Below are 1153433 nucleotides of genomic sequence, written 5' to 3'. Positions count from 1 at the left end.
ACAAATTACATTCAGTATGGAAAGTTGTAATATGTAATAAAATAAATCTTACCAATTTCATATTTGTAATTATTTTTCAATTTTCTTTCACTGCTATTGGTGGCCACATTTTTTAAATCACTGTGTTAGTAACACCTTTTCCATATCCATGGATGGGAAAGTGATAAATCCCCTTTAGAGCCATCATGGCAGTCATGGCCCCTAGAGTCACACAGGCTGCTGAGGAGGAATTTAGTGCCCTCAGGATTAAGTAGGTTGTTTCTAGGCTGCTGGGAGATAATTCTCCCTGGGTCTCTTGCATGTTTGCATTTCTTGCATGCAGTATCATTTGTTCTGGACTATTTTTTCTAGAATGTTTATATATCAAACAGCCTTAGAAGACTTCCTTTTAGAATAAGTGCCAGATTTTCTTACAGTTTTGGAAGGTAGGGCTATATCTCCCTCTAGACCAATGGGGCAGGTATAATTATGGCCCTTTATAAAAGATTAGTGTTCCCCAAAGTCAGTGTTCCTCTCCTGTAATGCACAGCATGTGCACGATGTCTTGTCCTCTTTATCTGGGCATATAGAAACTGGGACTTGTGGAGCTGACACAAAGCTGAAACTCTGATTACTCCCATTGTTGTGAGTAGTAAACTTTTAACTGCTGCCAACATCCATGAAACTGTGGAAGTGTAACTTTTTAATTTGAAAGTATGGTAAAATCTCAGATCCTTTAGGTTTTGACAGTCTGGGTTATGAGGGTGGGATTCTGACAAAAACAAGGCTTTTTAAGAGAAGAAGAATGATGGTCTCACAAGCCAATTAATGTGATTTGACAAAAGCCTCTGGAAATCAATGGCAAACACAATGACCACATTGAATGGTTCATTAGGCAGTAAATGCTCCTCTAGTTCATTGTCTGTTGAATGAAGGAGGAAGCATGGGGGGGGGGGGGTATGTGACTCAGGCTGAGTACTGTGAAGAGCCAAGATAGCTGTCCTAACAGAATGCTGAGTATGCTAACTCTCTTCCAGGTAGGAAAATATCTCACCAGGTTGGCAGTCAGCTTCAGGTACACACTGTAATAACAACTGGTGTTAATATGTGTACGGGGGAAAGGGGGCAGAAGTTTCAATCCATTTGCTGAGAAGCTATGGAGATGCTTACGTGCACTAAAGTTGAAATAGGGAAATTTATGACCACTATGGGAAGAAATCAGGCTAATAGTTAGAACTCTGGTTCACTTCAGAGGTGAGAAAGCAGGAAGAATAATGCTTGATAAGGAAGAAGGACAATAGTGGGACCATCTAATGACTCAGAACTTTCTGCAGTGTATAATGTCAACCACAGATCCATTTGGAGATAATATTAAAAGGCTTCAGAATCTCTGACAATGGGTTCTGGCTGCTATAACAGAGCTTTGGCTCTCTTGGGGAGATTTTACTGAGACAAACTCCCAAAGGAAACCATAAATGAAGCATTGGCTAATATTCAGGGTTTTACTGCCCCAGACTGAGTTTTCAATGCTGACAAAGTTGACTTACTAGAGGATGAAAAAGTTACTCAAAGACATCTAAAAAATATTTTGAAGGCAGCCACTACACTACTCAAAACTAAAAGTAAACTCAACTCTGTTGGCATGAAGTCACTCTCTTACCCCATGTTTCCTAATCCCTCCCTCCTTCCACCAACCTGATCCGTTGCTTTAAAGATGAGGATGATTAAGGGCGGGACTGAAGTCTTTCTGACTCCCAATGGGGACCAAAGGCCATATTCAGCTCTCCAGTATGCTGGAGAATTTAGGAGACAGGAGAGATTCAAAATTTTATGACTCTATGGGTACCTGGGTAGCTCAACTGGCTGAGTGTCTGGCTCTTGATTGCAGCTCAGATCATGATCTTGGGGTCCTGGGATCAAGCCCCACATCTGGCTCCATGCTCAGTGGGGAGTCTACTTGGGGATTTTCTCCCTCTTCCTTTGCCCCTCCTCCAACTTGCACTCTCTCTTAAATAATTAAACAAATAAATAAATAAATAAAGCTTTAGAAAGCAATTTTATGACTCTAGATAGAGGCAATTAAGTCATCATTCTAGTCAGTTCTGTGGAATATTGGATGCACAAATCAAATTGGTGAGTTTTGAGTAGAAATGACACTGGGGAACAGAAACTAATGGTGCCTTGGGGGCAGGGTTCTTTGGGCCAATACAATGTATTATTGTTAAGGATTCTACTGTTCAATATTAGTATTGATGTGTTACATGCTTGTACTATGAACGCCCACAAATGCCAAAGAGGATTCTCCCAATTAGGAAGACCATCATGTAGAAAAGTACTGTTATCTTTTGGGGTGCCTGGGTGGCACAGCGGTTGAGCGTCTGCCTTCGGCTCAGGGCGTGATCCCGGTGTTCTGGGATCGAGCCCCACATCAGGCTCCTCCGCTATGAGCCTGCTTCTTTCTCTCCCACTCCCACTGCTTGTGTTCCCTCTCTCGCTGGCTGTCTCTATCTCTGTCAAATAAATAAATAAAATCTTTAAAAAAAAAAAGTACTGTTATCTTTTATCCGTGCAATATAAATAACTCTTTTGAGCTATAAATGTCTGTAACTAATGGTTTTGCTAATTGAAGTCTCTGGCAAAAGGAAGCCACTGTCAATAGCAAGGCTACCAGGTACATTCCTTTTGAAAAACAGCTATTTTTATATGGGGTTCTTATTAAATCTGAATTTCTGACCCATGGAGTTATTGTGACTCTCCAGCTTGATATTCCCATTTTGGGTGGGTCAATTTGTATTCATTGAATAATAAGGTGAAGAGGGCCCATAAGCCTTGCTTTTCAAATGGAAATGATATTTTCAAGAATGCATCCTGTTTGCACTTAAAGACATTTCAGTTTTACAGGAAAGAGACATTTTTTTTCTTCTTTTAGGGAAAATTTTATCCCCTATCTCCACTGTCTCAAGAAAACCTCTGGTTCAGTGTACCATCAATGCAGAGTTTGCCCTAAATACAAGGGCCTATCTCAATGATGCTATACTGCTGATGTACTATGGCTGTTCAAACTTAACATCTGCCTTACAAAATACAAAGTGGACATGGTCACTGTATTCAGTGGGCGGAATTCAAGGCCATTCTCAAAACTATGGTCAATACTCCCTTGATGAACCTTATATATTTACTGACTTGGATTGTTGTCAATATCCTAGATATTTAGTCTTCCTCTTGGAAAACTACAGATCAGAAGATAAAAGACACCTTTTTGGGGCTGTGAACTTTGAAAACAATTGTGGCTGATAATTAAACCATCTGAGTCATTAATGCAGATAACCATGCTAAAGACTTTTTCTCTGATGAGACCTACTGGAATCTGCTGGTCAAGCCTTCAGTACCCAAAACACCACCATTGCTGACCAGATCAATCATCTTACTCGATATAGCAATACATATATCATTATAAACTGGGCACATATATAAAGGACTCTATGTTTCTAGTGCAGAAAAGATCATCACATCCAAGATTTGTGATTTCTGCCAAAAGCTGTCCCATTTGTCTTGTGGTAAGGGAAGTCACATTATATAAGTCAGATTCCTGCCTGTTTCTGGTAGATTGACTACAACTGACCTGTGACCTTCTCTCAAAGTTATCAGTGGTGCTTTAGTGCTTTATCAGTGGCTGACACTTGTTCAGGGTGTTGCTGATCCAGTCTGATAATCCAAATCCATACTACTAGAGCCTTGAAATAAAACTTAACACGTTTCTGGCTTTCAGAACTATTTTAGTCTGAAATTGGTTAAACTATTATCACAAAAGCCACTCAAAAATGGGCTGATAGTAAAAGTATTTGATAGACTTTTCATGTTCTCTACCATCCTCAAGCATCTGGAATTCCTGAGTGTTAGAATGGACTCTTTATAAATGGACTTAAAAAATCCTTAACTCTACCTCATCCCCTTCTTCTGATCCGCAGGCCTTTGTAAGACAGTTTGGTCACTGAATGAGGCCATCTCCAGAAGGGGATCATTGTTTCTTATCTACTTTCTGGGTAATGATCAAAGCCTGGGGTATACATAGACATATTCTGCAATTTGAGACTCTATCTTGACCATTCCTGGTATGGCATGTTTTGTCTTTTTTCCCCTAAGAGCAACCACATCCCTGTTTGGTTTTTATACGTCTGCTTGTTTTTGCAGTCTGGATTAAAAAAATGGTTTAGGGGATTAAGACTTAACTCTGCTTCAGTGACCTGGATTCTTTCATTGTATGGACATAACCCTAGATTATAAGAATAATGATCACTTCGATAAGTATATACTGATCACTGAGTCCTTTATAGAAGCCCATATGGACTAAATTTGGGGATATATTGGGTCTCTGCAAGTTTTATAAAAATGCCCTAGTTCCTCTTTCATATGGTATATAAAGAATATAAGAATATTTGATGATTGGAGAAAAGGTGAATAAGACACACTGATTTTGTGACAGCAAGGCGGAACAACACCTAGTATAGAGGGAAAGTGCGGTATGACGGAGGAAGCTACATTAATAATCTTTGTTTCTCACAATCACCTTTGAAGCCTTTTTTTTTTTTTAAAGGAAAATACCTTAGAATAGCATTCCCAAACTGTTGTGAGTCCATAAATTTAACTTATTGATAGATTTGTTATCTCCTGACCAATGTCTTTTACATTGGTTTAACCATGATTGTCCTTAACCAAGAGGTCTATGGAAACAGCCGGGGATAACCCCAATGTCTACACCTCCCAGTTAAATACATGTTCCTACTTCCAGATATTTTCCCTTCTCCATTCTTATAGTTTTTACTTTGTCATTGCATGGGGTCGACAAATGTCAACATTCTGGTGGCATAGATGAACAGGACAGAGAGTCCTTCCAAAACAAGGACCAAACAAAATTATTTGAACTTCACTCCAAAAGCTGTTTTTACCAACCATCTGGAAGCACTCTGAAAGCACTATCAACTGGGGTCCCCTGACTGATGTAGTCCTCCTTGCCGGTGGTGTCACCAATTTTAAAAAACAGGTTCTTTCCAGAGGCATGAGGTATGCCATAGGGATTCTTCTTACAGGGAAGGCATGTATTAACCAGCCTCCCTTTCCAAAATATGGCAACATCTGCTTTGGGCGTATTAATAAGAGACATTCAAAAGTTTAAGGAAACACCACCTATAGATCATGTAACAATAAGATAACTGTGGAGATCTCACGATTGAAGTTACCCTGGCTACTTGGGGAAAGCTACTGGACTTAGCTGAAACGATCAGTGATACTACTTTGGTTCTGAAGCCATTCACATCAGCCTCAACTTCTGGTCAAAGTTGTTAGACATGGTAGAATTGCCCTAGACTTCTACCTTGTGGGCCAAGGCAATTGCTAATGCATCTCATAGTACCTGGATTAACACCTTGGGACAAGTGCAAATATCAATATACAAATGAAAAGAAAAATCCACCTGATTTTCTAATGTAGACACTAATGGTTGATATAATTTGTTACACTAGTTGGGTTTGCGTCCCTGGGGATTGGCCTCATTCTGTAGTTTGGAGTCCTGTTGATAATAATCTTAATTAAATGCTGTATGATGAAAATTGAATGGATTTGTTTCCAGCCTCTGGCATTCAGATTAATCAGCATCTGACTAATGGGAATTCTCATGGGAAAATGCACCAGAAGCCAAGATAGAGAAATGAGAGGTAGATATTGTCAGGAGGCAATTCTCCACGGTTCTATCATAATTGCACACATCTTGCAAGCAAAGACACTTTGTTCTGCAGTATCTTTTTAAGGTTGTTTGTATATTGAACAGCCTTGGAAGACAGAGACAGTGTCTCCCTCCAGAGCAAAGGACAAGTTTACTTACAGTCTTGGAAGACAGAGATAGTGTCTCCCACCAGAGCAAAGAAATAGGCATGCATACTACCCATTATAAAAGATTTGGATTCCCTATGCTCAGGGTTCCTTTCCTATAGTGCAACTTATTGCATGAGCAGCTGTTATCTGGTCTTTAAGAAACTGGGGCTCATGGAATTGGCAACAATGGTAATGATCTACCTCCTGTGAGTAGTAAACTGTCCTTTATCCCTGATGTAGGGGTCTTTCAATTTCTGCTAGCATCCATAAAAGTATGGAAAGCTAACTTATAAATTTCCAAGTATGGTAAAACCTCAGACCCTTCACAGTTCTTGACGCATTCCTCTGACATCCTTATGAGGCACATACTAAATCCACAAGGCTGAAAAAGAATGACTACTATTTTTATATCACCAGAGCTCCTATCAAGGGATACACCACAAGATTTATCAAAAGAACTCACAAAAAAAAAAAAAAAAAAACTCACATATCTTCCCATGCTTTAATAAAATCAAGCCTCTACAATATCTGAGAACTCTAAACTTCATTAACAACAACAACAACAACAACAACTCTAATAACTGGAAAAGGAGACAATTATTCTTTATATTTATTATCTTGTCTGCTATCAATCATTAGTATCAATGATCACTTATTACTTAAGCTATGGGGACTGAGACAAGGTAAGGAGTTTACATGGCAGCAACACAAAAAATTAGATTAAAAATTTAATGTAGGATTATTTAGGATTATATATGAGATCATTCCTTTCTCATAGATCCTTTTTTCACCTGATCCAAGGATTTCTCACTGGCTACCTTTTCCTAAGGCTTCAGTCTCTTCCCATATTGCTTAATATCCTACCAACTTTCCAGATTTCCCCTCCTCTTCTCACCCACATATCCAAATTCTTCTTTACTAAGAAATAATATTGTTTCCCTTATTTTTTGCAGATTATGGCCACAGAGCCTGAATACCCATTTGTAAAATTCCCCATTTCTTTAAAATCTCATCAATGCACATCTTAACCATAACCTCAAGCTTCCTGGGGTACATTTTTTTTTAAGATTTTATTTATTTATTTGACAGAGAGAAAGACAGCCAGCGAGAGAGGGAACACAAGCAGGGGGAGTGGGAGAGGAAGAAGCAGGCTCCCAGCGGAGAAGCCCGATATGGGGCTTGATCGCTTGATCCTAGGACTCTGGGATCGCGCCCTGAGCCAAAGGCAGACGCTTAATGACTGAGCCACCCAGGAGCCCCTGGGGTACATTTCTGAAGTATAATTAGGTATGCCAATGTTTACTATAAAGTTTGACTATGAAGAAGATAAAAGATAAAACTATGACTATCTTCCCATCAAACAGATGAAATTTGAAATTTGCGGAGACTCTTAGTTTTAAGAAGAAGGGGGGAAAGGATTTTTCCAAGGGACAACTCAGGGAGATGAACCAGAAAAGGGAGAAGTTAATTCAGGAAAATTGTTTGGACAAAATTCACAGACACAGTTGAGTCAGGATTTAGGTAGTACAGGAAAAAAATAAATAAATTCCTACCTAAGGAGGCCAAAAGCCATACATAAGCTGAAACCGAGAGTCAATTTTTTCCCCAAGAAACTTCATTAAAACCAAAACTATGTGAAACTTTGCATGGCTTAACTGATATTCATCATGTCCATGGTTTGTATATTCTGCTCTTGTCTGTGTTTTGGGCTCTTTAACTCAGTATGGAGAATGAAAACAACATGAACTTTGAAACTGTACACATCTAAACTTGAATCCTGGTCCAGCACTTAAGAGCTGTGTTTTCTCATTTATTTGATCTACTTTCATCTACAAAAGGCAAAATTATTGCATTATATATAATATATATATACAGCACAATTCCCGTGAAAGAGAGGAAATTAAAGATACCGATATATACCATCACCAAAAACACACAGTGGAGGAATTTCTTTTGAATCCAAGTATTTTCTTTTCACTAAAGGGACATATAAGACATGGTGATATATAGCTTTCTGGAGCAGTGTTTGGGACTAAGAAGAAATAAAGTCAAAAAGAAGTTCAGGGACAAAACTGGGAGGCTCCAAAATGCCACGTTAAGAAATTTTGAATTGAACAGTTAACAATGGATTATTTGCAGATTGGGATGGAATATTGAAAGGTTTTTATTTTATTTATTATTATTATTTTTTCAATCAGAGTACTCTAGTAGTGACATGGGGAGCAAATCTGAGAAAAGAGAAACTAGAGGTGAGAACAGTTAGGGAATGACTGCAATTACATACCCCAAACCAGCATCTTCCAAATGTTCAGCCCAGATCAGCATTTTCTGGGAGCCTGTGTTACACACTACATTTCTACTTTTAAAGATAAGCAAAAAAAAACCTGGAAATATTAAAAATTCTGCCAAGTTCTGTAGTTAAAGTAACATAACAAATCGTCAGTTTGTCTGAACACCTTTTCTCCGTGTTTATTATTAATACTCAAAGATAACTTTAGGAAATACTAGCCCACATTATAATAATTATATATAATTATATGTATAATTGCTTTCCTTGTTTCATATAAATAAATTTTTTAAATTATTATTCTTTAGCATATTTCACATTTCTAACCCTTCTTGGCTTTAGACAGCCTTGCAAGGCAGGGCTCTTGCAAGTACATGTCACATACCAATATTCCATGCTGGTCTTATGCCCAACCATCTATGATCTGCATTGTCTTTTTAAAATCAGAGTTCCTCTGCCAAGTCTCTGTACTGCCAGTTCAGTGTCTGTAGATGTCTTACCCTACACACATTCTTTTTGACTCTAGTACTCAGTCCCTGAAAGTACTACTGAGCTAAAATATCTTTACAAATTTGTAGGTAAATTTCAATCTCTCTTACAATTTGCTGGAAATTACAGTTTTTCACTCTAAATATACTGATAATCCCCACTATTTCCTTCCTTGGTGATCATAATTTCTTAAAAAACTACTTATATTCCTCCCAGGTTTTAACTTTATCAGGCAGTTAAGCTTTACTTGGGGGCTGGGGGTGTGGGGGACATGTTCACATCAGCCAGTCCTGTCAGTACTTCCTAACAGATGAAATAATTAAAAAAGAAAAAATAAAAGCCAAATGTGGCCTTTGATGTTCATGGCTCAGAATGAATGCTGTTGTATTTAATTAATAAATAGTTTTATGGTTATGAAAATGGGGAAAACTGGAGTCCTTTTATGAAGACCTCACAAACATTTTTTTAACAACATGGTCTTTATGATTTTTCTTTTTACAATACTCTAAATAGGTAAGAAAAATTCCACCCTTGCATAATTTTGCAAGAAATCTTATGCAGAAAAGAACAAAATAAACAATGGAAAATGAGAAGCTTTTCAGAAGGCATTCCTAATAGTCTTATAGAAAGTTTCATTTGATCTGTAAGGAAGCAGACCTAGAAAAGCAATAAAATGTTTCTCATTTCTTTTACCTTTTGTTTTCTATATCTAAATATTTTGCTGCCTTTTCTTTTCCCCTTAGAATTTGGTGGAGATACGCAGGGAGATGGGAGATGTGGTAGTGGTTATTAAAAGGTAACAATGCATAACATCCAAGGTATTTATTTTCAGAATAAATACATAATTGCACATCCTGCTAAACATAAATATTTATCCTCCAAAAGTTGAAAGAGAAGTTTATCCAAGGCCAAGAAAATGACCATGAACTTTTATTAACTTTATTTATTTATTTATTTATTTATTTATGAGGGTGGGGCAGGGCAGAGGGAAAGGGAAAAAGAGAATCTTAGGGAGCCTCCACGCCCAGTGTGGAATCTGACACGGGACTCAATCTCACGACCCTGAGGTCATGACCCTGAGATCATGACCTTGAGATCATGACCAGAGCTGAAATCAAGAGGCGAACACTTAACCAACTGAGCCACCCAGGCACCCTGGAATTTCATTAATTTTAAATAGCCTTAGAATATCACAAAATCATCCAAGATGCCTTTTTAACTTGTGCAAAAACTAAGAAGCGTTTTCTAATGAAATAGCACCCAGTAAGAAAGTCATAAATATCGACCTTAACTATATAACAGAGATGTGAAATTTGAAATAAGTATTTTTTATAGAAAATATTTAAAATAATAAGCCAGTAAAGCAAGTGCTGCATGAATTGGATAATCAATAGACAACAAGGAAAGGACATACAAAATGAATGTGTATGTTGAAATGTTGGCACTTACGACAAACTTTAAAAAGAATTCATATTTCATAAAGTCATAGTGTTATTTAATTTTCTTCTCAAAATTATTTCCATGCTACAAACCTACATTTGCCTTGCCTTGTTTCCTTGGAATAAATAAGCTAAAGCTGTCCGAAACGGACGGCAGGAGTGCAAATGAAGCGTGGCTCATTCAGTTGTGACCCCATTTCATTTCTTCCCAAGAAACACTTATCTCAAAAGTAAATCAGTGCCATTTCCAGCTGGTAATACATGATAAGTATGAAAATGAGCCCATCTTTGACATTTAACATGCAAATTTATATTGCTCTCCTATCTGGATGTGTCCAGTAAGAAGAGGAAGTGGTGAGCTGCTGCTTTGCCTTGGTGGCCTGAATGCATCAAACTTCCACTTTGCTACTCTGTAGAACAGGAATACGACATGTGTAACTAAATGTTCCAAACAGCCTGCCTGTAAGTACATTACTTCTTGGGAAGGAGGGAGAGACCACCCAAGAAAACAGAATAACATTTCAAGCTGTTTTTTGAACCCTCAATGCAGTTAAACTGACCAATTTATCTCAGAGGGGATATATGAACTGAATTATCTAATCCTCTAGAGACTTTGATTTAATTGCTGTGGGTTAGGACCTGGGCATGGGTTTTTATTTCAAAAGCTCTCTAGGTGATTGTAATGTGCAGCCAGGGATGAGGACCGCTGGGCTAAATGAAACCCTCAGGATATGATCCTGTTTCTCAGAGGCTGACTGCTTGGTGACTTCCCCTAGCTCTCTCTATTTCTATCAATTTCATCTTCAGTTCCATCCTACTTAATCACAGAACTGCTGGATTTCTTCCTCTCCTTAGATAACCTCATCTACTTTATAGACAAAAAATGGGGATGGAGGAAGAGAACCATTTGAGAATGATGCCTCCTTCAGTTTCGCACCTGTAAAATTATCTGCACCTTCAATGGTTCCTTCCTCACAGTCTCCTACCTGAGAGGAGAGGGTGTGTGAACTCCTATCCAAGCTCAGTGCCATCCCCTCTATTCTGAACCCCAGACCCTTCATACTGGGGAACTGTATCTTCCAATCAGCCCAGCTCTCTCCTGTATCTTCAATCTCTTCAACCATGGCACCTGAGCCATCTCATTATTTAAATCTATCTTATCTTAAAAACAGCCTTTCCTTAATTCCATGCTCCTCTCCATCTACTAACCTAGCTCTTTCCTTTGCCTCACAGTTCAGTTTCAGCTTTTCACTTCAAGCCTCAATTTTCTCACCTCGTTACTCCTCAACTATAGCCGTGTGTCTTCCACATCAACAATTCCAAAGAAAATGGCTCTACCAAGGTCACTGGTATCCTCTTGGTTACTGAACTCAATGAGTCCTTATTTTTCTCAACCACTGTGCAGCATTTGACAATGTTGACCACACTTTATTTATAAAATCTCTCCTCACTGTGGTGTTACAACACCATTCTCTCCTGTTATCCATCTCTGCTTCCAGCTACTTCTTTTCTAGTCTCCTTCGCTCAACTTCCTCCTCTTATCCCTTACATCTTGGTATCCATTCCAATCTAATTCTCTTCTAACCCCTTCTCTGCATTTCTCTTATCACTGACTTAATCGAAAGTTAAACTAGACACTCTGCCTTCAGTGTTACCTCTCTTCATTCATATTCCATTTTCTATAACACAGCATACCCTGATATTTTATGCCTTTCCCCATGTGGTTCCCTCTATCTGATGTACCCTTCACAAACACCACTGTTTCCTTAGCCTTGTCTACTGCATTTTCAAGGTCCAGCTCAGCTTCTTCCTCCTGTTGGAAGCCTTCTCTGTCAACTCCCAGAATACCTATTATATAACTCCAGCATAGAGTTTATGATAAATTATTGTAATTGTGTATTAACTTTGGAATCTTCTCTTGCCCCCCACAATTGAGAGTAAGTTCATTGCAAGCAGAGATTTTGTCTTAGTTATCTTTTTATCCCTAGTACTTACCCCAGTGTCTGACTGGCACATAATTATCACTGAATAAATACTTATTCAATGCATTAAATTAATAAGTAATCCTTTTTTAAAAATTAAAAGCAAAAAACTCTCCTTTATGCATCTAAAACCCAGTATTTACCTTGTCGTTGGCATATAAGACCCTTCAAAATAAGATCCATCTGTTTAACCAACATATCTTCATTTTTCCCACCTTCAATAAGTTTATGCTCTTCCATATTTCATTCATCAGTGTCTTGCTCTCTTTCTAATATAGGTCTCTTTCATGACCCTACAACTTTATGTATAGTTTTCTGTCTTCTATATCTTTCCGTACCTCAACTTACAGGTCTGTCTGCCTCTCCTTCTTAAATTCCTATTCACTTTTCAAAATCAAATTTTCCAGACTTTTCTAAGCAGAGTGGTTGTTTATCGTCAGTGAATGTAAAGCATTGTGTCTATTAATCTGCAATGTCTGTTATTGTGATGTATGGTGATACACACATTTTTGTTATATTTTTCCCACTAAAGTAGAGCACCAATCTTGAGAGAAAGATTATTTCTTTTTTTTTATGATTTTATTTATTTATTTGGCAGAGAGAGAGACAGCCAGTGAGAGAGGGAACACAAGCAGGGGGAGTGGGAGAGGAAGAAGTAGGCTCCCAGCAGAGGAGCCCAATGCAGGGCTCAATCCCAGGACCCTGAGATCACGCCCTGAGCTGAAGGCAGACGCTTAACCACTGAGCCACCCAGGCGCCCCGAGAGAAAGATAATTTCTAACTCATCTTTTTTTCTCCCTTTACCTAATAAATATTTAGCACTCAAATATCAATGTTGTTTAAAAAATAAATAATTTCCAAAATAAAGAAATATACAGTAATATTCAACTCAAAGAGAAAGTGACTAAGTAATATATTCATGGTCTATGGTATTTATTTCCCAAAGGTTAACATTCTCATTTCTGTCTTCTGTCCTTCCTTTGTTTTGAACTGTCTTTATGGCATAAACATTGCCCGTGAAACCATGCCTCTGTGGCTTTAGGGATGTTCTCTGGCTGTTTCATTTTGAATGTACTGTTTTCAACGAGCCTGTAAATTCCTCAAGGACATGATTTGTTCAATTCTGTTCTGTGCTTCTTACGTTGTGTCTAGCATAGTGAGAAACAAAACATTCAGTCAAGTATCTGTGAGGGTGTCCGCCATGTGCCAGGCATGGCTTGTTGTGGGGGATGCTATTGCTATAAACCTAGATCCAGAAAAATTACTGTCAGACTAGCTAAACAGTAAAACATAGCTGACACCTTAATACAAGGAAAGGTTTGCCAAAATGTGATAAATTCTGTATGTTCGTATCAAGGGTAAAATCCATGATTCTTTAAATTTCAAATAAACTCAATTTAAATATTAAAAATTTTCCCCTTCTCATCAATCCTGTCTGTATATTTTGCCTATGGTTTTTATTTCCTATTTGGTAACTATGTCTTTCCCAGGTCTGCATATTTTTGGTTTCACATTGTACAATTCTCTATTTTGAGTGCATATAAAAAGTGTCAGACATTCTAGTGATCACACTATGATCATTTAATGTATAAACTTTCCTGCCCAAAAGTAGCTATCCTGCTATTTTAAAACAAAAGTGAGTTTGCCCTATGGAGGAGCTTAGGAAAAGTCCCTCATTCCACCATCTTTACTTCTCCCATCATTTTATGTGATCAGAATTAGTGGTAAGGGTAGTAAGTCATCACAGATCATCCAGGTGCTTTGTGATAATAGCACATCCTGTCAGCAAACATAAGAAGTAAGACTTTCTACATTATAGGGGAATGCTGAGGAATCTCATAGATTTACTGTAAAAACACAAAAAAGTCATTTCATTTTAACAATTCTTTGAAATTCCCTTTCAAATAAGTAGTTTCTCCTGCAAATTTTGAATTTCCTGGATTTTACCAGTTTTCAATTTGTTCATCCTTGCATAAAGATAACACATTTCAGGTTTTTCCTTGGTTGTTCAGCTAAAATGTCCATTGTTTATTAGGTTATTATTTCCTTAGTCATTTGTGCTTTGTTCATTGCGTAGATCCCTTTATTTCCATTAAATTTCAAATCCTCAGGGCTTTAAAATTATGTGTGCCAAATATAAGAGTTGCTTCCTACTTATTTTCTCTCCCAACTCATCTATAATTGTTATTGATTAATTTTAATAATCAATATCTTTATTTTCCATTTAAAAAGTCTTAAAACTATAGCCCTTAGAATATAGAAGGATCAAGAATCACATTATAGTAACTTTATTTTTCTAAGGATGCATCATTCAAAATCAACATATCATGGTACAGAATCTATGAACATAAATAATCCTTTAAATTAATATGAAATTATATTTTTAACAGTAAATGAGGTATAAAAAGATCCACAGATTCTAAACTACTTTGAAACAATTTGATGACTGATAACTGCAGTTTGGCCACTAAATAAAAACAACATTTATCTATTTTTTAAACTGCTACCTAAAACATAGTACAGTAAAGCACAGTAATACTCTGTTAGTAATAGTTTGTCAGATATCATCATCATCATTATTGTTATTATTATTGCCTGCTTTGTGCCAGGAACTGAGACAGACACTGGGCTGGTGAAGGTAAAGGAGAACATTGCTATGGACTGAATATTTGTGTCCCCCCAAAATAATTTATATGTTGAATCCTGACTCCCAATGTGACAATATTAGGAGGTAGAGACTTTGGGAAATGATTAGTTGGTAAGGGTGCAGCCTTCAGGAATGGAATTAGTGATCTTATAAAACAGATCCAGGAGAGATGCCTCCCCTTTCACCAGGTGAGGTTACAGTTTGAAGGCTACAGTAAGGAAGCTGCTACCAACCAGACATCACCTAGGACTTCACAGTCTCCAGAACTGTGAAATAAATGTTTGTTGTTTTAAGCCATTCAGCTTATGGTATTTTTGTTATACCTTCCTGGAGCCGACCAAGACGAACTTTTAACTAAGAATAACCTTAACATGTTCTAAAGGAAAAGCAGTAATTGTACTTAAGAACATTAAGAATTTACAACTGGAGGAAGTCCATAGTAATCACCAAAAAAGCAAACGGAAGCCCAGAAAATGTTAAGCAAGACAAGCAAGGTCATACACCAAGGAAAAGGGAGAGTGGCAACAGAAATTTCTCACTAATAACTATGGAGATCCCTCCGCCTCTACTATATAACAAAACTGAATCATTTATTTGCTAACTACTTCCATATTTTCTTAATAAATTTCTGAGGTAGGCAAGATGTGTGGAATGTATTTCTCAACAATTGTTGGAAGGGCACTATTGAAATGCAAAACTTCTAATTGTTTGGGTAGTTTTGAATTTTAAATGATATACATAAATGCATCACTATCATCTGCATCATATAACATGTAAATGACATCTTATCATTAAAATATATTCATTGTCAGAGCTCAGTAAAATGAATTTGCTTATTAAAATTATATAATAAATTTCAAACTATTATTTTTAGGAAAAAAGGACCATCAAGAAACTTGAGTGTATGATAAATATCCGTATCTAAACCATCTGTCTATCTTCTTCACCATATGTCACTCTATTAATTGCTAATATCACCCTTATTATGCATCATCTCATCTGTAACATTATTCCATGAAACTAAGAAGGCATCAATAACAGCTACAGACAAACACCTGCTATATGTGTTTCTGGCTGATAAATTTCAGCAGGTTCTGGCTTGCTCTTGGGCAAAATTTTCTAATTGCTTTTGCGTAACAGGAAGTCTTCCACCAGGCACCTTTTTCTGATTACAATCAGCACATCACTATCTTTTCAAACTGTTTGTTATAATTAACTAAGTCTCCCCATAACATTTGCTCAAAATGTTTATTTAGCAGTATCATATGCACAAAAATATAGGCATAATGGTCACTGGACTAAACAACGTGAAGAAGAGTAAAATATGAGTAGGAACCTGACACATATGTGAGAGAATTTTGAAAACTTTAAGATTCTCAAAGCCCTTAATAAATATTCGCTAATGAGGTTCATAGCTCTTAGGTTTGGCCAGAGCAATTATCACAGTTTATTTGATAGATTTTTCCTTTGTCTATGAAGAAAGGAACTGAACCTCATTATGATCCTTCCATTTAAAATCAAAGGTAATAGATGGATAAACCATATTTGTAACTGTCTTCTTCTTGGCAATATTCAAAAGAGATCTAATAAAAATTTAAGCACTATAGAAGTGTTGATTATTTTGTTCTTTCTAAGGTGGTTTTGGTTGAAGGGACAAGTCTATTGCACATAAAATGGTGAGGAATCACTACCAAGGAGAATAGAATTAAATGCTAAACTGTGTGTTAAAGATAGTAAATGTGAAGTGGGGCTAAAGAAGGGGGATAAGGATAATTGAAAATAGGAAAGAAGTTTTAGAGGATGTGAGAGGTAAGTAAGACTTTGAAAGGTGGGTGGGCAGATATGGTTAATATGTATGCTTTCATTCAGGACAAGTCACACACATACGAAAATTAGGACAGTGATTCTGTTCAGTATTGAGATGCTGAGATAAACTTCTGGTGCGAATTAAAAAACTAACTGGATGGATACAAATCATGGGTGATTTTGGAAATCAAATGAGTTAACTATTAGCGTGGCACTTCTATCCATTAAGTGTTTGTGCTTCAGCCCATATTCTTGGTGCTTTAATATAGATTACCTCATTGCATCCTCATACAAATTCTTAACTTCCTATGGAGTAGGTCCTAATGTATTGGAACTCTCCTTTACAGATAAGAAATCTGATAATTATGAGGAGAGTTTATTACTTAAGTAGAAAGTCAAAGATTTGAACTGGCATACTCTGATACCTGAGTTAACATTCTTGATTGTCTCATTTTACTGATACACAGTATGAAGCTGAGAAATAAAATGGGGTCTTTGAATATTATTGGGACATAACAAATGTGAGATTTTGATGGGATTAGTCTGCCAGCAATACGTATGATAAATTATAGTCCAAACAAAAACATATGAGTCAGGTTGTAGTATATATACTATAGAATGGTGATGGAGGAATGAAGGTTTTGGGATGCTTCCAAAAAAACTTAAGGGACGAGTTACGTAACACAACCCTTCCTAACTTACCTCACTTTATATTCTTTCATATATGTACCTAACCAAACTGGAATGCCCATCCTCCCCCACCTTGTTCCCCAGATATGCCAATTCACTTTGTGATATCACTCGTGACATATCCTCTGTATCTGGAATACTTTCCAACTTCCTATGTTGAAATCCAAAACAATTCCTAAGTTCTGCTCCTCTGTCTCAAGGTCTGACCATCTCCAAACATGGAAATAATTTTCCTCATCTGAATTTTGCAGAGAATTGTACCTCTCTTGTAAACAAAATAGTCTACTATATATTACCTAGTTTTGAGTTTATGCCTTATAAATAACACAAAATAACTAAAACCATTACATGCTGTGTATCCCACATAGTATTAATTTGGCATCCCTACTGATGTTCATTAATGTTTGTGGAATCCAAACTAAGTAATTATATTAATAACTGCATAACAAATAATTGAATAATTAATTGAATGATGGAATTAAAAGGTGACTCCCGATTTTTACCAGTTTCCAGTACTTTTGTCTTTCTTTTGTCTTCTTTTCTAATCCTCTCTTAGTCACCCCTTATATTACTCTCATGAGTGGATCATGCCCTTGTGCCTTGACAGATAAAAACCGGTTATTTGGGCCATCCAAATAAATATTGATTGAAAATTAGTCAAAAATTTTGTTAATCTATAAATATTAACTCTCTTATATACTTCCTGCTCAATAAATTATCAATCTCCAACAAATGATGTTTCTTCGAACATCACGAATATGTAAAATAAACATTCTACATATTATTCAAGTGTATAAGTTTGCTTATTTGCATAAACTCCAGCTTTTGGATATCTACTGCATTTCCAACAAAAGAATAATTGTATCCATAACTGTAAACTGGCAAATATCTCATATGCATATCCCATTTAGGGAATAAAAATTATTGTCTGGGTATGTGTAAAATCCATTAATATTTATTTCTAAATTGCTCTTTTTCTTTTAATTCATAATTTGTTATTTGTGTGAACTTTCAGTCCCTTTAAAATCACCATCTGATTGCTCAACCATGCAATACATAGACAGCAGCTATATTAATAACCTCTCAAAGGTGCAGTGCACTGATACTGCTATTTATGCTGCTGTCTGGGAAAAAGCATATTTATTCTGTCCAAGCACCCATGAGACATGAAAACTATTCTTTGTTCAGACTCACTGTGGATAGTCATTTTAAAACTTCAATTACTATTTCAGCATGTTCCTTCCATTACTGTTTCCAGCACCACAGCCAGTAATTTCTAATAGCCAAATGTACTTTATAAACTGTACACACATATGCCTGCATGCAAGGAACGTAAAGCTATGTATAAATGATTAGTGTCTGCAAAAAAGATGTAAAATTTAGATGAAATAATATCAATATATGAATCTTGAACATGCACATTTTATGACTCCCAGATAATATATATATGTTGATATATATCATCATGTATCTTGGAATCAAAGAAAAATAATCACACATTAATTTTTAACAAATATTTCTTGAGACTGAAGCCAGTACAGAGCTGCTCTTTGTACTATAGGGTTTGTAAAACATAACAAAATAATGTAACATTATTTCTGCCTTTGAACAATTTACAATCGTAATAAATATGATGTATTTTTTTATTGAAATGAGAGTCTTGAAAGAAAAAAGATGGTTTATAGTCTCAATCTTACTTCATGTAGACCTTAAATTCCATGATCTGGCAATAACTTTTCTTCTTTTGTGAGGGTTTGTTTCTGCATTAACATTAATCTTTTTTTTTTCTTGAATCTGCTATTTTTTCCATTCTTTTTTTGCCATCGAAAAACACATACATCTAATTTATGAAAAATTGAAGCAGGATACTTGGATCACACCATTTGAAACCATAATTTTCACTATATTGTCCTTTACAAATATAATTTGTCTTGAGTGGAGGACACCATAAAAAAATCAACTTTATACAATCAATCTACTGTTCTATTCATTGCCGGAACACTGATGAAAGTTACTTCCACAATACCTATCATTCAGTGTCTACTTTATAAAAAACAAAAACAAAAACAAAAAAACAATGCAAGGCATTTCAGACCCCAAAGCCAGAAAAAAGTTTGTTTTTTCTGTGTCATTGTTATACTTGTATTTCACAGACAACGGTTTTTGTGTAAACTGCTCCGTTTGCTCGGCAGCTGTCCTATTTAAGTCTAGCATTCTTAAAAGTTGTCTACTAACTTGTATATAAACTTGTTTAGAAATATGAAACTATTTTGCCTTGTTTTATTATCCCCATTTCACTATTTTTTTTTTAACGTTATTGCACTATATGTCATTTTCAAAGCCTTTGAAAATGATATAGGTAATGAGTACACATCTACTTGTAACGGCAAAGTTTTACTTGAACCTGAGAAACATCTAGATTCTCTCTTCCTATCTGGGTTGCCATTGCCAAGTGAGTGGAAGATACCTGCTGCTTCCATTTTATCATTTTCTGTTCTCTCATTAATGTTTTGAAATCTGGCTTTTCTCCCCATTCTATGAAGTCTTAAGGACTTTGCTATTTTCCAAGTATTTGAGCTTGGGAAAGTGACTATTTCTCTTTATGTCTTACATTTTCATTTCTAAAATAGAGATAATAATGTCTCAATCAGTTTGTTTTCAGGATTAAATAAGACAGTGTATGCAGTGGTTAACACTATCACTGCCACAGAGGAAGTGTCTAAAACTGTTACCAATGATGACAATGTCACTGACAATGTCAGAGTAACTGAATAATCTTCCATAGAACTGCATTTTTCAGTTTTTTCATAATTATAAAAGACTAAGATTTTTCTAATCTCATGGACTCATCTTTGAGCATCATCTTTGGTTCTTTCTTGTCACTTTCTTTTTCCATATTCAGACAGTTGTCAAATACTTTCTCTTTGTTCCTTTATAGTAGCTCTCAAATCTGCCCCTTCTCTATTCCCCTGCTAACACCCTTATTTCACCTAAGGGGAATCTATAGAGTGTGTTGACTCACTCAAAATATTCCCTGAGGGTGAAGAAGGGCTAATGAAATTTTGAGTACTAAGACACTGAAATATGCCAATGCCATTATTAAAAACAATAACAACAAAGAAGCAATTAAGAATGCCAGTAAGCCAAAATGAGGCATTTTCAAACATAGCTTAATAAAGTTTAGAAAACAGGGGCTTTATTTAAATTATGTGGAAATGTTTAATTTGTAGAAAGATGGTAAGAATAAATCTTATCTGCAATTACTGATATTATGGGAAGCCAGAGAGTCACCAGTACCTTGTATTGCATATTTATATAATTATTACATTGGGAAGTCTTTGGGACCCTAACACAGCAGTTCACATATCAGAGATTTTCAACAAATATTGCTAAGTACCTGGGTTAAGTATTCCCTTAAAGACTGCATTATAGCTCAAAGATTTAACTGAAATGTATGCTCAATGGAACGAAGTTCACATTATTAAATTGTTGTTGAGAGCATTTTCATTTTAAAGGTTTTTCTTTACCTTTACATACAGGCCTATGATCACTCCAAGCAGCAAAGACTTCAGCTATCCGTTGACAGGTGATGCTCTTAGCACCTTGTAGGACATAATCTTCATCACAAGAGAACTGCACAGTTGATCCAAGGCTAAAAATCAAACAGAGGATTAAAAAAAACAGGATTAGAAAAATACAACATAACAAACAGTCTCCACTTCTACTGGTAATATCCAATAGCTCAAAAAGCTCCATAGTGGCAAAAATTATCTTTCTACTGGGAAAACAAAATATGAAAATATAACTTATACAAATATGTAATAAAAGTCATAAACATAGGAATCTATTGTCAGTCAGTAACAGTGCAGATGTTGGTAGGCACTACAGAAAGCTGTCACCAAATTTAATTATCTTGTTATTAGTTGTAGAAGCCAAGGTTAAGTAACTGACTAAATCTCCAATCCTAAGAAGGTGGTAAACATGAAGCAAAAAGTGGTCTTCCCGATTTGAGCCTCAGCACTTATATTCACTGCAGTACTTTTCCAGCATATTTTTATGTGCATTTATTGGATCAGTATTTGCACATCAATCGATCAATAAATATTTAGGGCTGCAAAATTATGTTGATTGTCTTTCATATAAAATTCACTAATCATTTATTACTTAACCTACTGCAATTTTGCTTCCTTTTGTGCTGAAAGTAAAGTTACTAAAATTATCATTTTTTTTTTTTTAAGATTTTATTGATTTGACAGAGAGCACAAGCAGGAGGAATGGGAGAGGGAAAAGCAGGCTCCCCACTGAGCAGGGAGCTCGATGCGGGGCTCGATCCCAGGACCCTGGGATCATGACCTAAGCTGAAGGCAAATGCTTAACTGACTGAGCCACCAAGGCACCCCTAAAATGACCATTTTTTAGAACATTAATTTCTAAGGGTAATGATGTTTGCCGAAATTAATAAAATAAAACCTGACCATGCATTTTCTTTCTTAAAAACCCTGAACAGCAACTCACAAGAAAAAATAATTTTTTTCCTTTATATAGCATATTTCCTTTAAATAGCATATTTCCTTTAATAGCGTATTCCTTTATACAGCAATTTCATTTATACAGCATAAAAAGCATTCCAGCAATAAGTCTGGCCAACTTCATCTCATCCCTAACCCAGTGCCACATGTGAACACTACCTCTAGCACCTGACAGTTTCTGCACATGCCATGCTGCTTTCTGTCTGCACTGTTCCCCTGACCCCTCTGCCTGAGGGCAGTACCTATATCCTCTCACCCAGCTTTTGTCTAAAAAACTCCCGTGCAGCAACCTGAGCTTGTCAGGCAGACAGATTACATGATCACATTTGTACTGTAAGAAGGTACACCTGGAACAGTATAGAGTACAGTTTAACCTGAAGATTTATTAAGTAATAGGGGTGGGTAAGAAAATAATTCAAATAGTGTAGGCTAATGATCAATAAACTATGTCCCACAGGCCAGACTGGGTCCATGGCCTGTTTTTGTACAGCCCAACATGTAAAAAAAGGTGTTATACTTTCAACCATTTGAAAAATAAAACAAACACCAAAAAATTTCATGAAATGTAAAAATTGTTCCCAATTCAGATTTCAATGTGCATAAATAAAGTTTTATTTAGAACACAGGTATACTTTCATTTACATATTATCGGCTGTTTTCATACCACAATGCCAGAGTTGAGTAGTTGAAATGGAGACTTTTTGGCTAAAAACTATGAAATATTTACTATCTAACCCTTTATAAAAAAAGCTGACCAACCTCTTTTCTAGGCTAAAGATGACAAAAATTCTGAACAAGGCATGACAAAGAACAGAAAGGCTTAGTGTAGGAGAAAGTCTGTAGGTATTAGAATCTACTTTCCTCTGGAGGCATTTTTTTTTTCACTCACTATTTCCTTGTAAAAAGGTAGGAATGTGAACTGGCACAGTCCCTGTGGAAAACAGTATGGAGATTACTCAAGAAATTAAAATTAGAACTGCCCTATGACCCAGTAATTCCACTGAGTATTTCACCAAAGAAAACAAAAACACTCTTTCAAAAAGATATATGCAACATAATTTACAATAGCTAAGATATGGAAGCAACCTGAATGCCCATCTGTAAACAAATAGATAAGGAAGATGTGGTATATATATATATATATACATACATACATACAATGGAATATTACACAGCCATAAAAAGATGCACTCTGCCATTTGCAACAACATGGATGGACCTAGAGGGTATTACACTAAGTGAAAAACAAACAACCCAATGAGACCTATAAATACAAAGAACTGATGGATGACAGAGAGCAGGTGAGTGAGAGGATGGGCAAAATGAGTGAAAGGGAGAGGAGGAGGGAAGATGGCAGAAGAGTGGGGGACCCTCATTTCATCTGGCCCCTTGAATTCAACTATATATCTATCAAATCATTCTGAACACCTGTGAATTCAACCTGAGATCTAACAAAAGAATTTCTGCAGTTCTACAAATGGAAAATTGACCATTTTTTGCAAGGTAGGAGGTGCGGAGAAATGAATTTGAGGGGATATATGGGAAGATAAACTGCAGGGGAGGGAGCCTTCACAAACTGGCTAGTGGAAACTGATACAGCAGTGGAGTGCAAAATCGGAACTTTTAGAAGTCTGCTCCTGTGAGGGATATCCCTGCCTGAAAGGTGCTCAGGTGGCAAAGAAGGGCAGAATCCTAGGTGGGACAGTGTGGTCTCAGGATCCCTGGGGTCACAGAAAGAACGGGGATGCCTGAATGTGTCAGAGTTTCCAGGCATTGGAGCACGGACGCCAGCTACAATCAGTGAGGCCAAGAGTGGGTGTTGCCATTACCATGAACAATGGCTCTATCTGGGGACCACTCTCCAAGCAGGGGCCCAACAAGCAGCAAAACCCCTGCATGACCCTCCTCCTTCCCCGGGGAGGAGTGGTGCAGTTGTGCCCACGATTGGACAACTGCTCCCGGAGCAGGTGTCCAGAAAGCAGCAGGCTGCAGTGAGACCTCCTCCCTCCCCTCGGAGGACTGGTGCGGGTGTGCACTGCAGGAGTCTGCAGAGTTCTGCCACATAAAAGTGCCTGACTGCTTTTCCCTGACAGTGCACTGAAGAGTGGGGGCCAAGATCATTCAGCTCTGGGGCTGGAGATCTGGGAGTGGCCATTTCTGGGTTTTATTTTCATCATCTAAAGTCGTGTGAAAAGCCTCAGGGAACAAAAGCCACACAGAGCAACCTGAAGCAGCTTATACGGAGTCTGACCTCTTGGCAAGGGGTGGAGCAACTCCACCCAGGCAAAGACACCTGAGAATCAATGCAACAGGCCCCTCCCGCAGAAGACCAGCAGGAACATCAGTCACATACCAACCTTATGGATCACTCAGAACTGAAAAACTTCTGCAATGGGGGAAAGAGTATATAGAATTCAAGGGTTTGGTTTTTTTTTTTAATGAGTCTTTCAGTTTAAAATCTTTTTCTTGTTCCTTTTTTTCTTTTCAACTAGTTTCTCATTTTATCAAATCTCTATTTTTAAGTCTTTTTCTTTTATTCTCATTTTTACATTTACATTTTATAGATATAGTCTTCATTTTTGGCTTTCACTGTGTTCAAATACACAGACCAAAATACACCCAGGACCAAGTGGATCACTCTGTTTTGTCCACCTGTGAGATTATATTCTCTCTTTTTTCCTTTTTTTTTTTTTCCTTTTCTTTTTTGGTTTCTGACCTATTTGAATTTTTCCAGTGTATATTTTGTTTGGGTCATGGTTGATATTTTTGATTTTGTTCTCTTATTCACCTATACTTCTCTGGACAAAATGACTAGAAGGTAAAATTCATGGCAAAAGAAAGAACCAGAGGTAATACTCTCTGCATAGATCTAACTGATATGGATATAAAGTAAGATACCAGAAATTGAATTCAGAATAATGATTACAAAGTTACTAGGTGGGCTTGGAAAAATCCATAAAAGACACTAGAGAATCTCTTAGTGCAGAAATAAAATCTAATCAGGCCAAAATTAAAAATGCTGTAAATGAGATGTAGTCTTAAATGGATGCTCTAATAGTTAGGGTAAATGAGGCAGAAGAGAGAGTCAGTGACATAGAAGACAAAATGATGGAAAGGAAAGAACCTGAGCAAAAGAGAGAAAAACAACTAATGGACCATGAAGGGAAACTTCGAGAAATCAGCAACACCATAAAGCCAAACAATATTAGAATTACTGGGATCCCAGAGGAAGAACAGAGAGAGAGAGACATAGGGTATATTTGAGCAAATCATAGCTGAGAACTTCTCTAATCTGAGGATGGAAACAGGCAGTCAAGTCCAGGAGGTACAGAGAACCCCTCTCAAAATCAATAAAAATAGATCAACATCCTGACACATAATAGTGAAGCTTGCAAATTTCAGATATAAAGAGAAAATCCTGAAAGCAGCTACTTAGGTCCTTAACATACAAGGGTAAGAACATTAGATTGGCAGCAGACATATCCAAATAGACCCGTCAGGCCAGAAAGGGCTGGCATGATATATTCGGGGTACTAAATGAGAAAAACATGCAGCTTACCAGCAAGGCTGTCATTCAGAACGGAAGGAGAGATAAAGAGCTTGCAGGAAAAACAAAAACTAAAAGAATTTGTGCTCACTTAACCAGCCATGCAAGAAATATTAAAGGGGATCCTGTAAGTGAAGGGAGAGCCAAAAAGTAACACAGACCAGAAAGAAACAGAGAAAACATATGGAAACAGGGACGTTACAGTAATGCAAAGGCACTAAATACATATTTTTCAATAGTTACTCTGAATGTAAATGGGCTAAATGCTCTAATCAAAAAACACAGGGTATCAGATTGGATAAAAAAATCAAGACTCAGCAATATGCTGTCTACAAGAGACTCATTTTAGATCCAAAGACAACTCCAGATTGAAAGTGAGAGGGTGGAAAACTATTTATTATGTTAATGAACATCAAAAGAAAGCTGGGGTGGCAATCCTTATATCAGACAAATTAGATTTTAAACCAAAAACTGTAGTAAGGAATGAAGAGGGACACTATATCATACTTAAACCGTCTACTGAACAAGAATATCTAACAATTATAAATGTTTATGCTATTAAATTGGGAGAAGCCAATTATATAAACCAATTAATAACAAATTAAAGAAACACATTGATAATAATACAATAATAGTAGGGGACTTTAAAACCCCATTCATAGCAATGGACAGATCATCAAAGCAGAAGATCAATAAGGAAACAAGGGCTTTGAATGACAAACTGGACCAGATGGACCTCAAAGGTGATACAGAACATTCCATCCTAAAGCAACAGAATACATTCTTCCCAAGTGCACATGGAACATTCTCCAGAATTGGTCACATATTGGTTCACAAATCAGGTCTCGACCCATACCAAAAGACTGGGATCATACTCTGCATATTTTCAGAACACAATGCTTTGAAACTGGAACTCAATCACAAGAGAAAATTTGGAAAGAACTCAAATACATGGAGGCTAAAGAACATCCTATTAAAGAACATATGGGTCAACCAGGAAATTAAAGAAGAATTTTAAAAATTCATGGCAACAAATGAAAATGAAAATACAGCAGCAAAGGGATGCAGCAAAGGCAGTCCTAAGAGGGAAGTATATAGCAATACAAGCATTCTCAAGAAACAAGAAAGGTCTCAAAAATACAACCTAACCTTTCACCTACAGGAGCTAGAGAACGAACAGCAAATAAAGCCTAAACCAGGCAGGAGAAGAGAATTAATAAAGATTAGAGCAGAAATCAATGAAATAGAAACTGAAAGAACACTAGAGCAGATCAACAAAACTAGGAGCTGGTTCTCTGAAAGAATTAATAAGATTGATAAACTCCTAGCCAGACTTATCAAAAAGAAAAGAGAAAGGACCCAAATAAATAAAATCATGAATGAAAGAAGAGAGATCACAACCAACAACAAAGAAATACAAACAATTATAAGAACATATTATGAGCAACTATATGCCAACAAATTAGGCAATCTGGAAGAAACAGATCCATTCCTAGAGATGTATAAACTACCAAAAGTCAAACAGGAAGAAGTAGGAAACCTGAACAGATCCATAACCAGTAAGGAAATTGAAGCAGTAATCAAAAATCTCCCAACAAACAAGAGTCCACGGCTGGAGGGCTTTACAAGGGAATTCTACTAAACATGTAAACAATTAATATCTATTCTTCTGAAGCTGTTTCAAAAAATAGAAAATGGAAGGAAAACTTCCAAACTCTTTCTATGAATCCAGCATTACCTTGATCCCCAAACCAGACAAAGACCCCACCAAAAAGAATTATAGACCAATATCCCTGATGAAATATATGTAAAAATTCTCACCAAAATACTAGTCAATAGTATCCAACAGTACATTAAAAGGATTACTCACCCCAACCAACTGGGATTTATTCCTGGGCTGCAAGGATGGTTCAACATCCGCAAATCAATCAATGTGTTACACTGCATTAATAAATGAAAGGACAAAAACCATATGATCCTCTCAACAGATGCAGAAAAAGCATTTGACAAAGTACAGCATCCTTTCTTGATCAAAACTCTTCACAGTGTAGGTATAGAGGGAACATACCTCAAGATCATAAAAGCCATATATGAAAAGCCCACAGCGAATGTCATTCTCAAAGGGGAAAAACTGAGAGCTTTTCCCGTAAGGTCAGGAACATGACGGGGATGTCCACTATCACCACTGTTGTTCAATATAGTACTAGAAGTCCTGCCTCAGCAATCAAACAACAAAAAGAAATAAAAAGCATGCGAATCATCAAAGAGGAGGTCAAAATCTCACTCTTCGCAGATGACATGATACTGTACGGAAAACCCAAAAGACTCTACCCCAAAATTGCTAGAACTCATACAGGAATTCAGCAATGTGGTAGGTTATAAAATCAATGGAATTGATGGCATCAATCAATGGAAATCAGTGGCATTTCTATACACTAATAATGAGATGGAAGAAAGAGAAATAAAGGAATTGATCTCATTTACAATTGCACCAAAAATCACAAGATACCTAGGAATAAACTTAACCAAAGAGATAAAGGACCTGTATTCTAAAAACTACAGAACACTTAGGAAAGAAATTGAAGAAGACACAAAGAAATGGAAAACATTCCATGTTCATGGATTGAAGAATAAATATTGTTAAATGTCTGTGCTAACCAGAGCAATCTACACATTCAATGTAATCCCTATCAAAATACCATCGACATTTTTCACAGAGCTGGAAAAAATAATCCTAAAATTTGTATGGAACCAGAAAAGACCCTGAATAGCCAAAGGAAAGTTGAAAAAGAAAACTAAAGCTGGTGGCATCACAATGTTGGACTTCAAGCTGTATTACGAAGCTGTAATCATCAAGACAGTATGGCACTGGCACAAAAACAGACACACAGATCAGTGGAACAGACTAGACAACCCAGAAATGGACCCTCAACTCTATGGTCAACTAATCTTCAACAAAGCAAGAAAGAATATCCAATGGAAAAAGGACAGTCTCTTTAATAAATGGTGTTGGGAAAATTGGACAGCCACATGTAGAAAAATGAAACTGGATCATTTTCTTACACCAGACTCAAAGATAAACTCAAAATGGATGAAAGACCCAAATGTGAGATAGAATCCATCAAAATCCTAGAGGAGAACACAAGTAGCAACCTCTAAGACCTTGGCTGCAGCAACTTAATGCTAGACGTCTCACCAAAGGAAAGGGAAACAAAAGCAAAAATGGACTATTGGGACCTCATCAAGATAAAAACTTCTTCGCAGCAAAGGAAACAGTCAACAAAACTAAAAGGCAACGTACGGAATGGGAGAAGATACTTGCAAACGACATATCAGATAAAGAGCTAGTATCCAAGATCTATAAAGAACTTACAAACTCAGCACCCAAAATATAATCTAGTCAAGAAATGAGCAGAAGACATGAACAGATGTTTCTCCAAAGAAGACATAAAAATAGCCAACAGACACAGGAAAAAAAATGTTCCACATCACTTGGCAACAGGGAAATACAAATCGAAACCACAATGAGATACCACCTCACACTAGTCATAATGGCTAAAACTGACAAGTCAGGAAAAAATAAAGTTGGCAAGGATGTGGAGAAAGGGGAGTCCTCTTACACTACTGATGGGAATGCAAGCTGGTACAGGCAATCTGGAAAACAGTATGCAGCTTCCTCTATGTCAAATCTTCTAATGCTTCCCCAATTCGCTGAGAGTAAGGGCAGTGTCCTAACAATGGCCTATGTGATCTGCCTGCGCTAATTTTCAGAACTCATTTCCCACCACTTTCTTCCTCAATCTCTATCATTTGGCTACACTGGCTTCCTTGCTCTGGCTTGAAAATATTAAACATGTGCTTGCCTCAGGGTTTTTACATTTATTCTTATGTTAGTCTGGAAAACGTTTCCTCTGGGAGTCCACGGCTGCCACATTCTCACTTCTGTTTTTTCTTTACATGTAAAATTATCCATAAGGCCCTCTTTGGCTATTATCTATAAACAACTCCTCCTAACCCATAAGTTTCTTCCATGTTATTTCCTATACACTATCTGGTACATTCTGTGTTTGTCTACCCATTGCATCTTTCATTCTACTAAAAAAAAAAAAACTCCAGACACTTACCTATTTTGTTTTCCAACCTGTCAAACATATCCTACTATATAGCATTTTATTAAGTATATATATATATTTTGAGAAAGACTGAAAATCTTTACTATATATGTATAATAAAGATAAATATGTATCTTTGATAAAGCAGAAAGATGATCTAAAATGCTTTACTCCAGAGATACCATATCCCTATAATTGTACAAATTATTCTCAGGTAAGATACTTTCTGAAGGTTATTTAAATTGCTTATAACCCACATGCACTCACCTCCTACCATGTGACCCATTTGCTATGTTCCAGAAACAGTGAGGAAAATAACATGATTAGAACAAAGGAAATGAAGGAGACCAGGGCATGAAATTAAGTTAAGGAAGTGATTAGAGATTAGGGGTAGATCATTTATGAATTTGTAGGCAAAGTAAGGATTTTTATCTTTGAGAGAACTGGACAGTTATTATAGGATTGTGAGGTGAAGGAATGACATTATCTTACTTTATGTTTTAAAGTAATCATATTGGCTGCTAGGTGAAGAATGAACTTTAAAGGAGCAAAGTCGGAAGCAAGGAGTTTGGTTAACAAACTATAGCATCTCCCTGCTCTTACGGAGATGATATGATGGTGACTTGTACTAGAGAGATTAGTGGTTAGAAACCAGTGATAAGTTAAAAAAGGAGGGGGGGCTTAGTATAGGGCCTGGTTCACAGAAGTAATTTTAATTTCTATTTTCTCACTTAATGATTAATAATTCTGTCAAGGTCACTGTATTTTTCACTGTATTTGCATTTGATTATAATATTCTACTTTAACCAGAGTCTCCTCGCTAAAAGACAGAAACTTCGTCTTGTTTACATAGGAAGTGTTTGAGCTTGTTTCTTTTGATTATAGCAAACTAATACACAGCTTGGAGACAGGCACTTTGTAATAATAAACATGTAAGCGCTCTGCTACTATACCAAAGATGGCCAGTGATGGTCCCTGAAGTTTCTACCCACTCCCTTATGCACTCGAAGATTAACAATACCAGTAAATACAATGGGGGAAGTAGTTTAGAGCTGTGGTCAATAGTTTAAGCTAAATAGTCTCAAAGAAATTTCAAATCCTAACTCTTCTTTCCCAGTCTTACGGCTTTGAGAAGGTAAAAATGTCTGAAATCCTGAGCTTTCTCATTTGTTGTGATCATGTAATGAAATATTTATAAAGTACATAGTAACTAACACATATTGAGCACTCAATTATTCCCCTCAATTATGAAAATAACTGTGAAAGCTGTTAATTTCTTCCCCACTATCGAAGGAAAGAGTCTAGGCATCCACAAATACCTCCATCTTGGATTACAGCTACACTCTAACAGACTCTAAAAGAAAAATAATAAAAGTATAAAACAACACAGAAAGGGCAGAAATCAATGGAATAGGAGGTCATTTCTGAAGAATCCAGGCTGAATAATATCTAGAAAATGGATATCTTGAACAAATGCACTGTGTTTTCATTTTATGAACTGCTTTAATACTTGAGTCGAACTTAGAAAAAAAAAAAACTTACAGCTAAGTTCCATTAAAAATATGACTTCTATGTTGGTAGGATACTCAATCTGATAGAACATTCCAAAATAAATGATTGAACACATTTTTAATTTCAAAGTATGGAATCATTAGGCATATGATATGCAATGACATAGCTTGAAAAACAAGTGTTGATCTTCACTATGATTATATTGGTGGGGGAGGGGCAGAGGGAGAGGGGAGGGGCAGAGGAATAGGGAAGAGCACACTCCTCACTGAGTAGGGAACCTGGGGGACTCAATCCACGGACCTTGGGATCATTACCTGAGCTGAAGGCAAAACTCAACCGACTGAGCTACCCAGGTGCCCTGCACTATCATCTTTTTAAAATTATACTTACTATTGCAAAAACACAATATAATATCAAAGTTGTCAGTGAAAAAAGATGTGAATTTTTCAAAATATCTAATATTTCCTATCCTAACACAAGAGAACTAATATTTTATTTATACAAATAAATTTATACAATTTATTTGTATAAAAAAATATTAACAAATACAAAAAGGTAGAAGGACCAATGATGGTGACTGGGTCAGAAAAGAGAATTTAAAAAAATAAGGGGACAAAGAAATCTTGAGAGCATTGTATTAAGGGTTAATATGCATTTAGTTTTTTTTTTGTTGTTATTACTATTTTTTTTAACGTAAAGGTTGAGACAATTTCCTGACAGATGGAGAAATTCCTCACTAAAGCAGAAGTATATTTTATAAAATTATCACTGTACAAGTAGAAACTATCCAGGCATGAAGGCTGACAAAAATTAAAGCATCTGCAAACCATTTCTGAAGGAAAAAAAATCAAAATACTAAACATGCAGAAAATAACTATCATCAAAATGACCTCAATAAAATGTTTAATATCTTGAGAATCAAATGATTCCCTAAACGTATTTAAATTAATAATTTCAAAAGTGATTAATTGTGTATTAGAAAATCTGAGGTTATTTTTACCAAAATGAGATTTGGAGTAGGAAATTTTACAGTACGATTTTTTCTCTTTTAAAATCACACAAGTCATTTATAATTATCACAGAATATTCTGAGAATAAATATTAGGGGGAAAAGTGAAAATTATACTATTAACTACACTGTTAACATGTTTTTAATCTAATTCCAAAATGCTTGTGTTTTTTTTTTTTCACATTCTATTGTCTTTCCTTACTCTAAAAACAGAGCAATTTTATCACCTTCTGTAAGGGCTATTTCTCCACCTGGTTTTGGATTCAGTACTTTTTCTCCTTTGTACCACTGGTTACTCTTTCTCTCTTCAATATTCAATCTGTCATCTTAAGCTGGAAGCAAAAGTGATGGCATTAACCCACTCATTATAAAGTTGTAGAAATTATATATATGTCCATACAATTTATTCTAAGGTCATGGTAAATTACCTTATTTTCAAAATACATGATTTCTGATTCTGAAATATATTGATAAGGCTTTTTTTCCCCCCAAAAGATTTTTAACTCGAATCACAACTTTCCATCAAAAGAGAAAAGAAAACCATGGTCTTTTTATGTGTATTGCTCATTTATTTCATCATCCTTACAAAATTAATGCCATTCCTTTCCAAAGATAGCATCAGCAGAACCAAGTCTATGCCAAATGCCAGGTAAATTCAATTTAGCATTCATACACTTTTATATTTTAGTCTCCTGTTCTACTACCTTCTTTGCACTATGTGTTAAGATCAGTCTGGATACTGTCCCTGGGTACCTTGGCTTATGCAATGGTGCAATGTTAAAAGTCACTCACTACCTCAGTCAATATTGAAACCAAATACTACCCTCTCAATCTCCCCAAACTTGGACTTCTGTGTACATGTAAAGCAAACCTAGAAGGTGATGCTGCTACCTTCCCCACCTTCCAATACTTCATTTCACTTCAGCCTAAATTCTATCACTAGGAGTAAATCCTTCTTATGGTTTTATTTCATATATGCATATACTTATATGAAACAACACAATAGCAATTCTAAAAGGACAATATCCTGGAAAAAGGAACAGTCTCAAAGGAATAGTTTGTTCAGAAAGAAACACAAGACCACTAGAGGAGCACGTTAATGTGGATTTTCACATAAGAACATAACAGCTCTTCAAAAAACAAAACAAACAAACAAAAAACAGCTCTTCATTAGTTAAATAGCTACCTAAGCTAAAAGAAAAGCCATTAAAATGAGTTAGAATTCTACACCTTCAGAGAAAAGGACAATGATTATTATCATGGAGCCCTTGTCTTTAACTTCTAAAATTAACTGTGATCATCTCCTCAGAACTCTTCAAAATTCCCTCCTCAAAAGTCCTTGCTATTGTACCTAATAAGATTTCAAAGTTTTAAAATTCAGTACAATTATGAAAAAAAATAACTAAAAATCTTACTTTTATCTTGATATTTATTTCTTTTCATTTTTTTCCTGAAGTATAGGAGATAAATCCTTGCCACTGTTTGCTTTTTTGGTTTTTTTTCTCTTTTTCCCCTTTTTCTCACATCTTATATTCAACATTCACTAGATCAAGTATTGTTTCTTGACTGAGCATCACTTTTTAACAAATGTTTAATCCTAGACTGGCACAGCGTTTTTACATTTCATGTGAAGTATCATACAGATCTATAACTGTCTTATAAAGTAAGAGAAAAGCACATAATAGGATAATGATATTATTTGATGGAAAAATTACAAGGAATAAATCAGCAAATAGTGTTTTTGAAGGTTAGTAGTAAAAAGGGGTTAAGTTATTCAGAAAAATCACAATATACACAACACTTCAGTGACAAAATAAAATTTATTTAAAAATATGAAAACTGTTGTACTGTGATAAAAGTGTTTTATGAGACAAAGTGCTAAAACTGTAAATAACAAATTTTTCAAATAGTATTAATTGGAAAACTATAACAGATGTGGCACCAGTTTTGTTGCTATGCTCATAGAAAAGAAAGTGGTTGATGCAATTAGAAATCAGAATCTGATTATATAATCCCTGAAAACCAAAACGCAAAATAAAACTAGTGTCAAAAGTAAGGTCTAAAAAGTTTTAATGCCATGGTGTTAGGTTGGTAAATTTCCTAATCATTTCCACCACATGCTGTTTTGCATAGGCAGTGTTATAAGGTACGGCAAAGTTTAACACCACATTTTTGGCACATTAGCTCTAACTGTACCCATTGCTATTCCACTCCTCTTCCCCACATCCCTGCACTCATATTAGCTATGAACTAAGCAACGCAATGAGGCTAACCCTATTTGCTTGAATTTTTCAGAGCTTACATTGTTATCAAACTTTGACATATATATGTATTTTTTAATACTGGTAACCAGTTATTGCAAAAAGCCCCCCAAAGGACTATGACCTTCTGTTTAAGATTAGCTGTTATAGAGGAATAAACCAACTGAAGTAGAGGTTTAAATAAAATCAAATCTACCTCAGAGTAAGAACACATTCCAGAGGCATAGATGAAGTGAACCTGGAATACACACTGTTATAAACTATCCAAGTTGATGGAGTTTTCAGTTTTTTAAATCATAGAACAATTAATATTTTAATATTAATTAGGCATTCTAGTTTACAAAGCCCTTTTCTGTATAAAATCCCATTTAATCTACTCTTGTAGCAGTTATCAATGTCATTTATTCTCTAGCCAAAGAAATAAACAGATGCAAGAGTAATCCACAGGGAACCTTGTGGGTGATATTTAAAGTGCAAGACTAACACACAATGCAACTATCTCATTGTGAACCATTTAATGCTCTTATAGACTGAAAAGGCCACTTAGATTGAACACTGACTACCCACATATAATATTTGTATCTTAAATCCTACATGGAGATGCTGACAATAATAGATTAGTGCAAATACAAGTAATGCAAATTTGGCATATTAAGTTGCTACTGCCATGTTAAGCCTATAATATAAAATAAACACAATTTTACACATTCAGTTTTAGTAACATTATGGCCTACTGAGGAAAATTTCGAGCAGATTGGATTAGATTATCTCTAGGCACATTCTATCTGTAACATTTCATGAATCAATCTGCTTTTTATTAAAGTAAAATGCCACAACAAATACGCCTCAAAGACTTCATTGTGCTTTCATGTAGTTGTGCTTCTTTAATGACTGAAGAGTGTTTATCTTTGAAGTGAGGTGTGTTTAATTTTTAAATCGTTCTCATTTAATATAGTGACTGTGCTATAATGCAGTTCCTCTAATATGTATATCATGAAAATTATATTATCCTGATTAAAATAACTTTGCAATTAATGTCTCCATTTACAGGGAAAATACCTTTCCAGTAAAAAACGAAAACTAAAACCAAAATTAAGAAATTGTGCTTTCATAAATGTTCGCCAAGTCTCACTGTCACCTTTCTGAGTCCAAAATAGAAACTGGAGAGTGACACAGAAAAGACCAGATCCCTCTGTGGTTTATTTCCCAGCTATAAAATTCAGAAAAAAGGTAAAACTAAATATCATAATAAAATACAAATAATTATATAAAATATTATCAAGTAGTGTATGACAATAAATAATATAATTCAAAATTTGGCTATGGAATTCTTTTAACTTTAAAAGAAAAATAAGTCCCAAGCATTCTCCTAGAGTATGACATACAATGAATGGTTCAAAGTTTTCATTGCAGCTCTGCTACTTAATACAATAAATCTTCCCATGAGTGTTAAGAAAGGCATGGTCCTGTTTTTACCATCTTTTCACTAGCTCTCCATCAACTATGAGGTCACCTGGAGCAAAAGGCAAAAAATTAGAGAAATAGAGTGTACCAAACTCTGATTCTCCGAATTGCAAATCAGAGAAGAGCTCTATATAATGATTTCTGTGCGAGTAGAAATGGGTAACTGCTACCTTAAAGTGATAAACTGCATTTGAGAATGGAGAGTAATAAAATCATATTATTTTATATATTTTAAAGAATTCCAAATTCTCTCATGGTCAGACTGGTTCCCACAATGTCACACTATGTGAGTTCCAAGAGTATGAACTAGTGAGGGGTTAAAAACAGTTTTGCCCTTGGAGTAGAAAGTTTGAAGCTAAGGAAAATCTAAAAATCACCACCACAGACAGCGGACAGGTATACAGAGTTATGCTAAAGGGCTGGGCAGAATGGTAGAGACATTTTATGAATCACAGGGATACAAGTTGAAGCCTGTAAACTCAAAGGGAAAAATTATGTCTTATTCTCCCTTTTATCTCCTACATCTGGGGTTTAACCCAGTGTCTGCTACTTAAGTACGCAGGAGATATCTGCTGAGTGAAAGAAACACTAGGATAGGGTGGTTGGGTGGCTTAGTCAGTTAAGCGTCTGCCTTTGGCTCAGGTCACGATCCCAGGCTCCTGGGATGGCGCCCCACATGGGGCTCCTTGCTCAGCAGGGAGTCTGGTTCTCCCTCTGCCTGCTGCTCCCTCTGCTTGTGCTCTCTCTCTCTCCATGAAATAAATAAATAAAATCTTTGGGGGAAAGAAAAAAAAAAGGATAAGTCATACTAGTTTAGATGAAGATCCAGGAGAGATTTGCTGATTTGCTCGCATTCTTCAGTACAGTTACAAATATCATATTGTCCGTCTGGACTCTGACAATGGATGGAGAGTACTTCTTCATGCAACAGGTCTTACTAAAGTACAAAATAAACTGCCAGTGTGCATTTTATTGTACGTTTTTTCCTGCCCTCTTTTGTCAGATAAAATTGCAGTTCCCAAACTGTGTTGAGCATGTCAGTTTAGTGCAGTGGTGGCTGCAGTGTACTTCAAATTTTTGAAGGAAATACAGACATTCATAATGCATCATATAAGCCACTAGATTGAGAGAGTTCATAGTTTCAACATTAGATCACTGTATTTCTCTCAATGACATCATATCTTTGTGAAGCTGGATTTTCAGTGGCTGTTGTAATAAAAAGCAGTTACCGCATCATTTCACTGTGAAACAGGAAATGAGAGGGATGATATCCGATCTGATCCAAGGTTTGAGAAGTCGAGGAATGCACAACAGGGCTAGGTTGTTAGAACATAAATTTGTAAGAAAATGGAAGTGTTCAATATTTCTTTGGGTCTGGGAATGGGAACTTCTTGCGCTATTATAGATCTATTTATTTTTGTAAAGAGGTGTTTTTCAAAGTGTGTCTGGAGCCATTGACATTGTAATCCCAGGGGGCTGGATCTTGTTATATATTCAGACATCTATACCATACTTCCTGCGTCTGAAGGTAAAGCTCAGTAAATTGAATTTTTATACTGAAATTTTTAGATGATTCCATTAAGTCAAGAAGACTGAGAACGAACAACTTACACCTGAAACTAACATTACACTATACGTTAACCGGAATTTAAATAAAAACTTTAAAAAAGTTTTAAAAAATTTAATATGGATTAAGTAAATCTAGCAATAAAGCAAGCACTTGGTCTGAATATGTTTTAGATATGCTAGGTATTATTAGAAATCATAAAAAGCTCTATAGATGTTACATACTGCTTTCTGGATGAAGTGTGGGATCCTTGGGATAGAAAACCAGGGTCACTCATGATCTGGTTGCTTCCTACCTCTTTCACCTTGTCTTCCACAATCTGTGCACCCGTTTCCACCCTGGCAACCTATCTGACTGACCCCTCCCCCACATACATAGCAAACCATCCTTCCAGACACCCATTTATTCACCCAATTCTTTACAAACACTTTTTTCACCTTTTTAAAATGTACAATTTACTGGGTTTTAGTATATTAACTAAGTGACACAACATCACTACTATCTAATTTCAGAATATTTTTATTACTGAAATTCTATTTTTAGTATGAAACCCCATACCTGTTAACAGTCACTCCCCTCATAGGTGGCCAGCCCACCAAGTGAGCTCACAATGGAGTCAAAGGAGTCACAGGTACTTGCAACTGGAAGCCCTTGGGTGAGCAGGATGGGAATCTTGAGTCTGTATGGGTTGGGGGAGGAGATACCTGTAGGGCAATTGCTTATTCTGTGACACATGACTTCAACCTCCTTCTCACAAATCTGTCTCTGTTTCTGATCTCTTCTGATAACCATTTGAATGTCCCACAGAAAGACCACAAATTCAAAGTATCCCAAACTGAACTGGTCTTCTCCCTGAAACTTGTTCCTCTTCGGTTATTTCCAATCTTAGTGCATAATACTATCATCAACTTAGTCATTTAGGACAGAAACTTACCACATTTCCAAATATGTATTCATTAATCTATTCAATATATATTGAGTGTTTACACAGGAGTTACAACCTCAAATGTTCAACAATCAAAGCCAAAAATTTGATCATGAATAGGTATCTGCTTGATTAAAGCCATTTATATTCTAAGAGAATGTTTTTATTATTTTTTAAAGATTTATTTACTTTAGAGAGAGAGAGCATGCAAGTGGGGGGAGGGAATGAGGAAGAGGGAGAAAGAGAATCCTCAAGCTGACTCCCCAGTGCGCATGGAGCCTAACATGGGACTCCATCCCAGAACCCTGAGATCATTACCTGTATATTAGATATATTTAACTGATTGTATTTATCACAGTGTATTATAATTTTTTAATTCCATTTTTCCATATACAATTGAAAACTCCCTTTTCAACTCTGGGTCTGTAGCAGCTGGCTATGAAGATGGGGGCACAGGCAACTTTTCAGTTACTACTTTCATTTCTTTTGGGTATATTCCCAGAAGTACAATTGCTGGATCATATGGTAGCTCTATTTTTAATTTTTTGAGGATCCTCCATAACTGTTTTCCATAGTAACTGCTCCAATTTATGTTCCAAACAAAAGTGCACAAGAGTTCCCTTTTTTCCACATCCGGGCTAGCATTTGTTATCTCTTATCTTTTTGATGATGGCCATTCTAACAGATGTGAGTTTATATTTCATTGTGATTTTAAATTTCCCCAATGCTTAGTGATATTGAGTATGTTAGTAATCTTTTCATTTACCTGTTGGCCATCTGTGTATCTTCTTTGGAGAAATGTCTATTTGGGTCCTTTGCCTATATATATATATTTTTAGATTGACTGATTGACAGAGAGAGAGAGACAGCGAGAGAGGGAACACAAGCACGGGGAGTGGGAGAGGGAGAAGCAGGCTTCCCCCCGCGTAGGGAGCCCGATGCGGGGCTCCATCCCAGAATCCTGGGATCATAACCTGAGCCAAAGGCAGATGCTTAATGACTGAGCCACCCAGGCACCACACTTTGCCTATTTTTTTAAACTGGATGATTATTATCATTATTTTTGCCATTTAGTTGTATGACTTCTTTATGCATTTTGGGTATTTGCCACTTATGAGATATATGGTTTGCAAATATTTTTTCCCCCATTTCATGGCTCATCTTTCCACTTTATTGTTCGTTTCCTTTGCTGTAGTTTGATGGTGTGAGATTTAAAAAAATCATCGCCAAGACCTACATCAAGGAGCTTCATTCCTATGATTTCTTCCAGGAATTCTGTGATTTCAGGTCTAACATTTAAGTCCTTAATCAAATATGAGTTAATATTTGTGAGTGGTGTAAGATATAGGCCCAATTTCATTCTTTGATATGTGACTATCCAATTATCCAGGCATCATTTATTGAAGAGGCTGCCTTTTCTCCACTTAGTATTCTTCGTTCCCTTGTCAAATGCTTGGTTTATTTCTGGGCCTCAATTCTGTTTCATTGGTCTATTTGTCTGTTTGTATGCCAGTACCACAGTGTTTTGATGACTGTATCTATAAAATATAGCTTGAAATCAGGAAGTGTGATAACTCTTGCTTTGTTCTTCTTTCTCAGAATGTCTTTGGCTATTTAAAGGTCTTTTGTGGCTCCATATAAATTTTAGGAGTGTTTTTCCCACTTCTGTAAAAAACATCATTAGAATCTTGTTTTAAAAGCATTTTATCTTTCTTTATTTATTTTTATTTGCATCTAGCTGACACACAATGTTACATTAATTTCAGATGTACAACATAGTGTGCTTCAACAACTCTGTATATTTTACTTACCACAAGTGTAACTAACTTTATCATATGACAGTATTATAATACCATTGACTATACTCCCTATGCTGTACATTTTATTCCCATGAATTTTTCATTCTGTAACTAGAAGTCTGTATCTCCCACTCCCCGTCACCCATTTTTCCCATTCCCCCTTCTCCCCTCTACCAACCAACAGTTTGTTCTCTGTATTTGTAAGTCTGATACCTTTTGTTTGTGTTTATATTTGTTTTGTATTTTTCTTTAGATTCCACATATAAGTGAGATCATATGTTACTTGTCTTTCTCAGTCTGATTTATTTCACTTAGCATAATACACTTTAGGTCCATCCAGGTTGTTGCAAATGGCACAAACTCATCCTTTTTCATTGCTGCTTAACATTCCTCTGTGAGTGTCTGTGTATGTGTGCTCACACACACACATTTGTGTGTATACATATATTCCACATTTTTATCCTTTCCTCTACTTATGGAACACTTGGGTTGCTTCCGTATCTTGACTAGTGTAATAATGCTGCAATAAACATAGGGGTGCTTATATCTTTTTGAATTAGTGCTTTCATATTCTTTGGATAAATACCCAGTAGTGAAATTATTGGATTATATAGCATTTCGATTTTTAATTTCTTGGAGAACCTCCATATTGTTTCCCACTGTGGCTGCACCAATTTATATTTCCGCCAACAGTGCACAAGGGTTAGTTTTTCTTCACATACTTGTCAACACTTGTTACTTCTTGCCTTTTTTATTTTAGTCATTCTGACAGGTGTAAGGTGAGAGCTCACTGTGATTTTGATGTGAATATCCCTGATGACTACTGATGTTGAGCATTTTCTCATGTGTCTGTCAGCCATTTGCATGTCTTCTTTGAAAAAAATGTCTATTCAGGTCGTCTGCTCATTTTTAATCAGATTATTTGTTTTATTGTTGCTGAGCTGTATAAACTCTTTATGTATCATGGATATTAATCTATTTTCAGACATACGTTCCGTAAATATCTTCTTTCATTCAATAAGTTGCCTTTTCGTTTTGTTGATGGTTTCCTTTGCTGTGCAGCAGCTTTCTGTTTTGATGTCATCCCTATAGTTTATTTTTACTTTTGTTTTACTGGCCTTAGAGGACACATGTAGAAAAATTCTGCTATGACTGATGTCAGAGAAATTATCACCTATGTTCTCTTCTAGGATTTTTATGGTTTCAGGTCTCACACTTATGTCTTTACTCCATTTTGAGTTTATTTTTGTGGTGGTGTTAGAAAATAGCCCAGATTCATTCTTTTGCATGTAGTTGTCCAGTTTTCTCAGAACCATTTACTGAAGAGGCAGTCTTTTTCTCATTGTATAGTCTTGCCTCCTTTGTCATAAATTAATTGACCAAATAAGTTCATCTCTGGGCTCCCTATTTTGTTCCATCAATCCATGTGTCTATTTTGTTCCAGTACCATACTGTTTTGAATACTACAGCATTGTAGTATATCCTGAAATCTGGAATTGTGACACTTCCAGCTTTGCCTTTCTTTCTTAACATTGTTTTGGCTATTTGGGGTCTTTTGTGATTTCATTTAAATTTTAGTATTATTTGTTCTAGTTATTTGAAAAATACTGTTGGTATTTTGGTAGGGATTGAACTGAATGTGTAGATTTCTTTACACAGTATGGACATTTTAACATTAGTTTTTCCAATCCATGAACATGGAACATCTTCCCATTCATTTGTTGTCTTCAATTTCTTTCACCAATGTTTTACAGTTTTCAGAATACAGTTCCTTTACCTCCTTGGTTAAGTTTATTCCTAGGTATTGTATTTTTTTTTTTTTTTGGTGAAATTGCAAATGGAATTCTTTTCTTAATTTCTCTTTCTGATACTTATTAGTGTATAAAAATGCAACTAATTTCTGAGTATTAATTTTGTTTCCTACAACTTAATTCACTCATTACTTCTAATAGTTTTGTGGTGGAGTCTTTAACATTTTCTGTGTATATCATCATGTCGTCTGCAAAGTGACAGTTTAACTGCTTCCTTGCCAATATAGATGTGTTTTGTTTCTTTTTCTTGTCTGATTGGTGTGGCCAGTACTTCTAGTGAATAGAAGTGGTAAGAGTGGACATCCTTGTCTTCTTCTTGATATTAGAGGAAAAGCTCTGTTTTTTACCACTGAGAATTTTTCATATATGGTGTTTATTATGTTGAGGTAGGTTACCTCTAAACCTACTCTGTTCAAAGTTTTTTTTCACGAGCAGACGTTGAATTTTGATGCTTTTTCTGTACCTACTGAGATGACCCTATGATTTTTTTCCTTTCATTCAGGTAGTGTGATGTCATCACATTGATTGATCTGTATAGGTTTCACCATTCTTGCATCCCAGGGATAAATAAATTTTTATCATGGTGAATGGTCCTATTAATGCTGCAGAATTTGGTGTGCAAGCATTTCATTGAGAATTTTTGCATCTATATTCATTGGGGATATTGACTTATATTGGATTCAGGATATTGCTGGCCTCACGAAATGAAGTTGTATATGTCCCCTCCTTCAATTTTTGGGAAAAGTTTGAGAAACACCAATGTTAATTCTTCTTTAAATGTTTGGCAAAATTCACCAGTAAAGCCATCTAGTTCTGGGTTTTTCTTGTTGTTGGGAGATTTTTGATTACTGATTCAATCTCCTTACTAGTAATAGGTCTATTTAGATGTTCTACTTCTTCCTGATTCAGTCTTGGTAAGTTGTATGTTCCTTAGAATTTTCTATTTCTTTTAGGTTTTCTGGTTCATTGGCTTATAATTATTCATAGTAAGTAGCTTCTTATAATCCTTTGAATTTCTTTATTATCAACTGTAATGTCCTCTTTTTCAGTAATAATTTTGTTGGTTTGTGTCCTCTCTCCTTTCTTACCTTGGTTAGTCTAGCTGAGGGCTTGCCAGTTTTATCTTTTCAAAGAACTAACTCCTAGTTTGATTAATCTTTTCTACTATTTTTCTGTTTTCTATTTTATTTATTTCTGCTCTCATTTTTACTATTTCCTTTCTTCTTCTAATTTTGGGCTAAGTGTGTCCTTCGTTTTCTAGTTCCTTAAGGTGGATGGTTTCGTTGTATATTTGGGACCTTTCTTGATTCTCCATGTAGGCATTTATTGCAAGAACTTCCCTCTTAGAACTGTTTTTGCTGTATCTCATAAGTTCTGGAATGTTATTTTCCAGTTTTGTTTTTGTCACAGAAGTTTTTAATTCCTCCTATAAATTTTTCTTTTATTTTATTTGACAAAGAGAGAAAGACAGTGAGAGAGCACAAGCAGGGGAGCAGCAGAGAGATAGGGAGAAGTGGGCTCTCCACCAAGCAGGTAGCCCAATGCAGGGCTTGATACCAGTACCCTGGGATCATGACCTGAGCCAAAGGCAGGCACTTAACCAACTGAGTCACCCAGATGCTCCTCCTCCTGTAACTTCTTATTTGATTAATTGGTTGTTCAGGAGAGTGTTGTTTAATTTCCATGTGTTTGTGAATTTTCCATTTTTCTCATTATTGATTTCTAGTTTTGTGTCATTGTGGTCAGCAAAGATTTCTGGCATGATTTCAATCTTCTTGAATTTGCTATGACTTGTTTTGTGACCTAACATATGGTCTATCCTAGAAAACATTCCATGTTCACTTAAGAAGTATATGTATTCTTCATTGGATAGAATGTTCTGTATATGTCTGTTAGGTCCATTTCCTCTACAGTGTTGTCAAATCCACTGTTTCCTTATTGATTCTCTGTCTGGTTGCTGTATCCATTGTTAAGAATGGGATTTTAGTCTTTATTATATTGTATTACTATCTATTTCTCCTTTGAGCTATGTTACTTTTTGTTTTATACATACCTAAGTAGTCCAATTTGTAAATATTTACAATTGTTATACATTCTTGATGTACTGAGTCATTTATCATCAATGTTTGTTTTTAAGGTTAAAGTGAGTCTCACAGGAAGCATATTGTTGGCTTTTTTTTTAATCTGTTCAGCCATTTCTATGACTTATAATTGAAGAATTTAATCCATTTATATTTAATGTAATTATGGATAGGTAAGGACATACTATTGTCATTTTGTTTTCTGCTTGTTTTGTAGATCTATTGTTCCTTGTTTCTTATCCTACTGTCTTTTTTGTGTGTTTTGATGTCTTTTGTTATCTACATGCTCTGACTTCTTGCTCATGCTCTTTTATGTAATTACTGCAGGACATCCCCTTGTGGTTACCATCAGGCTTACATAAAATATCTAAAACTTATAACACCTTATTTTAAACAATAACAACTTACCTTCAAAACTCCAATAGAATTCATAAACTTTACACTTTTTCTTCCCCTCCCCCCACATTTTAGGTTGATGCTGTTATAATTTACATGTTTTTTTAAAAATTATTATGTAACTAATAACAGATTATTCCAGTGATGCTTATTTTTACTATGTCCATTTTTTTAACTTTTAAACTGAAATTTTAAGTGAATTATGCACCACTATTACTATATTGCAGAATCTATAACCATACATTAAACATCACCACTGAGATTTTTATTACCTTTATATGTATGACTACAACTTTAACATTTTTTCATTAATTTCTCTGATCACATAACCTAAGAGTAGGACTTCAAACTCACCATAAAACTAAATGACTTACAGGCAGAAGTTGCTAACACAGAAATATTCCTGTATGCACATAATCAGTATTTTTATAATCACCGAGGAAATTATAAGAAAATCCTTGGAGAAGTAAGATATCTTATGGGACATGCTATGATTTGCCTACCATTTTGTGTGCTAATCTCCAAGGTGAGACTCTTAACAGCTGTGTTTTGAAATCCTAAAAGCCTTTTTTCTAATTTGAAACGTCTATGGAGCATAACAGGCTTTCAAAGGGAAAAATGCTGCCAAAAAGATATAGAAACTGCCAGTGATTTTTATGCTGAAAAATAAATTAAAAATTTAAATGTCTCTTAAAATGATAACCAAATGTCTGGGAAAGCTCAGCTTCTGGAATCCTTACCTTACACAGACTTTCCTTCTGTAGGAAAGGCCTTGTCTGATACCTTCTCTTTAAAGCAATGTCACTAGACAGGGACAGGAATTTGCCTCCTCTTCGAGAACAAAGAAAAATTTTGGCTCCAAAATTTGGGTTTTTATTTGGACTATTAAAACACTGGTATAGCTTAGTAATGAAACAGCGGGGTACATGCTTCTCATCTGATAATATTAAAACACTACTATTGTCAAGAAAAGCTGACAAACATGATGAGAATCTATTACACTTTTGAATGTGGACCCACCTTCATCTGTTCTCCTAAAATGAGCTTTCTAAATATCCTAGTATATTCACTTGTATGTCTTACTTTGGTAATTGCAAAGAGATCACTAATAAATAGGAGCTCCCAGAAGTGTTCCATCTATTCCCACAAAAATCTTCTAAAGAATAGACTACACTGTGGCACTTCCTTCCTTACCACACAGCTATTCCCTATTGTTTTGAAAAATTTTTAAGATTTTATTCTTAGGTAATCTCTACATGCAGTGTGGGGGCTTGAACTCACAACCCTGAGGTCAAGAGTCATACACACCTCCAACTGAGCCAGCCAGGCACTCCTCCTAATATTTTGTACTCTGATTTTTTGCATCATCTCTTAAGTTACCAATGACTACTCCATCCCTAAATTAATTTTCTCTGTTCTCATTTCCCTCAACTCTTCTGTCACTATTGTAATCTCTTTTTTGGTTTTACTAGCTAAGGAGGATCTTGGTTTCTCTGAGTCTAGTCATTCTACCACCTATCCACTTTTTTCTCGAATCCACTTTCTCCTCCTTTTCCCTAAAAAAAAAAAGCTTTGCTCCATGTTCCTTATTCAAAACTCTCCTCTTCTACTATATATTCTGCTTTAGGAATATCACTACCTCTTGAAGGCTTCGATAATCATGACTTTCCCTTTTTTTTTTGTTTTTTAGGTCTTTATTATTTTCATTCTTCAGAGACACAGATCTTTATTTTCAACTTTTTAGAAACTGAACTGGTCTTTCCTCTAAAACAAGCATACATTATTACAAGAGAAAGAGTATGGAATTTGGAATTCAATGAACTTAATTTTAAATCTTGTTACTCTTTTTACTTGACTTGCAGAAGCTATTTATTCTCCCCAAAGATCTGTTTCCTCTTTAATAAAAACAGAATGACATAAAATTTTACTGTTATAGCAAAGGACTAAATATCTAACAGTTATAAAATTGCCTGGTAAAGTACCCAGACTAAAGTAGAGCTCAATAAATGCCCAGATACCTTTCTCCTCCTCATTTTAGTATGATTTTTCCAATGCATTCAAATTTCAAAATCTTTATTCTTTCCCCAAATTCTGCAACCCTTTGATTCTACTTCTTCAATCTTATTAATTGATTCCTTTCAATTCTCATTGTCTCCATCTTACTTAACACCCTTAAAATTTCTCATCTGGACAATAGCAATGGTTTCCTATTCTATTTACAAGATGTATTACACTTAGTTTTTCAGGTAAAGATTTTTATTGCATAGCTACTGCTATATTACCCTCCATCAAAAAACTTGTATCTCTAGGGTGCCTGGGTGGCTCAGTCAGTTAAGCATACTACTCCTGATTTTGGCTCAGGTCATGATCTCAGGGTCATGAGATCAACCCCTCTGTTGGGCTCCATGCTGGTCACAGAGACTGCTTGGAATTCAGTCTTTCTCTCTCTCCCCTCCCTATCTCCCAACATACTCTCTCTCTTTCTCACTAAAAGAACAAAAAAATTGAATCTCTTCATAGCTCATGGAATTGAGAAGTGATATAATATCAATTATCATATACAGAAATACCATAGCTTGAAAGCACTTTCACAACTATTATTCAGTTGCTTGTTAAAACATTATACACGTTGGGGTGCCTGGGTGGCTCAGTCGGTTAAGTGTCAGACTCTTGGTTTTGGCTCAAGTCCTGAGCCTGCATCGAGCTCCATAGTGAGGAGTCTGCTCGTCCCTCTCCGTCTGCTCCTCCCCTCTGCTCTCACACTCTATCTCAAATACATAAATAAAAAATCTTTTAAAAAAATATACATGGCATATTCCTATTTTGCTAATGAGTAAACCTGTATGCCAGAAGTTTGTGCACTTAGCCGTAATAAAGGTAGGCCTGAACCCAGAGCTTATGGCTTGCAATTTGATGCTTTTTTCCTTTTGTTTATACATTTGCATTCTAGCATTTAAGTTCCTTCTTAATACAGTCCAAACCTAACTTTCTGACATTATATTTTCAATTCTGCCATATTGTGTTACAGGAATGCTAGACGTGTCACTTACAGAAAATAGATCATTTTAGTTATGTGAAGTGTATTTTTAAAAAGAGATTTTTAAAAAAGCTACTATTCTCTTAAAATAACCAGTTGCTTAAGGCAAACTGTTCTTCCAAACGCCTCTACCCTTTATCAGCTCAGCAATACAGCACATGTTATTCTAGTATGTGATCCTGCCAATCTTTTCCTATAAGAATCCTGTCCATTCTTCAAATGGATTTTTATCTTCTTTATTTTCCCATAATTTATATCCAGGTTCTCTTGGCTCATATGACTTGAACGATGTTCAGTTGTGTGCTTTCTCATACCACCATACTGGAATTTATTCTATTTCTTGAAAGCAGATACCACATTATTTTTTTTTCATCACCAAGCCAAAAATAGTTTAGATGCTTAAGAAAAGGCTGCTGAGTAAGCCTGCACTGCAACCTTCCTCTCATATTATGTTTTAAGACTAATGCAATTAAGACTTGTATTGTTGTCCATATGGAAGGAAGTTTCTGGCATCTTTGAGAAGATTCTTTAAAAGACATATTACCTAGGTCTGAGAACAGAGTATGGAAGCATAAATGTTCTATTGTTTCTTGGAGCCCAGATTGCTCAGAACAATATTACCATATTAAAACTAGCTCCTATAAAAAACAAAAAAGTGTATTTTAAGCTGTATAAATATGCAGAACAAATAGTGAGGCTACAGTTTTAAAAGTTACATCAATTGTGTTATTTAAGCTAACAGGATATTTAGAAAAATGTGATTTACAAAAATACTCAACATGGGTAGGCAGTCTAAAAAGAAAATAAATAACACAAATAACAAGCTTTAGCACTTACACTATGCACACCTTCTGAGGAACTTAGCATTTTATCTATACTTGCCTATTCTCATTGTCTCCTCATTACTGGAGGGGAAAAACAAGCTGTTTTTGCTATGTTATGATGAAAGCACCAAAAAGAAAAGGTGATGCAAGAAATAGAGGCCACAAATAATTTAAATTGTGTTAATCTTTCACTGAAGTACAGTTTAAAGTATACATATTTAGAAATACATTAAAATATTCCAACTAGAAAATAATTTTTGATGAATAAAACTATTTATAGATAAGGCAAGTATCTTGGCCTATGCAATGTGGGAATACTTGATGTATACTAAATCTATAAAAATGAGATTTCATGTATAAAATGGCACTTTTTGAAAAATTAAATTATAATAAAATGAAATATTAAGAACACTTTCTAGTGTCATCATTAATGATTAAAAAAACACATAAAAGCAGAATTCAATGTCAGATCTGTCAGATTTTCCAAACGCTGCATTCGAATACTCAGATGTAGTGTTCCGTAACTTTCATAGTAGAACACTGTTTTATTGAGTATATGTGATTTTTATTAAATAAAATTCCATTATTATAATGGAAATGCTATGTGACCTAGAAAAAGTGGAACAAGTGATCTGACCTTAATATGAGATGGATTATACCAATGAAATAGTGAGAGTAAGAGAAAAAATAAGAAATAAAACACAAGAAGAGATATCTGAATAATAATCTTTTTAGTTTAAACAATATGGAAAATATAAGAGACAGGCAAGAAATTTGGAGTAGAAAAAAGGAGGAAAAGATCTATCAAACCACTGATAAACCAAACATAAAAACAAAAGAAAGGACTTCCATGTGCTGCAGATTATGCTAGCATTTTCTTTATAAAAGGCTCTTTGTAGAATTATTAACTATACTCAATTGCATTCCTCCATAGTCAATCCATAAGGAAGTTGTGTTGATTCTATTTCCAAGGATATTCTATGCCCAATACTCTTCATTTCAATTAAAACCTTCCTTGAGAGTTTCAGTTCAAGACCATGAATCAAGAAGATCCTGAACTCACCTCCTCCCAAGGACGCACTGAGTCTTCAGCTACATATGACAGTTACCTCTTTAAAAAAACAACAACAACAAACCTAAAGGCTGGCTAAGTGACCACTACACATCATGCAAACAAGAAATCCATGTCAAAGAGGGTATGAGAAGTTGGGACACAATCTCACAATAAATCCTACCCCTGATGGAGCAACTCACAACTGGGAATAAACTCAAAACCCAGAGATTTTCACTGAGGATCAAAGAATTTGAACCTCACATCAGGCACCCCATTTTTAACACATGTGCTTGAGAGATGAGGCCCTCCAAAACATCTAACTTTGAAAACCAATGGGGCTTGCATCCTGAGACCCACAAGATTGTAACAATATGAGAGGTAGCTCTTAAAGGTCACAAGTGCTCAGATTCACCTGCCCCCAGGCCCATTCAGAGGCAGCTACTGGTGACTAGACTTAAAGTGATGAAGGCTCACTTACTTTATTGAAGTATCAGCCTCGGGAGCAGGCATCTAATTTAACACATACATCTAGAAATTTGCTGGAATACCCTCCTGGACGGAGACTGGCAAGTGCCATCTTCACACTCTCCTTTTGCTGTGCTCCAGAGCACTAGTATTTCTCAGAAGGGAGCTTTTACAGGCATCTGGCACCCTGACTTTTGTGGTTATCATCCAGGAGACACTCTTAACTGCCTGGCTCTGGAGGCTAAGGGAGCTTGCATTTCTGGTCCCACAACACTCTAATAGTGCCACCCAGAAAGCAGTTTACACCCCTGTCTGGCACCCCTATACTGTGACTACTGCCAGGGGACATCTCTACATTGCCTGGCTCTTATGGCAAGTGGGACTTATATTTGTGGGTCCCACAGGACTACAGCCAATGGAGAAAGGGTTCCTAAATAGCTACCACCCCAAGGCACAGCAAGAGACAGTAGAAACAGGTCTTTCTGTGAAGGAGACCAATTCGCTAACCATCATGACTGTAAACTGAGGAGCTTGATATTAACTTAACACACATTTTGGGGCCAACTATAATTCTTTCCAGAAACTTTGGAGGTCAGATGTAATCTTTGCACTCACCCCCAGCCATGCTCCAGGGCACTAGAGTCTCCTAGAGGGGAGCTTTACATACATTCGGAGCCCTGTTTTTTTATTTTTGGTATCTGGGTTTTTGTGGCTACCACCAAGGGTACACTCCTTGATTTCCTGGCTCCCTGGTGGCTAAGGTGGAGGGTGGTTTCATTAATGGGTCCATAGGATTGCGGGAGACAAACATTTCTTGGCAGGCTATAGCCCCAGGCACTGTGCAAACAGTGGACTGAGGCACAACCTCTAGTCCTTCTATAAAGGAGGCTTTTTTACCTTTTTTGGAGCTATGGCCTGAGGGGAGGGCTTCGGGTTTGGCCCACATCTGCTGGTCTGTAGAACTGCTCTCAGGGAACACAGGCTATGGACACCATCTTGATAAAAAGCTTTCAACAAAGCAGGTATAAAGGAAGCCATATAGGACAAGCCCAAAACTAATATGACATTCAACATTGAAAAGATGAAAGTGTTTCCTCTAGGACCAGGAACAAGACAAGGATGCCCACTCTTGCCACTTTTATTTATCATAGTATTGGAAGTCCTAGACAGAGCAGTTAGGCAAAAAAGATATAAAGGGCGTACAAATTGATAGGAAGAAGTAAAACTGTCACTATTTGCAGATGGCATAAAATCATATATAGAAAACCCTAAACATGTCATTAACAAACTGTTAGACTAATAAACAGTTTCAGTAATTTTGTAGGATACACTAATAACAAACTATCAGAAAGACAAATAGAGAAAACAATTCCATTTATAATCGCATCAAAAAAATAGCTAGAAATAAATTTAACCAAGGATGTGAAAGACCTGTATATTGAAAACTACCAGACACTGATGAAAGAAACAAAGACTACAGAACGCCACCATTATTCTTCTGCTTTATGTAATCTGATGATCCGGATCTATTACTTATCTGAAGTGTCTCTTCATGCTATTTCAATTTTTTTCAACCTGTCACTCCAATGAAATCATTCGTGTCTATAATCTTCATGCTGTCAAATTTAAGAGACAGTCTTCTGTCCTCTTATTCTCAGTTTTTCAATAGCATCCAACACTCCTCAACCTCTTTTCAAGAACTTCCTGCTTTTGTTTCATTCCTATTCCTCTCGCCACTCACGAGCATGATTTGATAGCTCCTTGTATTCCATCAAATCATCAGATAGCATCGATCTTTGGGACTATGTCATACATTGTCTCATCTTTGTATGAAGTCTAAATAATGTCATCTATCATGCTGCTTTAATATGTTTTATAATATGTACATGCTGATAGTCGGTGATTACCTCTGAATTTCAGATCTGTTCAACTACAAATTTAATATATCTATGTGGAAATCTCTAAGTTATTTAAAGTTTAAAATCTCAAAAGTGAACTCTTCATTTTTCTCCTCAAAACTCTGGACTTCTACACTTAATTTTTTTCTTTAAGATTTTATTTGTTTGACAGAGAGAGAGAGCACAAGCAAGGAGAGGGACAGAGGGAGACGGAGAATCAGAGTCCCCACTGAGCAGGGAGCCAACATGGGGCTCAATTCCAAACTTTGGGATCATGACCTGAACCAAAGGCAGATGCTTAACTGACTGAGCCAGCCAGAGGTGTCCCCACACTTAATGAAATATTATCATTCATTCCAGTCTCATGATATTTAAGCCCAGAAAATTAAGGATTATCTTTTATTTTTCTTACTTTCCACATCAAACTGTCATTGGATACTAAAAACTGTATATCTTTCTTGAGTTTGTCTAGTTCACTGACATCACCATAGCTCAAGTCTCCATCATCTTACACCCAGACCACTCCAGTCATCTTCTAACTAAAACTTCTGTTTTCTTCACTACATCTATCAAAAATATAAAGCATGATCTACTGAAAATATAAATGAGATCACACCACTCTTTTACAATTCTTTGTAGTTTCCTATTATTTGTAGGTGAGTTAAATAGCCTAGGAGTGACTATGGTGAACCAGAGAAACCTTGCTCACCCTAATGGGAACAGGCATTAACTGGTTCCAGTAGATGTTTCCATGAAGGTACATTAGTTTCACCTGCCAGATCTAACAAGGAAATACAAAAATCTTTTTGAGTGTGTGCGCGTGTGTGTGTGTGTGTGTGTGTGTGTATGTGTAACCTCCTAATTTTTAAATGTTGGCTCTCATTTTTTCAAAACACTGTGAGCTTAAAATATATCATCAGTCCAGATTAGACTGAAGGGCTGCCAATTTGCTTCCTCAGCAGAAGAGACTTGGTTTTTCCTTATCGCCTCAACTTCATTCTATGCTTTTCTCTCATTTACATTCTATAATTTAGACTCAATGATCTTTATTTTCCTGGAATAGCTCATTAAGCTCTTCCTCAATGTGGGGCTCTTTCTTACAGTATAGATGCATAAAATTCTGGTATCAGTGAGAGTGGGACCTTCTCAAAATGTGTGGGATCCCCCCTGATAGTTTTATTCTCTTACAGTTTTTTTTTTAATTACTGCATTTTTTTATTTCACAGTACTGTCCTAAATTTGTAATTACAACTGCATGTGACATTTAACTGTCTTTTCTGCCATTAAATTCTGAGAACTATGGGGGCTGTGTACTATGTCTGCTTTTGTGTGTTTTATTTGTTCCTAGTATAGGACCAGGAACATAACAGGCAAACAATATATGTAGATAATGAATACATAAATGTTCACTGGATTTCTCTTCCTCTCGATATCACATTCTGATCATCCTCTAAGACCTAGCTCAATGTTAACCTCCTATGACCCTTTCTCCCAGCCTCCAAAAATGCCATACCTCCTCTGTGTGTTTGTAACATCTCACACATTCTTAATGATTTTGTTTTAGTCTGTGAGCTTCTTTTTTTAAGGATTTATTTATTTGAGAGAGAGAGAGAAAGAGAATGCGCAGGAGGGAAAGGCAGAGGGAGAGAGAGAGAATCTCAAGCAAAGATTGTCCACTGAATGAATTACATTCTGTAATTCTTTTTTAAAAAATTACAACTGTATTTATGTTGTAATCATACTATTTTTTCTTCCTCTCCACGTATAGCAAAATGTAACTTTAAGTCATCTTGAAAGATCCATGAGGACAAAATTTCCATAGGTCTCTATTGTATGAACGATCTACCCACTCCCTCCCAGCAGGATATTCTTTAGTCCTTTATATAAATAATATAAAGAAGTAAAAATTGTAAATGTGCATTAGGTGTAAGTATAATCATTATCAATAATTTTATTAAAAATTTATATATCATGGATACTTTGTAAAAACAAGTATTTGTGAATGTTAGTTAAATTATCAGTTAATATTTTACAGCATTCTTGGTATTTATAAAATGCTACAATAATCAGAGGTCTACTAAAATTTCAAGATTTTTAAAAAATACTGTTTCATAGTTATGAGATTAATGCCTACATACTGCATGTATTCTCTTGGTTGTTAAACTTAATTTTGGATTAAAAAAATAAATACTAATTTTAAGATCCAGATACAACATATTCAGTTATGTCTACTTCTGTAAAATACTTATGTTTGTAGAACATTTGCAGGAAGGTTTCACAGGCAGTACCTCATTTGAAACTCACCATTAGATGTGTTAAATTTGATTTGCATGTTACAGAACAGGAAACTCAGGCAGACAGGATTCAGTTACTTACTTAAGATCAGACAACTTTTAAGCAGAATTTGAATTCTAACTCAAGTCTTTCAAATCCAAAGCCCATGATTTTTCACTTACTATATAATATGACAAGAAATTGATTGTTTAAAATCCAGAAAAGTATCCTAATAAAATTGGTATGTTAAACACTTTAAACTAATGAAATATTAATAGTAACAAATAAATAAAATCTAGCTGCTATTATTTTAAATCACCCAGTCTTCATTCCCATATTATTAATTTTTAAATTTTAAGTTAAAATAAACTTTGACAAAATAACGAAATAAACAATACAAAATATTACCTAAAATCTGATCCAACTCTCTTTCCATTTTCTGGTTCTCCTGGATCTGGGCATAGATTGGAAGCTGTTTTAATACCTCCCTCATTTACTGTAACAGAAGGGAAAAAAAAAAAAAAGAATCAAAACTTGATTAGAAAATCAAGAAAAATGTTAGCTGAAAAATTTACATAAAATATATTCTTATATTTTTATAATCACTATAGTTTAAATGTAGAAAGGTTAAATATAATTTTATAACTCAGTAATAAAGACAAAGCATTTTTGCTATTAGCGGACCTGTAAGTTCAACGTTCATCTTCAATGACATGCTATTCTGAGTATTAACACATTAACAGTTAACACTTCATTTATAATTACTACCAAACTGCAAAATCTCTGGAAATGCATTCCCAGGGTATCAGTGCCAGAGTTTCCATTAATTATTGGCAGTAAAGCAGTCACTACCAGTTATGACAGTGTCATCTGGGTACCTATTATTTTTAAAGTACCAATGGAAAAACAAGACCCTATGGGAAAAGTTTAAGATTGTTAGCACTTCTTATTTGGCATATAATGAAGTAGTGTGCTCTGCCAGCGTTAAAGTAAGACTATGGTTCTAATTACCAAACATGTCAATGAATTATGATATAATGTTGAAAACCTAAATAATGGCCTTTCCGCCTAGGAATATACATGATTATGTTTTACTTGCCACTGTACACATTTTCAGCAGTTTCTCTAGAACACTCAATTAATGAAAGATTTATTAATATTTTCGATGAATGTGATCACAGTGGGTAACTAAATCCCCAAGACAGATATCTTAATGGGAAGATTTTTAAACCTGATAGTTCTAATATACGTGAGTGATATTATTTCATAAATTCAATCTCTTAATGAACTGGAGAATAACTGCTATTTTGCTCTTCATCAACTTATCTGCTTTTTGAGAAAAGAATTGTACCTGATCAGAGATTCCACAGAGAAAAAAATCTAAACTTTGTAATGTTTCTCAACCCATACTGTGGATCTGACCCACTTATGGAACTTTCTTTAAAGAATGAAGATGTGTATTTCTACCTCTAGATATTCTAACGCAATTACTCTAGGGCAGGACCCTGGGCATCAGTTCTGTGTTTGTATTTCAGTAACCCTTAAGGTGACTCTAAGGTAAAGTCAATGTTGAGAACTGCTGGATCCCTGCATCATTTAGTTGAGATTGATAAATATGTTCAAACTGATTTATCAGATAACAAGGTAACTATCAGATAATGTCCCAACAGTCATAATTCTGGTAAAATCACATTTTCAATTAGATATGAAATTTTGCATTTATGCCCTTCATTCTATAAAAATCACTTTCCTAAATATCCCCAACTAATATCCTTCTTGACAATTTTATCATATTATTCACCAATCTCTGCAAAATATATGATAGTTTTTCTTTTCTTGGTCTGCTTACTTGTTATTTCATTCTTCTTTACCTTTCTGGGTTGTTTTATTTGGTTTTGTTTTTGGCCCATTCTCTTACTTTTGACTACTCTAACAGTGGACAAATTCAAAGGCATTGGCCTATAGTTCTCCACATTTTATACTTTCCTCATGGCTTGAAGAAATTACCTATTTGCTAACAAGTTCCAATGTATCCTTTTGTCATTGTTTCCAAGGTCCATTCTTGCTCCTTCAATGATCTACTACTAAGTAATCCCACCAAAATTCCCATTGTTATCTCATGTGCACGCTCAGATCCAAAGTAATCATTGATGCTTTTGTGCACACTCCATTATCATTCACCTCCAATCCATCCTGAGTCCTAGAGGAGGACTAAACTTCCTCAAACACTGTTTTTATTACTGTACAAATCTCCTATGATTTGAGATTTCTACTATATCACTTGTATTTTCCACCAGTCCATAACTCAAGTCCAACGTGTTCTTCATTGTTCTGCAGTTTTACTAGGAAGCCATGTTCACCCCTGCTTTATTTGTACTTTCTCCTGTCTTCATGTTTTCTCTTTCTTCCTCCTTAGCTATCAAAATTCTAGCTAATTTTCAAGACTCAGTTCAAATCCCACTTTTTGCAAAATACAATCTCTACTTTCACCATAGTATTCTAATCCCTCGTTACATAACATGGGAAATTTTATATTTAGTTTTAAAATTCTTTATCATATTATAAATTAGTAGTTTCATATCCTTTAGTCATATGTACAAAGAGATTATACTTGATAAAGATAAGAGAAAAACATAATTATTTTAATATACTCACAATGCCTAGGTAGGGCTTAATAACTCCTCAGTAAAAATATCCTCATCATATAACAATAATACCTGGGATACTGTTTTCAATGAATCAAGCACTTTCTATGGGAAGCACTCTCTTTCCTATTTTAAAATGGCTTTTGAAAATGTTGTAGTTTATGTTATTTAAATGTAATTTTTTTGACATGGAATAGAGATAAAGAAAAGACGTAGCTTGACTTGAGCTTACCTACTTTATTACAATGTAACACAGATTATGGGTTAAAATAGAACTGATCTGTGAATATATTAGAAAATAAAAATTTAAAAATCATTTTTTCCCATTTTATCATCATTATTAGCTCAAAAAGTAAACCCGTGGTTAATATGAATTTTAACAATAGCTAATGCTTAACACGGTACTATGTGTCAGGAACTACTCTACATCATTTACACGTATCAACTTCGTAACAATCTAAAAGGAGCTACTATTATTATACTTCCTACAGATGAGGAAACTAAGGCATGAAGAGGTTAAAAACGTTTCCAAAGTCACACTGTTAGTTAGTACCTTAGTCTAGGGTTCAAACCTTGGCAGACTGATTCAAAAAATTCTACTCTTGAACCCTAAGCCCTCCATTATGTCCAGAAAGCTCAGCAAGAAAAAATGACATCACTAATTACAATTCAACACTCTTTACAAAATGTTTTATGTTAAAATTCAGAGCATATCTATAATTTTTACCATTTTCAATTAATTCTAGTCCTTACAGTTTTGTTAAATTATTTTTTGTCTATTGGAAGTGTCCTTTAAACCACTGTTTTTGGATATCTGCAACAGATATCTTGGGAAAGACTTTCCAATTTAAAATGTAAAGATAAGGGGGAGAGCTTCTGCATCATACATGTATTTAACATTCCTTGAAAATAGTTAAAATTAAAAAAATAAAGAACAAAGTGTGCAATACCTTATTTCTCTGAAATATGAATATTTCAAAACTGCCAATAGCTAATGATACCAAGACATTCAAATGAAGTTAGTAGTATTCATTCAATAGTTGCTTTTGCTACATAATGACAGTTAAGCAATTGAACAGATTTATCACTTTTACGTCTTTAAAGTTGAATAGTAGTAACTTTCAGAGTGGTAAGAACATGAGTGTTCTTTAAATGTTTAATTACATAGACTGGGTGCTGCCTCTTGAAAAGAGCATCACTATGGAGAACACTGTTTTTGCTCTGATCTCTAAGGATATTTATCATGCCCATTATTATCATTAATGCAACATGAGTTCCTTGACCCACACAGAAGTGGACAAAAGAGGGGAGGTACAGGATTTTAAAAACAAATGAATTGTAATTTCTTATAACACTGAAGTTATAGGCTTATGGGTTTACATGGGTTTATAAATATGCTACAGGATCTTAATTAATTTACCATATTATTACATGTTCTAGCTTGAAAACATTATAAACTTAGTCAACATAAAGATATAATAACTATGTGTCAGGAAATATTCATCTTTTACATGTATCAACTCATTTAATCTTCACAACAATCTTAAGGGTAGTTTATAATAAGCAAGTTTTCTGAGGTTTCTGATTGTATATGGCAGATAATTTACTCTAAAAATAAAAGCAAGTAGATTCTAAAAAGAAGTCTCCTCCACATTACCTGACCCAGCTGATTACATTGCCACCTTTCTTAGACTCTTTTACATTAGATTTTAAATTTTTATTCCACCTTATGAAATACAGTGTTTTGGATCTTGTTCTGAACTCAAACATCATGGATGTAAACAGAGTGTTATTTTATACTATATATTCTACAAAGAACTGCCTCTTAATGCATTTAGCTTCCCAATAAAATGTTGGATCCTTGCCGCTGAGATTGTATTTTATTTGCTCTTTTACCTTCTTAGTCTAGCATGGTGTTGCCTTGGAGAAGTAGCTCAAATAGAATTGTAGAATGAATAACATGAAATAAATAAAAGTATGGATTCGAAGATAAAATAAAATCGAAAAAAAATTCATTATGAGAAGCTCACGGTTTCTTCATAATTCTACCTTAATATTGTAGAAGACCCTAGTAGAAAAGTTGGCAAGACTACCAGTTCACTAGGTTCAACATTTTAAAATACTTTAAAAAACGTTTTTATCTTTAAAACTTAAGAAAAAAAACTACTTTTTCCCTTTTATTGACAAATCCACACTTTTTGATGAAAAACAACAAGGGATGAATAGAGGCTTTTAGAGGTCAGGTATTAAAGCTGGAAAAAGAATAAAAATTAGCATTTAAAAAACCAAATGCTCCCCATGAACACTGCTGCAGCTTCCCAGATCCCTTAATAATTTGTTTCCTAGTTAAACTTTAAAGGTGCTACTGTGGGAAGACATGCTTTGGCAACATGTATAGTTCATATCCTCCTCGCTTATGCTCACTTCTGGCAGTTCCACTAACAGAATTGACTGTACTTTTCAAAAAACACAAGGTATTTTTGTTTCTGTTTTTTCATTTGAAAGGTTTATATAAGAATTATATCCTTTTAAAATTATTTGGCCCAGGTTGAATAAATATCAGAGAGAAGAAGACTCAAATGCTTACTTATTAATAGATAAATAATAATGATAAAAATTAAAACATAATCCTTTTCTATAAACAACCATAGAGAATGTATTTTTGAAACTATGAAATATTTGAAAAAATGTAGTGAAATGAAATTTAATATAATGCTGATTTATTTTGTGACTATTAAGAAATTGGCAATACGTAATTTGTTTTTGTGATTATTTACATTAAAAAATAAAAATAAAAAAGCACAAGAATATCTTTTATCTTTTACATAACATGTAATGGATAAATGAAAATTATGTTTTAAAATTATGAAGTAAATTAACATTTTATGCTTCATGTTTAACTTTTTTTGCCTCATTAACTTTTCTCCTGACAATTTTAAATAAAATATTCTTTAAATAAAATATTTTTAAAAGAATTAGTTTTTTTGCCTACCGGATACACTGTCATGTCTAAATTCCTTTCTTGTTGACCCCCATAACCCCTATGCAAGAGCAATGAAAATAATAAATATGTCCACTGAGGCAATATACCAAATATAGAGAGTTACATACATTTTAATGCCTTGATAAATCTTAGCTATTTTAGTACAAATAGCCTGAATTTCCCAGGACATCTGAAAACTCGAAGCATGTAGCATATAAAATAACATTTATATAGCTAAAATGAGCCAAAGGGTGAACCAGCATAGTTTATAATTCTACTTAGAGTTCCAAAAATAGATATATTGGCTAGACAAAATATTAGAAAAAAAGGTAGTAAACCTAATATTTAAGTTTGCAAAGATATAACTTTTATTTCATATTGACATAATGAAATTTGGTATGTCAGGATATTCATCTGACAAATTGTTTTCTGTTCATATTTTCTTTTATAGGAAGAATATCCTTCCAAAATGTATCAAATAATTTATATATGAGAAAATTTCTGTAACACTAGTTATTTTCCCTAAACACAGACAGATGTGTTTTTAATCCCCAAAATATAACAAGAAATCATAATTATATAGCTAAGTACTTTGAAATGAACTGTTTAGTGCTTTGCAAAACGTAACCAAATTTGATCAATGATTTCCTACTGATATCTGCTACTTCTGGCTTAGGATTTTCAAATCTAACAAAATGTAAAATCACATTTTAAAATTATGACATTTTAAAATGTTTGATAACATATAGGCTCTGAGGGTTTTTTTTTATAATTGATGTAATTGCTCAATTTCTGACATTTACCATTATATATACAAGTCAATAAACATGAAGATAAAATCCTTTTCTGATATAATCATAATGAATAATCTTTGTAAAAGAAATAGCTATAAATTCATTTCATCAAATCATCTGGAATTGAATAAAAATAATAATGCTAAAAATATATTCCTGTTAAAAATAACATGCTATTTATAATAATCTTATTAACTATCAATATATCACTTTAGAAGTCAGATGTTGTGTCATTAATGGTTTCTTTCCATATTTATTATATATATATATATATATATATATATAAAGAGCAATAAGCTAGAAAATTCCTACAAACTGCTATTGATTTCTAATACAAATAGCATAGCTCTCCTAAAAATTTTATGTTTTTTTACAACAGTATATATGAATGCTCTAATTCAGTGATTCTTAATTTGAGATTCAAGGATGAACTTCAGATGACCTATAAAACCTTGAATATTAAGCAAAACTGTGTACTGGGGGAGCACATAAATATGTATATTTCAGGCCATTTTGTTATTTTCAAGAGAAAACAAAAATTAATTCTATAGTTAACTAATTTACAAAAGACTTGACTTAAAGGGTATGGATAAGTTAATTCAAATTGAGAATACATTTTTTTTCCTAAATAAAAAATTGCTATAAAATGAATTTTTTTCCTTAAAACAATAACTATTTTAACAAAAATTCCTATAAGAAATCACCAATTTAAGAAATTACCAATTTAAGAAATTTCACTCACTTTTATCTCACATTCTAGAATTACAAAACTAGAACGCTATCCCACATACTAGCTCAAAGAGAATTTTTCCATCTGAAATGGTCTCAGCTTGGGAGTTTACCACATTAATCCATTAACTCGGTATACATTTAAATACAAGAAAATATTGAATAATAATCATGCATGTTATATAGATATTAATGCAGTTAATTTGGTAAATACACAAACATTTTTATAAACACACACAAACAACACAGACACCACAAACTTCACTCTTGCACTAGAGAAAGTAACAAAAAAGGAGTACACTCACAGATAGAAAACTTGTTGCTGTTGTCTTTCCCTGGAAACAATTTAAATCCTCTAGATTTAAAATCTATGGCCTTTTTCACTAGTTAAGAAAACAAACAAAAACATGTATCAGGATATACAATTTTAAAATAAAATTCAAGTTAACAAATTTTGTTAGCATTGAACTATGCAAGTTAAAGAAACTGCTTTCTTAAGCCTGATGTAGGGTACACAGAAGAAAATAAAAAAGAAAATACAGCAATATAATCAGTAAGTAGTAAAGTACCAAACAGTAGCGAAGGATTTTAAGTGTTCTATAGGGAGAATCCTGCATATATGTGTGGATATGTTTTTAAATAATATGCAAGTTTTTATATGAGAGCAAAACATTAACACTTTATATAACTTGAATTCATCAAATGTTATGGGAAAATTAAACTAGAAAAATAAAAATACTGAGACATTATAAAAGTGGGAAGAATTTAATGAACTAGGTTCTTAAACTAACGTACCTTTTTAGGTAATTTAGCCTAAGTGAACTATTAGGACACACTTAAGAAAATGGCACTAGAAAAACTTAAAATACATTTTCATATTTCTGCCAATAACTCTTTCCTTTCAAAGTCATAGCTTTTGACATTATGGTCTATAAAATTTATAAAAGTGAGTCACAACTATTTGGGTTTCATCTAAAATAACTTGCTATTTTTTTTTAAGATTTTATTTATTTATTTGACAGAGACAGCCAGCGAGAGAGGCAACACAAGCAGGGGAGTGGGAGAGGAAGAAGCAGGCTCCCAGCAGAGGAGCCTGATGTGGGGCTCGATCCCAGAACGCTGGGATCATGCCCTGAGCCGTAGGCAGACGCTTAATGACTGAGCCACCCAGGCGCCCCTAAAATAACTTGCTCTTGTTTTGGTATGATATTGAAAGCCAATGTCATCAAAGGCTGGTATATTTCATTGTGCACTTTATTAAAATAGGTATGACTGGATTTACCTAAAAGATAAATATAAATTCAATGAAGTAACTGAAATACTTTTGAAACACTTTTTCAAGTATTTTAGATGAAGGAAAAGAAGTATTTTTTTAAATATAAATTATTGGGTTAACTACAGTTGCTATGTACTTTTTAAAAGTGATACACAATAATTACACCAAGTGAAATAAAGGAAATCTATTTAATTGAAAGCCAACTAATTAAAAAAAAGTTATGCAACCTGATCTCATGAGATATTTAAATATCAGTTATTTCCTTTTAAAAACCAGCATGAACAATAATGCAAGGGATATATTTAACTTCTTCAATTATAATTTAGAAATTTTTACATACTGATTTTTATAAGATTTAAAGGCTAGGGATTACATTAGGCAAGTAGGTTTTGTTCATGCCATGAACTGAAAAAAACCAATACTGATTTTTGTTAGTTTAAAATGATCATTTCACTAATTCTTACTTGCTATTTTACCCACTTAGTTCATATCACAGGTATTTTATTGGTTTTGGAACATTTTATGTGATTTGTTTCTTATTAATACCTCAAAAGTAGAATGGTAGAGACAGGGTCTAATGATTTACTAGACTATATAGTTATGGACTATTTATACATATTATGTTTAAAAAGAGAAGGAGATGACCATTGGAGCAGGACTTAAGAGACCCGATTCTTAGAAATTATTAGTTGTGTGATTTTGAACAAGAATCTGTCTTTTTACCTCAATCATTTCTCTTAAGATAAGAAGCTAGGACTAGATGACAGCTCAGTCTCTTGACAGCTCTGAGATTCTTTATCAGCAAAAGAATGACCATCTCTGTCTCTCAAGTTGTGCTTTCTGTTGTAACTCTCTTCCACACCTCCCTCCCCATGGTAAGCCAGTGTTTAATTCTACTGGAGTATTCATTCAAGTGCTCTAAATTTAGTTCTGCCACTTTGTGAATTTTCCTGCTTTCCTTAAATTCTTCTAAATAAAATATACATTTTCTATTTTGAGGCGTATTTCTGGATAATCACAATACAAATGGGAATTATAAATAGGAATTCTACCTCTACTTTCCTCTGCACTCTAACATTTGACTTCAACTATTACAGATGAGCCTGAAGATTTCATGGTAGTTTTAACATAAATCTGGAATTCTTCAAAGAATAAAGAAAAATAAATGAAAAAATTGTAAACCCAAAGGCCAAAATAGAAGAAGAGTCCAGAAGGTCAAAAAGAGTTCAATTCTATAATGTGTAACTGGGAATAAAGAATGTTGAAAACTGCATTGCGGTGTGTGTGTGTGTAAAGGTTTATGTAAGATTTTTGCATTTAGACTATGTGGTTGGGTGAAGTTAGGAACAATACCTAGCTCAGAAAGCATCATCTCAGACCAAAGAACTTTAAATATTTCATGATTCTAAAGTGACGCAGCTTTTATTTATTATTATTATATTATTTTCTTTTTTATTCATCTATTTTTCAATTTAAATTGAAGAAAAAAATCTATCCTTTAAAAAATGTGTTATAATGCAATACAGATAAAGAAGATGGAAGACCAGGAGACTACTCATTTTTAGAAGAGAAAAAGGAGTGACTGGAAAAAATATAAAATTTTAATTCACAAAAAACTTTATGTTAAGCACTAAACACATACTTTAGATCTTTTTATGATTCCAATAAAAAGAATACATAATGCATATCTCTTTAGAAATAAATCGAAAGGACAAATATTGCAAGAATCAACTACAAGTCCCTACTCTAAATTATTTATCAGTGAAATGTTAAGTCTAAAGTATATGCCATAAAAATGTAAATTTTATTATGTATTATAACAACAACACACCATTAAGCCATGAGTGCTTCTATTAACCACATTTAACTTATTATAAAATTAACCTGATCTTTTTAACAGGTATTTCTCAGTAATCCTCATGTAAAATTTATTTTATCATAGAGATATATTAAAATATGTTACAGTCTATAAATAGAGATTAAGAAAATGTTAAATGATTGTGTATTGTTCGTGTCAATTCCTTTCACTGTACTCTGAGCTTCTCAAAGGCAGAAATAGCATTTTACTCATGTGGAACTTCTATGAGTGTATGACTGAATGAATACGTGCAACATTGTAACTCTTGGCTCAGTTAGCTAAAGACATTTTGTTGGGAGGATTTCCTTTATTAATCATAAATCAGAAGAAAAAAAGCAATAAAAGAATGAATGTTCAAGCAGAAGTAGTTTCACATATAAAGCTATTTTTAAATATATAAAAACTGTATATGTTCGAATAATTTTTTAATTTCATTAAATGCAAGATGTCGACATACGCACAAATACCAATTTCTTTTGTTTTCTTGTGTTTTCACATGCTAAACGGTTTTTGTTAACTTTTTATTTACTGCTTTATTTATGCTTTTTTTTAGCATAAGGGCAATATTTTATAATAGGAAGAAGTCTGGAGAACGGACTATATTAGGGCAACAATCAAATCCACAATCCACCTTTTTTTTTTCTTTTTTTAGTTGTAAGCCCTGGACACTAGAAACACCACTTTGTTCCTGCAATCTTTGTTAAAGCAGTTTTAAATCACAGTAGGGGATTAGCACTGCAGTATTTTTCAGATCAATTAATATTGTTATCTTCAAAATCAATTTAAATTCTCAAATGCATTTTAAAACTTACCAAAAAATGGTGATTCATGTTTCTTAAAACTCATGTAACCTCCATGTTAATCAGCTAAAGTCACCTATTTGAAATTATTTAATTATAATGCCGATTATTAAAATTATTTAATTTATAATGCCGATTATTAAAATTAAAAAGCACAAATAATTTGATTTTGTTCAAACATCAATATGTGTGTGTGTGCATGTGTGTCTGAAATTGGCAGCATATGACTTTATTTTTATGTTAGAGAATCTTTATTAGTGTAACCTGGGAACATATAGTATTATTAGGAGAAAACTGATTGGAAGGTAGTCGATATAGTGTTGGTGCCAGCGTTTAATGTTAGGAAATTGACCATATCACACAGATGTGATAGAGGGAATTCAACCTCAGTTGCAGGTTTGCAAAAGATGATCTTCAACTGTTCCCACTATCACTGAGCTTCTAAAACTTAAAGTCATAAGACATCTCCTGGCTTCAAATTCCTTTTTTGAAAATTAATAGACTCCTTACTACATAATCTCAAAAGTCATATACCTGCATTTTTTTAATTCTCTTTCACTGCTACATATAGATAATATGCAATTTTGCAGAACTATGATCTTTGAAAAAGAAAAAAAAAACAGACATGTTTAGCATTAGGGAACAACACTTTTTCATTGGGAAAAAAAATATTTCAGACTTCTATGGGACTCGAGTAGAAGAATAATGGCATTATTTACTAAGTATTACCTTCCATTTTCTACCTAGATTATATTCTTTTTTTTTTAAGATTTTATTTATTTATTCGACAGAGATAGAGACAGCCAGCGAGAGAGGGAACACAAGAAGGGGGAGTGGGAGAGGAAGAAGCAGGCTCATAACAGAAGAGCCTGATGTGGGGCTCGATACCATAACGCTGGGATCACGCCCTGAGCCAAAGGCAGATGCTTAACCGCTGTGCCACCCAGGCGCCCCACTACCTAGATTATATTCTAACACAATAATAAAAATAAAACAAATACAATATTCTGTTCATTTTCATAATCTTCCAAATTTGTAGTATTTTGACAATAAGTTATGTTCCAAATGTCAGTAGCATTATAAATCTGCAATTAAATCAGATTATAATTCTTTGGAAAAGTAAATAATTTCTTCGAAGAAAGTAGGTCATTCTACCTTATTGATTGGGGGGGTTACTTTTGCCTCATTTCAACTTTTCAAGTGTACAATAATGCCTCTCTTTTCTACTGTGTTTGATATCATGATGCCTGGATGTATAATTCTTACTTCTTATTTTGAATTAATTACAACCCTATCTTTATCTTTATACTCAATAAGTAAATTACACTAATAAAATAATTTCCTTTAAGTTTTGTTTTGGTTATTAATACTAATATGTATGTGGGTTGTTTGATTTAGAGACTATAGCACATCACACCATTCACAGTAGATTCATCTACCTGGGTACTAAGTAATATAATCAATCATTAGCTAGGAATTTTATTACAGGTCAGTATCATATTAAAGAATGGTGTCCTATTTATGACACTTCTATCACAGGGGTAGGAGTTGGAAGACCTGTGTTCTAGTCCCAAAAGACATGGGACAAGTTGTTTAACTTCTCTATTCATTTCTAAGAGATTCATTCATTTATTCTTAAGTATTTAGGTGTAGAATTTGTACCAAAGGGAGAAGGAAAGACTGATGTAATTGGAAAACTCAATTCTATCCCAAAATTTAAAATATAGAGAGATTATGAAAGTATCAAACTGTGTTAAGAGGATACTTTTTTGTTTGGTTGGTTGCTGTTTAAAGGAAATGGCAGCTCCATGTAACTGGCCTAAGCACATGAAAATTTAACACCTGTTTTCTACCTCCTATAAGGGCAGAACAAAACAGTTCTTCAGGACATATTTAGCATGAGGGGAGCTAACTGGTCACTCCTTCTACATCATCCTTGGAAGAAAAAAGATCAAGAAACTATACTGACACTGGAGTAAAAGCTAGGCGGTATTCTTGCAGTGTCTCCTTAACCATCTTTCATATAAGATCTACCACTCAATACAAATTTCTGAGAATAGAATTTTGCATATAATTTTCTGTAGTATAATTTTTAAAAATGATTGGAGGTATTTTGCAATTAGATCATGTTTCTGGATTATACACTAAAAAGGCATAATAATTCAGCAACATATTACTAAATGGCTTCTGAATCTTTGTGAAAAGTATTTTATTTTACAATATGTTAAAAGAAGAAAAATGATACTGGCCACCATTTAATGAAAAAGATAGTGGTACAAGTAAATATGTTCAAAAGCACTGAAAAGTTCATTTGTAGAGACTTACATATGTAAGATGCAAAATATTCTCAAATTTAAAATAATGGAATTAAATAAATCAAAGGTAGTAAGAAATGATACATATTCAATTCTGAAATTACTTAAAATCTAATGCATTATCCCTTTTAAAATTGCTAGGAATAAGTAATATGGTTTAGACACTCTAATTTTTTTAAAGTCCTAAGCTTTGATTTATGCTACCATGCTAGTTTGTGGCTAGCACTTAACCTTGCATATAGAGTATATATAAATGTATGTGTTGTCCAATTTTCAGCTGAAAGAAAATTTACAACTATATATTGTACCACTGTGCTTATATTCAACAACAAATTTCAGGTATCCAAACGCAGCAAGAGTTTAATAAATGTTAGTTATTCTTTTTTTTTTTTTAAAGATTTTATTTATTTATTTGACAGAGATAGAGACAGCCAGCGAGAGAGGGAACACAAGCAGGGGGGAGTGGGAGAGGAAGAAGCAGGCTCATAGCAGAGGAGCCTGATGTGGGGCTCGATCCCATAACGCCGGGATCACGCCCGAGCCAAAGGCAGATGGTTAACCGCTGTGCCACCCAGGCGCCCCATAAATGTTAGTTATTCTTATCACGATTACCAGTTATAATTTTAAGATCTAATCAGTTTCAGAGGCTAATTCAATTGGGGCTGCAATATACAAAACAATTTCCAACTATTCTGGGTCATGTCTTTTTCACTGTGTATAGATAGCATATAAAAGTTAAATCATCTACTTTCCCTGGATTTCTATATATATCTGGATATATAGATACCTATATGTATCTATATCTATTTATATATATATATCATCTCTAAATCCTTTGACCAAAATAGTAAATTTAACAAAAATATAGAGAAGCATCCTTAGATATACAATCATACCAGTTTTCCTGAACATAAGTATAGCTATTCAGCATATTTCAAGGCATTCTTGTAATAGGCCCATCTTCACTTTTACAAAAGAAGATTCTGAAGCTATAAGGTCTGAAAGTTTTAATGAGATCAACCTACACCCTAAATCTTTGAAATCTTATTTTTCAATCATTTCAGACTTTGAAATAAGTGCAATTTTTTTTTTAAACTTAGAAAACTAACAGAGTAACCAGAGTGGAAAGGAGACATCATGCTTTATAAAATCAATTTCTTAATTTTCACTGATCTGAATTAATTTTATTGCTTTTTATTTGAGATAACGGATGACTGAGTAATTGGTTGAAAAATCACACAACTAATCATTGGCTAAAGACTCTAAAATTTGTATATGGGCTTTCTTTCCTTCCAGAAATGGAACAAATTCAGGAATCCAAAACACTTATGTAGATACCAGCAGATGCACCCGCAATGCTTGGCGTAACAGGTCTTACAGTTATGGCGTGCTATAAAATGTCAGGATTATACGAAAAATGTGGGATTTTTTTATATTCTCTTTAGGGATTCTTATAATTGGCATAATAAAAGTCACCATATGGGAAGAGTCACCATTGGTATGGTTCACAGACACTTTTAATACTTTTAAAACTGTATTAACCTTTAATTGTTTTAATCCTCATTTTTCTGATAGCTTCAAATGAACTTTTTAAATTATCTTTAGTCCTACAATTAAATATTAAGATCCACTCCATTCATTTTCCTAGGCCCTTTTTTCTTTTGGTATATTCTTCTAAATAGAAATGATTTTCTATTCATCTTATTTGTAATTTGTTCTCTTTTTATAATTTTCATATTTTAATTTTACTAAGGATAATTTCACAATAAAATATAACATGAAAAATGATATCATTCTTTTTTTTTTTTTTTTTAAGTAGGATGCTTAGGAGAGCCCTGGTTTTCACATGAATGCCTTAGGAATATGAGGATTAGGCAAAACTTCCCAAATAATCTCAACAAAAAAAATACACCTGCAGGCTTATTAAAAACAACAACAACAACAAAAAACCTTTTTCTTATTCAAAATAAATGAAGTAATTTTATGTCCCATATTTGTTTTTACACTTGACATCAGAGATCACTATAATGCCTTCTAATATGAAACTAATTGGGAAAGAAAGTGACCACAGTTAATGAATATCATTAGACTGAGGCAGTGGATTATATTCGTCCACTACAAATTTCATGGATACAGGGAATAATTTGAAATAAAAAATCCAGGAAAATATTACTACTTTAATAAACAACAATATTTCCTCATCTCTCTCATTTCAGATTATCATATTTCATTCAACTTCCTCACTGGAAGCCTTGGTATCATTGCCTGGCTTCTGCTTAAAACAAGCATAGACAGGCTCTGATAGTTGTATTTAATGCAGGGTTATACTGCTAAAGAAATGATGTTGAGGACAGCAAAGAACTGATCATAACCCACCTATGTTCTATATTGTCTACATGCTTTCCAGATCTGTCCTCCTCCTTGTTCTTTGTGAAGCTTGATCTGAATAGGCTACATCCTGCCACATAAACTGTGGCATTATCTAGAAGGGCTGCATTAACTGGAGGTTTGTTAGAAAAACAAACTACCAAGCCCTACCGCAGACCGAATGAATTAGAATTTATGGTTTAAGAAGATCCCCACGTGATTCTTATACACATTTAAGTTTGTGAAGCACTAGATTCTATCAACAGACTCCCTATTCTCTGGAGAATTCTACCAGGATGGAGGGAGGAAAGTTAGATCAGGATGATTCTGCAGGGTCCTCACCATTACTTTGACTGAAGTTGACTAGGACCTTAACTGAAGGTCACTAATTTTTTCATACCAGACGATATACATATCTTTGTCCAACATCTCCCTCCACTCATCCCAGTGGGTCAGCAATGGTGAAGCCTAACTGCTACTGCTCTGCATTACAGCATGATCCCCTGTGGTTTCTTTACATCCACTCATTTAGAAATAATTCCTTTGTAGGTAAACCCTTCTTGAATTAGCCCATGTTCCACTTCTCCCAATGGATTCTGATGGATATACCACTGGTACATGAAAATCATCAGAGATATGTATTAATATCTTAATGTATTTAAAACCACTCTTACACTTCAAAACGTAACATTTTAGTAAAAATGTGGGTGACTATTGCTCATAATTCTACCATTAGTTGCTTCCTTAATTCCTAGGGAATGTTTTCAAGAGCTAGATCAGATATCTACTCTCTTTTCTAAAATTTCTTTTCTCTGCCCAAGAAGCAAAGAAAATTCACAAGGATAGGACAGATAAAAAGATATGTGAGTTGGCTGTACTAAAGTTAGAGAGTAACTGAATTAAGGGTAAACTGGCAAAAAATATGAGGTAAATAGAAACCCAAGATGAACTGAATGCTATACATTACTTTGGTATAATTTATATATGATTCAGTATGGATAGTGTTAAATAAGGCTGTATATATTAGTTGTTTCCATAATTCTCTATCAATATTGCATTAAACTATATTTATTTCTAAGGAAATAACCTAAGAAATTTAAAACTGTGTCAATTATTTTAATTTATTCACATACTTTACCTTATATAATTTTTATATTACTAGAGCATATTTTCTTCCTATACCAGCTCCAGAAGTGAACAGTATCATTTGTTGGTTGTTTATCTAAAGCACGGGCACTCTATGCCTACTGTTTTTAAACCACAAAATATCTACTCAAAATTGGATTATTTTCCTCCTTTCCACAGATGTAAAATGGAGAAGTGTTAAGTAGATTGCCCAAGGTCATACATATGTTAGTTAAATATGTTCATTCAACTGACTCTGATACTTCAATCCTATTGGCTATACCACCTTCTGACTATGTAATAACAGCATTCCATATATTTAATCAGAACTCTCAAGTGTATATCCCAGAAAACCACAAATAAATGGGATTAGTATATACTATCCTCGTTTATTTTTTGAATCAAAGCTTATCATATAATATTTAAGTGTTCAACAATATCTAACTTTAAGCATGTTTCACTTCAATATGGAGAATTGGCTTTGTAAATTTAATATTGAAAAAAGATATTGATTATTTACTGATAGTGCCAAGTATAGTCCTATGGCTTGAAGTTTCTTAATACTTTATTTTAAAAATGTGAACAGATGAATAAAAAAGGTGTAGCACAAGCCAACTGCTATATGAAATTCAAATCATCCTGTAGTCTTTTTAGTTAAACCATTTTTGGCTGCATTCCTTTCTAATAGAAAGTTCAAGAGAGTTGATAAACTTTTTTTTTTCTTAATGTAAGCCTTATAAATGAAAAATTTCTAACTTCTCTGGGATCTAGATAAAAGTCAATCTAAAAATTTGTCACTTTAATCCCATTTGGTATTGAGAAAGAAATGCCATTTTAAGAATATTTTAAACAAAGAAAAATCAACCATCAACACTAAAAAGCAATAGTCCATGATTTAGAATATAAATGATGCAATTATGAAGAGAAAAATATTCTATGCAATGCACCCCAAACCTAATACCATGCTGTTCTGCCATATATGAAGGTTCTGCTCTTCCTAAAATTGTAAAACTTAATTGTGTGATTTCACTCTGTGCACAGCAGGGCAGCCATATGCTCTAGAAAACTACATGCAAGGGAAGCAGCTTGTTGCAAAAGTGGGTGAAAAAGCCCTGAAATAATTCTGATCAAGATAAAAATGTCTCTAACATAGGACCATTCCTTCATACTCCAAAAGGCAGAGGAGTCCACTTTGCACCAACTTTGAGCACAAATAGAAAGTCTAGCCCCTTCAAAATATTTTAACAAGGGAAAAGATTTAAAAGTCACAAGTGTCACATTTACTGTGACCATCGTTCACAGGTAAAATAATGAGCTCTGTTAACCATCAGGGGAAATCAGTGACACACAAAACCATTTTCATCTCCAATCTTTAAGTTTTCCTTTCTAATCAGTGTAGTATATATTTTCTTCCCTTGTTTGTCCATGCTATAAAAGTGAGAAATAGTATGTTAATATAAGGAATAAGCTACCAAGATATATGATTAACAATTACTGACAAGCATAATGATGGGGTTGAAAAAATAGCATTTATGAAGACCACTGTTTTGAGATGATGGTTCCAATTAACGTGAAAAGATATATGCCTTCTAAAATCTACTCAAAGGAAAACAGAAACACAGGGTCATCAGTAGTTCTTAAAATCCCTGCAAAGGAATAACTCAAAAGCATGGCTTGAGGGGTAGCATTGGATAAAAATGTTAAAATAGTTACTTGCAAATTTATTAATTGTGAAAAAAATGTTTTCATAGCTTAATATTGTCATAGAGATCCTCTGGCATTCAGGGTATTTTTATCTAATACCTTTTTAAAATACATTAACCTATTATCAAGTAAATTCTAATATTTTATTTTTTCTCTTCCTTCTCCCTAAGAACAACTCACTCAACAAAATATAAAAGAATTAGAAATATAAAAATATATTTACTGGTAAGAATAACATAGTTTTGACAATTTTACAAATGTCATGAAATGTGGTAATAAAACAGAAAATGAGGATGATAATGAATAAATAATTATGTATTTAAATAATAAATTGGTACCTTTCTAGACATGGATTTTTAAATTGCTACAAATATCAACGCTGAACACAGTTTTCCACAAAATAATATAATATAAAAAAGTCAAGAGAACAATGAAAAAAACCAAAAAAGTGACAAGATATTGATAAAGCATGCAGTAGTCAATATTTATATGTAGTACATTCACCTAAATGTTAATAATTCACTGTCTGTTAAATATGTATCTACTTGACCAATATCAAAGTTCTTCCATAAAAAAATCAATAATTAATATAAGTGAAAGTGTCTTACAAGAATCATATGTAACCAAATAATTTTTTAAAAGTTATAAATTCTCTACTATTATTATTTATGCTAAATATACATGAAAATCAATACATCACTTAGTCTCATAAAGACAGACCTGGGGATTCAAGCAGGCAAATGCAACTTTGCCATTTATATAAAATAGAAGATAATGCTTAATTATTCAATCATGAAAATTTTTGATTTGATAATCAAATTTTGTATCCTTCTTTTCACTGGTTTGCTTCCATCTATCAATTACCCTTCCAGAGATTTGAAACATGGTAGATAAAGGGAAACTAATCTTTGTGTTTTTTCTTTGTTATTTGATAATACATTTTTAAAATATCCTTTCAAGTTATAGAATTTAGCATAAAAATTAAGAGTAATAGAGGAGTTAAAAATTGACATGGAAATACTTTCATCATTTATCCATACATTCATTGATCTTTCCAGTGAAATCATAACTAATATAATCAGCTCAGTCATTCTTAAGAGTTGACAGAATTATTGTCATTAAATTGACCCAGGAAATCCATCTGCCCTAAAATATCCCCTCCACTCATGAATTTCCCACCACTAAAGTAATTCTTACAGAATTAAAATATAACTTTTACTATATCCTCTGAGATAGTTAATCAGCATGGGGAATATTTCAAGTGGAAAACAAGATCTCCTGGAGAGTGGACAGAGAGCTGGTACTGTTTGACAAGTATTGCTCTCTCACCATGATAATCATCCTCATGTAAAGTCTTGCTATTCAGAGTATCATCATAACCTGTAGTCTTGTTAGAAGTTCAGTACATGAGATCCCACCCAATTCCACCAAATCACAATCTGCATTTGAACAAGACTGCCAGGTGATTTGTATTCATATTGAAGTTTAAGAAGCACAGTCTAAAGACAGACTTCCAGTCTCTATCAACTATTATTTGCACCTCTGTATACATGACTAATTTGTTTGCCTGCTCCTATTTAAATTTTTTCTTTAATTTCTTGTTGAAATAACATCTTAAAGAAAGTTACATTAGATAATATCACTTCCCTGCTAAAGACCACCAATGGCTCCGGTCTTATTTAGACTAAAATAAAACTCTTTGCCTCAGCCTCAGAACCTACTTGATCTGTGGTTTCCAACAGTTTCCCACTTCATCTCCACCCCTCTCCTCCTTGGTCACTGAACTCCAGCACACTGGGCTATCTTTCCCTCAAACAAAACTCAAACTCCTTCTAGCTAGTTATTTTCTCTACCTGATATGCTTTCTCCTGTGATTTTAGCATAGCTGTCTTCTTCCATGTTGCTCAGGTCTCAGTTTAACTTTTACCTCCTCAAAGAGGCCTTTCCTACCTCTCCAAACTAAGGTAGTCACCCATATATCACATAGCCTGTTTTAATTTTCTGCAACATCCTTGATACCATCAGGTAGTTTTTTGTTTATTTGCAAGTTGTCTTTTTCTCCTCACTTAAAAATAAACTCAGTGAAGCAGGGTCTACTCATTTTTGTTCAATATTATTTCCTCAAGAACTGGAAGAAAGTCTGGTGTGTAAGTAACTCAGTAAACATTTGTTGAAGAAGGAGGAAGGGAAAGGAAAGGAAGGGAGGAAGGGAGGGAAGAAAGAAGGGAAGGAGGGAGGGGGGGAACAGGGGAGGCAGAAAGGAAGATTGTTAAAGAAAATAAGTGAGAAAAGAAATAGACTGAAAGAAAGAGATTAATGGGGGGAAAAGCCAGAAAGAAAATACAAAAAGGAAGGAAGGAAGGAAGAAAAGAAGAGGAAAGAAAAGAAAAAAGAAAAGGAGATCCTGAAGAAAGTACCTCTGTCATCTTAAACACTAAAAAAGCTAGAATTAGGGGCGCCTGGGTAGCGCAGTCTTTAAGCATCTGCCTTCGGCTCAGGGCATGATCCCGGCGTTATGGGATCGAGCCCCACATCAGGCTCCTCCGCTATGAGCCTGCTTCTTCCTCTCCCACTCCCCTGCTGTGTTCCCTCTCTCGCTGGCTGTCTATCACATAAATAAATAAAATCTTTAAAAAAAAAAAAAGGCTAGATCTCAAATGGAGAGTTTTGAGAATTTAAGGCATATAGGTAAGCACTGGGCTCTGGGAGAAATGTATATGTGGCCGAGTTCACATCTATTGAAATAAGGAGAGAGCCAATCTGCGATTTCCTTGATATCAGTGCTGGCCATATCTATGGTTGTTTTAACATTGGCTATACAATTTGATAACCATATTAATAAGTCCACATCAGCTCAAACATCAAGAGGAAATAGAAGATGAGGATAAATACATTTAATTAATATATATCTGGATAGATTTATAGACGTTTAGGATTGGAAAGGACAGTAACAATCATATTACTGATATACTCTTTGATGCTTAAATGCTTTCTAAATACCTAATTTGCTCATCACACTATGCTTGAATATCTTATTAGTGATATGGGAATTTACTGCTTCCTGAAACATAAAATCTGTATTTGAACAAAACTTAATGTTAGAAGTCTTCTTTATAATTTTTTTTAATCTCCCTGTGGTTCCATACACCAAGTTCTACAACCTGTGACCGAACAAGTTTGATCTCTCTTACAAATAACAACACATCACGCATTTGAAGATAGCTATAACTCATCCCCACTCACATATCATACTCATTCTGTAGCAATTCCTTCTCTTAGATGTGACAGATAATTTTTCTCTACAGTTTTATCCCTACAACTTTTCCTTTGAAAATAAAGACCATATTCTATTTCTTTTTAGTTCATCACATGCTTAGCAAAGAGATATTATGTTCAATAAAACCCTAATATTTGACAGACATATATCAATATCCATAAAGATCTAAGAAACCACCCATAAATTAACTTCTTTATTGTGCTATTGCTTATGAAGATTTTAAAAAAAAGCAAAAGAACATGTTTTAGATTTACAAATGTATACTCTATAACTATTTATAGAATTTTTGAAAATAGTATTAGTTGCTTACAAGCTGTTGAAAATATTTAAAATTTTACATGTGGCCGGATAGCCTATTAGTGGAAGGCACATAGTAGGCACCCGAAAACTATCACTTCAATACAATAAAGTTTTTGTCATGTTACAGTTTGGTTTTTTGAACAAAGTTGTTACATATCACAGAATTTGACATCTGAGTTAAACTAGAAATTTCAGCTTGATAGTCTGTTTTCCCTTTTCTGTTAAGCAATGTAAATGTTAAGATGAGCTTACTTGAAAAAAATATTGCTTATGATAAAATGAAAAAAAATACTGCTTTTGTTTAGATTAAAACTGCTGATCTAAGATGAAGTTTTATGCTGAATTATCCATTCTTATCTTAAAGGAGAAAATAATAAAAAGTTCTAGTCAAAAACTGATGATTAAAATAGGTTTTCTTTTAGGCTGCTGTTATAAAGGGGGGGAGCCTACGTCATATTCAATTTTAGTTAACATAATTTCATATTACTTTGTAAACCAAACTAAAGTTCTGCTTGATCCTATTGATATGATTAAACATACTATTAAACATACTATGGAAAAATTGACTACACTATGTCAAAATAAACAGCAGCAATGGCTCTAAAATGCTCATATCACATTTGACTCCGCATCATGTTATAATCATCTAAGTTAATATTCCACTAGGAAAAACAATAAAAGACAGTTTATAATTATATATATTATATATATAATTATATATTGATATATAGTAACTCTTCATAAGAATATATCCATATTTTGTACTTGAAAACATAACATAAACAGCTGACAGAACTTGTCTACATATTGAAAAAAAAATATTCTACAATATAAAAGACAATGTTAAATTATGTAGAGAAAACACATCTTAATGATTATATTTTAAATGAGTGACTATAAACTTGAGAAAGAAACACCAATTGTGCTTATCAGCTATATTACTTTGATGTTAATATCATATAATACAAGGTTTTGCATATATTAGACCCTTGTAAATTCTGAATAAATGAAAGAATGAATGAATACTAGTCTAGCAACATGAACTTCCTTTTCATACATCCTCCGCCAGACCACAATTTTCTTTGCAAAATAATGATGTTGTATTAGATGAATCTGAACTATCCTAGATAATTCTTAAAGATATAATTCTAGAAGTACAGGATGCTCTACTTGTAATGTTTTAATTATATTATTAAATAAGTCCTATTATCTTAAGTCAACTTTGAGCTGAAATCTCTTAGGGCTATCGTACTGTACTATAGGGTTTAGGGATTACTGGAAAAGGTGTTTTGAATAAATATTAATAAATAATTTCAAAAGAGCTTATAGTTAAGGTGAAAGTATTCTGGTAAAATTTAAAATATTACTAGATATAATTACATTATCTAATTTCAGACGTGGGTATTTTGTAAACTAAAAATATCAATCATTTTTAGATTATTTATATGAATGTAAAATCCTATTAAGCATAGTTGAACACTTTATTTTGGTATAGACTCCTCATATTTTTATTCAGCACAAATATCTATTGAAAGCACTTTCATTGCACCTTGTGATAAACACAGTTTACTAGTCAAACTTTTATTCCTATTTCAAGAACTAGTTCTAATATCCTCTGTGCAGCCTTCCTTGACTTTTTACATTCAGAGGTAGTTAGTCGCTCTCCTTACCTCAAAAGCATTTCAAAAATACTGTTCTGGTGGGTGTTTCTCACAGTAAATTTGTAATTACTCTTTTTTTTTTTTCAAGTTACACAGACTACCTGATGGCAGAGTCTGCATTCTTCATTTGTATACCCTTCCTGTCCAGTACAATGTCATGCACACAGCAAAAGTTAAAACATGGTGAATAATAATACAAGTAACAGTAATTAGTACTTGTTGAACACACATCAGCAACTGCGCTACATTTTTTTCCACACAGCTAACTACAAGTCAGGTTTTCTCTATTACTAAGAAGTTGAGCTTTGAGAGTTGAAGTTATTGCTCAAGACCAGATAGTTAACAAGGGCCAAGTATAAACTCAGCCTAATTCTCCAACCTCAGAACTAACTAGCAATGGTGGGCAATTTGGTTTTATCTTTCCGCTGGGAGAAAAAAACCTAAGATTTTTGTAGCACTTCCAACCAATACCATGTTTAATCCTCACAGAAACCCTAATGTAATACAATGATACTACTTTACAAATATGGAACTAGAACTCTTGATAGTTCACATAACCTGCACAGGGTCTCAAACACAGCAGGTAGCAAAAGTGGACTAAAATCCAGTCAATAAAAATTGAATTCTCCTACTGAGGACTACTGGATGCTAAGACCATAGGATACTGTGGTGTGGTGTTAATACACAGCTTAAAGAAGATCTAAACCAACACTGTTCATTAGTATTCTTTCTTTTTTACTTTTTATTTCAATGTCAAGAGACTCTTCTTTAAATGGAGAAAATTAGAAATGGTTTTCTTTTACTGAGTAAAAGTAGAAAGTGAAAAAATATTTTAAGAAGATAATTGAAATTGAATTAACTGATTTGATTTATTTTATTTATTTGAGAGAGAGAGAGAAAGCACAAGCAGGGGGAGCAGCAGGCAGAGGGACAAACAGGCTCCTCACTGTGCAAGGAGCCCAATATGAGACTCAATCCTTCCTAGGATCGTGACCTGAGACAAAGGCAGAAGCTCAACTGACTGAGCCACCCAGGCATCCCAAATTAACTGATGTTTTAACTATAGTGTGATAGGAAAATTAATTCTATATAGTATTCTATAGAATAGTATTCTATAGAGAGTTGAAAATATCTTTGATAAACATTCTAAGTTTTTCTAATTATTCATTAATTGTATGGCTGTTATTGACAATAAAGTAACTAGCTATGCTGATTTATAGTAAGTTAATAAATAGATTTTGAGTCCAAAACACAGAAGTACCAAGTACCAAATACTATGTGCAATTTCAATGTCCATGTCTTCTTTGTGTTTATACCAATACTGATGCAAACTGTAAGTACTTTAACTGCCCCAACCTATTGAGAATAAATTGGGAACTAGTAATGATCAAAAGATATCACAAAATGAAAATGAAATTGCAGTGTGACTAAAGAAAAATTATGAAAAATAAACTAAATTATCATACAGTGTAAGATAGTATGGACTTGAACACCTCAAAAGAACCTATGCTATCACAATCTCTATCACATATATGCTTTAAATGGTAATGACTTTCGGCAAAATAATAACAACTGCACAACATTAATATTTATTCATATGAAATTTATCAACTTTATAGCTTTCTTGGGTTTAACTATAAATATCCTTCGATTTTATAAATGGATAAGGGCTATAAGCAAGGCATTTATATCTAGTTTTATGTTGTGAATTTTGAAGTGGTAATATATAAAAGCAATATATTATTGTGGGTTCATGAGAATATCAATGACTTTTAGGAATTAAAAACACTGGCAAATTCATATTTATGACAAAGTGAAGTAGTTATCTTTAATACTGAAACAGATAGATATTTGAGTATATTGCAAATTATAATTTAAGACTTCTAAGAAATTTAGGTGAATGCTTTAGCTGGTCATATTGTAAATATTTATGCATTAGTTTAGCAAATATTATTTAAGTATGTCTATGGTTCAGAAACTGTTCTAAGCACTGGGAATGCAGCATGAACCAGACCTACCCACTCCTTACCTCAGAGGTAAATTTTATAGGACAAGCCATAGGGCTAGTGATTACAAACACAGGCAAAGTACAGAGTACAATGGTGAGTTATAACAGAAAAACCTAACTTTCCTGGAGGTGACAATTTAAACTAAAATTTCAAAAGGGAATTAAAATGATCTGCTTGAAAGGATGGAAGGAATAGTTCGTAAAAGTGGCTTCAAGTAGAAAAGAACGTAGTATGTTCTAAACTAAAAGAATTTCCGTTTGGCCAAAAAAAAACAAACCAAATCAAAACAAACAAACAAACAAAAAACCAGAGTGACTGCGAGAGTCATACAGGATGAATTTGGAAATATGGACAAAAGCCAGATCATGGAATCTCCTGTGTGTCATCACGAAGTCTTGGTTTTATTCCTAAGGTCATGGAGAAGCCATTGGAAGCATTAAAGCAGTGGTGTAATTCTGACTACATTGTAGAGCTTGGAATAGAAGAACAAAAACTACTTTGTTTTCTCTAAAATATCTAGAAAAAACTAAGAAACTATTTTTGCATTATGTTTACTGACTCATTTAAAATGTCTATTAAATGACTCACTGTCTGCGTATACCCCGTAACTCTTTGAGTATCTAATCAGCTACTAAGTTTATAAAATTTTCCTTGTACCAGATTGATATCTCTATTTCTTCCACTCTATCTCACTCTCTTAAAGGAGAGGGTCATCTAGTATCTTTATTTTCTAGAACACATCCTGGTACGCAGTAGGCATTCCAGGTATGTCTGGTGAGCTGGAATTATATTTATAAATAATACTGCCTTGATGTCAGTCGATTCCAATTTAGAAATGTGGCCCTGCTAAGAATCAAGTTTTCAAAGTCTATTTTATTTCTGAAAATACAGCTAAATATTGAGTGTTTTCAAAAACATTAATAGACGTAGGGTGATAGGTCTCTTCTACTTCTAACATTGACATTTTTAACCCAAAATGTTAAAAGTTTGTGTCTCAAATGTAACAATTAGCCCTCTGAAATCACTGAAATAGTGGATTACTGGAGAAGTATCAGAAGGACCAATTCTAATTAATATAGAAATTTGATAAAAGTATAATAATTTAAGTCATTGAAAAAATAATATACCATTTAGAATGTTTTCCATACACATACCTAAAACATAAATAACTGAGAAATATTTCAAAAGTAGATGGCATTACCAAATGGCTATTATATTCAGCAACATTATTTTAGAAAGAATATGGGAAAGGATGAAACATGTATTAACTCTAAAATAGGAGATAATAATAATTGAGAAAACTTGAGCACTGATTTAGAATTTAAGGAAGTACTATGCTTAATTAAAATTTAATGTGTTTCAAAATTTTTAGATTGAGTAATTTTCAAATCACTTTATTGAATCACTTACTATTATTCTCTTTTTAAAATGAATTATTTTTCCTAGTTCTATAAAATATTAATTTGTAACCCCAGAGTTTCTCATATCACTTCGTGGCAAACTTTGACTAAAGCAGTATTTCTATTATTACTTGATTTATGTAATAAACTTATGTTTGAGAGTTACCTGTCTTTTATTCGATGGGTTACAGAGGAATTTGTCAATGTTATCTCATGCAACTTTCCAAAGAGAGTGAAAAAACTGAAAAGAAGGGTTTTTCCTCAGTATTTTAATAATATTTACACTTTTTAAATTTCCTGGTACTAAGGAAAAGTGTCTACTTGATTAAGCAAATCATCAATTTTATCAAGACTCCTATATTCTTAGCAGTGGAAATATGGTAAGAAAGTGATTAGAAAAGCAAGGTGATACTGATTTAATTCTTTAAAGGAGACTACTACATGTTAAGAATTCATTTTAGTATGCTTATTAAAGAGAACTAAAGTACCTTCAGTATGAATTTTGATGGAAATGAGCTTCTGAGATATTTCTATAGGATTTTCAACCAACTTAGGTAAAGATGTCTTGATTTTTCTCCTTTGTGTACACTAAGCACAGAATGCTTTCCATTACTTACATCATGCTCTGTATAAACCATGTTCAACCACACTACGTAAACCATAACCAGTTTGGAGAATATATGATGATGAGTTGGAAACAGAGTTGGATTAGGTATTTTGCACTTGAAACATGGTCAATTAATATTTCCACCAAAGCGTATATTGATATAAATTAAGTCCCTTTATTTTTGACACTACACTGATTTTTTTTTCATGAACTGCTCAATGAAACTTGCTACCAAGTAACAGAAAAATACACTTGCTATACTTCCTAATTTTGTAAAAGGTAGGCTTATGTTAATTAACTAGAAAATTACCAACATATGATTTGGCCTTTTTTTCTATAAAAATTCGAAAGTTAATAGATATTTAACTTTTATCTCCATATTCTCAATGAATAGCTGTTACCTTTTCAAATGAGAAATCTCAGTACAAACATATAGCTCAGGAAATAGGTAATTAAGATATAGAAGAGCAAGCTTTATAAAATAATCACCAGACAGAATTTTTTCATTTTGCCCAAATTATCTATTTTCTTAATTGTTAAATAGCATCTGTGTAACATAAAAGTTTCATGCAAATACTGAAAATTACTACATAGGATAAATCATCAATGTGTAAATATGTACACTTATAAATAGAAACTAGCTATTTTATTTTCAAATTATCTCGACATCATAACTGGCATGTGATATGCAATAGATATTTAATACTTGTTTTTCATCTTTTTTATGCATTCTTTTCTTTCTACATTTACCCCCACCCCCGCCCAACATTTGCATTTCCTTTAAGGTTTCTTTTGGGTTTTTTTTTTTGTGCTTTCAAATTATTCAGGTTTTCGCTATTACTCTCTGTATTTTTCAGCTACTTTACACTTTTTTTTTTCACTTCCTACATCTTGGCTCTCTTTCAGCTCATTCTCTAATTAGAATCATTACCAAAATATAGCCTTGGCTGTAACTAAATGGGCACAAGTAAAATAACATCCAATACCTCTATGAGTAACAACTGCAAGCTCTTTAGTTCTTTCTATCTGTTCAGCATTTCTTGGTCTTCTCCTTGTACTCTGTGTATCTGCTTGATGAGGAGAGAGCCCGTCCTTGGACGTGTTGGGGTCCAGACCTGAATTTCTGAGATTCGTAACTTGCACTCGCTGTTCCTCGGATAGTCTATGGATGGTGACAGCTGTAACACTGGATACAGTAACATCTGCAGATGTGCTAGCAACAGCAAAAGCACCAGTGGTAGTCCTGTTATGCTCCTCTAACTCACCAGTGGAGGTAGTGTGGGCCAATGTAGAAGAACCTGTGGGACACAGTAGCACTAGATGCTAACTTTTTCTTTTAAATTTTATTTTTTTCTGATAATTTAATAAATTATATTCCCTTCTATTACCTTAAGGATAATCAACATGAAGACGCAAAACACAAACACGCTACTAGAATGTGAAGTAACCAGATCAGATGATTGCTTTGTATCAATCAACCTATGATATATATCACACACAAATATACCACATTTTAACTGTAATACATTGGGGGGGGAGGCGAAATAGTAAACCCTTTATGTGGCCCTGAATCAATCTTCTTTGTTATTTATCTACAGATGAATATTAGCAAGGAATGCCTGGCAAGTGACAAATTTTGACAGAATGGGTAACTGTGTAACCACACTTTTCTCAAAAGTATGCTTTGAATAGTCTGTGCCATATCTCCTCATAATTTCTGGGAAAAATATCAAACCTTTCTATTTTAAGATAAGCAAGTGAAGGAGAATTTAAAATCAAAGCCAAAATTAAAACAAAATGATTAAAAAAAATAAAACTCTGAAATAACTATTCTATGTAAATGTCTATCCTAACCTCGCTTGCCAGAAAGCAGCTACATGATAAAATATTCAATGTCATGAGATATACATGCTTTAGACTTTAGTGGGTTGTTTTTGGAAGTTGGGTAATATTTTTTGCTCCTTTAAAGTAAAATTTGAGATTAAACAATTTTCAACTAATTAAAAGTAAACGATCATTATATTTAGAAATGATTGAAAACTAATAGTTTGGAACATTTATTCATACAAAACTAGCTTTAATAAATGGTTGAGAATATCCAAATATCTCATAAGCATTCCATGGCATATATTTCTCTACATTCTTAACCTTATTAAGGTTTCACAGTAATTTTAAAATAGTTTTTAAAGATGCCAAATTAGGGTTTTCGTTTTCTTTTCACCTAAACCTTTTTAAAAGATTGTCCATGGTAGTATATAATTCTTACAAAATGAAAAAAGTAACCTTATAATAGAAGTATGAAATGGAATGAAGATATATTCACAATGATCTTGACATCTAAAATGCTTAACAAGAAAAAAATACTGAATTTTGGAAGTACAGCTACTAATTAGGAATAATCATTAGGTCCTGGTTTAAAAACTTCTGAGTATTTTTTAAGGCCAATGAGTAGTATGTTTTCACACACTTGCCTTCTCAATAAACTACATCTTGAGCTTCTATCCACAAAGTATAAATAGATATTGTAGACAAAAATACATAGGAATATCTTAACCATTCTGCAAAAGGAAAATAGTTTTACCAGTTAATGTGGTTTGGGCATGCTCTGCCTCTTTTTTTTTCCTCTTGTACTGCAGGCAGGTGGGTGGTAGGGCCGGTAATTCTGATTTCTCCTTTAAAGCCAGAAAGGAAGTCAAACACAGGGTCCTCTCATTCATAAGTAAACAAAGGGACACATGTCTGCTACGAATTCTGCCAGCCTAAATTGTTAAACCTTGGTTAATTTGATTGAGAAATTCAGAAGAAGTAAATTATTGTATTATGAGGCAACCAAGGGTAAATGAGGTATGACAATTATGAGATTATTTTAAAAACCTTTAATATACTCTAAAACATCAGTCAGGAAGAAGTTGCTATTGACTATTTATTCAAGTCATTTTGTGAAGATTACGATCTCCTAAATCCATGTTGGTTATGCAAATTGGCCAGTAACATTTACTAAGCTAATATTAGTAAGATTTTTCTTTAATCACATGATTAAGCACTAACTATGCTTACAATACTAACACGTAGTAATTAACCTCATGGTTAATCAGACATTTGAAATGCCCATGTGCTTATTACTATAAAAACAATTACGTGATCCATCTTATTCACCTGGGGAATTTAACTGCACCTTCCCCTTTAGAAAGGAAGTATAAAATCAGGGAGGATGAAAAACTAATACTTTAAAACTTTTCATAATTTTATCATAATTTCCAGGCTTTCAGTTTTAGTTTAAAAAAGGAAACCACTTAACTATACACATAAATTGCAAAATACAATCTAAAATTATGAAAAAGAATTTATACTCTATCTCGAATCTCAATATTCTAACCTTACTCCAAGGAGTAAACTGGATAGTTATTTATTATGTTCCATCACTGAAGTCATTACGGTTAGTCACAAATCATCTCTTGTGTTTGGGTCAATAATTCTGGGATAATTCTTGGAATGTGTCTAGGTTGCTTCTGTAACTAATCCAAGACCTACAGATCAATTCCAAACACCCATTTTCTTGAAGACAAGATAAATACAGGCCTTGACCAAATTTGAGAGTTAAAACTGACCTTTCTTAGCCTTTAGATCCAGGATTTGCTAGCAATTCCAGACTTAAAATCTTCAGTAATAGAGCTCTAATTCTAGCTAATGGTGATGGTGGTTCACTATCCTCTCAGCCTGAATGCAGAACAGGATGGAGTGTTGGAATGAAGGACTGAAAAAATAATTTATCTAAAAACCACGGTCCAACCAGATATATATTTCAACCAGATATTTTGCTAACTAGTTCCTATGTTTTATGTATATTTTGTGTGCATATTCCTTCTTCCCCATGCTAGAATGCAAGCTCCCCAAAAGCTGAGATTTTTGTTTTTCTATTCTATTCACTGCTGAATACCTAGCATCTAGAGCGGTGCCTGGCACACAGTAGATGCTCAAGAAATATTCATCAAAAGAAAGAATAAATGAATAAAGTTAATAATAACATTAAAATAATATTAACAATAATAATAAAGAATAAATTTCACAAATGAAATATGTTCATAATTTTTAGCATGGCAAAGTCATATTTCAAACATATAATGAAGAGAAATTCCAAAGGGAGGAAAACTGACAATTTTGTTTTTAACTTTCAAAGACATCATTTTGAAAAAGTGTGGAATCTGAAGATTTATTTGCATAAGTGAGAGTTACTTGAAGATTTGTGTCATAATTCCCAATCCCTTAAAAGTATACAATGTTCATGTGAAATGGGTTTACTTAGAATGTTCAAATTTCTGTAGAGTGAAAAGTAACTGTATCTTATAATAGTAGGAGACAGAAGTGCATCTAAATGTGCTTAAATATGTTTGATATATAAAATGGAACAACTTCTATAAAAAATAACATTGATTTCCTTTGTAAGGCAATAATATCATCCATCACCATACAGTTATATCATATATTATATAACCATTTTTCTAAAATGTAGACCAGTTTAGAGTACTGGTTTTGGTACCACTTTAAATTGGCAGTGTGTGAAACACAGATTTTTAAATTGTCAAAATGCACCATTTACCATTTAACAGTTTAAAAACACTCAACATTTTTGCATACATAACTGTTTTATGAGGTAATTGCCAATGTTAGAAAAGTCTTAGGATTATGTATACCAACAATTCATTGTTAAATATATTATATAGCTAATCCAATAATATATTTTGTTTTCTTTCAAAAATTTAAGTATGCTGCACAATTAAGTAAACATTACCTTTAATAGCACAGTATTAAATTCATGTTACATGACATACAACCCAAATTAAAGAATAAAATGTACATTCAGAAAATCCATTCTTCATCTGAAATCAAATTATGTATACAAGATGTGTTTTTCACAATTAGATTATCCTGCCATTAAATTGCTTGAGATATATTTAAAAATTAGATGTTTACAATATAAATACAGGTCTATATATTTTATTAATATTCCTTAATAAAACATTTCTCAATATAACAAAAATAAAATGAAATGGTTTACATATATAAGCATGCTTCTGTAAATAACTATATGTCATCTTTGGAACTATGATAATGGAAAATGACATATGTTACACATGTAAATTGGCAAATATATTTAACAGTAATCCTTACAATATTAAATTTGGATTATTTTATGTATTATAATGAAAACTATGTTTTTGAAGGCTTTCTTATTTCAACAATATATCTTCAAGAGACTAAGCATAATTCATATAAAGCCATGTCATTTAGAAAGTGTAACAAATGAAAACTCATTTCATAATTGAATTTTAATCTATGATGAAATTTTTAGCCTTACAGATTTTAAAACAATTTTGTGCCACTCCGCTTTGTAATTATTGTTTAACTTGTCACAGAACTGAAGAACAGAATATGTTGCTAGAGATATGAATGGATGGTCCAATACGTACACAGCTACATAAGTACATGTTAAAGATAATTACATATTCAAAGAAGTGGCTTTTAGATATTTATGTCTGGCATGTTATTTTATATAAAAATATATTCTGTTTCATTAATTTTAGCATTTCAAGTGAAACATCTGAATGAACGTTTAACAAAATAATTTTAAGTGAATAATTTTGTGGCATTACGAAATATAAATGAAGAGAAATGCAATAAACATTTAACATGAAAACATGCAAAAAGGAAAAATATACAAAATAACATCAAAATAAAATCTAAATACAACTAATGCAACAATTCTATCTGAGCCATTATTTAAATATTCTACAAATTTTAGCATATGTAATTTAATGTGTATGTTGTAAGTTCTTTTATTTACTATTACTTGGATGAAACTTAAATATGTCAATAAGTGAGGTAACTCTTGAAAACTAATTGCAGTATGTGAGAATGAGTAAAACAAAGCCACTGCTTTGTTACATGCTATAATTTTTAGGAAGCGTATTATAGTCAGGTACATAACTTAGGTATTTTGCATGTTAAACACTATTAATTCCAGTATCCTAAAATCAATATAGCTTAGTATTTTTCAGTACAAATTAGTGGATGTATTTGTACTTTGAATATTCAACTTAGAGAAGAGATGGATAAACTGAAAGTACCCCTCAAAGTGTAAAAGAAACATAAATAATCTACTTGATTAACTGTTATCTAGTATAAAATTGTCTGAATAGGAGAATTTTAAGTGAAACAATCCTGAAAAAAAGTAGTTTATAAGTTAGTTTTAAGGAACAGGTCTGTATTAGTCTTATAGTTTTTATTTTAGATTAAAATGCTATATTTATGTTGAAATTACATAAGATTATGATATTAAAATATCTAATTAAATGAATATAAGATACTCTTGATGATAAGATGTACCTCTAAGGGAAAAAAAAAAATTCTACCAATTCAATTGTGACATGACAACGTAAAAACCCTGTCACCTACATTCAGATTTCTGAAATGTTAAAATGTGAAAAGATATTGATCTTCATAGAGTTAAAAAGAAATCATTAATTCAAGTAACAGATTTTCTATGATCACAAATTAATTTATTTAGGTGTGTACTAATTTAAAAATAGAACAGAAATCTTAAATATAAATTGTCTTCCTGAATTGAATATGTATTTATGTTTCTATTTATATTATATATTTCTATTCAAATTTCTAAGCATTAAATAGGGAAGTTAGTATTAAATTTTGCAAATGGATTTGTTATTGTTTATCAGGTACAAGTGATCAAGCTGATTTAATATGCAAAGTGAGTGAATAAATATTTGCAATCTAAGCTGAAACTGATGATAGCAAGATTTAATGGTACATCTACTAAATTTGCACTTACTGTGAGTAAATAAACAATTATAAAACAAATATTCAACAAGATATTTACTGTCAAGTTGTTTACATGCGAGATAAAAATCCCATATTCTGAATTGTTTGAAATGTTGATAAATCCACATGCCAAGCAACCATAAATACCTTTATCTAAATGAAATATAGGAAATATCAAAAGTTTTAGAAAGTATATGGAGAGTACTGTATAGGGCAACCATGACAAAAACTATATATAAAAAATATATATGATAAATATATATTTAAAACATATATATTGTAAATGTCTGAATGTTATACTAAATATCACAATTTGGTTATAAAAATGTGAGAGAACAGACATCTCATTTCTTAGTACTAAAAATAAAGAGCGTGCTAGGGAAAACTTTTTAAATACAGAGTTGCAAGAGTCTTGAAGATCACTCTCTCTCAAAGGACCATTTCTTGTTTCACCTAGTTGATTAAAGTAAAGTTGCAGAATCGAATTTTTTCATTATATATTCCTCTTCAAACCCTTTGGAAGTCTCGACTATGTATAGTGGTGGATCCTTGGGGGTCATTTTTTAATGTGCCCAACCACAAACACACACCACTTGTAGGAATAAATATCCACAAAATACAAACTGAAGTCTTTAGCATAACTAAGCATAATGTTCTTCCATAAGGTCACAATACTGACATAACTTAAAGGGCTGGGTTTCAGAATAAAATTGTTGTCACCCTTGTCACATTTCATAAGAATATGAGAAAGGGACAGATTACCCCTCCACATCTTTCTAAAACCATCTCCTAGAGTCTTGCATTTTTAGGCTTCTCTCTTGCAGCAACTCTTATCTCTCAGCTAAAGTAGAAGTATCTGTCATTCAACAAACAAAATGTAACTTAACACACCCTTGTTTAATTTCCTTCCACACCAAATCTTGTGGAATAGCTGCCAGTTACCTTGGAAGACATAAAGTTGCTATTAAGAAAAATAAGTACTAATATCCTTTATTTCAAAGTGTTACATCAGGAATACCTTCACTTTCAGAGTCTTGCTGTCCCTGATAATTGATATGTAGTAATAACTTTTCAAAAGTAGAAAGGATGTCTCAAATGTATGCAACCCCACTTCCCCTTGAATTTGTTTAATGTGTATAATGAGAAAAGAATGAATAGGGCTAAACGTACTACTCTCTTATTTCTAAAAATAAATAAATAAATATTTTACTTTGTGTCAATGACTATTGTTAAATGTATTTTTAAGGATGTAAATATAAGAAATTGAACCTGTTCAGATGTGTTCAAACACTCCATTATAATATAACTGCAATTGATATGGCATATGATAGAAAAAAAGGAAAAGAGAGGAAGAAACATCCAAGAACATATAAATCACTCCTTCATTTGTGTTTTCTCAAATGGGGGTAGTATTTCCCTTCTCTTCTATTCTCCAGCACCCTTTTCACCCCTCAAAAAATATCTTACAATAATGATATTTGGCATTGCGAAGGAAAAAGGAGAGAAGTAAGGGAAAGGAACTGGTGAAGTCACTCTATCCATCTATCATGGTTAAAAGGAAAAATAAGAGGCTTTATTCTGACCCAGCCCATCAAGTCCCTGAGTCCTTCTCACCTTGACTATTTGACTGTATCCATGTTTACCCTCTATTTCTTTCTATAATGGCCTCTAGTTTGCGGAGGGTGGATGTTCTTCATTTTTCATTAATTTTAAGTGTTCCTCTTTTTCTAAACCCTAAAGTACAACGTTTAGTAACACTGGTTTTATATATGTGATATGATTTAAAGGGAACCGAGGAGCTATCCTGACCCCATTTTTTTCTGTGTTCCCGGGTGGTATTTAAAGATGCTCTTTGGGATTTAGGCATTGCCCTTTCAAGATTTTCCTCTTAAAACCACACAAATACCTACCTTTCTGGTTGAGAGAACACACATCCTAGAGTAATTGCTTAACTATTCAGTTTGAGTAAGTTTAAAGTCCTCCTCAAAGTAAGTACAAAATAAGACACTTTGGAAATACGTTTTTGAGGCTTGTAAAGCTTGCAATAGATCAGTGAATGCTCCTGGGTGAGGCATTTACCATAAATTGATACCTGGTTCCATGTGATTGTTGTATGATTGTAAGAACTGGGTTCATTACTAACAAGTGTGGTGTAAAGGAGGTGTGGGCGGGTGGGAAAGGACTGACATAATGAAGGAAAGACTATTAACAGTGTTCATCATTGAAAGGTTGCTGAGCAACTGGTGAGTATCTGCATAAATATGTTAAAGTAGAGCAGCCTAATAAGAAACTGAAGCCAAGAAAGGTTTTATTCTCCTGCATCATACACTCTGTAAGACACTTTTTATTCTATAGCAGCTAATTAATTAGCAGCAGAAGTGATCTGCTTGAAAATAAATGCCAATCTTGGCTGAGAAACGTAGCATGTTGGAGGAAAAAAAAAAACCTTCAGAAATAGTAAGAACCTGTAGTGTTCATCTTCAAAGGCTACCATTAATCAGAAAGGCACATATATTTCACATTATATTGGGGTATTATGTATAATTATCTGTTAGGATATTTAAAATACATATTTCCATATTGAAAGGTAAATTTTTATATTCCTTTATGTAATTACTCTGCCAAGTTCCTTTTTTAATTTTTTCACCAAGAATACATTTTATTTCAAAAGAGTATGCAAACACTATCTTTTAATATCATCAATAAAATAAAGGTATGAATACTATAACAATGATGGCTGAAATTTACATTTATACTTGTCTTCAAATATGTTTTGGTTCTTTAGTTACAGAAACAGATGTGTTAAAATTGAGAGCTAAAATGTGGACATCTGACTGAGGAGGATCTCAAAAATCATCTATTCTAACATTGTGACATCTGGCCAACTCTCTTTGACACTTTCTAGTCTAGGAGTAGAAAGTTTGATCCTCTGGGTGATACATATCAGAAGGTTAATTAGAGATTCCTTCACTCAAATCTTCCCTGGGGAAGAGACACGTAAGTTTGTATTTAAAATACAAAGGAATCCCTTCTCTTTTAGGGCAGAAGTTACTTGGAAAAACGGGAAAAAAGAGCAAAATATGAACAAAGAGATTCAGCAAGGGACTTCTGCTTTTACATTTTTTGTAGATATTGGAAAAATAACTTTATCTTGTATTTATTCTAGAGAAAGCAAATATTATTTACTTATGAATCTTCCTATTCCTCATCATTTCTACACTGAAGAAAGTAAAGATTTTTCCCTTTTCTATGTTGCAGTCGCATTTCAAATAGCTGACTTTAAAACCTGAGGCATTTCATCTTCTCTTTCCCTCCTCTTTTTTCTTTCACAAACATGAATTAAATAACTACTGTGCATCAAGCACAAATACATCCCCCCAACAAACATCCACACACTCTTTCTCACACGTATCCCATCCCTGTCTTGTAAGTAAACAGTCATGAATTTAAAAAATCAGAGTCATGGAATATGTTCAATGAAAGACACATAGAGAACTATGAAAATACAGTGGGGAAGCCCTTAGCTATTCTTCCAAAATAGGACAGACTTTCTAGTGGAAAAGACATTGGAATTGAGTGTAAAGGATGAGCAGATTTCATCCGGTGCATGAGGAATTAGAGAATATCCTAGTCAGAGGTAATAGCTCAGAAAAAAGGTGCGGCAGGGGAAAACGCAAGACATGCTGAGGCAATTGCAAATTATTTGGTATGGCAGGAATGAAGAGAAAGTGGTAGCAGATTTGGTAGGCAGAGACCAATGCCTGAAGAGCCAAGAAATTTTGGTGGGAAAAGGATGCTTGAAAAGATAAGTCATCAATGAAGTATATTAAGCGGGAGACTAACATGACAAGATTGTCACTTTAGAAGGATTGTAACTGCTGTAATGTGAACAAGGTACTCAAGCTATATGGACTAAAGGCAGGGCAAATATTTAGCTAACTCCACCATATGACTTTAAGTACCTTGAAATACGGTTGTTAGATTTAGTAAATAAAAACATGGGACAGTGACTTCAATTTGAATGTCAGAAAAACATTATTTTCCTATAAGTATGTCCGGAGCAACACTTGGGACAGATTTATAATAAAAACTATCCACTGTTTATCTGAAATTCAAATTCAACCAAGAATCCTGGATATTATATTATCTGGAAACCCTACTTTGAAAGCAATTCAGTCTTACAAACTCTGAAAATTTTCTGCATACCACACAAGTAAAAACTATTAAGAAATGTTGATTCACTTAATGTAATATGTTTTGATTGATCTTATGAAACCTTATGGAATGCAGAGAGTAGGCATGATGACAGCACAAGAACATCTAGAGAAAATTCATACATCTTTTTATGAAATGAAAACTAAAAAGACAAGTTGAATGAGGTGTGCTAAGAACTTTTATTCTGTTTGTATTTAAATTCTACATTTTTCTTTTGTATTAAAAAATAGCTGATACTCTAGCCATTTCTTCATTATGAACTGTATATTCTATACTTGAAGAAGAAAATAATATTGAGAATTAAATCTATAGATGACTCATACAAAACATTGCCAAGCTTTCTTATTAATGCTTCAGTTCAAACAAATCTGAATTGAAGATATTTCCAGCAAGAACTTAATGGACTTTGAATTGTATCTAGCACTAGAAATGGCAATGAATACTGAAAAAAGATATCATCCTCAAATTATCAAGTAGGCCTTTTTGACCTGTAAGCCTTTTCCCATCCTGCTTTTTTCAGATGACAGAAAATATAAAATGAAAGTCAAAAATTCAGTTATCTCTCTTTATCCCTTAAATATATATATATATATGAATGTATATATAAATTCTGATTTATACAGAGACTTATAAACTCTCTCTATATATATACACACACACACATATATCTTCCTGTAAAACTATATATGTATACATACTATGTATATCTAATTCCATAGAGAGACACACATACACACTATATACATATAAATCTATATCCTCTTAATTCTGAAAAAGCTTTCTGGAGTAAAGATATTCTATTTGATCAAGATCACATATATTTTAACTAACAGACTTTCTGATGAAAAAGATTAATTAAAGCAAGGGAAGGTTTCTTACCCATTAAAGTGGTTTTAAATATCTAAAATTTTATATCTAACCAGATGATTTTGGCTTATTGTAATTGCAATATACCAAAGGTAATAATATTAATATCCAAACGTTTTTCTGAAGTATATTTTTAATTTTTATAAAGGTGATAAAAACTTGCTCTTCTCACTTATGGGATGGTATCTTTGTATCTCCCCAATTTCAGAACAGAGTTGATTAAGACAGTACAAATATGTTTGGCATTCCAATATGTTTACTTTAAGTGACTAGATAACAGAACTATTTAAACAAACATGTTATAAAGAGCAACACCATTTACTGAGTACTAATTATGTTCTAGACACAGTCATAATTAGTTTATTTCATCCTCAAATGTACCTATAAGCTGAGGATATTAAAGCTCAAAGCAGCTTCAAACATAAACTTACTCACTTTGCTAGTAAACCGGAAGCTGGGAATTGGACCTAAATAGTGCAATCCCAAAACCACAATCCTACATCCTGCAAAATCGGGTACACCTCTATTTAGCCTCCTCAATACAATATAGCATGTAAACACTTGTGTCTGAATCAACATGTAAGTTATTTATTTATGCTTTGTTTTCATTGTATTTCTTCCCCATTCCTTGCTTCTCCAACACATGTCTGTTTCTAGGTCCTTCTTGCAATTCCCTTGCCTCAGGGAAGGATGGTTCTGTAGGGTTAAAAGGGAGATTTGCTCTAAGATCTCTCCATATCTTTCATTTCCTAACAGTTTAGACCTATTCAGGGGATTACATCAAGTGACAGGAGAAGCGAGATGACTCGGGTAGAGGCTGGAGGGCCAAGGAGAGGCAATAAAGATCACACACACACACACACACCCTTCCCGGTCCACTGCGGGAAAAGTGGGAGGGTCCAGGAACCTGGACTCTCACCCTGGGCTAAGATTCTCATCTCAGGCTTGTTATGGGAAGTGCAGAATCATTTGCTTTCAAGGAAAGTGTGGTTAATAAACAAGGACTGGGTGCCTTTCTCCCTACTGTCCGTACACTGCAAAGGCCCTTTCAATTCTTGTGCAACACAAGGGAAGAAGAAGGTGCCATCCTTTCTTCCACCCTCCCTCCAAAGGACCTGAACAGAATTTTCCTCCTGTTAGACACAATGGCAGCTCTCAAAGTCATTTGAATTCAAAAGAACAAAGTAACATTTATTGCCCATTCAAGTCTGTGGATAAATTCCCTACCTCTTTCACTTGCAAATACAGCCAAAATGCACACCACACCCTAATAGATTATCTTGCCTATCTTGACTATTATTTCAGCTTCATATATGATGCCTCTGTGTTCTATTTCCTCCTTCAATTATTAGTTTTTCCCTCATAAAACTGTTCTTAGTAATCTAATTTTACTTATCTTTAAAAACTATCTGCTGCTTAATAGTTTAAAGGCTCACATTATCATACCTGAGGCTTCATACCCTGTTCCTCAACTGGAATTTTTTTTTTTTTTTTTTTTTAAAGCATGAACAAAGCTTCTGGGTCTAACTTTAAATTTCTGGGTCTAACTCTCAACTACAAGGACTTCTCCAATCTTCAGAATATTTCATGGAAGGTCTACTTTTTTTTTTTTTCCTCAGTCCCACATAAATTATATTATTCAAGAAGAATAGACGCTTTCCCAAAAGGACTTGCCCTAAAGACCCAAGAATCAATTAGTTTTCAGCAACTATTCCAGGCTGATTCAAAGTCCTATTAATCATAGAATCTAACAATTACCAATCATTTACTTGTAGTAAATTCCATGATAAACATTTTACATTTAATCTTTGTAACAATCATAGGTGGTAGATTATAATTCATATAGTCAAGGGTAAATACCTTGATTAAGGGCATTCATTCATATATTCAATTCATGTATTTATTCAACAAGAATTTATTGAGTACCCATTCCATGCCAGGCACTGAATGATCCAGAGGTCAGTAGCAGACAGTATGTTTCCTAAGAGAGATTACATTCAAGGGAAGGTGCCAAGGAATGTACCGATTAATATAATAGCTGGTGGTGAAACACAAAGTGACATGTGAGCTAAAAAACCTTAAAATAATGAAAAAGTAAAACATAAAAATAAAATACCTGATTGATCTGGCACTTTGATTACTCAGACTATCAGATTCCATAGTTGGTGATACACTGTTTTCTATTCAGTTATGATTTAGGCATTTCATTTTATTTCTTTATAACTATGTTCCATGGTCTCTTGTGCTCTATATTTGTATGCAATAATATGTATTTTTATTCAAGATATATTTTGATAATAAAATTTAAATATGTGAATTCCACATCAGGAATAAAAATTAATAGCATCACTATTTTTGCTTTATTAAAATACACATATATATTAGATGTCTACTCTACTAGTAACTGTTTGTGATCAGATACAGTGGTGAGCTAGAAAGGTGGTGTAAGTAGAAAAACAAGAAAATTACTAAAAAAACATGATACACTATGTTGCTGTGTTAGGTTAATGTGCCACAAATTCTTTGCAACTCTTTCTATCAAGAGGTACAGTCTTGATAGAAAGATCCTCACCTCTTGGATCTAGGCTGTCTTCATGACTTGCTATGACCAACACAATACAGCAGAAGTGATACTGTGTGAGTTCTAGAGTGTCAGTTCCAAAAGGCCTTACAGTTTTCACCTTTGCTTTCTTGGGATAGTTCCCTGAGACTGCCAGGTAAGGAAATTTGTCTAGTCTATTAGAAAATGAAGGGCACAAGGAGGGGAGCTGAAGTGCCCCAGCTGACAGTACTCAGTGAGGCCATACCGGGCCTTGCGTCCCAGTCAACTCTCCAGCTTAATGCAGCTACATATGCAAGCCAAGCAGCATCCTGACAACCAATAAAATTATGAGAAGTAATAAAGCATTGCGGTTTTAAACCTTTTTTAAGCCATGGGTAACTGACACAATAAGTGAAATGCAGAGTTTTATAGGAATACATGATAGAAACACTAATCTGGTCTTGGAAGTGACTTAATAAAGAAAAGATTCCTGAAGGAAATGCTTTAGATTCAAATAAGAAAGATGACTAGAGCTTCCAAAGTGAAAAGAAAGGAAAGAGATGGTCCAGAAGAGTGTGCTACATGTATAAAGGCCATGAGGCAAGACAGATTTTGTTAGTTTCTAGGAATTTAAGACCATTTAACATGTGTAAATCAGACTGCAAGCAGGGAATCACAAGAATTTAAGCTGAAAATATAGGTAGAAGGCATATTATGAGAATATGGTACAGTAGGTATAGTATAAGGCACAGGAAGATATTTGGACTTTGTTATGAAGCCAACAGAAACAGTTCCTCAAGTCCACTCTCCAACAAACTCCATATTTCTTTCTTCCCTTCACAGAACCAAACATATTTCTTAGCAAGAAGGTAGTATCATGATAAGATGTATTCTCTTTCCACTGATGGAAAACAAAAAGCCTTCTTGAAATTAAAAAGTAAAATTTTAGTAATTTTTAAATGTGGTTACCTGGGGTCCTCTTGAAATTAAAAATTAGAAGATATTTGACTTTTGGGGTGACAGGATGGCTCAGTCAGTGAAGCATCCAACTCTTATTTCAGCTGAGGTCATGATCTCAGGGTCCAGTGATCAAGCCCCACATGGGGAGGGGAGTCTGCTTGAGATTCTCTCTCTCCCTCTGCCTTGCCCCTTCCCCCACTCACGTGTGTGCACATGCATGTATGTATATGCATGCACACACATGCTGTCTCAAATAAGTAAGTAAATCTTTTTAAAAAAGAAGATATTTGACTTTGTTAATCCACAAGTCTTACATGTTTGCATTCATTTCCCCCTGGTTGCTATTTTTCAATTTTCTAAGGTCATGCCAATGAGGACCAACTTCATCAATTCCTCAAAACAGCAGGTAGAATTCTTTGTTGAATTAAAAATATAACTTCACTACAAGGTCAGTCAAGGTCTTTTATTACAGGATGAAACTTATGTTGTGTAATTTCAGTCACTAGTTAAAAGTTTTGCATAGGATTGGGGGAATGTCAGGCGATCTCAGAGTTCCCAGTCATGCCATAGAGTCACCTACAGTCTATCTGCAAAAATAGTAAGCTTAAGTGTATCTTTAAGTGTGATTACAAAATGTGTTCTCAAAAATTGCATTTTCCTTTGCAAAAGATGATTTTAGCTATAAAATGTCACTCAATCTGTGAAGTTGTGGCTTTCCTAACAGAGAATAGAATTATTTTATATTAAACCTCTAAAATTTAATTAAGATGAAACTTTTTATGGTATGCCTTGAAACAAACTAGAATGAAAAAATAATATACCAGCCAGTAACATAAACTGATGTTTGCAGTACAGAAAAGATGAGGTGAAGAAAATATTCTGTGATCCTAAAATTGCATGTATACACTGTATATAGTGCATTTTTTGAGTTAGCCAACTCAAAGTCATCTATACTAATTAAAAATCATTATGACTACATCCATACTTTCACTTGTCACAAAATATGACTGCAGATGGTTCCTCACATAATATGCTTCAACTTAGGATTTTTTTTACTATAAGATAGTGCAAAAGTGCAAGGCAGTCAGTAGAAACTGTACTTCAAATTTTGAATTTTGAGCTTTCCTAGGCTAATGATATGAGACATGATCCTCTCCTATGATGTTGGGTAGCTGCATTTAGCTGCAGCTCCCAATCAGCCCTGTGATCACAAGAGTAAACAACCCATACACTTAATGCATTGTGTACCCATACGACCATTTTGCTTTTCACTTTCAGTAAAGCATTCAATAAATTACATGGGATAGTTAACACTTGATTATAAAATAATCCTTGTATTAGATGATTTTGCCCAACTGTAAGCTAATGTACTCATTCAGAACATGTTCATGGTAGGCTATGCTAAGCTATGATGTTGGGTAGGTTAAGTGTCTTAAAAGCATTTTTGGCTTGTGGTATTTTCAACTTACGATAGGTTTATCGGGATGTAACCCCATCATTAAGTCAAGGAAGATCTATATTTACAATCATTTTTTTAACATCACTTCATTGATGAGCTGTATACGACATGAGGAAGAACACTATTTTGAAATTAGTTCTGGGTTTTATACTGACTTCGCTAAAACTAGGAATAAAATTGTAGGCAATTCATCTTAGTTTCCTCACTTAATCATAAGAAGAGGTTGGACTGAATTAGTGGTTCTCAAATTTTTCATTGTGAAATGCTACTTTCATTATATTTCTCTAAGGAAAAAAAATTGGAAAATTTCTCTTACAAATAAACTGAATCACTTTCACAATAAGAAATGTACGCTCATTAAAAAAAAAATCAGTCATAACACCTGCTAATCAGCCCTTCTAATCGCCATGAAGTAGCCAATATGTCACTAGGATAATTTAATTATAGTGCTAAGTAAATAAAATTGATATTTTTGTTAGCATGTGAAGCCCTGTGATGGGTAAAACTGAATTAAGCTTTTTGAAATAATGAAAATAATGAACTGTTATTATTCTTCTAGGGAATCCCAAAAAGGAATCATTAGGTTACAAGATCTATTCTAGCTCCACACATCTATGAAAATAGAGAATTTAAGTAATATATCCCCCTTTCTCTCTCCACCCCTATACTTCCCTTCCTCCTTCCTTCATTCTTTTTTCTTTCTTTCCTTCTATAAACTGTATTAGGAATTCAATATACTCCAGGTATTCATCTGGTTCTAAAATGATCAAGGGAAGGGAAGAGATACCAAGAGAGTAATAAGCACAAGGATTTTAGGAATGTTAGTACTACGAAGGCAGAAATACAGGAGCCAGTACTGGTGAATTCCTAAATTGTGAAGGGTAATCTAAATTACATCGGCTTATTCTGAGAAGGTTTTTTTTTTTGTTTTTTTGTTTTGTTTTGTTTTGTTTTGTTTTTTTGTGCTGACACTGGAATGATAACAATAACAACAAAAGCCTGTCATGGGAAGACTTGAGGGCATAATTTTCCACTCAGAACAGCAAATACAAAGAACTTAAGGCTGAAAAGATGTTATGTTCCTAAAGGCAGTGAGACAATGTTAAGTATTAGGAAATTAGGGACTTGTATGCCATTGTAAGAAGTTTGGATTTTATTTTCTAACTTACTCTAAGTAAGCAACATAAAGGTAAGATCTGATTTAAATTCAGATCACTTTGCTGTTAATGGATAATGTGTCTATGTGCATGTGTGTGCATGCTCATGTATGTGTATGGGTGCATATAATGAGTTGATGATGGTCATAGTTTGCTGCTATGGCAAGAAATATGTGACACAGTAGCATGTGGAAGAAAACGAGGTAGATTTCCTGGCCCTTTACCCCACCCCACTAGAGCATTCCAAGATGAAAAGGTTCGAAAATAGCTATTACAGAGAGCTTCTGCACCAGAATGCACATTTGCAAAGGCTGAAAAGGTAAATACATCAGACCAGAGACTCCATATTAAGAGCCAAGAGCAGATCCATGCAGAATGAGGAACTGCCTGGGAGGATATGGAAAGTATAATGAGTACTGAGGTTTAAAAAATATCCAAATGGCTAATTGAAACCAATGTTCCAAATAAATAACAGACGAAGTGATGGGAATGCTAAAAGCTGAGGAGCACAGTCCCTGAAAGAAACAGATGCTGTGAGCAGCAGGGAGACGCCAGCGTAACTGGCACAAATGTGACTGTGAATAATGCTCTTCCGTGACCCTTAAAGCCTATCATACAGGCTGGAAATTATATCCAAGTTATTCAAATAATTTTCATTTCTGAAGTTTTAAGGAACAAGAAGGATGCCAAGGCTAAAATGGGGCATAAAAATGAGATTAGGGCATTCTACAGAATGACATAAGATGTACTAATTCTCCAATTAAGAAAATGGAGTAATATGTCTAACAAGAAGCATGCATTCATTTGTTAATTCATTTAATAAATACCTATGGAGGGCCTACTACACGCTAAGCACTGCTATGCTGGGGATATAAAGGGAAAAACATACCCAATCTTCCTTTCAAGGAACTTACATTTTTAAAAGAGAAGAGATACAGCAAACCAACAAATTAACAGAGAAAGGTAATAAGTGATAGCTAGTTGAAGAAAACTTTAAAAGTGGCATTATGGAGAGTCCTGGTACTTGGACAATGAAAGCCTCTTAGAGAAAAGGACATTTATACTATAACCTAGAAAGAAGAAGGAGTCAACTATATGAAGGCTGGGAGAAAATGTTTCCAGAAAGTTGATGTTGCTGAGACATAGGCAGGGAGGAGAAGGATGAGTCTAGTGATACAGGCAAGGGTTGACCATACGGAGTCAAATAGCTGTGTCAGTAAATTTCTTTAATATTGCACTTGGAAGCCATAGTAAGGGTTCTGAATTTGCATATTTTAAAAAATCGCTCTAGTTTTGTGTAGAGAATTGATTAAGCAATAGAGTCAGAGGACAGATCAAAGTAAAGGCTAGTGCCATTATAAAACATAGAGATAACACTACCTGATGACCGGGGACAATGGATTGATTCAACGGGCAAATCAAAAATCAGAGGATGATTAAACTAAGAAGAATTTTAAAATAGATCAATTTGTTTAATTTATTGCAAATATCAAGTACAAATGTGTGATTGCACTAGTTGATACCCATTAAGGAAATTTTAAAAGCAAACAGTCTGTAAATGTGAAGTAATCGCCTCTGTTTCATCAGATATGTCCAACTTAATGAACACGTACTTCCAGCTACTAGCAGAAACAGGGTTGTTAAAAAGAATAACTGAATGCAAAAAGCAAGTGAAAACTAGGAATGTACTTCATTATTATTACTCCAATGAAAAATACAAATGCAATAAAAAGAAGAACATATACAATGCTATTTTGTCAATCTTTTTCATTAAAAATGATCATACAATAAATTAGGTAGATCAGCTATGTGAGTGCCTGGTATGTCTAAAATGTCAAGGTACCATGACAGATGCTTTCAAAATACCACGGGATATAATTATCAAAATAATTTAGACATTAATTGTATCTGTTTTATCACCAATAAATTGAGATTGTAAGGGCTAAGACCTTTATGGTTTTGACTCCAAGTCCAATAAGTGTTGTTTGTTCTCTTGTACTACACTGATGCCCCCCACATCTTAATATTCATCCCTTCTTCACATTATACTTTAGATAAGTGTTGAACCAATACACCTACGTGTATAAGCCATATTTATTTAGAAATTAGGATACCTATACAAGTGACTCAGTTCATTCCTTTCCAATGGGTAAGAATAATAACCTTGCCAATTAAAAATAATTAAATTAGATATCCTCAGTGGTAAAAATGTCTTTTATACTTCTATTTGAAAAAAAAATGCATCTATAAGAGTCGGAAATAGATAAAACGTAACTGATATATTATGCAAACAAAATTAATAAATAAAAATTTTATATGCACTCATTCCATAGGAGACATCTAGATTTATAATCTCCAAGGCACTATTCTCGGTCTGAAGACAAAATAAAGGTTAATAAAGTACATATTTTTACCTTAGAGGTGTTATGGAATTTATAAATATTGGCTACACTCAAAGAAATAACGTGAAAAGAGAACGATCATACCTGAACTGCTATAGAAGGAAAAACACAGGGAAGATGGCATTTGAGAGATACAGGCAACTGGGGGGAGGGGGCCACGGTGATTAAATGAAAAGCCTGTGCAAAAATGAAGATGTATGAAAAAACACAGACAATGACAGTTATGGTGCAGATAATGTGACAGGAATTAGTAAAAAAAAAAAAAAAAAAAAAGAGAGAGAACCTTATCAAGGGTAGTGTGAAAGATAGGAAACAGTTTGAAGGAGTCATTTCTTACTCTTCAGACATCAAGAACTATATAGTTCTAATGGGAGAGATTTGTTGAAGGATTTTAACCTGTCACTTCTTTTAGCTTTTATCTGTGATTTCCAATTCTAAGTTTCACTTGGAGCTGTGATAAATATTTAATTAAAATTTACATGAGGAAATTTTAAGTAACTGAGGAGTTTAAGTATTTAAGTTCTAAATAATTAAGGTGCCTTAAATAAATAATGAAAGTAACCAAGAAAGCCATGACTTAGTTTTAATTCATAAAACATGCTGTGAAATCATGAGGATGGAAGCAGAAATAATCAAATGTAAGGGAGAATCCTTCTCAGCCTTTTTCACAACCTTAACATTTCCAAGATGGAAGTGCTACTCAGGTGATCTGACCTTATAATATAATTTTAATTGTTCCATGAATTTTGTTATATCTAATTAAACAGGTATATTTGCAGCTGTCCATACTATTCTCAGTGAAAAATAATATAATTAAAAGTGATATTTGTATCTTTGAAGGACAGGGTAGTTTAGGTTGCCCTTCCATATTATAAGGTTCAGGACCTAACTTAATGAAATCTATGTGGGGAATAAAGGGGGATTTTGAAAGTATGCGATGATTTAGTACTTCTGGGAGACATATGCATAGATGCAGGCAGGGAAAAGACCTAATCTTACTTCAAATTTAGTGGGAAACACCCACATCTAGCAATTCAGTTAGTGGGGCACACACTAAGAATAATTAATTAACTAGTTTTTTGTCTGGCTGTCACTTAGATTTTTAAACAGTTTTGAGGGGGAAAAAAAGGTGTTTTGAGTAGATGGGTAAAAAATACCCAGTGGTTTTAGACAGAGGGTGGAAAACCATGAAGAAATTTGCGTGAGTATATGTATATATATATATATCCAATATCTTAAATAAATAAGTGAACTTTGCGCTAGGATGAACTGTAACTCAAAAAGGTAAATTCATTCTGCTAAATTATAAGCCAATGTAATAGTATTTGTAGATCCTAAAAGAAGTCAATCAAGAGAGTGATAATATATGATAGTGTTGGTTTCTGACAGAAGTCATCGAGCACTTTGTTCCTTTTCTTCAGTCATACTATGCTGGGTAAGAGCAATGCTGTGATGTCAGAAAGATCTAGCTATGGATTTCTATGCCAACACTAAGTTGTGAAACCTTCAGGAAACTCATTAGTACCTACGAATCTTGTCATTCCTAATTTATAAAATGAAGAAAAGAAAACCACTGCATCATGTGTTGTGAGGATGAAATGAAATACAGGGGAAAAAATGTCTCATATGATACAATGACACAAAATCAATGTTCAGGGGTAATGGTGAGAAGAAAAAGTTGATAGAGTTCATTCAAAGGTAGTGATGAGAAAGAACAACATTATTTTATTCTTCCCTAAGTTAGATTCCAGCTCTTCAATAAACTTGTCACATAAGTTAGAACAATTTTATTAAGTAAAAACTAAATTTCTAAATTATTTATACTTGAGCATCTGTTTAACCCACACACATTCAAGTAATTAGTTATTTCACTCAAAGTTGTAATGTGTATTAATGATTTATGATTCTTTGATGAATACCTGCTTTCCCCATGTAACTGTCTCTATGAGATATAGTTGTTTGAATTTTTGTTGTTATGAATGTATGAATAATAGCTAACAATCAGGTGCCAGGTAATTACTGGCGAGGGAATTTACAACAGCTTTAATAATTTTGTCAGAACTCCATAATAAAAAGATGGCAATTTGATAGCCAAAGGGATATAATATCTGCACTTACCTTTAATTTTATATCAGTTGATATTATCAGAGGCTAAAATAGTAATTGTATTAAAGATGTTTTACAAGTTTGATAGTTTGATCCCTATACTGACTCCTACCATTTTGGTTGTCACAGAATGGTAAAACTAACAATACAGAAGTTAAGATTTTCCCAGATCCTATAATCCATCTTTTTTAAAACTTCTTTTATAATGTCATTCCTTGAAAAATTATATATAAATACTTAACTAAACATTATTATATTCACACAAAAAAAGTTAAAGTGAAATATACAGCAAATTCTATTAGAAAGATCATGCGATTTGGGATAAAATGACTCTAATGTTTTTCTATCAGTCCCTATTTTATTTAAGATTTCTTTCTTAATTTTCTCACTACTACCTTTACTTTGGATAACTTTAATTTATAAATTAAGTCATTTGCATTTTTTATAATGCTGAAATGTGTGACTTTTTCCAAACTGAAAAATAACCTTTAGTTTACTATCATTCCTTGAGAATAATTTAAATAAAGAGAGTTCTAGAGGAATTTATAAGTAAACATTTATCCCCTTTTCCTTCTCATTATCCTGGAAGAAAATATCCTTCCTCTTATAGAGAACAAACAAGCAAGCAAGCAAGATGTATGAAACAACATCTACCCACTTGTGCTCTGTATCATATCCTATGACCCCTCCAGAACATTCTTTACTCTCCTGTAATACTAATTTCTCTTATTCTATATAGTCATTTATATCGTTACAGAAATACACTCTCAATCTCCAAGGTTGAAAAACAAAAAATAAAGTAAAACCACATGCTGACCCTACATTTTACTTCTAACCACCTTCACACTTTTTTCTTTCTTCTCATCTGAATTTCTTGAAGACACTGTCTACACAACTTATTTTTACTTACATAGTTTATATTTATACCATAAATAAGTTTGTCTAAGGTTCTGCCCAAATATTACCACTGAAATGACCTCTGTGTTACTAAATCTTATTCTATGTCAACTTACTCATTTGACAAATATTTACTGTACACCTACTATATGCCAAGAACTCTCCCAGTGATGGAACATATAGCAGATAGCAATGTAGAAAACAGCCAAATATTCCCTGTGTTTAGGAAACTTATATTCAGATGATGAATAGCACTATTAAAAATAATTTGAAAGGGTAGTTGAATGCCAGGAAAGATGCAATTTTAAACTGAGTAGCACAGAAGACCCTACTAAGAACGTGAAATTTAAGTGAAGGTACGAATATATCAGAGACTGAGCCATGCAAATATTCAAGGGAGGAATTTTCCAGGAAAAGTGAATGCAAAAGCCCTAAGCAAGCACTTACGACACTTTGAGAACCAGAAAGCATGCTGCTGTGGCAAGAGAAGGCATGGGGGAAAAAACAGTGAGAGCAGCAAGGTAAAAATGCTAAATCAATAATAAGTAAATTAATAAATAATAAGTAAATTAGACAAGATTTTGCTCTGATTGAGAAAGAACCACAGCAGCGTTCTGAGCTGAATGACAGTTATCTAACTTACAATTTTTAAAATATCATTTTGGCTACATTATTTCTAATAGACTATGGAAAGCCAAGGATAGAAGCAGGGAGACCTTTTGGGAAGAAGTGGCAATGACCCATGCAAGAGGAGAGAGTGGCTGGAATGTAGGTGGTTGCAATGAAAGAAAGTAATTGCGTTATGGATATTTTGAGGTAGAGTTGATCATGACTGGCTGATATAAAATGTGATAAAAAATGAGGAGACGATGATTTCAAGGATTCATTCTGAATAACTGGAAAGGAAGAATTGTTACTTGCTGATATAAGAAGACTGAAAGGAGCAGCCTTTGGGAGAAGAGATCAGTTCAACCATGGAGATACTAAGTGTAAGAAGCGTATTAGAAATCCAAGTGGAGATGCTGTAGAGGTACTTGTGTATGCCAAGCTGGAGCTCAGGGCAGAAGATCTGAGCTGGTGATGTAACTTTGGGAGTCATCAACAGAGTATTCAAATCCACAGGACTGCATGAGATGACCAAAAAACTTTGGGCAAAAAGCCTGATGGCAGATCAGAAATCTGAGAAGAAGCGAAAGAGAGGAGGAATCACCAGTGAGGCAGGGTTTAAGCAGGAGAGAAGCATTCTAGAGGCCAAACTGCAAAATGTGTTTCAATGAGGAAGTAAAATCAACTGTATCAATTTCTGTTAATAGGCTCAATAATATGAAGACTGAGAAACAGTGACCTCCATTCATTATAAAGGTAGACACTGACTGGAAGTGATCCAAGAAAGAATGAGGTAAAGAGAATTGGCTATAATGAATATCAAAAAATTCTGAGAATGTCCTGAGAAGGAAAGCAGAAAAGCTTTCTTTTTTTTATTTTAAAGATTTTAATTTTATTTATTTATTTGACAGAGACAGCCAACGAGAGAGGGAACACAAGCAGGGGGAGTGGGAGAGGAAGAAGCAGGCTCCTGGTGGAGGAGCCTGATGTGGGGCTCGATCCCAGAACGCTGGGATCACACCCTGAGCCAAAGGCAGACGCTTAACGACTGCACCACCCAGGCGCCCCAGAAAAGCTTTCAATGTATGTCATACATTGACCACTGCCACCTTCTTGAAACAATCTGTTTTCAGAGCTTATAGAAAGCATTCTCTTCTAGTTTTCTACCCCCTTTATTAATAGTTGGAAGACTCTTTTCAATCTATTGTTGGCTCCTGCTCATCAGCATAAAATTTAAATAGTGAGTTTCTCAATCCTGGTTGTCTTTTCTTTGCACTTTTGAGTATTCCGAAGGAACTATCAAATCCCAGGGATTTAAATTGTTCTCTTTATGGACTGAATCCCAACTGAAACTCCAGTTTCAGACATAGATACGCATCTTCCTTCTGTGAACTTCAGACATAAATATGTATCTTCCTTTTTTATGTACCTATATGATCGTTTTTGTGTGACACAAATATACTCTGGAACTCAAACACAACAGGCCTACTTTCTTTTTTTCTTTCTTTCCACTATAAACCATTTTCTCCTTGGATCTTTTGTTTTCTACCAACAGAATTTTAGAGATCATTTATAATTTTTCTCTTTTCCCCCATAACAATATCCAGTTAATCAGTAAATCCTATCAATTTCAACTCAAATTTATATCAGATCTGTCTTCCTTTCATTTTTATCTCCTTATCCTAATTCAGGCCTAATTCAACACAACCCTTTTCCCTACTTTCATCCGTGTCCCCCTACAGTACATTTTTTACGCAGATGGAAGAAAATAAATCTCCTCAAAGATTAAATCATATTGCCCTTCTCTTCTGCATAATATTCTTCCATGTATCCTTTATCATTGCCTGAGGACATGAACCTATACAACTGCAGGTTGTTCTCACTAAATTCTGCTATGTTTTGGCCACATGGGTATTTTTAGGTTCTTCAACCTTTAAATTTTTTTCTTCTGCAGGACTTTTGTTCATCCTGACTGGCCTATTCTCCTCAGTCCAACTCATTTGGTACTGCCCTACTCCACTCTTCTCATACTAAACTTTGGCTTGTCTTATGCATCACTCCATCAGGGAGATATGCTACCTGGGTATCTAACTAACCTAGGTTCTACATCCCCTACCTTATTCTCTATTCCAGCCCCTTCCATTCTTTCATTCACAGCAGACATTCACACTTAAAATTCCTCTTTTTCTTTCAGTCTGTTTAATACGTGTGTGTACACACACACACACACACACACACGTTTAATTTTATTTCACAGCCCCTCAACAACCATGCAACAACCATGAAGGCATTTAATTTTATTTCTTTCAGTCTGTTTAATACGTGTGTGTGTGTGTGTGTGTACACACACACACGTTTAATTTTATTTCACAGCCCCTCAACAACCATGCAACAACCATGAAGGCAAGGACTTTGCTCCTCTCCTTTACCGTCATATCCCCTAGCAAAGCACATAGAACTGCCTCAATAAATGTTGGGTGAATGAATAAACAGATGGTTAAAGGACTATTATGGGCAGTTCATGCTGGGACTGCAGGAGTGAGCTGAATGTGTCTCTTAAGGAACTTCATCAATAAGAGGGGGACCTACAAACAACTATGAGACAAAATATCTTAAGCGGCCCATAGATGTATAAGCTGTTAGGTAGAAATGTAGAATAATATGAGCTGACTTTTTTTCTTTTTTAGTTCTTAGTATGTAAGTCAATGTATTAATTTCCTTATAAACAATTTCATTTAATACAACTCTTTTGAGATATGGTAATATTAACATGTCTATTGTACAGTTGAAGAAAACAAGTTTATGAGGATCCTACAGCTGTTCAAAGATGAAAACAGGATTTGAACCTAGGCCTCCTTTTTCCAGAGTTTTCATTCATAACCATGAATCATAAAAAAACTCATCACTCATGAAATATATTTAAATATTTTATATTTTCTTTTGATACATGTTATTTTTTTTTCACTTGTGTTAAACTATTGTTTTCAAAAACCATCTTTGTGAAAATGAAAAAGTAAATGCTCACTCATGGAGAAAAGAAAACACTGAATCAACTATGAGCTTTCTTTAATGAGGCAATCAGCTTTAATTAAGAAGAAATCTCGAAACAATCATTTTCACCTAAATGTCCGTTTGGTCAAGTATCATACTGAATTTAACTTTGCTGTATTGGTATGAAAACTGGAGGTCAGAGTTTAGGGAGTTAAAGAAATATTCAATTAGTTCACTAATCAGATTGGGCTAAAGGTCTGAAAAATGATTTAATGTGACTAGGTTATACCTTTTATCATATATTACACATCCTCTTTCTTGTGTTTCCTAACATTTATTGTGAAGAGATACGGATTTTCCTGTCAACTTTTTTACTTAGGGAACATGTCATTATTCATCTGACATCCATCTGACAACTGACCTAAATGTTTATGGATTTCCAGTTTGTGAAAAATGTTTAAATAATTACATGAGGTTATAAATCATGGTAAGTGTGAGAGGCAGTGGAAACTCAGAACCTGCTATAATATTTAACTTAACAGAAATTAACTTGTACTGAAGTAACTAACTTTTCCTTGTCTGCTGACTTTTTCTTTATATATTTGTTCTTCAAAAATTGATCTTTATTTTTCACTCTATAAAAATGAGTAATCTATTGTATTTTAGCACACACTTTCCTTGTTAATGTTTTTTTCTGTTTTATTTCTAATAAGTGTTTTTGCCAGTTACCTATCCTAAAATATGGATAGTATTAATTTTATCTAATAGTTAAGATAAACTATTAAGACAATTAGGATACCTCAACAGTAAATATTTTATGTATTAATAAAAACCAGAATAGGCTCTGAGAAAAAAGAGAAAAAAGAATACAGAACAGAGGACTTGAGGAAAGGAGAAGAAAGGACAAATTTAGGAATTTGGGTTATTTAGTGAGATAATTTTTAGGAAAGAAAATGAATAAAAAGCAGAATTGTGGAACAAATGGGAAAACCAAGATCTGAGTCCAGACATTCTGCTTCCAGAAATACTATTTACTACTATGCTACAGAGTGGAGAAACCAGTATTACTATTATCTTCAAATGACATCACTTGAGAAATTGTATATTTCAACAAAGCATAAATAAAATCTAAATAATATATGTGTCACAGAAATAACAGCCTTGAAAACATATCTCTGCCATTTCTGTGAAGACACTGGCCTCGGATATAAAATATTTATTTTCCAACACCTATATTTATGCTATACATTTAAGCCCCCATTCTCCAAAAAAATAAACAGCAATGACAGAAATACAATGTAACAACAGAACTTATTTCGAAAAGGATGTCAACTTTTATTTTTTTCTTTTTTGGTTTTGTTGACAATATCTTGATTAAAGAAGCCCTCGGATATAGACATTTTTGTAAAGTTTTCTATTAAGTTTGTACCACTTTTAAAATGTGTTATTCTTTAAGTACCAAGATACCAAGGAATAAAATCCTCTTGTAGGGTATGAAACAAATTGGTCCCATTCAGATTCAGATTGATTTTGGCGTACAGCCCTACTTATCATTTAATTAAATGCGAGTGCATTATGCAGAGCTATTAAGGAAGTCATGTAGCAAAAAAAGCAAAGACATGTAGCATGAAAATACATTATAAGTTATATAGAAAGAGTTTTCACAGGAAGATGTGAGTATTGCAGGGTCATCTATACACAAAGTTATACTAAAAAGCATTCAACATACAAAGAGAAAAAATGAGAGAAAATAGAAGAGTTATGGGACAATGTGGAAGAAAGCTTAAAATATTGGGTCCTTTATTTGTAAAATAAAGTTGTCATGAAAAAGGACCTTGACCTCATTTCCTTTACTTCTAGTCAGCAGTGGTGGGGAGATCATTTCAGGGCATTTAGTACTAGATTTAATGTTTTGGTTTTTTTTTTCTTTCAAGGTAATTTAATAGCTGTGGAATCAACTGAACAACTCAATCGAAAAAGTTAAAAATTTAAATCTGTGCCCCAAGAAATAACTTTAGTTTACTTTAGCAACTGTTATTCAGAATATTAGGGAAAGGAGGTAAATGAATTAGAGGCCAAATTTCTAATTTATTGATTATTCATTTGTGGTTGGCAATATTTAGTAAATATTAAAGGTATAAACAATAAATAATAAAATTGTCAAACTGTTTTTTAAGATTTTACTTATTTATTTGAGAGAGAGTGTGCGGCAGGGAGGAGCAGAGGGAGAAGGACAATCAAACTCCATGCTGAGTGCAGAGCCCAAAATGGGGCTTGATCTCAGGACCCTAAAATCATGATCAGTAAATTTTTTCACTTCTAAAAAAATTTTTTTTAAATAATAAATGAATGAAGGCCATCTCAGGACAGGTATGTGCTGTATGTTGACTATGTGACTTAAATTAAGACCATATAGAAATCAAGTTCATTTGATTCTCATTTAGAGTCAGAGCTGCAAAATAACGTTCCTAAAACTTTATCCTCATAACCATGTATACAAATTTTGAAAAAAAAATATAAACAAGCTCTCAAATGTTCGGTCATCATCTGCAAATCATTTATGGAGAGTCACTGATGTACCATTTAATTTTTTTATTATAATAATATTTATTATATTATGTTAGTCACCATACACTGATGTACCATTTAAAAAAGAAATGACATCATTCAAGATTTTTAAAATTACCTAAAAAGAGTGTAATGATTATATAATCCAACTTCCTCATTTTCTTTATGAGTAAATTAAGATTCAAGACATTCAGCATTTTTTATATAGTTAACCACAGATATAACTGGGATTCAGTAAATAACTTTAGATCTTCATCTTAATATTAGTGCCTTTCCTAATTTCTCTTATTGGAAAAAAAAACATATTTGAAGTTTGCAGTTTCCTATTTACCATACATTCAACCTGGCCTCCAGAAACTTCCAACTATTGTCTGATTTTGCATCATCTATTCTTTGTGGGCTTTTCATATTTAATTTATCAACTATACAATATCATAGGAGATAGATTATTCAGAGAGAAAATTTACAACTAAAAGAAGACAAAGATGCAAACCACACATACAAATATTATACCAAGTACTGAAAATGATAAATATAGTTCCCATTGACTCTCACATATTCTGGCAAAGTATAAAAACTGATTTCAGCAAGTGTGTAAACATTTCCATATGCATACATATATGGAATGTGTCTGTGGAATGTGTACCAGGAGGTTAGAATGGGACAATTCCTGATTTAGCTTCAATGGAAGCATTAATTCAGCAGACATTAAGATAGTTAAATGACTGTATGACAGATTAAGCTTCTTATAGGAATCATTTTCAAAAGAAATGTAGGGGAATCTATTATGGGACTCTTGGACTCTTCAGACACAGCAAATATGTAAAAAGGGGACAGAGCAGAGAGGAGATGGGTGAAATTATTTCCTTTGAGAGTACCGTTATAGATCATTGAGTACCCTTTCCCTTGCCTTTCTGAGGTAATGGTGGAAGAATGATACCTTCTGGTGTTAGTTTAGTGATTCAGTGGGATCATTCAGTTATGAAATTTGTTTCATGCAGTTGGCACACAAAAAAGATTGGTGTCTGTTCATGTCTGAGAAACTAAAGTTGAAATCACACAGGAATAAGATAAAACTGACATCTGTTGAGGATATTCAGAGGGTGACAGAAGAAAGTACTTCTGTGTTAAGATAAGCCCGCTTTTTGTGCTTCTCAGAGCAAAAAAAAAAAAAAAAAAAAAAAGAAAAGAAAAGAGAAGAAAAGAAAAGAAAAGAAAAAAGCACAACAATTTCTAGTTTACCAAGGAGGATCATGGGTTTTGGAGATTTAAAATAGCATCATCCGGGGACCTGTCAAGTAGGTTACCTGAGGAGTAAAGACTACTTTAGCAGAAGAAGGCTGGGGGTATCAAATGACTGGAGACCAACTCTGGCAAGTGTCCATTTAGAATAGATGTACCCCCCTGGGGAAAGAAATTGTAGAAGAAACTGACCCAGCTGGAATCCCTGAAAAGGCCCCAGGACTGCCCATGACAGAGTCAGCCTGAAAATCAGGAGCAGAGAGTATGTAGCCAGTTTAGGACTAAGGTCAAGACAAATCTCTTTACCTCTTCTCTGCTCTACCTCTGATTTATCTTAGTGAAACCTAAAACAGCAGCAAATAAGGAGTTTAGAAGAAAGAGGAAGATACAAGATGGAGGGAGAGAAGAGTCAATTTCAGCCCTCTACTTTATTTACACAAGTACCTGGCTAATAAGTGCTAGGATGGGAGAGAGGGAAGAACTTAACATTCAATGATGTTTAGTATTTTGATTAATAGCTGGGGCTTGGTATACTAATTATAGAATTGAAACTGTGTCTCTAGTTTTATGGCTGACTTGCATCCCTCCAAAATTCATATGTTGAAGTCCTACCCCAGTGCCTCAAGATGTGACTGTATTTAGGGATAAGTTCTTTAAAGAGGTTAAGTTAAAATGAGTATTTTAGGATAGGCCCTAATCCAACATAGCTGATAACCTTAGAAGAAGAGAAATTTTTGACATGTGGAGACAGACACCAAGCATGAGTGTCCACAGAGAAAAGGCCATATGACAACACAGGAAGGAGGTGACCATCTGCAAGCCAAGGATGGAGGCCTCAGAGGACATCAAACCTACCTACACCTTCATCTTGGGACTTCAAGACTCTAGAATTGTGAAAAATAAATTTCTGTTGTTTAAGCCATCCAGTCTGTGACATTTTGTCATGGTAGTCCTAGCAAACTAGTTCACCACATTAATGTGATCATAAGAGCTGAGTTTTCATCCTAGGTAAGATGCATGTTGAGGGTATCTTTCTTCTGGAATAAATGCTGGAAATTATTTATTAGAATCTGTTAGTATATCCCACAGTGAAAACTAAAATAAATCTGAGGTTTTCTTAAAACTTAACATGCATGTGGATATTTTGCTTTTTGCATATGGTTACCACACTTCCTGAATCAAAGAATGAATATCCATATGGAGAAAATGAAACAACAGAACATAAGAAATCATGCCTAAGTTAGATAATCAGAACATACTCAATCAGAAACATTTCATCCCATTTCTTAAATACGAGCTTAAACCTTCTCAATATTTTTGTGGTAGGGAAAAGACAGATCTGTCCCACATGTCTGGCAGAGTAAGCATGCTGGAGGGAACAACAAAAAGGAAAACAAAAAGGAAAAAAGAAAAGAAATTGGCTTTCAAAGAAAATAATGTTTTAAAAATTTTTAAAGGGGCAAGTCAGAATTTTGTTGAATGCTTTTATTTTATGGATTTATTTTAAGCTGCATATGGTGGAGAAGGAAATCACAATTTTTCAAATAATTATAGATTCTGAAGTGATGAACTAAGGCAGATCCTGCAGTATAATGATCGTATACAGTAAGTCATAAAAATTAGTGGACAGTAACACAAAGCTGAGGAACAATGGGGAAAATGATACTATAATCATATTATCTCAGTATATTTATTGTGATTTTTGAACATATTTACTACTTTCTTATAATTGGAGAGCACTAGCTCAGCTGTCACAAGAGGGCTATCCACCATACCTGCAGAGGCTACACAGTGTAGTAGCCACTGGCCACTTGTGGCTTTTGAGAATTTGCAATGTAGCTAGTAAGACTGAGAAACTGAATTTTTAATTTTATTTTATTGTAACTAATTTTAATTTCAACTTAGAAATAGGTAGCATGAAATATTTTTCCATTAAATGCAATCTTATTGTTTTGGCACTACATTTTAACTACTGCATTATGTAAGATGTAGTTTTGTAGTGAAAGTGTTGGAAGCATACATTATGATGTGTTTATTTGAATATTTTATGCAGACAGTTAGAATTACAGTGAAATCCAGGTAAATAACAGTTGCTAATACATTGAAATGCTGTACTTATAAGTAAATTATTCGTCTAGCCTATTAAAAATCAACTCTTCCCATTCAAAATTTAATGTTAAGTATGAGTTGTGTTGTAAGTGTAAAATACATTTAGATTTTTGAGACTCAATTGAAAATATAACACAAAGTACATCATTAATATTTTACATTACTGTTGAAATGTTAATATTTTGGACATAACAGTTGAATGTAATTAAATTGCATTTTGCCTGTTTCTTTGACTTTTTAATGTGGCTACAAGGAAATATAAAAGTGTGTGTGTGTGTGTGTGTGTGTGTGTGTGTGTGCGCACAACTACCACTGTGAGAAACTTCTGTGACTTACTGGCATTGGAAACAGTAAATTAAGCCAAACAATTTTAGATTCGGGAAAAGTCTATTTTTCTTTTATCAAATGACCTCAAGGTCCTGAAATACTAAGAAATCCATTCAAGTTCACAGAGTTGAGGGTGTATCCAGATTTACCAACTTCTAGCCCAGTGTTCTTTATAGACCAATACTTGTACAAAGGAAATTTTATTCCTGGTAATCTCTACCTCTCTGTACTCTTGCAATCTTAGTTTTTATTGTTATTTCTTATTTAAACACCTGCCTCAGTAAAGTGTTACCTGGCTTTCTGTTATGTTTATAACCTGGAAAGATTTAAGTACTTACTTGGAAATTCAGCACAAGTGTAGGAACACAAAATCTGGAAGCTCATGTTAGTTAGGGAAACTCTAACCAGTACTTGTTATGTTTTCTGTAGGAAAGAAGGATATAGCCCAATGCAACAAAGTCGCTTTCTTGTTAGATCCACAATATAATGTTTTCTTTTGACCTTTTCCAACGAAAGTACACTGGGTGTAATGAAACTATTGCCTTTCCTAATAAGTGTTTTACACTTCTTTCACCTTAAGCTGTTCTATAGCTACAGATTCCTTTTTGGGTTTTCTAGTAACAGTCAGTAGTACCTGATCTAATAAAAAGATAAATCAGCTTATAACAGCAGATGATTTCATTGTTCCACCCCGTAGACATAGGGTAGAGCAAAGAATATATTCTGCTGGTATCTCACATGGTTAATTTGTAAGACACTTGTCTTTTAAATATTTGATATAGTTTACTGGGACTAATTTTAATATAATATCTACTGTATTGAAACCTGTACTAAACGGAATCCTTTTTTTAAATCAACAAACAAGCACTTACATTATGTAATCAAATAAATATGTCTCCAACTAATTACCGTGAAAAGTTGAGATATTTTCATTTCAAATAATACCCCTATTATTCATAACATGCTTGAAATTGCCTTTCAAGTCATTTTTAGCAAAACAATAAGGGTGATGAGGCTTCTCCTGCTGCTGCTGCTGCTGCTGCTGATAATAGTAATAATAGCTAACATTTTATATAATGCTTACTCTCTGTCAGACACTATTCAAAATGCTGCCCATATATTAACTAATTTAATAACTAGTATCATTGTTTTATGAACATGTCACTTCTAATCAAGGACAGTGTATTTCCACAATTTTCACTTATTTTTTTCACCAAATTTGATTCTCAAGGAATTTTAGCCTTTTCTAAAAATAACAAATCTACTCTACAAATTTGTAAATTTGAGGATAACTAAGGCTGGAGTTCATAGCAGATTTAGCACAGGTTTAAAAGCAAAAACTCAAGGATTCAGACCTGGTTCTGCTATTTTCTAATGTGACCTTGGGCTCCATACTTTTTTCGACAGGGCTGCAGTTAGCTCAAACAGGACATCTGAGTCAATCAGACAAATAAGCTCCTTTTTCTGGGTGATGGAAGATCAGGCACAGGGCTGAGGCAGACGTGCGCAGCCCCCACTCGCCACCTATCTTGAGTGTCCTTGTGCAAGGCAGGCCTGCATCACTTGTCCCAGAGTCTTTGTTTATTGTTTGGTAAAGTAGAGATGATAATACAATTTTTGGGATGACATGAGATAATGCATATGCAAATACTTTGTAAACTGTGACACATACATACGATATTCAATCATTTGTTGAACATTATTTGGCACCTATAAAATGGTAAACTCTGGAGATGCAGGGATAAAAGGACACAGTCACGATCTTTAGGGAGTTGCAAATTATAAAACCAGGTAACTATGAAACAATGCAGAATTTGTTTTCTAGCTTTTATATAGTAGATAGAACATATAGCTCATAACTTTTAATTTGCACAGATATGTGTTATTCTTTAAAGTAAACAATACACCTTTTTAAAGTAATCCAATAGTAATAGACGGTAGTATTTTTTGCTGGTCACTTTGAATTTGTCATGAACCAAAAGGTCTGGAGTGATATTAGGGACACTGAGTAATAGCTGGTAGGGACTAGAAACTGAATTGTGAATGCTGGTCACTGATAGTATCTAAGAGGTGCTCTGTTGTGACAGATATGAGCCATTTGTTATATTTCAGGACAATCCAGTGAGTCTTGAAAGAGATGGGGCAGGTCAGGAGTCAGGAAGGCAGTGCAGATGCTCTTGGCCCAATAGGAGTGGCTATTTATTTACTAATCAGTACTACTTCAACATTTTAATAACCTGTACAGCAATAGTATATAGACTAACATAGTTTTATACCATAGATATCACATCACCATTCTAACTACTCCTCTGCATCCTTCATTACTCAGGTTAGGTGCCAAGCATTTGGAGAGTTTTCCTGGACCACGTATTCTCTTTCACTTCCCGTATGAGCTTGTATTTTCTTAATTATAATACTTCATAAATTATTTTTCTTTTCATGGAGTTTTCACTCATCTTTTCACAGATTGGACAGGAAGCTCTGAATTCAAGAACTGTGTAATTTACAGAGCCTTGCTCAGTGTCTGCTACAAATAAGTGCTCAGTAATATTTTTGTTGAACAAAATTGGATGGCTAGTAAATAATGGAATAAATAAATGTGCCATAATAATCTCAAATGGGGCTTTGATCTAAAAAATTATTTTAGTTTAATTAAATAACATTAGCAATATGCCTGTCTTGTTTATACTTCAGTTAATTACATAACTGAAGAAAGATCAGGTAAGTAATAATAAATTTATTATCACATGAAGCCAATCCTTCCATTTATCCTTTATAGGATCATTTCCCAAAAGGTGCCCTGAGGAAGAGCAGGTCCTAAATAAGCTTAAAAGGTATCATTTGCTTAAATCAAACAATTCAACTTAAATTTGTTTAACCCAGTGTTCGTGGAGCTTTTGGGGCCCCAAAATTGACCGTGTGACCACCATTTCCATACAACTCTAAACTTAAGGAAAATCCTAATGTTTTGGGTTTTTTTTAATCATTTGAAGGAACTTTTTCTAAATTGCTTAACTATTTCTGGATATCTGTGGATTTGAATTAAAAAGCCTAGGGATTTTAATTCTGTGATGTTATTTAAGAACGGCATGGTAAAACTGCCTATGAAATGAATGTAAGGTCCACAAGCATTGCCTCAGACTCCATTTTTCATACTGACATGGAAGAATCAATCATCTACAGTGTGTTTGATTGCTTGTACTTGTTGTGCTTGATTGAAGAAGCCCTTTGGAGTTCATCTTGTGCAATTATTAAATCACTACTAAAGACAAAATCACCTGTTCAATATACTTGTCATGGAAACAAAATTTATAAAACACTGAATTTTGTTTGTTAAACACCAACTTCATCAATTATCTTTTGTTATATGCTCATCCTTACATGATGTAATGAAATTGCCCTCACTAAGGACAGTAAATGTTAGCATTTAAGAATTCTTATTATGAGTAAAACTCTATCGTATATATTTATGTACAAATGAATACTAAATGGAACAATATTGAATCACCATGAGGTACTACCATAAAATGATGGCAATTTTTGTAATCTACCAGATGTACTTTGAAATTCAAGAATTTCAAACAATTATAAACAAAAAGTGTTATTCATGAATTCATTACATTATAAAATTTTAAAATACTTGACAGAAATTAACTGAAAACACTAGCCCAAAGTTAGTTGGGATAAGATAGTAAATATTATAGACATACTTTTTTTTTTTTTAAGATTTTATTTATTTATTTGACAGAGAGACAGCCAGTGAGAGAGGGAACACAAGCAGGGGGAGTGGGAGAGGAAGAAGCAGCCTCCCAGAGGAGGAGCCTGATGTGGGGCTCAATCCCAGAATGCCGGGATCACGCCCTGAGCCGAAGGCAGACGCTTAACAACTGCGCTACCCAGGCGCTCCTATAGACATACTTTTTTAAAATTAATTTGTAATTATAAATGTAGCTTAAATAACATTAAATTAGTACAGAATATATTTTAAACTTAGGAAATATGTGTATTTCCTTAAGGATATCAATTTCGAACTTAATAATAGCTGGACTATTTTGAAAATCTAAAACATTTGTATTTCATGTTACTATTAATCTTGATACTGTGGACTTTCCTCATTCTTTGAGCCCTTGGGGATCCCTTTGATTTTAGAGAGTTCTTATACAACTTTGAATATTACATTTTTTAAAATTCATATCTAGATATTAGTCTCAAGAGTTATATTATGGTGAAAGAGAATATGTAATATAAATTTCAAACATTTCCTTTTTCAGATCAAGGGGCAAACCTGGAAGACAAAGTTAATAGAGCTTTACAAAACCTATGATTAGTGAAAACTCAGGACATGACACAAAAAAAGCTTTCTCACCATCTGTTAGGACAGAAAGTCTAAGCTGCCCTACTGTGTAAAAACTCTCATGGAGGACTGAAGTTAGATATAGTACAAGTATCTATATAAATTTGTTAAACTATATTACTAAAGGAATTAATTCTGAAATCTTAAAGCATTGACTTATGGAAAAATATAAGCCCCTTAAAGACATACCCAGATTCAGCAGAGCACCAGAGTAATATGTGTCCAGCAAGTGGGTAGTTTTACACTTTACTGACCGATGGGTATTTGGTGGTAGATAGGTATCACTGAATTAACACAGAGCCAGGGCCCTGCGATGGGGACAATATGGTAAGGGAAAAAAGAGAATTTATAGAAGAAAATGAGGTTTAAAGAGCTTTAGCTAAAGAGTAGATGGGAAGACGGAGCAAAAGTTGTCATGGAGTAGAGTTAGAAAGGTGGACAACTGACCACGTTTAAAGAGCATACAAGTTGCCTTGTGAATACCAGCAATAGATGTTTACAGGATTCTAAGTTACCAAGAAGAGACATCTCCATGGAAACTGGTTACTATTTATGAATCAGAGCAAGGGTGTAGATATGGACAGGCCATTTTATTCCATCACTATTAGGCCTCATAGGCTATCACTTATATCTAGAAATTTTCTTTAAAAAAGAAAGAAGTGATCTAAATCCTGAAAAGTTTGAGTTTTCACGCCAAGGAAGTTAACACAAAAGAGATGTTTTTCCTAGAAGAGACTGGTAAGTTTATCCTATGATTAACAGGCAAGTATGAGCCAAATTAAAATGTTACACCAAAATGATTTTTTTTCAGTTGTATAGTTGTCAAGTACTATATTTTAAACCTAGTATATGTTTTAGAAAGTATCACCATTGGATATTTGATAATTATCTCCTATTCATAATAGTAGCTGTATTTGAAAACAGTAATCTAAATCACAATCATTTTACTAAGATATTTCTAGATTCTTACAAATTCTATGAGATTATAACATAAGGTTAATATAATTTGCCTTTCACTTTTTAAGATGTATCAACAAAGGGTTTATATAAATGGATTAAACATGGCCTAAGAAAGAACACTTAGCAAACCATAAAGATTTTATTTTAAGCATTAAATATTTTTTAAAGAAACAATCAAAACATTGGCTTAAGAAAAAACACTTAGCAAATGTAAGCCTTAAAGACCTTTCTTTAAAGTAACAATCCATGATATTTTCCTTCTTGACTATGTCAGAATCATAGTCAATATCAATGTTATAGAGATTGATTCAATTCCTTAGAAAATAATGAAAATTTTATAACAGAATCTCCATACCGTTTTTAATATACTGATTTCTATGACTATTTAAGTATATACATTCTTTTTCTTTACATTTTCTTGCTGTACTTTGCTTAAAAATCCATTGTTACCTGGTTTACGTGATCCTCTTTATCAGAATCTGAATGTAATGTTTCCAAAGTACCTTTTTATCTTAAATGACATCCATCAATAACTCTGGGTACTCTCTGTGTTAATGCATATAGTTAACTCACAACCAGAATTAAAGGACTATAAAACAGTGAGGTGAGATAAATTAAATATTATTCTTAATATTCTACTCTATATCTAAATTCTCATTTCATATATTAAAACTTTGGTTCAACTCTAAATACAGTCATATGGCTTAATTTTAATTGATAAGTGTTAAAATGTTTATCAAGATAAATTATTTTACTAGAGATTGTTATGTTTGACTAAAGTTAAGCAGAAATGAATCACTAATGTGTTTCTGATTTACAATGCCTCATTCATGTTACTAGTGGTTTTTCACAGTGAAATGTCTACTTCACAGAAATTTGAAATTAAATAACAATTAGCCAGTTTACTGTCAAACACATTCACAATTTCTGAACAGAATTTTGGTCTGAGGGATGTATAAGAAGATTGTCATATAAGTTTTAAGGATGGGAATGGAAAAGTAAATATAGTTAGCTACAGAAGAATTTAATTCTATCATTATCAATTAATATGGTAAAAAAAAAAAAAGGCCTTAAATGTTATATTGGTATGGACTGACTATAATTTACATCACAGAGGAAATGCTATCAGGGAGTTTTTAATGGTTCTTTTAGACAAACCAATAGTTACTTAGACCATTTTGACTATTAAACATCCTCATTATCTCTTCTGGTTGTGTAGACATTGTACTAATTACGACAATGAACTCCATAAACCAGACAAGTTCATTAAGCAAGAAGTAAAAGAAGTTTCTTTTTTTCTTAACCTCATAATAAAATTAAAAGGAAAAAAACGAGAATTTCAAGATGAAAGTAATGATATAGCACTGAATGAGACTTGAAGGGAAAAAAGTGATATTAATAATAAAATCAAAAAGAAATAAGGTACAAGATTAGAAGTTATTCTCAAACACTATACACCAATGGAACTCAACATTTTATTCCCTCAAAACTCAGTAAATGAAAATAACTAGCTGACTTCCTAAGCTTAAATTAATGCATTTTGTCTAATGTATGAAAAGGGGATTATTTTGAGATAACAATTCAAGTACAGTTTATGATTTTTCCCACAGTATGTACTCACTAAAAAATAACTACCATAATATGAAATATAGAGAGAGTATATCTCCTGAATTGTGTTAGCAAAGCCCTGTCTATTGTCTTCACCAGGAAAACAGCCTAACTGTCCATGTCCAACATTCCTATTACAGTAAACTACATACACCTAAATTATCCAAACCAAAAGTTTTGATCTTCTCTTACTATGTTAAACTACATACACCTAAATTATCCGAATCAAAAGTTTTGATCTTCTCTTACTATGTCACAGTCCCACCTCCAATCCTGAAACCCTATGAATCACATTGATGGTTACCAAATTAGAGGAGGGGTTTTGTGATTAGAATGCTGGGATAGATTCCTTGTGCTTTATTATAAATGGACATACCAACGTACACAAAGAAAAACTGATGCCTAAGCAAAATTAGAAAAAATAAAGCATTACACTGATCGCTTTGATGTTGTGCTTTATTTTTAAATTTGAACTATATTATTTTAAATATTATTTTTTTATAACATAACTGAGTTTATTTTTTAAAATTTCATTTTAAAATTGTGTTCTAAGGAAAAGTGCTTTCTTCCCTGGAGAAATGTGGGAATGTACTTATAAAACATAGGATTTGTCGTTTTTATATGTGGTTCTAGATTCAGATTTACATTGATCACAATTTTTAAACTATTTTTGTCTCATGGTTAGAAAGTGTGTTTCTCACCCATTTGTCATGTTATTTCTTTCCAATGAAGCATCTTTATGCACTGCATGTCTCTTACTCATAGAAAACCTAATACATTTTGATTGCACAGCAACTGTGACTTTTTTTTTCCCCCACTGATGGAGAAACCAAGGCTCAAACAACTCAGCAATTAGTAGCCTCAGATTCCAATTCTTAGTCTTTCCCTTATAGACTACACTGGACCCCTGATAATCTTATTTATCTTTGTTCAATAACTCTGCACTCACGTTTATGTCAAAACATTTCCACATCTAAGAAATGGATACTGCTCCACAGCTATTTTTCACTTAAATTATGTGTGTCTAAACTGAGGTTTATGGCAGTGCATTTTCAATACAATTTGAAAGTTCCATTCATTAAATATGTTTTTCTCACCAAAAAGACACACAGCTGATCCCAAAAAGGATGACAACCTCTTTGAGAAGCTATCTAATAAAGTATTTTCCCTCCTAACCCTAAAATGCACTGTATTTACTATTGATGTATCTTTGTCAAATTGAAAATAAGTGTCTATAAAGTATTAACCTACATAAGAAGAATTACATAAACAAGATTATGGAAGAAAAGGGAAAATCAAAATGCGATAAAATCTGTAAGAATTTAGAAAACATAATCTATAATATAGAAATATTCATATACTTGGATAATTGGAATTAATTATATGCTGCACTTCTTAAACTTACATACCAAAGACAATTTTGTGATTATCTATAGCTAGAACATCTTTGCACATTAAGAAAATGTGAAATGTTGAATAACTTAAGATGAAAAATGTTGTAATAATATTTCATAGTTGAATAATGGAGACTGATGGAAAAACAATACTTTCAGAATAAACATCATCTAGACGTAAGGTTTTATGTATTGGACAACTGTCATCTGAAAATCTTCTAATTTAGAAATTAAGAACACATGATCAAATATTCATAGAAATGGAAAATAAGTAGATTTTAGGTTTATAATAAAAATCAAATGACAATGCTATGGAGGTTTCAATAAATAAATATTAGACCTTCCAAACACCACATATAAGAAAAATAACACCACTTATGTGTGACATAGCACAAGTCAAGTTCTCCTTAGAAGACGTTTAATGAAACTTGAATGCAGGAAGAATTTTAAAAAACAAAGACTAATATATAATATAGTAAAATGATATTGAAATAAGTTTCTTTGGGGCAGAGTTGAAAATTTAAGAGGAAAAAATTTTGAAGCGTAGTAGAAATAATAATAGGGTTTTCAAAAAAGGGATTTCCAATATAAATAAACTCATGGGGAAAAAGAGTCAGTTTTATTTTAGATAGAAGTGGACATATTCAGTGTGGGATCTGGGGAGGGGCAGTAATTTGCATATCAAAGGCAATTTATTTAAATCAAGACTTTTCTAAGTATTTTTGAGTAAAACCAGAACCACATTTGTTAGTATGTTATCCATTACCTCTATTAACCCTATTTAAATTATATCTGAACCAATAAGGAAGCTAGCTTCTAACAATTTAAAGGACGCTCTATTGAGGAAACCATGTTAGTGTGTCTATGTGCCTACTCCATCCATGATGGGAGATACTATAAAACATAGCTAATGCCATTCAGGAACCTTTAGTAAGTTTGTAGTTAATTTCAAAGTTTTTTATAAAGAACACAGGTTAAGCAAAAATACTATGGAGTAATCAGTCTTTGAAAGCCTAGAGCTTCCTTAAAACATTAAATGAATTCAAAATAATAAATAACTCATTAATAATCACTGGGTACTCAATAAGTATTTGAGTATTAAGAAACTGTATTATGTGAGACCTGGTTCTGACTTCTGTACAGTATATTCCATAATTTTTGTTCTCTTTCTTTGACTTTAATCTAGATACCAGTGATATTAAATGGTAGCATAGTACAATGTAAAACAGGATGATTAGCATTTCATGCTAGGGCATGTCTTTCAGGTTGTCAGAATTATGAATTTTACACCTATTTAAGTCAGCTTGTTAGAGGGTTTTATTTTTAGCCCAAATTTCTTTGTTTATAGTTTCAAGAATTACTTCTCCAAATGAATTTATGCTGCCTAGGTAAAATATTACTTGGACATAATGCAGTTAGAAAAAATCAGGCCTAAATCAGGAAAGTTCTAAAAGGATAGATGTAAAGGTGGAATTTATGTAATAAAACTTTTCCTTGATCACATTATAAAATCATAGCTTCTGTTTTCTTAGGCCTCTACATTGTGTAGATATAGATTACACCAAAAATTACCCTCTTTGAGCTCCTATTCCTCCAGAAAACAGAAAAAAATGCATACTCCATAAAACACTTCCTTTCTATTTTACTACAGTGAATTCATTGTTAGGCTCTTTTTCACTCCTGAAACCAGACAGGCAATGCTAGAAAATCAAATTGAACCTCAAGGTACTGTAAAAGTCAATTTAAGATCAGCAAGAAGAATATTGAAAATAATAATTAAATACACAAATCTATTGGCAGCTTTGCACTATTGCCTTATAAGGCAAAACAACCCTATCTAAAGATGCCAGTTTCATGAAACCATACTACATAAAGCAAATGAAGTATCATTTTATTTTTGAGATAGATCTTTTCCCTCCCGGTTATACATTTAAATATACAATACTTTATTTCTATTCAGATAAGGAGGAAAAGCCATCTGACTGAAAGATTCCATGAATCTAGTAGAAAAGATCACCATGAGTCAAAGATGATAGTCTTTTGAATTTCTGCCATGCCATCTGCTTTAACTCATTGCAGAGGAGAATTAGAGCCATAAAATCATGTGGCTAGAAAACTCCAAAAGGGGTCAACCCAGAGAGATAAAGAAGCTCTACAAACTTTTTTTTTTTTCAATAGAAAGAGTTCTCTGATTCCTGAAGTACATAAAAATTAGATATTGAAATTGGAAATTCAACAAAATATTATTTCAAATTTAAAAGTGACACTGGCTGAAACTGGTCAAAATCAAGTTACTTGCTCTGGACAGCTATTTCTAATAAAATACATAAAAGTAATTTTCTATGCATATTATTCAATTTTAAAATATCGTATTTTATGATGAATAATGTATTCTGTTATGAGAAATGCATGATTTAAGAGCATATTTGCATTCATGCTTCCAATCAAATTAACTACATTAGCAATAAAAATTATAGATTTTTCTACAGTGGGTTTTGTCTAAAAAAACAATTTTTAAGTTATTATTCTAGTGATTTTTATTACAGTAATACCCAATACACTATTATAAATGTCAAAATACCAGTCACATTAATCTGTTACTACTATTGTCAGAAATGTTACTGATAGGATGCCTATAGGTAGGTTACTGGTCTTCGAAATATAAATTAATTGTTGAGATTTGTATTCCAGAAAATAGTATGTGGCCTAATAACATTTTAGGTATTAACTATAAGCTGCCTAAAGTCACCGTATTAAATTTATAAAGTGCCTAAGACTTAAGACTACTAAAAAGGAAAGCATTAAATAAAAAAAGAAAAACAGATAAATGGAAAAATGTAACTATGGCAGCGCTCACAATTCCCTTAACAGGAGCTGATACACTACTGAGAATGAAATGAATTATTTACATAAGTAGTCTGAGGATAAAGTACACTAAACCCACATAATATTAATAAACACTGTAGAAGCTACATTTTCATTAACACTCCATCTTCATAATAATCGTGTTCTAAATAAAGAGTTTTTTCAAGTTAATACATCAAATACTATATCTCACTTTTTCAAAATTATGTGTGTTAATAAAAATAGTGGATAATAATCCTAACAAGGTTAATTAAACTAGCAATAGCAAACACACTGTATATGAAAATGGATTTCAATTGATGGAGAGCCTATTTACAACTGCAGGTTTACTGCAGTGTTTTATGGTTCAGCTTTAGGAAGCGTGTCCATTTGCTAAAGCACTTTATTAAAGTAAAGCATGACATCTGTTACATATTATTTTTTAGAGGTCATAATATTCTTTATTTTGAACACTGTGCTATAAAAACCAACTAACTTTTCTATTGCAATTTAGTGATTATCACATTATTGCCTCAGCAAGAGAATGACCACTTTTGCTTATTCAAATTACCATTTATTAATGCCAAAGATACTTTGCTTCTAACGCAAAATCCAGCTGTATATACCAAAATCATTTCAATATCACAAGAGACAAAGGAATTCATTAAACATACCTTGATATGGAGCACTAAATCCACGATATCGGTGATTGCTGTCTGTAACAAAATGAAGCCTGAGCCAGTTTTTGTTGCTGATAATTGGTGGTGGTATATTCATCCCAGATAACCTGAATTATAAAAGACAACAACAACAAAATGTTTAAAAACTTTTCAACAGTAAATGTTTTCACAGAATTGGGACCCAAAAAAATGTCCACCTGTATACAATATTCATGACATTTCATTTTTAATTTTTAAATACAAATAAATTTTATTTTATGCATAGGAAAGTCAATCATAGAATGGTGCAACTCCAAACGTGCTTTCTAATCAGGCTGCATATATTAATAAAATAAACTGTGAACTGGATATAATTTTTGATTCACCCAAATTTATTGCTTAGATAATAATAAACAAAAGGAAGGCTGAGCTAATGGTGGTGGTCCTTATGCTCCTCAAGTATATATTGATACGGTATAGTTAGAAAATAGACTTCAAAGCAATTGATATACTCTTTCCACCTAATATATTTTCCAAATTTCATATTCTATGGCAAATTTCCCAATTCCTTTTCATAGGGCAAGCACTCTTTTAATGTGATTTCCAATACTATAAATTTTTGTGATTAACTTTCATTGTAATATATACTTCTGTAATGCACTAGAGGTCTGCCCCAATTGCCAGAAAACAGACTGTATTTTGGATGTATATTTATTCTCCATACAGTTAGTCTTAAAGGTACCATTTCACAGTCTCCTTAAAGCAAAGTAATTAGAGTAAAACTTTGAAACTATGCCCCAGACACTGGTGATGGTGAACAGATGAAGTAACTCTCTTGTTCTATATCTTCTGAACATTTTCAGGGAAGCAGTTTCTCTAATTTCATTCAATAAAGGAATATTATACCTGTATACCTACTCATTTAAATCCTAGGTGTGTGCTATAAAGCCAAGAAAATATTCTCAAAAGCTAAACTGCTACATAGTGAAGAAGAGGTCTTCATTAAGGTTTCCTAATAACCAGTATATGATGCATCTTTACTATTCTTCAAAACTTCTGCTTTTCTTCATCACAGAGCAAAATAGCTGGTGTGTTTGTGTGTGTGTGTGTGTGTGTGTGTGTGTGTGTGTGTGTGTGTGTGTTGGGGGGGTGATTACAATTCTTCTCTCAGTGCTTTGCAGGCAGTCACTCTAGGGGACCCATAGGAGGAGATTAGAATATATGTCGTACACATTTACCAGTGTTGAGATGCAGACATGGTGATGCAAGGACCCTTTACCAACACGTTCCCTTATTTCTCCCAAACCCTATTTTTCCCAAGATATTTGGGAACTAGCCATCACTTTCTGTGGATGACTATCTGCCATGGCATAGAAATATGAATTCACCTTTACTGTATCATTGTTGGTACACGTATATGCACAGGTGTATAGAATGGTCTTGGCAATATTACTGTGTATCCAATGTTCATGACGCTAACATGAACAAGATGGGTTCTATCACATACATTTCTCACCCCTCCTTCTGTTTTGGAATACATTTTTTCTAACTTTTCTTGATTAATGTCCAATTTTTTCTTTCATAGGGATGACTCTATTTGTTGATGCAACTGGCTCCTTTTTTCATTCTGAATTAAGCAAATTAAAATACAGATATAACTTTATAATGTTAAAACTCAAGTTTTAAATTTTTACTTCTTTTTTTTTTTTTTTAAGATTTTATTTATTCGACACAGATAGAGACAGCCAGCGAGAGAGGGAACACAAGCAGGGGGAGTGGGAGAGGAAGAAGCAGGCTCACAGAGGAGGAGCCTGATGTGGGGCTCGATCCCAGAATGCCGGGATCACTCCCTGAGCCGAAGGCAGATGCTTAACCGCTGTGCCACCCAGGGGCCCCTACTTCTTTACTTTCAAAACTATTCAGGTTATGTTTACCTTTGCTGGTTGGTTGGTTTGGAATTGAAAAACAATTCAGTGAGAAAGTATTTAGGTTTGGTACAATTATATTTTCAATAGACTAGCTTGTTTCATGCCAGGTTTTGATTTACAATTTGGTTCTCTTCACTTCCTTGATTTGATGCCCATAAATATCCACTAGGGGACGTTTAAATTATTTTTGACAGTCTGCACACATTTCTAAGTATAATGAGACTATAATACATGGATGGTTGTAATACATTAAAGTACAGAGTTTGGAAAGAGGCCCTTAGAAGATCCAATATATGAGAAACAACTCAACAAGGATATCAACAAAAGTGAGAGAGGAAAGAAGATGAAATAGACAATAAAAAGGATAAACTTCCCATCTTTCCCAGGGACATCAAAGATAATTTCAGCAACAGAGGGTAGAAAAGGCAAGTAATACTTACTATGGACCTATAGTTTGTAACCTGAATTCACCTTCAGAAATTGAGAAGGGTAGAACTGAAGATATTAGAGCTGCAGTAGCTACAGGCACCATGCACATGAGATGGAGCAAATAATGGCAATTTAACAGGGGTGCAAATAATAAGCTATTCTTGACAGCCTCAATGCTTCAGCTTTTGAAGCAGAACTATAGCTAAGCCAAGACACTGAACCAGAAACCAAGTGCACCACAGCATCTCTCCTTCCAAATGATAGTCCCCTAGTATTGCATATTAATAAAGATAATTTATACAATGTGGCTTTGTCTATGTCTTATGGGGCATACTGGGAAACGCATGTACATATTTCTGCACCACATTTCATATGCTGTCAGGATATCTTGGAAATGGAGGATTGATAATTGAGAATAAATGCTGCCTAGAAAGATTCCATTAAATTAATTAATTTAGATCATTTATTAAATACTTAAAGACACATTTCCTAAATATAACTCATTGTTATTCCTATATCATATCACTATGGTCATTTCAAGGTAAGCATATATGGGTTCGTTCTAGTACAAAGTCAGTGAGAATCATCTCTCAATAATGAAGAGATTCAGTGCATTCAACAGTTATTTACTGAGCACTGAATATATGACAAACACTGATACTAAGGGTTGAAAATACAGTAGTATTTAGACAAACAATATCCACAATCCTGCAAAGGGAAAATAAAGAAGGTAACTTAGATAAATCAATAATAAAATTTCAGATGGTGGCAAATTATGTACAAAAACATTAAAGAGTAACATGACAAAGAATGGCTAGAAATGAGGTTTCACTTGTTCTAATGCCTTTTCCATTTTACATTCAAAACAGCCACACTCATGATTATATGTATTAAATTACTAACTGGATTTTAGGAGAATTAAATCAAATGAAATTATGATAATGATAAATGTCATAAATTTATAATCTACTATTGTTATTTGTATCCAAGAAGAATCCAAAACCTGTCTTTGAGTAATTAATAAATTGGAATGGACAGGGTAAATTAATAATGACATCAAATTTCATTGCATATTCAATATAAAAATACAATAATACAGTGTAACTTGCCAATATTAATAAACAAGGGCTTTGAATGCCATACTCGACGAGTTGGACCTCATAGATATATATAGAACGCTACACCCCAGAACCAAAGAATACTCATTCTATTCTAATGCCCATGGAACATTCTCAAGAATAGACCATGTTCTGGGACACAAAACGGGTCTCAACTGATACCAAAAGACTGAAATTATTCCCTGCATATTCTTAGACCACAACGCTTTGAAAATGGAACTCAACCACAAGGATAAATTTGTAAGAAATTCAAACACTTGGAGACTAAGAACCATCCTGCTCAAGAATGATTCGATAAACCAGGAAATCAAAAATCAATTTAAACAATTTATGGAGACCAACGAGAATGAAAACACAATGGTCCAAAACCTATGGGACACTGCAAAGGCAGTCCTAAGGTGAAAATACATAGCCATCCAAGCCACACTCAAAAGAACAGAAAAATCTAAAATGCAATTTATATATTCTCACCTCAAGAAGCTGGAACAGCAACAGAAGGACAGGCCTAATCCACACACGAGGAAGCAGTTGACCAAAATTAGAGCTGAAATCAATCAAGCAGAAACCAGAAGTACAGTAGAGCAGATCAACAGGACTAGAAGCTGGTTCTTTGAGAGAATCAATAAAATTGACAGACCACTGGCAAGACTTATCCAAAAGAATAGAGAAAGGACCCAAATTAATAAAATTATGAATGAAAAAGGAGAGGTCACAACTAACACCAATGAAATTGGAAGGATTATTAGAAGCTTTTGTCAACAGCTTTATGCCAATAAATTAAGCAATCTGGAAGAGATGGAGGCCTTCCTGGAAATCTATAAACTACCAAGACTGAAACAAGAAGAAATTGATTTTTTAAACAGGCCAGTTAATTATGAAGAGATTGAGTCAGTGATAAACAACCTTCCAAATAACAAAACTCCAGGACCGGATGGTTTTCCCGGGGAATTCTACCAAACATTCAAAGAAGAAATAATACCTATTCTCCTAAAGCTATTTCAAAAAATAGAAACAGAAGGAAAGCTACCAAACTCATTCTATGAGGCCAATATTACCTTGATTCCCAAACCAGGCAAAGACCCCATCAAAAAGGAGAATTACAGACCGATTTCCCTAATGAACATGGATGCCAAAATCCTCAACAAGATCCTGGCTGATAGAATCCAACAGTACATTAAAAGGATTATCCATCAGACCAAGTGGGATTCATCCCTGGGATGCAAGGGTAGTTCAACATTTGCAAATCGATTGGGGTCTTAGATTTTATCCAGAAGGAAAAAGCCAAAAATCATATGATTCTCTCAATAGATGCAGAAAAAGCATTTGACAAAATACAGCACCCTTTCCTGATTAAAACCCTTCAGAGTGTAGGAATAGAGGGTACATTCCTCAATCTCATAAAAACCATCTATGAAAAGCCTAGAGCAAATATCATTCTCAATGGGGAAAAGCCGGAAGCCTTTACCTTAAGATCAGGAACACGACAAGGATGCCCACTCTCGCCACTATTATTCAACATAGTACTAAAAGTCCTTGCAACAGCAATCAGACAACAAAAAGGGATAAAAGGTATCCAAATCGGCAAAGAAGAAGTTAAACTGTCTCTCTTCGCAGATGACATGATACTCTATATGGAAAACCCAAAAGAATCCACTATCAAACTATTAGAAGTTATAGAGCAATTCAGTAATGTGGCAGGATACAAAATCAATGCTCAGAAATCAGTTGCATTTCTATACACGAATAATGAGGCTGAAGAAAGAGAAATTAGGGAATCCATCCCATTTACAATAGCACCAAAAACCATACATTACCTTGGAATTAACTTAACCAGAGACGTAAAGGACCTATATTCTAGAAACTGTAAATCACTCTTGAAAGAAATTGAGGAAGACACAAAAAGATGGAAAATATTCCATGCTCATGGATCAGAAGAATTAACATAGTTAAAATGTCCATGCTACCCAGAGCAATCTACACTTTCAATGCTATCCCGATCAAAATACCGAGGACATTTTTCAAAGAACTGGAACAAATAGTCCTTAAATTTGTATGGAACCATAAAAGGCTCCAAATCGCCAAGGAACTGTTGAAAAGGAAAAACAAAGCTGGGGGCATCACAATGCCGGATTTCGAGCTGTACTACAAAGCTGTGATCACAAAGACAGCATGGTACTGGCACAAAAACAGACACATAGGCCAATGGAACAGAATAGAGAACCCTCGGCTCTTTGGGTCACTAATCTTTGATAAAGTAGGAAAAAACATCCAGTGGAAAAAAGACAGCCTCTTCAATAAATGGTGCTGGAAAATTGGACAGCTACATACAAAAGAATGAAACTTGACCACTCTCTCACACCATACACAAAGATAAACTCCAAATGGATGAAAGACCTCGATGTGAGACAGGAATCCATCAAAATCCTAGAGGAGAACATAGGCTGCAACCTCTATGATATCGGCCAAAGCAACCTTTTTCATGATACATCTCCAAAGGCAAGAGAAACAAAAGATAAAATGAACTTATGGGACTTCATCAAGATAAAAAGCTTCTGCACAGCCAAGGAAACAGTCAAAAAAACTAAGAGGCAGCCCACGGAATGGGAGAAGATATTTGCAAATGATGCTACAGATAAAAGACTAGTATCCAAGATCTACAAAGAACTTCTCAAACTCAATACACGAGAAACAAATAAATAAATCATAAAATGGGCAGAAGATATGAACAGACACTTTTCCAATGACGACACACAAATGGCTAACAGACATATGAAAAAATGTTCACAATCATTAGCCATCAGGGAAATTCAAATCAAAACCACACTAAGATACCACCTTACGACAGTTAAAATGGCAAAAATTGACAAGGCAAGAAACAACAATTGCTGGAAAGGATGTGGAGAAAGGGAATCCCTCCTACATTGTTGGTGGGAATGCAAGTTGGTACAGCCACTCTGGAAAATAGTGTGGAGGTCCCTTAAAAAGTTAAAAATTGAGCTACCCTATCACCCAGTAATTGCACTACTGGATATTTACCCCAAAGATATAGACGTAGTGAAGAGAAGGGCCATATGCACCCCAATGTTCATAGCAGCATTGTCCACATTAGCTAAATCATGAAAGGAGCCAAGATGCCCTTCAACAGATGACTGGATTAAGAAGCTGTGGTCCATATATACAATGGACTATTACTCAGCTATCAGAAGGAACGAGTTCTCAACATTTGCCACAACATGGATGGCACTGGAGGAGATAATGCTAAGTGAAATAAGTCAAGCAGAGAAAGACAATTATCATATGATTTCTCTCATCTATGGAACATAAGAACTAGGAAGATCGGTAGGGGAAGAAAGGGATAAAGAAAGGGGGGGTAATCAGAAGGGGGAATGAAGCATGAGAAACTATGGACTCTAGGAAACAAACTGAGGGCTTCAGAGGGGAGGGGGTGGGGGAATGGGATAGACTGGTAATGGGTAGTAAGGAGGGCACATATTGCATGGTGCACTGGATGTTATATGCAACTAATGAATCATCGAACTTTACGTCAGTAAACAGGGATGTACTATATGGTGACTAACATAATATAATAAAAAAACATTAAAAAAAAAGAAGTGTCAAAATGTATTTTAAGCCTATGTCTTTGGTTTATAACTCCCTTGTCAGATACTTATTCCTGTCATCCATTGACCTCTTGTTGTTAACTCTCTTAAAGCTAGCACTTGGAACAACAGGTATCCTCTTTGAGGCTTCAACATCTATTTTTTTTTCATGTTTCCAATGCCCTAAAATCATTCAAACCTAATGACCTGTCTTTCCTCATCTTCTGTACCCTCAGACTTCAAACCCAGAATTATTCAAATCACTGAAAATCTCACTCTCCCAACATAGTTCTCCTATACTTTCCTAATTTTACTTCTTTCTCTCTCTTGCTCTCTCTCTCTCCCTGTCTCCCCCTTTCCCTCTTTTACTCTTTTTGACCCACTTCTTTCTCTGGCTTCCTTGTCCTCCAAGATTTTGGGAGATCAACTGTTCTACTTTGACCTGTAAAAATTTCCTAAAATTCATTCTTCCAACTTAACTCAAGACCTTTTCATGAACGTCTCTTTAAGGCTAAAATGACTCTATATATTTTACCTTCATTTGCTTATTTAATCATTCTCAGTGAAGCCAGTCTTAAAGTTTCAAGGTTGAGATAAACACCAAATCTCCTCTCCTTACAGAGATCTTTTGCATAGTCTTATCACATCATTTATTTGTATAGTAGTACGTTTTACACCCTCACTACTATTTTACATTTCCTTTGAAGACTGGTTATTAAATTCCTGGTGCTGAGCACAATGATTGATGAATAGTGGGTGTACACTGATGTTATTTATCAAGAAAATACATGAATATAAGCTGTTGGGTGTGTGCCCTCTTTGAGTACTTATAGCACTTATCACAACATTCATATGATTATATTGTACATGTTCTATAGATAAGGAGTTAATCCATAATCACATTTCAAATTATAGATAATGAACATACTAATCAAATTAAGTAAAATCCTATCACAAAATTTCTCAAAGTATGTTCTAATAAATATTAGCCACAAAAATTGACTTTGGGGATGAGGGAAGGTACCCCAGTCAAAAAGACTTTGAATTATTGTTTTGCAACCATATCCCCCTCTTCTAGATTTTTTTGTAAAGTTTTAACACAGAATTTCTTAAAATTATTTCAACAATAACTCTCCCATTCCCATACTTTGACATAAAATCAAATAACATGTTGTACAATTTTTAACAGAACCCGTTCAGAAACCACTTGTTTTGTGGATTCATTTATGTCTGGAAAGAAATGTGTTTCATGGTCTCAGGAAAAACCAGCATCTTTAAAAACAGTCAATTGAGAAAAACTCATAAAGTTTCTATTATGCTCAACAGCCTATTGTAAGTTAGAAAATTATTTTAGCAACAAAAGTAATCTATTTCTGGGATGACATTAAAGGCACCAATCTTCCATGCCATGCAAGTCATGAGTACTCTGTATGGAGTCTACAGATATCCACACTGACCAGACTGTGCTTTTTTTCAACACAGATGTCTGTGTTCTTGGTTAGATATTTAAAAGTCACTGAACTGCAGAACACACCATCCTATGTGGTTTTAACAAGAGCATTAAGAAACTAAGCATTGTATTATATAGTCCAATTATTCAGAAGCCAGATGTTATAAAGTATTTACAAAGCAAATGAGAGAAGCGGCTACACTAAATTTTCTTCTCTTTCTATCCGCTCTCCCCCTTTACTGACACTGCCCACTTGCTTACCCCCATCTCCACCCTGACTTTGGTTTCCCGCATAGTCCCTATTTCTCTGATCTATCTTATAGAAATTTTTCTTATAAAAATTGGATGCTGTAGAATAGTGTTACTTTTATCTAAACACATGCTTCAGGAAAATCTCTTTATATTTCAAATATAATGTGTGTGTGTCCAGCTACCAAAATTTAATGAAGATGAAATAGAAAAGTTTAATAGTACCAAAACCATTTCAAAATTGAATCTGTAATTAAAAACTAGCAAAAAACCTCCACATCCAGATATTAATAGAGAATTCTACTAAACATATAAAGAATTAACAACAATTTTACCCATTCTTTTCCAGAAAACAGAAGAGGAAGGAACACTTCTCAACTCATTTTAGAAGGTTAGTATTACACTCTTTTTTTTGAAGATTTTATTATTTATTTATTTGAGATAGAGAGAGAGTGAGAGCACAAGCTGGGAGACAGAGGGTTAAGGAGAAGCAGGCTCCCCACTGATCAGGGAGTCTGACACAGGGCTCAATCCCAGGACCCTGGGATCACTACCTGAGCCTAAGGCAGACGCTCAACTGACTGAGCTACTCAGGCACCCTGGTTAGTATTATACTATTAATAAAACCAGACAAGGTCAGTACAAAAACCAAAAATAAATAAAAACAAAAAACAAAAACAAAAAACTTCAGACCAATATCTCTCATGAACTTAGATACCAAAACCCTCAAGAAAATATCAGCAAATTGAATTCATCAAGGTATAAAAAGAATTACACACCATGACCTAGTGAGATTTATTCAAATTATGTAAGTCTGGCTCAATCTTGAAAATCAATTAATGTAATCCACCATATCAACAGGCTATAAAAAAAATTTAATGATCAGATCAATAGACACAGAAAAAGCATTTCACAAAATCCAACATCCTTTCATGATAAAAACTCTCAGCAAATTAGGAAGAGAGGGAACATCCTCAACTGGATAAAGAACATGTACAAAAACCTGTAATATAATACTTAATACTGAATTACTGAATGTTTTTTATTAAGATCAGGAACAAAGTACATGGCTCTTATTCAATACTGAGCTAAAGTTTCTGGTGAATCCATAAGGCATGGAAAAGAAATTAAAAGGAATATATCTTGGAAAGAAAGAAATTGTCCCTATTTAAGATGACATGATTATTTATGTAGAAAACCCCAATCTACAAAATAAACTCCTAGAACTAGTAAGTGTATTCAACCTGGTCACTAGATACAAGATGAATTTAAAAAAATTCAATTTCTAAATAATAAGAATGAACATGGAAATTGAAAAGAAAAGAAAATTTACAATTTTTTTGAATGAAATTAAATACTTAGGTATAAATCTAGTATATCACTTAAACGGTCTGTATCAGGAAAATTGAAAATGCAATAAAAAATCAAAGACATAAGTAAATGAAAAGACATGCCATGCTCCTGAACTGAAGACTTACCATAGTAAAGATATTAATTCTCTGCAAAATAATCTATAGTTTTAATATAATTCCTATTGAAATTCCAGGAAACTCTTTTGTAGACATACAAAAGGTAATTATAAAATGGACACAGAAAGGTACAGGACCCAGGACAGATAAAACAAATTTGAAAAAGGAGAATAAAGTCCAAGTAAACAATAGTCTTTTCAATAAATGATGCTGGGACAATTGAACAACAATAGGAAAAAAATAAACCTCAGTCTAAAGTTCACACTTGAAAAAATTAAACATCTACATATGATTTTAAAAAGTCTCAGCAAATTGATAAAATATTCAGTCTGATAAAGGACATCCATAAAAAAGATACAGCTAATGTAATTCTGATAATTCTTAAAGGTGAATAACTCATGCTTTCCCTGTAAGATCAGAAACAAATTATAGATGTCCAATCTCACCATTTCTATTCAGCATTGAATTTGAAGTTCCTGCTAGTGCAATAAAGCAAGAAAAGTTAGACATGCTGATGTTAAAGAATAAAATTGTCTTTGTTTTCAGAGGACATGACTGTCTACATAGAAAATTTCTATAAATCTACAAAATGCTAGCAAACCTCATGAATGAATTTATCAAGATAACAGGATAGAAAATGAATGTACAAAAATCAATTGTATTTCTGTGTCTTAGCAATAAGCAATTGAAAACTGAATTTTTTTAATAAAGTACCATTTACAATATCATAAAAATAATTGAAACAGGAATAAATATAACAAAATATAGGTCATTTTAATATGCTTTAAACTGCAAATAATAGATAAATCACATTTATATACTTAGATAACCAAGTAGATAGAGAGATATACCTACATTTATAGGAAGATTCAACATGGTTATGATGCCATTTTCCCCAATTAATATATAAATTCAGTAAATTCTTGTGAAAATCTCAGTGGAAATGAATGATGCTAAAATTCATATGGAAATATAAAGTACCTGGAATAACCTTTTTTTTTTTAAAAAAAAGAACTTAGTTAGATGATTCATGCTAGTTGCTTTTAGACTGTCAGTCTACAGTAATAACGATGAGGTGTTGCTGATCTGTTATACACACAGGTAAATGAAAGAAAACAGAAAGTCTAGAAATAAATCTACAAATATATGACCAATTGATTTTTAACAAAGAATTCAAGGTAACTGAATGAAGAAAAAATATCTTCTCAACAAATGGTGTGGAACTGAGTATGTTAATACAAAAAAAAAAAAAATAAGGAAACATATCTCAACCCCTACATAAATATTAATTCAAAATGGATCGCAGACATGAATGTAAATGCAAAAAATATTAAAACTTCCATAAAAATGCATGAGAGAAAAATCTGGATTAGTGAGAGATTTCTTAGATAAGAGAGAAAAAGCATGAATTATTTAAAAAAAATAAGTTGGGCTTCATATTTTAAACAGTTCTGCTCATGAAAATACACCATTAAGAAAATTAAATGACAAGCCATAGACAAGGAGAAAATATTTCTGATGCACATATTTAAAAAAGAAACGTATCTACAATACAGAAAGAATTTTCCAAATTAGCAAGACAGCAGATGACTCAATAAAAAAATTGGTAAAAAGTTTTGAACATTTCATGGAAAAAAGAGATACAGAAAACAAAGAAGCACATGAAAAGATGCTCAGATTAAAATGAAATACCACTATCCACTTAGGAAACTGACTAATAGGAATATTCCACTGAGAACTAATATACTCATTAAAATGATTATCATTTAAAAAACTGAAAATTGCAAGATTGGTGAGAATGAAGAACAATTTGAACTTTTATATCTGGCTGGTGGAATGCAGTGTGGTATAGCCACTTTGGAAAACAGGTTAGCAACTTCTTACACAATATACAATTATTGTTTAACCTAGCAATCACACTCCTAGTTATTTATCTAAGAGAAATGAAAACATATGTCCATACAAAGACCTGTACACAAGTTTTTGTCTTATGTCTTCATCTTCATTCATAATCAACAAAAACTGACAAGTGGTGAATAAATAAATAGATCTGGTAGATTCTTACAATTATGCTCTATTCACCCATAATAAGGAATGAACTACTGATACTTGTAACAATATAGATGAATCTCACAATCACTGTAAGTGCAATAGATATACTCTATACGATGTGACTGCATATTGTATAATTTTTTTCATATGACATTCAAAGAAAAGGAAAGACAGTCACAACAGTGGTTGACAAAACCTGGAGGTGAGGAGGGAGAAGTGACTAAAAAGGTACACGAGAAAATTCTGAGGTGAGGGAAACATTCGACATTTTATTTTGGCTACATGACTGTATATGTTTGTAAAAATGCACTGCATGGCTAAGAATGTTGAATTTTAATGTAAAATACTCTTCCATAAACCTGACTTTAAGAAAACAAACAATTTTAGGAGATTTTGGCTTGCCTGTCAATAACATTAATGAAATAATATATTTCTTGCGTGAAGCAAATAATTGGAACAAAATAAATATATTCACTCAAAGGAAAGAACAATAAGTCAGTTTAAATTCTTGAAAAATATCATCCTACTCATAACTAGAGAAATTAAACTTCAAATATCATTTTACATATATATATGCAAATATATATTCAACTATGAATATTCTAAATTGTTTTTCCTTTAATAATTAATTAATACTTGCAGTTTTAACCATAATTACAACCTCCATATATTTATTGCCAATACATTTTTTTCTTTAGGTCTTCTGAATTGAAAATGGTCTAAAAAGCAAATGTTTGAAAAGAAAAAAATATATACAAATTAGCCAGCCATTTACTTTATCTGTTTGAGTCCAATAATTTCATTTATCTTTCTCGCTGAACTAACTAAAATAAATAGTTATGTTGGAGCTAGACTTCATTTTTTTTCATGTCACAATTTTTTGTAACATAGCAGCTAAAGAACATAGGAAAGGTTGAATATAAATGATGAATGTATGTATACTCAAGTTATGGTTACAGTATAATTCCTAACTTTCCCATCATTTTTTTTCATATTGTAAGCACAGCAATGTATGAATACTTTTGATTCAATGACTGAATTTTTAATTGTACCTAGATCACTAAACAGAGCTCTTATTTCTATTTTCCTAGAAATGGAAATTGAATAGCTTCAAATTTACTCAGTGAGATGTAAATACCTTCAAAGAACCATTCAAGAGCATCACTGATCTACTTCTCCAAATACCACCATATGTAAAGTATTATATGAGGAAAATGTAAAATATTAAGATTGTACATAAATGAGAAAGGATATGGCTGAACAGTCCAAAGAAGGTACACCTCAATTCCGCTCCACTTCCCTTTCCCTCTATCTCCCTTCTGAAAAATCACAGAAAAAAATCAAAATAAACAAAACAAAAATGGTTGGAATAGAGTTTCTTAAAACAGAGTATAATATTATTCCTATTTCTATGGATTATCTCTATTTCACAGATTACCATACTTATAATAAATAAGTACATAAATAAATATACAATCTGCAAGACTTGTCAATTATGATTTATGGGGGCTATTAAAATTTTCACAAATTCCCTAATTTTCTTACTTCTCTACTTAAAGTATTTAAGTAGACATTTTAGCAAATGAACTACTCACACCTTTTGTCAGGTTAATATTAGTAATAATAATGTACAGTATTTATTGAGGGCTATTTACTATGTACTGCATATTACTCCAAGCATACTCGTTTAATTCCAGAAAATAATACCTATGTATTATGAAATGCAATGAAGTAGAGATTTTAATTACGGTGGACTGTTGTGCAATATGTAAATTTGTAAATACTGCTATTTTATTGGTCAGAAAACCATCACAGTGTTTATTCCAGCTATCCTAAGAGAAGGGGTCATTATAATTTAAGGCTACATAATCCAGTGGGAATTTAACATTTGTTAAACTCATATAGTGTCTGACAGTTTAAGACAAGGTTTATAATAAGCTCTCAGAAAGCTTAAACTGACTAATGCATATCTGTACTGCCCAATGCAATTACTTTAGTATATGTTCAATGTTGTTTACTTTAGATGTATTACTTTGTTTCCTTTTATTTATGCCATTGTCAAGCTTATGATTTCAAAAAAAATGCCAGATAAATGATATTTTCTACATCATTTACCTTTTTATTTTCCTGTATTAGTCTCAGTTATTTTTCTTCCTCTCAATTTATTTTATGAACAGTCAGGTTTTAGATTACCCCAAGTCCGGTGTTTTGTATTACATTGAAGACTTTGCAACTTTACTTGGGAAAAAAATCATTTAGAGATATAATTATCTTTTCTACTATGTGTTTAATTTTGATATTAATTGTTAATCAAAATCTATAAATCTCCCAAGTTCCAAGATCTCACATTACTTTTGCTTAGGACATCAGGGAAGGATTAAAAGATTTATCATTCCTGGGGTGCCTGGGTGGCTCAGTCATTAAGCGTCTGCCTTTGGCTCAGGGCGTGATCCCAGAGTCCTGGGATCGAGCCCTGCATCGGGCTCCTCCACTGGGAGCCTGCTTCTTCCTCTCCCACTCCCCCTGCTTGTGTTCCCTCTCTTGCTGGCTGTCTCTCTCTCTGTCAAATAAAGAAAATATTTAAAAAAAAATAAAAAATAAAAGATTTATCATTCCTGACAAAAAAAAACCATAGCAAAGCAAAACAAAAGCTGAAAACCATGTTTTATTAATTTCACAGCAAAAAAATGCAAACATACTCAGGAAGAATTTTGAAGTAAATGTAATAAAGGAACTATTTATTGAGTTGTGGGAAAGGAACCAAAATGGAATTCTGTGTTACCAAGGGTAATAGGTTTCCATATTACCTATAGTCCAAATGGGAATTCGTTTCCAACCTGTAAAAAATGGGAATGCCTGCACACAGTGAGACCTGGTTCTGGGGATTGTTACAGAGGATAAAGTTAGTCCCTTTTATGGCTAAACTCTCAAGGAAGCCAGAGGGCAAGGGAAGTCAGAGCAAGGGAACTGAATGTGGATTGAGGGCAGAGAGAAAGGCAGAGAATAACAGCATACTTGCCAACGTGCTGTTTATTTAAAGATACCAAAGATGCAAGGCTGTCTAGTCACAAGACAAGAAAACTATAGCCTGAATATATATAATAAAGTCAAACATTCATAAAGGCAATATAAAAATCATCATAGAAGGATAGATAATGTTGATAGCAATGTCTTTTTTCCTAAGCATTCAACAAATAATTGCCAAGAGGCTTCTATATATCAAGCATTCTTGCTGGGTATGCATGAGTGAACACAGTGCCAGCTTTTTCTTTGTAGTGGAAGAACATTATATAATAGATTTTTAGCAAGATTAACAGCAGAAATGGTAAATCTGTGTATAATGAAGTAGAGGAGAATAAAAGGACTGGCATTAAGGGGTGCCTGGTCTAGGAAACTTTCTCACCTCCCCTAATACTCTGAGTAAAAGGAACATATTCTAACAAGGTGAGTGTGAACTCTCTAGTAGCTCTGGGAAGTGTCTACATGGTCCACGGAAACACTGAACTACCACAGAAGAAAAGGAGCTTTTGACTAGAAGCCCTTGCAAAAAAAAAAAAAAAACAACTCTGGGGAGACATTAATATAAAGCACGCATTTGAACCACCTCACACCTGCCAGAGTGGCTAAAATTAACAACACAGGAACAACGGATGATGGCGAGGATGTGGAGAAAGGGGAATGCTATTATACTGTTGGTGGGAATGCAAACTGGTGCAGCCACTCTGGAAAACAGCATGGAGGTTCTTCAAAAAATAGAACCACCATATGACCCAGCAACTGCACTACTAGGTATTTACCTAAAGGATACAAAAATATGATTCAAAGGGGCACATGCACCCTGATGTTTATAGCAGCAATGTCCACAATAGCCAAGTTATGGAAAGAGCCCAAATACCCCTTGACTTTATCCAATAGATAAAGAAAATGCAGTGTTTGTGTGTGGGGGGGGATATATTGGAATATATAATGGGATATTACTCAGCCATCAAAAAGAAAGAAATCTTGCCATTTGCAATGATGTGGATAGAGCTAGAGTGTATTATGTTGAGCAAAATAAGTCAGAGAAAGACAAATACCATATGATTTCACCTAATTGTGGAATTAAAGAAACAGATGAACATAGGGGAAAGAAAAAAATAGAGAAAGGGAGACAAACCATAAAAGAGACTCTTAACTATAGAGAACAAACTAAGGGTTGCCAGAGGGGAGGTGGGCTGGGGGATGGAATAAAAGGACGATGGGTATTAAAGAGGGTACTTGTGATGAGCACTAGGTGTTGTACGTAAGTGATGAATCAGTAAATTCTACACCTGAAACCAATATTACACTATATGTTAACTAACTGGAATTTAAATAAAAACTTGAAACATCAAAAAACAAAGAAAATCACATGCATTTGTCTCTGGATTTCCTCCTAAAATAGAACTTTATACTGATGGAATTTGTAATGGTTAGAGTTAGAAAATGACTGCCTTTTATTTTTGGATATTTCCTTTTTCTTCATGCCACTTTATCTTCTTATACAATTTTAAAGCTAATAACTATTAACATGACAACTGGGAATGAATTCTCCTCTTCTATATCGTATTTCAGCTCAGATACAATTTTGTTCCTCAGAGTTCTTCAAATATATTTTTTAAAAATAGAATGTATTTTTAAACTAATTTTATATAATAAAGTGTTCTATGAAGTCCACTGAATTAGGAATGTTCACTAAATTAATATCATAGTAGAAATATTCCATAGTGTATTTCTATGAATATCTTTGAATAATGTTCATCAAATAAACACAATAGTAAAACAAATTTAAGCATATTTTATCTACATTTCCCTTCTATCAGTTTGAGTTAAAGATAACATGTGGGTTTATAAATATGAATATAGGCGTTTATATTTAGGATCTTTTTAACATTCGTATTTATAATTTTATTTTACATAACCAAATTTCAAATAAATATTATTCAATAAATAGCTTCGATTAAATAAATGGATTTTTAGAAGAAATTTAAATTGTTATATACAATTAGCTTAAGCGTTCATATATGAGAGATACATTCACAAACACAATTTTTATATAATTCTACGCGTGTACATGCACAGAGTCAAGAATTTATCTAGATAAAACATTAATTATGGAATTATCCCCTCTAGGATACTGATCATATTAACTATATTTCTCATGGCCTCCACACACCTTTATTTGGGTTTTGTCTTCTAGAAAGAGGAGAAAGAAGAAAAGGACATTGATGTCTGTGCATGTGGACTGGGACAGTAACAAGTAGTTTGAAACTGAAGAAGAAAAAGGGGAGAAGAAAAATCATATTATGCTGATTTAAATGAACAATGAGATACTGCAGAAGCGGCCAGATAGTTGGCAACAAAAAATCAAATAGGTAAAATACATACCCATACTCCAAAACAAACTGTGTCAAGTAAAACACTTTAGTACTTTCCCTTTAATTTATTCAACAATTATTTTTTTCATTCATCATTCCCCTATGAATATTAACTGATCACTTTATAAGTATGGGTGCCCTCCAAGGTAGTGGGGATAGGTATCAAAAAAAAAAAGGAAAGAAAGAAAAAGAAAAAAAAAGAAAAAAGAAAAAGTTACCAAAGATATAATCCTCAAGGAGCTTCTATCCTGATTGGAAGAGAAAGATAATAAACATAAATGTCATACAGCTTGCCAGATAGTGATAAGCATGACAAGTAAAACTAAGTAGTGTGAGCAAGACAGAGAGTGATACAGTTAGACAGATCTCTGATAATGGCCCCCCTAGCTGAGTTTTGAAGGAAGTGAAGTCATGAGCCATGTAGTTATATCACATATGGCATATATACGGAAACTTGAACAGGGCTCTAAGTAGTGTGAAGTGACTGAGAAAGGCAACAGTCATAGGTGGTATTTGAGGGTTAGAAGTCAGCCAGGTTGTATACAATCTTGTTGAGTTATTGTACAGTCTTGAAATTTCATTCTCCTTTATATGTGAAGCCACCAGAATTTAAAAACAATAGAGGAATGTCAGGTCTGATTTGCATTTTATAAAGACTGAGCCAATGTGTTGAATAGAGTAGGGTTGCTATAAGAGGAGGCTGCTTGACTTATTAAGTGACAGTTGCTGACAAAGTCTAGGAATAGAGGTTGATAGGTTATTTTCTGATTTAAATTTGCTGAGAGTCATAGGAGTTTATGAGAAAGGAGTCAAACATGGCTTCAAAATTTTGGTTAACTGAGAAATGGACTGCCCATAGTAATTAAGATGGAGAAGACCATCAGAAATGGATATCGGGGAGGAAATAGAAGCCTAGTTTTGCACATGTGAAGCTTGCAGTGTTTATCTGAAATCCAAGTAGATCTATCAAATACACAGTTGGATACAGGAGTCACTAGCATATACATATGGTAATTAAAGCCACATTTCTAGACAATTGGCATCAAGCAAATGTGTAAATAGAAGATCAAGAATTCACTGTGTTTCTGGTTCTGCCCCTTAAGGTCAACCCCTGAGGCAGTATGGAGGGAAAAATGGAAGGAGAACTTGGAGAACGTTTTCTCCAACAACAGAATATGTGGGTCATGTCTTGAATCCCTCTGTGTTACTACACAGTGGAGCAGCCAGGTTTGAGGGTGGGAGAATAAAAATAGGAAAGGAGATATTAGAATTCTGTCTCACTTTTCATCCTCTCTTGTCTTGGGATGTCAGTGTGCTGCCCCTACACAGGGGGCAATTCCTCAATTCCTCCTCATCTCATTCTTGCTAAGTGACACAGAACTGCCACTTAGAACTCTGGGGCAGAGGAGGCTGTGTGGGGAAAAAAAAAAAAGACCACTAACCTTTGGATGTTTTGTCCACCCTCTATTCCAAATCTACACGGCTGGTAGAGTTTGGTTTAAACTCACACAGTCCAACACTGAAGCATATTACTGTTATCAACTGGCATAAATAATTTTTATATTAATGATATTGAATCTGTTTTATTCCCATCACTTTGTTTTTTGCTTTCAATGTCATTTTTTCTGAAGAAAATTATGCAGTTATGTCTGTATTATCTCATTGTGATATCCTAAATTTCATTCATGCTTAGAAAGCCACTTCTATTCAGAAATTAAATGAACCTACATGTGAACCTTGTACAATATATTTTTGCTTATATTTTATGCATTTACATCTTTAATCCATTTGAGATCTATTTTGGTGCAAAGTAGGACATACCATTAAATTTTTTTCCCATACAGCTGCCAAGTTTCCCAGTACCATTTAAAAATACTCCATTCTCCAGTTTCTTATGCAGATGTTTGCTTTATCAAACTTTGTGTTCCAATACATACTACAATTTTTAATTTGTTTCATTGATCACATTTGTTTTCATGTGTACCTACAATACTATTTAATGATTCCATCTCTTTGTATTTCTATGTTCATGGCTAGTACAAAGATCCAAACTCATTACTGTATTTTCTGGGAAAAGTTATAGTTGTTTCCACCTGTACTTTTTCCAAATTACTATCCAGTTTCTGAAAAATAATTGTTGAAGTTCTAATTAGAATTTAAGTGCATTCATTTGTAAAGAATTAACAGTCCAGACCATGGTTAAAAATTGTTAATGACTGGTACAACAGAATCAAAAATCAATTAGAATAAAATAGCAGCCCATTGCAGTTATCTGTTTTGTTTGATATCTCTCAGTGAAGTTGAGTAGTTTGCCTTATATCTCCTTCACATTTCTTTTTAGGATACCCTTACCCATTTCACGTTTGAAGGGTCTGCTATTGTGCCCTCATAATATCTTCAAACTGCTTGTTGCTTCTAATGAATTTTATGTGTTTATCTTATATCTAGTCAGTTACTTGCTGTATCTTATTAATTCTAAGTGTTCTTAATTCCTCTAGCTACCCTGGATTTATGTGTTTCTTCCTTTTAAATTAAAAAAAAACTGCTTCAATTTCATATTTTTTCTTTAACCAGGACTTCTAGAACAATGTGAAATATCATGTACACTTCTAAATAGAAATACAGGGATACAAACAGAGCTGGAAGTAATTAAGTAGAAAATTTTTTAAAAAATGGAACTAAGACTGCTGAAGGAAATATTACAGATCACTCGGCCACTTGGGACATAAAACTTGCTCCTCCTAATCCAGCCTCTACCTGGGTGAAGAAAGCCAACCAACATCTATGCTGCTCTTCAAACCAGCAATTTGGGAATCACTCCAGAATCTTCATCTATTTACTTCCAATTTATCATCAATTTTTCATTTACTGTTACTTCGTAAATATTTCCCTTCTGAATTACCAAAATTTAGACCAGGTTCTCAACAAATATAATCAAAATTATTACAATAGCTTCCAATCTCATTTCACTATCTCCAGACAAAATTCTCTTCACTTCATCATATGTGGTGTCAATGTAGTACTTTTGCTAAAAAGAAAATCTAACCTGTCTCATCAATCTGTTGCTTAAAATCTTTAGCAGTACTCAAACAGATACAGAACAGTTCACCCTTAAACATAAATCCAGAGTTTTGCAAGGTTGGAATCTTATTTATCTACTAAATCTCAGTTTCTCAATTTGTTCGCCTCCTTACCTTGCTCTTCCTATAATAAATTTTTTTCTACTTTCGTGGAGACACGTGCTCTATCATAGCTAAACCTCTGAACATGTTTTTTTCCTCTTTCTGGAATGCCTTCTGTATCTCTTCTGTATTCTACAATGGCTTGCTTTTAGAATTAGGTTAAGCATCACTGTAACGAGGAAATAATTCCAGGTATCCTTCAGGTTGTGTTAACTGCTTCTCTTCAGAGCCCCCACAATATCCTCATACTTCTTTGGCTATAACATTTATCACAATGTATAACAAACTTTAGACAAGAAAATTATATTCTCTCTCTCTCTCCCTCTCTCCTTCCTTCTCTGTTTCTGTCTCTGCCTCCCTCCCACACTGTTTAGGACTTTGCCTAACAGAATTATTCTCAAAAATATTTTTGCTTTAAATATGCTTCTTCATAACTTAGATTACAAAACTTGAACTAAAACAAGAACAGGAAGATGCTGAAAGTATGAACCACAATAAAATGAGAGTATAATGAAGTACAACTACACTGACTTAGTAATTTTGTCTACAATACTTAAGAAGTGCAAAGAAAATAACTATCGTAGGTTTAAATTTGTATAAAAATGAAGACCTCTTTGAAGATAAAGCCATGATATTAAATTAGGCACATAATATTGTACAACCACAGAGATAGGAAATCCCAAGGAAGAAACCCAGCATATTCAGTCATGTGTCATGGGATTTTAAAAAGCGATCAATATCTCTAATAGAAATGACAAATAACTGGGAATATTAATATCTGAGACTGATATTTGAAGATATTTTGACTTTGGAGAATAACTGGATAAGCCCAAAAAGGAGCAGGAAATCATATGGAGAATAAAAACATAGAATAGCAAAGTTCATTTTCCTTCTCTTTTTCAGTTTTGCTTTTCAATAGGAATTTCATCTCCCTTTATTTCTGTCTTTAAAGTTTAGAACAGTATTAATACACAGCAGACACTTGATAAATTTTGTTGAATGAATCCATGAATGGTTGTTAAACTTTCTTTTTCTATTTTGACTCAATTACTATTGAGAGACAAGATGTAGATATAACCGTGCAATATGCTGTAAGATTATAGTACTAACAATTAAAATACCAACATTTTAAAGTGATTTCCTTCATATAAAATTTAGTGAATTCTTGTATGCTTTCTTGAGTAACAAAGGAAATGGAGGGTTAGCACTAGTGCTTTGGAACTGGCATATAACGGCGAACACATGAACACAAATGTGTCCCACATATGTGACAGAAGTTCAAAAACCACTGATTTGTACCATTTCATCATTCTTATTTTAACTCATTTCCCTGTCTCTGTTTTTCTTCCAAAACAGCCCTAGTATTTTATTCTACTGTATTTGTTTATACTATTTCTATTCTTTCTGAAATGCTGCTCCTGCCCAAGCAGCCTGGTGAACTGCTACTTATCCTTAAAGATTCAGCTCAAATTTCATTTCTCTGTGAAATTTATCTTTCTTCTTGATCACACAACATTTTGTACTGACTCTACTATATGAGCAATTATCTGAAAATCACATATATTTTTCTGCATGTCTTATTATTCATTGAGGGCAGAGAAAACAAAGTCTGGTACAAAGTTAGTGTAAGCACTTTCTAAATCTTTGATGAATAAAAAGTCTAAAAAAAAAACCCCACTTAGAACACTTAGATCAATCATTTTATAATGTTTGTTTGAATTTCTGCTGCAACATACTTAATGCAGTTATCTAAACTCATAATTGAAATACCAGTCAATCCCTAAAATTTGCATGGAACCAGAAAAGACCCTGAATAGTCAAAAGAAAGTTGAAAAAGAAAACTAAAGCTGGTCGCATCACAACTCCAGACTTCAAGCTCCGTTACAAAGCTGTAATCAACAAGACAGTATGGTACTGGCACAAAAACACACATACATCAATGGAGCAGAATGGAGAACCCAGAAATGGACCTTCAACTCTATGGTCAACTAATCTTCAACAAAGCAGTAAAGAATATCCAATGGAAAAAAGACAGTCTCTTCAAAACGTGGTGTTGGGAAAACTGGACAATCATGTGTAGAAGAATGAAACTGGACCATTTTCTTATACTATACACAAAAATAGACTCAAAATGGATGAAAGACCTAAATGTGAGACAGGAATCCATCAAAATCCTAGACAATACCACAGGCAGCAACCTCTTTACCTCAGCCGCAGCAACTTCTGGCTAGACACGTTTCCAAAGGCAAGGAAAACAAAGGCAAAAGTGAGCTTACTGGACTTCATCAAAATAAAAAGCTTTTGCACAGCAAAGGAAACAGTTGACAAAACAAAAAGACAACTGGCAGAATGGGAGAAGACATTTGCAAACGCCCTATCAGATAAAGGGCTAGTATCCAAGATCTATAAAGAACTTATAAACCAACACCCAAAAAACAAATATCTAGTCAAGAAATGAGCAGAAGACATGAACAGACGTTTCTCCCAAGAAGACATACAAATGGCCAACAGACACATGAAAAAAATGCTCAATATCACTCGGCATCAGGGAAAATACAAATCAAAACCACAATGAGATACCACCTCACACAAGTGAGAATGGCTAAAATGAAAAGTCAGGAACAAAAAATAGTTGGTCAGGATGTGGAGAAAGGGGAAACTTCTTACACGGTTGGCAGGAATGCAAACTGCTGCAGACACTCTGGAAAACAGTATGGAGGTTCCTCAAAAAAAAAAAAAAAAAAAAAAACTACCCTACAACCCAGCAATTGCACTACTAGGTATTTACCCTAAAGATACAGATATGGTGAAACGAAGGGGCACCTGTACCCCAATGGTTATAGCAGCAATGTCCACAATAGTCGAACTATGGAAAGAGCAGAGATGTCTATCGACAGATGAATGGATAAAGAAGATGTGGTATGCGTATACATATATACACACACACACTGAAATATTACTCAGCCATCAAAAAACTGAAATGTCATTTACAACGTCACAGATGGAACTAGATGATATTATGCTAAGCAAAATAAGTCAATCAGAGAAAGACAATTATATGATTTTACTCATGTGGAATTTAAGAAACAGAACAGAAGAGCATAGAGGAAGGGAGGGAAAAATAAAACAAGACGGAATCAGAGAGGGAGACAAACCAAAAGAGATTCTTAACCATAGGAAACGGACTGAGGGTTGCTGGAGGGGAGGGGGGGGGGGATAGGGTAACTGGGTGATGGGCATTAAGGAGGACACATGATGTAATGAACACTGCGTATTCTGTATAAATGATGAATCACTGAGCTTTACCTCTGAAACTAATAGTACACTATATGTTAATTAATTCAATATAAATAAAATTAAATTATATTTTTAAAAAACCCAAATACCAGTTAATCCTAACTGACACAACTCCTCCCGTAGTTGCACAGTTTTGAATAACTGTGTTCATTTCAACATAAATATTTCACATTATTATCTTTTTGTCCTAACATAACCTTTGGACCACTGAAGTAAGTTTAACTCTTCTAGTAACTGGATAGCTTTAAGTATGTAAAGAAAATTTCATGTATGTCACTAAAGTTTAATTCTATTCTAATCTGTAAGTTCTAATTTAAAATCATTGATCACATTCTTCTAATTCAAACAAAAACATAAAGCAAATTTAACAGTTAAACAAGGCAATTACAAATTTATCAATGTGAATAATTTATATATTGTGAAATGAATATTCCTCTAACATCTGAACTGAATTAGACACTGGGAATTTGGAGTGTGGTTCACTGAACACATACCTCTGCTAATATGGAAAAATAAAACTATTTCCATATCCCTCCATATGCTAAAATTCATCTCAATTGCACATCACCCACAGGAAACACTGACTACATCACATCATTTTGCTTTCAGTCAAAAAAATATATAAAGCAGATTTGGATGAAAAAGAAAAATGAAAACACTAAATATATAATTTTTACTACAAGTCTTGAAACGATTATCTTCAGAAGAAAAGTCTGGTTTTTTTTCATGGCTTTTTCATCATTTTATAACAAAATATCTGGAAAATTTACAAATGATAACTCTTGCTTTTGCCTGCTTTTAAATGACTGAATGGATTTAACCTTCAATGTTTTTTTAAACAAACAGATCTTTTCTTGAAGTGATTCCAAGAAAGAAATTACGGATCCTCAGAACACTTGGACTGTTGGCTCCATTACTCTCAAAAGCACTTGTACCAAATATACCCAAAAGCTCGCCCAGGTGCATCCTTGGTCTTTGCTCAGATACCACTATGTCTGTCAGACTAACTCCGGCTACTGTAATTTTAAATTGTTACCCACCCCACCCTAACCAGGCAGTTCTGGCACCTTTTACCTTTTTCTATTGTTTTCCCATTAGCACTTTTCACCTTCTAAATACATATAAACCTACTATACATACATACTTAATTACTCATTTACTTATTATTATCTATCTCCCTTTCACCTAAAATGTAAAGCTTCATGAAGCAAAGATTTAATTCCTTTTATTCATAATGTATCCCCCAAATCTAAATGTTCTAGAATAGAGAATGTGATCATACTAAATATTTCACAATAAACTAATCATAATTTATTTTTGGTTGTTTTCATAGAAATCAAGAGCAAAAGTACCAAGTGGTTCCAATACCAAAATAGTCCCATATATGGTCAGTATATCCTTTGCTAAATCCTATCAAAAAGATTCCTGAATAATTGAGGTTGGTTTTTTTTCCCCTAGAGCGTTGAACATTTAAATCTCACAGTTGTATGTTTACCAAATTGCCTTACTTGAAAACAATGGAAAAAAAAAATACTTCTGGTGCTGAAACCAGGATAAGTATCTTAGAAATTTAAAATAAATTACTTTTAGTTATTTCAGAAATCAAGAATTTTTTTAGATAATTGATCACTCCTAAGTACTTAAATACATGAGTCGACTGCTACAGAATAGTGGAACAAGTTATTACTAATTATTGCTTAGCGGTACACATTCAGCCATCACTAATCAGCATAGGTCTGGACACATGTCACATGTACCTCAGCAGGTATAACAAATGATGAGACCAAAAACGATGTAGCATATACAGATAATTGCACAACATTGTTTCAGAATACTACCATAACTTTCTTTGAAACTAAGTCTGCATCTTATAAAGTTTTGTTTCTCTCTACATATAAATATATCTATATATCTATATCTATATCTATCGACAGATAGATAGATAGATATATCATTCACATTTACCTAGTGTGGCAAAGAGGAAGAACAGACATTCTAAGGAAATGAAGCAACTCTGGAATAATGGCCAATGGGATCATGCACCATAATACAGTTTGATGTAACTGCAATTCTTAATGTCAGAAAAATGGCATGAAATGAATACATAAAGCTTTTCTATAGAAACTTCTTTTTGACAAACCAAAAGAATTTGTTTTTGTCAGTTACATGCAAGTCTTAAAAAAGCAGAATTTTACAACATTACGCAGTATTTTCTGAAAGAATACTCTGATTAAGAAGAAAAAAAAGTGTCAACATGTATGTATTTTTTTAAATTCTGTATAATATCTTAATACACATGTTCTCATTTATTCCTTAAAATGAATTCACATGTCAGGTAGATGGTGATACAATATTAAGATGGCAGCAGGGAAATAAGAACCATGAAAGATTTGGCAGGGTTCTTCTTCCTTGTCCTATGTCAGCTTTTACTTTTTACCTTCTGTCAGCAAACCAAAGTCATGTAAATGAATAATTAAACTCAGTTGACTTAATGATTTTCAAGATCTACAAGTTTGAAGATTTTCTCTATTAAAACTGTTGAATTAGCATTTAATGATTCAGAAATCTCTGATAGCAGTCATATGCATTCTGACTTTTGTCCACGTCCAAATTCTCCAAAATTATCATAGACAACAAGCAAAACACTTGGGAGCCTATATCCCTCACCCCTGATTACTGAGTTAGTCTTGGATTTTCTCTATATTTGTAAAAGAAAGTCCTTGGGGCTTCTAATATGTAAGTTATTTGTGCTAATATTAACCATGATCCATCCACTGCTCACTACAGAATTCGTTTTTACATAATGTTGACAGACCAAATGACAAGAATGATTTTTTTTTAAGAACAGAAACATGTAAACACAACACACACCAAACAAAAGAAGATCAGTAAATATGAAGATCTCAGAAATAAAAGGGCAAGCTATATTCTATGGTACGCTTACATGTCATGTTTTTATGTTGACATTTTCAATAGTACAAAAATTTTAAAAAAGCAAGATTTGATGCTAGCACATTTTTTTTAAATGAGCTTAGGAAAGAATGCAAAAATTAAGGGGAGCAGTTAGTTTCTTTCCTGTATATAATCCACATCAATTGTGATCGAGGAGACTATTTTCAGTGTTGAGATGAGTATATGTTATACCCATACTCATAGGATATAATATGGTACAAGACACAGAAAGGGTCACACAGTTTCACAATATAGACTGCTTCAGATAATTTCCGATGTTATAGCACATCTCATCATCTTACAAAAAATTCTCAATTTCCAACTGATGTTCTCATGAGGGGATTTGTTTTTTAACAGCAGATACAATAAGTTATCTCTAGAAGAAATAAAAACAAAAACGCCTCATTAAGGATACTACTCTCAATTTGAATGCAAATCCAAAAAATTCAAAATAGATATTTAAAGAGTAAGATTTCTAAAGTGAAGTAAGGCAAATTTATACATCTTGGAAGTCATATATCTGAGTAACAATGTATATATCTGGCTTACATGACTGCATGTAATATAACATATATTATATGTGACTGATGAAAGAAAAAGAAGCATTGTAACAAGAAAATAAATCTTGATTCTGTAAACTTTTAAACCTATTAAATTTAAGATGTGCAGAAATATTGTTCAAAAAATATTTGTATTCTACACTGCACATTCAGTTACCTACAGAAATACATTATGTATGGTTGGTGATCTGATTTATAAGCTTGCCAGCAGAGTTCAGAGGCAATGTATCAGAAACAAAAAGACTGCCATGTCTTAAATAAGAAAATGACATTAAAGAATTAGCCCACTCTTCCAGTGATGTAAAAATCATACATGTCAAAGTCAAAGCCAAAATAAGTTCATATAAAGCTTTATAGAGTAGTGCTAGAAATTAAAGAAAACAAACATCTTAAAAATATGGTTGTACACATCTATATACTTAAGCTTTCAAATTTTAAAGAGTATGCTTAGATTCGTGACTTGTGTCCAGTAATGACTGCTCTTGAAATGTGGTTGTCTAAGGGGCAATTCAGTTTAAATAAATATGAAATCACTTTAGATACACCCTGTTAAGAATGTGAACCAATCCAAACATCTCACAGATATCAAAATACTTTATACAGAGTTCTGTATTACCTATAATTTCAACTATATAATTTAGAATAAAATTATACACTCTCACTTTTTTACCAATTTAGAATTCTGCAGAAGAGTGAAGCTCCCACATCTGGCAGCAGTGATGTAACGTTCATTGGGAAAAAGGGAGTGAGAAAGAGGGAGTCATGAATTGAGATTATTTTCAGATTGTCATCTTCCAATTTCAATTCAACAATTTACCCAAGATTAAACATTAAAAGTGAAAAATATCCTAATAATTGTGTCACAATGTACTCAAAATGTTGTCATTTCTTTCAAGGTGGTGCTTTTTTAAGTGAATACTGTATTTCTGCCTTATATTGAGAAATATGCTGTCGATAATGTTGGTTACCTCAGCCTGGAAGGCTATTTGAAGGGTCATTTTATTCCACCTACTGCTTCCAGTAAGAAAAGCATGTACTCTGGATAAACAAATTATTGTCCATTCAATCCCTAATTTCTGAATGAAGCAATTTTGTAAATAAATTTGCTGCTATCGTCTACAGTTAATACCTTGGGTCTCTGTCAAAGTATATAAACAATTCATGTTTCTTCATTTTGTTAAAATAAAGTTCTTCTATAGAGAAATTATATTGTTTTTTCATGTTAAAGAAGTGAACTAAATTAGTTTATTGGCCACCTATTATGTACATAGCATACAATGTAAATATATATTTGAAGAATTTTATGGTCTCATGCATTAACTTCAACAAAAATGCTTTATTTGTGAGAAGATACTATCAACCACTATGGCTACTGAACTATATTATAACTTCCTGAAGGTCAGGTCTTCATTTGAAATTCTTCACAGTGCTTATAGCACAAGCATATAACAGGTGCTCAGTAAATGCATGCTGAATTGCATTAAATGTCAACACCTAACCTTCAAGAAAAAGCCATCACTTTTTCCATCAAGGGAAAGAGCAAATGTGACAAGATGATATGTCAATAACAAACTGTGGAAAAGAGGGGATTTTTTAGGGACTTTACACGTATCTCCACTTATCACATAATGAATTTGGAGATCAGTTTCTGATAATGTGCCAAAATTTACTTCACAAGTCATCATCTCCTATCAATAGGCTTGGTTGTTATGAGTTTGAAAATGTAAATATTTCTGCATTCTAACGATTACAAAAAAAAAAAAAAAAGTTTGGGGGATATTTACCTGAATGCCCTTGGAACAGATTAACCATAAAGAAATATTTCGGGAATCTTACTGGAAATATCATTATATAATGATCATTTTTACTCTGATTGTAAAAAATTATTTTATTTAAATTAAATTCCTTATATTCTTATTAAGAGATCCTACAGTTACCATGTTGTGTTTTCTTCCAGCAAGTACCCCTACTTCTTTGCTATCCCTCAAAGTGACACTTCTGGAAAGAACTCTCTGCACACACTGTCTTCATTTTCCCATCTAACTTTTCCTTTTTAACTCTTTCCCTAGGGGCTTCCAGGCAATCTACTTTACTTAAATGGCTCTAGAGGTGGCCAAGACTCTTGCACTCCATAGTCCTTTCCCTGGAACACTTTCTCTGAGATATATGCATGGGTCTCTCCCTCATTTTCCCTACCACACCTTTTCTGTTGTAAGGGCTATCCCAACCACTATATTTAAAATTTTATCTTTTCCCTGCATTGTCTATCAGCTTTCCCTGCTTTACGTTCCTTCATAAACATAACCACATAGTTTTATATTTTACTTTATCTGTCATGCCAAGCATAGTAAGTTTTATTCAGAAAACCTATCATCTCCTAACAGTTCCTTGCAAAAAGAAGTCAATAAACTGAACTCTAGCTTGCCAAATTCCTTTCTCATCCTTATATTATCCACTCCTTAGGAACATCCCCTCATGACATACAATTTGACAGGTCTCTTTTGACAAGCACTTCATGGGATCCTATCATTCCACATTCTCTAGGTTTCCATCTGCTTCATTAGTCAGTAATTTGTAATGTAATTTGCTGGCTCCTTCTCCCATTATAAAATATTTGGGTTCAGTGCCCTAACACTTAGTCATGGGCCACTTTCTTTTCTGAGTAACTCCAGTAATCTCACCAAGTCCTCAAGCTTTAAAAATCATCCATATTCTGTTGTTTCCCAAGTCTATAACTGCTATCCTAATTTTTCCCTTGAACCTCAGACTTGTGTAAATTTCTGATGTGAACTATATGTTAAAATCATTTCTCTACGTCCCAGTTACTATAAAAACATTAAAAAATGAGAACTTAATGTTATTTATCTTTAAAGCTGCAAGTTCAGAGCAAGACTTGATAAAATAGGTGGCATTTATAATTACCCATATAAAAGGGCTATAAAGGGGGGAGGAAGCACAGTTTATTAAGTAAGTTGTTGTCCCTCTACTCTCACCTCCCTATGAGACAGGCAAGGCATTTGGCAGTGTTATTTCCAGGGTTGGGAGCCCTGAAAGAATTGTCCCTGCAGTTTGAAGGGGAGGTTTTTCAACCACCAGGCAAAAACTGGCAACACAGATGAGGCCTTTTGCAAAGCTGGAAGAAAGAAGGGTGTAGTTGAGTGGAGAGGCTATAAAGAGAGGGCAAGAGAACACCAAAAGGGACTGGTGAGATTCCTGAGATTCTAAAGAAACGTGATAGATTCTTGTCCAAGGAGAGCTTACGCAATTAAGAGGGAAAATATCTCCGAATGTTATAAGACTCATATCTCTCATGGGGTATCAGGGAGGATGCACCTCACCTGATGATCTGTGTTTCTTAAATACAGAGCAGAGGAAAGAGTGTTTGGGAGCACGCACTGCCTACACTAAGAACACACAAACAGCAGAAGCTGTCAGTGTAGTGCACCCAAAGAGTATGAATCCATGTGCAGACATCAAAAATTACTGAATGCCATTGTCACAGGAAGAATCCTCCATGGCAGGAGAAACTAAGGCAGCATGCTGGGCACCATGTAGCAGTACACCGAAGCAAAGACTAAAGCAAGTTTCTTATTGTCCATGCCTAAGTACTGCCTGTTTTCCAATGCTACCCAAGGTTATCCAAGTTATCTACTCAACATCTCCACTTGAGTTCAAATAAGCATCTCAAACTCAATATATCTAAATTAGAACTTTGACATCCCCTCTACAAGTATGTTATTCTTCTATTCTTCAATACATTACATCAAATGGCACCATCACACACCAAGTTGCTCAAATCTTTAAGAGTCACTTAAATTCCTATTGAATTCTCTATTGTCCTCACTCCCCGAAGGGCTTCTACAAATCCATTTGCAAATCTCCTACTTCTAAAATGCATCTTGATTTTTTTTGAATTTTTACTCTAATTATAATAGCTAGATCCCCATAGTCTCCCCTAGGCCCTCGAATACCCTTTTCTACTTCTACTGAACACTGCTACAAATTGTTCTCTACTCAGTATCCAGAGCATTCTTTTTCTAAACTACATGTCACTACCATGCTGAGCTTCTCATTAAATTTGACATTAAATTTGGACTCCTTGTCTATGCCTTACAAAGTGTGGAAATTGTGGTCTCTACTCTCCTCCCTCATCTCACATGAAGCAACTTTACCTTCACTAAACTTTAACCCCATTGACATATCTTTTTCCTTAAACATGGGAAATTCTTTGCAACTCCAAGGCCTTGACACAACATTTGCTCATCTCAGAATGCCATTCCTCCAGATGGTCCTCTGGTTAGCTAACCTCATCTTTCATTAATCAGCCGAAGTTTATTTCTCATATGACTACACAACATTATTGGAGGAAAAATACGCTCTCCCCACTCTAGTACATGATGCTATTTTAATATTCATATCTTTTTTCAGTTTTTGAAACTACTTCTTTTATTAGTAATTTCAGAAGCCCTGTCCTTATCAGCTCTATGCAAGCAGAGACCTTGCCTATCTTGGTCACCAATCTATCTTAGAACTGCAGGATAATATAGAGTCCAATTTAAACAAACTTCTTAAAATTGGATTAAATAGAAACTTTAACATCAATTTCTATTTTAAAAAAATTTGGGGCGCCTGGGTGGTTCAGTTGGTTAAGCATCTGCCTTTGGCTCAGGTCATGATCCCAGGGTCCTGGGACTGAGTCCAGCATCAGGCTCCCTGCTCTGCATGAAGCCTGCTTATCTCTTTGTTTCTGCCTCCCTCTCTCGCTCTCTGTATCTCATGAATAAATAAATAAAAAAGAAAGAAAGAAAATTTAGTTCTTCTACTTCAGTCAGAAAAAACGAAAGTGTCTCTATCTGAGCATTCTGAGACACCAGCGTGATTTAGTCTAAAAGTTACCAGAATATGGATTTAGAACAACTCATTAGTATTTATAACCTAAATTATAAAATAATTATATATTTTTATTTTATATAAATATATAATTTATATATATTTATATAAATTTTTATATATTTATATAAAATCATTTATATATAATTTGTATATATTTTTATTTTCTATAATTTTATATATAAATTATAAAATAATTTTTTCCATTTGATTATCATGCATTATCACTCAAATCACAAATCAGAAGACACATAATGAAGTAATCAATGAATAATTTCATTTTAAATAGTTTTAAGAGAATTTTCAGTTATATTAATAGAAATAAAAGAAAACATTTACATATGACAACTGACACTCCAGTATTTCACAACTAAGTTGGAAAGGTTTTTGTTTTTTTTTTTAATTTTATTCATTCATTTGAGAGAGAGAGACAGAGAGACAGCACAAGCAGGGGAGAGAGGCAGTGGGAAAGGGAGAAGCAAACTCCCAGCTGAGCTGGAAGCCCAACGTGGGGCTCGATCCCAGGACCTGGAGATGATGACCTGAGCCAAAGGCAGATGCTTAACCATCTGAGCCACCCAGGAGCCCTGGAAAGTTTTTTCTTTCTTAAATTCTATCCTCTTTCTTCTACAGTTACTGGCTTCAAAGCAACTACCTTTTGATGCAATGGAAAAAACAGAATTCCGTTTTCCCAGAATAGATACATATGATATGAAAAACAAATTTTTTTAATAAAACAATGCTCATTTTACATGACAGCTGAAGTAATGAACTAGATAGTAATACACACTTAGTAATATAGCTGAAGTAATGAACTAGATAGTAATACACACTTAGCAACACGTTGTAAATAAAAAACTAAATAGGAGTCTCCTCTAACCTTTTGTTGTTCCTATTATGGAATCACTAAAGAAAAAGATCAGCCATTTTTACCTAGTAAGCAGAATATTTTAATGCTCTTGAAGGGATTTATTTAAATTGAACTAATTGTTCTTGATAAAATGAACATTTTTATTCATATGTAAATGTTTTAATTAAAACATTGAAATTCCATAGAAAATTCACATTATTGGGTACACAACCTTCTTTTAAATACATTTCATTGCATTTTACCAGGAAAACTAGAAAACCATGATCTAATTTTCTTTGGTTTTATTGTTGTTTTTAATCACTCAACTATTTTCCTCTGAATATTAGCCAGTTTGGGACTAACTTTAATGGGTTTCCATTAGAACATGGCCTAAGCTTCAAATACTTCCAGCTAAAAGTTTAGTGAAATATCTATATTTCAGATAAAATTTAAATGTTTGTAAAACATTTTATATAAAGTATTAAAATTTTCATCAATCTATGAGGGTTTCTTGTTTTGTTTTGTTTTTTTCTTTTCCAACGAACAAGGAAAAAAGATCAACCTCTAATACAGGATAACACAGAGAAATGTTGGAAATAAAGTCCTTGAGTTAAGTTTAGTTTGTCAAACACTGATAGGTGATCTGGAATGTGTCAGTTCATCTGTTTCCATTTCAATTCCTATGTGAAAAACATGCATAGCTAACAAGATATACTTAAAGATGCTAAATTGATAAAAAAAAATTAACATGGAACTATATTTCAATTTTATAGTAACATGTTCCCTTAGGTACTGTTTCTACTTTAATTAAAACTATTTCATAAATCTAAAGAAGAAGATTCCCTAGTGATACCTATAACCAATATCATCTCTTAGCTTTACTTATTTCAAAATGCTGGAAGAGCCAAAACTATACTTTTACCCTATGACTGATTTTTCATTTAAAAATTCAATGCCACCGGGGCACCTGGGTGGCTTAGTCAGTTAAATGTCCAACTCTTGATTTTGGCTCAGGTCATGATCTCAGGGTCTTGAGATGGAGCCCCACATCAGGCTCCATGTTCAGCAGGGAATCTGCTTAAGAGTCTCTCTCTCTCCCTCTGCACCCCCACCCCACATTCTCTCTCTCTCTCAAATCTTTTTTAAAAATTTAAAAATAAAAATTAAATGCCACCTCTTAAAAAATTCTCACACAATCAAATTAAGCTAAAAAAACATACTGGAAATAATATAGATTTTAATAAACGATTTTTAAGTATTTTGGATTAATGACTAACAAATCACATTATAGCATGGCAAAAGGTAGTTCTATAATCATCTAGAAGTTAGCAAATTTATTCAAAAATTATATAAGGCAACATTGTTTTACAATACACACCACAAATTCTACTCATGACTCTCCAAAGGCATTCATAATAGTTAAAAATCTAAACAGTTTAGAAATTGACAGTAAAAATACATATAAAGGCTCATCTCTCTAGGAAGCCCAAAGCAAACTGGATGATTTTGTGTTAAGATTATGTAACCCAAAATTTACATTCCTATCCCTGTATGAAACACAAGTGTATTAGACTTGTGTTTTGAGACACAAATCTAGCACCTGGCAAATGGAAAGGGAAGGAAAGATTGTCTCTGAATTGGCCTTCATTTGGCCTATCCAGTCATAGTGCCACGGTAACAGCTGCCCTTCTATGTTGTGTGCTACTTCCATAGTCCCCAGTCTAACATTTTCCCTCCTAAATTCTACATACTGCCTTTGATGCAGACAAGAAACACGCACTTATAAATCAGATAAAATTTTCCATGCTATTATTTTCACTAACTCCTGATTCACTAAAAGGAAACTACTGCCTAAAATTGTATTTCTTTGCTTTGTACTGTACTTTGTCTCTTAATATATTCTAAAAGTGGCTATTTGCTAAAATGCTAAAGAGATTCTGAGATTGTAGCTGTGTGGAAGATGTAGATTTTCACTTGCTAACTAACTTGAGTTTTAAAATCATGAATTGATTGGGATAAGCCGGTGATGGGTATTAAGGAGGGCATATATTGCATGGAGCACTGGGTGTTATACGCAAATAATGAATCGTGGAACACTACATCAAAAACTAAGGATGTACTGTATGGTGACTAACATAATAAAAAATTATTTTTTTTTAAGATTTTATTTTCTTATTTGACAGAGAGAGAGACAGCCAGCAAGAGAGGGAACACAGGCAGAGGGAGTGGGAGAGGAAGAAGCAGGCTCCCAGCGGAGAAGCCTGATGTGGGGCTGGATCCCAGGACTCTGGAATCACGCCCTGAGCTGAAGGCAGACGCTTAATGACTGAGCTACCCAGGCACCCCTAATAAAATTTTATTATTATAAAAATAAAAAAATAAAATCACAAATTGCTTTGTAAACATCGTTTATTCGTAAGAAAGTTTGGGAATAAAAAAGAAAGGAAGACAGGGATTTAGATATGGGCTGCCACCTTTGGTTTGTTTTTTTTTTGTTGTTTTTTTTTTTTTTGCGTTTTCACTGGAAACATTTGGGTTGGAAAAGAAGCTCCCAGGAATTTTGTTTGAACTCCAGGGGGAAAGCAGAAGACAATTCTAGGAAATGGCTTGAGACTCAGCAGAAGATAGTCAAGTGCAACACTTTTTTTCTTTTAATAAGATATACAAGTTAATTAAGGGCAATTAACTTAGCAGTAGGTTCTGAGGACCGCAGGGCTTTGTTTTCATGCCAAGGTTTATGTGGGACTCTGAGAGCTTCAAGTCCTTGGAACAGAATACCATAAACCTGATCTTACCTAATTGGTGACAAAATATAATTAACTATGGAAACAAAACTAGTAGTACTTTTTCCTTCTCTTTGTGTTTATCTTTGCATTTAAACTATGGTATTCATGTATCTCATAGGAAGTACTACATATTATTTTTTTAAATGTCATTCAGTTGTATTTGTTTTCCCAAAAAAATTGCTAAGGAAGATAAGGGCATTGTAGCAAAAGACATTGCAGTAATTGCAGTTAGCTCCTTGAAACACACCCCCTTCCCTTCTCTTCCACAAGACCACGACTCTGTTTTCTATCTGCATTTCTATGGCTCCTTCTTCTCTGGTGCTTTATGATTCCATATTTCCTTGCTCTCTAGTGTTGCCTGTAATCATCCTTGTGTTTGGGAAGGTAGATTTTCTGTGAAAAATTGTAGCTACTTCAAAAGTTTCTGCATCTGCTTTATGTAGAGAATGAGGTGTAGTGTCAAACCAATTGTACTCTTGTGTTGCAAGAATCATCATCCACGTGGACAGTAAAGTCATCCAAGATATTTATTTGAATATTAATGCAGAGCAAATTTGTGAGTTGGAAAGTTAAGTCCTAAGTGAGGTCCTAGGAACATGACCTAGATACTGGATTAGAAGAGGAAAGCAAATATGAGGCTGATAGAAAGAAAAAAGAAAAAAAGATGGTATTTTCCTGTATTTTAGAATTAATGATAGGGAAGAATAGATGGAATTATTTGCACATATTTCAAATGAACTTTTGTCAAGTTTTGATTTTAACAGCTGGTTTAGTTCTCTCTACATGTGTGACATCTGATTGCTACAGATGTAGAATTTATACTGATAAAATTATGTTCATGTTCTATAGTAGAGACACTTTTTATTCAATAGTATTGGAACTCATAAATAAGTTAATTAAGAATTTATTTAAAGCAGGATATCAAACACTCTGTAAAAGGTTAAATAAATTGTTCAAATATTTTATCTTAAGATATGTAGATACATATTCATTTACCAATATACTGATATAAACCCAAGAATTTTCCTTTGGATGTCTAATAATTGCAATTGTAATGAATTCCTTATGTCTTTATGTATTCATGATGCCTAATTTCTGACAATTCCAATTTCTTTAAAGTTGAATAAGAATTAAAGAAACCTATTAAACTCAGTTTTTAAATTCTTCTATTCTTTCTATTATTATTTCCACTACTTTTAATTATTTTCTATTGCTGTCTTCCCATATTTAAAAATATTTTATCCATACCTAATTTATAGGAATTTTTAGTGATTTATTCTTATCAAGTTTTCCCAAAGCATTCGAATTGTTTTCATACAAAAAATTTCATTGTTTTTTTTGATATTTGATCAACTTACATATATACTTATTCAAATTAATTCCCAAACCTATAATCTAGGAATTTGTTTTACAAAACTACATTTACACCATCACTGAATTCCTCTGAAGCTTTACAAAAGTATATTCTGCTTTTTAGTGTGGCTTATAAGTATGTATGAAGAGTTATACTTTATTACAGATTTAGTGATTTCTGATTGTCATTTTCTTAGTCCAACTTACAAGAACTAATTTTAATAATACTTTTGACTATTTACATTACCATTTTTTCCTTTTTCAGAAGGAATTCAAACATTTCAGTCATTTGAAGTTTTCCTTTATTTTAGCTAGTAAAGAATCTGGCTAGAAAAGTAAAAGGCAAAAGAAAACAAAACTACACACCCAATAGTGATAAAATGAGATTAGAGTTCAAATTGCCTGATAGCCTTTAAATTTACACTATAACAATAGAACATCCTGCCTTCTTCCACCATATTTCCTATTGAACTAATATTAAGTCATTGCTGTGAGGCAAAAAGTTATTTATTCAAGCATTTCCTCACTGCATGGATATTCATTTGGAAACTATACTGATTTAAAATAGGTATTACCGAAAAATTAAAATAAAATAAATTACATTTTATATTAAAACAGCATGCTCAATGTTTAATATATAATTTGCTTATTGAATTATCAGATTTATATTTAATTTCTTGATGAAACTGCATCTCAATCCATGTCAGACTTAGTACTTATACACTTGGTTCCCTTTGAAAGTTAAAACCCTGACCTAGAAAACAAGCACGCTGTTCAGGGACACCATCTCGTAAGTTTAGTTGTTAGCCACCTGCTGTTCTCAATAAATCAGTCTGCAAACTACTGATCCATGTCAGAGCATTTTCACCTATTTGTTGGAAACAACTGCCTACAAACCAAACATTTCTCCACTGACTTTGTTCAGTTGAAGATATCCTTCCTTTACATGTAATTTCTATTCATAGATTTTTCACAGCAAAGTGAATATCAATAAAAGTAATATAATACTTATGATTTGAAAATGGTCTATTACTAGGCTGTTAAGTACTGTTACATTTTATAATATATTAAAACAGTTGTTTAAAATTCATTACTTAAACCATATTATTCCTTATACCTAGAATGGCAGAGGCTTATTATAATCAGTATATTACTATACCATTTGCTTTGTCTTTATCCTCAAACATTGTTAACTAGCTTAGGTAATTAAACTTAAGCAGTCCATGAATTGGTGGATTAAAAATAATTTTTGAATACAATTAAATATGCATCAATAAGTCTCCATTTTGTCCATTTTGTTAAAAAATACATTTAAATTTAGTTTTGTGTTCTTTCTTACTCTGTTTAATGTCTCATCTATTTAACATGTTTCCAGAGCAAACTACTCATGAAGAAATAGGACTAATAAACAAGTTATACCACATTTGGAATGCTTTAAAAAGACTTCTTTCTTTATAATTGACTTATTAAGTTCCACCTCACTCTCTCAAAGCATTTTATACTTTTATCAGTAATACAATGGGAGGGACACCTGGGTGGCTCAGTCACTTTAGTGTCTGTCTTTGGCTTAGGTCATGATCCCAGGGTCCTGGGATGGAGTCTCATACTGCATCTGGCCCCTTGCTCAGCAGGGAGCCTGCTTCTCCTTCTGCCTGCCACTCCCCCTGCTTGTGCTCTCTCTCTCTCTGACAAAATCTTAAAAAAATAATAATAAAGTGGGATAAAAGTGACCCATTAAGGAAACTGGTATAAGGTAATTAATAGAAGAACAAGATAAACAATCCAGTGGTGAGCTGGAGCCTCCTGCTACCAGCTTGTAAGAACTAATTCTGCACATGTCTTTATAACTCCATGTTCAGTGACAGCATGTTAGCAGCTTGGTTTGCCATAGGATTGAAATGTGTCACATTTAGGAATTTCCCCCCTTTATTTTGGAAGAAGGAGTTCAGCAGCACATCACTGAAAACATCTAGAAAACAGTCAGGATCTATTGCATTATACAGACAAAATTATGCACCAGAGTGTGGAGCCAGGAGCATGAATAAGTGAGGGGAGAAGGGCAGAGGGAGAAGGAGAATCCAAGCAGACTCCCCACAAAGTGCAGAGCCCAACAGAGAGGCTTGATCCCACAACCCTGAGATTGCACCTGAGCTGAAATTAAGAGTCGGACGCCCAACAAACTGAGCCACACAGGTGCTGTTTGGATATTTTTTTAAAGCGGTACAACTTGATATTTTCAATTAAGCACTCATGGAACGATTATTTTCAAGTTTTGTGATTTCCTGCTATATTCTACATAATAAATTAGTGGGCAATACACACTTATATAATTCGTTGATATTGTTGGTGATCCAGAGTATTTGGATATAAGTTAATAAGTATTAATTAAATATATACCAAACACAGTAGTTCGGGCTTGTTCAGATTTTACTAATCTACTTTCTCTGGCAATAAAAAAGTATTTAAATACAGTGCTTCTTAGGTCACCCTTAGTTTGTGATAATAAAACCATAAAATTAGTCTAGAGAAGCTGCCTCTTGCTATTTTAAGTTCCGAACATATCAAAACCCTGTTTTAGATCCCTAAAGTCCAAATAAAAGACAAGGGATGGGGAGGGCCATAAAAGCCTGTCTTTCCTTTGTCTGATCTTGTACTACATTTCTTCAGACCCTCCCTTATGATGTCAGTGGGATTCAGAATATATTACAGCATGAGTGGCTGAGCTTCTGAATTAAGTTCACAAGACTCAGAATCCATAGTCTCCATATCATGCGTGGAATACATATGATTTTTTAGTATTGGTATATATTACATAGTCATATATTCTATAATACACTAGCATATAATGGTTGTATTTTATATTCTGTACTACATATATTGTTACATAACATATATTAGATATATGTATACATACATATATACTTTATAAATGAACAAATTAGCAACTAAGCATCTATTGGAAATGTAAGCTCAATTTTTTCTGATAGGTATGCAAGTTTAAAAAGTGTGGAGACCTTGGTTCTGTTCTCTCAAGGTCAAAAGCCCAGGAAAAAAATAAAATCATCTTGTTCTAAATATTATGTTACAGAGTAGATTAATGATCAGTGGTAGAATAGCCAAGTCTACATTTTACCTTTTTATTTTACAGTATTTTGGGAAAAAAGTTCAAGACTTGTGATGCGGTAGAGAAGAATGGCACTCATTTTTCACAATGTGATATAGGGGTGAAGACAGGTTTCAAATCTCAGCTCCAGAAATTAGTAGGAGGGTAAATCAGACAAAATAATTAACATTTTAAACTTCAGGGTCCTCATCCATAAATTGCAGAGAAATTTCAAGATTGTTGTGAGGGTTTTCAAGTTTTTAGTGTAGATACTGGAGGAAAAAAATTTTAATTAGAGTAACAGAATTCTTTTCTGTGGCACTTATTTAATCTCACCCTTTTAAAGTCAACCATGCTTTGGAGTCAAGCTTTCACTAAATCAGAGATGAATCTACAGTATACCTTGTTTGGACTTCTTTTTCCTAGTATAAACCTGACAAAACAAGCCTCACAAGCATCAATCACTCATACCACATGTGATGATAAATCAGACTCTGTCCTCATTCCTGATGCTAACATACAGGACGAATTTGTAGTTTAAGAAAAGGATACGTTGACAAGGATCATCTAAAATCATGGACTATCTCTAGAGAAAGTAGAGCTGTTCAAATTCTCAAACAGGTCAGGACTAAGAAAAATGCTGCTTTGTAATGCTGATATACTATCCCATAGTAAAGTCAGTCAGGAGTAGGGTTAGAATGATGCCTGAATTTGGATTAGTCAATATTTTTCTTAAAGATCTTATCTACCTATCTAATTATTTACGAGAAAGAGCGAGAGAGCAAGCAAGCGAGTGAGCATGAACAAGGAGGGGGAGTGGCAGAGGGAGGAGAGTCAGGCTCCTCACTGAGCAGGGATCCTGATGCTGGGCTCAATCCCAGGACTCTGGTGTCATGACCTGAGCCAAAGGCAGATGTTTAACCAACTGAGCCACCCAGGCACCCCTGGGTTAGTCAATCCTATGACTGAATCTAACACTACAATTTTTGGAAAATCTTAAAGAAACTGGAGGCCAGGGTGAGGGCTGTCCACATTATTGTAGCATTATGAAAAGGAAAATTTAAAAAAGAGAGAGCAGAAATATACTAAATATTAAGCTGGTAAATAATGCAATTATAGGAATAATAATAGATAAAAACTAATGCCAAGTGCTAAAAGAAATGAATAGGAAAAGTTAAATGAATGAAGAAGTTCTTTGAAAATTAGATTTTAAATGAAGATAAAACTCCAAAATCAGTAAAATCAGATATTAAGGACATGAAGTTTAATCATGAGAAAAATAAATTTTTATCTTAGATGCATATATATACATATATATATGCAAACACAAACACCTATACATCTATTTTTATAATTATAATTTTCAGAGATAAATACATCTGCTTAATAATTTTTTCACTATTCATCCACCTCTATATATGGAATATTTTCCATATTAGCCAAGTTATTTTTCCTCCCTTTGCCACATTTCTTAGCTCTTTAAAGATAAATGTTTATTCTTCTGAATATAACTGACTTAAACATATTTAAAGGTAGTTACCAAGTCATTATTTCTTTTATATTTTTCCCAATGTTTAACCATTTTCAGATTTGTTCATTTGGTCTCTTCTCACCAATTTTTTCTTCCTATTTATTTCATTTCCAGTGTCTCTGGAAATGTGGCAAACAAAGCTAGAGATAATATTCTGATCCCATTTTCTCAATTTTACATTAAGATTGAGAATAATTTTTCTATTTATCATCTCATTCAATTTACAGTCCATTTCTTGCTAGTGTTTTCCTAGTGTATTGTTCCTCCTTGGTATATGTAAGCCAACTCTCAGCCACACCCATCCCACACCCATCCCTATGAAGCTTTCCCTATATAGTGTCTTTTCATTTTCTGAGACATTAGTAGGACTTTTAAATGATAACTTTTTTTTCACCATTCAAAAATGTTAGACTTTTATTCCATTCATCTGTGTTTGTGTGTTGTCAAATAACTATTTCAACCACATTTTCACTTAATTGACCAAGTGTTTTGTGTGTGTGTGTGTAAATATATATACATATATATACACGTACAAATACATATGTACATACACACACTCCATATCAGACAGTATATAGAGTGTATAAAGGCAAGAAATGTTTATTAAACATGTAGCATGCCAAAAGATTACTAAGCCAGGAACTGCAAACATGTAAACTGCTCATAAGGAAACATGGCAACCTATTGTCATCAATAATTTCTAAGGACAAAAGTATATAAAGTTGGCAAAAATCACAGCAGAGAATTTTTAGCTTAGATAGAAGAGAAATTATCTCAACCCTAAAACAAGTTACTGAAGAGGTAAGGACTCTAAAGATTTTATGAATATATAACTTCTGGTTGAAAAAGGCATTAGCTTATTAACTGTCAAAATATTCATTTATTGATAAATTGGTACAGATTATTCAGGAGTTAAGTCCTCCCATATTCCTGGTTCCTGGTTCATTATCAACTATGGCCCTAGTCAGTATGAGATTCTGCTGTTAGTTTCACCAAAAACAGTTATTACATTTCTCCAGACAAAAGAACAACCCCAAACACAAGGCCATCAGTATTAACAATCCATCCTGAAGACACAATAGTCAAGAACTGATTAAATTGCAGAAGAGAGATTTAAGAAGGACCCAGTCTTTAAAGTTGGTGAAGTGCTGCAATTTATATAGTTTAAAGCCTTGAAACATATAAAGTGTATCCTAACTGGATACGTTATTAGCAGAGTTCCAGGCAAAAGGGACAGTGAAATATTTCTAAATTAACAGAAAATGTTAGAGCAGGAGAAAACACTCAGAAGTCATCTGTTTATTTTGATGTTTTTCTAATATATTATAAAATATTTCTTACATGTTTCTTCCTCTTCTAAATTCAGCACCCAGGAAAAGAGTGGTTGCATTAGCTGATATATAGTATATTTATGACTTAAAAGAGTTAATATATATGGCTCTTTAACTTGAAGATAATAAATGGCTTCAGTAAATCTCCCGTAACACTATCCTAAAATCACCAGGGCAACATTCTGCTTCAGTGGTTTAAATATGCCCTAGTGGTTTAGAACATAATTGCACTTCTCTGGACACCTAATTGACTCCAAGGGACTGACTTAGGTACTTTGAATACAATTTCATTACTTTCATTATTATTCATAGAGGTGTTCTAAAGTTTTAAAACAAACTGTTCATATGAAATCTCACTTCTAGGGAAAAAAATCTATCTAAAATTAAGATTTTTTTTTAAATAAAATTCTAACTTTACAGTAAATTAAGCAGAAAATTTGGGGTGACTTTTTAGTAATATCTATTGATAGGGCTTATCTAATGAAAACAACCTTACTTTCAAACAATAAAAGGGAATTGGACAACTGAAAATAATGATACTCATAGCTAAAATGCACTGAGCATTGAAAGTAGGCCCACATTGAGCTCCTCTGTGTACAACTTCACATTCTCATAAGGTAGGCATTAATAGCATGTTTGTTTGTTTGTCTGTTTTTAAAGATATTTACTTATTTATTTGACAGAGAGAGAGAGAGAGAGAGTGCACAAGAGCAGGAGGTAGGGAGGGGCAGGGGATAGGCAGAAGGACAAGCAGACTCCACACTGAGGACAGAGCCCCAAACGGGGCTCAATCCCACAACCCATGAGATCGTGACCTGAGTGGAAATGAAAAGTCCAATGCTTAACCAACTGAGCCACACGGGCTTCCAAATACCATGGTCATTTTAGAAATGAGAATAATAAAGTATGAAATTAAGTCCAATGCCACACAGTTAGAAAGTGGTACAGCTGGAACTTAAAGTTAGATTGTCTGTTCCAGTGGTTTTGATCATCACAGTAATCATAAAATCAAGACCAAAATATTGGTAATTGCAATAACAACACCATTTTCTGCTTAGCAGGTGTGACACAGTCTACTAAACTAAACACATTTTATAAGTTACCTCATCTAATCCACATAGCAACATTCATCTCTCCATAGTTTTACTTTGTTTATAGGAGAGGACTCACTTCCCTTAACACTTTGTATTAGTTCTTGAGAATGCCTTCACAAAGTACCACATACTGGATGATTTAAACAACAGAAATTTATTCTCTCACAGCTCTGTAGGCTAAAAGTCTGAGATCAAGTGCTGGCAGCACTGGCTCCTTCAGAGGGATGTGAGGAAGGATCTGTTCCATGCCTCTCCCCTAGCTTTCTGCAGTTCCCTGGCAATCTTTGATGGTCCTTGACATGTAAAGGAATCACCCCATGTTCCCATGGAATTCTGCCTGTGTGCATGTCTGTGCCCAAACTTCACCCTTTTTATAAGGACACTATCATAAGGGATTACAGTCTACCCTAATGACCTCACTTTAACTTGATCATCTCCAAAGAGCCTATTTCCAAATAAGTTCACAGTCACAGGCTCTGGGGTTAGGACTTCAACACATAAATTTGGAGGAAACACAATTCAACCCATAACACATGTCTTGCACTCCATTCCACTTATATTTAATTCTCCCGTACAAGAGAAATGTTGCTGATATGATTAGTGAGATCCAGAGCTATTTATTGGGCCATGTCTCAACAAATGAGTAACTGACTTAAAGATCCAAAACCAGTGTTCACACACTCCTTGTCTATTTCCATGTGGTAAACACACTTAGGCCTTAGGACTGGGCCATCATACCCTTGTGTGTCTGGCTAGAAAAGTCAATTGGCATTCTTCTCCACAAAAACATTTTAAATTGCAGAAGTACAAGCTAAGAGTCATGTTACACTCTTAGAACTAAGCCCTCTGTGCCAGAAAAGTTTCCTATTAAGCTCAAAGCATCTGGGTCTTTCCCAATTGTTAAACAGACAGCATAGTGCAATTTCTATTTGAGTATTAATGACTCTGCTATTAATGGCTTTGTGGTTGGCAAATCCAGAGGTGAAAAAGTGTGAACGGAAAAATTCCAGCAAGAAAAACCCACTGTCTAATGTTGACAGGTATGATGTGAGTGTCACTATTAACGCTATTTACTTAAGGCAAGAGTAACTAAGGAGTTAAGTGAAGTCTCAAGCAAACAAGAACAAATAAAAAAGAGGAAGAGTAAACAAGACAAAGGATTTTTTGGATATAAATTAACTCCCTTCCTCCTTGTCAAAAGGACCAAAATAAAGTAAATTATATTAAGTTCCCTAATTTGCTTCAAAATGGGCTTTAATTTTGTACTTTAGAACAGGCTATTTTAAACTTGGCATACGCTCACAATGACACCTAGTAGTTTAGAGTATAAATATATGCCTAATCTATTCCAGGGAAGTCCTCTCCTCTCACAGTGAAGAAAATAGCAGAGCATAGCAAACCTTTGGGTTCCACTGTCTGCAAACTTGGAACACCATGCCCTTCTCCACTTCAGTGCCCACTCAGTTCTACTGCTATCCTTGTCTGCTTCATTTTATATTAGTACTATGGGGTTTAAACTAAAAATAACTTATTTTAAATTCCATGAATGTAAAACAGTATTTATTTTAAGAGTTAATTTAAACCAAATTACACATTTGTATTTTTTTTTTCTTGAATCTGCTAGGATTCTATTTAGCTCTAGAGGACAAAAATCTGACTTACAGTGGACCTAATAAATAGGAATATATTGTTCTTACACAGCAAAATGTAAAGAGGTGGGCTGTACAGGGCCAATATAATTGCTTAAGGTGTCTTAGAGTTTTGCACTCACTGATGCTCCCTACTTTCCAGTAGTACTGGCCTTCCTAAGCACAATGAAGCCTGTATTTTCTTGCCCTTTTGTGGGTAGGCAGCGTCATGTGAATAGTTCAAACCAATGCATTAAGAGCAGAAGTTTAGTGTCATTTTCAAACTAAGATAGTGAAGAGCTTCTTCATGACCTTCTTCATCTCTCTTCCCTCCCTGACTTAGAAGCTCTGCACTGTAATTGCACAAATGAGATAGCAAGAGACTAGATCCCTGAGTCACTGTTTAAGAGGCAGTTGCCCTGTAGAAGAGCTGATACTAAAACTGACTTCCCTTGAGTGAGAAATAAACCTCTGTTTATTAAGCCACTGAGATGTCAGGGTTAATCTGCTTCACTCCTCAGCCTAGATCCTGACTGATACATAATAATAGCTTTGGTCATCATGCTTGCAGATAACTGCCATCCTTTTAGCCATGGCTATCACACTTCAGGCAGAAAGGTAGGGGGGAAGGTGGAAGGGAAATAGCCAAAGAATATCCTACCTCAGTATGTTTGGGGGTTTTTTGTTTGTTTGTTTTTTAATTGCTCTCCAAAAGGCACTCAGTAACTTGTACATAAATGCCACTGGCCAAAATTCTTGGCTATTACAGTTGCCCGGGAATTTGGAAAGGTAAATATTCAGCCATCCCTCAAACTGGCACAGAAAGAAGAGAAAATTGGCATAAAGTAGTCAACCAGTAATGTCTGCCATAGTCTTAGTAGAATTCTTTTAGAAAATAACTATTGCTAAAACTTCCAAGGCCCTTCTAATTTCTAGATCCTTCTAAGTACTCCTTTCTTGATCACTCTCAACTCTGAAGCCTCATGGCCACTCTTCTCCCTGAAACGGTCTCCTCTCCTTGCTTCCATAAAATCTCCCTTTCTCTATTCTCCTTCTCTTACAAGTTTCTACTTTGTTCACTAATTTCTCTTCCTGCCCACATCCCAAAGTTGCTCCTTCTTCTGTTTGTATTATTCCACTCATGTACTCCTATAGCTTCCACTCTGATTACCCAAAATTATTCTCACTCAAATTCTAAATCTCTCCTACTAACAATTTCTTGTCTTATCCCATGGAAAGACACTATTTAAATAAGTAAATACCTTTCCTCCCACCACACTCCTCTTTTCCCTGTATTCCTTATTTCATTTAGAATCAGAAAACTTTGACACATGCTCAATTCCTCCATCTCATTCATCACATCATACTTCCAACCGATTTGCAAATGCCACCAACTTCCAGCTAAGTTAGAGTTAAGTCATTCTTTTTTTTTTTTTAAGATTTTATTTATTTATTTATTTGACAGAGAGACAGCCAGCGAGAGAGGGAACACAAACAGGGGGAGTGGGAGAGGAAGAAGCAGGCTCCCAGAGGAGGAGCCCGATGTGGGGCTCGATCCCAGGGCTCAACGATCCTAGGGCTCGAGGATCCTAGGGCTCGATGATCCCAGGGCTCAAATCCCAGGGCTCCAGGATCATGCCGTGAGCCAAAGGCAGACGCTTAATGACTGAGCCACCCAGACGCCCCTTAGAGTTAAATCATTCTATTCATCCTCAATGTGAGCACACCTTAATTGGTTCTTGTTCTTTTCATCACTCACAGGGCCAACTTTCAAAGCTTCTTGCCTACATTCTCTCCATCCTCACTCAACAGCCACCATAATAGTTCTAATTGCAAGTCTGATTATGTTAATTTATCTCTTTAGATTCATCCCATGTTCCCATTACCCAGTTAACCCTCAGAATAAAAGTCAAATGTATTAGTAAGATATGCCAAGATCTTCATAATCAAGTATCATCCCTGGAATTTTCACTTTTCCCAGAATGATCAACACTATTGTTGATCCATATGAGATTTCTTGGGGTTCTTGAGAATTAAATACTATTTAATCTCTTGGGAGATTTGCATTTGGTTGCTCATGAGTCTGATTTTTGCACATCTTGTAAGTAGTAGATGCATTGACTTCCTTCTTTCCAGATTATATTTTCAAGGATTTTTTTTTTTTTTTAATCACAGCCTTGGAATAGAGAATTGGTATTTTCCTCTGGAACAAAGGGGAGATTTCCTCATGGCCTTGAAAAATAGAGATATTGTCTTATTCCACAGTAATAGACAAGCAGTTCTTACTGTTAAGCTTTCCTCAACTCAGGGTTTCACTCTTAAAATGGGACCTATTCCACATATAGCAATCACTTGATCCTCTCCATGTCACCCCATGGGAAATGGAGCAAGGGAAACTGGTACAAACCTGAAGTTCGCCATGTTACTGTTCCATGATTAATAAAGTCCTCTGGATTTGACCTAAGTGTCTTGTGTCTTCTCTTGCATATTTGAAAACATGTCAGCTAGGTTGTTAGCTGACAACTAGGATACAATTTCTGACCCCTCATAGTTCTTAACAGTGTCATCCCTAGGGAATATTGCCTAATGTTACTTCCTACGGCATCATTACAAACCTTCCTTTAAGATTCTGCTAAAATACACTCTCTCTGTAAAGTTTCCCTTGTATCAATGAGCCAGTCTCTTTTTCCTATATTGCTTCAGATATGCTTTATACGTATCTTTAAAAACCTCTCATGGACTATTTATAAATGTTTTCCTTGCCAGACTGTGATTTTCTTGCTAAATATTGTGTCTATTTTTCACTGAATATCCTATATACTGCCTGGTATGTAGTAAATACTAGATGACTCTCTCTTAAAAAATAAATTTATTGTTAGATTATCTTACATATACTCTTTCCAAAATGTGAACTAAAGTGCCCACACACACATGTACGCACACACACACACACAAAATATCTGGCCTTCTATTTGTCTATCATCACCAATCTCTTTTTCCTACATGAACTCACACTTTAATCTCACTGTTTCTCTAAAATTGTAATGCATTATTAATTCCATCTCCTTAAGTTGCCTGTAATTATAATTGTCTTTCTAAAAAAGAAAATGCAACAGCTGCACCTACTCTGAAAATGGATCCTTGGAGAATATAATTATTTCAATTTGGAAACTGAATATTATCAAAAGCTATGGGATGTATAACCTTAAGGCAGATTTTCTACCAGGTTTTTAATAGTATGTCATTTGCAGAAACCTAGATAACTAGAAAATTGGAATGAAATTTTTTTGCCTACTCCAATCAGAGGCTTAATAAATGGAATTATGTATCATATAATCGTATAGGCTGTAGTTACAACATTTGGTAGGCCATAGAGCTAAAGAGTGATACTCTTTGTAGCTTTACTTACTTTGTTTTATAGCCATGGAGTGTCTCTATAATCTATGAATAATATCACCTGTGTTTCTTTTTTTTTTTTTTTTTAAGATTTTATTTATTTGACAGAGAGAGAGACAGCCAGTGAGAGAGGGAACACAGGCAGGGGTAGTGGGAGAGGAAGAAGCAGGCTCCCAGCAGAGAAGCCTGATGTGGGGCTCGATCCCAGAACACCGGGATCACGCCCTGAGCCAAAGGCAGACGCTTAAGGACTGCACCACCCAGGCGACCCATCACCTGTGTTTCTTAAACCAGAAACTTAATCTGAAAAGAGACCAGTGTAAATTTCTAATTTCTCAAGAAAACTCTATTCCAAGTGCATACATGATTTTGTAAGAGTATTCCTTCATATATGAAAATAGAATTATTATATAATTGGCAATTACTTTAGGAGAATGAAAATAGCATTTAATGTTATGTTTAAACAGTTCAATTATGTTAAAATAGTGTTCTTAAACAATTACTGCCTCTTATCTCTTATTTCTTCTAATTTTATGGCTGAAATGATCAGTGTATAGCTAAGTGAATGGTGTTGTAGCAAGAATTGTCTCTAAGCAAAATTCAGGCTAAATGAAGTTTTATTTGATGAACATACCATTTAAATGTTGATAACACTTGGAAAACAGTGATAAGATTGTCAACAAAAATTGCACCCTGGTATTAAAAACGTTTTTTAATAATCATCTAGAATAATCATTAATGATTTCATGCATCCATTATTGCCAATAATCAATTGCCTACCTCTGTATAACTCTTTTCAAAGGAAGAATCTTACAACCTATAAGCAATCACTTATTTTTGCGGGGGGAAAGTATTAATCATTATAAATCATTATTTACTTCGAGCCAAATGTTCTACCTTTATAACTATTAACCTAGTTTTTCTATTCAAATAAGCTTAGCATACTACCTCCTGCCTTCTCAATATTTTAAACATCTGAAATGATCACATAAAACCATGCTAAATATTAAATATTTCATGCTTAAGATTACCATACAATAGCTTCAATAACAATACTACCAGATCTACCAGAGGCTTGGATAATTCACTTCTCATCAACAGAGAGACAAAGTATTAAATATTTGAAAGAGCCTTACTAAAGATAAGGTAGTTATACGACTATGAAACATAAACTTTCTTTTGATTAAATCTCCAAAGGCATAAGAAGAACTGAGAAATGTAAAACCCAAAAAGAGTAAATACTGTAGCTAAGCTTAGCCAACAAATCAGTGGTGGAACTAGCACATGTTGTATATAAAAATGCTTCTTATTCTTGAAAATATAGGTGGTCTTTTTTAATGTAACATTTAAAAATAAAAGCTGAGCACATTTTATCTCATATCCTCAGTTACAAAGGTATGTAGAGTGGATTCCAAATGAAAGAACAATTATAGAACTATAAACTGTGGTTATAGAAATGTGACCAATATTTTTTTTGTTTGTTTTATATGGGAAGGTCTGGGGAGAGAATTTCCAATTATAATGACATCACAAACACAAAGATGTTAAAATTTTAATCATCTAATAACTAACCATTTATTTATCGAGATATGGTTTGAAAACGCTGTTGTAGTATTTTTAAAGTGGCAAAGTTATAAAGATGAAGACAGTTGCCAGATATTGAGGAGGGACCAGGAAGAGAGGTGAAGAGGGCTATAAAAGAGTAGAAGGATGGACCCTTTTGATGGAACTGTTCTGTGTGTTGGCTGTAGTAGTGGGCATGTGAGTTTACACATGTGATAAAAATCACACAGAACTAAATGCAAAAAAGGTACACATACACACACACAGACACACGAGTGTATATAAAACTGGTGAAATGTGATGGATTCTATCAAAATGAATTTCCTGGTTGTGATTCTATGCTATACAGTTATACAGGAAGTTAGGGAAATTGAGTGAAAGCCATACACTATTTCTATATTATTTCTTACAACTAAATATGAGTCTGTAATTATCCAAAAATTAAAAGTAAAATATTAAAAAACCTTCAAAAAGTGGACTAAATGAAAAAATAAAAATAAGCCCATAAACAAATTTTAAAGAAAACCTGTTTTAGTAAAAGTATCATGACAGCAAAACATATAAAAAGCTGCAAGAGGCACTTCCAATTGACGAAGACTAACATTCAAGGCTTCAAATAGGAGAAATGGTGTCAAAATAATTTGGGTTTTTGGAGAAGAGGATTATTTCATGTGACAGACAATGTGAAAATGAAACATGAGTTGATCTGTACAGTACGTTTAAAGAAAATAAGTAAACTGTTCTGATGTTAGTCAAATGTTCTCATGGTAGCGATTAAAATCTGAGACGCAGAAAAGTATCCAGCTTATGTGGGCTTCTGCATGTCAACCTAAGGAATTTGAAATTACTCTGAAGACAACAGTGAGTCAAGGATTTTTTTTTTTTAAGATTTTTATTTATTTATTTGACAGAGAGAGATACAGCCAGCGAAAGAGGGAACACAAACAGGGGAAGTGGGAAAGGAAGAAGCAGGCTCCCAGCAGAGCAGGGAGCCCGATGCGGGGCTCGATCCAAGGACCCTGGTTATCATGCCCTGAGCCGAAGGCAGACGCTTAACGATAGCCACCCAGGCGCCCCTGAGTCAAGGATTTTAGTTAAGATGAACAAAACGTGAATTGCTCTAACACTAATGACAAGAAGGGAATAATAGAGTCGGGCTAGTTAGAAAATGCCTCCAATACACAACAAAGACTGGAAATGAAAAGAGGCTGGTGTGACGTCACCAGGGGCACAAAGTAAGGAAGTGATGTGGAAGAAATGGCAAAGAATACATCAACTGCCTGATAACTTAGCTACTGGGAGCAGACCATAACACAAGTCAGAAATACTTGAGGCTGAATTTGAGAGTAGAAGAGACCAGTGAGGATGCTTGCTCCCAGCACAAGATCATGGGTTTGGTTTCCAGGATGCCTAACTGGAGTTTCTAGTGAAATGTAGAAGTAAAATCTGGAACAAAAATAAAGGGAGGAGTGTGAAGCTAGGAAAGACATTTCTTCACTCATCAAAAATAACTTTATAGTTACATGGGTATAGTGTGAGCAGGAGAAGACCATCCTGGCCATGTCAGGGCTGAAACAATAAAATACGTTCAATGCAGGAACAGAACACTATTTAGAGTCACACAGGCTGTAGAGTGCAAATAGTGCACAACACTCAGGGATACCACTTTACATAGACCATGATGTGACAGGAGTCTCCTGGAGTTGTACGTTATATCCCCTGCACAGCTCTACTTCGTGGGTCTTGGGATTAGAGGATATACTCTTTTGCCCCCAGTGCTACACAGATGCCTTTAAGACAAACTGGAGATCAAATAGAAAGATTAAGTATTCTCTTATGGTACCAATTTTCGTAAACATCCACTGCCTGGTACACAGCTTCTGTTGTATAAACAAATTCAGTAAGTTAAACATGAAATATGTTACTTGTCTTAATATATTCTTACATAAAAAATTATAAGTTAACCATATGAAAATCCAGCCTACCTGTCCTTAAAATACAGGAACGTAAAACTTAAATTGTATCATAACTTCTTAAATTTTTATCCTTATCTTGAGTCATTTTGCTTTTGTATAAATTTGATGAGTTTGGGTGCCTATGTTGGCGCTTTTAAGATATATTTGAGAGAGAGCGCGAGGGCATGCGCACAGGAGAGCAGAGGGGAGGTGCAGATGGAGAGGTAGAGAATCTCAAGCAGACTCCATGCTGAGTGCGGGGCTCCATCTCAGGACCCTGAGATCACGACCCAAGCGGAAATCAAGAGTCCAAGCTTAACCGAGTGAGCCACCCAGGCACCCCTATGTTGGCTTTTAATGAAGGTGGAAATATTTATTATAAAGTCCACATTTTATTTTTTGTTTCTCTATGGATAAAACTAATTAGAAAATATTGTGAGTTAGCTAACAGCAGTGCATCATTTTCTTATTCTGTGCAAAATGTGAGGGCTGGACAGAATCCTCCTACGAATCCCATCTACATGTAAACGTAGATAGAAGTGCTTACAGAATACCTTCAGAACCAGACCACTGTATTCAGGAAACGAAGCCAGGGCTCCCAGAGCAAAGAACACAAGGGAGGTAAGTGTACTACTAACTCATTTGTATCTGTTACTCTCTGCAACCCCCAAGATTATTGAAGCAAAGCCTGTGAGAACATTGTTTCAAAGGCACTTTATATTTTAGCTTAATGGAAATCTTGCTTTGGGCAGGGATTATTACAACTTTTTAGCAATCCTGATACAGGGGAAAGAAAGTGTATTTGAATGTGATTTTTTGTCATTCACCTCTTTCTCAAATATCTATTATCCTTAATTATCCTAAACTATTCTTCAAATTCAAATATTAAATAGATGATTGAGATGATAAAAATAATTTGGAATTTCTCAGAATAAATATCATTACTCAATACATACTAGGTAAAAAGAAGTAGTTTGTCAAATATATTCTTAATAAAGTCTAAGCACTAGCAAACTTAAAATTCCTGTGTTAATATAAAACCTACATTTATATTTCTACCACAGATAATATTATTCACCAAATGTGCTTGCTGGCAATAGATTATGGCCACAACAATTTTCCCTAATATCAGACTTTGATTTTTCTTCCATTCAGCTTAGTTTCATGTTTTTATTCTGAAGTAGAGAGAATATTATATATAGGCTGCCAAATTTAAATTCTTACAAAGACTGCACTTGAGATAACACAGTAAGTTTAAAGGAATTGATGCACTGGCTAGAGAAAAATGAAGATTCTTTGAGGGTTAGAACTGGAACTTCAATCTTTTCTACAAAATTAGATGAAGGCAAATCATCTGGACGTGACACAGCTGGGGAGTGGCACACTAGAAGGACATACTTCAAATATTTGTTGAGTAAAATTATTGAAGAGCTTTCCCATTTTATTTTAACGTTTGGAGTTCTTTAAGGAGTCACTGAAACCTCTGCTTCGGTTCTTTGTTACGATATTCTGACTGCTTGAAAACGTGCAACAAGACACTCTGGTTTAAGGGCATTATTGTAATGAAACTTGGATTAGTTATCCTCCAAATAATACAGATAAGATCTTAAAAGTACTTTAAATTTATAAGAAACTGCCTTGGTATTTTTAAGTGTTTTCCTTTCTCTGCATTCTACCAGTTCCAGGTCCAGATGCCCTTCTTCCAGGCCTGCACAGCATCTTCTGCCTCATTTGGGGGGGACTGTCTCTTCCCTCTCCTATGGGCAAGAGCAGGATATTTCATATTTGTTTTGTTTTGTTTTGTTTTTTTAACTCTCAACTTGGTCTCTGGCACATATACCGGATGATATGTGCCAAACAGACTTCAGCACTTCTTAAATAAAACACTTGGTCAAACAACTCAACTGTACACAGGAAAGAGTCTAAACTAAAATCCCATGACAGAATGCTTAATTAAATCATACCACAACTGCTTTTCTTACTGGAATAAAGTCAAAGAAAAGTTCTGAAGGTTTTTATTATTTGGAAATTACAATAAAATAAACTACACTTGGAATGGGCAAGGCTATTCAAAACTATACCGATCATAATTGTTTCAATTCGCAAATATTTATTATGCACCTGCCATGCACTAAGCACTACACTAGGCAATACACATATGAATGAATCATTTTGTCCCTTAGGAATTCACTCTTTAGTGTTAAGAAAGACAAAAAGGTCCCTAATGCAATATGATGAGTGCCACAATACGGGTATACGTGAAATATAATGGAAACCGACATAAAGAAGTTATTAATTCATTAGACACTACAAGAATTTCTACTACTATGAATATTTTCATTATAAAAAGGAACCAGCCAGGAAAAGAATTACATGTTTCTTGTCAAGTTTACAGAAGAGCCATTTCCCTAGGTATAGCTTCTAGCCAAACTAAATTTGACTGAAACATTTAATACAGACCATGTAAATATACATCTTTTCGTTCCAATTTAGATTCAACAAAACAAAAACCCATAATCATATTTTCACCTTCTGAAAACCATTTATTTCCATCTATATCATTTCTGTTATTTTTCAAAAAATGGGAAGAGAAAATGAGTAAAATCTAATTTTCTACCTTCCAGTTGTCTGTGGTTAGAATTGGGAAACTCAAATTTCATTTCTCCCACAATGATCTTATTTAATGGAAGTAGGGAAACATAAGGAACTCCACCATATATTTTTTCATATTGTTGCTATTTGTCCTTGAATCCTTAAATAAGTTTTGCATACTATATGAAACAACTTAGCAAATTACCGAAAATCACTGTTAATTTCTTAATTTCCCAAGAATGCTATAATAAAGTTCCATAAATTAGCTGTCTTTTAAAATTGTATATATTTATATGAAGTGGGGAGGGAGAGGGATCACGAGCAGGGGGAGGGGCAGAGGGAGAAGCAGACTCCGTCTGAGTGAAGAAACCCAAAGCGGGGCTTGATCCCAGGCCCCTGGAATCATGACCTGAGCCACCAGGTGCCCCAAATTAGGTGTTTCTAAACACCAGAATTTTACTGTCTCACTGTTCTAGACATAAGAAGTTGGAAATCAATTGTCAGCTATGATCTGTGTTAGGGCCCCAGTGAAGTATTCTCCCTTTCCTCTTTCTACTTTTGGATGGTTGTTGGCAATCCTTGTTTTTTGGCTTATAGATGCGTCATTTCAATCTTTGCCTCACCATCACATGCCCTTCTTCCCTTTGTCTCTATATACCCAAATTTTGCTCTTCTTAGGACAAAAGTCAATGGATTAGGGCCCACACTAGTCTAATATGAGCTTATCTTGATTTGAATCCATCAACAAAGACCTTTTTTCCAAATAAGGTCACATTCACAGGTACAAGTGGTTAGGACCTGAACATATTTTTGAGGGGGACACAATTCTACCCACTAAATATGGGAACAAATAAATGATAGTTTGGCACAATGGAAACACCATAGTCAGGAATTTAAGAGAACTGGTCAAAAGGCTACCACCCTTCAACACCCAACTCGGGTTGTGTGATTTCTGTGGAATTTTCTCTGACAAACACAATCTAAATGTTCTCTTTTCTGAAGTCTTAAATAATTCTACCCTATACCTTGTTATTTGGAACTTCTAATACCATTTCTCCAAGCATATAATACAAAATACAAAACTAGGTTGCTTACACTTATTTTTCTTTTTTCTTTTTACGGTATTGTAAATTTCTAGGATAACGTATCACATGTAATAGCTACTTAATAGACAATGATTTTAACTGCAAAGTTTCCATTATATTTTACTTATCATGTTGAATTTGTATACAATTGCATAATAGAAGACAAAAGAATAATGCCTTAAAACCACACCAACGTGTAGGCAGAAAATTAAATGCAAGGCAAAAAGATAGGGGTATAATTAATTTTAAATACAAAGTAATGCACATCAGAAAAAAATAATGAGGGGCGCCTGGGTGGCACAGTGGTTGGGCGTCTGCCTTCGGCTCAGGGCATGATCCCGGCATTATGGGATCGAGCCCCACATCAGGCTCCTCTGCTATGAGCCTGCTTCTTCCTCTCCCACTGCCCCTGCTTGTGTTCCCTCTCTCGCTGGCTGTCTCTATCTCTGTTGAATAAATAAATAAAATCTTTAAAAAAAGAAAAAAAACAAAAAAATAATGAAAAAGGTTATCCCAGGATGCTTGTTTTTCAGTTACGTTTTAGTATATATTTTTTATTATATCAGACCAATATGGTTCTATCATCAAGAAGATCATGAAACATATTAGATAATAAAAAGAATTATTTGGAAGACAAGATCAAGTGGACTATTTTATGTAAGTCTTAAACCAAGGCATGTCTACATCTTTAGAAACTAAATTCTGTAAGACAGGGCACCTAGGTGGCTCAGTTGGTTAAGTGTCTGCCTTCAGCTCAGGTCATCATCCCAGGGTCCTAAGATCGAGCCCCACATCGAGCTCCCTGCTCAGTGGAGAGCCTTCTTTTCCCTCTCCCTCTGCTACTTTCCCCAGCTTGTACTCTCTCTCCATCAAATAAATAAATACATTCATTCATTCATTCATTCATTCATTCTGTAAGACATATGGAGAAGGGAATAGACTATAAGCTCCATGAGACCAAAAGTAATGAACATGCTGTTAAGCAGTATAAATCTATTCCCCAGCATAATGTCTGATACGTCTGCTGAATAAATGAAGACTACATTTTCTTTTTAGCATGTAATACGTATCAAGGATTCTGCTAGACTAATTTTCCTAGGCAAGTGATGGTCTGTATAACGTGTATGAAGAGTTCAAGAACACTCAAACTTCAGTCAAGACGACTTGTGAAATATCTTATGAGGCAGGGCTGGAATATGAACATTAGGAAGTAAAACCTTAATCTACAATTTATAACTTGTCCAGTTTACAGAGATAGAAATTCCAAAGGACTAGAAGTTACCTGAATGGAACAGCCCACCAGCAGGTGGACCTATCATTCTTATCCAGATATTGTACTCTGGAAAAAATCAAATTTGGCTGTTGTAGCCTAGAAATGTTAATGCTAATAACTGCCTTTTGCTATTCTAATTCTGTGCTCATCAAACAAGCTTCTAATTAGAATATAATTTAGCCATAAACCTCTACTAACAGGAAGAGAATGTTATTATGGTAACACAAGTTTTATGACACATAAAGTAATCAAGTATCATTCATTTATTCATATATTTACTAAGTATGGAACATATCACATGCTCTGTGCATATCCCTAAGATTATTAAATTAAACAAACATGTTATCTGCCTTCATGGAGTTTATGATATACAAGGAATATAGGCATTGAACAAGTAATTGAAACCTGATGAGTGCTGAAAGATGTAGACAGTAATGTGAAATTGTAGCTCAAAGATTTTACCTACTTTAAATACTCACAATCAGGGAAGACCTAACAGAAGTAGTTTTTAATCTGTGATTAGCAGAGGGAATAGGTGTTAGGTGAAAATGAAGAGGGATGAGTAGAACATTTCAGGGGGATGGAATGCATATGCAAAGGTATTAAATAGGCCATATTTTATGAAACTGAAGGGATGCCATTATCCTGAAGCATGAGAAGCAAGGGTGGGAGTAAAGATGAGAATGTGGTGAATGTCTAAATTAGTATTCTATCTTATGTGAGTTTAGTTAATGTTACCCTGCTCTAACGAGATAGATTCAGTTTTGCTATGATTGTAAAAATCCATTTTCTCTTTCTAAAGAGATTCTTGGTAGCTAACCAGCACTCAAATGATTTCTAATAATACCACATTCTGTCATGCTCCTTCAATCAATCCCTATTGAAATAAAGAGTAATTTCAAAAAAATGAAATTCATTAAGTTTTAGAATTTCTAGTGGCTGGTAAATTAGATTTGTGGAAGAAAGAAGTGTTTAAAGAAAAATTCCATTAAAATAGACATAATGACAAAGGCAAATTAAATCCAAAAAACATTATTGGAAATATGTATGTTTGTGTGTGTATTTCTAATTTATTACACTAAGATTATACCTCATGCATATTTATGATTTATCTAAGACTTCAGCAAGGCATGCTTACTAAATATACTGGTTTTTTTTTTTTTTTTAAAGATTTTATTTATTTATGTGACAGAGAGACAGCCAGCGAGAGAGGGAACACAGCAGGGGGAGTGGGAGAGGAAGAAGCAGGCTCATAGCGGAAGAGCCTGATGTGGGACTCGATCCCGGATCGCCAGGATCACGCCCTGAGCCGAAGGCAGACGCTTTAACGACTGCGCTACCCAGGCGCCCCTAAATATACTGGTTTTATTTATGCTCTTTAAGAATACTAGCATCTCAAAAAGACATTGAAAAAATTAGTTTTTTTTTTAAATATGACATTGTCTAGTCCTTCCTTAAATGATACTCTAGTGTACTTTGGCAAATTGGAAATGTGAGTTGAATTTTCTTTGATAACTATATTTCCAGTTGAATATCCTTTTGAAGATTTTCACGAACTCTAATTTAATTGAAAATATTGTGGGCTTTTTTTGTTTTTTGTTTTTTTGCAACAGGCTTGCCGCCAGAACACAGATGTCATGCAAACCACCACTAAACCTAAACCAAAATGGGAAAGGAAAAGACTCATCAACATCTTCATTACTACACACGTAGATTTGGGCAAGTCTACCACTACTGGTCATCTGACCTACAAATTTGCCGAAATGACAAAAGAACTATTAAAAAATTTGAGGAGGCTGCTGAGATGGGAAGGAGCTCCTTCTAGGATGTTTGGTTCTTGGGTAAACTGAAAGCTGAATATGAATTTAGTATCACCACTGATCTCTCTCTATGAAAATTCGAGATCAGCAAGTATTATGTGACAATCATTGATGCCCCAGGGGAAAGACTTTATCAAAAACATGATTACAGGCATATCTCAGGCTGACTGTGCTGTCCTGATTGTTGGTGAATTTTATGGAGTTATCTCCAAAAATAGGCAGACCTGTGAGCATGCCCTTTTAGCTTACACACTGGGTGTAAAACAACTAACTGTTATTGTTAACAAAATGGATTCCGCTGAGCTACACTACAGCCAGAAGATATAAGAGGAAATCATTAAGGAAGTCAGTACCTACATTAAGAAAATTGGCTACAACCTGGACACAGCAGCATTTGTGCCAGTTTCTGGTTGGAATGGTAACAACATGCTGGAGCCAGGATGAACATGGCTTGGTTCAAGGGATGGAAGGTCACCCTAAAGATGGCTGCCAGTGGAACCACACTACCTGAAACTCTGGATTGCATTCTGCCACCAACTTGTCCAATTGACAAGCCCTTGTGTCTGCTCCTCCAGGACATCTACAAAATTGGTGGTATGGTACTGTCCCTGTGGGCCAAGTGGAGACTGGTGTTCTTAAACCCAGCATGATGGTCACCTTTGCTCCAGTCAATGTTACAAGTGAAGTAAAGTCTTTTTAAATGCACCATGAAGCTTTGAGTGAGGCTCTTCTGGGAATAACATGGGCTTCAATGTCAAAGACAAATTTTGTGGTAATGTGGCTGGTGACAGTAAAAAATGACCCACCAATGGAAGTAGCTGGAATTACAGCTCCAGTGATTATCCTGAACCATCCAGGCCAAATCAGTGCTATATATGTACCTGTGATGTACTGTCACACAGCTCACATTGCTCACAAGTTTGCTGAGCTGAAGAACAACACTGATCGTCATTCTGGAAAAAAACTGGAAGATGGCCCCAAGTTCCTGAAATCTGGTGATGCTGCTATTGCTGATATGGTTCCTAGAAAGCCTACGTGTGTTGAGAGTTTCTCTGAGTACCCTCCTATGGGCCATTTTGCTGTTTATAGCATGAGACAGACAGTTGCTGTGGGTGTCATCAAAGTAATGGATAAGAAGTCAGCTGAAGCTAGCAAGGTCACCAAGTCGGCCCCAAAAGCTCAGAAGGCTAAGTGAATATTATCTCCAACACCTGCCATGTGGTCTTAATTAGTGGTAGAAGAATAGTCTCTTGTGTCAATTGGCCATTTAAGTTTAATAGTAAAAGACTGGCTAATGATAACAATGCATCATAAAACCTTCAAAACGAAAGGAGAATGTTTTGTGGACCATTTGTTTTTGTGTGTGTGGCAATTTTAAGTTATTTAAGTAATCAGTATTTTAACAGAAATGATTGACCAAAAATCTGTCACAGAATTCTGAGACCAATGAAAATAAAATTTTAATGAGAAAAATAGAAAATATTGCACATCACATAAGAGAAAGGATAAAAACCATATGATGATTTCAATAGATGCAGAAACAGCATTTAACAAAGTACAATGTCCATTCATGATAGAAGCCCTCAAAAAATATCTTGCCATTTGCAACAACATGGATAGTGCTAGAGAGTATAATGCTAAGCAAAGTCAGTCAGTCAGAGAAAGACTAACATCCATATGATTTCACTCATAACCAAAACAAACGAGACAAAACAGAGACAAACCAAGAAAAAGACTCTTAACTATAGAGAACAAACCAATGGTTACAAGAGGGGAGGTAGGAGAGGGGATCGGTAAAATAGGTCATGGGAATTAAAGAATACATTCATCCTGACGAGCACTGAATAACGTATAGAATTGTTAAATCACTGTATTGTACACCTGAAACTAATATAACACTATATGGTAACTATACTGAAGTTTTAAAAGCTTAAAAAATAACGGAAAATATTGTTTTAAGAATAAAACTAAATAAGTTATAAAAATCATTTCCCAATCACAGATTCTTTATAATTTAACAGCTAGTACAGTTGAGGTGGTGGTGGTGTTTTTTTGTTTTTTGTTTTTTTCCCATCTCTAAAACATCCATGGTTTAAGCTTACTATTTCCAGAGAAACTACACAACACATTGCACACCATGAGGCAAGGATTCAAAGGGAGAAAAATTGTTCCTTTTCTGAAAATTTGCCACCTGGTTAGAACACAGACACATTTGTAACTTTCCTTGGTACTCCATATATTACACAATTTGGGATCACGTGTCAGGTGGAGGTAAACTTTCCAACCACGGAGACAAATATTTTAAGGCTGATTTCAACAGATTTCAATTGCCCACAATTTCCCCACAAGACTGGGATCAGGAATTAAATTTCAACCTGGTTGAGCATATATCTTAATATTGAACTTTATGCATGTTTTTCCTTGATAACTCCCTGAATCATGAGTCTCTGAGGAAATTTCTTGGTGTTCTATTGTCCTGCTTAGCTACTTCCACTCTCCCATCTCAATATATAATTTTATTCAGTATGACCCTTTCTTCGTCCTCTGCTCTTATATTCTTTTATTTTTGGTCATTAGTATTACTGGAACAATTTAATAATTTTGTTTCCTTCCTCACAGCCAATCTTTGTTATGCCAAAGGGATTATTTTTTTATTTATTTTCTTTTTACCAATCTCTCAGCCTAAATAAAGCCAATTGTTCCTCTAGCAAAATTCTAAAGTAAGCTCTTCTTTTTCATTTCCCCAAAAGAATTTTGGACTGAAAACATAAATTATTTACTCCAGGTCATAAAATTAATAATATAATCAATACTAACATGTTACCTTCCATAAAGCAAGTCAAACACACAATTATCTTGTTGAACAGATAGACGGACAACTCCTGAACAAACTTATTTTGCTTCATGAGAGATAATGAATGGAAATTAATTTTAAAATATCCATTATTTTCAAATAGAAGACATGCTGATTAAAATTGTTATTAAAATTGTCTGATGTTATGTGGTTTAGTATAAGTATGGCCCAAATCTCCATGCCTTCCTTTATTAGACCCTTTGTAATTTGCTTTGATTTTCCCAAGGGTCTTTCAACTGCTATCTCTTGAATTGAAACATCCATATCTTTTTGCAAGATTCTTTCTTTGTATTGTTCCATGCTTAATACAGGAAACAAAACAAAAAAGAAAAAGAAAAGGTCTGCCTTTCCTAATCAATAGGACTGTTGACTCCATTTAAAATATGTGGGTTAAGGTAAGAAGTTATGTTGAACAGAAAATGAGTGTTCAGCAAAGAAGATCAGTCACTGAAGCAGAGAGAGGCATTGCAGAGAAGTGTGACTTACAAGCCAAGTTTTCTACTGCTCAACCAGAAGAGGGGAGTTGAAAACTGGGTTTTAAGATTTAACTTTTATGCTTTATAAAGTTTGTAAATAATTTTATACATAATGGCTAATTATTTTGGTCTCTATGGCATCAAAGCACTTTTGGGAGAAAGATTTGCCACTAACAGTTTTTGAGGGATATAAAACCATTTGCTGTACAAGGAAAGTTAATCAAGTTAGACATAGGCTAGTTTTAATAAAAATTATGTTAGAGGAAGAAGAAAATTACAGAAGGTAACTTTTGAATGCAATAACTAAATCAAGAACTATATTTTCACATTAGAATGAAATCATTCAGAAAAATGTGAAAGTGAATAAATTTTATATATTTTTATATATTTCAGAGTTTATAAAAAAAACTCAATCTAAGCTATTTGTGTTTTAGAAACGTATATACCAGCATATGATAACCTATATATCACTAAAACCTTATACTCTATCTCACATATTTTTATATTTTCAATTAACATTTGTTTCTTTTTATGCAAGCTCTCAGGAATAAATGGCTTATACTAACTCAGAGACAAAACATATGGATATCTTATTTGAGTAAATACCTAGTAGTAGAATTATCAGATCGGATTTCTGTTTTTAATTTTTTGAGGAACTCCAGACTTTTTAAGATTTATTTGTTTGTGTGTTTATTTATTTATTTTACAGAGAGAGAATATGAGCAGAGGGAACGGGAGAGAGAGAAGCAGGCTCTCCACTGAGCAGGGAGCCCAATGCAGGGCTGGACCCCAGGACCCTGAGATCATGACCTGAGCTGAAGGCAGATGCTTAACTGAGCCACCAAGGCACCCCCCTCCTTTTTTTTTAAGATTTATTTATTTATTTATTTATTTATTTGTTTGTTTGTTTGACAGAGAGAAAGCATGTATGCACAGGCATAGAAGAACTCCAGGCTGTTTTCCACAGTAGCTCTACCAATTTACGTTCCCACCAAGAGTGCACAAGGGTTCCTTTTTCTCCTCATCCTCACCAACACTTGTTACTTCTTATCTTTTTAATTCTGACCATTCTGATAGGTTGTAATGTAGTATCTCATTGTGGTTTTGATAATGTATAGAGGTGTTGAATCCCTATGTTGTACACGTGAAACTAACATAACATTGTATGCCAACTATACTTGAATGAATGAATGAATGAATGAATGAATGAAAACTTATAGATAAAAACCAGTGTACTTAGAATAGGCAAATTCCACTGGGAAGTCACTTCTTTCCCTCTCCAGGCTGTGTTCTACCAATACCTTCAACCTCCTTCTCTACTGTTCTAACATCTCATGAACCAGCAATGACATTGCCTGTCTTTTTATACTTGCATCTAAGTTGCTAAGCAGTGTTATAAAAATATGCAAGTTCATCAACTATTGACACTACAAACTCATCTTGTGAAATTCCAACTGGATCCAAAACTCTTCCCACCAATCCTTCAATTTCCCTAGTTGTTTGGGTTTTTTTGTTGTTTTGTTTTCACATTATCTACAGAAGATGTTTTGAACAATCCCACTCTCCTCAAATATCCTAACCTATCACCTCCTCTCACTTTCAGCGGATGACCTTGCCTCTTTCATCAGGAAAAAAACAGAAATCAAATGCTTCTCTTGAGATAGAAATCTCAATTTCTGGTCAGTACATATATGAAGGTAAACCCAGATACATTTGTTGCCACTTTTCTCTTGTCGAAATTGAGTAGTGCTGCCTCCTGGCTAAGAACAAGTCACAGGTTAATAAATCATAAATAAATATGACAAGCACTAGAATTTACAGTGATATTTAAAAAAAAAAAAAAAACAGATACGGGCACCTGAGTGGCTCAGTCATTTGGGCGTCTGCCTTCGGCTCAGGTCATGATCCCAGGGTCCTGGAATAGAGCCCCGCGTCCAGGCTCCCTGCTGAGCAGGGAGCCTATTTCTCCCTCTAGCTCTGCCTGCTAATAATCCCCCTGCTTGTGCTCTCTCTGTCAAATAAGTAAATAAAATATTAAAAAAAAAAACAGATTATGAGAATGAGCAAGAAGAATACTGGAGTTCAGAGTTTCAGAGTTGTAGTGGCTCTGGGTAAACTCATAGGAGTTCTTCATTAAAGTAGAGAGGAGGTAAGGAGTGCAAGGGATAATGAAAAGTATATACTAGGACTTCCTCATGGATAACAGAGACAAACAAGATAGTGCTCGATTTCTACGGATTAAATAAGATTATGAAATTAGTCTAAATTTCATATACTCGAGTTCTGGTTTAACTATAGAGATTTGTACAGTTTTACAGTCTTTTTGAAAAATCATAAAATAAAAACAATATAATCAGAGATGACATCTTTTTACCATTTGAAGTTAAAACATATCTTTACTTAATGCCTTCCATAATTAAAATATTTTATTTAGTTAAATGAGTGTCTTAAATTTAAAAAGCAGAATAGGCACTCATTTACTTCCATGATATAGGGATACTTTGAAAATGCAATTTAATAAAGATGTAACCATGAATTTAAGGTCTGGTTCTTAAAGGTATAAAATCATCAAATGATTTTTCTTCTCCACGCTAATAATTAGAAGGATAACTTCAAATTTGTCATGGAAAACTTTGTATAAATGAAAAATACGTATTTTTATTATATATATATATATATATATATATATATATATATATATATAAAATTATTTATACATCTAAGACATGGGATACATCTAACAACTAAACGTTTTGCACCTTAAAAAATCAAAGATAAAATACTTTACCTTTAAATGAAACTGCTCTTGTTAGAAACTTTTGAAAATGCTTCTCTTGGGGTGCCTGGGTGGCTCCGTTGGTTAAGTGTCTGCCTTAGGCTCAGGTCATGATCCTGGGGTCCTGGGACTGAGCCCCAGATCCAGCCCCATGTCAGGCTCCCTGCTCAGCAGAGAGTCTGCTTCCCCCTCTGCCCCTCCCCTTCCTGTTCTCTCTCTCCCTTTCTCTAATAAATAAATAAAATCTTTAAAAAAAAAGAAAATGCTCCTCTTAGAAATCACCTCATATTTGTGTTAATTCCTCTTTCATATATTGTAACTCTGTTGTAGCATCTATTGTAATTCTTTTTTTCATGGATGACCAAGGCTTATATACATCACCTCTTCCTGCTACACTGCCAAATCGGTCTTCCTTAAGGCAGAAATCATATTTAAAGGTAATAAAATGGTAGATTAAACATACTAGGCGTTCTCAGATATCTAGAATAATTTCTATATCTTTAGAGTAAAATTATATTTAAGCATCAAACTGATCTAAAATAACTTCAAGCTATATTTAAAACCATTAATATACACTATAATATTTATATGTCAAAGTATCAGGTTTTTAAAATACTTTACTGATATACTATGTGCGTGTGTGTGTGTGTGTTTTTTTTTTTTTTAAGAAAGCCCTGGTGTATACATAATAATAAGAGGTCTTTTTTATCAAAAAGTATACTGGAGCAAGTAGTCAAGGACCTCAATTGTCACTTTGAATCAATATTAAAATACACATTGAACCTCAGTATTTATCCCCCTCAAAGGGGAAAATGGGGCAGCTGAAACCTTAAAATCCCTTCTAGCTGAAATATCTTATCATTTTATGAATGTCCTATTTAACTTGCCTAAAGAGAATCAAACTTGACAGAACAACAGATAAAGAAAATGTGGTATATACATAAAAACATGGACAACATGAATGAACCTTGAGGTCATTCTGCTAAGTGAAATAAACCAGTGACAGAAGGACAAGTTCTGCATAATTCTACTTATATGAACTATCTAAAGCAGTCAAATTCGTAGAAGCAGATTGTAGAACGACATTTGCCAGTGGATGGGGGAGTTGATATTCAACAAGTATAAGGTTTCAGTGGTGCAAGATGGGTAAGTTCTAGAGATCTGCTGTACAATACTGTGCCTATAGTTAACAATGCTATATTGTACACTTAAAATTTTGTTAAGAGGGCAGATCTCATGTTAAGTGTTCTTATCACAATAAAAGAAGCTAGTTCAAAATTATAGAATCATAATAGATATTTAATCAAGTTACTTTACCCTTATGGATAAGTAGCAATATATACAACCATAGCTTCATTGCATGTTTTAGCCTAATAATTGTCAGAAGGAAGTAAAAAGAAACACCTGTTTAATGGGATTAGTATCTACATTTATTTTCACAGAATCAAGATCACAGCCAGTTTCCTTTGGTTAATTCATCCTGTTTAGACAATTTATTAATCAACTAGCACAATCTTTGTGTATTCATCACCTATATGTATACCAAATATGTATGTGTACGTATTACATAATTAGCTTCATTAGTTTGATGTATCATGTTCATTTGCCCTTCAACTTTTTGAGTGGTCAGAAATATTTTGGTTCTGTGGGATGCTCACAAGATGGTTATACGACATAGTTACAATACTGATTAAACTAAACGTATTGCTTTAATTTCTAGAGCAATGCATTGGAATCACATCGTTTACAGATTTCCTGATTCCATGCCTACAGAATGTAAATCACCAGATTTGTGTGGGAACTGGGAAATCTGCACTTTAGCAAACACCGCAGGCAACTCTGATATAGATATTACAAAAACACCATTTGATAAATACTACCAAATGCGGAACCCTTAGCACACATGTAACATATATACATATATAATATATAGGTCATATAAATTTTCCTTGACTTTAACCAATACTTCCTTTTTTATGACTTCCAAATTCTTCCAACAGCAACTTATCTGATCATTAAGATATAATTAAGTAACATTAATATTAAATTAAATATAATACTAAGTTATATATAATATTAAGCTATATAAAATGTTATTATATTGTTATAATTTATGTCATCATTAAGTTACACACTTCCAATTTCGGGGGTAACGGAGGACATAGACATGTTCTGTTGGAATCCTGCTTAACCTTCAACCGTACACCTTACAAACCAAACTCATTTCTCCTCTGGTTCCAGTATACAATTAACTTGTCTTCCTGACCTTTTTATTATTATGTCTTTTCTGCCATCTAATCTGAAAAATTACAATTATTATATAATCCTTTATTACATCCGAGATATTTAGTCACTCATTCCTCTCAGTTCTAGTCTTTGATAATGATCCTTTTCTCTTTTATTTCAATGTGTGGCGTTTCCAAATTGATTAAACTCCTCTCATAAAACCTCTATCATGGAGTAGTCCCCAACCTGATCTGACGCCTTCATTTTCTTGATCTGCCTCTCTCTATATGATTTTTCCCACCTTCCTTCCTTTCACAAAGAGATGTTTTAAAGGAAGGGAGGATGACTTTCACTGCCTCCACTTCTCTTTGCTCCAGCAATCTCCCCACTCTTTCCATCACCAATTTTTTTTAAGATTTTATTTATTTATTTATTTGAGAGAGAGAGAGAGAGAGAGAGAGAGAGCATGAGCAGGGAAGAGGGGCAGAGGGAGAGGTTGAGAAGCAGGCTCCCCATTGACGAGGGAACCCAATGCGGGGCTCTATCCCAGGACTCTGGGATCATGACCTGAGCTGAAGAAAGATCCTTAACTGACTGAGCCACCCAGGTACCCCACCATTTTTTTTTTTTTTTTTTTGCACTCTAGGGATCATTCCCCTTAGCAGAAACACACAGTTTTACCTCTCTAATTAACGACAAACCAAAAACCAAAACAAACCAACAAAATTCTTTTGACTCTACTTCCTCTTTTAGTCCTAATTTTTTTGTTCTTTTTTGTTCACCTTTGCTTGCAAAAGTCCATGAAAGGCTTATTTGTACTAATTGTGTGCAACTTCTCTAATACACTCTCAAAACCACTCTAATAAAATAGTCAACCACAAAACTCCTTTCATCACAGTAACCAATAATCTCCATATTATGAAATCCAGTGATCAATTTTGGAGCTCATCTTATTAGCTGATCATCAAATTTGACACAATTGATCAGTTACTTATTCCTATGTTTTCTTCATTTGGCTTCCAGAGAACCATACTTACCTGGTCTTCCTCCTATCTCATCAACTCTCCTTTTCAAATGCTTTTACTTGTTCTTCCTAGTTTTCCTGACATTTGGAGTGTCCCAGAACTCAGTTCTTAGCCTTTTCTTTTTCCGTTCTTTTTAACAATCACTTCCAATTCTAAACTTCCAAATTTAGATCTCTGTCCCACACCTTTAATTCTGAACTAAGACTCATATATATCCAACTGCCTCCTTGAAATCTTCACCAGAATACTTATCAACCATCTCAAACGTAACATGTCCAGAATTCAGTTCCGTATCATCTCTCCACAAGTTTAATTAAAAGCCTTCCCAATATGCCAATATGGGTCTTGAGCTGGACTCCATTAATTATTTTTCTTTTCTACCACTTTCACCCATGCAATTATTTTGCAGCCACATGACCTACTAGCTATTCCTTTAACAGAATGAGCTCCACTCTGGATTATGTATTTTGCTCTAAATGCATTCCTGTCTGAAATGTTTATGGCTGAGATTTCTGGTTGGTTAACTCCCTTTCTTTAAGACTTTGCTGAAATCTCAAATTCTCAGGTAACCTCCATCACCCCACAATTGCTTTACTGACCTCTCTTACCCTACTTCACCTTTTCTTTCTTATCACTTTCTGGGCAGAGTGTGTCATTAACTTACTTACATTGTTTATTGTTTATTGTCTGTTTCCCCTATAGAGCATAAATTAAGAAGCAAGCCTCTCCACTACTTTGGCTGCTGATGCCCTTAGAACAATGCCTGCTCTACAGTAGATATCCAATAAAAAATTCCTGAATGAACATAGAATGAATGGAGTTCTAGTAAGAACCAAGAGATTAAGTTTGGAAACAATTTTAAAGAGTAACTAATCCAACTCTCCAACCAAGGCTTTGTAAATAAGGCAATATCTAATTACTTCCCACCTTGTTGCCCCTGTTGTAACACCTAAGCAGGTAATGCCAAACACTATTAGATTTGAGAAAAGGCTTGTTGGATGTTGCAGATGAAGATCCTGATGTCCTAAGCAGATGACATAATTTACCCAATTTCATCTACCAACAAACAATCAAAACTGAAACTGGAACTTAAGTTTCTTTGTGCTATATCATTTTTCATTTCACTGCCATAGAATCAGTTGACACTGACCAGGCTTCATAAACTTTCATCACTCAGTAATAACTGACGGGATTCACTGCATTCCTGTTGGGTCATGCAGTGGTGCTGCTGACTGCTGTTTAACAAACTAGAACATACTGATTTACAGTATACAGTACGCAAGAAAGGCACTGGCTGATAGTACTCTCTGTGTTACACAATTATTAGGCTGGCTTGGTCTTTGTTGCCAAAGTCAAAAACAGGCCACGCAAGGCATACCTCACTACCTGAACTTTAGGAACAAAAAATTTAAAGTACAGTAGCCAATAGCAAGTCCCCAGTCCTTCAGTGAGGGACCTAAAGTCAAAGGAACCATTTGTAATTTTAATGAAAATAATGTGAATGTTTCCCTTATTCATATTTCTCTTTTGAATTCTATTATGAGTTGAAAATATTATGCGAGCAATGCATAGGAAGAATCAATGTAATACCACCTGAAATATAATTTCTCATTTTGATGACTATAACTTAAAAAGATATGAGAACATAAAAGGATTTAAGGGAATCAGAGGGCCAGGACTGGACTTAAGTTTTTATTTTAATTATTCACAGATCATTTTATACATCAATTCCATAACTACTACAGTTAAAAGGAACACTGTTTTGTGATAGTGAACTGGCAATATATACAGCATTATTAATTTACTGACACTGTGTATCTTTAAACTGGCATTTATAGAAATATAGTCTGGGCATTTGTACCACTTTCTTAAAAAGTGCTAAATAAACTTATTAATGTTATATATGTGTACATGCACACAGACACACAGACACACACACACACAGACACACACACACACACACCAGGATTCTGACAAGTCTACCTAAACATTTACTGTAAGGCTAGTTTTAAAAAACAATAAAATAATAAATTTCTCGGTTACTGTTTTCTTCCTAAAGAAGAGGGAAATAAGTAAAGTGTCCCAGTGTCATTTAATTAGAAAATGCAGAGAAGAGCAATTTGTGGATCTGATGCTATTATTGCACAATCTACATTGTTCTAGAAACTCAGAAACATAGAAATAGATGTTCATATAGAAACATACAAATCCTTACTAAGAATGCACAATCTGAAAAGAGAGTGACTACATGAACATAAATGGGGATATTATGACCCCAGAGTAAATGTGTTAGTTTATAGACCAAATGTGTTGGTTTTGAGAGGTCAGTGGTAACAAACAGGTACTATAAAACATTGTTTTCTAATTTCCTTCTTTATATCTAGTAACCAAATATGTTGGGAGTTTAAAAACTTAAGATTTTTAATGGAGCCCCTTGCATACCAAAAGACAGTATAATTATTGGAAAATTCCTGACATTAGCATCCACCTTGATATGACTCCAATATGCATCACTGTATAACTAGCAATTTCTAAAATGAGAGTTTTTGAATGGTGTAACATTTTCAACCAGGATTCTGCTGAGTTTCATTGCACCCGGGCATGAAATTATCATGGGAAGAGTTAAAGTTATATAACCCTGAGTACTGACAGCCTGAGGGTAGAAGAGAAAACAAGCAAATGAACAACAAAGTGGGTATAGCTAGTGTGTAATTTTTGTCTTTATCTTCAAAGGAATGTATTAGGATTACAGACCCACATGGTACTTTTGCTAAAGCCCAGACAACTATAAATATATATTTTTTTAAACATTTACTCAGTGTCCTTTCAGCAGCAGCCCACAATATTGTCTCCTCTTTCCTCACACTTTCCTTTTCTGGCCTATGTAATACCTTATTCCTCCTGCCTCTCTAAATGGACTTCCTCAATGTCCTTTGCTGGATAATCCTAAGGCTAGGGTTTATATGCTGCTGTCGGTGCTCAGACTCAGTCCTAGTTCCCTCGCTTCTTCTCATTCCAACCCATCTCTAGCTAGCCAATATTATCAATGCCTATCGGTTCATTTACCTTAGATACCAACTACATATCAGTTAAACGTCAATGCAGAACTCCTGAATCATACAGACACAGTTGTCTATTAGACGGTTTTAATGGCACATCTCAAATTGACTTCAAGCTAAACAGACATAAAAAACAATTCTTACTATTCATAGCATTCTCACTCCAAACTTGACCTTCCCTCAACAATTTCCAAATCAGTGAATATCTCTACTGGCTTTATACCAACTTGCCCAAGTCAGAAAATGAAGTTTTATTTAAACATCACCTTCTTTATCACTCCTCAATCCACTAGAGTCCTTTTCATTATGCCTCCCTAAATATACCCTAACTTATTCTACTTCTTTATCTCCATCAATCCCATTCTAATCCAGGCTACCATGATTTTTTTCTTGAATTATAGCAATCACCTCTTAAGTGATCTTCCTACAGTTAATTGAGCCCCACTTCAAATCAATCTTTGCACTTAGTAAGAATAATCATTTGGAAATTCAAACCTCTTCATGTAATTGTTTTTGATAAAACACTTTAATAAAGTCCCTCTGTTCTTATCAAATCCTTTGCATGGCTTAAAAGGCTCATCCTAGTCTAATGTTTACCGATTATCTTACTATACCAATCTCATCATTCTTCACTCAGTTACTGATTCATAATCTACTTTACACTTCAATCCTATCAGTGCATCAGATTTTTAAAATAGTATAATGAAACATTTTCTTCTAAAAATATTACACCCCAAAAGCATGTTCTGAAAACTCTGCAGTTGCCATGAAACCATGTCTTGAAGTCTATAAAAAACAGACCGTACTAACCCAGATCATAATGTTTAATTTTTGCCTTCAGATAACAGATTAAATAAAAGATCTATCTACAAAAACAAAGGCAAATTATTTCCCAGACTATTCAATTAATTTGAAAGGAACCACCAACTATGGACTGGCATGCTAAGAACATAACTGTAGGTTACATTAGGCTGTAGGTTACATTAGGAACAACTTCTCTTACACAAGTTGTGCTTAAGTTGCATTACTTTTCAGTGACTAATAATGAAATACTGATGGAAAGTTCCATCTTTCAGAATTCCAATCTATTTGATACATTAGTACTCTTATCTTCAAAAATATCCCTCAGCTTTGACAGCTGCCCCTTAAAATTTTCCTGTAAGTTCTTTTAAATAACTAAACCTGTAAAGGCCCTTACACAGCTGTTCTTTGATCCCCAGTCAGCCTTAGGCAATGACATCAATGCTGGGTTAGAATAGTAACTATTTACTTACCATATTGTAGGTGGCTCAGAACCTTCTATTTCTAAGTAATCATACTTTTCCTCCATTTGGAAATCAGTAAATATGAGTGAAATTGTGTCTCCAGGCTCTGCTACAATGGTCCAAGTGCAATCGGCATTGTTATGGTACTCATTAGGAAAACTTGGGCTTGAAATGATGCCACTGGATCCTCTCATCGTTCCTCCACACGCATCTTCAGCTGTTAAAACAAGGACAAGATGTTCAGCTATAAGTCATTAAGAAAAATGCAACTAAAGCAACTCTGTTAACAGTTTTGGATAAAAACAGCAGTCCAAATATTGTGATACCAAGTGTATATTAATAAAGGTTAAATAAAATGAGAAGTCCATGAAAACATTTTAATCACATATATGAATATAAACTATATCTTGACAATTTTATAACTATTAGCTGAAACAGCAATTAACATAAGTAAAAACCTACAGTCCTATTAGATCTCAGGATAACAGGACCAAGATTTTCTTTTCATTGATTAGGTGATGAAGTGAATAAAACAAAACCAACATTGTTCTTAAGGTCTGTAATGGGAAATCTTTAATCACTTTGTACACATTTATGGTAGGACTGAGCTTTGTTTTTATTTTTTTAACGTAGGTATGTACAAAATAAACAATGTAAGAGAAAATATAATTTTTGTCAGTGGCATTTTTCAAAAGCTTTTTAAAGTATTTGTAAAATTAAACTTCGAACAAAAATACATTGGGGCACCTGGGTGGCTCAGTTGGTTGGATGTCCAACTCTTGATCTCAGCTCAGGTCATGATCTCGGGGTCCTGAGACTGAGCTCCACATTGAGCTCCACACTGGGCATGGACCCTGCTTGAGATTGTCTCTCCCTTTCCCTCTGCTCCTTGCTCACGCTCTCTCTCTCTCTAAAATAAAATCCTTAAAAAAATACATCACTTATCTAGGAAACTTTAGAGAGAAAGAACATGATAATTAATATATCTTTGGTAATGTATTCCCTGTAACTCCACCAAATAACGTAAGCATATTTTGTTAGGTGTTTATATGATATATGTATATACAATATTGTAAATAAATTTTTACTAGCTCTATATTAGGACCTATGGTTCCCATTTTCCAAACAGGGGTCATAGGTTCTCCACAAGTCTACTTTTGGCCAATGGTGTATGCTAACAGAGGGTATACTTGACCACCTATGTTTAGTGTGAGATGTGTAAGATAAAGTTCCTGTTTCATAAAGAAATTGAAGCTATAAAATTTGTCTCATCATAACACTGTTCAGGACAGTCAAGTTAATAGGCTACTAGTTCACTTGTGCAATAAACTGTCTCAAGATTTAGGCGGTTATCTTGAGCCACCGAGAAAATTCCACCAACTTAAATCAAATGTTAGAGGAAAAAAATTGGCTCTATAATGACCAAATATTATTTGATGTAATGACTTATACTCCATAACTTTAATACAGATGGACAGCATCCTGTTTAACTCCGTAATGGGCCAGGAATAGTAAAATGCTTTGGTGCCAGGGACAATGTTATTACTATACTGTGTATATCAAATAGCATTAGCTTCTTCCTGTCACTCTTTATCAACTTTGTAATTCATAAATTGAAAGCACAAATATATTACATTTAAAAGATATTTAACTTTTATCACCCACTATTGTAAAAGTTGTATTTATTTTCATTGCATGTCCTCTCTATATTTTTAAGTTTTCGGGGCTAATTAGAACTTGTGGTCCTGTCTAGAATATGAGGCATATTATTACAACTTTCTTGGCAGAACACACAGTGCCTTCCCTCAGTATCTTAACTTTAACCTCTGGTAAACATGTCCTGCGCACCCTATCCCTGATCCCAAATTGCCTCTACTCGTTGTCTTCCCAGTACTAACACCAGGATTGAGTAGTACTTTGGAAATAAAATGTTATACACTATCATATATTTGTAGTGTATCTAGTATACAACATATTCAAACCATAGTTCTGTGAGCTATTTATTTTTGTGTCTCTGAATATAATCCCAGGCAAACTTATATTTCAGTTAACATTAAAATTTTTAAAAATCCTTTTTTTATTCAGAAACCTCAGTTCATTGATTAATATATCTAGTGCTGGGTATTTGCAAAATAATTGACTTCTTTGCTCTCCTTAGTTTGGGCTTGTGGCAGATGGGGCAAAGGTAAGGCAGAAGAGTGGGCTCTTCTTCCCTGTTTTCCCTCCTAGTATTTTTGTTCATATACCCCTACTCACTGAGCATTCTGTAATTACTCCTGGAGTTGGATGTAGAAGGGATCAGGGGACATGAATCCTTATACTTGTGTGACACTGATTTGGTACCATTTCCAAGGGTTTTTTTGCTCATGAACATTTATGGGATCCTCAGAAGTGTCCCATTCAGTTCTCTTGTTGTGAGGGAATGTATCTGTCTGCTTAGTTGCCTAAATTTCTCCCTTACAACATGGATATAGACTAATGTCTCCTTGTCCTTCCAGGTGGGCCTCTTGGACAGGATCTAAGACAATTCAAGACCAGAACTCCCTCACAAAAGTCCTGCGTTTGGTCAAATGAAAACATACCTCATTTATTCATCCTCTATGGAAATGCAGTTCCTTCCCAACTGCAGCCTTATGGCTTTACCATCAACATTTAAGTATTTCAACCTTGCTTTAATAATAATACACTCTGTCCTCAAAGCTACAGGGCATACAAATCAATTTCTCTGCATGGTTTCTTTGAAGTTCCTCAATAAAGGCTCACAGAAGAGAGAAATCAACCCAAACTCCTAATACATGAGATGGATCACAACTTGTAGAACAGATCTCTGTAGGGAAATTTCTATTTTACAGCAAAATAACCTCAACCCAAAAGTATGAGTGACTTGTACTTGAAAATCAAATGGGAACACAGATATTCCAGCACTGAAACCAATGCTGTTGCCAATTCTTACATCGAGTTCTTTATTCAGCACTCTTGTTTATCCCTTTATTACTAGAGAGACTATCACAGAATCAGCATCTGACAAAATTGTGAAATATTGCTTTTAGTACATGTTAGATAAATAACAGTTTGCCTAGGTGGTCCTACCTGAACGCCATAACCTTTGTATTGTGATTTGGCCTAGATTTGATATAATACTTATAAAAGCCAATACATTTTCTATAATCATAGACTGTTATAGCAGAATATATTACCTAAACTAAAATTTTTATCTTATAACAGAGTTGGAACAACTGGAAGGCAGCATTAGAATAAACCATGAAACCCTTAAATCCAGTGCCGGGCTTTCTGTGCTAGGTAACACTGCGTGGCCACTGATCAAAGTGAGTTGGTCTTTGAGTTCATTCAACATCACTCTGTCCTGGCCATCAGGCTTGCCTGCTAGATTAGTGTTGTCTGCAAGATCTTCTGTCCAACAATACACAGAAAGGGCAGGAGTCACCAAGTTTGTTCAAAAGAACCATTTCTTAACAGACTCCAGACACTAAGGGGATCATATTGGTTATGTGTACAGATTTTCTGTGAATTTAAAGTAAATTCATTTGGTCATCTGTTAAAAATATATCCACTGAGATCTATAAGGTACCAAGGGGAAGTGCGTTAGTCTCTCAGCCTGCAGTGATGATCAAAAGTTAGGGTATTCTCTGCCTTCACTGAGCATTCTGCCCAGTAGAGTATAAGGGTCTAAACAAATGACAAAGCACTTAAAGTTACGTTTCTTTCAAGTACTATTAATAAGGAGCATTTAGTATTGACATCATATGGTGGGCTTTGAACTAGTTAGGGAATTCAGGAACACAGACTCTCTGAGGAAGTGATTAGAACAAACCTGAGAGGTAAACAGTAATCATTAAATAGATGAGAAGCAGAAGGAAACGTATACGGACACTTTCACTGGAGGAAACAGGCATTCTCCAAACAGAAAATTTGTGTGCTGTTGCCAAGAGAGTGAGGGCTTATGTGGTACTAAATACAGTTGGAAGGGCAACTAGGAGCTAGACCTTGTAGAACCTTTGTGACAAGCTTACGGAATTTCTTTAGAGCAATGGAAGGTTACTGATGGGTTTTCAGCAGAGATGACATGATTGGATTTGGGTTTTGGAAACATCATTCTGACAGCTCTTTGGAGTTGACAGAGAAATGAGAAAGTAGAGGATCAGATTAGGGGGCTGAATCAAGAGTTCAGGCAAATTTTTCCATGCTTTATTGCTTCCTCAAGATAAACAAGCTCTTGTTTTTCAGTGTTTTAGGGTATTTTTATCTCAGTATCTTCAAAAGATTAGGTTGATCTTTGTAGGTACTTTAGAATAAGTAGCATCATGACAAAATAAATTAGAATACTCCTCTTAGGCCTGTTTTTAAGAACAATATTTTTTCACCTAAAGAGTAAAGCAATGTGACTGAATATCTCAGATTTCTGTTATAGTAACTAGAAGTTGTACTGGCTTCAAAATGTGGTTACTTATTATATAAAGAATATAGTGGATAATAAAAAGGTGGTTTCTCTACTCTTGTTCAAAGGAGAGTGCATAGGTTATAAGATTGAAAGTATGCTATTTTAAAAATATATGTATATGTGTGTACATATACATATACTGGATGATGGAAAGTTGCATGTTAAGAAGCTTGCAGTCAATCTATTGTAAAACAAGAAGAAAATAATCAGTTCAGCCAATAGAATCAATGAGGGCAATGTGGTCTTTTAAGAATAAGCATTTTTTTTAAATAATCTTTTGACTTGGGACTATTCCAATAGTCTGGGGAAAATACTATCAACTCTCTCTTAAATTCTTTTTTTTTTTTTTAAGATTTTATTTATTTATTTGACAGAGAGAGAGACAGCCAGCAAGAGAGGGAACACAAGCAGGGGGAGTGGGAGAGGAAGAAGCAGGACCCTGGGATCACGCTCTGGGCCTAAGGCAGATGCTTAATGACTGAGCCACCCAGGCGCCCCGACTCTCTCTTAAATACTTAATGTACTAAATCTGTGGATAAAAACTATGTCTGGTAAATTTAAAATTCTATTAAACCTAGTTTTTCTAGTTTACAATATTATAAAGCTATCATGAAATAACTTCTATGTCTTTAAAATAACTGAATTTATGTAAACTTGGTAAACAACCTCTTTAATCTCTCACCTATAAAGCAGGGAGAAGAGTCACAAATAAAATAAAAAATTAGTTTGTATTTAAATGAAAATATTAAGAAAAAAGTTTAATATTATTCCACAAATCTATTTTTCTTAAAATTAAATTTTATTTACTCTTCATTTCTGTTACACTCATTTAGATACTGAAAATACCAGACTTTGTTTTGGCTTTGGGTAGGAGACCATACATTTCATTTAAGATCTTGCAAATTAGAACTGCCCCAAAACATGACAGTAAAAAAAAAAAAAAAAAAAGACAGCACAAAAAAACACTTAAAACAGTTTTCTATAGCACATCTTTGCAGATTTTGATCTCATACTGTGCTCTGCCCTGCTATTAGTTTCTTCTGAAATAGCTTAGGGATGGGATGCAGGGGTGACAGGAAATAGACTTGTTTATCAAAAAAGATAAATGAACTGTAAATCACAGAAAATGAGTACACTTGGTGAATTTCAGATGCTAAGCATTCAACCCAATATCAGGGAAATTTATTTTGAAACTTTCCCTTGATAAATCTCAACCTTCCATTAGCAGTCAAGTAAAACTGACATCTACAGGGATTCTTGTTCCTTTGTAGACAGGCATCACTGTTGTATCTCTTAATTAGATAAACTATTTAGATATTACATTTATTATCTATTATATTACATATGCAAAGCAGCCATTCCATTTCTTTAGCTATCCTTGTTTACATTTCCTAGTTCAGCCTTATGCATCTTCATGTTTAAGGAGAAACACTTTTCTCACAGAGAAGAAAATTGAGCAACAGGGTAGTTAAATTGTACATCTTCTAGACTGGTAGTTTTATGTTTTTCAAGGCACAACAGATAATGCTGTTCCAAGTATTAAAGAAAAGAGAAGTAGATTTTTTATGATTATGGAGAAAATCAAAGGGTCCTTATTTTCATTTCTCAGTCCAGTCTCCTCAGCTCCTTTCATATCAAGACAGATAAAAGTAAATTCATCTGAGAATCAGATTTATAACCACTTGAAGAAGAAAAACATTCATCGTTCATCCAGATAAACACTTGATGGAAAGGGAAAGTAAGCTAAGCATAATGGCACTCAGCATTGGGGGTTTATTCCTAAATACTCAAATATGCTTTGGAGCAAGTATCTTAATTTATATTTACCTTCCTAATAGACATATTTAGACAATGAGAAAGTAAGTTAATGTACTGAGGAAAGTAATTAATAAATATGTGGATTTTTATTTTAACATTTAGCTTAAAATCTCCAAATAAGAAAAGAAATAAAAAGCATTCATTCAATGATAATTTAAATTATTTAAAGATTTGGAGGAAAAAAATCTTTCAATCAAGAGGGAGCCATGACACAGCAACAGGGACCAAATTTACATGCCTTTCTTCAAAAAAAAAAAAAATTAAAAACTAAGCAAAATAAAATATTTTTAACACTGAACCAGGGCCATACAGAATTGTAACTCTCAGAAAGGAGAGGAATATAAAAGAGGAGACCTATAATTGCCTGGCTTTCTGTCTAGAAGCACATTAAGTACCAGAGATGGGGATTATCAGAACATGATGCTCTCCTTGAGCTAAGTAGACAGTGTTCAGGGAGCATGACATGCCCATAGTTGTAAGACAGGATTTCAGAGAGGGAGCTCTGCCAAAAAACAACCCACAAAATCTGCAAGGTAGTGCCCTGGATCTTTGCTAAATATGAGCAAATGCACATAAAGGGTGAAATTCCATGCAAACAGGCAAAGAGAGACCAAGGATCTTTGTGCTGAATGGCTCCAAGGGAGCACAAAGGGTTGGGTATTTTGCAAATTCCTCCAACTAGGGTAGAGAGTTCTCTTTAAATAACCAGAGTATTCAGTAGAAATTCAGAAGGGATGAACTTCATTAGAGGGGCTGAACAATCCTTAGAGCAAAGTTTACTCTAGAACTGTCCTAACACAATTTAAAAACAAACCTCAAAGACACTATCTGAACCTAATGTAATTTTGCTTTATATCAGGAGAAAACCCAACATTCTTTAAAGGAGGAAACTAAATCCAACGCTCAATAACTTAAAATTCACAATGTTCAACATCTAGTAAAAAAGGAGTAGTCACCTCAAGAGGCAGAAAAATACAACCCATCACCAAGAAAACTATTACTCAATAGAAACTAAACAAAAATGATGGAGATGATAGAATTGTTATAATTTTGTTCTACAATTTAAAGCAAGGGCTGGCAAACTACATGTCAAGCTCTACCTGGGCTATACCCTGTTTTTGTATTGCCTAAGAGCTAAGCATGATTTTTATAATTTTAAAGAAGTATAAAAACAGATGACAAACAAGCTAGAATCAAAGATAAATATATGATAGAGACCATATGTACCTAAAATATTCATTACATAACCCTTTACAGGAAATTTCATTACACAACCCTTTACAGGAAAAATAAACACAGTGAACATATTGTGGAAGGAAGATATATAGTAATCAAATAAAACTTTAAGAGACAAAATACATATTATTCTAAATGAAAATAATTGCTCAATGGGGCTTATTGCAGATTAGATACTAAAGAATAAAACATAGTGAACTTGAAGGCAGAGAAATAGAAACTATTCAAAATGAATGAGAAAGAACAGAAGAACTTTAAAAAAAAAAAAAATCCCTGTAGGAAAATATCAAGCATTCTGATGTAAGTAATACTGGAGTTCCAAAAGGCAGTGGGGCAGAGCGGAAGCACAGAAAGCTCTTTGAAGATACAATGGACAAAGAAAAATCCAAATTTGATGAAAACTAAAAGCCCACAAATATAAGAGGCAAAGGTTTTTGGCATCCTGGTGTGGCAGAGACAATTAGCTAAGCACCAAAATTCCTGTTCCACTTTCACATGAGCTGTTGTTAACTGGAGGCAGCTGCTCAACTAGAGCAAACTTTCCCGGGTTTCCTGAATCTAGATTCAGACATGTAACTGAATTCTGGTGAACAGACAGACTGTCAGTGGCATGAGCTACCACTGCAAGTTCTGCCTATAAAAACCTCCCACAAGATCATACATACTCTGTTTTTCTCCTTATGTGCCCCAAAGATATTGTGCCCCAAGTGACCTTAAAGGCCACATGTTGACTGAAGACTTTTTTCCACATAGATACTTGAAATCTCTGTCTCACTTTAGTTTGTAAACTCTATAAAGACAGGGATGATATTTATTTTTGTTCATGTAATACCTCTATTAAAGATATTGACATATAGTAGAGGTTTATATGAATGTACTGAATTAAATACAAAATAAGTAAATGAGTAAATATAATTATTTGAACTGATCATCAAATTGGATTTGACCTCTGAACCATCTATAGAGTAGAATAAAAAGAGAATCTCAAGGAATATATCACTATTCCAAAGCAGAGGAGTAGTATGGTAATTGGAGCAATAAGTTAGAATTAAGTAGAAAAATGAGAGAAACTGCCAAATATATTTTAAGAACAAAATGTATGTTGCATGGCAAAAGCTTCAAAATTGAAATGAGAGCTTAACTGGAAAGACTTATTGCTATTCAGCACCTATAAGGTGGGAGTGAGTTAAGTTTTAGATTTTTCTCCATATTTAACTTCAATAAAGTTCAACTTCATTATTTGAAGAACTATAAATGTAGAATATTCAAGAGAATCACCAGATAAAACATGCAACTTAATGTGTGAATTTAGCAAGACCACTTATACACAGGAAATAAAAACATATCAGCACTGAATAAGAAGATATTGAAATTTTTAAAATATTTCTAATAGGATAAAATTTCAAATTTAGAAATTAAAATACGTAAAACATGAAAAGCCTGAGCAAAACTCTACTTACATTTTTTGAGAGAAAACACGTATCTATATAAATAGATATTCTATGCTTTCAGATTGGTAATCTAAAAATGTCAGTACTCCCCAGATTAATCTATGGTTTTAGTGTATTCCCAATCAAAATTTCGGTGTGCACGTGTGTGAATGCATGTATGTAAAACACACACACACACACACACACACACATTTTCTTTATCCATTTCTCAGTGGATGACATTTGGGATCTTTCCATAGTTTGGCTATTGTTGGTAATGCTGCTATAAACTTTCTATTGGAACCCTTTTCCTAAATTCACCATTGATATCCTGAAGGACACACACATGTTCAATATGTTTTAATGGGCCTCTCTGTGACATTTAACATTATTATTAACTCATTCCTTTTGAGAACTCTCTTTTTTTGGCTTCTTTGTGAAATAGGTTACTGATTACCTTTTTATCTATCTAACCACTTCTTATCCATCAACCTACTGCCTCTTCTTTCCCTATCAGTTACTTTAATAACAGGCTTCTACTGCTCTTCTCATAATATATACTTTCTCCCAAGGTGACAAGATCTAATCTTTATTTCAACTCTCCTCCAAGTATACTGTCAATTCTGTAATCTATGTCATTTAGCTCTATCTTCACCATTCATTCAACTGCCAACAGGAAATCTTGTGTATTAATAAAACATATTAACTAGTTTTGGTAGCAATTTACCCTTTCCAAAATCCTTGTTTATTTCATAGTTACTGACTGCATAAATTTCAGTAGGAGGATTGACTGATTCTCATCTGAGCAGGGAGCTTTCAGAAACTATAGGAGTTTGAAGCAGTGGCTGAGGCCAAGTAAAACAAAAGAAATAGTTATTAAGATACAAGAAACCTTTGCATCCAAGATTCTGATTGCAAATACTGTGAGGTGGAAACAATATTATGTGTTTATTGCTCTATTTCCTCAGCAAGACTGCATATCACACAGGATTTTAGGAAAGTGCTCTTAAGCTAAGGGTTGTCTGATGAGAATTGGGCAAAAGTGACTTAAGTCACATCCAAGGCTAATCTTTAAAAATATCATTTCACATCCTCCCTGCCTAGGAATGACATATACCATAACTTAAAATCTATCTTCTTTTCTTATCCCTTTATATTATTTTTTACGGGAAAGCCTGGAGTATCTTTTAATAATGGAAATCAGATCATGTCACACATACTCTTCTGTAAGATTTTAATGGTTTTCCATGAATTTGGAATAAGATCAGTGTCCTTACTATGACCTTAAGAGATCTTAATTCACAAACCTCTCAAGACAACAATAACCACAGATGGCAATAACTATAAGATCAAGATGGGTCACCAAACCTACAATGGAAACTGCATGGTTAAAAAGCAAATATTTACTGAATTTGACAAATGAGAAGTCAAGATTTCCTTAGTTTAGCAACATTGACCATTAGTTATATAGACAATGTGAATTAATCCTACTGGAACTCATTTTGTCAAGTGGATTTTTAAAGAAAATTTCCAGAAATAAGGAATGCTCATTTTCAGATTTAAATCTGATATATTTTTTAGATGCTTTCTCCCTGTTTTACCTCATAGACCAGATAACTAAAAAGTCATTCATGTTTTGTGTTCATTTTTATAAATCCCGTGCAGTGTTTTACCAAATCCAAAATTACAGAACTTGAGCCCAGTTTACCTGAAAATGAAAAATTGTAAATTTGAGTGAATCTGTTATTTTACAGAAGACATGGCTCATTTAAACAGCAGGAATGTAACAGTGTGGACAGAAACAATGACTATCTTTCTCATCATTGTATTTTCAGTGATTAGAAATATGCTTGGCACTTAATGGGTGGCAAAAATATCTTAAATGATATTGAGCAGAATGGCTTTGGAGAATATCACTAACTTTTGTGTGGACTTCGAATGATTTCTTATAAAATTAGAGTATTTCCCTCCTCCAATTCAAGCTTATTGACTCCTTGATTTTATCACTTCAGGTGTAGATATAAATCATTTTGTTGAGAGACACTTTTAACTTTGTCTATCACTGTTCTTCTAAGAATGATAATAAACAGTCATTAAACTAGGGTATGTGTATTCCACAAATCCTCCAGATAGATGTTGAATTCTTTAATATAGGAAACAGGTCTAATATGTTTTTGGTTGGTTTACTTATTCATGCTCCATCATTTCTCAATGCTCCATCTCTACCTCGACCTTAATTCCTCCTCCTTCTCTTGTCCTAATAAAATGTATTCTTGATAGGAAAGTCAATAGTGCTTCTTTAAAGTGGAAATTAAACGATGTCACTAACACTTTCTGGTTTGTACCACTGTAACAGCCTTTCTTGAATTTGGAGTAAAACTAGTGTCCTTACCATGACCTTAAATGGTCTTAATCCATAATCCTCTCATTAAACTCAAGCCACACTGCTCATTTTTCATTTTCTTAAATTTAACAAAGCTCCTTCCAACTTTAGGATCTTTGTTTTAACTATTCTCTAGGCTGGTAGCTTCTTCCTCAAGATCTTCCCAAGGTTGCCCATATGACCACATCCAAACCAGTGAGGCTTTCCTTGACTAATGACTATACCAGCTAAAACATCACACATCAGTCTCTACCACATCACTTGTTATATTTTCTTCATTTAACTTATCACACTATTCAGTATTTTTTGTTGTTGTCTCATTTATTTCTGGAGTATAAATGTCCATAACATCTTCACTACATTACTAATACATTAGTCACAGCATTATCCCAAGTATCCAAAACACAGCTGGCTTATGGTAGACACCTAAAAATTATATTATCGGATTACAAAACATTTTTACTCCTCCATATGCCCATGAAATTTCTTGGAAAATATTTGATAGGCAGTGTTACGTTGAGCTTAAAAGTGGGAGCTCTAGAATCAGAGACTGGGGACAAATATGATACTAATGAATTGTGTGACCTAAAGTAATTTACTTAAGCTTCATCTAAACTGGTTATTTGTAAAATTATCATTATTTTGATTATTGCATGTCTGTTAACTTTTAAGTGTTGCCAACAGTCTCTCAGTTGTATATTTTCTGTTTTCTTTATCAATATCCTAGAAGTTTTATTTTTGTGGATGAAGACAAGGTTCTGGCAAGGTGATGGCACAATTGACTTGTTACTCCCTCTGGCAAAACTGTCACAGCAGGGGGGCAGATACCCCATTCACAGGCTTACATATCTCATTCTCCTCTTGCCATTTCTACTAGTTTGACAGGTTCACTGCTACTGTTTGTTTCTCATTTTCTGCTACAAAATAGAACAGTAAGAACAAAATAGAAAGAAAAAAGTAGCACATCCTTGTCCATGAGAAGCCCTATGAAAAGGCGAATTATGAAAGCAATTTTAGTATAATTGGAATTCTGCAGAGCCTAATTGCTTAAAAATAGGTTGTCTCTCAATCTGCTCCTGAATTTACTATATTTTAGTAATCAGTTTGCTTTGGAATCCATTTCTAACCAATGAAATTCAGAAGAAAGTAGATTTTTAATGAAACATAAACTAGATAATTTTGGTTAAAATGGATAGTACTCGGGGTGCCTGGATTACTCAGTCGGCTAAGCGTCCAACTCTCGATCTCAGTTCTGGCCCTGTCCTCACAGTCCTGAGTTCAACCTTCGCATTGGGCTCCATGCTGGGTGTGAAGCCTACTTAAAAAAAAAAAAAAAAAAAGGTAGTATTCATTTTGTATATGAAAGCACTCTTCTAAACCTTTAAAAGAGATCACCAAATGTAATCCTAATAATAACTCTATGAAGAAAACAGAAAAAAAAAAAACTATTTGTATTTTACAGGAGAGAAAATTGAGGCACAAAAAGGTCAGTAACTTGCCCAAGATCGCACAGCTGTGAAGCTGCAGAGCCAAGTTTCAAATGAAGCCATCTAAGAGAACAGATTTAACCACTATACACACTGTAGTGTGATATGAAAAACAAGTGAGAAAAAGTGAAGAACAGAGTGCACAAGCATACATAATGGTGGAGGCAACATGGGGAGATGGAAGGACATGCCCAAAGCAGGAGAGGAAGCCAAGACAATCCAAAGTCATAGTCAATTAGGATTGCCCTTTTTTTCAATTTTTCTAGAAAGTCCCTCCTGAGCCCAAAATACACATGATGAACATCAACAATGTTTATGGCAAATTCTATCTCAATCTCTCATCCTCTATATTTGAATAAGAATCAATAGAAAAAATAGTTAAACATACAGGACAAAATTTCATATTGGGTTAACAACTGGAATGTAAGATGCACATAACATTTTAGATTGGTTTTATTAGTAAATTGCAATCACAAGATTACTTTATGAAAGTAAAATGATCATTATAACATTTCTATACTATGGATTATTTTTTCAAAATGTGAACTTAAAGACATTTAAACTTTAAATATTTAAATAATTCAGATAAGAAGATATTTTTATTTTTTACACAAATAGAAAGTGCTTTCTAATTCTTTTTAAGATTTTATTTATTTGATAGAGCAAGAGAGAGAGAGAGCTAGCATGAGTAGAGGGAGGGGCAGTGGGAGAGGGAGAGACAGAATCTCAAACAGACTCCCCGCTGAGGGTAGAGCCTGACTCAGGGCTCAAACCCAGGACCCTGAAATCATGACCTGAGCCAAAATCAAGAGACAGCCACTTAACCAAGTGAGCCACCCAGGCACCCCTTTCTAATGGTTTTTAAATGCATAATTGAGGTGTTGGTCTAAAAACACAAATGTGTGTATATGTGTATACACTCGCATACATACAAATATATACACACACATATCCCTAAAATGTCTAAGAAAATGAGGTTATTATGAATTCATCTGCAACCTACTTCAAGAATAAATATTTTTCTAAAGTTTTTAATGGAATTACACAATATGACATACAGAATGCTCCTGTACAAATTCATGTTTATATTATAGCAAGGCTGACAAAATTTATCCCTGCTGCAATATTTCCACTTAATTAACAATTACAGGCTTTCTATTTACATAAAGAAATTCATTCTTGGAACACCTGGGTGGCTCAGTCAGTTAGGCATCTGCCTTTGGCTCAGGTCATGATCCCAGGGTCCTGGGATGGAGTCCCGTATTGGGCTCCTTGCTCCATGGGAAGCCTGCTCCTCCCTCTGCCTGCCACTCCCCCTATTTGTGCTCTCAGGCTCTCTCTGACAAATAAATAAGTAAAATCTTTTAAAAAAAGAAATTAATTCTTACTAAAATTAAGTGAACTGAATAAATCTGGTCCCTTAAAGATATTTTTTGTTTTATTATGTATTCTAAATGGAATGAATATTTGTGTTTTTTGTAAGTCATTCAGCACAACAACGCTCAGGATGTGTTTTCTTTGGGTTGGTTAAATAATTGTTACTCCTTTTTTTTTCTCCTTTATTTTATTTTTTATAATCATATAGTCCACAATTATCTGTTGAAATGAGACAGAATCAGTGGGAAGTTATGCAAACCATTATTGTGTAACTTTGTTGATGATTTCCCTTTAGCTTTTAATACAGCTTCCTGTTTCAAAATGAAGTGATTTTTCCATATATGCAAATGTGTTCATCTAAATTAGCCCTTCATCTGGCAAGTTTTAAAATTCAAAGAAGAAATAAAATGCAAACCCTAGTACCTCTAACCAATGACTTATGCTACATATAAAAGTAAACATTATTTTCATTTATTCAGTAAATAATTTGAGCACCAATCTTGTATAAGGTGTTACTGTAAGAAATATGTATGATATTCTAACACAAAAAAGTTGCTATAGCACAAATCATTTATCAAAATTAGAGCCAAACCATAGTTCAGCTATAAATTTTTAGCCAGGTGTTTATTCAAAACCTTGTCACCTACTACTTATCTGGGTCACCTTTTCATGATGTCAGTTACCATGTGGTTAGGAATACAAAATAATTTTTATAGAGTCCAAAGCCAATTATAACTGGGAAGGTAAGTCCAAAGCCAAATGTAAATGAGTTTTGGATACTCTATTCTTTTGGATAATTTCTCTCTTGGCATGATAAATGAAAACTTGGCTGCATAGTCATACAAGGGGTGAACAGGGATATAGGACACCCACATTTACATGCAGGGCCCCAGGAACAGCAAAGCTTAAGATTTTCTAAATGGTTAATTTTAGCATCCATCCAAATGTCAGTGAGCCAGTTAGTGAGGTGAAGCTGCACTTTAAATGATGTCCAAGGGCTTTTTTATATAGTGTTCGCATTTGCATAAAACCAGCTTTTTCGTGCCTTATGTTTTCAAATCAATTTAGCTTTGTGTGCTAATATTTTACTAGAGCCCTGGAGATAAAGAAGCATGCAGGTCAGCCATGTGTGTTGCTAAATCCCCAAAGGAAACCTCCACTAAAAACCCAAAGATTGACACCAGACAAGATTAGCAAAAGAATTAGTCATGCACAATCAACTGTGTTAAAAACTGGGGGAAGAAAAAAAAAAAAATCCATCTGCTTCTCTTGTCCTTCAGGAAAAGGCTATCAGGGTGGAGTGTTAATGCTCCTAGCATATATGATTACGTGCTTCAGGGTATACCACTGTTTTCTAGGAAGCTGTATTTGTTAGAACCAACTACCATGGCTATTTTAAATGCTACTGATGAGGGTAGGCAAGTAAAAGCTTCAGTGTTCTATTGTATTTAATTCTCAGACCTAGCTATTCCCAGAGACCTTCTCTCCAAGGAATACAACAGCAGTCTTTTTCAATCTGAAGCTGAAGATGCTTGGGTTCTAACCTCAGAAATTCTATACAATGGCTGAAAATTTCCAAACCAATAAACCAATAAACAAAAAATGTTCAACAAGCAAATCTTTTCCCTAAAGGGCTTATTATCTAAAATTGTTGATTAAAAATAGGAAGAAAATCCTACCAAATAGCTAAAGATAGTTAGGGGATTTGTTCACAGTTCATTCATTGTTTTAATATGCTACATTTTAATATATCAAATGAAGAATAACTAAAATTAGAAGCTTTTAAAATAAATATTTATTCAAATATTTGTCATACCATCTAATAATATTTCAAAACTAGATACATTATTGGGGAGATTCTTTTATTGTTACTATCAGGAAATGAATCAGAAAAATAGAAAAGAAAATGATGTATAAAAGGAGCTATTATATAGGTTTTTGGGTTTTTTTTATGTTCAGTCCATCTCTTTCCCTTTTAAGTCTACATCCAAAAAATAAATCATTTTAGCTGAGGCTTTAGCCAACTGTGTGATTTCTTCTTGAGACATCATCTTTCTACCTGAAGTCTACTGGGACATAGCTAATTGTTAAGTACACTGGACTTAGTAGTTTCATTGGTTGGGCATATATATATACACTATGAAAGCCCTCTGTTAGACACTTGTTTAATTAAACCTCATTCACAGACCTATGAAGATAGAAAATTAGCTCAAAGAGGTTAATAAATGTTTCCCCCATTACACAACTAATAAGTACAGCAAAAAAGTGTTAACAAAATGTGGTAAGCAAAATGATACTGTCCACAAAAGATATCATCCCTATGACTATATTATTTCACATGGCAAAAGAGAATTAAAATTGCAGATTCAATTAAGGCTGCTAATCTGCTTACTTGGAAATGAAGAGGTGATCACCCTGGATTATTCCAGAGGGAGAGAAACGAAAAATGTTTGAATTCACGCACACACACACACACACACCCCTGTGTGAAATATGATAATGTATATATTTGAAAATATATTAAGTATATCTATATTTTTAAAAATAACATATTAGCAAATATAAATAAATATTATATAAAGTTTATACTAAAAGATTAAAAAACAAGTACTGATATGGATGGGATTAATAAATGCAATTTTCATAAGAAAGTAAAATTTGAGACAGAATGTTAAATGGCAACATTCAGTGGCCAAAAATGCAGAACCGACAAAAAGAAGAGGAGAAAATACAGTACTTTTTTATATTGCTGTTTATATCGTTGTTGACTGATCAACTTAGGCATTGTTACCTTCCATAAGAAACAGCAGAGGCATAAACACCCAGTAGTGCAATTGTGGTTCATAGGGTAGCTCTATTTTTAACTTTTTGAGGAACCTCCATACTGTTTTCCAAAGATACAGCTGTAGTGAAAAGAATGGGTACATGCACCCCAATATTCATAGCAGCAATGTCCACAATAGCCAGACTGTGGAAGGAACTGAGATGCCCTTCAACAGACAAGTGGATAAAGAAGATATGGTACATATATACAATGGAATATATATATTTTTTAAGATTTTATTTATTTATTTTGACAGAGACAGCCAGCAAGAGAGGGAACACAAGCAGGGGGAGTGGGAGAGGAAGAAGCAGGACCCTGGGATCACACCCTGGGCGGAACGCAGACGCTTAACCACTGAGCCACCCAGGCGCCTCAATATACAATGGAATACTACTCAGCCATCAGAAAGGATGAATACCCACCATTTGCATCAACATGGATGGAACTGGAGGGATTATGCTAAGTGAAATAAGTCAAGCAGAGAAAGACAATTATTATGTGGTCTCACTCATATGTGGAACATAAGGAATAGCATGGAGGACATTAGGAGAAGGAAGGAAAAAACTGAAGGGGGGGAAATCAGAGGGGGAGATGAACCCTAAGAGGCTATGGACTCTAGGAAACAAACTGAGGGTTTCAGAGGGGAGGGGGATGAGGGGATGGGTTAGCCCAGTGATGGGTATTAAGGAGGGCGCATATTGCATGGAGCACTGGGTGTTACACGCAAATAATGAATCATGGAACACTACATCAAAAACTAATGAAATACTGTATGGTGACTAACACAACAAAACATAACAAATTATATATTTTTTAATTAATTAATCTATTTATTTATTTATTTATTTAAAAGAAAGAAGGAAACAGCAGAGGACTCTGTTTACTTCCCAAGCTTCAGTCATTCCATGCCTCCCCTCCACACCTCCCTGCTCCCAATTAACAGAGCAAACATGCCCACCATCAGTAAAAATGAGTCCCTCTTTTTCCCTTGCTCCTAAAAAAATTCCTTTCTCTCTTGTCTCCTTCGCTAACTAGATAACTCTAACTTTTGCTTTCATCATAATCTCAGTCATTATTTCCCTTAAGGATCCTTATCTGACTTTTCCAGTCCAGGGGACTCTTTCTACCTTGGTGTTTACCTAACGTGTTAGCATTACATTATAGTAATATATTTATTTATGTGTCTTTGGGAAACCGTAGACTTTTTAAGGGCAGGGCTACTCCTTCTCTCTCAATTCTCTTTCAACTAGCAGAGTTCCTCGCTCCTGGGAAGTGCTTAATATTTGTGGAAAGAAGATCACTGAATGAAGAATTATTCAAAAATTTAAAACTGGAGTTCCAAAATCACATATCGATAACCACCTGCCATGTCCAAACTTTACAGCAATAAATGAAGTCATAAGTTCCTTCCATATTCACCAGCTTTTATCATGTATTCATTGATCCAATCCACCATTCAGTCATGAAACAACATTTATTGAGTACCCACCATATGCCAGGCTGCATTTGATGCTCTTTGTAGCACCAACACTACCACCTACTCTGTTGCTCCAGCAGGGACCCTTTTTATTTCCTCCTTTCTCTCCCCTCGTTCCCTCATATCTAAATTACCAGCAAGTCCTGTTCATTCTATCCCCAATAAATTCTGCACATCTCCATGCTGAGTCCTTTGATCCAGGCTGTCATCGGCATCCTCCTCCTAATCTGCCTCTTCACTTAAATTGTAATCTTCCTTAATTCATAGCCCCTGCAGCAACAAAACTGATATTCTAAAAATGTAATTCAGAACATGTTACCTACTCTTCTAGAATGCTTCGGTGGTATTGATTACATTGAAGCCAAAATCACAATTCTGTCCTGTAAGTCCTGGGAAGCTGCATGGCCTAGTTTCCCAACTGTGCCTTTCCTACTGTGCTGTCAACCCCAAACCAACTGCTATGGTTGTCTTTCTTTTCATCAACTACTCCAACCTAGTTCTAACTTTAAGGCAATGTCTAGAATATTCTTTATTCCACTCCTGAGAAATTTCTCTATCATCTTTAAGAGTTCAGTTTAAATACCACCCACTGAGAGGACCTTTCTGATCACTTTATCTGAAATAGAGGTCCACTATTCATTTCAATCCCTTGTTTCTCTTGTAACCTATACTACAATTCCAATTTTTGTAATTATGTGGGCTGTTTTGTTTTATTTTTTTGTCCTGACCCATGAAGGATCTAAATATGTAAAATTTCCTAGTGAATATTTAGTTTGCCACAGAGGGCTTGGTACTTAATACAAACTTAATAAAATTTGAACGAGTTAATGATGAATGAATAAAGAAAGGAAAAAAAGAGAAGGAGAAGGAAAGGTAGGTAGGCAAGAAGAAATATAGAGTTATAGCCTGCTCCTTAACTATTAAAACAAAATCCATGAAAACAGTCCCCCCCCCATTATGGGTAAAATTCAATAACAAGCTCACTGTATAACGGGTTTTACATTTAATAAATAGAGTTAAAAACCAAAATTTGCATGTGGAATTTTTACTCTATTAATCAATGGCTTCATCAGTCTAATGTTTTAAAGTACTATATTATGTAAATCATAGTAAGTAAAAGTGAGTTAAATTTATATGAAAGAGGAAGACCTAGATGCACTGGTTTAAATCACTAATAAATAATAAATATAATTAAAATGCATGTACAAATATCAAAAGTTCATGCTTAAAAACTATAAAAGATACAGTTAATATATGCTGAGAAGTTTTCTTAAATTCTGCACGTTTCAACATATATAAACCAATTCCAATAACTGTTTATAATTTCAAGAACAATTTCAAAATACTGCTCTCATTGTCTATATTTTCTTACTTTCAAATTAATTCATAGATGCAGTTTGAATGTTTCCAAGCAGTGTGTGGTGCTAAGTGAATACAGTTCCTGAGGCATAGTGAAAGTCATCTAAATGGCATAATTTTTTATGTCAAATTGGGTAATATAATATTGTATCAAATCTCAAAATGCATTTTTTGCTCAAAATACTCTGTTTACTGAAACATTTAAACACATTTGAGGAAGTTAGTGATCTGTTATTATACTGTGTTCCATTTGGAAGTAATCTGCAGAAGTTCCATATTTTCTTAGCAATGATAATGGCATGTATGAACTGTTGCATACAGAAACAATATTAAAATGCATAATGAAGATTGGATTTTCACATACACAGAGTTCAATTTTACACATATTTTTATACTTGTATTTTCATATTGTAAGCATAAACATGGGCAACAGGAGTTGAATGACTGAAATTCAATAGACTGGACATGGCTTTTCTCACGGGGTACTCCCACCCTTTGAAGAATGAGGGGGCACTGCAGTGGAACACAAGGGATAGAAGGCATGTAAAGGATAGCTTAGCTCAATTTTTTTCCAGGCTTTAGGGAAATGTTCTCTATTTTACTTCAGAGTTCCAATGATGAAGAATGGACCTAGCCAGAAGACTAAAGAGCAGTCCACTCAGCTTTCCCTGATCAGAAAGGAAGTCTAGCCCACCTTATTAATAGAGGTGGCAAAGAGAAACTTGTGAATTCCCATTCACTGAACAAATATGTATTAGCAACCTGCTAAGACCCAGCACTGTGTTAGACTTAACAGTATCTAAGACAAATGAAGTATTAAGTTTGATGTCCAGTAGGAAATTAAAAACTGCACGAAAAAAACACAGGACATCTTGGCAACACTGAAGGGTAGCAGCCATGCCAAATGCACTTCATGGAGATGTAACACATTCATATAACATTTAAGTATAACTATAAAATTAATTATATAAAAGAAGGGAAAGGAGAGTGCAGGACATTTCATGCTGAAAAGGTAAGAACAAAGAAGGGGAGGTAAAAACAGAAGGATCTGAGTGGGGAAGTCCAACCTATAAATTAGAAATTAAAATTTCACATTGGCCTTGTTTCTTATCCATGGTGAAGAAATGTCTCAAGGGTGACTCTGGCCACATGATAGAATCTAAAATCTGGTACCAGGCCATGAATTTGTTACCTCAAAGAGGGAAAGATGGATGCAGTCAGTAACTTTATAGAGAACTTTCAGTTTATACATGTTTTGACTTAATATTTTGAAAATCTAACCTATTAATAAATATGTAATAGCAATACAGATATAGCTGGTACTATTATCATACTATCACTACCAGTTTTATTAAAATAACTATTAGGGGTAAAGGAGCAGCTAACATGCATTGAACACTTTGTGGCATGCACTGTACTTAAGCATGCTGTATGCATTATAATTATATTCCTACAAGGGAACTGAGATAAAATTAATCTGCACACAATAGTGACAGATCAAGGACAGACGCAGCTAGGACAAAGTAGTAAAGTTTTCACATAATGAGTAGGAGTTTGCCAAACAGTTTTCCAAAGAAAGAATATACAAGGGAACTCACAAGAATATACAAGACATATCCTGGAAACAGGAAGAGCCTAGTGTGGCTGTGTACTGGGAGTAGGGATGGAAGCTTATATGTATGTAATGAGGTTAAAAAAAAATCATGAAGAGTCCAAATTAGCAAGTTAAATGCCTTAGTGAAGAAATGTGAAGTTTGGGGCACCCGGCTGCTTTAGTCAGAGCAGCAACTCTTGATCTCAGGGTCCTGAGTTCAAGCCCCACGTTACGCATGGAGGAAAGGAAGAGAAGGAAGGGGAGGAAAGGAAGGGAAGGAAGGGAAGGAAGGGAAGGAAGGGAAGGAAGGGAAGGAAGGGAAGGGAGGGAAGGAAGGGAAGGGAGGGAGGGGAGGGGAGGGGAGGGGAGGGGAGGGGAGGGGAGGGAAGAAGGAAGGAAGGAAGGAAGGAAGGAAGGAAGGAAGGAAGGAAGGAAGGAGTTCATCTTGTAGCTTCCAGTTACTGTTGTTATTATTTTTTTAAGCAAGTGAGTAACAGGACTCTCTACAAAGAAAACAAATATCATTCAAGATTTCTAGCTTAAGACAGCATTTTGATGGTAGATAAAATTTCCCACAGTATGTTTTCAGAATAAAAAGGTGGCTAAGGACACAGGCAATAAAAGCAAAATCTAACTCAAAAACTTTCGTTTATCAAAGGACATAACCAAGATAAGGAAAAGACATCTTTAAAATGTGCAAATAATATATTGATAAAGGGTTAATAGTATCCATAACATACAAAGAACTCCTACAACTCAATGACAAAAATATCAAATAACCCACATAAAAATGGGCAAATGGCTTGACTAGTCATTTCTCCAAAGATGATATAAAAATGGCCAACAACCATATAAAAAGTTGCTCAACATCAGTAATCGTCAGAGAAATTAAAACCAAAATCACACTCATCAGGATGACTACTATCAAAGAAACAGAAAATAACAAGTATTAGCAAAGACATGTAGAAATTGGAACCCTTGCATACTATTGGTGTATTGGTGGAATTGTAAAATAGTAAACTTTAAAGAAATCAGTGTAGAGGGTCCCCCAAAATTAAAAATAGAACTGTCATATGATACAGCAATCCCACTCTGAGGGTTAATCAAAAAACTGAAATCAGGGTCTCAATGAAATATTTGCACACCCATGATCATAGCAGCACTACTGACAACAACCACAAAGTAGGATGTCCACTGATGCATGAATGAACAAAATGTGGTATATACACTCACAGTGGAGTATTATTTAGCCCTAAAATAAAAGGAAATCCTATCATGTGCTACAAAGTGAAATAAACCAGTCCCAAAAAGACCATACTGCATGATTCCACTAATATGAGCTATCTAAAATAGTCAAATTCATAGAAACAGAAATTAAAGAAAAAAAGGTGAAAACAGAAAGATCTGAGTGGGGGAAAGTCCAACCTGTAATAAGAAATTAAAACTGTACATAGGCCTTGTTTTTCATTTATGCTGATGAGATCTCTCAGAAGTAACTCTGGCCACAGAACCTGAAATCTGGTACCAGGCCATGAATTTGTTCTTTCAGAGACAGAAAGATGGATACAACCAGTAATGTTAAAGAGAACTTTTAGTTCACACAGGCAAATAGACATAACGCAGCACTTGAGAAACAGGAAGTATTGGGAGAAAGAAATGTGGCTGTAATTAAATAAATTATTATAAGTGCTGTGAGAACTAATTAAGTATGAGTACAGTTGGGAAATGAAGGAGGGAGTGGTGGTCAAGTGTCTCCAGTCCTGGGAAGCAGTGCTGATGAAGGAAAATATTCAGATGTTGAAAAGAGACAAGCAGGAATTTGCCACTAACTGCTTTGCCCACTATGGTAGCCACTAGCCATATGAAGCTATTGAGCACTGAAAATGTGGCTATTGTATTTGATGAAAGATTTTTAAATTATAATTAATTAAAATTTAAATTTAAATAGCCATCTTAGGCTAGTAGCTATCATATTAGGCAGCAGATCTCTACAACACTGGGACATAAACCCTATGACTTATAGATCATGGTGATAGACAAGTCTGAAGAGAAACACAAAAGGAAGATCTAAGAAGGCTTTCATTGTCATGTGTAAATCAGACAAGTTAAGTAGAATGAGAACAGAAAAGAACCCATTATTAAATAGTCACTGGTGACCCAGGCAAAGGTAATTTGTCTTGGAGGCAGAAGCCTGGTTTTGGTGGATTAAAGAAGTTAGTGAGAAGGGAGGAAGTAAAAACAGCAAGAATTTACTATGTTTCATATATGTTGTGAATAAAGGGAAGGGAAAACAAGGGGAAGAAGAGGGGTTGAGGAAACATGGGTATAAGAAACCATTATAAAATTGGGATACTTAGAGCTTGTTCACAGTTAATGGAGGGAGCCACAAATATGGAAAATTTTATAGGCAATAATTTGTAGAGAATAATCCTAGGTCAGAATCCCTACAGATTTAGTTGGAAAAGGGGAGCCATTGATCAAGCAATTATCCAAGAAGTAGAGGAGGAAATCTGCTCTGGAAGAAACAAAGGGAGTGGATGCACATTAAATAACTTTGTGGAAAGCTATTAGGTGAGAAAGTTAATGGAGTTCATGATTTTAGACTGGGCTTTCTCTTTAATAAAGAAAGCAAGTGTGCTTAGCAAGAGGGGATGGGGATGAGCCAAAGTAGCAGGCTAAAGAGGTGCAATAAAGATTCAGATGCTGTTGCCAAGGATGATGGAAGTAGCAATCCATCAGCAACTTCTAGAGAGTCCAAGTACCCCAAGGGCTTAGCTGAGGTTGGAAACTAAAGACTTGTAGTACCACCAGAATACAAGGCTGTGTAGTTTTCTCCAATGATTGGCATTCTGGCTACAGAATGTAAATCCAGAAATAACTAGATTTAAGGTTTGATGTTTGATGGCCACACACAATAGGAGACTTGAATATAGAAGCCAGAAAGTGACAAAACATGATGGAGTATGACCTCTGTTCTGGAGGGGGAAACTTTAAGCCAGGAGGGTAAAGACAGACTTGCAAAGATGAGAGGGTCAAGGGAATAGATGTCAAAATAAAGTTGAATAACCTAGAATTAAGGATTTATAAGAATAGGAAGGATAGGAAGTCGTATTTGGCATTGTCTAGAGACAGTTGCTTTATAAATAGTATATTAAGATACTTAAAATGTAGGGGCGCCTGGGTGGCTCAGTCGTTAGGTGTCTGCCTTCAGCTCAGGGCGTGATCGCGGCATTATGGGATCGAGCCCCACATCAGGCTCCTCTGCTGGGAACCTGCTTCTTCCTCTCCCACTCCCCCTGCTTGTGTTCCCTCTCTCGCTGGCTGTCTCTATCTCTGTCGAATAAATAAATAAAATCTTTTAAAAAAAACTGTACATGACAATAACAAATTATAATAGAATCCCTGACATCACAAAAAAATAACAGATTAGGGACACCTGGGTGGCTCAGTCAGTTGAGCATCCAACTCTTGATTTTGGCTCAGGTCATGATCTCAGGGGTGTGACATCAAGCCCCTCATAGGGCTTTGCATGAAGCATGGAGTCTGCTTGAGATCTCTATCTCCCCACCCCGTCCCTCCCCCTAGTCATGCTAAATAAACAAATGATGAATAAAATCTTTTAAAAATACTAGATTAATGTAATGATTATATGTTCATGTGTGCTAAAATTAAGTCAGTGCTATGAGAAGGCCAAGACAGATTTTTCAAACCAGAAATCCCAATTTAAACTAGTCTTCATTTTTCATTTATGATAAAAATTAACATAATACTGAAGTTTTGCTTATTTTTATCTACAAGCAAAAATTTGTATTTTCTTTCAAATAATGGAAATTTTGTCCTTTCATAAGTAACACAACTCTATTTCATTGTAGAGCTTATGACTCCTAATGGTTTTTTAAGAACCATTATAATTTGTATTGCCAATCACACATATTGGTACTATGTGTCAAAAGCCTTTGTGGAATTTATATAGGTAAAAATAGTTGGAATAAGTACACTAGTCTAATTTACACCTCTTTTTTATTGGTCATCTTAATTGCTTTACTCCTGATTTCCAAAAGCAATTAAACCATATTAAGGATTAATCGCTTGCTATTAAATATTTAGTGCTTTATCTATATCTCTGAAACCTGTCTGAGTTCCTGTATTTCTTATAACTACCATTACATGCAGGGTTTTTTCTACTGAGATTTCATTCCACTGTTGGCAGACATAGGGCAGCTCATGTACTACCAAGGGGAATTTAATAATAATACGATGTTTAGTATTTTTTAATCTTTTCAACTAATTTTATTTACATTTGAAAAATCATTAAAGAGAGAGGGAAAGATCTAGCATTTGTCACAAACTCTCCATTTCCATGGATGGATGGATGGATGGATGGATGGATGGATGGATGGATGGATGGACAGAACTGCATTTACTTCTAAAAATAACTTTGACAGAGAAGTGAAATTCAAAGAAGCTAATTTCCCCAAAGTTAACAGTTGAAATTCAAATGTAGCTATCTCTCATTCTAAAATAATTTTCCCCCAAAGCCCAAATCCCCTCCCGATAACATAACAACACTTACTAACTTGGCATATTCCTTCAGGTCTTCTATCCAATGCCTATTACTATAATATATAATTGTACTTGCAGTGAATATGACAGCCTCAAGTATATACGTATGGAAGGTTTATTAAGAGAGCTGATTTCAAATCAGCTTCATTATTAAGATATACAATGCATCTTTAGGTTTGAGACAGATCTCTTAAGTATTACTGGAACCCATCAACTTACTTGGTAGGAACTACAAATTAAAAGCCAGCAAAAATACTAGCATAGGAATATATATGTGCACATTTTATGGTATCTAGCTTTAATAATCAACTCTATGTTTACTCTCTTCCCTCAGTTCACAGAACAATGTGTAACACATAGTAGGTATTTAATATATACTTGCTAAATGATGAGATTTTGATAATGTTTACTTAAAGCATACCCAATGAAAACTGCCTTAAAGTTCTTAGTATTCAACACACATTGTGACCACTTCCGGGAAGGTAGAATAGACATAGTCTTCCCTATTGCTCCCACTAAGCACAATAAAAAACAATGGACATTATACATAAAACAAACATAAAAGGATTCTTAAATGTGGAGAGAAGAAGGCAAACTGACTAGGGATCTCAGGATCTGAAGAATGATATAATTGTGAGTTTTCTAGGGTTTTTTTTTCTTCATATACTTGGAAATTTAAGAAATTGGCAACTCAGAAATGTCAACAGGTACAGATGAGAAAACCTCCAATTAATACCTGTAGTCTCTAGCCAAAACGGGCAGCCGAGCAAGATAAAAAAAGCTTTCAGACATTAATACTCTCCTCAAGTCAAACACCACCGGAAAAAAACCTGTGGCCCCACCCCCATGCAAGCTTATAAAGGATGAGCAGGGAGCATAGACTTAATCCTTCCTAAAACTGTTAACAAGGAGTCCCAGTGCTGCCTCTCTAGGCTGAGTAGACAACAGGGATTTTCATCCAGGCAGGGCAGTGATGAATACCTCAAACTCCCAACAGTCAATGGAGTCCATGTGAGAAGCCAGGCCTTGTACTGCCACCTTATAGTAATAAGATAACCTGCTTCTTCCCCACTAGAGTAGTGTCAGAAAAGAACTGAAGAGCTGTCTCTTTCCCCACAGCCCAGCAGTGAGGCAACCAGACCCTGTGGTGTCACTGGATACCACATGGGAAGGAATCAAAAAAGTGCTTCTACCCCTTCCAACAAAGGAGGCATCAGTGAGGCTAATGGGGCGCCAGAACCAAAAACAGTTACCAACAGTAATGAGGACTCCCCAGAATGGAGTAACAATGAATGTCAAGCGAGGAACTGGACTTATACTCCAAATGGCAGTAATAAAGTAGTGTATCCCCTCCTCACCAGAGTGGTCAAAGAGGAAGTACTACAATCTCAATATTTCTGTCCCCTCAAAATTCATATGTTGAAAACCTACTGCTCAAGTTTATGGTATTGGGAGGTGGGCCTTTTGGAGATGATTAGGTCATAAGGACAAAGCCCTCATGAATAGGATTAATATTTTAATAAAAGAAGCCCCAGAGAACTAGCTTACTTCTTCCACCATGTGTGGATAGAACCAGAAGTCAGCAGTCTGCAACCTGGAAGAGGGTCTTCAGAACCTGACCATGCAGGTACCCTCATCTTGGACTTCCAGACTCCACTACTGTGAGCAATAAATTTACACTGTTTATAAGCACTCAGTCTAGAGTATTTTAGTTTTAGCAGCCTAAAGGGACTAAGACAGAAAACTGATACCAAGATATATAGGTACTACTATAACACATACCTAAAAATGTGGGTGCCATTTTGGAACTGAGAGAAGCTACAAGAGTTTTGAGGTGCATACTAGAAAATGTTTACATTGCCATGAACAGCAACTGTCAAAAGTAATTCTGGTGAGAATTCAGGAGAAGTGGAGAGCTCCAGATAAAGCTTCAATCATCTTAGCAAATATGTAAATGGTTACAAACACAATGTTGGTAGAAATATGGAGAGTAAAAGCCATTTGAATGAGGTCTCAGATGGAAATGAGGAACATGTTATTGGCAGCTAGAAGAAAGGTGATTCTTGTTATAAAGTGGCCAAGAGCTTGCCCAACTTATGTTCACATCACAGTGTTCTGTGAAAGAACTTGTGAGAAATGAAATTGGATTTTGGCTGAGGAAATTTTGAAGGAGTGCCCTGCTTTCTCTTGAATGTGAAGTACAAGAAGAAAGAAATTATTTAAAGATGAAAATGTTAACAAAAAGGGAGGGAGAACTTAAAAACTGGAAAATTCTCAGGCTATGCAGATTGTAAAAAAATGAGAAAGCATGTTTCAAAAAGAAATAAAGGTATGGCCAAGTAACCCTTTGATAAAGACATTAGTATGGGTGTGAACCACAGACTTAATCAGCCACCTCTGCAGTTAAGCAGCCATTTTGAACTGAAGGGGAAGGACAAAGGGAAGAATGAAGGAAGTAGGTTACCAGACTTCTCAGATTTTATAGAATTGCACCACAGTGCTATCCAATTGTGAACTGGTACTATCCTTCAAGACAAGCGAAGACAGATGCCAATGGCGATTCAGAGATCATTACAGCTGACAGTTTCATTTCAAAACTGGGGGCTACCACCTGGGTTTCAACAGGCCAGATGATCCTCACCCAAAGCCATGGGGCTAGTATACTCAAAGCCACGAAGACCCTACCCCTGTCCAGAAGAGCAATGGGGGCATGGTTTCCACCATCTAAATTTTGAAGAATGGAGTAGCCCAGAGCCATGGTCACAGGGTCCAAGCAGACGGTCCCTATAAGGGCAAGGCCACTGCAAAGAGTCCTTGCTAGAAGCAATGCCAACACAGCTGTAGGGGCAGGGCTGCCCCACTGCTCCCAGACCAACAGAGCCTTGGATTGGGGCAAAGGGGCAGAGAGATAGGACCTGGGAGAGCCACAGGTCTGGGACTCTAACCTGTGAGAGCTGCATCATGGGCTGTACCTAGCAAAGCCCATGGGGGCAGGACTTCCATCCCAATGGGCTTTTATGTGTTAGACTTGCTTGAGACCTGTTACTTCTTTTTATTTTCTATTTTACCCTTTTGGAATGGGAATATCTATCTTATGTCTGCCTTACCATTATATTTTGGATGCATGTAACATACCTGATTTCACAGGTTCACAGCTGAAATCTGATTTAGATAATATTTAGATGAGACTTAGGACTTGTGAGTTGAGAACATGAATTTTGAGGGGCCAGGGTGAAATGCTATAGCCTAAATATTTATGTCTCCCCATATATATGTTGAAAACCTAATCCTGAAGGTGATGATATTGTGAGGTGAGGCACTTGGGAAGTGATTAGATCATTAAATTGGAGTCCTCACAAATGGGATTACTGGCCTTATAAAGGAGGTCTCAAAAAGCTAGCTTACCCCTTCCATCACATAAGGATACCCCAATGAGAAGTCTTTGACCTGGAAGAGGGCCTTCACCCAACTATGCTGGCACCCTCATCTTGGGCTGTGAGAAGTAAATTTCTGTTGTTTACAAGCAAAGTGATGTATGGTATTTTGTTGGAGCATCCCAAACTAAGACAGGAGACCAGCTAATATTACAGATAAGGATCCCAAGTCTTGTAGTGTCAAAAAAAAAGGTCCAGGTTTTAATATAATATTTTTGTTATATAAAGAATCAGATCTCAAACAATAAAAAATAAGTACCAAAACAAGATGACAGAGATGTTGTAATTTAACAAATATTTTAAATAGCCATTATAAAAATGTTTTGTCACACAATTATAAACCTGCTTGAAACAAAGGAAAAAATAGAAATTATCAGCAAAGAAACAGAAATACTCAGAAGACGAACAGAAAAGAAACAGGAGATATAAAGAAGAATCAAATGAAAATTTTAGAACTGAAAATATGCAGTAACAAAAACACTTATGGTCATAGCAGAATGGAGTAAACAGAAGAAGACGTGAGCAAACTGGAAGATAAAGCAATAGAAGTCACACAATCTGAACAGTTACAAAAAAGAGAGTAAAAGAAAAAAAGAATAGAGCCTTAGGGACATGTGAGACTATTACCAAAAAATCTAAGAACGATGTCATATGAATATGAGAAGGAGAGGGAAAAGAAGCTGGTGCTAAAAATACAGTAAAATAAATAATGGCAGAAAACTTACCAAACTTGGCAAGAAACATAAATCTATAGATTCCAGAAGCTAGGTGAACCCAAGAGGAAAAAAAAATCCAAAGCAATGCACATAAAAACACATCAGAGTCAAACCTCTGAAAACTAAAGATAAAGGGGAAAAAAATCTTTATGTAATTGGAGATAAATAATACCTTACCTAGAGGTGAAAAATAAATAGAATGACAGAAGCTTTCTCACCAGAAATTGTGAAGGCCAGAGCAGTTACACACTTTTCTACTTGATAAAAGTAAAAAAAGAAAAAAAAATTGTCAGGACAAAGTCCTGTATCCACAAAAATATGCTTCAAAAATGAGAAATCAAGAAATTATCAGATGAAAGAAAACTAAGAATTTGTAAGCAACGTATCTCCACCAAAAAAATTTCTGAAGTAAGTTCTCTACACAGGAAACAATAAAATGGGGAGTCTTCCTTCCTTGGAAGGAAGAAAGAATAGAGTAAGAAAAAATATGAGTAATTACAATAAGCTTTCCTTTCCCCCTTGAGTTTTCTACTTATGTTGGATGGTTGAGCTAAAAATGTTCTAATGTATGTAGAGAAGATACTTACAACTGTATTATAAATAGATGAGGGTAAAGGAACATAAAACAAGGTTAAGTTTTCTATACTTCATTTGAAATGGTAAAATAACACCAGTAGACTATGATAAACTATGTATATATATATATAATTCAATACCTAGAGCAACCACTGACAAAACTATAATAAGAAATACACTGAAAAACAAAATATAAAACGCAAAATAAATTTCTAAAAATATAGTCTAGTGACACACAGGGAAACAGGAAAGAGGAAAGAGAAAAATACAATACAAAAAGAACAAACATAAAAGAAAAAATAAATGGCAGACTTACACTATAACATCAAAATTACATTAAAGCCAAATAATCTGGGGTGCCTGGGTGGCTCAGTCATTAAGCATCCGCCTTCAGTTCAGGTCATGATCCCAGGGTCCTCGCATCGAGCCCCACATCAGGCTCCCTGCTCAGCATGAAGCCTGCTTCTCCCTCTCCCACTTCCCCTGCTTGTGTTCCCTCTCTCGCTGTGTCTCTCTCTGTCAAATAAATAAAATCTTAAAACAAACAAACAAACAAAAAAGCCAAATGATCTAAACACACCAGGTAAAAGAAGTAGATTGACAGAGTAGATTTAAAAAAACAAGACTAAACCATGTGCTGCTTACAAGAATCTCACTTCAAATATAACAATTTTGGTACATTGATAGTAAAAGACAGAGAAAGTTATATTATGCAAATATTAATCACAGGGAAATATTAATCCAAGGAGCAGTTATAGTAGGAGATAAAGTAGAGAGCAAAGAAAATTATCAGACATAAAGCAAAATATTATACAATGATATAGGTGCAACCAAGAAAACGTAACAATCCTAAATGTGTATGCATCAAAAAATTTGGGAAGCAAAAACTGATAGAACTGAAAACAGGAGTAAAGAAAATCAAATTGTAGTTGGAGATTTTAACACTCCTCTCTCAACAACTGATAGAACAACTAGACAGAAAATCAGTAAGAAATAAAGAAAATATATAAAAAACTCTAAGAACTTGATAGTAAAACCAAACACATTTGAAAAGGGGCAAAAGACATTGAATAAATTTTTCACTGAAGAAGATATACAGATGACAAATAAATACCTGAAGCAACGTACTGTTGAAGAGTACTGAAGTCCTAACTATGTTCTGAGGTTCAAGGACTATATAGCCTCACTACCTTCTTTCTGGTAGCAATATGTTTTCTCTAAGGATTTGCCCTTTCAGCATTCTGGGTAGTTCTGGTGGAACTGATGATCACAGTGTCCCTAACTCTGCTTCACCCCACCACTGAACTTAAGGCAGATAGGCATTCCAGTTTTGTCAAATCAAATTATTTCTCTTAGGAACCTGATTTTGATTTAAGATGCACAGATTTAAAGGGACTGGATATGAATCACCCAGTCATTCACAAAATATCTTGTCTCTCACATTCCCAGAGATAGGCTGGCTCTTTCCAAGACTCTTCCCTTAATATGTCTGTCATCTAATATCCCTCAAATATGTATTTTTTCTGGGACGCCTGGGTGGCACAGCGGTTGAGCGTCTGCCTTCGGCTCAGGGCGTGATCCCGGAGTGCTGGGATCGAGCCCCGCTTCGGGCTCCTCTGCTGTGGGTCTGCTTCTTCCTCTCCCACTCCCCCTGCTTGTGTTCCCTCTCTCACTGGCTGTCTCTATCTCTGTAAAAATAAATAAAATAAAATCTTAAAAAAAAAAAATATGTATTTTTTCTTATCCGAACTATGCAGTATTTTTGTTGTTATTATTATGCAGTTATTTTGTTGCTGCTTACCTGTCTTCCTTGACACTTCACAAACAATAAAAAAAAAGTTACTAAGACCAATTTACGTGAATGTCTTAAGTCCCTATATTTAGTCTTCAGGTCCCTATATTTCAAAATAATTTCAGCTGTTGTAGTCCCCTTTCCTTAACATACAAATTTTAAAATATGTTTGTCTCTATCTACATATAAAAATCAATACTTAACAAATATCAGTTGAGGCCATATATACAAGGCTCTGGTCTAGATGCTAGAACCAGGATAACAATCAATAAAGCTGACCAAGTAATCTCAGAGTCTACATTCTAATAGGAGAGAAGGAAAATAAATAAGTGAAAGGATATTATTATTATTATTATTATTATTATTATTATTAAAAATGTAATAAAGTCTGTGGAAAAATGAATTTGAATATTGGGAAAAAGCATGAGATAATGCTGGGCATTGTTTTATACAGGGTGGTCTGAGGCGGCCTATCTAATGAGGTGATATTTAAGAGAGACCTGATGGGTGTTGGGAAGTGAGCTGTCATGGTCTGGGGAAAGGTTTTCCAGCCAGATGGAACAGCAAGTGTCTAGGTGCTGAAGAGAGAGTATGTTGTTAACAGGGTGGAAGAATCTCAAAACACGTTGCCCTGGGTGGACTGGGTGACGGGGAACTGGTAGGAGGTGAACACAGAAATAACAGGACCATGTAGAAATTTGAGGGTCATTGTAAAAACTTGGGCCTTAACCAAGTGTGCAGAGGCTTGAGGTCTTGTGGCCTTATAAAATGTATTATAAAACGTAGTCCTGGACATCTTTATGATAATTTCAACATGGGTCTTTTCAACACCTGCTCAAGTATCAATCAAAAATACAACATCTTATTTGTTACAAGGGACTAGGAAATCACACGGTCCTATTTCAAACAGAAGAATTGTCTACTTTCCTCTGAATTCCTGCAACTTTTTTTTAAGATTTTATTTATTCATTTGGGGGAGAGAGAGAGAGAGAGAGAGGAAGCATAAGCAGGGGGAGTGGCAGGCAGACAGAGAAGCAGGCTCCCCGCTGAGCAGAGAGCCCAACCTGGGCCTCAATCCCTCATGACCCGAGCAAAGGCAGACACTTAACCTACCCAGCCACCCAGGTGCCCCTGAATTCCCCCAGCTTTTGTCATTAACGCTACTATGACAGCTTTCACTGTTTGTCATATACTGTAATTATGAAGACATATTTCTTCCTAAAAAAACTGATAAGAGCAAACACAGAATATTGTTCATCTTGGTATCCAACCCAGAGGTATAATGATATTTCTGCACATAGTTGCTTAATAAATCCTGTTGAAATGGATGGGTGAGGGAAGTCCAAAATACTTTATTTTTTTCCAGTTTTCCTCTGACTAGAAGGTAAATCTCAGGAAAGCAGATGTTTAGTTTGTTTTGTTCACTTTAGAGCTCCAGTTTTTAGAGTAGTGCAAATCTTAAAATGTGTTAAATATGTTAAAAGAACAAGTGAATACCTAATTTTACTGATGATAAAACTGAGTCCAAAAAATATAAAGCAGACTGCCCTTGGTCACACAGGCAGAGTTAGCCTAGCAGAATTCAGGTATACCAGATTTATAATATGCTGCCTTTCCATTTCAATAATTAATTCATTTATTCTTTCAACCAGCATTTGTTGAACACAAATTAGGCATTCAATACCATAACATCATGGACAAATATTCTACGGAGACATGCTGCTATTATTTCCTAGTGAAAGAATCTGAGAAATCACATAAAATATAAAGATATCAAGATATTCATACTTTGGCTCATTTGAAGTAAAATATCTACTAACATAAAGCAAAATATATTAGCACATAGGAAATGAAGGGCCAAAAGCAATAGAGTGAGAGTTAATTATTTATTTTTACAGTCAAGTATTCAAAAAATGAGTATATAGAGTATTTATCAGCCTCAATACAACTATTTGTTGCTTTGGGGATAGGTAACATAGTGGTAAGAAGAGACTCTGTTCAAATGTAATGTGAATTGTGCCTTCTGGACCATATCCCTGGAGAAGTAAGAAGAATATCAGAGACACAATGCACATACTCTAACTGATCAACAAGTCATTTGATGTACTTTACAACTTAATATATTAGAACATTTTAAAAAGCCTTACCTAGTACACAAATAATGAAAGAACTAATGTCAAGATTGGGGACTTAATTTGAATAATTTCTAAATCTTATTCCTTTTTTTTGCATTTATACATTTTATTCAACATTTGGAAGGAGGCAAATACGAATTAGCAAAGGGAAAGACAGGGGCCCTTGTAGGGAAGGTGTGCAAGTCTGAATGAACATATTAGGGATGGCAAAATAACGACAACAACAATTGTATTAGGAAAGAAGATCTGGACATCTAAGAAATGGTACAGCAAGCTGGCTCCTGTTATTTATTTATACCATCTACATACATAGAAACATTTATTGAGTTTTAGTAATATAAAAAGCTTTGAATTACAAAGCATTAGCTAAGGTTATTAAAGCAAAAAGTTATTAAAATATAGTCTGTAATTCTTCAGAAGTACTGAATTATAAGGAATTAAAAAGTGTTCCCTGCTTAATGGTAAAAAGAAATTCATGTGTAATAAAAACCAGCTAGGGTCAGAATCACTATGAATTTAATTGATAACTAAATTGGGCTTACTGTACTTAAAAGATGATATGCATAATTGAAAACATGTACTGTGTACTACTGGAGTGTTTAATTATATCATAGAACAGAAATACAGCATTAAACATTACATATCTTATGGCCATGGAAGCCTGATGTTTAATTGTGACTACTTCAGTATGATTAAAATCACTCCCTAATAAATAAATAAGCTAAAGGTAGCATATGCTAGCATTTTTCCTTACACAGAAAAAAAAGGGAGATGATTTGAAGAGAAGTTTTTTGGTTATAAACTGCTTTTTTTTTACAAGTTAGTATTCATTTATTGAGCTCTGTAAGAAGTGATAAAGAAAAAATAGTACAGACCCTCCACTCAAAAACTGTGTTTTGCATAAAATTCTCCATGGCTCATTCTATCTTATTATAAAATTCAAACTCAAAGTTGCCAGGGACACCTGGGTGGCTCAGTCAGTTAAGCGTCTGCCTTCGGCTCATATCATGATCCCAGAGTCCTGGGATCAAGTCCCACATCAGGCTCCTTGCTCAGTGGGAAGCCTGCTTCTCCCTCTGCCTGCTGCTCCCCCTGCTTGTACGTGCGCTCTCTCTCCCTGCCCCTCTCTGACAAATAAATAAAATCCTTAAAAAAAAAAAAAAAAGTTGACATTGGCTCGTCTATCTTCTTTAATACACACTCTATTTTTATGCTATCACACTTTGCTGGCCTTTCTCTTGTATTTCTGATAGCTTTTTCTATTACTCATTTCTTGGATATCTCCACTATTTTAGGTCTCAGATACTCCACTGCCTCTGTAGGTAGTCCTGGACTTGCTCCTCTTCCCATTCCATGTTTCCTTTCCAACACTTATATTCCAAAAATCCCCAAGATTACAACTCCACCTTATACTGCTCTGTTCTGAGCTCCAGACTATGTATCTTATGCACCACCTCCCCTTTTTTACTTTCCCACTTAGATGTCTTAAAGTTTTCTCAAAATTAAAATCTCAAAATTAAAAACTAATCTTTACTGATTCAAATATGCTTCTCTTTCATCATATCTGAAATGTGTATATTTTATGCAATCAAATTCTTCTGAGGAGCAGTTTAAACATTTCAGAGTTTGTGTTTTTAAAAATATTTATTTATTTATTTACTTATTTATTTAAGAGGGAGAGAGTGTGCAAGCAAGCTGGGGGGGGGGGGGGAGTAGCAGAGAGAGAGCAACAAGCAACTCCGTGCTGAGCCCGGAGCCCAGTGCAGGGCTTGAGCCCACAACCCTGAAATCATGACCTGAGCCAAAACGGAGTTGGACGCTTAACCAACCAAGCCACCCAGGGACTCTAACAATTCAGAGTTTAATTGAATGATGAAACTTATGAAAGAGAGGTCAAATTTTACACTAACTATAATATCTTAAAAAGGACATTGTAGATTTTCATTTATATTATACCCAGTATCTGGAACATGGAAAATGCTTACTACCATTCCACAGCTTCTATCATTTGCTTCCTCACTATTTTAACAGCCAAATTTGTAATACAGAACATGCGGTCTGTACCGTCATCTTTCAGATTTCATTGTCTTCCCTCACTGTTTCTTTGCTAAATGTTAATAGGGCTCTGTTTTGCAATCAATTATTTCTCACTCAAAAATCATACTGCTTGTAGAAAAATCCAGAATCACTGTTCAAGAAAGTGTTAATCAAATTCAAATCCTTCATTTAAAGCTAACAGGCATTATTTTGGCTTCCTTGAAATCTATGCAATTCCTCACATTTCCAAAACCTCAAAATACATTATCCCAGAGATATGATTTAAGTATTTTCCAAAGTCATATTGTGCATTATCAACCTGGCCCATATCCTGTGACTATACATGGTGTAATCCTAGACTCCACTTTTAGCTGAAGAATGAAAATGGTATACTTCCCTGAGATCTAATTTAACCATTTATGAGGGAGGAAATTCCTTTGGAAATAGTGTGAGCTTTCACATATGTTATCCCTCAAAGGCTCCTAGTGTCTCCAAGGTGTAACAGCTGTGGAACCATCTGTGAGCCAAATCAAACTCCAATAACAAATGCCGTCAATACAGAATTAAAGCCAAAAAGTTAGGGCTGGTTCAGAACTCACTAGTAAAACACTGCTACCTTCCTTAAAAAAATAGGTCAATCTTCATTTGATACTCTGAAAATCACTGTGTGAGGATGAAATTTTTGAGCAACAAAAATTTTATCAAAGTAGTTGTGTAATTACCTAGCTCTGGCAAGGTTCTTTTATTCATTCATCCAGAAAGTATTTAGTGATGGCAGCACCATGACAGACCACATGCTATGACAACAATAACAAGATAGAAAACTTTGTCATTCTTTTAGAATAGTCTACAGGGTTTGTACACTTCCTGCATAATCCCATCCCCTTGAGTGTAGGTAGAGCCTGTGAATATGATGGGATCATTTTTGTGATTATTTTGTGTTTTATGACAAAAGCATTTTGTGGATGTAATTATGGCTCCTACTTAGTTGATCTTAAACCTATCAAAAAGGAAAGCATCTTTGGTGTACCTGATCTAATCATGTGAGCTCTTAGAAGAGACGAACAGTGTAAAAGCAGCAGGTGCTCTCCTACTGACCATGAAAAAGCAAACTGCCATGTTGAAGAGAGTGCCACATGGCAGAAAATAACAGGCAGCCTCTAGGATTTCAGAACCTCGGTCCTAACCTACAAGGAACTAAATTTTGACAACTACAAGTGAGCTTGGAAAAAGAAACTGCAGCCCTGACAGAAATTATTTCAACTTGATGTGACCCTGAGCAGAGGATCCAACGAATCTGTGCCCAGATTCCTAACCCACAGAAACTACGAGATTAAACTTTATTGTTGTTTCATGCTATTAGTTTGTGGTGTTTTGTTATGCAGCAACAGAAAATGAACAAGGGAAGGGGCAACTCTTGCACTTTTCACCTCTTTAATTATTGAGAGATACACACTTGGTCCCTCCTGATCACTACCGGACTTCATATATATATATATATATATACCATATATTAATGACTTCCATGTTGGGATAGAACAGATCAGGCCATAAAAAGTAAAGAAGTGTTGGAAAAAATTAAGAACTGGCATATTTCTACCACTTCTAGATCTACATTTATGACAACAATCCTAGCTTCCTGAATTACTGTAAATTATGTGATGAGCACAATTTATATCAAAATTAAAAGGAAAAAAGTGAGAGGAAAATATAGGGTCTCATGAAAACATAGCTTCATACTTAGTACCTAAAAAAATCCCTTTTGAGAGACCAATTAATTTCCCATTAGTCAATAATTAAATAAGCAATTATTTAGGATAAAGTGTTAGGAATCATAGTAAAGTAAATCAGGCTTCAATTTTGGAAAAGACGTAATAGCTATAGGTGAAAAACTTATCACAGCAGGCTTGAAACTTATCACTTGCTCTGTACATCACTAACATAATACCACCATCATTTCTCTGCTTTAGGTAAAGTTCAAGCTAGAGTTTAACTCCTTATATTTTTATTTTTTTCTCTAACCCTCTTATTTAATATTTATTTTCAAATATCTTTCTTCATCATTTTTTTTCTCAATTTAAAGACTGTGGTAAGGTCCTTTTACAAAGCCAGTGGAAACTATTCGGGTCAATCATTACATTTTAAGCCAAAATACAGAAAAATATATATGTAATTTATAACATGTTCTATAAAACAATAGTAGTGATGCAATATAGAATAGAATATACAAAACTGAAGAGACAACAAATTTGCTTGATCTTAAAGTATAATACTATTAAGAGAAGTTTTTTATAAGTTCAGAGGAATTTGGTCAGTTTTATAACTGGTATTTTATTCTGACAAAAGATCAGCAATAGACTCAAACAAAGAAACTATGTTATTTTACAGATACTTTTATATGGTGACAAAATCTATGGTTTAGAGTCAAGAATATTTAAAACTGAATTTTATTTCTGCCATTATCTTACTGTATGATCATGAGAAAATACTTAGCCTCTCCAGAAAATATTAGAAATTTTGATTATGTCAACCTCTGGCAAGATATACCAGGAACTTCAATACATTGCTAGTGGGAATATAATCTAGTATGGCCATTCTGGAGAACACCTTAGACATAATTTGTCAAATCAAGAATGTATCTATACTAATGACCCAGCAGTTACACTCCTGAGTACATACCCAGAATTTTTTTTTTTTTTAATGTAGGAGACCTTAGAGTTATATGATGAAATGTTCATCACAAAGTTCTATGTGATAGTAAAGAGCTGGAGACAAGCTGGGTGTCCAGGAGTGGTACTACAGGGGATTAATACTATGTAAAACTATACAGTATGGTATTAGAAACACCTAAAGAGCTGTTTAAAAAGAAATATTTATGTTTGGACCTCATCCTCAAAGATTCTTATCCAGTTGGTCTAGAACAGCCTGGGGACAGGAGATGTTTCATGGAAGGCTGTGAAGCCTAAGGTGGAAGTTTTGAACAAAGTTTAAAATCCTAATGCCAGGTGATGGGTAAGAAACAGCAAAAGATCTGTAACAAAACACCACTTACTTAAGTTTTAAAGGCATATAAACACCAAATAATGCTCTATATTTTATAAAAACACAAAAATAAAGGCTGTAACATACACATCTGAGCAGTCCCGTATGTGGGAGATTCATGGGAATATGGAATGAGGATAAAAGAGAATTCAATACGCATATATTCATACAAAAATACCTGCATCTAGACAAAAAGGGGTCCTGCAGTCTTGCAGTGAATTCTGATAACTGTTCCAGGATTTAAAAACATAATTAACTCAATCCTCTGTACCTAAGCTACAAATAGGAACAATGACAATACAAAATTAGGGAATGGGACGAGTTTAAAATCTTTTCTCATTTATTTTGTGCATTTTTTTTCACTCTAGATAGCACTTTCGAATATATATTTTCATCTAATTAAAAAGTTGACTTTGGGGGCGCCTGGGTGGCACAGCAGTTAAGCGTCTGCCTTCAGCTCAGGGCGTGATCCCGGCGTTATGGTATCAAGCCCCACATCAGGCTCCTCCACTATGAGCCTGCTTCTTCCTCTCCCACTCCCCCTGCTTGTGTTCCCTCTCTCGCTGGCTGTCTCTATCTCTGTCGAATAAATAAATAAAATCTTAAAAAAAAAAAAAAAGAAAAGTTGACTTTGCTTCACTCGCTACTTTTGCAGCCCAAGACACGTTGTTTGGCTGAGTCTTACCTACTAAGTGAGAAATTAATAGATACAAAGGAATATGCCAAGACTCATAATTATTACAAGAGGAATAATTAAGAGAACAAACTATCGCTCTGGAGAAGGAAGGAATTGGTAATGGGCACTGAGACTATGACAAATGTTTTCTAATATTTGAAAGCCCTTCATCTGTCATATGCAAAAAAAAAAAAAAAAAGAAAGAAAGAAAAAAAAAGATGACACTTATTTTGTTTGGCACCAAATGGAATAACATGAATCACTAGATGGAAGTTACAGGTATTTCAGTTCAATATAACAGAAGGCTTTTATTTAGAGTTATCCAAACAGGGATAGACCTGCCATTGAAAATTGTGAGTTCATAGTCACTGGACTGTTCAAAGGGGGGTTGCAATAGAAATTAATCATATGTCAGTACTACTCAAATAATGGTTGTCACTCAGATTGAGTGATTATAGCCATACACTTTTCACTTCCTCCTCTATCCTTTTATCAGATCCATGACAGGAAATGTATGTCATTTTGTTTTCAAAGTTGGTTAGGTTCAAAAATACCAAATAGATGATTTATAAAGATTCTGTTAAGCTTGTTATGCTATGAGAAGAAAAAAGAACCTATCTACTGTATGAGTCAGTTATTACTCTTTCTATTCTAAAATATGCATCAGGGGCGCCTGGGTAGTGCAGTCAATAAGCGTCTGCCTTTGGCTTAGGGTGTGATCCCGGCGTTCTGGGATTGAGCCCCACATCAGGCTCCTCCGCTAGGAGCCTGCTTCTTCCTCTCCCACTCCCCTGCTTGTGTTCCCTCTCTCGCTGGCTGTCTCTCTCTCTCTGTGAAATAAATAAATAAAATCTTAAAAAAAAATAAAATAAAATATGCATCAATTTCAATATAAGATAAACTGCATTTCAACAAAAGTAAATTGAGTGCACAAATGTAATATATGCCCTTCTCTGCAAATTTCTGTTTTGCTCTTTTTAATCTGAGTTTTCATGCAATTATTTTAAATTCCAAACAGAATTATTTTTATGTACAAAGAAGAGGTAATTTAATGCTTCTAGGAGGAAAATTATCTAAGGAACTGAATAATTAGAAATCAAATTTTCATAGTGGTTGATTATTGACAGGACATCTGAGTGTGACTAAGAGGAAGCTTTGAGAACGCCATGAAAGTTCTGGTGAGTGAAATTTATTAATGCCAAATAAACAACATCAAAATTTGAATAAGGAAAGTGTGATATGAATAGAAGGCCTAGGTCCACGGCTGAGCACTGTCCCTAACAAGTATGTCCTTCTTTGCAAGACTGTTTCTTAATCTCTGAAACTCATTTTAACTCAATAAATATTTATTGAGTTACTACTATAGGATAAATCCTGAACACAGAGAACACAATCCTGGGGAGCTTAAGATCTTACAGTGGGGCTGCCTATGTAAATAAATATGAGAATTCAGTGCAATATCAATGAATAACAGAAGTAAACCCATTGCACACTTGCTGCAAAATGAATATATGGTATAGAGAGTGGATAAGGGAAAGGAATGCCGAATATAACCATACATCAAAGCTTTGGTTTAAGAATGAAAAGAGATAAAGTATGATGGAATAGGATGTGCTATCCATTCTGCTCACTTGATAGAGGAATTTTTGAATGTGCAATATTTGTCACACCCTTTTTATTCCCACTGCTACCACACCTGGTGAAGCTCCTAATCATTCCACATGTAGGCTTAAATAAAAATGTGTCTCTCTTGCGTCTTAATGATGAGGGTATTTTCTGCAGAACGCTAGAGTGAAATTGAATATTTCCTCTGAACAAATAAATTAGCTTGGTGCCTGAAGGTGAAGAGAATAATGGAAAATGGAGTATGATGAACTACCTTCTAAGATTTTGCCCGAGATTGAGCAAGACTACAGTTAAACAAAGAAAACAAATCTAATAATTACTGGTAAAGCAATAAGTAGAAGTCAAAGAAATTACTGGAGTGGGGAAAGAGTCCTCCTTTAAAATAAAGTGACCAGAAAATATTGTAACTTAAGTATCTTGTAAAAATTGCCAAATCTATTACTTTGTTAGAACCTGATTAAGGAACCATTCCATAATTTCTCCATTTTAAATGAGGATGGTAATGCCTCCCTCAGAGAGTGACTACAGGCTTTCAGTTGTTGCACAGTGCATGACACCTAACCAGAAGCTCATTAAAAATTAGTTCATTTTCTTGGCCCCTATTTCCTGTTTTTGTGTAGTTAATTATTATACCCATTCATGGCACTTCTATCTAGGAAGCAAAGGAAAAATGACATTATAAATTTAAACAGCATATTGGGGCGCCTGGGTGGCTCAGATGGTTGAGCATCTGCCTTCGGCTCAGGTCATGATTTCCAGGTCCTGGGATTGAGCCCCATGACGGGCTCCCAGCTCAGCGGGGAGTCTGCTTCTCCCTCTCTCTCTGTCTCTCCCACTGCGTGTGCTCTCTCTGCTTCTCTCTCTCAAATGAATGAATGAACGAATGAATAAATAAATAAATCTTTAAAAAAAATAAACAAAGTATAATCTCTGATGTAAAAAGTTCAAAACATCTGGAGACTTTAACGTATCCTTGGGGCAAAACCGGAGAGTTGAGAATTTAAGGAAAAAGCTTATAGGACTAAAAGGGAATTGAGGTAGAAGTACAGTTGGAAAAGAAAATTCTGTATATTTTGAGTATTTATCTGTTTGAAAGTGATTTTAAGTGGGCAAACCTGAGAATATTATAAGTTTGGAAAGAAAACAAACAGCTTAATTATGTTGAAAAAAGGCGTAAGTAAAATCCTGTTGAGTCTGCCTTATTAGCTCGGCCCTATCATGGATGGTAGAAAGCTTAGGTCAGATATATTCAGCATGTAGCTACATCAGCAACATTCAGTCCTCTCAGTTTTACAGTGATAGAAGAGATGCAGACAATGTAGGAATTGTTGGGAGGTGGGTATATGACGCCTCCTGGCCTCTGTGGTTTTCTGTGATGAATTCTGAAAAATTCCTTTCTTTCCTGGAATCAAGGGTTAGAGAATCACGGTTATGGATGGTCACTCATTTACTTGATTTTTTTTTCCTTGTATTTCCCATCATTAAGTACTTTACAACTGGCAGCGAGCCAATAGCAAGCATTTTGAACTTGGCAGCCCAAATGGGGTTTAGATTAGAAAGGAAAAGCAAAAAAAGCTAGGAAAGAAAATTACTTTATTAACCTTATAAATAATCTAAGTGTATTGATTATCTCTATATTCAGGTTCCCATCCCAGGGTACCAAATGAAAATATATTGTAAGTAAAAGTGGATACAAATGCGGTATCTTTACATAAGCTATAGTCATATGAAGCAATTATAAGTTTTCCTGCCAAACAACAGGTATGTTTTAATGGTATTATACCTTTCTTACAGACCTCTCCCTTTAGAGTACCCATCATCATTTGTAATTATATTATTTTTTGTGTGATTATTTGCAAATATCTATCCCCTTCACTAGGCTATTGTGAAGAGCAACAGGAGGAACTATGGCTATTATTTGTTCTATAGTTGTACCTCCAGTGTCTAGCATACCAGAAAAGTGAATACACTGTTATTCCTGTGTATACTTTCTCTGTTTACTATTGTGCTTTCCCAATACCTGACCTTAAAAAAGAATTACCATATTCTAAAGGATACTAGAAAAAGAATAATGGTTTGACTGTGTTGTATTTTGGTCTCAAAAAATAGGAATAAGGGGCCACCTCACACTCATTAGGATGGCTACTACAAAAAAATGATGAGTGTTGGAGATGATGTAAAGAAATTAGGAGTCCATGTGCACACCTGGTGGAAATGTAAAATGGCGCAGCCACTGTGGTAAACATTACGGTGATTCCTAAGAAAATTAAACATAGAATGACCATATGACCCAGCAGTTCAACTACTGGTAGACACCCAAAAGAACTGAAAACAGGGTCTCAGAGATATATTTGTACATCTGTTCATAGTACTATTACAGTAGCTAAAATATGGAAGCAACCCAAGTGTTCACCCATACATAAATGGATACACAAAATGTGTTATATATACACAATGGAATATTATTCAGCCTTAAAAAGGAAGGAAATTCTGTCATATGTTAGAATATGGATAAACCTTGAGAACATTATGCTGAGTGAAATAAGCCAGTCACAAAAAGATACATCCTGTATGATTCCACTCCTATGAGGTACTTAGATCAGTCCAAATCAAAGAGACAAGCATCACAGTGCTTGCCAGTAGCTGGAGTGGGAGGAGGGAATGGGGAGTTACTATTTAATGGATATAGAGTTTCAGCTTGGCAAGCTGAAAAGAGTTCTGGAGATGGATGGTGGTGATGGCTGTACAACAAAAAGAATACAATTAAACTTCTGAACTGTATGCTTAAAATGGTTAAGTTGATAAATTTTATGTTATGTGATTTTACTACAAAAAAAATAGGGTTAAGAAAAAAAACAGATTTTATGCTATTATAAATCAAGGAAGTTCACTAAGAATGTTCATCTCTGTCACAGCTACTGCCTACCTTTTAAATAATTTGGAACTCAAAGGCCTATGCTTAACTCCCAAGAATGCAGACTTCTTAGGCCACTATTAGGTACTTGATCTCACCACCCAAAGATCATGGCCTGAGCCGAAACTAAGAATCAGACACTTAACAGACTGATCCATCCAGGCTCCCTTTGTATCAGTTTTTAAAGGGCCGCAAAATAAGTCAAGTAGGTGAGACACCAATCTTAGGTGCCAGTAACCAAGATAAATTATAATTCAATATTAAAAATATAAAAATTGATGTAAAAATTCTATGATGAGCAAAATATCAAATCTGAAATAAAGATAAGGTCAATATTCTTTTTTTCCCCCTTTTATCTTTAACTCCAATATGGCTGGGCTCAACAGTAAGGCTCTGTTTTGGACCATCTATGTAAGGATGTAAGAAAGAGAACCGGAAGATAAGACAACATCTCCCCCTGGAGCAGAGAGATTTCCTGACAAGGATAATAAAAATGCGTCTCTTAGGGGCAAATGTTGAGCACATTTGGTAGAAGTCTGCATTTAAAATATTGGGGTTTTCTAAGTTTGGGTTTCCTCAACTGTGACACAAACTCACTACATATCCAGTATGTCTGTAGTGTTTCACAATGCCTTGTGGTACTCACAAGACAGCTCATGAAACAAAAACTGATTTAACTATGAAGCTCATGGTGTTTACTATGCTTTGATTAATAAAGTCCTTTGTCTCTGACCAAGGAAACTCTTGTCTTTTGCCAGTGTATGCGACACTGTGGCAGGCTAACTTATTAAGTTTTCAGTAAGGCAAAATCTTAAAACCTTCATAGTTATAACATTTTCTTAATCTTTTCAATTTCTTCAAAGGTAAATAAAAATCTGGGAAATTTATCTGTGCTACAATATCAGTTTTTACCTGATACAGTTTACTTATGCCAAAATAATTAACTTTTTAAACAGCTTTATGTATTGTTAATACTTTAAAGGTCCTTAGATGTATTTTCTTCAAAAGCTTTACACTAACTACATTAGAAATTGATGGAGTTGAAGAAAACATTGGTGCATTTCAAATGCTTTCTAAGCTTGCATTCAGCATTTCAGAAATAGATGCTCAAAATGCAGAGGTAGTTAAATTTTCAGAGGATGAGATATGTATTATAAGCACAGCTCTCTGAATACATAACTTCCCTATGCTGAATTTAAATCTAATTTTGTGACAGCTGTAAAAATGGCTACCTCATAGAGAAACGCAAAGAAATCAAATTTATGCTATTCTCTCAAAAGTTACAATGCTAAATAAAGCATTGTTCTGAATTTTAAACCATAACATTTCTGCCTCTAGTGAGGTTCCTGGGAAAATGCAATTCTTTAGAATATATTTATAAATCACCTTTCATGATGAAGACTTTTGAAATCATTTCCAAACCTAAGTAGAAGGGAAAGGAGGGGTGGAACTTCACACAAAAAAGTATTTGTTCATAAACATCTAAGGGCAGGAAAAAATACACTGCTATCACCACTAAGTGTGCTGGAAATTATGACTGAATAAGTCAGGTCTGTACTAAACTTACATGATGCCAACATTTCCAGACCAAAAAAAAGGGGGGGGGGATACAAAGCAATCAGATGTCACCAGAAAGAAAGGCTGACATTACTGATTCAACAATGAGCAGAGGGGCAGGAACAAGAGACAGAAATATTTGTGAACCACATGTATGATAAGGTTGTTCCTCTATTAAATGATGCAAGAGATGAAATGATGAAAGAGAACATAAAGTTGAATTCCATCACTTGAGTTGACTCTGTGAGCCCACAGTTTTCAAAAGTCAAAGAGCCTATCCCTAAGCTTAAGGGTCTTTATAACCATCCACTTTGGACACAGCATATATTATTATGAACAGAAAACATGCTGGTTATAAATATGTGCATATATAAAATATATGTATATGTACTGGGGTGCTTGGGTGGCTCAGTTGGTTAAGCCTCCCGACTTGTGATTTTGGCTCAGGTCATGATCTTATGGGTCGTGGGATCGAGCCCCCCACTGGGCTCTGTGCTCAGTGTGGAGTCTGCTGGGATTCCCCCTCTTCCTCTCCTTCTGCCCCTCCCCCCCCACACTCTCTCTAAAATAAATATATCTTTAAAATATATATGTATATGTATGAAATTTTTAATGGGAACACTTGATAAAAAATTAATAACAGGTAAAATATTTCTGGAATTTGGAGTAATAATCTTTCTCACCCCATTTAGGAAAGCAAAGAGTAACGGAAGAAAATAAAGAAGATGGTGTCAGATGATCTCTTAAAATGTGCAAGATTTTCTAAATAGTTTTCTTATTATTTGTCTTTGAGATCATTTAGCCTGGTAGCCAATATCAATGGTTCTTCTTCGCTAAGAAAAGGGGGAGCCCTTGTTAGGAACTCCAGATATAATACCTGTTCCTTAAAACTATATGGTACCTATTATGAATGTTTACAAATACTCTCTTTCTTCCAGCTTTGTGGTGGGCTTGTATTTCTCTACCACTTTTGAAATATTTATAATCATGGTACTTGTTTGGGCCAATAAAATAAAAATAGATGTACTCTGTGGTATCTGACCAAAATGTTAAGAAATAGTACCTGGCTGTACTTTTTTTTTTTTTTCTGCCATAGCAGTTATGGGAAAAGATCCTGAAATGTGGCCTCTATAACCCTGAGTTACCTAGTGACTATGGCAAGTAGAGCTCAACCATCACTTGCACTCAATAGGTAGACTGAGAAAAACTTTAACCTTCATTTTATGAAGATACTGAAAGTATAGGATTATTGGTTATTGCCATGTGACCTAGCCTGTTCTGATACAATCCATATTAGTCAAATTTTATATATTAAATAAGATGAAAAAACTCTCATTTCTTAGTAATTCTCAAGCCTTTACTTCTTTTCCTAAACTACAGTCACTTGATCTCAAACATGCCCAAAGAAGTCCATTATAATATCTCTATTGAGCTGAATAATCCATGAGGGTAGAAGGGGCTAAACTAAATTTAATTAAGAAAAGTCACTGAAATAGACAGAGGTTCTCATTAAATGATTAAACTACTCCTCACTAATAATTTGTTCCTACAAAATAACAGAAAATACATTTAAAGGTCACTTGATTGACACTGTGGGATATAAACTGATCGCATTATTTTTCAAATGATGGAAAACAATGAAAGTGCCCTCTTCCCACCATTCCTGCTAGCTGCTATGTCAAAATATTACAGCATGAAAACTTCACCTCCTATCAGCTAATCAAAACACTAGTGCTCAGCAAAGACAACACTAAAAAAGCCACATATTAGAGACTGGAGAAATGATGGTCATTAACACATTTGTAAATAATTATAAGTGAAAGTGATATCTTGATTTTTCTGAAAACACAAATTGATAGAATATTCTTTAAAGTTATAGAGGCAAATACTTTATTTTTTTTAAATTATGTTCAGTTAGCCAACATACAGTACATCATAAGTTTTTGTTGTAGTGTTCAATGATTCATTAGTTGCATATAACACCCAGTGCTCATCCCAACACATGCCCTCCTTAATACCCCATACTTTGAATTGTTCACCCATGTTATTTGATAACAAGTTTTACTGGGAAATAACTTGAAAAACAGAAATCTGTAATAACATGAGATATAATCGTACTCAATTTTTTTCTATGATCATCCAGAAAAGACTCAGGAAGGTTGTTTAACATATCCTTCAATAATAAATTGCTCATTGATGCATTTTAGATCATTTCCATTGATTCAGTCAGAAGACTGCAAGTGATGGTGATATATTTTTTAATGTTGAATCCAATAAATATGAATAGCTAAAATACACAAGGTTTTCAGTCATATAGCAATATTTGAAGTGTTTTTACATTTTCTCTTTCCTATTTTTTCTTTATTCCTTTACCATCTTTAATTGCATCTTAAACACTTGCCCCATATATGGATTATATGAGTAGTTTAGGAAGAATTCTAAATTTTGATAGTTGATGGAAGAATGTCATCGCATTGAATGAAACTAACTTTCCCTGGACCTTGTGTGTGTATCAATAGCATACAAAAACTTGTAATATCCACTTTGTTAATATAACATTAACTTTAGTTAAACTTTAGAAGGATTCAGGAAAACAAATTATTCCCATATAACTGAACACTTTCCCTTTGAGATTACTGGGGATTGCTAAGGAAAGAAATCAAATAAATGCCCCCATGAAATAATCTACCCCCACATACCACATAATATCCTTTAGTCTCTGACCTAGAAACCCTTTATCCTTAAATAAAACATCTGCAATATGATTTAAAAATAATATGGTCTGTTCAGACCACAGATGTTGAATTAGACCATATACTGAAGATGCTAAAACTTGTGGGAAAGGAAAGATAATATCCAAAAAAATTTAAAGATGGCCTTTCTGATAAAATGCCCCCTACCTAACTAAATGTTTACTAGTTAATAAGCTAGATATCAATAGCAATTCGATGTTTTTGTTGTTGTTGCTGCTAATGGAAACTTTAGCCTATCCTCTAAGCATTTACAGATGCCCCAGGGGATGAATCCTGATTTGTCTAAGTCAGTGAAGGTGGATTCACTCACCATTCACAAGTGATCAGGATAGTCCTCCTTTCAATAACCAGAGTATTGTGCATAGAAACAATTAACTGTCACTGGAAAGTTACACAGGTTCTAGAATCTTACCAAGATGCTACAGAAAATGGTTCTAGTTTACTAGACTTTAATCATTATATCAGTGTGAACTTTGGCAAGTTTTTTAACCTCCACGTGCCTCAATGGATACTTGAAATGAGATATTCATGACCAATTAGTATGTTTTTGTAAAGGTAAAATGAGATAATCCATATACTATAATGCCTAGATATAGTCTTAGAACATGATAAGGAATTAATAAATATTAGCTGTGTTATTACTGTTGAGATGGTGGCATAGACTGAACCTATGTGTCTCCCAAAAATTCATATGTGGAAACATACCAGTGCCTTAATCTTAGACTTCCCAGCTACCAGAACTGTGAGAAATAAATTTATGTTGTTTATAAGCCACCCAGTCTGTAGTATTTTGTTGCAGCATCCTAAACAAGACAAATGTCAGATAGAAACTTCTCTCAATTATCTTCCACTTCTGTGCAAATGTTTTTGTGTGTGCAAAATGGAGGACACAAACCTTCTGCCCATTGCTAATGGTCTCTCACTTATGATGGGTAATTATACATGAACAGCAGTTGCTATCTTGTCAAAAAAAAAAAATGCTTGACATCACACTTTCAAATATACTTAATGGCTTACACCTGCCTAGAGGATAAGTTTCAAGCTCTTTAGACTTCAAAATACTCCAAAAGATGATTTCGACCAATGTTTTCAGTTGAAATTGTAATCTCTCCTCCCCTCTACATCTGTCTCCACTAGCCAAAGTCAATTCATTTTTAGTCTCCCCAAATGATGTGTTACATCACCGTAGCTACAAACATGCACATGACTATGCACATTATATATGACTAAATACATTTTCTCCCTAGCCCTGGAAAGTGCTTTCTCTATTTTTACCCATTGAAACAGCTTGAAAGCTTAAAAAAGTATTTGGTAAAGAACAAAGAAACAAGGAAAGACTATTATTAATAATTGTTTAGTTGAAATGAGTAGAGGAATAAGGCAGTAGCTTAACACAGTAGATTGTTATAAAATTAAGACTTTTTGTTTGTGTGGTTAGACTTAATTTAATGAAAAGTGTTAAGCAATTACATTGGCTAAAATTAAAGAAAAAGTGGAAAGAAAAAGTTTTATAATCAAGACAGTGGGGAAGAGAGTATAGTACCGAGGTTAAGAAAATGGTATTTGAGCCAAGTTGCTTAAATTCAAATCCTAGCTCTGCCTTTTACTAGCTATGCAATCTTGAGAAATTTTCTTAACCACATTGTGCTTTAGTTTCCCTATCTATATAATGGAGATTCAGATAGTAATCATTCTGTAAAGCATAAGTATGAAGATTAAATGGGTTATTACAGGCAGATTTCAAAACTATCTCTGACCCAAAGAAAGTGTTCATTAATTATTATGAGATAAAAAGGAAATAATACAATATATCATCATATTATCACTTATTTTTCAAGTCTCCATCAAGATTAATTTCTCACCAAGACAAATCCTCAACTGCCTCTACATATTATTTGTACCTTTCTTGGGAGATGCGGTATAAGGGGCTATCTATACTATACTATGTAGTTATTTATGCATACATCCTAGACATTGTAAGATCCCTAAAATTTGTAACTGTTGTGTATCCTTTTTCTATCACTGTGAATCAATAGGCATTTGTTAAGTGAATTTAAATACAAAGATGTTATCTCACCTTTAATATGAAAATATGTTGCTATAATTTTCATGTCTTATTATTAACATTGCAACCATCAAATTAGGTGTTTGAATGAAATTTAGGGACAGCAATAACATGCCCAGTATTTTTATTGAGGCATGATACTTTGTAATGTGATAATATTCTAAATATGCAATTAAATTAACAATGACCTCATTACCATTGTTTAGAATCAGCATTTTATTTTTTTCCTTTTATTATTTTTTAATGTTCTTTATTATATTATATTAGTCACCATACTGTACATCCCTGGTTTCTGATGTAAAGTTCGATGATTCATCAGTTGCGTATAACACTCAGTGCACCATGCAATACGTGCCCTCCTTACTACCCATCACCAGCCTATCCCATTCCCCCACCCCCTCCCCTCTGAAGCCCTCAGTTTGTTTCTCAGCATTTTAAATTGTAGATACAAAAATTCAGCACCAGGAGTCATTCTAGAAAAGGTTATGAGATTGCAATCATACATTTTCAGAAATTCTGGAATAACTGATAACAGTATTTACAAATAAGTACTTACAAATTAATACTAAGCATGAAGTCTCTAAAAGCTATATCATATTGAATTTTCTGTGTAAAAGGTGTATATACAAAAACCAAATTATTCTGGAAATAAGCACCTATTCAAAAAAAATTTTTTAAAAATTAAGATATTAATGCAGAAACATTGTCCTTTTGGCTCTGTTCTCAGTGGCCAAATTCCAAATTTATAAAAGTATCAAAGAGATTCAAATTTTAAAAATAAGAAAAAAATTCAGTTAGAACTAAATCTAGATAGATTTATAGATCACTCTTATTGGGCAGTGATGTCAGGCATGTGTGTTTTGATTCTAGGAATACGGTCCTTGATCTTTTCCATAGCAAAGCCTCATTTTATATCAGAAAAAAATGTGATGCAACCCTGGAAAGTTCTTTCTCTGAGTTCAAATTTACAGATATCATAAAGGACATGGATCATTAAATTATACTTTCCTTATGATGTACTGCGTAAGAAGTTTCTTACTCTACTTTGAAAGTTAGGTTTTGCATCACAAATTGTTTTTACTTTGTGGACTATGAAGTAATCATGTTTTCCCAATTTGTTTAGGTTCCCAGATGGATTAACATCAAACTTAATGCTGATTCTAACAAATATGTAAGAATACAGAACATGATCTTTGTATATTAACCTTGCTCCTGGTTTCATCTCATTCCTCTGAAATTTTCTCTTAACATAGCTATCCTTGTTTGCATTTAATTTATTTTGTTTGCTATATGTATCATGTTTTTAATGCTGCATTAGTTTTTTTAATTAGTTAAAAATTAAATACAAGTTTAAATAAATGATCTTAATATTTTAACTTAGTATGAATGTTGTGATAACCCCAAAAACAAGGATCAGTAAATAAGAGAAAATTGCATTGGTCAAGACACAAGGAATTAGTGACATAAATATGAGAACAAAAATGATAGAAAAACACTTATTTTTTTTTCAAGACTCCCTAAAAATTTAAGATACTCAATGCCAGTTTTACATACTTAAGACTTTTATAGTAAAAATAAAATTATTTCTGCTCTGTGGGGTCAGATTTATATTTGGGAAAAGCCTAAGGAAAGTGACTATAGAAAGATTTTAGAATTCAAGCACATTAAAACAATAGAACAAAAAAGTAGAGTTTTTGAAGACATTCAAGTTTCAGAATTTCATTTTGTTCTCCGCTAGTAACTATATATAAGATCTTTCATCATTGAATGACTCAACCAGACACACCCTAAACATAAATTACTAAGCGAGTGACTGATAAAACCATAACAGGGGGCATAGAGCTTAAGACCAAAAATGTGTAAAGTGTCCTTCCAGAATAACTTTATAAAAACTCTTATTACTGGGCTTTCTTAGCTCAAAAAACAGGGAATTTTCATATAAAGCTAATCTACTAAAATGTGTCCTATGGCATTATTCAATGTCTTTGATTGGCTTCCATTCCCTTTCCTCCTTTATCCAAAATTATTTTGCCTTAAATTTTGACTTGAGGTAGCTTAGAGTAACAGAATGCCAAATGGCCATCACTGTGGTTCACTGAGCTTAAATCCTAGTATGACATTATAGGTTCTTATGCACGGAACAGTCTATTTCACCACAGGAAATTCTGAAGCTGTCAACATATTTTTGGCTAAGCACACTCCATCATTTTTTCTTTAAGTTATGAGCCCATATAATCATGTGAATGCTTTGCAGACACCAAGATAATATAATTTTCTATCTTTCTACATGTTTTGAAATGTAGATAAGTGTTGGAAATGAGTACTGCTTAATGCTTTTAAAATTCTGTTTTTATTTTGGGCGCAATATTATGGAACTATTTGACGTAGCTTCTTCAAAAATATACACTTTCCTCAAATAATTTAGATCTTTCACTTAGAATATTTTAAATTGTTGTTTGTCAAAACAAGTCGACAAAAACTCCAAGTAAACAAAACTTCCAAGGAAGTGTATGGCTCAAAATTCTACCAAACAGGCATAAACATCTGAAGACTCAGTCACATAAAAAGGAAATTCACTTTTTCCTTTGATTGTCAAAATACACATTGTTGGCATTTTTGTAAGAATTGTACAGAAAGAGAAAGAAATGGAAATTATTCCATTAAAGAAAAAGAACCAAACTACTGCAAATTAACAATATATTATCATAACCTCTAATACAAAAAAATACAGTGTTAATGACTGTCTCTTTGTTGGCAAAGAACATGAATTTGTTTATAATAAGAATGGCAGATGAAGAAACAAAAAATTTGGACAACTGAGTAAAGCCACAAAAATGTTTGAATTATCTTATAGAGGGTGAAGGGGGGGGGGGTCATAGCTTCCTGAATGGAGAAAGACACAACATGCTAATACCATATGGGGAAAATAATATGTGAGTTGAATGTTAAAGTAATAGCTCACTGTTAGTTGCAGTAGCAGGGAACAGGACAATTACATTCTTACCGAATACAAGATCCTGATTTTCTTCTCTAAATATCAGAAACACTTGGAAGGCCAGCACCTATTGCTTACACAAGAATGCCGTTCTATCTTTTCCAGGTCACCAAATAGATCATCTTCCAAATAAAAGATCCCATATCCAATAGATTATGAGTTTCACGAGGCCTGGGCTGTTTCATCCATCACTGCACTTAGCATTGTGGCCTGTGAATAATGACTTCTTAATATATATCAGGTTATTGAATATACATCAAGTGTGAGAACTTCTAGAAATGAATGCCTCAGAAATGCTGTTGCCCTTGAGAAACATTTTCACCACTGATGTATATTACTTGCTGATCCCAACCTAATTTTCTAGGTTAATGTGGGGCTTAAAATTCCCCTTAACCACTGCAACTCTGGTAAAAATTAATTCCACTGCCTATATGGTCCAAGACATGTCCATTCTCTAATGTTATTGGTTTTCAAATACCTGTTTTGATGATGATAGAAATAAGGAAATTGCTACTTATTGATTATTACAGATTAGGCATGTTATATACATTCCCTAATATGATCCTCATCATAATACTATAAAGTAGTGAGGACTTCCCCTATTATGGGAAAACTAAGATCTGAAAAAACTAAATAACTAGATAAAGTTTCTATACCTTCTCAGTAGCAGAGATGTAAAGCAAGCAAGGCTTTTATTATATTAGTCCAGAATCCACCCTTCACAGAAATTTTTACTGTTATCTTGAAAAGTATTCTCCATTATATCAGAGCTGTAGGTACATGTTTAACTGTCAACAGGTATTTTTAAATATACTGAATACATATAACACAAGTGATAGCTATTATGTCTATAATATTTTTAAATTACTTTCTTTTAGTATTTGAAACAACTTGCAAGTTTTTAGTAACTTCTATGTGCTAGACATTACACAAATATTTTTAAATATTACCTCGTTTAAGCTAATCTCTAACATTCACAGGTTCCTAAGATAGGTAAAAATATTTTCAGTTTCTGACATAAGAAACAACACACTCAGGTAGTACACAGCAGGACGGCAAATCAGCTCGCAGATCTTATGCCCTCAAAGATAAATCGCGTGTCCTTTGCTCCATCATACTAGTATTTTAATCAGGACATTTTCAGCATTTTATCACACAAATGGACTTTCAGGACAAGATCAGAGTACATGAGAGGGCGACTGAGTGCTGGCCTGATCAGCTGATGGAAAAGCCTACATTTTCCAGGGAGAGATGAAGTAGCAAGTGACCTGGACACTTGCAAGTCTTTCCTGTGGCTTGACAGTCTTTGAGGTAATTGTATAAGCCCATTACCATGTAATACATGCATAACTTCCTTGTTTATTAAAAGGCATACTAAAAATATTTTCCTCATGACTGTCAAATATAGCAGTTCACAAAAAGGGACCAGACCCCTTTAGGTGAAATGACAGGGCTAATGAAAGCAAGATGTGGTGCCCAAATAATGTTGCTCTGATAATAATGGCAAGTGTGGTGGAGAAACTAGGTCTGCTAAAATATTTTCTGAGATAATATTTTAAAATAACATCTTTGGAGGGGGCAACTGGTGGCTCAGTCAGTTAAGCAACTGACTCTTGATTCTCCTTAGGTCATGACTTCAGCATCATGAGATGCAGCCCCGCCTCAGGCTCTGCACTGGGCATGGAACCTGCTTAAGATTCTCTCTCTCCTCCTCCCTCTGCCCCTCCACCCCCATTGCTCATGTGCTTGTGCTCTCTAAATCAATCAATCCATCATGAAATACAATACAATAACATCTTTGGAAATCGACTAAATTAAACCATAAAAGCCCCAATTTTCAAAAAGAATACTTAATGCATGGTGTGGCCCATGACATTTTGATATTCAACAGTGAATTTAATTTCTTTTTTTCTTTTGCATAGAACAATTTATCACTAACACTACTCTTTCTATGACTCAGGGAGTTACAATAAAACATTCTCTCCTTTGGGAATGGATTCAAGAAAAAAGAAGGCAATTTACTAGGTTTTCAAATGTTAAAAAGGAGGATTCAAGATTTTAGCTTCAAAAGAAAAAAATCTTAAAAAGTAATGTTATAGGGAATTAAAAAAAATACTGGACTCTGTTTTGATCTAGCACAGAAAATCTCATGTTAGAAAATATTTTCATTTTTCAATTTGTAGCTCAGTATTATGTTTAAGCACTATATAGAAATGAATAGAAGCATGAACTAAGTTATTTATGTATTTTGTTCTCAACTCCATAAATTATTTTCCAGTTTTCATATTTAATTATTTTGTACTTAGGTTTTATCAATAACCAGACCTATTATTAACATAGCATATTTCTGAATATCATGTCTCAGCATTTACACATGCACAAGTGTGTAATCAGGGCAAATACACAGAATAAATGGCATTTTCTGTTTTCTAATACTGAGCAAGGGAACATATAAACACATTGAACATCCGGTTCCACTAGCCTTATAATATATCCTTTACAAGCATTACTTCTTGTCAACACTCTCTAGCAGTAGATGTTTGGGGCTTTGTTTTTTGTTTGTTTGGTTTTGGCTGTTTGTTTTACTTTTAACCTTGATCTGAAATCACTATTTCTGTGGAAGGCTTCGGTATAATTCGCATGTAGAAACATCTGACTAAACCTTCCCTCCTCTATCCCCTTCTCCATTACCTCTAATTGTTCTTCCTAATTCCATGTTTGGGTAACACATTTTATCCAGAATTATTGATGAAGGTTTCAAGTAGAAGAATAAAGTTATATTCTGACAAAACAAGCTGCTGCTCTTCTTTCCATCAACTGTTTTCTTTACCACATTGTCATGGAAGGCATTCTTATTCCCAAGAATAAAACTTTGAAGATACTTCTCATTCCTCATTGCTGATGTAGCTAATGGCAATTTCTTTTGCTTTGTCAGAAGAGACAGTTCCCTCATCAGCCCTTTTGCTTATCTGTCCTGTAGAATATTTGGTTGAGGTCACATGGCACCAATTGACTATATGACATCTACATCACTAACATAGAAGCCTTCCCCCAAAAGGATCTCACCTGTCAGATCAAAATAAACTTTGTCAACATTTGACAACATCATATCCCTTCATTGATCATTGCTTTCCCTGAAACCCCTATGGATTCTAAGATCTTTACTTTGGGCTATAAATATACTCAAACAAGAAAATAGAACACCTTTTTAAAATATAACGCCTTTTAAAATTTTCTTTAATTAATCTAGAATTCATCCTAATACAACCTTAAATATTCTATGATTGATGACTTAAATCTTAATAGGTTAATTCTTCCATCAAATGATTTGACTTTTTGCAGACCAACGTTTAGGTTCATGTATAACTTTTATAAACAGTTTTATTAGTTTGCCCTGGGGTGTATATATCAAAATGTCATTCTGAATATAGAATATCATTATGAATTTTAGAACATTTAATTTAGGAATAGCATATCCATTTCACCTTGTCTGCCAACTGCTCTTAATTAGTAAGGAATGTTGGGAGCACTGAGTTGAGAAGGACTCTGGAGCCACATCGCAACTCACTGGGAATAAATGTCATAGAAATGTCTATCAAAGGAGGGAGTACAGAAAAGGCACGTGGCCCAGGCATTTCCAATCCAGACCTACAACATAGGAGTTCACTTTCACTTTTTCTAGAATACTGCCTAGCACCAGGCAGTTGGTTGTCTTTTTCAAATACTAGCAGATAGTGTTGATAAAATACATCCTGCTTGTGAACAAACACAAAAACCTTTGCACCATACCCTCTAGGTTGACATGGCATTCGTTTTTCTTAATTAAACTATCATTGTTAGGAAGCATCAAAAGAATTCTCTAAAAGCAAGGGTTTCATCAAGGAGAGACACTATGTAAACTCCAGGGAAAGCAATAAACAGATCATTACAGGGTTATCAGCCCCCTGCAAAGTTATAAATTAAAGAATCAGTATGCTATCAAGTGGCAAAGAGCAGAGGAGGGATGCCATGGTCTAAATAATCTATCTTTTCTTTTTGACAACCACGCAAAATCCAAATACTCTATTCCCCTATTCTTTAAGTTTAAAAAAAGTGCTTAATGGGAAATAAATTTTTCCTTAGAAAATTAGATCATGTGCTCTATGAAGTCTGACTTCATAGACTCTACCTTTAGCCAGTGAATATTAGTAACACACCAGAACTACTCTTAGGGCTAGAAAGGAAAATTATTGCCTCACTGAAAATGTTCTTGCTCTATATAGTTTTTATTTTTAGCCAGTCCTTTGTGAAATTTTCTCTTAAAGTGTTGTCCCTACCTGAACTTTCTTCAACTCAACTGAGAGAAATTAAGCTCGTCCTTATCAAGGTGTCTAACACACTCTACAGATACTGATATTGAAGTACTTATCACACATCATTGTAATTATCTGATTACATAATGATCAGACCCACTAGAACTGCCTTCTTAAAGGCAAGACCTGTTTCTTAATCATCTTTGGATTTTCAGTACACAAAATAATGCTTTATACAGGATATAGCCCTAATAAATAGATGAGTGAATGAGTAAATTTATTCACTGGTATCACTGTTAAAGAGAAGAAAAGGTAAGCTTAGCATATTGAAGTTGAGCAGGCAGAATTTCCAAAAATAGTGGATATCATATTTTTTTTTTGATAGATAAAAATCATAGAGGTTAAAATGGAAGTTAAATCAAATAAGCCTGAAGAAATTCAGGGGGGAGAAATAGAGTACATACTCTGGGAAAACAAAACTGCAATAACAAGACAGAAGTTTGGTTTTAGGGTTAGACTTGGATATAAGATAATGGATATTATCCACCCACTTTTTGTTGACTGTAATTCTTTTCTTTAGGGAGGAGATGGGTAAGAAGCGCTAAGGAAAATTGGGTAGACAAAGCTAGCATAAATAATAGTTTAGTAGGTATCTGGTACTTTACATATGCTATCAGATTAAACTCTAACAGTACTGATGTTAATATTTCCATCTCTTCATCCTATTAGAGCTAAAAATAGTTTCCAAAATTAATATACTTTTTGCTCAAAGGCCCTAGTCATTAGGGGCACATCTAATATTTAGACTCAGATCTTCCTGGTTCCACAGGTTCTTATCTGAAGTGAGATGAAGAAGGAGCCCAACAACAGGAATAATATTCAGGTAGTACTGGTAGTGCTCCACTGAAATCTCTTAAAAATGCTTCTTGGTTTTATGAACCTTAATAAGTCCTTTTGATTTCAGAAATTTTATGCTTTGAAAGAATGATTACAGTCTTTTGACTGTTTCAAATGTAAAACTCCATTTCTTTTCTTATAATAAAATACTTCTGAAGAGAAATGCAAATTATTTTGGTGAAGTGTCAAAAAGGTAACACAGCTTAGGCTCTGCAACAAACAGAATGGGTTCAAATCTAGCATCCCCACCACACCCCAAACTGAGAGAAATTTCTCCATGGACTCTTAACATTTCTTCACATCTTGTAAGCAGAGATTCCAACTGCCCTTCTGCTCTTCTTACTAAACTATCTTTTCAAAGATGTTTGTACAACAAATAGTTTCAGAGGACAGTGTCTTCCACCAGAGTAAAGGACAAGTTTGCCTATAAGCTTGAGGGGATAGAGATAGGGATGCCCTCCAGAGCAAAGGGCAGACACGCTCATTTACAAAGGATTCCATTTCCCTAAGCTCATGGTTTTTCTCCTATAATACCACCTATGATGTGTGCAGGAACCTCATACTCTTCATATCATTCTATGAAAATCAGGGCTTAGAGAACTGCCACAAATGTTAATACTCCGGCTGCTGACACTTCTGTGAATAATAAATTCTCCTCTATTTCTGACCCAAAAGACTGGGGTCTTCATCACCCAAGAAACTGTGGCAGAGAAATTTAACTTGCAAGTAGAGTAAAATCTGACTCTTTATAGTTCTTGACATTTACTGAGTAAACTTCAGCAGTTATTCCAAAATTTTTGCACTTCAGTTTTGTAATGAAAATTTAAAAGTGACTATACTTATAAATTTCTTAGTACACTATAGCATCCAAATGGTGTTCTAAGTGTTCAAATAAATGGTAGCTAACAGTAGTCAGAAATAGCAGCAGTCAAGGCAGCAGTAAGAGTAGAAACCGCAGTAGCAGCAAAGGTAGCTAGCTAACACTGAAAGAATGCCAATGCGCGGCAGGTATAGGTTTTCTTCCTTAATCTTCACAACAAATGGAATAGTTGTTGTTGTTGTTGTTGTTCTTTTCTCTCTCACTGGTTAAGTGAGATAAATGAATCTGAAAGAGTTGATATGATTTGCCAGAAGTCACTCCTATGGTCGTTGTCAAAGCAGAGATAATTAGCTATGTCTGATTTTCAGGGGCCTTTCCTGCGTGTACTTGCAGCCACATGTCGGAGAGGAAGCTACAAAGTAACTGAGATCAGCACTTGGATATTCCTACCTCCCATTCATACAGGAAGCAAATGCCGAAAGATAAAAGAGATACAACTCATTTATCTCTCTCTGTTAGAAAAGTAAGCTGTGTACACAGAAAACGATAAAGGTCTCTGAAATTTCCGTGGGCAAAATGCAACCATGAATTCAGCTTCCATTGAACATGTTCTATCTTTCAGGCACTGTACTTTGAAACTTTGTCCACATTAGAGTATTACTGTTTTCCCCATAATACAAATAATTTTTATCAGTATCAATTAAATGAACTATATAGCATTCTTCTTTCACAAATTCCCAAGCTAACTCTTCCACCAGATATCTTTAATTCACAGATTCAATCAATACTTCAAAATGTAAACAAAATTATGACTTTGACAATTAAATTTCTAAACATCATAAACTTCATGTTTTTCTAATATAAATACAAAAATACATTTATGTACAATGCATAAATATGTATATAGAGATATATTGAACTGTTTCATTTCACAAGTAATGTCTTATTTTGACAAGCATTTTTTCTAAACTTATGTAGTATACATATACACATACGTATTTCTCTTAAGCTTCAAATTTTGAACCCCAAGTGCCAAACACATTTTGCAAATACACTGTCAGATTGCAACTCTCACTTTTAAAATGTTTTCATTGTGTCAAACAAATAGTCAATCAGCATAAAAATAAATATTTTTTCTTTACCTCTGCAGATGGGAACAGGAAAATCCCATGAGGCTGTATTCACTGAATTGGCTATACAGGTGAGTTGAGGGTGGCCATCAAGAATATATCCAGTTACACAGCTGTAGCGGATCTTGTCCCCAACATCAAACCGTGTACCATATAATACACCTTTGGGTGGGACTCCTGGGTTTCCACAAGAGCTACTCTGCAATTCTATAAAGGGGGAGAAAAGGAGAATTTACAGTTATTTTAATACATATTTTGATGTTTTAGATTTTAAAAAGTATATGTAGATACAGATGTCTCTTTTCCTTTCAGAAAATGTCATAATAAAAGGAAATGGCTTCCATCTCAACACATATAACACAGAAGTATGGAAAAGGAACTAAATTTTACCAAAAAGCTATTAGGTCTCATTCTTTGTATTAGAAAAATTTAAATATTTTATATTAATCTTTCTAGCAATTTTAAAAATCATCATTACTCATTTTACAGATAATAAAGCTAAGATTAATAACATCATTTACATGACTTCTTCAAAGTTACATTCTACTAACATTGTAATAAGCAAATCAAGTTTCATTAATATGCTCTCATTACTATGATGTATCTGCTTAACTCTAAAGCATTTCTCTGAAAACATATGTATACATTTTGGGCGGAAACATTTTTTTTCCACTTAAATAAGAAAAACACAGTGCAGTACTGAAATGGAAATATTTTTGAAGTTGGAGAGACTGGGCTAGAATTCCCAATTTGTTTAACCTGAAAATATAACAATAAGAAGTGCATACAGTTGTGAAGTTTTAAACAGATCAATATGTTAGGATATTGTATGTATCACCTTATTTTATTAGTTAATACAAAAATCATGCAAGTATACAAATATAAGAGATGCTGGTGATGGGTAGTAAGGAGGGCACGTATTGCATGGTGCACTGGGTGTTATACGCAACTAATGAATCACTGAACTTTACATCGAAAACCAGGGATGTACTGTATGGTGACTAACATAATATAATAAAAAACATTATTATAAAAAATAAAAATAAAAAATAAAATAGGGGCGCCTGGGTAGCGCAGTCATTAGGCAGCTGCCTTCAGCTCAGGGCGTAATCCTGGCGTTCCAGGATCGAGTCCCACATCGGGCTCCTCCGCTGAGCGTCTGCTTCTTCCTCTCCCACTCCCCCTGCTTGTGTTCCCTCTCTCGCTGGCTGTCTGTCACATAAATAAATAAAATCTTTAAAAAATAAATAAATAAAAAATAATAATAAAATAATATTCATTTCAGAGAAAAATCCAATTTCACTGTAAATGAAAAGAAATGGAAAGAAAATATATAGAAATAGCAAAACCTACAGAACTTCATGAGGTTAAGAAAGAATTATTTTTCCCAATATTATTTTCTAAATTGAAAGATTTTTCCCAATATTATATTCTAAATTTTCTATTACCTTTATATTATTTCATACTATAAATAATTGTCAATACAAATACACACTAATGAATTACTGAGCTAAAAAGTATTGAAGTTTGAGTAGGCTATAGTTGATGGTATGATGAAATGTTAATTTCCTACTTTTGACAATTATGCTAATATTACGGGAAGCTGGATAAGAGTATAGGGGAACTCTGTACTATTTTCACAATTTAACTGAAAGTCTGAAATTATTGCAAAATAAAAAGCTAAAAAACCACTGCAACACAAAAATGAAGTATGTTTCCATGTCGCTTTGATATTCAGCCAATTTATGTAGTTAGTAAGTTCCATGCAATGTTAATATTTAATATTAAGCCAAATACCGATAAGCCACTATAATATGGAAAATATCAATGACAGTAAGTAAAAATACTAAAATAATATGTACAGGTAATTTTACAAAAGCAATGGCCATTTATAAATGAGAAGTGTATACAGAGCTGAAATTTTGTATTTTTAGCCATAACAGGTTTATAGTACTTTTGGGAGTGTTTCCTAAGTAAACATGATTTTTTCTGTATAAACTTTTCAAAGATAGTGAAAGAAAAAATCAGTCAGAAATTTCAAATAAAGTTAGGGGCGCCTGGGTGGCACAGCGGTTAAAGCGTCTGCCTTCGGCTCAGGGCGTGATCCCGGCGTTCCGGGTTCGAGCCCCACGTCAGGCTCCTCCTCTATGAGCCTGCTTCTTCCTCTCCCACTCCCCCTGCTTGTGTTCCCTCTCTCAATGGCTGTCTCTATCTCTGTCGAATAAATAAATAAAAAATCTTTAAAAAAAAAAAAGAAATTTCAAATAAAGTCAGATTAATCACTGAAAAATGTATTGAGGATTTATAGAACTTGAGTTATATATATTAGAAATAAAGCATTTACTTTTAGTTTAGGATAATTAGAGTGTGAAACCTAAAACAGTAAAAAAAAAAAAAAAGAAAAAAACTTGACTAATATTAATTACATATCAATGGTTTCTATAAATAACAGGCAATGTCCTTTACCTTCCTCTGCATTCAAAGATACACCATAAACTAGCATCTGTAAAATATTGTAAATATCAGTAGACAAGGTTAATGATCTCTAATATTTCACTTTACTATTTCTCCAAGGCATATTTATAAGTTCATTTTCAGCAAAATTTAAAACATATTTATTGTCTGTGAATTTTGAGTAATTCTTTAAAAATACTTTTGAAATGTACAGTTTATTTTGAAATAGTTTTTTTTGGAAAATTCATTTCATTGAAAGATGAGATGTTTGCTGCAAGAGAGGATGAGGTTAATAAGTTTTGATAAAATGAATGAGCATTCAATCCCTTGAATATAGTAATAACAAAGGAAATTCTTTTAATGAAACTATCGCTTGTGGCCTTAGAATCAATCCACTCTTTTCCCTCTCACCTCCTAAAAAATAATTAAGGTCAGGACTTCAATTATCATAAAGTTATGTATCTCGGAGAAAAAGCAGTTTCCAAATTATTTCACAGGAAGCAGTTAGGTGGAGGAATGAAGAGAAAGAGAGAAGAAAGCTCTAAATAGTTCTTATACTCAGATTTAACTTTGATTTAAATGAACAAATAAACATTACCCAGAACAAAGTACCTAAAATAAAAACGGAAAACACAGGAAGTGAGTCAATGAATGAATAACAGCACTGGTTGGAATCTTAATACATTACCTAATCTATTGCCTGCCTTATGGCTGAATTATTTCTAAGTCAGCAGACAGATAAGAAGTCAGCTATTTCAAAATAAAACTCAAAAAAGAAAATTCTAAAACATATCTGGTTCTCACCTTCAGGAAATTCCTACTTTGTATTGCCCTTGTTTTTTGACTTTCATAAATAACAACTACCCGTCATTCTCTATAGACTGAGTAATCCATGAAGACAGTTATGAAGTTGTTTCACATTCAGGTTTAAGAGATCCCAATTCTACAGCCAGTGTGCATGGATTCAATTTTTTGTCCTCTCCCAACTCTTTAATTTGGGACTTCTCCTTAAGCTAGGTCTATTTTAACAGCAAAGGATGTGTTATTAACTGAAAGAATTATATAACCCATCACCCAAAAATGCTATATTCTGATTCACTTTTTAGTCTTGATTTTTGAAAAAATAGTGCTTCATATGTGAACTTTTTAAAATAATTTGTTAATTAATATGACAGTACAGAACTAGCTAAATTAGATTAAGTTTTAGGCATTGTTTCTACCAGCTGTCAAGAGTTTGAATTGTAGGGGAAAATGAAGTTCAGTAAAGCAGAATATAAACTAATCATTAATATACATGGTTTTTACAATAAATGGTGATTTTGTTTATTATAAAATCATTCTTAAGGAAAATTGAGATTTAACAATAAAGAATTTTCATGTTAATTCACCAAATGTATCTACATAATAACAACACCCTGCTTATCACATCACTGTTTTCCTGAAGTAAATAATTACATCTAAAAGGCAGAATTGCCAGCCTCAGTTACCTTCTTTCATCAACAGATGACATAGATGGATTGGAAAGTTTAGGTCATTAAAATAAAACAATTATAGAACCAAACATAAAGCAAAGATTAAAATGGGATTGGAGTGTTCTGGGTAGAGTACTTTAAAGTAATTGTCACGATACTGTTTGAGTAATGATCAATTTTTAATGCAAAAATTGTATTGCAGCTTTATTTGAATTTATTCTTGGGCTCTGTGCCACGAGATTGTGTTTGTGGATAAAACAGAAATACTCAAGGGTTCACCTGGGTGGCTCATGGCTCACTTGATTAAGTGTCTGCCTTCAGCTGAGGTCATGATCCTGGGGTCCTGGGATCGAGCTCCCCATCAGGCTCCCTGCTTCTCCTTCTGCCTCTGCCCCCGCTACCCATTTTTGCTCTCTCTCTAGCTTGCTCTAATAAATAAAATCTTTAAAAAAAAAGAAAACAGAAATACTCGAGTGAATAGTTCAGTGAACTGAGAAAATTACTGGAAAACAAGTCTGAAGACTTTACACTCAAAAAATGTTTCTGAAGATGTCAGGGACACTTTATATAAGTTTACTGCTCTGTCCAAATGATTGAGTCAAATTAAACTTCATCTGTTTTTTGCTAGAAATATATATATTTTATTTATCCTCTCTTCTCAGAGATATTGAAATTATCAGCAAACAATATGAAGGCATTTTGGCAACATAAACCATGCTAAAATGTGAGGGATTATTGATAAAGCAAAAAATTACTTAGGATCCAAGATAAATAAAAATCCAAATGGAGGTTGGACTTTATTGACACTCCTCTATATTAGTCGAAAGGAAATATAATTATAAATTACATAGTAACTAATTTATTCATCAGAAGCTCTTGAGGGTTATGGTTAACATTGGTGCTCTGTAATGTGTACCAGTTAAAGCAACACCACCTCCCTTGCCTTCTAAGAGTACACAGTTGAAAAGGTTAATAAATAGCCTTAATTGTTGAGATCAGCTATGAATCGTCCTCTTTTCTAGGCACTTAGGCATTCATATTCCCATTTATATCTCACAAATTACCCAATGCCATATATGATTTTCCTTGTTGTACAGAAAGAGAAACTGAGACTCAGAAAGATTAAGTAACTTTCCTAAGGTCACCCAACTAATAAATAGATTTGTAGCTCAAGACTAAATGTCTCTAACGTTAAAAAAAAAAAGGCTTTGATTATTTCACAATCGCATGTTGTTGTCCATGAAAAACAGATATTCATTTCACAAGTGTTTATTAAGCAGCTAATATGAACAGTACTCAGGGGATATAGTTTTGCAAATGACAAACACAGCCCTCCCCTCATGGAATTTATTAACTTGGTATTGACCAAGTCAATTAGCAAGTAATTACATAGCATTAATTATAATATGACAAGTGGGATAAAGGAAACGCGCAAGCTATAATGAAAGTATATAACTGAGAAAACTTAGTCTTGATTAAGAGGAGGTCTGAAAAGAATTTCCTCATAAAGTCAGGTTTAAACGGAGATCTGAAATAGGATAAGGAGGGAGCTGGATTTAAAAAAAAAGTTTCAAAATTTGAAATGTGAGAATCAAAAACTTTAAAAGTTATTAGATTTGGCAAGGTTTTATGGGTATGGTAGGATATAAACTGAACTGGAAAAAGTACTCCAAAAGGGTTGTCCAAAGACAGGTTCATGTAGTGAATACATAACCTATGCATAGGTTCGTGATTAGAAAAAGGAACTATCTCTGTCATTAAATGTTTTTTGAAGGAGATACTATAAGCTCTAGAGAAGGGAATGATTCAGAGAGAATAAATGAAATCTATTCTAACTGTACATATGAGCAGAGATTTTCATAAGTATTATGATATGTACTTTGTGAGTTTACAAATTGAATAGTAATTCAATCTTGAAAATGATTAATTGCTAAATAGGACCATGAAAATTAATTAAAAAGATGAGAGGCAAGAATACTGTATGCATACTATTTGTACGTAAGGATATCAACTTTATAAGGCTGTTAATATGACTATACAAAACAATATATGGAAGTCATTTATATGCTGAGCAAGTACGTAATATATGGTTACGTATTATTATTAGCTCAACAAATTGCACGTTTATTTTTACTATAATCAATTTTGCATTTGAGACATCTAAAATAGGTGTGATTAAGTTATGATCTACTAGTGGTAGGGCCATATCTTCAATATATGCTAATTAACTACATAGATCATTCCTGATGTCTTAAAAATTAGTCAAAAAACAGCAACTTAGTCAAAGGTAAAATTCAATTACTCCTTTCTAGGTCATAATTGAAATTCAAGGTATAATTCAACTCCTGGTAGGATATTTATACAACCAAATTCACAAAGCTTCCTTATGGCTGTCATTGATTAATTCTATCATCTATTAGTTGGTATCATATATGAAGCATTATGCCAGGCACAGTGATTATAAAAAGATATCTGATGTATTGCATCCTAACAAAGTCCAGATAAGTTAAAAAACAAAGTTTCAAATACTTTTGAAACAAATTTAAATCCTAAAAGACAGTGTATATCAAGGACTATAAGAGAAGAGAGTTTTTTACCACATTTTCCTTGGAGAAATTCAATAAAACTCTACTAAGCAATTTCAAAAAAAAAAAAAAAAGGAGTGATTTATACCAATAAACACTTTACAATAACCTTGGCTTTTAAAAAATCCCCAATTTGTTAGGAGCACATGGATAATTGTGAAAGGCAAGATATTTAGCAAGATATCAAGAAGAAAACCTGACCTTGAAAATTGGAATGAAAATCAAATGAAAGGATAACAGATACCATGACTACAGAATTGCATAATTATTCAGTCAAATAGATGAAGCATGATCCTGCTGAGATCAATTAACAATGCTTTAAAACACTGTAAAATTATATCTACTAAGGGAAGTAAAATCAGGTTGTTTGTACTTCTTACAGAAAATTAATCTCAGGATTTTATTTCCCAGATGATTAAAAATAATTTAGGGGAACATAACATCAAGTTGCACCACCTAGTACCTCTCTCATCCTGAGACTTCAAAGCACTTAACCAACTAATACATTTTCCAACTTTTTTAGCGGTACAAAACGTTCTTTTATTAAAGATACTAAACCATTTCATTCACATAGGATATAAATGGTGTCATTTGAGAATTCACTTGGAGACTGGATGAGCAAACATTTTGTGAATATTTTGAATCAGCCATTGCATCTATCCTATTCCCATGGACTTTTACTTCAGTATATATGACTGAATGATTTTTTTTTTTAATTTGCCTCCTCACTAGACAGTGAGCATCTTGAGAATAAGGACTCTAATTCATCTTTATGTATAAAGAATTTAGCACATTTTGTGGTATGCTGTTGACAAGCAAGAAAGGATTGCTCAGTTAATTGAGTTATTTCCTCTAATAGAAAAATATAAAAGATGATCATCATGCAGAGTTTGTAGGAGTAAATGTTTAGAGACAAAAAATAGAGTGGAACCAGTAGACTAGAAGAGAGCTGTTGGCACATTATGAACTAACCTTGGGTCATAACAAGCATTGGGCCACAATGGCTGCATATGTGATTTTATAGATCAAATTACATAATTGTGCCATTTAAATCTGTTTTTTTTTAATGAAAAATTCATTAACTTCTATAAACCAGTTCTTAAGCATGAACATGGTTCCTAAGCTGCTGGTCATGCTCCAGTTCTCAGGGGGATGTTGGAAATGGAGCAAACAGTAGGCCATATTTGCCATTGTAAAAGTTATCCTGAAGCTTCCAAGAGGTTCAGATTTGGCAATCAAAAGGACGAATACTCATTATTTTTTATCAATATTATTTTAAAATAATGAAAAAGATTCAAACAAACTACTGGCTGCTGGAGAACTTAGAGTTCATCTCATTCTCACTGTCTCAGTTCATCTGTCTCAGTTCATCTGTCTAAGAAGAAAATATATTACTACATTGATTTGGCTAGGATAAGGGAAGAATGCACACAGATTACAATGTATTTTAAACAGCAAACAGAAGAAAAATCTATTGTCACTATTTTTTTTTAATTAAAGTAAATCCTTGGGTGGGCTGATTATAATTCCAAGGGAAGGAAGTGTGAAGCAGTAAAACAGTTAGTGTAAAACCAAATACATAAAAATTTGTTGTCTAGGTAACATTCTGTTTTGATATGGGTGTATAGGGTCCAAAGGTAGCACAGGTAAAAATTTTTAGAGTCAGATCAAGAATAACGGTCAGGCTGGTGATGGGTAGTAAAGAGGGCACGTATTGCATGGTGCACTGTGTGTTATACGCAACTAATGAATCATCGAACTTTACATCAAAAACCAGGGATGTACTGTATGGTGACTAACATAATAAAAAAACATTTAAAAAAAATAAAAAATAAAATAAAACTTATAATTAAAGATAAAAAAAATAACGGTCAGATACAATGGAGTAAATCCACTGCAAAATATACAAGACTAGCAGTTGCCGGATATGTACTTTGGATCTGTGAATAAGAGGCAATTAGTGTTCTTTCAATTTCAAATATCTGTGTTTTTTGTTTTGCTTACAAAACAAATTTTACCACCTAAACTGAACTGATGAAAAACAATACTGTATTTTATTTTGTAAACTAAATTAAAGTAGATGGGTGGAAAGGTCATGATCTATTAAAAAAAAATATGATTATTTAAACCTAGCTACAGCCTGTGTAGCTACCAGAATTTTAACAAAGGAGAAGAAATAAAAATATAGAATGGAAGCATATTAGCAGCCATCCTCACTTTAAAGTTTCTAAAAATAGAGTAATGCTGCATCTGTATGAGTAGCATTTGAGAACTTGATTCAGAATAATAGAAAAATATGAATAGATTCTCCTCTCCTATGACAGAATTGGGACAAGAATCTGTATTAAGACTTTTGGATAATTTAATTCTTTAAAAAGATGTGTTAAACTGATTATGGATAATTTACTGGATTATATATTCATCCAATATGAGTGAGAGATGCCACTGTGTTTCATCAATTAATCAATCACCAATTACTGAAGCCTGAAGTATAAATGTCAAAGGGACAGAAAAAAGAGGACACTGTGTCTGTTCTTCTGGAACTTATAACTCAATTGGAAACATAAAGCATGTATAGTATGACCTTCTGGCAATTAAATAATAAAATGGACTCCACAGTTGAATTTTTTTTAAAGTTACCTATTATATATTTATACAAAAGGAAGAATATCGTATGAAATAAAGGAGAAGGATTTTACTTGGAGAGGAGTCAAGAGAAGAGTCAACTAAATCATATGAATAAAGGCAAGAAAGAGAAATGTACAAGATATGGTCAAGGGTAATGTGCAAATTAAATGGCCTAAGTAGAATACCATACATAGGAGGAAACACAGAATGAAACTTAAGAAATGAATCTTAGGGTCACACTTTGGAGAGCCTTTAAGTTAGCTGTCCTGGGTCAATGTTATGCTAATGCAGCCCGTAAAGCCCCATAATGAAATGGCTAAAATAGACAGCAGTTATTCCTCTATGTAACTCTGACTGGTCTTGGCTGGGAAGGATCAGACTCTGACCTCAGGTCTTCAAGGACTCACAATTTCTTCCATCTTCCTGCTCTGTCATCCCCTTGGGCCTTACATTTGTAAACTTGGTAGAACTGGATTTCCAGAAACGTTAATTCCAGGCTATCTTGAATTCAAACAGACGATACTGGGAGAAACTTTCCCTCCTTTTCCTTTACTCCTGACAAAGCCCCTTCTCATTACTACATCCTATTCAAATTCCAAAGTTTCTGGGAAATGCAAAGCCTTTTCTCCCTCCTATTAAGGCCAAGTCTAGTTCCTCGTGGACCAGTACCTGTTAGAGCAGAAAAGGGATGGTCAAAATAAATATCCTTGTGTGGATAAGAGAAGAAAAGGAAATATTCCACAGTCAATGGTCATGAAAATAAACAGAACATATTAGACAGGCATTATGAAGAACCTCCTATCCTGGAAGACCCTGGTACTGTTCTTGAGATGATACTCCTCTGTCCTGTGTCCTCTGCTGTCCTCTGCTGTTCCCTGGCATTTCCTGTTGAACAGTTCTTACTTGTCCACATTCTACATGGCAAAATTTGAAGTGGGTATGGTACAGCAGAGTTTCCTCAGGATTACATAGGGCTTACATCTTGCATCTGCTAATGTAGGTTTGGTACTTGAAAATTGCCTTAAGAATTGAACAGTCAAAAGGATTTGAAGATGACTTCTAGGATTTATTGACTAAAACTCCCTCCAAAAACTTATTAGGAACTGGTTTGTTTCTAGTTATTTTCATGTGCCAGTGACCACTCTCCACCCACCTGCAACCTGCTTTCCATCTCTCTCATTCTCTTTTTAATTGGGACTACCTTGGAGTAATCTGAAGCAATAAGCTTGAGCAGGAATGCAACATGATTTATCTCATCTCTGCCCCAGGGCTGTCCTCTGTCCTTTGACTAAGAAACTTAATAAGAGACTCTGATAAGACTTTTTATCCCCTACTGTACAGAAGAAGCTGGCTTTTCCAACCCAAAAGTCACCAAAATTTTAGACTCTATTTCCTTCCATTTCTCTTTAATAAAAACTGGCCAACATATGCCTCAGCTCTTGTCTGTATCATCAAACGCTGTCAAAGGCAGCCAGGAACAGGCACAGGCCTTAACAACTTTACCTTCATTCTTTTGAACTAGAGCCTCAGTGCTCTGCCTTCCACGTTGTTACAGCAAGTGCGTCACCACACTTGCCATCACACAGAACAGTCACCAGCTGTGTGGCACAGACAGGAACAGGCAGAGGCCTTAACAACTTTACCTTCATTCTTTTGAACTAGAGCCTCAGTGCTCTGCCTTCCACGTTGTTACAGCAAGTGCGTCACCACACTTGCCATCACACAGAACAGTCACCAGCTGTGTGGCACAGACAGGAACAGGCAGAGGCCTTAACAACTTTACCTTCATTCTTTTGAACTAGAGCCTCAGTGCTCTGCCTTCCACGTTGTTACAGCAAGTGCGTCACCACACTTGCCATCACACAGAACAGTCACCAGCTGTGCGGCTCACAGTGCTTCCTCACTGCTCTTCCTGACCACAGAACAGTAACACAGGTTGCAGTCTTTTCTTTTAACGCACCACTTCCAGTACAAATATTTCATCAATGCCAGACACAAAAACCATTTTTTAAAGCATAAAGGGAGTTAACATAGTTTCCAGGAACAGGTTGTAGACTGGACCTCTTGATTTATACAGAATTAGCCCAATAAGGGAACTGCTCCCTTGAAGCCACCCCTGGAATTAAGTTTACCTGGAGTCACTGCCACCTCAACACCAACCTCTAAACAGCAGGAAGAAAAGGGTTTTTTTACTCAGAGGAAGCTGGACAAGGCTGGAGAGTGATGTAAAACTGCAGCACAGATAACGGAACCCACAGCGAGAACATGCAGGAAAGTGGCCTGTGCCTAAATTCCGTGTTTCTTTCTCACACAATGTGTATATCCTTGGTGGAACTTAATTCACATTCACTATAAGAAAGTCTCAGAAATGTGTATTTATTTTCCCTGACATTGTCTCTTTTTTTTTTTTTTTTTTTTTAAGATTTATTTATCTAGAGAGAAAGAGCATGAGCCAGGGAAGGAGCTGAGGGAGAGAGACAAGCAGACTCTGCAATGAGCTCAGAGCCAGAGGCAGGGCTCGATCTCATGACCCTGAGATCATGACCTGAGCCAAAACCAAGAGTTCGATGCTCAACTGACTGAGCCATCCAGGCACCCCTTTTTCCTGACATTTTCAGTTAGAGAGTGAAGTAGAGATTGACAGAATTTATCTGATCTTTCTGCCTCATTTTTAGGTTATCACCCTGTTGGAGAGTTTATAGGTTAATGCTTTCAACATACCTGCATGTAATCCTTCCAACTTGGCTTACAGAAGAAAGTCCCATTTCCCACCTGATGGTTAAAAACCCCCACAATCATGCCCATTTACATTTCTCCAAAATCTCCCTATGCTTAACTACTCTATTTCAGTCAAATATTCCCTGTTTCCCAATATATCATATGTATTCTCGCTTCACAGGTTTGTACATTTGAAATAGCTCCTATTGCTTCTATGTCTACATAAATGTTTCTTTTATTTTTAATATTTTTATTTATTTATTAGAGAGAGAGTGAGAAAAATCACAGAAGGAGAGGGAGAAGCAGACTCGCCACTGAGCAGGGAGCCTGATGTGGGGCTCGATCCCAGGATCTGGAGATCGTGACCTGAGCCAAAGGCAGACACTAAACTGACTGAGGCACCCAGGCACCCCTATACAAATGTTTCTACCCTTAGAGACCTAAACCAATTCCTACCTTCTCTATAAAGATTTCTAAACTCTTCGGTGCATGTTGATCACCTTTGCTCTTAAACCAAAAAATTTTATTTTTTATTATATTCATTGATCACTTATTCTAATGTCTTAAGGTATCTCATTTTACTTTTTATTGCTTTCCTTTTTTAATTCCACAATGTTCTCTATCTTCTAATGTGTAAACATTGTATAGTTGATTGGTGACCATAACCAAGGCAGATACTATGTTCTTAAAGTGCATTTTTAAAACCGCAATGTCTTTAATTCAGATATACTGGGCTCTCAATACTTACTTGGTTAAAGAACTAGCTTATTTCCAAAAACTGGAAAGTTAGGAAAATATGATATATCCAAGTTATTTCAAATCTCTGTGGGAATTATGTTCCCTTTGAGAAAAAAATTCTGAGTCCCATATTGAAGAAAATTTTGAGACAATAATCTTTGTAGGGACAGGACTGGTGGGGGATTGGAAACCAGGGTGTTGAGAGTCTCTTGGACAGCAAGGAATACAAAGAATCCTGAGTATTTTATCCTTCCAGAATATTGCTCAATGTCTCCTCCCTAAAGGAACAGCTCTGAAGGTGTAGAGGAAAACTACACACAAATAAAGGCGATTGTTCCAGTTAAGCTGCATTCTTGCAGTTGACCTTATCATCAGAAAATGAAATAGAATGGGGAAAAAAGTGCTCTAGGAATGAAATCAAAGAAACCCGGCTCTGAATCCTATCTACACCATTTACTAGTGTGTGGCCAGAGAGGCTTTTACTACTTCAGTTTCTTCTTTGGTACCCTAGGCACTACTGAAATTTATTTGGACTACTTAAGCAAATTAATAGGCACTCACTATGATTTTAACTATGTTGTGAGTTTCTAGATAGCGCCACATTTTAACATTCATTTAATGGTCACTTGTTTCACACTGAAAGGATCTGCACATGAACTCATTCTCCTCAGAAAATCCGTATTGATGAGGCTTGAATTCAATGAATGTGTCTGATTTCATTCTATCCAGACCACATCACATTTCACAATGGCAAAGGTTTCCCAACAACGCATTTACGTCGTTATTCAGTTCATTTATCATCACTGAGATCTTAACATTTAGAATGTACTTTACCTTTTTAAGCACTGACATCTATTAATCATGCTAACTAGTTTTGTTACTGGTTATAGCTCATGGTATAGCACAACAGAAATTGCTTCACAAGAGCTATGAAAAACTAATTGAAACCAATTATGACAATTATCTCTCTGTTCAATTGCTTGCGCTAGACTCTTTCCTCATACCATACTGTCAGACTGCAGACAATTTTCCCTGATGTGACCTATCCAATTGCATTTCAGGCTTTATTCAGTGAGCATGCATACTTCTGATTAAAATTAATAGGAGCTATGCATGGTTTGAGCGAAGACTAGAGTTATTAGGATTGTAATATGAATATAAGTGAGAATTAAGTATCATTTGGACCTTCTTATTTTAATTAAGTACCCAAACACTCTTAATCAAGCATATAATTAAATTTAAGGGGAAGTGCATTGTGTGCTAATTGCCATTGATTATTAATAATATGCTTATTTATGCATGCAAACTCTATAATGGCATATATCTCCAAACTCTTTCTGAATGACAATAACTGAATTCTGCATAATGAAACTATTAATGAAATGGAGTCTTATAAGAAATGTCAGATGAGAAAATATGCAGATCTCAGAACTCTTCTTTCTAAACTTTTCCTTTTGAAAAATTTGAACACACCACATGAACTCATACGGAAGAACATCTATAAAATGGAAGTGCTGCTTTTTTCCCCCACTTTTGTTTTGGGGGACAATATATGTTTTGGGGATACTTGCTTAAAAAATTCATGTGCACTAAAAAGAAGCTAACCTTAATTTTAGCTTTTAAAAATGGTCTTTTAAATTTTGCCATTATATAAATTTAGAAATGATTTTTCATTGTATGCTTTAATTTATTCTTTTCACATATTCATTTATTCACTTATTACCTAGTGGTGATTTGTTAAGCAGCTTCTTCATGCTGCACATTGGTCTAGGCACTGGGGATACAATAGTAAGCAATGCATACCCCTTCCCTCGTAAAGCTTGTGAGCTAAACTTGTGAGTAGGTGGTAGAGAGGGGACACAGATAATAAATAGTACATAAAAAAATCTAGAGTACTGTTAGATAATAAATGTTAAGGAGAAATATAAAGCAAGGAAGGGGGATGAGAAGTTTGGTAGAGAAGGTAGAAGTTTTACATGTGTTAACTAGGGAAGATTTCACTGAGATAGTGACATTTGAGTTAACATCTGACTGGATGAAGAGCCAGTCATAGGGATATTTGGGGAGGAAGTACATCAGGAAAAGAAACTGCAAAAGCAAAGACCTTGATACAGAGTTTGCAGGGTGTTCATGGAAGAGTAAAAGTCCTATTTAGTTGGAGTAGACAGACTTAGGTGGAAATTGGGAGGAAATGAGATCAGAGAGTTAAAACAGGGCCAACCAGTATAAGACTTTGAAGCCAATGTAAGTTTACTTTCAACTCATTCATTTGAAATCTGTCTCTTCAAAAATAAGTTTATATAGCTATTTCCTGATATTTGTTTTTTAAGGCATATAAATTATCTCCTCACAATGGAAAAGAGAGATTTAGTCTAACACCCCAAACTATTCCCTTCCTAACATACACTTCTCATAAAATTTTGGTTGAAATATTCAGTTAAACATTGTAACTATATACATGATATCATAACAAAGTTATGCATTATACTGATTACTTTTATGTCTTGAATAAGTTTGTTTTCCCTAGAGTTAATGATTTCCCTTATTTTTTATTTATTTCAGGTTAAATAAAATCTCAACTTAAAACTCTTTGCCAGGGGCGCCTGGGTGGCACAGCGGTTAAGCGTCTGCCTTCGGCTCAGGGCATGATCCCGGTGTTATGGGATCGAGCCCCACATCAGGCTCCTCCGCTATGAGCCTGCTTCTTCCTCTCCCACTCCCCCTGCTTGTGTTCCCTCTCTCGCTGGCTGTCTCTATCTCTGTTGAATAAATAAATAAATAAAATCTTTAAAAAATAAAAAATAAATAAAACTCTTTGCCAGTTGACTGAATTTCTTCCCAAACATTCAGATACTGATCAAGCATTCAACATCAACTCAATGAGGAAAAATTTTCAGAATATCCCAATCTCCACCCGGGCAGTTGACGTCTAGTGTATGTTTCTAGTACCAGGAATTATTGTGGTAATTCCATTAAACTGTCTTCTTAGTTGGATCCTGTCTTTCCTACATCCCATAATGTTTTCTTTGTTATAATGAAACACCAGTAGCTTCCTAAGATCATGTGCTTAAGAGACAAATAATGGACACCTATAAATATCTTCATATTATGCTCAAATTCCACGGTAGTTTAGATGGGTATAGAATTCTAGTATGGAAACCATTTACATTAGAATTTGCAAGGCAAAACAAGACAGTGTTGATTCTTTGAAAACCAATACCATTCTGAATTTTGTCACTTCGATTTTGAGCTTGTTTTTCCTTATTTCTCTTGCTAAAAATTTATATATTTGTATATCGTGATATGGTTTATAGTTTCACGTTATTTGACCAAAAAGAAATTTTCATTAATCTTTTGGAAACTCGTTGGTCCCTTTTAATATGGAACTCAACTCATGTCCTCTGTTTTAGAAAAAAAAAAAAATTAGATGATTTTTTCTTTCCCCTTCATTTTATCAGTGATCTAAGAATGACTACTTTGAAGGCCCTATTGGACTGCTCCTGTAACTACAACTGCTACTGCTACTACTTTATATTTTCTTCCCTAATTCCTGTATCTGTGTTTTCCCCTTCTTTCTCTGAAGTTTTCATCAAATTTGCCTTTAAATCCATTAACTTTTTCATTTTTATTTCACTTTTTTTAATTTCTAAGAATATTTCCTTATTCTTTTTTTTTTTTTTTAAGATTTTATGTATTTATTCGACAGAGAAAGAGACAGCCAGCGAGAGAGGGAACACAAGCAGAGGGAGTGGGAGAGGAAGAAGCAGGCTCATAGCGGAGGAGCCTGATGTGGGGCTCGATCCCATAACGCCAGGATCACGCCCTGAGCCGAAGGCAGACGCTTAACCGCTGTGCCACCCAGGCACCCCTCCTTATTCTTTTTCTATAGTATCATGCTCATAGTTTATATCTTTTAGAAAATATTCATATTGGTTTTTATGTTTGTTCATTTTTGAAGTTTTCTGTTTGCTTACATACAGTCTGTTTCTTTTAAACTGTTATGTTCTTTTTGTTTGGGATTTTATAGCATCTATGCTAGAGAACTTCTTCAAAAGTGAGAACTATTTTTGTTCATCTGCTATTTACAACTACATCTGATATTTACAACCATATAAAAGTTGTATAGATGTTCTAAGTATGCATGTAGTACTTGATACCTATAGACTACACTATAATTTCCTTGATTGTTTTGTTCAGATATCAGCTAAGTCAGTATCTTTAAGTACTTCCTTTTGGGCTACTTATATTCTACGTAAAAGAATCTTTTGTCATCTTGGAGAGGACAGAGCTAGCTGCCAGTTTTCTTTGAGTTAAGTGATGAATAATGTATGTGTGGAGGAGGGGTGTCAAAATTTTGTATAGAAACATTCACTTAATCCACCTAGTTTTTGTATTGGGTCTTTCTTTTCAACTGTATCTTAGACTCACCACCCAGAGTCTGTTTCACCCCTTTTAAAGAATAAACTTTCAATATTTAGTTAGGGTACAGAAATTCAGTTAGGGTACAGAAAAGTCGCCAAGCTCATGTTTTTGGTCCCCTCACTGCTTCTTAGTTGGATTTTCAATTAATCTTGTTTTAAGCATGACTTTCACTGCCTCTTTTAGGGATACCTGGTGCTACCAATTCATGAGAACTTCTGGACATTATGAGGTATAAATTGGATCGCTTCTTGGCTTTCCCCACTAGTGAATTAGGACTTTTGAGTCTGTTACCACTGGTTCATCTGATTACTAGCTCCCAAATACTATTTGGTTTTAATCCTCCCCCATTATCTATATTCTTGTACGTTTCTGGCATTTAAAAGCCTTTTATTTCAGATGTGTCTGAGGAGAAAGTAACAGTCAATATGTTTAATCTTTTCTTGTCACACAAAAGTCCATACCCAGACCTCATATAATCAATTGGAAAATGAGAAATAAACTATAAAGTGGATATCACTTACTAAACACATAGGGCGCTAGGTTAGATAAAAGCCCTGTATAATCCTAAATCTAAGAGGTTTCTAGTGACATATTTTTAAATATGCAATTGTATTTATAAATAAGTGTAGACATATTTATAAATAAATACGTACGGTTCTAGAGGATCTGGAGTCATTAAATTAGCAACTATGTTGGATCTACCTGCATTTAAATCTCGTTAATTTAAATTAACTGGAATATACATTGTTTCACATTCTGAATCTAGAGAAACATAAAACAACATTAAAATTGTAGGATAGAATGCCTGTTAATTTCTATAAGTTGAAGAAATACAAAATTTCATTGGATAAAGAACCAACTGTATTTGAAAACAAGCTACACCAAAATAGTACATTACAAACAGGAGAGAGCATTTCACATGAAATAGCAAAGGATACTGCCATAGTGCCTCTGAGTCACCATATTCAAAATTTAATCATACTATAAGCATGCATAAAGCTGTGTTAAAATATGCAAAATATATTACTGTAATATTTAACTACATGTAATTTTCAACAATGCCACATATTTCTGAAATGATGAGATTATTTTTGTTCTAATTTTTTGAAAAGCACATCACTGTACACAAAGGAAGTACTCAATATGTGAATGAAAAAAGAAAAAAACATTGCAAGAGAGAGAAAAATGAATAGGGAGAACACAGAGGAATTTCTGGGCAGTGAACTACTCTGTATGATACTATAATGATGATACATGCTTTATAGGTTTGTCAAAATCCACAGGATGTACACCAAGAGTGAACTCTAATGTAAACTATGGACTTTGAATGACAATGTGTCAATGTATGCTCAATTGTAACCGATATACCACTCCAGAACAGTAGTTCTTAGGCAGATGCTTCAGATATGGGCAACATTAGATGATCTTGGAGCTGTATTACGAGAAAAGTAATCATTTAGGTCTTAAGGACTTCAAGAAAATATGTTACAAACCTATTTTAAATCTTATTGTTTCCAATTAGCAATATCATACGTACTAAAGCTGTTCATTGTAATAAAATTCAATCAAAATGTCAGCCAAATAGAAAAAAATATTCCACTATCACAATGCATAATATTCACTATATGTTAGGGAAAAACTCATTCCAATTCTTCCCAAATTCTGTGCCTGAAAACTACTGCTGCATGTATTTTTTTTAAATTTTGTATTGAACTGTTAATTGCAGTTTTAAAAGCATATATGAAATATATAATCTAACATGTATAATAAAATATACCATTGACTAAAAAAAATAGGGAAGGCTTTATGTGGGTGCAAGGGGTAACTGGAAACTACTTTCTGCTCTATTTTGCTATGAACCTAAAACTGCCATAAAAATGAATTCTATTGGGCACCAGGGTGGCTCAGTTGGTTAAGCGTCTGCCTTTGGCTCAGGTCATGATCCCGGAGCCCTGGGATCGAGTCCTGCCTTGGGCTCCCTGCTTGGTGGGGAGCCTGCTTCTGCCTCTGCCCCTCCCCACCGCTTGTGCACTTGTGCTCTCTCTCTCTCTCATGCTCTGCCTCATGCTCTCTCTCAAATAAATAAAATCTTAAAAAAATGAATTCTATTAAAAATAAAAATAATAAAAAATGATGATAGTTAACATTGAGGTCATAAATTTCAGTGGCCTTCTGTAATTCAACCACTGCTATAACCTATCTTTCACAGTGGCTTATACATACCTTGCAATCAAGTACATTTGTCATTGTTAGAATGAATGAAAAAATGTCTTATAAAACAGGTATAATGAAATTGCAAGTATAGGTTTTAGAACTTTCCTTCATCTTCAATTGCCCCCTACTTTCTCTCACCTACTTCTCTACTGCCCTAGTCCCTTCCACTTAATTACAGGCCATCCTGTCTCCACATCACTGACATCAAGGGATTAAGGACATTCAATGATTGTCCTGTTGAATGACAATGACTGAAAGACAATGATTGTCTTATAGGTCTTCTATATTAGATCTGTAAAAGGTACTGAGCAATTATTTTGTATTTTTTTCTTAAAAAAATACTTAGTACTGCAAACGACTTCCCGTAACACTGTCAGTTCTGTGAAGTCCCTCACTCCAAGAATCTTTACTATTCTTGTGATTGCCAAGCTTCAGGAGCTTGTTAATGGTTTTTTATTTCAGGAAAAATCACAAGATTTTGAAGTATCTGGAACACTAGCAGACTATTAAGGAGTTTTACTCTAAAAACCTTGGTCTTTGGAACTGAGCCTTCAAGTGGAATTTGTGGGCTAGAAAAAATAAGCATATCAGTGATGATGATTTTCTCTTTTGAATAGTATTGCCAGATAAATTACAGAAAGTTAAATTTGAATTTCAGTCCAACAATGAATAATTATTTAGTATATGCATGTCTCAGGTAATGAATGGATATCTTGTGGTCTTTGTTTTGTGTGGTTTTTTTGTTTTTTGCTAAATCTAGCAACTCTTATTTTTTTTAAGGAGGGGTCATTTAAGGACTCTTTCTGGGTAAGTGGAAGAGGAAAACTCAAAATTGCACAAGAGACTGCATTTCCTGCTACCACAAGGAGAAGGGACCTAGAGTCTGATGTATCTGATTAAATGCTAAAAAAAATAGAGAGGTTTTTGTATAATGGTAGGTATTTTGGAATAAATACATGTACACCATAACATTTTTAAAAACTTAGCCTCTTTTCCTTCACTTCCGTTCAAAGGAAGTCATATATTCTTCTCGTACAAATACTGGAAGACAGCTTATACTATGAAAAAAGATGTCTTCCTTTCCAAATCCTTTTATTTATTAGGAAATGCCACCCTAAGTTATGGTGAGAAATTTCAGTCCCTTTCTCATTCTGTAGGGGGTCTAACTAGTTGCTGACCTGCAAGATAACCCTTTTATTGCCTCCGTCCTGTGAGCTATTTGTCTGCCAACTATTTCTGTACTCCACCCCCACCCCTTTTCCCCCCATGGAGAAAACTCACTGGAGAAGCTCTGGCCCTAAAGGAAACCACTTGTGTTTTCCACCTGTTCATTTCGTGGATGAGCAAATATGTTTGAGAGGGGCTGAAAAAAGGGAAGTCTGAATCCTGGTCCTAGGCTCACTGCAGTCTCCTTTCCAGCTTTAGCACAACAGACCTAATATTTTGATCCATGATGACTCTTGTGACTACTTTCCAGTTGGTTCAAAATGTAGATAGAAGAGATGAGGGAACAGACACTTCCTTAACTCCAACACATATATTGCTTATCTATTTATCTATTTACCCCCACAAATTATTCATATTTTCTCCATTCATTCATTACTCAGTTACTGGATTTCTGTGTGTTCATCATGGCACCAAAGCTTTCCAAAATCAGCTATCTGCTCTATAGACACATACTTTCTAGTGGAAGAGACTGTTGAATATTTGATTATCAACCTAGGTGATAGTAGTGTCATATGAAAAGGGCCATGTGAAACCCAAAGAGAGAAAAAAAAAACAATTTTACCTGGAAAACACAGAGAAAAATATATTTGAACCGGTGTTTAAGTTATACATAAGAGCTCATCTGGTTAAGATGGGATAAAAGGCATTCAGAAGTGGGACCACTGGCAAAACCAGGAGGCATGAATACATATGACTTGTTTGGGCAAGAAAAGCAGATTGGAGGGAACAGAGTTTAGAACATATGGTTATGTAGACAAATGGATACAAAACTCTAAAGATATATTGGGACCAGATTGTAAATGCTATTGATTACTTTAAATTCTAGCCCACAATCATTGGGGCACATGGAGTGCTTTCATAAAAGTTAAACAGCATGACCAAGATTATATTATTATAATATTATATTTATGTGTATACACACACATACACACACATATATATAACTATATATTTAATACAGCTATGGCTGAAATGAATCAGAGAGCAAAAAGGACACTAGTGACAATGGAATTAGCTAGGAGTTTTCCCCAACCAGAGGAAAGAAAGTCTTATACCAATGGTAAACTTATTTACTATTAGTCAAAGTTATTCTCATACATGGGAATATATCACGATTTACTTCCTACAGCAGAAAGCCTTAAGTCTCCCCAGCCTTACTGACACCCACAATTTAAGCTCACTCTTCTTATATAATAATTTCCAACTCTGCTTGTTTAAGAGTGCTCCTAAAAATTCCAGTAAAGTGGCTTAAAGATATGAAATCTAGCTCAGGTTCTGCAATTCTGGTTGTGTGACCTCAGGTGAGTATTTTAACTCCTCTGTGGCACAATTTTCTTTACCTGTAAGTTCCATGAGGGCACAGACTATGTCTACCTTGTCCATTATTACATTGTAGCCCAGAGTACAGAACATAATAAGTGCCCATAAACACTTAACTGATTAAATGAAGTGACAATAATATTTGCCTTTTGTACCAGATAAGGGTCCTATGAGGAATCAAAGAATAAAAGGGATAAGCATTTATAAGCAGTTTAGCCATGTTAAAAATACTGGTTTGATTATTACTTGGCACACACACACACACGCTAGTTCATTACTTGGTTTAAAATACACACACACACACACACACATATATATATACACATATTATGTCTATAAAAATAATGTAAATTTACTATGGAAAAACTTTAAATTATAATAATTCACACACACACACACACACACACACACACACACACACATACAAATAAAAACCACCCAAAACACCCAACAGGCATTATTATGCTATGCAGAGATAATCACCAAGATGAGCTTAAACTCAGGCTTCTTCTATGGAAATAAGACCATAATATGCACAGACTATTTTATACTCTATTTTTCTAGAAATAGACTGTAAAAATTAAGCATATAATTAAATGTTTTACAATATAGTCTTAATAATTATACATTATTATAGCCATATTAAATAATTTAATTATCTTATTGGATGACATTTTTTTTGTTCTTTGTAGATAAAATTAAACAGAGAGATTGTTTTTACATGAAAGTGAACAAAACACCATAGGAGGACTCCACATTGGTGTCACATACCCATATGTGATAAACATATAGACTCTTAACAAATATAATTGTTCTTATTATATAAAAGGGAGTATAAATGAACAAATTAATGCTGAAATAATCAATATATGATTACTTATTTTTACAATATCTATAAAAGATCAACACGTCCTGCAATCCATAATTGTGTGGTGGTTACCATGTGGATCTGGAGTTGAGATCAGCAGGGATTCCCATTTAGCTCTGCCATGTATTAGGTGGGTGACCTTGAACAATATTTATAAATCTCCCCTTCTTTTTCCTTCCAATTCACACATTAATTCAGGAAAGGGTTTGGGTTTTACTACATCTTAATTCATTACAAAGCACCTTTTCTGGCTAACCTAAATAACTGTTTCAATTACTTTGCAATTTTAATTATTACTATTTAATCATTACTCTCTACAAAAGCTGATGAAATCTATCCATAGTAGCCTTACTGAGGCTCTCTGCTGACCATTTCAGAAACTGCATATTCCTGAGACTGCACTTAATGTCTTGTTTTCATTTGGAATAATATACAGAATTATCAACATCCCCACAATCATTAAACACAGCCAATATTAAAGATACTGTAATCTGAAATTACTTAGCTATAAAGACATATATTAACCATTTAATTTTCTGGCTGTAATAAGTCATTTCTCAATTTCAACTTTCAACAGATGTTGGATGTTGATTATGACTCATCACGCTAGTCAGAAGTAAATGTACTCTCACAGTGATATGGGTAAGTATAGTTCTAGTACCTAAGCCCAATGTGGGTGAAATAACTGTTATAACCATAGTTGGGTGTTAACAACTTAGTATTCTTTAGTGACCCTTAAACTAACAATTGCTTTATCATTTTTTTTTTACTGTGATATATTTGAGGTTAGATTCCTCAAAATATGCAAACACCTACTCTACTGGTCCTGAGGCCATTTTTAGTCCCCTATTTTCACAGAGGGCGAGTAAAACAGATACTCAGAGACATTCAGCAGCTTGACCAAAGTTACACCATTAATAAATGGTAGATGTAAGTTTTGATGTGAGATGAATTATTTTTTTCCACTATGCCAGGCTACTTCTATCACTATGGAAGTTACAATAATTTCCATGACATTACAAAGCTCTGGGAAAATTAAACACATAATAAAATTAACTTATTAGAGGTTAGAAAAAAGAAATATCTGGAGCCAAAAATGTTGCTTCCTATTGTGGAATCGGCTCTCTTGGGCCAAGGGTTGGTCATCAGAATATGAGCAATGAGGGTAGTGTCGGATTATATGCTGACAACTCTATTATTTACAACCCAACTCTCTTCTCTGGGCTGCTTATTTATACACCCAACTGCCTATCTCACATCTCCATTTAGTTGCGCAGGCATCTGAAATTTACCATGTCCAAACAGGACTTCACGCTTTTTCCCCAGTCTCTGAGATCTTTAGAACCAGCACCACCACTTTCCCCGTTGTTAAAAAGGAGAAAGTTAGGGGTCATCCTTATTTCTGTGACTCCCCTCATTCCTTTGCTTCATCTACAAATTCTAGCATATTTACCCCTAAAATACATTTGTACCTGTTCCCTTCTTTCCATCTCTATTGTTGCCACCTTATTTCAAACCACCAAAATCTCTTTCCTGGATGCGGTGATATGTTCCTACTTGGTCTACCTATTTCCATTCTTGCCTCCCTGCTGCCCATTTTTCTACAGGCAGGAGTGGTCATCCTAAAGACACATCGGAGCTCGGCAATGCCAGTTCAAACCTTTTAATGACTCTCATTTCATGTATAATAAATACCATGCATAGCCTAAAATGCCCATATGCTCTGAAACACTGCACTACAGCTGAGCAGATTTCCTTTTACTTTATTTGAAGCCAAGCAAATCTATTCCTATACTCACTCCTTCCTTCCAATCACACCTTAACTATCACTGCCTCAAAAGCCTTTTTAAATTTCCAGTCTTTAATAGCAATAATACAAAAAATAATTACTGAACTTGACATTTGCTTGTTTATTTGTGGAGAATGTAAATCTCTTCAGGGTAGAGGCTATTAACTATTTTGTCCATCAATGGACATTGTATAATCCCTGGCATCGAGGAACTGCTAAATGCTAGTTGAATTAATTAGGTTAAGTAGAAAGTACACAAAGCAGCAAGATTTACTAAGGTTCACAAAGCATCAAGGTTGAAGGGGGCACTTCATACCTTTATCTAAGAACTCTTTCTACAGACAGCTTCATATTAAAGATTTCCTTGTACTATCTTGATCTAGATTGCACTGAATGGGGCCTATTTATGGATTCAAATCGTTTCCCATGGTCATAACTCTGCTAAAAGAATTCTGAACTGCTGACAAATAACCTTCTTATTTCAAAGCTAGGTTTTCCAGCTCTTTACTTTCCGAACCTCTGCTGGCGTTTTTTCCAGAATGCAATGAAGTTCATTGAGAATGCAGTCACCTGCATTTTATCATAGTTGTCTTCGTGTATTGTACAATTTCAAAATCCTCCGGTAGCTCACTATTAGAAGGTTAACTGAAAGTAGAAATATCAAATTTCAAAATTATGATTAAAGTTTTACTCAACCAATCTTCTCTAGTCTTATGTACCCCAGACTGATCTAAATTAAACATTAACTAGATCTTGAACTAAAAAGTAAATTGTTTGATGGACTGTTTTATGTTTTGTTTGATAAGAATACTATATGATACCAGGGAACGCATCATTAAAACACCCGTGCATTCCTCATATAACCTGTGTTTAAAATGAAGCTTTACCAGAGTTACATAATGCCATAATGTTTTCAAGGTGGCCCTGCTTTAAAACTTTGGCTATTACCATATCTGAACAGTATGCAAAGGTAATATATGACTTTTTGAAATAAAAATTACGTGTTTTTTAATTATTTTTTTAAAAAATTTATAACAGGAAGTTTAGTTTTTATTTTCTACCATGTAAATCAAATTATTGCAAGATTAGTTCATTTTACAAAATGCTTTTAATGATGTGTATAAAAAGAACAGGAAAAATTAAATATGCAAATTTTATTTCCCCCCAGTTTATATATTTTCTCCCAGTTTAGTCGGATTGTTTTTAATTTATAAATAGAATTTCAGCATAGGTTTCTTGGTATTACACACCCTACAGCCATAGCCCATACTGCCACAACTAATATACCACATGTTTTGCTACTAAAACAGAGCCACAAAGCTGGAGAAAAGTAAAGCAAAGCAAAAACAATGCTCTATTGATGGCACTTTCACGAAATTGTAAATTTACTGGAACTGTGCCAAATTGTAATACTTGACATCATATCCATTCTGTTGCTATAAACCAGGGCTAGTATAAAGCAACTTTCCACTGCATAATAGCGGCTGTTTTTGCTTAAAATTAATTGCACATGTGTTTAATTATATAGCAGCTCTTGAAAGTGATTATATAAAATGTTACTTCTTGGTCTTGCTCGGATCTCTCAAATTATAGTTCTCTAACTCTGAAAGCAACAATGAATTTTAATAAAGGGCAGGGTTTGCAAATTACTGTTGCCTGGTTGCTGCCAGTTACTGAAAAGCCTCTTTTAAAGAAACTGAATGAAGTTCCATTGTCTTTGTTCACTTCCAAGGGAGAAGGGACAAGAATTACTCAACCAAGCCACCAGAGGGCACGCTGATGATGACCATGTCCTCTGATTAGTCTAAAGACCTTCTTCGATATTGCCTTTTTTTTTGTTAAGATTTTATTTATTTATTTGACAGAGAGACAGCCAGCGAGAGAGGGAACACAAGCAGGAGGAGTGGGAGAGGAAGAAGCAGGCTTCCAGCAGAGCAGGGAGCCTGATATGGGCTCGATCCCAGAACTCCAGGATCACGCCCTGAGCCGAAGGCAGACGCTTAAGGACTGAGCCACCCAGGCGCCCCTCGATATTGCCTTTCATTCTGAAAAATTTCTCTCTGAAATTCCAAAATTATCAGTAATCTTCAAAGATCAATGAGTATACTAAGTCCTTAAGCTAAAGTTGTCTGGATTTTTCTCAGAACCTGATACAATTCAGGCACACTTCTACATAGACTGATTTAAACCAATCAATCTTTGGTTCAAGCTCCCAAACCTAGGTGTGTTTAATTTGGAAGTAATATGAAGCAGTTTAATGATTCAGCAAACTATAGCTGTAGACCTTATACTAACATGTAATATAGACATTGAACATGCAGCTCCACAATGTAGCTTGAAGACAAAGTAGTGTCAAATCATTTTTGTGATCAATATGCTTTTCACCTGAACAACTGTCCAGGCATTTGGCACTATTAGAACCAACCTAGTTTTGCACAATTTATGGAATTACAGAAAGATACACTGCCATTGGTAATCCATTTTATGGAGGAACCCGTTTATCAAATGAATTTTTGAAAGTGCTTTACAATGTTCTCAATGCTCTCTAAATCCATGCTCTTTACTTATAGATGAGTAATTTTTATCCAATGAATATAATTAAAGTATCAAATATCACTGAAGAAATTAAAATGAAAAATTAGTCCTTAATCTCAAACCTATCTTCTCATGCCTTCACATCATTCCTGCTCCCTAGAAACAAAGGCTACTAACCCTTTTAGATTTTCTTTTTTAATCCCAATGATAAACTACAAACTTCTAAATAATGTGTATAAACTGTTCTTCCAGTTGCTTTATCTATTTTTAAACATCTTCAATTAGCTTTCTATTATATGAATATGGGTTCACTCTGTAGAAACTTATCACCTTTTCCTTTTCTGCACTTATCATCTTAATAGTTAAATCAATGATGAGTATTTATAGGACTAGGTTCATGGAAATATTCACTGGAGATTCAATTAGCAAATTATACTTACTTTCTTGAGTAAACATTTGCCCCCCCATATTAATCATTTTTTTTTTACTTGCATAATTTTCTGTATCTTCATTCTTTTTTTTTTTCCCCATATGCTCTGTTCTGCCAGTTCTATCATGGACAGGAAGATATTTTAGATTTATGGTTTTTCCTGGAAATCTTTCCAAATTTTAAAATTCTGTTCCAGACTCTCCCAGACTACCTTTCTTTCTTTTTTTTTTTTATTAAGATTTTATTTATTTATTTGACAGAGATAGAGACAGCCAGCGAGAGAGGGAACACAAGCAGGGGGAGTGAGAGAGGAAGAAGCAGGCTCCCAGCGGAGGAGACTGATGTGGTGCTCGATCCCATAACGCTGGGATCACGCCCTGAGCCGAAGGCAGACGCGTAACCACTGTGCCACCCAGGCGCCCCCCAGACTACCTTTCAATCCACGATCTCATCAGAGTAAACTATTCTTCTAGATAAAAAGACTTCATTACCCCCTATGAGAGACTAAAGAAGAGTCAGAGAGTTTTGTAGAATCTCCTTTTTCACAAGAGCTCACATATGGCAAATTTAATACAGAATCTAGAGTTTCTGACACTTCAGGCAGGGCACGGTTCACTTTTTTAACAAACAAGGTAGGTATATTTTCCTTTTGAAACCATGGAAACATGTACTTACTAATTTAGCCTCTCCAAGGTTCTCTAAAAATTGCTTTACAAAATTTACACAAAGATGACACATTAAAAAATATTCAAGTTCTCAATGAAAAGACAAAAATGTAATGGAATGTGCAGACTGAAGGAGACAATGAAACAACCTTAGATCTCTAGTGAATTTTAATTCATTTAATAGAATTTTAATTACAAAAGAAAATTTGTCAAGTTTTCCTTAACCTACTCCTTCCAAGGAAACTCAACTTCAATGACAATTTTAATTTAGAAAAGTAATGACATAATACTAAAAACATCTGCATTAGAATTGCTGTTTACAAATAGCCTCCATTTATAGTAGCTCCTCAGCACATGGGTTTGGGTATGGACAAGAGACCCCCCTTTTCTTTTGGTCAGTCTAGAACAGAGATAGGCATACTCCAGCCCTCAGACCAAAATTTAACCCACTGCCTTTTCTTTACATACAGTTTTATTGGACCACAGCTACACTCATTTGTTTAGGTATCATCAGTGGTTGCTTTTTCAACACAAGGTGAGTTGTAATTGGTTATGATGGAGATTATATGGCCTCCAAAGCCTGAAATACTTTCTGGCTCCTCGCTGAAAATGGCTGCTGACACTTGAGAAGATTTGCACATTTCCTCACATATTGCTTTGGATTTCCTTGTAGTTATTTAGAGATATTTCATAATGATACATAAATATACATGTGTGTGCTTTGGAATTCGGTGGCCTCTTCACAGATAATGATTTCACTACCATTACCATTCATTCTATACTTTTTTCCCCCTTTATCATTAATTACAAAAAAGGAAGAAAATATTTAACAACAGAGTAGCTGAATCCCCATTAATTTTGCAAGGCTTTTTAAGGGTGTCATTTAGGCAAATGGATATTCCCAAGGATCCAACAACAGCTCAATCAATAACATGTAAACATCGTGAAAAATATCCAATATCATGTATTATGATGAGTGTATTTCTACATATTACTGACAAAATTGGGAAGGGAGATGATGAAATGCTTCATCAAGTTTTTAGGATTGGGTTCATTGAAACCTGCAAGCAATAACTACATTTGAACAGTTCTGAAACTTCATTTCCTTTGAAAATGTCATTTAAACAAAAATAATAAAATTGAAGTGATGAGTGAAGACTTTTGGTAAAATTGCGTGCATTTTTTATAACTTATTAAGTCCCCATTAATTTTCAGGGCTTATGAATCTTTCTCTATTACAGAGTGTAGCATTTTTAGCAATGTAGGTTGGACAGTGGTCAGAAGCCTGAACCAGAAAATCAGACTTCCTGAGACTGAATTCAGGCTGGACCAGCAGGGTGGCCTGAGGCTGGTCCCTCCATCCTGCCGGGCTTCAGTTTCCTACTCTGTATAAAACAGGAAAAAATATAATATCTACTTCATAGATTTGATGTATGAATTAAAAGAGAGAAACCATTTGGAAGCACTTTGTAGTGTCTAGCAGATAATACTCTGTCAATAAATGTTAGAAATATTTCCATGACAATAAGCATATATTCCTCCAGTATCTATTATTTTTATTTTTTTTATTATTTTTATTATTTTTATTATTTTTTAAAGATTTTATTTATTTATTTGACAGAGAGAGACAGCCAGCGAGAGAGGGAACACAAGCAGGGGGAGTGGGAGAGGGAGAAGCAGGCTCACAGCGGAGGAGCCCAATGTGGGGCTCCATCCCAGAACGCCGGGATCACGCCCTGAGCTGAAGGCAGACGCTTAACCGCTGTGCCACCCAGGCGCCCCCAGTATCTATTATTTTAAAGATTTGAGAAAGAAAGAGAGAGAGAGAGGGAGAGGGAGGAGTGGCAGGAGGAGAAGGAGAGAGTCTCAAGCAGAATCCCTGCTGAGCGCATAGCCCAACAAAGGGCTCAGTTCCACTACTCTGTGATCATGACCTAGCTGAGATCAAGAGTCAGACACTTGGGGCGCCTGGTTGGCACAGCAGTTAAGCGTCTGCCTTAGCTCAGGGCGTGATCCCAGCGTTCTGGGTTCGAACCCCACATCAGGCTCCTCTGCTATGAGCCTGCTTCTTCCTCTCCCACTCCCCCTGCTTGTGTTCCCTCTCTCGCTGGCTGTCTCTATCTCTGTTAAATAAATAAATAAAATCTTTAAAAAAAAAAAAAAAAAGAGTCAGACACTTAACCAACTGAGCCACCCAGGCATCCCTATTTTTGTTCATTTCATAATATGATATGTAAAAGATACTCTTCTTTGCTCTGATCCACTCCCGTCTTTTTAAAATGCTTTTTTTTTTTTAAGATTTTTATTTATTTATTTGACAGAGACAGACAGACAGCAAGAGAGAACACAAGCAGGGGGAGTGGGAGAGAAAGAATCCAGCGGAGGAGCCTGATGTGGGGCTCGATCCTGGAACGCCGGGATCACGCCCTGAGCCAAAGACAGACACTTAACAACTGCGCCACTCAGGCGCCCCTAAAATGTTATCCTAAAGTCTGTCGCACAGTCTATATGGTATATGGAAAAATAAATAGAACATGAAGGGAAAAAATACAAACATTACAAGCATTAAAATAGGACATGAAGAAAAATCTCACTAATCTGACTTTCCATATAGCAACGATTTATATATGTACATATATTTTATATGTATTATATATATATATGTAATCTAAGTATATATATAATGCATGTGTGTTTATGTCTGTATTTATACACTTAAGTTGATTTCTCACTCTTTTTAAATAAACTCTGATATTAATGTCAATGACAGTAAAATTTTTTTTCTCTTTCAAAATTACAGCACTCCTTTTAAAAAATCTTTTCGGACAAAGATCAATTTTAATTTCTGTTCTTTTCTAAATGTTGTAATAGATCATGCAATAAACATGTACCTTGAAAGGAATCTTGTATACATTCTAAGAGAAATAGCATTGTTTCAGAGAATTGACAAATAATAGTGGCTGATGTTATTAAAAAAAAAAATGGTTGGATAGAATCTCCAGAAACTCATAACGTGTGATAGTGTTTAATTCACTCTTCTAAATATGTACACCTACACAGTAACAGGCAATGTGCTTGTCACTTGTGATACAGTGTGAATACATACCTGTGGTCTCTGGCTTCTCAAAGGTTATAATCTGCTGGAGGATACTTACAAGATAGTTAGTAATTATTATTTTAAAGATATGAGTTGCTCTACTGTATTCAAGGTGCAAGACTTTCCAATAATGGATCTGTTATAAGTTCAGTGAAAGTGTAAGAAGTGTTGCTATCACATACTTTAGAAAACACCTTATCCAGATTTGGGAATTCAAGGAAGTCTCACAGCGCTAATGTGAGATCTACATTAGAGGTATGAATTGTTCTGAAAGTTGCCTTTACAAAATAAATACAACACAATTTGTACTAAAGTAACCTTAATCTAATCTGAGCTACCAGTTAAGAACAGGAGTGAAAAAGGGAGGGATATATGAAAATTCCAATATTCCACATTTATGCCCCCTTGTTAATGAGGCAGAAACACAAAGGAAGTAAATGCTTGACAAAAGCTAATTTTCTCTAGTTTTTTTAAGTTGTCTCTAATTTTATTCAGTTGTTATACAAGTCAAGCAAAGGCAATTAAGGCTAAGAAAATACCACTTTCTTTTTCAAAATGATTGCGTGTGTCCAGAATAGTCACAGTTTAGCTAATCAGTATTATATATATTCAGCATTATTTTCTTTACTTGCATTGCTTTTAACATTAAAAATTCTTTTTACTTTCTCTGTCCCTTATATTTATAAAACCATTGACCGTTTAGGAAACGAGTCACATTTTCCCAAAACAGGTGTGTGTGTGTGTGGGTGTGTGTACACACACAGATATACATCTATTGTTCCATGTTGTTTTCCAAGTTTAACCACATATTTTATACTCTTAGAATTTGAAAAAGTCCAGCTACTGGAAGTGTATTTTGCTTTTCAGAATTAATCACCATTTCAAAAATAGAAATTGTACCTCTTGTATCTATACACATCCCAGGTTCACGCCTGAGTGTCTTAACCAGAAATTTCAGTTTGATCTTGAATTCTGCAATGAAATTGCACAGATTCATAGATATGAGTGGAATATTATGATTTCTGCTCCACAATTTTAGATAGCTTCAATCAGAAGATTTAGATAATGGAATTTATTCTAATTTTGTTAAAGTAATCCTCTTTATGAGCTAAACTTACTATATATACATACACACACACACACACTATATATATATATACACACACACACTATATATATGTATATACATGTACATGCAACACACTATATATATGATATATGTACATACACATAATTTCTCATTTCTAGAAAATTAAATATGGAAAATATCAAGTAATTATTTTACCTTATAACCTTATATATATTTTAAATTATCATCAGAATCATCCAAAATAAAAAATGATTATTTTATGTATATATATATATACTTCTCATATATATAGGTATATAAAAAGAGAGTCTTGGAAAGATTGAATAACTTAACCAATTTCACAAAAGGGATCAAAGGCAGACCCTGGATTTAAACCCATGTATCAATGTGTTTCCAGTTCATGTTTTCTCCACCCCACCACCTTTCCAAATTACAATTGTCAACACAAGCATACTCTATGATGCACTACATTAAGTCATAAATAGAATTTTATTAGTTTTTTTTTTAGATTTTATTTATTTATTTATTCGCTTGAATCTCAAACTCAGCTCTGAACGTCTATGGTGTAGCTACAGCAATAGAGATTAGACATGCTACTTCTCCATGCTCAATGGGAAAAAAACTAATATTTTAGATTAGATATTAGCCCTCGATGTTGATGGCTTTTGACTGATCAGTGTAGTAGTTGCCAAAGATTGGAGTGGCTGTGGCAATTTCTTTAAAATAAAACAATGAAGCTTACCCCACTAACTATTCCTTTCACCTGAATGATTTGAGGACACTGCAGGGTTATGAAGTAGTCTAATTTCAGTATTTTTGTCTCTCAGGGAACGAAGGAGACCCAAGGAAAGGAAGAAAGGTGGAGGAATGGCCGGTAGGTATAACAGGACACAAATATTTAAGTTCACTATCTTATACAGGTGTGGTTCTTGACACCCTGAAACAATTACACTAGTAACAAAGATCACTAATCCCAGGTCACTATATATTTATTATATATAATAACAAAAAGGTCTGAAATTATGAGAATCACCACATGTGACAGAGAGATAGGAAGTGGGCAAACACTGCTGGAAAAATGGCACCGATGTACGTGCTAGACACAGAGGGTTGCACAAGCCTTCAAACTGTAACAAAACAAAACAACACACAGAGTATCTGCAAAGCACAATAAAACAAAGTTCTATAAAATGAGGTATGCCCACATATTTGCTATTATAAGTCTAGCTCAAAGAAGACCCAATGTTTAAAAGTTTATGGAGCTGCTTGATTATGGTGAAGATCCTATATGCAGAATTCATTATATTAATGACAAGAGGAGGAAAAGCACATTATAGGCAGACTGGTATATAGCTAGTTATCAAAGACTGATGACATTTTTTAATGAAATAATAAGAAAATCTACTGTAATCAAAAGACAATAAGAAAATCTGTGATAAAGAGATCTACTCTGACATCTATTCAGCAGCAAAAGAAAATACACTGATAGGAGATATAAAAGAAACATAGTTTCAATTTGTTTGTAAATTATGCAACCCTCCCAAACTTCCAAACTCTGTTATTTCTACTGATGTCTTATGGCTCAAATAAATTCTGTGAGTTATTTTACTTTTGCAATAGATGAGCCAGTAGGCACACACTGAACTACAGCTTTTCCTTCACAATATATTAACTACTGATCAAAATCAAACCAGACAAACCAGACGTGGATAGGGACTATTAAAATGTCTTGCCACATTTTGTATACCACAGACTTCCATAAAACCTACAGATTATTTTATCCATAGAATGCTTTACAAATAAGGGTTGAGAAAATTTTATGCAAGCCACCACAGTTTTTTAGACAGATAAACGGAATCTAAACTGTTACCTCTGCTTCCTAGAATATGGGCCTGAACATGCATTTTCCCTCAAAAGACTACAGAAATTGGGGCACCTGGGTGCCTCAGTAGGGTGTCTGACTCTCGTTTTCTTCTCAGGTCATGATCTCAGGGTCATGAGATCAAGCCCCATGTTGGGCTGTGCACTCAGTACAGAATCTGCTTCAGATTCTTTCTTCCTCTCCCTCTCCTCTTCCCTTCTGCTCCTCCCTGCTCGTTCGCTCTCTCTCTCAAAAAGACTTCAGAAATACCAGCTAATGTGGAGTAAACGCAACACTCAGGAAGCAGCTGTAGGCATTAAGAAGTCTCTAAACCTGGGTGTCATGGCAGCATGGAAACAGTTTAATTTGCACCTTCAATAGAGGAAAACTGGGAAGGATGGGCATACCACACGTATGTGATCTTGACTTTGATCAGCATATCAAAGTGAACTCTTATTAACTTTGTTCCTTTTGCCCTAGAAGATAATATCAAAAGAAAATTGTCATGTATGTTCTTCTTTTGTGTTACTTTAATGGGTCAAATTGCAATGTTTAAGTCATTATAAAAAATCTAAACACCTCTTTAATTTATGATTAGAAAATATTTTTTTTTATAAATTTAAGTTCAGTATAATCTTTTTCTTTGACACGAATGTAGAGAGCAGGCCCAGGTAGAAACCCGTAATATAAATATCCCCCCTGGGGATCATACACAGTGATTTTATAAGGAAAAAAAAAAAAGCTTTAAAAAGTGAAACTTCCTTTGAGTAAATGGTGGTTTCCAAGATTTTTAGTTAAGAAATCAACAAATAAGCATACAAAAAACTTAAGGAAGTGATGGATTCCTGAAAGTTTAACATTTTAGTTAAAAAAAAAAAGACAAATGTATTTACAGATATTTCAGTATGTCACCAGAGCGTATTTCAATGAATGTGCGGGTCCAGTGATATGTGATCTAATTTTGTTTTCCATAAATCATGAGATAACCCAGTGATGGGGATTTTATAGAGCAGGTGTCTAAAATGATAGAAGATGGGAGAAAATAGTCCAATCAAGATGCAGAGGTGAAGTCACGACAACCAGTTTACTGATTATCCATGTAAAGTTCTCTACTGGTTGAATACATCTGTTCTAAAATATTCATTCTGCTTTTGCATTATGATAATTGCATGAATGAAGTCATGTTTTTCAAACCTCACTGCAATACGTGGTTTTGTGTACCTCTTTTCTCTCTTTTTGGTTTTGGCTCTATAGAGTTTTATCCAAATTAGGGATTATGCAGTAAAATATATCACGTACTTTGTAACTAACAAAATATTTACAATATATATAATACAAGGGATTATGTCTCTTAAAAAATAGAGAAAAATCAAGCAATAATGTGATAAACACATTATTGTGTATTCACCAATTTTTTAATAAGGGATAATACCTTAAATTCCTCTCCCAGGGCCACATCTAGCTCTTGCTAGTAAGAAGGAATCAATGACATTAACTTAAGCTATATCCACTTACGTGTATACTTAAATAATAGAGCATTTTAATTTTTAACACATATTAATAGCACTATCATATATACACATAAATATACACATATACATGTAACTTTGAAGTTTGCTTTTTCGACTAATTAATTTCAAGCCCCACATAGTCTATTCATCTTTGTCTCTTTGTTCATCCATCCCAGATTTTTTTTCTACTAAAGTGGAATTACTGGATCTTAGAGTTTATATATGTTTATGAAACAGTACCAATGACTCTTGGAAGATTTTCAAACAAGTTACATTTTCTAAACAGCATTTGGAAGTTTCTCTTCCCCTGTATCAGTCCAAATATTTAATATGGTTAAACTTTTGAGATTTCCAATCTGATGGGTATGAAATGATTTTTCTGTTTCAATTTGTTGTTTCAATTTGTTCTAAGTTCCTGTCTGTCAAATGAGATATAGCTTCCTTTATTTATTGGGAATTTAATTTCTCTATTTTATTAAGTGCTTGACTGTATATTCCCTAATTTTTATATAGACTGTTTTTTATTGATTTGGGCAAGTTCTTTATATAATATGGATGCTAATTCTTTGTTATACATTGTTATCTTCTCCCACAAAAAAAAATCTTTATTCAGCAACCACCATCAATCAGGCACTCACATTGATTACAAAGGTACAGTGACAATAAAAATTTCTGCTTTAAAAAGCATATAAATAAAATCTACATAATGTGCATAAGTTAGTAATAAATGCAGTGAAGCTAAGCAGTTAGAGTCTTGTGTGACACTATAGGAATGGCAATTTCAAACTCGAGAGGCTTTTATTCAGTACAAACCAGAGTAAAGTGAAGCTTCTGCTCCTTATTATTTCCTTGGACTTCTTTCTTGTTCTAGTCCACAGGCAAGTTTATTTTGCTTTTCACTATATCTATGTCTCCTTTTATACTGACTTTGAGCATAAGGAAGGGGTTGGGGAGGGTCTGTCAAAGCAGGTTACAGGTCCAGGAAATGTTTATGTGGAGAGAAATAGATTTCACTTCTTGATGACGTGTATGTGTACAGAGAGGGTGGAACTGTTAATAGCCATGTTCAGAATCTACCACAGGATCTAATCTATATGGCAAATTCCATGGAAAAGGCTCTAATTACATCACTTTTCAACTGAATGAGTAAATTATTATTTACACTCTCAAAGTGACTACCTTTGAAAACCAGTAGGACTACACAATATAGCACATTTTCTAGTATCTCAATATTTTCATAGGTCTGTGTAGTATAAGTACAGACTTATACTTGCATATGATATATGTATAATATGATTAAGAATATATATATGAAGTGTGTGTGTGTATATATATATATATATTTCCATCAAGGTGTATTACTTAGAATATCATCCTATTTTGGAACCCCATTTTTTTTTTTTACAAGAGTTCAAATCATATTTGCTTCTGAAATAGTCCAATTTTAAAGCCATACTTTGAGTTTCAGTGAGAGATTTCAAATCTATGTCAGGAATCCTTTTAATTAATCACCAACTAATTGATGACTACTGGTCACCAACTCAAATTCCTAGAATAGTGCCATTCTTCCTTTAGTATTCTAAAGTGCCATTAATATTAGACTTCTATCGAACATTTAAGGGTAAAAAGACAAAGAATTTGGCAATTAAATTCTAATCTTACTGATGCTACAAATAAACCTGTCTCAAGAAATTTCTCGCTTAACAGTGTATTTACTTTTAATTTTACCTGCCTACTGCCATGTGTTGGTGGTGTGTATAACTGAAGATCAGTAGGTCATTTTGTATATTTATAGTAGCTCTTTAACTCTAGTAAATTGTTTGATGATTGGAGTATGGCACTTGCATTAGCACCATACATTTATAGAAAATCTACAAGGCACATAATTTCATTTTTGAATATGGTGTAGGTACAATTTCTGATCTTCTGCATCAGCCACCTTCTATTTTTTTAAGATTTTATTTATTTGAGAGAGAGAGTGAGAGAGGGCAGGAGAGCGGGATAAGGAGCAGAGGGAAAAGCAGATCCCCCCTGAGCGGGGAGGCCAATGTATGGCTCAATCCCAGGACTCTGGGATCGTGACCTGAGCCGAAGGCAGACGTTGAACTGACTGAGCCATCCGGGCACACCTGCATCATTCACCTTTCAATCAAGAAAACATTTCTAGGGATCATCCTTGTCTCTTTCCCTCACTATCTTCAAATTTTTACATGCAGTAACTCTTCCTACCAAAAAAAAAACAAAAAACAAAAACTACAATATCCTAATTTGTTTCTTTCAGCCTATGAAGCAATTTGATTCAGAAAAATTTGGAGGAATGCTTGGAAATGCTACGGTGATTGGATGGTTTAATAAAGATATCCTCACACTAATTTGATTGTTTTGTGTATGATGTGTATAGCATGGAAAATAATGTTATTCATTCAAACAAAATGTTAAAATATATTTTCAGTCTAAAAAATAGAGTAGATTAAATGTCTGCTTCTTTTCTGACACCTTAAAGTGAAATAACAAATTTCTGAGTACCTATAGCTCTTAAAATACTGTAGAATTCTATGTCTAAATAGGTGATATTAAAATATGAAACTAAGGGGAAATTCTATGAATCAGATAATTTAGACACCTGTAGCATGAACACACTTCTAAAACATTCATACAAACATGCCACAGTATGTTGAACCATAGCACAAACTCTTATGTTCTTTATAAAATACCATTTTCATAGTTTTAGAGAACCATATGAGACGTTCACTGATCTATACTTGTTGACAGACTGGCTTTGCTTGTGGCTGACAACAAAATTTAATGACTTCTGTTTTGAGCTTCAGGGGAAAGGTAAAACTCTGACTTGGTTTGATTGATCAGTTTCAAAATTAAACCAAAGAAGTGGTTGACACAGATTTCAGGAGTTTCATATAATATTTTCTTCTCTTTCATGAAAAGACAAAAAGGAAGCTAAATATTAATAAAACAGATTCAAGTTATTCCTCAGAACTTCACAGATTTGTGGATTTAACCTTTCTCAGACTGGTGGACAATTTGTTGTTAATGATGTCAGTGAAATTGCTAATCAAAATGGAAGTGCCTTCAAATTAATTGCAGTTGACCTTGCAAAAAAATCATTATCTTCTAAATGGACATTCAAATGAAGGTAAAATAATTTCAGCAAGACTTTAGGTCATTAACTCGTGACTGCAAATCCTTTCTGAAAGTTGTTTACTCTCAAGTAAATATGTCAATGCATCAATTTCACACTAAAATTACATTTCCAACATTGAATGGGATAATGCAAGCACATGTAAAACAAAAAAAAGCCTTAATAAATCTTATTATGTTCACTTTCCTTTTTTGTCTTACACATTTTTGTGATGTCAGTCTCTATTAGTCAATAGTAACTAGTCTATGTAACCTTTCAAATGTTCTTGTGCATCTGTGGGATTATTTTTATATGGATTTTTAAAAACAATTTCCCACACTTGGAACAGTCTTTTATTCTACCTCAGTCAAGCTTAGATTCTATAAATTCTTCTCAAAAGAAATTTCATAGGAAAAACACATATTCAACTTCTAAAAGTATTTTGACAAGGAGGAAGGGAAACCAGTATTCCCATATATTGTTGAATGTGGAAGAGAACTGCTTATGTTTTCAGAAAGTAATCCAAAAATATCTTAAAATGTTTTTTCCTCTTTGACCCAGCAATCCCACATAAAGGAACCTAGCATACAGAGAAAAAGCAACAAGAACAAGATGTTTAATGAATATATTTTATAGTGATAATAATCTAAAATTTCTATCCATAAAGAAATGATTGAATTATGATTCAGTCACACAACGAAACAGATCTCTAAGAATTACCCAAGAGTGATGTACATGATACACTGATTAGTGACAAAAACTACCTGCTAAATTATATGCACACTAAGCTGGTTTACAAAAAGAAAACAAATTCTTATCTAATTTATGTCTATGTCAAAAAAAATATGTCTGTGTCCATCTGGGCAATGAGATACAGTAAAGGAAAGTTTCATACTATGTCATTAACATTGCTGAGCTTGAACAGGGGATGAGATAGAGAGATGCTGACAACAGTTCTAATTCTGTTTGATTCTATCTTTTTAATTTTGACAGTAAACATGTATTTTTGGTATTTCAAAAACTGAGCAAGTTAAAAAAAAAAGTATGAAAGAATAAATGTTTCCAAATTTGTGCTCTCTTACCAAAACAACTATAAAAGTGAACAAAATATATGAGACAATGTTTTCAGGAGTTGAATGACAATATTTGAAAGACTATAATCCTTGAAAGAAAAAATACAGATAAGGTGAGACCTACTTTTGCCTGAACTTTCTCTGGCACATGAAGTTAGAGCCCTAGCAGAGCATCTGACACTTGATAAACTGAGAAAGCCTGAGATGAGAATTGGGAGTTTGAGGATGTGGCTGGAATTGTGGACAGAAGTCTCAAAAGGAGAGAGATGCTGGAAGGGCAGGGTAGTTTGAGAAACAGTTCCTAGGGGCGCCTGGGTGGCGCAGTCGTTAAGCGTCTGCCTTTGGCTCAGGGCGTGATCCCGGCGTTCAGGGATCGAGACCCACATCAGGCTCCTCCACTAGGAGCCTGCTTCTTCCTCTCCCACTCCCCCTGCTTGTGTTCCCTCTCTCGCTGGCTGTCTCTAATAAATAAATAAATCTTTAAAAAAAAAAAAAAAAGATAGAAAGAAAGAAAAAGAAACAGTTCCTAAATGTTTGAATGGGAGTTTCTCTGGAAAAATGGTCAAGACTTAAGATGCACATATGCAGGGCAAGAGTCCACAACGTTTCACAGAGAATAGTTAATGAAGGACTGAGAAATGAACAAAAATATCAGACACCATGTAATTACTGGAGTTTCACTTCAACAAGAGTGAAGAGACTTCAACAATATCTTCAGGAAATTAGTGGAGAACCAAAGAAGGCCAAGACTTAAAAGAACCAAGCCATAATATAAAATGGCTCCCTTGAAACAAGGAGAAGCAAAAATAGAAACACCTTAAGGAGGAAAAAAAACCCTGAAGAGATTTAAATGATATATCATAATCTGTTTGGAAGACCAACATTCAATATTATTTTTTAAAAATCTAACATAATATAAACCCACTGCAATGTATTAGTCATAAAACCTACCATAACTTTTTTTTTTTAAGTTGGATATACAAAGAAGCAGAGAAATGTGATTCAATCAAAGGAAATAACATTCAACAGAAACAAACCAAAGAAGGCACAGTATTGGAATCACTAAAGGCTTTAAAAACAAACAGAACCAATCAGAAACCTTAGAACAGAAACTTAGAGTATGATGAATAATCTATTAGTGGGTCTTAAGCAGATTGGAAACTGTAGAAAAAAACATTAGTAAATTTAAAAACAAACAATAGAAATTATCCTGAAGAAAAGAGATGAAGTTTTTGGGTTTTGGAGTTTTTGTTTTTTTTCTTTAATTAGCAGAACCCTAGTAACATGTTAAGCGGAATCAGGAGATCTATGTGTAATTGGAATTCAATAAGAAAAAGAGAGAGAATGAAATGCAAAACAGAACACATTTATCAGAAGTAATAGCCCAAATATAACTAAATTTCTTTAAAATACTCAACCTACATATCCAAGATATTCAGTGAAGTCCCAGTACGATGAATACAAGAAAACCACATCTAAGTATGTCATAGGTAAATTATAGAAAACCAAACATGAAAGCAAAAATTTTAAACTCAGCCAGAAAAAAAAGAAAGATGCTAAATTTTCACGAGAAACAGTAGAGGCAATTATTCAGTTGAATAACATCTTAAAGTGCTAAAGGAAAAACTGTCAATTCTGAGTCCCATATGCAAAAAAATATATACTCTTCAAAAATAAGGGTGATATAAGGCATGTTCATGTAAGCTGAGAGTGAAAATATTTGTCAACATGAGATCTGAAACTAGAAGAAATGCTAAAGGAAGTCCTTCAGGCTTAAGAAAAATTATACTACATGAAACTCAGATATAACTGAAGGAATTAAGGACAATAAAACTGGTAAATATGTGAAGACAAGCTTTTTTAAATTGTATTATTTTCTCTCTGTGGTATTATTGCTGAAATGCATTTTACTTCTAAAACTATTTTAAACTCCACAGTACAGGTTATTATTTTTGCTTTAGTTTTTTATAATATTTAAAATCACTAAATTATAATAATTTAAAATCATTAAATTAAGTGGTACAATATATAAAAAGAATTATACATTATAATAATTAAGGTTAATACAGGAATATGAGGTTTTAACACTTTTAAAAGTCAATCTGTGATTCACCACAGTAAAAGAATAGGAGGAGAAAACATGCAATAGATGCAGAAACACATTCTGACAAGTAGTAACACCTTTCCTGATTTAAAAAAAAAAAAAAAAAAAAAAAAACAATAACCAGGAATGCAGGAATGAAAGAAAACTTAATCTGGTAAGGGACATTTACATTAAAATTTACAGCTAACTTAGTATTTATAGGGACAATCTTGTATACTTGCTCAAGTATGCTTTTAACTCATTTTTTAAATTATTTGTTAACATCAACATTTTTTCTAGTCCTTTTGATTTTTACTTGGTTGTTTCACTCAGGCATTTCATTTCTTTTTCCTGCATCACACTTTTATCAGCAATTACAGTCTCTCTTGATCTTCTAGTCCTCTGAAATCCCAAAGTACTATCCTGTGCCCCACAAATTAGCTCTCAAGAATAACAATTTCATTATTTAGAATGTTTTTTGTAGAATAGCGACATTTTTTGCTTCTTAGATTTATCTGTTCTTTTAGCTATTTTAGCAGATCACCCAAAGAAATCACTAAAAAATAAATATATGGCTTTTTTGGAAATAGTGGTAATGCTACTGATACAATTTTGTTTATATATTGCAATTATTTATTGATACAAAATTTTTATGCAGTTAAATGCAAAGAGCTTCAGAACAGTCTATGTTAAGTTTTGACAAACATGTATCTACATAATCAATACCCAATAAAAGATACAGGTTGCTCCCATCAGCCCAGGAACTTCCTTCATTCCTAATTCCACCCAATCTTTGTTTTCCATGGGCAAATTTTATATGATTTCTATTATCATATCGTTTAGTTTTTTCTTTTTCCAGAACTACATATAAGTAAAATCAAGCATGTAGCTTTCTTATGCCTGTCCTTCTTTTACTTATTTTTTAATCCATACATACTGTTGCATATATCAGTAGGAGAATATGAAGAACAGCAAGATATTTGCATAGTCTGAAAGTGTCTCCCAACAAGGGGAGAAATATCAGTAAATATACAGTAGAGAAGCAGACAGAACCTTGCCCAAGTAATCAAAACTGACATCAGTAGTAAGAGACTCATGTACATGTGTACATGATAGGTCTGTAGATGCAGAACCCTGAAGGACCAAATTTTACCACATGGCATTCCACCTGAAAGTTCCTATCCTCTATCTGACCATGAGAAACACTGGATAAACCCACTGTGGTAAATATTCTATTTCTTAAAAGCACAGAAACTGGGAAGACTGTATTCTTAAAAATAATATCATAAAAGCTAATAAAAGTCTGTGGAAGTTATTTCAGATTAAAAAAACTAAAGAGGCATGACAACTAAATGCAATAGGTGACAGTATGTCTGAATCTGTACTGGAGACAAAAAAAAAGCCAGTGAAGAATATAATTGTGTCAACTGACAAAACTGGAATATAAACAGATTATAGTACCGTATCAATATTAAATATGTTGAAATTGAAAACTGTACTCTGGTTATGAAAAAAATATCCTTAAGGAAATATACATTGAAGAATAGGGGCAAAGATTGATGGTGTTTTTAATTTAACTTCAAATAGCTTAGGAGAAAATATACACATGCACACGCACACACATGGAGTTGGGACAAATAAAGCAAACGGTCTTAAATGCTGATAATAGGTTAATCTGAATAAAGATTATAGGGCTGTTTTTTCTACTATTTTTATTTTTGCCACTTTCTTGTGAGTTTGAATTTATTTCCAGAAAATTCTTCTAATAAAGCAAGGTAGACCCAAAGTTATCTTGCAACTGACTTCTAAGTACGTCATCTATTTTGCTCCCTTGTCTAACTTTCTCCCGTCATACAGGTCTCCTTGATGTTTCTTACACAACCCAAGCAAATATCTACCTACAGGGCTTAGAACCTGTTATTCCCTCGACAGAATGCTCATCTTTTAGATAAATACGTATTTTGCATCCTGATTTCATTCAGGTATGCATTCAAATGTTATCTTCCAGAGGGACGTTTCCTTATTTGTCTTTCAAAAGAGCACCCTCCTATATCTAATTGTTTCTCCTGAATATGCTTTATTTTTCCTCAAAGCACTTACTACTAGATGCTTATTTTTCTCTCCCCTTAAAATGCTAGTCAATGAGAGCAGGACTTCATTTTGTTCATCACAAGGGCCCCAAGATTCAAACAGTTCTTGGAGGAACATAGACATGCAATAAGTATTTGTTCAAAGAAGCAATAACTGTAATGGCTGAACATGAAGTTCAAATAGGAATATGAATTTATGAAATTCAAGTAAAAAAATGCAGATGATATAAGGAAGATAACCATCCCCAAAATTTTTTAAAACATTTTTCTGACTCATAAAGTCTTTGGATATTAGGTAGACTGAGTGTCAAAGTTCTTACATTCTAATATTTTGTATTAAAAGCTATTGTTTTCCAATATATATTGTTTTCCAATATATACTAATATTCAAAGAATTTTTGCCCAAAAATCTCAAAATCATATGCACTATTCAATAAAAACAGGCAAGATTCCTCTTTCAGTATTTACTTTTAGAAAGAGTGAAAAAAGAAACTGTCACATGTGTCTTCGGAATATTTTGATAAGATATCCATTAATATATACAGGCAATATCATGAAATATAGCAAATATGTCATTTCAAGGAAATAAGTCCTAAGTGTTATAAAACATTAGTTTTATAAATACAAGCTACTCAAGTAGGATAAAATTTTCAAAGTATAACATATTTACAAATAATTAATAGACTCCACATTATAAAGGAGAAATAACTATCATTTATCATCACCACAGAAATAAAAACTACACATGGTTACTTAAATGCTTGAATTATTTTCATAGAAAATATGCACTACAAAGTAAAATGCTAAATGTATCCTCTATATTAGCATTTCTAAATTAGTGTTGCTTTGATATCATTTTCCCTAATGAAAACATTATAAAGCAACTCATATGAAATAATTTTTTTCCTTTTTTTTTTAAATCAAGCATAGGACTTAATTGCAAATCTCATTTTCATAACTATTCCCATGGCTTTAAAGACAATGTGACATACTTTTAAAGAAACTGGGAGGTTCACTCAATGTTACTGCTTTTGTGGTTTTTGGGTTCTCACATATTTCTGTTTATTTTGTTTTCTTGTAGGTATGTGCAACACTGCTTTAAGATAAGCATAATCGGGGGCACTTATTACAAAAATAAACTATTTTTGAGATCATGCTTTTCCTGTTACTAGTTCCTGACAAACACTTCATTTTGTTTCTTCTTTAAAAGGTATTTTTTTAAATTTTCTAATAACTTCCTTTCCTAAATAGGTCATATTAATATTTATTCAAGACTATTCTAAATGCTGAATAAAAAAAAAAGCAAGACTGATTTTATTAGTCCTTTATGAAGTTTATCATGACTTAATTTCAGTCTAGCATAATTTTTAAGAACTTGGGCTCTGGAGCCAAATATGTCACCAAATGCAAGCTTTATAACTTCCTAGTTTTGTGACCTTGCAAAATTATAAAACTTTCTGTGTCCCAGTTTCTTCATTTGCAAAATGGGAATGGCAGTAGTATCTACCCAATATGGTTGCAATGAATATTAAAAGGATTAAGGATTATAAAACACTCAGAAGAAAAAGCACATGGCAAAAATAAAGATTAGCCTTTATAATCGTCTTTTGTTTTTTTATAACATATGCCAGTATGGAGAAGTTTCCAATTTTTTTGGAATTTGGAATTTCAGTTTCAGTTGAATTAAAATTGTGAAACATATTTTAGATACCTATTTTTAAATTATTAAACTTTTTGTATTATTTTCTTTTCATTTATCAAATATATATTAGGTACTCGTATGGCAAAACATCACTTACTCTAAGCTGTGTGTGAATAATCATGTTTGTATTTGTATGTTGGTATAAAAGGGAAAATACAAAGGTAAAGAAGACCTGTTTCTACCACAAGAAGCAATATTATTATGATTACATTATTACCCCCTGTTATAATTAATAGACAATATTATCTCCTGCTATAATTAATAATGGCAAGTAATCCCAAGGGAGAAACTTGAGGAAAGAATGTAAATCATAAATGTGGGCTGAAGATAAAAGAATCATCCCTATGTTTTCTAGCAGGTATTACAGCATTTAATCTTTTATCAAGCCAAATGAGCAGTCACACCATGTATTTCCCACAAAACAGATGTCCCACAATTTCATGTCTTCAAAGACCTGCCTCAAATGTTCATAAGAAATCTGGGTGATATTGGTTTTGGACAAGAGACCTGTTTCCTCTGGAGTCTGTGCTTTGCATTCTTGTAGATTCTGCTTTTTTTAAACCACAACAATTTAATGTAACTTGACTTCTATACGAATTCTGCTTTGTTTTATTTTATCTTGTAGTAGTCTATTGCTATCTGGTTGTTCTGTCTCTATTTTGTTTCAACAACCCACTCAGTCATCAGCCAAGATCTAGCTAACATTTCCATGAACTGACATCTACAATTAAGGCTTTATATTTCCTGAAAACAGCAATATATTCATAAAACTATGACTAGAATAGTATAATGAATTATTCTCTTACAAATATCTATTTACATCCATTATCATTCTTTACCTGTGTAACCTATATAAATGAATGGCAGTATTTTTTTTAACCGTAAATTCTAATTGTTGGATAAGCTTCTTTAATATGATTGATAATTTCGCCTACCCAGCATACAAGTGAAATTTAGTCATGAATCATCTACGTGCTGATTAACTTTTGCTGATAAGTATCCAAACATCTTTTCTCAGCAAAACTTATTTTAATTTAGAAGTTTTAACAGCCAGTATATTATTTGGTCCAATTAAAGATACATACTAATAATTCATCTAAATCATATTTATATATTGTGCTCTTAAATCGAGAACATTATAATTATTACAAAATTTGTGAGGGTTAACCATCTGTCTCTTCGCACAGGCACAGAGAAGTATTAAATGTGGCTTTTACAAGGTATAAATTCCAGCTTTAGTGTAGGTTTGTTCCTTGAAATTCCTGGTATTCTTTATTCTGTTCATTTACTTTTGATTCTCATTTTGATCAAAGAGGAATTAACTGCCCTGTGATATTAAGGTTTATTTGCTTGTTGAAATGGAATCTCAACATCTATGTGCATTTACTTACAGTTCAGCCTCAGAAGTAAAGGGTTTATCTCAGCAATAGAGAGCTAACTAAATATTTTACTGTTTTTTATCTTTGTATTCTTCTTACTGATCTGACCAATATGAGAACTATGAGAGTGGTAAGTTCAGATGAGCTAAGCCTTCAACATCATGCTCTGTCCCAGCACTGTGTTAAACCTGTATTTATATTAATCCCAAGAAGGCATGGAAAGGCACTATTGTCACCTACAGCATCAGAATTATTTAAATGAATTCCCAAAACCACTAAAAGGGACTGGAGACAACAGAGGGGAAACTATTTCAATGAAGTCCTTAACCAGAAACATCTAGGGAGAGTAGTCCAGAAAAAGTTTCATTTTTGTGTGTGTGTGGGGGGGGGGTTCTCTTGTCCAAAAGCTCTTAATTCATTCGTTTTGCTCTATTTTCCATTGGTCAGATTTCCAATCTCTACTATCACATCTGTGATAATTAATCTGAATATGGTAAGGAGTTAAAGCAGTTTGCTTTTCAAGAGGCACATTCTGCTCTTGTTTACTTCTGATACTCTGAGTAAGCAAATGTGCTATATTAGAAAGATACTATTAATTACGTAGACAAATTTCTTTGAGAGTGCTCTACCAATACCAGTTGGTAGGGATGTCTGAACAATAAACATACAATTCAGAAAAAGAAACTTAAAGAACGAAAGAAAAATTTGAGTTTGTGCCTGGGAGTCTCCAAACAAAAATTACTTTATCAGGTTAGTGTTGTTATGCTATTACAGCATTTCATCTTTTTTATTAGTTCTTAACAATAAAACAATAAATACATAGTGTTTCCTCATTAGAGTGGAGTATGAACCTTATACAAATAAACCCTTACATTAAAAATATTGCACTGATATTCACTAATGTATCTGCCCCCATCAATATTAATATCCACAGCAATTAAGAGCCACAATATGATTTAAAGTATAGTCTCTATCCTTAGTTTTACATAAACTTATATAACTACACATTACACGTATACATTGCAACCTTATCCTTGTAATTCAAAAAGCAATTCCACAGATGGTGTTTATGAGACTGTCTGAAAAAACAGATGTTTAACCTGGAGTCATTTCCATCACACATATGGTCCATCTCTAGGTTAGTTTCTCTGGCCACTGATGGTTGGCTGGTCCAGACAGTGTTCTACAATGCCTTAGCTGAAATTAACTCATGAACTACTGACTGTTAGAAAGGACAAAGTTTTGTTTCCTTGTTTTCAATCATAGTCTACTTTTTAAAATATGAATTCTAGATTCTCAGAAGGCAGAAGTGTATGGCAAGAAGGTAAGGATCATGCTAGGATTAAGACACCTATAAATTCTATAGAGCGGACTTCCTTGATGTACTTGGGAAAATAATTTCCCTCCTGAGACTGTTTCCTCATCTGTAAAATGGGTAAAATAATTATCTTTCATATTCCATAAGGGGGACATCCAGATCAAAGCAGATGTTTAGGGATATTTTGACAACTATACCACTGTACATAATATTGTTATGAATTGTATGGGCTTGCTTCTGCCTAATTGTATCCAGATTTTTTTTTATTCAGAAAAGTAGATATTTTACCAAAATCATTCTAGTTTATACAGGGGAAAACCATAGTAGAGTTGGGGGTTTTTAATAAACATGGGGATTAAGGAGGGCACTTGTGATGAGCACTGAGTGTTGTATGGAACTGCTGAATCACTAAATTATACACCTGAAATTAATTTACAATGCATATTAACTGGAATTTAAATTAGAAGTCCAAAATATAAGCAAAGTAACTTGCACTTAGTCTTTTCCTTTCTGTATACCCTCCCCAAAACTTTAATTTTTCCTTTATTATATTTCATCTACTAAAAAAGAGAGAAAGTGGAAGAGAAAGAGAGCACAAATAAAAATCAGAATAATAGAAAATCTTATAGAAGAGGAGCAGGCACTAGGAAGAGTTCTACAGTAATTACTCTAGAAACACAAAGCCAATAGAAAATTCTGATATCATCTAACATAAGCTGTCCATTCTAGGACACGTACCTTATCTTATCAATGGACCAGAGTGGACTGTATTCTCAGAGAATTAGTGGCACTAATATAACTCACAAGAGACTAAGCATGTCTCTTGCATGAAAATTTACCAATTAAAAAGAAGTAAAAGAAATAATAGAAAAGAAATGAAAGGAAGAAAGGAAGGGGGGAGGAAGAAAACTTTGAGGATCAGGCACGAGTATCAACTCCAACCTTCCCAGGAACCATCCAAGAGTGCCAGTTTAATAATGACGGCAAAAGAATAAGAATTTAATGTAAGTATCTCCAAAATCTGCTACCAAGATGACTAAATATTGAAGCCATCTGGTCCAAATTATCTTCTACCTGGTCTGTGTTCTTAGATCATTTTCCAAATTCCACCCCTCTGACATGAGTCTGTGTTATCATGTTATCTTTTCCATCTTTTTCTTTTGGTATGTTTTTATACTGGCATTAATATCATAAACTAAGCTACAGCTACAGTCTTCATGAGGTTTCGGATAAACAAGGCATTCCTGTCTTCTTAAAACACTTCTGGAGACCTTTGATTTTGCCATATTTTTAATTTGTTAACTCTCCATATTCAAGGTCCACCTTTCCCTATCCCCATATGCTTAACTGTAGAGGTATGGTAAAGATAATAATAAAAGCTATAAAAAGAAACCTGATGTGTAATTACATAGTAATCCCCAAAACAGAAAACATGTTGTACTCAAAGAGTGTCATGAAAAGTGATTTGAAATTCAGCTTTTAAATAGAATATTTTATTGAGTTTTTGAGAAAAAGCGGGGGGGGGGGGGACATATGACTGGTTCCATATTCATATACACATGACTCCTCCTCCTTCTAGGCCTCCCATATATTCTGTTGGTAAATACACTGAACTCGGCCTCCTGCTCTCCCCAAGGTAAAGGGTGTGATAAAGTTTAAGGAATTCAGCTGAGCATTTAGTATTTCATGATGTGCAAATGTTATTCTGGAAGAACTACAGTCAAGCAGTTTTACAGAAGGTTAGTGAAATTATTTGATACTTGCTCTAGTGAAGCTGTAGAAATAACTTAAATAGATATATATATATGGTTCCAAAGCACTTTCTTCCTATCCATATATCAAGTACCCATCCATGCAAAAGTATAAGAAGATCCTCCACCACTTAAATATCCAAGCATATCATTCAGCAATTCTAAGACCTTCATCATTCCTACCCTCTTCTTATGTAGTTATGTCTACATTATTAATGACACATCTCCTTCTTTTAGTGTTGTATAATATCTTCTAAATGATGAATAAAGAGCAATAACAGAGTACCTGGAATTCAACAGATACCAGTTTTCTCCTCTGTCTCAATAATGTGCATGAAATCATATTTGGCATTAAAGTTACATTTGAAAAACCACAGTTACTCAGTAATATATAAATCATATGCTAACTGTGAATCTATCTTCTAGATGTTTATATCTCAGAGATTATTTCTAATGCAGGTTTTGTTTAAAGATGTACTGAAGGAATATTTCTTGTTTGCTACTTTCTTAATGTGCACAGACATCGTGGGTCTTTCTGAATGATCCATCACCTTGCCTTAAAATAAGTAAGTCTGAAATAAGTTTCCCTAAGTCAGAGAGGAGAAAGGTTTTGATAATCTCAGAGGAAAAAATGACTAAGTGAATTAAGAAAAATGAGTGTTGTTACCTACACCTACAGGTGTACAGGATTTTGAACAGATTAGTGATGACCATCTCAAGGTACAATTGAGATATATTTAATATAACTTATTCTAGATGAAATAGGAATACCTGCCTTAACTAAGCTTTTTTCCCCTCAAACTTTACCTATCCCAAACTAGAATGATAAATTAGTTATAGGCCTATATACAGACAGAGAAGCTATCTAAGGAATAGGAATAGAAAGATGCCTAAGCCATGGGCTGAATAGAACTGTGACATAATATTTGGGCAGAGCTACAGAGGAGGTGTTAAGATCACAGATTGGGAAGGTTGCATAAACCATACTGGGAAATGAGAAATAAATGTATGGGTCCAACATAGGGTTAAAGCAACAAATGGCCATGGGATCTAAAAAGCCCTGTTAAGCAGGTAAATGGGTTTTTCGTCAGCTGCATGTATGTGCAGATGACTCAATGGTCTAAATCTAAGGCATAACTTGAAGAATGTGAAGACCATAAGAATGGCTTATGTGAAACAGCCACCATTATAGACACCTGAATAAAAATTAAGTTCAATTAAAGAAAAAATTTTAAAGTGAAGCTGCAGAAATAGACATATTATGGTTTTGCATACATGCCTCAGTAAAAAGTCATACCACTCTGTAGTTATTCATTTATTAAGAATCCACTCTAGGTCAAGCATTATCCTAGGAACATGGGCGTATTTTCAAGGAGAATGACAGGCATAACTAGAGTTGATACAATTTATAAAGTGATGAATTAGGGGAAAAAAATGAACCAAAGTTTGGCAGAATTACAAAAAATACATTTAAATGTAAACATTTTACAAAGATTTCCTGCACTAAAATTTTATAACGTCTTACGTTATAAACTCTAAGTATGTTAGATATGCCATTTGCCCACCCATTGTTGCATCTTTGCTCTGGAGTTTTCTCTCACATTTGCTGCTCCCTCAATTCCAATCCTAGATAGGTTCCTTGCCTTTGCTGCATGCACTGTAGTGCCAAATACTTGTAGCACTTAGAATTACTTTCTCCAGATCTGTATTCCTGGCCAATTATCTAGACTCCATGCCACATGAAGACAAGTATTGTGAGTACTATCACAATTATCACTTTGTCTACCATGCCCAGCATGGAGCCCACTGCAAAGAGAAAAATCATCAAGAGTGTGTTGAATTAACTATATTCATAAAAGCATGTCTGTGGAGTGCTGAGTAACAGGTTCTGAGTCCTTTGGTTTCTAATGTTTTAAACTACTTCATGGATGGAAATTAAGGACTAGCAGAATTGTTAGTGAACACCTCCATGAAATAGTTTGTCTCAATTGCCATATGTCTTAAAATTTCCTTTAGCATGTGCTGGACAGACAACAATAACACTGTTGATTTAGAGTAAGTTTAATGTTACTGAATGTCTTCAAACCTCCGTTTTACCTCTTATGGAATTACGGGATTGGTTGAAATTATCTATAAACTTCTTTCGGTTTTAGAATTCTTTGATAAACTTTTTGTTGCCCAGCTTCCTGTAGGTCATTAAATCTGGTCATACAATCTGCAAGTCTTGCTATATCCCCAGGGATCTTTTGTCTGACACTAAGGGCAGTTGCCAGTAAAATCACAGGATTATAAAAGTTTATGTATTTTGAGCCCAACTTCCAGCAAATGCAAGAATCTTCTCTGAAAACATCCTATACAAGGATAATCCAAAGACAACAGAATACTCACATTTACAGAATACTTAGTCCATTCCATTTTTAAAAGACAGATTTTAAATTTTCTACATTATACTGAGCATTACCCTGTTACTAACACCTTAACACTGACTCCCAGCAGGTTTGGCTTTAACTCTGCTCTTTAGTCTATTCTTCTCTTTGTCTAATAAGTCCCCTTTCTCTATGTTAGTTTTTCAGTGTTTGAAAAGGACTATCAGACTATCATATTTTCTATATCATTCTCATTTATATCCTTCAGATTAATTTTTCTCAGCTAAATTTTTTCATATGCACATGATGTACAGCAATCCTAACTGCACCCTTTCGCTTAAAAATCTGCCCCTTGTCACCTCTATTCATTTCATCAGTATAAAGAAAATCAGAAACTGGCACACTTATATTTCTATTTCAATTTTGTATTTCTTTGAATACACATATATACACATACTTACCTGTGGATATACTCAGAATCACTGCAACTTCACATTCTTTTTTACTTAAAATAATATCATAAACATTTCTACATTTATCATGGTCATTATCCACACAAATTAGTCTTTGTCAGTAAGTAAGCTAAAGATTATTTGACAATTTCCCTATAGTTGGATCTTTGCCAGTAACTTTTTATTTTGCTTTTCAGAGAAAAACGGATATTTGTTTTATAAACTGAATTATTCAACACTTGCCAACAGCTGAAAAAAATGGAACATTAATATATATCTTTCTAAAAGCATAACATTAGTTCATAAGACAACAACATAAGCACAGAGTGCACTTTAATAAAGATGTAAGAGCATTTAGGGCTCACGGATTATACTGGTGGAAAATGGTACCTCAAGTATGTTCTTGTGGAAATATTTTCAAACGAAACTAAATTAGATTTGACCTTTTTGGTTTCATGCAATGTCATATTTCATCATGAACAACTTTAATTTTGAGTTTGTTATAAACAATTATCTGTGGAAGAATCTCCTTCATTCAACAAATATTCATGGAAAGTTTTATGTCATAAAGTTATAGTACTGAATGTAACAGAAAAATACTTTCCGTCATCAAATATACATTCTGATAGGAAACATATCAATAATAACATTTTATGTAGAAAATAGAAGGGGGAAGGCAATGTTAAAGCAGTTTGATTAAAAAAAAATAGGGGTACTTCCTTTTCCCTAAAAACAGAAACATTAGTAACAACCGGTTTGGCATGAAAAGTGAACAACCATTAAACACCGACTATAAGCAACACTTACTGGCTGAACATCAGCCCTGGCTAGACATAAGACATGTGACACATTTTAAGAGTAATTTCAAGTCATTTTTTTCTAAAAAGATTTACTTTTCAAACACATGTTTTCAATGACTATAAAGGTTTTAAATCTTAAGTAGATGACACGCCTACATGCAATTAAAATGAATTGATATTCCTGAAATTTTATCTCACTTGGCCTAAGAATTCCAAAGATTTCTAAAAAGGGCATTATGATTGTATGTAATTAAAATGTTACATGTAGTGCTATGTAACTTCCATGTGTTTTTTCCTGGTATTGGTTATTTACTTGTGGAAGGATGTATATTTTACAAACTGGCTTTTCTAAAACTTATTGAAAAATATTAAAGGATCAAATCACGACCACCCAATTTCAGATAAGAGAAGTAGAGGAAAAAACACATCTCAAAACTACCTTTCCATTTGGTCAATGTTCAAAGATATATTATTCTTGTATTCTTCTATCTTTTTCACTGTTTTGAGAAGTCTTTATCAAACCATTATTTCTAGTATTGTAATGGGCATTAAAAAATTATTTGCAGATATTTAAATGCATTATCTAATTCTGAGATGAGGCCTAGTACTTTCATTTCTAATATACTCCCAAGTGAAGACAGTGCTGCTGATTCTATGGGCTACATTTTGAATAGCAAGGACCTAGACAGAGGTAGTAGTAAAAGTGAAAACTTCAACTTTGTACCCCTCATGTGGTGAAAAAAAAATACTCGTTATCAAATCCACATCAACTTCTATTGTAGGAGTAATGTCCAGTGTGTTGGAGAATAACTTTTAAGGTAATCAAATACCTTGCCTTCACTATGGTATTTGATCATCCATAAGTGTCATTTATTGGCTCATTGGCTCTTTTATGAACATCATTCTCATAAAAACTCTACGTAAACTGAAAAAAAGAAATAGTCTGTGTAACTCTATTGTAAGTGTTCCTCCCACAAATGTGTTTCCAACTGCGACAGATTTAATGTTTTGTAACATTATTTTCTTATGTAGGCGGAACATTTAGTTTTTATCCTTTTACTCTCTTCCCTAGCAATATTTTAAAAAGTCAGATTAAAGTTGAGTTAGACTTTGTAGGTACAAAAATAAAGACATAAGTTTTGATAATTGATACCTACAAGTTCTTAACTTGTTATTTCCACAATTTTTGGAGGCCTAATCGTCCTATTTTCAAAAATGAAATTAGACATAACTAAAATCAATAATAAAAGTTATGTCAATAAGTCAGTAACAATATCTGAAATCATACTGAATTGAAATTATAACATCCAATTGACAATTTATAGTCAATTCAGCTCATAAGCATTTGATAAGTCATAGTCAATGGAAACTTTTTCATTTATCTGGGTCTGTGTACCTCCGATTTCTTTTTTTTTTTTTTTAAGATTTTATTTATTTATTTGACAGAGACAGCCAGCGAGAGAGGGAACACAGCAGGGGGAGTGGGAGAGGAAGAAGCAGGCTCCCAGCGGAGGAGCCCGATGTGGGACTCGATCCCGGAACGCCAGGATCACGCCCTGAGCCGAAGGCAGCCGCTTTAACGACTGCGCTACCCAGGCGCCCCTGTGTACCTCCGATTTCTAAACAATATCATGGTTGAAGTCCTGTGTCATCCAAGTAGAAATCCTTACATTCCTTTTAATAAGCTTTTGACTGTAAATAGAAAAGTGGATCTTATAAATATATGTTATGCCCAGAAACTATAAATTACATTCAGTACAGAGGATATTTTTTAAGTTGTACGTATAAACAAAAAAGAATGTTAATTATAAATTGAATGGCAATATTTATAAATAAGGGAGAAGATCAAATAGGAAAAGAATTAGAAAATGAAAAAGTATTTATTGATCCAAAAAAGCAACAATGAAGAAGAAAATAAAAACACTGAATGGGTAGAGCAAATAGAATACACACATTATGACAGTATAAGATGATGGTAGATATTAACCCTACTATATAGACAGTTAAGTGTAAACAGATTATAAACTTCAATTAACAAAGAGTCAGATTGAACAAAGAAAATATTTAACTAAAAGGAGTTTATTACACTAAGTGAAACAAGTTAGAGAAGACAAACGGTATCACTTACATGTTGAATCTTTTAAAAAAAGTTAAACACATAGAAACAGAGTAGAAAAGTGGTTGCCAGGGGCTGGATGGGGGAAACAAGGAGAGGTTGGTAAAAGAGTAAAACTTCATTCGGTTATAAAATTAATAAGGTATGAGAATCTAATGAATAACATGATGACTATAATTGATAACACTGTACTGTGTAACTGAAATATGCCAAGAGAGTAGAACTTAAATGTTCTCACACACACACAAAAAAAAACAGGTAAATATGTGAGGTGATGAATATGAATATGTGAATTAACATGGTGGGCTGAATCTTTTCACAATGTATACATGTGTCAAATCATTACACTGCAGATTTTAAATATCTTATAATTTTGTCAGTTATGCCTCAAAAAAGCTGAAAAATATACATATTGAAAGATTAAGAGAAGCTGAAAAGGATGAAAAAATATACATGAAAATAAAAATCAAAAGAAAATGACCATGTATTGACTAGTAGCAGACCATATACACTTTAACAAACACAATTTTTAAAAAGGGAGAATGACTAATGATAAAAGGTAATTCTTCTGGAAGATGTAATGATTCAGAATATGCACATACATAATAGGCACAAATATATAAAGCAAACATTGGTGAAAAAAAGAGAAAATAGACAAATGCAAAATTATTGACAGAGCAAGGGTCAAGAACTGTGAAAGGGCTAAGATTTTACTCTACTTTTGGTTAATAATACTTGTTTCCAGTGTACATTCTAAAGAAAGGACAGTCCATTTTACTATACACATTTAATAATTTACATTAGATTTCAGCTGAAAACAATATATTCTATTTAAGAGAAACGGATGCATTCTGCACTGGATTTTAGCAAATCCAGAAAATTTAAATGAATATTAAATTTGTTACCTCTCAAAAGCAGAAACTTTATTTTTAGTAAGAGTGTATTCAGAAAAAAAGATCTTTAAAACAAAGGCTCAATTTATCTTTGTTAAAAATTTTTATATTTTATATTTTTAAGTTAAGTCTATTTTTACAACTATTTTTACAAGAGATATTGGTCTACGGTTTTCTTTTCTTGTAAAGTGTTTGCCTGGCTTTGGTATCAGGATATTATCGGCCTCACAGAATGAGCTAGGAAGCACTCTCCCACTTATATTTATTTTTATTTTTTAACTTCAACGGTTGGTGAAAATGCAGACTGGTGCAGCCACTCCGGAAAACAGTATGGTGGTTCCTCAAAAAGTTAAAAAAACAGAACTACCTTACAATCCAGCAATTTCTCTACTACGTATTTACCAAAAGAATATAAAAATTCTGATTCGAAGGGGCACATGCACCCTGATGTTTATACTAGCATTATCAACAATACCACCGCTTCTATTTTTTTTGAAGAGTTTGTAAACTGTTGGTGTTCACTCTTCCTTAAGTATTTGTTCACCAGTGAAGATGTTTGGTTCTGGGCTTTTCTTTGTGGGAATTTGTCTCTTAAAGGAAGGTATGAAATTACAACTCTAATCCTTTTAATTCATGAGAAGTTAGAGGAACAGAAGAAATGATCTGGCTACTGTTGTTTAAAATTAGTGATCTTAAAAATAGTGTGTGTAATAAAATATGCGGCAGCCTTTCCTCCATGTAGGCTATCCATTCATCTATTAATACAACCTTCTATAATTGCAAGTCTCAATGGTTTTAAATTCCTTAGGTGGTCTAATTTCATCCTCACAAGAACCCCAGGAGGTTCTATCATCTCCATTTGACACATGACAAAACTAAGGCAAAGATAAATTACATAATCTTTCCAAGGTCATACATGTAGTAGTGTCCCGAAAAGGAACTCAGAAGCCACAGTGCCTCTTCAGCCACTTACTAAACGGGCATATACAGTGAATTACTAACCTCTGGGCCTCAGTTTATCTCTAAAATGAGAATAATAGCACTGCCTACTTCTTAGAATTGTATAAACAAAATGCATGTAGAGTGCTTATGGCAGTGCCTGGCTCACAGTATGTGTTCCACATTAGCAGTGATTTTTTGCTACTAGGTATTGCCCAGTAACAGCACCTAAATTGTAACGGTTTTAAAAGTCTTGGGTTTTAAGGCAAACAAAAAAATGAGAAGTCTTAGATTGAAAAATAACCAGTTAAAAGGCATTTGATTGCAGCCACAGATAAATCATTTTACTGCCATTTTACGCACCTTCTTGATTTCACTACATGAGCATCAAGTCAAAAAATAAACTCATGCAAAGGGGTATGAAAGTACATAGAATTCAAAGTGGTCTTTTGCCTGGTTTAAAAGGCATTTTAAAATAGATTTAAAAATAGATTTGCCTGGTTTACAGTTTTGAATTTTGTTTTACATTGACAGGAATATTAGAATCCATTTTTTCCATAGCACTTTCTTTTTTCCCATAAATTAAACAGGTTTAAGATGTGACTACTCAGAGGGGAGGAGTTAAGATGGCGGACGAGTAGGGGACCCCTTTTTCAGGCGGGCCCCTGAGTCGAGCTGGATAGGTACCAGACCAGCCTGAACATCCACGGAATCAGCCTGAGACGCAGGAAGATACATCTGGATCTCTACAAACGAGCATCTCCAGTGCTGAGTATTGAGGTACAAAGTGGGGAGCCGTGAAACCGTGCACAGATATCGGAAGATAAATGGAAGGGGGAGGGAGCCGCCTCATTTGGGCACCGGGAAGCGGTAGTCACCTGCACGGGGAAGCGGGTGGACTTGCAGACCAACACCCGCAAAAGAACAGACTGGGATCGTGAGCGGGGAACGCGTGCCACCAGACTTTTCACAGAGCTCCGGTGTGCTCACTGGAACAAGACTGAGACCGGGAGCTCTGGGAGCGCGCGGGGGCAGCTGGCGGTGTTAGAAACACAAAGGACAGAGATGCGCCGGCCCTGGAAGTGAGGGCAGGGACGCTGGGTGTGGGGCACACATCCCGGGACACTGCAGGGATGAGCAGCACCAACAGAAACAGAGTTAAAGTGGCCAGAACATCAGTGGAGAATGGTCCGCGATCCCTCTGTTCTGAGACAGAGGCTGAGATTCGGCCACTGCTGCTCTGACTCTCAGAAGAGGCACAGCAAACTGCCAGGGAAAGCTGCCAGAGAACAAAAACCTAAAAATACCGGCTCACAGTGTGCCCATCCCCATCTCCCCTCCCAGGGGACACGGAGACTCTACCCAAACAGGTCTGCCTGAGTATCGGCAAGGCAGGCCCCTCCCCCGAAGGCAGGCTGAAAAATCAAGAAGCTCACTTCCCTAAGATCCCTATAAAACAAGGGCGCACTGCCTGGGTAATGGTCAATAATTTGGGCTCTGGACAACACCGCAACCTATCCTCATCAGAATGACGAGAAGGAGAAATCCTCCCCCCCCAAGCAAAGAAAAGACAATGAGTCTGTGGCCTCTGCCACAGAACTAATGGATATGGATATAACCAAATTATCAGAAATGGAATTCAGAGTAACAATGGTCAAGATGATGCCTAGACTTGAAAAAAGCATTAACGAAAATGTTAATGAGAATATAGAATCTCTAAGGGCGGAAATGAGAGTGAACCTGGCAGAAAGTAAAAATTCTATGAACCAAATGCAGTCAAAACTAGAGGCTCTGACGGCCAGGGTGAATGAGGCAGAAGAACGTATCGGTGAATTGGAGGATGGGTTAGTAGAAGAGAAAGCTAAAACAGAAATTGGGCTCAAAAAAATCCAATCTCAAGAATGTAGGTTACGGGAGATTACTGACTCAATGAAACGTTTCAATGTCAGAATCATTGGCATCCCCGAGGGGGTGGAGAAAAACAGAGGTCTAGAAGAGATATTTGAACAAATTGTAGCTGAAAACATCCCTAATCTAGCAAAGGAAACAAGCATTCGTTTCCAAGAGGCAGAGAGGACCCCTCCCAAGCTCAACCACAACAAACCTACGCCACGTCACATCATAGTGCATTTCGCAAATATTAGATCCAAGGATAAAGTATTGAAAGCGGCCAGGGCAAAGAAATTTCTCACGTACCAAGGCAAAGGTATCAGAATTACGTCAGACCTGTCTACACAGACCTGAAATGAGAAACAGGGTGGGGGGGGGGCATTTTTAAAGCTCTTTCAGAGAAAAACATGCAGCCAAGGATCCTTTATCCAGCAAGGCTGTCATTCAGAATTGATGGAGATATAAAGACCTTCCAGAATCGCCAGTCAATGACCAATTTCATAACCACAAAACCGGACCTACAGGAGCTATTAAGGGGGGGTTCTATAAAATTAAAAAGGCCCCAAGAGTGATACAGAACAGAAAGTCACATTCTATAGAAACAAAGACTTTACTGGCAACATGGCATCATTAAAATCATATCTCTCAATATTCAGTCTCAATGTAAATAGTCTAAATGCTCCCATAATGCCACAGGGTTGCAGAATGGATAAAAAGACATGACCCATCCATTTGCTGTCTACAAGAGACTCATTTTGAACCTAAAGATACATTCAGACTGAAAGTAAAGGGATGGAGTACCATCTTTCACGCCAATGGACCTCAAAAGAAAGCTGGGGTAGCAATTCTCACATCAGACAGATTGGATTTTAAACTAAAGGCTATAGTTAGAGACACAGAAGGGCACTATACTATTCTTAAAGGATGTATCCAACAAGTGGATATGACAATTATAAATATATATGCCCCCAGCAGGGGAGCAGCAAGATACACAAGCCAACTCTTAACCACAATAAAAAGACATATAGATAAAAATTCACTAATAGTAGGGGACCTCAACACTACACTATCAGCGACAGATCACCTAAGCAAGAAATCAGCAAAGAAACAAGAGCTTTGAATGCCATACTCGACGAGTTGGACCTCATAGATTATATAGAACACTACACCCCAGAACCAAAGAATACTCATTCTATTCTAATGCCCATGGAACATTCTCAAGAATAGACCATGTTCTGGGACACAAAACAGGTCTCAACCGATACCAAAAGACTGAAATTATTCCCTGCATATTCTCAGACCACAACGCTTTGAAATTGGAACTCAACCTCAAGGAAAAATTTGGAAGAAACTCAAACACTTGGAGACTAAGAACCATCCTACTCAGGAATGACTTGATAAACCAGGAAATCAAAAATCAATTTAAACAATTTATGGAGACCAACGAGAATGAAAACACAACGGTCCAAAACCTATGGGATAATGCAAAGCCACTCCTAAGGAGAATATACATAGCCATCCAAGCCTCACTCAAAAGAACAGAAAAATCTAAAATGCAGTTTTTATATTCTCACCTCAAGAAGCTGGAACAGCAACAGAGGGACAGGCCTAATCCATGCACGAGAAAGCAGCTGATCAAGATTAGAGCAGAAATCAATGAATTAGAAGTCAGGAGTACAGTAGAGCAGATCAACAGAACTAGAAGCTGGTTCTTTGAGAAAATCAATAAAATTGACAGACCACTGGCAAGACTGATCCAAAAAAATAGAGAAAGGACCCAAATTAATAAAATTATGAATGAAAAGGGAGAGGTCACAACTAACACCAAAGAAATTGGAAGGATTATTAGAAACTTTTATCAACAGCTTTATGCCAATAAATTAAGCAATCTGGAAGAGATGGAGGATTCCTGGAAACTTATAAACTACCAAGACTGAAACAGGAAGAAATTGATTCTTTAAACAGGCCAATTAATTATGAAGAGATTGAAACAGTGGTTTAAAAAAAAAAAAAAAACCTTCCAAAAAACAAGACTCCAGGACAGGATGGTTTTCCTCGGGAATTCTACCAAACATTCAAAGAAGAAATAATACCTATTCTCCTAAAGCTATTTCAAAAAATAGAAACAGAAGGAAAGCTACCAAACTCATTCTATGAGGCCAATATTACCTTGATCCCCAAACCAGGCAAAGACCCCATCAAAAAGGAGAATTACAGACCGATTTCCCTAATGAACATGGACGCCAAAATCCTCAACAAGATCCTGGCTAATAGAATCCAACAGTACATTAAAAGGATTATCCATCATGACCAAGTGGAATTCATCCCTGGGATGCAAGGGTGGTTCAACATTTGCAAATCGATCAGTGTCTTAGATTTTATCCAAAAGGAAAAAGCCAAAAATCATATGATTCTCTCAATAGATGCAGAAAAAGCATTTGACAAAATACAGCATCCTTTCCTGATTAAAACCCTTCAGAGTGTAGGGATAGAGGGTACATTCCTCAATCTCATAAAAACCATCTATGAAAAGCCTACAGCAAATATCATTCTCAATGGGGAAAAGCTGGAAGCCTTTCCCTTAAGATCAGGAACACGACAAGGATGCCCACTCTCGCCACTATTATTCAACATAGTACTAGAAGTCCTTGCAACAGCAATCAGATAACAAAAAGGGATAAAAGGCATCCAAATCGGCAAAGAAGAAGTCAAACTGTCTCTCTTCACAGATGACATGATACTCTATATGGAAAACTCAAAAGAATCCACTCCCAAACTATTAGAAGTTATAGAGCAATTCAGTAATGTGGGGGGATACAAAATCAATGCTCAGAAATCAGTTGCATTTCTATACACGAATAATGAGACTGAAGAAAGAGAAATTAGGGAATCCATTCCATTTAGAGTAGCACCAAAAACCATACGTTACCTTGGAATTAACTTAATCAGAGACATAAGGATCTATATTGTAGAAACTATAAATCACTTTTGAAAGACACTGAAGAAGACACAAAAAGATGGAAAAATATTCCATGCTCATGGATCGGAAGAATTAACATAGTTAAAATGTCCATGCTACCCAGAGCAATCTACACTTTCAATGCTATCCCAATCAAAATACTGATGACATTTTTCAAAGAACTGGAACAAATAGTCCTTAAATATGTATGGAAACAGAAAAGGCCCCGAATCGCCAAGGAACTGTTGAAAAGGAAAAACAAGGCTGGGGGCATCACAATGCCGGATTTCGAGCTGTACTACAAAGCTGTGATCACAAAGACAGCATGGTACTGGCACAAAAACAGACACATAGACCAATGGAACAGAATAGAGAACCCAGAAATGGACCCTCGGCCGTTTTGGCAACTAATCTTTGATAAAGCAGGAAAAAACACCTGGTGGAAAAAAGACAGTCTCTTCAATAAATGGGAAACTGGGAAAATTGGACAGCTACATGCAAAAGAATGAAACTTGACCACTCTCTCACACCATACACAAAGATAAACTCCAAATGGTTGAAAGACCTCGATGTGAGACAGAAATCCATCAAAATCATAGAGGAGAACATAGGCTGCAACCTCTACGACATCGGCCAAAGCAACCTTTTTCATGACACATCTCCAAAGGCAAGAGAAACAAAAGATAAAATGAACTTGTGGGACTTCATCAAGATAAAAAGCTTCTGCACAGCCAAGGAAACAGTCAAAAAAACTAAGAGGCAGCCCACGGAATGGGAGAATATATTTGCAAATGATACTACAGATAAATGGCTTGTATCCAGGATCTACAAAGAACTTCTCAAACTCAATACGCGAGAAACAAATAAATCATAAAATGGGCAGAAGATATGAACAGACACTTTTCCAATGAAGACATACAAATGGCTAACAGACACATGAAAAAATGTTCATAATCATTAGCCATCAGGGAAATTCAAATCAAAACCACATTGAGATATCACCTTATGCCAGTGAGAATGGCAAAAATTGACAAGGCAAAAAAACAACAATTGCTGGAGAGGATGTGGAGAAAGGGGATCCCTCCTACATTGTTGGTGGGAATGCAAGTTGGTACAGCCACTCTGGAAAACAGTGTGGAGGTCCCTTAAAAAGTTAAAAATTGAGCTACCCTATGATCCAGCCATTGCACTACTGGGTATTTACCCCAAAAATACAGATGTAGTGAAGAGAAGGGCCATATGCACCCCAATGTTCATAGCAGCATTGTCCACAATAGCTAAATCGTGAAAGGAGCCGAGATGCCCTTCAACAGATGACTGGATTAAGAAGATGTGGTCCATATATACAATGGAATATTACTCAGCTATCAAAAAGAATGATTTCTCAACATTTGCTGCAACATGGACGGCACTGGAGATAATGCTAAGCAAAATAAGTCAAGCAGAGAAAGACAATTATCATATGATTTCTCTCATCTATGGAACATAAGAACTCGGAAGACTCGTAGGGGAAGAAAGGGATAAAGAAAGGGGGGGTAATCAGAAGGGGGAATGAAGCATGAGAGACTATGGACTCTGAGAAACAAACTGAGGGCTTCAGAGGGGAGGGGGTGGGGGAATGGGGTAGGCTGGTGATGGGTAGTAAGGAGAGCACGTATTGCATGGTGCACTGGGTGTTATACACAACTAATGAATCATCGAACTTTACATCAAAAACCAGGGATGTACTTTATGGTGACTAACATAATATAATAAAAAAACATTAAAAATAAAAAAAGATGTGAATACTCAAAATATACTGCTGAGGATTCTCTAAATTCCTTAAAAAATTATCCAAACAATTTTCACAATGAAGAGTTAAAGCCTAATTTAAAAGTACATTTATTATATTACCAGAGCATTCAACCAGCACTTTCCTGACAGTTCTATAGTAAGTTATATAGGTTACATCTATGTTTCAGGCACTTTTATTATTTCCTAGGAGTTGTTATGAGCTGCACAATTCAGTACACTTCTAAAGGTGTTTCATGCTCACCATTTATCCCTTCTAACAGCCCCCAAATGGTAAGGTATTCAAGAGACTTCTCATTCCAATTTTATTTTCTTTTTTGGAGGTTCAAACTCCAAATTATATATTTTTTATATTTTTTTGAATTTTATTTTATTTAAATTCAATTAACATGTAGTGTATTATTATTTTCAGAGGTAGAGTTCAGTGATTCGGTCAGTTGCATATAACACCTAGTGCTCATTACATCACATGCCCTCCTTAATAGCCATCACCCAGTTACCCCATCCCCCCCAAACCCACCTCCCCTCCAGCAGCCCTCAGTTTGTTCCCTGTAGTTAAGAGTCTCTTGTGGTTTCTCTCTCTCTCTAATTTTGTCTTATTTTACTTTTCCCCTCCCTTCCTCTATGATCCTGTTTTGTTTCTTAAATTCCACATGAGTGAAATCACATAATTGTCTATCTCTGACTGACTTATTTTGCTTAGCATAAAACCCTCTATTTCCATCCACATCATTGCAAATGATAAGATTTCATTTTTTGATGGCTGTGTAATATTCCATTGTGTATATATACCACATGTTCTTTATCTATTCATCTGTTGAGGGACATCTGGGCTCTTTCCACAGTTTGGCTACTGTGGACACTGCTGTTATAAACATTGGGGAGCAGGTGCCCCTTCGGATCGCTGTGTTTGTATACTTTGGGTAAATACCTAATAGACCCAGTTGCTAGGTCATAGGGTAGCTCCTTTTTTAATTTTTTGAAGAAATGCCATACTGTTTTCCAGAGTGGCTGTACACTAACTTGCATTCCCACTAACAGTGTAAGAGGCTCCCCTTTCTCCCCATCCTCACCAACATTTGTTATTTCCTGACTTGTTAATTTTAGCCATTCTGACTGGTGTGAGGTGGTATCTCATTGTGGTTTTGATTTGTATTACATCACCATTTTAAAGATGTGGAAACCAAAGTAGTTCATAAACTAGTTGCCATGCTGGGCCCAGAATTCAAGTCTCTTGAGCCTGCATTTATGCGTACTAATGGTCACTCCATTCTCTTAAGCTATTTTGCAAGGCAAAGTAAACTCTGTCACTGAAAGCATGGCAATAGTGGGATTGCCAAAACTGGAGTAACAACCTTTCTGGTCCTTGGAAAATAATGTGCTAGCTGAACTGTCCAGTTAAAAGAGTAAGGTGGGGAAGCATGCTGACACCCATTTTCAGATAGCTTTGAAAATCTGTTTGTTGTGCAACTTCCTTCTAATAATAGTCCATTTTAGCTTTCTCCTGATCCAATCACCCAGCTTGTTTGCTCAGGCACCCTGGCTGGTGCAAAAAAACAAAACAAAAAAACAAAACAAAAAAAAAACCGACACACTGCTTTTACTTGTGCTCTAAATACAATTCTAGCAAACGTACAACATGACAGTGATTCTAGTCATGTCTCTCAAACAATGCTGGAAAAAACTAAGAATTTAAGATCAATACAATCATTCCCTTGAAAAACCTCTACTTACTAAGAAATTAAGCAAAGGGTTCCATTTCCTAAATTAGAGGGAAAGAGATTTAACTGTGGTTCACCCTTGTCCTCCCAAGCTCTTAAAAGTTCAGTTTAACTTTCGTCAACCAGCATCCACTCAAGTCACAGCCAGCAGTTAACACACAAGGTCCAGTTTCTTCCTCCCATTGCCATAAACGTGACTTAAACAACTCAAAGACTAGCAAGTCAGTGTAGTGGACCACCAGCATGCCGACCATAATAATTTATTGCAATTTGTTCGGTAGCTAGTATGTATCGGGCTTCCCTATTCTATTTTATACACATCTCAATTTAATTCGAACGATTCCATCAGATATTATATCCATTATTTAGGGACAACTGGGCACAAAGCTTAAGTAAATTACCAAAGAACACAGAGCAGCAAATGGCCAGTGAAAAACCTGAACCAAGACCAAAACTGCCAAAACCTCAGCTGCAGTCCCAATATACTTATTAAACTAATTGCATAACCTTGGGCAGCTGCTTCACAGCTCTGGGTCTCCATTTCCCCCACTATAAAATGACTTGCTGTCTGAGCTCCTGGGTGCCTTACTGCTTTTAATGTCCTGTGAGTTTCCAACAGGATTACTACCCACCCCCAGGAGATGTAAATGTTAGGACTGACGTTTTCAACGACTGTGTTCTAGCACATTCTCCTTACTCTTCAGGGTGCTAGAATAAAATCTTTGCTTTAAGGTTTTACTTTCAAGTATTGAACCTGTAACATCAATCTTAAAAATTCTCCCTCAGCCCCATATTACCTTCCACCACTACAGGGGTGCCAATTAGGCCCCAACCCACTCCACACCTTTACAAAATTACTCCAATCCACCAGGCAGCCAGCAAACGGCTAGGGAAGCCCTGCAAACAAAGCGGTAGGAAGCAGTTAACTTTCCCAAAGGTCAAGGGAGCCTCTAGGGCACCTCGCAAGCCGCCAGACTCTGCTGCGCGGCCTCGGTCTGGCTCCCCAACTCAAGCGGCCCAGATTGGGCCTTGCCCCTCACATTCCGGGGCAGCCTCCGTTGAATCTTGGGCCCATCTGCCAGGCACCCAGCCCTACCCCACTTTCAGTGCTCCCAGGACCAAAGACACGCCCGCCTCCTGTCTTACCTCCAGGTTCTGTGACCTTCAGCGCCACACGTGCATCCGCGCCTCGTCTGGAGACGCACACCTCACCACGCACTACAGTGACGACACCCGCAGAAGTGGCCGGATGTGCCTGCGCACAACGAAGAGGCCTCCTAGGACCCCTAGAGCACGCCCACTGCACGGAACCCATGGTACCGCCCCTTTTTAAAAGGACCCGGATGAAAGATTTTACTCAAGGAGCTGTACCTGGATAACCTCATCTTCATAAAGCCCTGATTTAAATACCAAGCTTGTTGATATCATATCTGAGACTTATCATATAATAATGGAGACCTGTGGCGTCATTAGGGACTGAACGCATTTTGCATACGGGTGCAAAGTAAGTTGGGACTGATTGTATACAGAAATAAACTTAAACAATGACACTAAGTTACTTGATACTCTTCTTATCAAGAAGCGGAGTCTGTGTCCCCTGTATTTTAGTCCGGAAACATTTGCTACTCGATTATAAACAACAGAATGAGGCATGAGTTTCTTCTTTGTTGATGGACCAATTGTGTTTGAAACACCCGGGCCTGTAAGAAGTCCGATACCCTAAGACTGCCATGTTGAAGAGGCCCTGTATGGGTAGGCTCCCAGGAGCTCAAAGCTAACAGCTAGCATCAACTGTCAGCCACTGTGAATGAGGCGTCTTGGACTTGGAAAATGATTATTCTAAGCTGTTAAGTTTTCTGGTAATTTTTTAAACTGCAGTGGTAAATGGGACAAGATACAAAGATTTAGAAAGGAAGTAATAAAACATTCATTATTCTTAGAAAACCTAATGTAGGAAGTTTAAAAGATCTAAAGTCAAGCTATTATAATTAAAAACATATTTAAAAAGTAATGGGAAAAAAGATCCATCAATAAACACTCAGTATTTTATAATCAGTGAGAAGTAATTTAAAATCATTTTTAAATGATGGTCTTTAACAGTTAAAGAGAATCCTCCATACACGTAGGAACGGATAACAATAAAGATGTCTAAGTCTCCTGTCGAAAAAATATACAGAGTCCATGGGAGACATTTTAAAAAACCTAATTAATGGTGGGATATACTAGGTTCTTGGACTGGAAAACTCAGTTCAATAAAACAACACTAATTTTCATAAATTGGCTTACCTATTTAATGAAATCTCAATCAAAATTCTACTTGGTATTTTTAGGGGGGATTGGGTAGCTGATTATGACGTGTTTAAAAGAATGTGAATAACAAATACAAATTCCCTTTTTTCAGAGAAGAGAAGGAAGAGACTAGATGGCGAGTGCAAAGTGGTTTGTTGATCTAATGATAGGAATTTAAGGATATTCCTATCCAAAAATATTTTATTGTATGAGCATGGAGAAGCATTAGGCTAGGGAGTCAAAGTTAGATGAAATTGGAAACTTTTTAAAAGAGTCAATATTTGCAAGCCCAGTTGAGGATGATAACTAAAATATTTAATATTTAATATAAGCTCAGGTAAAATCTTCCTCTAAATTTGCTGTGATTATTAGAGTGATATTCAATTCTAATCCACCCAGCTATTCTGGTAGCTTAAGCATTCCAATGTGAGTAGAGTAAGAATTGGATTTTTGGAGCAAGGCATAATCCAATAAGTATCTCTGAGTACTTTGGGGGTATAAATGTATTATCAGTTATACACCAGATAAAACTTCCTTGTTAAAAACAAATGAACAGGGCACCTCCGTGGCTCAGTCAGTTAAGCATCGGCCTTTGGCTCAGGTCATCATCCCAGGGTCCTGGGATGGAGCCTCACATCTGGGTCCCTGCTCAGCGGAGAGTCTGCTTCTCCCTCTTCCGCTGCCCCTCCCCCTGCTCATGCTTTCTCTCTCTCAAATAAATAAATAAAATATTTTTTAAAAATGAACAAACAGGGGCCCCTGAGTGGCTCAGTCTGTTAAGCGTCTGCCTTTGGCTCAGGTCATCATCCCAGGGTCCCGGGTGGAGCCTCACATCAGGCTCCCTGCTCAGCAGAGAGCCTTCCTCTCCCTCTCCCTCTGCTGCCACTCCCCCTGCTGTACTCTCTCTCTGTATCAAATAAATAAATAAAATCTTTTAAAAAATGAACAAACAAATAAAAACAAAAACAGATTCATAAATGCAGAGAATAAACTGGTGGTTGCCAGATGGGAAGAGGACAGGGCATAGGCAAAATAGGTGAAAAGGATTAAGAAGACCAACTTCAAGTTATAAAATAAGTAAGGCACAAGGATGAAAAATACAGCATAGGGAATATAGTCAATAATATTGTAATAGCATTGGTGACAGACGGTAACTTCACTTATTGTGAGTATAGCATAATGTACAGAATTGCCCAATAATTATATTGTATTTCTGAAACTAATATAACACTGTATATCAGCTATATGTCAGTAAAAATATTTTAATTAAAAATGTAACATTATGGAAATAGAAGAAACTTTACATTTTGATAATATATTGTTATATTTGTAAAATTATCTCATAAGCTGGAAAATTTTAATATTCTGCATTTAAGGGAGTAAAAGTTTTTATTATTGCTACATTATTACTAAAAAGATATTGAAAGCATGAGAAATATATGTAACTTCAAATGGATAAAAAGTAAATCTGGTTGTGTGTCGCTTTTCTATAACTTCTAAGACTTTTTGCATCAGTAATTAATATAGTTTCACACCAAGAGAACAGCCATATATTTCCCTTATACTTTCTAATTATATGTAAAATTATATGTCAAGTAAATGTACTGTTGAATCAAATACCTACATTCAAATACACGTATCAAATGTAACCTCATTTATTTTTCCATATGTTGAAACATGAACAGATGACCTAATGGGATATATTCTCACTTCAAATCGTTTCTTCATTTCATAATTATTCTTCCAAAGAAAAATATGTGTAAATTATAAAAAATACACGCTTTAGGGGTGCCTGGCTGGCTCAGTTGGTGGAGCATGCAACTCTTGATCTCAGGGTTGTGTGTTTGAGCCTCACACTGGGTGTGGGGATTACTTAAAAATAAAATCTTTAAAAAATGGAGGCTTTGTAGTAAGATCAAATTTGTATCATTTCCTAGTGATTAGTTTTTGCCTCTTTTTTTTTTTTCTTTGTTGGCTTTGAGCAACTTACTCAATCTCGTCAAGTCTGTATTTCTTCACCTGGAAATTGTGGGTAATAAGACATAACATAAAGGGGTGCTAAGAGGAAAAAATCAGATAATATATATTATAGTGGAATCATATTTTTTTTAAATTAACAATATTATTTAGTTTTTTCTCCTGGTATTTCCCCCTTTTTATTTCCTTCATTCAACTAGGTTGTGTTTTCTTCAAAGCTTCTAGGGACGGTGACCAAAATAGAAGTAGAAAATATTCTGAATCTCAAATAACAAAAAGAAAAAATACCAAGACTGTTTTTGTCCTCTGAAAAATCTGGGGAAAATGTCAATGCAGGAACTAAATTAAGTTCTTGCCACATGAGTGGCAACAATGGAAAAACAAAAGTCATGTTCCTTTCACACTTGAGATTGTGGAATGAGATCCATACCTAGTACATATATATGACACCTAGTGGTGGGCCTCTGAAGAGATAAGGGTGGATAATAATACGAGGCCTACGGAGCAACTTTTTTCATGACACATCTCCAAAGGCAAGAGAAACAAAAGATAAAATGAACTTGTGGGACTTCATCAAGATAAAAAGCTTCTGCACAGCCAAGGAAACAGTCAAAAAAACTAAGAGGCAGCCCATGGAATGGGAGAAGATATTTGCAAATGACACTACAGATAAAAGACTAGTATCCAAGATCTACAAAGAACTGCTCAAATTCAATACACAAGAAACAAATGAACAATCAAAAAATGGGCAGAAGATATGAACAGACACTTTTCCAATGAAGACATACAAATGACTAACAGACACATGAAAACATGTTTAAAATCATTAGCCATCAGGGAAATTCAGATCAAAACCACATTGAGATACCACCTTATGCCAGTTACAATGGCAAAAATTGACAAGGCAGGAAACAACAAATGTTGGAGAGGATGTGGAGAAAGGGGATCCCTCCTACATTGTTGGTGGGAATGCAAGTTGGTACAGCCACTCTGGAAAACAGTGTGGAGGTCCCTTAAAAAGTTAAAAATTGAGCTACCCTATGATCCAGCCATTGCACTACTGGGTGTTTACCCCAAAGATACAGACGTAGTGAAGAGAAGGGCCATATGCACCCCAATGTTCATAGCAGCAATGTCCACAATAGCTAAATCGTGGAAGGAGCCGAGATGCCCTTCAACAGATGACTGGATTAAGAAGTTGTGGTCCATATATACAATGGAATATTACTCAGCTATCAGAAAGAACGAGTTCTCAACATTTGCTACAACATGGACAGCACTGGAGGAGATAATGCTAAGTGAAATAAGTCAAGCAGAGAAAGACAACTATCATATGATTTCTCTTATCTATGGAACATAAGAACTAGGATGATCAGTAGGGGAAGAAAGGGATAAAGAAAGGGGGGGGTAATCAGAAGGGGGAATGAAACATGAAAGACTATGGACTATGAGAAACAAACTGAGGACTTCAGAGGGGAGGGGGGTGGGGGAATGGGATAGACTGGTGATGGGTAGTAAGGAGGGCACGTATTGCATGGTGCACTGGGTGTTATACACAACTAATGAATCATCGAGCCTTACATCGGAAACCGGGGATGTACTGTATGGTGACTAACATAATATAATAAAAAATCATTAAAAAAAAAAAAAAAAGAAGATGTGGTCCATATATACAATGGAATATTACTCGGCCATCAAAAAGAATGATTTCTCAACATTTGCTGCAACATGGACGGGACTGGAGGAGATAATGCTAAGCGAAATAAGTCAAGCAGAGAAAGACAATTATCATATGGTTTCACTCATTTATGGAACATAAGAAGTAGGAAGATTGGTAGGAGAAGAAAGGGAAGAAGAAAGGGGGGATAAACAGAAGGGGGAATGAACCATGAGAGACTATGGTCTCTGGGAAACAAACTGAGGGCTTCAGGGGCGTGGGGATGGGATAGGCTGGTGATGGGTAGTAAGGAGAGCACGTATTGTATGGTGCACTGGGTGTTATATGCAAGTAATGAATCATGGAACTGTACATCAAAAACTGGGGATGTACTGTATGGTGACAAACATAATATTATAAAAAAATATTCTTATTAAAAAAATACTAGGCCTATGTGATCTGTTTCATCTCAAATACCTTTCACCATAAAATGAATTTGTAGAATTTTAAGTATTAAGAAAAACATTGTTATACACTAGATTAAATCTCCATAAGTAATTATACTGGTGAATACTTTGAATACTCATTGTAGATACTATGTATTTGGACTCCCAAAGTCTTTGCTGGAAAAGAGTATCTCAAATACAAAAGGATACATTTCAAGATGAGAATGAAGAAATAGAGTTTTTCAGAGAGGAAGGCACTTTAAATTCTCTCAATAAAAGAGGTTGCTCCTAAGGCATTAAGTATTAGAAATTCCAAAGAATCGATGTCACTTCAAAAAAGAAAATAAAATTTGAGTGGGAGGATTCTATCCTGTCCTCTGACACATCACTGACTTTATCAGAAAAGCATCCATGCTGACACCAGTAAAGTGCTGTAGTTTTTTTTGTTTCATTTTGTTTTGTTTTTCCGATAGGTCCTGGTGTGCAATGAATACTGTATTGGTCAGCAAGATAACTGTTTATGTGAGAAATAGCTAAATATATATATACAATCTTAGATAGGTAACACATTCATTATACTAAAAATGCTAATTAATACCATTGTATTTTTAAAAACAAATAGTTTGAATTCTTCCTCAAGGTTCAGTAACTACATTACAAAGTAATTTTTTCTTTTTTTAATAAAATTTTTAATGATTTGAAATTCAGTAAAAGAACAACTATGAAAACAAAATGATTTATGTCAATATGCTAAAAATTTATAAGCTACTTGCATCAAAAAAAGATTAATATTTTAGAGTTAGCCTTGTTTTTTAGTGATTTGTACTCCTGCACATACATTTTAATTTGATGACTAGAATAAAATATCAGTATAATAGAGTTCTTTTTATTTATTTTTCAAGAAGCTACCAGATATCATGTCAGAGGCTGAGGAACCATTTAATGTTTTTAATTTATTGCAATCTAACATGTCTACCTCTATGACTTGCATTGTAACATCCAACTACTTAAAATAAGTGATGAAAATTTCTGTGGACAGCTGCCAGAAAGGCTGAAGTTCACCAATCAGAAAATCATAAATCATGCTAACACCATAGTAAGGACAAGTGATTAGATGATCATGACATTGAGGTCTGCTTCCACTGTGTCATTAACAACACTTCTTTATTACGAGAACTCATTGCTCTGTAACAGAATGGAGTTTGATATCCTTTCCAATTTTTCAAAAGAAATTTATTGACTTTTGAGGCAGATTTGTGATTAGAAAACATTTTATTATGTGGTATTTAAATATAAAATGTTCACCTGCATACTTCCTTATTCCAAGATGTGAAATTCTACCATGTATAAGGTATTTTTTTCTCTATTGACTGAGAAAGTTCTAGGGGGCAAAGATTGCACTTAGAATGAAGCATGGAGTCTCCGTGAGCCTTTATTAACTAACTGGTTATAATATGATTTTCAGGTGAAACAAATAAAAGATTTCTCTCTATACATGCAAGCAAAATATACCAGGGACTTTTGCAGTCTATTTAAAAAGTTATGATACTCAAACATAAATAAATACAAGCCAGATTGGCTGAAGCATACAATAGATCTGAATGAATTTAAAAGGTGATTAAAGTGATTTTAACTTGTATTTTTTAATTTTATTTCTTTGTTTTCAATTTTCTTTAGTGTATTTCTTTATATCCATAAACTTCAGATATAATGTATAATGTCTTCCTAGGACTGAAATAAAAAATATGTATTTGGCATAAAATTATTTATCCATAACTTTTTTAATAACACCTTCATTGAGATATAGTTCATATAACATACATATGGCCCTTTTAAAATGTTAAATACAGTCATTTAGTATAACTATAGAGTTATGGAAACATGACTGCTGTCTAATTTCAAAATATGTTCATTACCCCAGAAAGAAACCCCAACCCACTAGCAATCATTCCCCTCTTTCCTTACAACCTGGCAACTATTTACCTACATTGTGTTTCTATAGATTTGTCTATCCTGGACTTTTTATAAGAGAAACAATACAGTTTGCTAGCCTTCTGCTTTGGGGTTTTCAAGGCTAGTATGTGTTGTAGCAAGAATGAGTGTTTCATTCTTTTTAATTGTTAAATAATATTCTATAGTATGACTATACCACTTTTTCATTATAGTTCTGAAACTTTAGTCTTACATTTACGTCTCTAATGCATTTTGCAATAATTTTTGTGTATGGTATGAGGTAGTAATCAAGCTTCATTCTTTGGAATGTGGATATCCAGTTATCCCAGTACCATTTTTGAAAAGACTATTCTTTACTCATTGAATTGTCTTATTATCATTGGTGAAAATCAATTGATCAATTAATCACAATATAAGGTTTTATTTCAGAGTGGCTTAATTTGTGTTGTTCAGTGGAGTGTTCTATTCATGTCTATTATGTCTAACCGGCATATAGTATTATTCAAGTCCTCTATTTCCTTGTCTACCTTTTGCCAATTGGTCTGTCAATTTTTGAAAATGGGTAATTAAAGATATCAACTATTGTTAAATAGTCTATTTTTTTCATTGTATTCAATTTTTGCTTATTGTAGTTTTGGCCTCTGGTTGTTGTTAGAGGTATGTATATTTATAATTGTTATGTATTCTTGAATAATTGGCTCTTTTATCATTATAAATATTTTTCTGTAGCCACAGTTTTTGTCTTAAAATCTATTTTGTCTGATATTAATATAGACACTCTAGCTCTCTTTTTGTTATTTTGTGTACTATATATTTTTATATCCTTTTAATACAGATAAGTGGAGAAGAATATCAGTTTACATTTTATGTAGGGCCAACTTAAATATTTTTAGGAATATTGGTGGGAAACTATTGGTGCTTTAAACTTTTTGGTGATCCAAACAGATTTAGATTTTTAATAGATCACACTAAATGTACAATGGGATTTGGATTTAAAAGAATAGAGGGTATACATAGGTGGAAAGGGGGTGGTGGAGGTGGAGTCAAACAGACTAGGTGTTTAATAAGATAAATATAGAAAAAAAATACAGAGAATGTATTTGGAGCTCTTTAGGGTATGGATGCATATTGTGTATTAGATATGGCAGATGAGGAACACCGAAGTGTCAAAAGAGAACTATCAAGTATCACAGAGTTTAATGGTCTCGTTCACTGGGATAAAAACCACTAGAAGAGTAACCATTGCTCATACAATCGAAGAAAATTAAAGAGATTCACTTCTAACCAGGGAAATGGCCACATTTAAGAAGGTCACAATTGGGCATTAAAAAAACAAGTAATACAGAAATTACAGAACCTTAGGAAGGTGTAAAAATTATGACCTACGTAGAATGGTTACCAGCAGGAATTAAGCTAACAGGATAAAAAAAATTCTGTGTACAGAATAGTATGTGAAAAGTAAACGCAAATGCAAAATGTGAATGAGAATCAACAAGTTAGGCATTTTTTCCTACCTTATGGTACTTGCAGAATTTATAAATATATGTGTGAATTGTTCATTATTTCCTTAATGACCAGAGTCACTATTTTTCTGATTATCAATGTCTTACTTACAATAATGAAGAGACGAAGAAAAGCAGTAGAAAACACAAAGTATTCCAAAGGTAAAAGTAAATTTGAGAGTGGATTCGTACTGAATTAATTGAATTATTACAGACCTCTATTCCAGACTGTAACCTAAACCTCAAACTGACTACATAATTAGAATTCTTGAGTCAGAGGAAGAGTGGTATAAGAAATGAAGCTTTCTCTCCTTAACTTTCACTTACTATTTGTTAAAGAAAGCACAGAATTAAAATAATAAATATAATAGCACTTTCTTCATTAGAAGGAGAAAAACAAAGTTATCCTAGTAATGTTTAAAAGTAAGAGAAATACCTAAGTCTGTACTTACTTCGGGATTTTCATTTTTTAGCAATGTTAAATAACCTATTATCCAAATACTGATTTAAATAACTTAAATAGGTGCACCTGGGTGGTTCAGTCAGTTAAGCATCTGACTCTTGCTTTCGGTTCAGGTCATGATCTCAGGGTGGTGAGATCAAGCCTTGAGTCAGGCTCCACACTGGACATGGTGGAGTCTGGTTGAAATTCTCTCTCTCCCTCAGTATCTGCCCCTCCTCCTGCTTTGTGATCTCTTGCTCTCTCTCTCTCTGTCTCTCTCTCTCCCTCCCTCTCTAAAAAAAATTAAATAAATAAAAAAATAAAGAAGGTAAAATAAGTAACTTAAATAATATAGTATCCAAAAACACTTCCCTTATGAAAACTGGCAAGGTATATTGGTAGCATTTATTTAGATAAGTTAATATGACATATAAATATTTGACCCCTGTGTTAGAGACTTGTTGAGAAATTAAGAATTAAAAATATGTTAGCTTAAGTGACCTCATTTCCCCATAATCTAACCATTGTCCTGATTCATTTGACAGAGTTTTTAAGTCTTTACATAAAAATTGAAAAATAAACGTTATATTTCTCCTCAGAATTTACGTGCATTTCATTAATATGCACATAGCACAGTTAAGGCATAGTCTAGTCAAATACTCCTTTAGAGAAACTTGGTGTTTAATCAACTCCCATTATATGATGCACAAATATTATAGTTAAATTTTTCACAGATGCCAAAGTGCAATTTATGCTTTTTATCTTCTTTTATACTCCTGCTATCATATCTGAAAAAAAAATTCTTTTCTTTTCTTTTCTTTTCTTTTCTTTTCTTTTCTTTTCTTTTCTTTTCTTTTCTTTTATTTATTTGACAGAGAGAGACAGCGAGAGAGGGAACAGCAAGGGGAGTGTGAGAGGGAGAAGCAGGCTTCCCGCCGAGCAGGGAGCCCAGGACTACCCTGGGATCATGACCTGAGCCAAAGGCAGACGCTTAACAGCTGAGCCACCCAGGCACCACAGAAAAAAAAATTCTTACAAATCTGATCAACTTTCTGAAGAATATTCATGATTTCTAAGCAATTTTTCTTCTAATTTCTACAAATCCCCTATTTTTTAGTGATCTTTCTTTCTCTGACTCTACTTCTCAAAATCAATAATCTCCAACTTCTTCCTGATTGAATCAATAGTCATAAACTATAAACCAATGTCTGGGACATCAATTTCCATAGCGAGTGTCATTCCTTATGGAACACTGGCAATGCTATAAATCACCAATAACAAAGGATGATTCACAAAGGCCTAAATTTCTTTTTCTCTGTATTTTTTTCCTTAAGTGTCCATGAAGTTACAATTCTGTGGAGAAAAGACCAAATGTCAATTTAGTCCTCTTTTATCCTTTCTAATTGTTTTAAAATCTTTTATTTCACCTTCTTTTTCATTTTCTTCAATGTTCTACATTCAGAAACTTGAAAATATTTCTGTTTCTCACATAGACAAGGTGTTCTACCACTAATTGAAACTCAACAGGGCAAAGAAAAAAAAAACATTTTCATCTTTCCAAGTTTTGCCCACTCTCTGTGATCTTCTCTACTATGACTAATTCAATTTCATTTCTTTATATCAAACTTAAAATTTGAGGGAAAGCTTTTGATAGAATAATACTATATTTCGATGTCCAAATGTCCATCTTTTACTAAAATTTTAAGTTCTTTTTACAAAACCACAAACATCACAGGGAGATAGAACAGGAACTTAATTCTCATTACTAGAACACAAATCAATAATGTGGATGTTAAACTAAAAGCAAAGCCAAATTTAAGTCCAGATATGAACCAAAGAAATGCATACACTGAAGTTATCACATCATAGTTTCCAAACCAGCACTCGGATTGCTTCTGAGGAGATAACACCTGATAGTTCTGTGGTCCTCACCACAGGGAATGCTGGAACAACAGGACAGGTCAGCTGACAAAAACACTAATGCTTTTTCTTATCAGTTCTATGTCAAATTGTCTTTCTGTTCTTTAATTTCTCTACTGTAATGATAGACCTTTAGATAGTGCTATAATTTCCTCTTAAGCCAAGTACAAATCACATTCTTTTCATATTTTTCTGCCTCAAGATCAGTTTAACGTTAGTTTTTCTCTTGAACTTCACTACTCTGTAATTCTCTATTTTCCCTTACTTCACTCTGTAACTGTAAAACCATCCCTAATGATGATATTTAATCACTCCAACTATTTCATATTTCATCTCCTCCTGACACTGATCCATTTGCTCATCTCCCCTCAAGCCTACCTTTTCTCCTACCTCATTTCTTCCTTTTTGTGAGAGGTTTTCATGTGTCATGATCGTTGCAACATGGAGTGAAGATGTTATATTTCCACTGAAGCAAACCAAGCATTTCAAGGTTTATCTTCATACACAAAGAATGTTAGAAACAAACTGAGGATTTTAGAGGGGAGGGAGCGTGGGGGGATGGCCTAGCCTGGTGACAGGTATTAAGGAGGGCACATATTGCATGGAGCACTGTGTGTTATATGCAAACAATGAATCATGGAACACCACATCAAAACCTACATCAAAAACTAATGATGTGCTCTACAGTGACTAACATAACATATTAAAAAATTAAAAATTAAATAAAAATTTAAAAATATATAAACACTAAGAATTTTTTGAAATTGTCCAACATCCCTCTAGAAGATGAACAAACTTGTCCATCCTGCCACACTTATACTTTTCTATCCCATCTTTTTCAAAAAGTTTAACATATTCAATAATTTACCTCTCCATGATAAATAAATTGATTAGCTTGAATGTGATAGTCCACTCACAATGTATATTATATCAAAATACCCCTTACATTGCACACCTTACATATATACAATTTTTGTCAATCATGCCCTAATAAAGCTGGGGAAAATATCTAGTGCTCCTTCCTTTCCTATTAAATTAAAGTTCATAGGAATTAATATATGAAAGACATTTTTGAAACCATTTAGTCAGGTCTCCTTATTTTAATCTGAGGGTTAGAATCATATTTAACTTTTTAAAGATCATGAAACATTAGAATCAGGGTATTTAATATCAAGGCAGACTCTTAAGACTTTTAAAAAATGGTCTGACATGGGCCACCTGGGTGGCTCAGTTGGTTAAGCATCAGCCTTTGGCTCATGTCATGATCCTGGGGTCCTGGGATTGAGCCCTGCATCAGGCTCCCAGCTTGACAGGGAGTCTGCTTGTCCCTCTCCCTTTGCCTCTCTCCTCATGCTCATTCTCTCTCTCTCTCTCTCTCTCTCTCTGAAATAAATAAATAAAATCTTTAAAAAATTGTCTGACAAAATATGTACATATCATTGACTATTTGTCCAAGGAACATTTCAAAATGTGTGGAACTTTAATGAGCTTTAAAAAATTAACTATAGGAGAGGGGAAGATGGTCTACTAGGAGGACCTTAGGCTTACGTGTCCCACAAAAACAACTAATAACTATCAAAGTATCCTAAATACCCCAGAAATTGATCTGAAGACTGGCAGAACAAACTCCACATGTAAAGGTAAAGAAGAAGCCACTTTTGAGAAGGTAGGAAGTGTGGAGATATGGCTTGGGAGAGAAATAGATCATGGTCGCTGTGGTGGAAAATGGTCTACTAGGAGGACCCTAGGCTTACCTGTCCCACAAAAACAGCTAATAACTAGCAAAGTATCCTAAATACCCCCAGAAATTGATCTGAAGACTGGCAGAACAAACTCCACATGTAAAGGTAAAGAAGAAGCCACTTCTGAGAAGGTAGGAAGTGTGGAGATATGGCTTGGGAGAGAAATAGATCATGGTTGCTGTGGTGGGGAAGTAGCCACAGTGGTGGATAAGGGCTAGAGACAGACTAGCACACAGGAGAGTATACCAGGAGAACAAATCCCCAAAGCAATTGGCTTGGAAAATGAGAGGGGCAACCAGCAGGGCTTAAAGCCTAGAGTTCTAAAAATCAGAATGCTTCGGGTGCCTGGGTGGCTCAGTCGTTAAGCATCTGCCTTTGGCTCAGGGCGTGATCCCAACATTCTGGGATCGAGCCCCACATCGGGCTCCTCCGCTGGGAGCCTGCTTCTTCCTCTCCCACTCCCCATGCTTGTGTTCCCTCTCTCGCTGGCTGTCTTTCTCTCTCTCTGTCAGATAAATAAAGAATAAAATATTTAAAAAAATAAAAAAATAAAAAATAAATAAAAATCAGCATGCTTGTTTTTGAGAGAACTTGGAAGACATTGGGGCTACTCTTGGAAAACAAGGAAGGCAAATAGCCCACAATCATACAGTGTGGAAACAGTGATCTGAAAAACAGCTGGGGCACTAAATGGGGAAGTTAGTTGCTCATCTCAGAGCATGTCTCAGAGAGACAGGATTCACAGAGAGACCCCTCCAGGAACAAAGGAACTGACAGACACCACTTCTCTCCCCTGCCCCTCAGCATAAGCACAGAACCACCTGTGGGAACCAGTGCAATGCTGACATTCACTACCTAACTTGCTTACTCTATATCTTGTCCCCTAAGCTCCAGTGGATCTGCCTCTCCCAGTCACACTTGCTTCAACCTTATTGTGCTGGGCCTCTCCCCCAAAAGATTGGCCCAAAACCCCTGCCCATACCATGTCTCCTGCTCAGTTAGTTTTGCAAGGCCTCAGTTCCAGTGGCAGGGGTAATAAATCTCATTTCACAAGCAGATCAGAGCACATCTAGTTAAATGCTCCATTTTCATTCCAGGGCCCAAACATTCCTCACAATAGGCAAAGAGAGTATGAAGCACACATTGGAGACACTCCCAGAAGCCCCAAGTCCTGCAGAAGAGAAGACACTACACTACAGGGCACTACAGGACCTCTTTGTCATAAAGCCATTACCCTCAATAACAGGAGACATTGCTGAGGTTCGTAACACACAGAAACAGACATAGACACTTAGACAAAATGAGAAGACAGAGGAATTTTCCCAAAAGAAAGAAGAGGACAAAGGCCATGGCCAGAGATCTAAGCAAAACAGATATAAGTAGCATGCCTGATAGAGGACTTAAAGCAATGATCATAAGGATATGCACTGGACTTGAGAAAAGACTGGAGGACATCAATGAGACCATTAACACAGAGATAAGGAATAATATTGCAGAGATAAAGAGCTCAATATATGAAATGAAACATGCTTGATGGAATGGATAGCAAGCTGGAAGAAGCAGAGGAGTGAATTAATGACCTAGAATACAGAGTAATGGAAAGTAATCAAACTTAAAAAAAAGAGAAAAAAAAAGAATTATGCACAGGAAGAATAGACTTAGGGAACTCAGTGACTCCATCAAATGTAATAACATTCATCTTATTGGAATCCCAGAAGAAGAAAAAGCGGGGGGGGGGGGGCAGAGAATTTATTTGAAGAAATAATAGCTGAAAATTTCCCTAATCTGGGGAAAGAAACAGATATCCAGATCCAGAAGGCAAAGAGAATCCCAAACAAAATCAACAAAAAGAGTTCCACACCAAGACATATTACAATTAAAATGGTAGACTATAGGGATAAAGAAAAAATATTAAAAGCAGCAAGATGGAAAAAAAAAAAAAGGCAGTTACATACAAAGGAAACCACATAAGGCTATCAGTGGATTTTTCAGCAGAAGCTTTCCAAGCCACAAAGGAGTGGCATGATATATTCAACCAACTGAATGGGAAAAACTTTCAGCCAAGAATGCTCTATCTAGCAAGGTTATCATTCAGAATAGAATGAGAGAAAAAGCGTTTCCTAGACAAACAACAACTAAAAGAGTTCATGACCACTAAACCAGCCCTGCAAGAAATACTAAAGTGCACTCTTAGAGTAGAAAAGAAAAACGAGAAAGACTATATGAAGGTAGGAAACATAAAAGCATAAAAAAATTATTACTTCTGCAAAATGCCAGTGAAGGAACTCACAAAATAAAAGGATGTAAAATATCACACGATACACCTAAATTGTGGAGAGGGGAGGAGTAAAGAATGGGTGCAAACTTAAATGACTATAAGCTTAATATAGATGGCTGTCTACAGAAGATGTTATATACAAGCTGAATGGTAACCACAACTCAAAAACCACTAATAAATATGCAAAGAATAAAGAGAAAGAGAAAGAAATCCAAATGTATTACTAAAGAAAACCAACAAGTGATGAAAGAAAGAGAAAAGATCAGAGAAAATCTTCAGAAACAACCACAAGACAAATAATAAAGTGGCAATAAATACATATCTATCAAAAATCACTTTGAATGTAAATGCGCTAAACACATGAATCAAAAGACATAGGGTGACAGAATGGGTAAAATAACAAGACTCATATATATGTTACCTACAGGAGACTCATTTTAGACCTAAAGTCACCTGCAGATTGAAAGTGAGGGGATGGAGAAACATCTATCATGCAAATGGATGTCAACAGAAAGCTGGAGTCACAATACTTATATCAGACAAAATAAACTTTATTTTTTTTTAATTTTTTATTATGTTATGTTAGTCACCATACAGTACATCATTAGTTTTTGATGTAATGTTCCATGATTCGTTGTTTGCATATAACGCCCAGTGCTCCAGGCAATACGTGTCCTCCTTAATACCCATCACCAGCCTAGCCCAATCCCCTACCCTCCTCCCCTCTGAAACCCCTTTGTTTCCCAGAGTGCATAGTTTCTCATGGTTCATTCCCCCTTCTGTTTACCCCCCCAAAAAAATAAACTTTAAAACAAGAGACAGAGAAGGACTCTATATAGTAATAAAGAGGACCATCCAACAAGAAGATATAACAATTGTAAATATTTATGACCCCAACTTGGGAGCACCAAAATACACAAAACAATTAATAACAAATATAAAGAACCCCCTGATAATGATACAATAATAGTGGGGGACTTTAACACCCCACTTACATCAATGGACAGATCATCTAAACAGAAAATCAGCAAGGACATAATGTCTTTGAATGACACACTGGAACAGATGGATTTAACAGATATATACAGAACACTTCATCCTAAAACAGCAGAATACACATTATTTTCAAGTGCACATGGAACATTCTTCAGAATATATAACATATTAGCCCACAAAACAAGACTCAACAAATTGAAAAGATTGAAGTCATACCATGCATATTTTCTGACCACAACACTATGAAACTAGAAATCAACCATGAGAAAAAATCTGGAAAGAACACAAATACATAGAAGTTAAGTAACATGCTACTAAGCAATGAATGGGTCAACCAGGAAATCCGAGAATAAATCAAAAAGTACATGGAAATAAATGAAAATGAAAACACAGTACTTCAAAAACTTTTGTGATACATAAAAAGCAGTTCTAAGAGGGAAGTTTATAGCAATACAAGCCTACTGAAAGAAGCAAGAAAATTCTAAAATAAACAACCTAACCCTACACCAAAAGAGGCTAGAAAAAGAACAACAAACAAAGCCTAAAGCCAGCAGAAGGAATGAAAAAATGGAAAGATTAGAGAAGAAATAAATGAGATATAAACTAAAAAACAAAACAAAATAATAGAACCAATCAATGAAACTAAGAAATGATTCTTTGAAAAAAGTCAGTAAATTGATAAACCTCTAGCTAGACTTATCAAGAAAAAAAAAAAGATCCAAATAAATAAGATCACAAATGAGAGAGAAGAGATAACATCCAACACCACAGAAATACAAACAATTATAAGAGAATATTATGAAAAACTATATGCCAACAAATTGGACAACCTAGAAGAAATGGATAAATTCCTAGAAACATATAACCTACCAAAACTGAAGGAGGAAGAAAGAAAATTTGAACAGACTGATAACCAGCAAAGAAATTGAATCAGTAATTTAAAGACAAACAAGAAACTCTCAATGGACAAAAGTCCAAGACCAGACAACTTCATAGGCAAATTTTACCAAACATTTAAAAAACAGATAATACGCATTCTTCTCAAACTATTCCAAAAAATAAAAGGGGAAGGAAAACTTCATTCTATGAGGCCAGCATTACCTTGATATCAAAACCAGATAAAGACAACACAAAAAAGAGAGCTACAGGCCAATATCCTTGATGAACATGGATGCAAAAATTTTCAATAAAATCCTAGCAAACCAAATCCAACAATACATTAAAAAAAATCATTCATCACAATCAAGTGGGATTCATTCCCATGTTGCAAGAGTGGTTCAGTGTTCACAAATCAATGAACATGATACACCACATTAATAAAAGAAAGGATGAGAACCGTATGATCTTTTCCCCTAAGGTTGGGGAAAAAAAAAAAACAGAAATAAACCCACAACTATATGGTCAATTAATCATCCACAAAGCAGGAAAGAATATCCAGTGGGAAAAAAGATAATCTCTTCTACAAATGGTGTTGAGAAAACTGGACAGCAACATGCAAAAGAATGAAACTGGACCACTTTCTTATACCATAAACAAAAATAAATTCAAAATGGATAATAGACCCAAATCTGAGACCTAAGACCATAAAAATTCTGGAAGAGAGTACAGGCAGAAACTTCTCTGACACGGGCTATAGCAACTTTTTTCTAGATAGGGCCCCTGAGGTAAGGGAAACTAAAGCAAAAATAAACATCGCTACTTCATCAAAACAAAAAGCTTCTGCATGGGAAAGGAAACAATCAACAAAACTAAAAGTTAATCTATGGAATGAAAGAACATATCTACAAATGATAAATCTCATAAAGGGTTAGCATCCAAAATATATAAAGAACTTATAAAACTCAACACCAAAAAAACATATAAGCCAATTAAAAATGGGTAGAAGACGTGAACAGACATTTCTCCAAAGAAGACATCAAGGTGGCAAACAGACACATGAAAAGATGCTCATCATCACTCACCATCAGGAAAATGCAAATCAAAACTATAATACAATATCAACTCATACCCGTCAGCATGACTAAAATCAACAACACAGGAAACAGCAGGTGTTGGTAAGGATGTGGAGAAAAAGGAACCCTCTCGCACTGTTGTTGGGAATGAAAACTGTTGGCAGTCACTCTGGAAACCAGTTTGGAGGTAACTCGCAAAGTTAAAAATAGAACTACACTACCATTCAGCAATTGAACTACTGGGTATTGACCCAAAGAAAATGAAACACTAATTCAAAGGGATACATGCACCCCTATGTTTATAGCAGCATTATTTACAATGGCCAGGTTATGGAAGCAGCCCATGTATCCATGATTGATGAGTGGTTAAAGATGTGGTGGTATATATATAAAATGGAATATTATTCAGTTACAAAAAATGAAATCTTGCCATTTGCAAGAACATGGATGGAGCTGAAGAGTATAATGCTAAGTGAAATAAGTCAGTCAGAGAAAGACAAATACCATACATTTCACCAAATGTAGAATTTAAGAAACAAAGCAAAGGAGCAAAGGAAAAAAGAGAGACAAACCAAAAAACAGACCCATAGCTATAGAGAACAAACTGATGGTTACCAGGGAGGAGGTGGGGTGATGGGTGAAATACGTGATGAGGATTAAGGAGTGCATTTGTCATGATGAGCACTGGGTGATTGAAATAAAACCTTAAAAATTCTTTTTTAAATTAACTTCATTGAATCAAATGTTAATAAATTATATTTTCTTTTCTTAGTTATTTAACCAGAAAACTAGACTTATTATTCTAAACTTTGTCCCTATTTACATCTAATTAGATAATAAAATAGCTAATTTATTATTTCATCCTTCTGAAATTTTCTGTGTGCTTAGTGAACATTGGAGAATTAAAGTTGAAATACAGGAAATATTTCAGAATCCTTTTTAATTTTAGTCCTTTATGGGGAAAAAAAGGAATCCTTACTCAAAAGATTAAGTAAAACTATAAAAAGACTAGATACACATGCATTAGAAATGTTCCCAGAGTACAGCTAGTCCTAGCACTCCATAATTCACTACAAATTTTATAAAGGTACTAAAAATACAGCTTAGAATGTTCAAACATTGCACCTAATTCAAGTCATTTGTGAGGGCTGCTACCACAGCCTTCTATTCACAGAAGACTAAGGACCCATTAGTTTCAACCAAATGTCCCATTAACATAAAAATGAATTTGGCCATAGGATAAGCTATTAAATTCCACCCAGACTTTTAAGTGTGGATTTAGCAACCTACAACATTAAGTAACAGTGCCCATTATCAAAGAGGGAGTCATAATTGAATTTCTGTATGTCAGAATGAAGATAACTTCCTTATTTCTTTTTACAATAAAGAAGTAAAAATAGAAATGGAGTGAAAATCCCAAGAATTATAATTTACTTAAAACTTTAAGGCATCCTTTTATATTCATATATTTATATTCAACAATTCAGATCATATTTCTTTTTTAGCAACACACAATATTGAAGTCATGGATCACAGTTGGCATGCATGTGTTCACTCATCCAATATTCATTCAAGAATAATTGCTTGAACACCAAGTGAGTGAAGGTATTACACATTTGGAAAAGTGGGTAGTTCAGGAAGTCTGGTTTCTAGAATGTGTGTGGGAAAACAGGAGATAAAGATGAAAAGGTAAAAGAACCCCAGATTGTCTTATTTTTTGTTTCATATATGGTCATGTTTTCAATTGGGAGTTCTAGGAAGATTGGTTAGATAAAAGACATGATTCCTTTTTTAGTGCTTACATGCTCAGCAGCAATAACATCTTAGAATGTGTAAGTGTAAAATGTGGATATTTGAGGTTCTTCATTAAATATGGGAAAGAGAATTGAACTAGAGATTGAGACTATATTTTAGATTGTAGCTCTGTTGTCATGCACAATTGAAGCTTCCTGCATTACCTGATCTCTGATTCTTCATTGTGTGTGTGTGTGTGTGTGTGTGTGTGTGTGTGTGTGTGTTTTAAAGTTATAGAATGGAGAATGTTTACTGCGCTGGAAATTAAGAAGAACATATGTGATTATATTTCTATGAGCACACAGTAGCAACTATGAAGAGCTATAAATAAAAGATTTTGTGGTAAAACAATGATGAAGTAACGCTTTTTTGTATTTTGTATCTGAGTATGTTTGGTTTATGGCGAGCCTAAAATGTTGCAATTCTTTGTTTTACTATCTGATCACCAATGGGAACAATTATCCTCATTGTATATTCGTCTTGAAATCATTACTTTGTGGGGATAAAAAATTACACAATTACTATGTTTAGTCCTACTAATGAGGGGAGAACAGAAAAATAAAAAATCAGTGTATATTCCAGGGGTGCCTGGGTGGCTCAGTCAGTTAAGCATCTGCTTTCGGCTCAGGTCATGATCCCAGGGTCCTAGGATTGAGCCCTGCTCAGGCTCCCTGCTCAGCAGGGAGCCTGCTTCTCCCTCTGCCTCTCCCCCTCCTGCCCCTGCTCATGCTTCCTCTCTTTCTCAAATAAATAAATAAAATCTTAAAACAAAACAAAAATTCAGTGTATATTCCAAATCCACTAAAACTACTGAAACTACAGAGATTTTAAAACTGAAAATATGCAGATTCTATCACTTTTAAGAAATGTTCCTGTCTGATATTTGCCTGTAAATATGTTTCCTAAAAATACTTAATTACAATAATATATCATTTATATTATACTGTGTTGATAATAAATTAACTAATTTAAAGTTGAAACAGAGTAATTAATTTATGCATACACTGTGTCATTATTTAGGCCTCTGATTCTTTGTCTAACATGAATTTTTACTGTGGTAAATAAATGTATCAAAATATGCAATTACCCAAACAAGAAGAAATGTGCTATATGAGGGTACTACAGAACTACTACTAGGTAGTAGAACTACTACTAGGTACTACTAAAGAACAGAAGTAAAAATGTGAACTTCAGATTACAAAATAACAAATATTTTATTTTTTATTTGTGGCTAAATATAATATTTTAAAAATAGACTCATGTCCGGGAAAAAGTCAATGGAGAGTATAATGCACATCCAAGATGTTTTTTTCCTTAAAGAATATAAGACACTTAAGATGTACCCTAAAAATGCTTATAACTAGATTTGGATTTGTGATAATTTAAATATTAATATGATAATTAAATATGATAAATAAATAAATAAAATGATAATTTAAATATAAAAAAATATTAAATATAAAGAATTTCATACTCCACATCAATGATTACCCCTATTTCCCTAGATCAAGAGCTAGTGACAGCTGCAAAATTAGCTAATGGTATCACTATAGTTGAAACCGGCACACTATGGGCTCAGTCATAATCTGTTCACTAGAAAATCTCATAATATAGTGTTGTCAGAAGTCGACAATTGGAAATATTGAAGAATTTTATAATATGCAGAATGGGACTATTCCCTAATAATAAAAAGTGAGACTAACAAGGCGGAGTACAGAAACTCCTCAGCTGATTTTTATTTCAACCTATGAAAGGTGATTGATTTGAATTTTGACCACATGCCAGGAGGAAAAGTGGGATAGCTTAGCTGCAAAATACTCCAACTCCCACTGAAGCCACTAAAATATTTATTTATTGAGAAAGACATGGGGATCCAGACAATCTGAAATTCAGGGAAGACATCAGGTTAGAGCATAAAATGAACAATTATACTATGATAATTGCAAAAATGTCACCATTTCTTTATTCCATCCCCCTCTTATACATGCCTGCTTCCATATATCTTTGTCATGCTCTCCTGATCTGATCATTGGCTTCTTTACGTGACTCTTTTTAGCCAATGGGATGTTAGTAGACTGAGTTAAGCAGAGCTTGAAAAAGAGCCTCCATTCCCATTTTGACATGTTTGAACCTCTGTGATAGGCATGAGAACATGCCAAAAATATCCTGTTAGTGGATGAGAGCCTTTAGTTTTGCCAAATAACCTTAGTTTGGGATAACACATGTCAACAGAGTTAACCAACAGGGAGAAACGTGAGTGAGTCCAGCCTAGATCACCAGAGTTACCAAACCAACCCCTCTGAAGACTGAAGAACAAGTATTTATTCTCCATGCTCTTGAAGTTTTCTGATTGCTCCACAGTATCCTCAGCATATCTGTGCTTCTTTCAGACACTATGGAAATTGGATCACACAGAACACAGGTATAGCAGAGATGAGGGCCAAGGACTGAGCCCTGTGGTATTCCAGTATCTACAAGTGAAAAGCAGGAGAACCTCTCCAGGGGTCCAAAGAATGAAGGTATGTTAGGGAGAAATCAATGGGAAAAGAGGGCATCTGGGGAAGCAAGCAAAGAAAATGTTTTAAGGAGAGCTGATAAGCAAAATGTGTTAAATGCTGAAGAAAGGAAGAATAATTTGAGAATTTACCTCTAAATCTGACCATGTTTCTACTACTGGTGACCTTAACAGTAATAGATTCAAGTGAATGGTGGAGGCAAAGCCCTAATCAAAGCATATTTGAAAAGGTGAGATTAAAAGTGAACAAAGTGAACAAAGAACATATAGACAACTTTGTGAGAAATTTTTATGAAAGGAGGACCAGAGAGATGGACCAGAGAGAGTACCAGAGCCAAAGGTAAAGCAGAGCCAAGAGAAGTTTATGTGTTTTTGTTTATTCTAAGAGGAGAACAAATACTATATCCCTTTATGGAAAATAATGAGAAATATTTATTGGAAAAAATTGATGATACACGGGGCACAGAAGGCAATTGCAGAAAAAATGTCACAAACTAAACCAACCAACCAACAAACAGCACTGACCAAAAAACCCTACAAGTATAGGGTTTGTTGTACCAAGGTTCCATCATGTTCCTAATTTCACACATACATGTAGCCATATACCCCAAAGGTGGGAAACCCTGAACTCAGTCAGAATTATCATCCTCTTCCATCTTTAAATGCTAACAAACTTTTGTTTCCTGGTCTAACTCAAAGGATTTTTCATTAACACATAATTAGTAAACAATGGAATTGGTTTACTCTAGCAATATAATTTATTATTTTCTGATCATTCATTCCACTTACATTTATAAACATTTACGTCATCGCATTACTATTTTTGACACCAAGTAATAAAGATTTCTAAGTAAACACAAGTAATTTTACAACAGAGAGTATTCTAGCATTTCTATGTAGTGATAAATATTTTATATTTCTAATCTAATGTTATCATGCAATCCTCCATAATAATTGAAGGATTGTTGATTTATTTGTACTATGATTCCACACACTTCCCCAGAAATGCTTTAGAGAACTTTTGATGATCTCAAAAGTTCTTGACTTATTCAAGTATCTAGTAAAATCACATCAATTTAGATTTGTATTTATTTTTCTTAATACAGTAGTGTTATAATACATTAGCAAAGTGAATTTCAAACAATTTTTTTGGTCAAGTGGCAAAAAGTGTAAACAGAATAATAAAGACTATTGAACAGACATGTTAACATGAGAAAATCAAAATAGGTGTTAAGGATTCAAAAGTCATGTAAATCTTTAGGATTTATTTAAAACTGTGCTATTATCAATGTCTGTTATTTATGTTTATATAGAATGAAGCATGTGAAGTAATGCTGAGTTGCATACATCCAAGTTTTTACCTGGTCATGTACTATGATACACTTCGTTTATCAATTTCAGATGGACATCGTGTTATCTAAAATGACAATTTGGGGTGCTGGCTGCCTCAGTCAAAAGAGCATGTAACTTTTGATCTCAGGGTCATGAATTTGAGCCCCAGTTTGGATGAAGAGATTACTAAAAAAATGTTATTAATTAAAAAAAAATTTTAGGGGCCCTCGAGTGGCTCAGTCACTTAAGTGACAGACTCCTGGTTTTGGCTCAGGTCATGATCTCAGGTCCTTGGAATTGAGCTGTGCCTCCAGCTTGGTGCTCGGTAGAGAGTCTGGAGATTCTCTCCTTCTTCTGCCCCTCCCCTTCTCACACTTGTGTGCTCTCTCAAATAAATAAATAAATACTTAAATTTTTTTTAAATTAAAAAGATTTTATTATTGAAAAAAATAATACGAATATAATACAACTTCAAAGTAGACCTCCATGACAAAATTTAGTTTGTGTGATGAATGTACTTCAGTAATTTTTAAATCAATTTCTGGTAAAATGACATACATGGTTTATTAGAAAAATATAAAGTTTGAGTTACTGATATTGTTAGCATATTTTCTATTCTAAATAAAATTTTATCAATTTGACTCAAGAGAGCACAATGAAATAATATATGGTCATAATTAAAGAATTTAAAAATAATTAAAATGTAATCCAATAGTCTTTCAGACTGTTTCTTAAATTAAATTAACAATGTATGCAAAACTTCTCAACAAAATACTAGCAAAACTAATCCAACAGTACCACGATCAAATGGGATTTATTCCTGGGCTACAAGGGTGGTTCAATATTCACGAATCAATCAATGTGATACACTGCACTAATGAAAGAAATGATAAGAACCATATGATCCTCTCAACAGATGCAGAAAAAAGTTGGATTTCAAGATGCATTGACAAAGTACAGCATCCATTCTTGATAAAAATCCTCAACAATGGAGGGATAGAGGGAAGGTAGCTCAACATCATAAAGGCCATATACAAATGATCCACAGCTAATATAATCCTCAATGGGGGAAAACCGAGAGCTTTTCTTCTATGGTCAGGAACAAGATAGGGATGTCCACCCTCACGATTGTTATTCAACATAGTACTGGAGATCCTAGCCTCAATAATCAGACAACAAAAAGAAATAAAAGGCATCCAAATTGGCAAGGAAGAAGTCAAACTCCAACTGTTCACATGATACACTATGTAGAAAACCCCAAACACTCCACCCAAAAACTGCTAGAACTGATACATGAACTCAGTAAAGTCAACAGGATACAAAATCAACTTACAGAAATCTGTTGCATTTCTATGCACCAATAATGAAGCAGCAGAAAGAGAAATGAAGGAATTGATCTTATTTACAATGGCACTAAAAACCGTAAGATACTTAGGAATAAACCTAACCAAAGAGGTAGAAGACTTGTACTCTGAAAACTATAGAAAACTCATGAAAGAAATTGAAGATGACACAAAGAAATGGAAAAATATTCTATGTTAATGGATTGGAAGAACAAATATTGTTAAAATGTCCGTAGTACCCAAAGCAATCTACACACTTAATGCAATCCCTATCAAAATACCACCTGCATTTTTCACAGTGCTAGAACAGATGATCCTTAAATTTGTATGGAAACACAAAAGACTCTGAAAAGCCAAAGCAATTTTGAAAAAGAAAAGCAAACTGGGAGGCACCACAATTCTGGACTTCAAGCTATATTACAAAGTTTTAGTCATAAGGACAGTAGGGGCACAAAAACAGACACATAGATCAAAATCCCAGAAATGAACCCATAACCATATGGTCAACTCATCTCCAACAAAGCAGGAAAGAGTACCCAATGGAAAAAAATAGTCTCTTCAATATATAGTGGTGGGAAAACTGGACAGCAACATGCAGAACAATGAAACTGGACCGTTTCTTACACCATACACAAAAATATATTCAAAATGGATGAAAGACTTAATGTGAAACAGGAAACTATCAAAATCCTAGAGAACACAGGCAGCAACCTCTTTGACATTGGCCACAGAAACTTCTTACTAGACATGTCTCCTGAGGCAATGGAAACAAAAGCAAAAATGAACTAGTGGGACTTCATCAAGATAACACAGGAAACAACAGGTGTTGGTGAGGATGTAGAGAAAGGGGAACCCATTTATACCCTTGGTGGGAATGCATACTGGTACAGCCACTCTGGAAACAGTTTCTCAAAAAGTTAAAATGAGAGCTACCTTATGATCCAGCAATTGCACTACTAGGTTATTTACCCAAAGGATACGAAAATATCGATTTGAAGGGACACATGCACCCCGTTGTTTATAGCAGCATTATCAACAATAGCCAAATGAAGGAAAGCACCCAGATGTCCGTTGACAAATGTCCATTTACTCAGCCATCAAAAAGAATGAAATCTTGCCTTTTGCAAAGACACGGATGGAGCTAGAGTGTATTATGTTCAGCGAAGTTAGTCAGAGAAAGACAAACACCAAATTATTTCACTCATGTGGAATTTAAGACACAAAACAGATGAACATGGCGGGAAAAAAGAGATGGAGAGGCAAACCATGAAACAGACTCTTAACTATAGAGAACAAACTGAGGTTTGCTGAAGGGGAGGCAGGCCAGGGGGTGGTTGGTCTACATGGGTGATGGGTATTAAGGAGGGCCCCTGTAATGAGCATTGAGTGTTATATGTAAGTGATGAATCACTAAATTCTATTCCTGAAACTTATATTACACTATATGTTAACTATATATGTTAACTAACTAGAATTTAAATAAAACCTTGAAACAAACAAATAAATAAACATACGTGAAGAAGCAAAAAATTAATTAATTAATAATGTGGAGCCTTTGAAACTACACACAGAAAAATTTGCTTTAAAATTACAGAAAAATAAACAAAATTTCCAAAATTGTTGAAAGGGAATTCTTATTTACATTATAAGAAGTTTGTGTACTATCCAACATAAATCAAAATATACCATCTATGCTTTCATATGTCAAATCTTTCTCTAACTTATAATGAAAAGAAATTCATATAGATAAATTCTCACTTCTTACATTAAAAAACTCAAATCTGAAAGATTTGATAAATTTCTCATCTGAACGCATATCATTTTTAATTGCCTTGACTTTATTTTCTATTTTTTCTTCATGGCTACTAACCTCAAGAAAATCCTTTTGCTATTTTTTTCTACCCACAAGCCAAAAATATTTCTAAGCATGGTATTAGTGTTAATGATAAATTTATGTTAAATTAGTCTTTTATTTACATGCTCTCAACATTTTTAGCTTTTTAGCAAATTTTTAATTCATAACTTTTATAAATTTTATGTCAGAGACAATAGTATTTTATATATATACTGTATATAAAATATATATACTATATATAAAATATATATATACTGTACATAAAAATATATATATTATATAAAATACATATAGATATATTTGTTCCATAAGTTGTGGATTTTAAATCCCCGCTTTTGTTTGCCTTTTAATATAAGGATGACTTTAAAAATTTATTATTATATTCAGCAGCTTTCACATTTTATTTAGTGTAATCTATCAATCTTTTCCTTAGTGACATATTTGCCTTTTGGCTTTTGTGGTTAGAAAGCTTTCCTGACCCATGAGCTGACAATATTCTGCTGTAATTCTTCATGGACTTTACATTTTCATTTAAAAAATTTAATTACTCACAGTCATCTGAAATTTATGTTGTGGTACCTGTGTTAGGAAATCAACTCAATTCATCCTATAAACTCCTACTACTCTGATATAAAACAAGCAAACAGAAGTACAAAAAGACAAATGAGAGACTGATTATACAAATAGATGTAGATAGAAAAACCCTAATGGAATTATGATGGAATAGGTAAATCTTACACTATGGAAAGACAGTTCAACAAACACTGCTAAAAATAAAAGATGGGAAAGAAGGAAAGAAATAGCACTCACGTTCAGATGATATTCACAGAATTATCCAAAAGAATATTAATTAAACTGTTATTAAATGCTTTTTAAAATAATACTAAATATGAGAAATACAAATTTGAAGTTATTAGATAGAATCTACCCTTTTGAAGGATCTTTATAAAATGATTCATTTTTTAAAAAGATTTTATTTATTTATTTGAGAGAGAGAGCACAAGCAGGGGAAGGGGCAGAAGCAAAGGGAGAAGCAGACTCCTCGCTGAGCACAGAGCCTGAAGTGGGGCTCGATCCCAGGATCCTGGGATTATGACCTGAGCCAAAGGCAGACGCTTAACCAACTGAGCAACCCAGGTACCCTATAAAATGATTCTTAAAAGTATCTTTTATTTGACATTTGAAAAGGTGTTTGAAATTTATCTAAGATTTATGGAATCCAGATACTGCAATGGTAGAACAGTATACACATGTCCTGGGAAACAATTTTCCCTACGCCTCTCAAGTTTTCCATATCTTGTAAGCAAGTTTACTGATTGTTCGGCAGCGTTATGAAAATATTATCTCCCTCCAGAGCAAAGGGCCTATTTACTTACTATCTACTGTAAAAGATCCTGGTTTCCTAAGTGCAGAGTTCATCTCCCGTAGCTCAACCCACTGTATATGTGAGCGTCATCTGGCCCTCCTTTTACCGTCCTATAGAATCAAGGCTTGGGGTCCTGAACAATTGCTGATACTCTGGGTATTTGTATTGCTCTATGTAATAAAGTCCTTGTCCCTGACTCAGTGGTTTTGTGTCTTCTGCCAGCATCTCTGAAACTGTGTCAGGCTAATTTGTTGACTTTCAAGTCGGGCAAAATCTCAGAATCTTCACAGTTCTTGACAATATGTAGATATAGAACTATAAAGTTTTTACACATGGGTCGGTAGTTTCTGTTACTCCATTGTCACTCAAAGAAGATAATTATATTTATTGAAAAGACCAAAACAACACTGTGTTACAGTTTGGCACGTATCGCTGCCTTCGGCTCTAGGCATCATTTTCCTGCCACCGTATCTGTACAAAGATGTGTTTCATTGTTCCAGGGTCCTTATAATTATCCATAAAGTTCTTTCGAAATTTTGTTAAGCACTTGCTTAAAGGATTGTATTGATAAAATGAGTATTATTTAACTAGTTTTTGTACAAGACTTGTCATTCTTCCGTTGTGTTCTCCCTTCAAGTCAATGGGAATGACTGCCTCATCGCGCTCCCATTCTGTCTGACCTGTTAGCTCAGAGCTGCAACGTGTGAGTGGATTACTTCTCGTCGCCTCTCTCAGGGTTTTGACCTTTGTCACTAGAAGAGCACTGTGCATGTGTGTGCATGCGTAAAAAATGTCATCCCTCCCTTTGGTTCAAATTGAAAATGGATTACTGTCCCATTAGCACTTTGATTCTAGGGAAACTTAGATTAGGGTGCTACTGCATAACTTTTTGAATCCAGATAACTTTGGATAAATTGTCACTTCCATTTTCTTATTTGAACAACTTTCTAAGAAAGACAAAACAAATACCTCGATACAGTATTCCTTTTAAGAAGATGGAAATTCGAAGAGTTTATATGTCATGACCAAACATTATAATATAAATGGCTATACAGTTATATAACAATCTTTAATGTTGACTATATATTAATATTATGGATTCACTATTTAATATATTAATATTATGTCACTATATAATATTGCATATTATATATTAAATGCATAGTATTGATATAGCTAACATTCATTGAATGTTTACATATTACACACTGCTTCTGAATGTTGCATCATTAACTCCCTGGATCTTCAAAACATCTTGTAGGATCAGTATTATATTAATCATTTTACATTACGAATAATTGAGCCTCACAGCATTTGAGTGATAAAATCAGCATTACATATGAGGTCTTGTAACACCATGTTTAGCACTTTAAAAGTTTATCTATTACCCTACATTTCTCACTAAGAAGAAAGACATGTTATGTTAAAAAATACATTCGTTTTAAAAAATACATTCATATTAAAATGTGATCCTCTGAAAAATAAAAATCTGAAACACATCATAAGAATTTATTTATTTATTTATTTATTTATTTATTTATTTATTTATTTTAAGATTTTATTTATTCATTTGACAGAGATAGAGACAGCCAGCGAGACAGGGAACGCAAGCAGGGGGAGTGGGAGAGGAAGAAGCAGGCTCATAGCGGAGGAGCCTGATGTGGGGCTCGATCCCATAACGCCGGGATCACGCCCTGAGCTGAAGGCAGATGCTTACTGCTGTGCCACCCAGGCGCCCCCATAAGAATATATTTAAATTGTATCCGACCTATACAACAGAATATAAAGATGTACTATTTACTAACTTAAAAGAAATCAATTTACCAATATAAGGAGAAAAAATGTGAAGAATACATTAACTTTATCTCTTTTTAGGAAAAAAATGGATCCAATTAGGTTGATTAATTATAAAATGCATCTTCAAACTTTCTGGTTTTTTCTCTCCTTGTATTTGCTATCTTATGTTTAGCTATCACTTAAATGAGTCACTCACCATGATATACTAGGCAGAATTTTAAGATAGGCTCCAAGATCCACCTTTTTTCTCATCATGAATGCAGGTGAAACCTATGGATATGATGAGAAAGTTGCCCTCTTCATTAGATTACATTATATGGCAGTGGTGGTGGGACAGTCACTCCTGTGATTATGTTATATAGGACTCTTTACTAATCAACTGGAGAGGAAGGTAAAGTCAGACAGATGTGTTCCAGGTAAGTTGGAAGAAAGCCAGGTTGTGAACTGCCTTTTGCGGGAGGAATGGTAAGGAAATACAGGCAGCCTATACAAACTGAGAAAAGTCCCTGGTCAATACCTGGCAAGAAAATGTGGATCTCAATCCAACCACTGTAAGGAAATAAATTCTACCAGCGAATAGTAAGCTTAGAATAGGAACCTGGTCTTCGGTGTAACCACCGAAGTGTTTGCTAGCCAATACCTTGACTGTAACCTTATGATATCTGAGCTAAAAACCGAGTCAGACTTCTGACCTACAGAACTCTGAGATTATAATTTGTGATATACTGGTCTGCTAAATGGTGGCAACATTTATTACACAATATAAATATAAAACCAATATAGATGAGAATGATCATTTTGTGGACAAAATGCCTTTAAATATCCCTACAAGAAACGAATGCAATGACACAGCTACATGGAAATGCACAATGAAATACTGCATGAAGCATAGCCAGTGATGACTAGTGCTTGACAATTAAGAACAAAAGAGCACACTGTCAAAGATCTGCTTGTAAGATAAGAAATATAGTGTTCAATTGGAAGCAGGGTGAAAGAACCAAAAGTACTAGTAAGTGCCTTCAAACATGACAGACAACCAAATTATGGTAAATGCAAATGAATATTAGGAAAACTATTTAGAATATGCAATTATTTTAGCTACAAATTGGAAATATTATCGTTAATGTAATAATTAGATAAAAAGAACAATAGCTAATGAACATTTAATTACCTGAATAATACTAAAAGCCCCGCAACCCATGCCTTGAAGTCAATTCACATTTCATTATATGAGGAAACAACACGTTGTTTAAAGAATATTATTAATTAATATTGCTTCAGATTAGATTCCTGCGTTCCTTTGGGTTTTTTTGTTATCTTTTTCACATATACTTCCTGTTATGACTTTGCTTCCCCAATGACCAAATAAAAAACTTTTTGTGTCTTTTTGAGTCTTCCTTTCTCACCAGGGAATTCCATTAATTAAGGTTTTGATAACAGCTTCCCACATTCATTAACGTTAGAAGTTGACTTTTTAAAAATATGATTAAAAGCTATACAAAATTTTAAGAATGTTCTAGACAAGATAGCATATTGTACAGAGAGAAAAATTATAATTTTATTGGAATATTGAATGCATTTTGTAAACTATGTTTTCTTATGTGGTATGGGAAAAATGACCAAAAATCCATCTTAAAACTGAGAGTTGTGTAATAAGTACTAAAAATGGGATTTTATGCCAATTACTTCTCTATAAGGAAATATAATTTTATTTTAACAGTATGCATATTCATTGAATCAAAATGATTGATGCTATTTACTATTGCTGTTAAAATATCTGCATTTTATTTTATGTATGTTTATTTTTTATGATATTAAATGATAACTGTTAAAGAGCATAACTGTTTTTATAAGGAAAAACTCATTTCAGATTTAATTTTCTGTGGTACACCATCATTCGTACAGTCAAATAATAAACATTAAATTATATTTTTCTAACTTACCGAATTTCAGTAAGGGGGAATCAAGATAAATTCACAAAGTAATTTCTTAACCAAGCTTATAGTATACTTTCTTGTAAGCTATTACATTATAACAAATTATCACAATGTATGGTCTTTGAATGTATGAAACAAAAAAATCTTTGACTTATAACTGGAATCTTAAATTATCACTGTCTCAAACTTCATTCTAACACACATATCAAAATGATAAATTATAGCAATTGATAGAAACACTTTTAGCAACATATATAAAAGAAGGAAATTCAATGTGAAATGAGATTACATACTAAGTTTAATAATTCTATTTCTGTGTAATAAAATACAATCTTCAACATTATCCTATCTTTTCCACATGAATCACAAAGATTAAATAGGTCATATATCACTGGTTTTAACAATTTTTCATTTTCATCTTGATTTTCTTGTTATGCTATATGAGCAATTTCGTATTTTTAAAAATGCTTTATAAACCATTTACTTCAGGTAAGTAAAGATTTTAAAGCAAAGAACATATGCATAAAAGGAAAATAATTTTATGTATAATAATACATATAATAATGGCTTTTCTCAAATAAAAAGACCCAAATTTCACCAAACCTTATTTATCTAAGGTAAATATCAATGAATATCACAAGTGCTAAGTGGTTAAACATAGCCTACACCTACCTTTTAAGACATTGACTGGCATTTTGATTCTCGGCAGGTGAGAGATATATTAAATCTTTCCTCTTTACTGATGAAATTATTAGATATCTGTATATCAGTTGATTTTAACAAGCATGTATTAAGTGTTTTCCATGTTCCAGGAGGCATGTTTGCAAAACAAGTAAAATAGATACTATACCCTTAAGCTACTCATAGCCTATGTGAGCAAAAACATATGAAACGGTAAGATACAATATTGTGACAAGGTGTGTACATATCTAAGCACATAGAAAAAGATCACTGAGCATTTTGGGCTCAATCCTGCATTCTATAAATGAGTTTCTGTAAATGATTAAGGCCTGCACAAAGTCTGGAAGAATAAGAAATGGGTGGGCCAAAGATGTGTGTACAGGGTGTTCAGGGAAGAAGAGACAGAGATATATGGTAGCATAGTTTAAATAATATAGTGTATGTAGAAATTTATTTCGTGAATTTAGGTAACTGGAGAGAAGCAAAGCTGAAAAGCTCTCTAACTGTGGAGTTTGTTTATGCTACACTGTGCAGAAATGAGAAATGTTTAAATGTCCGAAAGCATTTGTGAACTGAGAGTACTGTTGAAGCTCTTTTGGGAGTATGGTGAACGTGATCTGTACTTTCCTGGGTAACATATGTAAAACAACTCAAAAGTTAATAAACTTGTTTATACCCATCTACAGATTTATTGTAACACTGTATCTTTTAACTCCCTTTTGAAGATGATATTTAAGTAAAAGGCTTATTTGTGTCATTGTCTGGATTGGGATTTTGAACACTTCCAACTGTTTAAAAAGGGGGAAAGATAATCGCGATTTAGCTAGGAGGTCACTTTAAGATTAAGATGTTTCTATTCTTACGTAGGCTGACTCTATGAAACCTGAAAGGCAAAAGATTTGAATTTGAGCAAGAGGAAAAATTGTCTTTACATGTATGACATCTGTTTTTTTAAATAAAATATCTTTCATTTATCTTTAAAAGTATTTAAGGTAATGATCCATTAACTTCTTTTATGAACCTAACTTACCTTTATTGCTAGCAAACTGTTTAATATATTTAATTTTATTACATAAAATTCTCTTGCTACAATTCAACTGTCTTGCCAGAAGCGTAATTAACTTGATCCTAGATTGTAAGTTCTTCATTAAATTTCATGATACTGCAGTTTAAATTTTTAAAGCTTAGGAATTGAAAATAACCCCTAAAATTAAAAATCACTAACGTTATTTGATGTTCTCAAGGATAAACTTTTAATAAACATGTGTGACAGATAGCTAAACAGAATAGTAAGTAGTATAAATACCCATTTGTATGTCAAGTATTTAAAAAGGACAAAGAATATATAGGTCACCCATAATATATGTAAGAATGCAATTCAACTTTTATGTTTCATATTGTTTTAATATACAACACTATCAGTAATTTTTATTTTTATAATATACTTTTGTACTAAATTCTATGTGATCCTATCCATTTAACTGTAAATGGAATTATAGTTTATAGTTAGATATAAAACAGGTCTCCAAAATGTATACGGTTTACATTTGTAGGGAATTTATACATATTTTTATGTTAATGTAATTTTTTGTTAAATTCTTGCTTATTACATTTTTTTATATAATTTTCTAGGGTGGGAAAATCCATGTAAAATCTTTAGCACTGTGATTGGCACAAAGAGAACACTCAGTGAATGTTACCTAGTGATAGTAGTGTTAGTAGCCAAATTTGTTTCTGAATTAAAATATGAAAATGATTTAACAGTGTATTTTCTAAAGGTGAAACTTGTAACCCTATGATTTCTTAATTACTTAGTCATACACATCAATAATCATTAAGGCATAATAACAACCTTGTGTTTGAAGTGAGTTTTTAAGACTATACTCTATGAGTCTGTTTCTGATCATTGAATTAGTTCACTGGTACTTGCTGAAATTATTCATTGAGATTCTTGCAGACATTAGAGTAACCGCTTACTATAATACATATAATAACATTTATTATGTACATAATCCACTATATGCTTTCATTATATTACTTTGTTTCCACAATAAATGATTCCAAAATGGTAGTAGATTCCATGGTATATAAGTATATGCTCTTTTACCCATAAAAAATGGTTATACATCTTTGAAGTAAAATGTAAAAGAATTCTGTTATACAAAATAACTTTTAGCAGAAACTGGAATATATTTTGAATGCTGTTTGGCAGATTTAGAAAAGACCCGAGAACATTTCTCACTATGTACCCCATAGAACACAGATCTTATCATGTTTATCTTGATAGAATTTTGAAAAATGGTTATATGACTATTCAATGTAGTATACTTTAGTGTTTCTCGAATTTACTGTTTCATAGAACAGTATTTTAGTCATTTGTTTTTATTAACATAAAAAAATGAAACCAAAGTTCTGTAAAAAAACAAACCTTGGGAAATAGCGACAAGATATTGAGGTGTATGATAGACAGTATTGAGAAAAGATAAAGATAAATGCAGCTAGATATTAATGGGGAAATTTTCCACAGAAATTTAACAACTCACAGCTTTGACTTCAAGGAGTTTAAAAGAAAAAGTATTTCCAGTAAATGATTAAGTGCTCTTTATCAAAATTTATCAAACACACCCTTCAGAGTTTTAAGGTAAATGGGCTGAGGTAGGGCAGTAGAAATTTGTAAGAACTGAGTTCTGCGAAGATCAGAGACTGACATATTTATCAATTATATATTCTTTATTGGACTTAAAATTGTAATTGCAATGAATATTCTAGGAGATCATTCCCTACTCTGATTCAGGACATATAACTGAGGCCAAGAATTCTATATTTTACATTTTAACAAAATCTCCAGATGATTCTGATGCATGTGGTCCAGTGTTGGCACATTGAGAAACACAAATAGATGCACAAATATTACTGATAAATAGAGATCTCATAAATTCTAACACACAAGGACAAGGTTTTAGGACACTTTAAAAGATTAAGATGAAAGGCACAGCAAAGGGGGTATAGTCAGTGGTATTGAAATAGAGTTTATGGTGACAGATGGTAGCTACACTTGTGATGAGCACAGCATAATCTATAGACTTTTTGGATCACTATGTTGTACACCTAAAACTAATGTAACAGTGTGTGTCAACTATACTTCAAACAGAAGGTAACTAGGAAATGATTATATAGAGGAAAATGTAATGAAAATTAATGAGATTCAGATATTAGGATCATCTAAAAAAAAAAAAAACAAACCAAAGCCTGAAGGTATAAATTTAGAGAAAATGTCCAGATTAGCAGATTAATTTTATTGTAGCAGGAGTAAGGTCCAGAGTTGTAATTTGAGGTAATTATGGAATGATAACTTGGATCCAAAACGTAGGGATGTGAAGGAGCTTTGAAATTCCAAACTGTTTCTGGACTTCACAATACGGTAGTCCCGCCTTATCTGCAGTTTCGCGTTCCTCCGCTTCAGTTACCCTCCTTCTGACGAATCATCAGAAGGTCAATCGTAGCCTAACTCTACATCAGAGTGCCTACGTCATTCACCTCGCCTCATCTCATCACGTAGGCATTTTATTATCTCATATGGTCACAAGAAGGGTGAGTCCAGAATATTTTGAGAGAGAGACCATGTGCACAGAACTTTCATTACAATATATTATTATAATTATTCATTTTATTATTGTTGTTGATATCTTACTATGCCTAATTTTTTAAAAAGATTTATTTACGGGCGCCTGGGTGGCTCGGTCGCTAAGCGTCTGCCTTCGGCTCAGGTCGTGTTCCCAGGGTCCTGGGATGAAGCCCCACATCAGGATCCCTGCTCAGCGGGGAACCTGCTTCTCCCTCTCCCTCTGCCTGCTGCTCCCCTGCTTGTGCTCGCTCGCTCTCTGTCAAATAAATAAAAATAAAGTCTTAAAAAAAAGAGATTTATTTACTTTTTTTTAGAGAGAGCATGAGCGAGGGGGAAGGGGCAGAGGGAGAGAGAGACTCCTCAAGCCGACTCCCCATGAGCACAGAGCCCAGCGGAAGTCAGGATCGGTCTCACCACCCGGGATTGTTATTACCTGAGCCGAAATCAAGAGTCGGACACTTAACCAACTGTGCTACCTGGATGTCCCACTATGCCTAATTTATAAACAAAACTTTATCATAGGTATGTATGTATAAGAGAAGATATAGTATATAGAGAGTTTGGTAGTATCCATGATTTCAGGCATTCACTGAAGGGCTTGTAACATATCCCCTGTGCTTAAGAGGGGAATACTATACACCAGCTGACCTTGACAGTATCATTGGCCATGGTTAAATAAATACAGACCTGCAGCTATTTCCTCTGTAAAATGTCATGTAGTATCCCATGGTATGGTAGGACAAATGAAACTCATCCCTTACTCTCCCCAGCCCCCCGACCAAGTATCTCTGGAATCAGTGAATATGTCATGGGACATGGCAAAAAGAACCTTGCAAATGTAATTAAGTTAAGGAATTTTACACAGGGAGATTAGACTTGTTTATCCAGTTGGGTCCAGTTTAATCACACAGGCCTTTAAAACCAAGAAATTTCTCTACTCAAAGTCAGAGATGTGTGGCGGAAGAAGGTAGTGGAGGGATGCTTCAGAAAGGGAAGTCAGAGAAATTTCGAGTATGAGAAGGATGCAGTGCCCCACTTGCTGGCTCTCAGGCATACGGCCCAAGTACAAGGAAGAGAGAGGCCTTCAGGAGCTATGGGCACTAGTATCTTCCCAGAACCTTCTGATAAGAGCCCAACCAGCTGATATTTTTGTTTCAGCCTTTAGAAACCCTGAACAGAGAAACTAGCGGAGACCACGAGGACTTCTCAGTTCCAGAACTGTGAGTTAATACATTTTTTTAACATGCTAAATTTATGTTCATTTGTTATAATAGCAACAGAAAACTAACACATGGTAGAAGGTACCATTACAAATCAATTCTTGAAGATGTTCTGTAGCATGAATACCAATCCCTCAATACTATGTGGACACCTATTACCTTATATTTTAAGTTAGTACTTCCCAAACATACATTTAAATGTCATGAAGATCTGCGAATCCCTTTTTATGGAAGCAGAAAAGACAGAAATAGAATGTTGTATATGTAGAAAGAATGGAGAGCTTTGAAAATATTTTTGAGTATATTTCATAAAACTTGACAGTCAAACCAGAAAACATGGCAACATCTTAACTCATCTTCCAAGTTACTACATTTTCAGTGTACTTAGTACTTACCAAAAGAATAAACTAACCTAAAATATATTTATACTTTGACGGATAGAGTGCCGGTTTTCTATTAAGGAGCCTTTAATAGAAAATTATTGTATTACCAACCCCTTCAATATTGCCAAAATTACACTTAAAATTAAACCTTTGTGCTTTTAGTGTTTTGAACTATGAATTAAGTTGCCAAGATAAAAATACTCAACTATTGTGAAAGCACCTTAGAAAAATAATGATTTTTACTAGCACAATGGAGGAAAATAAGTCGTAGAATGCAGCCTCCCCTGCTAGACAAAAGATAGTTCAGAAATGTATTGGGTAGAAAATAGTGTTAAAAATTGCTATGATGTGTCATTATTTAGGATATATAAAAAAGAGAAAACATTTTTACTCAATTGTTTGTTAAAGGATATTTTTTCTAGTGAGAAAGATAGCACTCAGATGAAATGTTTGATTTATAACTTTCCCCACATGCAAACTGTTAACCTTTATACTAAAGCAATTCTACTTTATATATGCTTTCCAGTGTGCTCTTTAAACATATCATATTATGAATTATTATGTGCTTTAGAAAGTAACCACCCCTGCTACTGTATCTATATTTGTATCTGTGTATCTGTTATGATGACTTTAGATCTGGTATTGTACATTCTGGTAATATGGCCCTGGGAAGGTGAGTTGAAATCTGATATGCTATTCCTATAGGTAGGGACGGGCTCTTCCCTAAAGGAGGTACAACTTTTTTGTCAGATCACATGAAGAAGAAATTACAAGTCCATGACCTCCATCTGAAACCTTCAGGAACAGAGTATTTTTACCATCAGAATTTATAAATAAAAAAGGAACACATGCAGATTCTGTACATTTGTAACACCATCAGCAGAGCCTGTGGTACACCAAATTATCAAACAATATTTGCATAATGAAACATGAGTATCCACACTATGCAGGATAAATAAAGATTATTAGTGGCCTCCAATTAGTTCAGGTCAGGTTTTGATGCCAAATGGTTTGTTCCACCTTCCAGATAAAACCTTTAGTTTCAAGAGCTTCTTAGTTTTCCTTTCTGTGGTTTTAGGGACTATGGATCTGTGGGACTGGAAAGGCTGGTTTAGAACGGAAGATGTAAATGCTTGTCAATTAATAGGTCTTTTCTCTTGACTAGCTTGTGGAGAAGACAGATTACCAGGTTATTTTCTAGCAGACAGGCAAAACATAGAGGAAAATAGGGTGGAGTCTGATGCCTGAATCTTGAATCAGACCTAATTTCCTGTTACTTTCATTTTGTGTGCTTTTGTTAATGTCTAACCACATAATGGTTTCATGGTCTCATCTCCAAGAAGATTTAAAGGAAAGATTTTCCTCTGTTTAGGAACACAGCAATAAAACAGTAAAACCTACTAATTTTCGCATTTTATTATATATTAATGATTATTAAGAAGGTGACTCTCAGGACAAGGTTTGAGGTAATAGGATGAACTGTATCTTCCTTCCTGGTGATTCTTCTTCCATTTCCATCCTAGAGAATTTTGGTTTGACTCTATAAAACTGGGTGGTGGTCCTTTTATATTGTCATCACTTACCTTCATAATATACCTTAAAACCATGAGCGCTAACTGCAAAATCACTGGTCAAACGTAGTGAGAACACAGATTTAGTACTTGTCACTGGCGGTGGCAGATGGAATCCTGTTAACCTAAAAACATAAATGGAATTAATTGTTAGTGCTATAGACATTTTACCTAATAGAGTTGAAAGAGCATTAAAAGTCATTTTATCAAATCCACAAGCTTTGTATAAGTATGTGTATGTGTGTGTGTGTATGTGTATGTGTGAGGGTTTATAAACAAATTTATGACATATTGATTGAAAGTCACTCATCAAAAACAATTGATGTAGGTATATATAAATATATAATTTTATTTACATACATATGAATGTGCATAACTATTTATCATATATATTACATATATCATCTCTATGAAAATATTGATTAATTTAGACTTTGGGAAATGAGTTGTGAGAGTATGTGTTCTTAGGTATCTTTTGCTCCTGATTTTAACAACTGAATATTCAGAAGATATTTTGTCAAATAAATAATTTTCCTGATATTTAGAATATATTTATACAGTGGGAAGTATTTATTAAAATTTAATGTTAAAGAAAGAGTTGTGATCTATGAAATCTTGAAACTGAAAAGTCTACAAATGATGAGATTTTGTTTTATCAGTTTCTAAACTTTAAAAAAGTTATATTAGGGGCATCTGGGTGGCTCAGTTGTTAAGCATCTGCCTTTGGCTCAGGGCGTTATCCTGGAGTCCTGGATCAAGCCCCACATCGGGCTCCTTGCTCCACTGGGAAGCCTGCTTCTTCCTCTCCCACTCCCCCTGCTTGTGTTCCCTCTCTTGCTGGCTGTCTCTCTCTGTCAAATAAATAAATAAAATCTTTTAAAAAAATAAAAATAAAAAAGTTATATTAAATTTAATAGTTGCAGATAACTTTTTGGTTATATTGCATTTTTAAAAAGATTTTATTTATTTGAGAGAGAGAAACAGAGAGAGAGGGAGAAAGAGCACGAGTGGGGGGAGGGGCAGAGGAGAAACAGACTCCCTGCTGAGCAGGGAGTCAGATGTGAGCTCCAATCCCAGGACCCCAGCCAGGATCATGACCTGAGCTGAGGGCAGATGCTTAACTGACTGAGCCACCCAGGCACCCCTATACTGCATATATTTATAAAACAAATATTTGTCTGATATTTTTTACCATAATTTATTAAGTATTTTGCAAATAACTTATTGCATATAATTACAAGCTTGATTATACAATTGATTTACAATTGGTACTTTGCCTAAACTAGGAAAGAGAAATTCAAAATTTAAAAAAACATACACAGGATATAATTTTTCTAAAACTAGTGAAAATACTAATTTTTATTTTTTCTACAAATTGCCTTTTATGTTATTTATTTTCTCATTTTTATTATTAATATAAGAATAAGAGTTAGTAATTTTATGCAGTGGAATTATACTATTTTTTTAAAAACTTGCTGTTTTTGTCCAACATTGTATGTGTAGGATTAATCTACGTTGAAATTACCATATACTTCATTGATAGATAGCAGTAATTGTCACTTGTCTCCAATGTGTTTATACTCTAAAAATTATTAAGAACCCCAAAAAGATTTTGTGGGCTTGATTTATCGATATTTACCTTATTTAAATTAAAACTGAGAACAATTTTTTACATGTGCATTTATTACTTTAAAAATAACCAGGATAAGCACACTGCATGTTGACATAAATCATATTTTAATTCAAAATAATTCTCTTTTCCAAAACAAAAATGACAAGAATGTATTGTATTCTGTTTTTGGAAATCTATTTAATATCTGGCCTACTGGCAGAAATCAGTTGGATTCTCATATCTACTTCTTTATTCAATATTTTACAATATGCTGTTTTGGTTGATGGGTATGAAGAACTCTGGCCTCACATATGTAGTTGAAAAAGGGAAGAGAATTCTAATAACTTTTGCAGATAAATGGATACTCTTCTTTGATACTACATGATGTTGAATTCAAACCATATCAATTAATTTTTATACCCTGTGGCATTAAAATCCATTGCTTCACCTTGTTTTTATAATGGGTCCTTTTTACCCATGCATTTTTTAACATGTATTAGTAATTTGAAATATATTGGTTCACTGAGTTAGATCTCCCAAATGTTGATAAATTATATTACAATGTATCAAAAAATCACATTTATTTTTATTGCTACTGATCTCATTAGAAAAATCTTTAAACTTGGGGAAGCTCTAACACTTACAGTAATGGAGTGAAATTTTCCAAAATTCTCATTTTTTACTTGGAAACTCAGATTTCATCATGGACAACAAATCCTGTCAGTTGTTTTCCCTTGAAGTAACAATTCAGTTTCAGTGTGTGTGTGTGTGTGTGTGTGTGTGCGTGCAAGCATATATTGGAAAAAATACATAACAAATACCCATGTTTGACTAACTATAGTTTATGTTAGTCACTCAAGTAAAAAAAATGTTCCATGAAAAAGTGGCCAGTTCAGCTGACAACTTAATTATGCAACTGTTTTTCCTTGAAACAACCATCATATTTTGGTAGGCATAAGGTTTGTGGGTTTTGTTTTGTTTTGTTTTTTTGCATACTTTTCATTTTGTTACACAAGTCATTTAAAAGAGGGACATTACAGGGTAGACATTTAATAACTATAACTTCAACAGGAATATTCTCATGTACAATGGATTTTTTTTTCACACTGAAAGCATGTGGCAATGCTAATGCAATGCATGTGGCAATGACTAATGACTTTGTACAGTTTGAGGTCACTAATTGATGTTTTCATGTACCAGCAGTTTTACTCATCATTACTTTTGTACCATGAGGGCAAATGTCAACACAATGAAAGCAGTATGAATATTGTCTCAGTACTATTATGGAAACAGTTTTGATCTTGACCCCCTAAAAGTGTCTCAGGACCTTCAAGGATATCCATGGATCACATTTTGAGAACCACTGCTGTATAGGAATCTATTGCAATAAATATCCCACACTAAATTTATACATTATACTGTTGATGGACATTTGGGTTGTTTATAATTTGTGTTTTCATCAACATTCTTGCAAAAGTTCACTTGTACACACCCATTATTAATTATCTCATAGTTACATAGGTCTTGGTAGAGCATGGCTCAGCTGATTCTCTGCTTTGAGCTTCATGAAGCTGAAATCAAGGTGTTAGCTGGGCTGCATTGCTTCTGGAGCCTCTGGAGCAGAATTTGCTTTCACTTCCAAATTTATAGGGCTGTTGCCAAAATTAAATTCCATGCAGTTGTAGGACTAAGGTCTTGTTTCCTTGCTGGCGGTTGACTTGGGGTTGTTGTCAGGTTTTAGAGATTGCTTCCATTTCTCAGTTTGCAACCCCCTTCCTCCATCTTCAGAATCAGCAAGGAAAGTCCATGTTCTCATTCCGTAATTCTCTTGGGTCTTTCCTTGTACCTCATCCTTCTGCTGCTGCCTCTTCTGCCTCCAGATGGAGAGAGTTCTCAACTTTTGCATGCTCATGTAATTAAATTGTGTTCAAATTGATAATTCAGATAACTTCTATTATAACATCTGTCTCAATTCCATTTGCCAAGTTATTTTTGCCATGCGATGTATTCACAAGTTCTTAGAGAACCATTATTCTGGGATCATTCTGGTTCCTATAACGGGTATTTATCATTGGCTAGGAGCGGCGTTCAATATATTTTTTACACAAATTTGTTCATCATGTTAGAGTGTTCTCTGTGCTGACTATATTTTTAAAATCAGATCTATTAGTTACTGAAAGAGATATGCTAAAATCTCACAAGAGGATTGTAGATTTTTAAAAATTTTCCTTGTAGTTAGTCTATTTTAAAATATACTTGGGGGCCACATTATTAGATGTACACAGTTTAAATTATTGTATTTCCTGGCAAATTGAACATTTTATTCTTTATGAAATGCTACTCTTTTTAGTTTCTTTGGGGGATGGGGCCAGAGAGAGATGGAGAGAGATAATCTTAAGCAGGTTTCATGCCCAGCACAGAGCCTGATGTGGGCTTGATCTTACAACTCTGAGATCATGACTTGTGCTGAAATCAGGAGTCAGATGCTTAACTGACTGAGCCACCCAGGTGCCCCTAATCTATGTCTAATAATGATTTGGTCTGAAACTTTATCTTATCTGGCAGTAGTAAATCTAAAACTTACTTCATTAGAATTAGTCTAGAACATCTTTTAACTTTGGTGTCCTTATTTTTTAAAATATGTCACTTATGACCAGAATATACTAGGCTATACTTTTATATGCATAAAAGATTATACTTTTATAATTTAATTATATAATATTGGTCTTTTTGTTTACAAATATGTTCAATGAACTTACATACAGAGGATTACAACAGATCAAAAGTGTACATACTGCTGAATTTTCACAAATTAAATATTTCAGATCAAGAAATAAAACACTGCAAGAAATACTGAATGTTTGCTTATGTTTCCTCCCATTCATTACTATCTCACTCCTCCCCGAAGATAACCACTCGCCTGAGTTCTAGCTAAACTAATTTTGCATGTTTTAAACCTTTATATAAATGAAATTACATATAATAAAATTATTTCACTCTGGCTTCTTTGACTCAGCATTATGTTTGTACTATTGTAGAGGTAGTATGGAGATTAACTTTCATTACTACATAGGATTTCATTTCATTCCTCAATTTATTTAGCCGTTTTACGGCTAGGGGATTTTTCTTTTTCCAGTTGGGTCTTTTATAAATAATACTGCCATAAACTTTTATTTACATGTTTTGTAAGCATACATACATATTTCTACTGGGAATATATCTACTGGTGGAATTGCAGGGTCATTGAGTAACTAATTAGTTATTAATTAACTTTCTAGATGTTTTAAAACTTTACTTCTTGATATGAAGATGTATAAATAAAATATTTCTCACTTTAAATGCTCATACTATTTTTTCAACAAAACAAACAAACAAACAAACAAACAAACCCCGAGGGACATTATCAGGAAGGAAACAAAAGGATGAATGGTTTTGCAGCACACAAGAATTCTGAAAAACTACTTACATCATAACCTGCTATGATGTTATGACTGTTACAGTTGTACATCTAATGTTATGTTTTGAGTGATGGCCCTCCAAAAATACCTGGGCTCTAGTCCCTGGAATTTTAAAATATGTCACCTTATATGACAAAAAGAATGTTACAGATGTGATTAAGTTAAGAATTTAAGACTGGGACTTACCTTAGATTATCTGGAAGGGTCCAGCGTAACCACAAGGGTCTTTATAAGAGTGAAACAGCACTAATGATATACTATATGTTGGCTAATTGAACTTATATTTTAAAAAGGGGAAATATAAAATTAGTTAATTAGTTAATTAGTCAATTAAGTAATTAACTTTAACTAGTTAACTAATTAATTAATTTTAAAAAGAGGGAAACAGGAGGGTCAGAGAGAGTAGGATATGGAATAACAGAGCAGAGGTTAGAGTGATGTGATTGCTGGCTGTGAAGATGGAAGAGGGACATAAGCCAAAGAATGGCAAGCAGCCTCCACAACCTGGAAAAGGCAAGGAACAGATTCTCTTCTAGAGCCTCCGGATTGCTAGACCTGTTGACACCTTGATTTCAGCCCAGTTAAACCCATTTTGGAATTCAGTTTCCCAGACTGCAAAATAACACATTTATGTTGCTTAAACTACTAAGTAATTTGTTGCCCCGACAATAGGAAACCAACTCATAGCTGTCTTTTGGATTTGGAATATAGATTTTTTTAAAAGTGTTTAAAGTATTAACTTAGATATAAATGAAAACAGAACTCTGATAGAACCTAGTGACCACTCTAAATTGCTGAGACCCATGTTGATCTGCAACATGAGTAGATTCAAAGCCTATTAGTGCAAAATTTATTTGACTATAACTTTAAAAGAAAAATTTCTCTGTACAGGTGAAATATGCAATTTCACCCTCACATTTTAGAAGATGCAAGTGAATGGGAGAAATTAAATAATTTGATCAAGTTCATAGTAGAGCCAGGTCTAAAGCTGTGGCTTACAGTGTCCCATTTTCTATTGAACACTTTGTTTATCCTGTCATGGTCTTTGACCCATTGATTAAATCAAAATATTAAGTATTTGAACTAATGTACAAATAAACACACAATTATTTTACGTGCAATCTCATTTGACACCCACCCATTCATGTATATTAACTGATCAGTATTTTTAGACAATATTTAGGACACTGTACCATTTAAATTACCCAAGATGATAGTGAAGGACAATGCAGAGTATGTTTTCCTCTTATTGAAAACTGGTTTTCTATAGTTATCTGTAAATAATGAGCATGTTGTGACATGTTGTATAATGTGAGATTTAGTTTTCTTTTTCTTTTTTATTTCGATAAATAAGGAAGGATGTATGTTTTAGACTTATTTCCATGATAGTTGTATCATTATGTGGATTTTCAGTAACTTCTTTTCCTCCCTCCTATAATACTTTGCTTGACTGATCTGAAAATAAACACGTTCAGTTATGAATCCTGTTAGTTGTAAGTACCTTGTTTTACTGAGCTTCACTTTTTTTTAACTTTGTAAATATTATGTTTTTCACAAATTGGAGGTTTGTGGCAATCCTGCGTTGAGCAACTCTGTTGGCACTGTTTTTCCAACTGCATTTGCTCACTTAGTATCTTTGTGTCACATTTGGTAATTCTTGCACTATTTCTAACTTCTTCATTATTATTATATTTGTCATGGTGACTTGTGATCATTGATCTTTGATGTTGCTATTGGACCCTGTTACTATTAATTGACTTGCTGTAATCTCATGATAAAACTTTAGGGGATGAGGGATGGCTTCTTATGGTTGAGCAAAGAAATGGTTTCTTGAGGTGGAGTTTACTCCTGCTAAAGATACTATGAAGATTGTTGAAATGACAACAAAGAACAAATATTCTAAATCCTTTGTTTAGAATATTCCATAATTAGTTGATAAAGCAGTGGCAGAATATGAGAGGATTGACTTCAGTTTTGAAAGACATTCTGCCATGGGCGAAATCCTATCAGAATGAAACTCTATGAAAGGAGGAGTCAATTGATGTGGCAAATTTCATTGTTTTCTTAAGAAATTGCCACAGCCAGCCCAAACTTCAGCAACCACCACCCTGATCAGTCAGCAGCCATCAACATGGAGGCAAGACCCTCCACCAGCAAAAAGATTATGACTCACTGAAAGCTCAGAGATTGGTTAGCATTTTTTAGCAAAAAAGTATATTTTAAGTTAGGTACGTCCATTTTTTTTTACATAATGCTATTGCACACTCAATAGACTACAGTGTAAACACAGCTTTTAAAAAAATATTTTATTAATTTACTTGACAGAGAGAGAGAGAGCACACAAGCAAGGGGAACAGCAGAGCGAGAGAGAGAAACAGGCTGTCTGCTGAGCAGGGATCCCAATGTGGGGCTCGATCCCAGGACTCTGGGATCATGACCTGAGCCAAAGGCAGACCCTTAACCAACTGAGCCACCCAGGCACCCTGTAAACACAGCTTTTATATGCACCAGGAAACCAAAAAAAAAAAAAAAAAAAGACTTGTTTTATTGCAGTATTCACTTTATTGCAGTGGTCTATAACTAAACCTTCAACGTTTCTAAGGCATATCTTCACTTTTCTTTACAAGACTTCATTTATAATTTAATATTTATGTGTGATTATTAACCATGTCTCTTCTCTTTGGACACTAACCTTTGTGAAGTCCTTGGAACTCATTAGTTTATCATCAGTGCTTTCATGCAGTACATATCATGTAAGAGGGCCCTCAATAACTATTAATTTAATGAATTAGGGTGGGTAGTAGGAGAACATGAATGCCATCAGAACACTTTCTTTTTCAAACCAAAAACTGTGTTGTTGTAACAGTGTCCTCAAAAATCATAAGAATGTAAATGGACTTCAATTGTTAAGAAAATTCAAATACTCTATGTAGATACTCCTGTTTAGAAAGATTTATTTTTCACCATAATACTAACCTCAAAAGTTAAAGGAAGATCATATACCTTATGCACTTCTATTTGAAGTTATCTTTCAGGATATAACTCTATATAGTTTTAAAACTTATCTTTCAGGTAAAACTAGTATGATTTTTATTTTAATATGAATTATCAATAACAATATCTATATATACATTGCACTTGAACTTAACATGTTTTTTAGGTAATCTAAAAGCATAATATTTTATGGATAAGCATGATCTTTTCCTATGGAATCATTTGTATTGATTTGGGTACCTGTGAATTTTGGTGTTTTGCATATATTGATTGTTAAATTAATAATTATCCATTATATTTCCTCATATTGATATATGGTAAAATTGCATAGCAAATGACATTTTATGTTCCTTTGAAAAGAATACTAGAGTGTAACTCTATTTTTTCTGACTTATAACTGAAGAAATCACAGTTTAGAAATATCAGTAAATAGTTTAAATTCATACTGCTGGTAGGCAATGGAACAAAATATAAACCCATGACTTCTTTTTTTTATAATAACTTTTTATTATGTTATGTTACTCACCATACAGTATATCCTTAGTTTCTGATGTAGTGTTCCATGATTCATTATTTGCGTATAACACCCAGTGCACCATGCAATATGTGCCCCTTAATACCCATCACTGGCCTATCGCAATCCCCCACCCCACTCCGTTCTGAAGCCCTCAGTTTGTTTCCCAGAGTCCACAGTCTCTCATGGTTCATTCCCCCTTCTGTTTACCCCGCCTTCATTCTTCCCTTCCTTCTCCTACCGATCTTCCTATTTCTTATGTTCCATAAATGAGTGAAACCATATGATAATTGTCTTTCTGTGCTTGACTTATTTCACTTAGCATAATCTCCTCCAGTCCCGTCCATGTTGCTGCAAATGTTGTGTAATCGTTCTTTCTAATGGCTGAGTAATATTCCATTGTATATATGGACCACATCTTCTTAATCTAGTCATCTGTTGAAGGGCATCTCGGCTCCTTCCACAATTTAGCTATTGTGGACAATGCTGCTATGAACATTGGGGTGCATATGGCCCTTCTCTTCACTACGTCTGTATCTTTGGGGTAAATACTCAGTAGTGCAATGGCTGGATCATAGGGTAGCTCAATTTTTAACTTTTTAAGGGACCTCCACACTGTTTTCCAAAGTGGCTGTACCAACTTGCATTCCCACCAACAGTGTAAGAGGGATCCCCTTTCTCCACATCCTCTCCAACATTTGTTTAAACCCATAACTTCCAACTCCAATCTATTTCTTTTCCCATGATGATTTTTCCCAGAAGGAAAGTGATTTTTTCCATGAGGGCAGGATGCATATTTAATTATTTAATTAAATTAAATAATTTATTAAATTTTATTAAATTAAATTAATTAATTATTTAATATTTGCTTTTCTACAATGCAGAAATTTATATAAATTTCTTAAGAGATATTTAGAATAGATAAGAACATAATTTTACTCACATGATGGCTTTATGTAGTTGAAACTGGTAAAAACTGTGTTACCGTTTTAAAGTCATTGAATTAAACACCAGGAAGGTAATGTAGAACCACCATCTGTACTTGCTGGTGCATTTATAGCAAATATCACTAGTAGTTAGCAAAGAAATTTCCCTAGTGGGAAAGCCAAGTAATATTAGTCAAAAATATTATCAGGGGAAAACCCTTGAATCGTGCCACGTAAATTTCCTTCAGACATCCTTTTTTAATAAAAGTTAAAAATTGAGGAAAATTGGCTGAGGATTGAAATGTATTAATTTTAAATAATGACTTTGTTTTATGCAATCACAATAATCAACATTTTCTCTCGCCACAAATGTAGCACATAAATGCATTTAAACTCAGATTAAAAGACAATCATGTCCTCTTAAGAAACCTAGCTTCATGAAAAATTCATAACATTTTCTTTGTTTTTCACATTTCACTGTTACCTGGCGAATATTTGTCGTGGACCAGGGCTAGTTAGCTAATGGCCGTTTTTTCAATAGATACTCTCATGTGATAGGATGGTATATGTGTTGGTTGTTTTTATCTTGCAATTAATAGTTTCCAATTTATAGACTCTATTCTCCCTTCCCCCTAATCACACGTAGACCTCAATTATATTTTACCATTATATTATTTACTAGGCAAAACATTTATCAGAGACTGTTGCATGTTTTAAAAATCATGAACTTCAAATGAGTGATCCTGTTACTTCTTATGACCCTTTGTAGATGGAAGAGGTCTTTAAGCATTCCTCTTACAAAGATTCAGGACATTAATGATGTTTAACACTGTAATGAGTAACTAGGTTTAGGGAGAATTAAATAATGAACTTACAACTTTATATCAATGACTAATATGAAAAATACTAAAATAATTATTTGGTAATTAATGCAAAATTGATTGAAGTTGAAATTACAAGAAAGTCACTTATAATGCCAATGTATATGTTTTTTAAGTAAGAGGTTGTTTATTTAAGAATTTAAAAAAAATAATGGCAATTAATGTGCCATTTTACAGCTTAATGTAATGGAAACCCTGAAAGCGTCAAGGTTGATGGGTAAGAGTGATACTTGTCTCATTACGTAAATAAGTTTTAATGTCCCTATCAGTCAATTGCAATATTTTAAACTTTCTCTAGTTAAAAACATAAATGTAAAAACCATATTTTTAGGTTAAAAGGCTATTAGGAGATTACTGCTTATAATGAGATTGGGTGGAAACAGACATGAGGAGTGGAAAAAAACAAAGAAAGAGAGAGCAAGCTTTATTTTAAAACAAAAGTGGTAACATTACTCCAAATTCCAGGAATTTGTGATGGTTAAATAAGAGAATTCATGTGGAATGGCCTGGAATATTTTCTGGAATCTAAAAAATAGCCACTAAGTGTTAATTACATTAGCACTATGACTCAAATCCACTGCCCTTTCATTTGCATTCTGTGTCATGCTATTGCTACGATAAATTGTATTATAAAACCAGCATTATCATGATGATTTCTCATTACTCACAGTGAGAAATTTGATATGAATTATCTTACAATTTTACTTTGGTTATACAGTTCTTAAAAATGGTCCAGGTGATATACAGGGAATTCTTTGCTGAAGTGAACTGTTAATCTATTTAATTTCAAAATGAATGGGGAAGCCACAGGAACAAGTAGATATTAAAGTAATGACTGTTCTGTGAGAATAAATCATGCATATCCTATTGATATTGGGGTACATGAAGCACAGCACAATAATTCATGGTTATGTCAAGATGTCACTAATTGTAATATCAAAGGAAAAGATGGCTGTGGCAATATTTGAATAATTATATCATTTGTTGGGAGTAAATGAGCTGAAACTTCTCTCAAATATAAAATTCTTGAAAAAGGCATCTTGTGTGAAAAAGGCAAATTCACAATGTTAGGAACATGTACCTAGGTATAGGTCTAGATATGGAAATCAGTATAGATACTGATATACATATGGATATGGATAGGGATTGGGGTCGATATGGATATAACTATGAACATAGTAAAGATATAGCTAGAAAGGTAGTTGACTAGCATTCATTTCCACTCTTTTATATTCTTTCCATTGTATCGAAGTACCTGTAAATCTTGGAATTATGCTTGCCAGAATACATCTCTTCCCAGCATTGTTCTCTATTAGATTTTGCCACTTCCATAAGATTTGTAAAGTGAATTAAAAGTGTAAGTTATTATAATGTCTTGGCGGATAGGTGTATGGGCTTTAGCAGGTGTTAGAGGTAAGATTTTCCCATCACCTTACCAGAATTCTTCTTTAAATCAATTGTTTTGATGTTACAAACAACTGAGCTCATCACTGGGGTTTTCCTACAGTTTCTGCAAATGTCTGATTTCCTGAAAGCTAGTGAGTGTTCTCCACGACCTTCATTCCTCAACCTTAAATTCATTATTCTTATTATTAAATATTTTCTTTTTTGTTATTAAATATTCCCACGCTTTAAGTATTTCAGGTTTTCCCCCTTATTTTCTAAACCCTAGAGATGCACAAATGTTATAAAACCACTATTTCAGGGAGAAAACTTTTTCTTCCCTCAAAAACATAGTTTGAGAATGTCATCAACTCACTGTCTAGAGTTACTCCATTTACATAAAACTCATTCTTACAGAATGTCATCAACTCACTGTCTAGAGTTACTCCATTTACATAAAACTCATTCTTACACCAGTTAAAATGGCTAAAATTAACAAGATGGGGAACAACAAATATTGGCGAGGTTGTGGAGAAAGGGGAACCCTCTTACACTGTTGGTGGGAACGCAAGCTGGTACAGCCACTTTGGAAAACAGTATGGAGGTTCCTCAGGAAGTTAAAAATAGAGCTACCCTACAACCCAGCAATTGCACTACTGGGTATTTACCCCAAAGATACAGATGTAGTGAAAAGAAGGAGCACATGCACCCCGATGTTCATAGCAGCTATGTCCACAACAGCCAAACTGTGGAAGGAGCCGAGATGTCCTTCAACAGATGAGTGGATAAAGAAGATGTGGATGGAATCGAATATTACTCAGCCATCAGAAAGGATGGAATATCTACCATTTACCTCAACATGGATGGTACTGGAAGGTATTATGCTAAGTGAAATAAGACAATCAGAGAAACACAATTATCACATGGTTTCACTCATGTGAAAAATAAGGAATAGTTCAGAGGACAATAGGCGTGGGGTGGGGGGGGACTCAATGGGAAGAAATCAGAGATGGAGACAAACCATGGCAGACTCTTGACTCTAGGAAACAAACTGAAGGTTGAGGAAAGGAAGATGAATGGGGGGATGGGGTAACTGGGTGATGGGCATTAAAGAGGGCACATGATATGATGAGCACTGGGTGTTATACTGAACTAATGATACATTGAATGTTATGATGTATTATACCTTGGCTAATTGAATTTACATTTTTAAAAATCTGAAAATGTAAAAACAACAACAAAAACTCATTCTTTCCAGTGACTTTGGAGTTTCATCTTCAGGATCAACATTTCATCCAGGACCTATGCAATATATTACTAGAGATTTTCTTCAAAATTCAGCATTTTCAATTTTTTCTCTATCTTGTGCAAATATTGCCAAACTTTTAAATGTCTCTTCTTTCTGATTCTATTTTATTTTACTTTACTATTTTATTTTATTCTATTTTTTGGTTCATTGAACTACTTATCTTTAAAATTATAAATGACCATAATTCCATAAGCAGTGTAGTTGAACCGCTGAAAACACTTGAAGTACAGTGCAGTTATGGTGGGCAATTAATGAATGCCAGACACTTATATCTATTTTACAGTGTCCCCCACCTTGCATAATCACCTGCAATGGTTAATGAATGTATTATTTCCAAAGTTGGTGTTTTAAGAAGCAGTTGAAGTTATGACTAAGCTTTGATTCTAGGGTATACAACTGGAAGACACATATTCTACTGCTTATCAGCAATTCAAGATTGGGTAAGGTATTTCATCCTATTAAACTTGGGATAAGAGGAGGTTACTACTAGAAATTATCCCATAGTTATATTGTGAAGATTAAGTGGGATAATGCTTGTAAAATTTAGCACAGTGCCTAGCACATTGCTAAATGCTATTTTTATCATAATTATTTTGGTGATAAACCTACCCAGGGCTCATCTAATTAGAATAAACACATTAAATGATAACGCTGGTGCTGGACTCCCTGGAGTAAATCTCAGTGTTGCCATTTGCTATTGTGTGACATTGGGCAGGTTACTTCTCTTCCCATCTGTTTTCTCACTGGCAAGATGTTAATGAAAATAGTTCCTACCTCTAAAGTTTTTGTCGATTTTAAATAATACATCACTTGGAACAATATTCTGGCATTTGGCAGGTATTTGCTACTATTGCTATTTACTCTTGATAACAGATGTGAGAAGTAGAAAGTTCTTTCATAAACTCTCAGAATTTTCTTCCTGTAACACCCAGTTATTGATACTTACAATAGACTTGGATTATGTATCTAAGTGTAATTCTTCAACTATATGGTATTATGCTCTTCTAAGTTGGATTTTTTCCCCTCCAATTTAGCATTCTTAGGGCTTTTATTTTGGGTATAAAATTAGCAAAGACCCATTATATGCTGTTTGTGTCTTCTGTGAGCAAGAAAGAGATGAGAACATTATTACATCCCCATCACTGATAAATCTTTCCAGTTAGGAAGAAGGAAGGAAAGAAAAAGGAGGAAGAGAGGAAGAGATGGGATGAGACCACATGTGTCTTTAGAAATGTGAAATTCTTGACATGGAGTGAAGTGATCCTCCGCCCCATACCTGCTACCTTTTTCTTGGTCCATTCCAAAGACCTCTAACAGGCAGTATTATACATACTTTACCATATGAATTTTAGTGTTATTTCTTATGGTCCTCTACATTCACTAAGAAAAAAAAACGACTCTACAAATGTATTTTGTATTCTTCCATATTGTCAGTTGTTTGATCCACTTATCCAATACACATAGATAAGAGTATAACTCAAAATTAATGGCTCATTCTGTTTCCCAGGAAGATATTATTATCTCTCAGTTTAGCAAAACACAAAAATTATATGACATGTTATTTATCTATAAACATGGGTATATTAGAAGTATGAAATCTTGTCTATTTTTTCCAAGCATTAAAGTGTTTGTTCTTAAAAGAAAAACTATCACACATTTAATCAGTGTCCCTACAGAGATATAAAATATAGATATACATGTTCTATATTCTTTTCAATATAGCCCAATGATGAAGACAAATTAAAATTTTATTTAACCTAAAATGATTATAGAAAAGATATTGAGATTCTATACTACTCAGTAGTTTTATGGATTTAGATATAGCATTAAATTGTACACAATGCAAATAAAGCATTGCAGTTGGAGAGTTTTAAATAAAGCTTTATGCTGGTAATGATTAAAAATGTTTTGATAAAGACACAATACAATTTAACCTGTATATTCTAAAACCTAGAAAAGTAGGGGTTCTCTTTCAGAATAGTTTTTCTTCTGTTTTTAAGTCAGTATTTTGTTTTCAAAGATATTGGATAGAAGCAATTGAGAATGTAACTACTCTAACAGAGCATACATAACCATTAATTTTACCCATTGTGCTCAACATCATTTTCTTATAAATTTTCACGACTGTCTTTGAGATGATCATCTCTTTCTATATATATGTATATACCACAACTTGTGAATGACATAGCTTTTTGAAAACTTTCTCTAATGATTTTAGATTGTATAAAATTATTATCTGTCTTCATTGGAATACATCATAAAGAAAATACTAACATGAGAATGCAATGACATGGAACATATGTGCAGTCATTTCTCTACCTAATTAATTAGTGTATTTGGACATGATTTATGAACTAATTTAGTGTTACCAAATAATTTTATGTCAAATGCAGAATCATTCAGTCCATTAATTGATTATTTTAAAATAATGATAATTCAGACCCAAATATTTTAAATTGTACAAATGGTTAAAATTAAATATTAAAGTATGTCAATGTTGTTATGGACTGTTCTGTATGTAAGGTATTTTTTAAAACTCACTCTTTTACAGTATCAAAACAATTGTAAAAATTTTTTACTTCATAACACCAAAGATGATTAAATTCAATAAATATTAGCAAATGTAATTAGAAACTGGTATAAATATTCTGTCTTTATGTATATTGATGTTCCATGTTCAATATCCTAGGGACTCTTAAGTAAACTCTACACTCAACATGGGCTTAAACTTACAACCCTGAGATCAAGAGTTGAATGCTCTACCAACTGAGCCAGCCAGGCACCCCAATATCCTAGCACTTCTTGAATGATATTTACTAACATGGAAAATAACAGTTAATGATATTTTAGTAAACTAACAAGTGTATATAATTTAATTTTAATAAAAATGGAAATATGACTTGAAGTTGTATTAGATATTGCACTATGTCTCCTGCTTACCTGTTTTAAACATAAAAGTGTCCTGTAGTATGTGTTTTTTCTGTTATCAGAGAGTTCTGTTATCAATAATATTACAATATTAAAATTGATTAGAACAAAGTAACACCAGAATATTGCAATCACTTAACATTTCCTTGATAATTATGAGAGAAATTCATTGGGACAACTGAAGTATTTTATTTTTAACATGAATTGAAGGAGAATGTTTGAGAATCACATTCCCCTTTTTTTTTTTTTTTTTTTAAGATTATTTACTTGGAACTCCTGGGTGGCTCAGTTGGTTAAGCATCTGCTGTCAGCTCAGGTCATGATCTCAGGGTTCTGGAATGGGGTCCCAAATCAGGCTTCTTGCTCCACAGGGAGCCTGCTTCTCACTCTGCCTGTGGCTCCCCCTGCTTGTGTGCTCTCTCTCTCTCTCTCACTCTCTCTGACAAATAAATAAATAAATAAATAAATAAATAAATAAATAAATAATATTTAAAGATTTATTTATTTTAGAGAGAGAGAGCTCAGCAAGCATGAGTAGGGAGGGGAAGCAGAGGGAGAGAATCTCAAGCAGATTCCCTGCTGAGTGGGGAACCCCATGTGGGGCTTGATCACACAACCCATGAAATCATGACCTGAGCCAAAACCATGAATGTGAGGTTTAACTAACAGCCACCCAGGTGTCCCAGAGTCACATTCCTTTAAAGTTCATGAAGTTCCCATGTGAAAAGCTAAACTAAGGTAACCATTGATCCTACATGGAAGAAATAAAACTACATGGAAGAAATAAAACATGGAAGAAATATTTAATTATTTCTATAAGGCTAATAGCATATGTCTATAAATTTTTTTTCTAGTTTGGGTTTCTTTTGAAAGCATCTTGTTAACAGTTACACTGGGAAAATAAGCAAAAAATGGAACACGAGATTGTTCTGGGAGCTCGAGATACTTGTTCCCCTACTAATAGCTACCAAGGCATCAGATACTGTAAAGTATAACAAAGAACATAAGTCATTGTCTGTATCCAGAGTGGTACATCATCATATATAAAGTATGGGTTAGAGTCAAGGGAATGCATTTTTTTTGAAATAAGTATATATTCTAATATGAAAAATCTAAAGAAAGTAAGATAAATACCAATAGACTAATGCCAAGACTGTGTTTTGGTGAAAGTAACAGAAAAAGAAAAAGCAGGTCTTGCTTATTTACATCCCGTTTCTCATGCTTCTACTTAGATGACATAGACAAAGCTAGAATGATAGCATAATAATTGAGGCAAATACCTAGTTAGGTTTAAGAATTGGCATTTAATCATATTTCATAAATGTTAAGATGCCCTAGGTATCAAATTCACAATGCTTACCTTAAAAGGGATTTTTAAAATAATTATTACATTATAATATAAATATTTCTATTTCTTGAGGAAATCCATATTATTCTGGAATTTGGGTGCAATTTTGATAGAATACCATAGGAATAACAGAAATAGTTTATTTCTTATATGGAGTGAAGTAAGATGAGGAGAAAAGTAAAGTAATTGAACTTATAAGCTATTGGATTCTTGAAACAGAAGAAGACCATGGCAAGTAAAATATTAAATAAACATGTACATAAAATAGTGCATGAAAAAAGTACATAAAATAATTTATGTTAACAATATTGCCATGGTCTTATTTAAATGAGAAATGACTTGAGAAAGAATTAAATAATGTAGTTAGATAAAAAAAGATACAGATAAAACAGAAAACAAAAGTATATTCATCAATTAAGTACTAGTGGACATATTTAGAAATTAAATTCTGTGAAGACCAAACTATCTGTACATTTAAAACTGGATAATTATATGGAGGAGTATAAGCAATTATTTTCATTAGTCCTGTTGGACAGAGAAAGGAATGGACTTAAATTACACAAAGTATTTGCTGCTTTTGTGCAGAATTTGGAATATTCTTATAAATGTAATAAAAAAGTAACTTTGGAGCTAGGATATGAGATGGCATGCTATTAAATTTCATAGTTTTAGTAGTAGTCAGACTTAATATTTAGACAGTTACATTGGAGATAATACTTATGAAATTAATGTGTTAACAAAATGAGAAGGAATAACAAAATGAGAAGAAAGAGAAGGAAAAAGAGAGTGGATAGGAGTGGAAGGAAAAATACAAATGAAAAAAATTCTCTTTATTGTAATAAAAAAGCTGTTCAAGTAGGCAGTTTATTTTGGAGTCCTATTTAAAAATTCCTGGAAACACATTTTCTTTGTGATGGTCCAGTGAGCTTTATAATCATGATGCATTGTCACTCTAGCTGAGTCTTTTACATACATGTGGATAGAGACATGACTTCACTGTTGCTACTATGAAATTTTGCTCTGAATATTATCGCATGGATCTTCTAATAGGTGCACATTTTTATGTCTCAACATCCTCTTACCTGACCTTTACACCTATGTATCTGACCACTATTTTACATTCCCATTTCGATGTCTAATTAGGCATCTCAGAGCTATGTTCAAAACCTAAATCTTGGTTCAAAAATCTCTTACCTCCTCCTTCTCATTTGGGTAAAGTCTAGTCTTCTTGTCATTTACTAAAAAGCCCTGAAGTCTTCCTTATATCTCACACACATTTCATGTATCTAATAATTCAGTGGAATCTATGGCCTCTAATGCCAGAGCATATCCACAGTATTTATGATGGCTCCTCATTACCTCTTGTGCTTCTGCCACAATCCAAGTCACCATCATCTCTTATCTTGACTATTTCGTTAGTCTCCTCAGCTCCTGTTGCCTCTTGCAAACCTCTCTCTTCCAGTTACCCTCAACTCCATTATCAGAGTGATCCTTTAAAAATAGATAGTGATTCATGTGTCTTTTCCAGTGGTGTCCACAACCCACCAATGACTTCCAAAGCACTATATGCCTAACTTATTTCCTTGTTTATGTGCATCTGTTCTCACTAGAATATAAGTATTACCATGGTGGAGAAATCATCTGCCTCCACAGTGCCTAGGTCCTGCAATAATGGCCTGGCAAACAAAAGGCTCTTGAAATGTTTCTGGCAGAATATATTTGATTTTTTAAAAGTTAGGGTGAATTTTATTTTATTTTTTTTAAGATTTTATTTATTTATTTGACAGAGATAGAGACAGCCAGCGAGAGAGGGAACACAAGCAGGGGGAGTGGGAGAGGAAGAAGCAGGCTCATAGCGGAGAAGCCTGATGTGGGGCTCGATCCCATAACGCCCAGATCACGCCCTGAGCCGAAGGCAGACACTTAACCGCTGTGCCACCCAGGCGCCCCTAGGGTGAATTTTAGAACCAAAAGTGTTAATACACATATATTCTTAATAATTTTTGAACCAGATAGAGGGGTAATACATTTTAAGATGGCATTACTCTGAAAGCGCCTGGGTGGCTAGGTCAGTCAAGTGTCTGCTTTCAGTTCAGGTTGTGATCTCAGGATCCTGAGATCAAGCCCCATGTGGAGCTCCCTGCTTGGCAGGGAGTATGCTTTTCCCCCTCCCTTTTTCTCTCCCTCTGCTCATGCTCATGTGCATGCATGCCCTCTCTCTCTCTCTCTCTCTGTCTCTCTCAAATAAATAAATAAAATCTTAAAAAAAAAAAAAGGTGACATTACTCTGTAATGGCTATAGTGGTTTCCACATAGAAATGTAGGGTAATATTAGACATTCCAATTCTAATATTCTAATTCTAGTTGAGTATTATACCTTAAAATAGAATATAAAGTATATAAAATGGATTTCAGATCCACATACTAATCTCCATTCCCATTAACTCTGTTTAAATTTGGATCTTCATCTTCTTTTATCTAAACTCTTTTGATAGACTCTTATCATGAAGTCCTTCTGCTTATAGTCTTACCTACTTGTGATCTTAATGTTTACTCCACAGGCCTCCTCAAGTGGCAATTAATATTTGATTATGGTGTACGGCCTTACTTTGCTACTTATAATCCTGCAATAACTCGTAATCACACATTGGATGAAGTCCATGTCATTAGCTTGCCAGGCTAGTGTTTTGTGTTTTTCAATTTAATACCTGTGCAAAATGCTCCATCCATTTTAACTATTTTGCAAGTAACCCCTACAAGGAGGAAAAAAAACAAAGCAAGCAAACAAAACCAAAGGAAAGAAAAAAATTATTGGAATGGGTCAGTTATTTATTGGTTGTTTGTCATTCCCATACCTTTTCTATCATACTCTGCTCAGATATCTGTGCCAGCTGCCTTTCTGATGGGTTCTGCATATTAGGGGGCAAGGTGAGACATAAGAAATAGAGAGAGGGGAGAGAAGGCATTATTCCACCTTTCTTTCTCTTCCTTTTGTTTCTGAAGGAACTGTGGAAGTGGTTGCATTGCTTTGATGATCCTAGCTTTTATCCTAGCCGCTGTCCTTTCTTGGCAGTTCTAGTAGTGGCCATGTGGTTCCCCTCTAAGGGGGCAGCATCCGCTGGGTGGCTTGCTCCCTTGGCTTTAGTGCCTACTAAATCCATCTCCTTCCATGGTAATAGCACTGTGCACAGCACAGCAGTAAGTAGTTCTGCATTCTGGAAATCCCAGCGCCTTCCCTCCCCCAACCCCCAGGGGTATTTCCTTCCTATAGTAAATATTCTTTGGATTGCTTCTTCCCTTTTGCCTGGTTTCACTCTTCAAGTCTTTTAAGCTAGTTCCCTGTATTAATCTCCTTCTGTTTGTTTTCCCAGTTATATCCTGCCTGATATAAACAAACAAACAAACAAACAAATAAATAAATAAATAAATAAATAAGAAAGAAGGTGACTATTCATAGGTAGAAAATGATTTTTTAATTTTTTCACAAAAGAGATGGGAAGAAGTATGAGAAATTGAATTAATAAACAAATACATCATTTTCCATGTTTACACTACCTTATTGATCATAAAATAAGATCACTTTTAATATTGTTTTTCTTGGGTAAAAATACATTTCTATATATGATGTGCTACCTTCTTTGCAACTAGATTTATGTTTATGTAGTTTTAAATCAATTCTGAATGATGTTTTACTCATTGAACTCTGTGAACTATTAGATACATCTTGTTGCTATAATGTTTTAAATTAAATGTAATATCACCACATGTACATGCATGGCTAAATTTAATTTTAGCTAACAAGGATAATCGCATTACCTTGAAACATCAAATTAAACATGCTTTTAAAATTAAAATATTTTTGTCAGCAAAATGCTTTATTTAGCCGCTTTTATGCTAAAAAGCAGAACTATTTTAACTAATGAAATACTAAGTGCTACCAGTTACTAAGTTTTCACTATGAATCAAGCGTTCACCATACATTCTGTCATTATTCCCATGACCTATATGGCTGTATATGACTTTATTTTTATTATTTCATTTTGCAAATGAAGAAATGAAAGGAGTGCAAAGAGAAGTTGCTGGTTAGAAGACACATTGTTAGTAAGATGGCAAAGCCAAAAATGAAGGCCATGTTCTTTTTGCCAGTCTGTGGGGACTCTTGGTTAATTTGGTAAATTTTTAAGAAGTTGATCAGTTTTTCCGAATTATTCTGATAAGTTAATATAATTACTTAACTTGAAAGTGAGTACTTAAAATTAATCCATGTGTCTGGCAATTATAAGATCACTTTGTCCAGAGTAGGTTCAGTGAGGTAACAAATCAAATTCAGTGATTATTAGCAGAAATGGAGGAAATATAGGGAAAATAAATATAGAAAGCTCATATCGACTATTATTTTAAGAAACTTAAATGTGAAAGAAATATCAATTATAGTGATTGACATTCACCTTGATAAAGGACAATCCTTATTACTAACTTGCAGAAGGAGAAAATGAAGTGCTGGATAATAATACAAACATTACTGTCCATGGAAACCAAGATTTAAAAAGTATTATCACTAATATTTATAGAAAAATGTTTGTGTGCCAGTTACTGAGTTAATATTTTATACATTTAATTCACAACACACTGTGAAGATGGACTTTCTGTACTCTTATTTTCCACAAAATTTAGAGACGCAGTTTGCTCTCCTATTTTTTTAGTAGAAGAATTAGAATTCAATATAAGTCTGTCTGACTCTAAAATACATGTTCTTTCTATCACCACAATTTAAACATAAGGTGAAGGAAGAAAACAGAGACATTTGAAATTTAATATTGGAAGCAGAAAAACCTTCTTGTCAAAAGACATTAAGATGAAAATAACCCTGTTCAGAGTCTAAAATATGGTTGAAAAGAATTACATAAAATACAGTTAAAAGTATTATAAATAAATAGATTAAGTAGCTTGAGAATATATACAAAAATAGTAGGAAACTAATACAGTTACCCACAACTTCCAAATAAAATGTTTTCACTGATAATATGGTGGTATTTATTGATAATAAACAGGTTACCAGATTCTAGAAGGAATTTCCATGGAAAGAGCAATGGAATTGAAAAGGCAATTAGTGTCACATAGATAATGCTATCAGGTATAGAGAATACCAAGAAGTTGGTGGAAGGAAACTCTGTCAGCTCCTTTATTTCTTGGATAAAGAACATAAGATCTGTGCAAATCAGAAAACCAGTCAATGTTATTTCCCCCATGTCTCTCCAAAGAATTGTCCTATCACGGAAGCCCTCTTTCTGCATTCTAGGAAAGACAAAATCCCAGAAAACAACCAGATATGAAATTGGGTGGCTTCTTGGTGCACACTGTACAAGAAATAAAGCATTTTATGGAAGGGGAATAACAGGAAGAAATATGGTAGTGTTACCTTCTAATAAAATTAAATACAGTGTTATTTATATTTGTCTTTCTATGCAATGATAAGAAAAACATATCAATGCTTAATAAGAATAAACAAAGTATTTTATGTTAAAGTATTATAATATTTACATATTTTTCAATTAAATTATGTTTTATTAAGTTAATATGTTAAACTGAAGAGAATTCTCATGTATCTATTGCTGATTTTAAGAAATTAATTACTACTGGGGTGCCTGGTTGGCTCAGCCGGTTAAGTGTCCGCTTTTGGCTCAGGTCACGATCTCGGGGTCCTGGGATTGAGCCCTGCATTGCTCCCTGCTCAGCAGGAAGTCTGCCTCTCCCTCTGCCCCCCTCACCTATTCATGCGCTCTGTCTCTGTCTCAAATAAATAAATAAAATCTTTAAAAAAAATTAATTCCTACAAATCTTGACATGATACCCTATTAGACGTCATAACCTATTATAAAACTACAATATTTAAGTCAGTGTGGTATTAGTTTAAGGGTTAACAAATAGACCAGTGAAATAGAATAGAGTCTAGACGCAATACCACACATAAATGCCTCCTTGATTTGCAATAAGCTGAGGTTCAGTAAAGATTTATTTTCTATATATGGTGCTGAGTCAAGTATATACTCATATAGAAAAAAGTGAGAACAACAAAAAAAATAAACCTTGTTCTCTACTTCACACCATACACAAAATCAATTCTCTATAGATTGTGTATCTAAATGTTAAAATGTAATAATAAATAACATATCAGGAAATACCTTTGTGACCTGGAACAAGCTAAGATTTTTAAATTAAGACACAAAAGGATTAATTAATTAATTAAGAAATTACTTAATAAATTACACTACATTAACATACACTACACTACATCTTTTTATTAAAAGGTACGATTAAACTGAAAAGTCAAGGCACATAGTGATGGAACTCTAATCAAGAATATATATAGAATCCCTAGAAATTGTTAATAAATGAAACAAAAAGCCCACAAAAAAGATGGGCAAAGACTTTAGTACCACATTATGTAACAGGCTATCCAAATGAACAAAAGGCATACAAAAAATGTTCAACTTTGTTAGTCAGTAGGAAAATACAGATTAAAACAAGAATGCTAATGCTACTAAAACCAGTAGATAGAATAAAAGTAAAATAGGAGACAATACCAAGTGTCGACAAGGATGCAGAACAATTACACTTTCAAACACAGCTTGCGAGTAGTACAGCTAATTTGGAAAAATGTTTTGGCTTTATCTCTGAAGATCAAATTATGCATCTAGCTGTATAACCAAAAGAAATGTTTAAACGTGCTCACGAGAGTACACGTATAAGAATGATTATAGCAGCACCATTCACAATAACCCCAAACTGGTAACAACCCAAGTATTCATCAATGGCAGAACAATTAAGTTGGCATATACTCATGAAATGTGAAACCATGGAGTGGTGAGAATAAATAAACTACAACTGCATACAATAATATGTTCGAATTTCACTAACACTATATTGAACAGAAGAAACTGTAGGAAAAGATCACCTAATGCATCTTTCCATTTATTTACATTTAAAAACAAGCAAAATTAGTATCTCCTGTTCATGTTAGGGGAGCAGTTACCCTGAAGGGAGCGGAGAGCTTTTGTGATTGGAGGGTGGCAATGTTCTTTTTTTGATCATAGTGTTAATTTCATGAATATATTCCTTTGACATAATTCATCAAATTCAAAACATTTAATTTGGGCTCTTATGTGTATGTTCTTCAATAAAACATCTTAAAACATAAAGCATGAAATGAAAATAAACACCAGAGGAAAAGAAATGTCATAATAAGGAAGGGATCATTTAGTGATTTTTTTTCCTACCAGAAAAGGAGGTCCTAATTGGCTATGAAATGGAAGAAATACTTTTTATTGAGGTCTGTAGTACAAGAAGAAAACATTATGTGTGTGTGTGTGTGTGTGTGTGTGTGTGTGTGTGTGTGTGTGTATTAGCACACTGGATGGAGGTACATGTTGGAATTAGTTCATAGAACATATTGAAGTTAACTGAGAAACTGAAATGTGTGAAATTTGAGTAACAATTTGATGCAATAGTAAATCAGATAGGAAAGTTACAGTAGTTCAGTAAATCATCCCAAGAGAATATTAAGTTTAATCTGGACAATTTAATGAAATTAAAATATTATTTATTTGAACTTGAGTACAGTTATAGTCATCTTTCACCTACTCACTGGGAAAATATTATTGAATATTTACATCATATTGGTATTATATTAAATATCAGAGATGTAGAGGTAAATATAGTCTCCCTTAACCACAGACTTCAAGCCTATTTGAGACCAAGATTATATTAATTGTTTCAATATCCATTTTTGTACATTCTTGGTAAATAACTATTTATTTTTAAACAACTACAGAATTTTTTGTGATAAAACTTATTGTTTTTTGTAACATGTACTTGATCAACCTACAAAATTTTAGTTAGTCCTAAATTTTATAGAGAAATGTCAATTTTTGGCTAATTATAGCATGCAAAAATTTAGATGTGACAGTAAGTGGAAGAGGCAATATGACACAAAATAAAATTGATTGATATATGCAAAATTGAATTTTTTAATCAACAGGCCTTGATCCAATGTATGGTAACATATTATCTACATGAACTAATAGAGAATAAGATTAATTAGAGGGTATAAAAATAAGACTAATGCTATAATGAGTATACAGTTTTTAAATGGGGTAAGGAATTAAATGGGGTAAGCATGATGAGAAGAGCATAATTAGGTCAGCATTCAAAAATGAGAATTTAGGCTTTTATATGAAAGTATTTGCTGATTTTCATTTGTTCTGGGCATTGATCCTACTAGGACTCTCTCAAAACATATTTTGACAATACTTAAGTATTTTATCCTAAATGATGCTTTTTCTAGACTAAAAAGTTACCGACATAATTTAGTGGGATTCATTTTATATTTTATAGACACCTCAAATATAAATTCATGTGATCATTTTCAAAATGTTATTTTCATTTTTGACCTAAAAATTAAGAATAAATAAATCAACATGGTACATCAGTTTCATAATAAAAACTGCTTTTAAACTTTCAATCAATAAGAATTTTTTAAAATTTTTTAATTAATTAATTAATTAATTTAAGGGTGGTACAGAGGGTGAGGGAGGGAGAGAGAATCCCAAGCAGACTCCATGCTGAGTGCAGAGCCCCAGAGCTTGATCCCAGGACCCTGAGCTCTTGACCTGAGCCAAAACCAAGAGTCAGACACTTAACCGACTGAGCCACCCAGGCGCCCCTCAATCAACAAGCATTTTATTGAGCATCTGTTATTTATTAATTAATAACCTAGAACGTACTCACTATCTATTGCAGTACATCACTATTTTACATGCTCTTATCATCCCAGGACAGAGTAAGAAAACCTCAAGAGATCAGATGAAGTCTTTATGTATATCAGCTCCTCTGTGGAGATGTGGACAGAGGAGAGCCTAGTGGGACTGGGTTACATTCTAGGCAAGATCCAAGGGAAAGATCAGAGATGAAACATTCATAAAGCAGAATTCAAGGTCTGGCTGTATGTAAGGGTTATAGAGAGGACAGCAAACAGGAGGGACTCAGAAGTAAGAAAAGGTTAAGAAGGGATGATTCCCCTGGAGGAGATGTCTGCACACATGCCTCTATCAAAATGTTATGTCCATGACTTGCTATTTATATTCAACTTGTTGAAGGAAGATGGGAGTGAAAATAACACTTTTTTCTGCTGAATATTGCTTTAGTGAATGCATATAAATTGAAACACTGTCAGTCTATCAAAGGAAGAAGAAAAAGATTTCATTTGGAAAAGGATTCATATGACTTTCTGGAGACATCTCATTATTTTAAATCTAGAATATTTAATAGCTCTTTTTATAATAGACAGTATTAAAACTAGAAGTATTTTCCATTGTGTTTTTGTTGTTTGTGCTTATTTGAAAAAAAATTGTAGAATAGCTATTTGTGGTAAGCTACCCTAACAAAAATATAAAATATGTGACACTGGCTTGGCAGGTGAGTAATGGGTGTTGAGGAAATAAATATCACAGGCAAGAAATGTAAAGATTGATTTTAGGCAGTGGTACAGCATTTGGTAAAGCATTTTCTCCTTAGTGACTTTGAAGGCATACCATCAGCTTATTGAATCTTTACTTCTAGAGAAAATGTCTAAAAATTCCAGAAAGTGAGTATGGGAAAACATTGTCTGCCTTTAGAAATATATTACAATATATTTGCCCTTAAAATATACTATAATGCGATATATATTATAAGAAAAAAACAAAGTTCAAGCAAGATCTGTCTGGTTTTTAAGCAGAGATCAAAGAGAAGAAAGTTTAGCGATACCAGCCTTCCAAAACTGGAACAGCCAACTTCTTCTAGATACAAATGTTATTATTAAAAAAGATTGAGAAATGATCAGAGAATGAGGAACTTTGAAGTTATTAAATAACAATAAGATTAAGAGTGCCATCCTCTCACAAAATTCTCATGTTTTCTATGACTTAAGGATAGCCACCAGTAATTTAAGAGAGAGAGAGAGAGAGAGGAGGAAAAAAAATGATATTAGAATTATGCTTAGAAAAGAAAATCCAAGACTTTGCATATAGTTACTGACATATGTTACTCTAGGAAAGCAAAATGATCACAAGTGTACTGAGTTAGTATGAATTATATTGCCAAATGCATTGCAAGCCAGGATAAAACAACTTTTGAGTGAGCCTCAATACAGATTTGAACCAGCAGGCAGCTCTGCAGGTCATAAAAAAGGACGTGCTTCTAAACATCTACTTCAGACATGACCATGTAGGATAATTATTCCCATTAGTCTGAAATTTGACTATCTCCCAACAAATAAATATAATACATATAAGTAAATATGCATATAATTAGAATAAATTCTGCCCTTCCCACATTTCCCTCTACATTATATTCTGGTTTTGTCAACTTTACAGTAACGGTTCTTTGTACACACAATGGTCTATCATTATAGTTCCCATTTTGTTTCTTCCCACTCTCTCCTGAACCCTTCTGCTTCAAGCTGACTTTTGCTCCCACTGCTAGAAAAAATAACTTTTATCCATTTTAAATGACCTTTCTATTTTCAAACCCAATGGGCAATTCCCAACTCTCATAGAACTTGAGGAAGGCGTGACCTCAGCATTTGTCATAGGTCCTCATTCGTGCCATCTACTTTCTTCATTTTGCTCCTAGGATACCTTGCTCACTTAGTTTCCTCTTACTTCCCTGGCCTCTATCTTTTACATCCTGCTCTGCTGCCTCTTCCTGACCTCCTTGGTCTCTATACCTGGAGTGGCCAGACCTCAGTCCTTAAACATCTTTTCTCTCTCATGTATTCTCATCTAAAGCCATAGTTTTCAGCCTGCTTCTTTCTTCCCTCAGCTCCAGATTTGTATATCCAATGCCCACTTGACGTTGCTAGTTGTGTGCTTAATAGGGCTTTTAAAAATTAACATAACCAAATCAAACTTATTACATAATGTCTAACCCCATCCCAATATGATCATTCTATATCTGCTTCATCTGGAAAAATATAACTAGATTTTTTTTAGCTTTTCATGGCAAAAAAAAAAAAAAAAGAATTTTATATGACTTTTTTTCATATGTTAAATCTACACCCTTAGGAATGGCACATAAACCTAAGGCAAGAAGCTCATTCATCTATCAATGAACATCTATCAATCTGTTGCTTTCATATCTTGGGTATTATAAACAATGCTGCAGTAAACATGGGGATGCATATATCCTTTCGAGTTAGTGTTTGCATTTTCTTTGGGTAAATACCTAGCACTGGAATTACTGGATCATATGACAATTCTATTTTTAATTTTTTGAGGAAACTTCATACTGTTTTCCACAGTGGCTGCACCAATTTGCATTCCCACTACTAGTGCTTGAGGGTTCCTTTTTCTCCACATCTTCACCAACATTTGTTATTTCATGTCTTTTTTATTTTAGCCATTCTGAGAGGTGTAAGTGATATGTTATTGTGGTTTTGATTTGCATTTCCCTGATGATTAGTAATATTGAACATCTTTCCTTGCATCTGATGGCCATCAGTATGTCTTCTTTAGGGGAAAAAAATGTCTATTCATGTCCTCTATCCAGTTTTTAATTGGGTTATATGTTTTGTTTTGTTTTGTTTTTTGGTGTTGAGTTATATAACTTCTTTATGTATTTTGGATATTAACTCCTTATCAGATGTATCATTTGCTAGTATCTTCCCCCATTCAGCAGGTTGCCTTTTTGTTTTGCTGATGGTCTCCTCTGCTGTGAAAAAGCTTTTTATTTTAATATAACCCCAGTAGATTATTTTTGCTTTTGTTTCCCTTGCCTTAGTAGACATATGTAGAAAAATGTTGCTATGACTGATGTCAAATGAATTCATCTATGTTCTCTTCTAGGAGTTTTATGATTTCAGGTCTCCTATTTAAATCTTTAATCCATTTTGAGTTTATTTTCATGTATGGTGTTAGAAAGTGAGTCCACCCTTGCCATTTGCAACAACATGGATGGAACTAAAGGGTATTTGCTAAGTGAAATAAGTCAGACTGAGAAAGACAAAGACCATATGATTTCACTCATATGTGGAGTCTAAAAAACAAAACACATGAATAAACAAACAAAAAAGCAGAATAAAACCTACAAACACAAAGAACAAACTGACGGTTGCCAGAGGGGATGTGGGTGGTAATATGGGTAAAATGGGTGAAGGAGAGTGGGAATATAGGTTTTCCATTATGGAATAATTGAGTCATAGGAATGAAAGGTACAGCACAGGGAATATCATCTATGATATTGTAATAGGGTTATATGATGGTACAGCACAGGGAATATCATCTATGATATTGTAATAGGGTTATATGATGGCAAATGGTAGCTATATTTGTGACAAGCATTAGCATAATGTATAAACTTGTGGAATCACTATGTTGTACACCTGAAATTAATGTAACATTGTGCTTCAACTATACTCAAAAAAAATTTTTTTAAAGTTCAACTTCATGCAATCAGAAAAATACAATTTCAAACCATGACACAGCATTTTGCAACCAATGGATTGTCAAAATTAAGATTTCTATTAGCTATCAAGTGCTGAATATGTCCAACATAGAGACATTATATATTATAAATACTTTTTTATACACTGTAGGCGGTATTGCAAAGTGGTGTGACCACTTGGGAAAACAATTAGCTTTACATTTGAATAAATTTGAACAATTGCATCTTCTTTATACACTGAATCGGCCCTTCACACAGATCTAAGAGAATCTCTTGTACTCTGTGCCAAAGATATATACAAGTTTACTCATAGCCACATTATTTGTAAAAGCAAAACTGAAAACAATACAAATGATTGTCTTCTATAAAATATACAAAGTGCATTATAATCATAATTGAATTGTGATAACTGTATTAGACTGAAAGAAAATGGATAAACTATAGCAATGTACCACAATTTGGATGACTCTTAGAGACCTCATGTTGAGTTAATATGCCAGTCTCAGAAAACTGTAATAGCATGATATAGATTTTATAAAACCTAAAAATAAGAAAAATTAAACTTTATGTTGCTTAGAGTTACATTCATGTATGATTAAACTATATATTTTTTAATTAAGGACGGGATGGCCTTAATATGGGAATATTTGTTTCTGGTGAGAAGTCAGAGTAAAGGCCCAGGAAGGAATAGGGAAGAAACAAATATTGGCACTGTCTTGTTTAAGTGGCAGTCTTATTGATTGGTATTCATTCTAATATAATCCTTCATAAATTGTATTTTACCTACTTATATACTTTTATGTACAAAAATATTTTTAAAAGAGAGTATACAGAACATTCATGTGGAATGTCACTGACTCATTAAATGAGGACTTAGTTCCAGTATCCAAAAGATCTGGTGAGCACTGGGTTGTATTAATATTGTTTTTGTTTTTGTTGTTGTTGTTGTTGTTGTTGAGTACTTTCTAGCATTCCCATCGCACCCAAAAATAATTTGACTTTTGTAACTAGAAAATATTATTTTAAAAATGAATGAAATGAGGCTGCTATGAGTGGTTCATACATTAAAAAAAAATTACCACTAACATATTGGTAGCTGCTCTGATAAGTTACATATTCTATGCATTTTTTACTCCTTCTGTCCACCAATCAGAGTTTCACATATACAAAAGGATTCTGAAATTTTGTTTTTTCGCATGCCTAAAAAAAAAACAATTTTAAAAGAAACATATAATATAAATATAATGCATTAATTTTAATATAGGTTAAGGATAACAATATTTAATCACTAGATTTTTCTACTGATTTTGTAAAGTCTTTATGTTTGTTGTCTGTGTGTACAAATTTATGAACCCTTCTATTTTCCAAGATTAATCTTTTAAATCTGCATTTACTGAGGGATATTATTTAGGAAATTGTCATGTGCTTTTCTTGAATACTTGAATTTAATTTTTATCTCCTCAACCTTTATCCCAAATTAGTATTATAATGCTTTATAAAATCAAATTAAGAATTTTAAATACCATTTTTGAATTTATACATAGTTAACTTAAGATTTTTTTTAAATATACCATTTAAAATACAATTGAAATGTCTTCAGGATTATCTAAAAAGATAACACGCATAGCCATGCACTTAATCAATTATGTACTTTTTATGTTGATAAATTTAATTTTTTTCTATGTCAACTCAATATCTTCTATCTTAAGAACATCAAACTTTAAACATTTATGAAGGAATTTTTACTTCTCTTTTATGCAATAATTTTTATGACAAAAATATCTTTGAGTACATGCCATGTCATAACAACAAATAGGTGATTTTTTTTTTAAAGCAAACTCTGATATAAATATGGGCCCTTCAATGTTCTTGACCTTTCAATTTGCATTTAGGAAAATGACTTTGTAAAGCAAGTGGTCAGTAAAAGTTGTCTGATTTTGTAGTTTTTTAGTTTAAAATAAATCTTCTAATCAATCATTCTAGAAATGGTATAGTTGAAATGTAAATAAATGTAACTAATGAGTTGTGCTATTGAGATTCAAACTTCTGTGTCTTGAAAATCTAATTTTATGATTTTGAGGAAATTATCTTTCTGAAAATTAATTTTCTCATCTGTGTAGTAGGCATATCGGGAAGAATATCTGAAATGATATTATTAGAATGGTATTAATAGCCTGACATAGAGTGTGTATTCAGGAAAATGATCCTTTTTAATAGATGTAGAGTATTTGTAGCTCCCCTTAGAATATCATACATTAACAAATTTAGATGAATTCACAAAGAGTTCATCTGGAATTCCTAATTTAAAAATTCTATTTAGGGTTTTAAATTGCTATATGAAATTTTCTGTTACTGAAAACATTTATATTTATAAGAACATCTAGTTGCTTTCTGTGAGAAAAACACGTATTTTGATTATGCCATTTTATGGAAGAAAAAATGAATGTTTATGGAGAGTAAGTGACTTGCAAAAGAAATATCACTAGTTAGTGACTTATAACACCATGTACAGTTTGCTTTTAAAATATCTGCTGTTTTCCTGAAAGCAGGCTAATGGAAGTAAACCTTTCAAAGATTTGCTATAAAAGATTGAATAAATATAATTCATAGAACAAAGTGTTTAGATTTGCTTGTTGACATCTTTTGTTTATGATTTAACCCCTGTTTTAATGGTTTAATTTAGTCTGCTTCTTCACTCAAAGCAACCTCAATTCTTTTTGGCAACATGCCTAGTATAAACAACAAATGATTGTGTATACTCTTGAATCCTTGCCTTACTCAGATTTGAAAGAGTCTTTTATGTTGACAAAAAGTTCTAGAAACCCCGACTGTCCTTGAGATCTATCCAATCATTAATTTGAATGCTCCGAAGTGAGAATTGATATCGAATGAGAAGAGTCATTAACTGCCTAAGGTGCATCAAAATTTTAATTGTTTTTTTTTTTTTCTAATTCACTTGCATGCCCTATGGTGATGCCATAAGTCTTTAGTCAATTAAAGCATTAGAGAGGAGGGTACTAACCACAATATAACATCCTTTCCAAGTGTGTTCATAGAAAAACCCACTTCTACCCTTAATTTCTGTGTTTTCTAATGTCTGTATTTTTTTATAGAAGGCTATCACCATCACGAAGGATGTAGTTGGATTAACAGTAAGCAAAATCCTTGTTTCCATTTGCAGATCTCATTAATATTATACATAAATAAGAAAAACCTAGTATTGCTTCTCTTTATTGAGTAAACAGTTTTTAATATCACATGCAATTTACTCATACACATACACAATATACACACAGGAGTCATCTATGCCAGTAGGTCAAGCACTTAGAGCCTCTGCATTTCACAGACATTTTATTATACAAGAGAGATAATCAGGATGGAAGGCGTGGTTCTAACTCTGAAGGAGGAATTCTTCAGAGACAACAGATTGGGTTAGGTCTTATCATCTCAATCAAACCTGATAGCCCTCAGATGGGGACTTGGGAGTAGAGTTAAATTAAGGGTGCACTGCCATGAAAGTATACCCTATGTCCATTTGTTTATATGGTGTAACAAGTCATTTAGATATTTTCTAAAAATTGTTTGTGGGAAAGTTGTTCTCTACCTCAATATTACCCTTATAGGAAAGGAGGCAGATCATTGCATTGCAGTATAAGGAGAAGCAATTGGGATGAGGAGAGATTTTAACATGACTGTTAGGAAGTTATATGGGAAATGAAGGGAACAAAGGAGAGAAAAACAGAGACAAGATTAATCATGTAAGAGGGAAACTAAAGTAGTTGCTCAGGAACATTTATGAGAACACTGCCAAAATTTTCTGAAGGAGGAAAGGTCCACCAATTGCACAAATGGGAACTCAAGCTATGGATTGTTCTCTGTTCATTCTAATTACTAGTCCTTCATTATGTCCCTTAGGCTTGTGAATTCTAGGGTTATGTCAAGAATCCAGTGAGTTTGTAAAACTAAACAAGAATTTGTGATAAGATGTATTACATCTATTGTATTTATCCCTCACAGTACTGAGAAAAAAATACTGGGTAAATAATGATATTCAGTAATAGTAAAAGAGTAAAGTTCAGAAAATTGAGCCACAGTAATGAAGTATATTTTATAACTATGACCAAGAAGGAATAAATAGATTATGGATAATCACAAAGTAAAAAAATCGACAACAACAAGGGGTAGTTTTATGATAGAAATAGGAAAAATAAGATAGAGTTTTCTCTAGCAAAATTTAGTTGATCAAGTAGCCATTTTAAAAAGCTACCTGAAGGGCGCCTGGGTAGCGCAGTCGTTAGAGCGTCTGCCTTCGGCTCAGGGCGTGATCCTGGCGTTCTGGGATCCAGTCCCACATCGGGCTCCTCGGCTGGGAGCCTGCTTCTTCCTCTCCCACTCCCCCTGCTTGTGTTCCCTCTCTCCCTGGCTGTCTCTCTCTGTCTAATAAATAAATAAATAAATCTTTAAAAAAAAAAAAGCTACCTGAAATATGCTTCATTGTAACTGTGCTCAATAGAATCCAATTCAATATAATTTATTGAATTGTCAGTTCTAGGATTCCTTAACATGTAGGCCATCTATGAACATAGACTTCTTTACACTTTCAAGGCTTATCATAGATCTAAATGTAAAGGATAACATTCTTAAGCTTCAGAAGAAAATGTAGGAGAATCTTTTTCTGTCTTTGGAGAAGTAACTTTATCAGACTAGAAAGCACTAACAAATTTTAAAATTAATAAATTGGACTTTTCCAAAATTAAATTTTCAGCTCATCAAAAGATGTGTAACAAAATAAAAAGAAAACTAAAGATCGGAAAAACATAGTTGCAATGTATATATCTGTCAAAAAATGGTATAAGGATTGAATAAAGACTCTTACAATTCAGTAATATCAAGACAAATCAAACAACCCAATTAAAAATAGGCAAAATATTTGAACAGACACTTCATAAAATATATCAATAAATGCTCAATAAACACATAAAAAAGTGCTTAAAGCATTAGTAGTCACAGAAATGCAAAATAAAAACACAATAAAGTTGTCAACCTCAAATGTTGGCAATGATGTGGAACAATCAGAACTCTTATACAATGATGACAGAATATAAAATAGGGCTTGGGGCACCTGTTTGGCTCAGTCAGTTAAGTGGCCCACTCTTGATTTTGGCTCAGGTCATGATCTTGTGGGTCATTAGATTGAGTGTCCTCAAGCTCCATGCTCAGTGGGGAGTCTGCTTAAGGATTCTCTCTCTCCCTCTCCTTCTGCTTCTCCCCCCACTCTTGCTTTCTTTCTCAAATAAATAAATCTTTTTTAAAAAGAGTAAAAAATAGGGCAACCACTTTGGAAATCTATTTGGGAATATTTTATGGTATTAAACAAAGATTTACCCAATAATCCAACAATTCTACTACTAGGTATTTATCTAAGACAAATGAAAGTGCATCCACAGAAGGATGTGTAGGGAATATTGATTGCATCTTTATTCAGAATAGCTCCAAACTTAAAAAAATCCAAACTTTCTTTAACAGGAAAATAAACAGATAATTGGATGAAATGTTCCTCCACAACATAGAGGAATAAACTGTTGACACAACAATGTGTATGAATCTCGAAAACAATATGCTTAGTGAAAAAGACCAGATACGAAAAGTACATTGTGTAGCATTCAATTTCTATGAATATAAATATAGAAGGGGCAAACTAATCCTTGGTAAAGCAAATTAGTACAGTGGTTCCTTTTGAGGTATGGGGATTGACTGGAAAGAAATAGGGTATGACTTTCTGGGATGATGAAAATATTTGTATGTTAATAGGGATGTTACATTAGTTTATACATGTTTCATCAAAACTTAATTGTACACTTAAGATCTGAATATTGAGCTGTGGAAAATTAATGCCCCAATTATATAGTTTTGATTGTAACATATATTAACTTAATTCAAAATATAATTCAATGTTTTCTATTTAGTCAAACTTGAGAACAAGATGTTCATATATAAATATGCATGCTTTAAGTTTGTCTCTATTGATTTAGGACCATTATCAGGAAAATAAAAGAAAAAATTGTTTAGAAAAAAATAAAATGATCTCAACAGACTCAACATAATTATTTAGATGTCACATTAACTTTAAAAAATAGTTTTGTTCTTCACAATCCCTTTATATTACTAAGTATGTAAACTTAGATTGTGAATTTGAAAATTTCAAAAATAAAGTTTTATGATATAGTTTTGGTTATTTGAAGGTCTAATTTACTGAGAGTGGACTTAGTCAATATTCATTTTTATGATGATGTTCTCTCTTCCAGTTTAAAATTTAAACCCTAAGTCACTAAGTAATATATATCAGAAAAATATGCTTGAAATTTGGAAGAGATATAAAGGAACCAGAAAATTATTTTTTCTTAATGCATCTGGGTATTCAAGGTAAAAATCTTAAAATTCAAAGACTAGTAAAAAAGGGGGGGGGGATCCTCATAGCCCTGTCACCATAAGATAGCCACAATTGTCATTTTGGAGTAAATCTTTTAGTTCATAAACAAACACAGACACAAATGCACAAGCTGTTTTATGTTTTTATACATGCTGTTTTACAGTCTGTTTTTTTTTATTCTAGACAGTAATATATTGTGAACCCTTTCTCCATCCATAAAAAATTCTTACAAGATTTGTTATCTAATTGCTGCATTTTCTCAATTGGTTATTAATCAGTCTTTATCATAAAACATTCATAATTTTGTTACTTTAAACAACACAGCAAAACAAATTCAATATCTAATTTAGAGAGGGAGACATTTTATTGATTGATCGATTTATGTTATAAGTAGTAACCTTAATTATTAGTTATTATTTATTAATAATAAGTTTTATTTATGATAAATACCTAATGCGGTCATCTTTCAGAAACAGTGCATACACTGATATTCCCATTACTCATGCAGGAAAGTATGTAAATATCTTTACCAGCAGTGTTTACAATTGTTTAGGTCTTAGTTTTATATTTGAAAAATACTACATTGCTACTTTTACTTGTTTTTTCTGATAGCTACCAATATTTATTTTTGCATTTCTTATTTTACATTACCAATTTAACAGTTTTCTTTTGTGAACTCTCTGTGCATATTTTTGCATATTTCCATTCATAGGACTATAATTTCATATTTCAAACAGTTATTTATATTAAATACATCATGACTTTTTGTTTTATACATCTTGAAAACAATTTTCTTTGATAATTATTTAAATATTTATTTTATTTGATGTTTATTTTGATCATAGAAAATGTTTTTATTCATGGTGTCACATCTTGCAATCTCTTTATATTTTGGTTTAGCTTTATAATGATAGGAAATTAAATTTACACAAATAAATTTTGAGAAGTTATATTATGTTAGATATTTTAATTTTCTCAATAATTCTGTATTCTCCACTGCCTTTAAATATAAAAAATTCTCATGTTCATATAAAATAACTTTTTCTTTAGATGAAATGGAATAGAGTTATATATAATGATGGTGCATATTATGTAACTTTTGTTATTCATCTCATATCTACTTCTCTCACAGAAGTCAGTATATCAATAAATGGTAACTTTTTGTTAGTTGTTGACAGAGTCTGTTTTCCACAGAATAGCTTAAAGTGATCTTTTCAGACTCTAAAATATAATAGGTCATGGGTCATGGGAATTGCAAAAAGGTGACCTTACTGGTGGGAGAAATTGCAAAATGACCTCCTTCTTGTGAATGTATTTTAAAATACGTCTCCTTTCCCCACACTGAAACAGTACCATGGGTTGGGGTAGGGGTGTGAACCTGGCTAAAGTAGCACAGGCTAGATTGTTGGATCCAAGGCCTGACAACTTTGTGTAGTACAAAAGTTGACAATGTTGGTGGAGGCCCAAGTTAGATCATGTCACATCCATACTCAAAACTGTCTGATGGCCTTTTAGCTCACTTAAAAAAATGCAGTGTTTACAGTGGTCTGCCAGACTTTGTCTAGACTTGCCCTATTGCATCACTTCTCAGGCCTCATTGTGTACTCACTTTCACAAGCATGATCCACAATTAGGATGTTTGCCCTGGTTGTTCTTTTTCCTTAGAAATCTCTCACTTCCATTTGTTGTCCCAGCTCTCACTGGTTCTATTCAACCACCTCTGACCACAACATTTGAAACTTCAAATTTGAGTAATATCACCATAGTGGAACAAAAGTTTTCTCCTAACCCAAGAATATTTTACCAGGCAGTTATCCTTCAGATAAGAGGACATAAAGACTTTCCCCAAGTAGACAAATTTGAGGGAGTTTACTGCTACACCTCCTTACAAGGAGTTCTGAAAGGAGTTCTTCAAACTGAAATGAAAGGATGCTAATTAGTAACATGAAAAAATATGAAAATACACAACACGTTGGTAAAAGTAAGTGTATAGTTAAATTTAGAATACTTTAGTATTATGGTGTAACTATTATAAAGACTTAATTGTCGACTCTAGTTAAGAGTTAACTCTATGACTATGACTGTATGATAAATACCTCCTTTTTTTCAATGACAACGTTAGAAGTTATTTCTTTAGAAAATTAAGCATTCTTAAAAATTTAACTTTGTTTCTAATAGTAAAATTAAAGGTGTGAATGGGAACATTTTGATATCGTGACCTATTTTGTCTGTGGACTGGTCCTGAGCATTCTTCATGTCAATTTCTGCAACTGAAGTTAGAATGAAATGCTGTTTTTTTAGCCAGCTGAATACTTTTCACCTAGGGGTGGTGGTGTGAGGAATTAAAGCTAATGCTGATATCTGAATTACTTATAAAAGGAAAAAAACAAAAATGTCTTTTAATAGAAGATTAATTAAATGAATTACAGTATAATTAAATATAAGCACCTGATAATTTGATGATAATAAAAATTCTAGTCACATGTGAAATATGTATGTTTTAATGCAGGGAGATTAAATAAGAACATAAATAGCATATGTAGTATGATCCTAAATATGTAAATATGTCCCATAAGATCAAAATTATTTTTTACCTTTTGGTATAATTTTCTTATTGAGAAAATATAATATTCACATTAAAAAAGAAAATAAAGCTTAGAATTACTTTCATGCATCGAGTAAACCAAATTGTTTAAATGCACTAGCATCTGATACAAGCTAAATGTAGAACTATGAAGGAATTCTCTAATGATGTGCTGGTGCAAGTACCACATTTAGCCCCATCATCAGTTTTTATTTAATAAATTAACAACTCACAGGAAAACAAGGAGGATCATCAAAAATTGGAGTTTTAGACAATACTTAGAAAGTATGAAATTGTGTTTGCCAAATCCAATATGCCTCTCTACTTACACAAGCAAGAATGACAAGACCTACAAACCATCTTTTCTGCTTTATTGCAAGGCAGCTGCTTATAGCAAGCCATTAAAAAATATCTATTGGAGTTCATGGAAAATAAAATATAAGTATCAAATTTCCAAAAGATAGAGAACAACAGACATACCATAAGGATGTGTATTAAGTGAGAATGTGAGAGAAACGAAAAGCAAGAAAGCAGTAAGTCAAAGAGACAGACACAAAAATGAATCAAACTGCCAGCAGCCGTTTCACCTTCTAATCAAACAGCAGACTTTGTATATAAACACAGTCTGGAAGGTGCTGTAGGTTACACATCGGATTTTTTCTCCCTAGTCTTTCTAATTAAAATCAGCTATAACATTGGCAACAGTATTTCTTTGAGCACAAAAACCAATAGATGACTTATACATCCAACTATGGGCAAAATGGTATAGAGCACATATTAGAAGAGAGACCATAAAACAAATACCAAGAATAAATTTGTAATTTATCTTTTGGGTTATATCTTTGTATGTCATATATGTTTAAAAATATTTGTTTTTAGTATTTGTCTATACATTAAATTATGTCAAAGAAAAAAATAGGCTTTAATTCAGATATCAGTAAATAAGCCATGGAGATTATATACATTATTTATGAATTATATATTACGAATTTTATTCGTTTTTCTCTTTTTTTAACAAGCTTAAGCTCTGAACTGAGAAAAAGCTGGTTTGCAGTGATGATCCTGCCTCTTGCTACTTTCAACAAAATTAACCTTGGGCAAGTAATATAAGACTAATTTTCCCAATTGTAAAACGTTGATGATAATAATAGAAATCTTTTCATATTGTTTGAGAAGTTAAACAATATAATGAATACAAAATACTTGGTAGTGTCAGGTACAGGGGATTTAATAAATGCTAAGGATTAGATTTATTGAGCTTTCATTACATTGTAGTACACACAGAATCTCTGTAAATTAAGTGCTGTTATTCCCATTTACAAATTAGGAAAAAAAGAATGAGAAGAAAAAATTGATTTTCCCCATCTGACAAAGTCTTTTAACTTCCCAGAGGCCACAGTGGTTTCTTCAAGAAAAAGAGCAGAGGTAAAACAAAAATGCATTTTCTCATTTTCAAGGGGACCTAGAGAGAATAGATACTTATGCAAACAATACTATCAATGATTTTATAGTTAGAAACTTCCAGGTAGCATTGACTGCTTTATTTCTTTTTTATATTTACACCAATTATATTGTACACATTGCTGCTGTAAAGAAAATATGCAAAAAGCTTTGTCCTTTTACTTCTATAAATATCATTTTAGCCAGCTGGAAACTCTAAGAATTATCTTTCTTATTCTCTTTTAGCCTGTAATCTGATTGGATGTGTACAGATGAACACAGATACCTGCCCACCTCCCCACCACACACACCCTCTCCTGTACAGAATGCTGTCTCTTTTCTATCTTGATTTAGTGCTATGTCATTAACGAAAGACATTCAGCTTTTAATGATCTTGGCCATGATAATGAAATAACACTGTGAGACATGTCAGCCTTATTGTATATTTCTTAAAGGGATAGACATTGACAGACTTTGTGTAAGGGAAGAAACAATTAGAAATACTCCGTAAGTGAATGTATAGCAACAAACAAACAGTAATCAATCTAGTGAACTTTACTTTGCATAGACATGTGGTTTGAAACAACTCAGATATTTTTAACTATCATTCTGAGTGTAAACAAAGCCAAGTATGTAACGAGTCTTTAATTCTTAGAGTTTATCTTCTTGGAATATCTTGAATTAAAAGTTCAAAAATGGTTTACTATAGTTAAAAAAATTACACACATTGGTAAAAATCTGGAACTTAATGACATATGTAATATCTGGCATTTTGAACTTGGTAGAATTAGCGTTGATCTATATTTAAAAGGAGTTTTTGCAAGACAGCAAAAATTTCTCATATATTTAGATGTCTTACATTCCAAGAAGAAATTTTGAAGAACCACTTAAATAATAGGTGCCAGGTAATTTTCACATCTGTTTTACCAAGTAGCTTAAAAATAAATAATTTAATTTGTATGGACAGAAACGTAAATTTCCCAGTTAGTGACATAGAACGGTCCACTTTTCAGATAATTAGATTTTGTAAACCGTACACATTATATAGAATTCATGCATTTTCTTATATGAATATTGATTTTTACATATTTTTGCACGTTGTTCTATATTAAAGTTGAGTAGCCACATTGCATGATATGCTTTCACTTTATCAGGAGTTATGCCCATAAATAATGAAGTCTGAAAATAAGTATTTAAAAAAACAAAATACCTTTAACCAATCCAAAGAGGTCATAATTCAATTTACATTCACTGTTTTGAGAGATAATACTAATATACTAATATTATGAAGTCAAGCATACTGAGCTAATTTGGGCATGAGATGATATATTTCCAAATAAATAAAAATTAAAAGTTGAATATGACTTTATTATAATTGTACCACAAATGTTAAGTATCCTGTGTAAAATAAACTTTTACCCATAACATGTTTTCCCTCCATTCTTCCATTCAAAACACACTAACCTTGTCCTAAAGTTTGTAGGATGAGGATGTCCATCATATAAGGATAAGTAGTCATATTCTTCTTCTAGAGCAAATGACTGAAAAACAATTTGTATTCTATTCCGTTCTTCTGCTATTATTACCCATGTACAGTTTGCACCATTTGGATATCCATATGGAAAACCAGGGCTTTCTATAGTGCCATTAAGTCCTTTTAAAGTTCCACCACATGTATAAATAAATCCTGAAACAAAAGACAAATAAACAGACATTAATATTATAAAAAGCACAAACAATCCAGAGACAATATAATTTTGAAAAAGCATTTTGTTTTTCTAAGACCTATGTTACCATAATTTTATAAATGGCAAAGTCTAGGTCATTTATCTAGTTTTCTTTTTTAAAAAGATAAGACATAACTGACAAAATCCTAAAAAAAAACCAAACTTGCCATTTATCAAACATCTTGTGGTTAGCAATTATAAACCAGTTGGTGAAGTAAAATTCTCCACACATAATTATCCATTTCACGATCCAAAAGACAAACAAAATCTTAGAACATGATATCTTCCCTGAAGTAGTTTCCAGTCTAATCGTGGACAATCATAAACAACAATGAAAATTAAATGATTTTTGAGTGCATTTTATGTCTTAAAAAATTAACTCCACTTTTTCTTGGTAAAACATGCTAATTTTTTTGTGACCATATCTCTACCATGTAGCCAATGTGCCTTAGGAAAATCCTTCCCACCCCAATTCTACCAGAGGATAAATGGTTCAGATCTAAATAAATAATCTATATAATCATTCCTTCTTTGACAGGAGTAGTTGGCCCAGGATAAACACAATTCTAAACTAACTACATCAGAGTGAAACCTATGGTTGGGAAGAAAATACATTGAAAATTTGAATCTGGACAACTGACAGCAACCATCTTAAGAACTTCCATGGTCAGGGAGACTGGGTGGCTCAGTTCGTTGAGTGTCTGACTCTTGATTTTGTCTCTGGTCATGATTTCAGGGTCGTGGTATTGAGCCCTCCATCAGGCTCTGTGCTCAGAGAGGAGTATGCTTGTGGATTCTCTCCCTTTCCCACTGCCCCTCCCTTGCTCTCTCACTGTCTCTTTAAAATAAATAAATAAATCTTAAAAAAAAAAAAAGGAAATTCCATGGTTCTATGGGAGGTCTAATTCTATGGGAAATCTAAATTATTGACAGCTTAACTCTTGGAGACAGCTAGAAAACTTATCATGCTTAAGAAATTATTTATGAATAGATACTAGTCTGTAGTCAGATTAGGTAATGTAAAACTCTAAAATTTATACAATGGTCAGGGAAGATGGTCCCAGCATGTATCTAGACTAGTCTATATGCAATTAAAGATTGTATCCATGGTTTCAGAAGTTCTGATAAGAATTCTTCACCTTGGTGTTATTTTCAAATCTGTGGGTTGTATGTGAAGCTTATGTGCCATGAAGCTGTTAAGTCAGAAATATGAGCTGATTTGGGGGAGAGAACACTGTACTACCCAAAGTATCTATATTTGAAACTGTATATGGAAATGTAGGAAATATGGGGCTTCCCTCTCTGAGAAGGAATGAGTATATCATATATAGGTGTGGATATTTTTTTTAAATATGAGGGACTATGCACGGAAGATGGGAAGCCAGAGTTGTAGATTGTGACAGAGAATGATTTGGGACTTTGTAAATTAATTCTTTTCTCTTTTCACAAGAACACCATGCTTTTGCTAGGGAATCCACTTCTCTACCAAACAACTAGTATGTTTTAGAGTAGCTTACCCTACTGACTGGTGAAGTGGGTGGCTCAGGGCTGAAATAATCAGTACAACCCTATCCTCTTACCCACATTTACTTTAGGAACCTACTCTAATTATCTCCATTTATTGCGAAGTCCTAAACCTGGGATATTCAGTATGGATATAAGCACAGTTCTTGTGATTCTTTTTGGCCTTTTAAAAAGTTACCAAGAAGTTGGATACGATAGAAGTTTAAAAAAAAAATCAATATTTGTGTGTATACATATATTTTTGCTCGTGCACCAAAAGTCAAATAGGGCATTTTATGGTTTTCAAAAATAAAAAAAGGAGAAAGGTCCCTCTTAAATTGCTTCTTGCAGAGCAATTACTTTGAAGCCTTAGGTTAATTAGCTATCACCCATTTCTATTAGTTTTCTGCCTGAACAGCTTCCAATTTGAACTTCATAACTAAATGCAAGCATGAATCCCTTCAGCTACAATCTGATCTATGGGCTGTTATATATTCTCAAGCCCCATAACCCTGATGGCTTTAGAAAAAGGACATATGTCCTAAAATAACATGTTCAGCTCTGGCCACTAATTTTTTAAGGGCCTGCTGATTCATACATTTCAGTTCCTTTCCTTTTTTTGTTACTTGAGGCAAATTAAGAATTACACCTATTTTTAAGCTTTCTTATCTGTGTTCTTCATTTTATTTTCATTTTTTGTTTATATTGAAGTTTGGTTAAACATCACGTTGTTCACAGTAACAAAGTACTTTTTTCCAGCAATAGGTTTATAATTACTACCCCCTCCAAAAAAAAACCCAGAAACAAATATAGTTCTTAAGTAAAATAAAATCTCCCTTATTTACTAATGCTTCACAAGGTTGGTCATTGTTATCAGCTTAGTGTGTATCTCTCTCTAGGCCATTTCTAGGCAAATGTAGATATATGCATATTTTCATGCATTATATATATATATTTACAAATAGAATCAGTCATACTATGCATAATTTTCTGAATCTTTTTGTGCATATCTGTAAAATATCACTGATTCTGGATCCACATGTATACTTCTCCTACATTCTTTAATGACTACATAGCTATATGGCATATGGTATATCTGTACTTCAATTTATTTAATGTATCTCTTATTGACAGCTTTGGTGTTTGTGTTTTCAAGGGCACAAAGAACAACTTTGGATGTATATCCTTGTGCACTTGTGTGATACATACTTCAGATAGGATTCCAGAAATGGGTGTGCTGCATTTTAAATTTGGGTAGATACATCCAAACTATCCTCAATAAATGTGAACATTTCTACTGCTATCACCAGGTCATGAAGTGTTTTCAACCTCCAACTTCAATTTTGGCAACATTAGATTTTTTATAAGGCAAAAAAATGTTACCTTACTATTTTATTTTGCATTTCTCTGGTAACTATTGGGATCAAATATCTGGTTATATGCTTCTCATTCATTCATAATTCTTTTATGAATTGCCTCTCCATATCCTTCACTTATTTTTAATGGACTCTTTACTTTTTTCAATTTCTCTTTTAGGGTACAGTTGCTTAGCTTTCTGATTTTTCGTTAGTAATCCATATTTGCCCTTCATATATATGTTTCTAAATGAAATAACTTTACTTATTCTTTATAGTTCATTGCTCTCATAAGTCCACAACTCCTTAGTGCTCTTTATAGCACATGTGAAGCTCCATCTTTTCCACTCCTTTCCTCTGATGATATTTCTCCCATGCTTGTTCATCTATTCATCACATATGCCATGCTTCAGGATAAAATGATTAAAAGGACTTTATTCCAGCCTGTCTTCATGGAACTGACAAACTACAACATAAGACAGCATGGAAATTGTTGGGGTTAATGTAAAGCATGAAATAAGTCATGATACCTGGCTTGCTAAAATGTAACACGGAGTTCGCTGAGGGCAAGAGAAGGTTTCAGAGAAGGGCCTAGGCCTTCAGAACGCAGAGGCCTGAGTGACTACTCTGCCGTTGAAATGCTGCGGGGCGTTGCCTTCCCGAAGCTTTCTTAGCCCAAACAGCTGCCCTGTGATCTAAGATGTATGCACTTTCCCTTAGGCTATGTTTATCAGAACTCCTAGAACACGTAGATCAGCATATCGTTTCTTTCCCATAAACAGGTCTTCCTAGTTTCAGTAAGACCCTTTGTCACACATCACGTGTTTGAGAAACAGTGATAAGGATTTATGATTATCCTGAACGACCAATAGAAGTGGGAGCAAAGAAGACCAGAGGGTCTTTGTCTCTGAGCGTTGACCTCCCCCTTGCCTTCTCCTCTCTTTCACAACAAAGTGTGTAGTAATCTTTCATCCAGCGGTTCAGGGATTGCTGGCCATTCCCAGCAGAAATACAGATTATTATTATAGAATATGATAAGTGCTATGATTGGGGTAAGCACTCATTTCTGTGAGAATGCATGGAAGCAAAACTTAATCTAGATGAATCAGTATGTGTTTGTGGAAAACCTGTCTCAAAAATTGGCATTGCAACATTCCATAGATTCAGTCTTTGACAGATTCTGAATGCCTTATGTTGTATTTTTCACACCTTAACTTTCCACTTAAAGAGTCAATTTATAGTTGAAAAATAACTAAACTTTACATGATTTGGGTCACAAGAATTTGGGTAAGAATACAGATTTTTAATTTTTTCTCCCTTTATTCTTTCATGTTCATATTTTACCTTTTCTGTACAGTATAGAAAATATGATTATTTCTACAGCATTTTATGGTATTTTAAATTTTATGTTGTTTTCTTTTATGCTAGTCAAGAACTATGGCATTATAAGAAACACTCTTGTGGGGGCGTCTGGGTGGCTCAGTCGTTAAGTGTCTTCCAGCGTTCTGGGATCTAGCCCTGCATTGACTTCCCTGCTTCACAGGAAGCCTGCTTCTTCCTCTCCCACTCCCCCTGCTTGTGTTCCCTCTCTCACTGCCTCTCTCTGTGTCAAATGAATAAATAAAATCTTTAAAAAAAAAAAAAAAGAAAGAAACACTCTTGTGTTTACCTTTCACTTTCTTTCACACTTGTGTTTACTCACTGCAATTGGACTTTTCTTCCCGATTATACTGAATGACTCTTTTTTTTCATCACCAAGAGTTCACAATTTTATTGACATACAACACTTGTGTGGTAAAGATTGTAAAGAACTTAATAGTAGCAATTGAACTTTTTTTTATTGTGGTAAGCAACACATATTATGAAGTCTATCCTCTTACCAGTTTTGAAGTGGACAGTAGTGCTAACTACATGCACAATGTTGTACAGAAGATCTCTAGAACTTTTTTATTTTGCATGAATGAAACACTATACCCCTTGAAAAATAACTCCTAATTTTCCCATCTTTCTTAGCTCCTGGAAACCACCATTCTACTTTCTTCTGCAAGAATTTCAATTATTTAGTTACCTCATATAAGTAGAATCTTGCGGTATTTGCCCTCCTCTGACTACCTTACTTCATAAGGTACTTAAGTACTCATAAGTACTTAACATAATGTCCTCAAGGTTCGTTCATGTTGTAATATATGACAGGATTGCCCTCTTATTTCCACTGAAAATACATACCTCATTATTTTTATTCATTCACCCTTTAGTGGACATTTAGATTTTTTCCACTTCTTGGCTATCATGAATAAAGTTGCAGTGAACATGGGAGTACGAGTATCTCTTTGAGATCCTGATTTTAATTATTTTGGGTATATACCCAGAAGTGGGATGGCTGGATTATATGGTAGTTCTATTTTTAATATTCTGAGGAACTTCCATACTGTTTTCCTTACTAGCACCTCTACCGGTAAATATTTCATATCAGGTGAATGTGTGTGTGTGTGTGTGTGTGTGTGTGTGTGTGTGTGTGTGTGTGTGTGTAAGTAATGAGCGAATTCTAAGTCGTCAGATCCATTAATATGGAGTTGTTCATAGAATGCCCTTATTATCCTTCTGATGTCTGTCGGGTCTGCGGTGTATCCCCTCTTGTATTCCTAATATTAGTAATTTTGTGGTTTTTCTCATTTTTCCTTTTCTTTCTCAGTCTTGCTTGTGCTTTGCCAATTTCATTGATCTTTTGAAAGAAACAAGTTTTAGTTTCATGGATTTTTTTTCTCTATAACTTTCTCTACTCTGTTTTCAAATTTTTACGTCTTATTTTATTATTTACTTTCTTCCCCTTGTTTTGAATTTAGCTTTTCTTCTTTTCTTGGTTCTTAAAGTGGGAGCATAGATCATTAATTTGAGACTTTTCTCTATTTCTAATGCATGTATTTGGTACTGTAAAATGTCTCTCAGTACTACTTTAGCTGTATCCCACACATTTTGATATGTTGTATTTCAGTTTTATTCAGTTTAATGTATTTTTAAATTTCTCTTGAATCTTTCTTTTCAAGCCATGGCTATTATAGAAGTGAGTTGTTTCATTTCCAGTTGTTTGGATTTTCGTTAACTTTCATCGATATTAATTTCTAGTTTGATTCCATTGTGATCAGAGAACATACTCTAGATGATTTCAGTTCAAATTTGTTCAAGTTTTATTGCCTGGGATATGCTCTACTTTAATATGTGTTCCTTGAATACTTGAAAATAATGTGTATTCCAATGTTGTAAATAGAGTGTTCTCTAAATGTTGATTACACCTCATTAGTGCATCCTGTTGAGTTCCATATCCTTGCTGACTTTCACCCACAGACAAGGTGTCCTTTTTCTCTGGCTGCTTGCAAGACTTTTTTGTCTTCAGTTTCCAGTTTAATTATAATGTACATGGCATGGATTTCTTTGTGCCTATCCATTTAGAAGTTTACTCAGCTTTTCTAATCTGTAGGTGCATGCCTTTTGCCAAATTTGGGAAGTTTTCAGTAATTATGTCCTTAACTACTTCCTTAGCCCTACACTCTCTTCTTTCATGAATGACTCCAGTGACACATGCTAGATTCTTTATTTTATTCTCACAGGTCGTTGGTGCTCTGTTCATCTTTAATTTTTTTAGTCTACTTTCTTCCTGTTGTTTAGATTAGGTAATTTCTTTTCTACTTCAGTTCCTTGGTTCTTTTTTCTATTCCCTCCATTCTCTGTTGAGCACACCCATTGAGCTTTTCATTTCAGTTATTGTACTTTTCTTGTGTAGCATTTTTTTTTAAGATTTTATTTTTAAGTAACCTCTCCACCCAACGCAGGGCTCAAACTTACAAGCCCAAGATCAAGAGTCGTATGCTCACCAACTGAGCCAGCCAGGTGCCCCTGTTATGTCACATTTTGATTTGACTCTTTTTTCTATTTTCCATTTCTTTGCTGAGTCTTTTTATTTATTTGCTAGAACTTTAAAATTTTTTATTTGTTTTAAGTGTTTTCATTGTTTCTTGGGGATTTTTTTTTTATCATGACTGCTTGAAAATATTTGTCAGATAATTCTAAAATCTCTGTCATGTGGTGTTGGTATTCATTGATTGCCTTTTTTCATTCAGTTTGAGATCTTTTTGGCTTTTGGTACAATTAATGATTTCTTTGTGCAACCCAGAGAATATCATTTACATTATGAGAATCTGGATCTTATTTAAATCTTCTCTCTAACTGGCTTCTTCTGAGATTGCCCCAGCAGGAAAAGTGGTGGTGGGTACTGCTTCATTATGATGAAATGGAAAGAAAAATGCATGTTTTCTCATTTGCTTCCATTAACAACTAAGGGAGTAGTGTTGTTATAATTGGGTGATGGTGAACATCCCTACCTACCCTAGACCTCTTCTGACATTACCCAGCAGGAAGCAAGAGGTTCCTATTACTGTGAGGTGAGGGTGAAAATCCAGCTCCTTCAATATCAAGCTCAAGCCATTACAAACATAGAGGGATTGCAATTTTTTTCTTTTTTTCTAAACTCTATGATTATCATTTTATTCTTCCACATGTATCTTCTTTTACTGTTTTCTTTTGTAGGGTGTATGAGATATGACACATCTTCAAATGAATTGAGAGATCTAAAGAAACTACATTTTTCTAGATAAAGCAAATGATAAAAATAGATATAGCAAATATTAAAAATGTGTTTAACCAGCAAGACTTAATCCCTTTTATGGCTGCATAATATTCCTGTGTGTGTGTGTGTGTGTGTTTGTGTGTGTATGCAAGCGTGCACATCTTCCTTATGCATTCATCTCTCAGTGGACATTTAAGTTGCTTCCATAACTTGGTTATTATAAATAATGCTGCAGTAAACATAGGGGTGCATATACCTTTTTGAATTAGTGTTTTTATTTTCTTTGAACAAATACCCAGTAGTGAAGTTACTGGATCATATGATATTTCTATTTTTAATTTTTCGTGAAACCTCCATACTGTTTTCCACAGTGTCTGTACCCACTTACATTCCCACCAACAGTGCATGTGTTCCCTTTTCTCCACATCCTTGCCAACATTTGTTGTTTTTTTTCTTTTTTAAAAAAAATTTAGCCATTCTGCCATGTGTAAGGCGATATCTCATTGTGGTTTTGATTTGCGTTTCCCTGATGATGAGTGATGTTGAGCATCTATTCATGTATTTGTTGACCATCTGTATGTCTTCTTTGTAAAAATGTCTATTCAGATCCTCTGCCCACTTTTAAATCAGATTATTTTTTGTGTGTGTTTAGTTGTGTAAATCCTTCATATATTTTGGATATTAATCCCTTATTGGATGTATCATTTGCAATTATCTTCTCCCATTCACTACATTGTTTTTTTATTTTGTTGATGGTTTCCTCCACTGTGCAGAAGATTTTTATTTTGATGTAGTCCTAATACTTTATTTTCGCTTTTATTTGCCTTGCCTTAGGAGACATTTGTAGAAAAATGGTCCTATGCACAATGTCAGGGAAATTACTGCCTGTGTTTTCTTCTAGGAGTTTTATGGTTTCAAGTCTTATATTTAGGGTTTAATCTATTTTGAGTTTACTTTTGTGAATGATATTAGAAAGTGGTCCAGATTCTTTTTTTTTTTTTTTGCATGTAGCTGTCCAGTTTTCCCAATATCATTTGTTGCAAGAGACTGTCTTTTCCCCATTGTATATTCTTGCCTCCTTTGTCATAAATTAATTGACTATATAAGTGTGGGTTTTTCTGGCCACTCTATTCTGTTCCATTGATGTATGTGTTTATTTTTGTGCCAGTATCATACTATTTTGATTACTACGGTTTTGTAATGTATCTTGAAATCTGGAATTGTGATACCTCCAGCTTTTTCTTTCTCAAGGTTGCTTTGGCTATTTGGGATCTTTTGTGCTTCCATACAAAATTTAGAATTGTTTGTTCTAGTTCTGTGAAAAATGCTATTTTTTTTTTATACAGACTGCATTGAATCTGTAGATTGCCTTGGTTAGTATAGACATTTTAAAATATCAATTCTTCCAATCTATGAACATGCAATATCTTTCCCTTCATTTGTGTTATCATCAATTTCTTTCATTGATATTTTATAGTTTTCAGAGTACAGGTCTTCCACCTCCTTGGCTAAGTTTCTTCCTAGGTGTTTTATTCTTTTTGATGCAATTGTAAATGAAATTATTTTCCTAATCTTCTTTATGCTACTGTATTATTAGTGTATACAAACACTACTGATTTCTTGGTATTAATTTTATATCCTGCAATTTCACTGAATTCACTTATTACTTCTAATAGAGTTTTGGTGAGGCTTTAGGGTTTTCTATGCATATCATGTCATCTACAAATAGTGACACCTAGAGGATATTATGCTAAGTGAAATAAGTCAGACAGAAAGACAAACACCATAGCATTTCACTCGTGTGGAATTTAAAAACCAAAACAAATGAATACACAAACAAAAAGCAGAATCAGACCTATAAATACAGAGAACAAACTGATGGTTGCCAGAGGGGAGGGGGTCAGGGGATGGGCAAATGGATGAAGGGGAGTGAGAGATACCGGCTTCCAATTGTAGAATGAATAAGTCATGGGAATAAAAGGCACAGCATAGGGAATATAGTCAATGATATTGTGATAGCGATATACAGTGAACAAAGGGTGGCTGCACTTGTGTGAGCCTTAGCATAACGTATAAAGTTGAATTATGTTGCACACCTGAAACTAATGTAACATTGTGTCAACTACATTCAAAAAATTAAAAATAAATAAAATTCATATTGTTAAAAAAGGATATTTAACTATAAAAATACTTTTTGTTTCATTTTAAGTTAAACAACTATCAACCATTGATACAGTGTTTTGATTTGGGTAATGTCTATGCAATATTATTACAGTAGAGAAAAAGTTTGAAATAGCCATTTAAAAACTTAAAAATTTGCATCTGGTTTTATTTCTCTAAAAGATCATTGTATTTTTATTATGCATTCTCTAAAATATGAATTTATTGAGACTTTCTTGTCTGCATTTGTCTCTTTAATTAAACTTTAAAATGTAATTTATAGTTTTTTTGAAAATACCAGTTTTTTAGTGAGCCTCTGTTTGAAATAAATCCTGATTTCACAATTTAGCACTCCTTTTGTGCAAATTACCTTATCTTATTATGTGTCAGTTTCTTTATTTATAAAATGGGATAACAAGTAACTGTTTTAAAGATTAAGCATGTTAACAACTGCAAATCTCTTTGAACAGTATTTTAAGCATAGTGAATATTATATATGTTAGCACTTCTTTCTTCTTTTCCTCTTCCTCTTATTTATTACTACAATTATCAGCTTTAGCCATGAAGTTCTATTACATAATTTAACTATTCTATTGTCTCTGAATTGGAACACACAAATTTAAATAAACACACTAGAAAATCCTATTACCGATTTGTCAGAGAATGAAAAATGCCTATTGCCCAAATGTATCAAATATGTTAGCAGACAATGCCTATGAAATATAACTCCTTGGCTCTAGTTTAGATTATTGATAAAAACACACTAAAATGTTTTATTATTTTCTGAGTAAGAGGACAGTTTTTATCTCAGAAAATCAAATGTTAATGCTGAAGTGTCTGCCTCTTTTAAGGGAGAAAATATAACCTGATGTTGGTAAATTTCTTTTGTTGAATTAATTAATTAATTAATTTGAGAGAGAGAGAACATGCACAAGAGAGTTGGGTGGGGAGTGGGAGAGGGAGATGGAGAGAGAAACTTGAGCAGACTCTGCGTTGTGTGCAGAGCCCCATGCAGGGCTTGATCTCACTACCCTGAGTTCAGGACCTGAGCAGAAACCGAGATTCGGTGGGCTAACCAATGGCACCACCCTGGCACCCCGATATTGGTATATTTCTATGTAGATTCGTAATGAGTGAGTACTCTCCATTTATTGGGTGAATGTATGCTCATAGGGTCAAGCTTTTAATTGTGTTAGTGAAATCTTTATTACTCATACTAATTTCTTTGTTTTCTTAATCTGCTACCTAGTAACTTAAAAATCTCTGTGATATTCATTTGTTCCTTTTATTTCATTTTTGTTCCATATATTTGAGCAGTAAGTTACCAGATAAATAATTATTGGTAATTCTGGTGAATTTACTTCTCTACCATTATGAAATGTTTTTCTCTAGTCCACCAATGGTTGTGTCACAGTCTCCTTTATCTCACAAGAGTATAGATACATTCAATTATTTATAAGTTAGTTCTGTACTTATGATTATTATAGTATTATAGTCAAGGTGGATTTCTTATGAATAGCATGTAGGGTTTAATTTCTTAAGTTTATGCGCTAGCCTTTACATCTAAATTAGAGTAATTATTTTTTAGCTTATTATAATTATATGTTTGTTTATTTTGTTCCATCTGTTATATGTCCTTTTATTTCCCCTTTTTGCTTTATTTTATATTAACGAAGTGGGTATTTTCATTGAGCTTTTTTCTATTAGCTTGTCAATTTCATATTCTGTTAGTGGCAACCTTAGAGAATAAAATGTGTAGTCTTGATTATTAGAGTAAATTATAATTAGTACCCTTATCACTCCATGAACAAAGCAAGGACAATATAACATTATAACTCCACCCCATTCCTTGATGTTTCCACCATTATTTTTGTAGACTTTAACTATACATATATTATAAACACCCAAAAGACACTGCTACTATCTTAATCATTCGATATTCATTGGGTTTACCTACATATTTCCTCTTTTTGTCATTTCAGTCTTTCCATCTAGGTTTATTTTTCTTCTACCTGAACAATTCTCTCTAGTATTTATTTTAACTTAGATCTGGCAATAAATACTTTTGTTTGCTTGATTTATTTTTGGGTTTTTCTACTTTTATAATCATTTTTGATGGAAAGCTACTTTACTGAAGCTAGGAGTAGAAGTCGCTTTGTGATGCTATATCTTTACCACTTTTTCTTCTTCATTCTCCATCACACAACCACTCTCTCAGCATCTGTTTCAACCAACGTAATTTTTCATTCTAAAAACCTATGTCTGAACTATATTACAATAATCAACAGAAGTAATCATTTGGGGAAAAACAATTTATGGTGAAATCAACAGTTTAAGGTCATATCATTCATTGAGCATGCACTAGGTGCCAAACGCTGTCATGCATATTAGATTTTCACAAAAATTTTGTAACAGCGTTTCAACCCTTAAGCACTAGAAGCTAATGATAAAATCCGACATGAATAAATAATTTACACACATATAGGATAAGTGCTATAACAGGAATCCTTAAAAGCTATCCAAAATAGAGCAAAGGGGGAAAATAAAGAAATACTCAAATCAAAGTTAGTTTTTCAATGAATCAAACTTGTTATTTGACATTTCATTTCATTTTAATTTTGCTATGATCAGGTAAATATATATTTTAGATTTAGGGTAAAAGATGAGATTCTCCAAGGTGTAGTTTCTTAAGTGTATCAATCACTGGTATGTTGTAGATGGCACTTAGATTTCAAATTTTGCTACTCAAATTATTCTACATATCTAAAGTATGCATTCATTTGCTTCTTGATGGTAACAAAAAAATATGTAATTTTGCTTTCCTGAGTTCATTGGACTTTTATACTGTAACATACATGTGTTGATTTGTCCATTTAGTGTGGGATTACCCAGAATATTCACCATTTTCCATAATAATGGAATTATCAGACTTGTGGAATAGCCAAAACATTTCCAGTAGTATTTGGAAGTTTCTAAAGGAAAACATCAAAAAAAAAGGGGGGGGGATAAATGAATCAGTGATGAAAGAACATTTAGAGACAGAATATGCCTCTTGAAATTAGAAATAAGCAATGGAGGAAACTGTATTAATCTGGCAAATGAAACTGTCCTAGACAAATATTATCAGATTTCATATAAACACTAGCCTGTAATATCAAAGGGAGGAAATCGATGGTCTCCTGTTCCTTCCTAGCTTTAATACATGACTCTCTCATGCATTTTCAAAAGCACTGAATTACTACTGGAAGTGAATATTCCCACTGCAAATTATGAAAACTGAATTATTCTAAATCATCACGTGGACTTCTAAACAGTTCATTGGAACATTATTATAAAGTTAAGGTCAAGAAAAAATTCTAATAAAATGATAATTTAAATGACTTTTAAATTGATCTGATTAGCACAAAAAATATTGAAGAGCAAGGGTAACTTATTTAGTTATCAAGCATTGTAGCCAAATAAGATATCATGTTAAGATTATTAGTGTTGTCAGTTTAAGCTTTCAGAAACTGTGGGTTTTATTAGACATTGACCACAGATGTCACATTCTACCTCTAATGATAAATGCACTATATCTTTTTCCCCTTGGACTGAAAGTTTAAAAAAATAGTCCATTAATATGATGCTTTTCATCATATTTTTCTGTTACTAATACTTTAATTGTCTTCTGAACTTGAGCCACTAACATGGATATTAATTATAACTAATCATATCCTATGAGTCATATGTTCTCTAAACTTAAATGCATTTTGGCACATTCCAATGCCTTTGAATAATCCAGCTTCATAAAGACCCATTCTCTCTAGATTGTTCCATAGATACTCTGAATATATTTTAATATTGATTTTTAGTTTGTATGATTCCTCTCCCCGTTAGGTGATATGTCTAACGTCAGTCGTCTCACTGTCCTTACTGTCTTTCATACTCAGTACTGTTAAGAATGTAGACTTTGGATTTACACATAAGTACCTTTATCACTTAACAGCAATTCGATCCTGGGAAATTTAGTCTTTCTGAGATTCAGTGTCCTATAAATTAAGCTTAGAGAATTCTTGTGGTGATTAGCAATAGTAACTCCCAGAAACTTAGAAAAAAAGATGACTATTAATTCAACTTCTAAAAACTATACCCGTTATGCCTACCTAGCTTTGAATCTACCTTCTCCAAAGCCTTCAAACTTATTCCAGCCCTAGAATATTAGTAAAATCTATATAAATATCTGTTTATATTCCTCTCAATAATATTAAGCAATATATGTGTGTGTGTGTGTGTATACACAATGTTATTGTTCAAGGTAATAAATTAGGTTCTTGTATAATTTTCAGTGATTACCCACACAATGAGTACATGGGTATGTGAATAACTATATTTTCATTATAAATTTAAAATAATTTATTGCCCTGAATTCAGAAATATCTATATGCTAATTATTCCTTTCTTCTACTCAAACATCTTTACCCCTTTCCCCATACCGCTTTTTGTCTTAAGAGCCTGGTCATAGATTACATCACCAGCTCTTGCCCTCTAACCCCTCTGCTTCCATTTGATTTTGGCCTATGTGCCAGCAGGAGATGACAGTTCAGAAGAAGAGGGGTCATTGTCGTCGCTGCCCTCACACTCCATGCTGGATACTGGTAGTGGCTGCTTTTTATAGTTATGCCTTCTTGGAAGAAGCTCTTTTTCTGCATTAGTAAATTTCCTATATTCAAAAAACAATGTTTTAGGTTTGGGGTTTTTCTGTGGTTTTTTTTTTTTTTTCCTTTTGCACCTTTGGCCCTAGAGCCCTACTAACTCTCTGCTGGGAATAATTTTCCAACCTGGTACAGAGAATTGGAGTTTGTGCAAAGTACTGTAAGGATGCAGATTTCAGAGCTGGCAAATAGAGAAACTAGAATTTGTGGACTAGAGCGCGGGAAAGATAGAATTGTACGGGAGGGTGCCTAGGAGTCTCTGTGCACATTCACTTTAAATTGATGGTTGAGGGCAATGCTGTAGAGGTACAGAACAAGACCATCCAAAGATTGTTAGATAACAACCTCTTTGTGCTTTCTTGATGGAACAGAAAAAGGAGAGGTTGAGCAGAATCAGGGAAGAGCAGTGCAGCACATCATTAGAGTGCTGGTCTTTCGCCTGTAGGAAAATATGAACAATCTGTTGTTAACATCTTTAACATCCAACTGAGACACCAGGAGCCTTGGGAATGTAAACCACGCTATAGAATAATATCAACCATAGACTTAACTCCATAAAGCCTAAAGGTAAACTTTGACAAGATTCACTGGGGGCTGCGTCCTGCCAAGCTGCAGGGTGTGGCAAATACTTTCAGCTTTCCGTAGATCTCCATTCACAAAGTCTAAAATCAAAACTACCCAAGTTTAGGGTGATAAGAAAATAATTCAGATTCCTTCTAAATTGAGAATCAATATTCTTCTGAGTAAGCTAACAGAATATGAAGTTTCTAAAACACATTATCCCAATGTCAAAATCAATCAATATTTACTGGGGATGTAAATAAGCAGGAAATGCAATCCAAAGCTGAAGAAGATGAAGAGAGGGGAAACTATATGAGGAAGAGGAGGAAGAGGAGGAAAGAGAGGAAAGAAATCAGAACTTAACTCAAAATGAACATAATATTTGACTTAGCAATAATAATTGTAAAGCAGTTATTTTTTAAAGCTGTTTAAAATCTTTTAAAGCTGTCACTTAAAGCTTTTTATTTTATTTAAAAGCTAATAAAACTATTCTGATATCTTAAAAGAAGATAGAAACTTCTTAATTCTCTACCAGAATATTGGTAGAAAAATGGAAACTGAAAAAGATTCAGAGAAAAACTATGGAACCTAAGGAAAGGGACATTGTATCATATTGGAAGCTACAGAAAGAAAACATTTGTGGACTTATCAATACAAATTAACCACTTTGAAAGTCACAGTGGAGAAAAAAGTAAAATAAAATGATGAGAATTTCAAGGGTCTGTTGGGCTAATGTCAAATGGTTTAAAATAAGTGTAATCAGAGTTCTTGAGGAAAAAATAGTGTGAGATTATATATATATATATAGATATATATATAGATAGATAGATAGATATAGATATAGATATAGATATATATTCCAATATTTTATATAAAGACATACATACTTCTGAGAAGGTCAGCAGAATAAGCAAAAAGAGAACCACAGCCATGGTCAAAATGCTGAACTTCAGTTACAGAGAAAAATGTGTAAGTGGCTGTAGAAAAAAACTCACATTACACATAGGGGAACATGATTTAAAAAAATCACAGTCTTCTAAAAAATAATCACAGGCAGAATACAAAGTAAGAAAAATTTTAGATTGACAAAAGAAAAGTAATTTAATTTACATTGAGCAGAAATATTTTTAAAGGGTGAATTTCAGACTGTTTTCAGAGAAATGAAAGCTGAAAAGAATTGTCATCTACAAACCTACACTATAAGAAATTAAAAAGAATGCCCTTTAGGCAGAGGACAAATCCTAACTAACCAGTTGGAAACTGGAATCTACAGAAAAGAATTTTTAAAAGTCAAAATGGTAAATAAGTACCTATTTTTAAAAGATTTTTTAAAATTTCTTCTCATAATTTCCTAACAAGTCAAATGGTTGTTGAACCTAACATATTATTTTATAGACGACAAATCATATTCACAATTTGTATAAAATTGTTTATATGGTTCATCTCATATTTCCATATTTTCCCCATTATTTACTAAACATTTTCATGTACTGCAAGGTTTTTGCTTGGTCATTTGTTTAATTGATGAGAACTATAGAGTCAAGAACAATTGTCGTATGTTATTTATCTTTTATTTTTTTTGCCATATTTGTTTTATTTCTCTTTTTTAAAAAAATTTAAATTCAATTAGCCAACATATAGTACATCATTAGCTTTTGGTGTAGTGTTCAATGATTCATTATTTACGTATAACATCCAGTGCTCATCACATCACATGGCCTCCTTAATGCACATCTCCTAGTTACCCCATTCCCCACCCACATCCCTTTCTACAACACTCAGTTTGATCTTTTAAAATTTCCAATTATTGCTGAGCAAAGTACACAGGTGTTCATCAAGAAATGTTTACTGAAAATTTTTAAACATAATATCCATGTTTTATTTTATAACTATCTTATGATTCAGAAAATAGGGGCGCCTGGGTGGCACAGCAGTTAAGCGTCTGCCTTCAGCTCAGGGCGTGATCCCGGCGTTCTGGGATCAAGCCCCACATCAGGCTCCTCTGTGTGAGCCTGCTTCTTCCTCTCCCACTCCCCCTGCTTGTGTTCCCTCTCTCGCTGGCTGTCTCTATCTCTGTCAAATAAATAAATAAAATCTTAAAAAAAAAAAAAGAAAAGAAACACAAAAATTAGTTTAATTAATACATCATAATTTGCTCCATACATGTTAGGGCAGTTTTATATTAAAAAGCTATCAAATCTGCATACTATTTTCCTCATATTCTCTTTAGTCTATACATTGATTTGTACTAACACACTAAATTCTGTATTAGTATTTGTCATAATCAGGTGAGTTAGCCACTGAGTGTGGAAATGACAATTTCTCATGTATCAACAAAGTGAGGAATAAAACATAATCTTGAAACCTGAACTGTCCTATTGGTCTTGAACTTTCATATCATCTCTCAGTTCTAGATGTGAGTTCATCCTTTCTTACAAATACCCCATTAACTCTGGCCTCCTTTGATGTGTAATGTCTAAAACCCAAAAGCCAAAGTTATTTAGTAATTGTGTTTTACTGCTTAGTGGTTGATTCACATGTATTAATAATTTTTTTTCTTTCCAGGTGGATCACAAAATTGACAACAAAATTTTGACAACAAAATTATGTTTTAGATATCTTTCTTTTTTTTCCCTTCTGGCCAGAGTTAAAGAATCATGAAATTATCTGTGTGGTAGTTGTATAGAATTTGAACTCCTTAACAGAATTTGAGACGCGAGTCTGTAGTCCCTGTTTGCTTTAAAATAAGGTAAAAGTCCACTTCTGATGGTACTGTTTTCCTACAAAAACCCTGGATCCCTAATCTTCTTTATTTTGCTTCATATAAATTTAGTTGTGACATTAGCATAATGTTTAAGTTTCATTTGGACATCAAACCAAAAAAAAGTGTAAGTATTGTGAAATAAGTATAAAAATAATTAGCATTGGAAGGTGTAGCTTCCTACTCCAGCAAACAGTGTTTATACATCCTGGGCAAGCCTTATGAATTATCTGAGCTGAAGTTCTCTTATCAATGTAATAAAAGATAAATTTTAGCCACATAAATCAACCACATAAAATTAACATTGTAATGAGCAAGAAAATAGGCATTCAAATAATTTTATATTAACTTTTGTTATCTCTGGTAGAATAATAGTAATTAATATTGCACAGCACTTTACAGTTTACAACATTTTTAGGTGTTTGCCTTTGGATTAACCATTGGCTTTAACCCACTCCTGCTGTAGATAAGTATTATACAGTCTTGGTAAGTCATATCTTCCTTGGACCTCACTTTCATAATTAAAAACTACTTTCTTAATTAAAACTACGTAAAAAGATTTTATAAGGATTAAAAATAAGGTATATAAAGTTCCCAGTATAGATACAAAGCATAATACTTAAGGGAACATATCACTTAGTATTTATATAATTATTCACAAGTATCGATAAAAATCAGAGCAAATGGTGTTCTGTAAAACCAACCTACATTAATATTAGAACCAAGACATAGCAAATATGAAAAGTAAAATGATACTGGCCTTCTATGTAAGCTTGAATAAAGATCCTTTAAATTAACTACTAAAGTACAATTTTTTTTAAGATTTATTTATTTATTTGAGAGAGAGAGCACAAGCGGGGGCTGCGGGGGATAGGCAGAAGGAGAGGGAGAGGCAGACTCCCTGCTGATCAGGGAGCCCAAGGACACCACAGGCTCAATCCCAAAACCCTGGGATCATGACCTGAGCTGAAGGCAGACATTTAACCAGCTGAGCCACCCAGGGGCCCAAAAGTACAATATCTTTATGCTAGCTATAATTGTAATGCAAATTACGGAAGCAATTCATAATACAAAAAAATCGCAATTTTGAACATCATAACTCCCCTCAATAAGCTATGCAAGATGTAATAGACTTACTATAACTCTTTATACTAAATATTATATTTTATATATGGGCTTGCAAATAAATTCTGAAAAGTTAAATAGACCAAGGTAAGCACAAATTCTAATGGACTTGGTATGCTAATTCCATGTAGAAGATCCTCTTAGACATCTCACAGAATTTAGACCCACTCATGTTGCATCCCATTTGGATTATTCAAGATAAATTCTTCATTTATTGTTTACTCATACATTTATAAAGAAGACAAATACCTAGTCTTCAGATTTACTTGTATTTATTTTAAGCACTTTGCCTGTAATAACTCATTTAATCCTCTCAACAGACCTGTGAGATAGCCCTGAATTTTCTCAATTTCCAGTTGAGGAAACAGGCACGGAAAGAATAATTAGGAGTAATTATCCAAATCATGCTTCTATCTAATGACAGAGTTGGAATTTGAACTCATACATCTGGCTCCATAATTCAAGTTTCCATAACTGTGCTATTTGCGTGTGCGTGTGCGTGTGCGTGTGCGTGTGTGTGTGTGTGTGTGTGTGTGTGTGTGTTTAAGCTTTTCGTTTTTAGTGAAGTCCTCCTCTACCACACTGATCTGGTCACTGATCTTTCATTTTCATCTTGGGCTCATTCCACTCTCTTCTCACTCACCATCCTTAGTCAATTTCTGGAAATGATTTGTTTTAATTTTCTATAATTTTTTCATTGAAATTACATACAATTGAAATAGTGATTTGACCTCTTTTGGGAGATTCTTTCTGAGTTTCCAACCACTTTCTCCTTTAATTTCTTCAGGGCTAAGAATTATAACAAACTTTTTTAGAATATAAATGTAAGATGAATGGGTATGAAAAGAATTCTGGGGTGACTACTCAAAAGCCAGTTAACAATGCGGGAATTAAAAAGCTCTTCTCATTCGTATGTCACAAATCAAATAAAGGTGTGTTTTTCCGATTACGGGAAACTAGCTAGCAAGTGCCAAGAAAACTAGATAAAAAAAAGAAGGAAGCATGTCTATGTCTAACACCATACAGTATTAATGTGCAGAGCAGCTCTTTCAGTATGTATTTGTGACTACCAATTTCTGTATTTTTAGCCTGCCTTGTTAGAGTAAATTTTATTCCATATAGATGTAATTTCCTATCTCCAGTCAAGTATTAAAGTAAGAACATGACTGAGATGAATACACAAACATACACACACGCAAATTACCACAAAGCATAGAAATTATAATGTATAGTTTTGTGGCAATGAATATTGATTTAATGATCTTATACTTTGCCATGATTAAGAATACAAACAGGTATTATTTTCTCTATTTTTCCTAGCGAATTTATGGCTTTTGGGGTACCAGTGGAGAAATAACTAAGATTTTGTAGTGTCTGACATTTCGCTTGCTTTCCCATCACTTCTTCTTTATGACAAAATAAAGATACTCCAGGCAATGGAATTTTTACAGATTATTATATTTGGGGGTACGATGAATTCAATCACCTCACACTTTACGAAATCCAGAGGTGTCTTACAGTCCTCCAGACATGAGCTGCCTGTCATGTTTATTGCCTGAACACTTCTATTAAAAAAAAAACATCCTTGCAAAAAAGCACTGAGCTGGAAAGAGCAGAGAAAATATTTCTTTATCAATAAAGTAACTGAAAGGCTTTCATGGTTGTATTTTCAAACTTATCTTCCATTTGACACTTATTTTTCTTCACTGCAGCAGCAATAATACGATTTTCCTTTTTTCTTCTTCTTATTGTTACCCTACACATCTTAACCTAGTGCTAATAATAACTGTTTTGGTTATTACCTTCTTCCACACCTCTGTGGCTCTTCCTTTAGGCCTGGAGTCACTATTTACTTGTAGAAGGAATAGTATATTGAAAGGCATGTAAAGGTGAAAATCAAGCTTTTTTGTGATTCCAAAGAGCAGTTATAGCCCTTGGCACTTGAGCAAACAAATCACAAGAACTTCTGAAATCCCCTGCAGGCTTTCTTTCTTGCTTGATTTGGAAAGCAAGAGTGTGAGTGACAGGTAAGATGACATTACCATTTGGGGGTACACAATTCTGAAGGTGATGTAGCGCAGGGGAATAAAGGGAGGTAAAGATAAGTTGTTGTTGAATTGGTTTTCACACCACTGAAAGTGTATTTTAATTTAATGGTAGTGACAGTCCAGCTCCAACCTGCTGACAGATGGCTGCTAGCAAGAAGATATATTTGAGACTTACTGTCAAGATACAAGCTTTCATGTTAACTAAAGAACATTTTTTTAAAAAAAGAGTATTTCAAAGGATGATGAAAATAAAGAGAAATTATATTTAACACATATATTGCAAAAAGAATATCTGAGAGCCCAAAGTAGGGCTTAATTTGGCAAAGGGGAGATAGCTGAATTTCCTGGGTGTGAACACCTCCAAGAAAAAAGGTTGATGTTGTTGAGCTTAGACATTGTGTGCATAAGAGAGTCCACTGAAAATGGCAAAGGTTAACAGATAAGTACACTGAGAAAGACAGTCACCTCTGGCTTTCTAACCAGAAAATTGGAAAAGAGGAATAGTGAGCATAATTTTAATATAACATGACCAAAATATGCATTTAGCATATTTTTAAAAAGATTTATTTATTTATTTTAGGGAGAGAGAGAGTGCGAGCAGGGGGAGGGGCAGAGGAAAGGGAGAGAATCTCAAACAGACTCTCCGCTAAGCATGGAGCCCAGTTGGTGCTGGGGTCGGAGGGGGCCTTGAGGTGGGTTCCAGGTGGGGCTCGATCCCATGACTCTAGATCATGACCTGAGCTGAAATCAAGTTGGCTGTTGAACTGACTGAGCCACCTAGGGGACCCTGCATTTAGCACATTATTGATATGTATTCATTGGAAACTTGAATTATCATTAATGAGATTAAAGTTGGTGTTAATGGATACGTGTGCCAGGTGCTCTTCTAAAGTGCTTAACGTGGATGATTTTCACCTGTAGTTTTTATCAAACCATTCTGAGGTACCTACTATTGTTATCTTCATTTTACAGAAAAGGAAACAGAAGCACAGAGAGTTTACATAATTTCACAATATCACACAGATTTAATAAGTAGTAGACCCTTGTTTCAAACTGAGGCCAAGTGAACCCATGGCCCTTACTCTTACACACTTAGTGAAGCTTCCTATATAATATATGAAGTCTTTCTAAATGTTAGGATGCCTCTCTTTACCAGAGCATATAGCTTTGGGAAACAAAGATGAGGTTGAAAAGAGATACGTTGATTATCAGGAATAAGAAAGTCGACCTTGCAGATCAAGGTGTGTCTGGAAGGGGAAGGGACAGGGATCTACATCCAGATTGTCCTTATATTCAGTTAAAAGGTTTTGGTCTTCCAGATACATAACATAACTGAAACAAAAGAATTAGTTAAGGAATGCTCAAGGACAGAGATTTTTTGTTTTGGATTGGTTTTGCTTTGATTTGCTGTGTGTGTTTGTGTGTGTTTGTGTGTGTATGCATGTACATGTTTTAGGATTAGGTTTATTAAAATATGTCCTTTTCAATTTTAGCCTTACATGCGTCATACAGAATTGCCAGTGTGTTTATAAATTTAAATGTACTAATTTTTAGACCCTTTAACAACATATAATAAACTCCATCTAATTCTGCCTTCTTCAGATAGATACTTTTCGGTACAACTGTAAAATATATTTATTAATTTCATATCCTGAATAGTGACACTAGTTTACTACTATTTGATTTTAACTTATAAAGCCAAGTTGTAATGACCATGAGAGAATCAGTGAGAGGGGAAGAATGACAGACTTCTCTAGTCCTTCTAAAATAAAGTCATTGTCAAAAAAATAATAAAAGAAGTCTCTCCAAGCCTCACAATTAAAAATTTTGGTCTGAGTTAGAGAGGATTCATTACTGTTCTTGCAAAATTAATGACTCTTCATCTTCATTGTTCATTTTATGGACTTCATCTACCAGTTTCTAACACTGACCAGCATACATGCCAAAGGGACATGTATAAACCATTCTTTTTTAAGGTTTCCAATTGAAAAATAATCAACTATAAGGAGATTTTTCTCTCTGTGTGAATGATTATAACGTTTATGTCTTATAGCAAAAGAAAAAAAAAGCAATTTCCTATATACCATATTGGATTGTCGTTCTGAGGAATAACGTGTTTTATAAACAGTTTCATGTTACCATATGCCCTTGAATTGATGTTATCTACTTAAAAGAAGATAATAATGACAGAAAAGAGAATTTCTACTTTCAGAATTTATCTGAAAAATGAGGCGGCACCAATGATGTCGTATGGTACCAACTCTCCAAATACTTCCTCTCACCCCTGTATTCTCATGCTACTCATCCTATCAAACAGTGAAATCTATTTCTCCTCCTTGAATCAGGGTAGGCTGTATGAATTTCTTTTTCCAATAGGATGCAGCAGAAGTAAGTCTTTGTCTGTTCTGCATCTAGCTATTGAGGAACCTGACAATTTCCCATTTTAGTCTTGGAGTCCTTTGGCCACCATGTCAGAAATCTAACTCCTTGCTAAAGAGAGACCCAGCCAACCACAGCCTTTCCAGCCACCCCAGAAGAGGTCCAGGACATGTGTGGAAAGCCATTTTGGATGTTGCAGTCCCAGTCAGGATTCTAGGTAAGGGCAGACCAGACACCACCTAGCTGAGCCCAGACAACCCAGAAAATGATGAGGGATAACACATCATTGTTTTAAGCCACTATGTTTGGGGTCTAGTTTCTTTTTCAGCATTAGATAACTGGAACATATGGGAAACTAAGAGACAATAATTGAACCTAGAGAATTAACTTCAGATTTTCCTTAGGAATTCCAAATTCTAAAATAAAGATATTTCTTCAAAGGTAGCACAATAAAAACTGTTAGTATAAATTAGGAAGAGCTCTGTTTCAAGAGTGAACAGTTACTATTTAAATTAATTTAAGCAAGTCACTGAAATTCATTGAGAAGCAACATCCAGTTGGATGCCAAGTACTTTCAACTTTACTTACAAGGTAAAGATCAGATCCTTCTCATTTCTGCCAAGGATTATGAAAGAGCCCCTATTCCCTGTATCTTCTATTAATTATTCCCCAATTTATTTCTAATTTCTAATTCAAATTTCTGCTTTCTAAAATGTAGATGAATCATATTACACCTTACCTGGTATTCTTCAATGACTTTCCATTATCTTAAGAATAAAGTCCATGTTCAAGGCATGACTTTCCAGCTCTCTTGGGTCTGACTCTTATTTTTCCCAGACCCTCAATTCATGCCATGCCTCTTCTTCAAACCTTGACTCCAGTCACATTAAACCTCCATGCCTTTGCATCTGCTGTTCACTCCCCCCTTTTCCCCTTTAGAACTAATTTCTAGGTACTAAAGAAAAAAAAATACCCTTTTAGCTGACAATGCCTTGTATTCAAGTCTGAGCCAATTATCCTACCTTTAAGCTACATAGTACTCAGCATATGTACCCATCATAGCATTTACCACCGTCCATTAGTGTGCTTCCTGTATAGTGTAGGATGGCTTTTAGTTCTTTTTCCAGCACCCAGCTTGGTGCCAAAAATGCTAGCAAATGTAGTGCTTATTGGATGAGTGGGTGAATAACAGAGAAATGGATAATGCATGTGAAAGTACTTTATAAAATTAGAAGTGCTTTGAAAATATTATTTTGATGATTTCTCCATAACAGTTTGTAAAAATAGTTCCTATAAAAATAGACTGAAGCCCAAAAGTGTTCAACAAATATATCTGGGGACAGTAGGTCGTGATTACATATACATACAATAGAAATAGGCCTGAGTGTTGCTTGTAAAATTAATATAAAAATAAAATACATTTATTTTTTATATATTTACCTATGTAATGAATAAAAGTAATTTTACACAGTTGTTTAAAGGCACTAGAAAATAATGAAAAGAAAAATAAATTTTAGGACCTAGAAAGTGATCTTTCACCTTCCATTATATTTGTCAGAAAAATTAGATTATTTACAACTTGGTCATGGTAGTTTTAAAAGTGATTTGAGAAAAATAAATTAGGTATATTGGATAGAATAAGAAGCATGTATTTAAATTAAGCAATATTTCATTTAGACATAGAATTGAATTAGTGATGGTGACATCAGAATGAGAAAACATTGAGATGTAATAGTTAAGTGTTTCTTAAACTCCAGGCATTGTACTAAGTGCTTTCCAGACATTATCTAGTTTAATTCTTAGAAAAATCTATCAGACAAGGATTAGCATCCTCTTTTTAAACATAGATATTAAATTCGTCCATGTTGATACAGTTTAATAAATGGCCAGAGCCATTGCCAGATTTCTGGTTTAAACCCAGGCTTTCTTGTCATCAATAAGAATGGAAGACAGAATGAAACCAAAATTTCCTGCATATGGGAATCTTACAGAAAGGAAAAAAAATACTATTTCTCTCCAGTTGCTTTAATGATTTTATTTATTAAGGCGACCCTAATTCTGTTAACACCATGTTTTTACTTAGCCCTTAATGTCTGTCACATCAAAAGTCACATTCCAAAAAATAGCAGATGGGCATAACAAATTCCAGGTTGTACTGCTTGCTATTACAAAAGTACCTAGGTAGAAAGGGTAGAATAGTGTTCCCTCAAAACAAAAAACAAAACAAAACAAACAAAAAAATCCACCCAGAACCTTAGAAGGTGACCTTATTTACAGATATAATTAAGGTAAGGATCTCAATAGGAAATCATACTGCATTAGATTGAGCTCTAAATCCAATGATGGTTATCCTTACAAGAGACAGAAAAGCAGAAAACACACAGAGACACAGGGCAGAAGGCCATGTGAAAGATGGAGGCAAAGCAAAGCAACACCTGGCATCACCACAAGCTGGAAGAGACAAGGAAGGATTCTCCCCAAGAGCCTTCAGAAGCAGTACAGGCCTGCCAATACCTTAATTTCAGACTTCCAGCCTCCAAAACTGAGAGAATACTTTTCTGTTGTTTTAAGCACCAAGTATGTGCTAATTTGTTATCACAGCTCTAGAAAACTAATAAAGCATGTATCTACTTCCCATTTTTGCACATGTACCAAGGACAGTGAAAGAAAGAACGTGAATTGTTTAGTTGTTTAGATGCAGTCCTTAGCGAAAGCTCTCTTGAGGGCGTGGCATTTAAGATTATACCTGGAGTACTTAAAACAGGAGGGACCAGACACTAAAAAGATTAAAAGGAGCAGACAAAGATGAGGAAGAATTGAAGAGTGTTTTGCAGGATTGAAAGGAGGCCAATGGGGCTAACCTGCAGTAGATGGTGAAGCGTAGGAAATCAAGTGGTTCTTGGGGAGGTAAGAAGGAGCCAGATCATGTATGTCTTTGTACAGCTTATCAGGGGATTTCCAATTTGAAGGAAACTCATAAGACAATTTCATCTTTGGGGTTGAAAAGTAAGGGAAATATAGGTAGAAGAATACATGATCTTAATTTGTGTTTAAGAGGCGGTATAAATACTGCCATGTAGACAACAAACTAGAAGCTAAAAGGGTGGAGGGAGGGAGACAAGGAACAAAGCTTTTGTGGTTGTCGAGGAGAGGGAACAGTGGTTTTCGATTAGTGGTGATGAAAATTGAGACTTGTCTGTTTTGAGGAATTTTGCAGAAGTCCTACTCATCTTGCTGATAGATATGAAAAGGGAAGCACAGTGAAACATCAAGTATCTGCAGTTAGATCACAGCAGATATATGAGAAGTACAAAAAGCAAGCAAGTTAGAGTGGAGAGAATTAAGAAGTATTCCTCAGAGGAAGAGATTCTTGCATATATGAATAATAATGATCTACTCCTATTTTTTTTTGAAATTGCGTATGAGTGTTAGAAACAAGAGGCTGTAGGGAGATGGGTAGATAAAGGATTTTTGTACTAAATGCTCTTCTAACAAGACCAATTTGCAGTTGAGCTGTTTATATCCTTTTGACTATAAAGAGCAGTAATTATATACAACACTGAAACACTAAATTATTCAATTGTCTCAAATTTGTTAACCTCACATTCTTTTACTGTGTGCCTGTTTTTGGTCCATCCTCTGCATCAAGATATTTTTAGATTTGTTTTAAGTTTGGGATTATTTTATTTAAAGTGAGTTTTTTCAAAACGATTTCTACTTAATTCCGGAAATATTTTAGCTTTTCTCACCACTTCTTTGCAATGACCTTACAGGGGTCCTGCGAAAGTGAATTCACTCTTTAGACAATGTTTCTTATCAGTTTTTCACATGAAGAGAGGACATTTTATTTTCCCCAAATCATGTAGTGCTTCTCTCTATAAATAGTATTCTGTGAGTTTGAGTCTTAAGCTATTCTGTTAAAGAAAAATCACTGGCTGGAGTATATCTTTTAAGAATTACTTCATTTTTTAAAAGATATTGCATATTTTCTGCTTGTCTCAGTGACCTACTTTACTTCTTAAAGCTCTCCACTCACATCTCTCTTATTCTTAGCTTTCTCCTATTATCTGCTTTCCTTTTAGCAAAACATTCTAGTTTGTTATCTTCAATAAAAGAATACAAATTTATAAATATCCATAGGTTGTTCTTTGCACATATGTGAATCATCTATTTAAATTAACAAAAGACAACTGTATGTATATGTAAGGAGATGGCAGGTAAAATCAGAACATACTGTCAAAGATAAAATGTTTCCTTGACTTCTGCTTTTTTTTCCTTTTTGGCTTCTGCTTTCACTCCCAGGGCATAAAATGGTTTCGATAGGGCACTTTTCAAAATTAGTCAACTTTGTTTTGCATACCTAAATTTGAATGCCTGAATGAAGGACTCAAAAAAAAACCAATTTTTTTAAAATGAGTTAGAGGACAGACAGAATTTCAGCAAGAATTTATCTATTCTATCTAGGGGAACCTCCTTGCAGCTTAAAGGAAGAATATCTAAGGCATATAAAGAAAGGACATGTCATAGGCTTATTTTCTGAAAACAGAAGTTCAGGCTAGGAATGGAACGAAATTACGAAAGGCTTATGTAAATTAATGAATGATACAGGATAATCCTCCAAACATGGATGTCTTTAAAACATCTTTATTGTTTTCAGGGGAGAAACGACTATTTTCCAGTATCAGAGGACATCTGCAATGTAATATACTACAGACAAATCTTGATGCTCCCCATTTTACTCCTCGATCTCAGGTATGTCTTTTCAAAACTTTTCCACCTCAATAACTGGCAACACTATTCTCAGAGTTTCACAAGCCAAAACTTTACAAATACATGAAATATGAGACTAGATTAACAATTCAAAAGCAATTAGTATATCAAAAGTATGTATTATTTTAAATATATGTGTAATATATAATAAATATTGTATTTATTTCAGCTCCATCCCTAAAAGTCAGTGTATGTGCATATATATATATGTATATATATATGTATATATATATATAAATTTATTTATTTAAGATGTGAATCTCAAAAATAAAATATGAGAAAGATTTCCAGCTTAAAAGAGAAAGTCAGAAAGAGGAACATAATTCTTATTTTCACAGTCCTCCGCCAAAACTTTTTAAGAGAAAGTAAGCACAATAAGAAAGAATAAAATAAAATATTAAAGCACTCAATACAATTTATTGAATGAATGAAATGAGTGCTTGAAGGGAATAAATGAATAAATAAATGAGTGAATAAACCACACATGACACTGATTCTCACTAAGAATACAAATGTCACAAAGGTGAAATGAAAGTCAATGTTAATTTTTTCTGTAAAGAATACTAAGTTTGACTCTTACACGTGTCACAGAACCACTGGTAATAAAGTGTGGAACACTTCTAAATCACATCCAGGATCTACAACAAAAAAGTAACTTTTGGAATAAAGTAGGAATAAAATAAAGCCATAAAAATGGCTCTACAGCTAATTTTTTTAAAGGTTATTATTAATAAACACAGGTAAATATGAATCTAGACCAAACAGACATCCATAAAAACTCCTGGAAATGAAAAATATGTGTTTGTGTTTGTGTGTGTAATATGTAAATGCATGGGAAAATGTCCCAATGGATGCATACTAAAAACAAAAACCAGGGTCCTTGGGTGGCTCAGCCAGTTATGTGGCTGCCTTTGGATCAGACCATGATCTCAGAGTCCTGAGATTGAGCACTATGGCGGGGGGGTGGGGGGTGGGGGGGGATGGTCCCTGCTCAGCAGGGAGTCTGCTTCTTCCTCTGTCCTTCCACCTGCTCATTCTCTCTCTCTTTCTCTCTCTCAAGTAAATAAATCAAATCTTAAAAAAAAAAACAACAACAACAAAACAATGAACAAATAAACAAAAGCTGTGTCATGTTTTTGTTAGTGCCAAAAGCAAACTACTAGGTTATCTCATGTCATTTTTTTTTTATTACTGGTAGTTATTAAATAGCAAATGTAGTTTCTCTAATAATGCCAAATGCTAATCATGCTTGCAGATCTGTAATGAGGGGAGCCTGGGTGACACAGTCAGTTAACCATCTTCCTTTGGCTCAGGTCGTGATCCAGGGTCCTGGGATCCAGCCCCTACATCAGGCTCTGTGCTCATGGGGAGTTGGCTTCTCCCTCTTCCTCTGCCCCTGCTCTCTCTCTTGCTCACTCTCTCTCTCTCTCTCTCAAATAAATAAATAAAATCTTAAAGAAAGAAAATCTGCAATAAAAAAAAGAAAATCTGTAATAAGCACTTACTTTGCATAACATTCCTTAGCCCTTTCAAAATTTCTGTGAGATCATTATCTTTTTCACTCTAGTTTCCAGATGCAGAAACTGAAGCATAGAGAATTAAATAATTTTCCCTTGATCACAATGAGTAAGTGGTAGAAGTGGACATTGAATCCAGACATCTTCTAGACTATGGGTTTTCACTGTGGTATTGGACTACATTTAAATATTGATTGCTTAGTATATTGTTTTCTTTTTGGAGTATGCGTATCAACTGCCTGGGTAGTTTGTAGCATATCACATAAATTCAAGATTGATGTAGTGAGTGTCAGTGGATGGACAGCTTGATTTTTTTAAGCACCAACATAACATTTTGATGTGTATATTTGAATAGTTTTGCAAATAGCATGAATTATAGGTATGCATATGTAAATTTTAAGTAGTAATTGAAATCCTTATTAAAATAAATCATAATATGAATAAGTTACTTTTCTAGTTTAAAAATAAGTGTGGGCAAATTTTAAAGTTTAAAATAAAGAACTACTACTTATGTAGAATCAAGTGGAAATGCAAAAGGTAGTACTGCAAACAGAATAAGTAAAAAAAAATAAAAAGAAGAGGAGTGGAGCGAGAGAATGTGAGGCTGTCTGAAAATAGAGCAAATTTCTCACTGCCTGGTCATGGCAATTTTTGGCTACAGAGCAAAATGTAAAAGCTATTCTGTTAAAAAATATAGAACAAAATGGATCATATTAAGAGACAATGTATTATATACTTAAAATTTGCTAAGAGAGTAGATTATAATTGTTCTCACACACATAAAATATGGTAACTTAAGTGAGGCGATGGATATTTTAATTAGCTTGATTGTGGTAACCATTTCACAATGGATAGGTATATCGAAATATTGTATGTCTTAAACATGTACAATTTCTATTTGTCAATTATAAGTCATTAAAGGTGGAAAAATATTAATAACATATGATGGTAAAGTGGATTATATTAGACACATTTCAGCAAATACATAGTGAATTTGATAAGCAGTTCCCTCTCCGTAGTGAAAATAGAATCTGTGAATGTAGTGATCTGAAATCAGAATTAAATATCAAAAAATACTTTTCAATATTTTTAACAGGATCTGAGTTTATAAATTTGCCCAGATATGATTCTTGCAGAGGTATTGGCCAAGTAATTCAAATGTTACATTACATTTTTAGTTCTCACCTTAACTAAAGATCGCATTTCCTTAATTAGGAAAATACCAGTCATGGATTTGTGTCTTGACTCTCAGAGGTAGTCATTAGGTCCCAAATGGATTTCAAATCCTTCATTTGTAAAATACTCAAGATTCTCTAGAGATACTTCCAAAGTTGTAGGAAAGTTAAGTAGGCAGTTTCATTGTCTAGTAAAAGAAGAATTAAGTAAAACTTTTCTCTGGAGTGCTCGAGAACCTGCTAGATCTCTGAAGAGAAGATGAGTTCGGGGAGGTTGTGGGCACAGATCAGACGAAATGGAAAATGTCCACTGGGAGTGTGAGGTAGCGAAAGCCCAACTCATATAGGACTGGCAATCCAGAAGAGGGTAGGAAGGCGTTAACAGCAAGTGAGTATCTAGCCATTGACAGTATCCAGATGAAAGAAAGCAGTTAGCCATCTTTCTAGGCTCTGATTCTGAGACAGCCATTTTCTATATGCATAGCAGTTGACATAAGCAATGATTTGCCTTCAATTTAAAAGTTTATGTACTTGAAAAGAACTGAAAACTTTTACCCCCATATTCTATATACTACAGTATACGGAGGGTCATTAGATGTATTGAATTGGGAAAAAAGAAGAAAGGATACATCCTGCTTATGTATGAAATAAACATTTCGAATTAAGATTCTAAAATCAAACATGTATATCTTCAGAATGAAATAAGCTATTATGGACTAGCTGAGATATATAGTCAACCACTTTCTGGGAAATTAAGTTCCAAAGTCCAAGTTAAAGATACAAAGGAGATGTATATGCAAAACATGGATAAAGGGTTTTACTGCAAGTTTTATAGATTTGCCTAGAATCTGTTCCTAGGGATCAATTCTTTGTTGGCCTTGCTTTTAACAACTCTGCTGTGTATTTTTAATGTTTTATTTTTATAATATATACATAGTGTTTCTAAAGAAGTGTCTCTGGGAACTCCAGAATCATGGAGAGAGTGGTAAGATGGAGCAGAGATAGCTAAAAGTTCTAGAGGCAGTCTCCTATCAGTACTAACAGTAGGGGATCTAGATTCAGACAGAGTGGGGTTTTCACATTCCATTCCCTTTTAGCTATATGACCTTGAGCTCACGTCTTAGCCTCTGTAATTCCGTATTTTCCCAAATATGAAAATGGTGATTTAACAGTAGTAGTTATTTCATAATGGCTTGCAGATAAATTAGGACACATCAAGGAATTTTTATACTGCCTGCCCACATTGATTTATTTGGGTTATGACCACACCATGGAATACTGTGTATATTTTGTGCTTGAAGTGATATATCAATAAACACTGGGACACATGTAAAATTGACTACATTATAAACATTTATTACCTGAATACCAAAGTACTGATAAGTGACTTCAGTCCCAATAAAATTTCCTTGCATAACCAGCAAGGTGATGCTTGATGGACTCACAGAAACTAAAACACATGTAATAAAATGAGAAGGGTATTTAAATATTATTTCAATGAAAATAATCTACATTTTAAAGTTATGACTGAATAGTTTTAATTAAAAATGAGCACTTATGGAATTTCTAAATTTCATATGTTTTGTTAGATGGCAGCCTTAACTAAAGATTATATAACAGTAACTGAAAAGCTCCATCTGCTGGTTTTCAATTTCAATAAAAATTGTGATTATGTCCTTTTCTGATTTGATTCTCCTCCATCCATCAGTTACTATGCACAAAATTGCTTTTCCATTCACTAAAAATTTTACACCATATTACAGTTTTGTATTTCAAATCAGTATTCCCTTTTAATAAACAAAATAACAGAAAAAGTCTTGTGCCATGATATAAACCTATATTTTGGACATATGACATTTTTGCAACTAGGCAATAAAGCAGGAAAATTAATTATATCATTGAAAGAAGACCTTAAGATGTATAAATATCTCTAATACTTTAACAAAGGTATTTTCTTATAATGTTCACTAAATACCCTCAATTGTTGTTATGATAGAAATAAAGATAATTTGCTATAGTGTATCATCTGGAAATTCTATTTTTAAATTTTGAAGAACCACCATACTATTTCCCACAGTAGCTGCTACCCAAAGAAAATGAAAACACTAATTCAAAAAGATATGTGCACCCCTATGTTTATTGCAGCTTTATTTACTGTAGCTAAGATATAGAAAATAAACCCTAATGTCCACTCATGAATGAATGGATAAAGAATGTGGTATATATATAGTGGAATATTACTCAAACAAAAAAAAGAATGAGATCTTGCCATTTGCAACAAAATGGATAGACCTAGAGGGTATAATGCTAAATGCAATAAGTCAGTCAGAGAAAGACAAATGCCGTATGATTTCACTTACATGCAGGATTAAAGAAACACACACAAAAAATAATCAAATGGAAAAAAGAAGCAAATAAACAAACAGACTTTTAAATACAGAGAACACCCTCGGTGCCAGAAAGGAGGTGGGTGGAGGATGGGTGAAATTGATGAAGAGGATTTAGAGTACACTTTTTATGATGAGCACTGAGTAATGTGTGGAATTTTTTAATTTAAGTTCCAGTTACTTAATATACAATGTAATATTAGTGTCAGGTGTACAATATAGTGATTCAACACTTCCATGCATCACCTGGTGCTTATCACAACATAGAATTGCAAAATCATTATATTATACATTTGAAACTAATATAGCACTATATGTTAATTATACTTCAATTAAAAATAAATAATATAATAAAAAGGATAAAAATTGCTATTAAAAACTCACTATTGAATTTCCATCTTTTCAATAAGTTGTCATAAAAATTAGATGAGGCAATCTACTTTTCTTCTACTGTATCATATTATTAAAAATAATTCAAAACTAATATACTGTTAGTAGCACAATAGGTCATTTAAAATTTGTTTGTCTGAAATTGTAATTTCAAGTAACTGAGCATTTATGACATTTATAAAAACTCTCTCCATTTATAAGCTATGAAGCACAATTTATAATGTAAATCGTATTGGCAGAAAACAGTATTACTAGTTCATTAGCAACAGGAATTATAGTCCTCATACAAGCTAATCGCAAGCCTTAATTGACCAATTAAAGCAATACGTTAGTGTTGAGTCTAATTTTACATAAACATATGAATTAAGCATTAGACTGATCTCAAAGAAAAATTGAGATAGATTTTAATAAGTATATCCATAAGCTCTGGCTGCCCACAATTCATATAAATAAGTTCTCCAGAAGAATCTGTATCTCTCTAAAGCATCCAGGAAAACAGGATTTCTAGCTAAAAATGGAAAAGAATACATTTGAAGTTAAACTAGAGTTGAATAGAAATCCAGCTGGTCAAGTATTTGGATTCAAAAACAGTTGTTAAAGAACAACTACGGGCTAGCAACTCTACCAGCTTTGGGACATACAAAGATAAATAAAGCCCAACTCACAATCTTGACACCCTTATAGACCAGAAGGGAAAATATGATTTGATAAAGGTGGTAACAGAACTAGTTATTGAGTTATATGGGCCACAAAGAAGAGGCTAAGTGGAAAATTGAAAACATTTCCCATTTGGTACCTCCATGATGAAAAGCAAGCATATTATGTTTGATCTTCAAATAACATTTTCTAGTATATTTTTTAGTAATAAAAATTGCATAAATGTTGAGACCATTTCCCGTGTAGTTAGAAAGTCACCATCCCTGGTGCTATGTGGGTAATAAGACTACCACAGTGCGATATAGCATCATTTTATATTTTATTGAAAACTATAGGCTCATGACAACTTGTGTAGGTAGGCAAAGCAGCCGTCTCTCTTCACTCAATATTTTTACCCTTTCACATTCTAAATGTTGTGGGAGGCACCTCTTCTGTATTATTGACATTTTGTTCCCTGTGATGTCTGCTTGTTCCTTTCTCAAAGCATATCTGTCCCCTCTCAATGCCCTACCATCTAGTTCCAAAGAAAGAGGAAGTGACTTAACATAATTGGTGTGTTAGAAAGGGAAACTGAATATGCACAATAGCTTATCCCAAACCCCATCTTCCTCTTGGGAGTTAGTGGTTCTCTTCCTGACTCCCCACAAATTTTTAAATATTTTAAATGCATCATTTGCTTATATAAGCCAGGAAGCCTGAAGTTTTGGTGGTGTTAACTTTGGCTAACTAACACTAAGGAGATAGAGATGTTCAGTCGTCTTCTTTGAAAATACTCCTCTACCCAGTCAGAATATTGACTTATTTGCCCCATCTTCCTGGCAGATAATTTATATCTTGGGTCCATTTTTTTTAAGCTGGTTATTTTAATTCCTAAACTATTACTTCTAAGATGTTCGTCACTTTACAATGTAACAATTTGTTTTTGCATATATGAACCACATATTTAAAGGAATGAGCAATTTGTATTAGATTTTTGAATTCATATTTTAATTAATAATTAAATCGTGTATGCAAATGCACAAATAAGTTTAAAAGCATTAGAAAACATGGGGCATGTTTCCTTATGATCACTTGGGGGTGGGTGCACCATACTCAGAAGACTCAGAACACAAACAAACTGGTTCAAAATGCCTGGGTCTTAAGCTTGTGCTACCATTTACCACCTCTGTGACCATGTGAAAGTTCTTTGTAATTACGATTTTCCAACTGGGAATTGTGGCTATTAATGTAACTATCTCATATGATCACTATGAGGATTAAGTGATGTTTCAGTGAAGATCAGATGAGATAATATAAGCAAATAATTTGAAGTCTTGGCACTACAATATATTTGGGTGTTAAATATGAGAATTGATTTTATACATAAATTAAAGAACATAGACAATCAGCACCATATTGTTTATTGGTTTTTCTTTACTTGTTCTTTTAAGTTCTTATTTAAATTCCAATTACTATACACTGTAATATTTGTTTCAGGTGTACAATATAGTGATTCAACACTTCCATATAACACCTGGTGCCCATCACAAGGGCACTCCTTAATTCCCATCACCTGTTTCACCGCCCCCCCCCCCCACTGCCCACTTCCCTTCTGGTAACCATCAGTTTGTTCTCTATAGTTAAGAGTCTGTATCTTGGTTTACCTCTCTCTCTCTCTCTCTTTTTCCCCTTAACCTCTGTTTTGTTTGTTAAATTCCACGTATGAATGAAATCATTTGGTATTTGTCTTTCTCTGACTGACTTATTTTGCTTAGCATAATACTCTCTAGCTCCATCCATGTCATTTCAAATGGCAAGATTTCATTCTTTTTATTGGCTGTGTAATATTCCATTGTGTGTGTGTGTGTGTGTGTGTGTGTGTTCACATTTTCTCTCTCCATTCATCAGTTGGTGGACACTTGGGCTGTTTTCATAATTTGGCTATTGTTGATAATACTGCTATAAACATCAGGGTGCATGTATACCTTCCACTTAGTATTTTTGTATTCTAGGTAAATACCTAGTAGTGCAATTGCTGGATCATAGGGTAGTTATATTTTTAATTTTTTGAGGAACCTCCATACTGTTTTCCAGAGTGGCTGCACTAGTTTGCAATCCCACCAAAGTGCAAGAGTGTTCCTTTTTCTCCACATCCTTGACAACACTTGTTGTTTCGTGGGTTTTTATTTTAGCCATTCTGACAGGTGTGAGGTGATATCTCGTAGGTAGTTCCGAATTGTATTTCTGTGATATTCATTGATGTTGAACATCTTGTCATGTCTGTTAGTCATCTGTATGTCTTCTTTGGGAAAATGCCTATTCATGTCTTCTGCCCATTTTTAAATTAGATCATTTGATTTTTGGGTGTCGAGTTTTATAAGTTCTTTATATATTTTGGAATTAACCATTAATCAGACATGTCATTTGCAAATATCTCCTCCCATTCCAGAGGTTGTCTTTTAGTTTTGTTGATTGTCTCCTTCACCATGCAGAAGTTTTTTTTTATTTTGATGAACTCCCAATAGTTTGTTTTTGCTTTGTTTCCCTTGCCTCAGGAAAAATATCTAAAAAGATGTTCTTATGACTGATATCAAAGAGGATACTGCATGTCTTCTCCTCTAGGATTTTTATGGTTTCATGTCTCACATTTAGGTCTTTTATCCATTTTGAATTTATTTTTGTGTATGTGTAAGAAAGTGGTCCAGTTTCATTCTACTGCATGTAGCTGTCCAGTTTTCCCAGCACCATTTATTAAAGAGACTGTCATTTTCCCTTTGGATATTCTTTCCTGCTTTGTCAAAGATTAATTGGCTATACAGTTGTGGATTCATTTCTGGGTTTTCTATTCTGTTTCATTGATCTATGTGTTCATTTTTGTGCCAGTACCATGGTGTTTTGATGACTACAGCTTTGTAATATAACTTAAGTCTGGAATTGTGATACCTCCATCTTTGATTTACTTGGGGGTTTTTTGTTTTGTTTTGTTGTTTTATCACTTGACAAAACCTTTGTAGTGGTGATTGTTTTCCTAAACATTACATTTTATTTTTCTCCTCATAATGTAGATATAATTCAATAAGATATAAAGTACTTTTAGGGGTGCATAGGTGGCTCAGTTGGTTAAGTGTCTGCCTTCAGCTCAGGTCATGATCTCAGAGTCCTGGGATCGAGCTCCACATCAGGCTCCCTCCTCAGTGGGAACTCTGCTTCTCCCTCTGCTTCTGCCAATTACCTCCTCCCCCACCGCTCTTGCTCTCTTTCTCTCAAACAAATAAATAAAATCTTTAAAAAAAAAGATATAAAGTATTTTTAAAACATATCTTACATTACTATTTGATATCACCTTTTTATTTCTTTAATTGTGGTTTTTGATTTTAAGTGAAAGTTAGAGTTTTTGTTAAAAGAGAAAATTTGTTGTGTGCAAAGTAAGTATGCAAAATATGAGTTTACTTACTTTTATAGTTATAGCATTATCTGTTCTTTTATTCAAAAACTCTAAAAGACATGATAGAAAATTTCATCACACTAAAATTTCAACTTTTTTATAGCAATATATAGCACAAACTAAAGAAGGAGATGGAAAGAATATTCGTAGCATATGTTTCAAAAACAGGAATCTCTGATATAAAATGAAACCTTATGAATCAGTGAGAAATAAAAACAGCATATGAGTATAAAAATCTTAATTTTTTTCAAAAAATAAATGAAAAATAAAAATGAAAAGAAAGAGGATTTCATTAATTATTAAGAAAATGTGAAATAGCATGAGATAATTTTCATTTCAGGTAGAAAAACATAGGAATATATAATCTAAACATAATCATTGAAGCTATGGCAGTATACACTATCATACAATTTGTTGGAATGTAATCAGATAAGTATCTGGAGTGAGAAAGTAAGGAAAATCATCAGAAGTTTATATTCTATGTGTAATTCCACATCTGTGAATCTGAGAACAAAGCTATCATGGTTACAACACTTAATTTTATACAAATATATTTTGCAGCATTATATATAATAGCGATAGCTTTGAAACAACTTACATGACCGTGAAGAGAAAGATAATTAAATTATAATGTAATCATGCATATAGTGGAAAATAATACATCACTGTATAGTGAGGGAAATCCACTTATATGTCTGACCTGGAAATTGTTAAGGGGGAAAAAAGTTACTTGTATGAGAATATGCAAAGCATAACCTTATATTTATAGAAAAGCAATATTAACCATCAAAATGATAAAAAGGGAAAGATTTTGCAGTACAGATGCATTTATCCATATGCAAGGAGCAGTGCGAAATGAGAAACCATGGTGTGGATTGTCTGTAGTCTGTGTCAGGATGTTTAGGTGGAGTTTGTGGTGAGAGTGTGGTAAAAGTGAGTCAGTATGTGCTCAAATTCCTCTAACTTTCTATCTTCCAATATTTGAAAGAAATAATGGATAATGTTTAGTTTGTGAAATTTTTTAAAAGGTGAAAACTTGTAATATGGATGAATACAAAAATAAGCCATAAAAAAAGCAGTGGAATACAATACTAGACGAATTTTGTAAAACCAACAGCCACTGTTGCCTGTCAATTTTGGTAATGGGAAGAAATAAAATCCCCTACTAAATATGATATTCTAGGCAATCTTCTACCCTAACACATTCTAGTAAAGAATGGTCATTAACAACAGCAACAACAACAAAAGATGGGAGTGGTGATTCCTAAAACATAAATAAATTAATTTAGAAAATGATTTTTAACCTAGCAGCAAGTACTTTCTAGTTTGTCACAGGCTTACAGATGGAAGGAAGGGAGAGTTTCTCATTTCAAGGAGCCCACCGGCCATAATTTCTAATGTGCTTGGCTAGAAAATAGAATTCTTAAGGTTGTGACTCCAGAACACTACATCACATTCATTCCTCTCCCTGTCTAACTATGTCACTATGAAAGGACTTCACTTTAGGTGGATTGTTTTTCATGATGATGAATATATGGCTTGAAGGAAGGACTCATTTACAGGGTTCTGTAGGATACAGACACTGGATTGCCTTAAATATGTTCCATCATTTGAGCAATGCCAACTTCCAGAGACTCTACTGGCCAAGATACCTGCAGCTCCTTGGGACAGGTATGCTTCAGTTGCACCTGCAGAGTGATTTCTATGTGTTTACACAGATAGCACAGGTGCAGTGGAGAAGTTCCATCCCATTATGCTTTCTGATTCTAACATTCCAATAGAAAGAGTCCACTTTAATGGAATCTGGACTGTTTTACAGCTCTAATGCACAACCCATCCACATAGAGGTAACATTTTTGATTCATGAGATAGTAATTCTGTTCAGTTTATCTTCGTGGGGGGGGGACTAATTAAACTTTTTATCTTATTCCTAGTAGCACAGTAGCGGGACAAATGTAACTGAAATATTCATACATAAATTCCCCTCACCACTCAGGTCCCCTTCAGTGAAAACCTTTAAGAATATAACAGAAAGGTTTGCTATTTTTATTACTTCTGCCCCAACAAGTCATGCTACTACAAAATAGTATCCACAAAATACTCACTTTTTTCTAATCACAAAAGGCTGTTCTTTCAGGGTTATCCAATTAAAGTTGGAATTTACATGTACAATGTTTTCTGAATTTTGACTGACTTTAAAATATGTATGAAAATTATAACGTCATTATCAACTATTTTCATTTTCGTTTACAATGATAATAGTATTGATAATTCAGTATGTGCTCAAATTCTTATATTCCTGATCCTATTTATTGCTTATAACAATCTCCTGTTATATATACCATTCCATTTTCCTGTTACCAGTTGAAAACCACAGTTTAGAAAAGTTTTGCAGTTTGTAAAAGGAGTCACAGTTAATAGGTGATATATCAAGAATTTGAATCCAGATATGCCTAGATTTTGAGCCTGATTTTTTTTACCATTAAGTCACATTGATAAGGTTAATCGATAAATTGTGACTAAATAGAGTCTTGGTCGCAATTACTGCTTTTGAAGCTTACAGTCAAATTACACAAAATAATTGTTAGATGTAATAACACATCAAAAGCTCTTTTTATTGCTGATTAATTGTTCACATGTACTTTGAAGATTTGGGGGTACAAGCCTTTTAATAGGCAGGGATTTTGCAAGTATTTTCTCCCAGTCCATGGCTTATCTTTTTTTCTTTTAGCAGTTCTTTTCACAGAGTATATTGGTTTTTACCAATTACACAATTGATGGCTTTAAACAACAGAAGTTAATTTTCTTCCAGTTCTGGAGATCAGAAATTTTACTGGGACACAGGTGTTAGCAAGGCTCCTATTAGAATACTATTTGTTTGTTTGTTTATGGTGCAAAATGGTGGTTTTATTAAAGCACTGGGACAGGATCCATGGGCAGAATGAGCTGCTTCCCCAGGGTTGTGAGGGGTGAATACTCCCTTTAGAACTTCTGGGGGTAAATGCTCTTGTAGCTCCTAGCTTCTGGTGTGTGCTATGACCAGATTGCTCCAATTTCTGCCTCCATCTTCACCTCCTTCTTTTTTGTGAATAATCTCCCTCTGCCTCTTTCTTATAAACTTTGGAGTTAGGGACCATCTGGATAGTCTAAGATAAACTCCCCATGGCAAGATCTGAATCAGACCTAAATGACCTTTTTTTTTTAAGATTTTATTTATTTATTTGACAGAGAGGGCCGAGAGAGCACAAGCAGGGGGAGTAGCAGAGGGAGAGGGAGAAGCAGACTCCCCGCTGAGCAGACGTGGGGCTCAATCCCAGAACCCTGGGATCATGACCTGAGCTGAAGGCAGACGCTTTAATGACTGAGCCACCCAGGCATCCCTACAATGACCCTTTTCTTACAAAGCCACATTTATGATTCCAAGGATCAGGACCTAATATCTTTGGATGGATATTATTCAGCCTGCTACATAGAGCAGAAGTTTTTAATTGAATAATGTCCTACCTACCAATACTTTCATTTCATGGATCATGCTTTTGGTATTATATCAAAATCATCACCAAACCCAAGTTTACACAGCTTTCCTATGTGTTCTTGTAGAAGTTTTATGGTTTTGCATTTAACATTTATTGAGATCTGAGATCCATTTTGAGTTAATTTTTTAAAATCGCTTTATTGACGTAGATTGACATGCCACAAACTATACAAATGTAATGTATGCAACCTGATAGGTTCGGAGATATGTACACACGCATGAAACAATCACCAAAATCTATGCCATAAATATATCCATCACCTTCAAAAGTTTCCTCCCACTCTCATTATTTATATGATGATAAGTTCCCTTAACATAAGATCCACTCTGTTAGCAAATTTGTAAGTATGCAAATACGGTATTGTTAACTATAGGCTCACACTGTATAGTGGGTCTGTAGGATTTATTCATCTTTTATACCTGAAACTTTGTACTCTCTAACTAATATAACCTCATTTCCTTCTCCTACCCAACCACCATTCTACACTCTGCTTCTATGAGTTTGACTGTTTCAAGTTCCTCAAATAAGTGAGATCATACAATATTTGTCTTTCTCTGTCTGGCTTATTTCACTAAGCAAAAGACACTCTGGGTTCATCCAGGTTGTTAAAAATGGTAGGATTTCTTTCCTTTTTAAGGTTGAATGATGTGTATGTGTGTGAGTGCGTGTGATGTGTGTGTGTATGTGCTCGCATGTGGGTGTATTTAAGATTTTTATTTAAATACCAGTTAGTTAACATACAGTGTAATAGTAGTTTCAGTTGTACAATATAGTGATTCAGCACTTCCATACAACACCCTGAGCTTATATCTATATATATATATAGATATATATGGGGTTTTCTTTATCCACTTATCCATTGATGGACATTTAGGTTGCTCCCATGTCTTGGCTATTGTGAATAATGCTGAAGTGAACTTGGGTGTACAAGTATGTACGTGAATGAATAAGTATCTATTTTGAATGAACCTGTTTTAGTCTATAATGTACAATAGTGATAATAAGCAGGGGTCCCTCACTCCCCACCCCCTTAATAATTTAAAACATAAGGGTTTTTGGATCTTCTTGGTTGAGATAAAAATTGAAAACAGTTGTTAATTTATATGTATATTTATATATGTTCCTTGACTCCAAAATGATTTTTTGAGAAACCTGAAAATTTGAGTGTCTAATACGTATTTATACCTCTGACAAAATTTGTTTGTTGATTTATAAGCTTTACAATATAGAAATAAAGCTAGAATCTTTATAAACTCTTCTGAACATGATCTACTATGTCGTTTTTGTTGTTGTTCTTATTAAATTTTTAATTTTAATTCCAATATAGTTCACATACAGTGTTATATTAGTTTCAGGTGAACAATATAATGATTCAACAATTCTATAAATTACTCAGTGCTCATCATGATAAGTGTACTCTTAATCCCCATCATCTATTTCACACATCACCCTACCACCTACCCTCTGGTAACCCTCTGTTTATTCTCTGTAGTTAAGAGTCTGTTTTTTGGTTTGTCTCTCCTTTACCTTTGCTTATTTGGTTTCTTAAATTTCACATATGAATGAAATCATGGTATTTGTCTTTCTCTGACTGACTTATTTCGCTTAGCATTATATCTCTAGCTCCATCCACGTTGTTGCAAATGGCAAAACATAACCTACTATATCTTAATATCTATTGTATCTTGGGATGATATGTTAACCATGAAAAATTATGCTTACACAACGATACCAGGAAGAACCAGAGTTATGTAAAACATTGGTGTTAAAGAAAAGAGATTCTCTTTTCTCTAAAGTATTTAAATATACAACAAAACCTTATTTATTGAAATTAGGTTATTCCCTTGAAGTGAAGCTTTCAAAAATAGCTTTACAAATATGTTGAGATGAGCTCTTCCTAAGGTTGATGTTAAAATATTCAAGATCAATATGTGATTGATTCATTTAAATCAGATTAACAATTCAGTTCCAGGGAAGAATGAGTCTAGTTGGTGTTTCCTTAAATTGAATGAATGCTTGCTAATCATACAATAAAAATTATAAAATAAGTTGCACTGTGAAATATCCAACACATATCCCTGTTCAGAAATGTTGTCTGTGTTTTCTAGATTAGTTATTATTATGTCATTCAACACAAGTTCTGGTATAATATGTTGTTTTTGCAAATTTTTAAGTTTTTCATGAAAATTTTGAGCCAATTATGAAGAATGTAGAGTGAATCCCTACCTATCCTAACTTTAACACATTTACTTTAACTTCTAGTGTTTTTATTATTTATGTTACTGATTTCTTCATTTACATTCCCTCCAAGCCCAGATATTGCCTTACAAAGTTGTAGGTACATGAATTTACCTATTATAACTTAAGATACAATTATGATTTCTCCACTATTTTGAACTTCTCATGAAATTAAAATAAAATCTGAACTCTTTACCATGGTCTAAATAGGTCATAATCAACTTCCTATTTACCTTTGTAACTTCATTTTACATCATGTACCCCCTTGCTCTCTATGTTTCTTACACCTGAACTCCTTTGTATTCCTCAAGGAAACCAAGGTTTTCTCATGTATGACCTTGTACTTGTTATTTCCTATGTCTTGAACACTCTGTTTTCCTGAGCATTGCATGATTGTCTTCTTTTCATAATTCAAACCTCAACCCAAGCCATATCTTCATTGACTAGCCTTCCCTAGCCACCATATCTAATGGTCTTCATCCATTAGACCTGTATGCTCTATCACAGGCCCCATTTATTTTTTTTCAAGGTAACTGCAATCTAAATTATTCCATTTACCCAGTTACATATTTATTGTCAATATCCACCAATTAAATGGAACATCGATGGGATAAGTCCTTGTCACTACCTGCTGATATGATACTGCCTGGCAATATTAGGTTGTACATACATATTTGTTGATAAGAAGAATGAAATTATTAATTACACTTCCTGTATGTCCTCTTTGGGGAACCAGTCAAATGGAAATCCTCCTTTCTCAAGTAATCTTGCCACTAAATTACATAACTGGGCTAATTGCCAGACTACCAAACTTTTAAGGCAACATTCTCCTGTTGACTAATGCCAACTTTATTCTTCCCAGTTGTTACAAGAGAAACTTTTCATTTGGTTGATTCATCTTTGAGGTCAACCTCAGGAGAAATGTCTCCAGTCCCAGAAAAGATTTCTGTTTACAAGAAAAGAAAACATTTACTAGATCTCATCTAGTTGTGCTTGTATTTCTAGGCTCAGTACTGGCCTTTGACCCAAAAGTTTCATATTTAGCACCATTGACTGGCATTATAATGTATATGTCTATATATCTGACTGTCTTTTAAATATTAGCAGTTTCCTTTGTAGTACATTTCCTACCAGAAAGTGGATAAATAGGTTCTTTAATATAAAGACCTTGCTGTATCACTTTTCCTTATATTTATCTGCCTAAATGGTAAAATTTAAAACAAAATCCAAATTTTCAACATTTCAAACTTTTTATTTTATTTTGGATCATTTTTATTATTGAAGTATAGTCAACATATAATTTTATATTAGTTTCAGGTGTACAACATAGTGATTAAACAATTCTATACATTATGCATTACTCATCTCAATAAGTAGTTACTATGTGTCACCGTACAATGTTGTAGGTCTGAGAAGGGATAACCTTGGCAAAGGAAATGGTGACCTCATCTCACATCATAAATACCCTTAGCCTTTAAAACTGCATTATTAAGATCTGATTCCATGTTCTAATATTGATTGATATTTACTTTAATGTTTTAAAATTTTCTGTCAATGCACATCATATCTAAATAGCACCTAGTCCTACTTTGATTCTACTTTATTTTTTATTTATCTGGGGTGTTCTTCAATGAAGGTAACATTTGATGGGAAAATTGAACACGGAGATTGATGGAATTGACAGAACACTATAGGAATCACCTGTAGAGAATCACCAGGAAACGTGGGTAGTTTTGCTGTCCCAAAAATTAATCCTCTGGGACAGACACATCCATTAAAGTATAATTTAATAGAAAATGTCCAGCTAAAATTATTCATGAATATAACTTAATATGCTCAATGGTAGCAAATAAGGCAAACAAAAGGAGACTATTAATCATATTCATTCTTGGGGCCAGTATTAGTGTCTTTATTATAGATAAATCTCTACTCATTCATTACCATGTTTCACATGAGAATAATGATTCGGTTAGGAAATAATTTCTCTCTTATTTTAGTTACTCAATGCATAGCAGTCCCAGAGAATCTGTGTGCTAGTACTAATAGAGATAAAACTAGGGTTTTGAAAAGAATGAAATGGAATTTGGGGATCCAAATTCTCAGATGAATTTTTGCTCTCTACTTTTATCTTCAATCTTCTCTTGGTTTTCTAGAGAGAGAGAAAAGTTTCTCTCTAATAAAACTAACAAAAGATTGTTGACAAGAGGGAAAAGACATCCCAGCCCAGAGAAGTCTTTTCAAAGATAGAATAGTGTAACAAACTAGAGTGGCATGTGTATGAACATGACCGAATATAAGCTTTTGACTCACTTTCAAGCTTTTTCTTCAAAAGCTGGGGTATAAAAGGACCTTATCTAATTGTACATAGGTATTTGACTTTATCCTTGTACACAACTGCAGAATTAATGAATGGTTACTAAAGCTTAGAAATATATATTGTGAAAGATCACTGTAGATGATTTATTGAAGACATGTATGAATTTTCTCAAAAATATATTTCTTTCCCTATAAGAAGAAAATTCAAACTTAAATTATGGCATCCTAAGCCATCTGCAAACACATTTGTCCTATCTTTCAGGATGCATTCCTCACTTTCTCTCTCTTTCTCTCTCTAGGCTATTAGTCCTTTCCTAAACATATTATATACATTCATTCCTCCATGGTTTTACTACACTTCCCTGACAAGAAGTCTCTTCCATAACTTCTTCTCTATTTAGACTTCTCATTCTATTAGCCCAACCTGCAATGTTTACTGACCTTTTTCTCTTTGGTGTCCTGTAATTCTCCCATAAAAATGATCTTTTTCCTTTTTTTTTTTTTTTAAATCTCAACACCTTTATCTTGAAGTCAGGTGATATAAATTATTGTAAGATTAATAATGGATTATCTTTATTCCTGGAATATGTCATAAAATAATCTATGAGATGGGAAGGTAATTACAAGTATAAATAAAATAGCTTGGCTCCTGACACTGGTCTTGGTGATGATTAGTTTGGGATTTAACACCAAGAGCAAAGGCAACAATAACATAATTAAACAAATGGGACTATATTAAGCTAAAAATCTGCACAGAAAAGGAATCCGTCAACGAAATGAAAAGACAACCTACAGAATCAGAGAAAATATTTGCAAATCACATATCTGATAAAGGGTTAACATCCAAAATATATGAAGAACTTTTACAACCAATAGCAAAACACAAACAATCTGATTAAAATATGGACAGAGGAAGTGAGTTCACATTTTTCCATGGAAGACATACAAATAGCCAACAGATATATGAAAAGGTGCTCAACATTACTAATCATCAGGGAAATGCAAATCAAAATCACAATGAGATATCAATTCACACTTGTTAGAAAGACTATTATCAAATACACAAGAGACAAGTGTTGGTAAAGATGTAGAGAAAAGGGAACCCTCATGAACTGTTGCTGAGAATGTAAATTAGTTCAGCCGTTAGGGAAACAGTATGGAGGTTCCTCAAAAAATTAAAGATAGAATTATATGGTCCAGCAATTCCACTCTTAGGTATATATTCAAAGGCAATATATATACATAAATATTTATAATATGTTGTCAATATATTTTATATATACAAAATGGAATATTTTTCAACCATAAATATATTTCCATAAATATATTCAGCCATAATAATATTTCATGCCATTTATGATGACATGGATGGACCTTGAGAGTAGTACGCTAAATGAAATAAGTCAGACAGAGAAAACAAACACTGTATATTCTCACTTATATGCGGAATCTAGAAAAACTAAACTATAGAAACTGGGAAGAAATTGTTGGTTGTCAGACGCAGGGGGTAGAGAGAGGGTGAAGTGGGTAAAGGTGGTCAGGGGGTACAAACTTCCAGTTAGAAGATAAATAAGTTCTGGGAATGTAATGTACAGCATGATGACTATAATTAGCAGTATAGCACTGTATATTTGAAAATTGGTAAGGGAGTAGATGTTGAAAGTTTCATCACAGGAAAAATACTTTTGTAACCATTTGAGGTAACGGATGTTAGCCAAACTTACTGCAGTAAACATTTCAAGGTATATACATGTATGAAATCATTATGTTGTACACCTTAAATTAATACAATGTTATATGTCAATTATATCCCAATAAAGCCAGGGAAAAAAAAAAAACACCCACCTTGGCCATGAGGTTATAATTGTCCAACCTGGATTGTGGGTCCATGGAAGTTAATTATATTATACTCTACTTTTGTATATGTTTAAAATTGTCCATAATTTTTTGAAGAGTAACCTTCACAGAATTGATGTTATTTCACAATTAATAATTAACTGAATGTTCCATTTTTCTGCTATAGTTAATTTTTACATATTTGTTCTCAAACATATTTCTCAATTATATCCTTTTTGAGGATAGAGACACTGTTGTATTAATTTCTATATTATCTATAAAACCCCTTTTCACATATAAATAAGTATAAAAATTGAATACATTATATGGAATACTGACAATATTAATATGTTTTATACCTTTAATTTCTGTTACAAGTGTTTATAAGTTACAAAATACAAATATTAAACCTATATACATCTCAGCAGTATCTGCTATGTAACAGAAAGAGAGACAGAATTGTGAGATTCTTTTGTTTGTTTTCTCAAATATGTATTCCATGCAAATCAGACTTATTATTATTATTACTCGCTTTTTTATTGCTTCAGTGATGTTTTCCCTGAAACTCAGAGACAGTGTTCATAAGCTTAATGTGAGTCAATGATATAGGAAGGTTACCACAACAAAGAATAGTGGCAAAGAATCACAGATGAATTAAATGTAAGAATTGAAAGGTAAATCTTTAAGCAGGAAAGAGTAGAATCAGCTACTCATTTTGGAGAAAGAAATAAACAAGAGATTCCAAAGAGATCAACAAAAATATTAAAGGATTGTAAAATAGGCTCTATGATAAATGGTTAAAAGAATTGTGGTTATTAGTTCACAGAGTAAAAAGCAAAGAAGGAATTTAACACTTTTCACAGAAAGTGGTCATACAGGAGTATTCCAATGAGAACAGAATTACAGCAGGTAGAATTTTGAAACAAAAGAAAGGATTGTAGTCTCATATGTGTTATTAGGCAGAGGCTACTGATAGATTACAAATCCATACTAGTTAAATAAAATTAAGTTGAGGTCAAGATGATTGAATCCATTGATTAATTTTTCACTCAGGCTTTGCGACTCCACAAGGCCAAATACAATTTTTTCCTTTGAGTATTGGGAGGAAAATTTATTCTCTATGTATGTGAATAGGCTTGTTCCTCAGGGTATCTTGCAATTTAAAAATTCTAGGAAGTGCTATAACAATGTTATTTTTCATATGTTCACATTTGCACACAAATCTTGGTTCTCTTAATACACTTAATAGCTAATAATACTAATTTGGTAAACTTTTACCTGATTGGCCACATGCAGTCTAGATGTGTGAGGCTACAGGGAATAAATACAAGGATTACTCTGTTAATGTCTGGGATCTCAATTTCCTAATACATAACATGAGGGTCTCAACTCATCATTTTGCTAAATTTTAAATTTTTCATGAATGATTTAAACCCTGATTTTGATGCAAATGAATCAGGCATGTAGCCAGCAGGGGAGTCCTGATTTTATCCCCTAAATTATAGAACCTCTTAAATTTTGGCACAAAATTGTAAGAAATCTGGCTGATTTATTATATACGATCCTAAAAGCATGGTAAAAGTATATTTATGCCCAGTTTTTAAAAAGTAAAAAATGTACAGGTATATTATCCTGTAAAATTTCTCTAATGATATAACAGAGTTTTTTAACTGTTTAAAATTAGCATTTTCATTTGATCTTCATCAGGATTAGCTTCTAGTCCCAACAGCCACTGTGAAGCAGAATTAAATCCTCTAATCTTTCAATAACAGTGAAGGAAAAGATTTTGGCTGGAATTAAACACACACAGATGGTATTCCTATATTCTATGCCTCATTCAGAACACCTGCTACAAATCTCTACTGTACTCAAAACCATCAAGGAAAAAATATATACATATATATTTGTTAGTTTTGACTTATTTGAAAAAATTATTTTCCTACTGATTTATTGTAAACTAAGGTAATTTGTATGTTATCTTTGATTTTATGGGCACACAATTAAAGTTTCTTATTTTGGCTGCTATTTTATTCTGTTGATACTATACCTGCCTTCTTCCAATATTTTTCTATATCACATATAAATTTAAAGTTGATTAAATATGTACATGTGTTAATACACACAGCCTAATGCTTTCAGTCTCTACATACATACATATTTTAATTGAAGAAATAGAAATGTTTATTAACTTTACTGTTACTTAGAGTATCATCAACATTTTTATTTTTTAAAAATCTTGCTTTAATATTAAGAACATGATAAAACTTAAAAGGAACTTAGAATTCATCACTTTTAAGTGATTTGTTTACAAGATAAGAAGGTCCCCCTCAGAGCACTTTTTACTTATCTAAGATACCACATGAAGTTACTGAAAGCTAAAACTATGTCTAGATCAACTGATTCGCATCCCAATGGATGTCCATGAGGACATTGTTCCCAGTAATCTATACACCTCTTTTTTTTTTTGAGAGTTGTTCACCTTGGTTTCATTAAATACATAAGAAAGAAGAACTGTATGATGTCTCATTTTTTTCTGAAGCCACAATGGGAAGCAACAGTTTAATATTTAACTGAATATTTGTATAAAATTCATATGTAATCAGTATTTTTCTATTAGGACTATCTGAGAGATAGTTCCCTTTCTCCATATATGTTCAGATCAATATCAATATCTATCCATATTTATATTTATATTAAAAAGTAATTATGTAAATAGTAAGTGGTATATACATGAAAGAGTAATACATATATACACACTCACACATAGTATATTTGCATGCACAACATATATTTGAAAAAAATTACTGTCTGATAAATAGCCTATGAACAGGCAAGAAATATGTGGCAATGTAATAAGATTTAAAATAACATTTTATGGGGTACCTGGGTGGCTCAGTCAGTTGGGCATGTGCCTTTGGCTCAGCTCATGATCTCTGGGTCCTGGGACTGGGCCCCATGTCAGACTCCCTGCTCAGTGGGGAGCCTACTGTTCCCTCTCCTTCTGCCCTTTTCCCTCTCTCCACTGCTACTGCTCTCTCTCTCTCAAATAAATAAAATCTTTTAAAAACTAACATTTTATGATCTATACAAAGGATATATTGCCATATATACCTTGCCTGTTTTAAAAATATTTTTTTATTATGTTGATTTATTATTTACTCAACACTACCTCTACCTCCAGTCTCCTTAACGCTTTCCCTGGAGAGAAAATTGGTGCTTGGGAAACACTGAGAAATAGAGAAGTTTCAATTTGCATCCTTCACTCCTTATTCTGTCTGCCTTTTCTGATTTTTCATTGGTCCATTCCCTGAAATACAATGTTTTTATTTCATTATCCTTCCACCTTTTCTAACTAGTTTATTAACCTCTGATAAGTAAATTAGAATTATATATTTTAAGATTAATATTTTATATCTCCTTCAAGGTTTATGTTTTAAAAGAAAAATTGAAAGCCAATAAAATAACTCAAAGGTGTGATCCTTAGTCCATACTAACATTCAGTAAATGTGAATAAATGGATTATGGGTCGGAATTTCAGGCAAGTATAACTAGTAAGTAATACATATATTTTTGGAGTAGGAAACTTTCATTTCTGAATTCAGTATCTGTATTACCTATTAGTATTTTGAGCCTGGCTGTGGAGGGATTGAGGGTATTTGTGAAAGTATTCTTAACAAAATTCAGCAAGAGTTGGTGTTTTCAACATTTAACCCTCATTTTAATCCAAATACTTATTAAATTCTTCTTTCTGCAGACTCCTATGTGCACTTTGTTGTTAAAGAGTGGGAAATGTTCAATAAAAGAAGCACCATAATACGGGAAAGATTTAGCATGAGGGTAGGATTAATGATGCTTATACCTATCCATGCCTGGGCAGTATTGTAAATGCTTTCACAGTTGGAGGACAGTGTCCTACAATACTGACATTGAAAGCAACTTTTTTTTTTCAGAGTTTTGACCACCGTTTTTAACATATATAAGAAAAGAATGAGGCTCTATGTTACATAGAAAAGTTTCCTAAGATCTTTGTATGGCTTTGCCTCACCTACAAAATTAATATCAAGACAATGGGGCAAAAAGATGTCATCTGAAAAGTGGAACACCACAAAATAATGGGTCTAGATAACAGGCATTTTTCCTAAGGAAATCCTTAGGTGCTTCCCAAGTCATTGCTAATGTAGCCCACAAAATTAAAAGTTGCTACGCCAGGAAAGAAGCTTAATAGCATATAACGGTGCCTGTGTTGCAGTCAGTCAACAAATATATATTAAACCTCTACAATGTGCTAGTAGCTGTCAAGAATATATTTGCAAAACAGAAAATTAATATTAACTTAGATTATAGTCTTATATAAACCATTCTTTCATATTACATGGAAGTTATCTGTCCCCGTGCCCCTGCCATTAAAGGGAGCAGGCAGGATTCAAAGGCAGCCAGTAGAAAATATTCCAAGGTAGATTAAAAGCCAAACACACTCTCACACATATATATCCACAAATGTCCAGGAAAGTAAGAAACTATCAATAAATACTTTGCAAAGAGTATCAGAAGAAATAAACCTCCTCAGCTCTCAAGCTAGGAGAGACCATTAAACAACAACAAAAAAACAAACAAACAAAAAAAAAAAAACAAAAACAAAAAGGAAAATACTGTTCTGGGAACAACTGAATAGTATATTTAGCAATTAGTATTAATCAAACTTAGTTTTAAAAATCTGCCAACATGAAATAACAGTGTCTTATATAAGAATATAATACAAAAATGGCTTACATAAGAATTAGAAGATCTTGAAAATGAAATCAGGGCAAGCCACATTAATCATAACTAAGATAAGTGTCTTCATGAATTATTTAAGTGAAAGGAACTCAGGATTGGTAGAAGTCATATACAATTAACCTTGTTTAAAATATAAAATGTTTTTCCAAAATTTAGAAGTAAGGCAAAAGATGGTTGTGTGCATCCTGGAGCATCATTTAACAGTCACACCCAAAGATGATCTATCTGTGGAAAGGTAACTTTTATTGATTCAATTAACAAGCAATTAAAGATTAGAGTCTATGAAATCATCTCTTAAGTTGTTGATTTGTCTAATAGAGAAACGCTTATTGTCCGTCTAGTAGAAAAGATAACCTCAGAGGTGATAGTTTATTGTAGGATATTAGCCAGTTCTGAACCCAACCTTACAATCTTATTTCAACATTTTTTCTTCCGTACCTATAAATTTTCAGCATCTCAAATGATTTCTGAATCAGCTTAACCATGTGATTGTTTCATCATTAATGAGTTGGATAAAATTTTGACATGTGCATATTCTATATCTCAGTGGGAGTGTTGGTGTTTAACTTTTTGAAAATTATACTTTCATTATTTAGTAAGTTATATATAGTGGTTTTTATTCAAGATATGGTGTCCAGTTATGTTTATCTGACCATTTGGCTGTCTTCACGCAGACAAAACTTCAAAGACACTTAGAAATGTGGTTGTAATATTTGCCTTGGCTATAGTCCTAATATTGATTGAGGTCCAACCTTTTTTACCAGGATGAGAAGACATATAAGTAACACCTCATTAAGAAAGTTGTTTTGTTGAGTAAGATGTGAATCTTACTTTTGTTTTAACATGTTCTTAATTATTTGGTTATTAGAAGTATTATAACCTCATGTCAAAGTAAAAATGAATAAGGTTTTATACTTTATTGTATTGTACATATATGAGTGTTTAAACTTATTTACACCTACTTTAAAAACCATAGTTTTAAAATATAAAGAAAACCTATTTGATCTAGCAAAATATATTTTATTTGAAGATTAACTCAAAGTCATCCTTTTTAGAAAGTGATTCAATGCCTTTCATAATTATGGACATTTATAAATATGTACATTTTGAACAAATGTGTACATTTGAGATGATATTTAATTATTTTTTAAAGGCAGGATATGTACGCCAATAAGTAGATTCCTGTAGTAATACAAAAATCCTTCCAAATAGCCTTTGAAACATAAAACGTATTGATATAAAAATTTCTAATGCATAAATAAATGTATTTTCTTTAATGTTGAATATTAACATTTAATATTTGAATATATTTTTCTTAGCATAAGGGGAGTATTTAAAAGTAAATATGCTCTAGGATTATTTTCTTAATAATTAATATTTTGATTAAAATAATATTAATAGCAGATAAATATATTTTGTTCACAGTTTCCACTTTAAATATTCAAGAAGTGGGGGCATATGTATAATACTTAATGCTAATTAGCAAATTCTGCCCTCCTATGGCTTTGCTATTTAAAATAAATTAATATATGAGAAATAAAAACTTTAACCACCACTGATATCAATTTAAAAATATTCTCATTAAATGAAAGTCTACCTTCCTTAACATTGTTTGTTTTCTAAAATAAAGGGAAGGAAGGGCAGCTGGGTGGCTCAGTCAGTTAAGTGTCTAACTCTTGATTTCAGCTCAGGTCTATATCTCAGAGTCATGGGATCAAGTCCCATGTCGGGTTCTATGCTGCCCTGTGCAGAGTCTGCTTGTCCCTCTCTCTCTGCTCCTCCTCCTCTCTCTCTCTCTTTCTGTCTCTAAAATAAATAAATAAAGTCTTTTTAAAAATAATGAAATAAAATAAAATACAAGGAAGAATAAATCATCTCAGTATGTATAAAAATAAGACATTCCACCTATGAAATGATATCTGAAAAAACTGACTTATCTATTTCTTACTGCTTTTTATGCAATGTTGATGAATCGAAAGTAAGATTATAAAACAAACATTGTAATTTAAACTGAGAGTTTTCCTGTGATTTTCCTTATGTGGCAGGTGTCTGCAACTGAATTTTTAGTCCATTTGGACCACATTTTTATCTCAAATAAAGCACGTATTTCAATTTTTCTACTTCAGTTTGCATTTTACAATTTCTATGAAACATACAAAATATGTATTTTTACAAAGGATAAGAACTCTACTATTTGGAAAAGCACCAGACTTAGAGTGCAGTCATTTGCATATCAGCCCAAATCTGCTAACTAGCTGTGAGATTTATACTGGGATTCAATTTCTTTATACAGACAGTAAAACTTCCAACACAAAATTATTATGGCAAACTATATTGAGCAATGATTTATCCACCAAAAGTTATTTATTCAGTACTTTCAAAGCCTTCTTAGATGAAAAAAATTCAAAACAGGTATTTTTGTAAAGACTAAACATGAGGAGCATATACGAAACCAAAATGTTCATGCTTTTGGAAACATTTTCAAAATCACTTTATCTTCAAAATGATCATCTAAATTGTGATTTAGAAAGATAAACTATTCAAAGAATAAAGGTAAACAAATAAGTAAGTAGGCCCGATACCAAGAAAACATGCTTCTAAATTAATAACACAGAATTCTATGGTTTTTGGGCTTCTGTAGAATTTCTAGGGTAGAGATGATAATAGTAATAGTAAAATAATAATAATAATAAGCTATATGAAATTTGGTGTTCTCTACTATAGGCATAAACTTTAGAAAGGCATTTTTTAAAAAGATGATTTATTCATTTGTTTGTTTATTTAGGCAGGGGAAGGGCAGAGGCAAAGAGAAAGAAAGAATCTCAAGCAGACCCCACGCTGGGCACAGAGCCAGTCACAGGCTTAATCCCACAACCCTAAGATCATGACCTGAGCCGAAATCAAGAGTCCAATACTTAACCGACTGAGCTACCCAGGGGCCCCACTTCGAAAGGCATTTATTCCTAGTATCACTGTCTTGCTTAGCATAAGCACAATGAGCCTTTTAAGAGCTTCTCAATACAGTATAATGTAAAGATCCCAGTTTATGAGTGGGGAGATCAACCCCAATTTTCATTCAGGTATTCAAAAAATGTGTGTATAGTGTCTCCTCTGTGCCAGTCCTGCACTAAGATCTGAATGTAGATTTATCTGGCATAGTTTACCTTTTCCTGGAGCTACGGTGTAGTTGAGAAGGCAGATGTTAAATAAATAAACATCTAATTATATATTGTGATATTACATGAATAAAAGTAGAGTGTTTAATCCTGAGATTGTAAGGGCTGATAATAGTTTTAGATTGAATGGACCAAAAAAAGTCCCAGAATAAGAGATGTTTTGTTGTGATTTGTAGAAAGACAAAAAGCCAACCATGCCTACAATCTAAAGAGCCTTGCTTATAGAGGTAACCCATATGGGAAGGTCCAGGTCAAGAAAGTTTGGTGCTTTAAAGCCATGGTTCCCAACCAGGGGAAATATTGCCCTCCAGGGGACATTCAACAACAAATGGATGGAAACATTTTTGGTTGTCACAACTGAGTGTGTTTGTGTATGTGTGTGTGTGTTACTGATGTTGTGTACTGGGTAGAGGTTAGGAATGCTACTAAACATCTTCCAATGTACAGGACAACCCCCCATAAGGGGCCATACTTGAGAAATCCTGCTTTAAAGGAATTAAAAGAAATGCAATAGACCCCAAGTTGCAGTGCAAAAAGATAAAAGGAATTTGTATTCCATTCTGTAAAGAACTGTGTATTATCATTAGGTTTTAAGTAAGATAATAATATTTTATTTACATTTAAAAATCATCATTCTGAGAAAAACTGGGCCAATGGAAAAGGGTCTTTTTTTTTTTCCTACAGAAGGAACATAGGAAAATAATCATTAAGAGGAGAATGTAAATTATAATGAACATGAACCCATTCAGGTAAACAAACCAAGCTAATATTTTCTTTTGCCTGGAATGAAAAAAAAAATCAACCTGCATATTGCTTCTTGATAACAAAAAGTTTTCTGAGAATTAGAAGCACATACACACATCCACACATTCTGAGTATTTTGTGGATAACAGAGTAGCATTAGATAAGAGCAAATACAAGAATGCCAGTAAATAAGCTATCGCAATACTCAAGGAAAAGTATAAATGATACAAATTTGGTCCATGGTGGAGGCAATAAAAATGGAGTGAACTAGAAGTCAAAATGTCTCTCTTCGCAGATGACATGATACTCTATATGGAAAACCCAAAAGAATCCACTCCCAAACTATTAGAAGTTATAGAGCAATTCAGTAATGTGGCGGGATACAAAATCAATACTCAGAAATCAGTTGCATATCTATACACGAATAATGAGACTGAAGAAAGAGAAATTAGGGAATCCATCCCATTTACAATAGCACCAAAAACCATACGTTATCTTGGAATTAACTTAACCAGAGACATAAAGGATCTATATTCTAGAAACTATAAATCACTCTTGAAAGACATTGAGGAAGACATAAATAGATGGAAAAATATTCCATGCTCATGGATCAGAAGAATTAACATAGTTAAAATGTCCATGCTACCCAGAGCAATCTACACTTTAAATGCTATCCCGATCAAAATACCGAGGACATTTTTCAAAGAACTGGAACAAATAGTCCTTAAATTTGTATGGAAACAGAAAAGGCCCCGAATCTCCAAGGAACTGTTGAAAAGGAAGAACAAAGCTGGGGGCATCACAATGCCAGATTTCGAGCTGTACTACAAAGCTGTGATCACAAAGACAGCATGGTACTGGCACAAAACCAGATACATAGACCAGTGGAACAGAATAGAGAGCCCAGAAATGGACCCTCAGCTCTTTGGGCAACTAATCTTTGATAAAGCAGGAAAAAACATCTGGTGGGAAAAAGACAGTCTCTTTAATAAATGGTGCTGGGAAAATTGGACAGCTACATGCAAAAGAATGAAACTTGACCACTCTCTCACACCATACACAAAGATAAACTCCAAATGGATGAAAGACCTCAATGTGAGACAGGAATCCATCAAAATTCTAGAGGAGAACATAGGCAGCAACCTCTATGACATCGGCCAAAGCAACCTTTTTCATGACACATCCCCAAAGGCAAGAGAAACAAAAGATAAAATGAACTTATGGGACTTCATCAAGATAAAAAGCTTCTGCACAGCCAAGGAAACAGTCAAAAAAACTAAGAGGCAGCCCATGGAATGGGAGAAGATATTTGCAAATGACACTACAGATAAAGGACTGGTATCCAAGATCTACAAAGAACTTCTCAAACTCAATGCACGAGAAACAAATAAACAAATCAAAAAATGGGCAGAAGATATGAACAGACACTTTTCCAATGAAGACATACAAATGGCTAACAGACACATGAAAAAATGTTCAAAATCATTAGCCATCAGGGAAATTCAAATCAAAACCACACTGAGATACCACCTTACGCCAGTTAGAATGGCAAAAATAGACAAGGCAAGAAACAACAATTGTTGGAGAGGATGTGGAGAAAGGGGATCCCTCCTACATTGTTGGTGGGAATGCAAGTTGGTACAGCCACTCTGGAAAACAGTGTGGAGGTCCCTTAAAAAGTTAAAAATTGAGCTACCCTATGACCCAGCCATTGCACTACTGGGTGTTTACCCCAAAGTTACAGACGTAGTGAAGAGAAGGGCCATATGCACCCCAATGTTCATAGCAGCAATGTCCACAATAGCTAAATCGTGAAAGGAGCCGAGATGCCCTTCAACAGATGACTGGATTAAGAAGTTGTGGTCCATATATACAATGGAATATTACTCAGCTATCAGAAAGAACGATTTCTCAACATTTGCTGCAACATGGACAGCACTGGAGGAGATAATGCTAAGTGAAATAAGTCAAGCAGAGAAAGACAACTATCATATGATTTCTCTCATCTATGGAACATAAGAACTAGGAAGATCAGTGGGGGAAGAAAGGGATAAAGAAAGGGGGGTAATCAGAAGGGGGAATGAAACATGAGAGACTATGGACTATGAGAAACAAACTGAGGGCCTCAGAGGGGAGGGGGTTGGGGGAATGGGATAGGCTGGTGATGGGTAGTAAGGAGGGCATGTATTGCATGGTGCACTGGGTATTATACGCAACTAATGAATCATTGAGCTTTACATCGGAAACTGGGGATGTACTGTATGGTGACTAACATAATATAATAAAAAATAATTAATTAAAAAAAATGGAGTGAACTGGTTGTGTTTAAGATAAATAGTCGGGGTAAAACATGACTAGGTGATAGGTTGGATGTGTAACATAAGGAAGAAGACCTGGTCAGGAACACTCTCCAAGTTTTTGGTTTCAGCACCTGTGCAGATCAGGTGCCAGTAATCAAGATGGAAAGGATGCCTTAAGAAAGAGCTTTACAGTAAATCCCATATCTTCAAATGCTCTACTTCCTCTGTAATTCAATAACATTTTAATTTATTAGATTTATTTTTTATTTATTTTATTTATTTATTTTAATTATTTATTATTTATAAATAATTAATTTATTAATTAGTATCATTCTAATAATAGCACCTTTATGTATTTTACTGTATTGAATAAAGATTAGATTGATTTTATAGATACAAAACAGAAAACATTGGCTGTATACTTTAACAGCCCTGTATAAATAGAAAAAAAATTGTGCATCAGTGGAAAACTATGCATTATTTACATACTAGGGTACACTCTTCCATTTTATCTGACTCCTATTCTATGGAAACTATTTTTCAACTCTGCAAGTTGTAGAAAACTAATAGCAATGCAAATTCAGTCCTTTCTAGTAGATGTTCAATTGACTTTCCAGTTTTGCCTTCATTTGCATATTCATTTCAATATTCTTGTTCTATAAGTATATCTGTTCTTTGAAGGATTCTCTTTTTAACCAATTGTAAAATCTACCTGGTTCCCTCATTGATTAATGAGTAAAATAAATTCTTTAATATGTGTTCATTTTGGTATTTCTGTGGAAGTTGTAATTTCACCTTTTTTTCCGAAGTTATCTTTCCATGTGTTTATTTTATTACATTTAAATTTGGCAAGATATGTATTTTGCCAGCTTAGTTCCAGGTATTTGTCATCACATTCTTAAATTTCTCACACTAGGTCATTTCTGAACCTATCTCTGAGCTATATTTTCCTAAATATATATTGGAATATTTACATATAAAAATGCTTTTGTGTTTTCTCTTTTAACTTAGAGGAGAAATAATTAGAAGAAGGGGAACAACTGTAAATGCCTTTTACTGAAATGGATCTTAATCCAAACCTAACATTCCTACAACTTGCTGATAAAAAATAACTGTCGTTAGTTTCCTAGAGACAGGCAATGAAAATCAACTACAATTTACTAACACATCCAATTTCAAAACCAAAGTGCATGAACAATAACCTTCCATTATAACACACACACAAAAATGATCTTAAACTACTTCTGCAAGGTGTAAATAAAACAAATTGATATTTGGAGCAATTACTTTTAACTTATAAATAAATCACCAAATAAAAGTTCCATCTTGCCCAAGGAGTGCTTTATATTTTCATGTTGCCTTTGATGTGTGCTACTCAGAGACAAAATGCTTTGCAAAACATGTGATGTAGTCAGAAAACGGTGTCTTGAAGTCCTACAGTCTGAAGTAAGACAAATAAGCCAAAAAGAAAAAAGAAAGAAAAAAAGGCAAATCTCAGAAGATTACTTCTGCCTTCTTCCCTCAGGCCTTTTCCAGGCAGTCAGCTCTTTCAGCTAGGAATAGATCCAGATTTCGTCTCCATAGATAAATGCCAAGCTTGCACAATGTTTCTTGACTTCAAAAATAGATGTTTCTCTTCAATAAGTTGTCAAATTATTTTAGGAGAATTTCTCTTTATTTGGCACAACTGGTATGAATTTATCACTAAAGGTAAACTAAAATGTTTTTCTAGATGCCAGTGGAAAGAGAAACACAATTAAATAGTTTTCATAGAGTAATTAAGGTGTAAGTGGGAAAAATCAATTTATATAACATATTTAGGAATTACAGAGGGTTGTACAAAATGAAACATTAACATATGAAAGAAAAATTTATGAAAATAAAGAACATTCAAGGAGCAGAGACAGATCCAGGCTTTTAAGTCTTCAAGTTTATTCTTTTGGGGGAATATCACTTTAATAGAAAAAAAAAAGAAAAATTACAAAAAGGAAAATTACTAAGGTCCCTTCTGGGTTTTTGAGAGGCTTGAGCAAATGCAGGGCTATGAAGCTTAAGTTTCTTTAGAATAAATTCATCTCTATTGAGGAAGAAAAATTCTTTTTAAAGTACTAATGATTCATTTATTACGCAAACATTTAAAACACAAATGCCCTTTACAGCATAGTTTCTGGGGATACAATGGGAATGAAAAAAGAGAAGTGCTCATTCCCTTGCAGTATATAGTCTGGTAGGTCAAAAAAAACTCATTGATTAAATATCCAAATGGCTACTTTGTTAAAGAAAGTAAAATACAAATTCATGAAAGAAGGTATATTTGAAAAATTTAGCATAAAGAAAAAACAACCCATTGTCCCACCACACAAAGGTAACCTATACTACTATTTTGAAATAGTCTTTCCTATTTTATTTTGCCCACTCACAAATAGGTAACTTCAGTATTCTTACAGCTGGACTGTGTATTCAGATTTATATCTCTTTATTTTATTTACATTAGTCTACCAAAAAGTACTTGTTAATATATTTTAAATATCTAATTACAGTTCATACTAACAAAGTGTGTTTAAACATCCCCTTATTACTGGGGAATTTTTGTTTTATACTTTTGCTCTTATAAATATTACCATAACAGACATCTTGCACTGCATAGTTGAATGGCTCCTTAAAGTCCTACATGTGGCATTACTTTGCAAAATGTGATATTTTTAGATTATACATATTGTGAAGTTACTCCCCAGAAAGATTTTACCAATTTAAACTTACAGGAATTTTTAATTAAGACCATTTTAATTTCACACAACCCTCATTAGCATTGGTTGTTATGATTTACAAACAATCATAACTTGATAGTCAAAATATTATTAAAGTTTTGCTTTACCTAACATTTATTTAATTCATGTTGATGGTGAATCACTTATGATTGTTAGCTTCTTAGTTTCTTCAATGACTTCTTCATTCGAATCCTTAATCATTTGGTTGTTTTGGGGGGGCAGTTAGTGTTTCCCCTTATTATTTTTATGATGTGCTTTTGTTTGAAAAAAGATAATCAAGTGGATCCTATCATCATTAAGGTGTGTAAATATTTTTTTTCTGAACATTAGTGCCACATGCTGAAGTGAAGAATTATGACAATATTAGAATCAGACAATTATAATAAATGAGGAAATTCCTATGAGTCAATAAGTCTCATAAACTTAGTGATTCTATTCAGCAAATATTTATTAGGCACACCCACACAAAAATAAAATAGTTGCTAAACCATATAATTTCTCAAAGGATGTGATATCAAGATGAATTTTCGGAGAGGAGAAGTGTGCGTTTGAAGGGAAAGAGGAACAGACACTTCACAGAGATGGAACAGCATTTAGACAGGCACAGAGAGACAAAAGCAAGGATACAAGTGCTAAGAAATTAAAATAGCTTCATAGTGACAAAGAACAGAGAAGTTAGGAAAGTTGATGCATGAAAGTGGAGAGATAAACAGGGGTCAGTTGAATGACAAAAGTATTTCTTTTTTTAAAGATTTATTATTTATTTTAGAGAGCATGTGTGCAAGTGGGAGGACAGGCAGAGGGAGAAAGAGAAACTTAAGCAGACTCCCCGCTGAGCAGGGAGCCTGACATGAGGCTCAGTCCCAGGACCCTGAAATCATGACCTGAGCCAAAATCAAGAGTCGGCCTTGTAACAAACTGAGCCACCCAGGTCCCCCTGAATAACAGAAGTTTTTAAGAAAAGTAATCACTTGTTCATATTTATGCTGTAAGGGAGATTAAATTTCAAGCATCTAAGGAGAGCTTTAACAAAGAAAAAAGAATGAGAACAGTTATATTCCTAAAATGGTCCATACTTCAGCTCTGAGAAGGGCTTGACACAAGACCCCAGTAGAAGTGGAAATGAAGGGAAGCACATTTGAAGGAGACAATTGAGGAAACGAGATGAGTGGGATGAGGCAAGGAGGAGGCACCTGACCTTTAGCGATGGGAGTACAATTTAACAAGATGAGGGTTCTGAGGAATATACATGAAGAGACACAATGAGTTTCATGTTGATCCTGTTGATTATCAGGTGCCTGCAAATCACAGGTAATAACGTCTGGTAAGTAGTGATTTTTGGAAAATTGGCATTGGTAATTGACTTTTGAGCTACTAATTATAGTTGAGAAAGGTTCTAGAAATTTAAATTATGTGAACTAGATGGGAGGCCTCTCACAGGCTGATCTGTCCTGTCTTATATTGTTAATAATTTGAGGTTCTATTTCCTTCTCCCACGTCCAGCTATCACTCTCTGCACTCAGGTGCCCACGGTGTCTTAGTGGCGGTGTTGCCAAGCCTTCCTATGCAGTCACTCTGGTTTCAACTTTGCCCTCTTTCTAACCACTCTTCACTGTTGCCAAGAGACTTTTCTAACACATACAATCAAGTTTCACCACCAAACTGTTTATTTTACTCTTTAGAAAACTACTGGGAGTACAAACATTTATAGGGTGTGTCTCATCTTATCTCTCAACACTCATTTCTTACCCTAAACTCCAGCATACTTAGGAACATGTCTTGATGTCCATTCTTTTAAGCTAAAATATTAATTTATGGTCATGTTCTATTTCAGTTACTGTTTTTCTTTCTCCTCTGCCCAACTGTTATATTCTAGAGAAAATATTCTTATTTACCCTGGCACTTAAGTATCCCTAGCACTTAACTCTGTACTTAACATTTGAAGGGTGATCAAATATCTTTAACGAAAGAATTCTGTTTCCTCTGAGAGAATACACTATTTATTTTTGAGGAATGTTTAGGATGGGAATCTAGGAGTACAGCATATCAGTCAGGATCCAGTCAGGAACACACAAACGACACTAAGTGTTTCAACAGAAGGAACATACAGAGGATCAGTTAAACAGATGTTGAAGGCAGATAAAAGGAAACACTGAATCATCCTGCAGGAAAGCAGCTCCCATCCACCAAGCTGGAGAAGCAAAGAGAAGAATCTGGGTCTATCAGAGCCCAGAAGCTCATTGAAGCGATCCCAAAGATATTGGAATCAGAGGTCAGAGGAGGACGCATCATTCAGCTGGTGCTGGCACATCTGAGAAAGAACGATGAGGTTGCTTTGGGGAGTGCTGAGAGTCTGAACAATTGAGAGAATAAGTGCAACTGCTGAAGAGAAAGTCCACACTGGAGCTTCACTGCCAAGAAAAGCAAGAAAACAGAAAGATGCAAGCACCCTTTCCTCTTCTCTTTCTCTCCATTTGCCCTCTAGTACCCTTATCTGTGGAACCTGGTAGAAAGCCAGCAGACAAGATATAAATTGAGCTTGCATAACCCCAGCGCAAGCACCCAAAACAGAGTCTAGATTTTTTTTATACTCAAAACAGATGGATAAATCTGGAGCTTAGAGGATAGCTTAATAACCAGCATATGCATAAACCAACTTGGCCTTAAAAATTTATTTTAGGATCCTGAGAAGTGCAGATGAAGAAGAAGAAGAAGAAGGAGAAGGAGAAGGAGAAGGAGAAGGAGAAGGAGAAGAAGAAGAGGGGGAGGGGGAGGGGGAGGGGGAGGGGGAAGGAGAAAAGAAAAGAAAGAAAACTATGCCTTTTCAGAGAAGAAATAAGAAAAGATGAGTTACCAATGTCCTAAAACATTCGCGACAGATCTTCCTTATGCCCAGCTGTAATGATGTAATGTATAAAATAAAAATGAGTTCACTGAATTCACGGATGCACCCTAGATGGTGTACCCAGTTTGATGACTGATCAGGGGTACACTATCAAGAAGAGGTACTCAATAAACTTTATGCTGTCTTCACACTATGGCTTTAGATAACATTTCTTTGGCCTTCACTTTCCTTGCGGAAATAGCAGTGTTGTACATATGAGTCTGCACCTCAGAGGATATGCCAGGGTTGGGGATAGAATTTGTGGACTCTAACATTTACTTGAAACCACGAGAGAGGATAAAATCTCTCACAGGAACTGTGTGGAAAAAGATAAAGTACCCAAGGTTGTACTTAAGAAACAATAATATTTAAAGTTTATGGCCGGGGATGGGGAGAGCAAAAAAGAGATTAGAAAATGCTAAAAGATATAATTTAGGAAAGATGGATCCTGCTATCACTTTGTTGTTGTAATTTGCATTTTTATTAAAATCCAATTGGATGTTTTCTCATATTTAGTGATCATTTGTTTTTTTCATTGTATGAGGGTTTATTTCTATTTGGTTTTATTTTAGACCTTTCATGTTTTTCTTTTGGACATGTCTATGAACTTTTAAATATAAAGTTATATTGTCAAATAGTAGAAAATCCTTAAAGACATCATTCTAACTGCTCCTCTGAAACGGCCTTGACTTTTAGTGGTAATTTAAGAAAATTGTGCCAAAAATACAAAATGTTTTAGAAAACCCCCAAATTATGGATATGCAGCTGAAGCTGTGCCAATATTCTCTTCTCTTCTTCCCTCTCCTGTTTTGTTTTGTTTTTTACTGTAGGCAAAATCCAACCACAGTTGTTAAAGGTGAGGAGTAGATGTCTCTAAAGCAGAGTTCTTGGATTTCAATCTTGTTTGGACTAACAAGCATAGGGTCCTGAATGAATTACGTACCTTGTCTGTGATTCTTATTCTCTTCTGTAAAATAAGGATGAAAATATCCATCACTAAGTAAGGTGATTGTGAATGTTAATTGAATGGATGCATGAAGATAATTTAAATCAATGCCTGCACATAAGAAAACACCTAATAAACAACAGATTTTACATTTATTCATCTCTGTCCTCCTCTTGACTAGCATAATTTGACATATATTATTAGGATCTCCCTCTCACTTCTCTGTCTCTCTCTCTCTCTCCCTGTCTCTGGCACATACTGTTAAAATCTCTGTCTCTCTCAATATGTGTATATATATGTATAAAAACCCACATTTTACAAATAAGTAAACTGAGGTCTAAAGATATTGATATCTTGACCCCAAAAAGCAGCAAATGGGCATTCACTGAGTCATAGCTATTCGGCTACATTCATTAATCTTTTTCAAAGTTAATGATCTATTGATCACTACATCAGAATGAGATGTAGTGCTTATTAAATAAGATTACTGAGCTCCACTCTGTTTTACTAAACAATTATGGGGATTAATCCCAGAAATTGCATGTCAGACTCTACTACTAATGCTTCATAGGCACACCAAGTCAGGAAAACTTTGCACAGAGTACAATGTGATCCAAAATTTACAAGACACTGAAGGAAGAGAACTTCCAGTGATGATATATTTAAAACACATATAATTATGGAAAATTTCAGAATTTTTCTGGTAACTAAACCTTGGAAAAATTCTTTTTGATCCAGAAAGGCAAGGAATATTTTGAATTGGAAGTGTTTCTTTGTATCAGAAAACCATTCTGTTGGCTCTTAAAAAAGATTAAAAACAAATGAAGTAATAATTTGGATGGCAAAATTCAAGCTATTTTCATTAATTAATTGGACACATACTTGCTGGTTTAGCTGTTAGGGATCTGGCAGTGGGGGGAAAAAAACAGCAACAACAACAAAGACAAAAAATTTTCCTCTCTTTTTGGCGTAGTTACATTTTATCTTTATGATAACTGACCTCACATCAATGAGACTGAAATGAGATAATGTCTGTAAAATGTTTTGTAAACTGTAAAATATAATGGACTGATAAATGGTTGTTACTATGTACTTTTATGAATACAGTAGTACTTTTTTAAAAAAGATTTTATTTATTCATTTGTCAGAGAGAGAGCACAAGCAGGGGGAGCAGCAGGCAGAGGGAGAAGTAAGCTCCCCACTGAGCAAGGAATCCGATGTGGGACTGGATCTCAGGACCCTGAAATCATGACCTGACCCAAAGGTAGACGCTTAACTGACTAAACCACCCACGTGTCCCTAGCGTAGTACTTCCACATTACTTCCCCATCTTATGCATGCCTTTAATAATCAACAAATATTGGTAACTTATCCTATTTCAAAGACTACATGAGGAATTAAAGCAAAGAAGATAAACATGATGAAATTCATACCCTCAAGTTGTTCATGGTCAATTAAAGCATTTCAAAGACTAATAGCATAACTATAACCCCAAAGGTGCTTAGACATAGTGCATGTGGAGCAGGGAGAAGGAGGATTTTAAATCTTCTTGAGGGTGGTTAGGGAAGGTGGAAAAAAATCTCATAATGTGAATGCAACTGAAAGGGATAAGAGAGCCAAGGAGCAGTAGCATAGAGAAGAACCACAGGCGTATAAGACCACGGCATATTCATAAGGTCAGTAGCTCTGTTGGGCTAGATGTCCTGCTATTTGTGGGAAAGTCAAAGATGAGCCTGGGTAGCCCAGTAGAGAACAGATCCATTCATTCCTTCATTTATACATTAATCAGTCCATGTTTGAATATCTTTATACACTAGGCTAAGAAAGTATAATTAATACAGAGATGAAATACAGGATTTTAAGCAGAGGACACCACCCCCTGCCCTGTAATCAGGTTTATATGTTATGAGCAGGATCAAGATGAGGCCAGAGGCAAAAACAACTCTTCTTGGGGACAATGATATCAGCGTGAAGTAAAACGTGCCACTGGAATATAGTGGAGATAAAGCACATTAATGAATTTGAAGTGGAGAATGAGGGAGAGAAACCAGGCTTCCAGTTTGGATGAATGAATGATTAAATTGTGGTACCATCCTTGAGAAAACCATTTTGAATGGAGATGATTAGTTTGCTATTTGTACCTTCCAACTATCTATTTGGCTTGTTATCCCCTTGAATTATAGTTATCCAGTGCCTTTCTGAACCATCTGAGTCTTGAGTAAGAAACAGACAGCCTTAATTTTTCGGTAATTTTTAATTCACAGCACTTAAATCAATGCCTGACACATAGTAGGTACACATGCATGGCTGCTGTATTGAATTGAATATGTGTACTATGGCCTTTTAAATAGACTACGAAACTAACAAAATTATCATCAAGGAAATTCAATCCAAAGAGAAACATTTACATGATTACGGTTGCTAAGGTTCTGAATTTACCAGCATGCATTCCTTTCAGGAAAGGCATCTTCAGCTATCTGAATTGCTCTTTTCACAATTTTAGCTTCATTGACTTCCATTTCAGAGATATTTTTAGCACACAGATATCAGCTACTGAGACATATTTGGTAATCAAATAAGATACCTGTTTATCATGAGTTCTAAAGCACTATGGGAATAATTACAGCATGAGTGCATGATGCTAGAAGTTTTTTGAGTTACAGCTGTCTTGGAGGACATAGTCATCTGTCTTACTATTTTCTTTTTCTTCCTCTGCCTCATTACTGGGTGATATAGATGAAAAGAGATCAAGATGTAAAATGGCAACTTACTGCATCAAAGTTGTGAACACAATAGCCAAAGTCCACTAGGATTAATGTTAAATTCCCATGACTCGGGATTATGAAGTCTTGTCTACCTGCAGCTAATTCTTACTGTTTACAGGCTGAAATAGACTAAGAACAGATACCGAGAACTCCGCAATTCAAATTCAGTATTTTAAGCACAAAGCTTATTATTTTTCCCAAGTAAATCTATTCCTCTTCAAGTTTTTCCTAAAGTAACAGTTAACTATCTAGTGAGACTGTAAAATTAAAAACAGCAACAACAAAACACAGTCCCCCCTCTCAAAAAAAAAATTGGGCCCTTAGTTCACTCTGTCCATACTGTCCATAGTACAGATATGAATAAAGTAGATCATTCATGTTGAGCACTTTTGATATGCCACCCACCTGCTGAAGCATTTCTATGGGTTACATCATTTTGTTTTCATCATTAAAACACTCTTTGAAGTGGAAATTGATGTTATCTTCACTCTCCTGTTGAAGAAACTAAACCATAAAAAGATTAAGTAGCTTGCCCAAAGAGATTCATGTTTTAAAGTAAGATGTCTGAATTTAAATTCTGGCTTCCCTATATGCTAGTTATTTGATCCTGGGTGAATTACTTAATCAGTTAGGTAACCAACAATCTTGGTTTACAATAGACTGGAGGACATCCCGAAACACAGGATTTTTAAAGCTAAAATTGATACAGACCTGGAATAATTGATTATCCTTCCATATTTGAAAAATGAGTATAGTAAAAGTGTCCACCTTTAAGGGTTTTGTTGAGTATTAAATGATAATCTGTAGGACATTAGCATAATGACAGACTCATAGTGAGTGTTCAACAACTGCTAATTCTTATTGTCATTATTGCTGTAATTTTCTCCCTTATTTTCCTTGTCCTAGACTCTCTTGCTCTATTCCATTGTGCATATTGCCAGCCAAGTTATGGTATAAAACCTAGATTGATAATGCCACTCACATGCTAAAACGACAGGTTGACTCTGTATTGTCTAATTAATAAAGCATCTATTTTGTAATATAAGATTCTTCACGATTCATTCTTTACACTCTATAGCAAACTTCTTGAGGAGTACAAGGGATGGAAACAGAGCAAGCTCTGTGGTCACATATTTCAAGGTTTGATCCAGTTCTACAGTTTAACTGTGTGACCTTTGGAAATGCTAAACCTCTCTATATTTTAGATTTTTCATTTTTAAATGTGGGGCCATAGTATCGACCTTGTATTTTTGGACACATTAGATAAAATGATTGTAAATTGTCTTGCCAATAATATGTCTCCAGTAAAAGCTCATGTATTTCTGGTCTCTGAGTTTTTTATATCTGCCTTCCCTTCCAAATCTATCAGTTTTTCATACTTATACACCCAACACAACAATACCAACACAGTGTCAATGCAGTATTTTTCCTCATTCCTACTGTTTTCTTTCCATATAATTTCCTATCTCAATTTATAGTTTGTAGAATTCTTGTAGTTGAAAACCCAGAAAAAAGAGTCACTTCTTCTATGGAAAATTTTCTAATTAAGTTTCGAATAGTCTTGCTGAACTTTCTATTTGTCTCCATTACGGAGTGTTTAACATCTAAAATTATTAATTTATTTAGTCAGTTACTTCCATTGCCATATTGTGAATCTCTAGAGGTTCACATGGTGTTTTGTAATTATGGAAATTAATACTCCTTTAAGAATCGGTAAAATTAATGGATAAAATGCCTTGTCATGCTCTCTTTTATATATGGGCTTAGGTTCAATCAAGGATTTGGCACTTAAAAAGGAGCTCACAATTCTTGATTAATAAATAACTAACTGAAAGAGTGAATAATGTATTCAAATGGGCATTATCCCTTGGTTGTTCCCTGATGAATTTATATATTTATCCTAAAGGTACTTTTATTTTTCAAAATATACTATGGAACTTCTCTGAGATGTATTGATAGATCCAAAGCTTGGGAATCTTAAAAGAAACCAGTCCCTAGGACTACAAAAAAACAAATCTGAAAGAAGCTACGTATTTGGAGAGATGAGGAAGATTCCTCATGTTGGCAACAAGACTGGGAAAGCATCTAGATTTTTCTGAAGTTGACAAGCCTTACACATTAGAGAAACAGAGACTGCAAATGGATGCAAAGAATGCTGGCAAAGAAATACTGGCAAACTCTCAGACAATGCATTAAAATTATATAAACTGAATTTAGTATATACATAGTTAGATTCATGGTTATATTCAATAAAAATATCTTTGAAATATTAAGATTAAGAAACTAGGCAGGAGAAGATCCATAAGACAGTAAAGCAAAAGTTGACCTAGATAATGGGGCTAACAACAGGCACTACATATGCACATTTTGAGTGTTCAAATATTCCAAGTGTTTCTCGAATTGGTCTGTTATGATGAAACATTGTAATAATTAGAAAAGCAAATCAAATATGTATAAATGCTCCTGTTGGTTTCCCATGGTAGTAACATGGGATAATTAGTTTGTATATGAGACTTTGCATAAATTCCTCACAGAGTTCCATGGCTTTAGAAGTAATTATTTATATTAGAAAAGCAATGTCATAACTGTGACAGTACATGGCATTAAAAAATTATGGGAAGTTATAACTAGTTTGTGAGAGGATTTTGTGAATGGATCTCTTGATTAACTCTGAAGTTTTATTATATGAAAACATGAAAGAGTATACAGTAATAGTCCTCGAATTATACAATAGGGGTCCAATGTGAATGTCACCTGGGAATGAATGGAGGATAAATTATGTGTGAGAAGATGTAATGTATACAATGATAGAACTGGATGTGGGATATGAGGAAAGGATTCAAAAAGAGGATCCAGAATAAAAAAAGAACATTACAGTGATTTGCAGAAGAGGAGGATGAAGAACAAGAAATTAAAAAGATTGAAACGAAGAAAAAGATAACAAAGAAAAGCAAAAACAGTTTGAGTAGCCGCAGTGTAGAAGCAGGTGTTAACATATAGTGCTTATTCCATACGGGGAACAAATCAACATGCATGACTATTGTTTTCTAAGGAAAACTGCACATAGAATCTAAATACTATTATTATTAGGTAGGAGCTAGACATGAACAGTGGAAGGAACATCCCAAAGCAGAGTCCCCAAACCTTGAGGCAGAATGATGGAGACATGAGCTGGAGCCAAGGATGATGATAAGTAAGCTACGCATTATAACCCCAGGAGCTCAACATCTTGATCTTGTGGCTTTCAAGACTTTGGGCCTGATGGATCAAGAGTCACAGGTGCAGAATATGTGTTCTCCTCTTCCACCTCCGCCCCAAGGGTAATCCGTAGGCTCATAATGCATTTGCATTGTGGTTATAGCCCCCTGATGAAGAAAGACTGCCATGATCATGATCGTTCCAGTACAAACCTTGTAGGGTCAAAAACTCCCACTCCCAACCTGTGGGAGGAGTTTCCCAAATGATTGGAAGCAGCTTCCGTTAGAGACCCCCCACTGTATATCACATCACAGCTCCTCCCAGCCCAGAGAGACCCAATAATTTCCAATTCCAAAACAACCTAGGGACTGGTTCCACCCCGAAAGCTGCCCACTTTCCTACCTGGAAAGTGTACTTTCATTTTAATAACTGCTTTGTGCTTGCTAGTTTCCTTTGGGCTGTCGTTATTCTGAGCATGGATCCTCACATAACTCTTCTGAGGACTCCAAGGCCCCAGACCTCCACACAACGCAGACCTCTCATCTGTAACCTTATGACCCCTACTACTATGGGAGAAAATAGACCGAAGAGATCACAAATCTAATAGTTGGCAAAGCCAATACTCAAACTTTTGCTGGAAATCACTCTAAAAACAACAAATTATTATTAGTTTTGAGAGTAATGTACAAAGAATCTTTTGTCTAAAGTGCTGGTTGGTCTAGATTACAGCTGGAATAGAGGGTATTGACCCATAGATAACACAGAATTATATCATAAATATGTAATTATTTCTTATACCAAATCAACAAAGAGAGCTGATGCATTTCCTTCTGTTGTTCAGGAGTTGACAGGAAAGTGGGGATAATATAAGCGGGAGAAATAGAACTTAGGTGTCCTAGAAAGTTTATGGCAAAGGGGCCACAATTCATACACCACATAGCGTGATGCCAATGCCTATGAGGATTCTCTTATTGTGTGTCTGACTTCCTTTGTCCCTCAGTTTCCTTTTCTTTTTTTCTTAAGTTTTTATTTAAATTCCAAATATTTAACATAAAGTGTAATATTAGTTTCAGGTGTAGAATTTAGTGATTCAACACACGTACAACACCTGGTGCTCATCACAAGTACACTCCTTAATCCCCATTACCTACTTCACCCACCTCCCCTCTGGCAACCATCACTTTGTTCTCTAGTTAAGAGTCTGTTTCTTGGTTTGCCTCTCTCTTTTTTCCCCTATGCTCATTTGTTTTGTTTCTTAAATTCCACATATGAGTGAAATCATATGGTACTTTCCCTCAGTTTTCTGAAGTTAAAATACCATCTAACCTTGAAACATGGTACCCACAAGATTAGCTAAAAGATTTTGAAGGTATACCATGTGACAGGAACAGTTCTTAACACTTTTCTTATATTAACTTATTTTCTCTTCCCAAAAATCTTACAAGATTCACCACACTATTATCGTCACTTTATAGATAAAGAAATGAGCACAGAGAGATGAACCAAGGTCAAAGCTAGGAGAGGAGGACATTTGGTCTGAGATGCCACATAATTATTAACCTGAATAAGGTGCAAATTTCCAGAATAATGTGGATCACTAGATTATGAATGATTAGAAGATGAGTGTAAATAAATTCAGGATCTTATTCCTATTATAATTTATTTATTAACAAGTATTCAGGAACTGACAGGTCTATAGGTGATGATATTAATATTTTACATATTTATAGAAAATCACAGTTTAGGGGCACCTGGGTGATTCAGTTGGTTAAGCATCTGACTTTGGCTCAGGTTATGATCTTGGGGTCCTGGGATCCATCCCCACTCAGGCTTCCCACTTAGCAGGGAGTCTGCTTGTCCCTCTCCTTCTCCCTCTGCCCCTCCCCCCACTTAATGCACGCTCTCTCTCTCTCTCAAATAAATAAATAAATAAATAAAATCTTAAAAAAATTTACAGTTTAGGAAACACTTTCACATACATCCCAGTTGATCCTCACAAGAAACCTAAAAAGTCACCAGCAAGGAGACAGCGACTCATAAAGAAAATTGTTTGCCTTTCATGAATTGGTGATGACTTTCTATTCTTACCATTTCACACTGAATATCCTCTCCTCACTCTTCTTTTGCCTTCAATTTTATATATATTGTCATGTATGTTTTGTTTTATAATGTTGTGCAATTAACTACTTTCTTGTAAGAATGCATAATGCATGTATCATACAGCCATGCTTTGAAAATGTGCATTTTATCTTTCTATCTAGGTTGGGAACAAGCCTTATGTCTTATACTTTATTTCTGTACACCACAGAAACTGAAGGGCATATTGTACTTGGTAAATACTGTTGCTAATTTGAGGTTTTTGTTAAGCAGCTTTTTGAAAGCTTAGTAGACGGGCCTTTTGATCTCCTTTTCTATTGCACAACACTCAAGAAACCACTAAGGCTCACAGATTTTGCACTGAAATAGGATTCACAGACATAAAAGTGACTTATCTGGCAAAAACAAATGAACATTTTTTAAAAAAATATATACTCATCTTTTACACTGACAGAGGTATTTAACCTGAAAAGCAAGATGAAACTAGAGAAATCGTGATGAATACGTACATGATAAGGTACTACCACCTTCACTTCATTATATTGAGAAGACATTGAAATGCAGTCTTCCCAAGGTTACAGTGGGCGAATGAAGCTACTTATAGATTACCAATTCTTGTTAAGTTATTAGGGAAGGAAAAAGAGACAGCTGCACGACAGTTTCACAGTTGGTGCAATTTCATTTAGCTCCAAGGATAACAAGCACAACTTGAAAGCACGAATACATTACGGTAGATAACAAAAGCTGTTAGATTTATTTGCGTTAGCTTCCCTACACATGGACAATGAAAAGAACTCATGGTTGAAGACTCTTTCAAGGTCAAGAAAGCTATCATTCTGTTCCTCAATTTTATTTTTTTAATAAAAGTCACCCAAAATGAACATACAACTTTTGAGTGGTCTTAGATATTGCATGTATCTGAAAAAAAGCAGACCCCCTAGACCCATGCTCATAGTATTATTGCAAATAAAATAATATATTCTTAAGTGTTTCGTGAAATGCTCATATGACTTATTTTATAAAGAAAAAATATTTGTATAGTAAGAGATCTTTGCAGTTTTAAGTTATACCTACAATGTGTGGAATATGCATTCTGGAGATGATTTTGCCTCCAGAGAGCTTGCTGGCAGTAACAAATATACTCTAGCATTTTTATAAGTAGGTACTAAGGAATTCTGAAGTTTATGGAATCACGAAATATATGTCAGACACATTTGGGAAATTCTGAGTTAAAGTTAAACTATTATTGGGGCGCCTGGGTGGCACAGCGGTTAAGCGTCTGCCTTCGGCTCAGGGCGTGATCCCAGCGTTATGGGATCGAGCCCAACATCGGGCTCCTCTGCTATGAGCCTGCTTCTTCCTCTCCCACTCCCCCTGCTTGTGTTCCCTCTCTCGCTGGCTGTCTCTATCTCTGTCAAATAAATAAATAAAATCTTTAAAAAAAAAGTTAAACTATTATTATTTACCAAAATATTCAGAATTTCTAGTGTACTAATGTGCACTGTGAGTTTTCAAAAATAAGGAGACTTTATATTTAGTGTGTCTAAAACACATTTATCCTTTGAAATACTTTTTCACTGAAGACTATTAACTTCGTTTCTCCTAGAACAAAATTCAGGACATGCTAAATTGGCCTTTTAACCCATCCAGATTGAGTTTATATTTCTAAAATGGAAAGGGGCTATTGGAAAATGTTTTTGGGTTGCTGAATAAGAGAGGATTTCAAAGTATCTTCCATAAAAAATATTCCAGTGCTGTATTTTTAAAATTTTATGAAAATCTTTACCTCTTTAAAAGATGTTTTCTACATTAGTGTGGCAAAAGAAAATTGTAAGCTAAATTTTATAAAATTGTTTACTTAGCTATGATCTTAGGTGTCTTTATGCTCTTCAGGTTAACAAACATTTGTTTGATAACCAAACAAATTTTGAAATTTTGCTAGGTGATATCAATATGTAGATGAAAGGCATGAACTCTGTCTTCAGGAAATTGAATATGTTAGAAGAAACCAACAAAAACATAAGTAAATATGTTAAGAGCTGTAGTCAAAATGTTAACATGGTGCCAAGGGAACCAGAATTAACAGGAGAATTCTCGGAAGGTTTTGCATAAAATGTGACTTTAAGTTTGGCCTTAAAGGATGACTTCAAATTGGAAGTCGAGAAAAGGAAGAGTGGCCTGTCACACAGAGAAAAACTGAATCTAAAGGCATGGAGACATGAAATAGCATCGTATATGTTCAAGGAATGGTAGAAATTACCTAATGGCCATATGCGTTTCCTTTGAATATGACCAATGTGATACCATTTTATTGACTTATTTTCCGAAATCAATATGGCATTGAAATAACAAAATTTAACATGAACAACTAATATGAATAGTTACCTTTAAGAAGCTATCCACTTAGTTTATTAACCTTTCTGCCCCCATAATCATAATTAATGACTTAAATGAAAGTATGATTGTTTATATCAATGCCTGATTTTACTGCGTTTTCTTAAAAATAAAAAATGGGGATGAAATATTTTAAAAAGCACATGAGTGGTCTAACACCTGTTTTTATGTAGCCATTACAGACTTGCTAAATTTCCTGGCATTTAACTTTCTCTACTAATGGTGTCTCACTCCATCTTTATCAGTCCCTGATAGTATATTTTACTTTCTGTTGCTCTCTTCAAAACCACCTTTAATTAGTAATGCTTTCTTTTAGCAATGTTCCTATACTACAAGGTCCTTATTTCTACTCAGATTCAGTGGTAGCTGGGTCCTGGAAAAGAAGCCAGCTCGGGTATCAGTCCTTCCTGCCAGTAATAACAATTGATTTTCTTCTTCCAAAATTGAAATCAGTGAGGAGAGAAACTCCAAATAATAATCAATGTCCACTGCACTAACCATGTCATAGTTAATTAAGTAAAATATGCTTTATTTTTCTCTTTTAAACAACTCTCTAAGGGATGAATTGGAAAGAGGATTTAATTATGCTTTCAGTGTACCTCAGAGTGCTCAGACTTTGTGGTGAAAGAAGATTCCCATTGGGAATCATAAATGATTACTATATGGAACACTGTGGAGCTCTTAGATGAACCAGAAGACCTTGTATTCTATATGTGAACTGTGGGTTACACAGGTAAACCAAGTGCAGGACTGTGTGCAATGTGGAAATACTTAACAACTTCAGGTACAATTAGCAAGTGTTCAGGAGCAATCTCAAAGTTTTAATAAAGCATTGTGCTGGAGAACAAGACTAATCAGGGTGTATTCAAGAGGTTAAGTTACCAGTCCTATTAATTACATGTAGATTTGAGTTTAAAATCTTTCACAATGTTTTACTTCCCCTCTAGTACACAGAATATACACAGAATATACATTTATATTCCACTTATTCAGCACATTTTCATCATTTGATCTATAAAATTACACTCTAGGAAGGTTGTATCAATTACACCTCTGTCAACCATGGATGATTACTGTATTCCTTATCTCAACACTAGATCCCAACCAGTGTTAGCCATCCTATCTATGGACCTAGGATTTCATATCTTGGGAGACTTCCCTGAATCCCCAAGATTTTAACATACTCTTCTGTATTTTTTTTTTTTAGGAATTTCATAGTTTCATTCTTTACTTTTAAATTTTTAATCTATCTGGCATTTATTTTGCTTGAGGTATGAGATGGATACATTAACCTTTCCCCTCTAGTGGATAGCCAGTCGTTTCAAAGCCATTTAATGAATACACCATTCTTGCTCTGCTGACTTGAAATGCTACAACATGGTAATGGATCTGGACTCTCTATTCTGTTTCACTGTTCTGTTATTATTGTGCCAATAACAAAGTTTAATTACTGCATCTTTACAGTACATGATCTTTACAGGAGCTCCCTACTTTATGCTTATTTTTTTTTTCAGAATCTTCCTGTCCCCACTTAAAAATGGATTCTCCTGATTACATTAAAAATAATTGCCATGTCAACAACCCCAAAAATCCAGTCAGTATTTTTATTGATATGGCATTTGAGTTATAGACAATTTGGAGAGAAATGTCATCTTTACACTATTGGTTTTTAACCATGCAGGACACCATGTATTTCTTCATTTCTTCTGGACTACTTTACTGTTCTTCTAAAGTTATCTTTATAATTAGTATCTTTCAACACAGTAGATTTAATTTTATGCAGACCACTAACGCTCCTAAGAGCACTTAAGATATGTAGTAGTATGGCTCTAACTATTTTCCAGTCATGACTCTGTACCAAGGTCAACTTTGGATAAATATGTTTTTTGATCCTAAAAAAGAATGCATGATCTAAAACTTTAAAGCAATGAAGAGCAAGTTTAAATGTGTTGATGAAACTGAGTGGTTTTCGAGGGGTAGAAGAAAGTTGGACAAAGAATGTGTTTAAAATTTAAGATGATCTCAGAACAGTCTTGTGCATATTCCTTTTCACTGCATGGAAAAGAGGAAGGAGTTCAGCATCATTAGTAATTAGTGAAATGAAAATAAAACCCACACCCATTCCTATGACTGTAATCAAAAAGACACTAATTAGTATTGGTGAGAATGTGAAAAAATTGGAACTCCTATGCATTGCTGGTGGGAATGTAAAATAGTACTGTTTCTTTGGAAAAGTTTAACAGTTCCTCACAAAGTTAATCATAATGTTCCTCTATGATCCAACAATTCCACACCTAAGCAAATATACAAGAGAAATGAAAACATATGTTTACGGAAACATATGTTTACAAAAACATGTTTACGGAAAAACTTGTACACCAATGTTCGTAGCAGCGTAATAGCCCAAAAGTAAAACAAACTAATTGTTCATTAACTGATGAATAGATAAATAAAATGTGATACGATGTAATGTTACTTGGTACTAAAAAGAAATAAAGTATTAATACACACGCCAACATGATTAAACCTTGAAAACCTTATGCTAAGTTTAAAAACTGTATGGAGGGGCGCCTGGGTGGCGCAGTCGTTAAGCGTCTGCCTTCGGCTCAGAGCGTGATCCCGGCGTTATGGGATTGAGCCCCACATCAGGCTTTCCTGCTAGGAGCCTGCTTCTTCCTCTCCCACTCCCCCTGCTTGTGTTCCCTCTCTCGCTGGCTCTCTCTCTGTGTCAAATAAATAAATAAAATCTTTTAAAAAAACAAAAACTGTATGGTGACTAACATAACATAATAAAAAATAAAAATTTAAAAATTAAAAAAAGGCCAGTTACAAAATGTCACATATTTTATGACTCAATTTATATGAAATGCCCAGAATAGACAATGTATGGAGATAGAATTAGTGTCTGCCTTGGGTTGGGGGATTGCTGGAGGGAAGGAAGGTGAGAAGCTGCTGAGAGGTGCAGGGTTTCTTGGGCAGGAGTAAAAATGTTTGAAAATTAGATTGTGTTGTGTACTAAAACACACTGAATTATATATTAATAAGGGGTGGACTGTATAGTAAGTGAATTATATTTTAATTATGCTCTTTAAAGAAAACATAAGGATTTCTTTTGTTATTCACAATAGGAAGTGATTTATATACTTTTTGCATGCACTGTCAATTATTTGGAATGGCTAAAATTATATTTATCTCTGTTCTGTAAAAAACCTAACTTTTGGTTAGATCCTAAATAACTTTTGACAATATTCCAAGAGCAAACCACGACAGAGTTTTGGCTCTGTTTAAAATGTGCAGTGGTATCTGTATTTGGATTAGCCAAGTTTGTCTGCAATATTAACTTTGTAGATTTAAAAATGCTTATTAATAAATAAATTGCAGAGAAATAGAAGTTTTAGCCAGTTTGCAAAATACTTTTATGTTTAGAAATGAATTTTCCAATTTCAAAATGCAACTGGGTAAGAGAGCTATGATTCGGCCTTTGCACAACTGAGTAATCAGAAAGCTCAGAAAAATGTGAAATTCACAAAAAAAATTCTGACACTGATGACCAACCCATTTTCCAGAATTCTAACGGCCTCCTCATTGCCCCACCATGGTCAAATCATGAAAATGAGCACAAAATATGCTGGGCTAAAATAAAAATATATCTCTTCCTCCACTTTTTGGGGAGGGGGGCTCTCAGATAAAATATGGAGTGGCCATATAAAAATTATGACACTTTATGCCTTTGGGTATGCCTTTGGGTATGACTTTTGAAGCATTCAGATTACTGGATCATTGAGTAGTTCTATTTTTAATATTTTGAGGAAACGCCATACTGTTTTCTACAATGGCTGTCCCCAGTTAGCATTCTCACCAACAGTGCAAGAGGGTTCTTCTCCACATTCTTGCCAACACTTGTTGTTTCTTGCATTTTTGAGATTAGCCATTCTGACAGGTGTGAGGTGACATCATATTGTAGTTTTGATTTGCATTTCCCTGATGAGTGACATTGAGCATCTTTTCATATGTCTGTTGGCCATCTGTATTTCTTCTTTGGAGAAATGTCTGTTCATGTCTTTTTCCCACTTTTTAAATTGGGTTATATGCTTTTTGGGTGTTGAGTTCTATCAGTTCTTTACGTATTTTGTATACTAACGCTTTATTAGATATGTCATTTGCAAATATCTTCTCCCATTCAATAGGTTGTCATTCAATAGGTTGAGTTTCGTTGTTTATTTCTTTTACTGTGCATACAGAGACTTTTTATTTTGATGTAGTTCTAGTAGTTTATTTTTGCTTTTATTTCCCTTGCCTCAGGAGACACATCTAGAAAAATGTTGCTATGGCCAATGTCAGAGAAATACTGTCTGTGCTTTTTTCATGGATTTTTATGGATTCAGGTCCCACATTTAGGTCTTTCATCCATTTTGAATTTATTTTTGTGGTTGGTGTAAGAAAGTGATCCCATTTCATTGTTTTTTAGTTTTCTCAACACCATTTGTTGAAGAGACTGTCTTTTCCCCATTATATATTTATTCCTCCTTTGTCAAAGATTAATTAACCATATAATTGTGCATTTATTTCAGGGTTTTCTATTCTATTCTATTGCTGTATGTGTCTATTTTTACATTAGTACCATTCAGTTTTAATTGCTACTGCTTTGTAATATAACTTGAAGTCTGGAATTAGTAAAATCTTAAAGATATAAAAGGCATTGTGTAAGAATATTCAAAACCAAAATTATATGACATATAAACTTTTATATCCTGCTTTTCTTTATAAAACAAATTGATAAGTTGAAGCTTTATAAGATTAGGACATTAAGATGATGTATAAAATTTTGATTCTGCATTTTATATTTAGCACTTTAACTGAAAATGTTGACATATGAATAGATATTCTTCAAAACAATTTTAATATCTGCATAGGATATTATCACGGGGAAAAATAACAATATTTGTATTTACTGAGCAATTACGATATACCAGGCACTTTACATATTTAATCTTCGCAACAGTATTTTAATAGGTACTATTATTGTCAACATTTTACAAACAGGAAATCTGAGGCTGAGCTAGAAGAAGATAGAGCTGATATTTGAATATGACCCCAAAGCCCACATTCCCAACCATTAAATTATACTGTTAACTTAGTGTTAAGAATTATCATTTTAAATATCACACAGTATTTGAGTAAGCTCATATATCATGACTATACTCTGGACTTTCTTGACATTTAACTAAACTATAAATTTCCTTTCATTTTAAATGACACCAGAATGTATTCTCCGTAAGGGTAAGAACTTTTATCTGTTTTTTTTTAAGATTTTATTTATTTATTCGACAGAGATAGAGACAGCCAGCAAGAGAGGGAACACAAGCAGGGGGAGTGGGAGAGGAAGAAGCAGGCTCCTAGCAGAGGAGCCTGATGTGGGGCTCGATCCCATAACGTCGGGATCACGCCCTGAGCCGAAGGCAGACGCTTAACCGCTGTGCCACCCAGGCGCCCCAGAACTTTTATCTGTTTTATTCCATGTTGCAATGACAGTTATAGCACATAAGAGGCACTTAATACATATATTTTTCATTGAATAAATGAACACCATAAAAAACGATTTCATCAATATAGGGTTTTTTTTTTCTTATTAATGCTTATACTACTGGTAAGTAAAAACAACTATAACTAACATCAGTAGGGAAGGGAAATATTTACCATGCAATCCTAACAAAAATTGCCAATGGCGAGGAAGCAGAAACAAATGGATTGAGCTAAAGATTGGGAAGTGAATTGAAACGTTTTTTTAGTTACAGTTCACAGAAGGGACAGTATGGATTGAAAGCAATGTGGAGGTTATAAGAATTTGAAAAAGGAAAAGTTATCAATTAGTATAAAGTGGATTATTTAAAAATACACAATCCCCAAATACCTGTGGCTTACAACAGCAAAGATATATTTCTCAAATATTCCACATATATATCATGACAGGATGTGTTTAGAGATGCTCAGAAATGCAGTAACTGTATTGAGTAGTGCCAATAATTCTTCCTCAATAGGAACCAAGCACTTAGTCATCTTAAACCAGCAAATTAAAGGCTTTGCCCAGAATTCTCTCTCTCTCTCTCTCTCTCTCTCTCTTTCTCTCTCTCTCTCTCTCTCTCTCTCTCTCACACACACACACAACTTTTAATTCACACTTACTGTCTTTATTCAGCTGCAAGGACATCAGAAAGTATGATACTACCATTATGGGGTGCCCTACACAGAGCCAACTGGATCTATTTGGCAAATCAAGCTAATGGTTACAAATCAGGTCAGCATAAGTAAGACTTACAGAAACAATTGCATATGGAGAACAAAAAAATTCTAAAAAAAAAAAAATGAATATGGTTTCAATCCTGAGTGACAGAGTGGGCACTGGTACTTTATTTCAAAATGTGAGAAAAGTGCAGACGTAGGAAAGGAGAATGAATTTGTATTTACATACCTTGAGTTTGAGAAAGGAGCTGAACCTCCAGAAACAGGCTTTGGAGACATAAAGTGAAGAAAAGTGAGTGAAAGGAGAGGCAGTAACTAAGAAAGCATGAAAAAGAGGTGGGGAGAGACAGAGAGACTGATCTGGAGCATGGTGAATCTATAAAAAGGGTTACAGTTAATAAAGGGAGCAATGTAGGAAGGAGAAAGAAAAAGGCTAAGGACAAGAACCTGGAAGGATGTTTTGTTTATTTAGGCTAGCAGAAGGAAGAACAGGAGCCACCAAAGGCATCAATGTATGCAAGGGAAGGAAGAATGCTGAGAATGAGCGGGTGCTCTGAAATATCCAGTACCGCCAGCAAGACAAGGAGGTTTAGGGTCTTCAATACAACAGAAAAGAGAAAGAGAGCAGACTTCACAGCAAGACAGTAAGAAAGGAGTGATAAGGAAACAGATTGGAAATAATTAGTGTCAGTTTTTCAAGAAGGTTGACAACGAAAGAACAAGATTGACACGTTAGCCATTTAACACAATCACAGAATCATGAGCAGACACGTTTGGTGGAGACCCTTGCTTATATATACATTCCAGAGGGAAGGATTCATTTAACTAAAACAGGGGGGAAATAAAGGAAAAAAAGATATTATGAAAAGGATTGTATAAAATAGAACAAGGCCGTTGGGAATTGTAATGTCCAAAACAAAAAGAAATTGGGTTTGTACTAAGAAAAATACATTTTTCAGTGACAGAATTTAAATTTAAGGAAGAACACCAAAGATAGGGAGAAATTTTGAAGTAGAGCAAAGGTACTAAATTCGTTTCATTCCTAAACAAATAAAGTGAAGTTATAGAGTGGTAATTGTGGATATAGAGACAGTGACAATATTTTTGGTGGCATATAAAATTAACACTTAGTAGTCACTCAATATGTGTTTGTTAATGAAATAATGAAAGAGAATAAAAATATTTTAATAAGTTGGACAATAATATGTAATAAGAGAAAAATTCTTGGAAAAAATATAAATTATATTATTCTTTGTCGTTGTTAATTATTTTGCCACTCTCACAATCACTTAAACTTGCACTCCCTGTCATCTTCAACCCTTCCCCTATATACCTGTGTCAGTTTTCTTTTTTTTAAATTTCACTGTGATATGTTCTCTGTATGGTTTTGATGCCTGTGCATGCTTAATCCTCAGTTCAAGACCTCATACATCTTACCTAAACAAATGTCAAGTTATTTGTTTTCCTTATCTGCTATTATCACTGCTCCTTCAGTGCACTAGTCTTACAAACACTATCTTCTTAACCAGTGCAACTTCTTAAACAAATCAGTGCCAACTCTCCTTCAAAGAAAAAAAAATGTAGTTTTCCTCCTTCCATGATAACAAAATGAAAGGTAATATCATGACACTCAAAACCCTCCATATTCTGGTTACAACTTACTTATCTTTCCAGTCATACTAGTATGTTCCCCAGGTTACACATGCACTGCACATTCCCAGTAATAGGAGAATTTCTGCATTTCCCAAGACCAGAACACCTTTTTCCTGTCTCCGTCTCCAAGATACCACTAATCTTCAGCATTAATTTCAAATAATATTTCCTCTAGGATATTTTCCCAGATTTCCTCTGAGAAAACCACATCCCACCCCCAGATTCTCTAGTTCCACTTTGTTTCAGTGACATGCCTTCCTCTTTCATTCACTGTGAGCTTTAACCACAGGGTATTATTCATTTGTACTGCCCACCAACTAGAGTATATTACAGGTCCTTAATTTATTAAATTGTCACCTGAAAACCCAAGACCCCTCCAAATTGCCTCAAGTTGAAGGTCATTTACTGAACCTAAATGCATCCTTCAGCTTTGTAAAATGTAAATGAAGAAAGGAAGCAGATTTAGTAAAAGCGTAAATTTAAAAACCTATCAGGATCCATTAGTCTTTCTGTATACTAAACTCAATATTAATATTTCGCTTTTATATTATGGTCATAAGATGAAGGCATGTAGTTCTGCAGTGATATTTCCTCCTCAGTACAATCATTATATAACTAGATGCACACGCTACTTGCTTAAAGAAACCGAAGTATACCAAACTTGTACACTCCTTAAATGCAAAACTTAGGGCAAAATTATAACATATCCAATAATAAATATATACAATAACCTGAATATAGACTAAATTGTAAGGGGAATTTTGCTGACATGCTAGAACTGCTAAAAATAACCAGTGTTCTTTTTTAATTTATAATCATAAGTAATTTAATGCTAAAAAAATTCGAAGGTCATACAGTTATAAATTTAGCTGAAGTAATCATTTTGTTTTTCATAGCCTGACCAAAATTTTATTCTTTACAGTACATTCTTTTCAGATAGCAGAATGTTTTTATAGTTTTGATTTCATTAGGCAATGCTTTCTTTTTTTATATTTGTTCAGCATCTACAAAAAAAGTTTTACTGATAGGCAAAATGACCTCTTCATTTTATCATCTCTATTCAGCAGATTCATTAAGTTTGCCAATTATATGAAGAGAATTTAATTTTTTTCATTTTGCCCAAGTAAATTCATGAAAATAGATTTTACATACTTTATATTCATTTAATTAAAAACTACCCCTTTGTTTGAATGTTACCTATTACAGAGTATAAATAGGACTTAAAAGAATTTGAACAGTATTCAGTTGTGCTGAAAATAATTATTAAATCATTTGCATCTTTTGCTACCTTCCTAATACGGCTATCTATTATTTTTAAACAAACTAAAAGACTAAGGCAAGTGACAGCTATTTTTTGAAAAGCATAAATATTTTAAAATATTTATCAAATTTAGATTAATAATGTGGTTTTTAAATTTTATCATATTCAACAACAAAAATAATTTGAGAACATGAAAACCTTTTGAAAAAATAAAGGTATCAATTAAAAATTGGGGGGGAGAACTCTTTTCACCAATACACCAAGAAATACAAATTAAACAAAATACTATGATTAGTTCTTCAAATTAACATACACACATTTTAATGGTAATACCCCTAACACTAATGTTAATGAAATTGTAGAAAAATGTGCTTCATACTCCTGCTGTTAGGAGATGAATATCAAGAGCCTTAAAAACTGGCCATTTCATCAAGAAAGGAACAGAGATAATCTCCAGAAACAATGACAGAACAAGCAATAAAATGGCACTAGATATATATCTATCAGTAATTACTCTGAATGTAAATGGACTAAATGCTCCAATAAAAAGACACAGGGTGTCAGAATGGATTTAAAAAAAATAAAATAAGACCCATCTGTATGCTGCCTACAACAGATTCATTTTAGACCTAAAGACACCTGCAGATTGAATGTGAGGGGATAGAAAAACATTTATCATGCAAATGGTTGTCGAAGAAAACTGGAGTAGCCATACTTATATCAGACAAACTAGACTTTAAGACAAAGGCTGTAATGAGATGAAGAAGGGCACTATATCATAATAAATGGGACAATCCAACAAGAAGATCTAACAACTGTAAATAATTATACACCCAACATGGGAGGACCCAGATATATAAAGCAATTAATGACAAACATAAGGGAACTAATTGATAATAATACAAGAATAGTAGGGGACTTTAACACCCCGCTTATATCCATGAACAGATCATCTAAACAGAAAATCAACAAGGAAACAATCGCTTTAAGTGACACACTGAACCAGATGGACTTAACAGATATATTCGGAACATTTCATCCTAAAACAGCAAAGCACACGTTCTTCTCAAGGGCATATGTGACATTCTCCAGAATATATATTATACTAGGTCACAAACCAGGCTTCAACAAGTACAAAGTATCGAGATCATACCATGCATATTTTCTGACCCCAACAATATAAAACTTGAAAGCAACAACAAGAAAAAATTTGGAAAGACCAGAAGTAAATGAACATGCTGTTTAAACAATATGCTACTAAACAATGACTGGATCAACCAGGAAATCAAAGAAGAAATTTTTTGAAATATGGAAACAAAGAAAAATGAAAACAGAACAGTCCAAAACCTGTGGGATGTAGCAAAAGCGGTCCTAAGAGGGACATATAGCAATATAGGCCTACCCATAGAAACAAGAAAAATCTCAAATAAACAACCTAACCTTAGACTTAAAGGAGCCAGAGAAAGAACAACAAAGTCTAAAGTCAACAGAAGGAAGGAAATAAAAATTAGAGCAGAAATAAATGATACAGAAACTAAAACAAAAACAAAAGCAGAAACAAAGTAATAACAAAAACAATAGAACAGATCAATGAAGCTGGTTCTTTGGAAAAAAAATATAAAATTGATAAACCCCCAACCAGAATTATCAAAAAGAATAAAGACCCAAATAAATAAAATTACAAATGAGAGAGGAGAAATAACAACCAACACCACAAAAATACAAAGAATTATAAGACAATATGATGAAAGACTATAAGCCAACAAATTAGAGAACCTGCAAGAAATGGATAAATTCCTATCAACATATGAACTACCAAAACTGAAACAGGAAGAAATAGAAAATTAGCACAGAACAATAACAATCAGTAGTACAAAAACCTCCCAACAAACAAAAGTCCAGGGCCAGATGTTTTCACAGAAGAATTCTACCAAACATTTAAAGAGGAGTTAATACCTATTCTTCTTATACTATCCCAAAAAATAGTAAACGAAGGGAAACCTCCAAATTCAATCTATGAGGCCACCATTACCCTAATACAAAAACCAGGGCGCCTGGGTGGCACAGCGGTTAAACGCCTGCCTTCGGCTCAGGGCGTGATCCTGGCGTTATGGGATCGAGCCCCACATCAGGCTCCTCCGCTATGAGCCTGCTTCTTCCTCTCCCACTCCCCCTGCTTGTGTTCCCTCTCTCGCTGGCTGTCTCTATCTCTGTCAAATAAATAAAATCTTTAAAAAAAAAAACAAACCAGATGAAGACTCTGTAAAAAAGAAAACTACAAGCCAATATCCCTGATGAATATGGATGCAAAAAATTCTCAATAAAATACTAACAAACTGAATCCAACAGTACATTAAAAGAATCATTCACCATAATAAGTGGGATATATTCCGGGGTTGCAAGGGTGGTTCAGTATTCACAAATCAATCAGCATAACACACCACATTAATAAAAGAAAGGATAAGGACCATATGATCATTTCAATAGATGCAGAAAAATCATTTGACAACATACAATAGCCATTCATGATAAAAAAAACTCTCAACAAAGTAGTGTTAAAGGGAACATACTTCAACATAATAAAGGCCACATATGAAAAACCCACAGCTAATATCATCCTCAATGGGGAATAACTGAGTCAGGAACAAGACAGGACTGGTCTTGCCCATTCTGGTCAGGAACAAAACAGAGAGGTCTACTCTCACCACTGCTATTTAACATAGAATAGAAGTCCTAGCCACAGCAATCAGACAACAAAAAGAAACTAAAGTCATCCAAATCAGCAAGGAAGAACTTTCACTATTTGCAGAGGACATGTCACTCTATATAAAAATGTGAAATACTCCACCAAAAAATTGCTAGAACCGATACATGAATTTCATAAGGTCACCAGATACAAAATCAATTTGCAGAAATCTGTTGCATTTCTATACACCAATAATGAAGCAGCAAAAAAAGAAATTAAGGAATCAATCCCATTTACAACTGCACTAAAAACATTAAAATGCCTAGGACTAAACCTAACCAAAGAGGTGAAAAACTTGTACTCTGAAAACTATAAAACACTGATGAAAGAAATTGAAGAGGATACAAATGGAAAGACATTCCATTCTCATGAATCAGAAGAACAAATATTGTTAAAATGTCTATACTACCCAAAGCAATTGACACATTTAATACAATCCCTATCAAAATACCACCAGCATTTTTCACAGAGCTAAAACAAACACCCCTAAAATTTGTATGGAACCAAAAAAGAACCCGAATAGTCAAAGCAACCTTGAAAAAGAAAAACCAACCTGGAAGCATCACAATTCCAGACTTCAAGTTATATTACAAAACTATAGTGCTCAAGACAGTATGGTACTGGCGCAGAAACAGACACATGGTTCAATGAAACAGAATAGAGAGCCCAGAAGTGAATCCACAATTATATGGTCAACTAATCTTCAACAAAGCAGGAAAGAACACCCAATGGGCAAAAGATAGTCTCTTCAACAAATGGTGTTGGGAAAACTGGAGAGCTACATGCAATAGAATGAAACTGGACCACTTTCTTAACTATACACAAAAATATATTCAAAATGGATGAAAGACCTCATTTGAGACCAGAAACCATAAAAATCCAAGAGGAGTCAAAGGCAGTAACCTCTTTGACATTGGCCATAGTAGCTTCCTTCTAGATACATCTCCTGAGGAAAGGGAAATAAAAGCAAAAATAAACTATTGAGACTTCATAAAAATAAAAGTCTTCTGTACAGTGAAGGAAACAATCCACAAAACTAAAAGGCAACCTATGGAATGGGAGAAGATATTTGCAAATGACGTATCTGATAAAGGGCTAGTATACAAAATATATAAAGAACGTATAAAACTGAACACCCAAAAAACAAATAATCCAGTTAAAAAATGGGCAGAAGACATGAACAGACATTTTTCCAAAGAAGTACAGGTGGCCAACAGACACATGAAAAGATGCTCAACATCACTCATCATTAGGGAAATACAAATCAAAACTACAATGAGATATCACCTCACACCTGTCAGAAAGGCTAAAATCAACAACACAAGAAACAACAGGCGAGGCTGTGGAGAAAGAGGAAACTTCTTGCACTGTTGGTGGGATTGAAAACTGGTGCAGCCACTCTGGAAAACAGTATGGAGTTTCCTCAAAAAGTTAGAAATAGAACTACCCTATAATCCAGTAATTGCACTACTAGGTATTTACCCAATGGATACAAAAATACTGATTCAGAGGGTATTTACCAGTTGTCTATTGACTGATGCATGGATGAAGATTATATATGCATGGATAAAGATTATATGTGTGTGTGTGTGTGTGTGTGTGTGTGTGTGTGTGTGTGTATATATATATATATATAATAAGAGGCATTTACTCAAAAAATACAAAAATACTAAGTGGAAGGTATACATGCACCCTGGGATGTTTATGGCAGCATTATCTACAATAGCCAAATTATGGAGACAACCCAAATGTCCATTGACTGATGACTGGATAAAGAGGATGTGGTATATATAAAAAGTGGGATATTACTCAGCCACAAAAAAGAATGAAATCTTGCCATTTGCAAGGTCATGGGCAGAGCCAGAGAGTATATTGCTATGTGAAATAATCAGTCAGAGAAAGGCAAATACCATAATGATTTCACTCATATGTGGAATTTAAGAAACAAAACAAAGGAGCATAGGGACAAGAAGAGAGAGAGAGGCAAACCAAGAACCAGACTCTTAACTATAGAGAACAAACTGATGGTTACCAGCTGGGAGGTGGGAGGGGTTATGGGTGAAATTGGTGATGGGTATGAACACCAAGTGTTGTATGGAAGTGTTGATAACTATATTGTACACCTGAAACTAATATTACACTGTATATGAACTAATTAGAGTTTAAATAAAATCTTAAAAAAAAAAACTGGACATGTCATGTGTCTCAATCATTTTTTGCCGAGGACTTTTTTCCTAAGTGAATAATCACAAATGTGGCTAGAGAGTTTCTGTTTATTTTTTTTTTAATATTTTATTTATTCATTTGTCAGAGAGAGAGAGAGCACAAGAAGGGGGAGTGGCAGTCAGAGGGAGAAGCAGGCAGAGGGAGAAGCAGACTCCTGCTGAGTAAGGAGCCCGACATGGCACTCAATTCCAGGACCCCAGGATCATGACCTGAGCCTAAGGCAGACACTTAACTAACTGAGCCACCCTCACATCCCTAAGAGTTTATGTTTAAATTATTCTTTTAAATAATAGTATCATAGCAAGAAGAACCACCTAAGTGTACAATAATAGAAGATTGTATAAGTAGAGATGTAGAAAGAGATATAGAAATAGATGTAAATAGTTTGGATATCCATAATATGAAGATGTTACAGTCCTTATAGTGGGGTTGACAGAAGACATTTATTCCCAATGAAAAAATGCTTGGGGTACACTGTCAAAGAAAAGGTAGCGACTCCAAAACCACATAGAGTATATACCAATTTTGTAGGAAAACATGCATGTGTGTGCATGGATTGTGAAGAAATAATGAGAAAGAAACAATAGTTGAGGTTCCTGATAACTCATTTCCATAAATATCCTGTATTTATTTCTAGAGTATGAGATTATTGATGTTTTCTCTTATATAAAATTTATAAATTTTCCAAAATTAGTAATGTTTTATTTTAGGGAAGTATGTTTGCATACTTAACTTATTTAATAAGATATACATATTATTATATATAAGATTTTATAAGTATATCTTATATACTTATTATATATGTGTGTGTGTGCATTTTCCCTTATTGTAATGTTCTTTCCAATAACTTATTTCTTTTTCTTTCTTTTATTTCTGTTCTCATTTTTATTTTTATTATTTTTCATTATTTAAATATAATTAATATATAATATTATATTAGTTTTAGGTGTACAACATATTGATTCAACAAATATATACTTCCTTTAGATAACAACTTACCATCTTCCATGTTCAATCTCAGATGTCCCTTTCTGAGATTGACCTTGCCAAGTACCTTGCTTTCCATAGATATTATTTTTCCCTTGTCATATTTTTGTCATGTTCTTATCCTACATAACATTTATTGACATTTTGGCAACATATTTAATTGGGGATTATCTGTTTAATCTGACTGCCCCTTGAGAGGAAGGATCACATCTAGTGTGTACTAGTTGTCTGAGAATTGGTAAATGCTCAAATAATATTTGCAGAAAATAACAGCAACACAGCCTCTGGCATAATGGAGCCCTAAAGAGAATTTACAGAACAAAATTGGATAAACTGTCTAAAAGCAAAGAATTAGGAAAGAGCACAGAATACATGTAATAAAAAGAGCAGGGATGGGGAAATAGTCTTTGAGTTCTAACTCTTTCTAGAACATATTTGTTAACCTTGGCCAATATTTTCTCATCGCTCTGGTCTTCAATAAAATCTGCTCAAAAAAAGCTATAAATAAATAAATAAATAAATAAATAAATAAATAAATAAATATGATATTGGCAGAATGAAAGAATTCTGAATGTACATCATCTTACACAGTTTTCTACTGGTTATATTTAGTGATTCCTTAAGAAGTTTTGTAGTTAAGCTCATTAGTTCAAAAATCAGTGAACCACTTATTTTAGGTTAAGTTTTCTTCCATATGACATATTCTTTTAGTAGTACTACTCCTTAGTAGTTCTAAAATTTATAGAAATTTAAGGTTGTGAGCACACTGATAAGTAATTCAGTTAACATTTCTCAATTTGAAAATGAAAACGTTAATGTTAAATTCTTGTCTTTTTTTCCTTTCACTTAATTTTGACATTTACTTGGTACCCTGAAAGATTAATAAGCTCCACTATTAACACATCAACAGGCAAATAAAGAGTTTTCACTTTCTTTCTTCAATAATATGAGTGACATGTAGTAATTAATACTAGTTGAGGAATGGCTTGTATTTTCTTGCTTTTCAAATATTAATTTGAATATTTTTCCATAATGTTGTGATAGTGAACTCTCACAATATGAAATGTTCAAGTTCAAAGTTCAATAGTTAGAATTTAATTTTGAATGCAAATCCATAAAAAATCACACAATATACACAGTAAATTTTCTTAAAAAGTTAATTCTCGAAAATTTCACCAGCTTGAGTTACTGTAAAAAGACTGAAAAAAGAACATTGATACAATGAAGAGTTTAAGGAGCTCAAGTTTCAAAGAAGTGATTAATGGTCTATTTAAAATAAACAGCAACTTGGCAGTTAAAATAGAAAGATATGACATTTTCAATGACTGATGTGTACTTAAAGGCAATGCACAAAAGATAAATTGCCAATAATCAAGGGAGATATGCAAAATAAGGCATTAAAATCTTTGACTCATAAAGTCAGCTTTTAAAACTATATAACTTTGAGAAAATTGGAAAAGGGAGCATTTAAGGAGTAGTATGAAGAAAAATAAGTATTATTTAACATAACATTGAATATCTATTTTATTAAACGAAAAAATAAAGGTTGTTTCCTGTGTAATTATAAAATGTAAAATGGTGGATCAACTGAATTATTGAAGATTGATTGCATTAATGGCTCTGGTTCTTAACCCCTCCTTGTATCCATGTCCTTTGCTATGTGACTTTATGACTCCTCTCACTAAGGGGGCTGGGTTTACTTCCTTGACCCTTGTTTCTGAATTTGGCAACATGAATTTCTTTGACCAGTACTGTGTTAATGGATGCACTTAACAAAGCACTTGTACATTTGGACTTAAGCTCTTGTGATTTAACCATCGTTATGAATACATGCCCAGGTTTGCTTTGCTAGAAGTTAGAACAGGTAGACCAGAACCAAGTTATCACACTTGTGTCCACCATGGTCGACTTAGTTCCACTGATAGACAATGAATACCTGATTGTGTAAGCAAGTCCAGCTAAGGCCAGTAGAAAATTTCAAGTAACTTTCAGATTTTTGAGCTAAGTCAATGCTTTTGTGTTAAGTGACTGGTACATGGTTTGTTGCACATCATTTTGACAATAGATAACTATTACATGTAGAAATGACCTTTACTAAATTCTGGACTGTTTGTTTGAATAGATCAAAAATATAAATTCGGAGTTTCCTTATAGGGACACCGCAGCCATAATTCACTAAATGGAATCTTTGTGGAATCTAGTTAATGAACATATTCATCAACTACTTATTCTATTCAGAAAACTGTGTCATTAAATATGGGTATGTTGACTAAAAATCCTGGATATGTTAGGACTGCTTAGACATGTATTTGAACAATAAAGCCACTATAGCTATGAAACATTTAAAACATTAAAACTAAGACAGTGGTCAAATGGCAAAAACTCTGCATGGAAAACAAAAACATTCAAACGAAAACCTAACTAGGGCACTGTCGAAATTCCAACTTAATTTTCCTGAAAGGAATGTCATGTTCAAGTTTAGTTAAAATTTATAGAAAAGGCTAGAACTGAAGAAGCAGCAGCAGCAGCAGCAGCAGGAGGAGGAGGAGGAGAGAAGGAGGGGGGGAAGGAGGAGGAGAAGGAAGAAAGAAGGAGGAGGAATGAAGAAGAAGAAGAAGAAGAAGAAGAAGAAGAAGAAGAAGAAGAAGAAGAAGAAGAAGAAGAAGAAGAAAGAAAGAAAGAAAGAAAGAAAGAAAGAAAGAAAGAAAGAAAGAAAGAAAGAAAGAAAGAAAAAGAAGAAGAATAAAGAGGAGTAGAGGAGAAAAAAGGAGAAGGGGAGGAGGAGGAAGAAAAAAGAAAAAAGGAGGAGAAAGAAGTTATCATCAAGAGGACAGTTACTGAGATAAAAGCAAAACCTTTCAGTGCTATGGGCAGAGCTTGTTTTCTCTAAGGAAAATTTTGAAGAAGGAAACTTAAAAGGCCTGGGAACCATTCCCCAGAGGGGAGATACTCAATATATATTTCATAGCAAAATAATTGAGCAAGATGCAGTGGGAATTACCAAGGATCAGTGATCCATCCCACTCAAGGAATAATGTTAGGAACAATTTGGAGAAAAATGATATCTTTCAGTACCAAAAACTTCAATAGATAGCTATACACACACACACACACACACACACACACACACACGCACCAAAGCAAGTATAACCAAAATAAACAAACAAGGACATAAACAGAGGAATGGGGAGAGACTCAAAGACAAGAGAGAGAATGGAGAGAAGCCTAGGTGTCATTCTTGTATAAGTAATCCATTAAAAGTAATTGACTTAGAAATCTTGTCCATTTGTGAAACATGATCCAGAAAACTATTTTTCACAAAACAAAAAAATTTTAAATGTATTCTATATCTCATTTAGAAAACATTTGCACTGCTACCTTCTCATTTAATCCTCTCAGAAACCATTATCATATTCTTTCCAACATATGAAAATTGGCTTTCAGGGAGGTTAGAAAATTGGCCTCAAAGTACACAGTAGAAGAAAACATTTGTACCCATTTAGACGTCTATTGGAAAAGAAGAGTGAAATGGTTGATACATGAATCCTAGATTAAGGTAAATAATAGCTCATGGGGTAAAACAGAAGCACTATAGTATACAGGCTAGAAGCAAGATTTTTTATATCAGATGCTAGTTTGAAAATGGTTTTGCACTAACAGTACTTAGCAAAATTACGCTGTCTAATTTCCAGTTTTGTTAAGTAAAGAAAGAAAAATTATGATAGAATCTATGTCATAGTGGCATTTAGCAGAGACAATATTGTTGGGATTCAGAGCCAGCTCTGATTTGTGGTTGTGGTGGTTGTTATGAAATAAAGAATTTGAGTGCTCAATAACATGAAGAAAAGAACATATGCTTTGCAACTATGGAACTTGATTTGTAATCAGGCTCCAACATGAATTGTCTGGAACTCTTAAAATATAGTGTAACATATCTACTTTTCATTACTGTTTCTTCATGTGGCTCTAATATTTTCAAAATTGGAGGAGGGGGTTGCACTGGGGAAATAAATGAAAATGAAATGAAAAATGAAAAGAAAGTTCCTAGTCCAGTGCCTGATACATAGGATGTATCAGGAATGGTAGCTATTAGTGACGTTTCAATTAATTGTGTTTATTAATAGTTAACATGTATTAAATGACTTAAATAATATTTTAAAGTGATTATATTGGTTTTGGCAAACAGAAAGAAGAGAGAATGTTGTTTGAATGTCCTCTATTGCTTGCTCAGAGTTATAAGTATATGTTCCTAAGACTCTATGGAGAGATGGCCTGTTGAATTTTAAACTGGAAGAAACTCAAAACTTATTTGAAATCCATTTTTTTCAGTTGGAAAGTGAAAGATTCATTATTTCGTGAGGTCATTTAAGTAGCAATGGCAGAACTTGGGCAAGAATTGGGGTTTATGATGTTTGTTTCAATGGAAAGATGTCAATTCTAGAAGACATCATCCAAGAAGCTGAAATATGAGATATAACCCAAGAACTTGATAAATATGAGTGGATAAACAAAAAGGGAAGAATTACAGGGTGAGCTAAGTGAACAAAGCTAAGTGCACAGCTAACTTCAGAAAGTGAGTTACTCACAGACTCTGAAAGGGAGTTTCCATATAGAGGAATGGAAAGGATTGGTGAAGACAGGTTCAAGGTCTTGTAGCAAGTCATGAATGCCTGGATTATGTGGACATTGTTCTATAGAAATTGACAAGTCATTAGATGAAATAATAAAACTGACTTTCTGAAGTATCTAAGGACATTTAAGAGCAAGGGGAAGGGCTAGTGAGAAGGAGAAGAAAGCACTATCATTTTGTTCTTAAATGTAATTGGAAGTAGTAATTAGTACATAGAAATGCTAGATATAGAATAATGCATATAGTATGTAAGGAAGGGAAGAGAAAAAGCAATAAAGTCCTATAAATAATCATTCCATCCAAGTGAATTATGTAAATAAAAGATGGATGAAAAAGGAGTTTTAAATATATTTTTTTAAATCTAGTCAAAGTTAGTAATGGCAGCATCAGAAAAACTTTGTTATGTATACAAATACTTTTAAAGACAGGGTGTTTCACTAAACACAATACAGACAGATCATTTGGGGAAAATGATTATCTTTGCTTCAGGCAGGTAGCTCTTTGTGGCTTTAATTAGCATTCCATAACATCTTTTGAGTGGCAACGAGTCTTTTACCTTAATTTTCTGATTTGACGTTTTCTTCGTGGTAAAGGATTATTAGTTATCACCAAAGTTAACACATAAAATTAACCATGTCAGTAAAAAGGCATGAATTTCCATTTGACTCTTTTGGGAATTGAGAGAACAGTCACCAAAGCAACCAGAATCCCTTACCAAAATATCAGTGAATTATATTTCAAGTTTAAATACAGCACATACATACATACATTTTATTTTCTTTACAACATGGATTGTTTTAAGGCCAGGGTTTAAGTACCAGGAGAAGTTGCTCAAAACTACTCAAAAATACATCTGTAGTTTCTGTGACTATTGCAGGTTAGATGGTGAGGCTATATCCTAGGATTTCATAATCTAGTGAAGGTGTGCACTAATATGAGTGCAAACAACTGGCCTAATCTTACATTTATGATCATCTTTTTCATTCTCTCTGATAGTGGAGCTTGAAGGAAATGTGATGGTGTTCTTCAAAACCAGTTTTTCATCTTAACTCTGAAAAGCTTTAACAACTCCCAAAAGCATATATCCATTACTGATATTAAAATATAACTAAATAAGTATGGAGAGAGGAACTGTGAGATATTAGTACAAAGAGTTAAACATTTTATTTTACTAGTAAATGATTAAAAAACAAAACAGCAGTTTGCCTTCATAAAGTATATCTCTTAAGTAGCAGATTTTTTTTTTTTTTTTGTAGCTTAGATTTTTTTCAGTGAACACATTTTGGTTCTGAACGTTAAGTTATAAACCAGGTGCACTATTGACTTCAAGACAGAATAGAACAACTATCCAAGCATTAAATAAAATTGCGCCCTCTGAATATAAAGACCAATTTTTTAGTCCTTACTCAGTCAAAACTATCTTTAGAATCAGTGGGAGTTCTTACTAAATTAGGAATGAATTGGATTTAATAAACCCACAGCTGTGTCCATTTTAGCATTGCTTTTTCTCTAGGATTCATTGGGGTTTTTTTTAATTTTAACTAATGAAAAACTGTTTTGTATTACAAATATGATGAATAATTAGACAACCAGAGACTGATTTTGACAGCTCTATTTCTGAAAGTCTTCTTGAAAAGATAGTATCACTAGAGTAACATAGAACACTCATGTAAAAAATCAAGGGTTTAAGGCAAAACCTAATACTTTAAATTGTATTTACTTTCTGTTTCTATGATACCATCTTATGGGTGTCTTTTGGATCTAAATAAAAAGAGCCTCTGGTCTGAAAAAATTATTTCAAATAAATAAAGAATCCAGGGGGGGGAAATTGGAAATTATATATAGAAAATTTGGCAAAAGCACCAGGCTGAGGTTTGGAATCTTCCCATTTTCCCCTCTTTTTCTTTTCAGAGGACATAGAAAGGAAAAAAGCAATAATAAAACATGATTGGTTCCTATGATTATGACATTGTAAAGGGAAGGCAATTTTTGCATTAATATTATGAAAAATTCTCCTGAAACACCCAGAAACAGCTGTTTTAAATTCATCCATAACAAATGTAAAAGTAAATACTCTTTGAAATTATGATGATAAAAGATTCATTTCAGCAATCAAACCATATTTCCCCTCTGAAAACATTTGTGTGTTGCTGAAATTAGAGATCCATCCCTGAATGATAGTAAGAACGATTTTGGAACCCATAGAGCAATGTGAACCAGAGAGGTCCATATTGTAGTTGTCGATGCATCAATCATGACCAAGTAATGCCTATGATCTATTCACGTATAAACTTTTAGTTTCAAGCAAAAGGGACTGGAAAAACTCAATCACCAAAATGATTCCCAAAGCCAACTTCATGAAATAATTATACCGATTTGAAACATTAATAACTACTCTCTTGAAATGTTACTTTCAAATAATTTCTTTTTTTTTTAAGATTTTATTTATTTATTTGACAGAGAGAGACAGCCAGCGAGAGAGGGAACAAAAGCAGGGGGAGCGGGAGAGGAAGAAGCAGGCTCCCAGCAGAGGAGCCTGATGTGGGGCTCGATCCCAGAACTCCGGGATCACGCCCTGAGCCGAAGGCAGACGCTTAGGGACTGAGCCACCCAGGCGCCCCTCAGATAATTTCTTAATTAAAAATGTGTCCTATAGAATTTCTAAAGTGAATCTAACACAAAACACAATTACTTCCAAAATTTAAAAGGTTGGGTTAAAATTATGCTCTATTTTTTTAAATCTATGAACATGATTGCATATGCTATATGAATAACAAAAATGAAGGTCAGCGAATATAAATATAAGTATGTTGTAAAATAGTGTGTTACTATTACCATGGCTTGATATATAGCAACCGTGGAGAAATTAGACATGCTCTACATTGTTTAAAACAACTGAATAAACATGTAATGAACAAGCAAAAGTTTATAGTCATAAAGATAAACAACCATAAACTATAGGAGCTTCATCCAAAAGAGAATTTTGCTTTAAATTTCTTTAAATCAGGATAAATGTCTTTTTCTCCCTCTATCCAATTCTAATTCAGTGACTGTGATTTATGAAGTCTTCAATGCATATTTTTTCCTATATATTGAGAAATTGCATGTAGTAAGAGGAAAAACAATTGTAATTCTAAAGTGATATCCTGATATCTGTCTGAATAGGATATTTGTTCATTCATTCACCTGTTCAGCAAACATTTTCATCCACGTATTATTCACCCACTCCTACAAATGTGTGCCATTTATACTGTATGTACAGAGGCATACACTTCTGTGTACCTGAGAATAAAAATGTGGCATAACTATTTTAGGAAGAAAAAGCAAAGAGACAAAAAAGTAGAATAGCAAGTCATGATACTGATTGCCAAAATTAAGAAAATATTTTCCCATTGCAGATTAAAACCAAAGAAACATACTGGCAACCATTTGGTCCCTAAAATACACAGTGTATTTGTGTGTGTGTTTGTGTGTGTGTGTGTGTGTTTGTGTGTGTCTGTGTGTGCGTGTGTGTTATGAATGTGCCATGTGCAAGACATGGAGTTAGGTCTTTATTATATAAAATATAAAAGAAAACGAAAAAAACAAAAGAAAAAAACCCTAAATATATATATATATATATATATATAGTATAAAAGAAAACAAATTCCTGCCCTAATGAAGATTATGTTGCTAACGGTGAATATAAATTGTCTAGACATGCTGGAATTTTCAATCTCATCCTGAGAATCACTTAATACATTGTTGAAAACGTACTCCCGTAAGCATTAAAAGTAATACTAAAAGATGATATGCTCCCAAAACCTGAAACCGGAGGAAGTATTACACATTAGGAAACTCATGTGTTTTCTCACAAGAGGACTTCGATTTGAATTACCTCTCTGTCATTTGAGAGCTAGGCAACTTGGACAATTTTCTTAACTATATGTCTTATTTTCTCATGAATAAAATGTGAATCATAAATGTCTATCAGCCTAAATGGTGTATGAAAGTACTTATAAACTACGAAATGATGTGTAATATCATTTTAATGGAAAGTATGAAATAAGAGGAGTAAGTTCTAGAAAATTTTTTTTACAAATCTGGAAATTATGTAATAAATCATTTTAATGATTAGGAACAAGAAAACTGATTCAATTTCAGAATGAGTTTCACATAAAAGTTTGTATGTAAAAGGGGGCTAAGAACATTTCAGAGGAAAGACAAAGGAAGGTAGAACAAGCTGTATGATCACTATTAGGCGGAATAAAATTTAGGATAATCTAAGGAATTGTAAAATGTTTAAGTACAAGGGCAACAACAAGAAAAATATTTAAAAGGTTATCTTCAAAACCTATAAATGAGAAAGTACCCTATCAGCCTAAGATCTAAAGTATATAGGATAAAGTGCATGCTTGCTTTTTTTTTTTATTAGAGAGAGTATAGAATAATCATGATCAAGAAGGGCTTGAAGCTAAGTATTAGTGAGAGGATTATTTAAAGGATATCAAGCTATTTTAAATGAGTTGAGTTGAATTATGTCCCTGGATAATATAACAACTTGCAGATTTGATCTTACAACCATTGTCATCACCTGATAAATCACAAGGATAATATGTGTTGTCAGAAGTTGTATGTGGTAAAAATGTCAAATTTCAAAGTAACGGAGAGAGCAAATTCTAAAAATATAAGAAAAAAGAGTTTGACACTTAACGGTGGCACAAATATACAACAGAACTATTAATTCTACTTTGAAAATATTTAGGAGACATCTACCATTTTAAAGAATTGCATTCAATTCTGATACTTAAAGGATTAACGTAACATGAAATGTACAGTCTTGGCATAATCAGGATCATGGAAAAACAGAGACATGTGATAAAGGCTGTGATAGATTTGTGTACAAGTGCTCTGAAGAATGAAGAGGTAATATTAATATTATCTAGGGAAGTGACAATAGACTTTATATAGGAGATAAGTTTTGGATCTGAATGTTAAGGAGGCAAATTAGAATTTTACAGACAGAGACATAAACCCTTCAGTGCATTTGAAAAAGAAGTAAGGTGTCAATAATTTACTAAGAACAAATAATGTAAAGCATGGCATAATCAACAAAACAATGAACCAGGAGTCAGGCAGTACGGCTTGTAATCTGATACTAAACTACATGAGCATAGTCGAAGTACTTGAGATGTGTGTGTATATATATATAATTTAACTTATATTATTAATATATAACATTAATAAACATACTTATTAATAAGTCATTGAGTTTATAATTAATATTTTATAAATCTATATTAACTATATATTAACAAATCTATGTTATATATTAATATCTTTTTGTCAGGCCCTAGTTTCCTTATATATAAAGTATGGATTATGCAACAGTTTTATTTTTTTCTGATCTATTATAATTCTCAAAAAGGAGAATTTCATTGTATGTCTTGATTGAAAGAACAAATATGTTAAGTATGATTATTAGAAACAGCAATCAAAACTGTCATTCATTAAGTACTTACATAAGCTACCATATCTTATCACTGATGGCACATGTATGGATAATTTGTAGACATATGAACTGAACAGGGATAATTGCAGATGCTGCAAACACTGTAACTGCAATGGTCTCTTATTAAATATTAAAGTTTGGTAACCTGAATAAAGGTCTCTAATGACAATGCTCTGTTTTGGCCTGTAGTAATATTGAATATATTTAGCAAATTTGTATATAATAGTACACAAGTTGTGTTTACCAAATTAGTAGATTACAGAAATTAGAAAAGGTAGCTAAATTAGAATTTAATAAGAATTATGCATCCTGGAATAATGAGCTAGGTGTAAAAACTAAATTTGAAAAGAAAATAAAGGTAAAATCTTCTCATCAAGAGCTACAATCAATAATGTTTCGTATGAGCAGACTATATACATTTCATCTGATCCCAAGATAATTCGTTTCTAAATTACTTGAACGTAGAATATATGTCTTTTTTGCTCTCTGTCTAGAATCTAGTTCAGTAATTGGAATGTAGCAAATCTTCAGTACCTATCTTTTGAACTGCACTTCCAAAAATTTAAGTAAGCCAACATGTACGATAACTTTAAAACATGGCCGTTATAACCAGCTTCAACTAAATTATAGTTCCCAAGTGAGGATAGATGAAATGTAGATGAATTTGCACTGTATAGATCCAATATTAACTATCAAGGCAGGATTCAAGGAACTACATTTAAGGGGTTCATTGAAGGTGACTTTAACACTGGACATTTTAAACTTTACCATAATTATGCATGCAAATATCTGTCTCATAGATACACTTTGAATTCTGTGTGGAAAAATACTATGTGTTCACATGTGGTATGATGGAACCCAGGGCATATACCGTGTTTTCCAATGATGTGGTTATATATTAAAACAAAACAAAACAAAAAACCAAAACCTTGATTTGTAGCATTTGCCAATTTTAACAATGTGGATTGTCCCACCAGGGCCAATGTCCAAATACCAATGGACTTTCCAGTGCCAAAGCAAACTGGCTCCAGCAACCCACAGGCACATAGGCACACTGGGTTATGATGGCATAGCATAGATGTTCAGTGAATCCTCATTGAATTAATAAATCTGAGATTGTGAGGAGCAATTGAGAATATATTGGTAGCTAGCCACAGAAGAAGTTAACATATCAGTAATTTCTAAATTGTTATGATGTTCTCATATAGACGAAGGATTAGACTTATTCTAAGTAGCTCTTTGAAGTACACCTGGGACCAAAGTTTAAAGTTACAGAAAAAAAACAATCTGTTCTAAACAATTAGCTACAGCTCTTTTGTAAAGTAGTAAAAATAAACAAATAAACAAACATGAAATTAACCACCTGTTTCAAGAATTCCATAGAGACATTCTACATTGAACAAGGAAATGAATGATCTAACTCAGTGGTTTTCAAATCAAAATATATCAGAATGTGGACAGCAGATTTTTTGTATAGTTCCTCAATTGATTTTAACATAGAAGAATGAAAAAGCCATGGATTGGCTGCTAAAATTATTCTGATTCTATGTACATGGCTGCTGCAATGCTACAGTTACAATTAGGCATAAATTTAAAAAAAAATCTACAAACATGAAATTGTTTTCAATAGTTGAAGGTCATAGTAAGACTTTCCTCATGAACTTGAAAATTAAAGAAATGAAGTTGCCACCACTCCATAACAAGCTGGCTGACCCAGCAGGGTTAGCAGAAGGCTAAAAAAATAAAAGATTCAAGAATTTCTTTCAGTTAGGCAATATAGATGTAATTATAAACAAATGGAGCTGTATTCTGTAGTTTTTTTCATAAATAAGGGCATTGACTGATCTAAAGATAAAATAAAGGTATTGACCAAAACATAATTAATAAAAAGGAGCAAAGAAGCATTTACAGAGTTGCAGTGCCTATTTCTGCAAGATGTAGAGAGAATTTTTGCAAGAAAATTTCAAAAATGTCTGGGTCCAGAGCCATCAGTAAATTATTCCCGATAAACACTCCCCAAACTAGACATTTTGTCACATTAACCAATTTTTTAAATTTCCTTTCTATTTTCACAGAAGCAAGTCTTGGTTTGCCATGTGGCTTGACTGCAAGGAGAGATACACTATAAGCCACAAAAGTGTACCTTGGTCACCATTATATATTTATGCCTAGCACAGCTCTTGGCAAATAATAAAAACTTACATATATACATATATTTAATCAATGGGTGATCACAGATATAGCAGCATTTTTTGATCCTTATGACACTCTTCATTCTCCGTGGGGGTTAATAGATTGGAATTCTTTTGTCTGTCTTAATTGTGATGGCACTTCGTGTTACTCAAAGCCATTTGGTCTAGAAAATCTCTAGATCTGCAAGTGGAGGACCAGATACAGCCTGCCTAATCCCCAAGCAAACACATTCAGCTCCTCTATTTAAAATAACCATATTGTTTCATTTTTACTTAGACAAGTAACTTTTACATTGTTTTTCCTTATTTACTCATCGCCTTATATCCATCATCATAGATGCCAATATATTCTCCATATTCAATATATAGTAAATAATTCTCACAAATAGATACAGACACTAGTCCTTGTGGGTTTCTTATTGATTGCTTGTTTTCATGTTCTATTTTTGTAATGGATATTATGTACTGAAGATAAATTCTAACTACCAGGGCTCCAGTAAATCTTGCCCTATACACCCCTCCAATAGCCCACATCATAGGCTCATTAGGAAAACTGTGTATGAGTGTCTACATTTTCTTATCACCTACTATCTCCTTAATTCCTTGCAAATTGATTTATGTCTCTACCACTCTACTGAGACAGCTCATTAAAAGGTTATTTGTCTATGGCCAAAGCCAGTAATCCTTTCCAAGTGCTCTTTTTCCTTTGATCTTTAATGCCTTCAGTGTTGTACATCTTCCCATACTACTTGAATACCCTTCAATTCCCTGCCAGTGAACCCTCATGGCTCTCTTCCAACCTCTATCAATTGTTCTTCTTCTGCCTCTTTCATTAGGTCACAACCCATTTTCTACTTTTAGAGAAGAATGGTCTCCACGGTTTTATAATTGACATTTTACTCTTTTTATACTCCCTGCTACTCAGGTGTATTGAAAACAGTGGCCATAAAATAAGTCTCCCAAATGCTGCATTTCTATGAGGATTAGATGAAGCATATAATACACATCCAATATATGGTATCTATCATCATATTTTCCTAAAATCTAAACACACTTTTTTATTATTCACTGGATGTCAGTGAAAAAATGTCTTACTGGCATCTCAAATCTAGTCCCTAAATAGCTAGGTCTGGGGCACCTGGGTGACGCAATCAGTTAAGCAATTGACTCTTGGTTTCAACTCAGGACCTGATGGAGTCCCGAGTTGGGCTCCCACACTCAGTGCAGAGTCTGCTTAAGATTCTCTTTCCCTCTCCTTCTCCTCTGCCCCTCCATCATCCCCCACCCCTGCGCTCGCTCACTCTCTCTCTCTCTCTCAAATAAATAAATAAATATTTAAAAGAATCTAGTCCTTCTTCTCCCAATAACCAGCTCCTTCTTCTGGTCATACTATACTTGTTATTATCATTACTATTATTTTAAGTTAAAAGCTCTTCCCCCTAAAAGTCTTAACCTATGTGGAGAACATATGGTTCAGTTAAGTCAAGAAGGTCAGTATGTAGAATATATATACATATATCTCCAATATGTATGTATATGCATAACAATTCAGTCTAACATTTTGATTTTATAGAGAAGGCAAATCAGGCCCATAGAGTTCAAGTTCCAGACAGAATCAGATTTGCACCTATTGCCTTATGTTCCTTAGAACTTCTTATGGCAAATGTTATTTTGAATGTATAAAATATAAAAATAAAATGTTATGAAGGGGAAAGTGAGCCATTTGTCAAATAACCTCTCACAGAAGGGCAGGGATGTGTGTAGTCATTTCCTTATAAGAAACCATGTCAAGAAAAAGTCATTTTCGCTTATGAGCAATTGCTGATTGTCAAGCGTGGAATCCTGCTTTCTGGCTGCCTCACCACATCCTTGGAGTCAGTTCATATCCTACTAAAGCCTCAACCACCAGAGACACAGACCAAAATAACTTTAGTTAGAAAACTGTGAAGTTACGTTTAGGGTGACAGCACTAAATCCTCTGTGCTGCTCATTCTTTTTTTTTTTTTTCCACATGTGAATAAGGCGAATTTTATTTTTATTTTAACTTCCCTTTAAATTTTACTTCCTATGAATTCAGGAGTTTTGGGGGGTTTTTTGTTTGTTTGTTTGTTTTTGTATGTGCTGTTCATTCTGTACTGACCTGTGCCCCACATCAAATAGCAGGGTCTTCTTTAAAACTGAAACACTTCATTAAAAAAGAAAACTTTATAGTTTTTGAAGTTAATAAAACATATCATTACAGGTATTGATTCTTGGTTATGATGGGATTCTTTAAAGCCTCAAACTTAAGTAGTTTGGTTTGTGAGATTGAATTAATTGAGCTAGCTTTGCTCAAAATTAGGATTCAATGATCTTAAATATGTAAAAGCCTAAAATTAGTTATTCATTCCCTGTGCTAGTAGACTTTATAGCACTCTAGACCAAAATAAACAGAAAACCTGTATTTCCGAATGAACCATGTTAATTTGAATATGACAGATGATGTTGAGTTGCTGAACTAATCCTTCACTGGCAACACGAATATGGTACTGACAGCTTCAGGGCAAGATCCTTTCAGTGTATTACGTCAGTGTATTTTATGATGGAAAATCTTCTTCTTTTAAAAATATATAACCCACAAAATTTTCTTATCTTCAACATAATAATTAAGACCATGGACTTTTAAAACCCAAATGTATGGGTTAAATTCTTAGGCTTGGACTTAGGCAAGTTATGTAATATTGTCAGTGTGAAAAGCATTGTGTCTCTGATCTTGGCACAGACAAAATAAAGAACTAGGAAATGACACTCAAAGTGAAAGCAGAAAAGTTTTATTAAACCAATAGTACAGTCTCTAGGGGAAAGTGAGCAGGTTCTGTGAGGTGCAACTCGACACTCCATTGTTTTCAAAATGGATATTCATTGGGTCTTTCTGGTCTGGGAGGAACTGAGGTACGGGGTGCAGGGGGGGTCTCTAATGGAAGCTGCTTCCATTCATTTGGGGGACTCCTCCAACAGGTTGGGAAGAGCAGGTTTTGACCCTACAAGGTTTATACTGGAACAATCATGGCAGCCTTTCTCCATCCTCATAATGGTACCTCATCAGGATTGTTGTGAAGATCAGATGAGGTTGTACTATGTATACAGATGATCATAATGCCTGTCACAGAGTAAGTACTCGGTAAAGCTTAGCTATAATTACTTGTATTAACTCCATCTGATAGAAACAACTCATGTTAACCAAGCTCACAGACATGAATGCATACATTTAAAATTTCCTCATATTAATTTACCATTAGAAGTGCAACCTTGGGATTAACAATACTGTTATTCAGAGAAATTAAAAAAGAAGCTATGTTACAACCAGAAGTTGGCTTGATGGACTGGAATTTAAAAAAACAAAATGTAGAGATAAATCAAGGCAAGTTCATGGGTTGGAGTTCCTTTCAGTTAAATCCTTGCTACTCAAAGTGTGCTAGTATCACCTGGCAGTTTTGTGTTTTTTTTTTTTTTAAACATGCACAATCTCAAGTATTGTTCCAGATCTTCAGATAAGAATCTGAATTTCCCTGCGATCAGAGGATTTGTAAGCCCATCAAAGTTTGTGAAGTGCTATTATTGATAGTGCTTAAAGGGCATGGGTACTTTGCCCAGCTGTACCCATTTGCCTCCAGTAGTGTTCTTCTTGTCTTTCCCTTCATAACAGGGAACACCATCACCACCACTACCCATCAATACATTCGGTCTTTACATATGTCAGTACCTTCTAAAGGGAATCATAGAAACTTTCTCTTGGAAGTGACTTGGCATAAATATGTGCTGATGACTAAATGTGACTTAAAGTTTGAGTCTTTGTGCACATTTTTAAGCTCTTCAGCTTTAAGCTGGTGAAGAAAGGAGAAGGCTTGCCTTCCAAAGGTCTAGAAATAACAATTTCAAAGACGGACCTCTTGAAATCAAGTATCCACTCCATTTTTCAATATCTCCACTTAATTCTATTATTAGGCTAATATTTCAAAACATAGGTCTACAAGAAAACTCAGATAATGACAATTAATTACATTAATCAAACATAGCTAAATGTTAAGTTATTAAGTTTTCAATGGGAAGTAAAGAAAAAAAAAACAATATAGAACTATTTTCTCAGCCTGGACAATAACCACTGAAGTATGCTTTTTGAAATGAGAGCAGGTACCAAAGTATAAACTAAATTGCTTTAATGAAAGGGGGACTATAACTACAATGCAAATGCGTTATGAGTCTAGGGGTTACCCTTGGGGTGGAGATGAAAAAGGAGGGCGCATGCTCTGCACCTATGGCTGTTGGTCTGTTAGCCCCAAGGTCTTGGGAGCTACAGGTCAAGATGTTGTGCCCGAGGGCTGCTAATGTGTAACCTTTTTTTTTTTTTTTAAAGATTTTATTTATTTATTCGACAGGATAGAGACAGCCAGCGAGAGAGGGAACACAAGCAGGGGGAGTGGGAGAGGAAGAAGCAGGCTCATAGCGGAGGAGCCTGATGTGGGGCTCGATCCCATAACGCCGGGATCACGCCCTGAGCCAAAGGCAGACGCCTAACCGCTGTGCCACCCAGGCGCCCCTAATGTGTAACCTTTTTAACACTGCCCTTGTCTCGAGCTTATGTGTAACTAACTGCCTACTCTATCATTACCCATTCAAGGACTTGGGACTCAAATCTTTCAGGTCAAGGGATGAAGTTTCCTCAGGGCTTTCTTCCACTGCACATATCTAGCTTCTACCTAACAATATACCTGTGCCTTAGTTTCCTTATTTATATTACAGGATGATGACACATCATAGTGTTGCTAGTATGATTAATGAGCTTATAGAAGCCTATAGAGCATTTAATGTTAATATTGCTATTATACATGAGAGGAGGCATCTCTTGGCACAAAATGCTTTTTATTAAGTCAATCTGTATGTTTTTCATTAGCCAGCACCAGTTAAAGAAACAAAACTTTGAGCCATATTGATCTTTATACACGCATTAACCCAAGCATTAAAATTGTATGATAGTACCCATAGAGGAGATGGACTTATCTCCCATGGGATCTTGTGTCTGTAATTTTGCCTTGTCTTCACTAGATGGAGCTACAATTAGTTGAACTGGATAGACAGATGTGTCTTAAAAGTTGAGAAATCTCAGCTAAAGTTAATTGAATTTCTCCAAGAACAACAACCCAAAGGCAGGTTTTCTTCTTATGCAATGAAATAAACTTATCATTTGAAATTTTGATAATCTGTGTCTGATCTGGATTCACTTGCTACTTTATAAATTGAAACATCCAAGGGGCGCCTGGGTGGCTCAATAGGTTAAGCATCTATCTGCCTTCAGCTCAGGTCCTGATCCCAGGGTCCTGGGATCCAGCCCCACATCTGGCTCCCTGCTCAGCGGAGCAAGGAGCCTGCTTTTCCCTCTCCCTCTGCCATTTCCCGTGCTTGTGCACATTCGCTTGCTCTCTCTCTCTTTCTCTCTCTCTCTCTGTCAAATAAATAAATAAAATCTTAAAAAAAAAATCCAAGCTCAAGGGGAAACCAGTTAATGATGAAAGATCATATGTTAACTTCCATATTTAAATCTTGTGCTAGCGGGAGATAGTTCTTTCTAATAGAAGTCACTGTTTTTTCTATTTCACTTAAAACTACAGTATAAAAGTATTTCATAATATTGTGTCTATCTCCTTACCACCCCCCCATCTTCCTTCCTCACACAGATGTACTGTGTTACCAAACAATTTTGCTTGACATGAATGGCTATATTTAATCCTCATCCCAATCTAGGAGACAGTTTTACAGATGAAAAACCAAAGCACAGAGGCATTAATTATCTTACAAATTCGAGGAAACTGAAGCAAGGTCTGTGAGCCTCACCAGTTTCTCTCTCACATATACACATAATCACAGACTTGGGGACCAGAGTAATCACAAACAGAAGCGAAGAAACAGCAATTCCTCTCAGGTTATATATAACTAACGGGACATGATAAATTAACCACTTAGTATAAACCATTGTATGTACCTTGAAACTATGTTCTATTACTGGCAAATTTTGGTTTAATTGCAAAATGGATATTTGGTTGACTTTAGTTTTATAAATTATATCCTAATATTACTTTCCATTACTTAGCAAGGCCAGTAACTTAAAAATGCAATTTCAAATACTGCTTTGTAAAGATATATCTTTTTGATTGTTTCTTCAAGATGAATAGAATCTAAATCAATTCTATTCTTATTAGATTCTATTTTTAAATTATTTCACTTAACTCTATACCACACAGAAATTGACAGCCATCTATATAAAAGATTTTTTAAAACACATTGGTTTTAAAGTCTACTATGATGGCAAATCATCCATTATTTTATTCTGACTACTGCAAATTATTCTTATCTGTAGGATAAAAAAAGCCTAGGTATTTAAAATCTATAGTAGCACAGTCAATGAAGAACTGAAAATATTAGTCACTTGAAATAAGAGTTAAATGTTCAACAAAATTTTTGAAGTTTATTTTAACAGGATGTGAGCTCTTAATTTTTGCTGGGAACAGAATGACTCTAATATTTGCACAGAAACAGAGAAAACCAATTTTAGGTCCAGAGATGGTAAAATACATAATTATTTTAGTTACAATAACTTTGTTAGAAAATCATAAAGGAAAGTTTTAAACCAATAATTTACAAAAAGTAAAAGATCTTCAGTTAAGGAAGCAATTTCTTGTAGAGCATAAGAATTTCTATACCAAATTTCAATTGATACAAAATCGGAAAAATCAGAAGTAATCTTTATCTTTAGATGGGTTATGCAATATGAGACCACTGCTCAAATTAATACTCTGGCATGTTTTGCTCAAAGGACTTCCAAATTTATGAAGAAATGTCAGTTCACATCCTGAAGAACGTAACTCATGACATAGATATTTTAAGAAAATTTACATCTGTCAAATATTTCAGCTAGATATGATTTAATTAGTTTCCTTTTTCTTTTTTTATTTAATTAGTTTCTATCATGACAGATGGATTGCTTCAGATATGGTAGGTCAAATATCAGAATTTATTAGAATTTAAAAGCAAGAGACATCATTCCAAAGTGTCATGGTTACAGTTGTTAAAAATAATTCAGCATATATGTGTGTGTGTGTGTGTGTATACATATGAACAAGCCATGAATCATCCCCAGTTTGTGAAACTGTTGAAAGAAAGAGAAGACAATGAATTAAAACATCTGTGTTTTTTGCCAATGCCTGTTGGTTGACTTGTGAATGAATTTTACAAATATTTACCATCCTGTTACTTCCAATTCAAGATACCCTTGAAACAAAAGGAATTTTGCCAAATATTCGATAATCAAAGACCAAAGTCAGCAGTATGATTTATGATTCCTCACTGATATCATAGTGAATATGCATGAGCTAAATTTTAAGCTTCAATAAAAGGAAATGCTAACTTGCTAGACAGATATTATTTATGTTGAAAATAAACATTTTATCATATAATGCAATAATAATGATTTTACATATTTTAACATGAATCAACATATATAATATTTCTAACAGTAGTTAAGAGTAATAAGTAAATTGTTTGAAAATACTATTAGAAAAATGTGAATATGACTGATATAGATAAAATTAGGATTGCTTTCAATATACATAATATACCCTTTCGATTTGACCTTAATAAAACTGACATGACACAAGTTAGTGAATTTACTTATTTTGGACAGAATTACTTGTGAAACTGATAGGCTTTTGCGTCAAATCAAGTCTTTTTTTTTAAAGATTTTATTTTTTTGTTTATTTGAGAAAGACAGAAATAGCGACAGAGAAAGCATGAGCTAGGAGGAGAGGGAAAAGTGCAGGACCGGATCGCAGGACCAGGACTTGATCACAGGACCCTGGGATCATGATCTGAGCGGAAGGCAGACCCTTAACCAACTGAGCCACCCAGGCGCCCCTAGCAGGTGTAAGTTTCTATCACATTTCACGAGATGCAGAAAACTAGTACATAAATACGTAGAATACGTTCAAATACTTTATTATTTTTTAGTATAACCTATGTAGTTTTTGTTATACTGGAACATTGAATGTGATACCTAAATATTTCACTTTTCAGGATTTAAATAAATCATACCATAATTAATTTTCACTGGATAAAGCAAAGTGATGATCAAATTTTAAAAAATGGGAAAAAAATACAGTGGAAAGCCGTACATGAAATGTTCTCTTCTGTTGGCGGTGGTGGTTGTGCTACAAAGTGTAAAAATTTTGCTACCTACAGGTCATATTTTTTTACAGCTATTTTATCCTGCTTGCCAATAACATTACAATGTAACAGCAGTTTTCACTAGGTAGTCCTATACAATCTAATAAATTTTTAAAGTCGAAAACTTGGCATTGGAAATTATTGCATCTCTAAAACAAAAAAAATGTCAGATTCATTCATGCTGTGGAAAACTATCATAATTCCATTTCTATAAACTATGTCAGCCTTGCAAATAATCACCTGTTACATGCCCAAGCACTGAAAACTGGTTTTAGCATCCTAACATTCCCTGTGCTTTTGAAGCAGCAGGAATAGAACAGAGTTTCTGGAATATGCCACTTTCATCACTTTCTGCTTCCTTCTTAGTTAACTAAGAAGTAAATTAAAACAGAACAAGTTAAATGCAAAACCCCTAACTGAATATCTAAACATTTTTCAACTATGTCATTGGCATATTGTAAACCATTTATCAGATAGTGGTCCTATTAGTTTTATTAAAGATTTTTTATAGCAAAATGAGTGAAGTTAAATAACCTGACTTAACAATATGCTATTTGAATTAATTTCCTCTTTATTACTTTTTAAATTAAGAGAAAAGCCAACAGTTATAACTGGCATAAAGTATCAAATGGCAAAATTCAAGCTTACTATACACCTACTGTCAGGGAGACAATGGGGTATATTTTTTAATGATAAGCTCTTTAGAAATGCAACCTTAACATGTTAATATAAAAACATATTATGGAATGATAAACAGCTTTGATGATTATAATAATATAATTGGCTCCTAAAGACGAAAAGAAAATAAAAAGAATTATTTGTGAAGCAACTTGAAGCAGATAGCATAGTAAAGTAATAGCTAATGGTGCCTCTCAGAGCAAAGCATGTCACGTGACTTATATTCCTCCAAAAATATCTCATGGTCAAGAAAAAGAAGATTCAAAAATGAAACATTAAAAAAGCACTTAAATGTTTAAAATTGAGGAAAATAGTTTGTAAAGTAAAAATTGAAATAATCAAAGAAAGGAACAATTTGGTGAGTTAAACAATAACATAGAGGTGCAAAGTTTTGAAAATGCAAGGGATTTTAAATATTTGCACCAAATTCTATAATTTAAATATAATAGAATGGAGACAGAGGGGAAAATAAAAGCAATGAGGAAATCATAGTTGGAAGAAATTGTCTTTCTTATGACCTGAAAGATAATATCAACAGAGATGGTAGGAAGTTGCACAGATGGTGTTTCAGAAACAAACTTCAAAGATGTCTTAAACACTAATATTATTTCATACCTCAAAGAAAAATAGAAGTTCATGAAGATAGGAGTTTATGAATGAATTGAGATAACCCACCTTGAAAAAATATAAATATCTAAGAAAAATAGTTACAACACAATTGATAGGCTGTCTCATTTTTTTCTTTTATAAAAGTAGGAAACCTGAAACAAATATGCCCACACATTTTCACAAATATAAGCAATGCTTCAAGTGAAATTTCAAATTCTAAAACAGATAAAAAAGACAAGCAAAGAACATTAAAACTTTAACAAAGGGCAGGTTAAGTGGCACAAAATTAAATCAAATGGCAAGTTAGAAAACTCATGGGAGAACTAAAACCCAATATATTATAACAAAAGATTACAGGAGGCAGAGAAAAAAGCAATATCAATGCAGGAGTTATTCATTAATAAAAGAAATATATACAAAATAATATTTTGAATGCCAGAAAATGATAGGTCAGTTCATATTCTGTTATATTTCAGTATTATTTAAAGCAACAAACATCTATTACATTTCCGCCTCTAGAGCACTGTGCAAAATTCCTTGGAGATGTAAAATTGCCAAGTACACAGTCATTGACCTCTCATATTTCTCTGTTACATGAGGGAGATAGAATATGCATAAATTAATGAATACAAGACAGATTGTGGTAAGAACTATAATTCTGATGCAACTGAAATTTAAGGTTGCTATGAGGAAAGAAGAGTTTAATTTCAACTAAATGGCATCCAGAGAAAAATATCTGAGAAGGAGAGGTTCCATTTCAACAAATTGAAGAAGTAGGGGTATATTTTAAATTGGGGAGCAGGCTTGTTTTGTTTAAAACAAAAAACTTAAAAATCCATTCCAGAAACAGTAGAAGAAAGCAAAATAAACACGTGCAAAAACCAAAAAAACCTCCTAAATGCCAAACTATGGTCACTTACGGGGGATGAAGAATATTAAATTCTATTTGTTAAAAAAAAATTTATCTGTTATACTCTTAAGTGTAAATTCATTGAGTTGTATTTTCTTCAGAATCACAGGTCCCTCCATATGCTCCTCTTTCCTCAACCACTAGAAAGTCTAAGATCATAGAGGACTCAGTTTCCTCTGGATACTATGGCCAGCCTCAACAGTTTATTATCAGATTTAGACTTGTTTCAAGAACAATATCAAAAAATCAAACAGAAGTCAGAAATACATCAATGGTCAAAGAAGAATGGCAATAATTGAAATTAGAACTTCATTGTTAGTGTATTTGGAACTTTCCAACAGGGTATATACTTTCTTGAAAAATTTTACCAGGAGCACCCATTTTGAGAATTATAAAGAAATACATTAGCACCGTTGCTATTCCGTCTGCTAGATATGTGGAGCCATCTTGACAAATATTGGGTTGGTTAGGGACGTAAAATGGAATTTCCCTTATTAAAAAGTAGACTAATCAAAATCTGTTCTACATGTACAGTCACACACACAAAACCATAGTTTGTCATCCATTTATAAGTTTATAATTACTACAGTAGTCATTGTTGTTGCAATAGTCCTCATTTGTGGCAATGTATACTTCATAGAGTGCTTTCTCATACTGATCCATTTGGTATCAAGATTACATGCAGTTTACAGAGAATGTGTGAGATAAGGAAATTGAGCCTAAAGGAAACATGGCACTTAAAGTCACCTGGCCAGTAAGGATGTAGCTGGTATTAGAATCCACCTTCTATTCTATCAGATTAGAAATTGAGAATAATAGTGAATGTTTCCAAATTCATTTGCTTTCTAATGTATTGAGCATTATTGAAAATATGTTGTGAAGGGACCGCATAGTGAACAATTATTTCTGATAGCAAGGGTAATTCATCAGGGCTCGGTAATTCCTTGGATTCTTACCGTAATGATAATGAAGGTAGTGATATTTTGAAGTAAGGGACTTTAATGCAGATCATTCAAGTAAAAGATATTCAAAAGTGAAAGTAGGAAAGGTGATTCATACTTTTACATACTGAATAGCTATATAATTTTTTCATAAATTATCTTAGTTCCTAGATATCAGTAGCCACCGTTAACAGTTAGAAACATTAGAGTGTATAACTGAAAGATTTGGGCAATATAGATTGATTTTTCTAAGTACAGGTTGGACCTAAACTAAATTAATGAATTCAATTAACTGTAATCCAATTCAAGTCTCCAAACGTTTATTGAGTGCTTACTCTATTTATAAGGTACTGAGTTAGCTATGGAGATTCCATGGTGGGTAATTTAAGATTTTTTTGAAGTATTCCTTTTTACTTAGTAAGAGTCATGACTTAAGGAAACATGACTTATTTCTTTTACATTTCTAAGAAATAAATTCACAGAAAGTTTTCCATGAAGTTTGGGTTATTGAAAATAAAGAAGAATATAAGTAAATGTGAAATGAGACCTTATACACACATTACAGTTAAGGCTCCCTTTCTATTTTAATTTGTAAAAAGAAAAACAAAAAACAGTATCAGGCAGAATTAAATACAATACCTAACTATGATAACATAGCACCTAAGTTTTTTCCACAATACATATTTTTTTCACTCTAACAGTAAATTATAACTTAATAAAGGATTCAACAAAGCATGTCCAAACACTAACATAAGCCCTGTCCCTCTGGCAATATAACTAGTCTGACCTTTCTAAATTGTTTCCCCTGACTTCTCCTGTTTCTCCTGCCTTCCCTTCATTTGAAGCATGTAAATAAATTGTTCCATGTTCAGAAATACTCACTCCAGAAAAAAGAATAACCTTATCCATGTGAAATAATTCAGAATTCATCTCAATCTCAGAATTCTTTTTTTTTTTTAATCCTCAAAGTTGATGAAATCCTGTTTGGTGTGATGAAAAGAGCAAGGGTTTTGAGTTGAGCAGGCAGAGTTTGAACCCGATATTCTCCATGTTAGCTAATTTTCTCTACCTAAGTTGTTTCCTCAAATTTAATAAGGAGTTAAGTCTATCAACCACTCCCTTAAATGAAAGGCACTCATACTCCACAGTAGCAGATAAGGAACGTCAGTTTCTTTTCCTGCCATGAAGATGGGAAAAGAAATGAAGAATCAGAAAAAAGTAGAAGTGCCTAGTGATTTCCCTTATAGAGGGAAGTGTTTTCACATGTAAAATGAACAATCATAAAAATTGAAATGAAAATACAGGAGACAGAATTCATATATTATGAATATTTGTGCTTAAAGGTGCTATTAATAAAAATGCATATACTTCTTATTTTACCTTGTGTTTACTCACTATTAACAAAATTTCATTGACTGCATGTAATTTAGGGTTTAGAAAGTACTTGAAGCGTGTGTAATGGTTGCCTATTTTAACCAAACACCCTTCTCAGAACTAGCTGAATTAACAAAGATACTTGTTCCAAACTCTGACCTCAACTAATTCTACCCCTTTTTATAGTTTTCATGAAGGCTGGCTATATACATCTTATAGGTGGCCTTTCTGATATTTTTCTTGTGTACTGACAAACAAGCCTCCCCATTGCATTTTAAACAAACAGCCCATGTTATGACACAGTTGTTATATGTAAATTATTATTAATACTTTGAAAGAAAAAAGAGAGTTGGAACTTAAGAAGGAAAAACAAAATGAGTAGAAAGGCAGTGCAGGGTCCTTTGTATAATACAGCTTTGTGAAATGTGAAAGGACTGCTTTCTTCTTTGCTATATCAAAGAAAGAAAGGAGTTTAGATGTGGGTTTTGAGATGTTGGTGCAACCAGATCAGCATATCCTGCAAGTTAACTCCCATGCATTAGTATGGGATCTCAATAAGTGGAGCTAATGCTATGTGTTGTGGAAAGTGTTAGAAATTCAGTGTGGTTCACAGTAGTCCTTCTTTTAGTTGTACCAAGTTAAGTAAAACAATTCATGTTACCCAAAGTTCTTTTATCTCAAACTTCTAGATTTACTTTTTTCACTGGAGTAATCTAAGCACAGAAGATAGCAATTTGCATAGATAATGGAAATGTTTGGTTTTGATCTTTCATTAAGAGTCAAGATTTTGAAGTTTAGAAATAGAAAAATCCCTTAATATGTGTCATATGAATAAACATTAAATCTGGTTTCTTACACATTAAATCACCATTAGATCACCAAGAAGTGAGCTTTATGGAATGTGAAAAAGGATAGGGAGATGACAATTATAAAGCATGATGTTTGTGCAAACATTAAAATAACATGGCTCATCAGAGTTTGAATACGGGGGAATGAGAAAAATGTAAAATACAAGATCAAATTTAGAGAATGTTCTAACCTTGTAAAGATAGATCATCCTACTTAACTCCTATATAGCAAAATTGGCATTGTCCCAATGCCAGTATTTCTTCCTGTAACTATTCATACATCCTTCTATTGCCTTTAAATCACGAATTAAAGACAAAGCAAAGCAAAACACAATCTACTTATAAAGTTCTCCAAAAAGACAAAAAATAAGGAATAGAAAACTATGACAGAATCTGTTCTATTTATATTTAGTTATTTGTTTTTCCCTTTGCATGTGTTGACCTTGGCTCAGCGCATGTTTTTGTGAATCACAAAATGAAGGGGTAGATATTTAAATTTAAATTCAAAAGCATTAGCAAGCTAGTGAGTTCTGAGGCAGGAGCTAATATGAGGGAGAAAATGGGTAAGAAGCACAATTTGCTGATCACAAAATATCTCTACAATCACTGTTGTAGAAATACATGTGAGCTCTTCATTAATACTGGATAAACTAGTTAATATCAGTTGGCTGAACAGAGAGGAGTCAATAAACATTTTTAATTGAAATTTATAAGGGAAAATTACATTAGATCACAAAATGATACATTGCTTTGGAAAATTTCGATGTCTATAGAATGTTAATAGTTACCTGTGATAGGATTTAAAATATAGGATATAGAAATAAATGTGGTGTAAGCTACATTGATATTTTATGATAAGAGAATCCCATTGATGAACTAAACAATTTCACAATAACCCGGTTGCTTTGCTATTATGTTCACAGGAAATCTACTTTAAAAAAAAGACTGTTTTAGGGTAGTGACTAGATGTTCATCTTTATCTCCTAAACATTTTGACACATATTGGCCCTCAATAAATGATTGATGAGTGAAGGAAAGGGTTAATGAGTCCCAGAACTGATAAATAAGCTAAGGATTATTTTTGTGGAAATAAGATCTACGGACCACAGTCTTTCACAACTCCTAACTTAAACTATGTCAAAACTACAGTATTTAATTCAAAATAATACTATTCTAACAAAAAGTTTACTAAACCAAATCGAACTTTAGCCCAAAGAAAATGATGGAAACGGTTAAGATAATATATACATGAAATAGCACAAGACATAACCTAATATGTCTAACATCTTCCAACTTCTTTTGAGGCCTTTGAGAATTTTGCTTTTGAAGGAGTTATATAACCAGAATATAGTTTTTCAAAAATATGGAGATTCAATAACCTATGCAACGAGAGGTAAAAATAAGTAATAATCTTCAAATTATTGAAAAATGGTTAATTTCTAAGGATTTACACATTGGTAGTATTTAAAAATTAAGTTCAAAATGTCATTTCTGATTTTCATCTATTAATATATTAATGAATACTGTCAAGTTAACACAGATATTAAAGATTTCCTGGCACTTTGCTAGAAAACTGATTTAAGAGTTTCTCTTTGACCTCCTTTAAAAAGATTTAACAGATAAAAGAGCATCATTACTAGTTGAATTTATAGATGAAAATTTTTCTTTAAAAGCCATGAAAGGACCATGGGACATGAACTCAATACAGGTAATCATAGGCCTGTCAACATTTCTATTGCAGACTTCATTTAAGAGGGTTTATCATCTCCATCATCTTAGAAACTATGAAGCTGGAAGTTGGCACACAAATTAGCAGCATGGATGCAAATTTGTTTACCCAAAACATTTGAATCAGTTCAGCTGTTTTGAGTTAGACATCAGCCAAAAACCTTAACTCAGAGTTTCTCCATGTATGTGAACACTGAGTAAATATTTTGTCTAGACTACATAGTTCAGTCAGTTAGAGCATGGAACTAATAAATCCAAGGTAGCACGTTTCATATCCAGGAAATTTCCTTGTATTTTTTCTGCCTGTTCTCCTACCTTTGATTCGTTTTCTTGCAAATGCAGCTTTTAGCAACACAGAGCTCCACATTAGAACATGCAGATAGATCAGGTAGATTCATTACCAAAATTGGGGGGAAATTCAAATTACACCTCCAAAAACAGATTTAAAAGAGTCATTCCTATATATGAAAATATAGTTTATATATTGAAAACAAAATCATTTCTAAAAATTACAAATTTTTAGAAGTTAAAGTCTTTTAACATTATCTTATTATGTTTTAGCAGAATAACAAACTAGATTCATATTCTCTTCTCTATACTAACACACTCATAATAAGGTACAGCTTAAGTTTTTTTTTTTTTAAATTAGTGACTCATTTGGTAAACCTCAGGTATCCTTTACGTGGTATTGTAAGAGAAAATGAAATTAACATTTTTTTTCAGATTTCTTTCAAGTCAAACAACCCTCATAGTGTAAACAAACAAACAAACAAAAAGTTATGTCCTTGTAGAAAACTAAAACAGATATTTGAGAAATTAGAATAATATTAAACAATAAAACAGAGCTGATAAATTTATTAAGTAACTGTGAATGAGAAACAAGTGGTTATTGGGAACGTGAACAAGCTCAAGAAAAGGCACTTAATTATCAATCTGCTTCCCATTCCCATCACCAAAATCAAGAAAACAAAATGTTAATTTGTAATTTAAAATTTCAATAAAGTGAATTATTATAATAGACCTAATTTTAAAACAGAGAATTTGGCTAATAGTCGATTTACAACATTAAATAAAATTCTGGAATGCATAGTGGTAAGAAATAGACTAGGATACAGATTTTAGGTGTACCTTTAGCCCTGACTTTTGTCAGCTTTGGAGAAATCTACATCTAGCTGTTGTAAGATACAAAATTATTTAAAATAAGGATGTCCCGTTAGAAAGTATCCAATGTAATAAGTATATTCTATGAGTAATCCATATGAAGGCATTTTTAGGATACCTGAACTTCAAAAGTAAAAACGTAGGTTAAAATGACATCTCTAAAATTATACTCAAAAACGAAATTTTAATAGTGCAAGTAAGAAAAAGGTTAGCTTATATCAGGAGAGTCAAAAGTTCAGAAAGGACAAAAGTACGTATGTTACATATGAAAATAGATTTTATTACCTTCACAAGAAAAGGTAGCACTAACTTTTTTGTACTTAAGTATAGTTTAGTATATGTGTAGGTGCATTTTTTTTGTGTGTGTGTATATTTCAATGCCCCTATTTAATTTTTAGGTTAATCTTTACACTGAATGTTGTTTCTCATTTACCGTTATTACATTTCTGTATCTGTGTCTCCTTACATGATTACTTCAGGGAGTGTTATTTTGGGTCTGGTCACAATTTGGGGTTAGGCAAAGTGGTCTCTCCTCTCAAGGTTTATTCCCAAAAACCAATTACGACTAAATAAGGAAGCTCATAAAGCAGTACCCAATAAAGAGAAACATGTACTGGACAGGAAATTTAAAGACTGTTCTACATACTTTAAATCTTGGCAAGTCACTTCATATCTCTGTCTTATCTCTTCTTTACATCACTATATGTGTTCTTTTAGTTAGGATGTAGTTATGGAATTAAGTCGACTATGTGGATGGAGCTTGGATATGATGTTTTTAAAACACATTCCTTTGCCCTGACAAATAAATCTAATGCACATTCCCTGACTATTAGATACTAGACTAGTTATAAGAACTTTCCCGTCATTAAAGATCTATAGAACTGAATGGACGATTAAGGTACAATAGGGAACAAATTTATTTACCAAGTTTTATGATACAATTGGTAAACCATTTTATATCCAAATATTATTTTATTTGTGAAGTTCATAAATTCATCTGCATTTATAAATTTTACATTTTACTCAAGAGTACTGGGTTAGAATCTAAGGGTTATAAGTTTTGGTTCCATTTTTTTTATCCTTAATGGACTGAATAGTTTTATATCTTATAGTGACATACTATGCATTATTGTGCATTTACTTTGCTTAGTATTGCTTATAAAACTAAATACACCTTTCACATCTATCATACAGGATCATGGAAAGAAAAATGTCAGGCAACTTGAGCAAAAAATGTTGAAAATTATAAAACAGAATTTATGTATTACTGTAACCACGAGAATATATATATGTATATAGTATGTAAATATATATATATATACTGAATATTAATTTTAGTCTTTCTTTTAAATTAAATTCTCAAGGTCTCAGTTTTTCTCTTAAAACTGAGGAAGTTTAATTAGGAAATCAGTCCCTTATAGTTTTAACTTATAATAAGTCTATGAGGTTCTGAATCTATTATCATTTCAGATTTCACTCAAGAGCTAGCTAACCTTAGGATCATGGAAAATCATTGTACTTCTCTGGCCTCAGGAAATGTGGATCATTTGTAAATGGAGATAACAATCTGTATATAGGAGATAACAGTCATCTCACAAGATGCTTGTTAGAAGTCAAAGCAGGAAAATGAGGGAGAGAACCACTGTTTAAGATGTAAACCATACACTTCACAGAAAGGGCTTAGCACAGAGATTTCTACATTAAAGAAAAAAAAAGACAACAAAGAATTCTACCCTGGTACTATTTCCCCAAACATAATAATGTCCTATATCCTCTCTCTAGGAAGCACTTCTGAGCATTCTAGAGGCAACCTGTTGGATTTATTTAATGGAAGACTAGAGGTAGTCCTAGACTTTCCAATGTTATTTGAGATTTAGTAAATCCATTTCTGCAGCGTCTGTTTCCACTTATAAATTCCCTTTCAAAGTGGTATCCAACTATATTTTAAACCTTTTCATAGTTTTAAAAAACCTCCTCATCATTTAAAACTATATAATCATAAATACTCCTTTTAAAATCTGCTAACATAAAATAAAGCAAGGAAGAAGAATTTTATAATTTTGAACATAACAAACTCAGCTTTTAAGAGAATCACTCATCACTTTTTATATATTTCAATCACTTTCTGAACATTTAAACCCTTCAAACATAGTAGTATTTATTATTTTGGAAATTTTACTCCTATATCTTAAAGAGAATTTAAAAATATATCACAGATCACTAAAATTGAAGATAATCCCTAACATTATCAATTGTTTTTACACTATTAATATTTATAGAATGTACTATAATTTATATAATTTATATGGTAGAGTTTCGAACGACACCATTGTCTTATATAGATCACGTGAGAGAAATGTGCAGTTGTAAATGCAGATGAAAGGGACTGGTAATTTTATGTTAATATGGCTTAAACTTTAAAAAAAATGAAGAAAATAAAATCAGAACAGATTTTCTAGTTCAAAAGCTTTTAAACAAGAAATTGTGTCCAGAGTGTGAGAAGAAATAAAAAAGAATTTGATTTTAAATACTATTCCTTAAAGTTCTATATGAGACATAAAAAAACATTCAATACACTGATTTGATTTTTATCGACATGTAAGACTTGTATAGACTTCATTGAAGATATGACTACTTGATGTTACATATTACATCAACCTCAGAAAATATTTTTATTCCATAATTGTTTCTTTTTGTCTTCTACAAGACAAGTGACTAACAATTTTAAAAAATTACCATGAAACATGTAATCACTAATATTCTTATATAGTACTAATTGATATATGGTACTTAAATATTGACTGTTGTGATCATCTTCATTGGTATCATCTGACCAAGCGCTAGTAAACTTGATAAGGTGTGGTAGAAAGAGAGTTAAAAATGAACTTCACTGCCCAATGATCTTCTCTCAGTTCTGAAGCTAATAACCTTTGTAACCTAGTAAAAATCACTTATCCTTTCTGGGCATGGCATTTCCTGTGTAAAACATGAGCAGCAAACTCGCTGATACTTAAGAACTCTTTCAGATCTGTAAATACCACAGTTTGTGACAAGATGAATTAACAAATTCAGTAAGTATATTAATCAATCAATATTAAATTAATGGTGGAATATAGTGGATGAAATTAGCCCAGGAACAGGGATAACATTTTTAAGCTATGGGTCTGCCCTGTTGCATGGAGCCAGCCCCTGAAGGAACTGTATAAGCGTGATAAGCAGAAGTTTGAGGGTATTTTTCCAATATCTAATAGCCTGGGAATGTGGCCAAAGTGAAATAATAGCTAGTGAGAAGATGCTACATTTTTTATTTACTGCTATGGGCAAGTTAGGGCTACAAGTTAGGGATGAAGTATGTGGGAATTTACACTGGCTTTGCACATGGAAATGTATTTGAATAATACTGATGATAGCTACCAGACACTATATATGTTAACTGGATAATCTTCCTTTCCCTATAGGCCTACTGAAATTCTACTATCTCCTTTTTTTTTTTTTTTTTTTCCAAATAGAGACTACACCTGGAGTTTAGGAAAGTTGAGTTGCTAGTACAAATAAAATTGCTGGCAACATCATTATTTGACTTCAGGTCTCAGCAGCTGCAGAACTCTTGCTCTTTATTGTAGTGGCTCTCAAACTTGAGAGCACATCAGAATTACCTGGATGACTTGTTAAAAACACTAATGTCTGTGCCCAACTACCAGGGCATCTGTATCAGTAAGCCTGGGGTGGGCATCTGGGAGTTCATATTCTTAAGTTTCCAGGGAATGTTAATGCCATTTGTTCAGGAACACTTTGAAAATCACTCTAGTGTAAGCATTTAAAAACCAATAGAATAATATTGTGATATCTAATACCACATGATAACCATTGATATTATTACCCAATTACAAGATGTGTGATGCATATGAATATTGTAAATGTGGACTTTTTAGAGGAGATTTCAGATGGGGTTGTGGTCAATAGGCCATGAGTATATAGAAAATACTAATCTTAGTAATCTTTAACTAGCACCAAGCTGTAGCTTAACAAAGGGCCTGATGGCATGAAATGCATTTGATGGCTACACGATTGGAGGCTTGAGAGACGGAAGGAAGGATGACCATCAATACTGAAACCCTGAATACTGGAAGGTATTTGACAAATTGATTTTTCTGTGACATTTGTAAACTTGATATTCCTGATGAGAATGAGAGGCTTAAAGGGGGCCTAATTCTAAGAAAATCTTGTATACATGGAGACTGATCTCTTTGGAAAATACCATGAATCACCCAACTGCTCACTCTGAGAGAGAAAAGATGAATTTGGTAATAATAGCATCTGTGGCCTCATCCAAAAGCCAAGTCAGAATCGCCATTGTATCCTTAAACTACACATCCCTTTGTCCTATGAATAAAAGGGATGGACAAAAGAGGTAGAAAGGGAAGCTATGTTTTAATGCAGATAGATAGATAGATAGATGATAGATAGATAGATAGATAGATAGATAGATAGATAGATAGATAGATAAAATGGCCTTCAGTTTTATTTGTATCTCACACTTTTTCTTTGTATCTCACACATTTTTCTAGTCTCTTTAATTTGCAATCATTTTACTTCTAATCTTTCAAACACTGGACTTTGAAGTACAAAATGTCATATTTTCTCAAATAGGCATGTTGCTTAAAGTAAGAGGTTCCTTAGTAGACATATTGTTTGGTGCTTCACAGTAATTTCCTAAACTGGACAAAACATTGAAGCCATTTCTGAAGACCCTGATGTTAAGTAGAAGAAAGTCACCTTTTGGTACACAAGGAGGAGGATATTTGGAGACTAGCAAAGTTCGGTTTAGTCCCTTTCAGTTATTTGTATGTGAGATCTAGGCAAGTATTTTAGCATTAAAGGGCTCCCACGTGAGTACAAAGACATTATTAATTGCTCTACCTCTCCTACCTTTTTTCACAGCTCACTTGTGATAGTTTTACTATATATAGAACCACGTACAGATGCCATTTGCTATTGCTTTATTATTTCACTATTTCCTTAGATACCAAATCGTGTGTTCAAGAAAAAGTCAGATATACCCAAAATCTATTCAGCTATCCCACAAACAGTAAGGCTAATTAATATCATGAAGAGTAATAACAAGTACTGCAACTAAGTCTATGCTCCTAGACTAATTCTATGCCTTTTCTCCTTGAAGGATCTCAAAGGAGCTGGCATCAGGTTTTCAAGGGGTTGAACCCTGCTCCTTAATTATTTCTGTTCACACACTCTTCCTTCACAGGCTCTATGCAGCCTTCCCTCCTCCCCCCGCCAATCCCCCAACACCAGAAGATTCAGGAAAACATGGTGCTGCAAAGTGACATTTTGGAACAATTTCAACAAGGTAACTGTCCAGGGGAAGTTTAGCTCAAAATTCTGGGAGCTGTTCAAGCCCTTTCAGGGTGGTGAATTGGGTTGGCTTGGCAACTCGGTGGTGCAAAGCCTCCTCCCTGAAGGCGACGTGCTCAGGGAGAAGGGAATTCGCCTGATGCCTGAGTCTATCTTTCTTTCTATGGTCGTCCTGCTTCATTATTATTCTGCAATGTGCTGCAATCCCTGTGCGCCTCTGGCTTTCAACCCTGAGCTGGCCACTCCAGCGGCACTGGTAGAGGACCACACGGTGACTGGGATGACCCCATGCTGTTTCATGTCTTTTGCCCTTTCCCCTAGGGTCCAACTAAGCCCTTGTGGCGCTTGAACCCTGGGACTGCCTCCTACTTCTCTTTTTCCCTAGCGACGGAGCTGGGGTGGGAATGAAGGGGTCGTAGAGGGACAACAATCCCAATCACTTGTTCCCCAGTGAGTTTTTCGAACTCCCTGAATGCCCATCACAGGAGAAGTTGTTTGAGTGAGGGCAGCGCTGCGGGCAGCTTGGGGAAAGGGAGTTTTCTCGGTGCCCGCCGCGGATAGCGGGGCAGCAGTGTCCACAGCACCACCGACCATCTAGAGTCCGGGGAACATAAACGCACTGTTTACCGGCCACGCATTTCAGCCTCGGATACCCACACCGACACACACACACACACGCTCGCTCGAGGCTTTCGGAAGGCCCCTCGGTGTCAGTCCATGTGGATCTCCTCCTCTCAGCAATGCACACACGCGCCAAGGCCAAGTCAGGCGCTCAGCTTCAACCTCGGGTGGTTCTTTTGAAATTTCCTGGAGTCTGGCCTTCTAGAGGAAATTAAAAAGTATTCCCAAAGGAAAAAGACGGGAGGACACCTGTCCAAACTGCAGCGGGACCCCTGCCTCAAACACACAATGTTATCTCTCACAGGTATCTCAAACGTGCTAACCTCAAGGGAAGGTGTTTTGACTGTGGCGAGGAAAGGGGAGTGGGTTTTGGTGGGGGGGGGGTTGTTCTGTTTGGTTGGTTGGTTTGTTGTTATTGCTTTGTTTAGACTTTAACTTACTCCATTCCCTTTTGGGAAAGCTCCCTCAAGATATGACAGATGCGACGCGCAGGGGTCTGAGACCTCTGGGCGCGGCCATCCTGGCAACGGCAAAAGATGCGTCAGAGTTCGCTAGCAGCTTTCCTCCCGCAGGGTCACCCGCGACCTTTTTTAGCTGAGGAAGAGGGTGTAAAACCCACTCTTCCAGAAGAGCTCTGTGGCGGGAGTCCTATCTCCTTGGAATCCCAGAGCACGCAGAAACGTGGATCCTTCTCGAAGTCCGGGGTCCTGCCTGAGCCCCAGGAAACACTCTCCGATGCAGGGTGTGGAGTGCAGCACACAGACTCCCACCTGTCGACCGAGGTCAGTGCTTTCTGTACCGTCGCAAGGTTCCTGTACCTTTTGCATAGTACCTTCTGCACTGGCTGTGAGATCTCCCGAGATGGAGTGTGGGAAAGTACCCCAGAGTGTCTGTTTACGTGGGCGGGACGTTTAAGCACGACTTGGAGATTCACAGTTTCTATGTGAGTGAACCCTCAACAGACATGCAGCGGCTGCAGGCTGCATTTCAAAAACCTCTGCCTGCCTTGCCTGCCTGCCTGCGCTGGCGCGCGCGCGGGAGGGCGCGTGGTGTGTGTGTGTGTGTGTGTGTGTGTGTGTGTGTGTGCGCGCTTAAAATAGGCATGCATCAGGTCTAAGCAGCGCCCCACCCCAATTTGGAGGCTTCGGTCCGCCACCTTTTGAGATGTTGACAGTGGAGATAAAATGACCTGATAAGGTTGGCTGTCATTCAACTCCACGGGAGCAATTCCGGCCTACTACTGAAGGCCACTTTGTCTTCTACTCTGAGGCGTTTCCTCCCACTGAGCCTTTGTCGTTGCTGTTGCAGGCAGAGGTGAGATGGTGAAAGGATGAAAAGTATGGGCAGAAGGTGGAATTCTTGAGGCCTGAGCTGTTTACGTGGAAAACCGCGCACCTCAGACTTCCCGGAACACTCCCGCTAACCTAGATTAGGACCTGCAAAGCTCTTAAAACGACTCCCCATTCTGAGCTTTCCTTTGGGCCAGAGAGTCCAGAAGAAACAGTGTGGAAAACAAAAGCGGGCATAGACATTGGGGGAAACACCATTCCAGCCATTTCAGCAATCACGGTTTTAGGAAAGCCTTGAGACTGAGGGGAAATTAAGAAGAAGCGAAAGGAGAATAAGCGACTGTTAAGAATGGCACTACCCACGATAGGGAACAGGTCTAAAACGTACAGCCCAGGTAAGTTTGGTTCTCAGAATTTTAGGACAGCGTTCCAAGTTGTAAAATATGGGAGAAACCTTCCGAGGGGCAGATAAGTGACGAAGAAGAACCTTATTACCATTAAAATGTTTTTTTAAGTTCTGTAAAAATTGATTTTGAACGGGACCAAAGCAGTGTGTGACACACTCTTTCTTCTCGGTGTCCCTCACAGTGGAATACACTCAGTGGAGACCAATGGTCTCAGTCCAAAGTCCAGGAGCTGTGAGTAGAGGAGAGGGATCCCGTTTCTGGTGCCATTTAAACCAAACTAACGCGCCCTTCCTTTCGGCGGCGGGTCTTATTCAGAAAATACGGTAGGTGCGGGCCGCCGGGCTGTAATTGCAGGCAACGCGGTTCAGTGTTAGTCAGGCGTGCTCGCCCAGGGGCCTCGGAGACTCCCCCACCCATCTGCCCCTCGAACGTGTTTTGGCTCAACAGGTATCACATGAAAACTCGCACTTAACCCCGGTCATCTTCTAGCAGGAGCCACCCCAACGTGTTTCCTGCCAGGAGCTGTTGCTGGCTCCCTGCGCCTCCCCCACGCCGAGCGCTTGTCTAGCAGTCAGCCCCAGGGCCATCCATTAACCACAGACTCCCAGCGGCAGGAGAACTAAGCATAAATGTGAGGCTCCTCGCACGTCGAGCCGGCGACGAAAACGAACCCATTGTAAGCAACCCAAGACGCTTTTTGTGCACCAGGCAGTGTAGTTACGCCGCTTAGGACAAGCGTTTTGCCTTAGAGCTGAGCTGAGACTCCAGGGGAAAAAAAAAAAATCAAGCTCTAAGGAGCAGGTTGGGATTACAAGACAGTTGCTGCCACAGACACCAGAGGCGACTTCTTGGCATTTAGGGATGTAAATTAAAATTCGAGACATGTCACCCATCGTTGCTCCTAATAGAATGAGAGGTAACCCCTTCAGCTCCCTCCACCCAAAACATGAATTATCATTTCCACTGAATGCAAATGGACTGCCTTCTGTGGGGGGACAGCCAGCTGCAAGCTGGACAATAAACTGTTTCATAGAGACGCGGCCCGATTGCGGTTCAGAGAGGCACTCCTTTACAAAGGAAGAAGCGTCCAGTTTGTGTTGACAGCCTTGGCGCGCCTGGGCCAAAACACCCCCCACCCACCACCCACCCTCCACCCCCACCCCCAACACACAGACACCCGGGATCTGAAACTAGCTTCACTGAAAGCGACATCCATCTCATCTATCCGAGCTGCCATGAGTATGGGGAGGTGATTTTTCAAAAATGATAGCATGAGTCATAAACACCTCTGAGTATTCTTTGCAGCAATTAATGGGCAGCAGGGTGCAGGAGAAGTTGTGGAACAGACCTGGGAATCTATTTTCTCCCCGAGGACAGTTTTTCTTCCAATGATTCTGACTGTCCCTTGCTTTCTTGCTTAAGAATACATTTTACATCCCCCCCCCCTTGTCTGTGCATGTGACACTCACTCTACCTGTCTGAACGCTAAGACTTGCTAGGGATTTTCTTTTTGGTCCTCAGCTAATGACTTTCCTCCTACCTTCATTCATCCCCAGAGGTGGATCTTACACTTCCTGGCATCTCAGACCCTTGTAAAGCCTCATTTTAAGCCAAACCTCTACCAGGGCAGCTCCTCTACCATTTATCAGTGCATAAGAGCCCACGTAGTAATAATTCACATATGCATTCAGACATTCATGTTTGCAAGGGGATGCTTGCAAGACCCCTGTGCCCTAATGCATTTAACATTAGCACATTCCTAGCATGTCAGTAACTTTCCTACCTGAAAGGGTTAAAAAGCGTTTACACCAGTGTCTTTAATATAAATATTCTAGCCAAAGCATCAAACCCCAGTGGTTTGACTAGAAATCAAGGTAATCCTCACCACCAAGTAAAGTCTTGCAGAGGAATTCTGCCTGGATATCCACTAGTTAGGGGCTATACGAACCAACTCACGTATTCGTTTGAGCATACTGCAAGAATATTTATTGAGCACAAGCTCAATCACTGCATTGAATGCCAAATCTGGCAAGCAAAATGCATTTCCTATCTGGGGGTGGGGGGCGAAAGAGCTGTGAATCAACTCCTTCTTCAGTATTATTATTTTATCGGTGCAAATTGCAAAGTAAGCTACCAGCCTTTTTCAAGCGACAAGTCAGCTCACCTCCATCCAAAGCAGAGGGGACCCCGAAAGCAGACCTACCTTTCACACAAGACACCGTCAATAAAAAGACGAGATTCCAAAACGTAAATCCACTTTTAATCCCCATTTTCTTCATCAGGATGAAGTCTAGGCGGCCACATTTAGCGCATCTTCTCGTGCCAGGCTCCCGGGGTTTGGATTCCTTTGCTCGGCTTTCCCCTTTGCGGATCCCTTTCATATTATTCGCGAGCTCCTAATTCCTGCTCCTCAGCCCGGCGCAGTGGAGTTGTTGCTGTTGTTGGTGCGCGGTCACAGCTCGGAGTGAATGGTGTTTCTGGGATACCACAGCAACCTTGACGAGGACTCAACCATCTCTCCAACGGGGGCACAAAGTCTCTGCTACTCTGGATTCTGTCTTTTCCTGTGCTGTTTTTCCCCCCTCCACCAAAATCTACCTCAATTCTAGCTCATTATAGCAACCACCAGAAACCACTAGTGAGATTCTTGAAGACCAGCTCCGCTCTCTGACAAACTCCCCACAATATTTGAAATTAAGGGGCTTGGTTTATTTTTTCCCCCCGAATAGATCAATTCCGGCTGTAAAAGCAGCCAGAGAAATATTATGTTAGTGAGCTCTCCGATGCAGCTTGTGATATAGAAACATGTTAGAGGAATATTTTAATCGGAGGATCTGTGTTGCTTTTGGGGAAACCATGCTGATAATGAATTGGCTCCATCGATGCCCACGTCCTTATAATGGGACATGTGTTACTACTGTAGTTGCAGTATATTTCAGGCTGGCGTCTCGCATTTATTATCCTGTGATTTAATTGAAAAAGAAGACCACAGAGAAGAATTTATTTGCACACATGCATTTACATATTCAAATGCCTACATGTAAACCCATAATCAGGTTTCCATGATTCGGTAAACCGATTTTATCCGTGACCAGGGCGGGGGTGAGGTGGAGAGGAAGCCAGTCATTTCCCCAAATAGTTCGCCCTTTCATCCTCCCCAGCCGCTTTTCAGCGGCTGTGTGCTACTGTTAAACTACTTTATCTGTGGTAGTTATCTAGAACAGACTCATTTGTCTTAATTCTGAATCAGCCCCAAATATGTAAATGGAAGGTTTCTTTCAAAACGTAAAATGTATGTATCTATACATCTGGACTTGGCAGCTCCACACACCATTCAAGGGTTAACACTGTACAAGGGAAGAGTTCTTGCGCCATCTACTGGCCATAGCTCAGTCACTCGCTTCTTTTTCACATCTATAAAGGATCCTATTTCCTTCGTCCCATGGTGTAGGGGAGCTGAGTCCCGAGACAAGCGCGTTTTGCTGTGTCTATTTCTTAATCTTTTTTGGCTGATCCTGGTCTGGATCTGACAAAACGCAAGTTCCTTAGACTAGGCGCCGGATTGACGATCTGACTTTTCTGGAATCTGATCCCATCTTGAGGGGGGTCGGGCTGCAGCACTGATTCTGGGATAGATAATTGCAACGGGTTCCTGGCTCCTTTGGCTTGCTGAAGGCTATCAGGGGATTAGCATCTATCTTCAGGGTTTGGTCAAGAGAACTGCCCAATTTGAGTTTGCATCTCTCCACATTGTCCACAAATGATGGCTCCCGTCCCATGCACCCCAAGATCACCCTGGTCAGCTTTTGTCCCCGAGCTCAACGTGAAACTGCCGGCTCAGGGGAGCAAGGTTGTTCCATCTGGAGGGAATTCTGCTCCGGGAAGTGGGCATACTGCGATGTCTATAGGGGTGCGTGTTGAGTGGGCTCAATCTGCGGGCATAGGAAGGCTTCTAAGCTCTACGGGTACGTGGCATTTCGTGTGGGTCTGTGAGTCTCACAGGAGTATGTGCGTGTGTGTTTGTGTGTGTGTGTGTGCAGTTGTGAAGGGTAAGAGTGTGTGTTTATAGAAGATGCGGGAAGGTGTGATTTTTTTATGCGTGGGTGTTTCCCCAAATGTGTTTGTGCAGTATATATGTGTGTGCATGCGTGTGTTCAGACGTGTGTGTACTAGAGAGGGATTTCTCTTCTGGGTAAGGAGACTTACTTAGCAAGAGGCAGAAGCTGTAGACGCCCAATTGACCTCATTAAATTCGGAGAGGTACATAAAGGGCGGCGTGGCAGAATATTGTTTCTTCCCACCAGTGCTTTCTTTTATTGTCCGAATATGCAGATTTCGAAGGGGCTGGGTGGCAGGGTTGGGACTAGACCCTGACTGGGAAGATCAACACTAAAAAACGTCATTAGCTTGCTGAGACACCTTGGTAGCGGTCCTGGCATTGATTTTAGTCAAGATGTCAGGGTGTGTGGCTGCTGTTGTTGCTTATGCTGGATTGAACAAGGAGTTAGATGCAAACAGGTCCTTGGACTTAATTAAGACACGTGACAAAACCCTCCTTACCAAGTGTGCAGAGGTTAATCACTCCAAGTGAATATGCTTTTTATTAAAAGAAGGCAAAAATCTTGGGTGTATGTAATCAATTTGAACACATGGCTATATATCCAGACAGTAGGACTTTGAACCAAAAAACTTTTATTTCTCAAAAGTCAGAAGTATTTTAACAGGAATTATTGTGCAAAAATAAACTTTCACTATGGGACCATCATGGCTGCTACTCAGATATCAATTTCCAATGTTTATTTTCAAACATGCTACTCCAATAATTCAATTATTATGTTTCCCTAAATGAATCCTGCCTATTATTTCAACATGAGGCCGTTAAAAGATTTATCTGGTAGCTCGTAATACATTGAACAATACTGTAGTTTTTACATCTCACCACAAATCATAAACCATTTTTTTTACCCATATTTTCTGGATTCCTAGACATGGAAAATCATATTTTATATGACGAGGATAGTTAAGGCATGGAGAAATTAAGTGGTTTATTCAAAGTCATCATCAGGAGCACAGACAGTTAATACAAAACAGTTAGTGCTGGATCACACTTTGTCTTTCATGCTAAGCAGCCTCCTCTCCAAGGGAGCATTTCCAAAGGTATTCCAGAAACATAATATTATCAGCCAAAATTCTGGATGAGAAATTCCTCAATTTCTCCAGAAGGAAAAATACATTGTCTAAATTTGGGAGGAAGAAATCATCCATCTCATCTAATTTGCAGGAAAGCAGCACAGTTATGCATAGATTCACTTAAAACTGTTAGGAAAAAAAGATTTTAAAAATAGCTAATATAATACCAAACATTAAGTGCTTACTGTATGCCCAGCATTGCGTAATGTTTACATGGCATATCTTATTTAATCACTTTACAACTTGCTGAGACAAGTACTACAAATATCCTCATTTTATGGATGAAGAAACTGATACACAAAGTTAACTGTCTTGCCTTGCCAGATGTTATATAACTTAGTTGAAATAGGAACCTATGATGTCCAATTTCTGAATCAATATGCTTGCCCATTTGTACTGTCTTATGCTAGCACCCAAAGGTGCTTGTTTTAAAATATTCTAATAACGAAAATAAGATTCGTATATAAATTTACCTGTACAATTATAGAAACGCAAAGATTTATAAATTAATTTAAAGGTGATCAATTTTTTAAGGTGATCAATTTTTAATATATATATATATATACACATATAAAAATTTTTTTTTCATTTTATACTTGTCAGTTAATTAGTCCCACCACCCCAAACCCCTTTCATATTATTTCTTTACTTCTTGCAGCGTATTGATCTTCTCACATACACATTAAGGAAGGAAGTGACTTGGCAAGGATCATCAAGCCAATCACAATGATTAAGTACCCTTGACAGCTTTTAAAAGGAGTTTAGATCAGAAATAGATGGGTTCTTTAAACTGGAAGAGCCAGCTTGCCATTTTTCAGTTCCCCCAAAATACTTACGGAATAAAACTAAATTTGATCTTAAAATAGGGTTTAGTTGTCACTTAAAAGGGAGAAAATAAACACCTTAAAAAAATTGCATCATATTAAACCAGGTGCTCAACATGTATTTGCTCCTTTTTAGTATCATAGTGGCAATATCACATAAAAATGATCAAAACATAGTGAGTACACGAAGAAAAAGCAATGAAGAATTGGTAAGAGGTTACTTTCAATTTTGAAAAGAAGTATATATGTACCTTTGACAAAGTTAGGAACTTAGAAAGTGTTTTTTAAATTCATGTCACATATAAACAGGTTTACATGAGGCTCATTGTCTAAAATATTCCTGCCTGTTAGAGTGGAATGTCCTCTGATTATAGAGATACATTTTTTAATTAAAAGTCTCAAGTTCAAGTTGTGGTTCTGTGGGAGGGAAAAAACTAGCTAGAGTAAAATACAAATGCTAATGATTTATAAATAATCAAGCAGGCCTTCCCCTATTTGTTTGCAGTTTTTATATAGCATGCATTGCCAGGACAGTAGGAGAAAAGGAAGAACTCATTTTCTCATTTTTTTCTACAAATGTCCATTCTTAGATTCATCCTGTCTGACCTCCCCAACCCCTGGGAAATAAAACATTTGAATTTAAATGTTGAATCTAGGATAATGAGGGAATTCTAATTCAAGTCTATACATTTCCTCAATTTGCAATAGTCTCTATTTGGTCGAGGAGAAAAGAAAGAGATCTAATGTTCATGATAACATAACTTGTCTTTAAACAATCATATTTAAGAATATAAATTATCAGGTAGATAAAAGTATCTGTCCTGCTATTAATCAGGAGGTATTCCTGAGAGGTGGAGCTGAGCCTGTGGAAGTGTTACTAAGTGTGCCTTCCTAGGCATTCATTCCTCTTATGTCCTGACTCCTCTTTTGATTTCATTAAGAGTGAGGCTTAACAGGTATTTCAATCTTTTAAGCTCTAGCCATATTAAGAAGGTCAGGGACTGAAGTTTCTATGTCACATAAGGGTAATAATTAAAAAAAAAATGAGGCAATGGAAAACCCTTAAAACTGAAGGCAGTATCTATTGGTGTATCCATACAAACCGTATTTTGACTCCATAAAAGATCTTACATTTGACATGAGTCATGTATGTAATATATTTAGTACATTAACATCAAAATTTTCTTAACTGGTGTTTACTAACTAAAGGCAATGTAATATATAGTATGTTGATAGTTAAATATAAGTTATATGAGCCCATTTCCCTGAAAGAAATGAACCATGATGAGTAGCTAGGGGATAAGTGGTCCTAAAAGAAAAAAATAAGAATTGAGAGAATCTTTATGTTTGTCTTGGGGTATATTTCACTCTCCTGCTAACCCTGGGCCTTACATCACTTAACTTGTCTGCATAAAGAAATAGAAATTAAAGGTTAAGAAAAAAAAGAGGCTTTGCTGAACAGTCAGGATAACCCAGGTCTCTTCTTTTCATAAGTAATAAAGTTGTTTTGCTGACATGATTTGAATAAATCTCAATTCCCAGTGTAGCAGATCTTCTTTATCATCATTTCTTTAACTCTAACAGGTGCATGATATCAGCCTCAATGCACTTGAGAATATGTAAATATTTAGAGAACATAAATCAAAAGTGTATATTTCCAAAAAAAATACCAAATCTATCAAAATTGCTATCATAATGCAATGCATATTTGATTTCATACCCTGAAGTTATCTGCCAATAAGCTCATTATTATCTCTTAGAAATTCAGGACTCTGACTTTATTATCATCCACATATTCTCTGCTTACCTTCAAAATTGATTATAATTTCTTGAGGTAAATGCATATTTTCAAATATTCAAAGTACACTAAAACCACTAATACATTTTATTTTGTAGCTTTTTAGACTATCAGAGAGTAGGTAGCATGTATGAGACCTTCTTTGTATTTTGCTTCATTTATCTACTTAAACATCTGTTTTATGGAATTTTGCTGAGAAATCTAAACTAGCAGTAAAGAGTTTTACAACTGAAAGTTAATTCTGGAAAGGTGCATTATTTGTTTTTATTTTTACTTGCTTTATTTGTTTATTTATATATATATATATATTTTTTTTTAAAGAGAAAGAGAAAGTGGGGGAGGAGGGGCAGAGGGAGAGGGAGAGAGAATCTCAAGCAGGCTCCATGTCCAGAATGGAGCCCATCTTGGGGGTCGATCTCATTACCACCCGTGCCATAAATAAAGAGTCAGTAGCCTAACCGACTGAGCCATCCAGACATCCCGCATTATTTGTTTTTAAATTATATTTAATCATAATCCTAGAAGCCCCAACTAAGCAAAATACAGCCCACAGGTAGAAGGCAAGAGCATGTCTCCTGGGCCTGGAATTTCTTTTCACAAGATAGTGAAGTGGTTTTGCTGATGATAAAGGAGAATTCATTAATTTTTTAAAAATATAATTATGAGGTTATTTTCTTCTAAATATTTATGTCTTAAATTAGAGGAACCATTCATAATAATATCGTTGGAGGTTCCACAAATTTGACGTCTGTAATCCATATATGTGTATACATGTTCTTGTATCTGTACCACAAGAATATGAATATTTGGGCTGCCTGGCTGGCTCAGTTGGTAGAGCATCTGACTCTTGATCTCACGGTCCTGAGTTCAAGCCCCAAGTTGGGCATGGATCCTACTTGAAAAAAAAAAAAAAAGAGTATGAATATTTACGACTACATAAATTGATTCAAAGCTTAAACTTCCCAAGTGATCACTAACAATTATGTTGTTTCATTGGTTTTTCAAATTTATCTAAAATTAACAAAGTTTGAAATATTTCCCAGAATAAGAGTGCAGGAAGCCAAACAATATAAGCATCCGTTCTTCAGAGGACGATAACTGTGACCTTGACTTAAAAGGATCGTTTTGGCCACCAAAGGAAAGAAAATCAGTGCAGCTGATTTTGGTTTGGCTACACATAATCCAATTTGGATTGTAAGTACAAATATCTGTACCATCTGGACAGGGATCAATTTCATCTTCACTCTTTGTGTAGCAAGTATCATTTTCATCCGTGTGTTTGTTCATTTACTTAAGAAATCATTTTGAGTTCCTATTGTAAGGACACAGAAAACGAGAATTACACATTATTTCCAAGGAGCTTACAATGTAGCAGAGGGGTAAAATATATTCTCAAGTAACAATAGTGAATATCAATTTAGTATAACCACTTTAAAAGAGATGCCTACAAAACACCAAGATAGTGGCAGATTATTTATAGCTGGGAGATTTGGAGACAACCTCAAGTAAGGGAGATACATTTGAGCCATTCTAGAATCATCTGGAGATATTTGACAGGAAAAATCTTGGTGGAGCTATTGTTTTCCAGAAACATTACAAGTTAGAAAAGCTATAAGCATATTTGGGATTTAGTAAGTTAGGTTACCTGATACTTTTAGAGAAGACATGACAGATGAGGCCAGAAAGGTGAAATGAGCAGGGAGAAGTGGGAATTGGAAGAACACTAAGAACTCTTGCCAATATTTCCTACATTTTTTTTTTCTTTAGTAGATCGTAATGATTGGTCAGTTCAAATAAACCTTCAGTGGCACATTTTTAAACAACTTAATCAATAGATTGTTTCATTGAATAAGCAAATCAATTTGTTTTGTTATTTTGTACGCAGTGTTTATAAATGAATCAATTTAACCTTTCAAGTTGATTGAAATCATCAGGCATTTATTATAAATATACTAAATAAGGTTCAATAATTATTAAATTATATAATGAATATAAACAAAATACATAATAAATAACAAAATGTATACTATATTAAATTAATATTAATATATAATATAAATCTGTGGTTAGATCTAGAATATTTTTGTCTCTGGTTATATATAGTAACACTATGAAGAGCTGCTATATTTGCAAATGCATAGAGAATTTACATCATTATCCAATATATGAATACCAATTTGAATTTTGGGAGATTTCACATGTCTGGAGTAGGCTTGAATGAACCCTGAATCTATGGCATGACATAAAACTTCTGTTTAGATATAGTAGCTTTATTAAGCTATCCAAAAATTGCAATGTGATCATCAGTTCGTCCATTTCAATTTTTTAGGGCGTTCTTCTCCTGACAGGAAAAGAATATTGATCCTTATTTTTCTCAGTTAGCTTTGTCCTTTCCTAAATTAAAGCACAATCAAAACACAATCAAAGTAAACAACAATGACAAAAGAAACAACAAACAATAACAGTAAAAAAGTCTATTTCTGGTTAGAAATCTTGTGCTCTCAGTAATTAGTAGAAGATGGGAAGAAAGAATATGATGAATGAACATAAATTCTTCCTTTCCAAAGGAAAAACAATTAAATAAATGCTTTACCAAGTCTGGAACAACATGCATTAAGGCCATTAAGATAAACAAACAAGGATTGAAGATGCCTTTAGGTAAGAATGCTGTAACTTTTTAATAACAGAAGGAGCTTTAATTTTTCATCTATAAAATGGGAATAACTATTTACCTCACAGAGTTTTTGTTAACTCTCTCAAGAGTGGTGATAGTATAAGAAGTTACCTTTTACACTTACCACTCCATACTTTTTCACTTAATGTGTTGAATAGTGAACTCCCCCGCCCCCAGGTATTTCCAAGTCCTAACTCCTGGAACCTATGATTGTGACCTTATTTTTATTTATTTATTTTTTTAAAGATTTTGTTTATTTATTTGACAGAGATAGAGATAGCCAGCGAGAGAAGGAACACAGGCAGGGGGAGTGGGAGAGGAAGAAGCAGGCTCATAGCAGAGGAGCCTGATGTGGGGCTCGATCCCATAACGCCGGGATCACGCCCTGAGCCAAAGGCAGACGCTCAACCGCTGTGCCACCCAGGCGCCCCATGACCTTATTTTTAAAACAAAAAAGACTTTGCAGGTGTGGCTAAGATAAGGATCTTGAGATGAGATTATCCTAGATTTAAGGTGGACCCTAAATCCATGACAAGTGTCCTTAAAAAAGAAAGAGAGAGACTTGAGGCACAAGGATACAGAGGAGAAGTCAACATGAAAAAGGACAACGGTGTGATGAATGTACAAGCCAAGGAATGCTAGAGTGCTCACAATCACCAGAAATTAGGAGAAAGGCATGGAATGAAGTCTCCCAGAGCCTCCAGAAGGAATCCATCCTGCTGACATCTTGATTTCAAACTGTGAAAGAATACATTCGTATTGTTTTAAGACAAGTTCCCAGTAACTTGTTATGGCAGCGCTAGGAAACTAATACATGTAGTAAATGAAACTCCCAATGACATTTGTCTTATGAACATGACTACTGGATTTCAATTTCATCCCTGATACCTGTTATCTCTCTCCCTCCTTCCACCTCCCCATGGGCTCTTCTTCCTATCCCCATCCTAAATGGGAGCATTCCCCACTGGAAAATTTTGAGACCTCTTAAATATTTCATTAATACTCCTTTATTTCAAAATACTAATGTATTCTTATGACTATCACCTCCTTTAGAATGAGTTTTATATAAATCTGTGTCTGATCTAGAGCTCTCAGGTCCCAGCTTGAGCCCTAGCCATGGACATTTTGTTCTCTTCTTAACATCTCAGACTAAACATTGTGCTCATCCTCTTCCATATACTCTTCTCTCCCTAAATTTGCTTCTTCACATTGAACTCTGTGATCACTGCCTTTTTCATCCCAACTACTCAGAGTCAAAAACTCATTTTTACACCTCTTTCTTTCTTATGTTTGTGGTAGAGTCAAATACTAGTATCTGAAAATGTATCCTATGTATTAGACTCTGTTGTGACCCTACCCATCTATTCTGTGGCTATCATCTGAACTGGGTAGTAGTTAGCTCATGCACGCATTGTTACAGGGACCTCCCATTTACCCTGATGGTCTTGAGGCTTGCAGCTTTTGCTCTATTCTATCAGGCACTGAGTATAATCATTTCATCATGGCTTTTACCCTCTCAAACATCCTTCATGGCTCTCTATTATTATTATCTGCAGGATAAATTGATGGGCTTAAATCTCATGGACAAGTCCATTCATGGATAGTTCCTCCATCTACTGAGTCCATTCTGATCAATGCACATCTATTTGTATTCACAACATTGCTCTCTTGGCCTTTAATACTTGCTTATCAGTTATTAGCCCATCTAAATTCCATCAATGCCAAGTTCAGGTCTAATTATCTCTAGGCATTTGTCCATTTCAGTGGACTTTAAGCATTTCTCTCTTTTTTTAAGTGTATAGATTATCTTGTGACATTTATTACTGCTTTCCTCTCCTTTTCCTTTGTTATTTACGTTTAATGTGTTTATAAATATATTGAAATGTGCTAGGATTTAAAGTGTCTCTTTAAAATGTCCACAATAAACCCTTTTCCTACTATACACTTAATATATAGTTGCCAAATGCATGGTGTATAACACTTAGACAACTCTCTGAGTTTACTTACTATTTAATTTATGGAAACATTGGTGTGTGTATGTGTAAATGCATGTATGTGTATATATGCCAGAGAGAGAAATGTATGTGGTACAAAGAGAGGTTTGTGTCCACTAACATTAGTTATAATAAAAGGTTCGAAACTAATGCCAGAAAGACTACTCCCCGATTTCTTCCTTGGCTCTGAGACACTCCAGTTTCCCATGCAGAAGCAGTTCTGTCTAACTGTTTGGCAGATTGTTTGAGCTGGAATTAAATGTGCACATCTGGTACCATCTGCTGCAAATTCTTTAATTCTTGTTATCTCTTAAACAGCTTTTGGTTTTGTTTTATTCATAATTCATTTATGGAGAAGGAGGAAGACCTTTTGGGGTCTTAATATTGTTTAATGGATGCATTGCTGGTTCTCAGTTTAGTAAACCATGGTAGACTCTGCTTTCTCAATATTACTAAATATCTACCTTACTTTACTGATGACCAGACTGGTTTTCAAATTAAAACCAAGATCAATTTTAAGCAGTCAAATACAATAGTTCTGGAAATTATGTGTTATAATGATAATAATATTTCAATTATTTCTCCTTATTTTTATTGTGTTTTTCATTTCTTTTCTTAACTTATTTTACAACTGAAGTCTAGAAATTTGAATCCTAGTTTCCTAGGCAGCAGAAAAGGCAGAAACCTGGAAGTTACGCCTGATTTCTCCGTTTCTCTCACCTTTCCCTATTTTCTGTTTTCTTAACATCTCTCAATCAGTGTCTTCTTGTGAATTTCCTCACTGGCTTAATGCACACTCTCAGTTCCCCCCACCCTCAGTTCCATCCAATTCACTCTGCACTGAGGACTTAGAGTAATCTTTCTGAAACGTATTTCTGATCATTGAACTCTCCTGCTTAAAGTTCCCCAATGTCTATATATTTCCTTCAAAATATATTTGAAAAATCTGTGCATTTCTACCAGTTACAGATGCTCCCTTTTCCTGACATTTGCTCTCTCACTTCTGTTCTCACCTTGCCTGAAAAACTCCAGAATAGGCTTCAAACCAAACTTCAGACAACTTTTTTTTTTCTGTTTTGCAGAATTCCTTTCTTATTCTCCTTGGCTTGAGCAAAATGACCTTTCTCTATGTCCTTATAGGAACTTGTGCACAATACTGTTGGAATATTTATCATAATATGTTGCCATCTTTACCTGCTTAGTCTTTGTATTAATGTTCGTGGCCCTAATGGACAGAGTGTCTTTCTTTTTTCTCCCCTTTCAAATACTAGTCCAGTGCCCTATAGTATTAGATCATTGACAAATTATTTAATTGATGAGTAAATGACTGAACAACTGGATCTGTAGTGAAATTGGCAGGAAAGACTTCAATTCATAGTAGGCAAGTAGAAGTCCCCTTGTAAATGGAGGCAAGAAAGTTATTTTTATCTGGTAGTATACTCATGAACACATACTAAAATACCTTTTTAAAAATTTTGTCTTGAAGTTATTCTCAAGTAATTTGATCCTAATTGATTAATGATCTTAAACACCTTAATCAATGGGAATAAGGGCAGCCAGGGCACTTGGGCTGCTTGGGTCTAAATTTAGTTTAGTATTGACAGAATACATGCTGATTGGGTCTCTTGCAACTCTGTACACAGGCAAACAGTTGGCTTTTCCTTTAGCCTGACATTTGTTTGATCTGGCATGGATAAGATATATTATGCTCAAGGCATCCTGCTTATGTGCAGAATAAAAATATAGGGAGGCTTGGTCAGGGTAATAAATTGTACAAGTGTCTTTTCAGAGTATTTAAGAAGATAGAACATGCAAGGAGAAAATATGCAGAAAAATACAGCAAGTTTTCTGGTATTGTGAAAGTTGTGTTGGAAACCTTCCTATTTATGGTGTTTTGAGATGTTTACTGGTCATTCTGCAAAATACTAGAGAGAGATGTTATGAAGGTATCACGGATCATTTTTCTGGCAGATACAATTTTGTGTTAGTCAAATTCTGATGATGTCGAAAGGTTTTCTCCCTGGAAGTAGCAAATGGATTTTTCTGTGCCATGAATAGGTGATTTCTTAAAATTTTGGTGTCAATCAAAATGACCTAATGACCTACTGAATCAAAAGGGATGGGAGCAAGGTCCCTGCATTTTTTTTTTAACTTTTCATTTCTTTGACAGAGAAAGATACAGCGAGAGAGGGAACACAAGCAGGCAGAGTGGGAGAGGGAGAAGCAGGCTTCCCACTGAGCAGGGAGCCCAATGGGGCTAGATCCTAGGACCCTGGGATCATGACCTGAGCATGACCTGAGCCGAAGGTAGACGCTAAAGGACTGAGCCACCCAGGCACCCCAGGCCCCCGCATTTTTAATGTGCTCCTTTGTAGTAGTGGTTAGAAGAGGATTTCACATGGGTCTGTTTTCCCAGGAAGAAAATAGGCACTCTGCCCCCGGGTCTACCCAAACTAGTTTTGGGTGCCATGAGCTATTTAATGAATGGGAAAACAAGTATTAAAAAAACAAGAAACACAAGAAAAACATACCTGCTATTATAATTAATTGAACTGTGTCATATATATGATATATATATATGTATATATCATACACACGCACACACACACACAAACTAATTTTTCCTCAATACAAATTATATAATTGAATCCTTTACATGCTGTCAAAATATCTGTAAATCATGCTAATCAGCTAATATACACAGAGACCCTAAGAGAGCTCGGGAAGGAAGGGGCAGGTGGGAAGAGCATGCTGCTAACTTGTTGGTAAGTAAATTAAACTGCTGCTCAAATAAACAGTTTTGCATCAATTATTTGCCTATACTTATATAGTTAGTATGTAGAAGTATCCTGAAATTGACAGTCTTCATTAGACGTAGCACAGTGGAATGTTTGATACACCTGTAAACTTTGATTTCCTTTTTCCTTTGCAGAAGAAACTGTTTTTTAATTTTGGTATGCAACAAAAGCTATTGGCATTTACATCAGTTTAAAATATTTTACTGTATTAATTTATTAGAAAATTAATAAATGTAGGCTACTAAAGTTACATTGACTCCTAAACATTGAATTTAAGTGTTGTGTAGCTGGATAGCACTATCAATCCCCAATATTTTTATAGATCATCTATGCAATTTTGACATAGCGATTTTTCCATATGGTATATATATTGTGCCAATAATATAGTGATTTGTTGCAGGTATTCATAACTCTAGGGGAAAACTTTTCTTGGATCACAGAATTTTCCAAATATCTGAAGGTATAATTATTTAAGTAACATCCAAAATAATTATTTTGAATAGAACTTACTCTAATAGGCAGCACATACTTCCTGTACTTAAAAAAGTCTTTTGATGACTCAAACAGTATATATATATATTTTTTTTTCAGTTTTGATTGACTTTTACCTTTATACCAATCCAACATAGACTTTTTCTTTTACAGTTCATACTTGTTACATCAAGTGTAAGAAATTGGTACCAAATACAGACACTAAGATTTTGTCCCGTTTTCTTCTGGGAGTTGTACATTTAGGCCTATGATCTATCATGAATTAAATCTGATACATGGTGTGAGGTCAAACAGTATATATTAACATCAATTTCTATATGGTGTGATGTGGATCTCTGATGTGACTCTTATGATTTGGTTGACAAGAAGATTGAATTCAAATTGCTGCTGAGGTCTCATAATAGCTTCTGATTTGCTTACCTTTTGCTTTGGTTTCACCCCTGGTTCTGACATAATGTTACTGGGCATCATTCAGAAATTCCTCTGCTCTAGGCTGCGTATGACTGTTGTCTCACCGACATGCATATAAGAGATTTTGAGAGACGTATTTTAAACAATATTTTTGGGTTTTGTTTCTTTTTACTTTTGTTTTGGGTTTGTACAACATCATCTCAACTTCCTTTTTTCTCTGGTTATCACACTTTGGTTTCCTTTCTAGTTTTTACCTCATTCTCTTTGTCTCCAGTCTTTATAGAGCTGTCTGTCAAGGTTTCTGAAGATCCCTAGCCATACATGGGAAGAATGATTAGGTAAAAAACTGATTTATCATAGTAATGGAAACCAAATACCATGAATTACTTCCTACTGCATGGATCTTTCAGATTGCCCTGGTTCCTCACTTTTTTTGTGGATGTCAGCTGTTTTTCTTCTTCTTCTTTTTTTAATTTTGTGAGTGACCCCAGGATCTCTAAATCTCTATAATGAATTCCCATTTTGCATCTGCTAGCTAGAATTGATTTCTATTGCTTATCCCTTCAAAATAGTAACAGTCCCATAATGCTTACCAGATCAAATGGGGGGGAAAAGTTGCCTAATGTTTAGACGGGGAGGTTTGATTAAGATTCTGTTCACTTGCATTTTAACCTTTCCTTAAGTTAGATAATCCTGAGAGGTCTTGAATAGATGAAAAAACAAAACAAAACAAAAAAACCCCGGGTCCCCATAAAGAAGTTTTTTTTTTCTTTTTTCTGTAGATATACAATATTTTGTTCAGTGTCTGCTCCATTAGCCAGAGGAGTCGCATAATCACCAGTTATTACTGAAGCAAACTGCCACAAACACAACCCACAGCTTCAACTGCTTTTTGCCACAGTAAAGTCACCCTCTGTTGGAATGAATACGGTGCACATCTCTCAGCTCCCGTCCCAAAAGCTGGTACCCAGGTAGATCTGGTAATGGTGGAGGTGGCCAGATGGTCTGATAGCATGGTGGCATGAGTGCTGGAAGACTTAGATTGGAAAAATCACTCAGTTCTGACTCTACCATACAAACCACATTCCCTGATCATCACTACTTCCCACCCTCTGGCTGGACCATTCTGTTCTTCTTCCTCCCTTCAGTACGTTCTATGTCATTTTAAATCATTTCTTATAAGTTTCATGAAATACTTTTTTGAAATAAAGCAGACGATGAGTACACACACATGTGTTTGCATGTGCATATCTATACTAAGTGACTAAAAATTGATTTGATAGTTGGGATCATTTATATGGTTTTTATCATTTTTGTAATTCACAGTTTTCTGGCAGATGGTCACGTCCCATTTCTGTCCATATAAGCTGTCTGTTTCTCTGCAGATCTATCTGGTGCAACCTATTTTTCCTCTTCTTATTCATTTATTCTAATTATGCAAGAGCTAAATTATGTAATATTGATTCAGTGTAGTAATAGGATCTCAGAAGGAAAAATGAGAGCCGCTATTGTTAATACTGTGTGTGTTTCAATGTGTGTAATATGTAATATTGTTTCATCACTCAGAACACTTTTAGGCTCATGTGCTGGCTCCTAAGTCTGTGTTCTCTATTAACTGACATTGTTAGATAACTGAATCAGAATGGTGAGTTAATTTGCTTTCTTATGTTTGTTATTTATACCAAACCTCTGAGGTGATCAAGATAGGAATTACCTGTAGGGAGTTTAAGTCGCTTGCTGATGGTCACAAGACAGGTTTAGTGGACACCTAAATTTTTTAAATTATTGCCCCGGCTAGATTCTTTATTTTCCACAGCATCTGTGTGTTTTGCTGCTAAGGCTTGGAACTACTGCCTTCTTGAGAGGATTGTCCTTGGGTGTCTGTATGGAAAACCTGAAGTGCTTGGGAATCTTTGTCCCCCTTCTACCGGAGCTGGCCCATTGCCAGTGCTTTGCTGGTGTGGGGGATAAAATCTCAGCCTCTTTGTCTCAAGATGGACAGACTTTAATGTGTCATTTATATTTCAGTTTTTCCTCAAGGGATTAGGCTGAGACTGAGAGTTTACCTAAAATCCACACTCGCTTAGCTTCTTTTCTTTCCTTGTTGTACCATGCTGACCCATCTTGAAGCCTGAGACAAAAGGAAAACTGTGTACCCATATATATGTATACTTACCAAAATATTCTCCTATTTCTTAAACCAAGTAAAAGAAGTTAATATAAGTTTTACAATTAAGAACTGACAATATATAAAGTAATATGTTATTCCATCTCTTTGCACACCATTGTCAACTGTCAACAAGCTTATTTGGCAGGAGGGCTGGGAACCCTGGGCTGACTGAAATTGTTATTCTTATTGCATAATAGAACAGGGTTATAAAACAGAGAACAACACAGCAGGCTATTTTTATTGAAAAATTGACATTTTGTTCATCATGCCTTTTTTGGTATTAATTTTGATGTATATATAATCTTGCATTAGAGTATAATTGATTTTTTGGTAAGATTTTATTTTTAAGTAATCTCTACACCCACTGTGGGGCTTGAACTCACAACCCTGAGACCAAGAGTCACACACTCCCCTGACTGAGCCAGCCAGGTGCCTTTTTAAAAAAGTTTTTATTTAAATTCTACTTAGTTGAATATAATATAGTGTAATATTGATTTCAGGAACCACTAAAATTAGTGGTTCATCACTTACATATAACACCCAGTGCTCATCACAACATGTGCTCTCCTTAATACCTATCATCCGTTTAGCCCATCCCCTGCCTTACCTCCCCTCCATCAACCCTCACTTTGTTCTCCATAGTTAGGAGTCTCTTATGGTTTGCCTCTCTCTCTCTCTCTCTTTTTTTCTTTCTCTCCTCCTATGTTCATCTATTTTGTTTCTTAAATTCCACATGAGTGAAATCATATAGTATTTGTATTTCTCTGACTGACTTATTTAGCTTAGCATACACACTCTAGCTCCATCCACGTCATTGCAAATGGCAAGATTTCATTCTTTTCGATGGCTGAATAATATACCACTTCGTCTTTCTCCATTTGTCAGTCAATGAATGTTTGCGCTCTTTCCATCATTTGGCTATTGTTGATAATGCTGTTATAAACATCAGGATGCACGTGCCCCTTCAAATCAGCATTTTTGTATCCTTTGGGTAAATACCTAGTACCGCAATTACTAGATCATAAGGTAGTTGTATTTTTAACTTTTTGAGGAATCTCCGTACTGTTTTCCAGAGTGGCTGCACCAGTTTGCATTCACACCAACAGTGTATGAGGGTTCCCCTTTCTCCACATCCTCACCAACATCTGTTGTTTCCTGTGTCGTTAATTTTAGCCATTCCGACAGGTTGAGAGGTGATATCTCATTGTAGTTTTGATTTGTAGTTCCTGGACGATGAATGATGTTGACCATCTTTTCATGTGTCTGTTAGCCATCTGTAGGTCTTCTTTGGTCTATTCATGTCGTCTTCCCATTTCTTAACTGGATTACTTTTTTTGGGGTGTAGAGTTTGTTAGATTCTTTATAGATTTTGGATAAAGGGTTATTATCAGGTATTTTATTTGCAAATATCTTCTCCCATTCAGCAGGCTGCTGTTTAGGGTTGTTGATTGTTTCCTTTGCTGTGCAGTAGCTTTAGTATCTGTTCTTATCAGTTTAATATCATTGATCTTGATTAGTGAGTTTCGTGGCACACCTTTACATTTTGCACCTAAGGCTAAAGCCTCACTTGTTTCACCCTCACTTGGGTCTTGCTTTCCTGTCCCACTTCCTCCACTCCCTCTTCTGGTTTGTACTGGGAACTCATGATTTTTCATCATTTGGCTCCTATGTCTGTGTTCTCTATAATGGACATTGTTAGAAAACTGAGGCAAATCCTCATCTCAGGGGCAGTTCTGGAAGAACCTGATGTAAAATAGTGAATATACAGAACTTAGATTAAATCACAGATTGTGGGCTCTTGGCCAGTATTCTTCCTATAACAATAGACTTTGCCTTGTTCAATAATTCTGCTGCTGCTGTTTAAGGCTGCCTTAAATGTATACATCTGCTTATATCTTACAAGAAATAAATTCATCTTTTTATACAATTTATAATAATTGCATTTGCCTTACATAGAAGTCAGCACTTATATATTTGTCCCCATGAACACTATTAGTTATATACAGTTGAATGCATGATTGATTTACATTCTACTGTTTATGTTTCCAAATCAGTCTTCTCACTGTAAATAAACATTTGCTGTTCTATAATCCTAACCATCTTAAACAGTATTAGAAACAAACAAGCAAACATTTTCTGCTAGTCAAATTAGGACACTTTATTTCAAAGTATAAATCAAGGTGTATTAAAAAGACAAATTCATTTTCACTAACTAGATAAAAATGAAACCTATCATACCAAATAAAGAGATAATGTAGTTTAGATGTTGTGCCATTAAAATCAGAACAAACAAAAATGCTAACTCTAGAAGAATTTGATATCCCTAGGAACTGTGTCCATTTATGTATTGAGTTTGGTAGAATAAAGTAAAATGTGTGCAAAGGTGTTTAAATTTTGTGGACATATGACACTAAATAATCAGTGTAAGTGCATTTTAAATATTTCACGTGGATAAAATACCTTATTAAGTTATATACTTTAAACTCAAAAGACCCACAAGCCTTTTGCATATAATTCAGTCCATACGCAAATAGAAGGAGTGCAGTTTCCATATACCCAGAAGGAAACCGAAGGACACAGGCAGAAGATGGCCAAGTACAGGGTGTTTCACCATGCCCACTAGGGGGAGTTTTGGTATTCGAATGTGGTATCATGGGGTTTGCCATACGCTGAACCAGACCAGCCAGGAAAACTGGTGGAAATTCAATCTCTGAAGGGTGGATCTCTTATTTTTTTATACCATTAACTAAAACTTTCAAAGCAGATTTCTTGCCCTTAAAATCTTAACTTTCTCTCTTATCAAAGGGGTTCTGTCGGCTTTTTATTTATTAATCTAATACTGAGCTAATGCTGATTGATCAATTAATCTACTTATTTATTCACTTAATAAAATTTTATTGTATGATTTCTCTGTGCTACACACTGTACTATTATCCAAGAGACCAACAAATAGACAAAGTTAAGCAAAGTTTTTGCCTTTAGGAAATTTACAATTCTGTGTAGGGAAAAAAAGTTTACAATAGAGCATTATCATTGCTCTGATTGGAGACTACAAGGTTCAGTGTAGCATATTCAAGAGCATGTTACTCATTTTTCAAGGTCAGGAAAATATCTTTATCTACAGTCTGAAACTTAAAATATGAAACTGAGCTATGCCAAGCTGGGTGGTTGAATGGGGGGGGACAAGGATAACATATTGATGAAAATGAAAATTCTACATGATTAGAGCATGGGAACATAAGGAAGGCAAAATGAAGATCACTGTGCATTTAGTTTTTTGATATGATGTTGTCATTCGTAGCATTTATTCAAACAGTCGTTGAATTTATAAAATTTTATCTTCAAAAAAAACTTTTATCTTCAATTATTGTTAGATTGCTGCAATAAATTCCTAATTAAACTCCTTAAATTTTGAATACACAATGCAGTTGTGGATACTGGCAAATATGGATTTGAGATAAAGATCCACAAAGTTAGATGGGAAAGGAAAGTGAAGGGTAGGGAGGACAACGTAGCGAAATAATGAGATGGAAAGCCTTAATTATGTTAAAGAAAAGGTGTAACTTACCAATAAAATAACTGGAGAACTAAGATGGTTGGATCAAATGAAGCAGTTCAGTGGGTGATGGTAATGTCTAAGGTGTGGTCATGGATGCAGGTTGTGTAAGTGGAAGAAAAATAAAGGCTTTTCCTAGAGATGAAGAAGTTACAAATGGAGAAGCCAAGGTGTTGACAGGATCGTTTACATAGACACTGAGTCACCCAGAAATATGAAGAATCTAGAGTAGAAAAGATACCTTTTATTTTTAAAAAGGGGAAAGAAGATGGTAGTTGGGAGTGATTTAACAAATGTGGATACAGAAGGTAGTAAATGCAGATGATGCACACCATCCAAAGAACAGCAAGACGTTTTACTGGAGATTGAGTAATGAATGTTCTAGAAGACATGTTGAAGTCAGAAAATATCCTCATGGCTGTATTCTGATACTGAAATACCATCTACGAGGAATCTATAGTGGAAAAAACTCTTTCAATCTAGAAAGGTTTCACAGACTAATCATGAGGTACTGTTGTATTTTTATTATATAACTATATTAAGCCTTCGAAACATAGTTTGATTTTACTACATCCAAATATAAACATTTCATTTTTTATTATTGATTTATTCAGCAAATAGGATTTGATGTGTACCACTTGATAAGACTGTTGAGAGTGCCTTAGTTGTTCATATGTAATAGAAATATCAAAATCCTTAGGTGGGGGGATGGGTGAAATAGTTGATGGGGTGAAGATGGGCACTGAGTAGTATATGGAATTGTTGCATCACTATATTGTGAACCTGATACTAATGTAACACTATATATAAATATGCTAGAATTAAAATAAAATTTAAAAATAGACACACTATAAGAAATACAGATATAAATATCAGAAGAAACAATTAAAAAGGTTTTAAATTGTTGCCTCTTAGAAGGAGTAATTTGGAGTAAAGAGAGGGTACCTACAGTTGTTAAAATGGTTATCATCAAAAAGGCAAAAGACATTTCACTTAGCATAATCCCCTCTAGTTCCATCCATGTCGATGCAAATGGTGGGTATTCATCCCTTCTGATGGCTGAGTAATATTCCATTGTATATATGAACCACATCTTCTTTATCCATTTATCTGTTGAAGGACATCTTGGCTCCTTCCACAGTTTGGCTATTGTGGACATTGCTGCTATGAACATTGGGGTACATGTGACCCTTCTTTTCACTACGTCTATAACTTTGGAGTAAAACCCAGTTGTGCAATTGCTGGGTTGTAGGGTAGCTCTATTTTTAACGTCTTGAGGAACCTGCATACTGTTTTCCAGAGTAGCTGTACCAGCTTGCATTCCCACCAACACTGTAAGAGGGTTCCCCTTTCTCCACATCCTCGCCAACACTTGTTGTTTTCTGTCTTGTTAATTTTTGCCATCAGAGAGGGAGACAAACCATGAGAGACTCTGGACTCCAGGAACCAAACTGAGGGTTACTGAAAGGAGGGGGGTGAGGGGATGGAGAAAAAAAAAGAAAAAAGAAAAAGAGCTTTCCCAAAAGAGAAATAAAAAAAATTAAACTTAAAAAAAAAGAGCTTATCAGTGTACCATGCCAACAGCATGTTGCCCCAATCTAATCAAATTAATCTATTAAATTATTTTAATTAAAACAAAGACAAAAGACAGTAAGTGTTGTTGAGGATATGGAGAAAAGAGAATCTTGTGCACTGTAGTGGGAATGCAAGTTGGTGGAGCCACATGGAAACAGTATAGAGATCTCCCCCCCAATTAAAAATAGAACTACTGTATGATCCAGCAATCCCACTTGTAGGTATATACCCAAAGGAAATGATAATAGGATATTGAAGAGATATCTGCTTTCTCATGTTCATTGTACATTATTCAACAATAGCCAAGATATGGAAATAAACTAAGTGTCCATCAAAGGATGAATGGAATATATATATACCATATCTATACTATATGTATGCTGTATATGTATACATACGTAGTATATGTATATATGTATATATAATCATACACAGTATATATGTATGTATATATATACACACACATACATATACATGATTTAGAGATACGTATATATAGAGATATATCTGTATATCTCTCTCGTATCTATAGATAGATATACACACACCCCCACTGAAATATTCAGCCATGAGAAAGAATGAAATGGAGGAAAGAAATCCTTTCACAATGTACCCGTATATCAGATCAACATGATGTACACTTTAAATATCTTACCATATACCAATTATACCGTAATAAAGCTGAAAGAAAAATCTTTACTGTTTTGAAATATATGTATATTACTGATAAAGTATACGTATATATTTCATAAAGAGAGTGAGCATGTGTGCAGGTGGTGGGGGGAGGGGCAGAAGGAGAGGGAGACGGAGAGAATCTTTTTTTTTTTTTTTAAGATTTTATTTATTTATTTGAGAGAGAGGGTGGGAGCAGGGGGTGGGGGAGGGACAGAGGGAGAAACACACTCCCTGTTGAGCAGTGCCCCTATAAAGAGAGAGAGAATCTTAAGCAGGTTCCACGCTTCATGCCCAGTGTGGAGCCTGACATGAGGCTCAATCTCAACACCCTGAGATCATGACCTGAGCCAAAAATCAAGAGTCAGATGTTTGACTGAGCCACCCAGGCGCCTCAATAATAAAATATTTTAAAAATGTTTTAAATAGTTATGAATAAAGTCAAATAAGGAAATTAGTTAATTCCCAGTATAATTGAAACTAATGCACATATTTCTAGAAAAAAAAATTTGAAACTAATTTTTTACAAGGGAGGTAAAATAAGGATAAATTTTTTAAAAACAATAATTCTCTGCTTTAGTGTGACAGCTGTGCTTTAAGCATATAAATTATTAATCTAGTAATTTCAGTCGTGTTTCCTAGTTAAAATTCCCTTATGTGTTGAAAAAAATGAACCCAAACTAACGATCAATATAGATAAACCTTATTCATTTACTAAGATTTACTTTTAAATTTTGTACTTATTTTAAGAAAAATGATAGTCCTGAGATGGAACAGAACTGTGAAGCACGCACATTATATGACTTACATGTCATGTGAGTTATAAATATGCTGCTATGTAAATGATAGATACATTTCTATTTTGTTAATCATCCAGAATTTGGAGGCTTGTTTCAAAATTAGTGTTATACATAGAGATATATTTGCTATAAAAATCAAAGGAGTAACATTTTAGTATCAAAGTTATTTAAATAGAGAATATGAGCAGACATAGTATGAGAAAATACTATAAACAGCTGTTAGCCATCAAAGATGTGCAAATTTAAAAGGAGTCTTCCCTTCTGTTCTCAGGAGGTTGGCAAAAAGTTTGCTAATAATGCATGTTGGTGACAGTGTAGGGGAAACCAGGATTCTTATATGTTAGTGAGATAGTAATTTCTACACATTTTTTGGTAGACAATTTTGTATAATTTAGCAAATATTATAAATATTCATACAATTTACCTAGCAATTTCCTTTCTAACATCTGTCCCTGAGAGATACTCCCACAAATATATTGCATCCAGAATATGTTCAATGCAACTTGGAAATCATGAAAAATAGAAAAAAATTAAATACTCATAATTATTGAATTAAATAAAATATGGCAACTTTTTACAATGGCATACGTCATGATAAAAAAATGAGGTAGATATCTATGAATGGATATGAAGTAATTGCCAGCACACATTCTTAGATAAAATAAGAAAATACACAGTATAATTCCTTTATGTGGATTAAATATACTTCTAAATATAGGAAAATGTTGGAGATATGTGCATCAAACAATTTTAAGTGCTTGCCTCAATAGTAAATTTTCACTCTTTGGAGAATCTAGTTCTCTATTACGAAACATTTATATTCATGTGTCATATGTTACAAATGTAAACCTCTTAGATCATAATCTTAATCTCTGTTGGAACAACTGTTATCAAAATATATTTCCCTCTTCAACATATTAATTCCCTTAAGAGTAATATAATAATTAAGTTGTGGTAAAGGTGCTGTAAATAAGGCAAGGAAAACTCATCACGAAGATGGAGCTCCTGTCTGAAAATTTATTATTTTAGTAGATTTCCTTCATTTAATTATTAGTACTCATTGCTTTTTGCCACATGTTATGCCTAAAAATGAATCGTATCTTCTGCCTTTGTTGTTCTCTCTCTACCACTTAATATAAGTGATAGAAAAGTGAGCGGACATAACTTTTCAGCAAATAGCATACTTAATGATAATTATAGTAAATCATTGATCTTCTATGGCAACAGAGACCAACTACTCTCACTGGGATGTGGATAAAAGTGCTGAAATAGGATGGATGTGTTTCCCTTCATGTTTAAAGATTTCTAATTATGGCACATGCATCCTTTACATAATAAATCAACATTAACGATAGCAATCAATAATGGTGGTGTGCATTCATTTATTATCTCAGTGGATAGTTTCTACTAGAGTGTGGTACAAATAACACAAACATGCAATTTACTATGATTCAACAGCACAATCAAAGAAATCTGACAATATCTCTGGGGGAAAAAAGTGGTTAGAATCAAGTTTCATTTTTACTGTTATAACAATATTTCTCAAAAGCCAATTCTTTGTCTAAATCCATTGAATTTGACCATCTTCTGACTTTTATTCCAGGAATTACTTCATTTCTATTAAATTACAGGTATTCCTGGCAAGTTTAAGGAAAAGTATTAAGATATACTACATGAAAGAATATAAACATATAATTAATTAACCCTAGAAAAATAATGATAATTCACACATTTTTACCTCACCTTGTGAAATAGACCTGTGTGTGTGTCTGCGTGTGTGTATCTCACATACCATAAGCAAACCTTTGGATATTGAGCTGTTAATGTACCATCGATTTACCTGGACTCAGAATTGGTGACGTTAACACCCAAATTAATGCAAGGAAGGTGAAAAACAATTACCCTTGTTTGAGAGAGTAAAATATAGTATACAGAGAACAAACACCTCATTTATTTTTTTCACATTACTTTGACTAAATAAGCAAACTTGCTTATTTCATTAAAGAAACATAATTACCTTGTGCTAATTCATCCAGTTTCATCCTTCCCTTTCCATATGCACACATCCCTTAGAGTCTCCTAGAGACTTGCAGCTTAGTTATAACTTTTGTGGATTACTCCTACACTTACATCTCTCTTCCTAACTTCTTTCCTCCCAGCTAACTTTTTTTCTACCTTTCTAACTACTTTAATGTTGCCAACAACCATAAATTCAGCCTATGCCTGAAATTATTCTTCTGCGAAATACATTTTTCTATATTCTCCATTTTGTTCATGGCATTACCATCTTTCCAGTAATTCAGACTTGACAGTCAGTGTCTTATTAGTACCTTCCTTCTTTCCCATTCAATTCCATTAACACAGAGTGAATGGCTTTCATGTTACCACTACTGTGAGATACCAAGACTTGTAAGCCACATTCTGTTACACTTTTTTTCTTATACTTTTAATCTAGTGAAAAAGGCAGACAACCAAAAAGTTCCAGTCCTTTAAAATAATGCTGTATAAATATTCCAGGAACTCGTAATTGATGTTGGGGGAAATGAGGAGAGACAAGAAGACACAAGCAAAAGTCAAGGAAGGCTTCCTGGTAGTGCCAACTATTGGCAATTGCATCTCTGGAAGATTCCTTGCTTCTCTTATGCATTCTAACATTTAAAGACACAATTCTAATTGAGGCTTGCGTTACATGTAGAATACAATCGTCACCCCTTATCCGCAGTTTTGTTTTTAATGGTTTCAGTTACCCACAGTCAACCACTGGAAGCAGATGATTCTCCTTCTGAGAGATCCTCAGAAATTCAATAGTAGTCTTATCATTCCCCTCACTTCATGTCATTCCATAGGCATTTTGTCATCTCTCAACATCACAAGAAATGTGAGTCCAGCTCAATCAGATATTTTGGGAGAGAGCGTGAGAGGGAGAGTGACAGAGCATAGTCACATAACTTCTATTATAGTATATTCCTGTAATTTTTCTATTTTATTGTTGGTTATTGTTGTTAATCTCTTATGATGCCTAATTTATCAAATAAACTTTATTATAGGTATATATGAAAAAAAAAACCATAGTGTAGATATAGAGTTTAGTACTGTCTGTGGGTTCAGCCATCCACTGGGCGTCTTGGAACATATCCCCAAAGGTTAAGGAGGGACTACTGTACATTGTTGCAAAAGCAATAACCAAAGATTCCTTTCCTCTTATTTCTGTTTTATTCCTGTATACTCTTTCACAGGAGTGTCAGTTGTTAGTCATGTTGGTATTTTCTATATTCTTGCTCTTAATACTCCCCTACTAGAAAACCTGTAATGTTTCCTACTGCTCACAGTCTATTATTCAATCCATAGACTGGTCTTATTTGTACAAGTCCAATTCACACATTCTAAGGTTGCTCTGTCAAATATGGCAGTCACCAGACACATGTGGATATTGGAATTTCAAGTTAAAGTAATTAAAATTAAATATAATTATAAATTTAGTTTCTTGGTCACAGTAGCCACATTTCAAGTGTTCAAAAGCCACATGTGGCTAGTTGCTACTGCATTAGATAGCACACACAGTGAATATTTTCATCCTTTCAGTAAGTTCTATTATACAGTGCTGATGTAATTTCTCACAAAATTGAAGTAATTTTTTTTCTCTAGGTAGCTCCTAGCTTTTTCACCTATATGACTTTGCTCCCTCTGATTCTTCTTCCTAAAACGACTTTTCTTCTATTTCTCTTTGTTTAAACGACATTTATCTTTCAAGATCCAGTTCAAGATCATTTGGTTTCGCCTCTGTAAAATTTTTCCTGATCCCTATGCCCAGAAGTGAGTTTTCATTACCTAATTTTCACAATTTTTCAGTCTTGCTTTGACATTTATCACTTTATATCTTGCATTATAGATATTTGTGTATATGTCTTATTTATCTACTAGAGTATATGCACTCTAGCCGCCATATTTTATATATCTTTCCATTTTCTACATCTACCACATTCTTCTTATATTATTAAGTATTTATTAAATGATTAGATTTTAGTTGAGTTTCTGTCTTAGATTTTACATGTGGTATTAATATCTATAATTTCTTTTAATCTTGAGAAAAAGATTTGGAAAGAGAATACTTGGAGGCTTAATATAAAATATCTGGAGGATTGTAATGTTATTACTTTTATGTACTTGAACAAAGACAAAATGCTTAAAAATATAATTAATCCATTATCTCTCAATTAAAGAACATGTAATTACTGTAGTCTATGAGAGGTTTAGGAAAATCCCTACTGGCAGAAACTAGCAGCATTCAAAAGAAAGTCAAGAAATAGGTTCAGTCAGTTTTTCATTCTACTTTGATATTTATTTTCAAAATATTGATAATCCAGGTGCCTTGTAATCTGATTTCCAATTAAACCACTTTTCTCCTCACAGATGCTTTTTATCAGGTGACCTTGTGTTTTCAGTACTTTCAACTTATTTTCAAACACATCAATGTTCCTTCTAGATAATTTCAGTCAAACAAATTCTTAAAAATAAAGATTTCAATGGTCTGAGTATGTCTTAGATCATATGAATACCAGTCTACAAACTCCACTGTGCAAGAAATGTAATTTAGTTTTCTTATAACTATACCATGTCAAGCATGAGTCCTTATTCTACCACATATTACACTCATAATCACTGTCAGTTTAGGATGTCCACACTTTTCTAAGACTGTGTAAGTTCTGGAGGACTTAGGAAGTACAAAACCATGGCTGGAGAGAGAAGTGGTAGTGTTTGGTTCATGAACATCTTGATTCTCATTCACACAGTTCCTCCCTTCCTGTTTGATACAGGATATTTATCCGTATTAGTTGCCTCTATGCCATTTTTGACCCCTAACCAAAAGTTTCTCCTTATTTGATTCACTCTCTGCATCATCTATGTTCCTCTCAGGGGCACAGAAAACATTCTACTCTGTAAGCCCCACTCTGTGGCCATTGGAAAACTAAGTTGTTCAAAATCCTTTACCATTGTGTGTCATTTGGGATGATATAGTAAACATTTTAATTATCCTGATCCTAGCTGAGTGCTGGGAATTCTGAGACCATTTCAGGATTTTTTCCTAGGGGAAAAAGTTCTTAGCCACTTTTATTCTTTTGCTTCTGCTTTGTGTTAGTTATAGACAACACTGGGTTCTTTGCTCCACACTGAGATTTTCCTGGAAATAGGAGCACAGTACATCTCTGCTCCTTAAGGCTGAAAATCTGATGGAGCTCTACAGTCTTCTCTTACATAAAGCTAGGACTCCAATTGGATTTTATGTGGAAGACATGATTAAGGACCATTCTATATTTCACCTGACTTTTTTTTTTCTTCCATGTGGAGACTACTACTATTCAACTATTGCACAAATTACTTCCCTAAGGAATATGTTTTTAAACTTTAAAGTGAATAACTGATTTCCATGCTTTGCTATATGTTGGTTCACAAACTGGCTCATCCAAAGAAGGCAAGGGAAGGCTGAAGAAAGAGGCAGACCATTCCATATTGGTAGATGACCATGGCCAATCTACCTAAGATGGTGGCAGTGTTGGGAATTACCTTGTTTAATTCATGTGGCTTTTTTACTGGCCATACTAGGCTGTTGAAACACTATGGGCAGAGCATACAATACTCACTTGGTGCAGTTTTTGGATAGTTTCCAGTATCAACCAGAGCCATAATCTTTTGTTTATTTCCAGGAGACCAGTGAATAGTGAACTCAAGGTGAGGACTCCAGTCACTCCCAATGGCCCTCAGCTGGAGACAATCTTGGCTTGCATCCTATACCTGGAGCATAGGAAGCACCCACCCTGCATAGGACTTTATTCCTGAGGCTGATAGAGATAGCCTTTTGGCTTTTTGAGCTTCCTCTTTGACTTGGGTCTTTCCCACAGCATGTATCCATTCCAAGGATTTACCCCTTACAACCTGCAGTAGTAGATTGCCCAACATCATAAATCTCTTGTTCCCATGACTGGGGTCACCATGGATATCAGAGTCCTATACCAAGAGCTGGGGTCAGACTGAAGTATCCTGAGTTTATTCCTGCAGGGAATATGGCCCCAGAGATCGTGGCCTGTCTCACTCCCAACTCCGTAACTCCTGTATAGGCTTCCAGGGTCCCATATGCCCAGGAAGATCCCCCTCATTCGACTAAGCCTCTCTGTAGGGTGGAATAATCAATCTATAAGGGAGTGAGGGCCCTGAACCTCCCAAGGGCCATACAAGCACTGCCAGAGGAGGAGGGGTGTGGTGATACTGCTCATTTTCTCTGCCTCCGGCCCATGAGAGAAATGCCACTGTCCCCAGTCCCAATGTATCCCACAGTTGCACTAACCATGCCTGGATGTTTTCCCTGGCCTTTTGCTGGAAGTTGGCAGTTATATCCTGAACTGGGGGCTGGCGGCTGGCTGGGGTTGTTGTCACTGTGCTTTTGCTGTTTTATTAGAAATTAGATGGTAGGGGGCGTTTCATCTCACCGTCAGTCACCGCAACTTCCTCCTTTTGTTCTCATTTTCTCAGGGATTCCACTTCCTAACGTCTTATTCATGCTTTGTCACAAATGCTTGGACCATAATCTGTGACAGCCTGCACCCTCTTAGCTTTACAAAACGGATGCTAAATTTTCCAACTTATTATCCTGGTCTCTCACGTTGTCTGCCAGCCCCTGAACTAGCAGAGTAGTGAATACCCGCAGGTCCTTCTCTAACATGAGCTCTTCTTCCCAGTTTCTGAGCGCAGCTTCAGCTCCTAGTGCAACACTGGGATCCAATAGAATTGGCCACCGTGCAGGCCAGCCCACGCGCAGCCGCGGTTTCCCTTTGAGGCGTGCGCCCTGCGCAGTCCCGACAAGCTCTGCGGCTGGCGGAGCCTGCGTTTCCCGTGCTTCCAAACTCCCGCGAGGTCCGCAAGCGTCCAACATACGGGTCACCGCTCCTCCCAGGAAGGTCGAGGACCAGCCCAGGATTACGCCAGTGATGCCTTGCTCCCAGAATCCTCGCTGGCTTGCCAATTGTTGGTTCACGAACTAGGTCCTGCACATGAAGGGCGAGGAGAAACGAAGACAGAGGCAAACCACTCCAGACTCGTACGTGGTCATGTTTATAAGCAAGGGAAATTAATACCAGGCTTCTCTTGGGTGCTGCAATAAGAGATCTCCACACCGCTGGCAAGAATTGTAAAAGTTTATTTAGAGGCCTTAACGGCCTTCAGTCACATGTACTATCAAGAGGGTCTCAGCACATTAGTGTCTGGAGGCTGTGTCCTTGAAGATGGCTCAAAACTGCGGGAATGGTGGGCAGTACGTGCATTCCAAGGACTAGGGAAGAAGCGAGCAGTCTCCAAATGCCAGGGTCCAGCCCACAGGTCAACCAGCGGTCACTTCTCATCCATGAGCTCCTCCAACATTGTATCATCTCTTCCTCAAGGTAAGAAATGTTGCAGATTGTCCCGTTTATAAAATGGGGAGGACGATAGTAGGATAGTGAGGAAGAGGGAAGGGTGGGGTAACGTGAATACCAGCCCAAAATGCTGCATGCCTAATCCACTTAAAGCATTGAGTAAACTAGCATTTTATTCAGAACCGGTTTTATATTTATCTATTTTATTTTAATTTTTAAAAAGATTTTATTTATTTGGGAGAAAGAGAGTGAGAGAGAGTACAGGCAGAGGAGGGGTAGAGGGAGAAACAGGCATCCCAGTGATGCTGGATCCCAGGACCCCAGAATCATGACTTGAGCCAAAGGCAAACGCTTAACCACTGTACCACCCAGGTGTCCCCCCAGAACTGATGTTAATTCAGACTTTCTGTTGAGAACTTTCCAGCATATATTATAATTTCAAGATAATCCATTAAAAGCCCTCATCTGATATTTCATTTGAAGCTCAAAGGCTAAATAAACTTTTGCTCAGGATCCCTCAACTAGTGAGTGGAAAAGGCGAAATTTGAATCCGGGGCTTTTCTTTCCAAGTAGGGTCACACAGCTTATGTTGACCCATCCTGACTGCATTGACTGCATTAAGCATTCACTAGACAATTGTTAAATCCTTTAATTTCTCTTTATGTATAAATGCCAATAATTTTCAAAGACTTCTTTAGTATTCCCAGCATAGAATGAGTATAGAATAAAGCAAAGCACTGTGTATTTATTCCAATATAAAATCATGCTGCTTCATTTCTTGTTAGTTTGGTGTTGCAGAGGAACCTATCCATTTTTCAGTTATAGGATTTATTGCTGTAATAAGCTAAAGAGGAAAGTATATTTTTTCTGTTTTAATTTTTCTGATCACAATATGAATGTTACTTAAGGCAGTGTACTTTGTGGTTGGATCCAGATTTCTCATGGGCTCACCAAGGCCATTTTTTAAATTTCTTCAAAATGATGAAGTGAATTCCACAAGATACTTTATTTTATGACATAAAAAATAATTTTCAATTAACCCTTAAAATTAAGTCCCACCATAGATAAGCACTCCCTTAAGTAAACTCTTGAGTGCAATGGGGAAAATTTAAAGCAGGTAAAAATATATATTATATCTAATATAAATCATATAAGAAATATTTTACCTCTGGTACATATAGTGAAATCAACTCATGGGAAATAACATTAAAAGCAGCATTAGAAATAATGTAAAATCATTTTCAGCTAAATGTAATTCTCTAAAAAATGACAAGTTGAAAGTTTAAAGAGCCTTAAACTTCCTCCTGCCAATGTTCATTTCTATTCTGCTTTTTCATTTGAAGATTCTTCTAAAAGATAGACATCATCAAAAGTATTCCTGGCAATGCTTAGCACATCAAGAGGATAGTTTTCCTCATTTTCAAATTTGGTTGAGTACAGAAAGTCAACTTTTTGATTTATCTTTAAAGATGTGCAAACATTCGTCTAAATACTGATGTCATTAGAAGGCATTTTCTAATTCTGTGAATATGTCTCTTCTCAAAATGTCTTTTTTAACATTGACATTATTGAATAAATTGATTTCTTTTGAGAGAGGAAAATATTTCAACATAATGAGAATAACCATAAAACCAAAAGATGCATATCTCTTAGGTAAATAAAAAACAAAAAATGAAACACATAAATATGAAAAGATATGTTCATTTCATCTATGAATTTATAAAGTAAAACATTTTTATTAAAATTACTAGTTGATTCTGCAAAAAAATGAAACATTTCTTCTGAACTATTAAGTTGAATATACTTATATTTTCATATTATAGTTGTATATATTTCACCCTTTTGGGTAACTTAGAGGCAGCTTATTTCTACTATAATATGAATAGGTAGATGCTTTGTCCTTGACTACAAAGGGAAATTTTGAAAATGGCAGAACTTAAAAAAAAATATATGTCAGTGGTCTCATCTCACATGTTATCTCCCCTTCGTGTCTTGAAATGAATATCGCACAAGAGTGGAGGTAGATCTGCTTCTTTAAGTGAAATTCTCCTCTTAATATAAAGTGTGTAAGTATGGAAAGAGAAGGATGTTTTACAACCAGTGTTTTCCTTCATTTTTACTATGTGTCATATGGTGTGTTGAATGATGGGTATTTAAAAGATAGTGACTGAAGATCTGTTTTTAAAAATATCATGCTGTAGGGGACAGCGCTGACATGGCATATAGACTTATGATCAAGGGTAATGCTTGTAATTGTAGTATGAACACAGTGCTACTAAAAACACATTTCACATTAGTTACTATATTGCCTTGGAAGAATCAGGTGAAATGACATCAGAATTGCTTAAAGAATAATGAGATTTTTGTTGTTGCAAAAGTGAAGGAAGGGTATCACAGGCAGGAGATAGTATGTGGAAATGAAGAATAGTGAAATGCCACTTTGAATTTTGTCTTCTATAAAGAAGATATTTGTGTTAAAGACTGGTTGAATATTTTATAAGTATAGTTCATTTCTTTTCATTCATTCATTTATTTATTTATAAAGATTTATTTATTTATTTTAGAGAGAGAGAGTGCACAAACGAGTGAGAGGAGGGGCAGAGGGAAAGAGGGAGAGAGAATCTTAAGCAGACTCTCCACTGAGTGCAGAGCTTGACATAGGGCTCCATCTCATGACCCTGAGATCATGACCTGAGCAGAACTCAAGAGTTGGATGCTTAACTGCCTGCGCCACCCAGGCTCCCTTCTTTTCTTTTATTTAAATAATTTCAAAGAAGACATGAATTTTTAAAAGTTTTATTGAATAATAACTCACATATCTTACAGTCTACCCATTTAAAATGCAGAATCCAATGGTTTTTAGTATATCAAAAAATATATACACCCATCACCACCACAGTCAATTTTAGAACATTTTCTTCACTTTGAGAAGAAATCTGTATTTTTTAGTTATCTCCACCCTGTTCCCTTGCTCTATTCTCCCAATCCTAAGCAACCATTAATCTACTTTCTACCTATATTGATGTTCCTATTCTAGACTTTTCGTAAGAATGGAATCACATAGTATGAGATCTTTTGTGACTGGCTTCTTTTACTTAGCATAATGTTTTCAAGGGTCATTCATGCAATACCATATACCATATATTAGTACTTTACTTCTTTTGTGTCTTAATAATATTTCGATATACACACATACACACACACACACACACACACACACAACCTTTTGTCAATCAGCGCATCCATTGCTGGACATTTGGGTTGTTTTCACATTTTGGATATTTTGATTAATGATGCTGTAAACATTTGTTTACAAGCTTTTATGTGGATGTATGTTTTCATTTCTCTTGCATAGGTATCTAGAAGTAGAATTGTGGGGTCATAGTATTTACTCTTCTATGTTCTATGTTTAATCTTAGGAACTGCCTTACTATTTTCCAAAGTGGCTGAATCATTTTACATTCTCACCAGCAGTAAATGAGGGTTCCAATTTCTCCACATTCTCAGCAACAGTAATTGTATCTGATTTTTAACTTTTATTCTAGTGAGCATAAAGTGGTATCCCACTTTTGATTGATTTGCATTTAGTATTTTTTGTTTTAAAGTCTATTTTTTCTAGAATTATTCTAGTCACTCTAGCTTTCTGGTGGTTACTATTTGAATGATATATATTTTTCCATTATTTTACTTTCAATCTATTTGTGTCTTAAATCTAACTGTGTCTCCTGTAGACAAAATATAATTTGGTCATTTTTTCCTCCATTCAGTCTGACAGTCTTTGGATTGGATTGTATAATCCATTCACTTTAATGTTAGTATTAATATAGTTGAATTGATGCCTGCCATTTTATATTTTGTTTTCCATATGTCTCTTATCTTTTTTGTTCCTCTATTTCTTTTTCATTGCTTTTTTTGTATTACATACATATTTTTAATGTAGCATTTTAATTTCATAGATTTTTTTTGATGGTTAATTTTTTGTGTGCCAACTTGACTGGGCCTCAGAGTGCCTAGAGATTTGTTAAGCATTATGCTGAAAGTTTCTATGTGGGTTTTTCTGGATATGATTAACATATCAATTGGTAGATGGAGTAAAGCAGTTTGCAGTCCTCTTTGTTAGTGGGCCTCATCCAATTGTATACCTTCTCAAAGGAAGAAACAAGGTACATAAGAGAGAATATGCTCCCTTTCTGCTTGGCTGTCTTCCAGCTGAGACTTTTGCCTTCTGACTCTCCCTCTGAATGGAACTTTCATTATTGGCTTTCCTGGTTCTCAGACCTTCAGACTTAGACTGGAAGTATACCGTCAGCTCTCCTGGGTCTCCAGCTTATGACAACCTATCTTCTCAGTCTCCATAACCATGTGAGCCAATTCTTTATTGATAGTCCATCTATCTACAACAACCAAAAATGTATATATAGTTGCTATAGATATATATGCAACATATATATATATAGTTTTCATATAGTTGCTATATATATATATATATATATGCAATTACACGTGTAAATGTATATGCTATATATATAGCAACTATATATGTTAGAGTTCTTCAGAGAAACAGAACCCACAGGAGATAGCTAGATAGCTAGATAAATATCTAGCTATCTATTATCTATCTATCATCTGTCTCAATATTTAGACAATTCTTTGTATAGATGCTTTTATTAATGCTTCATATTTAATGCCTTTAAAAAACAGGTATTTTTTATTTTGTACCTTTTCTCCTTTGGAGTTTTGTATTTTTTTTTTCATTTTATTTTTGGAGTTTTATATTTTTAGTATGGATCCATTCATCTCTTACATATCAAAAAAACTCCACTACATGCAAATGTCAAATTTATTTTTTAAGTGATGTTAAATATTTTATGAACATATAAGTGGATAATGGAAAATATAATGGAAAATGAGTGAAAAATATAAGTGGATTATATCAGGTGCAAGAAAGTTAAGAACAGCTAAATGACTTCATATGTAAGATGTGAGGAGACTAAAGAGATATTATTTCTAATGATAATTAGAGATTTACAAGTTAAAGAATATTTAAACCTATTGGTAATTACTTATAAAATTAGAAGAGCTAAAGAGAAAAAAATAGTAAGTTAGCAAAAAGAAAGTAAACTTTCATAAGGAAAAAATAAAAATATAAAGTTTAGACAAAAATGTTATAAAAATAAATATAAATGGCTCACATTTACTTTAAAAATATTTACTCATATTGGATAAAACACACACACATGCACACAAACACACACACCACACACATCACAGTTCATTTCTTGTTCCTTAAACAGACTATCCTGAAAAGTTACTTGGAAATATTCATGATTAAAAAAAAAATGAGGAAGTAATATCAAGAAAGAACAATGATGCAATAAGTTAAGGCTTTAATATGAATAGAAAACATTCCAGGCAAAAATTATTTTCAACCAAGAGATTTCTATTTTGTTTCTTTGAGAGGGACTCTGTATAATGTAGATATAATGATAAACGTGAATACTCAACTCTCTCCTACAAATGCAAACTGAAATGGCTGAAGACATGTAAAATTAGAAAGACTTCGTCATTTGAAAGCTAGGAAATGATACCATTGACCATAACCTTGAAGGAATATGTATGAAATACAAGGCAGAAATGACAGGATTGGTAGAAAACACTTAAAGCTGACACAGAACTCCCCTTCTTACAGGAGCAAAGTGATACTAGACTAAGTTAATAAACAAGATAGGGTCAAACTCCATGCATTACTTTGATTTGTTCAGTCATGGGCTGTAGGTGAAGGTGGACCAGCTTCAGATCAGTAAGGTCCTCCTAGAAAGTTTTTTTCCAGTGGGGAATAATATTCTGTTCTGTGGCAAAATATACATGTTTGTATATTCTACATGTATAATAACTCAATCAACAGAAGATTTACTTTCCTTTGTAAATCTGAAAGAACTTGCTACCTGAGAATTACTTTCCTAGGATTTCCCCCCCATTTTGTGGGCATGTAAGAGACCTAAGCGATCTTCATTTTGTGACCGAATTTCTTCTTGAATTATTATCGTTAGTAGGTTTATAAGTGTTTTGAATTTTTCTGAATGGGTTCATCTACAATAATTTAATGTTGAATTCTCTTTGTAATTATGTATTCACCATATTTCCTTCATTAATTATTGTATTAACTAGAATATCCAGGTAATTTAGGCCACCCATATTCTGTTCGCAATTTAACACATGTATTTCTAATGTATCACCATTTACTTGAAATATAGTCTTACAGTTCTGGAATCTAGAAGTCTGAGATCGAGGTTTTGGAGGGTTGATTTCTTTTGAGGTCTGTCCCTTGGCTTATAGGTGGCTGTCTTCTCTGTGTCTTCAAACATAGTATTCTCTATGTCCAAATTTCCTCTTCTGTTACGTGGACACCACACATACTGCATTTTAATTTGGTTATTTTGGTGATGTGGTCTTTACCCCTTTGGCACACTTACTTTTGAGGAGTAATACTTGTAATTCTGTTTTTCTGATTATGCCCCTACCTGTTAAAAATAAACATTAATATTGATATTTCACTCTTCTGATCCAAGAGTGGAATCAGTGTCATTCTTCTTTCAATACAGAAGGGGATGGATATATATGTTCTCTTTTAAAAAATATTTTGTCATACCCAACCCTTCTCATTACTATAATATGACAATAAATAGATTGCAAGAGTACTTTTTCCAACATATTAAAAGATAAACTATAATTTTGAAAAAATTCACACTATAGATCCATTTTTATACAACCGTGATTATTTAAAAATGCCAATAAGATAAACATTTTCTACTTTTTATTTAGATTAATATATACTTTGAAAATGTATATACATGAAATATTAGATTTCATATTAAATGCAAATCAACATGTGAACACATTTTTCTCTATGTATTCTTTTTTTTTTTTTTTAAGATTTTATTTATTTATTTGACAGAGATAGAGACAGCCAGCGAGAGAGGGAACACAAGCAGGGGGAGTGGGAGAAGCAGGCTCATAGCGGAGGAGCCTGATGTGGGGCTCGATCCCATAACGCCGGGATCACGCCCTGAGCGGAAGGCAGATGCTTAACTGCTGTGCCACCCAGGCACCCCTCTATGTAATCTTTTACAGTAATTATGGTTTATGGGAAAATTTGTCCTAGCTAAAATAATTTCATTAAAAAGTAAATTTTGTCTGACGTCTAAAAGGATTCTTTTGAGTGTCTCAAAGCAAGTATACTGAAATTTTTAAAACAAATTAGCCAGGTAAAATTCTATTTAAAATTTTAATGCAATTTTCTTTGGGGAATTGTTTTGCACATTTGGTGGAAGATTCGTGGAAAAGCAACATGATGAATCTGTTTAAATGAATTTTATAAAAGCAAGAAATCTACACAACAAATAGATTTACAAAACTTTACTGTATAACCAACCAATTTTAAAAAATGACTGAGTATTTTAGTCACCATTAATGTTTTCTTATAAATTGCTCATAAGCTAGTTGTATTTATAATTTGAAGGATAAAAAGCAAAGAGTTTTATAGTCTGAATTACATAAAAGTAAGATCGGAGTTGGACTTTCAGAACTGTTTAGTATTCTATTGTGTTTGTAATATAAAGAGGACAGCTTCTGTGTATTTTGAAGTGCCTGAGGGCATTTCAGAATGTCTAGTCCACCACACAGCTGGAAGTGGAAATCCACTATGTATTTTGCATTTACCCCCCCCAAAAAATTAATGCCTAGCATAGTGTTATCTACTATGTTAGACTTGGAACTGTAACATCAGTAAAATGAAGAAATCTGATTATGTTCATTAGGTGAGTGGATGGGGTGATAGTAGCACAAATAATTAAAGATTTCTTTGAAGTGAAAGGTGGTAGATAGATCACTGTGGTAGATAGATAGAACTTGAATGGACAGATAAATCACAGAGTCAAGGACAGAAACCTAAGGGAAACCAAGAGAGGCCAAAAGATGTAACATAGTTTTCATGCCTTTTAACCAAGTAATGTTATGGCATGGCAAGTTTGTTATAAAGGAATTTAAAGTAGAAAGCAATTTTAATGGTAAAGAAGGAAAAAGGAATGTGGCAATTTGAAAAAGGTATTAATGATTTTATTCATATATCTACATCTAGATTGACAGTTTTGAGTGAACTAACCAATCGAATAAATTATTAACTAATATCACTGTGATGAATCTATCAATGACTTTGTTGCATTCAGTCAGGTGTTCAAAACAAGTCACCTGTCCAGATAATATTTTCTCAAACACAAATGCTCTGGTTGAGATGTTATTTCTTCTAACCATATATCAATCAATCATCTATCTAACTATGTTATTTTAAATAATTATCTGCATTGTGAACAATCTGGTTTCAAAGTAGATGTGAAAGGGGAAAACCCTAATAAAATTTGGTAAAAGCAATGTCTAAATATAATAATATCTGATGAATATTAAATTTCTTTCCAAACTTTTCTTTCCAAGGAGTACTCTAGTTTTTGGATCACTCTGTAGTTGATGATGGATAAATTGCATGTAGGGGACAGTTCGGGCTTTCCTTAGAAACTGCATAACTTTAACTCTGTAAGTGACAGCTTTTGGGATGATTGAAATAATTGGTTCTAAATTCTTTCTAAGTCTTTCATAGCTAGTATATACTTGACAGCTGTATTTTGTTAGTTTATTAGCCATAAACCAGTTAATATATTACAAAAATATAAAAAATAAGTTATTTATATTAATGAGCTAGAAATCACTAATTAAATCATTAAAGTAAGAAATCTTGGCACTAAAGTAGGGCATAGTGAAGTAGGTTATTTATAACAGACCTACTTATTTTTCATTCTATACCTCACAAAAACAAATTTCAAAAAGAGTAGGAGGAGGTGTAAGCTTTTCAGTTCCTTGAACTTAAGGGCAATGATGTAAAACAACTTTACCTTCTCCCTGCCTGGCACATACTGAGCACACAATAAACGCTTGCTAAAATGCATTGTTTTTCACAGTGCCCTCTACTTTCTATCCGTTTTTTTCTTCTCACTGCATTTTCTCCATGGATGCTTTGCCTAAGAGAACACTGATAAACTCATTCAACAATTTTTGTTTAAATCATATTGTAATGTTTTATGATATCTGAATTCTTAATACAATAGGAGGCCTTGGATTTGGTTCTTTCAGTAAAAAGGAAAGTAAATTGCTCAGAGCTTGACTTCAGGGAGAGTATTCCCTAAGCACACATTTTTTGTGAATTCTTGGAAGCCTAGGTTTCTAGAGTATAAATGTAGAAGTGTATTAAGTTGTTTGGATAATAGAAGTTACTGGAGAGGGGTCTAATAACCCCTATCAAACAGCTTATTTGATAGAATTAAATAGGGCTGAGAGGAGACTTTATTCCTTTATGTTTTTAAGATCTGTTGGGACAGTTATTTCCAATCCTTGCAAAATTATTATGTTCAGTGAACTCCTGAGCTGTGATTCATTCCTAGTGAACTTAAAACATTATGCTTCCAGGATGTGCTAGGATTTTTAATAGACTTTTCCTTCAAACACACACTTCACGTGCGTGAGCACACACACTCACACACACCCCTCACATACTTTAAAAGTCAGTATTGTTTGATCAATAAGCTTTGGAAACCTTAACTAAAATTGAGTTAAAGCAGTGTTTAGTGCATGTCTCTTCTCATTCCATTCCTTATGCTTCATATTCATTGTCAAATGAATTAAGCTCATAGAACTCTGTAGTATTTCCAGGACTTCATGTAGCTCAGAATGCTGTTACTTATCACACATATTAACATGTCTGGAAAGTGTTTCATGGAATAGAAATAGCTTTTTTAAAAAAGTTTGATCTATTTTTTTTAAAGAAACTTTTAATTTTTAGAACAGTGTTACATTTATGGGAAAGTTACAAAGACATTGTTCTGAGTTTCCCCATATTATTTAGGATATTACATTAATAAGGTATATTTGTTCCAATTAACAAACCGATATTGAGGCATCATTATTCTTTTAATTTTTTATTATTTTTTAAAAGTATTTATTTATGAGAGAGAGAGAGAGAGTGTGTGTGTGCACACACAAGCAATGGGGAACAGCAGAGGGAGAGGGAGAAGCAGACTTCCCACTGAGCAGGGAACCCAATGTGGGACTCGATCCCAGGACCTGGGATCATGAACTGAGCTGAAGGCATATGCTTAATCGACTGAGCCACCCAGATGTTCCTTGAGGCATCATTATTAACCGAAGTCCACATTTCATTCAGATTTCCTTAGTTTTTACCAAATATATGTCCCTTTTCTGTTTAGTATTCCATCAAGGATACCAGAATACATTTAGTCATCCTGTCTCCCTTTGGCTTACCTTGGCTATGACAGTTTCTCAGACTTCCTTTGTTTTTGTTTTTAATGATCTTGACAGTTTTGAGGAATACTGATCAGATATTTTGTAGAATGCCCCTCAGCTGAGATTTTGTCTCTATTTTTCTCGTGATTAGACTTGAGATATGGATTTTGGGTAGAAAGACCATAGAACTAAGGTGCGATTTTCATCATGTTATATCAAGGGTGCGTATTATTAACATGATTTATCATTTTTGATGATAACCTTGATAACAGGTTTCTGCACTGTAAAATTATTCTCCCCCTCTTTCCACACTGTACATTTTGGAAGAAATCACTGTGTGAAACCCACACTTGAGTAGTGGAGAGTTAATGCTCCAGCGCTTTTAGAGCAGTATCTACCTACATTATTTGGTATTCTCCTGCAGGTAGATTTGTCTATTCTTTCTTTTTCTTTTTTTTTTTTTAAAGATTTTTAATTTATTTATTTGACAGAGATAGAGACAGCCAGTGAGAGAGGGAACACAAGCAGGGGGAGTGGGAGAGGAAGAAGCAGGCTCATAGAGGAGGAGCCTGACGTGGGGCTCGAACCCGGAACGCCGGGATCACGCCCTGAGCCGAAGGCAGACGCTTTAACCGCTGTGCCACTCAGGCGCCCCTATTCTTTCTTTTTCTGTAATTTTTTTTACTTATTCAGTCATTTATGTATATCAGTACGGACTCATGGATATTTTTTATAATTTATGTTATAAATCTACTGTTATTTTATTCACTTAATTTTTGCTAAAATTGTTCCAGGTTTGGCCACTGGGGACTCTTTAAAGTGGCTCCTGTGTCTCTTTGATGTATATTCTTCATTTACGTATTATTATTATTATTTTTTAGCACTTCTTTACTTTCTGACACTACAAGATGTTCTAAATCTTGTGTATCATCTTACGTATTTCCTTTACTGGTTTTAAAGTCAGCCATTACTTAAAGAGTGCTGGTTATTTTATACATTTGTAATAATGTTTGATTATTCTGTTATGTTTTGTATTCCATCCTGGGATTCCTCTGACTTCCTAAATGATTTTCTTTCTCCGCCTCCTCCTCCTCTTCTTCTTCACGTTTAGGTTCATTCTTTGTGGTGTAAAGTTGAATGGGTTTTGACAAATGCATAATGTCATTGTTCCTATATTGTACATAGTAGTTTTCACCTCCTTCACCCATTCAGCCATACCCTCTGATCCTGAAGCCCTGAAAACCAATGAACTTTCTACTATCACTTTTGTTTTGCCTTTTCTAAAATGACATATAATTGGTAATTGTATAGTTTGTAGCCTTTTCAGACTGACTTCTTTCATTTGGCTACATGCATTTCGGATTCATTTCTCTCTCTCTCTCTCTTTTTTTTTTCTACTTTGAATAGCTCATTTCTTATTATGGTTGAATAATATTCCATTGTATAGACGTACAGATGGTCCATAATTTATTTATTCATTCATCTATAGAATGACCTCTTAGTTCCTTCCAGTTTTTGGTGATTTTGAATAAAGATGCTATGAATATTCTAATACAGGTTTTCATGGGGACAGCAGTTTTCAAATCTTTTAGGAAATACCTGTTAGTACAGTTACTGGATCATATGATAGGGCTATGTTTAGCTCTGTAACAAAATGCTAAATTATCTTCCAAAATTGCTACTTCCCACTAGCAATGAATGAGAGTCTCTGTTGATCTATATCCTTGCTAACAACTGGTATCCTCAGTTTTTAGAATTTTAGTCATTCATAATAAATGTGTTGTGGTATCTTACTGTTATTTTAATTTGTAATTCCATAATGATATATTCTGTTAAATTTCTTTTTATATACTTATTTGCTATATGTGTATTTTCTTTGGTGAGGTCTTTTCAGTCTTTTGTCCAACTTTTTAATTTGATTGTTTTCTTGTTTTTGAAATTTAAGTGTTTTTTGGTATATTTGGCTGGAAGTCCTTTATCAGATATATGTTTAACAAATATTTTCTCCCAGCCTTTGACTTACTATTTTTTAAAAATATTTTTTTATTTACTTTATTTGAGAAAGAGGGACAGAGCACGCAGTGGAAGGGGCAGAGGGAGAGGGAGAGAGTCTCAAGTAGACTCTGCACTGAGCACGAAGCCCAACATGGGGCTTGGGGCTCGATCCCATGACCCTAAGATTATGACTTGAGCCAAAACCAAGAGTCGGATGCTTAACTGACTGAGCCACCCAGGTGCCCCACTTATTCTTTCATTCTCTTAACAGGATCTTTCATAGAGTGGAAGTTTTAAATTTCAATAAGGTACAGCTTGTACTTTGTTTCTTTCATACATTGTGTTTTTTTGGTATTAGATCTAGAAGTCACCAAAGCCAAGTCATTTGTCACTTAGATTTCCTTCTATGTTGTCTTCTGGAAGTTTTATCATCTTGTGTTTACCCTTAGGCCTATGATCGATTTTTACTTAATTTCTTGAAAAGTGAAAGTTTTGCTACTTGGTTTATATTTTTACTTAAGGACCACCAATTATTCAAATGCCGTTTGTTGAAAGGACTGTCTTTTCTTCATTGGCTTGCCTTTGCTCCCTTGTAAAGGGTCAATTTACTAAATTTGTATGAATCTATTTCTGGGCTCTATATTCTGTTGTATTGATCTATGTGCCTTTTTTTTTTTTTTTTTTGCCACTATATGCTACCTTGATTGCTGTAGCTTTATAGTAAGTATTGGAATTGAGTAATGTGAGTTAGCTTTGTTCTTCTTATTTAGTATTATGTTGGCTGTTCTAGATATCTGACTTTCATATAAACTTTAGAATAATTTTGTTGATATCTTCCAAAGAACTGGTTGCAATTTTGATTGCAGTTGTGCTGAATCTGTAGATCAAGTTAAAAAGAATTGACATCTTAATGTTAATTGAATATTGCAATCCATGATATGTATGTCATTTATGTCTGTATGCATGTATCCATACATATCCATTAAACAAATTACAAGCAGTATTAATACAATAACTATTTGAACTACTCCATATAGTTAAAAAAAAAAAAAAAAAAGCAGGATGGCACAAAGTAACAGATCCTAAAGTGACAGAATACAAAAATGACCTTTTACTAAAGATTATATATTCAGATCAATAATTTTCAATTTATTTAACACCGAATTTTTTTAAACACAAAGTTCTATATTCACTTTCTTTTTCCCATTTGTTTTGATATATCATGCCACATGTGCTATTACAAAAAATTATTTTTAAATTATAATTCAGTCCCTCAAAAAGGAATCTTTTTTGTTTTTTCTTCTTTGACTATAAGTTCAAGAATTCTAGAACTGCCTCTAAAGCCTAGAAATTGTCTGATCCTGTATAAGTTCAGGAAATAGGAAGAAAGGAATATGACCATTTCTGGAGAGAATGGTAAAGACTTGCAAAATAAAAATACTTAGTATCTCAATTAGAATCTTTGTTAGTCAATAGGTAACAACCAGGAAAAGGTACAATTCAGACAAGTAAAGTCTTTGAAGTTGAGTCTAAAACTCCTTTATCTCTTCTTTTTTTCCTTTCTCATTTGTATCATTACTCAACTTATTTCACAGGTAACCTTAATGTTGAGTTCAAATTGCTAAAAAACTTTTGAGAATATAAATGTTAATTGTTTTTGTCTAACTAAAAAAAATAAAATAATGCCAGAAAATACAACTGAATTAACATGTAGGAAAAGATTTTTAAAACCATACCCCAAAGTTTCATTGGGGTAATGACTTAAATTCATATGTTTACAACACTGTGATGTTTCATAAGATCCAGTTCATGAAGGTCAGTAATAAATTTGTCTACTATTCTTGTTTATGTTACATTTAGATATCTTTAAGTGCCTTTATTCGTAACTTTATGTCACTTTAGACTTATCCCCAGAGTTTTAGTATATACATAAAAACATTAAGTATTTAATAAATTATTTTTAAGGAAAGATCAGTTGCAAATGTTCAACATTTTGCATGAATGAAAAAGGCATACCATATCTGCATGCTAGATTTTGCATTCTGTGGGAGCCAATTGCATGACTTTAACAGAGAAGAGCACAAAATCACTTCGGGCACATTAGCGAGAAGGTAGTTATAGTTTTGCCAAATATCGAAAAGTCATTGGTTGTCTTATTTTGCCCTTGGTGTAAGATAGAGTAACTGCATGGGGTAACCATGAGCATATACTCCCATGAATTAGGTCCTTCAGATTTACTATCTGTCTGGTGGCTTATAATATCAAAGTTTGTGTTTTGCTTTTCTTTTCTTTGTTTGTTTTGCTTTTCAAATGAGTATCTGCACTCATAATCTTACCAAGTCTCACAGGAGACTTACTATATCAGAAAGCATTTGTGTTGCCATTTCAAATGAAGTAAATGGAGTCATTTCCATTAAATGCATGAGCTCCTTGGGTAGAAGACATTCTTGACCTACATTAGGAAGAGGTCTCTCGGTGATGGGTAGTAAGGAGGGCACATATTGCATGGTGCACTGGGTGTTATACACAACTAATGAATCATCGAGCCTTACATCGAAAACCAGGGATGTACTGTATGGTGACTAACATAATATAATAAAAAATCATTATTAAAAAAAAAAAAAAAAAAAAGGAAGAGGTCTCAGCTGGCCTAGCATTTGTAGGAAGTCTGCATCTTCTCCCATGATACTCTTGGACTCTTCTTTTCACCTGGGATCTACAGAGAGATGCTTACTTTTGTCAGCTCCTACTTGGTTAATCTCTTTTTTTTTGAGGCATTTCACCCAAAATTGAAATCTTATATTGAATATGTATTTACCCACACTGACTCTTCCCAGCATAGAAATAGTTGCTTTAAACTGTATGTTTTTTAAATCTATAAAAACAGGAAACTACTTTTTAAATTAAGACTTACCACCTAGGGGATGATTCAGATGTACTACCAATCCGTCCTCCCCTTCTCCCCCGCCCCCGTTTCAGTTAGCTTTAACCCAGAGAAGTCGTTTTCCTCTCATCAAAATTATATCAGAAATAGACATCAGCATGGGCACAAGGCCATATTAATTTAATATGCTAGGAATCTTGGACTGATCAAAATATATCAGTTCATATTTATTAAATATATATTCAGAGGGTACATCCCTTAGCTTTTTTTCCCTTAATGATGTGGAAGTGCTTTTGCTCAATTACTTTAGGGTCCAAATGCCCTTCTTTTAGTGAGCAGGGGGCAGAGATCCTAATCATCCTCTAATGGGTGCGATGGTTCTGAACAACAAGGAAATATAATACTCAGGATGGCAACAATGCCATAGGTGAAGAACACCTTATTCCTGGCCAGATCCCATATATGTATCTACCATATTTTAATCAGAAGTTTCAAAATGAAATAGCTTTTGCCTACTCTTACCAATTAAAGTTTTCTGTCTCAATTAAGTACTTTTACATTTGTACTTGGAGGCCACCTGTTCTAATTAGAAAATTATTTCTGATACTCCGTCTTCTGAAGACTATTATTTGTAACCCAATTAGCTTCCGCAAATCACAGTGCTCCAAGGTCACTGCTCTCATTTCAGACTGTCTCTAAAAGCAACAAGATTAGCTCACACATCTTAAAACAGAGTTACTCACAATTAAAAGTAATACCAGGACTTTCACTTATTTTGTTTCCTTCCTGTGATCTGACCCTCTCATCATTTTTTTTTCCTGCAGTTAAAACTGCATCAGTATGAGGTAAAGCACTTCTCAGCACCTTTTTTTTTTTTTTTTTTTTTTTTTTTTTACCCTTTCCGGTATCTAATACCTCAGCAGTTTACAAAAGCATGCCTAGAAAGTTGCTGCCTGCCAGGCTGGGGCTTGCAAGTCCTACAGGACCTCAGCCATTCACAGCACCACCATTGCAGCTGTCTTCGTTCCAGCTGTGGAGACCACAGTTTTAGTATCTGCTTCCTTGCCAGCCAGACACCTAATCTGGTGGTTTCCTGTTTCTCTTTGTTTTATAAAACCTCAGGTGCCTCTTCTATTGAGCCAATAGAAGCCACAGGGTAATTATATATTTTGCTTACTTCAGACTTCAGGGGGCGTGTGTGTGTGTGTGTGTGTGTGTGTGTGTGTTTAATCAGTTGGCCAAAGAGCTTCTGGTCAAAAGATGTAACACTTTTACAGTTGTTCTTCCTGGTTCCCCAGCTACATAGCTTTTGTTGTCTGATACCGAGTGTGGTAAAAAACATGATCCTCTTTTTTCTGGAGTCCTATCCTTCTGGTTGTTTTATATTTCCCCAAGTCAGTATACCGAGAGTGTAATGCTTTGCATTAAACTTACTTTAGGCTTCAATCTGCAGGGCTTGCACTGTGAGGATGGTACCAGAAAGATGCCCGAAGACTCAGTCAAATGACACAGGTTGCTACTCAAAGCCAGGAAAACAATAGCAGTCTCAGTCCAAAGGACAGTCCCTGCAACAGTACCCAGTGCCACCCTTGAATGAGTAGTGCATTACTCCTTTTGCAGAGTAACTCTCTGACATTTTTTAAGGGGACAGGATATATTTCTAGATTCAAGTGACATCTCTGCTTGCCAACTAAAAGCCAACCAAAAGCTCAGCTGCCAACAGCTCAAGTATATTCCCTAGTGATTATTGTGGGTAAATCAAAAGTTGGTTTTGATTTCCCAGGTGTATCATCTTTGTTATTCCAGGCTTTCAGCGTCCTTAAAGTCTATTCTTACAGGTAGTTGGCTCCAATTTCTAACTACCATTGGAAAGAAGTTCCGACAATAATTATACTAACAGTATCAGATAGCTTTTAGAAGAGCATTACCAAAACAAAAATGATGACTGCTAAGTCATATAGCACACAAATATTACCAACTATGATATTTGGCTCAGTGTGAAATATACATTGGTGATTATGCTCTTTGAAAGTGTATTTTGCACAGATACACGTGTGAGATTTCTCTCTAATCAAGTTAGACTACTGATAATGTGCACATTGAACAAGATCCAAACCAAATGAATCTGTAGGAAAAATAGCATCTGTAATATAATTTATAGATTGAGACCCTAGGTTTTCAAGTAATTATAAGTGGATCCAAGTGGTCTTAGTAAGAAAAATGCCAACTATCTCTGTAGGTGTCTTTGAAGACACAACTTGTTTAAAAGTTGAGTGGTTCTTTCTGGTTGAGCAACAGTGTTGCTAACGCTTTCTGGACTTCCTGTTAGAATGTCAGCCCTATGTCCTGTTGATTTGGCAACCTTAATCTTTCCCTTCGATCACTTTTACAGAATAGTTCCATCCAAAGGTATTGCCTCAAATTGTGTTATTCAGCTCCCAGCTTAGAATGTAAGACTTCTGCTCTGCTTTCTTATATAAAATTAGGTCATAAAGTTGTTCATTTGGGGTACATTAGTTAGTTTCTCTAAGGAGTCTTCATTTATTTTTATTTAATATTATGCCCTTACATAAAGAATTATTATAGAAATCATAAAATGGGCATTCTTAACACATTTGTTATAAAATTTCTCTCATAGACACAAATGGAAATTTAAGTTATCCATTAAAGTTTTCTTGCTTAAAATTTCTCAGAATTTATTAGGAGGAAAAAAAGCCGTTGAACTTGCATGCTTTCTTATTACTCATAATGAAAATAGTACAATTTTCTGTGTCTTTTTTTGTTTTAACTCTCAAGAAATATACCTTCCTTTTGGATGAGTAGACTCCTAAAGTATTGGATGAGCTCATATTCTGGGATGCCCAAATATTTATTGCTGCATAATAGTCACTCCAAAGCATAATTATTTTATTTGCTTTCAATTCTGTGAGTTGACTGGATGCTTTTTCTAGTAGCCTTGCCTCAGCTTAGTCATGCCTGTATATTAAGTTGGGGGTTAGGTTGGGCTGAAGGGTCCAAAAATGCCTCTTTCACATTGTTTCTCCCCATGGCCTTTCTCTCTTTCTCTGTCCATGTGGTAGCTCAGATATTTTTATAGCACGGAGAGTAGTCCGGCTTCTGGGATGGCGACTGGCTTCCAAGAGGAAAGGCAGAAGCAGACAGGCTCTTAAAAGTCAGGCCTGGAAATGAAACAGCATCACTTCAGCTTACTCTGTTGGTCAAACCAAATTTTAAAGCAATCTCAGAGTCAGGAAAAAAAGAAATGAACTCTACCTCTCAATGGGTGGAACTGCATGCAATTAGAAAGAGGAGAAGACTTGAGGGTAATCATCTGTGGAGGCTATCTATTACAAGGCAGTTGAAAGTTTGTTATATAGCAGATCAGTCAGTAAATTGCATTTCCCACAAGTAGACTAAAGGTTTTGATGGTTTTTATCAACCAGGCAATTGATACATTGTACAATAGTGGATCAGTTGCTGAGAGGAAAAACAAACAAACAAAAAAAACAACCGGCATTAAGCAATTCAATAATCCACTTCTTTTAGGAAAGAGAAAGGCAGCCTCTGCCTTTCAGCAGCCGACCTGATACTATCAGGTAGGTAGGCGTGGCATACATAGCTAAGACCTTTTATTCGCCTCTGGAATCTAAAAAATTTCACAAAATATCTTTGTCAGATAAGGCTACTCCTTTACTGTGAAGAATCGAGGAAAAGAAAAGACCACTCCATAATTACATTTGAACAGGGTCAAAGACATGAATATTGTTCAAACCAACAAAAGGATAATACATCCTCCTGATGTGAGGTTGATGTGAGCCACTGCTGCTGTTTTAGTAATTATAGCTTTGGCCTTTGTCTAGTCTTACCTTCTCCTAGATAAGATGTATTACATTACCCAATCTTAGAATTAACCCCACTTCCTAATGGTATCAAATTTAGACTAAAGCCTGGCAAAGCCTTGCTTCCTTTGATCTGCCCCAGGTCTTTCTAATACCCTCTTACTGAGATGGCTTATCATTCCCCAGAATGAGGAATTTAACTACTCATCATTCCCCAGAATGGGGAATTTAGACTACTTGTTTAACTATGGGTGTGTTCCTGGTGGTCTTTGGCTAGAAGGTACTGACAGTTTATTCAACAGGAACAGAAGATCACAAACACCTATTATGCATCTGGGCAATCCTAGGCATTACAGATGCTGTAGAAAAGACACTCCGTATTCTCAAGAAACTTAGAGTTGCATGGGATGGAGGACATAAGAAAATGAGCAATTTCACTACAATATGATACAAGCCTTAATAAGAGAATTTAGGAAAGGCTCCTAATGTCTGTCAGGTGTCAGTAAGAAAGTTACATGGCTAAACTAAAATACTGAAATAATAAATTCGGGTTTTATTTTTTATTTTATTCTATTTTTTTTAAAAGATTTTATTTATTTGACAGAGATAGAGAGCCAGCGAGAGGGGGAACACAAGCAGGAGGAGTGGGAGAGGAAGAAGCAGGCTCATAGCGGAAGAGCCTGATGTGGGGCTCGATCCCATAACGCCGGGATCACGCCCTGAGCCGAAGGCAGACGCTTAACAGCTGTGCCACCCAGGTGCCCCTAAATTCGGGTTTTAAATATGTTGATTGATTTCCTCCTCCCATTAACATTCTTACAGATTCAACCTTGGGACACCAAGGAAGAAGGCGGTGATTAGTGGTGTGGGAATATCTCATATTTTCTACATAAAGATACATCTATCTGGTTACATTATGTCTGAGGATTTTCTTCTCTCATAATTGGGGTTTATATTACGAAGTGTTGTTTATTTTGTTCTCTTTGACTATGTTTGATAATAGAATAATTTGTCTTACTCAATGTTTAGTTCTAGCTTATTGTGTCAATAGCATCTCCTGAATCATTCCTACTGTTTTTTAATTAATCAAGATTTAGAGAGCATGAATAGATTTAAATTTTCAGTCCAAGGTTGTTTGTTTGTTTGTTTGTTTATTTATTTATTTATTTATTTATTTATTTATTTATTTTCTGTTGTTGATGTTGCTTCCTTTTTAGGACTATGTCTTGTATTTATTTCCCTTTTAAAAAGATGCTGGTTTTTACTGATTGATTTTTCTTGCTGATGTTAGCATTCAGTATTAAAAAAAAAATCCATCTTAACTAAAGTTCCATTTCATTGCTCATCTCCACACCTTTAAGGTATATGCACATGTGTGTGTGCGCGCGCGCGGGCTTGCCACATGTGCTCATGCATGTGTATACCCAGTGGTAATGATATGTGGCATTTACTTCCTTAAAACCTACTCCTGGAGTCATTTAGATTTTTGAATTCTCTTAAGAAAATGGTGAGAAGAAAACTCAGTACAGTTTAAAATGCTTTACTCACGTATATTGGAACTTTAAAAGTTCTCCTAATCAAATTGCATTAACAGTGCAATTTTATAATTCACCGCCATCTTCCCTGTCTGATCCTGTTTTCTCCTAATAAGAAAACTAAATGTACTGAATAGTAAGTGTGTAGGCAGGTGTTCATGCATGTACACATGTTCTTTGTGGAAAAAATAGAAGTGAATTCCTGTGTAGAATAAGGTGCAGGATCCTGGAATATTTTTTCTCCTTTTAAAATAAACAGAAGTTTGACCATTGGAGAGTAACTTAGAAATAAACTTATCCACCAAAAAATATTTTATGTCATTGAGATAATAAAATGTGACGGTTTATTTATTAATTAATTTTTAAATTGATTTACTCAATATTTGTAAGGAGCCAACTATGAATCAGAAAAAGACTTCTTGGGGCGCCTGGGTGGCACAGTCGTTAAGCGTCTGCCTTCGGCTCAGGGAGTGATCCCGGCGTTCTGGGATCAAGCCCCACATCGGGCTTCTCTGCTAGGAGCCTGCTTCTTCCTCTCCCACTCCCCCTGCTTGTGTTCCCTCTCTCCCTGGCTGTCTCTCTTTGTCAAATAAATAAATAAAATCTTTAAAAAAAAAAAAAAAAAGACCTTTTGCTCTTCAGGAATTCAAAATTCTATAGAGAAGGACAAATGTGTTACCTACTACACAGTATTGTGTTAAGTTCTTTGAAGAGTTATACATGGATGCTAAAACTGTAATATTATACAAGAGAAATTTGGGAAAAGTGAAAGATGAGAAGAAATTAGTTATATATGCAAAGGGAGGTAGGCATTTCAGGTAGAATAAACATGTATGCAGATTATGGAGATGAGAAAAAGAAGGATATATTTGGGAAATTTAAGCAGTTGGGTATGACTGGAGCATAGGGAATGTAAGGTAGGGAAGGTATTTATAGGACAGATCACGAGGGAACTTTTACTTATGCTAAGTTTATACTTAACTAAAAGAGGGGTACTAAAGTCTTTCAATCAAGGAGATGACATAATGATATCTGGATTTTTAAAATTCCATTTTTGCTGTAGGATGAAAGCTCCAAGAACAGGCATAGGTGGCTACTTAAGTAGCCATAATTATAATCTAGCAGAGAAACAAGATGGATCTGAAACAAGGCAGGGCAAGTATGAATGGAGAAAAAGAGTTTGTCACAAATTTAGGAGGAAAATGATAAGATTTAAAAACCACTTGAATAGAGTAGATGAGGAAGAGGATGGCTTTTTCATTTTTTTTGGTTTAATGAGTTGAATGATCACATAATTCATAAAAAAAGAAATCATGATGTAGAGAGTAGAATGAAAAACTCAGTTTGGACACACTGAATTTATATTCAGTCCACATTGCTATGGAGAGGTCCATTGTGAAGATGTAGTCAGCAGTTGAAAATGTTCACCTGAACTTCAGTAAAAAGTGTTATGTCAGACTTATATTTTATCCAAAGACATGCCGTTGTGGCAGAGCTCAGCATGACCTTTATCAACTAGCATTCTTTGATTCCATTTCCTCAACTGGATTATTGGCTCTCATTTGTGTTTTTATCTTTCATAGCAATAGCCATTCCTCTATGCAGATATCCATTTACTTGCATTAAACTGGTAGGTTTTGTTGTTTGTTTTGATAAGAGACAATAAATATATGTTAAATTTCCTCTGTCCCTCCTCCCTCCATCCTTCCCTCTCTTCATCTCTTTCTTCCTTTCGTACCTTCTCCCCTTCTTTTCATCCTTCCTCTCTCACTCTTTTCCTGCCTTCTTTCCTTTTCTACTTCCTTCCTTCATTATTATTTTTGCAGATGTTTATAGAACATTTACTACATGACAATGTTAACTATATAGTGATCAACATCACAGACATAGTTCTTAATCCTATGGCGATTTTACTCTGGTGAGGGAAAGAGGAAATAAATCAGTGATTTGAAATTTATATTTAATCAAATTGTTAAAAAAAATCTAAATCATTATACATTCTATGAAGGAAATGAAAAGGGTAGAGTTTATATATAGTCTTTACTGTTAGGCTGCCACTCAAGACTGTCTGATATTTAAGTAAGCATTTAACCAATATATATTAAATGAATGAAAAATAAGTTCAATGAGAGAGTAAATAACTAGACTAAATAACTAGAACTCAGGTTTTCTGACTTTTAATTCAGTAAAGTTCCAATCATAGCTTGAATTATACAGCAAGAAAAAAAACCCTTAATTTTTGTACTCTGAAGTCAAGGCTAACTTGAACAGTCATATCAGTGCTGTGAATGCAGTAATTCATTGAAATTGCTTTTAAAACTTCAGATCAAATTTTGCTTTTTGTACAGTATCCATACATCTCACACCATCCCTGCCATGTAAGCACTTTCAGATGGTTTCAAAAGCAGCCTGTGCAAATAACTCCCTCTCATTTAACCCTGATTTATTTCATGTAACTTCTAACTAATTGACTTGCTTTTAATCATTAACTTTTTTCCTCCAATTCAATTTTATTCCAACTAAAATGCAAAGTTTAGAAGTACAGAAACTTTATACATCTTCTAGCTCTGGGATTGCAAGCTTGTAACATTCTAAATAAATTATAGTTGAGTGAATAAATAAATGATTATGAATCATAATTTAAAATTCCCTATAAATGTTTCAGGGGTTTTTAAATTAACAACAACAACACAAAAAGCCTTATCTGTGCTGTTTTACACCTGAGAACTTCTTGTGGTTTTCAAAGCATGATTTCTTTCAAGCAAGTAAACTTATACCATGTTGACAACTTTCTGGTGTTGTAGTGTTAGAGTGGCAGATTCAGGGCTAAACTTTAAATTCCTTTATGGACACTTTTATTTACATATAAATATTTTATTTTGTCAAGGTCTCACTTTGGTATCTGACTGAATCGTGTAGGTACATTTTTAGTTTGAAATCTAGAATTAATATTTAATTTTCCTCAGGCAGTATTTCTTTACAATAAGCATATATTCATGATCCATCTTTTCCCCCTTGCTTTATTCCTCTCAAAACAGAGTATCTAGGTTTTACAGTTTTAGATTCAAAATATAGTGTTTTTAACAAAATTTTCCTTTTCCCAAACTCTTTCCCAAAGAGAAAGTTTGATCTAAAGGCCCTTTCTCAGAATTCTCTAGGACCTCTTTGGGTGGCAAATCATGTATTTAGCTCAGTTCTGAGATCCTTGATTTGTTTTAAAAACAGGTTTTAAAATCCCACGGCCACATGTATTTGGAATCTATAGACAGTTTCTGCTTTTGTGAGTTTTCAAATATTTTCTTACTATAATATGATTAACTGCCTTTCATATTGTTTTACAACCTGTCTACAGGGATTATTAATTATATTCTTTTGCAAACCGTGAATGTTAAAAAAAAAAGTCACAGGAGGCTCTTAGTTGTGTGATGAGTGTATGCCTGTTCTGCTTGGGTCTGCTCTGAGAGCTTGGGGCTTTTGTGTAAATTAGGAAGGCCAGCCAAGAGTCTGGAAAAAATTGCGAAGTTTATTTTATCATCATAGTTTTAATCATTTTTGAATATTATATTAAGTTTTCTTCTTCAATAATTAATTCTAAATTCTCTCCTTTTCCAATTCACTAATAAAAATTTCCCGAATTACTTTGTGCTATTCATTTTATGCCTTGTAACTAATATAATTCCTCTATTGAATATTTTTACAGAAACAATTTCTAATAGCCACTAATGGTAGTCATATTCATTGGCAGCCAATTTCATGCATTTAGTCCAGTGGCAAAATGAAAGCATGAGGTCACAATTTCTTCTTTCTTTTTGTGTTTTCTAATATGAGATTCTGGAATGTGTTGGGGAATGTTTCCGTGGTCATCTTGTAATTTTACTAGAGTACAGTTTTTATTGAAGCTCTGTGATGATTGCAGTTGACTAGGAAAAAAATAGAAATTCATTTAATATCTACTTTTTGTAGAGTTAGATGGCAGATTTGTTGCAAGGGGAAGGAATTAATACAACTGAGCAGCATATATATCCTTCTTCTTCCAAGCATCTTGGCAACCTGAATTCAACCTCTTTGGTAAATCTTCTAACAGTTCGCTGACAAGGCATAATTATGCCACATTTAATAAATAAGGCAGTATCAGTGAGCATAAGCTTAAAAGTTAGACAGACATGGGGCTAAAGTCTGGCTCATGCAGAGCTAATTTGTTGAAATTTGGTAACTTGCTTAACTTCCCTAGTTAGGATGGCCCCTGAGTAAGCTGGGGAATATGCAGAGGGGAGTGGGGACTTTAATAATATTTTCCATTTCTCCCTGACTCACCAGTAAGAGCAATCAAATTGAGCAAACCATTTTTGCTAACCTTTTGAGGAACAGGACATTTATTGGGGGCGAAATAGATAATATAGCTCATCAGCTAACTAATTGCCTGCACGCCTGTTACTCCATCCTGGTTCCCATAGTATGGTATTCCTGTTGGATGCCTGGCTAGTGATGGATGCAGTTGATTCTTTGACCAGAAGTTGAGTGCTGTCCAGTTCCCACTTTACTTACATCCTTCTTACAAGTTGGGGAGTCAGATATATTCTTCCAGCATCATCTGATCCAGCAGGTTGAATATATTGATAGCCATAGATTTCATTGTTTTTATAATGTTTTGGTTTTTTTTGTTCCTGAATCATAGTATCAAGAGTTGTACCTGCTCTACAGTGGAGCTTCAGAGTTGCTACATCAGCTGGTGTGTGTTTTACTCTGGACTTACTTATTGCAGAGATTCCACAGCAAAGTTGAAGCCAATTTCTCATTGATTGAAATGTTCCTATTGTTTAGTACATCATATTGTGAAATGTAGCTGTTATTTTTATCTGTTGTTCCTCTCATCTCCTCTATATTCCCATGATTTCCCTGCTGTGGAAAATGTTGACTGCATTTTTGAAAGCTAAGAGGCTTATACAAAATCCTCTGGTAGAAACTGCCCACTAATACTGCCCACTAAATTTTAACTACTAAAATGAATTTCCGAATGCATAAAGAGCTAAAAATTCAGCCACAGTATCATATAATGTTTAACCCAGATCTTTAAACAAAATAAAAAATAATGTAATCATAAGTCCCTCAAAATACTGGCCTTATTTTATTTTATTTTATTTTTTTTATTTTTATTTTTTTTAAGATTTTATTTATTTATTCGACAGAGATAGAGACAGCCAGCGAGAGAGGGAACACAAGCAGGGGGAGCGGGAGAGGAAGAAGCAGGCTCATAGCGGAGGAGCCTGATATGGGGCTCGATCCCAGAACACCGGGATCACACCCTGAGCCGAAGGCAGACGCTTAACCGCTGTGCCACCCAGGCGCCCCTCAAATACTGGCCTTATTTTAAGTTCTCTTAATGACTTTATTTGTATTGCTTCATTGTATGAAACTATTGAAGAATAGATAGTCATTTTAAGAATATACCTGCAAAATTATTTTCTTAGAATGTTTTAAAATAGACTTTTTATTGAATAATCAGTTGTTTGTTTTTCATATTAGGAACCCATTCTTGTCCATAATAGCTATTAAATATGCTTATTTTATAACTGAATAAGTGAAAAAGCTAACCTTTTCAATTAAAGAACTAAGGGTTAACAGGAGAACTTTATAATTTCTTAACATTCACCAGAAGAATTGTGTGTGTGTGTGTGTGTGTGTGTAATTTATAGTACATGCATTATATGCTTGCCTTAGTCTTTGCTTTGGATGTAATTCAAGAATAGTGGATTCAGTTCTGGTTTAATAAGCAAATTCAAAAACAAGAAGGGATTTTGACACTCAAAAAATCTACAGATTTACTATGTGATTATCACTTAAGAAAATTGGAATGTGAAACTTAGGTTAAAATTTGAAGCACCATGAGAATATTTCCAATTATAATATATTAGAGAAACAGTGATAAAAACAACGATGCTAGAGAACAATGCTGACATGAGAGGCAATAAAACTATATTAACCCACTTAAGCAGTAACATGTCTAGTAAGAAAATAATGGGAATAATCTTTCCCTTATTACAAAAAAGCATTTTCTATATGTAATCATGTGATACATATATTAAATTATGCAAAAAATATTTCACATTAAAGGAATAAAATTACTAAAGTTTTGCCATTTTGTCTTAAACTTTATGGATAATGTGTGCTATGAACAATCAAATCAAACAAAACATAATTAGTAGGAAGGTACTATTATTTGAAGCTTTAATGAAGATACCAGCAGGTACAAGTAATGGTGATTTTTGTGTTTGTTTTCAACTTTATAGTTTCCTTTATTCCCAATAAATGTGTAAATTCCTGAAGACAATGGACATGCCTCTTCTATATCATAGTATCTAGTTTAGGGTTTAGTTTATAATCTATGTATGAAATACTTTTTGTTATGTGTTATCCGTAGCAAATACTTGAAACAAGCTCTTCCCCTCCTCACCTACCTCTTCCTCTGTTGCATCAATTTTTCTAACCTGGGTAAAATATACTTGGAATTTTTGCAATTTGATTGACCCTAAACATTTTGTAAATTTCCTTTCTTAGGTCCGCTGTGTTTTTGAGACTGCGTGTTTTCCCATCGCTCCCTCTCTCCAATTGAAATGTCCTACCTATAAGTATATTTTAATTAAATGCTACTGCTTTGCAAATTAAGGATATCACGAATGGTCCATACATTTAAAAATTGTGAGAGAAGAGATATTAAGAGGTGCAGTTGAACTTTGAACAATGTAGGGGTTAGGGGCGCCGACCCCTGCATAGTTGAAAATATGCATACAACTTAACACCCCAAAATCTTAACTATGAATAGCTTACCATTGACAAGAAGCCTTACCAATAACAGGGACAGTCAACTGACAAATATTTTGTATATGATATGTATTGTATACTGTATTCTCATAGTAGCATAAGTTAGAGACAAAAATGTTATTAAAAAATCATAAGAAGGTGAAAATGTATTATAGTACTGTACTGTATTTATTGAAAAAAATCTGTGCATAAGAGGGCCCATGCAGTTCAAACCTGTGTTGTTCAAGGGTCAGCTATTTACTTCCTGAATTCACCAATCCATGAATCCTTTTTAGAAGACTATCTTTCTTGCTTCTATAAACTTTGTCTGGAGCTGCATGGCTTTTTCTGCGGTTAAGTTGTTTTTAAATGTGTAGGGGTGGATAGAAGTGTTGTGGGTAGTTGAATGTCTTGACAGATTTGTATAGATAGTAGACATTTAACAGTAGAATTAATCATAAATATTGTTTCAACATGGTACTAGGTAATATTTTAAAATTTGTACTTCATTGTCTTAACTTTGTGTGTCTTAACAAAAACATGTAACCTTAGCAAAACTTTTCTGTGTATATAATGAACAAGATAGGATGCCTACATAACCACAGCTTGTGAAAGTTAATTGCATCAACTATATTAGTAAGTTATTAAGTTGAAGAGATCAGTGCTAGAAAATCTTGGGATTTGCTTGCGTTGGTATGCCTTGAGAGTAGAAAAAAGGTCCAGCTTTGGTTAGGATCATACATTAGAGAAAAAAATATATGTTCAGTAGAAAATGATAGTTTTACCTACAATATTTATGTCAGCTCAACAACAACTAGTAATTAAATACGACTTGTCCAGAGCTTAATTCAAATGGAACATAGCCAGATCGTCTATCGGGGAGGTTAAAAAAAAAAAAAAAAATCTCTATAAGAACAAAGCAAGAAGGCCATGAAAAGAAAAAAGAATCTTTCTGACATAGATATTAAAAAAGAATAAAGGATCATCTTTTAAATTGTCAAACATACAAAACTGAAGGCAAAAAATGAGGATAAATTGTTACATAAAGGAGAAGATTCTCAGGCATATTTAATAAAATACCATAAAGTTGTTGAAAGCAAAGCAGCCTTCTTGACATTAGGTGAATATTTGTATTATCTGCATTTGGAGCATACCATTTAGGCAAATTGTCTCATACCCTTGTCTGTCCCTTGATACATCTCTTTCTCTTCTAGTCCCTGTTGCATGTGCTCCTTTTAACCTACTGTGATTGATACTTTGATATTTTCAAAATATTATTTGTAGAAAGTCTTCCTTAGGAGAAAATATGATTCAAAAAATCAAAATATGAGAGAGAAAACCAGATACTTAAAATATATTAATTTAATAATCCTAAGGTAGAAACCATTAGGTCTGATGAAAGAAACTCTGTATCTACTATCATTTGGGATATTAGAGATGAACATAGAGTAAAATGAGAACAGAGAAGAAACATATACCTAAACCTGGAGACATCAAGGAGATGTTCCACAAGAAGTGTTACTTGGGCTGAGAATTGAAAAGATAATATGTTTTTAAAGTAATATAATTAAAATCTATCATGACTTTTATGATAATACTTAAATGTCATAAATGAATCTTTAATAAGTCTAAAATAGGTCTTAATTTCTTTCTAAGAATGTCTTCATTCCCCCACAGTTGCTTTGGCCAAAAACTGGACAGAATCATACATCTTTTTCTTTCTTTTCCCTGCCACATTCTACCATCACATCTAATCCTAGATTACTTCTTCTGTTTCTAAAATATATCTCCAATTCATCCATTTTTGTAATCTTAACTTTTAAGATATCTGCTCAAAATGCCACAATTCTGACCGGAGCTAATACTACAGTATTCTTGTGAATAATCTGACCTTATTTCTCTTCCTTTTAATTTATTCTCTGTTGAGCAGCCAGCAGAGGTATCTTGAAAGCATAAATCAAAGCATACCATTCCTTTTATCACAATTAGAAGAACACTTAAACTCTTTACCATGCATATAAGGCTCTACAAGACCTGGACCCTCCACCTCCCCAGAGCTCATCTTATATACTAGTCTTCTCTTTGTTCACAATGCCCCGGGCCTCTTGATAGCTCAGGCATATCGAAATTTATTCTCACTTAGGTTTGATTTCTTATGCCTTGAATGTCTTCTTTCCACATCTTCACATAGCTACCTCTTTGTTTCATTCAGGTATCCACTGAGATACATCTATGGCTTAGAGGATTTGCATGGGCACCCTAGTTAAAGTAATCCTCAGAGGCTGACCGGGGCTGAGCAATAAGTTTTACTGATTTTTATTTTGTAAAATCCCTTCCTTTCTTCTAGGTTATAGTAGTGGATATATGACTATGTGCATTTGGCAAAACCCATATAACTGCATATCAAACAGTGCATTTTAATATTTTGATGTATCTAAATTATGAACAAACACATTGATTAATAAAAAAACTTTACTATGAAAAGTCCTTGGAATGTTTTCAAGAAGGGGCTGACCTATTTGTTTTTTATTTCAGAAAGACTATTTGGAATTTGAGTGGAGAATGAAGGAGTGGCTCGAACTGAAGAATAGGAGACCAGTGGCAGAACTGAAGAATAGGAGACCAGTTGGGAGGCTATGTAAGTAGTGAAAGCAGAGATGTTGAAGGCTTGAATTGGTGGAAATCCAAGGAAAATAGAGAAGTGAACTGACATAGCACATGTTTTGGTGGTTCAGTACCAGGAAATGTTGATGAATAAAATATGTGTGAGGGGTTATATAAAGAAAGAAGAATGCTTATCTTTTTTTTTTTTTGTTCCATCTTTTGCATTTCTCTATAATGTTTGCTATGTCTTTTCCCAAGAGCTATAATTTGTTGGCAAAGAGAAAAAGGAAGGATAAGAAGTAGTGAGTCCTTGCATAACATTTGGCATTGTATTCCACTCTGTGCTTTCAACCAACAAACATATTTACTTTTCCCCTCTGGTTCTTTCTGAGTGCTTGTTCCTGTGCATTTCACTTTGAAGGCTCTAGGATCAATTAATTGAACACTTAGCATCAGACTTGGCTTTCATGGGTCTCTCACTTTAGTTTGGTATGGCTATTGATGATTAATGAATCTAAATGATCTCTGGTTTGAGGTGTCTATTGATTTTTTTTTTTAATTAGAAAATTTTACGTAGAGTGCTTTGAAGTATTTTCAAATCATTTATATTCTCACTGTGATTTTGCTTATTAGCTTTTGGATTGATAGGTGAAATGGTGGTTACCATGCAGTTTACAGTGTCAGTCTTCTCTGTTTGATTTCACTCTAACAATATTTGTGTGTGTGTGTGTGTGTGTGTATGAATTTTAGTGCTATAACAAATTCTAATTTACTGGTTCTAGGTAGTGTTTTATATGACTACAGGGACAGGTTTTTGAGGCAGCATATCAAAGGCATTTGGCACTTATTTTCCCATGGCTATTTCATTTGAAGGCTGGAGGAAATTCAAAAGAAAGAAGTTTATGTCTTAATGACATTTAGGGATAAGGATCAATCCATTAGATTAGTGAAGGGCTTGTGCTTTGGACTGAGTCTTTTTTGCTCTCTCTCTCTCTCTGCAGTGTCAGGTTGCTTACTACTCAACCTCATAGCTCCTGTTCCATTTAAGAAGATAGCAGCTATAGGAAAGAGTAGTGTGGTATAATTAAGGCAAAAGAACTGAGGGCTTAAGTTTAGGGTGGGCCAGGTGTTCTGCACTTCTGCACATGGGTGTTCTCCATGCCTTCCTGTCCTTGAATGCCAAATGTTTCTTGATCTGATCTTTCCAGATGAGTATTCCCCTTAGTCTTTTAGTATTGTAGAAACTCTGTTTGAAAAAAATTATTCAGTGTCCCTTAGGGAGTAATTACATTATTATTTCTGCTGATATGATATAAATATATACTATTGTATCCCAGATCATTCAAGAGCTGGACACATTCCAAATTTAGAGACATGTATCAGTACTGTACAAAATAATTTTACTAGATGCTGTTTATATAGAATAGATCTGAAATAAAGAAATAAGTTGTGGATTATGAAGATATTTTGCGAGTTGTATTTATTTATAGTTAGGTACAAAAATAAGAAAAAGAAGATGTTTTTTAGTCTTAAGAGACTTGAAACTTGATGAGATTGAGAAGGTTTCCACTTTTGATCCCTCTCTATTGTATGGATGAAAATCATTCCACATCCTCTCTTTCATAGCTGCAGTACCCCAAAACTCAATCCAGCTACCCAAACTTTGATATGCCTTATATTAATACCAAAAGTAGCTTTGTAATACTGTTTAGGAGTAATTTTGTGTAACACATGGTGCTTTTATGGGTTGAAAATTTCTATTCATTATCCCTTTCAGTATCTCAATTTTCATTAGCTAGTATTATCCTCTTTCCACTTCCATCTTTGCTATTATTGATCCTGACTGACTGATACATGTTGGCTTTGTTGTCTTCCTATTACTCCAGAATTCTAGAGGAATAAAGTACATTATGCTTATTCTTCTAAAGAAGTATATTTCTAATCACATTTGTTCTTGAAATACTTCATCTTGTTCACATTGTTTTTCCTTTCCACACCCCATTCCCTTTGGCCAAAGTAACTTCTCTTCTCACTTCTACACCTTCTCAAGCCATACTTTCTCTAAAAAGTCCTGCACAGGTATGCTCTCCTCTGAAAATATCATTGTCTTTATGTTGCTGGTGTGCCTTGCATTTGCTTCCCTTAAAGCTCTCATCCCAGCATATTGAGTAATGATTTGTTTACTTGTCTGAATCCCCTACTAGATTGAAAGCAGAGCTGAGTTGATTTCATCTCTCATAGTGCAGTATACTTAGCAGACATTCAAAAAATGTTTTGAATGGCTGCAAGAAAGAATAAGTTGCTAAAAAAAGAATTAGTTTATTTTAAAGAATTGAGGATGAGAAACAATCAACTGCAAAAGCCAGCAGTTTGTTGCTCTGTTAACTGTGTTGAATTGAAATGGCTGCACTGTAGGGGAGAAAGAAAACTGTATGGTAGTGAAACAATCTAAAGGCTTATCAACATGAAAATATGCATTTGGTGGTCATATTCTGGGGCTCTTCTGCCACCCTGTCCTCAACATGATTTCAGTGAGGAAAGCCACACAGACTGGATAAAGTTTTCTCTGACCCTTTTATATCTGGCTGAGACTAACACTAATAGTTCCCAGCCTGATGGGAAAAAAGAACCAAATTGTCCTAAGAATCCTATCCTAATATACAAGTTCATTAAGAGCCAGGCAGGAATAATTTTCAACCTTTCAAAGGATTCTGTGATCAATCTAAAGTAACATGCATGAGAAGGGATTAATTTACAAAGAAAATTGTCATTATAGAGTTATTAGAAACGGATGCTCTGGGTCGTCTAAAGTACAAACTTCCATTTCTCCAGACTTTTAACTTTCATGAAGTTTAGAAGTTTAATTAATCTTTTCTCATTATTGCTTCTGATTTTTCCCCCTCCTTGTTTCATTTCTGATTGTAAGTGGAGGAAAAAAAGTGATACCATGGATTAGTTTTTTTGTTTTTTCCTTTGACTTTGAGCAACAGATAATTCACCCGGGGATGTGAATCACACAGGCTGAGAGAATTCATACTGCCTATAAGCTGACAGAACTATGACTTTACTCAATATCACTTATCCATGAACTAAATCCTTCCCCTACATTCCTACCTTAATTCTATGAACATTTCTCGAATGTCTACTACATGAAAATCGCTGTACTAGGCCATGGATCATTGGCAGTGTTTTAGGCAGAAGTTGTAAAAAACCCAAATATCTCTTTTTATATCTGAAATCCATCCTGGTTTAGGGAAGAATTTTGCTGCTAATAAGTCATTTTACTGATTGATGGGATTTGGAGAGCTATAGAAAACTAATCAGTTAAAACATAAGGAGATAATTTTTATCATAGAGTGAGCTTAAAACTCTGAATCAAAATCCTAAGTAAAACTAATGGGAGTGAGGAAGGAAAAAGTAAAACTAAAAATAGTGAAACATATTGATATTTGTTGAAGTATTTCAAAAATAATTTAAAAATTTATTATTTCTATTAATGAAGGCATATTATAGTGTGTTGAAAAATATAAATAGCTGTTTCTATATACATGTTGATATTTCTTATTTCTTTACCTACCTATCTATAAGTAGATAGACTTTTATATAGATACATACATCCACAGGTATGCATTTGGAGTTATATTGATGAACTATAAGAATTACACGAGGGTTGATTTGTTTTATCCACTAGTGGTTATTATTTCCACTGAACTATTTACAACCTCTTTTCAAATGATTCTTAATTATCTGTGATAAGTATTTTATAGAGTGCTGACTTTTAATTAATATTAAATAAAATGATACAGTATTGAAACAGAACAAATTTAACTACCTTTTGAAGTGAATGATGTCACCCTTGATTTTGGCTTCATTAACCATATGCTCTGGTCACCAAGAGCACGAATTTTGGGAAAGATACATGGATTGGTAATAAGATTTAATTCAAGACTGAGCTTTGATATTTACTAGCTATGTAACTTAAAGAATAACCTGAAGATCTTAATTTCTTTCTAAATAAATGCATGTGGTAACAATAAAATCTCATGCAAATGATAAAGATTATATAAGACATATGATCAAGAACTCTGTACACTGTAAAGAACTATTTATACCTGTTATTAGCATATGTTTTATCATATGCACTGGGCTTTTGCACCAGTAAGTTTTTCATTCAACATCTTTGGGCAGAAACAACGTTTCACTCACTGTTACGAATCTAGGTGTTAGAAGGAGGTGTAGAAACGGAGATTTCAAATATATTTTGAATTCAAGTGTATACAATTTTATGAAAATGGAATATTTAGGTATGAATATTAGTACACCCATTTTTAAACTCCTAAAGTCTGTTTATTTTTTAATAAACTTTATTTGCCTCATTCAACACAAATGGTAATACATTGCTAGCTTCTCACACCCAAGCAGAAGGAAGCATGGAACATGGTGTTTTACTGCTACCATAACCACAAGTTGAAGGGGACCATTAAGCCTGGGAAATAGATCCATTTCTTCGTAGGTTTGTTGATTAACTAGAGTTGAGTATCATTGATGATGTTTTACCCCTAGGCCTTAAAAATAATCCTATTTTTACTTTCTCAGCTGAGAGATTCAGGAGAAAGGAGTTATAAATGCAAAAGAGTTATATTATTTTCTTTCACATGCAAAAGGGATGAGTAGGACAGTTTGCTGGCAGGTGTGCCTGGATCTGGAAAGTTTCATGTAGTAGGGATAATGGGAGATTCAGGTCTGAAAGGAAATGGTTAGTAAAACTGGGTCAAGCTCTCACATGTGATCTGCAATGCAGTTAGTGTATATTTTGTTTCCACAATTCTTCTCTTTCCTCATACTCTATTTTGGGCTGTCAAAAATTCTCTGGTAATCACAGGGATTTCAGTATTTCTACAATACTCTCCTTCCTTTTATCTTTCATCTTGTCATTTTATTTTTTCATTTCAATATTTTATTATTATCCTAATAGTAGGTACTGTGTTTGTAAAGTATTCCTTATGGACTTTCTGTCACTATGACTCCATGTATTTTCATTCTTATTCTTCCAAAGGCTATATCATGATATTTAGCATTTAGAAGATGATACATAAAAGTTTTCTGGGACAAATAAATTACTTATTAAGCTATTTGTGACACTGACACTAGATTTTCATGGATGCCTTATCTTATTTATAAAGAATATATAATACTTGAAATGCATGCTGTATGTAAATTAAGATTGGAAATGATGGTGTATATTTTTGTACTGTTTCTGGTATTACAAAATTCATCCCACTTTAAAACCACACATTAAGTTTGAACTTCTCATTTGTTAAATAAAAATATTTCATCAAAGAAATCATGAACTTTATTTTGCCAAATTTTCAGGAAGTCAGAATTGTAATAAATGGATTAAATGATTGACCTTCATTTTGTCTGACTGTTGGATTTTGAACTTTTATTTTATAGGAATATCATTCTCTATGTATGCGTTCTTCAGAATATGAAATTCTTATTCACAAAACTCTTTGCTTTGGTCCATCATAATATTACCAGCCTTTACTAGAGTGTTTCGCTTCTTCTCTAGGTATTGATTTTTCTCCTTTCTGGCACTCAGTTTATTCCAAAAATGTAATGATCTTAAATCAGTGCATTAAGATATTTAGGTACCTTTTAAGCTTTCTTAACATTGTAAGTATCTACTTAACATTTTTGCAATACAATAAAAACACACATCTGAAAAAACTTCCTGAAAGTTTAAGGGAAGAAATACAGTAGAAAGATGCAGAAAAATATAATAGTATGTCAGTAAATTGCTCACACTGAATAGCATAAGCAGCAGTGAGGAAAACAATAATAGTGTCAATTGCATAGTAAAAAGGAAGAGCACAGAGAAGGTCAAGAATATAGCTTGCTTTCATTCTCGGCTGGTAATTTTCCATTAGTCTCCCACACACACCATTGCCTTCAATGTACTTAGGAGCTGGATTATTCAAGGGATTGTTGCCGGTCATACATTCTGAAAAAGACTTTGCTGTGCTTTGAGTAAGACAATTAATTGCCCTTTGGCTGGTAGGGCAAATTTTCTGATCTTGTTACCCATTCATCTGACAAATATTTATATGCCTATTCTAGACTGGGGAGAAAATCCTGAACCACATAGTTTCTGTCCTCAAGGAGATTTCTGCATTGGGGTGATTGCTTTTACTTGATTATGTGCTTTATCTTGCTCCCATAGCCAACACCAATATTAATGAGATGGCTTTCTGGCCAGAGGAAGGGATCTTTTGTTTCAACTAAGCTGAACACTCTGAAGAGACTTAAACCTTGACATCACCAAAGGTTTTGTTTGTTTGTTTTTAATTGGAAGATGTGTCATTTTTGTTTATTGCTTTCATGTCTGTGAAACTCTACAATGGTGGTTGTTAAACTTCAGTGACTCAGGTCATCACATAGGAAGCTTGTTAAAAATGTAAGTTTCCAAGGCCCATCTTTAGAAATTTTGGCTGATGTTCAGAAACCTGTATCTTTAACTAGTACCTCAGGTACAATCCACATTTTGAAAAACAGCAAATCTTAATTTCAGATTATGGAGTCTGTGTAGGTGTCAGGTGATATTTCAGGGTTTTAGCATTATTTGTTGTTTGTTTTCCCCCTTAATGGGATTTAGAACATTTTCATCTTGTGGCAATTTCTTGTCTGGGTATGAGATATTTCTGTACAAATTTGTTTTTTTTTTTCTCTCTCTCTGTTTTCACATGATTTCTCTTAAAGATCAACAAAATTGCCTAAAAGAGAAGTTGAACATATACTATTTTGATTACATAAAATATACTGATAATGGTAGCTGGAGAAGAGTGAAAATGAGAAAAAGTATATAGAGAAAAATCCCTAAGTCTTACCATTTCATGTAGGGCAGTGGTATAAGCCAAAAACGTTTCCTTTTTTTCCCAACACTGAACCTGCAAAGTCATGTCAAGTACAACGGACTGAACCTGATTAACCCAGGTTGTCTGAATTGCAGTCTCTTAGAAGTGATTTTTCCCTTTGTGTTCAAGTTCTGCTTTCTTCTGTATGGATGAAATGTTCCAGATTTGGTGTGTCCTGGCTAATTTTTCCCTGTAGTTATACACAGATTCAGGTCAAATACAAGTACTACAGAAATCTCTAGATTTATGCAGAGTATAAAGTATCATTCCTCTTACGACAGATCTGTGTCCATTTGTGGTATTTCTTCCAAAGACAAGGAATTTTCATAGTTTCTCTAACCTTGAAAGGATTGAAAGTCACAGGCATAGAGCTACTGATCAAATCATGAGGTGCTAATAATGTAAGGTATATGAACTTGTTTTGAAAAATACCCAAGAAAGCACACAGCTTTCCATTTCAACCTATGTTTCTGTCATCTTCCCTAAGGTGTTATAATCACTTGGTGACTAAGTTTCATTAACTTAAATAGGATCTGTAATATTCATTTAAGAATAAACTCAGATAAATCAAAGATATTTAAAATGCCTTATTTTAAAAATAAAAATTTCAGAACATATAGAACTCTGTATATAGGGACAGTTCTAAATATTCTGAAATTTTTAAATATATGCCTACACATTTCTCTCTATTGTTTTTAATGTACTAGAGCATTGACCTATGTTTCCCCAAGGAATTAGCAGTATACAACCAAGAAAAAGTAAATTTACCAACAGTTCCACTACCTCTCAATGATTTTACTAATTATTTCAGTGAAGGTTATTTGTGGTTGATAATTCACTATATTTAATTTTATTTAAGTTACCCAAATTTTTCTGTTTTTAGAATGTTCTCTTCTAAGAGATAGTAATCTGGGAAACAATTCAGCTTGTTTCAATTTCTAAATCAGCTCTACCTCAGCAGTTCTCAATTTATACTGAGGAAAAAAACCAAAAAAAACAAAACAAGAAGTAATGGCCTTAACTGAAGCATGAATAATTAGGTTAGATAGGAAGAAGAAATTCCTGACAATAGGATTTTAAAATCTTGGAGTGAATTACAGAGGAAAGTTGCAAAATTTCTCAATTGAGGTCTTAAAAAATATATAATTTACATCTTTCAGTGATGAATCTAGGATTTTCTTTACTGAATGAAGATGCTCTTGAATATACTCCCAAGACTTAATAGGATTCTAAAATTTCTGTAGGTTCATGTTTTGCATTTAAGAGAAACAAATTTGCCTTACTAATTCCTATAATTGACTCTTCTCATGTATTTAATAGAAATTTCTGAGTTTGCAAATGAACAGAATTTAAGCTGGGAAAAATTTAATGTTATTTCTGATATACTGTATTTGGATAACTGATTTTTATTCTTCAAAAGAACCACTTTTAGATGTCAGCATGACAAACAGGTTTTATAAATGATCATGGGAAAACTGTAACATTTTTTTCTTGTTAAATGTAATTCACATAAGGGAGAAATGCTCTATTGTGATTATTCTGAACTATACAGCTATAAATATTTTATGGGTTTCTATTTAATAACTACTTTAATATCCCAATTAGAATTTTAAATAACCATAGGAGAAATGTATAATCAAGATATTTCCTCTGTTGGAATATATTTGTTCAGAGAACTGGCATCCTTTGTAGATTTAAAAATTTACAATAAAAATGGTGCTAGACAAGATGATCTCTAAAGCCCATTTAAGCTCCACGATGCTCTGATTATTTGAAAGTGCTGGCAGAGTGAGGAACTATGTGGAGAGAATTGAAAATTTTTAATCTTCCCCCTTTGTTCCCTCAGCGAGTACATTGTTTCATATTTGAATCTTACAGATATAAATAAAAGGCTAATTTAAAAGTATAAATTGTTAATTTCCTATTCTGTTCACAACAGAATGCCATATACTTGAGTTTATTGTTTATGTACTATAAGTTGGAGAGTATAAGACTTAACATCACTTAATCAAATCATAGATTGGTAATAATTTAATGTGATACTTTATTTTCCTTTAGAATGTTCAGATAACTAGAATTTTCCCAAAGTGTAATACTTAATGAGTAGCTAAAATGACCTAAATGAAATAATAAATTAAGTCCTATATCATTTAATTATAGAGAACCTTGAGACTGCATACCAACTTTATATTTTTTCCATATAGAAGTGTAGCATTTTTTTAAATGTTAAGGAACACATCCATAGATTAAGGTTATATAGTTATACTGTCATTATTATTTAGGCATGCAGTGAGTTGGGAGGATGGACAAAATACACACACCACACACACACACACACACACACACACACACATGCGCACATACACATATGTGCTATTGTTAACAGAGCAGTATGAAGTGCTGGTAATACCAACTGACTCTTGGAATACGTATAAGTTCATCTTATTTTATTTTTTCATAAGTTTCCAACTTATGAATTATTTATGTTTTAAAGTTGTTTGTAAGTGGGTTTTCATATTTTAGGAATATACTTTTTCATATTTTAGGAATATACTTTTCATATTTTAGGAATGCTATAGATGGTACTAAGCTACTAGATCAACCCACAAGAATGTAATTACTTCAGTTCTGGGTGTAACTGTATTACTGAAACAAAAGACAAGATCTGCAGAAATTTTTAACTGAAATATACCATTTGTGAGAAGAATGATAAGACAATGAAATTAGTTCGGGTGATACTTAATGTTGTCTGGGTGTTCAGAGGAAGGGTTTTGTAGGATACTCACTGAGGCAAACCATCATGTGTAAGATAAGGTAGAATGTATATTGTGGGAGACTATTGCCATTATGTTTTCACAGAAATCATCAGAAATCATGTGTTATTCTCTCACTGTATTTAGAGTTACCTTCCCTTTGTGTGTATGTGCGTGTGTGTGAGAGAGATTGATTCCTTTTCACTAGATTGCCCTTCTGTCAGGCAGGTAAAACAACTTATTGGGAGTCAAGAGAAAATATATTCATTGAGATCTGAGACTCTCATATATTTATATTTTTATCATCTAGCTCTTCAGAGAAACTAAATAAAAATTTGTTGGACTGTATCAGAAAACTGGAATATTCCTACATCCAGCATAGTTCAAGTGGAACCTTGAACCGATCACTAAACCTCTTTTGGTTAGTCCACATAGAAGCCAGAGACAGAGGTAAACTGTTGCTTTTGGTGAAACTTGGGACAACTTAAATCATTGTGGCAGCTGTCAAGCAGCTTTTGAAATAGTTACCGCCTTCATGTTTGACAGTGAGGTTCTTCAGAAAGACTTCCTAAGGGAGAAAATAGAAATAACCAGCCCCCCCCCAAAGTTATCTTATTTTGAGTGCTGTACTAAATGTAACACTCAAGCATTAGTTTTCAACTATAGAGGTAATACACAGATGCCTCGAGGACCTCTGGGATTGAGTGTTTCATGTGAACTCTGTTAATACCTCATGCTAGTGTATAGTGTTTATGACTTTTTAAGAAATGCATGTATAAATCAGCTTGTAGGAGTTTTTAATATAATCCGGGTAGTAGTCCTTTGTCAGATATCTGTTGCAAATATATTTTGTCAGATATCTGTTGCAAATATATTTCCTGGTCTATGTCTTGCTTCATTTTCTTACTGATGTCTTCTAATAAGCTGCAGTTTTTAAACTTGGCAAAAACAATAGTTTTGTTTTATGGTCAGTGAAATGCAAATTAAACCACAATGAGATGTCATCTCACAATTATTAATATGACTATTAATTGAAAAGAAAAAAATGTGAAGATATGGAGAAACTGGAACCCTATACACCTGGGAATGTAAAATGGTGCAGCCACAATGGAAAATAGTATGGAGATTTCTCAAAAAATTAAAAATAGAACTACTATATGACAGTAATCCTACTTCTGGGTATTTATCCAAAAGAATTTAAGTCAGGATCTTGAAGAAATATTTGCTTCTGTATTTATTGCAGCACTAGTCACAATAGCCAAGATGTGGGGAAAAAAAACAACGAAATATCTATTGATCAGTGAATGAATAAAGAAAATGTATATACATAAAATGGAACATTATTCATCTTTAAACAAAAATACTGCCATATGTGACAACACAGATGAACACTGAGGTTATTATGCTAAGTGAAATAAGTCAGTCACATAGAAATACTACATGATTCCAAATACATGAAGTATTTAAAATAGTCAAACTCACAGAAGTAGAGAGGAGAATGGTGGTTTCCAGGAGATTGAGGGGGTGATGGGGAATTGCTGTTCAACAGATACAAAGTTTCAATTGTGCAAGATAAATAAGTTCTAGAGATTTGATATACAACATGTGCCTGTAGTTAACAATACTGTATAATACACTTAAAAATTTGTTAAGGGCGTAAATCTCATGTTAAATGTTCCTACCACAAGTTTAAACATTATGGTATAATTTGATAAATCTATTTCTTAAAAAATACTCATTAGGTAATATTTATAATCCAAAGTCATAAATCTAAATGTATATAAATAAGAGAATAGACTATTAATCCAGTTATATTCATATAATCAAGTAATAGTCATTTAACAATGAACCATTTGTTTGTAAAGTATCCTAGTTATAAAACCAAATGGTAGAAAAAATAGATTATGTTATAAAATTAAATTTAGGAATTAATATGTAAATATAAATGTAAATATACATATATATATATATATATATATATATATATAAATATATATATTCATTTGTAAGTTAGTTAAAAATTATGTGTCCTTACATGTTTTGGTTTATTTCAGGACTCTCTGTGTTATTGCTTTTTTTGTTTATCTTTACACCAGTGCTATCAGTTCTTTATTATGATTGTACTATTTCCAAAGAGAGGTTATACTAGCAGTCATAAACATATGGAAAGATTGTCATTTTGTTTTCACTAGAAAAATACAAATTAAAACCACCATGAGATATCACAGTATGCCCACTAGAACAGTTAAAATTAACTAACAATCCCAAATGTTGGAGAGGCTGAAGGGACAAATTGGAACTCTCAGACATTGTTGGGAGGGAGTATCAAATCATCAAATCACTGGGCAAAACTATTTGTCAGTTTCTTATAAAGTTAAACATATACTACCTTATGATCCAATAATTTCACTCCTAGCTATTTGCAGAAAAGATTTTAAAATATATGTCTACAATATGCAAGTTAATGATTGTTCATTTTAACTTTATGCAATATAGCACAATATTGGAAGCAACATGAACATTCATCAGTGGGAGGATAAACAAGTTGGTATACTTATATAATGAAATACTACTTAGAAATTGGAACAAATTAGCAATAACTAGTAATATAGGCAAAAAACCTAAATGATCTCAAAAACATTGCACTCAGCAAAGAAACCAGAGTTAGAAGTACAGACAATATTATGTTATTTTAATGAAGTTCAAGAACTTCTATGTGGAGGCCGCTGGAGGAGGATCCACAGGAAAGGCATGAGGGGACCTTTTAGAGTAATTGCTATGCTCTATATTTTCATTGGTATTTTGGTTACAAGGTTGTATACATTTATCATAATATTTTGCACTGTACCCTTAAGATTTGTGCTTTCACTTCATTATACCACAATAAAAAAATATACATGCATATAGTGGTTTTCAGCATATTTCATATGCCCTCCTATACAACCTCTCAATATTCACACATTTGGGGAGATAGGTAGATTTAGTTGTATTTTATAAATTGAAAACACCTGAATTTTCTAAAAACTCAAGTAACCTGACAGGGCAAACTATACAGGAAATACAGTTTCTTGTCCATTATGGTCTCCACTACACTTCAGTACACTTCAGATTAATGCCACAGTCTAGAATATTTGAGAGAAGCTCTCTGGATACAGCATTACAGAGGCAGTAAGTGCATGGGGTCTGAAGTCACACTGCCTTAGTTTAAAATCTGGGTACATCACTTATTTGTCGTGGTCCTGGCCAAATTATGTAACCTTTCAAATCCTTGATTTCTTTTGTTGTAAAAAAGGAATAATTATTATAAATTTATCATTTAATTGCTGTAAGGATAAAAGATACGTTACTGGAAAAAAGTGACACTACCTGGCATATAATAAGTGCTCACTAATGATTCTGCATGTCATAATAATAATTTATAATCATTTTATCATTAAATTAATTATATTAACATCAATTATATTAGTAATATAATTAATAATTATTTTTATAGAGGCAACTTTACAGGGTCATGGTGGCTAAATCACAGGACAAATGGTTAAGATGGCAACTAAATGGAGTCTCTGTGTAACATCAGCACACTGAATTCAGGGAACAGTGAGAGAGGGGAGGAGCTGTACAAGCTGACATGATCTATTGCTTCCATTTGCACGTGACCATCAAAGTACAACTCTTTTCACCCACACAGGCAGACCTGTCAGTACCTCTCAAGGAACACACACTATTCTGTCATTGTCACAGAAAGCAGTACTTTATTGTCTTGATAGATAGCAGTGGTAAGGTTAGACAGCAGACAGAGGACCTGGATGACACAAAGGGCATGGAACGAGGTATGGAAATGTTTACAGTGATGGGGTCTTCCTTTCTGGTTTGGGTGGCCTACTTTGATTCTTTTATATGCAGTGAATGATGGCATTCTTTCAGGGCTATATTGTACCTAATGTTATGATTTATTTTTTTAATTAATTTATTTTATAGAATAATTTTGTGTTTACAGAAAAATTGAGCAAATAGGACATGGGTCCAATATACCCGCCTCCACCCCAACAGTTTCCTTTAATATCATCTTGCATTAGTGTGCATATTTATTCTAATTAGTGAACCAATATTGGTTATTATGAACTAAAGTCTGTAGTTTACATTAAAGTTTACTTTTTATTGTACAGTTCTATGCGTTTTGATAAATGCATGATGTAATTTATCCAAGATTATAGTATCATACAAGATAGTTTTAATGCACTAAAAATTCCCTTTGCTTTACCTATTAAACCCCACCCACTCCTGCCAAATCCTGCCAACTACTTATCTCTTTGTTGTCTCTGTCATTTTACCTTTTCCAGAAAGTTATGTAGATGAAATCTTTATAGTAGATAGTCTCTTCAGGATGGCTTCTTTTATCTAGCAGTATGCTTTTGTCTTTTAAGCTCTTAAAAGCTCTTAAGTCTCTTAAGCTCTTTGTCTTTTCATGTCTTCATAGTTCATTTCTTTTTATTGATGGATAATATTCCATTGTTTAGATGTACCACGGTTTGTTTACCCATTTACCTATTGAAGGACATATTGACTGCTTCCAGTCTTAACATTTATAGATAAAGTTGCCATAAGCTTTCATGCGTAGGGATTTTTGTAGACATAAACTTTCAATTTAGTTGGGTAAATACCTAGGAGTATGATTGGTGGATTTCATCCTAAGGCTGTTTTTAGTTTCATAAGAAAGTGCTGGACTGGGCTTTCAAAATGACTACAATTTTTCATTCCCATGAACAATGAATGAAAGGTCCTATTGCACCACATTCTTACCGTCACTTGGTATTGTCAAATTTATAAAATTTTACCATTATAATAGGTATACAGTGGTATCTCATTGTCTTAATTTGCAGTTCTTTGCTGATGTCCGTTGCTTAATATCTTTTATATATTTATTTTCCATCTATGTATCTTCTTTGGAAAGGGTGTATTTAGATCTTTTGCCCATTTTAAACTTGTGTGGTTGAGTTTTAAGAGTTCTTTGTATATTTTGGATACCAGTTCTTTAAAAAATATGGGATTATAAATATTTTCTTTTAGTTTATGCCTTTGTTTTCATTCTCTTAGTAGTGTCTTCTGTATAGCAAAAGTTTTTACTTTTAATTAAGGCCAACTTACTATTTTTTTTTTCTTTCATAGATCATGCTTTTGGTGCTGTTTAAAAAAATTCATTGCCAAATCCGTGGCCACTTACATTTGCTCCTACATTATATTTTAAAAGTTCTGTATATAGTTTTCGGTTTTACATTTATATCTGTGATCCACTTTAATTATTATGAAAGATGTAAGACTTGTATCTATTTGTTTTGTTGTTGCTGCTTTTTTGCATTTGGATGTCCAGTTGTTCTAGTACCATTCGTCACAAAGAAACAATCATTCCTCCATTGAATTGCTTTTGTTCCTCGGTCAAAGATCAGCTAACTGTATTTTGTAGGTCTATTTCTAGATTCCCTGTTCTGTTCCATTGATCTGTATGTCTCTTCTTTCACCAATATTGTGCTGTCTTGAATTCTGTAGCCTTTACAGTAAGTATTGAAATTTTGTAGTGTTTGTCCTCCAGATTTTTTCTTCTGCTTCAGTGACATGACTGTTTTGAGGGTTTTTTTTTTTTTTTTTTGCCCTTGCATATAAATATTAGAATCAAGTTTGTTTATGTCATCAAAATAACTTGCGGAGATTTTATTGGAATTGTAGTGAATCTGTAGCTCATGTGGGAAATAATTGACATCTTGCCAGTACTGAGTCGTCTTAATATCAACTATGGAATACCTACTTATTTATATTTTCTTTGATTAATTTAACACAATTGTACAATTTTTTATATAGACCATTGTACATATAGGTTAGATTTATTCTTTTTTTTTTTTTTAAAGATTTTATTTATTTATTCGACAGAGATAGAGACAGCCAGCGAGAGAGGGAACACAAGCAGGGGGAGTGGGAGAGGAAGAAGCAGGCTCATAGCGGAAGAGCCTGATGTGGGGCTCGATCCCATAACGCCGGGATCACGCCCTGAGCTGAAGGCAGACGCTTAACTGCTGTGCCACCCAGGCGCCCCAGATTTATTCTTAATTATTTTATTTTAGGGTGGTTGTTGCCAAATCAGTTTCATAGTCTGATTTTAATCAGCAATGTAACTAATTCAATGATGCCAAAAATGGGATACGGATAATTGAAAGACACAGCTCAAACTTGGAGAAGTAACATCAGCGCATCTCTACAGGAGCTTTTCTTCCTTTAGTTAAGTAGCACTCTGGTCTAGAGTTAACATGTGAGTATCTAGGTGGTACTCGCAGGGCATCACTTAGCCGATGGAAACTATTTAGATCATGAAAGATCAATTTTGTATCCCCATGATTATATATGTTATATGACATTTTCCAGAGTTCCATGACCCCATATATACGTAAATTCCAAGTTTGTTTACTATGAACAACCTAGACAGTAGGTAAATCATGCTAAATGTATTCCATAGGTAAGGATTTCTTTTATCTTTCTGTTAGTATTTATCATCAGGAGAGGGTTTGACTTACTTCTTTACCTTCCTATCCCTAGCAGAGGGAGTTTAGATTAGAAACTAGCTTCCAACATTTCCTTTACTTGGGTGTGTGCAGTTACTTTGGAGATTGGGGGATTGGGGAAGAGGAAGGTACCAAGAGCTTCTGCGAAAGTTTTAAGGTTCCAATACATATGAGAATTACCTACTGTTAGAAAGTTGCACTGATTATCTATGTTTTCTTTGTATATACTTTTCCTAGAAGAGATATTATATTTTTCTACATTGTATAAGTTGATGCTGCTGACCACTTTTTAATGACTCAGCAGATCCCTTTTATTTTTCCAGGAATATTGATTAATCCTGGTATAATGAATGCGTTATAGGTTTTAGAATAACAGAAGTCTATCCCTACTGAAGACTACATGAATTTGGTACTTTCTAACTGTGTGAAATTAACTAATTTAGACATCTTTTTGTTATTATACTTATGAAATGGACATTATAATACCTTCCATGCAAGATTGTCTGAAGGATTAGAGATAATGTCACAAAAATAGAACAAGGCTGACATATGTCAGGCATGACTATTATAATTATCCATATCACATTCTACATTATCTGTGTAGAATATGATACATTTGAGCTCTCGTTTGAAACTATGTAATGGTTCAGTCAGGTTAACTTCAAAAAGTTTTTCCCTAAAAGTTGTCCTCCCCAAAGTTATTACCTAAAAAAACTCAGTCAACACAAAAATAGATCTGTATAACGTTATACTGATATATAACATTAGAACTTGCAGATCAGAGGAGGAAAATATTAAATATAGAGACCCTATTCAACAAGTTATAAATGTAGGAGTTACACTAGTTTACTCAAGTTTTAGTAACATTGGCCTTTTTTTCTGCATAGTAGAAGCTAAGAAATATTTTGATCAGCTAGAAAATATGACTGGAATAGTATCTTGCCCCTTTGGGGGATCAGATTGAGTAAATTCTGAGAATTTTTTTTTAAAAAGCCACTAGACGATTTTGCTGTGCGATGGTATACATAGCAACTAATTAGAAAGATCAGTAATAAGTTCTATCAATATAGAAGTTAAAGGTTAGAATACCTGAGACTCATGTTTCTTTTCATAAGCTGCATTTTTTATCAATAATTATTAGGTTTTTATGGCTGTGGTCCTCAGCTCTGGATGTACATGGGGGGAACCTTTAAAAACTATTAAAGAAAAATCTCTGAAAGTGGAACCTGTGCTTGATAATTTTTAAATGCAACCTAAGTGCTTCTAATGAGCAGTCAAGCTTGAGAACCAGTGATATAATGGCAAGTCAACTGACAAATACCCTGGTAGTTCTAAAAATAACCAGACAATACTGGAAGTTTTGTTATATTACCATCTATAGGAGAAATGGATTTTCACACTACAACTCCAATTTTTGAAAAACATCAATTTCAGAAATACAAAAACATAAATTGGGCTAGGGAATCTACAGTTTGTAGACCTTATGTCCTTTATATTTCTACTTCCAAGAAAATCTCTATTTTATTAGTTGTACTGGAAGCTATGTGGTTATTGTCTGGGAGAAATTTGAGCAGAGTTGTCATTTTCTAAATCTTAAAAAAATTTCCAGTTCTCCAAACTCTCCAAGTTTTTAGGCTATACTAGCAAAAATGCAAAGATGCTCCCTAGTGGAAATACCCTAAGCTTTAGGTCCATGGTCCCTAGAGCTCTGAATTAATATACACTGATAGCACATATCACATTAACCAAGGCACATATTTTTGAGAAAGTTAATCACAATCATGATTATGATACTCTAAGCAACAGATATAGTGAGCCAAAACTAAGGAAGGAAAAGTAGAAATCATTAATAAGCTTTAAAGTTCTTTGAGAAAAAAGTCTGAAAGATGACTGTGAAAAAGGAGAATTTTCTTCAAAAGTTTGAGTGGCCTCAAAATGCAATTTTTTAAAAGCAAATTATTTTTATCATTTGAATTACAAATGAAGTTTTGACAAAATTGGACTGATGGAAGCAATTATTATTATACTCTCAAAGCTGAGAAAATGGCTTGGTTTCATGCTAAAGGGGTAAAGTACTAGCTGGTAAATACAACACAAGTCAGAATCTTGCACCTGTACTCAAATATGTATAGGTTAAAATACAAGAAGCTCTGGGATGGGCTTTCCTGAATCCTGTTATTTTTGTATTACCAACAGATGTCTTCAAAAAATTTAAAATATTTAGAAACATTTAGAAATAAATTGATAGAAATCCAATATGTGTTACTATATATAATACACATAGTAAGACATTAATATTCATAAGTCTAATATTGATGCAAACATTGATGGAAGGAACTCAATAAATTGAGATTTAAGGGTATTGCAAGTCTATGTCCTTTCATGATGAAGCTTTGCTTCTGAAAAAATAGTGTTCTAATTGCATTTTCTAAAGATTTATTTCCACTTTTACCTTTTTTACAAGTTGATCTGCAAACATGACTACTGCTTTTCTTATGTGTTAAAAATTTGCATTAAGAAAGCATGGGGATTTGACAATATACTAACAAAATTAAATTTAAAAAAATCATAGGAGGAGTATAACTTTATAATTCCTATAAGCAGGTCATATATTGCTTAACAAAAAAGAAATATTTTGGCAAATACAGACACATTTGGAGGGTAAAAGCAACAAAAAAGTGATCTTTATTCCCTGACTGAAAAGGGAATTTTCTAAAGAGAATATGTTGGGAGTTTATATAACTGAGTGTTGGCTGGGAATCCAGGCGAGAGGACAGGAATGAGAGAGACAGGAAGATGGTGGCAGAGTGGGAGGAACCTAGGCTCATCTTGTCCTACAAATACAACTAGGTAATGATCAGATCATCCTAAATACCCCAGAAATTGACCTGAAGACTGACAGAACAAACCCTACAACTGAAGGGAGAGAATAGAGCACATCAAAGAAGGTAGGAAGTATGGAGACATGGTTTAGGGGAGAAACAGATCCTGGCTGCTGTGGAACATAGGGAGCCATTTTCAAAGAGAAGGGTAAGAGAGAGAGAGAGAGGAGCACACAGAGGAACACATAAGGAGAATGTTTCCCCATAGCCACTATCTTGGAAATCTACAGGAATGAATTTCATGAGTTCTTGCAACCAGTGGGGCTTAAAGCCTAGAGTTTTGAAGGTCAGCAGTCTTGGGATACAGCCCAGAAGACACTTCACTGTTCTTGGAGAGAAGGCAGGCAGACAACCTGCAGAATATAGCATGGAATCAGTGATCTGAAAAACACCTGGGGCACACAGTGGGGAGGTTATTTGCTCTTTTCAGAGTGTCCCAGAGAGGCAGCATTCATGGAGACATCTCTCTGGAAACAAAGGTGCTGGCCATTTCCCTTCCCCACCCCTCAGCATAAACACACAGCCACCTAAGGAAACAGAGCAACATGGACACGGGCTGCCTAACTTCCTTACTTCAAGCACCACCCCTCCTGCACTCTGGTGGAAGGGCCTTTCTCGGTCACCCTTGCCTTAGTCCTAGTACAGTGGGGACTCCCTCAGAAGACCAGCACAAACCCCTACCCACACCAGGTCTCCTGACCAGAGAGTTTTCCAGGGCCTGAGTCCTAGTGGAGGTGGTGACAGGTCTTATTTCACAAGCAGACAACTGCACACCTAGTTAAAACTCACCACATTCAGGCTAGGGATCAAACACTGCCCACAATAGGCAGGGAGAGCCTCTGCAGACGACTGGCCTGGAGGATAGAGCAGCTGGAACACAAGAGCAGAGCACATGCAACACCCTGGAGACAATCCCTGAAGTGCCAGCCCTGGGCACTACATGACCTTTTCTTCATATAGCCACTACTTTCAGGAGCAGGAAGCATAACTGGCTTTTCTAACACAAAGAAGAAGGCAGAGACTTATACAAAATCCCAAGATGGAGGAATTTATCCCAAATGAAAGAACAAAATAAGGCTATGGCCAGAGCTCTAAGCAGAACAGGTATAATAAATTACATGTCTGACTTAAAGCAATGATCATAAGAATACCAACTGGGCTTAAGAGTGGAAACTCCAGTGAGATTCTTACCGTAGATAAAAGAGTTAAAAAAGAATCAGAGATGAAGAGTGAAATAAACGAGATTAGAAATTGGCTTGATGCAATGAACAACAGGCTGGAAAAAGCAGGAGAATGAATTAAAGACATAGAAGACAAAGTAATGGAATTCAGTGAAGCTAACAAAAGAGAGAAAGGATCATGCAAAATGCAAATAGACTTAGGGAATTCCATTAAATATAATAACATTCATATTATAGGCCTCCCAGAAGAGAGAGGGGGGCAGAAAATTTATTTGAAGAAATAATAGCTGAAAGCTTCCCTATTCTAGGGAAAAGAAACAGACATCCACATACACAGAGAACCCATCAAAATCAACAAAAGCAGGTCCACACTAAGACTTAGTATAGTTAAATTTGCAAAAATATAGTGATAAAGAAAAAATCTTGAAAGCAACAAGACAAAAGAAGTCATTAACTTACAAGGGAAAACCCATAACATTAGCAGGAGATTTTTCAATGGAAACTGGGGAAGCTAGATGGGAGTGGCATGATATATTCAATGTACTGAATGGAAAAAATCTGCAGCAAGGTTATAATTCAGAATAAAAGGAGATATAAAGAGTTTCCCAGACAAAAACTAAACAAGTTCATGACCATTAAACCAGCCCTGGAAGAAACATTAAAGAGGACTCTTTGAGTGGAAAGGATTAGCCAAAAGTGACAGTATAAAAGCAGGAAACATAAAAGCAGAAAAGATGAATTTTTCTATAAAAAATCAGTCCAGGAACTCACAACGAAGAATATAAAATATAATAACATATACCTAAAAGGTAGGGAGGAGAAGAAAAAAGAATGGGTTCAAATTAAAAGACCATCAACTTAATATGCAGAGGAGATTATATACAAAGTTAATGGTAACCATATATCAAAACCCACTAATAAACATGCAAAGAATAAAGAGAAAAAAATAGAAATACATCAGTAAAGAAAATTAGCAAAACACAAAAGAAAGACAAGAAGGATCAGAGAAAATCTTCAGAAACAACCACAAAACAACTAATAAGATGACAATAAATACATATCTAGAATAATTATTTTGAATGTAGATGCACTGAATTCTCCAGTCAAAAGACATAGGGTGTCAGAATGGATTAAAAAAATAAGACCCATGTATATGCTGCCTACAAGAAACTCATTTCAGACTGAAAGACACCTGCAGATTGAAAGTGAGGGGATGGAGAAACATTTATCATGTAAATGGATGTCAAAAGAAAGCCAGAGTAGCAATAATTATATCAGGCAAACTAGACTTCAAAACAAAAACTGTAAGAAGAAACAAAGGAGGACACAGTATGATAATAAAAGGGACAATCCAACAAGAAGTTATAATTGTAGATATTTATGCACACAACTTGGGAGAATCCGAACACATAAAACAATTAATAATAAACATAAGGGAACTAATCAATAATAATACAATAATAGCAGGGGACATTAATACCCCACTTATATCAATAGACAGATCATCTAAGCAGAAAATCAACAAGGAAACAATGGCTTTGAATGGCATACTGGACCAGATGGACTTAACAAATATATTTAGAACATTCCGTCCTAAACCAGCAGAATACACATTCTTTTCAAGTGCACTTGCAGCGTTGTCCTGAATAGGTCACATATTAGGCCACAAATTAGGCCTTAACAAATACAAGAAGATCAGAGTCATACCATGTTTTCTGAGCACAATGGTATGAAACTAGAAGTGAACCACAAGAAAAAACCTGGAAAGACCCCAAATACATGGAAGTTAAATAACATGCTACTAAACAGTGAATAGGTCAAGTAGGAAATCAAAGAAGAAATAAAAAAATACATGGAAACAAATGAAAATGAAAACACAGCAGTCCAAAACTTTTGGGATGCAGCAAAAGTGGTCCTAAGAGGGAAATATATAACAATATAGGCCTACATCAAGCAAGAAAAATCTTAAGTAAACAACCTAACCTTATACCTAAAGGAGCAAGAAAAAGAACAACAAACAAAGCCTACAGCCAACAGAAGGAAGGAAATAATGAAAATTAAAGCAGAAAAAAATTATATAGAGACTAAAAAAACAATAGAACAGATCAATGAAACCAGGAGCTGGTTCTTTGAAAAAACTAATAAAATTGATAAACTTCTATCAAGACTTAACAAAAAGAAAAAAGAAAGGACCCAAATAAAATTATAAATGAAAGAGGAGAAATAACAACCAACACTACAGGAGTACAATTGTAAGATGATATTGTAAAAAATTATATGCCAACAAATTGGAAACCTGGAAGAAATGGACAAATCCTAGCAACATATGAACTACCAAAACTGGAACAGAAAGAAATGGAAAACTTGAACAGACTGATAACCAGCAATGGATTGAATAGATAATCAAAAGACTTCCAGCAAACAGAAGTCCAGGGCCAGATGGCTTCATAGGTGAATTTTACCAAACATTTAAGGAAGAGTTAATACCTATTCTTCTCAAATCATTCCAGAAAATAGAAAAGGAAGGAAAACTTCCATGTTCATTCTGTGAGGCTAACACCAGATAGACTCTATTAAAAAAGAGAACTACAGGCCAATATCCCTGACGAACATGGATGCAAAAATTCTCAATAAAATACTAGCAAACCGAATCCAACAGTACATTAAAACAATATTTCTTCAAGATCAAGTGGAATTTATTCCCAAAATACAAGGGTGGCTCAATATTTGCAAATCAATCAATGTGATACACCACATTAATAAAAGAAAGGATAAGAACCATATGATCATTTCATTAAATGCAAAAAAAAAAAAAAAAGCATTTGACAATGTACTACCTTCATTCATGATAAAAACCCTTAACAAGTAGAGTCAGAAGAAACATATCTCAAAATAATAAAGGCCATATATGAAAAACCCACAGCTAATATCACCCTCAATGGGGAAAAACTGAGAGCTTTTTCTCTCTGATCAGGAATAAGACAGGGATGTCCACCCTCACCACTGTTATTTAACATAGAACTGGAAGTCCTAGCTTTAGCAATCAGACAAGAAAAAGAAATAAAAGACATCCAAATTGGTAATGAAGCAGTAAAACTTTCACTATTTGGAGATGACATGATATTTTATATAGAAAACCCAAAAGACTCCACCAAAAAATTGCTGAACTGATATACAAATTCAGTAAAATCAGGATATAAATTCAGTATATACAAATTCAGTAAAATCAGGATACAAAATCAATGTACAGAAATCGATTGCATTTCTATACACCAGTAATGAAGCAGCAGAAAGAGAAATTAAGGAGTCAGTACCATTTACAATTGCACCAAAACCAATAAGATACACAGAAATAAATCTAACCAAAGAGGTGAAAGACTGGTACTCTAAAAACTGTAAATCACTGATGAAAGAAATTGAAGATTACACAAAGAAATGGAAAGACATTCCATGCTCATGGATTGGAAGAACAAATATTATTAGAATGTTTATACTACCCAAAGCAATCTACACATTTAATGCAACCCCTATCAAAGTACTAACAGCATTTTTCACAGAGCTAGAATAAACAATCCTAAAATTGGTATGGAACCACAAAAAAACTCTGAATAGCCAAAGCAAACTTGAAGAAGAAAAGCAAAGCTAGAGGCATCACAATTCTGGACTTTAAGTTATATTACAAAGCTGTAGTGATCCAAACAGTATGATACCACCACAAAAATAAGCACATAGATCAATAGAACAGAATCGAAAACTCAGAAATGAACCCACAATTATATGGTCAAATAATCTTCCAGAAAGCAGGAGAGAAAATCCAATGGGGGAAAAAGAGTCTTTTTCAACAAATGATGTTGGAAAAAATGGGCAGCTACGTGCAGAAGAATGAAGCTGGGCCACTTTCTTACACCATCTACAAAAATAAATACAAAATGGATTAAAGACCTTAATGTGAGACTTGAAACCATAAAAATCCTAGAAGAGAACATAGGTAGTAACCTCTTTGACGTCAGCCATAGCTACTTCTTTTAGATATATCTCCTGAGGCAAGGGAAACAAAACAAAAATAATCTATTAGGACTACATCAAAATAACAAGCTCTGCACAGCAAGGTAAACAATCAACAAAACCAAAAGGCAACCTATGTATGGGAAAAGATATTTGCAAATGACATATCCGATGACAATGAGATATCACCTCACAGATGTCAGAATGACTAAAATCAACAACACAAGAAACAACAGGTGTTGGCAAGTATGTGGAGAAAGCAGAACACTCTTGCCCTGTTGGTGGGAATGCAAACTGGCGCAACCACTGTGGAAAACAGTATGGAGGTTCCTCAAAAAGTTAGAGGTAGAACTATCCTTTGATCCAGCAATTGCAGTACTAGGTATTTACTCAAAGAATACAAAAATACTAATTCAAAGGGATACATACACTCTGATGTTTATAGCAGCATTACCTACGATAGCCAAATTATGGAAACAGCCCAAGTGTCCATTGGCTGATGAATGGATAAAGATGCAGTAGTATACAATCAAATATTACTCAGCCATAAAAAATTCAGTATTTCCATTTGAAATGACATGTAGGATCTAGCTACAGAGTATTATGCTAATCAAAATAAGTAATAGAAAGGCAAATACCATATGATTTCACTCCTGTGGAATTTAAGAAACAAAACAAATGAGCAAAGGGAAAAAGAGAGAGAGAGAAGCAAACCAAGAAACAGACTCTTAAGTATAGAGAACAAATTGATGGTTTCCAGAAGGGAGGTTGGTGGAGAGATGGGTTAAGTAGGTGATGGGGATTAAGGAGTGAACTTGTGATGATCACTGGATGATGTATGGAAGTGTTGAATCACTATATTGTACATGTGAAACTAATATTACACTGTATATTAACTAACTGGAATTTAAATAAAAACTTAAAAAAAAAGATGACATAAAAAATAAAAATAAAATTCAACAGGCAGTAAGCACATGGGAAAGGAAGTAGAATTACCATAAAGTTCTTGAGCAGTTGCACCTGGAAATAATGGTATCAGTAGCATCTGCAACAATTTTCAAGCTCAAGATTTGAATATAGGGGAGGTTTTTGCCTAGGGTGGATTATGTACTTGTCCCTTGACTTGCCCAATGAAGGATGGGTAGTTCTCTAAACAGGGTATGGGGTAATGTTATAAATGGATGTGCATGTCCAGAAATAAGTGAATCTTCTCTATTGAAAATAAAATAAAAATGGGCTCTACCAAAAATTGCAAATCTGCAAGTTTTTCTTAACACCCACCTTACTCAAAGAAATACAGCACCAGGCTTCTTCATGTATGTATGTATTTTTAAATTATTTTTAAAATAAAAAGGAAAGCAATTTTCTTGAAGTTTTAACTTAGATCAAAATATAGAAGAGTGATCTTTATTACTATAGGTCTCAAACATCATAACGATTGTGTACTGAGAACATCTGTATGCTCATCGTAGGTGAGCATTATTAGAATTGAAACATGGGTGAAATGAGGGCTGTGTTTTCACAGAGCTCCTGATCAAGTAGGATTATAAGTATCTACTGAGCTAAGAATCCAATTATCCTTGTTTCTAAACCCATGCTCTTTTTCAGTTGAAATATTGAGACTACATTTGATTTCCAATTTCCATTATAATGTGTCAGGTAGAACACTTGCATTTTTTTGCAAGCCATAAATGCGGTAGACAGGCCATGTGAGGATAATACAAAATGGAAACTTGGATCATTTTACTCTTGGAAAATTTTATTTGGTTTCATATTTGCAGAGTTATTTCCATCCTCTTTAACTTGAGAAGCCCTTTCAAAACAAGATATTATCCCAATTGCATTGGTAATTAAAGAAAACTGTTCTTTTATTGCATAGTGTAGGATAAAGCACTTGTTTTTATATTAGAAATAATGCCAGTTATGATTTTATATGACTAAATGTTACATTATACATTTCCTTTTAATACAGTCTTTAATTATATTTTTCTATATAAGTTACACACATTTGATTGTTTTCCCAAAAGCACTTCTTCCTCTTCTTCACTTGCTAATAGATCTCAAATAGAGTTTCTGCAATAAAGTTCCCAGCCCAAGGGGGTGGGTTAGTTTGGGTTTGTTTCTACAGTGACATTCCTATTCTTACTTTTCTAATGATTGTTCTAGGGTTAGGCATATGACATAGTTCTGGCCAAAGACTCTTAGGGAATATCTGTTTATGGGCAACATTTTCTTCCCTGATAAGAGAGAGGGGATTAAGAACTCTGCCTTTTTTGTGGATGGTGTCCTGGAAGATTGTAATACTTTAGCTGCTACCCTGTGTTAAGGTCATGAGAAAAAGCCAGGAAACATTTAGAAAACTGCCCGTTGCTAATTTCCCTGAAATATATGAAGTAAATATCAGAGAAAGTGTTCTATTAGCTGCAGTAAAAAATAATTTTAACTGATGCACTAGAGATAAATAAATTTGTTTTTTTCCATTTAACAAATAATTAATGTAGTTTATCTTGAATTATATAAAGAAAAATACATTTTGTTGGCAAATATTCACAAGTTACTTATAATGTCACTTGTTATTTGGGTTAAATAAGAGATTTAAAATAGATTGAAAAGTATCTTGGGGTTACTTCATCAAAAATGGAACAAATGAGAAATGGTCAGTGTATTATAATTTTTATTGCATTTGTTGAAGTAAAGGGATTTTAGGTTGGTATTTGAAATAATTTATTAACAAAGTACATATTGTAGGATGCCTTTTATTTCAAATAAATTTTAAAAAATCTTGTATATTATCTTCACTGCTTGAATCACATGTTTATAATTTGAATTGGTTTCGACTTACTGGAAACATTGCTATACTTGCTATAATTTAAAATTATAACTCAATTAGAGAAAGAAAAAGCAAAACTAGTTATGTTCACTAATCCTTAATGGTGTATAAAAAATCCCAAAGGGTATTTCATCATGATAGAAACAAGCAATAGCAAGACAAAACATGAACATCCAACTCTTGACAATCATTAATCTCTCTCACCCTTCAGAAAATTTGACCAAATTCTTTGCAACACACAAAAAAAGTCTTGTAAAATATTTTTTTCTGGCAAGTGCTAAACCACAGGTAAGGCAAGATAGTCTGTGTATAATCCTAAAACTAGGAGCCAGACTACCTGAATCTGATTTGCAGCATTGCTACTTCTTATTATTTAATCTTGGTGTGCATTAGTTTCTTCATCTGTAAAATGGTAAATATAGTAATTTTTGTAAAGAATCTTTGATTTAAAAATGATTGAATTCCAATGTGAACATTTTACTGTTTTTTAGAAATTAATTTCAGCCTTTTTATTTTTCTAGTTTGGGGGTCTTAATACTCATAAAATATGTTTCAAACCAAATTAAATCTGTAAATCCAAAGAAAGTAGTGAAACTAATCAGAATTACAAATGGTTACACATTTCTCTTGTTTTTCATGGTTGTGGCTTTATATTTATGGTGATGTATTTCTTTTGCTCTTTTCAAGAAAAAGAGTCAGAAATCATGACTAAGTTAAAAAGAAATCAACAGAAGCCCTTAATTTCAAAAATGGTAGAATAAGATAGTGTTGTTAATAACAATATTGTGGAATTTTGGAAAATGTGACAGGAATGTGATAAACTGACCGTTTTTCCTTATTGGTTTTAGACAGTAGAATATATCTAAGTAGGCATGTTTTATATTTTTTGCAAATTAGCTAAAAGAATGTGGTCATGGGGCTACATCTACTAAACCAAAATGTTTGATCAGAATTTTTATTTAAGTGACTGGTCATTAACTAGATACTGTCTGGCTACTTAAATTTTATTTGTGAGAATTGCTAATCTTAAACTTTGATTTAGCAAGAATAATCAATTTTGAAGTGTCTTCATCTTGACATTTTAAAACATAGTTATATCATTATATTTGAAGTTTATTAAATATAAATTTTACTTATCAGTTCTTGATAGATTTTCTCACTAGTGGGGGAAATAGAAATAGATTTTGGCAGAATCTTAAGCTCATTAGGGTAAGCTAGTGTTATTTAGAAGCACTGATAATGATTATGCAGTCATTTTCTCTCTCCTTTTGGATAGAATGTTACTTCCATACATATTTTATAAATTTATTTATACTTTTGTTTTATTTTAATCAAATGACATAAAATAGCTTCTACTTCCATTTTATTTGAAATGTCATCCAAAAGTTTCAGTTATTAAAAAGTTATTAAATTTATTTATTACATATATATTTAAAGTGTGTCTAAATATTTTATACACTTTGGGCTAGTTCCTGAGAGTCTTAAATAAGCATAGTGCCTTTTACATACCTTCAGGAATATATCTATTTGCTTTTTGTGAGTTGCTTATTCATTAAACATTTTAATTCAGAGTGAATTGTTGAGCATTTTCTGCAATGTATTACAAAAGTATAAGTATGTTTTCTATTTTCATTTCCCAGGACATAATAGGAAATTATAGTCTTGCTAGGGAGGCTAGACAAGATGGCAGATAGACGGGGATACATCATGAGTGAAATGAGAGTTGATTTAAGTCTTGAAGACAATAGATACCACAGGCCGAATTTATGTGGGGAGGGGAGCTTAAATAAGTTGGTTACTTTTTTAAGTGAATTTCAAGATTATGTGTGAGGATTTAATGATGAGAGATAACGTATAATACCTGTCCCTTCTTTTTTACTGTATAATTGGGAACTTAAAGAGAGAAATACTGTTGTCCTTTAACTTCTAACAGAATACTTAGCATTCATTGGATTGTGAATAATTTTTGATGAATAATAAATTAGTAAGTTAATAAAATGGCTTGGTGAATAGATATCACTAAGTGTTATATAATTCAAGTCTATATTAGCTATACTATATTAATGTAGATTCATGTTTTCAGTACTGCAGTGCAAAGTTTTTCACTCTGAATGATGGGTAAAGAAAGATGTTCTATTTCTGGCTTTTTAATTGGATTCTAAGTTTCTATAGTTTCTTGCTATAAATTTTGTGAACTCAGATGCCGTAGCTTATCTGATAAAATTGGAATGATGAAAAACTAGGACACCAGTGTAAGACACTGGTAACTAACCTACAGCCATAGTTCCTGACTCTCTCTCTCTCTCTCTTTTTTTTTTGTATTATACCCAGATACCATTTCCTGATTTTGTTAAAATCCTATCTTTATATTTGACTACATAGAATATCCAAGTTAGTCACCTGCTCGTCTCTTACTGCTTTGAACTTGCTCCCTTTTGTAAACTTTCTTGGGACTGGCTTCTTCCCTTACACACAAGAGAGAAGTGATTTTTGTTTTGCTTTGTTTTTTAAATTATTCAGACTCACAGAACTGCATCCACTGATTAGTTACATTGGGTGGGACCTGGGTTTTCTGAATGTATTTCAACTTATACCTTCCCTCCTCATTCCTTTGAGTACGATCCCCTGTGTTCATATTCCTCTGTGTTCATATTCCTCTAGGCAAGTGATGCACCATGAATGAGCATAGTTTGCAGCCAGTCCAGTCATAAGGAATCCTATTACTATTGCTGAGGCTTCAGGAAAAAAGGAATCTCTTATCTCTATTGCAACTGGAGTTTTGAAAGAAAGATTACTTATGCAATAGTAACTATGCCTCATAAGGGATTGGAATAAATTTATAGGAAGGTAGACTCAGAGGAGAAAGAGAAGTCTAGGGCTTTTTGAAATTACTTTGGTCCCTATAGTAAACTGCATTTTCATTCAGCCCTACCAAACTCTATTCAGCTTAATGAATGAAAAAGTTCATTCATCCCTAGTTCAGTTTTGGGTCAGTTTTGTCTCATTTATAATAAGTCTGGAGCAGATTGATACAAATCGTAAATGCAGAAGTCTTATTTAAACCCAAGTTGGGGCGCCTGGTTGGCTCAGTCCTTAAGCATCTGCCTTCGGCTCAGGGCGTGATCCCAGCGTTCTGGGATCGAGCCCTGCATCAGGCTCCTCCGCTGGGAGCCTGCTTCTTCCTCTCCCACTCCCCCTGCTTGTGTTCCCTCTCTCACTGGCTGTCCCTCTCTGTCAAATAAATAAATAAAATCTTAAATAAATAAATAAACCCAAGTTATCTGACCACTAACTATGCTCTATTCACTACCCCACACTACCAGTTTCAAACTTCTTGCTGCTGATGTTCTGTTTCTGATTCCAAATTGTTTCCTTCCAGTTCGAAATCCTGTCTTTTTTGTATGTGTCCTCACCACGACCACTACCACTATCCAAATACCTTCCTCTCTCTTCTATTCCTGTTTTGTTTAGTTTCTGTACAGATTATTTGTTTAATTTATCACCTAAAATTTGTTTTCTTATTTTGAAATTTGAATATCATATTGCTTTTTTTGCATGTGCTTCCTGGAATGATCTGCTGACAGGCTCTGTGGTATCTTTCACTCTTGACTTCCTTCCTAGTGGTTCCCATTGCCATGGTTCAGATTTTGACTCCTGTGTATTCCTATTGCCTGTATTTTAGTTTCCAAACTTTGATTCAATATTAGATCAAATAAACTCATTGTATGCTATTATACTAATATGTCCGCTTGATCACCATTCCCCATAAAGTTCCATTTAGTCTCAGCTTTATGATAATGCTCTAACCTTAACTTCAGATTCAGTTATCTGCTTTAAATCAACAATCCAATTGGCTACAGTTCATACTCTAGCCAGAGAAAAATAACGTTGATTTGCCTGTTGAACTTCCTAGCGTCAACTTGGACAATGAGCCAAACTGAAACTAACAATCAATCTTTTATTTACTTCTTATGACTGTGTGAGCAAGAGGCCAAAAAAGAGAGGCACTGGCTCCCCAGTGTTCCATTTCACTCCATGGAATGGCACCAGGTGAGTGTTGGATGAATGCTGTCCAGAAGGGAACTGTCTCACTAGTAAGGATACCCCCCAACCAACAAAAACTCCTGTGTTTTTATGGACCCAGGGGGCAGAGGGAAGGACAGAGGAAGACATAGGAGTGGGAAAGTACAGAGTAAGACCGGAAGTAAGCACCTTAGCTGAGTCTCCCCCATAAGGAGGCTTCTGAATGGATGTGCCTAGGCTGGCAGTGCAGGTATGTGCATAAGCATGGCTGGCCCAGTGGGTCCTAGGTCCTTGCTTTCATCTCCTTCTAGAAAACTGCAACACACTGACTATGCACCAAATCTGGTGTGGGGAAGGCATTTTCTCCCTAGAGGCCAGTCAGGCAAACACTTGAAATTATCTATGTTTAAACCTAGGAGATAACACATAGGATTTCAGCTTGGAACTGGACTGATTGTCTATTAGCTAATCTGATTGGAGAACTAGCATTTATGGATGATTGTTTCAAGAAAGTTTGTTTGAAGACACCATTTCCCAAAACACTCATGTATATATTCTTGGATTAAGGAAGATTACCCAAACTGTATACAGTTCTGCCCCTGAAAGAAAGAATGCTTTTTCTAAACCTATTTTAAGTCATATGAACAATTTTCATTAACCAGTACTACTACTTAGGAAAAAAATTCTAGTGAAGCCTTGTATATATTTGACTGTGGATATTGGTGAAATACTGCTGCTACTATGTACATTTCAGTGTACATTCAGAAATGTGAGTAAAGTTGTTCCTAAAGCTAAAGATGAGTGTGATTTCATTCCACAAAATGATAGTTTTCCATCTAAGTTCAGCAGCAACCATATATTCTGTATTTCCATTTGAACTTCCAGATCTCAATATTAAGTCTGGAAGTTCTAATAAAAACAGCCTATGATTTACATAGATATTTTTATAGCCTATTAAAATGGCCTTCCAGTTATGAATTTCCCTTTGTATTTACAAATCATATTTAACTATTTTATTATATATATATTTAAAAAAAGACTTTATTTATTTATTTGAGAGAGCAAGAGAATGCAAGAGCACGGGAAGGGGCAGAGGGAAAAGTAGACTCCCTGCCAAGCAGGGAGCCTGACAGGGGCTGGATCCCAGGGTCCTTGGATTATGACCTGAGCCAAAGTCAGGCACGTAACCAACAGAGCCACCCAAGTGCTCCTTATTATGTATGTTTTTGACTATTACCTCAAATATGTAAAAGGAAGTGAGATAAAGGGCTTTTTAACTGTAAAATAAAAAAAAAGGTTTTAGCTCATTCAAAGAAATATGATATATAGGATTTTAACATGGCCTTTATCATGGAAATAAATTTATTCTATAGTAAGTAAAACCTGTGGGATTGTCTGAAAGAGCATATTGAATCCTTAATGGTTTTACTTACAACTAATGAGTGAATATAAAGTCTAACTCTATTGTGTATGTATATTTATTTGTTTGTATAATCAGGACTTCCAGAATTCTGCAAAGAGCATGCAACTGGTCCGTCAAATTAATTTTCTATAATAATCACTGAAAATCTAAATTTGATACTATCTTATCTCTATGCATTAATCCCTACTAATATTAAAAGCATAATAAGATAATTATTTCTTAAAAAAGAAATAGGAAATACATTTAATACATGATGAGTGAATTCATTGCTTAAAAGTCATGGGACAAGTAAATTTTGGAAAGCTCATTTTTCTAATTAGTCATCATATATCTGTAGAAACATTTATTAGTGCTCAAAATAGACAATTAGGTGCACAGTTACCTTTCCAAAATCAGCCCAAAAGTAAGCCTAATTTTGCACATACATACTGACTTTTATACTGTGTATATGTAAATGGTGATCAGTGCTCCCTTTAAAGAAAAGAACAGAATGTGAATTTCATTTGAACACTTCAGGTCTTAATTATAATCTTAGAAATGGGAGGTATTACTTTTCAGTACTCATGTTTGCTATTCTTAGATTATTTGAAATTTTGGAATTTGTATGTGTAATATAAGATCCTAGCAAGTTTTCTTATAAAATCTCACTTTCTCTTATGTCTGTCTCTTATTTGTTATAAGACAATATCAATAATAGTAATTACAGTGGCAATAAAAAATAATACCAATTATTTCTTGCCTACTTCATACAGACCAGGTCTCTCATTTTCACAAGCAAAAAGTATACATTATTACAGATAAATAAGTGATGTGCAAAGAAGTGTATGAATTTCAGCATATTACAAAGCTAGTAATGCAATGGGGATTCATATTTGGTTTCTTTAACTCTAAATCATTTATTTTACACTCTATCAAATCTGTATTTGTGTAATGGATATGTTAGGTTTTATCAACAATCATAAAACTGAAAATAGTTGCTGATACATTTGCCCAGATAAAAAATATATATATTTATATATAGATCTATATCTATCTATCTATATATATTGAAATAGTGATACTATCAGATGTAGCTTTTAAAAGTTAATGATGGATAAAGAAAAACCATTATAATTTTATCCAAATTATGTCTAGGTTCTTAAAGAACCTTAAATTTACCTGAATAAAAATGTTTCATTGAATATTGAAGGCAAGAAAAAGAAAATTGTAGCCCTTAGAGAAGTGATAAAAGTTAATATAAATTATTGAATTTGGCTGATTAAGACTTAGTAGTTGTTGAAGAGAAAAAGTACATAAATATTTCAATAAACACAAACAAGAAATTTGATAAAATTTGACATAAATTTATGTTAAAACTATTAGTAAATTAGGGGAAAAAAGAGTCCCTTAAGCAGTTAAAAATATATATTAAAATTATTTAAGATAAACAGGAACCCAAATGGAAAGTATCAGAACATTTTTCTTTTAAAATCAGAGGCAATACAAAGATCTTCCCCCTGTTACTATTTTTATTTAATGTCCATTTGAGGTCCTAACCAGGACAATATGATAAGAAAATAAATTAGAGAGTAAAATTATAGAAAGGAAAAATATTGTTGTGAAGATGATGTATGTTTTATGTAAATAACTACATATAAAACCAAATTATTAGATAAATATTGGAGAATTACTAGACAAATTCTTGAAAAAGAGCAACTTATGAAGGTAATTGGATATGATTACTATACAAAATCAGGTGCTTTTCACTACACCAATGACAAACACATAGAAAAGATAACTGAGAAGAAACAATGTATAATAGAATTCAAGACCTCACAATCAGTACAATAGGTAAGATATTTTCAGGAAAAAAAAACCATAAAACTTTGTTAAATAAATTTTAAAAAGCTAAAATATATGGAGAGCTAGAAATCTGTGTTTCATAAATTTTTCTGATCCTTCTAAATTAATATATAGATCTAACAAAATTCCAATCATTATACCAACTGGTATTTCCTGAAACTTGTTGATTCTAAAGTTTATATGGGAGAGTTAATGACAAGAAAAACACCACCAATTCTGAAGAATTCCAGCACCATTCCTAATTAAAATGCTCATGCAATGTTTGGAAGTGTTTAAGACATCCTTCTGTATCCCAAGGATTAAAATATATTTCTTAAGAAGTACACAGTAGTTTACTATTTAAAATTAATAACTGTGATAATTTTAAAATTAAGGACTTTTGTTTTTCAAAACAATTAGTAATGCAAGTCAGGGCAAAGAAAAGATACCATTCTATATTCATTGGTTTGTCATTGCATCAAAGAGTTGAACATTTACATATCCTGTGATGCAGCAGTCACCAACTAGGTATATAAACAAGGTAAGTTTTGCCTCTGAACCTTGGGAGATGTGTACCAGAACATTCATAAAGATGCTATAAGCAGTAGCATAGTGAAACATGAGGAAACAATCCTAATGCACTATGATGAGTGGATGAATAAACTAGGATGGTAATCCAATAATATAAATTAAAAATCCTCAGTGCTGAGACGCCTGAGTGGCTCAGTCATTTAAGCAGCTGACTCTTGATTTCAGCTCAGGTCATGATCTCAGGGTCTTGGAATGGAGCCCCATGTTGGGCTCCATGCTCAGTTGGGAATCTGCTTGAGGATTCTCTCTCTCCCTTTCCCTCTGACCCTCCCCCTGCTCTCTCCCTCTCTCTCAAAGAAATAAATCTTAAAAAAAATCTTCAGTGCTGTTTACTAACGCATGAATCTGAAAACCACAATAAATGAAAACAGGTCACCTACAATTAAAAAATTAATGATATGTTACTTACATAGTTAAAAGAACCAAAAATTAAATATGTATTTATTTATCTGGGCTTCCTGCTCAGCAGAGTCTCTTCTCCCTCTGCTCGTGCTCACTCTGTCTCTCAAAGAAATAAATAAAAGCCTAATATATATATATACTTATCTGAATTTATTTATGAAAGGTACAAAATGAAGATTAAAATATCTGAAAAATAAAGTAAGAAAATAATAAAAGATTGAGGGACATGGTTAATTTGGGTGGAGGAAGGCAGGGATAGGGGATGGGGAAGGATCACACGGCTGGATGAAAATTATTGTCAAGGTCTTAGCGTCTGGAGAGGGTGGTGGTTTCATAGAACATATTGGTTTATTATGCAAAAGGAGAAAAGGAAAGGAGGGAGGGAGAGAGGAAGGATTAATTAATTCATTCATTCTATAAGCCCACGTGTGTACCAATGATAAAAATACATCATACTTCTATGATCATGATTACTCTTAATTCTGTTTACTAAGTGTGATAAAAATATGTACACATGTGTTCAAGTATTTAAAAAACTTTTATTGAGTAGTTGACATGCTTGCAAAGATGTGTTGAAATATTTGAAAATTTCCAAAAGAGCAGAGTGCACATTTTATTCATTTTTTGAATGACTATTTAATGAGAGTCTGTAGTATAAGCCAGACAACATCTATGTGCTGAGGACAATGTTGCAAATAGTTTAAACATAGTCTTTGCCATTATGAAAATGTTCCCATGATTTCCATACCTTTTTTCCTCAAGTTTTTATTCAAATTCAAATTAGTTAACATGTAGTGTAACGTTGGTTTGCATGACTTTTAAAATATATTACAAAGAATTTAGAGATCATTTTCATTTTTCAGTTTAGATTTGTGATATTCAAGTTACCAATGGTGATGGGGTAAAGAAATATGCATCTCATGGGCTTAGAGGAATCCTCCAAATAACCTAGCAGCATTTTAATATTTCCCCCCAAACTTTGAATAAATAGTTTTAGGAATGTAATCTCCTTTTGTAGTAGAAATTAATTTTTAAAATGTAATTCACCTCCCACCATATATCCATGTTCTAGTGGAATTAGAAAATTTGGGACATTTTACATCAAATTATTTGTGAATAATTGCTAAATTTCCTAAGTGCTCTTGTCATAATGGAATATTACTTGTTTTTACTTTCAGGTGTTCTATAGTTTTTAGTAACCAAAAATAGGATTGTATAGTTGATTCTCTTTTATAGTTACACATGTTGATTGCTATTGCTTCTTTTTTTTTAATATTTGTATTTCAAACAGTTGAGAAAGACTGTTCTGTGTGTTTGTGTGTGTGTGTGTGTGTGTGTGTGTGTGTGTGTAATGTAAGTGGATCAGTAGCCCAATTTCTTTCTTTTCCTGGGACCATGTTGCAAAATGGTCACTGCCAATTGTAGGATTTATGAATGTCTAAAGGACGGGGATTTCTTATTAAGTGTTTCCTTACACAGATTTCATAATTTTGGACTTTTTTCAGGTTCACATTAGTGTGTTCAGCATGTAAATAGCTTCAATAAAATGACATACAACTAAAAGGTAAATGTAGTCTCACATTTCCTTGATGTTGATAAAAAAATTTCTTCCATCAGTCACCTAAATGAAAATAGAATCTCTTTCACTTTTTGCTGCAAAAACAGCTGTTCGGTGACTATTCAGCTTGGATTAGAATATTTTACAACTTTTTTTTAATGTAAGAGATGAGGAGGAAACAGATTCTCCATGATCTTTCATGAGTGCTAACTCCAATGCTGTCAGAAGTCTTGCCCTGGGGTTTTTAGTCAGGTCCTGGTGTTTTGTTTATATCACCATAATCTAAAAATCACTTATGAGCAGAGGACTTTTGATGTGCTATGAGTTGAAAGGTTACTTTTTTTTCATTAATTCATAATTATTTTTTAAAAGAACATATTTTGGATGATACATATTAAAGTTGTAAAAAATGTGGAAACATTTATGTAGAAAAAGACATATGTAGATATCTCATTTTTCGGTGTAGCCAACTGTAAGTACTTTTTAAACAAAACTTTATTTGAGAGAGAGAGAGAGAAAGAGAGCATGAGTGAGGGTGTAGGGGCAGAGGGAGTGGTAGAAGCAGGCTCCACACGTAACAGGGAGCCTGACACAGGGCTCGATCCAAGGACCCTGAGATCATGACCTGAGCAGAAGGCAGAGGCTTCACCAACTGAGCCACCCAGGTGCTCCTATAAGTATTTTTGAAAAGAAAATCTCGTATTTATGTTGCCTGGGGCTATCCACCTAATCAGCAAGAATGTTAAGTGACATTCATAATATTAGCAACTGTCTTAAGGCCCCTAGTTTTTTCCTATGTTTTATCTTGTGTGTAATTTATTTTAAATTTTGTTTATAGTCTCTCTTAAATACAGAAAAAATGGAAAATTGGTTCCAGTGATAGAAGAGCCTTTGCCTATATTGTTACCCTTTTCCAGTGGTAGCTACCTGAATATACCGTGTTTTAAAATTTCTTAATATTTTGTTAAATAAATGAATTAGTGAGGTTGCCAGTGTGGCAGGATACTATATCAGTATATTAATTTGTATTTTCTTACTAGTACAGCCCTACTGATATCTATTTAGCTATATCTATCTATATATATGACGTATCCAGAGATAGATGATAGATGGGTACATAGATACATAAATAGATAGATGCATAAATACATATGTCGTATTGATTTTCAGGGTTTTCAAAAAGACACTTAATTTTTTCAACTTAGTCTCCTCAGTTTAAAAAGGATGTTTTGTGTTGTGAAGGCTGTATTTTAACACAGCATAATAACACTTCAATCTAGGCATTTCTTTTAAGAATATACTGGCTGACTCAATGAGTCTAGGTGGTAAGCCTTAGAAGAAGTAGAGGTAGAGTTGCCCTGCCCGAGTTGATGTAAAAAGGGCTTTTAAACGTGGGTAACAAGGGCAGATTCTGCGTGTGCAGTGAGCACTGTGACCTGTCCTCTGCGATAGGACCTCTGACGGATGGTAGTGGATCCCTGGAGATTGAACACTAATAGCAGTTGCTCTTTAGCAGTTTATATCCTATATCTATATCCTCAGACTTGTATAACCTCAGGAATCAGGAAGGACCACTCCCCACTCCACTTGATGCAGAAGTACTTCCCCATCCTCTCTTGTGGGGTAATGCTGAGTCCACATTTATCAACTTTAGAATCTATACAATAATGTGAAGTTTCTTAACTCTAAGTGCTATTCAGCATACTCTCACTATTACACAAATGACATCCTGGCATCAGAGCAAGATTAGGAAGACCATATTTGAGCTGTCACCATATAGCAGTGATGATCTATATCATAACAGCTGAATCATAGGCTTGATTTATCATTTTCATGCACATTCATCAAGAGGGATCACAAAGCCTGCCTCAGCATCCATTAGTGTCTATTTTACTTCTAAATATCATTATTTTTTTTCTGGGTGACAAATCTCAGATCAAATTCTTTCTATAATTAAGATCCAATGTGAAGGGAAAGGGTACTTACATACAAAGACACATGTAGTAAAATCAGAAAAACTTACTTTATATTTAAAAATTATCCATTCTTAGAACAGAAATATTAAGCATCTAAATCTATGTGTTTAAATTTCATATTTATTAAAGAAGATACAAAGAATTATGTAAGATAATATAAGTGAAACTAGTTTAGGGAGAATGCTTTGAAAAGAAAATTTAAGGTGATTGTGTGCCATATGTTTGTACTGTTAATAGTCAGCTCTCCATTCATTCTTTCAACTGTTGGTTATTGAGATCCATTTAATAGGCACTTTCTTCCTCAGTTGAATACCTACTTACGGTCTTATAGTAGAGAAACTCAAGTTTCATTTATTTAATGACAAATTGCTTGAAATAAGATAAAAAGAAAATACAGAGATTCTGTCATCTCTTGAGGCTTATTTTTAACAGCTTATAGTGATATTGACCATTTAACTTCTGTCTTGCTTTATTCACATTACATTTGGATTATGGCCACAGAATTGCTTCCTGGTGATGACTGAGCCAAAGAATGGGAAGAACCAGGAGAGTCTGGTGTTGTAGGTCAGAAGTAAGTGAGCTTTTCTGGCTGCAGAATGACCTCTGGGATTTGAGGAGCAATAGAGAGATTATCATGCTTCCTTTTAGCACCTGGCTTTGGGGCAGGGATTTGGCATCTTGACAAAGGATATGAGAGCCCATGGTGTAGGAAGAGCTATTTGAAAATTAGCACAGAAAGTGCCCTGTTGACAAGGACAGTAATGGTGAAAGATACGGTGTTGGCAGGAGTGGAGAAGGATACAAAGCTGGCTTTGTTCTCGTCTCTGACCTAGGAGGCCACCTGAAAAAAGGCTGGTCCAATACATAGCCCAGGATTGGAATAAAAATTAACTTTCCCATAAAGTGCCAGGCAGGTGTAGCCACTAGTGACTTCCTTGAAGGTGATGCAGTGGCTAGACTGTCTCACAGCAGGAACAACAGCATGGAGAGTACAGAAGTTGATGCTGATAATGCATACATTAAAATTCTTTCCTAGATGCCCTCTGGAACATCCTAGAGACAAAAACAAGATTTAAGAAATTAGATTCCAACAGTCAGAAAGACAGCACTAAACAATGTTATCACCACTTAGAACAGCCTGAGGGAGGGGAATATGAATAACCACTTAGAAGTTATTCATATTCCCCTCTGTCAGGCTGGGGCTTAAAGAAGATTCGGTTATGCATGGGGACAACCTGGGCTTCTCTCTTTGAGGCCATGAGTATGTTCATCACTGTCCACAGTGGCTTTGAAGCTGATGCTACCCTTAAAACCTCCATTTTCTATCCTGTGTACATGTATTTACCTGTGAGCCACATTCATCAAGAGCAACCACCGCTTCCTCAAGCTTGAATCCTTAGAGACTCTTATCAGACCAAGCAAATGTGAGGGGTTATAGCCTAACCGTTCTCATGGTGTTATGAGTGAGGTCATCCTTTGCCCCAATATATCTGACCAATATATGGTCAGCCTGATGGTCCAAGTTATATTTGAGAAGGCACAGTGTCAGATTCTACAGTGTGATATTTAATGAAGGAAGGGCAGTTCTCAAAGCATGTTCAGGATGCATGGAATTTGCTCAAAAACAATGCGTGTTTTTCTTCTTCAAACCACCAACATTCAGATAGACTATCACCTGCCCTTCATTTAGAAGTAGATATACATATTTTTGCAGAATTCTCTGGGAGCAACTTTTCCAGAGTGTTCCAAAGCAACACTTTCATGAATAGGATAAATTGCTTCTTGCTTTCCTTCTTTTTTAGTCCTTTGAAAGTTTAAAGTTTCTATATATTCCAATTCAAAGAAGACTATGACAAGTGCCTCAACAGTATGATTAGGACTTGCTATCTACTAGTTCCTTCCATTAGTCATTTTCTTACACATTGGCTCCCTTCTTGTTCTTCCCATTTTTAGTGAAAAATCTTGGAATGATATCATTTCATACCAGTATTCATTTCTATTTCTTCCCTGTATTTCCAGACCTGTGCTACTTCATAAGACCAATATTTCATAAGAGCAGATTTTTATTTTCACTTGGCTTGAAAATAACTGAATGCTTTATGGCCTAGTTCAGAATTGGCTTTGGAATGTCAGTTCTTATTTACTAAGAAAAAGGAAGAGGACAAGGCACAACTTTGTTCCCACTTCTCTATCATCCTCTTGGATGATCCACTGCCTGGGCTTTTATTCCCATGCACCCTGGAGGAAGTTATAGCAGTAACTCACAGATGGAGGGAGGCCTTGACTATTGTAGAGGCCAGTATTTTTGTATAGAGCTATATTATGGGAATCAAATAGCCCATTATATCCAAAATTTCTGTGTTGTATTTTCCACAGATCTGTTTGTTCTGTGTTCTGAACAGTTCCTTGGGATAGAGTCTACGCAGGTTGAGCAATGTGTGATATACCTAAACCAATGCAGGATTTCTTGAAGATGTGTAGTTTTGCTGTCTGTTTTAAAATCTCCTTTCGCAGCTTATGGTTGTCTATATTAGTTCACCAGACAGCAGGTGTTTGGATTCTCTGCTGCCATTTAGTCTCAATCATGTTCTGCCCAGCTGAGTCGTTTTTCAGCAGGCACGCCTAAGCATTAGTCAGATCTTTCCTGGGTCATCTATCAAATAACAAAGTCAACCATGAACTCCCAGAGCCTCTGTCACTCAGACCTAAATGTGATGTCTCTGAGGACTCCTTTGTTACATGTCAGGTAAGAGAAAAGCAAGAGATGCACATTGAGACCTCAACTCCATATTAATACACCCTATAGATATTTGATGTTACTCTTTGTCAGTTACTGAACAAAGTGAATTTTAATAGAAATGATGTTGAAACTGTATTTTTCATGTGACTAATCAAACAGCTACCTCTCAGCAGGAAAATTCAAAGCAACTTAATGTAGCTGTGTGTTTGAGAGGAGACAGGAAAGGAAGAAAAAACAATGTAACATTAAGGAAAATGTTAAATTACATATAATATAAATTGTATCAGAATGGATCCACAGAAGCAATATTAACTTTTTAAGAGTTATTCTCAGGAGAATTAATAATCAATAGAGACATTCCTGGACAACATTTTCCTGTAGCAGATATGTGTTTGTATTAGAAAAAGAGCAGTGGGAATTAAGAAGAGAAAACGGAGGTAAAGTGGATAACATAAAAGAAGAAATATTTCTCAGGTTCAGCCTTAGGAGAAATAAAACTGAGTCAAAACAAGAAAGCTGAATCAAAATCTCCAGGGCTTCAACTGTTTTCTTGTCTGTTGGCAAAAGGACTAGTATGAGTGGTATCATATTTTGAAGGATTAGGATTTCTACTCAGAAATTTTGGTGTCAGTTGATTATATCTAGATTTACTTTAAAATATTTGAGTCAAACCTTAAAGCACATTGTTGAGGGTGTCATGTTAGGTTTTTTCAGTCTAAATGTAGAGAGAAATATACAACTCAAATTATCTATACATTTTCCTTAAAAACATGAAGAAATAAATAATTATGATTCTCTCCAGCATTTCATCTTCAGCATTCCTTCTGTTCTCCCTAGCCCACAAAATACCATGCTGTCTTTTGATTTATTTAAAACATAACTCTTGCAATTAATCTGTATACTTTCTTTTATTTTAACCCTAATATAATTCCATGTAAATATTATATAGATTGGGTTTTTATCTTTTGGTTATTTTAAAAATTGGATTTTTCAGTTTTCATCTTATAACTTACCTGGAATTTCAGGGTGTAGTGGAGATAACAATAGACTTGGTATTTGAAAACTTTGGTTCACATTACTGTGTTGCGTCCTTATTGAAGCTCTGTGTCGAAGTATTAGTTTCCTTTTTAATAAAATGAAGTTAATAAATTTTGATTTCTCTCCTTCAGCTTTCCTTTGTGTGTTTAGGAGTTGATGTTAGCACAATTTCTCCTAACCCCAGATACCACTCTATGCTATAGACAGTCAACTAGGAATGTTATTCTTCTTACTTAAGGTGTTTGGAAGAAACAATTGAATCCAGTGAAACATATAAAAAGATTTAACTGTTACTTTACTAATGCACCAATTTAAAGTTCCTAGCAGAGACGAGACATTTTCTTATATGCTTATATGCTTCTAAACCCACTTATTTGACTAACAGTTGTAAAGTAACTTTTAGTATTTCACAGGTGCATCTGCCTCAAGGACATCTCCTGTCCAAACCGCCAGATGGTCAAACATCAGAGGCCTCTCTGTACCTGTAAAATGACTATACATTTATAAACACTCTTTTTATTATGCAGGTAATTTTTAAACTTTTGATTTATTTATGGTGGTGTTTATTTGGTACCTGAATACTGTGCATACATATTTTATGTTGTTGATGTGATTTAACACGTACTGTCATTCCATATAGTTTGGAAAATACAATAATCAAGTTGAAAAATACGCTTTTTGTCCTTTGCATAAAAGTTTTCAAGTGAATATTTCATTTCATGACTTATTTGGTTGAAATGATTAAAATTCAACAAGTTTATATTATATTTAACAGGATATTGTAAGTCAAAAGTTTTATAGTAAGGCCCAGGAGTATATCCTTATGTATAGGATGTTTCTCTTCTTGATTATTAAAGTCATTATATGTCTGTCTTAGACAGTAGGACACACAGAGGACTGCTGTGTCTCCTAGACAAAACGATGTAGATCTGGGTCATATCCATTTCTGAGGTCCCTGAGGTGGTCAGACCAATCTTTGCATGACTTTTAGGGGTTTCTATTCATTCTTTTGGTAGGCTGAGGATTTGGATCAAAACTAATTAAATGACAGACACAAAATAGACTGAGAAAAAATATTTACAACATGTATAACACCAGGTTAATATTAGTGGAAAAATAACTGGCAAATAACAAACAACAAGTATACCTAAAACCAACATGCTGAAAAATATAATAGAGAATTGATGAGATTCAGTATTGCTGAAGATGTGAGATATACAGTACTACTCCTCATATGGTTAGGTGATGAAAGTCAAATTTTTCTAATCTCTTCAGAGGACAATTTTCCAGTAACTGTCAAACATAAAATAACCCTATAGTTTGACTCAGCAATCAGTCTTCAAAGATTCTTTTTCCAGAAACAAAGTCCACAAGCATATACATAAATACATGCACATATGTACATGTATGTTGCACAAATACACAAATATTAATATGTATGTACACATACAAATACAGGTCTGTTTAACTTTCTTAACATGTCTATTTCTTTTCTATAAAATAGGAATATAATATCTCTGGCGTCATGGAGTTGTGTTTATTAAGTGAGATAAACTTATAAAAGTTAATGTTCTCTTATAAAAAGAACAGAAAATAGGGGCTCCTGGGTGGCACAGCGGTTAAGCGCCTGCCTTCGGCTCAGGGCGTGATCCCGGCGTTCTGGGTTCAAGCCCCACATCAGGCTCCTCCGCTATGAGCCTGCTTCTTCCTCTCCCACTCCCCCTGCTTGTGTTCCCTCTCTCGCTGGCTGTCTCTCTCTGTCAAATAAGTAAATAAAATCTTTAAAAAAAAAAAAAAAAAAAAAGAACAGAAAATACTCTTACTCTTCATGGTCACACACACACACACACACACACACACACACACACACAAGCCTGGAAAACATACCTTAAAATGTTCCAGAAGACTAGGAATTGGGAGAGGAGTGAAGTAGGAAAATAATATTCATGTTACATAATACAGACCCATGTTAATAATCTTCAAAGAGGATTTGTGGCTTTTGTAAATGAAGAAGTAATTATGATGATATGGATAGTGGTAGTAGGATGGTAATTTTAATCAAGAGATTCTGGAATTCTTCACTTAGAAATCCCTTAATTTGGCCTTGGATAGAAAAGCTTTTGTTCCACTTAACACCTTACTATTGATCTATAAGACTTAGTCACTGGTGCACACAGTCTCTAGGAAGGAGAGCTTGTTGAAAACGTTTCACTAAGTATTTTGTTTACATATAAGCAGTGAAGAGCATACCTTAGGAAAATATTGAGGTTAATCAATTTAGTGAGCTTGATCTATCCCTGAAAGAATTCAATTGACTCATTCTTTTTAAGTCAGGAAGGATGTTCAAAGTAAAAACTCTTCATGAAAAATCCCTATTTCTCTTAAACTCAAATCTGTGAGCTATTACCAGGAACTCATAATTGATCTTACCTATGCTGAGGGAAAGTATGGGTTTTTCATGACTCATGCCCTTTATGTTTGAAGCTGATGCTTATTAGGATGTTGTTATTGAATGTGAATGAGCATAACTAAAAAAAAGCTGACGCAATTAGTAGTCTTTACAGGAAAGCCGCACATAATGGTCTTTCTTTTTGTGGATATTTGTAATCACTATTTACCATGCTGCCCCTTAAACTCAGTTATGTTTCTCAAAACATGAAAAAAAATCAAAATGACTCATTTCATTTTGAATTTTACTTGAAAAAGTGTTTTCTTTTAGTATCTTGTCAGAGCATTAATTGAGGCTGTATTTTTTTTTTAACGTATCTATAAAACTTTTTACATTCCGGTTCTTCTCATTGACCTAGTCATTCAGTCTCTGGGGTCTCTAGCTGTCCAGTACGTTTCCAACTTGTACAGCCTGAGAGATTTGTGTGGTGCCATCATCACTAGAATATCCATTAGTCTGACATATAGAGCTGAATCTTACTATTGATCCAGCACTACAGGATCATTTAAACTTGGTAATTTAAACATCATTTAAATTTGCTGAAAGTGTTGTGAAGTACACAAATTTTTAGTTTCATAGATATATCATTTAAACAAATTGGATAGCATTCATTCCTTTGTTCAATCATTTACCAAATATAATGTATACTTCTACGTGCCAAGAATGATTGTAAGTACCCAGAGACAGGCATAAACACAACTGAGCAAGTTCTTTTTCTAATACAACTGATATTCTAGTTGTGGTAATCTAAAAACAATTAAATGGGTTAACGAAACATTTTGAAACAGAAAATATTTCTAAGTGCTGTATTGAAAACAAATAATAATATTGAAAATAAAATAATTTGATGTGAGACCTTACACCAACTTTGTATGGGGCGTATCATTCCTGTGTCAGAAAAGATGAAAGTGAAGCCCAAAGATAATTAGCAAGTGATTCAAAAGCAAGTAAATAATTAGTGTTAGGGCCTCAAATTTGAATTCATGCATCTTACTCGAGTTTATCATTATTTTTCATATGCCATATTGCATATTGCTCGCTATCTTCATTCTTAAAAATTCACTTTGGTGTAAAACTTAATGCCACAAACATCTTTCATATCATCATCGTTATTCTCAAAATACTTGGTTTTTGTTCCACATTGTTAGGTGAGACTTGAAAAATAATATTTTACTTTATTATCAAGGAATAAAATGTAGGTAATTAAGAATTTATAATCGTAATAATAATTGGTTAGTATAATTGCATCTTCTGATATATGCCAGATCAGTGTCTACTAAATGTTCTACATTCACTTCACCTTCAACTCTCACAACAGCTCTAAATTACAAGTAATTTATTATTCTCATTGAATAATAGATGAAGCTATGTCTGAGGGAGATCCTATAAACTGTCTTCCTTCTGTTCCTTGGATGATCCATACTCTTCTGCCTTTGAGCTTTGGAACTTTACCGTCCTCTTTGCCTGGAAATTTCCTTTCCCCTTCCCACATCCCTCCCACATCCTAACGTAGCTCTGTCCTTCAAAACAGTTAAGTCTTATTTCAAATATCATCACATGTCTTCCCACTTAGTAAATAGACTACTACTCTACCTGTAGTTATACGCCATTGCTTTCTGTTCTATTATTCTATTTTAGTTTTTATAGCAGTTTTTCACTAAATGAATTTCTATTATTTACATCTTTTTTCCCCCTAAATTTTATGTCTATCAAAGAGCAGTCACCTGCTTACCAAAATCTACACAGTATCTCAAGCAATGCCTGGCATTTAGCAGGGTCTTGCATTTTTTAAGTTCTTAATCACCAACAGTTTAGCACATGCTTCAATAGTCACTCGATAAATAGAAGTATAAATGGTATTGGCATAAGAAAACTAGGGATAGGATAGAGACGTTAGTTATTCTTTGATAAGAATTTAATCAATACCTTTGTAAGGAATTATCAGAAATTAACACTGAATCCTCACTATACTGTATCTGTATGTGATATGTATTAACAGCAAAATTAATACCCTATCTGTGTTGTATATTAGCAGTGAAAATAATATATTTGCATATATGCATACATTCTAGCAACATTAGCCTTACATTCTTGAACAACTTTTTCCCTTCAGGAAAATTGGTAATTTTAAGAGTAAGGCATGGAAGGTGGGGAAGAAGGAAGGAAGGAAGACAGGCAAGGAAAGAAGACAGGCAAGGAAAGAAAGAGAGAGGAAAGAAAGGACAGGAAGGAAAGGACAGGAAAGAAAGAAAGAAAGAAAGAAAGAAAGAAAGAAAGAAAGAAAGAAAGAAAAGAAAGAGGCACCCTAGAACTTTAGTAGTTTCCGATAGATAGATAGATAGATAGATAGGCCAACCGACTGACCTCTGTGTGTGTGTGTGTGTGTGTGTGTGTATCTTTATTTTGTTTTCTTCAGAATTAGTAATTATATCTGTACCTCTTCTCTTTCATGGGATGGATTTACATTATAGGTCTAGTGATCTGTAGTGGATTTTATCTGATTTTACATGAAATGCTACAATGTTTTGCAGAAGTATCTGCCATGATGTCTCTCAATAACCATGTGAGTTTGTTTTCATTGGAGATCTTCTAAGAGAAACTAAATTCAGGTCATTTGGGAAACAGAAGATGGCAAGCAGATCACACTTTAGAGAATTCTTATAGAAGAACATTGGATGGTTCGTGAACCCCAAAACTGAGAAAATAAAGAAGAGAAAAAAATTGGAGTGTAGAGTAAAATAAGGTGCACTAAACTTTACCTCCTAGAAGGATTTTCTTGAACTTGTTTTATTTTGCACTGTCTGCTGCTTAATCTCTATCACTCTGATCCCATCTACTTATTTTCTTCCAGACATGTCTTTGAATTTCTGATTCACTGGTGGTGTATTTTCCCATTGCTAGCACTGTTATAATTTTATTCTTTATTTGTATGTGTTGTGTCATTTCAATGGAATTTTAGGGGGAATAGAAAATAAATATAATTATTTGGTGTATCTCATTTAATTTGCCACCAAATGAGGGTAACCGGTACAAAGAATAGTGATGGCAATCAGGTAGCATTTAATTCAAAAACTGCCTATATTTGTAATCATCAGCATCTTTTAATGATGGGCTAGATGGAAGAGTGTTTCCACCTGGGGTGTGACAAGCAGTAGCCAGAAATGGGATTCCCTCACAGTTTTCCAGTGTGTTCATGGAAAGCATCACTCACGCTGATCCTACTAACACCAGTTTTTTTTTTTTTTTAAAGCAGTGAATTCATTATGTTTGCCAAGGAACTGACAAGCTACAAGGCACAATATTAAAAATAGCTTCTGTCTATCTAGATATTTCTGTATTTATATAAGTCACACATATGTGTTTTAAAAATATCTGCACATGAAACTGATATGAGCAAATCTATGTATTGCATTATTATTTTTCTTTTTCTCATTATCTTTTACTTTACTTTTGTATGTATTTTCTTGTGTGTGTGTGTGTGTCTGTGTATTTGTAGCTGTATACAAACGTATGTATGTTTGTATATAGTTCCTTACTACCTTAACAAAAGTTTGCTATAATTATCAGATATATATCCAATGTTATGTCATCAGTAGATGCTTTAATTATAACTCATATTCTAGCATTCTTTTTTAAAGAAATCTATTTGCCAATATTTTAGTCATGCTTTACTTTTTCTTGAATTGTAAAAATACTGATCTGATTTAATACATTACGCTGTTCAGCGATAATATAAAAGTTTTCAGTTTTTCACTTTTAGGATGACATGACGAAAAAGTTCATCTTACACTTCACTGTAGGTAAGGAATCCCAAAAATATAAATCTGGGAGCTTGTAAACTTCCTACCTCCCATCCTGAGAGAGGCAAGAAAATATTTTCTCACATAAACAAATTTTTATTGAAAACAAAATGTTGGCCCTTTGGAATATAAATAATTGTCTCTACAGGAAAAGATCATCTGTGTGGCACTGAGTTTACAACCCAGTAAACTGAGTTATACTTCTTGCGATTTAAATACTTACTGCAAGGAAGATATTATATCTCTCCAGAATTTTCTCTAACTAGGCTTCTGTTCTAACCCAGGACCCAAGGTCCAGTAAAATTTGCCCTGGAATATCTGACAGTACAAAATGTTATCTCTATATACAATATATAGAGACATAAAATATTCCAGAATATCAGTATAAAATTGTTTTCTGTACAGTCCCACAAAAGGATTATTTTTATTTGTTTTGTTCATTAGTTTTGTTTTTGTTTGTTCTTAAGTAAAGGGATACTTGAGGTCATTTGATAGAAATGCCTAGTGAAAGAAAGAAACATAATTCATGAGAGCACTGGTTCAGTTGCCAGAACAAATTCCTTGAGGAGTAAAAAGTTAAGGGACAACAGATCACAAGTGGAGGAACTGGACTAATCATCCATCATGCCAAAAGAAAAGGAAGAGAACATAGATACGAATGGTGGCAACTTAGTAAATTTCATGATGAGAAAATGGGGGAGTTTCTCTATGATTGCTTAGTTACTTTAATGAAGTTAATTGCAATTTTATCAGCCAAGCATTGGGATAAGCTTAAAAGTATATGCTAGAGGTTTAAGGTTAGTGGAGTGATCTAAAATATCTGTGGTGGTTAGGAACCTGACTTTACTGGGAAAATGTAGTTGGCAGGTAGTTAGAATACATTAGTAGTTTGATTTTTTGCAGGTAAATTATTAAAAAAAATGTAATGGGAAAAAATTTAAAGATGTATAATGGTTGATTTTGTGCATCAACTCAGCTAAATTATGGTGCCTGTTTTTGTTAAACATGTCTAATATTGCTGTGAAGGTATTTTGTAGATGTGATTAACATTAACAGTTGGTTGACTTTAAGTAAAGGACATTACCCTCAATTATGTAGGTGGGCCTTCTCAAATCAGTTGAAGGCCTTGAAAGCAAAAACTAAGGTTTCCTAGAGAAGGAATTCTGCCTCAAGACAATAATATAGGAAAAAAAAATATAGAATATTGAATCTTTTTTTCCTGCTTTTTTCCTGTATTTCTCCCTTGGACCTAATTGAGTCTCATTGCTCTTTTATTAATGATTTCCTTCTACAAATAAACATATTTAGGTCCTACATAACTACCAGTTTTTTTTTTTTTTTAATTTCCTGATCTGCATTTTGAAGTTCCTGTCTTGAGCATTTTACCAACATCTTAAAATTTTTCATAAATTTACAACTCAAATGACTTACTTATCTCTTATTTATCTAGCCCCTTTCAATCTAAATTGTGACTGCACCACCCCACTGAACCTACTTTCTTTGATATAACCAGAGAAATAGGAAAATTGTTCACCAAACTTTTTTTTCTCAGTATTTATTACCCACAAACCATTTCAGAATTTGCTTCTGTAACAAGGGTATTGTTCTTGAAATCTTTTTTTTTCCTTTTCTTCCAATGATGCCAGTATTCTGATTCCCTTAGTTTTCTCATTTCAGTTTACCTGTCCTCTTTGATGTGTTCTATTCCTGTTTCCCTTAAAAAAAAAAAAAAAGTACAAGTTATCATTTTCATCATTTTCAATGGAGTTATCTTTTTTTTTCCTGTTCCCAATAGTCTCTACATCTAAGCACTCAACAAAATTGGTTAATTCTATTTTAAAAATGCTTCATACAGTTGCTGCTCTTCCCATTTCAATGGATATTAGCCTATATTGCAGACTCCCTTTATCTCTTAAACAAAATTTCAAGGCATTTTTATTTAGTTTTCTCATTTTCCTAAGTTTAAAGTATGATGTTGTAATTTTCCCATTTAAATTCTTCACTACTAAAATTACTTCAGTAGGATCATATGCATCTCTCATTCTGACATTGAAAATAAATACTTTAATACATGACTTTAATTACTCAAGTCAGATGGAATTCATTCTTTGTGTGTTATGCTACACTGCTTAATAAGACACCGCAAACCATAAAATATTTTTATTATCTTCATTAGTTAATTCGTTTATTTGGTAAAATTTGTGAGTGTTCAGTATGTGGGTGGTTTCATGAGACTTTATGGGAATACACAAAGTAAATAAATTAGTATTGGGCCATTGTGCTTATGTGTATGTGTTCTCCTCTAGTCAGACTGGCTCTCTGATTACTCTGGGGGAAAATTTACTCAGTGGAAGCTACCAAAGAACCCAGAAAAGGTAAAATCCCATATGACAGGATCCCTTCAATTAAATAAAACATTGCATATGTAGGTGACTATGATTGTAAACTGCATAAGACTTGAATTTAAATGTTTATGCAAGACATGTATGTTGCATTTACTGCTTCTGGTCTATATAATGATTTTTCCATCCCCAGTAATGTATGCACAAATTCTTTGCCTGGTTAGTTCTCCTTCATTGTTCAACTTCCTTAATTCTCCTAAATTGGGGTTTAGTGACTGGCTTATAACACAGTGGATTAGAGTTCATGAACTGAATTCACACAGCACAGATTCAAGCTCTGATACTTCCAATTATTAGTCTTACTTTAAGTAAAATAAAATTTAAATCATTTTCCCACTTCAGAAATGGTGAAAAATATTTTTACTCCAAGAATTGTGAAAATTAGATTGTGCCTTGCATATAGTAAGTGCTCAATAAATGTTACTAATTGTTAGTATTTCATTATCATATCTCATGCTTTTGTCTCTCAAAGAGATATCAATTTTGTTTTGTTAACTTTAGTACTTAGGCTATAGTTCTGCTAGCCTACAAATTCCTTTTAAGACAGTGGATTAGTTTTCTATTAGTGTTGTAACAAATTACCACAAGCTTTTTTCTAGAACAACAAAAATTTATTATTTTTTAAATAATATATGTTATTAAGTTAATATAACGGTTCTGAAAGTCAGAAGTTCAAAATTGGTCTTACCACAGTATAATCATGATGTCTCAGGGCTATATTCCTTAGGGAGGCTCTAAGGAAAAATCTCCTTTCCGGCTTCTAAAGACCATCTACATTCCTTAGTTCATGACTTCTTTCTTTATCTTCAGAGCCAGCAGAAGATTATTTCCAAATTTCTCTTTCTGACCTTGACATCTTTGTTCCATTTATAAGGACCCTTGTGATTACATTGTTAACATCTGGATAATCCAGCATAATTCTATCTCAAACCCTTAATTTAATCATATCTGCAATGTTCCTTTTAACTGTGTAAAATATTCACAGGTTTAGAGATTAACAAGTGGACCTCTTTTGGGGCCATTGTTCTGTCTACAGCAGGCAGGGTATATAGATTTTGTCTTATCTTAGTTTAGTTTCTACAGTGTTTAGTGTCTTATCTTTGCACATGAGGGGTAAATAAATGTCTGTTGAATAAATGAATCAGTAGTGGAAGAATAAATAAGTGAATAATAGAAAAATCTTAAAAATACCTGGATTTCCTACTCTATGGTTGATACTATTTTTTAATAATAATTTTTCATTATATTATGTTAGTCACCATACAGTACATCCTTAGTTTTTGATGTAGTGTTCCATGATTCATTATTTGTGTATAACACCCAGTGCTCCATGCAATATGTGCCCTCCTTAATACCCATCCCCGATACTACTTTATTATTTAAACAAGAACTGCCTGCACTCCACTAGAGTAGCAGTTAACTCATGGAAGATTTAGGTTTATCTATTTATTATAAAAAGGTTTACCTAACTGTTATAAATCAGCTTGAGACAGCTCCAACAAGAGTGTGCTTTCAGGACAACCTTTCATCATTTCCTAACTTGGCTCTAGTCTGTTTATGTACTGTGGTTAAAATGGTAAGAATGTTTTGGATGAGTGACATAGGTCAGGTATGTTTCTTTGAGGACAGTGAATGCTGAACTTTGCATCATGAGCTGTGGTACTGTTCAGAATGTTCTAAGGTGTGATTTTAACTTGAACTTCATTTTACTTTGCAGAATGTCAGAAGTTTTTCTGTGTTATCTAAAAAAAAGACACTTTTATTTAAATTCATGAAGGCTTAATAGAAGTAGCATATGTTTGGTAAATTTATCAGTATAGATGCCAGTTACTTATATGGATTGTACTGTTCATTGTATGTCAAAACCCTGCTTTAAGCTACAGTGAAAGAGCTTTGCATTTGAATGTTTTTATTTACAAACTGCTCATAGCTGTTATTCGATATTACGTTTTTAAATTTTCACCAAAGCTCAGTGGAATTTAGCTCATCCATTTAAACTTTAATCACGGCAAAGCAGTACATAGATAATGAATTATTGCTTCAAAATAGAACCATGAAATGACATGAAAAATGTTCATATCTTGATTGAAATATGAGCATTTACAAGATTATGTTTAATTCACTTCATGTCTGCAGCATCAATAGTTTTCAGTGCTATGATTCTGTATTTATTTGCATTGCAGACTCTTCATACTGAAGGTTGTTGTCTCAATCAGTTCATACTGCTACAGGCAGAAAATTCTGGATTTGACATTCTTATCCTCTGTGTTCACTTTGCAGATAAGTTTCAAATTTAAAAACTTTATAATCAGCTACATTTATTTGTTTAACCCCCCACCCCCACCCCAGGGTGCCTGGGTGGCTCAGTCAGTTAGGCGGTTGCCTTTGGCTCAGGTCAGGATCCCAGAGTCCTGGGATCAAACCTCCCCCCACCCCCAAATCTGGCTCCTTGCTCAGCAGGGATCCTGCTTCTCCCTCTGTCTCTGCCTGCTGCTCTCCTTGTTTGTTCTCTCTCTCTCTCTCTCTTGCTTAGCTCTCTCTCTGTGTCATATAAATAAATAAAATCTTTAAAAAAATGATTAAAAACCCTCCAAATCATAGTATTGATTTTTATATTTCCTAATGGATTTGAACTAAAGACATATTTGCAATGGAAGTTTTAGCAATCTTCAAATCCATTTATAGAATGCTTTATTTGGAATGTAGACATTTTGGAAAAAACAAATTTACGATCACAAATTAAAACTACTGATAGATGTAGGTACCACAGCAAATTTTGTTGTTTTAGTTAATGCCTACCAAGAAGAGTAATGTAGGGGCGCCTGGGTAGCTAAGTCGTTGTCTGCCTTCGGCTCAGGACGTGATCCCGGCATTCCGGGATCGAGTCCCACATCGGGCTCCTCTGCTGGGAGCCTGCTTCTTCCTCTCCCACTCCCCCTGCTGTGTTCCCTCTCTCGCTGGGGGTCTCTCTGTCACATAAATAAATAAAAAATCTTTAAAAAAAAAAAAAGAAGAAGAAGAGTAATGTAAATGCCAAGAATGTTGTTAAGCATACCCAGGAGCTAATTCTCACTTAAATTCCCAAAACAAAAGGAAAAAGAAGGTCTATTGAAAAACTGTGGAAAGTACCCTCAGGTGAGACATTCTGGGGAGACTTGTTCCAGTACAGGACAGGGAGAAAAAAACCTGTAAATCGAACAACAACAACAAAATTCTTTTATTCAGTTCAGATGGAACTCAATGGAGTGACCAAAACTATAGTTTTCTCCACATAGTCCCGGTTCATACCTGTTGCCTCATGTAATAATTAATAGTCCTTCCTGATACTCTCAAAAGTGTCCCAGTTAGAGTGATAAATTACATGATCACATAAAACTTAAGATGCTTAACATCTTAAAGGACCTTTCACTATTGAGAAGAAATTACTCCCTAAACTAAAAAGATTGCTAGAATTTGAGCAACTTTTGCTGTTCTATTGGAATAAAAATCATGAAGTTTGGAGACCAGTCTTTAAGAACTGATCTATTTGATGTGTATATTGCTTGGTCTAGTTTGTGACAGTTTCATTAAATTGATGTAATTTTCTTTGGCAGAAAAATGATTGTATCTAATTTCAGAGCCAAATCTCTTGAGAACCCTAAGCTAACAATTGTGATATGAGAAGCTTATCAACTATTTAAATTTTATGTTAAGGATTTGTTGCACTTGATGGACTTTTTTCCAAGTATTCAGAATTCTAGAGGAGAATGAAATAGACATTTGCTTATAAATTACTATTCTGAGGAAACATTACAAACTCCAATATTAAAATGTTTGTATACCAGTGTTTACTTACCATTAATGTTTCTGGCTTGATGTGCTTATTTTTACTTTGTAATGTGTAGAACTTTTTATGAAATGGCCTACTGAATTAACATTAATAAAAAAATCAAGCTAAAACATATGAATCCACTCTTTCTGTTTTGTATCTGCATTATATTTTAATAGTGCTATGGACCTTGAGGAAACTAGTGATATAAGACATGATTTTCATCCCTACAAAAATCATTGTGGCATCAAAAATAGCAATCATTATCACCATCATAGTTCATAGTACCAAAGTCCTGAGAGGACAGAAATGGCACTCAGACACCATCAGTCACGTGCGATCCTTGGATGACTGTGTACTTTGCCTTTCCTTTTACAGACCTGCATCCTCTACTTCTGTGTGCTTTACTTTTTTTTATATTGTACCTTATCTCTGAAAAGATTTTATATTTTCAATAAATGTATATTTATATATAATGAAAATAATAGCTGACGTTTACTTAGCTGATAGTATGCAGTGTATTGTTCAATGGATTTTTATATATTGATTTTTATATATATTAACAACAGTCCCACATATCCTTGGTTTATAGTTTAAGAACAATTCAGACAAAGACATGGTAAAATAATTTATTGAAATTCACCTCATCAGGAATTATGGGATATGGCATTAAAACACATTCACTCTGCCTGCATAAATATTCTCTTTAACACAGTATATTGCCTTTATGAATTATATTTATGAATAACTATCCTAATATATATATTGTGCATATATTTTTATATTGCCAAAGATATACATTTTAAAAGAAACAAGAATAAATTTGTAATTTTGTCTTTGATTTCTTGTGTCTTCCCCACTTTTAAATTTCCTTTCTCTGAAGACTGCAGGCAGCTGATGCAAGCTGACACATGTTTGTGCAGGTCTTAGCCTATCAGTAAAAAATGCTGTGGTTGGACTGGCCCTTGTGGTTTTTACTATGTTTGCAAGACACCCTCCAGCAATAACCATCAGGAAACTTTGAAAAAAATAAAGGTTTATTACTTACAAGACCCGGAAATTACATAGCACACTTGCGGCCACACAGGGAGTTTTGGGGTAGAGACATAGAGAGTGCACATGCAACCCTGGGGTTCTGTGTTTATAGGGGTCAAGGATGTGGCCTGGAGATTCATGGGCTCACTCTTTTTGGTAGAGGGGGAAATTTAAAGCACAAGACGAGAAAAAGTAAGTGGCCTAAATGTTCAGTTGTTGAAATCACCCAAGATCTCCAAAACAAAGGAGATTCAGTAGGGTGAGATGGTCTGGCTCTTAGTCTAGAGAGGCTGGCAATGTGTTTATTCAAGACAGCCATCTTTGGGGGCGCATGGGTGGCTCAGTCGTTAAGCATCTGCCTTTGGCTCATGGTGTGATCCCAGGGTCCTGGGATCGAGCCCTGCATCGGGCTTCCTGCTCTGCTGGGAGCCTCCTTCTTCCTCTCCCACTCCCCCTGCTTGTGTTCCCTCTCTTGCTGGCTGTCTCTCTCTCTGTCAAATAAATAAATAAAATCTTAAAAAAAAGAAAAAAGTCCACCATCTTTGAAGTGGTTGCCTCTGGCAATCAAAGCTTGAAGTCAAGCACTTGCATTACAAAAAGAAAAAAAACTGTCTAGGTTTACACTATACAATTGGAGGAACTTTATACCCCTTCAACATGTGGGTTGGAAAATTTTAACATGGTGGCTTGCTGAGGCTTATTTTAGGTTGGGCAGGAGCTGGCTTTTAACTGTTACTGCTTGGGTAAGGGTTTTTAATCCCAAGAAAATATGCCATTCTGTTACTCAAGATTGACTGTAGCTTTAAGGTCTCTATCTATATAAGAGTTTCTCAGCTTTGGCCCTATTGGTTTAGGACTGGATAATTCATTGTTGTGGGAGGCTTTTCTGTGCATTGTAACATACCTGGCCTCTAACCTGTAGATACTACTGGTATATTCCCTCCAGTTTTGACAACCAAAAATATTTCTAGATATTGATGTATCCCCTGGAAGTCAAAATTGCCTTCTACTGAGGACCTTGATTTACAGGTGATGGCTGCTTCTTATATATATATATAAGGTAATATATATGTGCTTAGAGGTGTTGGTGAAAGAAAAAGGAGAGATTATGTGTGGTCTTGTTGGAATTTATCCTGTTTGGTGTTCTTTGATCTTCTTGGATCTATGGTTTGGTGTCTGACATTAATTTAGGGGAAATTCTTAGTCATTACTGCTTCATATATTTCTTGTGTTTCTTTCTTTCTTCTCCTTCCAGTATTCCCATTAAACCCATATTTCATCTTTTGTAGTTATGCCATAGTTCTTGGATATATTGTTTCATTTTTTTCAGGACTTTTCTCTTTGCTTCTCTGTTTTGAAAGTTTTTATTGCTATTCTCCAGCTGAGAGATACTTTCTTCAGCCGTGTCCAGTCTGCTAATCATTCCATCAAAGGCAGTCATTCATTTCTATTACAATGTTTTTGTTCTTTAGCATTTATTTTTGATTCTTAGAATTCCATCTCTCTGCTTGCATTGTCTATCTTTTCTTGAATGTTGTCTACTTTTCCCATTAGAGCTCTTTGCTTATTAATCATAGTTGTTTTAAATTTCTGGTCTGATAATTCCAACATCCATGCCATATCTGAGTCTGATTCTAATGCTTACTCTGTCTCTTCAAACTGTGTTTTTTGCTGGTTAGTATGCCTTGCAGTTTTTTAAAAAATATACTGGGTAAAAGTTACTATGGTAAATAGGACTTCAGTGATGTTGTGGTAAAGTGTGGGGGAAGGGCAATGTTTTATATTTCTCTGAGCAGGTCTCAGTTTTTTAGTGAGACTGGGCCCCTAAGCTGTGGATTTCATAAGTGCTTCTCTTTCCTCATTCCCAACCCATGCCTCAGGTGGGACAGAATGGCTAGAAAGGGTGGACTTGAGTATATTCCCTTTACCCAGGTCAGTTAGGCTCAGATAAAACCCCAGTAGGTTAGGCTTTGGTAAAATACTTTCTCTTAAGGGCAGGCTGTTAAAACAAAACAAAACAAAACAAAACAAAACAAAACAAAACAAAACAAAACGTAACCAAACCGAATGCTCTGGCATATTTTTATTTTTCTTTCCTCTCCCTGCTGGAAGACATAAGGGATTTTTTCAGATATTCACTGCGTGAAACTGGTAGAACTCCATGGACTAAAAGTCACAAAAGTGTTGGGGTCCCCTGTGATTTGGTCCCACTGGAATATTTAACTCCCAGACTTGTCCACCCAGCCTCTAGCAATTCATCAATTATAGTTCAAGTTTTCCTACCCCAGCATTGGTTCCTGTGGGGGTTCTGCTCTTGGGACTCCTCTCCTTTAAGTTATGATTCTCTTTATCCACCTGTCTCTTCAATCACTGGGACAGCGGTTTGCCACCTTACTTCTCTGCCAGATCTAAGAGGAGTTTTTGATTTTTTTAGTTTGTTCAGATTTTTACTTGTTGTTAGGATGAAGTGGTGCCTTCCGAGCCTCTTACATGGTGGATTGGAAACCAGAAGTCTGGGAGCCACTTAACCAAGGGTGAACTTTATGACCTGAGCAGAGATGAGGCTAGACTTTGAAAATGGCCCGAGCTGAATGGCAAGTGCACACAAATGACAATAAGCAAGACCTACGTGCTAATGTTGAAATGGAATCACACTCCAAGTGTGTGTGTGTGTGTGCTGCAGCCTTAGCTGAGGTTAAACTAAGACAAACATTTAAGCTTCATGTTACTATAGAGTATTAATGAGGCCTTAACTCTTTTTTTTTTAATGATTTTTTATTATATTATGTTAGTCACCATACAGTACATCCCCAGTTTCCGATGTAAGGCTCGATGATTCATTAGTTGAGGCCTTAATTCTTAGTGCCAGGCATACTTGGGCACTTGCGATAGCCTGGCTCGAATTAAATTCTACATTCAGACTAAAGGAGGGACTAGATATCTTTGGATTCATACAGTTTATCCATAGGCTATCAGGAATCACTCTCCATTCCTTGGGACCAAATTGGCTCTGACCAGTGTTTAATTTTTTATGACTTAATTTGTGGGTTCACCTATAAAATATGGTAGAGTATAATAAATAATAGTGATAGTCTGTATATTAAAATAATATGCTCTTTTTATGACTTTTGAAGTAGAGAAACAACTTAAGGAAATTATTGCAAACTAATAAAGCAGCATTAATATTCTGGGTGTGGAGTATTTTGAATCTTGGTGTCAGATTTGCTTAATAATTGGGAAGAAAATGGATTGATTTGAAACGAATGGTTTAGTCTGATGATCAGGATGGAAACAGTACAGGAATAAAAACAAAATACAACAAGTCAGGCTGATTGAATTGGAGGAAGAGAGATATTCTTAAGGAAAAGGTTGAGATCTTAGGGAACAGATGAGAAATATCTTAGAGGAAAATGAGATCTTGAGGGTCAGGCTAAACTAATAAGCACTGGCATATAACTGCTTTTAAAGAGGCCACTAAAATAAAGACATATTTTAAATGCAATTGAGAAATAGTGCCTGATGCCCAAAGAAATTTTGCAGGGAAAAATGAAATATCCCAGAGTAGACAGAAATGTCTCCCCAAAGGGGAATCAGGATTCTGAAATGCTTGAGAGACATCTCTGAGAGCTGAGGTTTGAGGATTCGTAATAAGAATCAGAGAACCACTAGTTAAAGATTATACAAACATACTTAGAGGGTGAAAACTCTAGACATTAGAGAGAGGAAGGCCTGCAGACTAAACTGTAAGGATGGTGGGTGAAGATGATGGCATTACCAGTACCCTGGGGGAGCGCAAGCTAAGGGAAGGAACAGCAAAGGTATCAGTGATGGATCAAGTCTATGTCTGGATTAGATGTTGAGCTGAAGAGAAAACGCCTCTGAGCTAGAATTACACAATTCAGGAAAGTAAAGGTAAACTACATTTATTATTAATTATTATTTATTATTAATCATGGTAATTTCTGGAACTCAGAAGGACTCATTCCAGTGAAAGACACAAGGACAGTGACTAGAAGAACCCCAGCTACACACATGCTGACATACTCTCTGAGACTGAGAGGGATGGGGGGGCCTGTGCTCTAACTTTTCTCTGTCCCCCATACTCTTTCCCCAGAAAACCTACACAGTTCACTCTCCCAAGCTGCCTACCTCAAGTCATGGTTAAAGGGTACTTTTTCAGTGAAGCTCACCCTAACCACTCTCTTTAAAGCTATCATCTGTAACTCCTCATCCAAATTCACTGTTCTCTTTATCCTGTATATATTTTCCCCACTAGCACATGCAAAAAATTTCAATAACTTAAGTTTTTAATATATCGTTAATTATTTATTTTATGTCATAGTCCCTAGAATAGAAGATTCATGACAGCCTGGATATTTAATATGTTTTATTCACTAATGTATCCTAAGAATTTAGGAAAGTGCCTGTCACACAGGAGACGCTCAATAAATATTTGTTTAATGAATAAATATAGTACTTATGACACTTGGAAATAAACTAATAGAATTCTAGGGGCTCCACAGGAACCACACAATTCTAAAGAGGAAATTTCTAGCTCCTACCAGGCATTAATAACCCCTTTAACAAAGAATTAACAGATGCAGAGAATTGGGAGACTAGTTTTAAGATTTAAATTAAGGCTTCAGAACTTTAATCATTAATTCAGGAGGAGAAGAGGATTTCATTTTGAACTTCAATTTATTGTGTTTTCAACATGATTTCAAGGAGGTTTAATCTTTGAATTTGAATTTCTCCCTAAAATGTAATAGGGAATTTGTGTTAAATTTGAAGGTATTTCTGTATTTTGGCATAGTTTTTATTGTTGAAATATATTTGCACGTCTTATTACTGAAGTATCTTGATGTTACTTGAATTCATGGAGTTTATTCTAATTGATATAGAATGTTAAATAATGAAGCTGGACTTAATCTGGTATGTAAACAGAGCAAAGGGTGAATTTTTAACTGAGAGTATACGGTGTCTTAGTTTAATGAACATATTGTTTTGATTCATTTCAGTACCTTTGGGGAACAAAAATCTAAGCTGAATACTGATGGTCTTAGGAGTATTTGCAGATGTTTGGAGAAGTGAACTCAGGAAAGGTAGACGTAGTGCTACTCAGACAAACTGCTAATCAGTTGGGTCAGGGGAAATGCCACACAATTCTTTAACCACAGACTTCTTTGTTAGGCCCAGTATGTCAAGGGGGAGGGGGAGGGGAAAAAAAAAGAAAGGATAGAGGAACTTACCCTTCCCATGCCTGATAGTTTCTTCCTTTAAAGGGAGCCCCAGGCCTCTCTCCACTTTTATTTACGCATCCCTAGGGATGTGTAGTAAACTGTTGATAAATTTGAGAAAAATAACTGGACATGCTTAGCTTAGCTCCTACCATTTCTCTAGGAAGCTAACAAGCCCACAAAGAGCTTAGTTCTTCTCTACTCCCTGTCAGTGAAGAACTTCCCAAGTCCAGCATGACAATGACCTTTGGGTAATTTTGCCTCATTTAGCTGGAATGCCTATTTTGTGCTAAATGAAGCTACACCTGCCATGTTAATCTTTATTAATAACAAGATGATACATTAACCTCTACCCTTACTCTTTGTTATTTGGACCTAGATGGGGAAGAAACTTGCTAGATAATGCCCTTCTCTTAATGAACACAGAAAATATTTTCTTGCTGGTTACCTACTTGGATAACTTCCTCATTTTAAGACTTATGGTGGTAAGGAGATGATTTCTTCTTCTGGTTTGTCTTATATCATGTTCTGATAGAGCATCTGGGATCTTACTTGTTTTGCCCACTGGTACAGCCTTTTAACTCCAGCTGCTCCAAGTATGGCCAGTCAACGGGCTGATGTCTCTAAGCGGACCAGTAGGCAGGTTTGAGACAGGTTGCTTCAGTCCCTGCCATAATTATTTCATTGGCACTGAAAATCTAAGTAAAAGCTTTTTACTTAGTTAGTGGCTATACAACTGTATAAAGAAATTACAATGCAAGAGAGAAACGGTTTAAAATTTTTACTTTCTGTATTAATTTCAGTGTACTCTTTTGTTAAGTCTTTCTTTCTGAAATTCTCATTCTGAATTTCTGCACCTTAAAAAGAATATCAATTCCTGAAACTATTTTCTTATCCTCTTCGAATGCTCTATTTCTGTGTCCTTTATTCTGCAGTATTATTCATTCTTTTGCCTTCGGGTAATGTAGTTCATGAGGGATTTGTACTTCTCTACAGGAGGTCATTTGAAAATATGTGGGGATACTTTGGTTGTCAAAATGACTAGGAAACAGTGCTACTATTTTTGGTGGACTGGAGGATGCTAATTATACCATAGTGAGAACAATTTCATCCAAATGTCAAAAGCAACCCATTAATTAAAATTGAGAAGGTTGTTTCCAGTTTTGACTTTTATGGACAGTGCTGTGATGAACATTGTTACACATGCCTTTGCCTGCCAACATGTACCGTAGTGAAATAACTGGGATGTAGGATATGCCCTTTGGTATGAGCTTCAGTATGTGAGCTTCAGTAGACACAACCAAGTAATTTTCCCAAAGGGTTGAATAAAATTTATACTTCCATGAGCAGTGTGATAGTGTTCTAGTAGTTCTATAACTTTTCCACTTGTTATTCCATTCTTTTATTTATTTATTTTTAGGTTTAGCCATATTATGGGGTATATAGAGTTACTCTGGCTTTAATTTGATTTATCTGATGACTTACTGTGGTTGAGAGAATTTTCATGTTTTGGGGGATTTCCCCCAAATTTTTTTTTGAAATTCTGGTTCAAAATTCTTTTCCCACTTTACAATTAACCAGTTTATTTATTTTGTTACTTAGATAAAAGTATTTTTTATTTCACATTTTTAAAATAATTTCAAAATATTTTCTGATTTCCCCTTTAACTTTCTCTTTGATTCATGGGTATTTGAAAGGGTATTTGAAAGTGAGTCATTTAATTTCTGTATCTTTGGATAATTTTCATGTATCTTTCATTTAGTAATTTCTAGTTTAATTCTCTTGTGATCAGAGAACATACTTTGTTTCTTCTTAATTAAAATGTTTTATTTATTTTCCTCTGCTTTACTCAGGTATAATTAATAAATAAAATTGTATATATTGAAAGTGTACAACATGATGATCTAATATACATACATATTGTGAAATGATTATCATAATCACGTTAATTAACACATCCATCTCCCTACATAGTTTACCTTTATGTCTGTGTATGTGTGTCTGTATGTGTGATGAGAATGCTTAAAATACTCTCTTAGCAAGTTTTAACTATACAACACAGTATTATTAACTATAGTCACCATGCTGTACATTATCCCCAGAACTTACTCATCTTATGGCTAGAAGTTTATACCCTTTGACCAGCATCTCCCCATTTTCCCCATATGCAGCTTTGGATAACCACTATTCTACTTTCTGTTTCTATGAGTTTGATTTTTTTTTTCCTTAAGATTCCACATATAAGTGATATCAGACAGTATTTGTTTTTCTCTGTCTGGCTTATAGTATAGTGTTGTCCAGATTTATCCATGTCATTATAAATAGAATGATTTCCTTCCTTCTCATGAATGAATAATATTCTATCGCATATATACACTGCATCTTCTTTATCTGTTATATATCAGTGGGCACTTAGGTCGTTTCTGGATCTTGGCTATTGTTAATAATTCTGAATAAACTCAGGAGTGCTGATACCTCTTTGAAATACTGATTTTGTTCCATTCAGGTACATACACAGAAGTAGGATTACTAGAACATGTGGTAGTAACATTTTTAATTTTTGGAGGAAACTCCATACTTTACTATGGCTGTACCAATTTTTCATAACCCACCCACAGTTTATAGGAGTGTCTTTTCTTCACATTCCACACAACACTTGTCACCTCTTGTCTTTTTGATAAGTGCCATCCTAATAGCTAAAAGGTAATATATGATCATGTTTTTGATTTGCATGTCCCTGTGGATTAATGATACTGACCAACTTTTCATGGACTTGTTGGCCATTTGTATGTCTTTGGAAAATTGTATATTCAGCACTTGTCTCATTTTTTAATCAAATTAAGTGGTTGGGTTTTTTTGTTTTTGTTTTTGTTGTTTTTTTTTTGCTATTAAGTTGTATGTATTCCTTATATGTTTTGATATTAACCCCTTATCAGGATGTGGTCTGCAAATATTTTCTCCCATTCTGTATTTTTCATCCTGTTGCTTGTTTCCTTCGTTGTACAGAAGCTTTTTAGTTTAATCTTGGTCCACTTGTTTATTTTTGCTTTTGTTGCCTGTGCTTTTGGTGTTATATCCAAAATATCTTTGCCAAGACTGACATTAAGGATTTTTTTCCCATTGTTTGTTTTTTTTCCCCCCTAGGCATTTTATGGTTTTAGGTCTTACATATTTACATGTTCAATCCACTTTGAGTTAGTTTTTGTGACTGGGGTCTGATTTCATTTTTTTTTTCTTTTCGCATGTAGATATCCAGTTTTCCCAACACCACTTATAGAAGAGACTATCATTTACACATTGTTTATTCTTGACACTCTTGTCAAAGATTAGTTGACCACATGTGTGGGTTTGTTTCTGATCTCTTACTCTGTCTCATTGGTCTGTGTGTCTTGTTTTGTTGTTGTTGTTTTGTTTTGTTTTGCCAGTACATACTGTTTTGATTGCTTTGTACTATGGCTGGAACTCAGAAAGTGTGATGATTCTAGTTTTCTTCTTTCTCAAGATTGATTGGGCTATTTGGAGTCTTTTGTGGTTCTACACAAATTTTGGGATTTTTTTTTCTATTTCTTTGAAAAATTCTGTAGGAATTTTGATTGGGATTACATTGACTCTATAGATAACATTTAGTAGTTGACATTTTAACAATATTCTTTCAATCCATGAACACAGGATATCTTTTCATTTATTTATGAATTCTTCAGATTTTTGTCAATATCTTAACAATTTTCAGATATTTCAACTCCTTGGTTAAATTTATTTCTATGTATTTTATTGTTTTAATGCAATTGTAAATGGGATTATTTTCTTAATTTCTATTTGTGATAGTTCTTTGTTATGGTATAGAAGTGAATCTGATTTTTGTATATTGATTTTTCTATTCTGAAACTTTACTAAATCTATTTATTAATTCTAGCAGGTTTTGGTGGGATCTTTAAGGTATTCTATAGGTGAGATCATGCCATCTGAAAACAGACAATTTTTACTTTTTCCTTTCCAATTTGGATGGCTTTCATTTCTATTTCTTGCCTAATTTCTCTGACTAGGACCTCCAATATTATGTTGAAATAGAAGTGGTGAGAGAAGGCACTTTTTTTCTTGCTTCTCATCATAGCAGAAACACTTTCAGCTTTTCCCCATTGAGTATGATATTAGCTGTGGGTTTGATATCTATGGCTTGTATTATTTTGATGTAAATTACTTCTATACCTATGTTGGTTGAGAGTTTTTACCATGAAAGTAGGTTGAATTTTGTCAAATGGCTTATTATGCATCTATTATAATGATCATAAGGTTTTTATCCATCATTCTGTTAATGTGGGGTGTCACATTTACTGATTTATGTATATTGAACTGTCGTTGCATCCCAAGGATAAATTCCACAGGATCATGATGTATGACCTTTATAATGTGATGTTGAACTCTGTATTCTAGTATTTTGTTGAGAGTTTTTGCATCTATGTTCATCAGGGTTATTGGCCTGTAATTTTCTATTCTTGTTGTGTCCATTTTTGGCTTTGGTATCAGGGTAATACTGGCCTTCTAAAATGAGTTTGGAAGTGTTTCCTCCTCTTAATATTTTGGAAGAGTTTGAGAAGATTAACATTAATTCTTCTTTAAATATTTGGTAGAATTCACCAGAGAGACTATATAGTCCTGGCTTTTCTTTATTGAGAGATTTTTGATTACTGATTCAATCTCCTATGTATTCTAGAATTTTTCTTTTCATTTATTGTATTATTCAGCTCCAGAATTTCTGTTTCTTTCTTTTTTTTTTTTTTAATTTCATCTCTCTGTTAAACTTCTCATTTTATTTGTGTAATGTTTTCCTATTTGGTTTAATGATCTTTCTGTATTTTCTTGTAACTCACTGAGTTTCCTTAAAACAATTATTTTGAACTTTAATCAGATAAATCATAGATCTTTATTTCTTTGTGGTCAGTTACTGGAAAATTATTGTGTTCTCCTGGTGCTATCATGTTTCCTTGATGTTTTGTGTTTCTTGAAGTCTTGTGTTGTTGTCTTTACATTTACAAAAGCAGCAGCCTCTTCCAGTCTTTCTGGAGTGGCTTCTGGAGGGAAATATTTTCACCTGTCAATTCTGATAGAAGTTCTGAGGCTATCTCAGACTTTTTCTATGGATATGTCTGTTTCACAGATGTTCTGTCTTGGGGAGAGGGAGTAATTCTTAAGCTTGTATGCTTCCTCTTGATCCTACAAAGCCAGACTGATTGCTTCCCATTAGCTTTCTATAAGGTGGTGCTGAATGTTCAACTTTATTTGCTTTCTCCCAGTCCTGCATAGTTAGGCTAGCTTTCTGTGCATGCTCACTAGCTATCTATAAGGCTTGAACTTGCTGCTCATAGGGTACTCTCAGGGAGCCCATCACAGAGGGTGGGGATATGTGGGCGAAGTCCCTGGAGCAATGAGGTTAGATGGGTCCACAGGTGAGGCATTTCCAGCATCCACTGTTTGATGAATTCCAGGCTCTGGCTGCTGTGCTCCTAGTCCCTCCCCATCCCTCATTTCTGTACAGTATTCTGGATAGGGTGAGAAAGAAGTAGTAGCAGCATCTCATACAGCTGGGGAAGACATCTCAGTTTCCCCTATGGAAGACATCATGGGCCAAGTGGGTCTCTCTTGGTACTGAGCTGCTACTATGAGGGAGGAAGATGTGGCAAAAGTGAAATTTTCTCTTACCCTCCTCAGTGCATACAATCTCAGATGTTTTTTGCCTTAAGAGTGTGGTGGAATTCTCTACTTGACTCCCAGATTTCCACAAAAGTGCTGTCATGAGTGGGTGATTGTCAAAATTGGTATTGAGGGGAAGACAGTAGAAAACTCCTATTTCACCGTCTTGTTGACATCAGTCTCTCCAACTTTTAAATCTTGTTTTATGGTTGTTTTATTTTCTGTATTGTCAACTCTATGCCTGCCCTGTGACTAATAGGTAATGTTCCTATATTACGTTCTAAAATCCCTAGTTCTAACATACATCCAGAGATAAGTACACATGTAAATATAGATGTACCTGGAATTTTTATGTGTGGAAGGAGGAAGGGCATAAAAATTATTTTTATAAGCATATCCATTTACATAGAACCACTGGTTGGAAAGACCAGTCCTTCCTCTGTGTTCTATAGTGTCACTTTTGTCAGAAACTAGATACATGTATATGGAGGGAAATTTCTGGTATCTTTAATCTTCCCTGTTTTACTGATGACTTTATTTATCTTTACATTAACACCATACTGTCTTAATTATAGTAAACTGCATAATAAGTCTTGATATATGACAATGTAAGTACTACAAATTTTTAAGGCCAGTTTAAAATTATCATAGCCATAATTTGTCTTTGGAATTTTCATATAAATTTTAGAATCATTTCCACTGAGTAACAAATAATATTTTAATTGACATTTCATTGACCCTATTGAAAGATTTAGTGGAAATTGACATCTTTACAGTATTTAGATTCTTAATCCATGAACATTTACACCTCTCTTAATAGTTCCACATACTGTGTAGTATAAAGACCTTCATTTGTTTTTCTTTGACTATTTCCCATTGTGGCAGGCAGTAAAACAGTCCTGCAAAGGAAGTCCACATATCCTAATTCCTGGAAACTGTAGATATGTTATCTTACGTAGCAAAAAGGGACTTATGATTAGGTTAAGCGTTTTGAGAGGAAGAGATTATCCCAAATTATCTGAGCAGAGACAGTGCAATCATAATGTTCCTTAGGAGGAAGACAGGAGGATCCTGCCGGAGAAGGAGATGTGACAAAGGAAGAAAGGGCTGGAGTGATGTGGGTCCATGAGCCTAATAATATGGGCAGCCTATAGAAGCTGGAAAAGGCAAGGAAGTAATTCTCCCCTAGAGCTTCCAGAAAGGATTGTAGCCCTCTTGACTTACTTTGTAATTCTGATTTAGAGAATCATAAGGTAAAAATACGTTTTCTGCTAAGTTTGTGGAAACTTGTTATGGCAGCAATAGGAAACTAATATGGTCGTAATATTTATTAGAAAGGTCTTGAACATCTTTCACTAGTATATTTCTGAGTATTCATATTTTTGATTCAGTTGTAAATGATTTTGTTAATGTCGTTTTCTAAATACCCTTTGTTGTAAAGTAGAAATGTAATTATTTTAGTATATTTATTTCTAGTGATCTTCTTAAATTTATTATAAATTTTGATATATTATTCACATTTTCTTTTGGAGTTTCTATTTATACAATTATATTACTTACAAATAGCAGCATTTTTATTTTTTCCTTTCCTATACTTACTAATTCTTTGTCTTATGGTGTAATTTAAAATCTGAACTGGGATGGGATACTAGTAGGAGAGAATATATAGGCAAACATAATAGGTCAGGAATTTGAGAGTTACAGGATAAATAGTATAGATATGTAATTAAATTTTTCTTCTGGGTATAATTACTTCATTAGAGAATACAAAGAAAAACTGAAGGTGATTAGCTACCAATTAATACCTAAGTGTGAAAGTTAGTGGGTCTTTTTGGAAGCATATAAAGAGACTCCCATGCCTTATAGTTAGAGGGTGGAAAAATCTAGAGACAAGCCTAGTACAAAATTATGAGTAGAATACTTTTGAACAAGTGGTGTGACGAAAATATGCAAAAAGAATGAAACCTTACCATAACTTTCACTGGTTTAGGAAAAAAGTTCCTAATAGAATTAAAAAAGCATAAATCATAAGAGGAATGGAAGATACTCTTATTAATAGGGATGGACAAGAACACATTAATTGGATCATTGGTCACCTTTCCTTTACCTGAGGCCTTGTTAATACTTCAGCAAAGTGGGGCACCTGAGTGGTTCAGTCAGTTAAGCATCTGCCTTTGGCTTGGGTCATGATCTCAGGGTCCTGAGATTGACCCCACATCAGGCTCTATGCTTAGTAGGGAGCCTGCTTCTCCCTCTCCCTCTCCCTCTGCCTGGTGCTGCCCCTGTTTGTGCTCTTTCTCTGTTAAATAAATAAATACAATCTTGAAAAAAATACTCCAACAAAGACATCACATATAGCATAACAGCTTCAATTGTTGTTAGTACTTCCCACTCTTACCTAACACAATACATTTGGTTCTGTAGGGGAGAGACTGGTGAATTATATGGAGATATACAGGGACCTGAACCTTATATTCTTTATGTCTATAAGGCTGATACTAATGTCTGTCATTACCCTCCGAAAGCAATGTGTGTGTATGTGTGTGAGGAGGTGTTGTATTTGTATTTACTATCATGTTCCGATGTGGCATATGTACAAATTTAGATAAATTATTCAATAATTTTATTACCAATAAGAAAACCTTAAACAATACATTTTCATTGACAAAAACATATAAAGAAAACAATAACAACAGCAAAAAAAAAAAAAAACCCAAAAAAACAATAAAAAAACATTAGCCAGTGATCCACAGTATGAAATATATTGATGTAAGCATAAGGGGAAAAAAAAAACAAAAAAAACTTTTTTTTTTCCCCCAAAGAGAATGATCATTAGTGTAGGAAAGTATAGAACATTTTGATACTAAAAAGTAAAGTATGGTGTAGGCAAGACTGTGGGAAAACAACTTTTTAACACCTATACCTGAGCCCTATATCTGCCCTGTCTCCATTAGGCTATTAATTATATTACCATATGTTTATTGAATACCTACTAATTCTATATTATTTTACATTTATTCCCCATATCCTTATTTACAACACTTTGAAGTATAATTCCTAGGACACTGATTTTGTGGGCTATGAGACAGAAAATTAGAATAATGTAAATAACATGAACCTGAGTTTCTGCTCCTAATTTCCTAGTTCTACCAATTATCACGGAAAGTTGATGAATCACAGTGACATAACTTAGGGGTTCTTGGTATAAGGTGGACTGTTTTGATACATACTCTACCATTATCTATTATATTTATCTCTTCAGAAGTTCTAGAAGGTGAGAAATGTTCAGAGACATGATTTTCTTAAAAGTAAATAAGGTAAATGCTGAACTATGGACAAATGAGTTTAAATAATGTCAAGATCATTTTGATAAAAAAAATTGTGAAACAGATGATTTATAAACATTTAAAAAGACAAAGTTAATGGCCTATAAGAGCCAGTGAGGATTTAAAAAGTCATGTCATTCAATTAAAGATATATTTTGATAGACAAATAGATGAGGAGGATTCATTTCTTTCTTCCTACATTTAGAGTTTTATTCAGTAAATATTTATGAAGTGCTAGGTACTGTCAAAGGATAGGGGATAGGCTTGTGAACAAAACAAAAAAGGCCTTGCCTTCTTGGTGAGAAATGAAAAAGGATAAAAGCATAATTGATTTATATAACTATATAAATATATATATAAATATATATATGTTATTTTTATCTATATCCATGCCTGTACCTATATCTGAACCTATCTGTTCATCTATACATAATATATAATATTTGATATGTTTTGTCAAATAGTGACAAGTACCATGAAAAACCATGAAACAGTATAAAAAGATAGAAAGTAATGGAAGGGGCATGTTTTTCTGAAACAGATAATTAGGAAAGGCATCTATGGGGATATCACATTCGAGTAGACCCTGTATAGTATGAAGGAGAAAGCCATGTCCCTAAGTAAGGGAAGAACATTTTATGTAATAAAATCAGCAGTGCAAAATTTCTGAAGAAAAACAATGTTTTACAAGAGTGGTAGGAAGTAACTAGATGTCAGATCATGTAAGAACTTATAGAAAAGACATTGATGCATTAGGATCAGGGCTGTATCTTAATCAGATTTGAAAGATTATTTTGATCTTATACAAAGAACTGCCAGGAGGAGGACAATGAAGCAGAGAAACCAGATAAGAAATGGTAAAGCTAGAGAGTAAAAGAATTTTAGCATGGATATTGACAATTTCTTTTTGGTATTTTTGAGAAATTGATGGAGAATTCTGAACTTTCCAATAACATAATTAGCTTAATAACTTCTCAATGATAATCCTAAGAGAATGTTGATTAATGACTTAATGTCAACTTGGAAGGAACTGAGGAATAGGACTTGGTTCTTAATATTATCCTGTTGAGCATCTTTCTCTGCAATTCAGTTGGGCATATGCTAATGAAATTCACAGATGACCTGAGACTGTAAATAAGCCATTGAAACACATAGGCAGGCTACAAAATCACCATTACAGACTGGAAAATATGGTCACATTTTCCAGAGAAACTGTACTTTGCTTCAGAGAAGCAAATCTAAGACATCAGACAGAAATTCCACACGAAGCCAGGATCGCCAACTGTGCAAACCCCCAAATCCCAGAAAAAGTTTAAACAACAAGATAGAGATCAGACTACAGCTACAATAGCAGAAAAAAACAAGAAAGACTGCCATCAATGTGTCAAAACTTTTCAGAAATTTCTGTCAGTAAAGAAGATTTCTGTTTCCAATTCTTCAGAGAAACAAAACCACAGAAACCACAGTTCAAATCAATAGCAAAAATATATTGTTGATGCAGTAGGAATATTTCAGGGTATATCCAGGGTATAAACCAGACTTAATAGAAATAGTATTGAACCCTTTGGCATTCATTTAAGTTATTAAATGGGAAGCTGTAGTATAAGTGAGTAGGCCAGTTAGTGTTAGCACTGAAAAATGAGGGGACATGTTTTAGGGAGTTAAATAACTTCCACATAATCCTATTCTTTTTATACACTCAATAGGATTATATGCAAACATTGGAGGACAAGAATTATCCATTAAAAAAGACAGGAAAACAATCAGAAAGAAAACTAAATCCATGAAAGAAAGCCACCAAATTAAAAAACAAACAAACAAACCTGAATGTTCAACATTCAGTGGATCTCATTGAACGGAACAAAATTAAGAGATCTTTAGAAACAGCTCTAACTTGTATTTTAAACATGATTTCAAAGAATGTTGCACCCAAGAAAAAGAATCAGGATTCTTGAAATAAAGACATATTACTAAATTAACAAAAAGAAGAAAATTATTGAAATGGAACATGGAAAAATATTCAGAAACACAGTAGAAAAATACAAAGGTGGGAAAGGTATGAGAAAAGATTTTATTATTTATTTATTTATTTATTTATTTATTTATTTATTTATTTATTTAATTATGTTAGTCACCATACAACATCCCTGGTTTTTGATAGAAAGTTCGATGATTCATTAGTTGCGTATAACGCCCAGTACACCATGCAATATGTGCCCTCCTTACTACCCATCACCAGCCTATCCCATCCCCCACCCCCCTCCCCTCTGTAGCCCACAGTTTGTTTCTCAGAGTCCATAGTCTCTCATGCTTCATTCTCCCTTCTGATTATCCCCCTTTCTTTATCCCTTTCTTCTACCGATCTTCCTAGTTCTTATGTTCCATAGTTGAGAGAAACCATATGATAATTGTCTTTCTCTGCTTGACTTATTTCACTTAGCATTATCTCCTTCAGTGTCGTCCATGTTGCAGCAAATGTTGAGAAATCGTTCTTTTTGATAGCTGAGTAATATTCCATTGTATATATGGACCACAGCTTCTTAATCCAGTCATCTGTTGAAGGGCATCTGGACTCCTTCCACGATTTAGCTATTGTGGACAATGCTGCTGTGAACATTGGGGTGCATATGGCCCTTCACCTCACTATGTCTGTATCTTTGGGGTAAATACCCAGTAGTGCAATTGCTGGATCATAGGGTAGCTCAATTTTTAACTTTTTAAGGGACCTCCACACTGTTCTCCAGAGTGGCTGTACCAACTTGCATTCCCACCAACAATGTAGGAGGGATCCCCTTTCTCCACATCCTCTCCAGCAATTGTTGTTTCTTGCATTGTCAATTTTTGCCATTCTTACTGGCATAAGGTGGTCTCTTAGTGTGGTTTTGATTTGAATTTCCCTGATGGCTCATGATTTTGAACATTTTTTCATGTGTCTGTTAGCCATTTGTATGTCTTCATTGGAAAAGTGTGTGTTCATATCTTCTGCCCATTTTTTGATTTGTTTATTTGTTTCCCGTGTACTGAGTTTGAGAAGTTCTTTGTAGATCTTGGATACCAGTCTTTTATGTGTAGCATCATTTGCAAATATATTCTCCCATTCCGTGGGCTGCCTCTTAGTTTTTTTGACTGTTTCCTTGGCTGTGCAGAAGCTTTTTATCTTGATGAAGTCCCACAAGTTCATTTTATCTTTTGTTTCTCTTGCCTTTGGAGATGTGTCATGAAAAAGGTTGCTGTGGCTGATGTCCTAGTGGTTGCTGCCTATGCTCTCCTCTAGGATTTTGATGGATTCCTGTCTCACATCGAGGTCTTTCATCCATTTGGAGTTTATCTTTGTGAATGGTGTGAGAGAGTGGTCAAGTTTCATTCTTTTGCATGTAGCTGTCCAATTTTCCCAGCACCATTTATTGAAGAGGCTGTCTTTTTTCCACCGGATGTTTTTTCCTGCTTTATCAAAGATTAGTTGCCCAAAGAGCCGAGGGTCCATTTCTGAATTCTCCATTCTGTTCCATTGGTCTATGTGTTTGTTTTTGTGCCAGTACCATGTTGTCTTTGTGATCTCAGCTTTGTAGTACAGCTTGAAATCTGGCATTGTGATGTCCCCAGCTTTGTTTTTCCTTTTCAACAATTCCATGGCGATTCAGGGCCTTTTCTGTTTCCATATAAATTTAAGGGCTATTTGTTCCAGTTCTTTGAAAAATGTCATTGGTATTTTGATCGGGATAGCATTGAAAGTGTAGATTGCTCCGGGTAGCATGGACATTTTAACTATGTTAATTCTTCCGATCCATGAGCATGGAATATTTTTCCATCTTTTTGTGTCTTGCTCAATGTCTTTCAAGAGTGATTTGTGGTTTCTAGAATAGAGATCCTTTACGTCTCTGGTTAAGTTAATTCCAAGGTAACGTATGATTTTTGGTGCTATTGTAAATGGGATGGATTCCCTAATTTCTCTTTCTTCAGTCTCATTATTCGTGTATAGATATGCAACTGATTTCTGAGCATTGATTTTGTATCCTGCCACATTACTGAATTGCTCTATAGCTTCTAATAGTTTGGGAGTGGATTCTTTTGGGTTTTCCATATAGAGTATCATGTCATCTGCGAAGAGAGACATTTTAACTTCTCTTTTGCCGATTTGGATGCCTTTTATCCCTTTTTGTTGTCTGATTGCTGTTGTTAGGACTTCTAGTACTATGTTGAATAATAATGGTGAGAGTGGGCATCCTTGTCATGTTCCTGATCTTAAGGGAAAGGCTTCTAGCTTTTCCCCATTGAGAATGATATTTGCTGTAGGCTTTTCTTAGATGGTTTTTTATGATTGAGGAATGTACCCTTTATCCCTACACTCTGAAGGGTTTTAATCAGGAAAGTATGCTGTATTTTGTCAAATGCTTTTTCTGCATCTATTGAGAGAATCATATGATTTTTGGCTTTTTCCTTCTGGATAAAATTTATGACACTGATAGTTTTGTGAATGTTGAACCACCCTTGCATCCCAGGGATGAATCCCACTTGGTCATGATGGATAATCCTTTTAATGTACTGTTGGATTCTATTAGCCAGGATCTTGTTGAGAATTTTGGTGTCCATATTCATTAGGAAATCGGTCTGTAATTCTCCTTTTTTTTTTTTAAAGATTTTTTTTTTTTTTTTTTTTTATTTATGTGACAGAGAGACAGCCAGCGAGAGAGGGAACACAGCAGGGGGAGTGGGAGAGGAAGAAGCAGGCTCCCAGCGGAGGAGCCTGATGTGGGACTCGATCCCGGATCGCCAGGATCACGCCCTGAGCCGAAGGCAGACGCTTTAACGACTGCGCTACCCAGGCGCCCCTGTAATTCTCCTTTTTGATGGGGTCTTTGCTGGTGTGGGGATCAAGGTAATATTGGCCTCATAGAATGAGTTTGGTAGCTTTCCTTCTGTTTCTATTTTTTGAAATAGCTTTAGGAGAATAGGTATTATTTCTTCTTTGAATGTTTGGTAGAATTCCCCAGGAAAACCATCCAGGCCTGGAGTTTTGTTTTTTGGAAGGTTGTTTATCCCTGTTTCAATCTCTTCAGAATTAATTGGCCTGTTTAAAAAATCAATTTCTTCCTGTTTCAGTCTTGGTAGTTTATAGGTTTCCAGGAAGTCCTCCACCTCTTCCAGATTGCTTAATTTATTGGCATAAAGCTTTGATAAAAGTTTCTAATAATCCTTCCAATTTCATTGGTGTTGGTTGTGACCTCTCCCTTTTCATTCGTAATTTTATTAATTTGGGTCCTTTCTCTATTCTTTTGGATAAGTCTTGCCAGTGGTCTGTCAATTTTATTTATTCTTTCAAAGAACCAGCTTCTAGTTCTGTTGATCTGCTCTACTGTACTCCTGGTTTCTAATTCATTGATTTCTGCTCTAATCTTGATCAACTGTGCTCTCGTGTGTGGATTAGGCCTGTCCCTCTGTTGCTGTTCCAGCTTCTTCAGGTGAGAATATAAAACCTGCATTTTAGATCTTTCTTTTCTTTTGAGTGAGGCTTGGATGGCTATGTATTTTCCCCTCAGGACTGCCTTTGCAGCATCCCATAGGTTTTGGACTGATGTGTTTTCATTCTCGTTGGTCTCCATAAATTGTTTAAATTGATTTTTGATTTTCCTGGTTTATCGAATCATTCTTGAGCTGGATGGTTCTTAGTCTCCACGTGTTTGAGTTTCTTCCAAATTTTTCCTTGTGGTTGAGTTCCATTTTCAAAGCGTTGTGGTCTGAGAATATGCAGGGAATAATTTCAGTCTTTTGGTATCGGTTGAGACCTGTTTTGTGACCCAGAACATGGTCTAGAGAAAAGAGTTTAAACACATGCAACATTGATGCAGACATTTGAAACCTAATAGGAGAAGACAAACATATTTGGAAGGATGGAAGAATATAAATATTTAAAAATAATAAAAATAAAATCAAAGACATAAATGGTATGACTAATAAGAAAAGCAAGCTGTTTTCTATACCCAGTTAGGAAGGGATAGGTTATGTTGTAGTAAGAAACAGTTTCCAGGTACCACTGGTATAAAAGAACAGTGGTTTATTTCTTGTTCATGCTACATGTCCAGTTTGGCGTGGAGTACAGCTCTGGTCAATTTCATCCTCACTTGGTCACCCAGGGTAATGGATTATCCATCATCTAAACGATTGCTCTTTGTTGGAGCTGGAAGAAACAAAAGTAACAAGTTACATGTAACATCTTAGGGAATATGAACATACTTGAATGTAGCACATATTACTCCTGCTCATATTCCATGGCCCAAGCAATTCATAATCCCAGAGACTAACCTTAAATTAGAATGCAAAACAACAACAAAGATTACATAAGATAAATGAGAGAAGGTAATTATTACAAAGAGTCAAGCTACACATAATCAGCACTCAAGAAGTGGAGAACAATGCAAATGGAATTAAGATAGTAGATAGAGATATATAAGAGAAGAAAATATTCTCAAAAATAGACTTGAGGGGCACCTGGGTAGCTCAGTCATTAAGTGTCTGCCTTTAGCTCAGGGTGTTATCACAGGGTTCTGGGATCGAGCCCCTCATCAGGCTTCTCCGCTGGGAGCCTGCTTCTTCCTCTCCCATTCTCCCTGCTTGTGTTCCCTCTCTTGCTGTCTCTCTGTCAAATAAATAAATAAAATCTTTAAAAAAAAATAGACTTGAATTTTTAGATTGAAAGAGCACAATTCATTCAGGGAAATTTTTTGTAAGTAATTAGCACTAGCAAGTATCCTAAGAAGCTGATGCGCACCTAGTCAGAAAAGAAATGTCTATACCAATGGAAAATCACGTTGGCTTCAGATATTCTCATAATAAAACAGAGTTTTGAGGAAAGGAAATTTATACCAGTAATTTTGTATTCAGAAAAATGTTCATTCAGCCATAAAGCAATGGGCAAATGTTTTCATCCTGCAAAACCATCCTTGAGTATTTATTAAGAAAACTACTGAAAAAATTAATCATATCTGGACAATAAATAAATCAGTAAAAATAAAACAAATGGAAGAATTTGGAGAGCTATAGCTTAAAAAATATTGGTGAAGAAGTTTGGCTCTATAGAATCTTGAATCAAACTAATTTTTAAAATTACATTTAGGTAAGGAAGTACCTGTTATATATCTTAATTCAAAATGGTAATTCAACTGACAAAACCAATTTACAGGAATGGGAATAAAAGGTGGGAAGAAGCATAAGTATGCAAGATCTCTCATTTTTCATACATGAGAGTCAACAGATACAATAAATAAGATAAATATGTTTAAAATATTTAAATTCTTTTCATAAATTTAGCATCATTTAAATATTATCATGTTATAAATTAATGTTGTACATAAATATAGTCATTTTTTTCAGGTAGCAAAATGTCTTCATGTGAACACACCTGGAGTATGAGAGCTTACCTAAGGATGCACCCATTCAGAATACATCTCAACAATAATTGATAAAACACCCATATTAGCAGTATTTAAATTATGCATGAAGTTTTATTCCTTACTCAAATGTCTGGAAATTTATAATTCAAGTTTGGGTCGTTGTTCCTCCAGATTACCTGTAACCATTGCCTTCCTAGTTTCCAATGAAATCCTCCTGGAATACAGCCTTTATACTTACAGTCAAGATGTGTTTGTAAGCTCCATATATTTATAACCATATTCTAAGCACATTGAAAAGAAACTGATGGAAGAAGGAAGTTAGGCAAAAGCAGAGAAGGACACATCCCTCTCTTTAAAGACAATTTTAAATTCAGCACAGATGGCTTCTTTTGTATTCAACTTCTTAGGACTTAGTTATCTATACTCAGTTGCATTGTAGGGAAGAATGCAGTCTTTCTTCCAGCCACCATGGAGACACAATATGAAAAATAGTTGACAAAAATAAAGTTTTTTGGTCTAAAAAAAAAAAAGACAACGGTGTATATGAAACTTATGCTAAGATACTCAATGTCTGACACGTAGAAGAATGATGGTCATTTATTGTTGTGACTTTAGAGAACTAAACCAAGATCCATGTTTATAAGATTTTAGGGGAAGGTGGCAGAATATACTCTAGAGAATATAAACAATTACACATTTCTCTGAAAATAGAATGGATATTGATGTTCAAGCAGAGACAATGTGGTGTGTTGAATTAACTAATCTTTATAGTCCATTTCAGATTTGCAATCCCTATAATAAAATAATGCTTGGGCATAGCACTATTTTATTATTTAGCAATACTTTATTATTATATTATATATATATATATATAATATAAATATAATAATATAATGCATAAAATATATCTTATATATTATGTTAATATTATTATATTAACAATTTAACAATACTATTATTTCACCCCTAAGTACATCCATGTCCCCTATGGCACCCACCAATTTGTTCTCTATATTTAAGAGTCTTGTTTTTTGTTAGTCTCTTTTTCCTTTGTTCATTTTTTTTGTTTCTTAAATTACATATATGAGTGAAATCATATGGTTATTTTTCTTTCTCTGACTGGTGTATTTCACTTAGCATTATAGCTGCTGAATCCATCTATATTGTTTCATATGGCAAGATTTCATTCTTCCACATCAGGGAGCCTAATGTGGGGCTGGATCCCAGGACCCTCGGATCATGACCATCATGACCAGAGCCCAAGGCAGATGCTTAACCAACTGAACCACCCAATTGCCCTAGATTTTAAATAGCAAAATTAAGCTTAAACATGTAGCAGGTATGAAGTTTCTCTATTCTTTTAAGATTAAACATGTAACCGGGTGCCTGGGTAGCTGTCAGTTGAGTGTCCGACTTTTGATTTTGGCTCAGGTCTTGATCTCAGGGTCCTGGGATCCAGCCCCATGTTGGGCTCCTCACTCTGTGGGGAGTCTGCTTGTCTCCCTCACCCTCTGCCCCTCCCCCACTCAGCCATGTGCTCTCTCTCTAAAATAAATAAATCTTAAAAAAAAAGAGTAACATGTAGCAGGTATAAAATATCTCTATTCTTTTTGTTTTTCTCCTTCTTATAAGAGATAAACAAATACAGCATTTTATTTCTTATGCTGGTGAAACTCTTACAATTTAAAAAATAAATGTGCCCCAGATAAATGGGTTTCTATAAAGTAATCATGAAAATATCACAGGAAAATAAAAAAATAAATAAGGAGAGAACCACATGAAGTAATTTGCCTTAATTAAGTTTTAATCCATAAGAGAATGGATCTTAAACTTAAAATACCAGCAAACACAGTTTATAAAGAATTGTTTTTTTAGACACATACTTATTACTTAGGGTTCTTTTATAGGTCTTCTCCACCCTATGCAAGAATATTACAAATACACATATTAACTCACTAACTTTATTCAGACTCTTATTATATCCTGGTTTAGACAACTCACATAATTTTTTATTATTAACCACAGCAGTAATAATTACAAGAGTTAGAAGTACCTCACTCCTTTTCCAAGGAATAAACTCTTCAACCTGATTTTTGTTTCCTTCAAGAAAGCAGAACTTCTTTCACCTAACTTTGGACTGGACAAGAAAAACTTCAGTGATTAGAGAGGTCCAAAGAGCAATTTTAATGCTCAGTGCTTTAGTTAAAATTTAAAGATTTTCAGAGAATGGACCTATTCTTTACTAATGAACTAAAATATGTAGAGAAAAAAAAAGAAAACCTCGCACCCAATTCTAATAGAGAAATATCCTTGATCTTGTATACTTTTAAAAAATTCCCCCAAATTTTCTTCTTTAAAAGTATTCTCCAGATATTCTACATAGAGTGTTTTACATGAGGAAAAATCTGCATATCCTTTGATTCACAGAAAGAGGAGTTAGATGGCGTTTTTGAGGGTGTAATATATCCCAGACACTGTGCATAGTGCAATACATACGTGTTCTCTGAAACCTCATTTCTATTCACATATACACTTCAAGTTCTTTTAAACATTGTTCTTTGTTGTAATATTTCACAGATTTTCTTCTTTAATTTCCTACTGCATTTATTGTTATAGTTTTCCTCCTTTAATTTCATATTACATTGGGCTACAAAAATGATACAGGATAATGTGTGTATTAGCTAAAGTAATGTAATTTTGATGTGAACAATTTTATCAACTATCAATTAAATTGGCATAGTGGGACCAATTCATTGGGTTTGTCAATTCAGTTACTTCCTTTTAACACTATATTTTTTATTATTTTTTACTAAATGTTAATATGTAGCTAGCAGAGACCACTATATTCAGTACCCATTCACTCCTAAAGAAATAGAATACTTACCTGGACATATGGTCACCTCTACTAAAGACCATAGTTCCCATTATCTTTTGCATTGTGGAAGGGCTTTGCAAGTGGAGTTCAGTCAATGGGATGTAAATGGAGTCTGTATATGGCAGCTCTGGGAATCTCCTAAAGAGATACAGAGTAGCACCTTGACCCTTATTATTTTTGATTCTCTTTCCATTTTTTTTTTAAAGATTTTATTTATTTATTTGACAGAGAGAGAGGGTTAGAGAAGCAAGCTCCCTGCAGAACAGAGAGCCTGACGTGAGGCTCTCTCCCAGGACCCTGGGATCATGACCTAAGCTGAAAGCTGAGACTTAACCTATTGAGCCACCCAGGTTCCCCATCCTCTTTCCATTTTCTTGCCTTGAGCATAGATGCTACTTTGAAACATGAGAACAAGGTCCAGACTCTGGATAAGGCTGAGTGCAGTAAACTGAATTCCTGAAGGTATTTTTTCCCCATTATGCCAGTGTAATTTCAGTGTTTTTCTATTGCTCACATGAGAATCTATATCTAAATTGTGTATGTAGTATTCCCCCTAGACAGAGTACATTTTTAAGCTTGAACAATTCTTCCTTAATGTAGATGTGCTTGCTTAGTCTAAAGTAGAGTGAGTCCTTATTTCATATACAGTCTATTTGTTATCAGCTAAGTCAATGAGACAATTGGAATTGATATCAGGAAATGATGAGATTCACTCTACTAGTAACCAAAGTGTCAATTTCCAAGTATGAGGGATCTTTTCATTGTCTCAGAGATTGATACTGTAATTTTTTGCCTTCTATCTCCAAATTATTATCCAAGGTGATCTTATCCATTGTGATATACTTACTTTAATAATATTGACATTCTAATGAGCCTCAGAGTTACAGACCCAGCACCTTTTCCCCTGAATTCAAACATGTATATCTGTTTTTCCACTTCATGTTGTATCTTCTTGGGTTTCTAATACTCTTTGCAAACGTGGCATCAAAAAAAGAATGTTTGACTTCTATACCTACATTCAACCTTCTGCTCAAGAATTCTTTTCTTTTCGGGGCGCCTGGGTGGCTCAGTCGTTAAGCGTCTGCCTTCAGCTCAGGGCGTGATCCCGGCGTTATGGGATCGAGCCCCACATCAGGCTCCTCCACTGTGAGCCTGCTTCTTCCTCTCCCACTCCCCCTGCTTGTGTTCCCTCTCTCGCTGGCTGTCTCTGTCTCTGTCGAATAAATAAATAAAAAATCTTTAAAAAAAAAAAAGAATTCTTTTCTTTTCCTTTTTATCATTCTTCTATATCCAAACTATTGCCAGATTTTAGTGACTACTACTGTAGCCAATGACAAGCCTGCTCCCTCTTATTGGATAAAAGGCAGAGCTAACTTTGCACTGTGCTGTTGTGAGTGAGGATTAGAGTGAAAATCACACTTTCTGGTGGCTGTAGTTCCACCTATTACACCTGTCTTTTGCCCAGTCATTTCTGATGCAATCCAGCCCCGATTATCTTTGTTTTTCACCTCTTAAGGTAAGTGGTAGTTGTCCACACAACTCCTTTAGTAGAAGTAAGAATATTCTAGATTCAAATGCTGGCTTTCTGTTCTCTTCTATGCTATTCTGAGGTTAATCCATTCCAGGATACTTAGTATTAATCATAATTTTAAGCTATTTTTAATGACATTCACCTAGGTGATTAAAAAGTGACATCAGCATAATAAAAATAATAATTTGATAATATTCATTGTCTATAGAGTGAGTATCCAACAATGAACTCAAACATTATATATATTATATACACTATATTCTTTGAAGTGATTACTATTCTTTTATTTTTTTTTTAAGATTTTATTTATTTATTTGAGAGAGCAAGAGAGAGAGCACAAGTGGGGGGAAGAGGGTGAGAGAGAAGCAGACTCCCCACTGAGCAGGGAGCCCAAGCCCTGGGCTAGATTCCAGGACCCTCTCATTATGACCTGAGCTGAAGGCAGATGCTTAACCAACTGAGACACTCAGGAGCCCCTGAAGTGATTACTGTTCTTACTACGATCTTGCAGTTGAGAAAACTGAGACTTAAGGATGTAGAACTCAAACTCACTCAAATGCACACAACTTGATTTCAAATGACTCCCTTATATCTCTATGTTATGGAGGAACATTATTTTTCTAAGGAAAAAAAATTACCTAGCTCTTTTGGGTTCCATGAGGTAGAAAAATGATAGGTGTCCCTTTTTCAATTTAGGCCATCAAAATTAGGGAGTTTCTCATAGCCTATACTTGTGACGAAAGATGCCAATATAGGCACAGAAATTAAAAAAGTTTCAAAATAGCGGTAACACACTATACCACACCATGAAAAAGTTTAATTAGAAAAGATACTTATTTCATTTGAAGATAAAGATACACTCTGTCAAACTTTATATTGCTGCTATTTGGTCTGTTTTAGAGCTGACCCATTGTACTTTAAGTCCTGAACAGCAGAATATAATTAGTAAAGCTTATCTGGTACTTAGAACATAGCAAAATACAAAAATTCACAGTAAGCAGGAATACTCTCTCTCTCTCTCTCTCTTTTCTAGTACAGTCTTTTAAAAAGCAGGAGAAAATCCAATTTAGTTTATTGAGAGATAATTTTAACTCCTTAGATCGCCTAACTTCATTTTTTCCAGTGATAAAGCTTTTCATGAAATAGATGTAAATTAACGTCACAACGTCCCATTTAAATGGGTAATGATGTTAATGCTTAACAAAATCATTCAGGTTGATTATTAGTGATTTGAAAGCCCACAAAGGTAAAGCTACTGAGGTCAAGGTCCCTATCTTCTGCTTGTATTATCTTCTGTAGTCCTTAAATGATTACAATGTACACACAGGCATATATACACAATTAAAGGGTAGATCTGAAATCTGAGTAAGAATTGTTTCATGTAAAAATACAATTTTAAACTTCTCAAAAAGATGAAATGTAAACAATGATATTTTGGGAAATAACATAGGCATGAAGGAACATCTTTGTAATTATATATTATGTCTCAATAATAATTGTTTTGATTATTGATGCCCTTATTAGCAAAACTGGCATTTGGAGTGTATATCAAAATTCTATTCATGAACCTTCATTTAACTGTGACTATTCCAAACATTGATTTATTTGCAGAAACAGCATTATAAAACTGCTGTTATCTTTTAATTTACTCTATTTTAGTTACTTCCACGAGACTTGAGTTTATTTAGCATCTTAGAAATAGTATATTTGGTTTGACAGGTAGTGTCAAAGTTTATGTTATAAAGAATCATAACCTTGTTCATGGTGCCTTGACTGTATCACCTACAGTGTGGTTTGCAGAGGTGGTCTAAGTCCATGTAAAGAGAAACAGAAAGAAAGGACATCGAGAACACTGAGAAATGACTTCTAATTATCTGCTGTCTCATATATGTCACAGTGTGATTCCATTCAGGCTATTGGATCATAATTCAGGAGTGGAGCTAAGTGTGTGATTCATCTATGGACAAAATCTTAGAGAACCTGGTTATGACTATGAAATGCAGAGGGAAATCTGGCTCAGTATCAAGCATTTATTATATCCTCTTTCTTACATAAATAATAATTTTTATTAGGCAGAAAAGTATTGGGCATCAAGAACTATTTATGTTTGTACTTTTCCTAGATAATTAAATATATTTTCTTATGAAGTAACTATAACTTTCATGTAACCAATACCAAATTAAATCCAATAAATTTCTCATATATTATATATTCAAGTTCCACAAGGACATTTTATTAAAAAGTTATTCAATCTTTCAAAGGGTGATAAAACAACCTACACATTGTTTAGATGTCCCACTTAACGACGGGCTGCCTGAATAGCCCTATAAAATGATTTGGTTGAAGAAATATTCTTTTTCTTTAATTAAAGAATAATAAGTTAATATTGACCCTGTGATTGCACATGATCCACAGGCTATGACTGTGGTCATTGAGGCAGTCCTGTTGAATCTGAACTAAGCCTACAACATTTTGAGCTGTATGACCTTTAGAAGGATCTTTTACTTATTTGTAAGATGGGGCAAAATTCACTGTGTACATTATAGGCTAGTTGTGAGATTTAATTCATAACGAATATGAATTTCTCACGCTAGAAAATTGAGAAACAAACCAATCTCTCTTGACTGTGTTGACCTAAAATATAGGTAAATTCAGGCAAGCACAACATTATCAAAAAGATGAGTTTATTTAGGAACAGCAAAGGAATTGCAATTTGGGACAACAGCAAACTATAGTTAAGTGCTCAAAAGTTTGGAGTAGGCTCTATTTATGGGCGGGGAATGTAAAGAGGGGAAAGTTCAGTTAGAGTCTGCTAAAATCAACAGTAGATGGAGACCAGCTTTGAAAAATTCCTGAGCAAAACCAGTCCAGTTATACAAACAAAGCTCAATTCAACTTATTTTGTGAGATCAACCTGACCTGGGTATTTCTTGTTCATGTCTGTGGAAGCCATGAACAAAAATTTCACAAGGTTGATGTGAGATAAACCTGACAAACTCCCTATCATTTAAGAAAATTCCAGCATCATTGGTTTTCTGTTAATCAGACATTTATGGGAAATTAGCCTCTCAGTCCTTAAGTTTTGTTTTCCTGAGGGCACATGCATGAAATTTTCCATTTTATATCCTCTGGTTTATTTTTACATTGAAATTCTTTCACAACTGCCTCCCTCTTTCTCTGTGCTTTCTTAATTAGATGAGATACTATGCCATGAAGTTTGTAATGTGGCTTCCTTAACAAGGACAGAGGTTCTGAATGTCACAACCTGAAAGTGAAAGATTTTGCTTACTATGAATTGAAACTTAATCAAATAGAAATGTCATATGGGAAATAGCTAGACATGTAAATTCCTTGCAGTCCTTCAAGAAAAGTCCTCTATGCTGTGTGTAAATACACCTGCTGAGAAATCCTTTAAAAAATGGAAGAGGAGGGTATACTTCCTGTACAAATCCTATGAGTCCAACTTGTCTTGATACTGTGAGCAAAGACAACAAAAGAAACTGCAGATGAATATCCTTTATGACTACAGGCAATTTCCTCAACAAATAACTACAAATTGAGTCCTGAAGCATATAAAAATGTTACAGATCATGACCAAGTGTTATTTATCACAGGGATGCAAGGTAGTTTCAACATATAAAAATCAATGTAATAGCTCATATTAATGAAATAAAGGTCAAAAGCCATATGGTTATCTCAATAAAGAGAGTAAATAAAAACATCTAACAAAATACTACACTCTTTCGTGATAAAAACACACAATTAACTAGGAATAGAAAAAATATTCTCAATATAATAAATGACATCTACTGAAATACATGCAGCTAACATCATACTAAATGGTGAAATAATGAATGGTTTTCCACTATGATAAGGAACAAGAAAAGGATGTCCACTCTCCCACTTCTGTTCAGCATTCTACTGGAGATTTGAGCCTGGGTAGTTAAGCATGAAAATAGAAGGCATACTGATTGGAAAGGTAAAAGTAAAACTATATTTGCAGACGACATGGTCTTGTATATATAAAATCCTATAGAATCCACGAAGAAAATGAAAACTAAAAAATACATATGGCAAGTTTGCAGGGCACAAGATTAATGCAAAATACATGAGTAGTTTCCTACACAGTAGATATGAGCAAACAGAAAATGCAATTAGGTAATTCCATTTACACTAACATAAAAAATACGTAAAAATAAATTTATCAAAATAAGTTCGAAATTTTTAGTGAAAACTACAGAACATTCATGAAAAAAATTAAAGGAGACTTAAGTGGAAAAATTTGTAGATTTATTGTTAAGATGATAATATACCCCAATGTGGTCTACAGATTCAATGTAAGCCCCATCAAAACCCCAGCTAATGTCTGCAGAAATTAATAAGCTGAGCCTAAAATGCATATGGAAATTCAAGAATAGCCAAAACTATCTTGAAAAAGAACTAATTTAGAAGACTTATACCTCCCCAGGGTGCCTGGGTGGCACAGTCGTTAAGCATCTCCCTTCGGCTCAGGGCGTGATCCCGGCATTCTGGGATCGAGTCCCGCATTGGGCTCCTCCACTGGGAGCCTGCTTCTTCCTCACCCACTCCCCCTGCTTGTGTTCCCTCTCTCACTGGCTGTCTCTCTCTGTCAAATAAATAATAAAATCTTAAAAAAAAAAAAAGACTTAAACCTCCCCATTTCAGAACTTAATACAAAGTTACACCATTCAAGATGGTGTGATATTGACATACACATATAGAACAATGAAATAGAAGTAAGAGTTTAAAAATAAATCTACACATTTATGATTAATCGATTATCAACAAGAGTGAAAAGACTATTCAACGGGGAAAACAGTCTTTTCAACAAATGTTGGGGACAACTGGATATATACATGCAAATAAATGAAGTTGAACCTGTTTCTCAACCATATGCAAAAATTAACTCAAAATGGATTAAATACCCAAATTTAAGAAATCAGACTATGAAACTTTTAGAAGAAACGTTAAGTGTAAATCCTTGTTAACTTTGAGAATTAGAAAAGAAGTTGTAAGGGCGCCTGGGTGGCTTAGTCGGTTGAGTGTCTGATACTTGGTTTTGGCTCAGGTCATGATTTCAGCATCCTGAGATCAAGCCCTGTGTAGGTCTTCTTGCTCAGAGAGGGGTCTGCTTGAGATTCTCTTTCTCCCTCTGCCCCTACCCCCCATGTGCATGCACTCTGTTTCTCTCTCTAAAATAAATAAATGAATATTAAAAAAAAACCCAAGTTTTAGATATGACACCAAAACCACAACAAACAAACAAACAAAACTAAAATAGATAACTGGACATCATTAAATAAAAATTTATGGCTTCAAAGGACACTGTTTTTTTTTTTTTTTTAAGATTTTATTTATTTATTTGACAGAGAGAGAGAGAGAGACAGCCAACGAGAGGGGGAACACAAGCAGGGGGAGTGGGAGAGGAAGAAGCAGGCTTCCTGCTGAATGAAGAGCCCTATGTGGGGCTCCATTCCAGGTCTCTGGGATCATGCCCTGAGCCAAAGGCAGATGCTTAATGACTGAGCCACCCAGGCGCCCCAAAAGGACACTGTTTTTTTAAGTGAAAATACAATCTACAGAATGGTAGAAAATTTTTGAAAATCATATATTTGATAAGAGACTTGGATCTGGAATATATAAAGAACTATTATAACTTAATAATAAAATGACAACCCAACTTCAAAAGGGCAAAGGATTTGAATAAACATTTCTCCAAAGAAGACATAAAAGTGAGTAAGTATGTGAAAAGGTACTCAACATCATTAGTCAGTAGGGAATGGGAAATAATTCATTTACTTCTTTAGTAGTATGTATTAGCCCAATTTCTAGAAAGTTTAAATGCTTAGTTTCTTATAGTTTTTATTCATTTTGCTTGTTTTTTCCTCTGGAGTTGATATGTGAAACTCCTTACTCTGTGATCCTGAAAATGGACTCTCCCACCCCCACTCTCCCACAGTGTTTTTTGTTTTGTTTTCTTTTGCTTGTTTTTAATATGATAAAAATGTTGTGGAATTAGGTATGGATGAGCCAAATTACTGAGTTGAATAATTTTAAATGGTGAATTTTATGACATATAAATTCTATCTCAATTAAAATGTGTGTGTGTATGTGTGTATATATAAAATTAACAGGGCAAAGGAAGAAGTAGAACATAAAATCATGTTGGAAATCTTAACATACCTTTTTATATGGCTGGGAAAGCAAGTGGACCAAAAAACAAAGCAAAACAAAAAAGTAAGGATCCAGTTCTGAACAGGACTATTAAAATTTTTGGCCAGAGTGGCATGTAGAGAACCTTGCCTCCAATGATGAAGGACTTCATGTATTTCTCAGATCTATGCAGCAGTTTCCATAATTGGTAGATCTAGAACCATAAAGAAAGCCTCAATAAATAAATATTGAAATAGTCAGAGCCTATTCTTAGACGACTATAAATTTAAGTTCAAAATTATTATCAAAGGATAACTAGAAAACAATACTGGAAATCTTTGTTTAAAATATACTTCAAAAATAATTGAAATATGGAAGAAAAAACTTAAAAGTTGAGATCAGTAATCTAAGTCAACTGTGTTCTAAACTGCTTAATAATAGGAATAAGTAAATGTGAATCTGTGGGTTATATTTAATGTTCTCCAAGGGATATTTATAACTTTAATACGTATAGTAGAAAACACGAAGAATTGAAATTAGGTACCTAAGCATTTCCAACTCAGAAAGGTAGAAAACAAACAGCAGGTCCCCTGCTTAAAAGAAAAAAAATGAAGAAAAACTACAGATATGAAACAGAAAGCATTGCTGATAAGAAAGAAATGAAATAGACGATAGAGAAAATGAACAAAACCAGAAATTGATTCTTTGAAAAGACTAATGCAATTTTTTTTTCATAGAGAATGAGGAAATTACAATTAAATAAAACTGGGGTTGATAGAGGGGACATTGCTAGTTCTAGTAACAAAAAAAAGATGATATTGTGAACAACTGTATGCCAAGGAATTTCATAGCTTAAAGGAAATGCATAAGTTTTTTGGGACAACAATTATATTACCTGAGATAAGAAAAAATTGAAAATTTGAGTATTCCAATATCTATTCAAGAAATTGAATGTGTTATTAAAAACCTTCCTACAAAGGAAACTTCTATCTCAATTAGTTTCACCAGTGAATTCTCCCAACTTAAGAAGAAATAACACCTATGTTAAATAAAGTTTTCCAAAGTACATAGAAAAAGACAAAATTTTTTAACAGTTGTTGTTAGGATCAATATATTCTTGATGCCAAAGCTGGCAAGCATATTATAATAAAGGAAATTATAAATCAGTCTCTTTCATATACATAAATTATTGATACTTATTGTATGGGCAAACCATATCAGATATATAGTGTTATGTAATCAAATGTTGACTTCTGTATTCTTTCTTCTCATGCAGATTATTTTTCACATTTAAACTCTTTCTCTTTCAATTGAAAGGAAGTGCTTTTTGCTACATTACCAATAAGTAGATGACACATTACATTTATAATATACAAGTCATTAATTAATATTGTTTAGGTCTTCAATGTACTTACTTTTTTTCCACTTAAAATGTTTTGGATTTCGAATAATAAGTTATAATACTTTATTTTGGATGAGTTTTGTCTGCCTCTCTTTCCCTTTATTTCCTGTAATTCCTTCTTTAGAAATTTTGCTACTATGTTATTCATAGACTACATATTTGGACCTGTTACACAATCATTATGAATTCCAACATTTATTGATTTACTTATTTTTAAAGGTTTTATTTATTTATTTGACAGAGAGAGAGCACAGGCAGGGAGAGCAGCAGGCAGAGGGAGAGGGAGAAACAGTCTCCACACTGAGCAAGGAGCCCGATGTGGGGCTTGATTCCAGGACCCCGGGATCATGACCTGATCCGAAGGCAGACGCTTAACCAACTGAGCCACACAGCCTCCCCAGAATTCCAACCTTTAAAAATATAAATCTGTCTCATACAATGTTTGGAGGCTAAATTTTACCTTGATTGATAAACTTCTGTTTTCTTGTTTGCATTTGGAATATGTTTTGTTGATCATTTTTTTTAGCCTCTTTTTTCCCCCCAAAGTCTGTGTCTTTTAATAATAATGATAGTAAAAGCAAATACTCATAAAACATCTGCCTGACATTATTCTAAGTGATTTTACGTGTATTAACTCATAATCCTTAAAGGTAGAATCAGCTACATAATTTGGAGGACCAAATGCAAAATAAAAACACAGGGCCTGCTGTTTAAAAATGAGGAAGAAAGTTGGGGTGCCTGGGCGGCTCAATTGGCTAAAAGTCCACTGACTCTTTGTTTTGGCTCAAGTCATGATCTCAGGGTCTTGGGATTGAGCCCTGAATCTGGCTCCGAACTCAGCACAGAGTCTGTTTGCCCTTTCCCCTCCTTCTCTCATTCTCCCCTTCTGCTCCCCCCACCAACTCTCTCTTTCTCCAGGTAAATAAATAAAATCTTTAAAAACATTTAAAAAATGAGGAAGAAAGTGCTTTAATAATAGGTACTGAAATATAAAGCCTTTTTCTTCCTCTTGTGACGAGTTTTTTTAAAAAATTTGCTACTTAATGTCATTCTAAGTAAAAAATTGAAAATTAAAATTATTAACATGAATTTTAGCCTTCATCTTTATATATTACAATGCTGGCTTTGATTTTTTATTACAATTTTTTTTTATTTTAGCCTCTTTAATTCAATTTCCTCTTTAATTCAATTTCTTTTTGGTTTACCTCTGGCATAAAGGACGTAACTCTAATACAGAAAAAAACCTCAGCATACGTAAAGTTAATATAGAAAAGCAAACAACAAACAAGAGAAGATTAAAACACTCCCCCCCCCCAAAAAAAAACCTCAAAGTGGAGGCAACTGAATATAGCACACATAAAATAAATGTAATACAAAATACAGTGAAGAAATTACTTACATGGAAGAAAACAAATTCAAAATCAAAATAGAAATGAAGGAAAAATAGGCAAATGTTAAATTTCAACTTTCTGAAATCAGAAAAGAAGTGGAAGAAATGACAAAGCAATCTCAAAAATAAAGACTAGTTACAAAATATCCAAAATATATATGACAAAAAAGCACAGTTAAGAACATAGAAATGAAGAGTAAATAAAGGATGATGGTAGATACAGGCAATAGACATATTTCAGAATATTAAAACTGGAATCTCTTAAGGTAAAAAACAACATAATAAAACTACAATTGAAAATTGTTTCAAGAAGACAAATTGCACTATTGAAGGTGCACTAGTAAAGATGACTCAGGTTGGTCATGCAGAACCTAGTAAGTTAATAGAGAAAAAAAATTCTAGGGACACCGGGGAAGCTCAGTTGGTTAAGTGTCTGCCTTTGGTTCAGGTCATGGTCCCAAGGACCTGGGATTGAGCTCCATCTTGGGCTCTACTCAGTGGGGAATCTGCTTATGTCTCTCTCTCTGCCTCTCTCCCGCCACTTTCTCTCTCTCTCTCTGCACTCACTCTCAAATGAATAAATAAAATCTTAAACAAAAAATTATAAATGTAGGAGGATGAAAAGGAAATTTGTCAAGGAAAAAATAGTTTAAGATGTCTATACTCTTTTTTGTTTTTATTTTTTTTTCACTTTTTAAAAATTTTATTTATTTATTTTAAATTCAATTAGCCAACATGTGGTACATCATTAGTTATGATGTAGTAGTCTATAATCTTTTTAAAATGAAACTAAAAAAAAGTATATATGTCGATTTCATTATACAAAGATTATACAGGTTAAAAATAAATATATATGGGTATATTTATATATGTGTGTACATATATGTTATATATAACAGATTTTTGAATATATATATAATTATATCAATGAGTTTATATATTTATAAATATGTCATATGCCATATAAATATATATGGATATATATGTATATATATGCATATGTGTGTACATATATATAAGCTTGCTCTCTCTCCCTCTCCCTCTCTCTAAATATATATATGTATATATATTTATAATACACACATGTATATTCTAATACTCTAAAATCAATCAAGCAATTAATAAAAATATACATGGGTGATATGCATGTATACTTTTATAAATTACCCAAAGGGCTATTCAAACGTAGAAGCAGCCAAATCATATTTTTCATTCAAAATTTCATTGACAGTTAAATCTATAATGTTAGGTATTGAGTATTGATATATTTTAATTAAAAATGATATATGAAATATGCCCTATATTATGAGCATTGAGTTAACGTTGAGGACTGCAAATAAATCAAATACTCTGAAAAACCATTAAGTTTTAATTCACTTAAATGCTCCCAATTATTTTTATCATTTGGTTCCATTGTGTTCAGGAATTAGGAAAAATTAGTGAGTTGAATAATAATTCACATATTAATAAAATATTGACTATTTGTATTTGAACATTGTGTAGGAAAAAATCTGCAATGTTTTAATGCTCATTTGGAATGTCAGATGTTTTCAAGTCTCTTTTGGGAGTGATCAAGCACTAGAGATTCTGGAGGAATATATGAGGTGGGGAGAAGACAACACGAAGCATTCGTTCCTAAGGGCCAAAGAAAAACATTGGTGACTTTAGAGAAAAACTTTTTAATTGTTTTTCAGGGAATTAGTGGCAAGTAATATTCTATTGATAAGTATGTTTTGTTCCAACTTCTTAAATCAGATTTAAGCATTTGAAATGTATATTACTATGTAATATTATGAATGTATATACATAATATATATTCACACTAAATAAATACCGTACATTTTCTGTCTTTATATGATACAAAGAAATACCACTCAGCTTCTAGTTCAAATTCCCTTTTGTATCTTGCCTACTGGAAATTGGAATGGTAACAAGGAGGAACATTTGTTGAGTGAAGCAGAGGAAGAAAATGATAGGGAAAAGGTTTTGCCATTATTTTTTTATAAAACCCTCATTAAAAAAAAAACCCTAAATATATTTCTCTTTGCTTCTCTTCAGCATCATTTTATCTTAGCATCCCACGAAGGTGGGAGCTCTTGGCGGAATCTATGAACATTCTTGTAACTTTCATTATGCTAAAAGAACTACCTATTTTGTGATATATGTATATCTACTAATGGAATATCTATAGTGCTGAGTAATGTGAGTTTACAGATAAACTAGTTATATATGTTGTAAATGATCACATTTAGTCAGCCATCTGTCCCTTAAATATTAAGACTTATGCACAGTTTCAACATCTGTGTGTGCACATATATTTTTATACATTGCTGGTAAAATGCTGACAAGAGTAGAAAACACAAATGATAAACCAATGAAACTTCAAAGGACTTTGCTTTTTTGAATTCATGTAGATTTATCTCCTGCTTCTAAAGTACATCTGTTGTTGTCTTTACTGAAATTCTAAAACTAATCAAAATCCTTTTGAGGAAAAATGAATTGAAATTAAATTTTAAATGCTTTGTAAATTTATAAGTTTATTTGTAAATATACTGAGTTGAACTAGGTTTTTGACAGTCAGTGAGATAATTTGCCATAAGCAATGCATAGACATCCAGTCACTTCTTAAAAAGTCACTACTTATTAACCTTAAAGAATGAAGGTAGTTATTTGCTATGACTATATTTTTTCTACACAGGGAAAGAAAATTACACACAATATGCACACACACCGTCAATCAGATGAGGGAGAAGATATAATTTTTGATCTGAATAATATGTCCAATATCTGAATATATATCTGAAGAGTCTATGAAAGGCCTAAATTTCTCTCTATACTTGTGAATAAACAAAGAGAATAAAAAAAAGAAGGAAAATGGAAAGAAGGAAAGAAAGAAGTGGGAAGGAGAGAAGGAAAAGAGGAAGAAAAGAAAGAAGGATTATAGAGAATGTCAGAAAAGAGAAAACAAGAAGGGAAGGGACAGAAAGGAAACGAATTCTCAAGAATGAAATAATTCATATAAAAAGGTGTTTAGGATTTAGAAAGTTTTCAGCTGAGGTAAAAATATGCCTTACACAATCTTGGAAGTAGTCTTATACTATTTTTCATGTAGGGAACCAACGTTGATCTTAGAACATAGGGGAGAATGTGTTTATTCTGAGAGAGATGTCACATTTAACTTTGAGCCATATAGAAGAAATGTTATTTAAATCTTGGCTAAGCCGGACTCTCATATGGCCAATAGGGAATGGCAAAATAGGTGCAGTGAGGTATCAGTATGTTTCCAACTGAGACAAAGACCCACAAAACCTGAGAGAATAGTATAAATCATTATCTGAGATTATATAATCATTATTGTCATTTGAGTTTGCAGTATACAGTTTCTTGAGAGTAGGTAACACCTCTGAAGTATTTTGAGCAACTTTCTGTACACTGAATATTCATCCCTAATTGTTGATAATTATAGCAATATATCTAAGGGAATTCCAAGGTGGACAGTGATTTTGCGTTATAAATATCAGTTAAACAATAGTCTCACTCTGAGGAATGTAAAAGCCTTTTTGAGTGTTTGAACTGTGAAGCAAGTTTTTAGTGAATTTCTGTAAGGAAATTTTCATTGTTAAGGAGGTTTATTGTTAATTAATGATTTCCATATAAATGTACATAGTTAGCCACCATTTTAGCAACATTATATTATTGTAATAAGATGCATTACTTATTACTAGATAAAACTATGAGGGAATTCCAGGGGCCCTGGAAACTTCTCAAGATTTAGGGAAAATTGATTTACTTCTAGAAGGATCAGAAAATTTCTGAAATTGTTACTCCCAGCATCACCAGAATCTTGATATTCTTTGTCTTTGTCCTGAAGGTTTGGAAATGTATTTCCTGCAGGATTGAATAAAAGTGCTACTATGGGGTGGGAGGGGCATCTTCTTTTATCAGCCAATTTCATAAAGCAAAGCCTTAGGATTCCATAAGGAGGAGCCATAAGGAGGAGCCAGACAGTGTTTTTCTTATTTCATTTCTCGCTGCCTTTTGTTCATAGAGTGTGATATTAGGTTATCTTTCAGTCCTAGTTTATGGCAATATTCTGATAAATTGGAAATTATGTTAGTCAAAGTACCCCATATAAACTTTGAAATGTCCTGGGATATCCTTTCTAATTTGGGGGCTGAAAAAAATGTAGTGATCTGAAGATGGTTTCTCTTTTCATTTTTTTAAATTCCTCATCAAACCTGCCATCTCTATTTGCTACCTTTCACAAAGTTATCAATGGAAAATGCTTTCTTCTTGTAAATATTTTTGATATTCTTCTGGGCACCTAAATTGGTTGCTGTTTGTCTTTGAGACCTAATTTTTATAGACATAATCTATAGTATGTATCGTTTTTGCATTGTTATAATTTTTTTTTCTGTACTTGGCAGTAATCATAGAGAGCATGACTTCTTAACAAAAGTGAGCTTTTTCTTTTCAAATAAAAGGTTGGCTTGGATTTGTACATTGTCAAGGCTATAAGTGTCCATTACCTCTCAATTTAACAATATAGGAAATAAACTGATCAGACCTGAATATTATAAAGAATATCTATGAGAACTGATATCAACTGGCAGTTATCTTTAATTGGTATCATCATAACATGAAGCGTCCCTGGGCATACTCTGATATTAAGACTAAATGCCATTTATTGTTTGTCATGACCTGTGTATTCATTTTTTTTTAAAGATTTTATTTATTTGAAAGAGAGAGACAGAGATAGCGAGAGAGAGGAAGAGTGGATAGAAGAGGGAGAGGCAGGCTCCCTGCTTCTGATGTGGGACTTGATCCCAGGACCCTGGGATCATGATCTGAGCTGAAGGCAGACAACCAACTGAGCTACCCAGGTGCCATGTACTGTTTTAAAAAATATTCGTATGACTATAGCTTCACAAAAAACAAAAGTTGGCGAGTTAAATCTTCAAACCATGATTATAAACTTACATTTTTGAGATATTTTAAATCGATTGATTTTCATATGGTGATTTTTTTGGTATGAATTTTCACCAACAAAAAGGATTCCCATTATAAAATAGGAATAGACTCAGCAATGTTTGTATATTCTGTACTTATTCTGTAGGAAGTTATTCTGTAACTTCTCACCACTGTTACAATTGATAATTTTTAGAGCATCTGCCTCATCTTCTATATATTTGTGACTTTAAAACTAGGTGTACATAAATGATGAGGCAATAAATATTATTGGTACTAACAGAGAAGGATCAAATATTTGATGAATTTTAGAAGCAATAACTACTTTAGAATTTAGGCATTTGACTGAATGTCTGAAGTAGGCACTAGGGGATTTAAAACAATATCAAAGATGTAAACACATCTGGAAGTGTGGAACATATGTAAAAGATAATATTTGGTGTTGTGTAAATATAATGCTATATAAATGCTTCATAATAGTAATATATTAGAGAATAATCAACATAGGAGAGCTTTCCTATCTGTCCAACTTTTGTCAAGTTACACAAACATTAAAATAGTGATTTACCTTTGTCTTATTTCATGTAAACACACCTGCTTGAATACATTCTGTTATAGACATTCCACTCCTAGGAGCACATAGATAAATGAAAAACAGGAGCTCACAGCAAAAGCAATATGAGAGATTAAGAGAGTGAATAGATAGACTAATGAGAAAGGATTAAAATATCTCAAATTTTATGAGCTAGAGTAAGCAAAGTCTACCAGGGGACATGAAATCTACCTATAAATATCAAGTTCTTGTAAACATGGATTAAGAAAGTAAATTTTAACCCAAGAGTAAGGACAGGAAAACTGGGTAAAAACATAAGACAAATAAAATGTACTGGATATTTGAGAAACAACTGCATTACTTCAGAAAGATTATGTAGACATAACTTTTTGATTCTTTTGGAAATAGCTTCATGGTGAACTAGGTGGTATATAAAAGCAACATGGTTGCCTATATTGATTCAATTGAGAGATGCATTGTAAAAAATATAGGAAAAATTAAATGTAAAGAAATTAGCTGTCTCTTTCACTGGTGTTATTTGTTTTTTTGTTTGTTTGTTTTTATTTTGTTTTTGGCAGACAGTAGCCCCAGTTATCTGTGGCACACATGGGAAACTAAAAAATATATTTTTTAAATTCTTTCTACAATTATGTAAGCTTCATGGTAAGTAGAATACTTAGATCTTAGTTTTATGATGATAGAAAAATGGAGGGATTTAAAGACATCATTAATTGAATAAAATTAATATATATACATTTTAATATCTAAGGACCCTCTATCAAACTCTGGACTATGTTCATAGCTAGTAGCCTGCAAAGAGGATTAAGAGCAGCTATTTAAGACAGTTGTATATTTCTTGATGTTAGGCATCTCCTTGCCGTATCCACTTTTGGGCTTTGAATATTACATTCTCAGCTCCTGTCTTCCTTCAGGGTCACCTACCTCTCTCATAATCCTGATTTTGATTATTGGATCCTTCATATTTTATTTTCTTACCCCAGATTCTAGTGTAATCCTAAATTCCAGTTATTTTTACAAGTTCCTTATTGATCCTTTTATTTTCTGCAGACATAGTATCAATTTCCAGTGTCTGCTTGGGACACTATAATAAGATTTTTGATTGCAAAGAAAGAAATAGGCAGTCATTTGATGATGTATAACATGGTGTAGTAGAAGGAAGTGGCAGCCCTTGGACCAGGAATGGACCACTCTTAATCATGTTATGTATAATTCTAAAGCATATGTTCATATCACCTCATAGGACATCTTAAACTATGAGAATTTTATTTTATGTCTGATCGACTCTAGCACAAATGCATGTATTACTCCTTACTTTACATTGCCATTTGGATATTTCTAAATGTCTTAAATGTGAAATCTCCACCACAGAGCAATTATTTCCCATCTGGTCATGACCCCTCTTTGTAGTGGTAAGCATAGTGCCTTATGACAATGGTGATTTCAATAAATATGAACTAAATAAATGAATGGGATTCAGTTTTCTCACCATTGCAATGAGAGAATTGATCTGAATTACTGTTATTCTCAATCTCAGATTAAAGCTAAAATTAATGTGGATAATCATGGTCATGTCCTAGGAAGAAGGTGGAGTTTAGCTCAGAGGTGATACCAAGTAATGCCCAAGAAGGCTTGCAGTGGGACTCATGATATAGAAAAAATTACTGAGGACTCAAGATAGTGGGGAAACCAGAATGAAGAGCAGACAGGATTTGAGAAAAGAGGTCTAATTTCTGAATCTGTATTTGAAACATAAATTAAAATTTAGGGTTAAAGATTAGAAAATTTTAGGGATTGGGTAACCAGAAGATTTACATTGCTTCTCATTCATCTCTCATAACTGTACATATACATTCCAAGTTAATTGCATTTAAAGAATGATGATGGGTATATCTAAATTTGGGTGTGAGTATAGTCTTGGCAGTTTCAGTTCTACTATGGTGGTAAAAGCTGTCTACAGGGGCGCCTGGGTGGCACAGCGGTTAAGCATCTGCCTTCGGCTCAGGGCGTGATCCCGGCGTTCCGGGATCGAGCCCCACATCAGGCTCCTCCACTATGAGCCTGCTTCTTCCTCTCCCATTCCCCCTGCTTGTGTTCCCTCTCTCGCTGGCTGTCTCTATCTCTGTCGAATAAATAAATAAAATCTTAAAAAAAAAAAAAAAGCTGTCTACAGCTAGAGTAATCAAGACAGTTTGGTAGTGGTGAAAGGTACACATTATACATGAGCAGAACAGAAAAGAATCCAGAAATAGACTCACATATTATATTGTCAATTAATTTTGACAAAGTTGCCAAAGTTTTTCAATGTATAAATTCTATTCAGTGTAAATAAAATCCTTATCTCACCTTATAAACAAAACATTAACTTAAAATGGATCATCAGCTTAGGTGTAAAACCTAAAAGAACCTGAAAGTATAAATCTTTTAGAAGAAAAATGGTCATTTTTGCTACATTGGAATAGACAAAGCTTTCTTAGACACAAAACAAAACACATGAACTATTATTTAAAATCAGTACATTGAATTTCATGACAAATATTTTTAAAATTTTGTTCAAAGATCATCATTAAAAAATGAAAATGCTAGCAATAAAAAAGGAGAATTTATTTGCAACACATATATCTGATTTTGGACTTGCAATTAGAATAAATAAAAGATTATAATCACTCACTAATAAGGCAAATGATTCAATAAAAAATGGGCAAAAGAGTGGGGTGCCTGGGTGGCTAAGTCAGTTAAGTGTCTGCCTTTGGCTCAGGTCATGATCCCAGGGTCCTGGGATTGAGCCCCACATCGGGCTCCCTGCTCAGCGGGGAGCCTGCTTCTCCCTCTCCCTCTGCCTGCTTCTCCCCCTGATTGTATTCTCTCTCTCTCTCTCTGTGTCAAATAAATAAAATCTTTTAAAAAATGGGCAAAAGTGAATAGATACTTTCTCCAAAAATAGATACGTATGACCAAGTAAGCACAAGAGAAGCTCAATATCATTAGTTATCTAGAAAAGCAAATTAAAGCCACCATAACATACAAGTAAACACACATCATATGGCTAAAGTAATAACAATAATAATAGTAGTAGTTATTAATGTACAGAAAACAGCAAAGTAAAAACTGACCATGCCAAGTATTGGTGAAGATGAAGAGCAATTAGTACTCTTCTCCATTGCTTGTAGGAATGTAAAATAGTATAATTATTCTGGAAAAATATTTAGGAGTTTCTCTCTTTTTTCTTAAGATTAATTAATTAATTAATTAATTAATTTGAGAGAGAGAGAGAGAGGTTGCAGTGGGGAGGGGCAGAGCGAGAGGGAGAGAGAAACCCAAGCAGACACCCTGCTGAGGGAGGTGCCAGTGCCTGCTACATCTCAAGGACCCAGAAATCAGGACCTGAGATCACAACCTGAGCTGAAACCAAGAGTTGGCAGCTTAACCATCGGTGCCACCCAGGTGCCCCTGGCAGTTTCTTGAATAGTTAAATTTTCACTTATATATAACCCAGCTTGCCACAGCTAGCTAACTACCCAAACAAAAGTGAATTTCCATACAAAGACTTGTATATAAGTGTCTATAAAATTGTATTTTAACACCCCAAATCTGGAAACAACTCAAATATCCATAGAAGGTGAATGGATAAATTGTAGTATAGCCGTTACCTGTTATGTTACTTAGCAATAAAAGAGGAGCAACTGCTGATACATGCAACTATGTAAATGAAAGAAAACAAAAGTTTGGATGATTTTCAAAATCCTATATTGAGGGAAAGCAACTAGGTAATGAAAATTATGTACTGAATTTATATTTCTAAAATAATTGAATCTATAATTACAGAAAACAGATCAGTGGTTGTCAGTGGATGGTGTTGAGGGGAAAATTGGTGACAAAATGATACTAGGGTTCTTCAGAGATTGAAGAATATTCTTTATCTTGGTGTGGTGAAGCTTTGTCAAATCTTTAAGTTTGTTAGAACTCATGATGTATTCAAAATATGTACAATTTTTGTTTATCAATTTTACCCCAAGAAAATGTGTGTGTTTTTTAAGGTGCTTCCAAATACTCATTTATCCCAATTTAAGTTTTCTGCAGCTAAAGAAATATGGAAGTTATAGGCTTCTTGTTTAAATCTCTTCCTTTCCACGCTGAATTTAATTTTATTTATTTTTTACTTTTAATTTATTAATTTTTTTGTTTCAAGTCTTATTTAAATTCTAGTTAGTTAATATATAGTGTAATATTAGTTTCAGGAGTATAATCTAGTGATTCATCACTTACATGTAACACCCAGTGCTCATCACAGCAAGTACCTTCCTTAATGCCCATCGCCCATTTAGCCCATCCCCCACCCACCTCCCCTCTATCAACTCTCAGTTTGTTCTCTATAGTTAAGCGTCTCTTATGGTTTTCCTCCTTCTCTCTTTTTTATTCCTTCCCCTATATTCATCTGTTTTGTTTCTGAAACTCCGCATTTGAGTGAAAACATATGGTATTTTTCTTTCTCTGACTTTTTTTGCTTAGCGTCACTCTGACTCCATCTATGTCATTGCAGATGGTGAGATTTCATTCTTTTTTATGGCAGAGTAATATTCCGTGTGTGTGAGTGTTTGTGTGTGTGTGTGTGTGTGTTATCATTTCTTCTTTATCCATTCATCCTTCTATGGACATTTGGGCTCTTTCTATAATTTGGCTATTGTCGATTATGCTGCTGTACACATTAGGGTGCATGTGCCTCTTTGAATCAGTATTTTTGTATACTTTAGATAAATATCTAGTAGTGCAATTAAAAAAATCAACCAATAACAAGATACTAAAAGTTACTCACCTTTCCCCTATAGTTATTATATTGAATATAACCCAAAACAGCCTTAACCAGGGTGTTTTATAAATCAGACAAGTAGAAAAACTTCTTATTTAAATGTTTCATTATTAACCAATAGTATTCAATCTATTCAATTTTAAAAATACCCCAAAATGTAGAAAACAAAGTAGAATTTATCCAATTATTCTGTTTAAAATCATCCAACAAAAACAAATGGGAGAAACACTAGTTTATTTTCCTATTTCCTGTAGTCTTTAGCCTTTCAAAGACTCATTATGACCAAAAAGAGAAAAGGTTACCTTTAAAAGGCATTAAAATAATTGAAGATTATTGTCACAACTTAAATCCATATATTCCACATGATACTGAAGCCAGCCTTAGGCAAAAGTAAAAAGCAAATTATGTTAAGGGTATTAGGGATAAGAAAACCTATGTGTAGTGGGCAGAAATAATACTTGATATGAATGAATGAATTAATAGCAATCACACTTATAAATAATCGAAATGGTTCAATCAAAGACATTTAAGGATACCTTAGCTCATTGCTTGACAAGTTATAAGTCTTAATTTTCCTCCCATTTTTAGATCTCTGTTAGACCTATGAATGTTGGAATCTTTAGAGATTAGGACTCAGAATTCATTTCTCTGTCCACTGTGGTCTTTTTCACTTCAAATAGTACCAAAATGGCAACGACTCTGCGACTTCCTATAATTCCAGATGTATGTATTCTGGTGCATAGTCATTATCTCCACTAGGATGTCTTAAATTCAGGTTAAATACAACACTCCTGTTCCAAATTTTTAATCATTCTTCTAAAATCACTTTCCCATGCCGCCCAGTGTTTTCTGCTTTGGTAAATGTGTAAGAAAACAATGAGGACATAGTTGTGATCCTATGGTTTTATTTTAATTTGAAAATTCCTGGAGGTTTTAGATATTTTGATTTTATAATTCTCCTTGGATATGGAGAGAAAACAATGCATGGCTAGGCAGCTATATTTATCTGAAATCTCTCAATCTTTTTAATGTGGCACAACTCTTTTATTATTTAATCTTTCTTAATAACACCAATACTATGTACTTTGGGTCTCCAAATCCATGTTGTTGTCATTTCCCCAATTAGTGAGGTATAACTGAGAAATATAAACATTGTATTAAGGTATACAAAGTTATAGCTTTATATATATACATATATATGTATATATATGTACTTTTTTCTTTTTTTTTTAGTTTCCACATATAAGTGATCTCATAGAGTATTTGTCTTTCTCGGACTTATTTCACTTAGCGTAATGCTTTCAAGGTCCATTCATATTGTTACAAATGGTAGGGTTTCCCATTTTTATAGTTGAATAATATTTCATTGCATATATATATACTACAACTTCTTTTTTATTAAGTTTTTAATTTTAGTTCCAGTATTGTTAACCTACAGTTATATTAGTTTCAGTGTACATTATAGTGAGTCAGCAATTCTGTACTTACTTGTTGCTCATCGTGATAAGATCACTCTTTAATCCCCATCACCTATTTCACCCATCTACCCTCCCACCTCCCCTCTGGTAACCATCATAGTTAAGAGTCTGTTTCTTGATTTGTCTCTATTTCTCTGTTCCTTTGCTAATTTGTTTTGTTTCTTAAATTCCACATATGAGTCAAATTATATGGTATTTGTCTCTCTGACTGACTGACTTTGCTAAGCATTATACTCTCTAGCGCCATCCATGTTTTTGCAAATGGCAAGATTTTATTCATTTTTTATGGCTGAATAATATTCCATTGTGTGTGTGTGTGTGTGTGTGTGTGTGTGTGTGTGTATATATATATATATATATATATATGCATGCCACATCTTCCTTATCCACTCATCTCTTGTTGGCAACAGGCTGCTTCCATAATTTGGCTATTATAAATAATGCTATAATAAACATAGGGGTGCCTGTATCCTCTTGAATTAGTGTTTTTGTATTTTTGAGTAAATATTAAAGTAGTGCAATTCCTGGATTGTAGGGTAGTTCTACTTTTAACTTTTTGAGGGAACTCCGAACTATTTTCCTGAGTGGCTGCATTCCCACCAACAGTGCATGAGTGTTCCTTCTCCACATCCTAACCAACACTTTTTGTTTCTTGAATTTTTGGTTTTAGCCATTCTGACAGGTGTGAAGTGATAATCTCATTGTAGATTTGATCTGTATTTCCCTGATGACGGATGATGTTGAGCATCTTTTCACATGTGTGTTGGCCATCTGTATGCCTTCTTTGGTGAAATGTCTGTTCATGTCTTCTGCCCATTTTTTAAGTGGATTTTTTTTTTTTGGGGGGTGTTGAGTTTTATAAGTTCTTTGTAAATTTTGGATACTAACCCTTTATCTGATATGTCATTTGCAAATAATTCTCCTTCAGTAGGTTGCCTTTTAGTTTTGTTGATTGTTTCCTTTGCTCTGAAGGAACTTTGTATTTTGATGTAGTCCCAATAGTTTATTTTTGCTTTTGTTTCCCTTGCCTCAGGAGACATATATAGAAAAATGTTGTGGTGGCCAATATCAAAGATGTTAGTGCCTGTGCTCTCTTCTAGGATTTTTTAATTTTTTAAAAAAATATTTATTCATTTATTTGAGAGAGAGAGAGAGAGTGAGGGCAAAGAGCAAGTATGAGCAGGGAGCAGGGGGAGGGGCAGAGGGAGAAGCAGATTCCCCAGTGAGCAGGGGGCCTGGCCCTGGCTTGATCCCAGGGTCCTGGGATCCTTACCTGAGCTAAAGGTAGACACTTTACCGACTGAACCACCCGGCACCCCTCTTCTAGGATTTTTATGGTTTGTCTCACATTTAGGTTTTTAATCCATTTTGAGTTTATTTTTATGTATGGTGACAAAAAGTGGGCCAGTTTCATTCTTTTTCATGTAGTTGCCCAGTTTTCCCCATACCATTTGTTGAAGGTACTTTGTCCTATTGCATAATCTTTCTTCCTTTGTCGATGATTAATTGACCATATACCACACAACTTCTTTATTCATTCATCTATTGATAGACACTTAGGTTGTTCCCATATCTTAGCTATTGTAAATAATGCTGCTATGAACATTAGTGTTTTTGTAACTTGTTGATATATTCCCAGAAGTGGAATTGCTGGATCATATGGTAGTTCTATTTTTAATTTTGGGGGGGATCCTCCAAATTGTTTTCCATAATGGTTGTTCCAATTTATAATCCCACTGACAGTGTGCAAGGGTTCCCCTTTCCCTACAGCCACACCAGCATTTGTTATGTCTTATCTTTTTGATGATGTCCACTCTGTTATGAAGTACTGTCTCATGTGGTTTTAATTTGCATTTCTTAATGACTAGTGATGTTTAACATTTTTTCATGTATCTGTTGATGTTTTTTATATCGTTCTTGGAAAAATGTCCACTCAGGTCCTTTGTCCATTTTGTAATTGAGATATTTGTTTTTTTTGTTGTTGTTTTTGTTGAGTTATATGAATTCTTCATATAATTTGGATATTAACCCTTTATTGGATATATGGTTTGCAAATATATTATTTTACATTCCATCAGTTGTATTTTCACTCTGTTGGTGGTTTCTTTTGCTGTGCAGAAGCTTTTCAGTTTGATGTAGTCCCACGTGTTTATTTTTTATTTTGTAACTTGTGCTTTAGGTGTCATTTCCAAAAAAATGATTACAAATACCCATGTCAGGTAGCTTTGTTCCTATGTTTGCTTCTAGGAGTTGCATGGTTTAAAGTCTTACATTTAAGTCTTTAAAAATTCCCAGTGGTTGAGCCCCACAGGTTCCCCTACAATCTATGTGGTGCTAGATCAGAGTAGGGGATCCTACAAAGTGACCCACAGTACTAGAGAAGGCTGGTTGTACCCCCAGGTTCTCTTTTTCCACTGGAGAAATCAGAGGTTCAGGGGAGATCTCTCCATTTGGTGCTGTGCTGGTCGTTGGAAGGGGCAGTGCAGTCAATGTGTAGCCGCTTTCTTTACCCTTCTAATGAAGTCTCCTGGTCTCTGTGGTGCAGGGAAGTAGTACTTCAGCCTCACACCTGTATTCTAGGATTCTCTCAGTGGTGTTTTATTCTTGAATAGGTATAAGTATTATTCATGTGGAGGGGAGAAAAATCGGGAACAACCTATGTTGCCTTCTTGGTAATGTCACTCTTCTTTGTTTTTTATTGAAATATATTATTTCTGTCTTTTCAAAGTTTCATGTTGTGCAGCCCACAGTATTAGCTCCTGTTGAATATAAATAGTCTTACCTTTTTATTGTTCCTTTCATAGAGGGAGCCAGACCTAGTAGCTTCTGTTCATATAGTAAGATCAAGTATTAGGTTTGGTTCATTCCCAGTAACAGCTGTCCCCAAAGGGCTGGAGCAGTCAGTTACCTTTGCTACAATAGTCTATTGTTAGTTTGTTACCTTTTGAGGGAAATGCTATACCAGATATGAATATTTACAATTTTCTTTGTTTTCCTTATTTATACTTGGCTTAAGGTAAGAAACTAGGCCACAAATATAGATCAAATAGCATACAAAATGATTAATATGAAAAAAAAACACTGTGTTCAAACTTAGAATGTGTCTCTTGCTTTTATTTTTTCAACAAATCAAAGAATGCATTTTACTCATATTTCATTTTCCTAATTACATGACTTCATGTATCTAAACTTCACATTTCTCTTCTTTGTTCTTAAGTCTCATTATTTTATATAATATCAATGTTCACATAGAATGTTAATATCCTAGCTTTTTATATATTATAATTGTCTCTTTAAAAATAGTTCAGTCTTTAATTTTTTCCCTTGTCTTTGTTATTTGATCAACTTTTATTTAAAAAATCTTTTTATTCTTGTTTTCCTATTTTTTGTGCTTTTCTTAATATTTTCCTTCTCAACAATTTAAACAATATTTTCCCTCACATTCTTAAATTTCTTTTACAAGTACCTCTTTTTACTTTCTTTTTCCTTTAGAAATGATTTTTTTTGCCTCTTAACTTTATCCTCAGGATTTAAACAAAGTCTCTTATTTTACTATCCTCTAAGTGGGGTTTTGTTTTATTTTTTTTAATCTTTTGTCAAAGTTATGATTTACTAGGGCATTTACATAAAAGTATTCACATGAGTTTCATAGCTACCAGAAAAAGTACTTACTACATCCCTCTCTTCTGAGGACATCTGAATCTCCTTCTTTTTTGAGACCCCCTAGGGAAGAGAATTTGATGTTCAGTGCTGGCTCCATGGATTCTGACAAAGGGGCATTGTTATGCAGTGTGCCTAAGAAACAGAATCACATTCATTGTGTCAGCTGGATTCCTGATTATATTCTCACTCTTGAAGACAATGGTCTTGGGGACTTCATAGTAAAGGACATAGCAGAATATGTTATCTCTCATCTTGTTCACAGGAGGAGAACATGTGTCATTTACTATCATTTTCCTTCTCTAAAATTATTGCTTTGTTATAAAAGCTTATGACCAAATCCCTTTGCTATTGACAATGTATTACTAGAATCTTTGTTTGCAACAAGTGGAAGGAAAGAGGAGGAAGAACAAAAGTACAGAAAAGAAGAACCTCTGATTATTTTGAACAGTAAAAATGTTTAATGGAAACATCAGGGAGCTTACAGAATTGAGATACATGAATTCAGTGATGCCAGCTGTCATGTGTCAGTACCAGCTCTCTGTTCCCTTTGGCAGAATAAGCAGAACAAACATGCAGTTTCTTCTACAAAATAATGCAGACCAAGAGTTTGTCCAGGAATAACACCAGGATATCTGGAATGCCTCTTAAAATTTAGTCAAAGATGTTTTGATGATTTTAAGTAATAACAATTCTACATTTTTTTTTTACAATTTTTGACACACTCATTGCTCATTGGTTTTAATCACAAATAAGTTTGTTGAATAAAGTCTTTAATATATGCCCCTGCAATAGGTTTTTTTATTGAGATATAATAGACATATTAGTTTCAGGGGTACAGCATAATTCAATATTTGTATATATTGCAAAATGATCACTACAATGTCTAGTTAGCATACATCACCATACATAGTCACAATTTTTTTTGTGATAAGAACTTTTAAGATACAATCTCTTAGATAATAAAAAATCCCTTAGCAACTTTCAAATATGGAATACAGTATTATTAACTATTGCCACAATGCATCCCCCAGAACTTGTTTATTTATTTTAAACTGGAAGTCTCTACATTTTGATCACCATCATCCCCTCACTTCAGCCTCTGACAACCACCAATCTGTTCTCTCTATCTGTGAGTTCAATTTTATTGTTGGCTGGTTGTTTTTAGATTCCGTGTATAAGTGAGATTATATGGTTTTGCCTTCTCTAACTTACTTTGCTTATGAGTTCTTCTTAATGTCAATACATACGATCTGGCCATTATTTCCTTTGGCTTTTCTATGATATTTCATGGTATAACTATTTGAGGGTCTCCTTTGAAATTGTAGTCTTGGTACATGTTGCCTATATAATCTAACCAAATTTATTAATTTCTCTTGGTTTCTTCATCTATAAAATATAGATAATAATTGTACTTTTTTCATAGGTTCATTTTCAAGGAGTAAATGAATTAATAAATTTAAGTAATTTGGCATTGTTTCTGGCATTTAGCCAGTGCTCAATAAAGGTTCTATACTATGGCTACTATTTAACCCTACCTTTGTACATGAATATTATGCCCATATGTGAATTTTTTCCTAGGTGTATTTCCTAAAAGGAGAATTACTAAATAAGTATATACTGAATTTTGGCAGTTTCTGTATAATTGCCCACCCTGAAGGAAATACATACATACATATTTTATATATATAAATATATATCACATCAAGAGTAAGGGTCAGTTCTTAATTTTCTACACTCATGACACTGCTTGATATTACCAACCTTTAACGCTGTGACTGGTCAAATAGTGAAAATTTAATATCTCAACACCAGTTGTGATTACATTGTTGCTATAAGACACAATGTACCATGAATGAATGCAGTATCCAGGAGGGGGCATATTGCTCAGGAATCCTCATAAGGTACATTCAGCTTAAAATGAGAGACTGGAACAGAAAGCTGGTAGTAACCAGTAACCAGGTACATTTCTTTGTTTTCAGAGAGAGAAATGTGCCTGTAATTTAGGTCCACTGACTCCCTCCATGAGTCTCTAGTCCCTTATGAGCCATAAGGTTAAGGAGAGGGGAAAAAAAAAAAGAAAAAAGAGCTCACCATCCTATAGTGGGGGTGCTAAAGCATTCTAGTATTGTAGAGAACTCCAGGATCTTTGGGAAATTTTTCAGGACAAGTAGACATGTGACAATGCCTGGGAAGACAACTAATCCCCCTTAAGCCGGAGGATCTAAGCCCAAAAGAATTTCTAGAAATTTAAATGTTGATTTCAACTTGTGAATGCTGGCAAATAGTAGGAAATAGTTTACATAGGAGTCTCCCTTCTAAATAAAGCACTAGACTGACCCATTGTAAGGGGAACAGAAAGCTGCTGACCTTCAGGAGCAAAAAATACTTCCTTAGACTCTGATTCCATTTGGGGACAGCCTGTTGTATTAGAAAAGTTCCCCTCCTAAATTGCAGGGATGTCTGAAGGATTAATGTTTGCTGGCTGTGGGCCAAACTTCTGGGAAGTTTGCCAGCAGCTGAAGCTCTGTGGGTGATACAAAAACCAGACTGGATATGAAAGAACTGACAGGGATAAAATTGTCAGGACTGGGCAAACTGGGATAATGACCGGAAAGCTAAAACAATTCTAGGGGAAGAAACATCTGGAAGATAAGGGAGGAGGGGAGATTATGATTAGGAAGACATTGTGTGAGGAAGGCCTGTGTTAGGGGACCATTATCCTTTAGAGCTCTGGGCAATTCATTCTCATCCCCATAGCACATAGCTTCTGAATTCTCAAACACACAGGGAAGGGGGATTGCTTATCTTGTCTCAAAATTATTAAAAAAACAAAAAACAAAAAACAACTCAACAAAACAAAACAGAAACTCTTTACTATTCCTTTTGCGACCCCGCCATCAGGCTTCTCTGAGTCTGCTAAGATAAGAGAATAAGCCTGGAGGACAACAATGCCTCCCCAGGCAGTTGCTTGCTCAAAGGAGAGGGGACCCTTCCCATTCCTAAGTCAAGTGGACACCAGAGCCCTAGAAACTGAATTTTGGCTCACATGATAGAACTGCTGTTCCTTCAGCAACAGCCAAATAAAGCTAGCACAGTTCAGCTTGCTCACTAACACTGGCTGATGGCTTTTACAGTGATGGATGGATCAAATCAGAGTTTGTTGCAAGTTGGAATGCTGTTGGGAAAGATGTATCTACACCACAGTCACAGCTTTTAACAGGAACTCCAGACTTCCGGGAGGGGAGGAGTGTAGAAATGGGAAGCAGCAGTGAACTTCTTCCCTTTTCCTACTTCAGCATCAGCAGATTTATAGACATCTACCCCTGGATGAAATAATTACTGAGACTCTGTGGAAAGATAATAGTAATGTAACAGACTGTTTCACTGTTGAGGGAAATGACCAGTCACAACTGACTAGACATAAACATAATACACTCCAAAAAGCACGTGAGTATTTGAGGTCAGGTAGAATGACAACCCCTCTTTTTATTTATATCCCAGATATATGTGATGAGTTCCTGGATCAAGGGGTTGAACTACGATGAGCAGAATTGCCTGAGGGGACTTCCAGGGGACTTGGAAAATTTGGTATGTGGCTAGTGGTCTAAAATGGCTTCTAAATTTGTTTTTAGAAAAGTATTCAAAAGTTCTTCTGTTTTATGTGAGATGGACATCAGTCCACATTTGTCCCAGAGCTATAAACCTGCTCCTGATTTCACTCACAATTTATTCTACAGGGATGTTAACACTGACAATTCATAGAACATTATGTTGGAGTGTTATGCTAGTTGAACCTGGCAAACAGACAAAACAAGTTACTTTGGATGCCTTAGTAAGATGTATACCTGCCAGAGATGTATGCATGCTTATAAAGGTTTTCAAGGCCTGAAATACTTGTGAAGTTTTTATGTATCCAGTGGTAAGGTTATGCTGAGACATCATCTTAAAGTCAAGGCCAGGTTGTGTACTACTATCAAGAGAACAGCTTAGATTGTTCCAAGGAACAACTCTGCAAACCTCCATGGATTTGGGAAGAGTGTCTAATAAGCTCAGGGGAGTGTGGGAGGTAGGATTCTAATTCTAATTCTAATTAATTTTAATTTTAATTCTAATTCTAATTCTAATTCTAATTCAGTGGCCCTCACCCTATAACACTAATGATTATATATATTAGAAGGTATTTTACTGAAGTAATTAAAGTCCCAAATCACTTTATCTTAAGATAAGGAGATTGTCCTTGGTGAGCCTGATCTAATCAGGTGAGTCCTAAAAGGAATGGAGGGTCTTTCTGGTGAGAGATATTCAAAATGTGAGAGGATTTGACATTAGTGACATTTGACAACGTATAGTTAGCTTTGAAGATGGAGAATACCAGGTAGCAAAAAATGCAAACCAACTCTAGGAGCTGAGAGTAGCCGCGGCTGACAGGCATTGAGGTTTGAGGATCTCAGTACTGTAACAACAAAGATTGGGATTTTGCCAGTAATCTAAATGAGCTTGGAAGCAAATGCTTCCCCATGTTCTCCAGTCAAAAACTGTATCTGGCTGACACCTTTATTTTGGCTTTAGATACTTCACATAAAACCCAGCCAGACCATGCCTGGATTTATGACCTACAGAACTGCAGATAATAAATGTGTGTTGTTTTACCCGCTAAATTTGTGGTAATGTATTATAGCATCAGTAGAAGAACGAACTAACCAAGAGAGAAAAGTGCAGATCTCTAGGATTCTGAAGCAAAGCTATGCCTTTTGCAACAGAACCTGATTTGCTATTTGAAAAGATACCCCAGTAAGTGAGCGGGTCCTATAAATGACTAATCAAATCCACCAATCCTGATCTTGATATTATTTGATCTAGTAAATTGCAAGTTCAGAGGGCCAAAGCAATCTCTTTAGGATGGAAATTGTGCAGTATAGTTTGGGTTCTGGTAAGTTAAATGATCACACACCCATGTTGCCTATCTGTGTTACATTGAAGACTTTGCTTTAACTCAGGTCTATGGATTAGGGTGGAGATTTTTTCAACCAAATAACAGTAGATGAATAAACTGGTTTACTAGTTTATCAGCTTGATATGTTGGTATAAACTAAAAAGGGGTTGGGATTGCACTCTAGCTCTCTTGTGGTGTGGCCCTAAATAATGCATCAGGAAATTCTCTCAGAGGGCATAACTGTGAGCATTAAACATAGTTATTTATATTTTATGTGGAAAATGGCCTAATATATAACTAAACACTTATTTCCAGGTAGTGGGAAAATAGGTTGGATAGCTAGTTAGGGGTCTAGAAGAAATAAAATTGAAATTTCAAGAGACAGTAAACGGATATTTTAGAATGTCACAATGTATTAGGTGTTTGCGTATCTTACAATAACTCGCACCAGAGTGTAGTCACCAAAAAGGAGCTACTCAACATTGTTGTAGATAGATTGATTCATCCTAATGTTGTCAGTCTCTTCTCAACTATCCTGGTATTTGCACAAATGGTTTATAAGTGAAGTGGCTATGGTATCAGTTACATTAGCATGCATTAGTTCTCATCTTGTTACTATCTTTTCTAAGGGTCAGACCTGTCAAAAACAGAGACCAATATCCAGCCTTTAATATGCTACTCTTCTTTAAAAAGAGAACCAGGCACATAAAGGCACATTGATTATATCAAATCATTTCTACCTCTGAAGGGATAATGATTATTCATTATTGGTCTTAATACTAAGGTTTGCTTTTTCTACCTGCAGTTTCTTTTCCAGCACAAGCTTTTATAGGATATCACAGTTAGCAGTCCAGACCAAAGGACCCATTTTATGATAAAAAAGTATATGGTAATGGGTGCATAATTGCCTGATCTGCTGGTCCTGCCATGGACTGCTTGATCTGGAAGCACAATGGAATGTTGGAATGGCCTATTAAAGATCAGTATGTCAGTTTCCAAAAAAAAAAAAATATTCTGCAGCTTTAGGGAACGGTTCTACAACATGAAATACGTGTCAACAGCTCATACTCATGGTAGTCACTGTTGTTTTCCCAGGAACCAGTGGTAGAAGTATAATTAGCCAAATACACCGTTACACCCTGCCACTCATTTGCCAGATTTTCACTTTGTCTCCTCTAGTCTTAAAAGTCTTGGTCTGGAGTAGGGTGGAAGGGGACTTCTACCAGGGGATACAGTAAGGCTTTCTTTCAACCTGAAGTTGTAACTACCACATGGTCACATTGGGCTTCTCATTTCGGTGGTTCAGCAGAGAGCAAGAGGAGTTAACTGATGTTGGAGATTGCTAGAGTTTTAGCAACCCAATAAGCAGGAAAGGAAAATATTTGTAATATAGGAGATTCATTGGGGCAACTCTTGATGATCTAAGCCCAGTGATAGTTATATGCACAATTGCAACAACTATAACCTCACAAATGCAGTGAGCAAAGGCTCTTATTCTTTAGGGATCAAGATCTGGGTCCTTTTATCAGTGAGGAAACTAAGAACAGCTGAAGGACTTGCTAGGGATAAATGTGACCTAGAATTTATGTAAAAGAGGGGGATGATGAGTATCAGTTAAGGCTTAGGGACCAGTTATAATTCTGAGTATTTCAACTTATTCAATTAATAATCTTATATTAAATGTTTTGTGGTATATTAGTCTTAATGTAGGGCATAAGAAATCTTGGGTGGTGCAAGGAGAGGGGGTGTCTATCAGACATCTTTTGTGTTTCTCCCACAAACACCCTAGGCTTGCTTCAGCATGACAGTACCTTGCTATGGATCTACAGCACATCTCTTGCTTTCTGAATGGTGTTTATTTATCTCAGCTGCATTGGATGACTGTTAAAGCCTCCTCCTATGAGCTGAGGCACTTGTACATATATAATGTGGAAAAATTGAGACTTCCTGGGTATACAAACAATACCCTCTTTCATGTCTCTGGCTGATACACATTTTACAGGGTCCCTCATGGAGTTCCTAGTGGGATTGAGTTCTAATGGCCTATAGATGGAATATCCCACTAATGTTCCTTAAGACAACCTTCCCTCTTTCTTTGTTTCAATTCTTAGACTCCTTCCATTTTGGTTCTTTAGTATCATTTGTCAAAATAAATACTTTCCTAGGAATCCTTGTCCCAAACCTTGCTTTATTGGGGGAATCCAAACAAGGACAGCCAGGTTCCCTAAGATATCCTGATTGTAAAGTGCCCAGTAAATAAATCTCTTGCCATCAGACACAGGGAGTTTGTAGTCTTTCCAATATGTCTAACTTTCTAGTCAAAATGTAACTTATAATATAGCATGTATGAAAAGTCATCTGAATTAAATACTTGGCTTCTTCCTTTCTGTGGATGCCAGGGTATTAGAGGCAGAACACTTAAGTAACATTTTTTTATTGACATCAGAATTCTGGATTAAGTCTTTTTTATTATTTATTTTGCATAAACAAATCTAAAGAACTTGATAGAGGAGACAGTCTAGGAGTCTGACCAACTTCTTCCCCACTTTCTCACTTATCGCTCTATCTGGACTTTCTCACTTATTGCTTTATCTGGACTTTCTCAAGAGAAAATATGAAAAGCACCAGAGTGATTCCAGTAGCTACTCTATTAATAGGCTCCCTCTGACTTTGGGGGGGAAAAAAAAGAAAAGGAAATATTTTAGAATGTCAAAGCCCTTGAGATTTGTGTAAACTTTGACTATATCATACTTTAAGAATATACACAGCTATCATAATGATAACATCTGCCAGTGACTTTAAATGGTAACCAATATATTTCCAGGTTTGTAAAATAGGTTGGTAGCGTTCTATCAATGTATTTCCAGACATAACTGAAGATAAGAATTAAGGCATAATAAACATACACCTTAGAGGAAACTCAGTGTCACTGTCTGTATTAGCCTTAAAGCAACTCAAATACCTTGATATCAGTGTATAATGACAATTTAGAATCTTTTAAACATGAAATCCATCAAAGATTTAAGGTGAAGGTAGTAACTCACATTATACAATTTTTTTCCTATAGTACAGTTTCGTGGAATTTTATCTAGAAATTTATGCCAAATTATTTCCTTATATAGGGATTTTACTTAATTTTCTATTTTATCTGACACTTAGACATTTGTTAGAATGAATAGGAATATTTATATCATTACAATTCAGTCTCACCACACCAGCATGTTTTTATTATGGGTAAATCAATGTTAATATTTTGGTATAATACCTGATTAGACATTTGAATAGAAGTCACTTTAGCTGTATTCAATTGATATTCAATGAAACATAATTTTAATGGAAACAGTTATAAGAATATTTCATCCCCAGAAAGTTAATTAGTATCTTAGAAGCCTTGCTACTAACTTACATTGATCATACAAAGGATATGGGTAGCATTTAAAATGAAAATAAAGTGAAATACAATCATTCCTTCATATTTTCATTTCATTTTATATATTTCATGTTTTTAATGGTTAAATTAATTCATAATTTTGTGTACTTTATAAAATGTATAAGATGAATAGCTAAAAAGAACTTAATACTTCATTTTATTTTATTTCAAAAATAATACATTGTGCCTGTTTGATCACATATTCAAACATGATAAATTCTCAAATTCTTAAATATGGACTACATAATAAAAATTGTATATATCCGTATTTATGCATTACAAAGCAAGTATTCAATAACCTATGAATAAATTATGATTCATTATTTCTTTGATTATACATATAAAAGCTTGGTATTCTGGCCTACTTTCTAAGAGTCAGGCAAAGGACAGTTCTTTTCTGCAAAATTGTATGTAGTGGTGTTGGGTGAGGTCACTGAAAGGGCATACCCCCTGGTTGACCCTTGAGCTGGACCCAGAAATTGGAGGCTTCTCACCCACTCTTGTCCTTGGAATGCATGATCCACCCATCATTCCCATAACCCGAGCCATTTGAAGGACATAGCCTTGAGAATGAGGTGTTGCTGAGACCCTCTGGATGGTGTATATGACTGAACCTCATTAAATTCTCTACATAAACTTTTAAGATTCTGGTGGGTGGGTGCTGAGATCTACTGGTTTTGAGGCGGTGGAAGACAAAGACACCTTGCTTATTAACAGCACCACCTGCCAATCTGGAGTGGCCTGCCACTTTCTTTGGTCTTTCCTTTCCCTCCCTATATGGTAGCCAGTTTTTAATTTCAGCTGAGAAACACTGAGGCTACAAAACAAGTGGTAGGCAATTCACCTTTTACAGAGAAGAGGCAAGAAAATCACTTCCAAAATTGATAAGATCATTCTTTTTCTTTAAGTATTTGCACAGTGAAGGACAGACACGCACACACACAGAAACAGGGGAGTATCTCCTATTTCAAACTGAAGAATCACATTAAACACCCTTTTCATTGTTTTTCATATTATTTTCCGGAGATCAAATTTGGCACTGGCAAGACTTGAATCAAATACACATTATTACATTAAGCTGCTTTCAGTAGAAAATTTTTGAACATAAAGGTGAAGGACACAGTCAGTGTTTTCTAAATAATATGTACAGTATATGTATATTATACATTTAATTCTTTCTCAGTATATTTTTCACTCATATTTCCCATTAAGAGAGCTAAAATTAACACTTATTTATAAATACTATTATTTATAGTACTATTATTAGCAATGTTAGTAATTATTTTAATAAACTACTCTGTTCCACTATCAACTATTGAAACTTCTTTTTTTTCTTTTTTCAATCAACCGTTGAAATTTTTAGTCACCACATTTAACAAATAGTCTAAGACACTTCTTTGAAAAATGTAGGTTTCTCACTTGGGAGTGAGGATTATAACTATATATGGTCTTCCTCAGACAAAAGAATGTACTGGTTAAAGTGTCTGGCTCTGTCACACATCTTCTGCTCTCTGTGTATAAAGTGCTTCTCTTTGAGTTCTAAACTTTTCACTTTTAAATGGAGACAATATTATTAATGCCTACTTCAAAAATTGCCAGGAATATTAAATGCAGTATCCTACATAAACATTTCACATTGTGTCTGGTTCATATTGAATGCCAATAAATGTTATTTTTATAATCATTATCTCTATTTTTTTGTGAATGTTGGATAATATAGGGTTTGTAAAATCATTTTCTAAATTATTAATATCTGTTAAATGTTCATTATTATTTTATTAGTATCCAGACTCCAAAAAATCTCAGTAAATCAGTTTAGGTTGGTGATGTCTTCATATAATATCATACAAAGATAATAAAGCTAGTCATATGGATCAGGAAACAAAGAACTTCTCTTCCAATGTTTTAATGTGGTGGGAAACTGCCAGGTAACTTTATAGTGTGACATAATTTGTTTATGAAATAATGACATGTTGAATATCCTGGCTATCTTCTACCTCAGTCCTAACTCTTAAGAGGGGACACATATTTGGGGTTTTCTTGCTACAGATGGGAGTAACCATATTAAACAAGTTAGCCCTGTTAGGGTATTCTAAACTTTGCTACAAAATAGTCATATGAAAAATAGAATCAGGCGTTGATATGGGGGAGAATTGAAGTGTTAACTCAAATGCAAAGAGCTCAACTAAGGCAACCTAACACAGACGCCAAGATGTGGTAGACACGGATAGGGACTACCCACCTCCTGCTTCAGAGAAGGACTTGATGCCTACCAGCAGGCAGGACAGCCTGCTCATGGCCTCCTGTTGCCCCTGCCCTCAGGTCAGCCTCAACTGCAGAGTCAGCTCCTTTGTGGCAGCTCAGTAGAGTTACTGAGTCAGTTGGGGAGAGAAAGGTTAAAATCATTTTATACTTAGATTCTGTCTTCCATTCTTCAAAAGTATATGTTATCTGAGAATTCAATCACTTACCATCAACCTACTCTAAATTTTGTCAAAATATGTCTTCATAGGATTCAGAATTTGCATAAATTGCCTCAGGTTTACAGTGACCAGTTAGTACATTCTGAGTTAGGTTATTCATGGGCTAGGTATCCATCCAAATGCAAAACTTTTTGGTTTATAGTTGTTAAACTTGTCCCATAAAACACAGTGGGGGGACTTAATAGAACACACAAAAAAAGTTTATTGCGTGATAGGATGGTCTGTCAAGGGGTTCAGACAGGATGAATGGTGTTATTGTACCTTGAAGTATGATATGTGGGAGATTTAGGAGTATTTGCAATACCCAAATTGTCACATAAACAAAGAACCATAAACAATGGATGAACACACGAATGAATGAATGAACATATGTGGTTGCTTACTTACTGATCTATGACAAATAATTGTAAAAATACAAAAAAAAAAAAAAAAGATGTTTTTTCCAGAGGGGTTTTCCTCCTTTTTTTTCCCCCCTAGATTTTGAGTCAGGGTTTTAGGGCAGTAAAAGCAAGTCTTTACCTAACCAGATATTTCTCTCTCTCTCTCTCTCTCTCTCTCTCTCTTTTTTCCCATTATTTCAATTTTTGATTTCTAAGTGCTTCCATGCTTCCCAGTCTTTAAAAATTTGGATTACTAAAGTCATCTAAGTATTTTCTTTCCTGAATTTAAAAACATGATCAAATTATTGTTATTCTGTGAGATCTCCTAACGATGTCTGATTCATTTTAGAGACAAATGCTTTCTAATTTTCAAACTTACTCATAGATATTATGCATGGATAAGCACCAAAGCAACTTTATTTTATTGCTCTTACTTGAATTCCTTTTATTTTCCCCTACCTCCTAGGGCTCCTCATAGTCTCTGCTTTTAGCATAATCACGGAAGACAGTAGATCTTTTTTATCTATTGTCTAAAATAGTCTTCCCACTGTTCCATATGTATTGATTCTCATACTTCTAAAATCTCTTTTAGAAATCAATATTTTGACCTTGTCTTATTCTTAATTTGAGTATTAAAAATACATTCCTTAGGTTTCATTTCCTTTGACTTGGTTTGCTTTATTGAACTCAAAGTTATGAAAAGAAAAAAGTAAAACTTTCTCAGAGATATTTCTCTTGATGAGTTTTCATTATTCTTTTTCAAATCATGACACAAAGATTACAGTAAAACCTGGGCTTTATGTTACCTAGTATGTAATTTGTTTTAGGTTGGGAGGACACCTTTTAAAGTCTCAAATTTGTTGATACATATATGTGTTTTTTTAATTCTAATTTTAATTTTTTTTAATCTTTCTGCCCCACCATTCCCTGTACACACATTCTTGGTTGCCTCATTCTTACCATGCCTTATGATTCCCAGTCACGCAATGTTCTTGCCAAACATGACAACATATCTTTGGTATGTGTTCTTTATTTTTCTCAATCTTTCATTCATTCACTTTAAATATTTCTTCAAATCTTTCTTCTGCTATTGCATTTATTATGATTATCCATATCTATTTCTTTCCAACTTCTGTGTTATATTTAAATCTAATTTCCACTAGAGCATTTTGAATATATTCATATGTTCCATTTGCTTTCATAACTTTCACATGTATTTTCCTCTGCTTGTAGGAAAAATTCCCCCTTTTCTGGTAGAAAATTAAATATTATCTCATATAAGAAGTTTTTCTATTTCCAGTGGATAGAATTAATTATTTGATCTTTCATGCTACAAAATGACTATTTTATATGATTCTTACATAATAAAGATCATTCTAAGTGCTATTCATAGTTCCATATTAAGTAATTGCTAGTTTCATAGTGAGAGATAAATATGTATCTAGGAAATCATCGAAATTAAAGCCTTTCCTTCACTTTCCTTCTTGTACTACTTACTCTAGGACAAGAAAGTGGTTGGAGTTAAGTTATTCACTTAAAATATGAACTGTAACATCTTGAGAGTTTTATTATAACTTCCAAAAACTAGCAAATTATCCACAAAATAGTAGTGTTCAATAAACGTTTGTTGAATTTGTTTCGTCAAATAAAATTTAAATGCCATCAGTCACCAGAGACTGGTTATAGAAAGAGTAATTTTAAAAATATAGGTAAAATTGATGAGCACGTTCTAAATAACTAGATCCTAAGAAAATTATAAAAGTGAAATGAAGAATTAGAATGATTTACTTAAACAAAAGAAAACATTTTAATCTGCCATAATATCACTTATTTTCTGTTTTTATTTTTTTCTTGTGTGTGTGTGTGTGTGTGTGTGCATATGCTTTGTTCCACTGTTTCCTCTTTACTGTTTTCCTGTGGATTATTTGAACATTGTTTAGTAACCATTTTGGTTTATCCACATCTTCAAATTTTACTTTATTGTGGTAAGAATTCTGAACATGAGATACACATTTTAACAAAATTTAGGTTTGTAATACATTATTGTTAACTATAGGTATAATGTTGTACAGCAGATATCTATCTAGAGCTGATTCTTCTTACTGAGCTGAAACTTTGTGACCCTTGAGGAATATCTCATTTTCCCATTCTCCTAGCTCCTGACAACTCTGATTCAACTCTTTGATTTTGTGAATTTGACTATTTTAAATACCTTTGTCAGAAAAGTGGAATTGTGCAGCATTTGTCTTTCTATGTCTGGCTTATTTCACTTAGTATAATGTCTTCCAGGTTTGTCCATGTTGTCACATATGGCAGGATTTCCTTCTTTTTAAGTCTGAACAGCATTCCACTGTATGTATACACCATATTTTCTGTATTCATACATCTGCTGATGGACATGTAAGTTATTGCCACATCTTTATCTTGCTTATTGTGAATAATGCTGCAGTAAACATGGGAGTGCTAATATCTCTTTGAGATCCTGATTTCAGTTATTTTAGGTATATAACCATAAGCAGGATTGCTGGTACATATAGCAGTTGTGTTTTTAATTTTTTGAGTAAACGCCATACTGTTTTCCAAAGCAGCTGCATCATTCTACGTTTTTACCGACAGAGTGTAAGAGTTTTAATTTCCCCACATCCTTGCCAACACTTGCTTTCTTTGTTGTTATTGTTCTTGTTTTGTTCATAGCCACTCAGACAGGTGAGAGGTTATATCTCATTGTGGTTTTGATTTGTAGTTCTCTGACAATTAGTGATGCTGAGCATCTTGTCATAGCCTGGTTGGCCATTTGTGTGTTTTCTTTAGAGGAATGACTATTCAGAATCCTTGGCCCACTTTTTAATTGAGTCATAATTTTTTTGCTATTAAGTTCCTTACATATTTTGGAGATTAATCCCTTATCCAGATATATGGCTTATAAACATTTTCTCCCATTCCATAGGTTGCCTTTTCACTCTGCTGATTTTATTGACCATAAACTTTTTAGTTTGTAGTCCCACTTGTTTATTTTTGTTTTTGTTGTCTGATTTATCCATATTTATGATTATTATATATCATTTTATAAGCTTTTATTGGTTGTTTCCTATTGGTAAATATTTTCTCTAAAGGATCAGATAGTATATAGTGTAAATTTTGTGAGACATATGGTCACCTAGTCAGTTCTGCAAGAGCAGCAAAAAATAGCCATAAACAAGGCATAAATGAGTGGACATAGTTATGTACCAGTCAGAATTTATGTGCAAAAAACAGATGGAGGATGGGTTTTAGTTCAAGGGCGGTAGTTTGCCAAACACTGCCATTTTAGGGATCAGAATCTATATATGTAACATTACCATTTACTAATATCAATATTTACCAATTTTAAAGGAAAGTACATATCTTACTGCATTTTAGTCCCATATATTCTCTATTTTATGATGTAGTTTTATTAGGTATCATGTCCGCATGTCATTTGAAAATGACATCAGATAATTTTTGCTTTCAGCTATAAAACATAATTTTAAAAACTCGAGGAGTTATTATGTTCTAACTATGAGAATCAATATGTATGGAACAAAGGAAAGATAGTTTCAGAAAACAGATATTTATTTATTATTATTTTTTAAACATTTTATTTATTTATTTGACAGAGAGAGAGACAGCCAGAGAGAGGGAACACAAGCAGGGGGAGTGGGAGAGGAAGAAGTAGTTTCCCAGTGGAGGAGCCCGATGTGGGGCTCGATCCCGGAATGCTGGGATCACGCCCTGAGTGGAAGGCAGAGGCTTAAGGACTGAGCCACCCAGGCGCCCCACAGAAAACAGATATTTAAATACTGTCTTTATATTATGTTAAAAGCAGAGACCAAGGAGAGTCATAAGAAGTAGAAAACAAAAGAATTAAAATAATTGCAATAAAATAAAATTACTTTTGTTATTGTCCTAAAATGGTCTATGAGGCTCTTTTCATTTTCTTTCTGCTCCTTAGATTTAGGAATATCTAATAATCTATTTCTATGTTCCCAAATTATTTCCTCTGTCAACTCCATTCTGCTGTTGAGTTCATCCAGTGAGTTTTTATATTTTGGTCATTGTATTTTTCAGTTCTGAATGTTCATTCTTTTTTTCTATTTAATTCCTGACACTTACAATTTTTTTCATTTGTTTTAAGAGTGTTTGTAATTGCTTGTTTGGACATTTTTATGAGAGATGGTTTACAATTTTGTTGGATAATTCTAACATCTGTGTAATCTTAGTAGTGGCATCTATTTACTGCCTTTTATTCATGAGAGTTTAGATTTTCCTGATTCTTGGAGTGATGAATAATTTAAGATTGTATGCTGGGCATTTGAGTATTATGTTGACGGTGTCTGGTTTTTCTTAAAAATCTCTTTTTTTGGGATTCCTGGGTGGCTCAGTCAGTTAAGCGTCTGCCTTCAACTCAGGTCATGGAGTCTCAGATCAGGCCCTGCAAGGAGCCTGCCTTCTGTCTGCTGCTCCCCTTGCTTGGGCGCTTCCTTGCTTGCTCTCTCTCTGACAAATAAATAAAATCTTTAAAAAAAAATCTATTTTTTTCAGGCATGCAGTATACTGGGGTTCAGAACATACATCCTGACCCATTTTGTAGGAGGTGGTTGAAATGTCAACTTTATTTTCAAAGCCTTTGCAATATTATTGTGGTCCCTCCCTCTTCTTTGCTTTCTCGAGGCCAAGCTAGAACCCAGGGTATACCCACACCAGAATTAAGTTATCAAACCTTTTATTGTTTTGTATTTGGTTGATTTCATGTATGAATTTCTCTGAGGTCTGCCCAACACTTCACATACAGACTTAAAATATCCTTTTTTCTAATTTTGTCTTCTCTGAAATTCTTGCTTTCCTTTTTCTTTTGCTGGGAAAAATGGGTGCATTACCTCATTTTTTTTTCTGGAGATAGACTGGTGGACGGAGCTCTGCCCTCCATCTCCACAGCTGAGATGGTGAGGAGAGAGAAGAGCGTTGCCTCATTATTGCAGGGTGTGAATACGTGACTGGCCTCTTTTTGCGGTGTGTGTATGGTATGAGGAGTGGTGCTCTACCTCATTGCAGGGCAGAGATGAAAGGTAAGTCTCTATTCATGTGATCAGAGTAGGCACATGACCATATTGTTGCTGGGCAAGGATAGAAGACAGGGCTCTCTTCAGTCTCTGGACTTCATTAGAAGGGAAAGTTGTGCAGCATATTTATTACAGTGTTTACCTGGAGTAAGGCATATATGGTCAAAATGTTTCTCTTCTACTGGACCACTATTTAACTTGTGCTGTGTCTAGAGAGATCAGGCTTTGCTTCTTTGTTTGTTTTGTCTGTGTCCATTGATGTTTCTGAATAGAGGACTTATCTAGTACACAAACCAGAATATATATGAGGCAAAAAAAAAAAAAGTCTAGAAAATTACTGCTGGTTTATTACTCAAGTCTTGTGGTTCATAGCAACTACATTCTCTTTTCTCCATCTTTTTGGATCGTTAGTCAACTACCCTATGAATTTACTCTAGGAATTTTTAGTTAGAGAGGGATTGGAAAAATGGAGTAGAATGTGCTTACTCTGTCATTTCAAGAACTAGAATCAAGAGGTTACTTTTTAAATTTGTGAGAATTATTTTAGTTGAATTTCAAGGTATAAGCTAGACAAAAATAGGTTGACCTGAGGGAGGGGAATGAGGGGATAGAGACTATGAATACAGACATATATTTGAGAAATTTATAAAATGCAAAGACATAAGATGGTAGAAGACGAATGCATAAGTTCATGGAAGAATTTTTTTCTTCCCAGAAGAGTCAACATGAGCAAATTTAAATAATGATGGGAATTAAGCACAATGTAATAAGAAGCAAAGCCCAGATAGAAGGAGCTTAAGATGGGAAAATAGTCACATCTTCTGTTTTAATAGGAGAACAGAGAAAAATATAACTGTCTTTGTAATTAAGTATATTTGACTACAAGCACTTAATTAAAATATATAGCTCCTTTTGGGTTAGGGGAAATAAATTTGAACATTTAAAAATATAGAAAGGACTTTAAATATCTTATATAGAGTACCAGAGAAGATTTAGGGATGACTAGGGAAATTGAAGCTGGTTAAATTTGGATATATTTTTAAAAGATTAGTTGATATAATGGCACATGGAATCTAAGAAGAATAGAATAGGAACTGATGACAGAGAATGGCCAATTTATTGAAATTAGATAAATAGAGGGATCCAAGTGTTAGAGGTCTCTATGGGATTGAAAAGCAGGTATAAGCCATATAAATGCATGAGAGGTTTGGGAAAACAGGGATTGTAAACATCGTGATATAGTCAAATTTATGAATTAATGGGTTGGTCATCTCTGAATGACAATAGGATGCACAGTTTGGTCATAGGAGTAAAAGACCAGATTAGAATGGAGTGGGGTAGTGAGGTAGAAACCAATAGCCGAGAGTGTAAGATGTTAGGCAGATTAATTTTGTGAATATACTTTTTATCATGATGGTACCAAAAATTGGGATAGGAAAACTGTGATTTTGATATTAACATCCTCAGGTGTAAGAGGGGAGAAAATGGAGGAAGGTATTCAAATTAAGTGTTAGCAGTGAAGGGATTTAAAAAGCAGTAGAACTGAAAATAATGGCCTTTAAAAAAAAGTGGTTAAATAAGTGATTTTATGGAAATGAAATTGCCTAGGAAATGATAAGGTTCCCAGGTTATTGTGATTTCGGGCTATACGAAAAGAAGTAGCTTCAATGGATGTCTTCAGGAAAGTATGAGTCTTCAAAGAAGTGCCTGAGGATGCAGGATGCTTGCGATACACAGGTGGCCAGAGCCGTGGTTCAGCATAGCCTGCAGAGCCAGGCAGCATGGTTTCAGTCCTGGCCAGCTGTGTGACCTTGCGTGCATTAAATGACTTTGACTTCCAGGTTACTCATCTGTAAAATGAAGGTATATTAGTGTCCATGCTAGATGATTAAACAAGCTAATACATGTGTGTCTTATAAAGCAACTGTTGTCTCAGCTTTAAAGCCACCCTTCTATGCTCTGCAGCAGATTTCAGTTTGCAGATTATTTTTGTGACTCCTATAATCAACCTCATAGCCCCCATCAGAGACACCAGCTCCAGCTGGCTGGGGCCTCTATTTTAGAAGCATGATGCCCATCTCTGTGTGATCATCTCCAATACCCAGAGGCAGCACTTTCAGTCAGGCAGCAAACTCTCTCCAGAGGTCTGCGTCCCTGCTTTGCTGGTTCCCACCTCCAAGCTCCAAATTCCGAATTTTGCTTTGTTTCCCTAAACTTGAGTTTGAACTGAATTTTGCGATATCTCTATATTGCCTTTTGGCCTTTTAATTTCTTTGATGCTGGTTAAACAATTATTAATCTTCAGTTATTTCTATTAAAATAGCAATATGCCGGGGTGCCTGGGTAGCTCTGTCAGTTAAACATCTGCCTTTGGTTCAAGTCATGATCGCAGCGTCCTGGGATTGAGCCCCACGTTGGGGCTCCTTGCTCAGTGGGGAGTCTGCTTCTCCCTCTCCCTTTGCCCCTCCCCCCTGCTCATGCTTTCTGTCAAATAAGTAAATAAAATTTTTAAAAGAAAATAAAATAGCAGTGTGGTTTATGTTCTCCTGATTGCACATTGATACTACATAGAAAATATTTAGCGCAGAAACTTCTTAAACATGCTAATTATTATTTAGTTTTTGTTACAGCAGAAAGATTTAGGAGTCATGAGAAACATAGGTGGTCAGGTTAAGGAAGAGATGGCATAGATCAGCATGGGAATGTGCACATAGACAGGAATGTAAGACCTGGGGGATTTACCTCTTATATAATGCCACTAAGAATATTGGGATGCAAGAAGAGATGTATTTTCATGTACCTATAACTATTTACTGAATGTAGTTTCTTACAGATTTAGTTTTATTGCTAAGCAAAAAAGATGGTTCAAGAAGGGGTTATAGTTGTCTGGGACCTGGTATCTTGTTGCTGAGGACATCTTCAGTTATGGCCTAAAGTAGAAAGGAACTTACGAAAGGAGACACAAGAGTTATATATGTGAGGATGTTAATACCTTGTGATGACACAGTATAATCTAAAGGGGTGAATACAGTGGAAAACATCTTGTTAAATTGCTATATTACATATGTTATTTAATTTCCAACTATATTAGGGAGATGAAACAATCACCATATTCATAATGCAGACTGCAAACATATTAGGTAAACTATATTAATTATGAGAAATTAGACTTAACCAAAGATCTTTTCTGTGCTTCATTCAAACAAAAAGTGGATTATATAAATTTGTTTCATACTTTATTGGCATTTTAATTTTTATGAAGATCAAAGCAATCAGAAATAGAACATCTAATCTTTATCTAACTCTAAGAAAGGAAGAGATCTTGGTTCATGAAGTAAAATAATGGGGGAACTTAAAAGAAAACAATTGCATTTATGAAAGATTTAGCAAAGCACAATAAGAGTATAAGTCCTACTTGATGGGAAAAGCAAATTGTACAGAGACAAATTTTTAAACACTAAAGGGTGAAAGACTGTAGTTTCTCATGATGTATATTTCTAAAACAAATGAACACACTTTAAAACTTACACAATGAGTTGTGAAACCTTAAAGAACATCTAAAGAGACTCATGCAATTAAGCTAAAGTCCTCTGACTATTATAGGTTTCAAAAATACATTTACAAATATGAATGAATATCAGGAATTTTATCAGGAAGAGTAAATAGAATCACAGAGATGTGGATAAGTATCATCAATATGGCTAGCTAGCTAAAAGGCCGATACAACATGGGGTGGCTGGGTGGCTCAGTTGGTTAAGTGTCTGACTCTTGATTTTATCTCAGATCATGATCTCAAGGTTGTGAATTTGAGCCCCAGGTCAGGCTCATGTTCTGGGTGTGAAGCCTACTTTTGGATTCTCTCTTTCCCTCTGCCTTTTACTCCCCTCCCTCTCTAAAAAACAAATAAATAAAATAAAAGACAGATATGACTTGTCATTTTTTTCTCAAGGCAACTCAAAGTTCTGTAAAGAACTTTTTGGTAAAAATGTATACAATAAGAAGTTACGAATTTATTAATAGCATAAAATATGTGGGAAAATGCACTATTTTTTTTTCTGCCCTTAAAAAGATTAAACAAATATGTATCCTTCCCCATTGTGATGTGACTTACAATACCTTCCCGGAACAGGAGTATACTTCTCCGTGATAACAGGGGAGACCAATGGAACATAATCAGAAGTGACAATATGATGATTCTTAGTGGGAATTTTAAGAGCCATCACTTTTTTTTTTTCTCCAGCTTTCTTTCTATTATTCCTTATGAAAACAGTTTGTTATATGTGGAGGGTTTTTCTTCAGTTTGGATCCTGGAATGAGGTCAACAAAGGAGAGCCAGACAACAGAGATATAGCTGTCATGGACTATGAGGAAGATATAATCCCTTGTTTGTGTAAGCCATTGTCATTACTGAGTTGCTATTATGCAATATTATTATATTTTTTTAAAACACTATGGATTATATATACAAACACAGTAGAAATGAGAGAAACCATAAAGTGCAATATTGTGTTTATCTTCTGACTACCACAATGTTCAGATTGAGAAAAGATGAATTACATATTAAGAACAAAGAGACTCTTGGTAAGTGAGAAGCTATTAAGAGACCATGTATGTTATTTTAAATAAGACATATTTCCTAGCTTGTACAGGATATAGCCATTTTTAAGTTCTTAGTTAGAAAAGTAGTAGTGGAGTCTAAAAACTAGAATTAAAAGGGTGCCTGGGTGGCTCAGTCGGTTAAATGGCTGTCTTTGGCTCAGGTCATGATCCCGGGGTCCTGGGATCGAGCCCTGCTTTGGGCTTCCATACTCAGGAGTCTGCTTCTCCCTCTGCCCTTCCCCCTGTTCATGCACTCTCTCTCTCTGTCTCTTCTCTCAAATAAAATCTTTAAAAATATACAAATAAATAAATAAAAGCTAGAATTAAAGATCTTTAGTCTGAATTTTTATTTTAAAGAGGAGATGGATTATCTTTCATTCAGTACTAAGTAAAAAATTCTAAATAAGTTTATTATGGATGTCCTATGGATATTTAGCAAAGAAATATGTAATTCTAAAAAAAAGAGAGGATAAATTCATAGAGAATTATTAAGCCAGACTATGACATTTCTGTTGAGATAGAGTTGTTCCATTTGTGAATGAAAGAAACCTGAAATGTTTCTGAATTTCAACAAAGCCAATTGAAAAATATAAATGTGTTTAAGTACAAATTGACCATAAATATTATTTAATGATTTTCTAACCACTTTATAACCATACTCAAAAGCTAAATAGTGAATTTGTACATTGTTATTTAGATCTTAATACAGCACTCACCTTCTTAGAGAAGCTTTCCATAACCACCCAGTCTAAACTTTCCTCCCTCATAAATTGACATATTACACTGTTTGTATATCTACCTTTTTAAAAAACCGGCTTTATTGAGTTATAATCTACATACTATACATTATACCATACATTTTATCTGTGCGAGTTCTAGGATTCATTTTTTAGTATATTCATTTATATGTGCAACTATATCATAGTCAGTTTTAGAATATTTCATCACCTCCCAAAGAAACCCTTTACCCTTTAGCTATACTTCTCTTAGCCCATCATCTGGAAGATATAGAGATAGTTTTACTTCTTCCTTTCCCATATGGATGCTTTTAAAAATTAAAAAAAAATTTTTTTTAATTATATTATGTTAGTCACCATACAGTACTGGTTTTTGATGTAAAGTTCGATGATTCATTAGTTGCGTATAACACCCAGTGCACCATGCAATACGTGCCCTCCCCACCACCCATCACCAGCCTATCCCATTCCCCTACCCCCCTCCCCTCTGAAGCCCTCAGTTCGTTTCTCAGAGGAAAATTTTAAGGCCAAATTTTCCTAGCTGGAAACATTGGTACAATGTTAATAAAAGTGATGAGAGCAAACATCCTTATCTTGTTATTCATCCTATGAGGAAAGGAGCAAGTCTTTCACCATTAAGTAAGATGTTAGCTGTGAGTTTTTCATAGATGTCCTTTATCAGGTTGAGAAAGTTCCCTTCTGTGACTAATTTTTTGAAAATTTTTATTATAAAAAGATGTTGAGTTTTGTCAAATGTTTTCTCTGTGTCTATTAAGATCATGCAATTTTTGTTTTTAATTATATTAATATAATATATTGCATTAATTGGTTTTCAACTATTAAACCAACCTAGCATCTCTGGGACTGTCACTTGGAAATAGTGTATAGTTCATTTTATAAATTGATAGATTCACTGTTAAGATTTTGTTGTGGATTTTGTGTCCATATTCATAAGATATATTGCACACTGATTTTCTTTCTTTTAAAAATTGGACATTTTGTTAAGAAATGTCCCTAACAAATTTTTAAGTGCACAACACACTTTTGTTAACCAAAGACACAATGTTGTACCATTATATATCTCTATAATTTACTCCTCTTGCATAACTAAAACTTTATACTCATTGAATAGCAACTACCCACTTACCCCTTCCCCCAGCCCCTGACACCCACCACTCTACTCTCTGTTTCCATGAGTTTGACTATTTTAATCATGTAGCATTTATCCTTTCATGACTGGCTTATGTTCTTAGCATCATATATTCCAGACATTCATGTTGTCATATATGGCAGGATTTCCTTCTTTTTAAAGGTTGGATAATATGCCATTGCATATATACACAACATTTTTTTTATCCATTCACTTGTCAATGTACATTTAGTTTGTTTCCATATCTGCCTATTGTGAATAGTACTTCAGTGAACATAGGAGTGCAGATATCTCTTCTAGATCCTGACTTCAATTAATTTGAATAAAAAACCAAGAGTGGCATTGCTGGATCATATAGGAGTTTAATTTTTAACTTTTTGAGGAAACTCTAAACTGGTTTCCATAGTGTCTGCATTATACTACATTTCTACCTTCAGTGTATAAGATTTCTAATTTCTGTGTATTCTTGCCAGCTCCTGTCTTTTTTTTTTTTTTATAACAGCCATTCTGACAAGCATGAGGTTATATCCATTGTAGTTTTAATTTGTATTTGCCTGATGATTAGTGATGTGGGACATCTTTTCATATACCTGTTGACAATTTCTATGTGTTCTTTGGAGAAATGTCTGCTCAAATCCTTAGCGCATTTTTAAAATTGGGTTATTTGGGGTTTGTTTGCTCTTGAGTTCCTTATATATTTTGGGTATTAACCCGTTACCAAATATATGGTTCACAAATATTTTCTCCCATTCGATAGGTTGCCTTTTCACTATGTTGTTTTCTTTGCTGTATATGAGCTTTTTAGTTTGATGTAGTCTCACTTGACTATTCTGCTTTTGTTACTTGCACTTTTGGTGTCATATTGAAGAAATCACTGCCAAGACAAATGTCCTGAAGGTTTTCCCCTATGTTTTCTTCCAGGAGTTTTACAGTTTCAGGTCTTATGTTTAAGTGTTTAGTACATTTTCAGTTGATTTTTGTGCATGGCATAAGATAGGGGTCCATTTTCATTGTTTTGCATGTGAATATCTAGTTTACCCAACTATGTCTGTTGAAGAGACTGTCTTTTCCCCACTGTGTATTCTTAACACTCTTGTCAAAGATCAATTAACTGTATATGTTTGAGTTTAATTCTAGGCTTCCAGTTTGGTTCCATTGGTCAATGTGCCTTTTTTTAAAGCCAGTGCTGTACTGTTTTATTACCACAGCTTTATAATATGTTATGAAATCAGGAAGTGTGATACCTCCTGCTTTGTTCTTCTTTCTCAAGATTGCTTTAGCTATTTGAGGTCTTTGTGGTTCCATATGAATTTTAGGATTATTTTTTCTATCTGTGCAGTTTTTACATATTTATTCCTGACATTTTCCTCTAGACAGTGTGCTAAAATGTATTGAGATCTTGCCTGTCTGATTATCATTGTTTTCTCAGTACTAAGGACAGTGCTAGAAAAACAGTGGGTTTCTCAAAAATATTTCTTGAATATAAGGAAGGGAAGCAAGAAAGGGAAGAAGGAAGGAAGAGAGAGAGGTCAATGTACAGAAAGTCTCTGGTTAGTCTCACTGGGGAGGATGATGGGATGATGATGATGAAGATGATGATGAAGGTGATGATAAAGATAATGGTGACAGTGGCAGCCAACAGTGATGATTAAATCAACATTGGCAAATGCTTAGGGCCCTTGAAAGATCTAAGGATGATTATAAATTCTAGAATATCAAATGAAAAATTTAGCAATCATGTAACAAATGGTATTCTGACTCATTCACATGTTAATGTTTCTTGAACACAGGCTATGTGCCAGGTGCTGGTGATCAGAGCTAAAACTATATGTTAACCATCTTCTTAAGGAGCTTAGAAAATTTGTCTCTTCCATTTTTGGCAGGGGAAGAAATTAGGAAGGCTAGAGTCAATAACTAAATAAAAATGAATGCAAATACCAATGACATGTTTCTAAACTCAAAAAACTGAGAATGATTTTCTATGACAATTGAATGACATTTTTCTATCTACACTAGAGTTCAAAGCATAAGCCTCTTTTTTCCTAAAGCATTTTGTCAACCATTAAAATAAATTTTATATTCTTGTTAACGCTAAAGATCTAAGTGTCCTATAATATTCCTTTTTTTAAAGTAACATTTAATAAATTTGTCAATAAGCTCATTAGCCCATATTTTTGAATTACTCAGCATGCTGCATTTGTGGCTTACTATGTATATATGCCTAATAACAAAAACTATTTTAATTACTATTAAATTAATTTTTTGACCTATGCATGGTATTAAAGTTAAAAAACTTCATGTTTTAATTTGTTTTGAAAATTAAATGTTTGTCGAATTTTCTTACTCAAAATATCCCACTGTGTTAGGTCAGATATGTGCTGCATAGGTAATATTTGGTGTTTAATGCATTTTTACTTCTGTTTAATTTAAAATACATGAAAAGTTAGCATATGCCATGAATCATCACTCTGGTGTAATGAAAACTTATGTACTTCTCTATTTCAATTAATGAATGGTTACGTAAGGCAAAACAACTTCAGAACTTGTTGATTATATTTTAGAACCAGACCTAAATGGAATAGCAAACATGAACGTGAAAAAAAAATGTCTCACAGTGAGTATAAACATAATCTGTTTAGAATAAATAGTTCAGTCCAAGACACAGATGCTTTATCAATGGCTTTAATTGGAAGAAAGGAGGTTTGTAACCACTCAAAGTAAAATATGATGGCTTGTGTCATAGTGTTATAAAACATATTCTTCTTAAGAGCAGAGGGGGGAAAAGGAATGAAAAACATGATGGACCTTGAATAACAGCTCAACAGTAATGTTGTATAATTGCTTTTCATCCTTTCTATCAGCAGTGGAGCTTTAAAACATTGATCAAAGATGATGACTATCACAAAGTGCTTAAAGTGCAGCACATTGTTAAATTTCCTCAGCCTCTGAAATAATTATAGCATGAGCAAGCATAAAGATGATTCCCCCACCTTCACCCGCCTTCCTCAAATGATTTTCCAGCCAAGGTAGATGGGATTAAAAGAAATCTGACACGAATGAGCTATATTAGAACATCAATGTCAAAAGATATATCACCGACACTTACCTCAAAAGGATAAAAATACCGTGAACATTTCACATTAATGCACACCAGAATTCCGTCACTCACTTTACTGACAAACACACGACTGTAATAAAGGACACAAAGCATACCCAATGGATGAGAAAGTGCAACACAGAAATGAGGAGTGTTTATTGGTGATGTAAAGGAGATAGCTCTTGTCTGCTAAGATGTTACAGCTAAAGAAATGATTTAGGGAGAAAATCTTTTTATCCATTTATAGGTTTAATAGGTAAAGGACTTTCTCCCAGTAATTTAGTAGTTTATGCTAGATTAATATTTTAAGCTCATGGTTTCATTAAAATTTAACTATTTAATTTATTCATCATTGAATGAATTTTAAAATAATTATTGAAATCCTACTAAATGCCAGGCATTGCATAGGAACGTAGGTACTGTGTTGTTATAATAGTTGCACGTGAGGCTCATGCTGTATGCTCTTAGCCTATCTGATTTTAGTACCCACAGCTGGTATAGGTAGTCATACACCTTTGCCAGTTTTCTAGATCAAGTACTCACCCTGATGTCTCTCTGCCATGGGATGCCATTCATTTACAATTAGAGGAATTAGGAAGTAGGGGGAATTTAATAGCCTTTCAAAAGAGTCTCAGACAATAGTATACATGGATAGATGTTTCATTCCCCTATGTTCTCTGGAAGGATGATTGTAAGATGCATTCGAGGTAGTTTCTCAAGTGATTCCCTGCGAGAGGGTTGAGCCCTTATTTTTCATAACAGTAACCAGCTCATTAGTGCTCATTTACTGGCCTTTCTTTTTTTTTTCCCATCTCATTTTCTCTCCCAAATTTGTTTCTTCACTCTCCCCCAAAACCTATATGTTTTCAAGTGCTTGTTTCAGGATCTGCTTCCAGAAAGAAACCTAAACCAAATGAATTGGTACTGGTAGTAACAGTAGAAAGTAGCCTCTCAGTATGGTATTCTGAAATTGGTCTCTTTATATGTCAAATGGTCAAAAATTGGTGGTGATAAATGAGTTGCTGGTAACTCTGGGTTTGCTTTACTACCACATTTTGTAAAACAGGTTTACATAATAGCCCTCTCACTTGAAAGCTATGAGGGCAAGATATTTATAAGGCTTGTGGAGGTGGCTTGCCATCTTTCAGCTGTTTCCGAAGCCCTGAAGTAAGAGGAAGGTAGGCTCAAGTTAGCCAACTGTCAGCTCATGACGTGTTAGAAAATCAAGAAGGGCTTCTTCAGTTTCTTACAGTGTTTATTACCTGCAACTGGAAGACACACAGCATTGAAAAAGCAGATCCAGGATTTAGTTATAAGTGTTGAACAAATGTAAAAGATATGGAGTGCTCAGCTTCCTGAGGTTTCTTGAAACGGGGCTGTGGTATTGAATATATGAGACCCTGAGAAATTGGATGGATTACTGGGAAAGGTTAACCAGAGACTGTTGCACCCCCAGATTTCCTGATATCTCTGGACTTTGAGAGCTTATTGTCACTGTTGCTAGAGGGCAATCTCGACCTTGACAGAGGACAATGTGAAGAAATCACCTGAGGTGAGTGCTTTGCAGTATATTTTTCCCTCCTTAAGGTCATCCACATTCTTAATATTTGGCTCACATCTATAAATATGCTCAAATCTCAGTCTAAGGAGGGACATATAGTCTCTGCTATGAGTAAGCTATCTCATTAAATGAGCTTCAGGACCAGGCTAATAGGGAGACAAACCATAAGAGTCTCTTAATCTTAGGAAACAAACTGAGGGTTGCTGGGTTGGGGGGGAGATGGGATGGCTGGGTGATGGACATTGGGGAGGGTATGCGTTATAGTGAGTGCTGTGTGTTGTGTAAGACTGATGAATCGCAGACCTGTACCCCCTGAAACAAATAATAAATTATGTTAATAATAAAAGAAAAAAAAGAACCAGGGTAATAGGTAAATATGTAGTAGCAGAAACTCAGAAACATGTATAGGAGTGGGTATTGAAAGTATCACTAGATAGCATTGGAGAAGTAAGGTTATATTTACCTGGAGGCACACTCCAGTGGCGTAAAATGTAATATTCTATGTGAACACCTGAAGCTGGTTTTAATATGATGCTTAAAGGAGGACTGCTTACAGCTGGCATGCAGTAGTTAGTACTTTACAGTCAGTGATATGGGAATGCCACAGTCTCCTTAGTGAAGTATTAAGACCGTATCCTTTGGGGGGCGCCTGGCTGGCTCAGTCATTAAGTGTCTGGCTTCGGCTCAGGGCGTGATCCTGGCATTCTGGGATCCAGCCCCATGTCGGGCTCCTCCGCTGGAAGCCTGCTTCTTCCTCTTCCACTCCCCCTGTTTGTGTTCCCTCTCTCACTGGCTGTCTCTATCTCTGTCAAATAAATAAATAAAATCTTAAAAAAAAAAAAAGACTGTATCCTTTGGAAAGCCCAAAGGACATTAAAGTGATAGGATGCACTACAAAGAGGGTCATCAGTGTATTTAAGAAGGTTCATGTTGGCCATTGTCTATAGCCTGGAATTGACAGCGAGTGATGCTTCCATGGAGCTTAGTCTGGTAGAATCCCATGCTAGCAGAAAACAGGTGGTAACAATTAGAGGCAAGGTGGACATAATGGGAATAATGGGAATAAAATAGAGTGGTAGGTTATCTTTACTCAAAGAAACTGTGGCAATGACTGGTAGACCATGGTGATCTCAGTGAGGAGAAAGATGAGCAAGAAGGTAAGCTATGGTTCGACTTACTTCACCAGAATAAGTTGATATTAGTTCTTTGTATAGGAAATTGTGTTCCCTTGCCCAATTACCAGGTTTGAACCACTCAGATCCAGAGCCCACTGATTAAAGGGAACTCTAGATATTCCTGAGGAAGGAGCCTGCAGTGTCACCATATGTATATGAAGTGCCTAGTACCCCATTTCTCCTATAAAGGGCCTGCAGCTATTTAAAAGAGTAACTCTACCTTGTGGAAAAAGGAATTCCTTTGGATTGTTAAATACATGATCTTAGCCTACAATGGTATCAGCGAGACCTAAATACAATCACAGCCCCTGTTTAAGGTTGAGCCTTATGGAGGCCAGGTGCTGTGTGTAGTTCTATTCCAAGTCTAAAGAATCCACAGACCCAATTTCTGGTTATTTTCTTGACCTTTAGGTATATATTTATGTTGGACATATCTAGCAACTGGAAGAACATTTACGCTGATTCTTTGGTTAGAATAGAGCCAAGATATTATTTCAATGGAAAGCCTTGAAACTACCCTTCCTGACTGAGAAAAATGAATCAGAAGCAATATAAAACCCTGTGTAGAATGGCAGATCATAATGCTGTTCTCATAGACTGAAAGAAGAGGTGGTAGACCTCGTCCCTTCTCAATTCACCTTTTAACCTCTCCAAAAATCAGATGAGTTCTGGCTAACGACACTGGATTGTGTTATCTTAGCAAGTAGTTGGCCTCCGTCTTACTCACTATGCTTTATGTGATATATTTATCTAAAGAAATCAGTACAGTCCCTGGTGTATTGTATGTTTTATTGATTTAGAAAATGTACTGGAATTCAAATCAAAATTAGTTGTTACATAATTGGAATAGCAGTGGGCTAGAGATCTCTTACCACCGTCCTTATAGGAGGAGTGAAATGTATAGAACCCTAAAGTTGGGGGGACATATGGTTGTCTTCTGGAAATCCATTCTTACCACTTCTATGTAACATTGTATTAGAGATTCTAACCAGTACAAAAGGGGGGAAAAAAGTAATAAAAATGTCTTTATTCATAGAAAATATGATTGTGTATGTGTAAAATCCCAAGAAATTTGCAGAAAAATCTAGAATAAGTGGACTTACAAAAGGTCAAAGGATATAGAAACTTACTGAGAGATTATTTGTATTTTTATAGAAATACACAATTACATAATGAAATAAAAAAGCAGTGCCAGTGGCTACAACATCAAAATACTGAATATATAAGAATACTTTTGGCAAAACAGGTGAAGGACATATACAATGAAAACTACAGAACATTACAAAAAGATATTAAAGTGGAACTAAATAGTGGAGAGTTTTATTATGTACATGAATTGGAGAACACAATATCAATTCAGTGATCTACATATTGATCTTTAGATTTAAAAAATAACAAAATAATAAAGTTTTTTTGGTTGAAAAACATTTGTACAAGCTGGTACAAAATTTATATGAAAATGCAATGGAACTAGAATAGATAAAATAGGAAAAAATAAGAGCAAAGTTGGTACTTACACTAAATAAGGTAAATATATTTAAGTATATCAGTAAAGTGGAACATTACTTCACAGTAACAACAACAAAATACCACTGGTACATACAACAAAGATGAGTGTCAAAAGTATTCTGAGCTAAAGAAGCTAAATACAAAATTGCACAAACTATATTACTTTATTTAAATTAAATGATATAATGTGATTCCACATTAAATCTTAGAACAGGCAAAACTAAAATATAAGGACAGAAATAATGAAAGTGGGTTCCTGGGGACTGACCACAATGAGACACAAGAAGTTTGGGGAGAATGGAAATATATGCATGAGTATACTACTGTTATAATCCCTTGACAAGTTATTAAATGGATGTTATTAAAGTCGTTTATGATACTTGACATTAATTTGAAATATTAACTAGTGTCAACTTTCAACTAGAAACATGACTTAGCACTTTCACATTTCTTCCTCTTGTTGTTGAAATCTCTAACCTCCCAATCATGCTGTGTATTTACACAAAACAAATTTTTTCTAGTGAATGGTATTTTATAAAAATAGAAGTATAATGAAATTGAATAGAGAAAGGATATATCTCCCTCACCTCTGTATAAACATACTTATCATTTTGGTATATTTCCTTCCAATCATTTTAGGCATATATGTATATTGTTTTCCAAAGTTACAATTACTATGCTCTATCTGAAGTTTTAATCTTTTTTTCAAGACTCTCTCACTTCTCATGTAAATAAATACATCTTTTGGAATCACCTTTACTGGAAAAATAACATTCCATCCAAGGAATGGTTCTATCACATTAAGATTCTCTTAATTTTTTTAACTTTAATCTGTAAGTTAAAAAAAAATTTTGTTAGACATCTTAATGGCTGTGGTAATGACCTATCTCCCATATAACTTGGAAATATGAAGTTGAAATAAATTGAAATGAATCTGTATGAGTTTACTCTCTATACAATGTAAGAAATTAGTCATCAGATGGTGCAAACCAAAGATTGTATGCAAAACATTTGTCTGTGAGTCTGAGAACTTAAAAAATTCTAAATTTTTCAAATTGGGGGAGACATGATTACAATGTATCTATCATTTAGAAAGATAAAACATACATGTATTGTACCTTGCATAAAGAAAGGCTGTTTGAATAGTAATGTAGGATTCTCAGATTACAATACAGAACAAACACATGTTGGCCATGTTGGATTTTGAAACTTAAAGGCATGTTAAAAACACATGGAGCTAGGTAGAGGTCATTTTGATCTCTGCCAGAGCAGCCACAGGTGGACAAGGCAAATCCTTTGCTGTCATTCTTGATGCCTTGCCTTTCAGAGCTTGTTTGGATCCTGTTTCCTAAGCCTCAGTTCAATCTGATATCCTGCCAATAAATCCGTTTTTGGCTTAAGCTGGTTAGGTTCACTTTCTGGCAGGTACAACCGAATATCTCTTTACTAGATTACATCTTTAGGGAACAGAAAATACATTTTATTCATCATTTTGTTTTCAGTGATGCAATATAGGCATAGTGCAATGCATGGCTTAATCTCAGGAAATATTTGGTGGGTGTACACATTGAACTATATAAGAATGGTATGCATAGAACTTTTTTTTTTTTTTTTTTTTTTTTTTTTTTTGGTGGAGGGATGCCTGGGTGGCTCAGTTGCTTAAGTGTCTGCCTTTAGCTCAGGTCGTGATCCCAGGGTCCTGGGATCGAGTCCTGCATTGGGCTCCCTGCTCAGCGGAAAGCCTGCTTCTCCCTCCTCTGCTGCCTCCCCTGCCTATACTCTCTCTCTGTTAGATAAATAAAATCTTAAAAAAAAAAAAAAGAACTTTTTTTGTGGAGTTGTAAGTTGCCTTGTTCAGTTGTGGTAGGAGTGCATTAAAAGGAATAATGGGATAAAAAATTTGAGTTGTAGGTAATAATCACAATGTGGACAGATTTAAGCCGGATTGGGATATTTGTGTTTAATTTCCTTACAAGGTGAAGGTTATGAGATGATTATTTTTAAAGAAACACATCAGTAACTAAAATTTAAATTAAAAAAAGAAATACATCAGAAGAAGTATATACGATGAATTTGAGAGAGATTTTTCAGGGGGCAAATAATATAGTTTGGTTACTGTTTTTCAGTTAGATAACAACACGTGGGTGAGAGGAGTATATATATATATATATATATATATATATATATATGGACATGTATGTATATGGACATGTATAGAAAGGCATATATGCAGAGAGAGAGGGGGGCAAGATTAGCACTAAGACATTTGGAAGTATACACCACAATGTAACCTATATTTAGAATCAGCAACCACCAAATTATAGAATATCCATTGGAATGTCTTCCACACTGTGTATTCGAACAAGAAAAAAAAAAGAAGTTATCCATTGTTTTTAGTGAGAAGTAATAAGAAACAGAATTAGGATGTGGTGTGTTTCCAAGCCGTGTATTTGACATGTCACTCCTTTGATAAGTAGTATTTAGTGTTTTCAAAATAATGTACAATTAAAATTTAGTGTCTTGACATTACCAATTCATTGCCCTACAAAATTTATGAGTGCGCAGCAATCTACTTTCTCTGTGTTCTTAAACCATTTTGATATGTTGGACTATTCAGAGTATCTTAAGTGAGTTTTCTGTCAATTTCGTTTAAAATGTTCAATTTATGGGGACAGAGTTGTTCGCAGTATTTCTTTGCTATTTTCTAATGGCAGTGATGTCTACTCTTTCATTCCTGTTATTTTTAATTGAGACACCCCCCTACCTCTTCACCCATAAGTTACTTAGGGGTTGTTGATATTTTGTTATTTTACTCATATCTTTCTGTTATTGATTTCTAGTTCAAATTTGTTATAGTGTGAGAATAAATTTTGTATGATTTCTGTTCTTTTCAGTTTCTCAGACTTCACTTCTTGCTTGTATTGAGCATAGAGATCAAACAAAAGTGAAACCTTGCCTTTTTCTCAGTTCTTTTCTACCAACACTCTTCCTTGGCCATGTATGTGGTTTTTAAAATTCTCAGGGGTACCTGGGTAGCGCAGTCGTTAAGCGTCTGCCTTCGGCTCAGGCCGTGATCCCGGTGTTTCGGGATCGAGTCCCACATCGGGCTCCTTCGCTGGGGAGCCTGCTTCTTCCTCTCCCACTCCCCTGCTGTGTTCCCTCTCTCGCTGGCTGTCTCTCTGTCACATAAGTAAACAAAATCTTAAAAAAAAAATTCTCAAGTATACACAGGCACCTTTGAATGTCCTAATGCCTTGATGAAACTTTCTCCTAAGCTTTTCTTCTGAGACTTAAGGCTGTTTCTTATATGTCCGAGTATAATCTTTTGCCCCAGGTTAACTATGGACGTTTTGTTTGCCTTACAATGTTTTTTGAAAAATTCCTGCTGTTTTTCAACCCTGGGTAAGTTCTGAGTTAGGCAGAACAGGGACACGAATCTTTTGTCAGTCCTACAGGTAGCTCCCAGATGATTTAGAGCAGACAAGCACAGTAATCTATAAATATGGTGAGTTTTTCTTCCTCTGGAGCCAGTTACCAGGGTCACACTGTTACGAGGGAATATAGACTGCTGCCTTCAAGACTGCTGCCAAGCTATGGAGAGTTGAGGGCAAGGAAAATTAAAAGTACCAGTAAATTTCCCTACCATTTTTAAAATTTATTTATTTATCAGAGGGAGGGAGAGGGAGGTAACAGGGGGAGTGGCAGGCAGAGGGAGAAGCAGGCTCCCTGCTGAGTGAGGAGCCTGATGCGGGACTTGATCCCAGGATCCCAGGATCATGACTGGAGCCAAAGGCAGGCGCCTAACTGACTGAGCCACTCAGGCATGCCTTCCCTACCGTTTTTAAGGTGCATTTTTTTCAGTCATCAGTTGCTTGGTTGCTTCAAACCCTTGTCTGCTTTCTAGAGTTCTGAATAATTTGGCTCATTTGAAGTGATTATTGACATGGTTGGAATAAAATATAGTTTCTCCAGCTATTGTGTGTGTGTGTGTGTGTATCCATTGAACACTTCAGTGATTTTATCTTCTATTAGTTACTTGTCCATCAAACCTGAAATGAATGTGTCTTGTTGAATCCAAGCTGCTTTCCGCAATAAGCTTTTTTTCCTAAGATTTTATTTATTTATTTATTTATTTATTTATTTATTTATTTATTTATTTGAGAGAGAGAGAATGAGCAAGCAGGGGTGAGAGAGAGAGAGAGCACAATAAGCCTTTTTAAGTTTATTCAGAAAACTTTTTTACTGAGCAACTGGTGCACCCCGTGTGTCTATCTTTAGATCCTTTTAGATCTTTGGTTTTCCTTCTTCCCTAGGTTTCATCGTAGGCATTACTTCATAGATGGGCAGAGAAGACAAATAAATGAACAGATCACACTTAAGAAACTACTGGGGAAAACATAGATGTTATCCAAAAGCAAAGTGAAATTATTAGGGTCTTGTCACTACTAGAGATCCATCTCTTTAGGATATCGACATGTTTGTCAATCTTACGTTTGTATTTCACGTTTTTTTCTTTTGTTGAGATTGTAAACATTTATCAATGTTCGTGTCTTAGCTCTTTTATTCTATAGGATTCATTTGGTGGTGTGGCAGTTTTCAAATCCAAATTGGAAAGTAGCTTCTTCTGGCATTCTAGTTCTAGTTACAAATGCCAAATTCAAAACATATGATTAGTGGAGTCATGGCATATGCATACTTAACACATACAATCAACCATATATGCTATGCCAACTCAAAAGAAAAGACTTCTCTAGCTGTTTTCTATTTCATTTGTTCTTTCTTTCTTAAACTATTCTTGTTATGCCTTCTGCTCTAATTCAGTATGTTTTATAATTCAGTTTTATTTTTCTATTGACAGAGTTTTTTAAAAAAATTTTCCAGTGTTTTAATGTCTGTGTTAAGGTTAGTATTGTACATCTTAAAATAATCTCTGTATATCCTGAAAAATGTTTTATAATTTTATGTATAGTATAAGGACTTTCTAACAGTATTTTCCCAATTTCTTCCTTCTATCCCTGCTACCATTGTTGCTATTCATTTAATTTTTGCATATCCGATAAAAACACAATGCGTTGCTACTGTTTTATGATTTAAATGATTAGTGGGGAGGGGATTAATATAAGAAAAGTATTTTAACTTTTTTTCCTATTTCTAATACTTTTTATTTCTGTCTATAGATCTGAGTTTCTGACCTGCATCGTATTTCTTCTTGAACATTTCTCATAGAACATTTCTCATAGATAAACTGGCAATGATTTTTTCATTTGTGTCTGAGAGACTCTTTGTTCCTTATTTCAGTACTTTTTTCTTCTGAATTTATTGAGTTATAACTGAGATATACTGAACTACGTGTATTTAGAGTGTACAGTTGGGTCAATTTTTACATATATGTACTTACGAAACAACCACCACACTCTTGTCTCTTAATTTATAGCCTTCATTTCCCTCTTTTTCATTTCTTTACTTATAATTTATTTGTAACGAAACCAAATGGTTTACTCTGTAGAATTTCTCACAATGTCTTTCGTTGATTGCAGTATTATGGTGGTATTTAATATATTGCTTTGTTTTATTTATTCTCCTTAAATTGATTGTTAAATCTAGATGCTTTATTGGATTCAATCTTGATTTTTTTTTTTTTAAAGAGTGTGGGCAAGGCTACTTCACAGTCTTCCTTTTATACAGCAGATTTTACCTTGAGTTGACATTCTCCTTCATATTTGACAAATATTTATTCTAGGTACAGATTTCTGGGAGAATAGTATTTTTCTTTTAGAATTCTGTAGTTTCATCCTATTTTCTACTTGTTAGCTTAGTTTTTGATGAGAAATCTGTAATTTTTGATATTTTTTTATCCTCTATAAGGAACATGTCCATTTTCTTCTTATGATTTTAAAGAACTCTGCTTTTCAGTAGTTTGAACATAATATATGTAGATATTTTTTGTTTGTTGTTGTTTTGGGATATGTGTTTTATACTACTTGGTATTCTTTACTCAAGATCTGTGGTTTGGAGTCTATCACAAATTTTGGAAAATTCATATTCTTCAAATATGTCTTCTGCCTTCTTTTCTCTTTAAGTGATATGTATATTCCTTTTACTATTATCCCACTGCTGTTGGATGATTTGCACTATTTTTTTTTCTCTTTGCATCTCAGTTTGTGTAATTCCTATTGACTTGTCTTCAAGTACACTGATTCTTTTGTTGATTGTGTCATCTACTGATTTTTCTCTCTGTTACTGTGTTTTATTTCTAATATCTCCATTTGATTCTTAGACTTCTTCTTTCTCTGTTGAAACTACCTATATGAGCATTCATGTGGTCTGATTTTCTCATTAGAACCTTTAACACAGTTACATGAAATTTCCTGTGTGATAGTCACAACATCTTTTAATATTTGAAGCTAGTTCTGATGATTGCTTTGTCTCTTAAAACTGTGTAAAAAAAACATTTTTATGTGCCTTGTTGAAAGTTGGACACGTTGCATATATAAGTTGCTGAGGTAAATGATTTTTAAAATTTATTTTCAAGGTCTTCAATGTTTAGTTTTCTATTAATCTACTTAGGTGTTGGACTGGTTTTGAAATTCCTGTTGCTGTGGTTACCCTAAGTGCACCAGAGGCTTCAAATTCTTCTGGTGATAACTGTGTTTAGGGAGTATGCTAATTTGCTAGAGGGTTTGTCTGAACGCCTGACTTCGGTTTGGTTTGGCTTGGGCCAATCTATCTGTCTGGCCTAGGGTCTTTTGTGCTGAACCGTAGAGAAAATCAGTCTCTTGCAGCTTTCCCTGTTGTTTTATACTGGTATTTTTGCTGGACCTTGTTAGCACAGTAGTGGGGGTGGGTGACAGAGATATTATTTGATTGTACTGACTAAGCCTCCATCTTAGGCAGGCAGTGTGAACCTAAGTCTTAGGAGTGTGGTGTGCTCTTGTTCCTCCTCGGGTGTAATACTAAGCCTAGCGTGTATTCTTGGCTATCCCTAAGGTATAACGTTTTCTTTTGCTTGTTTTCCTTTCTTATTTCCCCTCTTCTAGAAGCAGTGGATTTCCATCAATGCCCTCAGGTTACAGTTTTTAACTATTCCTTTTGCAGATTAAAGCTTCTGTTCTAGAGGAGTAATAGGGAAGATGAGTCTGTGTGAGGTATCAGCAGTAGCTGCTGTTGCCCCACAATCCCCACAGGGAAGAAGTTTTCTTAGAATTTTGTTTGATCTTGTTGTAGCCTCCTAGGATTCCAGAAAGAAAAGCCCACAAGAGGGTATCAATCTCCATATGTCTGCATCTGTTATGAGCTTCACAGGCTCATGCTGTCCCACACTTAATCCTTAGCAATTAGTTAAAAATTACTAAACGGTGACTCATTTTACTGTCTCCTATGACTTTTAGGAACTTTTGTCCTAGGTAATCAAATGCCTGAATTCCGTTTCTACCTTCAGTCTCCCGTTTCTCTCCAGATTTTGGGTTAGTTGTTTGTCCTGCAATCCCCTGTGTAAGGTAGTTATAGATTTCTAGTTTTTTTCTTGTCAGTGTAGAAGCCATACTCCACAGCTCTCAACATGTCTGAGTCGAAACTGAAAGTCTCCTCTGGGACTGTTTTGAACATAAATTTTATAGGAAGCTGTGTGGTGGAGTTGAAACTGTATTTTAGAATCCACGTAGTTGATTCAAGTTCCAGCTCTTCCTGCTACATATTCATGTATCTCTAGGTTGATGACCTCTGGCCAACACCAAGAGGAACCTGATCCTAACCTTGTAGAGCCGTTGAGAGACATAAATGACAGCAAGAAAAATGAAGAATCTAGTACAGAGAAAGCACCCATTTACAATTTGTTTCCTTCTCTTTCTTGCTATGGGAAAATCTTAACTTTGAATTGTGTCTTTGTGTTCTAACTAAATACCGAATTCTCTGAAATTACGAACATCTTTGTATTTAGACTGATTAACTCATTGCACAGTCCTTGGAACATAAAAATTTTTGCTGAAAAAATATTCTCATCCAGATCTGTTTAAAGCTATGGAGTAGGTGGTGCTTAGGAAAAGATTTACCAGATGTATTTTAGGTATGAAAACTCCTGCAAGAAGGCCATAACATTAAATAGTTGGGAAAATCATGTACGAAGAGTGAACCATTACCACTCAGAAGTAACTTTTCCTGTTTGGAGACCTTCAGGGAAGGATGAGAAGAAAACACAGGTTTTGTTGTTAGGTAACCTTTGTTTTTATCTTGATTTTTCTGAGCTGTGTGAATTTAGGCCTATTGGTTAACCTCTTTATGGCTTCAGTTTTTCCTGTCTGTACCTTATAGAATTTTGAGAACTAGAAATAATTAGTGTCAAGTTTCTGGCACACTGAAATGCTTAATAAATATTATTGTTAGTTTTCATATAAAATCTTGTCCTGAGTAAATCATATTATTTTAGTAGAAAGGACTTTCCATATTTAAAAAAAAATTGCTCTATGCACAAAAGGAGCTTTCTATTTACAGAATTTAGGAAAATATACATGTTTTGATCCATAGAAAATTGGTTCTGTGAAGAATGTGAATTCTTTTCAAATCTAGTTTCCTGGGCCAACCATCAGGGTGATAAAATAATTATGCTTGAAATATTTATAACAGCCAATTTTGAAGACATAAGCAAATATGTCTGTGTTTACATCTAAATTTTAAGTAAAGTGTTACAATTATGTAGAGTAGCTAGAAGTCTGTGTCAAATAGACCTTCAAAATTTATTAACTGAAGTTCTATCACTTGAAAGACGTGAAAAAAAACTGCCAAAATATTCACTTTTTAAAAAATGGAAAGGGGATAGGAAAGAAGAAATCTTTTGAATTTATGGAATATTTATACCAATGACCATGAAGTAGATTCTAGAGAATATTGCGCTGGTCTAGTCCATGTCCCCAGACAAAAAAGTTATTAGCATTTTTGAGACAAATGTATTTCAATTATTTAATAAAAGATATCAATTTGTCCAATACCCATCAGTTAAAATATTTGCTATTAAAAATTCTGTTGCTTTGACAAAAAACTTCCTTTTGGATCCTTCACATATAATATCTTCTCATTATTAAAATATCTCATTTCTATAGATTTAATTATGACATGAATTCTAAAATTTTCTGAAGTTTATATTCAAAATAATTTATTAAAGGCATTTTTAAAAATAAACCTTTGTAATTCTTTTTTGAGTAATTTCTAGTTTTGGCCATCTTTTAAATTTTTTTTATTTTTCATTTTCTAAATTTTAGTTATTATTTTTAGGTATATTAAAACATTTATTCTTGAAAAAGAAATAGAAGCAGTTTTATCTATCTATCTAGAAAAGAAGAAAAATAATTAGCAAACATTATTTGCTTAAACATTTGTAAATTGCAGAGTGTTTTCTTTTTACTTATTCTAGGTGTTCTCAAAGCAGTTCTGTCAGTGGATAAATAATTTATCCAAGACCACATAACTAATGAATGGAAGAACTATAACTCATTCCAAGAGTGGATTCAAATCTTAGCTCTGTCCACTAAATGTATCTGCTGTGCTTTCCATAACCCTTTACATTTTTCCATGTCATATTGAATTTTACAATTTAATTAACCTTGCAGTGATGACAAATATTTAACTTTTGACTTAACTTTGATTTTCAAAGTTTTTGTCATGATAATTTTTCTTCATTGCTAACATTGCTATGTATTCTTCCACAGTATTACTTTTTCCTCCCCAAATCATCAAGGTAATATAAATTAAAACTCTTACCTCCAAAATATTTGAACAGAATTTTATTGATAAAGCGGTTGGGTTTTCTTTTTTTTTTAATTAAATGCTGATTCATATAGAGCATGAGTCATTACGTTACTATCTTTAACATAGAGTTCCTGCTATAAAATCCTTTAGCCAGTTTTGCATTCTCAAAATGTGCCACATATACATATGGTCTTTCCCTCCCTCTCTTTCTTTCCTCCTTCCTCCATTTTTCCCTCTTTGTCAAATAACATAACATCCATGTTTTCATACAGTATGACTTCAGAATCCTATTCTGTAAGATAGGCACCTAGTGAATCAATCACTTAAGATGTCACATTAGGGGAATGAGAGAATATGGAGTTCCAAATCGTGATGAGAAATAAATTCTGAGAAGAAAATTGTAGTGTGTAAGTGAAAATGTATACATCTTATACAGAAACTCATTTTTGAAAGCTATTGTTTCATTTATTTATAATAAGTATGCTGAAATTAAAATTGGTTTACTAGGGAAAATAATGCAGTAGGGCCAACTTGGTGTATTTTACAGAGCTTCAAACACCAAATTATGAGTTAAAGAACCAGCATAGACTTCAACCCAACCACAGAGCCACTTATGTAACCCCCATCCCCTCTCCCTTTCACTCCTTCTATAGGATTCACATAAGAAAAATATATGATTTTATCTTAATTGATAGTAATAATAGATGCATTTCATTAGGTTTCTGTAAAGTTCACAATTTTACTTCATATTATTATGCATAACGCTATCATAGATTTGTCTTAAAAGATACGTGGCATAGTTTCAGAGTGTTATCTGGAAATCTAATGGCCTACTCTAATTGTACTCATGAGTGCATTCTCAGAAATGAATCTTTAAAAGAAACATATGTTCAACGTTTCCTAGGGAAGGATGACAATTAAATGTCTGAAGGAGGAAAGAGCAGATGAAAGTGGAGAGGAAATAGAGAAAGATGTACTTAGTTGTTGAATAAGAGGCTCGCCATGAAATTTATCTAGAAAGCTCTCAAGGATAGACAGTCTAAAGAGGAGTTAATTAAAATAAATGTAAGCATCACTTCCTAATTGTGATCATTTTCCTCCTGTATCTACTTGATCTCACTTTAATCCTTAAAATCTAAATATAAAATAATGGTCAGCTTTAGCAATTGCTTTGCCAAGCTAATCCATCAATGACAGAAACCAAGGGATCTGAAAGGGATTTTGTTTTCGTAAAATAGAGATTGCTTCTTTACTTTTTAACTTTAAGTATAAATTGGACATTGACCCAACTCATTTTTAGTTGGGAGACGAGTTTTCATATCCTTGCAGTGTTACCTAGGAAATCAAACCCTTGCGATATGTAGACCCCTGCGTGATTGCTCTATGTACATTATCTCAGGTCACTTGTGAGGCAAATCAGAGAAAGTCCTCTTACCAAATAAGATTCTGATAAATGGAATGATTGCAAAATATCTGAGGTTTTATGTTTAAGTGTTTTTAAATTATTCAGAAAAAGAAAAACTGCCTTTCTCTAGTATAATTTTTTAAATCAAAATTTGCCCCAAATAATACTTATTACCTATAGTTTCTAACTTTGTTACAAAAGTAATATGGCTAAAATTGGTGACATTGTTGTTGACTCTAAGTTGATGCCAATTATAAAAAAGTCTAATTTATTCTAATTTATAGGTTTAAGTCAATAGTAATTTTTAATAAATCCTTTTGAATAAGATTTTGATGGTTTCACATAAGCAAGGAAACTAAATCCCTATTAAAAATTTAATTATAAAGAAATACAAATTTTATATCAGAAATAGTTATTCTATAAAACTGTGTAGTGTTTTCTTACTTATCTCTCTAAACTGCTTGATCTCCAGGAATATTCATTCCAGTAAATCATACCATAATTCAATTAAATAGTAAGTCTTCTCAGTTGTACCCCAGTATATTCACACTTACCCAACTCCACAAAAGCATCACAGTCAAGCTAGACAATTCCTATCTTGGACTTTTCCAATAGGATTTTAGAGGGTATTCCTGCTTCCATTCTCCTATAGTCCCATTCCACATACCAGCAAGGGTAATCTTTTCAAAAGGAAAATTAGACTCCATCACTCACCTAGGTTAAATCCTCTGCTTCTCATTGCACTTAATGTACAATCCAAGTTCCTTATATTGGCTTGCAAAATCCTATTTGATTTGTTCCTGGCTGTTTCTCTGAATGCATTTCTTATTATGTGCCATCTCACCCACCACACATCAGCCACACTGGCTCTTGTGTAGTTCATACAACAGCCAATTTTCTTCGGAGTTTGGGTTGTTTTCAATAATGATATTGTCTGTCTGGATTAGAGATTATACTTTAGACGTGTTTTAGGTCTGGTAATAGGAAAAAGACTGGGGCGAAGGGTTACTTGCAGATAATTTACCTAAGAAATTGTGAAAAGGATAATAGGGGAAAAGAGAGCAGTTGCAATAGAGATCTCATGCAATTGCTCAGATAACCCTTCAAGATGCGCCTTACTGATGCAAAGTGTCAGGCCTTTGTACCCACCCTGGACCAATCTTTGGATACAAGATTCTCTTTGAGGACAGGCTGAAAACTTGAGCAAGTTGTTTGTTGGCCAAAGGCCAGTCTTATCTTTTAGGGATAGATTCTCTGGTCTTCTAGTTGGTATCCCTCACCCATCTGTCCTGGGAAAATTTATGAGAAGATAGCAGAATGAATTATAACTCTTGATACTGTAACTAATCTCAGGGCTGCAACTTAACACGTATCACCTTCCTCCTCTGCTACTTAATTTAGCTTCTCACCTTTAGCTACCACCTCTGCATGCCTAGATGGGTCTAGTTACCATATACTTCTTAGGCTTTGGTTGCTGCTCTTAATCATTTACCATAAAAAATTTTTAGGACAGTAACAGATACCCCAATGGATTATCTAGATTACCTAACTATTAAATGTATTCCTTCCTGTCCCATGTGTAATAACTTCCCTTTGCAAATCAGACCAACATGGTGACCCCTTCTCTGTTTTTTTACCCTTAGAAATTGTACAGATTACCAGGTGGCAGCTGTGACTTTGCGTTTAACTGGACTCTTGCTCCTTCCTTTGGCAGAATTCCACCTCTGGTAACCAGGGGATCTATACATGCAAGATTTAACTGTGGAAACAGAAAACAAAAACCCCAAGTGAGTCACTGAGATGTTGGTAAAAGAGCCCATGGCTGTGGTTCTTGGTTCCCTGACCCATGTATTCTCCATATTGTATACATACAATATGGTTTTCACTGATCTTGATTTAGGGTATATATTAAATCCTGAAGGATGGTTTCTCATCCCTGTGAGGTACTATCTCCAAGCTGAAATCTTAGGTAAACTTTCGAAAGTGTATTCCAATTCCTCATCAGACCAGTGGTTGCTGAGTGTGTGGTAGGTGATGGAATGCATGTCATAATCATGTGCCCACTGACATACATCCTTACTGACATACATTATATTACATTACATCCTATGTAATATAATGAGGGATCTTATGTCAGTGGATCACTACATAAATCTATAGATAGTGATGCTGACTGAAGTCCTATGAGAAAGAAAGACAAACCCATATCCAGAATGTGAGTTAGTTCTAGTCATAATGAAAGGAATCCAATTGTGAAAGGAGCCTGGTATAATCACCTTTCCCCTGAGTAGCTCACTGATATTCTCTAAGGAAGAATTGATAACAGATGCTATGTATTAGATTCTGTTGGATATTCAGAGGTGTTAGTAGCTATATTAGCCTTAGTGAGTGGGACTAGCTCTCCTGCTGTCATCACATGGCCCATTATAATAGCACTGGGAGTGCTGAAGACAAGCTGACTGACTTGAATTTGTCAAGTCAAAACTCTACCAACTGGGAGGTTGTTTCAGGGCCATACCTGAGTGTGGTTGTAGCATAGGAAGAGTGCATCTTCACTTTGCATCCGTATATGGACACACCCATGCGTAAACCAGTCTCATACTCATTCTTCCTTCACCATCTATTTTAAGTGCTCCCCTGCCCTCCCAGATACCACCTAGGAACCTGTTGGTATGCCCTGAGGGAGAGGTGATGGGATAACTTTGGAGGACATGGGAGTCTATGTCACTTGCTTGTGCAGCTTATTTCTGCTCTGTGGACCTAGATGTACCCTATACTTTATGTGACACTTCTGTCTTATGATGCATTGCCACTGGGCCTCGTCAGCCTTTTGACTTGGTACGCTGGTAGGTCTGACAAAACCTATTCATGATAGGCATTCTTAATTAAAGGTCACTTGATATCTCTTAATAGGTTTTCCATTTTTATTAGTGCACAATAGCATTTTGCATGATGGCATGACCTTGCTATTAGAAAATTAAGGCTTTACTTTATGATGCTCCTACTGGGACTTGCCACCTTATAACTGGTGTTATTCCTGCAGGGTCCTATGACCCAAGAAGAAGGTCTGTTTGAATCACAACCTATTTCTGCTGTAGATACCTTTTCTGCTGTGGGTTCCACTAAACCCTGTCAGCCTTCCAAATCACCTGGGAAATTGGTCAAAGCGGTAATACCCAGTGTGCAATATGCAGCATCCAGAACACAAAATTTCTACCAGGTACTGTGCTACATTTGTATTTGTAAATGGTGCAAGATGCAGTCTGTTGTCCTTTACTTCTGAGAAAAATATAACCCAGGGCATTGGACAACTAAAAACTTAATTGGTGTGATAAGTCCTGTAGATTTTTTATTTATTTCCCATCCTCTGGAACACATGGATCTTACAAGTTCTTAAACATACTTGCTTTTTTTTTTCCCCTCAGTTGGTTTGCTTATTGTCATTGATGAAGTGGACCAATTGAATAGTATTCACAGTATCCCAATAGTCTAGATTGCTTGGAAGTATTTTATGAGAGGGGTGGAGAGAGTTAACATGGTATTGTGGCATCCCATATAAATGTGAACTGATTCTGGTCCTCTTTCACAATAAAGTTTAAGAAGAGTGCATTGACTAGGTCAATTATTACATACCATACACCTAAAGGCATGTCAATATGCTCTTAAAGAGATACCTATTTTTATACAGCAGCAATATTGATATTACTTGCTCAAATTTGAAGTAGCTGACTGTCATTCTCTAGGACCCATTTCATTTTTCTAAGTGCTGGCATGATGAATAAATGAGGATATAATAGAGACCAGAATCCTAGAATTCTTTAGGTACTTAAAGGCAACACTGACCTTCCCTATTTCTTCTTAATTTTCCTCTTAAATAAAGTTCTTATGTTTTAAGTTGGCTGGGAGAATGGCCTCACCTACAAAAGGCTCTTAACTACACAGGTCAAGGAACCAATATGGGGATTGGTTTACTGACAAGAATATCCAGTTAAATTATACACTTGGGGATTGGGAAAATGAGGAATTTGTGATAGTGTCTTTAAAGTTAGTGGACCGCAATGTAGGTCAGACCTGGGCCAGTTCTTTACTTCAGGTACCATATATTAGCATCAGTTATCCATCCTTGAAAGATTTATGTATTCCCACTATCCTAGTATATTATTTACTGAGTAAATGGTCCTGGATCTTTTTGGAAAGAGGCTAGGTGAATTATTACTGTTTACACACAACTTGATTTTTCAGTATCCGTCCTTCTGTATCCCCCTTTAGTCAAATAGTTCTGGCCTGAAAACCAGCCCAGGACCAAAAAGGGGTCACAGCATGATTTTGTGAATGACTACCCTGAGCCTCTTAATCATGCACCCTTAATTCTAGATTGTTTAGTTTAGACTTATTGTACAGATTGAGCCATCCATCTTGCCATGTATATCTTTCCCCCAAGGGTGCCGTATCTTATCTCTATAGCTGGAGGTCAGCCTCTACCCTAGTTTTACTACGATATTGTTGCTTATTACAGTAATTGTGCCCATCTTATTTTTGACCATTAAGAATCATTACATGGTCTTCTTTCAGGAAACTCTCATTACCATTCCCACTGCTGCCTGGGAACCCAATTCTGTAATAGCTTTTCCAACTGTCAGACCTGAACTACAGAGTCTTACAGAAAAACCACTGCCTAGTTTCTCAGAAGTACATGCCTTATTGACTGAGTAAATGGAGTGTCATTCAGGCTTCCTTTAAAGTTGACTAGTGGTTTCCAGCCTTACATAATAGATATCCATTTCAACATTCCATTTTGCTGAGCTTCTCAGTCCCTTTTTATACTGCTTACATTGTAGTTATGGCTTTTATTTTTCATTTCATGGGGGACATTGACTTTTTCAGGTTTTAAACTGCTATCCTACCAGGATAGTAAGGTCTCCTGTGTCCTTGACAAAGTTTTAAATACAGTTTCATAGGAGATTATTCCCAATTTTATAATCCTCTCCCTTTATCTGACTCTATGTCATGATAGTCTTGATAGCATATTTTTTGCATCCAGTCTCTTTCATAGGCCCTGACTCCTGTTAGGACATTTGGCAAGGCTTTATAGCTTTCAGTTATAGTCCTTTTACTCCCTTAGTAGGTCAAATGCTATCTTGGCTGAATTATGCTGTTACTTAATACTGGTTATTGCTGTCATGGACAGAACTGCAAAAGTGGTGGTTATCTTTTAAAGAAGCAACTGGTAGATTTTCTTCAAACAAGGTACTTGTAAAATTTTAACATGGAGGTGTGCCAGAGGATTATGGTGAATATGGAGAATTTCAGAGGATTTGGGAGGTTCTGTAGTCTCAGAGTTCAGAAGAATATGGAGATTCCAGATGTTCATGCACATTGGTGGACATGTCTCTATCCCAATTATAAGGATCCCATTCCTTCTCGTTTAAGTCTTGGATCATTGTGTAATGGAATTGCTAGAGTGGGGTTTCTAGTCTTCTCAGGAGCTGCATTACCAATATAACTAAGTGCTGATTTTTGAGCCTCAGCTTTCTGCTTTCTAGCTGCAGGAGACAAAATTCTCCATTTATGTTGTCAAAGAGGCACAATGACTTTTAAACACATTGTCTTAAATTAGTTATGAATTAATTCAGTCTTTTGATGTCTTTCTTTAACTCATTGATCACCCTTAGCAACACCTCTAGCAATTATGTTTCTTGTAATTATTACTTACCGTGAACATCTAAAATACTTAAGATATTGATGCAGTCCTTTCACTGGTATACCATTCCAGTTCACCATTGGGGAGAGTATTAACAATTACACTGCTATCTTATGCCAGAGGTTATCAGGACTCCACCTATTCCAGTAATGGAATCCTCATTGCCAGCTGGCCAATGAATAATTCATCTCCAAATTTCCATTTTTAAAAACTGCTTCTTCCTCCTGACACCATTTTAGCTTGGTTTTTAGCTTGGTTCTGCAGAAAACTGAATCCTAGGATTATTGGGGAATGTTCTGGAAAAAAGACATTTAAGAAGTTGAAGGAAGCAGGACAGGGCAGAAGGAAAAATTGATCTACAATGCAATTGAAGCAAAACTCTCAGCCAGTCACATGGGTTGATCTGAAGCTGGAGTAGCTCTTCAGAGATATCCTGCATTGGATCTGAAGTGTAGGTGGTGGTCAGGGAGGCTTTGTACACTTGTATCAAAAAGTATTGGAAGTAGGTTATCCCTGGGTAGGAGGAGTAACTTTGGGAAAGCAACTCTTTTTGCCTAATGAGTTTTGCAGGGATTCAGCCGTTACCCATTAGCAAGCAGCACTTTTAGTCTGGAGGGACTATCTGGGTGGTATGCCACACTATTTTCAACAGGACCCTTAGTAAAATAGTTCTACCACAGTTATGGCCCATATGCCCAGATAGGTAGCCTTGCATATGTCTTTCTTCCCCTCTTCCACATACAGATATCTCGCAGAATAAGTCTTGCTCTGGCAATTTTTCACATAGACTATCAGAGAACTTGTGAATTCTGAAGACAGGTTATTAAAAGATGAGAAAATGTAGTAGGGGCTACATTAAGATATCTTGATTCTTTTATTTTAGCTCCCCAAACATAAAGGTCACACCTTTCCCTTGGAAAGGGAGGAGTGTGGTATTAGTGAGTGGAAATTGACTGAAAAAAATGGAAGAATGGGGAATGGCATTCCATTTTACACTATCTAGTTTTTTTTTCTTTTTCTTTAACAGTTGTCTTAAACATAGCAGTACATGTAGAATCCTCTCTAGTGTATTTAAAATATGCCAGTATCTAAGTCCATCACTGGCCAATTAAATCAAAATCTCTGAGGGTGGTGGTCAGGAACCTATAAGTTATAAAATGGTTACTAGATAATTCTAAAGTTCAGTCAGTTGCAGTGTATTGGGTTTATTGGTTAAACTTACAATCATCTACTCTTGCTACTTTCCTTAGAAGGGACAAGCACTCATATGTCTATATGTATACTTCTGCTCTGCTAATATCAACCACTGCTTCTTTGTATATCTTTCTGGAATCACTGGAAGATAGTTTTTATTTTGTCTTTGGTGGGCCACAGCATGGATCAATGATGCAGTGTTCCCTGATGAAAATGTCCTCTTTTCTGTCTTCTGTCTTGAATTAGTCCCAAACAGAAGTTCTACATTGAGTCTAAATGGCAGCATACAAATTCTACAAATATTTTAAGATTATTAATATTAAAGAATAATGACACTTATGTTGGTTCCATAATGTAGCTATTGTGAATAACACTGCAATAAACATAAAGAGTGGAGATATTTAAGATTTTTTAAAAAAGATTTCTTTATTTACTTTAGAGAAAGTGCATGAGCAGGAAGGGCAGAGGGAGAGGGGGAGAGAATCTCAAGCAGTATCCATGCTGAGGGCAGAGCCAGACACAGGGCTCTATCTCAGGACACTGAAATCACGACCTGAGCTGAAACCAAGAGTTGGACACTTAACTGACTGCGCCACCCCGGTGCCCCTTTCTTAAAGATTTGATTTCCTTTGGAGATACATCCAGAAGGAAGATTACTGGATTATATAATGTGCAGTTTTCCATAATGGCTGTACTGCTTTACTTTTCCACTAACAGTTTCTTTTTCTCCATATTCTCACCAACATTACCTTGGACTTTTTGATGACAGCCATTCTAGCATGTGTCAGGTGGTATTTCATTGTGGTTTTGATTTGTCTTTCCTGATGATTAGTCATGTTGAACACCTTTTTCTATACCTATTGGCCATTTGTATGCCTTCTTTGGAAAAATGTCTACTTGGGTCTTTTGCCTAATTTTTATTCATGTTATTTTATTTTTTTGCTATTACATTGTATGAATTCCTTATATATTTTGAACTCCTTATCATAAATGGTTAGCAGATATCTTCTCCCATTCTATAGGTTGCCTTTTCATTATGTTGATTGTTTCCTTTGCTGTGCAGAAACTTTTTGGTTTCATGTAGATCCACTTGTTTATTTTTGCTTTTGTTGCCTGTGCTTTTAGTGTCATATTTAAGAAATCATTGCTATGACCTATGTCAAGAAACTCTTTCCCTATGTTTTCTTCTAGGAGTTTTATGGTTTAAGTGTTCGATCCATTTTGAGTTGATTATTCTTTTTAATTTTAAATATTCTCACTGGTATCTTCTTGTGGTTTTAATTTGGTTTTATCTATTCGCCAATAAATTTCAGCATTTTCATGGACTTATTTTTCCACCCATAAATACAGTTTTTGGTGAAGAATTTGTTTGAATTTTTATGCATTTATTTAAGTTGTTTGCTTGCTTATAACTGAGGTTTGAGAGTTCTTTACATATTCTGGATATAAATCCTTTATTAGATATATGCCTGGTGTATATTTCTGCCTGGTCTGTAGTCTCTTTCACCTTTTGATATTCCTAATTGTGTGGTTTTTGAAAATTTATTTATTCAAGAGAGAGAGAGAGCGAGCGAGCACACACAAGTTGGGGAGGGGCAGAGGGAGATGGAGAGAATCTCCAGCAGATTCCCTGCTGAGTGAGGAGCCAGAGGTGGGCTTTGATCCCAGGACCCTGAGATCATGACCTGAGCTGAAATCAAAAGTTGGACTTTAACCCATTGAGGCACCCAGGTGCCCCACTAATTGTGTTTTGTAAAGAGCAGACATTTTAAATTTTGATGATATCCAATTGACTAATTTTTGTTAGATTGTAAATTATAAGTTCCAAGTCTCTCAAAAATGTAAAAATTATGTATCTATCCCATTATATGTATATATACATATCCATTATTAAGAATGAATGTGCAAAAAGATAGGATAATAGATTATAAAAAAAAGGAGATTAATTCCAGAAATTTGGGGTTTAAATATTTTTTTCAAAATCAGTTCTAAATCACCACATTAAGAACATATGGTAATTAAAGAAAAAAATCTCATGATCATCTCAATCATCTTTGAAAACTAGAAATAAGGAACTTACTTTATCTTACCCTAGTGTTTACTAAAAATAAACATCACATATTCACAGTTTGCCTCATAGCACTACTTACATTCATTGTTGCACTAGAACTCTTAGAAGAGTAAACAGGAAAATGTAAAACAAAATAAAACAAAATAAAATAAAATAAAATACAAGCTATGTAGATTTAAAAGAAGAAAATAAAACTTCTATTATGCATTAGCACCATAGTTGTGGGCAATGAAAAGCCAAATAACCTACCAAGAGACAATTTAAAAGTTAAAGAAAGGATTTCATTTACTATGGCATTGAAAACAAAGTCCTTAAGAATATGTCTTTTGAAATATACGAGTCGTCTCTACTGGAAACTGTAAAATATCACTGAGGCAAATTAATACAGAAAGCTAAAATGGAAGCTAAACCTTATTTGTACATTGAAAAACAATTTTATTATGTTAATTTTCCCCACATCAATTCATATACTTAAAGTAATCCAAATCAAAATCACTGTTTTTCTTTAATTAACATTATTCTAAAATTTTATGGAAATTCCAAATGCCCAGGATAGCTAAGAAAATGTTGGGTAAAAGAAGAATGTTGGAAAACTTACATTATGAGATATCAAAATAAATTATGAAGTCATAGTAATTGCTGATGGTGTAATATGAGGACAAACACAAACAACTAGATCAATAAAACAGAAAATAATAATCTATAAATCATGCTGTGTCAGGTAGATATTGAAAAGTAGAAAAGAACATTGACCTCTATCACATACTTTAAACACAAATTAATTTGAAATAGACTATAGACATAAAAATGAAAGGTAAGATGGTAATACATCTAGGAAAAAAAATAGAATATTTTATGCCCATAAAGTTGGCAGCATTTTCTGAAACAGCACTAAAAGCGCTACTATCAAATAAAAGGGTAATAAACTGGACTATATTGAAATGTAGAAATTAGTGACCTCAAATGTACCATTAAGAAAACAAAAAGGCTAGCCAAGGGAGGTTTTGGCAGTACTATATCTGGCAAAGGCCTTGTGTCCTGAATATATAAAGGTATTTCATCATTAATATATACAAACAACCCAATTTTTTAAAAAATTGGTCAAAATATATGAAAATATTTTGTGAAAGAGGGTATCTAAGTGATTAATATGAAAAGCTGTTCCACATTATCTGAGAGAACAGGAAAAAACACGTTAAACCATTAACAAAACCAAAAGGCAACCTACTGAATGGGAGAAGATATTTGTGAATGATACAATCAACAGGGCACTAATATCCAAAATATATAAAGAACTTATACAACTTAACACCCAAAAAACAAATCTAATTGAAAAATGGACAGAAGCTGTGAATAGTCCTTTTTCCAAAGAAGACAAACAAATGGAAAATAGACACATGAGAAGATGCTCAACATCACTCATCATCGGGCAGATGCACATCAAAACTACAGTGAGATAGCACTTCAACCCTGTCAGAATAGCTAAAATCAAAAACACAAGAAATAGCAAGTGTTAGCAAGTATGTCTGGAGAAAAGGGAACTCTCATGCACTATTGGTGGGAGTGTAAATTGGTGCAGCCACTGTGGAAAACAGTGTGAAAGTTCCTGAAACAATTAAAAATAGAATTACCATATGATCCAGTAATTCCACTACTGGGTGTTTACCCAAAGAAAATGAAAACACTAACTCAAAAAGATATGTGCACCCCTGTGTTTATTTTATCATTATTTATAATAGCCAAAATATGGAAGCAACTGAAGTCCATCCATAGATTAATGGATAAAGAAAATGTAGTATGCACACAAGGTAATATTACCCATAAAAAAGGATGAGATCTTGGCATTTGCAACAACATGGATGGACCTAGTGGGCATAATGCTAAGTGAAATAAGTCAGTCAGAGAAAGACAAATTCGATGTGATTTCACTTATATGTGGAACTTAAGAAACAAAACAAAAGAACAAATAAAAGGCGACAAAAAACAGACTCCTAATGTGGAGAACAAACTGGTAGTTGCCAGAAGGGAGGTGGGTAAGGGGATGGATAAAATAGATAAAGAGGATTATGAGTATTTGGTGAGCACTGATGTATAGAATTGCTGAATCATTATTAAAAAATACTAAATTCAGAATGAGTTCCTAATATTATGCACACACACAGAATCTGAAATTAAAGACTGACAGTAGCAGTGTAGTAGAATGTGTGGAGCAATGAGAATGTTCACACATTGTTGGTGGGACTGTGAATAAGTACAAGCCCTTCAGAAAACTCTTGGGCAGTATATATTGCAGCTAAGGTCATGATTTCACTAGGTCCCAGAAATTACACACTTTGGATTATACCCAAAGGAAAGTGCCTATTTCCATCAAAACACATACAGATATATCTTCAGGCAGTGTTACTCATAATAGCCCAAAACTTGAATCAAAATAAATGTCTGTTAACATGAGATAATTGAGAAATACTTACAGAATTTAATACCACAATGCCAGTGTAATACCAAGATTAAAAAAAAAATAACTTTAAACTGTCTAGCTTCTAAGTTTTTAAGATTTCTTTGATCATTGTTGCTCTAAGTTTTGGTTAGGTTAATATAAATGAATTAGTATTTGTCTTAGAAAGATTAACTTAAAATTATAGTGATTATATTTCCTTCCTACATTATATATAATTATTTTGTTACTGATTTCTAATTAATTTCTAATTTAATGTTTTTTCCAATCATTAGTTAGAAGAGACTATCTTTACTGCGAATGGAGATCTGAATTTTTGTATGTTTGGTTTGAACTATTGTGGTTTGTTTTTATTTATTATGTTTAGTGGGTGTAGGAAAAAATGATTTCTGTTTTTAGTTTATGGGAAAAATTTTTAGACTTCTGTGTGGTTAATTTTTAGAAATTATATCAAAACGTATTTTTTCTTTTATAGGTATAAAGTGCTCTCTTAATAGATGGATCTATGAGTGTGCATATATCTTATTTCTGTTACTGAAATCATCTTTTTATTTTATATTTTATCTTGGTATGTTGCTTTTAATAAATTGGGTTAATTTGTTAACCTAACCTCAGTTAAACATTTTTATCTCTCTCCTTGTATTGCTATTAGCTTTTGCTTTGTGTATATTTGAGGGTGTTTGTGCTTATACATACAATTTCATAGCTCTTCTATATTCTTGGTGAATTGTATTGTGTCAATAAAAAATATTCCTTTATTCTGTGTCCTTTTGTCTAGGTCTTCCAAAAAGCAGACATGAAATATGATTAAATGTGTAAGGATTATATTAGGGGAAATGCTTTGTTATAAGAAAAAGAGAAAAAGCTGGAAAAGGGGGGATAAGGAGCCTAATAATAATTCAGTTATAATTTTGAGTGAAGGAAAGAGGGAGAATGTTGGGTGAAAGCATCCTAGACTGAGCAGTCTAGGGAAATTCTGCAAAGCCATCAGAGTCCTTGAACAAAAGGAAGCTGACAAAGCAATCCTGTCTCTCCCAAGAATTCATCTGCCTGGTGTATCTGATGCATTACAATATGACATTTTTTCTGTGCAAATGGGGTGATGGATTCTAAGGTGGGAATACCCCTTGGTCATTTATATTACCTACAATAGAGTGTCAGCAAACTCTATTGTAGCATGTTCACATAACTGCCACATCTTAATGTTATAATACTGGCACAAAATTCTAATTTATATGATAGTAATATTGCCATAGTTACATTTGCTAGCATTTATCTGGTATATAGTATTCATGTCTTCATTAATTTTAGATGTATCTCTTATAAGAAGATCATTTTTAAACAATTTTTATATTCTGTGAGAGTCAAACTCATTCTGATTTATTTAGATTATTGATAGGCTTGGATTATTCTGTCTGATTTCATATTCTGTCTGATTTCATTACAATGGTTCCTTGCTCTTTTCTATCTCATTTGTTTGATCACTTTGGACAGTTTCATTCTCTTGTTTCTTTTGATAACCCCCCATGTTGATTGAATCAATAATGTTCTTTTTTTTCTAGTGATATTTACTAGTTGAGTAGATATATTTACATTTATGTTTTTTGATCAGTGACCTTAATTACCTCCAGAGAAGACTTGAATGATAGAATATTTTGTAGATCTTTACATTCCATAATTTGAATATAACTTGAAGAAATTAAGAAATTAAGACTCTGACATAGGAATGGAGTATTTCTATAATATGTGGATAGATTCTTATTTTGATTTAGTAAGAGGAGTTTAGAATAATTCATGTAATGTGGGTATATAACCCTATTTGGCTTAGAAACAATACTAATTTTGTACTGTAATAATTTAAATAGATTGGAAACAGGAGTATCATTACCTTGACTTTCTCTCTAAATACGTCTTCTAAAAAGAAAACTTTTTTAAAACTAAGATAACTTTCTAAATATTTGCAGAGCTAGTGGTATGTACATTACATAAATTAATCAATATTCTTAAAATTACTTTGAAAATACTCAAAAGAATGAGTGTAATCATTTACATCTACTGATGCATGACCCTTTGGTTCATAATAAGACAAAGTACAGAGAACATAGCTTTTTCCTTTGTTAGAAATAACTGGAAAATAATAATGTCAAGTTGTCAGTCTGAGAATTACACCCAGAAAAACTACTATCACAATGTAATTAAAAAGATTATTGTAATATTTTTCTGTCATATATTCTTTCTGTGTGGGTGGTCTCTAACAAGAGTTCAGTTCTTGACATTTTGTGGTAGATAGCAATAGTATTTTTCAATGTCATTTCCTAATCATTAGATATATTGTCAAGTTACTCTCTTTTGATACCAAGTGAAGATTTTCTCATTTCTATTTACTTTTACTTTCCTCCTTATGAAGTGTACAATTCTATGTATTCTGTAGATTCCTCATAATTTATTTAAAAATATCAGAGACTAGAATTAAAAAACAAACTAAATATCTAAATGTAGTCTTTACAAGGATAGACGCCTTTCAATCTAATACAATTATTATAACTTTTGAAGGTCAGTATTATAAAATCTAGAAAGTAGCAACAATACGAACTATAGAAAACTATCTTTCACAGCATATAAAGATAAATACTCTATCCATTGATTCAACAGAGTACATTGAACATCCACTTCATGCAATATGCGATGTAATTATTTGCATATTATTTGTAATAAAAATGACACATTAGTCAAACAATGATATATGAAAATAATTGCAGAATATGATTTTAACTATAGTTGCTTATGTAATGGAAATCGCAAAGATTTAAAGCAGAGTAAACTTAGTATGCCAAAAAGGGCCACATGAATGGAGAAGAAGATTTTATTAATCAATAGAGGGAAAATACTAATACATTTTACATCTAATTTCTAAGATGCCATATGCAGCAAGAGCCCTGGAGTAAGATGCTTAAATTCTGATTAATATTGGATAAAGCCAATTGACAGCTTAATAGTTTCTTACTGTTATCTCCAATTTAAAAAACAGATTGAGACCTGTTGATTATTATTATTATCTCTGTTAAATAATACTAAATAGTTGTAGAAAATGTAGTTTGTCTTGGTGGTTTTATTTTTAGAATTTCTTTTTAAGTTAAATGTTTCTTCTCATGGTAACTCTTAGTATTAGAATTCTGTTTTTTCTACTTGTAATATTTCAAGTCCCAAAGGAGTAAGTGCAAAGAAACAAAAGAGAAGCTCAGTGAATAGTATTTTTTACTGATTCTAAAAAACTACTTGAAAATGAAATTTCCTTTTCTTGATCCATTGAATTTTGGCAAATCAATTTTATGTGCATATTTATCCCATGATAATTCCATGGATATATTTAAAAAGATGTATCTTAGAATCTTTTTAAGACTGTAACCATTTTAGGACTTGTCCTAAGAAATAAAAGTGAATTTACCCAAAGAAAACAAAAAACTAATTTGAAAAGATACATGCACACCTATGTTTATTGCAGCATTATTTACAATGGTCAAGATATGGAAGGAATCTAAGTGTCCCATCAATAGATGAGTGAATAAAGAAGATGTGATATATACATGAGATGAGGTATATATATCTCACATACACACACACACACAAACACACATACACACACACATATACATAATGGAATATCACACAGCCATAAAAAAGATGAGACATGGCCATTTGCAACAACATGGATGAATCTAGAGGATATCATGCTAAGTAAAAGAAATCAGACTAATAAGGACAAATACCATATAATTTCACTCATGTGAAATCTAAAAAAGCAGAACACATAATAAAAATCATAATCAGACGTAAATACAAAGAACAAACTGATGGTGAGAGAATGTGCAAAATGTATGAAGGGGAATGGCAGATACAGGCTTCCAGTTAGGGAATGAATAAGTCATGGGAAGAAAAGGTACAACATCGGGAATATAGTCAATGATATTATAATAGCAATATGTGGTGAAAAATGGTAGCTGCCCTTGTGCCCAGTGTAAGTATTGCTACCTCAGCTTTCTTTTGACATCCATTTGTGTGGTAGATATTTCTTCATCCCCTCACTTTCAATCTGAAGGTGTCTTTCAGTCTGAAATGAGTCCACTCCATTACACTATATCTTTTGACTGGAGCATTTAGTTCATTTACATTCATTGATAGATATGAGTTTATTGCCATTTTGTTATTTGTTTTTTATATTTTTTCTATAGATTTTCTCTGATCCTTTCTTGTTCTCTTTCATGGTTTATTGGCCTTAGTCATATACTTGGATTTGTTTCTCTTTATTCTTTGCATATCTATTGCTGGTTTTTGATTTATGGTTACCATTAGGTTTGTATGTATATAACATGTATATAACATCTTCTGCATATAGCAGTCTTAGCTTGATGGTCCCTTAAGTTTGAACCATTTTTTACTACTCTTCTCCCTACCTTTTTGGTATATGATGTCATATTTTGCATCTTTTTATTTTATGAATCCCTTGACTGATTTTTACAGAAATTTTTATTTTTACTGCTTTTTTTTTCTTTTCATACTCTCACTTATGGTCTTTCCTTTCCACTCAGAGTCCCCTTTAATACTTCTTGTAGGGCTAGGTTAGTGATCATGAACTCCTTTAGTTTTCATTTGTCTGAAAGACTCCTTATTTCTCCTTCTATTCTGAATGGTAGCTTTGCTGGATAGAATATTTTTGGCAACAGAATTTCCCTTTCAGCACTTTGAATATATCATGCCATTCTCTTTTGGCCTGCAGAGTTTTTGCTGAAAAATCTGTTGGTAGCCTTATAGAGTTTCCCTTGTATGTAACGGTCTTTTTTTTTTTTTTTCCTCTTGCTGCTTTAACATTTTTTCTTTATTACTACTTTTTGCCATTTTAATTACTATATGTCTTGGTGTGGCTCTCCTGGTCTGAATTTTTTTGGGGATCTTTGTGCCTTCTTACCTGGATATCTGTTTCCTTCCCCATATGAGGAAAGTTTTCAGCTATTACTTCTTCTAATAAATTTCCTGCCTGCTTTTCTCTCTCTTCTTCTGGGATCTCTAAATAGTGAATGTTATTATTCTTGTTGGAGTCACTGACTTCCTTAAGACTATCCTCAATTTGCATAATTTTCTTTCCTCTCTTTTGTTCAGCTGGTTGCTTTCCACTACTCTGTCTTCCTGGTCATTGGTTTGTTCCTCTGCTTAGTCTAGCCTGCTGTTTATTCCATCAAGTGTATTTTTAATTTCATTTATTGTGTTCTTCATCTCTCATTGGTTCTTTTTTTATCTCTACGTTAATGGTCTCAGTGATATCCTACACTCCTTTCTCTAAGTTCTGTGAGGATCTTTATGATCATTCCTTTAAATTCTCTATCGGGGCGGGGAGGGGGGCGCCTGGGTGGTGCAATCGTTAAGCATCTGCCTTCGGCTCAGGGCGTGATCCCGGCGTTCTGGGATCGAGTCCTACATCAGGCTCCTCCGCTGGGAGCCTGCTTCTTCCTCTCCCACTCCCCCTGCTGTGTTCCCTCTCTCGCTGGCTGTCTCTCTGTCACATAAATAAATAAAAAATCTTAAAAAAAATTAAATTCTCTATCAGGCATATTACTTATATCCATTTTGCTTTGGTGTCTTGTTGTGGTTTGTGCCTATTCTTTCATTTGGGAAATATTTCTGTCTCCTCATTTTGTCTGTCTTTCTGTGCCCATTTCTCTGTATTAGGAATGTCATCTACTTCTCTTGCTCTTAACAATAATAGCGTTATGAAGAAGAGGTCCTGAAATGCCCTGCATTGTAGTGTCCCCTGTTCCCCATGGCCTGGCGCTTCAGTGAGTGTCTTTCTATGTGTGTTGCATGTGCCTCTTTTTTCTTCAGTCCAGTTGTCTGCAGAGGCTCTCTATGCCTATTGTGGGCAGTGTTTGGTCCCCAGTAAGGTTGAGGTGCATTTTAACAAGGTATGCAATGGTCTGCTTGTTGAATGGGATCTGCCCCCATTCCCACTAGAATTGAGGTTTTACAAAAATTTGTGGGTCATGAGATGTGGTGTTGATAGAGTTTGTGCTGATCTTCTAGGGGAGGGGGCCCCAGTACGGGACAAGTGCCTGTGTAACTGGGAAGGGTGGATCTGTTGAAGTGCATGTGTGTGTGTCGGGGGGGGCTTGGTGAAACAGATTAGGTAAGGAGTGTCAGCACTGAGCCACTGATATTTTAAAATTCCAGGCTTTAAGTCACATTTGTTGTAAGATCTCACAAAATTTGATCCCTCTTGCCTTCAAAGGCAAATATGGGAATTTGTCCTCCTCATTCATGGCTCCCTGGTGTGAAAATCTGTTTTCTGCCCTTCTCCACATCACCGTCTCCTTCCCCACCACATCCCTTTTGGGGTGTGGCCAGCATCCCTTTTGCTCCCAGACCATATTTTTCCCTTCCTAAGCTCTTCAGTGTCGTCTCTTCTCTACTTTAGTTGTAGAATTTGTTCTTTTAGTCTTCAGGTTGTTTTCTGGGTGATTTATGCTGATGTAAGCATTACCTAGTTGTATCCTTGAGGCAAGGCAAGCTTAGGGTCATCCTACTGTATCATCTTTGATTGAATGATCCTTTTAATGTGTTGTTGATTTTAGTTTCTTAATATTTTGTTTAGGGTTTTTGCGTCTATGCTCATTAGGAATGTTGGTTTATAATTTTCTTTGCTTAGGGTATTTTTGTCTAGTTTTGGTATCAGGACAATGCTGGCCTTGTAAAATTAGTTTGGAGGTGTTCCTTTCTCTTCTATTTTTTGGAAGAGTTTGAGAAGGATTTGTATTCATTTTTCTTTTAGTGTTTGGTGAAATTCACAAGTGAAGCTGGCTGGTCCTGGGCTTTTGTTTGTTAGGACTTTTGTTTTTTGGAACTTGTTTGTTACTGATTCAATTTCCTTATTAGTAATTGGTTTGTTCAGATTTTCTGTTGCATGATGTTTCAGTCTTGAAAGTTTGTATGTTTCAAGGAATTTATCCATTTCTTCTAAGTTGCCCGATTTGTTAATTGTTCGTAGTATAGTTGGTTACAGTAATCTCTTATGATCTTTGTATTTCTGTGGTATCTCTTCTAACATATCTTTCATTTGTGATTTCATTTGAGTACATTTTTTTTTCTTGGTGAGTCTACCTAAAGATTTGTCAGTTTAGTTTATCTTTTCAGAGAAGCAGCTCTTAATTTCATTGATCCTCTCTCTTACCTTTTTAGACTTTTTTTCATTTATTTCTGCTCTGATCTTTATTTCCTTCCTTCTTCTAACTTTGGGCTTTTTTCTTTTTCTAATTACTTGAGATGTAAAGGTAGGTTGTTTATTTGAATATTTTATTTATTTATGTATTTATTTATTTGAGAGAGAGAAAGAGAGAGAGCATAAGCAGGGGTGAGGAACAGACTCCAGGCTCAGCAGGATTAACATGGGACTTGATCCCACAACTGTGATATCATCACCTGAGCCAAGATCAAGAGTCAGACACTTAACTGACTGAGCTAATCAGACACGTACCACAGGTTTATTTGAGGCTTTTCTTGTTTCTTGAGGTGGACATTTATCACTATGAGCTCTCTTGAACTACTTTTCCTGCATCTTACAAAGTTTGGGATGTTGTATGTCCATTTTCTTTTGTCTCAAGGTATTTTTAAATTTTTCTTTTGATTTCTTCTTTGACCCATCGGTTGTCCACTAGCATTTGTTTAGTCTCCACATATTTGTGAATTACTAGTGTTTTATGCAATTAATTTCTAGTTTTGTACTATTGTGTTTGGAAAATATGCTTGATATGATTTCAGTCCTATTAAATTTATTAAGGCTTGTTTTGTGGCCTAAGATATATCTATCTGGGAAAATGTTCTATGTGCTCTTGAGAAGAATGTATATTCTGTTGCTTTTAGATGGAATGTTCAGTATATATCTGTTAAGTAGACAGATGTTATTTATTTTTTTGTCTGTGTAATCTGTTCATTGATGTAAGTGGAGTACTAAATTTACCTACTATCATTGTATTACTGTCTATCTCTCCCTTTAGGTCTGTTAATATTTGCTTTATATATTTAGGTGCTCTTATGTTGGATGCAGAAATATTTACAAATGTTATATCCTCTTGTTTGGCCCCTTTATCATTATGTAACACCTTTGTCTCTTACTATAGTCTTTGTTTTAAAGTCTGTTTTTCCTGATAAGTATAGGTGTTCCAGCTTTCTTTTGGTTTCCATTTGCATGGAATATATTTTCCCATCCCTTTCTTTTCAGTCTGAGTGTTTCCTTATATCTAAAATGAGTCTCTTAAAGGCAGCATGTAAAAATGGGTCTTTTTTTTTTTTTTTTTAATTCATTCAGTCACTCTGTCTTGGAGAATTTGGTCCATTTACATTTAAAGTAATTATTGATATGTATGTACTTATTACCATTTTGCTAATTGGTTTTGGCTATTCTTCTAGTTCCTCTCTCTCTCTCTCTCTCTCTCTCTATATATATATACATATGGCATATAAACATAAAATATAAAACATAACATATAAAATATAATCTATTTTAAGTTGATAGCAACTTTTTTGACCCCATTCAAACCTGAACATTTTTACCCTTCCCCATCATGTTTTATGTTTTTAATGTCACATTTTGTAACTTTTTATCTTGCTTATCCATTAAATAGTTATTATGATCATGGTTATTTTGCCACTTGTACATTTTAACCTTCATTTTTGATTTATAAATGATTAACCACTGTCTTTCGTATATATTTACTTTCTAGTGAGAGTTACTCTTTCATATGTATTCTTGTTATTGTTAGCACCCTTTTTTAAATATTTATAACAAACTTGTTTATATTTATAACAAGCCAGCTGAGAGTAAATGGTAGAAGTGAAGAATAAATTTCCTTAAGACCATATGCTTGGACTACTTTAAATATCTGTAGTGAAACTAGTCAACAAACTGTGATTGGAGGAAATTTCACAATGAAATATGAAAAACATAATTCTTGCTATTCAATGGATAGTTTGATTGGATTATGTCATAAGAAATGTGACTCTTACACTTGTAAATTATAAACAGATAAGTGAAAAGAGGCAACATCTGTACCAGATAACTTCCATTAAAGCAAACAGTGAAGCAGAATGAACTCAACCATTAGTGAGTAGAATATCAGACAAATTAAGACCTGGCAACATTAAGTAACATTATTTTTTTAAATTTCAAGTTTTTTATTGCCTTAATCTAGAAATCCTCAAAATTTTAGTTACATATCATCAACTAGTTACATTTGCAATAGTTACAATAGGCTATAGACCTTATTATTCTCTGCTATAATACCCTTTACATTTTCTTTACATTTATATTTATCTATGTGTTCTCACTCTTTTTTTTAAATTGTAGCTGTATAGTTTTTAAGGACAAGGGATTATGTTTATAGCGTAAATACCTAACATAGTGTTTGACATTTTTTAGTTATTCAAATACTGTTTATGTGAATAAATTAAGCTATTCATTATTTATTCTCTGCATATCACTTGTATATTCTCTATCCTGTTGTTGCAGGGTGCAAGACTTATATTGTTGCAGGATTTAGAGTCAAAATATATTTTTTACAGCTATAAGCCTGTTTTTCTTTCTTCGTGTAAACTAATAAAGAAATAAACATAATAACAAAACTTCCTTAGCTATATCCCCAGCAGGCATCTAACTAAGACTTAAAAACTGTAGATATTTAATATTACTCATATACTATTTGGTATACTATTTCAATTTTCCACTCTGCCAAGTATTAGTTTAAAGATGAATTATTGAAACTAAAATCAATGTTGCAGCTATTCAGGTACATTAAATGCCAAATGCCTATAGGTGACTCCATTAGAAAGGATGGATATTGTTTCACTTTGAGCACTGGCTAAATTAAATTAGCATACTTACTACCTTTAATGAGCATAATGTCTATCTTTTATTATGCTAAATTTAACAACCGCTCTTTCTTGAGTGTTTATTCTTATTTTCAGAAAATTAAATGAAGGAAGATGTGACTCAGTATGTAGTATTTAAAATGTGAATGTTATATGGAAATAATCTGGTTCACATAAAAGAGTGCTTTCTAAAACTAAAGATGTTTTCTTAGAAACCTTATTTTAAAAAAGTAACAGTTATGATGGTAAAATTTAGTCAATGTAGGAGTCTCCTATCTTTGTAGGGTTCCCACATGTGTGAACATAATTAAAATTATGTTTATTTTTTCTGTTTTAAAAAATTAATCACTTAAGTCAATCTGGTAATCACTTCTATACTTTTTGTGTCTTCATCTTTTAACAAACTGATATGTTTTAATATTTTAACTATATATTAAGTCTTTTTTTTTTATTTGGATAATGTGATATACTTTTTGCATAGTATGATTCTAAGTATTATTGAGAGGAATCAAATTCATTTTCAAGGCCATCACTCAATAAGTACAATATCTGTCAATTAAGTCACTGTCTGGCAATTTTAGAATCAGAGACTGCTCAGATAAACCAATCAGAACTGATTTATTTGCCATTAAATATCTATATAAAATTTTAAATTATGTTGTTTTTAATAATCTCATCTTCTCTGAATTTGCTTTACAGTGCTTTTTATAGCACTTTCTGAAACTATTACATTTATGTATGTTATATCATCATCACCATTTCACTCATAGGCAGACTAAAAATCAATGTTTTATTCAAGTGATTTTCTTTGATTTTACATAATGATTTACTGAAAGACATGAAAAGACTAGATAAGAACCACATCATCTTGTTTCTTGTCTTCTAATGTTTTTCTTTAAATTTTGAAAGACATTTAAGAAACTAACTTGACTAGGTTTTGGGGGCTTTTTAAAAATACATCACAACTGGACGTACAGTAGTAATATTGTCCCAATGCCTAATTTTATTCGGTAGTGCATGTATGAGTCCAAGACAACTAGGTCAGATTTGATCTTACAAGAGGAAAGGCAAAGAAGTTTAAGTTTTTTAGTGACATTCTTGGAAATATGCTCTCTGGTCCTAAGAGCATTTTGCCAAATGACTGAACTGAGAGTCCAGCATGCTGGTTATAATCACCAATAGATTGTACCAAACCAATATTGAAATAAAGAGAGTCTTCAAAGTACTTGTCCCAGAACCCATGACGTCAAAATCACACAGGGAATCTGATGGGTAAACAAATGTAAGACTCTAAAATGATGTGATAAAGGATTTTATAAGGAACACTAAAGCTTTATTTTTGGGTCCTTCCTTCCTTGCTCTTTATACTCCTCCTTATTAAACTACCCTAATTGGCCTGCTCTTTCTTGGCATAAGGTTAGATATCACCTTGTTCAGGCAGTCTTTCCAGACCTACAGAATATTTGGTTGTCCTTTGAGGTAGCCTGGCAAGCTGTTTCTGTCTAGCATAGCTTTTTTTTTTTTTTTAACATTATATTGGTATTTATAATTTCTTTCCTTGATAGTAGCAATGGAGATCTGTAATATAATTCATTTTTTAGCCTGTGGTAGGCGCTTAATACATGATCCTTGAAAGAATGAATAAATTAATAATGAGTTAACAGAAGAAAAAACAAATTAAGTGAGAAAGAGTCATTTTACTGAGTTTATATTTGGGTTATACCTGTATCAACTAGTTAAGAATTAAGATATGGTTCAATGGCTTCAGATTCTAAATGAGAAAATAACTCAGAAACTTCTAGAGACACTCAAAAATAAAACCTTGATATTACAATTATGGATGTTTTAAATCAAATAAATGGGAGGAGTATCTAAGGAAATCCATGTGGCATAGGGTGCTTAGGAGTTCTTAAAAAAAGAACTTCGATGAATGTCTTTTTATTTTTTACATTTTATATTTTTTTATTTTTAAAATTTATTTTAGAGAGAGAGAGCATGTGGGCACGTGTGCACATGACTGGCAGGGAGGGGCAGAGAGAGGGGGAGGGAGAGAATCTCAGGTAGGATCCCCACTCAGCGAAGAGCCCAGAAGGGGCTGGATCCCAGGACACTGAGATCATGACTTGAGCTGAAATCAAGAGTTGGATGCTTAACCAACTGAGCCACCAGGTACCCTGTGGATGAATGATTTTTTAAAAGTTATTCTTGAGGAAAAATATCGAGTTTTGAATTCCTGTCATCAAATGATCCAGGTGTGGCTATAAAAATTGATTAGAGTTAGAATGAAAATCTTTGGAATTCACTTAGAAAATTGATTTGACAACCCTCAAAGAATAAAGGGATCCCGAAACTAACTAGAGAAAGCTAGAAGTCAGACATAGAGATAAAACCAGGGAGATTTTTGTAAAGAGTATTGATATGTTGATAATTAAAATTGCTTCCTTAGGATTAAGATCAATTTTAGACTTAGTTTTCTCAGGGAAAACTGTGTTGCAAACAGCCCAAGCATCTAAAAGTAACTTTGTTTTATGAGAGTAATTATGATATAACTAACTACGATATAACTAACTGTTTATACATTTTAAAATACATATATTCATGTATATATTTATTATGAACTCACAGTACTGGACTTATGTTTACTCCATAGAAAATTGAATAGTACTTTTTGATTAGTATCAACATTGCATTGAAAGAGCAAAGGGAAAAGTTCAAACTGGTGATCTCCCTCCTAGAATTAGGATTAATGTCTAAGGGTTTCTCTAAATCTAATGAAATCGTTGTTTACATGCTACTTGTAGCCGTTATGCTAAGGAAAGCTACTAAGAAGCACCACTCTTATCCTAAAATTTCACTGGAAAATTCCTTTATGTGTGTGTGTGTGTGTGTGTGTGTGTGTGTGTGTGTATGTATATATATATATATATATATATATATATATAATTTGTATGTATCTTTAGTTCAACCATGGGGAAGTCTAAGGTTCATATTTATTGTGGTATTTATTCTGATATAATTAAAGTTTATAAATTGTCACTTTTAGTGCAATTTGAAACACTTTGAATGCAATGTGTTTTGGCTATTAGGTCTTTATTTTCCTCTGAAGTGAACACTAAACATTGAGAAAATGGCTTTGTTCTTAAAAATCATATGCTATTCAGTTATAAAATTTAATACTTGAATTATATTTTAGATCTCTTTTCCAAATAGGGGAAGGATATGACACCATCACAATTATTTATGATAAAATGTATACGTTAAATGATGTGGAAAAATTCTCAACTAGGTTAGCTAAAGTTATGTAATGGAAATAAAGTACCAAAATTCTCAACTAGGTTAGCTAAAGTTATGTAATGGAAATAAAGTACCACACTAGAAATATAATACAAAATAAATATAACACATTTGGAAAATGGATCTTTGGTCAAGTGCTAGAAGTTGACACTTTAATTTTCTCAAAGAAAATAAAACTGGGTTTAAATGGTTCAGAATGTATTTATCCTACAGTTTACTTTGTAATTTAAAATCATTTGAGGATGATTCATGACAGAAATCATGATTCATAGCAAAATTACAAGTTTGAGATTCAGCTTATCTCTGTTTAAACCAATAGCTTACATTCATTTAGGACTTATGTATTGTCATATCCTATCCTGGGCTCATTACACACATAATACGTAATAGGTAGGCATGGTTATCCCAGTTTCTTAGGGGAAAAATGAAAGGTTCAGAGTAATTGGGTAACTTTCCAAAGTAAAACGTTTAATAAATGTCAGAGGTGGAATTTAAATGCAGATGAATGGGTAAACAAGATGTGGTTAATATATACCATGGACTATTACTCAGCCATCAGAAAGGATGAATGTCTACTATTTACATCAACATGGATGGAACTGAGTGAAATAAGTCAATCATAGAAGCACAATCATCATATGGTTTCACTTATATGTGGAATGTAAAGAATAGTGCAGAGGACAGTAGGGGTAGGGGGAGAAAACTAAATGGGAGGAAGTCAGAGAGGGAGACAAGCCATATGAGACTCCTGATTCCAGGAAACAAACAGGGTTGTGGAAAGGGAGGTGGATGGGGGAATGGGGTAACTGGGTGATGGGCATTGAGGAGGGCATGTGATATGATGAGCATTGGGTGATATAGTCAACTAATGAATCGTTGAACATTATATCAAAAACTAATGATGTATTATACCTTGGCTAACTGAATTTAAATTAAAAAAATAAATGAGGAAATTTTTGGCCTCAAACTCAAGACCGTTTTCTCTCTACCAAATTGCCTATCTGTTTAGGATCATATCTTACTCTTTTCTTTCCTAACTCGTTTTCTACTATAGCAATATAAAAATACACTACTTTTGAAAATCTCATGATCTTTCATGCCTTACTCTCTTTATAATTTTTTTCTTTTTTTAGTTTATGTTCCTTAGGAACGTCTAAGGAACTTCCTTCCTTAGGTTCTTTCTACTTTTAAATACATGACAAACTTCTATATTCCTGAAAGAGTATCATCATAGTATAGATTCATAATAAATCCCTTCCTGACTACCACCATTTTTCTCCAAAGGGGCATTTGCTTTCTGTTTAACCTCTGTGCATTCTGTTTTCTGTACTTTGTATGTGTGCATTTTATTTTTAAAACTTTACATGTATATCAAAGTTTTCTAATAATATCTTAGCTTCTTCAGAGGTTATGTATATTTTACTCATATTTGGATCCACAGTGCCTAGAACATTGTCTGGTATGTAATAGGTGCTGAATAACTTAGAACTGAGTTAAAGGCCTTTGTTGTTTGTTTTTGTTTTGTTTTCATAATCCTATTGATGAGGGAAAGAGGCCAAACCTGAGTAAGAGGAGAATATCGCTGTTTTTGACTTTAGATGATAGGAATTATGAGTAAAAATTTTAAAGTTTGAATATTTTCTGGAAGGATACTAAACTTGAAATCAGATGTCCTAAATAAATTGTTGCTTTTTCATATATAAGCAGTGGTAACTTGGGTATTTTATTTCTCTTTAATCTGTAATTATTTCATCTATAAAATGTGACTTATACAACTCTTTTTTAAATCATATGGTTATTTAGAGAATCAAATGAAAATGGAATAATGCATATGAAAACACTTGCAGAGTGCAAACCGTTATAAGTGATAGTCCTATTATTACTTTAGGGAGAGAAAGTGATCCATGAAAGATTAGCAAAATATAGTGAGGTGGGCCTACCAGTTTAGTTGTTTAGTATAATTAGATGCCATGACTGTCCTAACTGAAATCTTAGGAAGTCTTCCAACGATTCAGTGATGACAATGGTCAATTAACTGTGTTTAACCTGGTATGTAGTTGTTAGTGACATACCATCTCATCTGTTTAGGAATCACATCTGAAAGTAAAATGAGTTGTAAAAATCATGAATATTATTTTTTTCTTTATTTCCAAAACTGACCACCAAAAGGTAATGAAATTTTTAAGAAAAGAAAAAAAAAATGTAATTAGAATAATTTAGGATCCCATACCATATCCTCCTGTGATGATTCAGAAGGCCCATATTCAAATTAAATATTTATTCCTTTTCAAAGTTTAGCAATTTTCAGAAATGGAGTTTTATTTTAAGCAATCCTAACACAAGTTACGATCCTACCAGGAGCAGTTTGGGAAAAATCTGTCCTAGAGATTTTTAGCAAATAAGAAAGTAAGAGAGGAGAGACTGACAATTTGAAGATCAAGTATAACTGAGAATTTATCTCCAGCTAGATTCAAATTAGGAAGGATGAATAGTGAGATCCCCACGTAGAATTATTTCATTATTCCACTGTGGATGCTTCAATTTTTAGGAGTAGTAATGAAAGTAGCAAAGTGATCTGTCAATCAAGTGTATTCAGCAGAGTCATCTCAAGGTCTAGGCAAGCCAATAGCTATACATTTTGTGAATATATTCATCTCTGGATGACTGCTTTACTAGTAGATGAAAACAAGCTGTATGCTGGGATATAATGGTAGTTCAAAGGGTAAGAGAGAGCACATTATTGCACAGCTAGTATATAATCATAGGTCTCCTTAGGGAGTAATTGTTACATTTTAATCCAGAAGTAAGCAAAGACTGTCTAAATAGCTCTTTAAAAGCAGAATTAATTCATAATTTGGAAATGATGGAGTTCTTAACTGTCATGCATAAGAAAACCCATGAGCAAGCTCTATTCTAAATAGACTTAAAAAAAAAAAAGAAAAGTAGTTGATATTAAAACAAGACAATTCATTAAATTTCACAAGGGAACTTGCAGTATACAGATGTAGGCCAAAACATAGGGGTCTTTAGGTCAAATGTGAAATTATTTTAAATTAATTCTTGGCACCAGACTAAAATAACTTTTGAATAGTAATTATTTTTTACTTTCATTAGCAATGGTTCTTGAACTTTAATTTCTGAAGTGTGATACAGCAAGGTTCTTATATGCATTTATAGTAAATGCATGCTCTCTTGTAGCATTTTAAATCTCTTAACAGGTCTTCCCTTTTCTGCAGAATTTCACTAGCTGAATGTTAATATTACTCTTGGTTATAGAAAGGAATATATTAAAGTTTCTTTGCCTATTAATGTCTTTTTAAAAGAAGTTTAACATTTAGATAAAGTTTTCAGATTCTGTGCCCATGGTAACATCAGAAGCTTGAAAACTGTTAGACAAGGTAACATAACATTGTGTACTTTTGAAGAATCCAGTTTGAGGAATAATATAAACTTTTATTTTGAGATTTACAATATTTACCATCAGTTTTGTAAGTAAAAACTGAAAAAATATTTTGATTTAGATTTTTCTATAATTTTCCAAAGGGATTGAAAACTTATTGAAGGATACAAGAAAATATTTGGAAAGAATGAGGGGAAGATGGAGGATAAAAATTATAAAAAAATTAAACTGATTCTAAGATTTAACGTTCTAGAAGGAATGATTAAAGAAATGTCACCTTGGAAAAGACGATCAGTAAACATAAATAAGACTTTATTAAAAACACATTATGGTAGTAATATGACACAATGTCTTTCTTTAAAAGGTTATGACTAATAAAAGTCATATATATATATTCACTGGCAAATAGTCATCTCTATTATTTCCAAGCCCTTCCTTAGATTCTTTGAGCACAAGTATTATAAACAAACAAACAACAACAACAACGATAACAACAACAACAAATCATAAGTGAAACCCTTGCTTTCATGGAACTTACATTCTAAAGAGGGAGACTAATTGACAAACAAAGAATTAAATATGTAAAACAAAAAAAATGAAAAAAGATAAACGAGGAACCAGGGAGTGCCTGGGGTGAAGGAACCAAGGAGTGCCTGGGGAAATTATACTTGTTAAAATAATTGGGCTTATACTAACAATATTAAACTTGGCATATATGAGTATTAGATCTTGTATTTGAGAAAAATTAACTTTGTAAGATTATTGAGACCTGGCTAAACAAAAACTTAAAATACTTGAAAATTTTAGATGACTATAGCTTTTGCTATTGAGTTTTGTCAGAGTAAAAAAATAGTTATATTAAATTAGGCCATACTATATTGAGGAAAATTATTCAGACATTGTCTTCTATAGTTTATTATATAAGAAAATATGTTCAGTGTTAAAAATGACATTTTAAGGGGTCACTAAAATATTGATGCTAATCTAGAAAGGAACATAACTCTAGAAGAAGATTTAAAACTTTAAATGTAGTCTCCCAGATACACATAATAAAGATAGTAGCTCTGTTAAATTTCAGAAAAATATTCATTTCCTCCACAGTCTTCCTAGGCTGGTCAAGAGAGGTATTTATGTCATTCAGCTCTGAACATTGCTTTTAATCAGTGAATTGGGGCTTGTTGGACAAGCCCAGTGGGTAAAGGGTTATAAAAGTTTATTTCTATGAATGAGGCATTGTTTTTGGAAAAAGATGTGAATGTGAGAAAATATAGATCACTAAGTGAGGATTTGAGGTGCAAACTCAAAGAAAAATCAATAAGTAAATCTGAGTGAAAAATTGTGTAAGAACACCTTTGGAGGGGCGCCTGGGTGGCTCAGTAAGTGTCTGCCTTCGGCTCAGGGCGAGATCCCGGTGTTCTGGGATCGAGCCCCACATCAGGCTCCTCCGCTGGAAGCCTGCCTCTTCCTCTCCCACTCCCCCTGCTTGTGTTCCCTCTCTCGCTGGCTGTCTCTATCTCTGTCAAAAAAATAAATAAAAATCTTAAAAAAAAAAAAAAACACCTTTGGAGACTATATTTAATTTTTAAAGTGAAAATTTCAAATAAATGCATGCATTTATTTGGGAAATTATTACAGACCTTAAGAAATGGCATTTGGCAAAGCAATGAGTAGCAAACTGAAAAAAAAGAAACTCCCTTGTGATGTTGAAGTTAGTTTTCTTGTGTTGAGGGGCCACATGGAAAGAAACTACAAGCAGTCTACAGTAGGTGCTGAGACTGGTCCCTGACTAATGGCCAGGAAGAAAAGGGACACCTCAGCCTTACAATACAAGAAATGATCTCTCTGTCTTCTCTGCACTGGGAGCAGCTCTGCTGCCACAGCCTCTCATCCCCTGAAAATGTATGCCTGTGCAAACTTCGTCTCTACCTCCTTCTTAGTCAGGAGCACCTCTCAGCTGTTGAGCAGATCACTGTCTGCAGTGGTGCTCATCCCACTGGAGACACTGACAGATGAGAACCTCAGCAGCTTGGCAGCCCCTCATCCCCTGACCTCACTTATTCCTAACCACAGCTTCTGAACCAGCGCCATTTCATGGGACATGGACACAGCAGCCAAGTACATTGGGGCTGGGGCTACCATGAGGAATGGCTGGCTCTGGGGCTGGAACTGGGGCTGTGTTTGGGAGCCTCATCATTGGTTATGGCAGGAACCCCTCTCTGAAGCAACAGCTCTTCTCCTACACCATTCTGGACTTTGTGCTCTCTGATGCCATGGGGATCTTTTGCCTGATGGTGGCCTTTCTCATTCTCTTCACCATGGAAAGGAGCAGTGTCCACCTCCTATAGGTCCTTCTCCTCTGTCTCATCTGCCCTTTTCCTGTACCTCTGCAGACAGCCTGGGGAAAGTGGTCGGCTCAGGGTTTGACAGAGAGAAGATAAATACTGTATTAATAAGAGAAAGAGAGAGAGAGAGAGAGAGAGAGAGAGAGAAAATGAATTCTGCCAACAACCTGAAGGTGTTTGAAGTAGATTACTCCCTAGTCTAGTTTCCAGGTTATTGTGACTTTGTTAAATTAACATTTACAAAGAAGAGTCTCAGAGTGTCAGATGGTGACCAGTGATTCAGCAGAAGACCACAAGAGAAAGTGAAATAGAGACATTTATTACTCACAGGTCCTGGACAAGGTATAGGTGACATCCCCAGGGGCATGTGGGGAACTCAAGGCAGGGCGCTGGCAGAGAGAACCCAGCAGGACCTGTGGCGCATGCCATCATTAGGTTCTAAGGGTTGCGTGCTTTGGGGTTCCCAGGCTGAGGCTGGATTGGTCAGTTCAAACCAAAAGAACCAGAGTTTTGGTAAGCTTCTAGGGGTGGAGTATCTTACCAAGGCGTTCACAAGGGTAAAGGCCTGGGAGTCAGGGAAGAGTGCATATAACGAGGTATGTCAGAGGGAGTCTTATCAGGAGCTTGTGACTCTGGGGGCTGTATTTAGAGCACAAACTTGCACTCACCAGAGGGGCTAGTGTTAATTCAAGGCCTGAAGTCCACTTAGCCACAAAAATGGATGCCAAGGTGGAATAATGTGGACTAGTTTAGCTAAGCTCTCCACAGAGATGGGCATTCAGCCCCTGAAAAAAGGACGCAGCTAAATTGCCTGTTCTCCCAGCCGTGCAAACTATGAGACAATAACTGTGTGTTATATTATGCTTCCAAGTGTGTGGCAATTTGTTATTCAGCAATGGGAATCAAATACAAACCATTGGAACAATTTCGATAGCAGGGTGATGTGGTGTTAGTTATATTACCTAAGTCAAACCAAATAGAACTCCATTTCCTTAGCCAGAAAAAATTGATTTAGAGATGAACATGTGAATCAAGCTAAGTTGATCAAAATTATTTTTAAGATATTTTCTGCTACAGCAGATAAAACATTTCCTGCTAAAGCTTTTTATGCCAGTTGTCATGCTACCTGAAAAGAGAAAACAAAAAGTAAAACTGTTATATTTCCTCAAACTAGCTATATATAAACAGCCTCTAATAAGCTGCACCTCTTAGAATTCCATAGGTCCATAAGAAATATGACTTGCTAATGACAAGTCATGGCTAATACAAAGACTAAAGATTGGGTCTATTATTCTTTCCTAGTATATTCTTCATAATCAGTAAATTCTGGCCAAGTTTAACTATGTGCCATTTCCGTAACTCATCACTTACACTTCTGTATCTTTGCTTACAGTATTTCTTTCACTGCAATGCATTCCCCTGCATGCACTTTCCTTGACTTTTTATATCCAATTCCTATCCAGTCATCAATGATGTGAGTTGAAGTTGCCTGTCACTAGAATGTCTTTGCTCAAAAAGTCAAAATAAATTTCTAGAATAATTTTACCTTTGTCGTGAAAACTAAATTCCACTTTTAGAATTTATTAAAAATGTCTCTGTGGCTTAGTACATGATCATTCTGTAATAATTCATCCAAGCTTATTTGAAATGAATGTGTATTCTGTTTATAGGCTTTCTTTTTTAAAAAATCACTTACCTACTTAAAGTACTGTTTCTAGATTTTCAGTTCCAGTATAAAACAAATCTATTCTAAGTTAAATTTTAAAAATATTGTTTCAAATTAATGCTGATATTTTTTAAAGGATCAAATTTGAAATTTGGGGAAATATGTGATTATAAATATAGGTTTAATCGAGCAAAATGCTACCGTCTTAACTTCTGAGAATGTAGAGTCTACCATATACTGTGCTACTGGAATGAGATGTAAATACCTCCTCTTACTTTGGCTAGTCATTTCGCTGTTAACACAAGATATTCTACTGAATCATGATCCTGGGACACTGGTACTTAACTCTGAATAAAACATTGAGTTTGACAGGTTTCATATATAGCTAACAATCTATCCATCTTATCCCATACTCTAATTAATAATTTCACACTTGTATAAATTTATGCTTCATTCTCCAGACTAAAAATTTTTGTGTGCCAGGGATATTATCTGATAGACCTTGATTATATATATTCTCAGCCATGTCCCAGCAATAGGTACTTAGTTTTTACTCAGCACATAATTGGTACATAAAATAATAACAAAGGAAGCAGTATTAAGAGCTCAGAACTGAGTTGTCTAGTGAAAATGCTTCTACTTGGTGGCAGCATATGGGACTTGCTGTGAATTTAAAAATAACAGTGAATTATTCTGCTGAGGGGCAGGAGAGAAAGGTTATGTGATGATAACTTTGCAATACATACTTACTGATTTTTTTAAATCAAACTTTAGGATATTCCTTAATTGACATATTTAACTTTATCACAATGTATGCTCTCTAAGGTGGGGACTTTGTGAATAGTGTTTATGTCTATCCTAAGCATCTATTCTTAGCATATATTTGGCCCTTGATAAATATTGATTATGTGGCTTAATGGATTAATAATTACAACAATTATTAGAAATATGAATTAGAAGATAGTTTGCTGGCCTGGCAGACACCAGCACCCCGGAGCCATCCAGCCGCCCAGCCGTAGTCAGCACCATCATGTTCTTCGACATCGCTGTGGACAGTGAGTTCTTGGGCTGTGTCTCCTTTGAACTGTTTCCACAGAAAGTTCCAAATGCAACAGAGAACTTTGTTGCCTGAGCCCTGGGGAGAAAGGATTTGGTTATAAAGTTTCCTGCTTTCACAGGATTATTCTAGGTTTTATGTGTCAGGGTGGTGGCAGCAAATCTATCTATGGGGAGAAATTTGAGGATGAGAATTTCATTCTGAAGCACACCGGTCCTGGCATCTTGTCCATGGCAAGTGCTGGACCCAACACAAATGGTTCCCAGTTTTACATCTGCACTGCCAAGACTGAGTGGTTGGATGGCAAACATGTGGTCTTTGGCAAGGTGGAAGAGGGTATGAATATTGTGAAAGACTGGAAGGCTTTGAGTCCAAGAATGGCAAGACCAGCAAGAAGATCACAGTTGCTGACTGTGGACAAATCTAATAAATTTGATTTGTGTTTTATCTTAACAATGAAACCATTCCTTCTGTAGCTCAGCAGAGCACCCCATCACCCCTCTCTGCCGGAAATATCCTATAATCTTTGTGCTCTGGCTGCAGTTCTGTGGGTTCCATGTTTTCCTTACTCCCCTTCAAGTCTAGCTGGATTGCAGAGTTAAGTTTATGATGATGAAATAAAAACTAAACAACAACAACAAAAAGAAGATAATTTGCTAAAAATGTATTCCTTATTTGTTAGGTGAATTTCTGGCTGTCATTACAACAAGAAAACCCAGTGAATTTGGAGAGCATCTACTTTTATTTACAAAAACTCTTGGTTAATACTAAGAAAGGTTCAGTCCTCACCCTGAGTTCTGGCATTTTTATATCTATGTTCCACTTGGTCTTCATGTCCAAGTCCAACATAACACGTCCAGTCCTCTTTGTTATCATCTTTCACTCAAAATGGATTGACCTTCTTGTCTTCTTCATTTTATTAGAGGTACTACAGTTTTTCTAGCCATCAAATCTTGGAAACTTATGATAATTTTTAAATGTCTTCTTGTTTCATCATATCCAATTAATTGTCTTAGACTTTGAGGACATCTGTTAACCACATTTATTTTGATAACAACCCAATTGGATATGGCAGAACTCCATATACAGATGGGGAGATGGTGAGTCACTCCTAAGAAGGTTTAAATAACCATTATTCAGGGCCAGATCCTTTCCTAATTTCCCCATTAGCTCTTTCTATAGCATTTACTCTCCTATTTTACTTTTTTTTCCTGACATAAACAATGCATATAATATCCTATATTTTAATTTTATGGATCTTGTGTTGTAGTTGAATTGTTTCACTTGTGCTTAACATGTTTTGAGCTATAGTAAGCACTATGATGTCTTAGACTAAGGCTCTCTGGAAGGTGGCTCTTTTTAACTACCTCTAAAAGGTGAATAGCTGTAGCATATCCTATTTACTGTATTCCTTCTGGACAGTTCCTTTCAGGGCAATTACTATTCTCATTTTGAATCTGCCTTATGGTCACAGATAAATCCCAAGCAAGCATCTACAGGGTTCTATTACACATTTTTCCGGGGTGGTGGATTTGTACCTCAAGCACAATGCCAGCTATTAGGCTAAGGAACATTATCATTAATCCCCATGAATCAACGGTCAAGGTGAAAAGACATTCAAAGAAACAGCAGTTTCAGGAGAATCTGGTAGAGATATGTAATGGGAAACTATGATATGTACAAGGAGTACCAAAGCTAATGTAGAGAAGTCTTGAAAGCTTTTTTGGGAAGAAGGAGACTCAACCTTTATTGAGATACCTTCACATAAAATTCACCGTCTTAACCATTTTAAGTTGTACAATTCAGTGCTGTGTAGCATACTCACGATGTTATGCAAACATCACCACTACTTAATTCCAGAAAGTTTTAATCACCCCCAAAAGAAACCCCATACCCATTTTAAAGCGTCATTCCTCATTTTCCCCTGGAAACCAGTAATCTATTTTCTGTCTCAATGGATTTTCCTATTCTGGACATATCCTATAAATAGAAACATATAAGTAGGTTAGTCTTTAGTAAATTCAATGTTTGGGTTTCCTTAGGGACAGTTTTTTTCTATTTGCTGCTTTCTCCCCCTCCTGTTTATGAACCACGCTTTCTTGTTTATTTGTATGCATCACATTTTTTTTTGTTGAAAACTGAATATTTTTAATATGATAATGTAGCAACTCTGGAAATCAGGATATCTGGAAACCCCTGCCCCCATGGTTTGCTGTTGTTCCTTGTTGTTGCTATTGTTTGGATATTTGGTGACTTTTCTCAACTAATTTGTAGAGTCTGTTCTCTGTTGTGTGTGGGCCCTAATGTATCTGTTACTTTCATGGTGAGCTAGAGGCTGGACTAAGATTTGCTTAAACACTTGTAAACAATAAATTCCCAGACTTTGCTAGTGGCCTGTGTGTATGTTGGGCATACCTTCAACACTCAGTTAAGCAGTTTACAACTCGGCCTTAGCCTTTACTTCCTCCCTGTGTAGATCCTGAAGGTCAGTCAGAATGAGAGCTTAGGGCCTTCTTAATTCTTTCTTGAGCATGTGTTCTGTTCTGGAAATTCACATGACTTTTTAGAGTTCCATGAATATACTGGAGCTTTTAAAAAAGTTTTCCTGGGGCACCTGGGTGGCTCAACTGAATAAGTGACTAACTTGATTTCGGCTCAGGTCATGATCTCAGGTTCTGAGATCAAGCCCTGGGTCAGGCCCCACGTTGGGCTTCATGCTCAGGGGGGAGTCTGCTTCTCTTTCTCTCTCTCTCTTTCCTCCCCTCCCTCTGCCCCTCCCCCTGCTTGTGTTTTCTCTCTCTCTCTTTCTCTCTAAAATAAATAAATCTTTAAAAAAAACAGGACAAAAAACATGTGTTTCCCCAAAGCATCTCATTCCCTAGTCTTATTTCCCAAGGTTTTTCATTAGTAAGTGATTTTGTCCAAGTGTTATCCATTATTTCAGACAGCTAATATATCTCCCTATAAATATTTTTGACAAATGCCCCAAAAAGCTGCCACAGCTCCAGGTTAGGCAAGATAAATGCAAACCCCTCAGCTGGTCTGTCAGAGAGCCATTAGACGGGTCAAAACAAACAGCCACAATTCTTTGTGAATGAGGTCTTTTCTGTTCTTTCTGGTACTGTTACCTGTACAAGGGTTGTGGGTTAACTGGGGTATGTGAAACGAGAACAGCATAAGTTTGGGGTGCTTGGGTGGCTCAGTCGGTTAATCACCCGAATCTTGATTTCAGCCCAGGTCATGATCTCAGGGTTGTGAGGTCGAGCCATGCATTGGGCTCACACTGAGCATGGAGCCTGCTTGGGATTCTCTCTCCCACTCCTTCTTCCACTCTCCCCCCTTAAAAAAGAACAGCAGAAGTTAAAACACCACAAAGCTCTCTGTTCTTATGAAGACTCAGATGACTTTTCTTACCTAAATCTTGCTCTCATTGTTGCAAGCTTTTGGTCTGTTTCCAGGATTCCGAAAAGGTTGATTCTGACAGTTTTTATAAGATTCCATTGCCTTTATGGAAGGATGAACTTTTGGATTTCTTTACTCTGCCATTTTCACTGACAACACTAGAAAAACTTTTAAGATGATGTTACAATTAAGCTGGGTTTTAAAGATCCAGCAGAAATTAGTCAGGTCGAAAGTTGGGAGAACAAACCAGATAGAGCATTTTATCAAAAGGACCTGAAGTACAAAGAGAAGACTAGCATGTACTGGGAAATGACCCTAGTTCAGCAAGGTTGGATTATAGGATACAATTAAGTAAAAAGACATGTGTTTTAGAGGAGATAAGATGAAGATTCAGAGTTCTTTATTCCATAATATAATATTTGGACTTAATTTCGGCAATATGTGCTGAATTATTTAAAGCAAACTTGCTAAAAAAAAATAAAGCAGACTTGTTAAGTCATTTCTATAAGCATTATGGAAGATGGATAGTTTGGGAATGAATTCAGGCAAGGAATCTAGGAAAGAAACTAATACGAACATGAGCATAAGAGATAATAAATCAAACTGAGGCTGTGACTGTGGAAATGGAGAGGAGAGAGTACTTAGATACTTAGTACTTAGAGTGGGAGATACTTAGGAATTAAAATAGGTAAATAGTAATCTCCATTTGTTTTAGTGCATGGGAAGAGGGGAGGCATGGCAATGAGGGATAAGTGTAAGGAAAATGTCTGAAATGATGCTGATAATTTTAGCTTCAGAAAAGTGAGAGGACACTGTTAACAGTCACTGAAATTAAGAATACTCAACATGAGGTAAATTTGAAGAAGAAAAGGAAAGCTAGCTGAATTCATATTTGAACATCATGAGATTACTAATGTTGTTCACGAAACATGCAAAGGCATAATTCAGTGGACCCTGAAAGACAAAGGTTTGGTGCTTAAGAGAGAATTTGGAGCTGCCAAAGTAGATTTTGGATAACTACGGTATATATAAGTGATAAAGAGAAACTGTGGGCATACATGAAGTCACTAGAAGTAAAAATACAGTGCTCACTTTGGCAGCACATATACTAAAATTGGAACGATACAGAGATTAGCATGGTCCCTGAACAAGGATGACACACAAATTCGTGAAGCATTCCATATTTTTTAATCTGTGGATATAGTATTTTGTGAATGATCTTTTCAATAAAAGAAAACCTTACAGAAAAAAAGAAATAAAAATATAGTGAGAGAAGATAATTAAGGCTACCCTAGAACTCTTTAACAGTTGAATAGATAATTTATTCTTACTAGTCCTAGCCAGATTGCATCAGACAATAAAAAAATCAATGAAAAAGTTTATTTACAAATAATGTCTGAAGATATTATACCATTCTTTCTTAACTTTAAACCTAGTGAAGTTTTCATATAGTTAATCCAGAAAATTTTCTGTTGGGAGATTAAGTCTGGAGGGAAAATTTTGTACCAATAGCATAGAATCCAGAGTTCTCATTTATATGGTCGAACAGTTTACCTAGGATAACCATTGATTTGTTCTGTTTTTTAAAATCTAGGTCATTAGTATGAATTTAATTTTTAATATGGTAAGCTGTAAGAAAATTAAACTCCTCTAAGAAAACAAGCCAAGAGAGTCCCAAAATATAATCAGGGTGGAAAACTGCTCTTGGGGAATGTGAGGTATAGTTAAATCCCCCAGGATTAGCCTTATTCCCAACTTTAATGTATCCTAATATTAAAGATTTTTGTAAAAAACTACATCCCAAAGACATAGTCCAAGATTCGACAAATAAATAACAAATTATTTCTTTCTATTTAAATGTTCAGGTATTTGTAGATAAAAACTACATTTTAGATTTTTTTAAACTAACACCATGATTACATAGTGTAATATTGCATATATGCTACAAAATACTATATATTTGACAACAAAAACACATTATTTGTACTTAAATAAAGATTGTAATAATCAGTCACCATCACTGTTTAAAATGGATCCGGGGCACGTGGGTGGCTCAGTTGGTTAAATGCCTGCCTTCCGCTCAGGTCACCATCCTGGGGTTTTGGGATTGAGCCCCACATCAGACTCCCTGCTCAATGGGGAGTCTACTTTTCCCTCTCCTTCTGCCCCTCCTCCACTCATGTTCTCTCTCTCTCTCTCTCTCTGTTTCTCTCTCTCAAATAATTAAAATCTTTAAAAAAATGAAAATAGATTAAAAATTAGTATGGGCAGCATCTGAATTTCTAATGAAGAGTTAACTGCGTTATTCAGAAAAAGATTATTTCAATACGAGTAGCTCCAATCACAGCAAGATAATTTCCCAGTAAACATTTCCTATGTGGGTAGTATATGTGAAGGGCAACAAACCTTTCTATAAAGATGGAAAATATTTTAGGCTCTGCAGTTCATACCATCTGAAATCTGTCCTTGTAGTGCAAAAACAGCTGTAGAAAATACATACAGGAACAAGTGTGCCTAGTGTTTAAAAAGAAATAAAAAGCCATATATACAGCCACTTAATTTTGATTTCCTATAATTTTCATGTGTCACGCAATAGGATACTTCTGATTTTTTTCAATATTGAGGGGTATAAAATACTCTTAGTTCACCATGCGAAACAAAGAAAAACAGGCAGAAGGTCACATTGGGCATTTGGACTATAGCTTGCTGACTTCTGATCTAGTACCTAAAATCTCCGTGAGTTTTCTTTCAAACTGAATGTATGCAAGCAGCATATATGCAGGCTAAGATTGAGTTCTCTGGATTCTTAAAACTCTGAGGTGGGAGCAGTGTGACTTTTTTCCCTCTCACATCTTTCTATTCCTCTTATTTGACATAGAATAAATGATTTCGTTGTTGTTCTGTGTTCCGTAGCCTCAAAAACATAGGTTTTTGGAATGACTGCATGTATGTGTGACTAAATAAAAATATTACAGCATTTCTATTCTGGCAGGGCACTAGACACAACCCAAAATCAAATGACTGAGTTTTCTTTTTTCCCAACACTTTTAATGTAGCTATATTATAAGAAACCCAGTTTCTTCACTGATGTTCACTTAACCCACAATGTGTAAGCATAATCAGTTTAAAATTCCATATCCATTTTAATTGTTCCCAAAGGAGCATAATAACAGAGTTTATCATAGGGTCAGAATAAATAAAGTACCTTATTGGTTCTGTGCTTACAATGCTTAGGCATTTAAAGACAAGTTTTTTATGACCATAAAGCACAATTATTATAAATTATGCCATTATTTAATAAATATATGTATATAAAAACCAGATAATTACATTGATTTTGTTTTAGCTACTTAATAGTGTACTGACCATTGGAACATTTGTTTCCCTGAATCATGCATTTAGTTGTGCTAACATTTCTAGATATGTAATTATTCAGGTGATAATAGTTTTATAGACCTTGATATATTAAAGCATAATGGTTAAGAGAATCAGGTCTGCAATTAAACAAAACTACAGATCTCAGATCAGATCCATTTCTTACTAGCTATGTGACCTTGTACAATTTACTTATCTGTGACTTGTTTTCCTCTTTGCATGGAGGCAGCAATTGCTAGCTCAGAGGAAGTTAACACTTAAAAAAGTTAATATGTACAAGTTGTTCACAATAGTTTCTGGTGAATTTTAAGAACTTAATACATGTGAGCTTTTTACATATATTTAAGTAAGTCAATAAAATATTGTCATAAACATGCCTATTTTTAGTTATCTATTTCATCCCACTCAGCAAATATAATATAGGAGAAAATAATTAGGAGCCATTAGAGAAGATTTCAGACAAATTGGTCCATGCATTAAGAATATTTTTACATCGGGGCACCTGGGTGGTGCAGTCATTATGCATCTGCCTTCGGCTCAGGGCGTGATCCCAGCGTTTTGGGATCGAGCCCCACATCAGGCTTCTCCGCTAGGAGCCTGCTTCTCCCTCTCCCACTTCCCCTGCTGTGTTCCTTCTCTCGCTGGCTGTCTCTGTCAAATAAATAAACTAAAAAAAATCTTTAAAAAAAAAAAAAAGAATATTTTTACATCATACAAGTAACCTACATTGGAAATGAGATCTGAAGGAAAATTCCTACCAGCAGAAAGCAGCTAAAGGCCTGTGGAATTTTACCCCAAATCACAGAAGAAAGAGATATCTTTTCCTTTTAAAAGGACATATTCATATCCAACCATAAGCATGCTCTTGTTTGTATTGAGTTTCCTTTACCTTCAAATATTTTTTTTTTAAGATTTTATTTATTTATTTGACAGAGATAGAGACAGCCAGCGAGAGAGGGAACACAAGCAGGGGGAGTGGGAGAGGAAGAAGCAGGCTCATAGCGGAGGAGCCTGATGTGGGGCTCGATCCCAGAACGCCGGGATCACGCCCTGAGCCGAAGGCAGACGCTTAAACGCTGTGCCACCCAGGCGCCCCATACCTTCAGATATTTTAAGTTAGAATATCTGTCTTCTTTTGACTTGAATAAATCCCCTTTGGTTGAATGTTGCCTCTTCCTTGGCTGTGGAAGCATATTAACAAGAAGGTTATTTATAAAACTCCAAATTATCTTGTTTATGATCACTATTCTTAGAATATATAGTGGTCTCAAAAGTGGATAGAATTAATAAGTTAAGGTGTCAAAATGGAACTAAAAAGGGAAAAACACGAACTTCTTGTTAGAAATTATTGCCTTATATCTTGTCTTTAATTTATTGATGAAGAGTCATTTTAAAGAAATTTATAGTTTGGAATCTTCCAGAATAAGCATAAAGCAAATAACTCTTGATGAAAAGTGAATAATCCCCAAATATCATCAAATACAGGTGGATGGGTTTTGTTGTTTGAGAGTTTCTTGCTGTCGTTAGTCATTGTTCTTTTTAAGGGACTGTGTCTCATAGGGAATAAAATATTTGGCAGTGGTTGGTTTTCATTGTGTATGGTAAATACTGTACCATCTCTAAGGTAAGTCTCTTAACATCCTAAAGTTAGTTCCTATTTTATAATTTTGAGAATGCTAATTCATACATTCCAATATCAGTTTTTCATTAAAGGCACAATTGAATCATATCAATCAATTACTGCTTAATCTCATGAGAGATAAATTTTGGCAAGACATTTTTAGTGAAAGCTTATGAATCTGTTTCCCAATGTGAAAACTATTAATTTACAGTAGCTTCTCTATACTTAGATGCTACATTGTTATCACTTGCCTGCCTCTCCTCAACACCCAAATAACCATGATTTTATCACATTGCTCCTTTTTATATTTTTATCAAATTTTATTATTTAGTGCTAGTCATTTTTTAACTTGAAAAAGTTACACCATAACATACTAGTCGTTTTTTAACTTAAAAAAGTTATACCATAACGTACTTTTCATTTCATTATTTTGCTCATTATTTCACCAATCATACCTATGTTGTTCTATGTATCAAGGATATATAGAGAAAATAATATTTGTTTTTTTTTCCATTTTTGTTTAAAAAAATATTCTGTTTTTTGATTTGTCAGTTTTGTTAAGGGAAGATCATGTATGCATGTGATTTAGAGAGAAATTTTATTTAAAATTGACATCTTGCAACGTTTATTCACCCAGAGTTTCTACCCAAGAAACCATTATATAGCTTGGCTTTTTTTAGCTATACACTGCTAGATGCAGCAAGGTAAACTGATTTCTAATCTAGTTTTAGAGATGATATATTTATTAAAAATAAATAAAATACATTCCAAGAACAATTTTATAAAGTTTCCCCAAATCTACATTTTTTCCTTATCCAATTAGATGGAAATATCCATCGTCATAGGCAACTGCAGTTTCTCTTGATGGCTTTAATGTTCTCAGTGGGAAGAGAATAATGCAAACTTAAATGTAAGCAATGTACATTTACTAAACTCCAAAAGGAAATTTAATATTGTTCACAATACCAAATTTAATAAGTGTTACCAAAAGGTTTAAAAATAACATAACCATTTCTCTTCATTTACATCTGACACCTTAATATAAGACTTGTCTCAGACATATGGTTCATTTAATCAAGTAGGCTTTTGTCAACATAAGTCCACTGACAGATGTTTATGTAATACAGATGTCTCGTGTTTTAGGTGCATAAATAACATCTGGGAGATTATTATTTTTTTAAGATTATTTATTTATTTGAGAGAGAGAGAGAAGACAGAGAGAGACAGAGAGCAGCAGGGAAGAATACAGGGAGAGGGATAATCAGACTCCACACTGAGTGTGGAGCCTGAGTTGGGACTCAGTCTCACGACCCTGGGGTCGTGACCTGAGCTGAAATCAGGAGTCGGTCACTCAACCATTTGAGCCCTTGAGAGATTATTTTTAGAAGTGAACTTTCATGGATTTCATTCTCAGAGATTCATTTCAGTAGGTCTGGATTAGGGCTGAAGTTTGGACTTTTGATGGTCAATCTAGAACCTTTTAATGCAGGTTTTCCACCCATCCTACTTTGAAAACCACTGTGACTGGTCCTTTCTCTGAGCTCGCTATAGTTCACTTCTATCTTTTATGAAGAATGAAGCACATAGTTCAGTATTGTAAACCGTTTTCCTGGTAAGGAAATAAGATAATTTTATCCATGGTCAGAAAAAAGTTTATATTGTTTCTATTCTTTTTTGATATAAGGTTTTATTTTGCAAACAAAGTATTAAGCACATTAATTTTTAAGGAATAATTTAAATACCTTCCATATCTTTCCTAGATGTCAAATTATATTTCGAATGCTTTGTTTATACCTTATTTTTTCTTAAGTTTACTTGTGTTTGTCCATATAGCCACTATTTTTATGTTACTCATTCACATTGCTTTTTTTAATTAAAAAAATACTGAGTACCTACAAAATACCATATATGGTTCTTGAGCTGCTGGGATTATAGATAAACTCCCTGAGTAAACTACCTGATTGTGTACTATCTAGTAGGACAGAAGAAAGGCTGTAGACATAAATTAGTACATATCAGGTCGTAATAAGAATTTTAGGGAAAAGTAGAACAAAGTTGGTTGGATCACAAGTGGTGTAAAGGCTAGCTATTTTATATAGAGTTATCAGGAGAGGACTCTTCATGGAAGTGGCATTTTAGCAGACACCTGAATGAAGTGAGGACAACCACCATAGGTATCTGGGAGTAAATATTCAGGTCACGGGAGTAGCAGCTGATAGCCCCTAAAGCAGAAAGGGAATTAATGATAAAGATAATGAAAGAACATTGTGCAAGTAGCAGAGTTGAGGAGAAAGTGGTAAAGAAAAAAAAAAAGTGAAGCCAGTGACATAGCTGATTGTCTTGTAGGTCATTTAAAAACTTTGGCTTAATGTGTATGAGGGGAAGCTACTTGATTGTTGTTAACCTAAATGCAGTGTATCTGATCTTTCCGGTTCCTGGATGGAGAACAGACCACTGGGCAAGGGTAGGAGCAGGGACACCAGTTTGGAAGCTATTGCAATGACGTAAATAAAGGCTGACAGTGTCTCAAACAGTGGAATTGTTGTGGTGATTATGAGAAATAGCTGGATTCTGGATTTATTTTCAAGGTAGATTAGACAGGATTTGCTGATGGATTGGATGAGAAATAGGAAAGAGATGAGTGGAAATGTCTGAAAAATTTGGGCCCAAGAAACTGAAAGAATAGATTTCTATTTACTGAGAAATACCAGATTGCAACAGAAGCACATTGAAGGTAGACTTAAACAAAATATTTTGTGCATATTGAGATACCTGTTAGACATTCAAGTGGACACAACTGTGAGAATTTCCTCTGGCTTGCCCATATTATGTTTATTATTTAGTACTGGAATTTAATGTCCTCTATAACCTTGAATGTTTAAATGTGCAACAGCTATTAATGGCAATTTATACAACCACTAAGTACGTGGTATGAAGACTGAATCTGAGATAATCATCTTAAAATTCTGTACCCAAATAAATCCGTATTGATGTCTACCTTTTGTTTTTGCTTCTAAATAATCTTTCTGCCAATAAAAGAGTGAAACATCTGTCCCTTATTCTTCTCTTACCCTTTTCCCAGCCCAACACATGTGCATCCTAACATACATACCTCACAAAAACATCACTCCAAACATGCACTACCAGCACACCACCACCCTAACACCCCCCCCCACACACACCCCCACACACCCCCTGACACACACACACAAACACATACCACATACTCCCACATATATTAAACTGTTATTAGCCACAATTTCTTTTTGTTCATAAATAGATAATTTCTTACAAGTTTTGTATTCTATTAAAGCTCAAGTAGGACTTCAAATTATGTTTGTATTTATATATAATTATTGTTGACACAAAAAAGGAAAGCAAATATTAACCTGGAGTTTGGGGCTTATTCTCAACAGTATAATATATGTATTTCCCATTTTCATCTTTATAAAAGTGAAATACAGTTTAGCTTAATGTTCAAAAAACAGATGTAACTAACATTTTGCTTTAATGATGAAAAGGAATAGAGATAATTCTGTTTAGGTCAACATAATATGGCTATAGAAAAGTTTCGCTTATAAGCAGAGCAATTTTTCTTTATCTAGATAATAATAGTTAACATTTGCTAAAGCTTACTACACACAAGGTATTTTGCTAAGGGCTTTGCGTGAGTTATTAAACCTTCTATTAAATCTTCACACGAATCTTGTGAGGCTGATTTCATTATCATTCATTTTCTACATTATAAGGAAATGGAGGCACTGAGCAATAAAGAAACTGGAATGTGGTAACACAGCACTAATAGATATACCTTGAACATGATCCCACTTCTTTCTTATTCCATCATCTGTTTTTATAAGCATGAAGCCACACAGAAGTTAAGTGAGTGAAAAAATACTTCCGTATGTACAGTTTTGATACAACAGCTTTATATGAGAGAATCCAATAGACTAGCTATGTTTAGATGGTTGGTATTTGGACAACAGTGGGTTGGCATCTCTGGGTGTATTATTTGTAAGGTGGACCAACAGTTGGCACATGTTACTTTGCAGAATAATGGTTTGAGACTCAAGTCAATAGTCAATCTCTTCCTTTACTACTTGAATGAGGCAAGAGAAATAACTGGGATAGCAGTTTCTTAAGGATTTATCTATAAAATAACATAATTTTTAACCCACATTAGGCTTAGAATAGCATTCCCTCATTCTGGTTTTCACTCAGTTGTAGAACATGTCAAGCTCTCCTACCTCAGGTTTTTGGACGTGTTTTGTCTTCTGGGGATGTTCTTCCTTAATTTCTTTCATTTTTTAAAATTAGCCTTCTAAACTCAGATGTCAAGTCTTCAGAGAGGAATTTTTTGACTCCCTGACCAAGAGACTTCCCCTTACTCACCATGTGCACGGCATTATTACTTTTTTAAATACCATAGTCTTATGTTTATTTCCTTCACAACGCTGCACATGTTATTTATAAATTTATTTCCCTGTGTACTTGTTGATTGCATGTATCTGTCTCTAAAACATAAGCTGACTTCACTTTTCAATGCATAACACTTGCCTGTCACAGCATCCTGTGCATCACAGATGATCAATAAGTACTTATTAAATTAATGAATCAATAGTGCCACTACTGTCTCATAATCGTCCCACTACACCCAATAAATAAGAATTTCCCTCACTTTTTTGTAGTGCTTGGTGTTAAAGAATACTTACTGTGATTGACAGATGTGGGTGAGAATGTGAGAAATTAACCAAGTTTTTGACAAATTAGGTTAGCCTAGTAACTCTTTGCTGCAAATACATTTGGAGTTTGCCTCAAAATTATTCCAAATTTTCAGTTAAAAATCTTTCCTAAAAGCCTTATCATCACCTCATGCTTATAATAATAAAAAGAAAACCTACCTTATGGAATCTAATGGGTTCCTCTAACCCATAAACCTGCTTCTGTAACTCATTTACTGAGCCTAAAATCTCAGTACCTAAGCTTCATTTCTGTGTCCTCTTTATTCCTTTCCTTGTAAACCCATGTGGTCATGGAAGTCTTTACCTATTCATTCATCTGTAAATCTCTGACTAAATAGGAAATGTGTGTGATGTCCTAGAACTTTTTTAAATCCAATCTTATCTGTGGGCATGGACAAGTTTTGACATCTGAGGTTCAGATTTATCATCTATATAAAGGGAATAATATGCTATGGTTTTGATTGGTGTTATGAAAATTACACAATGATTCAAACTAGAGCTTTGGGAGACTTTGGTTAGAGTCCCACCTCTACCATTTCACAAGTGTAAGTCTCTGAGGAGTATTCCAACCCATAAACCTGAAATAGGAATAGCATCTACTTCATATGCATCTAGAGTGAAAGGTGCACTTCCTGACACACAATAGGTACTAAATAAATGGTTGCTACTGAAAGGCTTGGCGACTCAAAGGAAAAGTTGGACATATGAATATGAGTACAGTAGCAAGGTTATGTGCAGAATAATGATCCCTATAGTCAGACTGGTCACAAATGAAGGCAGTAACTAATCTTCTGAGGAAGGTAGTCTTTACAAGATGAGACAATTAAACTGAATGATGAAGATCAATAGGTTTTAAACTGATGGATATAGGTGGAAATGTGTTCAATAAAGAGGAAGTGTGGTAGAGAATGAGAAGCAAGAAATGGTATGATGATCTGAGACTGAATTGAACATTGGGTGGAAGTAGAGAGCAGGGAAAAAAAGGCAAATACATTGTTATATCTCACCGTAGTTTTGATTTGTATTTCCCTGGTGATAAGTGATGTTGAGCATCTTTTCATGTGTCTGTTAGCCATCTGTATGTCTTCTTTGGGAAAAAAAAATATTCATGTCTTCTGCCCGTTTTTTAACTGGGTTATTTGTTGTTTTGGTGTTGAGTTTGTCAAGTTCTTTATAGATTTTGGATACTAACCCTTTATCAGATATGGCATTTGAAAATATATTCTGCCATTCTGAAGGTTACCTTTCAGTTCTGTTGTTTGTTTCCTTTGCTGTGAGAAGCTTTTTATCTTGATGAAGTCCCAATAGTTTATTTTTGTTTTTGTTTTCCTTGCCTCAGTAGATGTATCCAGTAAGAAGTTGCTACAGCCATGTCAAAGAGGTTACTGTCTGTTTCTCCTCTAGGAGTTTGGTGGTTTCCTGTCTCATGCTTAGGTCTTTAATCTATTTTGAATTTATTTTTGTGCATGGTGTAAGAAAGTGGTCCAGTTTCATTCTTTTACACGTTGCTGTCCAGTTTTCATAACACCATTTGTTGAGAGGTATCACCTCACATCTATAAGAATGGCTAAAATCAATAACAGAGGAAACAACAGATATTGGCAAGGATACAGAGAAAAGGGAACCCTCTCACACTGTTGAGGTGAATGCGAACTCGTGTAGCTTCTCTGGAAAACAGTATGGAGGTTCCTCAAAAAATTAAAAATAGAACAACCCTATGATCCTGCAATTGCACTATCGAGTATTTACCCAAAGGATACAAAAATACAGATTAGGAGGGATATATGCACCCCAATGTTTATAGCAGCATTATCTACAATAGCCAAATGATGGAACATGCCCAAATGCCCATCCACTGATGAATGGATAAAGAAGAAATAGTATATACATATATACAATGGAATATTACTCAAGCATTAAAAGGAGTGGAATCTTGCCATTTGCAATGATGTGGCTAGAGCTAGAGAGTATTATGCTAAGTGAAATAAGTTGGAGAAAGACAAATGCCATGTGATTTCACTCATGTGGTATTTAAGAAATGAAACAAATGAACATGGGGGAAAAGAGTGAGGCAAACCATCAAGCCAACTCTTTAACTATAGGGAACAAATTAAGGGTTGCTGGAAGGGAATGAGGGGGGAAGGGTTAAATGGGTGATGGGTATTAAGGAGAGCACTTGTGATGGGCACTGGGTGTTGTATATAAGTGATGAATCACTAAATTCTGCACCTGAAACTAATATTACATTGTATGTTAACTGGAATTTAAATAAAAACTTGGAAGAAAAATAATCAATGTAAAAACAAAGACAAATATGCTGTTGGATATAGATAGGGACCAATCAATCATGAAGAACCTTATGTGGCATAATAAAAAATAATATTTGATTTTTAATGAGATGGAAAACAATTGGAAGATTTGAACAGTGAAATCATCAAGTCTCTGAGGACTGCTGTGATATTGTGATTTATAAATTAAAATTTAATATATTAGGTCTTTGTCCCTCTTTCTAGTACATAGCTCATAAAACCATTAGAATTCCTAACTCTATTAGAATTCTCTAACTGATGAGAGCTATAAAGGTGCCCTTTGTTATTATGTTCACAAGGTGACTTTTGGACCCCATCTAGGGATAGGGGCTGGTTTCTAGGACAGCCAGTCTTGTGGTTAGAGGGTTGGAACTTACTGTTCCACACGTGTACTTCTGGGGATTAGGGAGAGACAGGCTTAAAGTTGAATTGATCTCCAATGACCAATGATTGAATCATGTCTTTGTGATAAAACTTCCATAAAATCCCCAAAGGACTGGGTTTGGAGAGCTTCCAGGTTGGTGAATACATGAAGATAAGGGGAGAGCAGCCTTCCTGGAGAGGGCATGGAGGCTCCTGCCTTTTCCCCATACCTTGACCTATGTATCTCTTCTACCTGGCTGTTTTCGTTATATCCTTTTATAATAAATCAGTAATCTCGTAAGTAAAAGTTTTCTCTGAGTTCTGTGAGGTGCCCTAGTATATTAATTGAACCCCTGGAGGGGTTCATTGGAACATTCAATCTGTAGCTGGTAGATAAGAAGCACAGGTGATAACCTGGACTTTGGTATCTGAAGTGGGGGGAGGGAGGAGCAGCCTTGTAGGCCTGAGGAGAATGTCCTTGGAAACTCCAGTATATGTCTGGTTGGTTTGGTTCAGAATCCAGCCATAAAAATTAAGTACTACCAGCAAATTTAATATTTTTCTCTAATATTCATGAATATAATTTACATATAATAAAGTGAAGAGTTCCTGCTATTTTATTTTGATGAGTTTTGATGTGAGTTTTTGTAATAGATGCATGTAGAATATTATCAAACATTATCTCTGCATTTATGAGATGATCATATACTTTTCTTTATAATGTTAATAGTTAAATTGATTTTCAAATGTAAAATCAGTTTTTCATTATTGAGATAACTCAGTTGTTCATGCTTTCTGTATAATAGAATATAGTTTGCTAATATTTTGTTAGAGAGTTTTACATGTATGGTGATAAGAAATTATTCTTTGGTTTTACTTTTGCCATATTTTCATCAGATTTTCATGTCAGATTATATTGGCTTCGTAATACAAATTAGCAATTGTTCCAATCTGATGGATTTTCTGGAAGAGTTTGTGTAAGATGTTTATTTTTTTTCTTTAAAGTATTAATTTACCAGTGAAGCTATCTAGGCCTAGAGTTCTCTTAATTGTTTTTTAAATTGTTTTCAACCATCATCATTCACATAGAACTATTTACATTTCTTATTTTTTTTGGGCTAGTTAGATAAGTTGGGTTTTGTTTTATTTTTGTACAAAAATTTTGTGTTTGATATGTTTTCAAATTTATTTGCGTAGTGTTCATATATGTCCTTAACATCCTTTTAATTACTATGATATATGTACTGGTGTCTACTCTTTCATTGCTGAAATTGTTAGTATTTTCTCTCTTCTTGATTTGTCTTATAAAGGGATGTATTAGGTATATTAATCTTAAAAAATAGCAACTATATTTATTTCCTATCCCTGGAGATAACGCAAACTACTACAGTGATGGCCCCTGGAATCATAATAAAAGCAGTCATCTGTAATGAGGTTGATAATGTCTATAATGAGCACATTAAAGTGAATGAACTATCCATCTTCCAGAACTCACCAGACAATCATGTTCCATGGGAAGGCTTGGAGGTCACTCCGTTTACCACAGTAATGAGGGATGAAGTGGGTGGGACAAAGACCAGCATCTTAGCAGTCCATTGGTGGCTTTCTGAAAGGAACTGAAAACAATTACTCTAATAATCCTACGCTGAAAGGAAAATTAGGGAAATATCTAAATACTTTCAGGACTCCTGATCACAATGTTCAATCTGACATGTATTTCTGGAGATCTGAAGTGACATCATGATGTTGGTAGACAATTCTCCATGGTCCTCTCAATTTTCGCATATCTAAATCAACTTTTGCTCTGCAACGTGTTTCCAAATAATGTTTGTGGAACAAACAGCCTTAGAAGATAGAGATATTGTCTCCTTCTAGGGCACAGGTACTATTTTTTGCTTACCATAATGATAAAGGTAATGTCTCCCTCTGGGAAGGTATTTGAGCAAGTTTTCTAACAGCCCATTCATTGCAGATTTGGATTTTGAAAGCTTGAAGTCCCTCAGTTGTGATGCAGATTTACTCCTTGTGCAGTATTCGTCTGAATCACTCCACATGAACTCTGATGGTACATAGAGAGCAGGGAGAACTAATGTAAACATGAAACACAGGATTCTTTCTGTGGCATGAGTAATGAAACACTTTGTCTTTGGCCTGAGTTTCATGTCTTCTGCTAGCATCAATGCACTTATGACAGGTTGACTTGTAAGCTTGCAAACAGAAAATTTCAGATACTTTGTAGTTCTTGATAATTATCCCCTACAGATTTGAGACATAAAGGGAGCAGGTATTAAATTGAATTCAGACTAAGTGGACTGGTGAGTCCACAGACCCACTTAGAGGTCATCTCTCTAACCACTAATCAATCTACTTAGCATAAGGGATAACCACTACATTTGGTCCTTGTCCTGTGTGGTAGGAATTAATTCCCAAGTCCAGACCTTGCAAAAATCAGTCAGAATATGGAGAATGAAAATTATATACTGTTCTCTCAAGCAAGTAGTAACTTCAGTTCAGATACTCTACCAGATGCAGTATGTGCACTAGAGAGAATTAACATGATCTCAGAAACATGGCATGAGGCAAAGTATGGTTTATCAAATTGATTTATTAACAACTCTTTTAGGAGAGAAAATCAGAATGAGTTCACATTCACTTGGAAGAAAAAATGGAATATAGTTATAGTTTGCCCAGGACTATGTTAATTCCCTTTCTCCCTTTCATATCATCCAAAGAGATCTAGACTCTTTGGACAGTCCATGGAATATCACTGGTACACTGAATTGATAATAGCATACAGATAAGATTAGATGAGCAAGAAGTGACTAGTGTATTAGAGGCCTTGGTAAGACATGCAGTCCAGAGGGTGGAAACTAAAGATTCAGAGATGTGCTGACATTGGTAAAATGTCTAAGGGCTAATGCACTTAACATTCTGGGAAATGCTCTCCAAAGTAAAAACAAGTTATTTCACCTGACTCTCCCATCATGAAGACTTCTTAGATTTATTTTTCTTACTTTATAGTGATTCTAGAAATAAAAATATCTTATTAGATATTGTCTTCAAATAACATTATACTATTTCATGAACAATATAAGGAACTTAATAATTATTTAATTCCATTTACTCTTCTCTCTTACTTTGTTCTCTTGATGTCATATGTTTTACTTCTGCATGTACAATAAATCTCACAGAATGTATAAATTTGCTTTAAAATAGTCTATTAGTTAATAATATATCCACTGAATGTATAGCAGAATGATGGCCTCATGGCCTTTTCCTTCTGGTGTTATGCCCAGGAATAAGTTCCATTAAATAGGAAAAAAAATAACATTATAGATATTACTAAGGTTATTAATCACTTGACTTTAAAATAAGGTTATTCTGGATTGTCCAAGTGGGTTCAAAGTAGTCATATAAGCCCATAAAATTAGAAGATGACTTAATAAGGCTAAGTTAGAGAGATTGAAAGCATAAGAAGAATTTGACCTTCCATTGCTGGCTTGAAGATGGAGGGGCATTGTGGAAAGTATGAGAAGGGAAAAAAATTCTGGCATCAATCAATGCACTTAAAAGTGGATTCCAAGCATAGAAGATAATTGTAGCCAGGCTGATAACTTTATTTTAGCCAAGTGTGACTCTGAATGGAAGATCTATACACTACATACTAAGTTTCTGACCTTCACAGCTGTGAAGATAATAAATTTATATTGTTTAAGGGGCTGATAATGTGTTATACAATGATAAAGCTAATGTGTATTACTTATAATTATGTATATTATATACATTGTATATAATTAAGTATATGTGCATATATATAATAGATACCTAATAACTAACATATCCTTTCCTGTTGGTTTTTACTCCTTTTACTCTATGACCTGAATGTGTTTTTTCAAAATTCAGATATCGGAAACCTAACCCCAGTGGTGCTGGTATTAGAGAGTGGGGCCTTTGGGAGGTGCTTAGATCATGAGGGTGGAACTCTCATGAATGGGATTAGTGCTTTTATAAAAAAAGTACCAGAGAGCCCCCAGCGCCTTCCACCAAGTGAGAATACAGCAAGAAGTCACTAATTATGAACAAGGAAGGGGACCCCTACCCTTTGGTGACTGTGCTGGCACCTTGATCACAGACTTGGTCTCCAGAACTGTGAGGAATTTCTGTTATTAATGGGCCACCCAGTCTGTGGTATTTTGTTACAGCAGTGATATGAACAAACTAGGACATACTCCTTGTGGATGCAGGCTTCCTTCTTTAGTCACTTCCCATTAGCTTGAAGAATTTAGCATTTATTGAAGTGTATGTATATCTGTTAGAAATGCAATCTCTCTGATTCTGTCAGAAAATGGTTTTATTTCACCTTCAGTTTTGAAGGATATTTTCACTGGGTATATAATTCTAGCTTGAATTTTATTTTCATACAGCATTTTAAAGATGTCTTTCTCCTGGGTTGTTAATTTGTCATGGGAAGTCAGCTGTCATTTGTATCCTTTTCCCCTTTGTGGAATATGACATTTCCTCATACTAGTTTTAAGAATTTCCCCTTAACTGTGATGTTTTCAACGTTAATCTGCAATATGCCCAGTTGTACATTTTTTATCTTCCTTAAGTTTTCTTGGATCTGTTAGTCTTTCACTAGTTTTTTTGGAAAATTTTCATACATCTTTGAACATTTCTTCTTATCCATTATTTCTCTTCTTTGGAGACTCCAATAATACATATGTTAAACAATTTGATTTTGTGTCACAGATAGCTGACCTTTTCTATTTTGTTTTCACATTTTTTTCACTTTTAATTCTGTAATGAGTATATTAAATAATTTTTTTATTTCTGATAATTTCTTTTAATTTCTAGCATTTCCATTTCATTGTATTCTATTTTTTAAAGATTTTATTTATTTAGTTGACAGGGAGAGCAAGAGAGCACAAACAGGGGTCGCAGTAGAAGGAGAGGGAGAAGCAGGCTCCATGCCAACGGGGGAGCCCAATGCAAGGCTTGATCTCAGGACCCTAGGATCATGACCTGAGCCAAAGGCAGACACTTAACCATCTGAGGCACCCAGGCGCCCCATTCTATTTTTAAAATAATTTCTCCCTGTAGAAATTTTCCATTTGTTCATGTGTATTCTCAATCTTTCCCACTAAGTCATTTATTTATTTATTTATTTATTTATTTATTTATTTATTTATTGTTATTTTAATGTTCTTATGTGATCATTACATACTACTAGAACCATATCTTGGTCTATTTCTCTTTACCTTAGGTTATATTTTCTTTCTTTTTTGTGGGTCTCAGGTTTTAAAAAATTTATTTTTAACTATACTAGAATTAAATTTTTAAAAAATTACCAATAAAGAATTAATCCATTATAAAGTCCAAAAAGTGTTTATTCCCAACATAGTGCATAACAGCTAAGTAGATACTGGAGTAAATATTTATTCCCAGAGAAGGAAACATCCCTTCAGACTGCTCTAGGGTAAATGCTATACGGAATCTGTATTTGGTTGGGCCTGGGCTTTGTTGCAAATTCATTTAGAAGCAGTTCAACATTGGCTTCTGATGTTTCAGTGCAGGATCTGGGCTTGCTCTTCAGCAGGGGTTGGGATCTGAGCACTAGAAAAGCTTTGATGATCTTTTTGCTTTTTCTATAATAACAAAAGTGTTTACCTTCCTAAAGCATCTTATGGTTCTTCCTACTGTAGAGTTAGGATGCCTACTTCTAAGTGCCTTTGGAAATTTTCTTTGCTCGTAAGTCCCAACTTCCCATCCTAGCCTTCTTTCTGTCAGGTTATCTCTCTCCACTCCCTGTTCAACATCAACCTTTTGACCTATCATGACTTGAATGAATTTTTCTTAGCTTTCCTGTACATTATACTTTAATAATCCTCTCCCCTTTACCTGGTGTACAGATTATATATGGTCTCCATGCTCTCCACCTCCTGCTATTCATGCCTTTGTGTAATTTCCTCTGATTCAGTATGGACAGGACCAGTAATTTCTTTTCACCAATCGATGTGGCAACTGTGACAAGATGTACGTGATAATGTGCACATGATTACATACAAATACAGCGCCTATATCTAGACTCTGTTCCTCTCTCTCCCTCCCTGCCATTCCTTCCTCTGTCCCTTCCACTCACCACCAGGAGGCTTTTAATAAGTAATCTGCTATTAATGCTACAGGCATAAGGGAATTACATATGCCAGTGACTGGATTGACCTTGGAAGTAGATTCTTAGTCAAGCCTCTGAAGAGATCCTAGAACTGAGTTAAGCTTTAACTGCAGCCCTGTGTAGCCATCTGTAAAGGGCTGACATAAGCTAGTCCTGGATTCTAGAACCACAAACCATGAGATAATAAATATATGTTGTTTTAAACCCCTAAGTTTGAGGTAGTTATGCAGACATTCTTGGAAACTCAGTGCACCATACAGGTGATCTTCCTCAGCTCTCTTGCTCTCTCTCCTCAGAACTTCTGTGTGTTACCTCCATGCACTTGATATAGGCTTATAAACAGTTGGGTGAAGGCTTGCTGTGTGTCTTAGGGTCCTCAAAATTTAAATTTAAGGTTTTAATAAACCATGCCAGCTGAAACATGAGTGATAAACAATATTTAGAAATTTGGTAGGTTATTCCTTCCCGTTCTTTTTTGGCATACTCCTCCTCCTTGTGCCAATTTTTTTTTTTTAAGATTTATTTATTTGAGAGAGAGAAAGAGTGCAGGAGTGAGAGACAGCATGAGCAGGTGAGGGGGGGATGGGGGGAGGAGTAGAGGGTAGGAGAGGGAGAAGCAGATTCCCTCACTGACCAGGGAACTTAGCTTGGGGCTCTTATCCCAGGACACCAGGATCATGACCTGAGCCTAAGGCAGACTCTTAACTGACTGAGCCACCCAGGCGCCCCCTCTTTGTGCCAGCTGACCAAAGTTGAGAGCAAATTGGTCTCTTCTCTACTAGGAAGGATTTGCTACATTCTGGAATTTAGTTCATTTAGCATTGATACCATATCTGGCACAGAAGCTACAATAAGAGTAATGCTTTGTTGACCTAGTCTCATTCCATAGTAATTCTTTAAGATTTACTATTGGGATTACCACCCTTTGATCCTTTAGATTTTTAATGGGATCATTAATACCTGATACTCACTTCTCTGGTAGACAGTATTATTTTATTTTCATTTTCTAATTCAAGAGTAATTAGCGTAATTTGTAATTATATTAGTTTCAGGTGTACAGTATAACAATTCAACAATTCTACACATTACTCAGTGTTTATCATGATAAGTGCAGTCTTACTCCCCTTCACCTATATCACCCATCCCCCCACTCACAGGCAATATTATTTTTTATATACTATTTTGACCAGGGCAGAAGGACAGTTTCACAGACTTTGGTATGGCTTTCCACACTATTACAGCACTTATTCCATAAGCCAAGATCCAAATTTGGGAATTACTCCAACTGTCAAATATGTCAATCTCAATTATACCCTCAGGGACTAGGGAAATGACCAGTGGATGGAGATCCATGTCTCAGTGGGTCCACTATATGCTAAATTTGGCCAAGTGTGCATACAGTACCTGGCCATTGTAAGGCTTTATTCTAACAGGGGATTCAGCAGATATCAATATCAAGCCAAACTCTGTGTCCAATAGCCTTCAAAATGACTGAATATTCTCCTTTCCTCAATGTACTGTCACCTGAGTAATGGCAATAGGTTTTGCTAATAAAGGACTGGTAAAATCATTATGGCATATACTTTTCATAAAGTTGAATGTTTCTTACATTAAATGACTGGTCACCTTTTCTATTAATGGATTCCAGATCAGAAAACAGGCTCAAGTCTGGATACTGAACAAGGCATCATGACTTTTTCTTTGGATGACTGCTCTTAGCTTCCTCCTTCTCCATTCTTACCTTCTTCCGATTTACATTCCTCTTGCTGGTTACTTATCTATTAGGATGCCATATTTTATTAACCATCAACAAGGCATCATGACTTTTTATTTGGATGACTGCTCTTAGCTTCCTCCTTCTCCATTCTTACCTTCTTCCGATTTACATTCCTCTTGCTGGTTACTTATCTATTAGGATGCCATATTTTATTAACCATCAACAAGGCATCATGACTTTTTCTTTGGATGACTGCTCTTAGCTTCCTCCTTCTCCATTCTTACCTTCTTCCGATTTACATTCCTCTTGCTGGTTACTTATCTATTAGGATGCCATATTTTATTAACCATCTTTACAACTTTCTGCAGGTCAAACCCTCTTGCTTGCTTTTCTAACCTGGCTTGATATTTTGATATTTTTTGCAGACTGGTTTCTGACGATTAAGTGCCCTTGTTGATTAGTGCATCATTTGCTTTTGGACACATCAGCACATGACTAATAATGAGCCAGCTCTATGATTACCTCTGCCACCATCAGCCCTGTTATACGGTAGAATCTCTATGGACTATGTGCCATGTAATATTAAGGACATATTTGTACTAGAAAAAATTCATTGTTTATCTGAAATTCAAACTTAACTGCAGTCCTACATTATTTTTTGAAAGCTGTAAATGGAGAGCCACCACCAAATATTTTATTGATCTCTGTGTCACTCTCACAAGTTTATTCCTAATGGTCTTGTTAAGTGATGTGTTCATTTTGGCCTTCCCAAGGAATATCATCCTGTGGGAATCTTACGGCCTCACATAACATATCCAGTCAGCCTGCCCACCTACCTGAGCTTTTTGATAGCATCTTTACTATCTGTCAGGGAGGCTCAGACACTTATTTATACTTTGTTTAACTTTGGCTCTTACTTTCTCCAGGTTTTTAAGAGCCACCCTAGCAGAAAGTTTGCCCCATTCCTTGAGGTCCTTGCCAAGCTGTCATTTTCTATTCCAAAAAAATACCTCATGCCAATTAATTCTTATTCAATTTATGTTCCAGTCCCATTGAACCCTCAATTAGAATCTCAGGGATACCCCTGCCTTATAATGGGGTATGCCGGCTAGATTTTGCAGTTCCTTTGGGGTGTAATTACTTTCTACCCTTATCAGGTTCAACATGTCCCTAGTCAGTTTAAGATTATATAAACCTTGTTTTATGCCTTGTAGTTAGGAAATTAGCTCCTGAGAGAATCACCTGGTTACTTTGTAGAGAAAAGGCCTTAAGTGTCTTCCAGCATGGGGGAGACACTTATTATTATTATTTTATAATAGCCAGCTTGACAAGTGTGAGGTGATATCTTATTATGGTTTTGATTTGCATTTCCCTGATGATTAGTTATGTTGAGCATCTTTTCATATGCCTGTTGGCCATCTATATGTGTTCTTTGGAAAAATGTCTATTGAAGTCTGCCCATTTTTTAATTAGATTGATTATTGATATTAAGTTGTATAAATTATAAATTTTGCATTAGCCCCTTATTGGTTATATCATTTGCAAATATCTTCTGTTCCATGGCTTGTTTTTTATTTTTATTGATGGTTTCCTTTGCTGTGCAAAAGCTTTTTAGTTTGATGTAATCCCATTTGTTTATTTTAGCTTTTGTTGCCCTTGCTTGAGGAGACTGGTCCAAAACAATAATGCTAAGACCAATGACAACGGGCTTTTTCCCCATGTTTTCTTCCAAGAATTCAAAAATTTAATCCATTTTGAATTTAATGTTGTATATGGTATAAGGTAGTGCTCGAGTTTCATTCTTTTGCATGTTACTGTTCAGTTTTCCCAAGACCATTTATTTGAAGAGACTGTCTTTTCCCCAATTTATATTCTTGCCTCATTTCCCACAGTTTAATTGACCTTATAGTCATGGGTTTATTTCTGGGCTATTTCATTGATCTATGTGTCCATTTTCATCCCAGTAGCATACAGTTTTGATTGCTGTAGCTTTTTAGTATAGTTTGAAACCAGGGACTATGGTACCTCCAGCTTTGTTCTTCTTTCTCAAGATTGCTTTGGCACTTCAGGATCTTTTGTGGTTCCACACAAATTTTAAGATTCTTTGTTCTAGTTCTGTGAAAAAATACCATTGGTATTTTGATAGGGATGCCATTTAATCGGAGATTGCTTAGTGTGGATATTTTAACACTAATTCTTCCAACCCATGTGCATGAAATATCTTTCCATTTGTTTGGGTCATCTTCAATTTTTTTTTTCATCAATTTCTTATAGTTTTCAAAAAGTATAGGTCTTTCACCTTCTTGGTTAAGTTTATCCCTAGGTATTTATTCTTTTTGATGCTATTCTAAGTGGGATTGCTTTCTTATTTGTCTGTTTCTGAAAACTCTTTATTAACATATAGAAGCACAACTGATTTCTGTATATTAGTTTTTTGTTCTGTGAATTTACTGAATTCTTTATTCTAATAGTGTTTTGATGTAGTTTTTTGGGTTTTCTCTATATATTTTCATATCACCTGCAAATGTGACAATTTTGCTTCCTCTTTTCCAATTTGGATATCTTTTATCTTTTTTTCCTTTCCTAACTGCTATCATTAGGACTTCCAATTGTATGTTGAATAAAAGTGGTAAGAATGGGCATCCCTATCTTATCCCTGATATTAGAGAAAAAGTTTTCAGGTCTTCACCATTGAGTGTGATGTTAGCTGGGGTTTTGTCATATATGGACTTTATTATGTTGAGATGTATTCCTTTATACCTATTTTGTTGAGAGTTTTTAATCATGAATGAATATTGAATTTTCTCAAATGCTTTTTGTGCATCTATTGAGAAAATCATTTTTATCCTTAGTTTTTTTAAAAATTTTGAGTATCATGTTGATTGACTTGTGGTAGTAACATTGGAATGAATGCCATTTGATCATGATGTATGATCCTTTTAATGTATTGTTGACTTTGGTTTGCTAATATTTTGTTGAGACTTTTTGCATCTATGTCCATCAGGATATTGGTCTGAAATTGTGTGTGTGTGTGTGTGTGTGTGTGTGTGAAAGATAGGTGCTAACTCATTTAAATGTTTGGTATAATTTACATGTAATGTCTGGTCTTAAGCTTTTTTGTCTGGGAATTTTTAAATTACTGCTTCAATTTCATTATTTGTAATCAGTCTTTTTAGGTTTTCTACTTCCACAGAATTTTTTTCTCCTTTCAATCCCATCTTTCAGCTAATCTGAGTGACTGTTGCTTCTTTACTAATTATAGCTTTATCCTTTCACTAGTCTGCCCTTCCTATTTATTTTATCTATATTATTTATTGTTTTATTTATTGTTTATTATAATTTTATATATTGTTAAAATATTTATTATTTATTTTATTTATATTTACTAAAATATACAATAATAAAATTGCCCCTACTTCTGACAACATCTAATAGAGAGTTAAACCACACTTACATCTTCCCTTAAAAATCATCTAACAGAAGTCTAGATCCTATAACAAGTTCTTTCTAATACCCTATAATTGAGACACTCCACAGTTTCCTATGGTATGATTTTTCTCTCACTGGAATGGATAATAACCCATATTTTCAACTACTGGTGTGTTCCTCATGACTTTTGACAATAAGATATTGACAAGTGGGAGAAAATAGGAGCAGACTGAGAGAGCTTTTGGTCCACAGTGCCTGCATGATCCTTGTGAGAGGAGAGGGAGTGAGAAGGAGGATTGGCTAGCGAGAGACTTAGAATACAGTGCATTTCTGAGGAAATCTGATCTAGGCAAATGGCTTAAGCAGAGATTTCCTATTAGAGAAATTTCTAATTTTGAGATTCCAGAGGGGTTTATTAGTCAGAATTACAGCAGAATATTAAAATGTATAACTAGAGTTCATAAGAGAGGTAGGATAAAATTTTTAAAGAGAAAAATGAAAGAAAAAAGGAATATTTGGTATGAACTTACTTCATAATTACAGCTAAACCATGGGAGGTTAAATAAGACAGCTGGCATGGATAGAAAAAATCATATAAGGATTAGAGAAGAGTATGGAAAAATGGCAAAGGTAAAGATGAAGCAAGAGGAAGAGGTATTAATGGAAACCAAGAAGGAGTCCAAGAAGTTGGGAGAATAAGAGCTAATACAGAATCCTACAATGATGGTGAAAGTATATAAATGAGGTAAAGGAAATGGTGTCAAAATCTTCAGAAAATCAAGGACAAGAATTATTAATTTATTGATTAGAGAACCAGTGATATTCATTGAGTAATGTTAAAGTGGTGATCAAGGCAAAGGATGATATATTCTAGGGAGAGAAAGTATTTTCTGAAGTTCAGTTAGAGCCCACTTGGATTAGTAATGGAGATTCCTGGCTTCTCCCTAGAGAAGCTAAATTGGAATCGATGGTGAATAAGTTGGTGGAGCAGTAGGTGAGTCCTGTAAATTGAAGTGTGAGAGGCACTGGAAATATCCATTTTCTAAAGAAGTTTGGTAGTAAATAACAAGCTACAGATAGGACAGGCATATAAACAATAAAATGTTCAATAAGGTTAATGAATACGAAAACATTGGGAAAAAGAAGGATAATGCCAGTCCATGGAGAAAAACATGAGATAGAAAATCTGATGAATAACTAACCAATTAAGAACTCCAATGGCAGCAGAGTAGGGAATGAAGAATATATATTTTTAGTTATTCTTGGAATAGTGATAGTTCTTCTTTTGAAGGGCAATATAGAATGGAAAGAACAAAACTTGGTGAAGATAAACTTTTAAAAGTCTAGATAGTTGAGATAATACTTGCTATTTCTTCCCAACCAAGTCACCAATAGATTACTGCCTAAAATGACAGAAGTACTTAATCTTTTTAACTTTTGGTAGTTTTTCATTAGGCTGGGTAGGTAAGTACATTAAGATATTAGAAACTCTGAAAATTACCAGTGAAAAGCAATATTTACATGTGGTCAGTATGGAATAGTATACCAGACTTGTGATTATATCTCATATAAGAGAAGTATATGATAAGGACAAATCTATCTGTAGGGAGGCTCATAACTTGAGTACATATTTCACTTTCAAGTCTCTTTCTTAGGGGAAAGGGAGAGAGTAAATTATTTTGGGAGCCAATCTTCTTCATTTCTCACTTCAATATTCATGTCTCTAGTTGCAGAGTCATGTTTAAATGTTGTAAGAATCATCAATGAAGGCTACAATTTATCATTTTTAATATAATGCGTCAATATTATTATTCTACTTATTTTATAGGCTAAAGGACAATAGTGATTTATTATGGTGTTACATTTTGGACAAATGCTGTGTGTGTGTATGTGTACGTATTGATGCTATAAATATAGATATATATTTAGCCACATTTTCAAATTCTGGAAGTCTAGCTGTATATTTAGGCTGATGTTTTGAAGTAGTGGAAATGAGTTTTTTCATCATATGGTACCCTTGAAAAAAATTGAAACAAAATTTTTATAACTAAAGAAAATATTTTCAATGGCTCTGGTCTATGGAATCTGTGTTATCTAATAAAATCACTGTTTACATGAATAACTATGATTCTAAAATGGTGATAAGAAAGATGACAATTGAAATGTTTACTTTAGAAATAGTGTATAAAGATGTAATTAGAACAGGGATAACAACTTAAATAATAGTAGAACTATTCCTGAAGGTATATACATTGGGGTTTTACAAAAATGGTATTAAATACAATGAATACACATAAATCTGCTTTGTTTGATTGTTTTTTTAATGTAAATAATTTTAGTTTTATGGAAGAAATTAATTTGATTTAGTTGACATACAGAGTTTTAAAATGAGGAATTAATATTTATTTCATATTATCATCTATTCATGTTACAATTTTTAGGTGATTATTTTATTAGAAAATCTAATAAAAATCTAATAAAAATCCTTGCTCATGTTTGAAACATGTTTCAGATAAGTGTCCACGTAGAAATCTAAAAATATTCTACAAAGATTTTATTCGACTTTTTTGAAATGAAATGTTCAAAGAAATAATAAAGGCTGAATTTAGATATTACCTGGCTCAAATCTTCCTTCATTCTTTCCTGTTTTATAGCAATAGAATCATATATAACATTTATTATAATCAGAACCATCAGTCTTGACCTTCCAAAATGTCATTTATATTCTAAAAATTCCAAAACAGTAGAAAAATCAGGGCACATTTCCCAGGAAAAAAAATATCTAATTTATGAAACTTTGGACAGGTACTAATCAAAGTTTTTAATATAATGATATTAGTACTCAAAAGAACAGGAATATGCTTTATTTCAAAAGGAAAAAAACCTCATTTTTATGACCGAAGGAAATGTGAAGCCCAGCGTACAAACTTCAAAGAGTACTTTGAAAATGGCAAATGTTCAGAAAATAGATTTTTCTATTATTGAAATATTTTTCATATTTTATCTTTCATTCTAGGATAAATTTACGCATTAATTGCTTAATGACAAGATATGTAAAATGTACTTGGACCTAAAAATTACTGTACATTGCTTTGTGAGATGGAATTATATCTATCAAAATAACATTGTCCTCACTGTTTATTTAAAAGAGTGGCTTTAAAAAAAATACATTTTCTGTGAACCTCATCCTTTTATGTGATAAAACTACAATTTCTAAGTAGAGATAGCTTTAAATACTGAAATTATTCAGAATCCTCTTTCTTAGTTAGGAAATTATGATTGTGGAATTACCATTTATATATTGTTATACCAGCATTTCTCACTTTCTCATATAGAGACTATTTATTATGTACTAATTGACAAATTACAAATCTGACCATACTTCCTAGGATTGTATTCCAATAATTGAAAACATATAAATTTTAAAAAATCATAGCAAAGAAGTGGAAGTAAATAAAATACTTATGTTTATGGAGACATACAAAGAATTTTCATGGCATATTCAGTTTTAAAATATGTCTAAAAAGTAAAATAAAACTTCACAGCTCCATAGTTACTAGTCTAATGTAGATTTTAAAAGAGGTTTTGAATTCCTAAATGCTGTCTGAAAACACTTAGTATCTTGTAATGTGATTGGCCGATGTCAAAGAGGTTGCTGCCTATGTTCTCCTCTAGGATTTTGATGGATTCCTGTCTCACATCGATGTCTTTCATCCATTTGGAGTTTATCTTTGTGTATGGTGTGAGAGAGTGGTCAAGTTTCATTCTTTTGCATGTAGCTGTCCAATTTTCCCAGCACCATTTATTGAAGAGACTGTCTTTTTTCCACTGGATGTTTTTTCCTGCTTTGTCAAAGATAAGTTGCCCAAAGAGGCGAGTGTCCATTTCTGGGTTCTCTATTCTGTTCCATTGGCCTAAGTGTCTGTTTTTGTGCCAGTACCATGCTGTCCTTGTGATCACAGCTTTGTAGTACAGCTTGAAATCCGGCATTATGATGCCCCCAGCTTTGTTTTTCCTTTTCAACAATTCCTGGGCGATTCGGGGCCTTTTCTGGTTCCATACAAATTTAAGGGCTGTTTGTTCCAGTTCTTTGAAAAATGTCCTTGGTATTTTGATCGAGATAGCATTGAAAATGTAGATTGCTCTGGAGAGCATAGACATTTTAACTATGTTAATTCTTCTGATCCATGAGCATGGAATATTTTTCCATCTTTTTGTGTCTTATTCAATGTCTTTCAAGAGTGATTTGTAGTCTCTAGTATATAGATCCTTTACGTTTCTGGTTAAGTAAATTCCGAGATAACGTATGATTTTTGGTGCTATTGTAAGTGGAATGGATTCCCTAATTTCCCTTTCTTCAGTCTCATTGTTCGTGTATAGAAATGCACCTGATTTCTGAGCATTGATTTTGTATATTATTCTTAAAGGATGTATCCAACAAGTGGATATGACAAATATAAATATTTACGCCCCAAACCTTGGAGCAGCAAGATACACAAGCCAAGTCTTAACCAGAATAAAGAGACATATAGATAAAAATATGTTAATGGTAGGGGACCTCAACACTCCACTATCAGCAATAGACAGATCACCTAAGCAGAAAATCAACAAAGAAACAAGAACTTTGAATGACATACTAGACCAGATGGACCTCATAGATATATATAAAACACTACACCCCAGAACAACAGAATACTCATTCTTTTCGAATGCACATGGAACTTTCTTCAGAATAGACCATATACTGAGTCATAAAACAGGTCTCAACTGATACCAAAAGACTGAAATTATTCCCTGCATACTCTCAGACCACAATGCTTTGAAATTGGAACTCAATCACAAGGAAAAATTTGGAAGAAACTCAAACACTTGGAAACTAAGAATGATCCTGCTCAAGAATGATTGGATAAACCAGGAAATTTAAAATCAATTTAAACAATTTATGGAGACCAACGAGAATGAAACACATCGGTCCAAAACCTATGGGACACTGCAAAGGCAGTCGTAAGGCAAAAATACGTAGCCATCCAAGCCTCACTCAAAAGAATAGAAAAATCTAAAACGCGGTTTTTATGGTCTCACCTCAAGAAGCTGGAGCTGGAACAGAAGAACAGTCCTACTCCACGCACGAGAAAGCATTCGATCAAGATTAGAGCAGAGATCAATGAATTAGAAACCAGGAGCACAGTAGAGCAGATCAACAGAACTAGAAGCTGGTTCTTTGAAAGAGTAAATAAGATCGATAAGCCACTGGCAAGACTTATTCAAAAGAATAGAGAAAGGACCCAAATTAATAAAATTATGAATGAAAAGGGAGAGTTCACAACCAACACCAATGAAATAGGAAGGATCATTAGAAACTTTTATCAACAGCTTTATGTCAATAAACTAAACAACCTGGAAGAAATGGAAGCCTTCCTGGAAACCTATAAACTACCAAGACTGAAACAGGAAGAAATTGATTTTTTAAATAGACCGATTAATTATGAAGAGATTGAAGCAGTGATCAGAAACCTCCCCCAAAACAAGAGTCCAGGGCCTGACGGATTCCCCGGGGAATTCTACCAAACATTCAAAGAAGAAATAATACCTATTCTCCTGAAGCTGTTTCAAAAAATAGGAAAAGAGGGACGCCTGGGTAGCGCAGTCGTTAGGCGTCTGCCTTCAGCTCAGGGCGTGATCCTGGCGTTCCAGGATCAAGTCCCACATAAGGCTCCTCCGCTGGGAGCCTGCTTCTTCCTCTCCTACTCCCCCTGCTTGTGTTCCCTCTCTCGTTGGCTATCTCTGTCAAATAAATAAATAAAAAATCTTTAAAAAAAAATAGGAAAAGAAGGAAAACTACCAAACTCATTCTATGAGGCCAGTATTACCTTGATCCCCAAACCAGGCAAAGACCCCATCAAAAAGGAGAATTACAGACCAATATTCCTGATGAATATGGACGCCAAAATTCTCAACAAGATCCTAGCTAATAGGATCCAACAGTACATTAAAAGGATTATCCATCATGAGCAAGTGGGATTCATCCCGGTGATGCAAGCGTGGTTCAACATTTGCCAGTCGATCAGTGTGATAGATCATATCAACAAGAACAGAGTCAAGAACCATATGATCCTCTCAATTGATGCAGAAAAAGCATTTGACAAAATACGGCACCTTTCCTGTAATGTGATTATTGAAGTAATTTAAGTGGTGTCTTTTTTCCCATGGCAGCATATCTTCCTTTTTCTCTGTGTTATTCCTGAAAATATTTTTTACTGTTGGTTTGAGTAACTCCTCCCATTTATTTTCCACAGTTTGGCAGCATTTCCAAGGATATCTGCACAGATATTTCAGTTCTGTTGTCTGGAAACTTTCCAGGATATATTATGTTTTTTTTTCTTTTTAATTTTTAATTGAATATCAAAGATGTTTCTGCTTATATATTCACCTAAGTGGTATAACTGTCACATAGTAGGGAATTTAAAACGAAGCTTTTAAAAGTACCAAATACATGTCTAGTTTCATGACAGATTTATACAGAAAGATTTCTGTGCTAAGAGAACAATAAAGGGATGGTCGTAAGTCTTGTATAGATGATGAAAAATTTTTATTGCTAAAAACTCAAACAGGTCAGATTGCTTGGATAGAAAAATCAGTCTTTAAATGATATGACTTGCAATTCAGGTTTTAAAAGGTTTTATTGATGATAACCCATTTAATAATCATAGGTTTGAGGGAAATGTGAAATATCAATAACTTTCACGTTGTAAATTATAGACAATTAATAGATTATCTAACAAGAGTTCCCTTTTGGTTTCTCTATAGCTTCATGTACATTAAGTGCAATTTTTTAAAAAAAATATTGAATAGCTTATTTGCTTACGTCAGTTACTATAGGATGATTATATTATTCTCTTCTTTTTACATAAAATTTAGTAAACTATTACCATGTAATTTGAATATTAAATACTTGTCATTCATGGATTTTTCATCAAAACTTTTGGGAAGTTCCTTGCTGTAAATGTCTTATAAATGAAAAGAATGAACATATACAAAAAAACTATGTTGTATTTTTAACATTTTTACTAGTTTTAAAAAAAAGGACTCAATATAAAATAAGTACTTTGTCTAGAGCATCAAGCGTCCAGAGTACATTCCTGACAACATTAAACATACATAGTTACTATTTCTAGCTGTAAGAAGGAGGTGACTACATAATGAGTTAAATTATATGAATAATCTTTCCCACTGGTCTGCATAGGGATTTGAAATTGGCTTATTCCAAATACATTTATGAACTCTTAACTATTGTCAGGAAATCTAAGAAAATGGATGTAAAGATAATCATAAAAAAAGAGTCTCTAGTCACATTATCCTTACAGACTAACTGCCTAAAATAGAGAACTCTTTGGTCCTTTTAAAGCATATAATATATTTGGTCAAGACATACATATTAGCACTGTGGCACAGAATCATCTCTGTGTTCTTTTGCAAAACATATAGCTGAGTAGAAATTGAAATAAAAATAATGCTTAATTGCTGTAAGAGTAATTATAGTAATTTAAATAATATTTCAAGTATAAATACAGAATATATGAAATAAGGAATTATTTTACAAAATTTAAAAGTTTGTTCTTCCTCAAGTATTACAAGACTGGAGTGTTGGAGCAAGTTTCTTAGCTAAATATTGAACTTGACCATTAACTTATATGAAGGAATCAAATGTCTCAATATGATTCATGAATTTGGCATTTCTTCCCAAGCATTGTTAGTGTGTCTAACATCTATTTTTTAAAATTTTTAATTGAGATAAAGACACATAACATAAAACTTGCCATCTTGACCATTTCTGAGTGTGTACTTCAGCAGTTATGTATATTTGCAGTGTTGCAGAATCTCTAAAATTTTTTCATATTGCAAAACTGCAGCTCTACCCATTAAAGAATGGTTTTCCCTTTCCATCTACCACCAGCTCTGATAAACCTCATTTTAGTTTGTTTCTATGAAATTGACTACTCTAGATACCTAATGCCAGTGGAATCATAGAATATTGGTCTTTTGTGATAGGGTTACCTCACTCAGCATAATGTCTTTAAAGTTCATCCATGTTTTAGCATGTGTCAGAATACTCTTCCTTTTTAGGTCTAGATACTGTTCCCCTGTATGTATACCACATTTCGTTTGTCCATTCATCTGCCAATTAACAGATTGCTTTCACTTCTCAGCTACTGTGAATGGTGCTGTTACGAATATGGGTGTGCAAATATCTCTCTGAGGCCTTACTGTCGATTCTTTAAAACATAGAACTGGAATTGCTGCAGTGTGTGTAACATCGAATTTTTAAATAAATGTCATAAGAACTACACAACAAACTCACCTCTTGTCACCGTCTTCCTACATTTATTTTGTTTCAGTATCTTGTGCATCGCAAGCTTTTCCCTTTCTCCAAACCCTATGGAGAAGTGCTGAAACATTTTCCTCTTGCTCTTCCTTTTTCTCCTAGTTGTGTTCTCTATTTAAAAGCCATCTTTTCAGAGTCTCTCCTCTCCTGTTTCAAAGGTCTCTATATGTGATCCCCTATCACATACTATTTGTTGCCGCCCATTACTTATTTGCTTCATTTCTTACTTGATATATTTCCTTTTTAATTTATCTTAAGTACCATGAGACAAAGAGCCATATCTGTCTCATTCACTGCTGTGCATTATTTCTGTTCACAACTGTGTACTGTCTCCTGACTACCTAGTGAATGAATGAATATGATTGAATGTTAGACTTACCCTAACTAATAATTTTGAATTCCAAGGAGAATGATTTCAAGTCAGTTTTAAGGAAGAATTGCTTTGAGAAAGGAGTTCAATCAAAAGATGGAAAATCACTCTGCAGACATTGTAAAGCTTTTACAAATCAAACATGAAATGGGTGGTTGGCCTATTATATTAAAATAACCTTTTTTTGGACTGATTATTATTTTTTTTACCATGTTCTTATGATACTTGTTTTGTCCTTTTAGAAGTAAATATAAACAGGTCATTAAGACCCTTTGCCATTCAAAATGTCTATGATTCTATTAGTTATTAGTGTGCATTCAAAGTTATATAAACCTTAGTTGTTTAATTCTATCAAAAATGAGGCATTTTCTATTAAATAATTTGTGTTTGTTTGGTGTAGTATAATTAAAACTTTATGGAATTTTGAGTAATACAGAGCTCAGTTTATCAGCCAGGTCAGGCAATTCCTAGCTCTGAGCTTTCTGAGTCTAAATATCCTCCTGTGTAAAAATAGAGCAAAAATATTGGTATCTCAAAGTTAAGATCGTCATTAGGTAGAATAGCATATACAAGAGGGCTTAGCACACACAGTAAGTATGACCTTTGCATCCTCTTTCTTTAATCAAACTGTTATGTATTCATATCTTTAGGTATGTACAAAAATATTCTAACACATGTATGTATTTTATTTAAGATATTATTTTTATAACTGAATTTCTTTCCAAAGGGATATACTATAACTTGCAAAAAGAACATTTACCAGTCATTAATGGGAAAATACAAATAGATGTCTAGATGAAAAGAATGTATTTAACATAGAAACATTTGCATAATTGATATAGAAGAATAACGCCAAGATTTTTGTCATTCAAAGGGGACAAATAGAATAAATAAACAAAATGTGATATGTACATACAATGGAATGTTATTCACCCTGAAAAAGGAAGGAAATTCTGACACATGCTATAACACAAATGGTTCTTGAAGACATTATACTAAGTGAAATAAGCTGGTCATAAAGGACAAATACTATATGATTTCACTTACATATATGAGGTACCTTGAATAGTCAAATTCATTTAGACATAAAGTAGAGTGGTAGGTGTGAGGGGTGAAAGGGAATGGGGAATTGCTGTTTAACAGGTGCAGAGTTTCAGTTTTGCAAAATGAAAATGTTCTGGAGATGGATGATGGTGATGGTTGTACAGTATAATGTGAATGCACTTAATGCTACTGAACTATATGCTTAAAAGTGGTTAAAATGGTAAATTTTATATTCCATGTGTTTTACAATTTCTAAAATGCCAGGAAAAAAAATACAGAAATCTAGACAAAATTGTAAAATAATTATAAAAAATCAATAACAAAGAAATAAACAAAACTTTTCTTATCTCAGATATATAGAGCATGAAGTAATACTGTTGTATTCAGGTAATGACTAGGTTAAGAATCTACATTTTTAAGTGTACTATGGTGATTTTGATGAATAGCTTAAATTAAGACAAATGTGATAGTAGAAAATATCCTCAGTAGCATTTCTATAATAATATTAAATAATATTACAAGAGAGTAGAAATTTGCCTGACATGGCTACAACTTCAGCATCAGGGCATGTTGTAGAAACTACTCTGAGTTTAGTCCTACAGTATTGGTATAATGTACCTTTCAAAACTTTATGTTTCTTGTAGAAAACAAGTGTACATAATGCAATACCAGTTCATTAGGAATTATAACCAAGGAATTCTCCAGGAAACTGGGTGGTGAGGAAAGAATTGGAAGTTTATATTTAATGTAAATTAAAATATGTATTTGTTTTTTTTATTTCTTATTTTTTATATTAATATATTTCAATATATTTCGTATATTTACTGGAAAGAGAAAAAGGAACCCATATACTCCTTATGCCAAGACAGAACTTCTTGAAGATTATACTTTTGGGGGTTGGCAATCAGGAAAGCAGTAAAACCACTTGGGGAGCACCTGCTACTAGAAATTATAGACAGTTTGTGCCAAGGCACAGAAACGGTGATAGCTATTAGAGCATTTGGTTGAGATTGGAACATTTTACTACAATGTCAGGGTTTGAAGATGATTACTGGCAAAGGTCTTGGGTGTGCAGTAGGAGCTACATGATCTCATCGCCGTCTCAGGGTTGGAAGCAGTAGTTTTTGGGTAAGCAATACTTTATTGAATAGGACTGTTAAGTGCAATGAAAAGTGTTCAGCATGTTTGGATCTTGCCCTGATCCTCAGTTACACTCATGTAGTCTACTTGTGTTTTTGAGATTTGTAAGTCAGCGCCTGAATGTTAAATGTTAGCACAAAACTTGTCTTCCATGAATTCTCTGTTCTCCTTTCCTGCCCAAATCTTGCCAATTCAAAAGTATCTTATATTCTCCCAATCTTTTATCTCTTTACCTTTAGCATTAGCTCTTCAGCCTATAATTCTCCAATATTTTGTTTCTTTATGTTTAGTTCTTTATCCTCCTGTCAGTCAATCCTGTCCCATCCTTGTGCACATTTGCAGGGCTTCAGCAAGCATGCATGTGAAAATGACATGCACACATACACATGGAGTCCTGTGCAATTTGACAAGCAAAAAGAAATTAAAGAAAGAAGTTGGATTTCTTTAAAACTGACTGGAAGCATGAATAGGAAATAATGAAATTCAGTTGTTATTTCTAAGTCTTTGTTTCTTCTTTGCTATATAATTTTCTGAACTATTCAAACTACTATATTTTATTTTCTCAGTTATTATAATGTTACCTTGTAATCATACCAGGATTGCAAGTTTTGAATGAATATACTATAAATTCTGCAAAAGTACAAAAAATATAAAAGTACAAGCGTTAATCATGTGTTCATAGCTAAAATTTTTCCTATGTTAGCTATTTATTACAAGTCCCTATGCTTCTGATTTCATATCTCAACACTGCTAAATGATAGATTTCTTGTGTCTATTTTATTGGCCTTCTCAGCCCAAACCGAATTTCCACCAATGAATGAAAAGAAGAAAAGAAGATTATAGTTCTTGCCAACTGCATTTGTTCTTCCAGTACACTTCATATAGTATTCAAGAATCAGCAAGCCACTAGGATCCCTTTGCTCTTTTCAGGTTTAATTCCTTTGCTAAATGAAATGGTTTTCCCCATCCTCTGGACTTTACTCCTCTGCAATAACAGTCTCCATGCCATTGGACAGTGGTCTGTTGTTTACATGCCAGATTTTTTAAACCACTAATTTATAGCCAGATGCGCAGGGAAATTGCAACTTACAATCTCTTGATCAGTTAAACAGGTATTCATCCCTCACTTGTGTTTTGCTCTCTTGCTTGGTAACAGTCTGGATTGAAAAGCAAAAGGACTGGGAAAATAGAAATGATTGCCTGGGATAGGCTACATAGTACGTGAGGCTACAGAGACTCCAGTGGTGTGCAATTTGAAATTCACAGTAATGGACATTCCAGTTTGTGAGACTTTGCTATTGTGGATAGAATATGTTATTATAGAGAATAGAGGAGGAGAGCGAAAAATAATCTAAGGTATTATGCTTGTATCTATGTGGCAATTCTGCTGTTTAAAAGTTCTGCCACTTAGTATGTGCAAACCAATTAGATATAGGAAGCTTTTTGGATGGTATACACAATCTAGTTAGTCCCATTTCTTTTTAGGAGGCATGAGAAGAAAAAAAAAGGCATGAGAAAAAGAAAGGCGTGAAAAGCAATTTGGGATTTTCATGTATGGGTGCCAGGTAGCCTAGAAACAAGCAAAAGATATTGATTTCCAACAGTTGTCCTTGTTAAAATGTAATATGCAAATTGTACTGCTAATACATTTATTTAGTAGTTTTGTATATGTAACATGTTTTAAGAAAATGAACCAAGACTGCTGTATCATATGAAAACAATCACTAAAGTTCCCTACTCCTGAAAAAAACCCACGAGAATGATTTGTGAAAATATATATCTTCTATACTATCCAGACACCTGATAGTTTTTTTTTTAATAATTAAATGTTGGCATTTTAAATGCAAACTCTATTTTCAAAGGGTTTATAACTTGGCTGTAAAAATCAGCACCTAGCTGGAATTTGGCATAGTCTGTATGTAGTGCAGAGCAGTGACATTTCAAATGCATATTTCTTTAATGTATCATGGACTGTATTTTAAAGAGATTGACTAATTTAATTTCGAAACATTTCATTGCCTCCCAAGATCTCCATCCCAGGTACCCTACATAAGCATACTCTACTCCAGTGAGAGTGTTCTGATACACAGATTTAGGGAACAGTGAGAAATCTCAGCGGAGTGCAGAGAACAGAGGAGTAACTTAATCTGAAAAGTTGCTGCTTCATGTTCTCAATCATGTTCTTGTATTGGGGAGTGTAGAGGAGTGTAGGAAATTCATAATTTTCAAGTGAACTGATGTCACTGTGTAAAATAAACAGGGAAAAGAGTGATCAATGTATTGTTCAATGTCCTGTCCTTCAGTTGAAGAATAGATAATCAAGGGCAAAAAGGAAAAAAAAAGGATTGCCAAAATGGATGAAAAACATACCACAGTTGTATGATAACAGGAACACTGGATTGAAAATCAACAGATGTGGATTTGAGAATCTTACTGATTGTGACAGCAAAGCAAATTATCTTTCCTCTTTAGGTCTTAGAGGCTTCAACTGTGAATTAAGGATTTTGGAACCCTTATCTCCACTAAATCCTACCCAGAAAATCGATTATTTAATGCTGAGAAATACCTACTTTTCTTTCATTTTTCTTTATAAATGCTAAATTAAAATCCTTTAGCTTAATGACCTATTAAGAATTTTATTATTTATGAAATAAACTCTTAGAAACTAAAAAAATCCTAATCTTTATATATCAGTTATCCTTTTTCTCTTTTCAATCATATGAATTATAATAGATGGAAATTAATGATGAGAATTCCATAATGCTGAAGGATAATATAGAATATAAAAGTAAAAAAGTGCTATTTCTTAAAAGAAAAAGTGTATAATTAAAATAAAAGTTTTCCTTCATCCTTCTGAAAGATATATAAAAGATTCAGAAAAACGTATTTTCACATAAAATGAATGTGCTGAGGTCATGGGGCACTTGAGAATTTTAAACCCAGGCAGCTGGGCCTTACATACCTACAGTCATTTTTGGCTGTACCTTTTGGCTTAATCCATAGTATTTTCCAGTTAATAATTATGGATGTTACTGATGTTACTGTTGGGACAATTAAATATATATATTTAGAATCTTATTTGATTGTCTCAATTTTCTCTTTATTAGGTATAATGTATTTTTTCTAGTAATAATTTAATATAATTTTTCATATCAGAATACAACATTTGGTCAATTTATAGAGAAGACCTAACCTCATAAATCTGTTTTCCTCACCATCATCTCAGAATCCCCAAATGTCTGCCTCTTGCAGATGGAATCATTGGAGCAAAGAGAAAGGTGGAGTTTGGCCTTTTGCTGGCTTTGATGTGGTTCTTTCTTTTAGGGCAAACCATTTCCTATAAAAGGATTTTTTATTGCTTTGCTAATGTTTATTTTGAGTCTCTCTCCTCTTTCTGTTTATATTCAAATAAAGCTTGATGGGGAAAAAAAATCTTTCTAAAGCCCCCCCCCCCAAGGTCAGTAAACATAATATCACAAGGCATATTTTTATTTTCCATGAGCACTACTGGTTACTCAGTAGCAAATCTGTCAATCTGCTGTTCCATGTAGTTTCTGCCTTTGCCAAACTGCATCTAGATCAAAGGTTATATTCTCTTCTTTCTGTGCTGGAAGTGAGCCCAGAGATGAAAATGTAATAAAATAAGAATATATACTTCATCATCCAAAAGCAGAGAAAGTGTTAGATTGCAGATGGCAGAAGTTTAAAGACTTATTAAATTGATGAGCAAACTAATTTGAAAAGTAGATGAATAGCTTTGGTGAACATCCCTCTGCCAATTTGGCATTATCTATCAAACTATATTAATTTTGTGGCAACTCATGAATATGATAATGAAAGGAAGTTACAGGTAAAGTAACATAGTACATATGGGTTTGTTGATGATGAGTTTAAAAGCCTGGAAAGTATAACAGCTATGGAAAGAATAACAGCTATTGAAAACACACATATGGAATGATATCAATTTGATGTTTCTGAGCTTTCATATCAAATATGTATAATACATGGAATTATGCAGGTCAATAATTGCGTAATAACTTTTATGCTTTTTTCACAATCTCATTAATTAAAAATATGCAGGTTAGACTTCAGGTCCATGAAGTAAAGAGCTTAGAAGTTTTTATACCTGTTCTTAAAAGAAAAAAGCTAGATAACCTGAAAATCAGTGGCTTTTCTTCAACCCATCAGAGAACTAAGATTTCAGGGCAAACTGCCAACCCAATATGTCAAGAGACAGAACTATCCAGAGAATTAACCTGAGATCTGATTACCTAGAGTAATGTGTGCTGAAATCATAATTAGTGGGACTACTTAAATGGTAATTTTGAAGAACTGGTGGACTAATATGAGATTGAGAAATTCCTGAGGCCAGTCTTTGGGAGGTCCCACACTTTTGTAGGCTTACCTCCAGAACACTCCGAGATTCTCAGGGTGAAGTCTGAGAAAGTTGCTCTCATATCTCAGCAGGAGGAGGGGAAGATTAATCCTTGAGAAATAAACCCAGAACATTCTCCATAACAAAGACCTAACACCCAAGAGAAAAGGCTTTGCCAAAGCCTTACTTCTGCTCGGTGAAAGGAATGTCTGCCAGTCTAGGATCTTCTGGCTTTCCTGTCTAAACACAAAGTTTGGAGAAATAATGTAGCCCCCCCCCAAAAAAAAAATTGTGAACGCTGTAGTCTGGAAAGGGAGTAGAGGACCAGAATGGTAGGGAGGAGCTATGCCATTGGAGAAATACTTGGGAGCGTCACAGCCCAGAGACTAAAAGACTGAGATTTAAACATTAGATTATAAATTCTAGTAATTTGGAGGTGGAGTCTTTTGGGTTTTCCATATAGAGTATCATGTCATCTGCGAAGAGAGACAATTTGACTTCTTCTTTGCCGATTTGGATGCCTTTTATCCCTTTTTGTTGTCTGATTGCTGTTGCAAGGACTTCTAGTACTATGTTGAAAAATAATAGCGAGAGTGGACATCTTTGTCGTGTTCCTGATCTTAAGGGAATAACTTTCAGCTTTTCCCCATTGAGAATGATATTTACCGTAGCCTGTTCATAGATGGTTTTTATGACTGGATTAAGAAAATGTGGTCCATATATACAATGAAATATTACTCAGCCATCAGAATGAACGATTACCCAACATTTGCAGCAACATGGACGGGACTGGAGGCGATTATGCTAAGTGAAATAAGTCAAGCAGAGAAAGACAATTATCATATAGTTTCACTCATTTATGGAATATAAGAAATAACAGAAAGATCGGTAGGAGAAGGAAGGGAAGAATGAAGGGGGGTAAACAGAAGGGGGAATGAACCATGAGAGACTATGGACTCTGGGAAACAAACTGAGGGCTTCAGAGGGGAGGGAGGTGGGGGACTGGGATAGGCCGGTGATGGGTATTAAGGGGGGCACATATTTCACGGTGCACTGGGTGTTATACGCAAATAATGGATCATGGAACACTACATCAAAAGCTAAGGATATACTGTATGGTGACTAACATACATAATAAAAAAATATTTAAAAAATAAAGATTAGATTATAGAACACTCTCTTCTTCTACTCCTCACTATTACATGAACAGGGTTCTACTATAAAAATAGTGGATTACAACAGAAAAAGCTACAAGAGGCAGGTTCTTTTTTTATGAGGAATACTTGTAGAAGTCTAAAGTCAAGAGTGGTAACAAAAACAATGACTGTAGAGGAATCTGATCTGATGGCACTTAAAACTACAGCAAGTATTAAGCATAGTTCAACTCCTACCCAGATTAACATAAATCCTAACCCTAAGGTCTACTTACCTCATTCACTATTACCTGATACAGACCTGGCTTTCAACAATTATATGGCATGTCAAAAAGCAAGAGAAAACATAGTCTGGAAAGACAAATCAAATGTTAACACCAGTCTCTGATGTTACAGATATATAGATACACACACACACACACACACACACACACACACACACACACAGTTCAGGCAGAAGAAAATTTTATAGGTCAGATTTTTGGGTCTATGTAAGGAAAGGAAGAAATCCAGCAAAGAATTAAATAAGGTAAAATAAGATTCATTATTTTCTTATTCTTAATTGACCTAAAACATAACTCTTTATTTTAAAGAAATAATTGTAAGAATGCACTGGATGAAGATAGCATATGTTCAAGGGAAATGAATGACAGCAGTAGTATAATACATGCACAGAGGAGTTGGGGATATTTTCTTATTAGGTACCTGCAGTACATGTGAAGTGATACAGTGTTATTTGTAGGTGGACAGAGTACTTAAATATATAAATTGTGAACTCTAGGGATGCAGTAAAAAATTAGAAAGAAGTATAATTGGATGCCAAGAAAGGACATATAATGAGATCATTTAAATGCTCAATTTATATAAAAAAGCAGGAATAGTTGCAAACATATTTTCCAGTTGAATTAACCAGGGAGCAGATAGTTATATCCCCCTACACGGCCCATACTCACATCAACTGTCCACATTGAACATTGACTTATTAGAGAGGTAGATGGGGAAATTTATCAATTAGTATTAGAACAAATATAAGTATAATTTATATATATTACAATCCAGGCTTGGAATCATTGGCTTGTAGAGTTGAGGGATCCTTAGTTTTTTTTTACTTGCCATCATTATCAAGCATTTTCTTTCCTTTAACATAATTAGAAAACCTGTATTCTAATCCATTGATATTGAGGGGTTTTCTTCTTCAATTTCCTTAAAATTAATAGGAGAGCATTTGCTTGATGTACTGAGGCTCTTACCCTACTGAACAAAAAGAGAACTTTTGAGCTAGAATATTAAAATATGTTTAAGTGTTTCTCTTGCCAAAATCCTGGAGTCCATAAGGAGTCTTGATACATTATGAATGTATCTAAAGAGAGAATGGCATTTTAGAACTCAAGATCTGTGTACTGAGTGTGCTCATTACTACTGGAGTGCCATTGCTTCTAAGTCTTTTCAGTGTACAGAGCTAGAGTATATAAGAATGTATACTAAGCCAAGCAAATAAATGCCTATTTTTATGTATCTAACTATGTGCATATATATTTATGCACACTATATTATGAATGGCATAGATTTATTATATATTTATATACAGGTATGTGTGTATATATACATGTTTATATGTATGTATAGATGTACATTTTGAAAAACGGAGGCACCATACTGAAGTAGCAACTAACAATTTGAGCAACAAATTCAATATGATAATACTTGATTATAATCCTAAAACCCAAAATAGTGAATCTGTAAATATATAAATAAATATTACTCTTAAAATACATATTAACCACAAAGGAAGGGCAATAACTTTATAGTGGAGAATCCTGGAAGGTCAACATCATGGGTAATAATACAGAGCAATGTTATGAACCCTGTGATGTCATACTTTCAGAAGAACTCAACATCAGTTCTTTGATATTATTGACAAAAATACATAATTTCAGTCTAGTTGTGAAGAAGCTAGGACTCAACCAAATTGACTGACATTAGACAAAATAAATTATCAATATTCTTCGAAAATGTCAAGGTCATGAGAGACAAGGAAAGCCTGAGGAACTGTTTCAGACTTAAAGAGACTAAGGAGAAATAATAACTAAATGTAATGTGAGATCCTGATTTGATTCTGGAATAAAAATAACTTTAGTCGAAATACTGGTGGCACTGGTATAAAGTCTTTAATTTCATAGTATTGTACCAGTGTTGATTTTCTTGTTCTGACAATTATGCTATGGTTAGATAAAGTAAAAATATTCGAGAAAGCTGGAGGCGACATATTAAAATCTCTGTAGAACTGTAGAATTCATCACCTCTTCTCTAGGTCTAAAGTTAGTTCAAAAAGCTTTTAAAAAATCTCTAATTGTCTTGGGATTCAAATATCTTATTAACAATTATCAAAACTGTGAATAGCTTTAAATATCACCCATGCCAAAATTTGGAGTGGGATCCAGCTCTCTTGATTCCAAGTTCAATGATCTTTTCAATACTCTGTTCTTCCAAATCTTTTGGGGATATTTTTACTCAAAGTACAATTGATCTGGTAATGCATTGAACTTGAAGTCTATTGTTAGGCATCATAAAATATGAAATTCGTTTTTTAAAAAGTTTCATATACCCATATTCTTGAATTCTCTAAAAATAATCCAGAAATTCATCCACTTAATTTTGTGGATATTCAGTTAGTTATTCTTTGCAAAAGAGATGAGAAAGCCAAGATTTATTTTTAAGAAGGCAGTAGTTTTGTTTTTCTTTTTTAAGAGATGTTAGAGAGTAAACCATTTAGAATATTTTTTATGTTTCTTTCCTATCCTCAGTATGTCCTTTAAATTGGTTGCTTCAAATTATCCATGCATATTTATAATGCTCTTTCTGCTTCTTTGGGGACATTAGAAAAAATCCATAATAAGATATATTTAAAAAAAATACAACCAGTAGAGAACAAATAATAATTAGGAATATATACAATAATGATATTTCCCCCTGACCTCCAAAATCGGCCTTGTCATTCTTTAAACCATAGTTAAAATCATATTTCCTGATGCTAAATTATGAAATAAAACTACCAGGATTTACTGGGTATTTCCATTGACTTTGCTCTTTGATTTGGCTGCAATTTCCAGTGCCACATTCTTATCTGTTAGGATGTTATTGAAATGCCACCAGTGCCTACAAAAACATGCAGAAAATTTAGCTCAGAGAGTCACATGTGGAATTTTATAGATGGGTCTATAGTGATATTGCTATTAGTATTGAGCTATTGAAGTTTCATGGCATTTAATGAGACTATTCTGTAACTGTGGTATATAGAAATTAATCATTGATTTAAAAAATCATTATTTGGGGATTTATCAGCAAAATGCTCATTTTATTAAATTAAAATTCAGCGTTTGGAAATATTAGGCTAAAATTTCAGACTTCTATTATTTTCCCGAATCTTCCAAAAGAGCTCCTGCCGTGTCATCATTTAAGTAATTGATTTTGCATGAGCTTCATTCCCATTTTGATTAGCTAATTGTGAAGATTACAATTGTCATTTTAACTTAAAACTTAAAGTGAAGTTACTTATAAGAAAGATCCTGAACAGAAACACATAGAGACAAATCCATTTAAACAACACATTACTTTGAGGATCCCACAGAGCTGAACTCAATAGGAGCTGTTGGTAATGCAAACCCTGGGGGTCATCCTTATTAGTCTACCCACCAAGTGGACTGTGTGTGTGTTGCGAACTCTGTGGGTTAGCAATAGCCAATAATTTAAAGCTAGTAGAAGAATCACTCCAGACATTTAAAATGTGATCACCTACCCTTCGCTCGCATTTAAAATAAAATGAACCAGTGGAAAGTTGGTGAAATGGACTTGAGATTCTCCAAGGGGATCTGTGAAGTTTTTTTGTGGTTTTGTATTGGCAGGTTTAAGTTGAATATGAATTTTTAGGCTGTCAAGGACTTCCTCTTTTTGGTGTGGTAGGTATAGGGGACATAATATCAAATGTTTATTGAGTGCCTGTAGTTTCTGGTCTTCAGATGTAGGAAAGTAAAGAAGGATTTCCTGTCTAAACTAAAATATGCTCCAACAGAACATGCTCCAAATGGCTGATGTAGGTGGTGGTGATGATGAAAGGATGAGGAAGATGATGATGATAACATATTTTAAAGTTAAATACTGAAAGAAATATAAATAACAGAAAGGATAAATTTAGATAGGGTGTGGTTGTCAGAGGTCAGAGTAGGTGGCCTCTAAGACTCATCCTCAAATTTGTCTTTATTCTCTCTTGCTGTGAGTTACAGAGTATTATTATTAGTGATTTAATTAAACAATTTCCACTAATTTCTTATGTAGTCTAAAGACAGATGTAAGCCAAATTAAGCTTCCTTTCAATATGTTCATATGTGTACTACAGATAGCAGAATTTCTAAAATAAAGAAGTCATGTAGAATTTAATTCACAGTATTTTAGAGATGGATCCCAAATTCACCCACTGTTTTAATTCTCTCAATCACTTCTTGGGGGATCTGTAAGTAAACTCAAGTTTTTCAGAGTATTATATTACTTGGAAGCCTGTACATTAAAGTTCTGTATCCTCCACCATGGAAAGTTTCTATATAATGTATTAAATCTCATGTGATATAAATCACATAGGATCTTCTAGTATAATTTACACAATATCTACATAACAATAAAAACAATTAAGGGAAGTCTCACAACAGTGCCATTAGAAGAGATAAGACAGAAATTCATTCACAGTCCAGCTTCATTTACAAGATGGAGACAGAGGGACTGCTGGAATCACATAAACTTTTTGTTCTAGAATTGTTATACTTCAATATATTGTGTGGTTGTGGAAACAACGTTAGTTACTGGTGGATTATATAGAATTTCCCTTTATCATCCCCCAAAACATGATATGCATATTTATAAGCCCTTTTTTCAAGTGAATTTTAATACTTTGGTATTGATTTTACCTCTAATTCCATGCTGTTCATTCTTAAGTCTTAGTGGTTTCAAAAGTAGAAAAAGAGCACCATCTAAAATTGGTTTTGCTTTAGTTTGGCACTATCAGAAATACAATTCGTTTTGTATAAATTCTTGTGTTCTTGCTATAACAGTCATGAATATCTTATTGTTAATGACTGGGCTTTTAAGAACTTACTACCTATTGGGAGCTGTACTTTACTTATATTATTTCATTAAGTTCTCTCAGTAGCTCTTTGACCACTCTTATGTGTAATGAAACAAGATTGTTTTCAATATGGTAAAGTGTAGAAGATTTAATTCCAGGTCTGACTGATTGGTACCTCTGTGCCTACCAATACTTCATCAAAGTATATAAAATTATGAGAAATTTGATAATCAGTTAAGATTATTATTCACAATCTTGATTTTGGTTCTTAAAGAGTCAAAGAAAATATTGTTGGTGAAGTACATTTTTTTCTTTCTCAATTCTTAACAAAACACTCAGCATTTTACTTGCAGTCCTGCTTGCTGGACTCTTTATTGACATCTTTGTGTTGACCAGCAGGTAGATGATTAAAGTGCTTTTTCTTTCCAAGAAGATTGTAGTTTCTGGACTACGATTTTCATAGTTCTGCAGAAAGCCCAAGGTAGCGATCATTACTCATATTGTCTGACAAATTTAAGAAATTCCTCTCTGGCTAAGAAAAAAAAAATTGCCTAACTTCTAATCAAGCTTAAGATAAAACTATTAGGACAATTGGACTTAGATGACCATGGAATATAAATTACTGGTCCATATAAATCCCCTGTTCATTTTATCTCATTTTGGAGAATAAAAGCTTATTTGGAAAAAATCGGCTCCATGTCTGTCTTTTTATTATGATTCATCACTATTATCTCCCCTATTTATAAGTAAACATGGTGGGATTTGAAAAGTTACATCATATCATACTTTGTCAAGGAACCTACCTTCTTAAGTGGTTTCTAAAATGCCAACTAACGACTTAATTGTTTGAACTCTCACATACAATTCTCGTAAGGGTAAAGTATAACAAGATACCCAGTAAGGTAACCTGTTTATATTAGAAAAAATTAAAGCCGTAACATGATTATTTTACCATTTTGAGTAATGCATAGTCTCAGGGAATGGGTCCTTAGAAAGTAGATTATCTAACAGTTACATTTTAAGTTCTCAAGAAATATTTCAAACTTGACTATAGGACCCAGTCAGGGAAGAGTATTGCCAATTTGGATGGAATACATATTGAAGGAAGGAATCCTTGAAAACTCAGATTGTGATTTATATAATAAATATATTCTGATTTGCCCTTTGCAGATTAGTACATGGATATTCAAATATTTTAGGGTTGGCCTAGTTAGCAATTGGACTTGATATTTCTATAAAAGAATTTAATCATTATTATAGAGAAGATGCCTTGGAGAGATTCCATATACCAGTTGAATTCAGAATTAAGTTTGGACAGGTGGTTGAACACAGAAAATCTTCCCAAATGATTAGGGAGGTTCATAGAGAATGATTCAGTCTGTGAATGCTGTACGTTATACCATTTAGTTTCTTGTTTCTTGTGGAAGAGGAATGCTACAAATCCTTTCTGAATTAACATAAATGCCCTACTTGTTTCTCCTCAAACCAGTTCTCCTGAATTTCTATCATTTTTTCCCAGTTTTCCACTTAGCACCCCCTTTTAGTAATAGCAAGTTAATTTTGTTGGGAAATTACTCATTCCCTCTTAAAAAATAGTTTTGTTTTGCTTATTAAACCTGATATCCCTCTGAAAAAGACTTATATGTAGTCCCAGTTTCAAATACTAGAAAGAATGACAAATAGAATTAGGCTTAAAATTCCTGTCAATTTGGTTTACTACTGGACCAGCAAAAATGCAGTACAACCATTATCTAAAAGATCAAAGAGATAGGTAAGTTAACCACATTCCATTTCTTTTTTTTTTTTTAAAGATTTTATTTTATTATTTGACAGAGATAGAGACAGCCAGCGAGAGAGGGAACACAAGCAGGGGGAGTGGGAGAGGAAGAAGCAGGCTCACAGCGGAGGAGCCTGATGTGGGGCTCGATACCATAACGCGGGGATCACGCCCTGAGCCGAAGGCAGGCGCTTAACTGCTGTGCCACCCAGGCGCCCCGACCACATTCCATTTCTTAAGACTCCTTCAGGTTTACCAGTTTTGACCAGAACTACAATATCAATCCAATGATTTCTGGTCATTAATAATATTTCATTTCCATACCCACATTTAAAAACTTCACCTATAAATTTTAAAGTGACACATTTTATAAAGGCAGTTCTGCTAATGTATTATTACCTTTTATTTTCTTTTTCAACTTTTTATTTAAATTTCAGTTAGTTAACATACAGTGTAATATTAGGTTCATGTGTAGAATTTGTGATTCATCACTTATATACAACACCCAGTGCTCATCACAGCAAGTGCCCTTCTTAATACCCATCACCCATTTAACCCATCCCCTTGCCCACCTCCCCTCCATCAACCCTTAGTTTGTTTTCTATAGTTAAGAGTTGGCTTGGTGGTTTGCCTCTTTCTCTTTTCCCCTCTATGTTCATCTGTTTTACTTCTATTTTTTAAAATATTTATTTATTTATTTATTTATTTTAGAGATTATGAGTAGGGGTAGGGGAAGAGGCAGAGGGAGAGAGAGAGAATCTCAAGCAGACTCCCTGCTGAGCACAGAGCCCAATGAAGGGCTCAATCTCATGATCCTAACATCATGACCTGAGCTGAAATCAACACTCAGACACTGACCTGACTGAGCCACCCAGGCGCCCCTCATCTATTTTCTTTCTTAAATTCCACATATAAGTGAAATCATATGGTATTTGTCTTTGTCTATCTGACTTATTTCACTTAGTGTAATAATCTCTGGCTCCATCCATGTTGTTGCAAATAGCAAGATTTTATTCTTTTTATGGCTGAGTAATATTCCAGTGTGTGTGTGTGTGTGTGTGTGTGTGTGTGTGTGTGTACATAACACTTCTCCTTTATCCATTCGTCAGTTGATGGACATCTGGACTCTTTCCATAATTTGGTTATTGTTGATAATGTTGTTTTAAACATCACGGTGCATGTATCCCTTCAAATCAGTATTTTTGTATCCTTTGGGTAAATACCTAGTCATAATTGCTGGATTGTAGGCTAGTTACATTTTTAACTTTTTGAAGAACCTACGTACTGTTTTCCATAGTGGCTGCACCAGTTTGCATTCCCACCAACATTCTAAGAGGGTTTCCCTTTCTCCATATCCTGGTCAACATCTGTTGTTTCATGTGTTGTTGATTTTAGGTATTCTGACATGTGTGAGGTATTATCTCATTGTAGTTTTTATTTATAATTCCCTGATGATCAGTGGTGTTGAGTATCTTTCATCTGTGTGTTAGCCATTTGTATGTCTTCTTTGGAAAATGTCTACTCATGTCTTTTGCCCATTTCTTAACTGTATTATTTATTTTTGGGGTGTTGAGTTTGATTAAGTTCTTTATAGATTTTGGATACTAACCCTTTATCAGATATGTAATTTTTAAATGTCTTCTCCCATTCCAAAGGTTGCCTTTTAGTTTTGTTGTTTCCTTCTATGTGCAGAGACCTTTTATCTTGATAAGTCCCAAAAATTCATTTTTGTTTTTGTTTCCTTTACCTCAGGAGACATATCTAGTAAGAAGTTTCTATGGCTGATCAGAGAGGTTACTGCCTGTGTTGTCCTATAGGATTTTGATGGTTTCCTCTCTCACATCTAGGTCTTTCATCATCTGGAGTTTATTTTTGTGTGTGGAGTAGGAAGGTGGTCCAGTTTCATTCTTTTGCATGTTGCTGTCCAGTTCTGTCAACATCATTTGTTGAAGAAACTGGGGCAATACTTACAGCTTTTTGCATTGGATATTCTTTCCTGCTTTGTTGTGTATTATTTCTTTTTATATCAATAGTCCTTCCATTCTTTTTATACTGTAGTTTTTTTTTTTTTTTAAGATTTTATTTATTTATTTGACAGAGAGAGACAGCCAGTGAGAGAGGGAACACAAGCAGGGGGAGTGGGAGAGGAAGAAGCAGGCTCATAGCAGAGGAGCCTGATGTGGGGCTCGATCCCGTAACACCAGGATCACACCCTGAGCCGAAGGCAGATGCTTAACCGCTGTGCCACCCAGGCACCCCTATACTGTAGTTTTGATGTCTTTATTAGAACTGATTTTTACCTGATTACAATGATGATATGTATGGCTTAATAATATTTCAGATCACTTTCCAATAACAATTATTGGAATACTCATTTAAATAATTTATAATTGTAAATGCCTCACACTGCAAAGTAGACAGTATATAAATTTGTTTGGATGAAAAAATGAATTGGGTGAAATGAATGAAAGAACGAATGGGTGAAATTAATATAATAGTGAATTTGCCTTTGTATTAAGGTGGACAAATAATAATCATTTAACTGATAAGTAAAAAATTAGTTGATAGGAAACTGAAAGACCCCAATGCAAGTATAGAAATGCTTAAAATACCAACATATTTAAATACATGACTTAGGCATATGTTTTTGTTTTCATTGAAAGCAATGACATTAGCTTGAGATAAAATTTATTATAAGTATGCCTATAGCTTCATAAAATATATCTGTCTTTGGGGCACCTGGGTGGTTCAGTCAGTTAAGCATCTGACTCTTGGTTTTGGCTCAGGTCATGATCTCATGGATGGTGAGATAGAGCCTTGTGTTGGGCTCTGTGCTCAGTGGGGAGTCTGCTGGAAGATTCTTTCCCTCTGCCCCTCCCCCTTGTTGCATGAACTTTCCCTTTCTCTCTGTCTCTCTCTTTATCTCTCAAATAAATAGATCTTTTAAAAAATATATATCTGTGTTTGGATATAATTTCAATTAAAAAAATCAAAATCTCCCATTTCTGTACTTTATAGTCTCTTTATCAAGCATTTTTTATGTTTACATTATTTGCTTGTCACTATCACTAGAATCTGGAACCTTAAAGTTAGATTTTAATTTTTAAATTTTGAATTCCTAGTTTTAGTAAACTGTAATGTAGGAAATGGGCACCCAATATATATTTAGAAATTAAATCAATTAACAGTTAAAAGTATTGCTTCATAACTTTTATAGTTCAAACCTGCACTGGTAAAATCTTATTTAAAATATTACTATTGTCCATTATTAATGTAAACCCTAATAACAGTTATGTTTAAAATATACCATATTATTTCTTAAACACGTTATATTTCAGACCTCTTCTTTCAACTTCCTGCCCATTCACCTCAATGTCTTCTTAGTATTCATACAATTGGGTGGGCATTTCTTCCTAAAAGCATGTACTAAATATTCTTCCACCCTGTGATTTGTTTTCAAATCTTTAAAGAGAAATATCATACTTATCCCTGAAGAGACCTCTTTATAGTCACACTTTCACACCTTTCTAAGTTTTTTACTTGACTCCAACTCAGTTTCTTATCTATATAATTTTATGCCAATCCCAGAGATCTGTTTTCTACTCTAGGTAGTCTGTTGCTGAAGCACTTTGTTTTAAAATGAAGGATTTTGACTCTTAAACACAGAAAACAAAATGGTGGTTGCCAGAGGGGAGGTGGAGGAAGGAATGGGTGAAATAAGGAGGATTAAGAATACTCTTCTTGTGAGCACAGAATAATGTGTGGAATTGTTGAATCTTTATGTTGTACACCTGAAACTCATATACTGTATGTTCAACATATTTCAATAAAAAATAAAAATGAAATGTAGGTTTTAACAGCATTGTGTGGTGACAGATGGTAGTTAACACTTGCGGTGAGCATAGCATAATGTATAGAGGAGCTGAATCACTAAGTTGTGTACCTGAAACTAATTAACATTATGTGTCAACTATAGTTTTGATACGCACTGGGTGTTGTATGTAAGTGATGAATCACTAAATCCTACACCTGAAACTAATATTACACTATATGTTAACTAACTGGAATTTAAGTAAAAAGTTGAAATAATATATAATGTAGATTTTATAGCTATTCAGGTATGGCATAGCCATCGTATGAGGAGACAACTGCCACTGAGAAGAGAATAGCTATACTCATGATTCCAAGAGAATGGGGTACCCCACACACTGGGGGGCCGCACGGGAGAAACACTAAGGTCAGTTAGGAGGTAGTGGGGCTCAAGGTGGAAATTTGTTACAATTTCCATAGGAAGAAATGGGTAAGGCAGAATAAGCAGATTGAGGATTGGCTAGTTTGAATAAGTGGGGTGATTAGGGCAGAGGGATTGTGGCCCTGAGTGTGAGAGTCCTGTAGAATAGGTGGTTGGGTTGTAGGTTCTGGATTGGTTGGTTGGCATATGAAAGTCATACTCACAAGGCAGTCTTCTACTCTAAGAATTAGCTAACCTTGGGAGAAGTAGTTCCTCCAGTGTCAGTAAGACCTCAGATGTCAAAGCATCTAAATTACCGAAAGTGAAGTGATGTCCTTAATACATGCTTTTATATATTTTTTTAAATCTGTACATTTTTACACATCATTCCATATCAGTTCAGGTACTTGGGGCATGCTTTTCCTTTCAGAAATCTTGTTGACGTCTTCCTATGAGATTATACAAGTTTAAGGATTCGGTGAACCTGCCTTTTGTTGATTCCATCTGGCTGCCAAGCATAGGCTTTCACATCTGTTTGTAGCTCCCTGGGTACTTTCTGGACCCTACATAGAGATAAGTATGGAACAGTGGAAAAATCATCTAATTACAAGTTAGGAATAGCAAATTGTATATTTTGAATAATGTAAGGTTTTTACTTTTGCTTTGCATTGCATATAATGAATATCAGCTTATTTTAACGGCTTATTCAAATTCAGCTGTTTTGGGGGGTTAGTTTGCATGTCTTGAATTATATTTGAGTTTTAGAATCTTTCAAAGAGACATTTGAAAATTTTATTCTCTCTCAAGTTATGTTCATTCCATGTTTTCCCTTGTTTTTTTTTTTTTAATGAAACTATTGATAGTTAAAGAAATGAGTACTCCACTTATTGTCTGTTTTGCCAACATTTTCCCCTATTTTGTTAGATGCTTTGCTTTGTTAATGGCATTTTAAAAATACATATATTTTTATAAAATTAATAGAATCTATTTTTTCAGCCTTTTACTTTAGGTCTTCTTGTTTTAGGTCAGCTTAAAAGTCTTCTATACTTCAAATTTATAAACTTATTTAACCAGACTTTCTTCTAACAGTTGGTTTCTCTGTCGTATTTACAACATAAATCTTTTGGTTACCTGGAATTTAATTTAAATGTTATCGTAATTAGGTAGCAAAACCTAAAATATATTTGGGATTGATTATAAACTATTTTCTTTCTAGTGACAAACTTATTTTTTGTCAGATTTATAATGATTTAGTAACTAGCAGGTGTTTTATTGCTCCATTTTTCTTTATCCTGATTATATCCTGATTCTTCTTACAGGCTTAATTTCCAGACAAACTTTAGTATATTTTTGTCAATTTCCAGGAAAAAAAGAAAAGGTTATTTTAATTGGGATTAAGTCCAAAATATATGTAGTTTTTGGAGACTTGATACTCATATATTCATATTTTAACCCAAAAAGATTATTTAAATACCGTTTTTCAGTATTTAATGGGAAGCAATAAAATGTCCTTCCCATGATTTCCATCTTCTCATATTTATATTCTTCTCCAATTCCCTCTTCTTTAGCATGGGTAGGACCTACCACTTGCTTCTAACCATTAGAATGTTTCATAAGTGATAGGATGTCGCTTTCATGATTATGCTTCATAAGATTGTAATTTCCATCTTGTTGGTAGACCCTCTTTCTTGTTGGCTTTGATAAAACACATTGTTATGTGCAATACTCTATGTAGAGGCCCATATGGAAGGAACTGAATGTGACCTCTGACTGATAGCAAGAAACCGAACACTTTAGTCCATCAGTCCCAAAAGAACTGAATTCTGCCAACACTAAGTGATTGTCAATAAGATCCTTCCCCAGTCAAGTTTTGAGATAAGAATGCAATCTAGAGAGAAACCTTATATATAATAAAACTTACAGATATATTAGTACACTAAATTTAAGAGCTAATACTTTCAGTTTTTTGTATTGCCACTTTTTAGCTAAATTAATTAATTGACAGTTTGCACACTTTGTTCTTTCTCAGATTCGTTATCAATGCTAGATTGGGTAATAACATGATGAATGGCAAAGTTTTCTCTTTTTCTCGTCTTAAAAGTTGTATATTATTTTCTTCATTACAACTTGAAAAATTCATGCAACTTCCTTGTAGAAACTCTATCAGAAGCAAATTCTGTAAGCTTTATAAATCTCTTTAGTTAGAGCTTAGCATTGTTTGGCATTCAATAAAAGTAAATTTTATTAATGATAGGACTTTGACAGTTTTACCAATTTTTTAAGATATTTAACTGTTTAGGTTTGCCATCACACAGTGATATTTTTAAAATTTGTACTTTATATTTTATCTGATGCTTCAAATTATTTGCATGAGTTTTCCAAGGTAGTCTCTGACTCCTTTGACTTACTCTGTGTATATTGTGACTTTTCTCATTCTTATTTCAGTGCATGTGTGCCTTCTCCCTGTCTTCTTTTTAAATGGGATTATTTCTTATATATATTTATTATTCTACTCATTATCCATTTCCTAACCCACTTTTTTTCTCTTATGTTTTATCTACATAGATGATTAATTCAATTTTATTCTCTCATGTAACAGTGAAATAGATTAAAACTGATTATTTTTCCCTAAAAACAAATCTAAATAACCATAGGTTTAGATATGTATTCTTTATGTTAAAACATTTTTTTTAGAATTTAGCAATTTTGGTTATATTTTCTATAGTTGACACCAACATTATTTTAATAGATTTTCTAGCTTTTTGTATTTTTGTTTTTTCTTTCTCTTTCGTTATTGTTGCTACATTTATTTGTATCGGTCAAAGTACATGACCTATATTATTTGGTACTTTTTGAAATTTTATTGAGATTGTCTTTACAGAATAATATACAACCAACATTTTTAAATGTTTATAAGGATTTGATAGGGAGTTTGTTTTTTCAGGGCATATTAATGTAATTTTCAAACCTACATTACTAGCTAAATATCATTCAATTCTTCAATATCCTTTCTTTAAGGTACATTTTCTCACATAAACTGATGGAGGCAAGTTAATTTTTTATTTCTATTGTTTTTCTGCAGCCTTTTTTTTGTATTTCCTATATTTTATAACAATAGGTTAATTTTTAAGGATTATGGCATTTCTGGTCTTCACTGTGAATTTCATCTTCTGTCATTGTAGAGTACCCTCACTTAGTGTTATTTGATAAGTTTCTCTTCTATACATAATTACTTGATGTTAATATCTTGAACTAGATTTTTTTTTTCCTAATGCTTGCCCAGCATTTTTACCCGTCTTCTATTGGCCTCTTCATATTTTCAATCCTGAGTGAAAATATAGAGTGGTGAAGAGTATCTAAATAACTAACTATCCAGACCCTTTACCCATTGAGGCCAACATGTTCTGAAGCTATCCTCTCAATGTTCCAGGCACGGCAGTTCTTATGGCAATTACATTAAAGAGACAAATAATCATGATTCTCCCTGTGGTATAATTCTATCAGGACAAGTACTTATGGGAATGGGAAGCACTTTGTAGTAGTGAGATCAGCATTATTTTAAGCACTAAAATGCAACTTACGGAGGCTAAATAACCCAAGTAATAGCACTCACTGAACATCCTTGGGGTTTGAGGTTAACAAATGTTATCAGTATTTTGGCTGTATAACATTCTATAGAATCACAAACAGAAACATCTTACCAAAATGAATGTCTCAGAAGACAGAAGTTAAAGAAATAAGTTTTAAACACTATATAACTTTCCTAATATTTAATTAGACTTCTGGCTTTTGATGTAGTATGGACAAACAGAAGAGACCCCACTCAAAATAGTTGTTTTCTAAAAATATAAAAAATGTAAATAGACTTTCCTTCTCTCCCCTCTCCTCAGACTTTGAAGTAATGTAGTGTTGCTTGGATCTTAGAGAACTTGATGTAGAAACCACTTTTATGATCAAGAGCTCATGGTGATCTCATCCATGCTACAATCAAAGGTCAATGAATGTGGTAACCAAGTCTCTAGTAATTCTCTTAGCGTATTCTCACAGCCTAATACTATGCATGGTACATAATAAGTGCACTATTGTTACTCAGTTAGGTATTTTTCAATTTGAATAAATGAATGAATGAGGTTGACTACTGTCATCCAGTCTAAATCAGAAGTTTGTCATCCCTGAATAGTGAGACAGTGTCCTATTAAATTAGTTTCTAAGTTAAAAGGAAAAAGGAAAAAAAAAAGTATAGCTAGTGGCAGTTGCTTGCTTATGTGTGCCAGGACTTGTCCTAGGTGCTGAAGATCCATAATAAGCAAAGCATCTTCATGAATTGCTTTCTCTTCTTCCTCCTCCCCCTCCTCCCTCTCCTCTCCCTCCTCCCCCTCCTCCTCCTTCTTCTTCAGAAAGCTTTGTGTGAAGTTTTGCCCCTCTATTCAAGAATAAAATTTATCTTACTTTATTCCATTAGAACAGAAAGTTACAAGATTTGAGAATGTACATTTAGTAGTATGTAAAAAATTAGGGGCTGCCATTTGTTGAGAAGAGCTATTTACTAGTAAGTTGCTATACCTGAGAGCCAATTCAGAATTGTCCCTTAAGAAGAGGAGGGATATCTAGGTATGCTACCATCTTCTTAAAGGTAATTCTCCTCAAAGGTATACCACAAGGTGTATTAGTAGGAAAAGTCTCCAGGCCTCCTTGATGCTATTAAGAATTGAGTAATTCAGGATGTCCACTACTTTAGAAATTTCCATCAAACCACGGTCATAAAAATAATGAGCTAAAAGGGCCTCTTTTTATTAGCAGGAGGTTAAAAAAATTAAAGTGCCAATGAAACTCCGAATCTTGACGTTCTAATAAGAAATGTTTTACTTAAGTTAATAGAATTACTTGAATGATGTGGAAAACAATAGAAAAACACACTCATGGATTTAAGTCAGTTATATTGTTGGCAGTGTAGCATTTATTGAGAACTGTCCCTGCATTTATTGCTAAATTCTACATAGAAATATTTATAGCTCTGAAATTCTTCTAATTCATCCCAATAGATTTATCTGTTTGTCTGTTGCCTCCACTATCCAAAGAACAAATTAAAGCCTAGGTCTTTCATGCCAATAATAATACCAAAAACAACAATAATAACAATACTTATAAACACTTACTATGTTGCGTGCATTTGTTGAAGCATTTTTACAAGCATTAACAACACTCATAACTATCACATGAGGTGGTATCACTTATAAAACCTGACTTCAATTCCAGTATCTAGATTTAAAGTCTGTGCTCTTAACCACAATGAAATAACTTTATGAAATATCTGCTAGCACATTGTAGTCAGGTAACAACTGTCTCTTTTAAATGATTTGTGGGAAAAAAATGCTTACATTTGTTAAAATCAATGACTTTATAAATACATATATATAAAAATACAAATATAATATTTCTTCTCTAGGGTTTCACAATGCAGAGCTAGAAATATATGTATTTTGTACTGTGTTTTTTTGCCTTTTCTGTTTTTATCTGAAGTGTTGATTTGTGTGTGTGTGTGTGTGTATAATAGCATATTTCTAAGACTAATTATGAGTATCTTCTGAGTATTTTCTCCTATAGAAACAAATATATTTTATTCAGAGAGGCCCTTACTAGGCTATAAGATGCAGTAATACTATTTAAGCATGATATTCTTCTTGAATTAAAAAGAATACCTTAAAAAATTAAAAATAAAGAATACCTTTAGCCTGTATGCTACTAATGTATAGCCTAGAAGTACTATAGTAGTACTTCCTTTTAGGCAATAAAAATGAGACAATTTAAAGCTTGCTCTATAAAATATAAGTACAATATTTTATTAAAGCTTTTGTGATTTAATTTTTAAACTTTTAAATTACCATTAAATATAGCATGATATTCTTTACCTGGAGGTTTTTATTTTCTTCCAAAGATTGTATAACACAGTAACATGCATTTAAATCTAGATATAATGCATATCATATCTTTAATATTACAGTCTTTCATATATATATATTTAGTTTTATACATTGAGGTTTCTGTCTATACATTAAGATTTCACTTGTAGAATTCTTGACTTCTTTCCCTTTCTCCTCTGAGAAGAGATTTTATTGCACTATTCCCTATTCACAATGAATTTAGTTATTCCTATGCTTACTGAAAGATAGATGGCCTGAAATCTAGTTCAAAGTCATATCTGATAGAGTGACTACATAATTTTTGTCCAAGCTGAGCCACTGTTGAGACTTGAGTGTCTTTGATAATTAAACGAAGACAATAAATGTGAACAAGTGCTGTCCTAAGTAAACTGGGACATAAGTTCATCCATGTACAAGTTTTCCAACTCTGTGTAAGCTAACCCGCCATAGAGCAAAGGTGCATTCATACCTCTCTCACTTTCCTAATGGTAGAATTTTATCATATCTAACATTCCATCTTTTCTGAATATCCAATGAGGACAATTTACAAATTTGGCCTCTAAAGGCATACTGACCTAACTAGCTGCCTGGTGAACAGATATTTTGTGTAGTATTAAGAAAAAATATTTGCCAACAATGATTTAATGCCTATTTATTGTATTCCTTTTTAATATTTATTACATTAATGAAAATATTTAACATATATTATACTTACCATACAAAAAATAAAAATATAAAGGAAACGAATTAGTTGATTTATTCCTAAAATTGTTTTTGTGTTTAGAGTATAACTCTTCTGATCACTTTTTAAATTATCAGTTGATACCTGTTTTCCCAAATAGTATCATTGAGTTCATCATGAATATAGGTGATAAAACTCACTGTAAAAATAAAACATCAACAAAAAACTTTCATAACATAACTTAAAGTCAAAGGAATTGAGTTCTTAGGACAGCTTTGCAACTAAGAAGAATTAGGTGTGTTTTCAAACTATATTTCATTGGTGTATACTGAAAATATGAAGTTCAAAACATGTAAAAGTAGAAAAATGACTGTACTTTTATAACTACATTTGAGATCAAGATACAGATTATTATGAACATGCAGAATCTACCTTTATGTTCCTTCTCAGTTGTTACTTCCAGTGAGTGACAGTCTGACTGACATGTATTGCCTGTTTGTGTATATATACTAGTGCAGGAATGTACATGTGTGTTTACTTAAAGGAAATTATAGAAATCATAGTAATTGCTTATGGTTATACCTTTCGAAGTTTTGAGATGAATTTAAAAGTTGCGAACTATACCAGAGGTATTTTACTAAACCAGTCATCTAGGTTGGATATTATCCAGTGATAGAATATCATATCTTCTTTTGTCTAGTTTTGTTAAATATTTGTCCACATGATTCTGCCATCCATGTGCATATAGCAAAAGTTCATTCCTTTTCATTACTTATGGTGGTCTTTACATGAACTTATCATAATTTATTTGGGTGTTCTATTAATGGATATATGTGTTGTTTCTGATGTATGGCTAATCAATTATTCTTTGAACTTCTTGAAGTCTACTGAGCACATGTTCATATTCCCACATCAATATATAAATTCTAGTTCCTAAACATTCTGATAGTGGTTATTGTGAATTATTTAATTATAACCATTCTGTTGGTTGTAAAATGGTATTGAAAGGTATTTATAAGTGATCTTGAAGAAAGACAGGATCTATGGTTAAAGGCGGAAAATAAGTTCCAAGTCATTGTCCTTGTATGTACTCTGGTAATACATTTTATTATAAAGTTTATATTAGATAATTATTCATTGTAGGGGGCTGGACTGGGCATTGTAGTGTGTTTAGCAGCATCCTTGACCTCTACCACTAGATGCCAGGAATACTTGCCTTCTCCTTGCCTCCAAGCTTGACAACCCCAAATCTGGTATTGCCAAATGTCTCCTGGGAGACAAAATTACCCAAGGTTAAGAACCAGTGATATAAAGGGTTCAATCAACTTTATGTTCCACATAAGGAAAAACAAAGCTTTTGAAATTTCATCTAGACATGATATCATGCCTCAGGCATGTTCTAAAAAGGGAATAGTGGAATACTCACTAGTTTTACACCCTGTTTATCAAGAAAAGGGAGTATACCTTAAATATTTTAACCATGGCACATATCTTGAATATAAGTGATTTCACCAATGATAATGTGTTTTTAATATACATTTTGTGTCTAACTTTCACCAAAGTGAGACAGTTTCTATTTTAAGTGTAACTGTATATTTTTGGAAGGTGAAGGATCCTGAATCAATTTTTAATGAACACTTTTGGAGTATTGCTTTTCCAAATTAATGCTAAATGACCATTCTTGGAATATGCATTAATTATTAATATGGATCAGTGATTAATTTTAGGGTAAGTGCCCCATAAAGTAACCTAAAATAAGACATATGTAATATGACACTGTTTATATAAAAGTAAATTACAGATATCATAGTAATTGGTATAATTATACCTCTCAAAGTCTATGAGAAGAATTTAAAAGTTGTAAACTATGCCAGAGATATTTTACTTAACCAATCAGCTAGGTTGGATATTAAGTTGTTTAGATGCTTTAGAATTATTTAGTAGCATACTATTAAACATCTTGGTATCTCAACTTTACCTTTAATATAAATTTATAAGAATAATATAAAATTTTGTGATCTGTTATGATTTTGTATTTTTATATAATAGTGTTACATTTCCTTTCCTACTTTTCACTCCATTTGTGATTTCAGTGCCTCACTAAATTAACCAGAGAATTGTTTAAAATTTTAAGGGAAAAAACTACTACTAAAAGGAGATACTTGTAGTATCAATCTGTAATAGCCAAAAATGAGATTTTAAGTAATAGTGTCTTCATTGAAATATCTTCAGGGAATATTTGCCTTCTCCCAATTCAAAGCAAATTGTTTTCCACAAATATCTACTTTAATAACTTCTTTTCTATTAGTAGAATCTTGTTTGGTATGTTGTTTTTAGTTTTTCCTCCTTGATGTTTTCCTGGTGATTCTACAATAATGTGAGAATTATTTTTTCCTTCACTTATTTTGGAGAAAATGGTGACCTCTAGAATGGCTATTGCTAAAAATTGGTTTTGTATCTGACAGAACCGTGAAACTTCACAAGTAGCAAGTTAAATGAGCTCCTGTACCTTAGCAGCTGGAGTTTCAACATTCTACAATCCCATCTCAACACTTCGATAGATATAACTTCTCAGAGGTTCCTTTTCATGTAGTAGGGACTTGTTCTGATACCAGTAGAGTTCATAAGCTTATTCATAAATCTCATAATTCATAAAATCTCAATAATCTTATAAGTTCATAGTGAATATATTTTGAACAGTAGTAGTGCTGAAATGATGGCACTCATATTGAGATGAACTCTTTTTGTCAAAATATGTGCCATATTATGCTTATGTATTATTTTCGAACCACATTTTGTCCACCTAAGAACCAAGTATCTTCTAACTATAAAATTTTTCAAGTTGTTTTATTTTTTTACTACTATATTTCTTCTACTATATTTGGCATATGTATTTGTGTTCTCCTTCAATATTGTTCTTGAAATTTCAAATAAATTATGTCTTCTTTCATCTGTAAGGTTTCATTTAGAAGGCTGTAATTACATAAACACAGTAGTCAGAGGATATTCTATTTAGAGGACAATAAGGTACTAGGGAGGCAGAATGCATGTATAGAAGGATAGCATTTATATGGAAGAGGGAATGTCAAACTTTCCTCCAAATTAGGAAATTGTTAAAATAGCTTAATTTTAAATATGGAGATATTTTATAACTGAAAGTTAAGAAAAACATATTTCGAAGAGGGCACACTTAAAATCATGTCTCAGATGTTTCACCAGAAATGGATGATATTGTCATGGACTTAGTAAAAGCTCAGCTTTTTTCAAAAGACTAGTAGAATTCATTCTTAAGTAGATTTTGTGCTACAGTTAAACCAAGTACTTAAAATAATTTTGATAACTTTTTTCTTTTGGATTATAGTTAGCTCAATTGAATCACTGTCTTTGTGCCATAAGAAAAAAAAAAGAGGGACTTTGCTTCTGTGCACACCAATATCAGAAAAGACATAAATAATAAAAATTATAGAGTTTCTATCCTATTTTAAAATTTTTACTTTTTTAAATTGGGTCAGTGATAGTTTTATACTCCTGTGATATCCGTAAGTATCAGGTAACAATAGCCAAACGATGTTATGTAGCAAAATACCTCATTTAGTTTTCCCAACTACTTGACCAAGTACTTAGAATTGCCGATTACTTACCCACTTATTTATCTTACAAGATGTTAGTCAGGCTTCTCTCCTCCCCACAGAGCCTTGAACTTTGGTTTGTTCCTAAGCTTAAATAAGCACTACGGTATACAGTTCGCTTTGAATTGGGAGAAGGCAAATATTCCCTGAAGATATTTTGATGAAGACACTATTACTTAAAATCTCATTTTTGGCCATTACAGATTGATACTGCAAGTATCTCCTTTTAGTAGTAGTTTGTTCCCTTAAAATTTTATATACATCTGTTTACCATCCAAAATAAATAAATAAATAAATAAATAAATAAATAAATAAATAAAAATCTGTTTACCATCCATCCTCAGTTGTGGGAATGCATCTTGCTGAGCCACCTCTAAGTAGAATAATGAGGCATATATACTTTTTTGGCATTTGGCCACATGTTTTGTCCTCAAAATATCAAGCATAAGTTTATGTTTAAGCTGAAATCTACAACTGAATCATGTGTTCAGGTACCTGCCAAACAATAGAGACCATATGCCCCTGTCTCCTGGTGACCTGCCTGATTCCTCTGGGATACCCCATTCTCAGCTGGTGGAGTAGTTTGAATCTAGCCCATCTTCCGGGGTTTCCTGCATGTCATCCCTCAGAGCCCTGAAGTATGCTAATAAACGCTCTCCAGGAGTTGATTAAAACTTAACAGGGGACTCTAAAAGACAGTTCTTAAACCCAGATGAATGCACCTGTGAGTTCCATCATCACTGGATAGACTTCCAGGAATTTGAGCAAATGAGACTTTTGGAAATGTGGGACTTCAGTTTGCTCTGTTCAAAACTACCACAGAGGAATTAAAAAAAAAATATATATATATATATCAAATTATCTGTAGTCTTTGCTTAAGTATCTATCTGTAAATCCCATCACTTTGTAGTTTCATTGTAGGATAAATGAATTAGTGCCACCTAGATTTTTAGCTTACATAGAAACCAACAAAGGTAGCTTTTCTGATTTCCTACTTCCAGTCTTTGATTGTTCTTTAATGTATTTAACTACGAATGGATTTAGAATAAGTAACAAAAATTTCTTCAGAACAGTTCAAAATATGCTAGCTGATGAAATTGTTTATCAGCCCCACACTGTATGGTTCTTTATAAGTGTCATTTCCCTGATATAATCCATATAATTTGTGGGACAAGCTTGTTTTACAATAAATTGGAGATTTGGGCACAAAAGAAGGGAGACCTATTCTGACAACAATATGAAATATGATTCTGGAATTCTAAGTTTAAGGTTTTAGCTATGAGTATTGTGCCATAAAAAATAAGAGAAGTGAGAGCCTACCTTTACTCTGGGATAAAAGGCAATCACTGATGCATGGCTATGCACAACCATTAGCAATGAAAATTACTTTTTCAGGTTATTTAAGAAAAAAAAATTGAGTATAAGTTTATATTCAAGCTGAAATCTAACAGCTGAATCATGTGCTGAGGTGCATGTCATAGGAGTATGCCCTTTTCTTCTGAAATATTTTATTGGTATTCTCCAGAATTTGTGCATTGTCAATGAACTATGAAATTGTAAAGTATCTGAAGTAAGAATGATGCTAAAATTAATACAAACAACTGAAGTGGAAAACAAAGCAAGTTAAATAAAAAGAAAAGGGCAAAAGAGGGAAATGAAGCATTCAGTGGTGGGATTCCAGATAATAAATAACTTTTAGACTGATTTTATAGCTATTTAAACAGATAATTTTTATTTTGCTAAATTTGAGATAAATTTAGTATTTAAATCCTATGGTGAAAATAGAAAAGTATTATATATATAAAATTTATTTTGTCTTAAGGAAAGAACACACACCTATTATAAATCTATATACCTATACATATATATTCTTTTTTAAAAAAAATATTCATTTTAGAGAAAGAGAACACAGACAGGGGGAGGGGCAGAGGAAGAGGGAGAGAGAGAACTTAAAGCAGACTCCATGCTGAGTGTGGAGCCTGATGTGGGGCTCAATCTCACAATCCTGAGATCATGACCTGAGCCAAAAACAAGAGTCAGACCCTCAACCAATTTACCTACCCAGGTACCCCATACCTGTATATTTCTATATATGATATAGTATGTTATTTTATAAGTTAAAAGTGAAATATATTTGTAAGTTGAGAATCTAGCTTTTATCATGTTATTGTAGGACATAACTTCTAATTTGCAAAAGTCGTTATATGTTAAATATTGAGAAAAACAATGTATGTATTTTGTGATTATATTTTTGATTTTCCTTCTCTATTTTCAATATCTCCACTTTCCAGTTCCCTCTTGTCTTTATGTACCCAATTTGGAAGTTATTTTACTCAAAAGACTAAAATATATAATGTGTAGAAAATACTTAACCCATGACCTCAAACAGTGTTTGCTCAATAAATCATAGTTATTAATAATAGTATATACTAGCTGACTTCCAAACTTCTTTAAGCATCAACTCTGTATCTTCAGCTGAAGTGATTAAACACTTGATAGGTAAAACTAAAAACCTAAAGTAATTCTTATAGAATAGGGGTGGATTGGGAGTGGGGGACTAATACTACATTATCTTACTGCTTGTGTAGGTGGCCCAACAGTGCTCAAAGGAGCACAGATAGAAAACCACTGCCTTGAGAAAGCAGATACAAGTTATCTTTTCAAAGCAAGACAGAATTATTAAGCACGAACTGATATCAGTGTTTTGAATCTTTTACTATAATGGACATAATTATTGCCGAACTTTTTACCATTTTAATCTATCTCTTTCCTCTGTGGTCTGAAAACTGGCACTGTACTTCTTCCAAAATCATATATAAAATTTAAACTGATTAAGATGATTTCTGGCATCATCTCTTTGGCCTCAGATCCATGTCATTATTCTGGGTTAGCTATGTTTGCTAAAAGGCCTCTGAATTTTGCCTCAGTGGTTTCCTTTGTGCATCAAGGCTTGACATAGATGTATACCCTAATGATACAGCCTAGAGCTTTTACAGACAGCATTTTCTATTAAATGCAGCATGGAGGATGATAAAGTATCTTAGATGAATTCCTATTAAGCTTTTACTTTGGTTGTCTTTCATCTAATGAGAAAGTAAAAAGATTGCAGAGAGCTAATTCTGCCTGAGCTTTGTCCCACCCCATGGTATTACTGGTCCAACGAGGGTTTAGTTGACTACTCAAGTGATTAAGTCTCTAATTTGGCAATTCATGCTCTTTCTTTCCATGCTTTTTTTTCTCTTACATCCCCTAGTCCTTTTTTAGGAATGGCTTCATTTACTTTGAATCGGCTTTCTTTATGGAGGTTGGAGCTCCCAGTAGCTTTTAAAAAATATTTTACAGGCTGTGTAACCCTCTGCTAATTGATGCTTTGCCCTTTTTCTAAACAACCTTAAATATCTGAGTCAAGCAAAAGCTAAAATATTCTGAATCTAATATTGAATAATTATACAGGAGTAACACCTTAACACTGTTTTTATGTTTATTAAAATAAGCTTACTGTATGCAATATTCATAATTTAACAAGGAAATTACAGTTTATAAGATGCAAAATGTGCGTAATTGTTTTAAAGCATGTTTGGAGTAAGCTATTGTTTCCTCAAATGTTTTAATTGATCAGTTAATGTCTATGGAACAGTCCCATATCAACATTGAGATTTGCTTGAGGCACATTAGATAGGACTGTAATAGTCTGTGTTTGAGATATAAGCCATGAACCTTCACTTTAAGAAATTAAGATTTCCACTGTAGAGATCAATCCAATGCTTATTAAACTATACTTGAACCAATTTAGAATTACCTAATTAAGTGATTGAATATGTTTCAAAAACCACCTGTAAATGGCTTCTATTTGTCAGTCATTTTGATAGACTCTGAATATTTAAGAACCATTTGAAAGTTATTGAATTTCTGTATTCTATAGTTAGCATTGGTGTATCACTATATGAATGATTTCATTTTGTTTAACTGTAATTTTATCTTATTTGTTAAATAAGTATAAGGAGGCATATGTGAGGGAGTTCAGAATCCTGATAGGAGAGAACAGATCAATAAGGCAATGGGAGCAGACATGGTTTATTTTCCTTCTGCCTTCAATTCCTAAAAATGACATGTACGTAAATGTCATATGTACATGAATATGCATATACACACAAAACTTTTCTTTATATGTTACAATTACATATATTCACTACATACAAATATATATGTCATACATAGTATGAAATCCATAACTGGCTTGAGAAACAAAAAATAGTCACCAAGAGAAAAAAATATTGAAATTAATTCCAGAAAGACTAAATGTGGATTGTGGCCTTATTTGGAAATAGGGTCATTGCAATTGCAGTTAGTTAAGATGAGGTCATACTGGAGTTGGGTGGGCCCCTAACATAATATAACTAGTGTCCCTATAAAGAGGGAAATTGGGCACACACACACACATAGACATGCACACTCAAATGCTGTGAGAGTATTGGAGTTATGATGTCATAAGCCAAAAGACTACCAGAGGCTAGGAGATGATCTGAACATATCTTAGTACCTTCAGAGGGAGCATGACCCTGCTAATACCTTAATCTCAGACCTATCCTCCAGAACTGCCACATGATAAATATCTATTCTTTAAGCTATTCAGTTTGTGGTACTTTGGTATGGAACCCCTATGAAACTAATGCAACTCTACAGGCAAATATGGTCAGTGGTCTCATGTATAAATATTACAAATACCACCAGAGACAAATATCTGAGGATTGTCCCTCAAAATTTTAACAGTGTTCAAAGTTAGATTGGCTAATATGGATAATTTTTCTTATTTCTATATTTTTGTATTTTAATACTTCTAAAATGAGTATTTATTATCTCTTTGATTAGGAAATAATGCTTTTTTATTGTTATCATTAAGGAGATGTTACCAGACCATCTCAGAATTACCAGGATAAGTAAGCAAACATAACATTTACTTGGAGACAGTAAGGAAAATAGTAAAGCTTAAAAAGGAAACATAATTTTCCAGACTTTCAGGCCCTTATTTCTAGAAAGGCTCCCAATATGGTATTTGGCCTGAAGTAGAAGGAGGATAGTGTACATTAGTCTTATTGAACAATACGCTCTTAGTTGAATGCAAGGATTTTGCATTTCTGACTCCATTTTTTACTGTGGACACAAATTCTACCAACAAATAAATCACCTGAGAATGATACAGACCATCCTTACTTTGCACAGTAGTGCAGAACAATAAAAATGCAAACTAAAGCTATGCAAAGTGATCATAATAATCAATGGGAAAAAAACACAATTGTCCATGAATTAAAAAAAAAAAATTATTACAGTGGCACCTGGCTGGCTCAGTTGGTTAAGAGTCTGCCTTTGTCTAGGGTCATGATTCTGGAGTCCCAGAATCAAGCTCTGCATTGGGCTCTCTGCTCAGCAAGTGTCTGCTTCTCCTTCTCCCTCTGCCCCTCCCCCTGCTTATGCTATGTCTCTCTCTCCCTTCTCTCAAATAAGTAAATAAGAACTTTTAAAAAATTATTACAATATTGAAAACATTCTTATTGGTACCCATGTATAGTGAAGTGGAAAAGTAAAATTAATATTTAGTTTACTGTACTTAAAACATTAGAAGCATTTAAAATTAAAATGTTTTTTTCTTTGTAAAAATTTACCAAGAATAGTTTGAACCATGCTTGTGTTCTCATTTTATACCTTACAGTACAGTATATCCTTTATGTGCTGCATTGGAGAATTATCATGATAATTTCTGAGTTCAGATCAGCTTTCAAAATTTTATCCTCAGAGCTTTAAATGTCATGAAATATCTCCAAGAGTTCCATTAATGTTATTATTTTTATTTTTATTTTCTTGCTGTTTTCACAACCTTTGAAACATCTTCATCATTTTTGTCACAGCAACTTTTTTTCAGTTAGGTTGATAAGTTCACTTCACTAAATTCCTTTGGTGAAGACTAGAGTCTCTCAAACTGTAGCAATGCCAACATTCCCATCATCTGCACTTCTTTTATAACTCTATTTAAATTCCATACAAATTTCATGCCCAGCTTTATCACTTTTTGTGTTTTGGTCAAAATCATCTTTTGATTATTCATTTTGGTAAATTGGCATGTGGGTTTATAACAGGAGATAAGGGGGTAGTGCAACTACAACTTCTGCTGTTGGTGCATGAACTGAGTAACAGGACAGTAACCAATCATGGACAGACTTCAAAAGAAGTGGTATAACTTGTCACTGATCATGATGGACATCTGTGATATACATAGTGATTTGTGGACAGAAGAGCTAGCAGCAAACTTTATCTTTCTGAAATTTATAACAATTAACATAATCCAGTAACTGAAATTTAAATAGTATTGTTGAGGTCCTGGCATTATTTAAACTGTGATAATACCCAAAGCCATGATTGCCTCCATTCAGTTGTGGTTTTTTATACTTTTGAAAAAAGTATATACTTTTTGCTGTAGGAATAATACTGAAAAGGTTGCAGCTACTTCATAATAAACCTAAGGCACATTGTTCTCTCCCAACATTTCAACTAATCACAACAGACAATGTTGTTTTTTGGGTTACAAAATTATGTCCTCCTATGATGATGTGTGTCCCCCTTTTCTCCTATCTTGCATAAAATCAATAGAGTTGTAAAGTGCAATATATTATGCAATTTCCATGTTTTTGTGCAACCTTATTACTCATTGCTGGGCATAAAGAAAACAAATGGCCAGTAAAGGTGGCTGAAATTCAGGACTAAGGGATGATCTTCAAATGAGAGTTTAAGCTTTAGATCCACATTGATACAGTAAAAACTCTACAGTTCACCCTTATAAATGTTGGATTATTTAAATACCATAATTTTGTCATAGCATGCCTACCTTTGCCATTATTGTTTTCAATTGAAATGTCTAGTAATCATAAGTCCAAAAATGAGTGGAAGGTAATCATAATATATAGCTTAGTCATAAAACATTGACATTTAGAATATTTATTGCTATTACCCCATACATTTGTCACCTTATTTGTTTTTGTTGGTATCAGATTATTAGATGGCTTTGAGCAGTTTACTGTTTTTCCTCTTAAAATATAGGTCCTGTAGTTTTGAAGGCAAGTAATCAATTTGAATCCCTAGAATGCTGTTCTTAGCCTCTTACCTTTTTTTAACGTTATAATCTTCCTCAGGTAGTAGGAAGAATGAGTTTTATTTTTTGCCATCATGTCACTGACTCTCCCACTACACATAAACACATTAAAAATATAAATTAAAAGGTAAATGCTTACAATTTGCTGCTGATTTAGAAAGGTTGTTCTTAGGGATCTTTTGGAGGAAAAGGAGAAATAAAAAGGGACATTATAGAACAAAGAAGAAAAGAAAAGAAAAAGAGAAGGATGTAGTACAGTCAATCTCAAGTTGTTGGGATATTTTCAGGAACAGAAAAACCAAATTGAATCTGCTAATTTGGAAATAACAAAGCTCCTTCCCTCTTTGTCCACTACAATCTGGAAGTTTTGGCTGTGGTAATGTAAACTATGGGGTGTTTGTTAAGGGATAAAAAAATAGACAATGAAATATAATGGATACTCCAAAAACAGAGCCATTCTTGATTTTGACTAAAATTCCACTGTGGAATAAGAGAAAAAAAGTTAGTCTTTCCAAAATATGGTCCTGAGTCAACTGGCTATGCCATAGGAAAAGTGAAGTGAAACTTGACCTTTTCTCAAAGCATCCACAGCTAGTTCATATTAAGTTGTAGATGTGAAGTATTTAACATTATAGCTTATAGAAAAAATATAGAAAAGCAACACTTGACATATGGCAATACTTCTTAAACAGGATATATGAAGTTCTAAGTTAAAAAAATTAAAAGGTTTATCTAAAGACACCTTTGATTTAGGAACTGTCAAGCCACAGACTGGGGTAAGATATTTTCAACACATAAGCTGACTTTCATCCAGGATATGAAAATAACTCATTCATATCAATAAGAAAAAAGATAATTGAATTTAAAAAAAATGAGGAGGAGGCTTGAACAGACAGCGCCTTACAGAAAGCCAATAAATAATGAAATATTGGTCAATCTCATTGGTCATCAGGGAAATTAAATTCACAATGAGATACCACTACATACCACTAGAATAGTTAAATTAAACACTGATAATTCCAATTGCTGGGGCTGATGTGGAGCAACTGTTTCCATCATTAAAAACACATGGCGGGTAAATTGGAAAATAAGCACAGGAAAAGATCCTCAATACCATTAGTCATCAGGGAAATTCCAATAAAAACCACAATGATAATTAAACAGTGTGGTAAAGGCATAAAACAGGCATGTGAACCAATGGAACAGAATAGAGAGCCCAGAAATAAACCCACATATATGGTGTCAACTAATCTTTGTCAAGGGTTCCAACAACACACAATGGGGAAAGGGTAGTTTCTTCAATAAATGGTGTTGGGAAAGGTGGGTATCCATATGCGAAAGAATGATATTAAACCCCTGTCCTGCTACTCATGAAGATTAACTCAAAATGAATTAAAAACTTAAATGTAAGAACTAAAACCATAAAACTCCTAGAAGAAAACATAGGGAAAATTTCCTTGACATTGGTCCTGGCAATGATTTCTTGGATAAGACCTTAAAAGCACAGACAACAAGAGCTAAAATAAACAAATGAGACTCACCAAACTAAAAAGCTTCTACATAGCAAAGGACAGAAATGGAAAAGTCAACCTATGGAATGGGAGAAAATATTTGTAAACTATATATGTGTGTGTATATATATATATATATATATCTATATATATGATATATATATATATATATCTATATATATATATGATAAGGGTTAATATCCAAAATATATAAGGAACTCATACAACTCAACAGCAAAAAAACAAATAAAAACAATCCAAATAAAAAAATAGACAAAGGACCCAAATAGAGATTTTTCCAAAGAAAATATCCAAATGGCCAACAGATACATGAAAAAGGTGCTAAATATCACTAAATATCAGGGAAATGCAAATCAAAAGCATAATGAGGTATCACTTCAGGCCTATTAGAATATGTATTATTAAAAAGACAAGCAATAACAAATGTTGGTGAGGATATGGAGAAATTAGAATCCTTGTAAAATGTTGGTAGGAATGCAAATGGTACAGCCATTATGAAAAATTATATGAAGGTTTCTCAAAAAATAAAAAAAAATAGAACTACCATATGATTCAACAATCCCACTCTTGGGTATATATCCTAAGCAAATGAAATAAATATATCAAAGAGATATCTGGACTCTCATGTTCATTGCAGCATTATTCATAATGGTCAGGATATGGAAACAACCTAACTGTCCTTCAGTGGGTGAATGGATAAAGAAAATGTGGTATGTATATACAAGGGACTATTATTCAGCCATAAAAAAGAAGGCAGTCTTGCTGGTTGTGACAACATGAATGAATCTGGAAGGCATTATCCTAAATGAAATAAGCCAGCCAGAGAAGAAGAAATACTGTATGATATAACACACTTGTGGAATCATCGTCATCATCACCGTCGTCGTCGTCGTCGTCGTCATCATCATCATCATCATCATCCCCATTACATAGGAAACAAGGAACGGACATGGTGGGGCCAGGGCCTGGGTGGTGGAAAGAAGAAATGGAGAAATTTAGGTCATAAGATACAACTTTTAATTATCATTTTTGAGGGTCTAACATACAGCATGGAGACTAGAGTTGATAATATGGTATTATTTATTTAAAATTTTATAAGAACAGATCTTAAACATTTTTACAACCAAAAAAAAAAAAAAAAACAACATAAAAAACTATGTGAGATAATAGATGTGTTAATTATCTTACTTTTAAGCATTTCACCATGTATATGTTTATCAAATCATCATATTGTACATTTCAAATACATACAATTATATTTTTCAATTGCTGCTTAAATATCTGGCATAAAAATAAAAAATAAATAGAAGACATAAAATGTTTCAGTTTTGCAATGAATTAATTCTAGAGATCTGTATAGCATATTGTCTATAATCAATAATACTGTATTCTACACTTAAAATTTTGTTATGAGGGTAGATCTCATGTTAAGTGTTCATAACATATGCAAAAAACAAACCAAACCAAATCAAAACAAAACCAAAGACTGAAAATTTTGGAGGTAATAGCTATGTCTATCACCTTGATTGTGGTGATGGTTTTATGGGTATAGGCATATGTCCAAACTCTTCAAATTGTATATATTACATAGTTGCAATTTTTTGTATATCAATTATACCTCAAAAAAGCTGTTTAAAAATAAAAAGTAAAAGTTGAACAATAGTAAGTATTGACAAGGAGATTAAATAAGTGGAACTCTCATGTGTTGCTAGTGGGAATGCAAAATGGTAGAGCCACATTCAAAAACTCTGTACCATTATCTTACAAAATTAAACATACACTTACCATACAACCTAGCAACTTTACTTCTAGGTATTTACTTAAAAGAATGCATATGTACCATGAAATTAATGTTTGTAGCAGTTTTATTCATAATACCCCTAGGCTAGAAACAGCCTCACAATCTATCAGCTACTAAGTTGGAAATACATTCTGTATGTCCATGCAGTATAATACTAATTGCCAGCAGAGATTGACATTTGCAACAACATTGATCAATTTGAAAAGCATGCCAAGTGAAAGAAGTATGGGGTTACATTATTTCTATTTTTATGACATTCTAGAAAAAGCAAATTATCACAATAAATAGAGATCACTAACATACCACATGCAAAGAATAATTGACTTCTCCCCCAAGAAAACCCCAAATTCCAAAGTTATATCCAAATAAATAAGTAGCCTTCTAGTTAAGTATTAATCTAATTAAAATAAAAAAATCATTTGAACATTCAGGTGAAATGGTTAATTTATTTCTTAGAGTAAAACAACCAGTCTGCTCAGATTTTTCCACATCAATATTCAGCACATAAAAACAATGGTGTAACTTTAATGTAAAAACTTTCAGCTTAAGAAAAGATTGCTAAATATTTTATATCTAGCCAAACTGTCCATTGTTTAAATGGCTACCAAATATTGAACATAAGAAATAATTTTCCTATGGTTCTTCTTAAGCAAGAACTAGAATGTGCCATTCAACCAATCAAGAAATGGCAGGAAATTACTATGTAAGGACTGAAAATCAGCATGGAATACAATTAAAGTTAAATATGAAGCAAATATAGGAACTAGGGTGATAGAAGAAGATGTGAACTATTATTCTAGGAAACTATAGAAATGATCTAACAAAATAGGAAAAGGAGAGGAGAAAAAATGTGAGATATTCATAAATATATCTTATGTGAGAAGTTTTCAATGAGTGGTATTAAGTGGAAGGAGAAGGAAACAACAGTGGAAAAGATCTTCAAAGGGTATACTGAAAGATCTTAATATATGCTATGATCCCAATGAAACATATAAGGAACATGACATTTATACTTTGTGAAATAGTTTTTATTAAAATTATGATACAAAGCCATAATTTAATGTTATCTTACTGAATTATGAATTCTCCCATCCAAATACTAACCAGGCCCAACCCTGCTTAGCTTCCAAGTTCAGACGAGGTCAGGCATGTTCAGGGTGGTATGGCCGTAGACTGAAACTCAATTCCTACTCTTTAGGTTTTTTTTTAGTTGTAGAATCAAAGATTTTTTAGATTAGTATTTCTCAAATTGATAGAAAAAAATACCTCTGCTCATATCAGTGTCCATTTAATGTTATAATATTGCTTAAAGTGTATATATATCTAATTTAATTATAAAGTCAGGCATGCATAAATTAAATACAAATTAAATACAAGCAGTATTACAAACAAATAAAATTCCAACTAATAAGTATATTATTTAATAAATATATTGATTAATACAGTTATTAATAATATTAATTTTAGTGGGATAAATTATGTTGTTTTGAAAAAGGTAAACAGTTTTAAACATTGGCTTATTTATTAAAAAGATTTACTTATTTATTTTTGAGAGAAAGAGAGAGAGAGATTGCATGTGAGTGGTAGGAGGGGCAGAGGGAGAGAATTTTCAAGCAGACTCCCTGATGAGCACAGAGCCAGACATGGGGCTCGATCTCATGACCCATGAGATCATGACATGAGCTGAAAACTGAGGCACCCCTAGGCTCATTTCTTTAATGAACCAAAGAAATAACAGCAAACAACAAAATGAAGTATATTTACATAATTAATTAACTATTGAATGAATATTAAACAATTGAACAGTAAATGGAATATATTTTATAATTATTAATATCTTCATAATTAATAATTATAATTGATTATAATTAAATAATTATAAATTAGCTACCCATTAATAACTTTACTACTATATTTACTATAAATTAACTGTCATAACTTGGTATGTACAAAATGGACTCTCCTTAACATATCAGCTTTTTTTTTTGAATATCAGCTAAATTGAAGCTTCTTTTGCATTTGGCATAATTATTCTAACATGTGAAGTGTGTAGTTCTATTATACCTTTTCAGTATACCTCTATTCATGGAGTGTTAATGTGATGTCATGGCTTTTCATTTGGTGGTACTATGTCCTTTTGTTCTAAAAGTCAACATGAGTGTTGCCTGGGTGGCTCTGTTGGTTGAGCATCTGCCTTCCGCTAGGGTCATGATCCCAGGCTCCTGGGATCGATTCCCACTTTGAGCTTCTTGCTGGGCGAGGATATCACATTTAGCATACAATTCAGTATGCTGTCTGCCTCTCCCCCTGCTTCTGCTCTCTCTCTCTGACAAATAAATAAATAAAATCTTTTAAAAAAATAAAACAAAAGTTAACATGAGTTTCAGACTTGATAATTAACACTTGTTTTTATTTTCATATTAGGAGAAGCCAAAATTAATAAGATTACTTACCGAAAGAAAATAAATTAAATGCTGTCAGTTTAAATACTTAACAACAGTGGAATTCTAAACCCAAATTTTGCTATCAGATTGAACAGTACTGAAAAATTATGAAATTGCCATCCAGGGGATTGAGAATAAATGAAAGTTAACAAATTATTAAAAAATCATAAAAAAGATATGGCTCCTTGAAAATGTATTCTACATTGAATGACATTGACTAAGATCTTATGTAAGGTTAATCCTAACTGCAATAATTTATAATTATTTCTATTATTAGTTTTAAATGCCCAGAGTTTATTTTTTTTTAAATAAAATTATTCAAAATCCCAAAGCAATTTGGCTGCATTTAGGGTCTCTAAATATTTTTAAAATATTTAACAATGTCTCTTCATTTCCTAAACTGTATCTTTAAAATCCTGGCTGACAGGGGCTCTGAAACTACTCTCAAAATAGAATAATGCATGGTACCTACTCCTGGGTCTTTGGTGTCACTGTTGTCCATATTCAGAAAATCCAACCATTGAAGCAGCCTTTTTCTGGCAGGGACTCAATACTAAGCAACTAATTATTCATACTCAATGGTTTATATGTCAAATTATTGTACTTAAAATGCTGAAGTATTTGCAAAACTTTATTGTGCCTTTGTAGACAAGGTTTATATAGCAGTGGATATGCAAATGTGTATTAAAATATAAGATCAACTTTTCTATGTGGAGGTACAGTAGTAAAAACACCTCACTGGGACCTGAAATTTTACCTTTCACATAATGTTAAGATAACTCCAGAGAGATTAAATTAAATAAATTGTACAGTTCATTCTCTTAGTATGGAATTGCAGGGATGTTGTTAAATACTTACAAGTAAATAAACCTCCTTGACTTTACACAAATTTAGAGAACACAATATTTTCAGGTTTTCCCCCTTATATGCATAAAGAAATGTTAAAAAATAGATCATGATTTAGTATTATTACACTATTGTTTAATATACATTGTTATTGCTTCATAAAAATAGATTTCAAAATGTTAAGAATTAATTCAGCTTGAAATCAGTGTTGGTTAGTGGCATGCTTAATAATCTTATAGCTTAAATAGATACTCCACGAAGATGAACAAAAAGAAAATAGATAATATACTAAGAATAGAAGAACATCTTGTGAAAAATACGCAAATTTGAAATCTTGATGACTTCAAATTTATTTTTCTTCTCACTACAATCTGAGAATATCTAGAAGAGTAGGTAATAATTCGAGGGTGGTCTTTTCTGTTTCTTTCTCCAGTTTTTCAAGGATGTTATGATGTTAGAACTTCAATTCTTAAGTTCAAAAGATTTTTAAAATGTCCAGGAAACTTGTGAATGTCAGGCTTGTAAGGATTAAGACTCAAAATTGAATAGCTGAAGTCAAAATAATGACTTTGATAGTTCTCTCTACCTCTTCTGTAAAGCAAGGGGAGGGCTCCTCACTGAGGAAGAATGAAGGTCATAGACGGGATATTTGGCAGCCTTAATTTAACCAATATGCAAATGCTTTAAAACATTCTTTTTATAGCTCTTGGATCAATTACTAAATCAGACATGAAAGGTCTAACTTTCAAGGAAACTAAACTTCGGATTCAGTATGTAGCATTATGGAACCAAGAGAGTAGCCAGCACTCAGCATGGAGTATGGTGTTGCTTGAGTAAGAAAATGGAATTACTCTCCAGTACTGTGGATTTATGATCTGTGAGGAAATGACTTTCAATGTGGAAATTTTCAACATTAAGTGTTGCCCACTTCCAAGTAAAATTGAGAGGGAAAAAAGGCCCAAAAAACTCTGGAATATTATTTTTGAAGATAGAAAAGTATATAGATATTTCATGATTTTAGATGATTTTTATTTTCACACAGAGGACAATTTTGAAAGCAGTCTCATATGAATTTAGAAATTATTTGCAGGAAAGCAAATTATTGGATCTTTTTATTTTATGATATACACTCCTCAATTAATGCCTAAATCTTTACTAACCAAGAAGCTAGGTGCTTGGGGAGTCAGTAAAATACAAAACAAACAGGGCTGTTGTGGTCTTACAAATATCCTAGGGATCAAATATAGCTTTGCCCCTAGGTGAGAATTTTTGGACAAGTAGCAGCTCTCTAAATCTCAGGCTCCTTATTTTTATAATGACATAGGGATACCTACTTCACTGGATTTATTGATATATTTACTGGCTTTTGCAGATATTCAATAAACATTTGTTTCCTTTCCTTTAAAAGAAGTAACTCAGCGTATTGCATTGTATGCTAAATGTGATATCTGAAAACTTTGCTGGGTACTGCCATTTTCTAAACTGTGTTTTCTCTATCTAAAAACTTGGTATTAAAAATCCCAGATTAACCAAAAGCATAAAAGTTTTGGTGGTTAAATAAGGTAACAAATTTTAAAGTTTTTCAAAACCTATAAAGGATAAAAGCAATGTAAGTTATTCTCTTAAAATAATGGAATGTTACAGATTTAAAAATATATAAAACATACCATTTTATAAAATCTAAAGTATCTATTTTTCAGTAATTCATCTTTAGAAGTAAAAATTTACTTAATATAATGGAAAGCATATGTATCTTTCCTGTCACCATCCTTATCACTCACCACCTCCACACCCATATACAAATAACTACTGGACTAATTTGATATTCAGAGTTATTATGATTTTTCACTGTACTTGTAGTACATATGCTTTTTCCCATAAATATTATCATGCATGTTTTAATTTTGTTAAATGGAATGTGTTATACTACCTGTATTCTTCTCTAACTTTATTTTTATTAAACATTATATAGTGAGATACCTCTTGGTGATATATAGAATTCAAATTCATTCACTTTAATTTTCCTTTCATTAAGGAAACTGGGCCATATAACATCATAACATATTCTAAACACAGGAATAGTGAGATAATTGTAGTCACAAATTCCAGGGACTGGGACATCAAGAGGAGGAGGCTTTGAGGGCCATATTAGAATTCTATCACATTGTTCTAATTCAAGAGTCCCTTGTTTATAATCCATGTTTTTCATAGAAATTTTAAAATTGTCTTATAAAATTTAACAAAAACCTTCTGATGGTATTCATTACGTTTATATTTAATATGTACATATAGGATAAATTAACCCTTTTATGATATTATATTCTCCTACCCTCTAAATGTGACATGAATCTTTCATTTAAGTATTCATTCTTATATACAATTAATTATATTATTTTCTCTTTCTTGGTCTTGAACAATTTTGTGTAGTAATTGTCCTTGGGTAACATATTTGTTTTTTTAAATTGAAGTTGTGAATGATATCTTATAAAATCACATTTAAAACTGTTTTAGTTGTGTTACATTTTTATTAATTTTATTGAAATACAAAATACTTATATAAAAGTACAAGCTAAAAGAGATACAGCCCAACAGTTTTCACATAGTGAAACCACATTTAAAACGAGTGCCCAAATCAAGAAATGAAATACTAACAGAATCCACAAAACACTGCTAGTTCCTCTTTCTACTATCTGTCTTCCCACTCCCTATGTAGACATTAGCCTGGTTTTTTTCTTTTTTTCTTATAATTGAGGTGAAACTCACATAGCATACAATTAACTAGTTAACCATTTTAAAGAGGATAAGTCTAGTTTTAAAACTTTTTCATCATCTCAGAAAAACACCTTGTGTCTTTTAAGTAGTTTCTTTCAGGAATGCTTTGTAGTTTTCAGTGCACAAGACTTTCATCTCCATGGTTAAATTTATTCCAAGATATTTTTGGATGTTATCACAATTGGAGTTATTTTATTAATTTCGCTTTTGAATTTTTATATGTTGATCTTATACTGAATCATGTCATCTGTAAGTAGGGATAATCTCCTTTTTCTTTTCTAATTAAAATGTCTTTTATATTTTTTTCTTGCCTAATTGCTCTGGCTAGGACTTCCGGTATAATGTTGAATGGCAATGGTGAAACGAGGCAGCTTTGTGTCAATCCTAACCTTGGGCAAGAAGCTTTCAGTCTCTCAGCACTGAGTATAATGTTAGCTTTAATTAATGCTGTTAAGGAAGTTCTATGCCTAGTTTATTCATTCTCATGATTCTATAGTATGTTTTTTAACAAAAAGAAGTTCTTAATTTTAGTGTGGTCCAATTTTCTTTCCCTTCATTGTCATTAATATCTGTATCTTAAACTACAAACCTTTGCATCAATGGGGTCATAAGATACTAACTTGTTATCTTCTAAGGGCAAAAAAATAAAGGCATGACTCTTGCTTTACTTTTTACATTTCAATGAACAATAATATAGAGTGTGTATATATATATATATATATATATATATACACACAGAGTATATATATATATACTCTATGTATATACATCTCTATATACATAGAATATATGCATGTATATATATATGTATGTGTGTGTATGTGTGTATATATATGTATGTGTGTGTGTATATATATATATATATGAAATATATATGAAATAGCGTTAGATAAATGTTCTTCTTCTCATATGTTATCTAATTGACCTAATATTATTATTGAAAAGTCTGTTGTCTCCTTACTACACTGCAGTTTCATCTTGTCATAAATCAGGTGACTTCATATATATTTGTCTATGAAAGTTTTTATTCTGTTCAACTGAACTTTTCTTGTTTCTTTGTACAAATATGACACCATCTTAATTATTAGAACATTAAAATAAGACATACTACTTGAAATGTAAGTCTTCCTATGTTTTTTTCTTTTTCAGTATTTCCTTGGCTCTTATTTACTTTTTGCATTTTCACATGAATTTTGACATCAACTTGTCAATTTCATACATACAGAATTGAATATGGGATTTTGATTTAAATTACATTGAATCATTAATTCAAAATAAACTTAATTCACTCCTCATCATTATTTGCCTTATTATTGCCATATTGTATTTTTCAGTAATTTTAACATAATTCAGTTCTTAATACAGTTCTAAACACAAATTCAATTCACTGTAGAAAATCCAGCTTCTCAGCTGCTTTTGAATTTTTTGCTTTCTGTAGTTTATTTTTTTCTTTCTGTATTTTAGAATATATTTATAGTCACTTAAAGGCCTTGCCATCTAATTCCAATATCTGAACCAAACGTGTATTTGTTTCCATTGTCGTTTTCCCTTGATGGTCAGTAATATAATGCCATGATTTAGCCTACCTAATAATTTTTACTTAATGACAGACATTGTATATGAAATATATGGAAGACTCAGATGAAATTATCTTCCTCTAAAGAGAGTTTATACTTTCTCTTACTAGGCATTAAATAGGACTGATTGATCACAAATTTTTCCAATCAAAAAGATTGATCAATTTATTCTAAGACCTGTTTTATTTGAGGCTAGATTGCACCTCTAGTAAGGTTCAGTTAACGTCTACTTCATTGGTGTCTCCAGTGTTTTTATACATTGAGCCTCTTGTAACCAACAGGTGTGGCTTCCTTCAGGACCATACTGACACCTGGCTGTTTAATAAGCTTTGCACCAGATTCTCAGTCCCTGCTGGCATTTCTGGCCCTCCTGGATTTTTAACAAGTGTCTACCTTAATATTTCTTCTAATGCAGGGTTTGACAGTCTCCTGCCTGCAGGCCAAATCTACCATCCTTCTTCACTTCCCCATCAGTTTTTGGTGGTTTAAAGATTACAGACTGCTCATATGTATTATGATGTGGGAAAATAAAGTAAGAATAATACTTTAATTATATTAAATTAAAAGGTCAGTATCTATAAATATAGTTTTACTGACATCCAGACACACTTATTCATTTTAGATTTGTCTAAGGTTTCTTCTCCATTATAGCAGCAGAATTGAGTAGTTGAGACAGAGGGTGTATATGGCGTTTTCTCTATACTGCTGCCCATGGCACTACAAACAGTGTAGTGAGAATGTTATGACATGACAGCATTGTGAGTGCCACATGTATCACTGGTCTGCCTGAAAAAAATGTTTTTTTTTTTCAAAAATATATCAAGTCTCTTTGTAGATCAGCATCAGTAGATGAGCCTGTGAAATCAATTTTTAAGATAGGGAACACAGACTTTGCATCCCAATTAGAGAAAATGTTTCCCTTTAAAAAAGAATTCCATTTTGATATTTAATATATATTTTTTGAAAACTATTATTATTATAATTTAAATTGAATCAATAAAATTTCTGGATATTTGCTCTTTCTCATGTCATATAAGTCTCTTTATAATATCCTTGCTTTTGATTCTTGACCCACAAAAACTAAAATATTTATTATCTGACCTTTTACAGAAAAAAAAAAATTGTTGAACCCTGCTCTAATGGGTCCTATATACTAGTTGTTGTTTTTCAAGGATGCTAACAATTTCTGCACTGTGACTTGATTGCAGTGACCTTATAATATATATATTCAAATATCTGGTAATGCAAGTCTGTACTTGTTGTTTGTATCTTTAATATTTTAAAAGCTATTGTAAAATCATTATAAAATCCAAAAAGCATTGCAATGGCCTTGAAAACTGAACTCATTGAAACTATTGCCCACAAAAGGCCACTGTAACTTAATGCCTGAATATAACCAGGCTGAGTATCTGCTGAATATAAAAACATCAACATTCTTCAGAGGCTTTAAAGGTCAACATTTTTAATCCTTATAATACAATATTGAAAACTTCTGGGACACAATTCAAAATATTCGTCTTATGGGGGCCCTGGGTGGCACAGTCATTTAAGCGTTGGACTCTTGGTTTTGGATCTGGTCGTGATCTCAGGGTCTTCAGATTGAGCCCTGCGGCAGGCTCTGAGCTCAGCGGAGAGTCTGCTGGAGTTTCTGTCTCTCTCTCTCTCTCAAATAAATATATAAATCTTAAAAAATTCAACATATGAAGATCCAGGAAAATCTCAATTCACATAGGAAAACACAATCAACAGATGCCCAACATTGAGATGGCACAGATGTTGAAATTATCTGAGAAAGACTTTACTCCAACAAGCAATTATGAATACTCTTGAAATAAACGGGAAGATAGTGTCTTTGAAGAAACAGAAGATGTAAAGACGAATGAGATGGAAATTTATAATTAAAAATTACAAAAACCATAATAAAATCTGTTGAAATAGGTGCCTGTAGTGATGGCTCTAAAGTCATCCTCTGTTTGAACGAGACTAAGAAATTGAAGTTAGGCTGAGAACTTCTTTTTCTCACTTACCATAAAATATTAATACTCCAGAATTAGTATATAAGAATTTCTCTAATTTCTTCTTTTAAGTATAAATTCCTATCCATATACAAGATATTCTGTTTGGCCATAAAAATCTATTTAACAAACACCTAGGATATTTCTGATATAGGTTTTATAAAGACCACACTGCCCCAAATAATTCCTGATATAAAGATCATTCTTGTGAAATTCTATTGATTTATATTTCTTTAGTAATTATATATGCACTTCTCTTCTTTAGAGACTCATTTCATACCACCCCCTATGTGCTTCCACGCCTATATTTGTTACGGTTAAAAATTAGGATATGTGACTCGGCATTTCTGTAAAAAGTAAAAAAAAAAAAAAAATTCAAAGTTGGTGTCACATTTGGAGAACTGCACTGAGGATTTATGAAGGCTAAAACTGAAGTAAATGATATTTGGGACTTATAACTCACCTTAGTAAAAGAAATGTCCACTGTATTATAAGTGCAGTGCCTTATCTAATTTATTTTATGTACTGATTTTCAAGTAAAGATAATGGTCTCTAAGCAGATATCTGTAGATTGTTAGACTATGTGAATAATGTGTGAACGATTAAAGTAGGGTTTGAGATTTGTCTTATAAAAATAGATATATTCAGGGGTGCCTGGGTGGCTCAGTCGCTTAAGCATCTGCCTTTGGCTCGGGACATGGTCCCAGGGTCCTGGAATCAAGCCCCACATCTGGCTCTCTGCTCAATGGGGATCCTTCTTCTCCCTCTCCCTCTGCCTGCTGCTTCCTCTGCTATGCTCTTTGTGTCAAATGAATAAATAAAATCTTTAAAAAAAATAGATATATTCAGTCAGACTACTCCCATTTTGTTCAAATATGCTTGCCATGAGATTATTATGGATATGAACCCTATAACTTTTTATGTGTTGAAAAAATGATGAGACTGTGGACTCATTTATATATTTATATATGGCAGAATATCAGTTACTCTGTCTCCTCAGTGCCCTAGCTACTGAATCAGCACTATAGGAACTAACAGTATGCACATAAAATGCATATGGCCAAGTAATAACAACATCTACATTTACTGTGTTTTTATTCTGTGTCATGATTTTGATTAACCATTTAAAAAAAATTCTCTCAAAAGCCTGTAAAGGAGTTATTCCTATTTTATATGGTAGGCAACATGGGTTCAGGAAAATTTTGTAATGTTTTAAAAATCACCCAGCTTATATTTGAGTTATTTAATCATTGATAATTCTGACTATAGAATTTGTCTTCTTAATGTCTTATACTGCTTCATGGATTAGGAGAACAGAATGACTACCCAATTTTTCAAAAGAAAGATCCAGTTTTTTTCCAAGTTATCATGTCATGTTCTTAGTAACTGTATGTTCATAGGGATAGTATGTTAGCTTAATCTACTAAAATACTTAAACTTGAAGGAATAATAAACTCCTGGGCTACAAATACCAAACCCAAGAGCTCAGGATAAGTTATCACATAACTTAGAATTCTATAAATGTGTTTGGTGAAAAGGCATTCACTAACTCCTAATGTGGCATATTGAAATTTAAAATTTTTCCTTGTAATTTTAAAATGTATTACTATGTAATATTCATCTTTTAAAACTCCATCTTCCAGTATGATAGACAAGATTATCTCTTCTTTTTTTGTGACAAATCTTCATCAATTGAAAACAATTCCCATTCCATTTTTTTTTTTTCTCCTCCACATCTGTCTTCCCTTTTACATTAGATCTGACTTCTGGTCACCTCACTATCCTTGTCTGGTACGCCTTGGCACACAACTCTAATCCACATCCTTCTAATATCAAGCTATCCACCCACAAATTGAATACTGCAAAGTGTTCTGGCTAGGGTTGCAATTATTTTGGGGTCAAGATCTTTTTTTGGAAAGAATGAAGCACAAAATAATAACTGGCTATAATAGTACATACATAAGTGCATACCTTTTAGTTTGGGAGTGTCATTTGTGTTTGGATACATTTTTTCTTTGCTTTTGAGAATCAGGGAGACAGATTGGAGCCAAGGGTTAAGGAAGAATAGAATCGATTTTATTCTGTCCTCCTGACGTTTTCTAAACTTTAGGCTTTTATTTCAGGAAAATAGTGATTTTTAGGGTACTGAAGTTGACCTGCTAGTTAACCAGAAGGCCAATGAGACCAAATCCCTATGTCTTTTTGGTAAAAATGGTATTGTTATTGAAAATTTTATATTTGCTTTATTTATCACAAAATCACCATGGTGGTCCAGGTACATGTAGTCCCTAAACTCTAACTGCATCTTTAAAATAGAATCATAGGATATAATCAGAATCTGATTTGCATCTTATATTTAACCTCTGTTAAGGTCATTGAGTGTAAATTCCCATTTCTGGGATGCATGAGTGAAAATAGGAAATCTCTTACAGTCCTTTCCTTCATTTTCTGTGTCCTGCACACACACACACACAACCTAGAGATGGGATGATTTTCAATATTGTTGCATCATTTTGTAGAAGACATGAGATGGAAAGGATTAATCTTTAATCAATCCCATCTCCTTGACTATCACTGGTCTAGAGCTACTTACGTGGCATAGACCTTAATGAGTAGATTTTTGTTTCAGCTGGTGATTCCTCAAAGATCCCACCCATTGTCTCTCACTGATCCAACATTGCTAATAGAGTAGAAGAGCTTGTGATAAGATTGCCAATTATGTTACCGGTACATGAACTGGTTACCTTGTTTTATGTTCCTATCCTTCCCATTTTCCCAATAAAATCAGCCTCTTTCTTTCACAGTTGTCTGTGGGCACCTCTGGATTTTTTTAAAAAAATATTTCAATATGTCCTTGCCTAAATAAGATTCTCTTATCCTCATTTTACTTGGGAGACAGTAGAGCTGAGGGTTAAGTGCCCCGATTTTAGAGTTGAGTTGTATGGGTTTAAATGTGAGATCTACTGGTGACAAGCTATTTAACATTGCCTACATTCTATAATCTCCTCAAATCTCAGCTTATTCATCTGTAAAAGAGAAAAACTACATCAACTAGATCAGATGCTTAATTAATAAATATAATATTTTTATATGTACAGTATTATGATGGTCCCTGGCACATGGAAGTTCCTCAATAAGTTCTAGACAGATGGATATTTTTTTAACTTGTCTATTTGCTGTTTATTATCTTAGTGGAGAGAAAATTGAATCGTTTTTAAACATGAGGAATTTTAAATTATGAGTGTACAATGGTTGCTGTCTATTTGACTAACAAGGCCTAATCTTTACATTAAAATCTTTACATTAAAAATAATACATGTAATTTTAGGTAATTGCGTAAGTCATTAGAGAACAAAACCATATGAACAGTAAGTCACTAGGTGATGCATGCTTCCTAAGATAATATTGATCTTTTAAATTGTGAGGTTTATTAAATATTTTGCAAAAGTACTAAAAGTAGTTCATAGTACTCTGAGGCCACAAAAAAACAACACATCCAGCAATACTTAGAAGAACTGCCACCAGATTTAATCATATTTTCTGTGTCAGTCTTTCTGTAAGGAGAATAAATTGTTTATATTTCTGAATAGATAAGCTGAGTTCTTAAATTTGAATTTAAGAGTTAAATTGAATTTAAGCCTGACCTCTTTTAAATTCAGTTCTCCAAGAATGACTGGTTTTCTTCAAATCCCTTCTTCCTCTCTGGGAAGTTCAGCTACAAACTTCCTGGTAATTATAAAGGCCAGAATTACTTTTTGTTTTTTCATTGTTTTTCTAACTTGAAAATACTTGAGTACAAAACATTTAAAACTTGACTGTACTTTAATGAGTTACTAATTAACTTGAGTTAACGAAGTCTTTCTTCCATTTTTCTTGGTACAGTTCACCAAACTTTTTTCTGTGAAGGGCCAGGTAGTAAAACATTTTAATTTTGTGGGCCATAAGGTCTTTAAAAGCTATTTAATTCTACCTTTGTAGTGTGAAAGCAGCCAAAAACAATATGTAAATGAATGAATGTGGCTGTGTTCCAATAAAACTATTTACAGAAAGAGGCAGCCTGCTGGAGTTGACCCACAGGCCTTAGTTTACCAAACTAGTCTAAATCAAGCGCAAATTGAAGATCACAGAAGTGTCAGATTTCTTGCGAAAAACAACTTCTACTTCTGTAGGGAGAATTATTAGGATTGAGCCTATCTAACTTGTACTCAAATTTATGTGATATTCTCTAAAACTGAAAGCTAAGGGACAAAAAGCCAAAGGACTCACCATACCTAGTACTCGTCCTTGTAACACTCCTAACTTTCCCAGTCAGGACATAGATTTGTTCAGTTTCATAGCCATAGTTAAAATAATCATTTCCAGTTTCCAGTTTCTCTATGGTATTGATACTGGGTAGGGGATTGTAAAATTGCTCCCTTCTTGTCTTCTCCAAGGAAACAATTCAGTAGAGAGACTGGATAGAGAGTTAAGGCAGCAAAGGTTTTATTTAGCAAAGTGAAAGTACACTCCTAAGATATAGGAGAGGGCTGACCAGAGGGTGGGTAGCAAGCCCACTGGGTTCTACATTGTGTACTTTTATTTTTTTATTTTTTTTTAAAGATTTTATTTATTCATTCAACAGAGAGAGAGAGACAGCCAGCGAGAGAGGGAACAAGAGCAGAGGGGGTGGGAGAGGAAGAAGCAGGCTCCCAGCGGAAGAGCCTGATGTGGGGCTCGAATCCAGAACGCCAGGATCATGCCCTGAGCCGAAGGCAGATGCTTAACAACTGCCCCACCCAGGCACCCCTGTGTACTTATTTTTAAAGATCTATTTATTTATTTTAGAGAGATCATGAGTGGGAGGGGCAGGGGGCAAGAGGAAGAAGATCTTAAGCAGACTCCATGCTCAGGGCCAAGACTGAGGTGGAGCTCGATTTCATAACCCATGAGATCACCATTCATGAGATCATGACCTGAGCTGAAACCAAGAGTCGGATGCTTAGCTGACTGTACCACCCAGGCACCTCTGTGTTGTGTTTCTTTTTTATGGGGGTCTCTTTGGTTTCCTTCCCATCTTGTCAATATCACACCACCCTCTGGATCTGCCCTAGTTTCCTCCACTTCCAACCTTTTGTGCATTCTTGTGTCCACCATCTCCCCATAAGCGCCTAAGGGAAACCCGCAGAGGGCCAAAATAGAAGTGCAAATGATATTATAATGATTTTACAACAGGCTTGGGGTTACGGGTAGACAAGGTTTTCATTAAGTTCATATGCTCCAAAGTTGGGACTGTCCCCTGCAGTGCATATCTTGTGCTTCTCAGGCTGTGCTGAACAGCAAAAGCCGTTGGTGTAAGGGAGAAGAGGTAGTCCCTGGCAATTTCCCATCTGCCTTCCTTTTTTCTCCCTTCCTGCTCATGTCTGTCAACTCTAGCACCATCAAACCCAAATACAATCTTACATTGGAATCCCCCAGAGGTTACATATTTTCTTTAGTGTGCCTTTAGGTCAAAATAGCTAGTACTTTCTTGTTTATCCTGGGATAATCAGCACTGTCTTGGTTATTATTATCCCAGGGTTGACTAAGGCAGTGTACTATGCATGTCCTTAACAAGGCCTCAGGAAGCTTAAATTTTCCCATGATTCTACTTTTACTCACGTGGATGTGGATGACTTTGTCTTGTTTTTAAAGAGGAGGGTTAACTAAGATTGATACCATTTATCTACTGGTACTTTTAGTCAAAAAGGACATAAGTCTGCCCAAGGAAAGGAACAATTTTGTCAAAGTAAACTGTATTACCTAAGACATGATTTATATAGAGGAATTAAATCCCTTACTCCAGACATGCTAAAATCAGTTCAAAATTTTCCAAGGACAGTAATTAAGGGTAATTCAGAGTACTTCCAGGTCTCTGTGGCCGCTGCAGGCAGTAGTTTCTCAACATTTCTGAAATCCCCAAGCCACTCACTATATGACTTAAGCTAAGTACTCTATAACCTAATCTCTTCCTTGGATGCCATGACATTAACACAGTTCTTTGTAATTTAAAACTAGCTCTTCAGCAATCTCACAGAGTAGCCTAATTGATTATCATAAACCTTTCTACCATTTTATTCACCATGGGTCTGGACACACCCTTAAATTCTGACTCAGTAAATGGGGATTACTTATACCAATAAGATACTACAGCCACTCTGATGCAGTGGCAAAGAGTGTGCATCTTATCTAGAAGTAGACAGCTAAACTCCTGGAGGCCTCTGCCATGTTGGTTTACTGTCTTCTTCAAACATGATAGCCTTTATTCTGTAAAATCTGTTTTGCTCACTGAAAGTACATGTTTCTTTGTAAGTAACTTTCTTTTGTAAGCCTTGCCTTCTATAAAATATTATTTTCTCCCTCTTGCATGTCCATTTTTTATTGTAATACTGGTACTCCTTTTCTATTACTTGAAGATGGGAGCACTCATGACACTCTAACTTCTATTCACAAGCTTCATATACCTCAGAAAGATTTATTTGAATCTTCTCTAGAAAAACTGAATTATTCTTTGGTTGATGGCTCTGATCTTAAAACTGAAACAGGAAAATATCAGAAAAGATCAATGATAGAATATGAGCCATTGTTGTAGCAAACTCTGGCTCAAATAATGGCAATTATTACACTGACCCAAACTTGTCAATTAGGTAGATGAAAGAGAGTTAATACACACACACACACACACACACACACACACACACACACACATTGATAGTAGATATGTTTGGTGTAGTCTTTGCTTTTAGAATGCTTTGGAGAAAATGAAGAGTTCTATATCTCAGCAAGAACTCTAAGGATGGTTAGCAAAGTAAAGAATGTTCAAATTCTCTAATTCTTAAGGACATCAAAATTGTAAAGTTAGGAATGCAAGTAAAGTGGGATAAAATGGAATCTAAAAACAATTTCCAGACCAAAAATTATATTAGACAGTCGTATTTCCCTTGAAGTAGGTCCTAGTTGTGGCCCCTAGAAGGCTCAGTCGATTGAGTGTCTGACTCTTGGTTTCAGTTCAGGTCATGATCTCATGGGTCCAGAGATCAAGCCCAGCATTGGCATTAGGCTCCCTGCTTAGTGGGGAGTCTACTTGAGATTTTCTCCCTTTGCCGCCCCCCCTGCATGCTCGTGCTCTCTCTCTCTCTCACTTTCAAATAAATAAATAAATCTTAAAAAAAAAAAAAAAAAAAAAGAAAAGATTCTTTAAGTAGGTCCTAGCACTTAATGCAACTCAAAGAGACCAGATCTTTGGAGAATTTCAATGAGGTTATTAGATAATGCCAGCAGTTGAGTAGGAAAAAGGAGTTCTGGGAGAAATCTGGGTACAAAATTTCATAAGAATAACCTCTTACGTTCTTAGGAGGGCTACTTACTATCACCAGAGCAATTAATATGAAATGGTGAAATAATTTACAGGAAGTTACTCACTTGAGCAAGGACAAATAGACCAGTAAACCTTGGTGAGGAAGATTTACTGAAATTGCGATGTATAGTGGTGACAAATTCTCCCAGTTTTGTCTGTCTGATTTTTCCCCTTAATTCATGAATTACTTTTTTTTGGCACTACTTCATTTCAGAACTTGAAAGATGTCATCACATTGTCAGTCTTGTTGTTGCTCCTTTAAAGTAATGTGTCTGTTTTCTTCTGACTGCCTTTAAGATCATATCCAACTTTGATTTTCAACAATCATAATGTGTATAGGTGGTTTTACTATTTTTCTTTTAGCTTTCACAGAAACTTCTTTAATATGTAACTTGGCTCTGTGTCAGTTTTAGCACATTTTCAAATATCGTTTCCTCCCCAATCCTCTGACCACCATTCTCTCTTTTCTCCATTTTTGGGACTTTAATTTCACATATATTAGAACTTTACATCTAGTTTCATATTTTTCTCATGGTCTCTTGAATTTTCTATTTTTTTTTCTTTCTACTATTTAGCACTACTATTTTCTAATAAACTATTTCCCCCTTTACAAAAACTATTCTTTACAGTGTCCATTCCGCTGTTAGTCTTTCAAAGAGTTCTGAGTTTTAATTATTATATTTTGTGGTTTAAGAAATTTCACCGGGTTTTTTTTCAGGGAGTTGAGTTATGTGAGAAAATTGTGCACTTTTGGTATATTTCCCTCAGTGTATTATTCATACTCTTTCTCTGTCAATTTTAATAAGAAGGTCATCCGTGGTCCTATTTCTGTTTTCTGTTTCATTCTTCTCCCTGTTTCTTGGTTAGCCTCATTTCTTTTTTTAAAGATTTTTATTTATTTATTTATTTGACAGAGGTAGAGACAGCCAGCGAGAGAGGGAACACAAGCAGGGGGAGTGGGAGAGGAAGAAGCAGGCTCATAGCAGAGGAGCCTGATGTGGGGCTCGATCCCACAACGCCAGGATCACGCCCTGAGCCGAAGGCAGGTGCTTAACCGCTGTGCCACCCAGGCGCCCCTAGCCTCATTTTTTTTAACTGATTTTTTTTTGGATATCTTAGGTCAAAAATTTTATAGTACCAGATGTTGTCATTAATCTTCATGTAATAGGATTTCAGCCCATCCTCTCACAGATAGAAAGTGGGAGAAGATTACTTTAGTTCAATAAAGATTTAACCTCCATCAAGGGTGGTTTGCATTTTGTTAAGGCTGTATCTACTTCTCTTTTACGTGCTCCGCTAGGATATAGCTCTCCAGGCATCACAAATGAGAGCGTTTTGTAATTAATAAGACAACCTTCTTAGTACCATGAGTCTACCTCAGATTCCACTATGCTTTTAAGAAGCTTTTGTTTAGCTTCTTAGCTTCTTGCCCTGTGCAACTTAAGAATTTTAAAATCCAGGAGGAGAAACCATAAAGCAGAAGAATCACTTCTTTGTGGCTCTCTTCTCTCCTGATAGCCTTAGGAGTTCAAATCCAATATTTTTTCTTGCCAGTCCCATGAGTCTACCAAAAGCAATGCAGGATTTTCTGTTTAGCCATGGTCATTTTTCTTGATTCTTGGCTTCTTGTCCTGTGTCAAAAATCAGCTAACACCCTAAAGGGAAAGGTTGTTTGAATGAAGTCTTACTTTCTCTGACCTTAGCCCCTAAAATCCTAGCTTCCTTAGTCTCGCTGATATTTTCAAGCCTGATTTCTAAAATTGGTCTGTTACTCCATCTTAGCTGAAAGAACAAGCTGAGGTTCGTACTAGATCTGTCCCTACCTTACAAAAAGGAATATGCCTTTCTTAAATATTTTTAAGACATCATTTTCTTTCAGCTCAGAGATATGACAATTAACTGCAAGATGTAACAGCCATTGGTTCTTTCTACAGCAATATGTCATTAACAACACGTACACAGGGAAGACTATAACTATAGAAAGAGAATCTAAAATTATTAAACTAACTGTTTTTCTTCTAATATAAAATAGTTATCTGTACAAATTTTTGTGGTAACCAGGTTAACTCTGTATAAAAAGTCACCCCTTAAAATTCAGTTACATAAATCATTGCTCCTAAATGTCCTTTTAGTTTCTGTTTATGATTTCTCCAATAAAATTATTTATTCAGTTGTAAGGATAATTTATACAGCTACCCAATTTAGGTGTGTAATTTTGAATTCTGCTGTTGCTTTATCAAATTAGTTACATTTTTCGAACAAACTAAATTCTTCCTTCTAAAAATTTTTTAGTGAGGGCCAAATAATATAAAAAATAAAATAAAATTAGAGTTAACTTAGGCAGAAAAAAAGGATGAAAAATTGAATTTATGGCAACATGACAATACAACCATGGGCAAAAGTAGTAATAGAAACAACTGTGATGTAGTAAACTGGCTATTTCATCTGACTCTCCACCATCCTACATTGTTCTTGTGAAAAAGAGACTTAGACTCAAAGTGATATCATAGGAACTGACTCCTAAAGATTAGCTGCATCCTTTTGAAATAGGAACACTAGTAACCTTTGGTAAAAAGTGCAGTTTCCCTAGCAACGCAACCAAACCACAACAGAACAAGAAACAAATTTTTTCAGCATGAAACAGAAGTTCTCTTTGTTAATATGATCAGGACCTATAATAGGTCATTCAAAGAAGACTTGGGTTAAGAAGATAAATAAAAAAAATAGATAAATGAAAATTTATTTCAACTTTAAACATGCATTCATATTTATTCATGAATCTGTTGCTCAATACTCAGCTAACCTGCTCTTAATGTGTAGTTGTGCCATCTTTCCAGAATACACCACCTATAATTCATTGACTTTTATTTAAAGTGGAGGAAGCACATAAAGATATTTCTAGTCTATGCAGATTAATCTATACAGAATCCTTGTAAAGGTATACATTTTTCTCAGTTTGAGATCTACTTTCTACCCAATTCAGTGGACTCTTTTTAGTGATATGAATGTATCATGATTTTAAAAAAGCATTCAATTTAGTTTTTCTTTAAAAATGACAAAAGTTTTTTCACACCAACTTGTTTGGTTAGTAATACTTTATTAAAATGTGTCTTAGTCCATTCAGGCTCCTGCAACAACATGGTGTTGTTAGACTAGGTGGCTTATAAATAACAGAAATTTATTTCTCACAGTTCTGGAGGCTGAAAAGTCCATGATCAAGGTCTGGGCAGATTTAGTGTCTGGTGAGGACCTATGTTTCCTAGTTTATACTCAGCCATCTTGTCTCTGTGTGCTCATGTGGTGGAAGATGTGAGGGACCTCTTTGGGGTCCCTTTTATTAGGGTACCTATCTCATTTATGAGGGTGCTAATCATCCTTTCAGAAGCCCCACCTCTGTATACCCTCACACTGCGGACTAGGTTTCAACATACAAATTTTGGGGGATACTACATTCAGTCTAGAGCAAAATTCATAGTTCTAAAATAAAACCTAACTTTCAAAATTTACTTCAGAAATGAAAACAAGTGACTTTGGGAGTATTCACACAACTTATGTGAATACTTGTCTACTTTCAGTTCATAAATTAGAGCTCTGTTACTTCCATGTTTCCTGTGAATTATAAATTAGTGTTTTCCTGTCATTCAGCCAAATCCCTACGTGTTTCTTGATATAACAAGATAAAGAATGAACAGTTTGCGAGAATGTGTTGAGAATGGCAGTTTTTTGAGGAAGAGGTACGTTTACTGGACTGGGTGGTTTACAGAGGATGCTGCACAGGGATAGCAAGAACAAGGATCAGGGACAGGTCAGGAAAGTAGGGAGCATTAACATGTGTCATCTTTGCAAAAGCGTATATATTCATAAGTTTCCCCTTGTTCAGTACTATGGAACACTTAATATAACTAGAACTTCTACTTTATTTATCCATGTTATATAAATGGTTACAGTTGGCTCTTGTATATCGGTCTCATGTCTTTTACCTCTTCAGAGTAGACTTATACCTAGTAGCCTAGCCAAACTCAAATTTTTACACATGTGGATGTTTTAATTATAGTTCCAATAAGCTGATTTTTAGCAATCTAGAGGCTAAGGGCTTTGCATACCTCACAAAAATGCACCTAACATTTGCGAGCCATAAGTACAATAAATCTTTGGGCTGTAAATTACCCCAAGCCTCTGCTGTCCTTTGGAGCTCTCTGACTAATCCTCATAATACTGCTGGGTGTCATCATCCAGATAGTAAAGCTCTTTCTCTGAATCCCCCTCTCTCCTTTTCCCTCTTTCCTTTCTGGATAATGGCCACACTCTGGCAGGTCATTTCCTCTGAAGGGTCTTCAGCTGTGAGGGATTTCCCACATGCAGATCTGTCAAAGCACTACCCAACTAGAGCTTTTTGTGTGCTATTGCCATCTTGTGATGAGTCCTTTTCTTGATCAATCTTTAATTCTCCTCAAACTCATGACTTTCCGTTACAGAAATACCATTTTAAGGTTTGAATACCATTCTGTACTCACTGATGAGGAGTATTTGTTTGATCAAGAATGAAGCCTGTAGCATGGTCCTAAGAAAGAAAATTTCTTTTATTTCATATGCTATGATATTCACCCTGGGTCTTCTAAGCAAATTGTAGCATAGAATCACCACTGATTATTAGCAGCAATCAAGAGTGCTGGAAACACAAAGTAAAGAAATAGAACCATTTTAATTATCACATGTAAAGGAGCAATCCTCTTTGAGATTTATAGCCTCTGGACCCATTGGCTTCATCAGTGTAGCTAGAAACTGAGTTCTGGTTCCAGTAATGACAAAATAGCTTATTTCAAATTAACTGTCACACAGAAAACAATTATAACCTTGGAATCAAATAAAAGAAAATCAGTAATTAATAACAAAACAATTATGTTATCAACAAGGAAATGCAGGTGATTTGACCTTTGAAATTGGGTATCACTGGGTGAAGCCCACATTTATAAGGCTTATTTCCTGATGTCATACCCCAGCCAAAGAGATTAGAACACAAACAGAAAGATCCAGTCATACAATGAGGAAGTCAGACAAAAGGATTAGGAATGGCAGAGCATCTGAAAATTAAAGGAAGAAAAAATTTTGGAGAAGAAAGCCAGAGAGAGGAGGAACCAAAATATGAAGGTAACCCTTTCAAAATCCAAATACTAAAACCCCAAAACTAATATAGTCTTAAAAGTAATTAGGATAAAATCTTAAAAGCAACTAGGGAGGAAAAAAACCTTTAATACATACATGGAAAAAACAGCAGAAATGACAGCTGGCTAAGCAGAAACAACAGACGTAGGAATATCATGATTATAATCATTGAAGTGGCATTTTTTTTAAAAAGGAAAAGATATTATCAATTTGAATTCTATATCCAGAGAAAATATCTTTCATAAATGAAAGTGTAATAAAATACTTCAGATGAGAGAACATGAATTTGTCTCCAGCAGACCTGAATCAAAAGAAATACTGAAGATAAATCTTCAGAATGGAAAGGAATGAAACAATCAACAAAACTAAAATGCAACATACAGAATGTGAGAAGATATTTACAAATGTTATATCTGATAAAGGGCTAGTATCCAAAAATATATAAAGAACTTATAAAAATCAACACTAGAAAACAAATAATCCAACTAAGAATGGGAGAAGACATGAGTAGACATTTTTCCAAAGAAGACATATAGATATCCAACAGACACATGAAAAGCTGTTTATCATCACTTACCATCAGGGAAATGCAAACCAAAACTACAATGAGGTATCACCTCACACCTATCAGAATGGCTAAAATCAACAACACAAGAAACAACAGGTGTTGCTGAAGATATGGAGATAAAGGAACCCTCTAGCACTGTTGGTGGGAATGCAAACTGGTGCAGCCATTATGGAAGACAGTATGGAGGTTCCTCAAAAGGTTAAAAATAGAATTACCCTATGATCCAGCAATTACACTCCTGGGTATTTGCCCAAAGAATGTGAAAACAGTAATTCAGAGGCATACATGCACCTTCATGTTTATAGCAGCATTATTTACAATAGCTGAGATAGGGAATCAGCCATGTCCATGGATAGATGAGTGGATAAAGAAGATGTAATACACCACCACCCCCCACACACAATGGAAAATTATCCAGCCATAAAAAAGAAGAAATTTTGCCATTTGCAATGACATGGATGGAGTTAGAGAGTATAATGCTAAGCTAAATAAGTCAATCAAAGACAAATATCATATGATTTCACTCATATGTAGAACTTAAGAAACAAAATAAATAGCAAAGGGAAAAAAAGAGAGAGAGAGAGACAAACCAAGAAATAGACTCAAATTATAGAGAACACACTGAGGATTACCAGAGGGAAGGAGGTTGGAGGGATGGATTAAATAGGTGATGTCGGGATTAAAAAGTGCACTTGTTGTGATGAGCACTAAGTGATGTATGGAAGTGTTGAATCACTATATTGTACATCTGAAACTAATATAACACTGTATGTTAACTGACTGGAATTAAAAAAAAACTTTAAAAAAAGGAATGAAAAGGAATTGAGTAGAAATGAAAGTTCAGATCTCCGGATCAGAAGAAAAAACACAAGAAATGAATAAACATAAAACATTCTTATTTTTCTTTTCTTTTTTTTAATTTAAAAGAAAAACAGGGAACCTGGTGGCTCAGTCAGTTAAGCATCTGCCTTTGACTCAGGTCATGATCCTGGGGTCCTGGGAGTGAGCCCCAGGTTGGGGCTCACCTTGCTTGCTAAAGGTGAAAATAATAATATAGTTTGCAGTATATAAGATAATGTGGAAAAATATATTTCACAAAAAATGGTAAGGATGTTTTTGAAATTAAACTGTTTTATATATGTATACACATTCTCATTATTGTAGATAATATACTAATTCTGGGGTTCCTGGCTGGCTCAGTCGGTAAAGCATCAAAGTCTTAGTTTTGGCTCAGGTCACAACGTCAGGGTTGTGAGATCTAGCCCTGGGTGTGGAGCCTGCTTGGGATTCTCTCCCTCTGCACCTCCCCCCTCCACCTTGCATGTGTGCCCTCTCCCCCCCCTCAAAAAAATACTAATTCAAAGTAAATAGTGATTAATTAAAGAGACAATATTTTCATTTCTAGAGCAAACACTAAAAGTATACAGAGATAGAGCTGAAAATCTGTAAGATATCAAGAAATAATTAAAATATATGCATTTTAACCAAAAGGATAATAGAAAAGGTAAGAATTAAATAGAAAACAGAAAAGACAAATCAAAAATGAATAGCAGGGTAGGAGACAGAAAAACATCTTATTACTAATTAAATGAAGATGTATTAAATTTCAAAAGTGTATAACAATAAGAAAATCAAGACTGAACCTATGCTGTCTAAAAAGGATGCTAAAAGTATGTTAAAAGATGTATCATGCAACTAGTTGTCATAGGAAAGCTGCAGGCTGCAAAGCAAGAAATAATACCAGAGACAAAGAGGGACTTTTATTATGTCTGAGCCAATTAGCATATTAACTGTCTTAAAAATATATAAAACAAAAGCTGACAGAAGTAGAAGGAGAATTAGATAAGCCTACAATTTCATGTAAAAATTTCAGTTCTCTTTTCCTAGTATTTTAAAAATCTAAATCAGAATATTTACTCAGTGTCTCAAATTCCTCCACCTTTAACATCTCACTCAGAATAAAAGCTAAAATCCTTACCATGTCTGCAAAACCCTATGCAGCATCCCCTCTCGTTACACCCCCCTCGTTACACCCCCCTCTAACTTCCCTTTCCTTGAAAATACTTAAGATACCCTGTCCACTTTGCCGTACTACAAAACCCCCATCATACTTCTGTTTCATGTTTTAGCATTTTTCATTTTCTCCTTCTGGAACAACCTTCCTCCAGGTAGTACATGGTTTATAATCTTATATTTTTCAGGTTTTTATTCAAATGTCATATTCTTATTGAGGCTTCCTCTGCCCATCAAATTTAAAACATTCACCACTTCCCCCAGCAGTGCGTATTCTCCATCCATCCTGAATTTTACTGAGTTTTATTTATCATCCTACACCTTCCCTATGTATTTTACTTGTCTAGTTGTTTATTATTTGTTTCCATGCACTAAGATATAAATTACATGGGGGAGGGACTCATAAGTTTTGTTCCCAATCATATCCTCAGTCCTTAGAACAGTGCTTGTCCATGTTATGAATGAAAAATGAATACATAATTAAACAATATTTCTCTAATTCAGTGGTGGATCTATAATCCACATACCCTATGACCAAACAAAATGCAAATTAAAGCCATATATGAAATAAAATGCGAAGAATTAAAGGGTTGGAAAGGAACATTTTGGTTTAGCCCAATCCTCATTTTACCATTGAGGAACCTGGGACCCAGAGAGGTTTGCCTGGTGCACAGCAAGAGTGAGTTGCACAATACACCACTTTATACATTTTCTCTTTCATTATAGTGGCCATCCCAATTGGGGCTCACTGAAGTTTTCGGTTTGCCTCACATAGAATTAAAAAAAAATAGTTGCCAATGTTTAAACATTAACGTATTTCTCATAAGGGTCTAAATACCAACTTCTCTTGAAAATTGGAACATTTGCAACACATGATCCATACTTCCATTTGGCAATAATTTCCACTGCTTAGATGAGGCATGTGTTCGCAAATCTGCTTCCCTTTTTATTTACCTCATCTTCTTGGTCCTTGTAGATATCTGATTTTGCAACTTTGGATTCATCCCTTCTTTTCATGTTTTGCTTTATGTATGTGCCTATAAAATCGTTGATTCTAGTAACTATAGCATGACAATGGACTGAGGAGAAAATAAACTAACATTACTGCAAGGAAATTTAAATGATGCTATGATTCAAAATCTCTGCCCTATGCATTTTTAGAAATATTCATACATATCTACTTAAATGTGCTTTTCAGGATTTATGTCTCCATCTGAAGTTCTCCTACCTCAGAAAGTTACCTAAGGAAGTAATCCATCTGTCATTCACATTTTATTATAAATTACATAATAAAATCATGCTTTTTATTTTCCAAAATAGTCAGGCTTAGTTAATTATAAGTCTTAATAGAGAAATGGGAAAATTATATATATATATATATATATAAATATATATATATTTATATATGTAAATATATGTATATAATTTTCCCATTTCTCTATTAAAATATATTATATACTTATAATTATATATTATAAAATATATATATATTTATGTGTGTATATATATATATTTAATTCGAGATGCTGTGAAGGAAGCTAAAGCTAGGTTAATTGTGTGGGAATAGTTTTTGATAGTCATAAAGAAGTATATGTTTATACAGAGGCTTTCAGTACAGTTAAAAGAGGGGTATTAGAAGTAGGGAAGTTATTGATGTTAAATTTCACCTAACTGTAGTTTTGCTGCTTGTCCTTAGTATATACTGCTGATGCCAAACTACTGAATTAATCTTGCCTGACACAAGGTTGTGTTCCTATTTCAAGTGCTATAGGCAGTTTTCTAAGGAAAACAAGGCTCATATTCTTGTGAATATCTAGATTTCTTATATCAGTCTTGTCTACCACTCAACTGTTGATAATATCAACAGTATGTACAGCCTATTTGGCTCCAGCTCTGAAGTAGAATATTGCATATATTTTTAGTGAAAATGTGAATTGAAGGGAATCCAAACCATTAGTTTATTTCCCTCTGTTTTAATGACATTGTAAATAATTTTCTCTGGTTGTTTTATTTTTCTTTATTGCCCACACAGCCTCCTACATAGCCAAATTCATTTCTTGATTGCATATTGGTGACTGAACACGTAGGTGCTTACTAAAATAAATGTGCTGATGAGACATATGGGCACCGCTTTTTTTCCAGCTAATTTAGTATTTTTCCTTTAATGTCTGCATAATATTTTGCTTTTCTAAACTGTATAACTGGCACTGATAACCAATTTTGCAAGATTATGTTCTCTATTCTAAATACTCCTATTATCATCTGTCTTGTAGGATGCTTTTTTTTTTTCTCCCCACTTTGTGTTTGGAACATTCAATATGATATTCAGGCCATTGCTGCTTAAAGTTTGAAATATTCTCTTTTTCATATTCTTTTCTCTATCCCTTTCTTTTTCCAAGAGGAAATTACCTACCTCAGGGCATGACAAACTTTTCTTCTAGAAAAAAACATTTCTTTCAGCTGTAGGTGATAAGCATAAGACATCATGATGGCGTGATACACTTCACCTGAAGAGAGATGATACTTTCGGCTTTTTCTAAATTCTGTTTGCATCAACACGACATTGTCAATGCAATACTAGATAATATTGTTTCTTTTGCTACTTATGAAATTATGGTGGCTAGATTTTGGAAAAAGATCAATAGGTGTCAATTATGAAGATTCTGTCATTTGTCCCATACCACATCTTTAGTGTAAAAATATGATTACTCACTCTGGGCTTTGCTCTAGTACTGAAGGAGATGTGCTCTGCTTTATTTAGGGAAAAAATTCATTTATGTATGGTAGCTGAAATGATAATTCCTCCAGGCTTGTGTGCATTTATTGCTGCTCTATTTTGTCCACTCTTTTTTTTAATTTGGTGTTAGAAATCTGCATCAAAACAGATAATAATTCAGGCTGGAAATATTAGGATCATATTCTTACCCTGTTTAGACCCATTGAGGAGCTCCACTTACATTGATTGTTTGAAATGCAGAATGTTCTGGCAAGAGACAGGCATGGCTAATGCCACATAAGACCCTTATTGCCTTTCTACTCTCAGATTTCTCTTTTGTGTTCTTAGATGAAAATTGCACAAAGTACACTGATTTCAGTTAGGGATTTAGGAAATTATAAAACTACCTTTATTAGAGAAGTAGGGAATCACATAGCAAATAGTAAATCACTACTCATTGAATAGCCCTAGATGAGACAAACAAAACAAAACAAAATCCATGAAAATATGAATTGAAGGGAATCAAACCATTAGTTTATTTCCCTCTGTTTTAATGACATTGTAAATAATCTTCTCTGGTTGTTTTATTTATTTTTTTTTGATTTTATGCATTTGTGTAAAACTTATGTTCTTATTCACTCGTTTGTTCATTACACAAATACATATTGAGTGTTAAAAAAGTGGCTCTAGAGGGGCACCTGGGTGGCTCAGTCGGTTAAGTGTCTGCCTTCAGCTCAGTTCCTGATTTTGGAATCCTGGGGTCAAACCCCACCTTGGGCTCCCTGCTTTGCTGGGAGTCTACTTCTCTTTCTTTCTCCCTCTGCCCCTCCCCCTGCTTATGCTCTCTCACTCACTTGCTCTCTTTCTCAAAAAATAAATAAATAAATAAAATCTTTAAAAATAGAATTGGAATGCTAGGATTCAAATTCTGTATTTGCCACTTACTAGCCATTTATACTCTTGTACGAGTTAATTTCTTTGTAGAGGGTGAGACTTCTAAATCATAGGTCTCCTAACTCTTAAATATCTTATAAGAATATATTTTAATACATACAAAGAATTATTATTATTAATAATAATTTTTATTATGTTATGTTAGTCACCATACAGTACATACAAAGAATTATTCCTCAATAAATACTAGTCACCATTAGTAGTTTATCTACATGCCAAAAATGGAAATGACAAATATTTGGTGTTCAAGGAGAACTCAAAGAGAAGCAAATCATGGAGTTAGAGGGGATAAATGGAATCAATCTTAATATATTATAATGTGTATGGATACATAGAGATGATATAGGTATCGATGGTATATATTGCAATGATGTATATATGTCTATGATTTACAAATATATATATAAATATTTAAATATTTATACATGGAAATTTGGGAAATAAAAAATAAACTTCCTTTTTTTGGTAAGTCCTGGGAAGATTTCAGATGAAGCTTGAATACTTGAAAGTCACTGGGTAAACAAGAGGGGAAGGGTATTCCAGGCAGAAGGAACAGAATATGTAAGGTTTTATGAGGTAACTGAGTATAATCAAGAGCAGCTAAAGAGCAGGTTTTATTGGAAAGAAAGTAGACTGAAATGGGGCAGGAGAAAAATGAAGATAAGTGCAGGAAGACATAAAGATTCTGCAGTTTTGCAAGGGATGGTTAGCTGAATCCTTAAAGAGTTTAAGCAGGACAGTTTATTTACATTTATTTAATTTAGTGATTTAATTTGCCTTTTAGGAAATGGCAGAGGTACCTAGAATGGATGCGGATGTGAAAAGGCAAGAGGTAAGTAGAGTACTTGTGTACATTTTACGATGACCCCAGTGCAATATGGTTGCTGACCTGTACTAAACAACACAGTGAGTGGAGAGAATATGTATATATTTATGAAACAGAAACTAATCCAAATACCCTGTAGTGAGATGGGAGTGAATTGAGTTGGAAGTGGCACCCAGCAGCTTGGCCTGACCCTCCCAGGAAGGCATTTTTATGAGTAAAATGATAAATCTGGTTTTTGTTAGACTGAATCTCAGTTGCTTGGTTTGTTAGACATGTACACACACACAAGATGAGATGATTGGTGATCCAGGGAGGCTGACTCAGAGAACCATTCTGGAAGTAATCATCTCCAATGGTAACTGGAACCAATTGTGAATGGGATCATCTGGGTATGCAGGGAGGGTACAGAATATCCAAGGAGGTGTACAGAATCCAGAAGAGAGAGATGGTGCAGTGGCAAAGAGGAACCCCGAGAGAGTGAGTGATCAACACTAGCCCCTGAGAGGAATTATTCAAAGTGGCCCTTCAACTGGGAAATTTAATAAGCAGTGGTGACGTAGAATTAGTTTCACTGGCATGTTGCTGATGGAACCCATATTACAGTGTATACAGTAGAAAATTTCTGCTGTTGTCAAATAATACTTGATGTTCTATGATGTGTTAACTATTTCAAACAATATGTGTGGTATGGTTCCATTTCTATGAAAATATTTATTTATGCACATAGGCAGTGATATATGATTTTTTCATGTAAATGAAGAATGACCATTCTTAGTAGAGCTATGAGTATTGTTTTCTTCTTTAAGCTTTTCTGAGTTTTTTAAAAATAATACACATGCATTTTTATAGAAATTAGGGTATATTTTTTAAAGATTAGCTGTCAAGTAAGGAGAGAAAAAAAGTAGAAATAAAGTGAAATCCAGAGCCTAAGGAGTTCTATAAGATGGTAGACATATAATTATGTTTATATTCTGAAAACAGTCAATGAAGTAAGAAAGTTAATATGTGAGAAGAAAGTGCAACCATGAAGAGAGAAAGCCCTGTAGAAGAGAGAGAGCACAGGCTACAAGGACAGTTTAATAGTATGAAAAGAAAGTCAGCTGGGGAGCAGAGGACACTTTTTCCTTATAACTAGTAGGAAGGGATTCAAGATAGATGTGGGCTGAAGAAGCTGATGTTTATGAGAATGTAGCCTATCTACTAATGGGAAAACTGAATTAAAAAATTAATAGTTACCTAAAGTACATGGTAAAAGAAAATACTAATGCATAAACTCTTACCTATATTAAGTTCTGGAAGGATTTATTTTAAATTTATTCAGCTCGTTTATGTAAAGGCCATGCATATAGTTAATATGTGACTGAGGCTAACCATGAAGCAATAAGAAATAGTAGAGATTATTATTATATATTTTTAAAAATCAACTGTATATGAACCCAGTATAATCAAACTATCACAAATATGGGATTGGGTGCAGCTGATAGACCTTGATTTTCCAATCTCCTAAAAACAACCACTAAAGTAAGTGAACATATTCAAATAAAATTTTTCAGATAGTGTTCACTTATACCATATATATCAACATCACTTAATAGAAATATGACTACCCCAGATTCCTTCCTTTACATCCGTGTAGATTAAGTTCCCTAATAGAAAAAAATATGTTGTCTTCCATTTTCTTAAATAGTTTCACTTTGACAGCTTTCTGAATTAAGATTCATGAATATAAATATGACGACCCTTTTCAAATTATGCATGACTTCTTTGCATAGCTATTTTGTGAGTGTGTGTGTGTGTGTGTGTGTGTGTGTGTGTGTGTGCTGGCTTTTAGCTAAGTAAGATTTCAAACAATAAGAATGAGAAACCAACACAAATTACAACAGAATTCATTTTGAACAAAATGAAGTGGAATGTAAAATATAAAACTAATATCTATAAATGGGATTTTTGGAAATGCATAAGATTTTTACATTGTTCTCATTACTTTTTGTAATATTAGGATAACTTGTTTCCTACCTTTATGTTTGGAGGCAAAGTTTGTGTGTTATAGTGTTTTACAGAGTATGATACAAGCTTATAGATATCAGAGCACTGAAAAGAAGTAATATTTGCCAATCTATTTATATTATTACCTTCTAGAGGGAAAGAATCGGCCGAGGGTTTTCTTAATTTTCCATCACATTAAGAAACTGTACACTTTTATATTTGCATCCTGTTCAAAGTCACAGTATATAGTAATTTACAAGCGTTCTTATTGGGGCCACAGGTACAGGCAGACAAAATGAACATTCATTAATAGGGTTAGATTTTTTTTAAACAAGTTGAGACTTCTGCATTGGAAATTAGGAAAACAGTGCTTGAAAATAGTGCTTTTGAATGTCTTATAAGAGAGCATGATAATGCTTATATATTTCTATATCACCAATGAATTTTAATTGGCTACTCTTTTCAGTACTTTGACTGGAAAGAGCATTTTTTCCATGGCATTTATTCTCTGAGGTGAGATAGTCACAAATTTTCATATAGTTTGTGTTTTAAATTGGCCATTTAATCTCACCGATGTTAGAACCAAATTCTGGAAATAGAAAAAAAAATGTATGAAATAATTCTATTTTACAGATTTTTTAGTGAAATTGCATGCTATTAACAATGTGGCACTTTCTTTTATATACCCCAGTAATCAAAAGGACCCCTCAAGTAGCAAATAATATATTTGAACCAATTTGTAAGCATCTCTGCATATTATTTGTAAACTAAAGAGAATATCAGTAATTAGAATAAGGTGTTTATTTTATATTTGTGAATACTATTATTGCTATTGCATCTCAATTTGGAAAGTGTATAGAAGGAGAGATATTTTTGTTAAATGATTTATCAAAAGATTTGTGAGCTATAAAATATTAAATATAATTTTATTTTAATTATCATACTTTTAATGAGTATTAGTTTTACCTCTGCTGCTACTGACTGTATTGTGCATGTTTTAGTTGTTTCTAAGTGTTTAAAATACATCAGGTGACAAATTTCTAATTCAGGGTTTAAATTATTAAATTAAGTCAGTTCTTTAGGAAAGCTCAGTTTAAGAATGAACATTAGAAGACTACATGGTTATATGTCACAGTTATAATTTCTTTTCACTGCTAACAGACTGCTGGATGGAAAACTTACTCATTTAATAGTTTTTTATATTACAAAACACAGTGGGATTAGAAAATTACAGATATATGTGTAGAATTAAAAAAATAATTCTGTTTTTCTTAAAAAAAATCTAAGGAGCATATAATCTCAAAGTACTATCCCTAATTTTGGGAACCTTCTAAATAGCAAATACAATGTTTATTATAAATAATAACCTAAATTATTGATGTTTACTATATTCTGAGCTAAGTAAACAATTACAGTGATTGTCTCACTGAATCTTCATCACACTAGTAAGAGACAGATAATATTCCCAGTTTCCACATGAAGATAGTGATACATTTCCAAAATCACAAAGTCCATAAGTGGTGATTCTAGTGTCTGAACTTTGCAGTCTGCTTTCAGAGGCTACACATTTACCCAGTATATTATACTGCCAAAGAATGACTTTTTTCTTCCATATATTAAACATTATGTCTAGTTATCAAATGAAGGTGAAATTTCTGCTCCACCTCTTTCTTTTATATTATGTTTATAAGGTGGTATTTGCTTCTTCTTATCTTTCATCAATTCCTTCTTTTCAGACATCAACCTGTATCTTTTGCATCTCTAATTCTGTTCATTCCATTTTAAGTGTCTTTAAGAAATAGTAGATAAATCTGGGGTGCCTGGGTGGCTCAGTTGGTTAAGTTTCTGACTCTTGGTTTTGGCTTATGTCATGATCTCATGGGTCTTGAGATCCAGCCCCAGGTCAAGCCCTGTGCTCAGTGGAGAGTCTGCTTGAAGCTTCTCTCCCTCTGCTCCTCCTCACACTCCCGTGTGCTCTCTCTCTTTCTCTAAAGTAAATAAATAAATCTTTAAAAAAAAAAAGAAATAGATAAATTTGAAGTGAGGATAATACCTAATTATATAAGAACATATATATTATATATTTTATGCCATATAATATATATACATACACAGTGCATATTCATACACACCTTTTGTTTTTTGGTTTTGAACTGTCACTATTTTTGCCAGCATTTCATATTTTTTAAAACTTCCCTGGAGCAGGTTGAGTATCGGTATCTAACAATTATCTATAGCAGGTGTGAAACTATGAAATCTAAGACTTATGTTCTTTGCTTTTATAAAATGAAGTTGTTCACTTCTTGCATAACAAATGCTTAGCAGTGTCTGTAATGCTATAGAAGAAAATGGCAAATGTGTTGAGAAAATTTTCTGTGTATAACAGAACTTATTTTTTAATTGCTTTCCGTATTAAAAGTTTACTAAGTTAAAAATTTTAAAAACCAGTGGAACAGACAAAAATTTGATTTCAACAGCCTGTGGAATTAAATTCAGCTTGGGGCATGGGGTATTAAAGGATGATATGAGAGAATCTACAACATGTCTATATTTTAAGAGTTGGGACACTGTGGGAGAAGTTCAGATAGAGGATCAGCAGTGGGTTAGCAGAAAAATAGTCCAAATTGTGCAAGGAAGAGTAATAAAGCTAAGAGTGGCAAATGAAGTTCAGTATTAAAGAAATCTTATGCAGTATGCGGATAACAGTAACAGAGAAAGTGATTAGGATAATACTGTACATTTTGCTAAACAGCGTGTCTTTGTTTTGATGACTCATTTAACAGGCCATGTGGGCACTGGTTCCAAGGTATCTTCAAGGCATTAAGTGACTGGACAGACAGCCTAGTAAAAGAGAAGCACATTGAGAGTGTTTATGTGCACTTGTTCAGAATCCTGTAACAATAATAATTGACTAGATTTTAGTCAGTGATCTTACAATCAGATAGTAAAATAACCTATGTGGCCTTATTTGTTTTTAATATATCATTTTAGTATATATAATGGCTAATTTTAATTTTAACTAGGGAGAGATTGTTACATTAAAGTGCATTGGTTACATGAGACAGATCATCTAATTTATATATTGACCTAAGTTCATTACTTATGCATATTTAAAATGTGTTCTTATTTATTAAATACAAAAACAAAAAGGAAACAGTGTCCACAGCAATAAAATTCCTTGAGTTTGTTAAGAACCTGACAAAGGTAGTCTTATTTTCATTGGCAGAGATCCCCTAGTAGAAAACAAACTAGTAGACTTTAGTTAATACTTAGTATATGTCCATTTTCATATCTACCCAGATATTCCTTATTTGTAGGCACCTTTTCAAAAATACACCAAACTTCTTAACTCCAGAAATACCTAATTTAGAATAAATAATTGGCAAAGCAGAAAATGGCTTACAGTTCCTGTGGTCAAATCTCAATTCTAAAATTAAAGAAACTGGCTCCCCCAATATGAAGTAAGTTGTTCTGAATTCTAATTCAGAAATCTTATCATAGCATTTTGATCCCTGTTATGAAAGACTTTTGAATGGCTTTAATGATGACATTGTGAGTGCCCCTATCTAAAATTTTTAACCGTTTTAGTTAAGATACATCAGTGGTGCCTGGATGGCTCTGTTGGTTAAGTGTCTGACATTGGCTCAGGTCATAATCTTGGGCTTCTGGGATCGAGCCTGCTTTGGGCTCCACATTCATCAGAGAGTCTGCTTGTTCCTCTACCGCTCCCCCTCTCATTCTCTCTCTCTCTCTCTCAAATAAATAAATAAAAATTTTTTTTTAAAAAGAAGTACATCATATTCTGGTTTGATAATTCTACTTAATGTCCATTGTAGTTTAGAGAACAAACCTAGGCATTATTTTCTACTGGAAAGAAGCAAATAATAAAAATCACCTAAGCTGTTTTTTAACTTAGTCAACAGGTCTGAGATTGTAGATATAACCGAGTCTGTTCCTTTTTGCTTTTCTGAGCTGCTTTTTTTCTTTTCAGGGCTGCCACCTTCTCCCCTACCACTGAAGTGGGTCTCTGGGTCTTTTAGAGACTAGATGCTAGAATGCACAGAACTTCTCTTTTCAGTGGGATTTCAATCTCTAAAGGATGATTTAGACTGGACTCTGCCTCAAGGAAGTTTGATACATACGGGGAGAGTTCCCATGAGAGTTAACAAAGCTAGGGATAGGGAGGGGTTAGAGCTAGAGATAGGAGTAAAAGACAGTTTTTTTTTTTTTTTTTAACCATTTGAAGCTCCTGATCCAGAATGCCTGAATCTAGTTTTCTTTGGACTACCTGGTCTGTTAATAATACACCAAATATTTGTGAGTGCCTATTGTGTACCACGCAAATTCAAAGCACCGAGGTTATAGCAATGAACAAAAACAACAACAAAATCCCTTATGGACTCACATTTTAAGTGGGAGAGACCATGAACACTGTTATGAAAGATTACAACAGCACCGTGTTGAAAAAAAGTAGGGAAAGTGAATTGGAAATGCTATTAGTGGAAGTGGGATGGGATTTTAAATAGGGTCATCAGGGAAGGCCTAATTAGCAAGGGTATTATTTGAGAAATGACTTGAAGATTTTTATGGAGCTATACATGTAGAGGATGAACAAGAAAATCAGTGTGTTTGCAGCAAAATGGGACAGGTATAAGCATTTTGTTTATTGTTTGTCACTCCTCATAAAGTTGTAAAGTTGATGGAGGCATGTGTTTTCTTTGGTTTACTCCTGTATTTCCAATGACTAGAATAATGCCTAGCACATAGTTGAGGCACAATAAATTTTTGTTGAGTGAATGGTGATGCCCTGTATTTTCTTAGAAATTAAATTGAATGTCTCAATCAACCAATAAAAAATTGTATGGAAATAATTTGTATTTATATATTTTTCGGATTCCGATGACCTTATTTAATTTAGGGGGAAAAACATATTAGTTTAGGCTTATTAGTTTTTCATCCTACTAATGATAAGGCAGCTTTTTATGTTAGAACAGGAAAGTTATCACAAATACATATTTCACCATTAGTAGGAAAATAATGTAACTAAATATTGAACCAAGTGTAAAGATAGTGACCCAAACAGGATAGGTTAGGAAGAATTGCAGTAAAATGTTTAGGGAGTCTTTGGGCATAATATGTTATGTAATAACCAAAGAAGGGCATTGATCTAAAATAGAATAATAACACAGATAATAAAAATCAACTCTAGGAGTTGAAAATGTAGAAGGCCAGCAAACTGTAGGTGTTAAAAAATCAAGACAGCTCATCATCTCACTAAGTGCAATTACTTATAATTTGTACTGCCAAGTAAAATACTGCCCCACTGCAATATAACATTTACAATTGCAGTATGCAGATGTTCTCCTACCCACAGGCTAGTTTTTCTCCCAGAGATTATTTGTAGTTATGGGTCTTTAAAGACTAGGTTCCTACTTCAAAATCCAGAGGCTCTAATTATCTCAGATGGGGAGAAAAATCTTCCATTGTCCACTTCTCTTGATTTAAGTTCTAGGAAATTTTGACACTAAAAATATGTTGTTTCTGCTTTTATTTATCTTAGAATACTGTGCCTTGCTGAACTATTTGCTATGTGATATATGCCGTGCTTTTCTACTCTCTTCTGCATTTTACCAATTTGTCTGGATAGCCAAGTGTTGATAACAGAGAGACTGTGACCTCTAAATTTTAGTGGTTTCATTGATAAGAAGACCAAATACAGCACAGGAGAAATGTTGTACTGGTTATAGAGCTGAATATAATAGATGGAGGAAATAATCTGAATCTTTACTTCAGAGAGCAATGCCCCTCTTATTCTTAAAAAATAATAATAATAAAAGTAGGGGACAGGTGCAACCATAAGAAGTAACTAGGAGATTTTCTTCATCCTAAGTGTGTACTGGAATTAAGCTACTGGTTTCTGCGTAACTGAAGTGAGGCATCAATTAGTGGAAACCTAGAAGCAATGCTCCAGGGAAGAGCGGAGAGCAAGAGTCACAGGCTTGATAAATGTTAAAGACACAAGAAGCAGAGGATTATTTAAGCATTTTATAGGTCTTGGATTCTAGGAAATATTTTTCTTGACTGGTAAGTAATTAGATGTGTAAGAAATAAATTTGCAATTGATGTACCTATAGGTGAGAGATAGGTTATTTAAGGGATTTATAAATCTCCAGGTTTCCGTATGTGAACTTCAACAATAATGTTTGTGATATGACTTTGTTAATGGTTGTCTTAGGCAGCTAGGGCTGCCATAACAAAATATAGACTGGATGACTTGAACAACAGAAATTTATTTTCTCACAGTTCTGGAGACTGGAAGTCCAAGATCAGAGTGCCTGCATGGTTGGGTGTTGGTGAAGGCTCTCTTCCTGATTTGCAGACTGCCTCCATCTTCTTCTGTGTTCACATGACTTCTTTATGTGTGCAAGAGGAGAGAGAGAGCTAGCTCTCTGGCTTCTCTTCTTAAAAGAGCACTCGTCCTATCATGAGAACACCATGCTCATGACCTCATCTAATCCTAATTACCTCTCAGAGGCTCCATCTCTAAATATCACCACATTAAGAGTTAGGGTTTCAACATGAATTTGGGGGGACACAATTCAATCCATACCAATGGTCCATATGAGACATGTACTCTAGACAGACCCCAAACCTTTGATAATACTTCAACTATTTATTGTAATTGCAAGTATTTGTATATAATTATCTATCCTCTATTAATCTCTCAGCATTTTGAGCCTAGAGACTTGACTTTATTCATTGTACCTAAGAATTTATTAGCTCATGGGTATGCTTACATCAGGCACTCAATAAAAGAATATAAATGAATTAACAATAAGCAGTCTGTTAAGAGCGACTAGAGGGGAGGGTGGCATAGACTGATACTAGGCATTTTTCCAGGGCTTTAATGGGTCATACATATAGAGAAACCTTAATAAATGATAGCTTTTATTATTTCATGTTAGGATGGAAGCAGAAATAAAACCAAAGATGCAGGTAATATTTTAAAAGATCCTTAACATCAGTTTTACAATTTATTAAAGTTCATGGTTACTATTTATATAATTGAACTTGATTTCTTATGCTGATATTAATTTAATAATATGTGAAGTAGCCTCAAACTAAGAGATGGTTCAGAATAGCTTTAATGCATTTTGTGACCCCAAACACATTACTATGTGGTTCATAAAACAGAGTTGATTAACATTTAAATATTTACTTTTTTCAGTCATTGATTAGAAACATACATATGCACACACAAAACTATACACAGCTATACACATAAACATACATGTGTAAATGCATATATTTATGTAAATATATATGTATATACCTATGTGTACATATCTTGTATATATGTGCACACAGATGCATTTATATACTAGAAGGGAAAAAATCTGGATCAGGAGATAGGGCAATCAGTAATTATTATACTTATTCATTATTCATCTATAGTGAAAACAGAATAAAATCACATTATTCTTGTGGCATTCAATACATTTATTAAATATAATTCTTATGGCTTACAAAATTTCTAATATTGGTGATATGGTGATTTGAGACAATACCCTTCTTTTCCAGTACAAACTGGGTTGCGATAGAGAAAGAAGATAAATACGAATGATCAGTTGATGGTATTGCATCATCCAGTTGACATAAAAGTGCAACCACGCCCTTATTTTATTTTTTTTTTAAGATGGCTGTATAAGGTTAGTAACTGTAGACAAGTGACAACTAAAAAGTCTTTTGAATTTATTAAACTATTTGATCAGGCATATTATAGTGTTCCTTTTTAAATAGATAATGCACATATTAGAGGAATTATAGCAAAATTGGTTAAGATTTGCTTGGAAAGATTGGTGATTGATAGATCACCTAAAGGGCTGGTGTTTTGGAAGAGTTTTCAATTGAACTTTGTCTTTGGCTCTGTCATTTTCACATATTACCAGTACATGGATAAAGATAAAAAGGAACAATAATAAAAAAATCATATGACCTAAAGGTTATAATGGAAATTCATACATCAACTGAACGGATCAGGTATCAAAAAGATGCACCATAAACTAAAACAATTGTGCCAAACTATAAATATGAAATTTAATGAGTTTAAAGTTCTTCTCAATTTTAGTTAAATAATTGAAGAAGTAAAGCACTTAAGAGCCACAGATTGATAAAAATTTATGGAAAATTCCCCGAGGATTTTAATTCACTTCTTTAAAAGAAAAGACTATTTCCATTCCACAATAATGACAGAAGCAAAATGATATTTTCCGTCATGATGAAGCAACTTATACCAGACTTGCCATTCCACAGAAAACAACTATGAAACTAGAAAAAATATAGCAGACACTTGTTTTTAGATAATAAACAGTACAAGATTTTTTTTTTTTTTAAAGAAGAGAGCACAAAAAGCTAAGTTTCACATTTGATCTGACTTTCTACCTGGGGCATTTTCTGCACTATGCACAGGAAGCTGGAGCTGAGACAGAGTACAGCAATCTTTTTAAGCTGGGAAGGGAAGGATCAGAATTTGAGGCTACTAAAGCATCTGAAAATTTGAGGGTAGGTGTGGATAGAAAGAAGCTGTGCAGAGTGGTTTGGCTATGAGTCCTTGGCTAAGAACTTGACTGCACGAACAGGGTGAAATTCCATAAAATCTGGAAGGTGCTAGGGACCTTAGAACTGATCAGACACAGAAGATTAAGACCAAACCAAAATAGACAAACTCTAACAAAGAATAAAACTATATTAGTGGATCAGGTGATTCTATTAATTAGATGCCTGCCAAAAAAAGTCATCCTGACTCCTTACAATGGATGATCCATGTGGTCAGCATACAATAAAAATATTATTAGACACACGAAGAAGCAAAACAATATAACCCACAATCGGGATAAAAAAAGCCAATAGAAGAACCAACATGATCTAGAGGTTGAAATTAACAGGCAAAATTATGTTACAGTCAGTAGAGATATGTTCAAAGATTTAACAGAAAAGATAGGAAGAATGCATTGCCATATTGGAAATTTTAATCTCAGCAGAGGAAACTTAAAAAGGATGGAAATTTTAAAATAAAAAATTGTAGTATCTGAAATGGATATTATTTTAAGGTGGACTTAACAGTTTGAAGATAATAGAAGAAAAGATCAATACATTTGAGGACAGACTAATAGAAATTTTCAAATCTGAAGATCCAAGAGAAATAATTTGAATTTAAAAATTTAAAAAGAGAGAGGGGGTAGCTTCCATGACATGTGCAACAATATAAAGCATTTCTCATATATATATGTAATTGACTTTACAAAAGAAGAAAGAAGAGAGAATGGTACCTGTGTTCTCTTTGAAAAAATAAATGCTGAGAACTTACTAAATGTGGTAAGGCATCAACCTACAGATATCAGAAAACTAGTAAATTCAAATAATACATTTAAAAAACAAAGAAAATCACAAACAAAACCTAGACATAATAAAATTGCTAAATACCATAGTTGAATTAAAATTATTAAATTCAGCCAGAGAGTAAGGACACATTGTGCCTCGGCTCTATCCACCATTTAAACACACCCTCAGATCTCCATAAAGGGATCCTACTGCAGTGAGTGGGTGACTAACAGCTCCTAGCCACTATACTTTTAGATCCGCAATGCCTTTGACTCTAAGGATTTACTTCCTTCAGGTTCTTCCCCCATGGCACTGATGGGGTAATGGTGCTGGGCCACTCTTGCCTATTGTGAGACTTCTTTAATTGGCAAACTTTGCTCAGAAACTGCTGATCAGTCTGGTCAAGACTTTCTCAGAAAGCTACTGGCAACATTTTTCTTACCCAATTCTTTTTCCTTTTATAGAGGTCAGATGTTCATCATAGTCTGTAGCCTCTTCTCACCTATGATGCACTCCCTCTCCCAGTATTCTTCATAGATATTTCTCTCAAAGGCTCTCTTAAATGTCTGTTCCTTCTTGGCATCTGCTTCTCTGACACCCAAACACATAGAAGACAAACTCCATTCCCATCAAAAACAATAGAAAGTGGAAGATAATTGAATGATATTCCTAATCTCCTAGAATCTAACAAATCAATTAATCCAGAATACAGTATCCAGTGCAATATTGTTTAAAAATTGAAACGAATAGGCTTTTACAGATGAAAACAAAACATACTAACGAAAGGTGAGTAGTGAGCAGAATTATGCAAGAAGAACTGCTAAAGCAGCATCCTTCACGTGGAAGAGAAATGATACTATATGGAAGCTCAAATGTACAAAGGCTGAAAAGAATTATAAATTGTATGTATGGTAATAAATTCCAAAAAATACTTTAAAATATTGTTTTATTTTTCTCTAAAGAGAATAAAAATTTTAAAAAGCACAGAAACTGATGAAATAGAAAATATTAAAAAGATAAGTTAATTATTTGAAAAATTAATAGTATTGGTAAACTCCTTGTAAGTGTGATCAAGAAAAGAAAAAGCAAATAACAAGCATCAGCAATAAAAAGGGATATCAATACAGATTACATGAATATTAAAATAATAAAATATTATTAATTAATTTGTGCTAATATTTTAGGACTCAGATGAAATAGACAAATTACTTGAAATCACAAATTATAAATTTTAACATAGATGAATTAGACAAATTGCAAGTTACAAAACTTGCAAAAAAAAGAGAGGAAATTTGAATAGCCTTATATATACTGAAGAAATTGAGTCTATAACCAAAAACTTCCTCAGGAAGTTTAAAACCAAATTGTTTCATGCATGATTTCTATCAAGCAACACTCATAAATGTAGACATAAAAATCCCTAACACAGTATTAACAGATTAAATCTAATAGTTTATAAAATAGATAATATAACTAAATGAAGTTTATTCATGTAGTATAATATTGGTTAAATTTGAAAATGTTTATCATTGTTACAAGGACATTATTTCAAGAAATGCAGAAAAATTTATGATGAAACCCAGTGCTTAATGGTTAAAACTCCCAACAAACAGGAATTGAAAGGAATTTATTTAATCTGATAAATCTCTTTAGCTATCATCATACATTTAGCTAAGATATATATAATAGTGAAATGTTGATTTTATTTCTCCTAAGATTGAGACCAGAGCAAGCTGTCCACTCTCCATTTCCATTCAGCCTTGTCCTCAAAGTCCTAGTTAATGCAAAAATGACAATCATTCAATCAGTGTAAGACATAAAGTCTGTAATTGAAGAAGTAAAAATGTATTTACAAAGCACATAATTGCTTATCTAGAATATTAAAAAAATATTAAAAAGCTATAAAAATTAATACATGAATTTAGCAACATTGTAGTGTACAAGTTTGTTGTACAGAAGTAAATTGCATTTTTTAATATATTGACAGTGTAAACCATAGAACATTACATTTAAAATGCCATTTACAATTGTATAAAAACATAAAAAAATTAGAAATAAAATTAACTGCATTGGAGTAAAAACTTTGTTCTTTGCTGAAAATTTTAAGACATTACAGAGTGACTATAAAGGAAACAAAATAAATAGAAAGCTATATCATAATCATAGTTTGGAAGTTACAATTTTTAAAATATATCAGTTTTTCTCAAATTGTTCTGTAGTTTTAATGCAATATTAATAAAACTTTTAAGACACTGTTGTTTTAACAGAAGTTAAAAAGTAGATTCTAAAGTTGATTTCCCCATTATGGAAATTCGTGGGGTCTATGATAGTAAACACAGTCTTAAAAATGAAAAACAAAATTTGAGGACATATGCAACCTGATTTTAAGGTCAGTATAAAATCACAGCAATCAACAGTATATGGTATTTCATTAGAATTGATAAATCAATAAATGAAAATTTGACCCACAAAATAAATTGATCTTTCTCAATACAGAAGAAAAATCTTTTCATCAAGTAAACTGGGAAAATCGAATAAATATATGGAAAAATATGACCCTCAACTTCTGTACCATGAAATACACCAGAATTAGTTTGAGATGGGCCATGGACATACATGTAAAAGCTAAAGCTGTAACACTTCTGAACAAAAGTATGGGAGAAAAACCTTTGCACCAATCGTTTCTCAAAGTGGACTTCAAAAGCACTTTCTAGGAAAAACAAATAGAAACTTGATCTTCATCAAAATTAAATGTCTTCTGATTAAAGAGACCCTGCTAACTAAATGAAAAGATAAGCCACAAACTGGGTGAAAATATTCACAACCCATACCTCTAACAAAGGACTTGTATCAAGAATATATTAAATTCATACAAATAAAAATATACTGATGAGTCAGTAGAATTTTGCAAGAAACTTTTGTTTGTTTGTTTTTTCAATAGAAAGAGCATAGAAATGACCAGTAAGGGGCATCTGGGTGGCTTAGTCGGTTAAGCATCTGACTCTTGATTTTGGCTCAGGCCGTGGTCTCAGGATTGTGAGATCAAGCCCCAGCTGGGCTCTGTGCTCAGTAGGGAGTCTGCTTGAGATACTCTCCCTCTGACCCTCCCCCTGCTCTCTCTGTCTCTCTCAAATAAACAATACATCTTAAAATAAAAGAAAAAATGACCAATAGGTACACAAAAAGTACTTCACACTGTTAGCTCACAGGGAAATGCAAATTGAAATCATGAGGACAAACCCCTTCACATGCATTTAAGTGGTCAAATTAAAAGGACCAACCATTACCAAATGTTGGTAGTGGAGGTATAAAATGGCATAACCAATTTAGAAATATGCGTGTATGGCACTTTCCCATAAAGTTAAACATTTAACTATTCTATGACACAGGATTTCCATTTCTGTGTCTTATCAGTCCAAGATAAATGGACTTTCAGTCCAAGATAAATGAAAACTTTACAACCATGAAAAATCTTGTACAAGAATGTTGCGGGCATCTCTATTTATAAAACCCTCAAACTAAAAATAAATGTCCAACAAAAGAGTGATTAAATTTTATATATATATATATATATATATATATATATATGATAGGATAATAATCAGTAATAAAATATAACACACAAAAACATGAAAGAATCTCCAAAACATTATGTAGAATAAAACAAGCCAAAACACACACACAAATAGTGTTTGGTTTTATTTGTGTGATTCTGGAGAAATAATTAATCTCTGATGGTAAAAAGGTGGTAGAAAGAGGTTTTTTTTTTTTTTTTTTTTTTTTTTCCTGGTAGGGAGAATTGATTGAAAAGGAATAAGAGATAACTCTCTGGGGTGATGACCTAACAGAAAGTTTCTATATCTTGATTTATATGTTCATAAATGGAGCCTTTGTATTTGTCAAACACGTCAAATTGTACTCTTGAGATCTGTTCATTTCATTGTATATAAATTTACCTTAGTACAAAACAATTAATAAAAACCTAGAACTAAAAAGAGACATAGTTGAAAGATCCTATATCAAAAGTTTCGATAAAAATATTTTGCCCTAAAATACAGATCTCTCTCTCTCTCTACCTGTCTCTCAAACATGCAATACATTATCTAGAATGCATCTTGATGTTTTCATATAGGCAAAGTCACCTTCTAGGAGTCGTGACTTCTATATTCTTGTGTTTATGTCTGAATAAACTTTTGTTTCTCTAGCAGTAAGACACCATGAGGACGTTATTATACAGATTAGAGCTAAGGATGTGACATGATACAGTTGATAACTGACCCAGGCTCACTGTACCCTGGCTATACCTTACTTGGGTTACTATAATAGACACTTATGGTCCACTTTTCAATGAAAACTGCAGATTTCATGACAGCAGAGTTATGGTACTAAGTATGACTGTATGTTAGGATCTATGCTAAATGCTTCACATACGTCAACTTAACTCCTCACAGTAACCCAATAATGTAAATAGTACAATTACCTTTCTTTTAGGTAAATAAGAACTGAACCTTAGAATTGTTAGATAATTTGCCACTGACTAGTATGCTCATGTGTGACAGAGCCAGTTCTAATTCAAAGAATCTGATTTGAGTGTTTTGATCTTCCTTCTATGGCATTCTCTTTTAATTAAAAATAAAGATGTCTGTATTAGCTTAATCTACATTCTGCATTTTCATGCCATAAACTATTTATATTTGGTAGTGTTTCCATACAGTTTAGTAAACAACTTAGATCTTGAAACTGACAAGTATCTTCAAAATATTCCATAGTGAATGCCCTGAAGTTTGCCTTCACTGACAGTGGAAACCCATTATTATTCACTGATGTTGGAGTACAACTAAGAAAAAATAATATTGGAACTGTTTTGAGTTTTAGTGATAATGGGTTTCTCTTGCATAAAGTTAGCTAGACAATCCATCCAAAAAAAGACATATTTATTATCCAGAAGTTAAAATATCAATAGCAATTTCATGTAAACGTCTAATAGTTTCCCATGGTATATTTTTCTAATACATAAGACTGGATATTGTAATCTCAGTCTTGCAAAAGTTTTTCAGCTGTGATGAAGTTGGTAAAATGTATCATAATTTGCAGTGTATCAAATTTAAGAAGTTGAGAATACAATGCAAAAATGATTGTTGGCAAATATTTTCCAGGTTCTTCTGAATTGTCTATTGCTAAATACAATAACTAAAAAATGAAAGACATTCTTTAGTTACAATAAGCTTTATCTTTCTTTATAGTTGAGATAAAAGTACAGGAAATAATATGGAGAATTATGAATTTTTTACTAGTCTAATAAATAAAAATAACTAATGTGGAACTCCATTCTGACAGCTATTAATAATCATTATTATAATAAAATATTATAATAAATATTATAAATAAATAAAATATATTTAATATAATAAATTTATTAAAATTTATATATTTATATATGTATAAATATTTTTATAAAATTTATATTTAATATATTTATAAATATATATTTATATATTATCAAATAAAATATAAATAAATAAAATCTTATAATAATAAAATATTATAATAAAATAATCTATTAATAATAGATGCTTTTAAGTAAAAATACCCACTATCCGAATCACCTTCCCAGTTTTGAGAAATCCATATTTGTGTGATTCTTGGAAAGAGAAAAATATTTTTTCTTTGGAAAGAAGTTTGAGGGAACAGACTCCATCTTTATCCTTTGGTACCAAGCGTGAGAACATGTTAGCTAGGTTCTGCCAATCTACCAAGGATTTTGAGCCTTCAACACATAACTCAAGATCAAGGAAAAGTGAAATTAGAATCTTGGTGGTGATGGAGTAGAGAGAACAGTGCTGTTCTTATCAGCATTTGTATGTCCAGATAAAGACAGGGGTATTTTTTAGAAACAGCACTATCTGTATTCCTAAGCCTAGTTCTCCAATTATCTTGTGAAACCTGTAGGTTAAATTTATTTTCCTGCTAAAACTAGAACATGTTGCTAACATGTGCATTCAAAATTCTGGCTGGGGGTGCCTGGGTGGCTCAGTCATTAAGCGTCTGCCTTTGGCTTGGGATGTGATCCCAGGGTCCTGAGATCGAGCCCCACATCGGGCTCCCTGCTCTGCTGGGAGCCTGCTTCTTTGTCTCCCACTCCACCTGCTTGTGTTCCCTTTCTCGCTGGCGGTCTCTCTCTGTTAAATAAATAATATCTTTAAAAAAAACAAAAAACCAAAAAACCTCTGGCTGAATGACCAAAACACCTATTATGCAATTGCTCTTGACACAAATGTAAGTCATCGAGACAGCCGTATAAAACCCTAAATGCTAATGAACACGCTCTTGAAGTGGAGAAAAAAATTAAGATATGGTACTTTTGGCAAAAAAAAAAAAGTAAAGGAAAAGAAAATACAGTATGGAATGGACAGTAGCAATATGCCAACTAATGACAAGATGAAATTAGGAAATGGATCAAGAGACTATCACTGAGGACATGTCCCTTAGTCAATGCGATGCCTAATGATGTTTTTGTCTGCCTGTTGAAGGAAGGAAAAATGGGTAAATAAAGTCAATCTATTCCTGAAAAGGCTAACAGAGGAGTCAGATTTTTATGGTTCTTTGATAGAATGAGTAAAGCACTAGTGGTAGCAGTGAAATGACATGATGTTAAGTACAATTCATTTCTGGAACATACAAGTAAGATCAACTAACATGAAATTTCTGAGTACTGAGAATATCTCATCTTATAAATGCACTAAGCTTTTACAGAACATTTGTATTGATTTGAATGATCAACTTTAAATTTCAGAAATTCTATACATGCCTGCATATGTGTCTGGAGGGTTCTATATGAAGCCCCTATTCCACACATCAATAAATGTTTATTGATTTAAATGAAAAGGGTATTTTCTTTATTCTGAGGCATCTTTGCTTAGGAAGATGAATAAGTGAAGACAGTATCAGGAAATAATGTGCTGAGTAAGAGTTGTATTTTTGAGAGGAATAAATCATGATAATCTTTTGAAGAAAACCACAATGAGCAATGAAGCTCGTATTTTGAAGAAATTATAATTAGATTTGAAAGTATTTGTAGAAAACATGTAAGCCAAATCTGGTAAATATACTGAAGGAATGAAGAAAGTCACATCAAATTTATATCTAATGGAGTAAAAAAGAGTTTAGCATATACATATTTGAGAAACTCCCAAGACTTTTTAGTAATTTTGACAGTATAATCCCTAAAATCAATCATTTAAACACTGAATTAAGATGTCTCTTATCATATGTTAGTAATTCAATTGAGTTTACCAAATAATATCTTATTGAAAGTGACACTAGCAAATCTCAGGACCAATATTAAAACATGTCAATATGTTTCAGAGATGGTAAGAACTTCAGTGACTGCCAAAAATCTCTCACTGCAATTCATAAGCTGTTTGTGTTATGATGAAGTCCCCTAGCTAGCTGTGCATGGCCTGTATGTTAATGCATGATACACAAAGAGTCCAGAAATTCTCCCACTAGTACAAGTAATTTATATTTCTTGCATTTTATGATATCAAGACAATTATGTCAGAGGTATAGAACTAAATTACCAACAATTTACTGGGAGATTCTATACCAAAATTATATTTCTACCAGAACAGAGCTATGGCACATAATGGAAATGGCTATAGAAGGACTTACTGATCTTACTGCATTTTAAAAAAGATAAACAATTTAAAAATATTCCTAGGTTTTAAAGTTTATAGCAAACACATTAGTAAATACGATTTATGTAACATTATTTTCATGCACAAAACAAAAATCAGTTAATAACCATTCACACATTGGGTTATAAACTATTCACTAGTGATAATTCTCCTCTTTGGTTTAGTGGAATATGATTTTAAGTATTTATGTTCTTGGATCAATTTGACTTGCTGGAAGAAAATTAGTACCTATACATATTTTTCTTCTTTCCATGTTTTTTCTGACAGTCCTTTGAAAGTAATTTATGATGCTTAAAAATGAAAATCTATAACTAGCTTAAAATAATTATTTCTGGAATCCTTTTGAGAATCCAAAGAATTAATTAAACTTGATACTTTAGTGATTTTATATATTCAGGAATGAAAATCATTAAAGCTTTGATCTTTGCTTTAAAAATCCTGATGCGGAAGATATTTTCAGAGGTAACCTGTTATGTTCAAGGTCCTATCTTCACCAGTTAGCCAAGAGCCTATTCAAAAAAAATTATTCTCTCTTAGAACTCACCCATTCTTAATAACCAAAAAAATAAAAAATGAAACAAAACAAAAACAAAAAATACCGGATGACTGATTCCATTTTCTCTCCTGCTGAGGGAGCCCATGAAGATGGCAATTTATACACATTTTACAAGAAAGTTACTAGATTCTTCCCTAAAATACCACTCATGCTTCTTCATAAGACTTTTGTGTCCCTTCAGTGTGTGAGTCACTTGGATGTAAAAATGAATATTAGTCGGCCATCATAAAGAATGATTTCTTAACATTTGCTGCAACATGGACGGGACTGGAGGAGATAATGCTAAGCGAAATAAGTCAAACAGAGAAAGACAATTATCATATGGTTTCACTCATTTATGGAACATAAAAGTAGAAGATCGGTAGGAGAAGAAAGGGAAGAAGAAGGGGGGTAAATGAGGGGGAATGAAGCATGAGAGACTATGGACTCTGGGAAACAAACTGAGGGCTTCAGAGGGGAGGGGAGGAATGGGATAGGCTGGTGATGGGTATTAAGGAGGGCATGTATTGCATGGTGCACTGGGTGTTAAACGCAAGTAATGAATCATGGAACTTTACATCAAAAACTAGGGATGTACTGTACTAACATAATTAAAAATATTATAAAAAATAAAATAAAAATGAATAGGAATATTCCACGCCCTTTATGAGGTTATTAGCCAGTCCGGGAAACAAACATGAAAAATAGTAAAAAATGGAGTAAGTAGAATAAATAGAGCGCTAAGTAAAATAAGTTGGATTACAAAGGAAAGAGTTAATATTTATGCTCCAGGATTAAGATAAAGTTTCACAGGCACATTGGAATAAGAACTTGAAGGGTGACTAGGATTTAACAAGACTGAAAATGGAAGGGTACCCAGGAAGAAGGAAGTCACACTGCAAAAGTTTACACGTTTGAAACAGCAAGAAATACTGGAGCACTTGACCACACAGATCCAAACAATTTATGCTGCTAGATTTTGTTTATTTATTTAAGGGTTTTAATATTAAGCATTTGTAAAATCTCCTTAGACAAGTCATGTTTGAGAGAATATAATTTACAAGCGCATATATTAAAAGTAGATAAAAACCCCCAGAATATTAAAGTTGCTTGCTAAAACATTTAGAAATATATTAAATTTGATAGGATTACTCCCAGGCGAAATTCTTCAAGAGTTTATTAAGCATAGATTAGGAAGATGAAGAAAAGGAAAGAGACACTTCCAGGAAGTTTTCTACTGGGGGGGGCGGGGGAGACCGGTTGGTGTGTTTGCTTTCATTATAAAGACTCCATTCTTTGGACATCTTAGTTCCCTCCATCCTATGTCTGCTTGTGATCAAGGAATGAATTCTGGTGAGTGGTTTCTCTTACTCCCCAGTTCCTGTAACTAGTAACTAGAGGAAGAATTGTGTCATGTGTTGAATGGCCAGTTTTGTAAATTTAACCTCACTGAGCACTTCTTTAGAAGACTCAAATTTGGGGCTTCTGGGTGGCTCAGTCCTTAAGCGTCTGCATTCCACTCAGGTGGTGATCCCAGGGTCCTGGGACTGAGCCCAGCATTGGGCTCCCTGCTCAGTGGGAAGCCTGCTTCTTCCTCTCCCACTCCCCCTGCTTGTGTTCCCTCTCTCACTGTCTCTCTCTCTCTCTCTCTGTCAAATAAATAAATAAAATCTTTAAAAATAAAATAAAATAAAAGACTCAAATTTCTCATCTCAAAAGATACAATGTCAGAAGCTTTACTTGGAAGGATTGAGGATTAGGAATAGTAATGTAGGTTAGAAGCATACAGCAAGGACTCAATAACATTAGTAAATATTGTCTTAATTATTATTATTAACATTGCTCATCATCCCTTTATAGGCATATATTATAATTTCTACATATATAATTTTATACATAATGATATTTTATAATGCCTTCTCCCTACACTGACATATAAAGACCACTGAAGGAAGAAAGAAATGTTGGTGAGCAGCAGTCTACAAAGGTACTCTAACCTTGTATCTATTTCCTATGATAGGATTAAAGAAAAGGATGACCATGAAAAGTCAAGCAGGTGAGAAAGACATATTTATGCTTCATTAGACAGAAGTACAGGAACAAAATAGCACTGAACCCAGTAACAATTATGTGATATTTTAGTGGCAAAATAGCAAATTTAACCATACTAATACCAACTCGACAACATTATTTATGAGTTTTGCTAGATTCATAGCCAGCCTCAAATTACATTCTCTGTTTATTCTAGTTGTTTCAAGCCTCAAAACACTGTTATTTTCTTTTTCTTTATACTACTGCCCCAGATCATCATGATTATTATGGGTTTCCAAAGCATTTTTCAGAATTTTATGTTTCTTAAAGCCTGTGCAAAAGGTGAGTAGAATCATTTTGCAGGTGAATGAAATAAAGACATTGAAGCATTAAATAACAATGAGGTATCACCGCTGTGACTTTTGATGCATTCTGTAGATTCTAGGTGGCTTTTTAAAATCCCATGTTGGTATTGCTGTCTTGATAATTTTCTATGCAATATTGATTCTCTCGGGCACTGTCATAGACTTTGTTTCCTTTCTTTCGCCACTTGTGAAAGACTTGGCTAACTCCATACTACTTGCAGATTATATTCAGCACACACAAGAATACACCATGAACTCCTGTTTTGTTTGGCTGTATTAAAACCAACACCTGCACCTTGTTTAGCAAGTCACCTGCAGAGTAGGATAAAGTGATTAAAAAGATGTATTTTACTGTTTTGGTGGATTTTTGCTTCTTTTCACTTCAACAACATGTATTTAGTGCCCACTATGTGTTAGAGGCTTCCTATTGGAAATCTTGGGAGATAAGCATCAAAATTCCATTTCACAGATGAATAAACTGAAGATGATAGAGAATGTTTTGGTCGAGGCCACAGAGGCACAAAGTTCAGTTCTGTTTGAATTCCAATATCATGCTCTTTCCATTAGAGCTAAATTTGATGATTGGGATAGCATGTTATGTTTCCATTTGCAGAAGTGCTTGAGGAGGATGCTATTCACAAATCCATTAATATTTCTGTTGCCTGAAATTACTTTTACTTTGTATTCTGAATGAAAGTTGAAATATGACAGAAGACATCTGGATTTGTATCTGTTAGCAATCTATTATCAAGTAATCTGAGCAAGTTAACTTTGATTTACTTGGATTTCAGTTATCTTTCCTGTAAATATGATATTAATTACATTTAGATCATAATTTTGATGATCAAGTAAAATAATTTATGTAAAAGCACACAGTGAATGGTAAAAAAAAAATCTATAGTTTTAAGGTATTTGGATGATATTCAGCTAACTGATGTTTTTCAAATCAGTTCCAAAAAGAGATTCAACAAATATAAACCCACAAGTAAATAATGAGTTTGTTGTATTCTTTTTACCAGGTAATTAACCTTGACTAGGGGGACTATTTTTCTTGATCTTGGGTTCAGTTGTGAAAAATGTGAATATTGTTAAACTCTTAATATAAAGATTTTTTTTTAACTACCACAATTCTTGAGACTGTTATGTTATCATATCAGTCCAACAACTGTCCCCACCTCCTTCTACTGAAATCATTATCACTCTTTGCTAATGCTTTTGTTTGCTGATCTCTAGATTCATTTCAGACTGGTATCATTGTTGCCACTTTTACCCTTTGGAAACTATTTCCTCATTGGTTTCCTATTGATCTTTCTTGGTTCTTTCTTTTTGGTTATTCTTCCTGTTTTCATTTATGCATATTCTTATTGTTACTCCTCAAATGTAGAAGTTACCAGGTGCTCATCCCAAATGCTCCTAACTCATGCTTTTCCCCAGTGATTCTATTTGTTCTCATTGGAATAGAGCATCCGCCCAACTAACTCCTTAGACATCTTCTCAACTTTGAAATCTACTTTTCCCTCCCCACTACTGTCATCAAGAAGAGCTATGGCCTTGTTTAATCCTCTTTTGCCATGTCTAACTAAACCAAAAATATATACACATCCAAGTTGGAATAATTTCTGTCTCTCTTTTCTCTCCTCTTTTTTCTCTCTTTTCTCTCTCTTTCTCTGCAGAATTGAGACTGAGAGATGAGAGGCAGCTATTCGTTTTTTGTTTGTTTGTTTTCTTTTAAGAACAGATAATGAAAGTTATCAAACCTTGATAGGAGGATACAGAGAAAGGAAAAGTTAGTGAACAGACCTAGATGCAGTTTAGCAGATGCCAAGAAAGAAATGAACATGAGATATAGAAATATAATCTTTTGGGGCACCTGGGTGGCTCAGTCAGTTAATTGCCTTCAGCTCAGGTCGTGATCCCAGGGTCCTTGGATCCAGTGCTGCATCAGCCTCCCTGCCCAGTAGGGAGCCTGCTTCTCCCTCTCCCTCTGCCCCCCCACTCATGCTCTCTCCCACTCTCCTGTCTCTCTCTCTCTAATGAATAAATAAATCTTTCAAAAGAAGGAAGGAAGGAAGGAAGGAAGGAAGGAAGGAAGGAAGGAAGGAAGGAAAGGAAGGAAAGAAGGGATATAGACCATGCTTTTTAGGTTTCTGATATCTCAAGTCTTGATTCTTTTCCTTGAGTTTTGTGATAAACATTTTTCTTCTTGTAACACATTCACTTTATTTTCTTACATAATAAATAGTTTCTATTATTCACAACTCAGCAATATTAACTAATATTCTAATGTATTCAACTAAAATCAGCATTCTTTTGAATCTGAAGTGTATACCTACAACATGGACTATAGGTTATTTCATATGGAAGTACAAAAACTTTAACTTAATATGTCCATTACATTTCCCTCATCTTTACCTATCTCTTATTTTCTCTCTGTACATGCCCCAAACTAAACATTCTGACAAATATTCTATATTTTTCACTTCAGAAAATGAGAAAATGCAGATTGAGTGTTAGGCCCAGACATAGATAGAAGCTTTCATAGAAACTCAATAAAAGTAAGTCAATAAAACTCATAGAGTAACTCAGTAAAAGTTATTGATTATCAATTTTATAATTGTTGTGGCCTCATGTTACCACATATGAAGTTATTAAACCGAAAACCTGGGAATGCTACCATAAAATGAAATGCTTACTAGTTTTTCATAGATACGCTCATTGTTTCTGCTGAATGAGAGAAATTTTATCACATTAAACCAATGTGGAAAGTTTTCTTTCATCCAATAGAAGAGAAAAAATTACAATTTTCATATTACGATAGTGGTCAGAATATGTTCAGAAAAGGTCAGAGAGAAATGATAAAACTGAAGAGCTATGTCAGAAGAAAGAGAATCCATTGCTGGGATTAATAGCAATGGTTGAGTCAATCTTACAAATGATATTAAAACATATTGTCTCAAATTTAAAATGTATAAAGACTACTTAAAATGAACTTACTGCAAGATGAAATAACAACAGAGTTTAGTATTCTCTTTAATTAATGAAAGAAAAACATCCTCTCTTTGTCCTCTGTACTTGTATAACCACATCACATAAAAACAGAGGAAGGAGATGTTTAAGATGGATTTGCCTCAAATATGGCTCCTTTGTACAGTATCCAAAGTTAATATAGGTGCTCTGATATAGGAGGCTTCCCAACAAGGTAGGCACTAGTATTAGTACAAATACTTGAACTGTTTAGTACCACTAATAATAGAACTTAGTATTACTGATGTTAGTAGTATTTAGTACTGATACTGTCACTAAATAGCTAGCATTCTAGCTTAGAACAACAAGCTGTACAGAACTAGCCTACTTAGTTATATCGCTCTCTATAAATCTACACACCTATTAATTTTCTTAGTTCTTCCTCATTATAAATGTGTTTTAAAACATCTTTGACTAAACTAAAATAAAGACGGTTTAAGGGTTTCTCAAATTCATTGTAATCAGAAGCCCATTATATGTCATTCAGTTTTATGTGTATTTTATTTGCAAGTATGCCTATGCTGACTACTTGTATGTTACTCTACTTTTTATATAAAATGTATTTCCCAATAGTTTTTTGGTTGATTGATGAACAACTATATTATAGTGCCCTCCAGATACTAACATTGATTACAACTAACAAACAAAACTGAATTTGGTGGAACACACTGTAATAGCCATGCTATAGAAGAATGCTCTCTCCACAGTGGGCTGTTTAGGTTATATGTATCTGTTCATGCTACCCATTTTGAAATATGATAGTTTGTTAATGGGCTAAGAGCTCATAAAACTTGTTATGAATTTTAGATATTAGCAAAAAATGTTGGAAGGAAGAAATTGGAGCCAGTTTAAGGAACAGTTATTTTAGAAATTTGTTTAAACATTTTGAAGTGTTCAGTTAAAATGATTCTAAAACTTTGCTTCTCAATTAATATTTAACAAATACCTAAACTACATTGGTTTTTAAAATCATTTTTAAATGGACGATAGATCCCCTTGAAAATTCTCTGTTATGAAACTCTTTAGCTGCTTAAGGATCTAATGATGTTGGGGGAGGTCATTGAGAGGACCTATTTGCTTGTTGACCTAGAAGCTGGCCCCAGGCAGTAGGAGGCTTCTCACCCCCTTTCCTGTTCTTGGAATGTACCTTCTGCCTACTGTTCCCACAATGGGAGCTGTTCAAGTACATACCTTTGAGAGAGTAAGGTATCATTGAGACTGAACATGTGATTGAAGACTGTTAATGCCTCTATATAAACTTTTAAGATTCTGATGGGTGGGTGTGGAGATCTACTCATCTTGTAGCTGCCCAAGATAAGCCTTGTATGTAAGTTCCCTTATTAACACCTTCACATACGAATCTGGAGTAGCCTGACTCTGTCTTCCGTCTCTCCTTGTCCTCTGTGTATGGTGGCCAGTTTCAGATTTCACCTTGAGAACCCCTGAGGTTGCCAACTAACAAAGGTGCATTGTTAAGTATAAAGAAGAGGAACATAGGAGTACACTCTAATATTTCAAAAGGATAATATTCTTCAGTTATATTGGTAGTAAAAACATTTGCTTATATGCATATACATGGCTATTATTAGATAAACATAAACAGTAATATTTTTAAGAAATGTATAAGATAACTCTATTTTCTAAATTTTGTTGGTCTTTCCTATCACCTTTGTGTTGCAGATAATCCTAGCAATGTGGTGTCATTTTAATTACATCATGTAGTTATCAGTAAAGTAGATGAGATGAATTCATGTTTTTCATGTTATGGATGACATGAGCAATAATAATGCTCTCAGGGGAAAGTAAGGCTTTCTCAGAGTATTAAATGGTATTTGTTATTTGCCTTTTTCTCTAAGTAAGGGTGTGGAGTATTTTTTAAAATTCCAGTGCACCAACTAGAGTCTTTCTCAAGTGAGAAAATTCAGTAAGAGCCCTGACCTCCATCATAGTTAACCTTACCCCATCCTGTTTCGGAGATGACTCTTGCTGTAGGAAATGCTAATTAACTAATCAAACACTGTGATGAAAAAATTTTTTGAAGCAAAATTGCACAGAATTTAGAACTTCAATGGCAGAATTACAACTTAGTTTTATGACTTTTCTTATAGTTTCCGAGAATCTAACCTCTACCGTACCTGTCTGCTTTCTCCAATGATGTATTAATCAATTCATAAATTCATTTATTTTAAATTATTTTATTCAGTCCATATTTATCGAATACCTATACATCATGCCAAGCACTATATTAAGTATTGGGAAAACTGAGATAAGATATCCCCTATTGAAGGACAGAATCTTAATGAATATTATAAATTTCTAATCATATTAGTCATATATTAAAAGACCTAAATCCTTTTCACTTAGGCTAATAAAGAGGAAACTTGCTAACATTAGATAGATAAACATATAGTGAACATCATATGACCTAAAATTATTACCTAATGTTATTTCTCTGGCTCTAAAAAATGTAGCAATTGAAATCACCTAAGTATTCTATATGATACCTCATGCCCTTTTATAATGTGATGAAGATTTTAGTGAAAGATCTCTAATATGCTTGAGATTTTCTTAAACAGATTTCTAACAATCACGCAGCCATTCCACAAAAAGAAATTGGTATTAATATATAAAAATGATATTCATCCTTTTTATGGTTTCCTAGATGAGATTTACATATAATTCTTATTAAAATTTGACACCTATTCATTTCAAAGCCAATATTCCAAAAGGTTGTACTATATATTAGAAATAATAAGTATGGTATATTATAACATCATACTGATGGAGATAGAAAATGTCTTATTTATTATGGTAATAAGTCAAGTAATAAAATATAACCTATGTTGGAGTTAGAGGATTAAAATATATTTTAAATCAATTTAAAACAGTAAAACCCAGACATTTAAGGCTTACGCTAAACTAGGAACAGAGAACATGGCTGGAATAAAATGCTACAGTCTTGTCAGGAGCTCAGCTGAACTAAGAGAAGAGCTGAACTGCCAGGTGTAGGATCAGCCAATATAAAACAAAAGACAAAATGACAGTCAAGTCTTTAATTACCTAGTGTGATTGTATAAGCAAGCACCTAAACTCCTCCCCTCTTCTATTTACCCACATGGAACAGCATTCCACAGCATTCTGTGGGGGAAAATGGAATATCAGAGGAGTTTAGATCTGGGTCAGGTAGATCAGCAGTGGAAATGTACTTAGTTTATTGAGTCAGAGTGGAGAACTGTCTTCGGTTTCCCCCTTTCTCCCAATAAGAAAGTCTCCTCTGATGCTGCTGACAGAGACCTTGGCAGAAGGCGCCGGATAAAGAGGTCTCTGAATAAAGGTGCTTGGCTAGCATTGCAGATATGCATAAGAGGCATGGCTGGCAAGGGGGTGGTGGGGCTAAGTCCAGGAATGTAACAGCCTTTAGAGACTGCAGTGCCCTGGGTGTGCTTCAAGTCTGGTATGGGGCGGGCAGCTTTTCTCTTGAGGCCAGGTAAAGGCTTTATAATTGCATATGGTTGGGTCTGAAAAATCACACAGGTTGTTTTGAGTAGGAGACAAACTCCTTAATTCTATTTTAATCACTGGAGTCCTTGAGTTACAAATATATTATTGAAACTCTTTTCCAATATGTGTATATACTTAGTTATCCTAAGTCATCTTTCTTGCTTTTAGCACACATTTGTTGTCCAAAGGGGTACTTCTGAATGCTTTCCCACTGAGACAGTAATCCCTCCTCTATGCCTTGCATACTCCTGAGGAAAGATCAGTTCTATGAGGTAAAATCACTTTCTCATATTTGTAGTTTCTTCATACTTTTTTCCCATGGTTGTTTATGATTTGCCTCTACCTTTTCTAAGTGGCCAAGTAATTCATTGAATTTACTGTAAAGTCCTTAGTGAGGTACCATGAGCCGAGGATTGGCATACTCAAGTTATGATGTGGACATTGATAAAATTATAAGTTAGACCTAATATAGTTTCAGCCTCTATATTCACTGTGCATTCTCTAGTTCCTCTCATGGGAACAACTGGACTGTTCCATATTTGAAAATTTTGTCTTCTTTTACATACCTTAAAATTTTATGATCAGTGACATCCCATTGTATTTAAAATAGAATTCAATGATTAAGTTCTTGAGACCTAATGTACAGCACGGTTACTAGAGTGAATAATAATGTAGTGTATACTTCTAATTTGCTAAGAGAGTAGATCTTAAGTGTTCTCACTACCACACACACACACAAAGTATATAAGGTGATGGATATGTTAATTAGTTTGATTGTTGCTAGTCATTTCAAATGGCACATTGTATACTGTAAATATATACAATTTTTCATTTGTCAATCATACATAAATAAAGTTAGGAAAAAAGTAATTTGTTTAGAAAAAGAGAGAAAAAAAAATAAGAAAGAAGAAAAGAAAAATAATCCAAAATCCTTAATATGCCTTACAAAATAAGATATAATCTGATTCTGGCAACATACCTTTCTGCTTAGCAACATTGAACTAGGATCTAGTTGTCATTCAATAAAAGTCTATTTAATGAAGAAATAAACAAAATAGAGTTAATGAACGAATAACAAGCATCCTATGGGATATATGGGATATGTATTTCTTAAATCTCATTGAATTGACTTTTCAAAGATGTTTCACCTTATTTGTCAAAATCTTCAGATACTGAATTCACTATAAAATCAAGCAACAAAAACTGAATTATATATATAACTGAAAGCTTAAGGTTGTTTTTAATAAAGTTTTTTATTTGGGGTTAATTGTAGATTCCCATGCAATTGTAAGAAATAATGACGTGAGATCCCTTGCATATCTTACTCAGCTTCTCCACTGCTAATGTTTTGTTAAACTATAGTATAGTGTCACAACCAAGATATTGACATGGATATAGTTAAGATACAAAATGTTGTTTGTCTTGTTTTTGGTTTTGTTTTGCTTTTAAGAGCTTTTCATCTCTTTTTCACTAATAGCTATACCATTTTACATTTCCACCAGCAGTGTATGAGTGATCTAGTTTTTCTCTGCCATCTCCAGACTTTAATGTTGTCAATATTTTTTATTTTAGCAATTTTATACACACACACACACACACACACACACACACACACACACCCCTATACCTGTATATAGTGATATCTCACATGTGGTTTTATTTGTGTTTTCCTCATGGTTACTGAAGACGAATATCTGTTCATGTACTTATTTGCCATCATTTGTATATCTTCTTTGTTGAATTGGCTTTTTTTTTTCATGTCTTTGCTCATGTTTAAATTTTTTTGTTTGCTCTTAAAATTTAGTTTTGCAAAACTTATTATCTATTATAAATCCTAGTCCTTTTTTGGATATGTGACTAATAATGTTACTGTGTTTTTAATTTTGGCTTTCATGTACTCATTGCTAATATATGGAAATATAATTCTTTTATGCTTATCTTGTATCCCATGACCTTGTTGAACTCACTAGTCCCAGGAGAATTTTTCTTTCTCTCTTTCTCTCTGTCTGGTAGATTCTTATGTCATCTGCAATAGAGGCAGTTTTGTTTCTTCCTTTCTGACCAGCGTACCTTTTATTTTATTTTATTTTATTTTATTTTATTTTATTTTATTTTATTTTATTTTATTTTATTATTTTATCTTATTGAAGTAGCTGAAAATTCTAGCACAGCCTTTAATAAAATGGTGAGAATGGACATCCTTATCTTGTTGATCTTATAGGATAAACGTTCAGTTTTTCACCATTAAGCAAAATATTAGCTGTAGTTTTTTATAGATGTTCTTTATGAAGTTGATAAAGTTCCTTCTCTTCTTCATTTGCTTAGATTTATTTATTTTTTTTTAAAGATTTTATTTATTTATTTATTCAACAGAGATAGAGACAGCCAGCGAGAGAGGGAACACAAGCAGGGGGAGTGGGAGAGGAAGAAGCAGGCTCCCAGCGGAGGAGCCTGATGTGGGGCTCGATCCCGTAACGCCGGGATCACGCCCTGAGCCGAAGGCAGACGCTTAGCCGCTGTGCCACCCAGGCGCCCCTAGATTTATTTTTTAAATCATGAATGCATGTTGAATTTTGACATGTTTTTTGTATCAATTAGTAGGATCATGAGATTTTTCTTCCTCAGTATGTTAACATGATAATTATGTTAATTAATTTTTGAATATTGATCCAATCTTGCATCTTTAAAATAAACCTCACTTTGTTATGGCATAAACTCTTTTTAATATATGCCGAATTCTATTTTCTAATATTTTCTTAAGGATTTCTGTATCTACATTCATGTAGGATATCGGTCTATAGTTTTCTTGTTTTGTTTGTACTTTTTTGATCTTTATTGGGTATCAGAGTAATACTACCTCCATGAAATGAGTGGGGAGTTGCTCTCTATTTTATTTTCTGTAAGAGATTTTATAGAATTGATAATTCTTCTTTAAAGGTTTGGAATAATTTTCTAGTGAACTGTCTGGGCCTGGAGATTCATTTTTCTCAATAGTTATAGGGCTATGCAGATTATCTGTTTCATAATGGGTGAATTGTGGTACTTCGTACTTCTCAAGGAAGTGACTTATTTTGTCTAAGTGGATTTATTGCTTTATTCCTTTATTGTCTTTTTAATGCCTGTAGGGTTTGTAGTGATAGGTCCATTTTAAAATTTTTTACTGTTTTTAATTTGAGTCTTCATTTTTTAAAATGAGTCTTTTCAAAAGTGTGTCAATTTTATTGATCTTTTCAATGGGCCATCTTTTTGTTTCATTGACTTTTTCCATTTATTTGTTTTCAATTTTATTGATTTCTTACTTTTATCTTTATCATAATTTCCTTTCTTCTTAATTTAGGATTAGTGTGCTCTTCTAGGTAAAATTCTGTAAAAGTTATCTGTCTTACTATGCTGCCCCTTTTCTGGTCCTTTTACTGGAGAGAGGAGTCGCTTATGTGGAATGTATATGTGTATGTATGTATGTATATTAGAATTACCGGGTTTTCAACTTCTTTAGTTCCTAGTTTAGGATACTAGGAACCCAGGGAATTCACTAACATGTTATTTGGGTCCTGAATTCTTTGGTCTATCTTTTTATCTCCATCTTTTAGTGTTTTCTTATGTTTGTCTTACATTTTATGTCTAAGTTTTATATTTGTACTTAGAAAGTGGAATAAGGGAAAGTATGTCTATCCCAACATATCTTACCCAAGCAGAAGCCTCTCTTTTTTTTTCTTTGAATCATGAACAATTATGATCTTTGATACATTTTTCCTAAAAAAAAAAAAAGTAACTGATTATTGTGTTTCTTTTTGGAAGTAAATTAATTTACTGTGAAAATAAAGGAGGGACACCTGCGTGGCTCAGTCAATTAAGTGCCTGCCTTTGGCTCAGGTCATGACCCCAGGGTCCTGGGATCAAGTCCCACATTGGGCTCCTTGCTCAGCGGGGAGCCTGCTTCCCCCTCTACCTGCCTCTCCCCTTGCTTGTGTTCTCTCTCTCTAAAAAATAAATAAAATCTTAAAAAAAAATTAGAAAAGAAAGGAGTAAATAGGACTTGATTATCATTTACAGGACACAAAGTCAGAGTGAATTCAGCGTTAACCAGTAGCTGCTTATATGTTTAAAGAAAAATTTAAGCAAAATTGACTGGGGGAAAAAGAAAGATATTACCTAGTGAAGCAAACCTACAATTAATCCTACTAAAGTATTTAAAGAGAAATGAAATAGAAAATTATATTTAAATTCACAGTGTGGTTGTTAGACTGATGCCGTTTTTAGGCAAAATATGGGAGTTTATAAAACTATTTACCATTACAACACTGTTTTGTTGTAGACATCAGATTTTTTCCTACTACTAAAGAAATAGTTAACTATTCACTTTAAATTCCATTCCATCTTGGTGGCTATATTTTAGTTTTGAAAGGGATAAGAATATTTTAGTTATCTGTTGGTATCCATCCAAAATAGCTTTATTTTTCATATATTCACATTTTTAAATCTCTCTTTCTGTATCTTTCAATCAAGTAGAAATTTTAGTTAAGGGAAAAATGTCCATAAGGTATTTGTTTTTTAAAAAAATTTGCCTTTAGCTAATATTATTCTTGTTAATTTTTCTAAAACAAAGTAGAGAAGGCACATACCAACATCTGTAGTTCCTGATACATTGCATATACATAACTAAAGCATATATACCGACTAAATTAGAACTATTATATGTGTGTATCTATATCTACACACAGCATTAAATATTTTACTGGAATTAGAGTAAGTTTTGTGAGCTGACGTAGTGCAAAATTCTCTCAAGAGCTGCTTCTCTGTTCTTGGCTTTGTCTCAGAAAATGTATCTTGAGAATAATATTAAAATGGCAAAAAGCCAGACCGTTCCCTGCCCCACCCTCCTCCCAAAATAAATTAGCAATGATATGGGGCTAGGGATAAAAGTGCGTTTTTTATTTTGATTTTTTGTATTTGAATATACTTGGCACACAATGTTACATTAGTTTCAAGTATACAACATAGTGCTTCAATGTCTATATACATTATGCTATGCTCACCACAAGTGTAGCTACCATCTGTCACTATACAGCGCTATTACAATATTTTTAATTTTATAAATATATTTAAAATAGTGCATGAATTTCCATTGAGTTTTTTTAATTAAAATTCATATTTGCAAGCATTTTTGAAAGATCTTGTATTGAAATTTCTCTCATTATGGAATGGTGGTCCCAGGTAACAATTTATATGAAATGCCATCGGAAGATGCTAAACACTTGCCATTCTTTATAGAGAAGATGATAACCAGGTAAATTTAAGAGTGCAAAAAACTGCCTGTCATTACATGATTTTGACTGTCACTAGAGTAGCCGCATTGCTCAGGTCACAAGAAATAGCCTGCCGATGGCTGTGCAGACTCAGAAGACAGGTAGTCTTGCCCTGGAAACCATGTATCTGCCCACGCTCGTACATATTTATTCACTCACTCAGTACACATTAAATACCTGTGTATACTGGGCATTGCTTGGGATGCTTTAGATATAAAGAAAAACATAAATTTTTGTCTTCCTTCAGATATCTGAGAAACTGTGGGGACTTTGTATGCCATTTATAAATACATATGGAAAGATATCTAAGATTAAAAGAAAACATAGGAATGATGTAAACAAATAAAATTCTGAAAGGCAAACAAGAGCTTATTGGAGCCAGTTATACTTAAGAGAAATGGCAAAGGACAGTGCATAGAAATCAGGTGCACAGAAAGGAAGAGGAAAGATCCAGATCACAGGGTTTTGCAATCTCAGTACTATTGACATTGTGGGCCAATTACTTCATTGTGTGTGGGTATTCTTACACACCCCCAGACGTTGACAAATGGCACCTGGGGGTAGAGTTGCCAGATTTAGCAAAGATAAATACTATAGCAAATAAATACAAGACACCAGTTAAATTTACATTTTGGACAAAAGCATTTTTTTTTTTAGTTTAAGTATGTCCCATATTATGTATTGTTTGTCTGAAATTGAAATTTAACTGGGCATCCTGAGTTTATCTGTCAACCCTAACTGCCTTAAATTGCCCATGGTTGAAAACCTCTGAGTTAGAAGATAGCATGATCAAATTTAGATTTGATCCATCACTTGTGGGAGTCTATCAAGTGTGTATGAGGGACAGTGAGTTTACTAGGCTTCAGTGTAACCTTTTAAATAGACGTGGATGTCGTCTGTGCCTTGGACTGTTCTAGATAGCAGGTATAGAGACAGATAGAAAAACAAAAAAGAAAATTCTTTGTCTGATGGAGTTTGTGTCTTGATGAGAAGACAATAAGTAAATACATAGCTGAGTAAATGATAAGATCTATCCATCAGGAGAGACTAAGTTTTGCTGCTGGGGTATCAAACAATCCCAAAAATCTCTGTAACAAGAACAGTAAAGGATTTTTTCCTTGTGTTATATGTATATCATAGTCGGCTGCAGCTGTTCTTCAAATGACCTTTCCTCTAGCACCCAAACTGACAGAGCAGCCTCTGTCTGCAACATTTCTGCTTGTCCTGGCTGAGGGAAGTGAGAGCGTGGCAAAACATATGCTGACTCTGAAGATTTCTTTAGCCAAAGTAACCACATTTTTCTACGTTAAGTGGGGTGGGAATGTATAAAACTCCTACTGGCACATTGTAAAAGCTATAAAGCTTTAAAGAAACTAATAGAAAGTTGAGGATCATGGTATCTCAGGTTGATTTCCCGTAAAAACAGAACCTGAGATAAGGACTTGGTTTTAGGTAGTTCATATAGTAGAATGCCACTCTAGAAAGCCAGAATTAAGCAGACGAGAGACTGAGTCAGAGAAGGAGGAAAAGCTAATATGAAAGTGTCCCATAGAGGTTGCTGCTCTGGGCCATGGGAACTTGCTGACATCTCCTGAGAAGCGCCTAGAATGTTTATTGGAATCCTTTATTTGGGAGAACAGGATGCTGGAGCATATTTTTACTGGCTCCGTTCTGCGGTGAGCACACCAAATATAGGCAAACAGTAATACATTCTACTATATGTGTGATGTCAGGCATAGGAAAAAAAAAGGAAGGAAAGGAAAAGAAAAGAAAAAAATAAAACGTGAGAAGACATAGATACAAAGCAAGTAGAAAGTCAATTTTTATATTATTGGTAAGATGGATAGGAAAGGGGACATTTCAGCAAAGTTGTGAAGGCAATGTGAGAGATCTTTATGAATATCCAGTAAAAAAAGAATCCCAGCCAGAGGAATTACAACTACAAAACACCTGTCAGCATACCTGGCACATTCAGGGAGCTGGAGCTATAATGATGCCAGCTAGGACAGTGGTAAAATATAAAGTGAGCAATATAATAGAGATCAGGAGATAATGCAGATCCATGGAGGCCATTATAAAGATTTAGGATTTACTCCCAAGTGACGTTGGGAGCCATTGGAGAATATAATGCAGAGAAGTGACATTATCTGACTAAATATTTTAACAGATTACTCTTATTGCTGTATTGAGTAGACTATAAGCGATCAAAATCAGAGAAACCAGGTTAAGGCTATTATAGGAGAAATGAGTAAATACAAATGTCTAAACAAGACAGTAGCAATAGAGATAGTGAGAAGTGTTGAAACTCTGGATGTGTTATGGTAGTATCACATTCGGTTTTGTTGATGAATCAGTGTGTGATATAAGAGAAAGAAAATAATCAACCTGGGGCAGCTGGATGGCTTAGTTGGTTAAGCATCTGATTCTTGATTTCAGCTCAGGTCGTGATCTCAGGGTTGGGAGATCGAGCCCACTGAGTGTGGAGCTTGCTTGAGATTCTCTCTTCCTCTCCCTCTGTCTGTCTCTCTCTTAAAAAAAAAAAAAAGAGAGAGAGAGAGAGAGAAAGAAAGAAAAAATAATCAACCTAAGCATCTGCAAGATGCTTTGTACAAGTTACCATTAACTGAATTTGAGATGATGGCAGACAGTTTAGGGGTTGAGAAGAGGTACTTTCTGTGGCTGTGCTAAGTTTGAGATGCTTAGTAAGTGTCTAAGTGGAGATGTTCAATAAGCAGTTGGAAATGAAGAAAGATTCAGGCATGTTATATAAAATGAGAATTATTAGTGTATACATTAGGGTTTAAATTATGAGGTTCAATGTAGTGGTAAAAGGATGAAGATAAAGTTTAAATAATTATTTCTCTTTTTATTTACTTAGAGAATCAAACATAAAAATCCAGAATAAGGAATAATACTAAAGACACACTTTATCTTTACTATAATGTGTTCCACAAAGGACTAAAAGAAATGTTTCTATAAACAAACAAAAAAAATTGGTCTGTGCTGACATTAGCACAATTTTTTATCATAGTCATTGCTTCAGAGGAGGGTAAGAAAAGCTAACCTGTGTGAATTATGCCAAAGATAAGAAATTTATTCACAGAAATCACGACTGGTGTTAAAAATTATTCTTTTAGCTCAAATCCAGAATCCCAATTTATACTGAAGGGTGACAATTTTCCATAGATCTCTTGAACTTTTCCACATCTTTTGACCAGACCACCTTTGTCCTAGTTTATCTTTTTGAGTATGGCTGTATAGCAAACAACCATGGAATGTAGGCATACTGCCTCCTTCCTGAGCAAGGGGCAAGCATACTCACTGCCCATTATAAAAGTTTCGGGATCTCTATGCTCTGAGTTCCTCTGCTATAATACAGTCTACTCTGGTCCAGGTTACCCCTGGCTCCTTTTTCATTGCCCTGTATAATTTAGGGTTCAGAAAGCTGGTATAAGAAAATGCTGATACATTGGCTATTGCTGTTGCTGAGTAAAGAAGTTCTTTGTCTGACCCTGGGTAACTTCTTCTTCTTTTTTTTTTTTTTTAAAGATTTTATTTATTTATTCGACAGAGAGAGAGACAGCCAGCGAGAGAGGGAACACAAGCAGGGGGAGTGGGAGAGGAAGAAGCAGGCTCATAGAGGAAGAGCCTGACGTGGGGCTCGATCCCAGAACTCCGGGATCACGCCCTGAGCCGAAGGCAGACGCTTAACCGCTGTGCCACCCAGGCGCCCCTGACCCTGGGTAACTTCTATCTTTTGCTAGCATTCATGGAACTAGCAAAATATGTAAGTGTGTCTACACAGGGGGAATAAATGCCATGTGATGATGGGGGCAGAGATTGCAAAGATGAATCTACAATTCAAGGAAAGCTAAGAATTCCTAGCCACCACCAGAAGCTAGGAGAGACTGGGAATAGATTCTCCCTCAAATCTCCAGAGAGGACCCTGCTGATACCTTGATTTCAGACTTTTGGCCTCCTAACTGTGAGAGAATAAACATCTCTATCTTAAGCCACCCAGTATGTAGTACTTTGTTCGAGCAGCCCTAGAAAACTAATACACAAATTAGAATTGGCATTTTGGGGGAAAAAATCATTCTAGTTGACAAATTGACACAAACTCTAATTAGTAAGCATTCTACACATAAAATTTGGGGGGTTTTCAAATCTAGGCAGAACCTGTAGTGTTGTTATGTTCTTTATTAGTTAAAAGCTGATCATTTAGGAAGAGTCAGTTATCTCTCTCTGAGTTTCCCATTTATTCTTCTTTGTCATCATCATCATCATCACTGTTAGCATTATCATTACATCCATTATCATCATCTTCAACAACACTATAAACAAATACCAAACTATTTAAGCACTTCATTTAGCTTAGCATAATTTTAGATGTATCATCCCTGACATAAAGGACATAAAGAACAACCAAATATTGAGCAAGCACATAAATAATTAAGAGTGCACTTCCCTCCCTTAAGCCCATTTGTAGCAAACATCATTACAAAGAAATGTTCTTTTTAACCAAGTTATTTTGACCATGGGCAGATGGCCAATCCTGAGTGAACTCCAATAATGTGATTGAATTGAACCCTCTACAATGAATCAAATTATATTGTGGATGAGTCCTATGGTTTCTAACCCAGCAACAGCCATTTTCAAAACCAAAATAAGTGTAATCTGCATTACCAGAGTGAGCCAAGTGGGTCCAAGCTCAGAAAAGTTGAGACAAAAGATTGAAGCAAAGATTCCATTAACTCTTTTTTAATTCTCCATTAATTTATATATACCCGAATGTCACATATTTCCATTTATTTCCCCCAAAACCTCTTGCAAACTTAAATAACATTCACAGTAAGTGTTCAGGATCTTGACAAAAGAGAAAGGGAGAGAAAGCAATAAGAGAAGAGCAGGGAAATTAAGACAAGATGGAAAGGGAATAAGAGGGAACCTGTGGCAAGAAGAGAATTCTCTCTCCAGTGCACTGCATAGAGATGCAAGAACACTTTCCCTTTTTCTCTGCTGAGTTTAAAGCTGTTTTTTTTTTTTTTCCATTCTAATGAAGTAGGGGAACTGGGCATCAATTCAAATTTTACTCTAATTCTGCTGACTGGAAATTTGATATCAAATAAAAGATTCATTATAAGATAAGCTTGTAACAACAAAACAGTGTGGAAGTACTGCATTTCAACATAATGGAATTTTACCTCTATAAGCTTCCTCAACATATTAATGAATTGTAGAATAAAAGTACAAGTATTTGAAATTCTGAGAGAATTTTTGTTTAAAAATTATGAGTGATGATTACACATTTGGATCAGACTGTGGGCACTTATTTTATTCATTAAATAAATAAGCTGCATTACCATTATATTTAATGTAATTTCCATAAATTATTTTTTAATGTGAAACATATATTCAGTAGTCTAATGTAAGATAATTAATGCCATTAGTGTATGAAGCAATGGGCATAACTTTAGTTTCTTTCAAGATAGGAAATGAGAAATGTTTAGAACACCTACAGTTTGAAAGACTATTTAAAAGGTAACATTCCCTAACTTTTACACTAAATAATATTATACAAAATTTATATTTTATCAGAATTTTCAAAATTCTTGTGAGATTTTTTTTTTTCCTCTTTAGGTATCTGAGCAGGTCTAGATCACTCACATTTTTTGGTGGCAGACCCAGAGTCTCCCTGATACCTTGATACTGCTTCTCCAAGGGAAGGGTGTTCCAGACTTCCTCTAAGCACTGCTAAAGCAGAGATGATTAGAAATAAGGTGCAATCACAGTTATGTCTCATATGATGTTGAGTTAACATGTATAGTCTTTTCTGGTTTTGTCAGACAGGAGTCTTTCATAGGAACTTTGAAAATTTTTACTTGTCCTGTTTCTTACAAAAATATATAGTTCATTTTTCTGAAAGAGATGTCCAAGGATCTTGATGTGACTTCATGAAAGTAACTATAGAAGGTCATGATTTATTATTTCTATGTTTATCTGAAAAAAAGGGGCCACATTAAATACAAATGAGAGGAAGCTTCAGGCCTAAAAAGAAATATTTGGTCAAGGGTTTCCTATAACATTTAGAAAACTATGTATTAGCTTTGACCTAATAAGACACCTTAATAATAATAATAATAATAGTAATAATAATATAATTATGTACTTTAGAGCTTACAATCACTTTTCAAATCTGTTATTTCATCAGTATAGCACCACTACTGAAGTAGGCAAGGTAATCCATTTTACTTGTGAGAAAATTAGCTCAAGGTCTAGTATATAAGTAAATAACTCATTATTTGGATTTAAGAATTCTCAGTCCAATTCTCAGTGCTGTATAAAAATATTAAAGATAAAAAAGTCCATAGTACTAACATGAACCATCTGTCCTACTGCAGAGCCTGAGAAGACCACTAAATATTGAACATTAAAAAAAAAAATGGCCCAACATAGCACAGACAAAATAGTCAGTGATATTGTAATAGCATTGTATGGTGACAGATGGTGGTTATATTTATGGTGAGCACAGCATAACATATAGAGAAGTTGAATCACCATGTTTATACCTGACACTAATGTAGCATTGTGTGTCAACTATACTCCCATTGTAGTGGGATTTCAAAGAAAAAGTTTATGTTTTTTTCTTCTTCCTCCATATTGGGGAAAAAATAAAAAAACTTCAACCACTGATCTTGCAATTGCGTAGAGATTTAAAAATAATGCCACTGGGCACCTGGGTGGCTCAGTTAGGCATCTGTCCACCTTCAGCTCAGGTCATGATCTCAGGGTCCTGAGATTAAGCCTTGCATCAGGCTCCCTGCTCAACGGGGAGCCTACTTCTCCCTCTCCTGCTATCCCTGCTTGTGCTCTCTCTCTCTCTGTAAAATAAATGAATCATTAAAAAAATAAAATAAAAGCAGTGCCATTAATGTGAAACCTTGCATTTATATAAAGTTTCTTATACAAACTTTCCTTAGAATTCTATTTCGTCTCCTACATATTTCCTTTTCCAATCAGAGAAGCCTTGATCACAGAGTCTATTTTATTATTCTTACATCTTTGCATTAATACATAGACTGACAAAAATTTTTAGGAAATCTTCTGAGAACAGTATCGGGACTTTTTCTAAGGGATTGTTCCTTCTTTGTCATAATCTGCTCACACTGCTCTAACAACATAATATAGACTGGATCACGTAAACAGTGGTCATCTATTTTCTCACAGTTCTGGAAGCTGGGAAGTCTACATCAAGGGACCAGCTGATTTTGTTTCTGATGAGGCCATCCTTCCTATCTTGCTGATGGCTACCATTTTGCTGTGTCCTCACATTGCAGATATATACAATGGATAAAAACCTCTGGTCTCTCTTCCTTGTCTTATAAGGGCACTAATACCATCACAGGGGCCTCATCCTTGTGAACTTACCTAAATCTAAGTAATTCCCAAAGACACCACCACCAAACATCATCACCTTGGGGATTAAGACTTCAACATATAAATTGGGGGGGGGGCACAAACATTCAGTCTGTAACACCATTTTACCTGTCTCCCATGTTTGGAGCAATAAAACAAGTAATTTTTTCTGCACAAAATTTTGGTAGTGGCTTCTGAGATAATGATCAGGGATTTCTAAGATTAAATCTCTATCTGGTACACATGGATGTAGAATAGTTATTGACAATGAAGAAAAAATAACATTTATTTACTGAGCACTTCCAGATATATGATAGACGTATCACATTCTTCATCTTGTTTAATCCTCATAGCAATTCTGTAAAGTATATTTTCTTACTTCGATTTTGTATATGAAGATTATCAGTATTCATAAAGTTTGAGTAGATCTTTCAAATTACTCACCTTTTAAGTAGCAGAAACCACACAAGAAACATTTTTTCTAATTTCCAATATCTGTTTTTATCCATTGTAATATAGTATATAAAGTTGGATAATCCAGGGGCTTCTGTCTTCCATGAGTATATATTTTTCAGGTTATATCAATCTCTTTAAAGTGGGGAATTTTCTGTAGCAATAGAAATTTGTACAAGATAAAATGCGGCAGAAGTGGAATTGATGAGTTACCAGAGAAGGCTCCCTAGAGAAGGCTGAATCTGAAATGAGATTTAAGGTAAAAGGTGATGCTATGGAGTAAACAATAGAGGGACCTTTAATCTAGACGGAGGGGAGATTGTGTCTAAAGGGACAGAACTTTCAAGTGTGCAGTATAACAAAACAAAACAATACAAACAAATTTCTCATTGTGGTGGTGGTGGTGCTGACAAAAGAAACATTTTAGAAAATCAGTAAGGTCCAGTAAGTATACCTCTGTTGCAAAAAGGGAAATGTATATATCCTGAGGGGCGGGGAGAAAAAAAGCAGAAAAAGTCATGGAGCAAAGCCTGGAGATGCAGCCATGCATTTGTATCAGGCTAGTAACTTAGTAGTGATATCACAGGAAGATGCAATAATCACAGGAAAGGTGTTGCGTATTTTTAAATAAAATGAGTATAATATTAATATTTAAAATGATTAACTACAAAGAGTTACTAGAGTTTTAGAATATTTTTCTCCAAATTTTATAAATTTAAATACAAGTTTAACAACCATATAGAAATAGATTTTGCTCTTGTAATTTTAATACATTTAGAAAACAAAGATTTAAATGCATAAAGGCATAGAAAGTATACTCATTTGGTCTGACTTCTTTTTTTGTTTTTTTAATAAAAGAGAAACTATGACATAAACTCATTGTTCATTTCTTCTATATGATATCTCCTCAATCCTTAGAGGCAGCTCTCAAACTACTATGTATGGGATTTTTTTTAGTCTTTGTTTTTCTTTATTTTTCAGCTTCATAACCTTACAATATGTATGATTAATAAATATATAATATTGCTTAAAAACTATTACTGCTAGTAACACTAGAACTAGTGTTAGTAACACTAGTAACACTGGAAACTTACTTTCTGTTCCTTCCCTCTGTCTTTTTTCCTACCCAAACCCTAAGACCAAAACCTCTCCTTTGACTCATTTTTGGAATAAGAAGAGAAATTAAAGTTAAGATTTTCCAGCAACCATGAAACCTAGCAACCTACTTTAATGAAAGATCAGGAACAAAATATTTCAGAATGACATTGTTGAAGGAAAAAAATCTTGTTTTTATAATGACTTGGTCAAAAATATTCAGATGACCACCCAACCATATGTAAGTAGGGTAACGACCAAATGGTGAGACCCTCATGATGAGGTAGGATGAATTTGAGAGATAATGAATAGATCAAGGCCAAAATGAGAAAACTCTTTTTAAAGTCTAATCAGAAAGTAAATTTATTCAAATGTATTAACAGGCACTTTATGAACACCCAAGTCACAATGTTTTGAATTTAGAAAAACCTGATATTTTAGTGAAGTGGCTGGGCACTGTGGGCACACACTGCAGTTAGTCAGAGGCTATAAAATTGAGAAACATCTTTATAACCTGGCTAGGACCTTCTCAAAGAGATATTCCCTTGTTGAAAACAAGGCATTTAATTTCCTTTTTGTTCCCTCAAAAGGGTTCTATATGGTTGTATAAACCCCACAGTAAATAACAGTTTGAGGAGAATTAGAAGGGTGCATAAAATTTCCGGTGTTTTGGATAGCTGAGCAACTCAGAGATGGAATTCAGTAAATTTCGTGTGGATACACATTTGTCCTGATATAATTAAAACAGCAACATTAATTTTCAAGTCATAAAGAAATTATTAATTAACACTCATCAAATGTAGTTTATAGTATGTCTTTTAGGGCTAATTCCTTTGGAATTATTTACTTCACAAATATTTATTGAGTGCTCCCCTCAGTACTGGGCATCATTCAAGGCATTGGTGATACCACAGAAAATAATAATAACAATAACACAACAATGATGATAAATATATTTCAATCCTTGTGGAGTTCTAGTATTGCATCATATGTTTGCAAATTCAAATATTCATACTTTGCATAATGATAAATGCATTTATTTAAATTTTATCTGTCCAAAATATGATGTTGAATGATTGGAAGGGCAGTATATTCACCATGTGTACAGTACTAAGAGGTGATATAAATATAGGGACAAATACGTTATTGTCATTAAAAGATCATTAAACTATAATAAATTGTATTGTAATATTTCCCATTATGTTTTATTTCCAAAATACTATTTTTGTTAAATGCTCTTCCAAAAAATTTTCTCAAGAAAATACTACTCACACTATCACTCTTTAGGAAGGTTATAACGCACAGTAGCAGATTAAGTCCTTAAAGGAATTACGCAGAAAAGATGTACCTTTTTTTTACACTAGTATTTCCCAAATATCTTACCATGGGATCCTTTACCCGTGTATCAGAAATTAATTTCCCAGGAAGCCACTACCCAACAGAATATTTTGAGGACTGTTTCTCCAAACTAAACCAAACTAGGATCACAATATCTGTAATGAAAAATAATATTTTCATGGACACTACTAATGTCAACAATATCTATTCTGTCATTTAAAAAAAATACTCCTAGTTTTGCCTAGAAGGTTGGATGCTCAGCCACCGAGCACATTTCTCAGATTTCCTTGCAGCATTTATGGCCACATGACTAAATCTAGACCACAGAAATAAGGTTGGGCCAATGACATTTAGAGAAAAGTAATGGATAGTTTTATTCATGAGTTTAAAGACAGTTTGCTTCTCGTAGACTTTCTCTTTTACTGTTTGTGATGTGGTAACAAGAACAGCCACCTTAGGTCCAGAGAGGATGATGGAATTGTCTAACTAGACTGAGTCCATTGATAATTTTGTGGAAAAGCTTGCTTTTGACGAACTGTTACAGAAGATCGAAGTAAACATCAATGTTATATGAGCTAGTATATATTGTATTTAAAAGGAAGACTAGACCAATGCTTACTTTAAGATTATTGAGTGCAAATGTCACATGACACAAAAACCTGCTATTATTTAATTCCTAATTTTACCAATTTAAAAAAAAAGTTATATGATTGCATAGAAGATAAAGATAATACTTTACTTCCTTTTAGATACAAATTTCTATCAACTTCAAATGTTCCAAATTGCAGTAAAACAATCTTTGACCAACAGACTGGCAATCACTAGTGTGCTGGATCTTCCTAGATCTCCTAATTGGTTACTAATGCTACTTATGGTCCCTTTGAATAGTAGTCTTTAAGAGAGGGGGCAGTAAACATTGTACACTGCAGTCTTTCATTGAAGCGTTCAGATGTTCAGAGTATCACTCTTTGCAATCACTTTCAATCACCAACTCCTCTTTTTATATTTCTCCTCTCCCTAGTGTAAATTTTGTATCATTTTAGGGAAAGTGATAACTAAATCTTCCTCATACAAAGTTTAGGTACAGCTTTTCTATTACACTGAGGTTAAGTCCCATTCAGTACGGAGTCTACCAAATGTTAAACTAAATATTCCTGTGCATATGAATTAATACTATCATCATTATCATCATCATCACTTATAACTAACTTTTGAGATCATGGTCCTCACTCTTAGTCCAGCCCAAGGTTGTCGTCACATGTTTTTAAGGCCTTCCACAACATTCCTCTGCTCTCTTCCTATGTGGTCCTACAACTTTTTTGAGCACAGGACAAATGTTGTGTTTTCCATGAACACTGTACCAATGAGTTTTTTCCTTCTTTTCTCCTTTTGCAGAGCTAATTTAACATGTATTACTGCTATGACAACACTTCACTCTTCTTTGCATTGTTTACATATCTTCTTTTTGCTATATCACTTTAATGAGATAAAATTTTTTAAATATTTTTAGAATAACATACATGCAGGAAAGTGAATGAAGTATGTTCATCTTAAGTGTACAGCTTGATGAATGTTTACCTAGTGTACTCCAATAAAACCAACATCCACATCAAGGTGAAAATCATTTCCAGGCACCTATAAGGTTTGCTTAGCTTTGCCTGCCCTGAAGTAATGCATGGGATCTTATTGTTCTAGTATTTTTTTTAAATTTTTATCTTGAAATAATTATAGGTTCACAAGAAGTTGCAGAGAAATATACAGGGAGATCCTGTGCACCACTAAACTAGCCTTCCCTAATTTTCACATCTTGCATAGCTATAAAGTAGTATCATAACCAGGAAACAGGTACTGGTATTTCACCAGTTATACATACACTCAATTATGTGTGTGAATTGTGTGTGTATGTGTGTGTGTGCGTTTCTCTGCAATAAAATTGCATTTTTAAATTTAAGTGATTTAAGTAACTAAAGCACAAGACACAGAACTATACCATTACTATAGGCTCTCTGATACTTCCCCTTTGTAGCCACATCCATGCACCATTACAACACTCATCTACCTTCCATCTTTAAACCTTAGCAAACACCAATCTCTTATTCACCTCTGTAAATATTGTATATGTGAAATTAATAGTACGTATCCTTTTCAGTTTGCCTTTTTTTTTCATGTGGTGTAATTCTTTTGATATTCACTCAAGTTGTGTGCGTATCATTAGTTTGTTATTTTTTATTGTTGAGTAGTATTTCATGGTATGGGTTTACCATAGTTTGTTTAATCATTCACCCATTGAAAAACACTTTAACATTTTCCAGTCTGGGGTTGTTACAAATAAGGCTTCTAGGAACATCCAGTTACAAATATGTGTGAACCTAAGTTTACATTTCCCTGGGATAAATGCCCAACATTTTAATTACAGGGTCATATGGTAAGTTCATTTTTAGGTTTTTTTTTTTAAAAACACTAAACTCTTTTCCAGTGTGTTGTAATATTTTACATTACCATCAGCAGTGTATGAGTAAGTAGATTTCTTTTCATCCTTGCCATCACGGGAGTTACCACTATTTTTTTTTTAATTTTAGCCATTCTGTGGTTTAATAAAACATATATGTGTTTTAATTTGCATTGGATTGAGGTTTTAATTAGCATTTTCATAGTGACTAATGGTGTTGAACATCTTCTCAAGTGCTTATTTATCATGTGTATATGTTTTTGTTAAGATTTAAAAGATTTTTATTTTTATTTTTTTAACATAAGCATGTTTTTTAATATGTTCAATTAGCCAACATATGTGTGTATGCTTTTTAATGGAATGTATGTTCATATGTTTTTAATTTTTAATTGGATTATTGTTTTTATTGAATTTTGGATTTGGGGAGTTTTTAAATATTCCAGACATAAATCAATATAGTGTGGTAGTTACAGAGTAATAGATATATAGATGAATGGAACAGAATAGAGAATTTAGAAGTTGACCCACAAAAGTTTGCCTAATTGACAAAGGTCCAAAAACCAATTTAATAGGGAAGAGATTGACTTTTCAACAAATTGTGCTGGAGCAATTGGATATCTGTAGGTAAAAAATAAACCTCAACCTAAGTTTCATACTTTACATGAAAATTAATCAAAATGGTTCATGAAGTTAATGTAACTCTAAATCTAATGTTTAGAAAAGAAAAATAAAAACATGGGAGAAAATCTTTAGTATTTGGAGTAGATTTAAAAAATCACAATTGACACAAAATGCATGGTTTTTGCAAGTAAAAACTTCACAAATTGAACCTCATGAAAATTACGAACTTTGTTAAGAGGATGAACAGACGAGCAGACTGGGAGAAAATTTATCCAAATGATTTTAACAGTTTTAAGGGCAGGAATTATATTTGTGTCTCTTCTTCACACTTTTCTACAAAAAATTCCTAAATATAAATAGTATATATATAGTAAGCTTGAGAATACCTGTTGAGATAAAACCTGAAAGTTGGCTGGCAGAGACATTCTCTTTCTACTTTGGTATCAGGGCAACTAAATTCTAGAATACAAAGAGAAAAATCCGATTTGGTATTACATAATTCATGGAAGAAAATGCAGAACTTTTTGAGAGCTTCAATTTTCTGTGGGCCCTGTTTCACAACATGTTTCTGTGAGAATGATGCACATTGTTTACCATGCATGGGTCGTACTCTAATGTTCTTGTTGACAAGTATAATTGATTGCAACAGAACTACTCTTGACAGGGCTCAGTCTGCTTGCTTTGCAGAATTTGAGTGTCCTACCCCAGTCTTGCTTCAAGACAACAGGAAAAAAAGTACCATTCTCCCTGAAAAGTCCTTTTAGATATATCCTGGCTATCAAATGTCAATATAGCTGACAAAGTCGCCAGCAAACTGCAAGTACTACATATCACATGGTGATTATAAAAATTTACAGCTGTCAGCTAAAATGAGAATATCTCCCATGGGTGTGGAAGTAAAATGTGAGGATTAGCTGATGAGGCATTCTGCTCTGGCTTTTTCTTTCATGAACTAAGATCACAGAAATGTGAGAATGTCATCCACAAGTTTCAACAAAATGTTCACCAAAATTTAGAATATGATATTGGATTTGTTTAAAACATCTTTCTTATATAAGACAGAATTTTTAAACTACTTTGAAAGGCAGGGTGAAGTTGTTATTTGGCAAGATAAACTCAGAAATGCTTAAAATGCACTTTAATTAGCATCACGTATTTTAAACAATGAATCATATGCCAAAGTAATCGTTGCTTGTAGCATAGGTATTGTTGTCATGTTAAGGGTGCTGCTCATTTAAAGATAAGAGTAGGGTCATCAGTTTTTTTCAGTCATGTCCAGAGAGGTCTAGGGCTTTTGAGAAAAGTAAGGCTATGACTAAATTTGATTCAATATTTTCACTTCTGTAGGAAATTTCTTATGATTCAATGTATTCATACAGTTGTTTGGAAGCATGCCTTTATCAAGAAATGTGGATGAACTCAATACTTTGTTATTAGAATTTTGTCTGAATATGGATGGAGTCCTGTTTAATATAGAAAAGTGGCTAATTCAGCATGATATATAGATAAGTGGAAAGTACAGAAACTTCCTACAGGTGAAGCAGACACAGATAAATAATGAACAATAACAACAAAGAATGGACAAGAGATATAAAGCTTGTTTCTTATAACTCACATATTGCTCTCTCAAGCCATCTAATCAGCACCAAATTTATGAGATTAAGCTACCTTCTTAGGACACAATTCTTTGTCCAATTCAACCTCTCCAATTCAACACTTTATTACCTCTTTTTGAAATGTGCTACCTGGATTTTTCTATCTTCAGTTTCTTTCCATCAGATCTACATTATTAGGTTAACTTTTCTAAAGCACAGTACTGATTACAATATTTATATACTCACAAATGTTACTGTCCAGTAAAGCCATACATGTTAGTATGACATTCAAAGTCATCAGCTCTTTGGCCTCAATTTATTATTGCAGAGGTACTTCCCACTCTTTACCTTCAGTTACGCAAGTAAATTAAATATACTGTGCATGGTACCCACTCTTAATATGGCCTCTTTTCACTGGAATTTCCCTGCCAGCATGTATGATTTTATTTCAGTGTTTCAGTATTAAACTTGAAACCAACATTGGAGAAGCTACTTCTTACAATGCACACAGAAAATATGCAGTATACTGGTATGTATGTAATGACTTTATGAGGAAAGAGAATCTGATAAAAATAAATTTCTTTCTAAAACTTTGAATGTGAAAATATCAATTGGTTGAGTTAATAAACAGTGGGTAGTGATGCTAATACATGCACATGTAGGATCTTGAAACATTTGAGGCCATGAGTAGTGAAGGTGAGCTAAAGCTACAAAGAGGTAGAATTAATAATTAGAAGCAGTAAGAGTGCATCCTTGTACAACCTGAGAAAGGACTGTAAGGGGGTTGCCAGCAGGCCTGGGTGGAGAATGCTAATCCCGTATGGGAGGCAAGCTATATAAGAATTCAGCAACATAAAGATGGCTCTACAAAACAGGGGTTCCGTGGCATTGTCAGTCAGAGGAAGTCTCCCTTGACACCACCTCCCATAATATCCATCAGCTGATAATGATACCACCTAGTTGGGGTATGGATTTCAATTTTTTTATGTTTATGGAGAAATTACCCTATCTAGTTCCATAAAATTTTTAAGTCCTTCTTGACCCTTCAAAGTGGTTCTAGAGACTGCACCATTAGGTGCACATAAGAGTTAAAGAATGCCTAAGTGCTTATTTGAAGACTGGTCCATTTTCAAGGTCACTATATTACTAGTAATCAAGAAAGTTAAGTGATTCTAAGTTTATTCTTAAAATGAGTCTTAGTATAGTTTCCATTTAGTAGGTTCAGAGCAGGTTCCATTTAGTAGGTTTTGGCTGTTGACTCTTTAAAAAAATAACTTCTACAAGTCAGACACAACCCAATTATTACTACTACTACAATTACTTTTGTAGTATATTAAGTAAAGTGAAGTCTGTATATTATTTTTCCCTTTTGACCCTTGGTTCAAGAATTATTGGATGACTCGAAGATGTATAGATCTTAATGATACCCCTCATTCGCATCATATCAGCATTGATGATCTACCTAGAAAAACAAAATGCTGTGTAAAAGAATAATAAAGACTAATAAGCATATACAATTAATAGAAAATAGCAGTGAAAAAGACAAGATATACAAGCACAAACATTTGATGTTTGCCTAGATTCTCCTCACATTTATGTGTATTTTTCTCTTTATTTTTATATACTGGCTACAAAGGTGTTTTTTTAATTATAGATTTTAAAATCCATTGAATAAATATAATGTTAATATCTTGCTATTACACCATTCTGAATTTCAGAAGTTAATTTGAAAAAACAGAAAAGTATAACAAAATTAATGACAGGAATCATCATAGATTTTTAAGGCATAATACATAAATTTCAAATGGGATATTTTCTGTGTACATTTTCAAAACATTTTCTGGGATTCTACAAGCACCATGGCTCAAAATCCAAGTTTATTTTTAAAGATTTTATTTATTTATTTATTTATTTATTTATTTATTTGACAGAGTGAGAGAGAGATCAGGAGTGGGGTGAGGGGCAGAGGGAGAAGCAGACTCCCTGTTGAGCAGGGAGCCCGATGTGGGACTCGATCCCAGGACCCTGGGATCCTGACCTGAGCCAAAGGCAGATGTTTAACCGATTAAGCCACCCAGATGCCCCAAAATCCGAGTTTCAAGTTGGACTGTAACAAGTTCTATTTGCACATTTTATCCCTCTTATATTTACGTGATGCTTCCTCATACTTTTAGAATTAACATCTAGTTATGTCATAATCTATTTTCACATATTTTGTTCCACCATGAAACAAATAATTCAGCAAGTGATAGCTATAAAATGTTTCCAAATAAATAACTCTTAGGATCAACAAAAGGTAAAGCAGATTCTTCTAATTTTCTCATTGAGATTTGAAGTGCAGGGAGTAAAATAACCCTCTCCAGCCTTTTCTTTCCTATCTCAGAAACTGTAGTTTCCAAATCTACATGCAATCATTCCTTAAGACTTAGATGCCTCATGCTAGAGGAACTAAACTGGATAATCCCATTTCCCTCGATTATTTCAGTTTGCTTTAGCTCAGGAAGAAAAAAGAAAAGGTAATCTCCATTAAAAAAATAATGACTGTTGCAGAGAATCTTTACAGTTGTAAGGGTCATGGTGAGGTAATGGGGTGAAGATTTCAGCAGTAGCAGTCAAATGGTACATGTTACTTTAAGAAAAGGATAAAAAGAATTTGCATGTATAAAAATGATTTTTCATATTACTACAAAATTACAAGGAGTAACTTCTCTGATCTTCAGATTCTATTAACACACCCAGATATGTAGGTGTGATTGCCATCAGATACTTCAAGAACCTTCCTTTGTAATTTTTATCCCCTTGGTTCTACTAGACTAGGGACTAGAACAGAATTTAGGCTCTAGACAACCAACCATGCTTCCTGTATTAGTTTGCTTATACTTGGAATGCCTTTGTCTGGATCTATATAAATATGTCAACATTCAAGGATGAATTCCAATAAAATTTTTGGACAGTTGTGTGAGCATAACTTAATCCCTTACTCTCCTCCAACCTTTCTTAAATAAAGTGATCAATAACTATAAGGAAAAGCTTAACTGAGTGATGAACTTGAGACACATGTTGTGTCTGTTGCTATCCGCCTGTCTAAAACAGTAGAGAATTTATCTTAGATAAAATGTAGACAAAATTTGATGGAAGAGGATGTTTAAATCTGACGCTATATTATTCCTTCAACTCAAAGATGAGTGCACTTCAGCAATAAATAGAGGACGCATTTGCAACGTAACACTAACACTTCTAATACCAGATGCCCATATACTAGAAGGCTTGTTCCAAGAAAAATGTATGCCGCAAGCAGAATCTTGCTGAAAAGACAATCACCAGGTTGGGCCAGAATTGTCTCTGGATATAGTATCTTAAGCTTTATGGAGAAGACCCTCAATATTGCTCATTTGAACCATAGTGTCTGGTATAATATAGATGCTCCAAAAATACCTACTGATTGTTTTTATTGAATAAAATCTATTTAAATCTGTATGCCAAAATAGATTGAATCCCATATTGTGGGATGTTTTTCCACATTGTGATAGGAAAATGTAAACAACATACACAATCATAATTAAAAAGAAAATAGTGTGGTTAGGAAAAATTCCAAAGTATTAAATAAAAGACAGGATTTTGTTTTAAACAGTGAAATAAACAAGCTCCACAGACCAAAACATAAAAGTGGGTAGGAAATATCTCTAAAAATCTCATGGTAAATTAGAAAGTACTACAATCATCCACCATCTGGTGATTGTTTATAAAATGAATTGTACAGAGATCTAGACATTTCTGTCCGAATTTAATGAGTTAGAAGAACAAGAATGCACAAAATATTCTCTACAAGTATTATAATTAGGTGGTGTTCCAGTTTCATGCAATAAATGTTACTGGTATGTGAATATCCAATTCTCCCTTCAACTTCATAATATGGGTGACTGTTACCTTATTCATGTTTCAGATCCCATATCTTTACAGAAACTTGTGTGTATGTGAGATTTGAGGGTGGAATATTCAGGGAAATATTTAAGGACTATGAGATTCCACTTTGGCTAATTCTGGTCAAGATTAAGTGATAATCATGCTCTAAAATAAATAATTCATTTTGACAAAATGATAAACATGAGTTTTCAATGTTCAGAAATTCTGTTAATACAATGACCATTTAAACAAACATTAATTTATTGAAATTTATATTTTATTCCTTTTCCCTTTTCTATGCTAGAAAACAATTCTTCATTTCTCTAATTGAATCATTAACAAGGCAGCAGTGAATTTCCTTCTTTGAATAACTTGAGTCTCTTTTTTTCTCAAGTATTGTTAGAATCAGAAACTATGTTTGCCCAGAGGACATCTGGAAAAATTAACACTGCTCTTTTTCACTACCATTGTGAGTTTATCAGTGATTATAGAGTGAAAAAAATATGAATACATGAACTTTTGAGGAATTACCTCAAGACATTAACTGGCATAAGGTGTATTGAGTTTTCTCCCTAATCTATCAGTCAAATCATGCCACCTTCAATATTCTTTATTAATGTTTCTGAACAATCAAAAATAATCTAAAAATGTGGTTATATATAAGGTAAAGATTGCTCCATTTAAAAAAAGTTTGCTTCTATTACAAATTAGCTATTTTACAAGCTACTCAGTTTAATAGAACAATGTGGAAACATGCATATAGGTCACAAGAGGAAAATGATTATTGAAAATAATATAGAATCAAGATTTGTATATAGAAAGAATAAATCTATTATAATCTAGTTGCAATGTGAACATATTAAATATCACTATACTATACTACAATAAAATATTTTATTGTCTACCTCATGACCATTAATTAATTAAATTTTAATATAAAGCATATGGAGTGTTCTTTCCTCTTAGGAATTTCTTGCATTTGGGTGAATCTGAATTGCAATGAAACTGCGTGAGTATCATTGAGGCAAAACATTGCATTGTGCGGCATTGTGGGTCTGGAATAAAGGTCTGAGTTAGGAGCAAGAAAGTGAAATGTTAAGACTATTTGTCTGATAATAGAAGATGTTAATTGAATTTCATTACCGTAGATGTTTTGTGGTCCAATTAAAAGTATTTAGTAGAGAATTTTTCTCTGTATTATTTCATAAGCCATTGTTGCTTCTTAAGTCCATGTTCAAGGATGTTGATAATGATATATATTTTTTATATGACTAACATCTTCAATTGTTTTTTTTTAAGTTTTTATTTACTTATTTGACAGAGAGAGAGAGAGAGTACAAGGAGGGGGAGCAGCAGGGAGAGGGAGAAACAGGCTCCTGCTGGGCAGAGAGCCTGACGTGGGGCTTGATCCCAGGACCCTGGGATCATGACCTGAGCTGAAGGCAGATACTTAGCTGAATGAGCCACCCAGGCTCAGCAATAAATCGTTTTATATTTAAACAGGGGAAAAGCCATTTCAATCTGTCCCATTTTGGGGTTACATTGGGATGGAATATTCACATTTTATTTTAGAGAAATCATATGCCTTCCTGAGCATCAATACTTCCAGTAAGCCACACATGTGCAAAACAAACAAATCCATGTGCACAGTTACACTTGTCTGATTTTAGAATTAAAGATAAACAGAGTCAGCCTAAGGCAAATTTGTGATGAAAGAGATGTAATTGTACATCAGCTCGTCTACTTCCTTCTGTTTGCTTCCAGAAGGAAACATCTTCTTCTAAGCTTTGACAACCCTCTTCCTCCTTCCTTTCCATACTCCCTATCATGAGATAGATGACATATTTGTTATATATCTGCTGGCTTAATATTTGAAATGAAAGAACACAAATAGAATAATTAATAGAAAACCCATGTTGCTTTATTTTGTAGCCTGAGTTGTGTGCTAATTATGCAATTAACAAAACTAAGAAATATTATGTCAAAAACCTGTCTTGGGAATGAAGAGGCATGAGAGTGAGCTCATGGAGCTCTATATTGTTCTAAAGTTTGCATGTGTATGAAACAGAAATAGCTATAAGGACATCATACACCTGATTTATTTCTTTCTCCCAGCCTCTTAAATTTTGCCTACCTTATGAAGTTCAGTAACATTAAATCTTTATGACTATTAATGTACAAAATCCCTGTTACACATCTTTCTTTACTAAAGAGGTTCTTAAAGTGTGGTCTGCCTATGACTCCTAGGTAGTCTAAGAGACTCTTGTCAAGATGTCCACAAGCTCAAAACTATTTTTATAATACTAAGAGATTATTTACCTTTTCTACTATGTTGTCATATGTACTGATGGTGTAAAAACAGTGGTGTATAAAAAATGATGTTTCCATAGTACAAATCAAGGTTGTAGCCCCACAAAGTACCAGTTTTCATTATGTTCTTCACTGTCAGGAAATTGTCTTTAAAAAAAAAAAAAGCAGATCCATTTGAGATTGTCTTTGTTGAAACAGAAAAATTAATGATTGTACTTACTGTCAACCCTGAGTAAATGTGTTTTTCAATATTCTGTGTGACACAAGGGCAAGTAGACTAAAAGAACTTCTGATGCAGAGAAAAGGATGATGGTTGTATTGAAGAAAAGTGCTTGTATGATTGTGAGATTCGTGAGCCAAGTTGACCATTTTTAATGTAACACCATTTTTATTTGAGAAAACAACTGACAGACAAAATCTGATTATTCAGACTTGGGCATTAGACTGACATTTTCTGAAAAAGAATAAATGTCGGTTTTGAAAAACAAATTATAATATTTATTGCCAACTCTGAGATTCAAGCTTTTAAAGGAAAATTAGATTTCGGGGACACTTCTGTCACCAGAGATTGACAGTTTATAGACTGAATACTTAAGTCTCTTTTTGATGAAAGCAATGTTAATAATGATTGTGATTATTTTGAATACTATATAATGAATTGTGTCAAAATACAAGAGATCTGCCTAACTCAGTGAACCAATATTTTCCAAATGACCAACTCTTGATGTTGCATTGCATGAAGTTAAAAAATATGAAATGGCAATGCAAAATGTTACAAAATCATGCGTGAGTAAATGAGCCAAAGTGTAAGATAGAATACAACATTTTCCATGGTATTTATGATTTGGTATTCCACATTACAATAAATCTTCAAGAAATTCTGACTTGTTAAGTGTTATTTAGTAACAAAGAGAATTTTGATGATTATTTTAATAGATGTTAAAAAATCCTTCCTCTTTCTTACTACTATGTCTATGTGAAGCCAGATTTTCTTCATATATTTTAACCAAAAACTATAAAACTGCATGTTGAAATGCAGACACAGTTATTAGAAACCAGCTAACTTCTATTAAGCCAAACATTTAAAAAAATTATAAAAAAGTTAAACAATGCTTTTTTACAGACTTTCCTTTTTGATTTAGGAAATATAATTATTTTTCACAAAAATTGGTTGTTTGTTAACATATAATGAGCTTATTATTGTTATATTTAATAACATAAATCAATATTTTAAAATAATCATTTGCTGTTATTAATACAGTATATATTGGTGGACCTAAGCCACCTAACCACTCTTTGCATTCCTCAAAAATTTTCAAGGTTATAAAGGGTTCCCAAAAACAAAAATTGCTAGAGCTTCTGCTTTATTATATTTTCACCTTTATAGAACCTGTGTCTCCATATTTGACCTATAGCAGAGCTAGTTTGTACAAAAATTTTCTAACAAGGTATGACTTAGTTATCATCTTTAAGAATGTGTGAATTTTATACTACTAAAAATGGAATTTTAAAAGGAGGAACATTTTTATGTCATAATCTTATAATTTCAATAGATACTAAACTTTGATGTTAGAATACACAATTTTGATCAAGTTTTGTTAAGGAATTTTTTTTAACTCTTGATAAATCACTTAAGCTTGTTATAATTCATTTTGCCATTATAAAAACTACCTCCATTATTCTTATTAAATTATCATGTGTCAGGAACACCTGAGTGGCTCAGTCAGACAAGCATCTGCTTGTGGCACAGGTCATGATCCCAGGGTCCTTGGGATGGAGTCCCGTGTCAGGCTCTTTGCTCAGCGGGGAGCCTGCTTCTCCCTCTGCCTGCCCCTCCCCCTGCTTGTGCTTGCTCTCTCTCTCTCTCTCTCTCACTCTCTCTGACAAATAAATAAATAAAACCTTTAAAAAACTTATAAAAAATAAATTATCATGTGTCAGAATAATTAATTAACACATACTTGTCAAATAAGTTTTCATGTGTAGATTCTATAGAAAGCCTGAGGATAATAACATAAATCTATACAAGTGATACACATGAGAATGGATAATGAATATCTTAAGAGAATATGGAAAAGCAAAGAAAATACTAAAATTTAAAATATTTACTATTTAGTTAATTTAAGGATAAGAGAGGAAACACAATAATGTTCAAAAGTGTTTATAGTAATACAATTATTATAGAAAAAAGATTGTGCAGGAGAGATATGACTTTGGGGGTATAAAATTAAATAATAAAATAATACTGCATATAAAATTTACCAGTTTTCAAGAGCCATGGCATTTAAAGTGCTTTTCAAGAAAAAGTAGCAGTAACACTTATTACATAAGCAATAAGAATTAAGTCATCTAGAGAAGTATCAGAATGTTTAGAAAGAAATTTCCTTAAAGTATACTGTAAAACTTTTAAAATTTCCATATCGATAATCTACATTACAATTAAATATAACATAGTTTATCTTGAGTGTTCTAATTTAATATTGTAGTCTATCTTATATCTGTGGAACTTTATTATTTTAAAATTTATTTCACATGTATAATCATTTTAAGAGTCAGGTGTAAACCTGACAGTATTTCAAGGACTTCTTATTTATAAGTGTATTTATATATTATTATATGTTTGTGTTCAACTAGTCAGATCTTGGAAGTAAAGATAATGATGGTAATGCTACCTAACCTTTCTTGAGGGTCTAGTATAAACAGACATGTTGGCAAGTGTTGTCTATTATCTGTAAATTTACAATACTCCGTGCTATAGAGATTGATACAGCTAATAGGACATATTCCCCTTTTCAATTATGGTCCCTGCGATAAAGAATATAAGGATACAATAGAAAGACACTTTTCACCTGGCAGATTATTAACTGTACAGTGTTCAAGTCAATAATATAGGAGTCAGCTGTTGTTCCCAGACTGATTCAGATAATTTTATATAATTTATATAATTCCTAAATTATAAAAATTTAACCAGTTATCTGTCAACAGTTGCAACCCTATCTGAAAACAGCCTCTAAACTACCCAGAGGCAAATTAAAGGACAGGAAAGAAAACACCTTATCAGACTGTTCAGTTGCATTTTAAAATTCTAATTGGGTTGATGTTATCTACTAATATCTGAAATATTTCATACCTTCCTTCCTCCTATCCAAATTAAAAATAATAAATAAATAAATAAATAAATAAATAAATAAATAAAATCCTAATTTCTAAATTTTGCATAACAAATAATGGAAAATGCACATTCTTAACCCTTTACCTAAATTCAGATGCAAAGGCAAAGTTATAAAGAGGAGACTCAGTAACCCAATTAAGTGTGAAGAATAAAAACATTACAAAGTTAGATACAAATTTTGATAATTTGAGACAAGAAGATCTTTTAGGGCACAGAAAAACTTCGGAAGTTAGATTTTATATTACATTATTTTCTCTTTGAGTTCATTTCTAATTAACTCTCAAGTTTAGGCTTCCAGTGTGTTCAAGAGCAATGCTTTCAGCACTTCATGTTCAGAAGGGCCCCCTTAGGTTACACCACACAGCCTCCCGTAAATTGTCCTTTCAGTTTGTTTGCTTGTGTGTTTGTCTTGGCTAATAAGATTTTCTCAACAGCAATTTAAAAAAAAAATAAAATAACTATGTCACTGGTCTTCTTTACCCCATGCCACTAAACAGAGAGTAGGTAGGAAAATTAGCAAGGATTGATGCTGAATGTGGTTTTCAAGTAAATTGCAGAATTTTTGAGACTCTTTGATTTTAATAAACAGCAGCAAAATATTAAACTTTAATATGTATCAGTCACTATGCTATAAAGGATATAAAGAGGCACAGGTTTTTGAATTTTTAAAGTTGATGGTCAACATGTAGGGGAGAAACAAACTTTTGCTTGCAATTAATTAGCAAATACCTAAATATAATTATTACACTTGAAAATATATGAGATGTGTAAAAATATATTTAAATAAATATATAAATAAGACAAATATATTATTTTAAGGGTACAAAAATAAATATAATAATTATATTTATTGAACTGTGAACTGTGCTAGAGGTTGGAAATGCAAAAGTAAAAAAGCTTATAGGCCAGAGGGAATACATGTATGCCAATAAGTAAAATTAAGCTAGTTGCATTGCTTGGGGTAGTGTCCCACAGGGAAAGAAGTTATTGTATCTTCTTTAGAAGGTTTCTGTGCCTGTGCGTGCATATATACTTATGTATATTTATATTCTTTGCCATTCTGAAGCTAACTCAAAGATTTACTTGGTATAATACGCCCTTCTGTAATCTACCTGAAATATTCTTACTAAAACAAATCAGGGAGCTGTCTTTGTTGTTGTTGTTGTTTATATTTTTCTATTCAAAATATATAAAAGATGAACTTTTGATACATTTTAGGATTTTTAAAAAGATTTTATTTATTTATTTGAGAGAGAGAGAGAGGAAATGAGGGGGGGAGTTTTGGGGGGAGGGAGAAGCAGACTCCCTGCTGAGCAGGGAGCCAGATGTGGGGGATTAATCCTAGGACTCTGGGATCATGACCTGAACCCAGGGCAGATGCTTAACCACCTGAGTGACTGAGGCACCCCTAGGATTTATTTTTAAGTATAAATGCCATTTTGGACAATAATCAAAATTGAGTACAAATAGAAGATTCGCTTTGTTCAAATATTGATTTTTATGAATTTTAGAATTGGATTTGTGCATATATAAATGATGAGATTGAAGTGAGTTGTGAGAACCATCAGTTGCATGATCAAGAAATAGAAGTCACAAGTTTTCCCAAGACAGGTGTTGGCTCTCTCACAACCAAGACAACCCACCTGTATAGCATAATTTTATCCATCAGATGCAAGAATCAACATATGATGATACAATTCAGGAATCAATATCTAAAGAAATAAATTAAGTTTTATTACCCAATTAGAGATACTAATATGTAATATAAAAATAGAATCAAATAGAACAATAAAATGTAATGAATTTCTTCTGTTGTCAGAGAATAGTGATTAAGTGGTACATACATCGTGGTACACCCACAGACAAAGTAAGTTTACACGCATACGAAGTTATTAAATAAATTTAGTGTGCATTTGAGTTGGTTGTTCTATTTTCAGTTAATCTAGGAAACTCAGGTAAACATCCAGTTAAAGAAATCAATGTGTAGAATACATATTTACTAAAATCTTTACTTTTATTGTATGTTAGTATGTGTACAACCACACTATAAGAGTATCATGATAGTATACTAGATAGAACATGTATAAAGCATGACAATGTGCTTTATTTTCCAATCATCATTGTTGTTTCATTACATATGTTTTCTAAGTCACACTCAACAGACTGGGAATAACTAGGTACTTGGGACAATATGCTAATGTTCAAACTGTCTTTAGGAGGTGGGAGGGTCTAAAGTCAATTTAACAAGTTAAAATCTAGAGGTAGAGCATATGAGATCATTCCCTTAGGGAAGAAATGTATCATCTAAGAATAAGTCGGTATTATCTATCATAGGATTTACTGTGATTTTCTTATTTCTTTTCGAGTACCCATACTTAATGCTGCAGCAACCTGAAGAAAAGCCAACCCAGTCTCACTTTTATTTGTGTTTTCTTTTACTGAATAGAAAGCAAATTCATTAAAGTGCTTCTTTTATTATTTTTTATTGTCAAATACAGGAGTAGAAAAGATTTCACATATATAGCTTAAATATACTTGGAAAGGTGATCCATAAACACATATTTCAGTGGAAATTTGATTTTTATAATATAAAATTATAAATCCAATTATTAAAAAATCTTTCAACAAAGAGAAGCACAGAGGAATTGTGTGAGATTGTATGAGATATAGATATATATAGATATCTAGATACCTATTTGTATCTATACATCTGTATTGCATCTGTATCTATATATATCTATACATCTATATCTATTGCATTTAAAGATTTATTCTGTTGAAAGATCTGTGGTCATGTTGTGTTTCTGCTACTTATTGGTAATGTCATTTTATAAAGTCATTTAATTTCCCTTGAAGCAGGATCCAATGGGACATTAATGTATGTAATGACTTTATTTTCTGGATTTGGGCCAAATATAATAGGTTCAAGACCATTTGCATAAGACAATCCAAGAAATTATGAAACCTACTGTGTGACTCTTTTTAGTTCATCCCTCTTCTAGAGTTTATAAGAAAACTCAAGGAGACTAATCAAGAAATGACAGAAGTAGGGATTTCACAGAGAATCGACAGTATACAGTCCACATCAATGCATAGCTCTGCGGAGAAAGAAATGACCATCTGCACCCATGTTCCAAAATAACTCAGGTGGGCTTTAGAGAAATTTAAGGCAGCTTGACATTGATTTCGTCGGATTTGGGTATGTCCTATAAACTGGTTCTTACTCATATTTTAAAAAGTCTGAAGCCCAGGGTTGGCTAGACCTATCTCTGATTTCAAAGAAAGAAGGGAAAAGGCAAGAATGGAAGTACAGCTATCACTAATGGCATGGCAAAGATTTCTACTTCCTATTGGTTGCAGATGGTTACCAAGAGTGAATACTCGATCAAGTTATTTTGAAAAGGGCTTTCATCCAAGAATATAAAGGAGGTGGAAGTGACAGTAAAAAGAAAGTTTATGTGGAGTGGTTGGCCAAATACCTGGGGGGGGGGGAGAGGGAGGGAGTAAGTAGTTAGCAGAAAAAATAATCAATTTCATGACCAAGAAAGAGACTAACTTCCATTATAATCCCACAAAAGCTTTTTGGGTGGGGAAAAAGACTCCATTTAGATAGCTACCATACATGAGGGTGACTGCCAAGAAAGAACCACTGATATGTTATAACATGAGGAATTTTTTTCTTCTTTCCCCCTCTTGCAAACCTGTTCATTCCTTGAAGACTCAGGAAATGGGGGTAAATGGCCAAGCCAAAAAAACATAATGAATAAAAGCACACCCATTTTTTGTCTATCCCTTGTAGCCTTCGGAGCCTGAGTTAGGCATGAACTTGAAGGAAGAAAGTATTTAAAATAGTTGAGAGATAGATATTAGATTTTACTAGACTTTTAAAAGCTGAGAAGTTAATATCTTCAAGTTATTGGAAAATCTTGATTAGATTAACTATCAGCAGTGATAAGACAGACAACTAATGCATTCTATAGTATACGTAATAAATAGTATAATGTTTCTCTCACATACACTCAATGAAAGATGTCACTTGGTTTTGATAAAAAATAATAACAAAACATTTATTGTTTTTCTCTTGCCTATTCATGTAAATGCTTTAGTATACATATATTGATCTTTCAGTAATCATAAATGGTAGATATGATTAATATACCATTTGACAGAAGTACAGACAGACTTAAAGTGATTAAGTAATACTTCTAAAGGCATACAGCCAATAAAAGAAAATGCCTGCATTTTGACCAAGGTCCATCTGACTCCAAAGTATTGACTATGCTCTATTAGGCTATTTCTCAGTCTCATTTAATATACTCTCTCCAAGTAGATTATCAGCCAGACTTTACAATCAGAATAATTTATACTTTTTTGACCTGATTCCAGGGTAAAATAAAAAAGGGGCAATATCTTCCTTGCATCACTTTTATGAATGCCTTTCCGAGGGCTATTTTATAAGCTCATTATATAGAAGAGAGTCAGGGTGGGACATGATAAATATCAGCTGAGCACCTCCATATTGACATAAAAATTCTACTGACTTGTCTTAAAAACTGAGTCAAGAGGACAACAACTGTATAAATATTTATGTTAATGAATCAAGGTTTACTTAAAAAAATCAACCCATGTGGCTGGTTTAGAAAATTGTATTAGAGTCTATGTTTCCACTTGATCCCATATAACTCTAAATAAAATCTCAGACTTTATCACTGAAACTTAGCATATGATAATTAGATTTTGAAGCAGTTTTCTCAGTTTACTCTTTTAAGGTTGGTGATTCCCAACACTGATATAAAATTCATATGGTTCAGTGAATATTCTACCTTTCTAATGCACTTTTGCCAAAGAAGACTTCAGATGGAACTAATTTCCATTTCAATATTAAAGGGAAAATTTAAATGAAGTAATCAATCTTCCCCTAATTGTTATAGCGGGTATCCATCAGTGCGTTGTACAATCAAGACATATTGTTACAAAATAATTGCTTTAAAAAAATCATCCAAAATCTAATTTACAAAACCTGCATGATAGTTTTTAAAGTTTCTTTTTAAGGACTACAGGTGCACAGAATTGGCTTAATTAAAATCCTTTCTTCCTGAAGTGTATCCTCATTTTCCATGAACGATTTTATTTTATTTTTTGTTTTGTTTTACTTTACTTTATTCTATAACAGTAGAATGAATACCTATGTACCCCAAACGAGAGCATAACCAATAATTTGTACATACTTGTGTGCTCACTTTTACCATCTCCTTGCATCTCTCTCATAGTAAACATTCTAATTTTTGCCTTTATTATTTTCTTACTTTGTGTATTATGCTACAAATATTGATTGGTGCTATTGTGTGTAGTTTAATATCACTGATTTTCATGGCTGTGTAATAGTTCATTATGTACATATGATGATTTGGTAATCAAATCTTCTATCTGCCAGGGTGCACTTAACTTGTATTTTTTTCTGGATTTATTATTTTTTACTATTGCACAAGAAATGATAGAAATGTTAGGGGTACCTGGGTGGCTCAGTCGGTTAAGCGTACGACTCTTGATGTCAGCTCAGGTCATGAGCTCAGGTTGTGAGACTGAGCCTGGCATCAGGCTCCATGCTCGGTGTGGGCCTGAAGCCTACTTAAGATTTTCTCTCTCCATCTCTCTCTCTGTGCTTCCCCCACCCCCCAACGCATGTGCATGAGTGCACTCTCTCTCTCTCTCAAAAAAAAAAAAAAGAAAAAGAATGTTATCATATATGCTCCCCGATATATATATATATATATATATATATATATATATATATATATATATATATATATATATATGCAAGGAGTTATGTGCTAGGATGTATGGTAGGCAATGTTCAGTATTACTCAAACTGTTTTCCAAAAGTTGTACCAATTTCTACCCCCAGTAGCCATGTGTGAGAGATTCAGTCAGCCATTGGCCTCTGAAATATTTGATATATTTGATGTATTTGGTATATTGATCCTGAAGTTTTTACCAACTGATTAAATGTAAAATATTATCCCGTTCTAACCTCAATCTGCATTTCCCTGATCACTATGAAGACTTAAATCTTCATATATTAATTGTCCATGTGTTTTTCTTTTTGTATTTTTTATTCACTTCATTTAAAAACTTCTTGTGATTATACTGAATTATCCCAAAATGCCAGAACCTGGTGATTCTCCAAACACATATTAAATATTTGGATTGAGGTACTTCTAAAAACAACTAAATATAAAATAGCCTTAAAATAAAGGAAAATGACTGCTTTTTGGCTACTCCCTGGGCCAATAAAATAGCCCCATTATGTTCTGTAAATATACTTGTTACTTAAAAGAATATATACCATCATTATAAACTTAGTTTATAATAATCCAAATATAGATATATGAATTAACAGAAGAGAAATAAATTATATTGTATGATATTTCATTTCAGATAAAGAAAGCTTTGCATTCTATTATGTAATAATATTTTGTTTCAGATACAGCATTGCATTTTATTATATACAACTTATTTATAGTTATCTGTATATAATAAAAACATACATATTTTTTTAAAGAACATAAGTGCCTAGTAGAGAACTATGCAAAGAAGATAAACAGGCAGTTTGCAAAGAGGAAAACAAAACTAAACTAATAAAAAAGAGGTGAATGACTAGTGTTTATAGTTATCAAATAAAGTGCAAATTAACACACAGTATAATTTTATGCTTCTTTAGGAAAATGGATTCTAATACTCACTGTGGGCAGGAATTAGTCAAGCAGGTACTCCATATATTGTTTTTACTGGTTTCTATGTGTATAACATTGGAGGGAAAGCGGATTATGAAAATGAATTAGGAACCATAAATGTTTCATAACCTTGACATATGAACTGGCTTCCAGGAAACCATCTTAAGAAAATAATTTAAAGAAAGAAAAAAAAAAAACCTGTCGGGTAAAACTTCTAATGGTATGAATTTAATTACAAACAACTATAAATAGCTTAGACATCGAATATATATGTAAAATTAAGTTAAATTACTCCTTGAGGCAGAAAGTCCTTCTCTTTATTCTCCAACTATAAAATTTCAGTCATCTATCTGTAGCATCATTTAATTCAGGAATGGGTTTCAGACACCCTCAACCTACTCCTACCCTTTGACTCAATCCTGACTTATCTGTCTTTTCTATATGGCCTCACGGTATCCTGTGAATGACTCATCTTTATTAGAGTAATTTCCTAGAAAGTAATGCAGATGTCAGCTGGGAACTTCTTGCTCTTTTGTATCTAGGTAAACTTATTACTGCCTCAGTTTCTCTATTTGCAAATGCAAAGCTATTCTCAAGATTTATGGAGAAGCATACTTTTTCATGTTTAGTTCTGGGCTACTGCTCCATGATAGCCATCTCTGTCCAGACAAAAATGAAGGGAAACCCTTTATTCCACAAGTGTCCACTGACCATCTGGTATCTTTTTCAGCAGTTTTGAGTTTACATCTCAGGAAAGTGAATATTTCAAATTGTCTTCAGAGTCCTACTCTGCCTTTCTACCGTTCCATCAAGGAATTCCCACCACTTCTTCCTTCACTCAGTATAGTTGTCTGACTTGTAATCTATGTTGCCTTTTTTTCACATACCTAGTGCCCTTTCCTTCTCAGGATCTAAGTCAAATTTCTTTCACTGTTTCATTTTCACAGGCCAAGTAATTCTGCTATCTCCCTTCTTACCTCAAATAACCATACATCCATATCATGGGGGTGTCATTTATTGCCTCAGTTATTTTATAAAGTTATTTTTCTAAGCAGACAATTATTTAAAAAATAACATTTTTACTATCTATTTATTATACATGTATGTTTACCTGTCACTTCTCTTACTCATTATGAATTCAGTAAAGTCAGATAGTACTACTCTTTTAAGTTGTTACTCATGGCATCTTGAAAAATGCTTTTTATAAGTTAAATAAGAATTTTTTTAGGTGCTCAAAGTACTCATAAATGATGAATAAATGAGCAATATTTTGGGTGATTTTTCCATATTTATTAATTTTCATTTTGTTAATTTCATTTTTGTTTTATTGATCTCCAGGCAGATGGCATGTGTTCTTTGTTATATAAAATAAGTTAATGTAAACATGTAATGATTAAAAATGAAAGGCATAGAAAATGCTGTGGAGAATTCATAGAGAAGCAAGTTTTGAATAAAACTGCCATCTTCTGATCAATGACACACAGCACTGTGAAATACTGCTCTGTTTAGAAAAACCTGATCTCATAAACATTAAATAGTAAGTATGGTATCACTGACATATATACATGCTAAATTCAACTGAAAAACTACCTAGATTTTGAACCTCAAACCCATTTTTTGTTGAGATTTAGTGCAACAGAGGGGAAAGGGATATTAGCCTACAACTGAGAAAACCTGGATTTTATGTCTGATTAAAAGATATTATAAATTAGTATAGGTGAGAACTTACTATTTTGGCTTGCAATTCTACATAACAAGAGCACAGACTTAGGATCATAAATAGATTGAAACAGAAACTGTGGTTCAAGGAAGTGTCATAGAGAAAGTGTGTGTGTGTGTGTGTGTGCGCGTGTGTGTGTGTTTGTGTGGCATGTTACTAAAATAGAACATAGAGAGCTTTGATTTCTTCCAAAGAGATACACTTATAAGGATTAAAGGAGAAACAGTTTATATAAAACCATTGTCTGACATTATGAAAAACTACAGGTTTAAAGGAAGAGACATTCTAAGGAGCATGTAAGTAGGGACAGAGGAGGTGGGGAGAAGCAGAAATGACATTGTGTCAGTGTCAGGGGAGTAATGTACAGATCCTGGCCAGCTGGATAAATAGGCTCATTTTCGCTTAGCGTATTGCCTCCCAGTTTCAGCAATGTTGCTGCAAATGGCAAGATTTCATTCTTTTTATGGCTGCATAATATTCCATTGTATAAAAGACAGATACTGTATGATCGTGCTTGTATGTGGAATCTAAAAAAGTCAAACTCATCGAACCATAGAGTAGACTGATGTTTGTTCAGGTGGTTAGAGGGTGGTGGCAATGAGGACGTGATGGCTGTTATATAACACTTTCAGTTATAAAATGAATAGGTTTTGGGGATTTAAAGTACAGCATGGTGTTTATAGTTAATAATAGTATATTGTATACCTGATATTTGCTAAGAGAGTTGATCTTAAGTGTTTTCACTACATACACACAAATTTTAACTACATGAGGTGATGGATATGTTAATTAACTTGATTACAATAGTCATTTCACAATGCATGCATATATTAAATCATAATGTTGTACACCTTCAAAAATTATGTTGTACTATGTAAATATATATAATTTTTATTTGTGAATCATACCTCAACAAAGCTGAGGGAAAAAGAATGAAGGGAAAGGAAAGGAAAGGAAAGGACAAAGGAGAAAGGAAAGAAAAAAAAAATCTCCTGTTCCCCAAATGAAGACTCAACTGCCATGGAAGAAGAGGGCGTATTAGTGGGATTTCAACTTGCTGTGTATCACTTTTATGCTTTATTTTTTTTTTTACACAGAGAATTTATAAAATTGATGAGTTGGCTTTTTGAAATTTTCATTTATCGTAAAATAACAGGTACAACTTTGGGATTGCTAATTTAGGTTTCATTCTAACAAAGAAAACTTCAGTGATATTGAGCAAAACCAGGGAGTTTAATTTCCAAGGTATGTTCTGACACTAAATAATTGACTTCAATCAAGTGATTAAGCCTTTTGGGCCTATGTCTCTTCATCTTAAAATAAAAATGTTGGGGAAAAAAATGAAAATGTCAGCTTTATTAGTTTAACGTGCTTTTTTTTAGCTCTCATGCTTAGGAAATTATGCTTAATATGTATATGCATCTTTCTCTGTTCTTCTCTCTTTTAGTAAAACTTTGAAAAATGGTATTTGGTACTTATTTGCCTGGTGAATAAAATTTTGTAGAATTAACAATAAAAATAATTTTATTATTAAATTATTAGTGCTTTATATAGGTAAGATTTTTCTATATGCAAAGGGTATTTTAAATTGAGAATTCTACCCATAGTTGCATCATTTTGGGGTTTTTTAAAAAGATTTATTTATATATTTGAGAGAGAGACCACAAGCAGGAGGAGCAGGGAGAGGAAGAGCCAACTCCATGCTGAACTCAGAGCCCAACAGGGCACTTGATCTCACAACCTTGAGATTACGATCTGATCTGAAACCAAGAGTCTGATGCTTAACTGACTGTGCCACCAAGGTGCCCCATAGTTGCATCACATTTTAATTTTATTTTTCTTTTCAATTTGATCTAATTTAGTAATAAGAAATCTATAATATTTTATATACTTGCAAATTCTATTTTGAAGAAACATTATAGCATACATTCTAGACAAAGGTTTTTTTTGTTGTTGTTGTTAGCTTTCTATTTTTTTCCATATCCAAACATTTAAAGACATTACTCATATAAAAAATTTATATAGGGGGCCTTAAATGATGTAATGGATAGTCCTCAGCAACAGTTGTAAAATAGAGTTGCAACAGGTTCCCATGGGGCTGTTTCTTGTACACCCCTTAATAAAAGCAGAGTGTATAACATTATAACTCAATGAAGGTGATTCTGATATGAAAGAAAATAGTATTTATTGAATGGCCACTATGTGCCAGACATTCTACATTTATTATCTCAATAATTTCGATATCACTGAGAGATGGATAGGACATCCTGAAAGAGAAGTGGAGAAAATCCAAGGTAATAGATCTAATATTGGACAACTTGGGACTTGAATTATGCCTCCAGAGTCTGTGCTGTTTCTACCCAATCAAAGTACGTCTACTGCTCTGGTCTGAGTCAGTGTTCTCCTTCTGATATCCTGATTGGTTAATGATTGTACTTAGCGTTCCAGGAGAGGTGGATCACTTTATTGATATCAAATTTTAGACTCCATCAGGGCTTGTTGAGACACAGATTGCTAGACCTTACTGCCAGGGGTTTTGATTCAGCAAGTGTGTGGTGGGGTTCTTGAATTTTCATTTTTAACAAGTTGCGAGGTATTGGGACTGCTGTGGTTATGGTGACTATGCTTTCAGGACAACTAGTTTATATTAATGCACCCCAGTGTATAGAAGATGGTTCCAAGAAAGGAACTTAGAATGCTTAAAAGAATTGATAATTTCTTATGGAAATAGAAAACTCAAATCAACAATAATAATAACAATAATAATAATAATAACAGTAACGATAGTAAATAGCCAGGGAATTATTATGTCCTTTATTATGATATGTAGAGCAAGGGTTAATTACTCTTGAGCACTTACAGGTAGTAGGTATTCAGATAAATGCTTTACATGGAAGATGGTCTTCAAGATACCTACGAAGTAAGTAAGTGTAGAAAAAGTGGCAGTTACAGCATGAGTATAAGCTTTTGAAGGTTGGAGTCTGTTAGTTAACAGTCCCTTTGCACAAAGGAACTGGGCAATGCTCTGTGGAAGAACCGGAGGCACAGACATCATCCATTGCCTTGCTGTTCAGGCGAGAGGCTTCTTTTGATAAACATCTGACTGCAATTATTCTGGTTTGTCTTCTTGCCTACCATTAATTTAGTTCAGTTCCCTTTAATTTAGTTCAGTTTAGTTTAGTTTTTCCTTCTCTCCCCAGAAGAAGAAGTGAAAAAAATTTTTAAATAGCTACTCTGCTTAAAATATATATCCTTATTTTTTTCCATGCATGTCTGTATCACTCTCCTCTATCTCACCTCTCATTCTGAAAATGCTTTTCTTTTCTCTTGTCTTCCTAAACCTCAAATTAGTGTTCTCTAGAGTTTTATGTTCAACCCCTATTTTCTCTATAAACCTCTCACACCTCTAACAGTTCTAAAATATAACCCTTTCATGATTGTTCATGTATTTATGCTTTTGAACTTTCTGATTAATGTTCCTGGGCTGTCCTTTATCTTTCTGTCCATCCAGCATATTAGTCTTCAGCTCAGTTGTCCCTCCTGCAATGCTACTCCTGTCTCTTTTAAAAATTACCTTTGTAGGGGCGCCTGGGTGGCACAGCGGTTAAGCGCCTGCCTTCGGCTCAGGGCGTGATCCCGGAGATCCGGGATCGAGCCCCACATCAGGCTCTTCCGCTATGAGCCTGCTTCTTCCTCTCCCACTCCCCCTGCTTGTGTTCTCTCTCTCGCTGGCTGTCTCTATCTCTGTTGAATAAATAAATAAAATCTTTAAAAAAAAAAAATTACCTTTGTGATTTCAACTACATTGGCAAAGATCTTGAATACTCTGCATCAATTTGTTTATTTATTTGCCCATTTATTTATGTTTCTAATCTCTCAAATGACCCTGAGGAGCAGCTCTCATGGCTTCTTAATCCTTGTGCCCTTCCCATTATGATCTCAGGGAGTATCTGCTCCATTTGAGCAATGTAATGAATAAATGGTGGATATCATCAGCAAATTACAAATAATATGTTAGTATGTTCTCAGTACTGCACAGGAAAAGCCCTTAAATAAGAATAACCAGCATATTGGAGGTGGTCACTTATTTCACCATCTATATTATCTAGAGCTAGATTGCTATCTAGCATATTCCCCTACATTGCTCTGACCTCTGGGTTTTGAGGCTGTTTTGTTTTCTGTTTCATTATCCAATTTGTTCTGTTGGTGCTAAAGCAATGGGAAGAATTCCGTCTGTGGTGAGTGGACAGGTTTCAAACAAATAATATCCATTTTCTAAAGGATTGCTCAAGGAAGTAGTATAGTTAGGATTGAGGCATAAGGAAATCTAGAGATACAGGAAACCTATTAATGAAAACCCAGCAGGTCTAATGTAGGGCCAAGTTCATGAATGTGCACCAAATATGTATTCATGCAAAGATGACTTAGAAGCAGTGGTATAACAATGGGTAAGCAGAGTCTCAGACATGGTGATGGGAATCTGGAACCAGATATTCTACCACAAATTTAAGAGTATAGACTCTTGGGTAGAGGAACAAAAACAGTGTGATCAAATGTAGGCTTGTCTTGTTTTGTGGCTCACTAGTGAATCTTCCCTATCTGATGTTAGCCTGTGTCCTAGATTTGTGTGCAGAAGTTGAGTGAGATAAAACTCCTAAGTAATGGTTAGGGGGGAGAAATGTCAAAGAACTCAGATACACATTGTCATCTTTTCTTTAGCTATTATGGGTACGCACATGGATTTAAGGTAGAAAGATCTAGATCTCATTTGTTTTTATGGCCCAGTATATAGCACATGGAAGGTTTTCAACAAGTCTACAAAAAAATAAATAAGTGCATTTTTTAAAAAAAATGGCTTCTCACGAAAATACATTCAACTCAGTTTTCTTATACAAAGGTCCAGCAATCCTCTCAATTCAACATTTTATTTGTTTGTTTTCAATTTGGCACTTTTATGCTTGCAAGTAGTTCCTTAGGAAACTGTTGCACTATTTTCTGGTGAATTATAGGCTTGGGATGACTTTGAGAGTTCCTTGGATCCATTATTTTGCCTCAAGGCAGTACTAGGACTAAATAAACTGAAAGAAAGAATGGAACATTCTCAGTTTTCTCTAAAAACTTAGTTGTTTTCTACCATAAAATAGCATACTTCATAGTTGTCTTTCCTTTTCGATTGGTGTTAAAGTCTTTTTCAGGGTTACCAATTAGTTGCATATGTTCACTGGCCTAAACATGTCATTATAAAATAAATGTCATTTTTTTCTGACTTTAGACGCTTTCTCATGGCTAAATTTCAGGTAATATTAAATACCCCATCATGCAAAGATGTTATTTCATCTCTTGAAAACACACAATATCAATGTTCCAAAGTGTTACTATAAAATAATTGTTTCTGATTGGCATTAATCACATTAAGTAATTGTTTCTTCTCTATGTGTTCTGAAATCACTATATGACATGCTCAACTTATAGGAACAGGCTAAAACTGCAAAAAACTGTTGGCAAAAATTTTAGAAGTAATTGAAAATTATGTAAAGAAATGTGTCTCCTGAATAGTTGACTACTTAATGAAAAATAGTGTATTTTTATGTATATTATGGAGATACATATATATAATAGTATAAATTATACACCCAAGTGATTTATTTATGATATTTATTAATTATACATTAAAATATCAATTGCAGCTGTTATTAACTAAACTACTTAAATATTTTAAAAGAATATAGATTTTTTCCAGTTACTAAGTTTTTCTTGACCCCAGGGATACAAATTCAGCTAGGACCAAATTCCTAGTCTATGTGATCATAACCTTTATTGTGGAAATACACACATAGTTTATTTTAACATAATATTTTGAATATATATATATATATATATGAATTCCTAAGCCAGCACAGAAATACTTAGATTATCCTGGGCTGGGGTAGGTTGGTAGGAAAGATCAGAGTAGATTTCAAGGAAAATGATGATGTATAGTTGAATGTTGAATGATCAAGAGTTAGCCAAAAAAAAATTACCAAATTCATCTATCCACTTTTCCACATTTCCATGTTTACTGCCACTGTCTAGCCAATATCCTCATGTACTTGTATTATTTAAAAAGCTTTTTAGTCTCTTGTGTCCCTACAAATGATTATTTCTGTGGCTGCCAAGAAAGATTATATTGTTAAAATGTAAATAAGACAATGCCTCTGCCCTGTATGTTTTCCAATAGCTGGAACATAAAATAGGATCCAAATGCTTTATGGCCTACATAATGGCTGAAAATATTCTTAAAAAAATATGGCCTCTGCCTACTACACCTTATTTTTTACTATACTCAGGCAGTCTGACTTTTTTTCTCCTTCTCAAAAAGTTAAAACTTATTTCCCAATTAGAGATTTTAGACTTATTGCTTCTTCTGCCTTAATTAATAAATTTATCATGGCTGGCTGACTTTAGGAGGTTTTAAAATATACCCCCCCCCTTTTTTTTGGTCATTCCTACTGTAGATAGATCTATGCCTTGGCCTCCTGAATCAAGGGGGTGATTTGACCAATGAGTGTACCAGAAGTGATGCTGTGTGACATCTGAGGTCTTTTTGGATGGAGCACTCATGCCTAGGTCTTGAGCTATCATATAAGAAGGCCAGTTATTTGTGAAAATGCATTGCTTCGAGGAAGTCAAGACACATGCGAGTCCACTTATGTAAACTGTAATCAGCAGTAAAGGTCTTCAAGTCATCCCAGCCCAGGTACCATAAATGTGAGTGCGTCTATAAACCACTGCAACTCTTAGCCATTCAGCCATCTCCAAGCTTTGAGCCTTTCAAGTTGAGGTCAGAGATATGAAACAGAGATCAAATCATCCCGCTCTGCCATGTCTGAATTGTCCACAAAATCCATTTGCATAAAAATTGGTTGTTTACGCTATTACATTTTGAGATAATTTGTTATACAACAGCAGTAACAGGTATATCATACAAATCTTGTTATAATAATACCTCCTCAGAAAAGTTTTTATTTAAAATTGGGCCCCATCATCAAATTTCATTAACATGATATTCACAGCCATACTATTTATTATAGCCAAAGGCTGAAAATAGCCCAAATGTTCATCTATAATTGAATTAACCATTGGTATATTTACACTGTGGCATATTATATAGTAATTAGAATGGGAGATGTATATTTACATGCAAAGTATCAATGAATTCTCAAGAAATGTTTAACAAAAGTACTCAATGCAAAATAGTACATTCTATGTGAATCATTTTATTTAAAATAAAAAAAAACAGTAAAGATTACTGGTCTAACTATTTATTGCAAAAATGACAAAAGGGCAGCTTCTGGGGTGCTGGTAGTATTGTGATCTAAGTCTGGCTGCAATTCGTACACTGTATACATAGCATGCCACAACTTTAAAGTATTGGCCTTCACCTATTTCCCATTTTTATAACATATTATTTTTTCTTTATAATATAAGTTATTGAGAATTATCTGGTATTATCCAATTAATTATTCATTTATGACTCTTTGTTACCCTACTAGAATGCATTGAAGGGAAGAATTAGTCTGTCCTATTTATTTTTATATGTCTTTGTCAGTTGAATTGAATTAGTATCAAACTGTATAATATTAATATTGTATAACCCTTTGTAAATTATTTTTAAGATTCCATTATATTATTTGATACAATTTAGAAACATTTAAAAGAAAGAACTATTTAGAGTGAATCATGGTAGATTCTGCAATTGAATTCAAGAGTATTTAACCTTTAAAATCATAAAAACATATTGCTAAAAACTACCATGTCCTATCCCAATTAAACAGAGCTAAATCATCGTTTAATGCTAAAATTCCAAGGCTTAAATGCAATATCACAAACTGGAACATCTTCAGAGGAAAATAACTAGAAAATTAAAACAACTCCAAAACATATGCTGTGCAAAAAAAAATTGAAGGTTACCAACTCTCACTTTGTAGCTCTATCCCCTGTTTTGTGCCTCTATGGATTCTACTTTATTTATAAAGCATAGAAGAGTTTCCTGTTCTCCTAAACAGAAAACCCATAGTGATTTATTAATTCAACCATTCATTAAGAGAAAATCTTTACCAGACTCTTAGCACCTCAACTTTGATCTCTGTCTACTCATGTCAGGGAACATCTTGGAGAGAATGCTGGACTCTGCTTGATTTCCTTCTGGCCTATATTCTTGAGACTGCCCTAGGCTATAAATTGGGGCAAAATTAAGACTTATTTATTTCCCTTCTCTTAGTAATTAAAATCCTGTGGTGTCATTTCAATATGTTAAAAGAGTTTTTTAGTTTTTTAGTTGTTTAAAATAGATGGACAAGTCAGGTGCCCACTATTATTTTAGAGTTGGATGCAGAATCATCATCATAGTATTAAGTTGAAGATGTAATTTTTGCATTTATGTAATGCCTGCCTCAATCCTTAGACTGCAATCTCCAGGAGAATAAAGTCCTATCTATTTTTAAAAATAAAAACAAACAAAGAAAAAACACTTCTTAACCTGCATCTTGCACACTGCCTAATGTGTGCAAAGTAAATATATGCCGAATGAATGACTATGGAATAAATGACTTTACGTATCCAAAGGATTGCACCATTTCACACCATTATTCATTTGGTTATTGCAGGAACATACACTTAAAGAGGATAAGTAGTACATCTAGATATTCCATCTATTTATTAGGTACCAAGACTCACCTCGCTACAAAGCAAATGAAGGTAATATATTTCCTGCCACATTTATAATTGTGTTTAATGCCACAATAACCCTATGTAAAATTACTGTACTGGTAAGTGAGAGTTATAGGATTTGCCATTTGTCAAATTTATACAATTGCTAAGAGTCGCAGTCTCAATATGTAATTATTTCTTTTTGCTTCAACACTCTACCAAAATTATCTCCCACTACATTGGCATGATTTGGTGTATCAAATATACCATTCATTGCTTTGTACTTTTCTCGTGAAAAAAGTTATTTTTTCACATGTTCATTATTTCTTAGGAGTGGTACATTGTATGAATGTAAATGTATTCATTAGATACATTTATAATTATTTTTCGAACCATATTGCATCTCTTTGAATGGCAAGAATCATTCCATAATACCTACATACTTATGTAATATGTGTGTGACATGTAAGGAGTTAGTATATATTTATTAACTGATTATGTAACATTAGGTTAGAACTGTTACACTATTCATTCGTTGTTGCTATGTTTATTTATGGAATAAACTATATATCTTTGAATCTCATGTTCACCACAGCTAATAAAATTCCATCCACCTCCTTCTCAAAAAAAAAAAAAAAAAAAAAGGAAATGTCTGAGGACGACTTACAGGTATACCATGTGTGAATACAACACATTTTCTTTTGGTTCTTTTTTAAAAGTTTTTATTTAAATTCCAATTAGTTAACATACAGTGTAATATTAGTTTCAGGTACACTATAGTGATCCAATACTTTCATATGATACCCGGTGCTCAGCACAAGTGTACTCCTTAATCCCCCATCACCTGATTCACCCCCCCCCACCTCTTTCTATTTTGATATAGCATCTGTCCTGTTTTCCTCTTCTGATCTAGACCACTTTCATTTTGTTATTTTTTTTTAAGATTTTATTTATTTATTTGTCAGAGACAGAGCACAGCAAGGGAGGTGGCAGGCACAGGGAAAAGCAGGCTCCCTGCTGAGCAAGGAGCCTGATGTGGGACTTGATCCCAGGACTCTGGGATCATGACCTGAGCCGAAGGTAGACGCTTAACTGTCTGAGCCACCCAGCTGTCCCTAGACTACTTTCATATTATATCTACAAAATGCTCTTCTAGTAGGAGCCCTTTGCCCCCTAGTGACTGCTGTAATTGTACGTGGTGAGGTTACTGATGTCCAAGATAAGAGGTCCTATCTCCAGGGCTCCCAATAATACCTGTTTGCCTTCCTTTTTTGGCACTGATTATTACTGATGCAAAATTCATGCTGAGTGAAGATACATGTGAGATTTTCTCTACCCATATGATGGTTTTCTCCTAAATGTCTGTCCAGGCTCTTATTCATTTAGAAACTGGCCTTGCCACTATTGAATCAGACAAGTGGGAATTACAAAAATACAGAGTTTGGGTTTAAACTGGGAATCTCAGCGCCTTTCATATAAACAGAAAGATAGGTGTCAATGTGCCATTCTCGATTATTCCTTTGTCTAGATTCATTTTCTTGGACTAGTTTTTATAACTGACATAGTGAAAAAACAAACAACATGATAATTTCAAAGCGACAAAGATAGGAGAGTGGGGCTTAGTGTGAATTTCTTCTCGTATTCAAATATTTCCTTATCTACAAAGCAAAGTTGGAAATAACATCCATCAGATTATCTCAAACTTGCCATATGATTTAATTAGTTTGTTAATCTAGACTTCTAAATGTGCATACTTCTGTTTTTACAGGAGGGGTTTATATAAAAGAAGGTGTTTGTTTAAATTAACTTAAAGTCTTTCATCAATCTCTGCCCAAATGTGCAGAGGAAAACACTAAAACAAATAGCCTTTATGTGATAGTGCCATGAATGCTGGGGAGAGTCAATAAATATTCACTGCAATATTAATTGAGTCATTTGAAGTGAACACATATAGGGCACTTCCTGGGTGTCAGTTGCTTAGACTATTTATTTATTGTCAACCCAAGATAAAAAAAAAATAGGCTTACAAGACAACTGCAAAACAGAAGCACAAACATGATGTAAATACTTGGGGGTTCTTCTAGGCAAAATAAGTGTAGATTTCTGTAGATACTTAGGCATATGGGACTAACTTCAAGAATCTATGTACTCTCTTAAACTGCATGTACATATTTAGGTATAAGTAACTACTTATGTGCATTTTTCTGAAAACAGGTTTCATTGCTTTTTAAAAACCCTCAAAAAAGGTCATATATCATGATTCTATTTCTTAAATATATATAATATATTAATATATAAATATAATATATAATGATTCCATAAAGGTCTTATTTCATCAACTCATACATGTACAATACATAATGATCAAAAATAGGATACTTGCATTGTTAATTCTGATCTAGAAAGAAGTGAATGGAGAAAGTCCTATTCCACATAACTTCTTGTTTTCAAATCTGTGTTTTCAAGTTATTGGGAAGACCTATTAGTGCACATACCATGACTAATAAGATAGGCTATATACTTTGCAACATATGGAACCCACGTATTACTAGGGAGAGTAAATAAAGAAAAAAAAAGAATACTAAAGCCACTTTTGAAGTAAAGAAATAAATATAGAAAATAAAAATCATCAGAGACATTATGAGCATGCTTAAAAGTTTAATAAAGCAAATAGATGAAAGTGGTTTTTTGGCAAAATGGTATTGAAAACAGAAGAAGATTTCATGTAAAAAAGTATCAATGTACAAATGAATACATTTGTCTCAATATTTCTATTGTCAGAGCAGTTGCTTTAGGCAGGGAAACACCTTTTGCCAACCAGAAAACAAGTGTACTGATACTGAAATTGACCAACATAGGGAAGATTGTATCTGAATAAACCCATTTTAGATATTCAAAAGACCTACAGGTTTGAACTCCAGTCCGTGTTCACCTGTATACTTTTCCTAGGACTGTGTTTGAAAGGTGAGAACTGCCTCAGGGACATTCTTTTTACTCTTTTTGAAAATTTCCCACCGATGCTCATTTATGATGATTCTCATTTTTTTTTCTTTCCACAGCAGAAAGCAAGTAATATTGAGAGACATTGTCTTAGTATTTTAGGGTAGACTGAATAGTAGTCTTGTTGCAACCAAAGAGCATCTGGTTGGAACAGTCAATGTGATCTTTTCCTGCGTGGTACTGGAGAATCAAATGCTTGAAGTTATAGTTGACTCCAGACTCAATGCCAATAGTCAAGTTAGTTTAGGCCTTGATTTTTGAACTTTGTGGGTAGCATGAAGTTTATATAACATAAGAATCATCTAAAGAAATGCATTTTGTTTATTGAGTCTGTTTATAGTATGTGCCTTCCACTTATTATATCCAATGCCTTTGGAGGAAACAGCTAGTAGGGTTTTTACAGATTGTGATATTTAATAGAGGAAGCAGCTGCAATTAAGAGGCTGTGTTGCTTGTAAAGCAGAGCAAAATCATTACCTACTTGAAGGGATTATCTGATGTCTATATAGACATTTCCTCTTTCTCAGTTAACTCCCTAGTTAACTGATTGTCTCAATAAAAGCTACAGTCTGACAATCCACTGATGATTTGGCCCCCTGGAAGGCTGGATTAAAGCAATTTGAGTTGGTTGGGGCGCCTGGGGGGCACAGTTGTTAAGCGTCTGCCTTCGGCTCAGGGCGTGATCCCAGTGTTCTGGGATGGAGCCCTACATCAGGCTCCTCTGCTGGGAGCCTGCTTCTTCCTCTCCCACTCCCCCTACTTGTGTTCCCTCTCTCCCTGGCTGTCTCTCTCTGTCAAATAAATAAATAAAATCTTTAAAAAAAAAAAAAGCAATTTGAGTTGGTTGTGTTTGCAAATCCAGATTAAAAACCTCCATGTTCAAATTTCAAATAGAAGCTATCCAAAAGCAATTCTAAAGCTGACTTGTCAAAAGAAATTTCAGGGAGGTTTGAAGCCAAAAAAATTCCTGATAAGTGCATGATATCCCAAGGTTACTATCCACTGGCAGGGGAAAATTATCTATAGGGTTTAGAATCTTACAGCAATGGATGTGAATATGTATAGGGAAAAGAAGAAGGATTTTGTAGGAGTTCAGTCTAGTAGAAGAAAAATGTCTGAATGATATGAGGGAGTAAGAAGTTATGTGGAGATGTTAAGATTTTAGTTATCAGAAGCATCAGTTAACTTGGAGTTTGTTCAGTTGTGCCTAAATAAGAGGATAGGCCTTTGCTACAGGATCAATAAACAATGGGTCTCTGATTTTTATTGTCCTGTTGAGACAGAACACAAATTCTTATCATGATCTTTCATGTGCAAATAGGAAAATTCATAGCAATGTGGAAGCTCAAGAGTAAGAGGGCTTTAAAAGGGAGTGTTCATTTTACAGAATACAACCTTTAGTAAGTCTGTCCAGGGCAACACATAGTTAGTGACGGTTTTTGTCAGGTCACATTTTGGGCTAGCTAATTCAAAAAAGTTAGGAGTCCAATGTCAGCAGTGTCGTATGACCAGTATTCTAACGGTATTTGACTGAAGAATTACCCAAGGAGCTTTTGGTAATTAGCCAGAAAAGTCAAGAATAACATTTAATCTTTGAAAAAGAAACACTCCAATATGTGTGGCAGGGGAGACATAGACAGTGTCTATGGGTGGCAGTCCTCCAACAGTCTTGTTTTTAAATGAGCACGGGGCCAGTTTCAGCAAAGGAATATCCAGATCAGCTGAGATCCTTAAGGGTTCATGGTCCCTTGTATATCCATACCTTCTTTCATGGGCCCTAATGCTATTATGGTCAGATTTAATTTCTGAGACATTGGTATGAGAGACATCAGATAGGAAATACTCAGTTTGAGACATTATTAAATTACAGTCTGAGAATTATTTTCCTGGGTGTTTCAGAAGGAAGCCTTCTAGGGGCGCCTGGGTGGTGCAGTTGTTAAGCGTCTGCCTTCAGCTCAGGGCGTGATCCTGGCGTTCTGGGATCGAGCCCCACATCAGGCTTCTCCACCAGGAGCCTGCTTCTTCCTCTTCCACTCCCCCTGCTTGTGTTCCCTCTCTCCCTGGCTGTCTCTCTCACTGTCAAATAAATAAATAAACTCTTTAAAAAAAAAAAAAGAAGAAGGAAGCCTTCTAGTTCATATTTAATAGTAGTATGGTGTATGCAAAATAGATCTATGCTAAAAACATTCAGCATACAACAAAGTGTATCACTAGTGAGAAAGCCCAGAGAGTCAGGAAGTGGCTGAGACAAATTCAGAGTCTGAGGGTCATTTGAGATTCCAACTTATAAAATCTGTTTGCTACTCCAAGGATAAATGATGGAAAAGCAATAAGGCTTATGGTAGAGAGGCTAGACATAGTATCAAATAGAAACAGAACATTTTGTATTTGCAATTGCATTGAAATGTCTCCCTTTTTATTAAGGAAATTGCAGGCTGACCAGGGCACTAATTCCACAGAGAGGTGTTATTCTGTCAGACAAAGTTTGTCCTGTGTCTACTTAGAGTCTGTCTTTCAAGTGAAGGCAGAATAATTGTTCTTTCAGTGACCATTACCTGTACAAAAACTATAGGTATATTTGTCTTTCCTGATTTAGACATGGGCGTGTGTTCATATAGATGCTTAATCAGAAGAGCTATTAATTGGAGTCTAATGTTTCTTTCTAAATCAAAGTATGTTCGAAGTGCATAGCAATCTCTTGATGTTTCAGGATTAAGACCATTCCTGAAGAAAGTGGATAGGCCAGCAGTAATATTATCTCCCTTAAAGAGAGTGGAATATTCTCTGACGGTAAAAGTGAAATAGCCTTTCGAATCTGGGCTTTTACATTTCTCCCCTTTATAGCATTGGATATTGATCAATCAGTATTGACAGCAAAAATCTCAGCATCAGATACTGAGAGATTATATTCTACTTTTCTACTCTTTTTCTATCTACCTTTGGTCAAACTTTGATACATGTATTTGATTTCACTTGGGTCTCAATCCATCCTGTCTTCCTTAACCAGTTGCTCCTGTCCCCCCTCCCCCATAATTCTTGTGCCTATAAGATGGTGGGTTCAATTCAAGACTTGTTACAAGCTGCTAGAAAAATCCTATATTCTGTGACCTTTCATTCCTCCTCATAAGGGTTTGGAAAGTTCTCAACAAAATTATAGCAATCAAATTATAACCAAGCTTTAATGTCACAAAATAAGCAAGGTAGGTCTCATGTCTGACCACAGTATAAGAAATCAAGAGGAAATACTGCCCAGTTGGAGGGTATGGTAGAGGAAGGAGGAGAGGGTCCATGAAAGTAGTGAAGGAGCTGAAGATACAAAGCCACAGTGTAGGAGGCAGAATTCTAGATGGTCCATGTGACCTCCTGATGTTACTTCAGAATTACATTATTTTACATGGCAAAAGGGATTTTGCAGATGTAATTGAGGTTGCTGATCAGTTTACTTTAAGATAGGAACAGTGTTAGGGTGGGCCTAACCTAATTATATGAGCCCTCGAAAATAGATAATGTTCTCTGGCTAGTGACAAAAGAGGCAATCAGAGACATTTGAGGCTTGAGAGAGAATGGATGTGCTATTGCTGGGTGGGAGATGGAAGGCACTTTGAGAAATGAATGTAGGTGGACTCTGGAAGCCAGCAAGAAAATGGGGACCTCATTCCTCTGACTGTAAGGAACAAATTCTGCCAGTAGCCACAGTGAACTTCCAAACTAAAGTGCAGCCTGACAGACCACTTGACTTTGGTCTTGTGAGATTATAAACAGAGGACCAAAGGGAGCCCACCTGGACTTCTTACCTACAGACCAATGAGGTAATAAATGGATGTTGTATTAAGTTCTTAAGTATGTGGTATTTTATTATGCAGTAATAGAAAATTAATGTGAATGGAGAGGAAGAAGTCGAGGTATAAGGGACATGATGGATGGCCAGTCTAGAGTTAAGTCAGAAGAAGAAAAGGAGAGTTTGAGTTCTGATTTTAGATTATTCATATGTTTATTAGCTTTTTAAAAGGAGTCTTTCAGGCAAGCAATTTTAGAATTTTCCTGTAGTTTAGAAGCCTCTTCATATCAAAAAATAATTATGCTGTCCATGGAATAATTGTAGTCTTTGAACCCTTTAAATCTAAGATGTGACATAGGTGAATTACTTTAATCTCAAGTTCCCCAAGTGGCCACTGAAATTTTAAATAGTTGTTGGTAAAATCCTATAAGAGCTTCAGTATTTAGTGCTGTGGCAGCATAACATTTGTACACATAAGATGCTGGACACTGAATGGGAGTTTCATTGACTGGCTGTTGATCATTGATACTAAAATAAAAAAGAACAAAGAAGAGATAGATGAAAAGATTCCATTAATCTCAGTTCAACATCTCATTTCATCCATAACAAGTCCTGAATAGTGAAAATGATTTACATCAAGAGGCCTATAGGAAGAACTCTAAAGAAAAAGAGTCAAGTTTAGGTGGTATTCAATAGAAGGATATAGAACACTGGTTAGAAGCAAGATCTGAGAAAGAAAGATAACAAAGGTATAGGTCATGTGCACTTTAGCTTTGAAGAAATGACCTTGGCTTAGAAGCAGCAGATCCAACCCCCTCTAAGTCACACCAGAAACTGTAGAAGCAACATTAACTGGAGCCGTTCTAGGCATCAGCTTTAGTTCCAAATGCCATGGCCTGACCACAACCCAGAAATATTGGCCTACCTTGGGGGAGAAAGGTAGACTTTAGCCAGAGGGAACAGCTGAGGCTCAGCCAGTTTCCATAATAGTTGTTCAAAAATAATTTTCGTAAGGGGGATGGATTGTTTTTGCATTTGAGCAGCTGTCATTTTGTCCATTTGGGTTTAGCAAAATGGTCGAAGGTGGGGAGGAATAGTTGTGGGGCCTAAGGTTACCCAGAAGTCATGATGGATATGTTTAAAGCTGTCAGGATCTTTCACAAATAAAAAGTTCATACATATTCCAGGGAGAGAATTATATGAATAATTTACAAAAAATATATATCACAAGCACACTGAAAAATACCAAACCCATCTATTTCTTTCTTTCTGTCTCTTTCTAATATGTGAATATACTAATATCTGGAATAAAGTTCATGAAATATTGACATTAATGATTTTGGCTTAGGTTAATATGAGACCAACTTGTCATTTTTTTACTTAGTTTCTATGTGATTGGAGGGTTTTTTAAATTACTAAGTATTGATCACTATTAGCAATAATACTAAAATTATATTGATAGGCATATTTTATAAAATGATTTAGTCAATAAATGATGCCTAATTATGTTATTTTGATTTTAGTTGTTCTTATTAACTTTATCACTATTATGCGTTTAAAAATATTATTTCATTTACATTTTTTGGCCTTTATTTCTACATTATTTTAATGAAATCTTTTCCATCTATGCTGTTGACAAATAATGGAAAGTTAGAATTTTAGTTTTCCATTAGTAGAGTTTGCATGGAAATATGCAGAGCTTCTAAAACTGGTATACATCTTACATATATTATAAGAGCATGTATAACAGTATAATCCCATCATCCATTTCTGGGGGAAAATAGCAATATAGTCATAGGATTCCCTGCGATAACAATGGGAACCTGGTGTCCACAGGCATGGGGAATTAAAATGCCTAAAAAGAAACATAATTTTTACCCTTAAAGATAGATTTCCTCTAATGAGTACTGGTCCAATCTGAAGAATGCATTTGTGTATTGAATGTCTATTTAATGACAGTGAATGAGGAATGAATGACTATTTATAAAATATATTTAAAAAGCTATGTATCAATGTTATCAATAGTTTCTGGTAGAATAAAATTATCAATTTTCAAAAATCTTTTAAACTGAATTTTATAATTTTATATAAAAAAGGTATTGTCTTCATAAAAGTAGTAAAAGAAACAATAAATAAAATGAAAATAAGAAGGATTTGGATTTTTGTAAATAGTTTATTTTCTGAATACATGAAAAGCCAAATGTGCCTTTTCAACACTCTTGTTGAAAATCAGTTTGCTCTGAATAATTTAATTTGTTGAACACTCATATTTCATAGGGTTTTTTTTACTCAGTCAGAGTTTTCAGAACCTTAGGATAATAAAGGGTGGTGAAAATAAATGGTTGAAAATGAATTAAAAGCAAAGGAAATAAAAATAGTATGAAATTTACAAAATTCTTTAAAAATGAGCGTGTTCTTAAAGATGAATGAAGAGGGGCATCTGGGTGGAGCATTGGGTTGAGTTTCTACCTCTTGGTTTCGACTCAGGTCTAATCTCAGGGTCCGGAGATCAAGCCCCATATTCGGTTCCGCGCTCAGCGCAGAGTCTGCTTATGTTTCTTTCTCCTTCTCCCTATGCCTTCCCCCTACCCGTCTCTCTCTGTCTTTCTGTCTCTCTCTCTCAAGTAAATAAAATAAATCTTAAAAAAGATGAAGAGTTACAAAATCATTCCATGGTAAACACACACACACATACACACACACACATTTAAAGAAAAAAATCTTTTTTTTTTTTTTTTTTACCAAATTGTCCTATTTACTAAGTTGGTATTTTTACTCAATTTTAAAAATTAAAAACATAGTAAGCCTATTTTTTAAAGCAAACTATAGCTTAATGAAACTTTAAGCGTGTTAATTATTGCTAGTAGTGTTACTTTCCTTCTAAGCACTTAATATTTGTTTAAGATCTGGTACCAGCCATCTTAGTTTCTACATGAATAATTTAACATTAATTCAGTATCAGTTTGCTGAAAACTGACTAAATAATATATTAGCAACATTTCATGCTATCACTTCTACAACAGCATACTACAGATAAAATTAAGGCAAGAAACACACTTGGATAGAGAAATTTATAATAAAGAAGTTTTTGGATTTTTTGAAAAAGATTTTATTTACTTATTTGAGAGAGAGAGAGACAGAGAGAGCACAAATGGGGGGACGGGCAGAGAGACAAGCAGAATCCCCACTGAGCACAGAGCCTGTTGTGGGGCTCGATCCCAGGACCCCAAGATCTCGACCTAAGTAGAAATCAAAAGCCAGTGGCTTAACTGACTGAGCCACTCAGGTGCCCCAAGAAGTATTTGGATTTTGCTTTGATTTTAATGCCCTTTCGTTTTCAGTAAATTATGCACCCAAACTACTTGTTCCCATAGAGTATATAAATTGTATAAGATTCTCCATTGGTGACTTCTTGACTCATAAAATAGGACACTTTCAGATTTCTCTATTAATATCATTCAGATTATTAACAGTGTTTTGGAAATTATCTTTCTAGTTGTATTTTTTGACTTAAAAAGTTTCATCTTAGCGAGCTCTATTCTTTAATGTCAAAATAAGAAAGGTTTTAGTGAATGATTATATAATTTTTTGGCAGAGAAGAAGCAGTGCAATACTGGGTCATTTTTTTTTCCCCATTACAAAAGAGCCCCTATCATCTCTGATAAGTGGGACAGAGACTACCTTGGATAATCAAAAACTTACTTAATAAGAAATGACTAGACTGCCTGTTCTCTAAAGAGCTGAAGATACATGATGACAATTGTATCAGGGATACTTCAGAGAATATTATAGTTAAGGGGCTACTTACATGTTATCAAAGCTAAAGGAGGAATATCAGAAATGGGATGTGTCACATATAACTTGTCTTTGTTGGTACTGACTTTCAAAATGTGAGCAATCCAAAAGCCCACTCAGACAAATTATTTCCAGCATATTTTCCATCATTCATAGATTTTTATGCATATAATAGTCCTTACTGGAGCTTCACGTATTTTCACATACATTTTTATCATCACAAGCATTTACTTCTGATATAAACATAGGTGTCCCCAATGTAAAGCTGGGGATATGAAACAGAGAGGCAAATTGCTGCAATGTCACTCCACCCACTGCAAACAAACAGAAAGCTTGACTTTGAAAGCAGGCTTTTGCTTGTAGGTCTAATAGTTTCAAACAGAATTTATATGCCTTTCAGTATTCCTTTAATTGTCTGAAAATGACCCAGATCTCTTGATTTCTTCTAATCTGGCCTAAGTCATACTGTGACTGGCATCTTCATCAGTAAGGAATTGCAGAACTCTTTTGCTTTTTTCCCCCCTACTTTTTGAAAGTACTGCTCATTAGCCACTTATCCACACTTAAAGATCTTAATTATAGTTTTTTTTATGTAAAACAACTTATGCAAGTATACACAACCAAACAAGACATTCAAAAGCATTCTTATGAGCAAATTGATATGCCATTCACACAAGATTTTGTATTATCTTTTGAATAATGAAAATCTTTGTTGGGGTATTTATAATGTTTGCCTTAATGGTTCTGCCTAGGCAGTAAAAATGTAAACTGTGGATGGTTTATTTGCAGCTGAAAATATGCACCCACACACCCACCCATCCTTGCCACTTCCAGAAAAAAAAGCTTACTTGCCATGCCAGGTTTTTCCTAGAGAAATGATTTTAGAAGTGGTCTTTGCTTGTCTTACAACTGTACTATAGTACCAAGGAGTCTTCTTTGGGGTGGGACATTGAACAAAGTTCTTTTTCTTCAATAGAGCATTTTCACTTTGTTCTATTTAAATTATGTGATGTTATTGGGAGGAGAGAATAATTCTGCTAAAATAAAGTTTGGAAAATAATGTATTATATCATAGCCTGGGAAGGAAGACAAGAAGGTAAATCAAACGTTACCTTAATTCTCCAAACATGTGGATGTCATTTCTTCCTCCTTTTCTTTCTTTAGCCTTCATTAGTTTATTTCTATAATCAGAATAAAAATGTATTATTTTAAGTGTTTTTAAAACAATACTTGACAAATATAAAATATGTAGTTTTTATGAGAGTGCACCAGAAGTAAATTTTTGAAACATATCTGCTTTATAACTGAAGAAATAGAAACATTGATATGACCTTCTTGAAAATCATGTGCTTCAAATTTGTCTATGTGAAATTAAAGCTAGCTGATTCATTTAAAAATAAATGAATAAAACTAATTGTGTGCCTGCTATTTGCAAGGAAGTGAGCTGCAGCCCCTGTTGTATAGAAACATCAATGTTAACAAGCTGTTTCTACCATTTAGGACCCTACATTTTAATGGAAGACACCATCATTTTGTAAAATATAAAATCAGAATAAGATTATTCAAAGAAAAATATGAATGATTTGATTTGTTTTGATTAATCTCCATGAAGTCAGGGACCCTATAAAGTTGTATTTCATACTACTGTGTGATTGGCAAATAGTAAGTTCTCAGAAATGCCAGCTGAATGAATGTGTTATTTTTAGATATAAAACATTAATGGCAAATTAGCAGAAAGACTGGAGTAGAAAGTAGATGCAGGAAGGCTATTTGTAGGACCTTACTGCAGTTGTCTGGGGAGAAATGATATCTGGTAATAGGAAAATGGCAAAGGGAAGAAAAAGAGAAGGAATGTAAGAGTATTTCCAGATGCAAAGCCAACTGTGTGTATCAAGTTATTGGCTGTGGGTTTAGTGAACCTTGACTCTGAGTTGGATTTCAAACAAAAGAACTAAAAGGGTTATCTGTTAGAGAGAAGAAGCCAGAGATGGAGAAGTTGAATGCACTATAGGGAGAATGAGATTATGGAGAAAATGAAAGCTGGAAAAAATCAAGAGAGCAAATGTAAGGATTATCCAAAGGAACCAGTTGAGAAATTTCTTAATAAGTCAGTTATCCAAGCAGAAAAGAAGGAACAAGTAAAGTGGGAGAAACAAGTTATAGAATGCTTCAGTCCTCTTATATATATAAGTATACATTGTAAATGTTAAATTACATGTAGAAAAGGTATTATCTTTGCTGTATTATCTCATCAGATCTGATCATTTGCTAATTATCACCGGCTACTTCAATATGGGAAAACTGAGTTAATAAATAAAAGACAAGGAAATAGTATGCCCATGATCCTTTCTCTCTCTCTATCTCTCTCTCTCACTTGCTCACTCGCTCACTCTTTTTTGTTATTTAGTGTAAATAGAGCTCTCCAGAATCTAGTAAGCACTGGTATTTTCCATATAGGGAAATAATTTCCAAGATATTTTGTTTGTAATTGTGCATATAATTTACAAAGATTATTATTTTTCTTATATCAGCCATGTCTTCTTCTAATTTCAAAATCTGTAATAAGATAAAATATTCCTATGATATATTGCATTTTCTTAAGCCATATCCAACATTTTACATACTACAAGAGAATGATATATAAAGTAAGATGACACTGAGTAACAGAAATCTGTTTTCAAAGCACTTAAAAATGTCTTTTACTTTTTTTTAATTTTTCAAAATAATTTTTATTATTGTAAGAGCAAAAAAGGAGATAAAATGAGATACAAACCAAGTTGCGATGAAGTAGAGGAGATACAGATAAAATAAGAAATACATTGTTAATAAATAAGGGACTGTTAGGAATAAGTGCTAAAAAGAAGCATAATACCCATCAAGTATGGTATGAATATTAGAGAAGAAAGAAGCTAGAAAATTATATTTGCAGTTTCTATTTTATTTTTTATTTTGGACAGAAAAGAGTGAGGGAATAAGATTAATATTTATGAGAGGATGAGTGAAAAATTTTAAGAGTAAATTTTAAGAGTAAAAATGGCACAGAACAAGCATTTTTAAACTCAGATCCCTATATAGGGATCTATTATTGCCTGTGTCCCTCTCTCTTTTTTGTTATTGTGTCGTTAATACAGTTTTTCTTCGTTTGCTTTTGTTTTATCTTACTTGAAAATATCATTAGCCTATGAGTAGGATTGAAGTGGTTCCTAACAATGAAAACTAATATTTAACTCTTCTGGTGAATTTCCAATCGGTTTTAAGCATTTAATTTAAATTTACAGCACAGATAAGATCAGAATACATGAGAATTGTCTGCTCCTGAGCAAGTTGAAGAAATCATTACTTAAAACATCCCCTTATCCTCTCACTTGTGTCGTCTCTTCAGTTTCTCTTACTGGTTCTTCTAATTATTTTATTTGTCCAGAATAAATAATAATAAGTTACCATGCTTTCTCTGTATTCACTCTGTTTGAACTATTCTGCTTTACAATACCATTGTTTCTGTTATTTCTTAATTATCTGGTAGACCTTTTTTTCCTACATAATCAATCCAAATATTCCTCATTATATTTGATGACTTTATAGGAAAAAGCATATATGGTAGTATGGTAGATTTTTCTGCCGATCATTGTGTATCTGAATAACATCTTGAAATAATTATTTGATCATTTTAAATAGGAGCAGTCCAGTGAGAATATGTATGGCATTTGACTATCTAGAATCATATAGTTCTCTGAGAACACTGCCATCTTGTGGCTAGTTTCTTAAAACGATTAATGCAGAGCTGCGTAAGCTGTACAACTCTTAGGTCATTACCAGTAAGCACCAACTTTCATTTAAATGGCCAAGAACATTAGAATTTTTGAGTAAATTACTCTTTACTCATTAGAAATTTTAAAATGCCAATGCTAAAGAGAGTAACAAAGGCTGACAAAAAACATTTTCTTCAGGACAAAGCTGGTTATTTAAATGTAGTCTAAGTGACTAGAATATAGCTAAAATACATATTTACCTAAATATGAAGATAGTAGTTTTCTGCCATCTGTGTAATAACAATAATAGCTAATGTCTACTTGGTTTTTAATATTTATAAGATTCTGTTCTAAGTTCTGATATAAACTCAAATGGGCAGCATACTCATTCTCTCTCCCTCTCTCTCTCCACGTACACATATAGTCACAATATATGCTATATGTTAATATAGCATTGCATATGTTATATATAATATTTTATAGATATAGTATCATTAGAGGATATGATTAAAGTATTTCTTTAAAATACTCATAGATATATCTAGTAAGAGGTTAATATCCAAAATATATGAAAAACTCATATAACTTAAGACCAAAAAAAAAAAAAAACAGAATAATCCAATTAAAAATGCACTGAAGACCTAATAGACATTTTTCCAAAGAAGAAGTTCATGTGGCCAACAGACACATGAAAAGAATGCTCAACATAACTAATCATCAGGGAAATACAAACCAAAACAGCAATGAGACATCACCTTACACCTGTGAGAATGACTAAAATCAAACCACAAGAAATAACAAGTGTTGGTGAACATGTAGAGAAAAGGGAACACTCACACACTGCTGGGAATGCAAGGTGATGCAGCCACTCTGGAAAACAGTACAGAGTTTCCTCAAAAAATTAAAAATGAAATCACCGTATGATCCAGTAATTTCACGACTAGGTATTTACCAAAGAAAATTAAAACAGTAAATTGAAAAGATATATGCACTCCTATGTTTATTGCACTATTATTTACAATAGCCAAGATATGAATGCAACTGAAGTGCCTACACATAGATGAATGGATAAAGAAGATGTGGTGTATATATACAATAGAATAATATTCAGCCATAAAAAAGAATGAAATTTTGTCATTGTTAACAGTATAGATGGATCTAGAGGATGTTATGCTAAGTGAAATGTCAGTCAGAGAAAGACCAATGCCATATGATTTCACTCATATGTAGACTTTAAGAAATAAAACAAATGAACAAAGAAAAAAAAGACAAACGAAAATACAACTCTTAATTACAGAGAACAAACAGGTGGTTTGAGAGGAGAGATGGATATGGGATGGGTGAAATATACTTAAAAAATACTCATACACATATATATGAAAATAACTGGGTATATGTGCACTTATCTGGAACAACTTAAATAATATAAGAATAGATAATGGTTCTCCTACTCTTGCTTTTCAGTTTCCCTTCTCAAAAATGACTGCTTTTATCATGGTATACTTCTAGATTAACATATAATTATATATGTGCATGTGTTTATACATAATACAGATGTATGTGTGTGTACGTTCAGGCATGTGCATAGTATCTGGGAAAACACACACATATTTACTTTTCTTTCAATATACTGACCTTCACCTTCTAGCTGCATGATCTTGGGCTATATACATAATATTTCCATGCTTCAGCTTCCTTTTTTTGCAAGAAGATACTAGTATTGATATCTACCTCATGGTATTATTGGGACAGTTAAATAATGAAATGTATTTTAAGCTCTCATCCTGTTTCCTGACATTTGATTAAGTTCGTAAATTAATAGATTCATTTTTGCTGCTATTGTCATCATTATTGCTATCATTGAATTTTTTATTACTTTAACTACTATTACGATAACAGAAAAGGAATCTTCAAGTAATTTTCTCACATTAATCCCACCATAGGAAACACATCGTAGAACTATCTATTTTATTAAAAAGACTTTTCCATGTAGATACATATTAGCACATTAATTCTAGAGACTGGAACACACCAATGTTTGAAAAACCTTATAAATATTCTCTTAATTATATGGAGTTAACGACACTTATTATTTGTCGATGACATAACAAAGATATTTTTCAAATATTGTTTTAAATCATAAAACAATATTGATTTTTAAATAATCATTATTTTAAATATATCATTTATTTCTGTTTATAACTATACCTTTTTAAAGCTTACTTTTAACAAGGATATAAAGGATTTTGAAGTTACTATAATGCTCATCTCTTTATAAATGTAATAACATGTTGATGGTTATATATAATCAGTGATTATAAAAAAATCATGATTTTCTGACAGTTCTCTTTTTACTTTAGTCTTAACTGTCTCTAGTTTTATGAGGTGTTTTTATTTTTGATGTCAGCGAATGTGTCATTGCAAGTCTCACCAGGGATGCCAGAGCTTGCCAAGAGGACACATTAATTTCTGGGAATCAAATCAAGGTCTTCGTAAGGTTATCAGGAATTGCTAACCAGAAAATGGTGCAGTGTCTATATGTATATCTGAGCTTCTGATTTTAAATAGGTCTTAATTAAATCTTACTTAAGTGAATCTTACTTAAACACCATGACAACCCTTGTATAATTGGCCAATCACAAAAAAGCTTCCAATTCCATAATCTAACATTTTTCCAGTATACAAGTCTCTAATGTGTGCAGTTATTTTGCCATTTGAGCATAATAACCTAGGACACTCAAAGCATGACATTTCAACATAAATTTGAATTGTTAATATTAAATTTTTAATAATATACCTTGATATAGAAAAAGTTAAAAAAAAGGGGGTTTGTTCTTTTCACATAATTCAAAATTAAATATAGAATTAATTCTGTGAGCTTTAACTTTCCCATCAGTGCTCTGTGCAGTGACATCACCTTAAACAAGTATCAAAGTGATTCTGAAAAATGAAATACAAGATTTTGTTTTATTTATAAAAGCAAGCAATAGTCTTCAAGTATAGTATATTATTTTTACCATTCCAAAAGGCAGGGACCTTCATAGTTATACATATTTGCATTTTCAAGGAAAAATGTTTAAGGATACTTAATACTCAACAAGCTTTTAATTCCAGTTGTGAAAATCTTCACATTACTATGGAAATTTGTCTAAATGACATACTTCCCCGTCTTACCCATTTCTGGATATTTAAAATGTAAAATTAATAGAAAATATAGTGCTTTCCAGTTTGAACTGATATATATTCATAATTACTATCTGATGTTGTTTCAACAGACTTTAAGTTAAACTGAAAGTGGATTGTTCCTCAGGTATGTACAGAGATAATGAATGACCATGCACAAAACATATGTTCTTTAAAGTTGAGCTGAACATCACATCTAGTTCACACAATCTCGTTGAAATGATTCAGCAGCTGTATTAGAAAATTGTCTCTCAAGTGGCCCTGGCTGATTGTCAGGATTTTCCACTGAACCCTCTGCAAAGTGTAGGCCTTTCATTTATTCTCATAGAACTCAAGGCGAGAAGCAAAAAGTAAGATATGTCTGCTCATACAGTTAGGGAGTTCTGACATATGGAAAGAAAACAAGTCAAACCAACATGTGGAAAACAACTAAATATGACAGAGACGTTTGTGCTCCTATGTACATAATCTTTTCTCCTTTTATTTCCAGTTTTGTGGGAATATTTTATGGGCACTTAATTAACATCTTTCAAGTGATTGAAAATTGTGAATACTAAAACAAAAATAACTTTCCTCAAACTATTAGATATCTTTGGAAATAGACTTCAACTTTTTCTGATGAAAGTTTGGGACAGCAAAGTTCCTTGTGAATGGATCTATAAAAAGGTAGCATACTTAGGGATAAATATTTGGCATCCTAATTCTATTAGTCATCTAATCTATTTAATCAACAAGATCTATCCAAGATTATTTCTTCTGCAGGAAATCTGATGACAAAAATCAATGACAAAGTTTAAGTCATTACAAAGAAACTTCTTTTTCATCACCTGTCTACAAATGCAGGTTATATAGCAAAGCCATTTGAAAGATACCATCTGTATTCTATAGCTATCTGAAGGGGTTTGCCTTTTGATGACATTAGCAAATGAGTTACTGAGCAGACAAAATAGGAAAAAGAAGAAAGGAGGAAAAATTGAAGGAAATATCTCAAAGTCAAGATCCAAGTAACCTACCCCAAATCTTGTCCTTTAAAACACTGCCTTGTTTCTTAAGCCTTTAGCTGTGACTTTCTCAACAGATGAATGGATAAAGATGTGGTTCATGCATACAATGGAATATTACTCAGCCATCAGAAGGAATGAATACCCACCATTTACATCGACATGGATGGAACTGGAGGGTATTATGCTAAGTGAAATAAGTCAATCAGAGAAAGACAATAACCGTAAGGTTTCACTCATATGTGGAATATAAGGAATAGCGCAGAGGATTGTAGGAGAAGGGAAGAAAAACTGAATGGGAAGAAATCAGAGAGGGAGACAAATCATCTGAGGCTCTTGACTTCAGGGAAACAAACTGAGGGTTGCAGAAAGGGAGGTGGTTAGGGGGATGGGGTAACTGGGTGAGGGCATTAAGGAGGGCACATGATGTGATAAGCACTGGATGTTATACGCAACTAATGAATCATTGAACATTACATCAAAAATTAATGATATATGTTGGATAATTGAATTTAAATAAAAAGTGAGAATATCATATTTCTTAGGATAAAGTCCTATATGCCTCTGTGAAACATAATCTGATTCTCACTTCTTCAGTAAAAAAGAGGTCTGATATATATAACCATGAGAGTGCATGTTTTACTTTAAAGGCAAACAAAATTAAACTTCAAAACCAAGTTTTTTTTAAAGAATTGTCAAGTATTCTAAGACACTCTTGTCTTGATCGTCTCTTCCCCTTATCTCCTATCTGCCCATCCCATAATGACTGCACTCATAGGCTTATCATCATACTAGGGAGACTCACTGCCAAAAGTACATTCTTAAAATTTAAATATTCCCTTAGTTATCAGAAAAGAAATAATTGGTCAAGAATATGAAGTCTAGGGGCGTCTGGTGGTGCAGTTGGTTGAACGTCTGACTCTAGGTTTTGGCTCAGGTTATGATCTCAATGTCATGAGATGGAGCCCTGCGTGGGGCTCTGCGCTCAGCCGGTGGAGTCGGCTCGAGATTCTCTCTCTCTCTCTCTGCCCCTCCTGCTTGTGCTCTCTTTATATATAAAATAAATAAGTAAATCTTTAAAAATAAGAAGAATATGAGGTCTGTTCACTCTTTGGAAGATTTTAACTTTTATTTATTTAATAGCTTACAAAATGTACCAGCTTAACAATGTAACTGCAGCTAGCAGGATCCTGAAACGCAATGCTAGTTGGGTAGTGTTGTCACGTTGTTATGTAATATTGGACAGTTTGTGGGCAGCAGGATTTTTTTAAGTATAAAAGGAAAAGGATCCTGTTGATTCACCCCAAAGCAAATAACTCATATAAATCCTAGTGAATAATAGGTTTCAGATAAAAATCCTCAAATACAATTTCAAATAATGAAACAGTTAATATTTGTCTCACATTATGAGCAGAAATTTCTATTTTTAGTGAATTCATTTACTCTTTATCATAAGTATCTAATACTATGCTTTTCAGGGAGAATTTTATCAAATAACATCAAATATTTTTATTTTGTATTTAGTTTAGGATATCTTTTTCTGTCATTGCCATCATTTAACAATTGACCTCTTTGTTGAAAAGACAATAATAGCGCTTATTTCTAGAAGTAAAATTATCTATGATTCTTTCTTTGGCAAAGCTCCCAGCTACTTAAAATGAGTAACTGGGAGTCATCAATGTGTTTGTATTGTATCATCTCAAACAGAAATGGCCATTTGAACATGAACCTAGTTCAGGATTACCTGTCCTTTGTCCATCAATATTAATACGTATGTGGGTTTATATTATGTACTTAAGTATATAGTGACAAATGAGATAAAGTCTGTGTTCCAAGAGCTCACACTCCCCTGGGAGAGGACAGCCATGCACAAATTAAACAATATGGACTCTAGAAGAGCTGTCTGAGAGTGTATGGAAGCAAGAGGAGAGATAGGCTGAAGTTCTCTTGATAGGAGAAATTATGGAAAGTTTAGGGACAGTATCTTCACTTGGTCATAAAGTATTAATGAGTGTATTGCATTCAAGAAGGTGGGATGTTTTTAAAGGCCTCCCCATGTTCAAAGACAAATAGAAGTAAAGGAGTATTATAGGTTTAGGGAAAAGCGCAGTGAGTTTTACAGAGCACAGTGAGTTTTACAGTTCATTTAAAACTGTTTAAGTTTTCTCAGCCTTAGTTTCCACAATTATATTAATTAGAATAATTCCTGAACTCATATCTTATTTTTGATGAGTACAGATGACATATGTACCATAGCATACAGCCTGGCTCAATAAATGTCAGCTATGTTTATTATCATTATATAAGTGCAGAGTAGTAATTTTCTCTGAAGAGGAAAATACACAAGGAGGTGTAATCTTTATTTTTAATCATCTTAAAAATCTATCCTAGTCATGTTGATTACTTTTACATTGACATAGATCGAAACAAAAGTTGTGGCGTAAGTTGACCAAGACGGCTTTAATGATTTGCAAAGCCTGAGCAAAGTTTAGACAAGCTTCTTCCTGACTTTAGGCCATGACTTCTCTTAAAGCATTTACTTTAGAAAACTTTTCATTGTAAGTATTTTTTCTGCCCCTTTGTGGTGTAAACCTTTTAAAAATCTTCTTGCCTGTTTTATAACCCACTAAAGCCTTTCCCAAGGACCTGAGAACCATTTCTTAAAGATAATCATCAATGTAGATAACACCCCTGTCTTCCAGTTTCTGTGAGGGAGTAAGAGCCTAACTTCTGCAGGTGCCTGGGTCCAAACTGTGAAACTACTTCTGCTGTAAAAAATAGGAGAAGCTTACTTTCCATTAGATAAAGCCAGTTAATAAACACATATGGCCTAGAAAACCCCACCTCAGCTCAGGAAACCTCTCCAGTGCATTCTTTCAGGGAAGCTGAATTCAGACCAAATTCTTGTCTCTCTGTCTTATTGCAATAGCTTTGAAAAAAGTCATCTTTGCCTATTTAACTTTGGGGTAATTTTGGCTTTGACAAAGTGAATGAGGCCCCATTGCTTCAAGTGAAAAATCAACAAATGACTTACAAAATTAAAAAAAAAAGAAATAGATGAAGATGTGTGTTATTGATTGTATAGAAATACATGTTGGGAGAAACAGAAGTTGTGAAAGTAGTTGTCATTAGGAAGCAGAATAAAAAAGTGGGCAAATTTGGAGCAGAGGACAGGAAATTTTTATTATAAGCCTGGTAGTACCATTTTTATTTATAAATTATGAACATATATTATGTGTTGAAATTTTTTTAATTACATTTTAAAGACACCAAAGCAAAAATTTCAGTTAATTAAGCATTCAGGAGATTAAATTAAAATAACCTCATAAAATTTAACATAAATTATATTAAATTTGCAACAATACTTTTCTTGCTTACTAATGCTGCCCTATACATACTAATGTATGTTTCTAATTTATGTTTCTTTAAATAAAAACTCCCAATAACAATGATATCAATTACAATATTATGCATTTTATAGTACTTTTTATTTTTCAATGTGCTTTCATGTAAAATTTCATTATAATTGTATTGGTTATCTCCTTCACTAAGCTAACAAAACAGAAATATTTTCAAGAGAGAGAGAAAAGGAAAGAGAGAGACAAAAGTATATATTTAAGTACCATGTAATGAAAAGTCCATCTTTCTTTCAGTGAATTGCAAGATAAAGGGTGAAAGAACTCAAATGTGTGAGTTCATACCATGTATTCTACCCTGTTTCACTGGTCTGTCTTGGCACTGATACCACATTACCTTAATCAGTGTAGTCACTTGACATCTTGAATCTCCGGCTTTATTTAAGATTATCTCATTATTCTAGCTCCTTTTATTACAATGTATAATTTAGGTTTAATTTGTCAGTTTAAAAAAAAAAATCTTTCGAGATTTTACTTGGGATCACACTTAATCAATTTGAGACAGTTAACATCTTTAAAGTACTGAGTCTACCAATCCATGATTATTATATTCTTCTGTTTACTTAATTTGTTTCAATGTTTGATAGTTAATCCTAACTATAAATGAAATAGTATAAATTTTATAAATTTACTATAAAGTTTTGTAAATGTTGTAAATTTTTGAAGAAACTCTGCTTTTAGTATTATATTAACTCTTTCTAAGCTTTTTGCTACTATCTGTTTAAACACTCCTACCACTTTCCTCTGTGTCTTTTGTTTTTTGGTGTGCTTGAAGACATTTGGTAAGGTCTGCACAGTCTGAGAGAAAGTCTTTGCCTTTGTTTTCTGCTATATAATTATAACTTAGCTATGGCGATCTCAAATGAATGATGATTGTTGTCTGACATTCTTCTACTTCCCAATAAAGTAGATGAAAAGCAAATTAGTGTATTACTTTTATAGAGTGAAGGGAAAGTAAATTACAGCACATGTAAAAATTATGTTACTAGTTTGTTATTAGAACAAAATGTGGAAGAATTTGGTATTACTTTTTCAGATAGTAAACCACAAAGTTAAATGTCTTTTTTTAAAATGTCTTTTATATAGCAAATTTGTATGACTGAATGGTGTATACATGTCCTGTATGGACTTGACCATAATGTCACATTTCCCCAACCCTCAATTTCCCCATATCTAAAGCCAACACTAGGAAAACAATTTATGACTGCCACGCACTGGATTTTCTCAACTCTATAATACATTTAATAAAATCTATTCATGCCCTACTTTCCTCATTAGGAATATAAAAAAAAATAAATATCTTACAGGGAATGTTTTGAAATTTGTATTAAACTATGTCTTAATTAGATATTTTAACCTGCCAATTATTTAAAAAATATTATACAATTGATTATGATCTTTCAGTGAAATTCATGTTGGTGCACCTCAACTGAATACGGCTATAGAGAAAATACTAATATGGAAAATGATGAATGTGAACATAATAAATATAGCCCGTCAAAGAAATAGAAGTCAACCTTGTCTTTTGTCTTTTAAACCAGAGAAATTAATCCATTTAATTATTAACCTGGAAAGAATAATTACCAGTGGCCTCGACAGTTTTTTTTTAATTTACCAAATTTACCAATAATTTACCAATGAAAATGGACCTCAGAGGTGTATAGTAATATGCCCAAGGTCAGGTAGTTAATTAGTACACAATACTAAAATTGGAATATATTTTTCTTGACTTAACATTTTTTTCTTTTTGATACAAGTTGAATATTACAGTGCAGTCTTAGAAGCATAAGTAGTGCAGTAATTGTTCTTAAATAAACCAACCACAGAATTTAGAAAGCTCATAGACCATATATAAGTTTAGGCACCCACCTGGAAATCCACTCATAATAAACTTTATGAAAGTCTGTGATAGACAATGTGTTTATAGCTGTCATTCACCCAGCAAGTAGTTCCTAGGACTGCAGGCTGTATCTCCATGTATAATACATGAACTCTCAGGCTGTCGAACCCGTGCATGTCAGAAATGCAGTTATACCAAGTTTTATGCTTTCAGAATATACTGCATAACTCACCTTCACCTTCAGGCATCCTTTAGATGAATTCACAAAGCTGGAAGAGAAATTTGTTCGTTCTAACAGTCAGCCATCCCACAAGTAATGTGCATCAGGAGATGAAGTTAAGTAGAAAGAGCTTATTCTCCTCTAGGCATATGACAGAATTGCTTTTTCCTGATTTCAGCCACTGTTAAAGAGGCTTAGAGATGATGGCATAAGCTATGTTGTAAACAGTCATAGACAATATAATAAACATGCCACTTTGTCATAATATGAAGAACAAGTAAAAGTTCCCCAAACAGGACAGTTGATGCTTACTTGTTACCTAATGACAGCATAGATTTTAGAGTTTGCCATAACATTTGCTATTTAGTTTAGTGAAATGGTTATATACATGGTCTCTGGAATCACAGTGCCTAGTTCTGATCTTGCTTCTGCAACTTGAAATTTCGTGGCTTTGGCTGTTTGTTAAAAACTACTCTGTTATTCAGTTTTTCTCTTCAGAAATCGGGGCTGATAACATCTTTCTCATAAGGTTGTTTTCACTATTGAGTCATAACCTTTGCAATACTTAGAACATGCCATACTATAGTAAATGTTCAGAAAAATGTTAGCTTTTCTTAGGAATATTTACTGAATCCTTAACTCAAAATTTTAAAGTAATGCAAACTAACCCATAGTATTTATGCTCAAGGCAGAGCTGTCATTTCCCACTTTAGTACATTGCTCAAAACCAAAGCAATGTCAAAAGAAATAGAAAAATAGAAAATCAAAAAGATATTTATATGTTCAGAAGCAACACACACATCTCCATTGGCCAGAAATAAAACAGAAACTAAAGGAAGTGAGGGTCTGAAACCACTGATCTGCAGGACACTGAGCAAGAGACCTGCAGCTGGGGCCAGGAGATTATGCAGAAGAGACCGTACATCATATATGAGATACTGGGGCCAGACTCACTGCTTTAGGCAAATGGCAGTAGAAGGCCTCATGGATGGTGATGAAAAAGAATATGACTACCAACGTAGGGCTGTGATTTTATCAGAAGCTGTGGATACAAGGTAATTCAGGACAAGCAGGGAAAGGCACAAACACACAGCCTTCAAAGAATGTCGCCAACTCCTACTAGTTTCATGACAATCTGCAATAACTACAAACATATAAGACTTCATTCTAGATGGGGGACTGACTGGAGAGAAGAATGCAAAATGGCTCTCAGGAAAGAGAGAAAATAAGTAGAAATAATAATAATAGGAAAAGCAAAACAGAAGAAAACACACTTTGAAGTGTGTTTGAAATGAGTCTGTAAACAAGAATCACAAAAGGCATGAAGGAATAAAGTACTACAAATACATTCTATGAAAATCGGTACTTGAGACATGAATTCATTTAAGATGAATTTAATTTGTAGGAAGCAATCTAACAAAGATTTAACATATACCTATTTAAAAGCTGAAATCGATAAAGGAAACTTAAAAATAGATGATGAAGGCGTATTGAAGTGTTGGATCACTATATTGTGCTCCTGAAACTAAAGTTACACTGTATGTTAGCTAACTGGAATTTAAATAAAAACTTTTTAAAAATTAATGGTGAAACTAATATAGGTAGGTATGAAAAATAATAGATAAGAAAGAAAAATATAAATAATATGTAGTGGACAATCATTTTTATTCTGGTTGCCTGTGAAAATGTAATTAGTAAATTTAAGTGTAATATTTAGTAATTAACTCAGAATTTATCTCAGAGAGATAAAGATATCAAATGTGCTAAAGAAAAGGTAAGAGAAACAGAGAAACTGGTATGTACCTACATTCTTCAGATTAAGTGTTCCAGAGAATATAAGACATGTCAGTTACAATGATTAACGAGATAATTATCAAGAGTTTAGCAGAATTAAGAAAACAGACAAGAGATGAATTTCAACTGCAAGATAAATATAAATATAAATTCAAACCAGCACACATAGAAACACTGAAGAAAAACACATATAAAAAAAGAAAATCTGTTTAAAAACTACATAAGAGAAAAACAGATCACTTGCAAAGGAAGTTCAAGTAGACTGTAGCAGATGTATTAACAGCAATAGGTTTCATTACCTAATCAAATATTTATCAAGTTCCTACTGTTTGCCTGATACTAGTATTCATGCCCTGGAGAGAGCTTTGAAAGAGAGAGAAATCCCTGCCCTCATAGAACATATTACATTCTAGTTTGAGAATAAGAAAATAAGAGAATATACAAAAGTTCTAGGTCAAATATAACTGTGAATCTAGTATGTGAAAAATAAACCATTATAAAATGATAAAAGTAAAGACATTTTCATGCATTTGAAAATGAAGGGAATTTATAAAAATACTTATTGTCAAATAAGGTATAACTAGTATAAGAATACTACAGTATAGGAATGATTCTACATTTATAAAATCTATTGATGACAATATTGAGAGATAAAGAAAAAATATTTGTTCATTTCAGCAAATACAGAGAAAAAAACATTAAACTACAATGCTTTTCCATGATCTTTTCTTAAAAAGGTAATTGCATAGAATCAGTTATACATGCTGGAAGAGGCTGAGAAGCTAATCAGAAAACACTCCAGCTGTCTAAAACTTTTAAAAAGCGGGAAGCCATGATCATCCCTAGACCAGAGCATCAAATGGAGGAAATTGGATTAACTGAGCAGAGAGTCTGGTATTAACTTGCAGAAGTGAAATTTTCTGGACCTGACAGGAACCGGTCCTATAAAAGAGATATAGCCAGAGGCATCTTCCAAGCAGAGGAAGGAGAGAATATATTGATCCCCTCCCTTCCAGTCTTCTATCCAGCTAGAAATAGGCTGTCATTAGGCCTCACAGGAGTCAGCTCCCATTTCAAACAGGAATGAGAACATAAGAAATGTGTCTTGGACCAAGCAATGTCAAAAAAGAAAAAAAAATCCTTAATTTAAGGTACACAAAAATGAAGTCTACATTGCTAAAAACCCAAATGTGAATAGTAAAACTTCTAAAACATTAGTTAAAACATTATTATTGCAATCTTTTCTGGAACAGTTTTTTAAAAATACAGAACACCACAACCATGCAAATTATAAATAAAATACTGATGCATTTTGCTGTATTACAATTAAAATTTACTTTTCACCCTGACAAAATTTTTAAAAAATCATCAATTAGAAGAAAACTTTCAATGCATCTAATTTACTCTCCAGAATATATAAAATACTCAAAGTTAATACAAAAAGATAAATAGCCTAATATATAACTGGAGAAAAGATATGAAAGGAAATCCAATGGGCCAATAAGGTATAAAAACATATTCCTACTACAGTGTACATCCTTTCACACTCATCAGATTGGCGTACATTTTAAAACTGAAAACATAAATATCGATAAAAATCCAGAGCAAAGGAAATGGTCATGAACTGCTTGTGGGAAAGTCAGTTGGAATAACTATTATGAACAATTTGTTGGTACTTAGTGAAGTGAATAACGTATTGAACTGGGACTTAGCAAGATTATGTTAGTCAATAAGTGGGGAACCTGGATTTGAATTCCATTTATGATCTTAAAATCCAGAGCCATACTCTTAGAATTTTGATAATAAATAATGTAAGAATATTTATTATAAAGGACGGTAAGTTTCAAAATAATTGATGTTTGACTTGTTCAATAAATTTGTTTACCAAGCTAAGAGATTGTGTAAAAATGGATAGAATTATTTTTAACAAAGTTTGCATTGAGGAGACTCTGCTAACCAGAAGAGACTCTGGTCTATGTGAGATGGACATGCATTTTCCTTTCTTAGTAACATTCTCTTTAATGGAGTTTCTTAGAAGTCTCAACAATTTTCCCTATGCAGTTTCTGAGTGTGTATTTTATATGGCATACATTCTCTAATCAGATGTGATGCCTTCCTCATCCTACCCTTTTATGAAGCTTCACTTCCTACCCATTCTCCTCATGTCTGCGACTAGGTTTCCTAGACATTACAGGATTCTCACAACGTCAGCATTCTTGTCTAGAACTTTAGTCCCCTTTACCTTTATCTTATATTTTTAGCCAATTTCTTCCTTCACAAAGCCCTTAGAAATGTCTCTTTCTTATTTAAAGTTGTGGACACTAACAAACTAAGAGAATGTGATCCTTCAGATAGTTCCCAGAAACAGCTAAGGTTTTATGAGATCTTTTTTCAGTGCACCATTTCTGCCTTCTCCCACGTCCTATGCTAGTGGAATTGTCTTAAAATGAAAATTATGCAGAGATAATTTACAGAGAAATCTCTGATAGTCTTAATTTCTATCAAGAAATTAAGATAATCTGTTTGTCATAAAGCACCTTGCCTAACATTAATTCACATTGACCTCAGCTCTGTAACCTTATCTTAGTGTTCCTAAATCCCATGGTTTGCAATAAAATATGTGTAAGAAATCATGTCTTATATGAGGATAAAAATTAAACCAAATGTATTTGCTAACAGTTTTTCCGCTCTGAGCTCTGTGATTTTTACTTAACTAGTTAACCATTTGTTGCTACTAATTGTATTATGCAGTGGCTTTGGAAAAATATTAAGTACACTGATGCTAGACCACACTCACTGATCCTACTACAGTACAAGTTTCCAGGTCACCTACATTCATGGCTCTAACCCACTTGCTCAGGACATTTATAGATTAATTTCTGTAGTCAAAACAAAACAAAACTTTAAAGCAATTAATATTTAATGTTATATTGTTAAATATCTATATGAATTATAACATTTGTTTCAGAAAATTTGAAAAAAAATCTTAATTTGTAAATATTCACACATGCTGTTGATAAAGAGGGAAAAGGTAAAAACACCCCAGTAATTATTATCTATTGATTTATAATTGTCCTTCAGGAATGTGTAACTCTACTTTAGAAAATTATCTAGAAGACAGCTCCTTTTTAATGCAAGACTTTACCAAAAACAAAAACAAAGAAAGTACAAATAAGATGATTTGTATTTAAATATTTCCTCATGTATAAGAAAAATATCCCTTTAAAATTAAATAGCCCATTCTAAGGATAATTCATTTTCAGGTTAAGGGTTGCCACATTATGTATTTATTTAACCTTAAGTTGGATTAGCTCACTAAATGTTGTAAATATCATCTTATCTTCATGTCATGAATCTGAAGGTAAGCTGACCTCCTCTAATATGAGATTGCTTCAGTGCCAACAGGAATGAGTTCCCTGTGGTGAGCATTTGGCTCATGACAGACTTGTTTTCTGTGGATTCTGTGGATTCTTAGCAGGGTAGGAAGCAATGGGAACAGACAGAACATCCCAGCTGACAAGAAACACACTTTATATAATTTGGTGTTCAGTAGAAAGATGAACTTTAGTCATTTTTTCCCACATAAAATATAATTACATCACATAATTGAAGAATGTCTGCTTCTGTCACCTCAGTGATGATTAATAATATGTCTCTTGAAATCGGTAAATGAAGAATAAATGAATGATGGACCTATTTGGTTAATTTTTCAAAGAAAAAGTTCTGATTTAAATGTACATTTCATTACAAAATTGTTCTTTTTTTCTTTTTAAACATTTTATTTAAATTCTACTTAGTAAACATGTAGTGTAATATTGGTTTCAGGAGTAGAATTCAGTGATTATTCACTTAATATAACACCCAGCACTCATCACAACAAGAGCCCTCCTTAATGCCCATCGCCCATTTAGCCCATCCCCTACCCACCTCCCTCCATCAACCCTCAGTTTGTTCTCTCCTTAAAAGTCTCTTATGGTTTTTTTCCCTCTCTTTCTTCTCCCTTTCCCATATATTTATCTTTTTTGTTTCTTAAATTCCACATATGACTGAAGTCTTATGGTATTTGTGTTTTTCTCCATTGCAAAGTTTTAATACACATTCAAGATGAATACATATCATGATGACTGAGGGGAAAACTACTACATGTCTTCTAAACTGTATGATACTATGGGTTGTACTTTTTAAAAGTTATGTTCATTACTTTTGAAGGAAGATGAAACCTCAAGCTTTTGACTCAATCTGAATTAAAGCCTACATCTCAGCTCTCCCATTTAATTTTTCTAAGGCAGATATTTCTTTGTCTGAAGAAAACATTCACATTGTTAATATTGGAACTCATTGTGCTGGGAGGTTTAAATGGAAGGGTACAGATTCAGCATTTAGCACAGTGAATGGTATCCATAAACACATGCTATTAATGACATTATTATATTTCCTCTTCAATAACACCACACTTAGAAGTAAGAATGTACACATATTTGTAGTGGACCTTTATCTTCTAGCTGACATTCAAACCATATTTTATTTTATTTTATTTTATTTTATTTTATTTTATTTTATTTTATTTTATTTTATTTTATTTTATTTGTCAGATAGAGTGCATGCACAAGCTGGGGGAGCAGTAGGCAGAGGGGGAAGCAGGCTCCCCACTGAGCAAGGAGCTGGATGGGGGACTCCATCCCAGGATCCTGGGATCATGACCTGAGCCGAAGGCAGAAGCTTAACTGACTGAGCCACCCAGGTGTCCTTCAAACCATATTTTAAATAGAGATGAATGCACACATGGTTCCATTGTTATATATTTTTAAAGTTTTTAGTAGAGGTAGTGAGAATGATACACGTTAATTTCTTGCTCAAAAAATGAAGCAAGACAACAGATAAAACTAAAAATATAACTGGGCATCTCCAGATTCACAAACAAATTTTTTAATCATTGAACAGCTTGACTTTCATAGAATATTAAAAGCATTAATCAGTACATTGCACTAAAAATTATTTAAATTAGTCTTTGTTCTGGCCTACTAAGGAGTTGTTTGTTTGTTTTTGGGTTTTGTTTTTGTTTTTTTTAAGTTTACTTGTAGCTTACTTTTAAAAAGTATAGCCAGTCTTGAACTTGTAAGTGTACTTTCTAGTCTAAATTAATTTTGTAGAATTTGCAATATTTTCCTGCAGATGTGACATTGTAGATATGTTGTTATTTACAAAAGTAACTCCAGAGTATCACTGAATAGTTGGAATGATAGATTTAATCCCCATTCTGGTGTCTGTACACATGTGATATAAGAGAGCAGAAGATGAGGAAGGGATATTTGCTTTTTCCCCACCCCCCTCCTAGGGCAGCAACAACACTAGAAAACTTCTCCATTTTTTTTTTTACCTTTATCTTGTTGTTGATGTTGTTTTACTACTGCTGTTGTTATTTTAATGTGATTCTAGTCTTTGACCGATTTTCCTCTCCCAGCTTCAACTCTTTTCACTTCTTGTGATATCTTTTGCCAAACTGTCAATGAACCAGTGCCCTGGCTGTGCCCTCATACCACAATACATACCTACCATTTACTCCAAAGTGTTCCAGTCTTCCAAATTATGTATCTCATCTTCCTCTCAGACCAAAAACCCCATTGCCATTAGGCAAATTTGGAATTAAAAATGGTTTGCCTGAAATTAATTCCAGATCAAAGAGAGGGTTTTAATCCCTTACACTTTCCAGGGGTATTTTCTCTTTAAAAAAGAACCCTATTTAAAAAAAAAAAAAAAAGAACCCTTATCAAGTCAATTGATTTTCTAAATATTAATATATTTCAGAGACTCTAATATCAATCATGTGACGGTGGCCAAGGAGTCTTGGGAGAGTAATTTTTTTTGCTATCAAGAGCATCAGAAAACAGCCCAGGCTCTCTGAATGTCTGTTCCTAAGGGGGCCCTCTCTAAGCTCTTCTTGGTTTTCTTGGATTTGTCTACTGTGCTTGGCACTGGAAGCAAAAGATGTTGATTATACAGGGGCACAGGAATTCTTTTGGGAGCAAACAGATATTTAGGGCAGTCAATCAGGGAAAATAACTGTGGGGACGCAAGAGTAAGAGGTCGTGGGAGAACAAGAGGCAGACGGCATTAATTTGCATCCTGACTGGTGGTTTGAAGAAATACTATTTACATATATAAATAGGAGTTTCATCAGGGAATTAAGGTTCTTTCACAGCTAGTTATTAAATGCTTATTTCACTCATTCATTCAATCACTCATTCAACAGTTATTTATCAAGCTCCTCTTGTATGCTGTGCATTGAGGGTATAAAGGTGTTTAACACAGATACAGTCTGACTTTCAGAGATCACAGAATCTAGCAGAAAAGATAGGTAACTGAACAGCTTTTTAAATGAACATTCTTATTTTGAATAGTTATAGATTTACAGGAAAAATGCAACCACGGTATAGTTTCCCAGATATTCCATACCCCATTTATCCTATTATTTTTATTATTATCATTTAAAAAAAATTTTTTTTAAGAGGAAGAAGGGGAGGAGCAAAGGGAGAGGGAGAAGGAGAATCTTAAGCAAGCCCATTGCGGAGCTCTGTCTCAGGACCCTGAGATCATGACCTGAGCTGAAATCAAGAGTTAGAGGGGCGCCTGGGTGGCTCAATCTTTAAGTGTCTGCCTTCGGCTGAGGGCGTGATCCTGGCATTCTGGGATCGAGCCCCACATCAGGCTCCTCTGCTGGGAGCCTGCTTATTCCTCTCCTGCTCCCCCTGCTTGTGTTCCCTATCTCGCTGGCTGTCTGTCTCTCTGTCGAATGAATAAATAAAATCTTAAAAAAAAAAAAAAGACATCAAGAGTTAGAGGCTTGGGATGCTTGTGTGGTTCAGTTGGTCAAGCATCTGCCTTCGGCTCGGATCATGATCCCAGAGTCCTGGGATCGAGTCCATCATCAGGCTCCCTGCTCAGCCGGGAGCCTGCTTCTCCCTGTGCCTGCAGCTCCCTCTGCTTATGCTCTCTCCCTCTCTGGCAAATAAATAAATAAAATCTTAAAAAAAAAAAAAAAAGAGTTGGAGGCTTAAACGACTGAGCCACCCAGGCACCCGTTCTTCTATTACATTTTTCTTACATTAGCATGGTGCATTTGTCATAATGAACCAATGTGGATATATTGTTAACTAAGGTCCATAATTTATTTGTATTTTCGTACATGTTACCTGGTATCTTATTTCACATGTCTTTGGGGTCCTCTTGGCTGTGAGAATTTCTCAGACTTTTCTTATTTTGATGACCGTGACTGTTTTGAGGAGTAATTGTCAGGTATTTTGTAAGATTTCTCTATATTAGGATTTGTCTTATGCTTTTTTTCCCCATAATTATCCAGGGGATAAGGGTTTTAGGAAACAAGACCATAGAGGTGAAGTGCCATTTTTATCACATGGTATGAAGGGAACACACTGTCAGCATGACTTATTACTATGGATGTTAACCTTAAACACTTCACTGAAGTGGTGTTTGCTAAATTTCTTCAGTGTAATGTGAATCTTTTTCTTCACCTTTCTATACTGTACTCTTTAGAAGGACATGGCTGTAAACAGGTTAACTACAAAGTGGGGAGAGTGCAAAGAAGGAGGCTACAGGGAGTTGTGCAAATGTGTTAAAGGGTGAAGTACCATTATCAGTGGCAACAGGAAACTCTCTCATTAAGAAATCATGCTTAAATGATATCCAAAGGATAGAAATTAATTAGTCAAGAGAAGTATGAGATGGAGAGATGGAAGGGGTACGCAATTATGTTTGGCATTTTAATATTTCTTGTGCCTCTTGAATAGGCTAATGATCTCTGCAGTTTATTAAAGTTTTGTTATCTAAGGTAAACTTAAACCCCAAATCTGTATGAATAGTTCTATATCAAAAATAACTTGTATGATGAGTTTTTTATCTAAAGTGAATATTATATCAAGCGGGTAAAGATAAACTTATACAATATATATAGATTGGTTTATACATTATATCTCACTTCACAACAAAATGTATTTTTCTGACTTTTATTTACCACAGCCTTTGGGAACTCAAGAAAGTTAATATAAGCTATTGGCTAGTGTTGCTACTCAGGTCTGTCTACTCTCTCTAATAACTTAGAGGCAGGTGTTAACCCTGTTGTTTTGATAGACTGATAATTACTAGGAAGGGAAAATGATCAATGTTTTACAAATGGGGTGGGTGGTGGAGGTGAGTATGGCTTGAATCCATTGTTCTAATTCATCCTTATTTAACCCTTGTAAAGCAGAGGGATGAATACCATGGACAAATACAAATGAGAAATGAGTAATTATCAGAATTTGCAGTGGTTCTACTATTCAGCAGATATTATTCAGAGCCTACTAAGGAGTAGGCATAGTTTTATTTTTTGGAATTAATATGATGAGCATAATCAGACATAGTCCAAGTAGCTTTAATATTCTAAATACAAATATACCTCAAGGACTTGGCTCCCACACTGTACTACTTAACTACCTATGCATTCGTAAGTCAGTAAGACTAAACAGGATCACTTTGCACATACCTTAGAAAGTTACATTCTTTGAGAATATAAGGAAGGATTTGTGCAGAACAGAAATTATTCTGGGCTATAAGAGGCTTTCTTAAAATATTATCCTCTAAAACCTGCTTCAGAAATAATTGGGCTGGCATATGATGGGAAAGATAAAAAAGTGAGAGAGAGAGAGTGAGAAAGAAAGATGGAATCCCCAGTATTCATAAAGAATAAGGATTTCTGAGGGGTAGGGCTGAGAATTGGCATTTTGAACAAGTGTACCAGGTGATCACAAAAGCACTAAGTCTTGAGATCCCTACAGTGAATCCCAAAATATGGCAAACCAAGGAAGAAGGAAAAAAAGAGAGAGAGAGAGAGACAGAAAAGAGAGAGGAGAGTGAAAAGGTGGAAACAAAAAGATGTATTTTATTAATTTATAGACATACACAGAGCTCTCAAATATTTAAGAAGTAGTCAGAAATGTACCTTTTATACAGTAGTAAATGTGTTTATGTCTCCTAAAATGGTATAAATGCATATTAAATCATTGGAAGAATAGAGATATGTACACTCAGTGGTTGAGGCACAGGTTTCCTCTGGGAAATGGTGAGGAAACAAAGGGAAGATATTGAAATGATGATAAAAATAAACTGTATTTTCTGAAAATAGTGGATGTTTAAATATGTACAAATCATTATAGAAAAAAAATAATGTTTCAAAGGCTTTTATAAATATCAAATCCTGAGGGAGCTGTTAATGTGTGATTATTCAGAGAAACTCCCATGTGTGCACAAAATTTGTCTTTCTGGATGCTCAGTTTTCCAGCCAGTCTTTTCCTTCAAACTCGTGATGTCTGTGTTAACATTCAGACTTTAATGAGAGAAGTGGTTGGGCCCTTTGAAACTCCACATGCCTGTTTATTCGCATAGGTTAGTCTGCTGTCCTGACTCTTGCTGGGGTCTTCCCAATTTGCTTCATTTCTCCTTTTCAGTGATCTGATCCATTGCATCCTTTCTGCCTTCCAAATGAGAGCTCTTGCCCCTGCCTGGAGACTGGGCCTCAGCTGTCCCTTGAAGCCCATCCTTAGCTTGTGTCGGAAGCATTTATGGGGTTTCTGGTTCTGAATCAATTCTATGCTGCTGTAGTCTGATATTCTCATTCTTTCAACAAGCAATTCTTGAGCATTAACTGTGGCAGATTCTGAGGGCAGAACTAGAGATGAAGGCATCTAATTTCCAGCTGTACCTGCAAGAATAATTTGACTTGGATAAACCTCGTATTCTTCAAAAAAAAAAAAAAAAGAGGTAATATGCTACATTGTAAGATTTAGTGAAAATTACATAAAATAATAAATATAAAGTGTTCAAGGTATGGCATTAGCAAGAGACCAAGCAGTAGTGGAGGCTAATATTATTACCATGAAGTAAAAATATTAGAGATTTGCAGTTCTAGTGAATATTTTTCTATGTTATCACAGCAGCTCTGAATCAATTTATTCCATAATTCCTGTGTTTCCTGTTTTTAAAACTCATTCAGAAAAAGATTTCTTGGGGCTCCTGGGTGGCTCAGACAGTTAAGTGTCTGTCTTCGGCTCAGGTCATAATCCTGGGGTCCTGGGATAGACCCCTGCGTCCAGCTCCCTGCTCTGCGGGGAGCCTGCTTCTCCCTCTCTCTCCGCCTGCAGCTCCCCCTGCTTGTGCCCTCTCTCTGTCTGTCAAATAAATAAATAAATCTTAAAAAAAAAAAAAAAAAGAGTCTGTCTAGGACTTAAGCCTAGCTTGACCACTGACTCTCATGAGGAACTGTAATCAAAATCAGATTATATTTATATGATCAGAACTATGATAATTTCAGTGAGTGTACCCTACAAAGCCACATGGTCCAGGGACCATCTATATTATACTTAGCTGAAGGTAGTTCAACTATCCAAGAAATAATGAATCAAACTCTCTCAAAATAGAACATGAGTTTGTGAATTTATGAAAGTTTGTGAATTTATAAAAGTTAATCAGCTGAATGATCATACACCATTATATATCGAATTTGCATGTCTGACTCTGTGTCTAGCCATCACCTACGCAAGGCTGGACTCCTGTATCAGCAAATAACTGACAGACAAAACTAGAATCCAGGTTTCTAATTTCTCAAGTAGTGCTATTTTCCCAACTCCATACTACTTTTCAAAAAACAAATTATTCCTGATACAGAAATTTCTGGGTTTTGTTTTTTTTTTTAAGATTTATTCATTTATTTTAGAGAGAGAGGGGGAGAGAGAAAAAGAGAGTAGGGGGAGTGATGGAGAGGAGAGAGGGAATCTCAAGCAGACTCCCCACTGAGCATGGAGCCCCACGCATGGAGCTCAACATGGAGCTTAATGTGGAACTCCACACAGGGCTCAAGGTGGGGCTGGATGCAGGGCTTGAAGCCCGGCTCAATCCAAGGACCATGAGATTATGACCTGAGCTGAAATCAAGAGTTGGAAGCTCAACTGACTGAGCCACCCAAGTGCCCCCGGATATAGAAGTTTTTAAAGATAGTCACATTGTGATGTTTTAGGGATACTTACTGCATAAATCCTGAGAATTTTGTCTTGTGAACTTCGTCATTTTAGACAGGATCAAAAGTAGGATGAGGGGATAAAAGGAGTAGGATTAGAGGAGTAAGGCACTTACTTACCTCAGGTGAAAAATTTAAAGAGACACTAAAAAAACTCAATAATTCAATAAATAACATTTTAATGCAGTACTTTAAAAATTCAAAGTTAATACAAAAAAATCTATGATGAACAAAATATCAAAACTTTTGACAAAAGCATGACCAACCAGTGTTATTAATTTTTTCTTTCGACCTAGATTCTAATATGGTTTAACATCACACTGATTCTAGAAACACATACTAGTTAAAATTGTTCTATTACTTTGGAGATATATGTGTAAAAAGACAGCCTCTTTTCCATGATCTATTTAAAAAGTTGTTGAGAGGCAGACAATTCAACACAACATAACTGAAAAGATTTTTACTGTATCTTATGTACTTAAGAACACCTGTTATGGACTACATTATATTTCCCCCCAATTCTTACACTGAAGCCCTAACCTCAGCACCTTGGAATGTGACAGTATTTGGAAAGAGGGCCATGATAAGGTGATTAAGCTAAAATGAAGCCCTTCTGATGAACCTTCATCCAATATGACTGATGTCCTCATAAGTAGAGGAGAGTAGGACAGGGAGAGAGGCACCAGGGTCTGTGCACACAGAGAAAAGGGCATGTGAGAACACAGTGATAGGGCAGCCACCTGCAATCCCAGGAGAGAGGCCTCAGGGGAAATCAAATATGCTGGTGCCTTGATATTGAACTTCTAGGTTCCAGAACTGTGAAAAAATAAATTTCAGTTGTTTAAGCTGTTATTATGACAGTTCAAGCAGACTAATAAAATGCCTGTTTGTGTGGTGATGATAGTGGTCATACTCCTATCAGGAAGTAGTGACATTAGAACCTTTTTTGAAAGAGTAGTAACAGTTGGCCAGGGGGAATATACAGGAAGGAGAATTTGCCAAGTACACTAATGTATTTGAATGTTAGAATGAATGAATGAAATTGACGAATGCATTCCAGGCAAAGAAAATCCTATGGACATATATGTTTGTATTTCATGGCATCGCTCTGTTATTAAAGTACACCATATATCATCAATGAATTTATTATGAGAAATACAAATGTGGCATATGATGTACAGAATTAAATATAATTCTGTGTCAAAAAATTCTGTGTAAGGGAATGAGATCCTGTGGTTTTTCTTATCCTATGGGGTTTTGCTGTAATAGGAGGGTTCCATGGATGAATAGTATGAAAGTTGTCCTATTTTGTTCACACCCACTCATTAGTTTGTATACAAACAGTATACAACTCATTAGTGCTTTAGTACCCACCCCTGAAACAAAAAGGAAGGAGACTCTTTCACAATTTACACTTCTTTCCTAAAACACTCACCCCATCAACATATTCAATATTATATATCCAGAGGGAGCATAAGAACAATCTATCTCAAATATAAACCAAATCCCCAGAATATGGGAGATGGAGAGGCATTTTATTAGTGTTAATCTGTTAAAAAAAAAAAAAGCAGATGGGAGATTCCTTACTATCTTCCCAGTTTAAAAGAACACATTTTCAAGAAACAAGAAATTCCAATATTAAACATTTCCATAGAATAAAGGCTAGGATAAATACCATACTAAATGCAGGTAAAGACATTACTATCTCATTAATTAAGAAGATGAAAAAGTATAATAAAACATTGGTAAACAAAGTTTAACAGTATACAACTATGATAAATCATTATGACCAAGTCAGATTTATGTCAGGAATGCAGAGTTGGTTTAATGCTAGAAATTTAAGCTACCTAGATTTTGGCATTAATGAATTAAGGAAGAAAACAATATGATTTTAATAAGTACACAAAAACTGCTACTAAAATTCAGCATGGAGTTATAAGTTTTCAAAAGCAAACTAGGAATACAGGACAATTTTTTGAACTGATAAAGGACATCCATATAAAACAAAACAAGAAAAAATCATTTTTGAAGGGTGTATTTTGAAAGTTGTTCCTCTAAGATGGAGAAAAAGAAAAGATGCTGCTAACATCAATTCTTCTCAAGGCAAAAGTAGTATCATGTCATAAGAAAGGAAGAAACAAAAACTTAATTGTTTACAAATGGCATGATTGCCTGCGTGTAAAACTATAAAAGTAATCTACAAATACATAATTAAAATATAATAAGTATTTTCTGATTGCAAAATCATTATATAAATGTCAGGATCTCTTGTATGTATCACTAATTATCAGTTAACAATGTAATCAAAGAGCAAAATAAAGTTAAAGTGACAAGTAAAATGTAAAATCTCTTGGAGTAAATACATGTAAAAGTGATGTTTTTAAAGAGGAAATTACAAAAGTATATTGAAAATGTAACAGGGACTTACACAACTGGAGAGATGTGTTTTATCATGGATTAGAAGACTCTCATGTAGACACCAAATCTTTACAAATTAATCTATAGATGAAATGCATTTCCAGAGAATCTAGATATTTTTCTCTGTGTGTGTGTGTGTGTATGTGTGTGTGTGCGTGTGTGCACATGCATGTGCATGCACCTTTGTATATGAGAGTGGCAGAGACAGAGACCTCTCAGGATCATTCCAAAATGTAATGGAAGAACAAGGGCCAAGAAAAGTCAAGACATTCTTGAAGAAGTAAAATATTAAACTTCCTTTTCCTGTCAATAATCAAAACACAATATAAAATTTTAATAATTAAAAGTAATATCAGCATAGGAACAGGAAAATAGACCAAAATGTGGTGCATAGGAACAATTTGTTGTATATATAAAACTTGTTTTAGGACAGAATGGGCCTCGACTTGTAGAGTGAAAATGATGCTAATCAATACATTTTGTAGCAAAAATTGGCTATTCAAAGAGATCCTTATGTTACAGTATAAACAAAAATATATTTCAAGCAGATTTAAGAAATCAATAGGAAGATAAGACTGACAAATGCTATACAGAAGGAGTACAAGAGGTTTGTTTTTTTATTTTATTTTGTTTTGTTTTGTTTTTAGAGAACCAGGTAGAAAGAAAGATTACTTAAACTAGACAGAGCAACATAACTTAATTCAGTAAAATTAAAATTAAGAACTTTTATTTTCCAAATACTCTCATAAAGACAGTGAAAAGAAAAACCACAGAGAGAGATATTTACAATAAATATAGGCAACAAAGTACAGTTAATTCTCATTATTTGTGCTAGTTATGCTAGTTATTTTCTATAAAGTCACTCAAACAAAGAATTAGCAAGCACTGATGTTCTGCTCCTAGGGACGGTATGGGGTTAGGTTCCTATGAGCCTCTGGCCAGCACATTTTCATCAACCAATCAATACATAGCCTTGTTTTACATGTTTCTATTTAGTGTCACCTGGTATTTAATATATATTATTGTTCTGTTAATATTAGCTCATGGTTGATAGCATTATAACTAACGGCTGACCCAAACTTATCTTACTCCCTTATTTTCTTTGTAAAGCCCATCATGGACCTCTTGCACTTAGAACACTAGCCAGCAGTGTAGCACTATGTTTGAGGGCTTTTTGAAACACCAATGAAAATATAACCAAAAGGATAAAAATGCAAAAAAGGATGGCACTAAATCGGTTCCAAAAAACACAGAAAAAAGAGGTTGGAGTATCACCTTATTCTGCCTCAGCTGGGACAATGATACGTATTGGTCAACTCAGTGTTTTTGCTAGTTAATGCATGTCTTCAAATGACCATGGAAGCAACAGTAGTATTGATTTTAGGAATATGAGTTGATTTTAGCAAGTAAGCAGGTTGAAAAATATAAAATCTGCAAATAATGAAGATAAACTGGATTAATATTTAGAACAAATAATTCCCTACAAATTAATACAAAGAAATAAAACAATTATAGAGGATGAACAAAAATATGTATGAAAATTTGACAGAAGGGGAAGGGGAAAAATAAACATAAAATATGGCCAACTCAGTAATTATCAGAGAAATGCTAATTAACATCATTAAATCATTATTAGATATCACTCCACAGTGATTATATTTTAAATATTACATAGCCTAATAATAACAATTATTGGTGAGAACGTAGTACAATAGGAACTCAGTGATATTGCTGTTAGTAGTATACATGGAAATAACCACTTTCAAAACAATTTACTGCTTTTGGTTTTTTTGTGTGTGTTTTTTAAACAATTTAATGTTTTACATAATAAGTTTGAGTGTTCATTTTCTATACCAAGCAAAGCCAAACCAAGGTGTATGTGTATATATATATGCTAATGACACCAAGGGTCAGGTGTAACAACACTCAGACCAGTATTTTCATAATAGTGAAAATGTGGAAACCTCCCAAATGTCCATCAGCAATAGAACTGATAAATAAATTATGCCATCTTCATATAAGGAAATACAGGAGAATTGATAGCACTAATACTGAATGAACTGACTCATCAGCATAAGGGCGTCAATCTGAGTGGATTTCAAAAATCTAAGGTAAAAGGCGACTGGGTGGCTCAGTTGGTTAAGCATCTGCCTTCAGCTTACGTCCTGATCCCAGGGTCCTAGGATCAAGTCCCACATCCGGCTCCCCACTCAACAGTGAGTCTGCATCTCCCTCTGCCCCTCCCCCTGCTCCAGCTCTCAGTCTCTCTCTCAAAAATAAATAAATAAAATCTTTAAAAATATATAATGTAGAAAGACAGAGGGAAATACCAGAATATATATAATTTAATCCAATTAAGCAAATTTGTAAAGTAGATAAATTTAAACAAATATTTGGGAATGAATAACACAAAATTCAGTTGGGAGTGATGAGGTGAAGTGTGAATAATGCAAGATTCCTAAGTTGGGGTGGGGGGGTTCCGTGCTGGAACACTCTATTTCTTAACTTGTCCAATGTGTTTATCCTGTGCTATAATATAAACTCTCTACTTCATGTGTTTGTACCATGTAGATGAAAATGAAAATGAAAAAAACCTCAAATTATGAGGATGAAAATACCTGAGAAACAAAGATATGGCTCACTTCCTAAATTTGTGGAAGTTCTTAGACTTGTGAACTATTTTACCTAGCAAAACTTAAATTAATGAGATTAAAAGCTGTGTATCAAAAATAATTGGATCTGATTTAGATAAGCTCTGTATAGAAATGCATAGTTCCCCATGAGAAAGGAAACTGCTTTGTGTTGTTTTTTTTCTAACACAGTGAACAATATTCTCAGTCACTTCCCCCCAAATGTTAAAATGCCAAGAAAAAAATGCTTCTGATATTATCTAACAAAATGTAAAATAGAAAGAAATGATGTGCCAAGAATAATAGGGCACCAATAAAATTTAGCTATGTAAGTTCAGTCTAATTCCAGTTTCATTTCTTCATACTTCTCTTCCAGCTTGCTCTGAGTATCTTTTAAGTTCCATCCCCCTTGCAAAATCTACTCATTTAGTATTAAATTAAAATCCTGCAGTCAGAGCAAGAAACACAGGAGAGGAAGTAGGTGAGCAATTGCAAAAGAATCAATTCTCTTTGCTAAACAGTTTTTTAAATTGGTGTGTACTTAATTGGGTTAACATGATAATTAAACATGTGTTCGTATGTAAAACCCAATACAACTCCAGTCAGATAATGAGTGCTCAATAAATAGTAAGTATTATTGAGTCTATAAATGATCCTTAGAAAAAAGTTATGTGCCTTTGCTTATATTATCACCTCTTTTGTACAGACACCTTATTTTATTAATTCGTTTCTACATTTCTCAAGGGCCCTTGCCCTACTTCTCCTTCCTATCTTTTCCTCTAAGCACTTAGCATTTTAGTGACTAAATGAGAAAGATTAAACAACTGGAATAATTTCTAATAAAGCGTATTTAATCCAATAAGAGAGGACCAAAATATTTGTATATCAAATATATTTCCAGAGTACTTCTTTTACTGAAAAAAACTTTGAAATATAAACAATATTTTCAGTGTTCGTAAAATTAATATTTATACATGGAAATTGCCTCAAAATAGATATGTTTATAAAAAACCATTGATTTTAGACCTCACTGTATTAGGAAAACCACAGAGAAATTATATTGGGAATGTATTATATTAGGAATGATATGAACAAAATGTTTGATAAGATTGATTTTGGCTACATAGAGCAGTTTAAATAATTTTTAAAATTTAATCATATTAAATTTTCTAATGAGGATCAGCAATTGAATAATGCCTTAATTGTTTTTGATAAGTAATGGTGAGTAATGATCCAAAGGGCAACCTTAGATTATTTAGAGAGCAAAAAAAGTAATTTATGATTGTAATAAGTTTGATTCTTTGACTTATAAATATTCACTAATCTTGTATTTCATTTACTTTACTTAAGCTTTTGAATTCTAGTGCTCCAGTATAGGAAATAACATAGTCAACTTTACCCAGAGTGCCATCTAATGGCACTGTTGTCTCAATTTAAACCTATCTTAAATATGCTGCTTTGCATAACTCATTTCAATTTAAAAGAAGTATATCAGATATTAGATATTATTTTTGTTTTTTATAACTGGTTTTTCCAGTTTCTCTTTATAGAAAGATGAAGTAGAACTTTAAAGACAAGTAAAAAGAAAATTATAAAAGACAAAACACAGTATATAGCAGAAAGTTGCAACACTGTGGATTTCTGTGAAGTGCAAAAGCAGCTTATTTGTGTACACAATCATGGAGAAAAATTGCAAGTTGATAGGCACAGTGGCAGAATTAGTGATAGACTAACATTTTTACATAGTAATTCAAGAGGAAGTATGAAAGAGAAAACAAGTATTCCTCCAGCACTCTAGCAGTCTTCATTTGTATTTAGCCTTTATCATTAATTAACTATAAAACCTTGGGGAAATGACCAATCTGACTTATCTGTGTACTTATGTGTATAATTGCAGTAATATTTTCCCTAACCTATTTTTGTGACTATTATAATGAAAAGGAAAACACTTTGCAAAACTTAAAGTGTTATATATGCATATATATATGCACTTTATATAAATATAACATGTTATATGTATATATAACACTTTAAGAGATTATTGTCATATCAAAAAAGAGTTTATAAGGAGGTAATGTTGATACAGGCAGGCTGGGTCTGAGGATCCAGAGGGGTCCCACAGGACCAGCCGAGAGGGTCTTTGGCTTTGCACAGGATAGGAATCAAACAGGAGCCAAGAGGAAGTGAGAGCAGAGTTTATTGAAGACACAGAGGGAGTATAGGCACAGACAGAGCATCTGGGAGACTTGGAAAGGAAAGGAGAGTGAGTCTTGTCTCCTCTCTACTTGGGCTAAAGCAAAAGGGATGCAGTTTTTATTGAGGATTGTGGTCCAGTGTATGTGTCTTCTCAGGTACCCAGGAATTGGTTAAAACAAAGACAAGTGTTTGGGGTGCCTGGGTGGGGCAGTTGTTAAGCGTCTGCCTTCGGCTCAGGGCGTGATCCTGGCGTTCTGGATTCAAGCCCCACGTCAGGCTCCTCCACTGGAAGCCTGCTTCTTCCTCTCCCACTCCCCCTGCTTGTGGCTCGCTCTCTCTCTGTCAAATAAATAAATAAAATCTTTTTAAAAACAAACAAACAAACTAACAAAGACAAGTGTTTAAGTGTCCTCCATAAGTCGCTTAGTCTTGGAGCCAGAGGTCTTGGTGAGTCAGTATTCTGGAAAATGTGCATGATGACCCCACCCAATCACTTCTTAGATGTTATCTATTGCTATGGAAGACTGCAAAGAAATCATTATCTCCTTGACCTTTAAAAGGAGGACACAAATTATCTGTACAATAAGGCAGGGGTGCAGGTCCTAGCAAGAAGAGAGGCAGCAGAAAAGCAGTCCTTCATGGGGTCCCTTCAGTTTCCCTATCTCAATGTGCCAAGTACAGTAATTGGCTGATTATACAACAGCCTTTAAGTAATTTGTGTATATGTCAAGCCACAACAAATTATGTTTTTGTAATAGGCATGTCTTGTGTTACAGACAACTTTTTTTTTGCATTTTTTTGTGTATTTATTTGTTTAGCCTTATTATTGTTGTGAAATACCTTCACAAATATTGATGAACACCACTATTAATTTAGCCCATGCCTTTTAATTTTAAATGATCTGAGAACTACCCTTAGATTCAGCATCACAACCTGTGATAACATTTCTACAGATATCAAATTGCGTCCTCTTATCTCTTACTCTCCGTGAGGTTTTATATGAGAACTCAAGCAATTATATCATTTAATTCATTGATGATTTGTAGACATGATTTAGCATGGTTTGGTTTTAATGGTTTTAAATGGAAACAATTGTGTTAAGTGCATCATTTCATTAAGTACTTATTTTCCCTCTGGGATCTCATTGATAAACTTAAATTAGGATTTGAAAATTTTCACAGGCAGTAATTGCTTCAAACTAATAAATCTAATCAAGAGACATCTTCACCTTCTTCCTTTTAGAATGCTAAGACTCAAAAGCTATTCTCAGTTTTATAAAATTTTATACTTGACTCCTTGAAGTATTGATTCTTTCCTATCTTCCGGCATCTACAAAGATCTGTCTACTAGCCTGAAGAAAAAAGTAGAAAAAGGACCTTTACTGAAGCTTAAAACGATTTTGATTATATTTTAACTGGACTTTAAGTAAATTTTTAGGTATTTTAACTTGTTAATTATTTAATATTTTGTTTTAGAATTTTTGCTCTTATTTAGTAAAGAATTGAAAATAAGGGACTATCCTCTGAGCACAATTAAATATTAAACAGATGTATACAAATGTTGTTATTTTAATTTGAAAAGGCTTTTTTACATCCCTATGTCTAATTTCTTAAGCCAATAATTTGGACACATATTCTAAGAGAGGCTTTGTTTCTGATGAGGGGAAATGCAAACTGAAGAAAAACTCAATACTCCTTTCCTGATTTTCCAGGGCAGATTATCACAACAAATAATGATCATGAAGATGCTGAAGTGAAGCATAGGGTTTAAAGACTTTCTAAAATATAATTTTGCAAAAAATAAGTCTACAATCTTACTCTTTTAACCAATTACATATCAATTGTTTTAGTTAATAAAACCTAATATAAAATAACTCCTAAAAAATCAGATAGCAAAATAAAATATACATTTATTCATAGTGCATAATCATAGTAAAGTATCCATGCATAATGGTCATATAAAATTTTAAAATAAACTGATTTTCCATTATGCAAAAAGTAATTATCAGTAACAGGATAATGTTTCTGAGATTGAGGGAATAACAGATGGTAGCCAGCATGTAAAAATATGTAAACATTTTGAAAAATATGTCTGAGAAAGGAAATTACCTGAATAATAGGAGTTCCTATAGATATATATGTGTAAGGAAAATTTACAAGAAGTTAAAAAAATAAAAGAATCCAGTATATCAGGGGCACCTGGGTGGCTCAGTCGTTAAGCATCTGCCTTTGGCTCAGGGCGTGATCCCCGCGTTCTGGGATGGAGCCCCACATCAGGCGAGCCCCACATCAGGCTTCTCCACTAGGAGCCTGCTTCTTCCTCTCCCACTCCCCCTGCTTGTGTTCTCTCTCTCGCTGGCTGTTTCTCTCTCTCTGTCAAATAAATAAATAAAATCTTTAAAAAAAAAAAAAGAATCTAGTATATCGACAGAGATACAGTTTTAAACTGAGGCAAAATCAATTGAATGAAGGTAATGAATGAAAAGATTGAAGATCAGGCTTCATGTGAAGTATCTAAGACACAATGTTCAGCATACATAAATTCTGAGAATTCTACTTTTATGATGCTAGGTAATGGAAAGGCCACTGTTTTATGATGATTCATAGAAACTTTTACAATGATAAAGTGGAAGAGTGGTTTAGCAATCCACCAATTTTTTCAGTAAGGAATAAAAAGGGAGAAATGACATGGAGAGGTCATCTGTTCCCTCTCCCTCACTACCTGGCAGGACCACCCGTAAACTATTTGATTCTGGAAACAGGATTATTTGATTCTGCAAATGGAAGTAAAAAATCTGTGGCTTGATAAATACGGGGTAATCTCATCTGATTTTGGAGAAGAAACCTTTTTCCCCTTTTATCTTTCTCCAAGTTTTAATGCCAGAAAAACTTAACATTATAACCAGAAGTGGAATGAAATATAATGCAAATATGAAGAAAGATTAAAAAACCCATCTCCACCTAATTTACATCGACTTATTCTTTGAATAAATAAAAGCTATCAATGTCTACAGGACACAGTGAACTAGGTATTATTTGAAAAAAAGATCAGAACATCATGGAATAATTCTTATATAACCTTTTCCAATTGTTCCTCAAAACGAAAATCTGTATCAGGAGACTAAAAAATAAGCCAAAGAATTAAATAATTCAACATATCGTCAACTTAAATTTAACATGCAAATATTCAAAATAATATTGTATAGAAGAAAAGTACTTGTCTCAGAGTCAGAAAGTCTAAATATTGGAGAAGCTTTACTAATTAGGTGATTGACATTGTATCAGTTCCTTTTTTGGATTAGTCATCTCAGTAATAAGTGGAATAGACTGGACTTTGTTTAACACTTAATCTGATATGATTTTGGACACATAAAGGATTTATAGGCATAAATTAGAAGGACCAAAATTTTACTAAAATAATCAGAAAAGTATTCACAGGGTAAATCCAAGTGTGTGCGTATGTATGTGTGTATTTAACTTATTAGAGTCTTTGAGGTGGCCTAATAAATATTATACAGCTTCTTAATCTGAGTTTTGAACCAAAATATGGTAACATATGGGTAATAAATATATCATTTTCAACATTTAATTACATTTAATTTAACATATTTAAATTTTACACACACACACACACAGTCAAACTCAATAAGAGAGCAAACAACCCATTAACAATATTGGCAAAATACTTGAATAGAAGCTTAACTAAACAAGATAAACATACACAATATAAGCATATGGAGCTCAATATCTTTATTCTTTAGGTAAATGCAAATCAATACCAAATTAAGACAGTGTTATTCAACTATGAGAATAGCTACAATCAAAAAGTCTTTTCAAAATTAAAAAAACAAAACAAAACAATTTTTCTTACCAAATGTAAGGGGGTATGCAGAATGGTATTACAACTTTAGCAATTTCTTTAAAAAAATTAAGCACACAGAAATATGTGTTTAGTAAGTATTATTAGAAAGTTAAAGACAACACAAAAATATAATATAGTCATTTTACTCCTAGACATTTACTCAAGGCAAACTATACGTCCATGTGTACCCAGATGTTCATAGCAGCTTTATTTGGAATAGCCCCAAATTGAAAATGACCCAAGTTCCATCAACAGGTAAATGGATCAGCTAATACTCTAATAACTTTTGTATAGTGACAGATGATAACTATACTTATTATGGTAAACATTTCATATTGTATATAATTGTCAAATCACTATGTTGCACACTTGAAACTAATGAAATACCATATGTTAACTATGCTTTGACACCAGCAACAAAATTGTGGTATATCTGTAAAGGATTAGTACTCTACATTAAAAAAATAAAACTGTTGGGGCCCCTGGGTGGCTCAGTTGGTTAAGTGTCTGCCTTCAGCTCAGGTCATGATCAGGATCCTGGGATTGAGCTCCACATCTCGCTCTCTGCTCAGTGGGAGGCCTGCTTCTCCCTCTCCCTCTGCCTCTGTGATCTCTATCTCTCTCTCTCAAATAAATAAAATAAAATCTTTTAAAAAACTAGAACTGTTACTGCACTCAAGATGGAAGGATGTCAAAATAATTATGTTGAGTGAAAGAAACCAGACAAAAATAATGCATGTTAAAAGGTTTCACTTACATAAAAATCCCAGAAAATGCAAACTAGCCTTCAGCGACAGAAAGCAAATCAATGGTTTCCTGAGAACTTGAAGGGTTAAGTGGGAGGGGGAAAAGGGAAGGAATACATAGGAAATTTAGGGGGTGTTTAATATACTTATATTGATTGAAATTATGGTTTCAGAGCTATATAATTATATGAAAACATAAAATTGTACACTTTAATAATGTACAGTTTATGTGTTTCAATTATATCCCAATAAAGTGATTAAAAAATGAAATGGCATTGTGCTATTTAGCTTTGTTACACTTGAAAGAACTGATTGGCTGTCCATATTTAAGAACCATTATGCATTAACTTCATCAAAATAATCTGCTTACATTTATAATATGATTTTCACCTTTTTAATCACTCAAGTGATATTTTATAATTATTTTATTAATGCCAACAAAATCCCTATGAGTTTCATATTACATTGATTTTAGAGATGAGAGGACAGGCTTAGAGAGTTTCAATTATTTATATGAGATTGTAGCATTTGTTATTTATTATTTTTTTAAAGATTTTATTTATTTGTTTTTGAGAGAGAGAGAGAACAAGCTGGGGGAAGGGGCAGAGGGAGAAGCAGACTCTTCACTGAGCAGGGAGCCTGATGCAGGACTCAGTCCCACGACCCTGGGATCATGACCTGAGCTGAAGGCAGACACTTAACTGACTGAGCCACCCAGGCACCCTGAGATTGTAGCATTTAAAGACAGTCATTAAGTTTCTACACCTGGCCGATAGATAAGAACTTTGTTCCTGATATCATACTTCCCTACTCTTTAATATAATGACTTACGTGAAGCCTATTACCTGAAAATTTGCTTTGAATGTTTATAATATCCTCTATGCTAGCTGGTTTAAATCATCAACCATATTTTATTTCATTTTTATATGTCCACAGCACTGGGCAGACTCCCTTTAAGAAGGAAGTGCATATTGAATGCTGTGATTGTATTAAGCTTAATACATTAATATTTGTGAATCTCCTGAAATCTCTGCAAATTACTTGCATCACAGGCCTTTACTTACAGAACAAATATGGAATTTCAACTCTATTAAACCTAATGGTATTAAATATCAAGGAGTTCAAAACAAATAGGCAAGTGATGAGGTTCCCCTCTTCTCTCAGCTCTCTCCTCCAAATATGTGTGATCAGTTTGGAAAATATATAATTAATGGAGATTAGTACATATACTGTCTTCAGACATTTCTATGTATATATATTTTTCTTGATTAATATGATGTTCCATCTTTGATCAGAATTGCTGTCTCTATACAATGGCTTATTAAATCATGTTAATGCTATCAACATTGTGATGATTTGTTAATAAGGTAGTCTAGGGCATTTGAAGTACCCAGCCTCAGTCAAAGAAGTTCATCCCAGATAGTAAAAAATTCGTCCAATGTCACTAATAAGGGATTTGTAATTTTGTGAATATACTATCAGGTTTTGAAGCAGATTTCCCGTACAGAGTTCTTTCACAGTTTACCATTAGGAACTAAGGTACTGATAATTGTATCTCATTATGGGATACAATATTCTTTCCCCCCCAACTTCATTGAGGAATTATTGAAAAATATAATCATATATATTTAAAGTGTGTAACATGATGATTTATATATACATTGTGGAATGATTACCAAGATTAAGATAATTAAAACATTCATAACCTGACATAGTTAACTCTTTTTGTGTGGTTGCAGTAATTTTGAAGTATACAATACCTTATTATTAACTTATTCTGTACATTACATCCTGAGATTTTATTCTGAATGAAAGTTTATACCCTTTGACCTATATCTCCCCACACCCTACTCCTCAGCCCCTGGCAAACACCATTCTATTTTCTGGTTCTATAAAATTGGCGTTGTTTTTTTTTTTTTAAGGTTCCACATATGAATAATACCATACAGTATTTGTCTTCCCCTATCTGGCTTACACACTAGCATAATGCCCTTCAGCCTCATCCATGTTGTCACAAATGGAAGGATTTCCTCTTTTTCATTAATGTCTGAATAATATTCCGTTGTGTGTATGTGTCATTTCAGATCTTACATTTAAGTCTTTAATCCATTTGAGTTAGTTTTTGTGAGTTGTGTAAGATAAGGGTCCAATTTCATGTTTTGCATGTGGATATCTCCCTTTCCCAGGACTGTTTATTGAAGAGACTATTCTTTCCCCATTTTGTGTTCGTGGTGCCCTTGTTAAAAATTAGTTGATTGTATATGTGATCTCTTTGGGTAGTATGGACATTTTCATAATACTAATTCTGCCACCCAAACAATAAAACACTTAGGAATAAATTTAACCAAGGAGGTAAAAGACCTGTACATTGAAAACTATAATTCACTGATGAGAGAATTGAAGAAGACACAAATAAATGGAGAGATACCCTATGTTCTTAGATAACATTCTATCTTCGCACATGGAGATCTGAGGCACGCAGGCCCACATATCAATTTATTAGGCATTTAACATTGGATCTAACATTGTGAAGTTTCTATAGTTAGAATTAAAAATGGAGGAAGAGCATGTATTTCTTCAGTGATATATAGTTTCTGGATGAATGTATAGAGAGCAAACAGTAGAAATAAATTAGAGGTAGTAATACTCCAATTTTCAACAGCTTTAGTAACTTAGATTTTGGAATCATGTATAATGTAAACAAAATATGGATCATTGCCCCAACCTATATATGAATATAAGATTTTGTGATTATTATATTAGATGCCTCCTCTTTGAATGAATGCAGAAATTTATAATATGCACACATATACATTTATGATATATATTCAATATATGTATATATTTGAAAAATAATCATTTAAGTTATATATGAGTTATAATTTTCTGAAAACCTAATAGACTCAACATTTACTACATCTAATATTGGGTGGCTCTAAGAATAAAATGTGAATTATCTTATAAAAAAGAAAAATAGAGGAGAGTACTGAAAGTTATGTTGCCATATGTCAGTAAGAGATGGGGCTCCTATAACCCACAGATAGAGAATGACAACAAGCTTACTAAGGTTTTATGGTGATAAATTTGATACACTGCAGTCCCAGTGAAAGCTTTGTTTTTTCCTCAATTAAAATCATATTTGAGCATACACCATAATTTACCATATAGATAAACCTGAATTCTGTGACAGATTCGCTAGATGATATATTTCTGGATTTCTTTTAAACTTTATATTCTTTTCTGAAGCTCTTTTTAAAGTAGTGAGTTTGGAGAATCAATTAGAATACTTCTAATAAAGGACTACAGAATAGAGAATTTAAAATTCTGATAGGGCTGTACTTTGTTGGCATTTTGTGATTAGATCACAAAATGTATTGGCATAAGGCTTAAATAGTATGAAAAAGCAAAATTTAAAGATTTTTGGCTGTTAGTGGATTCACTTCATTTGTATTAAACGTTATGAAAAATGGACTTTATACTTTATGTCTCTCCATCATAAGCAATATTCCAAGTGATTTCAATTATTTTTCAGTGGAAAAATGGTGTCAATTCTTTTATTTACTTTAATTACAAATTATAGTTTTTTTGAAACAAAATATAAGGCATAAAAAGCATAAAGTATTATCCAGGAATGACAGATAAGCAATAACATATCACCAAACAAGATGTTTGATTTCAAGCTAGTCTAAAGATTATAGGTCTCTAGATTTAAATAAGGATACAATCACTGTCTGAAACTTATGTGAAAATGGACACTGGACACTGGAATTTGAAAGACTTATTCTGAAGGACAGCTCTAGAAAAAGAAGGTCCACTATGGTCCCAGGGTTATGGTTTTCATAGTCTTTTTATACTAATAGTCTCTAAAATGTTACGTATCCATTTAGTACAGCTTGATTCAATGACAGGTTAATTTGATAAAAATATGGTTCTGTTAAAAAGACTATTTCAAAACATAACCTTTCTGTACAGCACAATGAAGTCAGCAGAGTTTGTAATGTATTTTGATTATGTCCAAATTTGACTGATTCACAATAAACTTAATTACATCTTCCATCTTTGTGGAATTGATGTTATTTGTTTTATTTTCAACACCAGAATTTTAAAGCATGCCTTTTGCTAGGCGTGGTGGGAGTGAGGTCATTGTAAAATTGGAAGCCTAAAGAGTAAAGGTAAACTGTTAAGAGCACATTTGAAGCTGTTTCAGGCTACCGATAGCTGTCATCATGTAGAAGTAATTGCAATATGAAGTTAATTACGTTGTTGTAGCTGAACAGCAACTCCTGTCTCTTTAAAAGTCAAGGAGGAAAGAGAAATATAGTGCATTTGAAAATGTGGCACCTCTTCAAACAGGCGTGGAGCTCAAGATGAGCTTCAGTTTTTATAAGATTGAGGATCTGATTTCATTCTCTATTTTCGATACAGTTATTATACCATCTAATTTCTCATTTTTGCCATTTGTTTCTTCTCATAAATACTGCTTAAATAAGAGAGTTGGGGTAGGCAGAGAGTCATCTATAACATGGCGGTTTGCTCCAGTATGTATACTAGGCTTCCATCATAATATGATATGTATAATATGATAAGTCTGTGCTAAATAATAACAACAATTTGTGATGTTTTAATGCAAGTGAAACAACAGCACATCCTCAAAGTGGGTAAAGAACATTTTAACTCCAGCCTTGTCATCTGTCCCTGCTCTATGGGCTCAACGTGAGGCTAAATTTAGATGTAGTCTCAGATAGTTTTGAAAACTACCTTATTCCCGGATGCAAATAAAAAGTCAAAGTGGAAGAAAATATGGAATATTTTCAAGAATATTGTTCATAAATAAAAATTCTTTTGGCATTGTGATAGCTCTCTATCACTTTTTTTCAAAACATTCAGGTCTATAGGGATTACTGACATACTAAAAAATCAACATATATTAGACTCTTTAGAGCCTAATCAGAGTTGAAATATGTATACAACCTGTTTAATAATGATGGCCTTTTAATTTTATCATAGTAACATTAATTGACGAAAAATGTAATGAGGCATTAGTGCCAAAAAATAACTAAGTTTCTGGCTAATAAAATGGAAATTTGTTGAAACCATGAAAATTACTAATTGAAAAGTGAAGTTTGCAGTAATATATCTACTTGCCCTTAGTATAATCAAAGCTGCTTCCTTTTTATAATTTATTTTTAAACATTGTTATAATATTTATATTATATATCCATGACTTTCCTCACAAAGATAAAAATTATTTAAAGCATATATTTTGCAGAAAGAATTTTTAAATTTCTATTATGAGAATATTAGTTTCCCATCTAATTCCATGAAAAAATAGTTGTTTTAATTAGACATTTGTCTATAGTAGGAAAAGTCATTATAGCATGAAATAGGGGCAAGACAAAATCTGGTAATTTATACTGGGCCATTCAAAATCTGGACCCTCAAAATATTTTATTATTCTATTTTATTTATTTGTTTTTGAGCTAAATTATTTTCACTTTAAGACAGATAAATGAGGCACTTTTTTCATATGGATATTTTTAGAGATAAGACAGTATTTACCTCTGATCTAATATAATCTTGTAGGATATGAAGATCCCAATTGATAAACAGATGAAGACAAAAGAATTAATTTTAAGACACAAGTTGATAATTTCTTCCTTTCCACAGTAGCCCGAGATGAATGAAACAAAATACTTTTAAATTGACCCTTTTCAAATGTAACAGTTCAAACTTTTTAAGATCTAAAGCATAAACGTAGAAGTATGTCTACCATTTTAATCCAATACACAGTTATACCAGAGTTCATCCTTATGGTACTACAGCAGTAGTCCCAGGAAATGTGTACGTTTCTTTTTATCTTGTAAACTTATTTCTTGCCTGTGTCACTTTTACTTCCCACATTTAACTATAAATATTTTCTGCTTTACTCTTAAAGTCTCCAAAACATGTTCTTTTGAATATTTTGTTTTTTGTTTGTATGGAGTCCTCTTCTTAAATTTCAGATATTTACATATATTGTTTGCAATGCAGTTTTTGGAAAATACTCATTGTGAAATTTAAGAAGTGCTTACTCCCACTCACTGTGCAGCTATGTGCTGCAGGCCAAACATAATTAAAATTATTGCAGTCATCTGAACACTAGATTCTTTTCTAACAAATTTGCATTAAAATGCCAGAAAAAATGAGCCAAGCTGACATTGCTAGATAAAAAACATTGGTAAGCTTTCTTTATTTCTGCCTTAGCAAGACCCTTTCAATTTTGAACTTCCAACAGTTAGTTCATCAAGGTCTGTATAGAAATACTGACAAATTAGATTGGACTATAAAATTTAGGTATTTTTTGTTATATTTTTTTCTAGCTAATTCACGTACTTGTATAAAATCTTATTTTGCAAGCTCACACTCTTTTTAATTGTATAGATTCTTTATTTCTTCATATGGCATTTTACTAGGTGGTCCTTGGGCTTATCTAATCATTTGGCATATTTTTATTAAGTTCAGATTATATGACAGATACAGTACCCAGTGCTAAGAATATAAACAATAGAAGACATAATCCTGTATGGCAAGGAGTCACAGTCAAGTGAGGCAGAGAGAACTAAGTAGATAATTAGGGTACAAAATGACACTCAAATAACTAAAAACAAGCAATATGCTTGCAGTTCTCTTCATCTTTCCCGTCTACGGCCTGATATATTTTTGACTTCTTGAAACTTTCTTTTACCTTTTCTAAGATTATGGACATTGTCTGACTCAAAGAAAAAATAGTAGTAACAATCAAGACAGGCAGATCAACATATTTTCATGAAACGATGAGTTCCAATTATACTCTTCATCAATCTTAATTTCAAAATTAGGGCTTCCAGTTTTGTTTACCTGGATCCTCAGGAGGGCTTTATGAACAGTGCTTCTGCATCAGGGTAGACGTTCGCAAGGTATATTTCCGTCTTGCTCATTCACCTCTGGGCCCCATTCTAATACGCTTCCTCTCCCACTTATAATCCTGCCAACAATAATAGATTTTGTGGGAAAATATATTAATTTGGAGTCAGATGAACTTCAGTTTTTGTCCTAGCTTCATTATGTAGTGTAATAAGACTTTGGTTGAGGAAAATTATTAAAACTCCTTGAGAGTCTGTGTGCTTTCTCAGTGTAGAACTCTGGTTCTCAACCAGGGGCCACTTTACATCTCAAAGAAATTTGGTTTCAACTGAAGGGTTACTGCTGATATCGAGTAGATAGAGGCCAGATATATGTTGCTAAACATTCCACAGTGAACAGGATAGTCCTCTGCTGGCTCCAAATGTTAATAGGGCCATGCTGAGAATCACTTTGCTTTAGTTTTCTAGGGCTGCCATAAGAAAATACCATAGACTGGGTGGCTTAAACAACAGAAATTTATTTTCTCACAGGTCTAGAAGTTAAGACTCCAAAATCAAGGTGGCAGCACGGTTGAGTTCTTCTGAAGCCTCTCCCATTGGCTTGCAGATGACCACCTTCCTGCTGTGTCTTCACATGTTCATTCCTCGATGTGCATGCATGCCAGGTGTTTCTTTCCCTTTCTTATAAGAACAGCAATCATATTGGATTAGGGCCTCACACCAATGACCTCATTTTAACTTAATCACTTCCTTAAAGGCCTTATCTCCAAATACCATTTCTTTGCAAGGCACTGGGGATTGGGACTTCAATATATAAATTTGAGGAGACACAATTCAGCCCATAAAATCCTTGTTTGGAGTTTCAGATTCCAAATCAGCCATATAATGTCTGTAAGGCCTTAGAAAATGTATTCAAACTTTGGGGTATAACAATATCTTCATCCATAAAATAATACTTATTTCATTGATATGATTTGAGGATTCAATTAATTAATATATTGCAAAGTTCTTAAAAAGATGCCTAAGATATAATGAATACTTTGAAGGAATAGCTATTTTTCACTGGATGTGATCTGTGAAATAGAACACTCCATCATTTAATCATTACATGATTGAGGTGTGCATGCAAAGTACTTAACATTATTCTTGTCTAGCATATGACAGGTACTTAATAAATATTGATTCTTTCCTTTTTTCTTACCGATTCTATGTATGCAGAAGCTAGGAACAATTTAGACAACAAAAGAAAACACCTATATCAGAGTTAGCATCAGAAGAGGCAAAATTTAAACTTCTTATCTCTGAGATTTTCTTGATTCTTAAGTAGAAGTATGACCTCTCTATCCCTTGAGCACAGGTCTACTACTGAATTTGTGTTGAGGCACTGTTTTTTTTATCTTTCCATATCTGTCTTCTTACTAAATTACAAGTTTCCTGATAAGGCATCATATTTTACATTCTTTGTATTTCTAATTGTTAGCATAGCTGTTGCACATAATACTAGAATTAATAACAATCACAATAGATACAGTTTCAATGTTTGAAATAGGCCATACACTATGCTAATCATTTAAGATGGCTTAGTTCAATAATAGAATGATTGTATAAGGAAAGTGTGAATGTTGCCCCAATTATATTTATGGACTTTAAAGATATAATCTTGAAGATTAGACCAAAGTTCAAAGTCAAGCAATTTGACTCCATATTCTGTGTTTTTAACTACTATAATATAAGACAGACTTCATAAATGTTGGATTAATAAAATGAATTAACAACTGGAAAAAAATCATCACATACAGAAAATTAAGAGATGTGCTAGTCATAGGTACTAATACCACGGTGCCTTGAGAGATAAAGCATAATGAACATTTGTATGTTCTGAAAATTAAAGAGGATGAGAAATAATGGAAAAGTCAGCCAGACATCTTTTATTCTTTCTGAGTGTAGTTTGGCTATCATGACTACATTAAACATTAGAAATAAAAATTCCATTCTTGTCGGAGAGAAGTATTTATACCAATCAGTTAAGTGGATAGATATATGTATTTTTTTACGTGTGTGTGTAATATAATTTCAAAATAGATGTGTTTTGAATTAAAAATTATTTAATCATAGAACATAGCTGCTCCAAACAAATTTTAATGCTGAGAATTCATCTATACATTTAGTGTATATATATATATATACATATATATATATATATGTGTGTGTGTGTGTATATGTGTGTATATATATATATGTAATATATATTTTTATATATATTTGGTGATATATAGGATACATATATGGTGGTATTAATTAATAACACAAAACAATATTTAGAATGATTGTGCTAGATGAATTTTTAAAAGGTATCCACACAAGCACGGTTAAGTAAAACATACAAATCTTCCAAGTTGTTTAATCTAAAGTCAGTACCCAGTGATCATCCTACCACATCAAATTCAGCTAATTACTCTATCTCCATGACATATTTTCCTTCTTTGGCTTCCAGGACACCATCCTCTCCTCATTTTCTTTCTGCTTCATTTGTTGTTCTTTTTATCACTTTTATTTTCCTATTTCAAAACTGTTAATTTTAGAGACCTTGGTCTTCTCCCTACTGTCAGTCGAACAATCATTCTTTTCGTGATCGCCTACAATATTATGATTTTAACGCCAAAAGCTTTATATTTCTCATGAGAACACTATCTTGAATTCCAGTCTGATATAGTAATTTAAGTTATAAAATATTATTTCTGATTTCTTTCTCTCAAAATGTGCTCTATACCTAACCTTCAGTTACTATCTCAGTAAACTATAATGCCTTCCTTGCAGTTATTCAAGGCAAAGGCTTTAAAGTCATCCTTTTCATTTGTCCCTCACATATATTTTTTTCTTGTTTTGACAGTATATTTAAAATCCAACCACAAGTTTTTCACCACCACTGTTACCATCCTCATCTGAGTCACTGTAGCAGTTAGCTACTATTAGTGAATCACCAAACACAAAATTTCAGTAAAATACACAATAAGCATTTATTCTTATAAATCTGCTGGTCAGTTGGTATGATTCTGCTCCAGGCTATGGTTGCTGGGCATTTTGATTAAGTATGGCTTAGCTCAGGGGTTTAACACCATATACCATTCATTTTCCTTCTGAGACCTATGCACTAACTGAGGCATGTTCTTTTAATAGAGATGGCAGAAGCATAAAAGAGCAAAGTCCTCTTAAAAGATCTCTTAAGGCTTAGCATCAGAATGGCTAAGCCTCATTTCGAGAGGTGATACAATAAATTCCACTCATGGTGATGTTGCAAAAATTTTGATGAAAGGAGGAATAAAGTATTTTGGCTAAATATTCAGTTGATCAGAGCAGTGGAAGAAAAGTCATGCCCTTGGTATTAATGACCAAAATATCTAAATGAGAATTTTTACTAGCCCATTTGGGGTGACTTATCCAACTCTGAACTACAAGGATGGAACAAATCTGTTTAAACAGCCCTTGGCCACAGACCTAACCGCGTGGCTAACAAAGAATAGGGTCAGCCAAAACTCTCCAAAATGAAATGTGTTATATTGAGGAGGGAAGACTTCTTATACTACAAAGTGGAAAGAAACTTGGTTTTCTTTGCAACCCTCTTCTCTGAATATACAAAAACAATGAGATGAGCATGATTTAAGTTTAGAAATACACTGATGAAGATGAAAATAGTTTCCTTTGTTGTATTTTCCCAGTGTATCTGCAGAAAAATAAAGTTTATGAATATATAAATATTGGTGTGCATTTATATTAAATAATTTTAATCATAACTTTGTAATTTCTCCAATCTCCTTCATTTAACTTATTCATTAGAAAAGAATATGATCACTACAAATTAAAATGTGATTTTCCATGGTTTTAGAAAACTATTGTCCTCTGTATTTAAAAAATATTTAGTGTTTCAAGTATTTATCTTTAAATACTTGACACTTATTTTAGACATTTATTTTAAACCTCAAGTTTAAAAACCTTACACTAGTTCTAGAAATATTTTCTAGAGATTTAAATAGTAATTCCCTTCTGAAAGAGGAAAAAGGTTGCTTTATTATTGTTTTGATTCAAATGGCTCGTACACCATTTTGGCGAACATACTGCTGACAGTCTTCATTTTCAACTTATTATCAGTTTTACACAGCCCAGCATGTCAGAGCCTGGTGACTGTTTTATAAAGATGTGGCTCTTTTCTTAAGAAGAAATGATAATTATATATTCTTACAATGTAAAGGGCTCCATAATCACTTTATCCCTGGTGTAACATTAATAGAGTTTGTTTAATAAATCAGGTTTATTGGCCATTAGAAACCCACGATGCTGGGTTGCATTATAGTTGCAGTCATATCTGTGTGGTGCAGTTTTACCCCTCGATGGTGCCAACTGCAAAGACATAAATAAAGATTAGGTAGCAACAAAGCCTGGAACGTATGCCAGTTACTCTAAAATTGTAATTTTATTACTATTAAATCAGCAATTTTTTGGCATGTTATTTGTGGCAAGGAAAATCCAATGGTTTCCAAAATATAAAACTTATATATGATAAACCATTTATAATTATTGTTTGTCTTAGAGGGGTCGTTTGAATTAGAAAGGTACAATATTACTCAGTTGCAGTCATTACAAAAATGATGTGGATATAAACATTTTACTGAGTGTGGCATAGCTACAGAAGTCCCCAAAATTCATCATGTCTTCTCTCCCACCCATGAGATATCTTGGAGAAGGTTTCAATAAATATAGTTTGAATTTATAAGTCAGATTCAGGTTAGAATAGTTTATAGGCATTTATCTGTTCTACCTGCTCTGGAAGAAATACCATGTCCTGTTGGAGCACTCTCCCCGCTTCGACTTAGGAAGGCTTACCATTGCTGGGACCTAGAGTTACCACAGACCCTTCAAAACCTCAATAACAAACCTGGGTTGTGTTTTTGGATTTTAAAACATTTATTCTTTTCTCTTTGCTGAAATGAATAAGAGGTTGTAAAATGAATAGATACCCTACTTTTTCTATACTACTTTAATAAAAGTGACAAATTCAGACACAGACACACAGCAAGGTGAAAAAAAAGATTCTTCTTTCATGTCTGCTGAATTTTCACAAAATTAATGCCAGCTAGGCAACATTTGATATGGGTGAGTGCTACAAATACACTCTGTTTTGTACCCTCCACCCTTTATTCCATGACTTATATTTATTTGGCACCAGTTCAGCGTCAGGCACATTAATCTTGTTTAGTACTGATAACTAATAGTTGGTTCCTTTTAGGTACTTGTCACAGAAACAGTAGGTGATGCTGACATTTAAAGTTCCTGTCTCATGATATTGCAGTGCACAGACATAGCACTGACTGTGAAATGGAAGGAGACAATATTAACGCCTCTGGAGGAATTATCACTTCATCCGGTATAAAACTCAGAAGTACACCAAAATACACTCACCAAATGCTCTTTTTCTGTAGGACTGATTTGATACTGAAATACCAGCATTCATTTATACATGCTTTTTGACTTTATCTGTATTTTCTGGTATGTAAAACAGTCTCAGGTTTGATTGGTTATGAGAGCCTGTCTAGCGAAGTTCCCTGATAAATGAGTCATGCAGTATTTGGAGTGATGTGATATGAGGAGGGGAGGAAGGAGAACATGGAAGAACACCGTGATTGCACAACACCATCTACATGACAGACACTTTGCTCCCTTACTTTCTGTGCACCATAGTAGTTAAATGTCATCTCAAACCTATGACAAAAATTTGAATTATATTTAATAGATAAGAGAACTAAGATCAATTAACTTGTTTTAAGTCCTATCTCTTAGAAAATTTAAGTCCAAGTGAAATAAATTTGATCGGACTCTAAAAGTAGGACTACTAGGAAAAGCAGAAGGACAAATTTTGGGTACATCAGTAGTTATGGGGAAGGAAACTTCTATAAAAGGTATGTGTCAAAAATAAGGAATGAATAAAAAGACAAAGGGAACCCTTCATTCTGGTCCAAGTCTGAGGTTCCTTAGCTTAGACAACCTTATATACCTAATAAAAGTTGCAAGTGGAGTAAGAACTAAAAATTGGTTTTGAGGCAGACCAATAATTTGAACATATTTTAAGTTTAAAATTTTTAAATTTATTACATTAAATTGATTAGCAAGTAAATTATGTGATATATAATGGACATGGCTTGGCCATAAGGAAGTCAGGAATATGGTCCTATGCCCCAGAGCGCTGACATCCTATTTTGGGTTAACTAGAGTAAATGATATAAAACGCTCCATCTTTAACAATACAGACCAGATATCAAACATTTGTACTAGTTTTCTATTGCTACTGTAACAAATTAACACAAATTCAGTGGCTAAAAACAATATACATTTATCATTTATTATGTATATTATTATTATATTTCTGTTCTGGAGGCTAGAAGTACAAAATCAGTCTTCAGTGTATTAGTACGGCTTGATCCTTCAAGGTTTTTTAGACTCTAAGGAAAAATGTGTTTTCTTTGCCTTTTCTAGTTTCTAGAAGCTGCCTTCATTCTTTGACTCATTGTCTTTCCCTCTATTTTTAAAGGACGTCACCCCAACTTCTGCTTCCTTTGCCCATCTCCTCTCTCGCTAACATTAACTTTTTTGCCTCCCTCTTATAAGGACTCTTGTGACAATATTAGGTTGATCTGGATAAACCAGAATAATTTCTCCATCTCAGGATTTTTAATTATGTCTTCAAAGTCCCTTTATCATGTAAAGTACCTTACTTACAGGTTCTGGAAACATGGATAAGGGCATCCTTGGGGCTCATTATTTTGTCGTTAAATGCTATGTAAGTTAGAAGAGGGAAATCAGAAAATTCAAAACATTTTCACTTTTATAACTTCACGTTTCTAAATTTTTCAATTTACAGTGACTCATTCCTCTACCCATAGAAGCCATTTTAAATGCATTCTTCCTAGCTTTCTTCAGTTTAGCTAATATTGTTTCAGTCCTTCAAATAGACTGTGCTCTTGCCTACACAAAGGCTTTGAAATTACAGTTCCTGGAGCCTAAAAATTATTAATCACCCCAGTACTTCCGTTGTATAAGATTTATCAGACTTTTAATTAAAATTTTATTTGTGTAATTAGTTTAACTTTCACCAGTGCAGCTGAAACAAATTCTGTGAGTGAAGGGATCATGTCTGTCTTGTATTAGAAGATGAATGAGAGTATATTTGTTCAATGAATGAATGAATAAAGAAAACAAAACTCTCCTCACTATTATTATGAACTACAACATGGCATTCAAATCTTGAGATTACTTAAAATGCATTCCTCTTTTCTACTATTTAAAAGCAGCCTTAAAAAATTTAAAGAAGAGACATTATAGAGTTTAAAATAAGAAAATGCTATGGTATACTCAGCAAAAGTCAATATCCCCAAGGCAAAGAGCTTAAGAGTATCTCCCAAAAGCCTCACAAGGTGGCCTTCATTACCTCAGTAGATTTGCCAGAGTCCTGGGTCTTCCCTCTGGCTTAGAAACTGATTTTGTCAGCACACGGAGGGAAAGTTCATTGCTCAGGAGTGTATTTACATAAAATAAGCATATAAGCCGATATATTAATTTACAATAAGATATGTAAATGCCACAGGTGCTAGAATATTTCATTCAGTATAAGTAACCCATTCAATCCCTCTAAGTGGTCCAGTATAGAAGGAAGATAGCCAAGTTTTGCTTGGTTAGCACAAGATGAAAACAGTTAGTTAGTGTTAATGAAATTATTATGAATGAAAGATTGACATATAAATCATTTAAAAGATTCTTTAGAGATGTTTTTGAACCCCACATGACTAAAGTTCTAATGCAGAACACACTCTTGTCAGAGCTTGGATGGGGACTGCTAGCATCTGTTCCTTGACTTTCTTTTCTTCTGCTTATTTAACTAGTTATAGTTCCCTGTTATGTATATTCTTTATATAAGTTGACATATTCGCCACTAACATCTAAGTCCTTCTAGTCCAACTAGTCATTTTGTCCTTTATAGGTGGTTTATATAACTTTGATTTGATCAGTCTGATTTTTGTTCTTTATTTGTATTTTTTCCTCTCTAAAGTTTATCTTACTTACATCATTCCTAAATCTTTCAGGAAAGACTGTCTAAAAACTGCACACTTTTGTTTAGAAGTTTAATTTTTCTTATGATTACTAAATATTTGTGAATACATTAGAAAATAACCTCTAGGTAACCATAGGGATTCATATTCTGAGAGGATAATTTATCAAGAGACTCAAATTATTTTCACATTTTTAAAAATTCTATGAACTATCCCAATTTGATAGATACTTTATAATGAATATTACTATCATTTGCTAATAATCTTTGGCCTCCGTATAAAAACTCATCTACTGTTCAAGATGCTGTTACATAGTGAAGAACAAGTGAGGACTTTTTTTTTGTGAAGCTTACCTTCTATTGGGGGAAGGCAGAAAATAAACATAAATAAATAGGATAAAAATGTCATAAAGAGGAGATATGATTGAGAATGATCATAAGAAAGCTACTTTGAATGCTCACTTAGCAGAGGTTTCTTTGTGAAGGTAATGTTTCAAACAAAATACACATGATGACCATTAGTGTTCAGAAAAGAAAGCTGCAAAAGTGCCAAACGGAGCAAATCTGGAGAGTGTAAGATACCCAGAATGATCAAGGAAAGAGGGGAAAAAAATTTTAAGAGAGAAGACAGGAAAGGTAGGCAGGAAACAAATCCTTGTAAGGCCTTGCAGGTCAGGTCAAGACTTTGGCTTTTAAAGTCTCAGTGTCATGGAAAGTCACCGAAAGGCCTCAGAATAAAGAGTGTGAAATTATCTGATTCTTTAAAAAATTTTCCTTTTTTATTTGAATTTAGTTAGCCAATGTAGAATACACCATTAGTTTTAGGTGTAATGTTCAATGATTCATCAGTTGTGTATAATACCCAGTGCTTATCACATCTTGTGCCCTCCTTAATGCCCATCCCCCCATCCACCTCCCCTCCAGCAACCCTCAGTTTTAAAAGATGACTTTGCCAGATGTCTGGAAAATGCATTATATGGAGGCAAGGGCTAATCTAAAGAGTCCTGTTGGGAGGTTACTTCCACAGTTCAGATGACAGAAGATGAGGGTTAGAATTGTGGTTGTAGTAGTAGAAGTGGTGGGAAGTGGTCAGATCTGAAATATATTTTGGAGCTCAAATGGATGAGACTGTTGGCTAGCTTGCTGTGGAGCCTTGAGCTCAAGAACAAGGAGAGGAGAGGTTTGTTGATAGTGAAACAATAGCATCACTCTCCTTTACGCCCCTAAGACTTGAGTGCAGAGTTAGTCTGACATCTGAGGACTGAACAATTTAACTTTCTAACAATCTAAAACTATTTTTGTTCATATGCCTGATGTTTCATCAAATTGAGATAATCGTTGTTCCAAAAAAATGCTTTTCACTTTGGCATTTCTGTTTCTTTCTAATGTACTTCAGTCTGACTAGAATCGCCTTCATTTTCATCCATGCCTCTCAAAACTCTTTTCATTCTTTAAAAAGTCAAACAAATGCTAACTCTTATCAGAACTTTTCTGAACCCTATAAATGGATCTTTCTCTTTTGAATACCCAAGAACTTGACTTATAACAACTCTTAAATTATTAAGAGTACAGTGTATCACAGTTATTTGAGCAATCATGTCTTCTCATAACAACTCAAGAGCATAACAACTCAAGAGCATTTTTTAACCTTATATACTTTTCTATTTTATACTTTATATTTTTACTTTATGATAACCACTTTATATGTATTAGATGCTCAGAAAAATTAGGATAAGTAAAATAAAAATTTACAATCAGTTCAAAATTACCCCCACCTATATAGCAAAAAACTATTATTTTTAATTTGCTGAAATAATGCACAGTTATTTATTTAATAAATAATGAGACAAATTCCAAAAAATGTTTTTGGTTTTTAACTCAGCCATTACTGAGGGAGCCATCAGAAGAATTTTCTTCTCATCAGAGTCAGCCCACATGTGGTTAAATTTTAGTAGTAGGAATAGGGCAGACCACGGTGGAATAAAAAAGTCTAGCTCCTATACCCGAAGAGCCAACTCTGAAAGGTCATCCTAGTTCCTGAGCTACCTGTAGAATTGTTTTTTTGCAACTTAATCACTGTTCAATTTCTCTGTCTGCCCCACCTTGTTTACCATACTCTCTTACAGGTATTATTACTAAGTTTTTCCCCAACAAACCTTCTGCACATGAATTTCTTCTGTCTCAGAGTCTCTTCTTCAGGGAGCATGACCTCAGAGAAACAATCTTTTGGGGAAAATACTTACCACAGATTAAAACATGCCATTTTATAAACTTTATATATGGAACATGAGAAATATGTTGACTCAGACCAAATGACTTCAGAGCAGTATTTTGGTCAACTTTATGTGTGTGTGTGTGTGTGTGTGTGTGTGTGTGTGTTTCATAAGTTTTCAAATATTATACTTATGTAATTTGTCCTATTCTTTATGTCACTGAATTAGAAAATTCTAACTCCGATTTTTTTGGGGGTGTTTGGTTTTGGGGAGGTTGTTTTATTTTTTTATTTTTTAATTTAAAATTCAATTAATTAACATATTATTTGTCTTAGGGGTACAGATCTGTGATTTATCAGTCTTATGTAATACCCGGTGCTCATTACAACACATACTGTCCCCAGTGTCCATCACCACTTACCCCATCTAACTCAGATTTATATGGCATTATGGAAGCTAGCAAGCAAAAATATATGGTTATTGATATTCTGGTAAAATATAGATGAAGATTTAGTTATTTTTTAAGTAAACAAAGTAACAAGCAAGCCAAACTGGAAAAGTGGATGCTTCAAATATTAGTAGTGAAAAAAATTACTAATTCAAACTTAGGTTTGAATTAACATTTTTCTTTTTAAATTTGTTCAGTCATAGTCCTCACTTTCTCTCTGCAGTCAATGAAGAAAACTCTCAAATATTGAAATTTGTTAAGCTCTTGAGCCATTTCATGAAATAGCTTGATTTTATGCTTGAAATTAAATGAACTTTCAGCAAAGAAGTGAAATGTTAAGACTACTCAACATTTTAAATCTTTTCTTAAGATGCCTCACTTGAGCAAGACACTTTAAAATATAGAAATAGTCTTGACTCTCATCAGTATCAGAAAGAATTTTTTTTTATCGCATCCCTCTTATCAAAATCTTGTGTGAAGGGACACCTGGGTGGCTCAGTTGGTTAAGCATCTGCCTTCAGCTCAGGTCATGATCCCAGGGTACTAGGATCAAGCTCCATGTCAGGCTCTCTACTCAGCGGGGAGCCTGCTTCTCCTTCTCCCTCTGCCTGCCACTCTGCTCTACCTGCTTGTGCTCTCTCTCTCTCTCTCTGTCTGTCAAATAAATAAATAAAATCTTTATTTAAAAAAAAAATCTTGTGTGAGTACATTTTTGTTTATGAGCTGGAGATTTGCCTCAGTCTCAGTGTTTTAATCATATTCACAATTTTCACAGATCCTTCAGAGTTGTTGATCACCTTCTATTCTCTCTGAATAAAATGGTCTTTGGATTAGCTTTCAGGAAAATTCCATTTCATCTTCTTATAGTGAGGGATATACATGGTGCTGTAACCTCTTTAGTGAATTAGTCAAAGTGAAGGGAACAACAAAGTCCTCAGGTGCATGTTGCAACTTTTAAGACTGTTACAGTCATTATTTAGAGTGGCTCTGAAACTATTGATTATTTAGTGACTTTATAAATATGTATAAGTATAATAAGATATTTTTATCTTTTTACCTTATTGTATGTTATTATATGGAGTAACTTCTAAAATTATATACCCTTAATGGGAATATAAAAGCTTAGTGAGTTCCTGAAAATAAGCTTGGAGGTATTTTTTTTAAAAAACCTAAAAATATTTATTCTAGTTGAACGGAAATTTTATTAAAGAATTTAGTCAAAAGAGTATATCAGACATGAAAAGAAAGATTTATAAACAAACATTTATTTATTTTTTAAAAAGTTTTTATTATGTTATGTTAGTCACCATACAGTACATCCTTAGTTTTTGATGTAGTGTTCCATGATTCATTGTTTGCGTATAACACCCAGTGCACATGCAATATGTGCCCTCCATAATACCCTTCACCGGCATATCCCAATCCCCCACCCCTCTCCCCTCTGAAGCCCTCAGTTTGTTTCCCAGAGTCCATAGTCTTTCATGGTTCATTCTCCCTTCTGTTTACCCCCCCCCTTCATTCTTCCCTTCCTTCTCCTGCCGATCTCCCTGCTATTTCTTATGTTCCATAAATGAGTGAAACCATATGATAATTGTCTTTCTCTGTTTGACTTATTTCACTTAGCATAATCTCCTCCAGTCCCGTCCATGTTGCTGCAAATGTTGGGTAATCGTTCTTTCTGATGGCTGAGTAATATTCCATTGTATATATGGACCACATCTTCTTAATCCTTTCGCCTGTTGAAGGCCATCTCGGCTTCTTCCACAATTTAGCTATTGTGGACAAATAAGCATTTATTTAATAGTACTAGAATGGGGTTAAATAAAATATGACAATGTGATAAAATATTCAACCATTAGCTGTCTTACAGGAATAAACTATAGTGACACGAGATAAAGTTTCATAAAACAGTTAAAAAGGAAACCAGGATATAAAAGTATGCATATTTATATGCAGTATAATTGAAATGGATGTGTGTGTGTATGTGTGTGTGTGTGTGTGTGTGTGTATGTGTGTGTATGTGCATGCATGCCTGGGTATGTGTAGAGTTGCTGTTCTTCTTTCCACTATTATATAACATTTCACAATGAAAATGGTTTACATTTATTATGTAAAATAGTAACACTAAAAGTTTTTCTACATCTAGAGAAAGACTTGCCAGTTTTAGGTATGTGGAAGATTGGGGTGAATATTTATAAACTGGGGAGTACATGGTATAAGGATAGGAAAGGAAAACATTCTCTAAAATAAACACACTGAATGCGTGATACTGACAGAGATAGGCCAACAAAGAAGGTTATTATTTTTTGCTTGTTTTTGTGTTTTTTTTCTAAAGATCTGTATAACAAAGGGATTCAAAAACATTGTAGCTTAGGGGTTGTCTATTGTATATATAAGTTCAAGTTGCCCAAATTGTGTTCAGAGGTAGAGAAATTATTATTTGTACAATAAAACTAAAGTTAAAGTAATGAATGAACGTTTGAGAATAAATAATTATTGTTGGTACATTAAGTGTGTTGCAGTGAAGTCTTATTGTAGTGAGGGAGGATGAGAAAATGCAGTTGTGGGCATTGGTTGAAGGTAGAGGAGTGGGAAGGTGCTCTTCTTTTTTGGAAGATCGGAGTTGGATAATCAGCTTTCAGATAGGCATTTAGGATCCGAAGATAATGTGCTTGATGCTCCTTTTTCCTTGAGACTTTGACAAAATACAAGCAAAATGTAAGAGCATTTTCAAGGTTTCACCATATACATGTGATTGATTGCAAGGAATTGACTTAATCAGTTGTGTTGGCTAGCTGGCAGAACAGGGAAACTCTCAGGTAGGAGCTGAAGCTTTAGTCCATTCAGTCCACAGGCTTCTTGATTAAGAAGGCAATCTTTCTGTCCCTAAGACCTTCAATTGCCTGGATCAGGCCCACCCTGATTATGGAGGACATGAAGTCAACTGATAGAGCGGTTAATCATTTCTGCAAAATACTTCCATGGCAACATCTAGATTACTATTTGATTAAATAACTGGGCACTAATGTCTAGCTAAATTGACACATAAAGCTGATCATCATAAGCACTATGAAACATGAAATAGTGCACTTGAAAAGCAAGAAGAGTAGTAGAAAATGCTACATAAGGACCTTCTTTGCTGAAAATAAATAATTTGGGATATATTCAAACGTGGTAGAAAACTCACATTTCAATGTGGTAAGTTATGATTATAAACTCTGATCTCTCATAAATTGGTGAGTCTGTCTTTCCAAAAAAACATAACTTCATACTTTACATTTTTTTAAATTTTTAGGTTTTTTTTTTCTTCCAAGTTTTTATCTAAATTCTAGTTAGTTAATATACAGTACAATATTAGTTTCAGGTGTAGAATTTACTGATTCAACACTTACATACAACACCCGGTGCTCATCACAACCTTATCACAACAAGTGCCCTCTTTAATACCCACCACCCCGCCCACCTCCAGCAACCCTCAGTTTGTTCTCTGTAGTGAAATCTGTTTTATGAGTTGCCTCTAGCTTTCCCCCCCTATGTTCATCTGTTTGATTCTTAAATTCCACATATGTGTGAAATCATGTGGTTTTGTCTTTCTCTGACTGACTTATTTCAGTTAGCATAATATACTCTAGCTCCATCCATATCATTGCAAATGGCAAGATTTCATTCTTTTTTATGGCTGAATAATATTCCGTTGTGTGTGTATACACTCAGAAATGTACACACACACGTATATACATATATACATACGTACACACACATACACACACACACATACACGACTTTATACATATACCACAACTTTTTTATCCATTCATCAGTCAGTGGACATTTGGGCTCTTTCCATAATTTGGCTATTGTTGATAATGCTGCTATAAACATTGTGATGCATAAATGTCACTTTTAATGATCAATCATATGTAGTTAGTTAGTTTCTGAGTAGAAAAATCATTATGCTTGGAGAAAAAGACAACAACTAAAAAAAAGCTGTCAACTGAAAGCATGACAGCTTTAAAGCTCTTACAAAACTCATGAATTCAACAGTTGTTAGGTGAAGTAAACCTATATATTCAATTTTTTTTTCTAAATTTGAAGAATACATGAAATTGGTATTAACCCAAGCACAAATTCCTGAATGACCAATTCTTTTATTTATTATTATAAATCACAGCATGCAACAGTGAATTTCTCATCCAGTTTAATATATCTTTAAATGATTGTATTCTGTTCTTAACTAGTAATTTGAACTAAGCTTACACTGATATGGGAGGTAGTAAGTCCTTCATGTTTTTTGAGGGTTTTTTTTCGTTGTTGTTGTTTTGTTTTGTTTGCTTTTGATACCAGAGAGGTTTTGGTGTTTTTTTTTTTTTTAAGATTTTATTTATTTGAGAGAGACAGCATGCAAACAAGCACGAGCGGGGGGTGCCAGGGGCAGAGAAAGAGGGAGAAGCAGACTCCTCACTGAGCAGGGAGCCTGATGCAGGGCAGGGCTCGATCCCTGATTCCAGGACCCTGGGATCATGACCTGAGCCCAAGGCAGATGCTTAACTGGCTGAGCCACCAAGGCGTCCCCATACCAAAGAGTTCTTTGAGCATATATTGTTATGCTCAAATACGTTGTGCTTAAATATGTTATGAAGTTACTGCTATTTAGGCTACTACTAACTCATCTCAAGGAAGTTTTTAAGAAAAATACAAAAAGCCACTGTTTTAACATGGTTATTGTTGCTAGGAAAGGTACTCCATTGGGATCTGTATACTCAGCACATGTCTCATTTTGTTAAAACTCACAGAGGCAACATCATAGTGTAACATTGACATGAATGTAGTTCATTGATTTTAACTACTTTGGTAGCAGTATCTTGAAAATACATACATATGTGTGTGTGTGTGTGTGTATAGTGTAACTTTTTGTGTATGTGGATTTAAAAGTGGACTACATATTATAAATTTGAGATAAAATGCTCAGATGTATGTATAAATAAATATTCATTAATGTCCCAGGATTCCAAATTTAAACTCTAAAATCATCGAACTGCAGTTTTTGAAGTACATCACTAAGGTTGTAGGGGCAAGCACACACAAACACACATAAATGTCATATTTATGTAACATTCTACTCCTCGGGTGAGACTGAAGACAAACTTTTGCATTAATCAAAATAATTAAGTCTTAAAATGTAATCAGTTTTTTTTATTTTATTTCCTCTCAGACTGTAGAAGACACCAGGTCAAATAATGTGAAAAATAATGAGTAGGGTCTGTTAACGGAAATTCTGCAAGGAGCTCGCACTATGAAGTGGAATGTAGATGGTAGCAGAGTAACTAATTAGACAGCCATCTGGCACCATTTAGATCAGGGCAACAAGGCCTCCACCTCTTAATAGTCCTTTAAGGCATCATTCTCTTACTGCAGTATGCTAATTGATAGTCATGTGAAGGCCCTGAGTTAGAAGAGAAATGTTAAATTATGCTCTGCATAGTCTGATTAAGATAATTAGCAAAATACATTATAGGAAGATGTCAGACAAAATGGTAATGTTTCCAAAAATTTCAATGATTATAAAAGTGAGACTACAAGGTAAAAAATGTGTTTTTTTTTTAAGAAATATTTTCATCAGTAACATTACTACCCTCTCCCCTTTCTATCCTCCTTTATTTGTCTTGAAAAGTTCAAGAACTTAAGAAATGTCATGCCATATTAAACTGTATTATTGGGTAGCATTGTAGAAGACACATGATTTTTCTTTTTTAATGCCTAGACTTGTGGATGAGCCACGAAGGTAAAAGAAAAGTGACGGTGTGACTGAAATTGCCCTTCTTATCTTGAACTAACTTTGGAATTTTGACACAGCCCGCCAAGATTCATGTATTCTACTTACTGTGTGAGACCTACCTTCCTTCCTGCACATATGATTACCCAGAAAATCCCAGTTATCTCACGAATTTGCTATTTTCTGCTGTATTCATCTGTCAGTCATTGCTTCACTCTGATTTTTCCAGCTTCTCTGCCTTCTGCTGTAATTGATTCCCATAAGCAGGAGAAAACATATGTTTGTCTTTTTAGGATTGTCATCAGAACTTAAAAAAAATGTTGGAGGAGTACCGGGAATTAAAATACATATTTTTCAGACGCAAGAAAATTGGTCAGGCAATTTACATACTCAATTATTAAGTAGAAAACTCTAAAATGTCTAAAATATCCAATCATTGTGAGGCAAAATGTGCTTCTCTCTATAAAATATGGACTGACTCTCCTTTTCCTTCAAGTCCTTTGGGGACTGTTTATCTATGGTACTTGTCTGGCAGGCAGTTCTTTTGCTAGGCTGTGTGACTAACTTCCACATTCTCTCCTGAGGATTACACAGACGGGACATTCCTATCAGATTGGCTTTCAATGATTTTAGTTGCTTTAAAATGACTTGTGACCAGTGAAGCATGGAGGTCATCACTCCACAGGCTCTAAATCTTTGGAAGATTATTTTTAAAGCAAATCCCTTAGAACTGCTGTATAATGAACTTTTTCTAAATTTAGAATGATGGGAGAAAATAGTAGAGAAAACCATAAGGATCACCTTTCTGATAAACTCGTGAAATATGACTTATTCCCAATTTTATTAAGGAAAAATCTTTAAGCCAAAAAATAACTTTCTAAGTATATTCATCCAGGACATCTGAAAAACACAGGAATTCTGAAACATGTATTACTTAGGTATCATCATCTTTTTTACAGTTTTTACATCATACCCCTTTATTTTAAAGCTGTGACTTAAGTACATGTATCTCTGGTACATTTTCTTTGAAAATAGAGAAACATAATGAGGTATTTGTTTGACCAGCATAGACAATTATTCTTAACACCAAGATCTAATTTATTTCTTATATTTGTAAAATAGAGTATTTTTGCTCAAATTATTTTTACTTCAGAAATGCAGTGCACTTTTTCAAACTAGTTATATAGGAGATATTGCTTATGTGTTAATTAATTAGGTATATGACCAACTATTGAAAAATTTTTAAAAAATCCCTCCAGTTTATAAATTGGCCTGTTTTAATATTTTGATGTTTCTATTTGTTTTTGGTCTAGTAAAAGTGTTGCTGTTTATATGTTGACGCATTATACAGTTAGAGTTTTAACCCCAGGTACATTAACTCATTTTAAGGTGTATAATATCTTTTAAGCAATATGGAATATTAAGTGTGTATATCTTTTTTTAAAAAAATTATTTATTTGAAAGAGGAGAGAGGCAGAGCACATGGGCCGGGGCGGTGTGCAGAGGGAGAGGAACAAGCAGACTCCCCACTTAATGCAGGGCTCCACAAGGGACTCAATCCCAGGATCCCAAGATCATGACCCAAGCTGAAGTCAGGTGCTTAACTGACTAAGTTACCCAGGTGCCCCTGTGAGCCCTGTGTATACCTTTTATTTCTGAGCAGATGGTCCATAACTTCAATCTAATTACTTATACCCCAAAACACATTGAGAATCCCTGCCATATAGGCATCCATGATATATTCACCATCCTTCAGTAACATATATAATAGAGGGGATAATTACATAGAAAAAAAAATTACCAGTAGAATTATCTATTTAAAGAATTCTGGAACAGAAAAGACAGTCTGAATTATTTTTGTATTTTTGTTGACATCTCCATGAACACCGTTACACTTTCCTGATAAATAATAAAAAGTAGAACACTTGGGGCGCCTGGGTAGCACAGCGGTTAAGCATCTGCCTTCGGCTCAGGGCGTGATCCCAGCATTCTGGGTTCGAGCCCCACATCAGGCTCCTCCACTAAGAGCCTGCTTCTTCCTCTCCCACTCCCCCTGCTTGTGTTCCCTCTCACGCTGGCTGTCTCTCTCTGTCAAATAAATAAATAAAATCTTTAAAAAAAAAAAAAGTAGAACACTTATTCAACCTGAGCTGTGAAGTGAATTGTGTCCTGCTCCTCCACCCTGCCCCCAGCACTGAGTTCATATCGTAAAGTTCTAAGTCCCAGTAACTCAGAATGTAACTGTACTTGGAGATAGGGCCTTTACAGAGACAATTAAGGTAAAATGAGGTCGTATGGGTGGCTCTGATCCAGTAAGATTAATGTCTTTATAGAGGAGATTAGGACACAGATACAGAAGAAAGACCATGTGAAGACACCGGGAAAAGATGATCATGTACAGGGGCGCCTGGGTGGCACAGTCATTGGGCGTCTGCCTTCAGCTCAGGGCGTGATCCCGGTGTTCTGGGATCGAGCCCCGCATCAGGCTCCTCCGCTGGGAGCCTGCTTCTTCCTCTCCCACTCCCCCTGCTTGTGTTCCCTCTCTCACTGGCTGTCTCTCTCTCTGTCAAATAAATAAAAAATCTTAAAAAAAAAAAAAGAGATGATCACGTACAAGCCAAGGAGAGAGATTTCATAGAAGAAATCAACCCTACTGAAACCTTGGTTAGGACCCTAGCTTACAGAATTGGGAGAAAATAATTTTTTGTTGTTAGAGCATCCCTAGCAAATTAATACAGCCTGCTATATGAAATGCTGTTTTCTAGTATATGCTGTGGAGAAAAATAGTACATTTTACCCACCCACCAATTATTAACCATTATGCCAAATCATACTGGCAAAGCAATAGTGAGCTAGAAACATAGGTCCCTGCCTTTGTGGTGCTTACAATTCAATATGGCATACTTATATGAAGCAATCCTTACCCTCTTGCAACTTGGAATTTTGAGAGTTAGTATTCATATAGAAAATAGTTACACTGGCAATGAAATGAATCTATAACAATGCATTAAAATAAGAGGGTAGAATTTTGGGGGTTTTTGTTTTGTTTGGTTTGGTTTTAGAGAGAGAGCTGGGTGAGTCAGGGTGTGTTTGTGGGGAGGGTGGGGCTGAAGGATAGGAGGAAGAGAGAGGAGGGTAGATATTCTTAAGCACATATGAGTTCAAAATGGCCCTAACAAAATTAGTAAGGATTCAGAGAAGAAAAAAGAGGGAGCTGCATAGTGAATAATACATGGATAAGTGGAAAGAGGGGAGGGCATTTAATGTAGGAAAAGCTCACAAGCTGACATAGAGAAAGTAACAATATTAAGAGAAAGTTTGAAAGAAAACCATCAAGAATAAATTATAAATGACCCACACTAGGTTTCAGGAGTTTTAAACCAGTGCATCTTTCTTATCTTTTTTTTTTTTTAAAGATTTTATTTATTTATTCGACAGAGATAGAGACAGCCAGCGAGAGAGGGAACACAAGCAGGGGGAGTGGGAGAGGAAGAAGCAGGCTCATAGCGGAAGAGCCTGACGTGGGGCTTGATCCCATAACGCTGGGATCACGCCCTGAGCCGAAGGCAGATGCTTAACCGCTGTGCCACCCAGGCGCCCCTGATCTTTCTTATCTTTTAAACTCACTAATCCCCCATAGGAATATTCTACTTGAGGCAATTCAAGCTACTGACAGAGAATATACTTTATACTCCATCTTTGCCCTTCACTTTTTCTGCATCTCTCAAACTACCAAATGGTAAAGGTTCATTATGTTCTCAAATCCATCTCTAAATATGGATTTATTACTATTATTTTTATGTTGATATGATCTTTCATGGTGAGCAAAGTGAAAAAAACGAGTTCATTTATGTAACACAGTTACTTTGATAAGAAAACAAAAGTAAATTATATAGCAAATGCAGAATGTTTACATCCTAGGATAATTGACCTATGTTTCTTAAGAGTAGCTATTCAGAGCAAGTAGGGCCAGGGAAATAAACCCCTACTGATTTTATGGTGGAGCTAGGCAAAATCACTTTAGAATGCAGCCAGAAATGAAGTGTTAACTAAAGTGTTTTTTTGGAATACATTTGTTTTAATTCAGATTCTTTGTGTTGCAAGTAACAGAAAACAATTCAAATTTAATTGAGTAAAATCAGTGGGTTTTATTATAAGGCTTGATATATATTTCAAAAACAATAGTAGCAGAAAAATGGCCAACCCTCAGAAAAGTTCATTAACCAGAATTTAGAAAGTTGATAGGACTTGCTGTCTCTTAATATCCATTTCTCTCTGATGTCTGCTACATTCTTCTCCTTCCATAGACCAGGTTTCTATACTCCTTAGTCCACCTGGTAGAAAAATTTACTTCCTTTTTTCAAGAGACTGGCCAAACTGAGCTAGGAATGTCATACATAACCTTGACTCTCAATTGCTTACTTACAAATAGACGTTTATTGCCCCACGTTGGGTCAATAATCACATCTGGAACAGCAAAATTAGCCTGGAAATAAGATGGCAATTACACAAATACGGTTGTAGAGCATTCACCACATTCACTTTTGTGTCCATGTATATTTGTGTAGTGTTGGAAGGGAGAAGGGAGAACAGTTTCTATGACAGAAGTAATAGAGTGATAAAACAACTCAGCAGGGGTCTAATAAAATACTTTGTGTGTATCAAAACCAAATTGATTACTTACTCCTTTGAAATATTGGACTGTACTTTTGAGACTGAAATGTTCTGGCTCAAATTATGGACTTATGCTTTTACGATTTTATGCTTTATCTCTTTATCACTGTTGCACACCCTTGTGTTAAATACTATGTCTTGAATATTGTATTCTACCACCTTCACTCCAGTTTCTTGGGCTCAGTAATTCACCTGCACCATCTTACAAAACCCTTACTTTTCAACACACACAGATACACACAGACACTACACATACACACAGAAATCTTAATCACCTGTTTCTTGCTGTATTTCTAATTCTATAAATCATATTCATATTTACTTTCTTTATGCATTCGTATTGTCTCTCATACATGATGACTCAATTTTAATGGCTCTTGTACATCTTAAACCTCGTTACCATACCCAAGAGTTGGATGAGCTTATCTGTTGAACTGCTTGATGTTATCTTGGTTTTCCTAAATAGAGACTATTATTGTAATCTATAATCTTTGTATATAAAGTTTAGTAAAATTACAAAATATATAAAAACTCAGTCCTCTTAGTGGGAAAGTAAATTTGCTTTCCAAGGATATTTTGCTGATTAATATATTTTCTGGCGCTCTTTGTGTTAAAAATTCAGTTATAAAACATTTATTAAGCAACCATCACTACCCAACAGTAGCATATGCACTGAGAAAATGGTGAGTGAAATCTGACATAGCTTCACAAAACCTATTGTCCAGTATAAAGTAATGGCAGTAATCAATTAATAAATTAACAAACAAGTAAGTTGGATTTTAATAAAAGCTAAAACAAATCATAAAGTAATATAGTTTTACACAGAAGGGAAAATTATTTTCTAATGTTCACTGGGCTTCTAAAAATATATAAAACACCAAATCATGTAGCAAATCATAAAATTAACAAAGGTTAGTTTTCACAAATCATTATTTTATAACCACTGTTTAATAATTATAAATTAACTTATTTACTTGTTTACTTCTTAGTGGTTACTATGTGTATGCCCTTAAACCAAAAACTTTGCAGATATTTACCTATCTCTTATCTATTGATTTAACTTTGCTTTGCTTTTGTACTTTTATTATGGAAAATTCAAAGTTATTTCTTAGCAGAGAAAATAAGTTTAACTCTAAGGACCCATCAATTCATGAAACGTCTGTCTCACTGAGATCTTTTCCAAATGTCTTTACTATCTTGAAGTAAATTTCAGATTTCATGTTATTTTATGCACACATATTTCAATATACATCTATAAATGATAATGTTTTTTAAACATAGCAACAGTATCATTGTCACATTTTAAAAATCAATAGTGATTCTTTAATATTATCTTTGGGTAAATATCTAGTAGTGCAATTGCTGGATCATAGGGAAGTTACTTTAACTTTTTGAGGAACCTCTGTACTGTTTTCCAGAGCGGCTGCACCAGTTTACATTCCCACCAACAGCATAAGAGGGTTCCCCTTTCTCTGCATCCTCACCAACATTTCCTGTGCTGTTGATTTTAGCTATTCTGACAGCTGTAAGGTGATATCTCATTGTAGTTTTGATTTGTATTTCCCTGATGATGAGTGATGTTGAACATCTTTTCATGTGTCTGTTAGCTGTATGTATGCATTCTTTAGAAAAATGTTTCTTCATGTCTTCTGCCCATTTCTTAACTGGATTATTTGTTTTTTGGATATTGAATTTGATAAATTCATCATAGATTTTATCAGATATGTCATTTGCAAATATCTTCTCCCATTCTGAAGGTTGTATTTTAGTTTTGCTGAGTGTTTCTTTCACTGTGCTGAAGCTTTTTATCTTGATGAAGTGCCAATAGTTCATTTTTGCTTTTTTCCCCTTGCCTCCAGAGATGTGTCTAGTAAGGAGTTGCTACAGCCAAGATCAAAGAGTCTGTTGCCTATGTTCTCCTCTAGGATTTTGATGGTTTCCTATCTCACATTTAGATCTTTCATCCATTTTTAATATATTTCTGTGTATGGTATACTACAGTTTCATTCTTCTGCATGTTGTTGTCCAGTTTTCCCAACACCATTTGTTGAAGAGACTGTCTTTTTTCCATTGGATATTCTTTCCTGCTTCGTCAAAGATTAGTTGACCATATAGTTGTGAGTCCATTTCTGGGTTTTCTATTCTGTTCCGTTGATCTATGACTCTGTTTTTGTGCCAGTACCATACTGTCTTGATCTCTACAACTTTTTAGTATAGCTTGAAGTTCAGAATTGTGATGCCTTAAGCTTTGCTTTGCTTTGCTTTGTCAAGGTTGCTTTGTCTATTTGGGGTCTTTTGTGGTTCCACACAAATTGTAGGATTGTTTGTTCTAGATCTGTGAAAAATGCTGGTGGTATTTTGATAAGGACTGCATTATATGTGTAGATTGCTTTGGGTAGCTTAGGCATTCTTTTTTTTTTCTTTAATTTCTTTTATTTATTCAAGAGAGAGGGAGAGAGAGGGAGTGGGGGGGAGGGGTAAGAGGAGAGGGAGAGAGAATCCTCAAGCATACCCCCCACTGAGTGGGGAGCCTGATGTGGGGCTTGAACCCAGGACCCCAAGATCATGACCTGAGCCAAAATCAAGAGCCGGCCACTCAGCAGATTGAGCCACCCAGGTGCCCTGGGTAGTATAGACATTTCAATAATATTTGTTCTTCCAATACATGAACATGGAATGCTTTTCCATTTCTTTGTGTCATCCTTAATTTATTTCATAAATGTTCTATAGTTTTAAGAATATACATCTTTTACCTCTTTGGTTAAGTTTATTCCTAGGTAACTTAAGGTTTTTAGTGCAATTGAAATGGAATTGATTCCTTGATTTCTGTTTCTGCTGCTTCATTATTGGTGTATAGAAATTCAACAGATTTCTGTACATTGACTTTCTATCCTGCTATTTTACCGAATTTGTGTATTTGTTCTGGCACTTTTTTGGTAGAGTCTTTCAGGTTTTCTACATAGAGTATCATTTCATCCACAAATAGTGAAAGTTTGACTTCTTCCTTATTGATGTGGTTGCCTTTTATTTCTTTTTGTTGTCTAATTGCTGAGGCTAGGACTTCCAGTAACATGTTAGATCACAATGGTGAAAGTAGACATCCCTGTCTTATTCCTGAGTGTAGAAGAAAAGCTCTCAGTTTTTCCCCATTGAGAAAATTAGCTGTGGGTCTTTTGTATATGACCTTTATGATCTTGAGGTATTTTCCATCTATCCCTACTTTGTTGAGGGTTATTTTTATCAAGAATGAATCCTGTATTTTGTCAAATGTTTTTACTCAGTCTATGGAGGATCATATGGTTCTTATCCTTTATTTTATTAATATGGTATATCATGTTGATTGATTTGTGAATATTGAATCACCCTTGCAGCCCAGGAATGAATCCCACTTGATTGCGGTGAATGATTGTTTTAATGTACTGTTGGATTCCGTTTTCTAGTAATTTTTTGAGAATTGTTGCATCCATGTTCACCAGGAATATTGGCCCGTAGTTGTCTTTTCTAGTGGAGTCTCTCTGGTTTGGTTATCGGTAATGCTGGCCTCATAGAATGGTTTGGCAAGAATAGGTATTAACTCTTCTTTAAATATTTCTTGGGAGATTCTTTTTTTTTTTTTTTTAAAGATTTTATTTATTTATTTGACAAGAGATAGAGACAGCCAGCGAGAGAGGTAACACAAGCAGGGGGAGTGGGAGAGGAAGAAGCAGGCTCACAGCCGAGGAGCCCGATGTGGGACTCGATCCCGGTACGCCGGGATCACGCCCTGAGCCGAAGGCAGACGCTTAACCGCTGTGCCACCCAGGCGCCCTCTTGGGAGATTCTTGAGAGCTGATTCAATTTCTTTGCTGGTTTTGGGTCTGTTCAGGTTTTCTATTTCTTCCTGTTTCAGTTCTGATAGTTTGTATGTTTCTAGGAATTTATCCGTTTCTTCCAGGCTGCCTGGAAGAATACAAATTGTGTGTATTTCTGTGGTGTTGTTTGTGATCACTCCTCTTTTGTTCGTGATTTTATTTATTTGGGTCCTTTTTATTTTCTTCTTGATAAGTCTGGCTAGGGGTTTATGAAATTTATTATTTCTTTCAAAGAACCAGCTCCTACTTTCATTGATCTCTTTCATTCTTTTTTGTTGTTTCTATGTTATTTATTTCTTCACTAATCTTTATTATTTCCATTCTGCTGGCCTTAGGCTTCATTTGTTGTTCTTTTTCTAGTTTCTTTAGGTGTAAGGTGAGGTTGCACAACTGAGATTTTTCTTGCTTCTTAAGGTAGGCCTGTATTGTTACATACGTCCCTCTTATGACCACTTTAGTTGCATGCCAGAGGTTTTGCACCATCGTGTTTTCATTTTCATTTTGTATCCATGTATTTTTTTTTCTTTAATTTCGTGGCTGACTCATTAATTGTTTAGTAGCATGTTGTTTAGCCTCAATGTATTTATGGTCTTCCCACATTTTTTCTTGGTTGGTTTCATGTTGTGGTCAGAAAATCTGCATGGTATGATCTCAATTTATTTGTACTCATTGAGGCCTGATTTGTGACCTAGTATGTGATCTATCCTGGAGAATATGCCATGTGCATTTGAAAAGAATGTGTATTCTGCTGCTTTAGGATGAAATGTTCTGAATATATCTGTCAAGTCTTTCTGGTCCAGTGTATCTCTCAAACTCAGTTTCCTTATTGATTTTCCGCTTAGATGATCTGTCCATTGATGTAAGTGAGGTATTAAAGTCCTCTATGATTTTTTTAAAGATTTTATTTATTTATTTATTTGAGAGAGAGAGAGAGAGAGCATGAGTGGTGGAGAGGGACCGAGGGAGAGGGAGAAGCAGGCTTCCCACTGAGCAAGACACCTGACATGGGGCTTGATCCCAGGACCCTGAGATCATGACCTGAGCCAAAGGCAGATGCTTAACCAACTGAACAACCCAGGCACCCCTAAATTTCTCTACTATTATTGTATAATTATCAATAAGCTCCTTTATGTTTGTTATTTATTATTTTATATATCTGGGTGCTCCCAAGTTAGGACCATAAATATTTACAATGTTAGATCTTCTTGTTGGATAGATCCCTTTATTATGATAGAGTGCCCTTCTTTATCTCTTTTTATAGTCTTTCGTTTAAAATCTAGTTTGTCTGATATAAGTATGGCTACTCCGGCTTTCTTTTGACATCCGTTTGCATGATAAATGGTTCTCTGTCCCCTCCTTTTCAACCTGCAGCTGTCTTTAGGTCTAAAGTGAGTCTCTTATAGTCAACATATAGATGGTTATTATTTTTTTTTATCCATTCTCGTACTTCGTGTCTTTTGATTGGAGCATTTAGTCCATTTACCTTCAGAGTAATTATTGACAGATATGAGTTTAGTGGCATTGTATTAACTTGCTAAGTTGTTGATTCTGGAGATTTTCTCTGTTCCTTTTCACTTTTGGTCTTTGTTTCCAAAAGAGTCCCCTTTAGTATATCTTGCAGGGCTCATTTAGTTGTCATAAACTCCTTTAGTTTTTGTTTGTCTGGGAAACTCTTTCTCCTTCTGTTCTGAATGATAGCCTTGCTGGATAGAGTATTCTTGGCTGCAGATTTTTCCCTGTTTTGCATGTTGAATATATGATGCCACTCTCTTCTGACCTATCAAATTTCTATGGAGAAATCTGCTGCTAACCTTATTTGTCTTCCCTTGTAAGTTAGGAACTTCTTTTGTCTTGCTGCTTTCAGGATTTTTTCCTTTTCTCTGTATTTTGTAAATTTTACTATGATATGTCTTGGTGTTGGACTACTTTTATTGATTTTGATGGGAGTTCTTTGTGCCTCCTGGATTTGGAAGTCTGTTTCCTTACCAAGATCAGGAAAGTTTTCAGCTATAATTTCATCAAATAAAACTTCTGCCCTTTCCCCCTCTCTTCTTCTTTTGGGACTCCTACGTTACAAATGTTATGCTTTATGAGGGTGCTGAATTCCCTAAGTCTATTTTCATAATCCAATATTTTTCTTTCCCTCTTCTTTTCAGTTTCATTATTTTCCATGAATTTATCTTCTACATCACTTATTTGTTCCTCTGATTCTTCTGTCCTTATGGTTATTACATCCAGTTGTTTTTGCACCTCAGTTGTATCATTTTTTATTTCAGCCTGACTAGTTTTTATCTCTTTGGTAAGGGGCCGCCTGGTGCCTTCTATGCTTTTCTCAAGCCCAGCAAGTGTCCTTATGATTGTTGTCTTAAATTCTGGTTCAGGTATATTACTAATATCTGTTTTGATTATATCCCTGGCCATGACCTTTTCTTGTTCTTTTGGGATGAATTTCTCCATCTTGACATTTTGTCTATGTCCCTGTCTTCTGTGTGTGTTTGGAAAGCCTGTTATGTTTTCTGCTCCTGAGAGTTATGGCTTTATTAAGAAAAAGTCATATACTGTCCAGGCCTGGCACTTTAGGAAGTGTTTGTGCTGTATGCTGTGTGCACTCTGCTGTGTGATTTTGCTGCTCTTTCCCTTAGGTCAGTCCACTACAGAGTTTCTCCTTGACTGTAGTGAGGATTGTTTGGACCTTGTCCAAAGTGTGGTGAGTTTTAACTAGGTGTACTCTGATCTGCACACCTAGGTTAAAGGAGGCCTGATGCTTTTTCCACTAGAGCTGAAGCTTTGCAGCCATGTAGACTTCACATGTGCATGGGTTTGTGCTGGTCTTCTGGGGAGCAGCCACTACTCTGGTTCTCAGTTCACTTGCCCTAGTTAAATAAGCAGAGAGCAGGGGTGAAGGGCTTGGTGTAGGTGGCTCAGGCTTCCACTGTTAGTGCCGTTCTGCTCACTGAAGTTGGTTTGTGCTGATGGGTAGGGAGAAAAATCTTGCCAGCCCTCTCCCTCATACCTGGAGAGAGGGGGTTCATGCCTGCTGCTGTCTGGGAATCACCCACAGAAGAGCAAACAGTCTCCCCTCATGTGCCTTAGGTGTGCTCAGATCCCTGCCTTCACCTTATCTGTGTCTGGGCCATCTGCCCACCCAGCAGCACAGTACATCTGGTTTTTATCTTAGGCTTCCTGGCTTAGTTTTAAAACTGCAGACTCTAGGGATCTAGCATGGTGTGGACCCATGATGGTCCTCAGGGGAAGGGTCTCACCTCACTGGGACTGGTGAGGTTTGTTGCAGAAGGGGAGTTGCACCAACACAAAGAAGCTTGGAGTTTAAAGTAAAGCACACCAAAAAGGGGGTGTCCAGGTTAGCCACCCTCAATAGGTGTCTTTGCCCCAATGCCAAGAGGCAGGGGAAATGCAGTGTTGCCTGACAGCTCTTTTGTCTCCTGAGAAGCAATGCCACCTCTCCCAGATGCACTCCAAGAAGGGGGAAATATCTCTCCAGTGTGTTCTAGGGGATCCTCAGATTGCACCATCTGCTCTGGGGCCTCTACCCTCCTTATCCACAGGAATGCTGCAGTGACTGATGGTCAACACCAGCCATGGTGTGGATCTCTAAAACTCCAATCTGTGAACTCCACTGGTTATAAAATCACACAATAATTAGCCTCTCTCATTTTACCAGTCAATGGATTTGGGGAAGTGTTTTCCTTGTGCAATTCTCTGTGCCCTGATTTTTGTCTCTTTCTCTCACCTCTCTCTGTGATCATGGTTCGCTCCCGTCTGCAGTACCTGAGAGACTTTTCTCCCCTAAATTATGTCTCTGAACCTCCTACCTTCTGCAGTGTGGCCTCTTTTCTCTCTCTAGTGCAGTTTGTCCTCAGATCAATTTCTTGAGTGTTCAGAATGATTTGATACTTATCTAGCTGCGTTCAAGGGACAAGGTAAACATAGCATCCTCCTACTACTCCAACATCTTAACTCCCCCTAATTTTATTAATTAAATTTTATTTTATTAAATTAATTTTATTTTTCTATTTATTTATTTATTTATTTACTTTTGAGGGAGAGAGAGAAATTGAGCATATGTAAGTAGAGGGGGGAGGGACAGAGGAAGAGGAAGAGAAAGATTCCCAAGCAGGCACCACTCCCACCACTCCCAACACAGAGCCCAACATGGGGCTCAATCTCATGACCCTGAGATCATGACCTGAGCTGAAATCAAGAGTTGGATTCCTAACCAACAGCCACCCAGGTGCCCCTAGTTTCTTATTTTAAAATAGAATTCATTCCCATTATTTTTCCATAAAGTTGCAAAAAAGGGGCACCTGGGTGGCTCAGTTGGTTAAGAGTCTGTCTCTTGGTTTCACCTCAGGTCATGATCTCAGGGTTCTGGGATTGAGCCCCATTTTAGGCTCTGCATTCAGCACAGAGTCTGCTTGAGACTTTCTCTTCCTCTGCTCTTTCCCCATCCTGTCTCTCAAATTAATAAATAAATCTTCTAAAAAAATAGCAAGAAAAAACAGTAATACATATTGAATATATTTTAAAGCAAAGGATGCTGTAGTTTGGATCTCAGTAAGTTAGAATATAATAAATTAAAACTAATATTTTCTTTCAAACACTTCCAAATACATGTCCATTTGTCATTTAAAGTAAAGCTTTCAGAAGAATTCATTGCTTTTCTTTACATTTTAACTGAAATTCCAGAAATATGAGCTCTAAAAACACGATTTTATTGAATTTGGGAGAGATTGAGATGTCATTGATAAAACAATACATGAAAGATAGTAGATTTTGACATGAACAAAGAAAATGATTTGTTCATCAGAGGTCCAAAAGGATTAATGCTCTTTCCTAAGTGACAGAAGGACTGTTGAATTTGAAAACAAATTTTTGGTAACACTGAAGTTAGTCATTTGGAAAAAAGTAAAATAACATAGCATCCTAAGTTTAGGCAAACTTTACAAATGTCTTATAATCCTAGGAGAGACCATTCATATCGAAATGTTGACTGTTTCTTCCCATTGTTTTTTTTTTTAAGTCAATGATAAAACAAGGGGATTAATAATAGAATATAGGCTTAATGTTCAATATGCAGTACAATGCATCTTTCTACCAATATTACTGTATTCTCATGCTTCAACTTTACCACATTCATCAAATACCAAATTTGATTTCTAACATATAAACCTTTAACAACTATCTACTTAAATACTTTTTTGTTAACATCTAAAATCTGTTTATTTTGAATGCAAAGGATCATTTTGCAACATAAGCACTTCTATAATTTCTGCTTGGGGAAAATTAGAGAAAGGGCACATTTACATAGTCTAAGAGGAGTTTGCGTCTATAAGGTCACACATTGAGTTATATATTGCTTTACAATTTTTTCAAAGGGAATTTTCCAGGAGTGGAAAATATGCACAATACTAATGAGGAGAGGGGAAAAATCAAATATAAATGATCAGATATGTGGAAAAGTAAATAAGTTCTTAGAGGAAATGAGACTCTTTGTTTCAAGTTTTTAAGTTGTGTTTGAATTATCATCCATTAGCTTTCACCAGCAGAATACCTTATTGAATGTGTAGCCCTGTTCTCCATGGGAAAAAGCCCCATCCCCTTTCTAAAAAATTAGTGGACTTTATTTCTTAGAGCAGCTCTGGGTTTATAGGAATATTGAACAGATAGTCTGGGAGTTCTTATATACAATCCCCCCCTCTTCACAGCTTTCCCTATTATTGACAGCTTGCATTGGTGTGGTACTTTTTTTTTACAGTTGATGAATATTAATTAATTGATGAATGATATTGATGCATCATTCTTAACTAAAGTCCATGGTTTACATTAGAATTCACTTGCTGTGTTGTACAATTTTATGGGTTTGTAATTTATCTACCATTATAATATCATAGTATAACTGCCCTGTGCTCCAACTATCCACCCTCCCTTCTTCTGCCTCCACCTCAGTTCCTGGAAACCACAAATCTTTTCACTGTCCTTGTAGTTTTGCCAATAACGTCTCTCTTATGATTCAGTAATATTTTGCTTTTCAAATTAAATACTCTAGAGATAATGCATATTTATTCATTTTAAGTAAAAGAAAGCATATGTGGAAGGAGAACCCATGTGTGTTCCCCACAAGACTCTACCCACACTATGAAAATTTTAAAAATAATTCATGAGCTATAATGTATGGATCAGGAGCTGTGAAATAAAATTTTCATGGCTGGGAAGTTCTGAGAGATCCAGAATTGAAGGTAAAGGGAGAGTTCCTATAACTTCACCAAATCGCTATGACATATGGCAGGTTGCTTACCTAAATGAAAAAGAAGCCGTATTGAAATAACTTCCTGAATTGTGAAAGGAGGTCACTAGTGCTTATCATTTTTTTATACTAGATACCAAAATCTCGAATAACATATATTTATTTACAAAAAGATTCAAGGTATTATTTAAATCAAAATGTTATAAAGACAAGGAATGTCTCACTGAAAATTGCTAAACCTATTATGCTAAGTAAAATTTTTAAACATTTACTATATAGTCAATTGAAACCTAAATATGTACAATTAATTATATTTTACAAATAATGGATTTCTGACATATATTTTCATCTGTATCCTCAGTAGGATAATGTGAAAAACTTTAAAACAGTTGATGACTAAGAATAATTTTGCTTTATTGGTTAGGGCTAGGTTCCACTGCTTATATTTTCCAAATTCTCAGATTTTTTTCTGCATTTATTCTGCAGTTCTTTTATCCATCTTGGCCAGAACTGGGATGTTGCTTCCTTGTACTAGATCCTTTATTACCAAAACATACATCATTTAGAACTGTGGATGTGTTTTTGGAAATGGGAGCTCACGCTAACACTGTGGGTCATCTTGGCATGGTCCCCGTGGAGATGATTTAGATTTCCCCAACCTCATCAGTGTTTCTAAAGCCACAGTGAGCTTTTGGCAATTGTGTCTTCCAGCTACTCATCATATACATTTTACTCATCTCAGGGAACTTTGATGTTTCTTAGGACCTTTACATTGCCAAAATATTTCCATCAACTAATCCCTAATCACTAGCTGTTTACTCTCTGATTACCATATCTGTTCTATTAAAGGTGTCTTGACCAGCTAAAAACCTTTTTTCCTTGTTCCTGTCTGGAAGTTCCAGTGGTATCACATTTGTTTCTATCTGGGATTGTGACTCATACTACTAGAGCACAAGTTAAATGGGAGAGATAGAAGCTATAATAGAGGAAACAATACACAATCAACTCAGGATAGCACATTGGCTGGGAGCATTTGCATAGGGAACATTTCAGCTCATGAGCTTCCCACATCAGCTGTTGTACATTCTGGCATACCAAGCCTCACTGCCTCTGAGGATACAATAATATAGAGAATGTGAACAAAATGTGAATACTAATATGCTATAGCTATTTTTAGGAAATATTTTGGAAGCTTTAAAATGTTTCTGTGCTATCTTGGGTGTCAGTGAGAAAGGTATACATAAATCTGATTTTGATCTTGTTCAAAAAAAAAAAATCCGAAGTATAAAAATTACATAGGTCATACTGCTCTTCTTGCTTCTCTCCAAACTACTCAGCTAAAGGCTTGGCACTTTCTACAGTGCAGTGAGCCTCTTTCTTTTTGGGTGATATTATGTTAACTTACAGTTAAGCTGCAGTACATATAAATGCATATAGATGACAAAATATTAGATGAGCTCATGTTTTCATTTTATCTCTGGGAAAATAGGAATTCTACTCTTTTGGTGGGGGAACTAGATCATTTAAGTTACTTGATCTTATTAAATACTCATGAAAAAAATGTATCAACAGATAACAGCATTCTTGAAAGAAAACCCAGTAGTAATAATATTAATAATTATTATAACAACAACAGGAATAATACTAATACAGAGCAAAAATAAACCACCAGCTTTTACTGAGTGCCAGCCTTCTTTTTTAAGTTCATTTAATTCTCATAGTATTCCTTTGAAGCATGACATATTTATCCCCATTATGAAACAGAGGATCCTGAGACTTGGAAATGTTAAGTCTATTATCCAATAACTGGATAAGAAATAGAGTAGAAACAAAAACAAAAACAAACAAAACACTGAAGTCCATATGATTCCAGATCCCATACTCCAAGTTTTTTATTAAACTGGATATAATGATATTATTTTAAAATGCCATATTCACAGAAGAAATTTATGTAGGTGACTTGGTGTAGTCTTTTAGCAAAGAACTATGTTTTTTTGTCATTTCCATGTACTCTACAAGATATGAAATATATATTTGAAAAATACATTTCTAACTTATATATAAATTAATCTATAATGCTTGGACATTTCTATTATCTCTATTCTACAGTGAGTATTAAAGAGGACATTGACTTTTTTCTTTTCTATTATAAAATCATATATAATCATTTCAAAAGTTGTCAAGAGAGAGAATTGTACTAAGAAGAAAATGTTATTCATTCAATTATTCTACCTAATAGTTTTCAGTAATATTTTTCTGAATTTCTTTCTAAGTCTGTGCTTATACACATGGGCACACTCCCACAAAAATGTATAATAATCCCATTTAATATATTTTACAGAAATGATGTCTTTCCTTAATTCTTCATTGAATATTACATTACAAACATTAAAGATGAATCAAAATTGTAATTAAATATTATTTATATCAGTTTATTAAATATTTTCCTGCCCTGCTAAATTATGTATTTCCAAACACAGCATACTTAATCATGAAATAGTAGAAGAATCTCTTCTAAAATCAAAAGCAAGATAATGATAGAACCTCCAACTGATAACACAATGTACTTTGGAAAGGAAAAAATTAAATCATTATTATTAATAGTTAACATGACCATCTACATAGGATATACAAGAAAGACATTGGAAAGATTCTAGAATTAATGAGAGGTCAACATAATATACATTATGTTAAAATTTTAAATGAAATATTTATTACACAAAATAATAGGAAATGTATTGAAATAAAATACTACACTATAAAACCTATGAAATACCAAAGTGTAGATCTGAGAAGAAGTTCATTGGACCTCTAAAATTGTATACTTTAGTAGAGGACAAATATGGTGAACTAAACAAAGAAAAAATGAGGCACAATCTCATGTTCATGCATGAGGAAATTCAATATTGTAAAATGTCACTTCTAACCAATATAATCTATATGCTTCACAGAATTGCAATGAAGATGCAAAAGAAATGTTCAGGGAATTTGATGAATTAAATTTAAGTTAAAATGTAAGAGAAGTGATGATAATGTCTTCAATGAATTGTGCTGGTAAAAATGATATATTTTCAATATTTTTAGTATTTTCAATGTTTTAATATTTCACTTTTTCAATGTTTTTGAAAAAAAATTAAAATATATTCCTGTTTCACATTACATTAATCAAGAATTTAAGGTGGAGGGGCGCCTGGGTAGCGCAGTCGTTAAAGCGTCTGCCTTCGGCTCAGGGCGTGATCCCGGCGTTCCGGGATCGAGTCCCACATGCGTTCCGGGATCGAGTCCCACATCGGGCTCCTCCGCTAGGAGCCTGCTTCTTCCTCTCTCACTCGCCTGCTGTGTTCCCTCTCTCGCTGGCTGTCTCTCTGTCACATAAATAAATAAAATCTTTAAAAAAAAAAAAAGAATTTAAGGTGGAGAATAATTTTTATAATCTAAAGAAAAGAATAACTAATTTTTTTAAATAATTTTTATTTTGTTCTATTAGTCACCATACAGTACATCCCCAGTTTTTGATGCAATGTTCCATGATTCATTATTTGCATATAACATCCTGTGCACCATGCAATATGTGCCCTCCTTAATACCCATCACCGGTCTATCCCAATGCCCCACCCCCCTCCCCTCTGAAGCCCTCAGTTTGTTTCCCAGAGTCCACAGTCTCTCATGGTTCATTCCCCCTTCTGTTTACCGCCCCCCCCTTCATTCTTCCCTTCCTTCTCCTACCAATCTTTTTTTAACTAGGCAGGGTCAAATATACAGGAGCCAGATATACAGAAAATGCCTGACATATCTGACTTCAAAATAAAAGTCTGTATTACAAAAGAAACTAAGACCATGTTTATAAAGCAAACAGCAGGTCCAGGAATATATTTACAGCATATGTATAAGGCAAAGAAATTGGATAATAAAATAAAGAGCTCCTTAAACCTGTAAGGAGAAGAGAAACTAAAAAATAGATTAATAGGCAGATAATATGAATTGGCAGTTTACTATATTTTAAAAGTCCTTAACCTTGCTACTAATCATTGAAATGAAAAAAAGTGAATAAGGATTTGTGCCCACCAATTAAGAACTATTGAAATGATCGATGACATTAAATGTTAGTGAGGATGTAAAATGATACATACTAATACACATTTTGTAGGCATACAAATTTGTGAAGCCTTTTTGGAAGCCAGTGCATTATTAAATATCAACCCTATGTCTACCCTTTGACCTACCATTTTCTATTTCTATGAGTCTAATTTACAGAAATACTTGCATATGAGTATAAAAAATCATGTATATGACCAAACATTGCTTCATTCTTTTAAAAATAATATGAAGAATCTTATAAATAAAGCTACTAGTAGGACATGGGTTAAATAAATTCAGTTTAACCATAGTTTGCAGTAATATGAGTCTATTAGGACAAAAAGAAATCAAGCCAACTGTGTTGTCATGGAAAAATTTTGCGGACATATTGCTAAACATTAATAGTAATTACAGGGTAATACACAATATGGTGTCATTCATATTAAAAGGTGTTTTTGTGTATCTATCTTTTTCTAACTTTGTAGGGAAGAGGACTGTAAGGTCACACTTATTATGTACCAGTGGGGCTGACTTTCTAGCACTCTTCCAAATTTCCCAGTCATATGTTTTGTTTTTGTTCCAAAGGTGAGCCTTTTGATTTAAGCCAAATGTCCATGTAATTTATGATTCAAACCTGGACATGTTTCAGAGCGAAAGGGGACACTATTAATAATTATGCCTAATAAAAGGCACAGCCATATCTCTCCAGCCATATCTCTCCCAGCAAACCTCAAAACTGTCCCAGCAAATTGTGACATATGGTCTCTATACTTATGGCAGTCAGTGAATTTTATTCTCTCTCCGCCGTTTGTTTGGATATGTGCACCTAATCTAAAGAGAGTCAATTAGGAAAATAAGACTTTTGCAGAGACTATGATTTAAAAACAAAGACAAAAGCAAAAAAGTCTACTTTCTCCTCTGAACCTAAGAAAGACACTGTCTTATGAATGAAAACAGAGTTTGGAGATAAGTTCCACATCTGCAACAATATTTTTGAGCACTAAGGAAAAGCCTAGAGCTACTCACAGACCTTATGTGTTCCCTGAATTTTGCTGATACTGAGAAGAGCACAGAGGCCAAGAAATGAAGTTCTTAGTCTGCGAGGCATTTAATCAAACCTCACTTAAAGTTCTGGAATACCACCTGGATTTTTCAGTTACATGAGTCAAAAATTCTCTTTTTTTTTGTTTAGGTCAATTACAGTTGAGTTTTCTTTTTCTGCCATCTCTACCACATTTTACTAATGAATATACATTTAGGATCATCATTAGCTTCTCATGCTGAGTCTTATGACAAATAAGACTCACAAACACCCAAATGCAAGGCTGGATATTTTCATATTTTGCTTATGTTCTTCCTTCTCTATTTTTTTATATTGTTTACATTATGTGTCATTTTTTATATAAATGTCAAAAGCTTAAAAAAAACTTCTTATATGATATTCAAATTGAAGAGAAACATATATTTTGATTTTTATCTTTTGCAACTTAAAAAAAAATATATGCAATTATTTTTCCCTGGAGAATCCTCTCTCTATTTTGAAATATCCTTAATAGAATCTGCTTCTTTTCTTTTCTTGGCTTACAGTTAGTGTTGTTTTTGGTTGCATTATTTTTTTAATAAACATTTCTGTATCTTTTTGTAGCCAATTATGTTATGCTCATTAATATTTAGCTGATGTTAATGCTGTCAGTTTGTAAACTTGTGTTTTTACATTGTAAAGCATAATTCGTTTCTCTTTGGCTGAAGCACATCTTCAAATAATTTTTTTTTTTCAAAAGTAGCTCATCTAGAATCGCCTACATAGTGTGGTTGGTTAAGCATCTAACTGTTGGTTTTGGCTCAGGTCTTGATCTCAGGGTTGAGAGTCCAAGCCCCAAGTCCAGCTCTGTGCTCAATGTGGACTCTGTTTAAAAGACTGTCTCTCCCTCTCCCTCTACTCCGCACCCTCTTCCCTTTCTCCCTCTCTCTCTCTCTCTCTGTCAAGTAAATAAATCTTAAAAAAAAAAAAAAGTAGTTCATCTAGTCTCTTGAAACATGCTCTTGAAACTTCTCACTTTACATCAAATAGAAAACTTGAATTGATGTAGTTTTTGGTCACGGTTTTTTATTAGATCTTATGCCATTTATTGTTGAAAAAATAGTATTCTAGGTGTTTATTTGAAGCTTAAACTATATATGTGAATACACACACTATATCCTGGCAAATGGCTATGCAAATGAGAGTCAATATCTTATAAATTTCTCCAGGCATTCTCTAAATTAAGTATAATTATGGATGAACGTATTTTATTTCTTTTTTGGGATACAGTAAACAATTAAAAGTAAATACTCATATTTAAGTTCAAACAATTTTTCTTACCATTATTTTGAATATTGTTAATATTCCAACTTTTAAAATGTATTTCTCCAGAGCAACTTCACTTTGCCAGGTTGACCATCCCTTGTCTTCATATCTCTCTTCTATTTGCACATCTATGACTCCTCTCTTCTCTACATTTAGAACATTAAATTTGTTCTATATATCACTGATTGGGTTTTTCTACTTAAAAGTTCACCTTTTTGTTTTCTTCATTATATATTGAAAATCTACTATTCTTTTCAGTCCTTCCTTGTCATATTTACCCCCTCGTTATATTTTAAACTGTGGTATTTTCCATTTATTTTCTCCCCTTTATCTTTTCCATATCAATCTGCTGCAGTTTCTCAAAATAACTTCTACCTCTTAGGATAATAAACAATTTTTATACTTTCTTCTATTTAACTTGAGAAATACTTTAAGGATTTATACTCTTAAGTTTGAGGTTTAGTATAAATTTTTCTTCCTTGTATGGCATTTTTTTTTGTTCCCTTTGTGTCTATTATGGCATCATGAGAACAAGTCTAATATGTTTTCATGACTGCTAGTGGTCAGAGGAGTGATTTCCTTTGGCCCTGCTCTGTCCACCCTGCCCTTCTCTCCTGCCTGAATACTGTTGTCTATAGTAGTCAGCCCAATGTTCAACATCTGAATTTATTTAGTTTGACTTGCTAACTTTAGAAGAAAATGTGTTCTAATGCTGTCGCCTATTTGGCACTGAAAAAAAAAAAAAAAACAGGGACATAACCCACTGCAATGCCCAATTTCCTCAACTCTCAGAACTCCTTTTCTAAATTAATGTTTGTGCTTTAATTATGGGAATTTTACTACTTATGTGAAATATTTTCTTAGTCCCCTACCTCTACTTTTCTACTAAACCTCAGATTAATTTTATACCATATATTATCTAGATGTTCTGTTCTCCAGCCCATTATATCCAAAGTTCTGATAACAAGGAAGGAACATATTGCTATGGCTACTTGCAAATGCAGCACCCACACTGGAAAAAGAACAGCAAAGAGATTTTTCCCACAGGGCTATAGAAACTGAAGATAGACAAATGGTTCTACTTTCATGCCAGGATGTTTGCTTTATGCCAAAGAGCACAGTGAGCGTTCAGTTCTTTCTCTCGGTCAAGTTCTGCTATCCTTGCATTAAGTAAATTTCCTCTTTCCAGACAGCTATAAAAGAGTTGATTTATCTCAACCAAATATTATATTATATATTTTTTCTCCTTTTTATCTGACTTCAGAGATTCTATTGGAAGTTAGAGAGGCTGTATCACATGCTAGCTTTTAAACAAATTATTGCTTTCCAAGCATAATTTTAACATTACTGGAAAAGACTTGCTCTTTGAGAAAAAAATCTAAGGGAAATAAATCTTGTCAATCTGTTTGTAAATTAAGGGATAGTGATAGACATACATTTAAAATGTCACTATTTTTTGGACTGAAAAGTTAAAGTCAGTGGTCTTTCTATTTTTGTGATTTTATATCTATTTTTAAATAAAGACATGGTATGAATATGAATATGAATTTAGTTTTGCAAATGCTATCTATGAAAGCTGAAGCCAACACTATTATGTGCCTTGTGTTCATTTTGCTTACATGACAGTCATTGACAGAGGAAGTTCTGCATTTATAGGACTCAAAAATGTTTCCTGTAGTGGCAGCTCCAAATTGTATAATCTTGGTCTGCACTCTGCCCTGACTTTCAGGATTAAGACCTCTGACGTGGAGAGTGATGCTTCCTACTGCTGTTGCTATGGGAAATACATAAAGGTTTTTAAAGTGCTTCAAGTGAAGAGAGTGGAAATTGAGGCGTTCTGTAATCTCAGGAAGATAAGCGAGTGGAATAGCAGTGCCACGTAAATCTAAAGTGCAACAGTGTGAATGTGTGAAAAGATAAAACCAACCACTGTTTTTGCAATGATTTCAGGACTATAAAGTCCTTTATCAATGGAACAATGATTTCTAGTATTAGTGGACCACATTTCAGTTATAATCAATTTTGACCATGTCCAATCCTAGAATTTATGATCCCAGGTCACTTCACTTAGGAATGCTTTAGACCACATTTGAAGTTTTAATATCACAGGCCAAAGCTCTCCTTGCACAAGCTGAGCTTACTTAAAGCTACTTATATGATAGGGAAAAGAAAAAGCTTGCACAGTTTACATCTTAAGTCTAAGAATATCAAAAAATACCAATTCTTATCTGACATGATAATATTGCTATTTCATTCACAGTCTGAGTTCTCCACTTTTTTTTTTTTTTTAATTTTATTTATTTGTTAGAGCACAAGCAGGGGGAGCTGTAGGCAGAGGCAGAGGCAGAGGAAGAAGCAGGCTCTCCACTGAGCAAGAAGCCCGCCATGGGACTCAATCCCAGGACCCTGGGATCATGACCTGAGCTGAAGGCAGACACTTAACCAACTGAGCCACCCAGGCATCCCAGTCTCCACTTCTGAAATTGGAAGGACCCAGGCTTTTTGAATGAGGCCCAGACATTAGCCTGAGCTTCTAACTCATTAATAGAGACACAAATGAATGAACCGCTAACTTGGGTCACAAATGGAATGGACCTGCTTGCTTTAGGTTGAGAGAAAAAGCATATATATCAATATGATAACATATTTGTAAGGCACATTCTGAAAACTTTCTGTCATACTTGCTCCTCCACTGGGAACACTGGGTGACTCTTTTGAAGAAATATAGAGCCACCATTTAAGTAAGAGGCATAGATGATGAGATAGATAGATAATTTGATAGATTGATAGATAGAGGATAGGTGTAGCGGAGGAGACATAGAAAGAGTACTTATGAAAGAGATAAAATTGATAAAGAAAATAAAAAAAAGAATCTTAAGGGAAAAAGGAGCCATATCAGGAGATTGTGTCAGAGGAGCCAAGATGGGTACAATAAAGAGAAAAAAATGTGCTGCTTGGATTTATCTACTTCGTTGTTGTTAATATGGTAATAGAAGCTTTACTTAATGTAGGTTTAGAAATCAGGACAAGATTAAAGAGTGAATGGAAGGTAAAGATGTGTAAACATCACACGTATAAAAATTTCAAAAGAGGTAGAATGATAATTTTAATATATAAATATGTACTTCGTGTATCTACAAAATGTATAAAAACTGATAGAACAATAGGATTTTTTTATGATGCAAGATATTCCATAAGATATTACCCTCTTTATATGTTAACTGGAAGTATTCACAAAATAATAAACTGTTAATAATGCAAGGGAAAGACAAAATTTTATTTTATATTTTTTGAGGGGGGAAAGGCAAAAATTTTAAAAGGGAGCCATTTTTTGAGAAAGAACTAAATGTGTACAGAACATACTCTTTGACAGGAGGAAGGACTCTTCCTAGTTCATATACAAAAAATGGAAAGAGGCCATAGAAGTATTTTAGAGTACTCAATAGCAACAGGCATTAGAGTACTCAATGGAAATATCTAACCTGGAGATTCAAAAATAACTGATTATTCTGTTTTGAAATTAGAAATACAAGAACATTTAAAGGAATTAGGAAGCATGGGAAAGTAGAAGACTATTAGCATAAGATTGTTAACAGTCACCATTATGAGCACAATTTTTGGAATGAAAATGAGGGATCTAAGAAAGCAATGGATAAGAAGGAGTAAGACATTTATATTATGAAAGCTAGAATTTATTGTCATTGACAGGCAGCCCATCATTAAATCTTTCTCAGAAACTTGAAAGAGAGCACAAGAGTTGGGTGATCCTGTGTAAGTCAAAAAATCTCTCCTTTACTAACTGAAATTCTGTTGTCTGCGCAGAGTCACTGCAACCCTCTCCCAACCCAGACTTCAGTAAAAGCAAAGGAACTTATCAACTATAAATTTTGTACTGAATAAATATAGTTTTAAGCAAGTTGAATAAATGTAAAAATTGGAGTAAAAATACAATACTGCAGGGGCGCCTGCGTGGCTCAGTTGGTTAAGCGTCTGCCTTTGGCTCAGGTCATGATCTCAGGGTCCTGGGATTGAACCCGCAATGGTTCTCCCTACTTCTCTCCCCCCCCCATGTCTTCCCCCTGCTTGTGCTCTCTCTTTCTCTCAAATAAATAAATAAAACCTTCTTTAAAAATTAAAATAAAATAAAATAAAATAAAATAAAATAAAATAAAATATTGCTCTATTAAATGTATTCATTGAATCACATTTACTGGTAAATAGCTATATTCCATATGACTATACAAATATTTTATTATTAGTAAGTAATTTTAATTGAAATGCAATTTTTTCTTTTAAAAAAGAGTTACAAATAGAACAAAATTAATAAGGATTTAGGACCTAATTCTTGCAATGATATATCCATTTCCTTGAAAAGATGCTTAAGTTGTTCATCGTTGTAAGTTTCATATTAACCAATAAAATATTTCAAACTCCCAGAATCTCAGGGATGTGAAATTGCTTCACTGAGCTACCCTACTGTATTTATATTCTTTGTTATGAAAATTAATTCCAGTTGATCAGTTTTCATGCTTGATACATAAGAATCAATAAAAAGCACATTGTGAGTACTTCCAAATATTAGAGCAAATTAGCTGTGTTTTCTTTTACTTTCATTTTTCCAAAAGTGTATCAATAAACATAAAAAGAAAAACATTGGTTTTTCTTGTTCCAAGGACTAACAGAGGTAATCACTTCAGACACACAAACACACAGTCATCACCAGATGGGTAAACAACATACTGACACTTCAAGCTCACTTGCTTAATGTATTCCATATACGTTATTTCTCCCCATTTTCCTATGCTTAAAATTTATTACTTCAATGGGGAAGGCTCAAGGTTAATTCATCCTTAATTTAATTTCCTTCAACCTAATATAAATAACAATTTTAGACTTATTTCAGTGATTAAAAAACTACTGAACTTTACAGTTCATCTACCCCAATAGAGTACTTGCGTAAGAGTAAGAAATAACCAAAATGTATTTTCTGATAATACAGACAAAAATAGTAATTATTATTCAATTTTTCATCAAATGTTAATATAGGCAATTCAAAGAATAATATTTTAATAGTTCTACAGAAAAATAAATGATGCAGTTTATAGGATCAAAAACTGCACCTGCACTTTTTACCAGCTATTGCTTGGGAGGTAACATGGAGCAGTGAAAAAATTAAAAATCTGAACTTCTAGGTTACTAATTTGGCCCCCAATAAATGAACTTCTAATGTTAGACAAAGTACTTTTAACACTTTGCTTTAATACTCTTACTTTTAAAATAAACACAGCAATCCTCAGGTTTTTATGAGAAAAATATATTAAAAATCCAAACAAAGCCATAAAACATAAAATGTCATTATAATAAAGTTTCATTTTATGTGACATATATGTATTTATTTGTTCTACACGTACTTTTTATTTGTTCCCGTTTTATATTAGCCTCTTAAATCCTTCCATATTGCACGCTATGAAAAATGAGAGCTTCTAATGATGAGGCTGACAAAACATTTTGAGAAAAAAATTATATTTCCCCTTGCATAAATCACAATATTTAATTAGTGAGTAGGACTTTACCACTCTACTTATTAAATCAGTCTACCTTAAATAAACCACTGCAGTGTATTAGGATGATGATCCCTCATTAAAGTGTTATTTCAAATATTTATTTGTAAACCATAGAGTAACTATGTACCTAGAAATGATTTTTATAGATTACTGTGATATATCACTTAAAGTAATTATTGTTAAAGAAATATAAAATTGGAGACACACCAAAAATTATAATTTTAGCTCAGAAGCAAATTCCTTAAAATGAAAAAACTATAAATACTGTCAAATATTAAATCCTGGTTTCCACAGATAAGAGAAAAAAAAACTTATTCCTATTACTTACAATTCAATATTAGAGATATATGATTGTTTTACCCCCATTGGGCTATAGTTTGAAGAAATAAAATGGGATTCATATATATTTGACATTATGGGAGAAAAACAACAACAATAAAGCACATTGCAGCCATTATATTGTAGTTTCATTCTTCTTGCCAGGTAAAATATGGATAATTAGATTCCATATACTATTGTTTCACATGAAATTCCGTTTGGAAAATCTACTTCTCTCGAAATCAATTTGTTGTATATATATATATATATATATATATATATATATATATATATATATATATTTTTTTTTTTTTTTTAAGTAATTACTAAGGTCTGCATTATAATACAAGATGTTACTAATGGGAGTGAAAATGTGATTTGGATGTTGGTGTAAAAAAGTTTTCCAATCTCATTTAAAGGGTAATAACATTTTCAGGGTTTTCTTGTGACTCGTGCAAGTTTTATCTCATGTTATCAGAAATATCCCTGATATTTTGAGCGTATAATATGCATGTACTTAAATTCTGATGTGTCTCTGCCAAATTTGTTTACATCAAAATTGATTTGGGATTTTTATAAAAGCCGCATTTCTACAGGATTAATTTTGTCCTTGGAAAAGGCAATAAATTTATTAAACCAGTTAAGAAATGTTAAATAGTACCACTTATAAAGTATTGTGGAAACTTGGTAAAAACTATGAAAGTCTGTGGAATTTGAGTCAATACCTCTATCCTCTATCCTGTCCTGGTGAGACAGAAATTCTGCTCCAGAGAGGTACAGGTAAGAACATAAGCTCCCTCCCTCTGCTCCCTGTTCCCAACTGAAGGCTATCTCCCTGGAAGAAGCAGGACAAAAAAATTTTTCATCTTGCTCACAGCTGCCTGTTGTTGAACTCAGGGTCCACAGGAGTGCAGCAGAGAAGTAGCGGCTTTGTTCTTCCTCACAGCCCCCAGCCATGGGACAAAGGCTCTACCTTAAGTGCAGTGTGACCAGGAATACTGGGGGCCCATTTACTTCTGTCTTGGCTTATGAGTTAATGGATTTCACACCAAGAGAGGTAAACAGGAGTGACCTAGGATTCTCGCGTCACCAACCACTGTGCACTCAGCTCCTAAAGCAGGGTTGTCACTCAAATAGAAACCCATGGTTGCCCCTACTACTATACCAGAGCTGTCTCAGAGATTTATTTCCCTGGGGGAATAGTGGGCTGTGGAACCCAGAAAGCCAATCCCTTCTCTTAGAAACTGACTTCATTTGCATCAGAGTGTAGAAAGGTCAACCTAACAGTGCTCTTGAATATAGGAAGAGTGTGGCGAAAGATAAATAGGAAATGATTCATAGATTCAATCCTTATAGGCTCAACTGTAGGCTTTTTCCTAACTTAAATGAATCCAGCTTCCTATATGTCATCTCACTTTTTCAAAGGGCCAATTGGATGCATAATAATATCACATAAAAACATTTTCAACTCTCTGCAACTACTCTAGTGATACAATATTCTAAGCATGTAGGGTACTTTCTAATAAGACACCATATTTCTGCTACTAACAATTGATCAGCAGAAAACTAAAATATAGGGGCACCTGGGCTCAGTTGTTAAGTGTCTGCCTTCGGCTCAGGGCGTGATCCCGGAGTCCTGGGATTGAGCCCCATATTGGGCTCCTCCTCTGGGAGCCTGCTTCTACCTCTCCCATTCCCCTGCTTGTGTTCCCTCTCTCGCTGGCTGTCTGTCTCTGTCAAATAAATAAATAAAATATCTTTAAAAAAATTAAAAAAAAGAAAACTAAAATATAATAATAGTATGTTTTATACCGTGCTAGGGGAATATATGTGTGTATACTATATTTATATGCATATAAAAAACTGTGTGGGCTAATTCATTTCATAAGAAAGTTATGAGACAGGGGCGCCTGGGTGGCCCAGTCGTTAAGCGTCTGCCTTCGGCTCAGGGCGTGATCCTGGCGTTATGGGATCGAGCCCCACATCAGGCTCCTCCGCTGTGAGCCTGCTTCTTCCTCTCCCACTCCCCCTGCTTGTGTTCCCTCTCTCGCTGGCTGTCTCTATCTCTGTCAAATAAATAAATAAAATCTTAAAAAAAAAAAAAAGAAAGTTATGAGACAAGTACTATTATAGATGTGAAAATTGAGGCATGGAGAGGTTAGGCAAATTATTCAGCTTCCCATTACTAGCAAGTGATATAATTTAACTTTAATCTCAAGCAGTCTAACTACAGAAAACTCCTTTAACAAATTGTAAAAGTTTACTGTAGCTGATAAAACTGCAGCACTTGTTAAAAGCTGTTATTTGAAGGAAGAAATATAGCAGAGAACTCTTCTGGACATAATCTCAAATGTGTATAACCACAAATGTAATAAGAACAGGTAGAGAAATCTACTTACATTCATCTTTAAATCAATAAGTCTATGGTTGCATCTCCAACTGAATATTTCCCCCGTGTCTCAATGCAAAATATTTAACACTGAGCTAATTAATTTCCCCTCTAAGCATGCATGTCCTTAATGCTTCCCTCTCTGTGAATGGCATCATCAACCAACTGCCCAAGTCAAAATTCCTAGTGTTTTTGTTGAATCTTATCACTACTTCTAAAGAGACCCCCAACAGTCAAAGGGTCCTGCCACCAAAATTCCTTTTATTTACAATCCTTTTCTAAATATATTATGCATTTTCTTTTACCTACGCAATTACAGATCTCTCCTACCCAATCTTCTTATGCCTCTATAATCCATCCTTCAACCGCTCCCCAAATCTTCTGATTAAAATTTAATTCTGTTTGAGTTATCAGCTTATCGGTAGACAGAATACAATAAAATACAAATATTTATTACTGCATGCACTCTAATTCTGTAAATGATCCTGAGCTAATAGAGGGGATTGACTTGTTAAATCAGACTAACTCAGAATTGAATTTTACAAGTATTTTCACCAACACGAGAAGCTAACAATTTCTAAGAAATGTCTCTCTAGTACAAGAAGAAAATATATTGAAGTCTAGCTGCTAAATATCTTCTTTCTCAGCTTCCAAGCTATCTTTCTAGACTTAACTGAACACACTTTCCTCAAACATACACTTTAGATTATATTATTTTGTAACATACCCTCAAACTGCCATGTCTCTTTTTATGAATTCTTACATAGGTATCTCTCAGTTTGATATATTCGTTCTGCTTCCCTAACGCATTTTCAGATTTAATGCCAAATTAAAAAGCCATCTTCTTTTCTAAAGATTTCTCAGTGTTCTTTGGTAATGAGCTATTCTTTCCCACTTTACCCCCATCAGCTTTGCATATGATATTATCTTGCTTACTTGACTATACAGCCCTCTAAATTCTAAGTTCTTCAAATGCTTGGACCATTTTATATAATTTTCAATGCCCAAACCTACCCAAATACATGACACATAATAGAGTCTATTTTTTTTAATGAATGTATGTATCCATTGAGAAATTTGCAAGTTTCAATAAGTTCTTGTAAAGTCTGTGTTGTTTTATCTTATCCAAAAACAACTAGGTAAAAATGAAGTTTACTCTTTATTAAACTGTTAGACCATTTCACTTTAAATTAAAAATTAGAGTAATTAGTTATTATTAGAAATTATGCCATTATTGAACTCTAGATTAATATGCTACTGAACTTGATCTTTACTTTTTGTCCTTAACTTAACAGTGCTTTCTTAGGATTCACTTAGAAAGTCAAGAAATAGGATTTGAACAAACTCATGAATTTTATATTTCCATAATTGGTGGAATTTTAAAAAATTCTCAGCTGAAATGAAGTATCTATCAGTACTAACTATAATATTTCCTCTAATCAGGGTCAGAAGCCAGCACTACAGTTGAAAAAAAAAATTATGGAAGGTGTTCTCCAGTTGAAGTTTTAACTACCAAATTCCCTTTATCATCGTTATTATAAATTAATGACATTGGTAGTGATGGCCTTTAAGGTCTTTTTGTAGAAAAAAAAAATTATTCTATTACTAAGTCCAAAGTACTTTTCTCTTTCTTGTATCATAGAACAATGATTACATTTCTTTATAAAATCAACAGAGAAATCTTACATCAGATGAAAACCAGCCATGAATCTGAACACATAGCTGATAATATTTGCTTTAACAAACATTATGCATGGCAGATAAAAATATTTCCCTAGCAGTTATCGCACTTAAAATTTCTCTCTCCTCTCTCTTCTCTTCCCTCTTCCCCTCCTATTCCTCTCCCATATCTCCCCTGTCTCTTTCTCTCTCTCTCTGTTCATTTATTCTGTAGTAATTTCTGGGGACAGGATCATATTCAGATGATTTTCCAGTTCACTGAACAGTTTAACATTTTGTAAAGATTATTTTCCTAACATTGTTATTATCTTACTTATTTTTATATCAGAGACATTTTATCAAATGACATGTACATCATATAAAAATATGTAAGTGTCAAGTCTATAGACTTGTCACATGGCTTAATTTACACATATATATAATTTCTTTATATCTATCTTGTTGTTTTTCTAACTCTGCCATCGACAAAATAATCTAGAGAACATACATCATAAGCATTGCACTTGAGACGAATTTAGGCAAGACAGAAATATATTAATCATTACATTTATTTTAGAATGGGTTTACTTTTAATATTTTTATAAATAAGATTTTTTTGAATAGTGTTACTTTTTTATACATAACTTTCAAAAAAGCATCCATATTAAAAATCATTTGAGATTAGCAGATAATCTGTTATAGCAGTAGATTATGGCAGATAAGGGAATAAAAAGAAGTCTTATGTTAAAAGGAAAAGATTTATGCCATATTAATATATAATTTAGACGATCTTTGGTCAATTAACTGTAACTTTATTTTTATTAGTATGTAAAGACTCCTAGATAATAGGGAAGCTAATGTCATTTATGAAGTAAAAATTATCTTGTTGCCACTTTATGTAAATCATAAATATTTTATAATAATATTTTTAATACACACTTTCAGTGATCATTAAGCTCAAATATTCAATTTTCTACATTGTTATTAGTTTCACCCTTTCATGTATTCTTCTTTTTGCTACTTCCCTTATTACAGTAACAATATATAACCACAAACAAATATAAGCCACAAGTTAAGTAACTATAATAATAATTCTCTTTCTAACAGTCTCCCAATAACCTTTTGTAATGCCAAAATTGGAAATTAAATGCTCACACCAAATAAAATCTGTCCCTATTTTTTGAGTATTCATTGCTTTTAAAGAGGAATCAGAGACAATCATTCTTGGTATGGTGTGAGAAAAAAATCATGCCTGGTCTGAAAAAATATGTGAACAGGAGGGAGAGAAAGTTTGGTGAATCCACAGTATGAGAAGAGATAGTAGGCTAGGTCAGGATTGAACAAGTGGAACTGGGTTGCCCTGTAGCAATAGGAAATCACAAATCAAAATGAAAAATAAAGCAACAATACAAGGGAGGGAGATTCAGGAGAGTGATTTTGGATTTCTTCATGTACAGGCTACTTTTAATGATCACAGATGGAAAAATGACACCAAATGAATCGTGGATACACTTTGTACCAGTATCCCAAGCACTGCTTTTATGAATATTCCATTTATTCTTTCCCATCATTTAAAGATGCCCTTTTGTATCTTACATAAAGAGTGTCCTATTTGGGAGAGTGTCCTTGCTCCGGAAGAATACATAATTTTACTGAGAAGACAACATTTCAGTTCAGAAACACATAAATATTCAACAGAGAACATGGTCAAATTCTAAATTTTGTAGCTATTATTATAAATGTAGTTTAAGTTTAGAGAACAATTTCAACATTGGAATTTAAGAGAGTCTAAACAGTTCCTACAATTTTGCTATTGGAAAGGGAGAAGAACCTCATAGATGGAATGAATAATTTGAGGTGAATGTCTTTGTTTTCTGTATCTAGTGGCTTATCATGCCCACTTTGTATTAGTTCTCTATTGTTCTATAACATCGCTACAAACTTAGCAGCTTAAAACAACCCAGTTATCTCACTGCTCACCTCTCAATTCAGGTGAGCTCAAATATTTCTCTGCTTCATGAATTCAATGACTAACTTAAAAGCATTGACCACCCGGCATCTCTTCTGAAAGTTCTAGATGAGAATATCCTCCTTCCTAGATCTTTTAGATTGATGACGAAACCCAAATCCTGTGGTGATAGGTCTGAGGTCCCTTTCCCTGCTGACTATTGTTCAGGAGCCTCTTCCAGCTCCTTAATGTCTCCTGCATTCCTTGGTTCATGGCCCCATGTATCTTCAATGCCAGTAATGGTGAATTGAGTTCTCACATTTGAATGTCTCTGCCTTCCCCTAGTCCCAGCCTGAGAATATTCTCTGCTTTTCAAAGGATCATGTGATTATATTGGATCCAACTAGATAATCCAATATAATCTTTTTTTTTGACTTACATAATCTTTTATTATTATTTTTATTTTTAATAATAATTTTTTAGTATGTTATGTTAGTCACTATACAGTATGTCCCAAGTTTTTGATGTAACTTCCATGATTCATTACTTGCGTATAACACCCACTGCACCATGCAATACGTGCCCTCCTTAATACCCATCACCGGCCTATCCCGATCCCCCATCCCCCTCCCCTCTAAAACCCTCAGGTTGTTTCCCAGAGTCCATAGTCTCTCATGGTTCATTCCCCCTTCTTTTTACCCCCTTTCCTTCTTCCCTTTCTTCACCTACCAATTTTCCTACTTCTTTTTTTTTTTTTTTTTAAGATTTTATTTATTTATTTGACAGAGAGAGACAGCCAGTGAGAGAGGGAACACAAGCAGGGGGAGTGGGAGAGGAAGAAGCAGGCTCCCAGTGGAGGAGCCCGATGTGGGGCTCGATCCCAGAACGCTGGGATCACGCCCTGAGCCGAAGGCAGACGCTTAACCGCTGTGCCACCCAGGCGCCCCTCAATTTTCCTACTTCTTATGTTCCATAAATGAGTGAAACCATATGATAATTGTCTTTCTCTGTTTGACTTGTTTCACTTAGCATTATCTCCTCCAGTCCCGTCCATGTTGCTGTAAATGTTGTGAAATCATTCTTTTTGATGGCTGAGTAATATTCCATTGTATATATGGACATATGACACTACAGATAAAAGTTTAGTATCCAAGATCTACAAAGAACTTCTCAAACTCAATACACGTGAAACAAATAATCAAATCAAAAATGGGCAGAATATATGAACAGACACTTTTCCAATGAAGACATACAAATGGCTAACAGACACATGAAAAAATGTTCAAAATCATGAGCCATCAGGGAAATTCAAATCAAAACCACATTGAGATACTACCTTACGCCAGTTAGAATGGCAAAAATTGACAAGGCAGGAAACAACAATTGTTGGAGAGGATGTGGAGAAAGGGGATCCCTCTTACACTGTTGGTGGGAATGCAAGTTGGTATAGCCACTTTGGAAAACAGTGTGGAGGTCCCTTAAAAAGTTAAAAATTGAGCTACCCTATGATCCAGCAATTGCACTACTGGGTATTTACCCCAAAGATACAGACGTAGTGAAGAGAAGGGCCATATGCACCCCAATGTTCATAGCAGCATTGTCCACAATAGCTAAATCGTGGAAGGAGCCGAGATGCCCTTCAACAGATGACTGGATTAAGATGTGGTCCAATATAATCTATTTTAATCTCCATAAAATTAATTATACCTTTGAAGTCCCTTCTGCCATATAACCTAACTAACCTATTCACAGGCTGTGGGAATTAGGAGATGGGCATCTTTGGGGGGACTTTTATTATCATATGAGAATGTGCTGAAGAGGCCATCAATAACTTTACCTATTTGCTTGAGGACATTTTCTGCTTTCCAGAATTTGTTAATCTGTATGGGTAAAAAGTACCAGGGAATTAAGACTCCAGAGCTATAGTCTAAGCTAATGACTAAAGAAACTGGTGAATTAAAAAAAGATGCTCCCTCAAACCTCAAATGGGATACTAGTAACACATGTTCTACATCATTTCCCAGAATTCCCAAGATTAAGGTCCTATTGTCAACAGTAGTCACTTCTTTTAAAAAGTGTTCTCCCTATTGTCTTCTTTTTTCTCTCACTTCCCTATTCCCTACTGATGTTTCCTGGGATTAAATCCAAAATAAATTTTAAAAAACTACTTGCACTTAAGTCATTGTCCCAGGATATTCTTCTAGAATTCTTAAAATGAGTCAGATAAAATAATCATTTCTTACTTTTACTCACTGTTTTATTGTTCAGAATATTTTTAGCATACAAACAGTGACTACCAATAGAAACAAACTTTAGTATCTTAGAAAGATCTACTCACACTATTGCTTTAGTTAATATTCATAACAACTCTGTGAGGTGGGAATTTCTCCATAGCTTATTTTATTTTATTTTATTTTATTTTATTTTATTTTATTTTATTTTATTTTATTTTATTTTATTTATTTTATTAGGAGAGGGAGAGAGGCGGTGCGGACAAGAGGGACAGAGAGAGAGGGAGAGAATCTTAAGCTGGGCTCACGACCCTGACATCATGATCTGAGCTAAAATCAAGAGTTGGATGCTTAACTGACTGAGCCACCCAGATATCCCTAGCCTATTTTAAATATACAGAAATTAAAATTACAGAGATTGGGTAACTGAGAAAGTCATAGATTTTAAATGAGATAAATGATGTATTAGAATCCCAACTCAGATCCAGTGACATTAAATCCTGTGCTTTTCCTCTTATATAATAAACATTGTGGTAAACAAAGTAAATATTCCCTGTTTTACAATGTCGCATGCATGAATATTCACTTATAGAAAGCTGATATAATTTGGCTAAGGTCACAAATCTAGAGAAGAACGTAATCAAGCCTAGAATCAGGATTCGTGTGTTCTCATTCCCAATTGTGTTCTTTCCATAGTCCACAAGACAATGATATTTAAACAAGCTGAGGTCAGCTCATTGAGTGTGTAGCATTAACCAAAAGGTTTGGAAATAATCCCTTTGGCAATTCAATTCCATAAGAGGTTTTTAGAAAGTAAATAATGAAAATTTTATTTGATATCAAGATTTATTTTACTGCTTTTGGCCAAAAGTCCGGCAAATAGTGTTTTAAGAAATTTAATCTGCACGTGCATACAAGATGATTTGGAGGAGTACAAGATTGATGTAAAAAAATCTAAAGGTGAAGTCATTTCTAGTAATCCAAGAATTAGGTGATAAGGGCCTGAAATAGGATAGTGGCATGGAGACTGGAAATGGATAAATGCAAAAGATGATTATGAAAGGAGAGATTGATTACAAGAGGGATATGATACTATGTTATAATGATAATACATCTCTATCTTTCCTCTTTAAAAATATGGAAAACTATTCTGTTTGCCTATTGATGGTATATATGAGTGAGTGTGTGTGTGTGTGTGTGTGTGTGTGTGTATTATTTATGGTAGAAAAGTTAAAATGAGATCTTACTCAAATTGTTTGAGTATATGTAAGTCACCTACTACTGCATCACCCCAAAATCCTCTTTTCACATATGTACAGGCCTAGAGATTCATTTTCCAAAAAGAAACAGGATCATAAGTCATTTTTTTCCCAAAAATACGTGTTGGGTATTAATACTATCAGCATACTTACGAGGGCTAGTTATTTATCTGGATTGAAAAAAGGAGATTCTGGGGCACCTGAGTGGCTCATTCGGTTAAGTGGCTGCCTTCAGCTCAGGTTATGATCCCAGGGTTCTGGGATCGAGTCCCACATTGGGCTCCCTGCTTGATGGGCAGGCAGCCTGCTTCTGCCTTTCCACCACTTGTGCTGTCTCGTGCATGTGCATGCTTTCTCTCTCTCCCTCAAATAAATAAATATTTAAAAAGAAAAAAGACTATTCCATATTAGATGGTATTACCTAATTCCCCAATAAGGCCAGAAGACCATATTGTGACAGATTCTTGAGTCTGTATGGAAAGAACAGTCAAGTGAATACATTAATATCCTTTGTTTTAGAACTATACGGTTTAGAACTATATACTTTTGTGTATAGTATATAACTCTGTATATAGTCATATCAGATTATAAATATAACTTACTACACTTCATCATGAATATTACCCTAATGTTTACATAATGACAGAAAGGAACTAGCCTGCTACGTTTAGCTGCAATGCAATATTATATCTCTTCCGGATGCTTACAACAGAATTCCACAGTGTATCCAAGCTTTGATTCTACTTCTCTCTCTCCTTTTTATACTCTAGTCTTAATTTATAGCAACTGGAGTGAACTTAAAAGAAAAATAATCTTAAATCATTTCATATCATTTGTCTACTTAAAACACTCCAGTAGTTTCCCCATGCAATTAGAATGAAATCAAGATATTTTCTTGATGGTGAAGAAATTCCCTTCATACTCAGAGGCATACCCATGTATCCAACTTCATCTATGTTTCTCTCTTTTATCAGGTTTTAGCCTCCTTGGCCTTTTTTATTTTTCCTGTCCCTTGAAGCTTGTTTCATCAATTGCCATTACTTTTGACCCATGCCTGAAACACTTTTCCCAAAGGACTTCACATAACTGCTTCTCCTTATAAATCGGCTCTAAAATCCAATATTACCTTTTCAGAGAAGCCATCCCCGACTATTTGACCTAGAATAGACCCTGCATAGCAGTTATATCTATGCAAATTCATTTTTGTTTGATTGATTTCTATTGTTTACTTCTCACTACTAGAACGCAGCACTACCATATACAGCGGTCATAATGTTGCCAAGCATATAGTGAGCACTCTCTAAATAACTGTCAAATTCATTAGTTGATTTACTAATAGCAGACACTAAGCAATGAATGATTATATAGTTATTGTAATTCTTATAATAAACTGCTAGGTAGACATTTTAATATCTGTAGAACTTAGGTATGGATTGTGTCTAATTTTATTGGATCATTGATAGAAGCTGATATTTCGAAAACTATTATGAAATAGTCATCTCCTTCTGTTTTAACTATAGTCATAAGACTATAGACCGTATGTAACATCATATACTTTTCTAGTAGTTTATATGTTAGTAGGTATTTCTAAAATGGACTTACAGATATGAGAAAATAGAATGAATTTTAATTGAGCATATTTATATTTATTTATATAAATATATATAATATTTATAATATATGATCTATTTATCAAGTGACTAAATTTTGATAAAGAAATGATGAAAGGAAATACGAAAAGAAGAGGGCAAGGAAGAAGAGAAGGAAGAGAGGGGTAGAAGGAGAGGAAGAGGGAGCAGGAGAGAAAGAGAAAGACAGAGGAGAGGGCATAGGATCAATAGATAAAAACAATTATACTACTAACCTAGCATTTTCACTTTTAAATAAAGTACCGTTAATTTACAGGCATCATTGATCAGTATAGTTTAATCAATTTCAGTGCAAATTTATTCTGATAAAGCACTGTTATGATTGGTTCAAACTATTAAAAAGATAAATGTGAAATAAACAGCAAAAAGGCCGTTGCTTTATTGGGACCGAATGACTGGAATCGATTGTGAGACCAGGCACTTAGATTATAGCGGCGTAGAAGTAGAACTGTCAGAAGGTCATTTTAGTTGTCTACGTAGTTAGGAGCATGACTAGCCAGGTTGTTGAGATCTGGGTTTGGCCATAACATATGACATAACCATTTTCTTTTAACTTTACTGAGGCATAGTTTACAACTAAAATGTATATCTATTTATGTGGTACAACTTGATGATTTGGTATACGTTTACATTGTAAAATATTCAATAAGACCCATTCATGTCTCGTTTGTCACTCAACCTTCATCTGCCCACCATATACACATGCCATACGTTGGCACATACGCACCATACATAGCCTTGAGAAATTCTTTTATGTTATTCTAGATGTTGTGAAATCTGTCTTAATACATATATGTACATTTATATGTAAGATGCAGCAGATGCTATAATATGATTATAGACAATATCAACATCCATATTCTTTATGTTGACATTGTTCTTCATTTCCTCATCAAATTACAGATAAGGCTTTGTAAATGAACATAAAAGCACACTGTTGATGTGTGTTATTTAAGTTTCAGTTCTCTGAAAATTGCTTTTGAAAGGTGATTATGGTTTATGTTTCTCTTCATTTTTGTTTCAGTACTATTTTTTAAATATTACCTGAAGGCATATGGTCCTTGAAGCAGTCATATATTTCAAATTTCATTAATATTTATGAAATATCTCATTTCTAAAACTTTTAATGAGTACCAACCAGGTGAGTTCTAAGTTCATTTATAAATAAATTACTATGCTGATTTAACAAATGTATTTTAGCACACTGTCTGTACAGTTCATTGTATGAGGCATTAATGACAACATGGTGAAAAATATGGATTTAAATTTGGCCATCATCAATTTATTCTATCTAGTAGGACCAAAAAAACATGAACATTCAGAATCCTAAAATGTGCTAAAGCGACATTCTGTGAGATACAAGCATGTATTTGCTTATCTGAATTGCATCTGAAAAGAAAGTTTTTGTCAGGGATGATTTCTTAGAAGTGTTAAAATTAACCAAATTCTGGTATTATGTAGAACTAGAGGGAACTATATATGCCAAGACCTGAAAGGCAAGAGATAGCATGGTAGGAGTAAAAATGATAGTTTATTGATTCTTAAAACTATTAGTAATAAAATAGGAATCACACCAAAACAAACAAACAAGCAAATAAATAAATAAATAAGTCTGTTTTGTCTGATAAAAAAAAACTGATAGTTCAGAACAGCTACAGAATACATTTCTAGTGGTGGACCCGAAAGGGAAAACATAAGGCCACAAGAAAAAATAAAGGGACAGCTGGAATAGGGTTTTGCCAGCTATGTTGTCTGTATTTTGAGTTCAAGTTCAATGGCAAAGTCATTGACACGTTTATGCAAAAGCTTATATGAACAAAATTCGTGTAAATTTTTAGAAGGATCACTGGGAGTGAAGGAAACTGGAAGCACAGAGACCTTTAGAAAGTTGCTGCAGGTGTATTGTTGGGAGATAATGGTGATGAGCTGGAGATAACTGAAGTTGAGACGAAAATCATTACCATGGAATAATAAACCACAAATCTTACCAAGATTCTGAGAGGAGGGACAGGTTTAAAATAATATGAAACTTAGGTTATTTTATTATTTTACTAGTCAGAAATATTAGAATACTAAAAATAAGGCATAAAAAATGAGCTATTTTAATTATTTGTTCCAAGATACTGCACCATGCATGTGATGTTAATAACATAGGGGTTTTTTTAGGCTAGTGGTTAACTTTCCTTTCTTTCTCTCTTTTTTTAAGGCATTACTTTATTTATTTATTTATTTATTTATTTATTTATTTATTTATTTATTTAATTTTGAAGACCTTTAACAGTATCAGGATCACCTGAGAACTTGATAGAAATAAATTCTTGGGTCCCGACCCAAGTTCTACTGAATCAAGCACTGAGATTGAGGACAAGCAATCTGGTTTTAACACCCTAGTGGTGATTTGAATACAGTCTAATATTTGAAATCACTGCTACAATAAAGTCTGCATTCCATGTTCTGTTTTTTCATTTGATTTGGCTTTCCTTTTAAAATAGTCATTCATTTGCTTTTTATATACATTTCAAAACAGTGTATCAAAATCTCCATTTGCAAAGTAAGGGATTTTCAAAATAGTAAGGGATGCAAAGACTTTACACAAAAAATCTTGATAAATAATCATGGGTACAAGGACCTGATAATATTATTCTGTGTGAATTAACTAAAATATCTTGTAATGAAGAAAAGCTAAGGACTTGATTGGCATCGGTAATGTGAAATTGTGGCAACTATGATATTTTGCAGGTTCACTTTCTAGTTGCTTATAAAAAGGGCAATATCCTCAGGCAAACTATCTATTCATATTTGTATTAGTTTCCAGGGGTTTCCTCAAAAAATGCCACATGCTGGGTGGCTTAAAACAGCAGAAACGTATATGCACAAGGTTCTTGCTAGAATCAAATTGTCAGCAAGGTTGGTTCCTTCCAGAGGCTGTGAGGGGGAAACTATTCCATGTTTTTGGTGATTGTAGGCAATCCTTCATATCCTCTAACTTAAATAATGTGCTGTAAAGTTAATGATTAGTGGTACAACTTATGTTAGATGATATGGCGATTCAAGAAAAGAAAGTAAACAAAGATACATTTTACAAGTTTATCCATAAGAATATGAATACATATTCATAACAAAAAAGAAAGAAATTCTCATAGCAATTAGAGTTCATTCTGCAACTTGTCACCTGGTCATAGCCAATATTATAACTACTTTCTTCCACTTACACATTCAATATTCCATTTTCTTTCAGCAAGCACCTTAGCTAGTAATGGATCTTTGTTTGGTGGGTCAAACAAAGCATTTGTTCATATCATTAAGGCAGTTCACTGAGAGACAGAAGGAAATTGGCAGGGAAAAAGTAACTGAAAGGAAGGTTGCAATATTGTAGAAATTTGACTTCAACACAAAACTGTTATTTAAAATCAGCAACATTAAACATAATAATTATGTTTAAATTTTATGGCTTGCGAAACTATAAATTTTACATATTCTCATTTGGTCACACAGTAAACTGTAAACTGTAAGTTAAATGCTACTTTTATCTAAAATTATGTATGAGGAAACTATGTCTATATCACACACCAGTTGTTGACTTGAACATAGATTCGAACTCAAGTACTCTACTGACTCTTTACCCATAATCTACCATGTATGAGGAAGAACATCATTTAATGAAGGAGTTAGCCTTTTTTATTGTGGAAGTGGGCATATCCAATATTTAGTCAGTCATGAAACAATATGTGTTGACTGCAGCACTAACTTATTCTGTGATATCCCTATGACTTTCTCCCACATCTACTTCAAATATTTACCTAAATTCTCCTTCCCAATGAGGTAAACCTTTCTACCATGTGCAATCTCACTGCTCCCATATTTCTACTCCCTACCTTACATCTCTTCATTTTTCTTCTGTAATACTTATCACCATCTAACCTATTACATATCTTATATACTCCTTAACAGAAATATAAGATGTCAACACAATTTGAGGTTTGCAGGCAAAACAGCAAGTAGCTTGTCTCTATTACAGTTTTGGCTCTCAAACATGGTGAGCCTTCCCAATAAAGAATGTTTTCTGTGTTCCAACAGATGCTAGGCCCCAGTGAACATATTACTGCAAAATTGAGAGTTTCTTTGCTGGAGATTGAAGTGTATATATTCCTCATTATTCTCTGGATGCATTTGGCCCTCAAATACTTTTCTACACATTTTTTGTAATATTTGAACATGGTCAAAATATGCCCAATAACATGTCATTATATCCTTTTCTGATAAATAAAAACAAGTAAATATCAGGTGTTAGGTAATTAAGAAAACTTTCATCTGTGAAGCTGTTTGCTGCAATCTTCATAGATTATCTTAAACAATCATGATATTTTGACCGTTAAGGCAGAGGTTCAGTTCATTCAGGCTTCTAATAATATCATTTAGACATATTACTTGGAAAACAACAACAACAACACTAATCATTAAAAAGTCTATTCTGGCATTATCTGCTACTTAAATGTGTATTTTTAATTTTTCATTTCAGCAGCTCATGTGGAAACCATTTGACTTAACAATTACAATACTTCATTATGTCAAAGCAAGTTTTTTTTACTCAATTCTGATTTCTTAGGAAAACATGCTAAAAACTCCATGATTGTGATGGGGCGTCTGGGTGGCACAGTGGTTAAGCGTCTGCCTTCAGCTCAGGGCGTGATCCGGGCGTCATGGGATCGAGCCCCACATCAGGCTCCTCTGCTATGAGCCTGCTTCTTCCTCTCCCACTCCTCCTGCTTGTGTTCCCTCTCTCGCTGGCTGTCTCTATCTCTGTCGAATAAATAAATAAAATCTTAAAAAAAAAAACTCAATGATTGTGAAGTGCCCACATTATTCATTTTCATTGTTATTTTTTCAAATTGAATAAATAACAGCATTGCTGGCAGTGGACTATTTTTCTGTTACAAAGACAAATACATATTTCATTTTAGGACCACCCACCCCTTACTATGCTTAGAAATTGTACTCTGTAAGAACTAATTATTTCATAGTTTAAATCATGGTCCACAAAATAATCATTAAGCAAATTTAAAAAATCTCTTTTATGACTAGCATTGAATTTAGGGAAAAAAGTCTAAGCACATTTGCTTTTTATATGAACTACTCATATGGCAAAGGCTAATTTATACTCTCTTAAATCCAGTGTTTTTGTCTAAATGCAAATTAAACAATCTTCTAGCAAACATATATAATTGCTTTTCCACTTAGATGCATTAATATTATGTGAAGTCTAACTGTCATTTGACAGAGGAATTTTGCTGATAGCTTATACTGCTTTCACTGTGAGAAAAATATTTGGTAATGTTATATCTGCTTTTACTACCTACTCAAAAGTAGTTGACTTGGGCATGTTTGGGCTACACGTGGGACAACTCTGAATGATGTTTCTGTCCTGGGGCATATTCTTGCTTTTAGCAACAAAATTAATCATTTTGTATGTGTGAATATTATTTTGGCTTTGTTCTGGAAAATGCAATCTTTGTCTTTTGGAGTATTCTCTTTGCTTTCTTTGAAAAAGAGAAAAATAATATTTTTGATGCTTCTTGATCCTGTTTGGAGATTTATAAAAGATAACTTACTGGATAATATTTTAATATAAGACTAATAAATTTCATTTCTAGTATATTCATCATCACACTTCTAATTCTCACTTCTTTTATTTTGTTTTGTCTTAGTTACTTGTTTTAAACCACCACATTTATAAATTAACTTAGCACACCAACTAAAATAAAAAGTTTTATGTTAAAAATTGGTTTTCTTCTTAATTTAATAATATCATCTTAAATTATATTTATTTTCTTTATTTACCTTTCATAATAATTTATGAAATATTGGCCTAATTTCATTGTATCTCAGGAGTAAGAACACTAAAAATATAACTAAAAACACTAAAAATATAACAACTTAAGATAGCAAAAATAGAAATACATGTGATTTAAGTGTTTGTTTTAGTCACGCTAACTAAATGTGAATAGAGACAAACTAACTCTTTGTCCAAGTTGTGCATGAATAAGTTTTACCTTTGTGTTTAGTAAGGGAATCATGGCATTTCATTAAAAGTCATAATTTGTCATATATTTAAAGTTTGTGAAATGTTTTTTACTAAAATGGTTTTCTTTTTTTGTTTTAAAACTACAGAATACCTTGAGAATTATTTGACAGAAAAACTGCAAATGATTCTCAGACTAAATTTCCTAATGCCTGCCCTCATCATAATTACTATGACCTTATTAAATTAAATCTAGCACAATTTAATCAACTAAGTATTTATCGAACCACATTCGTGCTAGGCATTGTATCTGGATCTTGAAATGCAAAAAAATAATAATAATAAAACAAGAATCTTCCCATTAAATATGGTGAGGTGTGTACTTCCAAAACCTGTAATTGCATAAATACATTTTAAAAGACAATACATATTTAAAAACAAGTGTTAAGTTCTCAAGGACTTTATACATAATGTATGGGGAGGAGTATATTTTATTTATTTATTATGATTTTGTTGTTCTTTTATTATGTCTGAAGAACACAGAATGATATCTGGCATATAGTAGTACCCTATAAATATATATGAAATGAATATGTAAATAAATTCATTAATGATAAACATAAGCTTATAAATTCAGGGAAAATTCATGCTATGACTATTCCAGTAAACTATGGCATAAAACAATTGGGGGGAAAGTTTAAGGTCAAAGATTTATATAGAGTCAGAATGTCAGTGTGGGACATTCTGAATGAATCTTACTGAAGAATCAATAACTTCACGATTGCATGCTGCTTTTATCCTTTTTAGGCAATCTTGAAAACATGTAAAATTGGCTACATTGATTGACTCTTTTAGGCTTTTAATAATTATTTTATCTATTTATTCCATTATAAGGACTCAATGATTCCTCAGATTTAAGCTGCACGAGTGACAATGACACAAAATAACTTCCACTTAAAATACCAGTGGTGCTGTTGTATCACTTAAAATAGTACGTATTTCTTGATAGTTCTACTTTTTATTGTTACAATCCCCCTACCACTTTTACATTTGCTGAACCAATGTGTGAGTCAAGTATGGCTATTAAAATTGCAGCTTTATTGAACTGCTGCTGTCTTCAGCAGTTCACCTTTTTCATTATCACTACATGTGAATTACACTGAACTCTTGGGATTACATAACATAATTATGAAATAAGTAACATAATCATAGATACTCATATTCATTAATAAATGCAAGTTGTAAATGATTAAAAGTTGCTCAGCAATGTTTCTTGGATGATATCCCCAAGGTCTATTAATTATGCTTGAATTTAATGATAAAGTTGGCTGTGGGGCAACTAAGATCAGAACAGCAGTTATTTTAATATATTTTGATACTGAGCTTTGTGGTCAGCTACATACCAAACTGTACTATTTGAAATTCTAATTTCACATTTAAATTGCACTATGCCATCATATATGAAGGAGATCATTAGAAAATATGATTACATTTAGGGGCGCCTGGGTGGCACAGCGGTTAAGCGTCTGCCTTCGGCTCAGGGCGTGATCCCGGCGTTATGGGATCCAGCCCCACATCAGCTCCTCCGCTATGAGCCTGCTTCTTCCTCTCCCACTCCCCCTGCTTGTGTTCCCTCTCTCACTGGCTGTCTCTATCTCTGTCAAATAAATAAATAAAATCTTTAAAAATATATATATATATATGATTACATTTAAAAATATATTGTGAAATTATATGCTCATTCTAATGTTTCCTAATTGCAAGTTTAAAATGTTACTATACTTCAGCATAGTTTTTAGGTGTGGCAAAAATAGTTGTCCATGAAGATTTTTAGTAATAGTAATATAGATTTATAAGTTTGGATAATTCCATTATATCAATATTTGTACTTTCCTTAACTTATGTCTTTGTAGTGCACTGAGACTCTGAAATCACTCTTGCAAGAAAAATCTGATTTTTTAAAAAACTGGCTTGCCTACATTTTAAAAACTAAAATAAAAGGAAAATCTGAAATTATTACAAATGAATTGTTTTAGAAAAATGTGTATTTATATTTGGACAAAGTTCTACTAGAGATGGAAAAAATAATTGAAAATGTCTAAGTCCACTGTAAAGACTAATTTGATACTGGGTAAGGACTCAATATGCACTGTGTATTTTTGAGTTTTTTTCTGTACTATTCATAAGATTTTGCTTCAAATGATTCAATAACATATTTGTCAATAGAAAATTAAACACAAACAAAACAGTAAACATAACTTTTGCCTCCTATATTTGATAATTGTAGTTGTTGATAACTAATCCATTAGTATGCAGTTGGTTTAATTGATTTTGTTCTTTTATTACTCTTTTGTCTTCTGCTATTTGATAATCACATGTAATTGCTTAGAAAATTAGCCTGCTTTATAACTCATCTATAAAAATATTAAAAATATTATTACAATATTATGAAAATTAATGAGAATTTTTTGAATGATGGCATGCTAGAAAATTTTCACTTAAGTTTAAGACTTGTATTATAAGTTTACTTTTTATGTACTCATTGTTTTCTAATTTTAAATCATTTAGTGATTTTCTTACTAAATTTTTTCATAGTCATATCTAAATGAATTATCAGGTAATATGTCCTCCACATCTCAAATTTATCTGAAACTAAAATAGTCTGAGACATAGGTATTTTCATAGACATATATTCACCAAAATCAATTTTAACTTAGTACTTAGCTTGTGTTTATAGATTCAGCAATTACAACCTCTCTAATATAACTTTCAACTTTCCAACAGTTTTAACTGAACATCTTTGTTCCAGTATGCTATCCTACTGATCCCCTTCAAGTACCCTGAATTTTCATTCTAATTAGACTTATTTTTTCAATCTCTGTATTTGCTTATTTTATCTCCTTTTCTGAGCATATGAGGGTGTTTCTTTACCTTTTCAAAGTGTAGCAAATGTCATAAAATATTCCTTAACCACTCAAGTTAGATATGAATTCCCCCTTTTCTAAGAATCAATTTTCATTTATTCACACATTCCCACTTTTATAAGATACATTTCATTCTCCTTGAAATCATGCTTATGTCCATACATTTTAGATTATTGATTCCTGGAAGCCAAGTCTTGGTTTCATTTATTATTTAATAAAAATAAATATGTCACATAACATATTTAGTCCTTTGACTGTTTTCCCAGCTCTATCCCCCAAGGATAGAGTTTTCTAAATCAAGGAACACTACATAATTTATCATTTTTATATAATTTACATTTGCCCCTATGTTGAGTACTGCCTTCCAGGTAATAGGTTCGGAGTCATTCACATTCTTTCTCTTATTAGTGGTATAACCTAGAGTGTTTGTTCTTGACCTTGTCTTCTCACTTTACTCACATTCCTGAGTGAGGTGGTCATCATCTTTTTCTCAAAGATTTCAACTTTCACTTACAGACTGGTTGTCTTCCTATGTTTTCTAAGCTTAGAATGATATTAAAGTCCAATTACCCTCTGGAGAACTTTGAATGGATATTATACAAAAGGATAACCTGTATCTGAAATTGAAGCAGTTATCACTCTTTCTTTCCAGTTGGCTCCCATTCTCTATTCCACACTTTGCTAAAACAACCATAGGTTGATTCACTCTGACAAAGACGTTTTCACTTGCCATTTCACATATAATCAGGCTCCAAGTGATATAAAGGCAACATCATGGATATCTCTCAGATCTCATGTTTCCATCCCCCGTCCACAGCCTTAGTGCAACCTCATAACTTTTGTAACTACTATGCTACCAGTCTAGTTACTGTTGATTCGGTTTCCATGGTTTTTTTTTTTTTTATTTTTAATTAATTTTGGAATAATTTTAATTTACAAAGATAGTTCAGAAAGTACATTCTTCACTTAATTTCCCCTAATGTTAACATCTTACATAATCATGGCACATAATTTCTTAGCTAAAATTAAGAAATTAATATTGACACATTGCTACTTACTGCAGATTTTATTAGGATTTCATAAATGTTTCCATTAATGTCATCTTTCTGTTCTAGGATCCAATTCAGGGTAGCACATTGCATTTAGCCATCAAGTTTCTTGGTCTCCACTGGTTTGAGACAGTATCAGACTTTCCTTGTCTATCATGATATTGATAATTTGGGATAATACTGGTGAGGGGTTTTGTAGGGTGTCCATCAATATTTTTTTTATGTTTTCTCATGAGCAGACTTGGGTATTTCTGAAAGCACTAAGAGAAGTGAATTGGCCTTATCATTGTAACATATCAGAGACCAAATGATACCAACATCAATTATCATGGTAATGTTACCCTTGATCACTTGCTTAAGCTTATATAAATCAGTTCTTTCTACTGTAAAGTTACTATTCTTTTTTTTCTTTTCTATATTCTTTGGAGGCCAGTCACTAAGTCCAACCCACTCTAAAGAAGAGAGAAATTAAGAACTATATCCTTGAGCAGAGAGTATCTACAAATATTATTTCGAGTTCAGTAGGAAAGATATATCCCTTCTAAACTTCATATTTTAACTAACCATTGGTTCTGCATTTTCTATAGTCTGAGTAACAAGTACTTTAGAATGGTTTAAAAAACCTTTTTTAATCAGACACTTGTTTGACTAGCAAACTTCATTTATGGATTATTCCCTCTAGTAACCTGTGATGACCAATTATACTTTGGTGTGAGTGTACCATGATATTCCAAATGGTTTGTTTATATTCATCTTGGAATGACTTGCCCATCTTGTGAATACCCATTTGTGACCTTTCCTATTATATATTCTCAACAATCTCAGAGGAAATTGACCAGTTATTTCTTTGTGCTCTTGTGCTAGGACTGTGCCCTAAAACTATGTTTACGGGTGCCTTTAACAACTTTTTAATAACTTATCCATTCACCACAACATTCTAGTCTTTAAGTTTCCTGGACATTGAAGACATTTATTTTCATATTTTTATTGCTCATATTCTCTTCCATAGTTGTACACAATAAGTGTTCTAATGTTCATATATTCAAATCATCTGGGTTTTCAAAAATGTGATTTAACTGCATTGTGATATACTCATGAATAAAGCTGTGTAATATTCATTACTAGGTGAAGATGATAGTGAAGCATAGGTGGGAAGGAACAAGTCGAGGAGGAGAAAATAAAAAGGAAGGAGGGAAGGAAACAAAGAAGGAAGTAGGGAGGGAAAGAGAGAGGGAAGGGGAATGAATGGATGGAGGGAGGGAAAATTTAATACAAAGAAAAATCAAATTCAAAATCTACCCTCCTGGGAGATAGCAACCTAAAATCCTCAAACACCTTTCATTGCTTTCCACTTGGATTATTGTATTATTTTCTATCTACTGCTCCACTTTAAGAAGAATTCCATGTATAAAAATTGCTTTTGCCAGAATGCCATTTACAACAGAATAAGTCAAGTGTAAGGTTTGTGCCCAGAGCATTTTTCATTAGCATTTATGTTTGAGGATATTTGTGACTTTCAAGACATTTCTGGACCATACATGGTTTGTGTCAGCATTTTTCTTGTTTTTTTTTTTTAATAGTATGTATATCACTGTTATTAACCTGAGAGAAATATTTAAGTTTCTTTGTGTCTAAATAATTCATTTAAAAAATAATATAAGAAATGTCATTGCTATTGATTCTCCATCCTACATACTTTACATTTCTTAGATTGCATGTACCTCTTCTCCATGATAGTGTTAAGACTCAGAACAATATGCTTTGCTTGTGAATACTGAATTTGTGTTTATAGCCAAATGATCTTCTTCTCTACAATTTTGAAGTTTACCTGAAGGCTTATTAACTCTTTCATAATACAATCACAATACATTGCCCTGGCACACTATGTATAATACTATTTGATCATTTGGTTTCAGTGACATTTTAATTGTTTTGACAACCTATTGCTACATGGGTGGGTATCTTTTATTTCCTCAGTAAAAGAATTATTTTGTAATAATCAGTTATAAAAGCAAAACCTATATAACAGGTGTTTTTAAGAAAATTTATATAACAGGTATGAATCTAAATGTTCAAAGGTACCGTTTTCAGTGAAACCTCTCATTATAACCATACATTTTCCTATAATTTGTGTGAAGCTACAGACTATTTTGCACATGCCTATGAGTAAGTAGGTGTCTTAAAATTATTTTATTATTATATGTTTATGGTAAAAATTGCAATCTTACTATTCCATAAATTGTGAATTTGCTACTAATGATTATCTTAATTTTCATTCACTAGAAGTTCAAAGTAATATAAGAATTATAATTTTATAATGGAGTGGGGCATTTCTTCCTATAAAATTCGTAGATAAGGTATTGAATTCAAGATTTCTGAAAAGTATGTGAGACTCTAGACAATGATATATAAGCATTCTTGATGAAACAAACATGTAAATAGTAAGCAATTGGGTTTTTCCTAAATTATGTTTACCTACCAAAATGACATTTATGTGCCTTTAGATTTATAATCTTTTTCTCCTTCTTTATCTATCTATCTATCTATCTATCTATCTATCTATCTATCTTAAAGCACAAATAGCTTGAAAGAGCTATTTCAAAAAGCTTTTTTCTTTTGGTGACTACCAGGAAATTATGTATATGTTTGAAATTCAGAATGATGGCATTTGTCAGTGGCCTCCTGAATAGTTTAGTTTAATAGCAAATTTTTAAAACTTAGAATTTTTAATAATTTTAAGTCACAAATGATAGGGGTTAAAAAGAAGTATGAAATATTTCACTCAGTATTTTATCGTGAGATATTCATATTGTATGTGATTTCTCATTTCTGTATGACATTTTATTACATGACTGTATCTGAGTACACTGAATTCTACTATTGATAGAATTTTAACTTCTTTCAAGTTTGAGACAATTATAGTGCTTCTTAATTTTTTTCTTTGTGTCTTTGGTGAATGTGTGTGTGCTCTTGTATATACACATATATATATTAAGTACCGAATCATAGAGTATTCATGCTGTTCAGGTTTAATAGACACTGTCACAAAATTTCAAAAAAATAATATTGAGAAAATGTCATATGAAAAAGAATATATAATTATGATTTAATTGTTATATGGTATCAAAATATTAAAACTAATCAGTGTTAGAATTCAGAGTATTATTTATCCTGGGTTAGAGAGGGTAGTGACTGGAAATAGGCAGAAAGGGGTCCCATGGGATTCTGTTAACAATCCATCTCTTAATTGCATTCTGATTTGTGGGTGTATTTACTTTTTAAAATTTATCAATTTGGGCAAATACAAGTATATTCATGATTTTTGCACTTGTATATATGTATATAATTCAATAAAATTTTACATTGATAACAAAATGTGGCAAGTTATTCCAAGTAAAGCAGGAATGATTCCTTAGACAGTCTTAGGTTTTTAGCTATTACATATGCCAAAATACTTGCTAGCTTTTCTACAGTATTAATCAATGCTTATGCATATAAAATAGCTCATTGCACATTATATACTTAAATTTGAATCTGCAAGTTTCTATATATTCATTCAAAAATATTTATTAAGATACAAATGCTATGAAAAAATACAAAAAATTAAGATACACATATTGATCAAACCCAATAACATACCACAAAGATAATCACAGAATAATAGGAAAAGCAAGTCAACCAAGCAATTGCCTGTTATCCACTACAATCAGAGTGACCATACATTGCAGTTTGCTCTAATTTAGATTAATTGTCATTATTCAATTATTACCTTCCTCTTAAATTAAAAAAATCTCGGGTAAAAATTTATACAATCAGCCTATTTATACTTGAGTTTAAGATCAAGGTATTATGAAAATCTGGAAAGTGAATTAACAAACTCTGCTGCAAGGTGAGGCAGTTTTGTTTTGTTTTGTTGTTTGTCTTGAGTTGGTGCATTAGGAATGAGAAAAAAAAACAGTGGGCTGGTTCTTTAAGGAATGCTAAGATGGCATGTATAGGTAAGGAAGAGTAGGAGTAGAAGAGAGTAAAAAGCTGAGTTCGAGGAAGTAGAAATGAGATGTAATAAGCCCCACAACCCTGACATGATTGGGTGTATTTAGACGATAGCAAATTCAATCAAACTAGAATTTTAGCACACACAGGAAGAAGTGGTAAAAGATTGAACTGGATATTTGGGTTGAGGACACACTGCAAGATACCTTGCGTGTTACTTTAAGCCATAGCAAGCCAATTAAGTTTGGTATGAAAAAAATTGGCATGGTCATTTCTGTTGGTTTTTAATAATGATTACTCTGCCAACTATGGAACAGGTCAGTTAGAATGTGGGGAAAACTGATGTCAATGCAGTATAAGAGAAAATTCTCTTATAAAACTCCAGGAAAGAGCTGATGATTTTATTACCTCACCAAGGCCGTGGCTCTGGAGAAGAAATCCCCATTTTAAAAGACATTTCTAATGTGTGATTGATAAAATAAGTTCCGTCTCACATTGATTGGATGCAGGGAAAATGTGGGAAGTGACATGAAGGGATAGAGATGTCAGTAATGGCTGCTGTTTCTAACTTCGTAGCGCTCTATGGCAGTGACCTTCAAACTGGGTTATTCATGCCCCAGAGGCACTCATAATCTTTTCCTAAATAATTTTAAGTCAGTCACTTTCTAGATCTACAAAATCTATTTTATTATATTCTTAAATGGATCTTCAAGAGAATGTACCTGTGGCTCCTTTTTCTTCTCTGGTTTTAAGGAAGAGTACACATAACCAGATCTTACCCATTAGGATATTACTCTGGTATATTGCCCAGCTTGGAAAACTGTCCTTTTTGCCAACAGAAAGGGGGCAATTACAAGGATTGTTGCCAGATTTGGCACTTATTAATAACAATAAAAAATATGTATGTTCAGGTAGAATGATTTCCAATACTGTGTTCAATAATATTTAAAGAGGAATAATAGAATGATAAATAATTTGAAATATTTCTGATGACAAACAATTTTTAAAGTACAACTTGGGATAAACTCAAATTATCAAGTGACTTTTCTGTAAGAATTCTCAGTCTATTCTTATATATTTATTTATGTGAATGTTTCTCAATATCTTAACCTATAAAAAAGGTAGGATTTAGAAAAACCATTTCTTTCGAACAGTAACTAAAATTATCCATGAGATATAAAAATATAGCATAAAAGATAAGACCCTTGAACTCATACAATTCAACAACAAAACCCAAATAATGCAATTAAAAAAATGGGCAGTGGACCTGAATAGACATTTTTCCAAATAAGATGTGCAGATGCCAACAGACACATGAAAAGATGCTCAAAATCACTAGTCATCAGGGAAATGCAAATCAAAACCACAGTGAGGGGCACCTAGGTGGCACAGTCAGTTAAGCATCTGCCTTCAGCAGGTCATGATCCAAGTCCTGGCATCAAGCCTCAAGTCTGGATCCCTGCTCAGTGGGGAGTCTACTTCTCCCTCTGCCCCTTTCCCCACTCATGCTCTCTCTTTCTCAAATAAATAAAAACTTAAAATAAAAAAAAAAAACACACACACACACAATGAGATAGCACCTCACACCAGTCCTGATAGCTAGGATCAAAAAGACAAGAAATAACAAGTGCTGGTAAAGATGTGGAGAAAAGAGAACCACGGTGCACTGTTAAAAAGAATGTAAATTAGTGCAACAATTGTGGATAACCCTATGAAGTTTCCTTAAAAAATTAAAAAATATAACTACCATATGATCCAGTAATTCCACTTCTGGGTATTTACCTAAGAAAATAAAAACGCTAATCTGAAAAAATATTTATTTGTACTGCCATGTTTACTGCAGAATTACTTACAATAGATAATTATGGAAGCAACCTAAGTGCCCATCAACAGATGAATAGATAAAGAAGATGTGGTATATATATACAATGGAATATTAGCCATAAGAAAGAATGAAATCTTTCCATTTGTGACAATAGGATGGAACTAGAGGATATTATGCTAAGTGAAATAAGTCAGACAGAGCAGAACAAATGCCATATGATTTCATTTATATGTGGAATCTAAAAAACAAAACAAACAACATAAACAGAGACTGACTCATTAATACAAAGAACAAACTGGTGATTGCCAGAGAGGAGGGGGGATGGGGAATGGGTGAAACAGATAAAAAGGATTAAGAAATATGAACTTCAAGTATTAAAATAGATAAATCATAGGAATGAAACTACAGCACAGTGATTGTAGTCAGTAATACTATAATGTATGATGACGGATGGTAAGGACACTTAACATGGTGAATGTACATTTTGTTAAGTATATATTGAGTCACTATGTTGTACACTCAAAGCTAGTATCATATTCTATATCAACTATACTTAAATTAAAAATAAAAAACAGATCCATCTACTCCATTAGACTACATATTTTCAATTGTTTATTTCTTATATTAAGTTATCAATAAAGTTGTTACATATTTATGTTGTTTTGATTAATGATGTAATGCTAGTATTTGTCATGACTAATCTAAAAGATTATTTTAATACTTAGACTATTATAGTTAAAGAATATTTTCTAAAAATTAAGTTCTTTTTACATATAAATTTTGATGCATATTCTATATCAACTATACTTAAATTAAAAATAAAAAACAGATCCATCTACTCCATTAGACTACATATTTTCAATTGTTTATTTCTTATATTAAGTTATCAATAAAGTTGTTACATATTTATGTTGTTTTGATTAATGATGTAATGCTAGTATTTGTCATGACTAATCTAAAAGATTATTTTAATACTTAGACTATTATAGTTAAAGAATATTTTCTAAAAATTAAGTTCTTTTTACATATAAATTTTGATGCAGTTCTTTTTACATATAAATTTTGATGATGCAGAGAATAATGACAAATGAGCATAATATTTATTATACTGAGAAAATTGATTTAGTATGTCTAAATTTATTAAGAGAAAAGGATATGAGGTTATTGTAATGGAAAGCTGAGTTCAAGATGGAAATAGAGTTATTGAAAGTTCTGCCTATTAAACAAAAGATTTTTAAAATTTATTTTTAAAAGTATCATAATACCTCCCACTTACAAAGTACTCACTTTGTTCCAGAAAGTTTCTAAGTTCTTTTCTTATATTAATCATTTTACCCTCAATATAATAACTCTACAAAACATGTCTTATTTTTATCTTTGCTTAAAGAAGGGAAACTGAAGCAGAAAGGAATTAGGTTGCTTGCCTGTAGTCATACAAATAATTAGGGAAGAACTAAGGGTGAACCCAGACAGTCTGGCCCAATAATCTTTGCTCTTAACCTCTGTGCTAAACTAACAGAGTATCAAATTGATGTGGATTTTATATTCCTCTGAATAAATTTAATTTTGAGGCTCTTACATTTTTTAATAATTCGGTATTCATAGAAATTTCCCCAAAGCATGTAATTTTAGTTATTCAAAATTATGGAATATTTTAGATGTCACCTTAAACATATGTAAAGAGGGAATATTTTTTTCTAAATTATTAATGGCATACAGGGAAAAACAATTGAAGTCTTCCGAGTTATAGCATTGTGTTAAGCATGCATGACTGGAGCCAAACTGAAAGTATAGAATTTGTCACACTGTTTATGTTCTAGCTGTGGCCACTTCCTACTCATGAATCTTTTGGCAATTGACAGTTTCTTAGAGAAAAAAAAAGAGCAACAACAACAAAAAAAACTAATCTGTGGGGAAAGATGAATTCAAATTTAAATATATGCAATATGGGATGCCTAAATATTATCTCAATATAATGTCCCTAATGTATTTGGAAACGTGGACCGACAACATTTGGTGACAGATTCCTTCCAGTGGAATTCAGAAATTACTCTTTGAGGACTCCTTTTCCTCCCCCCATTAAATCATTGACAAATTTTCTTCTAGTTGCCAGCACAGTCCTAATGCTTTTTATGCTTGAAATGTTATTCATTTAATCCTTGTCTTAAGCAGAGTGGGTCCCTTATGACAGGAAATGTATCTTGATTCCTCTCTGCAACCCCAGTCCCTGAACAGAAACTATCAGAAATTATCCTGTCCATAATTTATGGTAAATTCATTAATCATCTTACAGATGTTGATTTATAAGAGTTTATGACACTACCCAGTGGAAACTACAGAGCCAAGAATAAATAAAAATAAGTAAACGAATGAATGAATGAAGGAATGAATGAACCAATGATTGTATACAAGGAAACCTTATATAGCAATTTAAAGCTTGTGTGCTAAATGCATGAAAATAATAACAGATATATTCAATTTTTACAATATTAATGCCATAGAAGTATTATCACTTCCAGTTGATAATTGAAATCTGCCTTTGTATCTAATATGAAAATAAGAAATAAATTATTTAACATTAGATATGTATGAGAAAATAATGATTTGTAGGTGCAGATGATAAAGCTTACCAAGGCAGCACAGGAATATTAAAAGCAGAAGCTCTGACTTCGGATTTGTACACCCTTTCCTACAACTCTGTGACCTTGACCAGTTTATCTTAATCTTTCCATTTTGAGCTTCATTATCTTTAAACTGTTATCCTAAGAGTACATAGCTTATAAGGAGAGTGAATGTATTAAATTAGATACCTGTTAAAGTGTAGAACACAGAGGCAAGCACATAATACATGCTTGTTTTTGTCCCCAAGCTTGAAAACTTGCAGAAAGGAAGAGAAAAAAAGATGCTAAATCTTCTACCAAATTATATTTGAATATTTTCTGGTGTTCATATTAGTTTAATGGCCACTTGTTACTAATATTGCATTTCAAGAAGTTTCTAAACTCCTTTGCTTTGAATCCCTTGCCTTTCACTGAAAAGAGCTTATGACTGCAAATTCTAAAATCCCAAATTGATCAAATATTTACTAGTATTTTGTTCTTCTGTGGTTTTTTTTTTATAATGATTTTTTATTATATTATGTTAGTCACCATACAGTACATCCCCGGTTTTCGATGTAAGGCTCGATGATTCATTAGTTGTGTATAACACCCAGTGCACCATGCAATATGTGCCCTCCTTACTACCCATCACCGGTCTATCCCATTCCCCCACCCCCCTCCCCTCTGTAGCCCTCAGTTTGTTTCTCATAGTCCATAGTCTCTCATGTTTCATTCCCCCTTCTGATTACCCCCCCTTTCTTTATCCCTTTCTTCCCCTACTGATCATTCTAGTTCTTATGTTCCATAGATGAGAGAAATCATATGATAGTTGTCTTTCTCTGCTTGACTTATTTCACTAAGCATTATCTCCTCCAGTGCCGTCCATGTTGTAGCAAATGTTGAGAACTCATTCTTTCTGATTGCTGAGTAATATTCCATTGTATATATGGACCACAACTTCTTAATCCAGTCATCTGTTGCAGGGCATCTCGGCTCCTTCCACGATTTAGCTATTGTGGACATTGCTGCTATGAACATTGGGGTGCATATGGCCCTTCTCTTCACTACGTCTGTATCTTTGGGGTAAACACCCAGTAGTGCAATGGCTGGATCATAGGGTAGCTCAATTTTTAACTTTTTAAGGGACCTCCACACGGTTTTCCAGAGCGGCTGTACCAACTTGCATTCCCACCAACAATGTAGGAGGGATCCCCTTTCTCCACATCCTCTCCAACAATTGTTGTTTCTTGCCTTGTCTATTTTTGCCATTCTAACTGGCGTAAGGTGGTATCTCAGTGTGGTTTTGATTTGAATTTCCTTGATGGCTAATGATTTTGAACATTTTTTCATGTGTCTGTTAGCCATTTGTATGTCTTCATTGGAAAAGTGTCTGTTCATATCTTCTGCCCATTTTTTGATTTGTTTATTTGTTTCTCATGTATTGAGTTTGAGAAGTTCTTTGTAGATCTTGGATACCAATCCTTTATCTGTAGTGTCATTTGCAAATATCTTCTCCCATTCCGTGGGCTGCCTCTTAGTTTTTCTGACTGTTTCCTTGGCAGTGCAGAAACTTTTAATCTTGATGAAGTCCCATAAATTCATTTTGTCTTTTGTTTCTCTTGCCTTTGGGGATGTATCATGAAAAAGGTTGTTTTGGCTGATGTCGTAGAGGTTGCTGCCTATGTTCTCCTCTAGGATTTTGATGGATTCCTGTCTCACATTGAGGTCTTTCATCCATTTGGAGTTTATTTTTGTGTATGGTGTGAGATAGTGGTCAAGTTTCATTCTTTTGCATGTAGCTGTCCAATTTTCCCAGCACCATTTATTGAAGAGACTGTCTTTTTCCCACCGGATGTTTTTTCCTGCTTTATCAAATATTAGTTGCCCAAAGAGCTGAGGGTCCATTTCTGGGCTCTCTATTCTGTTCCATTGGTCTATGTGTCTGTTTTTGTGCCAGTACCATGCTGTCTTTGTGATCACAGCTTTGTAGTACAGCTCGAAATCCGGCATTGTGATGCCCCCAGCTTTGTTTTTCCTTTTCAACAGTTCCTTGGAGATTCGGGGTCTTTTCTGGTTCCATACAAATTTAAGGACTATTTGTTCCAGTTCTTTGAAAAACGTTCTCGGTATTTTGATCGGGATAGCATTGAAAGTGTAGATTGCTCTGGGTAGCATGGACATTTTAATTATGTTAATTCTTCCGATCCATGAGCATGGAATATCTTTCCATCTTTTTATGTCTTCCTCAATGTCTTTTAAGAGTGATTTATAGTTTCTAGAATAAAGGTCCTTTACGTCTCTGGTTAAGTTAATTCCAAGGTAACGTATGGTTTTTGGTGCTATTGTAAATGGGATGGATTCCCTGATTTCTCTTTCTTCGTTCTCGTTATTCGTGTACAGAAATGCAACTGATTTCTGAGCATTGATTTTGTATCCCGCCACGTTACTGAATTGCTCTATAACTTCTAATAGTTTGGGAGTGGCTTCTTTTGGGTTTTCCATATAGAGTATCATGTCGTCTGCGAAGAGAGACATTTTGACTTCTTCTTTGCCAATTTGAATACCTTTTATCCCTTTTTGTCGTCTGATTGCTGTTGCAAGGACTTCTAGTACTATGTTGAATAATAGTGGCGAGAGTGGGCATCCTTGTCGTGTTCCTGATCTTAAGGGAAAGGCTTCCAGCTTTTCCCCATTGAGAATAATATTTACAGTAGGCTTTTCATAGATGGCTTTTATGAGATTGAGAAATGTACCTTCTATTCCTACACTCTGAAGGGTTTTAATCAGGAATGGATGCTGTATTTTGTCAAATGCTTTTTCGGCATCGATTGAGAGGATCATATAGTTCTTGAGTCTTTTCTTGTTGATATGATGTATCACACTGATTGATTTGCGAATATTGAACCACGCTTGCATCCCAGGTATGAATCCCACTTGATCGTGGTGGATAATCCTTTTAATGTACTGTTGGATTCTATTAGCAAGTATCTTGTTGAGGATTTTGGCGTCCATATTCATTAGGGAAATCGGTCTGTAATTCTCCTTTTTGAGGGGGTCTTTGCCTGGTTTGGGGATCAAGGTAATATTGGCCTCATAGAATGAGTTTGGTAGCTTTCCTTCTGTTTCTATTTTTTGAAATAGCTTTAGGAGAATAGGTATTATTTCTTCTTTGAATGTTTGGTAGAACTCCCCAGGAAAACCTTCCGGGCCTGGAGTTTTGTTATTTGGAAGGTTGTTTATCACTGACTCAATTTCTTCATAATTAATTGGCCTGTTTAAGAAATCAATTTCTTCCTTTTTCAATCTTGGTAGTTTATAGGTTTCCAGGAAGGATTCCATCTCTTCCAGATTGCTTAGTTTATTGGCATATAGCTGTTGATAAAAATTTCTAATAATCCTTCCAATTTCAATGGTGTTCGTCGTGACCTCTCCTTTTTCATTCATAATTTTAATAATCTGGGTCCTTTCTCTTTTCTTTTGGATAAGTCTTGCCAGTGGTCTGTCAATTTTATTGATTCTCTCCAAGAACCAGCTTCTAGTCCTGTTGATCTGCTCTACTGTACTTCTGGTTTCTGCTTGATTGATTTCAGCTTTAATTTTGGTCAACTGCTTCCTTGTGTGTGGATTAGGCCTGTCCCTCTGTTGCTGTTCCACCTTCTTGAGGTGAGAATATAAAAACTGCATTTTAGATTTTTCTATTATTTTGAGTGAGGCTTGGATGGCTATGTATTTCCCCCTTAGGACTGCCTTTGCAGTATCCCATAGGTTTTGGACTGTTGTATTTTCATTCTCATTGGTCTCCATAAATTGTTTAATTTGATTTTTGATTTCCTGGTTTATCGAGTCATTCCTGAGCAGGATGGTTCTTAGTCTCCAAGTGTTTGAGTTTCTTCCAAATTTTTCCTTGTGGTTGAGTTCCAATTTCAGAGCGTTGTGGTCTGAGAATATGCAGGGGATAATTTCAATCTTTTGGTATCGGCTGAGACCTGTTTTGTGTCCCAGAACATGGTCTATTCTTGAAAATGTTCCATGGGCATTAGAATAGAATGAGTATTCTTTGGTTCTGGGGTGTAGTGTTCTATATATATCTAAGAGGTCCAACTCGTCGAGTATGGCATTCAAAGCCTTTGATTCTTTGCTTAGTTTTTGCCAGGGTGTTCTGTCTATTTCTGAGAGTGGAGTGTTGAGGTCCCCTACTATTAATGTATTTTTATCTATATGTCTCTTTATTCTGGTTAAGAGTTGGCTTGTGTATCTTGCTGCTCCCCTGTTGGGGGCATATATATTTATAATTGTCATATCCACTTGTTGAATACTTCCTTTAAGAATAATATAGTGCCCTTCTGCATCTCTAACTATAGTCCGTAGTTTAAAATCCAATTTATCTGATATGAGAATTGCTACCCCAGCTTTCTTTTGAGGTCCATTTGCGTGAAAGATGGTACTCCATCCCCTTACTCTCAGTCTGAATGCATCTTTGGGTTCGAAATGAGTCTCTTGTAGACAGCAAATGGATGGGTCATTTCTTTTTATCCAGTCTGCAACCCTGTGGCGTTTAAAGCAAGAATTTAAACCATTAATGTTAAGGCTGAGTACTGAGAGATATGCTTTTAATTCTGCCATGTTGTCAGTAAAGTCTTTGTTTGTATTGGCTGTGACTTTCTGTTTTGTATCACTCTTGGGGCCTTTTTAATTTTATAGAACCCCCCTGTAGGACTGGTTTCGTGGTTACGAAATTGGTTAGTGACTGGCGATTCTGAAATGTCTTTATTTCTCCATCAATTCTGAATGACAGCCTTGCTGGATAAAGGATCCTTGGCTGCATGTTTTTCTCTGAAAGAGCTTTAAAAATGCTCCCCCAACCCTTTCTCTCATTCCAGGTCTCTGTAGACAGGTCTGACGTAATTCTGATGCCTTTGCCTTGGTACGTGAGAAATTTCTTTGCCCTGGCCGCTTTCAATACTGTATCCTTGGATCTCATATTTGCGAGTTGCACTATGACGTGACGTGGTGTAGGTCTGTCATGGTTGAGCTTGGGAGGGGTCCTCTCTGCCTCTTGGACACGAATTTTTGTTTCCCTTGCTAGATTAGGGAAGTTTTCAGCTACAATTTGTTCAAATATCTCTTCTAGACCTCTGTTTTTCTCCACCCCCTCGGGGATGCCGATGATTCTAACATTGGATCGTTTCGTTGAGTCAGTAATCTCCCGTAGCCAACATTCGTGGGCGTGGATTTTTTTAAGACCATCTTCTATTTTTATTTTTTCCTCTATTAACCCATCCTCCAATTCACTAACCCTTTCCTCCGCTTCGGTGACCCTGGCCGTCAGAGCCTCTAGTTTTGCCTGCATTTGGCTCATAGAATTTTTAATTTCTGTCAAATTCGCTCTCATTTCCGCCCTTAGGGATTCTATATTCTCAGTAATATTTTCCTGAATACTTTTTTCAAGTCTACTCATTATCTTGACCATTGTTACTCTGAATTCCATTTCTGATAATTTGGTTACATCCATATCCGTTACTTCTGTGGCAGAGGCCACTGACTCACTGTCTTTTCTTTGCTGGGGGGGCTTCTCCTTCTTGTCATTCTGATGAAGAGAGGTTGCGGGGTTTCCAGAGCCCAAAATTATTGACTGGGTCCCAGGCCGTGCCCCTTGTTTTATAGAGATCTTAGAGATGTGGGCTTCTTCTTTAAAGATTTTATTTATTTACTTATCTGAGAGAGGGAGACAGACAGTCAGCAAGAACGGAACAGAAGCAGGGGAGTGAGAGAGGAAGACGCAGGCTCCCAGTGGAGGAGCCCAATGAGGGACTGCTTTCTGGAACGCTGGGATCATGCCCTAAGCCGGAGACAGGCGCTCAATGACTGCGCCACCCAGGCGCCTCCGGTTGTGGGCTTCTTGATTTTTCAGCCTGCCTTCTGTGTTCTGGGGGAGGGGCCTGCCGCGCCGATACTCAGGCAACCCTGTTTGGTTAGAGTCTCCGTGTCCCCTGCGAGTGAGGATGGGGATGGGCACTCTCTGAGCCGGTATTTCCAGGCTTTTGTTCTCTGGCGGCTTTCCCTGGCGGCCGGCTATGCCTCTTCTGAGAGTCAGAGCAGCAGAGGCTGCATTGTCGCAGAACAGAGGGATTGCGGCCCGTTCTCCACTGATGTTCTGGCCACTTTAACTCTGTTACTGTTGGTGCTGCTCAACCCTGCAGCGTCCCGGGATGTGCGCACCAACTCGGCGACCCTGCCCTCACTTCCAGGGCCGGCGCGTCTCTGTCCTTTGTGTTTCTAATGCCTCCAGCCACCGGCTGCCCCGCGCACTCCCGGGTCTCCCGGTCTCAGTCTATGCCCGGTGAGCGCACCTCGATTCCGGAGTTCCCTGAGAAGCCTGGTGGCGTGTGCACCCGGTTCAGGGTCTCAGTCTGCTGTTTCTCGGTGCCGACTGCGAGTCCGCCCACTCCCCCGTGCAGATGGCTGCCGCTTCCCGGCGCCCAAACGCGGCGGCTCCCTCCCCCTTCCGTTTATCTTCCGATATCCGTGCACGGTTTATAGCTCCCCTCTTCGTACCTCAATACTCAGCGCTGGAGATATTCATTTGTAGAGATCCAGATGCATTATCCTGCGTCTCAGGCTGATTCCGTGGTTATTTAGGCTGGTCTGGTACCTATCCAGCTCGACTCAGGGGACCGGCTGAAAAAGGGGTCCCCTACTCCTCCGCCATCTTAACTCCTCTTCCTTCTGTGTTTTTTTTTTTTAAGTTGATTGATTGTATGCCTCCTTCAAATCAGTAAGCTTCAGGTATAGGCATATTTCTTTAATAACTATATATAGATCAGCACTGCATCGCTTGGAGAAAATTGAACTTTTTAGGGGAGATTATCTTGCCTTAGGATTGCTGTCCATGCTGCCTCTGCAGACTGTCTATGCAGCTGCAAACTCAGTGATGTGAAGGGGATGAAACGTAATTATTTGGTACTACCATCTATATTGCTTAGGAAGATTAGTGTTTTAAGATGGAGTTAGGTTCACAGTAATTTATGCGGCCAAAGAACAGCAAAGAACCTTTTACTCTACTATTGATTGGGGAGTTGTTATGAAGGAGATTTGATTCTTAATGTGGTCCCTGAATATATATTACTTTGGTGATCATTTTATTTTTGTCATAAACATAGCCAAAATAAAATAATATTTAATTTATATTTATTTTAAAAATAATTTTCATTCACCCAGACTTCTGAAAGATAAGGTGAATATTACAAGACATAGAAGATAAATTTTCTTCTCATGGAAAATGGAAGGCTTAGTTTCCTTAAGCTTTAATATCAGCAGATTTTTCTAGCATATACCAGGCAACTAAATGCAGTCATATCTCTTTTACTCGAGGGCCATTAATTTGGAACTTATAATTTATTTTTTAAATAATTTTTTATTATGTTATTTTATTTATTTTTTAATAGTAACATTTTTAATATATTATGTTAGTCACCATACAGTACATCCCTAATTTTTGATGTAAAGTTCCATGATTCATTACTTGTGTATAACACCCAGTGCACCATGCAATACGTGCCCTCCTGACTACCCATCACCAGCCTGTCGCATTCCCCCACCACTCTCCCCTCTGAAGCCCTCAGTTTGTTTCCCAGTGTCACCATACAGTATATCCCTAGTTTTTGATGCAATGTACCATGATTCATTATTTGCATATAACACCCTGTGCACCATGCAGTATGTGCCCTCCTTAATACCCATCACCGGCCTATCCCAATCCCCCACCCCCCTCCCCTCTGAAGCCCTCAGTTTGTTTCCCAGAGTCCATAGTCTCTCATGGTTCATTCCCCTTTCTGTTTACCCCTCCTTCATTCTTCCCTTCCTTCTCCTACCAGTCTTCCTGCTATTTCTTATATTCCATAAATGAGTGAAACCATATGATAACTGTTTCTCTCTGTTTGACTTATTTCACTTAGCATAATCTCCTCCAGTCCTGTCCATGTTGCTGCAAATGTTGGATAATCATTCTTTCTGATGGCTGAGTAATATTCCATTGTATATATGGACCACATCTTCTTAATCCAGTCATCTGTTGAAGGGCATCTCGTCTCCTTCCACAATTTAGGTATTGTGGACAATGCTGTTATGAACATCGGGGTGCATATGGCCCTTCCCTTCGCTATGTCTGTATCTTTGGGGTAAATACCCAGTAGTGCAATTGCTGGATCATAGGGTAGCTCAATTTTTAACTTTTTAAGGGACCTCCACACTGTTTTCCAAAGTGGCTGTACCAACTTGCGTTCCCACCAACAGTGTAAGAGGGATCCCCCTTCTCCACATCCTCTCCAACATTTGTTGTTTCCTGCCTTGTCCCTTTTTGCCATTCTAACTGGCATAAGGTAGTATCTCAATGTGGTTTTGATTTTAATTTCCCTGATGGCTAATGATTTTGAACATTTTTTCATGTGTCTGTTAGCCATTTGTATGTCTTCGTTAGAAAAGTGTCTGTTCATATCTTCTGCCCATTTTTTGATTTGATTATTTGTTTCTTGTGTATTGAGTTTGAGAAGTTCTTTGTAGATCTTGGATACCAGTCTTTTATCTGTAGTGTCATTTGCAAATATCTTCTCCCATTCCGTGGGCTGCCTCTTAGTTTTTTTGACTGTTTCCTTGGCTGTGCAGAAGTTTTTATTTTGATGAAGTCCCACAAGTTCACTTTTTCTTTTGTTTCTCTTGCCTTTGGAGTGTCATGAAAAAAGTTGCTGTGGCCAATGTCAAAGAGGTTGCAGCCTATGTTCTCCTCTATGATTTTGATGGATTCCTGTCTCACATCGAGGTCTTTCAACCATTTGGAGTTTATCTTTGTGTATGGTGTGAGAGAGTGGTGAAGTTTCATTCTTTTGCAAGTAGCTGTCCAATTTTCCCAGTTTCCCATTTGTTGAAGAGACTGTCTTTTTTCCACTGGATTTTTTTTCCTGCTTTGTCAAAGATTAGTTGCCCAAAGAGGCGAGGGTCCATTTCTGGGTTCTATATTGTGTTCCATTGGTCTGTATATCTGTTTTTGTGCCAGTACCATGCTGTCCTTGTGATCACAGCTTTGTAGTACAGCTTGAAATCTGGCATTGTGATGTCCCCAGCTTTGTTTTTCCTTTTCAACAATTCCTTGGTGATTCTGGGCCTTTTCTGGTTCCACCCAAATTTAAGGGCTGTTTGTTCCAGTTCTTTGAAAAATGTCATTGATATTTTGATCGGGATGGCATTGAAAGTGTAGATTGCTCTGGGTAGCATAGACATTTTAACTATGTTTATTCTTCTGATCCATGCGCATGGAATATTTTTCCATCTTTTTGTGTCTTCTTCAATGTCTTTCAGGAGTGATTTGTAGTTTCTAGAATATAGATCCTTTACATTTCTTGTTAAGTTAATTCCTAGATAACATACGATTTTTGGTGCTATTGTAAATGGAATGGATTCCCTAATTTCTCTTTCTTCAGTCTCATTGTTCGTGTATAGAAATGCAGCTGATTTCTCAGCATTGATTTTGTATCCCGCCACATTACTGAATTCCTCTATAAGTTCTAGTAATTTGGGGGTGGAGTCTTTGGGTTTTCCATATAGAGTATCATGTCATCTGCGAAGAGAGACAGTTTGACTTCTTCTTTGCCGATTTGGATACCTTTATCCCTTTTTGTTGTCTGATTCCTGTTGCAAGGACTTCTAGGACTATGTTGAATAATAATGGTGAGAGTGGACATCCTTGTCGTGTTTCTGATCTTAAGGGAAAGGCTTTCAGCTTTTCCCCATTGAGAATGAAATTCACTGTAAGCTTTTCATAGATGGTTTTTATAAATTGAGGAATGTACCCTGTATCTCTATACTCTGAAGGGTTTTAATCAGGAAAGTATGCTGTATTTTGTCAAATGCTTTCTCTGCATCAATTGAGAGGATCATATGGTTCTTGACTCTTTTCTTGTTGATATGATCTATCACACTGATTAATTTGCAAATGTTGAACCACCCTTGCGTCCCAGGGATGAATCCCACTTGGTCTTGATGGATAATCCTTTTAATGTACTGTTGGGTCCTATTAGCTAGGATCTTGTTGAGAATTTTGGCATCCATATTCATCAGGGATATCGGTCTGTAATTCTCCTTTTTGATGGGGTCTATGCCTGTCTTGGGGATCAAGGTAATACTGGCTTCATAGAATGAGTTTGGTAGTTTTCCTTCCGTTTCTATTTTTTGAAACAACTTCAGGAGAATAGGTATTATTTCTTCTTTGAATGTTTGGTAGAATTCCCCGGGGAATCCGTCAGGCCCTGGACTCTTGTTTTTGGGGAGGTTTCTGATCACTGCTTCAATCTCTTCATAATTAATCGGTCTGTTTAAATAATCAATTTCTTCCTGTTTCAGCCTTGGTAGTTTATAGGTTTCCAGGAAGGCATCCATTTCTTCCAGGTTGTTTAATTTATTGGCATAAAGCTGTTGATAAAAGTTTCTAATGATATTTTCTATTTCATTGGTGTTGGTTGAGACCTCTCCCTTTTCATTCATAATTTTATTAATTTGGGTCCTTTCTCTGTTCTTTCTAAGGCCAGTGGCTTATCGATCTTACTTATTCTTTCAAAGAACCAGCTTCTAGTTCTGTGCTCTACTGTGCTCCTGGTTTCTAATTCATTGATCTCTGCTCTAATCTTGATCACCTGCCTTCTCGTGTGTGGGTTAGGCCTGTTCTTCTGTTCCAGCTCTAGCTTCTTGAGGTGAGGATATAAAAACTGCATTTTAGATTTTTCTATTCTTTTGAGTAAGGCTTGGATGGCTATGTATTTTCCCCTTAGGACCACCTTTGCAATGTCTCACAGGTTTTGGACTGATGTGTTTTCATCTCATTGGTCTCCAGAAATTGTTTAAACTGATTTTTAATTTCCTGGTTTACCCAATCAGTTTTGAGCAGGATGTTTCTTAGTTTCCAAGTGTTTGAGTTTCTTCCAAATTTTTCGTTGTGATTGAGTTCCAGTTTCAAAGCATTCTGGTCTGAGAATATGCAGGGAATAATCTCCGTCTTTTGGTATCAGTTGAGACCTGTTTTGTGACCCAGCATATGGTCTATTCTGGAGAAAGTTCCATGTGCTTTTGAAAAGAATGAGTATTCTGTTGTTCTGGGTTGTAGTGTTCTGTATATATCTATGAGGTCCATCTGGTCCAGTATGTCATTCAAAGCTCTTGTTTCTTTGTTGATTTTCTGCTTAGGTGATCTGTCTATTGCTGAGAGCGAGTGTTGAGGTCCCCTGCTACTAACATATTATTATCTATATGTCTCTTTATTCTGGTTAAGTGTTGGCTTATGTATCTAGCTGCTCCCCTGTTGGGAGCATAGATATTTATAATTGTCATATCCACTTGTTGGCTACATCCTTTAAGAATAATATAATGTCCTTCTGTATCTCTAACAACAATCTTTAGTTTAAAATCTAATCTGTCTGATGTGAGAATTGCTACCCCAGCTTTCTTTTGAGGTCCATTGGCATGAAAAATGGTTCTCCATCCCTTCACTTTCAGTCTGGATGTATCTTTAGGTTCAAAATGAGTCTCTTGTAGATAGCAAATGGATGGGTCATGTCTTTTTATCCAATCTGCAACCCTGTGGCGTTTATGGGAGCATTTAGGCCATTCACATTGAGAGTGATTGTTGAGAGATATGATTTTAATGATGTCATGTTGCCTGTGAAGTCTTTGTTTCTAAAGATTGTAAATTTCTGTTCTGTATCACTCTTGGGGCCTTTTTACTTTTATAGAACCCCCTCTTAATATCTCATGTAGGGCTGGTTCGGTGGTTACAAATTCCTTCAGTTTCTGTCGATCCTGGAATGTCCTTATCTCTCCATCAATTCTGAATGACAGCCTTGCTGGATAAAGGATCCTTGGCTGCATGTTCTTCTCAGATAGAGCTTTGAAAATACCCAGCCAACCCTTCCTAGCCTGACAGGTCTCTGTAGACAGGTCTGACATTATTCTGATATTTTTCCCTCTGTACGTAAGGATTTTCTTCCCCCTGGCTGTTTTCAATACTGTATCCTTGGATCTAATATTTGTGAATAGCACTATGACGTGACGTGGTATAGGTCTCTTCTCATTGACCTTGGGAGGGGTCCTCTCTACTTCTTGGACATGAATGCTTGTTTCCTTTGCCAGATTAGGGAAATTCTCAGCTACAATTTGTTCAAAATCTCTTCTAGACCTCTCTCTTTCTCCACCTCCTTGGGGATGCTGATGATTCTGACATTGGAATGTTTCATTGAGTCAGTAATCTCCCGTAATCTACATTCTTGAGATTGGACTTTTTTGTTTCCATTTTAACTTTCCATTTAACTTTCCATTTTCACTTTCTCTTCTACCATCCCATCCTCCAATTCACTAATTTATTCTTCCACCTCATTTACCCTGGCCGTCAGAGCATCCAGTTTGGACTGCATTTGATTCATAGAATTTTTAATTTCTGCCAGACTCGCTCTCATTTTCGCCCTTGAGATTCTATATTCTCGTTAATATTTTCATTAATTTTTTTTTCAAGCCTACACATCATCTTGACCATTGTTACTCTGAACTCCATTTCTCCAATTTGGTTATATCCATATCCATCAGTTCTCTGGTAGAGGCCACAGTCTCTGTCCTTTCTTTGCTGAGGGTTTCTCCTCATCATCATTCTGATGAGGAGAGGTTGTGGGGATGCACAGAGACCAAATTATTAACCAGGACCCAGGCAGTGTGCACTTGTTTTATAGGGACCTTAGGGATGTGAGCTTCTTGATTTTTCAGCCTGCCTTCTGGGGGGGGGCCTGCCGCGCCGATATTCAGGCAACCCTGTTTGGGTAGAGTTGCCCCGTCCCCTGCGAGGGGGGATGGGGATGGGCACAATGTGAACAGTATTTACCGGCTTTTGTTCTCTGGCGGTTTTCCCTGGTGGTTTTCTGTGCCTTTTCTGAGTGTCAGAGCAGCAGTGGCCGTACCCTAGCCTATGTCTCAGAACAGAGAGATCTCAGTCCGCTCTCCACTGAGCTCTCCTGGCCACTCTAAGTCTGTTTCCATAGGTGCTACTAAAAACCCCTCAGCGTCCCGGGATGTGTGCCCCACAGCCACTCTCCCAGCCCTCACTTCCAGGGCCGGCACGTCTCTGACCTTTGTGCTTCTAACACTGCCGCTCCTGGCTCCTGTGCATGCTCCCGAGCTCCCGGTTTTAGTCTAGTTTGAGTGTGTGCTCTGGAGCTCCGGTTTTCAGTTTGGACGCATGCGCTTCCAAGCTCCTGGTTTCAGTCCAGTTCCAGTGAGCGCTCCAGAGCTCCGCCTTTCAGTCTGGTTGCACTTGCGTTCCTGGGCTCACGGTCTCAGTCTGCTTTCTCGTGGGTGTCGGTCAGGGAGTCAAGCCGCCTCCCCAGTGCAAGTGGCTACTGCTTCCTGGTGTCCGAGCACAGCGGCTCCCTCCCCCTTCCATTTATCTTCCGATATCTGTGCGCGGATTCAAGGCTCCCCGCTTCGTACCTCCATACTCAGCGCTGGAGATGTTCATTTGTAGATCCAGATGTACCTTCATGCATCTCAGGCTGATTCTGTGGGTGTTCAGGATGGTTTGGTAGATATCCAGCTCGATTCAGGGGACCAGCTGAAGAAGGGGTGCCCTACTCCTCCACCATCTTTTTTCCCTGTCGGAACTCATCATAATTTAAACAGGTAATGAGTTAAAAATTTTTTAGTTCCTGTATTGAAAGAATGAGTGTATGTCTACATCTCCTAACTTTACATAATCTACAGGAACCAACATTTTTCCAAGAGAATTCATTCGTAAAATATTATTGGAGTGTATATTTAAGCTACTTAAGTGTTTTTAAACACCTTCATTTTCTAGATATATTATATACAAATTAGAAATAACACGTTATATTTTTATAATGATAAATTTTACATTGATTTTAGATATGCTCAGTGCTTATGTGATTGCTTTATTTAATCCTCTCTCAAGTAGACTAATTATGTCTCATCTACTACACAGAAAGCTACATAAGGGCTGGGAGTATATTTCTATTCCTCACTATACTCCCCTCCAAGCTTGGCACTTAAATTTTCATTGAATAAAACATTATTCTTTCTAAAATCTCTACACAGTAAGTAACTGAGACCAAGAAATGATAAAAAGATTATGCTGCTTGTCAAAGGTCATGCTTCTAATAAAAGTTACAATCTGGATTTGTCTCAAGCAATCTGACCAAGAGCCTGAATGCTGAAGTACTTGTATCTAACAAAATAATGACACCTGTAAATGCTACTAATTTATTTACCCCAGTAAATTCCTCCTTGTTTTAATGTAAAAAGTTCTTTAACCAAACCCTTCGAGATAGGAGGCAAGTATGGAATGAGGGAATTATTTTTGCTCTTCTTATGCTACCTGGAGTTAGACTAACATATGTTACATGGAATGCTGAGAGGAACAAAGAAGATTATTATATGCAAAATAAGTATGTGGCTCCACAATTGTCTGCAGGCTATACTGTGTATCTTGAGAGATAATTCTCCAAAATTTTAATATTGTCCCTCAGCCGTAATGGATAATCTATTATATATAGTTTATCCATCAGAAAGAACACTTCCCCTTTTGCCTATGATAGCTATGTATACTCTAGGTTTTAGGAAGATACCTCTGTCAAGGAAAAAAAAATCTAAAATGTGGAAATAAATAAAGAATATAGCATGTCATCTCAAAGTCACCTAGAGACACTGTTTAGCAAGTTCATTCAAGAATTATTTCATGTTCTCAGAAATCTTAAATGTAATTGATTTTGTGATTTAACATTTGAATAAACTGTGAATTTACATGAAAACTTACAAATTTCTATTTAGAAGAAAGGATACTACTAGAGGTGTTTTTTTTTATTTTTTTTTAATTCTCTATAATACCAGTTTTGTATCTAACTATTGTTCTAACAATTACTTTCTTTTTCAAAATGAAGAGCCAGTTCTTCAAAATGTTTTCTTTTTAAACCAGCTATATCACCTATTAATTCTCTTGTTAGTTAATGGGTTGAGTAAAATATTTGTTATGTGATTATATTTGTATGAGAGTCGTGTTTTTAACAGAAGATTATACTTCGAATGAGTGTGTGCAAGATATCAATACCCTTTAGCCAAAGATTACCAGGCATACCCCTGTATTTGAACAAGCTGGACTCATTATTCTCACAATGAGGGATAATGTATGTGTTGCGTACTTGAGTGTTTCAGTGACAGAGTGATAGGATTTATTATAGGATTTTGGCTTTTATTAAGTGATAATAGAAAAGTTTAAGGGAGCAGAGCTTTACCTTGGTTTTGGTGCTGTCAGGAAGCAGGGTTAATTTTATGGTTGGGTATTAAATGGATCTTATCTAGAAGGAGTAACAAATAAAACTGTAATTGGAAAAGAAGTATCAGTCATTCATGTTTCTCTTTCTTAAAAGAAAAAATAATGATAACAACAATAATAATAGCCCACTCCTTTGTGATTCAGAGGATTGTGGGAAAGAGAAGGACAACAGGCCAGAGGGGAGACAAATCAGATGTGTACTTCCCAAATTTACCCTTCATACTATAGGAGTTGGCCCATTCAGATCAGGGGCCTGGCATTTCACACCTCGTTACCCTCTTTGGTGTTACTGATATCGTGCTAAAAACTTTACTAGACTAGAATAACCTTTACAGGAAAGGAATATCTTCACTGAGCATGGAGGAACAGACCCCCTGTGTGTCACAGCAGTCCTCAGTGGGAGAAGAGGTGAGACAGGGTAGCCAGGGATTGCTAATAGGTTCTGAGCAAACCTGAGACCAGACCACAGATCTCATCAGCCAGATTCAGATTCCTTCCATTGATGTCAGCAGAGCAGGCATTCCCATGTTGGTAAAAGGCAAGATTCTGGAAACTAACTAAGGTCATGGATATCTTGTTCAAGGACATAATTTTTCCATCCCACAATGGAATTGCATTATCCATATCACACATCAACACATATGTGCGCACACACACACACACACTCACACACACACAGCACACACTGAGGGATTAACCTGAAACACTGAGTCTTTGGTTCATAAGACACCAAAGTAACTACCTGAATGAACTACTTATGTTATCAGATGACACTATATTAAAAATTCCAGTCAACATTGAGTTGTTACTCTTTTTACAGAAAGCTGAGGTTTAGAGGGAAAGCAAGATAGCTAATCAATATACTCTGTGCATTTGATATATAGCGTGAAATAAAATTTTTGACCCATAAAATGGATTTATGACACTCAATAAATATTAACTATTGGTATATTTATTAAATTTAATTAGTCACTTATAAAATATTTAATTATAATGAGTACTAACCAATGCCTATGTTGAAAATAATTTTATTGGATTAAGGTTAAAAAGAGAAATCTTGTTCTGGTATTCATTTTTATAACAAATTGGATATACAAAAAATGTTTTTAAATTTTTTGATAAATCAGTCACAGCCAAATGGCAGTTTTTAAGCCATTGGATGTATATAATGAATAGATGGCAATATTTTATCATGTGTTATTTTTACTACAAGTGATTTGTTTTGCATTATTATAAATTTTTGAGATAAAGTGTAATGAGATTAATCTATTAAACACTATGAACCAACCAATCAGCTTACAAAATAAATAAAATAGAATTATTTATACAACTGTGTGCATTACTAGACCCTTATACTTTGCTAAATATCTATCATCTATTTATCAATCATTATTTCAGAACTATATTCAATATGTAGATATTAATATATGCTCGGTCTATAACTTGCCTTTATTGTTCAGCATTTCTTCTCCTTAAAAAAAATTATATATGTTGATTCATGGATCTGGCTAACTTTTAAAAGATTTACAGTATTCCTTTTCACAATTTTGCAACTTTCTTACCCATCACCCTTCTGATGAATTTTTAGTGTTTCTATGCTTGTTTATTATAAACTATTTGTGATAAACTCTCTTAAATATTTCTCTTATTATCCAAGTAAAAGAGGTATATATTATGCATATCCATGCATGTCTTCAAGTTTACTAGAAATTTCTAAATTACTCTCCAAAGTGCTTTTATTTGTAAAATTTTGAATCCCATCACGATATTGCTGTTTCTATGTTTCATACTACCAGACATTTAAATTTTTTGTTTCAATCTGATGATAACTTAAAATTTTTCCCCTAAAGTCTTTGCAGAGATTTCACTGTCCCACATGTAGAGAACAAGAAAAAAATATAGAAAAAGGTTGTACCTCATCTACCTCTGTTTCATAGCCTCCAAAGCAGATACTTTCATGGGCTGCCTCTTCCCCAGCTTTATTTCAAGAAAAACTATATTTTTCTCAAGGTTACAAATCTATGGTTAAACTCTGAAACAGTCTTTGCAACTCCGTACAAAGTAAACAAGAATTTTGTTTGATTTTTATGTTGGGGAGGGGCAAGACCAGTATTTTTCATCCACTTAAAATGAATGTACATCAGATACAGTGGATCTAAGTGTTGTGGAAACCTGAAAATGAAATAAATAAAACCAGTGGTGATACTTTAACCAAAAAGGAAAATGTTTAAAACACCTGTTAGCAAATTTGTACGTGAACTACCTGTAATTTATCTTTAAAACAATGAAAATCACGATGTTAAATTCAGTTCCATTTGTTTTGCCATAATGTTTTTTAAAATTATGTTATCAAAAATGCTTTACACTGAAGAGGACAAGATGGATTATTACTGGATATAAATGAAAGCAAAATATGGTAACAATTTTGCTCAGAAAGGATGATTAGAAAGATTGTGTTTTTACATTATTCATTTACATCTCCTTTGATGGAAAGTTTCTTAAACATAGAAAACTTAAGTTTCCTGATGGAAGTAAACTCTGAAAATGGCATCCTTAGTTCTATGATGTTGAATTTTTTTTTTAATTTTTCAGGATTTTTTTCATTTCACAAAGAAGAAAATCCAAAGTTCTCAGCATAGCCTTTAGCACTCAACTTGATCTGACTTCTGCCTGTTTTTCAGATCTCAATTCATATATCTTTCCCCCTTCCATAAAAAGCTACATCATGTTCCATATTTTTGTTTTAAAGATTTTATTTATTTATTCGACAGAGATAGAGACAGACAGCGAGAGAGGGAACACAAGCAGGGGGAGTGGGAGAGGAAGAAGCAGGCTCATAGCAGAAGAGCCCGATGTGGGGCTTGATCCCAGATCGCCGGGATCACGCCCTGAGCCGAAGGCAGACGCTCAACCACTGTGCCACCCAGGCGCCCCCATGTTCCATATTTTTAAACTGTTTTCCATTCCTCCACTATGACAATATTTCTTCCAGTATAGGGACTTTACATTTGTTATATATATCTGCAAGTGCTCTCCCACTCAGCTTTTGCATAGCCAACTGTTTCTTTTTATATAGATCTTTGGAAAACAATTATCTCTTCATAGAGATTTTTCCTGCTGCCTCCAGTCAAAGAAACAGTCACTATGTAACTTGCCCCTGGGTTTATTTTTGTCACAGCATGATGTATTTCACTGACCCATGATGTCAATAATAGTAAGAAATGCTGTTATTTAACAAATCATTGAGAAAGAAAAGATTGCTGCCAATTTGTATTACAATGCAATCATATTGCCTAGACTTTGTATATATATATTTTGAAAGAGGTTCCTCAGAATTGGCTACATAAATATTTTTCACATATTTTCATTATTAGATATTGAAATGAAATATGTATTCACTTACCTGAAATCTGTGATAGGAGTTTTTCCTGACTATAAAATTTCCCACATAAAGGTTGGAACCAGCCATCGAATAAAAGACTATAATAGGTGTTAAATAAGTTTGAGACCCAATAAACTGAGTAAAGACAAGCTTCAAATACCTAAGTAATTTCTATCCACATTTTTTACCCAGCTTTATTGAGGAATAATTGACAAATAAAAATTGTATATGTATAAGGTGTACAACAAAATGTTTTGGTATAAGTATACTATGTGAATTGATTACTCCAATCAAGTTAATTACCATACCTATCACCTCACATACCACTTTTTTTGTCCATGCTATGAAAACACTTGAAATTTACTCTCTTAGCAATTTCAAGTATACAGTGCATTAAGTATAGATAATGTGTAAGTATAGATAATGTATAAAGATGATATTCCATGTATTTGAATGTTTTGAAGTTCTGTGTCCTAGAGGAAAATATTAAAATAATCATGAAACTCCAACCAGGTTTCAGGAACTTTACTGCCAAAGGAATGATTAAAAATATAATTTATTGTTCATGAGAAATTATAATGTGTGGAGGACGTTTACAGAAGCAATTTAAATGTATTGCCAAATAATATCTCTATATCCGCTATAAAAAAAAATGTTAAAACAAAGGAGAAGAGGGAGAAGATTTACATCTGGACTTTGATTCAAATTTTTATACTATCATTCTGGCTCTATAACTTACAGTTGACCCAACATATGTTACTTGATGATAGGAGCACTCATCCAATATTTACTTGTGAGGATAAATGAGAGAATACATTCAATGAATTTAGCAAAGTGGCATGGTAATAATTTTACTAATAAAAATAAGCATTCCATTAAAGAATAGATTATTGTTTCATATTTTCAGTAGTTTGAGATAAGTATATAAAATAATGACAAATTTTGATTTTTTATATAAAATATGTTATTATATTTTACAACAAAACTTTTATTTATTATTTATTATTTATTTATTTACTTGACAGAGAGACAGTGAGAGGAAACATAACCAAGGGGAGTGGGAGAGGGAGAAGCAGGCTTCCTGCCAAGCAGGGAGCTGGATGTGGGGCTTGATCCCAGACCCTGGGATCATGACCTGAGCCAAAGGCAGAAGCTTAACGACTGAGCCACCCAGGTACTCCTTGCAACAAAGATTTTAATGAAGGAATTTTAACCTTTATTTTAATGTGTCTGGAAATTATCCTTTGGAAGTAGTGACAAGATCACCATCTAGTGGCCAACCATCATGAATTACAGACACGTGATCCCAGCAAAACTGGAAAGGCTTTCAGAAATTACAAGCTCAGTCACCATATGCGCAAAGCCTAGATTTAATATACATATTTCAAATCTGAAAAGTGAAAATGTGTTTAAAGTGGACCCAACAGGCATCATATTCAGTATCGCGTAACCATTCTATTCACAAAGGGGGTGATATATAAAAGCTTGTTAAATTTTTTTTTTAAAGATTTATTTATTTATAAAGAGAGAGATAGAGCAAGCAGAAGTGGTAGGGACAGAGGAAGAGGGAGAGAGAATCCCACTGAGCACGGAGCTGGATTTGGGGACTCAGTCTCACAACCCTGAGGTCATCACGACACAGCCAAAACCCAGAGTTAGGCGCTTAACCAACTGCGCCACCCAGGCACCCCTGTTAAAATTACATTTGAAAGATAAAAAACATGCTGCAACATATTTGAGGAAATAAATAGGAGGTAACCTTCATCAGACAAAATATGGAGTATGTATGTAAAAGGTCATATATTTTAAAGAGATAAGGGACATGGGCTCTGGATTTAGCCACATTTTTTATACATTTCAACTCTGTCACTGTCCAACTTTGGGACTTTGGCAAGTTATTTAAACTCAAGTTATTTAACCTAATTGTTTCATATATTTGTGAATCATTGCTATGCCATAAATCATAGCAGTATTATGAAGATAATAGTGTTTTCATTTCCTTCAGGTATATTCCCAGAACTGGAATTCCTAGATACTATGGTAGTTCTATTTTCAATTTTTTGAGAATTCTCAATACTGTTTTCCATAGTGGCATACCAATTTACAGTTTCACCCATAGTACACAATAGTTCCCCTTTCTTCACATCCATGCCACCATTTATTATCTCTTGTCCTTTTGATGATGGACATTCTAATAGCATGAGGTGATATTTCACTGTGGTTTTAATTTTCGTTTACCTAATAACTAAATGTTAACCATCTTTTCACATACCCATTGGCCTTTCATATCTCTTCTTTGGAGAAGTATCTATGCAGATCCCTTGCCCATTTTTCCATTAGTTTATTTGTGGTTTTGCTATTGGGTTGTAGTTCTTTATGTATTTTGTATATTAACCCCTTTTCAGATATATGGTTTCCAAATATTTTTCCCATTCCATTGGTTGTCATTTCACTTTGTTAATAGTTTCTTTTGCTATGCAGAAGCATTTTAGTTTGATGTAGTTCCACTTGTTTAATTTTGATTTTGTTGGTTGTACCTTAGGTGTCCCGTCCAAAAGATCATTATCAAGACCCATGTCCATAGGCTTTGTTCCTATGATTTCTTCTAGGAGTTTTGTGATTTCAGATCTTACATTTCAGTCTTTAATCCATTTTGAGTTCATTTTTGTGAGTGATGTAAATTGTTGGTCCAGTTGTATTCTCTTGCATGTGAATATATTCAATTATCTCAGCATCATTTACTGAAAAGACTGTCATTTCTCAATTGATTATTCTTGGTTCCCTTGTCGAATATTCGTTGACTATATGTGCTTGTATTTATTTTGGGACTCTTGAATCTGTACCATTGCTCTATTTGTCTGCTTTTCTGTTAATACCATCCTGTTTTGATGACTATAACTTTCTAGTATAGCCTGAAATGAGGAAGTGTGATGCCTCCTGCTTTGTTTTTCTTTCCCAGGATTTCTTTGGCTATTCAGAATCTCTTCTGGTTCCATATAAATGTTAAGAGTGTTTTTTTCTACATCTGTGAAAAATGCCATTGAAATCTTGGTGGGCATTGTATTTAATCTATGCTTTTGGTACTACTGATATTTTAACAATATTAATTCTTTCAACTACGAACATGGATACCTTTCCACTTAACTTTTGTCTTCTTTGATTTCTTTAATAAGAGTCTTCTGATTTTCAGAGTATATATCTTTCATCTCCATAGTTACATTTATTCCTAAATATTTTATTGTTTAGATGTTGTAAATGGTATTAATTTCTTTATTTCTTTTCCATAAAATTTATTTTTACTGTGTAGAAGCACTGCTGAGTTTTGTGTGTTAATTTTGTATTTTGCAACTTTACTGAATTCATTGATTAGATCTAACAGTTTTTTGTTTGAGTCTCTAAGATTGTCTCTCTATAAAATAATGTCATCAGCAAATAGAAACAATTTAATTCTTCCTTTCCAATTCTGATGTTTCTTATTTCTTTTTCTCATTAATTGCTCAATGACTTCCAGTACTATGATGAGTAGCGGTGGTAAGAGTGGGCAGCCTTGTCTTGTTTCTGATCTTGGAGGGAAAGCTTTCAATGTTCCAGCATTAAATACAATGTTAGCTATGGACTTGTCATATATGGTCTTTATTATATTGAGTTATGTTCCTTCTATGCCTAATTTATTAACAGTTGTTATGAATGATTTTTGAGAAATGTCAAATGTTTTTTCTGTGCCTATTGAGATGATCATATGATTCTTTTCTTTTATTCTATTAATGTGGTATGTCGTGTTAATTTATTTGCACATGTTGAACTATCTTGAATCCCAGTCAGAGATAAATCCCACTTTATCATGGTGAATGATCCTGTCAATGTGCTGCTGAGTTCAGTTTGCCAGTATTTTATTGGAAATAAATATTCATCTTCTATTCATCAGGAATATAAGCCTATAGTTTTCCTAATGGTATGTTTTTCTAGTTTGGTATCAGGGTAATGCTGGCCTCATAAAGAATGAGTTTGAGAGTGTTCTGTCCTTTTTGATTTTGGGGAAGAGTTTGAGAAGCACTGGTGTTAATTTTTTAGATGGCGGTAAAATTCACCAGTGAAGCCACATGATCATTGGGAGATTTTTGATTACTAATTCAATCTCTTTAGTAATAATTAGTCTACTCATATTTTCTATTTCTTCCTGATTTAGTCTGGATAAGTTGTATGTTTCTAAGAGTTTTTCCAATTCTTCTAGGTTGTCTAGTTTGTTGGCATTTAGTTGTTCATAGTATCCTCTTACGATCTTTTGAATTTCTGAGGCATCAGTTGTAATATCCTTTATCATTTATAATTTTGTTGATTTGGGTCCTTTTTAAGGTTTTTTTATCCCATACTTAAGATTTATTGTTTCTATTTATCAGTTACTTAAAATTTATTCATTCAACAGTCTTTGCTGTCAATTTACCTAAGGATATCAATAGCAACAAAAATTAGTATAATATTTATACATGGAAATCAAGTGTAGTATGTTTTAATTAATAAAATATTGTTACAGTATAATTTTAAATCTATCAAGCAGATATTCTGTATTTTTATTTGAAATATCTGTTTTATTCACAACTTGGTATTATTCTTCTAGAAAGGTAATTTTTAAAACTTTCTTTTTCTTGTTTTTTTATTTTCGCATTTTGAATGAAGCAATAAACATATCTCAAAAAAGCACTCAGAGATTAGATACAAATATTAAATCTAATTTTTGCAAATAGAAAACTTATGTTGTAAGTACTAATGTTTAATGAATCTATTATGGTTGACTATTGAATATTACTATGGACATGTGATAGGAATGAGTTTGGCAGGGGTGTCCGGGTGGCTCAGTCAGTTAAGCAGCTGCTTTCAGCTCAGGTCATGATCCCAGCATCCTGGGATCGAGCCCTGTGATGGGTTCCCTGCTCAGTGGGGAACCTGCTTCTCCCTCTCCCTCTGCCTACTGCTCTGCCTACTTATGCTCTCTCTCTATCTCTCTGTCAAACAAATAAATAAAATCTTAAAAAAAAGAATGAGTTTGGCATACAAAGATGGAACTGGCATATGTTCCTGAGCATAGTTCAGCATTTTTGCTTAACTGTGCAGATCTGATTGAAATTATGATGTTTTTTCAGCAGTAGCCTTTTTTTTCTAAATTATATTCATTATGAACTAGTCCAAGTAAACTATAAATGTCCCATTATATATCTTATGTTCTTCCTAGATTGCTGTTTTAAAATCTACTTCAGGTGGTAGAAAAAATAAACTACTTTGATTTAAGAGCAAGGGTGGGACTGTGAAAACTGAGTATAATTATAAGGAAAGAAGCTCAAAGTTTCAAATCGGAGTATATATGCAGGACTAAACTTATTGGAAGAGCTAAGAAAAATCACTAAATTTGAAAACAATGATTTCTCAAGTTTTTTTTTCTTTTCTTTTTTTTTAAGCTGCATGTATTGAATATATAAACTCAGTGAGCTTGGGGATATCTATACACCCATAAAACCATCATCACCACCACCACCAAGGCCATAAACATACCTGTCACTTACCAAAGTTTCTTCCATCCCTTTATTGGTATTATTTTTTGTGGTGAAAACACTTAACATAAGATGTATACTCTTAGCAAATTTTAAGTGTACAATATACTATTGTTACCCACAGGCTCTATGCTGCATAGCAGATCTTCAGAATTTATCTTATAAAACTGACACTTTGCACCTTTAAGCCCTTTAACCAGCATCTCCTCATTTCCCCCTCCCCCTCAGCTCCTTCCTGGTAACCACTATTCTACTTGGCTTCTATGAGAGAAACTGACTTTTTTCAATTCCACATATAAATTAAGGTACATGGTATTTGTCTTTTTATGTCCATTTTACTTCACTTAGTGTGCCCTTAAGATGCCCTCCAGGTCCATCTGTTTTGTCACAAAAGTAGAAAGGTATTCTGTGTTCATGGATTGGAAGAATTGATATTGATAAAATGTCCATAATAACCAAAATGTTCTACAGATTCAAGTTTTATCAAAATCCCAATGGCATTTTTCACAGAAATAGAAAAAGCAATCCTAAAACCCAAGTGGAATCATAAAAGATCCAAAGAGGTGATGCAATCTTGAAAAAGAACAAAATTTAATTCATCACACTTCCTGATATCAAATCATATTACAAAGTTACAGTAATTAAAGCAGCATGATACTGGCATAAATATAAACATAAAGACCAAGGGAACAGAATAGAGAACCCAAAAATAAATCCATGTATCTAGGGTCAACTGATCTCCATTAAGGGAACCAAGAATGTGAATAGTTCCAGGTTTTCTTAAAGCACACATTAGTCAAGCAACACATTTGCCATGGAAAGGCAGTTCTTTATTTTAAGAACTACTTTCCAAAGCACAGTACTGGTGGATAAGAGACTGAATTTTAGTTCCAGCTATAATATTAAATGGCTATTTGACTTTGTAAAAATCAATCAATTTTAATGAAATCACTTAATCTTGCATTGCCACATATTAATAATGCTCTGAATTATGTTAACTCTAAATTATCTCTGAATTATTACAATTAAGATGTATTTCTTTCTTTGATTGAACTATATTCAAATAATAAAATTCCATGTAGACTGGTTCAGCACGTACACATTTGCAGAGAAATGCTGATAGAGATGGCAGCGTAGGTAGCTCACAAAGTATCGACCGCATTTTGAATTTCCTGTAAATTTGAGCTACTTTGAGCCTTTACAATTCCAAAGATAGGGTACACTCAGATTAACCTAGTCAGATAAATCATTTTAATGTAGTATTCTTTAAGCAAACTACCTTATATAAGAATTTCACATTTACCTATTGAGTTAGGAACAGCTTTGTTTATTTAAAGAAGAAAAGGAGGAAGAAAGTAATGAGTAAAAAATTAATGGCTAAAAACTTCTTTTACTCTAGAAACTTTAAAAAACCTATCTCTACATGTATTAGGGCAGGTAGAATCTTGTCTTGTGTTCATAACACCCTGAACATATCACTATAACATATCATTATATTTGTTCTTACTTCATAACTTTGTGGTCATATGTTTCTCACATTGACAAGTTTGAAGGCAAAATATTTATTCTTAAGAATCAGACCAGTATCTGGGGCACAAATAATATTAAACAGTAACTGTTTGACTAAATAAATAGATAGATGAATAGATGAATTGATTAATACTACATTATTAAGCTGCAATAATTACAACTGTTTATGAGTTTCTTCACTGATGCTATGTCCTGCATTGAACTGACATGTTAAGAATGATATGAATTTAGAACACTATGGTAATAGTATTTATTGTTTCTGGTTGTTTACATTTTAGTAAATAAAACAATCCTTGGACAATGCATATGAACTTCAACATAATTATTGGTTTCCTATTGGGATGAAATAAAGAAAATGAAATGAGGTTGGGCATTAAATGACTTTGACTAATTTCAAAAGCATGTCAGAAAAAGAGTTAATTACCACCTGTCATTAGCATATAAAAGGGTATTCTGCTAAGTGAAATAAGTCAAGCAGAGAAAGACAATTATCACATGGTTCCACTCATATGTGGAATACAAGGAATAGCATAGAGGACCATAGGGGAAGGGAGGGAAAACTGAAGGGGAAGAAATCAGAGAGGGAGACAAACCATGGGAGACTCTGGACTCCAGGAAACAAACTGAGGGTTACAGAAGGGAAGGGGGTGAGGGGATAGGGTAACGGGTGATGGGTATCAAGGAGGGTACGCGTTGTGATGAACACTGGGTGTTGTATGCAACTAATGAATCATTGAACACTATATCAAAAACTAATGATGTACTATATCTTGGCTAATTGAACATAATAATAATAAAAAAATGTTAGCGGAAACATTTGAATAAATTATATTTCTAAAAGTTGGTTTAGGAAATTTGAAATGGTATCCTCCATTTCTTTTGAAAAAACTTTCAAGGTGGTCAAAAACAACAGAAAGTTTTGTTGTGAGCAGAAGCCTTCTGACTAGAGCCATGGATCATTCATTTTCAAAAATAGGCATTGTTGCATCTAAATTAGTAAGCATTAGAAACTGGGAGGGTCAAGGACTTACTGATAAACTTCTCTAGTTGGTTTTCTTCTTTCTTTTTTTTAAAGTTTTGATTTTAATTCCAATTAGTTAACATACAGTGTTATATTAGTTTCAGGTGTACAATGTAGTGATTCAGCACATCCATACAACATCCAGTGCTCATCACAAGTGCACTCCTTAATCCCCATCACTTATTTCACCCATCCACCCACTCATCTCCCACCTGGTAGCCATCAGTTTGTTCTCTGTAGTAAAGAGTCTGTTTCTTGATTCTTGATTTCCCTCTCTCTCTCTCTCTCTCTCCCTCTCTCTATCTCTCTTTTCCTTTTCTTTGTTTTCCCTGACTTGGTAACAATAGGGAAAAACTTAATAAGATAAATTTAACAATCTGAAGCTCAAGAGGGACAACCAAAGTATTTTGCTTTATAGAACTTGAAAAATGGTTTTTGCTTACCATCAGTATTAGTAAGTTCTTCAAAATTCAATCATAGATCAATTTAGTGCATTCCCTCCCCACTACTCTGAATGATTTGCAAAAGTCCAATAATATGAGAAATACTGTTCCTGAAACAAATATAGATGTGATTGAAATAAATAATAGGTATTATATTTTTAAAATGAGATTTTCAGTACATTAAAATTTGTATTGTACAAAGTTTACTAAAGGAAAATAATAATTGTAGCTATTTTACAAGGATGTAAATATTTAAATATATGTTTTAGTTTGAATCTCAGTATTTTTTTGTGTTTGCTTACTAATTTCTTATAAAGATCAATTGTCTCCCTCATTCTACAGCATCATTCCATCAGAAGAGCTTCATGACTTTATGATGCTCCTCCAGTGGTCAAGGTAGAGAAAAAAATTTAAAGATTTTTTTTCTTTGTGGATTTAAATACCTATATATCTCTATCTCTATCTATCTATCGATATTTTAAAGTTTTAGATATTGTCTCTAAGCTTCTAATTTCTGTCTTTCTCCAGATCCCCATGAATCTTAACAGTTTGCACCAGGGAACCTCTTACCTACACTTTTTCAGTATATGCTCTATACAAAGGCTCAGAAGGCTCTAGGGGGAGGGGGGCAGAGTGGTGGTTGGTGGAGGGGGGTGTGGGGGGGGGGCTGGTTTCTTGCCTGTGTTTAATTTGCTAAAATCTATGCCCTGCCGTTGATACAATTTAGCCTGGTGGAAAATGTGAGGTTTATAATTATTGTGTCTGCAATTCACACAAAAGTGCCTTGGTATATTCAGGAATCGATAACTAGCTAAATCTGACAGTAATGGTGACTTGTATCTGAGTGAATTGTGTAAGCTACAGTAAGAGAGATATGTTGCACCTAGGCTATGTTGAATATCAATACAGCAAAGTTCGATTACATTCCAGACCTAGCTTAGAGAAGCAGACCATTTATTAATATTATCGATCCATTCCCGGTAAGTTACTGCCTTTTCTAAGTTCTAAAAGTCATACATTTATATGGAAACCATTCTCTGTATCAAAATATCTAATTGTTGTTAAGCTTTAAAGAGATGAGTTCCACAGAGAGGCTAGGTCTCAATACCCTGTGTCTGAGCCTTTTAAGTATTTACTTGATTTTGAAATTTAAGGGTGATTAAGTTTCACTGATTTTCAAATAAATGCAGAAATTTGTAAGCAAAACATGTTCCAGTGCTCCAAAATGCATTGAATGGGTGTTATTTTAACGTACCTTATATGTAAGAGATGACTGTCAGAAAGTAAGATAAAATCCTCAGGCCAAGATTGAGATAGCTCAGTGGCTAAGACTACAAAACATCCTACTGGAAAGGAACACAATAAAAATAGTTCCATTGTCTTTAGAAACCTAGCCTAAAAACAGGACAAAAGAAATCAGCATTGAAGATGATGAGAACTCTGTCTTCTGCCTGATAAAGTAGTAACTCCCAGTCATATTATGTGGGGTCAGTAGCAGCATGCTGATTTATGATCATCACAGAGTAAAAGACAACATGGATGTGTTTATCCACAGTGATTCTGATTTAGAGCTACCAGATGTTGTTGGCACCTTTTACCATGAGATTTGGTTCATTTAGTCAAAACGATTAGTAGAAAAACACATGCTAGAGTGCATCTACTATCCTGTAAGCAAAGCTGAGGCAATGATGGAGCAAAATAGCTTATCCACAGTAGTCAGCGGGAAGTTTTATTCTGTCCCCTCTCTTCATTAATCTGTACACATGACTGCTTGGAGAGACAGTGAGTTGATTAGGTCTGCAGCACCATCAGCATGCAGACACTCATCACTACTTCTCATTTTCATATGACCCAGATGGTGTAGCTGCTTGACTGCAATTTTCCTTTATATGTGTTTTTAATAGGTTCCTTTTTTAGATATTGACTTTGCACCCTCTTACGGATATTTAAAACCAAGCTGAATTAACTTCTCTTTTAGTAACAACTTGAGGTAACCACACATTGAAAAAAAATACTCGTTCATAATAAAAAGAAAAGATTGTTTTCTAATTATCTCTGTGCTTCAAGGAACCTCCTATGTCAAAATTATTAGTTAATTGGTTTTTGCATTGTCCTGATAAGCATAGTTGACATACATTCCCAGTATACAGTTGAGAAATGAAGGCAAAAGGTCACTTTAAGGAAGAGTTAAAACAATAAAATCGAATCTTATTACTCTGATCCAGTTAACCAGTTTTGTAAGTGAAAACATGTAAGTGAGGATAATTAAAATCACTTGACAGAGGTTACACAGGAATGAGTGGATTGCGAGAGTTAGGTTTCTGCCTTACCTTCTTGCTCAAAACTTAAAATTGTTTATCCTAGATATCAGTGGGATGCCCTGTGCCTTGAAACTTAGTGCCCTGAACCCAGTTTATGTGGGAATCCATTGCCTTCTCCATAAAGACTGCAAATTCCCAAAGGTAAAGCCACCCCCAGAGTGTGTGCATCTCGAGGGAAATATTTTTTCATGTATTTATGCAAGCAATTTGATTAAAAATCTATTACAAAAGCCAGGAGACTATCTGAGGTATAGTGATTTATTGAGAAGGCTTGGAATAGAGAGTAGAGAAGAGGTACTTACTTGGTTGTTTATTGCCCAATCAGTGTATGTGAAGGGTGTCATATTTATTTTGATGTTCTGCTGTTGCCATCTTGGAATTCTTACCAATTTTGTTGTTGAACTTGTGTTTTGTAAGTTATGTCTGATGGGAAGCTAGAATAGCATGCGGGCAGAGGAGGTAGAGGTAATATGCGTGTTCACAGTTGTTTGCAGCAAATTCAATAGAGCATTCACCATGTCCCATGGACACAGGTTTCTAATGGACTTATGAAGCTTGGGAATTCAGCAAGACTTGAAGCAAATATAAGGTAGAAGTGAAATATCTGTAACTCGGTAAATGAGGCACTGACAGCCTTGAGAAGCCAAACTTTCTTCTTAAACTAGAACTTGCTTTGAATGTAGAAAGAAGATAGTGGTGTTCTAAACAAAAACCAAAAAACACAGGCAACCATACAACCGTATATCTTTCTCATTTTATTTCCCCGTATTAGCCAGCTATTTACCTGACAAGGATGACATAGAAATGAAAGAGCATAATAGAGCAATAGATAGGCCCTTAAACTTTCAGTCTTTCCTTACTGAGTTAGTTTTCCCCAGTACTTCCGTTATCTGGTAAGAATGAAATATATACTCATATAACGAGCTATAAAATATGAATTGTGTAATTTCAGTGTTTCTGCACATGATTTAAATGCTCTGATATTTGCATTAAAACTGGCATTCACAGTATAAAAATGGATAGTAAAGCATATGCAATAATTAAAATTTTTAATTATTATTTCCTTAGAATGACATTAATTAACAAACTGTAACAAGTTGAGAGACTGTCAGAGAAAGAAAGATGAAAGTTTTATATTTAGGTATCTTTATTCAGAAATCACTTTTTCCTGATTTTGAACAAGGGGTCCATATTTTCATTTTGCACTGGGCCTCTCAAATTCAGTAGATGACCCTGCCGAAAAGTTAGAATTTTCAAGCCATATGGAACCTTTTCAGTAAATGCACTAAATTTTACTTTCATTCTGAGATAAGTAGTAAACATTAGAGCTTTGAGAAAAAAAGTGGCAATATATTTTATGTTTTAAAAAAATCCTCTGGCAGCACGGAGTACTTTTCCCAGGGGCAAGAATAGAAGTAGGAAGACCAAGCAAGTTTCTTGCAGTAATTCAGGCAAGAGAGGTGATGGTGGCTATCATTGGGTGACATGGGTAGTGGTGGTCAGAGGTTGTACAGAGTAAACACTATAGACTATCTAATTGAATGAAGTTGTCAAAGAAGAAATCAATAAAACTTCAAGGATGTTGGCCTGTTCAACTGGAAGCAAGCGGGTACAAATTACTGAGAGATAGAAAACTGATACAGTAGTTTCATCGTTGTTGTTGTTATTGTTATATTCTGTGGGAGCATAGAATGTTAGCAGCTCTTTGTGAACATGTTAAGTTTTTTGTATCCCTTAGAGACTCGAGGGAAGATTTCTGATAAGTAGATGGATATTGAGTCTGGATTTGAAAGGTCTGGACAGAAAATGTACATTTGTGAACCATTAGCTCATAGATTGTGTTTAATGCCATAGGGCTGGAGAAAATTGCCAAGAAATATATGTCCTCTAGACAAGAGGCCTATGGAATAACCTCTGGACTTCTCCAGTATTTAAAGATAGAGCAGATAAGGAGGAAATGGCTAGAAAGGTAGGAAGAAAATAAAGATGTTGATGTCACTAAAGCCAATTGGAAAATAAGTTGATTTTTCTGTTTATATGCCTCTTCTCACTCAGTACAGAGGTTTGAGTTAATCACATTCATCAGTACCTTATAGCACATTATCATGATTAGTTTCTGCAAGGTCCTATTATTTAATTAATTTGTTAATTACTTTTATGTCATCACCTTACTCTCATTCCTTTGCTCCAATAGTGTATGTATACTTTCAGTGTTGCTGTTTCAATGTGTTGTAAAGTGTGTATTAATTATCTGTGTTCATTGCATTTTTTAACATTAACAACATTAGGTAAATGAGCATTTCTATAGCTCAGTCTCTTAATTTTTTTTAATAAGCTTTATGCTTTGAAGACCTTATCATCTTAAATGAAAATCTTACTCATTGTTCCTAACTGCTGCATCATACTCCATGGTGTGCATTGTCAAAGAAAAATTAGACTTGACGGAATTTAAAAGGCAAGGAAGATTTTATTCAAGACTATTGCAATAGAGAGATCAAGCTGAACTCCCCTGGAAATAAAGGCAGGGGAGTTTTTAAGGCTCCTGAAGTGAGCTAGTAGGAAAGTACCAGAGGCCATTAGAGGGGAGATTGATCAATGCAGTTAGGTCATCTGTGTTTGCTAATTGTCTCTTATCCAAATTAGGCTCCTGTCCTTCCATAGAGCCTGGAAGATAGGAACACTATCTTCTTTGATTACATTTCATAAAGATGGCTCCCCAGATTCCTGAGGAAGACATTTCTAGATTGTAAAACTGGCCACAGCATGGGAGACAATTTACATCTCAAAGGAGCAGAGAATTTACAATCCCAAATTTTCTAAAGTAAATAACCTAGGAAAAGGGAAGTAGGGGCTTATAGTCATGAGGAAATCTCCCTAAAGTTCAGCCAAACTAAGGAGAAAATTAAGGTTGTATTGATCAGCATCCATCACATTTTAGCATCACATTTCATTTTTCAGAGATAAACAGTAGGTTACTTCCATCTTTCTGCTACCACAAATAATGGTGTGAAAAAATATTTGATTCCTATGCACACCAACTAGCAGTGCATGAGACATCCTTCAACTTCACATTCCTAACACTTTCCATTACTAGATTTGCTATTTTACTTTTCTAATATGTAAAAAGTGATACCTTATTTTTTGCATTTATCTGAATGCTAATGATTATTAACATTTTTTAGTATGTGTGTTAGTTTCTTATGTTTTCTATAAATTATCTGTTACAATGTTTGCCCATTTTCTTTTCTGTTGGGGTTATTTTATTGTTATTGTTGTTATAAATATGCAGTTCCTCTTCTAGACTAACACATTGGCAATTTTAGAAATAGAAAGTATACTTTCCCCTTCTGTTTCTTATTCACTAAGTTTATCTCATGTGTCTGTAGTGCACAGAAATTCTTAACTTTGCTATAATGAAACACAGATAATATATTTATCTTGATGTGCTCTTTTCAGGTTTTTATATAAAACCTTTCCCCATCCCTACATCACAGAAATATCATTCTACATTTTCATTAGCTTTTTGGTATTCCCTTAAATGTCTGTTTCTTTAATCTCCCTGGAATATGAATACATATGGTATTTTAGGGAAAAATCCATATTATCCTCCATATAATATGTCATCCATTCTATACCATTATAAAAGCAACCATTCTTTTTCACTTGTTTTGTGTTTTATTATGTATCAATCTGGTTGCTGAATTTTTATGGATAGTTTTAGCCCATTATACTTTTTCATAGTTCAATTGTTTTTCTTGCACTAATTCCATATTTGTAATACAATAATTTGTTCTGTGTCTTATTGTCTAGTAGACCATACTTATTGTATTCATTAAATTTATAAGGTTACTTGACTATTTGGGAACGTTAAATTCTTCATGCGTATTTTATAGTGCATTTATAGAATTTCTCAAAAATTATAAAATGAGTTACTCTCTGTTTGCTTATCTTTCATAACCTTGACAATCTTCAAAAGAGCACTGATTATTTATTTCGAAAAATGTACCTTGATTAGCTTTGTCCAGTTTTCTTATAATTGGAGTTAGGTTTTGCATTTTTGGCAAAAATTCCACATAGGTTGATGTACTTTCAGTGTGTTTTACTAACAGGCTAAGGTATTGAGTCTTTTATTACTGGTGATGTTTACCTTAATCATTTGGTTAAGTTACTGTCAGCCAAATTTCCCACTATAAACTCATTATCTTTCTCTTTATAATTGATAAGTACCTTGTGGGACATACTTTGATATGATACAATTCCTGTTTCTCCTCAAACTTCCAGCCACTAATTTTAGGATCTGGTGGTGAATCTTAACAACATTTTTACTATGAAATTTGCCTAATGATAATAATTTCCTCTTCTTCATAATTGTTTCATAATTATGTAGAATGCTAACATTAGGAAATTGAGGTAAGGAATATAAGGAAACTCTCTGTACTATTGTTGCAACTTTTCTGTAAGTCTAAAATTAGTTTAAAAATTTTAAACAATATAAAATAAAATGCTGGGATTTTACTTGAGATTATATTGATTTGATAGGTTAATACATTAATTTGAGGACAATTAGCATCTTATAATTTAGCTGTGAAATAACAGTTTATTCATTTGGTTGTCCCATCCAATAGTGTAATAAGACCATCTTTTGCGAGTGAAGTGTTTGATGGATAAGAAAATGATAAACTTTATCAACTGCCATTTTTGTGCCAAAACAGGTGAGAACATAGGCTTGGTAATTTTATCTAGCAGTGTGGAGATTATTGGTGACTTTACTACTAAAGTAGAGAAGTGTTGGTGGAATAATAGGGTTGACAGATCATTAGAACAAGTTCAACAGAGAAAAGGAGAAGAGGAATTGAAAATAGCAGACACAATTATTTCAAGGAAATTGTGTGTAGAGAAAGAGTTACAGATCAGTAGCTGAGAAGATACGTGGTTTTAAGATGCTTATTTCTTTTTTTTTTCTTTTATTATAGCACAGATATATATAGCATGGTCCAATACTGATGATAACCATCTAGGAGAGAGGGAAAACTAATATGGGATATAAAGGGCAGGATTAGAGCAATTTCTTGAATAAGATGCAATAGAAGATGGAAGCTGGGCTAGCTAAAGGAAGAAGAATGAGAATGGTTATTATTGTTGAAGGGTTTATTTCAGCCACATCCTGTTATCCTAGTGCAGGCATAGACTAAATAGAAATCTGGGTTTGACAAGAGTTTGGGGTTTGTTTGTTTGTTTGTTTGTTTAAAGGAGCATAATAAAATAAGAGAGGATTCAAATTTTTGTGCGTAAATGCTAGTAGGGGTTATAATAGCTTATTACAAAATTTAAGTTTGGAAGATGAGAAGTGAGAACATGGAAGGATTTTCGGACAATGAAGAGAGTGATCAGTGGTGATATAAGTGTATTTTAAATACCAGTAAAGTCAAAGGTGTATGGTAATTGGAATCTTAGAGGGAGGGAAATTTTTATGGCATTGAGGTTTATTTATAGTTTAATTTTCCTAATCAAATGATCTAAGCCACCGCCCAGGAATGTGGAATCAATTGCAATTTGTTCTAGTTTAAAATACCAGTTCTTTTTCAAAACATAACATTTTGGGGGCACCTGGGTGACTCAGTTGGTTAGGCATCTGACTCTTGATCTTAGTTCAGGTCTTGATCTCAGGGTCATGAGTTAAAGCCCCATGTTGGGCTCCACATTGGGTGTGGAGCCCACTTGGAATTAAAATAAAAACTTAAATAAATACATACATACATTGGGTGTGGAGCCCACCTGGAATTAAAATAAAAACTTAAATACATACATACATACAAACAAACAAACAAAATATAACACTCCTGTACTTCTTCTACCAAGTCAGTCTTTGTATAAGGTGTCATCAGATAGATGATAGATAGGAAGATAGGTAGATAGATAGAGAGCTAACTAGCTAGACAGACAAAATGTATAGATAATATGTATCACATAGGAGATCTCCTATACTTAAAATATTATAGGAAAAGACCTTTTTATAACTTCCAATATTATCCATTTATTTATCTCTCTACTTACATACCCACCTACCTATCTATCTACATATCAGTCTCCATGTTTTCTATTATGGAAGTGAATGTGCTTTATGTATTACAGATAACTATTACTTAGCCAAGTTTTTTTCTCATATATTTAAGAAAAGAACTAAAATATGTTGAATACAAATTTTCTGGTGAACTAAAATTTGTAAACACACACACAGACCTGGAAAGATAGAATTGTCAGTTATAAATGTATCTGGGAGTCATTCTAAAAGATGTATTTTTACTGTGTGCCCACATAATATTTTCATATCATGAGCACTATTACTGCCTTGAATTCTAATTATATACTTAGCTATCTCTCCGCGCCCTCTTACTTTTATTCATGGTATGACAGTATCTTAATATTTGTAGCTCTAGCATTAGGCCAGTACTGGGCACATGAGAGGTGCTGAATATTTATTTGTCAGGTAAATAAGTTCATGAGTAACATGAATCAATTGAAAGAATAAACCCAAGAAATATTCTGAATAAATACCCTAAAAATAACATGAAGTATTTTATGCTTGTAAAAGACTAAGATATGATAAACTAATGATGGTCTTTTGCCTTATTAAATGAATTAGCTTTACTAAAAGTACAAGTAATAAAGTTTTATGATAGACTTCATGAATTCTTCCAAGTCCTTCATTATTTGGGGAAGTATCAAATTAGCAATTCAACAACTTGAATAAAAACCAGTTGATTTATTTTACAAAGTATGTAACAATGACTAGTAATGCTTAAACAGTGTATCAGATCCTGCTGTGATAATAAAGTCACTTTTGGTCTGTTAGTCCTTGCCCTACTTAGTTCCTCACGTGAGATAGTTTCTTTCAAAGTTAACCTGATTACTCTGAAATTCTAGGATCCTATTTCCTCATGCTAAAGATTTTTTTCTTCTAAAGGTAGGCCAGAAAATCATTCAAAAATCCATACTAAGAAAAAGTTGGGTGCCTATATGTGCCTAAGTAGGATATAGTCATAAAGATGGCATGCAATTGAGAGAACAAATTCTTCAATGGGACATTGAATATCCCCAATGTTTGACCATTTAGCTTCTATCTTAAGGACATAAAATGGAAAAAAATTAAATAGCTCTTTTAAGAGGCTAAATTTTTACATATTTAACAAATTATATCATTGTATACAATCTAAAAAACCTCTAATTACCTATTCCTGAAAATTTACCATAAAATTCACCATAAACAAATAAGTTATATATTTCCTTACCTTTCACAAGTCTATGAGTGTGAACATTTTGCCGTAACTATAGAAGGGAAACTGACTTAAGAAGTGACAAATCAATGATACCATTCACCCATGGAGGGCAAGAACCAATTGTAAACCACTGGCAGATTGAAATCAGCAATAGAAGAAAGATTTACACATGGGAAATTTGTGAATGATTCAACCCATAACCCACCTTACTCTGGAGATCAGTTGTTAAAAAATTTATTATCATGACATTGTTTAAGTTACTCATATGTACAAAAATATTATAGTAAGTGGCAAACTAGTAATGTGAAACTATAACTGGCTCTACAATAATCATGATCTTAGTCAGTCACTAGTTTATAATTACTAAAATTCTAGTAAACCAATGTGACTGTGTTTGGCTACAAATGAAGAAATGAAAGTTGATCTTTAAAGACAGAACAAAAACTCTAGGTGATTGAGTTGGAAGATGATAATTTGTCGATGTCTTGATTTCAGGAAAGATAAAGTTGAAGTACACAGTTTAAATGTCAGAAATGAACTCTTAATATGGGTCTGGCATCACTTGAATTCCATCTTTCAAACAATTGTCAAAGCGATCTCCCTAAAAAAAAGAAATCCATATAACTCCCACTTCAAAACCTTTGGATGTCTATTAATTCTTTACGTATTGAACCCTGAGTTTGTTGTTGTTGTTGTTGTTGTTGTTGTTGTTGTTGTTTTTGTAAATATACGTGCAGTACTCCACGTCTTATACTTTTCTTAATCTGGAAGTCTAAAACTTGCTTAGTCTGTTTGTTTAATTATTTATTATTTATATATGTTGGCTTTAACCTTGTATTTTACATTTTAGCAGCAAAAATCACCAAGTTTTATTAATGTTCATGCTGTCAGTACCTCTAGTGATTCTCTGCTACCATCATTTTCTATTAGTTTTTTAAAATACAGTTTAGAGATAATTTCTCAGAAATTTTTCTGCTTTTAATTTGAGGTCTCATAATATTTGCTTATCTGCTTGACATTTTAACTCTCCACTGATATGTCACCCTACACTCTTCCCATCTTTATTAATGACATGCACAGCATCTTATTATTGGTAACCACAGTGTTTAGGCTTGTATTGGGTGTGTGGCAGGCACTGAATACATATTTGTTTTATGAATAAATTAATAGATAACATGAATGTCTAGAAGAACGAACTCAAGGAATATCTTGTGCAAAAATCCTAAAAATAATATAGCATCTTATATTTGTAAAATACTAAGGTATGGTGAAATGATCAACTAATGTCTGGTTTTGGCCTGCAGTTTATTTTTCTCAGTGGAAGGAAGACAACCAATTTTATGTTTTCTTTTAGATCGAAACTATGGGAATGAAAGGAACCACTATCTGACTTGATAGAAAAAGAAGGAGAATGCAATGCTAAGGGAGAGTTTTGGGTTTTTTTTAAATCCTTCTTTGATATTATCTTGAAGTATGGGAGGGTAAAATTCTATGAGAAAGGAAGGAGTATGACACAGTTTTTTTTTTCTTTTTTATGTTCAAGCGTTTCTGTGTCATTAGATCTAGAAATTAAAAAACTCGGTGAAAAGAGCAACCAACCAAAATAATCATTGAACAAAGGGTCATTTAGGAATATGAAATTGGAAAAAAAAGGCAACAGGGAAAGAATTCAGAAACCCGGGGGAAGAAAATAAGTTTTGTTTTGTTTTTTTGTTTTGTTTTGTTTTGTTTTAATAGCCAAAAGCAGCTTCTGTTTAAAGTGACTGTCAAGGGAAAGGACTATTAGTTCTGGAACTTTCTTCTTCCAACCACTCCTATGGAGACACCTGCCACATGGCTCACTAAGGAGTAGCTGTCCACACAGGAATGAACTGCTTGATTAGGTATAGATTTCTTGTTATGTTAATTAAATCAATTACCTGGTTCCCCAGCTCTCTTATGAAATTCACTGCTGGCAAAAGAATAGAAGTGGAAATTAAAAGCAAACTAACATTTTCATTGATTTTTTCTGAAAATAATACTACAGATCAGTAAGCATTTTCATTTTGCAAACTGTCAAAGTGAAACATGATTTTGACAAGCAATACATGGTTCAAAATATTTGAAATTTTAATTGTTTTTATCACCAAATCTTTTCACCAGTGATTATGGTAGAGTGCAGATAAGGGCTGTGTTCAGAGGTATGTTCATTAAAGGCTAGGTTGGAGGTATGGTCAAGATCAAAGAAAGGCATCTACATCAGAAAGGGAAAAGTATGGTAGAAATGATATATTAATGATTAACATGAAACAAACATTAACACTAGATACCACTCTAAACAACATAACTGACACGGAGACTCTCATGAAGAAAAGAATACTGGCATAAAATTGCTCCCTTACTAGATATTTTACCTATTCTTTTAGACATAATTATAAAAAGCAAATAATAAGACTTTCCTGACTTAGGGGGCGCCTGGGTGGCTCAGTGGGGTGCCTGGGTGGCTCAGTCATTAAGCGTCTGCCTTTGGCTCAGGGCGTGATCCCGGCGTTGTGGGATCGAGCCTCAGGTCAGGCTCTTCCACTGGGAGCCTGCTTCTTCCTCTCCCACTCCCCCTGCTTGTGTTCCCTCTCTCGCTGGCTGTCTCTATCTCTGTCAAATAAATAAATAAAATCTTAAGAAAAAAAAAAAAGACTTTCCTGACTTAGGATCTTTGCAGTTAATGCTTCATCTTTCTGGAATGCTCTTCCGCCTGTTCTTGGCATGGATTCATCATAGCATCCAGATCTCTGCTCCAATGTCACCCATGAGAAGACCTGCCTAACCACTCTAACTGCTATATGCAAAATACATCGTAAACTATAAATTTTGTGTCAGCCTAAATATGAATGGCAATATCCACATTTTTGTGAGTTTGGTGATGCAGTTTATAGCATAATAACCTGTTCTTACTTCAGATTTTTTTTTTTTAGTTTTATATACTTAATTCAAGATATGCTTCTCTGAACACTTACATATTTTTCATACTGTATTTGAGCACATTACTACTGTGTACATAAATAATTTGACCACATCTAAGGTAAACTACATAATTTTCCATTTCCATGGGTCCTTAGAACATAACTACACTATTTTGGCTCCCCCATTTAAACTTACCAGCAATTTTGGATTGCTGTCATTTTTTCCCCTTGACGTAGTTCATTTAAGTTCCTTTTATTTGATTTTAATACTAAGAATGGGTTCAAATAATTAAAAATCATGACCGTAATACATATATAAATACTGTGCACACATATATTAACATGTGTGCATACTACATATCTACTCTTAAAATTAATATACTGATATTAGTTTGTATGTTATAATTATTTTTAAAAGATTTATTTATTACTAGAGAGAGAGAGAGTGGGGGGGGGCCGGAATAGAGGTAGAGGGAGAGAGAGCCTTAGGCAGACTCCACGCTGAGCTGGGAGCTCCAAACGGGTTTGATCTCACAACCCTGAAATCAGGACCTGAGCCAAAACCAAAAGTCAGACTCTTAACTGGCTGAGCCATCCAGGCACCCCAATTTATATGTTATTATGATTTCTTTCATATCTGATAAAAAGCTAAACAATATCTAATCAGTTATCTCATTAATTATTTCTGTAAACCTCTAGACTTTTTTCCCTTAAAACAAATATACTGTTTCTGATGATTTATTAACATAAAGCCCTATAGTCACATTTAAACCCATCTTTGCCATAAAGATCATATAATAATAATTCACATAATACAACATGAAAGTCTTAGAAAGTTTTATGATAATAATTCTAAAAATATTTCAACTTGCGTCACCCATCACTGCCACTACAGCCACAAATTGTAATAGTTCGGAGGATAGTCTCAGTAAATCAGAAAACATTACCACTTGGAAATTGCCATCTAATTCCACAGGTCCGAAAACAAAGTCCCCTCCATTAACAAGCTTCTAATCATCCAGCTACAATGTCAAAAAAGCAATGTCACTTTTCCTTGTCATTAGGTTTGGAGAACTTGCTAAAAATATGGAAGGAGTTTTCCGGTCTTACTGTTCTTCACCATGTGAATGGCTTGTAAGTCACAGTGTGAAAATTACTAAAGTCTAATAAATTGTAGTATTCAGCTTTCACTAGCTTATGCTATAGTAACAAGCAACCTCAAAACTTGGTGAATTCTATTCACAAAGCTTATTTCTCATTGACTTTACATGTTGGCTGCAGATCTGCTTTTTTATATGTCTTCTCAAATCTGAAAAGGAGGCAAAGGTTTTCATAGCAGAGGAAAAGCAAAACTGCATAAACATGTGAGTGCTCCTAAGCTTTTGCTCAGAAGTGAAGACTATCATTTCAGCTCATGTTTTATTGGCCAAAGCTACGACATGGTGACGGCTGATCTCAGTGGGGCACAGAAGAAAAGTATTCTTATAGGAATGCACATTCAATATGTAAAAACAATAAAGTCCATGACTAAAAAATTATATCAAATTAAAAAAATGAATAATTGTCCTTTGTCTCTTAAATATACACATTAATTGACCCTAGCATTTCATTCATATACTAAGCCAAAAGATTTTTTAAAATAAACCATACTGTCTTCTTAGTTATAGTAAAATTGAAAATATAAAAGATTGAAAATTATTACATTTTTAAGAATCTCAAATTACAAAGTTACTCTCAATAACAAAGATGTATATGAAAAAACTTACAGAAATTTAAATATATAATAAATGACAATTATAACTTCAGTAATGTTTTCATTACCATTTTGATATTTAACTTGGCAATTATTCTGTTTTTTATTGAAATATATTTAACATGTAACAATGTGGGAGTTTAAGGTGTGCAGCATGTTGATTTACATATTGTCATATGATTGCCATTGTAGCAATAGTTAGCTCCTCATGTAATTATAATTTCTTTTTTGCAATGGGGAATAATTAAGATCTAATTCTCTGGTATGTTTGATGATTATAATGTAATACATTTGTCTATATTGACTATACTATGCATTAAATCTCCAGAACTCACTTGTCTACTACTTGCAAGTTGTACCTTTAAACAACATCTCTCCTATTCCCCCACCCTCAGCTCCAGGTACTACCACATTACTGTTTCCACAAGTTTGCCTATTTATTTATTTATTTATTTATTTATTTATTTATTTATTTATTTAATTCAGCATGGCTTTATTAAAGTTAGGCATTCAACATGAAAAAAACAATCTTAATTCTTATGGTATTTTTTTCTGTGGTGTCTGATTAAGGATTGAAAGCACCAGTTCTGAAACCAGACTGCCAGGATTCAAACCTCAACTTTTCCATTTCCTATCTGTATGACTTTAGATAAGTATTTAGCCTACTAATAGCCCAGCTTCCCAACTTGTAAAATAGGAAAAGCAAGAGCACCTACCTAATACAGTTACAGTAAGGATGAAATGAGATAGTGTGTGTGAAGTTCTGTGAACAGTGCTTGCAATATACTAATAACTGTGTGAATGTTCAATATGATTTTCTTTTAATTTCAAGACCCTAGAAGAGATTCACAACAATAACTATAATAAAATAGAACAATTATGACAATTACTGTAATTACAGTTATGTGAATGTAGAGTTTCTCTCTGTGTTTCTTTCTCTCTCAAAATACCTTAGTGTACTGTACCCACCCTTCTTCTTGTGATGATGAGAGATAATAAAATGCCTATATGATGAGATGAAGTGAGGTGAATGATGTAGGCATTGTGATACAGGGTCATACCTTCTGATGATATGTCAAAAGGAGGATCATCTACTTCCAGACCGTGGCTGACTGTGAGTTACAGAAATCATGGAAAACAGAAATGTAGATAAGGGGAGACTACCATATCTTCCTTGTCCATTCATCTGTTGATACCATCTTAAGTTGTTTCCCTATCTTGGGTATTGTGAATAATGCTGAAATAACATAGAAAGCATATATCTCTTTAGTATCCTTTTTTCAGTTCCTTTGAGTTTATACCCAGAAGTGGGATTTCTAGGTCATATGGTATATTTGTATTAATTTTCTGAGGAACCTCCATGTTGTTTCCATAGTGGCTGAAGCAATTTGCATTCCCACCAGTGGTGTACAAGTGTTCCCTTTTCTCTGCATCCTCACCAACACTTATCTCTTATCATAATGATAGCCATTCTAACAGGTGTAACGTGATATCTCATTGTGTTTTGATCTGTATTTCACTGATGATTAGTGAAGTTGAGCATCTTTTCACATACCTGTTGGCCCTTTGGATGTCTGCTTTGGAAAAAAGTCTATTTAGTTCCTCTGCCCATTTTTTAATCGGATTGGTTTTTTTTTGTTGTTGTTATTGAGTTATAGACTCCTTTATATATTTTGGATATTAACCCTTATCAGATATATGATTTGCAAATATTGTCTCCCATTCTGTAGGTTATGTTTCTTTTTCTCTTTTCACATCCTCCTAGTTGCTTTCTCTATGTATGTATTATGTATGTATGTATTATTTATGTGTGTATGTATGTTTTATTTATCCCAAAATACATGTATGGTGGACATCCAGTTGTGTATTTAATTCTCTGTTTAACATTTAATTTAATTAGAGCATCTTCATAATGCTCTTTTATAAATTCCTCCGAGAATGGAAAGATTTTAAATAAAAATCAAATTCATTATCACCAAAAAAAGCATTGTGCTAAGTATGTTCTATTTGCAGCTACAGATCTATTCCTCTTCAACCTGCTATTGAACCCAGAAGCCTGACTAGGAAGAACTATATCAATGGGTTCTGTTGTCCTCTAACCTCCAATTTGGTTCAACCAGTGGAAAGCACCATTAGGAGGTAACCAGTTCAAAGAGAATAAAATTGGATTATTTTCTGCTGAGGTCCTTCCTGTTATGTTCACATAGGGTGGCTGTCTTCCCTATCAGAGGATCTTACCAGGTTGCCTTCTCCAATCAGCTCTTTCTGTCTTTCAGTAGCCCCTGCCTTCTGGCGAATGTTGGCACAGTGGTGGTAATTCCTCCCAACTATGAGCAGCCTTGGGGGTCCTCCAGGATCTCAGATTAGTAGCTTCATTACCCCTGCCGACACACTTGCAAAATTATACTTAATTAAATTTTCCTCAGTCACCACCTTTGACTGTGACTTCTATTTCCTGCCAGGATCCTCAATGATATTTTTATTCACAACTAAATAGTACATTACTTTTTTTTTTAACAGCCATATGTGATTATAAAAGAAGAAAAACAGAGCCTGTTATTAAAAATCTACTATCTTCTTTATTTCTAACCTTTATTCCAATTCCAGCAAAGTTCGTTAACTGGTTCCAAAGAGTATATGAAAATCTAACATTTGGTAGTGACTGTCTACATGAATTTTATATTGCTTATTCTGTGGATAACCATGTACTACTTCTTTCTCAGAGACATAATATAAATATTATTCACTATAATCTCTTTGCTGCTTATTGGAGGGTAAAAAAGGAGAAATTAGTGAGAAGGAAAAGATGTTTATGAAGTATTCTTGCAAGTACCTCTCACTTTTTGAAAGTTCTCCTTATACCACTTCACTTTTTAAAAAGACCTACATTAGTAACTGTTTTTGCCAACCAAAAGAAATCTGAAAAGGTTATTCGCTTCTACAAAAAAAGGCAAAAGTGAAAATAGTGTTCAGCACTTGTTTTACAGTGAGTTGTTATCGAGGCAGCACCACACCCTGAGCAGTAAGAGTGGTTCCTCCAAGCCCCTTCCTTGGGAACTGCACTCAGCAGCTCAGCATCAAGCCGCCAGAACTCTGAACTATGTCTGAGAGGAAGCACCTGTGCTTTATCTCAATTTATGTTCTGCATGTGTTAGCAAGATGTGTCCTGAAGTATCAGAAAAGCCTAAGAAAGGTTATTTTTGGCATCTGGGAATGCTCAAAAATTTTTCCGTATAGATTAATGGCAATTGCTTCTCTGTTTTATGCTATTCTGGGTTACAAAAGTTTTCATAGGAATGCTCTTCTTTTGGATGGGGGGCGAGGGGACCTATATATATTAGGCACTATGCTCAACACTTTTCAAATGCTATTTTATTAGCACACACTTTGCACGGTGATATCTTTATTCAGCAAGCACAGCTTGCTTCTGAAAGTGAGTGCAGATACAAAGAAAAAGGATTAATTTGTTTATTGATTTCACTTAGAGTAATAAAAAGACCTTCAAACCTTGTGGGATGTTCTTGTTGAAGCTACACTAGAAATGGGCCATCAGGCACAATTATTACTCTTATTCCTATTGACATGCACCATCAAGAAGAGTAATTTAGGACACCCTCAAGGTAACTAAGAAAGAGAATTATTTCATCAGGCTATGAAACTTATCTTAACCATGTGCTTCTCATTACATTCTAACACACTCTTCTTTAACTGAAATAAAAGTAAAATTTAACTGTACATGTGCTTACCAATAGATAATTCATAGGAAATACAACTGACACACAATTATTTTTCCAAACAGTACTATGTGAAAAAGAGGTGCTGTTATAAAAATGAATAAAATTAAAGATAGATGGCAGAGACTATACAATATTTTTCATTTTATTCATAAAATTTGATATAATGAAACTAAATGCTATACATTCTTATCCCACTGTGTGTGTATATGATATATATATATATATATGATATATATATATATATATATATATATATATATATATATATGATTTTAAGTGATAGTAAACAAGGGGGCTAGACTACCCAATATAGCTTTCTCAATTAAACTTAAATTGAATCTTTTTGAAACTGTGAAAGAAGTGCTAAATACATAGAAAAGTGTTCATTGTTTAATGAATTTATCACTTTCATTGACACATTCATTTTTATTTTGCAAACTTAGCTTTTAATTTTGACTTCAAGTATATTAAAAAAAACAAATATGAAATACTTACAAGCTACAAGGAAAATTCCATATTCCTACTTTAAATTAGGAAATCCCTGGAAGATGCCTGGCTATTTGGCTACTATGATGCTACTTATTAGCAAGAACAGTTTTAAAACTAGAAATAATTCCTGGATGATCTCTTTCCAGAATTATTATTATTATTATTATTATTATTATTATTATTATTATTTTGGTTTTTTGTTTTGGTTTGGTTTTACTTTTTTTTTTTTTTTTGTATTACAAGTGGAAGTTGTAACTTACTGACGTAGAATGGAAATCTGGGTAAGAGTGAACCATCAGGTTGCAGAACTACAGTAACTGGGTGGCATTTGTGGCTTATGCTTGAATCCCTAAGAACAAATTCATGTGTATGCATGTAGGTGTGTGAAGACAAGAGCCATCATTTGCTGAACTTCCATGATAATACTGCATTTAATAATGGCCCAGACCTACATGTTTTGATGAGCACTGGGTATTATATGTAAGTGGTGAGTCACCAGATTCTACTCCTGAAGCAATGTTACACTATATGTTAACTAGCTAGAATTTAAATAAAAACTTAAAACATCAACAACAAAAATAATGGCCCAGACCTTTGATGGGCTTATATCTTTTAAATGACACTTTATATTAGACAAACCCCCAGGTGGGGCACAGAAAGTCTCATTTTCATAAATTTGTGAGTTCCATTTTGTTGCTGTGACTGCCATGTTTAACATGTAAGACCATAGTAGGTAGCATTTTTGTGGTGTATTATGAAAATAAAAATATTGCCTACAGAGGGGCACCTGGATGGCTCTGTTGGTTAAGAATCCAACTCTTGATTTCAGCTCAGGTCATGATCTTAGGGTTGAGAGGCAGAGCCCTGTGTTGAGCTCTGCAGTGAGTGTGGAGCCTGCTTAAGATTCTCTTTCTCGGGGCGCCTGGGTGGCACAGCGGTTAAGCGTCTGCTTTCAGCTCAGGGCGTGATCCTGGCCTTAAGGGATCGAGCCCCACATCAGGCTCCTCCGCTATGAGCCTGCTTCTTCCTCTCCCACTCCCCCTGCTTGTGTTCCCTCTCTTGCTGGCTGTCTCTATCTCTGTCAAATAAATAAATAAAATCTTAAAAAAAAAAAAAAGATTCTCTTTCTCCCTCTCCCTCTACCCCTCTACCCCACTCATGCTCACTCTCTCTGTCTCAAAAAATATATATATTTTATATTTATAAATACGCATAATATATATAATACTAATATTATATATATTGCCTTTAGATTCCAGTTTGATCATGTTAATTTTACTATCAAATTTAGTTTCTTAAAGTTACCCATGAAAATAAAGAAAATGAAGAAATTATGAATAATAGGTTTAAAATATTTTTGAAAAATAAAAGGAGGGGTGCCTGGGTGGCTCAGTCAGTTGAATATTTGCCTTCAGCTCAGGTCATGATCCCAGAGTCCTGGGATCAAGGCCTGCATCTGGCTCCCTCCTTGGTGGGGTCTGCTTCTCCTTCTCCCTCTGCAGCTCTCCTGCTTGTGCTCGCTCTCTCTCTGTCAAATAAATAAACCAAATCATAAAAACAAAAGAAAAGTAAAGTAAAAGGAAATGTGCGTTGCCCTATTTAAGGAAGAAATTACTCCAATTCTCTGCTATCTCTTTTAGAGGATAGAAGCAAAAGGAATACATCCTAACTCATTATGAAGCTAGTATTACTCTAATATTAAAGCCAGACAAAGACATTCTAGGAAAAGAAAACTACAAATAATATTCCTCATGAAAACAGATGCAAAAATTATCAACAAAACATTCACAAATTACATAAAAAATGTATGAAAAAATTATACACCATTACCAAGTGGGATTTATCCCAGGCATGCCAGACTGGCTCAACATTTGTATATCAGCTAATGTATCACATTAACAGATTAAAAAAGAAAAACCACAGGCTAATAGATGCAGAAAAGGCACTTGACAAAATCCAACACAAATTCATGATAAAAACCCAGCAAAGTAGCAGTAAAGGGGGACTTTCTACAACTAACATCATAGTTAATGCTGAGAACGTGAAGCCTTGTCAGTAAGATCAAGTATAAGGCAAGGATACCCCCCTTACCACTCTCCGTCAACATCATAATGAAATTCCTTTCTAATGCAATAAGGAAAAAAAGGTATACATATTGGGAAGGAGAATATGAAACTGTCTGTTCATAGATGTCATGATCATCTCTATAGAAAATCAAAATGAATCAATTAAAAAAATTCATGGAACTAATAAGTGATTATGGCAAGATTTCAGGATGCAGGATTAATAGACGAAAGTCAATTGTCTTCCTATGTGCCAGTAATGAACAAGTGGGATTCAAGATGAAAAACACAGTATCATTTATATTAGTACTCAAAAAAATGAAATGCTCAGGTATAAATCTAACAAAATATATGCAACATCTCTATAAGGAAAACTACAGGACTCTGATGAACAAAATCCAAAAAGAACTAAATAAATGGGAGAGATGTTCGAAGTTAATTGACAGGAAGACCCCAAATTGTCCAAATGTCAGTTCTTTCAACCTTTTCTACAGATTTAATACAATCCAATAAAAACCCCAGTTAGTTATTTTATTGATATGAACAAACTGATTCTAAAGTTTATGTGGAGAGGCAAAAGACCCAGAATAACACAATATGAAGAACAAAGTTGGAAGACTGATGCTGCCCAACTTCAAGGGTTATTATAAATCTACAGTAATCAAGGTAGTGTGTTATTGGTGAAAGAATAAACAAGTAGATCAATGGAACAGAATAGAGAGCTGAGAAATAACCCCCATAAATATAGTTAACTCATGTTTGACAAAGGATCAAAGGCAATACAATAGAACAAAGATAGTATCTTCAACAAATTGTGCTGGAACAATTGGACAGCCACACGCAGAGGAATGAATCTAGCACAAACTTTATACCCTTTATAAAAATTAACTCTATTTGGATCATAGACCTAAAGGTAAAATGCAAAACTATAAAACTCTAGCAGTTGACAGGAGAAAACCTAGATTACCTTGGATAGGTGATGCTTTTTTAGATACAACTCCAAAGATGTGATGTGCAAAAAGAATAATTGATAAGGTGGAGTTCATTTAAATTAAAAATTTCTGCTTTATGATAGATAATATCAAGAGAATGAGAAAATAAGCCACAGAGTGGGAGAAAATATTTGCAAAAGACAGATCTGGTAAAGCATTTTTATCCAATATATATAAAGAATTCTCAAAACTCAACAATTAGAAAATAAATAGCAGGATTTGAAAATGGGCCAAAGATCTTAAACACTTCACCAAAGATGTGATGGCAAACACATATGAAAAAATGTTCTATAATATTGGTTCTTCAGTACATGTTTTTCTTAATTATGTGTGACATACTATTCATGAATTTTCATCTTTTGCATAAAGATTTTCATCTTTTTTAAAGTTAATTAATTTATTTACTTGAGAGGGAGAAAGAGAGAAAAAGCCTGCAGGGGGCGGGGCAAAGGGAGAGGGAGAGTCTCCCAAGCAGGCTCCATTCTGAGACTGGAGCCTGATGCGGGGCTCCATCTCATGACCCTCAGATCACCTCCTGAGCTGAAACTAAGAGTTCAATGCTTAACTGATTATGCCACCCAGGTGCCCCTTCATGCCATCTTTGAATGTTCTTCTAGGCCAATTTTGCTCTTTAATAATAGTAATGACTGTTCAAATCTGCTATTGCCTTTTTACTTTGCTTAAAATTTTGTCCTTAATCTAACTTTTTACCAGTGATGAACCCACATTGATACATCATAATCACCCAATGTGCATAGTTTACCTCAGGATATAATGACATGTATCCATCATTATAATATCATACAGGGAAATGCAAATTTAAAAAAAAATGTGATGCCACTACACATCTATTAGAATGGCCAAAATCTGGAACACTGACACCACCAAATGCTGGCAAGGAACATATGCTGGATCATAGGTTAAGTGTATGTGTTTAACTTTTTAAGAAACTACCAAACTCTTTCAAAGCAGCTGTACCATTTTGCATTTCCATTAGCAATATATGAGAGTTCCTGTAGCTCCATATTCTTACTAGCATTTAGTATTTATTTATTTATTTATTTATTTCAAGTTTTTATTTAAATTCCAGTTAACATACATGCAATATCAGTTTCAGGTATAGAATTTAGTGATTCGTCACCTACATACAGCACCCAGTGCTCACCACAACAGATGCCCTCCTTAATACCCATTGCCCCTTTAACTTGGGATAAAAATGAGCTTATTGATTATTGTATAGAAATTCCATCAATCAGTTGATGTATAAATGTGTGTCTGTTACCGCAAGAAGCAATATGTAATTATTAATGACATTTGTGAAAGCAGCTACCTTAAGATCTTTCATACCCATTTTTAGAAATACTACTTCTTTTTTTAGTTTTATTTTCTTCCAGGTTTTTATTTAAATTCCCATTAGTTAACATAGAGTGTAATATCAGGTTCAGAAGTAGGATTTGGTGATTCATCACTTGCATACAGTACCCAGTGCTCATCACAGCAGGTGCCCTCCTTAATACCCATTCCCATTTAACCCATCCCCCTGCCCACCTCACCTCCAACAACCATCAGTTTGTTCTCTATAACTATGGGTCTGTTTTATGGTTTCCCTCTCTCTTTCTCCCCCCTCCACGTTCATTTGTTTTGTTTCTTAAAGTCCACATATGAGTGAAATCATATGGTATTTGTCTTTCTCTGACTGACTTATTTTGTTTAGCAAAATAGTCTATAGATTCATCCACACTGTATTTTTGTAAATATTTATGGAAATGACAGATTAAAGTTATTATACTCACTCTCCCTTACATTGTCATGTGTGTAAATCCATTTCCCTTCTCAAAGCAATTATTTGAAAGGTCATAAGCATGACCAGACACAAAGGTAACTGCTTTCAGAAACATCATTAATGATTACATATTTTTCGTTGCAGTAATAGATACACATTTATACATCAACTGATTGACAGAATTTCTATATAATAATCAATAAGGTCATATCCCAACTTATATCTATAATCCTTTCTTGTAATTGAAAGTGAATACATATGTGCATACACACATACAATATAAATAGCATACTTGTTCTTTTTACTAACATTACTGACGTTGTGAATTAGATAATAGCAGTTTAAAGATTCACATGGTCACTGATGATTTATTAATTGAGGGGCAGCCAGAAATAATGGTGAAATGAGTATCCTTCCGTATGACCTTGCAAAGGTCAAGGGCAAAGCTAACACCAAATGATGGGTTCCGATCTAATAAAAAGGTATAAAATGAACTTCACACTCTGTATTGCCAATTCTATTTTCTGTGCCATTACTTCTGCTTTGCGTTCCTTCTGTGAGAGATTATATTCTACTGAGGACTTGTCTACTTCCATCATTTCTTTATTTACTATTCTCCAAGCAGCTCTCCTTTCATTTTTAAAATTTTAGCTTCTGATTATATTTCAAGTTTGTATCCTCTTAAATTTTATTGAGACCATAAAATAGATTTTACTAAATTACTTAATCTATTTTCACCTGAATTCTTGTTGTTATCTTATATAATCATTTGAAGACACAAATTATTTTTCCCCTATTTGCCTATTCTTGAATATTATTTCAGGCCTATAGTGTGTCTATAAATGGGGCAAAGATGCTTCTTTATTTCCCCATTTAGTTCCAGGTAGCTATTCACAGCTTTCAGATTTCAACTTGGATGTATATTTAATATAATGAATATCACTGTTAAGTGTTCCTGAGGAGAATGGGGAGAAATCTAGAACTATGAGCCATTTCACTTGTACAGCTTAATTTCTGTGTAGTCTTTTTTTTTTTTTCCTTGAAACTTGTGAATCAGTTTAGGTCAGTCTCTGTTTCAGATGTAGCTTTTTTTTTACAACAGGGGCAAACTTTCCACATCATGAAAACATATCACCTCATTGCCACTTTTCAACTTGATATAGCCCCTGGAATTTATCATCACCCATAGCTGATTTTAATATTTAACTTTTAGCAATAACATTTGGATTGCTCTCTATCAGTCTCCCCACTTTCCTAGCTTCTAGTCTGTCACCTTCTAAGTGAGGGGAATGTGTGGGAATCTTTCAGATCTACTCCACTTCTGGAAATGAAACAGAATGTTGTTATCCCTGAAGAGATTGTCACAACTTGATCTTTAATATATTCCTCCATCTGGTTCTCCTTGTAGTGAACAAAAATTAAGTTGTTCAAGTTTTCTGGCATATGTATGGCATTCTCCATTTTTTTTTGAAGTTTCAAGTTTTTATTTAAATTCCAGTTACTTACCATACAATGTAATATTAGTTTCAGGTGTAGAATTCAGTGATTCAACACTTCCATACAACACCCACTGCTCATTAGGACAAGTGTACTCCTTAATCCCCACCACCTATTTCACCCATCCCCCCACCCACTTCCCCTCTGGTAACCATCATCTTGTTCTCTATAGTTAAGAATCTGTTTCTTGGTTTTCTTCTCTGCTTTTCCCCCTCTGTGTTCATTTGTTTTTTTTTTTCTTAAATTCCACATATGAGTGAAATCATATGGTATTTGTCTTTGAGTTATTTCGCTTAGTTTTAAATGCTTAGATATATTCTTTTGTTTTTATTTACTTGCTCATTCTGATGGGAATATGGAAAATGAATAATGCATCTTCACAAGAAAACCATTATTTTGATGAATACTACTACCAAATAAAAAATGCTCCTATGAAAATAATTTTAACCTGATAGAGAAAGATGACCTAGAAAACATTGCACAGATTACATGAAAGCCCAGGTTATAAAATTAGTGATTTTTTTTAAAAGGTTAACTAATTAGAATATTCCTTTTTATGGATCTTACTTTTCTATATTTTCATAGCTTTAATTTTTCAAATTTTAATCTGGCCTGTGGACACTAGTTTTCTCACTCTCGATTTAAGAACATAAAATTGATTGACTTAATATTAAACTAGTAAGCAATGGTAGTTTTCACTCTGTCTGAGTAAGACAAACACTAGTTGATCCTGGAAGTGCTCTGTCCATATCCCCTAAATGCTTAGTCTTGTAATATATGCTATTGGATTTCTTAGTGCCACCTGCCCCTCTCTACCTGAGACTTTTTACCTGGTTGCTAGGGCTAGTATTGCTCCTATATAGCAGGACTGCAAATGAGCATTCCCACCCCCTAGAGCTGTGCTCACCCAATGATAGAGATAGTTTATAAATATTCCAGCTCCCCTGACTCAGGTGTGTATTCTATACCATTCCCTATGCTGCTCTGCTGGGATAAGGCCCCACTTGCTCAGAGTGGAAACCTGTTTGAAATCGTTCTTCATTGATTACCTTTTCTTTCTAGTTTTAGCTTCCCACTCTCCATGAGTATTTTCTGAAATTACTCCCAAATTTTCACTTTATCCCTGTCTCAATGATCTGCTTATTTTGGAACCTAAACAAATAAACAAAAAGCTCCATTAAATAGTGCTTATATATACAGAATTAAAAAGAAACAAAGCAAAACCTTTCCAAAATGATCAGTAGATAAATACACCTCAGATTTATATTAAATGTCATGCATATTGATATTCAATATCTTTTTTAAAAGATTTTATTTATTTGAGAGAGAGAAAGAGAGCTAGAGAGAGAGAAAGAGAGAGACAGAGCCCAAGCAGAGGGAATGGCAGGCAAAGGGAGAAGCAGGCTCCCCACTGAGCAAGAAGACCCATGGGGGACTCAATCCCAGGACCCTGGGATCATGACCTGAGCCGAAGGCAGACACTTAACTGACTGAGCCACCCAAGTGTCCTTCAAACCATATTTTAAATACTGATTTAAATAGAGATGAATGCACACATGATTCCATTCTTATATATTTTTAAGGATTTTAGTAGAGGTAGTGAGAATAATACAGGTTAATTTCTTGATCAAAAAATGAAGCAAGACAACAGATAAAACTAAAAATATAACTGGGGACCTCCAGATTCATGAACCAATTTTTTCATCATTGGACAATTTGACTTTCATAGAACATTAAAAGCATTAATCAGTACATTGCACTAAATAATTATTTAAATTGATCTTTGTTCTGGCCTACTAAGGAGTTTTGTTTTTTTTGTTTTTGTTTTTGTTTTGTTTTGTTTTGCTGGGGGGCAGGGAGTTATGTTTTGGTTTGTTTTTGGGTTTACTTGTTACTTACTTTTAGAAAGTATAGCCGGTCTTGAATTTGTAAGTGTACTTTCTTGTCTAAATTAATTTTGTAGAATTTGAAATATTTCCCTGTAGATGTAACGTTGTAGATATATGTTGTTATGTACAAAACTAACTCTCCAGAGCCAATGTATTTAAAACGGGGTATGGGTAGGGTTAGAGTTCAGGTTAGGTTGTGTGCCTGGCATCCTGCAGTTCAGAGATCTCTCCAGAGAATAAAACCCAAGTCTTCTGCTGGGGTGAGAAGAGAAATAGCAGCCATTTACCCAGCTGAGGCAAAGAGTGGATTTATGGCTCTAAATACTTTTTAAATTGATACTCAGTTGTTCTTTCTATATTTATTACTATATTCAAAATCATTTTCAGAAATAATGCCATTTCTTAAATATTTGGGATCTTCTCCAGAATAATAGGCTGCTTCTCAGCTTTCTTATCACGTATTCAGAAGCCCACTTTCTCAGATCTTGGGTTAGGGTTTGGGTTAGGGTTAGGGTGAGAATATGTGCCTGGTCTCCTGCAGGTCAGAACCTCTCCAGAGCATTAGGTTTAGGGTTAGAGTTAGGGTGAGGGTATGTGCCTGGTATCCTGCAGTTTAGAGACCTCTCTAGAGGGTCAGTTTTTGGGTAATGTTAGGATTAGGGTTAAGAGTTACAATTTGGGGTAAGGTATGGTTATGTTTATGGTTAGGGTTAGTGTTAAGTATTACGGTTGGGTTTAGGGTTAAGGTTATCACTAGTGTTAGGGTTAGTGTTTGTTCCTATTATCCTGCAGTTCAGAGATCTTCCTAGAATGTTAGGTTTAGGATCAGAATTAGGGTTAGTGGTTAGCTTTAAGAGTTAGATGTTGGGTTAGGGTTAGGTTAAGTGTAGGTTTAATGTTAGGATTAGGGTTTGAATTTGGTTTAGCATTAGTGTGAGTGTATGTACCTGGTATCCTGCATTTCAGAGACCTCTCAAGATGGCTAGGTTTAGGATTAGGGGTTATAGTTTGGGGGTAAGGTTAGGTTTACCATTAGGGTAGGGTTAGTGTTAAAGTTTAGGGTTAGGTTTAGTGTTAAGGTTATGGTAGCATTAGGCTTGGGGTTTGTGCCTGGTATCCTACTTTTAGAGATCTCACGAGAGAACAAAGCCCAGACTTTTGCTTGGGTGAGAAAACTTGGCTACCATCCACCAAGCTGAGGCAAGAGGGGATAAGGGGCTCTAAATACCTTTTAAATCAATATTCAGTCAGTCCTCTTACATTTAATCTCTTGCTTCACACCCATTTTTTAGAAATAGTACCAATTCTTTATTTAAATTTTATTTTTTTCCAAGTTTTGATTTAAATTCCAGTTAACTTGGAGTGTAATATTGGGTTCAGGTATAGGATTTAGTGATTCATCACTTTCATACACCTGGAGCTCATCTCAGCAAGTGCCCTCCTTAATACTCATTTCCCATTTAACCCATTCCTCTGCCCACCTCCCCTCCAGCAACTCAGTTTGTTCTCCGAAGAATCCGTTTTATGGTTTGCATGTCTTTTTTGTTTGTTTGTTTCTCCTATATTCGCCTGTTTTGTTTTTTAAATTCCACATATGAAATCGTATGGTATTTGTCTTTCTCTCCCTGACTCATTTCGCTTAGTATAATACTCTCTATCTCCATCCACATCCTTGCAAATGGCAAGATTTCAATCTTTTTTTTATGGTATATAATAACTACAACTACATTTTTCAAGACATAAAAACTCCCTGTTATATAGAAAATTAATCAATTTCTATGCCATAGCTGAAGAAAATGAAAGTATTGGGAGTTATTTATGAAAATATTAAGAGCACAATGTTTTAGTCAGATTATATATGAGTTTGCAAAATAACAGTGCACATTTAATCACAGAATGCTGGCATAGCAGGGAAGTCTTTATGCTATATACTTTTAAAATTTATTATTCTATTTTAAAAGTTGACTATATCTATGGTTTTATTCCAATTGAAAGCAAACATAGTGTATAGGAAAGAATGTCTGAAGTTTATTTTGGATCTATTGTCATGTTGATCTGTTTTTACAATATTCCCTTCCCAGAAGTCTTTTATATACGTTCTGTGAATTTGCATTTACCTCAGAATTTTATTATTGTTGTGAACTCAGTTCAATCACTATATACCTGGATAGGTAAACAAAATACTGTTTATTTGAAAATAAAACAGTTTAATGTAACAATAATCTTGAACTTTATCATACTGAGGATGTGTTTAATCCTTATAAATATTACTAATCCAAATGAAATAGCTATGAAACTACAACATCAATTGGGGAATCTGCATTGGAATCTGAAAAGCAGTGTAAAAAGATATTATTTCACTGATCTTTATTGTAATCAACAATTTATTGAGTGATTATGTAAAGATAAAAAATAAAACAATGTCTGTGAAATTGTCTAGAATAATGCTTTGTCCATAGTAGGTATAAAATAAACTTTGAATCTGTAGCACACGTTGCCTAGAAATTAGGAATAGAAAGTAAATAGCACTTGTTCTCCTCTATCAGGAAGACAATTTAATTAACAACACAAAAAAATGTGTGTAATTTTAATCACTTATGTAAGCTAGTCTTTGCTATTATGCTATATGACTTAGACTAAAGTAAATTCTGCAGTCTTGGAAAGACTGTAGGCCTTTTCTTTTTTTACCCTGTTTATATATGTTTTGTATCTAAGTCTTACATCTGAAACGTGCGTGTGTGTATTATATTCCATTTTAGCACCTTCTCCCAAAAACTTGGTGTTGTTATAATCTGTATGACATTTGCTGTACAAATGCTCAGTGGTGATGACAGTGATAGAAAAACGTTGTAAAGAGTGGTAACTTTGGTAGAGAGCCTGCACTTGGCCATGGAGATTGGGTGCCACTGAAATAAAACATTCAGGGAGTAAGTATAAAAGCATTCCAAAGAATAAAACAGTGTGACAAATAAATGAAGCAGGTGTGTGTGTGTGTGTGTGTGTGGCATGCCTGGGAAGCAGTGATTACATAGATTTGGATGAATTTAAGACAACTAAAAGAGAAAATGGGAGAAGTACTTCTGTTTATAACACTATAATACATACACAAAAAAGATGTTCAAATGATCATACTATAGATAAAATGTATAGAAGTCTTCTGATGAATGAACAGGGAGGGCACAGCCTAGGCTTGGCAAAGAAACTAAGCAATTGGATTCACTCATTAATTCCCAACCATTCTTTTCTGGCATGCACTAGAGAATGGAATGATTATATAACTCTATAATGTTAAAATCTGACAGCTCTCCTAAAAGTCTTTCTGGTACTGTTATTTTTAAATGGTTCTGCTTCACCAGCTGGGAAAGGCATCAGAAATCTCTAAGATATAACCATTCTCATTTTTTCATATCAGTAGTTTTTTGGTGAAAATCATAGCAAGCCCAGACCTCATGCTGAGGACATCTGCATCTGAACATCATAAAGCAGCCTTGAACCATAGCAAACCTTAGTTCAAAATTGGCTACCACATTGATTTGAATGAGTGCACTGCATTGGTTTTCTGTTTTCTTCTGTTTTTTATCAATCTCCAAAGTTTGATCTGAGGGCTATTTCAAACCATATTACAAAGTTGATGAAGTGTGATTATTCAGATCACAATGTAAAAACTAAATTTATAAATAAAATTAAGTATGAGATTGAGAGAGACAACCTTCATGTAACCCCCGCCCCTGCTTTCATTTAGCGCATCTATTGTACAGAAGCAAATTTTATAGAAAATGTAGAGAACATATGAAGGTATTTATAAAGGGGATTTTCAAAAGGCTTAAAATTACAAGTTAACATCTTGAGTCATAAGTTACATATCTGAATGTCAAGTCCTTAGATATTTTTCTCTTCTTGTTTATAAGTACTTGAATTATTGAAGAAATTTTACATCATAAAATTACTTTCTATTGTATTTTTTGCCCTCTTTACAGACCAGATAAGATTCTGAATATATGACCCTGCATAAAACTCTTGACCTCCTAGTACTTTTCACTGAAAGCTTAATGAGAGTTTCTCCACCAGACACTAAACTTAATAAAAATAAGGGAATCAGCCATCTGGATCACTCCTTTATCCCAGAGTAAGTCAGTGTCAAAATATAGGGCATAGACATAAATAGTTATTAAATGAACACACCTGTTAAGTAATTATTAAAATATTGAGTGTTATAAAAATGCATGATATTAAGAATTGTTGTGGGCAATGAGAATAATTGGACCAATAGGAAATCACAAAATGAGACTTGAAGTATGAGTAGGGCTTAGCTGTGAAGGCATTATTGAACTGTACGGAAGGGCATTTTAGGCTGAGAAAACCATTATACATTCCGTAATTTCTCAATCACTGCATCTGTATGTGTGTGTATGATATGTGTATGGGCCTAAGTATGTGGATATATGTAAAAATGATGTATGTGCATAAGACATTATTTATATAATCTATAAATAATACTTAGGAATATGAGAATCCCTTTTATTATTTCTTTGTCTTGTCTTGCCAAACATCTTCTACACACAGTTTGGGAACTATTAAACAAAAGTCTTTAACATAACTCTAAAGACCTCTAGAATTAAATGGAGTCATCACAACACTTAATTTTAGAAACTATTTCCATCTGAGACTTGTCTGCCCTGGATATCATGTTAGTGTTTTCTCCTGTTTTCTAACGGTTTCTTCTATGTCTTTATCCTTGGCGTTTCTTCTGCTCAAGATTTTTCAAATGGGGACATCTCTGGACATATCCGGGCTATATTTACTGTTTTGTGTAAATATGTCTGTCTCTTGTTCCGTACTTAAAAAAAATCCATCTCTTTCGTTTCTTCCCATCTATTTCTACTGTTCCAACTGTCAATTCTGAGGTATGAGTTTTTTAATCTAAATGTCTGATCGCATTTTAAAGCTTCAATCCTGAGTTTCAAAATTGTCAGGAGATATTTTTACCTCCATGAAATGCTATTGTGTCAAAATCAAATGGTAAGAAATATCAGCCACAATGATGGAGAATATGTAGAACATGAATAGAAAAGGACTGAAGGCACACTCTGGGGATTATCAACATTTCCATGTAGGGAAAATGAAAACTGTAAAGGAGCTAAAAATAAACTAATATAGAGTAATATGGCAAACCTGAGGAATCATGTCAGAGAAAGTAAGGGAGAAGACGGTTACCAGAAAGAGCAAATCTATCTATCTGCCTGTCTTTTATCTATCTGTTTAATCTATCATCTAACCATAATTTTACAATCAAGAAAGTTTTCCAGTAGCTTTAACAAATAGAGAATTATGTGTGATCCTGAGGAAGGCTTCTAAAAGAGGACTGGAAGTATGGAATTAGAATTTGTGAAGCTATGAAGTAAATGGATGAGGAGATATGAAGGCAGAATAGATTTACTCTTCTAGAAAGTTTGGCTTTAGGTTGTCTTTGATACAATTATAAACTAAAACATCAGGAAGGAACACCAAATTCAGCCTTGTGCCTTGCCTTTCCTAAAGAGAAGCACATGAGTGTTAAAGAACATATCATGTTTTCAAGATGACAAGAGTTGGGGCACCTGGGTGGAGCAGTCAGTTAAGTATCTGACTCTGGTTTTGGCTCAGGTCATGGTCTCAGTCAAGGTCCTAAGATGGAGCCCTGAGTCTCTCTCAATTAAATAAATAAATCTTAAAAAAAAAAAAAAGAAAAGATGACAAAAGTGATCAGAGTGGCATTCTGGAGTACTAAAACAAAAACCACAAGTTATCATCAAGAAATTACAGTAATTGGAAGAATGAAGGAGGGGGTAAACAGAAGGGGGAATGAACCATGAGAGACTATGTACTCTGGGAAACAAACTGAGGGCTTCAGAGAGGAGGGGGGTGGGGGATTGGGATAGGCCGGTGATGGGTATTAAGGAGGGCACATATTGCATGGTGCCCTGGGTGTTATACGCAAATAATGAATCATGGAACATTACATCAAAAACTAAGGATATACTGTATGGTGACTAACATAACATAATAAAAAATTATTATTAAAAAAAAGAAATTACAGTAAGAGCTAGGCAGGACTAATGCAGATAAAGATGAGGCTGGGAAGAAATTAAGAGGCCTGTTCATAAAAAGTCTTACATGCCTTACTAAGGAACTTTAAATTTAATAATAGAAATATTAGTATCAGTCAACATATAATTATTTTCTGTCAGACACTATTTTAAGGTTTTTACCCATGCTATTTATTCATATCTTCAAAAAACATTTAAGATTTTATTTATTTATTTATTTAGAGAGAGTAGGAACAGGAGGAGGGGCAAAGGGAGAGGGAGAGAAAGAAAATCTCAAGCAGACTCCGAGCTGAGCATGGAACCCCATTCAGGCCTCAATTTCACAACCCTGAGATCATAAACTGAGCTGAAATCAAGAGTTAGCCACCTAACCAACTAAGCCACCGAGGAGCCCCTGAAAAATATTTTAAGTTCTATGCTCAGACTATAGACCCTGAAAACAGACTGCCTGGACATTTTACTTATCCTCTCTGTGTCTAAGTTATCTCATCTTTAAAAGTAGAATAATTTTATGTACTTCATAAAATTGATATAAGATTTAGTTAAAGAGTGCCTGGTTTGCTCAGTTGGTTGAGGAGCTGACTCCTGATTTTGGCTCTGGTCATGATCTCAGAGTCATGGGATCAAGCCTGCATTGGGCTCTGTGCTCAGTATGGAGTCTGCTTAAGATTCTTCATCTCCCTCTGCCTCTGCCCCCCCCCATAGCCCGCCCCCAAATAAATAAATAAATAAATAAATAAATAAATAAATAAATAAATAAATAAAATTTAAATAAAAATAAAATGTTTTTAAAAAGATTTAGTTGAGAAAATACATACAAAGCACTTAGAAGAGCATCTATAGTAAATACTCAAGTGTTTACAGTTACAAGTATACCAATTTTATGACTTAATTCTTTATATTAATTAATTAATTAATTAATTGACTGATGAAGTTTATTTAGAAAGTAGCTGATAGAACATGGATAAGGTTATGTCTAGCTCTAAAGGCCATATTCTTAATATATGAAATTCATATTAAAATGACAAAGATAAGAAGAAGTAGATTTTTAAGGAAATAAAAATTACTTACTTGTGGACATAGTTATTTTGAAATACCCTTGTGACTACAAACTATCATGTATTAGACACTTAGATGTTCAGGTCTGCTATTCAAGACAGTGATCAGGGATAATAATAGAGATGTTGGAATTGTCAGCATATAGATGGTTCTGTTATTACGGCTATGTTCTAGGCAAGATTGACCATAGACTTTATTTCACACTAATGAAAAACATGTGAAATGGAGGTTCATGCAACACCAACTTTGTGAAAGAAAGAAAACATTAGTAAGGAGCTGGGGAAGAAGTGGCCCAAACCTTAGAAGTAGTTCTGTTGAATATTTCCATCTGAGTTTGGCTGTATCTCTAGATTCAACCACCCATTCATAGGAAATACAGATGATAGAGAGCATACCATCAGTAATATCCAGGCTGTGGGAGACTCTAAGTGCAAATTGCCCAGTTACTTCTCTAAGTTAATTGCCAGGGTTGGAATGGTAAGAGAGAGATACGGAGAAGAAAGACTATAGATTCAAAGAACCATGAAGACAGTAATCGGTTACAAACTATGAACTTTATCTGAATCTAGCTTCAAGCAAATATTTGTAATTTTTTAAATGACATTTGTAAAGCAGTTGGAAATTTGAATACTGACTGGAGATACTGATCTTAAATATTGCTAATTTTATAGGAGTGTAAATTGCTTATCATTTTCTTTTATTTTTAAAGAACATTTATCTTTTAGGGAAACATGCTGATGAAATATTTTCTGATATATGCCATATGGGATATGCCACATGGGCAAGGAATGTTGGGGATATAATGAGATAAGATTGGCTATGTGTTAATGACTGTAGATGCTGGACGTTGGATACATGGACATCCATTATACTATTGTCAGTTGTATATGCTTATGTTTGACTAATATATGTATTCAATATAATGTATTTATGTAGCATATATTAAATGTAATACATTTAAAGTAAAAATTAAAACAAAAATCACCACTTTACAGAGAAATAAATGTAACTTAAAATGTAAGCTGAGGGAGGAAAAGGTTTCAAGAATATGAGCAAGACTGTGTCAGAATCAGGGTAAAGGTTCAGGCTGGAATTCAGTGAATTTGACAATATTGAAATGATTGATAGCTTTTCTATTTTTTTATTGGTAGCACAATTCTCCCAATCACATAATCACACATTCTTATCATAGTCTTCAATTTCTAATTCTCGTTCAAATCCCACATTTATTACTCCCTCCCTCAAGTTTAAAATTATGTACAGGATAGCTTTCTTTCACACATCTCATACATTTCAGGGTATTCTTTTCTTTCACGCATCTTCTTTTCTTCCTATTAGCATTTGTCATTATAGCTTGCTTTTGCTCTTATGAACCTTGGTAGTTCACTCTACACCTTCCTTCCCTCCAGCGTATACTGCAGCAGTTCTGTCTACTAAACATGGTATCAGTTATTTAACTGTGGGGATCCAAACCCCTTAATTTATCTTACGAGTGTTCCACTAAGAAATTAAGCCTCTTATACCACATCATTCTGTGACTTTTTAGTCATGTTTCTAGACTTAATCTTAAGTATATGTGAATAAAATAATTTCTTGATTATAATTCTAGTTTTTATTTCTTTGAATTTTGTTGGGAAATAACTATACTCATTAGTTTTTTTTTTATTACGTTTTTATTTAAATTCCAGTTAGTTAACATGCAGTGCAATATTAGTTTCAAGTGTACAGTTTAGTGATTCAACACTCACATACAATACCTGGAGTTCTACTCATTAGTTTTTGAAAGTGATATCTACACTAACATAGCTGTAGAACTATTTTCATCCCCAGCCCTGAAAAAATGAAACCCTCCCTAATATGAAGGTTTTGGCTTCATGCTAACCTAGATAAAAATTCTGCTGTGATATAAGAAATGTAAGTTAAGAATAATAACTATTATCTCTTTTAAGTTCAAAGACATCATAAATTTTGAACTGCTACAAAGAATAGCATTTTCTCAGAAACTTCAATAAATTTAATTAAGCATTCTTGATCAATTTAAATTTTTTGTCTTTGTATTTATATTCTAAGATGATTTATTATGTATTACACATGGACGAGCTCACACTAGAACATTGTGTACGTATTTCTTACCAACTGTCAGCTATGGAATTTTGACTGTACAGATAGCCCGAGTTTATTATTGTAGCAATAACTAAAGGTCATTTTTATTGATGATAGATGTTCTTTAACTCAGTGACTTACCACAGTTCTGAGTTTCTCCTCTGGTTATCCCATATCTTTCTCACTGATATTTCACCTACCCTCTGTCACTTGGACATATATTTAAGTTCTTGAAACTTCCATCTTCTGTAAAATGGAGTTATTTCTGGTGCCCTCATCAATGAGTTAATATGAGCATAACTAACTTGCACATAATATATACTCAATGAATTATAGCTATTATTATTGTTAATTAGCATTTTCCTTAATCTTTTCTTCAGCAAATGCTCAATATTCTTTTATATTTTAATCTTTACAGATACTGGTTCCATTAGTTCTC

The 1153433-nt window shown here is 34.2% G+C and overlaps 1 protein-coding gene, 2 long non-coding RNA genes, 1 other non-coding gene and 2 pseudogenes across 8 annotated transcripts in view; 4 read left to right on the top strand and 2 right to left on the bottom strand.

Moving 5' to 3' along the window:
* Positions 1–539952, bottom strand: part of CSMD3 (CUB and Sushi multiple domains 3) — a 1146349-nt gene extending 606397 nt beyond the window's left edge. For 2 of the 4 annotated variants that reach the window (XM_087864412.1, XM_045805629.2), the window contains exons 1-9: positions 539769–539952; positions 410190–410412; positions 368451–368563; positions 261795–261989; positions 200328–200535; positions 126722–126834; positions 61209–61286; positions 54161–54248; positions 20715–20839 (exon numbers count right to left, since the gene is read on the bottom strand). In XM_087864412.1, the coding sequence (XP_087720538.1) occupies positions 20715–20839; positions 54161–54248; positions 61209–61286; positions 126722–126834; positions 200328–200535; positions 261795–261989; positions 368451–368563; positions 410190–410412; positions 539769–539946 (1321 nt within the window). In that variant the 5' untranslated portion in view covers positions 539947–539952. Of the gene's footprint in view, positions 1–20714; positions 20840–54160; positions 54249–61208; positions 61287–82588; positions 82901–126721; positions 126835–200327; positions 200536–261794; positions 261990–368450; positions 368564–410189; positions 410413–539768 lie in introns of all 4 variants that reach the window. The other 2 variants (XM_045805628.2, XM_045805630.2) reach the window with 2 other exon arrangements.
* Positions 539953–613297: 73345 nt separating this feature from the next.
* LOC123797779 (uncharacterized) lies at positions 613298–1117613 on the top strand. Of its 2 annotated transcripts, none has more exons than XR_015725747.1 (5): positions 613298–613421; positions 710103–710189; positions 733945–734040; positions 885613–885660; positions 1117349–1117613. It is a non-coding gene; the product is annotated as an uncharacterized LOC123797779 (long non-coding RNA). The 2 variants fall into 2 exon arrangements; XR_006781059.2 differs by lacking the exon at positions 613298–613421 and adding an exon at positions 661726–661825.
* LOC148109431 (uncharacterized) lies at positions 675719–679882 on the bottom strand. Its single transcript, XR_015725629.1, has 3 exons — positions 679796–679882; positions 676841–676988; positions 675719–676529 (listed from the first exon to the last, which is right to left on the bottom strand). It is a non-coding gene; the product is annotated as an uncharacterized LOC148109431 (long non-coding RNA).
* LOC123797778 (ATP synthase F(0) complex subunit C2, mitochondrial pseudogene) lies at positions 777503–779732 on the top strand (annotated as a pseudogene).
* LOC123797777 (peptidyl-prolyl cis-trans isomerase A pseudogene) lies at positions 780890–781392 on the top strand (annotated as a pseudogene).
* Positions 785452–785555, top strand: LOC123797984 (U6 spliceosomal RNA). Its single transcript, XR_006781139.1, has one exon. It is a non-coding gene; the product is annotated as a U6 spliceosomal RNA (small nuclear RNA).
* Positions 1117614–1153433: the final 35820 nt, after the last annotated feature.

This window comes from Ursus americanus, chromosome 9 (assembly GCF_024610735.1).
Source record: "Ursus americanus isolate L20-20 chromosome 9, mUrsAme1.1.p, whole genome shotgun sequence".
NCBI classification, from domain to species: Eukaryota; Metazoa; Chordata; class Mammalia; order Carnivora; family Ursidae; genus Ursus; species Ursus americanus.
Note: the sequence above shows the minus strand (reverse complement) of the source record. Positions and strands in the feature narration are given on the sequence as shown.